This window comes from Neofelis nebulosa, chromosome 6 (assembly GCF_028018385.1).
Source record: "Neofelis nebulosa isolate mNeoNeb1 chromosome 6, mNeoNeb1.pri, whole genome shotgun sequence".
Classification (NCBI taxonomy): Eukaryota; Metazoa; Chordata; class Mammalia; order Carnivora; family Felidae; genus Neofelis; species Neofelis nebulosa.
Window position 1 is genome coordinate 109,585,207 of NC_080787.1, and position 1,153,433 is coordinate 110,738,639.

At 39.3% G+C, this 1,153,433-nt stretch overlaps 7 protein-coding genes, 3 long non-coding RNA genes and 4 pseudogenes across 21 annotated transcripts; 7 read left to right on the forward strand and 7 right to left on the reverse strand.

The window, feature by feature from the left end:
- Positions 1-829: 829 nt before the first annotated feature.
- DCBLD1 (discoidin, CUB and LCCL domain containing 1) lies at positions 830-68,549 on the forward strand. Of its 2 annotated transcripts, XM_058735084.1 has the most exons (15): positions 830-1,064; positions 23,429-23,641; positions 39,331-39,465; positions 40,903-40,954; positions 43,726-43,798; positions 51,183-51,316; positions 57,283-57,323; positions 58,655-58,864; positions 59,481-59,605; positions 59,878-60,025; positions 60,126-60,233; positions 62,380-62,464; positions 62,699-62,748; positions 63,614-63,733; positions 66,519-68,549. In XM_058735084.1, the coding sequence occupies exons 1-15, from the start codon at positions 845-847 to the stop codon at positions 67,007-67,009; spliced, it is 2,205 nt and encodes a 734-aa protein (XP_058591067.1). In that variant the 5' UTR covers positions 830-844; the 3' UTR covers positions 67,010-68,549. The 2 variants fall into 2 exon arrangements, with proteins under 2 accessions (XP_058591067.1, XP_058591068.1); XM_058735085.1 differs by lacking the exon at positions 66,519-68,549 and having other exon boundaries at positions 62,706-62,748; positions 63,614-63,697.
- A 12,456-nt stretch (positions 68,550-81,005) lies between these two features.
- On the reverse strand, positions 81,006-121,924 carry GOPC (golgi associated PDZ and coiled-coil motif containing). 3 transcript variants are annotated; one of them, XM_058735091.1, is made up of 9 exons: positions 121,452-121,924; positions 101,492-101,656; positions 99,935-99,958; positions 96,579-96,754; positions 95,382-95,547; positions 91,943-92,038; positions 89,957-90,121; positions 87,608-87,788; positions 81,006-84,045 (listed from the first exon to the last, which is right to left on the reverse strand). In XM_058735091.1, exons 1-9 carry the CDS (start codon positions 121,737-121,739, stop codon positions 83,915-83,917), a joined length of 1,392 nt encoding a protein of 463 aa, XP_058591074.1. In that variant the 5' UTR covers positions 121,740-121,924; the 3' UTR covers positions 81,006-83,914. The 3 variants fall into 3 exon arrangements, with proteins under 3 accessions (XP_058591074.1, XP_058591075.1, XP_058591076.1); XM_058735093.1 differs by lacking the exon at positions 81,006-84,045 and adding an exon at positions 85,671-86,088; XM_058735092.1 differs by lacking the exon at positions 99,935-99,958.
- Positions 104,996-106,057, forward strand: LOC131514761 (glyceraldehyde-3-phosphate dehydrogenase-like; annotated as a pseudogene).
- Positions 121,925-121,962: 38 nt separating the features above from the next.
- Positions 121,963-153,815, forward strand: LOC131514758 (nephrocan-like). Of its 5 annotated transcripts, none has more exons than XM_058735087.1 (5): positions 121,963-122,616; positions 130,539-130,684; positions 131,241-131,528; positions 142,312-143,213; positions 152,955-153,815. In XM_058735087.1, exons 3-5 carry the CDS (start codon positions 131,340-131,342, stop codon positions 153,400-153,402), a joined length of 1,539 nt encoding a protein of 512 aa, XP_058591070.1. In that variant the 5' UTR covers positions 121,963-122,616; positions 130,539-130,684; positions 131,241-131,339; the 3' UTR covers positions 153,403-153,815. The 5 variants fall into 5 exon arrangements, with proteins under 5 accessions (XP_058591070.1, XP_058591069.1, XP_058591071.1 ...); XM_058735086.1 differs by having other exon boundaries at positions 130,542-130,684; XM_058735088.1 differs by having other exon boundaries at positions 121,963-122,312.
- Positions 153,816-164,580: 10,765 nt separating this feature from the next.
- On the forward strand, positions 164,581-197,073 carry NUS1 (NUS1 dehydrodolichyl diphosphate synthase subunit). Its single transcript, XM_058735095.1, has 5 exons — positions 164,581-165,115; positions 182,772-182,897; positions 183,820-183,969; positions 190,360-190,459; positions 194,266-197,073. The coding sequence occupies exons 1-5, from the start codon at positions 164,701-164,703 to the stop codon at positions 194,354-194,356; spliced, it is 882 nt and encodes a 293-aa protein (XP_058591078.1). The 5' UTR covers positions 164,581-164,700; the 3' UTR covers positions 194,357-197,073.
- Positions 197,074-235,546: 38,473 nt separating this feature from the next.
- LOC131513497 (ferritin light chain-like) lies at positions 235,547-236,009 on the reverse strand (annotated as a pseudogene).
- Positions 236,010-314,781: 78,772 nt separating this feature from the next.
- LOC131515470 (protein LSM12-like) lies at positions 314,782-315,292 on the reverse strand (annotated as a pseudogene).
- A 9,806-nt stretch (positions 315,293-325,098) lies between these two features.
- Positions 325,099-795,890, forward strand: SLC35F1 (solute carrier family 35 member F1). Of its 2 annotated transcripts, none has more exons than XM_058735097.1 (8): positions 325,099-325,812; positions 581,443-581,618; positions 659,652-659,779; positions 687,651-687,810; positions 694,908-695,064; positions 697,411-697,463; positions 705,176-705,330; positions 795,864-795,890. In XM_058735097.1, the coding sequence occupies exons 1-8, from the start codon at positions 325,631-325,633 to the stop codon at positions 795,873-795,875; spliced, it is 1,023 nt and encodes a 340-aa protein (XP_058591080.1). In that variant the 5' UTR covers positions 325,099-325,630; the 3' UTR covers positions 795,876-795,890. The 2 variants fall into 2 exon arrangements, with proteins under 2 accessions (XP_058591080.1, XP_058591079.1); XM_058735096.1 differs by lacking the exon at positions 795,864-795,890 and adding an exon at positions 735,683-739,012 and having other exon boundaries at positions 325,106-325,812.
- Positions 657,216-661,668, reverse strand: LOC131514765 (uncharacterized). Its single transcript, XR_009263261.1, has 3 exons — positions 661,187-661,668; positions 659,639-659,869; positions 657,216-658,012 (listed from the first exon to the last, which is right to left on the reverse strand). It is a non-coding gene; the product is annotated as an uncharacterized LOC131514765 (long non-coding RNA).
- On the reverse strand, positions 671,942-725,979 carry LOC131514764 (uncharacterized). Of its 2 annotated transcripts, none has more exons than XR_009263260.1 (3): positions 725,475-725,979; positions 690,188-690,661; positions 671,942-672,043 (listed from the first exon to the last, which is right to left on the reverse strand). It is a non-coding gene; the product is annotated as an uncharacterized LOC131514764 (long non-coding RNA). The 2 variants fall into 2 exon arrangements; XR_009263259.1 differs by lacking the exon at positions 671,942-672,043 and adding an exon at positions 682,218-682,671.
- A 51,805-nt stretch (positions 795,891-847,695) lies between the features above and the next one.
- Positions 847,696-1,020,566, reverse strand: CEP85L (centrosomal protein 85 like). 2 transcript variants are annotated; one of them, XM_058735098.1, is made up of 13 exons: positions 1,020,395-1,020,564; positions 1,002,268-1,002,429; positions 970,237-971,024; positions 926,967-927,088; positions 913,409-913,526; positions 891,878-892,057; positions 883,848-884,000; positions 881,764-881,918; positions 877,327-877,444; positions 876,216-876,266; positions 859,644-859,751; positions 857,453-857,684; positions 847,696-852,540 (listed from the first exon to the last, which is right to left on the reverse strand). In XM_058735098.1, exons 1-13 carry the CDS (start codon positions 1,020,465-1,020,467, stop codon positions 852,377-852,379), a joined length of 2,424 nt encoding a protein of 807 aa, XP_058591081.1. In that variant the 5' UTR covers positions 1,020,468-1,020,564; the 3' UTR covers positions 847,696-852,376. The 2 variants fall into 2 exon arrangements, with proteins under 2 accessions (XP_058591081.1, XP_058591082.1); XM_058735099.1 differs by lacking the exon at positions 891,878-892,057 and having other exon boundaries at positions 1,020,395-1,020,566.
- Positions 855,646-889,679, forward strand: LOC131514768 (uncharacterized). Of its 2 annotated transcripts, XR_009263263.1 has the most exons (5): positions 855,646-855,875; positions 866,593-866,773; positions 882,077-882,145; positions 884,001-884,102; positions 889,440-889,679. It is a non-coding gene; the product is annotated as an uncharacterized LOC131514768 (long non-coding RNA). The 2 variants fall into 2 exon arrangements; XR_009263262.1 differs by lacking the exon at positions 866,593-866,773 and having other exon boundaries at positions 855,649-855,875.
- Positions 953,590-964,598, forward strand: PLN (phospholamban). Its single transcript, XM_058735101.1, has 2 exons — positions 953,590-953,723; positions 962,061-964,598. Exon 2 carries the CDS (start codon positions 962,161-962,163, stop codon positions 962,317-962,319), a length of 159 nt encoding a protein of 52 aa, XP_058591084.1. The 5' UTR covers positions 953,590-953,723; positions 962,061-962,160; the 3' UTR covers positions 962,320-964,598.
- On the reverse strand, positions 983,500-983,666 carry LOC131515643 (U2 spliceosomal RNA; annotated as a pseudogene).
- Positions 1,020,567-1,153,433: the final 132,867 nt, after the last annotated feature.

The window sequence follows — 1,153,433 nt, forward strand, 5'->3', positions numbered from 1 at the left end:
GGGCTTCCACCTCTTGCCATGTAACCACCTGTGCACCCTGCTCCAGACACCCTGGCCTCTTCTTCCCTCAGTTCCTTCGCACTCTGCGGCTGTCTTCCAGTCCCCCGCCCTCTGCTTTCCCAAATCCCACTCAGTCTCAGTTTAGAAGCCACTTTTTAAGTGAGGCCTCTCCCGGCTGATTGCTCCCCCGCGGTCTCTTCACCCGCCATCTAATTAGATCTTCCTGAATGTGCTCCCCAAGTAGTCTTCATGTTACCTATTGCAATTTGCATTATACACTTGCCTGATTATTTTTAACGTCTGCAAGTGTCACAAGGGTTTATTTAGCACTGTGCCTGCCTGCCACACTGCTGGAACTTAATAACTTTTGAATGAATGAATGGAGGGACTTGAATTACATTTTAATTGTCACCATCATCAACCTATCAAACAACATTTCGAGTTCTCCAGTGCTGCTCTCCTGGCTTTCCCGCCCCCGTGGGGTTGGCAAAGCCCTGGTGGAGAGCAGCCTTTCTGACGCACCCACCGCGGGCTCCGGAACTCTGGGGAGGACCTAGGCACAGCGGGGCTCAGGGCAGGTCCTCAGGCCAGGTGTCCCTCTGTCTCCCAGGTTCACGTGCATTGGGGGAAGAGCGGCGGAAGAAAAGGGGAGAGTGAAGCGAGGAGCGCCGGGTACCTACTGGAGACCGCGGGCCGAGTCTGGTGCGCCTCCGGCCTCTCGGCCAGCAGCCGCCAGGGAGCTCGACTTCCTCCTTTGGGGGCCGGCGCGCGGGGCTGGGCTGGGCTGGGCTGGGCGGGGCGGGGCGGGCGACGCCCCCGCCGGGCTGGGCTCCCAGCCTCCCCAATGGGATTCGGTGCGGGGCCGCGGCTGCGCCCAGTCCCGGCGGCGCGCTCGGCCGCGGAGGAGGCGGCCCGGCCGGGGCAGCGGAGCCTCTGCGCCCGCGGAGGGGAGGCCGAGCGAGCCAGGCTGGCGCCCGGGGGGGCCATGGTGGCGGGCGCCCGCGGTCTCCTGGCCCTCCTGCTTGTGGTCTCCGCCCCGCTCCGGCTGCAGGCGGGCGAGCTGGGTGAGTGGAGCGCGGTCGGCGGGGGTGGGCCGGGCCGGGCCTGGAGGGACCCGGCGCGGGAGGAAGTGGGGTCTCCGCCTGCACCCCGAGGAGTCCTGCCCTTTCTGGCCGACGGCGGCTCGAGTATAAAATAAGTTACTGAATTTCGGATCGTTCCCCCACCCAACTCCTTCCTTCTCCGCTCAACGAGAGAAGCAACTCGACGCCTGCCCGCGTTCGCTCTTCTTGCCGCGAAGCCGGGCTCACTCGGCTCCCAGACTTCCTGACTCCGCCGCCCCCGGGAGAAGTGACATGGCCCCGAGGTGGCGACCCCGGCCGCCACAGGGGAGAGCCGTGTGTGGGGACGCTGCGCCCAAGCCTCCCTTGACAAGGCTGCCGAGCTGCTGGGCGGCCGGGGCGCTCCGTGCGCGGCTGCGATCCTAGCGGGTGCGTTCGCGGCTTGTAGGAACCGGGGGTAGATGTTTCCCCGGGGTTGTGGCCAGGGGGCCGGCGGGCCGCCCTGCCGCTCCTCACTCGTGTGCCGCCTGCGCCCCAAGTTGGAGTCCTGTGGCTCCTTCTTGGGTGTTTGAGCGAGTCGACTCCCGACCAGGCTGCTCTTTCTGTGGACCTGGTCCTTGGTTTCAGGTTGGACGTAATTAATTAATCCACAGCCCAGTTTGCCTCTGCGCATCCACCTGATTAAAGCAGTAAGCCGTTTCACCAGCCCTAGACAAATCCTTGTTAATTAGTTCTTTCCTGATAGGGCAGCTTTCTGCGGCTTTTCAGTTCATGTTTCTTTCCTTCCCTACTTCTGCCCCTATACAACCGAGGTTATTGAAGAGCACTAACCATCTAGAATATTTTGACAGCTCTTCCACCCCCACCCGTGTTTTCTAATGAAGCAAGCTGCTAAACCAAATGCTGGCGCTTTTTTTTTTTTCCCACTGAACCACATATCCATTCCCAGTCTGAAGCATGGCTACTTAAGATGTGACTGGTGGTTCCTAAGTTTGCTTACATACCAATTTATTTGTTTCAAAGCTGAAGTTTAGACAAAATATGCCTTGGCACTAATAGAATGCTATGCATATCCTAAAAATTTAATAAATATGTATGCCTTGGGGGCGCCTGGGTGCCTTAGTCGGTTAAGGGTTGGACTTTGGCTCAGGTCATGATCTCACCGTTGGTGGGTTCCAGACCCAAGTCTGGTTCTGTGCTGACAGCTCTGAGCCTGGAGCCTGCTTCAGATTTTGTGTCTCCCTCTCTCTGCCCCACCCACTCTCACACTCTGTCTCTCAAAAATGAATAAACGTTATAAAATTTAAAAAACATGGGGGCGCCTGGGTGGCTCAGTCGGTTAAGCGTCCGACTTCGGCTCAGGTCATGATCTCACGGTCCGTGAGTTCGAGCCCCGCGTTGGGCTCTGTGCTGATGGCTCAGAGCCTGGAGCCTGTTTCCGATTCTGTGTCTCCCTCTCTCTCTGCCCCTCCCCCGTTCATGCTCTGTCTCTCTCTGTCTCAAAAATAAATAAACATTAAAAAAAAAAATTTAAAAAAAATTTAAAAAACATGTATGCTTTTATTGAATATGTAGGATTTTATCACAGGTATCTTAAGCACTTAAAAAATGTTTCTCATCACTGTTTGAAGGTGCAACTTTCTCTTTTTAAGTTTATTTATTTATTTTAGAGAGAGAGAGGGAAAGAGAGAAAGAGAATCCCAAGCAGGCTCCACCCAGCAGGGAGCTGGATCCTGGGCTTGATCTTACCAACCATGAGATCGGGTCCTGAGCGCCAAAAATCAAGAGTCAGTTGCTGAACCAACAGAGCCACCCAGGTGCTTCCCGAAGATGCAACTTTAATACTGCAGGTCTGTGAATCCCTGTGACACTGTGGCCCTGTACTAATCTGGCCAAAACTGCCATCCATCTTTACAAAGAAGTTTCAGATGTGCAAGATCATCCAGGCTGGTGAACAGGTCCTTGGTTCTCAGGGAACAAGTGTGATTGCTTAGATTTTTTATTGAGCTTCAAATTTGAGATTTTATAGCCGTTGACTGGTGGAAGATGATGGTGTCATTCGAGTTTCCATGAAACATCCTATATGTTTAGGATGTTAAAAGAACCAGTAAAGGCATACGTATTCAATCACACAAAAAAAGCAAAACTTAGATTTGGGACATTTACTGAAAAAAAAAAAAAAATCTCCTAGGAACTCTGGTTCTGATACCTCTTGAATGAAGCAATAATCAGTGATTTTTTTTTTTTTTTTGAATATTTCTCATATCTGTGATGTTCCCAATTAGCCCTGGGTCACCTGTTTGGCAAGTGTCCCTAAGTTTAAGCAGGCACACCCATTTGGTCTTGAGATACGCTACTGGCTGTGGTTGGATGGTGGTCATAGGTGTGATTAGCCATCTTCAGGTTTAAAAGAGGGCAGCCCTGGCATAACGGTCTGTTTTTGATGAGAAGAGGACCGTTTATTCCATTTTACCTTCATTATTCTGGGAGTCAGCCTAGTCTGGTGCTTCTCGGGTCCCAACCTGCCTGATCACGACTGTCTTGGGAAGTTTTGTAAAGCCCCAGCTCCGGATTGTGAATCAGAATCGCCATGGGGTGGGGCCTGGGAATATGCACTTACAAAAAAATTCCCCCAGGTAATTCTGATTCAAATCAGCTTTGAGATGGCGGAAACATTTTATAATGTAAGGATGATGATAAATGGCTACCATCTGTGTCATGGATAATTTAATATTACACTTTCATTCATTGTGTTCTGTTTCAGGAAATGAATGTGATACTGTAATCTGAATATTTATAAGCCTAGTCAGTGAAATTATTCCAGTTTTTTATGTCAGAGTCTGGAGAAGCTATACTGGTTCCTTTGTAGGGCTGACGCTTGCCTATCTGGTGCTTTTGCTCTATCTATCTATCTATCTATCTATCTATTTATTTATTTATTTATGTGGCCACCTCTTCTAGTGTTTATAGCCTGCCAGGCCCCAGACAGTAGGACTTGATGAGCAACATTTGGTCTGACGTCTGCTGCTGCTTCTGCCCTGCTCCTCTGGACCTAGTTAACTAAATTGAGACACTTATACAGATTGTTTCACATGGTTTTTGAACTTCATAACACCACATATAAGTTAATCTTTAGTATTGATTCAATTATTATAAATCTGTAGGCTTGGACTTAAGTCTTCTTACCTTTATTATAAGTTTTGAGAATAAAATACCCTAATTCATGTGAAGATTTTGTGCTAACTAAACATCCCTGATTCTCCCTTCCCCAAAATATTTGGAGATGTGTATGAGAAAGATTTCCTCTTTGTGATTGAAGTGTTAGTGAAGAGTAAAAATAAGCAGTGTCTAAGGAAACTTGTAAGCATAGAACTGGATACTTAAAAATTGCCTTAAAAATTCTGCCCAACTCTTATTTGTTACTATTGGAAGGTCTGTTCTTAAGTCATCACTTGTGTATATTTGGTTAGAGATGGGATAGCAGATGTCTGATGTTCTAGGTGAGTGGCTTCTTAAAAGGTAAGCACAAGTTTATTTGGGTAGCTTCTGTATCAGTGTTTGCACCCACCCCAGACTTTCCATCATCTCTGAGGTCTGGGGTTCTGTCTGCCCTTTAGTCTGTAAGTTCTTGAGGGAGTGACTGGGATTGTCGTCATCATCCTGGCACCTGACAGAGGTGCTCAGTAAATGTTTCTTGGGTTGAACTGAACAATCTCTTCATGTTTAGGAGATTATCTTCAAATTGTTTCCTAATTAGTAGAAACTAAGTAATAGAGAATCTACTGAAGTTCTTTATGGAGGTTCATCTGGTGCTTCCATTAATTAATTTGGTTAGCAAGCCCAGCCCCCTTGGAATGCTTTATTTCTGTATGTAAGGATGCCTTTTTTTTTTTAATGTTCATTTATTTATTTTTGAGAGAAAGAGAGCACAAGCACAGGTGGGGGGTGGGGGCAGAGAGAGAGAGGGAGACAGAATCTAAAGCAGAGAATCTGAAGCAGGCTCCAGGCTCTGAGCTGTCAGCACAGAGCCCGATGTGGGACTCAAACCCACAAATCGTAAGACCATGAGCTGAGCCAAAGTTGGACACTTAACCAACTGAGCCACCCAGATGCCCTGTCAGCTGGGTGGCAAGGATGCCTTTTAAATGAAAGAACATCAGGGGCGCCTGGGTGGCGCAGTCGGTTAAGCGTCTGACTTCAGCCAGGTCACGATCTCGCGGTCCGTGAGTTCGAGCCCCGTGTCAGGCTCTGGGCTGATGGCTCGGAGCCTGGAGCCTGTTTCTGATTCTGTGTCTCCCTCTCTCTCTGCCCCTCCCCCGTTCATGCTCTGTCTCTCTCTGTCCCAAAAATAAATAAAAAACGTTGAAAAAATAAATAAATAAATGAAAGAACATCAGAAAGAAGGGAACATGCCAGCAGAACATAGACGGTGCCTTTTGGCTACAGTAGATGTAATTTGTACCACTCAGAAACATTAAGTTGCACCATATAGTTCAGAAAGGAAGTTGTGTTAAAGGATTCATTAAACCAAAGGATGCTATTATGATTTGAACTCTGAATAGTGTCCTGAACTGTATTTATTAACTTTATTTTATAAGTTGAACTCCTTAAACTTGTGGTACTGAAACAGACTTGAAAATCACATACAAAACATAACTTGGAAATAGGCTAGACATCTGACATTTATAAGGAATTATGTTTTTATTTTTAAGACGCATGGGAAAGTGAAATTAACTGCACCATTTATCAAAGGTTTTAGTCATGTTAAGGCAGAAAGAACAAAACAAAACCAAAACAGCTTGTTCAGGGAAATATGGAAATATTTCCTGTAAAGTTTTGGACTTGCTGCTATGTGTGTCCTATAGCATAAAGTGTACCGTATACATATTAGAGTAACAAATTTCGTGTTTTTTAAGGAGATAATAACATAACCTGTCCGGAGTTGCACTTAGCACATGGTAAAAGCTCAATGAATGCCAGCTATCTTGCTTTTCATTTCTGTTTATTACTACTAATTTGACAAATATGGGGTCCCTTTGTTCTGCCTCCCCCACTGCTTCTAGGACCTCATTTTCTTCCATGCTCCCCCATACTCCCAGCCATACTGGATTTCTTGCCATTTTTCAAAGATAGCAGACATCCTTCTGCCTCAGAGCCTTTGCGCATGTTGCCTAAAATAGGCCTGCCCCAAATATCTCCATCACTCCCTCCCCCTTCAGTCTTTGTTCAGATGTTACTTTCTCAGGGACAGTGTCCCTAATCACCTGTAACCCTCCTGCCATCCCCCAGGACTCCTTCTCCCCACCTTCCCTGCTTTCATTTTTCTTGGGAGCACTGCCATCTTCCAACAGAATATGTCATTTACCCTTTTATTTAATTTGTCTGACTTCCCCCTAGAAGAATGTCAGGTCTGGGAGGAACTTTGTGCTTTGAACAGTGGCCACCACATGATGGGGCTCAGGAGGGGATGTGTGCTCCGTGAGGATAGGGCGGGGGTTGGGGGGGGGGGGGGTAGAATGCAGTGGAAACACAGTTCCTGCCCTGTTGTTAAAGACTCAAAGCTGTGACTCTAGCTGAGACTCAAAACCAGAACAAGACAAAGTAATAAAATTCTATGTCTAGTCCCATTGTTATTTATAGACAAAAAGTCTGAAATATGGGTTTAAAATAGAAGAATTCATTCTGGTGTATTTGAAGTTTGGCTTTGAGGATAAACCCATAAATATCACCAGACCTTCAGATTTCTTTTTTCTTTAGACTATGGCGTAATCTTGTCTTTTTGCAACTGAAGAGTCATGTTGATGTCATTTTGCAGATGTTCTCTGCTTTGTATATATATAAAAAAATAGTTGTTTGCCGTGGGGGTAGGGAAGTGGGAGAGACTTAATCGTTGGGAAAAACCCACATGGCGATTTCTAGCCCAATGTAGAAATAAATTTTAACTGTGAGCTCTAGTATGCTGAATCCAGACCAACTGTCAAACTTGCCTTTCAGTTGGATTGAAGAGAGTTTATTTTTGTTTTTTGGTTTTGTTGTTGTTTGTTTTTTGGCCAGGGGTAAGGGGGAGGGGAGGACAATAGGGGAGAGTAGAGATGAAAGGAGCTTTTTATAGTCTCCACCAGCACCTGGTACAGTTCCCGGTAGAGAAAGGGTTCCAGATAACTATTTCCTAGTCGGCGCATGAATGGTGTGGCTGAGGTTTGAGAGAATGAAGTGAATGGTGATATTCACTAAGTTGTAAACAGAATTGCATACATGACTATTGTGATGACTTAAGAAACACTCTGAACGTATTCAAGAAAATAATTAAATTCAACTCTGAAAAGGTTTGAGAATCTTTGAGACTCCTTTACAGGCAGCACCAGGAAAGCTTCCATGAGTTAGGCACTGGCAGTCTTAAGAATATTGCAGCAGGTGGTATTGGAGCAGGTGAGTCGGAGGTCCCCAAGATCTCCAGATGCTTATACATTGAGGGCATCAGGGGCCTATTTTACCTTGAAAATCACTGGGACAGTGTTTAGACATTTGTGACATTATCACTGTACTAAACCACATTGTCACGTATGACTTGAGTGTTTACTGCCATTTCAACTTGATCTATTAATCTAGCCTTTGTGAACTATCTCTCTGGGAGCTTTTATGCTGTGTGAAATTGTACCTAATATGTGCAGAAATGTCTTGTGTCTTATGTGTGGTAATTTTAGCTTAGATGGATTTTTTTGTAAGAAAAGCTGCAAAGAATAACCTTGAAACAAGGTATTAGCTAAGTGGTTTTATTTTACCCCATTTCTCCCTTTTTATAAAGCTACACTGGAGCTTCACCCCCCCCCCACAAAAAACCCACAAAAAACAAAATCAAAAACAAACAAAAAAATTTCTCTTACGATGGGACTTTCTTTCCTGACTGCTTTCCCAAACATATTCCCCAATGCTTACAAGGCACAACAGTTGTGGAATAAAGCAGGGTGTCGATAAATAATATTGTACCGACATACCGTAATCCTGCAAGGAAACTGTTACACAGAGAACCAGTAAGGACAAGTTTTTGGCGCACACACACACACACACACACACACAAATACAAATATATATCCCCACAACCAATGTACATATGCACACACACACTTATATACTATCTACTTTTTTTTTTTTTACTATAAATTGGGTAATAAAATTTCATCTATAAATACGTGTAAGGTGTAAAGAACAACAATAAAACTAATACCTGGGTACTCATTCTACTACCTAGTCTGTACGTGCTTTTATAATCTGCTTCTTTTTCAACTTCACATTTTATTAAAAGCTTTCACCATACTGTTTGGGGAAAAAATTCTAAGTTTATATTTAGAATTAGCCTTCAGGGAAACCGAAAATTCATTTTCAAGTCCTTTACTGCTACTGAGGAATATCTAATGGGAAAATGGAATTTTTGTCTTGTCCAATCAGCTATGGGTCTTGTCCAGATTTTTGTCTTTTGTGTGTTTCAAATAACCCTTCCTTGCTTTTGGAGTCAGAAGAAATTTGCCCATACTATATTTGAGAAAATTATTACTCTGAATGTAGTAAGTATCAGAAAGGTAAGATTTCTTGGTCCTTCCTGGATGAGATTCTTAATTCATACTTAAAGGACTCAACTTTGTCAATGATTAGACTATTTGGAGTTTATATTTACTGATAACCACATTTGTTTTATATAGTTTTATATTCATTTTCCAACTCAAATTACAACCACTATTATGGCCTTTTAATTCAGTGGCCAACATATTTACATTTTACAGGAAGGGAAAAGAACAGTCTCTTTCATCACAAAATTAAAATCCTTGGAAAGTAGTACTAATCTAGTTCCATTTCATGATTAAGTCTGTTTAGTGGATATGCCTAAAAGTTGTGTATGAATTATTTTTTAAAGAGCACTCTTATTCTTGAAAAAAGGGAAAGAAAACTATTTTGCTATTCTGTCAACGTACAAGGCCAATGGATATTAAAAGTTAAGAAGTACAGTAAATTTGAATTACTAGTGCATAAAAGTTCCTACAGGAAATGTAGGTAAAACCTCTGTGAGACTCACTTAATTTTTAAATGGCTGAATGGATTTAATTCAGCCTTCTTAAGGCTTTTCACAAAAGCAAGCTTGCCTCATATTGAAATGTGGTTGATTTCAGCCCAAAAGAAGAAACTTTTGAGACTTAATAGTCCATAGGACCACTGAAACATGAGAGCTATTTATTGAATTACTCCCATTCTGAGGAGTTTAGAACAGAGGCTGCTTATTTTGAGAATTACATGGACCATGATTTGCCTTTTTTCCCCCTGAAAAAGCCCTTGCTTTGCCAAGAGACTAAAATTGAAGATAGCCTCCAGATAGAGAAATGCCTCAGTATCTACTGTTGCTCCTAGCTCCCTAGGGTCTAAAAATCTATGAAACCTTCTTGCCTTGTGGGTAGGAAATTCTTTTCTCTTTCTGTTTTTCATCTTCTTCCCCCCCCCCCCCCTGCTTTTTCATCCTCTTTGCTACAGTTGCTGTGCTGTATTACTAAGATCTTAACAGAAACACTTCCCCTCCCTGAGGTATTTGACATCTGTTAAAGACCAAATGGCATTTCTCTCCCAAATATTTCATTTGCGTTTCTAAATAGTCTCTTATATTACTACAGTGCACTGAACACCCCTAAAAATATTGATGGTGCCGTCTTAATATCATCTAATAGTCAAGTCATATTCAAATTTACCCAGGTGATCTAAACATGTCTTTTTACTGGTGCTTTATACGAAGAAAGATCCAAACGAGGTCCACACGTTACAGTTAGTTATTCTATCTCTTAAGTCACTTTTTAGGTACCAGTGACCGCTACACACATGTGTTTTGTTTTCCTGCAAGGAAATCAGGTTCAGCTATTTTGTGACACAGATCAATCTTAAATTAGACCAACTGGCTTCTGAGTTTTGTATTTTTTACTTGGTGCACTAGCCACTGTAATTCTCTATAACCTTGAAATTAGACCTAAAGACTTGATTAGATTAATGCTAAGTGTTTTTGGTGAAAGTACCACAAAGGTGTCATGTGCTGCTGATTGTGCCTCAAGATGCATACATTATTATTGTTATTATTGTCCCACTTTCTATCATGCTAAAAATGATCAGTGACTTCAGGAAGTGACAGCTTGATCCCTCCATTGTGAAGCTCCCTTTTTCCTTTATGACCTGTAAATAGTCTGTGAAATGATAGTTTCTTACTCAGGAAAATTACTCTTCCCCATCAACATTTCATTTGGTGGTGTAAGCATCCATCGATCATTGCTTTTCCATGTAGATTTTTTTATGTCAATAAAAATTTAAAACCCTACCTTCATAGGTATGTTGATTTATCAAGTGGTTTTTGCATCTAATTGAATCCCAACAGTTCTGAGAGCTATGAAAGAAAGGAACTGAGATCAGAAAGATTGAATCATTTACCCCAGGCACACTCACTTTTTTTTTTAATTTTTTTTTTTAACTTTTATTCAGCTTTTGAGAGACAGAGAGAGACAGAGTGAGAACAGGGGAAGGACAGAGAGAGAGGGAGACACAGAATCCAAAGCAGGCTTCAGGCTCCAAGCTGTTAGAGCCCAACATGGGGCTCGAACTCACAAATGATGAGATCATGACTTGAGCCAAAGTCGGATGCCTAACTGACTGACTGAGCCACCCAGGCTTCCCGAGACACACTCACTTTGAGTGTCCATAATGGGATACAGGTGCATGTCCTACAATCCTAGATACCTTAGGATGGTCTCCTGTCCTTCATCTTCTACGAAAGCTCTTGTCCTGGGGAGATCAAGTTAAAGAAGTCTTAGAGAAACATATTTTCAGGAAGCTATTTATGCAATAAATCTGTAATAGTCTTTGGTTTCTCTTAGAGGTGATCACATTTGCCCCAGAAATATTAAGACTTTTTCAAGTCTCAATTAGTAGTTAACCATGTGTTTTTATTGCATTGTGATAAAGTCTGTGGTACAAGATGTGGAATGTACAAAGGCAGTATACTTTTTGGGGACTGTGCAATGTGATATGAGCTTGTAAAGTTTATTTTTTCCTCCATCAACTCTTAATGTTTCATACTTCAGTAGATGCATGATAAGATACCATTTCTTTCCTAACTGAGATTTGCTATTTTCTGGTCAGTTAACGTTGATTGCTTTTTACTTCTATATGGTACATATGTGTATGTTCCTATAAAATTTCTCATCCTATTTCTTTGTGTATTTTCTACCATATGCTCAAATAATTTCTTTAAAAAAATTTTTTTAATGTTTATTTTTGAGAGAGAGAGAGAGAGCAGAGAGCAAGCAGGGAAGGGGCAAAGAGAGAGGGAGACATAGAATCAGAAGCAGGCACCAAGCTCTGAGCTGTCAGCACAGAGCCTGACGTGGGACTCGAACTCTCAGACTGTGAGGTCATGACCTGAGCTGAAGTTGGTCTCTTAACAGACTGAACCACCCAGTTACCCCTAAATAATTTCTAAATTGACACTTTTTTCCAGGTGTCAGAAATGTCACCCTGGCTTAAATGTAGATCCTGAAATTTATTATTGCCTGTTCTAGACTTACAAATGAAATCATGAAAATAAGTGTCAAAGAGTTAAGAATATAGACTTGTTCCAATTTTAGGAATAGATATTAAAATAAAACCATATAAAACTGGTATCTCAAGAATTTTTCATTTTTGAAAAGGTTCACTGCAAGATCCCTATTTTTTTTTTAATTTTTTAACATTTTTGAGAGATAGAGTGTGAGTGGGGGAGGGGCAGAGAGAGAGGGAGACACAAAATCCGAAGCAGTCTCCAGGCTGCGAGCTGTCAGCACAGAACCAGACGTGGGGCTCAAACCCACCAACTGTGTGATCCTGACCTAAGCTAAAGTCTGATGCTTAACTGACTGAGCCATCCAGGAACCCCTGGTCCCTATCTATTAATAGGAATTAATTAATAAGGGCTCTTTAAGTCTCTTGCTATTCAGAGTATATCTTTCAGGCATCAGCAAAATAGTCATTACCAAGAACCTTTTGAACGCACAGTATTTCCAGGCCCTGCCTATTACCCAGATCCCAAGATGACTGGTGTGCCCACAGAAGGTTAAGAAGCAGCACTTTGATCCACTGAAAACTTCATTTACAGAGCATCTTTTAGGAGCCACCTTGGTGCTAAGAAAAGTGAACAACCTTTGTTGGAGGTAAAATAGTCACCTCTCATTAGACTTTCCCTTAATAGTGTGGTAAAAAGTACTTGCTTAAATAATTAAAGAGAGAGGGTGATAGAGTTTCTCATAAGTTTTACAAGAATCCCTGAATTAACCATGGCTACTTTCCTCATGTTAATTTTGAGACAAGAAGAGTAAGACTATAAAAGAATAATGTGGGTTTTAATACTAATTGTGCTGCTCAGCAGTAATGTGAGCATGGGCAAGTCTTAAGTCTGTCTGCCTCAGTTTCCTCACCTCCACATTGGGTGACTTTAGCAGCTGCAGCCTTAAAGCGCAGGGACTGAGGTCCGTGGTTTCTGGAATTCAGGAGAGGTTCAGGTGCCAGCTCAGCCACCTGGGCCAAGTTACCCGGCTTCTCAGAGCCTCTTCTTCACACATAGAACAGGGGCAATAACAAGAGGGGTGTGGGATGGAAAAGGGGTGTTGGGGTCTTCAGTTGTGCTCTATTGGAAATGGCCTATCTTACAAGCTATGGGGTATATTCTTGGATGTTTGAGATATTACTTTCTATATGTCTGTATGTGTATGTATGAAATGTTTCATAATTTTAAAAAGGGAACTAATATTTATTATCGGTAGAATACACTTATAAGAAGATTCAGTAACATAAAGTCCCTTAGAATACTCTATCTGCCACATTTTATAATAAATGTTTAGTAAATGCCAGGTGTTATTAGCATTTTCACAATATTATGGCGATTTTTTTTTAACTATTCCAATAACATTTTGGTTCTTGCTGAGTTTTTGAAAAATGTATCTGGAAAAGTGACAACGTGTGTGTATACGTGTGTGTGTGTGTGTGAGAGAGAGAGAGAGAGAGAGAGAGAGAGAGAGATGTTTATAGTTTTAACGAAATGAGATTAACTTTATCCACACTTGGTATACTGGATTTTTTTTTTTTTTACTCCAGAGAGAAAAGTCAATGTCCATTTACACTTTATCTGAATATTGGTGGTGTGTATATTTAACATGGAACCAAGGTTAGAAAATATAGCGCGTGGTAGAGACAGGAAAGATTTCCCGCGTTTATCTTCACCCCCAGCAATTGCAACTTGGACATTACATCAACATCCTGACATTACTGGTAAAGGTCAGCAGCTGCTTTTCTCTAACTTCCTTATCCTAAGCATCTATTCAACAGAGATAAAATAGTTGTCTTAGACTTGTTTTGCTGTACAAACAAGTTTTTTCCCCTTTTTATCTCTGAAATTAAGCAACTTCTCCTAAAGAATGCATCCAATTTGTTACAAATTTCCCCCACAGCACGTGTGAGTTCACAACAGTGGGAAAATTCTTCCTTTTGAATTATCAGATTCACATAGTATAATTTCAGTATTGTTCTTTAAAGTCTCAAGGCCAGAATCCACTTCTCTGCATCTCAGCCTTAATCCCAGAAGCCCCATCATGGAATCCCAGTGTGCATCCCATTTTTGAGAGCCTAGCCCAGGAGTTGGCTGGCCATGTGCCCTATGGAACACTACATCAGGAGACACCCACTGAGGAAGGGGTTCCCTGAGAATATTCCAACCTGTGTCTGCTGTGAGAACGTCACTGTGCACTCTAAGGGCTGTGAGATGGCCTGTGCCAAAGAAAAAGGTAAAATTCTACTGGTAAAATTTATCTTGCAGATCTTTTTTGGAGATGAAGGCTTGACCTCCTTTTAAGTTTCCCAAGGACTCAAAAGCATACAGTGCCCACTTTGGGAGATGCTGTCCTAGCAGTCAGTGGGGCCCTGGATACATAATGGGGCAGGGAGCATTCTAATTAGAGCTTCTGACAGACTCTCTAACCCTTAACACAGGCTCACTCATCTTTACCATGCCCAATTGTGGTCAGGCTCTTTTTTAATGTTTATTTATTTAGAGAGGAAGAGAGAGAATCCAAAGCAGGCTCCACGCTCAGTGTGGAGCCTGACATGGGGCTTGATCTCATGACTGTGAGATCATAACCTGAGCTGAAATCAAGAGTCGGACGCTTAACTGACTAAGCCACCCAGGCACATATGTGGTTAGGCTTTTCAAAGATGAGGAAAACTGATACACAAAAAAATGGTAATTTCTTAAGATCATGGAGCCAGTGAATGAAGGAATTTGGACAAAGTCAGCGAACCCAAAGCAATATTCTTGCTACTTTAATATGTGTGGTAGTTTTAAATAAAAATATGGCAGTTAAAATATTTTGAATTCTTACTGTACGCTAGCCTTTATGCTTAATACTTTACTACCATTATCTCACTTAATGCTCATGATAACCCTGTGTGTCGAGGGAGGGGGACGCTATCATTGTCTCTATGATGATGAATTGTAGCTCTTTAAGAGAGGTAAAGGGACTTATCTAAGGTCAAACAGCCAGTACTGGGCAGGAGCCCAGTGTCCTAACCATTGTCATCTGTCACCTCTTAAGTGTATGGAAATAATTTATGAAATTAGAAAAGCAATAGGTGTGCAAGCCCTCTTCCCCCACACCCACACCCCTTCTGTGATCTTTAACTTTCCATTGGGAATCACAGAACAGGAGAGTGACCAAGAACTATGCAGTTCTTGCAGTTCTTTGTGGTTTTACTTATAGCACATTAAAGGGTAGCATTAGGTTTTGAATTTTTTTTTTTTTTTTTTACTGTTAGGTATGCTTCTTATGTGAACGCTTAAAATTTTTTGATGCCCTTGCACCCTGATGGAAACAGCCTCACATTATGTAAGGAGTCTTGGATAGGACCTCTTGAAATGACTTGTTTCGGGGCGCCTGGGTGGCTCAGTCGGTTAAGCGTCCGACTTCAGCTCAGGTCATGATCTCGTGGTGTGTGAGTTCGAGCCCCGCATCGGGCTCGGTACTGACAGCTCGGAGCCTGGAGCCTGTTTCAGATTCTGTGTCTCCCTCTCTCTCTGACCCTCCCCTGTTCATGCTCTCTCTCTGTCTCAAAAATAAATAAATGTTAAAAAAAAAATTAAAAAAAAAGAAATGACTCGTTTCACTTTCATGCATTCAAATTGATTTATTTTAAGTGGTTCTTTCAGCTGATAGGAAACACCATCTTGGGAGTTTACATGGAGAGACTTTTTGACAATAGGTACCTTGTGTTTCCTTTTATTTTACTGCCAAATGTCTTTCATCTGCTGAGGCAAAAGTATCATCTTCTTTAGATCATTAGTCCTATCATTAGCTTCCATTATTATACTTGGTGGCAATAAGGTCTAAAGAGATTCTAAAACAGTTTTGCAGAACTCAGTCCTGTGCTTCTAATCTATAGCTGTGTCTTCTGTCAGCATAGTATTATCCATTTTCCTTTCAAGAAAATGAAAAATTTTGAATAATTGAAGTCACCATCACAACTTCATTCTTACTAGCTTTATTCTCACATAACCACTTAGACCCTCCTGCTCTTATTTTTCCATTCCAGGCAACACACAACATAAAATAGTTAAACACAGCTGAAAAGAGCAAAATTTATGAGAGTATGGCTGACAATGAAATTAGTAATACCTTGGGAAATCTGTTCACGTTGCCATCAGACAAAGAACTCTGTAATAATTGCAAACTCCCCTTTGTGGTTGAAAAGATTGTAGTCATCGAGAGCTCACTTGATCTTAGACATGGGAAAAGATGTTCTCACACCCACACACAGGTGATTGTATATGGGTTGAGACCTGTTATAACTTGAATATTAGAAGAGCAACGATACAACAGGAATGAAATCATGTTTCTAGAAATGGTTTCACTCTTGTGATATTTTAGAGCACTATTTCTCAAATTGCAGGTGGTGACCCATTAGTAGGCAATAAAATTAATTCAGTTGACTCAACCAGCATGCTTTCAATTTAAAAAAATGAAGTGGAATAGGAAAATCATAATGCATTACATACGCTAAAAAGAATTGTAACGTTAGACTTCTGTTTGTTTCTACACGTGTGTGTATGTGTGCTTACTTAGATTGTAATGAAAAATCTCTTTTTTTTTAATGTTTATTCATTCTTGAGAGAGAGAGTGACAGAGACAGAGCACAAGTGGGGGAGGGGCAGAGAGAGGGGGAGACACAGAATCCAAAGCAGATTCCAGGCTCTGAGCTGTCAGCACAGAGCCTGATGCGGGGCTTCAACTCACAAACTGTGAGATCATGACCTGAGCCGAAGTTGGATGCCGAACCGACTGAGCCCCCTGGGCACCCCAAAAATCTATGTTCTAACTATGGGTCATAAATTTTTTTTTTCAACGTTTTTTAAATTTATTTTTGGGACAGAGAGAGACAGAGAATGAACGGGGGAGGGGCAGAGAGAGAGGGAGACACAGAATTGGAAACAGGCTCCAGGCTCCAAGCCATCAGCCCAGAGCCTGACGCGGGGCTCGAACTCACGGACCGCGAGATTGTGACCTGGCTGAAGTCGGACGCTTAACCGACTGCGCCACCCAGGCGCCCCTGGGTCATAAATTTTTTAAAATGTTTGAGGTCTGTTGTTTTCTTGTATGGATTAGTTAATAATTAATCTTAAAGGAATTTTTGCGTTATGTATTTTATGTCATCCAGTTTTCCACAAGTGCAATTCAGTTGAGAGTTTTCTTCTGAAGCCTAATTCTTGCTTTGTAGTATTACAGAACTTAGTTCATACTAGGTATGTCTTAATTTCACTTTTCTGTTAGTGGAACGTGATTTCTTATCAAAGGGAAATAGTCTTTTAAGGAAGTTATTGTTTTCCTTTCTTAGTGGGTGGAATTAGAGTAGACTAAATAAACAGTTGACGCGTGTAGACAAGCATCTGGGATTTGTTTTAAGCTTATTTAGAAAATACCCTGTATATCCATACTTCCGGAACAGCTGATATTAAAAGCATAGAGACATATGCATTCATTTCAGGCATTTGGAGAATAGATATTGAGCCCATACCTCTGGGAGCTGTCACTATACTCTCAGGAATTACTTGTTAGCACACCCCTCTCCTCTTGCCTGTGAGCTCCTTCAAGTGAGATCTGCATTATTCTAAATTCCTAGCTGTTGAGTGAGTTTTTAATGACAGTCTGTGCGTATTGGTTTAAAGAGACTTCTTTCAGTCTGTACCTTAAGGCTAATGCTAAAAGTAGCTTATGTTACACAGAATATTAGGTAAATTTGGTATCTTTCATTATACTATTTTTCTGATATCTACATTATGCTTTCATATTGTAGAGAATTTAGAAAATAAATGTATCAATAAAATGAAAATCACTTGTAATCCTACATCGTAACACTTCAAACGTTTTCCCTTTATATCTATTAGTACACTATATCGCGTTTTTAAGTTAAAGAGAATTCTAAACCATGACTTTAACTTTTCCTTATTACCACATGGCTTGGAGATATAGTTTGACCATCCTTTTCTAATTTAGATTGTTTCCAAATGTTCACAAATCAAATAATTAAATTTTGTGTAGAGGTCACTTGGGGATCTATAAACTACTGAGTACTTAGCAGCTTTTTCCAAAATCTCAACTTCATCCAGTTTTGTTTTTTAAGTTGTTTTGAGAAGGGGTTTGATCAGTCTCACAGGTCGGCTATGGCTCCAAGCAAACCCCAGGATTTAGGCCCATCATGGAGTGACCACTCTTCAAATATTCTGCAGAGGAGAGGAGGAAATGACGGATAGTTTAGTCATCATGTGCTTTGACCATTAAATTACAGTTCAAAGGAAGAAAAAGATAAACACTGGGTGGTAGCCACTTTTGAAGACTAGACAAGTTCCCTGTGGCAAAGCTTCCTCCTTCCCCTTTATTTCCATGCTCCCCCCCCCTTTGATGTTAGGTAGGTGACACTTGAACCTAGCGGTCTCACCCCACACTCCTGTATCACTGTGGCTCACTACCCATCAGGCCTCCCAACAGCATATGGAGCTTAATCCTCAAAACCAAGGTGATATTTTTTCCCCTAAAGACTGACCTGCATTTCTTTTCATTTCCGTTTTTTTTTAAACCGAACCCTCACCCATAGCAGCCATCAACCTTCCCCCATCTCTTTTTTCTTATCCTGCTTCCTCCCTTTTTTTACTCGAGTATTTTAAGGCAAATCCCAGACTTCATGTTATCATGCCATTTCAGCCCAAATATGTCAGTAGGCCTCCCTAAAAAAAGACATTTCTTACACAGCCTCAACATCATTATCACACCTAATAAAATGAATAATACTTTCCTGATATCAGTACCCCACTTACCTTCTTGAAACAGTTTTATAAGGTTGGTTTTTCAAATCAGGATCCAAATGAGATTCACTTGGTTGCTGTGGTTCTTCAGTTTCCTTTAGTTTAAAATAAATACATTCTTTTATGCCTCTTTATACAATTCATTGTTGAAGAAACTAGGTCAGTTGCACTAGCATATTCCAGCCTAGATTTGGCTAATGGCTTCCTTACGGTGTCCATAAACTTGTGCATTTCCTGTAGCCTGGAAGTTAGGTGTAAAGGCTTGATGAGACTTGGAGTCAATTATTGATTCACGTTTTGCTTTTTGGCAAGAGTGCTTCATAGGTGTTGGTGCATAGAGCACATTTTATCCAACCTGGAGACACCTAGTATCTGATTGCCTTACTTGTAGTCATGCTGGGATCCATCAGTGAGTTTAGATGGTAACACATCTGGCACTTAAATTTTGAAGTTCTTCCTCAACCGTCTACCCAATGGTTTTCCATCTGTTTATGACTTGCAGGAGTCAGCTTTCTCTTATTAGGGAACTGTTCATTTTAATAGGAGGGTGTCATCAAAGTATCCAAAGGAAGGTCTGATAGGGCAGCAGTTCAGATGTTTTTTAAAGATTAAGCATAAGTATTTGTTACAAAATCAAAGAAGAGAGACAAAAATGTTTTTTAAAATCCTAGAACCATTGCTAAATCACCTGGGAATTGCAGTCTGGGATCCACCATCAGTAAAGCAGCCTTAAGGAAAGTCAGTATACATTGTGTTTTCTCATCTGTAAACTGCAACATGTATAGTGTCCCCCCCACCCCCCCGCCGCAGACATAACACCCCATGATCCTTAGACAAATATGAGGAAGATGGATAATGAATTTGTTACAGAAAGATTTTCAAATAAAAGTGGCCTCCTTTATTGGTTGGCATTCCATATATACTTTTTCAATGTAAATTTGTATATTTTATTTAAGCATAGTTTAAATGGGAGAAACATACAGAATAACAAAACCAAATAGTGTAGAAAAGTATAAAGTAGAAAATGAAAGCCCCCTCATTTTCACCCTCGTCAGCCAAAATTAACTACACTGACAGATTTTTTTTCAATTTTTTTAATGAAACTTTTTCTGAGATAACTGTAGATTATATACAATTGCAAGAAATAACACAGAGAAATGTCCTGTACCCTTTACCTAGTTACCCTCAATGATAACATCTTGCAAATCACAACCAGGAAATTGACATTGACACACAAGAAATGGAACAAAGACTGATAGATTTTTAAATAATTTTTGTTGTCTTCCCTGTCAGTGATTCTTAACTACAGTCAGGTGATGAGTTAAACTACCAGAGTGTTAGGATGAGGTCATGGGAATATTGCTTCTCTATTGTTGATTATTTGCATGAATCTACCTTATACAATCCATGATATGGTAGCCATTTTCTCTCCCTACCAGTTCTCTATTCTCCCCTTTGGCATATTTCTAGTGCTTTTTTCCTTCAGCTTTATTGAGATATAATCGATATATGACATTGTGTTAGTTCAAATCTACAATGTGTTGATTTGACACACTTCCATATTGCAAAATTATTACCACGACAATGTTAGCTAACCCCTCCGTCCCCTCACAAAATTACCATTTCTTTTTTTGTGGTGAGAACATTTAAGATCTACTCTCTCATCCACTTTCAAGTATGTATTACAGTATTATTATTCTATCTAGTTTTCTTAATCACGCTATGGGAGGACAATAGGGTGAAAATTCCTGATGTAGTTAATACCCTGGGATAAATGTATTATATTAGTGTTTGCCACAGAAAACTCTAGAAATAGTCTCTGTCCACAGGCAGAGGTGAAATTACAACTTCTAATGACAGCTTGCTTTTTAACGAATTAGGACTCAGCAGCTCCTTTCAGGGTTTTGTTTTGTTTTGTTTGGCAGAACAAAGACTCCTAGAGTTTCATTCTGATAGTTAATGGAAAAGAGAAATTTTTCCAAGGAGGCACAGATTCCCCAGGCAGAATAACAGGGGAGTGTTGGAGACAAACCTGCTCACTTTCTGCCCCGTATCACCCGGTAAAATTAGCTTCCTCTTGGGCTTTAGAGTGAAAGTGATTGGTAAGAAGTGTAATTACAGGGTTGGATAAACATGATACCCTGGGATTTTCCTTTGTCATGACATGTCATCTAAAATCAAGAATACAATAATGATATGAAAGTTGATTCACATATAATTACCCTTCATTTTATATTTTTTAGTTGTGTTTTCCAAAAGAGTTTGCTTTTTCTTTTCTTATTAAAGCAGAGAATTTCATAGTAATAAAAGGCATTGACATGTTTGACCAGGTGAACTCTTGGCGGCATAGAGAGGGTCAGTTATGTGTGTAATTGTATGCATGATTTTTTGTACACTAGCTTCCCTAGTGTTGCCCTAGCAGCATGCTCAAAATCATTGCCTCCCAAGGTGGGACGTGTCATAGAAATGAGCAGTCAGGGTCTGGTGGGGAGCTAGGGCACCTGTCTCCTTTAAAGGGGCAGCCACTGTGTCACTAGCCCCATAAGAATGCCTGCTGGCATGATTGCCATGTCTTTCCAGTTTTCAAGAGAAACTGTAAATTGGATTTTTAAACTGATTTTGTATGTTCATTTTTGAGAGACAGAGCGCCAGTGGGGGAGGCACAGAGAGAGAGAGAGAGAGAGAGTGGGGGGGTGGGGAGTGGGACAGAGAATCCCAGGCAGGCTCTGAGCTGACAGTAGAGAGCCGGACACGGGGCTTGAACTCCCAAACCGCAAGATCATGACCTGAGCTGAACTTGAACGCTTACCCGACTAAGCCCCCCAGGCTCCCCAAAATTGGATTTTTTAAACCAAAGCCTTTACAGGCAGGCAAATAATTCAAATTTTAAGTCAAAGCCCTGTTCACTATGTGCTTCTGCACCACATGCTTCATTCTAGTATAATTTTCATTTAATTTTTAACTATTTTGTGCTCACTGCCAGAGATGTCAAGAAATAGAGCTGTCACCTCAGCCTTAACCAGACTTACAACGTCTGCCCCCAGACCTGCTCGCTCGCTCGCTCTCTCTCTCTCTCCTCCCTCTCTCTGGGCTTCTCTTTCTATTTATATTAGCCTCAGTGTTCCAGTCATTTCTAGACTCACAATCTCAGTGGTTGTTTTTTTTTCTTCTCCCTCCTCTTGTCTTTCCCACTATAAGTAGCCAAGACCCAAGTCCAGTAATTTTTTTTTTCTTGTGAATATCTGTTTTTCTTTCCCTTCCCTTTCTAGCTGCCCCATTCCTAGCCTTTGTCCTGCTCCTCTGATCCAGATTCTCTTTACATCCTAATTCCTGTAGCATTGCCAAACCAGACTATCTTTTTTCCAAATACTTCTTTCATTATCTCCTTTCTCAAAAACTTGTATGGGTCTCTATCATCTTCCAGATAAATTGCACAGCTTCTCCCTAGGTGCCCAGGTTTCATAGTAGTTTATCTTGGTGTCCACCTGTGTTTCTGCTGGTTTTCTCTGACCCATCGCTTGGTAAGGTTAATTCTTCTCTCCCCATCCATCCGCCTGTCTGGGGCCCTGGGAATTTTGTGGCAGTTTCTGGATTATGGGTGGATCTTCTCCTTAGACTTGTCTGCTGATAATGGAGTAGATTCTGGAGTTCTGTGCCTCCCCCTCCTCCCCCCCCCCTTTTTTTTTTTTTTTTTTTTTTTTTTTTTTTTTTTTTTTTTAACTAAGCCTCCATTATCATTTAGGCTGGGAGCCTCAGGGTCAGAAGAGAGTGGGATAAACGAAGGCCCCAGGCCAATCCTTCTCTAGCTCAGGAAGAGGCTAGAGGAGGAAGAAGGCTGCTCAAGTTGGGGCTTCTCTGTGGGAGACTTTGGGATGCAGAGGCCTCGTTTTATTACTACTCCGAGAATTCCTTCTTCAGTCAATTTCTGCTTTCTCTCTCTCCAGCTAAGGGCAGAAATTCTTGCTTTTATGTGAAGCCAAACTAACCACAGGAATTTTGCAATTTGAATGCAATGTATGCTAATTTAACTTGCAACCCACCCAATTGTGCACGCATTTAGATATCTGAGTGAATGATTTAGTCTTTTTCATCTACTGGAGCAACTAGTTGGTCAATTGATGTTTTTTCCTACTCAGAAAAGTCTTAAGAAAATTTATTTTAGTGAAGTGTGATAATTCACTGAAATCGATTCTCTCCTACCTTCCTCAGCACTTTAAGTTCCCGATATGGCACATAGCACCTAGTATTATATTAGTTGAACATGTGACCGTCTCCCGTTTTGCTCTTAGTTCTGCGAAGCTGCCCTTGCTGCTTTTTTTGTATCTCTGTCAATACCAGGTCTGGTTACGTGGCAAGCGCTCAATGCACTAGACCCTCGACAATCTCTAATGACACCTCCTGGGTCTATCAGGAACCTTCACAACTGTGACTGCCATTAACTGAGATACGAATGTCAAATGGCTGCTAGCCTCCTACAGGTTCTCACTCTCCTCTCAGCCTGGGTCTCAGATTCTACCAGCAGCATGTGGCGCACATTTTCTTGTGTAGCAGTATGATGACCCTCTAAAGCATGTCAGATTATTTTCTCCATCACAAATTATTGCGTGGCGTTGCCACAAATGGCAAATGTGTGAGTGTCGAGGGCCTACTCTGCAAGTTTCAGTGGGTAGATAGATGGTTAGAAAAAGTAGTGTGATTAAATGATGTGTTTGCCAAGGGCTTTCCATTCTAGTATCGGAAACATTTTGATCAATATTCAGAAGATTAAACTGGGAAACCAGATGAAATACCCTGAAATAATAAATAATTTCTTCTTCTTCTTCCTCTTCTTTTTTTTTTTTTTTTTTTTTTTTAGCTTTTCTCTCTCTGCAAAGAAGGAATAAATACATGACTTGGAGATTGTACTAGACTCTCTCAATGCTCGATAAGAATTAATTTCACTTCTTTCATTCTTTTTTTTCTTTACCAGGTGATGGCTGTGGGCACATAGTGACCTATCAGGACAGCGGCACAATGACGTCTAAGAATTATCCAGGGACTTACCCCAATCACACTGTTTGTGAAAAGACTATCAGAGTACCAAAGGGGAAGAGACTGATTCTGAGGTTAGGAGATTTGGATATTGAATCCCAGACCTGTGCCTCTGACTACCTTCTCTTCACCACCAATTCCGATCAGTATGGTAAGAAAGATATCTAGGTTTCTGTGAGCATGAAATGATTTGAAACTTGGGAGGGAGGGCAAGTTGTGTGTTCATTAGTATTATAGCCTGGGAAGATTAGAAGAGAAGCTTGCTTTTTGTAAATTCTTAGCGTAGCTCATATGGATACACTTGCTTTGTAAGTTGCAACAAAGACATCTAAGGAGATTTAGTGTTAGCCTTACATGTATTCCAGGAGCTTTGTTTGCATTTATATCTTGCTGGGAAGAGAATTGGAGATGTATGGCATTTGGCTGAAACATCTACAAGTCATTCATTCATGTGGCAAATATTTATTGAACAGTAATGGGGTATTCACGAACTCTGTGGGATATAGCAGTGAAAAAACAAAGTTCCTCCTTTCATGGAGCTTGCATTGCCGGGGAGGGGAGGTGGAAAATCAAATGCATCTATGATATGAGAGGTAGGGAGAAAGAAAAATAAGAATAAGAGGGGAGCCTGGGTGGCTCAGTCAATTGAGCATCCAACTCTTGGTTTGGGCTCGGGTCATGATCTCATAGTTCATGAGTTCAAGCCTGGCATCGGGCTTGGTACTTACAACACAGAGCCTACTTGGGATGCTTGCTCTCCCTCTCTCTCTCTGCCCCTCCCCTGCTCATTCTCCATCTCTCCCTCAAATAAACTTAAAAAAAAATTTTTTTTTAAAGAAAAATAAGAGTAAGAAAAATAAGGCATCCTAAGGTGATACAGGGCCTATTTTTGAGTGGGTTTCTACTACTTCACAAGGGACGGTCAGGAAGATTTCTCCAGTAAGAGAACATTTGACCAGAGACCCAAGTGACTCGAGGGAATGGACCGTGCATGTCTGAGGTCAGAGTTTTCAGGGTAACGGAACGGCAAAAGCAAAGGACAGTTTTCAAAACAATCTTTTGAAACTAAGCTTTTTTTGTGCTTTGTGGTGTGCGGTTAGTACATTGGAGTCTGCAGTCACTGTAACAGTGACCCTGTGATCCTGAGCCCAAGGAAACAGCGTGGATTTAGACAATTCAAAAACAAAGACAGAATCTTATGTACAGGGTCTATTGAGGTTAGAGGTTTTCTGAAATTCCCTATGCATACAACTCCAAAAATGATGCAAGTTTTGTCTACCTCCTAGCTCTATAGGCAACGTCTCAAACACACACAACTTTCAATGTTGTATTTACCTTTGCACACAGATGTGTTTCCTCTCTCCTGGCTCCTCCTCCCAGCGTGGAGGCCCAGACTAGCCTGGAGACCATTCAGATATGTGTGTTTATCTAACCCCCATGGGGGGAAGAAAAATCCAAGATTTTTGTATCCCTGGGAATATTATGTCTATTTTAATGATGACTGAATTGCTCTGACAGAGTAAAGATAGTTGATTTCATGTGATTGGTTGCAACTTTTTAACTCCACAGTTTGATTCAAATGGGAAAAATGAGAATTCCAGGGTTGCTTAAGGCCCCTGGGAACACTTACTGGTGACCAAATGTGTATTATTTTTTGGAAGCACTCTTCAGGGAAACCCTCATTAGCCAGGAAATTTCATTCACATTCAGAGGAGAGGGTTGAGTGTCAGAGCTCTCCTGTAAAATATGGGGCAAAGCACTGCAGGGCCAGAATCGGCTTTTCCACACTGGTGTCTCCAGGGGAACATCTACTTTCTTGAAAGGTGAGCAGTTAATTCCACCTGCTGATAGAGCAGCAGAGTAGTCCTGTCCTCTGTTGTTTTGGGGCTCTCTCAAATCAGAGGCGAGGTGAGAAGAACTAGAAAGGGGAGCAAATCATTCCGGAGCAGGATTGGACAGTGGAAGTGGCTTTCCCACACTGTGACTTTACTTCATCATCTCCTGTGTGTATTCGCGAATATACAGAAAGGAGGAAAAGCATGGGATGAACTACATATTAGGAGGTAGATTCCCAGGTGCTCATGGTCAGCTTATGGGCACCGACCTCTACATTTCTAGACTCTTGAATTTTCAAGACTAGACCCTTCACTAGGAAATGAGTAATGCCTTACAATTCACCTGTAGCAGTAAAGCCAAGTAAATAAAATTTTCTCTTTATGTTTTATTATATATGGTTAGGTTTATCTTTTTTTTTTTTAATGTTTTATTTATTTTTGAGACAGGGAGAGACAGAGCATGAACATGGGAGGGTCAGAGAGAGGGAGACACAGAATCCGAAACAGGCTCCAGGATCTGAGCAGTCAGCACAGAGCCTGACGCGGGGCTCGAACTCACGGACCGCGAGATCGTGACCTGAGCCAAAGTCGGCCGCTTAACCGACTGAGCCACCCAGGCGCCCCTAGGTTTATCTTTTAAAAACAGAATATATGCTCATTGTGGAAATAAGCATATTCAGTGTCTGTTGTGTGCCAAGCACATGCTTGACCCTTACATAGGTTTTCTAGAACGCTTACGTCCACCTTGGAGGTAAATGTTATTTTCTTACCTCCTTTCTACAAGTAGGGAAACTGAAGCACAATGAGTTGGGGTTTTTTGCTGGATTTTTGTTTTCTGTTTTTGACTAACATGCCAAAAATCACACAGCTCAGTAAGGGATGAGAGGAGGATTTATATCGATGTCTTTGTGGCTCTAAGACCTCCGTTTCCAGATGTCTGCTTCTCTGTCCCAGGACCACCCCTCAGAGAAAACCACAACAAAGTCTCAGCCCAGTATTACATCATACAGCAGTTTTGTCTGACATGCAGGTGTAGTTAATGTTTTTGGCTAGGGATTTTTTTTAATCTTTATTTATTTTTGAGAAAGAGAGACAGAATGTGAATGGGAGAGGAGCAGAGAGAGAGGGAGACAGAATCCGAAGCAGGCTCCAGGCTCCAAGCTGTCAGCACAGAGCCCGATGCAGGGCTCCAACTCACAAACCACGAGATCGTGACCTGAGCCAAAGTTGGAGGCTTAACTGACTGAGCCACCCAGGCGCCCAAATTGGCTAGGGATGTTCTTAAGATGAAACATTTAAAGATGCTCAGTATTTTTCTTCTGTGGCTACTTTAGAGATTTCCTGATCGGTCGTGCTAAGGGAAACCCAGTAGACAAGGATTACAGAAATCAGCAATAAAAGAAATACCTGGAAAGAAAATTAGGATATTTCCATCTTGTAAGAATTTTTTTTTTTTTTTTTATTTATTTATTTATTTTTGGGACAGAGAGAGACAGAGCATGAACGGGGGAGGGGCAGAGAGAGAGGGAGACAGAATCGGAAACAGGCTCCAGGCTCTGAGCCATCAGCCCAGAGCCTGATGCGGGGCTCGAACTCACGGACTGCGAGATCGTGACCTGGCTGAAATCGGACGGTTAACCGACTGCGCCACCCAGGCGCCCCAGAATTTTTTTTTTTTAAATTAAATGCTTAGGGCCACATATAGAAAGTGTAGACATGCATATGCTATATGTGTTGTGTGCATGTTTGTATCTTTTGTAGTTTTGAAAAGCATTCTGAGAGGAGCCACTGACTCCTATCTATGTGCTTATAATATTGAATCCAGTGACGTGAATGTAGTAGATCGACTCAGTGAATCAATGATTTTTTTTAAAGTGAATCAACAAGTTCAATGATAAGGAACCAGTTCACTAAGACATGTTACAGTTAGTTGGCATATTAAACACATATTTGTTTAAAAGACTATTAATATGGGAAGATGCTTATGATATACTATTAGGTAAAATATGAATATACACTAATATATCAATTGGGAAAAAAAACCTTCGCATCAACTAAGACAACATAACTTCAGGAGAATTTTTTCTTAAGTTTATTTCTTACGTTTATTATTATGTCTGAGAGAGACAGAGTGTGAGCAGGGTAGGGGCTGAGAGAGTGGGAGACATAGAATCCGAAGCAGGCTCCAGGCTCCAGGCTCCGACCTGTCAGCACAGAGCCTGACACGGGCCTTGAACTCACGAACCGCAAGATCATGACCTGAGGTGAAGTTGGACACTTAACCGACTGAGCCACCCAGGTGCCCAAACTTCTAGAGAATCTTAAAGTGAGACTTCAGAAGTTTTAACTATGGGTATTGTTATATCTTCTCTCCACTTTCTATTTTTTCTTTAACAATCAGATGTTAATATGTTAATAAACAATAGATTTCCTTTGACCAAAAATACTAACTAGACCAATATTTTAACTTAGTTAAAATAGTCCGCTGGTCAGTTTGAACTTCCCTAAGGAGTGCAGGCATCTGCAAAGGAGGAGGAGGAGGTGGAGGAGGAGGAGGGAGGGACAAGTGCTTTGTCATCCTGTGTCCAGCTGGGGGTGGGCATTCCTGTGGGGCTGTTGCCCAGGTCCCTGGGAGAGCGGGAGGTTACTCTGCAGCCAGTGTAGCTACAGGACCTGGCATGACCATGGAGGGAGAGCCCTAGTAGTGCAGGGTCTCCAGGATCCATAACACTTGTCTGGGCTGGTGGTGATGGCACAAAGTGCCTGCCCAAGGGCAGCAGTGGAGAATGTATGTTCTGGAATACCTCTTTGAAATCCCCATATATGACAGCTCTAACAATTACATGCGTGACTGAAATAGCTGAGTAGTTTTCGTTTATCCAACTCAGTTTTTTTCATTAACCAATGAATTGTTAAAACCCATGCCAAGAGATTTTAAGGCTCAACACTATCAGAATTTTGAATGTGGAGTTAATGTTTTGAAAAAGAATAATGTTTTCTGGCATTAGTGTTAGTAAGCTTTGCCAAGAATGGAAGTACTTGGAATGCCGATTGCATTAACAATTGTGAGTATGCTGAAGTTCTGCACTTTTAATCATGATGCAGTTCATTTTTAATATGCCAATTCTGTTTTAAATGTTTGGTTCATATACTTCGGGCACTTTTGTAATCCACACTCATGGTAGTAAAATGCATTGTAAACAAGTGTAAACCACACCAACTATCACAGTAATCAGGCAAAACATGCACTTGATCTCATTGCTTTTAAAAGGCCTAATAGAGACAAGGTGGGATTATTCTTCTTCTGTTTGTCACATATTATAATTATAGTTGATATTTCAGGTTCAATATCAGTTAGAAGAATTCCATATGTATTTATCACTGAGTTAAGACACTGATTATTCCTTTCAAAATACCCTTGAAACAGCCAGGATGCAGCAAAATTGACAAAGTAAAGGTATATCAACCTTTTTTTGGGAAAACAAATTTTAAGGGCAAAATAAGTTTTTAAAGATATCTTTATTTTTTTTATTTTTATTTTTTTAAAGATATATTTAAATACAAGTTTTGCTTTTAAACTTACAAAGCATTTGGATCTAAAATATATATACACTGACTTTCAAGATCATGTGTGCTAATATCCTGACCACGCCCCCGCCCCCCCCCTCCCCAAAAGTAACAAGTATAGTTTGCTTAGTAGAGGTTGTTTTCACTCTAACTGTGGAAATTCTGGGTTTCTGTTCAAGAGACCAAAGAAACTGAGACTGCCTTCCAAAGAAACACGATCGTCTCATGAACATCTCTTTTCTGTTCCAGGATTCAGCTAGGGTCACAAAGCATTCAGTTATCATGACTCCTCCATCTGCTTTAATCTGGGAAAGTTCCTCAGTCTTACTTCGTCCCTTGTCCAGTTTTGAAGAGTTCCAGCTACTTATTCTGTAGAATGTTGATTTGGGTTGGTTTGTTGTTCCTTCATGATTGAAGTCAGATTATGCATTTTTGGCAAATATAACATTATACCTTTTTAAAGTGATCTTTGAGGGGCATCTGGGTGGCTCATTCGGTATGAGTGCCCAACTTCAGCTCAGGTCAGGATCTCCCAGTTGGAGAATTCGAGCCCCACATCGCGTGGGGTCTGCTTCAGAATCTGTCTTCCTCTCTCTCTGCCCTTCCTTCACTCGCTCTCTCAAAAATAAATAAACATTTTTTAAAAACTGAAATAAAATGATCTTTGAAAGGCCTGTTTGCAAAAACTTCCAGCATTAGAAATTGTGAGGTCATATGTTCCCCCCCTCCCCAGGAATGCAAACTAAGACTGCATTGTTTTCTTTGTTTCTTTTCACAGCTCTTTGTCAGGTGGGCTCTTTTTGGCATTCAAAACTACATTCATTTAAGTATTTCTAGTGTCTTCCCAAAACAATTCGATTCCTTGTTGTTCAAAGAGGTCAGTGTACTAGGAGACTTTGAAAAACACAAATCTAAGGTGGCACCTTTTCGGAGGAAACTCATCTTATATTTGGGCACATAAGACCACAGAACCTTCACTGAGGTAGCCAACACTACTCTAGGGTTGAACAGGTTCACTTTTAAGCCTGGATTTGAAGATTAAAACAGAGAGTCTATTTAAATAATATATCTTAAAATTTAGAATTGTTTCATAGTACAGTTCAGAGTGCTGCTTTGGTACTGATTCTCCATCTCTGGCCTTTTATATTCACAATGTAAAAAAATAATAGAGGTTAATTATATAAAACATTAAAATATCTTGAACTTTGGGAAAACGTAGATGCTGCTTCAGGTACTGTGTTATACCAAAATACCTACATTTAAAGTATGAAATATCTAACTTTTATTTATGACACTAAAGAGGGAGGGCTGTGAATGCATACTAAAGGTCATTATTCTCAACTTTAAAACTCTTCATGACTCATCCGATGGCTAAGTTCCATTTCCGGTCTTGCTGACCAGAAAGGACCTGGAGATTTGAATTCACTCAAGAGTTTTGTTTCTGCTGCCACTGCCCTCAGGGACCCCAGAGGAATTGTCATTTCTGTTTTCCTGATGTTTCAGGAAGATTGACTGGGTCCCAGTTTCCCTTGAAATTTGGCCTTCCCTGGATGTGTGAAGTTTAGGGTTGTTCTTGGACAATGGACTTGCTGGAAGAATCTGGGTGGAAACCAGATAGTGGCTCCTCAGGATCTCAAATGACCTTGCTCTGATGGAGTCTCATAGGCTTCCCCACCCGGGTCACTGTGGATCAATAAAACCAGGCTGGCCTTCAGCATTGATTGAGATTAAGGCTGTCATTTCTGCCTAGATTTCTCACTTGTGCTGAAGAGTGTGGACTCTGGAATTAGACTGCCTGCCTTCACATTCCTGCCATACTGCTTATTTTTTAATTGCTTAACCTTGAGCAAGTTATGTAGTCTTTCTCTGTCTCTATCCCCCATGTTTAAAATGGGCAAAACAGTACTATCTAGCTGTATATGGGTAATCGAGGCACATATGTATAACTTAAACAAATGAGGCCTGGCACACAGGAAGCACTCAGCAGGTGTGAGCCATCATCCTCATCGCTCCCACCGGTCCACTCTCAGCACCCTGAATACTCCCCTTCCACCCAGTGGAGGCTGAGCTGCTGCACCCTACCCTCCTGGTGCATTCCTGGTCAAATCATTTTGCCCAAAGCATTCCAAGCATGTGACAAGGGTTCCCCAAGCCAGAAACCGCTCCCTCTACAGATTTTCTCCATCCAGCCTTGTGAGATGAACCAAGAACACATATTCTGCAAGCCCACAGTTGGTTGTGTTTCTGTTTGGCTTTTTTATTCTCACTGCCAGGCTACATCTTTGTTTCTTGTGGAAAGAGCCTCCCCATGTTTCCCTCTCTCCTTTCACCAGCCTCTCTTCCCTCCAGGCTAGCCAAGGCTATCTTGTTGAATAGAATTATAATTTCTTTCTTTCCGTATTTTGCACTTGATCTTAGCCAAAAGGCCGAGAAGCGATTCTTTCCGTATTTTGAAAGTTATTAATTGTATCCCCCTGGTTACAGAAACTTGTCAGGGTGGCATTCAAGGCTCACTCACTCTCTTCCCCACCTTCATTTCCAGCTCATTTCTGGGTCTCCCCATGCCTGTGTCTTTTCCATATCACATTGTACACATCACATTGTACAACTTTATGCCATTGTACATTTGTTGACGGTGTTCCTTCTATGGGTCTCCTTTCCTTCCCCTGTGTTTCCCACCCCTTCTAACACACACATACACACATGCGCATGCATACGAACTAAATCCAATGCAATTTACCCGACAGCCTTCTCTGATGTCCAATAGCCCCGCTTACTCTCTCTCTGAGGCTTGTGTTGATTTTCTAAGCCTTTACTAGAGCACGAATCTCAGATTGAGATCATTATGTTAGCTTCTTTACACAAGGTACAGGGTTCCTTGAGCAAGAAATTGCATTATATTCTTTTTTTTTTTTTTTTTTTCAGTAGCCCTGATACTTAGCATAGTCTTGCAATTGCTGATGCTTATTGAACATTTAATGAATCTGACTGCATGTAGCTTGGTTTTGGCAAACATATATTTAAAAATCTGGATTTTTACAAAAGCTCTGCAAATATCCCCTCTGCATTTTCAAAAAGACTCGATTTACATAAAATTTTAGGACTCTGCTTATTATATAGAAAAGACCATAAAGTACTGTAGAAGGTGCTTACACGTGAACATTCAGTTATATGCTGTACCCTGGGCTTAGTTCTTTAGAGTCACTATCCTCTTTCACTGTCATGATGGCCCTAAGGACAGGGCCTATTATTAACATCCACAGTTAAGAAAACTGAAGCTCAAAGACCTCAAGTAACTCGCTTATCACTCTACTAGATCTGGGTGGGATTCAAGTCTGGGCATCTGATTACAGAGACTCCACTCTTAAACCCTGTAATGTCCCAATTCTGCATGACAAAAACCATCCGATCCAGTGGTTTGTGTAGAAGAAAACCTGAGCTGTAGTTTTTTCATTTGCTGGAAGAGATGGAAACTTCTCCAGGCCTCCCCATAGAGGTATCCTGAGGAGAAGACGGAGTTCTGAGAAATCACTCACATACAGAGTACCAGTATAAAGTTAAGGTTTAAACGAAAATGCTTCCTAGTCAGCATGCTTAAGGAGGCATTGTGGTTAGAGGTAGAAAGAAACCAGCTTACCACAGGAGCCTCACGGTAAATTGATTAAATCAGTTGTGGTCTGCTAAATGATTTGCGATATAGAAAAACTCAGAACCCCAGGAATTGTTCTCTTACATTTCTGGCACTTCCACCTCCACTCCCAATATTTTTTTTAACCGTTGTCCGTGATCTAGAAGTACAGTGATGGGAAGCCAACTGGTAATATTTATATTACACTAGGAACAAGAGAAACGGGAAAAGTGGGAAATGATACTAAGCGTTTTAATTCCTAACTGCAACACAACTTCTATGACAATTTTTAGAAAGATACACATCTGGCATACTGCATTATACCCTGTCTGTTGATTTTTTAAAAATCCTAAATAGGGAGAAAGCACAAGATTAGTAACTTCTATTTTATAAATGGTTTATGTCTCCCAGCCAATATTATGAAGCATGCAAAACTCTTACAACTTTTGAAAATAAAACAAAAGCCTTCGAAGAAATTTCTAGCTTGTGCAAAGTTGTTTTGGGCTTCAAGTCTATTTTGTTCTGATTGGGTCTGCGTTTTGGACATTCTTGGGAAAGACTACTTTTTGTTTATTTGTTTTTTTATTTTGTTTTGTCTTTTATGCCATGATAGAATTCAAAAAGAAACTTATTAAGAAAGGTTATATTGAGGTACCTTCCACACAAGGTACCTCATTGACATAACTGTAAGCCTCAGGGAGAAAAAGCTATGGGCCTCCTCCTCCTCCTTTTCCCCAGATCCTTCTTCCCTGGAGACACTGTGATGAGTTTCAGTAACTGCCATCTTTTGTTGGGAGAGAGGGAATGGCCTAGGTGGGTTGTGAGCCCTGGTGTTCCAGCATCTCTTGACCTGCGTCTCATAGCCCCAAGGAAAGCTGCACCTTTGTCTTGGAATCTGCCTGGTTCATTTATCATCTGTCACTGATTTTTGTCTGGGAACCAGAGACCAAAACTCTCCAGGGATACGTATCCACTTACATTCTTACGTGACTATGGTTTTAATAGCATAGTCTAGGAATATCCTTTTTTATGCTAATTTCTCTCCTTTTCAAAGAAAATGGCCCTGAAAATTCTGTAATTTTGTACGATGACCCTACTGCAATTGGCAGGCGAGGACAACCGTGCCATCTGACTGCACTGAAAAAGCAAATGGAAACCGGTCGCAAGTGTGAAGGCGTTTGCAGCTTCAGCATTTCTAGAGATTGCTTTATCAGCACGCCTCCGAGCACAAATCCGGCAGCTCCAGCTACCACCTTCCTGGCAGCCAGCAGCTATGATGTGGCTGGCTCCTCCCGTGACACTCCCTTGGAAGGGTCACTTAGACTCATCGGCATGTTCTTATCTGTCATGAGAAATTAAATGTGTGTTTCAGAGGGTGTTCATCAGGTTAATGAAAGTTTTCAGGAGGTTGTTTTGTTGTTGCTTAATTTGATTTATGACAGAGCTCTCAGGAGTTAGGTTTCTCTTTGGTCTCTGGTTTTTGTATGGTTATGGGTGGGCAGGAGTCTTTTTTTTTTTTTTTTTTTTAATGGCATACCCACCATTTTTAAAACACACCCTTTCACAGAGGAAACAAAAGCTTAGTTTCATCAGTTTCAAAGTGAAATGCATATGCCCACCCAAAATGGCTTGGAGCAGTTATCAACCACACTATTAGTGCCTTGTAATGTAGAGTCCCAGACAGTCCTCAGAGAATGTAGCAGTAGCATAAATTGTAGTACAGAACAGATTGTCAGATTGCCAGACAAGCAAGAGGATTCTGGGCTTGGCTCGGGGCAGTTTATTCTTCCTTGTAGGACAGTTTTCTTTTATTCACACGAGGAAAGATAAAGGGTTTCCCTCTCAGCTGCTCATGGAACAGTAGCTCCAGACAAGGGATGTGTTGAGAGGAACTGGCCTACTGTGCTCAGTGAAGGCAGCTCCTACGGTTCCTGGCCTTTTATCCTTTTGTCCAAGGAATCAGCCCATTGTCTGCCAGGTCTTGGTCTCCTGTCTGGTGCCAGATGCCACGGTGCTATTCCGTTTGGTGTCACTGATAGCCCTTCCCACCATCCAGGGCTACCAATTCAGTTTCACAAAAGGGAGAGGTGTTTATCTTTCCTGATTTGTCTGCCTACTTGATGAACTAACTGCTTTTCTGCTGTGCCCCAGTCTGGTGGGAACTGGGGATGGCGAAGTAAGAAATCTGCTTCGCCGACAAGGTCAGAGGTGAGGGAGAGTGGGAGCTACCAAGTCCAAGGGCTGCAAAGCACACAGCACCGCCGCTTGTGAAGCAAACGCCCGTGCAGAACTGTGAGTCCTATGTGGAGGTCTGCTCATGTTCTTAAGACCCCCTCAAGAAAGACTAGTTCAGTCTGTGAACTGAGACAGGTTTACCAGTCCAGGAACACTGCCCAGGACAGAGACCGTAACCATGGACAGAGTCACCACGCTTTCATTTGGGTTTCCATTGGAATTGTCTTTGTGAATGTTTAAGTATAGGCGTAGACCCTTTTTAAAAGCCGGGATGGAGACTACTAACAGTGACATATATTGTCTGGCCAACTGAGGGTGGAGACAGGCTTTTTCATAAGAAAAGGTATAATCCTCCACAGAGTTTGGCTGAGAACTGAAAACATTGCTTGGCACAAACTGGTAGGACCCTTCAGTGCTTTCCCATTATTTTTCCCTCTCACAGCCAGTGACATTTTTTCTGTTTTAACTCTAGGAATGCAGTTGTTAACTTTCATTCTGTGAAAGGCAATCTATCTGTCAGGCCTTCAGACAGGAAATAATGTGGATGTTTTGCCATAGGCAGTACCACTGTCAGCATTCCACTTCCAGCCTCCACGCGGGACTGAAGCTGCCTTCTGCTGTTGTAAGGGTTGTGCTGTGATGAACCCATCAAAATAACTTCTAATGCCGCGTTGATAGAGGGAGGGTCCATTCCAGCCCCTGTAGGGCTTAGTTGCATTTTTGCAGTCCATCCGTAAGAAGAGGAGAAGGTCTGGAGCCTGGGGGGCACAGGTGATTAAAGGAATGTATGTGTTTACATTTTATCTTTGAACTTCTCCCAACTCACATTCCTATCATGACTTTGGGAGGATACAACCGAATTAGAGTTTTACTGTATTTATGTGGTTTTTTGGTGTAGGAAATGATATACATTGCCCGACAGCTTAGCATGATGATATGTGCTCTTTTCTCTGTAAAATATATGCAGTGTTGCAACCGTTACTTTCAACTGTTCCATAAAAATCTGAAAAAAAAAATCCAGTTGTTGAGGCAAGAGAAAGGACATCCTGCCATTTGCAACTACATGGATGGACCAGGAGCACATTATGCTAAGTGGGATAAATCAGACAGAGAAAGACAAGTACTATAAGATATTGCTTATCTATGGAATCTAAAAAAGCCAAGCTCATAAAAACAGAGTAAAACGGCATGGGTACCAGGGGATGGGGATGGGGTGGGGTGGATAAGCCAGATGTTGTTTAAGGGTACAAGCTTGTAACAAGTAGTAAATAAACCCTAATCTAATTCACAGTATAGTGAGTATAGGCAACAGTATTGAATTAAAGTTGACCCTTGAGAAATGCAGGTTTGAATTATGCAGATCACTTACATATGAATTGTTTTTTTAATACGGTACTACAAATGTGTTTTCATGATTTTCTTAATACTTTCTTTTCTTTAGCTTTATTATAAAATATAGTATGTAATACGTATAAAATATGTGTGCATTGGCTCTTTATATTATTGGTAAGGCTTCTGATCAACAGTAGGCTATTAGTATGAAAATTAAAAAAAAACAGGCTATTAGTAGTCAACTTTTTGGAGACTCAAAAGGTACCCACAGGTTTTCAGCTGCACAGGGGTTGGCGCCCCTAACCACCACATTGTTCAAGGGTCCACTGTATAATCACCAAACTTTCTAAGAGACTAATAATTCCAGTTATGTAACATGATGGAAGTGCTAATTATCTTTCCAGTGACAGTCATATTAAAGTACATAAATATATCAAATGAATATATAGTATACCTTAGATTTACAGTGTTATATATCAAATATATTTCAACTAAAAAGAATTCAAACAAATTCTCATTGATGATCAATTTAGACTTGCTTACCTCACTGTTTTTATTAGGACTCATTGGAATGCTATAGAAATTTGAGAGATCAGTATCATTATCACCATTTGGAGAGGAGGATATACGTTCTTATTTCGTATTGGAAAAGATAAGTTTGGTTAGAAAAATACTCTCATGAGTAGCAAGAAGTTACTAGTTATTTCATTGTTATTAGATTTGCAAAGCAAGTCTCTTCACTCATCTGCACAAAAAAGGAATTTCAAGTATATGTGAACTAAGAAAGAGTTGCAAAAGTGAAGTACAGTAACCTGACTCACTTTAATTTTTAAAAAATGTTCATCCTTCAACTTTATTATACAAAAATGGATTTAGTGTAAATTGCTTATCTACCATGCTGTGAGCACTATTAAAGTTCATAAACATCTATATATTTATTACACGAATGATTTTCTTTCCTCCCTTGCTTTTCCACATTTCTTTTCCTGACCTTTTCATGATATTTTAAAATGCCAGGATTAGGGGTGCCTGGGTGGCTCAGACAGTTAAGCCCCAGACTTTGGCTCAGGTCATGATCTCATGGCTGATGGGTTCGAACCCTGTGTCAGGCTATGTGCTGACAGCTCAGAGCCTGGAGCCTGCTTGGGATTCTGTTTCTCCCTCTCTCTCTCTGCCCCTCCCCTGCTCACACTTGCTCTCGTGCATTCTCTCTCTCTCTCTCTCTCTCTCTCTCTCTCAAAAATAAACATTAAAAAATATTTTTAATGCCAGGATTAAATCTTTTATGCATCTTTATAATCAGGTGTGGCTTTTAAAAACTGTTGCAAATAAAAGAACATTTAGGGGGCGCCTGGGTGGCTCAGTTGGTTGGACGGCTGATTTCGGCTCAGGTCATGATCTCACAGCTCGTGAGTTCAAGCCCCGCGTCGGGCTCTGTGCTGACAGCTCAGAGCCTGGAGCCTGCTTCAGATTCTGTGTCTCCCTCTCTCTCTACCCCTCCCACGCTCACGCTCTGTCTCTCTTTCTCTCAAAAATAAATAAACATTAAAAAAAATAAAAAATAAATAAAAGAACATTTAGCTTCATTTCAATTCTAACAATATTTGGAAGGCCACCACGTGCCAGGTATTGTACAAGCTGCTGGATAGAATAAGTGATGGGATAGAAAAGTTTCTAACTCCATGGGACGTAGTCTAAAAGGAAAACAAGCATTGTTTATTTGTTTTAATAGATTTATTTATTTAACTACTCACTACTAACTATGAAGTACTTCTATAGCCCTCATGCGAGGTACTGTTCTAAGCAGTTTGCTAGTATTAACTCATGTATAAGTAATTATATATGACGATTGTCTCTAAGTAACCTTTTTCTATTTGGATTTCACTCTCATTCAATAATAGGGAATAACAGAGATTCGAGGCACAAAGGTAAACACATAGCATTTCTCTTTTATTCTGCTACATCTTCTGAAGCTGAAACCTGGAAGGACAGTGGAGAAATCTGGTCCCTTATGGCAGGAGAGGAGTGCCTAGTTGGGTTCATGATCCTCTCCTGGACCTTTTTCTTTCCTTCCTCCTCCTTCCTTACCTGATGTTGGCACTGCTGTCTCTTGCCTTTTACCTGATGTTGCTGTCGACTCTTCCCATCCTGTTTTATTTGGTTAATGAAGAATACCTGTTGTCAAAATTGGCTTTTGCTAATCCCTATTTTCTTAGGATTATTATGTCTTGCATACGTGACTTAAAATTTTTTTTATGTTTATTTATTTTTGAGACCGAGAGAGACAGAGCATGAGTGGGGGAGGGGCAGAGAGAGAGGGAGACACAGAATATGAAGCAGGCTCCCGGCTCCAGGCTCCGAGCTGTCAGCACAGAGCCCGATGCAGGGCTCGAACCCATGAGCTGTGAGATCATGACTTGAGCTGAAGTCGGTCGTTTCACTGACTCTGCCACTCAGGTGCCCCAACATACATGACTTTTAAGATGACTGTTTACAAGCTAAACTTGAACTTGAGTAGCCTTAGGAAGATCTGTTTTTCTTGTTCAGTTCAAAATCTAATTTTGTCCTTTGAGAGTTCATTGAGCTTCCTATTGCTTTTCAAGCAACTCAATCTAGAAAACAGTGTGTTATGTTCTAATTGCATGACTTATACTATGGTATTTCAAAAGCCTTTAGAGATTCCTCTGCCTTTTTATAAACTTCATTTTGCAAATCAAAATAAATTATATGGGTTAACCAGAAGGTACTGTAAGAGAGAGATAAATGTGTAAATTGCATGAAAACAAGATTGTTACCACGCATTGGCAGTCTTTTAGTTCTGGAACCTTCTTTTAGTTCTGGAACCTCCTTGGAAAAATATTTGTGAGTTTCTTTGAGCAAATTTAGGAGGTCCCTAGAACATCACTTTTATGATAACATTTTCTTCACTACCTAATGTGTTTAACCTTTGTTAGTCGTCTTTTACAAAAACTAGAACCTATCTCTTGGGTTGTTCACAATTAACTGGGTCTAGCCTATTGCTTATCTGGAGTTAGCCACTTCCCCCCCTTGACTTGTCAGTGCAATCAAGTCCACATTCAGGCACTAATCAGCAGTTCCACTATTAAGCAAAACTTCAGTTGGGTGAAGATTACCATCTTATATATGTGTTGTCTGCTAAATTTCACCTTTAAGGAAAGAAATATGCCCATTCTTTGTGCTGGCCTAAATTTTGAATGTGCCAAAAGTATGCTTTGTTTTTAGGACCATATTGTGGAAGTATGCCTGTTCCCAAAGAACTCCTACTGAACACAAACGAAGTCACTGTTCGCTTTGAGAGTGGATCCCACATTTCCGGGCGGGGATTTTTGCTGACCTATGCCAGCAGCGACCATCCAGGTATAGCAAAAGAATCAACACAAATCTGTAAACGTGTGTCTGTCTATGAATTCCTCTTGCTACTTATAACCGTCTCTGGATAGAATTGTGACCTCAGGTACCGAGTATGTGTAGGAAGAGAAGAATGTTATGTCCTTGTAAGCAGTTAGATCTGAACTCAGAATACTTGTATCAAGCTTGTTAGATTGATCAGCTGACCTATATGAGAAAGGGTTGATCTCGTTTTCCTAGAAACCTTGGATGGTACATTTTCAGGTCTATTTTAAGGTCTGGCTGCTAAGGTCTGCCTATTCTCTGGAGCCCTCCACCAACCCTTCTTAGCTTAGGGGACAAACTATTTAACCAGTGGCACCTCTGCCCTCCACCCCACCCTCATTCACATATACCAGTACACCAGCATAGAAGAGGCATGTGAGTGTGAGTCACATGTGGAGTCACTGTCACAGTGTGCCTTAACCATGGAGCTGATACTTGAGCAGGAGAGAAGGGAGCATGAATACTGACAAGGGAGGAAAGCATGGCCTCCTGTCCAGGCCTCTCGTGCCCCGGAGTGATGACTATGCAGTGCACTCCACGTCTGCTCAGGGTCACAGACGTGCCCAGAGTTTCTGCGCTCAGTCCCGTCTGGCCAGAAATGCTCTGGGAAGGGGGTGCGCCATTCATTTCCCTCTTAGCCAATCAAATCTGGCCAATCCCAGCATGGCTAGTGTTCACCATATGTTGTTCCCTAAGAACTATTGAAAATATTAAGGAAAGAAAGAACTATTGCAGCAAGTGTGGAATACTGTGGAAACTATACTAGGTTGAACTAAATGTATCAAAATCCACAGTACCTTAACATCTCTGTTGCTGAGTGTCCATTCAGTTCTATACTCCAAAAGAAAAGAACATCCTCTTTTTAAGTCCTTGGTCCTGACTGATCAAAGTGAAAAGGTTGTATTCTCAGTAAACATGCGGTTCCATGGTCACTCAGATGCCACTAGCTAAATTGCTAAATTAAAATGTTCCCGAATCTTTTCTGTGAACTAAGTCAGGCTTTTGAAATTGTTTTCCTCCTGCCAAGAGAGGTTATGCACATGATCTTTGTAGGCATTTGGTAGACAGTAATGAGTCAATGTTGGTTTTTCTGTTTGAAATAGTTTCTGTTATCATCCATTGGGCAGTTGCTGAAAAACCATCGTTGGTGGTAGAAAAGCGAAATGGAGGAGACTGATTAAATCCTGAAGATAGTGTTCTCAGTGTTGATTTATTTTTAAATGGAAAAAATTCAGATAATAACTAGATAGTGGATAAACACTTTTTAAAAGTTCTTTTTTATTTAAAATTAATAAATTCTTTTATTTAAAATTCTTTCAAGTTCTTTATTATTTTTTTTTTAGCATGAGTGTCCTAACTTCCATTCAGGCTCCTAATTGCAATTACCTTTATTTACGACAGATTTAATAACATGTTTGGAACGAGCTAACCATTATTTGAAGCCAGAATACAGGTAAGTACAGTGTCCTAGCTGTGCTGCAGTCATATGTTGCTGGACATTTTGTTTTCCTTCACATTAAACCAGATAAAGTACCTTATTTGTATTTAATTTTTTTACAGCATTTATGTTCTTTTTTTTTTTTTAATTTATTTATTTTGAGAGAGAGAGAGAGAGAGCAAGCAAATGCAAGTGAGCAGAGTAGGGGCAGAGAGAGAGGGAGAGAGAGAATACCAAGTAGACTCCGCACTGTCAGTGCAGACCGCAGCACGGGGCTCAGTCTCACAAATTGTGAGATCATGACCTGAGCTGAAGTCAGGAGTCCCATGCTCAACCTACTGAGGCACCCAAGCACCCATACAGTGTTAATATTCTAACTAATGAGGAATACTTGAAATGATTTCTTATATAGCAGAGATCAGCAGACCTTTTGTCCAGGGCCAGATAGTAAATATTTTAGATTGTGCAGGTCATCCAGTCTCTTTTGCATCCATTTATAGTTTCTGTTGTTGCTGTAATGCAAAAGCAGTCATAGACAATATGTAAACAAATGTGTAAATAAAACTTTATTTACAAAAAGAAGCAGCAGCACAGATTTGGCCCATGAGCCACAGTTTGCTGACTCCTGAGCTCTACTTTGATACCAATGAGCATAATGGAGCCCAGAGTGTGTATTTTTTTAACCCGGCCAGCATTTGCAAGTGACTTTTAGAATTTCTTCACTTTCAGAGGGAGCTGATCTTGTCTTTCCCACAGAGGAGAAACCTACTGAGAATAGGAGATGAAATATTTGATCCCAGCTTTACTTTAAATTTTTTTTTTTTTTCAACGTTTTTTATTTATTTTTGGGACAGAGAGAGACAGAGCATGAACGGGGGAGGGGCAGAGAGAGAGGGAGACACAGAATCGGAAACAGGCTCCAGGCTCCGAGCCATCAGCCCAGAGCCTGACGCGGGGCTCGAACTCACGGACCGCGAGATCGTGACCTGGCTGAAGTCGGACGCTTAACCGACTGCGCCACCCAGGCGCCCCTAAATTTTTTTTTTTTTTTCAACGTTTTTTTAAATTTATTTTTGGGACAGAGAGAGACAGAGCATGAACGGGGGAGGGGCAGAGAGAGAGGGAGACACAGAATCGGAAACAGGCTCCAGGCTCCAAGCCATTAGCCCAGAGCCTGACGCGGGGCTCGAACCCACGGACCGCGAGATCGTGACCTGGCTGAAGTCGGACGCTCAACCGACTGCGCCACCCAGGCGCCCCGATCCCAGCTTTACTTTAACTGGAAAAATTACTCAATCTCTTTGATGTACCTTTCCTCATCTATAAAATAAGAGTCTAGAGCAGGATTTCTCAGCCTTGGCACTATGGTGTTTTGGGTTAGACGATTCTTTGTTGTGGAGAGCTGTTCTGTGCATTGTTGGGTATTTACCAGTATCCCTGGCCTCTACCCTGTACGTTCAAGTTGTGATAACCAAAAATGTTTCTAGACATTGCCAGATGTCTTCCAGGGTGGGCAAAATTCACTCCCTGTTGAGAACCAGTGTTCTAGAGAGGATTGTCAACAACACTAACTCCAGCTATAACTCCTTTGAGTGCTTTGTTAATGCCAGTCATAGCTCCCTGGCCTTTGCATATATAACTCATGTGAATGTTCCAGCATTCCTGCGAGGTAGGTTCTGTTAAATCCTACAAATAGAGGCACAAACTAGTGAAGTAGCTATGCAGAATCAGTTCTAGTGTTATCTATTATTAAGTCTAGTAGAGAAACAAAAATGAAAATGGTCAATAATTTAAATAATTAGAAAACAAAATTGAAAAAAACAGTAATTAATTACAGCTGCCCTGTAAGGTTGCCATTCATTCAATATAAACACATGCCAGCATTCTCTGAGATCTTTCCAGCTGTACCTATAGAGTCCCAGTGGTGAGAGGGCCTGTAGGCATCAATGATCATTTCCTGTCCTACAGAAAAGAATACATTCGGGCCTACAGAGTGATGTTATGGTGCCAGATCATCTAGGCTGTAACTCAGTTGTTTTGTAGTATTTAAAGATGAGGTATGGTGATATACACGTCCACACTCCCTCACCTATAATCGTGAAATGTAGAAAGCTTTGAAAGTCAAAAGGTTTTTGTAACTCATTTGGTGGCAGTACCTGATTAGTATGACCTTAAATTCATTTGACAGCAAAACTGAACTAAATTAACGAGTCTATTCAGTCTTTGTGTTGGACTTAATATGACTATTCATGTATTTGATACAGAGATATTAATGTTTTTGATTAATGTATGCAGCCATAAGATGAATCTAATGTGTAACCTGACTACGCTGACAATGCTATATTATATAATTAAAATTTGCTGAGAGTAGAACTTAAATGTTCTCACCAAAAATATATGTATTACATACATTTTAAATGTTTATATATTTAGATATTACAATATGTGAGGTGATGGATATGCTAATTTACTAGTTGGGGAACATAAATCATCACGATATACACTTGAAATACCTTACAGTTTCTTAATTATACCACAATGAATTACTTCCATTGCAAAAGTAATCTGTAACTAATGTAGACCGTCACTGTCCAATACTACCCATGTGTGAATATTAAGCACTAAGGCTGTGGCTAGTCCAAATTTGGATGTGCTATCAGTATCAAATAAACAGCATAATTCCCTCCTGCATGTTCTATAGAGGAGAAATATGTTTAAGTGTAATTTATACTTTTTAGTTTAATTATAATTCAATAAAATACAAATTCTTTATTTTATTTTTCCAGTAAATTCTGCCCGGCTGGTTGTAGAGACATAGCAGGAGACATTTCTGGGAATCTGGTGGATGGATACAGAGATGTAAGTACCTGAGAGTAATTATAGGGCATGGTGGAAATTAAGAAGTACTTATTGCTCTGCCTAAATGCATCCTGAAGTAAAGTCAAATAAGATCTCAAACCCCATAGATAAATGTACAAGTTTCTATTTTCTGAAAATAAATGAAATAATGAGTATAAAAACCAAGGTTATTCATGCATTCATTCCTGTTTTTCCATACATTTCCACTTAAGCATGCTGTAAATGAAATGGTAAACAAAGCCCTTTTCAACCCTAAGAGTATAATTCCATCTATTTTCTTTATTTTAATGCTCCAGCTGATTCATATAGCATAGCCAAGGACATGAACATTCACATCACAGGATAACAACATTGTGTCTGGGAGCAGTGAAGCCATCTGCCCTGCACTTACATAGTATTCCTTCCTTCCTCACACCCCAGTTTCTTATGCAGAATGAGACTCTCTGGTTACACACATTGTTCCCAGAGAAAAATAAATTCACAAGACATTTTCCCTAAAGTATATGTCCTGTCTCCATATACACAGTCCTTTATTTCTTATTATTTGCAGATCTCTATCCTGGAAATTTGATATCTGATTTTTGAATATTAACATTGCTATTTAAAATAGTTTCATTCAGGAGCACCTGGGTGGTTCAGTCGGTTAAGCGTCCAACTCTTGGTTTCGGCTCAGGTCATGATCTCACAGTTTGTGAGATGGAGCCCCGCACCCGGCTCTGTGCTGTCAGCACAGAATAGAAATGCTGACAGCACAGAGCCTGCTTGGGATTCTCTTTTTCTCTCTCTCTCTCTCTCTCTCTCTGCCCTTCCTTCTCTCCCTCTCTCTCTCTCCCTCAAAAATAAATAAATATTAAAAAAATAAAATAGTTGAGTTTACAGCATCTGGGAATTGGCTTCAGTTATGAAATGTGAAAATCTGTGTAGTGTTGGAACTTTCCTGAGAGTTACTGACATGTGTCTTCAAGCATGGAAAAAACCATACATGTTCCAGGTGATTGATAATTTTATCTCTAGCAGGGGAAAAACAAACTTGGCTTTAATTTTTGCTTTTAGTATATCCTGATTCTGGAAGCAGCAGATTGTGCTCTTTGTTTTCCTTTATTGTGTAGTGTCTTTATTTACAAGATTGGCATAGGATATTCATTTGGCCTATAAATTGTTTGAATCTTAAAATGTTTTACAATACCTCGATTTAAGATATACTTGGCACAGGCTATTTCTAAATGACTTCAGGAGATTGAGAGAAACAAACAGTCGAAGTGTAGTGTTTCCCTCAGCAATAAAGAGTTTCTATTTGTTATTTTAACATCCCATGCAAGAAACTTCAGAATTATGTGCAGTAAGAGAGAGAGCATCACTTATTTTCTTATTTTAGTTGTTTATCTTTCTCCTCTTGACAGAGTCCTGTTTTTAGTATAACAGGTAAATGGTTTCCTATCGATCTGAGTACGCCAACTTTAGGTGCTTGCACACAGGTGGCCTATTTGACTCTGTAGCTAGTTTCATATCATTTGCTTTTAGGATGACTTCATCTGGAGGGAAAATTTATATTTTGAAAACTCTTCAAAGAAGTCTTATCAGTGCCTTTTTGGTATATGTTGATCTCGTGGGTGTATTCCATATCTATTGCTACATAACAATATTACTACCAATTTAAAAGGTTAAAACAACACATGTGTTACCTCTCGTGTTCTCTGGGTTAGGCGTTTGGGCACAGCTTAGCCGAGTTCTCTGCTTCAGGATCTCACAGGGGTGCATCCAAGCTGTCAGCTGGGGCTGCATTTCATCTGAGGCTCAACTTGGCTTTGAAGCTCACATGGTGTGGGCCGCATTCAGTTACACATGGATTGTTGAACAGAAGACCTCAGTTTCTTCCTGGATTTTGGCTGGAGGCTCTCCTCAGCTCCTTGCCATTCAGGCTATCTGACATCACTGCTTTCTTCTTCAAAGCCACCCAGGGAGAATTTCCCGACAAAGGAGTCTCCTAGTAAGACAGGTTACAACCTTGTGTAATGTTATCATGGGAGTAGCATCCTACCACTTTTGCTATTGTTCTCTTAATTAGAAGAAGGCCACAGCTCCCACCTAAACCCAGAGGGATTATGCAGTGGGGGAATGCCAGGAGGCAGAGATCCTGGAGGTTATCATAGAGTCTGTCCTCGGTGGTGCCTTCATCTTAGGGAATGTGTTCAGTTGTAGCAAATTCTTCCTAGAAGGGTCTTTGCAAAACCGAAGCATATTTTGTAGGTCAGGACAACAGAATCTGTAAAACAAGTTACAAGAGAAAATGTTGAAGAAACAGGTTCTCCACGTCAGAAAAGAAGTATGTTGTCTTAAAGAACAATTACAGAAAAGGAACTGGTTCATTCTATGTTGTTCCCGAAGGCAGAACTAGGGTCAGAGGGTGAAAGTTACAGAGTACCCGGTTTTAGTTACAATTATTGAGCAGTGCAAAATGGAGTCGGGTGTCTCAAGAAATGGTGAGCCCTAGTCCCAGGAAGTGTCAGGTGTAGGCGTTAAACCATTTGTCAGACATGGCCTATGTATGTGTAGGAAGGTGCTGTGGGACGGAGAAAGTGACAGTCTGTCAGGAAGTATCAGCGGAGAACTTTAAAGGTCTTTTTGAATTCTTAAGGTTCTGTGAATCTGTCTCCTTGACTGATGAATTAAGGCATCTGTATTGGTATATGCTTACCACGCTAGCTAAGTAGGATGAGCTTCTCTTTGAGATCTGCTTTACCCAGAAACCAGAAATAAAAAAGCCCTAGAATAGTTTCTCTCTTGGCACCTTCTCCCAAGTCTGCTGACTATACCATCTGCTTTTAAGACATCACTTAATAACTTGTTTCAGTAAATTCTCCATACCCCCAGAATATTCAAGAAAGACTGTAGAATAATGGAAGACAGTATATGTAGTGCACCCCTGGTTTAGGAGGAGAAGGGGAGAAACCAGGCCTTTGTACACACCCACAAAAAGCCATTACACAGGGAAATACATTATAATAGCGTGTGATTGTTTCCAGGTGATAGCAAGCAGTGTGAGTGATTTTTTTCATATTTTCCAACATTTCTAAAATGAATTCAAATAACTTTTGCAAAGAAAATGTTGCCGGGGTGCATGGGTGGCTCAGTTGGTTAAGCGTCTAACTTTGACTCAGGTCATGATCTCGTGTTTCATGTGTTCAAGCCCCACATTCGGCTCTGTGCTGACAGCCTGGAGCCTGCTTCAAATTCTGTGTCTTCCTCTCTCTCTCTGCCCCTCCCCTGCTCGTATTCTGTCTCTCAAAAATAAATAAACATTAAAAAAAAAATAAGAAAATGTTGCCAATATGGTAATTACGAAAACTGTACCAACATAGGAACAATTCATAGGATAGACCGTGGAACATATATATTTAACATTTTACTATCATTTTAAAACATGAGCTTTATTCATGTTTTATTAAATTCAATATGAAGCGTTTACTTTTTTTTTTTTTTTAATTTTTTTTTCAACGTTTTTTATTTATTTTTGGGACAGAGAGAGAAACAGAGCATGAATGGGGGAGGGGCAGAGAGAGAGGGAGACACAGAATCGGAAGCAGGCTCCAGGCTCCGAGCCATCAGCCCAGAGCCTGACGCGGGGCTCGAACTCACGGACCGCGAGATCGTGACCTGGCTGAAGTCGGACGCTTAACCGACTGCGCCACCCAGGCGCCCCCGTTTACTTTTTTTAAAGTTTTCTTTATTTTGAGAGAGAGAAAGAGCATGAGCAGGGGAGGGACAAAGAGAGAGAAAGAGTGGGGGGAGAGAGAGAGGGAGAGAGGGAGGGAGGAAGAAGGGGAGAGAGAGAGGAAGGGAGGAAGGGAGAGACAGAGAGAGAGAAAGAGAATCCCAAGCCCCAAGGCAGGGCTCAAACTCATAAACCATGAGATCATGTCCTGAGTCAAAATCAAGAGTTGGACGCATAACTGACTGAGCCACCAAGCACCCCTGAAGTGTTTACTTTTATATTAAATTTTATTTTAATACTTTGTCAATACTTTCCAGTACAAGATGACTTTTCCTAAAGGAAGACATAAGAAAATACTTCAATTCTGGCATGATTTGATAATCACTTTGAAAGTTGATGTAGTCTTGACATTGTCTTGAGACTGTACACTCACAAGCTCTCTCTCTCTCTCTCTCTGTCAAAATAAATAAACATTTAAAAAAAAAGGTTGATGTAGTCTTCATGCTGATCTATTTAGCCATGTTTTATGGTTTAATGAACTTTAGAAATGTTTAATACCATCACCTGCAATTTTGTGAGCCATGTAGGTGTTCTTAGATGTCTGAGAAAATGTAAATGAAAAATTAGGTTTAAATTATTCTGTTTGAGTTGAAGCCAGTTCACCATTTAACATAGGCCAGTGATGTGACTTTCCTATATTTACATTTCAGTGAGGCTTAGATTTTGAAAATTGCTAGAAAATCAAAGTATAAATTTCCTCTTCCAAAGGAAATTTATAAAAATCAAGTTCAGTGAAAGTAAAAATTTAAAATCAACACCCAAAAGCCCCAATTTAAGTAAACATTTATTTAAGTTGATTGAGTGAGCGAGGAATTTTGTTTTTCTTAAAGAAAATAATCCTGTCATAATTTTATAAAAATGTAACAGCCAGATTTGGTGGTTATTCTCCTGGAGTTGTATCCTGTGGCCTGCATTGAATATCATGGAAAAATGTGAGCTGCAGTTGAATAAATTCCATAAAATGGGTATATACTGCTGGGGTCCCTCAACGCTGATTACTATGGAAAATGGGAATCTATGTTGGCCAATGATGCTGGTAGGTTCTATTGCTAATTGACCTGTGAACCTGTTCTCTTGTAACCAAGGAGTCCTTGGGACATGCCAAGTCCAGTGAGAGCTCTCCACTAGGCAGCTCTTGGGATAAAGACTACCCCATCCACCGAACAAATTCCAAGGAACAAACTTCACATGATCTCAGGGACAGTGGGATTATCTACCCAGTAGACCACTGAACCAATTGCTTTTCATCTTGGGGCTGAGAGACCTAGGCAGGCCGGCAGGGATGTCATAGTAGGTACATAGGGTGCCTATTAGAATCACAAGGTAATAGGCCATTAGAAAAGATACTAGACATCATGCAGTCCAGGTTTTTCATTGTACAGAGGAATTGGGGAGCTGGATCCACAGCAGTGACATGACTTATGCACACCTAGTAGAGTTAGACACAAAGCCAAGACGATGAGCTAAATTGCCAAATTTAAATTCAAGGCTTTTCTGTTATAACTGGCTGCTCCATTTTGTACTCCAAGAATCTACAACAATGATAACAAACCTTTTTAAAGAAGGAACATTCAGAAAAAATAAAAACACAAGCTGCCTATTTAATTTAAAGATCACTATGTTGGGGGCACCTTGTTGACTCAGCTCGTTGAACATCTGACTCTTGCTTTGGGCTCAGGTCATGATCCCAGGGTGATAGGATCAAGCCCTTCATTGGGCTCTGTGCTAAGAGTGGAGCCTGCTTCAGATTCTCTCTGTCCTTCTGCCTGTCCCCAGCTCGCACTCACTCCCTCTCTCTAAAAATTAATAAATAAAATAGGGGCTCCTGGGTGGCTCAGTCAGTTAAGTGTCTGACTCTTGATTTTGGCTCAGGTCATGATCTTGCAGTTCCTGAATTTGAGCCCCGCATCAGGCTCTGTGCTGACAGTGTGGAGCCTGCTTAGGATTCTCTCTCCATCTCTGCCCCTCCTCCCCTCTCTCTCTCTCTCTCTCTCTCTCTCTCTCTCTCTCTCTCTCTCAAATAAATAAACTTAAAAAGAATAAAAACAAAATAAAATAAAACACTGTCTTTTTCTCATCTTCTAGTATTTCTGTTTTTGTCCAAAATCAAGGAGGGTAATAACCACATCTGTCTTTCAACATTCTCTTATTTCTTCTCTGTCAGGAACTGTCCTTCTCTTTTGTTTCTGAGAGCCATTATTGCAAGACTGACTCATTTTCCCAAATCTAACCTAGTTTGGGAAATATGCACTCTCTAAATTAAAGATCACAGAAGTTCTCAATTTTATTGCAACCACAATTATTATAAAATATTGTTGGTCTCCTTGGTCCCCCAGATATTGTAACCAAAATCCAAGAAATTTTTTCCACTGACAATAAAGTAACAATGTTGTCAACACAAAGAGAAATTCCTAAGTCCGGTTATCGAGACATAATTTCATGAGCTGCTCTTCCCATGTTGGCATTAGCCATCATGGAGAAGTGGGGCATTGCTAAAGATGATTTGGAAAATGATGTTTCTCAGCCCCTCAGTCCTGGGCTCACTGCCTAACCACCCTCCCAGGCAGGTCTGTGCCCATGGGGACCTAAGAGCCTGGGCACCCCATGGAAAAGTTTCAGTCCTTCCTCCAGCCCCACTTATGTGCCAGTGCCAATCCCAAGGCCACCTGCTAATCAGCCAGTCAGGTGGTCCTGCTCAGTCTGTCACTCCAGGCAGCAGACTTGGAGGCCTGGGCAGGTGCCAGCTGTCTGACCCTCCCAGAGGAGACTCAGGAAATGAGGTGGAGGCTGTGGGCCCTGGGTTGCTCATCGTCATTGCCCTAAGACCTTTATGAAGTCTTTTGTTCCATTTCATATTCTGTTCTGTTTTTAATGCCTTGTTCAGTCTCTAAAGCAGTTGTAAAATGAAGCTATGGTATGGAAGATTCACCTTCTCAAAGGATCCTTAGTATGTGTATCTGCTAAAGCAGATGTAAGAAACTGATTAGTTATTTCTATTTCTGTTTGAAAAGCCACCCCCAAATTGAGTGGCTTAAAATAACAACCGTTTTATTTGCTGATGAGTTTGAGGGTCAGCATTTGGGCTAGTCAGTTCTTAATCTCCCTTTGCCTAGAATAGCCCCTGTAACCATGTGGGGGATCATCTGGGGGCAGAGTGTCGAAGGTGGCCACGGTGACATGTGTGGCGGTTGGTTGTGCCATGTTCTCCGCAGCAGAACAAACAAGCTACCTGGCCCAGTGCAGTCAGTAGGAGGTGCCTACACAAGGGCATGACCATGGGGAGGCGTTTGTTATTCACTGGGGGGTCACCACTACTAAATTACCTACTTCCTCTCTAGTGGATGGGTTCCCAAGTTAGCATAAAATTGGTGACTCTGATGTCATTTTGAGATCTGCTGCAGAGAACATGGCCCAACCAACTGCTACACATGTCACACGTGTCATAGTTATGTAATAATTTTCCCCTCCTCTTTTTATTTAATAAGTTACAGTGTAGCAATGTCATGGGTCAACTAGGGATCCTGACCACGTGTTATAACAAAATGGAAAACTCCCACCATATTTTAAACATGTTCTTGAGTAGCTGTGAGTGATGATGTTGCTGTATTTCAGACCTCTGTATTGTGCAAAGCCGCCATCCATGCAGGAATAATTGCAGATGAGTTGGGAGGTCAGATCAGCGTGCTTCAGCTCAAAGGGATAAGTCGATATGAAGGAATCCTTGCCAATGGTGTGCTTTCAAAAGAGTAAGTACTTTGTTTTCTGTTTTGGGTGGAAGGTAACCCCAAAAGCATAATTTATCACCCCCAGTTTTGAAAGGACAGTGGGTGTATGATACCAAGGGTTTGTCAGCTGGGAAGAATGTGTGTGAATGCTTAAAGCAGCATTTATGGTGTGTTTGTAGAAGATAAATGCAGCAATGTAAGAGCTCACTGGTTATGCTGACAAGTAAATTAAAATTAAAATGGCACGCATCTGAAGTTCTAGGACAGAGGAGTGTTTCTACTCTCAGGTGCTTTAGTAGGAGAGGACAAAGCCTGTTCCTTTTCAGTTTTTCCAGTTGTAAATTACCTGTTATCTCCAATGTTACCAAAGGTACTGAAGGAGACAGAGAACTGAAATAAGCCCCCATAGAACCACCAAGCTCCCCTAGAAGATCCTTGGAGAGAAGCTCTTAGTGATGAGTAATAGTTGGGAAGTGAAGGAAGGTTGTTAATTAGCATTAACCTCTCTGTTCACTGTTATCCTCTGCTCTTTTAGCTTTATGAGAAAAAAGTATGTCAGTTGTTCAATTGTTTAAACATTCAACCTGGGCTTTTAATGCGTTTAGGTTTCTTCAGCTTCTGGAGTGGAAAACAAGAGCTAAATATAAGCCCCCCTTGTGGTCCAGGTGTCCATGCATTGAAACAGGCAGCTTGGAGTGGGCCAGAGGGAGGCTTTCCTTGGGTGGATGCCTTATGAGAAAGTGATCCTCAAGCCACGTGTTTATCTCTTGCTTCCTCCCTCCCTGTCTGCCTCAGAAATGTCTTCCTGCTACCATGACCCTGTGTTTTTGGGACAGGTTGTCACATGTCTTGGGCTCAAGGATATGGCACAGGACAGAGACTGCAGACATTTCAGGATCCAAAAGTAGGAAAAAGTAGGTTATGACCTGTATTGTCTACTCCTCCCTAGTGTGTATGCGGATCCCCCCGGCCCTGTCCTGCCATTTTGGTGTGGTCCCTGCTTGTGTGAAGAAAGAACATGATCATCATACTTCCCTGTTCTGTTCTCCCAGTGGATGTAGACCATTTCATCTGGTTAAAAACATAAGGGGGTAGATAGCTTCCCTAGTTAGCATAAATATAGTACCTCTGATGTCATGTTGAAAAAGTTATGCAATAATTTTTTCTCTTCCCCTCCTACTTTTTATTTACATGTATTCTAGCTTAGTTTAGCTATCTTGTGCTTCACATAGGGATTCTGACCACAAGTTATAGTATTATTTTTATAGGAAAAAGTATCTTAAGTTCCAAAGAACCAATTGATGAACTCACAAGTAAACTTAAAGAGACTAAAACTCACTTCTGGATTGAAGTGTTGGCCTAAGCTCACAAGGGAGGGGATTTAGAAGCAGTGACTGAAGTTGGTTAGGTCACCTTCATGAAGGAAGCAAACCTTGGGTTTGGTGGAAGGCAGGAACAAAGCATCTGGGGACATGGGAGCAGAGCCAAGGCCCAGGGAGGGACACCAGAGGAGTTGTGGTCAGCTCACCATGCTCATGTCCAGGGCCCTGGCTGGTGGGTGGCTGAGGAGAAAAGGCAGAGCCCCCACTGGTAATTCCGAGTCGGGGATGCAGGTGGGGGTAACCAGAAAGGGTGTTTGGTCCAAGTCTTTCACAGGCAATGCAAGTGACCCTGTATGCAATCTGTAAAAGGCAGTCATCCTCACACCCTGATGTGCAGGCTCACCGCAGTGTTTGTGCTCTCTGCTTGCTATGGATAAGACTTCCCTCTACTTTCCCTCTGGATAGGACTTGTAACTTTGACAGGCCCCAAAGTGTTCTTTTAATATTGTTTGAATATTCAAAGGCAAATTACACCCAAATTTGTGCCACAGTTTAAGATCTAAAAGCTTAGTAACAGAGTGCCTTTAGAAACTAAAATCCTTAAATAAATAACATATATATACATGTGTCATAAATTCATTTTTATGTATGCACACACATGTATTTTATACATGCATATATGTACACACACATGTACTATGTGTAAATAAAAGTATATACATGTATTGTGTGTGTGTATGTATATATGTATGTATGTATATACATTTTTTTTTTCACTTATGTATTTGCCTCAGACTTTTTGGAACATAAATATTATACCTGATTTATAGTAAAAGTGATGCTTATGCAATCACATGGAGACCTGAGAAATCTCCTGGTGATTCTACTCTAAGAACATCCCATGGGGTAGCCATGGCATCTCGCCATTGGATCACCACCACCATTTGTCCTACACTTGACTCTCAGAAAGGACACCCTCTCCTACAGTTCCTCAAGCTCCCCCTTCACTATGTTGTACAACTCTTTTTCAAACCCAACCTTCTATTGCTTGCATGTTGACTTTTTCAAGGCCTTCCACAATATGTTGACTCCTCTGGGCTCCAAGTCATTCCCCAAAAGGTTCAGGTTAAACAGGTTTTAATGCTTTTGAGAACAGAGGAGAGATCCTGGCAGCACGCAGGCATCAGATTGCGTGTCTCCAGCCCGAGTATGTTCAATGCACAATTTGGATGCTTTAGGACCTCACACAGGTGTTTCACTCCATCCTCCTGAACATCATTGCCCCTGATATCCAATATTTCACGTTATGATTGTGCTTGAGGGCATTAGCAAGCTCCTGACAGCCCTCCGCTGTGAAAGAACAATCTGGCAAATCCAGGTTCTGGAGGCTGCAGTCTGGACAACCCAGGGCCTTACACAGAAACTTCACTCCCTCATCTCTCAGGTTATTCCTCCTCAGGTTCAGGTGGGTCAATGTGTGTTCTCAAGGAGCAATCTGACAGGTACTGCAACTGGGTACACCGAGCTGGCAGCACCAGAGCACCAATCTCTCCAAGGCACACAGTAAGCACAGTGATCAAAAACCAGCATGATCTTGACCCTTGAGGATCTGTTTCTGTTGACATTTTTTATGGTTTGATGCTACTTCAGGAAGGTATCAGGCTGTGGCCCAGATTTGTTGGGTGCTACATCTCCAAATCGGAGTGAAGAATTAACCTCTGGTGTTAAATCTGCTTTTTGGACTCTCTTGCCTATGTTTGTATACATGGCAGTGCTTCCTTTGTAGAAGAATGGGACTGCAAAAAGTTTAACTTGTACTACCAGGGTTTTATTTTACTGTTGAAAAAAAAAAAATTTAAACTGTTGCACAAAAGTAGACATGTTCTGAGTTACTTCTGGGCTGAATATAGATGAAGTCGCTTTATGGTCATCTGAAATTAAACGTTGATGCAAAGATAAGAGTAGGGAAATCGAAACCATTAATGGCTTAGGAAGAGTTTCGTTCCGCATTCCATGTAGTTATTGGAACACATTGTCCGATTTTTGTTTTGGTGCGAATCGATAGAAAGTCCAGAATTATATCAAGGTCCCTTCTTTCTAGCTCTGATTTTGCTTTGACTTTTGGTACTGAGCAGAGAAGAGTCCACCACATGCGAATACATCTCCTCCACTCATTTCGATTCCCAAATCTTCAGGGAGCAGTTGTTTTCATCTGCGCTGTTTTGCTGTTGGGGAACCACTGTACGTGTGGTCATTGAACTTCTGTTCCCACACATGATTGTTTGGTGTTCAGGAAAAAACACAGAAGGAAGCAGTACAGCTGAGGAAGGAGTCCCTAAAGTAAATATCTAAGGTTCTTCTGGGATTCATCCGGGTCAGGTCACTTCCTTGATTTGAGGAGACCAGAATGGAATCAGGAAGAGAAGCTGACCTCATACAGAGGGCGAAGGCTCAGACCATCAGCGGGGAAGGCTTTTCTTTCAGTTTGCATCAGACTGTTCTCGATTGCTTCTCTAGTTCTCTGGGAAGGCTGGCAGTACTTATAATCTGATGGAATTCGTGAACCCTGATGTGTGACTGCCTCAGAACTCCAGCCTCCTGGGGTGTTTTCATTTTTAAAAGAGGAGGCTCATTTACCAATAGAATTCTCTAAGTGATTGTGTTTAGTTAGTTTACTAGAGTGAAATGGAAAAGCATATTCCAGCTGGTAATGGAGAAAAGCCAGGCAGAGGGCCGTTAGGAGCAGCGCCTCCCCTGGCGGCATCTTCCTGGGGTTAACTCCGGTTATCCTTCTTTCCGTAACTTCTCTTTTTCAGCAACGGCGAAATAAATATTTTAGTGTCTCATGACAGTGGGAGTGAGTTTAGGTCCTCTGGGTTGCCGCAGCATTTTGTGCACTTCTTTGGGTAAAATTTCAAGTGTAATACTTAGTGCAGGAACATTATAAAAAAAAAGGAAAAAATCAAATAGAGGCTCTAAATACATTAATAAAACTTTAAATTGTGAATTGCAACAATGTGCATCTTTTTTTTCAAAGTTAGGAGAGTTGGATTTTCACCCAGGCGTGGCCACCCACTGAATTCAGGCAAGTCCTGCAACCCCAGTGGGTCTGCATTTTCATGTCAGAAATGATCGGTGCCTGCATTATATTCAGGATATCGCAGAACCTTTATGTGGAATAGCAGGGCTGTGAAGTCTGCTTGAGAGTGGACAAAGAATGTGAAAGAAAAAGTCCATTCCAGGGAATTTGACTACCTGCTACTTCTAATCAACAACAGCAACCAAGCTTTGATGGAAAGATTCTTATACTCGTGTCCAGTCTGGGTTTTCTGTGGATTTCACAGCTCAGTAGTCTCTCTGTCCATTGTTGCCACATATAATGCAGACTTAAACATTTATTTTTTTTTTTATTTTTTTTTTTATTTTTTTTTTTAATTTTTTTTTCAACGTTTTTTATTTTTATTTTTGGGACAGAGAGAGACATAGCATGAATGGGGGAGGGCCAGAGAGAGAGGGAGACACAGAATCAGAAACAGGCTCCAGGCTCTGAGCCATCAGCCCAGAGCCTGACGCGGGGCTCGAACTCACGGACCGCGAGATCGTGACCTGGCTGAAGTCAGACGCTTAACCGACTGCGCCACCCAGGCGCCCCGTTAAACATTTAAAATTATAAGCAGTACTCTCAGATTGTAAAATAATTGAACACAAAAGTGACATCTATCTCTGTGTGTTTATCTCTAGTATCTAATATAATACTATGCACATAAGATTAATCTTGAGAACTCTAGATTTTCTATTTATTCTATGTATTTTTACACTGCCAGGTTGGTAAGGAATTTATAGAGGGTAAATATGGTCTCAGGCCTTCGGAATCTCTTCTCCACTGAAGGAGAGAAGTGTGGAGCGAGGTTGATGTGATAAGTTTGCCTGTGTGAATAATACAAGCTGTGAGAGCACTAGAGTCCACAGGCCCAGGGATGAATGCCAGATCAGCAGTGACGCCCAGGCCAGGGCCAGCTCAGTGAGATGCTGTGAGTTTTCTCCAGCTGTACCTTGTCATCCGGACGCAGGAGCTGGTTCACGGCTTGGCCTTAGTTGCTACAGTAGGTAGGAGTGTGACTGGGAGAGAGAATGAGCTGAGGCTGTCCCCAGAGCAGCAGTGCTGGGGCAGAAGCCGTGGTCATTTTTCTAAAAGTGGTCAGTCTTCTTCATGTCTCTCAGTGATCCTTGATGATCGACAAGGATTGGGATGCTTTAAGGTGACTACTGAAGCAAAGGGAATATTCAGGGCAGTCATTCCTTCAGCTTCTGTTGCTGGGTATCAGTTAGTTGGGATTTCAGGCTGCTCTTAAGACGGTGTATGTGCACTTTGCTTCCCAACACAATGTGTCATGATGGAATCCACACAAGATTTTGATCCAACAGCAGTGACTCAGAGTCCTGGCCACTTGTCACCTGGGTGACTTTAGGAAAGTTGCTCACCTTCAGTGGGCCTGAGTTCTTGATCTAGAAAACACCAGTGACAAAGATAATAACAGCCTTGCTGGGGTGCTGTGAGGATCACATGAGGTGAGGGGAGGCTCTGAACCCTGTGCTTGGTGCTGTGTCAGTCATTAAGATCCAGGTAAGCAACTCACCTCCTCATGTTTGTGTTTATTATTTCAGTGGTTCCCTGTCAGACAAGCGATTTCTCTTTACCTCCGATGGTAAGGATCACATTTTCCTTAAGAACTTGATATTTTAGGGGCGCCGGGGTGGCTCAGTCAGTGGCTAAGTGTCTGACTTGATTTCCGCTCAGGTCGTGATCTCATGGTCATGAGATCAAGCCCTGCATCAGGCTCCACGCTCAGTGTGGAGCCTGCTTGGGATTCTTTCTCTCTCCCTCTGTCTCTGCCCCTCCCCTGCTCTCAATCTGTCTCTCTCTTTTTCTTTCTCTTTCAAAATAAATAAATACACATTAAAAAAGAGAATTTGTGGGGCACCTGGGTGGCTTAGTCAGTTAGGCATCCGACTCTGTCTCAGGTCATGATCTCTTGGTTTGTAAGTTCGAGCCCCACATCAGGTGAGCTCGAGCCCTGCTTCGGGCTCCCCACTCTCTCTCCCTTTCTCTCTGCCCCTTATGGGATTCTCTCTCTCTCTCTTTCTGCCCCTTGCTCACGCTGTCTCTCCAAAACTAAAAATAAATAATAAAAAAAAAGAATTTGATATTTTTAAATCTTCAGTGCTAGTTTATTCTTCCATACCCCTCCAATGATGTAGTTTAAAGGATTTTCTTTTTCTTTTTCCACAAGTCAGGCAGCACCAAATATGCTGTGACTTAAAAATACCCAATATTAAAAATACAAAATAGTTCAATTATCATTAAGCAGAAAATATTTTTCTTTATAATCTAAGCTATCTCAAACTTTTGCCAGAAAAGAATGAAAATTTGAAATGACACTTATTTTAAGATAAATTCCTTCATGTTAGATTTTAACAGAAAAACCTTTTGAATATTACAATTTAATTTGTGGGTTTTTTTGAATAAAGTGATTAAACAGAAGTATGTAAAATAAAGGCTTTTTAGTCCCTCTGTCATGAAATACATTCTATGTAAATATTCTCTCAGCATAAAGGAAAGTATTTCAAGGAGAACAGTCTGCGTCTGTCCTCTTTGTCCAGGGAGAGGATTGTGGCCTTTATTTGCTAATGTCCATATTGCCTTTACAACACATATCACTTTGCTGAAATGAGGGTGAATTTAGAAGTTTAGAAAGGAAAAGCTGTGGTGGGAACAAGGGTGTCATTTGTAGGGGAAGTGACTTCACTGAAGTCCATTAAAAAAAGAAACCAATAATTTCAAGATACTGCAGTACAAATGAATCAAATGAGAGTCTGAGTCATTAAAACACTAGTAATTAAGCAGTCGATTTGATATCAGAATGGTAATAAATCAACTGAATAATTCTAGGCGAGGTGAAGTACTACTTTTTTTTTTTTGCTTTCATTTCGTGTTTATATCTAAAGGACTTTTTCTGGCTTTTTTTTTTTTTTTAAGGTTGCAGCAGATCATTGAGTTTGGAGCCTGATACGCAAATCAGAACTACTTGGCAGTGGGTCAGTGAGATGGGAGAACAGCTTCATTGGTCCCCTGGCCAAGCCCAGCTTCAGGACCAAGACCTATCATGGGCTTCGGGGGACAGCAGCAAGAACCGCAAACAGCGAGAATGGCTGGAGACCGATTTGGGAGAGAAAAAGAAAATAACAGGTAATGACACAGTGCAGTTTTACAAATGCACAATGACTTGCTGTTCAGATTATGTTTTTGAGTTACATAGGTGCTGCTCTCTCTTCCTCAAAGTACTCTGTCTTTTCTAAAAGTAACTACCAAACCTTCTCATTGTCTCTATGGGCAGAACCTGTATGCAGATTGTAAGTATGGATATACGGAGTAGAAAGCCCACACAGCGGGGTGCCTGGGTAGCTCAGTTGCTTAGGTTAAGCATCTGACTCTTGATTTTGGCTCAGGTCATGATCCCAGGGTCATGGGATCGAGCCCCACATAGGGCTCTGCACTGATAATAGCACGTAGTCTGCTTGAGATTCTCCCTCTCTCTCTCTCTGCCCTTCCCCCACGCATACTCTCTCTCACTCAGAAATAAATAAACTAAAAAAAAAATCCACACTGCAATGAGGAAACCTTTGTATGGTATATTGTCAGTGTGGAAACACTCATGTGTGATCAGGTTTCTAAATGCAAATAAGGAAATTTGGCTTGTAAAATGATTTGAGATTTCAAGTGAGAAAAGGAAAGGAAACCTAAGATTATAATACATGCTATATATATTTTAAAAACTAACCTGTCAATAATATTTTCTTACCAGGAATTATGACCACAGGATCCACACAGTCGAATTTCAACTTTTACGTTAAGAGTTTTGTGATGAAGTTCAAAAACAGCAACTCCAAGTGGAGGACCTATAAAGGAATTGCAAATAATAAAGAGAAGGTAAGAGAAACTTTGGAGGAAAGAACTGAGTAGGAGAGCAGGTCTCTAGCTATTCTTATCACTGCGTTTCCAGAAAGCAGATTTGCAGCACCGCCTTAGGTAACTCAGCCGTGGTTGGCAAAACCTTGTAAATTCACTCTCAAGTATGTCTACAAAACTACAACAGACATAGAATCCTGGCTTTGGTGTCATATATCCAGGTATGAGTGGGTGGAGAAAGACCTAGGAACTAACTAATAGCATCTTCAGGTAAAAGTTCTTTGTTTCCACAGGTGTTTCAGGGCAACTCTAATTTTCGGGATCCAGTGAGGAATAATTTTATTCCTCCCATCGTGGCCAGATATGTGCGGGTTGTCCCCCAGACATGGCACCAGAGGATCGCCTTGAACGTGGAGCTCTTTGGTTGCCAGATTACACAAGGTAGGACTCAGGGCAAGTCAGCGAGTTATTTGATTCTGATCGTGCCCTTTCACAAATTGTTGTTACTAATGTGGTTTTTCCAATATCTCCTCTACCTCAGATAATGATTCACTGGTGTGGCACAAAACAAGTCCAAATACTGTTAGTTCAACTGAAAGAGAAGATGAGATCATCACAAGCTCCATCCCCTCAGAAGAAATCCCCACAGGTAGAACAGTTTGCTGTTTCGTGCTTTCCTAAGGAGTATGACCGGACTCCATGTGATATTACAGTGACTTCAACGAAAACTTTTCTCTGTCATATCAATGTCTGAAGTCAGATGGTTCAGAGGTAGCTGGATATGTGTTAAAGGATGTATATCTGCAACTATTAATTGCAATATTGTAAGTAGAAAAAGTAGCATTTGCCCTTCAAACACTGAGTGAATGTTTTATGGAAAAATAATAGCACATGCATGAATTAGAATACCCTGGGGCGCCTAGGTGGCTCAGTCGGTTAAGCCTTCGACTTCAGCTCAGGTCACGATCTCACGGTCCGTGAGTTCGAGCCCCGCGTCGGGCTCTGGGCTGATGGCTCGGAGCCTGGAGCCTGCTTCCGATTCTGTGTCTCCCTCTCTCTCTGCCCCTCCCCCGTTCATGCTCTGTCTCCCTCTGTCTCAAAAATAAATGTTAAAAAAAAATTAAAAAAAAAAAAAAAAGAATACCCTGCAGCCATGAAAAAGAAACGTGTTTGTAATATAGGAAGCTCTTGGAGATGTATTGACAAACTTAAAAAAATAAGCAAGGTATAGGACAGTCTGTATAGCCTACCATGTGTGTAAAAAATGAGGAATAAAGAATGAATATATATGTATAATCATTCCGGCATCTCCAGAAGAATGTCAAGAAATATAATTTGGCTTCCTCTAGAGAAGGAACAGAGGTAGGAGGGAGGCTTTTTTATACTTTTTGAAGTTTGAACATGTAAATGTATCGTCAGTTCAAGCAATAAACATTAAAAGTACATTTACTTTTTCAGAATATAAAATAATATACATATTAATTTTATAAAATTCAGTAAGATTAGAGATAAATAAGAAAATAAAAAGCCATAAATCAGCATTTGTAGATAATCACCATATCCCACTATATCCAGTCAACTATATTTATGTAAATCACCTTGAGGAAAACCTGTAATTTGTTCTGTAGCAAGTATTTTTCACTTAACATCGTATTATGATGATCTTCCAAGGTTATTAAATCGTTGCAAAACACAATTGTTAATATCTTTATAGTATTTTCTCATACGGCTATACCATCATTTAGTTAACCATTCCCCTATTGTTGGATGTTTAAGTTGTTAGATTTTTCCCAAATTTCCACTCTTGTAAATAACACGATGTTAGTCACATAACTTTTGTTCCTTTCGAAGGTCCTTATCTCCCCCTTTCACAAACTGCACATTTCCACTCCAGATCATCCCGTTGTTTTCTTCCCAGGGATCAAAGATAAAGAAGGGTGAAGAACAAATCTTTCTCCTTTAGTTTGCCTAGTTTCTACAAACTTGGGGCCTGCTTTAGCGGCCGTTCAAGTGATTTCCTTTTTTAAAGTAGGAAGACACGGTGTTCCGTGCGGCAGAGTGGAAGTGCTGTTTGAGGTCATCAGGTTGCATTTCCTCTCAGTCCACAGCTCCAAAGCCCTGGTAACGGGAAGCATGGGGCTTCTCTTCCTTTCCCCCTCCCCAGCTGCTGTTATTGTACAAGTGCAAACGTGCCCACCATCTGGGGGAGACTGGGTGCTTGAGCTCCACCCTGTGCTTAAGTCCTTCACCTCTCTGAGTAGCTCCTGTAAACCTTCCCCCTCAATTCTGATTTGGGAGTCTAATATCGTCCAAACAACAAGCTTAGAGTAAGTGTTAATCCCTGAGGACCATCAAAAATCGCCTTTTGGGGAAAAAAAAATTTTATTTTCTTTAACTTTCGCCATGATTTTATTTTATTTATTTATTTATTTATTTTTTTAAATGTTATCTATTTTGAGAGCGGGAGAGGGAGAGAGAAAAATTCCCAAACAGGCTCTGCACTTGTCAGCACAGAGCCCGATGCAGGCAGGGCTCGATCTCATGAACCGTGAGATCACAACCTGAGCCGAAATCAAGAGTAGATGCTTAACCGACTGAGCCACCCAGGCGCCCCATTAGCCAGGATTTGGAAATCCTCTCTTTTTGCTGTCTGACATCAGTAAATGCCTAGCACATATTCATTTTCCCCGTGTATTAAACTGTGGAAGACCTTTCAAATCAGTGTTAAGTTTTAGATTGAGCAATTCGGTTGCACTTCCTTTCTGTTGTAATGTGTGGCTTTTCCCCCTTCTCAGGAATAAATGTCACAACTGTTGTTATTCCACTGGTGCTCCTGGCTCTGCTGGTTGCTGGAATGGGAATCTTTGCCGCCTTTAGAAAGTATGTGACTTGACATTTTTAAATTTCTCCTCTAATCATGCAACTAATTACAAAACCAAAATGTTTGCTTTTCAGATGCTCATGCATAGAAAACAGCATTACTTTGGCCAAGATAAAATGCTAATTTATGTGTTAAAAACAAGTTGTGTAGAGGTAGAAAGTATCAAGTATTATTTTATAAACAGTACTCCTCACTTAGAAACCTTTTCAAGTAGGATTTTTTTGTTTCTGTAGGAGGAAGAAGAAAGGAAATCCATATGGATCAGCTCAGGCCCAGAAAACAGGTTGGTTGACAGAAAACTCCACAGTTTTATTCTGTCTTCGAGAAGGGACAGGGTCTGCTGGTTAAAATTATGTGGCTCACACTTACATCGTCAAAAAATGAAGATATGCAGCCTTTAAGTTAGCAAGTCTAAAAGGAATGGAATATTGTGGCCTATCTCTTTATTTTAATGGAGAGTTCTCATGGCCAGTGACCTTTACTTTTGTTCAGCATTATCCCATCACAACATTTTTTTTTTTTGGCCACTGGAGTTTAAGCCACCACACTGCTTGTCATCCGGGAGAAATTATAAAAGCTGCATCTGTGAACTGAACTTTGTCCGGTACTGCTCTGCATCTCCAGGCTTCCACTGTATTTTCCACTCCGGGAGAGCGAAGGAAGAACCGGGCAGGGTTCATGTTCAGGTTTCAGAGAATCCTTAGGACACAAGGGTACCCCAAGCAATGAGTCAGCTGTAGTCCAGAGAGGGCAGCAGGGCAGGACCCCTCAGAATCTCAGGGGCAGCTTGGGACCCCACCTGCACAGGGTCTCAGCAGCCAGCTGTGTTGACTCCTCTGAGACATGAATGCTATATCTGTGTAGATTACGGAAAACCATGCCCAGGTGGTGTAACAGAGGCATAATCTGGGACCTGCCCTGGTGGCAACCCAGATACAAGTGGAAAACATGCATGGAACAGTGTTTGCTGTTGTCCTAACAACCTCAGCATGCTGTTTCCCTACACATAATCTGGGAGCCATGCCACACACTCATCACGGTCAGCCGGCAAAAGGCGGCCTGACGTCCAGCCCATCGAGGAACACATCAGAGACTATGTGCGTTACACTTCTGAGATACATGTTGGTTTCGTGTTATCTTTATTCCAGACTGTTGGAAGCAGATCAAGTATCCCTTTGCCAGACACCAGTCGGCTGAGTTTACCATCAGCTATGATAATGAAAAGGAGGTGACACAAAAGTTAGATCTCATCACAAGTGATATGGCAGGTACGTGTCAGGCCTCTGTGACAGTATTACGAGGCAGCAAGTGCTGCCCATGGGAGTGAGGAGACCAGGAGGGAAATAATCTGTTGCTAAGATTTTGGTTAAGGCACTAAGGAAGGGAGACTGGAAAGATGAATTAAGCCCAGTTCCTGCCCTTGAGAAAAGAGGAGACAGGAGATGAAAGAACCTGTCCAGTGTTCGAATGACCTCTGTGTTCCTGATAAGCCATCACTGAGGGTCAGGCTTCTCAAACTGTCTGTGGAGAGGGATCCATTTTTTGCCTTTGAAAAAATTATTTCTAATCTGTCAGAAACCACTGCTTTTGTAAAATACAATGCAGTTGACCCTTGAACAACAAGGGGTTTAAGGATGCCCACCCCCTGCACAAAAATCCATGTATAACTTGACTCCCCCAAAGCTTAACTACTAACAGCCTATTGCTGACCAAAACAACCACTGTTGCCTCCACCCTTACCAGTAACATAAACAGTGGGTCGACACACATTTTGCATGTGATTTGCATTATACATTATATTCTTACAATAAAGTAAGTTAGAGAAAATGTTACTAAGAAAATCCTAAGCAAGAGGGCCACTTGGGTGGCTCAGTCAGTTGAGTGTCTGACTCTTGATTTCAGCTCAGGTCATGACCTCCCGATTCATGGGATCCAGCCATGAGTTGGGCTCTGTGCTGACAGCACGGAGCCTGCTTAGGATTCTCTATCTCCCTCTCTCTCTTTCTGCCCCGCCCCTGCCTGCATGCATACGTGCACATGCTCTCTTTCACTCTCTCTCAACATAAAGAAAAAAGAAAATCACAGGAAAGAGAAAAATATGTTTCCAGTACTGTACTATATTGAAAAAAACTCACCTATAAGTGGACACACACCGTTCCACCCCTTTGTTTAAGGGTCAGTTGTATAAAGTAGAAGTAATGACATTTTATTTTTTATTTTTATTTTTTTTTAATTTTTTTTTTAACGTTTATTTATTTTTGAGACAGAGAGAGACAGAGCATGAATGGAGGAGGGGCGGAGAGAGGGAGACACAGAATCGGAAGCAGGCTCCAGGCTCTGAGCCATCAGCCCAGAGCCTGACGCAGGGCTCGAACTCACCGACCGTGAGATCGTGACCTGAGCTGAAGTCGGACGCTTAACCGACTGAGCCACCCAGGCGCCCCAGTAATGACATTTTAAAAAAGACATACAAAATACAAAGCTCTAATTCTTTTATTAGATTCAACGGACATAAGTATACTCTCTCAAGCTGCTGGGAGTTGCTAAACACTTGCTCTCAATTTGTGTGCTTGTCTTTTTGCAGACCTGTCTCGGTTCTCAGATACATAGGCATCTGTGGACCACACTCTGGGTTGCCCCACTTAGCTTCTCATGACCCAGAGTGCATTCTGAGGACCAGAAGCATCAGGGAACTTGCTAGAAGTGTGGGCTTTCAGGCCATGCCCCAGGCCTACTGACCCAGAAGTTCATGAATATATCAAAGTCAGAAAGCTACCAGTGGAAAGGTTGCTTGAGCTGCTGCAGAACAAAGAGCATCTCTCCACCCAAAATCCATCCTCTTAATTCCTTTCCTGCTGACAGTCTAGTGCTGCCTTGCAGACAAAACAGGGGAGAAAAGGCCCCCATGTCTATCCTTTTCTTCCTTTCTTTTTTCTTTAGCTTCTGGTGCAGCATGCCCTCCTTCCCCACTGTGTGGTCCTTCTCTAACACCTTGACTGTGTAAGGCCCCCCTAGGGTCTCGCTCTTGCCCTCACTCAGCCACAGTCTCTCTCCTCAGTAGCTGCACCCACCCTGCTCCAGAGCTCCCAATAGAGAGCCCTTCTTTGCACTTTGGTCTGCTAAGCCCAGACTTCCCTCCCTGTCCCTGAGAAGTCATTCTCACCTGCTAGACACCTCTGCCTGTCAGTGTCACCAGTTCCTCAGTGTGTCCAAAATTGAACCTGTTGTTCCTAACCCTCCCCAAGAACGCTCCATATGTTTCCTCTCCCAAGTGGCTTCCGGACTGTGAATCCCAGGCTTCTGGGCTTAACATCCGGGAAGGGGCCTTGGTTCCCCTCTAGCCTCATGACTGACATCGTTGGTAATAACTTTCTCTGATTCCTGTCTCCAAAGTGTGACCTTTCCAAGGCTGCTGTCAGACCCCTAGTGTGTGACTGCTTGATTTTGTTTGTTTCTCATTTTTCCATCTTTACTTTTTTTTTTTTTTAAGTTTATTGCGGGGGGGGGGGGGGGAGTGGACTGGGGAGGGACAGAGAGAGGGAGAGAGAATCGCAAGCAGGCCCAGGGCTGTCCACGCAGAACCCCACTGGTGGGCTCTATCTCTCCAAAGATGAGATCATGACCAGAGCAGAAATCAAGAGTCGAAGCTACACCCACTGAGCCACCCAGGCGCCCCTCTTTCCAGGTTAATCACTGTTGCCTTTTCTCACAGCAACCACCCCCCCCCCCTCCAAAATTTGGCATTTCAAGAGCCAGTTTAAGAGCTCCAGGAGGTTATTTCCCCTCTCATTCCCTAGGTGTGGGGAAGCGTAATCTCTGTCTTCTCCCGGTTCTAGTGACCCACCGAGGCTTCCTAAAGCAGCAGTATGGTTGCGCAAGTCCGTGTGTGTGCCATGTACGTCTTTCCCATTCTCGGGCCTTCTCATCCTGCCTGCTACCGGTTAGGCGCTCAGCCGAGTTGGTTCCGCAGAGCACCTCCGTCTGCAAACAACCGGCTTGCCCTCGCATCCGTGTGACACACACGTGGTGTGACTCCTGCGCTTTTGATTGCAGATTACCAGCCTCCGCTCATGATTGGCACCGGGACAGTGGCGAGGAAGGGCTCCACCTTCCGTCCCATGGACACCGAGGAGGAGACCCCGCCTAGCGCCGAAGCCTGCGGCCACTACGACCGCCCCCTGCTGGCCTGCCGCCACGAGTACGCCCTGCCCTTGACCAACCCCGAGCCCGAGTACGCCACGCCCATCGTAGAGCGCCACGAGGCGCGCGCGCACACCTTCTCCGGCTACAGGGTGCCCGGGCCCCGGCCGGCGCACACGCACTCGCTGTCTTCCGGCGGCGCGCCCTACCAGAGGCCGCCTCACCCCGCGCCCGCAGCCGCACGCCCGGGGTACGATCGGCCCACGGCCGGCGGCCAGGCAGCGGACAGCGCCCACCCCGACTACCAGGAGCCGCGGGCAAAGCCAGCCGCCAGCGCCGCCTACGCGGCCCCCAGAGACTGCCTCCGACCCCTCAGCCCCACGGCCATGACCGCTCTTTTGTGAGCACACTGTGAAAGCAACCTGCTGCGGTACCGAGCGGCGGGCTGTGTGCGGCCCTGGAAGAGGGGAGATGTTCAAGTGCGCGCGCGCGCGCGCGCGCGTGTGTGTGTGTGTGTGTGTGTGTGTGTGTGTGTGTGTGTGTGATTTCATAGGATCCTGCGGTGGAGTCCGAGGGACCACCTCTCCTACTGTTTACAAAGTGGTGCATCTGGTGTTGTTCTGACCCTTAGGGCAGGGGTCTGTTGGGTTTTGTTGGGCTAGAAAAATGAAAATTTCCAGATAGCATTTTCATTTGTCTGTGATATTGAGCTGCTTTGGTATAAAATGTGCAATCTGTACAGAGTTGTATTTAACATGAATTAAAGTAACTTAAGTTCGCTTTATCAGAGTTTTAGTTCTGCACAGTGGTTAAGTGGGAGAATGCAGCTGTTGCGAAATCGTATATAATAGTATGTTCACTTTTTAAGTATATTTTATCCGATACTGTGTTAGCAGCAGGTCTGTTTAAACTGAATCTTGTTATTGTGGCTCATTTCCTCTCCTTTGGTGACTAGAACTAAAAGCATTGCTAACATTCTTCCGGAAGGAATGAAATTACTTGAAGCATGAGAAGCGCACCAGGGTGGTGGTTAGCAATTAGGATTGTAGATTAAAACGGAACACAACACAGCCACCTCAGCAGCTGCCTGTTCCTTAGATTCCACTTCAGATGGGACTTGTGGAGGCCAGTAGGGGCGCGCTAGGAGCAGGAAGTCTCTGTGGCCCCCAGGGGGCCTCCCTGCCCAAGTGGGACAAAGGCCAGGTCCCACTTTGCCTCTTCCTCACCTCAGGCCTAGCAGATACTGTGCAGCTTTCACGTGCAAATCCACCTCTTGAAACTCTGCAAAGCCAAGTGCTGAGACTTAACAGCAACCAAAACTGCTCTCCCCACAAACTGAACGAAGGCAGCACAGCGATTGTAGTCGGAATTACTGTGACAGATGCTTTTGTACCTCAGATCGAAAATACGGCTGAGGTCAGATGCCCACACTTTTCATGACTTTCTTTAGAAACAGCACATTGTACTCTGAAGCACAAAGTTATTTAAAGTGTGTTCTTACGAAAGTGACAAAGGCAAAATCCGCGTCGAGCTTTTCTACTGAGATGGTTGGGAAGTGAACTGATTTTGTAAGAAACCGTGTTTCCCTTGAGTGTGTGTCTCTAATTCCAGATTAGTCCGGACCTCAGCTGTACCTCATGTTCAGTGCTTTTTGTCTGTTTGCTTTGGGTTCCCTGGGGCAGGGGGGGAGTTGACCTCTTTTGCCAAAGAGGAAAGTGTGTGCTTAACAAAATGTGGACCAAAAAATCCTTGACCTAAAAAACGTATTATAATCCTATTTGTATGACTATGACTCTCTGTGAAAGTATACATATTAAAATAGTGAGGGTGCTGGAAGTTCACGGCAGACTTTTTGGTTATTTTAGGGGATAAACCGTTTACTTTGTGGAGTTTACATGGTTTTATATGCATACTAAGTGTAAAAATAAACTATGCCAAATCACAGAGCCCTGCCCCTTATTGGTGTCCTGCCTGCCAGGCTATTGAAGGCATTTGAGGCTCAGCCTCCACAAAAGAGCAAGTGGTACGGTGGAAAGAGGCTGGGTTTGGAGTCAGGTAGATCTTGGTTCCAGGCCCTGATCTGCCACGATAGCGGAGTTATTTTGGAAATAAGTGAAGCCCGACCAAACCAGCAGAGTCTGTTCAAGCTTGCTATAGCAGGGGAGTCGACCACCATCACTTGCCTTTTGGCCAAGAGAGACTGAAAGGCAGCAGAGGGGGGTGCAAAGCTTTATCATGGAAAAGAAAGGAGGGAGGCTGATGACCCAGGGAAGCTGTTGGATGGATTAACTAGATCATTGGTTAGGGATGTGTATTTGGCTTTCTCGGGTTGGCCCTAAGTTGGAAGTGGGGACAGAAATTATGGAGGCTGTCAGCTATTAATCAAAACTTAGTGATCCGGGGTTGATGTAGGCATTATTGCTTGGCTTCCTGGATTGTTAACTAGAAGTAGCGGTCTGACCTCCTACAAGTCTGACTTAACAGCAAGACTGGCTTTCTGGGCTGGTTACTGTGGATAAAATGGGTTGCTTTTCTGCACTTAACGGCTGTGGGTTGTGAATCAGAGTTCAGTTTTTATTTACCCATTTGTATATTCAGTCTGTTCCGTATAACCCTTGGCTTCAGTTTCCTCGTGTGTAAAAATATTAATGCGGGGCACCTGGGTGGCTCAGTCAGTTACGTGTCAGACTTTGGTTCAGGTCATGATTTCATGGTTCAGGAGTTTGAGCCCTGCATCGGGCTCTGCACCGACAGTGTGGAGCCTGCTTGGGATTCTCCCTCCCTCCCTCCCTCTCTCTCTCTCTCAAATATATAAAACAAATGTTATTGAAGACTTACAAGTAAGAATTAATTGGGACAACATTTATCAAAGTGTTTGTTCTACATGTAGGCCATTTCTCTAATCCAGGCTCTCAGCGGGCTGCATATAGCCTTCTAACATTAAAATATTAGTCCATAAGAATAGAATTCTTTACATTTTCCTCCCTCACACTTCTTCCCTGTACTCGTGATCTAATCACAACAGAAAGAGAACGGGACTTTGTTTTGGGACAGCACTTCCTCCGGGTGGCCTCACTGTGTAGACCGGGTGGGTTGAGTGGAAAGGTCTGATAAAAACCCTACACTGCCCACTTAAACTAAAGGATAAGAGGAGGAAAATAGTATGCCTTTCTTTTTCAGTGTTTTGCAACATTGGCACATGTGATAAGGTGAGAATGAGATCATTCTAATTGTCTGGTGTCTTCTATGTTATCAAATCCTATTGGGAGGCAAAGATTGCATTCTATCATGTACAGTTGTGGCTGCAACACATCTCCAACAAACAAGACGACACAGACCACAGAAGCTGCTGAAACTTTCCTCTGGGCTTTATTACGATTGAAACTTTCATTAATATTTATAATCAGCCTAGAAAACCTCTAGACAGAATGTGAGAGATTGTTCTGTGTTTATTACACTTGCTCTCAAATCTTAGAAAATGCAATCACAGTTATAGACACAACTATAGACACCATGAATAGCCTTTCGTAAGTATATTGCTGTAAGGCCTTCTATAAATACATCAGTTCAGTAGCCCAAGTGTAGGCACCACGTTGGCCTCACTTTTCTCAAAACGCCTCGCTTTCATTCATTCATGCACCAAACAGTTCCCAGGATTCACCCTGTACTTACTTGAAAGAGTGTGTACTCGAGGCAGCATACCTAAGCTCGCTGCAACCTTGGGACAATGGAGTGCGCTAATGGGAAACTAGGATTGAATACAATCCTGCTAGTGGTCTTCGCCCCAAACAGCCCAGCCCAGCCCCTCACCCAGCGCTCTCCCTGCACCCACACTACTGTGCGCCCCGCCAGCCTCCAGATCTCTCCTCTCCCACTCTACAGGTCTCTTTCCCAGCCTCCCGGTTCTAAAATAAATTCCCCTCGCAGCTTTAAAGATGTCTGCTCTGTTTCTTGGTATTCTGCGGTCTTAACTACTATGTGTTCAACTGTGAATTCTGTGAATTCATTTGTATTCACGTTACTTGGGACTCCTGCGTCTTGAATGCTAGGATTCGTCTTTCTCAACCATGACAAATTCTCAGCTATCCTGTTTGCCTCTGCTGTTTTCTTTTCTCACTCCTGGAACTCCTATTGGATTCATTGGACCTTCTCATCCCATCCCCCCAGGTCTCTTAGCCCCTCTTCTTTTCCGTCTCTTGGTCTTCTGTGCTGCGTTCTGGGTCAGTTCCTTAGGTACAATATGGCATAGTGGTTGGGTGCACAGACTTGGGATTGCCTGGACAAGGAGCCATAGTCTCTCGGTGCCTGTTTCCATGCTTGTTATGTGGGGAGAAAATACTATCCACCTGCCCATGCCTGCTGTGAAGATTAAACGAAGATTCTCAAGCATCGCGTGGCCCACATGAAACACTGTGTAAGATTCCACGTTATATTCCAGTTTACTAATTCCTTCTCCTGCTATCTAATCTGCTTCATTTAGCCATTGCGGTTTTAATTTCAATTTTTAAAAAATTTCTATGTTGATTCTTTTTCAAATATGCCTTTTTTTTTAAAAACACTTGCGGTATTTTCTTGGGCTTTGATTCCTTCGTTTAATCATTTGAAACATACTAATTTCATATCCTCTTTCTGATTGTCTTGTTTCCTTCATCTCTGAGTAAGAGCCACAGTGTACGATGATTTATAAGGCTCGGTCAGTGCCGTGCAGAACTTTCGTAATGAAGGAAACATTCTCTGAGTCGTTCAGTGTGGTTCTCGTTAACTACACATGGCCATCGAGCACTTGAATGTGGCTGCACTGAGTGAGGAAGACATTTTTGGTTTCCTTGAACTTCAGTTTATTTGAATGTAAATAGCCGCATGTGGCTACCGGCTGCTGTATTGGACAGGACACGTCTGTGACGTGCAACCCCCCCCCCATCATGTTGCCACCCATCAGACCTTATCTCCTACTTCTTTGTTCGCCCTACTCCAGCCACACAGGCCTCTTAGCTGTCACTGGAACATACCAGGGACACACCAGTCCTGAAACCTTTGCATGTGCTGCTCTCTCTTCCTGGAAAGCTCTTCCCCCAGATATCTGCATGCATTTACTTCCTGCTAGTCTGCACTCAGACATAATCTCCATGGGGTCCTCTTCCCCCCCCCCCACCCCCCCGTGTAAAAACTACAGAGTTCTCCCCTGCACAGTTCCTATCTACCTTCCTGCTTTACTTTTCTTCCGAACATTTATCGCTGTCTAACACAGTGCACATTTGTGTTTATTGTTCTCAGTCTCCTGTACCAGGTGACATCCCGTGAGGAACAGGAGTTTTGTTTTGTTCCCTGCACGTCCCCAGCACCTAGAACAGTGCCCGATAAATATTTGCTCAATGAACGAATGAGCAGAATTCTTGAGGCTCTGTCCTGTTGTTCCTACTGACTCTCGTTCATGATGGTTTGTCTTTGGTTTCACGTTTCTTCTTGTGACCCTTCCCGTAGCAGGGCTTTTTCCTCCTTGTGAAAAACCTCATGATACTGTCCTGGCTGGGTGGTTTTGCATCTCTGGCAGGTACACCGGGTGGGGCTGCCAGATAAAATACAGGATATCCAGTTAAATTTGAATTTCAGAGAAACAACAAACAATTTTTTAGTGTATGTTCTGTGTAATATTTGGGGCATATTTATACTAAAAACTATTCATGTCCTGTACTTAAAACAATTTTTTTTAACGTTTATTTTTGAGAAAGAAAGAGTGCGGGCAGGGGAGGGGCAGAGAGAGGAGACACAGAATCCGAAGCAGGCTCCAGGCTCCAGCCCCCTACGCGGGGCTCGAACCCAGGAACCGTGAGATTATAACCTGCGCCAAAGTCGGACGCTTAACCGACTGAACCACCCAGGTGCCCCACGTGTCCTGTATTCTTATTTGCTAAATCTGGCAACACTAACACCAGGAATATCAACCCTGCACCAGTTTTTAGTTTAACTTTTGGGTTGGTGGTTCCTAGACTGTGCCGAAAACTTAGACCCAAACCTGTGTGAGGCACAGGCCCTGGGTTTTAGTCTCTCAGAGTAGACTTCCTTGTCCTCCAGGGCCATTCATCCTTTGTTGTCTGTTTTATCGGGCAGATTTTTTTAGGTTCACCCTTTCACTGTTCCAACTCCTGTCATGCCTAACCCCAAATCTTGTCTGCTATCCTTTCAAGGAGGTTAAATAGCACCTGACTGACCAAAAACCTCCCACCATCCGGGGATGTCCAGAGCCTCCACTCCAGTGTTTTGTCACTCTGTTTTAAAGTTTCTTCTCTGAGTAATTCCCTTCTTTCTTTTCCTTTTCTCCTTTTCCTTTTTTTCCCTTCCTTCCTTCCTTCCTTCCTTCCTTCCTTCCTTCCTTCCTTCCTTCCTTCCTTCCTTTCTTCCTCCCTCCCTCCCTTCCTTCCTTCCTTCCTTCCTTCCAGGTTTATTTATTTTGAGAGAGAGAGAAAAAGCATGAGTGGGGGAGGGGCAGAAACAGAGAGAGAGAGAGAGAGAGACAGAGAGAGAAAATCCCCAGCAGGCTCCGCACTGTCAGCTCAGAGCCCAGTGTGGGGCTCGAACTCAGGCACCATGAGATCATGACCTGTGCCGAAATCAAGAGTTGGCCGCTTAACCAACCGAGCCATCCAAGGCAGCGTCCCCTTATTTTTAAAAATTAGCTGGGCCTTCTAGAGAATTTTGGTTTTCTTTTCTCTAACATCCCTAGGAACTTATAGACAGGTTTTCATCTCATCTTGCTTGGAATGATGCCTCCCCAACAGGTAGGGAATACCATGTTTATGTCAAACAGTACAGGATTTAGAACTCAGGTCTAACCTGGGATTTAATCTTTTTAACCACATGATTTCAAGCGCATTTTTGGTGCTCAGTTGAACAAGAAGCCCATTACTGAGGTGGCTGTAATGCTATGGTGGCCTACGTATGCAACCCAAAGTCTAAACCTGTAAGTGTCCCAAGGTTTCAAAATCAAATGCTAAGGACAACCGGTGACAAGCAGCCAACTAAGATTTAAGCTACAGCCAATCAAATAATGTCCTTTCTTTGCTCCCACATGTCCTCTCGGTCTTTCTCCTGGTTTCTTTGGTGGAGCGCTCCTAAGCACTCCTGGTTTGCCCCCCCCCCCCCCCCCCCCGCCGACCAGCAGCTAGAAATGATCAAACTTAAAATTTTTAGTGGGGCCCCAGTTCACCTCTTAACATTTGTGATTTCTGAACCCACTTCTTAATCCCAAAGTAGAAATGATGACACAAGGGCTGCCGGGAAGACTAATTTATGTCGGTCTTTTGCGTACAGCAGGTGATCAATACCTATTAACTCCTTTCTCCAATTTGAAGCCTAAATGCCCTCCGACACCATTTCCCTTAGAGTCCTTTTCAAGCGGAGGTCACCTTGTCTCCTCAACAGTTGGCTGCACTCGCTGTGGCCAGGGGGCATTACATGCCTTCCTCTGACACCCACTTCCCATCCATTCACCCTCTCTCTCCAGCGTGCAGAATCCTCTCCCTTTGTGACACCCATGCCCCCCAGCTCTGCCACCTTCTTCCCTCCCCCCCCCCCCGCTGTGGCATCTAATATCTTCCAAACCAGGTGCCCCATTCACTGAGGACTTTTGCCTCGCTCACGGTCTTCCCCGCTCCTTCCCTATAGTCACACTGAGAGGTCAGTGTCCAGCATGGTCACTTGCATGGTTTTCTGACGTCTCCTCTAGTAACCTCCACTCCATTGAAACTACCTCCACACATGTCCACACTCTTGTTGTCGGATCTGAACTCTTACTAATTCTGTCTGCCCCAAATCTCCTATTCTTCGGATTCCTCACCTTTCCTCCTACTTATTCGTGGACCTCATGAAGATATTGGATGCCCAGATATCATTTGCCTCTGGTTGTTAAACTTTTTTTTAATATTTATTTTTGAGAGAGAGAGAACATAAGTAGGGGAGGGGCAGAGAGAAAGGGAGACAGAGGATCCAAAGTGGGCTCTGTGCTGACAGCAGAGAGCCCAGACCGATGAGGGGCTCGAACTAACAAACTTGAGATTGTGACCTGAGCCGAAGTCAGACGCTCAACTGACTGAGCCATCCAGGCGCCCCTGGTTGTTAAACTTTTTAAGTTGCATTTCCTTTCCATCCGTCACTTGAACTGTTCTGTCTTAGCATTTTCACTCTGTTGTCTTCCCAGAAACCCCAATCCTTCAGGACCCCTCAACATACCATCCCCACATGTCCACAGCAGCAGGAAAAGATTCGCACTCTTACCAACTCCTAGTTTCCTCAACCTTATCCAACTGATCTTTGATCCCCTTCTTTTCCCATCCCCCTCAGCAACTGTTCCAAAGCAGTGCCACTCCTTCCCCTTACTGAGGCCTCGCCACGCTCCTTCACCTAGTGGCCATTAAAATCTGATCCTATAACTGCCTCTCCATCCCTCTTCCCACAGAAAACTGCGTCCAATCCAGTCCTTTTCTTCTCCCCTCCGTGTCCACGGGAAAGGCGTTCAAAACCTTCACCGGTGACCTAATCCCCATTGCCTTCTCCCTCACCTCAGACTTTGCTCCAGTTATCTATCCCCCTTTCCCTTGTCTTCATCTTCTCCCTCTCAACCGATGACTTCCTCTTGGCCTATAAACTTGTTCAAATCTCTCTCAAGTGTAAAGCATTCTCCCTTAACATCCCAAGCCCATTTCATTACCTGTCCCCTTTCTTCCCAGAATGATCTCTTTGACTTAGAATTTCCATGTGTCTCAGCTTCATTCATTCTTCATCTGATGTAATCGTTGGTCACACACGGTTATACACTGGTTATATGTCCAAAACGTAGTAATCTTGTCCGTTTGTCCAAGGCTTCTTTTGCATCCCTTCGGGGCATTTTAAATGGTTCTCATGTAAGTACTACACACTTTTTGTTTAAATTATGTTCAGGTGATTTTTGTTGTTGTTACCATCGTGAATGGTAGCACGCCCCTCCTTTTATAGATCGAGGACCAATATGGCTTTAGAGGGGAAAAGTATGAATTCTGGAACTGGACTGCCTGCGTTCAAATTCTGCTGTAGTTATGTGACCAAGAAAGCATTATTTTACCTGTCTCTGACTCCATATCCTTATTTCTAAATGGAGATGGTAATAGAATATACCCCCATGGAGTTGTGAAGATTACACTGGTTCTTACATGTAAAACCCTGAAAACAGTGCCTGACCCATAGTAGGCACCATGTTGGTATTAGCCATTGTATATATATGGGTATTTTTTTTATTAAAAATACCTTAAATTATTTTTTTTTCTTCCTCTGATATTTTTTAACATTAAAAAAATTTTTTTTCATAGTGCGAGCAGGGGAGAGGGGCAGAGAGAGAGAGAGAGAGAGAGAGAGAGAGAATCTCAAGCAGGCTCCATGCTCAGCACAAAGCCCGACACAGGGCTCCATCCCATGACCCTGGGATCGTGACCTGAGCCGAAATCAAGAGTCAGATGCTCAACCAACTGAGCCACCCAGGTGTCCCATGATTTCTGCTTATATTCTATACTAAATTTCCTTGTTTCCAGTAGTATTTAGCTAATGCTCTTTGTTTTTCTGGGAATGTGATCACATCTGCCAATAGGGTTATTGCAGCCTCCTTTACAACATGACATGTACACTTAGTTCCATTGGCAATACCTCCCCTACCACGATATTCAATGCTTCTAGTATCTCCCTACTCGGTATGATGCTGGCTTAGGGGTAGTAATAGATTATGTTGAGGTGTATATTAAAAATGCATCCATTCATTCTTTTCCTCACCAAGAATTCGTGTCGGATTTTTAATCAATGACTTTTCGGCATCTATGGAATTGGAAGCAAATGATTTTCTTGCCTAGAATCCCTTTCTAGATGCAGCCACATGATTAATTATATCATTGGATGTCCTACATAGTTATGGCATGTGTGTCTATGCTGAATTCACATCGGTAACATTTTATTTAGGATTTTTACATGAATGTTCTTTTGAGAGATGGGTCTTCTCATTTTCTTTGTATCAAGCTTTATCGGGTTTTATTAGCTTGACAAAAACAATTTCATTTTCTTCTTTTAGGTTCTTCTCTTGCTAGGCACTGAAATTATCTGCTCTTCAAACATTTGGTAGCATTGCCCCATGAAACCATATATTTGTGGTACTGGGGGGAGGCAAGCACTGACAATTTTTTCCACGGAGATCTGTTTAGATTTTAAAACTTCAGTTTTGGAGAATGATAAATCACACTATCTTAGAAAAATTTTCAAATTTGTTCGTGTGGAATTGAACAAAATAGTTTTTTATTATCTTTTCATTTTCTGCTTTTGTTATGGTGATTTCTCCCTTCCTATTTTGTACATTTGCCTTTACTCTCTTTTTTCATTATTAGTTTAGCCAGCAGTTCATCTATTTTTTTCCCTGGAAAATTCGTTTTTGATTTTTTTTTTTTTTAGTTCTATTTTTCTGCTTTCAGAAGCAGACAACTCATTTGTTACAGCCCTAGGCAGATGTAAAAATGCCCGTAACAATGGTGAGAATGACACAAATTGTCACAAATACCCTGTTGCCACCTTGCTCCCTAGAGATGGTGGGAACCCTGTGCAGAAGAGCAAAGAGCGGGGGAGGAAATGCTGGAGTCTGAAGGGTCTGTGGCTCTGCTGTGTAATGTGAGGATTTCCTGCATTCTAACAGCCACTCAACTGCAGAAAAGCTATTTCTAGTGAAATTCAAATCCAGTTCAACCATCACTCTTAAAAATCAAAACTGAATCAATCCTAGGCACCATCAAACCTTGCACCATTTTTAAAAAATAGAAATAGGGGCCCCTGGGTGGCTCAGTCAGTTAAGCATCTGACTTTGGCTCAGGTCATGATCTCCATGAGTTCAAGCCCCACATCCAGCTCTCTGCTGTCTGCACACAGCCTGCTTTGGATCCTTTGTCTCCTCTCTCACTCTCTCTCTGTCTTCCCCTCTCCTGCTTATGTTCTCTCTCGAAAACAAATAAACATTTTTTAAAAATAAGAAATAATTATTGGGGGAGAAAGACTGAAAAGCCAACAATTTTACCTGTATTTCCCTTTCTCCCTTTCAACGTGGCCTATTAAATTAGAATCAAGAGAGGGGTTTGCCTCTGACCCTTACTAGCTATATAACCCTGCACAAATAATATAACTTCTCTAGTTCTCACTTTATTCATCCTCCCAAGAGTATTTTATTTGGCAATCTTCATAAAGCCTTCCAGCTCTAATAGGCAGTAGAATATCACATTTGGAATCTGCTGCCCCCTGCTGGCATTTTGACAAATTGCAGCCTTTACCGTTCCAAGGCATAGAATCCCAAGTTTGTGTCTATGTAGTTTATTTACACTTCGTGGATCTAATTTTCTTTCTTACAGTTCCATTCATTCATCTCCCTACTTATAAGCCAGAAGTCTTTTACAATCACATAGTGTCTTAACTTGAACTTTAAAACAATCTTGTTACTTTTGCTGTTCAAATCTTCCTTCCTTCCTGAATTCTTTGGAAGTTTTGTTGCAACCTCCCACTGCTGTGATGGCTTTTTAGAATTTTCTAGTGGTTAATTTTTGTTTTATATATTTTGAGGCATTTTTAAATTTGTATATACAAGTTAGAATTATTTTAACTTTGTACTGAGAGTTGATTCTTTAAGAATTTAAGTAGATTTGTCTATCACTGATAATGCTTTTTGTTCCCTTGAAGCCTATTTTCTCTGATATGAATAATTATCTAAGCTGGCCTCTGGAATATATGCCCAGTGTTATCTTCTTGATCATTTCACTTTCAAATGTTCTGTATCCTTATGTTTTAGGTGTGGATTATTTTTTTCAATTTGAATTCTTTTAACAGTTTAGTCTTTGATCAAGCAGTCTCAAAATCCAACCCCAGTAGCACATCCTTGGCACCTGCCAGTATATGCGAGCTAATTCCTACACTTTTGATTTCTAGTCTCTTTTCTCCCTTACCAGACCCAGCACATCCACAGCCAGGCTATGCTAGGATTTAAGCCTGTTACTGGCCAAGCAGCCAAGAGTAACAGTTACGGTCTGAGGGGGAGGGGGCGCTTAGAGGGGCCCACAGCACTAAGCATGGAACTACACTCACAACTATATTTACAAAGAACACCAAGCAAAATCAGCAAAGGGAAAAGGCATATGAACAAAGTCCAGAGGAAACCAGGCACAGGCTCCAAGAATCTCCTTCCAGTTAAGTCACGCAGGATGAGCTTAATTCTCCAGCAGTGACGTGTAACACATAAAATACTGTCCATCAGGGAAGCTTACCTGAGCCTGGGCATGGAGTCCAGGGTGTTTATTTGGCTCAGTTACATAGGCACTGCCTAGCATGTATCAAAATTCCAGATTGCCAGAAGGAAAGCTGGTGTTCAACCTAAGTCTTATTGTTTGTATAAAGGTTTCAGGCACAGTTCTTACCAGTTACGGAATGGGGGTGAAAGCGGGGGGTACACTCCTGAAATCCAAATTGCTGGACACTAGCCAAAGGTGAACTTTGCAGGTAGGCCTTTCTAAGGATAACAGGTTCAGGCACACCATCTAAGAAATACTTAGTAACTGAGCCATGACCTCATGCCAAGGACTATATGTAGCCCCACTTACCGAGCAGGTCATTCTCTTCATCCTCTGGGTGGGAGATGAGCCAGTTCCTAATCTATTAGCCTGTTTCCTCAGATCTCACTCCTGGTCCACTTGTGTTAGCCGGGGGTCCTCCAAGAAGCAGACACCAAGACCAAGAAGGGGTCCACTGTGTAACAGATTAGGGGCAACACTGGTGAGAAAAACTAGAACAGAAGCTGGGTTTAGGGGGAAGCTGGAAGCAACTAGACTCTGATGCAGTTATGAGCTCAACTGAATGAAAGGAAGGAAGGAAGGAAGGTTGGGTGAAAGCAATTCAGGGGCACCTGGGTGGCTCAGTCGGTTAAGCATCCAACTTCGGCTTAGGTCATGGTCTTGCGGTTTGTTGAGTTCGAGTCCCGCATAGGGCTCCATGCTGACAGCTCAGAGCCTGGAGCCTGCTTCAGATTCTGTGTCTCCCCCCTCTCTGCCCCTACCCTGCTCATGCTCTGTCTCAAAAATAAACAAACATTAAAAAAAATTAAAGAAAAAAAAAAAGCACTTCAGATGATCATGTAATTCCACAGGAGTCTGGCAAGACCGTCAGGGAGTCCTCAAGCCAAAGTCAAGGGCTCATGATACCGGCGTCATGGCAGCAGCTGGAGAAGCGGGAGTCTCGGTGTTAAGGCAGGACTGGATTTCAGAGCCCAGCAGCCGGCAGGGCAGCCTGGAGTCGCTGTGCTCCTCTTGCTGGAGATCCAGGAGACACATTCTCCTGGCTGCCATCACAGGGCTACAGCTCTCCAAATACACCTGAAAAAGATTTATCATCAAATATTTAGCACCAACAGCACATGGTAACTAGCAACACTTTCAGTTTAAAAAAAAAGTTGTAAAACCACCTAGAATAGAACACTGGTTCACTGGTTAAGAATGAAAAGGTAAATAATCTTTTACCTTTCATAAACTAAACATGCTATGCAGATGAATTCTGGGGAAAAGACTTCCAAACTGCTTAGTGAACTGGGAGTTTAAGCTGACAGACAGCGTATCGTATTAGAACTAAATCAAGGTTAGTCAATGACCAAAAATACGTATTTCCAAATGTTCATAACTCAAGTAATTTTCCGAAATATGATTTGTATTCATTAACACTTAGAGGAAAATATCATTTGTAAGTTTATCTTCCTGATTGACCTCAAAAACCCTTTAGCAAAGAAAAGGTATTTTACCCCCAGTTCTTAGGCTGACTGTAAGCGACCACATGTAAAACTTCTGAGACAAGGAAACGGAATAGTGTTTCCAGAGGTTTCTAAAGGTTATTTTACACGTAATTTGGCAACTTCCAAACCTGTAGGCTCAGGTGATAAAATGGAAGACTGTCCTCTTACATGGTGTATCTAAGAGGATTGGTTTTCTAGTTTGTTTCAATGTTATCCTCTGAGATAACGTTGACTATCAAGATTTGCAACACAAACCTAACCCAAGGAGGCTGGAGTATTTGCCATCTGCTAAGTTTCAACGAAACACTGGTCCCACAGTTGCTCTGACAGATCTGACAGATCCTGCCAACCAACATGTTTTTAACTAAGCCAGAGTAAACAGTTCCTAAGATCAAACAGTTAACTACTACAAAAAGAAAAAAGAAAAAAAAAAACATTTCAATATAGTAACTGGGTTTCATCCTTTACATGGACTTTAGGACCTCTTGGTGCAAATGACAGAAGCTACTAGAAGTAAAGAAACCAAAATATTGAATGTGAAAGAAACTTAAAATGTTTATTTTTTTAAAAATGAGATCAACACATTTTAATGTAGAAGATGCCATCTTTATTTACAGGCTAATAAAAAAATATTAAACTCAACTTAACTAGATATAATACATTTGTCATAAATCCTATAGATCTGAGGCCAACCGTAAGTGGAAGACTGAACAGGTGGAATAGTGGATTACATAATAAAGATGTCAAATAATGTGCGGCTTACACACGAATCAATATATTTTGTTTTTAACAGGAAAACAAAGTAAGTCCACCATGTGGGGAATAAAACCAGCACCAGGCACAAGCTGTGTTACCTTTTGACAACTATTCAGTTATAATTACCAAGACTCACAACGTTTTCATCTCTCTTAAACCTGCTTTAACAAGCCTCAAGACCCAAATGGTTTTGCTCCATCATATTCACAACAGATACCACCGAAGAGAATTTTAGAGGCGAAAGTGTAAATATATATACGCACATACACACAAGCCTCACGTTCTGTCGAACATTTTTTCTCAGCTATTCCGCTTGTGAATGTGTATATTTTTCTTTTTCCTTTTAACCGTAATGGCTTTGCAACAGTTCTTTTCTGTTTGGTTTTGCCCTAGAAACTTGAGTGTTAGAGATTTCTTCCCTATAAATGTGAAAATATAAAAGCCGCTTCTCATTAGTTTATAATTCTTAGCTCACCCCCCAGAGACCATATATTCTAAAATGAACTTTTAACTGGGTACTTTCTAAACACCTGCCAGGAAGCTCACGATAGCATGTGAGCAACAGGGCTCTCACGTAGACTTTGCAAACCAAGGTGAAGCAGGAATGAAAAGGGACGGACTTGTGCAATTTTAAACTATCGGGGAAAATTTTCATTCTGCTCTTCAATCCTTGAAAGGAATTTATGTCATAACCACCCCATAGGATTCCTATTAAGCAGCGTCTAAGTAGAAATGCCAATTGAAGGTTCTTAGAAAAACTTTGTGGACTTTCTAGATTGTTCTTGAAAATCAAAAGGTTTCAGCTAATATTTCCTAAGGATTCTACCTAGTGGATAAAGGATATTCTCCAAAAAAAAATGCCATGGTCATCCCATCCCAGGCTGCATTTTAAAAAAATAAGAATATGGTTTTGAGTCACAACAAAAATGTTTTCAGGTACGCTACAATGTAATTTTTTTTGGCTAAATGAATATACTGGCTGAAATCTAGTTTGCAGATCCCATGTCAGTCCTGGGGTATGTGTTTGGTACAGGGGGAAATGCATAAGGGAAAAACTCTTTTCTTCTTTTAAGAGGCCTAGCCTGTCAGGAACAAACAATAACATATAGCTTGCTTATATGGTTGTACAATTAAATACTAGCTTCCGCTTGGAGGCAACGTTACACTATAAGGTATTTTAATATCAGTAACAACATACACTAGGAAGTGCATTTCTATTATAAACTAACATGGTGATATACAGATGAACAAAACCACCCAAAACAAACCATAAAGGAGCAATAGTTAAAACATCAAATTTATAAATAGCAAAACCACCAAATAAAGTATATACATTGTAAAGATTTACCTATGAACAAATATATAGTGCATCTAAGAAAGAAAAAAAAATGTGTTTTACATCACATAACATCTGACTATTAGACATGAAGGTACTGATAATACTCTAAAGCCTGCAGGCTTTCCTCCACTTAATATTCCCTTAAACATACATCCTTTAAAACTGTGATATTGGCAAAACTATCACCTCTTTAAATGCAGTTTTCACTTTCCCCAGCAAGGTACAGTGTGGCCTCCAAGAGCAGTAACTAAGAGAACAGGCCCTCCATGCTTAATCCTGGGATAAGAGAAACAAATCTGTAGTTTGCATATGAGAGCACTTCAGTCAAACACTGAGATGAAAAGCCAACCAAAACAATTCCGGTATTGAAATGTCTTCGCCTTATCTTGCCCACCAGTGCCTTGGCTTTTTAGATGACTGGCAAATTAGTTACTCTGAGAGAAAACTGCTGTTTGAATGAAATGCACTTCACTGACAAATAAATTTGAGCTTTTACTGCCAGAAAAATGTATCTGTAAGTGCCAAGACTATCACAACAAGACAAACTTTATGAACAACTCAAAATGTAGAAAACTGTCTTTCGTGGATTCCAGAAAAAAAAAAAATCTGACTCTAAACATTAATAATGTAATGCTCCAATACCATGCACACAGATCAACATAATTGAGAACAGATATTTTATACTCATCTGCATTTCTTTTAAAAACCAGGAAAAGTACAATGTACAATAACTTTTCAGGAAGTATTTCTAGTGCAGCATTGATTGATAAAGGTTTGCTTAAAGAAAACTATTTTGTACTGCATTGAATAAAGCTGAAAGGCAAAGTCATTACAATAAATGATCATTAAGAACTGATTTAGATATCAGGATGCACAATAAATTAAATAAAAAAACTAAAACCATTCTTCTAGTTTAAAAAAAAAATTAAGTCAAGCCTACATTTCTGCAATTCATTGAGTTAAGTTCTGTCCTCTGAAATACCACACTTAACATTCTGGAATATATAATATGGATTCATTTATTCTTGTATTTAAAGGCTATTTCTTATAAATGCCGGTTAGCACGGTCCTTCTACTAACTAGAAAAGGAGCCAAATAAAACAGTAGTGCTTCATTTGGTACTTAAGAGCCTAGTAATATCCCTTTGGGAAACACATGCTTTGGTGCTTTACAATTTTAGGAAAATCAAAATAGCTTTACATGCAATAGCTAATTATGGTATACCACAGAAAACAGGAGTTTTATGCATTTAGAATTGTTCACATGAAGCCCTGAGGTACCCGCCTTTCATTAGGCTACAAGCCTCCCTTGATCTTGTATAGTCTCTGTCACCGTCTTCCCTAGTGCCCCAAACTCAGAAGAGTCTGATTAAGAATCTTGTCTGGAGAGACAGTCAATTTAGTAAGATTTTTTGTGATACAGACTGTGCAGATCGTCTAGTTTAGAAGCACTGTCTTCTACAGGAGGTTCACTTGAAGTTCCTAGATCTCCATTTTCATGTCCATCAGTTACTGCCTTCTTATTAAATCCTGAAAGAAAGAGAAAAAAAAAAAAAAAAGATAGAAACTTTCTATCTAATCTGAAAGGAGTCTTGCAATTTTACTGAGCAAAAACAAAGGAGTACCCACTATAACTAGTAATAGTAATGAGGTAAATAATGGGGCCTAAATTAGTCAAGTTAGCAATTTCTGACAGAGGAATTCTTTCTTCTTACAGCAGATATCAAACACTGTACAGATTTTTCATATTATTTATTGGACCTATCAAAAAATTGTATAAAATGTCCTACCAGAATTTCCATGAAACTTGGAACTGATACAAACAATCGTAAAATTCAGTTAATTCCACTTATACAAATATATATTGAACAGTAAGTTATATGTTTCTTTTACATTTTGCTTTCAGATTATTTAACTACAGTGCACTAAGGCACAGGCTAGCCTACTGCTAAAAATCTAGGTTGTTGGCAAGACAACATCCAGATAACATTTAAAACAAATTTTGGTAAATCTAAAAAATACATACTCGGCTTGCAAATAAATCAGAGTTGATTATGTCATCTATTTAGTGAGCTATGAAGTCTGGACATGTGCTAAACAGTAACCAATGGATATATTTTGTGGTTTGAGTCCGTTAATAGTAATATATCATAAGAGCATACATTTTAGTTATATGAGTCACACTTTCAGCGGTCTGCAATTCACACAGGTGACAGAGAAGTCTTTTAGCCTCAGCTGCAAAAAAGGGAGGGACAAAGCCTTCTAATCCCAACAGATAGTAGAAAGGATAAAAGACAATGAAATCATAGGGAAAGCAGACCAACAGTGTAAAGTTTTGACATACTGCCACAATAGTTTTGATCAAGATGCACGGGGAGAACACAACTGCTACTGCTGTGTCCACATAGAGAATTCACAAGATCCAGGCTTATCAGAAGGGCATCCGTGCATCAGTTCACTACAGAACTCTATACCAGACGTTCTCAATTTTTTTTTGGTGTTAGGATGCCTTTCCACTCTTAATAGGTCCTGAGGGCTCCAAAGACTTTTGTTCATGTGGTTTATTAATGTTATGTGGGTTAATGGCGTTTACCATATTAGTAATTAAAACTGAGAAATCTAAAAAAATTATTACTTTGTTAAAAATGAAAATAAGCCCAACAAATGTTAACATGAACAGCATTTGCCTTAGGGAAAATAACTCCATTTTCTTTTTTTTTTTAATTTTTTTTTTTTTTCAACATTTTTTATTTATTTTTGGGACAGAGAGAGACAGAGCATGAACGGGGCAGGGGCAGAGAGAGAGGGAGACACAGAATCGGAAACAGGCCCCAGGCTCCGAGCCATCAGCCCAGAGCCTGACGCGGGGCTCGAACTCACGGACCGCGAGATCGTGACCTGGCTGAAGTCGGACGCTTAACCGACTGCGCCACCCAGGCGCCCCAATAACTCCATTTTCTAAAAATTCAGTCAGAAGAGGAGCATAATTTTCAATTCTACAAATATCGTTAAAGTCTGGCTTTCTAGAAGCTGGACTTTCTTATTTGCCTCTGTTCCATCTGTAACAAGTGTATAAAAAGTTCATCCTCACACAGATATATAGCTGGAAGAGAAGACTAGGTTTGGTTTTTTTTAATGTTTGTTTATTTTTGAAAGAGAGAGACAGAGCATGAGTGGGGGAGGGGCAGAGAGAGGGGGAGACACAATGCGAAGCAGGTTCCAGGCTCTGAGCCCAACGCAGAACTCAAACCCACAAACTGCGAGATCATGACCTGAGCCGAAGTCGGACGCTTAACCAACTAAGCCACACAGGCACCTGGAGAAGACTAGTTTTAGTAGCCTTTTCAGATAACTGTCAATATTCTTTGATATTATACCAAAATTTGACACCATAGACTTGAAACCATATCAGTAAACTGTTCACATTCTGTTACATCAAAATCCATTGGTCTATCTTGCAATTTGAATGGCTTTTACCCATGCAGGATTTTGTAACATCATACACTGGTCATTTGAGAAATATTAGATCACTGAGTCATGTAGCAATTCCAAAGGTTGACAAATTTCATTTCACTATATCAAAAAAAAATCACATTTATTAACATTACCACCAATCTTACTTTACAAGTTAAGCACTGGAAAGCTATCAAGCTTATGGTGGGGTGATGCATGTTTTACAAAATTCTAATTGTCACTTGAAAGCTGACATTTTATCATTGGCAATAAATACTGTCAGCTGTTTTCCCTGAAGTGATGGACTCGCTTTGTTCCTTTGAAAGAAAATGGCTGCCAAATAGCCTGAACAACCATAATTTATCATTCTTCAAGTAAAAAATCATCTTCCATGAAATAAATGGCTACTTCAGCTAGCTACTTAATCACTAAGTGCTCTTCTTTGAGACCAGCATCCTAGTTCAGCGTGCAGACTCGGTGCTTTATGCATCCTTCCCATCTTGTAACACATGGTATTAAAAAAGACATGTACTCAAGGGTCAAGATTTAATAAAATGAACAGTTAATTTTACTATTTCATGAAACTGTCACTGTCTTTTTTTTTTCTTACTCAGAGTAGATGGCAAGGAAGAAAACGATTCCTATAGTAGTAGAACCACTGCCTTGATTCGTACTAAGGCAAAAGTAGCTTTACTCCCATTGCTTTTGCACCATCAGTGCAAATATCGATTCAAAAAACCCACAAATAATGTTTTAGCATTATTATTAACAGTTTTTATCTCACGAATCCCCTAGAAGGGTCTCGGGGACCCCCAGAGATCCATGGATCACAATTTAAGAACCACTGCTCTACGTAAAAGAAAGGTTAGAATTTTTCTTTAAAATATGTGTAAATAATAGCAAAGGAATTAACCCAAAAATCCTCAAGATCACATATCTGGATTCTAATAACAATCACCACAGTCTAATAACATATTCATATTTAGTCTATAAATCACTGTATTATGAGAGAAGAATCTGCATTAAGACAGCAAGATGACACTAAGATAAATCTATTCTAAAAGGCATATTGGTTTTTACTTCAGTCCTGAAAACTTGAATTTTTTTTATTTTTCCAGGATCTCATGTAGTTCAGTAACTGGTAATACACTTGTCTTAAAGTCCAAAAAGAATCCAGAAGAACTTCTATGTAAATAAAATTTTGGCATAGTGACCAGTGTACAATAAAACTATAAGCAAAGTTTCTGTTTGCGTATAGTTTTCTGTTCATTCTGTTCATTCATTCATTCTGTTAATGATGGCTTCCCCATCATTAAAACAGTGTTACCAAAGAAATCTAAAATCTGTATTTTAAAAGTTTATTAATAATAGGGATGCCTGGGTGGCTCAGTCGGTTAAGTGTCCGACTTTGGCTCAGGTCATGATCTCATGAACCGTGGGTTCAAGCCCCACATCGGGCTCTGTGCTGAAAGCTCGGAGCCTGGAGCCTGCTGCGGATTCTGTGTCTCCTTCTCTCTCTCTCTCTGCTCCTTTCCCACTTGTGCTCTCTCTCTCTTTCAAAAATAAGTAAACATTTAAAAACTTATTTAAGTTTACTAACAATAAATATATTAAAAATAACTTTTAGAGTAATTTTTACCTTGCAACACTTTGATTTCCCCGCTTGTGTCCTTGCAACTAGCACCAGGATTACTACCTCCCTCTAATTCATCAAGGTACAAACGGTAGCGATGTCCACTCTCATCTTCGTACTCTACATTTTCATCATCAGAATCCACTTCAGGAGCCACATAAACTACTTCAAATTCAATCTCTCCTCTCTAAAATGAGGAAAGAAAATGAGGAAGTTATTTTAATTGTACTCAAAAAGGATTTCCAAATTCCTTGGGGTAACAGGCATGAGGAGAAAGAGAGTTCAGATGTAGCTCCCTTTCAAGACAACAAATAATGAAATTCTAGACTCTCAAGAGGTGGAAGAGAACACAGAGGTCATCATGTCCAGACCAACCCCGTGAATCCTAAGTAATTTCCTTTTAATATTACAGTAGCTCTTTTTACTGATGACAGTATTTTTGCTAACAGATCTAAACTAAAAAAAGGATGCTGAACTACTCAACTTACAAAATTCTGGAACAAATATTCACTTGAATAGTCATTTTGCCATATTGTACTTTACACAGCAATTTGGCAAATCCATCTAAGTAGGCAGATAGTAAAGTTGCAGTTAAGGGCATCACACAAACTTTTCCTTGACTAATTCAAGAAACCTTTACGTGACGATTTCCTGGTTATTACTGAACAGGTCTTGAACCTTTTCTTAACTTTCACTGAGTACCAAAGTGTTAAGGTAATCTGGTCACTAATAATAGTAATTATCATATTTATTATACGAAACTATATCCTTCAATCTTCAGAATAACCCTATTGTAGTATAGTCTCCTTTACATGAATGAGAAACCTGAGTGAGTCTGGAAAGAGCAGATAATTCTCCCAATATGATGAACAAGTAAAACAAAAAATAGAAATTTGACTCCAAAGTCCTTGCTTTTTCTACTAGACTAAATGTGTAATATCTGTACCCCTATTCTTGAATAAAACCTTGCAGATGAGAAAAAGTTACAGATTATTTTATGTTTAAAAAACATTCCAAGTCATTTAATAAGAGACTATAACCACTATACGCAAGTCTGGTATTTGCAATTCTGAAAATTATGTCCTGCCTTTGCGCCAAAGAAAGTATGTCATTTTTTACTGCCACTCACTAAGTCAGTCTCTTTGGTTCTCCTCTTAATTATAGTCTTAATATAGTCTTAATAATAATCTCCTGCTTCAGAATTTTAAAATGTGCTTGGCATTTCCTTAAAAGTTTATGACTGCCTGTCTGTATTTCCTTTATCACAGCTGCCATTCATCTCACTCTTACACTACTGGATATAGCCAAGTTTGGTTAAGAAAACACTAACAAAGAGGATAGGGTTGCATTCTTAGATCTCTCTTAGCAGATAAGCTTTAAAAATACCATTTTCGGAGGATAGATGGGTAATTGAGTGGTCTTCAGTAAAGTTCTAGATTAAAGAATTAGGTCTGTGCATAACAGTCATGAAAATGGATTCTAGGCTTAATATGAGGAAGAGCTTTCTAAAAATCAGCAATATACAGCAACAGAATGGACTACTTTATCATCAATAGGTCCCCCTCTAATGTAAATATTCGATTAGTGATATCATAGAAATTTACACCACATGTATGGTTGGACCAAACAAGCTATAAATTCACTTTCAACTTTCAGATTCAATTCCGTACTGATGACCCAACAAAAATCTCAATGTACTGTCAACACCTAATTTCTTCAGCTCTATTCTTGAAGGAAAAAACAGAACAACAACAACAACAACAACCCACCTTAAATTAACCTGGTAACAAATATGACTTGTGGATATGAATCCAAAGTCTACAATTTATTTGCTCTGCAACCTTGAGCAAATTATTTAAATCCTAAGAACCTTAGTTTACTCATTTTAAATAAGAGGGATAGGCTAAATGATTTCTAAGGACTCTTTCAGTTCTAACATTTATGACTGTGAAACCAATCTATGTCTAGCATATTGTTTTTTCTATAATACCTTCTATTTGTATAGTGTTTTTTAGTCATTAATGATGTTTTGCTTCCTAAGTACCAGGTCCTATTCTGAGCATCCTAAATGAATCAACATACTTAATCCTGACAGTTCTCAGATAAGGACACTGCAGCAGGGGACTTAACAAACTTGCTAAAAGTTACACAACTGTGGAAAAAGGCAAATAAAAGCTTTTTATTCAGTAAATCTGGATGAATGTGTTCTATAAAAAGCCCAAAGCAAAGGAACCTAGTATCCATATATGAACACTCTTATGACTGGAGAAGCCTCCTAAGGAAGTACAAAATATTCAATAGATTCAAAAGGAACCAATTGATAGATCCAATTTTCATTACATAAAGGGAACTTACCTGCTGGGAAAGAATGGTTACAGCTTCTTTATGCTTTGTGTCCCTTAGGTTAACTCCATTAACAGCCAGAATAGCATCTCCAACATGTAGCCCTCCACATCTATCAGCAGGTTGCCCTGGGTGGATCTCAGAAATGAGGATTGGAACACCATGTTCTTTCCCACCCTGGCCAAAAAAAAAAAAAAAGCGGGGGGGTGGGTGGTGAAGGGCAGTCAATTAGTTTACTCTTTGTATAGTCACATACCATTCTAACAATAAAATATCTTCTTAAAAATGCATTTCAATAAGTATCTATACTGTATACATGCTGAGTGAAATATTACTTGCTACCAGCACTCTCAACAATAGCCAAATTATGGAAAGAGCCTAAATGTCCATCAACTGATGAATGGATAAAGAAATTGTGGTTTATATACACAATGGAATACTACGTGGCAATGAGAAAGAATGAAATATGGCCTTTTGTAGCAACGTGGATGGAACTGGAGAGTGTGATGCTAAGTGAAATAAGCCATACAGAGAAAGACAGATACCATATGGTTTCACTCTTATGTGGATCCTGAGAAACTTAACAGAAACCCATGGGGGAGGGGAAGGGAAGAAAAAAAAAAAAAGGAGGTTAGAGTGGGAGAGAGCCAAAGCATAGGAGACTGTTAAAAACTGAGAACAAACTGAGGGTTGATGGGGGGTGGGAGGGAGGGGAGGGTGGGGGATGGGTATTGAGGAGGGCACCTTTTGGGATGAGCACTGGGTGTTGTATGGAAACCAATTTGACAATAAATTTCATATATTGAAAAAAAAATATTACTTGCTACTTAGGTAATGGTAAATATATTATTACAAGTATCAAAAAGTTTTCTCTGAATAAAACAGTAACATGCATGTGGTTTCTTAAACACATTCCAAAGCCAAAATATTGGCTAAACTCTTTTAAACATAAATAAAAATATTCTATGTATTAATATTCCACAGCACTGTTAGATTTTATCAACTCTACATCACTATGAATGGTAAGACATACCATTATTTTATGTACTACAAAAATCATTCTAAGAGTGTAATCTCAATTTCAGAGATACTAAAATGTGAAAAAATATGCAACAAAGAATTGATGAAATGCAGTTATTTGGTGCCTTTCATTTCCTAGCTTGTATCCTAATTATTTGTGTGTGTATGTATATATATGTATTATATTTGTATATATGTGTATTACTTCTCCTAAAATTTATGCTCTTTGAGGGCAGTGCATTCAAAAAGGTAGGTAGGTAATCAATAAATCCTTAACAGATAAACTTGTTATTATAAAAATAATTTCTACATTAAGCAATACCAAAAAGCAAATGAACTTATATAGTTCTAAGTGTCTAAGTATTATACAGTGCCTAAGTATTACCAAATCAAAGATAGTTGTAAAGCCATCTTATTCATTCATCTGGAACAAAGCACTAAACAACAGCAAATGACTCCAAATATATTACTTTTTCCTAACAGGTTGCTCTCAGAAATGTTGCCCAAGATAAATGTTTGTAAAGGCATCAGATTTAGAAAGGATATTTGGACCCAAGAGCCAGTGAAATCTGACAGCAAAGAAATGAGACAAGAGAAAGATAACACATACACTCCAGAGAAAAGAACAATACAATATGGAGCCATTTAACACAGAAGAAAACAGATCCATTCCCAAAGGCTCCTAGAGGCAATAATAGGATATTGTATAGAACTATGACCCAAGGCATAATGAAAATGTTAAATTACACTGAAAAAAGTAATAATTTTACTAAAGTAGTACTTAATGGTCATTAGGAAGATTTACATACCAAAAAAAAAAAAAAAAAAGTTTACACAAAAGTGTTGGTGCCCAGGGGGGATAAACTTATTTACTTAGAGAATATATCCAGAACGCTTTGTTTCCCAAGGATGTCCAACACAGAAGCATGATTAGACTACATAACTATAGAAAAGGAGACTGGAAGCACTACTTCTTACTGTAATTGAAATGCCAAGGCCTTCATGATCTTCCTTAAGGAGGAGAACTTTTCTAATTGGACCAACGCCTTGGCTTTTCTTTAAAGAGTCTTGATCCTTATTAGGGGAAAAAAAGAAGAAAAATTAGTACTATTTAAAAGATATATCAAATAGAATAAACCCATGCTATATAAGTTGCTTTTAGAAATCTTTATTAATTTCTTGGAATGGATACACAGTAAAGTGTTAAGAAATTAATTACTAGGTAAAATGGGAAAATGAAAACAGTTGTTCTGTTAATATAGTGAAATGTATAGATGATTTTCTCACTCTTAGGGTAATTTTTTTATACTGCTCATCTTTTATTTTTTTTTAATGTTTTATTTATTTTTGAGACAGAGAGAGACAGAGCATGAATGGGGGAGGGGCAGAGAGAGAGGGAGACACAGAATCGGAAGCAGGCTCCAGGCTCTGAGCCATCAGCCCAGAGCCCGACGCGGGGCTCGAACTCACGGACCGCGAGATCGTGACCTGAGCTGAAGCCGGACGCTTAACCGACTGAGCCACCCAGGCGCCCCTACACTGCTCATCTTTTAAATGGTAGGACATTACAAAGGAAACTATTGCCAGGAATGAACTGATGAGCACATATCTTCAAGAAATAAAAGTTGATAAAGTGTTTATTTTCATTATAAAAATATCATAAAGATCTACAACCATTTTAACTAATGGTTCCTCACTGACAGTGCGGAGCCTGCTTGGGATTCTCTCCCTCTCCCTCTCTCTCTGCCCTTCCCACTCTCTCTCAAAATAAATAAATAAACTTAAAATATATTGGAAAAAGAAAGAAAAGACAAGAAAAGAAAAATAGGAGGCCAAGGATGGAAAGAAACTTTTATGGAGTGAGGGAAAGAAATGGATCATTTAAAGGGAGGATTCTGAGATGGACCTGAAGAACTGAAAAACAAATTCCTAATTGGTTCACTAATTACTTTTCCATTCTACTGAGCTCTGGAGTCTACTTCTTAAATAAAGGACTTTACTCCATTAATAATTCTTTCTCTGGTACCTTTATTCTTTCCTTTCTGTTAAGCTCCAGCCCTGTTCTGCATATAAACAAATTCTAAGCCTTTTGCAGCTTTAAAACACTATCCACGTAAAAACATGAAACAAAACAAAATAAAAACCCTGCAATCACCTATTATTTTTATTATCTGCCCTCCATCTTTCCTTAACCTTCACACGAAGTCAAACCTAACTACATCTACTTCCTTGCCTCTCACATTCACTATTCCAGTCACTGTAATTAGGGTTTTGCCCCCACCTGCTCCATTAATTAAAACTGTCTTCTCTACAGTCACTCGCAACCAACATGGCTATATCTAATGCACACTTTTTAGTTACTACCCTACTTAAACCTTGCACAAAATTGATACTGTTCATCACCCTACCTCCTTGGAACCCTCTTTTCCTTGGTTTCTATTATAGTACTTTCCCAGATGGCTTATATCTGACAGGTCCATCTCAGAATCCTCCCTTTAAATGATCCATTTCTTTCCCTCACTCCATAAAAGTTTCTTTCCATCCTTGGCCTCCTATTCTTTTTCTTTTCTTGTCTTTTCTTTCTTTTTCCAATATATTTTAAGTTTATTTATTTATTTTGAGAGAGAGTGGGAAGGGCAGAGAGAGAGGGAGAGGGAGAGAATCCCAAGCAGGCTCCACACTGTCAGTGAGGAACCCTATATGTGGGGCTCGAGCTCATGAACTGTGAGATGATGACCTAAGCCAAAATCAAGAGTCGGGCGCTTAACCGAATGAGCCACCCAAGAACCCCTATTCTTTTTATTTTCCACACATTTCCCTGGGTTAATCAATTCCATTGTTTTGATTATAACAGATAGATGATTTCCCTCATATTTCTTCAACTCAGACTTCTCCTAAATTCCAGAGTCATATATCCAATGGGACACATTTTGTTTGACCCAATGGGACCTCAAACAGTACATGCTAAAACAAATCTCATCATATTTCCCCCCAAATCTTCCTTTCTTCTGTTTGCTTTATAAACGAATGCCATCATCTCACTGAACTGCCCACACCAAATACCTAGACTACTCTTCCTTCTCATTCACCTACTTAACCAAAAGCAGTTAATCACCAAGTCCTCTTGATGCTATTTCTCTCAAACCTGTCCTTCCTCTCAAATACACTTCCTCTTTGTCCATCACTCTCTCCTCAGCTTACTAAAGTATCTTCCTAACGTATCTCCTCGACTCTAATTAGGCCCTCTCCCGGTATATCCTCTTCACTATACCGAAGTAATTTGTCAAAATAATGTTAAATCTTCAGTCCACCATTTTATTAAAAAATCCCATGTTTATCAGATTAAAGTTCATAAGCCTTTATTTAGCATAATTTTTGTCATTTGGCCACTGCCTAGAAGTTAATGGTCCCCAATGTCTGACATTGTAATTCTCACTCTTTGCCCACCAAGTTCACGTACATATCAATTCTTCTTATGATAATCTTTGCAGAGGCAACAAATACTTTAACTGTTTAAGGCCATGCTTTATCTGGTATGAAGATATGCAAGCCATTGGGTAGGAGTCAGACATGCATAAATTTTATTATGGTAAGGCTTTTATTATCAGGCAGCTGTAGTAATGAAATTTAATAAAGATTTATCCAGATAGAAAAGCTCTTGTACAATGGTAGCTACAGAAACAGACGATTGGACACAGATCTCAAATTCCACCTTAATTCAAGACCAAACAGGTGTAAATGTTAGTTCAAAAACTACAGTTAAGGGGCGCCTGGGTGGCGCAGTCGGTTAAGCGTCCGACTTCAGCCAGGTCACGATCTCGCGGTCCGTGAGTTCGAGCCCCGCGTCGGGCTCTGGGCCGATGGCTCGGAGCCTGGAGCCTGTTTCCGATTCTGTGTCTCCCTCTCTCTCTGCCCCTCCCCCGTTCAGCTCTGTCTCTCTCTGTCCCAAAAATAAAAAAATTAAAAAAAATAAAAAACGTTGAAAAAAAAAATTAAAAAAAAAAAAAAAACAAAAAAACAAAAACAAAAACTACAGTTAAATCTAGTTACCAAAAACTATTTTATAAACTACCCCCCAAATACTTGCCAATTTATTAATACGACCACAAGTTCTCTGCTAAGCTTGAAAAACAAACTTAAACATGCCTAATTATGATCCAGGAAAACTCTGAAATATGAGCCAAAGTAAAAGTAATATATATTTGCTAGCAACAGTTAAGTTTTCAGAAACATCACTTTTAGGGCATTTCAGGATAAGTCAGAAAAGAACTATATGTATCTGCTCTAAGTAAGTTTAATTCCGCTTTTACTTTTTAAGTAATGGTTTTAAATACTACTAGAATAAAAAAAAATGGAAAGGATTTCTGACTAAAGAAAAGAAGAGGCTAAGTAAGAAACAGGAACAGAGCAAACATACGTGGCCTGGAGGAGCTTGCATTGGTCGTTTCAGATCATTACGTCCTCTACAGGCTCTGATCACAGTTTTGTGACGATGCAAATGTATTTCGGCTTCCAACTGGTTCCAAAGCTTATCATGAGCTGGTCCCTTCATATCTCGTCCTAGTAATTGTATTTGTTGGACCCTTTATATTGGGGAAAGAGTTAATTCAGTTAGTTTTTCATTACTATAATTTTTATTACAGAGAGAATTCACAAGAATTACTGAATGCAAGTAGCTTTTACATATACCTAAGTTAGTATTAAAACTACTATTCAGGAACCTCCTGATGGCTTTCAGATTTGTAAAATATGAAAACTCTGAAAAGAACAGATGTCTTCAAGGGAAAACCAGTTTTAAAAACAAAGAATGAATGAGACCTTTTCTAATCACATACTTCATTCAAATGCATCTAAAAAACAACTTTTGAGACTAATGTCAGTGAACATGTTTCATGTCTTGCGTGCAGTCAGGACAGGGCAATAAAATCAGATACTACTGACTACTAGTCTTCACATGAAACTAACCGTACAAAAACATTTCTTTTAATGATAGCTTCTTTTTACAAAATGATTATTTTAAATATGGTAAAAGTTACTAGAAAATCTTCAACATGACAGAAATTATTTTTATTTGCTCCACATCAGTTCTTAACATGATATCAAAACAAGGAGTAAAAAATTATTTACCAACAATAATAAATCACCAAAGTTTGTGAGTAGTTATTTGTAAAAAAATTAATGCAAGCAGAACTGTTTTATTATAATGAAATTACTGCCATTCAAACATGTTTTAAAGGGTCAAGAAAGACTGGGTTTCAACGATCACAGAAAAAATTTCTTATGGAAGTCATGCTGTATATGTGAACATCATCTTTTATGGTTTCAAGGCACGAAATGGCTGAAAAGTGCAGATCTGGAGTTATTAGCATTTCATAGTAAGTTCCTATCAAGTGTGTGTGTGCGCGTGTAAACCAGAAATATTTATGTAGTACAGCGAAATAAATCTGCAATTTTTAATGCTATCAATATTAAGTTAACAGTAAGCTATAACAAACTGTAAAATAAGTCTTAAGGTAAAGATTAATGTTTCATTTATCACAAGAGGTTAAGAGTCAACCTCGTTAAATACCCAATTCGTTACCTAAGAATACAAGGATACCCGTTTTTTACACACCTTCCTGCCAGTTCCTTATCTAAGTACTTGGCAGCCAGTCTTGCCCCATAAACTTCAGCCTGGAGAACAGCTATATGTCTACGAAGGGCTTCATTCTCTTTTCTCAACAACTTCACTTCAGCTTCAAGTTGAGCTTCTTTCATTTTTTCTTTTTTGTTTGCTTCAAGCTCTCTCTCCTAATTAAAAAAATAAAAAAAACAGCACAATGTAATGAAAATACACTTAAGGCTTTTTAACAACAGACCAATTTCCTCAGAATACATAAAAGCGCACAATCTACAATACCAACAATGAAAGCATATGATAAAAGTTACCACTTTGTTTCTGTAAAATGGAACAAAGATTTGGACACAGTTCTTTTTAACTAGTACCAGAAGGTACTGGGACCACTTCCACATAAGATAATTGCATGCCTTGGAGTACTATGACACTGAGGATACTAAGAGAGTTAGTCTTCTCTAAGCTAATGTCATCATATACTAATAGGAGTGGTTTCAATGAATAATTGAATCTGCTCTCTATTGACTTTCTAAGAATGATGCAAGAACCTAGACTAAAATAAAAATAGTCACACTGGTGGTTGTACCCAAACATTTATTTAACTTTAATGCAACAATTCTATAAACAAGTCAAAATCCTTCAGCAGTGGAATAGATTCCACAGCTAATTTACTGGAGAGGACTACAAGAAAGTTGCACTGCTTAAATTAGAACACATATTCTAATTTTTTAAAGAACATTTGATGGAAAAAATAAATAAATAAAGAACATTTGGTGGTCATGGAAAAATGCTGGTAACAACTGCATTGAAACATACGTTAAAAAATTTCTCTACATAAGCATATGTATGGTACAGATTATCACTGAATTGGGGGATCTGACTCATCTATTTGTCCATATGTTAAAGTGAATGAAGAACTGTTTGCTGAGGAAAACAGGGCCCCACTTGCCTATTATGAGGTAGGATGGACATCCATTTTTAGCTCTCATAAAAGGATACCATCGTATGCTCCACTTGGTAAACAGCCCATATACGTGAACTACAAGTGTTAGCCAGAGTATAAAACCTCAAGATCTTTGCCATCAAATTTTTATCACAAGCTCACATGTGAGAAATAATGTTCAATTTACCTTAAAATTATATAAAGTACAGTATGTCTATTCCTATAAATCAGGAGTTACTAATGTAAATGCCTTCAGGACCCAAACACAAAACAGACAGGCCGATACAAAACAAAGTAGAATGGAAAACAGAAGGTACAAAATCTAAAGGCAGTCAAGTTCAAATACACACACAAACTCTGTGGCCAAACAAAACTCTTCTGAGAGTTTAATAATGGCCCTGATAGATATTTTAAGTGTTACTTTTGGATCAAGAAAACTATCCAAACACTGTAAACTTCCATTTATTTATCCTAAGTAGAAGTGTTTTTACTGCCTTACAGAACTGTTTTACCAACTCACTGATTCACAGAATCAGTGACAATGTGGCTATATTTGTTGACGAGCTGTGAAGACACTGTTTACTATGTCCCCTTTGTGAGACTTAAAAATCTAGGGGCACCTGGGCGGTTCAGTCAGTTAAGCATCTGACTCTTGATTTCAGCTCAGGTCACGATCTCACGGTTATGACATCAAGCCTCACGTCGGGCTCTTCGAGGAGTACAGAGCCTCTCTCCACACCCCCTCTCTCTGCCCCTCCCCATGCACGCGTGCACTCTCTCTCTCTCTGAAAATAAACTTAAAAAAAAAATCTTATTAAGAAAAAAAATCTACCTCAGCACCAGAAAGATTTTTATCTTGAGCAAATGGCAAGTGATAGTTTCTACTGTATGGGTACTGATTATTGTAATTATTTCCCTTTTTATTCTGGATATTAAGAAGCTGAGAAATAAATTCTAAAAACTTTTAACAACTCATGGAATATATTTTGGTACTAATTTAACTGTCTGCTTTGGTCAACTGTTCTGACAATAGTATATCAATAAATGATATAAACATCACTATATGATATATTCAAATACAAGGCTGTGAGTACCACAAACTTAAAACACAAAAACATAATATACAAGCTAAAATGAGTAACTACCAAATGTTGGATATACTTATCACGTCTTTGATTAAAAATACTTGTTATTATTATAAACAGAAGAAAATTAATTAGCAGCCTTTTTCAGCTTCTGTAAAAAAAAAAAAAATGTAACCATTAAAACCTAACGTCCAGATACTGTTTTTAAAGAATTTGAAGAATAATCTAGAATCCTCCTTTTATAACAACTTTGGAATTACTAAAATTGCAATTTATTTCAGAACCTATTCCTAAAAGGCAAGTATCAATTCCAAAAAACCCCCCAAAGTTTGGATAACATGAACAAAAATCTTTTTTATGACATTTACTGGGGTTAATGCTGTTTGTGTCAGAAAAAAGAGTTCTTAGAAGACCAGGTATTCTTTGGTTTATGGGCTAAATAAACTTTATGTTAAGAATTACCTACTTAACAATTACTTCAATGAGCTATTTACATAATATTTATTGAATGTGAGAAACACATATTAAGCCACCACTTTGTCTTCACAATCCAAACACCTAATGAATCTGGCAAACTCTTAGGCCTAAAAATAACATTTGCAAGCATGAAAAGGACAAAGAAAACTGAAGTTAATCACTTTTAGATTAAAAAAATATATATATTTTTGTTAGCCTGTTTATTATTAGGTAACAACCAAGAAACTCATGTTGTATTTAGATAGTCAAACACTGTATTTTGAAAAGAAATAAAACCATAAGATAAATTGGAGGCTGATTAGATTGGGAGAGTGGGAAAAATATTAAGAACTTACATATTGTTATTTTCTAAAATAAATTCTGATAAGGAGTTTCAAAATTCAGTTGTTTCAAAGGCCACACAATTATTCCAAGACTACTAAAAGGTTATGGCACATGCAGTAGATGAGTAAGAAACCAACATGCACATTCTTTTCCTGGGGATAAACTCAAATAGAAGAAGAGGAAAAAGCTATTTCCGCTTAATGTATCTTTGAAATATTCAAGTGAGGAAACCAACTGCTCTTTTGAAGTAGAGGTTTGAGCAAGTTACAAGGCTCAGGAGTTGTCAAACATTGATGGGCTCTGCAAATAATGGTTATAAAATTACAAACAAAAGAAAAATCTTTAACAACATGTAGCGAAAAAGAACGAAGGGCCACCAACTGAACTTTTCAGGTACTGGCACATGAAAAAAATCACCATCATGACCATCGTTTTCAAATACAAAGTGACAACACGCAATATGCAAATAAGACACTAAGAACACTTCAGCGTGACATATTAAAGCAAAACAGAAACGGGACACTTACCAGCTCCTCCACAGAGGGGACAGACTTAAGATATAAGAAAAAAGTTTCATAATTAGAAAAATGTCAAACAAATGAATTTATCTAGCGGTATAATCATTATAAGGAAAATTCCCATATGTTGAATATCATTTGGATGAAGTTCATTAGAACAAATATATTTGCAAATCCATAAGCAATAGTAACTATATAGCATTAAAATTTTTTGTTTTACCAAAATTAGTCAACTCAACTAGTTCAGTGCCTTTTGACTACAGCACCCTGATTAAGATCTAATGTTAACACTTCAATTCTTTTCTACTGAAAATGTACATTGTTGCTCAATGTTAACATCAAACATCCCAAAGAAGCAGTTACAAATCTAAGTCACTTCAGTTAAACAAAACAAGACTACCAACTTAGATCCATAGAATTTCTGAATTGTAAAGGTTTAAGGAGCATGTAAACATTCATTTAAATAAATTCTAACCCATCAGTATTAGAAACTAATCAACCAATCAAATGGAATTAACTGAAAACAGGGAAAACTTAAAAATGTATTACTATCATCATCCCATTTCATCTCTCCCAAGCTGTACCTGTCTTACTGCTGTGTCCCCTGTGGTCAACAAAGTGGCACATAGTGCACACTTAATACATGAGAGATTAAGCCGACATGAGACTTAAAAAAATTTTTCTATTTAAGCAACCTATATTATGAAGGCAAAGGTTAATTATGGAAAATTTATGTAATGAGTATTATACAAACATTACAAAACGTTTAGTGACAGGAAAAGTGCTTCTATGAAGAGCAACAGAAAAAATTGCCACTGGTTGGCACCCAATTCCATTTTCCCCTTATCCTTATTAACAGAACTCGTTTTACTGGAGGGGGTCATGTGACCAAATAAGAGGCCGAAATGCAAGTCCCAATAGCCAACGAGATGGCTAAACTGATTGGCAAAAATCGCTGAGGAGGGTTTCATGAAGAGTTCCTTAAAGAAGGCTAATGAAGCCTGGAAGCATCCTTTTGCCCTTTTCTTAGATTCTTCCTTCTTCCTGCCTGGAATAAAGAAATCCTAAAGATGGAAACTATGAGCTAAAAATGGCAGAACACAAGAGTAAAAAGAACCTGGACACCCAGTCTCTGTAGAGCTATCATATCAGCTCTAGACTACCTACCTCGGGGCTTGAGAGAAAACAGTTTGTACTATTCAAGAATAATCCTAGTGTTACTTGGATTTCTGTTATATGCAGCTGAACTTAATCCTAACTGATCCAACAGGGGAAAAAAATGTTTACGTGTTATAATCACAAATATCTTTTAAATGTATGTACACAGAGATTTTCAAAGAAGAAAACAAAATCCTATTCTAAGTATCAGTTGCTTACTGATGTGATCACTTATCACCCCCAGGTGACGAGACAGTGGATGATCACGAAGATCTTTACATCTCCTGTGTTTTCTGAATTTCCCACCATGAGCACATATTACCTTTTATAGTCAAAAGCCTCATTAAAAACCGTGCTCTTTGCCCTCTAAAATATATGTAAATATGTGTTACCTTCTAAACTACTTACCAGTTTTGCCTTAATGGTACCAGAGTCAACACTCTGGCCAGTTTGAGCATGAAGCTGCAGCTGAATAGAGTGCAACTGTAAAAGCTGATCGTGGACTTCTTTCTCCAGCACGACTTTTTCTGCCTGGGTCTCTGTCAGTTCAGATTTCAGATCTACCAACTGTGCCTTATGAAACAACAACAAAAAACATCAAGTAAGCTTAATTTTATTTTGACTCAAATAATAATTATTCAAAAAGGACACAGGCTACCTGTAAAATGAACAGAGGAACACCAGAATGAAGAGATGAAGTGACTGAGCTCTAAGACATCCATCTAAATAGTCATAAATGCAATAGCACAGGTAAGATACTGGAGTGGTAAGAGAACTAACTCTACCATCAACAGCATCTTCTTTTATTTTATTTTTTTTTTTCAGTAATCTCGACACCCAAAGTTTGGGACTCAAACTCACAACTCCAAGATCAAGAGTTACATGTTCTTCTGACGGAGCCAGCCAGGTGCTCCCATAAACAGTATCTTCCAATACAGAATGCTACTTCCATTTTACTTTGCTTACTTTAAGAGGGCTTTTCACTGTTTCACCTTTACCTACAAAGTTTATGAAAATATAAAGGTATGGGATGGCTCATCATCCTTAGCGATAACATGTTTTACAGTGGTTCACTAACATTAATGGTGTATTAGAGGAGAGACCAGGAAGTAGCCACCCCAGAGAATACTAGCTCATATGAGCCCATCCACTATCTATCTAGTAATTATTTTAGGTGCTGAGGTGTGAACCACTGAGGTCACAATGGGCCTAAATATCAGAGTTAACTATAAGCTACAGTTAACTGTTACAACATAGCAGAACAACCCCTCAAAACCACTTACTCATTCAAGTTGGAAGTTTTTCATTTTTTACACTTAAATGTTTTATAGTTGTGCACGGGATGTCTCGTGTGTCTGATCTTCCCAATCACCAGTAGATCAAAGATTAAGAAAAAGGCCTTAGTTTTCTATTTAATTCAACATAACTGTACTAAGCATCAAGGGGCTCAGAACTATATTAGCTCAAGGAGAAAAAAATTGTGGAAAATACTTTTAGAATTATAGATTATAATTATTTATGTCTTGGAGAAGCTTTCTTATTTATTAACTGAGGTAATATATATGCAAACCAACTAAAGAAAAATGTGGCAAGTTACAGGCGTATTTAGAATCGGTCATCCCAAGGAATTCAAAGCAAAGGAAGATTTAAAGAGGGTTAGTGAAGGAAAAAGAGTCTAGAGGTGCTTTGAAGTTAAGTGACAAGGACAAAATTGTAGTGGTAAAACAGTCTAGAGATGGAACGACCAGAAGAGGCAGAAAGAGACCAGAAGCAACTGAGGGAAATTCTCTGGGTATAAGCGACCAAAGGACTAATATACATCTCTACACCCCAACTGCACCAATCAGTGCCTAGGACATAAAAGATGCTCAATAAATATCTTTAAGTTGAGATGAATTCTAATACTGTAGAAGTGCTCTTGCATGCACACTCTCTCTCTCTCCCCTTCCCTCCAAACATACACATATACACACAGGCGCACTTCTTATCGTGAGTAGGAGAATGGGCACAAAGGGGTAAAGAGGACTGGAAGCTACAGGCTTTTAGTTACAGAATTTAAGTAAGTCATGGGATGGAAGGTACAGAATAGGGAACATAATCAATTGGTATTACCATAGCAATGTATGGTGAGAGATGATAGCTACACTTGTGATGAGCATAGCACATAAGAGTTGTTCAATCACTACACTTGATACTAATGTAATATAGTGTGACAACTATACTTCCATTAAAAAAAAAAAATTTAAATGCGAGGCACCTGGGTGGCTCAGTCAGTTAAGCGTCCAACTTCAGCTCAGGTCATGATCTTGCAGTCTGTGAGTTCAAGCCCAGCATCGGACTCTGTGCTGACAGCTCAGAGCTTGGAGCCTGTTTCAGATTTTGTGTCTCCCTCTCTCTCTGTCCCTCCCCACTTTGTGCTCTGTCTCTCTTGCTCTCAAAAATAAATAAACATTAAAAAAAATTTTTTTAATGTAAATGCTAAAAGAAATAATTACATTAGTAGTTGACTCTGTTCTTTAAATGTAATGAACATATACAAGAGATTACAGAAGAACTTCATTTCCATTGCCTTCTAAAAGAGTGTGTAATACTTTTACAAATACTCCTAATTGAAAAACGTAGAAAAAAAAAAAACCTTACATGTATGATAAATATGTCTTACAGATCTTCTTCCCTTTAACAAAAAAAAAATGCCCACCAAAGAAAATTATAAACATTTATAATCACCTCTTACCAGACAATGTTCAGTACATTTTGAAGACTGCTCCTTTAAAGTACAACTAAGTCTTGCCTAAAAAGTTCTTCTTAGTCAAAACAAAACAACCTACAGGTTTTTACAGTGTTTGAAACAAGATAACCATAAAAGGAAAACAAAGATTTGAATAATATGCACTCTTTTTAAGCAATATGAAACTTATGCTAGAGTGAACCTATATGCAGAAAAGGTTTAACATAAGTCATTTACTCTATAACAACCCTCACCTATTTTTTCATTACATTCACTTTCAGTCTGCATTTACCTTATTATAATATACTCCTCTATTCCTTACATTTCCTATAAACCGGAAGTTAGATCTAAAGGTTTAATTAGAGGCACCTGGCTGGCTCAGTGAGTAACACATGGGGCTGTCAATCTTGGAGTTAGAAAGTCAAGCCCCACGTTGGGTATAGAGAATACTTAAAAATTAAAAAAAAAAAAAATCTTTAAAGGTTTAATTAGATTCACTTACTAATTAAATCTTTGTGGCAAGGGATATACTGTATGTTTCAAAAGGCATACACTGCCTGGTAGTCCCACAATGATTTACCTTTCAAATCAAATATCTCATGAATCATTAACAATGGAGTAAAACTTCTGGAGTTAAGAGATTGAAGAGGCATAAGTGGTATTCATTAATTAATTTGGCAGATTAATATTCAAGTCAGAAATGATTTTAGGGGTGCCTGAGTGGCTCAGTCGGTTGAGCCTCCGACTTCAGCTCAGGTCATGATCTCACGGTTCGTGAGTTCAAGCCCCACATCGGGCTCTGCGCTGACAGCTCAGAGCCTAGAGGCTGCTTCGGATTCTGTGTCTCCCTCTCTCTGCCCCTTCCTCGCTCATGCTCTGTCTTTGTCTCTCAAAGATGAATAAACGTTAAAAAAAAATTTTTTTTAATGATGTTATTCTAAAAGGGAAAACAAAAACAAAAACAGGGTAGTACACAGGTTTTTTGAATGTGGCCCATTACAAATATGTACTCGTCATTAAGTCCGTTAATTTCTCAAGAGGTTGCTCAACTTAAAAAGTAAGAAAAAATTCTTTACAAGGAGAACATGCAGATATTAAAATTCGAAGCCCAGTTTCTCTGTTCCTCCTTGTTCAACTAACAGTCACATCTCCTTGTGCAGTGCCAGCCAGATCCCTGAGAAAGGATGGTTAAGGTCAGAGAAAATGGATTTGGCCACATAGGACACCTGGTCACCAGGGCGGCTTTTAACTCTGGCAAAGTTAATATTGTTGACATCAATGACCCCTTCACTGACCTCAAATACATGGTCTACATGTTCCAGTATGATTCCACCCATGCAAATTCAATGGCACAGTCAAGGCTGGAAACAGAAAACCTGTCATCAGTGGAAAGCCTATCTCCATCTTCCTGGAGGGAGATCCTTCCAGCAACAAACAAGGTGATGCTGGTGCTGAATATGTTGTAGAATCCACTGGTTTCTTCCCTACCATGGAGAAAACTAGGGCTCACTGGAGGGTGGGGCCAAGAGGATCATCATCTCTACCCCTTTTGCTGATACCCCCATGTCTGTGATGGGCATGAACCATGAGAAGTATGACAACTCCTTCAAGATTGTCAGCAATGCCTCCTGTACCACCAACTGTTCAGCTCCTTCAGCCAAGATCATCCATGAAAACTTTGGAATCATGAAAATACTAACGACACAGTCCAGGCCATCAATGACACCCAGAAGACTTTAGGTGGCCCCAATGGGAAGCTGTGGCATGATGGTTAAGGGGCTGTCCAGGTCATCATCTCTGCTTCTACAGCTAAGGATGTGGGCAAAGTCATCCAAGAGCTGAACAGGAAACTCACTAGTTTGGCCTTCCACGACCCTACTGTCAATGTGTCAGCCATGGACACCAGACCTGCTGCCTAAAGAAAGCTGCCAAACATGATGACATCAAGAAGATGGTGAAGCAGGCATTAGAGGTCCCCCTCAAGAGCATTCTGGGCTCCACTGGGGACCAGGCTGTCTCCTGTAACTTTAACAGTGATACCCACTCTTCCACCTTTGATACCTGCGCTGGCACCGCCCTCAATGACCACTGTATCAAGCTCATTTCCTGGTACGACAATGAATTTGGCTATAGCAACCAGGCAATAGATTTTATGTTCCATATGGCCTCCAAGAAATAAGAGTCCCCTGGACCAGCCCCATTGAAAGCATAAGAGAGAGAGGGAAGCCCTCAGCTGCTAACGAGTCCTTGCCACAAATCATCCCCTAACACAACGAGACCCCTCTTGACCTTGACACAGTTTCCATCCCAGACCCTCTGAAGAAGAGGGGCTTAGGGAGCCCCATTTTGTCATCCACATCAATAAAGTACACTGTATCCTCCCAACAAAACAAATAAATACAGTAAAATTAAATTAAATTAAATTAAATGCCAATCTTATCTTTAAAACAAGTGTTTCAAATTTACTTTAAATTTTGTAATAGTTAAGTAACTCTTTTCTAGTCCATGATATAAGCATTTTAGCTAAGAAAATTTAGTCACTGATAAATTTTATGTCAAAATTAGAAATTTACATATTTTATATAATGGTTATCTTTCTAATACCACCAAATTTTAGAATTCAAAGAGAACATAAAGACTACAATTATGACAGTTACTATTTACATAATGAAACCAAGGCCAATCAAAGTTGCTTTTATATCCAGGGTTACCCCACTGGTCAGCAGCAAAACAGCACTTTGAACCCAATTACTCCCAGAACAAGGTAGTGGAAGTGTTATCAAGCAGCTGGTCATAAGGAAAATAAAACTGTTTCTATAGCGACAATACATATGTTTAACTTACTAACAATATTCACAGCTACCACAAAGCAAGCATCTATATACCATATGGCAGGTATATACACACCACACATGATCTGTAATTCTTACCATACTCTCCAACTTTTTCTTAATAGTTAAGGAAACTGGAACTCATAGTTTAAGCAATTTACCAGAATCACACAGCTAGTAAGTAATAGACTCCAAATCGTTCTGACCATAGAAAAAGCCTAAGCATCTTTTACCTCGCTGTCTTACCCTGGCCACACTGTAGCTCGTAAAGAGCCAAAGTTTAAAGGAAACAGGTGATTTCAACCTTCAACTCTTATTTAAATTTTCAAGTGATATCCCAAAAATGTTTTATTTTTTTTTAATATTTTTATCTTAGAGAGATAGCATGAGTGCACAAGCTGGGAGAGGGGCAGATGGAGAGACAGAGAGAATACTAAGCAGGTTGCACATGCAGCGCAGAGCGCCACACGGGGCTAGATCCCACGACCCAGGGATCACAACCTGAGTGGATTCAAAAGTTGATGTGCAATTGACTGAACCACCCAGGCACCCCCAAAAGTATTTTAAAAGCAAAACCAAAATAGTTAAAAACCATGTTACATACAGACTTAATTTGGGATAAGATCTTTTCCCCTTCCTGCACTTGATCTTGGGAGATTCATTTAGAGAAAAAATAAAACAAAAGCTGATCATCAAGATACTCTATCCCTACACAGTAAGGAAAAAACAATCTCATTCTAGGAGGGTCTCTGGGTCTTAAGACCATAGCCTTGGGGCACCTGGGTGGCTCAGTCAGTTAAGCATCCAACTCTTAATTCAGCTCAGGTCATGATCTCATGGTGAGATCGAGCCCTTTGTGGGGCTCTGTGCTGTTTGCAGGGAGCCTGCTTGGGATTCTCTTTCTCTCTCTCTGTCCCTCCCCAGCTCATTCCCTCTCTCTCTCTCTCTCTCAAAATAAATACATAAACATTAAAACAAATAAACATGGGGGCACCTGGGTGGCTCAGTCAGTTGAATGGGCGATTCTCGATTTTGGCTCCAGTCACAATCTCACAGTTTGTGAGTATGGCCTTCACTTCACGTGAACCAAGCCATTTAAATCAACCACTGGTGAGATTTTCTAAAGCAGTGATTCTTAGCATGTGGTCCAGCTGGAATGGAGTCTGGAGATAGATGAAAATTTGAGGCATATTTCGCAAAGTAGGAATGAAGTATTCCCCAAAATGAAAAAGACAGGCAGTCTATCTAAATAACACTGGAGTATTATCATCACCACTTATTTGTATTTAATGCAGCCATTACTACTCTATTCTCATCTCATACTCTTTCGAAACATCCAAACTTTTCCAACAAGGTAATTCCTTTCTAAAATAATCCTTTATTACTAGATTCCACTGTGCAGCACCAAAACCAAAGGCATTTTTTGTTCAGTTTCCATTTTGTCCAGACCTTAATCCTCTGTTATCTGCTAAAAATACACAACACTTGCATTTTTCTTTCTAAACATAAGCTAATTTTTATTTAACAGTCTTATGGAGAAAAATGACAATTACTTTAGCTTAAGCACCCTTCAAAAACCTCTTTGGGAGAGGATCAGACTAAGACAAGAAATTAGCAAACATCAAGTTGTATGGCAGGGAACTTGGATGTAGCTCAGTCATTCGTCTCTTTTAGTAACATTTTAAAAGGGCCAATCTAGGAACCTAAAAAACCCTGGTAAAATATCTTTATTTCGCACATGAGGAAACTGAGGCTCAAAGATATTGAGTGGCCCCAAATTACAAATCGCATGGCATTAAAACTCAGACCTCCTGACATCTTTTGTAATCCGGCAGTAATAGGGACATGGTGACCAAGCAGTCCAGGGCCCCCAAATAAGATCACATCCCCAGACCTCAGACAGGGCTTTAAGCAAGAGACTCAGAACATTCCTCATCTAGCTAGCAACTCCTTCCCCGCGCCCAACAGTGGAACTCATGTGTGTGCACAGATAGACACACATGCAGGAACAGAGACACGCATACACACAAAAACATACATTCCCCAAATTGTTTAAGAATTACAAAAAATATAGCTGACTCCAAATAGCAGTTGACCTGTAATGAACTGTAGCACAGAAAGCTGCTGATAAAGTAAATATAATCTCACCTACAAATTTACCTACAAATGTTTCTACTCCTTCTGTTTTAAAGTACGTGCACAAAAGGTAATCACTTCACTAAAAAGAAACAAGTATGCTTTTAAAAGTCTGTATTTTTTTTATGTTTGAAAATGCAGTTTAGGATGAAAGTACAGATTAGAATTTAAATCTCTAGCAATTATACCATTTAATGTTAATATCTAAGACTTATCATCTATACCCACCTATTTCCCGAAAGGCTGTAAAGCTCACAAGATAAATAAAAGAAATGTAAAAAATTAAAAAAAAGGCTGTAAAGCTCACAAAATAAATAAAAGAAATGTAAAAAATAAAAAATAAAAATGTAAAAAAAAAAAAAAAAACTGCGCCTGGGTGGCTCAGTTGGTTAAGTGTCTGACTTCGGCTCAGGTCATAATCTCGTGGTTCATGAGTTCAAGCTCCATATCTGGCTTGCTGCTGTTAGCATGGAGCCTGCTTCGGATCCTCTGTTTCTCCTCTCTCTGCCCTTCCCCCATGCTCTCTCTTTCTCTGTTTCTCTCTCTCTCTCAAAAATAAACAGTCAAAAAATAAAAATAAAAACATATAGAGATGGCAAGATTTCACTAAAAAAATCCACCTTAATACAGTTTATTGTGTATTAAATTTAATACTGAGTTTCCTATCAATAGGAAAACCTTTATATATTATATAATTCTCCTTGACTCATTAAAAGAAGCAATGCCATTTTATCTGGTGAGACTCCTTCTTTCCTGGAACTAAACTTTTAAAAAAAAGTATCATAGGAATTGTTATATATATAGGATCCTGAGCGACAGCAAAAGCAGAACAGAGCCATTCTTCACAGGGACTTTTCTCCTGTGAAAAAAAGTCACAGGGAAAATGCAACTCATGAAAGCATTTTGATCCATTCCGTTTTTTTCCTTCTACTCCTTCAACAGAGCAGAACAACGTCTCAGTCCTAATCTGAGTTAACCCATACCTCTTATAAAGAATCTCCCTCTGCCTTCCTGTTCCCCGCTGTGCCTGAAGTACTTAGCATTGCTCCAACCACCCAAGAGTACAGAAAGACAACAGACCCGATTCTAAAACAAAGACTGTGACCAAACAGAAAATATATTCAGAGGTCAAATATAAAAACCTCTGCCACCCCTCAAGATAGGAAATAATATTCCTCCTTATTACAAGTCAGCTCCTGAAAGAGCCTGCACATCTGGCTTACAAAAGTTCTGTGAGAAAACTGCCTATTCGCTCCAATTCCCTCTATACAGGCATAAAAGACCACTAACTTCATCTGTCATCATTCTTCTCCAAACTGCTCTGCAGTTTAAGACCAGCAAACTTGTTTTTGTTTCTAAACTACATTCATTCAGCAAGTATTTATCAACTACCAACCACATGCCAGGCACGGGCTGGGCTCTAGGGAGACACTGGTAGGTGAAACAAATGGGGATCCCGGCCTGCAAAGCGTGTAGTAGCCTTGTGCAGGAGGCGGCTTGTGAAGAAAATGAGTGGCATATGTAACAACAGCACTAATGGCATTATTATGCCAGGTACTTTTTGGAACATATTCATATTTTAATTGTCTTAATCCTCATGATAATCCTCTGAGAGACACATTTTTTGTACAGAGAAGGAAACTGAGGTGCAGAGAAGTCAGGTAACTTGTCCAAGGTCATTACAAAGCAAGTAATATAATATATACTTACCAAGTGTAAGCTGTATAAAAGAAACTAAAAGAAGGGGATTTGTGGGGTGGGAGAGTACACTTACTCTTCTGAGAAGTGTTCCAGTTGCTGTCAGAGCAGCAATTCTCACAGGCCTGTGGGACCTTTTCAGGGCATCAACACAGTCAAAACTATTTTAATACTAATAAAGCATTATTTGCCTTTTTCACCATGATGACATTTGTACTGAAGGTCCAAAAGCAATGATGAGTAAAATGTGTTTGCAGTTAAAGAACAAAAAGTTCATTTAAGAATGCCCGTGATGAAGCAATAAAAATTATAAATTTTGGGGGGACGCCTGGGTGGCTCAGTCAGTTAAGTGTCCGACTTCGGCCCAGGTCATGATCTCACAGTTCGTGAGTTCCAGCCCCGCATCAGGCTCTGTGCTGACAGCTTGGAGCCTGGAGCCTGCTTGGGATTCTGTGTCTCCCTCTCTCTCTGCCCCTCCCCAGCTCATGCTCGCACTCTGTCTCTGTCAAAAGTAAATAAACTTTGGGGCGCCTGGGTGGCGCAGTCGGTTAAGCGTCCGACTTCAGCCAGGTCACGATCTCGCGGTCCGTGAGTTCGAGCCCCGCGTCGGGCTCTGGGCTGATGGCTCGGAGCCTGGAGCCTGTTTCCGATTCTGTGTCTCCCTCTCTCTCTGCCCCTCCCCTGTTCATGCTCTGTCTCTCTCTGTCCCAAAAATAAATAAAAAACATTGAAAAAAAAAATTAAAAAAAAAAAGTAAATAAACTTAAAAAAAAAATTATAAATTTTTAAAAATCTCAACCCTTGAGTACTTCCTTTTAATATTCTGTGTGATGAAATGGGAAGTGTGCATAAAGCATACATGCTGCATATCAAATCATGTTGTCCCAAGAAAAAGCACTTACGCAATTGCTTGAGTTGCAAAACCAAACTGTTTGCATGGAACACCATTTTTACTTGAAAGAAGAACAGGGATCCTTGGGTGGCTCAGTTGGTTAAGTGTCCAACTTGAGCTCAGGTCATGAGCTCGCCTTTCGTGAGTCTGAGCCCTGCATGGGGCTCTGTGCTGACAGCTTGGAGCCTGGAGCCTGTTTCAAATTCTGTGTCTCCCTCTCTCTCTGCTCCTCACCTGCTCGTGTTTTGTCTCTCTCTCTCAAAAATAAATAAACATTAAAAATTTTTAAAAAAGAAGAACAAATACATTACTATTGGTAGACATTTTCTTGACAACGATTAAGTGAATCTGTTACTTCAAGGCAAACAACTGAGAGTATTATTGCCAATGATAAGAATTTGTGTTTTCAAATGAAAATTAGAATTCTGGAAAAACTGAAGCTTGACAGCTTCCAAACACTTAAAGGATTTTCTGATGAGGCTAGTGATATTAACAAATATGACTTAAAAAAAATTTTTTTTTAATGTTTATTTATTTTTGAGACAGAGAGCAAGCAGGGGAGAGGCAGAGAGAGAGGGAGACACAGAATCCCAAGTAGTTCCAGATTCTGAGCGGTGAGCACAGAGCCTGACACAGGGCTCAACCCCAGGAACCATGAGATCATGACCTGAGTCAAAGTCGGACCCTTAACTGACTGAGTCACCCAGGCACCCCAACAAATGTGTTTTTTTTAAATATTGTACAATGAGGTGTACCCACATTTAGAAAATCTGCATAACTCAGCAAACCAGTATTTTCAAATGACCACTCCGTAATGTTAACATCAGGACTCAGTAAGAGATCCATTCAATGACTACATACATAGACCAATGTATTTTACTTTAACAGTAGATGAAAACTTCATTGATTAGAGTTTCAGACTCCACATTGTAACTAACCTTTAAGAAATTACCTTTTTAAAAAAAAAAAAAGTTTATTTATTTTGAGAGAGAGTGAGGGCACAAGCAGGGGAGGGGCAGAAAGAAAAAGAGAGAGAATCCCAAGCAGGCTCCACACTATTAGTGTGGAGCCCGAAGTAGGGCTCAAACTCATGAGCTGTGAGATCATGATCTGAGTTGAAACCAAGAGCCAGACACTTAACTGACTGAGCCACCCAGGTACCCCAAGAAATTACCTTTTAATATCAAAGAAAAATATCCACAACTATCTGAAAAGGTTATTAAGATACTCCTCCCTTCTCTAACTATATATCTCTGTGAGGTCAAACTTTCTAGGCTACAACCCACACCTCATATCACAAATGTTTGAATGCAGAAGCAGATGTAAGAATCCAGCTGTCTTCTAGTAAGCCAGATATTTAAAGATTATTCTTAAATGTAAAACAGTGCTACTTTTTTTTGGAAAGTTATTTTCTCATTAAAAATGATATCTATATGAACATATAATAGACTTACTGTTACTATTTTCAGCTGATACAGAAAATATTTAAAGTTTTCTCAGTTTTAATTTCTAATACAGTAAATGCCTATAGACCTAATCCACATTTTGGGGACTTCATAATTTGTAGAGTGGAAAGGGGTCCTGAGACCAAAAGCTTGTTGTCTTGAAGTATGAAGGGAGGCCCATGTGGCTGCACCATATACAAAAGAGAAAAGAATGGTAAGATATGTCATTGAAGAGATATCCAGAGGTCAGATCATACAGCTTGACAGCCATAAGAAGTCTGAATTTTACTCATAGTATAATTGAGGCATTTTAAGCAAAATGACATGATCAAATTTATGTTTTAAAAAAGGGCAGCTGTGTATAATACAGGAAACAAAGTGAATGAATTATGACTGGAGGACTTTCAAAAAGAAACAGATAAATCTGTGATGTATTTTTGAAAGTTAAATTACTTTGATGTTAAGCTCAAAATGAAGTTCCAAGCAACATAAAATGTTTCCTGTTTCCATTTGCATGTTAACGCAGTTGGTTCTATGATCAAACTGGAGGTAGGGTGAAGAGAATCAAGCTACCCTATATTCTAGAAATGTCACAAGTACACTAAGTCCATACACGATATGAATGCTTACACGATATGAATGTTTAATGTTACTTTTAGTCACAGTTTCAAATTTTTCTTAAAATGGAATACCATGAAATATTAACTTACAAATCCTATCCTTGTGGATCACATACCAGGGGAAAAAATGAACCTGCAGATTTAGTCATTCAACAATGTAGTGGACACTGTGTTAGATACCACGGATATAGACAGAAACCATCCCAGCCCTCGTGAAACTTGTATTATAGAATGATTACTGGTAATCTTTGAGGATTCATGGTAGAACACTAAAAGTGTTTCAAATAATTTATTCATTTAAATAAATATTTATTGAGTACACACTGTGTGCCAGGATCTGGAGACAAAAAAGATGAGTAAGACATGGATTCTGCCCTTCAGAATTTCACTGTCTGGTAAAAAGAGACAAAATTACACTTCCAATTATGACAGGGAGTGTCATAAGCACTGTTATAGAGCCCATGTGTGATGTACCAATTCAAAATGGAGTGAAAAAAAAAAAAGGAAGCGAAAGTCTGGGTGATGTATGGAAGTGCTGAATCACTATCATCTACACCTGAAGCCAGTATTCCACTGTATGTTAACTCCCTGGAATTTATATAAAAACTTAAAAAAAAAAAAAAAGCAGTGAAAAAGTCAGTCAGAAAGGAGAAATTTACCTGAGTACTAAAGAGATCAGCTAATATATAGAGTAAAGTCTGAGAAGTGAAAATCCCTTGCAAGTGAGACAGGGATGTAAATAGGGCGGAAAGGTTGGTATTTAATGTGTGAGTTTCAAATTTCCAATTTTAAAAAGGGGCCAAACAACAATTCTATAATCCACATATCCGTCAACTGGATATCCATACTCAAAGGAATTGCTCACTACTCGATAAAGTTTGAAAGCACTATAGAGAAAAAAATTACCAACCAATTCCTAGAGACCAAAATGAGTTCACAAAGAGATAATATTCCCCCCACCTAAAGTCAGCTTTCCACAAAGTACTTGATATTATTTCACCTAAGACATAGCCTTGACCCTCCAAGAGATTACTTTCCAGAGGCAGAGAGATGTGGCAGCCACTAATGACAGAACAACGTAACAAATTTAACAGTCCAACTGAGTTAAAGGTGTTATGACCGGCTCTGCCTATATAGAGCAGAGAGAAATGGGGTGAGGAAAGCCTTCACAGAGATGGTGAGGTAAGTGGTATCTTGAAAGATGAGTGGGTGTTTGATACTGTAGACAAAGGGGACAGAGAAGGCACTATACACAAAAGCCTGTGTTAAAGCAGTGATGCCATGCAAAGCCTACTTACAGAGCTGCAAATAGACCAGTTTTATTGAGAGGCAAAAGGAGCTAAGAAGGGGTGACAAGAGATAAAGACAGACACACTGGGCATTGATCACTATGCTAGAGTTTGAATTTTACCCAGTTAGTAAAAGAAAAGTATAAGTGAAAGAAGAGTGACCAGAATCAGAGTTGCCCTTTTTTGATATGAACAATTAAACTGAAATATTTTAGAATGACTCTGACAGTGAGGGGCACCTGGGTGGCTCAGTCGTTTGAGCGTCCACTCTTGATTTCAGTTCAGGTCGTGAGTTCACAGTTTGTGAGATTGAGCCCCACGACTGGCTCTGCGCTGACAGCACAGAGCCTGCTTGGGATGCTGTCTCCCTCTCACTGCCCCTCCCCCCACTCACACGCGTGCTCTCTCTCAAAAATAAATGAACATTTTTAAAAATACTTAAAAAAAAAAGAATGATTTTGAAAATGAAAAGATGGTTTGGAGGGGGTAAGAAGCAATTAGGAGACTATGTTAGGAATATACAAGAAAGGATAAGAAACTTAACTACATACAATCTCCTAAACTCAACTCATCTTTCCTGCCAAACCTGCTCCTTCTCCTGGATTCTTTACTTCAGTAAATGGTGTAAGTCTCCTAGGGCTGTCATAACAAATCACTACAAACTTGGTGGCTTAAAAGAACAAAAATTTATTCTCTCACAGTTCAGGATGCCAAGAGCTCAAAACCAAGCTATTGGCAGGCCTGTATCCTTCTGGATATCCTGAAGGAGAAACTGTTCCATGTATGTTTCCTAGCTTCTGACAGCAATCAGGATTGACAGCAATCCTGGGCATTTCTCAAGACTGTTGACATGTCACCCCAATCTCTGATTCTTCCTCCACATAGCCTTCTTCTCCGTGTCTCTGTGTGTCCTGAGTGTCTCTTATCAGGACAATCTCATTAGATTTAGGGTCCACTCTAATCTGCTATGATCTTATTTCCACCCTTGAATTATTACATCTGCAAAGACCTTATCTCCAAATAAGGTCACATTCTGAGGTTCTGGGTGTATATGAATTTGGGGGGAGACTACTATACTCAAACAGCTACCACCTAATCCATTTCTCAAACAGAAATGTGGTGGCATCCTTAACCCCTCCTTGTCCTCATCCTCTGCACATACATAATTATTAAATCCTGTTTCTGCTTCTTTAATTGAAGGTTATTCCTTTTCTTCATCCCCATTACCATTTTCATTTCAATAACGCTCTTGTCAACACAGCAAACTCCTTGCTACAACACTGGATTATTACTCACATTACTGTGCTTGTTACTAAACAAGTATTGTTGGAGAAAGTCACACAACAAGGCAGACTGGCTGTTATCATGAATTTATGATAACTAACTCCAAATAAGTCTCCAACATTGCCTGGCGGTCCCTCTATTTCTCTGGCCAACTGGCTCTTCCATTCTTCCATAACTATTTCAAATCTTTTCACTCTCTCCAAGCTCTTACTCTCACCCACTTTCAGCAGTTGTCCCCAGCTCCAATTTCACAGAGAACAAAGAAGCCATCAGACAAACACTCTCAACCTCCCACCTCCTGCTCTCACAGTCTCCCTCTCCCTCCAAGTGTAACAGCTGGCCTTTCAATGTGAGGCCATTCTCTCTACATGTATCTTAGATCTCCTCTTCATTCAGAAATCTTACTACTACTACTTACCCTTGTCTTTTGCTAGAATATTCAGCTTCCCTCTCAACTAGATGCTTCTCATTGGCTTATACACATTTATTGGCTTATACATGCAATGCCCCCCTGGAATTCTACACTCCTCCTTCCTGCTACCTATCCAGCCACACTCACTCTTTCTGCCTGCTTTTCTCTCTACCTCCTCCTTCCCCCACCAGGCATAAATATGTGCTTTGGGAGAAACTGGTTTCTCTAGTTCTAGAGCTTTGGTCCCCTTACTTAATCCTGGTAAAATGGGAATAATAATAGTAAACCTATCACACAGGACTGTTGTGAGAATTACATGACTGAATATATGCAAAACACTAAAAGCAGAGCCTGACCAATATTAACTGATCAGTAAGGTTAACAACATAACTATTAATAATAACTCATGTCCATCTATCTGTTCAGCCAACTGACATCTTGGAGTCATCCTAAATTCCCTCATCTCTCCATTCCAATCCATTTCTAGACTTTATTTTTACCTCCCAAGTCTCTCTTGTTCTGTCACCTCCATCTCACTATCCTACCCTGCACGATCATCCTCTCATATGGATCAAAATAAGAATCTTCTAAAGGATTTCCTGCATTCATTCTTGTCATTATCCCAAACTCTCTCCTTAACCCTAGCCTCAGTGAGCTATGCTAATCTCCTATCTGAGGTTACCATCCAGTTTTAAACATCTCCCACTGGTATGATAGAGCCCCCAAATCTACTGCATGGCCTATAAAATCATGTAGATATCATCCCTAACTACCTGTTCAAACTTATCTTGCATCTCACTCCTTGGGCCATCTGCTCTTATAACACATACCAACTCTCTGTCAGTTCTTCAAGTGCATTATGCACTTGACCATCACAGGGTGTTCCACTTTCTGTTCTCTCAACTGGAATGTTGAATGATATTCCTGTTTCTCTTGGCCTAATTAATTCCTACTTATGCTTTATGTCTTAACTCAATGGCCACTTCTAGAAGGAAGCCTTCCTTGATCCCCCAGAACAAGCTCCCATTACACTATGTACCTTTCATAATACTCATCAAAGTTGGAATTTCACACTTACGTGATAATTATTCCAATTAACTCCCCAACAGAATTCAAACCTTGTAACAGCAATAACTATGTCCATTTTGGTCTCCATTGTATCCCAAGTACCCAATACAGCATCTGGCACAGAATTAGTCCTCAATAAATACAGAGTGAACCAATATTAACCTTCAAGTTCAACGCTGCAAAATGGCCTTACCACTTGTTTAAAAACAGAACAGTGTTAAAGCAGTAAAAGGACAGTACATCGTCAGTTCATCATAAACATGGCTCTAAACCAAGTTTCTCTTCTGATGGTTGTGAACAGTAAATCACTTTAAAAAGATATACTGATTCAGGGGGGCCTGGGTGGCTCAGTCGGTTGAGTGTCTGACTTCGGCTCGGGTCATGATCTCACAGTTCTTGAGTTCAAGCCCTGTGCTGACAGCTTGGAGCCTGGAGCCTGCTTCCGATTCTGTGTCTCCCTCTCTCTCTGCCCCTCCCCCGCTCATGCTCGCTCTCTCTCGCTCTCTCTCAAAAATAAGTAAACATTAAAAAAAATTTTTTTTTAATAAAAAAAAAGATATACTGATTCAGCAATTGTTGGGGGAGGGAAAGGAAGATGTGACAGAAGATATATTGTTTTGCTGTTATTTTATTTTTATTATTATTATTTTTTTAAGTAGGCTCTATACCCAGCACGGAGCTCAATGTGGGACTCAAACTCACAACCCTGAGATCAAGACCTGAGCTGAGAGCCAGTCAGATGCTTAACCAACTGAGCCACCCAGGTGCCTCATGTTTTGCTGTTATTTTAGAGAAGGGGTAAATAGGCAGAAAATTCCATTTCCAGATAGACAGGTGGGTTTTTCTAAAGTATTGGCTCTCAATCTTTGTACTACTCTAACACACTACTATAACTATTACTATTACTACTGCTCTTACTATTGTCCCAATCAATACCTGTGACTCCAGCACAGCTGTCACCAAGTGGCTCACTAAAGCAGGAATTCTCATGCATGTGGGAAGTATAAGAGAGAGGTGAGTAACCTGAAATATCTCAATATATTCTGATATTTTTTGTCCTCCCCTTCCCCTTATATATAGCCCTCTCCCTACGGCAAGCAGCAGTCACACAGGCATCATTTATATTTACTTTTTATTTTATTTTACTTTTTTAAATTCTATTTGAGAGACAGAGAGAGAGACACAGAGAGAGAGGGACCATGCACATGTGTGTGAGTGGGGGAGAAGGACAGGGAGAGAATCTCAAGCAGACTGGGGGACTTGATCCCACGGCGCCAGGATCATGACTTGAGCCGAAATCAAGAGGCTCAACCAACTGAGTCATCCAGGCACACCATTTAGTATTTAATTTTAAATATAACCTCTGACTTTTTTTGCAGCAAAATTGTTTTAACTACTATATTGATATTAAACATGGTATTACCTAAAGGCACAATAAGTAAGGCAGAAGAAAGAGCAATCTGGAAAGATACTCAAGACCAATTAAATGTAAGTTACCTACACTGGAAGTATCTGTGTCTTGATTATAAAAATGTTTTATAATGGTAATATAGTTTAAAGTATTAATCTCTAAGCCAAAGCATAAGAGACTGTTAAAAACTGAGAACAAACTGAGGGTTGATGGGGGGTGGGAGGGAGGGCAGGGTGGGTGATGGGTATTGAGGAGGGCACCTTTTGGGATGAGCACTGGGTGTTGTATGGAAACCAATTTGACAGTAAATTTCATATATTAAAAAATAAAAAATAAATAAATTAAAAAAAGAAAAAAAAAAGTATTAATCTCTAAAAACACTGAACTTTGGTGCACACCTGTTATATCACACTATAAATGGCCTCAAATGTTGAATCTTAATGCCCATATCCTTAAAACAATAGAAGTAATTCAATCCACTTACTAAGAAATAAAACAGGGCAAGAAAGTATGGAAATCTTTTCTAAAGATTTCAAGATCTCAGATTAATAACAGTATATGAACCTCTGAAATTCTGCAAATAATCCAACAGCAGGTCTGCTTTGAAAGGCACTGCTGACAACGAACCTCTCTCCTCAAAAACACACAACCGGTTCCATGAAAACCATAAAAACTGCTAAATGTAGAAAGACTAACCCACAAATAGGTAAGTTAACTGTAACAGAAAAACACACAAACAAAATGTCCCTTCCCCATTTTCTAAGATCTTTAAGTCAAGGGTTTCAAAGTATGTTGAAGAAACATGCTCACATCACGACAGGCTAGCATTTCTTATTTTGAGAAATAACGCCACCTCCTAAGCCAGGATGTGGAGTCAGAATATGTAATTACAATTTCTGAGAAAAAGGATATACATAATTTATTATAGCTCTGAATACTCATCTAAAATATTTAAAGATGAAAAAGACTGAGTACCACATCCTACTCACAGAATCATCCTTTCTCCAAAATTAGATTTTATATCCGACATCAAAATATCACTGTTCAAAGAGTCCTCTGGTCATTTAAAAAATTAGATATTGTTTCACTTTTTAAAAGCTGTTTATCCTCAGTAGGTACTCGCAGTTGGAAATGATATGAAAGTTCTCATGAGGCAAAAGCTACTCTTGCTCTGTTATTTAAAGCTAAAGCACTATTTCTAAAATCCATTAAATGCATTTTTACTACCCGAAAAATTAACTACCTTCTAGAAGTAAGCAGCAATCAAGAAATAAAAAATCATTTTCATATACCTAGAACAAGACGTGATTAGCTTCACATCAGCACTTCCATTGGAAACTCTTCAAAAAGGATGGAAGAGATGAACAGTCCTTTCAGTGGAGAAGAAACAAAATCTCTGATTTGCATCTATGCTAATCACAGATGAATTAGACCACCTTTTCTGTGGCTGACAGGAAAGAGGAAGACTGCTAACCACTAATCAAGGAGAGGATACATACCTGATATTCATATTGATTTGGATCTAAGGGGCACTCTCAATCATTGTAACTGACAGCAGTGATGCTTTCCGGGGTAACTTCATGTTCAAAGAGCTTTGCACATCTCTGATTATCCTATTTTTATGTACTTTAAAATGAAAGACCCATTCTGTTAAATTATCTAGTTAGAAAAAGCTCTTTATGTAATAATGTCAACGTGCCATGTTTCTAAATATTGTAATAATGCATTAATTTAACTTTCTGCACAACGTGGTAGGTTTTTGGGGTTTTTTTTTGGAACCACCACTACTCCACTCCACCCACACCCACACACAAGATTAGAGACTAAAGCAAATGATCATTCTTCACATACTCTCACAAATAAATCCAGACTTTGGGAAATATAGTAAAGGACAAACAAAACTTCACTCAATGTTATAAGTCTTTTGAAAAATTGTAGACAACTCTTGCGGTGTCTGCCTGTAATTTAAAGACCAACTATAAACCAAGAAGGACACTGATACTATCCTGTTTATCCCACTAAATTTTCCTAAGAGCTTTGATAGAATTCCCCTAAATAGTTCATGCATTCAGGGAATAGTATGTCTGTGTGAAACAAGACACGATGGTCTGAAATAGTTAAAAAAAACCATCAACACTGTATCAGTCTGGTGATATACAAACCTAGTTCGTCAATGTCAAAATCGATATAAGAGAACTCAAATGTTGAAAGGTGGGCTAAGGTATTCTTCTGACAATCTTTGAGCTTAAATCTTAAGGTTTATTAATGATGCATGTACAAGTAGGCTGGAGTAACTAGTTCCTGTTTCCTCCGCATAGAAATACTAGGAAGGTGGGTGACAGGACTCCAGGACACCCACACGTCGATCTACACCCCCTTTTTCTACTCCAACCTCACCTCACTCCTTTGCTTTACACATATACACACGCACTCTCCTGTCGCATCTGAACCCAGGTGCCCTGGTAGGTAGTTTTCTAGGGTCGTTTCACCAGTGCGTAAAATGGGATCTGATGCCTAGGGCTGAATGCCACCTCCTCCAGGGCCCACAGCTCACCTCCAGCTTGTGGTTAATTTGGGACACAGTCTGGGCTTTATGGCAAAGCTGCGCAAAGCAGGAACTCAGGCTGGTCATCTTCTGTCGCCCCTCATAAGTGATGTCCGCCTGGTCCGGATCGATCTCACCCAGGAGCAGATCCACATCCACAAAGGCCTTGTCGAACTCCTTCTCCAGCACCTCCAGCCATCGGAACATGGATACCCCGCCGGGGGAGACCCCCACGGCGCAGGAGGCGCCCCCGGGGCCCCCTCCGGCTCCTGCCGGGCACGGGCCGCCCGCCGACATGGCGCCGTCTAGGGCCTCCCCCGACTGCTCCTGACCCCCGCCGCCCACCCCGCGCGAGAGGAACTGCTGGGACTGCGGGGACCCCCGCGCACGCACGCTCCGTCGGTCCCCTCCCTTCCCCTCGCGCGGCTAACGCCGGCAATGCACCCCTGAGTGGCAAGAGCAATGAAGCTGAGGCGGCGGCGGTGGCACACGGAAGAATCCGGCCGTCCCACCTCCCGGCCCGCCCCCGCTGCGCATGCGTAGCGAAGACTTAGGCCGACGCAGCCTGGAGGGACGAAGTGGGCGGGGCTAGGATGAGACCTTGGCCTATGAAAAGCCTCTACTTGGGACCTGCCCGTCAGCGGCCATATTGACAACTGGCAAACTCTAGCTTGAGTCCCCGAGAAACAGGCACGCATCGTGTCGGCTTCCAAGTTGGAAAGGCCGGAGGAAGAGAACGGTGTCCACGTCGCAGAGACGAACAGTTTCCGCCTCCTTGACTTCACAGTGGGCGGGAGCCGTTCTAAAGACCTCCGGGACAGTTGCTGCGGCGACGTCCAGGGCGGGGAAGGGAATGTGAGGACGGGCGGTGTAAGCATGCGCAAGGGCCACGTTTTACCTTTCCTTACGGTTCCTGTAGAGGGTGAGGTGGGTGGACATACGGGCTCTTCTTGCTAAACCAGGCCCTCAACTCCGAGTGAAAACTGCTTGGAGCGGTGACTTGAAGGACAGCGGCCGCCCGGGTTTTGCTGAATTCACACGGGACCTTTTGTCTTGCCTTTAATAGGCAGCCCTGAGTTCGAATCTTGCACCCTGTCATATTAGCTGTCCTGTTTAGTTGTGTTCTTTAACCTTGAAGCCTTAGTGTCTAAAGTTTACTTCGCTCAGTACTGAGGTAAGATGCTTAACTTCAGTGCCTTCATCCTGATTATTAGCCCCCAGGTCATACGTTTCCAAAGAAACTATTTTTAAAAGTACTTATTTCAACAACTACGGTGTTCCCACAGTGACCTTTCATAACAAAATTATGAAGATACATATATTCATAAATATATTGAATGCAGAGCCCTGTTGAGGCACTGGGGACACAAAAACGAGTGAGACGAGCCTCACGCAAGCCGAGCTCGTAGGCTAGTGAGTCTAATCCTAATAGCTACTACTTCGATTTGAATTTTGTAGTACCTTTGGGAGTGTTGACAAACTGCCCTTTACCATTAGCCCTATTTGCGCTCAACTCCTTTCCACTCCTAGACTAGCCCAGTCTTAAGAAAGGAGAAATCAGATATTGGGTTAGGCTGGTGAGAACTGTCTCTTTTGCATTGCGTAAGGGAATAAATACTTTACTAGCCCACCCCAGACTCCTGTGATATGGAACAGACTCTTCCAATTGATCACCACCAAAGCCTGCCCCGTGCACCTCTCGCCAACGCAATGCCATTGAGGAGTAAGAAAGCTTAGCTCTAGTTTGCTCTCTGGATAGTGCAGGGCAGGCTAGCTGCCATCGATAAGTCCTTTGGCTTCAGCGAACTTAGTTAAGCAAAACTATGAGATCTTTGCCTTGAACTTAAATAGGCACCTTCACGTAGGTTTTAATACACAATAAGTAACATAAACCTAAAATATTCGTCTTTCCTCATTCCCTTCCAAATTAACTTTATTTTCATATGCAGTACTTGCAAGAACATCATACTACAGTTACCAAGGCCCCAGCCCCTTTCTTTGTATTATAGTTAGCAATGCATTTTAAGGAATTTGAAGTAAATAATTTAGAATTGGAAGGGTGAACATACATGGGATCACATTAAGAACAGCTTTCAATTGTTGAAAACATACCATGTGTAAAGCACTGTGCTATTTAATTTTTTGACCCTCACAAAATCATAAGAGGTAGCTATTACCACTTTTTTTTTAATTTTTTTTTTTAACGTTTATTTATTTTTGAGACAGAGACAGAGCATGAACGGGGGAGGGGCAGAGAGAGAGGGAGACACAGAATTGGAAGCAGGCTCCAGGCTCTGAGCCATCAGCCCAGAGCCCGATGCGGGGCTCGAACTCACGGGACCGTTAGATGGTGACCTGAGCTGGTCGGGGGCTTAATAGACTGAGCCACCCAGGTGCCCCTATTACCACTTTTTAATAGATAATTCACAAAGAGCTAAAGTATCTTGGTAAAGTCATACAGCTAAAAATCAAATGAGGTGAGATTTCAATCTAGGTATCTTTTTCTCCAAAGTCTTAACCTATTAACCAGGAAATATAGAAGGATGAAGAAATCCATTTCTTTTTGTATAAGTTACCGGCATAATAAATTGGCAAATCAGTCCAAAAGTTTTTCTTTTTAAAAAAATGTTTTTAATTATTTTACATTTGTTTTTGAGAGACAGAGACAGAGCACAAGAGAGGGAGGGGCAGGGAGAGAATGAGATAGAATCCGAAGCAGGCCTCAGGCTCTGAGCTATCAGCACAAAACCCCCTGATGTGGGGCTTGAACTCATGAACCATGAGATCATGACCTGAGCCAAAGTCTGAGGCTTAACCAACTGAGCCACCCAGGCACCCCAATCCGAAAGTTTTTCTAAAAAAATAATTTATTCCCAGTTTTAAGCCATAAACAAATCCATTGATATGTAATAAATATTACCAAAAAAGTTATTTCCTTTTTTTAAAGATTTAAAAAAATTTTAATGTTTATCTATTTTTGAGAGAGAGAGAGAGAGAGAGAGAGAGAGAGAGCAGAGTGTGAGTGGGGGAGGGGCAGAGATAGAGGGAGACATAGAATCCAAAGCAGGCTCCAGGCTCTGAGCTATCAGCACAGAGCCTGATATGGGGCTTACACTCACTGACCTCGAGATCATGACCTGAGCTGAAGTCAGACGCTTAATCGACTGAGCCACCCAGGCACCCCTACAATACTCACATTCTGTTATTACTCTCTTTAGTTTGGATGGACGACACTCGAAATAAAATTAATTTAAAAAAGGAACATCCTTCAACTTCCTACTATACTGTGAGGGCACAGCTGAAATGCATTTTGAGTGTTTTTAGTTTCCAATGCTCTGATTCTTGGTGAATACCATTTTCAGGATTGTAGAACCCAGCTCCATTTCTGTTTACAACCTTTACAACTCCCAACAAATCACACTCTGTGTCTCAGAAGACTTACTATCTCATGTTGTCCCTTCTTGTAATCACACTTGTAGCAGTCGCCCGTATCTCTGTGTGCTTGCTATCTTAGTACTATGTGACGCTTTCAAATGTTCATGAGGTGCCCTTTGTGTAGAAATTATCTTCTGCCCATTTAGACCAGGGATTTGCATTTCTGCAAATCACAACTTAACCTACAGTATAAAGCAGGGTTGCAGGGTTTGATATTCAAGTGCTGCCATCTGTTGCCAGTGTGCTTTGTCTACATTTATTGCCTCCCCCCACCCATGGACTTAATCAGTTAATTAATTTTGAATTGCCTCATCTTGACCTACTCTAGAATTTGGAATTGTATGTAATCTCAATTCTTGTGGGATTTATTTTCCTAAAGATAATAAAATCTTGATACTTCTATTCGCAATTGCATTGGCAGAAACTTCTGATAACTGTTTCATGAATCATGCTTATGTGATTAAAAAATTTCTAATATAACTTAAATGTGATAGTTTTGTTTTAGGAACTCATCCCTATAGAGTTTTACCACAAGGTATTACTAAGAATAAACAGGGTGGGGACTGAGGAAACGGGGGAAAAACAGAAGGTGCTAAATATTTCTTTGGTGAGTACTGGTACTTAAGCAGACATTTATCAAAGCATCTCTTAATTGCAAAGGCACTGTATTGAATGGACATAGATGATGCACTTTGGATTGGAGAGAGAGACTGCCATTTATTGAACTCTACTATGTGTCAGGTCCTGTACTATGCTTCACATGTTTCATTTACTTTCTAGTAACCCCACCAGGAAAAAAGAAAAGGCAAATTAAGTGATGTTGGGTCACTATAAACAGTTGTATGATAAATAAAGCCAAGGAACATCCACTACCATTTTACTTGAGCAATGCAGATCAAGTCTTGGAATATCAGGTCTATATGTATTATTTAAATTATATTTATTTGTATTTACTACCAATTTGAAAATTTGAGATATTCATATTGAAGAAGTAAATCTGGGCATCCCAAAGTGATTTCCTGGCCTTATTCTCCTTCCGATCATTTCTTTTATATACTCATACTTCTTTTAAGAAGCCTTCTTCTTAAAACTGGGAATTTTAATGCAGTGATTAAAGATTAGCTCAGACACCTCTTTCAGGAAAACTTCCTTTTTTCTTCTCATGTGGAGCTATGGCTACCATCACCATTTAGTTTCCTGCAAATACCTGCTACAGCGCTGACCATATTTTTTGGAGCCCCTCAGACCGTGAGCTCCTTGCAGCAATAACCATATATTACTTAATCTTTGAATGCCGGGTCCTAACACAGAACACAGAACATGGTAGAAATGATGTAAGTATTTGTGGAATCAGTTTAATATTTAAAATATTACAACAGTCTACTTAGAAATCTAAAAACTGTCACTTTTCAAAACATACCTTTGATACCTGCCAGAGAGCATAGCTAAACATTTTTTATAATGTTTAATGTTTCATAGCTCAAGAGTTAGGAATATCTACAAAATACATGTCAACCTTTAAAATCTAAGGAATATTTTTTCCCAACCTAAAGAGAAATGTTTATTTAACAATAATCTGGTTGACTTGACTAATAATAAATCCAGTATAATTTAAGCTTTGAGAGTTATTTTACCCATTCCATAGTTAAAATTTAAGACCTACTACATTTTTGTGTGGTGTACCCAAACCTAAAGACAAAACATAATGGGGCACCTGGGTGGCTTAGTTGGTTAAGCATACGACTCTTGGTTCCAGCTCAGGTCATGATCTCACGTTTTCATGGGTTCGAGCCCTGCATTGTGCTCTGAGCTGGCAGCTCAGAGCCTGCCTCTCGTTCTCTGTCTCCCTCTCTCTCTCTCTGCCCTTCTCCCACTTGCACCGTCTCTGTCGCTCTCAGTATAAATAAGCTTAAAAAAAAAAACATAACAAAAAGCAATTTTCAAAATCTCTATCACTGTGTTTTTTCCTTACACTCTCAACGACCAACTACAACTGCTATTCCACTGTTACCTGATTTACATTCTTTATTTACCCTTTCCCACAACTCCAGGTTTGATTCAGCATTATCTAAAACCACCATTTAGCAACAATGGTATCAGAGTTTACTAATCATTGATTCTTCCTCTTTCATCACTGTCAAGTCACTGTTTATTTCTCAGATTGTCAGACTTTACAGATCAAACACAGACTTCCCCCTCATCAGCCCCTGTCATTTATGTTTCTTGTAGATTAATTCCACAAGGGGCCCCAAACAATTGCATTCTGAACACTGTTAAACATTAGTTATCTTTTTTTTTTTTTGCACTTAGATTAAAACTATAAGAATACCTTTAAGTATCTTTTTTAGAATTTTCACAGTCTTTCAAAGAAACAAGTCAGAAAGTGTGGGGAAACAATTACACAAAAGCCAAGTCACAAGCATTGTTGGACAAAGAATTTGGCCCCATTTGACTGTAACTCACTCAAAGTTCATTTGGCTTTTGTGGCCATGGTAAGCAGAGGGAGTGGGGATGAAAAGATTTTTATAGTGGATATTTGTCACTATAAATGCAGGACTGCCCATATTTAAGCCCCCCCTCCTCTATTTAGGGAATCCCCTACCTTACATAACTTGAATATGATAAACTGACTCTTCTTCCCATAATGGACTGAAAACGTCAGACAAGCCCACTCCCCAACTCTTGACAGCGGGAGCACAGGCATATGATCTGGGGTCAGCTAACCAAAATAATCCACCTGGAATTTTTACCTTGAAGACAGTAAGGCAAGCTTGGGGTAATTCTTCCTAGTAGGGAGGAGAGATGGGAGTGGGGGTAGCAACATCCTTTTTGAGTAGTAGCGGGGCCAGCAAGTGGCACACAATTTCTGGTTCAGTGGTGCAGGCCAGGGCATCCGTGTTCTGTGGTGACACCAGACTGAAGTGTGATTTTGCCTGTGATTCTGGCTACAAAGGCTTGCTTTTATTCTTGCCATTTCCAAATCTGGTTCTGTAGGTTTTCACAATTCTGTATGCTACCCAATTGTCAATAATTCCTCTTCTGCTTAAATTAGCCAGATTTTTTTTCATTGCTTGTAACTAATAATCCAAACGAATACAACTATCATGTATTGAGACTCCCTTTTCACCCATGGACTTGACATGCCTTAGTTCATGTCATCTATTCCTTTCTGTAGAGTGGACATTATTTCCTCACATTTTATCTTCACGTATAGAAGAAAACATTAAGATTTAGAGAGGTTAAACAGTAGAAAAAGTATTTTTTTGTCTTACTTCAAAGTTACACTTTTTCTGCAACATTTTCAAGAAGGAAATAAAAGTTAAAAAGAATCATATTCATAATTTTTTGAGTCTTTAAAATTTCTTTTCTTTTATCTCAAAAGGAGATTTTCATAAATTAAAGCTTCTGTCTCACTTTTGGCCGATCAGTTTTATAATAGGAATCACAAGCCAGTGCTTACAGACCCAAGTCAGGAAGATCTTGGGTTAGTCAGCTTCTTCTCTGGAATTCAGTTTCCTGTCTACAATGGGAACTAGACCTTTGCTTTTAATAAACCAAGGAAGGCCAATATCCATTGCATTGAGACACATGTTTGTATTTATTGTGGGGTTTCCTGACAAGGCACTATTGACATTTTGGACTAGAGACTTCTTTCTTGTGGGGCAGTCCTTTCTGTTGTAGAGTGTTTAGTAGTATCCCTCACCATTACTCTCTAGATACTCATAACACTGCCTATCCTCTCCTGACCATTACCACCATTTATTGTCATAAAAAATGTCTTCAGACATCGCCAAATTGTCCCTGGTTGAGAACCCCTGGGTTATAGAAAGGAAGAAAGGAAGGGAGGTGAGGAGGGGGCATAAAGATAAAGAAGATAAGAAAGCAAGTCAAGGAGGATCCTGGCTTGAGAATCTAAACAAAGACATAAATCTAATTCAATCCAAATTCAAATGCAAAGCATATTCCTTGAGATTGCAATCCTCCTTGTGCTGAAAGATTAAACCTAGATTCTGGGATATATTTTGAACAGTTGCTGGGTGAGTCATTTGAGTTTCCATTCTTGAGAAAGGCACCCATGCTTCTTTATTAGGTTTCTTCTCGCCCAAAGAAGCCAAGCAATAATGATGAGATAAGGTGTTAAATCTTTTCAGAGAAAAGAACAGTCTGTCTCACACTTAGCCTTAGGAACCCATAAACTCAAGACCTAAAAACTCAATCTAGGGAATTTTACACTCAGGGCCCTTAGTCAACATGTGAAAATTCCAAAAATCAGCAGAAAGTATGCCAGAAGCTGACCAGTGATGGCCGTTTTGTGGCTGCGGCTTAGCACAGCATGACTGCAGAGGGGACTGTCGCCTCCAGCGCAGGTACAAGAAGACATGCATGTCCTTCAAGCACCCAGGCTGTACCTTTGTACTATACTTTCTCTGCAGTTTATGGTATCAATAAGACTTTGCCTTCTACCTGGAAAAAAAAAGACTTCTCAGCTTAACTCTAACTAAATAGGTGTGGTCTAGGGGAACAAATGGAGCTTTTATTCTTCAAAACATTTTCAACTTTTTATGATCAAAACTATTTATATTTATAATATTAAAACCAGGAAACAACTTAAAACTCCAACACTTAGTAGTTAATCAAATCTGGACAATACTCTTGAAAGTCTATTAGACATTAAAATTTATGTTTATGGAAACTATAAAATAATATGAAAAATATAATAGTAAAAGGTACAGAATATAAATTATGTAAGTAGGTTTACAATTGATAAAATAAAACAAAACTATTTACTATTGTAAAATACTAACATTTTAGAGATAATGTCGGCATTACAGGAAAGCTATAGAATACCATGGAAGAAAAAAATATTATACAGTGTAATTTCAGGGCTCAAAGAAAAGGGTATACTGCAGTGACCAACAGAGGGTAGAAAATGAAATCCATCGCTATGCTGCATAACAGAAAAATCAGCTGCCTCTAATGGCAGATGACACCAAAGGATTTTGTAGACATTTCATTTTAATTAACTATGAATTTACTCTCTCCATTTTAATTAACTATGAATTAACACAGAAGAAAAAAAAGTGTTCCATGAGTTTTTCTCTTGGTTTTTTCAAAGCCTAGGCAGAGAAAAGAAACCAGAAACGTGTTTGATTTGGGGACAAGACTAACACTGATTTTTTTCCCCTCCTTGCTCTTTTTTTCCAAATTTTCTTTTCTTGAACATTACTTTCCTATCTGAAAATTCTAAAAATTAAAAAAAAAATAATTCTCTTGTTGAGAAATTAGTAATAAAGTTTGTTGAAAATCAGAATATTGATAGAAAAGAAATCCCTTATCATTCCTTATCTCAGATAGTAAAAGAAAAGAGGACTTAAAAAAAATCAAAAGAGAGGAGTAGAAAAGTCTTTTGGGAAAAGCATACAGAAATCCTTACTTACTCTGGAAATAGATTATCAGAGCAAAGGAAATTTGGCTTCAAAATGAAAACTGTAGCAGAGAGGTAGGTTGAAGGGGACATCAGAAAAGCTTTTCAATATTAGAAAGCATTTCTTTGGAGCGATGGGCTCAGGCCAACCAGCATAGGGAAATTCAGGTCTTCCATTGGGGAGGAGAGAACTTCTCTATATAATCTTTTGCTTAAAATGCTTTTAAATTCCTCAGCAGGGATGAGCACAGCAAGTAAAAGAGCCTCAACAAAAGCGTGCCTGGGACAAATGAAGCCTTCCCTCTGCAGTCAGGTTTCAGAACACACAAGTTCCTCTGAAGACACTCGATGCCTTTTCTTCCATTATTACAAATAGATGAAGGTAACTGACCCATTTTGATGTTTTGTTCTCATCCAAGTCAACAATATTTTTGAATGACAAAAATATTGTACAAATTTGATATTTGAGTGGACCAAGTGATAGATGAGTTGAACAATTTATCTCTGGCTCTAAACCCCTCTTCTTGGTAGCCCATTGTTTCCCTAGCCATAAAATGTTACTGAAACAACAATAATAAAGAGAAAACCTGCTCATTTTCCCATACTAGTTAATGGGAGAAGAAAACACCTGCCTGCTGCAGTCCTACAAAAATCGTTGTAATATAGGGTCACAGAAAATCCAAAGGTTTATAGCCCACTATAAAACAGCTCTTTGTCTTTCCCCACTAATTCCCTAGTGTCACATTTAACAAAACAAGGAAACTACAGATAATAGACGTGTTTGCAGATTAGCCTTCCAAGCCATAAATAACAGAGGGGTTTGCTCACCTACAAATATTAAGGCAGCTTATCAATGTTTAAGCCCTTTGTAATGGTTGCTAACATTTTAACCCAGACAAAATTGGAATTTTTTCTTCCCTGTCTCCTTACATTGACAGAGCACACATTCATAAGATTCTATGATCAGATTTCATGGTATAAAGAGTGAGACATCATCTAAACACTTGGCTGCTGCCTGAGAGGCCCTGTTTTGGAAGATGCATCTGCTTTATGCCTTCCTTGCTTTGCTCTCTCTTACCTCTGGTTTCCATCCTAACTGTCCTGGGAGATGTAGCTGCGATTCAGTGCACTCGGTACAATGCTACAGGCTAACGGAGGTACCGTCAGGCCTTCCTTCCACCACCAAGAAGCTCTACATTAGCCACAGCAAAATTCAACACCTCCAGGTAACCATTCTACAGTCAGGTTGCTGCAATTTTATTTTTTGAGGCAGGGTGAGGGGCAAGTGTGGGGCTGTTGACGTTTAATTTAAATAATCCAAACTCAGAACTAGTGATTATCAAGTTTGTGTAGCGGCACTATCATTTGCCTTCTACTGCAGAGATGGGTGTATGCCTCTGGATATTTCTTTGGTCAAAAAAAAAATCTGAATCTATAATTAATGATATTTTATTTGTTTTTATTTTTAACAAATGTAATTATACTGTTGCAAAGTAAAAGAAGTGGCTCTCTCTCTCTCTCTCTTTAATGTTTATTTTTGAGAGAGAGAGAGAGCAGGCAGAGGAGGGGCAGAGAGAGGAGGACAGAGGGTCCAGAGGCAGTGAGCCTGATGTGGCACAAATCATGAGATCATGACCTGAGCCAAAGTCTGACACTCAACCCACTGAGCCACCCAGGTGCCCCAGGAAGTGGCTCTCTCTTAACAAAAAGAGTTTGAGAGCAAATGGCTACTTCCTGTTCCCAGGATTAAGAATAAGTGCTTTCAGGGCCACCTGAGTGGCTCAGTCGGTTGAGCATCTGACTTCGGCCCAGGTCATGGTCTCACGGCTCATGAGTTTGAGTTGCTCGTTGGGCCCTGTGCTCAGAGCCTGGAACCTGCTTCATATTCTGTCTCCGTCTCTCTCTCTCCCTCTCTGTCTCTCTCAAGTATAAATAAACATTAAAAAAAAGAAGTGCTCTCAGGGGAAAGGGGAAAAAGTAGTTTTGTTTGTGCCATAAAAAAACAGATGACACTTAGAGCATCATAAGACCATCAAGATGAACCCAAGCATTTGAGAATTATTTATACAAATCCTACAAACATGCCAGGCCTCAGTGTCTTTGTGGACACCTCTACAGAGGAAATACATGTTTATGTTTGGGCACATTACTGCCGTTCTCGTTCTATGCACTTTTAATTCTAACATTTTTATTTATGCCTACCTATTCAGAGTGCTGTAAAGAATGCTATAGATTTGCCTGGCTTTTGTAATATGAAGGAACTTTTTGGCCTTTGGTATTTCGAAAGGTATCAAGAGATAAGGGTTCTCATCTTCATTTTCTCCCTAGCTAGAGATATAATCATCTTAAACAAGCAGTTAAAAAAATCTCCAGGCCTCACTTTTTACCTTTGTGAAGTAAAAAGCCTGGGTGTGATGGTGATCCCAAGCTCCTTTTCCCTGGCAGATTCCATGGCTCTCTGGTTTTGTTTTTACTAGTCACTGCTTCTCCCTCATAGGCCAAATCCTGAGATAAGGAAATACCTCTCTGTGATCCAGGCACAGACAGTCAGCAGGTGAATGTACTTTCCCTTCATAAGAGTCACCATCCCCTTTCATTTGGTTAAGACATTTTAACGTACGTGTGCCTAAGCAGGGAGACTTTCAAATATGTGGCATGGTATTTATTTCAAGGCTCAATAAGCAAAATTGCCTAGTCGTCATGTTTACTTTGCTCTTGTAATCCAGTAGTGCCTAATGCCAGAGAGCAAGTCTGACCTTGTCAGGTCTCAGCATTTAAGCGGGACAGCTGGTTAAAGGGCGAGATGCTTAAATATTTGTTCTGAGGGCCTGAGACGCCAAGAGCTGAAGTGTCAGCTAAGCCGGATAATGATCCCACACTGTTGCCTTGCAGCTGATAAGATGAAATTATCCCTCTCATCAAATTCAGTTATTGAATGAGTGCATTTGTCGTGGGTTTAGGTTCACTGAACAGCAATATTGCCTCTTCCCCGAATTTAACCCAGTTAACCGTCTCTTGGAAGGACGGTTCCCAGCAGAAACGTTGATGAAAGACATGATTCTTTTGCGAAAGTAATAAAAAGCTCTAAGCAATAATACTTCTATTTTAAAAACCCTTAGGTTTTAAATTGACCGTATTTCACGAATGTGAGCTGTATCTTGTGAATATGCTGTATGTTCTGTCCATTTGGTTGGAACTACAGAATCGGGTGCCTGTATTTCAAGAAAAAAATACCTTGAAAATACCTTCAGATTAATAGCAATAGAAATTACATATGCACACACATATGTGTATCTACACATATATACAACATATATGTATATATCTCTGTACACACACCACATATGCATGGATGTGTACACAAATACATATATCCATGCATAAAAGTAAAAATGTTTCTATTACTTATCCATATGTTTTGTGTTTGGGATTGTGAATGCTGTGTTTGAGACTAGGGATAAAATATGAAAAATTCACAGTTCTTGCCCTCACAGGATGAAGGCCTTTATTTATGCGTGCATCTGTAAAAATTCCTACTTATTTGAGGCACATCCATCAGACTGTAACACTCCCCATTTGTTCTTTGCTTGCCTTGTACTGTGCCTTGGCCCCTTCCCTCCTGGCTCCTGGTCGTCCTCTCCATCCTGAGTCCCACATCTCCTTGGTGCCTTCAGTGTCCGATGTGTAAGCCTCACGATTCCTTGAGCTCACAAGAAAGTGTCTATCTACATTCCTACTTCACCACAGCCGTCTGCCCTCTTGGTTATATCATAATCATTATACCCAAAATGCCTCCACTCAGAAATCTCGAATTCCTCCACTCCCTGGTCATTATCTTCTTTTGTCTCACCTGCCACCCTCTCTACTTCTCTTCCATCCACCCCATGGAGATTTCGAACCCTAGATCTGCCCATGTTTTCTCAGATAATTAGTTCATTTCTTATCCATCTTCTTTCCCTATCCCTACCTTTTTTGCATCCCAAAATTAATGATCTCAACACCTATCCAGCAAAGCCTCAGTCTTAGATTAGGGTGATCATTTTCCTTTGTTTCTCCTATGCCTGGATACCCAGATGCTGCTGGAGATGGTCACACAACCTCTCTGCACGCGTGCATATGTATGTGTGGTTTGCAACAACCACAAATCCATAGAACCACCACAAGTTTAAGGTCTCCGGCCTCATCTGGGTCTTCAGCGTCACCCATCTGCCCTTTCAGTTCTTCTTCCTGTGTTCCCTTGACATCTTCAAAACTTCAGTGCAGCATTGGGCTGCTTTCACAATCCCCGACGTCCTTGCTCTCCTATCACCAACGATTGGTCTTCCCTTTTATTGACTATTCTTGACAAAACTGAGGCCATTAGTCTTGATCTCCCTCAACTCCTGCTCACTGTGTACTAACTTGTCTCCATTCAATTCTGCAAACTCTTTCCTCCAGACAGAGAGGATGAGATCTCCCTCTGTCTGCTCAAGGCAACCTCACACCCATGCCCTGGAGTCCACCTTCCTCACCTCTCCCTGGAGCTTGCTTCATCATCTTCCCCATACCTGTATCTCCAGTGGCTCTTTCTTTATAAGGGCCCTGTTCTAGCTTAGAAATAGGCTCCTTTCATTACAATAAAAATAACATTATTTTAAGTCTGTGTGTAAAAAAAAAAAAAAAGGTAATCTGTACTTACTGTTTCTACTTCTTTACCTCTTTTTTTTCTTTTTTGAGAGAGAGAGAGAGAGTGAAAGCTGCAGAGAGGGGCAGAGAGAGAGAGAGAGAGAGAGTGAGAGAGAGAATATTAAGCAGGCTCCACACTCAACACTGAGCCCAATTCAGGGCTTGATCCCAAAACTTGGGGATCATGACCTGAGCCAAAATCAAGACAGATGCTCAACTGACTGAGCCACCCAGGCACCCCATCTTTATCTACCATTTATTCTTTAATTCACTACTGTCTGCTTTCTACCCACTTCATACAGTTAAAAACTGTTCTCTCCAGGATGTTGGCTCACTCCTATTTCTTGAAATTCTCTCTTTTGCCTTCTGTGGCACCATACTTTTGTGTCCTCATTACTCCTCTCTGATAGTTCTTTTCTGCCATTTTTGTAGGTTTCTTTTCCTCCACTGCCCCTTCTTTTTTTGTCATCTCCAGGGAGTCTCAATCCTTGGTCATTCCATTTCTTACTATGTACACTCTCCTTAGGAGAGTGTACTTTAAGGAAGTGATGATGGCTCCCATAACTGAATTTCGGATTCATGCCTTACCCCTGTGTTTCAGACTTATCCAGCTGCCTCCTAGACCTCTTCATTTTGGTCTATGATCTCAAAATAACATGCCCAAACTGTAGTCAATCTTTCTCCCTAAACCTGTGGTCTTTTGTCATTGGCTTCTCTTACTTAAAATAATGTCCTTAAGGTTCATCCATGTTATAACATATGTCAGAATTTCCTTCCTTTTAAAGACTGAATATTTCATTGTATGCATATACCATTTTGTTTATCCATTCATCAGTTGATGAACACTTGGATGGCTTCCTTTTTTTGGCTGTTATGCTCCAAAGAACATTCATGCACAAGTTTTTGTGTGCCCATATATTTTCATCTGTCTTGGGCATATGCCTAAGAGTGGGATTTCTGGGTAATATGGAAACTATGTTTAACATTTTGAGGAACTGCTGGACTGTTTTCCAAAGTGGCTCCATTGTTTTACATCCCTATATGTATGACAGTTCCAGTTTCTCCACATTCTTGCTAACATTTCTAATCTTTTTTTGGATCATAACCATCCTAGTGAGCGTCAGTATCTCATTATGGTTTGATTTTTTTTTTTAATTTTTTAATGTTTATTTATTTTTGAGAGAGAGAGAGACAGAGCACAAGCAGGAACGGAGCAGAGAGAGAGGGAGACACAGAATCTGAAGCAGGCTCCAGGCTCTGAACTGTCAGCACAGAGCCTGATGCTGGACTCGAACCCATGAACCATGAGATCATGACCTGCACTGAAGTTGGACACTTAACCGACTGAGCCACCCAGGCACCCCATCATTATGGTTTGACTTTCATGTCACTAGTGGTTAATGATGTTGAGCATCTTTTTGTGTGCTGATTGAACATTTGCATATCTTTTTTGGAGAAATGTCTATATGAATCCTTTGCCCATTTTTTTTTATTGGGTTATTTGTCTTTTAATTATTGAGTTGTAAGAGTCCTTTATATATTCTAAATACAAATCTCCTATCAGATACATGATTTGAGAAAATTTTCTCCCATTCTATGGTTGTTTTTCTATGTCATTGTCATTGCTGTTGTTCATTGTCTTACTGATGTCCTTTGAAGCACAGAAGTTACTAATTTTGAGTAAGTCCAATTTCCCTGTTTTGTGGATGTGTTGTCACTTTTGCTTTTGGTGTCATATCTAAGATAGCTTTTACCAAACCCAAGGTGATGAAAAGTTATGCCTGTATTTTCTTCTAAGAGTTTTATAGTTTTAGCTCTTACATTTAGAGAACAAATAGGAGTGTCTTTATGACAGTAGCCAATTAAAATGATTGTGCAGGGACGTCTGGGTGGCTCGGTTGGTTAAGCGTCTGACTTCAGCTCAGGTCATGATCTCATGGCTCATGGGTACGAACACCACATTGGGCTCTCTGCTCTCAGCACATAGCCTGCTTTGGATCCTCTGTCCTCTTCTCTGTCTGCCCCTCCCCAGCTCGCTCTCTTTCTCTCTCTCTTTCTCTCTCTCTCTCTCTCTCTCTCTCTCTCTCTCTCAAAATAAATAAACTTAAAAAAATAGATAAAATGATTGCTCTTTACATATTTTGTGGAAGGGAAGAAGCTATGTCAAATTCCTCTGGGGTAAGAAATATATAAACAGAGTTTATCACCACGTGGGGGGATTAGGGATTATTTTTATATTCGTTCCATACTTTCCAGAAGTTTAAAATTGTTTACAGAGAACAAGTGTTGCTTTGATGATCAGAAAAATAATTCCAACATTGTTTTACAAAACGTTTACTGGCTTAGTTCACACATGTCTGAGGCTGTAACTAATATTTCAATTTCATGTGTACATTGGACCTATAAGGAACCCAAGAAAGGTCTGTGGCCCTCCAATGCTTGGAGCAAGGCCTGCCCAAAGGAAACCAGAAACAAAGCCTCTTATTGGGAAACCAGCAGAAGTTGTTTCTTTGCTCTACTTCATTTTACTTGCTTTGCTTTTTTGAAAAATTTTCATATTTTATTGTAACTTTTATCTACATATATATTAGGTTCACTAAACTGTAAGACTGTATGGCAGGAATTATATTTAGCCAAACTTCCTATGCCTAATTTTTAACACCAAGCCATACTTGCCTTGTTTTTTAAGCAACATTGAAAAACCAGCAGGCTCAAAACCTTAAAAACAACAACAACAACAACAACAACAACAACAACAACAAAACCAAAGGGTGAGGGGGACACCTGTGTGGCTCAGTGAGTTAAAGGTCCAAATTTGGCTCAGATCATGATCTTATGGTTTGTGAGTTTGAACCCCACGTCAGGCTCTGTACTGGTGATGTGGAGCCTGCTTGGGATTCTCTCTCTCTCACTTCTCTCTCTGCCCCTTCCCCACTTGCACGCTTTCTCTCTCAAAATACATAAATAAATAAAAACTTAAAAAAGGAAAGAAAGAAGAAGCAGTAGCATCAAGTTAGCTCAAGGGCAAAAGCATCTCTTTTTACATATTTGGAGCACACCTCGGCTTAGTCCAGGAAAATGGAAAAACTAGCCTCGCAGAATTATTTTCCTTTGTCAGCTCTGTAAATCAACGGAAAAGTTGAAAATCAGTGGGCATCTTCTTCACTGTTTGTGGTACCAGAATTCTATATTCTTCTGCTAAATTCATGTTATAGCAGTAAAGTTAAAATAAAAATATGTGTGTTGGGGTAAGATAAACCTGGGTGGGAAGCTCAACTTTTACACTTGCTACCAAGATATACTTGGACTGGTTATTTTACCTTCTTGAGCCTTAGTTTCCCTTTCCGAAAAGGTAATAATCATGCTTGCACACAAGGCTTTATAAACATAGTGAGTTTATGTTTAAATAAACATAAATACTTAGACAATGGTAACCATTTTTTAAAAATATTTTATTTTTAAGTAATCTCTATACTCAACATGGGGCTCAAACTCACAACCCCAAGATCAAGAGTCACATGCTCCACTGACTGAATCAGCCAGGCACCCCTAGAAAATGGTAGCCATTTTAATTAATAATAATCAAGAGTAATCGGCATTGACTGACAAAAAGAAAGAAAGATCTCTGTGCTTCAGCTACCCACTGGATTTGTTTAGGAACATCAACAGTCTACTTAGGCCAGTCTGTACACTTCATAAATAGAAATAAAGACAAATTGAGGCTCTGATACCACACTTTGCCTAGTCCCCAAATAAATTGCCCATTCAGAGCCGTGTCATCTCTGAGCCTTGCTACATAAACAGTAATCTTTTAGGGTTTATGGTCAGTCAGATAAATGTGGAAGTACTAATAACACCAAGTTCTTTTGGGAGATCAACAATCTAAGAAATGAAGATCTATGTCTAGAATCACATGTGACTTTATATGAAGGAAAGTCTAGAAAGGACACTTCAGGATGAAAAGTATTTCAGGAACAGTCTTGAGCAGGTCATTAAAAAAAAATTTTTTTTTTTTTTTTTGCCTGAAATTCTAATGGGAGATTTGAACTAGGTAACCTCTAAAGTTTCTGATTATCTTTTTAAAAAATTTTTCTTTTAATGTTTATTTTTATTTTTGAGAGAGACAGGAAGAGTGTGAGCGGGGGAGGGGCAGAGAGAGAGGGAAACAGAATCCGAAGGCCCCAGGCTCTGAGCTGTCACCACAGACCCCCAACTCGGGGCTCAAACTCACACTGTAAGATCATGACCTGAGCCAAAGTCAGATGCTTAACTGACTGAGCCACCCAGGTACCCCTAAAATTTCTGCTTTTCTAAAACTCTCTGATTTGTGTCTAGATCTTATCTTTTTTGGAAAACCATTAACTGTAGACTAAATGCAATAAAAAATGGTAAGTTGAAGAAGAAAGGGCTGTAGAGTCCAATAGACCTTGTTGAAATTCTCAACTCTCAAAAGTTTGATAATAGCAAATTTGCTAGTTATTAGAAGAACTAATGATAATATGTTGTTAAAACACAAAATGCAACTGAGTACATATGAAGATCTAATAATAAGTGATGCATGAATCAGGCAACATCTCATCTAGCAAGCAGAGATGCTCTGAGAAGTTGTACCAAATGGGAGGATTCATAGGCAGGAGGGTAGAGCAAAGGAGTTATTAACAAAACAAAAGTAAGGATGGTTTCAGACAGGTCAAGTTTCTTTGGGGAAGAAGGGACGGAAAGCGGTTTTATCATGGTGATTGCCTCACTAATGCTGATAAAGAAATTTCAGATTGACTCTTAAAAAGTCACATTTAAAAAAATTTTTTTTGATGTTTGTTTATTTATTTTTGAGTGAGAGACAGAGAAAGAACGAGCTGGGGAGGGGCAGAGAAAGAGGGAGAGAGAGAACCCCAAGCAGGCTCCACACTGTCAGCACAGAGCCCGATGTGGGACTCTATCTCATGAACTGTGAGAGCATGACCTGAGCTGAAATCAAGAGTCTGAGGCTTGACTGACTGAGCCACCCAGATGCCCCTAAAAAGTCACATTTTTAGGAGAGGTCAAAACTATAATTAAGTCTTGATTTGCCATCATGGGTGGGGAGCAAATGACTCCATTTGGGGCTTTTTTTTTTTTTTTTTTAACAATATAAAAAAGTACTTGGCACTTGTAGATGTTCAATAAATGCAAGAAAAAATTATGATTATTACTGGGACTAGGACTAATTAATATATCTGATTAATCATTACGAAAATATCACATGTTAGCAGCTGCCAAAACTATTATGATTAGAAACATCTGTTATGGAAATTTTAACATGAGGTTTTTCTAACAGAGTATCATATTAGGAGAAGCTTTGAAATATACCATGATTTGGTGCCTGGGTGGCTCAGTCAATTAAGCATCTGACTCTTGATTTTGGCTCAGGTAAAGATCTCTCGGTCATGAAATCAAGTCCCGCGTCGAGCTCCACACTGGGCATGGAGTCTGCTTGGGTTTCTCTCTCCCTCTCCCCAACTCCTTAAGAAAATTAAAATAAAATAAAATCTACCATAATTCACATCACATGTCTTCCCGGGATAAATAAATATATGGTACAAAATCAACCCACTTTGAAAGTGTTAATCATGCAATTGTTATTACAAAAGGGCTCAACTGCATAATTAAATCAAACATTTAAAACCTGTAGCTAGTAAGGCATAAAATTTTGCTCTGAAAATTTTAGCAATTGAATTCTAAAGCAGATTGAAAATTTTTGTGAAGTTTTACCAAGCTGAAGAAAATCTGGAACAATTCCTCTTTCTGCCTAGAGATGATCTTACTCTAAGAACAAAATACCAAGAATTACATCATTCAGAAGAAGACCTAGATGGCAAGCTAGGAGGTTGACAGATATGCGGAGAGGAGAGGGGTACTTGAACTTGCAACCTATGGAGAAAGCATATCAGATTTGATCATTTCTTTTTTTTTTTTTTTTTTTTTTTTAAATTTTTTTTTTTTTTTTTAACGTTTATTTATTTTTGAGACAGAGAGAGAGACAGAGCATGAACGGGGGAGGAGCAGAGAGAGAGGGAGACACAGAATCGGAAGCAGGCTCCAGGCTCTGGGCCATCAGCCCAGAGCCCGACGCGGGGCTCGAACTCACGGACCGCGAGATCGTGACCTGGCTGAAGTCGGACGCTTAACCGACTGAGCCACCCAGGCGCCCCGATCATTTCTAAAATCTAGGACAAGAGTAGCATTAGATCTGGGGTATATGCATGAATGGAATCTTTGTTCTACAGAGATCGAGACACGTGTATCCTGTTTGTTTCTTCATGGATCTTTTGCATCAATGAAGTACAGTTTGAACAATAGGGGAATATGGAGGCTAGTTTTTCAAATTATAACATAGTTGAAATGTTTCTCTAATAGGCCCATCTTAGTGATAGCAGTGTCTAGGACATTTAAAATTTTTATGGTTAATGCTTAAAATTTTTTAATGTAATTTATAACTTAAAAATATATAAACAATGCAAAATGAAGATAATGAAAACCTCTAGTAACCTTGCACTGTAGAGTTAGCAGCTGCTAATAGTTTGGTGAAAGATTTCCAGATTGTTCCCATTTGGGGCTATTATAAGATGATGCCACAAAGAACATCCTGCTTCATAAATCATTGTGCAACTAGTAAGTACTTCTGGCTAGAAATAAGCTTGCTGGTCAGAGAATGTACAGCAAAAGTTGACCAATATAAAAAAAATTTTTTTTAGTGTTTATTTTTGAAGGAGAGAGAGAGAGACAGAGCATGAGTGGAAGAGGGGCAGAGAGAGAGAGAGAGAGAGGGAGACACAGAATCCAAAGCAGGCTCCAAGCTCCAAGCTGTTAGCACAGAGCCTGATGCAGGGCTCAAACCCACGAGCTGTGAGATCATGACCTGAACTGAGGTCAAGACACCGAACCAACTGAGCCACCGAAGCACTCCAAAAAGTTGGCTAGTATTATGTCTACCAATAGTGTGTAAAAGTGCTTAACATATTTTTAATATCCTTCATGTTAGCAATCATGAATAAAACTAGTCAGGACCTGGGGTGCATGCCTGGCTTAGGAGGAGGAGCATGTGACTCTTGATCTTGGGGTTGTAAGTTTGAGCCCCACGTTGGGAGCAGAAATTACTTGAAAATAAAATCTTCAAAAAAAAGTAGTCAGAACCTGAGTTTCCATCCTTTTCTAAAAAATAATTTTAAAGAGGTCCTGAAGGGAAATCTGAAGTATCATTAGTATTGAATGACAACTGCATTTCATTGTGTACGGGGTTTTTTTTCCTCAGTAATCTTAATTTTCTATTTTTCTCTCCATACCTGCTTTTTTTTTTTTTTGTAGCTGTCTAGCTTCACCCGAATGTTGGCTCTAGAAGATTTTATTCTGCTGGCCAGTGGAACAGAGTCAGTAGAAAATGATACTTTCAAAACTCTGAGTACCTTGAAGACCTTGGAACTCTGGAAAAATAAGTTAAGACGAGTCCCCAGGGTTCTGCCAGCCAGTCTTGAAGTGTTAAAACTAAATGAGAATTCAATAAATGTCCTACACGGATCTGATTTTGAAGGACTGAAGAAATTAAAAATCCTTGAACTTAAAAACAATCTGATCTCTTCTCTCTCTCCCAGCACACTCTCTTCTTTGATCAGTTTGCAGAGTTTGATGTTGGATGGCAACATTATCGAATCTGTAGCTGGACCACTGGTACTTCCCCACCTGAAAAGTATGAGCCTGGAGAATAATAAACTGCATCTTATACCAGCTAGCTTCTTTGCTTCTCTTCAGGCTTTGCAATTTCTCAGTGTCAGTGGTAATTTTCTGACTAAAATTCCTATTAATCTGCCCAAATCCCTGCTCTCTTTAAAAATGGAGAGAAACCAGCTCAAAGTGGTAAGGTTTCGAGACATGAGACACTTGGAGAATCTTTCCCACCTTTATCTGTCAGAAAACTCACTCTCCTCCATTGATGGGGCACAGATCCTTGCGAATTTAACTACTCTTGAGTTGTCCCAAAACCAGGTTCAGATGTTGCCCCTTAAACTACCAGCAAGGCTACAAAAACTAGATATTAGCAATAATCTGATTCAGAGAGTTACAGCCCAAGATTTCCAGGACCTCCGAGACTTGAAACACTTGTTTCTGGACAACAACATTGTCAGCTTGTTCGAAGCTGGAGCCCTGCAGATGTGTTCCCAGCTCTCCAACCTGGCCCTGGAACAGAACCTGCTGTTGTCTATACCTCTAAGGTAAGGGAGAGTTCTCACTTATGTTGACTCCTTTTAACGTTTTCTGAAGATTGGGGCAATTAAGCACAGCATACAAGCAAGGAAAACAGAGCAAACACAAATGATCTGATCAAGGCTATCCAAGGGTTCCAGGGTAGAGGTTTTAGACGGGCTTTTGGAATCCCCAGCCCTCTAACTGAATCTGCACTAACTTAATTGCTCTCACCTGTCAGACAAGACACCAACAGGGGCGATCTGTATTTGAAAATATACGACGCCACTTTGGCGGAGTATGCTAACAAACATAATATGGGGATGATATTTGTAAAAATGTATTTTGGTTTTTAAGCATGTGGCCTGAGATCCAGCAACAGGTACACAGCCACTAGCGAAGCAAGGGTATGTAAAAGAAATGAGAGGGAAGTGTAGTAAAATATTTTTAAAAGCATTGAAATAGTAGCTATGAAAAAAATCAGAAGTGTATAATCTCATCTTGTATTTACTTGGAATTCTGTTTTTGGGAGACTCGTTTTCTTCTCAGGGCTGTGATCTTTAAAGGACTTAATCCTGGTTCTGCTTCTATCTGTGTCTGCCTCTGGGTGTGTGAGTCCATTTGGGGTGTCTTACCTTGTGTTCTCAGTTGTCTCCTCAGTTCTCTCTCTCACAAACATGCATACACACACACTCCTGCACATATGGACACAAACACATACATATCCTCATACTCTGACACTTAATTTCTCTTTCCAAATATCCCTCCCTCTGTGCCCGACCCACCATCCTGTTCCCCCACCCAGTCATAGCTATGACTAATGTACATGTTGACATTAATTGATGCTTTTTATGTAAACTTTATTACATGTTCTACATTTGTAAAGTAGATAATAAGGTAGAAGAATAAAGCCCTATTATTCTCTTAAAAAGATGTTATGTTATTTATTATATGTGCCTATCAGTGGACTCGTTTTCCTTTTGGTGCTTTATAGGAAAAAAAGGCATCTTGCTCTGTTGATTATCATTATCAAATTGCTTGTAATTAATATACCAACTTCTGGCTTCTGTAAGACCCTATGGCACTCAATTTACTTATCTGCATTGCTAGTTACAATAAACAACTTTTTTTATGAATGAAAAAGGGAAAAATTGTCTTTGATACGTACAGATGTTCATTTTTTCTTTAAAAAGATTTTTTTAATGTTCATTTTTGAGAGAGAGAAAGACAGACAGAGTGAGCACGAGTGGGAGAGGGGCAGAGAGAGGAAGTCACAGAATCCGAAGCAGGCTCTAGGCTCCGAGCTGTCAGCACAGAGTCCGACACGGGGCTTGAACTCACAGACTGTGAGATCATGACCTGAGCTGAAGTCAGACACTTAACCGACTAGCCACCCAGGCTCCCCCAGATGTTCATTTTTTCTAGTTGAAAAAAAGAAGTTTGTTATATAGTATGGTAACTGTACCCAATGCAAAACATGAAAAAATGATTTATCCAATGGAAATCAAGATTTTAAAATACATATTCAGGGTTATTTGAAATTAAGCAATTTCTTTTAATGTATAAGCATATGCATACATACAATTAATTTACTTCAACAAATAAGTTTTGAGTGTTTTCCTTGTGCCAGGCACTTTACCAGGCACTTGAGATACACCAGTGCAACAGAAATAAAACTTCTTGTTCTATACAGCTTAAATTCTAGCAGGGAAAGAGTAACCATAAACACAAGGTGTACGTATATAACATTTACATGGTGTTAGGTGTTATAGTTAGCAACAACAAAAAAGGGTGGCTGGTTGCCATTTGAAATAGGGTAAGCATGGTAACCCTCACGAAAATGTAAGCTTTGAGCAAAGACTGGAAGGAGGTGAGGGATTTAGCTGTGAAGCTGTTTGGGGGTGGGGGTGGGGGAGGAAAGTGTTCTAGACAGAAGAGCCGATACAAAAGCCATAAAGAACATGCCTGCAGTGTGTCAAGACTCTAATACTTGTAATTTCAGTCATTTCTCTACTGTATTTCAAGCCTTACTTTCTATCACTATATGCCCCTTTTCCAAGAAAAAACAAATCACATATAGACTAAAAACTCATGAAAGAGATTGGGGAATGACTCTCTTGTCAAGGATTCTCAGTGGGCTGTAACAGCCATGGCAAAACTGTGAATCCAGGGGACTTCTCTATTCAGGTAGCTTTTAGAAAGCATTTGGCTAAGTAATCCTGCTAAGTTTAATGAGTGAAAAGTAGCTTAATTATTTACTCCCGCCAGGGCATTTGTGTGTTTAATAAGTGACTACAGAAAGCACAACGCTTTTACCCAATGGAGTGTATAATAGAATTGCAAGCCTGAGCTAGCCATAATTCTTAAATCTGACTCCACATTACAATTATCTGGAGAACTTTAAAAAAGCATACTTAGGCCCAGACCTCACTTCAAGCCAATTAAAGCAGACACCCAAGAGTTTTTGCCCAGGCATCAGCATTTTTAAAAAGCTCCCAAGATCAATCTAATGTGCAGCCAGGGTTGAGAAGTAATGGGCAAGAACAATGGGGCAAAGGACATGAGATGAGACTGGGCTTTTCCTATGAGGATTAACTTAAGCATCACAGCTATCTACTTTGTCAAAGAACTTGGCCAGCTGTGAGAGCAATCTGCTTCTTGTGGAAAGTGATTTTTAAATTCTCCATCACCCCCCACCTCCCCAGCTTTTCTTTGAATTGGAAAGTGTGAATGACCCAGAAAAGGTTCTCTGTGGTTTTCCTCCCATAAAGCATTAAAACACAGTACGATCTGTTTTGTTTTTTTTTTTAATTTCTGAATGTTAAGACTTTTATCCACAAGCTTAAAACAGGCACTTTTTATTCTCATGGGTTTTATTCATACACAAAATTGTACTTTTAAATTCAGTTTTGTATTAATAAACTATAAACACAGGCAACCTGTTACTAGTTGCTAACCTAACCTAATTTGTTGCTTAGTTGCTAGCTATGTATCCTACCACAAATCACAAACCCCTTCTTTTGCCGACCATCCTCCATTCTACATTGTACCAAGGAAGTAACAGTGGATGTTTTCAGGTGCACATATATTCAAATATCTACTACTTTTGCCTCAATACATTATTCGAAATAGAAAATAATACCTAGGGGCTTCTGGGTGGCTCATTCAAACATCCAGCTTCTGCTCAGATCATGATCCCACGATTCGTGAGTTCAAGCTCCACGATGGGCTCCGAGCTGACAGCTTAGAGCCTGGAGCCTGCTTCAGATTGTGTCTCCCTCTCTCTCTGCCCCTCCCCCACTTGTGATCTCTCTCTCTCTCTCTCTCTCTCTCTCTCTCTCTCTCTCTCTCTCAAAAACAAATTAATAACCATTTAAAAAAAAGAAAAAATAATACCTAACATAACATTAAATACTGACTAAACCAGCAGTGAGTTCATATATGCATGTTATTTCCGATTACTCTTTACAACAAACCTGCGAATGTACGTACATTTTTTAAACTATTATTTTACAGATTACAACATTAAGGTTAGGAGGTATCAAGAAACTTGCTCAAAATCGCATCGTCAGTAAGTGGTGGAGTCAAGATCAAACACAGTAGTCTAACTCCAGAGTCAGGGAATTTTAGCCACCACGCGAGATTTACCCACCTCTGAGATTTACTCTGCTATAAACAATGTATTATACTACTTAAAACTTAGAATGCCCAAGACCTGGGTCTCACTTTTGCTGCTTTTCATTTCACCAATCTGTAGCTCAGTGAACAAATATAAGTCACATCACCTTTTATTTATCCACAATTTGGATAATTCAAATCCAGAATAGCTTTCTACAACCTAACACAGGCATAGCATTTTACCTTACTTACACTCAGGTGCCATCTACTGGTAAAATGGGGTGTACCCCTTTTTACTTTAAAAAGCCACAGACCCAAAGAACAAACAGCATTTTTAGAAACATGTTTGTCTTAAAATCAGGGAAACTTTTTGAGCATAAATCAGACTTATAAAGACAAAGTATATCAAAGCAATAAATGACTGCCCTAAGTTCACAAAATCAGGACATTAGTGATTTCTCTTACAGTGTCATTTTGGTTATAATGTCCATAGAAACACAGAAGAAAAAAAAAAAAGGAAGAGCAGGTATAAGTTTTAGATACCCACCCTAGAACTGTTCATTATATTTGTTTAAAAGAAAACTTGGCTTTCTCATTTTCATTAGCTAACATTTATTATGTGACTTCTGTGTACTAGGCACTTTCATCTATAGGGTGGAAAATCAGAAACTTTAAGCCAAATAACTTACCTGAAGTTGCGTACTGGCAAAAAGAATGGCCAAAGTTAGAACTCAAGTCTTAATTAGTAGACTGGACTCTTTGGTTTACTTTATCATATCTTTCCTCAATTTCTCTCCCTTGTACTCTGAAGGGTAATAGTGTCTTGCTTACTGCTACACCATCTGCTAATAGTCCATATTTCCTTGGGGGAAAAAGCTATACGTAAGATTTTCTGTATAACTTTTAGGGATGTACCTTATGTCAGTTGGTATGTACATAAAATACATTGTCTTGGGGACTGACTTCAAATTAAATTTAACTATCAAACTGTTGGCGCTCCTGGGTGGTGCAGCCAGTTAAGCGTCAGACTCTTTTTTTTTTTTTTTCCAATATATGAAATTTATTGTCAAATTGGTTTCCATACAACACCCAGTGCTCATCCCAATAAGCGTCCAACTCTTGATCTCAACTCAGGTTCCTGAGTGCAAGCCCCGCATTGGGCTCTGCACTGATGGCCCAGAGCCTACTTGGGATTCTGTCTCTCCTTCTCTCTGCCCCTCCCCCACTTGTTCCTCTCTCTCTCTCTCTCTCTGTCTCTCTCTCTGTCTCTCTCAAAATACATAAAATTTAAATAAAATAAAAAATAAATGTTATATAAATTTAACTATCAACTGTTAAAATGAAAGAAGTGATTTTTCCCTGGTAAGTTCATCTACTTTTTAAGGTAAACTTTATTCCAACTAAGGCGACAACACTTTAAATAAATAATCAAAATCACAAATACTTATATATGTATATTCACTGTACAGTGTAGGATATTAACATAAAATATACAATCATCATATAACCGGGACCACCACAATAAATGTCACTGAATACTAAAAGACATGAGTGCACACTCAGGGGGTTCACACTCTATGGAAATAGCATCTGGAAATAGGAGAATATGAAGCTGTTGAGTAGCAGAAAAATTTTCAGGTTCACAATTGGGCTTCTTTTTTTTTTTTTTTTTTTTTACTTTTTATCAATAAGCATTAGCATGACATTTTTCACATTGGTATCCACAGTGAAAAACTTTTTTTTTCCTGATTATAGAGCAGTACCTGTTCAAGACTGAAAACTTCATTTGTTGAAAAATGAAATATCAGGGGTGCCTGGGTGGCGCAGTCGGTTAAGCGTCCGACTTCAGCCAGGTCACGATCTCGCGGTCCGTGAGTTCGAGCCCCGCGTCAGGCTCTGGGCTGATGGCTCGGAGCCTGGAGCCTGTTTCCGATTCTGTGTCTCCCTCTCTCTCTGCCCCTCCCCCGTTCATGCTCTGTCTCTCTCTGTCCCAAAAATAAATAAAAAACGTTGAAAAAAAAATTAAAAAAAAAAAATGAAATATCATCCAAGAATTGCTCAACAAGAGCCTATGTCTAGACATAATTTGTTTTTATGTATTTGAGATCATTTAATTTTGTTTTTTTTTCTATTTTTTCCATTGAACATTATAGAGTATTTTTCTCTCCCTTTACCCTTTCTACTTTTTCTGAGTATCACTATGGACCTAAGGAATCTTAATTTTTTCAGTGTGTTATGATCATTTCAAGTTGCTAGTCTCTTTTGATTCTCAAATTGCTCTAAATTTGTCTAGTGGGTGCCCCTCCAAGGTGGTCCCTGTGTTCATGAGACCCGATTCCATTATTTCTCTTAAAATTTTTTTTAATGTTTATTTATTTTTGAGAGAGAGAGAGCTGGTGAGCGAGTGAGTACATGTGTGCCTGAGAGCTAGGGAAGGGCAGAGAGAGAGGGAGAGAGAGAATCCCAAGTAGGCTGTGCACTGTCAGGGCAGAGCCCAATGCAGAGCTTGATCCCACAAACCGTGAGATCATGACCTGAGACGAAATCAAGTGTCTGGTGGTGCTCCTCCATTATTTCTCTTTTTTAAAAATTGAGGTCAAATACACATACAACTTGCTTAACCATTTTTAACTGTCCAGTTCAGTAAAATACCTTCTTATTGTTATGTAATTGGTCTCCAGAACTTTTTCATTTTGCAAAACTGAAACTCCACACTCATTAAGCAACTCCCTGTTTCCCCCTCTCCCAGCCTCTGACAACCACCATTATACTTTCTGTTTCTATGAATTTGACTTCCCTAGAAATCTCATATAAGTGGAACTATAGTAGTTGTCTTTTTTGTGCTAGGCTTTTTTCGCTTAGCATAACGTCCTCAAGGTTTATCCATGTTGTAGAATGTATCAGAATTGCCTTTGGTTTTTTTGTTTTGTTTTGTTTGTTTTTTGTTTTGGTTTTTTTTCATTTTTTAGTTTGTTTTTTAATGTTTTTTAATGTTTATTTATTTTTGAGAGAGAGAGAGACAGAGTGTGAGCGGGGGAAGGACAGAGAGAGGGCGACAGAATCCAAAGCAGGCTCCTGGCTCTGAGCTGTCAGCACAGAGCCTGACACGGGGCTTGAATTCATGAACTGAGCTCATGTCAGGGCACTTAACCTACAGAGCCACCCAGGTGCCCCGGAATTTCCTTCCTTTGTAAGGCTGACTATTCCATTATATGTACATCTTGTATTTTGCCTATCAATTCATGGTCAATGTACATTTGGATTGCTTCCACATTTTAGCTATTGTGAATTTAATATGGGTGAATAACATGTAAATAATGTACAAGATTATTTAATATGTAAATATCTCTTTGAGACCAATCATGCTTTCAATTCTTTTGAGTATGTACCCAGAAATGGAATTGCTGGATCATGGGGTAATTCTATTTTTAATTTTGGGGGGAAGCACCATACTGTTTTCCATAGCGACTATACCATTTTACATTGCCTCCTACAGTGCACAAAGGTTCTAATTTCTCCATATCCTCATCAACACTTGTTATATTCTGGATTTTTGATAGCAGCCATGCTGATGGATATTGCTTATCTTTGAATATGTCATTGCATCCTGGCTCAGATGTTCTAGCTTACCTTGCTCCAGACATAGAATAAGCCATTTCTCTAAGAAGCCTTGCTTCTTTTAAGTGGAAACTGGAATTCTGAAATTAAGATCTGGGTGTTCAGTGTGCTATGCTATTGGAATAGCATTACCATTAGAGTGTAACTTTATTTCTAGATCCTTCCAGTATGCAGAATTAGGAAATATGTATTTTTAAGCTATGAATTCATACTAAAATCTCCAATTCACATTTAACATTAGAGGGTTTTTCTTATTTTATATTTGCATATCTTCTTTTACAATGAAATCTTGGTTCCTAATGATATGAATACACTTACTGATTTGTTTTGTATTAGAGCATTCATTTAAAAAGTTTCAAAATTTCATTACTAGGTGGTGTTAATAATAAGCATGCTAAGAGAAGTTTCCTTGCAGATCCTTTTGTCCCTAGTGTCTAAGGCTTAGATATATCCACCAAGGATATTTAGTCAGAGTACTTTTTCTTTCCTTTATGGGTCATACACCAACATAAACATTGATTAATTAGATATGTTTGTTTCTGTTTGTATTCAGTTTTAGGGCTTGTTTTTGCTTTACCATTTTTGTTTTGTGAACATGTAAAACATTAACATGATTCAAAAGTTAAAACCATATGCAAACACTTCCTATAAGTAACCAGTTTTATTCACTTCTGGTTTATCATTCTTTTTTCCCCCAAACATAAGCAAATATATGGACATGTATTTTTATTTCCCTCTTACACATACTGTACATACTATTCTACTTTTTGCTTTTTCCCCTTAACCATACTTTCTGGAAATCATTTTGTAGTAATTCATAGGAATGAGTCCCTTCCTTTTTAAAGACTGCATAGTAGTTTTTTACTGTTGTATTTGGTTGTTTCCAATCATTTTGTATTATAAGTAATACCATAATAAACACATATATGCTGTTTTATATTTGTGAACCGTATATGTAGAAGTGAGATTTCTGGGTTGAAGGGTGAATACACAGGTTATTTCTTTAGGCTTTGCTGAATTCTCCTCCATAGGGGCTATGCTACTTTAGTCTCTGTGTATGAGAATGTCTGCTCCTTCACAGCTTTGCCCACAGAATGTGTTGCTAGAAATTAAGATTTTTACCAATCTGGTAGGTGAGAAATGGCATCTCTCTGTGGTTTTATTTTTCATTTCTCTATTTTGAGTATGGTTGAAGACTTCAGGGCTTTGCTTTTCTGTGGTTTGGTTTTTCTTTTAGTTTATTTTGAGAGAGAGAGAGAGCTCATATGGGCTAGAGGTAGAGAGAGAGGGAGACACAGAATCTGAAGCAGGCTCCAGGCTCTGAGCTGTCAGCACAGAAACCGATACAGGATTTGAATTCGCGAGCTATGAGATCATGACCTGAGCTGAAGTTGGACAGTTAACCGACTGACCCACCAGGTGCCACACTTTGTCTGGGTTTTAAGGTGCAGATATTTTCCCCCAGTTTATAATTTATCTTCTGACTTTGCATATGTCTTTTGCTATACACAATTTCTTTTTTTTTTAATTATGTTTAATGTCATTGATTCATTGATCTTTTATAGCTTCTGGATTTTCAAGCCATAGTTAGAAAAGCTTTCTCATAGAATTAGTACTTCAAAAATGATTTAAGTATATGATTTTTATTGTCACATAAGTTTATTATCTCTTAATTTACATATTAGGAGACATTAGTCTATCCTTTTTTTGCTGTTATAAGTATAATTAAATATGTGACAAACATGTTTGCAAATAAATCTGTTTGCTTCTGTTATCTCCTAGTTGAAAGGTATGACATTATTTAAATTTGATACATAGTACCAAATTGTTTCAAAAATGGTACCAATTTAAACTCCCACCAATAGAGTTTAAGTTCTTACCTTACAACCTCTTCAGCAGCAATAAATATAAAAATTTAAAACCAGGGTGCCTGGGTGACTCTGTCGGTTAAGCACCTGGGTCTTGATGATCTTTTGATTTTGGCTCAGGTCATGATCTTATGGTTTCATGAGTTTGAGCCCCACATCGGGCTCCTCACTGTGGGTGCCCACCCTCTCTCTCAAAATAAATACACATTAAAAAAAAATTAACCAAAGCCATGTTCTAATTTCATACATAAAACATTGCATCACTTTTTCATTGCCTTTTATATTCATGAAGAAAAACACTTTTTCATGTTTTTATTCAATACTTTTTTTCTCTTATAAATTATGGATTCGTGGCCTTTGCCACCTAAAAAATTGGGAACTTTTTTTCTTATCAATTTGTTTCTGTGATCCTATTTGACAACAAAAGAAATTAAAGAATTTTATGGCTAGGAACCAGAAAACTCAGAGGGTTAGAAAACAAGACCTATGAGAAAGGGTTAAAGACCTATACATAAGACTTAATTTTTCAAAACAAGTCTTGTTTTCTAGCTTCAAACAGGACATGGTGGTACAGAAAAGGCTGGTGTTGCTCAGTCCGGGTTGCCTAGGTAGTTATGGAATGTTGATCATGGCTTCCTCTCACATCCTGTTTCCATACTTTTGCAGGCTTCCAGGGACCTTAGCCAGGCTGGACCTCAAAGGCAATGCCATCCAGGATATTACTGAGAGGGACCTCAAGGATCTGAAGCAGCTTCAGGTTCTAAACCTTAGGAATAACAAGATTTCTGCCTTAGACCTCAAAGCCTTGGAGGGGTTGCCTCGTCTCAGACATCTGTATCTGGATGGAAATCCGTGGAATTGTACCTGTAGTCTCATAAGAGCAAGGGAGATCCTGAAGGCCAAGGGCACAGATGTGAAGGGGGGACAATGTGCTGCACCAGCAGAACGACAAGGGGAAAGCTGGATGTCCTCCAAGAAGATCATGAGACAATGTGAGCATCAACTACATCTAACCGAGAAAAACAAAGAAACCAAAAAGAAATCAAAACCAGAAGAGCACTCCAGCATCAGAATCAACATGGATGATGATTATTATGATTATGAAATAGATTAAGTATGAGCTTTGCCTACAGGTTAGAAAAAAATTTTTTTCTAATAGACTTCATTTTAGAGCAATTTTAGGTTCATAGCGTAGTTGAGACCAAGATATAGAGAGTACCCATATACCCCCTATCTCCACACATGTATAGACTCCCCCATTGCAAAATCCCCCTTCAAAGTGGAACATTTATTACAATTGATGAACCTACATTGACACATCATCATCAACTGAAGTCCATAGTTTATGTGAGGGTTCACTCTTGGAGGCATACATTCTGGGGACCTGGACAAATGTATGACAACATGTGTCCATCATAAGAGTGGCAGAGTAGTTTCACTGACTTAAAAATGCTCTGTGCTCCAGATGAAGTTTTATAGCATTCAATCTCTTAAGCAGAAATATACAATAAATTTAGATACGCAAGAGTCTTTTTTGTAAGTTTTTTTTTTTTTAAAAGAATGAAATCAGAGGGGCACCTGGGTGGCTCAGTCAGTTAAGCGTCTGACTTAGCTCAGGTCATGATCTCACGGTCCGTGAGTTCGAGCCCCGTGTGGGGCTCTGGCTGAGGCTCAGAGCCTGTGCTCAGAGCCTGGAGCCTGCTTTGGATTCTGTGTCTCCCTCTCTTTCTGACCCTCCCCCATTCATGCTCTGTCTCTCTCTGTCTCAAAAATAAATAAACATTAAAAAAATAATAAAAAAAAAAAGAATGAAATCAGAGTTGAAGTAAATTGAGGTGGGGGGAGGAAAGGAGAAAGGGACAATGGTAAGAAGATATAAGATTCCTTCCACTTAAAAGGTAATTAGTGTTTTATACTGAAATTTACACAAATAATAATGCCAAATAAATTGCCATCTCACTAACTTCCTGCAAAAAGAGTAGCTCATTTTTCACATAAGATGTTGACTTTTGTATATGAAGCTGATGCCTGCAGATCTACACTACTGGCTTTTGACTGTAAGCAATAGAGACATACTCCAACTTAAGCCAGCAAGAAAGTATTAGAAAGATTGGGAATAGCCCACAGAATCAAAGGAAAACTGAAGAATCTGGGAAGAACAGGGATTAGAACTGCTCCAGGGCCCCAGACAGAATGATGTAATGGAGAGGCCCTCAGCTTCTTCGAGGTTCTCTGTGCAGAATGAAGAGCTCTTGCTATCACCAGTGTTCGCTTCCCTCTTCTCAAGAGTCCTATCCTCAGAAGGAGAGGCTAATTGGCTTAACTTGGGTCACATGTTCATCCCTGCTAAGGGACAGTAGGTCTTGTGGGACAGTCTTATCAAGACCAAAGGGAAACCAAAAAAAGGGAAAGATAAACTGTCACCTTAAATATTACAGATGTCCCTATAATGGCCTCCCTGAAAAGAGTTGTGTTTTGAGTTACAGTCTGTTTTCCCTGAGTTGACCACAATCCCACACTGCCTTCCTTTTGATGAACTGCATACTTTTGAGAATTGCCTGTCTGGTCATAGAGGTGTGACTGTAGAATAATTTTTTTCAATCAGTATTTTTTCTATCAATCTACTAGCAATCTTTTTCTATAAATCTACTTGTAAATAAAATCTACAGGCATATAAATCTGAAACCCCATCTAAATTGGCTCCTTTCCTAATTAGTAAGATTTACCTATTGCAGCATTTTACAAAGACTTCCATCAAAATCCTTCTAAAGGCAGAGAAAGGAAATAGTAGAGATTGAGTGGATGAGTAATATGCCCACCAGAAGCTTGAACTTTCACCAAAGTGTCATGTTTTAAAATTTTGTGCAGAATTTGTATTACTTGCTTTATGTCCACATTTTCTTCTCCCAAAATCTTTATGAAATTGACATTCCTTGGAAAAGAGCCCTATTTTTATTGTGGCTTCTAGAACTCCTTGGCATAGTGACAGGTTTCCCAACAACATAAAGCACAGAAGTACAGAAATAAAGGAACTCTTACGTGATTTTCCTTGTTATGGTGTGGGTTTCAACTCTTGTGATGTGTCTGACCTATAATTCTAAGAAAAACCAGTGATTTGTGATATGTAATAATATATACCCACTACCATTGCCTGGGTATTAATAATCAGAATTTCCAAGCTATGAGGGCCTTGAGAAAGAATCTTAGCCTTTTACAGATGTGAGAGCCAGTCTCATAGGGGTGAAGTCACTGTCAGGTTCACGAACATAGAAACTGGCAGAACTAGGGGTGTGCCTGGGTGGCCCAGTCAGTTAAGCTTCTGAGATTTCGGCTCAGGTCATCATCTCATGGTTCTTGGGATTGAGCCCCGCATTGGGCTCTGAACTGACAGAGAGGAGCCTGCTTGGGATTCTCTCTCTCTCTCCCTCTCTCTCTGCCCCTCCCCCACTCTCTCCATCAAAATAAATAAATAAACTTAGAAAAAAGAAAGTGGAAGAACTGGAACTTGATTGCACCTGGGTTTTTTGTTTTTGTTTTTGTTTGTTTTGTTTTGTTTTTTTACTTCCATTCAATACTCCTACTACAGAATTTGCTGTAAGATTCACTTAGGACACACTTTACTCACAATGTCCAGAATAGTAAAACGTTCCATAAAGTATGTGTATTTATTTGCTCTGGTGGCCATAACAAAATACTATGGCTAGGTGGCTTAAACAACAGAAATTCATTTTCTCACAATTCTGGAGGTTTAGAAAGCCCAAGATTAAGATGTCATCAGGGTTGATTTCTAGTGAGGCCTCTCTTCCTGCGTTGTAGACCACTGTCTTCTTGCTGTGTGCACACACATGGAAAAAGAGAGATCTTTCCTGTCTCTTCTTGTAAGGATACTGGTCCTATTGGATTAGGGCCCCACCCTTAAGACCTCATTTAATGTTAATTATCTCCCTAAAAGTCCTATCTCCAAATCCAATCATATTGGGGGTTAGGGCTTAACATAAGGATCTTGGGGGACACAATTTAGTCCATAATAGTATATATATATATATAGATATATATATATATAGATATATCAGTATATATGTATATATATATCTATATATATATCTATATATATACTGATCTACTTACCTATTTACCTATACTATCTATCTCAGTTTGGGGTTCTTGATTAAGTTTATTGATATCTTTACAGAAAAAAGAAAAAGAAATAAGAAAAAGGAAAGAGTGGGGAGAACAAAGTAGAAAAGGATCAGGAAATTTTAAGGCCCAATTATCGCACATTTATACTTACGTAGAGATTTTTAAAAATCAGATATTTAGTTGCTAATCTGAGAAGACAGCTAGCGGGCAAGGTTGAGATATAAGGCAAGTGAAACTTAGAAAGAAGAGTGAAATATAGATTGTGAGATAATGCTTCATGATCCTGGAAGACAGGTGTAGGTTGAGTGTTTTGGATTTGGAGAAGGGGCAGTCATCCTGGGCACAAGGGTACATTTAATATCTGAAAAAAGGGATTACTTTGTGTTAGATAAGGAAAAGGGGAGATTAATGTCCAGAGACTAGTTTTTCCTTTTACCTTTTAGTGCCATTGTTTCCTCATCTGTAAAATGGGGATTGTAGTATACCTCCTAGCGTTCTTTTGAATTAAACCTATATGGAAGAAAAACATTTCCTTAATTGCCCCCATAATTTGAAAATCCTCTTGTCTCTCCAAATGGAGACATTGTTCTATACCTCAGAGGCCAATCACACAGTAGCATATGCAAATGCCGCCCCCCCCCCCCCCCCCCCCCCCCCGCCCGGCCAAGGTTATGCAGTGGATAGCATGTGTCCATACTGAAGGCATTTTTCTTCTCTCACTGCTTTCCTTCTCCCTTTTCAAATCATGCCTGCTTAGACCTTCCAAGAGTCAGAACCGAGCCACTGCCTGGTCAATACTCTCCTACTGTGACTGTTCTCTTGGTAATACAAATCCTGGTTGAAGCCTTTAAATTGCCCCCTGCAAGGGCTTGATTGTTCTTTGATGAAAGACTAGTCTTCTACTCACCCTTGGAAAAGGGAGTGAGAAAAACAGAAATGAATAAATAGCTGAAATGAATGATCTGAAAAGAAGGCACTGAAGCTCCTTTCTAGAACATGCACATGGTCACATGCAAATGTACTACCTTTATCAGAGCTGATATTCTCATTCAGGAGCATACTTAGTTTCTACTTAGAAATACTCAGAATTTACCAACTTTGAAGAGTTTTTCCTCACAGACTTTATAACTTTCTGTTACACAATATGTGCAATAGCAAGAACTTTGGACTTGCCTTCTTGTGATGTGTAGGCTTTCTGTTAATGCCTTTGCAAAGGGGCTCACAAGTTTCAAATTTTCTGCTTTGTTGCACCTCTGAATCTCTTCCCTTACTTCATGGTTCATGGATGTTCTGGTTTTAGATGACAAAGATGTCTCTAAGGCCAATGCTCAGAAAACTCTCCTTTCTCTAAAGAAGTTCTTTTTTTTAATAGTTGTTCACTATGTCCCCTTATCAAATAATGCTCTGATATTGAGGCTGTAGCCAAAAATTCTGGTAAAACAACCATGCGGGGGTGGGGAAGGTTGGAAGAGGGTCGGTTGACATTTAATGCTTTCATCCCTTTTAATTTTTTCATTCCTTTTAAATACAGGTTATACAGATTTCACCAGCCCTGAGAAACAGAATAATCGGTATGTTTTTAAAGCTCTACTTTGCCAGAGGTCACGGTTCAGTTATATCACCCATCATTTAGTTAATTAGACATTTTGCTCTTAGCTGAATTTGCTTAAACAAATATGCACACAAATGAAAAACTACTATCTTTACAAATCAACCAAAAACTCAATGTTTCTCCATCATATAATTGTGTAGTGAATGTTAAAACTTGGATTCTTGCCAGCTTATTAGTCTGAAACCTCAGGGAATGTGTAAAAGTGCCCCCAAAGCGCAATTTTGTAAGAATGAACTTCGTGGAACTTCCTGGTATCATTCCAGTAATAATAATGGATTATCTTAACAGTTTGATTTTGTAACATTACTAGCATTGTCTCTGAGCTCAAGGATTACCTTTATTCCAGATAGTATCTGTTTTTGACAGGGAAGAGCTCGAATGATGGATTTCTTTATGTTTTTCCTCTAAGGTAGAATACTGTTCCAATATTCTCTATAGGCTGTCACAAAACACTGTTTTTAGGAACCCAATACAGAGGATTTTATTTAATAGCCATTATTCAACTTTTAAAACTGTCACCGACCATTGCCTCTCAAGTATTTGCATCCCAGTCTATCTTGGTTTCATAAAATACCTAGTGTATCATCATTCCTTCCCACCTGCTCTCTCCCCACAACACAAACTCCCCACAGGCTGCCCCACCCAGTGTTGGATCATTGTTATTCAGACTTATAGTACTCATTTCTGCTTTAGGATTAATTTATCAACCACTTTTTTTAAAAGAATCACAAATGCCAGGGCACCTGGGTGGCTCAGTCGGTTAAGTGTCTGATTTCAGCTTAGGTCATGACCTCACGGCTTGTGGGTTCAAGCCCCGCGTCAGGCTCTGTGCGGACAGCTCAGAGCCAGGAGCCTGCTTTGGATTCTGTGTCTCCCTCTCTCTCTGTCCCTCTCCCACTCGTGCTCTGTCTCTCTCTCTCTCAAAAATAAACAAACATTTAAAAAAATTAAAAAAAAAAAGAATCACAAATGCCACTGAAAATAAAACTGTCTGACAGACAATAAAGGTCCATGTATTACATGAAAAGTAATCCATGATAATTCTTCCCTTGGAAATGTGATGGAATTTCAAAATGGGATTCCTGTGTTAAAGGTTATGTGTATTTTTAATTATAATCGATAATATCAGATCATTTTACAAATATTACCTCCTCCAAATGTATCAACTCATCAACAATGTTTTCAGATATCTGTTTCTGCCTGGTCATCAGCATTTACCCTCAGTCTTTACTTTTTGCCTATCTGATGAATGAAAAAACAGTACCTCATTGTTTTGATTTTCACTTTACTACTTGTGAGGTTGAGCATGTTTTTATATGTTTGTTAGCCTTTGCATTTCCTCTTCTGTTGGTGATCTGTTCACTGTGCCCATTTTATTTTTTTTTTTATTAAATTTTTTTTTTTTTCAACGTTTTTTATTTATTTTTGGGACAGAGAGAAGAGCATGAACGGGGGAGGGGCAGAGAGAGAGAGGGAGACACAGAATCGGAAACAGGCTCCAGGCTCCGAGCCATCAGCCCAGAGCCTGACGCGGGGCTCGAACTCACGGACCGCGAGATCGTGACCTGGCTGAAGTCGGACGCTTAACCGACTGCGCCACCCAGGCGCCCCAACATTTTATTTTTTAATATGTATTTATTTTCAAGAGAGAGTGAGAGAGCAAGCAGGGGAGGGGCAGAGAGAGAAGGAGACACATAACGTGAAGCAAGCTCCAGGCTCTGAGCTATCAGCACAGAGCCCAATGTGGGGCTTGAACCCATGAACCGCAAGATCATGACCTGAGCCAAAGTCAGATGCTGAACCCACCGAGCCACCCAGGCACTCCAGGTTGGTCAACTTTTAAGGTAAATGACGTAAGAGTACATATTTGTACAACTCATGCACAAATGAATGTGGCCGTGTTCTAATAACTTTTTAAAAACTCATAGTTGACTTATAGTTTATGATTCACCATGTAAGGAGCTTGGAAGTTGTCAATCTGTTGCAACCACAAATAAAAAAGCTGAATGAACTAAAAATCAACAACTCTTTTTTGATCCATAAGAGAAAGTGAGATCCCAATTAGAGAGCCAGGTGAATGCAGAGAATCACAGGAGCAGAAAGCCCTGAGCAGAGGCCTCTGCAGGAACCTGTGCTATGGCAGAAAAATCTGACCTGTGATGGATAATTGCTAGAGGCTCAGAGTGGACAAGTCTGAGAATTAAAAGCTCTGGAGGGGCTGGCAGACACAGGAGGTCCCCCACACTTAGGTAAGCTTCACCTTCAGGAACTCAACCAGGTTCTCCAGTGAATATTAGGGGGAAAAATCTCCTCATGCTTCTAACAGCAGGAGGAGAAAAAGAGCCATTTTGAAAGATGCCAGAGCATTCTGTTCTTCTTAACAGGGGGTACTCTCAAGAGAAACTATTTTACCACAGTGTAAATTACTGGGGTTTTATCCAATCTAGGGGGAAGGGAAATACCCAACACCAGCCCTGTCTAGTCATCCTGGCCCACATAAGACGGGGGGTGGATTAGGGAACTGAAAAATACTTGTGAGTTCACAGACCAGAGGCACAAGGCTCACTAAAAGACTGAGATCTGATCATAGGATTGCAGAACGCTTCCCACCCTCTGCACCCTGACACCACATTACTAAAGGACTGTTCCTTCCACCCAGTATATCATGTCCAATCACCAAATAAAAATTACAAGGCATTCTAAATGGCAAACAAAAACAAAAACAAAAACCCAAAAAACAGTTTGAAGAGAGAGAGCAAGCATCAGAACCTGACTGAGATTTAACGAGGATGTCGAGGTGACATATCAAAATGTCATACACTTGGGGGCGCCTGGGTGGCGCAGTCGGTTAAGCGTCCGACTTCAGCCAGGTCACGATCTCGCGGTCTGTGAGTTCGAGCCCCGCGTCAGGCTCTGGGCTGATGGCTCGGAGCCTGGAGCCTGTTTCCGATTCTGTGTCTCCTTCTCTCTCTGCCCCTCCCCCGTTCATGCTCTGTCTCTCTCTGTCCCAAAAATAAATAAAAAACGTTGAAAAAAAAATTAAAAAAAAAAATGTCATACACTTGGAATCACAGCATGTTTGTCCCCATAATGTTTGAGACTTACCATATTTCTGAGGCTGTAGAATTCTTTCTGCATTTATCTGTCCCTGGTAAAACTTGGGTGGTGGGAATTATGCTTAAGAAGTTCAAAATTTATATTACACTTTATTTATATGAACACTTAACATTCCTAAAAGTGCCACATTCATTGCTTTTTTTCTTTTTTTCGCAAGTGACAAAATTAGAAATTCTTTAGAAAAGAGACAAGTCCTTAAGTTTTGGATCGAATGGATATACATAATAAGATAATATGTTTTCCTATTGTTCCAGAATTGTGGCAGAAAACAACAGGCATCAAATCTACCTCCTACTTTTTTATTTAATTTTTTTCAGTTTATTTATTTTAAGAGAGACTGAGACAGTGCACGCAGGGGAGGGGCAGAGAAAGAGGGAGAGAGAGAATCCCAAGCAGACGCTGCACCGCAGTGCAGAGCCAGACGCAGAGCTTGCACTCACAAAAATGAGATCATGACCTGAGCCGAAACCAAGAGTCGGACACTCAACCAACCGAGCCACCCAGGTGCCCCCAAATCCAGCTCCTTCTAAGGGCAGAGAAGTAGCTGGAATTTGACACTTCCATTCTCAGCCTACTGAAAGATGGCAAAGAAGAAAAGGGGAGAGCCCTTGCCTATCTCCTTTCAGGAGGCTGAACATTTTGAAGTCAAGAGACCTGTTACCCTACCTACGGTTACTCTTGGAGGAAAAAAACAAACAACTGAGGACAGGAGGCAGGGTCTGCATGTTGGGGGGGGGGGCGGTGGGATACTGTCAGACAGAAATGGAGCTAGAACCCCTTTGCTTAAGTTTGCAATTCAAGGAAGTACAAAAGTTGCAGCCTGCATGTGCCTGCAGACCTGAGAGCTGACCATGGAGAGATGAGACTGATGCCTCTAGTCTTGCCAGAAGTGGCAAACATTGGGGCATAGAGGTGAGTAGAACAGAGAAATGTAGCCGTGTGTGTGTGTGTGTGGGGGGGGCTGTCCCTTGGAATACACAGCCAAATTTCAGAAGGATGCTGGTGCCTGAAGAGCTTCCTTAGCAGAGCATCCCGTAGTCACATAAATGGCAATGGCTAGTGAGGAAGAAGACTGCAGGCTTTCCTGGTCACCGCCTTTCCTCTCTCCCTCCTCTTTGTCCATCACCAGACAGAGGGACTGGAGAGATGTAGAAGGGAGTGAAGGGCGTGCCTGGTGCTTAGCCCTTACTTCCCCTGGCTGAACTGCCAAAGGGAGAAAAACTTTGACATGGACATGAGATTCCAGTTTCTTTTTTTAACATTTATTTTTGAGAGACAGAGAGAGAGAGAGAGAGACAGAGCATGAGCAGGGGAGGGGCAGAGAGAGAGGAAGACATAGAATCTGAAGCTGGCTACAGGCTCTGAGCTGTCAGCACAGAGTCCGATATGGGGCTTGAACCCATGAACAGGTTCGAATTCACGAATCGTGAGATCATGACCTGAGCCGAAGTCGGACACTTAACCGACTGAGCCACCCAGGTGCCCCTCCAGTTTCAAAATAAAGTGAAGTGATGGGAGCCTGGATGGTTCAGTTGGTTGTGTCCTACTTCATCTCAGGTCATGATCTCACGGCTTGTGAGTTTGAGGCCCGTGTCGGGCTCTGTACTGACAGCTCAGAGCCTGGAGCCTGCTTTGGATTCTGTCTCTCTCTCTCTCTCTCTCCAAAATAAATGAACATTAAAACTCTCAAACATCTCTTAAAAATAAATAAATAAAATGAGGTGAGTCTTGGACAATGAGACTAGTCCAAAAAGTGACAATGACTGAAACACTAAGGTATGTGGCCAAGAAGTTAACAGATGTTTCCCGTGGGAAAAAGGGCTTGAGAGAACAAAGACTAGGTAGGCATTACAAAAATGCAATTATTTTATACATGCTATATGCAACATGCAATATTATATGTATAAATATCTATCTGTATTTTTATATATATTTATATATATATATATATATATATATATATTCACATTGAACAACCCAGGTTTAGCTGTGCAGGTTCACTCCTACTGGATTTTTGATACATTTTTTTTGATAAATGTATTTTCTCTTCTTTATGATTTTCTTAATAACATTTTCTTTTTCTCTAGCTTACTTTATTATGAGAATAAGGGATATGATACATATAACATACAAAATATGTGTTAATCCAGTGTTTGTACTACTGGTAGGGCTTCTGGTCAACAGTATGCTGTTAATAGGTTTTGGGGGAGTCAAAAGTTATATGAGGATTTTTGACTGAGGGAAGGGGAGTTTTGGCAGCCTAACCCACTATATTCCTCAAGTGTAAACTGAATATGAAAATGGAAAGTGTAATAAGTAGAGCCATGAAATTTGCAAACAGTGGTGAGATTTACAAGGAAGAAATGACTTCAGGCTAGGAGATCAAGAGAATTTTCACTGAGGACGTGGCCTGTACGATGATGCTCGGGAAATGGGTTGGGGCTCGGGCAACACCTACTTGGGAAACAGGGATTAAGGAGAAGGCAAGAGAGCAAAGGGGGCAAAAAAGGTACAGAACTCCTGCAGGTACGGAATTGGCCTGGAGGAATACTTTGTGGTCCAGATGGGCTGGAACAGGAGCCTGTGTGAAGGGGATGATGTCACTGCATGGGCAATTTCCACCAGAGAGAGGTGGTTACTCAGGTCGCTCATACTGGTAGTCGGCGATCGCGTGCTGAACGAACAAAACAATAAACTGACTGGATTGCCAGGCCGTGGAACCCCCTTTTCTGTATTAAGCAATGGACAGCCAGTAAAGATTCCACTTAGAGGGGGAGGACATGGGCAGAACTATGTTTCAAGAGCACTCCTAAAGATCCTCATTCACATTTTGGGAAGAATTAGCCTCAGGTACAAGGTTTGACTAAAGAACAGGAGCAGGACCTCCGTAAGGCGCACGCTTCTGTCTCCGCACCCCTCCTTTCCAGGACCCTCGTTGACCCCCAACATCAGCACTTGCTGAAGGCTACCTTCTGTTCCTAGGTTCTTTCTGGCGTTTGCAATGTAATGTAATCCAGTTGGGCCACTTTTATCCCTTAGAAACCGTTTCTGGCGGGGCCGTGCGAGGAGACAGGCAGTAGAAGACGCCCAAGGCCTCGAGGGACGCGGAGTGCCTGAGGTGGCCCATTCCAACCTTGAAGACAAGTGCCTTTCTGTCGAGTCCTGCGGGCAAGGGTTGGCGGCGTCTGTTCCTCGTTCTCCACACGACTAGGGGGCGCCCTCGGTCCCCAACCCGCTTAGTTCCCAGGAGCTCGCTCTCCTTCGCGGCGTCTGGTTAGGCCACATCCTCGGACTCAGAAGTCGCGTCAGAGTTCCGCATCGACCAATCAGAACTGTCCATGTACTAGTGGGGGCGGGGCTGCCGAGGCAGGAGGAAGATGGCGGCGGGGGCGAGGTGAGGTGTTGGCAGTGGAAAGGGGTTCAGGCGTGGGGGGCGGGGGAACGTGGAGTGATGGCCCGCGCCGGCCGCAGGGCTGGATAAGAAGCCGTCGCACCGCGGGTGTGGGAGGGCGGGAGGAGAGGGCGCCTGGACGCCACGGGAGTATGACGGGGCTGTACGAGTTGGTGTGGCGGGTGCTGCACGCTCTGCTCTGCCTGCACCGCACGCTCACCTCCTGGCTCCGCGTTCGGTTCGGCACCTGGAACTGGATCTGGCGGCGCTGCTGCCGCGCCGCCTCTGCCGCGGTCCTAGCGCCGCTCGGCTTCACGCTCCGCAAGCCCCCGGCTGTCGGCAGGAACCGCCGTCACCACCGGCATCCGCGAGGGAGGCCGGGCCCGGCCGCCGCCCACCCCCGGCTGCGCTGGCGCGCGGACGGCCGTTCCCTGGAGAAGCTGCCAGTGCACATGGGCTTGGTGGTCACCGAAGAGGAGCAGGAGCCCAGCTTCACGGACATCGCGAGCCTCGTGGTGTGGTGTATGGCTGTGGGCATCTCCTACATTAGCGTCTACGACCACCAAGGTGAGGTCCGGCGCGGGTAGGGGGACCCGGGCGTCTCCGACCGGGGGGGACCGCACATCCGGCAGGTGTATCCGCGGCGCGCCGCGCACCGCAGCGCTCCCTGCTCTTCCAGTTGCCCCATCCCACGGCACTTCAGGGCAAATTACGGTGCTAGCGCTTTCGAGGAAGGGAGATAAGCTTTATTGAACACAAACACCAACATCTGAGCTTCTCCACGTATTTGCCCTCCGCCCCAACCTTTTTTGTTGTTTGTGTTTTTTACTACACTGTTTCTTCAGAGAGATTCAAGGCACTGCTCTTAAATCATTGCTAGTCTGTGAAGGCGCATAAGCTCAGTGGTTGGGGGCAGGTAGCGTTTGAACTGGGCTTACAAAAAGTATGTGAGAGTCTGGATAGGCAAAATGAAAATAGTCACGTGTGTCTTCAGAGGTCTGGGATAGTGTGCAATCCTTGATCCTTAGAGGCTAACACAGTACTTGATATAGTAATTGCCGTTTTTTAAGGTTCGATTGAGGGAATGCATTTAACCATGGGGAATTTTTTAAGTACGAGAATTCACCATTTATTGGGTGGCTACAAACCTTAAGCACTGTGCTAATAAATACATTCCTTGTAATCTTACTTTTAACTCCATGGATTCTCAGGTTTAGGGGAGTAGATACATAAGTAACTTGTTGGTGAATAGCAAGAAGTGTTGGGAGTAAGTAACCACAATGAGAATGGGGGAGAGGAATTCTGAATTGGAGGAATTTGAGAAGTTCATGCAGAGGAAATGGGCTTTCCTTTGGACTGAAATGATGACTAGGAGGTCAGGTTGAGGAAGGCTCTAAATGGCAGGTTTGGATTTCAGTCAGATCCTGAAAGTAGTGTCATTTCCTTTCCTTAGATATAAAGATGTGACGATAACAATGATTTAGGTGTATGGGTATGAAGGAAAGAAAACTAACGTTTTCTTCTCTGTTCAGTAACGTAAATTACTGGTATGCTCCACAGACGCTACGGTTTGATTTTTTTTTTTTTTCCTTTAAATCTTTGTCACATAGGCAGGTGTAAGTGCAGGGTTTTGTCCGAAAGGGTACGTCAAGGTCAGACAGGAACTCTTGCAGGGTATTAGAGTAATCTTTGACTGACCTGTCACCTTCCGTGCAGTCAGCAAGGAATATAGTGACTCAGTAGTCTGTCATTATCAACTGATGATATAACCTGTAGGGTAAAGTTTAATAGGGGCTGACATTTTATGGAACTTGCCAAAGAACTGAGCAGACCAATAGAAATACAGGACTGTTAGGAAGCAACCCAGTCTTTGCTTAAACCAATGCAACAGAAACACTGTGTGGGGAAAGAAACAAGTGAAGCAGAAATGGAAATCAGTTAAAGCCATTAAACAATAGGGTGAATTAACTTATAAGTGAATCCCTTATATACAGGTGATTCTTTTAAAGCAAGTACCTTTACATTCTAGTAGGAAATGCAGATGTATATAGCTACATAGTTTAACTTGGTGACTGTGCCTACAGATTGTAATATTGCAACACTTTCTTCTTCTGATAATTCCTGTTCTTGAATTGCTGATATGGTTCAGAAATATCTTGTGCCATATTTGCTAAAAGAAAAGTGATTGTTGATGAACAGGGAGAAGTCAAGCTAACCAGGTATTGACTGAAAACCTGAAGGAGTTTTAAGGTTATTTCCAGGGAATTGACATAGGGCACTTTGTGCCCAACTGTAAAAGCAGTTTTAATTATTTTTAAGGGGATAATTTCATTGTTTGAAACAAGAGACTTTTTAAAAAAATTTTTTTTTTTAATGTTTTATTTATTTATGAGACAGAGAGAGACAGAGCATGAACGGGGGAGGGTCAGAGAGAGAGGGAGACACAGAATCTGAAGCAGGCTCCAGGCTCTGAGCTGTCAGCACAGAGCCCGATGCGGGGCTTGAACTCACTGACCATGAGATCATGACCTGAGCCGAAGTTGGACGCTCAACCGACTGAGCCACCCAGGCGCCCCTGAAAAAGAGACTTTTGACGTACCCATTCTTGGTGTTCATTCATTCATTCAACAGTGACAGTTGGCTGTCTATTAACTATCAGGTATTCGTTTGGGCATGGGGTACACCAGTGCACAAAACAGACAAAAATCCCTGTGCTCATGGAACTTACACTTTAGTGGAAGCCTGACAAATATTATATAAGAGTAAAAGAGTGGTAAATTAGATCATAAGTGAAATGAGGAAAAATGAAACAGGGAATGGGAATGTTGAAAGGCAATGGTGGGGTGCAGCGTTAAGTAGGGTGGGCAAGGAAAGCCTCGTTGACTTTTGAGTATTGACCGGAAAGAGGTGAGGAAACGACCTGTGGATATGTGAGAAAAGTTGTCCTTTTCAGGGGAGGTATAGCTGCTTACGCTTTATTTAGTTTTCCCAAACAAACTTTTATTTAAACCCATCTCTTTATAAGTTAAAAAAAGTCCCATTGACATATTCACAAATGCCACATCTATTGAGTACCTTATGGTGTAAAGCACTGAGATACAAAGGGATACAAGAACTTGTGTTTCTTAAGAAAGTTAAAGTATCTCAAGGATGTCTACTAAAAATTAATACAAGCTAATATATAAATGCTAAGTGAGTGGCAGAGACTTTATTTAAGGAAAGAAAAATCCCTGCAAAGCAGGGTCACCCCCATATGCCCCTGATAAGGAAGGAGGTGACACTTGAGCTAGGCTTTGCCAAAGTAGGTAGAATTTGGATTAGCACGAACAGCAGTGTTCTCTCTCCCTCCCTGCTCTGTATGTGACTAGGGAATTCCCTTTTGGTGGCATTCCTACCAGACAAGCCTTAACAACGGTGCTGAGGACTGTGGGGAGCCGTAAATATAAGCAAGTTCTTATAAAGAAAACTTGAGAAATGAGGTAGGGTGAAGGTTTCCGTGACTGTTCCAGTTATTTACCCCGGGGCATAGTGTTTTAAAACAACAGCTTATATGTTGACTCAGTTCAGTTGGTCATTTCTTTTTGGGGGTTGGTCACTCATAAGGTTGTGGTCAGATAGTGGCCAGGACATAAAAATTTCTTGTCATGAGTCTGATACCTGGTTCGTAATGGCTGGAATCGATGAGGGCAGGTTGGTCATCTGTCTTCACACAGTCTTTCTACCTGACGGGCTTAGGCTTCCTCATTAACAGTGGCCTCAGGGTAGTCAGATGATAGAGCTGGCTTCTCCCAGAAAAAGTTCTCAAAGACCTAGCCAAAGGCCAAAGCTTACACGGTTTCTTTGACTTAGCTTAGGAAACCATGCAGTGTTACTTTTGCTGTACTCTCTTGGTTTGAGACATCACAGGTCTGGCCCAAATCAAGAAAATGGTGAAATAGACTTTACCTCTCATTGAGAAAATAGCTTATCCAGAAAGGTGCGAGGGAGACAAGTGTGGGAAGGATGGGGGTCAGGCAGGGGGATTGATGGCAGGGATCCCGGAGACGAGCTACTGTACCTTCTTACATCTTTCCCTGTTCTGTACCCTGTCACTTAAGAATTGGAGTTTATGTAAGTATTCATTCTAATTAATTATAATTGAATCTAGATTATATTTTATTCTTGGACTTAAAAAAACCCCTTGATATTTTCTTTGGTTTGATTGCCAGCAAACTGAACTTTTTATTTTCATTTACCTGCCATATTTCTTGATTGTAATAATTTCTGCCAGTAATTCTTTCACATATTAGAAATTGGAGTTGTTTTCTCAGGATTTCTTAAGCCCAGAATTCTAGTAAAGAGGTTCGCCCAATTTGTCTCCATGATTATAATTCAAGAAATGACCATAATTGGGATGGCACAAAACCTGGAGTTCAGGGACTTTTGGTATTACCACCTTAGGGGTGTTGTGCTGGCCTGGATCTCACTTGAAGTATGCTGGGCTCCACATTATCTGGGTATGTATTATTCATCTTCAATGATGAAGCCTGTTCTTCGGCCCAGTTATATTGGTGCCATGTTGGGGACCTTGCTGTAGGGCAGTATTTTTCAAAATGTGGCCTGTGGACCATGTGAGAAGGAGTTTCTGGGAATACTTGTAAAAACTACAGATTCAACACAATTATTGATCAGACTGAATTAGGGGAGTGGGACCTGAGCATCTCTTTTTACCCAACTGCCTATATACTGCCTTTGTGCCTTGAAGTTTGACCCTAACACAAATTGAGGGATACTCTGCTGCTTGCCTTGCCTCAAAGTATTCATTCTTCATGTTCCTTGTCATGAATGAGGAAATCTGGGTAGGGTTTTAGTATTGCTCGTTATAAATTGGAGTGATCTAGGATAAGGCATTGCCTTCCGTGTGAGGATCCAGCAACAAGCAAACAGAAATCTTTCACGATGCTCTTTCTAGTGTTACTTCCGTAGTTGTAAATGTGTACTAGGTGTCTTCTGAAATTAGTTTTGGGTACAGATTTCTCACACTGGCATTAAAAATGTCTGTCCAGTGTACTCACGGCTTCCCTAACCTACTTCTCACATTTTATATACCTTTTGCCTCATCCACATTTAGGTTACTTGATGTTCCCCTCCCCGGAATGGCTCTTCTCCTTTTCCTGACAAATGGCTGTCTCCCTGTCAGAAGGCTGTCATTGATCCTTGTAAGTCTATCCTGTCACCTCTTATGTAGTCTCTCTTGACTGTTCCATTCCTAATCTTGCTCTTTTCTTGAATCTCCTCAGAACTTTGCATCTTGAAAGGTATTTGGATTTTCTAAAATAGTAATCATGTATATGTGCCTCAATTTTCTTACTAGATTTAAGCTCCCCAGATACTGTCCATCCTTCTCATCATTGCTTCTCCTACAGCGTGTAGGTAGCTTGGTGTTCTCCGTGTAATTTGTTTCTGAGCACAAGTACCCAGGAACCTTAGAATAATGGAAGGAAGCGAACATAGTTTCCCCTAGTTACATATTTGGCACACTGACGGAGATGCTGTTGGGAAGCATGGTCTTACTAAATACTTCTTCTTCTCCTTATGTTGAAATACAGAGTTGGAAGGAGGGTTGAAAATCCAGTTGTACTGTGATTACATGTTGACACAACGAGCAGTACAAACTAGGCTACTTGTCTTCCCTCATGTGGAAACTCATGGAAGGCAACATCTGTTCCTAATCTTCACCTTTGTGTAGTTCACATCTTGTACATAATTTCACATATATCCTAGCATCCTGGAACGTCTTCTTCATTTTGTGCCAGAGAGTTAGCTACCTGTCAAAAGGCTATCATCAATTCTTGTAATGTCCGTTCTATTACTTCCTAGGTAACCTCTTGACTTATTATTCCATCCCCAGTTTTGCTGACTTTGAAAAGCTTTATTCTGCTTTTGGCAACTTTTGAAATGACCTTCTCTTGAGTACCCTTCTGGTTAACCATAGTACTGGATCTATTTATGAAAATAAACCTTTACTTAATAGGAATAATTAGTCTTTGTTGAATTCTTTCTGTGCAAAGAAGTCCGTTAAACCCTTAGCAGTTTTACAAATTAAGAAACTGAGACTGACTGAGAAAGCTAAGAACCTATATCTGGTAAGGAACAGGTCTAGAATTTGAACTAAATATTATTCCAAAGCTTTTATACTTAACCATTTTGCTATACTGACTTACACTCCTAAGAGAATGGGACTACAATAGTCACTTTTAGTACTGTTCCTAATTATGTTAGGTCATCTGAAAGCCTCGGTAAAGTGGTTCTTATCTACAGGTGATAGAAATGATTTGTAACATAATATGAAGGCAAATAGAATTTTCTTCCTACCACTAATATAAACGTTCATCCTGTGACTGATAGGACACTTTTTTTATTATTTTTTTTTTAATTTTTAAAAAAATTTTTCATTTTTTTGAGAGAGAGAGAAAGAGACAGAGCACAAATAGGGGAGGGGCAGAAAGAGAGGGAAATAGAATCTGAAGCAGGCTCCAGTCTCCGAGCTGTCAGCACAGAGCCCAACGCGGGGCTTGAACCCACAAACCGCGAGATCATGACCTGAGCCGAAGTCGGACGCCCAACCGACTGAGCCACCCAGGCGCCCCATAGGACGCTTTTTTAATCAACTAAATGTAATATCATGGTATTCCTGCTCTGTACTGAACTGTTTCTTTGTCAGGTGAGCAGAGTCTGTGAAGATACTCTCATTTTTAAAATGTGTACCCAGGGGCTGAGAGAGGCCACATGGCTTGTTAATTTTACACATCTATCCTGCTGAAGAGCTGGGACTTGAAACACAACACTCGTTCCATTATGCTGTGCCACCATCACACACATACCTTCCCTGCTACAACACGCTGATTCCTAATCCTGGGGCTCTCTCTTGAAATAAAACTGTTTAATGGTGTATAAGATTTATTTTTTTTAGGACTGCTTGAGTCATATAAAATTTTAATGGTAGTTTTTTTTTTTAATTTTAAATAATTGCTCCATAAGTATTATATTTTCTTCACTGAAGATTGCCTCTGATAGTGTTGTAAATGGATTGTTAGAGAAATTAAATGAAGGTAGCCACTAGGTAACTTACTTAAGTGTCTAGTTTAAAAGGAAAAAAGGTAGGCCATTTTGAAGGACAGGCATTTATTTTTAAAGAAGTATTACATTAATTCCATAGCTGATGAGATGCTTTATAACTAGGAGAGATTGTTTCAGTGTTTATCTCACTTTTCTGTCTTCCCTTCCTGTAGCCTTATAAATACTTGATGTTAGTTATATCTTAAAGTCTGTTTCTGTAGAAAGGAGGGAATAACCATGGTAAAAATTCTAATTTCAGTTAATTTTTTTTTAATGTTTGTGTATTTTGGGGGGAGAGAGGCAGAGAGAGAAGGAGACACAGAATCTGGAGCAGGCTCCAGGCTCTCAGCTGTCAGCACAAAGCCTGATATGGGGCTCGAACTCATGAACCACAAGATCATGACCCGAGCTGAAGTCAGATGCTCAACTGACTGAGCCACCTAATGCCCTGTAATTTCATATTTAAAAGAAAATATGTTAAATATGTGCTTTAAAAGTCTCATTTTATGGAATTGATTATTCATTTCACATAAATTTTAGAAGAAGCAGGATTTAAGGAATAGAGATAAGATTTGTCTAATTAAACTCCTTACTTGGTTTCCTGAATTTGAAAAAAGTATGTATGTCATGGGTGTATTAGCCAGTTAACGTGTACATGAGTTGAGTGAAAGAGTAGACTATATTGAAACCTATAATTCTAAAATGTCATTTTGATTGGTATAGTAAAGATTTCAAAGGACTCCAGTAAGGTACCTGAATATAGCATATAATCGAATGGGTGGATAGAGCATGCTTAATTCGCCTCTCTTTGAAACGTACGTATGCTTGGATTTCTTCCTGTCTTGCTATATGTTCCTTCTGAGCCTCTGGCTTCTCATTTTTTTCACTTCTAAATTTTGGGGGGTCCTAGAGTATTGTGCTGCATATATGCCTTTGTCCTTCTGTTGTTCTTGCTATCTCCTAGGTCAAGGGTCAACAACTTTTTCTTAAAGGGCCAGCCAGTAAATATTTTAGGTTAGTGGGTTATGGGTTCCTGTTAAAACTACTCAACTCTGCCAATGAGGCCAAAAAGCAGCCATAAAAGAATGGGTGTGGCTGTGTTCCCATAGCCTTAGTTTGCTGACCCCTGTCCCAGATGATTTCTCTAACCTTATCATTTTAAAAGTCCTTTAAATGCTCATACCCAGATTTGTATCTCCAGTCCTTATCTCTCCCGTAATTCCAGATTCCATATCTAATTCACTGTCTAACAGGTTTACTTTTATTAGGCATCTCAGGTACTTAACATGTCCAAACCATGTCTCGAATTTCACTCTCCTCAGACCTCTCTCACAGTTTTTCCCATCTTAAAACATACTAGTAAGTGCTCAAGCTAAAAACTTAGATGTCTTCTGTGAGTCTCTTACATTACATTCCACCTATAATCTACCAACAGGCCTCCCTGGCCCTACTTCTAGAATATGTTCCAAATTGGATACTTGTTTTGGTTTTTCGTTGTAGCCACCTCAGTTTGAGTTATCATTATCTTTCACCTGGATTATTGCTGTAGCCACCTGATTGGTCTTCCTTTATATTCTGGCCCCTGTATAATCCATTCTTTACTCACCAGCAAAGTGATTCTTTCTTGATAACGTCATTTAAGCTCTGAGTAAAACCTTCCAACGGTTTCCGTTGTACTTGGAATGTTTTCTCAGCTCATTACCAAGGCCCACAGACCCCTTTGTATTACCCCTTTGCCTGGCTTCATATGATGCCCTTCATTCCACTTAATTTCTATGTTCACCAATTATATTGGCAATATATTTTCTTTTCCTTGAATATGATGAAAACCTAAATGCTGAAAGAATATGCAATAGCTCTAGTAGTAATCTTAGTCCTGGGAGTATTGATTTTTATATTTTGAGAGCTGGAACGAATCAGCAAAGGCTTTTCTGTTAAATAATGCAATTGTTGTAATAATCATGAGATTAGCACCAAGGAAGAATACATGTTATATAAATGAAAAAAGCAGGATATAAAATTGCATAATCATATAGGCCAGTATTATACATGGGTGGGAACAAAGACTAGGAAACACTAAAAACTGGAAGTGTTATGGTGATGAGGTTAGGGAATATTCAGTTTAGGATGAATGGATACCTTATTGTCTAAATGTTGAGCATCTTTAAGTAGTTTTTAATACTAGAATTCAAAATAGATATTTCTTAGAATATGAGAAGTTTACATTTGGCCCCCAAAGTGTGTAGCTAATGTTTGTCAAGAAATACTAAAAACATTGTAGTCTTTCTGAGGTCCAATTTTTCTGGCATAATATTTTATTTATTTTTTTATAGAAATTGTAGATGTTTGTGTGTGTGTGTGTGTGTGTGTGTGTGCGCATGTGCGTGTTTTAAAAGATAGTTCTTTTATATATATTATACACACACACACACACATACAGTTTACACTTAGGAAATTGAGAATACATGAGGTATAGTTGTAGAGCAACAAAATATAAAATTCTTGAAATCATTATTGCAAAATCTTATGTTTTCTTTTTTCTTTTAATAAAACTTTTTTTAATGTTTATTTGTTTTTGAGAGAGAGAGAGAGAGCGTGAGCAGGGGAGGGGCAGAGAGAGAGGGAGACACAGAATCCTAAGCAAGATCCAGGCTCTGAGCTGTCAGCACAGAGCCCGACATGGGGCTCAAACTCACAAATGTGAGATCATGACCTGAGCTGAAGTTGGACACTTAACTGACTGAGCCACCCAGGTACCCCAAACGTATTTTTTCTTAATTCAAATAATTGTCAGCCCTGTGAAACCTCCTTAAGAGTCTTTTATTTTTTTTTTTATTTTTTTTTTTTAAATTTTTTTTTTAACATTTTTTATTTATTTTTGGGACAGAGAGAGACAGAGCATGAACGGGGGAGGGGCAGAGAGAGAGGGAGACACAGAATCGGAAACAGGCTCCAGGCTCCGAGCCATCAGCCCAGAGCCTGACGCGGGGCTCGAACTCACGGACCGCGAGATCGTGACCTGGCTGAAGTCGGACGCTTAACCGACTGCGCCACCCAGGCGCCCCAAGAGTCTTTTAAAAAAGGGCTCTAGTTCTAGTTTTTTCAAAAGATACTGCTTATTTGTAAAAAGGCCAGTTTTATATATTTAATAGAGTTCAACTTTTAGGGAGGGGAATTCAGAATTTAATGGGTGTATTAGTAAAGTGGGTTTAGCATCATTTGTTTATCAATGTTAGAAATAGTTACTGAACTGAATAATTAGAATCCAGGAGACCTGGATTCCAGGCCAAAATCTTAGACTCTTGGCCAAGGACAGTTGCTTGACCTTTTTGGGTCTCTTTCCTCATCTGTGAAAGGATGGTTTAAAATAATTATTTCAGCTTATTACTGTATAATTCTGTAAATTACGATTTTCTGAAAAATGTATTTACAAATGTTTTTCCCTTAGGTCAGTTATTTCTGAGCGAATGTAGTCTCAACTTCCTTTTACATAAAATGACTTTTGTCACAGTTTCTTTTATTACACCATTTTGGCGTTAGTTTAGATTCTGTGAAGGCAAACAAGATGAAATGTGATATGAGAAAAAGAGCTCTGCAAGTATGAATACTTGCCTAATACCATACTATGATATTAGTGGAGGAATTGCCTATCAGAGACAAAGGCACTCTTATATCTTTCTGCATTTCTTGTGTATCGTGAGAAGTATGTATGTGTAGACTTTGAATCCTGAAGAAAATTTTAAGATGATAGTATTGCCTATGGGTAAGTGAGATAGGCAGCATAGCATATAATCAGATTTCTGGAAGGGGCAAGCGTGAGTGATCAGGAATCATCTTGCCGATACTCTGTTTTATCTATACACTTCTCAGAAACTATACTTGTGCATTTAATTTCTCCATCCAAATTAGCTGAGACAAAGGTTGTGTTTAAAATAACTTTATGAACTTCTTGGGGCGCCTGGGTGGCGCAGTCGGTTAAGCGTCCGACTTCAGCCAGGTCACGATCTCGCGGTCCGTGAGTTCGAGCCCCGCGTCAGGCTCTGGGCTGATGGCTCGGAGCCTGGAGCCTGTTTCCAATTCTGTGTCTCCCTCTCTCTCTGCCCCTCCCCCGTTCATGCTCTGTCTCTCTCTGTCCCAAAAATAAATAAAAAACGTTGAAAAAAGGGGCGCCTGGGTGGCGCAGTTGGTTAAGCGTCCGACTTCAGCCAGGTCACGATCTCGCGGTCCGTGAGTTCGAGCCCCGCGTCAGGCTCTGGGCTGATGGCTCAGAGCCTGGAGCCTGTTTCCGCTTCTGTGCCTCCCTCTCTCTCTGCCCCTCCCCCGTTCATGCTCTGTCTCTCTCTGTCCCAAAAATAAATAAAAAACGTTGAAAAAAAAATTAAAAAAAAAAAATAATAATAACTTTATGAACTTCTTTATGAAAGATACTTTGTAACTGTGGCTCTGTGTATTCTTCCTTTTTAACAGAATTTCTGCCTGTATGCAATGAGGAAGTGCCTGTTTTTATTGTGAGAGGTTCCTGGAAACTTCTTAAAAATTCCACTTAGTGACCTATCCATTTAGGTTTTGTTGTTAGGTGGCACTTTGTGCACTGATTAATTCAGTTTATTAAATAAACATTGAACTCCTGCTATGTGGAAGGTACCTTAGGGGAAAAGAAATGAGTAAGCCACAAGTTCACAAGGAAGACTACAGTTCAGTAGGGGGATTAAGCTGTAATTATGGTACAAAGTAGAATCTCGTTTATTATGGAGTTTGAACAAAATGTGTGTATTTGGAGGAGGTAAGGGTGAGTCAGAGGAGGAATGGGGCATATCTGGCTGGGGGATTGGGAAGAGTCTCTTAAGAATAAGTGACATTTTAGTGGGGCTGGGGAGGTAACATAAAGAATGGAGGTTAGGCTCATGTCATATGTTTTGAGGGGAATATACGACAGTTCTAATTTGCTGGGGACAGAGTACTACAGAGAAATAAATTCATTTGTTTCATAAACATTATTTCCACCCACCAAGTGTGGAAGCGTAGGCTGGAATCTTAATGCTGATCTGAGCAGTTTGTTCTTAGTATATTAAGCATTTTGGGAGCCATTGAAGATCCTAAATTGGAATATGTCAGGATTAAAGATGAACCCAAAGATTAATCTGGTTGTCAATCTAGTGATACATGCTAGAAGGGGCAAGAAGACCCATTGGAAGATCATGTGATTGTAATATTTTAATGAAAAAGAAAAACTTGAAACAGTTGGGGACAATGGACAAATGGAAATGGATAGGGGAAATATTGCTGTAGATGAGTATATGGGTTTAGCATGTTAATAGGGCATTGGAAGTGGTAGTGAAAATACTAGAGTGGAGAAGATGTTTGGGTGACTGGGCAGGTAGTGATGCCTTTATTAGAAATAGAACAACATGGGGCAACTGGGTGGCTCAATTGGTTAAGTGTCTGACTTCGGCTCAGGTCATGATTTCGTGGTTCCTGGATTTGAGCCCTGCATTGGGCTCTCTGCTGTTGGCACAGAGCCTGCTTCAGATCCCTTGTCCCCTTCTCTCTCTGCTCCTTCCCCACTTGCATGCACACATAAACTCACTCTCTCTCTCTCTCTCTCTCTCTCAAAAATAAACTTTAAAAAAAAAAAGGAACTCGAACAACAAAAAAGGCTGGTGTTTTTTTTTCTTTTTAATTATATAGTTTTACCCCAATTACCATTTTAAATCCCCTCTTGTCCTATCACCCTTATACATTCACTGTTGTCATATAGCCTATTCCCTTCCAAGCTTGGTTCCTCAGTGCGTATAAATTTTACAGTTATGGTACTGCTCCATTTTTTTGTTAAACTAGATATAGGGGTACCTGGGTGGCTCAGTCGGTTAAGCATCTGAGTTTGGTTCAGGTCTTGATTTCACAGTTCATGGGTTTGAGCCCTGCGTCAGGCTCTGTGCTGATAGCTCAGAGCCTGGAGCCTGTTTGTGATTCTGTGTCTCCCTCTCTTTCTGCCCTTCCCCTGCTTGCGCTCTGTGTCTCTCTCAAAAATAAACATTTAAGAAAATTAAAAAAAAAAAAAAAAAAAAAAAAAAAAAACTTGATATAAGTGTTTGAGAGCTAGTTTTATTTAAAAAAATTTTTAAGTTTGTTTGTTATTTTGAGAGAGGGAGAGAGACAGTATGAGCAGGGGAGGGGCAGAGAGAGAGGGAGAGAGAGAGAATTGCAGCAAGCTCTGCATTGTCAGCGTGAGACCAGAGCTGGGGTTCGAATTCACGAACTGTGAGATCATGATCCGAGCCGAAGTCGGACACTTAATCAACTGAGCCACCCAGGCTCCCTGAGAACTAGCTTTAAGAGATCAGCTGCGGGGCGCCTGGGTGGCGCAGTCGGTTAAGCGTCCGACTTCAGCCAGGTCACGATCTCGCGGTCCGTGAGTTCGAGCCCCGCGTCAGGCTCTGGGCTGATGGCTCGGAGCCTGGAGCCTGTTTCCGATTCTGTGTGTCCCTCTCTCTCTGCCCCTCCCCCATTCATGCTCTGTCTCTCTCTGTCCCAAAAATAAATAAAAAGCGTTGAAAAAAAATTTAAAAAAAAAAAAAAAAAAAAAAAAAAAAAAAAAAGAGATCAGCTGCTATGTTTTAGGTATGTTTCAGATGCTTACAGAACTTCTGGGTAGAATGAACTGGAATTTTCTTTTTTTTTTTTTTTAATATTTATTTTTGAGAGAGGAAGAGACAGAGCATGAGCAGGGGAGGGGCAGAGAGAGAGGAAGACAGAATCCAAAGCAGGCTCCAGCTGTCAGCACAGAAGCGGGGCTGGAACTCACAAACCGTGAGATCATGACCTGAACTGAAGTAGAAGGCTTAACCAACTGAGCCACCCAGGCGCCCCTGAACTGGAATTATTAAATGCTGATCCTTGTTTTTACTTAAAATTTTAATGTTTTGTTCATCGTGGGATGTTTTTGCATTAAGTTGTTGAAGATAATGCGTTATTCTTTATCTTAGAGTTTTTTGATGCCAACTTAAGTTTTGCTTCACTTATCTCACCCTTGTCCTGGCCCTGAGTGGTTTTAAAGTCCCATGAGTGACTAGACTCAGAGAAAGAGGAGCACATGGACAGAAGGAGAAGGCTGAGATAGCAACTCTAGGAGTAATCTTCCAGTTAGAAGTGGGAAGAGGGAAAGGATTCAGTGCAAAGGGAGAAGGGGCCATTCAAGGCGCAGGCTGGGAGTAGAACCAAGAAAGGGAGTTTAGACAGGTTGTGGGGTAAGGATGGAATTTTGAGAATGGAGCAGCTTGGTCATTAATGGTAACACTTCAGAAAGATTGAGAAGGAAAGGATACAGATTGAAAAGAGGTAGTGACCATTTTGGTGACAAAGAATGTCATCCATTGATTTGGAGAGAGCAAGAGTTCCTGAAATGTGTTCCTATTTTAATCTGGAAGCTAAGGCAGAGATGAGTGAATTAGTATTGAAGGAAGGGATCAGTGTCCTGTAAATAGACAAAAGCAAGGGTTCCTAGTGGTGGGTTACTATTAAAATGAATCTACATTCTAGTAAGTTCATATGTTCTAGCAGTGTTGTGGAGATTTTACATTGTTTTTGAAATTCATATGCTTTCCATAATTTATTATTTTATTTTATTTTATTTTTTGAATTTACATCCAAATTAGTTAACATATAGTACAACAATGATTTCAGGAGTAGCTTCCTTAGTGCCCCTTACCCATTTAGCCCATCCCCCCTCCCACACCCCTTCCAGTAACCCTCTGTTTGTTCTCCATATTTATGAGTCTCTTATGTTTTGTCCCCCTCCCTGTTTTTATATTATTTTTGTTTCCCTTATGTTCATCTGTTTTGTCACTTAATGTCCTCATATGAGTGAAGTCATATGATATTTGTCTTTCTTTGACTGACTGATTTCGCTTAGCATAATACCCTCCAGTTCCATCCATGTAGTTGCAAATGGCAAGATTTCATTCTTTCTGATTGCTGAGTAATACTCCAGTGTATGTGTGTGTACACACACACACACACCATATCTTCTTTATCCATTCATCCATCCATGGACATTTGAGCTTTTTCCATACTTTGGCTATTGTTGATAGTGCTGCTATAAACATTAGGGTGCATGTGTCCCTTCAAAACAGCACACCTGTATCCCCTGGATAAATGCCTAGTAGTGCAATTGCTGGGTTGTAGGTTAGTTCTAGTTCTATCTAGTTTTTTGAGGAACCTCCATCCTGTTTTCCAGAGTGGCTGCACCAGCTTGCATTTGCATGCCTTCCATGATTTATATCTATGATATAGACCAAAGTGTGGTCTAAATCATTTTTTATTTTTTACTTGCATAAACAACTGGAAGTCTTATAACATTAATAAGCCTATATCATGTAGCTGTCTTATAGTACATGCTTTTGTGTCATACATGTGAATTTTATGACTGACTTGAACATAATGTTAATATCCTACACATCTGTATTGTTGCACAAGTATTGCTGTCCTCAACATTGTTATTCCAATAGCTTCTGATATTAATCACCTTCCTTTAAAATTTTTGTTTGTCTTTGGGACTATGTATTTTTTGTTGCTTTGCATATGGGTACTACACAGTGTTCACTTTTATACTTCCTAGCTTTTGGTCTCATGACTGTGGGCTTTCATAAGGTGCCACAGCCTTAGCCCCCTGCTCTTCTTCACGTATGCTTCTTTACCTTTGCAGATCTTATTTTTCACTTCTTGTGTGTCTGTTTGGCTTCACCTTAAGGATGGTGACTCCCAAATGTGTGTCTGTATCCCCATCTTTTGTTATGTTACCTTCCCAGCCTTACCCCTGTAGAATTCTCCTAATTCTCCATGGGCTAGATGAAATGTCACTTACCCTAAAGAGGTCTTTTTAAGTCCCCTAGACAGTCTCTGACTGTTGCCTTCTTTCGGCAGACATTTATTTGCTGAGTGTCTGTTCTGTGCCAGGCACTGTGCTAGCCCCTGGTGAGCAAACACAGTTAAGATCTCTACCCACATGGTGCTTATATCACCTCTTTTGGTTTTTTGTTTTTTTGTTTAAGTACGCTCCACACCCAGTGTGGGGCTTGAACTCATGACCGTGAGATCAAGAGTTTGATGCTCTATAGACTGAGCCACCCAGGCGTCCCTATGTGACCTTTTTTGAATGTCCTTCCTTCACGTGTCTTAATCACTTTTTCAGTACCCCTGCCCAAATATTCTATCATCAGGTGTCTAAAACTTAAGCTTATGTTTTCCTTCAAACCAGTTCTCTGCTAGAAATTCCACACTTTAAACAAAAGTTATTATTTTCTTTTAGCTAGGATTAATGCCATGGAATTTTCTCTGTTCACCTCTCATTAAGTCATGCTTTTCATTCTCTCAGTTCTTTTGTAATGAACTCCTTCCATTGTTTCATCAAATTACGAATGGACTATTGCAGTATTCTGCTGCCTGACCTTCTCTATACCGTTGCCAGGTTAGTTTTCCTAAAGTTATAAATTTCCACCTTCCCACATGGCTTGGAAATTGTTGGTTACCCACTTGGTAGGCAACATGAAATGAAAACTAGGTCTGTCCCCTTTTCTCAAATCCTTTGCACCAGCAACATTTGTCTGTCTTTTGAGTATTCAGTGTTTTTTTCTTAAACATTTTCCCAAACTAAATATCCTCTCCATCGTCTTTAACTTTCTAAGGTTGAAGCTCAGTTTTCTACCTTCCGAAAGCTCAGCTCAAGTCTTGCTTATTTTACAAAGCTTTCCCTACCAAAGGAGAATTTTTTTTTAACCTTTGAACTGCTATTACACATGGACTAGCAACGTAATGTGTATACAGCATATTCACCAGATTGTGTTATTTTATATATTTTTAACTATATTCTCTTTCCCAGTTAATCTTTGAAGTACTTTAAAGTCAGATCTGACTGAGAGTAGAGTAGGAACACTTGGTAAAGATCGAGAAGGCAATGACCAGTAAAAAAGCTGCCCCTCTGAAAATAGCTAAATAGTTGTCACTTGTTTTTAGTTAGAACTCTCTTCATTAGTTTCATGTTAAATTTATGCCACATAGTTACTTCATCTTTTTCAATGACATAATAGTCGTTAAAAGTTTTAGCTTTTTTTGTGCATGGTTGAAGGATCAAAAACAGTTTTAGGTAGAGTATTTCCATGCTTTGCTGGAATTTACTAAATTTTGATTTTGCTACTTTTGTGTATTCTCTCTATTTTCTACATAATTCTCTTTTTAAAAAAATTTTTTAATGTTTATTTTTGAGAGAGAGAGAGAGAGAGAGCGAGCATGAGCGGGGGAGGGGCAGAGAGAGAGAGGGGACACACAGAATCCAAAGCAGGCTCCAGGCTCTGAACTGTCAGCACAGAGCCCAACGCGGGGCTTGACTCAAGAACCTTGAGATCATGACCTGAATCGAAGTCAGATGCTCAACCGACTGAGCCACCCAGGCGTCCCTACATAATTCTTAATAGTTCCTCTTACCATTAAAACAACGAATCGGGGCGCCTGGGTGGCTCAGTCGGTTGAGCGTCCGATTTTGGCTCAGGTCATGATCTTACAGCTCATGAGTTTGAGCCCCAGTCAGGCTCTTTGCTGACAGCTCATGCTGTCTCTGTCTCTCAAAAATAAATAAACATTAAAAAAATAAATAAATAAAACAACGAATCAAATAGAAGTAATAATATTGAATGCACGTAGTGGGTCTGCAAGGAAAGTGCATCAGACTGGGAGTCCACAAGATAAGGGCTCTGGGCCACTGCCACAGTTACAGATTCTTGAACAAGTCTCTTAAGGACTCTGGGTCCCAGTTTCTTAATCTGTAAATGAAAATTTCAAGTAAAAGATAGCTTACAATTTCCTTCTAGGTGTAAATTTTTTTCATACTCATATTGGCTCCAAGTAGTCACCTCTATCCTTTTTTTTTTATGTTAGCCTGACTCCAGACTCTTATGTTAACAGAGTTTTGTTTTGTTTTTCTTTTAGACTCCGGTTGAGGCATAGTCAGCAATGCTTCATGTGGAGTTTGTTCAGTTCTGGGTGCAGTGATGTTTTCACAGCAAATATCCATTAATTGTTGAAGAGGATAAATTAACCTAGTTGGGATTTACTTGCTTTTTTTCTTTTTAAGGTATTTTCAAAAGAAATAATTCCAGATTAATGGATGAAATTTTAAAACAACAGCAGGAACTTCTCGGTTTAGATTGTTCCAAATATTCACCAGAGTTTGCGAATAGTAATGACAAAGATGATCAAGGTAAGCGTGAGTAGCAAATTGAGTATCTAACTTACACAGATGTATTTTGTGTTTCAAGGCAGGTCCTGTCACTCATTCATTCATTTTGCGCTGTTAGTCTTTATTGTCACGCTTCTTTTATCATCAGATTTAGACTTTTCTTTCTTCATCTTCTTCAAAGAATTTTCAGAAAAAGATAAAATCGTGACTTTCATAGATATTAAAAAATACACACATGTTAAAGATTTTATTTAACTAATGAATAACCAGGAACCAGGCAGATTTTGTAACCAGTTCAAAGAGAGTCCAAAGAATGGACACACTTACAGGTAAGTAATATTGCAATGAATGTGTAAATGGAGGCAAAACTGGTTTTTCTGTTGGGTTAGAGGGAAGATAATTGAACCTCTACCAGACAAGAAAGAATTTGCATTCTTGTCTATAGACAAGAATTTGGCATTCCTGTCAGGTACCTAGAATCCTGTCAATTATAAAATAGCTCCCACAGAATCAGATTCTGATAAGGTAGACAGTACCTGTTTCATTGAAACACATTTTTTCCCCTATATTCTTCATTTTTATCTTTTGTGTTACTGCTAACCGTAATATGATTGTAGATGGCATTTTAGGTGAGTGAAAATTGTAAACTAGCGTATGATTCCTGTTTTCTAGAGGATTTATTCAGAGATACAAGGTCTTTGAGTACTTTGAGAGGAAGTTACTATATAAATATACACACAAATGTGATGTGTGGGTCCTTTCAGAGGGGAGTAGATAAATATGTTTTGATATTCAGTTTGAAGGACTTAAATGATCCATGTTTACTATAAGAACTATACTTTTATTTTAGTCTGAGCTTAATATTTCTTGAAACAGATTTTGAAATATGTCTGGAACAGGATTTTTTTTTTTTTTTTAATAACTTGTTTGTTTTTTTTTTCAGTTTTAAATTGCCAATCGGCAGTGAAGGTGCTCTCCCCAGAAGATGGAAAAGCAGATATTGTGAGAGCTGCTCAGGACTTTTGCCAGTTAGTAGCCCAGCAGCAAAAGAGATCCACAGATTTGGATGTAGATACGTTTGGCAGTTTACTTAGTAAGTCATATATAGACAAATATATATGTTTTCAGTTGTGTCCTACAACTGTACGTGGTTTACGAGGGTACACTATGAAGGAGAGCATCTGGGTTCCTTTTACACCATAAAGCCTGATTTTGTTGTTGTTGTTACACTTGTAATGTTTCTGAAATTTTGAAGCCCCACATGTTGAAAATGATTTTGAGATAATGAGATTTGTAGTCAGCTCTGTAGTCAGCTCACTTGCAAGAGAACTTACTGGTAAAGGAGAGGATATAAGAGGATTTTGTGGGGGGCTGATGAGTGTTCTTGAATATCGGACTTCTGCTTGTCAGCCTTCCTGTGGGATGTTTTCCTACACCCTGAGTTTTCCAATTCTCCAGACACCACATGGGCGTCCAGCAGTTCAATTCACTTCTGACACTAACCACCCAGAGATAGTGTTTGACTCTGTAGGTTGAAGGGCTCAGTCACACAAAACGGCCCCCACTTCAGATGCCAGTTGCAGTTTTCAGGCCGCCTGTACAGGCCACCTGATCAACTACCTATAACTAGGAGGTCCTATGACTCTCTCCTAAGGTTTGCTAATTTGCTAGAATGGCTCCCAGAACTCAGGAAGGAACTTGACTAAACTTTATGTTTACCAGTTGATTATAAAGGACACAACTCAGGAACCGTCCAGCGTAAGAGGCATACGGGGCCAGGTATCGCCAGGGGATGCAGTCATCTTCCGTGACCTCTCTGGGCTCATCACCCTCTCAGCACCTCAGTGCATTCACCAACCTGGAAGCTTTAGGAACCCTGTCATTTAGGGGATTTTGTGGAAGTTCCTTTATGTTAGCATGATTGATGAAATCATTGACTATTAGGGATTGAACTCAGTCTCCAGCTCTTCTCCCCTACCTGCAGGTTGAAAGGTAGGGCCGGAAGTTGCAGCCCTCTAATCACATGACTGGTTTCCCCAGCAACTAGCTCCCATCCTAAAGCTATCCAGAGGCCTGCCCAGAGTCACCATTAACAGAAACTCAGCTGTGGTGGAAGGGGGCTTATTATGAATAACACAAGATACTCCTCTCACTCCTATCATTCAGGAAATTCCAAGGATTTTAGGAGCTCTGTGCTTGGAACCTGGACAGAGACCAAACATATTTTTTTTATTATAATATCACACTCCTCTTACTGTTTCTTTTTAGTTTGAACTATCTGTTAAGTTTGAATTTAACAGCTATTTAGGAGGCAGTCCCAAGAATATAATCTTATTAGCATTCGTCACTTTATTTTTAGTGTTCTTTCTGTTATGTGATATGAAGTATACTCACTGTATTTGTCATGTTATACCAAATATAACATTACAGGGTTTTTTTCCTTCAACTATTTATAAAAGCCTTTAATTTGTTTATTCTCTGTAGAGCCTCCTAGGAACCTTTTGCTTCAACTTTATGGTCCTTCTGCTTACTGGCATTATCCTTGATCCTTTTGTTTTTTGTTTTTTGGGTTATTTTCTTTTGTTTGGGAGTGGGCAGAAGGGTAGGAGAGATGGGGTGAGGGGAGGCTCGTAAGTAGGCTGCTTGCCCAGCACAACCCCTGATGCGGGGTTCGATCTCAGGACTTGTACGTCATGACCTGAGCCAGAATCAAGAGTCAGATGCTTAACCAACTGAGCCACCCAGGCACCCCATCCTTGATCTTTTGAAGAAAGGCAGTGCTTCTAACAAGTTCATGTCCATTAATAGCTTCTATAGCTATGCAATTTCAGACATACATTTTTTGTTCATTCAAATAGGGTCTCCATTTACCTTATTTATTAATCATGCATTTTTTTTTTTTGTCTAACTCAGTCATTTACTTGACTCTCCATTCTTGTTTCTTCCACATTGACACATGTTCATCATACAGCACATTTGCTCTCTGGCCTCCGGTCTCACCAACTCCTGTCTTTCACTGACTACTCATTTCTTCCCCTACTCTGGTATTCTCTCTCATTGCCTGGCTGTATTTAGGCTGAATGAATAGACTTAAAGTAGACCATTGTAGGGACTCATTGTAGGTTACTGGATGTTGACTGTTTCCCGGATTCTGTAAGGCCCCAACCATAGAGTAATTTATGAGGGTGTCCTAAAAGTGATAGAGGGACCAAAGGTAGTCCTTCAGGGAGCCTATGGAGAAGTGCCAAAGTTTTGAGACCAGGTGTTGCCTTCAGGGGTGGCAAACTCACGATAAGTGAAAAAGTACACAGTCCATAAGTTAACTTACTAATCTGACAGAAGCAGACCGCCTGAATACTGTTACCCCCAAAAGTTCGCTTATGATTGCGAACTTCACCATTCCTACTTGCATACAAGGCAACTACATATCTGCTTTTTTTCTTTTACTATACTTTTATCTTTTCTAGAAATGTTATATAAATGAAATCATATAAAATAATCTTTAATGTCTTGTTTTCTTTCCTCAGCATATTATTGAGGTTCATCCATGTTGCATGTATTAGTAGTTCATTGCTTTCTGTTGGTGAATAGTATTCAGTTCTGTGGATGTACATTTCGTTTATCCATTCACCAGTTGATGTGCATTAGGTTTGTTTGAATAATGCTGCTGTGACTATTCACATATGAGTCTTTGTGCAGACATGTTTTCCTTTCTTTGGTAGATGACTAATAATGGAATTGCTAGGTTGTGTTGGTTGAGTGAATGTTTAACTTTTAAGGAACTGCCAAACTTTTCCAAAGAGGCTATAGTATTGTTATATTCTACCAGTAATGTAGAGGAGTCTAGATTCTTCACGTCCTTGCCAAGACATAGTATTGTCAGTTTTTTGTTTTTGTTTCTTAATTTTAGCCATTCTAGTGGGGATGTAATAGTATCTTATTGTGGTTTTAATTAACATCTTCCTAATGACTAATGTCATTGAGCTTTTTTCATGTGCTAATTTGTCATCTGTATCTTCTTTGGTGAAATATCTGTTCAAGACATTCTGCCTACTTTTAATGGGTTGTTTGTCTTAGTTTTAAGAGGTCTTTATATATTTGGGGTACAGATCTTTTTTTCAGTAGTAAGATATGACTTAGGAATATTTTCTCACAATCCATGGCTTACTTTTTTTTCCTTAAAGTATTTCATCTTTGGGTGACTGGGTGGCTCAGTTGGTTAAGTGTCTGACTCCGGATTTCAGCTCACATCATGATCTCACAGTTCAGGATTGAGCCCTGCCTTGATCTCTGCACTGAACAGTGCAAAGCCTGCTTGGGACTTTCTCTCTCTCCTCTCTCTCCCTGCCTCTCTCTCTCTTCCCCGCAAAATAAATAAATAAAAACTTAAAACAAAAAGTATTTAATCTTTATGAAATCCAGTTTATCATTTTTTTCTTTTGTGGATCATGCATTTGGTGTCATATCCAAGAAATCTTTGCCTAACCCAAAGTCACCATTATTTCCTTCTAGAATTTTTATCACTTAACCTGTTCCATTTAAATCTGTAAGCTATGTTGACTTACTTTTTGTGAATGGTGTGAGGCAGACAAACTGAGTTAGTTGTTCTTCTGCCACCATTTTTTTCTCCCTTGAATTACTGTGACTCCTGTGTTGAAATCCAATTTACTATAAATCTTTGAATTTATTTCTGGACTTCTTACTCTCTGCCATTGGTCTGTACTGCCTGTCCCTTCAAATGCCCCAAGGTCTTGATTACCGTAGTGCCTACTAATGATAAACTTTGAAATCATGTCCTTAAAGTCCTTCAACTTTGATTTTCTTTTTTGAAGTGAAACAACTTTGGCTAGTCAGGAACATTTCATTTTCATGTAAATTTTAGAATCAGCTTCACCAACCCCAAAGCACCTGGTTTTGGTAGGGACTGAATTGCATCTGTAGCTCAGTTTGGGGAGATTGACCATCTTAACAATATTGAGTCTTCTAATCCATGAACATAGCATGTCTCCATATTTGGGTCCTAATTTTTCTTTTAACAGTGTTTTATAATTTCAGGATTTGGGATTTCTGCTTCTTTTGTTAAATTTATTCCCAAGTATTTTATGCTTTTGGATGCTGTTATTAATGAGATTGTTTGCTTAGTTTTGCTTTTAGATTGTTTGTTGATAATATATGGAAATATAGTTTTGGTTTTTTTTTAATATTGATTTTGTATTTTGCCACCTTGCTAAAATTCACTTACTAGTTCTGATAGTTCATTTGCAGAGTCTTACGATTTTTTTTTAATGTTTATTTATTGTGAAAGAGACTGGGGGAGGGGCAGAGAGAGGGAGAGAGAGTCCCAAGCAGGCTCCGCGCTGTCAGATGTCACAAACCATGAGATCATGACCTGAGCTGAAACCAAGAGTTGGACACTCAACTGACTGAGCCACCCAGGTGCCCCTTAAGATTTTTTTTTTTTTTTAATGTTCATTTATTTTTGAGAGACAGAGACAGATTGTGAGCGGTTGAGGGGCAGAGAGAGAGGGAGACACAGAATCTGAAGCAGGCTCCAGGCTCCAAGCTGTCAGCACAGAGTCCAACGCGGGGCTTGAATTCACAAACTGTGTGAGATCATGACCTGAGCGAAGTCAGACACTTAACCAGCTGAGCCACCCAGGCACCCTGCCCCTTAAGGTTTTTTAAATACACAATTGTGTTGCCTATATATAAAGATGACACCCGTTGCCTCTTCTCAAATTTTCTATTTTTAATTTTATGTTTTAGTCTCACTTCTTGTGTCTGTCTAGTTTTATGTGTCAGACTGTCATTTGCACACTGGTTGTGCTCTAACAGCTTGAGTTTGGAAGGCTCCCCTGATCTGTATGATGTTGGCTGCTGGGTTCAGAGTTCCCACCAGTTCTCAAGTCTTCTTGGTTACTTTTCCTTGGTTACTTTCCTCCTTTGCATGTATGCAGTTTCCTCATCAGCTATGGGTATGTGGAGGGCTTAGCTGAGCCCTTATTTTCAGGATCTGCCTGGTAAATTTCTGACCATTAGACTGCTTGCCCTAACTGGGACCACAACATCAAGCCAACAAGCTGTGTGTTTTCCTCATTTATTTCCTTTTGAGTTTGCCGCTTGGTGCTTTTAACTGGCAAAACCCTGGGGTTTCATCGTTGCCCCCTCCTGCCCACAATCTCCAGTTCCAAATTGAGTTCGTATCTTTTGGCCACAGGCAACAAATCTACCAATTTTGCCATCAGCCCCATGCTGGTAAACGTATAATTTTTCCCATTTGATTGGGGGTAGAGGCATGGGAGTTAGGACCATTCCCAGGCAGGAAAGACAAAGACCCTTACCATTCTTACCTGAAGCCCTAGCTGGTGTTTCATTTTTTTGTTATTAAAAGAATAATTGTCTGCTTCTGGCCAGTATCCGGTGCCCTTAAATGTTTGGTTTTGTCAGTTTAATACATATTTTTGGGGGGAGGATTCATCACCTTCTTCACACTACTCTTAGCCAGAAATTCCTTCTTGCCATTTTTTATTTAATTTTTTTTTTTAACTAAAGATAATTTGCTCTTTAGCAGTTAGAGGAATATATATTCTTCTTAGTCCACGCACTTTTACCAATATGGACTTTAAAGAGACTTTTTTATGGAAATAATTATTAATTACTGCTGGATGAGCCTGTCTAATCTAGTCTCCTTATTTAACAAGTGAAACGACTAAGCCCTGGAGAGGTTGTGCGACCGAAAGTTAATGGCAGAATTGAGGTTATTAGAAACTGTTGCAGCCTGGGTTTCTTGGATAATAGCATCTTTTCTGTTCTACCAGTGACTCTGTTAATATTTATTTTACTTTATTTTTTAAGTAGTTGAACTATCCTCATCCCCTTTTTTTCTCAAACCAGGTCTTGTATGGAAACCAGTTTGTGAGACTGAATGAATGGCCATGCCTTTGTTGAGGCAGGTGTCTGGTCTTTTCCCTCCCTAGGCTGGAGCTCTGGAGAAAACATTTATACTAGATAGCTAGGAGTTGGGTTTTTTTGTTCTCAGCTATAAAATAAGGGGTATTGGGGAAGGAAGGGTTGTAGTTACTTTTATGGTTCCTTTTCATCTCTGAAGTTCTGTGATTCTATGGCCAGAATAAGCATTTGTGCCCCTAAAACAGTATGGTTCTCAGGGTGCCAGGAGAACTTTGGAGTCTTGAAAGATGGATGGGATTTGGGGGCTGTCTGGTTTAGGATGGGAGTGGGGTACCTTCTTATCAGGTAATCCATTCAGTCAAATGGTCTTTAGAGAAAGCGTTCACATTTGGAAATAACATAGATACTAAAGTATATTTTGGGCAGGGGGGTGGTGGTATGGAAACATATGAGTGAAGTTTGTGAAGAAAACAGATAAAGCATAAAAAGCCAATTTGATGAACAGATTTTGCCCTTGGTCATTTTATTTGTGAGCAATGCATGTTAAATTCCTGTGTATTTCTTTCTTTATAAGGTTCAAATGGTTTCCCCGATCCTGATTTAGTACTGAAGTTTGGTCCTGTGGACAGCACATTAGGCTTTCTTCCCTGGCACATCAGATTGACTGAGATTGTGTAAGTAATTAAAAGTGTACTGACTTTGATTGAATTCAGCAAGTGTTTCTTGAGCCTAGCACTGTACTAGGTATGGTGAGAATTCCCAAAGACTTATAATACTGGTTCTTTGCCTCAGGTATTTCACAGTATCAGTGGTAAGCTAAAGACTCAGACACAAGAGAGAGTGCTTGTGCAAATATCTGGCATTAATACAAATTGTCATAGGAGACGAGTGAGAGAGATATGTCTGTGGGTCAGGGTTGCTGATTTTATTGTGTTGTATTGTGTTTTTTTTGTTTTTTTTTTAATGTTTATTTTTAAGAGATGGAGAGACAGAGTGTGAGTGGGAAAGGGGCAGAGAGAGAATGAGAGAGAGATACAGAATCTGAAGCAGGCTCCAGGCTCTGAACTGTCAGCACAGAGCCCCATGTGGGGCTTGAACCCATCAGCTGTGAGATCATGACCTGAGCCGAAGTCGGATGCTTCACCAACTGAGCCACCCAGGTGCCCCCATAGTTGCTGATTTTAAAGAAAAGGTCTGACATACTCCAGGGCATGTAAAATGGATAGAATTTTTGTAATTACAGAAAGGGTGAGAAGTATAGGGGATGATGGACAAGGAAAAAAGAAAAGCTGGGAAGTGAGGAGTGAACATCTCATTTTAGAGAAATCGTGAGGGAACCGGCCCTACCAGAGCACAGAGATTTGGCATTATGACATTAGATGGTAGTACACTTGACCCTGGAACAATGTGGGCATTAGGGTTGTGGACCCCCTGTGCAGTCCAAAATCTGTATATAACTTTTGACTCCTCAAAAACTTAATAGCCTACTTTTGACCGGAAGCCTAACTTAATACATATTTTATGTGTTATATGTATTATATTCTGTATTCTTACAATAAAGTAAGCTAGAGAAAAGAACGTTATTAAGAAAATTATAGGGAACAGAAAATACATTTATAGTACTGTACTGTATCAAAAAAACCAAAGCTGCGTACAGATGGACTCATGCAGTTCAGACCCATGTTGTTGAAGGGTCAGCTCTGTAAGATGAAAACAAATAATTTGGGTGTATTGATGCTGGGAAGGTTTTAAGTACCAGCACTAAGAATATGCATAACGGTTTAGACAGGAAGTAGGAAACCACTGAGCCTGTAGATAGTGTGGAAATGGTGATTTTAGAAGATTTGTTTGGCACCTGTGTACTAGAGTAGATTGGATTTGGGAAAGAACCTGGTAAAGAGACAAGTGAAGAACCCTTGGCTATGATTTAGGGCATAATACAGCGCGGAGAATGAAATTGCTTATCTAGAGCAGAGTTGGGTAAACTTTTTATATAAAGGTAAGATGGTAAGTATTTTTGGCGAATGTGTGATCCATACAGTCTCTTTGCAGCTACCCCTCAGCATTGGCAGTATAGCTGAGCAGCCACAGACAGCGCAGAACAAATGTGTGTGACTGTGTCGTAATAAAACGTCATTAAAAAAAAAACAGGTGGCAGGCTCATGGGCTGTATTTGCTGACCCCTGATTTTAAAGAGACTTAGTAGCCTTAAAATATATTTAAATTCTGAGTCTTAGGAGGAACATTCTATAAATTCTGTCTCTAATGAGGATTATTTATCAAGCATAATTACAACTGTGCTAAAAGTCCAAGAAGAAATGAAATGACTCCTAAGCTGTTAAGCCTAATTATGACGTTACTGAGAGAAACTACAAAGTCAAGGGAGCATTGATTTTGAAAAAAAAAAAGGTTGATTTCAAGGATAAGATGATTTCAAAGCCATAGTCTATTTCGTGGAAACACTTACAAGGGCAGATGAAGATGCAGAATTGGTCCATGGATGAGAAGTCAAGGGGCTAAAAAATGTGTATTTAGAGTTTGACAGTACTTAGAAGTAGTAGTAGTTGAGTCTGTGAGAATAGAGGAACTTTCTCAAGTGTATATAGAAGAGCACAGTATCAAGGGATCTTTTGGCCTTTTAATAAATGCTCCAAGTTCAGGGGCAAGACAGGGTAAAGGTGTCAAATAAAAAGGCAGAAAAGAACCCGTAGCATTGTAGAGTCAGAAAGGGCTGTAGATCATACGGTCCTGCCTCCTCATTTTGTAGGCGTGAGGAAAATGGGGAGGAGACGTAGCTCTTACTATTGCTTGTAGTAAAGTGGAATTAGAACCCACATCTCCAAACTCTGGGTTTCCTATGATGGGTGTATGTTTCTCTTGTTTCTTTTTCTCCAGGGGTTTTCTGAGTTAATTTCAGGTGCCTTGTGCATGGGGCTCCAAGAAAGGTAGCAGTGCTGCTTTGTGAGGTTGAGAGTAGTTTGAAGGGAAGAGTATGTTTTAGAACAGATACATCTCAGTTTGAATCTTGGTGATGCTTTTCAGTAACATGACTTTGGATAGCTTTTAAACTTCTCTGTATTTGTAAAATGGGTATTTTAATAAGAAGTTGAGGATTTAAGTCAGATAACGGACATCAGATACCGAGTACATAATAAGCTTTCCTGTGGATCTTTGTACATATGTCTGTCATGGCCCTATCACGTTATATTAAGATTTGCTTTGGATTTGTCTACTGCCCACCAGACCGTAAGCACCTGATGTCTTAACGTCTTAATCATAACATGGAGAAGTAGAAGGGTGGAGCCCTAACAGAACAGACAGGAATGGCAAGACCACTTTGGGGGCAGTGAGGAGGTAGTGGCGCTAAGTGCTTCTTGAGTGATAGGAGACAAAACTATTGATGAAGAGGATAAAATGGGAAAGACTTAGTCAAGTGGGTTGTTTGAGGAGGACATCTGAATGAAGCAAGCTTCAGCAAGAAGAGTGTCGTTGACTTGTTGTTTGAGGATATCTTGTGAGGTTATCGCTGCAGTGGAGTGAGTAAGATAAAAGGTTGATGGCAGGATTAATAAGAGAAGGAAATGGAGGAAAAGGAGACTTGTTTCAGAATTTTTGGCAGTTGAAGTAAAAAGCTTATAAGTCAATTATATTTCAGTAAAGCTAGGGAGGGGAAAAGGAAGGACAAAGAAAGCCTAGCTACGAGAACCAGCACATGGTCAGACAGGAGTTTGTTTGTGGTAAGTTTGTTCAGTCTTTTTTTTGTGATGTATGTGCCTGGAGCTCCCAGTGCGACTTGTACTCTGACCAGGTGTTTGGCTCTGATACAGTTTGGAATTCCCAAAGCCTCACAAGAAAGCTGTGTACGTTAGAGAATTGTTTATGTCGATTATTGAAAATTATTCTAAGTATTTAAAACACCTAACAGGGAACCTTCTGGCTGTACATTCATTCTGCCCTTAAAGTGTCTTCACATCGCACTGTGATTGCCGCCTTGAGCAAATGGAAATGGTAGAGATGAACGTTCATTTGTTGGTTGCTCACCGCGTGGCTTCGACATGCAGTCGCGTGAGGGTGCTGTGCTGCTCTGCCAGTGCTAAGCCTGGCTTTCATAGACCGCTTCACGCAGTGCGGGCTTCGCTCTGGCAGAGAGGACTTCCTAACGTGAACGTGAATGAGATCCTTACAAATAGGTCTCCAGTTCTGCATTGATTTAGACTTCGGCTGATACAGGTTCTGAATCTCTGTCTTGCTACAAGTTGCTTTTCTCTCCTTAGGGAAAGAAGGAGAGATTATTTTGTACTTGCGCTGTTTCACAGTGAGTTTAGCTGTTCATTTAGTAGAAATGGTTTGACGTACTCTGTGTTTATCATTTACTTTCTTCTGTCCTTAACGTCTTTTGGGGTATTTTCCTTCTGGTTCCCCCCTCCACATTACAGTGTATCATCTAATTGCTTTTTTTCCCCCTGTGCTTTCTTTTCAGCTCTTTGCCTTCCCACCTAAACATCAGTTATGAGGACTTTTTCTCTGCCCTTCGTCAATATGCAGCCTGTGAACAGCGTCTGGGAAAGTAGTGATCCCTGGTTGTGTAATTTGATTTCAGGCTTTTGGAGAAAAGGACCCAAGTGACTCTGATGTTTACAAAGCACCTATGAAACCCTGTACACACCTAGTTCATAATCCTCATAATTTATCAACAAACACAAAAAAGTGTCTTACTTGAGAGTAAGGGTATGTGTGAATATGTGTGTGTGTGCGCGTGTGTGTGTGTGTGTGTGTGTGTGTGTGTAAATAAATTTATAAATGGGGGAAGTATTGGAGAAGGAAATACATAGATCTGCAACTTTGAGCAAATAGCAGCAGTGTTTTAGGAGCTGAAATTTCAGATTTAAAGACTTCAGCCTCAACTACTTCCCTATTTTTGTGGGGAGAGGAGGGGGTAGCTAGAGCTATTTGGTTGTTTTGAGCGGAGGGGAATCGTTTTTGTTCAGTCTTTCCTAGTGACCAAACTTAATTTTTAAGAATAATGTATTGACTTATTAAATGGAACCGTTTTGAGTTTGAGGGATCTCCGGAAGGATGGAGTTCTGTGTTGGTCACATGTTAAAAGTTTGCTCACCTTTGGAGTAGAGGGAATACTCTATTTTCAGATATCCGTCCATTTTCATCTCATTATAGTTAAACAATGTGACTTGTGAGTGTTGCTCTGATGTCTGTGTTCTGGGTTGTGAAAATTATTTGAAAAAGAACTCTTACTACATTGAAATGTAGAATTTAAAAAATTTAAATATCAGTCAAAAAAAGGTGGAAAAGTTATAATCTTAAAGGATTATAAGTTGGAAAATTTCCTAAAATAGGAAATAAAGTTTGATTCCCTTTTTTATTTGGTGGGCAGTATGTACCCAAAGTTGGTTTAAAAAAAGATTCCCATTAATTTTCTATTTAAAAGAGCATTTGAGGAAAGTTATCAAGGCAGCTTTTTTCCCCTAAAGTAGTAACCTATTACTCTTTGGAATAGCACATTTAGGTCTATGTTAGTTCCCAGGATTTTTACTCAGTAAATCCTGATGGTGGGGGACTTTGCCTAAAAGATCTTTAAGTGAGATTGAGGCCTGTGTAGGTAATAAAATATTACCAAAGTCTACAAAAGTAATTTAAGTTAACCTTACATGTTCTCTTTCATGACAGAGAACAGCACTGGTTCTGTTATTTTTTAAATGAATAAATGATTTTTTGATGTTTAGTATTTCTTCCCTCACTACTGATCCTTGGACAGAAACCATTCTTTATACTTGATGGACTGTTTTCAGAAAAATCTTAAGTGTACAATAGTTGTCTAAAATTGTACATTTAGAATGGAGTAGCTTAAATACTAGGTCTCAGAAGTCTAAAAAATGGCAAGGAAGACTGGGCTTGGAAAGCAAGGTCTAAAGTTGCTTGTCATATTCTAAAGCTCTGAGGAGGAATAAATGTTTGGACTTTGGACTATAAGACCCCATTTATGATTTTAAAAACTACACTTGAAATAAAATGATTAAACTAAATTTTGGTTCAGTGACATTACTTTGCACTTCATAGTCCTTTGTACATTGTAAGACTTTTTTTAAGTCTTAATTTATTGCTACAAGTTTTGTGTGAAACTATAGCATATCCCTGAACTTTACCAATTTCTGATTTCTGTTCCCCTGTACTGTGATCCATGTTCAGTTGAGGGTTTTTTGCCTTAGTTTGAGACTGAATTTATGTCTTTTATAAACATGGTATGTGTCTTTTATAAACATTCTGGAATATGTATGGCTTCAATGAATAAATTTAATGGGTCTGGTTGAAGTGAAGGGATTTAATTTTGGTAAAATGAAGTTAATCAAACATTGCCCACTGGGATGTAGCCAAAGTCTCTAAGAGTTTAATGGTTAAGCCTCTGTACTTTTATTTTCTCCTTCCATTTCATAGCAGTGTAGTATTACACATCAAAGTAAATCTGTAACCTGTGACTTGAGTCTGTTATAGTCCTAGAAAGAGACCCTTAACACAAGTTGCTGAGGATTCTGAATTCAGATATAAGCATTCCAGATCCTTCTCCTCATGAGTTTAACTGCTTGTATGGTCTCCACAACTTGAATGGCATTGGTCATTCTGGAATTCCTGCCAAAATCATCACAAGTTCCACATCATCAGGGCTCCCTGGGTACTCCCAAGAAGAACTGATAATCTTAAAGTTTAAACAAACTGTTACCTTTAGGTGTACTCAAGGTATTTGTCTTTAAATTGTTTCTTCTTGACACCCCTGACAATGGAAAAATTATCAAAGTAAACCTACTCTAAGGATGGCAGGTTGGAGCATAGCAAAAAGTTTGCGTGTTTGAATCCATTCCCAATTCTGGTTGTATTTTGTTTCTTACAACTGATTACTGTTACAATAGAGTTTAAAAGCTGCTTTTGACGTGAATAAAAGAAATCCTGGTATGTTGGGACTAAAGCTTAAGAATACTTGTCTCTGAGAGGAAGGTGTTCTAATGTTAAGGAAACAGTGCCAAATACACTGTGCGTATCTACAGTTTAATCTTTGAATGTATGTTATTTGATTAGCTCCCTCCTGTGTGATGGCACCATGCATAGAGTTAAATCTTTGTGATGTTTTGTATGGCTATAGACTTTGGCAACATGTACATAATGTGTAAAGCAAGTTTTTATGATTGAGGAATCAAATTTATTGAATTTTATTATTGAAAGTTGAAACAACATGTATGTACAAAAACAATAAAAGAATATACTCTTTTCATGGACTATAGTATTATGTGAATGCTACATTTATTCTAAACATTTAGGGCCTGCAGAAATGTACTGAGAAACTCATGGCTAGATAGCAATACTGTTCTTTTTCCCCCGATGGTATGTTTTTGATTGAAATATATTCTCATTTTAACCAGGTTAAGCATTTGGAATCTTAATGGTATTTACTTTTTGCTAGATAACGGCAAGATAAAACTCAGCTTTGCCATTGCTAGAGTTGTCAAAATTCCACAGTAATTAAGATCAAATTGATTTTTACTGAACATGGAATGCCAAGTTAAAAATGTATGTGTGTACTCTTTTAAGAAATTTGACAGTCCTTATCAAACTAGGAAATAGAATGGTAAGAACCATGGTTTGTCTTACATTGCATAGAATATTCGTTTTCTATGTATCTAATTGCAAGACAGATTTTCATCTGAAATCAGGTTTTTCAAAGGGCACATTTTTAATTTTGGTTAATAGGAAATGCACTTAACAAAAATTAGGAAGAGTTCAGTATAGTTTGAAATAAAACCCAGGAACCAAGAGTAATGTAAGCACTTGTCCAAAAATCCTACTTGATAGGCCACAAACTGTGATAAAATTGGTGGGGAAAGGGAGTGCAGAAAGAATTTGCTTGTGGTTTTATTTATTTATTTATTTTTATTTTTTATTTTTTGCTTGTGGTTTTAAAAAATACTCATTATAGAAAAAAATAGAAAATTTAGAGAAGCTACAGTAAAGGAAAATAATTTCTAATACCATCATTCATTGGTTACATTTTTGGTGACAATCAAATTTTTTTGTACTTCTATTTGAAAAAATGAATTCTGTAACAGGTTTAATAAAGAGATTCTTTTTAAGCTACAAACTATAAATTGAGAGTCTTGCATTCTGTTTTGTATTTAATTATTGTGTCCCGATATAAACAATCACATGAGCACATGAAAATAAAATGGGAGAAATTACAGTCCACGTTCAGTTACCCTTAATGAGTATTTAACCTTAGTCCAAATTCTTCAAGTAATTTTGTACTCCTCTTTTTTTCCCTCCATCTGTCTTGTAGAGATTTGGGAACTATACATGAATTTTAGCATCTAGATTCATACATCCGGAAGAATGCAAAAGATAAAAATTAGATCTACTCCGAGGTCAGACTATTTGGATTACCTGCTACTGACCATGTTTATACTTCCCATCATTAGTAGTTTTAATCATCATTTAAATTTTAATGAGGACCAGGAAAACAGGATGTGTGGCTCAGAGAAGGAAAACCTGAACAAAATGAAAAGATCTGAAGGTAGGGCAGTCAAAACAGCATAGTTCTACTTGTATAGAGTATCTAATATTTTCATTCTGATAAAGATTGATTTCAACTGCTCTATCTTCAGTGGATCTGGTTCTATGAAGCCTTCCTTTCTTTTTAGTAAATGTATATTTTGCAAGGTTATTCCTCAGTAACAGTTACTCATAACTGCCTTAAATTTCTTATTTTTACAAAATTTAATGGAAAAGTAAATAGATAATGGGAATAGTAACCAACTGTTTTAACCAGAGAGGAATCAATATTTTAATTAGATTTCAGATAATTAAACAATGGAACATCAAGAAAAACGTGGAAGTTACTTGACAGATGTTTGACAGCATTTGTCTAGAGCAGTGGTTCTCAACTGGAGTGATGACACCCCCCAGTGGACATGTGAAAACATTGGGAGACATTATTTGTCACAACGGGGCATACTACTGGTATCCAGTGGAAAGAGGCCAAGCTAGGGGTGGTGATGGATAGTGCTTAAAATATGCTGTAGCATAACTTTAAAAAGCAAATCAAGTTTACTTGAATCTATAGTTCATGGTTTAAAGATGAAATACACATTTGCTTGTATATGCATATTTTAATTCTGTGAAATGATACGTTAGCTTCTTTCCATGCACGAGTTCTCATTATTTTCACATTTTTCCTTGATGTTTTGAAACACCAGTTTCCCAAAGCCTGTCAGCTTCTTGTCTAAGCTTATTTGAAAGAAAGCAGTGTTTTTTGAAAGATGGTAATGCTTTACCCATGTATGATGTTATAAGAAATTCCATGCTTCAATTACCTGTTGTATAAACATCAAATTAGCAAATTTTCCCCCTTAATCTGCATGTAGTTGATTTCCACATTATAACCACCTAATAGTGTTCTTAAAAATGCTTGTTGCAACATCCTATGCTTGTTTTTGAGGTCATATTTCCAAGAATAATGATTAAGCATTGTTATTTTTTTATAATTTTTTTTAATGTTTATTTTTAAGAGAGACAGAGACAGAGTGCAAGCTGGGGAGGGGCAGAAAGAGAGAGGGAGACACAGAATCTGAAGCAGGCTCCAGGCTCTGAGCTGTCAGCACAGAGCCTGACGGGCTCAAGCCCATGAACTGAGATCATGACCTGAGCTGAAGTTGGACGCTTAACCGACTGAGTCACCCCGGTGCCCCCTTTTTTATTTTTAAGTAATTTATCTGGTGGCCTTTTTTAGTCTTCTGAAAGTGATATTCAAGTGGCTTCAATCTAATGTGATTTTCCTAAATATTACCTGTAATTCAAATAAGTAATTGGCGTGCTTCTCATAAAGAGTTTTTTCTTGGCCTGGAGAAAGATGACTTCTCTGAGGGAAAATTACAGAGAAATAAGCCTGCTTTCATTCAGGTGTACACGGGATACATATGTGTACATAGAAATAGTCCCGCCAAGTCTGTCACTGGCTTGGGAGTGTGAGATGCAACACCAAATATAAAGCATTCGGGAGATGAATAGGAATACACAAAGTATCTCCAGGCAAATGATTTCATTAAATATTAATTTATGAGTTACTTGGAAGCAGAAGCTCATCTATACGTAAATATGCAGAATACCTAATTACTTGCAAAATCAGACGCTATCAGATGTATTCTGAGGTCCTCAGCGTATCAGGTGGAGAAGACCAGCCATGATGCTCACAGAATATCAATTGGTGATGCTTTTAATTAATTTAGAAGAAAATCATCGCTGACCTGCTGCCTACTCATGCGGGCCCAGGCAGGGGAAAAGAGAAGTTAAATAAATGAGTACGTGTGCTTTGGAATGTGAGTTTTTGTCATCATAAAAAAAGAAGCAGATATCACACAAAAACTAGTACTACGTGAGTCCTGAACTGGTGATTATGTCCAAGAATTCTCTGGAATTCTAGTATTTTCTAATCTAGCATGTTGTCCGAAAAGATGAACCTGAAACTTGCTAGTTAGGCCTGGTTTGAAGAGGGCTTCTCCAACCTAGATGTCAGCATCATTCCTTTTTACCTCAAAATCTCTGTCTGTCTGCAAGCTGTGTGAGGAAAGGACGTTTCTTCGCGTCACAACTAATCCTCACACTGTACCTCTGATACCATCTCTTCCTCTCTTCAGGACCTTTGCGTTTTCCTTCCCATTTTCAGTCTCTGTCTGCTAAATACAGGGGATTCTTTCCCTGAGTTACAAATGTTACATTTCTAGTTTCTGGGATTCTATACTCTCCTGTATACTTGGAGTTTATGATTCATTTGTTTTCCTAAGAAATGAATTCTAGAAAGACCCAGTATTAGTTCCCTAACCTGTTTTTGTTGTTTAATTTAAAAATCTGCAGACCAGGGTGCTTGGGGTGGCCCAGAGGCTTAAGTGTTGACTCTTGGTTTCAGCTCAGGTCATGATCTCAGGGTTTGTGAGTTCGAGCCCTGAGTTGGGCTCTGTGCTGACAGCAGGGAGCCTGTTTGCAATTCTCTCTCTCCCTCTCTCTCTGCCCTTCTGCTTGCTTACTCTCTCTCTCTCTCTCAAAATAAATAAATAAACTTAAAAAAAAAACTTGCCAACCATTATGGCCATCTTTTTAAAAAAATGTTTACTTATTATTTTTTAATCTTTATTTTTGAGAGAGAGAGAGAGAGAGAGAGAGAGAGAGAGAGCAGGGGAGGGGCAGAGGGAGAGGGAGACCCAGAATCTGAAGGAGGCTCCAGGCTCCGAACTGTCAGCACAGAGCCTGACGCGGGGCTCGAACTCACAAACTGTGAGATTATGACCTGAGCCAAAGTTGGACGCTTAACTGACTGAGGCACCGAGGCACCCTGTATGTGTATTTATTTTTGAGACAGTGCGAGTGGAGGAGGGGCAGAGAGAGAGGGAGACACAGAATCCAAAGCAGGCTGTTCTGCGCTGACAGCAGAAAGCCCGATGTGGGGCTCGAACCCACCAACCGTGAGATCATGACCTGAGCCGAAGTCGGATGCTCAACCAACTGAGCCACCCAGGTGCCCCATGGCCATCTCTTTCATTCCAGGTATTATGCTAGATACTGAGGGTATGAAGACAAATGACAAAGACCCCACCTTAGCACATACAGTGTGAGATTAGTCTTGATAAGGAGGAACACTTTTACCCCAGAGACAGGTCAAGATATAACTCGCGGGAAATGGGTACCTAAGTGGATCATCAGGCTGCAGTGTGATAAGCAAAATCATGGTCACTTTACCATTTTGGAGTAAGGATGTCTACTCCAGGGCAGTGGTTGGAAGGACAGGAAAGGATTCAGGAAAGGAGTCTGAGCTGCATAAGAATTGCTTATTGACAGTGAAGGCAGCTGGGGTACGTCCAGCATCTCAGGAAAGCAAGACGTGAGCACGGGAAACAACAGCTGACACTGGAATATAAAGTGTGAGACAGAAAGCAATAACAGGGAGGCTCCAGAAGGGCTCGGTCTTGAATGCAGAGTTTAAAAGCTTGAACCCCGGCTGTAGTAGGCAGTAGGTGAGGGAGTGAAACGGTCAGAATCACACCTTGCATAGTTCTGGCAGCCATGGAAAGGAGTCCTGGGAGGGATGATACAGAGACAGAGCACTTTGGGGACAAGGAAACCAGACTTCAAGCCCCTCTCATGTCCACGTGCACTCCTCCCAACAATCTCACCCATTCTCACGGTTCCCACTACCTCTTTACATAAATAGCTCAACCTATATTTTACCCACCATCACTACTGACTCACTGATGCCTAATTCTACCACATGTTGAACATCTTCACATGGAGGTTTTCTGGACACCTTACACCTCTCACCCCGTTTTTCCCTCATTCCCCTTCCCCCATGGACTTTCTGATGTCTGTCTCTGCTAGTTCATCTTAAATCCACCCAGACTCCCTCTCTTTACATTTGTAATACCTATTTCTTTGCCCCCCAATTCACTTAACTGTCCAATTTTTATCGATTCTTCATGCCCCAAACTTCTGGCTTTTTTTTTTTTTTTCCCAGTGTCCATGCTCAAGACTTTAGCTAAATCGTTACGTCCTCTTACTAAACCATCACGCTAATCTCCCAATAACTATCCAGCTTTGTATCTCCCTTCTGATGTCTTCTATAGACTAGTATCAGAAGAATTTCCTAAAGCATAGTTTTGCTTTCTTTGTTCCCCAAGTTAGGTCCTCCTATTTTCTAACTAGTAAATTCAACTGTTACACTGCTGTTCAAGAATCCTATATATGAGTCCAGGCATTATGTTTAGCTGTATTTCCTCTTACTTTTTAAAAAAAACACCCAATAGTCCAGCCATGAGGTACCACTTCCTATCTCTTAACTTAATAATCTCCTGCTTCCTTTCATTTGCTCGAATTGTTGCTTTTAATTGGAATGCTCCCCTTCTGTTTCTGCCTGCCACAGCAGTTTTCATTCTTCAAAACCCATCTCACCAGTGCTACTCCTTCCATGATGTCTTTTCCATCTCTTCAAACTAGATATAGTGTTGTCCTCATCTGACCACCTCCCCCAGAGCATTTTCCCCCTTTTTGATGGACTTACATCACAATGATATAGTAATTTATATATCCCTTTGGTCCTGTACAAATGTAAGCTTCATGAGAGCTGGGACATTATCTATCTTGCTTAACCCCATACTTGGCACATACTAGGTTCTCAATAAATATTTTTTAATGTTTTAAACATTTTGTGAACAGAAATTTAATGTTATTATTATTTTTTTCACCTCCTGCCATATACAACATGGTGCTTGGCATGAAGTAAGAGGTAAATAAACTGTTCGAAATAACTCGATGTCTTGGGATCTCCTATGTACGTACTACAATATTCACCTTTCTAAAACGTTCTTTTCATATCACTTTCCTACCCACAGACCTTCCTCTAATCTATGACATAAAGGCCGACTCTTAAAACAGACATCCAAAATCCAGGACACCTAAGTCCAAGTACTCAATCTCTTCGGAAAAGTTACTCTATTCATTGATGACAACCATCATTGTCTGTTGGGGGCCGGTCTCTTCCTTGCTGCCTACACAAGCCATGGCCAACGTCATGACTAGGATGCCACAACATCTTCCAAACCCATGCCCTTCCAAATTCTATCCATCTCCAAAGTTGCACCCAACTCAAGTTTTATCTCAGTTATATTGTCTTGCCTCACCATTGTAGGCTCTTTCTCTTCTTCAGTATGGTTTAGTAGAAATAGCGGGGACTCTGGACTCAGTTAAACCAAGGTTTGAAAACCAATTTTACTGTATGATTGTGGGCAAGTTACCTAACCTCTACGAGACTCTTTTCTTATCTGTGCAGGAACAACAAAGTGGTCACAAAGTGTGGCTATGGGTTTAGGTGCAATACTATACATAAACCATCCTGGCACTTAATACATGCTAATTTGTCCCCTTCTTTTTTCAGTCATTCTTGAGAATGGACATTATTGTATTATTGATCGTCTTTTTATTTTTTTGAGAGCAAAAACTTTCCCCCATTATTAAAAAAATATTTTTTTTAAGTTTACTTACTTTGAGAGAAAGTGTGCCTGTGCACACATGCACGTTGGGAAGGGGCAGAGAGAGGGGGAGAGAGAGAGAATCCCAAGTAGGCTCCACACTCAGTGCAGAGCCTGATGCAGGGCTCAATCTCTCAACCATGAGAGAACAACCTGAACCAACATCAGGAGTCAGATGCTTAACCGACTAAGCCACCAGCTTGGTACTAAATACTTTCTTTCTTTTTTTTTTTTTTTTTTTAATTTTTTTTTTAACGTTTATTTATTTTTGAGACAGAGAGAGAGACAGAGCATGAACAGGGGAGGAGCAAAGAGAGAGGGAGACACAGAATCGGAAGCAGGCTCCAGGCTCTGAGCCATCAGCCCAGAGCCCGACGCCGGGCTCGAACTCACGGACCGCGAGATCGCGAGATCGTGACCTGAGCTGAAGTCGGACGCTCAACCGACTGAGCCACCCAGGCGCCCCGGTACTAAATACTTTCAATACAAGTTTTCAAACTTTCAAAATGTTGAAAGAATGGTGTAACAAACATCCATATACTTTCCATTTAGATCCAACAATTGTTAAATATATCCCAGTATGTAATTTATCTATGTATCCATCTTATGTGTATATAGATAGATGTATAGTTAGATGTATGTATACATAGCTACACTGTATATATACGTGTGTGTGTGTGTGTGCCCATGTGTGTGTATACAAGTGTATATAGTAGTCCCTCCTTGTCTGTGGAGGATACGTTCTAAGACCCCCAGCAGATTCTTGAAACTTCAGATGGTACTGAATCCTATATATGCTATGTACTTTCCTATACCTACAAACCTATGGTAAAGTTTAATTATAAATTAGGCACAATAAGAGATTAACAACAATAACTAATAATAAAATAGGACGATTGTAACAATATACTGTAATAAAAGTTATGTTAATGTGGTCTCTCTCTCAAAATATCGTATTGTATTCTACTGAGTCTCCTTCTTTGATGATATGTAAGATAATAAAATGCCTAGGTGAGGTGAATGATGTAGGCACTGTAATGTAGTGTTAGGCTACTATTGACTTTGTGATCATATGTCAGAAGGACTACCTGTTTCCAAATGGGACAACTGTAGTTTCTTTTGGTGAATAATTTGAGAGTAACCTGCAGACAGAAGACACTATACGCCTAAATACTTCAGCAAGTATGTCCTAAGAATGAAGACATTTCCCCACATAATCATATTGTTCTTTTTTTTAATGTTTATTTATTTTTGAGAGATACAGAGACAGAATGCAAGTGGGTTAGGGTCAGAGAGAGAGGGAGACACAGAATCTGAGACAGGCTCCAGGCTCTGAGCTGTCAGCACAGAGTCCAACGTGAGGCTCGAACTCATGAGCTGTGAGATCATGACCTGAGCCGAAGTCGGATGCTCAACCGACTGAGCCACCCAGGCACCCCAATCATATTATTCTATTTCCCTGACCCATACCCAGAATGCCTCTTTTAGTGGACATGGTATTTAGAAACCAAGAAATGGACAAGAGGTGTGCTTATTATTACTGTCATTGCTTCTAGGTCCTTTCACGGAACAGAGGTAGAAAATAAGTTTTGTTTTTTTTTTTTTAACCACAAGGCAAAATTGATATTTCCAATATCAGTGGGTTTGTTCTGCATCTTACTATTTTTACTTATACTGGAAATATTTCTTTGCTATGACATAAAAATCTTCCTAATTATGGCTACATGGTACTGTGTTGTTTGGATGTTCCATAGGTTATCTCAGTAGCCCTATTATTTGGATTGTCTAGTTCTTTGCTATTACAAATAATACCACATATATTCTTGTGTGCAAGAATTTTATTTATAGAGGTAGAAGTAGGGTTATGATTGCTGTGTCAAAGTGTAATTATTGCTAAATCCCCTTTATGGGACCTTTCACTTGCAATATATAAGAGTGCCTATTTCTTCAGAGTCTATGAGCAACTTCTAGATTTTTGCCAGTTTGATGGAGGGGAAATTTTTTGTAGTTTTAATTTGCATTTTATGGTAGATTGTATTTCCAAGGATGGCTGTTAACAATTCCCACCCCCATGCTTTTTTTTTTTTTTTTTGACAATGTTACCTTGCCAATTTTCCATAAGGAAGTACAATCTGTTCCCCCTTTCCTTGACACTGGGCTGACCAGTGTGACTATGATTAATCACCAGAAGTGACACTGTGCAACTTGCAAGCCTGAACCTTAAAGATCTTGCTTCATTTTCCTTGCTCTTGGAGCCCTGAACTGTCACATAATGAGGTCTACCTTACTGAAGAGGTCACATGAAAAGAGAGAGAGCGAGGGCAAGAGAGAGAGAAAAAGAAAGAGAGAGAGAGGGAGGGAAGGTGCTAACTCAGTCAGCTCTCAGGTTGTTCTAGCCATCCCAGACAGGTGGGTGAAGCCTTCTGGGATATTTCAGTACCAGCAGAACCCAGCTGATGTGGTCTCAGGAGTGCCCCCAGGCCACGTGGAGCAGAATTATCCAACTGAGCCTTGCTTAAGTGTCTAACCAATAGAATCATGAGCAAATAAAATGGCTGTTATTTTAAGCCCGTGAGTTTGGGGGCAATAGAAAACCAAAACACATTTCTCTTATTACAAATAAGGCTGACAACTTTTTCATAGGTTTATAACCCATATCCTTTCTTTTTATCTGTAAATGTACATGTCTTTGTTCATTTTTAATTCTGTTTTCTAGTATATGTTTTCCTCTTTTTTATGAGCTCTTTACAAATTAGGGACGTTTGTCCTTTGTCTGTAATATGAATTGCAAACCCTTTCATTCCAGTTTATCATTTACCTTTTGATCCTGTTTTTAGCTTTATCTTTTACATGCTAACATTTTTTTTAATTTTTATGTTGTTTAATTTATCAATCTTTTTTAGGTTCTAAATTTTGATTTATAGTTAGGCAATATTTCCCCACTTACAGGTTATAGAAAAATTCACCCCTATTTTCTTCTAGTATTTCTATAGTTTCTTGCCCTCCCTCCCTCCCTCCCTCTTTTTCCAAATGGCTAACCAATTGTTACATTTTTCCCAGGTCCATTTTTTGTCCAGTGATTTGAGATGCCATGTTTATTGTACAGTAAATTTTGATTTGTCTTTGGATCCATTTTTGTACTTTTTAGGTTCCATTAGTCTGTTTACCCATGCACCAATACCACACAGTTTTGATTGTACTGTCTTTAATATTTGATAAGGTTTGGCATCCCTACTGTCCTTTTTCAGGATTTCTGAGCTATTTTTGCTTACTTACATAATTAACTTTAGACTAAGCTTATTTACTTCCAGAAAATAACTTGTGTTTCTTTGTTATTTTTGTTGTAGTTTAAATTTATACAACTTGGAGAGAATTGACTTTTTTATGATGTTGAACGGACTTTCCAAGAAGAGGAGACATCATTCCATTTGTTCAAGTTTACTCATGAATTTTTCAGTCCTTCACACTTGTTTAGAATTTTTATTCCAGGGGTGCCTGGATAGCTCAGTGGGTTGATTGTCTGACTTTGGCTGAGGTCATGATCTCACGGTTTGTGGGTTCAAGCCCCGTGTAAGGCTCTGTGCTGACAGCTCAGAGCCTGGAGCCTGCATCTAATTCTGTCTCCTTCTCTCTCTGTCACTCATGCTCTGTCTCTCTCTCAAAAATAAACATTAAAAATTAAAAAAAAAAAAAAAAGGGGGGCGCCTGGGTGGCTCAGTCAGTTAAGCGTCCGACTTCGGCTCAGGTCATGATCTCGCGGTCCGTGAGTTCAAGCCCCACGTCAGGCTCTGTGCTGATGGCTCAAAGCCTGGAGCCTGTTTCAGATTCTGTGTCTCCCTCTCTCTCTGACCCTCCCCCATTCATTCTCTGTCTCTCTCTGTCTCAAAAATAAATAAACATTAAAAAAAATTTTTTTTAATTTTTTTAAAAAATAAAATAAAACAAAAAAATTTTTATTCCACGTATTTCAAATTTATAAGTTTATTTTTGTAAGTATTTAATTTAATTTTTTTCTTTTTCTTGATTTTTATGTTTATTTTATATTCTACTACCTTACTGAATTTTCATATTGTTTATATTAGTTTTGCTTTTGTTTTTCTTAGGTTTTCTAGGTATTCTATCACATAATCAGCAAATAGAGATAATTTTACCTCTTCCTTTCCAATATTTGTCTTTAGCTGTTTGTTTTTTTTCTGTTCTAATTTTGTTGGCTAATATCCTCAATATAAAGAGTGGGGGAGATATTGGTAATACATTTATTGACACAATTTCCCAGTAAGTCTATGCACTGCAATGGAGAGAGTCCGCCTAAGACTTCCAAATTCATGTTCGAACCACCCACCTAAGCAGTTTATAGCTCTGTAGCACTGCTACATATTTCACTTTTCTAAACAAAATTCTCAGTACTGATGACACTTTCTAGTTTTCATTTGCTCTAATATCATAAGTAAGAATTATTTGGCAGCTTTATCAAAAGAATATGGCCACCCTAGCCAACAATTTAAAAATGTAGCTGGGTGCCTGGATGGCTCAGTCAGTTAAGCGTCCGACTTTGGCTCAGGTCATGACGATTGGTGAGTTCCAGCCTTGCATCTGGCTCGATGCTATCAGCACAGAGGCTGCTTCAGATCCTCTGTTCCCCTCTCTTTGCCTCTCCCCTGCTCTCTCTGTCTCAAAAATAAACATTAAAAAAATATTTTTCAGAGCTCCTGGGTGGCTCAGTCAGTTAGGTGTTGGACTCTTGGTTTCAGTTCAGGTCATGATCTCAAGGTTCCTGAGTTTGAGCCTGCATTGGTCCCTGCTCTGACAGCACGGAGCATGCTTGGGATTCTCCCTCTCTCCCTCTCTCTCTGCCCCTCCCCAGCTCACACACTCTCTCAAAATAAATAAACTTAAAAAAAAATGTAGTTTCAAAATTACTTAAGAGCAAAATGACAAGCTTTCGAATAGGAATATTGTATTTTTATTATACAAACAAGTTCTAATGACCAGGCAGCATGATCTAATGATCAGGCCTGCTAAGGCAGCATGTTTTAGGAGGAAACTACCAGAGACAGACAAAATAATATTCAAGGGATCCCATGCTCCATTCAGTCTAGAGAAATGCACAGAGCTAAATATATGAATGCAGGGCTAAATATTCTATTCCAGGAGGACAGTTGGATTATTTTGCTGCTAGGCTGCATGAATAAGAACATACGGGGCTTCCTGCTGGTGTGATCAGGGCCAAGGAGAATGTTGACATCAGTCTTATTCTAATAGCTCAGACTTTGAGTCCAGGTATATTTATGAGGGTGTGGGTTGAAGTATCTCTCCTTTTTTGTGTTCAGGGACTGGGTCCAAGTCCTATGTGGTAAGCTAATAGCAAGATTTACCCATCTCTGTCGTGGTATAACCAGAACACAGGGGTCCAAGATTTGGAGTTGACTGGGAATGATTCCCTTAAGTACAAGACATAGCCTATGTCTGTGGAATTTTTCATATTCCAATTCCGTCTCTGGGAACCAGTCTCTAGGAAATCAATACTAGGCAAACTAACAATTAGTCCTCAATTTCCATCACAGAAAGACCATTACGTTGTCATTTCATATGTATTTCACTATATATTTATATAAAAATCTGCAAACATTTGAAATGGTTTCCACTGATAAGTCACCATATTATGATTTGAACCCAGTCAATTGTGAGAAAGTTACTTTTGACTGTAACACTTAAATTTGGATGTTTTTAGTATGGAAAAAGAGAAAAATACAAGTTATCTTTAAAAGGAAGTAAGTGCTTTGAATATAAAATTTGCTTCCCTGAGGGCAAAACGTAGTTTGCTTACTGCAAATAATTTTCAGGCTACAATATGCTTCTGCAAAGTTTCTAAACCTAGTTTTTATTATAATTCAATTGATCTAACAAACAGCAGTAGGTAAAACAATTTTGATATATTATTAAGCTATAAACTGATTCAGAATAGGAAATCAGAAAGGAAGAAACTTTGGGGATCTGTGAAGATGGTTTTTTAATTAATTTCTTCATATATTTGAAAGTAAAATATAAGTAACTGAAAAAATGAAATATTGATAATCCTTTTGTTTCATGCTTCCTAAGCTTTCATGATTTATATTATTTTTTTTATTAAGGAACCTATATAGTAAGTATATTTTATATTAAAAGAGCCAGAGTTTTATATTTTCTGTGTATGGCATTATTTTGTTACTTATATAGATTTTTTTTTTTAATTTTAAAATGTTCTATATGATTTTGCATTTTTCTTTGATTAACCATTAAAAAACTCAAATGTGTTTGGTATTTTCATTGACTACAAAAAAATAAATTTCTGTTGGTTTAAGCCACCAAATCTGCAATTTATTGCAATAGCCACAGGAAACTAATACAGATGGAAAATATGGAAAAGTTATTAAAGTGATTATTAAATTGATCATGGTGGTAGAAAATAGCCTGACTGGTTAATGTAGATGTGTCAACTGATGTGGGTATGTCAAATAAATTTACAAATAACCAATTTGTCTTTCTATGTAATTAATATTTAAAATATTCATGTAATCTGTAACTATTTGTCTATATAATCTCTGAATTGATTCAAAGTATTGTGCTAATATAGACTTAAAAGTTTTTAAGACAAATTGCTTAAAAGGCAGAGTTCATTTAAGGCTGAGGGGAGTGTGAATTTGGCTTTCTCAGTAGGTCATTGAATGGACAGCATGAAAATTACTTTTTCTTCTTTTTTGATTTCTATTTATTTTTGAGACAGCACAAGTTGGGGAGGGGCAGAGGGAAGGACACAGAGGATCTGAAGCCAGCTCTGCATCAACAGACTGATCAGCAGTGAGGCTCAAACTCACAAAACTGCAAGATCATGACCTGAGCTGAAGTTGGATGCTCAACTGAGCCACCCAGAGCCCTGAATATTACTTTTTAAAAAAATAGTTATAAGGTGGATGCTAGTCTCATGTTGCTATGTCTAACAGTTCAAAGATGTATTGGATAGTCAGCATTTCTTTTTTTTTTTTTAATATATTTTTTAATGTTTATTTTTGAGAGAGAGACAGAGAGCACAAGCAGGGGAGGGGCGGAGAGAGAGAGGGAGTCACAGAATCTGAAGCAGGCTCCAGGCTCTGAGCTGTCAGCACAAAGCCCAACATGGGGTTCGCTCCGGAACCACAAGACCATGACCTGAGCCAAAGTCAGACGCTTAACAGACTGAGCCACCCAGGCGCCCCGCATAGCCAGCATTTCTATGGCATTTCCAAACTTTCACTCCTGTTAACTTACCGTTGGTCTCGATAGAACACAGGGTCCTACCTCCCATTATAGTAACCACAATGGCCTGATTCTCTTTCTCCTCTCCTAGGAGCCAGGACATGGTCACGTTACTTGGGTTTGGTTAAACACTCCCGCCCAGGACTCTGACTCTTTGGTGACTGACGTTTACATAGAGACAGGCGTAATTCATAACAGCAGGGGCAGTTATTTCTGCCAAAAGCTTCATTTTTCTGCCCTTTAACACTGCATTGGTGTTGGCCCATATTCCAAGTTTGGTCTTCCAGAAGCCCACTAATGACATCAACTCCTAATATTCTTTGATAAATCCCATTTACTCAAGAGAACTGGTGTCAGTTCTGTTATTTTTGCTTTGGAGGTTTCTAATACGTATAACAGTCTTTCCTAGTATTTTAGTATCTATCTTCAGATTTTCTTTTTTTTTTTTAAGTTTATTTATTTATTTTGAGAGAGAGAGAGAGAGAGTGGGAAAGGGGCAGAGAGAGAGGGAGAGAGAGAGAGAATCCCAAGCAGGCTGTGCACTGACCACACAGAGCCAGATGTGGGGCTCAAACGCACAAATCTTAAGATCACGACCTGAGCTGAAACTGACTCCAATGCTTACCTGACTGAGCCATCCATGCGCCCCATATCTTAATATTTTCTTAGGAGTTCAGGCTTCAGTAATCCAATAGGATTTCTAACTCAGAGATTGTGAAGGTGAGCCATCATGTACGGCCCTAAAATTGTTAATGTTGATTATCTTTTCGAGACATACTAAAATGTATAAAGTAATTGAAACATCTATGCAGGTCTTTGTGACAATGTAGCAAGTGTTTTAGCATCCCCATGATCTGTCAGGATAACTAAAATTCTGCTTGATATTTAATTTGTATAAGATAAAAGTGATAAGGTATTTTGGTTGATTAACAATATGGTGCAGACTGGAAACAATATAATAAAATTTATTATTGAATGCGCACTTCATGCCAGTCATTGTCTGAAGCATTAAACACATACTATCTTATTTAATCCTCATAATAATCTTATGAGCCAGGTACCATTAAAATTCTCCAAGGAATAGAGACACTGGCAAAAGATAAAAGAGGGGAGGAGTCAAGAGTTCTGTTATTTCCCATTGTTCACAACTTTAACCACTATTAATGAGTCATTGCTGTAAGACTTTCTGACTTCTCAAGTGCAATCAGGTCTAGAAATTCAGTCATTGCAAGACTTAATGTGTCCTTTTACCGACAACTTAAGCACGGCTCTCAAAAAAGCACCATCTACAGATGGTGTGGCTGGAGTGGCAGATATAGGTTGAAGCCATCTGCAGAAATTCAAAAATAAATCTGTAGTTTAATTTGCTACAGATGTAATGATTATAGAGAGGTAATAGCTGTGTGCTATCTTAATGTTTAAATTTTTTAAATAAACACCTCTTTATTTAGGAAATCATTTGGTGGCACAGAAACAGACACTCAGATCAACGGAACAGAATAGAGAACCCAGAAATGGACCCACAAACGTATGGCCAACTAATCTTTGACAAAGCAGGAAAGAATATCCAATGGAATAAAGACAGTGTCTTCAGCAAGTGGTGCTGGGAAAACTGGGCAGTGACATGCAGAAGAATGAACCTGGACCACTTTCTTACACCGGACACAAAATAAACTCAAAATGGATGAAAGACCTCAATGTAAGACAGGAAGCCATCAAAATCCTCGAGAAGAAAGCAGGAAAAAACCTCTCTGATCTTGGCCGCAGCAACTTCTTACTCAACACGTCTCTGGAGACAAGGGAAACAAAAGCAAAAATGAACTACTGGGTCCTCATCAAAATAAAAAACGTCTGCACAGTGAAGGGAACAATCAGCAGAACTAAAAGGCAACCGACAGAATGGGAATGGTGGCTAACAGGTACATGAAAAAATGCTTAACATCACTCATCATCAGGGAAACACAAATCAAAACCACAATGAGATACCACCTGTCAGAATGGCTAACATTAACAACTCAGGCAACTGACACATGTTGGCAAGGATGAGGAGAAAGAGGAACCCTTTTGCACTGCTGGTGGGAACGCAAACTGGTGCAGCTGCTCTGGAAAACAGTATGGAGGTTCCTCAAAAACTTAAAAATAGAACTACCCTATGACTCAGCAATTGTACTACTAGGTATTTATCCAAGGGATATAGGTGTGCTGTTTCGAAGGGACACATGCACCCCCATGTTTATAGCAGCACTATCAACAATAACCAAAGTATGGAAAGAGCCCAAATGTCCATTGATGGATGAATGGATAAAGAAGATGTGGTATACACACACACACACACACACACACACACACACACACACACACACATTGGAGTATTACTCAGCAATCAAAAAGAATGAAATCTTGCCATTTGCAACTATGTGGATAGAGCTAGAGGGTATTATGCTAAGCGAAATCAGTCAGAGAAAGACAAAAATCACATGACTTCACTCGTATGAGGACTTTAAGACACAGAACAGATGAACATAAAGGGAAGGGAAACAAAAATAATATAAAAGCAAAAGTAATATTAAAAATATATAAAAAATAATATAAAAAATATACAAATACAAAACATAAGAGACTCAAATATGGAGGACAAACAGAGGGTTACTGGAGGGGTTGTGGGAGGGGAGGATGGGCTAAATGGGTAAGGGACACTCAGGAATCTAGTCCTGAAATCATTGTTGGACTTATGCTAGCTAATTTGGATGTAAATTAAAAAAATAAAATTTAAAAAATTAGTTAATTAAAAAAAACAACTTCAGGACATATGAATACATTGTTAACTTTTACTCATTACTGTACCATAGGGAGATATTAAGTAAACTATGCAAGCTTAGATTGTTTTGGATATGGAAAATATTACTCAATTCTTGGACTATAATTATAAAACTCTGTTGTCGATATTCTGCGGTAAATAAGTAACAGGTAGAATTTTATTGAATCTGAGTTGTTTATTTAATTTTTCTTAAGTTCTTTAACTGAAACAAATATTTATTGTTCAAAAAAAAAGAAAACCATTTGGGATTGCTTAAGGCAATCTCAATTTTGTAGCTCACTGAAAACCTTATGGAGAATCTTGATATAGAGGTGTAGACTAAAAATAACTTTTAAAGTAGTCAATGTGGCTTAGGTTTCATGGTCAAACTGGTAGAAATAGCTGGCTTTTAAGTCTGTTCCGTCTTCATCCCATACTTTTACCCAATGATAGTTTACCTCTTTATTGCGGTGGGCTGAAGGCCATCATATACATGGGATGGATTGTCTGAAGCACGTCTATGATTCAGGCATCCTCCTGCTTCCTCTGGATCATATATACGCCTCAATTTCCTTTGTTCTTTCATCTTCTATTCATTCTCAAACAGCTTCTTACCTCCTTCTCCTCCTGGCCCCAACTTTCCCTCTGCAGCTTATTCCATTAGGTGTGTTTCAGTTATTTACTGCTGTATAACAAAGTACCCAAGATTTACTGGTGGAAAACAAGAACTGTTTTGTTATTTCTCACCATTCTGTGGGGTAGGAATTCAGACAGGGAATAGCAGAGATGACTTTTCTCTGCTCCATGTCATGTCTGCTGGAGCTATGATGTCTAAGCAGTTTCCTAACTTGCATGTCTCATGCCTCTATTTGGAAGTTGTCAGTGGTAAGGGCTTGAATGACTCTGCTGGGGTCATGTTTAGTGCCTTGTTCTTCTTGTTGGCTGGGTTCCCCAGTTCTTCTCCATATAATCTTATGACCTTTCCTCTCCCAATGTTGTCTCCATATGGCCTGTATATGTAATTTCTTCAGCAGGGTAGATAGACTTCTTACATGGAAGGTCAGGGGACTTCTGCCTTACTTTTGGTTACAATAGGTCATGGGATTGGCTCAGATTTATGGGGAGGAGATTACACAAGGACTCCTTTGAGAGTCACCAAAGAAATACACCAAGTGTACCAGTGATGTAACGGTAGCATTTCAGCTGCCTTTTGTACCCAACCATTATGTGCAGAAACATGCAACAAAAGCTTTTTTTCCACTCTTGCATCAGTTCAGATCAGTATTATCTACTCACAGATGCAAAAATAATTACTTCACATACTATTCTTTTAATGCTGTCATTGCTTCTTTGGGTTAGGTCAGATTTATAATAGCTTTGGTCAGAGGTTAATACAGAATTTAGAACAATGAGTTCTGCCTTAAATTCACAATAAAGGTCAGATCAGGGAAAAGGGAGAACAAATTTCTAAGAAAAGGAATACGTAAATCCTATGGGTTGATTTTATTAAACCGACATTCTTAAAGTATAATTTATGTAATATAATTTAAAGTATAATTAATAAAAACAAAATATATAGATCCTGAGTTTTGACAATATCATCACATATATAAACGTTACCTAAAACAAGACAAATCATTTCTATTACCACAGAATGTGTTCTCATGCTCCTTTCCAGTCAGTTCCCTCTTACCTCCCAAAGCAGCAATTGTTCATATTTTTATTACCACAAATTAGTTTTGCTGGTTCCTGAATTTCGTGTAAATGGCATAGATAATGCAACCTTTGTGCTTAGATTTGTTTACTTACCATGGTGTTTTGAACTTTATCTGTTTAGTTGGTGTATAAGCAGTTTGTTCTTTTATTATCTGTTCCTTTGTTAATGAGTAATTTTCCACTTATGGATATACGACATTTTGTTTATCCATGCTCCTATTGAACTGGTAGACATTTTGGTTGTTTCCAGTTTTTGGCTACTATAAACAATGATGCTATACCCATTCTTGTACCTCTCCCCAACCCCTTCTCTCACACAGATCCACATACTTGCAGAGTCAAAGAGTAACTTATGATAAAGTATGTGAAGTATATATTCTGATACAAGCCCTAAGTGTTAAAATTATTTTTATTCCCAGACTATGGATCCTTATTCATTTTCTTAATGATATCTTTTGATGAGCAAAAACGTTTAATTTTGATTAAATCCATGTTATAAATTTTTAATTTTATGGTTAGTGCTTTTTGTTTTGTCTAAAAATATTTTAACAGTCTAATATCACAAAAGGTATTTTTCCAAGTTTTTTGGTAGATACTCTATGATTTTAGCTTTATATTTAGGTCGAGTTCCATTTAGGCTAGTTTTTGAACTTCCATTTGAATTAATATAGTGTGAAATAAATGCTGAGGTCCATTTTTTTATATTTTTCTCCTATTGAATTACCTTGGCACTTTGGTCAAAATAATTATATATATATATATATATATATATATATATATATATATATATAGCTTCTTGTCTAACGTTCTGTTCTGCTTCACTGACCTATTTATTTATTTATTTTTTTCACTGACCTATTTAAGCTCATACCAATGTCACACTCTCTTGATTAATGTACTTTATATTAAGTCTTAAAATCATAGGATGTAATTCCCTCAACTTTGTTCTTCTTCTTCATGTTTGTTCTTCTTCAAGTTTGTTTTGGCCATTCTGGACCTTTGTCTTTTCCTTTTCTTTTCTTTTTTTGTTAATTAAAAAATATTTTTAAATTTAATTTTTATTTTGTAATGTATATTTTTAAAAAGTTTATTTATTTTGAGAGCTAGAGAAAGTGAATACGAGTCGAAGAGGGACAGAGAGAGGGAGAGAAGGAGAGAGAGAGAGAATCCCAAGCAGTTTCCACACTGACAGCTGGGCTGGCATACATGACTTTGAGATCATGACCTGAGCTGAATTCAAGAATTGGCTGCTTAATCGACTGAGCCACCCAGTCGCCTCAAGACCTTTTGCTTTTTCATATAAAGTTTAGAATCAGCTCTTCAGTTTCTGACAGAGTTTCTTGGAATTATGATTGAGATTGCACTTAATCTACAGATCAATTTGGGAAGAATTCAAATCTTAAAATTTGAGAGTCTATCAATCTATGTACATGGCATATCTCCCTATATAGATTTTCATGAATTTCTCTCTGCAATGCTGTGTGTGTGTGTGTGTGTGTGTGTGTGTGTGTTCAGATTTGCACATCTATTAAGTTTGTAGATAACTGATTTTTTTGATATCCTGTAATATGGGTAATTTCACTATTAATTTATTAGTTTTTATAGATGCTATAGTATTTTCTTTATAAACAATGATGTCACTTGTGATTAAGGATAGTTTTACTTATTTCTCTCTCATATTTATGCTTCTTATTTCTTTTTCTTGCTTTATCAAACTAGCTAGGGCTTCCACTATAATGTTAGAGAGAGTACACATCTTTTTGTTTTCTCCAGTCTTAATGGACATACAGCAGTATTTCACCATTAAATATGATGTGGGCTGTGTATCATATTAAGAGTCACCCTCTATTTCTTGTTTGCTGCACGTTTTTATTTTTTAATTCATTAATTGGTATTAAAACTTATTTTGTTGTTATTCTCTATCCAATTGTTATATAACTTTTCTTCTTATTGTTTTATGTGATGAATTACATTGATTGATTTTCAAATATTAAACTAATCTTACATTTCTGGGACAGAATCCACTTGGCCATGATATGTCATACTTTTTATGTTTCTGGAATCAGTTTGCTAATTTTTGTTAAGGAGTTTTAAAATATGTGCTTATAAGGGATATTGATAGTGTGCTTTTCATTTATTGTAATGTATTTAGTTTTGGTATGAAGGATATGCTGGCCTCATAAAACAAGTTGGGAAATGTTCCTTCTTCCTTTATTTTATAAAAGCATTTACGACAGGTATTATTTCTTCCTTAAATGCCTGATGGAATTCATTAGGAAAGCCATCTGAGCCTGAAGTGGTTTTTTTTTTGTTGTTGTTGTTGTTGTTTTGTTAATGTTTGTTTATTTTTGAGAGAGAGAGTGAGACAGAGTGTGAGCAGAGGAGGGCCAGAGAGAGGGAGACACAGAATCAGAAGCAGGTCCAGGCTCTGAGCTGTCAGCGCAGAGCCTGATGCAGGGCTTGAACCATGAACCATGGGAACATGACCTGAGCCAAAGTAGGACACCCAACTGACTGAGCCACCCAGGCGCCCCTGAGCCTGAAGTTTTCTTTGTGGGAAAGACTTTGATTACAACCTCACTTTCATAGATGTACATCTATTCGGGATATTTATTTGTTTTCTCTTAAGCGGGTTTTGGCAGTTTGTATTTTTCAGAAGATTTACCCTCTTCATCTAGCTGGTTGAATTGTACTGGCATAAAGCTGTATGTAATATTCCTTTATAATTCTTTTAATATCTGTAAGATCTATAGTAATGTCCTCTTTTTTATTTGTGATACTGATAATTTACATATTCTCTCTTTTCTTGGTAAGCCTTTCAAGAGATTTATCAATTTTACTACTATTTCTCAGGAATCAGAAGAAGCAGTCCCTAGTTCTAGTTTGGCAACTGAAGATAAGTTATTTAAGTTTTTCAAAGCTTAACATATGGTGCAATGTTAGTGTCAGGTGTAGAATTTAGTGATTTATCATTTCCATATAACACCTGGTGCTCATCACAATAAGTGCCCTCCTCAATACCCATCACCCATTTAACCCATTCCTCTGCCCCCCTCCCCTCCAGTAATCACCAGTTTGTTCTCTATAGTTAAGAGGCTGTTTCTTGGTTTGCCTCTCCCTCACCTCCTGTATTCATTTGTTTTGTTTCTTAAATTCCACATATGAGTGAAATCATGTGGTATTTGTCTTTCTTTGAGTGACTTATTTTTTTCTAAGTTTTTATTTAAATTCCAGCTAGTCAACATACAAACAAATAAACATAGGGGTAAAAAAAAAAAAAGAGAGGCACTAACATGCACTGTATGTTAACTAGCTGGAATTTAAATAAAAACTTGGAAAAAAGGTTTTTCAGGTCTTGATTTGCTCATTTGTTAGAGTCGCTCTAAATCAGTTTTCAAATCTTTTATTTTAAAGCAGTAGAACTCCCTTTTCCATCAAAAATCCAAGTCCTAAATATGAAGCAGATAAAAAAGAAACTTCTCCGATTAAAAGTTCCTTATGTAAAAGGCTGAATAATATCCCATTGAATGGATCTATCACGTTTTCTCTATCGATAGAGGAACGCAATGGGTTTGGCCTGGAAGCTGGGACCACAGGATCCAGTCTGGAGCCTGGGTCCATGGAGGGTGGCCTGAACCAACTATCACTAGGGAATACTTGGTTCTTGGATTCACCATGAACTGGGTGCTCATTTCACTCTCCTTACCCCATTGGGAGGCTGTCTCTGTCTGTGCTGGGCTGGCTTGGTTTGAAGGAGGAGTGATGGGGGAATCATGTGAAACTGTTTTTCCTACCCTCCTCAATGCATCTGTTCTTGTTTCTGTTCTCTATCTGGGTGCTGTAGTCTCTTACCTGGAATCCTTAGCTCTTGTGAAGGTGTTTTCATGAGTAGATAGTTGTTCAAAATGATATCTTTTTTTTTTTTTAAGTTTATTTAGAGAGAGAGAGAGCAGGGGAAGGGGCAGAGAGAGGGAGAGGGAGAGAGCATCCCAAGCAGGCCCCGCACTCTCAGGGCTGAGCCTGACACAGGACTCGAACTCAGGAACCATGAGATCATGACCTGAGTCAAAACCAAGAGTCAGATGCTTAACCCCAAAGCATCTGGGTGACTGAGACACCCAGGTGCCCCCAAAATGATATTTCTGTGAGGGGACAAGCACTGGAAACACCTATTGTACCATCTTGCTGATGTTACTCCAAACTATTTTAAAACTGGACACAATAAGGGCCATTTTTTTGATGGAGTAATCTCGTTGCTATCCCTGTCTTAGTGTTATAAATCTCATTTCTCAAAAAGAGTTGCAACATCAGCAAATTTTGACAAATTAGTTATTAAGTATATTGGCTCTGATGAAGGCAGATTTGTTTCCTAATGATCTTTAGCATACCGAAAACAGTAAGTCTTGTGTATGTTAGTTTTTGTGCAGTGAATATTAATGTTCTCTTTATTTTTCCCAGTGATATAGTATCAAATAGCTTTTGACAAAATCAGTCAACTGAAACAAAATTCTGAGGTCACCTTAGTGCCTAATCATTTCATCTGGGGTAGAGTTATATGCATTGTGTTTATTTTTCTTGTTTTATTTTCATGGCGAAACACATGATTTCAGGGTAATGTACCTGGAGAAATCACATTTCTATTACATATATTACATGAAATAGGAAGGAGAATTCTGCCATCAGAGTATAGGGATTGATTATCTACCTATCATCACCTATTATCTATCTCTAAATATATCCTACCTCGTAGGAGAGAAGATGCCTTTGGTGTCTCTAGAGAATATTCAGGTATGGGGCTTCTGGAAAGAATTTGTTGTACTTCTGAGTTACTAGTGGATGTTTCTTCTATCAACAGTATTCATCTTCATCCAATAGGTCCTGTTTCTCCCTTTGCATTGGCTACTAGGGTAGCACCAAATGAGTATTCCACTTTTATTGAGTACTCTCGTTATTAATTCTGCCTTCATATTATAATTTTTGGCTTTAGTTTTCATTAAGCCCAGTTTTCTCATTTGCTTATTTTAGTTTTTGAAAAGTTTAACTTGCCGTATCGAGGTTGTCCTAAAAAAGTGGATATTACCTCTGCTCACATTAAATCAAAAAAGTATTGGCAATGGGGTGAGGGTGTTATCAGGCTTGAACAACCGGAGGAATTAGTCCCATCAACAAAGATAGCCCAAGTCTCGCTGGCTCTTGTCCTTGGACTTCTCTCCACTGGACTCTGAGACCTGTGCACCTGGTGACAGATAGGTGCCCTCTGCTTCCCTTTCTCCTTTCCCAGGAGCACAACCTCTGGAGGCAGATGTTCTCCACCCATTCTCTCTCCTCCAGGCAACTCATGCAAATAGATTTCACAGACTTGCAAATGCACTACTTCATTAAAATTCCTGAAATGCTTTAGCTCAATCTAGATCCACACTATAGGTTTATCCAACCCGGGAGGCCACAAAATGTACCACAGAGCACAGTAAAATGACCAGACTTGGTCTATTGTCTTTTTTTTTTTTTTTAATTTTTTTTAACGTTAATTTATTATTGAGAGACAGAGAGAGACAGAACATGAGCATGGGAGGGACAGAGAGAGAGGGAGACTCAGAATCCGAAGCAGGCTCCAGGCTCTGAGCTGTCAGCACAGAGCCCTATGCAAGGCTCAGACTCACAAACCATGAGATCACGACCTGAGCCGAAGTCGGACGCTTAACCAACTGAGCCACCCAGGCGCCCCAGACTTGCTCTATTTTCTTTCCCTCTGGTTTATTTCTCTTCAACCCCAGAGCTATGTTCCCATTCCAGGTAGTCCAGACACTCACCGCTCCCTCTCCTACCATTACTAGGTCACGGTGTCTCTGCCAGTTACACCCATGTTGGTCATGGCCTCTCACATAGTCTTACCCTTTATGATTTTTAAAAAAAATTTCGACTCTGACTTACATGCTATTGGATATAGATGGAAATAGCTCAGTGAATTTCCTGACACTTGGATGAATATGTGATTCTTGAGAAAAACAGTGTGCGCTGATAATCTATTGGGAGAAGTCCAAGGGTCCTATGCCCTTTACGGATTCAAAGAAAAGAACATTGACTAAGGAAATTATTCCCCTCTTTTTTATTTGAGTCCTTCCAAGTTAGATTTTCTTCCCATTTATGAATTATTCTCTTTAGCTATTTGATTCAAGTTTGTTCAATTAAATATTGAACTATATGTAAAGCAGAGTTATAAGCTATAAAATAAATAAGGCACTACTCCTACTCATACGGAATTTTAGAGTAATACATTTTTTTTCTAACCTCTGGCTGCAAAGAAGAATCACTTGGGGAGGACATAAAAATACTGATGCCAACAGTCTATCTGCAGGAACTCTTATTTAAATGATTTGGTGTGGGGTCTAGGACATTTCTTTCAGGTGACATGCATGTGCAGCTAGAGCTGAGGACCACTAAGGCCAGCATGTGGCCTGTGCACAAAATAGCTGTGCTACAAAGCAGAATATAATTGAACGGTGATAAGACAGACACCATTGTTAAGATAAAGTCCCTACTCCCCATGACTTTTCATAAGCACCTGCCCCTCTCTCCCACTGTATTCTGGGTTAGTTGCCCCACCAATCTTTTTTCATAAATCCCTACAGTTACTGCAGACATAGCATTTATCACTAACCTTTTCTCCCCCATTTATCTATAACCAATGTTTTTGTTTAGATCAGGGCCCAAGGTCTGCAGTCAGATTAATGTGATTTCCCATCTGGGCAGCTCATGATATAGGCAAGTTACTTAACCTGCTATGCATCCTAGTTCTTTATGTGTAAAACGTCAATAATAATAGGGTCTAGGTGAGAGGGTTGACATGAAGATATAATAAAATGTTGCCTGTAAAGCATTTAGTTCAGTGCTTGTAACATAATGAGTGAGCCACTCGTTAGCTATTGTTATTACTCATCTCTCTGACCTCAGAATCCTGCATGCTGATTTGTACTTGTTAAGTATTTAATACATAAAAATACCACTATACTTGACTTCACAGGCCAGATTTATTAAGTTCCGATGAGTGTTTAAATACTTCTTTAACAAAGGCAGGCTGCTGTTTGTCCACACTGTGCCTCTGTGCAACTTAGGAAAAGGACCCTATGCTGGTTTTTCTCTTTTTGTTTGTTTTGTTTTGCTTTTTTTTTTTTTTTTCCTGAGATCAATCTGTTTTCCACACTTCCCTGTCATGGTCGGTGCCTGACCATTCGTGACTACATCACGTGGGCTCCCTTGCCAACACACTTGGGTTCTGCCAATGGGAAAGTAAAAGGGCAGAAGGAGAGTTGGGATCTTTACTCCTGCTCCCTGCTTGGGGCTGCATCTCTGGCAGTGGCTGACATCTGTCCACAGGGCTAGAGCTCCAGTTTTCACTGGATTCTGAGAACACCATTTCCTTCTATGCTCTCAGGTTTAGGAATGGTGATGCCTTCCCGTTCTTGCCAGTCTCCAAGTGCAATATCTCTTACTGGTCTCCTTAGCTTGGTCCACACATGGAAAGGGTGGGGAGGCAATCTCTTCATTGAAGTCTTTTGAATGGAGTTGGAAAAGCAGGTGCCTACTACCTTTTTCCTCATGACATTTTACTGCCCTCTGCTGGAAACTTGTGGCAAGCAATATGCATTTCTTAAGTCTCCAAAGGGAATGCTCCCACTTAGATGTGGGTTGAAGTAAACTCAAAGCAGGGCAAAGCCAGAGGCACATTGATGGCTTACTATACCTATCCAGCCATCTTGTACCTCAGGAAGGGACCCCAAAGCCTCTACAGTTAGTTATCCAGGGTGTCACCTGTGAATGCTTCTTCATTCTGTTTCTCTCTTCAGCCTCTTTCATAATAATTATTATTTGGTGGGGGGTACACTTACATGAAAAAATATTCATTGTTTATCTGAAGTTTAAAATTTAACTGGTCATCCTGTATTTTTATATACTTAATCTGGCAACAACTCCTTGGACCATTAGCAGCACAACAATTGTTCTAGGGCCAAAAACATAAGAGAAATGTAGTTGATTCAGGGTCACACTTCTACAGGGCAGGTCTGATTTGTCCTAAAAACCATATGCGTTCCCACTGCTTGTCCCTTGAAGAAACTTCTCTTTATCAGTACTGGTGTGCTCCTTCCAAGTGCAGCTGTGTCCTTTCTGGGATGTGAAAAGAACAAATGTCACCACTTAGAGTTGGAACATAGCTTTATTGTTTCTGTAAGATCCAGATAGTGAGCAACATGGAAAATAAAGGGGGAAGTTTTGTTATGTTTGCATAATTTTCAGTCTCAACTTTAATGTCTTAATATTATTTATTGATGATTAATAATAAAGGGTCCTTTAAACACCTCATTTTTAATTACTTTGACATATTGCTGATATTGCCCTGGTATAAATGTTAATATATCATCATTTATCTCAAATGCCTTATTAAAATACTACTAGTTATTCAGTTTTGACCAGATCAAAACATTATAAAAATACCAAACATACCAAACTGGGCCTTCTCTATGGTACATGTGTCTCTTTGCTATGTTTACACTTACTTTTCATTCACCAACACATAGTTTTAATATATAGAATGAAAATGACATTTTTTTTAAGTTTATTTATTTTTTTTTCCAACGTTTTTTTATTTATTTTTGGGACAGAGAGAGAGACAGAGCATGAACGGGGGAGGGGCAGAGAGAGAGGGAGACACAGAATCGGAAACAGGCTCCAGGCTCCGAGCCGTCAGCCCAGAGCCTGACGCGGGGCTCGAACCCACGGACCGGGAGATCGTGACCTGGCTGAAGTCGGACGCTTAACCGACTGTGCCACCCAGGCGCCCCTAAAGTTTATTTTTGAGAGAGAGGGAGAGAGAAAGAGAGGGAGAACGTGAACAGGGAAAGAGAGAGGGAGAGAGAGAATCCCAGGCAGGCTCCACGTTGTTAGCACAGAGTCCCATGTGGGGCTCAATCCCACAAAGGATGAGGTCATGACCCGAGCCGACATCAAGAGTTGGATGCTCAACCCACTGAGCCACCCAGGCGTCCCAGATATTTGATAGGCACAGTGTGCAAACAGTGTAAGGCCCCCTCACTGGCTCTCAACTTCATACTTCGACAAGGGCACCACAAATACTTGGTGGTTTATATTAGTTACTCCTATATAACAAATTAATCCAAGTCTTAGTGGTTTGAAATAACAGCATTCATAGCTCACAGTTTCTATAAAAATGATCCAAATATTTAGTGTTATCTTTTTTTTTTTTTTTTTTTTTGCCTCTGCCTTGAACCTCATAACTGTCCCTCCTGTCCCACCGCTGCCATCCTGGGTGGAGCCAGCCATCTCTCCCCGCTGGATCACCATCAGAGCCTCCCCTCATAGCCACTCCTGCCCCTCCAACATCGTCTACACAGCAGGAGATGATCTTAAAACCAAACCATACCGCTGCCTTCTCCGGACCCACCCAAAGTCTTATGCATTTATACCCCACGGAATCTGGGTGCACAGCTTAGCGGGGTCCTTTTCTCCAGTCTCAGAGTCTGCGGTCCAGGATGGCCAGGATGGTCACACCTCAAAGCTTGAGTGGGGAAAGAGTTGCTCTCAGCTCACTCACGCTTATTGGCAGGATTCAGTTCCGAAAGGATTGTTGGGCTGAGGGCCTTAGTTCCTCACTGGCTGGCATGTGCTCTCAGTTTCTTTTCAGTTGTTTCTTTTCCCAGAGGCCTCTCTACACTGCAGCACAGAACATGGCAGCCAGTTTCTACCAGAGCAAGGAAGCAAGAGGGCCAGGGAGTGCCAGCAGGAAGTCACAGTCTTTTGTAACTTAATCATTAAAGTTACACCCTCATACTTTTGCTATGTTGTTTGTTAAAATGAAGTCTTGAAGTCCAGCCCTTAGGAGAAATTAATTTTAAGAGCAAAAACTAAAGTCACCTTTAATATACTTTAATTTCTGGTTTTGTTTTCTAAAAAGTCTGAGCTCATTGAAGTGATTACCTTGACAGAGAAGAATAGAGGGGAATGGTTTTTAAAGTAAGGATGGATGAGGCGGGGGGCGGGTGGTGGGGTGGGAGTGGCAGGAGAGATTTCCCGAGGAAAGAAATTTGCAGCTAAGGAACCTGTTGAGAGCTACTGCCTTCTGGCTGAGTGGGAGGAGGGATCCGCGTTGGTTTTAGCCGGATTTAAAGACAATAAGTGCGTATTTCTCCCACACCCACGTAGATTTGTGGACTGAGAGTCATAGTCACTTCTGATATTTGTTAATGTTTATTCACTTTAAGAGCAGACACATGATGGAGAGGGGCAGACGCCCAATGCCTTGAACTAATTGCATAGTCATTTTATGGGTTCAAATCTTGGCGTGTATAATTTAAATTGGTTGTTCGTAGAATTCTGTAAAGCCTATATGAAATCATGCTAGGTAGAATTAGTTCCAGAGCAATTATTGATGCTTCCACCAGGCTTAATATTCCTTTTCATAATTATTTTCCAATACATGAAATCCTGAAAAAAAGACCAGAACAAATGAGTTTTTGCTCATTTAACTTACTATTTTTAGTTATCAGAATATAATGTTTATTGGACTTGGAAGATAAAAATGTTACAAACATTTCTGAGTTAGAGATAAAATCTTAGTTAAATGAACAAAAATAATGATACATTCCATGTCTCATTCTTAATTCTATTGCTTCTTCCATTTGGGGTGGGAGAGTGCGGGGTGGGGGAAGAGGGAAAAGCATACGCTTCAGTAAAAGAATCAAAAATTCATATAATGAATGCCGCCATTGTATCACTAGAGTTTCAATGTAAAAATGTCCCTCCACCCCGCAAAACATAAACCTGTTTCAAACAAATGTATAGTTTTTGGGTTTTTTTTAAAGGTATTTTTCTCTTTTGGCACAAGAAAGCTACAGAGAATAAATGACATACCATGTGTCCTGTAATTGCTTAGCTAATTGTAATACTATGTAAAATTATGAGAGCAAACATTATTCCTCAAGAAAAAAAAAATCAAACATTTAGTGTCACTTCTTGTTCTTCTATCTGGGACCTCAGCAGTCAGATCACATGACTCCCTTCTCAAGACCTACCCAAAGCTTCTCATCCAGCTTTGAATAAAGCACAAACTGTTCAGCTCTCCCTAGCCAGCTTCTCCAACATCAACCCTACTCTCCTCCATCCTTTGTTTCTGTCCTCATACTTACTAAATTCTGGAGCCTAATTTAGATGAGTGAAGCATGCTGAAAAACAAACAGATGAATAAACAAAAAGTAAATCTGCTGGAGGTAGTCAAAGTATGCACACTGATTATTTTCAGTGGATAGGTTTCCCATGAGCTTTTGCCTGGATCCATTCATGTTCTGTCTCATGGTAGAGCCTCTAGTTCATTCTGTCAAATGACTGAATATAATTGAGGACTTAGTGTGGGAAGCAGATTAACCCAGCCTTCTTTGCCATTACTCTCCAAGGTGAGTGAAAATGGCCTGCTTGGCTTTTGGCGAATCTTTTATTTTTTTATTTTTTCCTTTTTAAAATTTACATCCAAATTTGTTAGCATATAGTTCAACAATGATATCAGGAGTAGATTCCTTAGTGCCCCTTACCCATTTAGCCCATCCCCCCCCCACAACCCCTCCAGTAACCCTCAGTTTGTCCTCCATATTTATGAGTCTCTTATGTTTTGTCCCCCTCCCTGTTTTTATATTATTTTTGTTTCCCTTCCCTTATGTTCATCTGTTCTGTGTCTTAAAGTCCTCATATGAGTGAAGTCATGTGATTTTTGTCTTTCTCTGACTAATTTCACTTAGCATAATACCCTCCAGTTCTATCCACGTAGTTGCAAATGGCAAGATTTCATTCTTTTTGATTGTTGAGTAATACTCCATTGTATATATATACCACATCTTCTTTATCCATTCATCCATCGATGGACATTTGGGCTCTTTCCATCCTTTGACTATTGTTGATAGTGCTGCTATAAACATTGGGGTGCATGTGTCCCTTCAAAACTGCACACCTGTATCCCTTGGATAAATACCTAGTAGTGCAATTGCTGAGTCGTAGGGTAGTTCTATTTTTAAGTTTTTGAGGAACCTCCATACCTTTTTCCAGAATGGCTGCACCAGTTTGCATCCCCACCAGCAGTGCAAAAGGGTCCCTCTTTCTCTGCATCCTTGCCAACATGTGTCAGTTGCCTGAGTTGTTAATGTTAGCCATTCTGACAGGTGTAAGGTGGTATCTCATTGTGGATTTGATTTGTATTTCCCTGATGATGAGTGATGTTGAGCATTTTTTCATGTACCTGTTAGCCACCTAGATGTCTTCCTTGGAGAAGTGTCTATTCATGTCTTTGCCCATTTCTTCACTGGATTGTTTGTTTTTTTGGTGTTGAGTTTGATAAGTTCTTTATAGATTTTGGATATTAACCCTTTATCTCATATGTCATTTGCAAATATCTTCTCCCATTCTGTCGGTTGCCTTTTAGTTTTGCTGATTGTTTCCTTTGCTGTGCAGAAGCTTTTTGTTTGATGAGGTCCCAGTAGTTCATTTTTGCATTTGTTTCCCTTGTCTCCAGAGACGTGTTGAGTAAGAAGTTGCTGCGGCCAAGATCAGAGAGGTTTTTGCCTGCTTTCTCCTCGAGGATTTTGATGGCTTCCTGTCTTACATTGAGGTCTTTCATCCATTTTGAGTTTATCTTTGTGTCCGGTGTAAGAAAGTGGTCCAGGTTCATTCTTCTGCATGTCGCTGCCCAGCTTTGCCAGCACTGCTTGCTGAAGAGACTGTCTTTATTCCATTGGATATTCTTTCCTGCTTTGTCAAAGATTAGTTGGCCATGCGTTTGTGGGCCCATTTCTGGGTTCTCTATTCTGTTCCATTGATCTGAGTGTCTGTTCTTATGCCAGTACCATACTGTCTTGATGATTACAGCTTTGTAGTATAGCTTGAAGTCTGGGATTGTGATGCCTCCTGCTTTGGTTTTGTTTTTCAAGATTGCTTTGGCTATTCGGGGTCTTTTCTGGCTCCATACAAATTTTAGGATTATTTGTTCTAGCTCTGTGAAGAATGCTGGTGTTACTTTGATAGGGATTGCATTTAATATGTAGATTGCTTTGGGTAGATATTTTAACAATATTTTTTCTTCCTATCCAGGAGCATGGAATCTTTTTTCATTTTTATGTGTGTCTTCTTCAATTTCTTTCATAAGCTTTCTATAGTTTTCAGTGTAAATATTTTTCACCTCTTTGGTTAGATTTATTCCTGGGTATTTTATGTTTTTTGGTGCAACTGTAAATGGGATTGATTCCTTGATTTCTCTTTCTGTTGCTTCATTGTTGGTGTATAGGAATGCAACCGATTTCTGTGCATTGATCTTATATCCTGCAACTTTGCTGAATTCATGAATCAATTCTAGCAGTTTTTTGGTGGAATCTTTTGGGTTTTCTATATAGAGTATCATGTTGTCTGCGAAGAGTGAAAGTTTGACCTCCTCTTGGCTGATTTGGATGCCTTTTATTTCTTTGTGTTGTCTGATTGCAGAGGCTAACACTTCCAATACTATGTTGAATAACAGTGGCAAGGGTGAACATCCCTGTCTCGTTCCTGACCTTAGGAGGAAAGCTCTCAGTTTTTTCTCATTGAGGATGATATTAGCGTTGGGTTGTTTATATATGGCTTTTATGATCTTGAGGTATGCTCCTTCTATTCCTACTTTCTTGAGGGTTTTTATCAAGAAAGGATGCTGTATTTTGTCAAATGCTTTCTCTGCATCTATTGAGAGGATCATATGGTTCTTGTCCTTTCTTTTATTGATGTGATGAATCACATTAATTGTTTTGCAGATATTGAACCAGCCCTGCATCCCAGGCATAAATCCTGCTTGATCTTGGTGAATAATTTTTTTTAATGTATTGTTGGATCCGGTTGGCTAATATCTTGTTGAGGATTTTTGCATACATGTTCATCAGGGAAATTGGCCTATAGTTCTCCTTTTTAGTGGGGTCTCTGTCTGGTTTTGGAATCAAGACAATGCTGGCTTCATAGAAAGAGTTTGGAAATTTTCCTTCCATTTCTATTTTTGGAACTGTTTCAAGAGAATAGGTGTCAACTCTTCCTTAAATGTTTGGTAGAATTCCCCTGGAAAGCCTTCTGGCCCTGGACTCTTGCTCTTTGGCAGATTTTTGATTACTAATTTGATTTCCTTACTGGTTATGGGTCTGTTCAAATTTTCTATTTCTTCCTGTTTCAGTTTTGGTAGTGTATATCTTTTTAGGAATTTGTCCATTTCTTCCAGATTACCCACTTTATTGGCATATAATTGCTCATAATATTCTCTTATTATTGTTTTCATTTCTGTTGTGTTGGTTGTGATCTTTCCTCTTTCATTCTTGATTTTATTTATTTGGGTCCTTTCCTTTTTCTTTTTGATCAAACTGGCTGGTGGTTTATCAATTTTGTTAATTCTTTCAAAGAACAAGCTTCTGGTTTCATTGATCTGTTCTACTGGTTTTTTTTGGTTTCAATAGCATTAATTTCTGCTCTAATCTTTATTATTTTCTGTCTTCTGCAGGTTTTGGGTTTTATTTGCTTTTCTTTTTCCAGCTCCTTAAGGCGTAAGGTTAGGTTGTGTATCTGAGATCTTTCTTCCTTCTTTAGGAAGGCCTGGATTGCTATATACTTCCCTCTTATGACTGCCTTTGCTGCATCCCAGAGGTTTTGGGTTGTGTTGTTATCATTTTCATTGACTTCCATATACTTCTTAATTTCCTTTGTAATTTTTTAACTTGGTTAGCCCATTCATTCTTTAGTAGGATGTTCTTCAGTCTCCAAGTATTTGTTACCTTTCCAATTTTTTTCTTGTGGTTGATTTTGAGTTTCACAGCATTGTGATCTGAAAATATGCACAGTATGATCTCGATCTTTTTGTACTTACTTAGGGCTGATTTGTGTCCCAGAATACGGTCTATTCTGGAGAACGTCCCATGTGCCCTGGAGAAGAATGTATATTCTGCTGCTTTAGGATGAAATGTTCTGAATATATCTGTTAAGTCCATCTGGTCCAGTGTGTCATTCAAAGCCATTGTTTCCTTGTTGATTTTTTAATTAGATATCTGTCTATTGCTGTGAGTGGGGAGTTGAAGTCTCCTACTATTATAGTATTACTATCGATGAGTTTATGTTTGTGATTAATTGATTCATACATTTGGGTGCTTTCTCATTTGGCGCATAAATGTTTACAATTGTTAGGTCTTCTTGGTGGATAGACCCCTTGATTATGATATAATGCCCTTCTGCATCTGTTGTTACAGTCTTTATTTTAAAGTCTAGATTGTCTGATGTAACTATGGCTACTCTGGCTTTCTTTTGTTGACCATTAGCATGATAGATGGTTCTCCATCCCCTTATTTTCAATCTGAAGGTGTCTTTAGGTCTAAAGTGGGTCTCTTGTAAACAGCATATAGACGGATCTTGTTTTCTTATCCATTCTGTTACCCTATGTCTTTTGATTGGAGCATTGAGTCCATTGACATTGAGAGTGAGTACGGAAAGATATGGATTTATTGTCATTATGATGCTTGTAGAGTTGGAATTTCTGGTATGTTCTCTGATACTTTTTAATCTTTGTGGCTTTTGGTATTTATTTATTTTTATATATATATTTTCATCTTTTCTCCCCTCAGAAAGTCCCCCTTAAAATTTCTTGCAGGGCTGGTTTAGTGGTCACAAACTCCTTTAATTTTTGTTTGTCTGGGGAACTTTTTACCTCTCCTTCTATTTTGAATGACAGCCTTGCTAGATAAAGAATTCTTGGCTGCATATTTTTCTGATTCAATACACTGAATATATCCCGCCACTCCTTCCTGGCCTGCCAAGTTTCTGTGGATAGGTCTGCTGCAAACCTGACCTGTCTTCTCTTGTAGGTTAGGGACTTTTTTTCCCTTGCTGCTTTCACGATTCTCTCCTTGCCTGAGTATTTTGTGAATTTGACTATGATATGCCTTGTTGATGGTCGTTTTTTGTTGAATCTAATGGGGGGTCCTCTGTGCTTCCTGGATTTTGATGTCTGTGTCTTTCCCCGGGTTAGGAAAGTTTTCTGCTATGATTTGCTCACATAACCCTTCTACCCCTCTTTCTCTCTCTTCCTCTTCTGGGACCCCTATGATTCTGATGTTGTTCCTTTTTGATGAGTCACTGATTTCTCTAATTCTTAAATTGTGCTCTTTTGCTTTAATTGCCCTCTTTTTTTCTGCTTCGTTATTCTCTATAAATTTGTCCTCTATATCGCTGATTCTCTGTTCTGCCTCGTCCATCCTTGCCGCCGCTGCATCCATCTGTGATTGCAGCTCACTTACAGCATTTTTAATTTCACTCTGGCCAGTTTTTACTTCTTTTATGTCTGCAGAAAGGGATTCTAATCTATTTTTGACTCCAGCTAGTATTCTTATTATCGTGATTCTAAATTCTGGTTCAGACATCTTGCTTGTATCTGTGTTGGTTAAATCCCTGGCTGTCGTTTCTTCGTGCTCTTTCTTTTGGGGTGAATTCCTTCGTCTTGTCATTTTGAAAGGAGAAAAGGAATTAATGCGGTAGAAGAATTGAAATTTTAAAAAATTAAAATTACAAAAATATTAAAATTAAAAATTAAAAACACACACACACACAAATCGAATAGATGATGCTAGATCCTAGGTGTGTTTTGGTCTGGATGTTGAAAGTGGTTTGACAGATTAGAGGAAAAAAAGGGGGGGAGAAAAAAAGGAAATCGTTTGAGAATTTGAAAAAATGAATACACTGAAGTAGACTAAAATGAGATGATGGGGGTAAAATAGAGTTTGAAAAAATATACACAAAAGTAAAGAATATAGTAGAAAAAAGTTAAAGAATAATATTTTTAATAAAAATTAAAAATAAGTATGAATTTTTTCTTTTTCTGTGTTTAAGAAAAAAAGAAAAGAACAAAAAAGAGAAAAAAGAAAAAAAGAAATTGGTTGAAATTTTGAAAAAGTGAATATACTGTTAGTGGACTAAAATAAAATGATGGAAGTAAAATAGAATTTGAAAAAATTTACATAAAGGCAAAAAATATAGTAATAAAAATATTTTTAATAGAAATTTAAAGTAAAAATTAAGTTTTTCTCTCTCTGCATTCAAGAAAAAGAAAAGAAATGAAAAAGGGAAAAAAGAAAAAGAAAGAAAAAAGGAAATTGTTTGAAAAATTAAAAAGGTGAATATACTGAAGTAGACTAAAATAAAATGATGGAAGTAAAATAGAATTTGAAAAAAATTTACACAAAAGTAAAACATATAGTTATAAAAATTAAAGACAAAGATTTTTAATAAAAATTGAAAATAAAAATGAATTTTTTCTCTTTCTGTATTCAAGAAAAAAAAAAGAATTGTAAAAGAAAAAAAAAAAGAAAGAAAATTGAATAGATGAACCTGCTAACAGATTGAAGTAGGACTGAAATTGCTTTGTTTTCCCCTAGAAGTCAGTCTATGTAGCTCTTTATAGTCTATAAATTAAGCCAGCGGTGAGACTTGTGTTCTTGAAGACTGAAGTTTGCCCAGTTGTGCAGGGCGAAGTGTAACAGCTCCGCTCTCCACTAGATGGCGCTGCTAGCCTACTGGGGTGGATTGTTGCGGTGCTCGTAGGTGCGTATACGCATGCGCGGGAGCGGTGAAATTGGTGCCACCCAGCTACCCAGTCTGTTCTCCTGGATCAGCAATCGTGCAGTGGTCCTCTCTTTTCAGGTTTCGTCCACTCCCCACTTTTTCATTCTCTGTGACCAGGCCCCAGGCAGTACCTCTCTCCCAAGTTTTGTCTCAGATGTGGCTGTTTTCCCGGCCCCTTACTTCTGAAGGACTGCGGCTTTGACCCACTCCGCCCCTCTACGGGAGGGTCTCACTGAGCAATGGCCGAATGAGCAATGGCCGAATATTGGCTGTACCCAGGAACTCCTGCTGGACCCTGCTGCTGCCAGTGTCCCAAGACTGAGGCCAGTTGCCAGCCTGCCCCAGAAAATGTTCGCGAGATAGTGTAGCAGCAGCTTTTCAGGGATTATGGAAAATCACAACACACATCTGGCACCAGGCTTCACCCTTAACGACCTCGTTCCAGCACCACCAGTGAATGTGGCCGTTTTTCTGGGGTCTGCTGGAACCAGGTGGCTTCAACAGTCTCTACCAAATGTCCTTCCAGCAGTGGAACTGCTTTTCCCTGTGTGGCCCAAGAACCTCCCGGACCCCACTCTGTTCCTGGGGATTTGCCCTTCCCACCAGAGCACCGCCAGGTATCGAGCTGCAGAGTTGCAGCCTTTGTGCTCCCCTTGTTTACAGTCTTAATGGAAGTTAAACCCTCTCCTTTCTCCTTTCTCCCTTTTTAGTTTAGTCCCTGTGGCTGTTTCCAATTTTCCACTTTCTCTCCAGCTGCTTTTGGGGAGGGGTGCTTTTCCCGTATTCTCCCTCCCTCCCCAGTCTCTGTCCTCTTTCCTCCCGCAAAAGCGGTTCCCTACCTGTCACGGCTTCTCACTCCCCAAGTTCAGCTCTCCATACCGCGTACCTGCTGAATTCTGTGGTTCAGGTTGGGCAGATTGTTGTGTTAATCCTGCAATCCGTTTTCTAGGTGTGTAGGATGGTTTAGTGTTGGTCTGAATGTATTTCATGGATGCAAGACACACAAAAAACTTTCATGCTGGCTCCTTCTCCGCTTTTGGCTAATCATTTGAGGAGGGTTAAAAGATTCATAATGTATCTGTTTGATGAAGTTGAGCAGTAGTATCTGTGGGCCAGATATTTCATGGTATTTAGAGACTAGGCAGTGGATTGTGAGCTTGGGGCAAATTTATTTGTTATTAATTCTTTTTCCTTCAGCTCACCTCATGAGCAGATATATAGTTTTCAAAAATAACCTGTCAACAACTTTGGAATCTCCCAGCTGGGTAGGTCCTTAGAGAGGAGATAGATTTTCTTGATTAAACAATGTACCACCTCACTAGACAGGCTTGAAAGAGATGGAAAAAATGGAGTTATTAACCATCTCAGTGCTCTTCAGAAAATGCAATTTCTATTTCAGCAAGGCAAATAATTTCTCTTTGGGTAAATAACAAAAGTGGACTGTAAATTCTCCTTCCCTTTGTGCTATGCCTGAGAACTCAGGTCTGTGAAGATTCCACAGGTTCACTTCCTTCTCCCAGTTGTCTGTGCATGGTGGACAGAGTTGAGGCCTGGAAATGTTATGTTATGACTTTTAGAGCTCTCTCAGAGCACATCCTGCCTACTGGGCTTCAAGTTCTCAAAAGAAAATATAAGATGTTGTGCAAACCATATATTAACAAGATGATGAAAACAAAACACAAGATGGTACATTAAAAGCGTTCATCGTTTCCTCCAGAGATTCAAAGACACGCCTATCAGGCACCTATAATATGCTTAGTAATTGGTTAGGATGAACAAGCCATTTATTGGGCATTCAGTAATGACATATACACGATGAATACTAGGAGTCAAATATAGTATGATAGAAGACAAAATCAGATACTGTAAGGACCAAAAGGATGGTGGTCAAGAAAACTGAGATAATCAGCAAAACCTTTAAGAGTCTTCACTAGTGAGAATGATTTGCCTCGTAGCCAAAGCCTTCATTGTTTTCCTTATGGAGCCAACATGATACATTCCCTGATTGTTTTTTATCAGCTAACATTCCATGCCCTCAGAAATGTGATCATTTAGGCCACAGCAGGCTTCTTCTAAGAGGCCTAAGTCCTCCTGAGTTCTTCTATTTATCTGGGGACTCCAGAAATTTGCAGTGTATGGTCAGGCTTATGAACCATATGGTCGAGGAGCCCCTCAAAGGGCAGCTGGGCTTCAGAGACATGCCCAAGGGTGAGCCTTTGGAAGAGATACTCAGCCAAGCCAACCTATGGGCCAATGAGCCTGCAGATCTTAGTCAGGTGTTTCCATATCCTTGATGAGTTTTACCTATACATTCAGAAAGTGGTTCTCCAGGAAGTCACAGACATGGGAGTCTACTCAGGCAGAACCCAGGGCATGCATATCCAAAAGGTTCTTTTCCAGAACCAGGTGGCTTCCGAGGTGTCCAGGGTTTTACCTATGCATCCTGGGACAGCTTCTGCATGTTCTAGAAGAGGGTGTGGCTGCTGCACTGGTTTTGCATCTTCAAGAGAAGCTCAGTGCCCTCCAGCCTCTCCTCAGCCAACCACAGAAGAAGTGCCCCCTTCCTCACCCCCCAGCCACATCCTTGCAGTGGAAATAGAAGCCAAGAGAGAGGTAGGTGTAGGAGGCCCTCAGATGCATGTTGACGATGAGGTTTTTGGCAACCTCCACCTCAGTGTAATATTTCTAACTAATCTGGGAGCTCATGGTTAATTGGTAATTAGTAGCTAAGTTGGAAAGAAAGTATTGGTTGGTCCCAGAGGCAGATGGTGGCCAAGAAGATGGCTCTGGTTGCCACTGGCAAAAAGGTTAGAGGGTGGTCAGAGGCTAGTAGAGGGGGCATTCCTGGGTCTGTTCTGTCCAAATACTGTTGAAGCAAAAGACAGATCCCTGGAACCGCTGGGCACACCGCCTCACTGCCCCTGTCTTCTTCTCAAGCCTTACTGTTATTTTTTTAATGTTTATTTATTTTTGAGAGAGAGAGAGAGAGAGAGAGAGAGAGAGAGAGAACAAGCAGGGGAGGCACAGAGAGAGAGGAAGACAGAGGATCCAAAGTGGGCTCTGTGCTGACAGAGGCTTGATCTCACAAACTGTGAGATCATGACCTGAGCTGAAGTCCCACTCTCAACCAACTGAGCCACCCAGGTGCTCCTCAAGCCCCACCATTATTGAAGGGGCACAGACCTTGGAATCAAAGCGAACTGGGCTTGAGGGGTGCCTGGGTGGCTCAGCCAGTTAAGCGTCCGACTTTGGCTCAGGTCATGATCTCACGGTTTGTGAGTTTGAGCCCCTCATCAGGCTCTGTGCTGACAGCTCAGAGCCTGGAGCCTGCTTAGGATTCTGGATACCTCATAGCATTCGGAATTGCCCCTCCAGTGAAATCCTAAAGATCTACATTTTTTACATTACCTTTTCATATCATTCTAGCTCTCTTATTTCTATAGTCATACCTATTCTCCAATTTTTCTTGATTCTCCATTCATCCTTGTTCTTCCTCTCCTTTCTTGTGTCTCAAAGTATAGGCATGACTAATAACACTCTTTGACAACTTTCTTGTTTCCTCATCTAGCCTCATTTAGCAGCAAAACTCCACTGCTAAATCAAACCACATGGTTACCTCTTCTGTTTTTACACCCAGTCTCTAGAGAGCTATTAGAAAAACAAGATTAAACTTTGTTGAGTATTTTTAAGTATACTTTTTCCAGCCCAGCTCTGGTGAGGTTCCTCTGAGCTCTTCACATTTCAAAACACAACATTCTCCTTGGGTTTCCTACATATCACCTCTCTGAAATCTCCCAGCTGAAACTCTAGCCATGTACATCGTGAGAGGAACTTCCCTATCTTTTCAGCTACTTCCCCTCTCTCAATCGTTTCCCAGTTCCTCCCCCTATAATTACATAGATCCACATAGTAGAAGGTTCTGTACTTATCTTTTCCTATTTACTTTAGGACGTCATTCTATTGTTCACCCCTGTCTCGTCTGTTGCTTTACTCTTCATCCACGTACTTTCTTTCTCTCTCAAATTGAAATATGTCCAGGGTCTTCTCTCCTTCATATGCTCCCCTTCCCCAGACACTATCTTTTCTTTAATATTTATTTATTTATTTATTTATTTTGAGAGAGAGAGAGAGAAAGTGTGCATGTGAGTGGGGAAGGGAGAGAGAGAGAGAGAGAGAGAGAGAGAGAGAATCCCAAGCAGGCTCTGCACTCTCAGCACAGAGCCTGACTCAGGTCTCCATCCCACAAATCATGAGATGACGACCTGAGCCAAGACAAAGTCGGGACGCCTAACCGACTGAGCCATGTAAGTGCCCCTCCCCAGACACTATTAACTCTCAGTTTGAAACATTCCTCCTGGTCTTTGCTGTTATAAATCTCCTACCTCTCCTTCCTCCTCCTCTTTCTCCCCCTCTTCTTCCTCCTCCTCCCCCTTCATCTTTGGTCTTCCAGTAAATACATGAACATTTTGTAGAGTTCTATCTTCAACCCTTTCCTACCATCATTCTGGATCATCTCATATGGAGATTCTGGTCACAATATTTAATAACTGGCAAAGGTGGGCATGGACAAATAGAAACAGATTCTGGCCATAAGCATCTGACAGAGCCATGCCAGAGCATCACAGCTGAGCATTAGCCCTACCTCCACGGCATCCACAGTCACCTGTTCCCCAATCTGTACCACCACGCTGAACCTCTTCCGTAAATCAAAGTGGACACGTTCACTGGGACGTAGCACAGGCACCATAAGTTTAACATTTCCTAAACTGAGCTCTTCTTTCCCTCTTTCTTCCAAATGTGTCTTCTCCTGCACTGTCTGCACTTCTAGGGAGTACAGAGAGGGGAATGGCATCCTATTCTATGTGGAGTAAAACTGTTTCACCGCTGTGATCTTAGGTCCATTTTCTACCTTTGCTGCAGTGAGAAGAATACAAATCTTGAACTGTGAACTTCCCTGCTAAAATCCTACAGTGGCTTTGAACTGCTTTGAGGATAACAATCATACTCCTTAGGGCATCCAAGGCTCTTGCAGACTTGGCTTCCACTTACCTCGTTGACATGATTGACCTCTCAGCATGTCTCAGCACCCTTAACCCTTCATGCCCTCCACTTTATGCTAGATGTAGCCCCCAATATCAGTCCCCAAAGATTGTGCTAGTTTTTCCTTGTGCCTTTCCACAGCACCTCTTGGCTACCTGGGCCATCGTTATCACCACCAACTCACCCCGACTTCTTTGTTAGAATAGCTCCTACTTAACTTTAAAAACCTAATATCTAGTTTTAAAAAACACAAAAAACAAACAACAACAACAACAAACCTAGTCAGAGATGTCATTCCTTTTAGGAAGACTTCTTGAGCTCCCCACTTTCCAGTTTGGGTTAAATACACTCCCCCTACTCATGACACCTCACGGTTACCTCTTCCATTCCACTTTTTAGAAATTAATGCATCTCTCTATTTACCTGTTTGCTCTTCACCACGATGTGAAGTCCTTAAAAGCAGTTGGATTAGTGGCTGGCACACAGTAGGAGCTCAAGAGTTTATGGATTAAGGGGCTAATTGCACCAAGCAGGAAGATCATAAATGAACACCAACATGTGACATCCTGGTGTCTGTTCTTTGTTGGTAAAAAGGTTTGTTTATCATTTGAAAAAGGCTTGAAACACTGCCTGGTCTTTGTTCAGTGTTTGGAAAAACTATCAAGACACACGAAGTGTCCCTCAGGAGTTTCTGAGAATCTAAAACTGATGACAGGGCTCCGTGAGCACTTCCTGCCCCCCTGTGGGCACCACAAGTGCCTAATGAATCTTGACTGACTAACTCTACCTCTCCCGGTGCTTTGCCAAAACACCTAGAAGGCTTTAGGTTAGTTTCATTTATCGTCCTTCTTTCTAGATTTTTCTCTCATAGAGTAGAAATGGTAGCCAAATGGACATAGACTTTGCTTTGTATTTTAGGTGCTTTCTCAAATCCTGTCTCTATTTTAATCATTTCAGTAGAGCTAAATAATTTATCTTGTAATGTTTCTCTGTTGCCCTGTAATTTTGTCCCATCAAAGTGTGTTCCAGACACAAATTGTGATTTAGTATGTATTGTTCTGGATCCTGTATTGCCTGCAGCCATTTGATTTAAAATTCTAGAGAGAGGTGTTGAGCTTACTAGAGGCTGAGCCACTGTGTCTGGGTGGGGGTGGGGTGGGGTGGTAAATATGTGGAGAAAAAGCAAGTCTGTGAGCAGGGAAGGAAGAGGTCACCTTTAGTCATTACAGCAGGCAAAGTAATTGGGAACAGATTAACTGCACGGTGGTAAAGGTCTCCTTCTTCAGAATCATCTTATAAATTGTTTTCCAAATTGTGGTTAAAACATTCCCTCACTTGCCCTTCCCATCCTCATCTCTTACTGCCCAACCGCCCCCCCCTCCAAGGGAGATTAGCAAAAAGTGGAAAAAATTAATTTCTCAAATTCTTAAGTAGAAAGAAGTTCAAACCAATTATATCAGAGCATTTTATCCTTCTTGTGCAGATGCTGTTGATGATAATTTGAATTTTGCTTATGATTGAAATGCAAAGTAACTTCTTCCATTTGTGATTCTTCCTGGGGCTTCCTGATCTTATTGTCTGTCTCAGACCATTCTCAGTTTCTTTCCTTCCAAGGCTAACCACCACAGGGCCTTGTGTTGTCTTCTGAATGTCCAAATGGCAAGGCTGGTGTTTCTTAATTCCACATTAGCATTAAGGAATGTAAGGGAATTAGCATTTATTGATCACACAGGATGTGCTAGCACAGTGCTGGGTGCTTACAGATGCTATCTCCTCTAATTCTCACCGTAATCTAGCGATGAAGAGATTATTTTCAGCCTGTTAGATAAGTACATTGTTGATTTGACCAACAGAACACAGATTGTGGGGGAGCCTGGACTTGAATCCAATTAAGATTGATTCTGAAAGCTCATTATCATTCTGTTGCAAAGGTTACATCCTGCTATGACCATGGAGTTTCACAAATTTAGCATTTAATTTCTGTTATTCTTAATTGAGTTTTTCTCTTAAACATTTCATTGTGGTTCTTTAAAAAATATTTTGTAATGTTTATTTATTTTTGAGAGACAGAGCACGAATGGAGGAAGGGCAGAGAAAGGGGGAGACACAGAATCCAAATCAATCTCCAGGCTCCAAGCTGTCAGCACTGAGCTCGACATGGGGCTCGAACTCAAAAACTGCGAGATCATGACCTGAGCTGAAATTGGATGCTTAATCGGCTGAGCCACCCAGGTGCCCCCTCATTATGGTTCTTAATGAATTCTCTATGTCTCTTATAAGGTGCTTCAGAGGATACTGTGCATGTACACATACATGATATGCATTAGAAATTAGAGATAGTTCTGATTATACATTAGGATATTTAGCCAATAGCATTTTCTTTTTTTAAAAAAATTTTTTTTAATGTTTATTTATTTTTGAGACAGAGAGAGACAGAGCATGAATGGGGGAGAGGCAGAGAGAGAGGGAGACACAGGATTGGAAGCAGGCTCCAGGCTCTGAGCCATCAGCCCAGAGCCCGATGCGGGGCTCGAACTCACGAACCGCGAGATCATGACCTGAGCTGAAGTCGGAGGCTCAACCGACTGAGCCACCCAGGCGCCCCAGCCAATAGCATTTTCTATTGAGAATTCTTCCGTTTTCTATACTTCCCAAATTGAGAGTTTTATACAATGACCTATAACTGTGAAGGGCTTCTCTGCACAAATTTTGGAGTAGTTGACATAGTCCAAGTTCTTTTGCTCTTCTCTATCTGCTCTTATCACCTCCCAACCTCATTTTCATTTGCTTGCGTTGTGTTCCCTCGCAACCTGACCTCAGTTGATATCAATTCCCAGCAGCCTACTCCACTCCTTTGTCCCCTTCTCTTTTCCTGAGCTGGTTTGTGTCCTTTTTTATGAAAACTTTCTCTGTCTACTCTCATCTTTGAGTTCTTCTTAGTCAGAAAAACCCACTTGAAACAGTGAGATAAAGGATAAGTAATTGTTCGCAGTATTTCTACAACTAAATGAAAAGAGCAAGGGCATTGGTTTATGATTTTTTTTTTTTCTTTTTAAAACTCGTCCACAGTGGTTGGACAATGCTGGTATATGGTGAGCCCTCAACAAATATTTCCAGGTGGTGGTCGGGGATGCCTATGAGGCAATGAAAATACAGGGGCTATACAAAATGGCTTTTTTTTTTTTTAACTTTACTTTGAGAGAGAGAGAGAGAGAGGAAGCATGTGGGGGAGGGGCAGAAAGAGAATCCCAAGCAGGCTCCACACTGTCAGCACACAGAACCCAATGTAGGGCTCAAACGCACAAACCCATGAGATCATGGCATGAGCCAAAATCAAGAGTCAGATGCTTAACTAACTGAGCCTCCCAGGCGCCACCAAAATGGCATACTTTAACTGTTGTCGGTTTCCATGTCAAGAACTCTGAAAGTGACCAACCCAGTGAATGAGGCAAGGCCTTACCATCTGCCAGGTACATCTAGAGTAAAAAGTCTTAGTCAGGAAAGGATCCTTAATACAAGGAATACGTTGGCATTATTTAAGGGCCGAGTTAATTAGATGTTGTGATATACACCATAAACAGAGTCTCACATGACCCAATCTTTCTAGCCTTGTCATTCTGTCCTAAACATACTCAGGGCTTTGGCTTCCTCACACCTGCTTTGTGCCATCAGCCCCAGTCACCAGCTTTTCTCCATTTTCACTCGCGGAAATTCCTTAAGGCCCACGTGTGCTTCCAGAGCATCCCATACTCCTGCTAGCAAAGCACTTACAACAATTTAAATTATCTGTGTGGCTGGGTAAGGTATCATGACCTCCCTGTGAGGCTATTATATGCTCATTGCTTCAGAGGAATAATGTGGAGAGCAGAGAGCAAAAGTCTCCTTCAACATTTTGGAGGGAGAAGGGCGTCCCCCCGTGGCAGAATTTGCTATCATGAAACAGAAGAGTGGTTCCATTTGTATCAATGGTGGCTGTGGGGAAATAACTTCACATCAGTAAGAGCAAAGAACAGGTTGGGTGAGCCTTCTGTTGGGGGATTTGTCCTTTGCTTCTCAAGACCAAAAAGCTAAATGTCACTGAATCTATTTCCAGGAGGACAACATGAGCTACTTGAAATAATAATTACCAATGGCAGAAGACTATCACTGTTGTGAAGGCTCACTCTCATCTGTGTTTAACTGTTAGGGTGCCAAGCCATAGCAGGCTTCCACTGTGATAGTTGATTTGTAAAACATGAGCTTATGCATTTCACATGCTGTGTCCTCATGACTTTGATTTCAGTCATAATGAGCACGAGCAGATATCAATAGTGTTTTGTTTATTTACATATTTTTTTCTAGTGAAAAAAATTTTAATATAATTTATTGTTAAATCGGCTTCCATACAACACCCAGTGCTCATCCCAACAGGTGCCCTCCTCCATGCCCATCACCCACTCTCCCCTTCCCCCACCCCCCATCCACCCTCAGTTTGCTCTCTGTATTTAACAGTCTCTTGTGGGTTGCCTCCCTTCCTCTCTGTAACTATTTTCCCCCCTGCCCTTCCCGCATAGTCTTCTGTTAAGTTTCTCAAGATCCACATATGAGTGAAAACATGATATCTGTCTTTCTCTGACTGACTTCTTTCACTTAGCATAATACCCTCCAGTTCAATAGTGTTTTTATATGAGCCACAAATACATTTGTTCATGGCTTGAGAGTAGTTATTTTTGATATACGATGATGTAAGATAATTTCAATACTGGATTTTCATTTCACAGGGTAATTATAACCACAGCAATAATTACCAACATTGTCATGATGGGGACCATTTGTTGAGTGCTTACTTGGAATACCAGTTGTTCTAAGAATAATTTTGAACCTGTGGTTTAACTTTTTTTTTTTTTTAATTTATCTTTGTGAGAGAGAAAGCATGTGCACACAAGCAGGGGAGGGGCAGCAGAGATGGGGACAGAGTTTTCCAAGTGAGCTCTGCACTGCCAGCAAAGAGCCCAATGCAGGGCTCAAACTCACAAGCCCACTCCATGAGATCATGACTTGCATTGAAGTCAGACCTTAACTGCATGAACCACCCAGGTACCTTGGTTTAACTGGTTTTGAATCTAGGCCTAAAAAAGAAGGAGGTATCCTTCTCCTGTCCTTCTTGGGACCACATCTTGAGAGCCTTATGGGAGCAGCAGAAACTCCCAGAGTGGCCTAGGGGAAACAGAGTATGGGAGACTGGAATCTCACCTTCTTGAATATAGCTTGGGGGTTGCCAAGACTAAGAGAGTCTCTGAGTTCCGGATGGTAGAGGGTTGAATTATGGGCTCCAAGGGATACATCCACCCAGAAGATCAGAATGTGACCTTATTTAGAATAAAGGCCTTTCTGATGAAGTTAAGGTAAAGATCTTGAGATGATATCATCCAGGATTAGATTGGACCTTAATGATATCACCCAGGGTTAGGTTGGATCCAGTGATGAGCATCCTTATTAGAGATAGAAGGAGATACAGAGAGAAGAAGGCCTGTGAAGAGGAGGGCAGAAATTGGACTTACGCAGCCTTAAGCCAAAGAACGCCAAGGGTTGCCAGTGGCCACCAGAAGTTTGAGAGAGTCTCAGAACAGATTCTTCTTTAGATCCTCCAGAAGGAGCCAACCCTGCAACACCTTGATTTCAGATTTCTGGCCTCCAGGACTATGAAAGGATAAGTTTCTGTTGTTTTGTGACACCCAGTTTGTGATAATTTGTTACAGCAGTCCTAGGAAACTAACGCAAGAGCACCAATAGTCAGGCATGGGCCTGAAAACAGTCTTCCAGACACAATTTGCAAATCATCACATAGAGAGCCCCTGACTGTCCCAGCTCAAGGGGTTGTTCTCCAGCATACAGCTGGAGCAGCCCAGAAGAGATCTGAGGCCAGGATAAGAGGACAAGGGAGGATAAGAGCGTGCGTTGGTTGTCTATTAAGTTGTAAAAGTTCTTTATATATTCTAGAAAAAATCCTCCATTGGACATATGCTTTGGCAATTTTTTCCCCAAGTGTGTGGCTTGGCTTTTCATTTTTCATAACTGTGTCGTTGGACGAACAAAGTATCTAATTTTGATGATGGCAAGGCCTGCAACTTTTGTCTGTATAGATCTAGGAGAGGCACTGTGACTCTGGTCCCAACAGTTGTAGATGCAGTGGTTTCTCCTACCTAGGGTCGGAGATTCCTGGAGCTAAAAGCTACAGAAACTGTTCCCTGTCCCCCTAATATGCTGGTCTTTTGCCTATTTGCTTACACTTCACCCTGTCTTACTGTGGTCTGTGTGCGTCAGGGCAAGCTCCCTTTGCAGATTCCCTCCCCAGTGGGTGTTTGGTTATGTTTGGCCAGTGGGTGGCGATGTCAGGAGACTGGCAAGGCAGGTATAGAGAAGTGAATTCTGTCCTTCTTCCAGCATTTAGAGGAATAGTGGTGAGGGCTACAGTGGCTGAGGCTGCACCAGCAATAACAGTAGCTGGAGTACGGCCTCTGGTTTCTGCACAGGCAGCTCAGGTCCAACGGGAAGCTCAGCAGCACATTGAGCCCTGGCTACGAGTAATGCTATTTTCCCTTTCTGCTCCTCCAACTACGGCCGGTAGTGGTTTCCCACAAATACAGATCCCCAAGGAACATTATTTTTCTTCTTTTGTCTTTCCAGCTGTTCCAACACCCTTGCAACCAATGCGTGTATTAACTTTCCTCTGTTGGAAATTGAGAGAAGTGTTTATCCCCCTATCCCGATTGAACTTGACTGATATATTTTACTTCCAAATGTGGCAGAGAATCCTGTCCACTAGCAGGCCAGCTCTGCAGAATTGTTCTAGGAAGTATTGTTGAAGGCTCTACGTAAAGGCTCTCCCCCTGCCCTTCTCAATTATTCAGGAGGCTTTCCCCTGCCCTTCTCAATTATTCAGGAGGCTCTTCCCCTGCCCTTCTCAATTATTCAGGAAACACCCTGTACACCCATCTCTCTGATCTAGCTTGGGGCTGTGGTCAGGAAGTCACACATACGATGTGGTGACCAGAGATCCAGCATCTCTTGAGTGTCGTAAGAGTGAGTGCTGATTGCTAGCAAGAACACAGTGTGGACAGGTTGGGAGTGTTTGTGGATTTCACTTTGTTGGGTATTTGTGACCACAATGATCAGTTGTATGATGCCTTGTAGGTGTTTTGTTTTTGTTTTTGTCTTTTTTGTTGTTGCTGTTTGGGGTTTTCTTTCCTTTTCTTTTCTTTTTTTTTTTTTTTTTTTTTTCACACATTGACAATAAAACAAAGTGTGGCAGATATGCACACAAGTTTTAATCAGACAGATCTGAGTGAATCCAACTCTTCCCCTTATGGCCTGTAGGTTAATGTCACACAGTCTCTGTTTTCTCACTGAGGGTAAAATGTCAGCAACAGCCTTCTAAGATTTTGTACAAGATTAAGTGACATTACCTGTGGATACATATGTAAAGCACTCAGCTTAGAGTTTGGCATATAGGTAAGTATTCAGTAAAAAAATAGCGATTAAATTCCTGGATTTGCAACATGGTTTTTTTGCCTGTAGGTATACCTTTTAAGGACGTGAAGGTACAAATTACCAATTTTAGCAAATCCACCAACTTGGGAGACTGCCTGGGCCGGGGCCAATTTGTGTCACTGGATGCTGTGCCTTCTCCTGAGACACAAACCCAGAGGTCTGCTTTGAGGAGATGGGAAAATGGCTACTTACTCCTGCCAGCCACAGTGATGGTGGATCGTTCAAGATGGACCATGAGAGGAGCACACTAGGAGGAGTCCAGGTAAACTCCCAGCTGGTTTCCTTCACAGACCTTTCCTAAGAGGCAAATATAGTCACCACAATTTCATAGAAGTCTGCAAAAGGCTGCTGATGAATGTGTTCCACTTTCTCAGTAGAGTGCAAGTTTTGAGATTGGGGACAATTTTTTGATGTCTTAACTCATCAGCAACTAAAAAAAAATTTTTTTTTTTAAAGTTTATTTGAGAGACAGAGACAGAGCATGAGTGAGGAAGGGGCAGAGAGAGAGAGAGAGAGAGGGAGACACAGAATCTGAAGCAGGCTCCAGGCTCTGAGCTGTCAGCACAGAGACCGGCATGGGGCTCAAACCCACAAATGGTGAGGTCATGACCTGAGCCCAAGTCAGAGGCTTAACTGACTGAGCCACCCAGGTGTCCCACTCATCAACAATTTTGTTAAGAAAGTCTCCCTAAAACAAAGGCCGTTTCTGGGGATATGCCTTACAGACCTCCATGAATGATTCTGGGGAGGAAACCTGTAGAGAAAATTTAGCCACGGGCATAAGAAATCAACTGGGGGATTCTAGGAAAGATCTTCCGGGCTGCAGGAGACTCATCCCATCTTTCCTGCTTTGGAACTTATCAACATTGTCAGAAGTTGTGATGCTTGGTGCTATTGCAGCCATCTTGCAACCATAAGGTCACGAGAATCACAGAGATGCACAGGTAGCACTCTTACATTATGTCCCCACCCCGTAAGTGCCTACTGTATTGTGTTGCTTTGACCCTGATTCGGTCTGGGCGCAGTATGATGTCCAGTTGGAGTTTGATAATATCTACTGGTTGGTAATATCTACTTGAGTGTTGCTCCCAAATTTTTCTCATTATACTTTCTGTACCGGACTATACTTTAGAATATATGGCAAAGGAGTCTGACTCTGTTGGTAGAGACTTTCTGTCTCTGAATCAATCTGGTACAGAGGAAGATTATGTAGTGTGGCCACTCCTCATCCTGGTGTCTCTGGTAAACAGGCTTACACACACAATTTTATCAGGGCAGCAGAGATTTCCATACTAAGAGACCTTCAGTTATATTAGTGCTGTTTGGCTGTAGGCAGGCTCATGCTTGCTGTCATAACCTCGGTAACTGATTCTACAAGTAGCCCCTCCAGCCCCCACATCAACTGAAGCAATACATTCCTGATGGTTATATTTCTTTATTTTTTATAGCGGCTCTTATACAACATTTTTGTGTCATCTTCTTTTGCTTTTTATGTTTTTTGGTTGTTTTGATTTTGTTTTTGTTTTGCTTTTTTAATTCTTGAATCCTTGAAATTTTTGTGTTTGGCACCAAAAATGTGTTTTGCTTGCCCTAATGGCTAATTACTTGAAGTGGGAGAAAATCTGAGCTGCAGACTGATTAACAACATAAGCTTGGAAGTTACCACCCACATGTGGAGCCACTCTTTTTCAATGAAAATATCTCACAGACTTACATGAATCCATAAAGAAGCTTAAACCATATATTTTGGGAGAAGAGGAAGCAGGCTTCCCTTGGAAAGACTCTTGTGACCTCTATTTAATCACAACAGAGACCCATTTGTATGGTTATAGCCCTGGCATATTTTAGAGTCAAGAACAGGCATTGAAATTGCTAGCAATTTTGCTCAAATAACTTGACTGGATATACATGTTTAATAAGAAGTTTTAGAAAAAGTTATTATTCCAATAATTTCCATAAGATATAATATTTATACATAATACCATTTCAATAACATTCTGTAAACTTGAAAAAGAGCATCCCTTCTTTTAAGAGAGCTATCTTGGTTTCGTTTTGATTGTAAGAGTAACACATGCTCTGTGACAAAAATTCAAACTACATATTCAAATGTTCAAACGTATAGTGTGGAGGTTCCCTGTAAGCTCATCTCCCAGAGACAACCACCGCTAACTCTTTAGTGCATAGACTTCCAGTTTTTCATGCATACATAATATATTTATATAAATGGGATCTTACTCAACATACAGTTGTATAAAGTGCTTTTGCCACTTAAAAATATATCTTGGGGTGTCTGGGTGGCTCAGTCGGTTAAGCGTCCAACTTCGGCTCAGGTCATCTCACAGTTCATGAGTTCGAGCCCCGCATCAGGCTCTGTGCTGACAGCTCAGAGCCTGGAGCCTGTTTCGCATTCTGTGTCTCGCCCGATCTCTGCCCCTCCCCCCCTCCCTCTCCCTCTCTCTCTCTCTCAAAAAAAAACGTTAAAAAGTTAATATAGATATAGGTATAGATATAGATATAGATATAGATATACCTATAGATATATCTATATATATCTATCTTGGATATCTTTTCACTTAAAAAATGTATCTTGAGCATCTTTTCAAGTTAAAAGTTACCTACTTCAGCTTTTAAAACAGATGCAAACTGGTGCAGCCACTCTGGAAAAAAGTATGGAGGTTCCTCAAAAAAGTAAAAATAGAACTACCCTAATGACCCATTAATTGCATTTCTAGGTATTTATCCAAAGGATATAAAAATGCTGATTCAAAGGGGCACATGCATCCCAATGTTTATAACAGCATTTTTAACAGTAGCCAAATTATGGAAAGAGACCAAATGTCCATTGACTGATGAATGGATAAAGATGTGGTATATATGTACAATGGAATGCCACTTGGTGATGAAAAATAGTGAAATCTTGCTATTTGCAGCAAAGTGGATGGAGCTAGAATGTATTATGCTAAGTGAAATAAGCCAGTCAGAGAAAGACAAATACTGTATGATTTCACTCATTTGTGGAATTTAAGAAACAAAACAGATGAATATGGGGGAAGGGAAGGAAAAATAAGATAAAAACAGAGAGGGAGACAAACCGTAAGAGACTCCTAAATACAGAGAACAAAAACTGAGGGTTGCTGGAGGGGAGTTGAGTGGGGAGATGGGCTAAATGGGTGATGGGCATTAAAGAAGGCTCTTGCTGAGATGAGCACTGGGTATTATATGTAAGTGATGAATTACTGCATTCTACTCCTGAAACCAATACTACATTGTATGTTAACTAACTGAAATTTAAATAAATTAACTTAAAAAACAGATGCATAATAGCATAATGAGTAACTATACTATATTTTATGTAATCAAATAAATAAACATTTAAAAACGTTTTTTTTTTTTACTGTTTTAAATAAATCTACAGGTAACACCTGCATCCGCACATACTTTGATTATTTTTCTGAGGATATATTCTAAGAAATTGAATGACTTATTAAAGAATAGTTTAAAATTTTACACAATTTGCCAAATTTCTCTAGAAAAGTTATCTCTTTTTGCATTCTTGCACACAATGAATAATTCCTTTACCAATATCTTTACCATTACAAGCAGTAACAATTGTTTGAATGCTTGTCAAACCGAAAGATAATATCACTGATGTTTTGTTCTTTAACTAATGACTGGTGTGGTTGAACATCTTTTCATTGGTTTATTGGCCACTTGCATTTTATACTTTGTTAATCGCTTGAGCATATCCTTTGCCTTGGTCAATAAGAGGGTTAATCTCTTACACTTGAGAGTTTTTACAGATTAGAGGCTTCAACTGTTTATGTTTGTAGAGGTTACTTACTGGAGATTATTTATCTAGTTTATGGAAGGTTAGTCACGTATATGGCCCCAGTCTTCCTGGGAAACAAGTTGAGTTGGTTCCTCCTCTTTGTTTTGTGCACTTCAGACATGCATTCACTAGAACACTTGTCGCTCAGTACTGACTCCTTCATTAGACATGTAGCTCATGAAACACAGGGAAAATCCTTGTTCATCTTTGTGCCTTAGTATGAGCATGACACTATGAGAAACTCACCGAAAGTGGTAACCAAAGCAAAGCCTTTTGGGTTTCCTTTTTTCCTCCATCTTCCAAAGTGCAGCTCAGGTTGAATCTGCATAGTAATAGGGCATGCAGGTTCGCTCTCTCCAGCCCAGTGTTGAGCACTTTCTGGGTGCCAGCATTAGAGCAGAGGCAGGTGATGACCAGAAAAGGACTAGATCCTCTTAGTCATTTGCCTATTTTTCAGTTCAAGGGAACTCTCTCCCAAATTTGGAAAGTAAGGGCCAAACTGTCTGTATATGTGATACTGTATATGAATGGAGAAAATGGAAACAAAATGACAGATGCTGGCAAGATTTAGCCTTAAAAATGCCTCAAAAATGATAGCTATAGATAGGACAATGACTACATTTTGAACCACAATTAAGTATTTACTCATTTATTTCTAGATGCAAATGTATCCAGCTTTTGTAAATTCATTTTGCAGCTTATTCTCTTTTTAGTGATCATGCTGATAACTGAAATTTCTGAAGAGCTGTTGCTAAGCAATGTAACTTGAAGCATGTAATGAAGCTTTCTGGTGACTGCTTAAATGTAAGAAAGTCCTATTGTAAGTTTACTACTTCGTTATCAATCTACTTTTAATGTTAGTATGATTGTATCATTCCTTCTTACTTAATTAAAAAATTTTTTTACAGTCATCTAAAACTGATCTAATAAGGTAACTGAAGACTAAGGGGGAAATCTCTTTCAGAGAAAAATATTTATATAGTGACAAGGAGATAAGACTTTGGTATTCAACATTGGGTTAACTGTCATTATCTAGCTGGGTGACTTTGAGCACCCAGTCCCTCCCTCTTTCTAACTCAAGACTTTACTGGAAGTCTCAGCCAATGTGATAAGACAAAGGACATGGAATATAAGCAAGGGGAAAAGACAACATTTTCTGAATAGGTTGTAGTCTATTGTACATGTTGAAACTCCAAATGACTTTATGAACAAGTTATTAGATAAAATAGTTCAGCAAGTTTTCTGTATAAAAGATTGACATATGGAGTACCTGGGTGGCTCAGTTGGTTAAATTTCTGACTTCAGCTCAGGCTATGATCTTGCCACCTGTGAGTTTGAGCTCCGTGTCAGGCTCTGACAGCTCAGAGCCTGGAGTCTGCCTTGGATTCTGTGTCTCCCTCTCTCTCTGCCCCTCCCCCGCCGGCACTCTGTCTCTGTCTCTGTCTCTGTCTCTCCAAAATAAATAAACACTAAAAAAAAAAAAAAAAAGATCACCATACAAAAATCATTTGTATTGCCATATCAGAAATAAATAAGTAAGAATAAAAAATGAAAGAAAGATGCCATTCCAAAAGCACCAAAAACCCAAAGGTAACCTAGAAGTAAATGTGTGTGAGTTATCCATGGAGAATATTAAAATACATTACTAAAGGACCTAAGGAAAAAATCTGAACAAGTAGAGGTATATACTATGTTAATAGATGAAAAGAATTGATATTGTTGTTATTAAAATACTTGATGTTATTTCTTCCCCCAAAAGCTTACAAACTCAATAACATTCCAATAAAATCTCAATAGAGTTTTTCATGGAACTTGACAAATTGACCCTGAAATTCATATGAAAAAGGCCAAGAGGCATCTCATATAAGGGCCAGGAGGAGCTAAAACAATTTTGAAGAAGGCAAGGAGGGGAGGCTCACCCTTCAGATATGAAGATAAATTATAAAACTATGGTAACATAAGATTGTGCTTTTTTCCCCCAGAGATAAAGATTAATGGAACAGATTGGTACAAAATAGAGCTCAGCAAAAGCCCAAACTCATATGAGCATTTGACACTTGCCAAGGAGACCTCTATAAATCAGTAGAAAAAGCATGGGCCTTATTAGTGACAGTACAATTTAATAGCATTAGATAAATTTAAAAATAAATTCCAGGCAGATTAGAGAATTAAATATGAAAGACAGAATTTTAAATCTCTTAGAAGAGAATACTGATGACTATCTTCATAATATCTGTTAGGGAAGTATTTCTTAAATATAAAGTCATGAAAAAGGATAAACAAAAAGTTTGATAAATTTGAATATATAAACACTGAAAAGTTCTTTGGTTATAAAAGATATTTAAAAGGTTCATTTGCAACTAACAGACTGGGTAAGATATTTGAAATAAATATTATTTGGGGCACCTGGCTGGTTCAGTCTGTAGAGCATGTGACTCTTGATCTCAGGGTTGTGAGTTCAAGCCCCATGTTGGGGGAAGAGGTTACTTAAAAAATAATAATAATTAAAAAAAAAAACCTGCCAGCTTTTTTTTTTTTTTTTAAAGAAAAGAAGTGTAATTGACAGAATTAGTATCTAGGATGTGTAGAAAAGACCTACGAATCAATGGGAAAAAAAAGCAAACAGCCCATTATAAAAATGGGCCAAAGATACATGTGAACAGGAAATCACAGTAGAAGAGAACACCTGAATGGCCAATGAACATATGGAAAACAGCTCAACTTCTAGTTGGGAAAGCGAAAATAAAAGCAATCATGAAACAACATCTCACATACACAAGATTGGCAGAAATGGAAAAGCTTGATAGTATTAAGTGTTGCAAGACTTTGGAGGAATGAGAACTCTCTTCTAGGACCTTTGGAGGCCAAAAAGAAGAGAGCTTAGTGTTTACTAGTGCGGACTCTGGAGCTATGTGACATACTTCAAATACCCAGACTTCTGCTTCCTTGTCTACAAAACACTAATAACAATAATAAAAATAATTTAAAAAATGATAATAATAATAACCACACTTAAACAGAGCTTCCTGAGACTGGGAGGTATCTGTTCTAAGGTACCTCATAGGGTTTGTGTGACGATTCAATGAAAACAGTGCTTTGTCCCAGTGCTTAATTCATGAGAGTTAATACTGTGCAAGTGTCAGGCTTTTTTCTTTTTTAACTTTATTTATTTATATTGAGAGAAAGAGTTAAAGAGAGCACATGTGAGCCACAAAGAGGAAGAGAGAGTGACAGTTCAGAGCCCAACATGGAGTCCGAACTCCCGAACCGTAAGATCATGACGTGAGCTGAAATCAAGGGTCAGATGCTTAATCGATTGAACTACCCAGATGCCCCAAGTGTTAGGCGATTTTGTTATTACCTAGTAAAGCTAAAGCTGTCCATACACTTCAATCTGATGATTTCAGTTTGAAGTGCAGACTCTTGCACATGTGCTTCAGGGAATTTATAATATGTATTGCCGTATTGTTGATTACAGCAGAAAGTAAAACGGCCCAAATGTGTAGGAGAAAAATAGATAAGTAAATTGTGGTACTTTCATTCAATCTTGTAGGAGCTCCATAGAGTTGCATGAGTAAGTGTCAAAAATATAATTTTTTCCCAAAAATGTAACGTTAACTGTAAAGCAATACATAGATTGATACATGTGATAAGGTACCATTTATTTAAAGTTTAAACACATGCAAAACAACACGATGTGTTTAAGAACAGCTGTAAGTGTGGAAAAAGTATAAAAACAGTTACGAAGGACCCTACCAACTTCAAGATAATGGTTACATGAAGGTCAGAGAGGGGCATCAGGAATCAGGGGAATCAGGGATCCAGGCTGATGGGAACACAGTCATATCATGGTTGCATCATCTGGAACACACAACCTCTTCTGTTGCTGCAGAAGCAGACCAGCAAGACAGGAAGGGCACTAAAGAGCTTTCTACAAGCTCAGCCGGGAAATGACAGAGGTTATTTCTGCTCACATTTCACTAGCTAGAACTAGTCACATGATCCCACCTGTCTGTAAAGGACTAGGAAGGGCATATTTTGACAAGCACTATTGATGTTTGCCCACACTTGGCCTGTAAACTGTCTTTTTTTTTTTTCCTCTTGGTCTGAAACTCCTCAATAATTCACTCTCTCTGGATCCCTTGATCATTGGATCTTCAGGACTAGATCTGTCGTCAAATGCCTTGAATGCCTTCATAGATACTAACTGTTCATTTTACAGAATCACCAGATGGGAGCAGAGGTTACCAGGATTTTCTCTGACAGTGACTCAAAAAGAAAGTCTGCAGTGGTTCCCAATCTTTTGAAGGTTTTGTACAAGTATCTAGAATATTTTGGTTAAAAAAGTAAATGTTAAATAGTAGTTGTTTATAATTATCCTTTTAAAATAATTTAGGATAACTCCTTAGTGACTTAATAAAGCTCTTTGATTAGAGTCTTTGAATGAGGTACATGCTGACTGGTGGATCATCCATGAGCTTGGGAAGCTTTGAAAGGCTCATTCATCAAAGCCAGCAGTTTTGGCAAACTCTGAGCTACAGCTTTAATTAGCATTATGTTGCTTTCTTCAGTTTGGATTTTGCATAAGTTAAAGCAGCCAGGGAAACATTTTACTCAAATCCACATGCTCACTCAGCATCACCTACCGCTTTGGTTTTCCATAAATAGCTCAGGATGAAGAGTTGACAGTCTACTTGTTTCCGTACTCACAGCTTGGGTGCCTCAATTGAACATATGGAAAGGTAGATTTCAGGGGCTTTGTGACTCTTTCTGAGCCAGGGAAGTGGGTACCTGAGGCTGTTTTTTTAGTGCCTTCCTTGATCCCCATCTGGCTTTTAGGTTTGGAGCTGGCCTTATAATTAAGTCAGAGCTCTAGCTGGCTTTGATGTTGCCTTGGCGTGATCTTCTACTTTTTCTGACTACCTTCAGAAACCAGCGCTCTCATAAGTCACTCTCAGAACTGCCTAGATCCTTGTAGACACCTGTGCCAATGTGACTCATAATTCAGTGTAAGTGTTAAATAATTTGGGTCTACCGTTAGGCCAATTCCTATAAACATACTATTGGAAGAGAACAAAAACCTCTCTGTGGGATATACTGTATTTTACAGTTAGTTCTCCCTACTATTGGTATATTCTTCACTCATTTCTAATTGAATAGCATATGAGTTTTGAGCATTTGTCTCCAGCACTGGATGGGACAGGAAGAGGAACATGGATGAAGGTGTGCCGATTATAATGGGGCTAGCCATTCACCATGCTAGGAGATTGCTTAATGCTTTCTGGCAGGTTGGTGGAATCTCTTTGTCCTCCTTTGCTTCTGGAAATGGATACCTGACTATAGAGAGATCCCATATCTCACAGAGTTTATGGATCCCCTTTGAACCAGTTGAGCATTTTCAGTGCCTTCCAGGATAAAAAGGGAAGTGGATCTTTTCTTTCTGCATTCCATATTCTTCTATGAGCAGATGAGCATGAGAGTTCACTTAATGTAAGCAAGAGTGTGTTGAACATGGAGATACATCTCCTAGATTCTTTCCAGTGGAGAATTTACCGCAAGCCTCTCACCGCTCCTTCAGCGTCAGCTGCCTCACTCAAGGGCTCAACTGGTCAAGATGGGGGTATAAAGGCCTGGACATTTGGGCCTGATGTGGGCCAACTTTGATGGGCAATATTTGCCTCTGAGGTCCCCCCTGGGATCGGCTGAGGCTTTATCATGCTGCATTATAGACTTTTCCCTCCACCCAGTACTGCTCTTTCCTCTCCCTTCCGTAGGTGCTGAACCTTGATAATTCCCTCCATTCCCACTGTGTCTCTGCATCTGGTTTTGGATAACTGTACCTGCAATACAAAACAAGGCTCTTTCCTTTTCAGCCAACCACATATGCCACACTCAGCTGTGACTTCTCTGTATCCAAGAGCAGTGGCCCGTGGTGGTGGGGGGAGGAGTATAGAATCCAGTTGGGCCATGAAATTATGGATTCCAAAGATACTGATAAGCAAGGGCGTGGGTGCTTTGAGTTCATCGAGTCCAGATTTTCTGAAATCATATTCTGAGGAAGATGTTAAAGAGCATTCCCTGCAACAAAGTTCCCAGGGTGGAAACATTTAGGAACTACAGCACATTACATTTCTCTTTGGAGACTTGTCATGCATATTAATGCGAAATTCTGTTGTAAAGAACATAATTTAACTTTAGCTTAATGATCATTATCCAAATTTATTTGATTTTGGAATCCTTTTATTCCCATGAAACAACCATTAGCAGCCCACAGTGCTACAATTCTTTTGATGGCCCTTTGGGAAGCTTCACTGAAGACATATGTAGAAATTGAATCTTGAATAGACACAGTAACTCCCAATAGTGGCAGAATTAACTCTTGGTAGAATCAGGACTAGAATGTGGGGCTCTCGATTTTTTAAAAATATTTTTTAAACATTTATTCATTTTTGAGACAGAGAGAGAGACAGAGAATGAGCAGGGAAGGGGCAGAGAGAGGGAGACACAGAATCCGAAGCAGGCTCCAGGCTCTGAGCTGGCAGCACAGAGCCTGATGCACAGAACTCACGAACTGCGAGATCATGACCTGAGCCGAAGTCGAAGTCGGACGCTCAACTGACTAAAGCCACCCAGGCGACCCAGGGCTTTTGATTGTTTTCCCAGTACTTTACCTGTGAGGTCCAGCTGCCTCTCTTATGTAATCCTAAGGGGATGTTAAATTGTTTGGTCTCATTTTCAGCCGAGGTTCAAAGCCGGTAAGAGCAAACTTCTCCCATATTCCAAATTATGGTGTTAGACCTCTAAGCAAGACTCCCCACATGATGAGGCAGACCACTTGGAGCCAGCTCTCACTAAGAGGCTGAAGTGGGAAACTGGACAGTTGTCTTAAGAGAGTGGTCATTATATAATGACATAAGGGGTGTTACCTTGCCCTTCAAGTACAGTGACAGTGGCTTCCAGGGACTCCCCCAAGGGCTACTTTGCATCTCCTGCCCAAAGGGAGGCTAGAAATCAGCCTGCAGCTGCAGATCAAAGAGCTATGCTTTAGGAAATAACCACAGTCCCACCAGTGATGGGACAAAAAGGACATTTTCCCACAGTGGGTTCATGAGAGAGTTGACCTGGAGTCCTCAAAAAGGGCTTGGTACAGGAGTAGCTTCCTGGAGTAGAGATCAAAACAGAAAAATGATTGTGAAGGTGGATTACTGAGTTTCAGAGCCAAAGAAGGGTTTCAAAAAGCTACTCGGAAGACACAGGGGGAGTGTCATCCAGTGACTGGGGGTTGTCCAAGAGCTCACAGAGTCTGCCACAGAGACCCAGTCAGGTTTAAACACTAGTGTGGCCAGGGTGAGCTAATGCTGGCTCAGTGTAGGAGGTATTGGCCCCCAGTTCTCCCTTACCTACTTTCTTTTCCTTCAACATCATGGTAGCTGCTCATGGGAGAACTGGAGGAACTGGCAGGCTGAATGAAGAAGCAGCCAACCAGGACCCCTCTCCTGGAGCAACACCCACAACGGCCATTAGCTGAGAAGTGCTAGGTGCTAAGTACTAAGTGCTAGGAGATGCTTGTTCGGAGCTTTACGAGTTAATATTACATTGTACTTCATCTATTATTTACCTAATGGTGACTGTTCTGATGCCTCCAAGTTACTTGAAGACTTTTATTCTCTAGAAGAAAGGCTGTGCGATGCCCAGGATTTCATTCAGGGAGGGAGTGGGGTACAGGTTATCTAGACAAAGGAGCTGACAACAGATTTGCAGAGGCAGTGCTGAGAAACATCACTGGATGAATCCACGAGAACACTATAGTCATGAAGAGCAGGGGCTGTGGAGCCAGATCATCTCAGTTCACACCCTACACGTTGCTGTTTCCAAGTTACTTAAATTCTCTGTTCCTCTGTTTCCTCATCTGTAAAATGGGAATAATAATAGAAACTACCTCATAAAGTTATTTTGAGAATTAAATTGGTTAACGCATAGCAAACACATAGAATAGTGCCAGACATCATAATAAATGCTTTATAAATATTGGCTATTATGGGTCTAGCACTTTTGTTACCTGTTACATAAGCACGAATGAGGATCCCAAGAATGACTGTTTCAGAGTTGATGGTAAACCAAAAACCAAGTTATTAAGTGAATTTTCTCCCCTCTTGAACTACTTTCTGTAGTTCAGGGATTGGTCTGTGTCCCATGATAATGAGGTAAGCTCATTACCATTCTATTGATAGTTCCACAGATTTCCTTTCTAGGAAAAGGTATGATGTGTGCACAGCTGGCTGTGTAGACTCTGGCATAACTCCCTAGCCTTCCAGTCTTCCCTGAGGCCTCTGCACCAGGCCTTACTGTTGAAGGCAGATTTCATCTGCACATCAGCAGGAAGTGCTGTCCCCGGGCCAATCTGGCAGAATTGGAACATGCCATTCAGCATTCATGACCTTGTGCCCTAAAGTGAATGTTTAGCATCGTCTGAAAAAGATTTCAAGTCTGATTTGTTGAGTCACATGAATTCCAGCGTCCCCTAATAGAAAACCTTTTCAGTTCCTTGCCCGTGACTTCAATCTGTACCTTTGCCGAGGAGGAAGGGGTAGAAACTCAGATTTTTTTCCCATCTCTTGGAAAATGAGATGTTTGAGGTTTGAAATCTGCCTAGTAGTTTCCAACTATTCAAAGCAGAATTTAAAACAGGAAATTGAAGAGAATTTGACATTTAATTTCTATATTAATGAGTCATGTCACTTGTTCTTAACTATGATCTACACACTTAGCATTTAAAATCAGTAATCCATTTTGCACCATATGCAGTTGAGTTAAATAATAGTCACATATGAACAAGAAGGTCAAAGATGTATTTTTTAGTTTTATGTTCCCAGTTCGCTTGTCTCTGTTTTGTATTTATTTCTTCTCTTGTCACATAAATGATCTGAAACGTGATATTCCAGCACTAGGGAAATGACTGAGACTATATCAATATGATGACTTTATATATGGTCTAACTAAATTATTATGAATACAGAATAGATATTACCTTGTCAATGTGGAACTTATAGACACACACACAAATTAATTGGAGGTGCATTGTTTAGATTTCTTATGTATCTTTATCTGTGTGACAAACTTTTGACTTCTTAAAAAATATAACTGAAGTCAATGACTACTAATTTTGACCCTATATTGGCCTTTGAAACCAAGAGCCATTTAGTTAGTTCTGTCTTCCTAAGATCATTGTCTCCTCACTGGAAACCTCTGAAGGAGATTTTGCCTGGATAGTGGTATGTCAGAAACAGTGCTTCAGCCAACTGTCATCTAGAATGACTGGACCACTCTGCAAAGTTAATTTTATGGCAGTTTATTTTATTTTGTCATGTACTTATTAGAAGGAATAACTTGTCTAAAGTTCTATTTATGGTAGGAGAAAGTTTGTCGTGTAGCAGTGACGGAACATTCAATGGCTCTATGATGTTGGTTTCATAAGATGCAATTGACCCCTACACAGTGTGAGAATATGTGTTTCCTTTAATGTGAATTCAAATTTTCTAAAACTCCAAATCTCTTATACACATTAAGTATTAAAATCCAAATAGCTCTTACTAATCATATATATTCCAGGTAAGAGAGAGACCCCAAGCAATTAATTGGTTCCAGAAGAAGCAAACATTAATCTTATGTGATTTAACAGAGCGTAAGTATACCTGAACCTAGCAACAGATCTGCTCTGGCATTAAATATAATACATTTAGCCCATTGTGGGTCATAGGTTTTTTTATAAGCTCTCTGGATGCATCTCAACCAGAAATGGAGCTAATTGGTGAGTCAATTGCTGTGGATTCTAACGCACCTCTCAAGGGAGAGTGAAGTCAGATAGGAATGTTGCTAGCCCAAGAGTTGAACCCTTAGCCAGAAGAAGACTGGAGGAAATTTGCTCTTTAGGGCTTATTAGGATTTATGTCAGTCCAGTTAAATGTGTGAATTAGATATCCATAAGAAGCCAGAACTAACCAGAAGAAACTCATGGCTCCGTGAAGTAGGAATACACTGCTTTTCCATTATTGCCTGGTAAACTTTTGATAAAAGCCAAGGAGGGAGACCAAACCAAGAGCTTCATAGCCATTAAGGACAATAGGGTAAAAAGAGGTTTAGGAACAAAGGAAAATTCTCTTTAGTTTGAAGGACAGCTGAAAACTTACTTGTGTGTGCTTTTTTCTCTGTTTCATCTTTTATTGATGGCATATGTGTAGAGGTGATAAAGTTATTATAAAGTGAGAACTGTTTATTCCTGAACACTTTAATGAATTGTCTTAATCTGAGTTATAGCAACTCTTAAAGAATTTTCTTCACTGGGGATTAGTTATCGGCAACTCATTAACAACCCACCAAAGACATTAAAAAGCTTCAGGGATCAAAATATGCCACTCTACTCATTCTACTTGTGAATTCAGTGAAAAAGAATTCATCCAGTTTTGGTCAATTTTCCATTACTACCTGATATTTTCAGATTTGTCTCAAATGCAGTAAAGGTAAGACTCACCCAGTTAATAAATGGTAAAAAGAGGACTACATTTGTGCATATCAGAAGGGTTGCCCGGATCAGACTACATGTGTGACTACTACAATTGAGCTAGAACTTGGCTGTGAGTGGCCTCACATGGGAGATAGCATGACATAGTTGAAATCATGGTGACCTTGGTTTAGGCAGACTCCTTAGCGAAGACTTCGAAGCCATTGGAATCTTAAGAATCAAGGCCTGAGTTAGGGTTGGAGAGATGGTACCAGGTCATGCTGTTTGGCTCAGGCCTAACTTTCTTCATACTAAGGACTTCTTTTCCAGACTCTGATGTTATTTCCAAATCAACCTGCCAAATATCACAGTTACAGCATTGAAAAATGACATTTATCACCAACTTCCACTCGTGTCCCCTTCCCAGACCACACTGACTATAGTGGACTATGAATTAATAGTCTGTTGTAGGTGTTTTATATTAAAGGATTATTAAATGTAAACATTCAAAATATACAGAAAATTGGTGACATTTTATTTTTAATATAATGGTAGCCTTTTTAAAAAATGGAAGTAGCTTTGTCTCTATTATATTGTATGTAATTCACCATCTACTTAAAAGTGATTAGTTAGCATTTGAAAAATCATAGTCAGGAATCCAAACTCCAGAGCTAGCTAGTTAAATATTGTTATCTAAATCTGCAAGAGAGGGTTTTGTTATTTAGACAAAGGGGTGTTACAAATAATTCTTCACTGGAGGAATGAGTAGTGTTCAGGGTAAATAGTCGACTAGAAAGATTGAACAGGCATTTTTATCCTTTTATATATATCTATAAAAGTGACCCAGCAAAAGCCAATAAATATAGCGGCATGAAATGTGTGGAGGTGAAATGTGCACATGAAATGTGCACATGAAATGTGCTAAGGTGTGGACACCTTAGCTCTAGAACTCCCTTTGGTCATTTGTGTCTCCCGTACTGGAAATCTAAAAGGCTTATTGATCCTATCTTCAAAATATCATTAGATCTGCTTTGGAATTTCCTACAGCATGCTTTTTAGAGCCAAGAGTTGTCTTAGCTCAGGCTGCAATAACAGACACTCACTTCTCACAGTTCTAGAGGCTGAGAAGTCCAAGATCAAGTTGCTATCATGGCTCAGTTCTGATGAGTACATTTTTCTTGACTTGTAGGTGGTTGCCTTCATGCTATATCCTCACATAATGGAGAAACAGAGAGAAAGAATGAGAGAGAGAGAGAGAGAGAGAGGGAGAGAGAGAGAGGGAGCTCTCTGGAGTCTGAGTCTTCTTATGAGGGAGCCTATTTCCATCATAGAGGGTTAACTCTCATGACTTTAGTGAAGCCTAATTACCTCCCAAAGATCCCACCTTCAAATACCATCACACTGGGGGTTAGGGCTTCGACTATGGATTTGGGGTGAGGTACAAACATTCAGTCCATAACAGGGGTACTCTGAGGGAAGACTTTATTAAACTTATGGGAACTGGTTGCTGGTTCTGTACCTGCTTGTAAAGACATGTTTGCATGTGTGGCACAATTCAATCTGACTTATTTTCATTTAACATACACTCTGGCAGCCAGGTGGTGGGGAGGAGACGCACAGTCCTGTTCTCTAATTGTCGCTGTCAACCTTGGGAGGTCATGCTCTGAATGTAACAACTTCATTCTGTAGCTTTCATTAACCTTACAGACTGGAGGAGCAGTTCTCAACTGGATTGTATTTTTTCATCAACAAACCCAAACCATGTAAATAATGTGAAATCATATGAATGAACTATGTATGTAAAGAATTTCAAACATGATCTGGAGATATTTCTTCATGCAAAGAAATCATTCCATATTACTCTGAGTCCTGAACCAGAGAGATAGTTCAAGAGGATCACAGCAGAAAGGTATGAGGCACTGAAAACTGTCCTTAGGGATAAGCAGAAGGAATGGGGCAATCAATCGATTATGTAATTTCAGTGACTCAGATTCTTTCCAGATTCTTCCATTAACTGTGGAAGTCTATTTAATTTTTCATGTTTCTAGTCTACAAGTCAGAAAGGCATTCTTTTCATTTTTAATTAAAAAAATTTTTTTTAATTATAGTTGACACACAATGGTACATTAGTTTCAGGTATAGAAAGGCATGATTTTAGTGCAAGTATTGCACTCAAGTATTGCACTATGGGCAATGCCCATAGAAAACAAGTTATTTAGGGGTGCTTGGGTGGCTCAGTCAGTTAACCATCCGACTTCAGCTCAGGTCATGATCCCACAGTTCGTGAGTTCAAGGCCCAAGTGGGGCTCCAAGCTGACAGCTCAGAGCCTGGAGCCTGCTTCAGATTCTGTGTCTTCCTCTCTCTCTACCCTTCCCCTGCTTATGCCCTGTCTCTGTCTCTGTCTCGCTCTCAAAAATAAATAAACATTAGGAAAAAAGAAAGCAAATTATTTATTTGGAATTTACTTTTATCTTTTCTTCTTATTAAGCTACTCCATTAAGTGTTATTTATAGGCTTACGCTTTTTTTTTTTTATTTATTTGTTTTATTACTTTTTTAAATGTTTATTTATTTTTGACAGAGTTCGAGTGCGGAAGGGGCAGAGAGAGGGAGACATAGAATCCAAAGCAGGCTCCAGGTTCCAAGCTGTCAGCACAGAGCCCAACACAGGGCTCAAAGTCACTAATGGCGAGATCATGACTTGAGCTGAAGTCGGATGCTTAACTCACTGTGTCACCAGGCACCTCAATAGGCTTATAATTTTAAAAGTGTGACCATTTGAATCTCTTTGCAAGGGTGATAATGTGTTATTTTTAGAACGATTGCAGATACTTTATTGACACTATTTGCTCAGGGATGAAGTATTTGGAGTGTGGAGTTTGAAGTAGAAATTCAAAAATGAAGGAAGGACTGAATAGATAAAAAATTCAAGGCTCAGATTGGTGACAAATTAGTGTAATATGCCTTAAGGATTTGGTTATGCTAGATTAAGAGCCTTGTCCATTAAAATCACTGTATATGTAGAGCCTAGTAAAATAACATGTGCAATTAGGAAATTAGTACATTTTTATTTGACCAGGGTTTGGGAAAGCACTCTGAGGCATTAAATCAGGTGTGCAGAATTTTGCCCGACAAAAAACAGGTTCCCTCTTCCTACATTGGATGTTTGTGTGTCCAGAGACCCTACTTGCCAGTAAGGAAATGAGACCCACTGACTTTAGAACCCAAGGTATCCCCCGTAATCTTTCATGTGGATGAAGCTTAAGGGCAATCCATCAGACCCCCAGCCATGAGGTCTTGTGAAATACAAGTTTCGTTATGTCATTGACTCTACAATTAAACTTTTGCGTTTCTTCAAAAGTTTAGCACAGATTATTATTTTTTTCTATCTCTAACCTACTTCCTAGTTTCTTCTGATTAGGTATAGGGTATCAGCATGTTTATTATTATTTTTCAATATAATATCTTTGATCTCTTTGTTTCAAAAGACAATTTGAAAGTGGAAATCTTCCTTTTTCTAAAGTAAAGACCAAAAAGGATATCAAATAAATCCACTTTATTTATTTAAAAAAAATTTTGTTAACTGTATTTTGAGACAGAGCATGAGCTGGGGAGGGTGGAAAGAGAGAGCCTGATGTGGAGCTTGAGCTCATGAAACCATGAGATCATGACCTGAGCTGAAATCAGAAGCTGGACGCTTAACCGACTGAGCCACCCAGGTGCTCCAAATGAATCCACTTAAAAAAAACACAGAGATCTTCACGTTCTAGGCGCTGTGTTAAATGCTCTAAACAACAACCAAAGACACATTGCTTTTGCCTTTAAATCTACTGATTGCATGCTTTGTTCTGTAATTATGAAACATTCCTTCAGAATTTGAACCTGGTTGTCTCTCTTGAAATTTTAAAAACGCATTTTCACTCCTTTGCAAAACTGTCCTTGAATTTCTTCTTTTGGAATCTGCATAATTTCTGGTTTTTCCTTAATTTCTTGTTTGAATTTGCTTCTTCTCCTTTCTTTAGCCATTTTTCTGTTTTAAAAGGATGCTTGGTTCTTCATAATACTCTTCCACCCCCAACCCCAGGTCTCATTTTTTGCTTTGGCTGATATTTATTCAAGGACTTTGAGAAGTTGTATTAAGTTATTTCCAGGCTTCTTGGGGGCTTCAAAGCCTCCTGTTCTAAAAGTGAATTATTTGTCCTTATACTAACTTTGTTTTTCAATCTCTTATGATGAAATAAAAATTGTCCATTATTATTATTATCTGACTTATTACTTCTTCTCAAGGTACTATAGCTTTTGGGTCAGTTGCATTTTCCAGTCCAAGTTAATTTTGTCAAGCACAGAACCACCCACAGAGGTTCTGTAGTTTCTTACTTTAAAAAAAAAATGTTTATTCATTTATTTTTGAGAAAGAGACAGCATGAGTGGGGGAGGGGCAGAGAGCAAGGTGGGCAGAAAAGATCCCAAGTGGGCTTTGTGCTGACAGCAATGAACCCAAAACAGGGCTTGAACTCATGAACTGTGAGATCGTGACCTGAGTGGAAATCCAGAGCCGGATGCTTAACTGACCGAGCCACCCAGGCGCCCCTGTAGTTTGTTTTTCGTCCAGTAAATTGTTTTTGTAAGATTTCTATGCTTTTTTCATGGATACAGTCCATTTTAGTCCCCCTTTTACATGTATTTGTACCTTTTAGAATTCTTGGCTCCGCTGAATTCCACTGACTGTCCTCATGTCTTCAAGGATCTAAGATGCTGTTTTAGTCAGCTTGAGCTGCTCTAACAAAATACCATAGCCTGGGAGGCTTAAACAGCAGACATTTATTTCTCACAGTTCTAGAGGTCCGGAAATCTAAGATCAAGGCGCTGGCAGATTCTGTGTCTGGTAGGAAAATTCTTCCTGGTTTGCAAATGACTGCCTTCTTGCTGTATCATCACTCGGTAGAGAGAAAGGACCCTTCCCCTTCTTATGAGGACACTAATCCCACCCTGAAGGCTCCACCTCCATGACTTTATCTAAACCTAGTCGCTTCCCAAATGTTTCATCTCCAAATATCATCATATTGGAGTTTAAGGCTTCAGCATATGAATTCGAGGGGAGCAGAAGCATTCAGGCCATAGCAGGTACTTATTATATGAAAGCCCTTGTTTGTTTTTTTCCACGGAAGGCTTTAGTAATACACACGCGCACGTGCACGCACACACACACACACGCACAGTTTTTTAAAAGAAAAAGTTTATGAATAAAACCATCTGATTATGATGATCATTAATGTTGGGTAAGATCACACCATATAAATTTTAAGATAAAAATTATCTTAAAATAAGACATCTTTGATCAGTAGATCCTTGGAAGTTAAGAGATCATTGCAGTGTATGTGTGCTAATGGTATTAGGATTAGTCTATAATATAAATGTAATCAATATTTAATCAACTCTTCAATGAAATAAATTATTTGTTCTCTCATGGATAGATTTATAAAGAATCACAGTTTCAGCTGTGATATTTGAAACACAAACTGGAGTAAGAGGAAAGTCAGAAGCTGTTGGTGAATTTACATATCGTTGCTGCATTTATTTTTTAAGGGAACACAAATATCTTGGGAGGGGCAGGAAGAAGCAACACTTTTATGTCCTGCCAAGCACAGCCAAATGCAAGGCTTTACTTTTTTTAAAACATTATGTATTCATGCCTGATCTTATGAAGTTATGAAGACAACTGAGCTTTTGATTATTTAAAAATATTAGAAATGATGGTACAAAACATAAGGTTTTCTGGGGTTCATTTTTATAAACGTTTAGAAAAATAATAAATAAGAGGAAAATGTATTCTTTTTGGTGACATTTCTTTAAAACTTTAAAAAGAAATTTTTTAATGTTTCTTCATTTTTGAGAGAGAGAGAGACAGAGAGAGAGAGAGAGGGAAAGTATGAGCAGGGAAGGGGCTGAGAGGCAGGGAGACACAGATTCCAAAGCAGGTTCCAGACTCTGAGCTGTCAGCACAGAGCGTGACATGGGGCTTGAACTCACGAAACCATGAGATCATGACCTGAGCTGAAGTCTGACGCTTAACAGACTGAGCCACCCAGGCGCCCATTTTTGGTAACATTTCTAACACCATATGTTTTAGTTTGAAAAAATGTAATTCAGAGTGCCTGGGTGGCTCAGTCGGTTGAGCAGTTTGAGCGACTGACTTTTGGTTTTGGCTCAGGTCCTGATCTCATAGCTGTGGGCTCAAGCCAGGAGACAGGCTCAGAGCTGACAGCGCAGAGCCTGCTTGGGATTGTCTCTCTCCCTCCTTCTCTGCTCCTCCCCCACTTGCATGCACTTTCTCTCTCTCACTCTCGCTCTCGCTCTCCCTCCCTCAACATAAATAAATAAACTTAAAGAAAAGAAAAAATGTAATTCGGCATCATAAGGAGTAACAGTATAAATAGCCAAAATACGTCAGGAAGTAAATTCTTGAGTATTTCTCCTGAACCAAATTTTTTTCTGAGAAAATTCTGTCTTCCAATACCAATTCTGACTTGTTCAGTGGATGGCTCTGTTCTCTGCGTCCTGGCATTAGAACTAGGCTGTCCTATTAGGTGATAAAGATATTCTAATACTGATATTTAATGGTTCATACACAAATACTTTTTAGTAGGGTTTATAAACTCTGGATTTTTGTGATTTTGTCCACGTAAAGTTCTGCCAACAAGTCATTTAATCAACATTATCAATAAAATCAGCTAAAATTGGTGAAACTGATTGAGTTTACTTTCATTAATTTAATAAATTTTTATTGAGCTCTTACTATGTGCCAGATGCTGTTCTAATCAGAGTAAACCAAACAAACCTCCTTGGCCTCAAGAAGCTTAGTAGGGAAAACACACAAAAATAAATATGTAACCATACATACATATATAGAGAGAACTAGAATAATGACTGGCATGTAATAGGCATTCAGTAGCTTTTACAAAAATAGTTTTTATTGAAGTAAAATTCTCGTAAAATGTGGTAGGTAAGACAATGGCCTCCCAAAGATTTCCATGTCCTAATCCCTGGAACCTGTGAATGTTACTTGATGAGGAGAATTAAGGTATAGATGGGATTAAGATTGCTAATGAACTGACTTTAAGGGAAGGAAATTATCCTGGATTATCTGGATTGGTCCAATGCAGTCACAAAGGTCCTTCAGGTGTGGAAGAGTCAGTGTGAGAGTAATGCAGTGTGGAAGGACTTGAATAGCTATTGCTGGCTTTATAGATGGAAAGAAAGAAAGAGCCAAGGAATTCCGGCAGCCCCTACAGGGTGGAAAAGGCAAAAAAATGCATTTTCCCTTAGAGCCTCCAGAAGGAACCAGCCTGTTGACACCTTGATTTCAGACCACTGAGACACATTTCAGACTTCTGACCTACAGAATTGTGAGATAATACATTTGTATTGTTTTAAGCCACTAAGCTTGTGTAATTTGTTGCAGCAAAGATGGGTAAGTAACTAATATATACAGTAAAATTTACACATCTTCAGTGTATCATTTGATAAATCTTAACAAGTATCTTCACATATGTAACCAACCATGTTACAGACATTTCCATCATCAAGAAACTTTTATCATTAGCTCCTTCTAGCCATACCATTCTCCCCCCAGATAGAAGGAATTAACTGATTTCTTTTATTTTTTTATTAAAATTTTTTGGTTTAATTTTTTAAAAATCTGTTTATTTTAAGAGAGAGAGTGAGAGACAGAAAACATGAGTGGGGGAGGGGCAAAGAGAGAGGGAGAGAGAATCCCAAGCAGGTTCTACACTCAACACAGAGCCTGACATGGGCCCAATCTCAGGACTTCGAGATCACGACCTGAGCAGATATCAGGAGTCACTTAACTGACGGAGCCACCCAGGTGCCCCTAGATCTGACCTTTTATGTAAAATTGCCCTTCAATGTAAAGAATTTCTTTTAGCATTTTCTTTTTTTTTTTTTTTAATGTTTTTTAATGTTTATTTATTTCTGAGACAGAGAGAGACAGAGCATGAGTGGGGGAGGGGCAGAAAGAGGGAGACACAGAATCAGAAGCAGGCTCCAGGCTCTGAGCTGTCAGCACAGAGCCCTACGCGGGGCTTGAACTCACGGACCGCGAGATCATGACCCGGGCTGAAGTCGGACGCTCAACCGACTGAGCCACCAAGGCGCCCCTAGCATTTTCTTTAAAAATTTTTTTAAATATGTTTTTAAAGTTTATTTATTTATTTTGAGAGAGAGAAAGAGAAAGAGAGCATGAGCAGGGAAGGGGTAGAGAGAGAGGGAGAGAATCCCAAAGAGGCTCCTCACTGTCAGCGTGGAGCCCGATTTGTAGCTCAACCCCATGAAACCGTGAGATCATGGCCTGAACTGAAATCAAGAGTTGGATGCTCAACCAACTGAGCCACCCAGGCACCCTTCCTTTAGCATTTTCTAACATTAAAAACAAAAAAACAAACAAAACAAACACCATTTCTAACCAGAAGGTTGGGGAAAAGTTCCCTTGGTTTTATTTTATCTGAAAAAAAATCTTTGTTTTATTCTTATTAGTTTATTTATTTATTTATTTATTTTTTAATTTTTTTTTTCAACGTTTATTTATTTATTTCTGGGACAGAGAGAGACAGAGCATGAACGGGGGAGGGGCAGAGAGAGAGGGAGACACAGAATCGGAAACAGGCTCCAGGCTCTGAGCCATCAGCCCAGAGCCTGACGCGGGGCTCGAACCCACAGACGGCGAGATCGTGACCTGGCTGAAGTCGGACGCTTAACCGACGACCTGGCTGAAGTCGGACGCTTAACCGACTGCGCCACCCAGGCGCCCCCTTATTAGTTTTTTTAATGTCTATTTTTGAGACAGAGAGAGAGGGAGCATGAGCAGAGATGAGCAGAGAGAGAGAGGGAGACACAGGATCTAAAGCAGTTTCCGTGCTGAAAGCAGAGAGCCGAATGTGGGACACAAACCCAAGAACCTTGAGATCATGACCTGAGCCAAACAAAGTTGGACCCTTAACTGACTGAGCCATGTAGGCACCCCTATTTTATCCTTATTTTTGAGGCATTTTTCACTGGATATAGAATCATAGTTTGACAGGTTTATAAAAGTTTCTTTCGCTATGGGTTGATTGGCATGTACCTCCATCCCCTATCATATGTTGATGTCTGAATCCCCAGTACCTCAGAATATGGCCTTTTTTGGAGATAGGGTCTTACAGAGGCAATCAAGTTAAAACAAGCTCACTAGGGGGCCCTAACTCAATATGACTGCTATCCTTAGGAAAAGATGAAATGTGGATACAGAGACACACATATAGGGAAGACAGTGTGAAGAGACATAGTGAGAAGACAGCCATCTCCAAGCCAACAAATTCCCTCATAGTCCTCGGAAGAAACCAATGTTCTCAGGATCTTGATTTTGGACTTTCAGCCTCTAGTACTGTGAGGCATAAATTTGTGTTGTTCAAGCCCTCAGTCCATGGTGTTTTGTTATGGCAGTCCTAGAAAACTATTATGCTTCTCATCACTTTAAAGATTTTGTTCCATTTTCTCCAATTTTTTTTTCTAATGAGAGGTTAGTTGTCATTCTTATGGTTATTCTCCTATATGTAATGTGTCTTTTCTTCTGGATATCTTAAAGATTTTTTCCTCTTTGGTGGGGCTCAGTGTGGTTATCTTTGTATTTATGCTTCTTAGGGTTATGCAAACATTTTGGATCTATGAATTAATTTAAAAAATTTTTTAATATGAAATTTATTGTCACATTGGTTTCCATACAACACCCAGTGCTCATCCCAACAGGTGCCCTCCTCAGTGTCCATCACCCACCCTCCCCCCCACCCCCCCATCAACCCTCAGTTTGTTCTCAGTTTTTAAGAGTCTCTTATGGTTTGGCTACCTCCCTCTCTCTCTCTTTTTTTTTCTCCCCCTCCCCCATGGTCTTCTGTTAAGTTTCTTAGGATCCACATAAGAGTGAAAACATATGGTATCTGTCTTTCTCTGTATGACTTATTTCACTTAGCCTAACACTCTCCAGTTCCATCCACGTTGCTACAGAAGGCCATATTTCATTCTTTCTCATTGCCACATAGTATTCTATTAATTTTTTAAAAATTTTCAAAAAGATTTTAAGCAATCTCTACACCCAACATGGAGCTTGAACTCACAACCCCAAAGATCAGGAGTTACATGCTCCATTGACAGAGCCAGCCAGGCACTCCTATTAATTAATTTTTTAAATGAAATTTGGGAGCATATCTTCCATTACTTTTAAAAATATTTTTTCTAAGTCATTCTGTCTCTACTCCCTCGGATGCCAATCATCCAAGGAAATTATATTGTCCCACAGATTATTGAGGCTCTGTTCATTTTTTTTTTCAATTTTAGTCCTTTTATTCTTCAACTTGAGTAATTTTTATTGATCTGTCTTTATGTTCACTAATTCTTCTTCCACAAAAAAAAATCTGATTTTAAGCTAAGCCAGTAAATTTTTAATTTCAGATATTGCATTTTTTTAGGTTTAGGATTTCCATTTAGTTCTTTTTTTTTTTTTAATTTTCCATTTCTCTGCTGAGCTTTTTCATCCATTCATTCACTCATCATCTATGGTTTCTTGAACAAATTTACAATGTTTTGAAGAGTTTATCTGCTAAATCCAACATCTGGACAATATTGGGGTCTGTGGCTGTTACCTGGCTATTCTTTTTATTGCTGATCACATTTTCTTGCCCCTCTTCCCTTGCACACCTAGTGTCTTTTTTATTGTGCACCGGGTATCATTGTGGATGACACATTGTGAGGAGTCAGGATCATTCTGAGCTTTGTTCTGGCAAGCAAATCAAATAACTGGTGAATCCTCTTGACACTGTCTGGATTGGTTTTAGGCTTTACTGAGCCACATATATTTTGGTCTAGTCATCATTCTAGGTCATGACTGCTATTCTTGGGAGTGCTACTTATTCTTAAGGCATGGCCTCTCTGGGTCACATTTGAATGCCTACTGCTCAACAAGGTCTCTCAACTCTGGCATGGTTCGGACACCAACTCCTCTCAGAATGGCCTGACTTTAATATCTTTGTTCAGCTCTTTGTCACCCATGAGTCTCTCTCTGCTATATCCCTGGGGTTTTGTGTTGTTATGTTCAGTTCAGTACTCAGACAAGTACCCAAGGGTAACCACCACACCCATATCTGGGGTCCCATCTGTATTGCTTTCTCTTAGCTATACTGTGATATGTGAATTTCAGTCACCTCAACAGCCCCAACCTATTCTGCCTCCTCACATCACTGAGATCATTGCTCTTCTCCTGGGTTCCATATACCGGGGTTGCCAAGAAAATGCCCCAAGGAAGAAAATGGCAGTGAATGTGTAGCTCCCTTTGTGTGTTTCCTGTCTCTTAATCATCAGAACCAGTGCTCTCTGTTGTTCAATACCTGAAAAAATTTTCCACTTATTATTTGTCCATGTTTATAGCTGCCTTAGAGGAAGAATAAATCCAATACCACTTACTCCATCATGGCCCAAAGTGGAAGTCCAATACTCAATGCATTTTTATGCATAAATGTGTGAATTGAGTTCATGTTTCTAGGGTTCAATATAAAATCTGGCACAAGAAGAGCATAATAAATGTTTGATGGAAAAATTTCTAAGATTTCAAGGAAAACCCACCCTCAAATTTTATATTAGTCTACTAAAAGTGGAATACAGGAAAGCAGGACTAGAGGAAGTTATTGAATATTGTCATGGCACTTTTTTTCTTATTTCAGTTACCTTTTATTTTGTGCAAATAGATGTTTGCATATCCGGAGCCATTTTATTGGTAAACTTTTCAGAGGAGACTGCGGTGCACTGGCACAGTGAAGATTCCTTTCTAGCTAGAGAGAAAATGGACTTCTATTGCAGACACGGCTGGGAAGAAACAACCATGTTGTTGAGACCGGAAGTACACATGATCTTTTGTAGGGAATAAGAAACAGGTGACTTGTGAAGAGATTCATGTATCACTTGATTGTGGATGTCATTATTAGCTTTCCAAGATGCTCTGTAAAGAGGTCAAACTTTTTTTCCCTTTTCAGCAATTTCCACTTTGTTTTCAGAGGGATTGTGTGTGTGTGTGTGTGTATGTGTGGTGTGTGTGGTTTCACACCAGGCCCAGCTGGGTCTAAGCAAAATTGGCTGGGGGAATTCTTCTGCGTTTGGGTCCTGCAATTTCATTCTATGTCACCCACTGGGGTAGGAGTTGTCAGCGTTAAGCTTAGTTGTCAGTAGACGGTCTGCCACCGCTACCAGCATGGTGACCCCTCCCCTTTGTGCCAGCAGAATAGAATATTCGTTGCCTCAAGTTTTTGTAATGACAATGCTTTCACTGTTCTCCTTTTCAAGCTGGGACTCCCTCTAGAATATCAGTTAGAGGAACCAGCTGGGATTCACTGTTGTAGCTTGATGCCCACTCTTTTTCTTTAACCCCTTTACTCCAGTTCTCTGCACATTATATGTAGATACGAATGTCTGTTCTTGTTTCCTCGAGAAACAAAGAGGCGGCAGAGTTAAACTTGGCTAATAAATCATGTGACCATCTATAGTACAAATTTTATTGAAAAACGGACTAGAATTATGCAGATCTCCCTCGCTGCCTGAGTCCTGACATTTCTTCCTTCAAAGAATTAATTGGATTCAAGGCTCTGGAAGGCAAGACGATGAGTAAGATATTAATAAGATTGATTTATGCAAAGGAAGCCACAACAATGAATATATTGTGCATTATGCAAACCAGAGGCAATGCACTTCAGAACCAGAGTCACTTGAAATCTTAATTACAATGACTATACACTGAAGTACACAGCAGTGACAATGTCCCACGTTAAACATTTAACCTCAGAGCCATCAAGTAAAAAGATGTGCATTTAAGAGAAAATGTGAAAAAGCAATTAAAAAATCACAACCCCTAAATTGTTGTGAATTTATATGTATCTCTAGACTTAACAAGTATGACAAGATGACAAGTGATAAAAGACATCTGACATGTGACTTTCTGCTCCACAACATACCTTATGTGCCTAACGAGGATATAACCTTTTCTATTATAATACGGCTCACATCCCACTGGGGAATGAGGCAGCCATTAACGCACAGCTGTTAGCTTCCATGGAATGCATGGATATGGAATGAAACCAACTCTATTTAGCTGTTGCCTTTTTGTGAAACAGCAGTGAAATTTCCTACAGTAATACTAATGATAATACTCCCTTACATTTATGTAGCGATTTCCAGTTTACAAAGCGTGTGAAGATAAAATAACAATGGCTACCATGTATTCACTGTTGTGTGTGTGTGTTGGGCACTTTCTCAAGCGCATTTCACGTAGTTTGTCGGCTTAACTGTTACGAGGGCTCTGCGAGGTAGCTGTTGTTGTTCACATTTTCCAGATGAGAAACTGAGCTTTGAGGGATTAAGCGATTTAACTGAGATCATGTAACTAGTAAGAGGTCAGAGCTGAGATCTGTGTGACTACAAAGCCAATCTTCAAAACGGTGTTCAACTGCCTCATTTGATGTCACAGCAAATACATTCTCATGTTAAATAATTATAGCTGCTCCCTATCATGCTTCCAAAGTGTTATATACTGTTATGATTTGAAAAATAATATATTTACATAAAATGAAGAAAAAGGAAAAAGCTGTTGCCTGGCTAATTTTTTCTCTTCATTTGCATAATTATGCTCCGTATCTTCTACACCCTCACATACAAACACCTCAGACAGAGCATGCCATTCTTTAGCCTGTCCCCCGCTTGCTGTCCCTTATCCTGGAAGTCCTCCTGGCTTCCCAGTCATGAGACAAGCAGCATTCAATAGGGGACTCTGTTCTTCTATGACAAATATTCCACTGTGTGTGTGTGTGTGTGTGTGTGTGTGTGTATGAGGTGGGGGGGGGGAGGGAGGGAGAGAGAGATTGAGAGAGAAAGAGATTAGAGCCAAGTTTAACAGGATCACATACAAAGGGAGAAATTGGTTTTTCTGTGGCAAAGGTGATAGGCTTTGCCAAGTCATGCCTGGATATTATTCATATTCTCTCACTCACTCACCACTCACTCATTCAATGAGTAATATTTGAGCATCAACTCTTCACCGGGCTTTGCATTAGATGCTGTGGAGGTATAAAATAGTAACATATATTCCTTACCCTCAGGGAGCTTATAGTCCAGCTAGGAGAATAGATGTTACCCATTATAGTATATATGAAGAAGGAGGTTTTGCAAATGGTAACAAAGCACAAATCAGAGACCAGCAAAAAGCAAAGTAGCTTTTGGGAGTGGGGGAACACTGCCTCTGAATCCCTGATCTTTCCATCCTTGCTGGGGGACATGAGTTAGGGTGACATCCAGCATTTCTCAGTTTGTGTTTCATTTTCTGGATGTCATTCTTACTGGTCTTCACTTTTGGCCATCACCCTTTTCCATTCAATCTTACCTGCTTGGTGAGTTTGAGAGGAGGGATGAGACACAGAGAGAGCTCCCCCCACTTCCATTCTCTTTCTCTTTGGGGGCTCCTGCCCACTGGAATGATACCCCCTGTCTGCTTTTCTATGGTGTTCAATTATCTCAGACAGGCTCTGCCCTCTGGGAAGGGTGGTGGATTTCAGCCCTGCCCGAGACTGAGTAGGTGAGCCTGTTTAATTCTGTGGTGCAGTATTTGAAACACATTGTTGCTGACCATTGAAGCCACGTTCTTCCATATCAACTTAAAGATTAATAAAGGTGATACTTTCACCCCAGTGCATCTTACTCGCTGGTATTATTTCTCAAACAGCTCAGAGAAGCATTGGAGTGGGGAGAGACTGTTGTAAGTTAAGTTCTGTACTGATCATAACAAGTATCTTTTCAAGCATCTCTACTTTAGATGAAGATGAAGAAACATGGAATTATTTTCCTAACCCAGCTGTCAAAATGATTACTGCCTGTTATTTTATTTCCTACAGCAATGTCATTCCTACAGAAATCTTTGTACAAACGTAATGCTGGAATGAAAAGTCAAAAAATTGTTCTGTGTTCAATTATTGATATCTAATTCCTCTTTGACCTTTACTACTTATATAATTATTAATGGTAAATTTAACTGGTGACTTTTCATGCGTGAGTTTTCCTAGTTCTGCAATAGTAAGTCATGAGATTCATTTCATTTTTTTTTATCATTATGTAACAGTTATGCAGAAAAGTTCACAAAATATAAATGCCCACCAGCATGAATTGAATTATTGAATTCTTGGAGTTATTACTGGATATCCACTGCTCATGGTGCAAATTCTGATGGGGAAGGTAACATGATGGGTACGTTTTAATATTTTTTTTGAGGGCTTCCTTCGTCAATGAATCTAGGAAGCTCTGGCATCAGCTAGCATTTTGGCCGCTCACCCTCATCTGAGCAGTGCGGCTGTTAGAATACAATCGGTGATCAGGAGGACACCTTCCCAACATGTGACTTGCCTCTTACTGACCACGTGGGTGTTGTGAAAACTGCTGTTTACTCTTACCCCATCAGCATCTGTCATCATGATGTGTAAGTGTAAAAGGTTCATAGAGAAAAGCTGTCAAACTGATAGTATTATTACATTTCCTCAGGGACTTAGCAGGGCTGGAGGGGAAAAAAGAGAAAATTTAATCACCTTTTTTTTTTTTTTTCATTTTAAGTGCTATAAGTTATATTTTCAGAGATGAATCCTCTGGTTCACTTAACTGAGAGCTGCATCTTTGCTTGATTAACTCCAATCCAAATACAATCAACTCTTCCTCGAAACTGTATACATGTGCAATTTCCACCGTACAGATCTGTGTTTGCTAGGTGTTGTTCTTGTGTTCATTCAATCATTTATTCAATGTTTAGTAAGCCCTTTGCTCGGTCCTGGGAATGCAGATATGAATGGGAAACAGAAGGGTAACAAAGTAACCAGCTCTTGAGTATATTTAGGGAGTAGATGTGGGAGCATGGAGGAGAAAGTGTCTAACACAGATTGGAATCAAGAGGGAAGACTTCAGGGTAAGGGAAGGAGGAAAAACACTCTGGGAGGAGAAGTTTATTTACAGAGGATTTGGAGGTTCAAAGAGTACAATGGAGCAGGCGGAGATGAAATTCGGAAGTGAGGAGCTAGGAACGTGTGGAAGACCAGTGAGGTGGAAATGAGGCTGGGGGAGAAGGTGGATCATCCCAAGGGCTTGCATTCTGGATGACCATGCAGAGTGATGTGAAGAAAATTAACTGGCTTCAAGGTTCCAAAACGAGTGCAGGGAACAATTATTTTGGAGATGCCTAGACTTCAGCTATTTTTTTTTTTTAAATACTCATGGGAATGCTATTGGGGTCAATATGGCTCACTATCAATTAGAAAGGAGAAATGTTGGAAGGCGAGGATGGCAAGAAAGAGTTTATACTTCAGAAAATGCATTTCTGAACTATCTGGGTTGTGATAATTATCCTCTTACAGTATACGAATGTGACCTTAAATTCTTTCACATGCTTGTGTCTCTGTGATCCTTTTTTTTCTAATATGGAAGCTGTTACATTTCAGGAATCATACTTTTAATTTTTCTTTTTTTAAAATATATATATATTTAATATTTATTTGTTTTTGAGAGAGAGAGAGAGACAGAGCATGAGTGGGGGAGGGGCAGAGAGAGAGGGAGACACAGACTCCAAAGCAGGCTCCAGGCTCCGAGCTGTCAGCACAGAGCCCCACGTGGGGCTCGAACTCACGATGGGTGAGATCACGACCTGAGCCCAAGTGGGACACTTCGTTGACTGAGCCACCCAGGTGCCCCTATATTTCTAATTTTTAAATCTACGTCTCCATCCATCACTTCATAGTACAGAATTTATATATTTTGTTATAGCTATTAAGTATATGATAATCTTTTTTGGCTGTAAACTTCTTCAAAGCTGAAATTTTAGTCATCCTTAGTTATTAGCTTGTATTTAGTAATCACTTGATAAATGTTTCTTGAGCTATAAAAACAGAGCTAAATTGAACAGACGAGGCTCAGGTGTTGCTGTCTTCCATGAGCCTAAGGAAGACAGGAGAACAACAAGTCTCCAGCATGCTAACTCCTGTTTTGCCTTGATCTGTAGACATCCAAAGTAGATGCTTAACATCTACCTCCCACCCCAAGGAAAATATTCTCTGTGAAATAACAGAATATGCCAAGACCTGTCAAAGCTAACAGCTGTAAATATTAATAATTTTTCTTCTCTCCCCACCCATAAGCCTAGCTTAGACTTTAGAGAAATAGTGAGAGAAGTTTTTCTCTTCTACATGACACTATCAGCCTTATTGAACGTCTTGTTGATGTAGAAGAAAAAACTTAATTAAAAAACTAAGTATTTTATGTTACTTGTTAGGACACTTGCTTCTAAGATGTTTCGCTTTGTGTGAAAACTGTTGGTATTTCATGATCTCCAGATCTCAGAGGGATATATATATATATTTTAAGTTTATTTATTTATTTTGGGAGACAGAGAGCTAGCAAGGGAAGGACAGAGAGAGGGAATCTCGAGAAGGCTCTGTGCTGTGATCATACAGCCCGACGTGGGGCTTGATCTCATGAACCATGAGATCATGACCTGAGCCGAAATCAAGAGTTGGATGCCTAACCAACTGAGCCACCCAGGCTCCCCTCAGAGGGATATTTTTAATGAACAGAGAAGGAAGCAATATGACGCTGAGTGACAATTACCTGACAATGATTTTCATCTTCTGTTTTGATTTTTTAAGTAAGCTTTTACCTTTTAAAAGAGTTGTAGATTGACAGAAAAATTGTACAGATAGTCCAGAGTTCCCATATACTTCTTACCCAGTACCTCTTGTTGTAATTTCACATGAATGTGATACATTTGTCTTAATTAATGAACCATTCTAGACATATTATTATTAATGGAAGTACATATCTTATTCAGAATTCCTTAGTTTTCCTCCACTGTCCCTTTTCTTTTCCAGGATGTCATCCAGAACACTACATTACATGTAATCACTATGTCTCCTTAGGCTGCTTTTAAAAGTTGGACGTGTTGCGGGGCGCCTGGGTGGCGCAGTCGGTTAAGCGTCCGACTTCAGCCAGGTCACGATCTCGCAGTCCGTGAGTTCGAGCCCCGCGTCAGGCTCTGGGCTGATGGCTCGGAGCCTGGAGCCTGTTTCCGATTCTGTGTCTCCCTCTCTCTCTGCCCCTCCCCCGTTCATGCTCTGTCTCTCTCTGTCCCAAAAATAAATTAAAAAAACGTTGAAAAAAAAAAAAAAAGTTGGACGTGTTGTATCAAATAATAGGAACTAAGGTGAATAAGCCAATACTGGGTGTCTTTATAGTAATTGGGCTAGAAGTTGGGCTATATTAGTGTCTGCTGTTGTTAACAGTTGTCAGAGCCTTAAAAATTACTCTACTGATCTTGTTTTTGTCTCCTTCCTTGACTTGGGGCTTCCCTCAATACTCCCCTTCAGAAAGAGTCTTTGTCCTGAAGTTTTCAGCTACAGTCCAGTTTGATTATACTGGAATCCTGTTGCTATTGTGATAAAGTGTGGACCTGAAATAGCATTCTGTCATCTTGCGATGAAATCTCAGTCTTGTACTGGGCCAGCATCTTGGGGTTGTGATCTTTCTAAATAGTTCTCTGGTGGTATATCTTTTCCCTCTTGCTCCCTACTCCCTCATCTCACTGTCACATTGCTAATCTATTTTCTTGAAGCCCTGATTTCTGTGGATTATGCTTTTTCCCCTTTGATGAGCCTATTAAAAATTTTATTTAACATTTACTATGTTCCATGTATTGCTTTGGCACTGGAGGAATGATTTAGTATTGAGAAAAAAAAATTGATGTTGCAGGGGAAATTGAGGATAATATTTGGAATGATATCCTTGATTAGGAGACAAAGGATATGATTTGGTTTACAAGTGGAGAGATTAGCTTTAGATAGTAGCTTGTATAGTTGATCATGGGAGCTTGTGATAGGAAAGAAGACAATAATTTGGCCCAGATGCAAATAGATTGATTTGGCTTCATGAGGGATTGAAGCCAGGAAAGTCATTGGAAACAGACAGCTAATTATTCTCTCTCTCTCTCTCTCTCTCTCTCTCTCTCTCTCTCTGTTATTCTTGAACTTCATGGTTTCTCATAACTCTGGTTGTGTGCCTCATTCTTTATTCTTTCCAAAGGCTGATGTCCAATACTTAGGCAGAGATGTGATAGGAAATGGCTCCACCAAAATTCTCTCAGGTCATTAACTTAAGAGCTTAGAGTTGCTGTGTCTCAATTATAAACTTCTGGGAGAGAGAACTGCATGGTTTTCCCATCTGAGGTTAGGTGACTATCACTGTTTCAATTACTAATAGCCAGTAATTTGCCCTACAGCTTACTTTTTAGGGATTGAGGAACAGATATGAGCAGGTTCTGTAAGAGCATGTGGAGTTAAGGAGGAAATTATTTCAATTTCTAGCCAATGAACGCGCGCGCGTGTGTGTGTGTGTGTGTGTGTTTACATGTGTGTGTACATGCAGGCAAGTAAAACAACCAAAGTTAATCTGTAAATTTAATTTAACATCCTTAAAAATATAGCTCTGCTCAGGAGAACTTAAGATTTGATTTTGGAGGGGCACCTGGGTGGCTCACTCTGTTAAGTGTCCAACTTCTGCTAAGGTCATGAGCTTGAAGTTTGTGGGTTCAAACCCTGCATCAGGCTCTGTGATGACAGCTCAGAGCCTGGAGCTTGCTTAGGATTCTGCGTCTCCCTCTCTCTCTCTGCTCCTCCCCTGCTTGTGCTCTGTCGTTCTCTCTCTCAAAAATAAATAAACATTAAAAAAATTTTAAAAATATTTGATTTGGAATTAAGAACCCAAGAATAGGGAAATTATATTTTGTTATAGTTTCAATTATTGATGCATAGTTTAAATTATTGGTACATATTTTCTTACTATGTTTGAATTTTGCACTCAAAAATATAGTTAAATATATATTGCCAGATGAATTCTACAGTGTGGGAATGAACTGTGGTTCAGTAAGTGCAGAAGTGATTACTCCTTTGCTTTTAGTCTTGTTGCCACACCCCAAAATGTCTTTTGAAAGCTAGCCTTTCAGCCCAGATGGCTTCTCCTGTTTTGCTTGATGACCACTTAACGATAAAAACAAATTCTGCTTCGTTGTAACACTTGCTAACACTAGCTGAATTATTTAGACAATTGGACACTGTTGGAACTATTACTGAAGACAAGTCTTTATCCCTTTGGCAAAAAGCAAAATTGCATAAGCAGTAAAATGCTATAGGAAAAAATTCCATTTTGAATTTATTTCTTTAATTATTGAGTATTATAATTGTACAGTCCATCCAGAAAATAATGTATTTTAAGTTTAGAAACCTCCTTTCATTTGGTAAGAGCCCTACGTGAGAACAGAGGTGGGGAAATAGGTAACCTTCTTTCTCTCAGTATGTTTTATTGGCACATGAGGTTTACCAGTTGTCCCTCAGAATCTAGCCTTCTTCCTTGGTGATAGAACCCCCAGTTTTCATCTAGGAACAGGCAATAAGATAAAGACTACATCTTTTCTGATTCTCGTTCCTTACAGCTGGATGTGACTATAATTAATTTCCAAGAGGTCTTCTTAAAAAGAGCATTTTTCTCCTTTGTCATCCCTTGTTGGTTTCCCACTCTCTGGGATGTGTATATTTGGATGTCATAGCTCAGCAGCAATATTGGATGATGAAACAGAAGCCACAAATTGAGGTTCAAAGCTGCAAAATATAAGGAGCTTGGGTCCCTAACACTTCTAAGCTTTCATGCTTGCCCAACTGCTTTGTTCCTATATCATTTCTCTATTGCCACAAGAATGCTAAGTAAAAAATATTCACAAAGCCTGAGCAGGGTACAAAAACACTTATTTCTCATGCATCTGTGGAGTTCAGCTGATCTGATCTCTCCTGCTTCCAGAGGTCAACTGAGCCTGGTCTAGGCTGGGTTCAAATGGGACAGTTGGTATAACTCAGCTCTGCTCCATGTGTCTTTCATCCTCCAGCACAGCAGTTGGGCACATCCTTCTCATGAAAGGCAGAGGCACAAAAGATCAAGCGGAAACACGAAGAACTCCTTAAGGCTTAAGCATGGAACTGGAACACCAGCACTTCTGCCTCCTTCCGTTGGCCAAAGCAAGTCACAAGGCCAGCTCAGATTCAAGGAATGGATTCCACCTCTTTAGTGAGAGGAACTGCAGGCTACATAACAAAGAGGATGATATAGAAGAGGGAAGAATTGGGCTATTTTTGCAATCTTTCTCATTTTCAGCCTTCTTTTATGTAAGAGACAAACTGCTGTCTTGTTCCTGTAATTTGGTTTAGTTTAATTTTGTTTTTGTTATATGTAGCTGACCCTAATGCTACTCGACTTACTGAGCTCTCACTGGAATGTGAATTCCATGAGGACAGGATTTTTGTCCTTTTAAATTCACAGCTGAATGTGCAGAATGGAATAATGCTTGTTCATAGTAGGCATTCAATAAATGTTTATTGATACAATAAATAAATGATATGGCAATTAAGCTTCATATTTTAAAAAAGAACCCATCTGGAGAAAGAACACAAACATGCAGACTGGCAGCCTCCCCCCCACTCCCTCCCCCCCCACCAAAAAAAACCCCAAGTAAACAAACAGGACTGTGAATAGCTTTAGAACCAAATTAGACTGCTATAAAATAAATGTTTTAAAATGCTAATGTGTCTTAAAATAATTTGGTGACTATGGCAGATACTATAATTTGGCTCAGTTCCCATTCTAATTCTTTTTATCTTGACTTCTAGAACCATGAAGACTATAAAGCTAAAATCTGTATTTTCACATTCCCTACCAACCCTGGTGCTTCGGGAAATCTAGCTTCCCCCAAGCTGACCCACCTACACTTGGGTTAGGGTTAGCATTGTGCAACATGGGTGGTGGCTATGCACAGGTGTACCTCCCAGCATGACTGAGGGTAGATGTACCTAGTTCTTCTGGGTTGCTGTAATGAGGTTTCTGACCTGGGGTCACAGGTATAGAGTGATGGGGGCCAGTGCACTTGTGCTTTGTCCAATGGTGTCTTTCAGCTTTTCTCCTGTCTGCAATCTTCTGGCTGTGTGTATCCAAACCCAGTACTTGGACATCCCAAGGTAGTTATAAACTGCATAATATTTCTTTTTTAAAATTTTATTTATCTGTTTTGAGAGAGAGAGTGTGTGAGCGGGGGTGGGCAGGCACAGAGAGAGAGGGAGAGAGAGAATCTCAAGCAGGCTCTGCACTTTCAGCATGGAACCCAATGTGGGGCTTGAATTCACGAAATGTGAGATCATGACCTGAGCCAAAATCAGGAGTCAGTAGCTTAACTGACAGAGCCACCCAGGTGCCTCAGCTACATAATATTTCTAGAAGAACTTTTTGGGGCGCCTGGGTGGCTCAGTCGGTTAAGCGTCTGACTTCGGCTCAGGTCACGATCTCACGGTCCATGAGTTCGAGCCCCGTGTCGGACTCTGGGCTGATGGCTCTGAGCCTGGAGCCTGCTTCCAATTCTGTGTCTCCCTCTCTCTCTGTCCCTCCCCCGTTCATGCTCTGTCTCTCTCTGTCTCAAAATTAAATAAACGTTAAAAAAAAATAAAAGAACTTTTTATTGTCAACCACACAAAGGGTTTTCTGTTGTTTCTTGCAGTTACTTTCAGAAACAACCAAAGATTTGATCATTTATGGTAGCACCACATTTGCTAGGGTGCCATTTTTTGGATCTTCAGTTAAAATGCTGTGGAAACTTATTTTTGGTTAAGGACAGAGCTGGGGAAACATCATAAATGGGTACCTGTTAAAGATATATCTTTGATTTTTTGTTTATTTAAAAAATATTTCATTGGCCAGCAAAAAACAGTGACATTACAAAATGGAATATATAATTAAAGCGTCAAGAAGTGGAAATTATTAATACTTCAAATGTGTTTTACAATAATTGTGTTCTATATCCGTAAAGTATAAAGATGAAACTTTATTTTGTTCCTTTTTTCTACATGCCCTTTCTTATATCCTTGAACAGGTTTCTAATCCCACCCAGAATACTGATAAACATGAAAACATTAGTAATAATGCATTTACTTTCAGTGATAGTTTTGGTATGATGTTTCTAAATGAAGTAAACTGATTTTTTTTTTAATTTTTTTTTTTAACGTTTATGTATTTTTGAGACAGAGAGAGACAGAGCAGCATGAACGGGGGAGGGGCAGAGAGAGAGGGAGACACAGAATCCGAAACAGGCTCCAGGCTCTGAGCTGTCAGCACAGAGCCCAACGCAGGGCTCAAACTCACGGACCGTGAGATCATGACCTGAGCCAAAGTCAGACGCTTAACCGACCAAGCCACCCAGGCGCCCCCTAAATGAAGTAAACTGATTTTTAAAACATTGTTGTTTATTTTGAATACACTGATATAAACCCACAGGTAATGTATAATTGTCAGAAAAATAAATACAGATTAACACACATAAGCCTGCACTTGGCTCGCTTAACCTCAGCATAATGACATTCTGAGCTGGACGATCCTTTGTTATGGGGCCTGTCTTGGGTATTGTAACATGTTTAGCATCATCGTTGGCCTCTACACACTAGATGACAATAGCACACACCTTCCCAAGTTCTGACCATCAAAAATGTCTCCAGAAATTGCCACATGTTCTCTGCAGGGCAAAATCACCCCCTTCCCCACACTCAACCTGTTGAGAACACTGAAAAAACATGGAAGCAATTTCTAATGGAGTATTTAACAATATATTTCAAGATTTGAAGAACATCTTAATATGTGAAATATGCACCACAGATAGCACGTTAATATCATATTCAGGGCTTGTAATGTAATGGACACCTCTTTCCACTTTCTTACTTCATTGCTCCAGGGACATGAAGTTGGTGTTCTGCATAGCAGATCTAAATGAGCAAACTGTTAACTTGATGAAGACAGAAACTCAGGCCTGTATACAATGGAAAAAGAAAACACAAAGCTTGAGGCACCTAGTGATTACCTGTGATTCATTTTTGAGCCCGTGGTGTTTTCATTTTAATTCCTGGGAATCGTCTTAACAGTTGGAATCTAGTCCTGAGGGTGGAATGAAAAATTATATTCTTCTTTTCTCAGCAGCTGAAAAGAAAAATGACTGTTTACCTGAGTTCTGTTCTCAAACCGTGTGGCCCTTGAGCTGAACTGTCACCGTTGTTTGTTTATGGGTTCTGTGATCCCAGTCTGGGAGTGCTTCGGGGTTGCGGGAGCAGTTCTGAGACCTTAGAAATAATAATTTTTAAACACCTTGTCAAAATAAAAATTTTTTTTCTGACTCAACAAACATTTGTTTCAAATTCAGCATCAAGGATTTTCTATTAGCATGAAAGTTTCAATATTTCAGACTCATAGGGAAAGATTTTTTAAGTGTTATGCCAGAATGACAAGCAAATGGAAACTATAGTTACAAGCATAGACATTTGACTTGTTTAGGTAAATGAAATAAACCACCTTACTTTTAAAAATACGTGTTATTTAACAGAAATTTAGGAGATCCAAATTCTCATCCTACATCTGAAACAGACTAGATCTATGATTTTGAGAAGGGAAAGAGGAGAGGAGTCCTTTTAAAAATGACTTCATGGGCAGGGGCTCCACATATGTTCTCCCAGATACCTTCCTTATGTTATTTCTAGTCACTTACCTTCTCTATGTCTGAATCCCTCACCTCTAAATTGGGTTGTTGGATACGGCCAAGCTTTCTTTTTTTTTTTTAATTTAATTTTTTATTAAAAGAAATATTTTGATGTTTATTTATTTGAGAGAGAGAGAGAGAGAGAGAGAGAGAGAGACCAGACAGCATGAGCATGGGAGGGGCAGAGAGAGAGAGAGGGAGAGAGAGAATCCCAACCAGGCTCTGCTTGTGCTTTCAGTGCAGAGCTTGATGCGGGGCTCAGTCTCACGAACCATGAGATCATGACCCGAGCTGAAATTGTAATAAATTAAAATTAGTTTAATTTTTTAATTTATTATTATTTTTTCATTTGAGTAGAGTTGACACACAATGTTACATTAGTTTCAGGTGTACAGAGTAGTGGTTTAACAAATTTATACATTATGCTATGTTCACGACAAGTATAGCTACCATCTGTCACGGTACAACACGATTACAACTGTTATCATTTCATACATGTAATATGTAATATGTAATATATCATTGCCTATATTCCTTATGCTGTGCCTTTTATTCCTGTGATTTATTCCTTCTGTAACTGGAAGCCTGTATCTCCCACTCCCCTTCACCCACGTTGCCCATCCCCCACTCCCCTCTTCTCTGGCAGCCATCAGTTTGTTCTCTGTGTTTATAGGTCTGATTCTGCTCTTTGTTTGTTTGCTCATTTCAGATTCCACATAAGAGTGAAATCATGTGGCATTTGTCTTTCTCAGTCTTATTCATTCTACTTAGCAAAATACGCTCTGGGTCCTTCTATGCTATTGCATAGGTTGGCCAGGATTTCTAAATTGAGAATCCATGCATGGGATTCAGGGCAGTCTGTGAATTCCCTAAAGCTGCATGAAGAGTTTTGGGTATGCATGTGTGTGTAGTATTCTGTGGGAGATGGCTCAGAGTGCCCATCAGTTTCTAAAGGGATTCAGAGCCTGAAAAATAACCAATTCATTTAAAACAAACTAGGATGTGTATGCCCCTGGGAGTAGGCAAATCCAGGAGGTGTGCTGGCATAGAAAGCTCTAAGTACATGCATTTGTGTTCCTTAACTTCCTTGTATAATATGTACCAAAATGGATGTGCCTGAGTGAGTATGAGTGTGAAAGCCCATGTGACAGGGGGTTGATACTTCTCTCCTACCTCCTCCTTCATAACTACCATTTTTCATTTATAAAAGAAGGTTTTCATCCCAATTGTCTCATAATCTTACCAAAAATCCCCATGGTGCCAAACAGAGGGATATTTCAAAGTATTAGTGTTGAGATTAAGAAAGTAAATGACTTCAATGACTAGATAGCAATTCCTTTGTTTCTTTCATGGTTTGCATTCAATCAAATTGAAAGAGCACTTAAATTATTATCTGAGAAGTCATTAATTACATTTTTTGTTGATTGGTCCCAGTAATTTTCTCTACTTTGTAGTTCTTTCTCTATTTCATTCATTTCTGCTCTTACCTCTATTATTTCTTTTCTATTTTCTTTGGGTTTACTATACTGTTGTTATTGTTGTTGTTTTCTAATTTTGGGGGGTAACTATTTAAACCATTGATTTTTGGGGGCGCCTGGGTGGCTCAGTCCGTTAAGCGTCCGACTTCAGCTCAGGTCACGATCTCACCGTCCGTGAGTTTGAGCCCCATGTCAGGCTCTGGGCTGATGGCTCAGAGCCTGGAGCCTGCTTCCGATTCTGTGTCTCCCTCTCTCTCTGCCCCTCCCCCGTTCATGCTCTGTCTCTCTCTGTCTCAAAAATAAATAAAAACGTTAAAAAATTTTATAAAAAAATAAACCATTGATGTTTTAACTTTAACTTTTTATCTAATAAATATATTAAGCTATAGGTTTCCTTCTAAGCTTTAGCTGATATCCACAAATTTTGATCTGTAATATTTCATTATCAATTATAAATATTTTCTTATTTCCAATATGATGTTTTTGAGCATGCATTACTCAGAAGTGCATTGCTTAATTTCCAAACCCTGATTTGGGAGATTATTTTAGTTATAGATTTCTATCTTAATTACACTATGTCTATAATCCATATTTTGAACGATTTCAATTATTTGATGTGTTTTATGACCTGTAGTCAATTTTTTTTTTAATTTTAAAGATTTTTATTTTTTAAGTAACCTCTCTGCCCAATATGGGGCTTGAACTTACAAACCAGAGAGTAAGAGTCACATGCTTCACTGATCGAACCATCCAGGTGCCCCTGACATGTAGTCAGTCTTGATAAGTGTTCCATGTGCACTTGAAAAGGACATGGAATTTACAGTTTGACCTGACAGCTCTCTTGACCTTCCCCAGTTCCCTCCTTACTTTCCTTTATAGGCCTCAACTGCACAAAACTTTTGCATGGCTAATCCAGTCTGCTTCTTAGAAGACCTAGACTAAGAATTCATTTACCATCCCCCTCCCCTGTCTTTTGTGCTATTGTTGCAGTGTATTTACTTGCACACATATTTTAAATTTCAGAAGGCATTATTATCTTTCATAGTTAATATTAATTTTGATAATTTCTTTCTTTCTTTCTTTCTTTCTTTCTTTCTTTCTTTCTTTCTTTCTTTTATTGCTCTTTATTTCTTCCCGCATTTTCATGGCCCTGCCCTCATAGAACTGGGATCACATTTTTTATTCTGCCTCCAGAATTCCTTTGGTATTTTCTTTAGTGCTGGTCTCCTGCTGATGAAATTCCCCCCCCCCCCTTTTTTGTCATCTGAACACACACATTTTTATTTTGCATTCATTTACTAAAGATATTTTTGCTGGATATAAAACTTTAGGTCTTCTTTCTCCATGAAACTGTGGCAAGCTAATTTACTAACTTGCAAGTAGGATATGATCCCCAACCCTTTACAGTTCTTGACAATTATTACCTGAAATTGTATTTTTATTTACTGACTTGTATGTTATCTGTCTTCTTCTCTAGAATTTAAGTTCTTTGAGAGGAGGGACTTTTCACTCTGTATCTTCAGCACATATAATAGTCTTCAGCACATGGAAGACACTCAATAAATATTTGCTGATTCAATAAATGAGTAAATAAAAATCTTTTCCAGCATAACTTTTTGAAAAATCAATAGAGCCATCCTCATCATATCCTAAACCAAACAAAATCTATTTTCTTATAGTTTCTGCTGCCTCGATCATTTTTCTCCCTGACTAGACTATTACTTCAAGTCTTTTCCCAGTATTCATGTTATTTACCATTTCTTCCAAATCATATTACATTTGTTCCCACTGTAAGGGTTTAGTCATGTGGGTAACACACAAGAGTACAGAGGGTATAGACTCTAGAGCAAAACTGCTACTTGTCTGATGCTGGCTTCACTCCTTTCTAGAGGAAACTTAGTTTTTTGATCTTTAAAACAGGGATAGGAATGATGCCTCACTCATATGATTGTGACTATAATCAGAGATAACGTATGTAAAGTCCTTAGCAGAGTACTTGACCTGCAAAACTTATTTGATGAGCTGAGCTGTCTATGGAATTTGGACATGGTTCTTCCTCCCTGACAGTGCCTTAGAGTTAGAACTCTCCCCAGCTTTATGTATATGCTCTTTGTTCCCCGTTGAAGGAACTCACCCAGCCAGTGAACAATATGCTCAGAACTGTAGTGCTCTGAGATGTGCCCCTAAATATTCACCCAGCTTTTTATTTGCTGCGGATGATCTGAGATCCTGTCTCCAAAGAAAAAGGGGAGCAGAAGAGTTGGGCAAATCTTTTAAAAACTCCAGGAATTCAGAAGTGATGCATTTTGGTTTTGATCTACATTTCTGTTTCTGGTAGTTAAAATTTTAATGTGCTTCCTTCGTCAGAATTTCCCTCTGAATGATAGTCTCAACGCTTCACTTTATTAAAATTAGAGAATAACCATGTCGTTGAAGTCTCATTTTACCAGACAGGCAACCTGAGACATTGTGGTGACAGAACAAAAATGTGATAATGGAGATGCTAATTCTGGCGGGATAGAGATTCATGACTCCACAGCTCAAGACCCGAGCTGAGTGCGTGAGATCATGGTGTAAGATATTAAATAATCATTGCGCTGCTAGATAAGAGTGTAACCATGTAATTTTGACATTACATTTTATGTTTTTTTAACTGCAAAGCCTAATTGAGAAAAGTTTCTGACCAAGCAGAAATATTGAAGATGGGGCAAGCTTCTTTTGTGAGGGAGCACCAAGACTCAGCGAGGACTTGGATTCGTCTTTCCTCAATGCTGGCAGTCAGCAGTCGTGTGCAATTGGTAGCTCAGGCAAAGTCACGGTTCATCGTGAACGCCACGTCAACACCAGCGCAAAGCGTTGCTAACAAATAGACTGAAAAGTTGGTGGTTACAGATAGATTTCTTGAAATAGATGAATTTCAAAAAACAGAAATAGAAAAGGCTTGACGTTCTCAGATGGTGTTTTATTTACAAGTTGCTCTAGCGAATGAAATTGAACGCTGGTGCCAAAGCATTCACCAGAAAATAAATAAATAACAGAAACAGTCCCTTGGGCCTGTGACTGAGGATGGCATTTTGCTGCCTCAGGCTGAAAATTTTTCTTAAGTAAAGCTAAACCTGAGGAGTGTGAGACACAATGAATATAAGCAGCAGCTTCAGAGACACAGGGTTAGTTAGTAACAGATGCCAAATGCGGAAACACATTGGGCACTTTTTCCTCTAAGAGCATTATCACTGTCCTCGTTACTGTCAAAACCCCATGTCATGCTAGGTTGACCGCCCACCATGCATTCTGGCTTGTTCAGGCATTACTGGTTTTTATTTGTTCTTGTGACCCTGTCTACTAGGATTCCCTTTGACTCACACAAATGTCCTGGTTTGGAGAATAAATTATATGGCCACTTTGTGTATGGCACGTTCTTAGGCAATTGGAGGTTAAGCAAGAAGAACTGTGGCCGCTGGACTTAATGGGATTTATTTTTCTCCTTTACAAAAGATAAGGGGCTGAGGGCAGGAACATGCAGCCCCTTGGCTCCTATAAGACTTAATAAGTGGGTAAGTTGATTGAATTAAATACTCAACCACCCCAGAGCCTCTTGGGTTTAGGTAAATACTACACCTCTGCTGAATATTCCAAGGGCTTCAAAGAATACTGTAGGCCAGGGGCACCTGGGTGGCTCAGTCAGTTAAGGATCTGACTTTGGCTCAGGTCATGATCTCACAGCTCGTGAGTTCGAGCCCCGCGTCAGACTCTGTGCTTGACAGCTCAGAGCCTGGAGCCTGTTTCAGATTCTGTGTCTCCCTCTCTCCTGCCCCTCCCCTGCTCACACTCTGTCTCTCTCTCCTTCAAAAATAAACAAACATTAAAAAAATTAAAAAAAAAAAAAAGAATACTGTGGCCCAGTCAAAGAGAAGTTGTGCTTAACCTTACCTATTGGAAGGTACCATGACAACAGCTTTTAACTGGAAGGCTGGTGGGTGGACCAGCCTTTCTCTGTATGCCAAGAAGTGAGTAGAGTGAGTTAATCTTTTCTCTTATCTGGATGAAGTCCCAAGCATGTGCTTTCCAAAGCTAAAACACTTGTAAAGCTACTACTTTTATGTTTATGGACTAAGCATCCCTTTGCCACTTATCAAGGAAAGAAATCAATCAGCTGGGTCCTGAATAGAGTTTATTGTTTGGAGATGCTTAAGTTGCCAAAGTCTCACACCAGAAATAAAGTTGAGATTATCTTTTTAAATGAATAATCCATTTCCTCGTAGGCATTAGTGATAAAAGAAAATAAGATATAAAATCTAAGCAGGATCTTAGATTTTTAAATAGCATCTGACTCCAAGACAATTAAAGAAAAACATAGAATTCTTTCTCAAAATCAACTTTCGCATTTCTATGAAGAAAGGAACAGATGTTAATATCTCTGATCTCCATAAAGCAAAAAACAGGTATTACTATCTCTGTTTAGTTGAGAGAGGAGACAAAACATGTTGTTTCAAAGATGTATATATACGTGGTGAAAAAATGACATTTCAATGAGTTTTAGATTATGGGAAATGGGTAAAAATGATTAAAATTTTACCTTATGTTATGATAATAAGGATATGCATGGCGATCAGGGGCTCAGAGCCAATGCTATAAAGGAGGATTAAATAATTTTTTCATAAATCTGTTCTAAACCTTACTCTTAGTTTAATTATCTTGGGTTAATTGTCAAAATAGTTCATCAGAGTCATTTATCATTAAGAATCAGCTATTGCTCATCTAAAAACACACATCCGTCCTAAAGAATGCATTAATTTATTCAACGAAGATTTATTCACTATTTATTATCTCAGTCGCTTTTCTGAGTGCTGAGGTGAACAAGACAGACAAGCTTTTCCTGAACTTCTGTGACTGACGAAAGACGGATGTTAACATCAAGAAGCAGGTTGACTCCAGACAGGGTATAAGTACTATGCAGATGAATTAGAGACTGCCATAAGCTAAAAATTCCAGGATGGTGAAATTTACTCAAATGCAAGGCAAGGGACAGAAAAAGTGGTGCGAGAAATATTCACCAGAATAAAATCAGGTATTAGCGATAATTTTTCTTTTGCTTGCTGCCTTCCTTCGGTGCAGAAAGCCTCTTTGTTTTCCGGCAGTTAGGCTGGTTGCTACTCTGTATCCATTTCTTACATTGAGCTCCTCTGCAACCCAAGGAATCTATGAATCCTTCCCCTAAGACAGACGGAATCAGTTTGCAACCCAAACGGACTCTGCTGGAACTTTTCTTTGAGGCTGCTAATTTTGGCAAATGTATCCCTCAGTTTAGTCCTCTGTCCTGTGATGATATGTTGGCTTGGTTCCTCTATGGGAATTACATGGTTGCACAGAGGAGATGGTGGCACTAATGCTTTCATGTCCTGAGGCCCAAGGACAGCTGGTCATTGTCACAGGTGAGTTCTGCAGTTGCCGTTTGGTTTTTATTCATGTTGTTGTTGTTCTATATTGTTTTAATATCTCCCTGTCTTAGTTGCTTTCTGTTCCAGTGACTCTTCCACACGGTTGCCCAGAGGTTTTTTTGTTTTGTTTTTTAATATTTATTTATTTTTGAGAGAGAGACAGAGACAAAGACTGAGGGAGTCACAGAATCCAAAGCAGCCTCCAGGTTTGAGCTGTCAGCACAGAGCCTAACGTGGGGCTCGAACTCATGAACCGTGAGATCATGACCTGAGCTGAAGTTGGACGCTTAACCAACTGAGCTACCCAGGCGCCCTGAGTTTGTTTTTGTTTTTCCTTTTTCAGGAACAAAATCTAATAGTTGTTCAGGTTGCTCTCCTGTACTCCCTGCTAAAAAATTTAGGTGGACATGCCTGCATCTGGTTTGTTAGTTGACTTTATTATAGTCAGTGTATGAATATATGGCCTTTTGTTTGTTCCCTTATTACTGGCATTTTAGCTTGTTTCAACTTTGTTTCTAATATTGCAAAAGACATTTATGCAGGTCTTCTTTGGTATCAGTGAAGGAGAACAGATACCAAAATAATTTGGAATGTTTGAAGCGAACATTTTCAATGATAGAAATTGTTAAATAGTCAAAGTGGTTGTGCCAATTTATCCCCTCTCCAGGAGTTTGTGAACATTCCCATATTCCCACATCATCTCAATACTGGGATGGAATTTTTGCCAATTTGATGGGGGGCCAGAGAGCATTGAATTGCTTTAACTTGTATCTCTCTGACTGCAAGGAGGTCAAGCATTTGAAAGGTTTATCTCAGGAGGAATTCCCTTTCATATCCTTTACCCATTTTCATTTTGGTTTGTCGTTTTTCTTCTGTTGATTTTTAAGAATCTTGTGTATACTTAAGTTAATAATCTTTGTTTTATTGCATGTATGTATCGCAAACATTTTCTCTCATTCTGAGGCTTGCCTTGAAGTTTTAAATTTTGATGGGGCGCCTGGGTGGCTCAGTCGGTTAAGCGTCGGACTTCGGCTCAGGTCATGATCTCACGGTCCATGAGTTCGAGCCCCGCGTCGGGCTCTGTGCTGACAGCTCAGAGCCTGGAGCCTATTTCCGATTCTGTGTCTCCCTCTCTCTCTGACCGTCCCCTGTTCATGCTCTGTCTCTCTCTGTCTCACAAATAAATAAACGTTAAAAAAATTTTTTTTTAATTTTGATATAATTAAGTTTATTAGTCATTTTTCTTTATGATTTATGACTTTAGTGCTTTTCTAAGAATTCCTTCTCTCTTGTAAGGTCATGTAGACATGCTCCCATAATTTGTTCTAAAATGTTTCAAGTTTTATTCCCATTTAGGTCTTTAATTCATCTGGATTTCATTTTTCTAAATGGCATGAGAAGGAAATCTAAAATACTTCCTTTATCAGATGGATAGCCTTCATCCCAACACCTCTTACTTTGCATATAAGCCCATATTTTCCTTGTGAACTTGCAATGTCCTGTCAGATAAGATCAGATGTGTGAATATATTTCTGGGTTCTCTGTTCTGTTCCACTGACCTATTTGAACCTATCTGTGCCAATACTATGCAGTTTGAATGGGTATTACCACGTTAAATCTTCATAGCTGACAAAGTAGTCCCCCCTTTTTTGTACTTCAAAATTACTTTGGGAACTCTTGGTTATTCCATTAGGAAAGGCTTATAGAGGTCTGACAAAATGTGTGGACTTTGACTGGGATTGCATTTGATATAGACTAAATCTGACAGGACAGAGTTCTTTTAAATACTGATTTTTCCTTCCACAAACATGCTATAGCTTTCCATTTTTTTCAGATCTTCTTTTATATCCCTCAGTAAAATTTTACAATTTTTTCCATAAAACCCTTATCTATAATTTATTAAATTCATTTCTTGATACTTTATCATTTTTTTAATCTTATTCTATCTAGGACCTTGAATACAATATTGAATTTCAGTGGTAACTGTGGGAATTCTTGTTTTGTTTTTGAATTTAAAAAGAATGCTTTTGAAAAAATAATTAAAAAAGAATGCTTTTGCATTTTCACAATTAGATATAAGATTTACTCTGTGGTAGATACCCTTTGCTGGATTAACACAAAATCGTTCTATTCTTAATTTTTATTTAAATCACAGATGCGTGTTGGGTTTTATCAAGTGCTTTTTTGCATCAATGAATATCACCAAATGTTTTCTCCTTTAATTTTTTTTATTGTGGTAAATAATTCTAATTCTAGGTCCAAAAGTTATAGATGTGTCTTGTCTTTTTGTAAAGAGCATGTAAGAGGATTTTTAAAAATTCCTGTATGACTACTTCCTGACCTTCTGGCACTTCAAGATGCTCCAGACTCATCTTGTATTTTCCCTGCTCCAACCCTAGGACTAGCTATTCCTCAAGGAACCTGTTTCTTTTTATTAGAGAATGGCCTTTAGAAAGTAAGACTGGCCACTAGGTATGTTCACTGCTGTTGGGGTACCCTAGCCCTCTCAGTGGACGGAGTTAGGGAGTATATAACTGTATATAACTATGTCTATGCTGAGTTTTAATCTCTAAATTTGTGGTTGTAACTTCACTCAGGTGATGACAAATTGAACCTAATATCCAGGCATGGCTTTCAGTTTCAGTTCATTGAGGGTAACTCTTTTTCCATTCTTCATCCAGTGCTGCCAACCTGCTTTCCATGGTGTATTCTTGGGCCAGTAAGCACAGGTGTTCTCTCTGTTTCCTGGACTGGACTCTTTCTGTCTCCTATCTTCAAGCAGAGTGCTCCATTCCCAATAGCCCACTGAACACACATGTGCAGCCTCATCACATGTGCCCACTGAACACACATGTGCAGCCCCATCATCGTCTCTCAGGCACCAGATTCTACCCCCACCTCATGTCTGATACTCCCCAGGGTTATTTTTCTTTTGTTAGTGCTTCAATCTTAAGTTTCTTCATAGTTTCGGTTACCGATGGGTATTGTTTTCTTATTCGAAACTTTAGTAAGGATAAGAAGAAATATCTGATGTTGTACTGTATCTAATATTTTCGTGTGTGTGCGTGTGTATGTGTGTGTGTGTGTGTGTGTGTGTATCTTCACATTGGCTTCATCTGCTCTGTTGAACAGAAATTCTGTCTATTTACAGCTAAGGAAACAAACACTAGAAAATTTATGTGACCCCAAATCACATAGAAACGTAGGGCCAGACTATCTGCACTCTCATCTCTAAGCTTCCCACTTTACTTTCTTGCTCCTGTGGTAACTGCAATAGTTTCACAAAATTTTAAGCCTCTTCATATATAAATTTTTCTTTCCAGCAACTAACTCATTTCTAAAAACTTCCAGAATTCTATACTGTGATTAACTTTCCTTGAAATGTTGCTGTATAACTGATAGGGGAGGGCAGAAAATCACAATAGACTGAGAATGGATTCCCTTTCATTCTAGGACAATCTGCAGTAGATTTAATTTGCAAGCCTAATTACGGAACAGAACGGTGCTTAGGAAACACAAATACCCCTAAAATGGGAGAGTTCTTCTAGAACTCAAATATTAGCCATATACAGACTCCTCAATTTGTTGGAGTCTATATAGACAATACTTATAGCCCTTCATTTTAAAGGTATTTTATTTTTATAAAAATTTTTAAAATGTTTATTATTTTTGAGAGAGAGAGAGAGAGAAAGACAGAACGTGAGCAGGGGAGTGGCAGAGAGAGACAGAGACACAGACTCTGAAGCAGGCTACAGGCTCTGAGCTGTCAGCACAGAGCCCAAAGCAGGGCTCAAACCCACAAACCGTGAGATCGTGACCTGAGTTGAAGTCTGGTGCTTAACCATCTGAGCCACCCAGGCACCCCTTTAAAGGTATTTTAAATGATTAGATTTAAAATGTCTAGATTGTTGTTAGGAATCTCCTGTGGTTTGTTTCCCTCTCTTTTCTTTTTACCCCCCTTTCCATATGTTCATCTGTTTTGCTTCTTAAATTTCACATATGAGTGAAATCTTATGGTATTTGTGCTTCTCTGATTGACATTTCATTTAGCATAGTACATTCTAGCTCCATCCATGTCATTACAAATGGCAAGATTTCATTCTTTTTGATGGTTGAGTAATATCCCATTATACACACACACACACACACACACACACACACACACACCACATCTTCTTTATCCATTTATCAGTCGATGGACATTTGGGCTCTCTCCATAGTTTGACTATTGCTGATAATGCTGCTATAAATATTGGGGTGCATGTACCCCTTCGAATCTGTAGATGGAGGGAGGGAGGTGGGAGATAGGCTAGATGGGTGATGGGCATTAAGGAGGGCACTTGTGATGAGCACTGGGTGTTGTATGTTCTTGATGAATCACTGAATTCTGCTCCTGAAACCAATATTGTGCTGTATTTTAACTAAAATTTAAGTTAAAACAAACAAAAATAAAATGTCTAGATTTAGAGATATAGGTAAAATTCTGAACTTTCTCTTAGCAAGGAAGAGGCTGATGTGGGGCGTACCAAAATGGGAGTAAATATTTGTTTCATGGTTAAAAAGCTCTCCCTCTTCATCGTGCTTCATCACTTCTTCCTTACTGCAGAGTCTTTGTAACTGTTGATTGCCTATTTATGACTGTCTCATTGCATTTAAAAAGTGCTAATACTAAGAAAACCAAATACTCCCCAAATTAAAAGTCTTTATTGATAGGACAAGTTGTATGAAATAAGTCAGTTAAACACTATAAGTTTATAATTTTTTGCTGAGAAACAAGTAAAGACAAAACAAACAAACAGAATAACCTCCTCTTGACCTCTAACTAAACTTCTCTATTGATACCAGATAGGTATCAGATATAAAACACAACTGACACTTCAGTACTCATATTATTTTTAAACAGAAGAAACGACCCTATCAAAAATGAATTCTAAATAATCCACTGCTATAATGTGAGAATCACTTAACTAGATTTCTTTCTCTAATCTGACATTGACGTTAAAGATCTGTAAAGCTGATTAAAATTCAAGGATCAGTGATGCTTGGGTAAACCACAAAAGTGACTTTTTAAGCCTAAATTCTCCTTTTTTTTTTTTTTTGGTAGCAAATATCATGTGTAATGGAGCTTTGGTATGTACTTGTGGGTTTCTCAAAAGTAAGTCTGAAATTAACAGTGTCCTTGCTTGTTTTATGGAAAATTATTAAACCTTTTAAAATATTTATTAAAATATAGTCACTGGAGCTGTATTTCAATTGACTTAATCCTAAGAACCAAAATGTAATGTACAACCGGAGGATTTTTCTTCATTCGTTACGACTGAATATCAAAGTCTGATTAATGTTAGCTGGAGATGACAGAGTCCATTGACTGTCAGTATTTATGCAGCTAAAAAGTTTTACTCATCCGCATAGTCTGGCAAATATTAAGGGAAGCTGCTGTTGAGCATGATGTTCTCATTCTGGGAAAGACTTATATAATTGTGGAAGAGAGAGATCTCAAGTCCAAGATGATTAGTTGTCATTCACTATAAGCCTTTTAATCTTTTCCATGAAAAGAGAATGAGATATAAATTAACGTATTAATTTATGTTAGTTGTCCCAAAGACGCTTATGCAGTAATCACTGAGAAACAATTTGGAGGCCCAAGAACTGTGTGCACATTTGATGAATTAATGGCCCAAATTACCTCATGGGTGTCACGAAATCCCAGTAGTTTAGATTATTTCCTTTACTTTGGGACCCAGGCAGTTTAGGGCCATGGGCCTAAAATCGCAAAGAGAGAGCCAACATCTCTGCTTAATTCCTGCAGGAACTTACCCGTTCTTTACATTCACATCGTGACCGGACAGATGAATCCCTTAGGCTGTACAACCGCCGTCTGTTCTAACAGTACGCTCTTTTACATTTTGTTTTTCTCTCTCCCGCTTTCAGAAACGTTCACGGCAGTTCATTAGAAAATAGCATCCATCCCCACAGCAGCCACTATGGTGAGCAGATCACTTCCTGCCCGTTTCCCCTGCAGTGGGTCTGTGGCCGGTACCTGCGGCCATGCCCGCAGCAGCATCGTGGTGCACAGGACATCGTGTCTGCTCTACCCAGAGCCTCGCTCAGGCATCTGCTTTAATGTTGTTCTGCAGACGCAAACTGTAATGTTCTTTAAAAGAAAGGAGCAAAGTATTTTCATTGTTCTTTTTCACCCTTCGCCTTCTTCGGGTTCTGTCATGAACATGTGTTTTCTCTAAGGAAAGGGGTCACCGTCTGACCCTTTGATTTATCCTATAATTCCCAATTGTGCTTCGCTGAACAAAAGCCTTTTCAAGAGGATAGTGGGAACATGTTTCATTACTCTTTCTGAGAAAAAGAAAACTAGCGCAACATAATGGAGTGGCGGTTCTATAGCATTAGAGGTCTACCTGTTTCTTTCACTCATTTTCTTTCTGGAAGTTCTAAAAGCAGAATTTCCTAGTAACTTCTGGTCTGGAGAATAGAATGTGGGGTGAGTGAGTGTGTGCGCGCGTGCGTGTGTGTATGGCACTAGATAAGATGTAACAGTTGAATAACTGGAGAAACAAACAAGCCACTGTTTATCCTCCTCACCGCCCTTTCACTAAACACGTCCACCCTAACCCATTCTGCTAACCATCCTCCGCGCGTCTCCTTACTGACCTCATGAGACGGTATAGCTAACAACTAGGATGCTCTTTTATCTTGTACACAAACAGGCAGGTAGCACTGGGGAGAAATCCACTGGAAAAGATTTGACTTTTCCCTCTTAAAAAGTAACCGAGTTATTTGAAAAATGGTGACACATTGGCAATTGGCCTATTTGGGTTTTCTAGGTGCTCTTGACAAGGAAACAATGGTGACACGGGAAGAGGCTTGACACTTTGACAAGAGGATCACGCTCTTTGATGCTGGTGAAACCCCGCAGGGAAGAAAGTAGATTTTCCAGAAATCTTTTGTGAAGTAAGTGGTGGCTGGGAGTGAGATATTTGCCCCATTGTGAGTATTTAGTGGGCAGTAACAGGATGCTAAAGACCCTGCAGAGCGTGGGGCAGCCTTATAAAAGGAAGAAATGTCCCATCAAAATGTCAGAAGTGCCGCTGAAGAAAAACCCTGGGTCTAGTGTGTGTCGAGAAAGGAAGAAGTTGTCCTCAGTTCCTCCTAAATTTTCCACCTGACAGTTCCTCCTCTGTGTTGTGTACAGGCTCCCAGCCTCCTGAAGCTCCCAGCTTCACCATGGGGCCACTGGTCACCCTGCTCCGAGTCACTTGCTGACACTCCACTGGATGCTGCTCCCTGTCCGGGCAATCAGCACGGGGACCAAATCTGCTGTGCCTGCACTCTTCGTAGTTCCTGTTTCCTATCTGATTGTACTGAGACTTTGGCATACCCTCAGGGAATGACCTTGGAAACAGGAAAACATTTAGAACTTTAAAGATGACTTTCTCTGCAGTTCAAGGTGAAAAAAAGCACTGAAGTCTGCTAACCATTCTTAGGTCTGAGAACAAAGTCTGAGATGTTCCATTAGAACATTCGCTTCTCTTCTTTTTAAGAAAATTTTAAATTATTTTTTATTTTTATTTTCTTAAATGTTTATTTATTTATTTTGAGAGAGAGAGGGAATGAGAGTGAGTGAGTGGGGAAGAGGCAGAGAGGAAGAGAGAATCCCAAGCAGGCTCTGTGCTGTCAGAGCAGAGCTGGATGTGGGGCCCCATCTCATGAACCGTGAGATCATGACCTGAGCCGGAATCAAGAGGCAGACACTTAACCAGCTGAGCCACCCAGGCACTCAGTTAATTTTTTTTTTTTTAATTTTTAAGTAGTCTGTACACCCAGTGTGTGGCTTGAACTTACGACCCTGAGATCAAGAGTCACATGCTCTACCGACTGAGCCAGTTAAGTGCCCCCATTCTCTTCTTTTCATTTCTGCCATGTGAATACATCTTTCAGAAACTTTGTGCCATACCCACAGAATTATCTATCAGCTTCCTCAGCAGTATATTGCCTGAAGTCTGGGTAAGTCTAGTTAGAAACACACGTCCATATGATAGGTGATGGATATATTACAGCCTCTGACACTAGTAGGGATTCAATCAAGACTTGTTGAATGAATGAATGAGTGAATGAATGAATGAAAAAGCCCCCCTACTCTCCTTTTCTCTCTTTCTTCTCTTCCTCTTCCTCTTCCTCCTTTTTCTTTTGGCTGGGATAGTTAGATTTGGTTTCTGTTGCTTGAAGTTAATAATCCTGATGGATATAGAATTGAATTGCTTTTAAAAAAAAATTATCTTCTGAGAGGGAAAATTCAATCCAAACCCAGTATTTGCCAACAGATAGAGTTTGTCAGTTACCCTCTGCTCAACTCTGCCCTTGGGCACTAGGTAAAAGCCCTTCTCAGAGATACAGTCGGATAATACCTGATACATGACCCCATTTCAAATGTTTAGCAGACTTTCTTCTAGTGCAGCTCTGTTGAACTGAAATGAGGTCTCGTAACCTTGCTTTCTAGCTTTCTGAGTAAATCACATGCACAAAAACTTCCCTCCCCATGAATGCTGTTATCAGCTCTTCCTGACTCCCTTACCTAAAACTTTCTGAGACCAAGCCTTCACATTTATCACTCCTTCTCTCTTTGTGCCTGGTTTGTTTTCTGGGTGTAGCCATCTCTATGACAGTAGAAAGAGATTCTGAGGGAGAGGGAGGGAGAGAAGGGACTCTGACTTCTCAAAAAACATCATTCATATGGCAAGTTGCCCAGTTTTCTGACTGAGGTTTTTCTGACCCAGTGATTAAAGAGTGAGGAGTAGTAATGTCTCGTTCCTCATTGTCATGTGAGTATCATACAGTTGTTCTGTGTGCTTAGTTTTATCTGTTGTACATTTAGAGGAAATTCCTCTCAAATTCTGCAGATCAGCTGAGTATCATTTTTAGGTTGTAGCCTTGGAAATGTATACATCCTTTTGGGGTTTGTTACAAAAATATTTTAGTAGAAGTTTAGAGAGATCATGTTAGAACTTAAACTAAAAGGCTTAATGTTTATTTATATACAAGTTATATTTCAGGTATTTTTTAGTTTGTCCAAATATGGTGCATAAACTCACGTCTGATCAAACTAGTACTTGCATTCACACACTTCCTGTTTCAATAGTGTGATTCTCTAATTTGGAGGCATATTTTCAAACTTTGAGCTTTTATGATTGCCACTGTTGAACCCCTGGTCCCCTCATCTCCATTACAAATCCTTCCAGTCCTCAAGAAGGGCTCAGTGGTAAGTTGTCAAAATATGCCTCTTGCTTTGAGGTCCTCTGTTCACTGTTGGACCATTGTTTCCAATGATGCTGGTGGCCCTGGCATGACTTTCAGAGTTTATCTGAAGCCTTATTGATGGCAGTCACAACTTTCATTTTCCTCACTGATGAATGCTCTTGAAGTTCTTCTTATTCATCTGGAATTAAGTTCTTTGAATGTGGGAGTCATGCCCTATAATTTGTAAGAAGCCTGGAGACCACTTATATACTCTGTGTCTTGCACAGAGGGGATACTTGATGGTTGTTGGTTGATTGATTACTGGTAAGGCTATGGTTGTTATGTGTCAGGTGGCAGGCTCACAGATGGGGACACTGAATCTCAGCTCTACAGGGTCTGTAAGCCTTTAGAAATCCATCATGCCAATGGGGAAGTAGTTACTATAGGTATTACACGTTTTTATCAGCATTTTCTGTTTGTAGTAAGCACTTCCTGTGTGCTGTCTCATTTAATTTACTTATTTATTTATTTTAAAATTTATTGTTGAAGTACAGTTGATATACAACATCATATTCGTTTCAGGTTATAGCACCGTAAGTCAATATCCAAAAACCTTACCAAATGATTACCACAATAAGTATAGTTACCATCTGTCGCTATATACAATATTGTTGTCTGTATGGCCAATGCTGTACTTTTCATCTCCATGACTTATTTAGTTTATAACTGGAAGTTTGTACCTTTTAATCCCCTTCACCTATTTTGCCCTTCCCCCCCACCCTCCTTCCCTCTGGCAACTACCACAGTGTATTCTTGGTATTTATGACTCTGTTTCCATTCTGTTTGTTTGTTCATTTGTTTTGTTTTTTAGATTCCACATAACGAGTGGAATCATATGGTAGTTGTCCTTCTCTGTCTGACATATTTCACTTACAAAATACTCTAGTTCCATCTAGGTTGTCACGAATGGCAAGAGTTCATTCTTTTTTAGGACTGAGTAATGTCCCATTGTGGATATATCCCACATCTTCTTTATCTATTCATCTGTTAATAGACACTTGGGTTGTTTTCATATCTTGGCTATTTTAAATAATGCACTAATAAAAATAAGGGTGCACATGTCTTTTCAAATTAATGTTTTCATTATTTAATTCATTCTTCACTGCAGATATTATTATTCCATTTGTACTGACAGGAAAATGCAGGTTCAGAAGAAGAGATTATATGGTTATAGTAATTAGAACAACAATGACATACGATTACATTCTGGAAGCTAAAAAGGAAAGATCGGAAGATGTAGACGTATGGGAAAAATTCTTTTCTTTTTAAAATTTTTGAAGTTTACATACTTATTTTGAGAGAGAGAGAGAGAGAAAGAGAGAGAGAGAGTCCACAAGAAGGGGAGGGGCAGAGAGAAGGAGAGAAAGAATACCAAGCAGGCTCTACACCATCAGTGCAGAGCCCAATGTGTGGCTCAAGTGCGTGAACTCTGAGCTTATGACCTGAACTGAGATCAAGAGTTGGACACTTAACCGACTGTGCCACCCAGGTACCCCTGTATGGAAAAAAAATTTTTTTTAAAGTTTTTAAAAATGTTTATTTATTTTTGAGAGAGAGGTTGACAAAGTGTGAGTGGGGGAGGGGCAAAGAGAAAAGGAGACACAGAATCCGAAGCAGACTCCAGGCTCTGAGCTGTCAGCACATGAGCCCAACATGGGGCTTGAACCTATGAACTGTGAGATTATGACCTGAGCCGAAGTTGGACGCTTAACTGACTGAGTCACCCAGGTTCCCCGGGAAAAACTCTTGAAGTGTGATGATGGGTAAGAAAAGTCTGTCTGCTGGGGAGATAGCCCGGGCCAGGGACATAATTGGCACTCAATAGAGACCGGGAGTTCTAGAAGCATAGACTTCAGTAGCTGGAACTTTAACTTATGGGCATAACTTTTCCTTTTCTTTTTGTTATTTTTATTCCAAAGAACTACAACAGGGAATCTGTATGATAACATAAGGGGATTTGGAATTTCTTTGATTACTTAGCATTTTATGTTACTAATCATGCTTGAGTTAGGCATCCAGAGTTCCTATCAGAGCAGTAAGTAGCCTATTCCTGATTGTGGAAAGCTATGCTTCCCCTCCTACCCGAGGCCTCATCTTCTAATTCCCCTGGGCAGAAAATGTATCTAGTTCTGTGTTTTCAGTTTGCACAATCTTCCCCTTGAGGCCCTATAGTTTGGCAGTGTAAGTCCCAGCCATAGTCTGGTATTTGTCTAGTACAGCATAGTCCTGTGAAATTTTCTGCAATGATGGATATGTCCTGTATCTGCTCTGTCCAATACCATAACCACAAGGCCCACATGGCTGTTGATCATTTGAAATGTGGCTAGTGTGACTGAGTAATTAAAATTTAATTAATTTAATTTAATTTAATTTACAGTTACATTTAAATAGCCACATGTAGCTAGTGCCTGCCATGTTGGACAGTGCGGCTCTAGAGTCTGGTCAGAAAAGAAACCGGAGCACCTGGGTAGCTTAGTTGGTTGAGCGTCTAACTCTTGATTTCGGCTCAGGTTATGAACTCATGGTGATGAGACTGAGCCCCACATTGGGCTCCGGGCTGAGTGTGGGGCTTGCTTGGGATTCTCTCCCTCTGCCTCTCTCCCCCGCTCTGTTCTCTTTCTTTCTCTCTCTCTCAACAAACAAACAAACAAAAAACAAAAAACAAAACAAACAAACGAAAACCCAACCAAACAAATAAAAAAACTAGTCAGTTTCAGGTTACATCTCAGTTGGTTCTTCCTACTGAATTCTTGCCTCAACAGAGCTTTTTCCTCTGTACAATCATGTGAGTACTTCCTGCTCTCACCTCACTCAATTAACTTTCTCTCTTATCACTTGTTTCTCAGCATTTTAAAACAATTACCTACTTGCTTCCAGCAGGAATTTCAAAATTGCTTTATTGGACAATCTTTTCATAGAAGCATTGTTTTCCTGTTTCTCCCCCACACTTGGAAAATAAAACTAATAGTTTGTGAAAGCTGTTCCTTTTCATATTACTTATTAATGCAAAGAGGTATTTCCCAAAGTGTGGAGCATGTGCCCCTAGTGGCATAAAAGACAATTTTAGGTGATATGATACTAAGCATTTACATAACTTTATTACTTATTTTTATTTTAATGACTACTGGGAAAATGTGATTAGTACCTCAAATGTGTAATTTCATGGATATTATTGCTTCACATGAAGCTAAAGTAGACATTCACGTTTTACAAAGAGAGTCATTTAAAACAATATCGAGTAAATAATAATACAGGTGGTGTGCAGATATGGTAAAACTTATTAATTTATTTTAAAAATGGCTGAACTCTGGGAAATGCAGTTGTTAAATAAACTTTCAGTATCGACTCCACTCCCTGCCACTTCCTACACATGCTCTGAGTTTCAGCACACTGCTCATCATTTGTAAACGGGCTGAGCACTTCTCCATCAGGCCTTTGTTGATTTCTGCCCTTCTGTTCTGGGCCTGTCATTCTCCATCAGGGGAAATTCTGCACAGCCACGGAGGCCAGAGCCAATCTTCGGAGAAACCATCCATGCCACCTCTTCTTCCTTGACTCTTTCACAACGTGAAACTCACCTGCCTTCTTTTTTTTTTTTTTTTTTTTTTTTTTTTTTTTTTTAACGTTTATCCATCTTTGAGACAGAGAGAGACAGAGCATGAATGGGGGAGGGGCAGAGAGAGAGGGAGACACAGAATCGGAAGCAGGCTCTAGGCTCCGAGCCATCAGCCCAGAGCCGGACGTGGGGCTCGAACTCACGGACCGTGAGATCGTGACCTGAGCTGAAGTCGGACGCTCAACCGACTGAGCCACCCAGGCGTCCCTCACCTGCCTTCTTAACCTCATGGCACACTATTCACCCTTCCAGCGTAGCGCTTAGCATTTGATGGTTTAGTTGGTTATATGTGGATCTGTTTCATGCACTGGGATTGAGAATCCCTTGAAAGGAGACACGTTGTCATAATCATCTTTGTACCTTAGTGCAATCACACTGTCTGGCACATAGCCAGTGTTAATGAACTATTTGTTAAGGGACAAACTCAGCTTTTAAATTAAACTTGATTATGTGAAGCCAAATTAAGCACCTGGGCCCCTTTCCACTCACATTCAGTGCATTTACTAACATTTGGCCACACTAGGTTAATAAATGCACAGAATGGCGAGTTACATTTAGTATTAGCCAAAAGGAGACACATATGGATTTTAAAGCTGGGAGGAAAAGCTTTGTAGCTTTGCGAAGTTAAAACAAATGATTTTATGAAAATAATTCACACCTCTGCTACCAAGGAGTTTTTAGACTGAGAATTTAATTTATTCAAATAATGCCAGCTAAAATGCTCTGCTATATTTCAGGGGGAAAAAAGGCATCTTTTTGGTTTCAGTTTCAATTATAAACTTTGTCTATACTGATTTCTTTCACCATTGCTTAACCTTTCTTTTCGTTTTGTTTGGATAGCTGTATTACAAATACACCATTACATGCCTCTTTGTTATTGAGGTCAGATAATAAGATATGTATCTAGAATACCTGAATACAGTAAATTTTCTGTAAGCCTTCTAATGTGAATGAGTCATTTACTTATGTCTAGGACAGTAAAAGTATGCAAGATAGCCTGTATTTATAGAAACAGTTTCTGCCTGAATAAAAAGTTTACTACATTATTTTCTAGAAAGTCGTTGGCCTTTTCTTCTCTTTAAAAAAATTTTTTTAATGTTTATTTATTTTGAGAGAGAGAGAGAGAGAGATCATGAGCAGGGAAGGGCAAAGAGAAAGACACAGAATCTAAAGCAGGTTCCAGGCTCTGCCCTACGCGGGACTCAAACCCACGAGCGAGGTCATGACCTGAGCTAAAGTCGGACGCTCAACCAACTGAGCCACCCAGATGCCCCAACCCTTGACCCTTTCTTATAGTGTTTTCTAGCTTAGATAGGCAATATATTTGTTCAGAAGAGATTTCCTTTCACGTTAGCTTTTCCCCTCCAACCTTAAATGAAGTCTAGTAGGTAAGACCTTGTTCCAGTTACACTCTTTTAAACAATGTCTGATTTTGACAATGTGTGGGATAAATTCTTAAGTCCATTTCTTCACTATCAGTTAATCATTTGACAAACACTTATTATATGCTGGACTCTGTATTAAGTGGTAGGATACAAGCTGAACAAGACATGAAGCTTACAGTCTACAGAGAACCACATAAGAAAATGATGCTCTGTTTGGTGCACATGCAGAGTGCTGTGATTTTATGAAGGCATCTAACTGGGTTACGGGGTCAGGGAAGGCTTCCTGGAGGAAGTGACTCCTGAGGTAGTTTTTAAACAGTAAGTAGGCATCAGCTGGACCAGGAAAGAAAAGAATATTCAGAGTGGCATATGGGAAGGCCCATAGGCATGAAACAACTCCACAGTAGGGAACTGAGCATTCTTTGTGGCTGTGCAGAGGGTACTTACACTGGGGAAAGGAAGGAAATGAGGCCTAAAAAGGGTTGACAAATGGCCAGAATATGAATGGGTCTTCCATTAAGCTAATGGATTTGATTTTGGCCTGATTGCCAGTGGAGCCATTGATGAGTTCATAACAGGGAAGTGACAAGTTAGGTTCATGTTTTGGGCAGGAGACTCTGGCAGCTTGGTGAGGGGTGCACTGGAGGAGGGCCAGACTGGAATAGAAACCCAATCAAAGACCACTGTAATGATCATACTGTGATGTAAAAGAGCCAGGGCAAGGCTTAAGGATATTATGGAACCGGGAAGGGCAGGAGGGGATTTTAGGAGATAGCACTGTTGAGGTACCTGGGTGGCTCAGTTGGTTAAGCGCCTGACTTCGGCTCAGGTCAGGATCTCATGGTTTGTGAGTTTGAGCCTGTCACAGGCTCTGTGCTGACAGCTCAGAGCTTGGAGCCTGCTTCGGAGTCTGTGTCTCATTCTCTCTCTGCCCCACCCCGACTTGTGCTCTGCCTCTCTCTGTCTCTCAAAAATAAATTCATGTAAAAAAAAAAAAAAAAAAAGGAGATAGCACTGCAAGAATGGGTGACCACAGGGTGAGTTAGAAGTGCCGTGTGGGCATCTCTCAGGCTTTGCTTGAGCACTTGGGTCACATATAATGTTATTCAAGGAGCCAGGTGTCTCAGTGGGAGAAGTTGTGGGTGAAGTTTCCTAAGGTTCATTTTTAAAAGATAAGTAACATCTAGGGAGAGAGGGGTGTAGGAAAGTTTCCTTGAAGAGAGTATTGTGCAAGAATCCCAGAAGTGAAAGAGGATGTGTGTTGGGTTCAGTTCAGAGGCTGTGGCTTCATCCCATTGAAGAGACAGGCTGTGTAGTAGGGACGAGGCAGTGGGGTATGGAGTGAATGGATTCAGGAAGCATTCAGGTGCCTGAATGAGATGTTGAAGGTGGGAGAGAAATGGGGCCATTAAAATGGTTCCTGGACCCAATTTTAACATACGTGAAGAGGGGGGCTTCCCCATATACCACCAGGCAATTTCAGACAGCAGTAGGGTTCCCAAGAATTCAGCTAAATTCTGATACTGTCAACCTGGAGATAGCATCAGATTCCACAGGTTAAGAGTTCAGTCCTACAAGACTGCCCCCCACCACGACCGCCCCCCACACCCCTCCCCCCGGCAAAACACACACAACTTCAACAGCCAGTCATAAATCACAGGCTATTACCGTGCCTCTGGCTGACAGACTACAGATTGGAGGTTACCACGACTCTCTCCTTGGACTTTAGATGCCAGTCACAAAGTCCAGATTGTTATTTGTACTTCTGACTGGCTATAAATCAGAGGTTCCCACAACCCTCTCTTTGTGTTCACTTAATTTGCTAGAGCAGCTCAGAGAACTCAGGGAAACATTTTACTTACTAGATTACTGGTTTGTTATAAAAGGATATAATGTAGGAGCAACCAGATGAAAGAGATGCCTAGGGCAAAGTACAGGGAAAGGGCATGGAGCTTCCATGCCCTCCAGGTATACTACTCCCCATCACCTCCACTTATTCATCCACCCAGAAGCTCTCCAAACCCATTCTTTTGGGTTTTATGGGGGCTTCATTACATGGGCATGATTGATCATTAGTGATCATTAATAATTGAACTCAATCTCGAGCCTCTATCTTCTCCCCAGAGGTCAGGGGGGTGGGACTGAAAGTTCTAACCCTCTAATCACCAGGCTGTTTCTTCCGGGAACCAGCCTCCATCTTTAGGTGTGGTTCAAAAGTCACCTCATCCATATAACAAAAGACATCTTTATTGCTATCATCACTTAGGAAATTCCAAGGGGTTTAGGAGCTGGGAGCCAAGAACCATGGACAAGGATCAAATATATGAGAAATAGTTCTTACATCAACCTTAAAAGTAAAATGTTTTTACTAGCAAAACATGGGTTTATTAGGGAATAGCAGAGAATTGCCATTCGGGATATTCAAGCTATGGCAAAACCAAAACCGTAAGCAAATCTGAAGAGAAGGTTAGTTTTAGGAGGAAACTGGGGAGGGTTGTTCCGAACAAAAGATCATTGAAGAAGAAGAGTCTGAGGTTGTGGCCGTTTCTCACTGGCTGCAAGTGGCGATCAGTGTGTTGTTGCTGGGACAAGGAGGGATCTTTTTTTTAGGAGCAGGAGATAAATTTCTGTGTGAAAAGTGTCCTCTCAATGTCAAAGTAAAAATCATCTTCCTCCTCCTTACTGCTGGTTTTATAGGCTGAGATGAGTGGTATATGCATGAGAGCTCCCCTTCAAGGGCTTCTGGACTCTATTTTAAATGAGGTTGCCTTTATTCATTTTCACGCTTATAAATCACAATATCACAGCCATTCATTGGATTACCAACGAAGTCACTTTAGGAGAAAAACACTGGGTTCAGTTTTAGCGTTTGGGGTTTGAGATGTTTGTGGGATTGTAGATGATAATGTAAGCCATAGAAATAGATGAGATTTCCCATGGAGAAGTTGTGAAGCAAAAGAGAAGCACTTGGGACAGAACCTCAAGGATCACAACTAAGGGACACACAGAGAAAAAGGTCGTTGCAAAAGAAGTAGAGAAGGAACAGTTAGAGTAAAAAACCCAAGAGTACAAAAACCAAAGGAAGAAATTTTCAAGACAGTCATCTGTGTTATATGTTTTATACATTATAAAAGAGTCAACAAAATAAAGACTGAGAAGTGTTTGTAGGATTTAGCAACTAGGAAGCCCTCGGTAACTTTGGAAAAAGCAATTTCTATGGAGTGGTGAGTGGGAGCAGGTGTGGGCAGAAACCTGGCTGCATAAGATTGATGAGTGGGGGGGAGGTTAGGAGAAGGAGACAGCAAGTGTAGACAACATTGTCAGAAGCTTCACTGTAAAGGAGAGAAAATGCCTTTAACTAGAAGCATTGATTCCTCTGACATAAAGTCAGAGGTAGCATTGTTTTTTTTTTTTTTCTTTTTTCAGAAGAGAAAGATTTGAACATGCCTAAATGCTTATAATGAGACAATAGAGGGGAGAAGATAAAATACAGGAGAAGCAGTGGTACTTCCTTGATCAAGTTCCTGAAAAAGCAAGAGGCCACAGGACTCAGCACATGGGTGAAGAAAGTAGGCATAGGAAGGGTGAGGGATACCTCATTCATTATGAAAGGCAAGAAGGAACAAAAGAGATACATTTGTAATTTGGTTGTGGGAAACTGAGGAAGTTCTTTCCAGTGGCTTCTGTTTTCTCTGTGAAGTAAGCAGGTAACTGATGAGCATGAGAGGAAGTAGAGATAGTAGAAGTGATGGTAAGAAAATAAGATGGTTTGATATATATATTTCAGAAGGCACTCAGCTTTTTGTGAAGATAAGGACGATGGGAGTGAAGGAAGAGTTGAAGAAAAGATCCTTGAAACTAAGGAACAAAGCTATCAAGGCATTGGGTGGTTCCTTTATTTGGCTATTTAAATGAAAGTGGTCATAGGAATAGGTAGAATGAGAAACAGTGAGTTAGATACTAATATGATCAATTAATGAGGGGGTTGGCAGCAGATCAGTAGATGGCAGTAATAAGAGGGGATAGCAAGTTGTCAAGTGTGATGTCCTGAGTCCTTTTTTTTAGATGTCCTAAAAAAAATACGTGTTTTTTTAGAAGTGGAGGAGAAATGTTATGAAAGCAACAGGAAGCAAGAGGCTCCCTATCCTACTTTTGGGACCAAAGGTGAGCAGGATGTAAGAGAAAAAGCAGCATCCACTAAAAAAGGGCTGCAAGGGAAGAGGAATCATCAGGAGATATTTCAGATTTCAACTAGAGCAAAACTGTGGAGATGATTAGGATGAAAAGAGTAATTTTCAATAATATACCATGAGTTCTAGAATGCAGAGAGAAAAAGTGAAGGGTTTGGGAAAGGTGGAACATTATCTCAGATTAAAGGATATATGCGTAGCTATCCTTATATCTGGGTGATGTTTGATGATTTAGGAGACTTGGGATTTTGAAGGTAACAAATAATCAGATGTGAAACATGATGGACTTGGTCTTGATGAGGTTGCCATATTTGATTAAAAACTATGGGGCCACTGAGGTCTTTTCTTTATTTCCAGTTCATGGTTGCTTTGTTGCTAAGAGATAAGGCAAGGTATTTCTTTTAGGCAGCCATTGACATATAGAGATAAGTAAAATCATGGGCATGGTGAACTTATCTCAGGAGAATAGGGTGACAAGGAAGGGGTCTAAAGACTGAGACTTGAGAAATTCTTACACTTGATGGCTGGGTATAGGAGAACAAGCTAATAGAGGAGACCAGGAGAAATCACAAGGTTAGAAGAAAACCAGGAGCATGTGGGTCATGATGGGATTCACTGGGAAAATATGTTTTACAAGGAAATGATTAGTTAATATTGTCAAAGGCTAAGGTGAGGAACAAAAGCTCCATTATAACAAGGAGATTGTTGATAATCTCAGTGGGACTTTTGTGTGAAGTTATTGCACAAAAGCCAGATTGACTAAAGAGTGAAGGAGAAATGAGAAAACTGGGCTAATGAATTAGCAAGTTCAACATTTTGGCTTTGAGGAGATTATGAGAAATGAGAGGGTGACTTAGGAGGTAGAGAAGGCATCTTTTTTTTTTTTTTTTTTTTTTTTAAGAAGGAGAGACTTGAGTATATTTGACTCTCTTTGGGACAAGGAAGAAGTTTTATGTACAGGAGGAGAGAGAAGAGAAAAGAGACAATATAAGTTTCCAAGAAACTGAGAAAGATGATATAATTGGGTTTTTTTTTTTGAGAACACACTGAAAAAGTTTGGTTGGGAGGTCAAAGAGTAGAATAACAGAAGGAGCCTGGGAGTTAAAATTAGTAGTCTTTGTGGTTGACTCCTAAACAATCTTTAATTCCAGATGTTGAGTGTTAGCCAATCATGGTCATGTCACTCTTCTTGCCTCAAAAATCCAGGACTGGTATTTGACAATCATGGCCAATGAGTAAGAAAAATCTGCTCATGGGTTTCTGCAAAGGAAGACATGGCTCCTTTCTTCTTCTGAATGTTGGTGTATATGGATATCACACCCAGAAATGCAATATTCTGGCAGCCCCCCAGGGGAGCCAAGCTGAGGGCAGAACCAACGCATCGAGGCTTATAGAGAAAGATGGAAAGAATTTAGGTCTATGATGATATCTTTGAGACACTATTAACTAATTCTGGCTCCTGCCCAACCCCTTGACTTCTCTTTATATGAAGCAATTAAGTTTCCTATTGTGTATGCCAATTTGAGTCGAGGTTTTCAGTTCCTAGCAGTTGGATATGTTTTAACAAATGTGGTAGGATTAGTTGTTCTCAAGACTTAGTACTGATGCAAGTGTGCTGGCTGGCTTCTAAGGCTCGATAATATTCATATTTTGAGATCCTGTCAGAAATTGTGGCTTTTATATTGGTTTTAAATAGAACTTTGATGCTATTTATTGTTGTTATTTCTGAATTGTATAAACCTCAGTGCTGAGTGACAGAAACATTATTTTAGGACTGAATCAATACACAAGTAGCTAAGGCTTACATGTTCTTATGACCTTGCAAAGTTCAGCTCTGAGTTTACCATGGAAAAAATTGGCTTTCAGTAAGGTTTTTGGCCTTTATGAAACTTATTAACAAACAGAGAATGTGTCACGTTCATGTCTGAGTCACAAAAGAAGAAACTGGCATTAGGTACAAAATTAGGAGCTCACTTGGGTTTCTAGGTAAACAAAAATATCACAACCATATTTTCATACATTTTTCAGGAAGAATAAGTAAAAATGCTTTAAAAAATAGAATTTAGAAATAGAAGAGAAGTTGTTACTGGGATGGAGGTAGACTATTTGCCTTTTCAATATTTGACAATTCAATGTTGAAAGATACCCTATATGAGACAACTTATTCCCATTGACTTTAAGTAACCCATTGACTTACAGAACCTTATAGGAGAAAGGAAAATCTACTATATCCAGTTGAATGAATAAACTCAACCATGTTTAACTTCTGATTTGCAAAGTGAAAAAAAAAATGTATTCACTATCTTCCTTCTCTCCCCATTTTGATGTCAAAATATGTTAACTAAAAACTGATGTCTCACTGTTTGTTCATATTCTACTGCTTTATGTCAACTTAAATGATGAGAAAGTGTTTGTTGAATTGTGGCTGAATTCATCTGTTGGGAAATTGAGAGTTTATCAATGAAGACATGATAGATCTCTCTAGAGAATGGAAGCACAATTAGCGAATTAATGAATCTGCTTGTAGATTTCCTATGACAATTTATTTGTTAGTTCATGGTAAGAAATGGTTGCAGCTCTTGTAGTGATCCCTAGTCTTCTGCCTTACTGGCAATCTGCTCAGGAAAGTGTCTTAACAACACCAAGAACTCAATGGAGAAAAAATATGTCAGGGTTGCACTTCTATATTTTCCTTCCTTTTTGAAAGAAAAAAAGTATTTATTTTTTGTCAAATTTATACCTGCGTATGGTTGAAAGAGTTGAATCTATAAGGTTTGTTAAGTGAAACAGTAGTGCTCCTCCTCCTTCTCCACCTTTCCCCTTTCACCATAGGCAATCAGTTTCCACTCTCTTAGCTGATTCTTTTATGGATTCTCACAATGGAAGCTGTGGGTTTAGCTTTCTTTTTTTCTGGTCCCAAATATACATATATACCATTTAATTCTCTCATCAATCAAATATAGTTGTAAATTTATCTAGATCAAAATTCGGCGTATGCGTTGTTATGGCTCAGCAAACACATTTCAGAACTTTTCATCTCCTGTCTGAACAACTGTTTTGTTTGTTTGTTTGTTTGCTGAAGTAAATATTGTCATTTTGTGAAAATTTCTTCGTGCTTGTTAAATTCAATTACAGATTTTCTAGCAGTTGTCTAAATTTACTCTTGAGAGGGTAAGATGCATTATATTTGTTTGCTGTTTGTTTGTTTTATCTATTTCATCTTGAAGATACACTCTCCCAGAGTCTTTTGGTGTCTTCCAACATGGGCTGTTTGTCTTCAATGACTTGTGCACACCTGTAGTTTTGAGATCACCCATCATTGTCACAGGTATTCCCTTTGCTTCTCTTCTGTGCTGGATCTCTTTGTTCCTATTTCTTCTTCTTCATTTAGACTCTAATTTTGGTGGAATACGTCAAGTAGCTTCCTGATAAAAGGTGCATGGGAGGTAAATATTCTGAGACCTTCTAAGTCTGAACATATCTTTACCTATACTCATAGTAGATTGACAATTTGGCTGGATATAAAATCAAAGAATGAAAATAATTTTCCTTCAGAATTCTTAAGACTGCTCCACTGGCTTCTAATTTCCATTGTTGCTATTAAGAAGACTCAAATCATTCTGTTTTTTGTTTTTTGTTTTCCTTCTCTGGAAGCTTAAATTCTTTGGCCCCAAATTATTGGACTTTCACAATAAAGTACTTGGTGTAGTCTATTATGCTTAGTCTTTTTGGACTATTAACTTATGTTTTTCAGGTCTTGAGAAATCATTGCATTATTTCATTGAAATTTCCTCCCATTTCTCTGTCCCCTTATGAGGAACACCTATTTTTCAAATGCTGACTTCCTTAACTGACTTTCTGATTTTCTTACCATTTTTCTCTTTTTTCCACTATTTTTTTTAATTTCTTGGTGAATTCATTAGATTTATCTTGCAAACCACCTATTGTGTTCTTCATTCCTCCTTCAAACATTTTAATTTCTGAAAAGTTTATTTTGTTCTCTGAATTTTACTTTTTGTATGTGTGTCATTCTGATCCTATTTGAAGTCTTCAAAATCTTCTCTTACTTTCTGAGGATATAAGTGATGTTTTTCAACTTTATTAAAGGCATATTTTGCATATCATAAAATCCAACCATATCGTGCCTTCAACTCTATGATTTTTAGTAAATGTATCTAATTGTGCAACAATGATGATTGCTTTATTAAAATCAGTTTTGTTATGCACTGTTTATTTACTATTTACTGGGTTTTTTTTCAAATTTTAAATTATTCTTTTGCTTTTTTTTGTTACGTGTTTTGTTCAAGTCTAATATTTGAAAATGCTGACCCTTTGTTAACAAGAATCAATAGGAAATATAGGATCCCTCCCCTCTCTTGGCCTTCCTCTGGGAAGCCACCACCATTGCCTCATTGGCTGGATGATGGAAGAGTCCTCCATGTGTGTGGACTCAGGATAACAGGGAAGTCTCCTTCTGTGATTGCTGGGCTTGTGACCGCGGCAGTATCTTTTGACTTTCAGTGTCTCTAAAGTGTTTTTAAACCATTTTGCATACATGGCTCAGTGCACGCTTCTCTTTGCTTTTACAGTTTTCCACTTGGTATGGTCTGTGTGTTAACAACTTCTTCCATGACTATGAGGTTTTTTTCTTGCCATTTACAGTCTTTAAAGGTCTTGTGTACGGTCTGGAAGAGCTGCTGGCCCTCTAGGGAGACAACAACACTGATTGCATAAGCCTGGCTCAGCTTCTCCTCCTTCTCTGTCCATGCTTTGCTGGCAAGCTTACTAACATTGAGTGAAGCTAGTGGAGGATGGGTTTCTGTTCGGTCATTATTTCCACATCTGAAATGTACTGTAAGTTTATGCATGCTTGGGATTTCAACTAGAAGAGAGACATTTTAAAGCATTTTGGACTGGTAGTGGAAGGCTACCACCTCACCCTGTAGCCGCTGCCCCGGCATCCTCCCTCAGGAAAGCTGGCTCCCAATGTTTAATTACTTGCCTTGGAGGAGCCGCCTTCTTGGGAGAACAGCCTACTATTTGCTGTTAATCCTCGTTTCCACCTTTGTCCCAGGCAACCACTGATCTACTTTCTATATCCATAGATTTGCTTGTTCTGAACATTTCCTATAAGTGGAATCATTTATTATGTGGTCCTTTGTGTCTGCCTTCCTTCACTTAGCATAATGTGTTTGAGGCTCATCCATCTCCACATGTATCTGTAGTTTGTAACTTCTTACTGTTGAGTAATATTTTATTGTATGACTAGACCACATTGTTGTCTATCCATTGACTAGTTGATTAACTTTTAGTCCCCCCCCCCCCCCCCCCCCCCAGTTTTTGGTTATTATCAATAAAGATTCTACAAACATTTATACGCAAGTCTCTGTGTGGATATATGTGTTCATTTCTCTAGGGTAGATACCTAGAAGTGGGATTTCTGGGTCATAGGGTAACTTTATGTTTAACTTTTTAAGAAACTGCCAAACTGTTTTCCAAAGTGGTTCACCATTTTATATTCCCAGCAACAATGTATCAGTGTTCCTGTTGTATACAGTTCGTCAACTTAGCAACCATCTGCCTTTTTTATTATATAGCCTTGTGGGTGCGAAATGATATCACATTGTGGTTTTAATTTATATTCTCCTAATGACTAATGATATTAAGCATCTTTTTACATGCTCATTAGCCATTCATACATCCTCTTTGATGAAATGTTTATTCAAATCTTTTGCCTATTTTTGAATGGTTTGCTTGCTTCTTATTGAATTGTAAGAATTCTTTATATATTCTGGATCCTACATATCTATATATCCTTCATCAGATATGTATTTTATAAATATTTTCCCCCTGATCTGTTGCTTGTATTTCCATTTCTTAATAATGTCTTTTCAAGCACACAGTTTTGAATTTTGATGAAGTTCATTTCAATTTTGTTTGTTTATGGACCTTGCTTCTAGTGTCATATCAAAAAAATTTGCTTAATTCAAGGTCTCAAAGATTTTATGCTGTGTGTTCATATAAAAGTTCTATTGTTTTAGATCTTACACTTACGTATGTCATGCACTTTGAGTTAATTTTTGTGTATGGTGTGAGGCAAAAGTCTAAGTTCATCTTTTGCATATGGATATCCAACTGTCCCATACCATTTATAGAAAATACTTCTCTCAATGAGTTTTCTGGGCAAATCACTCAAATGACCATAAATATAAGAATTTACTTCTGGGCTCTCAGTTCTGCTCCATTGATCTCTGTGTCTATCCTTAAGCCAGTATCATACTGTCTTGATAACTGCAGTTTGATAGTAAGTTTGAAAGTGGTAAGTAAAATTCCTCCAACTTTTTTCTTCAAAATTGTCTTGGCTATCCAAGGCATTTTCCATTTCCATATAAATTTGAAGATCACCTTGTCAGTTTTTGTAAAAAAAAAAAAAAAAGGCTGGAAGGATTTTTATAGGGATTATATTGAACTTGTAGATCAATTTGAGGAATATTGCCATCTAAACAATATTATATCCTCTGATTCGTGAACATGGGATGGCTTTCCATTTCAGTAGATCTTTTTCAATTTATTTCAGTAATCCTTTATCATTTTTCATGTATACATCTTGTACTACTCTTGTTATATTTATTCCCTAAGTACTTTATTCTTTTTGATACAATTATAAATGGAATTATTTCTTAATTTCATTTTCAGATTGTTCATGACTAGTGTGTAGAAATACATTTAATTTGTGTATATCAATTTGATATTTTGCAACCTTGCTATATTTGTGTGTTAGTTGAAATAATGGTTTTTTGTTTTTCACTTTTTGTTTGGTAGATTCCTTAAGATATTCTATATGTAGGATCATGCATCTGTGAATAGAGATAGGTTTATTTTTTTCTTTCCTATCTGGATGCCTTTTATTTATTTTTCTTGCTGATTGAACTGGCTAGATAGGTTCTACTTCACTGAGTAGAAGTAGTGAGAACAGATATTTTTGGCTTATTCCCGAACTTGGGGGGCGTTCAGTTTTTAAATATTAAATATAATTTTCACTATAGTTGTTTTTTAGATGTTCTTTCAGATTCAGGAAATTCCCTTCTATGACCAGGTGTTGGAAAGATTTTATCATGAATGAATAGTTGAATTTTGTCAAATGCTCATGAAATTTTGTTCTTTGATTAATGTGCTGTATGACATTAATTGATTTTTGGGTGTGAAATCAGCCTTGCAGTCCTAGGATAAATCCCACTTGGTCATGGTATAAGATTGTTTTTATATATTGTTGGAGTTGGTTTGCTAATATTTTGTTAAGGATTTTTGCATCTATGTTTATGACCAGTATTGGTCTGTTTTTATACATCTCCCAAGCCTAGAAGAGATTTTTACATTTTTAACTGGCTTAAAAACAAAACAAAAAAAAAGGAATATTGCTTGATATGTGAAAATTATATCAAACTTACATTTCAGTGTTCATGTAGATGTAAAGTTTTATTGAAACACAGCCGTATTCATTCATTTATCTACTGTCAATGGCTGCATTCACATTGCAACAGCAGAGTAGTTGCAAAAGAGAATGAACGAATTACCTACAAAGCCTATCATATCTACTACTTAGTCTTTTAACCCCTGCTATAGATTATTAGTAACTTTTTTCTGCTTATTTTTATCTGTAGTAATTTTTTTAAAAATTTTTTTTAACGTTTATTTATTTTTGAGACAGAGAGAGACAGAGCATGAATGGGGGAGGGTCGGAGAGAGGGGGAGACACAGAATCCGAAACAGGCTCCAGGCTCTGAGCTGTCAGCACAGAGCCCGACGCGGGGCTCGAACTCACGGACCGCGAGATCATGACCTGAGCCAAAGTCAACAGCTTAACCGACTGAGCCACCCAGGTGCCCCAGTCTGTAGTAATTTTTAATTACTTACTGAATGTTGTGAGTATAGGCAATAGAGATTTTGGATGATGGCATCTTTCTCGAAAGAACATTAAATTTTAATCTGGAAGGCAATCATCACCTCTGTCATGTTGAGGTTTGGTTTTAGCTCTCTTAGATAAGGTCTATCATTGTCCTTAGACTTCTAAGTTCTTACTAGAAGTTCTTACTACTGAGACATGGTCCTTATACTTAGGGTATGGCCATTTTTTTGAGTGGTGACCCAAAGTCTGGGAGCTCATCAGATACGGTCTATAATCACTGGGTCTAAATACCAACCTCTATCCTTTCCAACCTGTGCTGCCTCTGAAATCTCTGTCCAGCTCCCCACCTTTCTTTGCTGGGCCTCCCAAAGTCTTGCCTTGCATATATAATTCTTAGGAGTTGGCTCTCAGTGCAATTTTCACACAGAGATTTTAGGCTCATTTTCCTAGGTCTCTCCTTTCTAGAATCCTCACCAGAAATTGCAGTGGTCTTTGCAGCTCTAAACTCTGGTATCTTGTCTCTTCTACCCTGTGAGACCATCACTCTCTGATTAGGCATTATTTTTCTGAATGGTGGTTGGAAAAGCTGAGATGAATATGGGGCTCATCTAATGTGCTAATGTGTTTCATTTCTTACGTGTTTCTTGTTTCTAAAGGATCACGGCCTTACGTTGGCTACTTAATATTTAATACAGCTTTTAGAATTGTTTATGGGGACCATTCTAATACTGCCCATCCCATCATATCCAAGTCTGGATCAATTATTATTGTTTTTTTAAATATAATTTATTGTCAAATTGGCTAACATACAGTGTGTAAAGTATGCTCTTGGTTTCTGGGGTAGATTCTGGTGGTTCATCACCTACATACAACACCCGGTGCTCATCCCAACAAGTGTCCTCCTCATTGCCCATCACCCATTTTCCCCTCTCCCCTATCCCTCCCATCAACCTCAGATTGTTCTCTGTATTTTAGAGTCTCTTATGTTTTGCCTCCCTCCCTCTCTGTTTGTAACTATTTTTCCCCCTTTCCTTCCCCCATGGTCTTTTATTAAGTTTCTCAAGATGCGCATATGAGTGAAAACATATGGTATCTGTCTCTGACTGACTTATTTCATTTACCATAATACCCTCCAGTTCCATCCACGTTGCTACAATTGGCAGGATTTCATTCCTTCTCATTGCCAAATAGTATTCCATTTTATATATAAACCACATCTTCTTTATCCATTCATCAGTTCATGGGCATTTAGGCTCTTTCCATAATTTGGCTATTGTTGAAACACTGCAATAAACATTGGGGTACATGGGACCTTATGAATCAGTACTCTTGTATCCTTTGGACAAATTCCTAGTAGTGCTATTGCTGGGTCGTAGGATAGTTTTATTTTTAATTTTTTGAGGAACCTCCACACTGCTTTCCAGAGTGGCTGCACCAATTTGAATTCCCACCAACAGTGCAAAAGGGTTCCCTTTTGTCTACATCCTCACCAACACCTGTTTTTCCTGAGTTGTTAATTTTAGCCACTCTGACCAGTGTGAGGTGGTATCTCAGTGTGGTTTTGATTTGTATTTCTCTGATGATGAGTGATGTTGAGCATCTTTTCATGTGTCTGTTGGCCATCTGGATGTCTTCAAAAAACCATAGAGGAGAAAGCAGGCAACAACCTCTTTGACCTCAGCTGCAGCAATTTCTTGCTTGACACATCTCCAAAAGCAAGGGAATTAAAAGCAAAAATGAACTATTGGGACCTCGTGAAGATAAAAAGCTTCTGCACAGCAAAAGAAATAATCAACAAAACTAAAAGGCAACTGATGGGATGGGAAAAGATATTTGCAAATGACATATCAGATAAAGGGTTAGTATCCAAAATCTATAAAGAACGCACCAAACTCAATACCCAAAAAGCAAATATTCCAATGAAGAAATGAGCAGACCAATGATTTTTTTAAAATACCTTTTATGCCAGATTCTTTATATACATTATTGCTAGTCTGTGTGTGTCCTGTAGACATTATTATCCCCATTTTCATTGATTAGAAAACTGATGCTCAGAATATTTTAACAATTGACTAAAACTAACCCAGTCAATAGAGCTGGATTTAGAACTGAGATTTCTTTGACTCCATTTTCTACTATAACATAGTCTCTCCCCACCTAGTCACTGACAAGTCAGTATATAAATTCCACATGAGAGTCACTACAATTTTACCAAAACTTTTGCATTAATACTTTTGTGAATTAAAATGTCTAGAGGGGAGAAGGTATTGATGTCATTAGGTAAAAATTGTAAATGAGGTTTTTATGAGGATTTTGCTGCCCTATTCGGAGATAATTGATATCTGTATTGAAAATAATAAGTGTTTCTGGGGTATTGCTATGAAATGAATGTTTGTGTCCCCCTCCCCTCCACCACCAGTTTATATGTTGAAACCCTAATCACCAATGTCATAGTATTTGGAGTTGGGTCTTTGGGAATTAATTAGGTAATGAGGGTAAAGCCTTCATGAATCGTATTAGTACCCTTATAAGAAGAGACAAGAGAGAAATGATCTTTCTCCACCATGTGAGGATGGCCATTTGCACACCAGGAAGAAGGTTCTCATCAGACACTGGGTCTGCTGGTGTCTTGATCTTGGACTTCCTAGCCTCCAGAACAGAGAAATAAATGTTTGTTGTTTAAGTCTGTGGCATTTTATTACAGCAACCTAAACAGACTAAGACAGAAATCATTCACGTGTTTTTTGGCTAATATCTTGAGATATTAAAATAATCATGAGGAAATTGGAACTCCTATATCAGTGCCCTTACTGAATATGGCAAGTTTTCTGTGGTCAGGGACTCATCATGTCACCACGTCAGAGATACGCAATATGATGCTTTTGGAAATAGAACACTTGGAAGACAATACTTAGACATTTTTGACCTATCATAATGTAGTCTGACCCTGGAAACTAGCACTTATTCACAACCAGTAACACTAATCTCCTTCTCCAGTGTTTCATGTCTCTTGTCAGGAAAGGTCAATTATAAGCCTATGAACAGTATTTAGAGTTTCCCCCAAAGAAATACATTTCCAAAGCACAAAAGAAAAAACTTAGCTAAATAAACAGAAGAGGCATGTAAAATGTGTGAACAGTCTTTGAAACCTGTTGTCTACTGCCCGTCTCCCTGCCCTGTGCATATTTTTCCTATCCACTAATACCATCTACAGACTGTCTTTAAATGATGAGGAGGCTCACTGAAGTTCTGCCAATGTGATCTTCCAATTATTTTTATCCATTGCCCGGATATACATTTAAAGACCTACCCATTCTACCTTCCCATCTCTGTAAGTTTCCCACCAGCTTTGCTTTCTTCTCTCCTCTGTGAATTGAATTATGTGAATCAAAACTCTGAAGTTCTATCATTCTAGGTGCCATGTGTTTAGTAGTGTGTGTTGACAAGATTCAACAAGACTTAGGAGAGAAAGAAAAAGAGTAAGAGAATGGCCCAGGGAGAGCAGGCGGGCCACTGGGCGTTTGGAGTAGCACCAGCAATTCCAGGCAACTGGTCAGCAATTTGGACAGGATCATCAGTCACTTCTGGAGCATGACTGTGAAGCTTTTATCCAAGTACAACACACAGGTGCAGTCTGTGCTAAACAGATGAGTCAAAATGCCTGGTGACTCTAAGGGCCGAAACACAGGCCAAATGCTACTCTTTTCCCATCCCATATGAGTGGAAATGCCTTCAAAATGAGCACCATTAAAAAAAAAAAAGGTGTAGCTGAGAGTCAACTTCTGCTTCCTAAAGGAATTCAACAGAGCTAGCACTGGGTCAAGTGAAAATCAGATGATGTAATAGTAAGAGCAGAATGGAAACTTTGCCATAGTATGGCACCACTAACCATACCTAGTCAAAGAGAGGTAAACTGAGCAGTAACTGTGGTTCTGGAATCACGTGCCACAACTAAAAAACTATAGACTGGTCCACAACCCATTGCCTTCATCCCTTTTGCCTTTGTTCAGAGCTCATGCAGGATGGATTTTTTTTTAAAATGTTTATTTATTTTTATTTTGAGGGAGAGGGACAGACAGAGAGAGTGCCAGCAGGAAGGGGCAGAGAGAAAGGAAGAGCAAGAATCCCACGTAAGCTTCTCGCTGTCAACGCAGAACCCAACATGGGGCTTGATTCCATGAACCATGAGACCTGAGCTGAAATCAAGAGTCAGACATTCAACCTACTGAGCCACCCAGGGGCCCCTGGAGGATGGATCTGAAGGCCAAGGAGGCAGCAGAGAAAAGGGAAATAGGCCTTCCCCTCATCTCTTTTGTTTTAAATCCATGTGGGACTCACCACTATGACATGTGCCCTTTTAAAACCCATTTCTTTATCTCTCAAATACTATTTAGCTACTTAAAAAAAATTTTTTTTAACGTTTTATTTATTTTTGAGACAGGGAGAGACAGAGCATGAACAGGGGAGGGTCAGAGAGAGGGAGACACAGAATCTGAAATAAGCTCCCGGCTCTGAGCTGTCAGCACAGAGCCCGATGCAGGGCTCGAACTCACAGACCGCGAGATCATGACCTGAACCAAAGTCGGCCTCTTAACCGACTGAGCCACCCAGGTGCCCCTATTTAGCTACTTTTTAGGAGACGAGGCTGAAGCACAGAATTGGAGGTAAGAACGGATCTGATGCTGTATCCCCTTTACAATAAGGAAGAATGCAAGACCTGTTTTGGGTCTTAATAGTAGGGTTGAAATTTTACATCTCTCATCTTGTTCTTTTCCCATCCTGGCTTTCTCCCTTCCTGACTCAGTGGAGATTTAGATAACTTGGGTTCAGCAGTCCCTCTGGAGAAGTGAGCAGACACAAATGCAGACACTGAAGTGTAGGCATAGCACTGAATTGGGAGGTGCCAAAAACATTCAAAAGTGAATGTAAAGTGAATGTAAAGTGAATGTAAAGAAAGTGAATGTGAAGGAAGAGGGCACTGAAGCAACCAGTCATTCAAAGCAGACATCTGAAATGATCACAAATGTTTTAATAGAGAGATTCTTAACCGTGATTTGCTTCCAGGGTGAGCTGAAGTGAGATATGGTCCTACATTTGGTGGGTCCTCCAAGGGCAAACTCATTGTGAACTATTAGAATGTTAATGCCTGTGAGGTTACAAACTTTGGTTCTGTTGGTAACATTTCTTCAGAGTGTCTTGTCCAAATCTGAGAGTCGAAAGTTGTTGAGGAAGAACAGGACAGTATGTTAATTATAAAAGGGAAAATGCTCTGATCTGGGTTAATTTTTGTATTAAAAAGACCTCAGGGATATTTCAGATAGTAACCTGGTTTTACATAAATTGAAATATAAAGAGTTTTTTGAATAGATATTTCCTCAAAGTTTTGATTATTAAAAAAAGGGCTCCCGATATTGTTAAAGGGATGGCAACGTAAAAAGAATGTTTATTTATTTTTATTTTGAGAGAGGGAGAGAAAGAGAGAGAGAACACCAGCAGGAGAGGGGCAGAGATAGAGGGAGAGAATCTTAAGCAGGTTCCACCCTCCACTGAAGAACCCCTGGCAGGGCTCGAGGCCACCAAATGGGAGACTATGACCTGAGCAGAAACCAAGAGTAGGAAGCTCAACCAACTGAGCCACCCAGGCATCCCAAAGGGATGCCAACTTCTTAACCAAATAATGAATCTCATCTTTTCATCCTCCCCTCTCCTTTTTGTTAATCAGACACGGTCAATTCCTTTCTCGAATGTTTTTTCCCTAGTTCCATTCTCTGTGGCAAATCACCAGTATTTTTTATTTGTGCGTTTGGATTTGGTAGTGGTATTAGCATGCCTTTCTGTAAACATCCTTACCTTTCAAAGATGTTCAGGGCAAATAAGTCCACATGCTGCACTAAAATGGAAAAAATTCAAAAATTCCTATCATTGTTCACAGCAGGATCCTTATCCAGGCAATGTAGATAAAGGAAAATGGGAAAATACAACTCTCTTAAGAGAGTCAGTTATTAACTGGAATCTGGAGCAATCGGTATAAGAGATGCCTGAGGCAGGAAATCAGTTTCCTTTGGGAGAAATACGGTCTTGTTTAGGGCTAAGGTTTCTGGGTCAGATTCTCAGGGGTTTTCCTTTTTGGGAGTGGAGATCCTCTGGTCGGAGCCCCACTGAAGAATCCATCAGGGCCCCCTGCTGGGTGGTTTGCCTCATTTAACTCTTACACCTCGGGGAGAAAGATACGCTTAGCCTCGTTGCACAAAGGAGAATGTGTCTCAGAATGTAAGTACACAAATTGCATAGGGAATCTCTGCTAACAAGTTTTAGAGGCACAATTGGAACTGGAATCTGCCCACGTTCCCTTCGCAGCGCTACAAAACGGAGACGTTGAGTTGGTCTGACGAGCTTTTTCCAGTTCCCAGAATGAATTCTTTGTGCGAAGTTGTGTCTCCTCCAATTTCCTCCAGGCCCATTATGGTGAGTGTTGGTGTAATCGTTAGGATACTTGAGTTTTGGTGTTTATTTCGGGGCCAGCACCTTGTCTTCGGGTCCTGGCGCTGTCCCGGAAGGGTGGTACTAAGATTCTGCGATGTCGCGGCAGGAGGCGGGAGATCCCGCCAAGTGAAGAGGGAAGGTCTATCCCCAGCCTCACGCGAACAATAAATTAAATAAATAAATAAATAAATAAATAAATAAATAAAACAGAAAACAAAAGAAAACAATCATCGCAACTCGGAGCGCGGGGCTCGGGTGGACCCGGGTGAGGAGGGTCGGGGCAATGAGGCGCCTCCCGAGCGCCCTCTGGCGAAGATGGAGCGCGCGTGTCCCCGCCCCGGCCCCCCTTCGCCGCCGCAGCCGCCACCGCCGCCGCGGCGCCCCCGCCCGGCTCTCCGGGTTCACTCTCGGTCTTTCACTCCGTGAGACACAGACGGCAGCTTTCCGAGCGAGCGGGGGACAGGCTGAGGCGGCGCTAGCACTACTGCTGCCGCTCGCCCAGAGACGACCTGGGCGCCGGGAGAGAAGGCGAAGCCCGGACCCCCATCCGCTCTCTCCGTGGAGGTCTCCTGAGCCGACGGGCAGCTCGGCGGCGGCGTGCGACCCCCTTCCCGGCCACTTCGCGGGGCGTGCCAGGACTTGGGGACTCGGCTCGGGAAGAGCCGGGCCGGGAGGCGGCGGCGGCGGCGGAGCGAGGGGGCGCGCACCGGGACTGGAGAGGAGTGAGTGGCGGGCTGGGCGGCGGCGGCCGTAGCCGCGGGTGCCTCCTCGCTTCGCCGCTTCGCAGGCAGCGCCGCCTCCCCGGGCCGCGGCCGCCCGGCCAGGTCCTCTGCGCGTTCCCGGGCCCGGAGCCGGCGCACGATGCGCCCGGCTGCGTTCTGATCGCCGCCGCGCCGCCGCCTCTGCCGCGATGATCCCCCCCGAGCCGCCGCAGCAGCAGCTGCAGCCGCCGCCGCCAGCCCCGCCGAACCATGTGGTGACCACCATCGAGAACCTGCCGGCCGAGGGCAGCGGCGGCGGCGGTGGCGGCGGCAGCCTGTCCGCCTCCTCCCGGGCTGGCGTGCGCCAGAGGATCCGCAAAGTGCTGAACAGGTGAGCGGCGGCGGGGGCGCGGGGCGAGGGCTGCGGGAGCCCGGCCCCGGGTCTCCCCCGGACCCCCGGCGGCCCCTTGGGACTGAGTCGCGGCCGAGGGAGGCTGAGGAGAGCTGGCGACGACGCGCCCCGCTCCTGCGGGGAGGCCTTGGCAGCTTTGTCCCAGAGCCGGGAGCCCCGGGGCGCCCGGGCTGCCCGGGCTGCCGGCTGGTCCGAGGCGGGAGTTCGGGGAGAGGCGGGGTTTGCTGCTTGGCTGCTGTGTGTCTGCGCTCACACCCTCGCACACGCGTGTCGCTCACTCCTCTTGCTCACTGAACCCCAGCTTTGCACCCAGGGGACAAGAAGGAACCGAGGGTGGCCCGGACGGAGGCGGGAAGGCGCGGGGCTGCGGGGAAGGCGAGGAAGTCGCCGGCCTCGCGCTGTCGCCCGCCCCGGCAGGACGTCTCCGACCTCCACGGGGCGGGGAGGGGGGAGGGGGGAGGGGTTCGCGGCAACAGCCGGGGCGGGCAGGCGGGGGACCCACTTCTCCCGTTGCCGCTCCGACTCCTCCAAGCTGGGACCAGGGAACCCGAGGCTAGAGGCCTGGATCAGACCCACGCAAAGTGCAAAAATGTTGCGAGAAGGGTGGGAGCTGGAGGAGCCGGGTTATTCTAAAGCGGGCGAAAGCCAGAGGAGGCGAGCGCCTATCGCCGGCGCCTCCAGTGCTGGAATCTGCGCAGTGGAGGGATCAAGGACGAGGCGTTTTAGGTTGAGAACCGCGTTGACGTGAAGATGGGGCCCCTGGCCTCCTGACTCAACTGTGATGTGAAGGGGACTTTTTCTACTTAAGTAACTTGAAATGGTTGAAGAACTGACACTTACAAAAATCAGAGAATTTGTTTTGTGTGTTTTTATTTGAGTGCGTGTGTGCTTTTTTGAGGCATCTGCATGGGTAACTCTTAAGGTCGCGCTGTTCATACAGGTTTCCGTGTGGCACTGTTTCGGGTAGCCGAGACTCCCCATAGAGCTATGGGGAGTTCACGTAGACCTTTATGGGGCTTAAAGCTCTAGTGGGGGCACCAAATATGTACAGAAATTAAAGCTTGAAAGCTCTCCTTATTTTAGGAGTAGGGTTTAATTCAGGTGTAACAAGTCCCAAACCATTTGAGTCCCTTGTGAACGGGGTATATATTGGCTTACTTAACGTATATATTGGCTTACTTGTGGGCACTTCAGTATGTTTCCATTTATTAGCAAACAAGAAGAAATTCACTCTGAAGTGAGACAAGAGTTGGTAACAGAAAGTCCCGCCTTTACTTTCCTTCGAGTTGTAGCTTAGGATAACAGCTTCCAAAATATCACATTCAAAAGACAGTGAATAGAATAAAGCAAGAAGATGCTGGCTGAGTACATATTATGTAGGTTTCCTATTCTTCATGAATACCTGTGGGTTTTTTTTTTTTGAATTGTAAATGCCCAGGCATTGGATCTTTATTTTAAGCGGAATCTATTAAATATTAATATCCCTCATCACTCTGGCAAAAGCTGATGCAATCATTCATTTATCTTTGCTTGATTATAAGTTATTATTGATTCCGTGCAAGTTATTTCTTGATATTCAATGAATCTTAGAGTCCAGAATAAAAAGATCACTGAGGAGACGTGGTTGTCACCATTTCGCAGCCAGTAACCAGCCACGTGGCTCGGGGGCAGAGCTGCGCATCTCCCTGGGTCTCGGTTTCTGCATGTGTAAAATGTATTTTATAATACGTGTCTTACCTCCCTTGTCTTGAGATAATACCGAAGAGAAAACACTTGCGCGAGTTTAAAGCTCTACACGAATTCATTTTGTGGTCTGAGGTGGGTCAGTGGGAGCATCACAAGCAAATAGAGTGAAGTCGTATACCATGAGTAGAAAGAACTATGTGTTTTACTAAGCTGTCGGTGATCTGTATGACATGAGTTGAACGATTCCTGATTTATAGAGGAAGAATTTAGACTGGAAGGTTGGGTCAATGATATATCATTGCAGGTACATCTGTGAATGGGACTCCAGGGTTATAGCCTTTCTGCTTCAACTCAAACATTTAATTGTCTTTCAGAATTCTTCAGAATTTCCAACATCATATTTTGTATTGAGCTCATGGTCTTTCCTTATCCGTAAAGAGACAAGAAGAAAATATTTCTTTTGAGAAGGAGCATCTGGTATGGAGACTGAAAAAAAATCAGATTAAATGTAAAAATCTCGGTGGAATAATTTCATTAGCATGCTGATGAGCTTGGCTTCTGTACCATGATTATGTCAACAGGAGAGAGCAGTGGTAGTGGCTGAGTGACTGGGCTCTAAGAGTAACAATGTGGGAGGAAAGTGGAATTTTAAAGATCTTATGCCAGCACTCAGGTGTGGCTCCCCTTTGGTTTGAACCCTCCAAGTATGTTGAATAAGTCAGTAATGGCTATCAGACTGGCCCACTGGGACCGTATCACAAGCATCTTTGTTCATTTTCTCAAAACTTAAAATCACTTTTCCCCTTCTTTTTCTTCTCCTTCTTTTGCTCTTCCTTTTTCCTTGATACTTCTGTATCCTTCACCTCTATTGCCCTGTCAACTTACTGTCCTCTGGGTTTCAGTTGCTTTTTTTTTTTTTTCATTTACTTCTGGCATGCAGCAACTTAGCTGCTAGCAGAAAGTGAGGTTGCAAATCTGGATGTTTGGAGCCAATGTAAAAAAAATATCCCTTCAACTTTTGGCATGCAGATATATGGTTGGCAGCATCCTATTGCTGTGAGCTGGCCAGGAGTCTCTTCAGTGACGGAATGGGACATTGCACCACTGTTAACTTAGCCCTTAGCATCCGATTGGGCCAAAGGGGCAGTGCTGACAGACTGAGGATGGTGAAGTGAGATGGGGAGTGTTAGACTATGAGCAGTGTAAACCTGGTGATTTGCCTGCCGCCGGTGGCAGTCTATAACAATAACTACCTGCCAACTCAGAGGAAGAAATGCAAACACATATGCTATCTATATCTACCGAGGGATAGGTAAAGGGAAAAGTACTGATTAATAATGAAGTAAAGGTACTTGCTCTCAAGAAGCATAAAATGAAAATGTAGTGTTACCTTAATGAAATCTGCCTGACATTATACTATATCCTATGACTTTCCTCAGTATAGTTACTCATTCTTTCCCCTTTCTTTATGGGCTTGTAGAATTGGATTGCCGCATTTTGTATGTGACAGTTGGGGCATCTCACTGATCACTCACTTTCTGTAAAGCAGTTAGATTAGAATCCAGTAGTACCAAGATTTTGGTGAGAGAGGAGGTGATAGATAATTTTTTTTAAACCGGTTAATGGGATGTGTCACATTCTTCTCCCCATAGCGTTCAAAATTGTTTTGGCCGTGGGATGCAAGAAATCCAAGGTGATTCTTATGCGGAGATAACTGTTGCTTCTTTTTTTATTTTTTATTATTTTTTATTTAAAAAAAATTTTTTTTTTTAACGTTTATTTATTTTTGGGACAGAGAGAGACAGAGCATGAACGGGGGAGGGGCAGAGAGAGAGGGAGACACAGAATCGGAAGCAGGCTCCAGGCTCTGAGCCGTCAGCCCAGAGCCCGACGCGGGGCTCGAACTCACAAACTGCGAGATCGTGACCTGAGCTGAAGTCGGACGCTTAACCGACTGAGCCACCCAGGCGCCCCAACTGTTGCTTCTTTAATTCCCAAAGATTTAAAATAATGTGTTGGTTCCAGCAAGGAAAAAATAAGGCTTACTCTTCCTCATTTATTTCTTAGCACAGAATAGTATTTATTACTCTGTCACGAGCAAGCAAGATATGACAAAAAAGAAAAAAAAAACACTTCAAGGGTAATGGTTGGTGACCCTCACACAAAAACTGCTGATACTGGTAGTTTCTAAGAAAGATAAAGGAATGGGTACTGGTCTATATAGTATCTGAAGATTTTCTCCTCTAAAATGATTACTTAATGAAATGTTTGTGAAAAATGAGTAATAGCTTGTTTTGTGTTTTCATGTGTGTGGTTTTATTTATATTTCCCAGTTGAATATTATTTTCAAATCTTAACGAAAATAACTGTGAATTTCTAGTTTTGACCCACTTTCTTCCCCATAAGAGATTCATTGCCTTGTCTCAAGTTATTAAAGGGTTTCTGCCTTTTTGGGTCTTGTAGTGGGCATGTTTAATCATTAGAATGGATCCACTAGTGTGATGCTGGGTCATCCATTTATTTGATTTGGAACTGATTTCCAACTTACATTTTGATTTGTACTACTAATTTCAAAATTTCTAAAAAAATTTTTGAGTTGAAAACCAAGAATCATTAAAGAGGATGTATAAGAGAATTGGTGGAAAGCCTAAGTAAAACCAAGTCCACGTGGGAAGTTACCATATAAGATGGAACAATATGTGTATATAGCATTTCTGACTCCTTATATAAGGTGGACAGAACACAGTGAACCAAAAGAATGACTGCCAAGGAACAGAGTTATGCTTGAACCACGTATTAGGTACAGTTGAGGAAGACAGATATTATAATTTAGATGATCCTTTTTTATTAAGTTGGAAGGCTCTTGTTGAAAAATTGAATAGTGAAGCTCTTCCTCAAGCTACTTCTTCTAACAGATGTCAAAATGAAAGGGGAAGACCAACATGTAATGAGGATAATTTTATACACGATTATTCCAAATGGAACTGGGTGGTATGATTAAAAACAGACATTTTGGAGATCAGTAGTCTTACTGAAAGAAAGGATGTCAAAGGATGCATTTATGTTTTTCAGTTTACTTATTTATTTCTGCGAGAGAGAGAGAGAGAGGTGGGGGGCAGGGAGAGAGGGAGAGAGAGAATCCCAAGCAGGCTCTATGCTGAGCTTGATCCCAAGAACCATGAGATCATTCATGAGCTGAAATCAAGAGTCAGATGTTTAACTGACTGAGCTGTCCAGGCGCCCCAGGATGCATTTATTTTTAACTAAAGGACAAAATTATGAAAATAAAAGATCATCCTGTGTACTTATTTTTTATACACAGGGCTTGGAGAAATGAATGTTTATAATGAAGGAATATTTGGTTTACTTGGGATAGAGATGATACATTTCCAAGTAATTGATGTGTAAGAAAATGGACGTATCTTTGTGTAATTTTCCTTTGAGTACCATCTCAAGATCCTGCAGTGTTTCAGGGCCATCATAATAGAAGCCTGTTTTTATTGTACCCTGATGTCTGTGTAGATGATATAGGAAAATGATTTGGCTGCCCATATAGTTCTAAAGTTACTTAATGCAAGAGCTAATTTATTATTTAACTGCTATTTCTCGTAAAAGTAGAATGCAGAATGTGAGAATACCACCACACGGTTTTGGTTTAGCTTTCTCACTCATTTGAGCTCAAGCCAATGAGCATTCACTGTACATTTTCAAACCCATTAATTCTTGATTATGTTTCTAAAAAAAGTATGCTTAGGAAATTAAACTCCAGTAGTCACATGGAAAAATACCTCACAAATATTTGGCATATTTCTTGACTGTGGCATGAACACATACAAGTATACATTCATTTATTCTTTGTTTTTAATGGCCAAAGCACATGACATAAAATTTACCCTCTTAACCACTTCTAAGTGTACAGTATAGTAGTGTTATTTGTATGCACATTGTCATGCCACCCATGTCTAGAATTTTATCAGCTTGCAAAACTGAACCTGAATCCATTAAACAACTCCCCGTTTCTTCTTCTGCGCTGACCCTGGCAACCACTATTCTACCTTTTGTTTCTAAGAGTTTGACTGTTTTGGATACCTCATATAAATGAAATCATGCAGTATTTGCCTTTTTATGACTGGCTTAGTTCACTTAGCGTAATGTCCTCAAGGTTCACCCATGTTGTATCATACGAGGATTTCCTACCTTTTTTAGGCAAACATTCTGTTGTATGTATAAACCACATTTTCTTTATCTATTTATCTGTTGATGGACATTTAGGTTGCTTCTTCCATCCCTTGACAATTGTGAATAAAGCTTCAATGAACATGAATGTGAAAATATATCTTCAAGATGCCTCGTTCAATTTTTTGGGATATGTACCCAGAAGTGGGATTGCTGGATCATATGGTGATTCCATTTTTATTTTTTGGAGGAAACTCTATACTGTTTTTCATAGCAGTGGCACCATTTTACATCTTCACTCACAATGTATAAGAATTCCAATTTCTCCACATCCTTGCCAACACTTGTTACTTTTCGTGGTTTATTTTATTTTATTTATTTATTTTTTTATTGTGGTCATCCTAATGGGTGTGAAGTGGCATCTCGCTGTGGTTTTGATTTGCGTTTCCCTAATGATTAGTGATATTGAACAGTTTTTCATATGCTTGTTGGCCATTTGTATGTCTTCTTTGGAGAAATGTCTATTTACAGCCTTTGCTCATTTTTAAATTGAATTGTTTGGAGTTTTTAAGTTGTTGAATTGTAGGAGTTCTTTGTATATTCTGGATATTAACCCCTTATTAGATATATGGTTTACAAATATTTTCTCTCATTCCATTGGTTGCTTTTATACTCAGTTGATTGTTTTCTATGTTTATTTGTTCTTAATCACTTATTGTGTGCTGACCCCTTTTCTGGAGGACATCTACGTGACAAAACATTATTCTAACTGGATAATGTGGCATGTGTTTTGCTACTGAGAGTGAATCATTATAATCTGTAACCTGAGTTTTTATGCATAATGTCTAATTGTATGCTTCCAAATGTCTAGATACTGGATTCCTATAAATAAGTTGCTCAGTATGCATTCCCTATTACACTTCTCATTCTGTCATTTTGACCTTATACAGGGACGACTTGAATGTGCAGTAGTTAAGAAGAAATTTCATAGGAAATGCCAAGGAAAACAATAAAAGTAAATACATCTTAGAAAGTGTTTTCTTAGAAAAATGTCAGGCTTCAGTCAGTGGCAACATGAATGTAATTTGTTTACGAATACTATTATTAAAATTTTTAAATATTGTTTTCTATTGGATTTAATTCAAAACTTTCTCTTAAGAAACTTTATGTGTGTGACTCTCTGATGGTTAAAAAAAATACCTTAAATACCATTTTGCAAGTTCTGTTGTTATGTTCCACTAATTCCTTCCATTTTAAACAAATTCATTAGGGAAACCTACTATGACTGAAAAAACAAGTTAAGGATTTTAAAAAACAAATCAATCTAATTATGTCCAGATTTAGAATGACAGGGCTACAATTCCCGATTATTCTTGACTTTGAGATAGAAAAAGTACTGATCCATTGTATAAGAGAAATTTTTTACTAGTTTCTCATTCATTCATTCATTCATTCACTCATTCATTCAATGAATATTTATTGAGTTCTTCCTGTATGTTGGGCACTTCAGGATCAATGTAGTGAACTAGACAAGTATAGGCTAAAGAGGACTCTTGAGTGCTGTTGGTAGAGTTTCTGACTGTTATTACCCTTTCAATATAATTTACCAAGGGAACAATTTAAGTAAAGTAGAAATAACGATAACATACATCACCTCTCAAAATGATTAGATTTTCAAGCTGATCTAACAGAGGTGTACAAAAAAGCCCCATAAGTTAGCTGTTTCACCTGTAGGCAAACTACTCAAGAGGAAGACTGAACCCATAATAAAATTACTTGAAGTGTACACAGAGTCCAGAGGGTAGATCTTTCTTGATGAACACAGTACAATTTGTTTCACTTAGGACTTAAAGAAAAAAGGAGACATAGCCATTCAGAATGTTAGGAGAAAAAGGAGAACAGATTTGAAATGCATCCTGTCATTGCAAGTGAGCCTATCAAAGGTCATTGCCACATAAATCAAGAAAATAGAGTTTTCTGGCAGTATTAACATTCTGACAAGTGCATATACAGCTTTGAGGGAGCTTGGACACATATTCATGCATTGCAGGTAAGAGAAGCTTAGAATATGACAATAGCATGAGGATGAGTTGGTGGAAAGACAGCATGCTTTATTATATAATTTGATGCAGAGTTTGAGTTAAAATTAGCATTTAGACAGTGGACCCAATTCTTACATTTTACATTATAAAGTAAGCATTTTATATTATAAACTTTATATCATGTGTTATTCTTTTTTTTTTTTTTTTTTTTTAATTTATTTTTGAGACAGAGAGAGACAGAGCATGAACGGGGGAGGGTCAGAGAGAGGGAGACACAGAATCTGAAACAGGCTCCAGGCTCCGAGCTGTCAGCACAGAGCCCGACGCGGGGCTTGAACTCACGGACCACGAGATCATGACCTGAGCTAAAGTCGGCCGCTTAACCGACTGAGCCACCCAGGCGCCCCTATCATGTGTTATTCTTATAACAAAAGTGCTTATTATCATCCTTTTATAGGCAGGGAAACCAATTTTGTAGTCACATAGCTAGGCGCTTTTATAAGACTACAGAGGAAAGAGACACCACACTAGACTGGAGACAGGGCAGGAAGGTTCAGGGATGGCATTTTCTCTTGGCATTGAGAGATAACGTCTTACCGAGGACTGCTTTAAGGAGATACTGTAGACTAGGTGGCTTAAACAACAGACATTTACTTCTTACAGTTCTGGAGGCTGGGAAGTCTGAGATCAGAGTGCCAGCAGATTTGGTGTCTGGTGGGGCCTTCTTGACTTGCAGACAGCCATCTTCTCGTATCTTTAATTGGTACAGCAACAGAGAGATCTTTCTCCCGTCTCTTTTTAAAAGGCTACTAATAACTCAATTATGGGGGCTCCACCCTTGTGACCTCATCTGAATCTAATTACCTTCTGAAGATCCCACCTCCAAATATTGTCACATTGGGAATTAGGGCTTCAATTCATGAACTTTGTGGGGACATAAATGTTCTAATCCATAGCACATGGGTAGGAAAGGAACATGTGGATCCACATATTAGTGAAAACATCTTTCTCTGCCTGACTTATTTCACTTATCAGAAGACCATGGGGAAGGGGAAGGGGAAAAAAGTTTACAGAGAGGGAGGGAGGCAAACCATAAGAGACTCTTAAATACTGAGAACAAACTGAGGGCTGATGGCTGTGGGGGAGAGGGGAAAGTGGGTAATGGGCATTGAAGAGGGCACCTGTTGGGATGAGCACTGGGTGTTGTATGGAAACCAATTTAACAATAAGTTATATATATATATTATATATTATAAATATATTATATTTATTATATATAATATATTATATTATATATAATATAATATATTATATTTATTATATATAATATATTTATAATATATATTATGGAAAAGAACATGTGTAAGAAGGGGGATGGTAGAAAGGATGAAACCAAATATGGGGTAAGATCAGAAGAGGGTTAAGTGTCCAGTTTGACAATATTATGTGGAGGTAAAAAAGGCAGTGGAGTGAAGTAAGGTTAGAATTATAGGCTGGAGTCAGATAATGGACACCCTTGGGTGATTTGATAAGGAATTAAGACTTCATTCTGTGGGTTATTACTATTGCAGGTTATTGAGCAGAGAAAGGATATGATCAGAGATGTGCTTAAACATGATATTCTGAACCATATCTGTAGGACATATGGAGAGAAGAAGGACTGGGGTGTGTGGGACAAGTTAGGGGCTACTATAGCCATATAGGGGAGAGGAGAAAGGAGTCTAAATGGGATGGGGATGGGGAGAAGGAAGTGCTATGATTTGGACAGAATTTGGACCAAGATCAGGAAGAGGAGGATTAGATTATTTTGGAGAAAGCACTCAACAGTGCCTACACCATTGTGGGCATTTAATACTTGTTTCATGAACGGTTATTTGAAAGTTGCCTCAAAGAAGAGATATGTTCACCAGGCCAGCTACTCAAAGTGTGGTCATGGGACCTGTGCTGATTCAGAAACTGCACAAACCAGAATGTGATATGAACAGAAATCAAGAGTAAGCATTTAGAAATATCTATAGCAATCTGACAGAACTTTTATGCCTTTCCTTCTAATATTAAAAATGGGGTCATGTATTTTGGTAAGTTTTTGTTTTTTGCCATTTTATTTTTCTAGTAGTTGGCTTTTTAAATTGCATTTTACAAAAGTATTGCCTGCAATGAATTGAAAGAAGCAATTGATATCTTACAGTAGATAGTCTGAGAGGTACTGGTCCCCACCCAATATCCAATATCCAGTATTGATATCCAATATCAACTGGTCCCTTGGATACTGGGTGGGGACCAGTTGATCCAAGAGGGATCAACAGTGAGTCTGGATTCAACAGTGAGTCTGGAAGTGCATCTAATCAGGTATTAATGGTAGCATTAGGCTGGTGCTAGTCATGGCCTTGGAAATCTGTATGTCCCAGCTGGTGATATGGAGGCAGTTGATTAGGTCTGATAAGAGCTACATTAAGTATCAAGGACTCAACCCAACAGCCTGGGTTGAGGCTCCCACCTTAAATGTTAAGCAGAGTAGCTTTTAGAAGTGAAAAGAGATAGCATCCCAGTTCTGTGGAATGGGTTTATAAGTGGAGAGTGCTACTTTTCAGGGATGCTGAAGTTAAAGAGAGCACATTCTAGGTCTGAATGGCAGAAGGGAGGGTCAGGGTTACATCACAGCTCAGCATAAGTGGCAGAACCACTGGTATGGCTTCACTTCGAGCTCTGAGGAGCTCAGACTAGGAGCTATTTAGCCATTCAACAAAGAATTACTGAACCAGGTAAGAGGCATCATCTGGATATTGGGAATACTGCAAGGAACAAGACCTAAAATACCTTCATTTTCATGGTGACAGCATTCAAGTTAGTACAGGCAATGAACGATACTAAGAAAGATGTCTAATTGTGCTAAATACCATGCAGAGAATTCAAGTGGGGTGATGTGACAGAGAGGCAGTGGGTGCTACTTTCATTTGAGGGGTCAGAACGGGCCTGTTTCTCCCTGGTGACATTGAAGCTAGGATTGGCATGACCAGGAGGAACTGGCCAACTGAGGGTCAGGAGGAAGGGTGCTCCAGGCGGAGATGGTAAGATGAGACAAGCAGGCATAAGGTACTAAAAAAGAGGGAGACTGAAGTGCAAGATGGAAGTGAGCAGGGGAGGAGAGGAGCTTACAAGGAAGGGAGGTGTAAGATCTTTTAGGACCTCACAGGCCGGGAGACGAGCTTGGGTTTTATTCTAAGTGGGCTGTGAAGCAACTGGAAGGTATTCAGCAAAGGAGTAATCTGGTAGAGTTTTGAAAAGACCATTCTAGCTGCTGCTGGGGAATGGATTGTGGGAGAGATAAGTGGTTACTGGAGGGAAGAGATGTTGGAGGCTTGGACTGGAGGGTAGCAATGCAGGTAAAGAGAAACGATCGCGTTTTGGAGTGATTTGCATGAGGAGACGGAGTCCATGGGACTGGTGAGTGATTTGATGAGGCTGCTGAGGGTAAAGAATAAAAAAAAAAAATTCTAGTGTTGGGGCCTTGAGAAATTGGGTGAATGAAGGTGCTATTGTCTAAGATGGCAAAGGCAAGGAGAGGAACATATTTGTGGGGAGAAAGTTGGGAATTTACTGTGGCGAGTTCAGTTAGAAATGTCTAGTGGAAATGTTCAAGGACTGCTGGAGTCTAGGATTCTTGGGAGAAATCAAGGGCTGGGGATTTGATGTGGGAGTCACTGGGGTGGTCCTAGAGGAGATCATCTGGAGACACAGTGTAGACCGAGGACAACAGGGGTCCCAAGGTCAATCTGGGCAGTGCATCAACGTGTGGGTCAAACAGAGGAGGAGGTCCCAGCTCAGGAACTGGGGTCTGAAGTAGGAGGGAAAACAAGAGAGTATGGTTCAGAAGCCAAGGGAAGGACTTGTTTTGAGAAGGAGGAAATAAGCAGTGCACTGTGTTGAAGTATTAAGGGAAGGGCAGAGACATGGCCTGGTGACGTGAGAACCTTGGGGGCCATGAAAGGCACAGGTTCAGAGTGGTGGTACAGCTGGGAGCCTGGGTGGAATGGCTGGACAGGGAATGTGAGATGGGGGCTTCAAAACATGACTTGTGAGACATTTTGCCCTAATGAAGAGCAAGGGGAGGAAAGTCTTTGAATGGAGGAGATAACGCAAAAGGTCTGTGTGCTGATGGGAATGATCTAGTGGAAAGGGGAAAAATTGCGTCTGTGGGAAGGAATGGGATAATGGAAGGAGGGAAAACCCTTGAGAAGGCTAAGAGGGTTGGATCTAAAGGAAGGGGGAAAGGTTGGCCTTTGAGAAGAGCCAGACATTCTCCATGATACAAGAGGGGAGCCACAGCCTGTGGGTGTAAATGAAGGTGATTTGGTAGATTTGGTGGTGGGACTAAAAGTTCCTGGCTGGTGGCTTCTCTCTCTCTCTCTCTCTCTCTCTCAGAGCTCTGAGGCAAGGATATTGGTTGAGGATGAAGGACCTGGGTGCTGGGGACAGGGTGTAGGACATTTGTGCAGAGGAAACCGGGAAACAGTCATTTTGAAGAGTCAGAAAGGAAATATACAAAAGAAATATAATAGGATTGAAGGACAGTGCTGTGAGTTTATTTGACATTTGTGGTAGGGATGGGGTGGAGGGGGTGTGATGGGCAGAAAGATGTTGCCTTAGAAAGGGCTAACTCAGAAACAGGTGTGGGCCTGAGTGACCTGGCAAGCAAGAACCATCAGTGAACTCAGCTATGAAGAAGTCAGGATATTGGTATGGGGCATATTTTGGGGGAGCTCCGTAGGATTTGGGTCCTCATGACATTTGAGAATAGCGTGTGAGAGACAGAAGAGGGAATTGAAAGTCACTTAAAGATTTTGTGTCTGGGCCATTGGTGTGATGGTGTCCCCTTCAGCATGTGATTGATATGTTCTCGCAGGCAACTGACTGAAGTTTTGGGTGCCTCAATTTTCTCATTGTAAACCAGTTAAAATAATCCTAGCCTTTCATTTCCCATTGCATTTTGGGGATTTTTAACTGAAATGACATCTGGGTGCGGGCTTGGACAGCTGCCAAACACAATGCAATTGTTATCCTGGTCACAAAATTCAAAGGAGAGCCGGGTTTTGGGGCTTTGCGCTGTCTTCAGGCCTGTGATAAATGCTGACTCAGCCCACAGAGGACTTGGGTGCAGGCCCTGCGCTGGCCTGGTCGTTTTGTCAGCCTTGTCAATCAGAATCTGAGGGGGAACTCGCTCATCTGTGAACAAGGCAGGAGTCTGTTTGCTTCAATGTACTCCAGTTTTGAAAGCTAGATACCATTAATTTTGTTTTTTGTTTTTTAAATATTTATTTTTTTGTGGGGTGGGGGAGAGAGAGGGAGAACAAGTAGGGGGGAGGGGCAGAGAGAGAGGAAGACACAGAATTTAAAGCAGGCTCTAGACTCTGAGCTGTCAGCACAGAGCCTGATGTGGGGCTCGAACTCGTGAACCAACAGATCATGACCTGAGCGGAAATCGAGAGTCGGGTGCTTAACCGACTGAGCCACCCAGGCGCCCCTGGTTTTGATTTTTTTTCCCAGAAAGCCTCTCCTTGGGAAGACTAATTTGGCAGAAGGTGTACGTGCTGCTGCCTGATTGCTCCCCTCCCAGCAGTAGTGCTTCGAAGGTACCTGTGGTTTGTGACGGAGTTTGACAGGCTTTCAGGAAGGGTTAGTGCCTCTTGAACTGGGGAGGTTTCAAAATGAGCGTGGGCCTAAAAGGCTCCATAGAGGCCGGCAGTGGGACAGACAGAGCGGCTCAGAGGGAAAGGACAGAGCAGCTTTAATGTGCTAATGAGGGGAAGCCCAGATGCCAGCCGGATCAGAGGAGCTCTTTGTGACACTGGGTTCCTGGGGATGGCTGGAGTCTCTGTCCCTATCTGTATCCTGCTGCGGGCAGAAGAAACACTGTGCTCTCAGAGAGGGCCCTTTCCTCAACAGATAGCCTTACAGACTGCTCTGAACGCCTGTGGGTGGTGAGGGGCCTTGGAAAATCCCAGGGTCCCTCGACTGCTTGAAAACACGGCGGCTGTGAGGTGGGGGGAGGTGTGTGTGGGAGGACAGAGGAAGGGTGGGGAGATCTGTTCTGGAGGGTGTGTGCAGTCCCAGAGAGCTAGGAAGGATATTTACAGCTTCACAAAATTAACTGTTGTCCCTTCAGTACTGCCAAGCTTGGTGAATGGCACTCAAGCCAGTCAACAGGAGGTGATCTGTCCTTGAAAATAGTCAAGGTGGGGCGCCTGGATGGCTCAGTCCGTTAAGCGTCCGACTTCGGCTCATGTCATGATCTCGCGGTCCGTGAGTTCGAGCCCCGCGTCGGGCTTTGTGCTGACCGCTCAGAGCCTGGAACCTGTTTCAGATTCTGTGTCTCCCTCTCTTTCTGCTCCTCCCCTGCTCGTTCTCTGTCTCTCTCTGTCTCAAAAATAAGTAAACGTTAAAAAAAAAAAAAAATAGTCAAGGTAGTTTGTAGCTAGTTATGGAGTAAGTCTGAAACATTACAAAACCAACCAAACAAAAACTACCACCATCACCCAATGAGTGCTGGAATGAAATTCATGGTCTTGTTACTTCATTCGGTGATGGCTCCAGAGTTGCTAGTGGGGAGGGGTTGGAAGCAGGGTCAGGGAACTTGTCTTGAAGCTGACTTTGCATAGCAAGAACACAGTATTTATAAAGATTGTGTGTTTACTTGTACTGACCCCATCTACTGGTGGAGTCATCCCTTAAGGCTGCCTCTAGATTTCATCATGATGTCTAGGGTTGTTGTCTCTGGAAATATGAGTCCCCAGATAAGACAGACCAATGAAATGAAGATGATCAATCCGTGGTATCTTGACCCTGTTATCTTTGCTACTTTTCCTTTCTGAATCTTTCTGGGATATATAAATATTTAATATAGTACAGTATATATATTATTTACCAAATAATGTATATTAGATATTATTTGTAATCAATCTTTGTCTATCCATCTGTCTGTCTTTGTTTTGCTCTGTTTTTTTCTTCTGACACGCATGCACACACACACGCACACACACACACAACTGATTGGTAGATGATAGTTTTCCATTTGTCTTCCTTATTTGAAAACAGCTCTTAGATTTCCTCACCATACTTTTTTTGGCTTAGAGTTGGTTCAAGAAGAATGTTTTATTTTTAACATGTTTTATTTTTATTTTGGAACCATACTGAATTGGTATCATCTAAGAAAATAAAAATATTCAGTGTGGAATTACCTATGAACTAGCTATATCTGAAAGTGTGAATGTACCTATAGAACAGCCACCCCATAAGGATTCTTCCCCACCTACCCCACATTTCCCTGAGTCACAGATGGTTTTATTACACTTCAGCTCCAGGTGATAATGAGTCTAGTGACTTGACTTTAAAATTTTACCTTTTTTTTCTCTACTCTGATTCTAACAGTTTGTGTGATTTGTGTTTTTGAGGCAAAAATTTACCTTCTCCTCCTCCTCCTTGTCCTCTTCCTTCTTCTTGTCCTTTAAAAAAAAATCCTTCTTTCCTTGACGCTTCCCGTTAATTTCCTGCTCCTAATGGGATACATGCATCTTGGATTGACCTTCCCTAGTGAAAGCTTGCTGCTCTTGATCCTATCAAGTATTATAGACAATGAGGTGCTTGCTTGCACTGGATTTGGAAGATCAGTCATTTGCAACTCAAATGCTGATAAATGAACTCATTTGTGTCCAATTCAAAGAGACCATAATTATTACTTCCCTAGCCCCCAAATTAATTGCAACCTGAGAGTCTGCCTTCAACGATGACAGAAGAAAAGCACTGTTTCAAGCATTTATAGCAATGAATATCAGATCGCTCATTTTGGATATCAGTTTGTTAAAGAAAATGGTGGTTATGCAAAGTATGCAAATGGGAACGTATGCAGTGTGGGCTGGTGCCCCAGGGCTGCAGTTTGGCTATTGAGATACAGCAACAAAATTTTTTTTTTTATCGGATTGTCATCACCTGTTTCCCTCTGTCACAATTGCAAAGCAGTTCATTGGCGTTAGGAACCTGAAGGTTCTCTTCCTTTTTGGTTGCAGCTGGAGAAGCAGGTAAAGGGCCGGAATGTGTAGTGCACTCTTTTTCTAAAAAAGGAATTTCCACAGGTTGATGGACTCTCCCACAAACTCTTCCAAATGGTGGTTGGGAAAGATAAGACATACAAGGAGCAAAGGATTTTTAAAGTTTTTTTTTAATGTTTATTTTTGAGAGACAGAGAGAAAGAGAGAGAGAGAAAGAGAGAGAGTGCGCGCAACGTGGGTAGGGGGGGAGAGAGGGAGACAGGATCCGAAGCAGTCTCAGTGCTGTCAGTGCAGAGCCCAATGCAGGGCTCAAACTCATGAACCTAACTGTGAGATGAAGACCTGAGTGAAATCAGAGGCTTAGCCAACTGAGCCCCCCAGGCGCCCTGACACAAAGGATTTTTAAAGTGAAACACATAAGAAAACGGATACAGGGTGGGAGGGAAGCCTTGCAGAGAATTGGCCTTGCATTTCTAATATTGCTCTGCTATTTTAACCATTAAAGTAATTGGCTTCATGAGGCATAGAATGTTGATTCCTGGCCCCTCTGAGGGAAATGTTAGCAAGTGAACAAAGGAAAAAAGCCACAGAAGACGTATGACATATTAATGAATCAAAGTCACCCTCATTCCATGTCAAAATCTCCATTTTGGTGAATTACTAACTTTCTCTCTGGAGCTGTTTTGATCTTAGGAAATGAATAAAGTAAAGCGATGAATGGAATCATAAAAACCTGATCCTCAGTTTTGAGGCACTACTAGGCAGAGCTATAGGCTAGCTATACACTACAATCTAAAGAGAGGGGCACCTGGGTGGCTCAGTCGGTTGAGCATCCGATTCTTGATTTCGGCTCAGGTCATGTTCCCGGGGTTCCCAGGGTCATGGGATCGAGCTCTGAGTGCAAAGAGCAGTGGGCTCTGCACTGAGTGTGAAGCCTACTTGGTTGGGATTCTCTCTCCCTCTGCCCCTCTCCTACTTGTGCTCTTTCTCTTTCTATTAAAAAAAAAAAAAGGCTGTGACATAGAAGCTTGTTTATGAGACATAACTATTCTTCAACCAAAACACAAAGGTGCCTATGCATCTGAAGACCTTGACATCCACTCCCAACCCCCAAGTCTGGGTTAGATGCCTCATTCCAGTTACAGGCTATTTTATATCATTTACGGTCTACATTCTTTATGTGTCTGAACCCTCCCAGCGGTTAAATCTACGAGGGTGTTCTGTACCCAGCATCTTACATAGAACCTGGCATAAAGTTAAGTGCCCAATAAATATTTGTTGAATGAAGGGGCAAATGACCTGCTAGAAGCCCTTTCAAGAGAGGTATTATTTTATGTTCTCTAATTTTTAGTTTCTCAAATAATGTATGTGGTAGTGCCTGGCACAGAGTAGGTACTCAATGAATTTTAGTTTTAGTTTTTTTCAAATTGATCTATGGAGAAGTAGGGGATATAAAAAAGTATAGAGAGATAATTTGAGTGGTTCCAGAGTTAGGAAAATACTGAGGTGCCCTGCCTAAGTCCTACTCATACTTTAAAACTCAACACATGTGTCTATCTACCCACTGTTTCCCTAAAATTTTCAATTCCATCTGCCAGAAATTTCCGTTGGGATAATCAGTTGTAGAAATGAAAACAGAAGTCACTTAAAGCTTGTTATAGACAGCAGAAATTGAGAAGAGGGCTACTTGCTTATTTCAGTATCTTAGCGCTCTGATCTCAGAGACCTCAGTTTCTTTTCTGCTCACAGGTTGTGTTGAGGACTAAAAGATTTTATATCTATATACGTAGATATATACAGCTATCTGTCTATCTGTCTATCTATCTATCTATCTATCTATCTATCTATCTATCTATCTATCCATCTACCTATCTAGTGCACTTAGAACAGCATCTGACATAGAGAAAGTCCTACTCAAACTTATTTTATTATTATTATCATTACCGGCTGGTATAAAGCCTGGTGAAAAATGGGGAAGAAGGAACCGATTACCAAGAAAACTACATGAGAGTAGTAGAGCCCATGCCTGGCTGGTTTAGTGCTTTCTGCTCTGTGCTCCACATACTCCTTGAATTTAATATATGTTGATAATAATTGTTTGATAAATTAATGGTCTATTTTCAGTGGTCTGGGGAAGGAATGGTAAGAGGGTTATATGGTAGTTAGAAGTCCTAGCTCAAAGTAAGCCAGGAGATAGGAGAACGACATTTCTTATGCCTGGTCCTAAATATTTTCCTAAGCAATTTCTACCAGTCAGAAATTAATTTGAGATAAATTTCTTCTTCAAATACATCACCCTGGGAAAATTAAACAAGATTAGATTTATATCCTTTGCATGTCTGCTGCAAGGAAAACAAAGTCCTAAGTGTGGTTCGGAGATGCAAACACATAAGGTTAGGTCTCTGCTCTTAAGCATATTTTAATCTAGTTAATCAGTTATTATTTTAGTCAATCAGTTAGACTGCTTTTCCCTTAAGAGCTGAAATCAGTCACAAGGAAGGGTGGGAACATTGCTTGAAGGCGTCTTTGGAACATGGGACATGGGACATGAGAGAAGGTCTGGTTGGGTTTTTATAGTGTGGGAAGTTGTACCACTAGAGAGCTATAAGTATTTTTGGTTGGAGGAGATCAACTTTGTTGCCTTTGGAATATGTCCAGGGCTCTCCATCGGTGAGATCAAACATCACCTTCCCAGATTTTCAGAGGCATACTGGTCAATAAATGCATGTATCTATGAGATATGAGAATGTATCTATGCAACAGCTATGAGAATTTTGACAAGTCATTTGAAATCCATGGTCACTAAATCCCAGTACAACTCTTTTGGTGCATGATTATACATGACAATAAAACCCAAAACCTTGTGACAAATCAAATGAAGTTTATTTTTAAAGCTATATAATATATATATATATATATATATATATATATATATATATACACACACACACACACATATATTTACATATGTATATATATAGCTATATATTTATATGTGTGTATTATATATAACAATATATAATATATTAGAAAATATATGTATATGTATATTTAAATATATATATGGGTATATATATATATATATATATATATAGCCTTTCTTCTTCGTCTGCTGATACCTCAGAATAAAATGACAGTCCAGCCATTTCAAGAGTGGTTCACATGTGCTGTGTCCTCGGGGCAAAGAGCCCACATAGTTAAGTTAAATATCTTGTGTGCTAGATTAGAGTTCCAACCAAAGAATTATTTGTTACCTCAGTGTATTTAGACAAACCCTGAGAAGGGGGACTCAGGATAACTCGATAAGTTATCTGCCCTGGAATAGAATGGAAATTAGTGTAGTATTTTTTCTAAAAGTGTCAGTTATCTAAGTTGGCTTTTAAATTTCTGCCCCAGAACACACAAATGTGACACACTGGAGAGCAATACAGGGCTGGAAGGTTACTACCTGTAACAGCCTTTCTTTTCCTCTTTCCAGCCTTTGTTGCATCACTAAGATGGGATGTTTTATCCACTACGGGGTGATGAAACTTCTGCTTTATGACATTATCGAAGATCTGCGTACATAAAGAAGAGTAATGAAGTCGTTTGGCTTACATTTTTGATACCGTTTGTATTGCCTCTGTGCAGGGTTGAGTGAAGCAGTTTCTCTAGCTGCTGTAAGCAATAAACCTCTAACTGTTAAATGCTGACTCAACATAAGCGTGTTGGCAGAAGAAGATGATTAACTTGAAGAGAAGCTAGTGTCAGCAAGAAGAAATACAACCACACATCCAAAAGGAATATGGAGTATTTACATGTGACATCTTCGGGAGCCATTGCAAATAGAAAGAGAAATATAGTTGTGTTACGTGGAAATAAGTGTAGTCTTTTGCTTCTGTCCTTGGTATTGTATATTTTGTCCTCCGTAGTCTCTTGTTGGTTCCATCATTAGTGCATCCATTTTTGCCCCAGATGTTTCTGATGAGCCAATTAGTTCTTGGCATTCTTCTGGACTCGGGAGCTGGCATATTGTCGTCAGTCTTCGGGCAGGCATAGGTCCCAGGTTGGCTCAATCATATTGAAAGGAAGTACTTACATTTGATGGTGAGGGGGAGAGATTTCTCTTTCTCTGTTGGATTTGATCAAGGAAACATCTGTTTTACCACTGGCTGTTACTGTCAGCCACCTTATGACCATAAAGGAAACCAGCCTTCAGATGTCACTGATGCTGAGGACAACATAGTAGAGACAGGAAAAGTTCCTGGATCCTTGAAGATAGTATTGAGCAACTGACTGACTGACGTGCCACACGCTCAGAGTTTGCTCTATCACTGGACTTCCATTATATGGCATAATAAATATTCTAACTGCTTAGGCCAGGTTAAGTTGAAATTTGCTTTACTTGCAGTTGAGGGCTTCTTTAACTGATACACATTTCTCTCACTTTGCCCTTAAACTGACAACTTTATATGAAGAACAGCCAGGGCCTTTTCATCTCTTTCAGTATGGACACATGCACCAAGGAAGTGCAGAGGCAGTTTGCCCCAGTGTGTGGTGCGGAGGGTTAGTTTTCCAGGTTGCATTTGCACAGAGAGTAGAAAGAATGGACTCCTGTGCCTGGTAGATGTCATGGATATCCACACCAGGCACCTTTGATAATCTGAACTGGTCTGGATGAGACAAATACATTGAGGAGATTGGAGTATGGGATGATAGACTCTCCCACCACATCATCCATTTGTTCATTTGTGGGATCATTTATTTTGAGCTTGCTTTGTGCCTGGCTGGTGTGAGGCACCAAGTGTAGGAAAGATCTCACAGAATAGTGGGGAACCATGGAATGCCTGATATGAGGGATTGGAGATGGCATCTGAGCATGTGACAGCTAACCTGCCAACTGGAGGGTGAGGACGACTTAGCTAGAATAAGGAGAGGAGTGTGTGTATGTGTGTGTGTGTGTGTGTGTGTGTGTGTGTGTGTGTCTGTGTGTGTCTGTGTGAGCTTGAGTGGCAGGGAATGTGTTTTAGACAAAGGAAACACATCAGAAGACTGTGGGGGTGGACGCATGGTGCATTCTGGGGAATGGAAGCGGTTCAGATGGCTGTGGCTCCCTGTGTGAGGGAGGGAGATGTTAGAGGCTGGCAGAGTAGGCGGGGGTCAGATCAGGTAGGGCTTTGGAAGCTTGTTCAGTGTGTGTGCTTTATCTTAAGAGCACTGAATAGTATTGAGGCTCTAAGCAGAAGAATGCCATGGCCAATTTACGTTTTCACAAGCTCTGGCTTCCTGTAGTATAAACAGTGAGTTGAGTGCAGCTAGATGGTTACAAGGAGCCCAGCCAGGAGACAGATGCAGAGGAGAAATGGCAAGGTGTGATGCATTCCTAACTTCTCCTTCCTGAAGCCATGGGTCTTGATTATAATTGCTACTTAAGAGAAACATGAATTGGGTTTATGGTGGTCAGTGTTTGATTTTCTTTGGTGTAACAGTGGCACGACCTCAGGCAAGTTACCTGAACTCTCTGAGTTTTGGTTTCATCAACTGTGCAGTTACAAAAACACCTACCTCAGTGGGTCATTGTGGAGAATTAAATAAGATAATGTATTTATAGTTCTTGGTGCCATGCCTGAAACATGTTAGCCATTATAATTATTCATACGCAGCCTGATAAATATGTAAGAAGAGGGGTAAGAACAGAAGCAGAAGAAGAGTTAGTTTGGGAGTTGAGAGTAACACGAACATCATACTTTCTTTGGGAGCAGGACTTGTATTTATTGTACAGGCAGGAAATTTCCAGTAATACTTGCTCTTGGAAGGCAAAAAATAGAAATCGCGACAAAAATGACAATAGAAGGTGTGCTTCATTTTGGCTAAGGAGAAGAGGAGAGAAGGGATGTTGAGCTCACAGGGCAGGGAGAGGAGGAGGCCTGGACCTGAGAGATGCTGGGAGCAAGGGCTTCCAGAACCTGTGGCTTCCCTGCAGTGACAGCCTTCTTCAGAGACATACTTTGAAGCCCTGGATGAAAGCAGGAAACAGGTGTATTTGTTTTAGGGCAGGGGCTTTTGTTTGTTTTTTAAATCATGTAGAGCAGCTGTCATATAGGAGATACTGTATTCAACAAATATTTGTTGAATGAATGAATATGAGGAGATGCACACGCTTCTGCCAAGCTTTGAGTTCTGGGGTCAGAATTTCTGCCTAAGGCATAGGTGCACGCTGGGTTGGGTTTCCTTCATTTGCCACCTACAAAGCAGCCTAGTATTTCTCTTGCAATTAATAGAGAAACTAATTAGAGAAGCTAATCAATGGCTGATGAACTGATTCATGCAGATAGATTTCTCAAGCCAGAGTTTGAAAGAAAAGAATGGATTCTTTCCTTGGGCGATGTAGGCAGCTATTTTTAGTCAGCAGGTGTTGCAGCTTTTAAGAGGCATTTGGCAGGGTTTCCTTCTACTTCCATTTCATCCAAAATATGTTACTTTCATCCTTTTCATTCCAGAAACATGCTGCTTTATGAGTGTTTACTGAGTAGAAAAGGGGATTGTGGGAAAGAATAATCAAGAAAAAATATATGAAGTGCTTTGCATGGAACCTGGCTCCATAGTAAACGGGCAGTAAATAAGAGAGGAGATGGAAATGCCATTCAGAGAGCGTGGGTGGAGGAAGGATGGCAGGTAGACGGTGCTCTCTGCTGAACATGGAGGAGGTTTCTTTGCATCACTGGAGATAATGCGTTGCTTTTGGCTTTCTTAGTCTGGATCAATTTCTGTACCCAGAGCCTTGGATTATAATTTAAGATGTCAATACTTATTACTCAGGAAAGGGCCAATCAGTTTTCTTTGTGCATTGGTTAAAAACAAAACCCCTCCAAATCAATGGGCGAAAAAATACAACAACTTAATGCTTCGCACAGTTCTGAGATGAGAACTGGGCCTCCAGAACAGTTCTCTCCTATGATAAATTTCTAATCACACATGAGATTTGTGCCAGAGACTGATACAGTGTAAGCCACAAATAGTAGTTTGCTCTATGTGCATATGTTCCACTGTGAGATGCCATACTTAGGTCTTGGATGAAGACAGCCTAGAAATGTCTTGCTTCTTGGAGAACAGTTGTGAAAGTCAATCAAATATAAATATATAAGATAGAAGATATATAATAAAAAGTATTTTAATACATTTCTATATATTATAAATATAAATAAATATCTATGTTTTGTACATATATGCATATATTATATATATGTTTATGTAAAAATAAATACGTATATATGTGTATGTATGTGTGTGTGCTGTGCATATATATAGGCACATATATAGAGAGAGACAGAGAGACAGAGAGACAGAGAGAGAGAGAGACAGGGAAAATTTATTTTAAAAAATCAGCTCATGCAATTGTAGGGGCAGGCAAGTCCAAAATCTCTAGGGCAGTACAGCAGGCTGGAAATTCAGACAGATATCTGTTACAGTCTTTAGGCAAAATTATTTTTCCAAGAAATCTCAGTTTTGGCTCTTAAAGCCTTCAGTTGATTAGATGAGACCCACCCTTGTTATTTTTTTAATTAATTAATTAATTAATTAATTATTAAGTTTACATCCAAGTTAGTTAGCATATACTGCAATAATGATTTCAGGAGTAGAATCCAGTGATTCATTCCCTACATGATACCCAGTGCTCATCCCAGCAGGTGTCTTCCTTAATGCCTCTTGCCCATTTAGCCCATCCCCCCACCCACAACCCCTCCAGCAGCCCTCAATTTGGTCTCCCTATTTAAGAGTCTGTTATGTTGCCTCCCCCGCTCCGTTTTTATATTATTTTTGCTTCCCTTCCCTTATGTTCATTTGTTTTGTATCTTAAATTGCACCTATGAGTGAAGTCATATGGTATTTGTCTTTCTCTGACCGACTAATTTCACTTAGCATAATACACTCTAGTTCCATCCACGTTGTTGCAGATGGCAAGATTTCATTCTTTTTGATTACCGAGTAATACTACATTGTGTATATATATATATACCATATCTTCTTTATCCATTCATCTGTCAATGGGCATTTGGGCTCTTTCCATACTTTGGCTATTGTCAATAGCGCTGCTATAAACATAGGGGTGTATGTGCCCCTTTGAAACAGCACACCTGTATCCTTTGGATAAATACCTAGTAGTGCAATTGCTGGGTCATATGGTAGTTCTATTTTTAATTTTTTGAGGAACCTCCATACTGTTTTCAGAATGGCTGCGCTGGTTTGCATTCCCACCAGCAGTGCAAAAGGGTCCCTCTTTCTCCGCATCCTCGCCAACATCTGTCAGTTGCCTGAGTTGTTAACTTTAGTCATTCTGAGAGGTGTGAGGTGGTATCTCATTATGCTTTTGATTTGTATTTTCCTGATGATGAGTGATGTTGAGCATCTTTTCATGTGCCTGTTAGCCACCTGGATATCTTCTTTGGAAAAGTGTCTATTCATGTCTTTTGTCCATTTCTTCACTGGATTGTTTTTTGCGTATTGAGTTTGATAAGTTTTGTATAGATTTTGGATACTAACTCTTTATCTGATATGTCATTTGCAGATATCTTCTCCCATTCTGTCGGTTGCCCTTTAGTTTTGCTGATTGTTTCCTTCACCATGCAGAAGCTTTTTATTTTGATGGGGTCCCAGTAGTTCATTTTTGCTTTTGTTTCCCTTGCTTCTGGAGACATGTTGAGTAAGAAGTTGCTGCAGCCGAGGTCAAAGAGGTTTTTGCCTGCTTTCTCTTTGAGGATTTTGATGGCTTCCTGTCTTACATTTAGGTCTTTCATCCATTTTGAGTCTATTTTTGTGTATAGTGTAAGAAAGTGGTCCAGGTTCATTCTTCTGCATGTCGCTATCCAGTTTTCCCAACACCATTTGCTGAAGAGATTCTTTTTTTCCATTGGATACTCTTTCCTGCTTTGTCAAAAATTAGTTGGCCATATGTTTCTGGGTCCATTTCTGGGTTCTCTGTTCTGTTCCATTGATCTATCTGTCTGTTTTTGTGCCAGTACCATACTGTCTTGATGATTACAGCTTTGGAATATATCTTGAAGTCCAGAATTGTGATGCCTCCAACTTTGTTTTTCTTTTTAAGGATTGCTTTGGCTATTCAGGATCTTTTCTGGTTCCATGCAAATTTTAGAATTGTTTGTTCTAGCTCTGTGAAGAATGCTGGTGTTATTTTGATAGGGATTGAATTAAATATATAGATTGCTTTGGGTAGTGTCAACATTTTGAACAATATTTATTTTTCCAATCCATGAGCATGGAATATTTTTCCATTTTTTTGTGCGTCTTCTTCAGTTTCTATCATGAGTTTTCTATAGTTTTCACCTCTTGGTCAGTCTTAGTCCTAGGTATTTTATGGTTTTTGGTGCAATTGTAAATGGGATCGATTCCTTGATTTCTCTTTCTGTTGTTTCATTATTCATAGAAATGCAACCAGTTTCTGTGCATTGATTTTATATCCTACTACTTTGCTGAATTCATGGATCAGTTCTAGCAGGGTTTTTGTTTGGTTTTTGTTTTTTTGTGGAATCTTTCGGGTTTTCCCTATAGAGAGTATCATGTCATCTGCAAAGAGTGAATATTTTACTTCTTCCTTGCCAATTTGGATGTCTTTAATTTCTTTGTGTTGTCTGATTGTTGAGGCTAGGACTTCCAATACTATATTGAATAACAGTGTTGAGAGTGGACATCCCTGTCGTGTTCCTGACCTTAGGGGGAAAGCTCAATTTTTCTCCATTGAGGATGATATTAGTGGCGGGTCTTTCATGGCTTTTATGATCTTGAGGTATGATCCTTCTATCCCTACTTTCTTGAGGGGTTTTTTTTTTCAAGAAAAGATGCTATATTTTATCAAATGCTTTCTCTGTATCTATTGAGAGGATCATGTGATTCTTGTCCTTTCTTATATTAATGTGATGTATCACATTGATTTGCAGATATTGAACCAGCCCTGCATCCCAGGTATAAATCCCACTTGATCATGGCGAATATTTCTTTTAATGTACTGTTGGATCCAGTCGGCTAGTATCTTGTTGAGAATTTTTGCATCCATGTTCATTAGGGAAATTGGTCTGTAGTTCTCCTTTTTAGTGGTGTCTTTGTCTGGTTTTGGAATAAAGGTAATTCTGGCCTCGTAGAATGAATTTAGAAGTTTTCCTTCCATTTCTATTTTTTGGAACAGCTTCAAAAGAATAGGTGTTAACTCTTCTTTGAATGTTAGGTAGAATTCCCTTGGAACGCCATCTGTCCCTGGACTCTTATTTTTTGGGTTTTCTTTTTTATTACTAATTCAGTTTCTTTACTGATTATGCATCTGTTCAAATTTTCTATGTCTTTCTGTTTCAGTTTTGGTAGGTTATATGTTTCTAGGAATTTGCTTATCTCTTCCAGATTGCCCAATTTATTGCCATATAATTGCTGATAATATTCTCTTATTATTGTTTGTATTTCTGCAGTGTTGGTTGTGATCTCTTCTCTTTTATTCTTGATTTTATTTATTTGAGTCCTTTCCTTTTTCTTCTTGATCAGACTAGCTAGAGGTTTATCAATTGTGTTAATTTTTCAAAGAACCGGCTCCTGGTTTCATTGATCTGTTCTACTGTTTTGTTTTTTTTTTTCAATAGCATTGATTTCTGCTGTAATCTTTATTATTTCCTGTCTTCTGCTGGTTTTGGATTTTATTTGCTGTTCTTTTTCCAACTCTTTAAGATGTAAGGGCAGGGAAATACAAATCAAAACCACACTCAGATATCACCTCACACCAGTCAGAGTGGCCAAAATGAACAATTCAGGAGACTACAGATGCTGGAGAGGATGTGGAGAAATGGGAACCCTCTTGCACTGTTGGTGGGAATGCAAATTGGTGCAGCCACTCTGGAAAACAGTGTGGAGGTTCCTCAGAAAATTAAAAATAGACCTACCCTATGACCCAGCAATAGCACTGCTAGGAATTTACCCAAGGGATACAGGAGTACTGATGCATAGGAGCACTTGTACCCCAATGTTTATAGCAGCACTCTCAACAATAGCCAAATATGGAAAGAGCCTAAATGTCCATCAACTGATGAATGGATAAAGAAATTGTGGTTTATATACACAATGGAGTACTACGTGGCAATGAGAAAGAATGAAATATGGCCCTTTGTAGCAACGTGGATGGAACTGGAGAGTGTGATGCTAAGTGAAATAAGCCATACAGAGAAAGACAGATATCATATGTTTTCACTCTTATGTGGATCCTGAGAAACTTAACAGAAACCTATGGGGGAGGGGAAGGAAAAAAAAAAAAAGGAGGTTAGAGTGGGAGAGAGCCAAAGCATAAGAGACTCTTAAAAACTGAGAACAAACTGAGGGTTGATGGGGGGGTGGGAGGGAGGGAAGGGTGGGTGATGGGTATTGAGGAGGGCACCTTTTGCGATGAGCACTGGGTGTTGTATGGAAACCAATTTGACAATAAATTTCATTAAAAAAAAGATGTAAGGTTAGGTTGTATATCTCAGACCTTTCTTCCTTCTTTAGAAAGGCCTGGATTACTATATGCTTTCCTCTTATGACCACCTTTGCTGCATCCCAGAGGTTTTGGGCTTTAGTGTTATCATTTTCATTGCCTTCCATGTACTTTTTAAATTCCTCTTTAATTTCTTGGTTAACCCATTCATTCTTTAGCAGGATGTTCTTTAATCTCCAAGTATTCATTGTTTTTCCAATTTTTTTCTTGTGGTTGATTTTGAGTTTCATAGTGTTGTGGTCTAAAAATATGCACGGTATGATCTTGGTCTTTCTGAACTTCTTGAGGGCTGATTTGTGTCCCAGTATGTGATCTATTCTGGAGACTGTTCCATGTGCACTTGAGAAGAATGTGTATTCCTTTGCTTTAGGATGAAAGGTTCTGAATATTATCTGTTAAGTCCATCTGGTCCAGTGTGTCATTCAGAGCCATTGTTTCCATGTTAATTTTCTGTTTAGATAATCTGTCCATTGTTGTAAGTGGGGTGTTGAAGTCCCCTACTATTTTGGTAATATTATCAATGAGTTTATTTATGTTTGTAATTAATTGATTTATATATTTAGGTGTTTCATGTTGGGGGCATAAATGTTTACAATTGTTAGATCTGCTTGATGGATAGACCCTTTAATTATGATACAATGCCCTTTTTCATCTCTTGTTGCAGTCTTTATTTTAAAATCTAGAGTGTCTGCTGTAGGTATAGTACTCTGGCTTTCTTTCGGTGACCATTAGCATGATAGATGGTTTTCCATGCCCTTACTTTCAATCTGAAGGTGTCTTTAGGTCTAAAGTGTGAGACCCACCCTTATTATTAAGGGTAATCAACTTAAAGTCAACTGATTGTAAATATCAATCACATCTATAAATACATTGATAGCAGCATCCAGAATGGTGCTTGACCAAATAACTGGGCACAATAACCTAGCTGAGCTGACATGTAAAAGTTAATTTTACACAGTTATGTCACAGTGGTGGTGATGATGATGGTGATAGTGATGTTTGTAGCCCTCAGGTGTCTTGGCATTGCCGTGTATCAGTCACGTGCCAGGTGCCTTACGTCTCTTATCCTGTTCAATCCTCTGAAACCTTCATCTCCATTTTATTTTGTTTTTTATTTTTTTTAAATGTTTGTTTATTTTTGAGACAGAGAGAGAAACAGAGCACAAGTGGGGGAGGGGCAGAGAGAGAGAGAGAGACAGAGACAGAGACAGAGACAGAGACAGAATCTGAAGCAGGCTCCAGGCTCTGAGCTGTCAGTACAGAGCCTGATGCAGGGCTCGAAACTATGAACTTGTGAGATCATGATCTGAGCTGAAGTCAGACGCTTAACTGACCAAGCCACCTGGGCACCCCTTCATCTGCATTTTGTTTTATTTTATTTTATTTTAATATAAAATTTTTAATGTTTATTTATTTTTGAGAGAAAGAGACAGAGTGCAAGCAGGGGAGGGGCAATGAGAGGGAGTCACAGAATCCGAAGCAGGTTCCAGGCTCTGAGCTGTCAACACAGAGCCTGACGTGGGCTCAAACTCATGAACTGCATGACCTGAGCCGAAGTCGGACCCTTACCTGAATGAGCCACGCCGGCACCCCCATCTCCATTTTAAAGATGAAGCTATTGAGTCGGAAAGGTTGCAAATTGCTTTAAGTCACATAGACCCTGAGTAACATTGCTGGAGCTTGGTTCTGAAGCCTGTGCTATTATGTGGCATTGTGTACAGCAGATATTAATTGATACCACTCTGTTTCCTCCTGGTGACAGAAACCTAACTCAAGCTGGGATGCAGTTTATTGTCTCATGTGTTGGGGAAGGCAACGGTGACTAGCTTTAGGCACAGCTGGATCCAGGGGCTGAAAGGATGTGGTCAGGACTCTGCCTTTTGCTCCATCACTTGGCTCTTTTTAATTCCCTTTAGTTTTATTCTATAGAGAGGCCTTCACCATGAGGAAGGCAGGATTTACATCTTCTGACTCGCCAAGCACAGTAGATAGGAACTTTGCTTTTTTATAGCCTTATAGTAATTCCAGAAAATGACTTTGGCCTGGCTTGGGTTATGTACTTATTCCTGGTCTAGTTCCTAGGTCCAAAACATGCAGCTCTGTAGTTGGGACTGCCTGCTCTGACTCTTGGTTGGGAGGCATCGTGATGGAAGGCCACACTAGAACCAGTGGAATGAGGGAGGGCACTGCCGTACTGAAACCTCCCGCCACTGACAGTTCCTCGTGGACATTTCCTCGGAAAGGAAACTCTCCCCAGACCCTCCTTGGACTGGACTGTGTGTGACAGTTTTATGTTACCCAGTGATAGAAGTTCCTTGAAGCCATTTTTGTAGGAACACTGTTTTTAGTGCCTTGGCTTATTTGAAAGGAAAGCCAGCTCTAACCTATATAGAATTGAAATATAGAAGTTTTAATTTTTTTTTCTGTGATCTGAAGCACAGGACCTAAGCAAACTTCTTTTTAAGCTTTAATCCTAAATTAGCTTCTGAGTAGATACCCAAACATCAAAGGCTTTGGGAATGTAATGGTGCAACCTAATGCTCATGTCCCTTCATCCTTTCTAACTGAAAATCACAGACTACCTTGAAATATGGTTGTTTGTATTCCGATCTGATCTTTCTTCGATTGTGGGTGATTAGGGGGCAGGGCCCAATCTTATTTCTTTTAGTAACTCACTACAGCTCCTGGCACATATTTCTGTCACAGTGAGCACTCAGTAAGTACTTCTGAGCAAGTGAATGAATCTGAGTCATTATGGAGTAAAATAATCCCTTGTGTGCTGCACTCGGAGTTTTCTGGGGTAAGTTTTTAAAGGAGCATAGCACAGAACAGTGGTTAAGGGCAGTGGTCTGGGTCAGACTGCCTGCATTTGAATCCTTTACCCTGTCTTTTTGCAAACCTCCATACCCCATCTATCAAATAGAGATTATGATAGTATTGACTGCACAGAGATCTTATGAGGATCTGTCGTAAGCACTTGGTCCACGGTTAGTATTCAGTAAAAGTTAGCTAACAGAACTATCGTTATTTGGTTGTTTTTGATGCTAGGAGGTCACCAGGCCTTGTTTGAGCCTGCAAGCATTTGATTTGTTATGCTCGTGGTGGTGCCTCTGTCACATCAGAGTTTAAGTCTATTCTTGCTTGCGTTGCAAAACAAAGAAGTATCTTTCAAATCATAGCTTTCTCTTCCTCTTCTATTAAGAACAGTACTAGGGTTTGCACAAATAAAGCTGTAACAAAAACAAACGCACAATCAAAGAAGACTAGTGTACAGATGGTTGTTGTCTACGAGTCCCAGTCTCAGAAATTTAGCATGGGAAAGCTGCAGCTGGTTTGTTTGGTGATGCCCAAGGACACTCCTCCTCAAATTGCCAGATCTATTTTCACGGTGAATGTGGCCCATTTCTAAGTTAATGGTCGACTACTGGCTTTAGGTCTGTCAGGTTTACCCTTGTATGATTCAGTCACTGCCTGGCACATCATTTAATTATCTTTGCGCCCAGAATGGGTCAGAGTCACCCAAAGGGTTTTTCACCTTGCAGGTAGATGGAGTGAGTCCTAAGGGTGAATTATCTGCTTAATTGTTGCTATTGGTTTCTGAGAAACTATGGATAAAGAGGTGCCTCCAGATCAAGGTGGGCAAATACCCTTATTGTTTTTTACTATTGCTGCCTAATGCAGTTTCAGTTTTTTTCAGCTATTATTATCTTCACTGTTTCACAGTGAAGGAAACCAAAGAAAAGAAAAAGTTTAAGATAACAGAGCAAGTAGCCAAGCTAAGATTTGAATTCAGTTGGCTTTAGAGTCTGTTATCTTAACCTCCATACTACCTACAAATATGTCAAAAAAGAACACCTTTTAAAAGCCTCTTGTGGTCTCTACCCCAAAAAATTAACTTTCTGTACCCAAATCCAAGATGAAAAATGCTAAATGAACCAAATCTCAGACAGATTGAGGATTTTCTTCTCGCAAGACCAAGATATTCAAATCCTTCATTTCTAAAAACTCATTTTGTGGTATAACTTGGTGCTGTGAACTGTGTCTTTTCAAAGATTATATGAAGTTTTGGGGAAATGAATATCATTGGAACTTTCAGAAACTGGAGTAACTTGATGTTCGGTCCGCGTTTTCCTCTGGAGGCAGTTGGAAATGAGAACTTGAGAAGGCCCTTCTGAATGTATGTGATCCAGATTCCTGGGCTGGGCAAGCCAGTAGTTTTCCCATGGCCCATCATCCTCTGCACTTATTCTCTGTAGCCTCCCTGCTGGGCTTCTCAGAAGGTGCTGCTCAGAAAGCTTGTGGTAACAAAACCAATTTCTGATGATTTCACTCAAGCTCTAAGGACAAGCTTAGAACTTGTTTGATTTCTGCCTTTCGTGCTTTATAACTAGGAATTGCATAGACTTCACCTGATCCTTGTGAAATGAATATGATGCATTATTTAGATATGTCACAGATGGGAATAGAGCACTTATAATGATAGTCAATCCTTCTCTCCTTCCACTCGCCACGCCTCATAAGGCCCCATGGACATGATACACTGTTAGGACTTATAAACCTTGTGTATTTATGTCTGAGGTCATTTCTCCGTACATACTATAGTCAGTATTTAGACTTCTTTTCTTCTCATTTTTCTCCCTTTCAACAAAAGCAAGCCCTATGAAGCACTCCAAATTATATTGTTTAGAGTAGCAAATTATCTTTAAAACATAATACTTAAGGGCCTCTCATCTTCTTTTAAACATGTATTTTTTTTAAAAGAAGGTATATCACACTCACAATATTTCTGAGTAAGCATAGATGTCTTGTGATATAGTGGTTGCCATGGTAATTAATCACCTCCTAAAAAGAATAGTGGAGAATATAAATCCATGTAAATTACTCAGAACACTAGTTAGAACAGCCCCCTGGGCACCTCAGTTTATGAGGAATTTCAGAAAAAAAAAAAAAGAAAAAAGATGTTTTCCTCTTTTTTCTTTCATGGAAAGAGGGATAGAGAAAGCTGCTTTTGTGCTCTGATGGCCTGGCCCTTCCCTTCCATTGGCGGGTGCCAGAAGGTTGCAGAGCAGGAAGGCAGTCACTCTAGCTGACAGAGAGGGCTCTTGTGATAACAAATTGCAAAATACACACGGGCATGGCGGGGTCCATGACTTTATGAATATTCTGCTTTCAGATTCTAAATCGCCTGTGCACTTTCTAGGACCTCGTGAGAACTCAGAGCTCAGTGCTCACTCCTTTGGCTGATGTTTTTCTGCTTGTCTTGACCTAGGTCTTCTTTCACATTGAAGTGGCATTTGCCACTGACTTCTATTCAATATGGATAACAGAAGTGGAAATTACTTTAAAGGTTGACTGTTGAGCGGGGGCCTGCTGAGACAGAGCAAGGCATTGTGGAGGAACATTCTTTAACTACAGGAAAAGGGCTCAAAGGAGAGTGAGCAGCTAAAGGGTGATTTCCAAAATTTCAACTATGATGAGCAGTGCCATCTGCTCATAGGATAGGGTTTGCCTTTTCACCTTGCTTCTTGTAGGTTGAAACCCGTAGCTTCCAATCCTTTTAGAGACAGTCTTCCTTCAGAGGTGTTGGTGCAATTTGGTGTGGCAGGTGTACAGAGCCATTCCTGACTGAAAGGATTTTTTATAGAAAGGCCAATGGAAACAAGTGAATATGGTGGAGGTATTTTTGACTTGGATGATTCAAGGAATCCTATTTTTTTTTTTTTAATTTTTTTTTTTTTAACGTTTATTTATTTTTGAGACAGAGAGAGACAGAGCATGAACAGGGGAGGGGCAGAGAGAGAGGGAGACACAGAATGCGAAACAGGCTCCAGGCTCTGAGCTGTCAGCACAGAGCCCGACGCAGGGCTCGAACTCATGGACCGTGAGATCATGACCTGAGCCGAAGTCGGACGCTTAACCGACCAAGCCACCCAGGCGCCCCAATTCAAGGAATCCTATTAAGATATTCTGTGACAATATTGGGAAGAGAAACTTTGATTAAAGAATATCTGATAACTATTAAAGATACACTTAAAAAATAGATTAATAGCCATAAAGGGAAACCTCAATACTTCATGTGTAGGTTTACCTCACTTTATGGAAGGTATTTTTTTTTAATATAATTTATTGTCAAGTTAGCTAACATACAGTGTAGATTGGTAGATTACTGTGATTCATCGCTCACATACAACACCCAGTGCTCATCCCAACACGTGCCTTCCTCAATGCCCAGCACCCTTCCCCCACTCAGGCCCCGCCCCCACCCCACCGCCCATCAACCCTCAGATTGTTCTCCGCATTTAAGAGTCTCTTATGGTTTGCCTCCCTCTCAGTTTGAAACCATTTCTTTCCCCCGTTGTCCTCTGTTAAGTTTATCAAGTTCCACATATGTGTAAAAACATGATATCTGTCTTTCTCTGACTGACTTATTTCCCTTAGCATAATACCCTCCAGTTCCATCCACGTTGTTGTAAATGGCAGGATTTCATTCTTTTCTCATTGCCGAGTAGTATTCCATTGTATATATAACCACATCTTCTTTATCCATTCATCAATTGATGGACATTTGGGCTCTTTCCTTAATTTGGCTGTTGTTGAAAGTGCTGCTGTAAACGTTGGGGTACATGTGCCCCTATGAATCAGTACTCCTGTATCCTTTGGATAAATTCCTAGTAGTGCTATTGCACTACTAGGGTAGTTCTATTTTTAATTTTTTGAGGAATCTCCACACTGTTTTCCAGAGTGGCTGCACCAGCTTGCATTCCCACCGACAGTGCAAGAGGATTCCCATTTCTCCACATCCTCACCAACACCCTTTTTCCTGAGTTGTTAATTTTAGCCACTCTGGTGTGAGGTGGTATCTCACTGTGGTTTTGATTTGTATTTCCGTGATGATGAGTGACGTTGAACATCTTTTCATGTGTTTATTGGCCATCTGGATGTCTTCTTTGGAAAAGTGTCTATTCGTGTCTTCTGCCCATTTCTTCACTGGATTATTTGTTTTTCGGGTGTTGAGTTTGGTAAGTTCTATATAGATTTTGGATACTAACCCTTTATCAGATATGTCATTTGCAAATATCTTCTCCCATTTATGCAAGGTATTTTTAAAAGTTATATAAAGGGCTCCTGGCTGGCTCAGTCAGTAGAGCATGTGACTCTTCATCTCAGGGTCATGAGTTTGAACCCCACGTTGGGCGTGGAGCTTACTTAAAAAAAAAGTCATTTATAAAGTGAATTTTAGTCTTAATAAATGCCAAGTTGTTTTCGGTAGAACTCATTTCTTAGTTATGAAAGTTATAATTTTGGTACAATATTTGGTTAGGATAGAAATATCAAACATGAGAGCAAGATAAAGTATTATATTTAGTAGTTTCATTTAGATGAAAACAATTCTTGGAAAAAATAAATGAAAATGATTTTTTTCTGATTTTGTTGAATAAAACAAATTTCAAGATATGAAATTTTTTCATGTCTGACTCAACAATAAGAAACAGAGTTAATGTCACAGTGTAGCCCACAGAGCCTGCTGGCATGAAAACTCACTTAGCCGCTGTCAAATAATTTGTACGCAAATTCTATGCCAAGGAAACTTACCATTCTATTCCATTGAACAGAGTTTACCTCTGGCAAATATTATAGCTTACTTTTTACCTCCTTTAGTACCCCTTGCATTAAACAAGTCTGAATACAAGAAGAGAGTTCTAATTTTTTCAGTATTTTAGTCAATGTTAGGACTTCTAGCCATGAGACATGGTAAGACAGAGTACCACAACTGGAGCCATAGAAAGGGAGAAAAATTCAAGATCAGTTATAGTAATTGTAGTGTGTCAGATCAAAGTCAACAGAATTAGATTTTATGTCATCTGTGCAAATATTTATCTCTTATGGGAGGGATCTATCCTCTCAGCTGAATAATGTCCAAATAGTTTCAGTATACAGTGCATCACTGCAAAGTTAACCAGGCCGTTGTGACCTCTCTCTCACTCCTCAAAATTTTCTATTAACCATGTCACTAGTGGATATACTGTGATTGAGTTACAGGAACCAACAATTTATGAACATCTACCAAGTGCTGGATAACGTTCATTTACTTTAGTCTATACACCAGGCTAGCGCAGGTTATCAGTTACCAAGTGAGGAAACTGAGGTTCAGAGGAGTTACATAAGTTCTTCAAACTCATGTGGACAATACCATAGTTGAGATTTGAACCCAGGTCTCTTTTTATTAGAAAACCCTTTTTCTTTCTGTACTTAATACTTTTCAAGTGTCTTAGACAGTAAATTCCTCTTTTTGTCCTGTATGAAACTTTCCCAGGAACAGCCTTATGCTTAACCGTTAGGAGCAATGACCGAGTCCTTCAGATGTATTAAGCCTTCATTATTGGGAGAAAGCACATCGCTGTTGGTGGAAACCCTGAAGTATCTCATCAGAGCTTTAGGATTCTGAGAGGATTTGATGCGAGACCTACTGCCCAGGCGGTCTGGGAGGCTGGGCGTCTATGCAACTTAGAAAACCGTGTGTTTGTTAAACTCGTCTTAAAACAGGTAATAGAGTAGGTACGTGCTCAATAAAGTAGCAGAACTTTCTGACTAATCTCAAATGAAAATAGTGGTGTCTGTGACCTAGTGTAAATGTACACAACACTGGGGAATCAAGCTCCGTAGATTGCATGGATTTAATTTTTAATGTGTTTCTCATCTGGTGAATGGCTCTACTCTGTGTTTCTTTTCTCGACTCGACCTATTTTGTGTCACACCAGTCCTTCAGTGAGGTGTACTTACTATCTATTTCAGTTCAGGACAGGATCATAACTGTTTCTGTGTTAGCAATATTGAAGTTAATAGAGGTGGGGAGAGTTGATCGCAAAATTGGCAGTCAGGAATTCCAAATAGCATTCCTAATTGCTGACTTTGGAAAAATCACTTATTTAGGATTATGACTTTTAGCCAAATGGGATAATATAGTGTCTCTCTTTAAATCTCTTTTGATTTTTTTTTCTTTCTAGTCTCCTTCTTTCCTTTTTTTTTTTTTAAGGTTTATTCATTTTTCAGAGACAGAGAGACAGAGTGTGAGCGGGGGAGGGGCAGAGAGAGAGGGAGACACAGAATCTGAAACAGGCTCCAGGCAGCACAGAGCCTGACGCGGAGCCCCGAACTCACTGACGGTGAGATCATGACCTGAGCTGAAGTCTGATGCTTAACCAACTAAGCCACCCAGGCACCCTTTTTCGTCTCCTTCTTGAACCTGTTAAGTCCCGGGATTTCAAAGCACTCTTCCCAGAGGAAGGCAATGTTTATTTCCCAGGTGTCACGCTGGCTAGTAGATTCCATGAAATATCCCATTGTGGGACTTTGTTTTTAATTTGGTCTTCTTCTGTTTCTCAAAGTTTATCTCCCCCTTCCTCCTCATTGGGCCTTTTACATTCACCACTTAAATATAAGTGGTGATCAAAGAAGTCTGTCAAACTTAGATGTGTGTCTAAATTATTACTTAGTCAGTAATGATCAAGTTGTGCCCCATGTCTTCCCAATGTATTTATTTTTTTGTTTTGCTGAATACCTTAATAGTTCTTTTGGAGTGGATAGATGAGTGATCAACTTTCAAAATCCTTGCATTAAAAAAATGTCTTTTTTCCCCTTGAATGCTGGTCTGGCTGAGGCCAGGTTTTATACTTAAATTTGTTTTCCATCAGAACTTTGAAGATACTGTTCCATTTTCTTTTAGCATATAATGTTGCCTTTGAGAATTCTCAAGTTAAAATGAGCCTTGTTCCTTTTCAGGAAACCTGGTTTTCTCTCTGGAAGCTTTTCGGAACCTCTCTTTATCCTTGGTATTGAAATTTTATCACATTGTGTCCACAAAAATTCATTCTGCTGAGCACTTGATAGGCGGTGGCAATTTGAAGACAGGTCTTTCTTTCATTTTGAGAAATCTTTTCTGTTCTCTATCTTCTTTGGTCTTGAAATTTCTACTAGGTAGATGTTAAAACTTTATACCTCTGTCTAGTCCTAAACTTCTCTCACCTACTTTGCTTTTTTTTTTTTTTTTGTATGTGTGTCTCTTTGCAGTGTCTGTGGGGCATTTTTGGCTTGATCTCACTTGCTAATTTATTCTAACAGTAGTGTCCATTTTGCCATTAAGTATATTTATTGATTTTTAATTTTTATATACATTTTCCCCCCAAGAATCTCAAATTATTTTTTAGACAATATAATATTATTTTGAGGTGCAATAGCCTATCTTATTCATATGAGGATACCTACTCTACAGCCTATTTTCATTATTCATACTAGTTATGTTTTATAAAGTCATCATGAATTAGTAAATTAGCAAGTACTGAATTAGTGAATATTGAACCATTGTTGTTCCTAAGGGAAATGCAGGATTAGGTGCCTGTGAGCTCCTGGTCATGGTTCCATCAACTCACCAATAAGTAACTTTCTTTTATGGATGTTCTTGTTTACGAGCCCTTATTTAATATATACTATTGAATCATAAACATTTAACTTACAGCCAACAATACTATAACTCATGCCTTAATGAAGTTTATTGAACACATGTATTTTCTCTCTAAAGCATGTCACAGCCTTTTGGTACTTAGAAACACTAGACAGCACTTCAGTGCTATACTTGGGGGCCATTTTAAATAGAGAAATCACCAACAAAAAGCACAAAAATGTGAAAAACGTGGCACTCAATACACCACAAAAAGACACTTGTCTACAGTATGAGAGCTGAAACACAAAAATAGAGTGTTGCCTTGTTTTCACCTAGTTGGAATGTGCACATCAGGGGACTCAAAAATTTCACCCCTCTATATATGTCTGTGATTGACTTTGGAAGCACCATGAGTGTTGACTTGGGGATTACAAATAAATTTTGTCAAATAGGCATATTCACAAACATGGGATCCACAAGTGTGAGGGTCAACTATACTTATTTCAAAGTCACCTTCTCTTTATTCTGTTAAGTCGTTTCTTTAGATGTTTGTGGTTTTCTTTATTCATTTTGGTGCCTTCTCTCATGGGGTTGGTTTTCTGAAAGCATTTGGTAATTCTTGTGTGTGTTCATTTTTATATTTGAGATTCCTTGCTTACTTACTGTAAATAATGTTTCTGTTTACCAGAATCTGCCTTCGTTGTCAGAGGGGGAGAGCTGGGATATGCTGCCAGGTGTGGGGTTCAAATGCTCCTTATCTGGTTGTGGGGATTCTGTATTCTTTTTGGGCACTGACAATCCAAGTCTCTCTCCAGTCCACTCACCTCACAGGCCCAGGGATAGGTGCTGCTGCTACCGCTGCTGGTGGTGGGGTCGTGAAAGGTGGGAGAGTGGGGTCGGCCGAACTGCTTACCAGCCAATGACTGAGGCACTTTTCTCAGGATTCTTTCCTGCTCCTTTGTCTGTCATCCCTGAGTTTTGAGTGCCCTAGAGTTGCTCTAACCTTTGCAACTGATTTCTCCTCCATGTGGTCAGGGTTGTGGTTTTTCCTATCAGTATGATTCTGTCAGTCTTTCATTTCTGGAAAGCCTCAAAATTTCTGCCCATCAATTCCACTCGTTCTTATTTTCCAGCACTGTTGTGAATTCATTCTTTTTAAAAACAGATTTTCTGGTATTTTTAGGAAATTGAGGTGGAGTAGATAGGCATAAAGGCTTAGTCTGTCATTTTGATCGAAATCCATACTATTTTATTTAAAAAAAATAACAGTTGTTTTTAAAAGAAAATTTGTATTTTTCAGATGTTCCAGATGAAAATGTTTCGATTCTGGATTTCAAGGAATGATTGTACGGAATTTTTTTTATTGATGGCTTATGTGGGAATCTATAAGAACACATCAATAGATTCTAATTTGTAATTGTTACTGCTGTATTCATTATTGTATGGATATTTTTATCTTCATAATTGTTTAAAAATACTTTACTAAATATATTTTTATATGAGTACCTTCTGTATTCTAATATATTTGTATCCTAACAGTGATGCCAGGCATTTTTTGGTTCATTATCTCATTTAATTCTCACAGATACTTTTTTTTAATGTTTATTTATTTATTTTTGAGAGCCAGCAAGCAAGTAGAGGAGGGGCAGAGAGAGAGAGAAAGACACAGAATCCCAAGCAGGGGCTCGATCTCATGAACGCTGAGATCATGACCTGAGCCAAAATCAAGAATTGTATGCTCAACTGGCTGAGCCACCCAGGCGCCCCTCACAGAGGTCTTATAAGGCAGTGGCTGTCGTTTTCATTTTTGAGGGTGAGGAAACAAGTTCACTAAACTTCAGTTTCCAAGTAGGTCTCAAATATGTATTGGAGCTGGATCTGACCTATTAGCTTTCTGGTTCTAAGTTCATCAATGCATTACACTCTTATGGAAGATTGGCACCTGTTCCACAGTCCTAATTATTAGCTCACAGTGTATGTGCTTGTGCACATAAAAATCAGGAATATATGCAATGCATCATGAGAAATTGGATGTACATTGGAGGAACTGTGTGATAAACATTTAGGCATATGCTACAGCCTTCTGTTCTTGGATTCTTCTTCACGTTAGAATGAATAACTGTTTAAAAGTTCACCTTTCTAAAAACAAATTAATGATCAATTTAGTGTCATTATCGACCATTAAAAAATTCCTTTCCAATTTAAGGCATAGCAATCAACCATTTATTTAAAGAAAATAATTCTGCTCTCCTCAGGGTTTTTCATTTGAATGATAAGATAATAAATCAAGAAATACTGTACATAGCAAGCCTCTAGCTCAGAAGAACTCAGAAATTCTCCGAACATCTGTATTGCAAAAACTTAGAGGACTTAATGATTGGATTTAAGTTGGAAAAATCCTGCAGCTTTCATCTATAGAGATGGTGAGTACATTGGGTAAAAGCAAGAAGATCTCAACTTCTAACTTTTCCACTTTGAGCTGTTCAAATTCAGCGTGAACTCAAATTTAGGAAGGTTCCCTGAGAACATGGCCTGAACAGGGCCTCATGCTATAGCCTCTCCTCTTCTTCCCCTCTCTTCCTGATTGGAAGAGAAGAGTTAGATCCCACACATGCTTTGGGGACAAAATTTCTTCTCTGTGAGTCACTGAACCATTTTTAGAGACTTATTATTATCTATCACATAAAGAGACATAAAAATTAAATACAAACCTATAGAAGTCAGGCCTTGGGCAATAAGCCTAAAAACAAACCTGTGTTCCATGACCCCGTTATCTCTTTAGGTTGTTGTTTTGTGTGTGTGTGTGTGTGTGTGTGTGTAGTTAGGGAGGAGGTGATTTATTGAAATCCAAAGGTTTCTGTCTCTGCCAAATACTAGTTGCTAATCTGTTCGTCTAAGTCATCTGAGAAACATCACTCAGAAATAAGTCTCACTGAAATGAAGTTGGATTGTTTGTTTCACAGGACTAGAAAAAAAATCAACTTTCTTGATTTGGTGCATACTACCACACTACGTCCTGTTTACATTAATAACTAAATCTCACTGTTCTGAGTCTCACCTTGTTCCAACAGAAGCTGCAGTCTCTTGCACTAAACCTTGGAGAGTTGCCTCACATGTCTCACAGTCAGTCAGGACTCCCCTGCCTCTGGCTTCCTTGTCCCTTCTGCACGGAGCCTCTTGCCCCTCAGTCTACCCTCCTCCCCTGACTGGCACTCCCCCAGCTGGAGGAGCAGATTCCTACTGTCATTTTAGCTTCTGAAAAGCTTCTACTTGCTCAGATAGCTTGGCCAAATCTTGGGAAGTGGGAAGGAAGATGTTTCCTCCTCTTGAAGATCCCAGAACAAGGGATCTTGGGCCCAAACTGTGGCTGAGTTTAGTGCAATGGCTTTGCCTAGTCACATATAAATTATTTTCCTGCCTGGGGTTTGTACTTATCACCAGGTAGCTTTGTCTGAATGGATTTAAGGACCAGCTTACTGAATGCGGCACTCAAACTTGCCTCTCCTCTCAACCTTCAGACCCTTTGCCTTTCCTATGTTAGACAACTTTTGCCCTGAATGTGGATTTTATTTTGTGGGCAGTCCCCACTGTCCTCTCTGTACCCTGGTGTCCTTTCCTTTTGCTCCTTAAGTTCTGCCAGACATCCCTGTGTAGGCCTGAGCTCTAAATGGAGATATGATTCACGTGTGTCCCACCCCACCGCCCCCAAGGACTTTCAGCCCTAATGTAAATGAGTGGATGCAAATGGGTACTTTTGAGAACAAGTGTCAGTTAGCTTTACTTCCCAGACAGATCTGAGTCTCACTTCAGCCCAGCCACGTACTGCACATGTTAATTTTTGCATTTATTTCTTTTCCCCACAAGCTCTTCCTCTTGTATTTTTGTAGTTACACAGAACATTATGGTCCGCTAAGATTCTGTGGACAGCCTGGAACTTGATCTACAATGCCCAATTAATCTTCAACATTTTCTGACATTCACTGAGAGTTACTCAAAAATTTCGGAGCCAGTTGGAATCCAAAGGACTTTCATCTGAGTAAGTTTCCTGAGAAGTGCCATTAAAATGGATCTAAAGTGAATAAACCCGGAAGTATAACAGATACCCTGCTGTGGAGTTCCTGGAAGAGTAAAAGAAGTAGGGAGGAGGTGATTTATTAAGGAACTGAAAGGTTGTACTTATATTCACATCACCTTCCTTTTCTATTTTTATTTTATTTTGTTTTTGTTTTCTTTCTTTTTTTAAAAAAATTCAATTTTTAGTTAATTAATGTATTGTGCAATATTGGTTTTAGGAGTAGAATTCAGTGATTCATCACTTACATACAATACCCAGTACTCATCCCAACAAGTGTCCTTAAAAAAATTCAATTTTTAGTTAATTAATGTATAGTGCAATATTGGTTTTAGGAGTAGAATTCAGTGATTCATCACTTACATACAATACCCAGTACTCATCCCAACAAGTGTCCTTAATGTCCATCACCCATCTAGTGCATCTCCTTGCTCCCTCCAGCAACCCATAGTTTGTTCTCTATCCTGAAGAGTCTATTGTGGTTTGTTTCCTTCTCTTCTCTTCCCCCTGCTTCCCATATGTTCATCTATTTTGTTTCTTAAATTCCACATATGAGTGAAATGATATGGTCTTTCTCTCACTGACTTATTTCGCTTAGGATAATTCATTCTAGCTCTATCCACATCATTGCAAAATGGCAAGATTTCATTCTTTTTGATGGCTGAGTAATATTCCATTACACACACACACCACATCTTCTTTATCTATTCATCAGTCAATGGACATTTGGGCTCTTTCCATAGTTTGGCTGTTGTTGATAATGTTGTTGTAAACTTGTATCCCTTCAAATCTGTATTTTCGTATTCTTTGGGTAAATACCTAATAGTGCATTTGCTGGTAGTTCTATTTTTAGTTTCTCAAGGAACCTCCACACTGTTTTCCAGAGTGGCTGTACCAGTTTGCATTCCCACTAACAGTGCAAGAGGGTTTCCCTTTCTCTGCATCCTCACAAACATCTGTTGTTTCTTGTGTTGTTAATTTTAGCCATTCTGACAAAATGGCTAAAAGATGTTGAGCATCTTTTCTTTTTTTTTAAGTGTTTATTTTATTTATTTTGAAAGAGAGAGTGAAAGATGCATGTGAGTGGGGGAGGGACAGAGAGAGAGAGAGAGAGAGAGAGAGAGAGAGAAAGAGAGAATCCCAATGCAGGGCTTGATCTTATGAATCCATGAGACTATGGCCTGAGCCGAAACCAAGAGTTGGATGCTTAACCAATGGAACCACCCAGGCTCCCTGAGCATCTTTTCATGTGTCTGTTACCCATCTGGATGTTTTCTTTGGAAAAGTGTCTATTCATGTCTTCTGCCCATTTCTTAACCGGGTTATTTGTTTTTTGAGTTTTGAGTTTGATAAGTTCTTTGTAGATTTTGGATACTACCCTTAATCAGATATGTCATTTGCAAATATCTTCTCTCATTCTGTAGCCTGCCTTTTAGTTTTGTTGATTGCTTCCTTTGCTATGAAGAAGCTTTTTATTTTGATGAATCCCCAATAGTTCATGTTTGCTTTTGTTTTTCTTGCCTTCAGTGACATGTCTTGTAAGAAGTTGCTCTGGACGATGTCAAAGAGGTTGCTGCCTATGTTCTCCTCTAAGATTTTGATGGTTTCCTGTCTCACATTTAGGTCTTCCATCCATTTTGAATTTATTTTTGTGTATAGTGTAAGAAAGTGGTCCAATTTCATTCTTCTACATGTCACTAGCCAGTATTCCCAGCACCATTTGTTGAAAAGACTGTCTTTTTTCCATTGGATATTCTTTCATCCTTTGCTGAAGATTAGTTGACCATATAGTTGTGGGTCCACTTCTGGGTTGTCTATTCTGTTCCACTGATCTATGTGTATGTTTTTGTACCAGTTCCATACTGTCTTGAAGACTACAGCTTAATAACATAGCTTGAAATCCAGAATCGTGATGCCTCCAGTTTTGTTTTTCTCTTTCAGGATTGCTTTAGCTATTTGGGATTTTTGTGGTTCCATACAAATTTTAGTATTATTTGTTCTAGGTCTGTGAAAAAATGTTGGTGGTATTTTTGGTAGGGATTGCATTAAATGTGTAGTTTGTTTTGAGTAGTATAGAGATTTTAATAATGTTTGTTTTTCCAATCCATGAGCATGGAATGCTTTCCATTTCTTTGTGTCCTCTTCACTTTCTTTCATAAGCTTTCTGTAGTTTTCAGAATGTAGATCTTTTACCTCTTTAGTTATGTTTATTCCTAGGTATCTTATTATTTTTGGTGCAATTGTAAACAGGATGGATTCCTTAATTTCTTTTTCTGATGCTTTGCTATAGTGTATAAAAATGTAATAGATTTCTGCACATTGATTTTAAATCCTGCAACTTTGCTGAATTCATGTATTAGTTCTGGCAATTTTTTGGTGGAGCCTTTCGGGTTTTCTACATAGAGTGTCATGTCGTCCGCAAATAGTGAAAGGTTAACTTCTTCTTTGCTAATCTGGATGCCTTTTATTTCTTTTTGTTGTCTGATTGTTGAGACTAAGGCTTCCAGTAGTATCCTTTTCTACCTTTAAATTAGGAGAATTTCCCTTTTAATTTACCCCAGGGAAGCAAGACCAAGCAAGTCAGGTGGGAACAGGTCACTGATGAATATTGCTTTGGTGGGGCAGAGGGGCCGAGAGACCTCAGACACCTGCCCTCAGGTCCCATAGCTCATGGTCCAGCCCACCATGAAAGGGAGAATGAGCTAAGATGAACAATCATGCAGCATCTCAGTTGTCTTCAGGCCGGGAGCACACAGTGGATGCTCTTTTAAGTCTGCTTTTCCCCTGTTCTCTGCTGATTAAAGAGCCCCTCTGGTAATTAGCCATGGCAGTTTAGCCAAGTATGATGGTGGGCATTGGCATAGAGGAAGTATGCAGGGAAACCATTCCTCATTTGAAAATGAGCACAGTAGAGGGAGAGAAATACATAAGGGTAAATAGCTACTTCCTAGGCTTGTTGCTTTTGATCTCTTATAAATCGATTTTCTGAACACCCAGTGAGACAAAAAAAAAAGTAATACAGACTTTTTATTAACCATAAGGAGAAGCACGAGGCACTTTCTTTTGACGTATTGGTGGAGGATGGTTTTCTTTTATCTCTGCGGGTCATCTGGGACATTTCATCTATACTAAGACTGTCTCTATTTATTGCCTTTGTATGTTTTTTTTTAGATTATATCTCAGTATCTGAAACTCCTCTTAGAAATAAAATAATGGCACCTTGCATTTGTGCCCATATGGTACCCACTTACCTGAAGGCAGGGCATCAAATTTGATCCCTGGTACTTCCTCCAGTATTTTAAGATCTAATGACCACATGTTGGTTATGCTGTTTGTATTTGTTTTTGAGAATCTAGACCTATCTTTCTGATTTATAAATTCCATATTTAAAGTGAGTGTTTTCCTCAACACTTCCCCATCAGTGCCTCTTGAGAAAATCAGTACTTAGAATCAATTATTTTTAGGTTTTTATGCTTCAAATGAGAAAACGTATTGGAAAGACTTTCTGCTATTTTGGAACGTTTAGAAGCAAATTCGTCTCACCTCATTGTTTACATTCAAGGTAAAGCCCTAACTGTTTCATTCTTCCATTTCTATGATCAAGGCAAGAAGGTCTGTAGAATAAGGGTAACATCTTTGATGAAAATCTTTAGTCTAACCCAATCAAATAAGAATAACAAAACCAATAACAACTATCATAATAATGACCTTTCAAGTAAAGCAAGAATCATAGAGATGTCAAGGGCAACTCATCTGGTTGTGAAATGCCTACTTACATTTAAGCAAGTGACTTTCATTCTTTTCTTTCATACAATATTCTATTTGCCTTTGGAAATAATGCAATAGATTAGCTTCCAATTCAGAAGCAAACTTATTCCATGGAGTTGTTCAGTTCCCACTGAAGATTTGAGCTTATCTTTAAGCAACCATATATATTTCCTCCTATTTCTTGTTTACTTCAGGCTTTTCTGAATGAAAATAGACTTTAAAAAAAAATCTGAGATCCTGCATTCATATCTGAAAACACTTACAAAATTAACATGACTCAGTAGTTATTATTGATCCTCCAGGAATTGGCTTAGCAGATTTTCTTCATCATCATATCATGATTCATGTAATAGTTACCTTACATTTGAATACCTACTCAAGGCACACCTCACTCAAGATCATAAGCATTACCATGAAGAAGAATTGAATGGCATAAATGCCAATGTGTGTGTATTATGTAACAATTATCATTTCATCCTCTCAACAAGACTTTGAGGTATCATTGCTTTTTGTAGACATTGCTACTTGCCAAAGTGCCTGAGTTATTTAAGATTACACAGCTAGTGAGTGCTCTGGTGAGAGGCTGAACTTAAGCCTCACTGACAACAAAGTCCTTGCTCTCATTATGGGATTTGCACCAAATTCTATTGTTGTTACAGAATATGAATATATAATATGAATTATGTAAACACCATGAGCTTGGATATTATAAATGTCCAGGAACAGGGTAAAAGGATAATAATTTTTTGTGTGTGTAGTCAAGAGATCAAAGCCAGTTTGATACAGAATGGTGTTTTAAAAAAAATTGTTTTTAATGTTGATTTATTTTTAAGAGAGAGAGACAGAACATAAGTGGGGGAGGGCCAAAAGAGGGAGACAGAATCTGAAGCAGGGTCCAGGCTCTGAGCTGTCAGCACAGAGTCTGATGTGGGGCTTGAACCCACAGACCATGAGATCATGACCTGAGCTGAAGTCCGCCGCTCAACCAACTGAGCTACCCAGGTGCCCCCAGAATGTTTTGATACTGAGTATGTTCATAACTTCATGTTTGTGAATTTAAATTTAAAAAAAAATTTTTTTTAATGTTTTATTTATTTTTGACAGAGAGAGAGAGAGAGACAGAGCATGAGTGGGGGAGGGTCAGAGAGAGAGGGAGACACAGAATCCGAAGCAGGCTCCAGGCTCTGAGCCATCAGCACAGAGCCCAATGCGGGGTTCGAACTCACAGACTGCGAGATCATGACCTGAGCCGAAGTTGGACGCTCAACCGACTGAGCCACCCAGGCGCCCCTGTGAATTTAAATTTTTTAAGACATCGATTAATTTTAGTCTTTTCTAAAAGTAGCCTCCATTCTACACAGAAGAGTTCATTCCATTTTTAAAAAATGTTTATTTATTTATTTTGAGAGAGAGCACACATGTGCAGACACATGCATGCAAATGAGCAAGGGAGGAGCAGAGAGAGAGAGAGAGAGAGAGAGAGGGAGAATCCCAAGTGGACTCCATGCTCAGCACGGAGCCCAGCACAGGGCTCGATCTCAAGACCGTGAGATCACAACCTAAGCCAATATCAAGAGTCAGATGCTTAACCAACTGAGCCACCCAGGCACCCCAGCCCATTCCATTTTTTAGTCTATTTTTATTTTACTGAAATTAAGTTAATTGGATCACTTGTATTTTGTATAATTTTTAAGACAATGACTTAATATTTGTTCAGCTTTCTGGCATATACGAACATGTCAGTAATTATAGCCTCTGTCATTGAAGTTGTCATTTTATGAAACCAAACTTCTTGGTCAAATACTGGCATGATTGAAATTATACCAGGAAGGTTTGATTCTTCCATTAATGATTTTCCAGTTTTGCCAGTTTTGTGTCAGTTACATCTACTAAATCTGATTTTCTAAGATCAGGTGAGTAGTTATCACTGTCATTAGCCAGATGACATGTGCTGTTTTAGCTATTGTAAATTTTCTTTTATGTTACTTATTTTTACCAGTAATGCATTCATTTAGAAACAAATAAAAATTTGATAGTTTTCATTTCTTTCTTAGCCAATCCATGAGAAAATTATATCAATTTCTCTTAGTCCACAATTTATCTTTTATCAAAATACCGTGCCAGTCTCAATTCTTTTAATTCTAACGCAATCAATAGTCAAGTGTCTTTGAGACAACTTTTCTGTCAAATGCACACTGATCTTGTTATTGATCCATTTGGATTGAGTCTTGCAGATCCTGTTAGTGGATTTCTAAAATGCACAATGCTTTATTTCAAATTCCATTTGACTTTGATATATGTATCTGTAACCAAATTGTTTGGTAGATCATTATGGCTGATTGATATTTCATGTTGAAGCTAGATCTGTGGAGATCACCAAAAACACATTTTTTGAACCAGTTTCAAAGTAGTTTTATTTTGTACCCTGAAACTAATATAATGTTTTATGCCAGTGATACCTCAAAAAAAAGTGGCTGTAGTTTTTCTAACATATTAATTTGGTAAGGGCTCCAATGAAGGCCTAGCTTTATAAATTGGAATCTAGGCAAATGACACAATTATCTCCTCTGCGTGAGCAAAATACATGTTATCAGAAGTGCTGTTAACACTCCCTGCTCTTAACTTTCACTGGACTAAAAAAAAAAAAAGAAAAAAAAAACAAACTGAGAAATTTAATGTCAGGGAAAATTGAACAGAGTGAATTAATGCCACTTGTTAAGACTATGGACATTGATGTCCGTGTGAAATTCTGTGTAAAGTTCTTTATGGGTTTAAGCATACATCAATAGCAGATCAGAGATAACTGAAATCATCTTATAATGGAAATTGCCTAAATCCTTGCCAAAAGAGTTGGCTCTATTTAAAATGTTCCATCAAGGGGAACTCTTTTCATTCCATTGTTGCAGTGAGCATGAAGACTAGTAGTAGTCAGACCAGTAGTCTGACCAAACAAAATAAAAACTTCTGTTTGTAGGTCTGAATATGTTCTTGAATCTTAGTTGGTGTCAAGTCCTTGGTGTGAACGGTGTTGGGAGTCCCTGTAGCTTTGCATCTCTTTTTGTTATCACGTCTGCCTTTAGCTATTTTCCTTTTGCTTCTCTGTCATGTGGTCTGATACATGCAAAGCTGAAATAAAGATCGTATTCCAAACTTTATAAACATCAGTTATGGAAGCACGAACTCTGACCACGAGGCCTCCATGAGATAGTCCTTCACCATCCACAGGTCCAGTCTCTTCACGGAAATGTGAAGTCTAGCTTTGCAGGTGTGAGAAATGCACCAAAAATGGATGCCTCGTTGTTTATTTTTGAAAAGGAGAATAAATGGCCATCACAAGATAATTTTCTGCAATTATATTTGATAGTCTGTTGTTCTATATTTTGCTTGCTATTCAAAAACAAAACATGAACAGTTATGGAGAATTCTTTCTATAATTGAACTTAGTCTAGTTCTTCTATTTGTTATCATTTTGCTTCCAATGTGCTATCTGTACACATTATTGACAGGTCAAAGGCCATTAGTATGAAAAAGGTAGGGGACTTGGGTGGCTCAGCCGGTTAAGCATCTGACTTCAAGCTCAGGTCATGATCTCACGGTTTGTGAGTTCAAGCCCCACATCGGGCTCTGTGCCAACAGCTCAGAGCCTGGAGGCTGCTTAGGATTCTGTGTCTCCCCCCTCCCCCTCTGCCCCTCCTCTCTTCATGCTCTCTCTCTCTCTCTCTCTCTCTCTCTCAAAAACAAACATTAATTTAAAAAAAAAAGAAAAAGAAAGTAAAAGGTAAAGGATCTGGGTGAAGGAAGGGACAAAAGTCATCTCTGAGGGCAAAGTTGTGAGGGCAGGTATCTTCATTGCCAAACTTAGCATAAATTCTGTTGTTGGGCTCAGAAATTCAGAGTCATTTTGCAGTTGGAAAATGCTATGAATAGATGAAAAGTTCAAAATGTAGTGAAAAAATACTGAGTAAATTTAATTTTTTTTTTTGCTAATTTATTATTGAGAGAGAGAGAGAAAGAGAGCGAGAGAGCACACAAGTGGGGCAGGGGCAGAGGGAGAGGGAGACACAGAATCTGAAGCAGGCTCCAGGCTCCGAGCTTTCAGGACAAAGCCCGATGTGCGGGCTCGAACCCACGAACTGTGAGATCATGACCTGGGCCAAAGTTGGATGCTCAACCAACTGAGTCCCTCTGAGTAAATTTAATAAACTGACAAACTAGTTATTACTTTTTATTTTCTGAAAAGAGTTTTTAACTTTGTTTTGTGAGATCCTTCTCTCCCAACATCCCCGCATATAAACACACACACTGTGAGAATATATTCTGGATGTAAGCACATGATAAGTATTTGTTGATTTGTTTTGACTTACTTTACTGCCATCTTTATGGATGCATCTGTTCTAGGGAGAGAATGCCTGCATACAAACAAGGCACATTTAACTAAACTTTACAGGATTCCAGTTTTAAAGAGTAATTTGTAAGCAGTTTTTGAGATGTGATTCTTATTTCTGTCGGAAGCCATTCTTACTCTTGGTTTGAGTTAAACTGCTGTCAAATCAGAGTGCTTTTACTATACTCCTCAATGGTCTGGATTCTTGCAGAAATGTAGCTGGATGTATCTTTGACAAAGTATAGCAGATTTGCAGTTTGGAAGGCAGAGCTGGGAAATCCTTCGTGGTAGGGCACTTGGAAAAGCTGCTGGAGTTCTGAGGGCCAGAGCTGTTCCCCTCCATACGTCATTGGGCAGTCCCTCCATAATGCTGTCCTTCTCAGTTATAGTACCCTACCTCTTCTCCTTAAGTGGTGTATAAACAGGGCTGGTCCTGTGTGGAAAGGTCTGCTACAGCAGAGGGTACCTTTCTTTGTTATTGAAAAATTTTTTCGCATATAGTCACAAATTTGCTATATCACTTGATCGTCATACACATCCTGCAAGGTAAGAAGTATTTACTACGCCATTTTATGAGGTAGACTTATTTGTGAGGAGATATAAGGAGACTTAGTTAGGGAGACTAACTCATACACACACACACACACACACACACACACACACATACACACAGTTTAAAATACTCAGTTTTTCTGAAAAATAAAATGATGATTATTTTAGAGAGTGTTGCAAGTGTTTAAGATGATCCCTTCTTAACAGCTAGAGGCAGCATTCTTCTCCTCATTCTCAACTTTTTAAACCTACAAGTAAAGACAAGCTTCCAGTACTGCAGGCTTAATGAGAGTCTGTCTTTTCACCATCCATATGCCATGTTTATTCGACTGGCTGTGTGTCTTCACAGTGGGATTATAATGGAAAATGCTTCTCTTCTGGATAGTAACAAAACTTTCCTTTTACATTGTAAAGATTTTTAATTTTGGAAAAAGTGTAAGTTGCTCAATATTATGGTTCTTCAGAATGAACTTTTAAAGATAGATCTCAGGGGGCGTCTGGATGGCTCCACTGGTTAAACATCTGACTCTGGATTTCGGCTCAGGTCATGGTCTCACAATTCATGAGATTGAGCCCTGCGTGGGGCTCTGCACTGACAGTGTGGAGCCTGCTTGGGATTCTCTCTCTCTTTCCCTCCTCTTCTCTCTCTCTCTCTCTCTCTCTCTCTGTCTCTCTCAAAATAAATACATATACTTAAAAAAAATAAAGATAGATCTCAGAAGAGCTCAGGACAGAAACACGACAAGGAGAGAGACCAAGGTCTTAAGAAAAAATAGGAGTTGTTAAAATGATGAGTGTTTTCCACAAGTTGCAAAAAGTTTTAAAAGGAATTGCAGTTTGTGTCGTTAGTTTAGAACTGAAGAGCCAAAAGTCTTACTCTTTCTTTGTGCTCCATTATTCTGACTAGACTTTCCTGGAAAAAAATAATAAAAGGAAAATGAACTGAATGATTTCCTCTGTCACATCCATTTCCCTCCATTCTCCTCACACCTAACTTCCAAGCCCTGACTCATTTCCAGGCCTTTTTTGGAAAAGGTTGAGGATAGAACAGACAGAGAAAATAAGTTTAAGTGTGTGGGCATCTAATCCACAAACGTAGATTTAAAAAATTTTTAATTATTCCTTTAATAACATGACACAAATACAAATAAAATGATGATTATGGAGGCAGTCTGCAAACTGCCACTCAAATATAATTCTCACCACAGCTCTAAGATGGTAGAAGGGCTGTTATTGGGCTTCTTAATTTAAATATGGGTCAGTGGGGTTTTGGGAGATTGATGCCTCTCCACACCGAGCTCCTAAGGGATAGAGCTTGGGTAAGAACTCGGGTCCATGACATCCAGTCCTGTCTTCTTCAGTTCACCATTACTTTCCCACTGTAAGCTAAGTTTTCTGTTATACGTATGAAAGACCATATAGTGTATCTTCTTAAGGTGACTGACTGTAGCATGGTCTTTCCAACCTTCATGTAAGTTCTTTTGAGTGATTTGACCTAGAGGAAAAGTGTTAGTAGCTAAATGGAAATGTTGCACTTTGTGGCATTATCAGAGAAGTAAGGACGTATATCCTTAGAAAGATATTGACCTATTGTGCACTAAGATTATTTAGGTTACATGATATTGAATTTCAACCATTGCAGACATTTTTAAGCAGTTATAGAGTAGTACCATTTGTTTTTATTTTTAACAATCTGGTCTGGAAAGTAGGAAAGCTGTTGATCTACCTGGTTGGTTGGTTGGTTGGTTGGTTGGTTGATTGGTTTATTGGTTGAGTGATTGATTTACTGACTTATTTATAATTTAGTTATTTATTTATTGCCTACTCTGTACCAAACACAATTTTTAGGTTTTGGGGAAACACCAGTAAACAAAGTAGACAGAAGTCTTCTGCTTTTATGAAATTTGGGAAAACCTTAAAGTGGAGGGGTGATCTGAAGCATGGATGAAATTTAGGTAAGGTGGTCAGGGAAGACCTGGTTGAGATGACTTTTGGAAAGATCTGGCAGAGATGAGGGAACAGCTATTTGGATCTGGGGAAGAGCTTTCCAGACAGAGAGAATAATAAGTGCAAATTCTGAAGCTATTGGTGCCTGGGATTCCACTCAAGAAATAGCAGGAGACAAAGGAGGCTGGAGAGGATGGGAAAGCGATAGGAAAAGACATTGTAGAGATGAAAAGACATCATGGGAGGAGAGCACTGCAGATCGTTTTAGGGACTTCGGCTCTTATGCTAAGTGAAATAAGAGCTGTTTGGGGATTTTTAGCAAAGGGGAGGTGTGATCTGATTTATAAGAACTCTCTTGCAAAAGATAACTCTAGCTGCTGTGTTGAGAATAGACAATTATAGGTGGGCAAGAATAGAATTAAGGAGACCATTTAAAAGGTGACATCAGTAATCCAGGTGCAAGATGATGGCAGGAATGTAGATGATAAAAGGTGGTAGGATTCTGGATGTATTTTGAAGGTAGAGCCATAGGTTTCTGGACCGATTGGGTGTGGGTTGTGAGAGAAGGAGAGGAGCTACGATGATGTCGAGGCTCTTGGCCTGAGAAGCTGAGAAGTTGCGGTTGCAGTCAACTATGATGGGGAGGGTGTAGTGAGTGAGTAGGGGTGAGGCAAAGATCGGCAGTCCAGGGTTGTATTTAGAATGTATGTTATGTGTTCATGTCAGCTGTTGAGTGGGCATTGGGATATAGGAATCTGGACCAAGGTCTGGCTGAGCATATACATTTGGGAGTCATCAAATAGTTGCTATTTAAAACTGTGGAACTGCATAGAACCTCTAAGGAAGTGCTATAGATGAAGGAGTAAAGAGGACCAAGGACTAAGCCCTGGGTCACTGGTGCATTATGAGCTCACAGGGAAGGAGGAACTAACAAAAGGATAAGAAGGAGTTATTTTTGAGGTATAAATAAACATCATATATTAGTAGATTTATTTTTTTCAGCAGTTCTTGTAATTATGAAATAGATGGCAGTAAAGGAATCTGAGATAAAGTGGCCGGTGATGTGGGGGACAAACCAGGAAAATGTTTATAATGACAGGGCTTCAACTAAGACAAATCCTAACTGGGTTAAGTAGCAGAACTAAGTCTGCATGTAGGTTGGGGATGAAGAAGCAAGGACACTCTTTTTTTTTTTTCCTCAGCCTTGGCTTGGGGATGCACAATTCTGATTACTTTGGATTTGACCTGGTATTGAAAGATAATTTAGGTATTAAAAGATAATATCTTGGACACTAGGTAAACAGCACCCAGTCTTTTACATTATTTGGGAGTTGGGTCTGTTGCCTTCTAAATTGTTTTCATATACTTCTGAGAAGGATTCATTAAACTTTTTCTCTGGTTTGATTCTCAGTGACATACTTTATTTCTGATGCTTGAGGGTAAGAACATACTGGGTTCTGCTGGAGGGTCTAGACTTGTCTTCATGGCTTATATTCCTCTACTTAGCAAACATTATTCAGAATCAATTGCATATCAAGCTTTGCACTTGACATTGGGGATACAAGTATTTCCCAAATAAGTTAGCTCTCCCTCCTGGAAGAGTTTTCATCCTAGTGCAAATGGGCAATTATAGTGTAATGTGATGTGTGCTATAGTAGAGAGGAGTATTGAGGAGAGATTTGTTAAGGGAACTTAAGGGAGAGAGCAACCAACTTCCTGGCAAGAGTTGAAGCGAGCTTGTTGGAAGAGGTAATACTCAAACTTAGCCTTGAGTGATCAGTGAGTGTTCCAACACACAAGGCAAAAGATATTCTAAGCATTGAAAGCAGTATATGTGTGGGCAAAATAGTGTGAAAGAAGAGGTGCAGGTTTGAGAAGGCATAAGGGGGTAAAGTCAGAAGAGTTAACAGGAGTTGGGTTACGTGGGCTGTTTTATGCCCTTTGCTTGGCGCTGTGCTTAATGCTTTTTGTGTATTTACCTACAGAATTCTTATAACTCTCTGGGGGTGATGTAGTATTAACACCATTTTTGCAGATAGATGTCTTAAGGTATAGAGAGATTGAGTGATTTCTCACGGTCACACAGCTAGTAAGTAGTAGAGTTAAATGTGTGCATCTGATGCTAAAAGTATTAGTTGGCCAGTCCTAACACTATTCCTCATCGTTTTCTTCTTGGAGTTGTTAGGAACTTCCTCCATTATGGTTTATTGTTTATTCTTCTCCATGGCACACCTACTGTCCTCCATCATACCAGATATGACAAGGGCCTTAGATTTTTTCTGATTATTTCTTTTTCCTCTTTCCACAAAATTGAATTTGAAGTCTCTTTATTAGGTTGGCAAGGCTTTTGTCTTGGTTTATGTGAGATGCCATCTGACCCTTTCCAGGAGCCTGTGATCCTGGTATTGTGAACCACAAGCTGAGAAAAAAAATTTCTTCCTTTAACAGAATCCATGGAACCTATTGTTCTCACCTCATATACTCATTTCCCTTATGTAATTATCACCTTCAGGTTGGACAAGGTTTGAAAAATGTCATCTGTTCACTTGTGTCCTTGAGGCTTTCAGTTTCTTAACCTGTCGCTATAGGTGTCTACTGAGTAAGTTGTGAAAGGTAGTGCGGGTGGCATATGTCCAGGAAAGTGGTGCACCTCCTTGTTAGCCATGGATTTACACTGTTTACTTGTAGTCACCATATCTCTCTCTGGGGGATAATTGAAGTCCTTGCACTTGATAATGCATCCTCTTTACTGCCCTGCGGAATGAAATGCTTCTCTTTTAGTAGGTCTGGGTCCCCCTCCCTGGGCAAAGTCTCACACTTTTTCAGTAATTCTCTTGCCATGGTTTTTTCTTCTGTATTACAGTCTCCCATTCACAGCTTTCCAACCAAGTCTTGATTTCACACAACCCATTTTTTCCCCCTGAGTGTTGTTTCTGCCGAGATTGTTCATCTTCTGTAATGAGCGAGTAGAGAGGTATTCTTCAAGCTGTTTCACATTGTTGCCTAGCAAGGAGCTGGACTCTAACATAGTAATTGGGGGCCACACATCTGCCAGAGGCATGGCTTTCAATGCTTGCTGAGGTAGTCCTATCCCAGAGCTCATACTGCCAAGAGGCTTGAACCTTCATCAGCTGGACTCTGAAGGCAAAGCTCTTGGTTAATGTTTTGTTGTTTCTCCATTTCTTAACATTAAGGACTATTGGCTTTGCTAGTTTTGTCCAAGAAACATATACTGAGCACCATTTATTGAGTACTCTGTGCCAGATGCCGTGGAAGATCCTTGACATCTAAAGGTCTTTCCTTTCAAGGGGGCTGGCTCCTTCTCCAGTGGAGTCACTCAAAGACTGATGTGCATGACTCTGGGAACTAATTTATTTCAAACATTCCTGGCACATAGAGCCATAAATTCAAGTAAAAATAGAGCTCTTCCATGATAAAACTAAGATGGTGGATATAGGGAATTCATCTGATATAATTTAAAAATTTAAGTGAATATTAAACATTAGCAATGAACATGCTCAAAGCCTTTAATTTGAAAATGTGCAGTATTGGAATTATAATCCCTAAATTACAATTAAGGCACAGAAGGAAACAGGTGTTGAGACATCAGTGTTGGTAAATAAGGGACTTTTAAATAGTCTAAGTCATTCCTAAGAAAGAGAAAGCATTTTTAAAAATTCTTTAACATGTAGTCTAAGAATACATTCTTAAATATGTCTAAACTAAAATAAAAATCAAAGACGTGCACAACTGAATGAATTATTTTTTTATTCACTTATGTCTGGATGTTCTATTCTTAGACCTGAACAAGAACATTTCTCTTCATAAGGAATTTATTTCAATGGCTTGAATGTGATCTATGAAAAAGATGTTTTGTAGGGTTTGTTCAGAGCCCAGAACGTTTCCAGAAAGAACCGAGGGAGCTTTGGAGCAAGGCTAGAAAAGTTTAAAGATTTAAGGATGAAATTCAGTTCCCAGAAGGAAGGACTTAATCTGCTTTTTTTTTTTTTCCGGGAAAAAATTCAACAGAAAAAGAGAGTCATATTAGAATGAGTGAAGAATTTTCTTCATATTACATATCTTGATAGCAATCTAGACATAAAACTGTTCTCGAGATGGAAAAACAGACCTCATTTACTAGAAATTTAACAGTGTGGTTTTATTTTACCAAGCAAAATGAGCAAAATGACATTTAGTGAATTTAGTGGAATTAAATGACCTGGGGAAAATTAGGAATGTGTAGAAGACACAGTGTCAAATAACAAAGGAAACCGAAAAATAACCAAAGAAAAAAGTAAAAGAAAACATTTCTACAAGTGGGAGGCATGATCTAATTTCTCTTTTTAAAAAATTTCTGTCTTCTTTGAAAGAAAAGTTAACACGTCTGCTTTTTTGTGCTGTGTAGGTCAAGGAATACGCTAGCAATAAGAGACTGGGAAAAGACCCCTGTTCAAACCCAGGCCAGTGCTCAAGGACCCCACACTAATGTGCTTTTTGCCAGGAGCCTACCCCTTGCCAAAGAATGACGGTGGTCCAAGGAGGGTGGGTGGAAGACAAGGCCAAGGGAGATGGAAAGGGATTCCATCCCGATGGCCAATGGACTGTGCCTAAAGTTGTCCGTTAAGTCCAAGGGATTCCCTGCAAAGTGTCTGCCGGTGGAATGCAGAGCTTCTGAAAGGAACCTTGAAGTGCAGCTGGGAGTGAACATTGTCTGTGCCGCGTTTGCCAGCCGGTGGCCCGCCTCACGCTGCGCCCTTCTGCAGAGGGCCATCTGCTGCAGCTTTAATGAATGAATCTCTCTCGGGCTTTTTTTTTTTTTTTTTTAACAGAACAATAGCTTCTGTGGTGTGATCTGCATTCCGATGGATGGATTGAGTCCTTTGCTCATACTCCTGTGTGTGTGTGTATGGGGTATGTGTTTGTGGGTGGTGGTGAGGGAAAAGAGATGGTATGTGTCTGAGTCCTATGGGCGGGGAGATGGTGGATGTTGTTGAGAAGGTTAATGCTGAAGTTTGTTTTTCCCTGCAGTGTTCAATCAGCTCTTCCTTTGGAGAGTTGTTCAGTTGGGCTGCTGTTCTTTTCCTCTACATGTTCATTCCACAGCTTGTTTTTTTCCCCTCAACACTGAAGGATGGGTTCACTTCTTTCAGAAATGCTAATGAAGTACAAGTCAATGGAATAAAATATTTAAGCAGATTTCCACCCCCCACTTTATAAAAATAACCTGACATTAACTTGGGTTGATGAATCTCTTTCTGTCCCTCTTGTCTTGGCCAGTGTCTGTGAATGTGTTTGTCTTTGATGCAGTACATTGGAGGGTGTCTGCAGCCCCCATCAATATCTCTTTCCCCTGTGGTGCTCATCAAACCAGAGCCTGGTTCTTCTTAATTACAAAGGAGAGAAAGAAACACCCCAAAAGACAAATCAAAAACTTTACCAGGAGAGGATTGATTTCGTCTTTGGTTTAATCATCCTTAGAAACAGAAAAAAATTTTATCTTGCCTGTCAATAATGGTCCTGTGGTTATAATCGTTAGCCTAACAGAACTGAAGGAAAAGCTAATTTGGGGGGAAACTTTTGAAGATTGGTTATTTTTCTTACGGAGGTCATCTAGTTTCAGGTTTTCAAGAAAAATCTTACTCAGCCTTCACATAGGAACCAGATATAGGTACAGCTGCTCCGGTTGAGCAGGGGAGAAATGGGTCTGATGGAGACCCAGTCGTACCCCAAGGTGGCCCACGTTCACAAGGCTCTGGTGGATGGAGTTTGTAAAGCTACTCATCGAAGTATTTATTTGTTTTGGGGATTTGTACTAAATCATAGTACGGAGTAGTTTTCATTATTTATTTTTATTGTTATTGTTATTCTGCCTTTATCTGTCAATAGAAGTGCTATTTTGTATCTTTCACTGGTATCCCTTCCTCTCATGAGTTTGAGCTGTATACGTCAGAAGATGGGATAGATTGGAACTAAAAATCTCTTCCATTCTATAGCTCAAAGGCAAATGGAAAGTTTTTGCTTTTACTTTTTTGTGGATGGATGTGGAAATCTCATACAACTCTTATATGAGTTATATAATCTCATATAACTATCACACAACAACCTTGTCATTTGGTATTTTATTACTGGAAGACATGTGCTTTAATTTTTGTTGAATTTATTTTTCTAGAACATATTTATATACATACATGCCTATATATGTATTTATTTATACACATGTACGTATGCACAAAAGACATATTAGTGTAACTCTTGCATAGTTCATTCTGATAGACGCACATATCTCCACTGGTAGAGCATCCTTGAAATTCCTGTGTACAAACCCATTTACCAAACCATAAGAAAATCCTTTTTGTAGAGGCATCAAGAAAGTCTCTTCAAATATATAAGTTGTTGCTGCTTTTGATTTAAGGGTCATCCAGGGGGCTAAAAGAGCAGGCTAAGGAGGCCAGCATTTGTAGGTGTATTTGAATCTTATACATGAATATTTGAGTTTTTATGTAGTCCTGGGACCTCATCCAGTTTGGTGGGGGTGTAGAGAATCACATCTCCAATTGGACTCTAGATGAAGGTGTTGGAGTGGGTGGGTAACTTGCCATGCTCAAGTGGCATAAAGCAGCTAATTTGTTGTTAAACCTGGGATCATTTTGAGAAAGAAAGGAAACGCTAACTGAGTGGGATGCTGGAGCATCAGGTATCAGCCAGGACATGCGATCATCCTGCCAGTTTTACTCCCTAGGCCTCAGTAGATGAACAGGACCTATAGCCTTATGTTATATAAGCAATTATGAAGAAGATTGCAACAGCTCAAGAAAATATAAGTTAACTGATTTTTTCAAAGCAGCTTGATGCTCTACAATAATCTTTTGATATTTTTAATGTTTATTCTTAGAGAGAGAGAGAGAGAGAGAGAGAGAGAGACAGAGCATGTACGGGGGAGGGGCAGAGCAAGAGAGGACACGGAATCCAAAGCAGGCTCCAGGCTCTGAGCTGTCAGCACAGAGCCTGACGCAGGGCTCGAACCCACAAACTGTGAGATCGTGACCTGAGCCGAAGTCAGACGCTTAATCAACTGAGCCACCCAGGCGCCCCTCTGCAATAATCTTAATGGGTTGTAATGGCTTTAACTTGGTCACAGATTATGAAAATGGTGTAGTGAAGGAGCCAGTAGAACAACCATGGTAATAACGGTGACCAAGAAGGCAAGGGGCTTCACGGAGACACCAAAATGTTGTTTGACCTAGAGTGGCAGAGTCAGGAGATGACAAGTGAAGTAGGGGTGGAGATGACAGGTAGGAATCATTCTCTTGGCTGGATGGATGTTCTGCTGCATCCTGACACCTGAGTATACAGGATACAGACTTTGCATTCAGCTTTGCATTCAGCAGCACCTTACCACAGGCTGTCTTTCTGTGCCTCAGTTTTCTCATCTATGCAAATGGTTAAATATGTGAGAAATACGGTGATGACCCTAAGGTTTTCCTACTCATTGACTATTAATAGATACTCAGTATAAAATTTGGAATGTTGAGCATATTTTATTGTATTGTAAATTCTTTGAAAATATTACCTCATCTATAATTTATTTTGAACTGTCCATTAGTCTTCATATTAAATTAAGCTTCACAATCCATTCTTGGGCTATTCCAAATACCTAGGGGCTCATGCTTCATCTTTAAAGTTTATCATGAGAAAATTCTGTCTTCTAGCTAATACGTTTTTTAGCAGCATTAAGTTGACTAACATCTGAACATGACATTTATGCCGCTTAATCTATTGTAGAATCCCTGTGCTGTTTTCTATCTCAGGACTCACACCTCCTGATTTTTAAGTGATTTTTTAAATTGCTACTGCCGGAAGAAGCACCTTTTAGGAATAGCAAACAAAGTTACCGCTTACACTTCATTTTGTAATACGATTCCTTCCCCAAACTGGAGACTGTATTTCCAAAGCTATACTTGGAACTTGCACAGTGTGACAAATGGTCTGAGAAATGACTGCGTTTTGCAATCGGGACTGTCCCAGCTAATGGTTATCAAACCTAGAGCAGTTGATATCTGGTAGGAGCCTTGCACATGGTGGAAACCCTGTGAAACTTTTTGGGGTGCAGGATTGTATTGTATCTAGCTTCATGTTCTTTATTGCTTCTTTGAATCTTGAGGGGAATCTTGATGCTCCGTGGGCAACAATTATGGACAAGACTTCTAAGTTTCCAAAGCTGTTCCAAGAACTTTTCTCATCTCCCCACCTCACCTGAGACCCAAAGTAAAGGAAAAAGATTAATCAGGGATAGAGAGGATGAGAGAACAGGTGTAACTGTGAGGTCTCGGCTCAATGGAACCCTGATCTAGTGTTAACCACTTTCTGTCATGCATGCCTGTGCTGACTCAGTTACCACCTTTGTTACTTTGCTTAACTGAAAGTTGCATACCTGAAGTCAAGTGCAGGCACCCAGCCCTGCTTCAGGGTGGTCTAAAGTAATAAAAAGCAGAAATGGTAGCACAGAATTAAGGACCAGGAAACAGACGTGTAGGTGATTTATAGCCATGAAGGTTCATCTGCCAGTGCAACAATAGTCATTAAGGGACATGGTGTGAGGGATCAAGACAGTGCTGGCTTAAACCACTAACGACAGTCTGGTCTGTGGGGAGAGAGAGCAGCGCTGGGACACTTGAAGGAGGTACGCACGAGCCTCCAGCCAGAGTTGAATGTAGTCTCTGCTTCCATGGCCCACCATTATGTGTCCTTCTTGCATCTGTGTAGACGCCTTGGGGCAGTTCACAGATGTTCGTTCTTCAGTTCACAACCTGGTATCTCCCTGACAGGCAGAATAGAGCACCTCAAGCTCTTTGTCTCCAGTGAGTGATTGGCGTGAGTGCACTGCCCCTCCATATAGAATGGGGGGGGGGCACTGTGGGCATCAGGCTTTTCCAGAAGATGATCGGGCACTGGTCCTTTCGCCTCGCCCAGCCAGAGAGAACAGCAGGACGATAGTACTGACTTTTGATGTGCTGTTGGGCTGCCTTGTGCAGTGAAAGATTCTGTCCCCTTCACTGTGGATGGCAAACTGTGATTAAACCTTCAATGAGCGCTCCTTTACTAGGCAACGGAGGGACAGTGCCTGGAATCTAGTCAGTTCATTGATAAAACTCGAGGTTGAAAGCATGACTATTTCTTTGTGTGAGTGCATCCAGGCCTCATTAACGGGCTACTGTCCAACTCTGCCATCTGAACCAGCTGCTGAGTAATCGGAGGCATTGCAGAGGCCATTTTAAAGCGTCTACGAGTAAAGCTTTTAATTTTCTCTTTGGAAAATTTCAGGACTTGCCAGTCGTCACCGAGGGCCCTGTTGACAGGTTAGGATTTGAGCAGAGGATAAGAATGCAGTAGGTCTTGAGGAGGCAGGGAAGCACCATTCTTTTTAGTGCACATGTTGTCGGTATTTTCTTTAAGCAAATATCTAACTTCAGGGCCAGGCATTTGTTATAACTCTTACCATGAAAATGAAAGCTGAAAAAGGAAAGAAGGTGAGTGAGGAACCTGCCCACTTCTGTCTATGGAACAGTATTCTAAGGGCGCAGAAATGCCTTTCTTGTTGGCCCTGGTTAGGGAGGTTTTTCTTTCGAGGTATGTGCAGTGAGCAGCTCTCCTCGTGACACAGATACCCTAAGTGATTTATGACTTTGCCTCGGCGTGGTGTTCATCGTCTTTCCTCCCATCTTCTCCAGACATATTTCTAGGTAAAAATGAACACTTATCAAAAGAAAGCATGACCCAGATGCCCTTGTGAATATTTTAGTATTTCTTGAATCTAACTTCTTTTATGGTCATTCTACATGTCTGATAGAAATACCTTTGTTACATTCAGGTTTTATAGGTTAGTGAGGCTAGCACTATAAGCACCGGAACTCTGCTTTGGGGAAAGCCACAAGAATTAACACAAAAAAAGAGAGCATCGAAGTGGAAAGCATTGCAATGGTACTTCGTATGTATTAGAATTTTCAAAATAGGTTCTACCGGCATCTGAAGTAGCTTGAAGTTTAGATGTGAGCTTTGGTAAAAGCATCTGAAAAATAGTTCAGTTGTATCATCCATTATTTTTTAAGAATATTTATATAGAAGATTACATATAGAAGAAGATTTATATAGGGTTGTGAATTTTTGTTATTGGCTGTTAAAATGTATCTTTTTATGCCATTTAAATGAACAGTTTTTCTCTCATTTTTAGGCAGTTTTTAGTGACAAAGAGTGTGTCAGTGAGAGACTCTGGTAAAATATGCATTTGTTTGGTAGAGCTCGACATTTCTAGAATTTCTGATCCCTGACTAACTTGTCACTCTTACGCTGGAGACGTAGTTTAGCAGAATTAGCGCATGGACTTGAGAGGCAGACTGTTTGGTTCAAAACCCAATTTCTTTATTTGTTGCATGATCCTAGCGAAATCACTTGAACTCTATGCGTTTGTTGCTTCATCTGTAAAATAGGGATATTCATAGGGCTTTTCTGAGATTTATTGAGCTGATCTAAATAATGTAGGTGAAACATCTCAGTGTGGCACATGGTACACACTGATGATGTTAGGTGTTTCTTGACATTCTAAGTTGTGGAGATGGGTGCAGTGATGTATTCTGTGCAGGAGGGGGAATTACAAGGGGTGGTGGTGGGAGACGAGGCAGCCTCACAGTTCTTTAATAGGGCTGTGTTTGGGAGTTGAGTGCTCTGCTCTTTTGAGCACCCTATTACAAAGCTGTTCTCCAGGTACTGGACTTATATAGGGGACTTCCATGTAACAAGGACCTTTTGACATCTCGTAACTAAACCTGACTTTGGAGTGGAGGCAAATTTCCCCAATGCTTAGGGTGGTTCTACAGCAAAGGGTTTTCCTTCTAGGTCCTAGTGTGTTATATCTGAGGGGAGAAAACAATTCTAGTTTCTGAAAATAGATATACCTTGCCATACCTGAGATGTAGGAAAAATAAGTGAAACATTTCTACATAAATTCATAGATCTAAAAATAGGACTCCAGTAAACAAACTCTTTGGCTAAATAATACATGGAATAAAAACAGAACTAGTAGGATAGCATTTGAAATTTCTCTTTTCTATGTATCGTTGAAAAATAATGCTGAGACAAACAAGAGGTTCTTAAGAGATATTATTAGAATATATTCAAAGCGCATACAATACCTGACATACAGAATTGAATAAATAATCATAAATTGAAATGATTTTTTTGATCACCTACTGTGTGTTAAACACTTTCTCAGAGCTGCCTCAGTTAATATCCTCATGGACCCGAGTGACATGTTATCATCGTTATTTTTGACGCATAAAGCTGAAGTTGTGAGTGATTTGCTTGAGGCTCTATATAGCTGATGATTGACTGGGCAGCATTCAAACCCAGGAATTTCTGACTCTGAATCCAGATGCTTTCTAGTATAATCTTATTGTCTTTCAAGGATAATTTAGTTCAGTCCAGTGGAAAATTAACTGAGCCCCTGTGGTGTGCAAGGCACCGAGGAGGGTACTGGGGATACAAGGCAGACAAGATAGGCATGCCCTCTGCCTTCGAGAAACTGACAGTGTAGATGGAAGGACAACCATTAGTAACCATTTGCTTCTCTCTTTATTTTTTCTTTTTTTTTAATTTTTTTTTAATGTTTATTTTATTATTTGAGAGACAGCATGAACGGGGGAGGGGCAGAGAGAGAGGGAGACACAGAATCGGAAGCAGGCTCCAGGCTCTGAGCCATCAGCCCAGAGCCCGACGCGGGGCTCGAACTCACGGACCGCGAGATCGTGACCTGAGCCGAAGTCGGACGCTTAACCGACTGAGCCACCCAGGCGCCCCTGCTTCTCTCTTTCTATCATGCACTTCTAGGTGTCTACCTTGAGTAGACATGTTGCTACCTTGAGTACAGTTTAGGCAGTTCATAAGGCACTGTGTTCTCTTAAGGATACTATTTTTCAGTGTCCTTATTTGTACAAATATGTACATCCCAAATTGTCACCTCCATTACCTAACATCCTAATATAGCCACTGGACATGCTAGTTTTCAGACTAGATTATGTACAGTATAGGCCCATCATCACCTTCAAAGTATAGGTTACTTTGAAGGATCAGTGGGAAAATTATAATTTAGTGAGTTATAATGTATTTCATGGTGAAACAAGACATGTGATAATATCTGCTTTCTGACTCCCAGTGTGATGCAGCTAAAGTTTCATGAAGTAGGTTTGTCCTGATGTTGTGGAGCTCACATAGAAAAGGGAGAGGGGCAGGAAAGCAATCCCCCTGCAGTATCTCCAAGGAAAGCGGATGGGTGTGAAGTATCTTTGTAGGGAAGAAAAGTTGTGTGACAGCTGATGCTTGGTGGGGAAGGGACAGATTAGTAGTACAGACATTTAGGAGACAAAAGTTAGGTGGCAGAGGAAATATGGGGGAGAATATGAGGCCTGATGGGGTGTTTTAGAGCTTATTTTAGGAAAGGTGGTATTATTTGTTTCTTACCTCTCCATAGATGTATGAAACTTGCATTCCTTTGAGTACCAGATTCTTCACACCTTAGATCTGCTTAAGGGCTCAGGAGGAGAAAGATGTGGGTCATGTGACACTCTGCTTCCGGTCACTCTTCTTTGCCTAACTTGGTACCACCTAAATCTAGTACAGCGTTACAACATCTGCTTATGGTCTACACATGAGAAAAAACAAAACAAAACAAAACAAATGGAAAGGGAGTTAAAAGGATAATTGGAATGTGTTTCATTTCTCTTAGGACTGTCAATTGCAAATTTCCTTTAGGTTTAGTGTGGTTTTTTTTTTCTTCTTCTTCTTTTTTTTCTTTCCTAAGTACTTGGGTGGCTGCTCATTTATAATGGAAAATCCTATAAAGAACTTCATGAAAAACTTGGAAATGAGACAACTGAATCTCGATGAATGGATAACTAAAGAATGTCTGGCAGATTCAATTATTCTGACAATGCTTTTACTCTGCTTTATCACTGAAGCTATTCAGAGAGCTGGGACACTTGCAGGCAGGACACCAAGACTCTGGTCATCTCCACAGGATGAGAACATTTAATAAAACCAAATGGAAAACTAGTGATCTCTTCCTTCCCCGCTGACACTCAGGCCATCTGGACAAAGGATTGATTAATAGAAGAGAGCCCAGCCTCAAGCTCTGGGGTTTGGTCCCATCTAGAAGGGAAGTGATTTCCAGGGCTTCTCAATCCTTGTCTGTGTCAGACCTCTTCATTCCCCACTGCTCCTCCTCTCTGTTGCCCTTTGTATTCAGTCAACACAAGGCACAGATACCGTGTTTCCTGAGGGACACCAGTGTCCCTTTTCTTGATTCCACTATGGGTCTTTTTAATCTAAATACTAGTTTAAAGTCTCGTGTCGGGTATACAGCATAATAAACACAAATTTAATCTTTCCCAGTAATCTACTGTAAAATGAGCAAGTTCTTTCCAGTACTGGACATATCTCATTTGCTTTAATTCTTATTCGACGCAACTAAATCAATAGCCCTTCTTTACATTTATGCCTCACTTGTAATACCTAGTCTTACAGATTATAGGTAAATATATGTGAAGGAAGATCTTGGCCAGTGTAAGATAAGGCAGTGATGGCAGAACACAACTTGCAAATGAAATAAATGCCTGTAGTGGCTGTTACTCAGGTGTGTGAGGACCTGTGTCTGATGATACTATTGAGGATGCTGTGGTTATGTTTCTAACATCTGGATGTTTACTGACACTTATATTATGGACTGAATCACTCAGTTTCCATCTAGAGGTTTGAGGTCCTTGATATATATTTCTTTAGAGTTCAGGATTAATCCATTGCCAGGCCAGCATGTAGCCACGGACGAGAGAGGTTAGACAGGCAGGGGCCTTACTTTCCCATCCCATCTACTGATCTCCATTCTTTGCCCCTGTGTATGGGTGAGGAAGCCGCACAGCTCATGAAATATTCCCCCAGCATTTCAATACAGAAAAACGGAGCCCAGATGTAATGTTTTTGTAAAACAATGAGAATTATTTATTTTTTTCTTTACTTACTAAAAGTCCCCATTGTTTCTGTAGATCTTTCAGCATGTTAATATTTTGAAATGACCCCCTCCTTGCTTTTTAAAAATGCAGGACCTTGAACACCATCACACACACAAACACACAAAAGGTTTTAAGATTCACTCGTCTTTGATACAAAACCGTGGGGTATCGTATAATCATCTGCTGGCTGGGAGAGCAGATGCTGCTCTCTTTCTCTGCAAACAAAGCTCAGATGAAAAGGGCAACAAAGCAAGGAAGATGTTAACGCCCACCACTCCTCTCCCACCGACAGGCCTGGACTTCCCTGAGGGCCTGCCAGCTCCCATTAGCTGTTCCACATTGGGCGTTCCTGAGTGATCAAAGAAAGGGTCTTCAGAGGATAATGTAAGGAAATTTTGACAAATGCAGATTAGCCGGGGCACTCTTTAACTGTATTTGGCGGCTCTGCCCACTTTTCATCATTCTGGAAAGCACTGATGTATACGTGGCGGGCACAAGCATGAGAGAGCCTGTGCTGGGGCCCCCGAGACACCTGGGCTCAAAACTGGGCTCCACCGTTTCCTGGCAATGTGATCTGGACAATATCTTAAACTCTCAGAGCCTCAGTTTCCTCTGCTGTGTTATGCTGATAAATTGGCTCTGGGGCATAGGTGGGGGGGAGGATGGAAAGAGGGAAAACCTCTGACTTGTAGCTTTTGCCAATTTCTGTGGCATAACTACTTCCACTAAGGCTATAGAAGGTATCAAGGGTTGTGGCTCAGAGTCTTGCACAACTTCTGAATATTTAATAATTGGTTTATTAACGAAATGATATCACTGCTGATCTGTAAAATGAGCATAACAGAATTTACCTCCTAGAGTTGTGGTAAAGATTAACGAGACAATGTATGCAAAGCTCTTAACACCCTAAATTCTGAAAAGTGGTAAATAGTTAGCAAATAATAACTATTTTCATTGTTTTTGGTTGCATATCACTTTTAGGAGGTCCTTGTGGTTTTAGGGAGTCTGTGATTCTAACCCTGGCCTTAGAATATCAAATATTGCAAAAATGCTATGATTTAAAACAAACATTCTAAGGATAAAATTAATCTTACCTTATTTTACATCTTAAAATAATTATGTGTACTACCTAACATTTTAGAGGGAAAAGAAGGATATTAAAACATGATTCTGATTCAGAACTTCCTCTCCTCCAGTTCACTCTCCGCTTGTGCCCTAACAAGCTTGGAGGTGAGGAGGGTTGGGCCCTCATCTCCTATTTACACACCTGTTCTTATGTCTTCTAGGTGAGCTCCTCCAGTGTCGAGTGCAAGGAGGCGATAGGGAGAGAGGGTGATGTTTTATCATGTAGCCGAGTGGGGCCCATGACCCCACGTTTGCTCTTTCTTTGGCTTGATGGGCTGATAGTCACAAGCCACTGGAGTTGTCCCCTTGTTTCCCTGAGGTGCAGGTTTAGGCTCTGGCTTGACCAGCTTCTCCCCACTCACTCCAGTCACCAGCTGCTTACCCCACAGCCTCTGTGCTGGGGTGCCAGCAATATGGTGCAAGACAGGCAGCCTCCAATACAGGTCACGCAACCCACAGACAGTCCACAAGGTCTTGTTGCGCCAGATGCTGGGAGCAAACTGTAAGCCCCCGTACAAGCCTTTGCCATCTCTCTCCTGTTCTCATAAACTCTGCTCAGATAGGCAGAAATAGGCAAGGCTGCTTGCCAGAGCAGAAATCCAACTGGGGAACCAAATATTGGTTTCCAGTCTTGGGTATAACCATCTTTTTGAATGCATCTCCTGGTTTGTATTTTGTTTTTAATTTATTTATTTTGAGAAAGAGCATGTGCACACACACAGGAGAGGAGCAGAGAGAGAGAGAGAGAGAGAGAGAGGGAGAGAATCCCAAGCAGGTTCCAAACTGCCAGTGCAGAGCCTAACACGGGCTCAAACTCACAAACCATGAGATCATGACCTGAGCTGAAGTCAGATGCCTGAGCCACCCAGGCGGCCCAGCCTTCCTACTTCTATTAGAGAAGCAGCCTTCCCCGTCCCTGTTGCCCGCCCCCCCCCCCCCCGCTCCCCGCCGTGGGATCCTCCACCATGAACCCTGCTGTCTGCACTCAGCTCCAGCCTCCTATTATTCCCTTCCCACAGTTGGGGTTTAGATGATGTGTAGGTATAGTAGTTTGCTACGGCTGCCATAATGAAATCCCATAGACTGGGTGGCTTAAATAATAAAAATTTATTTTCTTAAATTCTGGAGGATGGAACTCTGAGATCAGGTGTCAGCAGGTTGGGTTTCTTCTTCCAGATTTCCTCACCAACCATATTGGATTACAGCCTACCCCAATGACCTCACTTTAATTCAATTACCTCTTTATAGGTCCTATCTCCAAACACAGTGACATTCTGAGGTATTAGGAGTTAGGACTTCAACACAGGAATTCTGAGGAGACACAATCCAGCCCATAACAGTAGGGTGAGGTGGTTTCTGCTGGCCCCAGGTGTCACTGATGCTTCTCTTTAGAAAATTAATATTTCTGGTTTGTTTCAGCTTGGAGATGTTTTAGATTCTGAGAAGACAGGAAGAAGCCCACTTAAAATTTTATTCATTGGAAATACAAATAGTTAATGCTGAATATTTTTGAGGATTTCACTTTGCTCACATCATCCAAATAGCTGAACATATGAAATGTACAAGATAAGAAATCACTAGAGCACATGGCAGAACGAGCTGAAGAAAATGGAAGGAAAAGCTATGAAACATAGGAAAAGAACTGGAAAAAGGGATGGAAAGTGTCAGAAATAATTGAAAATATCAAAAGTCTCTTTTGAGACCACAGAAGAAAACCTAGAGTGTATTTCTACAAAGCGTTCTACAGGAATAAGCAGGATGGTGCGATCAAAACTCCACTGAAGAGACTGCATTATGAATTTAAATAATCACCATAAATGCTGCTGTTATTGTCTGTCAATAACTTGGAAGTTAGTAGATTATTTCTACTGACACTTCTCATCCATTTTATGGTTTATTTAGCTATTGCTTTGGCTTTTATGGGGGACTCTTAACACCTCAAGATAATGTTTGTTGAATTTGACAAATCAACACATTATGCCACTGTTTACTCTTGTCTCCCAAACTAATTGATGGGTTTTCAGGAATTTCTGAGTGTTAATGACTGTTAATGTTCGTTTAAATAAACAAGACACTGAGAGCAGAAAGATGAGCCAGGCAATCTTATGCGATGAGTACAGTAATGAAAGTTAGCTCAATAAATCTGCTCCTGGATGGATGCTGGTACCGAAAGTTTAGTTGCCTTAAGCTCATGCAAAGAAAAGAGCTAAGGGTAGTTGAGGGGAGCCCTTTCAACCCAATATGAACAAAATTTTAAAAATCAATATTTGTATTTCAAAACCTTTTATTTTTCATTCTTTAAATTCTTAGTTATCATGATAGACAAATGGATGTGTATGTGTCTGTGCGTATGTGCATGTGTGTAAGAGAAATAATGAAATATTATAAAGAAGGAAGATGTTAAATATCCTCCCAGAGTACTATTTTATTTCTTTTCTGAAATAACTGGCAGAGAGATTAACATACATTTTGGCAGTCATTCAATATCATGTGTTTGTTTGAATTGCACTTGGGTTCTCCACCCTAGTGGACCTTTCTTGTTTGCTTAGAGTACAACAGAAATGCATTTGTGTGTGCATGTACTTCAGACAGGACCCGTTCACTCTTTCATGCCTCCTCTAAATCATATTCCTATTTTCCTAAGGAAAATGAGGACCTTGTTTTAATTCGTAAAAATAAGAAGTCTCTCCCAATTAGCTGATGTTGGCTTTCTCCCTAAGAATAGTCTTTTGTAGTAGGGCTGAATTTTATCCATTATTTGTCTGAAAATACGTTATATTATTTGGTAGTACTGGGAATCATAAAATTTTAGGTAAAATTAAGTGAAAAGAGTGTCATCATTAAGATCACTTTTGGGTTAATCCAAAAGTAACAGTGAGGGATAGAAAAGAAATTGGAGAGCAGTAAAAACATGCTGGAAAGAAGATTTGGGGATGCCAAAACTGCAAATATTTCATTTCAACTACCTTAAGGAAAATTATGTAACAAAATAACTAGTGAAGTACATATTGCTTATTTTTGTAAATCTAGTGAGATTTGGATTGGCAGTGGTAAACCAGAAATCTAATATTTGCCTTTCTAAAAGACTTTTGAAAAATGTGGCCCACAGTCTACTTGATCAGAAACATCTAAACACTCGCTAAACCTACTATTCCTGGTCTCCTGAGATTCTGATTCTGTTTGGCGACATTCAAAGGCCTGAATTTGTAGAGGGCTCTCCAGATGGCTCTGATGCACATAGAAGTTTGAGAACAACTGTTTGGGGAAATAACTCTGCTCACAGACAATTTATTCTGGCAGCACTGATGCCTGCTTGTCTATTCATCTCTTTTTCCCTTCATTCTGTTGTACAATGAGTATAAGCCCACCAACTACCCATTTTCCTCCAGAGAGGGATTAGGTGAGAAGCCTTTTATATGGAGAAGCTTGTGTAGTCCAGGAATGTTTTTTATTGACTAAAAGTGATTTCATAATTTCAGTACAAGAGTATCTCTTTCATGAGTCTCTTAGTGTCAGATGGATGTATTTCAGCTGACATAAACAGAGAAAGACAGTCTTTCTGAAGTGAGAAACAGGTACTTTCATTATAAAACATGTTCATACTTTCACAATAAATTTCTCTGTAATATAGTTCAAAATTTTCACCTGTAGGACGAAATAACTTTGTTTAAACAAAACCGTATTCTTTATGTCCTTATTTTGTGAAAGGACAAACTGAAACATGAAGATACCCAGAAAATTTGCCCTGTTTGTGATCAAAATTCCAGCGACATGGTTAATCTTGTAAAAAAGAAAACATTTATATCTTTTTCTTTTTGCTGATTCATGAAAGTAATATATAGCCTTTGTGGAACTTTTGAACTATAACAAAAAGTATAAAAATTAAATCATCTTCAATTTCAAAATTCAGAGGAAAACATTTCTAACTTTTTGGTATATTTTTCTCATTTTCACAATGCATGTAACTGTTAATATTGTGTGCATAAATCTGTAGGCAATCCTGATCATTCTTTTAGGATAGATTCCTGGACGTGAAACTCCTGCCAAAAGAGACATTTTTAGGACTTTGGATACTGATTGCTAAATTGCTTCACAGAAAAGTTGAGCTAATTGGTATTCTAACAGTTAAAAGGATAATCAGGCTTCACGGCTTCAAATCGTTGTCTTTTTTTTTTTTTTTTACCTTGTAAGAACACTTTACATGTTTAGCAAGTTCATGAATCTTTAGTGATTCTGTCTGAATTTTGTGCTGTATGCTTACTCTTTGAAGCTGAAGTTAGTGTAAGCAGTGGATTGAATGAGTAGTATATTGGACAATGTCTTCTGTCTTGCTAGTGACTCTGCTAACTCCAGTGTCTAAAGTTGAACCTGTATGATGCCCTGTCTCTAAAATGCTGTTTCTGTCAGGAGGTCTCCTGACTGTAATGATGGAAGGAACTAGCATGTGACAGCTCTTTGAGGTGCCAGGTATAGCCTCATTGCCCTTCACAACAGGTCATAAAGTACCTTCTTTCACGACACCACCCTCTTATAACAGTCTAGAGTATAACAGACATGTATGACCTTAAATTTGTGTATGAACTTTTTCAGTAGTGTTCTGTAGGTCAGTCTTTTTTTCCTCTAGGTTTTCCTTGTCAACAGCTTGAGGACAAGAGAGCTTGACCACAACCTATAATTCTAGCTGGCATCCACGGCTGGACCACCTATACCTAGATCCTCAGTGTGGAATTAGGGACACTTCGGGTTTTCTTCTCATACAAATATCCAGATGTCATGATTTCCTAAATTTACACATGTTATGATGGATGTCAAAACTGTGGAATTAAAACAAAATGCAGTAATGTGAGAGAGATAGGCTGATGTATTAGTCTGCCAGGGCAGCCATAACAAAATACCACAGACTGGGTGGCTTAAATAACAGAAATTTATTTTCTTGTAGTTCTGGAGGCTAGAAGTTCAAGACCAAGGTTCTGGAAGGTTTGATATCTTCTCCTTGGTTTGCAGATGGCTGCCTCCTGGGAATGTCTTCACAGGGTCTTTTCTTTATGCGTGTACATCCTTGTTTTCTCTCTTTTTGTAAGGTCATACTGGGTTAGGGCCACCTCGCATATGACATCATTTAACTTGACTTACCTCTTTAAAAGACCTATCTCCAAATACAGTTAGATTCTCAGGTGTCCTGAGGGTTAAGACTCTAACATGTGAACTTTGGGGGTGGGGAAAGACACAATTCAGTTCATAACAGCTGATGGATGTATGTATGTAAGTATCTAACATTGGATATCACTGAATGTGCAGACATTATTTTATTCAGAGATGGTTTGCTGATGGTATATTGTCTGGCCTCTCTCCACATTTCAAAGTCAAGGCTTGTTTTATAGAAACTATGGTTTAGGATTAGTGGCCATTTCTTCACAACGTTTATAAATGTGAACAAGTTAAGGATGACCGAAAGTTTCAATCAATCTACGAAATCCAGGAATAAATGGTAAACTTGAAGTGATGATTTCTTCCGGCTCTAATAAGATAAACTGACTCCAGCAAATCTTGATGTCGCTTTGGATTTTACTCTGTTATGTGCAGCTGGTTTGTGTATCCAGTTGTAAGACCTTGCTGGATGTTCCAGTTATACCGTGGAGGTTATGTGCACCGATTCTGCTAGTTTAAATCCTGGCTCTGTCACTATCAGATCTAGAACCTTGAACAAAGTGCTTAATCTCTCCACATCCCAGTTTCCTCATCTGTAAAAATAGGAATAATAATAATACATAGAGCCCTTATTAGGAGTAAGTTAGTTATGCCAATAAGCTCTTGGAACTGTGTCTAGCACATGTATGTACTTAATGAATGTTAAGTCTTACTATTTAGAAGCAGCCACATATTTTTTTTTTCAGGCTGTTAGGATATCATTTTATTCACCCAGACTAGCAATTTACCAAACATAGTTGTATTTGCACATGACACATTGTGATACTGGGATTTATAATTAGAAATATTATAAATTAAATATCTGACACAGAGCTCCTAAAAACCCTGGAATTTCCTAAGTGAAGAAAGTGATAAAGGTGTCTCTTGTAATGTTAATGAAGTGACTTTTGAACACACCTAAGGTTAGTCACCATGTGGTTAGAGGGCTGGAACTTTCAGTCTCCCACCCCAACAATGGGGAAGGTGAGAGGGGCTGGAGGTTGGGTTCAATCACCAGTGGCTAGTGAGTTAATCAGTCATGGCTAATGAGTTAATCAATCATGCCTTTTATGGAAGGCTCCATGAAAACCTCAAAAGATGGGTTTGGAGAGCTCTGCTTTGGTGAATGTGTGGGCAGTCAGCGAGAGTGACACTCCGAGAGCTGGAAGCTCTGTATCTTTCCCCATATCTTGCCCTATGCAGCTCTTCCATTGGGCTGTTCCTGACTTATATCCTTTTATAACAAACCAGTAATCTAGTAAGAAAAATGTTTCTCTGAGTTCTGTGAGCTGCTCTAGCAAATTAAGCAAACCCAAGGACGAGATCGTAGAAACCTCTCTGATTTATAGCCAGCTGGTCAGAAGAATAGATAATAACCTGAACTTGTGACTGATGTCTGAAGTGTGTGCATGTGTATGGTGGAGGGCAGTCTTGTAGCACTGAGCCCTTAACCTGTGGAATCTGATGCTGTCTCTAGGTAGGTTAGTGTCAGAATTGAGTTGAATTATTGGACACCCTGCTGGTGTCAGAGTATTGCTTAGTTGTTATGTGTGGGGACTCCCCCCAACCCCTAGTGCACATTGGAATTGGCCTCAGAACACCAAAAACATAGGTACTCAGTAAATTTGTACTGAATGGATGCATGCGTGATATTTGAAAATTTCTTATTCCTTAGTTCTGCAGTAGGTGAAATTTAATTTGGATTCTGAGTAGCATAAAGTCAAACAAAAATGACTTTCAACTCTGTAGCTTTGATTGTGAAAATCCAAAAAGATGTTCAACATTAATATAACTTTTTAATGCTGAAGCAAAACAAAGGTCTTTGACAGCTGTTCTCAAGAATTTTGGTCTAAGACTTTATACTTTTTAAAATTATTGAGGACCCAAAGAGCTTTTGCTTATGTGTACTGTATCATATTTATCATATTAGAAATTCATAATATTTATGTATTGTCCGAAATAACAAAAACAAGCCCATTGTGGGTTGGTATAAATAGCATATTTTTATGGAAAATAGCTGTAGCTTCCAAAAGAAACAAAAATTCGGTGAGTACAGTGGTGTTGCCTGACATGCTTACAAATCTCTTTCATGTCTGGCTTAATAGAAGACAGGTAGATTCACATACCTGCTTCTGCATCATTCTGTTGCAACATTTGTGCTGGGTACTTTTAAGAGACTGAGAATGAAAAAGGCAAATAATGTTTTAGTGTGATTCTGAAAATACGTTTGACCGGGTGGACCTCCTGAAAGGATCGTAGGGGCTCCCAAAAGCCCCAGTCCACACTCCGAGGTTACTTGACAAAACCAGAAAGTTTGATTAGTGTTAACTACATTATAAGTGCCTTTCTTGAATTTAGAGCCCTCTGATTGGGAATGTCAGTTAAGCTTTGATCTGGGATTGGCAGGTAGCATCCCAGGAAAAGTCTGGCGGTGTTGTTGAAGTACAGGTATAGGATCTAGAGTCTTGAGAAATTCTTTTCATTTTAATATGATCTTCCCCTTTGATGTGATAGAACTAATTGCGTATCTCAGTCTGTCAGCCAGATGTGATAGTTCTTTAGTAAGACTGCAATAAATAATTCCCAGATTAGAGTGATGGGAAATGTTCTCTTTTCTAGTACATGGTATCATTTCAATGTAAAGGGGAATGTATTCTGTCCTACAGATGCTTTGTTCTGTGCTGAGCATGTCATAGCTCCTAGGCTAAGTGGTCTCTAATTTGATTGTGTTCCAGCCTAATAAATTGTTTTTAACATGTTTATTTTTAGAGCAATGATTTATTGCTCTTTAAATTAAGAATTTACAAAAGCGACTATCTTCTCTCACTTCAGAAGGGCTTGACTCCTTCTTGGGAAATTCTTACATGTGAGCACAATTGAGTGTATTTGCCCCAAAAGAGATTCTCATGTGCTGCTGTGTGATGATCCTCACAAGCAGTGGCAACAGTACAGGAGAACATTCCAGTTGCTTCTCATGAATTTTAAGACAAGCTAACTCTCTGTTGAATGTCAGGCACTTTTCTATACAAATGCATTGCATGTTGAAAGCCTAAATAATCGGGAATTCTGGGATTTTACTCTGAGAAGTGTGGTATCTGTCTAGTAAGCACAATTGTGTGTTTTCTCCTATGGTAAATAATATACTGAAATCTTTTTCAGCTCCAAATATATATTTTTTAAAATTTCATCCCATGCTCACAAGAGGGCGCTAATTTGTATTCATGCCTAAAGTGGTATCGGAATAAATTTCCTTAAATCTCTTATGGTCAAACTGGAGAAACCTTGGCCACAAGAAAACTGCTAATTGGCTTCCTTTTCTTTTAGCAGAATAATTTGAAATTTTACAAATCTTAGGTTGAAAAAAATGCGACATATCGCATACTTGTCAGATAGATGGCAAACCCAGTTTTGAGGGGAAAATTGATTTAGGGAGTAAAGATTCTGTTTTTTGTTCAGTTTAATTCTTGTTAATTTTTAATTGGATTCTTGACATGACAATAAATAAAAGAGTATCAGGACTTACAGCAATCAATAAATATAAACCTATAAATACAAGTATTTAATAAATACCAGGGTGTATGGGTCCAAGCATTGTTCATATCCTTGGATTAATCCATATTTCTGCTTTCCTTGTTATAGTAAAACAAAGCTTTTTACCTAAAGCTAGTTCTCGTTTTTCCCCTGATTGCCAAAGAAGTACATATTTATTGTAGAAACCTCAGAAAATATAAGAAAGAAATTTAAAAGGAAACAAGAATTACTCATAATCTCATAACATGATTAATCATAGTTGATATTTTGGTTTATTTCCTTCTACTCTTTTTATGTATATAAAAGTGTGATAATACTATGTATAGATATATAAATTTAGTTTTGTGTGCTACTTTGAAAAACTTAATGTTGTATAAGTTATTTTCAAGGATCATTTAAATTGTTTTAGATGCACTTTTAATGACTGTCAAGTATTCCATTGTAATTATCCTATTAATAAAAATTTATATGCTTTATTATTTTTTTACCAAGAATAATAGTGTGATGTTTGTATTCATAAATAAATCTTTGATAATATATCTGATGATTCCTGTAGGAATCTTACAGATTCCTACAAATGTAATTCCTAGGTAGAAGAATATGATCATTTTTAAGGTCTTTGACATATACTGCTACATTATTTTCTAGAAAGGTTTTTTTACCAATTTCTACAATAGGAGAGTACCTGATGTTCACAAAGTACCCTCATTAATGTTGAATATTTAATTAAAAAATAATAGCTAATTTGATAGGTGAAAATGTTAGCTAATTGTTGATCTAATTAGGATTTCCTTGTCAAGCTAGAGAAGTTAACTGTTTTCTGTTTTCATTAGCATTTTTCTTTTTTTTTCCTGGGAATTATCTTTTCATGTCTTTTGTCCATTTTTCTACATGGTATATAAGATTCTCTTATCTTCATCTGCTATATTTGGAGTACTCCCTAGTTTGTACTTTGAATTGCTTATGGCTATACATGCGCGCGCACACACACACACACACACACACACACACACAGGAGCAGTTTTACAGGTTTTATCTATGTAAATCTTCTGAATACTTGTGTGGTGTCTGTCACTGATTTTTCTTTTAATGTGTAGAATATTCAGATAATTCTTTATTAAAATATTTTCTTATGATAGGGACAGGTTTTCAGAGGCTCTCTATTATATTTTAGCTTCATTTAGTAAAAGATTTACAGGAGAAATAAGCAGTTGAAATAATAAATATTGAGAAGGAAAAATAACACCTAATGTTATGTTAATTTGGGAATTATGTTAATTTTACCTGAATTTTAGAAAGATTTTGCTCCATATTACACTATAGTCTTCTGGTAGGCATTTACTACAGTCTTCCCCATTTTTCTTGCATTATACGAATGATTGCAATCAAGGTGCTTTTCGAAAAATTATTTTTATTTCTTTTATTGATCTATTTCCGAGTTAGTTAACATATAGTGTAGTATTGGTTTCAGGAGTAGAATTTAGTGATTCATCACTTACATATCCCACCCAGTGCTCATCCCAACAAGTGCCCTCCATAATGCCTATCACCCATTTAGCCCATCCCCCCACCCAGTTTCCCTCCAGCAACCCTCAGTTTATTCTCTGTATTTAAGAGTCTCTTATGGTTTGCTTCCCTCCCTATTTTTATCTTATTTTTCCTTCCTTTCCCCTAGGTTCATCTGTTTTCCTTTTTTTTTTAGTTAAAAAATTTTTTTAAAATGTGTATTTATTTTTTTTTTAATTTTTTTTCAATGTTTTTTATTTATTTTTGGGACAGAGAGAGACAGAGCATGAACGGGGGAGGGGCAGAGAGAGAGGGAGACACAGAATCGGAAACAGGCTCCAGGCTCCGAGCCATCAGCCCAGAGCCTGACGCAGGGCTCGAACTCACGGACCGCGAGATCGTGACCTGGCTGAAGTCGGATGCTTAACCGACTGCGCCACCCAGGCGCCCCTAAATGTGTATTTATTTTTGAGAGAGAGAGAGAGAGAGAGAGAGAGCGAGCATGTGTGGGAGGGGTGGAGAAACGGAGACATAGACTCTGAAACAGGCTCCAGGCTCTGAGCTGTCAGCACAGAGCCCAACGTGGGCTCAAACCTACAAACCATGAGATCATGACCTGAGCCAAATTTAGACGTTCAACCAACTGGGCCACCCAGGAGCCCCCCATCTGTTTTGTTTCTTAAGTTCCACATATGAGTGAAATCATATGATATTTATCTTTTTGACTGACTTTCTTCGCTTAGCATAATACACTGTAATTCCACCCACATTGTTGCAAATGGCAAGATCTCATTCTTTTTGATTGCTGAGTAATATTCCAGTGTGTGTGTGTGTGTGTATACTACAGCTTCTTTATCCATTCATCACTTGATGGACATTTAGTCTCTTTCCATAATTTGGCTCTTGTTGATAGCATTGCTATAAACATTGGGGTGCATGTGCCCCTTTGAATCAGCATTTTTGTATCCTTCAGATAAATACCTAGTAATGCAATTGCTGGGTCATAGGGTAGTTCTATTTTTATTTTTTGAGGAACCTCCATACTGTTTTCCAGAGTGGCTGCACCAGTTTGCATTCCCACCAATAGTGCAAAAGAGTTCAACATCTATTGTTTCCTGAGTTGTTAATTTTAGCCATTTTGGCAGGTGTGAGGTGGTATCTCATTGTGGTTTTGATTTGTATTTCCCCGATGATGAGGGATGCTGAGCATCTTTTTTTCTGTCTGTTAGCCATCTGGATGTCTTCTTTGGTGTCTGTTCATGTCTTCTGCCCATTTCTTCACTGGATTATTTGTTTATTTGGGTGTTGAGTTTGGTAAGTTCTTTATAGATTTTGGATACTACCTTTATCTCATATGTCATTTGAAAATATCTTCTTGCATTCCATCAGTTGCCTTTTAGTTTTGCTGATTGTTTCCCTTGCTATGCAGAAGCTTTTTATCTTGAAGAGGTCCCAGTAGTTCATTTTTGCTTTTGTTTCCCTTGCCTCTGGAGACATGTCTAGTAAGAAGTTGCTATGACCCAGGTCAAAGAGGTTGCTGCCTGTTTTCTCCTGTAGGATTTTGATGGTTTCCTGCCTCACATTTAGGTCTTTCATCTATTTTGAATTTATTTTTGTGTATGGTGTAAGAAAGTGGCCCATTTTCATTCTTCTGCATGTTGTGGTCCAGTTTTCCCAGCACCATTTGCTGAACAGACCCATTGTATATTCTTTCCTGCTTTGTTGAAGATTAGGTATCCATACATTTGTGAGTCCATTTCTGGGTTCTCTATTCTGTTCTATTGATCGAAGTGTCTCTTTTTGTGCCAGTACCATACTGTCTTGATGACTACAGCTTTGTAATACAGCTTGAAGCCCAGAAAATCAAGGTACTTTTAAATTTCATAGCTTCTCTGTAAAGTGTTGGTTACATCTTCTAAAGGTGTTGAGTCACCTGTAGCTTTAGTGATGTTACTTGACTCTAATATTTTTGTTGTTTACTGATGCACAGTGCCTGGAACATAGTAAGTGCTTGGAGGTGTTTGTTGAGTGAATGAATAAATGAATGACCTAGTATTTTTTTTACTTTTTTAGAGTAAATTAATTGTCTTATCTCTTTAGGTGTACTTACTTAGACTGAACTTTGATTTTTTTTGTTCTATTGGGCTTATCGTCTCTTCTCCAAGCATTAAAGAGGTGCCTCATTTTCTCATGCTTTAGAAGTAGCAGATAACAGACATGAGGATCTAATCCTCTTTGGTTCTATTTCCAAGAAATGCGCCGATGGAAAATGAGTCCATTCCTCTCTCACTCTCTGTCTGTCTGTCCTTCCCTCCAATTTGCCAAGAGAACCAATCTTGCCAGATGACCATATGTTGGGTATGTCACGGAATTCAGCTTTGATTTCCCACGTTACTTAGGGTTTCTCTTCAGGCTGGACTAGTCGCCCCTTCCATCCTCATCACCATGAGCAGCAAGCCCTGACAACAATCTGAACTTCTCCCCTCCCAGGATTCTGTTCCCAGCCACTTTCCTTTGTCTCCCAGCTCTGTTCAGACCTCAGTTGTCTCTCCTTGGGTAGAACCTGTGGCAACCTGGCAAGACAGCCCGCGTCCATGCTTTTAGGAGAGTTCTTCTCCTATGACAACGTAATACTCTTCTCTCCTCTAGGAACCCACTTCATTTGGATGTTATGAATCTGGTTGTCCATTCTTATTCTCTCAGTTAAGGCCGTGTTTCCCACTAAGGCTTCATTTCCCTCCTTTAGGGTTTCCAGGTTTAGAAAACAAAATATAAGATGCCCTGTTACATTTGAATTTCAGACAAACAAAGACTATTGTTTTTCTGTATAAGTATGTTCCATGCAATATTTAGGATATACTTATACTCCAAAATGGATAAAATGGGTGCCCTGTATTTTATCTGGCAATCCTGCCCTCATCCTGTGGCTCATTTCATAGCTCCTCTTAACTTTCTTTCTGGGGTCAGCTGGAACTCTGCCCCACTCACCACACCTCCTGTTTGAACTCCTCTCAATCAGGTCCCCATCCCGGCTTGGCTTGACCTCTTCCCTGAGCACCTGGTGTTATTAATTCTTCTACATAATTGCACACATTTTTTTCCAGTTTACTTTGTGTTATTGTCTGACTCACTTATACATTAGTTGAGGCTGTTGTGGTTGGGCTAGATGGAAAGCCACCTGAGAGCAGAAGAAGCCCCACTCACTCATGCCTGAAACTCACTCCTGCCTTAGCATCACTTCCCTTGTCAAAGGGCTTCAGCCGTTTCCAATTCCAAAAGCTGTCAGTAGAACCAAGACTCAGGTTGGTAAGCTCTTCACTGTACAGCCCATACAAGGCACAACCCTCCATTACCCTATTAGAAGATTTCCTTATGAGGCAGGTGTTAGTTTCTGGTCCCTTGAAAACTGTTAAGAAGATTTTATTGGGTGTGCAAAGCAGATAGCAGCAGATGCAACTTAAGGAATGTTTTTTCCTTCAGTGCTTTCCTTCTTTCTAACAGGAGTCGATTTCAGATGTGTTCATTTCATCTATCTGCATCTAGAAACTATTAATAGCCCTTTTTCTTTCACTAACACAGCTTGTTCTCTAGCAATCAGCATACTGGTGTGTTCCCGATCCTGCTGTGTCCTGCCTTTACACCAAAAAGAGAAAATCTGGCTTAAATTACTCTTTTTGAAGCACAAAGGCATTAAAATTCTATTATTATTTCTTTTCTTCTCTTAGGCTCTTAGTGCAAGGTCACATACAAGGGTCTGTGGTAGAACATAAGAGCATCCAGTTCTGTTTCCGCAGGCACGTGCTGCGTGATCATCATTTTGTGGTCCTTTAACTTGTATCCAGTGGATCCAGCTGATGTGGTTTCCAGCATTGGAACCTTTTGTTTCCCAGCATGATGGGATGATGGAGCTTTTCGTACATCTCGGCAGGAACATTTGATTCATGTTTCTCTTAGCTCTGGCAGCAAAAATTACTTCTTAGGACTTTTTTCCTTTACAGCGGTACCAAGTTGCTGTTAGCACAGCTCTGAAACTTTTTCTATCCCTGTGCTGACATTGGGGCTTCAGAGTCTTTTTCACTTTCCCGATGGGTTTCTGTTTGCGCGTGCACACAGCAGCTATGGGGCCAGTTGCCTTGCACATTTGTCCAAGCCTCACATGTGCAATTGCAGTGGCAAGGCAGTGTCTCTCTATAACGCACTATCACCATCTTTGTTGATTTTAAAACAACCTGTGAGGAAAGCTTCAGGAACCTGCATGACTAAACCTCACCACCAAGGTGCAGGTGGTCAGCTGTGCTTAGCCCCCTGCTAAGTCTGGGATTCTTGGAGATGCAACATTAAAGAAATATGGAAGATGATGGGGGTTGCAGGCGCCTTAAATATTAGGAAAGACTAATAATTAGGAGTGTCTGTTTATTCCCACTTCTTGAGACTCTAATGACCTTGTAAATTACAAGAACTGTGTTGAATATTTGGTTCTAATGTTGTATATGTTGAGGTGTCCTACTAATTCAACAATTATGTACATCTCAGTGGAGGATATTACATTTTCTAGGAATATCACAAATGAAATTCAGGAGAAAGGAAAAGTGGAACAGAAAGGAGTTTCTGTTTTCATTCATTGACTGATCAGACAATTGTTGAGTACATTCTCTGCCCCGCACTGTGTTGGTTGTTTTCCCTCTAGCTTTAGGGACCTCAGGGTTTATAAAGGAGATACACACGAAGGAAAACAATCAGAGTACATTGTAGTAAAGGCTGACTAGAAATATTTACAGAGTATCAAGTAAGTACAAGAGTCAGTGTAAAAGAATAACTTAATGATGCATGGATACCATTTGGTTTTTCAAAGTTGGTGACATTTGAGTTAAACATTGATGGAAGTAGGGATTTCAGCAGTCCTAGAGAGCATCCAAGGTAGCAGGAGGGATGTTAATGAAGATACAGGGGCAGATGAGGTGTTTAGAGTTATCCCACGGCAACAGGAAAGCCTAGATGGTTGAGGCAACAAGACAGTGATAAAGGGACATCGTCAGTTCTGAATTATGGAAACAAGCTCAGAATGTGGGAAGACTAGTTTTGGCTATGATAAAAGCACACCATAGAGGCAGTGGCAGTGGGAAAGGAGAGGGAGAGGTAAATTTGAGATAGCTTTCGTTGAGAGGAAGAGGAGGAGATCCCTTAGTTCAGTGTAGCCAGATGTTTTGAGTTGCGATCAAACAAGTTCGGAAACTGAGGATGAGAAGGAGGTTTGGGAGAAGGGGAAAGAAGTGTAATCATTATATTTGGCCATGTTGGGTTAACGATGGAAACATCCAGATGGAGATATTGGAAATACCAATCTGGAGTGCAGGAGAGAAGTATATTACTTTAATAATTCAAAATTCACAAAAGAAATAGGACATTTTGGTATAGGAAATAGTGCAGCTCAAGGCAACCTGTCAGCTATGACTTGCTGTAGATATAGGTATGGTCAAACAAACACAAGTGAGGGTTGGAGCTGTGGTACCAGAAGACACCTGCCAGGAAGAATGAAACGTATAAAACTGAAATCAGAATCCCTTGAACACTAAAGGTGGGGAGGAGAATAAGAGAAAGACTGCAGGAAAGGCTGACTGGGGGGTTCCCATCTGGGGTGGTAATGGTACATGAAGGGGGATGTGAGGGAGGAGACGTGTGAGAGGGCTGGAAGTCGACAGCTAGAGTCAAAGGTCATGAGGGAACTAATCAGTTTACAGTTCTTATTGGAACATTGGCATTAAGCTGTTCAGTTGCCTCCATATGGTCCATTCCCAGGCATCACCAGCAGACTTCTGGGTCTATGTAGGGGGGCTGAAATGGGTGGGCTACTAGTTTTACTTAGCAGTGATGAAAAGGAAAACAGGCTACCTGAGGAGGAGTATGTATGGTTAATGGCTCATGTTTTATTTTAATAATCTACTTTGAACTTTGAATTTCCTGAACTTTGTTCGAGAATATGATGGTGGTTGGATAAATGTCTGTGTATGCCTATACAAACTACCACCTATAGTGCTCTCTTATAACTTCAACATGTAGAGTGGTTGTCAGTATTAGTTTTACTTTGATTTTTTTGTTTGTTTTTCCTTTTTTGCAAAGAAATAATTTTTAGGGCAGGTAGAACTTTCTGGTGTCTCTGCTGCCTGATGGGTGTAAAGGATACTGGCATGCGTCTGACAAGTTATGCATTGCATTATCCACACTTTTCAGGACCACAGCTTTATGCTTATGCTTTTAAAGATACAACAAGATAACCAATTCATACTTGATCTGGTGAACTAGTGCAATCCCTAAATGTATTTTGTCAGACTTATATTTACTATATATTTATGTAAGTTTTCTGTTTTTCCTTCTAAATGAATTAGCCTTTTCTGATATCTTTTTATGTGGAAATCATCTGTCTCTTAAAAATCAGATTATAAGGAAGTTATTTTGATTCTAACTTTACACGGAGTATTTCTGACATATATTTCTTACTAGCTTTTTCTTCTGAGATGACAAGTATCTTTGAAAGTTACTGAAATGCAAAATGTAGGAAAGGAGACCAAGAAGTCAATATTTAATGAGGATTTGGATTAGCATCGAAACCTTCATCTTCAAGAAATAAAAGCTCTTATGATTTTAGACAATGACAGAGTCTTTCTTTTTGGCCTTCACTCTCCTACACATAAATATTATAAAGATAAGAAGGGCAGAAACTATTTCAGTTTTTCTTGACAACAGCACCCAAAACATTAGCTGTGGTGAATAATGTGGGATGATGAGTTGACATTTAATTGGAGCAGAATTCATGTATGGATGGACAAAGGGAACCTCCACGTTGCTGACTTGTGAATAGGTTTCTCCGGATCGTAAAGTGCTTCCAGCTGGTAGGATTATATGAATGTTACCAACATGAACTTCCCATAAGGGAGCAATGGAGGTATGGTCTAGGGCTTGGGGTACTAACACTCAAAGAGAATGAATATGGGCTGAAATAAAAACCCATAGTTTTTTTTTTTCCTCCAAGTTTTCTACACATCATCACTCCTTTAAAAAAAATCAGCAAAGTAAACATCCTGACTTTGGGATATTACCTGAGAGACACTCTGCAAATATATTCATTAACTTTTCTACTTCTTCAGGATCCCAACTATATGATCTCAATTATCTGGCATTACTCACTGACTAATACCTTATTGAGGTGGTGGCATTTAAATTTCACCTCTTCTCCATCTACCTACTTTTCTTGACTCCACTCATTAAACTGGAGAGATTGGACTGAGGATCTTGTTCCAAAAGAAAGAAATAATAATTTTACCCTTAGCTGTCGGCAGACTTGTAATTGTATTCCCTTGGTCTCAAAGGGCAGTCAGCAATGGAGTGATGAGACATGAGTCTAAGACCTTGAAAACCAACCCCAAGCACATGATTTTGGATAGGTAGCTGGTGCTTGGTCTTTTCTGGGTGAAAAATTGTCAGTTGTTAATTGCAAATATGAGCTGTGGTCATCCAACATGGAACAACTCTTATAAAAGTGGTTTTCTTTAAGTTTCAATTGGTTACTTGGTTCACCTGTCTTAAAAAATTCAGAAGCAGTCGTAAATCCACGTCATGCCTTTAGATAGGAAAGGAACTTTTTTGTGGCCCATAAAACTTTTAGGTTTCTGATCCCTCTAGTGAACAAGAAAGGTCTTTATTTTTTCTTTTAATTTTTAATGTTTATTTTTGAGAGAGAGAAGGAGGAGGGGCAGTGAGAGAGAGGGACACAGAATCCAAGGCAGGCTCCAGGCTCTGAGCTGTCAGCCCAGAGCCCGACATGGGGCTCAAACTCACGAACTGTGAGATCATGACCTGAGCCGAAGTTGATGCTTAACCGACTGAGCCACCCAGGCACCCCAACTAGAAAGGTCTTTAAAGATAAAGCAGTAAAACCCATTTATTGTATAGATGAAAAAGTGAAATACAATAGGTTGTTTCTCTCTATGTTTAATTAAAATCCATATAGATCCCTTATTTTTGTCGTGACTGGTCTGACATCCTGAATGTTAGCTATGTAGGTCCAGCTAAACTTGGAAGTCTAGGCTGCCATATGCAATTGGACTAGCCAACAGTGGAAGCTGCAGTGGGAAGACTGGGCCTCTCTGCTCCTTCTTGAGCCCTCGAAGTTGTGTATTCTGTCATCTCATGGGCACCATCCAAACATCTTGTTCTAATCTGCCCTCCAACTACAGTTTCAACTATAGGAAAAAAGTAACACATTTAATCAAAAAGCATCTCTGTACCTATTTGACAGTAACATTATCCCTCTTCTGTTTTCGGTTATTGTTATTGGCAATACTGATGATATTTTTCAGGGTTTGCTGTGGGCAGGTTTGCTGCCTATTTTTGTACAGGTTGCAAGCTAAGAATCATTTTTACATTTTTAAATGGTTGAAAAAATAAAAATAATGTTTCATGGCATCTGAAAATGATGTGAAGTTCAAATTTTAGTGTCCAGAAGTGAAGTTTTAGAGCATAACCACGCCCATTTATTTGTGTATCGGCTGAGGCTGCTTTCTGGCTACAACAGCAGAACTGAGTAGTTGCTGGAAACACTGTCTCACCTGCAAACCCTAAAATATTTACCATCTGGTCTTGTAGAGAAAAACTTCGCCAACCTCTATACCACTTACTCTACATATGTCAGTTTACTTAATCCGTATAACACTACTGCTCAGTATGTGCCTTTATTATTCCCTTTCTACAGATGAGTAAACTAAGGCTTACAAGGATGTGAGGTGACCACAGTGAAACAGCTAGGGGATGATAGAGCTGAAAGAGGGACCCATGTTTGTCTCATGTGGAAGGGCTACTCTTTGTCATACACTAAATTGCCTCCACTGTCGGCTAACAACTCAGTCCTTTTGTACAACCACGTTGCTGTCTCTGCAGTGCTTCATCATTCTATCTCCATTAAACTGAGGTCAAGGAATGCACACTTGGAAGTTAAGGCACAGTAAAGCTGAGCATAACACAGATCACAATTTGATAAATCTTTCCCTTAATTGAATGAGCAATCCGTCAAACTCTGCAGTTGATTGAGGCTTTGGTAGAATATATGTCAGAACAAAAACATAATGTGTTTTCTCCCTGTGGTCTAGATCTGTATCTGATGAACTTCCCAGAGTAAGTGCTGAGCCAACAAACTGATGTGAGTATGGGCCAGAACCAAAAGAGCAGCTGAACCACAGGAGGAGGACACCATGAGAGTAAAAGTAGTGCTTTAAATATGGTGACTGTGACTTGAGCTTTTTACATTGAGCCATGATTGTAATCATTGGGGTTTCTCTATTTTTGATGGTAGGGATTAGCTAAAAACAGACATTAGACAAAGCACAATTCACTTGAAATGGGCACATGGAGGGAGAAAGAGCTTGAGAAACACAATCTGAATTTATAATTCGACTGGTGTGCAGAGTTGTTTGTCACCTAGAAAAATGCAACAATTAGAAACTCATTATATTATACATTTCAAATTGGAATACTTCAAGATGTTCACTAAACAGTGCAAAGGAACATCTGAGGCCCTTGAATACCTGTATTTGAGTGGCATAAATGTCTCTGTGTACATACTCTTTAGCCATATGCTCCATATGTCAAAATATCTTCAAAGAAACTGAATAGTGCCTCTCTCCATTGGCTCACTTCCTTTTGACTTTCAAGGCTTTCAATTAGTGAAGAAAGACAATGGTTCATAAAATCGCTTCAATTTTTTTTCTTAGCGTACCTTTAAATTTGTAGGAAAATTAAAGCCAATGTGCATGCACTTATATTGGGCATCTTCTTAAAGTTAGGTTTCCTTTGTTTGCAAGGAGCAGTTGCAGAAATATCACTAGCTTGAATGAAAAGGGAAATGTATTGCGCACATGGATATGATCCAGGGCTATCTTGTAGAATCCAAAGACAGTTAGTGTGAAGGGGCATCACAAAGGACTAGGCAGGGCTGGAAATGTTTGAAGGCAGGTGGCTGTGTTTTGGTCTCATTCTCACTCTGTCAGGCCATATGGTCTCTTGTTTCTGTTTCTTCCTAGTGTCTGCTTTTGTTTTCTCTTTCTGCAGACCAGTCTTTTCTGCTTCTCCTTTCACATTTTGGAATATGGCCTTTTCACAGCCACCAGAGACGAACCAAAGTCCCAGTTCCAATTCCTAGGAGACAGAATCTGTTTAACCTAGCTTGGCCTGTGGGGCCAATCCACTGGGGCCAGGGATATAGATCTCATAGTTTAAACATGACCATTAGGGTCCATTCTTGGGTTGAGGAGAATTTTCAGGAAAAGAAGTGGGAGACTGGGCGGAGTTTCAGAAATGTATCTACTACTTTCCCCAGTTGCCCATGACAGACCAAAAATGAATGGACTACTTATTTATTATATTTGTGAGATTTATTACCCAGATATATTATTCAGATATATTACTGAGATTATATTTGTGTATCTTTTTATATGTTCTGTTTATTTTCTACAAGTGCTCAGGTCCCCTGGGATATTGGGCTGTTTGAAGCTGAATGTTGGAAAAGCTCACTGATTGGCCTGTATCCAAGCTCTGTTCCTGGTCACGTCTACCACTAGGCTTCTGAGGGCAATCTACCTCTGCATGGCTGACCCCAACTCTGCATAGCATGTGTGATCTTCCAGCTTCACTAGTGGGAAATTGTTAGTCTATCCCTGCCACCCTGGCGAGTTTTGAAAGATGAGGAATCTCTGTATTTACCCCCCTTTTTAAAGATGACAAAAAGGGTCACATATTTCTGAGGCGCCATTGCTCTCTACTACTTCTAAAGAGCTTTTGTTCTTGACAATCACGGCAGATCCTACTATTGGAGATGATTTCCAGCAGCCTGTGTTGGACCTCTCATGCTTAGTTCAGTTCCTTGCCTACTATGTGACAGGCAACACGTTGTGTGCTTGGGCTGGAGGCACATAAAGAGTTGATTTTCACATTTAGGTACGTATAGAGACTTAAAAATATACAGGGTACTAAGGAGCACGGGGGAAGGGCATTCAGATGAATGTCTGGGTCTGAAGTGATGTTTCTTATTCCTAAAAGTCCTTTTAGGAGCAAGCCTGTACCCCACACCTAGCAGCTTTCTCAGTTTCAGTTTCTTCCTGTTCTGCAAAACACCATTGTCATAAATCAGGGAGCCATTTATATCTGTTTCAGGGTCCTGTGCATTCATCTGTTTCCACTTGTGTCCATATTGTCTTAAGCATTGCAGTTTTATAGCAAGTTTGCTATCGAGTAATGTCTTTCAGCTTTCTTCTTCCACTTCCTGCTTTTCCTCATTCTCCTCTTCCTTCAGGATTGTTTTGGCTATTCATTTGCATAACAATTTTAGAATCAGGCTTTCAGTTCCCACCAAGAATTCTAGTGGGGCTTTGATTGGGATTGCTTTGAATTTGCAACTCAATTTTGAAAAACTGATGTGTTTACAACATTGAGTCTTCCAATTGATTTGGTCTTTTAAAAATTATTTTCAGTAAAGTTATGTAATTTTTAGCAGTAGAGTCTTGGATATATCTCATTAGATTTATTTGTAGATATTTAATGGGCTTCAGTATTATTATAAATGGTATTTTTGTTAAAACTTTATTTTTTATTTGCTGCTAGTATAGAAATAAAACTCATTATTTTGTATTTCAATCTACAGTAACTTTGATATATTCACTCATTAATTCTGTTTGAATGTAGATTCTTTTGGATTTTCTGTATCTACAGGAGGTGTTCTGTCTTCTTCCAGCCCAATCCAGCACACCCAGCGAATCTGTTTGCATGGATTTCGGATTTTACCAGAGCTTTGAATTCGAGCATATTCCACTTTCCGGCTTCTCAAGCAAGGCATCACAAAGCCTGCTTAAAAATAGAGTGGGAGGGGTAGAGGAGAGAGGGTATGGATCCAGGAAGAACAAAAACAAATTAATACTTCAGTATTATTGCTGCACATATAAGCCCCTTGCATAGTTAAGTACTGTCCTCTCCCAGACATTCAGATTAAGCTTGTGATTAATCATTTTCTGCCAGGATATTTTTCTAAAACACATTATTTTAATTCTTTTAAATAACTGAAAATTTTCATCGGCAATACCAAATTTAAAATTTTGCAGTCCAAGCAGTATACGTTCTAAGGCTGGAAAAAATCGCTGTTCTTTCAGGAGGCTTGAAGCTCGGGGTGGTACAGTCAGAGCCCAGCAGTAGGGGGGACATTCGGAAAGGAAAGATCAGGATGCCCAGCTCCATAGAGAGGAGAACACTCAGGCAGACACCCATCACTCCCCCAGAGCTTGATCACTGCAAAGCCAGGGGTTGATTGATCACTGCAGAGTTCCCAGCCCCTAGCAGAGTGCAGGACATAGCAAATGCTCTAGCAATGTTTATTAAATACACAACCAAGGTGAAGAATAATGAGTATCTCGTGTGTGAATCACTCAGAGCCACGGTATTATTTTATCCCCAGGTGGGAGGCAAGATGGTGGGTTTTCTGTTTGTCATCATTTCATATCTGTCCCAGAGCAGCAAGACTGTCTAGACTGACAGAACATCATACTCCATTCCCTATTTCTTAATTTAGTACATACCAGAAGTGTAAAGATTTCTCAGAGCCACAGAAAACCTCTCTTAAGAGAAAACCAGTAGAGAAACCTAATTAGAATATAGTGACACTCTCAAATATCCCAGCTCTATTTGCGACTGTGCAGAGTTAAATGAACAGAGTTCTCAGCCCCAGCGCCTCAACTGATCCTTCTCTGGAGACAAGCCCTTGGTGTGAAAGTTGTCTCAGTGATATTATTTGAACATCAGAGATGTAGCTATCATTAATATTGACCAGCTGCACTGTAACTCTGATTTCTTTTATGCTACAGGGAAATGTGCCAGCACAAAAGGTTTCCCTGGGAGGAGAGAAGTACTGTGACTTCATAGTGTGGAATAAAGTTGGTTTCTTTCTTCTTTTTTTAAAATTTTAATTCCAGTAGAATTAATATACAGTGTTGTATTAGTTTGCAACTTTCGGGTATGCAAAGTTGGTTTCTTAATATTTATTATCAAAGTCCTATTCAGGGCCGAGAAAAGGAGGAGATGAGTAGTTGCTGTTTAGTGGCTACAGGTTCAGTTTGGGATGATGAAAAATTTCTGGAGATGGATATTGGTGATGGCTGCACAGCAACATGAATGTACTTAATGACACGGAATTGTTCACTTTAAAATGGTTAAAGATGGTAAATTTTATGTTGTGTATATTTTACCACAGTGAAAAAGTCCGTCCTATTTTATGAGTTTTTGGAGGTGCCATATTTCAAGGCAGTTATTATGACCTCCATAGCAAGAGGGGTAGCAAGGGAGTTTTTAGTATCCAAGTAGCTGATGTGGACTAAAGTCCCAGCTGATTCTTGGCTGGTGCCCTCTCACAGGTCATCTCTGGAGGGGTCACTGTATTCAGGGACCCACCCCTTCCGCCCCCTCCCTGACCCCAGCGACTCCAGCATTGCATTGTGGTAAATAACAGGTCTCCCTCTCTAGCTAGAACAGTTACGGGAACAGCATCCTTGTACCATTTTTAGCTGAACATGTTTTATTCCTTTTTCTGTCCCCAAATGGGAGACCTTCTCTGTGCTGTCAAACCATGCACTGTGCTTTCTGAAAGACTGTCAGTAGTGAGGAACGTGCTTTTCCACTTGTAGCCTGTCAGATCATTTGGGATTCTTCTGCATGTAAAGTGGCCTGTCTGAGGAGAAAGGCCTCCTCCTCGAAATAAGTTTTGGTCTGATTGTCACATGTAGTTTTTATTTTGAGGAGATTTAATCGCAGGCATTTAATTTTGGGACATTCTGAGGCCCTCTTGATTCACCGAAGGGGTTTAAAAAATGAAAATTGGATTGTAATTTCTGACCTTACAAATGATGCAGTTTTTTGTTAATTTAAAAAAAAAAAAAAAAAAAAAGAGCCCTTCGGCCCCTAGATGGTTTAGTTGGTTCAGTGTCCGACTTTTGGTTTCAGTTCAGGTCATGATCTTGAGGTTTGTGAGTTTGAGCCCCACTTTGGGCTCTATGCTGACAGCACGGAGCCTGCTTGGGATTCTCTCTCTCTCTCTCTCTCTCTCTCTCTCTCTCTCACTACCCCTTCCCTGCTCATGGGCATGCACGTGCTCTCTCTCTCTCTTTCTCTCTCTCTCTGAAAATAAACAAACTTAAAAAAAATCCCTCATAAATACAGTATTTAAAGTTAGGTATCCTAAAACTGGGAATAATTACTAAGCTTAGTGCTGGATTTAATTCATTTCCTCAGTGAATACGGATACAGGTTTGTAGTGGTTTATAGGTAGAATAAAGTAAAGCAATAAATATTAATGGCATTGTATGCTTTATAAGGAAAAAAACAACAAAGACGACTAGAACAAAGCTTCCAACTTGATTTTCTTACAGTGCTTTCATTGGAAATATCAAGTGCCTTTGGCCTCACAAATGACAACGATTTTTTCCATTTTGCAAGCTGTTTTGTTCTACTTGTAGTGGTGGGTTTTTTGTTTGTTTTATTTAGCTTTGTTTTGTTTTGTTTTTTTGGTAGCAGAGTTGAGCCCAATTTAGGGTATAATTGTGACAGTGATGCTCTTAAATTCAGAACTTTCTTTCTGCCTGAACATCTGATTCAGAGTGGCAGCTGACAGTGATCATTTCCTTTGGTTAGAAATGGTTAAGTGGATAGCTTCCGTTTTAAGGGCACTTGAATTATTTGAAAACTTTTTTTTTTTTTAATTTTTTTTTCAACGTTTTTTATTTATTTTTGGGACAGAGAGAGACAGAGCATGAACGGGGGAGGGGCAGAGAGAGAGGGAGACACAGAATCGGAAACAGGCTCCAGGCTCCGAGCCGTCAGCCCAGAGCCCGACGCGGGGCTCGAACTCACGGACCGCGAGATCGTGACCTGGCTGAAGTCGGACGCTTAACCGACTGCGCCACCCAGGCGCCCCTGAAAACATTTTTAAAAAACCATTAGGTGAGACTCTATATCCCAGATACTCCTACTGATATTTAGTGAAGGACTAGAATTCTGAATCCTGAAGTAGAATGTAGCTAAATGTATATTCTAAGGAACTTCTGGATTATTCTGGAGGCCACTGGGAAGTGTTGAATAGTCTTACAAGAATCTCACACTTGGGCTGAGTTTGCGCCATACGCTTCTTTTCTCCCCTAGGGTGGAATGTCTTCTTTAGTTTATTCAGTGGTAAATTTTGAGCACAAGTCACTAGATAAATGAACAAGTATATTATTTTAATAATTTAAAATTCACAAAAGAAATAGGACATTTTGGTGTAGGAAATAGTGCAGCTCAAGGCAACCCATCAGCTATGACTTGCTTGTGTTTATATCCCATTTGGAGGGATTGCACGTATATTAGCTCACTGGTTCTTAAAATTAATCTGTGAGCAAGTACCTACTGCGTGCTGAGCCCTGCGAGGCATCAGAGAGCAGATAAGAGAAGATGAAGGGATGACTTTTGCCCTTTAAAAACCTGTTCTCGGGGTGCCGGTTGAGGTCATGCTCAGGTCCTGATCTCACAGTTTGTGAGTTTGAGCCCCACATCAGGCTTGCTGCTGTCAGCCTGTCAGAGCAGAACTTGCTTTGGATCTTCTGTCCCCCTCTATCTGCCCCTTCCCCCCGCTTGCACGGTCTCAAAATGGACTGTTGGAATTTAGTGACATTAATAGGAGAGTGTTGTGTGGGGTTGGGGGGAGAGGAAGGCTAGCCCACGCTGGGGTAGCTGTGCCTCTGTATTAGCTGCAGTTGGAGTGTCAGTCCCATTCACCCAGTCTGCTGCTGGTTCTGCTGTAAGTCTTCAAAAATAACCAGGACTTGGCGAGATTTACCTAACTTGTGGGAACTAACGATATTATCTTCCAAATATAAAAAAAATTGGGTATAAAGTTATCAGTGAATATTTCGGTGATTCAGTTAATGTTTTGTCTGATCAGAGAATTGAGCGGACATTCTAATTGTAGAAATTATTGAAAGTGTAGGAAAATATAAATTAGAAAATAAAAATCATTTGTAACTAGGACCAGATCAAGGCTTTCAGAGCAAATCAAGAGATTAAGCAAAGAATAGAAGGATATAATCCCTTCAACCCATGTTTGTATTTCGAAATGAAAATACTACCAAACTGCACAGTAAATATAAAGAAGTCCAACCATGTTCTGATTTTTCTCATGATGACTAATTCATTGCTTTTTCTTTTTTAATCATGAAGTTCTTTCAGAGAAAAAAAATTGTTGCTTTTGCTTTGCTGGTGCCTGAGCCACATTGCTATGCCTCCCTCCTATAACCCAAAGATAATCCTTTTTATTTTGATGTGTATTTTTCTAGAATTTTCTTACATAGATAAAAGCAAATTTTATAATTAAATTTGGGTACTGAACATGTAGCTTTTTTTTTTTAATTCTGAGTTTTCACTTAATACATCATAAGGTTGTTCTTATACCACTAAGAAATCTCTGAAGGCACTTTCAGTGTCAGAGCCATGGCTATATTTAACCAGTCTCTGAGTGTTCTTGGTTTCATATGCTTAAATAAAGTTCTATAAACAGCTTGCAGCATACATCTTTCACTCCATTTCTGATTTTTATTAGTGTTAGTTAGTTAAGTTTACAGACAGCAAGTCTGTCTCTTGGTATCTTTAACAGTCCAGAGTGGTTTTATTTTTAAAAGGAATAATAAACAACTTTTCCCATTTGATAGAAAAAAATAGTATCTTCTTTTATTTTATACTTTTTTGGTTAGTAGCAGAATAAATTTTTGCATGTGCTTACTAGCCATTTAAAAATTTCTGCTCATGTTCATTGAACATTTTTATCTCATGGTATGAAAATTTTTGTAAGTGCTGTTTTTATATTAAGGATACCAAACTTTAAAAAGTATTTCTTGGGAATATTTTGTCTCTCTTTTCTTTGCCTTTTAATTTTATGGCATATTTAATATAGGAACATTTAATCTAATATAGCTAAATGTATCAGTATGATCTTCTGAATTTGTTCATTACTTTAGAAAGCCCTTCCCCACCCTGAGAGCTATATCCAAGTAGATTTTTTCTAGGCTTAATTTTTTCCCCCTTTTTTCTTCTTTTTAACTTCTTGTACATCTTCTGACTAATGTTTTGCACAAGGTATTGTCTATTTCCATCTACCAGTGATTTGACATCATTGTATTTGAAGTGTTCAGTTCTTAACTTTGGGAGATAGGAGACCCAATGGGTCATCATTCCTTGTCTTAGTATTCTGAAATCTTCTCCTGCACATTAGGCAGGTGTGAACAATCCAACCACTCCCTTAACTTCCCCTCTTCATTTCCTTTTCTTTGCATTTAGGTCCCTCACTGCCTCTCATCCTCCCCCAACTATCATGTGAGGAATACAAAATCTATCTTCTGTCTCCTCAGCTGGAGATGTGTGAAGACCTGGTCACAGAGGAGTCAAAGTAGGAAATATGCTGACTTTGCACATCATATGCCTTTCTGACTGACAGAAATTGCTGACTTTTGTAGCTGTTGGGAGATATTTCCTATTTAGCTCCACTTATTTTCCTGTGAGACAGATTTTTTTTTTCATGGAATGGCTTAAAGTTGTTGTTGTTTTAATGCAAAGAAGACACAGTCAGAAGTGAAAGATTTTCAAAACTAGAATGGTGCAGAGAGAAATTCAGTTTCTTATTTTGAGAGTAATTGATAGTCTTTCCAGGAGTCATCCGTATTTCTGGAGTATTTTAGTTTCATTAGCTTCATCCCTCTACAATCTATACCAGAAAGATAGGATTTTTGCAGATGGCAGTGGGCCATGCTTCATTTCTGGTCAAATCACATCATAATGATACCACTTATTCATCCATAAAAGCTTGTGGAAGTGCACTGAACATCTGCACATAATGCAGCCATTCATGCAAAGAAAGCCGAGGACCCTGTTTATCACAAGGGATCTGCGAGCTCTCTCTTCCTGCTCAGTCTGTCTCAGGAGTTTCAACTGTCCTGGGAGAGAAGTGCCAACAGCCCATTAGCCTGATGAGCCAATCCATAGAAACATGCTCTCTTTGCCCTCGCAGATGCCTGGCCAGAGTTGGAGTGCAGCCAACGTGATTTAGTTCTGGAGCTCATCAGCATCATCTTCCTTCTTTATCCCTTTACTCCTGAAAACATTACTATGGTAATGTTTACTGGGGACCACACGGTCTGCATAAACTTAGCCAAAACAAGTTTGAAATTTTTGAAATCAGAGCAATCCCTTAAACAGATGCTGTTACAGAAGTACTAGTTCAATGCAAAGCATAATAATAGTTCTCTATTTGCAGTCACCGTAAATATGCTTTCATTTGTCCAGTTAATAGATTTTTATTAAGCAGGTACTGTATGCTGGTAATATGGAGATAGTGAACGAGGAAGAAGTTGTTTTACATCCTTCAGTGTAATTCAAGTACAACAAAAGATTCTGGACTAATCCTTTGAGAAGTTTTCTTTATAATTTTCCTGGAGATCAATTCAGCTTTAACTTTTTGTAATTATTGCATAATTTAGATCAGAGCTTGAGGAAAAATCTAGCAATCTGAGCAGTGTCCCTTCTGACAGTGTCCTTAACTTGTTCAGCTTCAAATAGCTTTCTTGTTTTCTTAACTGACATGTATTTTACATTTATCCATAACACACTCCTCAATCCATATTTGTTGTAAATAATGGTGGTACAATGGGCAGGAACTTACAGTCCCAGGATGAGTCCAAATGTAAATGTATTAGTTTTTTTATTAAATTGAGGCATATTTGACATATAATATTATATTAATTTCAAGTGTATAATGTATTCATTTTTTATTGCTGCTGTAACAAATTACCAAAAATTTAATGGCTTAAAAACAACACAGATGTTCTTCCACACTTCTGTGGGTCAGAAGTCTGAGTATATGTGGCTGGTTTCTCTGCACTGGGTTTCATGAGGCAGAAATTAAGGTGTCAGCCAGCCTGACCTCTTGTCTGAGGGTGCTGTACTCATTCAGATTGTTGGCAGAGTTCAGTTCCTGTGGTTGTAAGACTGAGGTCCCAGTTTCCTTTCTGACCGCAAGCTGAGAGCCTTTCTCAGTTCTCAAAGGGCACCTGCCTCTCTTGGCACATTCCCTGCTTCCATCTTCAAACCAGAAATCTTGCATCTCTCGGAACCTTAACACTTTCAATCTCTCTGACCCTCTCTTCTGCTACCTCTCTCTCTCATTCTAGTCAGAGAAAGTTCTGTTAAGGACTCATGTGGTTAGATTGATTCCACCTGGACATTGCAGGGTACTTTCCCAATTTTAAGATTTGTAACCTTAATTTCATTTAGATAGTCCCTCTTGCCATGGAATGCAACATATTCACAGGTTCCAGGGATTAAGATGTGGACATATTTGTGGAGCTATTTTGCCTTCCACAGCTTCCAAAGACCTCCTCAAAAGAGCTCTTTCTGACTATTCAGATCCTTACCACAATGCTATGAGATGGGTACTGTGTAGCCCGATTTTATGGGTGAGGAAAGTGAAGTTCAGAGAAGGTTGGGAACTTGCTCAAAGCCTTGCAGCTAATAATGTTGGCATTGGAATCGCCAAAGCTACTGCATTGCATCTGTGAAAAACAAGTCATATAAAATATTGTTGATTTATTGGATATGGTTTTTTTTTTTAGTTTTTTAATATTTATTTTTGAGAGAGAGATAGAGCATGAGCAGGGGAGGGACAGAGAGAGAAGGAGACACAGAATCTGAAGCAGGCTATTTCTCAGCTGTCAGCACAGAGCCCAACACAGGGCTCGAACTCAGGAATTGTGAGATCATGACCTGAGCCAAAGTTAGATGCTTAACCGACTGAGCCACCCATGTACCCTGATCAGATATTTGGTGAGGTGATTAACTAATTTGGTAAAGTTAAACTTCATCAGAATGTTTCGGACTCTCCAAAAAACTAAGATGGCTGAGAACATGTATGCACCTTCTTGAATAATTTCTGCATCAGATATTTACACTCCTTGTTTTCTATCAGTTTTTCAGGGGAACCAATTAATACAACTTAAAACGTTATTATGGAGTGAGAATACTAATGCCTTGTCATTGGTATATTTGGCATCTCAGTAGTCTAGTCTGTAAGTCAGATTTGATAACATCACACTCTTTGAAGTAGCACTTTGAATTAGCATCCTTTGAATTTAGCACCCCTGACATTTCACCTAATGTGGGAGTCTGCTAGGCACTATTTCCAGCTTTCCAGACTCATCCAGCTTGAGTTTCTTCTCACTACTAGAATACTAACAATGTCGCAGTTTGCCGTTTTTGCAAGGTAGTCATTTTTACCAGTGGATAGCTTTAATAGTTATTTCTTCTTTCATAAAAGACAAATCTTGCTTCTGCCATTTTCCACCCCCAATGTTTATTATGAACTTTAGGAAACATTTCCAACATATTTCCCAGAAGGAAGAAAATTGGACAAATATATCCAAGTGTTCTGCTAAATACCAGTGAGGGCCTTTGGGAATTTCACTCAAATTTAAGTTCAGCGAAGGCAAGGATATTGTCTTATACACCCAGTGCATTGGCAAATAGAAGTGCTAAGTATTTATTGAATGAATGAAGCGATAGATGGATGATTATTTACATTTTCCACATATACCAAAGAGAAACATATTTAAGTTCTCCTTAAGAAATGAGCAAATACATTTTATTGGGATGTTTTGATAGACTGGATGGATTGTATTATATAGAAAGAATGTGTATGTATAATTTTCATTTTTCACAAAAGGAGATGCCATTGTTGAATAAATTTTAAAGGAAATAAAACATCAGTGTGGGGGAATCCTTAATGCCATGTTCCATATTTGGAGAAGTAAGTATCCTCCATGGCTGAGGGAACATTATAAAGGCTAGCATATAGCAAATAATTATCTTTTCAAAGTGATGTTTTCTGAAATCCCCAGTTAAAAATATGAAAACTCTACATTTGTATTTTTTAAATGAAAAGTTGAAAGAAAATATTTCAGTGTTAAGATTCTGCAGTGATTTTAGCACAGATTTTTAAAACCCAAAGGCATTAGAGTTGTGCAAGAGTGAACATTTGCATGATGGTGCTGAAGAAAAATTTCTTTTTTCCCAGTTTAAATAATGGCTTTTCCAGATCTTTTTTGATCCTGTCTCAGGTGATTACTTGGTATGAGAGACATTGTCTCGACGTATTCAAAAAATTACCTTTTCTCATGATGTGAGAATTTCCAAACTGTCTGGAAGAAAAGTCGTAAGAGAGAAGAAAAAAGTAGTATCAGAAGTAAGACCCTCAAAATTATTTTTGAGAACTTCAAACAAATTTGGCAGTCATTCTTACAACTCTAAACGTGCTACTTTTAGATCGGTTTTTGATTTTCCAGTTGTGTGTGCTTTTTGGAGGTTGCTTTATCTCTTTTTTCTTTTTTCAATATATGAAGTTTATTGTCAAATTGGTTTCCATACAACACCCAGTGCTCATCCCAAAAGGTGCCCTCCTCAATACCCATCACCCACCCTCCCCTCCCTCCCTGCTTTATCTCTTCACGCCATAGCCGTGAAGCCAGTCTTCATCGCTGTTGATGTCTCTGCACACAGTATTCAGATTATGCCCAATAAGTCCACCAGCACACACACTGCACACTACTTCGTTTAGGACCTACAACCACGTGTGAACTTCAGTGAGGTTCAGTTATAAGGTTATCAGTTGAATCTCAGTGTAAAATAGATTAGGATGCGTGTATGATCTTTCAAGACTCTGCCACATCAGAATTTCCTTTGCTGTGGGATGAGTGCCCGTGTGTGTGTGTGTGTGTGTGTGTGTGTGTGTGCGCGCGCGCGCATATGCTTAGCCCTGTCTGAGGAGATTCAGATGGCCCTTCCAATAAACCCAGAATAATGAAAACCCCCCAAAATAATGAAAAGATTATTTCTGAGATTCCACAGACTTAGTTAACTGTAGCATCATGATAATGTCCTGGAATGCACAGGCCCAGGTGTAGGAGGTTCTGGTTGGTTCTGGGCCTGGCTGTCCTGGCAGCCTACAGGCTGTGGTCTCTGGACAAGTTTCATCCATTAGAATGGGTGTCCTTCATGTAGTGCTGCCCTGGTTAGAGGTCTGGGCAGTGGTGTGCTTCTCTTTATTTCGGCCTTCTGTTCACACGTTGAGACAGAGTCATGGAGGAGAAAAATCTCAATGACTCAGTTTTCTCATCTGTAAAATGGTAATCATAGTGCTGTGTTACTGTGATGATTGAATGAATTAATACATGTAAAGCCCAAAAGTTATGCTTCATCCCTAACTTTATATTCATGATTTTACATTCCTTTTCTTAAAAGTTGTATAAAGCTTCAGGTCCCAGAAAATGTCCTACCTGGCAGGCAGAAGTGAGAAAAACGGTCACTATTCCCACAAAGGAGATGAGGCAGGAGTGGAGGACCACAACATCGTTCATAACACGAGGATAACGACATCTTGGCTACCTCACAGAGATATTGTCAGCTTCAAAGGAAGAATGCATGTGAAAGTAACTTAAAAATATAAGTTACCAAGTTATTATAATTATTTTTTTATTGTTTACAGCTTTATGCAAGTCCTGTACTTTGCAAGTAACTTAAAAATATGTTACCAAGTTGTCTATTATTATTATTATTATTATTATTATTTACAGCTTTGTGTGCAAGTCCTGTACTTTGCAAACACAGTAGGCAATCTGGATATATGTACAGAAGGCCACCTTCTTTTTTGTTATATTTCTGTGAAGCATTCATTTCTTTCTCAAAGATGGTGATTGCACAGGATAATTTAGGTGTAGGGAGAGCGTTATTTTGAAGTTTTTTTTTACTTGTTTTTTTTTACATTTTTATTTTTTTTAATTTACATCCAAATTAGTATATAGTGCAAGAATGATTTTAGGAAGTAGATTCCTTAATGCCCCTTACCCATTTAGCCCATCCCCCCTCCCACAACCCCTCCAGTAACCCTCAGTTTGTTCTCCATATTTATGAGTCTCTTCTGTTTTGTCCCCCTTCCTGTTTTTATGTTATTTTTGTTTTCCTTCCCTTATGTTCATCTGTTTTGTCTCTTAAAGTCCTCATATGAGTGAAGTCATATGATTTTTGTCTTTCTCTCACTGACTGATTTTGCTTAGCATAATACCCTCTAGTTCCCTCCACATAGTTGCAAATGGCAAGATTTCATTCTTTTTGATTGCTGAGGAATACCCCATTGTATGTACATATACCACATCTTCTTTATCCATTCATCCATCGGTGGACATTTGGGCTCTTTCCAAACTTTGGCTATTGTTGATAGTACTGCTATAAACATGGGGTGCATGTGTCCCTTCGAAACAGCACACCTGTATCCCTTGGATAAATGCCTAGCAGTGCAATTGCTGGGTTGTAGGGTAGTTCTATTTTTAGCTTTTTGAGGAACCTGCATACTGTTTTCCAGAGTGGCTGCACCAGCTTGCATTGCCACCAGCAGTGCAAAAGAGATCCTCTTTCTCCGCATCCTGGCCAACGTCTGTTGTTGCCTGAGTTGTTAATGTTAGCTGTTTTGACAGGTGTAAGGTGGTATCTCATTGTGGTTTTGATTTGTATTTCCCTGATGATGAGTGATGTGGAGCATTTTTTCATGTGTCGGTTGGCCACCTGGATGTCTTCTTTGGAGAAGTGTCTATTCACGTCTTTTGTCCATTTCTTCACTGGATTATTTGTTTATTGGGTGTTGAGTTTGGTAAGTTCTTTATAGATTTTGGATACTAACTCTTTATCTGGGATGTCATTTGCAGATATCTTCTCCCATTCTGTCGGTTGCCTTTTAGTTTTGCTGATTGTTTCCTTCTCTGTGCAGAAGCTTTTTATTTTGATGAGGTCCTAATAGTTCATTCTTGCTTTTGTTTCCCTTGCCTCCCGAGACATGCTGAGTAAGAAATTGCTGTGGGTGGGGCGCCTGGGTGGCGCAGTCGGTTGAGCGTCCGACTTCAGCCAGGTCACGATCTCGCGGTCCGTGAGTTCGAGCCCCGCGTCAGGCTGATGGCTCGGAGCCTGGAGCCTGTTTCTGATTGTGTCTCCCTCTCTCTCTGCCCCTCCCCCATTCATGCTCTGTCTCTCTCTGTCCCAAAAATAAATAAAGAACGTTGAAGAAATTGCTGTGGGCAAGATCAAAGAGCTTTTTGCCTGCTTTCTCCTCAAGGATTTTGATGGCTTTCTGTCTTACCTCTTCCTGAGGTCTTTCATCCATTTTGAGTTTATTTTTGTGTATGGTGTAAGAAAGTGGTCCACGTTCATTCTTCTGCATGTTGCTGTCCAGTTTTCCCAGAACCACTTTCTGAAGAGACTGTCTTTATTCCATTGGATATTCTTTTCTGCTTTGTCAAAGATTAGTTGGCCATGCGTTTGTGGGCCCATTTCTGGGTTCTCTATTCTGTTCCATTGATCTGAGTGTCTGTTCTTATGCCAGTACCATACTGTCTTGATGATTACAGCTTTGTAGTATAGCTTGAAGTCTGGGATTGTGATGCCTCCTGCTTTGGTTTTCCTTTTCAAGATTGCTTTGGCTATTCGGGGTCTTTTCTGGCTCCATACAAATTTTAGGATTATTTGTTCTAGCTCTGTGAAGAATGCTGGTGTTATTTTGATAGGGATTGCATTTAATATGTAGATTGCTTTGGTTCATGTCAACATTTTAACAATATTTGTTCTTCCTATCCAGGAGCATGGAATCTTTTTCCATTTTTTTGTGTCTTCTTCAATTTCTTTCATAAGCTTTCTATAGTTATCAGTGTATAGATTTTTTACCTCTTTGGTTAGGTTTAATCCTAGGTATTTTATGTTTTTTGGTGCAACTGTAAATGGGATCGATTCCTTGATTTCTCTTTCTGTTGCTTCATTGTTGGTTTATAGGAATGCAACCGATTTCTGTGCGTTGATTTTATATCCTGCAACTTTGCTGAATTCATGAATCAATTCTAGCAGTTTTGTGGTGGAATCTTATGGGTTTTCCATAGAGAGTATCATGTCATCTGCGAAGAGTGAAATTTTGACCTCCTCCTGGCCAGTTTGGATGCCTTTTATTTCTTTGTGTTGTCTGATTGTAGAGGCTAAGACTTCGAGTACTATGTTGAATAACAGTGGCGAGAGTGGACATCCCTGTCTTGTTCCTGACCTTAGGTTGAAGTTCTTATTTGAAATGAAGTTGTTCATTTCAAATCTTGAAATTGAGTAACCCTTCTAAATGCTGCTATAGAGATAATAGCAGAAACTTTTGGGGTTCCATTTAGCATCCAGACTTTCTATTTTATCACAGAGAGTTTTAGCAGTGATTCAAAGTGCTTCATTCAATTGTGAATATCTTGCTTAATGTCTGAAACTTAAATCCTTGTGAAGTATGCTAACCATTTGTTTGGAACACAAAGTTCTAATCATACTAGAGTCTGTCCTACCATCACCCAAATTTCAGATAAATTAAACTCAAAATCCAACAATTTATATTGAGTGTCTGCTATGTATCAGGAATAGTTATAGTTGCTGAGCATATAAAAGCAAGTAAAATACAGCCCTTGCTCTCAGGGAGCTCACAGTCTAGGATGGAGAAATAGACAAACACATAACAAGTAACAACTTGAACAATTCGATGGATGTTGTGGCAGAGGTATTCATTCACAGGTGTTGGAGTGTGACAAGAGAAGCGTCACCACTTAGGTGGGTCCGAGAAGGACTTCCAGAGGAGAGGACAGACAGACATGTGAAGTATGCCTAGAACACCGTGAGACAGAGAAGGAGAGGAAAGGCATGGAAGAATGGAACAGCCTGCTGTGTCCAGAGCACAGTCCCAATATGTGCCTGCCTGCTCACCATGTGCACGATGTTATGCAGCAGAGAGAAAGCAGGCCTTAGGAAGCCTCCAGTGGGACACTTAGGAATTTGGCTGATGTTGTAGAAATCATGGAAGTTGCTGAAGGGCATCTTCCCTCTCTCTGTCAATGAAACCACTTTCCTCCAGTCACACAGATTTAAAACCACAGCGTCTTCTTTACTTTTTATCTCCCTGTCCTGTTCTCCAAACCATGTTATAACTCTCCTTTTAATCTGTCCTTCGTGGTGTCTCTAGACTTTCCCTCGTCTTACTATTTTGCCTTGTTTTTGGCTCATCTTCCCAATATGGGATCACTGCCAGGGCCCCCTGAATGCTGCCCCTGCCTCCCTATTCTCCTCTCCTCCAGTGTGTTCGATATACCTACCCATTGACAGTTAATTTACTTAAATCACTTTAGCTTCAGAAGCCTTTAGCAGGTTTCTGTAACTCATGGTTTTCCTCCAAATACAATAAATAAATATTGACTTGGATGGGAATGAACTAAAAACATCTTCACTTGGTCCACCGAGCCCATGAAGAAGCACCAACCAGCCAGTCGTCCACCCTCAACTGGACTGCCCTTCTCCCTGATACACACCTTCTGATCCAGCCAGATTGGCTTCTCGTGCTCCTCCCAGCTCTGCCACCAACCCTTCTCTGTGCCCCCCTCCCTAGGGATCGTTTCTTCCTCTCCATTTCATTTGCTGCCTCTGCCACACACACTCCAGCACGTCTTGGCACAGACGTGCTACCTAGATGTGCTAATTATTATTGAGTTATTATTTTGTAATTATATTTGATTTCTTCAAATACATTTCAAACTCCTTGAGGGGAAAATTTGTAAGATAATCCATCAAGCACTTAGCACAATGCATGGCACGTAATAGACCCGATAAATTATAATTCTTCTTACTTCGTTTTTTTTTTTTTTTGTCTGTTTTGAGGATATTGCTTCTTTGCATCCCTACAACAACTAGCAAAAGAGGCCCTCAAAAGGATGTGCCATCCCAACTGAGCAGTTTGCTCAACATTACTATAAATGTCTGGCAAAATGCTGAGCGTTGCAATGAAAAGGTTTTCTGCTTGCAGTTTGAAAATTTTAAAGGTATCTGATTCTAGTCATGCTCTCAGATGGAACTTTTTTTAATTGTTAGAGTGTATCTTTTATTATTAAAAATTCAATACTTATTGCAAAAATTTCCAAGGATGTGAAGTGTACATAATAAAAAGCAAATATCCTTCGATCCTCAGCCCCCTGAATTCACTCGGAGAGGTAGCTCCTGAAATGAACAGTTCTTCAACCACTCTGTTATGGTTACATGGTAGGAACTTACAAGGCACTACAGATTTGTTAAGTGTATGCTGAGTCATCAAATAACTATGTTCATTATTTTCCTAATTCTTAAGAAAACATTTTATTCAATAATAAATTAACTTATTTATTCAATATTTATTAACTCAACAATACTGTTTATTGACCACCTGCTACATGCCGGACATGCTAGGCAGTGGAGAGCCTCAGTATAATACTCATGGGTGTATAATTCCCATGAGCTACTTCATAGTAGCTCTATTCATTATTTGATGGCTGTGTTCCCATCCCAAGTGTAGCTCTGTGTATTAAAGGACAGTTCAACCACTGGAGCCTGGAGCCCATCTTTTTTCATTATATATACTGAATTTATCTTCTCCAGCACTCTGCCTATTCACATGACATCATCATATGCTCATGGCTTTTTCCCCTTTGTGTTAGATTGCTGTGGATTTGTAACAAATGACCACGAACGTAGTAACTTAAAACAGCACCCATTTATTATCTCACATTTCTGTGGGTCAGGAGTCCAGATAGGGCTTCACTGGGTTCTCTGCTCAGGGTTTCCCTAGGTCAGGCTGCAATTCTCAAGTGGAGCTGAGAGTCCTCTTTTCAGCTCACGTTGGGGCATTCAGTTCCCTGTGGTTTTAAGATTGATATCCCCATTGTATCTTGCGAGTTGTTGGCCAGAGGCTGCTCTCAGCGACAGGAGACCTGGTCCAACCTCTGTGGTCTCCACAGGTCTTTTCACAACATAGATGGTTTCTTTTTTTTAGGATGGCAGGAGTGCATCTCTCTGGCTCTGGATCCCTTCTGATCTGCTCCTGATCCTTCTGATCACTGCACCCTAATGAGGGCATGACTATCTTATATTCACAGGTTCCGCCTGCACTCCAGGGGAGGGATTATGCAGTGTGTCCACATCGGGGAGCTGGAATTTGAGGGGGCATCTTAGAATTCTCCCTACCACACCCATGTGTGGCATCAATATGTTGATGTCAATATTTAAGTTAATTGCAGGTTTGATATTGAAAAACAAAGCAGAGGTTGGACCATGAGGAGGTTTACTACAAGAGGCACAGTATGTGGCCACCTTCCTTGTTTGGCACTCGCAGGTGATGGTTGCCAGCTGGGCCATAGGCCTGACCTTATATGGGGAGCATTTTATTTTATTTTATTTTTAAAAATTTTTTTTAACGTTTTATTTATTTTTGAGACAAGAGACAGAGCATGAATGGGGGAGGGGCAGAGAGAGAGGGAGACACAGAATCGGAAGCAGCCATCAGCCCAGAGCCCCACGCGGGGCTCGAACTCACGGACCGCGAGATCGTGACCTGAGCTGAAGTCGGCCGTTTAACCGACTGAGCCAACCAGGCGCCCCTATATGGGGAGCATTTTAATGCTTTTGCCGAAATAGTCCAAGGATGAAAACTTAGCTCACAATTCAGGAAAGGGTAAGGGAACCTTTTCTGGAATTTACTTAGAGGAGAATTTAAACTTCTAGTCAATGCTAGCGATAGACCAGATTAGACCTAAGCAGATGGCCAGTGACAACTGCAGATGGGTAGCAGCCTCAGTTTGAAGAGTCTGTCTATTGCTGTGGGGAATAACAGTCTTTAATATTTTCCTTCCACTGTCCAAATTCCCTCTGGAGTTGCTTTCTTTGCACTTTTCCTTGGAATCTGGCTCTTCTGCTCATGTTTTCATTTCTGTTAGTAAAAACTAAAGACCTATATGAAGAATTTCAGATGGCAGTATTATAATTATTGAACATGCCACATTGGAGAACTTAAACTCCCGATAGCCCTAAAAAATATGTGCTGTCATAGCACTCTGTGCTGCCCTGAGTGCCATTTATCATGTCCTGTATGTGGAGTCAGCTGACAACCAGCGAATCAAGTGAAAGATAAATGGTGTTGGATTTGGTGCATACAGTTATTTCTTTATTCTGCAAATATTTTGAGTGCCTGTCATGTGCCAGGCACTGTGCTGATGCTTGGCATGCAGCAGAGAACAGGACAGATCTAGCTCCTGTCTTCAAGGGTGAGGGATAGGGACATTAGACAGGCTGGAGAGAACCTAAAGTTCCTTGTGTTCCTTAATTCTCTAGACTGAGACATTTTGCTTATTTTACAGATGGCCAAATGAAAGTGTATCAACGAATTAAGGATACTTGAGGTTAGGGAATGGGAAGCGTCACATAAGTAATGAAATTCCATCTCCTCATTTTTAAATCCAAGGAAAACTCAGAGGAAAATGAAATAGGTATGAAGAATAATGAAATCACTGATCTGCTCTTCTTTTGCATTCCTGGGCCCTGCACTAATGCGATTAGACAATTTTGCCCAGGTTCACAGAGCTAATTAGAGGCAAGGCAGCAATTTGACTCTTCCAAGTCCAATTGTCTTTTGACTACAGTTCCATAAAATACTTTCATATCCTTTATTCTTTCTTCATTGCCATTTTCTAGCGTGCTTATAATTATTCACTCAGTAACACTACTTTCAAAATAACAACCTCAGTTCCTAAGTATAGATTTTATTCTCAGTTTCTCTAAAGATTTGTAGTCCAAATTGGTTCAACCATATTCTCAGATATTTCCTCTTAGATTTGTGTTCTACCTACGTCTACCCAAGGGTAAATTTTTCCTGGTCTGCGGCATCCCGCTGCCAGATGAAGGAATGTTGTTGTTTTATTTAGAAGGAAATTTGCATGCTAGGGGAGTGAGCATTTGGAAACTTAATGACTGCATATTTTACGTTTGACCCCCGAAGACAGACAGTGTTCCCCAAATCCAAGTTTGGGTGCCCATCAGCCAACACTCAAGAGATGAGTTTTGACCGGAAAGGAATATGAGCTTTGTTCGGGTGGCCGGCCACCTGGGGAGAAGGCAGACTCTTGTCCAAATGCCAACTCTGAGGTTTCTGCCTGACCCAGGGGTTTTTAAAGAGGCTTAATCAGTGAGGGTAGTGCAGTGGTCTGTGACATTTCTTGATTACATGCAGACTCAATGTCAGTTGCAGAGTTGATCTCAGTGCTTGGAGGTTGTGCAAGTTCTAGTTCCTTCGTGCCTATGGGGGTTTGCAAGGTCTGGTTCTTTGGTACCCTCAGGCTGTGCAAGAGTACTCTGAAAACTCTGAAAAATTTCTTCTTTTCTGAAAAGGATGGCAAGGCCTACAGATGTGCAAAGGGAGGTCAGTAAAGTGATTTGTGTGACCTTATAAAAGAAAAATATTTCGCTAGGGCTAATCAGAAAGCCGAGGGGGCTTCAAACAGAGACTTGCTGGCCTCTGTGGCCAGGGAACATTCTGGTCCTCCATTCCCCAAGGCCAGTGGTCTGCAAATCTCAAAGAAAGCAAATTAGTTCTTTTACACATAAGGGTCTTAAGTCAGCAAGCAAGGATCTTGAAGTAAGTTAACCCTTAAGACCATCCGGAGTGTTGTTACAAAACCACATACATATGTGACACTTATGCTCTTATTTGGGGTTCTTTTAAAAATAAGATACACTTTTGATGGGTGGTAATTGTCTAAAAAGAAAATCCTTCTTAACTAAATTTAGATTGCACATAGAAGAAATATTCTAATTCCAGAATCTAACGTGGCAAATTTTTCTCTGTGTTTCGAGAAGGTCTCTCTATCCTGGACCTACCTGTAAATCAGGGATTACTAATATTTTGGTATAAATCTTCTGCTTAAGAGCCTCTTATTAGTTGGTATTATTTTAGAACAACAATGCCCTTGTTTTTACATCTGCCTCTTCAGTAAGAGATGATAACGATTCCTTCAATATTCACACACTGCAAGGATTAATTAGCTGTTTGTGAAATGCTCTTGACTACATTCCTAGAGCTGACTAATATATCCTTGTGATAAAGACAAGGGAAAATAAAAGTGGTTTATAATATTTCAAGAATGAACTCTTACTTGTAATAATTTTTTTTTTACCATTTTATTAGGCCATATCAATAAGTAAATGCTAAAAATGTTGGCTTGTTAACACATACAAAAGTTAGAAAATACATATAGTTCTGTTAAGTCCAGTCCCCTCGTGTTGTATAAAACATGTTACTCTTCAGTGCTTTTATTATTGTTTTTCGGGTTTTATTTTTCCTCCCAGAAACTCAAAATCCTTTCACCCATCTTGTGGTGTTCACAACAATTCTCTGAAGACCAATGTGAGGCGAGCAGAAGTTATTAAAAAAAAAATCTCTCACCTCACTGATCCCCAGCTTCATCCCTGCCTTGAGAATGACATGCACAAAACTCAAAATAACCTCCTTCCTTCCTTCCTTCCTTCCTTCCTTCCTTCCTTCCTTCCCTCCTCAAGGCAGGTGAATACACAGATGACTAGTAGGACCTAGGGAAGTTCTCGATTTGGGCTGATGTGGGCCCCCCCCCCCAGGGTACATTTGGCAATGTCTGGAGACATTTCTGGTTATTACAACTCAGAGGGGAGGGATTGCTATTGGCATCTCGTGGGTAGAGTTCAGGGATGCTGCAAACATCTGACAATGCACAGAACAGCCCGCACAACATAGAATTATCTGGCCCAAAATGTCAATAGTGCCATGTTTGAGAAACCTGGGTATAGGCAAAAGCCCTGAGCCAAGGGACAAGAGACATCGGGTATATTTATTTGTCTCTGCTTTTTATAAGCTTATCAGAAAAAGAAAGAAAAAAAATTACTTTGCATTTTCAGAATGAACACTTTTTACATATCATAAGGTTTTTTAAAACGGGGTTAATATTTGTAATGCTAACAACACAGTTGTAGCATGCATGGACTTTTAAGAAAAAGAAGGAAATCTGAAAAAAATCAATAAAAAGGGGGCGCTGGGTGGCTCAGTCTGTTGAGCGTCCAACTTCGGCTCAGGTCATGATGTTGCGGTTTGTGAGTTGGAGCCCTGCATCGGGCTTTGCTGACAGCTCGGAGCCTGGAGCCTGCTTTGGCTTCTGTGCCTCCCTCTCTCTCTGCCCTTCCCCACCCTCTCAAAAATGAATAAACGTTAAAAAAAATTTTAAAAAAGAAAGAAACCTGGAAGGAAAGGGTTAAGAAGAAAATCTTTTTTTTTTTTTTTATGTCTCAATATTATTACAAGTGCTATCCTATTACTTATACCATTAGTGATCAAGATGGAGAGGAAAAAGAAGCAGGGGCAAAAGAAAAAGAACAAAAAAAGATGAGGAAACGTGGTTATTCATTTATTTAGTGAGACGTTTTACGTTTTCATAAACTTAGGAACTGTCATTTCATTGATCTCCCTCCTGAACTTGAAGCTCTCACAGGAGACAGCGTGCAGGGAGAATAACTCCATAAACAAAGTAAATGGAAGAAAAGACCCTCTGGATATGTGACTGTCAGTGTCTTCATGGCGACCACAGCAGGAAGGATTAGCAAACTGTTGTCCCACCTTTTCCAGATTTTTCCTGATGGCGGAAACCTTAGCTGAGATGCCATGCGGGGTATGTAGGCCCAGTGTTATTGAAGGATCCTGCTGCTTCTGTCCTTATTTATACTTGCTAACTTGCTAAGTGGTTCCTGGCAAATCACTTAACCTCCCTGAAGCGAGACCGTGCTTCACTTCATTTGCTTTCTGTAATTCCAGGAGAATGGTGAGAATCAGCGAGAACTCTGAATTCAGAGGTAGGTGCCACTTTACAAGGTGTTATTACTTAATACCATCATTCATTAATAACATGCTCAACTGCCAGAATGGAAATGAGTGTACTACTATTCCAAACTGTTCAGCGCTCTCCTTAGACATAAAATCTTTTATGTTATTCACAGCAGAGGCCACAAGTTTTGTAAGCAGCATCTTTTGCCAAACCAGCCTTCTCTGGTGATTACTTAGAATTTGGATGGATGTGAGTCTTTTTTTTTTTTTTTTTTTTTTTTTAATTTTTGAGCAGCTAGTTCATTAGTGCCACGTTAATCATGAAAATAGGTCAGACCCTTCTTAGAGTTGGGTTCTTAATGGCCCCCACCCCCACCAGAACAGCACTTAAATATTAATAACATCACTGGGAAAGCATGGCAGTTATTTCCCTGTTTTCTGCGGCTCAATGAAGAGCTGTTCAGTGTGGACCCCAGTGCTCTCTCCTCATGAATGGATGTGATTGTGAAGAAACCGTCTTCTACTAAGCCAAGACGTGACACTGTGAACAAAGGGTGATTTTTAGCCTGATGTGATGAGCTCACCCCAGGGCCCATGTGGGGACTTTGAAGCTCATCCAGGTGCCAGCTTTCTGTGTATATGACATTCTTGGGGGAGCTTTAGAGATTGGGCAGCAGGCCTTTAAACACTGGTCTGCAGTGTATGCATTACAAGGTCAGATGGGGTAAGATGTCATAATTTCTTTTTGGGCTGAATTTCCCTAAGAGGAGACCTATTTCCCTTATCCCGAGTAAAGGGAAACCACAGTATTTTCAATTCAGTCAAATCAATCTAACGTCAAGATGTTTAAAAAGTAAGATTGTGTAATTATTTTCTGGGGTGGATATGTCTGTAGATAAGAAAGTATGTTTCCCCTTTTCAGTATCTGCCACACCACATCTTCTATGAGGCTGTGCTAATGCCTAGGAGAAATACAACCAGGAAACCAGGTTCAGCGTTGCCAGTTGAAATGAGAAACTCTCATGGAATCAGTTTTGATTCTTGTGATGTCTTAGAACCACTTTGATTGCTGTTTTTCTCACCGAAGAGACTGATTCTATCGTTTTACTCTCCTGTAGTCATATCTTACTGTATTGGCTCTATGCAAATGTGTCCAACTGCTTGTGGATCAAAGTGAAATTAAATGACATTAGTTGCTTTCTCTATTTCCATATTTTCCATCACACCATATATTATGTGCACAATTAGTTCTTTAAGCCCCTACAATACACCTAACGCTGTACTGGGTATCATACCAACTTAGAACAATAGGAATTTACGGTCTAGACTTATAGGACAACAAAATACTATAGAATAATCTAAGACTGCTTTTGCTCCAAAGTGGGTAAAAATGACAGCTTTTGGCTCAGACTAAGGTTTGAATCAATATTTGCTAGCTAAATTATCTTAGATAAGTTAGTTGATCTCTTAGCTTCATTTTCCTCACTTGTGAAGTAGATACATACCTTGTAGGTACATAATCAAGATAAAACAAAGCATTGTATATAACACACCAGAACAAAGTGTACACTCAGTATATATTACCTACAATTATGAAGATCTCAAAACATGCACTACAGCTTGAGGGCTATCAGGATTCATGGGAAGGTATGTCTTTATGGGCTGGAATAGTTTGGATTTCATTGGTATATACCTTATGTTGGGCTCTTAATGGCCTGTGAGAAATGGCGGGCCCTAAAGGTACAGGAAATCTACAGGATATTAGGATGTACTAACCATGGTAATGTTTTGAAAACAAGAATTGATAAACACAGAAACTGTATACTGGGAATAATCACGACATTCACATTTTGAAACCCAGACTCACACTTGTCACTTCTCATAGAATCTCCTTAAAACCCAGTTGTCATTAGATATCTTTTTGGGTGGGTGTGGTCAGAACAGGAAGCAGCATTGGATTTCTCTTGAGGCTGAGGCTATGGAGGCTGTGGGAGCAGAAGTTGAGGTCAACTGAAAGCTGAAGGAGCTGCTGTGTTCCTATAAGGAAGAGTCAGAGAGATGCTGAATTTGAAGGAAGCAGTATGGACATGTAGCTACATGTCACAGAGCAAGTGTTCAGACCCTCAGACAAAATAAAAATGGACTAAGGACAAGCTAGAGGGCATCTTGGGTGCCTTAGACACTAGCCTCCCTCTGAGGCTCATCTGTATGGCTGGCGGGTATAGATAATTAGGTAGATCAGACTGGCTTAAAGAGCAGGTCGTAGGACAGACAGTTGCCTAGAAATTCCAGCACTAAAACTGGAGGCTTTCTGTGTTTTGGTTGATCCACAGGCTGACTTTCCACTTTTTTTTTTTTTTTTTTTTTAAATTTTTTTTCAACGTTTTTTATTTATTTTTGGGACAGAGAGAGACAGAGCATGAACGGGGGAGGGGCAGAGAGAGAGGGAGACACAGAATTGGAAACAGGCTCCAGGCTCTGAGCCATCAGCCCAGAGCCCGACGCGGGGCTCGAACTCACGGACCGCGAGATCGTGACCTGGCTGAAGTCGGACGCTTAACCGACTGCGCCACCCAGGCGCCCCTGACTTTCCACTTTCAACTCTCCCTTCTTTTCACCCATTCACACTAGCTGACCTTGTGTTCTTAATGTTCTATCTTTCCTAAATTCCAGTCTTTTATTTATATCCAACCTCAGTTCCCAGGGGTCCACCTAAATGAAAAGTCCTGGTTTCCTCAGTAGGAAATAATCACATCCCACCTCTGAATTCCTTTAAGATGCCATCACCCCACTCCCACACATCTTTATTAGACTAAAAACTCCTTAAGGGCAAGGACTGTACTAATACATTTTAGCATATAACAGGGGTTTTCAGATATAGCCACAGGCTCTCAGGGAGTCCTGAACAGCTAGGAAATCCAGCTAAATAAGTCTGTACATACTTTGTTGAAAGATGATTTACAAAACTAATCTGATGCCCCGAAGATTCTTTTTTCAAGGAAACTACTACAAAAATGGTCACACGTGCTTTTTGAGATCTGACTTCTGAAACATGCACCCACCCATTCTCTAGTTTCCTGTTCAGTGAGTTCTACTGCGTGAGAATCTTGTTCTGCCCTTGCTGTTTCCCACACATTAGTCGTGGAGTATTTGTATTTTGTAGGAGTCCTTCTGTATTTTGTAGGAGTCCTTCTGTAACCCCAGCATTCATATTTTCTCTCTTGGGATGTTTCTAACTCAGCCTCAGGGCATCAGGCATCCAGTCCCCTGTGCTTTGAGTGAGTGTTTTTATAGCTACCATTACCACTCATGCCTCTTTTGTGTTACTTCAATCCTTGGGGTAAATGGCATGTCTAACATTTACAGTTTCATGCTGAATACAAGAAAAAAAGTCATTCATTATATAATATTATTTCCCACAGAAATACTAATTTAAGGAAAGGCTAAGGAATCTGATTTCTGTAGGCCCTTTGTACATTTGAAAACATTATTTTGTCCATCTTTATCAGAAAAGGTGGGAGGGCAAAGTAGCATAATTTATGTCCTGTTCCTTTTAAATTGAATAGAATTCATTTCTTAAACCAACATTTTAGGGTTAAACTGCAAATATTCTTTGTTCAAGAACTTCTGTTTTTATAGAATGACATTGGTTCCAAGCCATTGTATGACAGTAACTGGTGGAATCAGTGCCTGCACCATGTCTGGTGGTTAATATTTGCTTAGTGCTTGAATTAATCAGCATTGGATTCTTTGCTGGTGTCCCGGGTTCTCATCCAAGACATATTTTTTTTTTAAGAGTTACAATAGTGCTTTCAAGGTTAAAAGGCATGCCTTCTAATGAATATTTTCAAAAGAAAAGTCTTCAAACTGTCCCTGCTCCCTCTCCACAATTCTCTACCTCAAAATTTCTACCACTATCATTATTAATAACAAAAAAAGTCCCTCAACCCCAAAGCACTCTTGTGGTGAAATTGCAAGTGTGTTTTCAATGGGAGCTGGCTCAAGATACCGAGATTGCTGCTGACTTGTTCTTCTCGTGCCTATGTTAAACCTAAAATGGGATCTATGGAATACCTTCCCTCCCTCCCCCCAGTCTTTCCTTCCTTGGAATATTTCTGGAAAAGTTACAGTAGCTTCAAGAGCCCGTCTAGGAGAGAGGAAATAGGCTCAATGTCTTGCTTAGTTTGGTTCAATCTAGAACTGATATAAATTGTTAGGATTCAGAATGTTGTCTCACATGGGCATAGACTACATCCAGTGGCCATAGTGGGATGAGTCCCTGGGGCCTTCCCTGGCCCTGGTGCGAAACTGCAAACAGGATGTGATCTAGGGTGTGGACAAAGGGCAAGCAAGTCCATACTTGACTGGGTGCCTTTGTCTTGATGTTAAATTTCCCAAGAAAGGAACAATTCTACTCTTTCGTCCTTTTTTTCTGGCGTATGTGTCACATTGCAAAGTCAAAGACAACCCAGGGTAGGAATGTGGTTTCTCATTATGGACCTCTTAGCAGTGCTCCCCTGGAATGCGTAGCGGGTTCATCTGTTCTTGAGCTACCATTCTTCAGTTTCTGGTGCCTGTGATATTCAGTGGGTAGCAAAAGCTCAAGTTGAAGTAGAGAGTGCTCTTCTAAATAATAGCAACTTGGCAACTGCATGAGCTTGTACTAATTATGTTTCTGTCACTCATCTGTGGTAGATCTTTTGTGGCTCTTGTATAAAATAGCTCCAGGGTATTATTTCTGCACACTTATGTAAGCTCAGCTCATTAAATAAAGTGCTTGAAGTTAAGTTCCCTTTTCATTTTGTTTTCTAAGATCATCGTAATAAGAGAGGGACTGGACTGTAGTGAGCCCTTCTTGGAGAGTAGTTAATGGCAACTTGATGTAAGATCAGTTTTTAAAAATGCATAAAGAAGTCAATGGGCCTTATCATTATTTTACACTTTGCTTTTAAAGTCCTCCAGCATTAGCCCAAAGTGCCACAGTGGCAGTTCATATGGTGCCTCATAAGTAGTCATCATCAGAATCTAGATTCTTTAAGTGGAAGGAGTATTAGACTTGTAATCAAAGGACAGACTTTATCTCTATCATTTACCAGCTGCATAAATCCTTCAATTTTTCTGAGCTTCTCTTTATCATTTGAAAATGGGCATAATAGTTTTTACCTTACAGGGTTCTTATGAGATTAAATGAGTCTTTCATATGTATTGATTCTTTTGTGTCTGACTAGAGCACTTTGTAGATTGGCAAATTACACACATCTTTCGTTGTTGTAGTAGTTGTTGTTGCTGTTGTTGTTGTTAATGCCAAACTTTTTAAAAAAGACATATTTTAAACATGGCTTTCTATGAAAACTAAGGGTTTTATGCTTTGAGATCTAGACATATGATTTTACAGGGACCTTTGACTGTTTCTTGTAATAAGAATAATGATAATGAGCATCACTGTGTAGCAAAATCTCCTCCAAAAAATTTCACGCTCTCTTACTGACTCCATGGAGCTAGCTGGTGATGTGTGGCTGATGGGACCGGTGGCGGCTGCATGGTGTCCAGATCTGTATTGTCAGGCTATGCTACACACATCCTAGTTTGATTGACCTTTACTGACTCCTTCTCAACTTGGGCAGTTTTGAGGACATTCCAATTCACACGCCATGACAGAGAATTCCAATTTGCTTTGTTTTTTTAATTTTTTTTTTTTAACGTTTATTTATTTTTGAGACAGAGAGAGACAGAGCATGAACAGGGGAGGGGCAGAGAGAGAGGGAGACACAGAATCTGAAACAGGCTCCAGGCTCTGAGCTGTCAGCACAGAGCCCGACGCGGGGCTCGAACTCACGGATCGTGAGATCGTGACCTGAGCCGAAGTCGGCTGCTTAACCGACTGAGCCACCCAGGCGCCCCTCCAATTTGCTTTGTAACAATAGCGCTTGACGAGGACTGTCACAAAAGACATAAAATCATTTAAAACAATTTCAGCCTTTAAGTTGAATGTGTCAGGTCAAACAAAACCAATGGAGGTGCTGCCTCCACGTATCTTTTCTCTTACCCTGAACGACAATGGTTTTGATCTTTTGCATGTACAGATTTATAACATGGTTTCCGTAAGGTGAAACTGGTCCAGTTTTAGTACTTCCCAGCACTGGATTTGAACAAATATAGTTTTGATATTAGAGTAAATATATTGAAATAAATGGTGCATCTGGGGGCGCCTGGGTGGCTCAGTAGGTTGAGCGTCTGACTTGGCTCAGGTCATGATCTCACAGTCTGTGGGTTCGAGCCCCACGTCGGGCTCTGTGCTGGCAGCTCGGAGCCTGGAGCCTGCTTCCAATTCTGTGTCTCCCTCTCTCTCTGCCCCTCCTCCGCTCATGCTCTATCTCTCTCTCTGTCAAAAGTAAATAAACATTTAAAAAAAAAAAAGAAAAAAAATGGTGCATTTGGTATTTTACATTGTCAATACATTATTTTACCCATATGTACATATGTTTTTTATATACTAAGTAAATAAATCCTTAGCTGATATTTTCAGTGCCAAATAATGGAACACGTTTGTGGTGTGACCATTTGAATACGTCTTCTGTATAAGTATGAATAAAGGTATTACTATAGAAATTGATAGTTGAAACAAGTTAGATTTGTTTTTACTCTGAATAGTTGTATTCAGTTAGTATCATCAGAAGATAGTTAGCACCTAGTGTGTGTTGAAGCATTCTTTTTTTTTAAATTTTTTTTAACGTTTATTTATTTTTGAGACAGAGAGAGACAGAGCATGAACGGGGGAGGGTCAGAGAGAGAGGGAGACACAGAATCTGAAACAGGCTCCAGGCTCTGAGCTGTCAGCACAGAGCCCGACACGGGGCTCGAACTCACGGACTGCGAGATCGCGACCTGAGCCGAAGTCGGGCGCTTAACTGACTGAGCCACCCAGGCACCCCTGTTGAAGCATTCTTATGCATATATTAGGGACTGGAGAAGAGGGAGAAGGGAGAGAAACTTTTGAAAATTTAATATTGTTTTTAGGCACAAATTACTCTTCTGTACGTCTTTCTAATAGCTCCATAGTCCTCAATTTATGTTCTGTAATGCACAGGATAATATATTATCCTAAGTGACTCTATCCTCATCCATTTTAACTCCCTTATTTCAGATTGAACCCCTTGGGCAATACTAGTGGGGAAAATGTAGGTGTATCTTTATGTAATAGTTGGATGGTGGTGAAATTGTTCGATTTGGTTGCTATTTGCCTTCAGTGAAGAAGCATTTGAAGAAAACACTTATCCTGTTTATATTGTACCCTTTATCACGATGGATCCAACTCACCATAATGTATTTTGAATTTTTCAATGGAGGGTGTTTTTTAAACTGTTAGACAAATGTCACAGCATTTGAAACAATATCAGAGACTGGCCTCTGGCACATTTGAAGATTCAATGAAAACAGACATGGTATTTCTTTGTCTTTTAAACTAACGAGTCCTTGTACCGTCTCCATTTTTGCTCCTTTTCTCAGAGACATCATTATTAGGACATATGATGCTACTATGACTATGTTGAACTAAAACTGAACACCGATTGCCTCCTATACGTTGCACGGTCTGTGTGGTATCTGCTTCTAGTCACTAGTTTGCAAGTTGGACTCTTCTGATTGCCAGTTATGTGCCAAGTGCTTTAGGATTCCCTGAGCAAGATATGACTTGGTGCCCAACTCCCAACAATACACCAGATGGAGGAAAGTAAAGGAAAATGGTCACAAAGAAAACACTGAGAATATTTGTGTCTGACCAGGGTGGAGGAGGTTAAGCCCAAAGAGAAAAGGGTGGATCTGGATTAGAGTTTTGAAAGAATTACTGAATTTTCAAATGTGCCCCTCAGAGTACAGATGCGGAAACTGAAGTCGTTCATTTGGTTGTAAACAACTACTTTGGGCAGAGTGAGGATTAGCATCATGTCTCTAATTTAAGGTGTAGGAGTTACTGAAGTAGAACTCGAGTTGGCTCCAGAAGAATGGATTAGTAGAGAGAAAAACATACATGAATGCGTGTCCACAAGTGACAGAGGGCGGGGGATATGATTGAGCACTTTCTGTGTAGCTACGAAAATTGGACTGGTATGGTTGAAGGGGCTGTACACAAAAGGATGCCACAGGTTTCCCCCACTGTTTGAAAGTAGAGCATTCCTGTGAAGGCTTTCCTAGATGAAAAGACATAAAGTGGAGAAGCAATTGTCATTGATTTATATGGAAAACTTTTTGAGTATTCCCAGACCCCCCAAAATAACCTGTCTTAGGCTTTTCTGATACCTTAGGACACTACTTGCTAAAGGATGCACAAAACAAAGTAGGATAAAGCGCAGATGCTTCACCTCTTTTCATAAAAGCAAAAGTCTTCAGTGGATATCTTTTAGGTTAGTGAAAATAGATACTAACATAGGTCTTCCTCAAAGCAAAGTGGCATAATCCATACTTTCAAAAAGTGGCAGATACCTAGACTAAGAAATAAATTGGGATAGACTTGTGGGGAGGAATTACAGGGAGCTCTTGAAAGTGAAATAGAAAGTATTATCTTCATGAAGTGGGAACTGGGTAATTATTATAGACTTGTGTGTGTGTGTGAGAAATAACAGGAGGCTTGTTAAGAAAATGAGTCTGAGTGCTCCACTTAAAATGTTTGGTGGGCACAAGGGTAGAATCTGGAGACTAGCTGAGGAATTGCTGCTGTAATTTAGTTACAGACCTAGACTCAGGGGAGGGGTGGCATTGGAGATTGAGGCGGAAGGAAAAATCTGAGATTTGCTTTTGAAACAAGCAGTGATTGGATTTTAGAGAAATCGAATATGGAGGATAATGTGGAGGAAAGGGTCTAAGATAACTCATAGTGTCCTACTTCGGGATGCTGTAGATGGGTTGCTGAAATGGGAGAACCATTTTAGAATTGGTGAGAGGTAAAACCTTCCATCTAGCACAAAGAAGGGAATTTCTCCAGCAGCCAGCACAGGATATCCTGAGTAACATCAGAAATCTGCACACCCCATGGGCTCTGGGGGCTGAGTTCAGAACCGCCACAGTATCTGCCACATTGTGTTGGTCAAAGCAAGGCCTGTTGGTTGACAGGCCCAGAACTGAGGGGGAAAAGGAGTAGATTCCACTCTTGGGTGGGGTGGGGGGGGGAGGATTGGCAAAACTACATTGCAAAAAGGCATACATATAAGAGTGGGAAGAATTTGTGGCATTTTTGTTTTCCACGTATTATAGAACATGATCAGATTTTTCAATAAAATGTTTATGACTACAACATGAAAATGCGTTTGATGATCAGGAAGAAGATTTAGACGGGAAACATGGGGACCAATTAGGATGTCATTGTGGTAAACCCAGAGAATCATTATGGGTGTGTTAATTAAGGCAATGGCAAAAGGGATGGACAAACATGAACAGATTCAGAGAAATATTAGGATGGAAACACCTGGAAATGGACTTGGTGTGGAGGAAGGTCAAGGATGAGGACTAAGTATCTTGTTTGGACAGTGAAAGGAAGGTGATGACTGTCACTTGAAACAGGGAACACTGTATGAGGAGCGGGCTTGAGTGGGAAGGTGAGGTTTGCTTTTTGGGTAATGTCGAGTCTGAGAGGCCTGGAGCACATCCATGAAGAAACAGGCAAAGGTCTCACCTGAGGATGAGAGGGAAGAATAATAGGGTTTTAAGGAAAGTGGAGAAACAGCTGTTGTTGGGAATGCAGGGGCAGAGGACCGGAAAATATGGGATTATGGACAGTGTTGGGCAGAGAATGGAAAATGTGGATGTGGGTGGCTCGAGGCTACCAGGTTGGACAATTTTTTCTAGTAATGCTCAGTCATTTTTAGATAGGCATATTCCTATAAAGAAATCTGTGGCTCAGTCATGACAACCAGTAGGTGATTGGTTAAATGTCTTTGCTCAATGTGAGGAAAAGAAGTGAAGGTAGAAATTTCTGAAGATCAAAATGAGATATCTTAAAAGCAATGGTCAGAACCAGCTACATAATTTGCTGGACACAATGCAAAATGAGAATGTGGAGCTCCTCGTTCAAAAATTATGAAGTTCACATGGTGATAAGAAAGCCATAAGCCAACCTGGGGACCCTTCTGAGTGGGTAGCCCTGTGTGACTGCACATGTCACATCCTCACGAAGCTGGCCTGGCGATGAGAATCTAGAGGCTATCTAGAGACTGAGGAGAATACAATCACTGAGTAAAAATTTGGGTATTTCTCTTCGAACATCTCTTTTCTTCCTCTTCTTTTGTCAAACACATAAATAGCTAAGGTAATAAAAGTGATGGATGCTAGGGAAGTGGTGGGCATAGAAGGAATTTGGTGACATGATATATTTAAGGGCTGACCCTCACTATTCATCTGTGCCTGTTTAAATGGAAAAGCTGATCTCTGTGGTCTCAAGTCCTCTATCACAGTGTCTGGTCTATGACAGCTTTGGTGAGTTCTCAAGCAATATTAATATTAAAGTTACCGTTTTAAGTCCAGTTCTCCTAAAATCCTGTTTTCTTTCAAATATATGAAGCTTTCTCTTTCATCCTTTTCCTTCTCTTTGAATCTGTCTGATTTCTGGCTTCATTGTGCTTTGGAGAGGCTACTCTCTCATTTTGGAAGACTCTTCCTAGAATCAAGGCAGCAGGAAACAAATTTTGAAATCAAAGTTGAGTTAGGTGTGCTGGCCCCAGTGAGTTATATCTTCTGCATCACAATTTCTGTTTGACAGATATCAACTCCCATCCCTATTTCCATGAATTTCAAAGTCTGCACTTGAGGGGCTGTGGGGTTACTAGGGAATCATGCTCATCCATACCTATTTGAAAGGCAAATTGTGAAATTAATACTCAGACTTTAGGAGTTCTTTTTTTTTTTATGGCTAGAATGAGTTTAGAGATAAGTGATTGTGAGTTATAATCTTTTCATTTTATAAATGAGAAATCTGAGGCCCAGAGCCATCATTTGCTCCAGATCAGTCAGTGAGGAGACGACTGGAGAGGCCCCAGAGTAAGTGTCACTCGCACAGCAGCTGAGCCCGCTCCGCTGTCTTCCTTCCTAAAAAAGCAACCAGCCAAACAAAAAACAACCCTCTCCATGTTCTTTGGACTACACTATCTCAAATGCAGATATAATTTATTTAAGGAAGCCCATTAAGATAAAAGGAAAAAAACTTAAATTTTAGCAATGGAAAATGCCTAAGATCTAACCAGCATCAAATTTCTTTCCAATTTATTTTGGAAGGAGAGTTGTGAAAATTAAGAACATAAGCATTGTTTTTTTCTAATTGACAAATATAGTGTCCCTTTATTTGGAATGGGGAAAGAGAAAAGATAAATCAGTCATCTCAAGTGGGAAATCAATCATCACAAGTGGAATTTGTTTTCAATAATGCTGACCACAGGGTGAATTTCTATGAAGTCATACATTTTTCAGTGGCTTTCAATAAAAAGTTACATTACTTCTTTGTGAACTTAAGGTAAAGGAAATCATATGCAACAACGAAGTATTTATTTTAAAATTATGCATTTAAAAATAACAGTCTTAGAATAAATGTTAAAACTACTAACTTTATTTGTATTTGGAAACTTCATCTGCAACTCTTACCCTGAGCTAAAATATGTCCAGGGAAGTGTTTCTCTCTAGGGCCAATCTCCTGTGATACAGCTTAACTCTTTATTGCCTAGAAACATCTCGTTTCAGGATAACTTTTTAACGTTTGAAATTTGTGTGTTTAAAAAAATAAACTTCTAATTTTAGTCAGCTTTAGCTTTATAGAGAAATTGCAAAAATGGTACTGGGTTCCTATTTGCTCCACACCCAGATTCCCTGATTGTTGACATCCTACATTAGTAAGTTACAATGAATGGATCAATCATTCTACATCCTTGTTAACTACACTCTGTCCTTCATTGAGATTTCCTTGGTTTTCCTTAGTGTCTGTTTTCCGTTTCAGAGTCCTGTCCAGGATAGCATATTCATTGTCGTTGTTGTGTCTCCTTAGGCTCCTCTTGCTTAGGGCAGTGTCTTAGACTTTAATACTTATTTTTGATGACCTTGACAGTTTGACGAGCACCGGTCAGGTATTTTGTAGGTTTTTTACTTTGATTTGTCTGATGTTTTTCTTATGTTTAGGCTGGGGTTTCTGTCTGGAGGAGGAAATGTACCATTCTCATCACATTATATCAAGGGTATGTACTATTGATAGGACTTGTCATTGTAGATCTTAATCTTGATCCATTGGCTGATGTGATGTCAGATTTCTCCCTCTTTCATTTCTCTGCAGTGCTCTTTGGAAGGAGGTCACTATGTGCCATCACACTTAAAAGTGGGAGTTATGTTCTACCTCCTCAAGGATGGAGTATCTACATAAATTACTTGGAATTCCCCTGCATGGGAGATTGTCTGTTCGCTTCCATTTATTTATTTATTCAATCATATAATTGTGTCAGTATGGATTCATGGATATTTGTTTTATATTTTTGGTTATAATCCATACCATTTTATTTATTTTGTTGCCCCAAGTATTTTAGCTTTGGCCTTCGGGAATTTCAGTTGAATGTGTGTATATTTTATCTAATGGCTTTCAAACAAGTATGATACGCTTTTAAAAGATGCCAGAATATATCTTATATTTAGAGTGAGTCTATTACCTTGAAATAAAATAGAGGTCAGTAAAATTTTCAAATGGACCATTTTCTATGATGGTACCAAATTTTCTATGAAAGCACCTAAATATGACTGAATATTAAATTCAGTCATTCAATACATCGGGTACCTGTTTCTTCAAGGCACTTTGCTTGATGCTGTGGGAGGTGTGAGGATGACTCACGCACAGGCTCCAGCCTCCATTGGTTTACAATCCAGTAGGTGAAGTATGTCAATGCCCACGTAATACAGTACAGGAATTTAGGAAGTGTAAGAGATGCAGATAACGGGCAATGGCAGTTCATGAAAGGCAGAGCACACTTCCAGTCCTGAGGTTGTTTGAAACGATCTTGAACTTTCTAGTGTATGAGATGGACCTTGAAGGACAAAAAAGATTCTGATTTCAGATGTGATGAGATGCACAGGACGGCATGACCTATGCACAGAACACAGTGAGCAGGACGTGGAGGCGGAAAATAAAGGCCACTCTGGAGCCAGGCAAGTAGTTCCAGTTTGACTGGAACAGCTCATTTCAGTGTGGATTTATAGATAGTATATTTCGTTTAAGTGGGTGGCTACACTTCTTTTATAGATGGAGTTCAGTTTTAGCTTATGATTTATTTTTGAAGGAAAAAAGTCATTCTGACTTTAAGGTGTATTAATAAGAATGTCGACATCATTCTTGGTGGCCCTGCTCAATTCCTTGCTTTGTTAATAACCTCTATGTGAATCTCAGAGTTGTTGAAATTTTGCAGTGTTAATTTTTACTCCTATTTTGTTTGTGACAGGAAACTTTCAGGCTCAGCCTTGGCTTTGTTTTTATTATTTGCAAGATTTTAAAATGTCATTAAGCTGATACTGAGAAATTATTATCAGTATGAAATGGTTGGAGACAGAAGTTAACAAGGAGGTTGGGATAAGGAAAATAAAATATTCGCCTTCTCTTTTCTGTTTTTTTTTTTAAGTGTTGATTGCTTTAAGGTCAGGTTTATTGACGTATAACTTATAAAATTCACCCTTTTTAGGTATGAAACTTAATGAGTTTTGACAAATGAATCCAGTTGTGTAACCATCACCATATTTGGGAGATATAGTACATTTGATCACTCCACAAAGTTTTCTGGTGCCCTTCTATAGTCAATCACTTTTCCTACCACCAGCCCTTGGCAACTACTGATTTGATTTCTGTCTTTGCTTTTTCTAGAATGAAATAAATAGGATATACATAGAATCATACAGTATGTCGCTTTCCATGTCTGGCTTGTTTTGGCCTAACGCTTTGAGATTCATCCTCATGGATGCCTGTATCAGCAGTTTATTGCTTTTTATCATGGAAGTATTCTTTGCATTGTTTACCCATTCACCAGGTGATGGGCATCTGTGTTGTTTCCAGCTTCTGGCAGTTGTGTGAAGGCTGCTATAAACATTCACCGGCAGGCCTTTGCTTGGACACGTTTTCTTTCATCTGCGGCAAATACTTAGGAGTGGCATTGCTGTGTCATATGGTCAGTGTTTGTTTAAGTTGATAAGAAATTGCCAAACTGTTTTTTACAGTGGCTGTCCCCTTTGGTGTATGAGAGTTCTAGTTCCTCCACATTTCACCAGGTGCTCTCGGTATGGTCAGTCTTTAATTTTCACCCTTCTTGTAAGTGTGTAATGCTATCTCGTTGTAGTTTTACTTGGCTTTTCTCTAACACCTTGATGACATTAAACCTCTTTGCATTTGCTTATTAACCATCTATATCTCCTCTTTGGCAAAGTGACTGTTGAATATTTTGCCCTCCTGTCTTTTTTGTTTAATTAAAATTGGGCTATTTGTCTCCTTATTGATTGGATTGTGAGTTTTTCATATATTCTAGATGCGAGCTCTTTATCACATATGTGTTTTGCGATTTTTTTTTTCTTCCCCATTTGTGGCTTGTCTTTTCATTCTCTTAACAATGTCTTTCAAGGAGCAAAAGTTTTTTGATTTGGTCAAGTCCAATTTATATGTTTTCTTTTGTGGTTCATACTCTGTGTCTTTTCTAAGAATTCTTTGCCCAACCCAAGTGTATTGGAGAGATTTTCTCTTAGGCTTTCTTCCAGGAGTTTTATTTTTAGGTTTAGGATTTACATTTAGTTTTGTGGTCCATTTATTTAATGTGGTGCAAAGTTATGGTTTTATTTAAATTTTGTTTTGAATTCCCAGATTTTATATGCAAAGGTAATTTTCTTATATACAGTGGCTGGCTCTATTCTATTAATGCATATAATAAAGTTTGACTATAATATATTGACTGGGAGATAAAACTCCTTAAAAGATAAATGCCTCTGTTTCCCCTGTTTCTTCTTCCCTGCTGTATTCAACATCAGTGAGACTTTCTTTGTAAAACTGTTCCAATTTTTTTATTTTCAGTCTTTTCCAAAAGACTGGGAAACTCTGGAAAGAGTGTAGTGAGATTAGTGAAAATAAGTCAATGGACAGATGGCATGGAATCTGTGGAAAACAGATTCCAGGAAATAGAAATGATTAACACAGTGGAGTAAGCAGGTAGATGAGGCAGTGAAGCTTCTACTTTGGAAATCTGGCTTGGATACACAAGACAAATTAGGAAGGATGAATGCTTGGTAGCAGAGCTGCCGCACTGAGGCAGGGGGTGGATAGTGTTGTTTTTGTATTCCACAGGTGGAAGAAAAGAAGGATAGGGATGGGAAGGGGCCTAAAGAACAAAGTAATCATCTGAGAGAATGTGGAGAGGATGAGAACACTAAATGAGGGGCGGGGGGGGGGGGAAGGATGTAGAGAAAAAAAAAAGAAGCAGACATGAAGGATAAAGTCCAACATTAAAAGTCTTATGGACAGGGAAAATGGTGTGTCTACTGGCAGAAGTAAGGGAGTATGGGATGAAAATACGGTTTAAGACGATGAGGATGTGGCTTTTTAAAAGGTGTGTTCTTTTGGAAATGGTAGCAAGCAATTGACCCTATCTAAGTTGATCTTTGGAAATATTATCTGGGGTTTCAGTTAGTTTTGAGGATCATTACAGAAGAGAAACTTGAAAATATATGATCAATCTCTCTAAGGAGAGGAAAAGTGAAAGAAGAAAAAATAAGGCAAGAATTTGACTTCAGGAGGTGCATACAGTTAAAAATTAAGGGACAGAGAAGAAACAACTGAGAGAAACAGAGACAGAGTGTTTAGAGAACTATCAGAGGGAGTAGAACAGGTGGTAGGGTAGGTAAACAGGTGGAGATGCTTCAGGAAGTGCTTAGATATACAGGGTAGCGACCAGGCAGAATAAGGATCCACAAAAGACAATTATATTTGTTTACCACTTGGTGACCTTGAAGAATAATGGGGATGAAGGAAAAAGAATACAGGAGAAAGGAAACATGGACACTATCTCATAGCAGTGTTCCCCAGCTTGTACGTTCTGACAACTATTAATAAATGTTACAAGATTAAATATTATGTTTATAAAAGTTAAACAAATTTAAAACACCTCCTTACTGAAAAAGTTTGAAACCCTTCTTTTTTATAATACTTGACAGCCTCCACATGCTAATAATGCGGATTACTGAGCTCTAAAGAAGTGAACTATAATAGGCACCTTTTCTTGCATACTGGGCCTGGTATCCCTCTCCCTTTCTTCCCTTCTAGTGAGGGAAGAGAGAACATAGGTAAGTTTATAGTATACATTAAGTGTAATATATTATGGATAAAAGTTAAGTAAAGAAAGGGGATAAATGTGTTCAGAGGTCAATTTTAAGGGTGTTCAGGCAAAGATGACGTACTATACATTAGAAAGAGGCGAGGAAGCAAAACCATGCTTCCCTCTGGGGGGCTCACTTTCCCAGTGCAAAGGTGCAGAGGCTACATCAGTCTCACATGCCCACAGAGCAAGGAGATGTGGTGAGAGGTGCGTGTCTGGGATCCTTTCTGGCAGTGCCTTGGCAGTGTGCAGTAGCTGGGACTGGGTGGTCTAGAGTGGGTTTCTGGTTTTGTGTTTCCCATCAGCCTCAGCAGGCCGCCATCTTCCACTGCTGCTGCTTATGATTTTGGCCAGTGGGTCATTGCCACAGGAAGAGCCTTGGCCAGAAAGCTTTCCGCTCTGACCCATTCTGGAAAAGCAGAGCATCATTTTTGCGGCTTTGGAGAAACAAGTAGAAGCCAAGTAAAGCATGTCACAGTTTGGCTAAGGACGTCCAAAACAGGAGAGATTTGCTGAGGCACTGCTGAATGTGAAGATCTCTGGGAGTAGAGAGGAGGGAATGGAAAAAACAGCCATCCCCTGTCTTTATGGGTTACACACCAAACAATCAACCTAGTTGCCTGAGATTTTTGCAGGATTTATAGAATTCGAGAGCCCTGGTGATACATAGCTGTTCTCCATTTCAGGCTTTCTTCATATCTGTATTTTAAGAAACAGTCTGTTAAAAAAAAAAAAAGAAAGAAAGAAACAGTCTGTTATCTTTAATAACAAAGTGTCATTTGCCGTCTCACTCTAGAAAAATGAACATTCTCTAAGTAGACCTTAATTTTTTTTCATGATAGCATGTAAAATATTCAAGCCCTTAGAATTTATTTTATTTATTTATTTATTTATTTATTTACATTTTTACTCTATTTCTTAGAGCACTTTTAGGTTCACTACAAAACCGAGCAGAAAGTACAGAGAGTTCCTGTATACCCCCTGGCCCCACACACTCATGACTGTGCCCATTATTAGCCCAGAGTGGTACATTTGTTACAATCAATGTGAGATTTATTTTTAAATAGAGTGAAATGAGAAGTAAACAGTAAGTACGTTTTTGAGGTGGGTGTGATTCAGAATTCACCTGTTGACAGTCAACAATTCTTTTTTCTTTTCCTTTTCTTTTCTTTCCTTTCCTTTCCTTTTCTTTTCTTTTCTTTTCTTTTCTTTTCTTTTCTTTTCTTTTCTTTTCTTTCTTTCTTTCTTTCTTTCTTTCTTTCTTTCTTTCTTTCTTTCTTTTCCTTTCTTCCTTTCTTCCTTTCTTTCTTTCTTTCTTTCTTTCTTTCTTTCTTTCTTTCTTTCTTAGCTTGATTTCTTTTTCCCTTGCATCTAAAGCTTAGTAGTAATTTTTAAGTAAACATGTATCTTAAACTAGAAGTTATTTCTGCATAAAATATTATTTTCTAGGCCAGGTATGAGGTCTACTATAATGTTAGCTAATTTACACAGCTCATTGCTTTTAGCGAAGGATTCACATAGCTCCCAGGTAGAAGGGGTTCCACGTTCCCAGTTGTTTAGATGGACTTGCTGGGAGATTCTGCTGGAGCAAAGAATTATTATAGCAATTGGCTAGTCTGAGACTGCTTCAAATGGGCACATGATGAATGAATACACTAAAATCTTATAAATATAAATAAAGCATGGTTGGAGTTCTTATCTAGATAGTTATTTGAGAGGAAGTATTTGAGTGTGTTTGTGTGTGTAAACTTTCACAATGTATCAAAATTTGATGCTTACTTTAGCCCAATAAACCCAGAAACATTTTCTTTCTTTCTTTATTCATCTTTGTAATCCATCTGAGCAAAAGGTTTTATTCACATTTTAAGGTCTGATTTCTACAATTATTGAATTTAAAACAAAATTTTTTTAATGTTTATTTATTTTTGAGAGACAGAGACAGAGCATGAGTCGGGGAGAGGCAGAGAGGAGACACGGAATCTGAAGCAGGCTCCAAGCTGTCAGCGCAGAGCCCGATGCGGCATTCGAACTCACAACTGTGAGATCATGACCCTAGCAGAAGTCGGACGCTTAACTGACTGAGCCACCTAGGCGCCCCATACAGTCATTGAATTTTTAACAGGGAAAAAATGAAAGAGGACAGAATGTGGGGTGACAACAGGATCAGTTTACAGCTGTAATGACCAGAGCAAAGTGTAAGTTTGTCCATTTTTCATTAATTTAATCATTGTATTTATTTCAAATCCTGTCATTAATCATCTCTATATGTCAGACACTGTGTTTGGGGGTGGAGACATGAGGGTATCACAATCTCTGTTCTTAAGGAAATGGAATGTTCGAGAATAGATGCCTCAGCTGGAAACATCTCTACCCTTTCTGTCCCTCCTGCCGTCTTTCTTTTCTCTTCCCCTCTTTGGCTCTGGACATAATAATAGGAATCAAACCTTAAACAATTTATATGCAGTGTGGGTTGTTTCTCTCCCAGGCTGATTTAACTGTTACAAGTGATCCCAGTGTAATAAAGATGATTAGTAGGAAGGTTGTGTTGGAATTTTTTTTTTTTTAAAGCTATTTGATATTATTCAGTCTGCTTCTGTTCCCAGGGCTGTAATTTGTCCAATGCTCTCCTATAACATAGAAAAACTATTGACTTTAAAGGTCTTTACTTATTAAATACCTTCCATGAGCCAACTCAGTTTCTTGACCTTGATTCCTTCGATTTGTGTTTCAGGTACTTGTAAATCCTTTCCCTTCAATTAAGTTCTTGAGTCTTACAATCATTCCTGTTTGGCTTGTCTCACCTTTTTCAAATGTGTCCACTTCTCCTGGGAACTGGGGCATGCATGTGATGTGCCATATTAGTCTTCTTTCTCTTTTCTCTTTGGTGACATCTTTCCTGTAATTCAAGTCACTCTGATTATTTTGGTTACCGTGTTGCCTTATAAACATTATTATCTTATTCAGCACTCTCATGTACATATTCCCTCTATTGGGTCTTCCCCCCACCAATAGTTTTTCTTTGATGAAATAAATAATTGATTCCAACCACTTTATACAGAAAATATCCTCAGTTGCATTTTGTTGAATAACATTGTATTTTCTACTGGTATTAATGCTGCCCTCAACTCCTTTCGACAATCTTTCTTATATCCTCTGGGTTTAGATCGCAAATAATTATCAGTGGCTAAGTAAATGTTAGCTAATGCTTTTTAACACATTAAGCTGCATATCTTTTGGATTTGGATATTTTTACATTGACTTTAAAATAGGCAGTTATTTTTGGATGCATTAACAAAACCTCCTAGGCATTATCTTTCCCTAATGTTCAGCTGTGTTTGTTTTATTTAAAATATGAGATTTAAGAAGGAGTTTCAGTTTGAGGGAAGGATTAACAATTTTGAAACATCCAACTGAGGAAGATACGAGGCTGCTGCAAAGTCTTATATTTGCATCCTACACATTCATATTAATTTTTTCATCTTTTATTGCAAAATTTATTATTATCTCTATATTATAATGGTGAGACACCTCAGGTCCAGAGAAGCATGACATCCAGTGAAGAATGCAAAGTAAGTCCCAGCAGCAAACAGATGGGGGAAGGCAGGCCAGGCTTACCTAATCATTGTTACCTGCCTGGCCCTGGTAAAACCATGCTGGAAACATTGAGTAATTCATGGAGTAAACATTGAGACCTCTTCTGTAGAACCTGTAGGCTCACTGAGGACTGGTTTGCCTATCTTGTACATCATTATAGTGCAGATATAATGGTAAAGTGACTTATATATATTAAGACTCACCTACATACCTATTGAATGAATGAGTGAATGATCAGTAGGTGCTAAGTGAGGGAAAGAGAACAGGAGGACTAGCAGGTGTCCTGGTCTCTGAGCATTTTTCGTACCCACTCCTCCAGAGAGTGGAATAATAAAATTATTTATCGCCATAAACCTCTTACTCTACCAAGGATAGCAAACTTTCTGTGTAAAAGTCAAAGAGTAAATATTTTAGGATTTGCAGGCCACATATAAACGCCGTTACTTCTTTTTTTAACAACATTTTTGAAATGTAAAAACTGTTCCTTAGCCTGCAGGCAATACAAAGACAGGCCTGAGCTATATTTGACCTGTGGGCTGTAGTTTTTCTGCTACAGAACAAAATGGTTAGAAAATTATCCAGAGAGTATGTTAATACTATATGTTTCACCTGAGGCTGTATTATAATCAGATCCTTCGAGGCCTTTCTGTAGCAAGAGTCATTTGTGTATGGTTCAAGAATTGTCACAAGGGTACATAGTAATAGGACTCCACTTTTTTTTAAGTTTTACAACTTCATTAAGATATAATTTATGCTCTTCTTACTCAGATTTTGTCGTGGGATATACTGACCTTTTAAAAAGAGTTGATCAATACCTCTTTGAATCTTCTAATTTTGGAAGAGTTTGTGTAAGATTGGCATTATTTCTTCCCTGAATATTGCTTAAAATTTGTTGGTAAAACCACTTGGGCCTGAAATTTTCTTTGGGGAACAATTTTTGATAAGGAATTCAATGTCTTTAATAGATTCAAGGACATTCAGTTTGTTTCTTATTGTGTCTGTTTTGCTGAAGTGTAACTTTCGAGAAATCTGTCCATTTCATCTGAGTTGTAAAATTGGTTGGCATAAAATTGTTCTTAGTATTCTCTTATCATCTTTTAATGTCTGTAAGATCTGTGTTGACATGTCTTTCCCATTGGTGCTTTCTGTTCTTTCTCCTTTTTCTTATTTAGTGTAGCTAGAAATTTGTCAATTTTGTTGATCTTTTCAGAGAACCGACTCTTGGCTTTGTTAATTTTCTCTATTGTTTCCCTATTTTCTGTTCCATGCATTTCTGCTGTTACCTTTGTTGTTTCCTTCGTTTGAATTTTCTTTACTGTTGTTTTTCTAGCTTCTTAAGGTAGAATCTTAGGTTATTTATTTTGTTTTTTCTTCTTTTCTGATATAAGCATGTAAGTTTTCCTAAAAGCACAACTTTATCTGTATCCCACAAATTTTGATACATTGTGGTTTTTTGTTGTCATTTAATTAAAAATATTCTGTGATCTCAGAGCACCTGGGTGGCTCAGTTGGTTGGGCGTCTGACTTTGGCTCAGGTCATAATCTCGTTGTCCTGAGTTCGAGCCCCACGTCGGGCTCTGTGCTGACAGCTCGGAGCCTAGAGTCTGCTTTGGATTCTGTGTGCACCCCCCCCAACTCCCCATTCGTACTCTGTCTTGCTGTGTCTTTCAAAAATAAATAGATGTTTAAAAAAATTTAAATAATTAAAAAATATTCTGTGATCTCCCTTGTGATGTTTATCCATCATTTAGAAATGTGGTTTAATTTTTAGATATTTGAGGTTTTCTGAGGTACCATAATAATACTGATTTCCATTCAATTCGGTTGTGGTCCGAGAACATATTTTGTATGATTTTTATCCTTTCAAATTCCTTAAGACTTGTTTTAAGCCCCAGTCTATGGTCTTTATTGGTAAAGGCATATATGCACTTGAAAAATGCTATTGTAGAATGTAGTATTCTATAAACATCACTTAGATCAAGTTGGCTGATAGTGTTGTTTAGACCTTTTGTCTTCACTGATCTTTTTTTGTCTGTTTGTTCTATCAGTTGCTGGGAAAGGAGTGATAAGACCTCTACCTATGATTTTGGAGTGACTTGATTCTCATTTGAATTGTTAATTTTTGTGTCCTGTATTGTGAAGCTCTGTTATCAAGTACATACATATTTATAATTGCCGTTTCCTGATGAATTCTACTTACATCATTATGAAACATCTCTCTTTATGTCTGGTAATATATTTTGTCTTGAAGTCTATTTTATCTGGTATTAATATAGCACCTTCAGCCTTCATATAATTAATCTTTAAATATTACATATTTTTCCATCCATTTTCTTTCAACCTTTATGGTTCTGATATTTAAAGTATGTCTCTTTTAGGATATATAGTTGAGTCTTGCTTTTTATCCACTCTGTCAATCCCTGCCTTTTAATTGGAGAGTTTAGATCATTAGCACTGAACATAATCTGACACTTTTTGGATATTGCTTTCCCTTTTATTATTTTTCTTTGTGTGTTCCCCTGCATTTTTGTCCCTTTATTCTTCCTTTCCTGCCTTCTTTTGGGTTATTTGAATATGCTTTGGTATTTTATTTTCAATTACTTATTGGCTTTTGGTTATATGTCTTTGAATTTCTTTTTAAGTCTACTTAGAGTTAATATTGTACCACTTCAGGTAAAATAGAGAAATATTTCAGCCATATAGATTCCATCACCATGCCCTTCTGCTACTTTTCCATATTATGGTTGCTATAAGTATTCTATCTACATACATTGAAAGCCTACTGGAAAGTGTTACATATTTTACTTAAAGCAGTTAGACCATTTTAATGAATTTAAATGGGGAAATCCATAGTCTTTTATATGTTCATAGATATTTCCCATTTCTGATATTTATTCTTTATTGTTAAAGAACCAAATTTCTCCCTAATATTATTTCTTTCAGCCTGAATAACTTTCTTTAGCATTTTCTTGTAAAGCAAGATTCAAGACAATTTTAAAAAATTTTTCCCTTATCTGAAAATGTCTTTATTTTGATCAAGATTATTTGAATCTGTACACCAATTTTGGGACTACTGTGTTTAACATTACTAAGTCTTACAATCAAAGAACATGGGATATCTTTACATTTATTTAGGTCTTCTTTAATTTCTTTCAAAAATGCTTTGTAGTTTTCAGTCTACATATATTTTCTTTTGTTAAATTGGTCCTAAATATTTTATTCTTTTGAATCTGTTGTAAATGGAATTGTTTTCTTAATTTTAGTTTTGGATTATTCTTTTTAGTGTATGGAAAAAAAAATTGGGGACGTGTAGGTGGCTCAGTCAGTTGAGCGTCCGACTTCGTCCTAGGTCATGATCTCACTGTTCCCAAGTTCAAGCCCTGCATTAGGCTGTGTGCTGACAGGTCAGCGTCTGGAGCCTGTTCTGGATTCTGTATCTCCTTCTCTCTCTCTGCCCCTCCCACACGTGGGCTGTCTCTCAAAAATTAATAAACATTAAAAAAAATTAGAAAAAAAATTGTTGTATATTGATACATCCTACAACTTTGCTGAACTTATTAGTTGTAAAAGATTTTTTTTAAGATTCCTTAGGCTTTTCTAGAAAGTTTTTTTTTTTCTTTTGCCTTTATTCCTGAGTGATACACTTGTTGTATATAGAATTTTGGCCTGACAGCTTTTCTTTTTTTTTTTTTTATTGTTAACTATATTTATTACCCTCCATACTACATCCCAGGACTGTTTGTCTATTATTAAGCCTTATTTTATTTTTTTTTCAATATATGAAATTTATTGTCAAATTGGTTTCCATACAACACCCAGTGCTCATCCCAAAAGGTGCCCTCCTCAATACCCATCCCCCACCCTCCCCTCCCTCCCACCCCCCCATCAACCCTCAGTTTGTTCTCAGTTTTTAACAGTCTCTTATTCTTTGGCTCTCTCCAACTCTAACCTCTTTTTTTTTTTTTTTTTTCCTTCCCCTCCTCCATGGGTTTCTGTTAAGTTTCTCAGGATCCACATAAGAGTGAAAACATATGGTATCTGTCTTTCTCTGTATGGCTTATTTCACTTAGCATCACACTCTCCAGTTCCATCCACGTTGCTACAAGGCCTGACAGCTTTTCTATTTCAGCATTTAAAGATGTTGTTCTACTGTCTTCTGACCTCCATAGTTTCTGATGGGAATTCTTATGGGAATATTCCATAAATATTGAAATATTTATCCCATAAATATTGAAACATTTATTCAATGTGTCATTTTTCTCTAGAACATTTCAAGACTTTTTCTTTATTTTTAGTTTTCAGCAGCTTGATTATGATGCATTTAAGCATAGTATCCTTTTAATTTATTCTGTTTGTCCAATGAATTTCATGAATCTGTGTGTAAGTCTATATCTTTTACTTAATTTGAGATGTCTTCAGCCATTTTTTCTGTCTGAATATCAGTCCCCTCTATTTTTCCAATTAAAAATATCTTAGATCTTTTATATTGACTCAAATGTCTCTAGACTTTGTTCATGCCTTTTTTTCCATTTCACTTTCTCTCTGTTCTTCACACTAGATAATTTCCATTGATCTATTTTCAAGTTGTCTGCCTTTTTCCTCTGCTGTTAAGCCTATCAGCAATTTAAAAAAAAATTCAGATATTATATTTTTAAATAAAAAAAATCCAGTTGATTATTTTCATAGTTTTTATTTTTCTGCGAGATTTTTATGTTTTCATTGATTTCAAGTGTATTTTTCTTTTCTTCATGTAGCAGAATTATAGTACCTCTTTTAGTGTCTTTGATATAGTATATGAGATTGGCTTCTGTTGATTGCCTTTTCTCTTCAGACTGGGTTACATATTCCTCCTTCTTTGTACATCAAGTAATTATTAATTGTACCGTATACATTGTGAATATTAACTTGTAGAGACTGTGGGTTCTGTTACAGTCCTCTGAAGGCTGTTTTGGTTTCAGTAGGCAATCAACTTGATTTCTTCTATCTTGTTTTCTGTTAGCAGTGGTTCAAATCTCAATTCAGTTCTCTAAGCCTTCACTATGCTGCTTTCGGTCTGAACCTGTGTGGTCTTACACAGGATTAGGGGTTTCCTTCTCTGTCTTTTTTTTACTCTCTGGGATTCCTTCCCCACTCTTTCACCACAGGGGCTCCTTTCCTTGTATCTCTAACTAAAAAGGTGGCAAAGTTTCTATTAGAGTTTTAGCCTCCTACACTGTGGGGCTGCTCTGTGACTGGGGTCCACCCTCAGGGCAAAGTTGCAAAAGAAAAATATACCTGGGAAGCTAATCTCCATGCTAATTGGTTCTCCAAGTTTTGACTGCTCTTCCTAGTCTTTCTTCTCTTGTTTACTTTTCAGAGTTCTCAGGTTGGGTTGTTGCTGTTACTGCTTTTCCAGAGTTCATAGGCATTATCAATGTGGAGGGATTAATTGTAAAGAAATTACATTGCCATAGTGGATCTGAAAATTATCCATGTACTTTTATTAATAAAGAAGAAAGTTACTTTTATAAAGAACAAAACAGTGATAGAGTAGTATGAGTACCAAGCATAGTTCTAGAAGCATTGAAATATTTTTTCTCATTATAATAGATAATGTTTTTGTAGTCAAATGCATTGGCAAAGGATAGAATCTTAGAAATTTGGGGCTGAAGAACATTAAAAGTTATCGATCTAAGCTCATCATTTTACATATTTTGCCCCAAAGTGAAATGGATGGCCTAAATTAACTCAGTCCATCTTCCAAATAGTCCATCATATATCGGCCTGACAGAAGTCTTTGCCTCTATATCCTGAGTGTGGATGTAGGTGCATTTCCACAAGCCCAAAATCTAAAAATTAGACAGAATTATTTGACAGAAGGAATCTAAACCATTGTGAGTATAAATATTTGTTTTTACTAAATTTAACCAACTAGGTCTATGTTAAATTCCATTTATTTTGGTTCAGGGGCATAAATACAAGTTGGATTAAGTTGTTGTTCTGACTTTTTCTGGTGTTATAAAAACATGGAAAGGCCTTAAATGAGTATGCTCTGTGCTTTTCTTTTAATAAAAATTTTATTTTTTGGAGTAATCTCTGCATCCAATGTGGGGCTTGAACCCACAACCCTGAGATCAAGAGTTGCATGGTCCACCGACTGACATAGTCAGGTGCCCCCACTTTGTGCTTTTATAAGAATATTAGAATCATAAGTAAATAAATTTTAAAAACCCACAGTGAATGGTACCATTAGTCTAGAATCTGCAAAACTTGATGATGGTTATAGTAGTGGAAGTAACTGAATTAATTTCAACAAAAATCAAGTAAATAAATAAATAAATAAATAAATAAATAAAAATTTCTAAGAGTGGTGACCAGTATGAAGTAATAAAGCAGGTGTTCTGATAAAGAGGATGAGCCTCAAGCCCATCGAGAGTGGCACAGAGAAAGACCTCTTTCAACAGATTGTATGTTACCTTAACATTAACTGACTGCCCTTCCAGGATCTTGCACACAAAGCGATCAGCAATGGAAAAGCCTTCAAGGCAGAAAAGAGCTTGGTGTTTGAGAGAGACAGAACTAAGGCGGAGTGGATAAAGCGGAGTCATGCATTGGGAAATCAGGGAGTTAGAGAAGTAGTCACACATGAGTAATTGGTACCTGATCAGCTGTGACAAGGTCTTCAGATTTTATTGATGGTCATTTGCTCCAGCCAAACAGATCTTCCGCCTTTCTTTTTTTTTTTTTTAAATCAGTTTTCCTTAAAGTGTCAGCTCTTGATCACATAGTTACCCCCACATGGAAACTCTCTGCCTCATTTCTTCTTCTCATCCAACTCTTATCTCATTTCTGAAGCTCAAATCCAGTATTGTCCCTGAGGTCTTTCTTGACTGCTCTAATAGGATGTATTTTTTTTTCTTTTCTATCCATCATCCATTCATTCTTTCATTGAGTACTCACTATGTACCAGGCACTGTGCTATGCCCTCGGAATACAAAGATAAGTAAGACATTGTCTTTCTGTCTCTTCAAAGCCCACTATTTGGTGAAGAAGATGGCTGTAAGAACAGATATTTATGATTAAGCATGATGAATACTATACCCAGTGAAAAATGAAGCATTTGGGTAGGAGCACAGAAGAAATAACTACCTCTACATGAATAGAGTTTCAAAGGATAAATAGGAGTTTGCTGTGTGGGGAAGTTGAGGATGGCTAGTTCACACCTTGTGTCTGAATATGCAAAGACATGAAGACATGGGTAAGCATTGTGAGTCTGAGTAATGGTGGAGGATCCAAGATGATTATCAACTGCCTGGGCATTAAGTTACAGGAGGTTGTACACAGCCTCCCATGCCTTGCCAAAGAGTTTGGACTTGATGGACAACAAGGAAAAGAAGTGTAGAATATTACTTGGTGACAATATGGAGGATGACCTTAGATGGGGATAGAAAGAAGATGGGAGGTCGTATTGTTCTGTTGATATTATGAATGATAATGAAGACTTGAATTTAGTCAATGACAGAGTGAATGAATAGCAGGGGCTGGATTTAAGGGATAGTTTTGCTTAGAAACTACCAATGTTGGTGGCCTATTGAATGGGGAACAAATGGGAAAAGCAGCGCTTTTGAAGAGCTGGCTTAGGTGAAAGGTGCCGCCATTAACTAAAATAGTAAACACAAGAGGAGGAGCATGGTTAAAGGAGAGATAATCAGTTCCATTTTCAATAGGTTATACTGAAAGTTACACCCAAGATACCTATTTCCCTTATTGAGTTTACAACCGAATTGGTACTTGGCAGCTGCTGCTGTATTCCTGTGTGGTTAGTATTCTATTCTATTTTATTTATTTATTTTTCAATGTTTATTTGTTCTTGAGGGAGAGAGAGAGACAGAGAGAGAGAGGGCACGAGAGCAGGGGAGAAGCAGAGAGAGAAGGAGAACACAGAATGTGAAGCAGACTCCAGGCTCTGAGCTGTCAGCCCAGAGCCTGACATGGGCTTGAACCCAACAAACCGTAGATCATGACCTGAGCCACAGTTGGACACTTAACTGACTGAGCCACCCAGGTGCCCCTAGTATTCTGTTTCATAAGGATGACTTCTCTATCTCACTAGGTAGAATGTTGGCCATAAGAGAACAGACACATGCATTTCACTTTTCTAAGTGCTCCTTAACAGTATACACATGATCTGTTCCTAACAGATGCTCAATAAATATATATTAAAGTATAAAAAAATAGAATTGTAACACTGACGATTCTTTTTTACCAGTTGCTTAACCATTCTGTTGGGCCTCCGTGCACTAACAGAATGTTAACTAAGTTCACCAGGTAAGTGCCAACCAGGTTTTCTACATGTGTTCACCTTCACCCTTGATTTAGGAAGAGTGGGTGAGTCTTACCAACAACTCTTTCACAGAGGAGAATTTGGAATAGGCCTTTATATTTTCCTTAAATGGACTCTTTTTGCAGTTCATGTAGCAGAAGGTGATGGCACTTTGTGGCACGTGTGTGGTACCTCTTCAGGATTTCAGGAAGAAAAAGGAGGGAGGGGCCATGCCTTATTTTCAGCTGTTTACCTGGTATATAGAGCTGTGATTGGTACATAGTAAAACTTCAGTAAATATTTAACAGATGAGTGAACGAATATAGATTTTCCCATGTTCTCATATTTTATTGGCTATATTTTGATGTTTATTTATTTATTTTGAGAGAGAGAGAGCGTGTGTGTGTGTGTGTGTGTGTGTGTGTGTGTGTGAGTGTGAGCGGAGGAGGGGCAGAGAGAGGGAGAGAGAGAATCCCGAGTAGGCTCTGCGCTATCGGGTCAGAGCCCAACGTGGGGCTTGATCACATAAACGATGAGATCGTGACCTGGGCCGAGATCAAGAGTCAGATGCTTAAGCTACTGAGCCACCCATGTACCTCTTTATTGGGTATTTCTATATAAATCTGGAATTGAGGGTATTAGACATATTCTCTCACACTGTCTTATTTCTATTCTAAAAGAACATAAAATATATTGTACACCTACATATTTTTAGAAAATTTAACTTTCTGACCTTTGTTAACTTTGCCAGGTAGGCAGCATGAAGAAAAATCCTAAAGTCCTTTGCTCAGGTCTACAGGAAGAAAAAAATTGTTTTTCCCTCCGCCATTGCTTTCAGAATTGCTTTTACATCAGGCTTTTTAGGGGAATTTGATTTTCTCTATTGTCTGTACAGGATGTGACCTGTTCCCCTTGGTTTTGACAAGTCCGTGGTGATTGCTGATGGAGAAGGGCAAAGAGGACTGTCAGTGGATCTCTTGATTGACCCAAGTGTGGTGAACTGGCTTGCACTGACTGATGCCAGGATGCCCCCCGCAGGGTGCAGGCCAGTGCCCGCCTGCCGGGATATGAAAGAAAAGCACTTGGCAGCCACAAAGCAAGTGCCCCTTCAGTTCAGTCTTGAAGCTTCAGGCACACGTGGCTAATGTGGGTCCTCGCTTTGCCTGTCATTCCCAGCAATATGGACTGCTTATCTATTTGTTATGAACCTCTTCTGCACTAGAGCCTCTGTCCAGGTCATTCTCTCCTCAACCTTGTGCCCTTTCCTACCACCTGATCTTAAGCAATTCTTTTCTCTTCTTCATTTTGCTCTGTTTCTCTGAACAATTTCCATCCATTATGCTAGTTTGAAATCCTTCTCCAGGGCTTTTTCCTTTGGATGTGGGGAGGTATTCTTTGAGTCACCCAGCAGCTGAGAGGCTCTGTCTGGAGGTCTGGCAGCATTTGCATTTCTCTCCACCCTCATCATGTTTGGATGCACCTGGTTCAGCCTCCCAGGGGCACTGTTGAATAGCCAAACCCATGACCAATTAATAGCCAAAAGAATTCAGAATTATCTAGACCCTTTGAATTGTTTTCTTTTTAATTTCTTAATGTTTATTTATTATTGAGAGACAGAGCATGAGCATGGGAGGGGCAGAGAGAGGAGACACAGAATCTGAAACGGGCTTCAGGCTCTGAGCTGTCAGCACAGAGCCCGACGCGAGACTCGAATTCACAAACTGCGAGATCGTGACCTGAGCCAAAGTCAGACACTTAACCAACTGAGCCACCCAGGCGCCCCTTTTTGAATTGTTTTGAAGGTGAAAAATACACAGCCCACAGTTGCATTCATAAAATCCCATTTCTCCTCCTGTTCTCACATCTTACACTGTTCTCCTCCCTGATCCAGTTACACACCTTTTACTCCTCAATCTCTGCATTTTCTTTTTTAGCACTTTATCACGTAGCAGAATTGATGTCTCTCCACAAGATGTAATCCTTCTAATTTAGGAAGGAGAAGGTATTAGACACTATCAAGGAAAGGAAGTTTATGAACATGCTTCATGTGATAATTTTTGTACAATTATGTCACATAGTAACATAAATCTGTTTTAAACAAATACCTCAAGGCTAGCTCTTGCATATCGGTATATATGAAGAGAATTTTTCAAGGAAATAATTCTAAATTATTTTATTGTGCCATTTTTTTCAAAGGCAAAATATGAACTGTCAGGGAAGACCTCCTTGTTAGACAAATTTACTTTTAAATGATTGACTCTGTGATGTCAGACTTAGTGAAATTTCGCATTCTGGGATTGTGTCTTCAATCAAAGGCTCTATTACTTGTAGTGGAGAGATTTTGAAGTAAGACATGCTTTGCTACCGGAAAGGAAAAACAAGAAAGTGTTCCTGGGCTGCTAGCTGTGAACATAACAATTTGTCAGTTGTCTCAGTTAAGGAAGTCTAAGATCAAGTTCACTAGATATATGTCATTTGTGGGGAGGGGTGTCTCAAGGGCACAGCACGGAGCCCAGCATATAAGAAGCTCTTGATGGATGTTTCATGAACTGAATTGATATAGAAGCTTTGAAGTCCAGAAATTCACTTTTGGGTATTTACTTCCCACAGCTATTTGTCTTAATTTCAGAAGTTGCCTCTTACATTCCTCCTTCCCTACCCAATAACACACAGAAAAGCCCTCCCAGTTGACTCCCATGTCTTTGGAATTTACTGGGTATTTCCTGCTTGTGAGTGTGTAAGATTGTGAGCTTCTAGAAGGAGGGTAGAAGGGACTGTGTCTAAGTGCAGCTTAGATACATGCTTTTGGATGATGTGGATGATTTTATTATACTAAGACTTACTGGGTGAATGGGAGAAGGATACTAGAGTATTCTTACGTGACTTGGTTAGCTTTTCTCCTTATCTTGATATTGTCATCATTTGTTCCTTTTCCCAGATACTGGATATCTCAGGGGTTGACTCTGAGACCAGTTAACTGATAAAGAAGGTAGGTGGACAGGCAGAGTATCTTTTTCATGGAGTCGTGACTCAACCATATGGTTATAAATCTGCTATATTATAAAGTACTTCAATCACTTGAAGCTAGATATTTACAGTGCACAGGCATTTAAAAGAATCTGTGAATTCTTTCCTAAAGTAGTGTAGGTATCTACAGACACTTGTCCTTTTGGAGGGTGAATAGACTTTGTAAGCAAAATCTGACATCTTTAACACTAGACTGACTTAATACCTTTTCATATACTGTTCATTACAAAGTAAAATTTGGCTTGTCTCGGATCTGACCCTACTCAAAATTCAGTAATGACCATGGCATGTCACCAATAACGCTGTGATAGTGGCCAAAGGTTCAAGGTACCATGGAGCCAATATCCGCTCTATTAATTAGGCTTCTTTATACATTACTGTCCCTCCTGACTTTCTGGAAATAAGATATTAATTAGATGATGCTTCAAATGTGAGGTTCGTAATGTTAGTACTTATTACGAAGTGTCTTTTCAAAGAGTAGCAGAGAGATTTGGGCATGGGCTGTGAAGTTGAACAGCTTGGTTTGGATTTCAGGTATGATACCTCACAGTTGTGTGAATGTAGCTGCATAACTAAGCCTCTCTACCTTCAGTTTTTTTTTATCTGAAAATTGGGGGTAATAGCAACCAATCTCAAAGTTGTGAGAATTAAATAAGAAAATATAGGTAAAGATAGATTTTTTGAGATAGGAAAGGGATAGTTTTGTTTTCTAATCTCATTGCAAAGAATTTCTATATGTTTTCCTTCCACTCTTCTCCTCTGGGTTCTGAGAACTTCATTTGCTCTCTCACTGCCTGCCTCAGGGGCTGGCCAGCTGACCCTTCTCTTTTCTTCTGCTTCTAATCAGCAGCAACTCCTCTGGGAATGTAAGTGGTGGAAACATGTCTGTGTGTGCTAAATAGACAACTCCTTCTTGCTTGTGTCTTACTTAGCTAGTTAATACTGTCTCCCAAGCTTGATCCACTTGAAATCCAAGTGAAGAGGAGGACACTGGAATGGATGAAGATAAGAAAATAGGTGGGGGCATCAGCCTAAGGAAATCTTGCGATAGGCGGCATCTACCTCAGGGGAAATCAGGCATCTTAGAGTCCAAGAGTAGGAGCCTTAAGGTTTGGGCTCTGGCCCAGGTTAAAGTTCTATCTAATTGGCCATGTCATTGCTTCTATTTGTGCTCAGTGGCTTCCTTCATAAAATTAAGAGGGTTGCTCTTGGATTGTAAATTCAGAAGTCCCACATGTCATTTGAATGGACACAGTGAATCAAGGGAAAGTGCTTGTGCAGATGTGATTTGAGTGGTAGGTTCCATGGGGAGTTGGAGAGATGCATATATTTAGCTCCAGACATTGCTGACCCCAGGGGAGGAGCCAATGATCTGTCCAAAAGCCAATTCTGAGATTAGAATTTGGGTATATAGGCAATTTATTTGGGAGTGGGTCCCAGGAAGCATGCTGAAGGAAAGGGGAAGTGAGACCAAAGGGATGAAAGCCATAGATGAAAGTGAATGGTGTATTAACACAAGATTTTTAGGGCAGTGAAACTTCTCTGTAAGATACTATGATGGTAGATAGATGTTGTTATAAATTTGTCCAAACCCATACATAGAGTGTACAACATTGAGAGTGAACCCTAATGTCAACTGTGGACTTTGGGTGGTGATAACGTGTCAGTGTAGAGTCACCAATGATAACAAATGTACCACTGTGGTGGGGAGTGTCAATAATTGGGGGACTATGCATATGTGGGGGCATGGGGTTGAGGGAACTGTATGTGCCTTCTGCTCAATTTTGCTCTGAACCTTAAATTGTTCTCTAATAGAGTCTATTTTTTTTAAGAGAGATTCATTCATGAGTGTGGGCAACTGAGGCCGAATAACCTTTGAGAGCCTCCCAAGGGACTTTTTAGAGCACACCCCAGATTCACACTTCTACGGGCCTAGGAAGCTGGTGATGGTAGCTAGGAAAGGCAATTATTTGAGGTAGGGCGTTTTGGGTTCATAAGGTCCCTGTGGAGGGAGGTACAGTGGGGATGTGGGTGGACACCAGCTAACTGTATCCGCTACCTACCCTCTTGCTTTTTCAAGAAGCCAGAAGTCTCACTTTTTATGGTAACCTTCCCAATTTTCAAATTGGCAACTAAATCAATTTCTTATAAATCTGAAAATATCAAATAAAAGATGTTTGTGGGCCACATTTGGTCCATTGATCACTGGGACAAATATGATACTAGGTGTTTTACTTGATTTTTATTTCTCAAAGGTACACGAAGGAGATGATTGCCATTATGACCCACATTTTGTATAGGAGGACACTGAAACACACAGAGGCTGTGACTTGTCCACGGCCAAAGAGCCATTAATTGGTGGACTTAAGGATCTAAATCTAGGTGGCTGGCTCTGAGCCATTCTAGCTCATTGCCCTGACTTTCACTGACTGTATCTAAACTTAAAGTGTATGGGGAAAGACAAACCCAAATCCTCCCAAAGCTGGCTTTGTCCCACCTAAAACTAAACTAAAGGTTCGGGTCCCTTATATTTCTGGTTCTTTAATGTAATGGTTTCCAAAATAAAATTTTAGACACTGAACAACACTTTTTCCCTGATATCATTTTTAGTTTCAAGGGATTTCATTCATGTGAGAGCAACTGGGACCTAGGGAAAAGTCATTTATTAAACTAAGTCTAGAGACTTGAGAGTATTTCCCTAAGGCAGCTTTGAAAAAAAAATCCAGGAAAAGATACACTGTCAGAGATTCCAATAATTATTACACACATTTTTTTTTTCCAGCGGAACAGAGGAAGACAAGGAGCTTTGAAAAAAAAATGTTCTATTTTAGTTACTGAAACTCTCTGCTGTCTTGCTATCCAATCAATTCAGACTGAAGGGTAGTTCTATTGTAGACATGTCAAGGTGGGATATGGCAGTTTTTCTTCTATTGTTCTTATCTTTACAAATGTTAGGTACAAAGAATTTATAATATCCTCTCCAAATTCAAAGGAGAATTATGTTTGTAGACATAAAATCTAGTGCGTTCATCGCATAAATGTAGTGTTCTCTGTATAGGCTTTGAGCCCTCGGGGGTTACTGCAATTACTAAGTATTTCTAGGTTTTATTTGAAGCACTTGAGCAATTTTTAGTAGATATGAACTTTTTATAGTTGGCTTTATGCTGGATAAAAATTAAAGTTGGCTGAGCCAACTTCATAAAGCATTTCTTCAAAGACTAAGTTGTGCCTCTTTGAAAATAAGTGTTTCTTTTTTCCCTAACTTTATTAGCAAATACACATCGTGTTTTCCACGTGTAACATCCATCTTTGCAATGATAGGAGCTTACTTACTTCAATGGCCGTATCTGTGGACAATTCTAATAATCAAAATTTGCAACTGGTACCAGAAGTAATAGCAACAAACACGATGGTACTTGTCCTCAAGGAATTCATGACCTCGTGGAGGGATTAAGACAAGCAAAACAAAACAAAGCAAAAAGCTAGCAGTTGTATTACAACAGTGCATTAAGTGCAGTGGTCAAAGTCCAGAGACAATGAAGGCCAAAGAGAAGGACAGCTAACTCTGGCTGTGAGCGAGAAGCACAGGACCAGAGAAGAATTCTTGAAAGGATAGCTGAAGAAGAACAGGGATTATCCAGGCAGAAGAAGAAAGGGGAGGAAGAGTGTTTTGGACAGGAGGAACAACATATTTAAAGGACTGGAGAGAGGTAAGCAGTAAGGCTTGAGGAACTGAAAGAAATTCTCTGTTGAACCCTCTGTTCAACCAACCCCTCTGTTGGAGAGGGGCGAGGGGAACAGAAGCTGAAGAAGAAGATGGAGCCAGACCCAGACAGGTTTTGTTAGAGACTGTTTCAGAGCTTAGCTCTCATCCTCAGAAGAGTAGGTAGTGATTAAAGTAAGGATACTGTAGGCAGAGTATGGTGTCTATCATTCCTTGTTGACCTTGACTAGAGAGACACTGAGAGAGAATACAATGAGTAGGGGACTGCTGGAAGCTGCAGGGTAGAGAAAACACCTTGAACTGATAAAACCTCTGTGAGATAGGTGTCCCTCAGCATATAACCAACTGTAAAGATGAGTATATTGACAGCTAGAAGATTTTTCCCTTCTACTACCAAATAAAGTTATAGGGAATTGTACATGTTTCATTAAAGGACTTTTTAACATTAATTTGTGCATTCTAAGGTAAGAAAATTTACCCCTAAATCAGTTTCTTAGTTACCTAGTTTGTCACATTTGTAAAGTATTGCCTATTTAAAAATTGTACCTATTTAATTATCATTCTAAATCAGTTTCTCTTAGTAACATGTAACTTAGTTTTCCAAAAAAGAGGCTTCAAGTGTATTTCCTTTTGTTCATCTATTTAATATGCATCAATTCTTACCAAGTACCAATTGTGGAGCCAGCCCTGTTGACAGTTTTGTACTTGACTATGTCTCAGTACTTCACTGAATAATTGAGTAAATTTCTAGTTGCACATGTAACGAGTGTGATGCGTGTGTGTGTGTGTGTGTGTGTGTGTGTGTTTGAAGATAAATAAGAGAAATTTTCAACTGCTACGGTTAGAAGGAAAATAAATTATTAAAAAGTAAAATTTGTCATTCATCCACTGTATAGCCATCACTGTGCATTCCTGGAGGGGGGTGTTATAAAAAATGTAAAATACTGGGACGCCTGGGTGGTGCAGTCGGTTAAGCGTCCGACTTCAGCCAGGTCATGATCTCGCGGTCTGTGAGTTCGAGCCCCGCGTCAGGCTCTGGGCTGATGGCTCGGAGCCTGGAGCCTGTTTCCGATTCTGTGTCTCCCTCTCTCTCTGCCCCTCCCCCGTTCATGCTCTGTCTCTCTCTGTCCCAAAAATAAATAAAAAACGTTGAAAAAAAAATTAAAAAAAAAATGTAAAATACTTAATACTTTTTCCCTTGCAATTCACAGTATTGGTGACGAACCACATCATAAATGAAAAAGAGGGGGGGAATGCAAGGCAAATATTGTTAAGAACCCAGAGTTACGGTTGAAAGGTCAAAGTGCAATAGGAGTACAGAGGGAGGATCTCAGTAAGAGCCAGAATAATGAAGTTCAGTGTGCAGGAAGGATGCTAGAGCCTGTTTGGCAAGCTGACTTTGGATGTTGATGGCTTGTCTTGCTGAGGAACGTTTTCTGTGTGAAAATTATCTTGATGATTATCATGGTGCCAGGGAGAATCAGAGTAGTGATGACCAAGAACTGCGTGGCGTCAGTGTCCTTCCTTTTCAGGACCAAGCCCTAACGTTACTGCTTTGCCATGATTTGGTTCAAACCATCTTCCTAGTCTTATGGGGATCCCATCACTACCAGGCTTGTCTACAGTTGGCCATACTTTATAACTCCGGGAGATACATCCTGCCTTCTGTCATCTCACATCCCCTTGGACCATTTGTCTAGCAGAGAATGCCTTTTCTACTCTACATATGATGGTCAGAAATGACAACGACAACCTGCAGCCCACTCCCTTCATCCCCACCCCCCTTTACCTAAAGCTATTTGGTAACAAAACATTACCTATAAACAACCCATTACACAAAAAGTAACTTTATCTCCCTGAGATATTGTTCACCCATAATCTCAAGCTATCAAAAGAATTAAAACAATTTAATTTAAAAGACGTGAAACAGAATTCCCTAAATGCTAGTAGGAGCCTAAGGAAATTAAGCAAAATCTGAGTCTGAACTTTTACTACTCTTAAGACTCTGTTTCACTACCTGAGGTATACATCCATGTGGTACATAGTTACCATTGCATAGGGGTGCTCTGAGCCGAAGTAAGTTATAGATAGGAAGTCCTTGAAAAAGTCAATTTAAAAGAAGCCTTAAAAACATAAAACATAAAATGGAAACCAGTAGAGAATTTTAATATGTGGTATTACCTAACATTATCAGATGTTATCACCTTTTAAAATCACTTTCATATCTAACCAGTGAGAAAAGCAAAAATAAAGTTTAAGAAGAAGGTTTGTCATTATCAATCAGATATTATAATTCTTATATGTTATTTTTCTAATTTAGGAAAAAAAGCTATTTAGTTGTGAAGCTTTAGTTGTGAAGAAAACTAAAAATTGTAGACTTAAATATATAGTTATTCTCATCATGGAATAAGAAATTAAATTTTGTGAGAAAATAGTTAATGTTGGATTAACACAGAATATCTGTGAATGTGTTTTCTGGAAAATGCAGAGATCCCCTATTATGTCATGAGGAGAACATTTAAATAAGGTAGTGTTTTCCATAAACTCTGTTATATTCAAAGACTGTCCTTCTCTCAAAGCACCTTGTGTGAATCAATAGTGTACAAAAATAATTACCATTAACTTTGCTATAGCATTCTAGATTGATCAGGCCACATAAAGGATTTGTGTCAATATTGTGAAGAAACTTCATTTTGCAAAGGAAATTGACCGGGTAAGGAATCTTACCCAAAGAAAATTTCATTTAAGGACTCAAAACAAGTTGAAATATTGCTAATATTAGATTTTTAAAGAACTGGCAATGCAGTTTATGAAATTCCACTGCTCTCTGCCATTCCTAAGAGAGAATGCATTACTTTGCTACTTCTTAGACATGACGAGATTGAAGAGGGGTAAGAAATCTATATTATTGTCTAAAACTGAGGGCATGTAATCATGCTATAGGGAGCTGAGCCATGGCTCAGAATGGCACAGAGATGAATAAAATACAGCCGTGGGCTTTAAGACAGTAACTCAAATATCTAGAGAGGAGAAAAAAAATCTTTGGTATGTCTAAAAACCTTATTTTAAGTTACAAAAATAGTATTATGGCAGTATTAATACTTAAAGTCATTAAGTAAATCCTCCCTAATCCTATTATCCTAACATATACTACATTTAAAAATATTTCTTTTTTTTTGTTCCTATCAACATGTATATTTCATCAATTATAATCATAATGAGCATATAACTTAATATTTATTTTCACCCAATACTGTAGAGTAAGATTTTCATGTTTTTAAGTTTGTTTATTTATTTTAAGAGAGAGACAGAGAAGGGAAGGGGGAGAAAGAGAGAGAATCCCAAGCAGGCTCCACACTATTAGCACAGAGGCCAACATTGGGCTCAGTCTCACGAACCATGAGATCATGACCTGAGCCAAAATCAAGAGTTTGCGCTTAACCAACTGAGCCATACAGGCATCCTTCATATTGTTCTTATAGTGTTCATATTTGTAATTTTTAATGACTGCATGATATGCTATTGAACCAAAACATCAGCATTTACTTAAATGTTCCCATATTTTTAGTGTCTTTATTTTTCATATTACAGGCATGTATTTAATAAGCATCTTCATGCACATATTATATTTATACTTGAGAGTTTTTTAGGATAAGTTCTATAATTCCTGAGTTAAAGAGCAAGATCACTTTTATGTTTCTGGATATATATATATATATATATATATATATATATATTACTGTATTACATTCCAAAAGAATAGAATCTAGTTAATACATCATTATTAGCAATTTATTTCTCTGTTATTATGCTATAGCCATCAATTGCATCGAGAATTTTCATTACTTATTCTAACTTAATATATTACTGAATAGTACTTTATGATTGTTTTAATGTACATTTCTTTGCTAATTAGTACGGATGAAAATTTTTCTATATGTTTGTTGAATATTTGTCCTTTCTTATCTCTGGAGACTTAACTGCCTTTCATTGATTGCTGTTTTGGAGTCTTGATTTCTTTCTTGCAGGAATCATAACTTTTTGCAGTTGGTTAGCAATGAGCAAAGCTTTTTGGGCAGAAGAAGCACTTTATAGACAATGAGGCATTCAGAGAAAGGGAGCCCTGGGAACAGAATTCATTTGGCTAGGGTAAGATGGCATGGTAATAGAGTTTTCTCCTATAAAATGTCTGTCCATTGTATGAATGGAAATAAAAAGGATACTGTTTTAGTCACATATCATACTGCAATTTCAGAATCCTTAAAGAATGTTTTTTGACTGCATGGTTGAAATGTTGTACTTCGAGATAACTTATAAAAGTTCCTTTTTATCTAGGAATATAATTCCTTGTTCTTGGCACAATTACAACATGAGCTTAGAGAAAGGACATCATTTTTTACAGTCTTGCATTCTCTATAATGCTATTTTGGCACTAAACGTGGTATGGATTTGCAGGATATGTTCCCCCGCCTACCTCTGGTATTTCACATTACTTGTCACCTCATTCCCTCTCTGAACTAATTCACCTTATTCTGTTAGAGCTGATGGGTGGCAGATTTGACATCCCAGCAAGCTCCATTTTCCCAACTGTGTGAGAGAAGCCCGCTGCTGGGTTGAGTCTATGAGTCAGTCTTCCATTCTTTTCAACGGATGAATATATCTGGGTATTGCAAGGATGTTTAGATATTGACATCTAGTTTAGGATAGTAGTAGGTGTTACCTTATCCATGTTTGAAGATTTGTCGTTGGATTCTACTTTAAATTTTGAATGGGTGGAAGCATTCTCGAGGGTGTCATATTTAAACAAGGAGTCATGAAGCAGCTTAATGTAGTCCTGCTTGGGTTATCAATGGCTTCATTGATTAAATATTTACAATACAAGCATTGTCTTTCATTCTTGGTAACTTTTTTTTTAATTTAGACAGATTTCGATTTAAGATACTTGGTTTTGAGAATATAGTGAGTATTTGAAAGAAAAGCTTCTCTGATATTGGATGTCTCCAAAAGTCGTTGTTAATGGCATCCTGTGTATACTCAAAGAAAGAGGAATTTTTTATTTTAGGAAGGGACTTATTATTAAAATTATCAATTATTTTGATTTTTTCAAGTTATATGGAAATCACAACATGAATCATAATAATGCTTGGTTGTCTTGTAAAAGTGCTGGGAAATATCTTCAGTGAGTTATTCCTGGAAACATTGCTTTTAGTCTGGATGGTAAAGCATTGGAACATCAGATGGCTGAGCCAGAACTATAGGTTGTGAGGGTGTGGTGGAAATGAGATGCATAAGAAAAATTAGAAGTAAGTTATGGGCGAGGCTTGAGCTAAATAATGCTTGGACAAGAAGGCCTCTAGAGAACGCAGTTCCTTGGTCATTGACTCACACCCATGACCAAACCAGGTAGGCTGAAGGATGGTCCCAAGCAAGGGTCAAGTTTCCCTTTGCATCCATGACAGACTGAACTCTGGTTCATAGTCAAAAGTCAGGGCCAAAGACATACCCTATTAAGAGCCACTTCTGTGGCTTCCAGAGAAAGAATTGTATGGCTTTTTCTCTGTGGTGGCTCTGCTCTTCCCCATCAGCCTAGTCTCTGGGATTATCCTTGACATTAAAGATCTCAAAGTTAGTCCTAATGCCCTGGGTGTGTAGCTGGGTCCTCGGTTATTCAAGGCCTTTCCTTTATGCCTGAGGTCTCTTTCCAAGTGGGAAGGAGCTTAGACAATGCATGAGTGGGAATAAGGAGGGGACATATCTCCCTTATTCCATAAAATCTGCAAAGTGAGGAGACAGGAGATCAGGAAACCAGTCCAGGGCAAAGCCCACCAAGCTGGTGTAACTGAAGTGCTGATCTGGAAGGTGGAACCTGGGTGGTTCCCTGGGTGGGGAATACACAGATTTTCCATTTACCAAACTAGGACAAGAGTAGCTGGAACATTCAGTGGCAGGTGGAGACTGGAGAAAATTCCTCGGTGTTGACTTAAGGACCCTTTCAAGAGGGCACCTGGGGTTGACTTTTGGTTGGTAGGCAAGATATTAAGCATTTTCTATCAATTCAGATGATGTTAGGTAGTATCAATATTACATCTTTTATCTTTAGCATATACAATTATCTTTAGTTTTTTTTATTATTAAAATGCCCTTGGCCTAAGATATAATGTAAACATATAATTTTAGTTTTTATGTCATTCTTTAAAAATAATTTTGTTAACTTCATATCCTTCTAACTATAGCATCATTCCCCTATTTTCTCTAAAAATTGATACCATTTCTTCTGAGAAGTAAATCCTGACTCTGTGGACAGATTGATACACATCTCAAAAGCAATGCCAGCCTCATAAACATCTGCTTAATATCTCAGATTAAGGCAACATAAAAGAAGACATTTTGATATTTTAGCTCAATTGATCACAAGTTCCCAGAGGAAGGCAGTCCTCTTTCATATTCTGGATAGCACTTTGAATCTATGAATATTCAGCCAACACAAAATCAATCTATAAAGGGCTCACAAAGGCTAGTTTTGCAACTCAAATCTGGTTGCATTCTCAGGCAGACAAAACAACCACAGCCAACTCCATCATAATAAATGGTGAAGTTGATACCTTGTATTCCAGCTCAGTGAACCTAAGAAGAGTGTGTGTATTCAAGTGTAGGAGAGCAAAATGGTTTGTATTTACACGGAGACTTTTTATGGGAATTTCCTTGAGCTTGATAATCACTATCTTGATAATTAATGCCCTGGGGTAGTAGAGAATTGGTCTTTATAATGTACCACATTGCATTTGGGAAAACTGAAAACAAAAACAAATGATTTGTCCTTGTTTTGCTTATTAGGGCCATGTGGTTTGACAGCACTGAATATATTCTTTTTACCTTGTCAGTAATAGCTGTTTAAAAAGAACAAGCAAACAAGGATAGTAAGAAATTAAAGGTGAAAAGTGTGCTGGTCCTAATTTAGTTCTCCACATATAGATTTGGTGGTAATGAGATAATTGCATTTGGGAGTGATTACCTCTGCCTCATGTAAATTTAAACTCCAGAGTCTATGAGAAGGCTGCCTTTAAGGTTGCCACATCACATGAGCCATTTAGCAGGGGCAAATGAAATTAAGCACTGAATTAGTTTGATTAGCGTTTACTGCACTGTTGTACCAATGTCATGCTAGAGATGTTTACAGCTTTCTATTCAAATGCCTTAATATGGGCTTTAAGAGTGAAATTATTCATTGGGCCTGAGGGCCTACCTGGACAGATACACACTTGGTCCAATCTCAGAGGATACTTCTGAGGGCAGCAGCGACCTTGATGGTCTTGAGCAGGAGGGGACAATGCAATGGAATTCTAAGGATAACATTGAACGCTGTGGGGTTTTTACACATGAGTTCTATAGCAGAAAGTTAAAGACATAATGTAGATGAACCATCTAAGAAAGTGTAGTAAAAAGAAAAACAATTTCCCTTCCTAATTTGATATGAGATTAACCTGCCAAAAAACTATTGCCTTAATCTTTGACTTCTGTATTTTGTCAAATAAGGTTTTGAAATGCTGTGAGAGGTTGCTATGGTGGAAGTAAAATACTGGAAAAATTCTGAGTCCAAAGGTTCTGGGAAAAATCAAGAGTGGGTGAGGTCTGGTTGTTGTGTCCACTAATCTTGTGTTGGTGGTAGAACAAGTTAATGATTCTTCACAGGAAAATCTTTGAGAAATGGAGACAACCAGATACTGAAGTAGGTAGAGACATTTGAGGTTTGGATTTCTTTTGTTTAGAGGCTGGCAACTTGTGGAAGACAAGGTTCTCTGCCAGATGTGTGGAAGCCTTAGAGTCAAAGGCAGGAAGTGATGCTTGGGGAGGGTGAAGGAAGAGATTCTTTATCAGCAGGAAATGCAGGGAAGCATCAGTGTGCTTTCCTGTCACAACTGGTGGGAGTGGAATGGGGAAAATGATTCCCTGGGGACATAGGAACTATATGTTACAACTTTGATTATTTTATGTTATCTTTTTCATGTATTTTTAATGTATATAGTATGTTGGCACAGATTTAGACACGTATAATGCATGAATGCATGAATAGATACATAGATGTACTAGGGGGTCCATTTCCAATTTTTTTTTTACTAGTGTGGTAAAAAAGTTTAGAGGTCTAGGATCAGGTACCTAGATCTGCAATACCTATTTTCAGGTACCTATTTTCTGCAATAACTTAGCCTGGTCTCTCCAAAGACACTCCATAAACCATAGACCCAAGGAATTGGTTTATTTTTATTATATAGGGTTTGTGCACATTGGAAATTATTGTTCTAACTTACAGACTTACCTGATCTCTTATTTCCAGACATTTGTATTTCATGGACCCGAGTTCCTCATTTCTTTTTTAAATACCATTGATCTGTACACATTCCTTCAGATCACCTTGAGATTTTTATAGAACGAGGTGGGGAATATATAAATAAAAGTGAAAGTACTTAGAGAATTAGTTATTAGACTTTCCAAAGCCACTTCACAGTTGGTAAGTGGATATTCCTATTGTGGGATCCCTAAGTAGCTTGAAATAATCAACTTATTAAAAGTGCTATTTGTCTCAATAATCATATTTTTATGTCCAATAAATCTTTACTTTGCTCTTTTTCTATCGGCCTCTGATATTACAATAAGCTGGAATTGGGAGAATCGTTCTTAAAATAGAATGCAATTCTTTTTCTATAATAAGATCAGCTTTAATTTATTTCAGTGCAATGAAAATATAATGAAAATCTCAACTTCAGAACATAGAATCTGGAGAAATGTGCTGTCAATACCAAAAGCTATTCATAACCTTCTCAAGGTATAACAGTGTTTCATTTCTACTGAAATTGTTTGTGGGGGCTTTAAAAATATTCTTCTTATAATAAAAGAATGTCACAGAATTAACCTCAGTGAGATGATTTTATTGCAATTCATAGTTATAAGAATAATTTAATTAGTTATTCAGAACGTGAGAAGGCATACACCATAATATGAAATCATTGAGCCCAGTGAAAATGCATTCCACACATTTGAATTATCTCTCATATTCACTGTGACAGAACAGAGAATACACCTTAGCAAGTACTTTGTTGACCGTGGATTCTCTTATAACAAAAAATAAATACCAAATCTGTTATTTAGTACACTGAGTCCATTTAGGAGAATGACTTCTGTATTATGTCAGCTAGAACTTCCCACCCTTACGCAGTTAGTTCATGCCTTGGTAGCACAGAAGGGAATATGGCTAAAGAATACAGTTTAAGGGGCGCCTGGGTGGCGCAGTCGGTTAAGCGTCCGACTTCAGCCAGGTCACGATCTTGCGGTCCGTGAGTTCGAGCCCCGCGTCAGGCTCTGGGCTGATGGCTCGGAGCCTGGAGCCTGTTTCCGATTCTGTGTCTCCCTCTCTCTCTGCCCCTCCCCCGTTCATGCTCTGTCTCTCTCTGTCCCAAAAATAAATTAAAAACGTTGAAAAAAAAAATTTAAAAAAAAAGAATACAGTTTAAGGAAGGTGAAGTCTAATTTTATGGGCTATCACCTTGCAAATTGTTATAAAATGCTATAAATAGTGAAGTTTCTTTTCTTTATTGTCTTCAAGCTGACCTTTATAATGTTAAATTGGGATCTTAAGGTAAATGCCATATTGATTAGATTTTAAGATGCTCTATCAGTCATACAAACTAGGTTATGTTGTGTTAACAACCAACTCTAAAATCTCAGTGGCTTACAATAATGAAGTTTGTATTTTGTTCACTCAGCATGTCCGTTGCAAAGTCAGCATCATAGTTACTCAGAAACCCAGCTGTGGAGGGACCATCCCTACCCATGATTTCATAATTGGTGAGGCAGGGAAAAAAGAGCATGGAGATTCATGTGCTAGTATTAAAATCATTATTTCCACTCATGGCCTCACTGCTTTTGAGCAAGCATATGATTCCAAAATTCTACCCCATACCCAGAACAAGAGACCCAGCATTTGTAAACAGCCTTAATAAGCAATCACAGAGACCACTAAGTGAAAAATGTACTACCGATATAATCATATGCTTAGAGAGGTGGGAGAAGAAAACACTATATTGTGTTCCTATACGGTTTATAAAATGCAATATATAAAATATAAAATAAGGCTTTAGAGCTGCATGTTAAAAAATAAACATTGTTATACCTGACATTCTTCAAGGGGAAGTAAGGATATAATTATGTAAGACTAGATAATGATATCTGGTTAGAGGGAAATACCTTAAATTGTGAAGATAAGAGCCACACAACAAATAAGAAAGAACAGGTACTTCATCACTAGACTTGAGCTTGCACATGATCCTTAGTATCTGTATGATTTAATCTCTCTGTGTCTATAAACAGGGAATAATATCTATACTATTGGGTTATTGTGAGGATTAATAAGATGGCAGATATAAAGTGTCTGCCACATAGTATACCCTTGATCAGTGATAACTATTATTAGAACACTTCATTGTACAAAGTATTATGCTTTGTCACAGTATACATCTAGATAGGCATTGACGAAAAGAGTTTGATCACATATGATATTTTCATTTGTACTGAATATATCCAAGTGAAAAAAACAGAGTCTACTTCTGATATTATAGTTTTCTTTTGAAAGATACAATGATAATGTATTTTTGTTTTTATTTATTGAAAGAGAGAGAGAGAGCACGAGCCAGGGAGGAGGGGCAAAGAAAGAGGAAGAGGGAATCTTAAGCAAGACCCACACCCAGCACAGAGCCCAATGATGGGCTTGATCCCAAAACTGTGAGATCATGACCTGAGCCAAAATCAAGAGTTGGATGCTTAACCACCTGAGCCACCCAGATAGGCTAGATAGGCGCTCTCTCTCTCTTTCTCTCCATATATACGTGTATATATATATACACGCGTATATATATATATACGCGTGTATATATATATATATATACACGCGTATATATATATATACGCGTATATAATATATATATATGTGTATATATATATATACGTATATAAAGCTTTATATATAAAGCTTATTTTTATTTATTTTGAGAGAGAGAGAGAGCAAGCAGGAAAGAGGCAGAGAGAAGGAGACAGAATCCTAGGGAGGCTCCATGCCATCAGCCATGCCATCTGCGCAGAGCCTGATGTGGGGCTTCATCCTACGAACTGTGAGATCATAACCTAAGCTGAAATCAAGAGTCAGACACTTAACTGACTGAGCCACCCAGGTGCCCTGGATAATATATTTTTAAAAAATGATTTTAAAATTATCCCTTTACCACTGCAGAAACGATGCCCACTCTCCTATTTTGCTTGCTATTTTACGATGGTTAGTGTTAGTTATTTACATTTACCTTAAAACATTCAGAAGCCTTGAGCATTTGGCTCACTCGAGATTTGGTCACATTCATAAGCAAAAGAAGATCAAAATAAAATCAGACAATATGAAGTGGATGGATGAATGAATGAATGAGACTAACTTTTTTTGAAATAAAATACAATTCTTATCATTTTGCCAGCTTGAATTGAAGTTATGTATTAAATCAGAGACAATAGCTAACATGTATTAACACACTTAATCCTCACAGCAAGACAGGTGCTACTCTTTTCTGCATTTTACAGCTATGGACACTAAATTAAGTAGCTTCTCCATGGTTGCACAGAGAATAAGAAGTTGACCCAGGGTTAAAACCATATAGTGTGGTCCTTAAACCCAAGCTCAGGCACCAGAGGTCTGCTGCTCACTCAATCATTTGTTTGTTCCTTGGGTCATTTGTTCGTTTGTTCATTCATTCATTTTCCTTCTCTCTTTTTCTACTAAAATCATTTGTGTCTCACAATTCCAAATTATCCTCTTGATAAACCTATGGACAAATTCAGGCCAACTGACAGTCACAGATTGGACAGTTGTTAGTAATCTCAACTGCCTTCCATACTAAGAACATAAAAAGGAGCAGAATGGACCATCTACTCCCCAGAGAGGCTGGAGGCCACCATCATGGACTTGAAATTGCTTTCTACATGCATCAATTGAAATGGCCTCCGCACAGCAATTAGATTTAATGAAGGGAAGCCGCTGATAACTAAGACAGGCTGCCAGGCCTTCTGTTGGTTATTTTTGGAGGAAATAGATTATACAACCTGTTTGGCCCCAATTCCTATCCCTCTAAAATTGCTTTTTCTTGATGGGTTTTGCTTCTTTTTCTGAATTCAAAATCAAGAATGAACTAAAGAAAAGTTACTTGATAGCTTCAAATGAATGCTGGTATTAAAAAACTGGATACATAGTGATGGTCATAAGTCCTATTATATATAGATATATATGTTATAGATATCATGTTACTGCCCTAGCATAATATTAAATTGACTGCATTAAGCTGAGCAAAGTGTACTTTTTAAAAAATAATAGGAGTAGAGCCCTTGAACTCTTAAGGGAGATATTTTTCTCTTTTTTCCTCAAAAAATTGTTTTAATGTTTATTTGTTTTTGAGACAGAGAGAGAGAGAGAGAGAGAGAGAGAGCACGCACACATAAGTAGGGGAGGGGGAGGGGCAGAGAGAGAGAAGGAGACACAGAATCTGAAGCAGGCTCCAGGCTCCGAGCTTTCAGCACAGAGCTGACACGGGGCTCAAACCTCGAACTGTGAGATCATGACCTGAGCCGAAGTCGGATGCTTAACCAACTGAGCCACCTAGGCACCCCTCTTTTCTTTTCTTTCATTATTTTTTCTTTTGAGAGAGAGAGAGAGAGAGAGAGAGAGAGAGAGAGAGAATGGGAGAAGGGCTGAAGGAGGGGGAGAGAGAGAATCTTAAGCAGACTCGATGCTCATGGTGGAGCCCAATGCAGGGCTGGATCTCACAACAATGAGATCATGACCTGAGCTGAAATCAAGAGTTAGATGCTTAACCGACTGAGCCACCCAGGCACCCCTAGATATTTTTTTACTCTTCTAATAAGAAAATCAGAATGAGATATTTGAAAATAAAAACATATATTTTAAAAAGGTGAAAATATATGCTTTTAAAATGAATCACAATAGTTGTAAGTGAAAATACCTAATAAGATACTGAAAGAGAAACATCACCTATAAAATAATCATAGAAAAGATGTTCTGATTTTAATTAAGGACAAAACTGATTGCTCATGATGTTCAAATAATTGGATAACAAGGGAAAAAGAAAAACCACCAACTACTAAAGTTTCACTACATCAGTATTATTTGGTATTTATTTCATTAGTGGAGCATGGAGATTTGTTTTCTAAGACATTTTATTTATCTCCTCATACATAGATTGTGAGGGTATTATATGTCGTATGATTCTTCTGCATCCTTATTTCTATTACAGAAAAAAAGCAGCTAAATTTTAATGTCATAAGATCATGTGGTCACTAAGAGATTGGAGAGCTACAGTCTATAATCAGGGAGAAGGAAACAGAATCCCTTTTTGGGTAAAGCTTACCATAAATTTCTTCTTTTGTCTTATACTTTCCCTAAATTTTCGCATTTAATTTGTCATCAGATCCATGAAATATTCTAAATGTTTTTCACTATAAATTTTCAATGAAGTCAGATTTATTGCTCCATTATAGGAAATTTTGAAAATAAAGGAGAAAAAAATCGTAATTAACAAAAAGATTTTATTTCTTTCCTTTCTATATATGCTACTATCCTTACCCCAGTCTGATGTATCTCAGGACTCCTCTCTGGGTCAAGAACCTGACCGACAGGTAAAATGTCTCTAAAGGAAATTAGGTAATGTGTATGTATTTTTTCTGTCTATCTTTATTGATATACTTTTTGATTATTCACTGTAAAAAATAAAAGGCTGATTGTTTCTGAAATTCAGAAACGTGTCAGAAGCCATCCTCCATCACCTCCAAGCCCATCCCATCCCCCAAATCAAAGCTTTGTATACTGCTGATGTAACAGCAAAGCCTTTCTTCTTTTTCCTCAGTAATCACTGAGGACGGGCTGTTGTGAGTAAGCGATGCATGTAACCATATGCTTTTAAAATTTCATCCAAGACAGGAAACTGTGGTTTGGTGCTTCCAGTATTTTTGTCTCTACTCTGAAATCAGATGTTGTTTTAAACAGATGCCTGAAAAGAAAGTTGGGGTGATTTGGGAATAATGTTATTGAAAATTTAGTATCAAATTTTTAAAAAATTGCATTAAAGGCAGGCTAAATACACAGAAGTGGTATGATTAAATCATGTAAAGAAAGCGTCTGCTTAGACTGAAGAAAGCAAACTCATCAGCTTCTTTGCAAGTTTCAATCATTTTAATTCAGTAGCTCTTACAGAATTGGAGATTATTTTGGCATCACAGCCTGACACAGGTAGTAAATCCCAAGTTCAAACCATGGCACACAAACCATTGCCATCACACCTTGAAATACTCTCTAGAATTGTCCAGGGTTCTCATGTATTTGGTAGCCGACTGCTGAACAGCCCTGGCCTATGGTGCAGGTGACTGGCAGACATCCGAAAGTCACATGTGAGTGACCAAGCTGGACTTTGGCCGATGAGCAAGGGCATAGTCAGTACTTCTCTTAGCAAGTCTCAGATCTCCTTGGATTTTGACAAACATCCGGGGTGCCTAGAAATTTCGGATCTTACTTCCTTGGAATAATAAACAATAAACTCAAACTGAATTTGTATTCTGAACTTTGTAACAACTCCAAGGAATGTGTCACTTTCTACATTATGCCATGTGCATATTGGTTATCTGTTGTCATGCCTTTTCTCTCTTTCTGACTGATAAGGGCTGCTGTCTTGTATATATTTTCATCCTCCTTAGTGCCTTGTACTTTATTGGCTACTTGATAGAGATGTGCTGAATTGAATTACCCAAAGCCCAGGAAACCAATGAAAGGTTATACCACTGATTGATGTATTAGGGAACAATCACACAGCTAATCTAGATAATCTAGGATGGAGGTGGTGAGGAAGGTCACCATATTATATGAATTAATTGGCTTTACTGTGGGGAAAAAAACCTCAATTATTGTCCTCTTTTAGAGGTTGATAATGAGATACAAAGAGATAAGAGTGAAATCCTGTGCCACCAGCTTCTAGGTTAGTGCTGCGCTTCCTAAATGTCATCACTCCTTCCCAGGGAGGCAGAGCAAAAAAAAAAAGAAAGAAAAAAAAAATCTTGCTTTTGGGGATTTTTTTAAATGTTTGTTTATTTTGAGAGAGAGAGAGAGAGAGAATGCATTAGTAGGGGAGAGGGCAAAAAGAGAGGGGAAAGAGAGAATCCCAAGCAGGCTCTGCACTGTCAGCATGGATCCCAATGCAGGGCTTGAACTCAACAAACCGTGAAGTAAAGAGTCAGGTACTTAATCGACTGAGCTAACTCAGGAGCCCCCTGTTTTTGGATATTGTAGTACAATACAGTTAAGAACAAGAATTATGGGTTTATATCCCAATAATCTATAATCTGCCTTTTATAAAAGCTGTGAGATATTCAAAGATAAACAGGGCTAGATTAATTTTTAACATGATTTTAGAGACTTTTTCTCCTTTGCTGATTTTTGGTGGATGACAGATTTATATTGCATTGTATTGCCTCACTCAGGCCATGCTCACATCAAAAATGGACTCTAAATAGGAAATAAAAACTGTAAAAATTAAAATACTGGTATTGAGCAAAAAAAGATTGAACTGGTTCCTTATTGGAAGATTTACATAAAACTGGTTGAAATTTTTCAGCTAATTAAATTCAGTGGAATTCTATTGTTACAGCTCAGATTAATTTCGTAAATATTAGGGTGATGATTTATCATCATGGAATGTCTTAGATTTGTAAAATTATACTGTTAATTTGAACCATTCATTTTTGCATAATTTTATAAGTAGATAAATGATCACTAGTATAATTGAAAGTTTTTTTTTCCTTTTGCATGTTATTTTATAACTCTGTTCAGAGTTAGTCTGCAATCTAAAATAAGACACTTAAACCTACATACATTTATTTTTTATTACATCTTTTAGAGTAGTGGTTACCAAATCATGATCTTCAGGTTAGGTGCTTGCTAAAAATGAAGATCTACTGAATAAGAAATCTGAGGGGTAGAGTTCCAGAAAGTGCATTTCTATTTATTTATTTATAAATTATTTATTTATTTATTTATTTAGAGAGGGGGAAGGGGAGAGAGAGGGAGAGAAAGAATCCTAAGCAGGCCCCACTCTCAGCACAGAGCCTGATGCGGGGCTTGATCTCATGACCATGAGATCATGACCTGAGCTGAAATCAAGAGTTGGATGCTTAACCAACAGAGCCATTCAGATGCCCCAGAAGGTGCACTTTTAACAAACATCCCTTTGAGTCTCATACAGAGGGTCACAGACTTTGCAAATAATATTTTTATAACATTGGGAGGTTGCTTATTTTCAATACTTAAGTCATTTAACTACTATGAAACTCAATTGAAATATCAGTTCAAAACATCTTCAAAAAGAAAATCTCCATTATTTGATGTCAATAGAACATCCAAAGGAGAAAGAAATTTTCCTCTTTTTATCACTGCTTGAAAAGCAAGTGGCAGAGAATTGCAGGTGACCTCTGGAACCTGAAGGCAAGCTCCAGCCTCCGGTCCCTCTGGCTGGTGAAAAGCCAGTATCCTCAGTCACACATCACAAGGAAATGAATCCTGGCAGCAACCTAAAGGAGCTTGGAAATAGATCCTCTGTCATTGAGCCTTCACAGGAGAATGCAGCTCAGCCAATATCTTAATTGCATCCTTGAGAGACCCTGAATAGAGAAGCCAGCGAACTGAGGCATGTCTGGGCCCTTGACCCACAGAAATGGTGATATAATATATGTATATTGTGTTAAGTAACTAAATGGGTAGTAATTTGTTTTTCAGCAAGAGGAAGACTCATATAAAGGCCAACGAATACAGTTCAAGTCCACAGTGAAAACTGACCTAAGGCAGTAGTCCCTAAAATTTGGTGGCATAAAAAGCAACTAGGTTATTTACTTAAAATGCAGATTCTCAGACATTAATTGCAAAGGTTGCTCTTTTACCATACTGTAGAGTTTACAAAGGAATGATACACATATCACTAAATAGAAAACCAATTTCATTCTTTTTCTCTTAGGACAAGGCCTCGAGTATTTAAGTTTAAAAGTAAATAAATTAAAAGAAAAATACTCAGTTAACAATAGATGTGTAATATATAGCAAAGTTATGAATGTATGGGCATGACTAAAATTTCTTAACTATTCAAGAAGCAATTTTGACTGCCTATGTCAAATTGAGAAAGTTAAAGAGGATAAAGGATGATATAAAATGGCTTCCCTCTAACAAGGTTAGCCATGATTTCAAGTCCGTGAACATGAAGCACTTATGTGTGGTCGTTTATCATGTATACTAGATGCCATTTAATACTTGTGGGTATTATGCAATATTAATTATACAATTATATATGCATAACGGCATAATGTACAACTCTTCCTTTGATCCCACTTGTTCTGTTTCTGACAATTTCCCTGTCACGTCAAGGTATCATTAGGTTCTCATTGCTGGACAGATCAAATCTAAAACTTCCACATCATGTTCAGAACCCATCTTGAGGATGACCAAGGACAACAAGGAAGCTTTTTGTCTCTTTTCATCAGGAGAATGAATATGAGATGGGGGAAGAGAGAAGAATCAGATATCTTATTCAGTAAGGGGTTTTTTTTGTTTGTTTTTTGTTTTGTTTTGTTTTTTGTTTTTTGTTTTTGGTGTTTTTTTTTTTTTTTGGTTTTTGGTTTTTGCCAGCCTCCTTCCCCCTGGAATGTATCTAGGCCCAAAGAGAGAAGATGCTTTCCATTAACATTTCCTTTCTACTAAAATCTCCTAGGCTGGTAAGAGTTATTTTCTCAAAGCTCCAGCTTGCCACTCAGCTTTGACAGTATTATGAGACACATATAAAAATAAAGCAGAAGATTGTCATAGCAATGATTAGCAAGCCTCACTGTTGGTTTCTCTAGCTAATATCTAGCTATTAAACTTTTTTTTTTTTTTTGCAGCAGGAATAATTATACTTATTTACCAGTTCTCAACGATTGAGGAAGTATAGTTTATCCAATGTAAAACACTTAAAAGTGAACTCTGTCTCTTCTCTGAAAGATCAGAGATTCCCGGGACTTAGCTGCTCACAGAAAATGAGATAATTTGTGCATAAATGTTCATTTAATTAAAGATAACGTAATTGATGTGTAATATATTATGCAGTAAAAGTGAAGGAAATCTAAGACCAGGTTAAAAAGGCAAACTGCTTCTCTTTTCTCTCTTCAGTTAGGGGTTAGGACTTAGATTTCAGAGAAACAGCAACCTGCACTAAATCTTGTCAACGGAGTTTTATTTCCAATTGGCATTTATGTTTCTTCTATGGCACAATTGGTATGAGAACATGAATCTTGCATCAAAAAGCTGAAGTCTACTTTAAGCAATGACAGTAAGTTCAACACTCTTGGATAGGAGTTAAACACAGCAACTATACCAGTCTCATCAAAAGAAGTATGCACATACACATCCATGCTTAAACACACGCATATATATATTTTCAAAATTGAAGAGTATCAAGATTTTATTTATTTATTTATTTATTTATTTATTTATTTATTTATTTTTTAAACAATTTTTTTTTAACGTTTATTTATTTTTGAGACAGGGAGAGACAGCATGAACAGGGGAGGGTCAGAGAGAGAGGGAGACACAGAATTTGAAACAGGCTCCAGGCTCTGAGCTGTCAGCACAGAGCCCGATGCGGGGCCTGAACTCACGGACCGCGAGATCATGACCTGAGCCGAAGTCGGCCACTTAACCGACTGAGCCACCCAGGCGCCCCGAGTATCAAGATTTTCTAATTCCTTCCTATTGCACCGCATTCCTCCTCCCTCCCCAACCCCCCCACACCACCCAGTCCCACTTTCCACGTCATCTGTTTTAAACTGTGTGGCTGCTGCTTCTGGCAGTTACCTCAATTTCTCTGAATAATATGCCTTTCCTACTATTTCCTTTTTTAAAAAATTTTAGGCATTATCTCCATACTTCTCATTATGATGGATGAGGACTTAGAATTTTTTAACACTAACCCATCTTCCATCTTCCAACCTCACAGTATGGTAATATTACTCTTTTTTTTTTTTTAATTGATCATTACTGCTTACAAAGTAGCAATAGTGTATTCAAAATAGCAATCTTGTGTAAATAACGATAGGGTAACATTTCCTTTCCTGTACAGCCTTTGACTTTCCTGGAGTTTCTAATTAGGCTTCTTTATTTCCTGCTCTATTTTCCCATGATTGTATCCTTATCATTTTTCAAAGGCTTCATCATATTAGATATTTTTCGAGTGCTTTTTCCTTTACTAGATCCCACCATCTTTTAGCCCCAGTCAGGGTTGTTCCTTTCTAGTCTCTGCTGCACAGCATCATCCCAGGAATTTTGGATCTTACACCTTTCTCTTCCCCTTCTATGGTTTACTCTTTTTCTCCTGGGAGCACATTCTCAGGAAGAAGATTAATTTCCAGAACTCCTTCCATGGCTGAAATATCTCTTTATTTCACCTTCAAGTTGATGAGTTTGGCTCTAGATAGTATCACATGGTAAGAATAATTTTTCTTAATAATATTTAAGGGATTCTCCATTACCTTTTAAGCATCTGATGTTGTTAAGGAATCTGATGCTACCCAATTCTCATTCCATTTTGGAAACCTCCACCTCCTCTCCCCAAGAAAGTGTCTTGTATTTTCTCTTTTGACTGGGATTCTGGAATTTCGTAGGGATGTCACTTGCTTTGGACCCTTACTTCACTCATGGGGCATTTCAACTTGGAGGCTCATACTGTTTTGCCCGGGGATATTTTTCTATATTGTTTCTTTGTTAATTTCTTCCTCTCCATTTTCTCTTATACCTATTTCTGGCATTCTGTTTTTCAGATGCTTGACCTGATTCTTTATGACTTGTATACTATCTCTTGCATTTTACATATCTTTATCTTTTTATTTTAAGAGATTTTGTTGACTGTCTCCTTAATTTTTTTTTAATTGGGAATACATAGATATTTATGTTTAATTTCCAAGCCCACTTTCTTGTTATTTGTTCCCTTTATGGTCATAGTATTTTCTCAAAACTCTCTCGAGTGTACAGATTAGAGAATTTCTTTTTCTTACTTATTGCTATTTAATTCTCTTATTGTCTTTCCTCCAAAATAGTTTTTCCTTTACTGTGTTCTAACACTGGAGTCCTCCTTTGATTGTCCATATATATTTAGGAAAAGGCATTAGAAAGCTAATTGTGAGCTTTGTTTACGTAGACTGAGTGTGTTGGTTGCAAGGTTTTTATTTGAAGTGTTTGAGTTAAGAGTTGACTATTTCATTAAAAACCCAGAATCTTAGATTATAGTCTCCTTCCCTGCTCTCTGGCTATTCACTTTTTCTTCAGAAGAAATATTGCTTGGGACGGGTAAATGCATAGCTATTAGACATTCTTTATATGGAGGAGGGGCAAAACGGAGGTTCCATATCTTCTGCATGCTAAACACTTCCTCTAACCTGTTGTAATAGTAACTACCCCCCCATGCATTTTCTCTCTTCCAGAAATTTGCTCATATTCCTTGTCCACTGATGGTCCCTCTCCTGCTTGCTCAGTTATGACTTTATACATTTTAAATTCCTTTACTGTCATTTAAGTGAGGCCTCTGGAAGGAGGAAAGATGGATGCTTCTCCGTCAAGCCTTCATATTTAATGCAAAGTCTTGGACTCTGATTTAAATAAGGTTCTCAGGAGGAATTTTGCAACTAGCATTTGTGAACCACTGACCTGAGGTGTGAAAAACACATTGATAAACAGTGGCTCAGGGAGGAGGGAGACACAAAATAGAGACACTTAATTGCACCTCTGTGTTTTATCCTCTATGGAAAAGACTAAAATACAACCCAGATTTTAAGAGATCTGGCTTTGGAGTTGGATAGCCTAAATGTGCGTTTTTGTTCTGCTGGTCTTAACTAAATGACCTTTGGAAAGTGTTGAAATTCACCGAAGTTCAGTTGCTCATCTTTAAATCAGGTGTACTTAAAATAACCACTTCTTAGGATGGTAATGACGATTAAATATGATAATGCTTGCAAAGTGCGTAGTATTGTGCTTGGCATATAGCGAGCACTTAATAATTATTCACTGTTATGTGTTATTATTAAAGTAGCCATCCCCCTTACCTTGGAATTGCAAAGCACAACAAAAAAATGCTATCCATATATTTAGAAATAACAGTATAAGTTCCAACATATTTAGTTACATAACCTAGAACCAAAATGAGGTTCATATGTGAAACTCACATGCTTGAACAATGAGTTGTCAGTGTTATTTTCAGTGTCAATATTTGAAAAGAATTTCCTGCCATTATTATTTAAATCATGCGTAATATATATTTTTACTTGTAGCTTCATGTTGTATTTTTAAAAGGCCATTTACTACCTACTCATTTATCTAACATAAGGCAAATTAGTCTTTTGTTTGTTAAATTGATCCACACATTTTAAATTGATTTATAATATAAATGACACAGAAATAATGTATCATATTAAAATTTAAGGAAAGAAATATGGACTATTTTTTTTTATTGTTCTGATGTCAGCAAATCCAGGAAAAAAAAGCTTGTCAAAATTCAAAACTATTTCCTGCTGACTATATAAATCCAATTACTTAGCTTTTCTACATAGAGTATGTTTTTTTTTCATTTATTGTAGCATGTTTTTATAATTATGCCCTGCAGTGTAGAAGGAGCATTGTGCCCTAAGTTGGGAAACTTGGGTTCTAGTCCTGCCACTATTGCAGCCTGCAAGTATATCCTTTCTGTTCCTGAAATGTGTACAGCCTTATGTAAATGCAAGGCAGGAATGCTTCTTTCAAAATTTTTTTTTATTACTACGTTCCTTTATTTTTGAGAGGCAGAGAGAGACAAAGCATGAGTGGGGGAGGGGCAGAGAGAGAGGGAGACAGAATCCGAAGCAGGCTCCGGGCTCTTTGCTCTGTGCTGTCAGCCCAGAGCCCAACGCAGGGCTCGAACCCATGAACTGTGAGATCGTGACCTGAGCCGAAATCAGGTTTAACCGACTGAGCCACCCAGGCGCCCCAGGAATGCTTCTTTCAAATTCACGACAATTATCTTAAGCTTGCACAGGATCCCTTACAACCTGTAGGAAAGAAGTGGGATAATTTGGGTTGTGCAGTGCATTGCTGTTGTGTTCCCAGCACAGAGAGTTGACGGAATTTCTCTTGTGTAGCCTGACTGTTAGAGCCTTTCTGTAAAAGTCTCTTCTTGTGTGTGACCTCTTCAGAAGCACATCATAAGCTAGACTTAACCTGGTATTATTCATCGTCATTGATGGTAAGGATCATCCAGCATTCTGTTATTCTCAGTCCAGTATCTTCAGGATTGAATTGTGAGTCTGAAGTTCTGGTGATTCGGCATCGTACAGAGTAGTGATTTGGTAACTATCCAGTTACTCTGAGACATATAGATTTAAGAAGTAGAGGGGCGCCTGGGTGGCGCAGTCGGTTAAGCGTCCGACTTCAGCCAGGTCACGATCTCGCGGCCCGTGAGTTCGAGCCCCGCGTCAGGCTCTGGGCTGATGGCTCGGAGCCTGGAGCCTGTTTCTGATTCTGTGTCTCCCTCTCTCTCTGCCCCTCCCCCGTTCATGTTCTGTCTCTCTCTGTCCCAAAAATAAATAAAAAGCGTTGAAAAAAAAAATTTAAAAAAAAAAAAAAAAAAAAAAAAGAAGTAGATATTTGTTTGGGGGGCTATAGGCTTCAACTTTGCTAAGAATGAAAGCTTTCCTTTCCAACACATGGTTCACACAGCCCTTTCTCCTTGTGTGCCGTCTTAATGAATGACAATGAGGCCATGCTCTGTTTTAGAACATGGTGGTTGTTTAGTGAGAATTTTGCATCTTCAAAAGTTTGGTTTAATTAGTCAATTGAATTCCTGAACCTGCATCAGGATCCTGTTTATGTTGGTCAGAATATAAATGGTCAGAAAATGAAAACCTTGGGACTCAGAACATTTCTCACTTCTAATTATACTTTAGAAGATTTTTAGTTTCTTCAGTGGTTTTGCATTAATTGTCACAGTATATTAATAGCAATGCAATAAGAACTTAAATCTGCATGATAAGTGGAAACTAGTGTTATTTCTAAAAGAAAACCTGTTATTAATTTTATATTGGCATCTTTTTAGCATTACTAAGTAGTTTATCAGATTTCGTGATCACACATCCAGTTTTTTTTCTTCTAGAAACATTTTATAACTGCAAACCAAGATGCACTGGAAGCCTAATGCAAAGATTAAGATGACAAATATTGTAATTAGATGCACAAACAGCAGTAAAACTCTAATATAATATTTAAAACGGCATTTGTATTTGTGCTTGCATATTAGTCTTTGAGTTACACAAATGCAATATTTTTGATCTGTTCTCACTTGATTTTTGGAAACAACCTGGTTGGTATTTGGAACTGATTGTGGTTCCTAATGCATATAGACTTAAAAATACACATTTATACCTACATGCTTACGACTTTATGTGCAAGAGAATATAATGTTTATATTGTCAAATATATCAATATTTTATTTCATAGCAAACCAGTGACTCATGAGTCAAATAAGATGTTTTTCTTTGTCTCACACAATATTTTTTTAAAGCAAACAATTAAAATTTGGTTTTTCTTAAAAATGCAGAAGACATGGTAACCCTGAGCCTCTTTTCCACACACTGCCGCCTCTGTGGATGGAGAATGTGCCCACCAGCTCCATACAGTGCCCACCCCTTCCTATGATTTCTTCAGCACTAAGGCTAAGTGTCACCTTCACTACCAAAAACTTACTATGATTCTTTGGGGACCAGAAAAACAAAATTCGTTGATCTAGTTTGATAATTGCTCATTTATGTTATCTGTTATGGCCCCTGTACTTCCTTGAGTTTATGATTTCTTCTCTACAGGATTGACTTTTTGTGTTATGCTTAGAAAACTGTTCCCACTCCCAAATTATATAAGTAGTTTTCTGTATTTTCTTACAGTATTTTTATGCTTAATTTTTACACTGAAATATTTAGTGCATTAAGAACTTACCGTTAATGGAAGGCATGAGGTGGGAGCTTTGTTTAGCCCATCGTTGCTCAATGATTCATATTCTCACCATGAATTTAAAATAATGTCTTTATTATGTGGTAAGGTATTACATACACTCATACAAACTCTTCCTACAGGTAGCGTTGATTCTTTCACCCCCATTATTCTGTCTTAGTTATAATAGGCTGACAAGCTTTACCATATTCATTATATATGGGACCAACTCTTCTTTTCTCTTTCTTGAAAGTTGTTTGCCTATTTTTGTGCAATTATTTTTTAAGTTTGATTTAGAATGGTTTTTCAAGCCTCCTTTCCTTCTCCCACCTATACTACTTTTCCAGAATTCTATAAATATATATATATATATATATTTTTTTTAATCAAAATTGAAATTTTATTGAACTGATGGATTAATCTTTGGAGAACTAACATCTTCTAGTTTTGACTGTTTGTAAATCAAGTATTGACTTGTTCTTCATTATAAGCAGACAGCAGTATCAACAAGATAAACACCCCAAAGCATCCAGTGCAATGTATGCAGGGCCAGGAGAGAGCCCAGCCCAGTCAAGTGCACTCAGGGAAAGCTATATAGAGACTCTGTGGGTAGCCTGAGGCTTATGGTAGACAGTAACATACACAAGCAGTAGAAGATCTGTGTGTAATTCTTGAATTCTGTTGTCATGTCAAAGTTTTGCAGTATATCACCTCACCAAGTAGAAAAAAAAAAGATGTAAGTGTTTAACTAGTCTTGTAAGAGGGACAGGGAGGGGTGCCTGGCTGGATCAGTCAGTTAAGCATCCAAGTAGTCTTGATTTCGGCTCAGGTCATGATCTCATGGTTCCTGGGATCAAGCCTCATGTCAGGCTCTGCACTGACAGCATGGAGACTGCTTGGGATTCTCTCTCTCCCTCTCTCTCGGCCCGTCTCCCACTCTCTCTCGCTCTCTCTCAAGTAAATAAATAAACATTTGAAAAAAAGAGGGACAGGGAAATGCCTTTGAGACTCTAAATTGAAACTTTTAGGGTCACTACTAGAAATGGAGCAGATAAAATTCTATCAAATGTTTGTTTTTTGTTGTTTTTTTTTTAAAGATACACTTTTGTCTAATTGACCTGATAAGACTTTTGGGAACTTTAGTTTGCTCTCATAATAAACATGGGAAGTGATAATCTGTATTCAACTTCAAGACAGAAATATATAATCAAAATGCTGGGTAGCAGATTGAGGATTTTTTTTTTTTTTTTAAATTTTTTTTTTTCAACGTTTATTTTATTTTTTGGGACAGAGAGAGACAGAGCATGAACGGGGGAGGGACAGAGAGAGAGGGAGACACAGAATTGGAAACAGGCTCCAGGCTCTGAGCCATCAGCCCAGAGCCTGACGCGGGGCTCGAACTCACAGACCGTGAGATCGTGACCTGGCTGAAGTCGGACGCTTAACCGACTGCGCCACCCAGGCGCCCCCAGATTGAGGATTTAAGATCGTTTTATTTCAAAGCTTTGGCAGCATATGGAATGCAACACAGAGTGCACAGCCACTCCTGGAGGTTCCTATGACAGGCAGAATCATCAGACTGAGAAGTAAATTAACTACATTTAGTGGCAGGGGGAGAGAATTCCCAGAAAACTCTGAAACAGCAAGAAATCACAGTCTAAAGACCTTCACATCCAACCATAAATGTATTACGTAGGCCATTTTTCACCTAGTCTGACTGTGTTTTAATTTTCTAGCTCACTAAGTTTTCTCAGTAGAGGGTTAAGCTTGCCATTGGTAGTCAATTTAAGTTCTGCCTCTTGGGAATATAAAAAATGTGAAAATGTCTCTCTTTAATTGATGTCCTGGACAGACTAAAGCAACGGAACCTGTTTTGTTTGTTTTTGCTTTTAATGGTTTCTCATTTCACTAATGTCATCTCAAAGGCATGACACAGTTGGTGGAGTATTTTTAAAATTACTTTTTAAGCTTATGGATGAGAGAAATACTCTAAGTTCATTCTTTCTTTATTTCTATCCAAAGTGTATAGAAAAAATGTAAGGCAAAAACTATGTCCCCATGGTAGAGATGGCTCAAGTTGAGGTAGTGAAAGAAAAAAGAGCTGGGAAATGTCGTAGGCCATTAATAAAAAGAAGAAAGGTACAGTTTTGGTGCAGCAGTTCAGAAGCAAGAACAAATTCACCTATTTTGTTCATAGTGTGTAGTATTGTAAAAATCTTTGCAAGAATATGTGCACTGGAAACTATAAGAGAGAGAATTAGGAATACGTACCATATCACTATGTCAGACTGAGGACCAAAGTCATCACACACCAGTTTCATAGGAGGCTGGAGCTTGCATAAAAATAAGAAAATAAAAATAAAAAGCAAATAAATAAAGTAAAAACTTTATACAACTGATCTCATCCTGCCCCCTTGATTCTTTGTTCCCAGGGTGGTGGATTACAGTAATATAATCCCAGTTAAAACTTTATCACTTGGGGGTAATTAATCAAGTCTGAGTGCAATCTCCTATTAGGAGATTTTTTTCCTTCTCAGAGGGTCTGTACCATTGCTTCACCCCAAGATAGTGTCACAGTGCAAAAGGAAGCTTTTGTGTCCTTTCAGTATTGGTGCATCTTGGTGGGGACACATCTGATGCCCCTCTGGCCATTATGCTGTCTTTTGAGACTTCCCTGGCCTCCGTGGAAGTGTCCCTCAGCCAGCCTGAACCCTGGGCATCCTGAGCCACAGCTGCTCAGGGCTGGGTTTTTGGTATGCGTTGTGGGCACCCACGGCTGAAGTCCATTGTCCTAACCACATGTCCCTTTGAACACTATGTAGTCTCCTTGTCTTAAAGGTTCACTTAAAATTTTTTACTGTGGTGAGATATACATAACACACAATTTATATATATATATATATATATATATATATATATATATATATATATATAATATATTTTTATATATATATTATATAAAATTTATATATTATATATATTATTAAATATAATTTATTGTCAAATTGGTTTCCATACAACACCCAGTGCTCATCCCAACAGGTGGCCTCCTCAATGCCCATCACCCACTTTCCCCTCTCCCCCACTTCCCATCAACCCTCAGTTTGTTCTCAGTATTTAAGAGTCTCTTATGGTTTGCCTCCCTCTCTGTAACTTTTGTTCCCCCCTTTCCCCTCCCCCCGGTCTTCTGTTAAGTTTCTCAAGATTCACGTATGAGTGAAAACATATGGTATCTGTCTTTCTCTGCCTGACTTATTTCACTTAACATAATACCCTCACGTTCCATCCACGTTGCTGCAAATGGCAGGATTTCATTCTTTCTCATTGCCAAGTAGTATTCCATTATAAACCACATCTTCTTTATCCACTTTTCAGTTGATAGACGTTTAGGCTCTCTCCATCATTTGCCTATTGTTGAAAGTGCTGCTGTAAACGTTGGGGTACATGTGCCCTTATGCATCAGTACTCCTGTATCCCTTGGGTAAATTCCTGGCAGTGCTATTCCTGGGTCATAGGGTAGATCTATTTTTAGTTTTTTGAGGAACCTCCACACTTTTTTCCAGAACGGCTGCACCAGTTTGCATTCCCACCAACAGTGTGAGAGGGTTCCCGTTTCTCCACTTCCTCTTCAGCATCTATAGTCTGCTGGATTTGTTCATTTTAGTCACTCTAACCAGCACGAGGTGGTATCTCAGTCACACAATTTATATTTTAATCATTTGAGTGTATAATGGCATTAAATACATTCACAAAGTGTGCAAGCATCACCACTATCCATTACCAGAATTTTATCGTCATCCCAAACATCAATTCTGTACCTATTAAATGATAACTCCCCATTCTCCCCCCTTCTACCAGCTCCTGATAACCTCTATCCTGCTTTCCGTCTATATGTATTTGCTTATACCAGGTAACTCATATAAGTGAGGTCATATAATATTTGTCCCTTCATGACTGACTTATTTCACTTAGCATAATGTCTTTAAGGTTCATCCATGTTGTAGTATGTGTCAGAATTTCACTGCTTTTTAGGTGGCTCCGTCGGTTAAGCATTGGACTCTTGATTTCAGCTCAGGTCTTTTTTTTTTTTTTTTTTTAATGTTTATTTATTTTTTGAGATACAGAGAGACAGAGAGACAGAGGATAAGTGGGGGAGGAGTAGAGAAAGAGGGAGACACAGAATCTGAAGCAGGCTCCAGGCTCTGAGCTGACAGTACAGATCCTGATGCGGGGCTTGAACTCACGAACTATGAGATCGTGACCTGAGCCGAAGTCGGCCGCTTAACCGGCTGAGCCACCCAGGTGGCCCTAGCTCAGGTCCTGATCTCACAAATTGTGAGATCTCATGAATCGTTGAGCTCTGTGCTGACAGCATGGAGCCTGCTTGGGATTTTGTCTCCCTCTCTTTCTGCCCCTCCCCCACTTGTACACGCTCACAGACACACACCCTCTTTCTCCCTCTCAAAATAGATAAATGAACATTAAAAAAAAGAATTTCACTGCTTTTTATGACTGAATGTTATTCCACTGTATGCATATGTATACTGCATTTTATTTATCACCTCATTTGTTGATGAACACTTGGGTGGCTTCTATCTTTTAGCTATTATGAATAATGCTGCCATGAACGTGGGTGTCAAAGTTATGAGTCCTTGCTTTCAGTTCTTCAGGGCATTTCCCTCAGAGTGGAATTGCTGGAGAGGGATCCACTTTTCATCTTAGAGATTTTTTGTATCCACTGGAGATCTGAGACCTTTCGGCCTCTTATTCCATACTGAGGTGTGTGAGTCTATCCTCAAGTCTGTTTGCCTAGACATTTTCCTCCTTCTTTTTTTCTTGTCCTGCCCTGGTGCTGGCTGAATGTGGGGCCTTAAATGTTGCTGGACCATTCCCTGGACAAAGGAACATCTTCCCTGCCCACTGATTCCCTCTCACCCTTGTGGTTTGGGGTTTCAGCCCTGAGTGAGGGTGAGCCAGCACGTGTACATCAGATCCCTTGACCTCCACATTCTTTTCATTGTCTTGTGCACCAGCCACAGGACTTTCTACTTCCCCTTCATGTGGTCAAGAACTTTCCCCATGCCATATCCTCTTGCCTTCTATGTTAAAGCTAATAGTAAAGCAGGCTCATCTCCTAAATTTGCTTTTTAGTATGTAAAACAACTCTTTTGGACTTTAGAAAGCCTCTTATTTTCAACAAAGCCAGGCTTTCAAAACTATTGTCTTGCTCTGCACATGAAAAGATTTAGCTTGAAACTCAAAGTTGAGCTCTGGTTTCGTTCTTCCTAGATGGTATCCATCAAATCTTGAAGTAGTAAGTGCCATCAGTTAAAGAAATGGGGGAATGCCAGGATAGGAAAAAATATGTCAGTGAGATGTTTCAAAACTATCACCATTACGTTAGCAACACCATTTGTTCTTCCAATTTCTAGTCAGCTTCTCTTCTTTGCTCTGCTCATATGTCCTACAACCTCAGCTCTTGGTTTTGATGAAGTCACACTGCTATGTAAGGCGAGTGGGATCACATTTGGCTTGTAGAGTTCTGGAAGGAGCTTTAAATGCCTTCTTCTTAACATATGCACGTAGGGTCTGTTTCCAGATATGGTGAGAATTGTCAGATCATAACACACCCTAGGGAAAGCTTTAATATACATGTTTTAAAATAATATGAAAAGTTGAAGAATGACAAATTGGCACTGTGGTAAAAAGAACTGCAGACGTTCAGACTGCTATTTTATATGATTATTGATTTCTAATGGCTTTGCTGTGACCTTAATTGAGCTATTAGAGGCTAAGCCAGGTTTGATATGAAATGAAGTGCTTATAGCATATGCAGGGGCTCTTCTAGATTGATTGAATTAGTGACTGGGAAGACAGTGGGAGTCCTTACTGATGTGCTTGGGTTCCCAGTGGCTACGGAGCTAAAATGCATCCATACCTTATAGGGAAACAGTGAACTGTCCTGTGCAGTATATCTACCACCTTCAGCCTAAGAGTAAGGCAGCAAAAGCTGGTAACAGCCAATGACAGAAAATGCAAATGAAGAAATCAGCAGTGTTCCTAATAGCACATCGGTACTATTCTACTTGTTTTGCCAGTGTCTTCCTGGGAATAGTAACTCCCAGCCCATTTGACCTTTTTTTGGTGCCTGTTGGTTTCCTTTCAAAGATCCCTTCCCCAAGCCTGAGAATCTGGTGAGCCAAGGTCCTCTGCTCCACCTCTACTTTGTGGCTGATTTTAGAATCTCAGAGCTTCAAATGAAAGCTTCCCTTCAATCCTCTCTTTTACCCTCGTTTACTTCCATTTGGTCTAGGGGGTGCTCACTGAACTTTTCAGTAATAGATGGACAAATTCCTCCTGTAAATAACACTTTATATTTAGGACATACTTTGTAGAGACGCTGGAGCAGTACTTGCACACACATACAAATACAAATGCACACGAGAAAAGACCAGAATGATGATACCTGTAGTTGTAAACTTTCACTGGCTGTCAGTTTATGTTTCCTTTAAAATGACCTGGTCTGTTTTTGTTTTGTGGATGGTATGACTTGGCCCATTCTGTCCATCTGATGTGTCCATGCTGAACTTGTATATGTCATTGTGCAGATAAATTCCGGTCAGTACCAAGCCTTCCAGATCTCATGAATCCTCAGCCTGTGTTTATCCCTCCAAAGGCTCTTTGCTCTGTGTCTGCAAAATGGCTATGAACATAGATTCACTGAGGGTGACTTGGCCCCTCATTAAATCCAGTAGTTCTTAAACCTGAATGGCCATTAGCATCACCTGAGGAGCCATTAAAATTTCTAAAAGACCCATTAAATCAAAATCCCCAAGAATTTGTCTTCAAGTATCTTTGTTTTTAAAGACCTTTCCATGATATTGCTCATTAAGCAGATTTAGGACCTAGTTGACCTAATCCATTCCTCTTCTCTAAAGAAGGTACCTGCCTAGAATAGTTACAGGTGATTCCTAAACCAGGGATACATATATGAAACACAAATCTTTTTAAAAATACATTTTTGGGTCCCAACCTCTGAAACTTAGTGACAGCTTATTGAGATTTGGATCTTAGGCAATTGTAATTTTCTTAAAAATGGAAGGGGTGCCTGGGTGGCTCAGTCAGTTGAGTCTACCACTTTGGCCCAGGTCATGAGCCCATGGCTCGTGATTTCAGGCCCCACGCTGGGCTCTGTGCTGACAATTCAGATCCTGGAGCCTCCTTCGGATTCTACGTCTCCCCTTCTCCCTGCTCCTCCCCTGCTTGTGCTCTTTCTCTCTTAAAAATAAACAGACATTTTAAAAAAATGGAATAGGTAATTCTAATTCACATACAGATACCAGGTACCACTGATCTAAACCATTCTGTACAGATGAGAACAAAGCCTAGTTTTAAAGATGCCAAAAGGAGATTACTGACTTAAACTGTGTGTCTGTCTTTGTTATAAGATGCTGGCAGGGACCCCTGGGTGGCTCAGTCGGTTAAGCATTCGACTTCGGCTCAGGTCATGATCTCGGGGTGTGTGAGTTCGAGCCCTGCGTCGGGCTCTGTGCTGACAGCTGAGAGCCTGGAGCCTGCTTCAGATTCTGTATTTCTGTCTCTCTCTGCTCCTCCCCGGCTCTCTTTTGTTTTTAAATGTTTATTTATTTGTGAGAGAGAGAGAGAGAGCCGGGGAGGAGCAGAGAAAAAAGATGCTGGTGGCTAGTGATAGAAGTAATTGACATTTTAAGGGCTTGGGGAGGAATTTTAAAAAAAGAATAGAAACAAATGGCCTGGTGTTTATCCCTGACAGAAGATGAGAATTTAGGAAATTAAAGTAACACTGATTATAAGATAAAACCATCATGTCTATCCTTTTCTTAAACAATTGTATCCTTTCCTTAAACAATTGTTCCTTAAACAATTTTAGTTATACTTAACAGAAACTCAACTCTAAAGAGCAAAAAAGAATTTTTTTTTTCCACATAAAAGAGAGATGAAAAATTGGACTTCAGGTACAGCTGGATCCAGAAACTCAAAAAAAAAAAAAAAAAAAAAAAAGAAGAGCTGTCTCTTTGTCTTTCAGCTCTGCTTTAATCTTTGTGTCAGCTTCATTCTTAAGCAAGCACTTTTCAAATGGCAAGAAAAAAAATGGCTACTGATAGTCCCAAAATTATTCCCTTAAGTAATCCAAAAGGAAGGAGTCCCTCTCTCTTACAGTATCCATAGACCAAATCTCAAGGAAGGCTCTGATTGGCCTTTGCCTGAATCACCTGCCTATCCCTGTATTTGTTAAATGGTCTGGGGGGAAAAGGACTCTGAGTGATCAGCCTATGTGACACACATCCCCCTTTGACGTTGGGGATACCAGCATATCTCCTAGGACCACTGATGGTAGAGTAGAGTAATTCCCCAAAGAGGGGAAAGGAAAGAACGGCTAGATAGCCAAAAGCAACAACTGTCCTCCAAAACACAAATTGAATGATTTTGCTTTGTCTGTCCAAAACTCTGGTATTCATTAAGCTTTATAATCTGTGGGGAGCCACACATCAGACACTTCTAGGGCAAGGAAAATAAGTTTCTTCACTGGCTATGTTCAAACTGAATTGATGAAGTAAACAAATGTGTGGACAGATATTCAAACAGGCATTTTATGAACCTTTCCAAGATAAGTGGGCCGACCTAAGTGGTAAAGTAATAAGGACTTTGCTTTCCCAATATATTTGTATTCAGATGTGTTCCTGTATTGAAAATATGACCTTGAACTTGAGCTGCCTATAGCTTTCTAAAACCTGTGTAGTGATGCTTGTTAGAAAAAAATCATGAGGAAATGTTAAGGTAAAAAATAACGTAATTCAAAAAGCATTACAATAATCTCTAAGGTACTTTCCTCTCAGATATCAAAAGCAAATAACGGAATTCCTTTTGCTAAATCCAGTGATGCTCTTATGTCACTATTATGCAGTCAAGGTCAAAAAATAATTTAGTACCTGGTTCTGTGCTGTATGATGTGCCCTTAAAAAATGTTCTGTGGTTGATCTTGATTGGTACTTGGCAGTATATTTGGCTTCTGGATATAGACAAACAATAATTTGCAATTTAGTTATGTTAATTAATTAGTTAATTAGAATCTTTAAAGGAATTTGTGGGGCGCCTGGGTGTCTTAGTTAAGCATCTGACTTCGGCTCAGGTCATGATCTCATGGCTTATGGGTTCGAGCCCCACATCGGGCTCTGTGCTGACAGCTTGGAGCCTAGAGCCTGTTTTGGATTCTGTGTCTCCCTGTCTCTCTGTCCCTCCCCCCTCACACTCTGTCTCTCCCTCCTTCAAAAATAAACACTAAAAAAAAAGGCATTCATTTTTGCCACTTTACATTATGAAAGACATCTTTCTCAGCTTCATAAATGCAAACCCTCTCTGCTGTTCTCAAGATTTCACCATTTACACTGAGGCCATTTGAGTGGAATTTTGAGCTGTGGACATTGGCTCTCTCTCCACACATGAACACATAATGATAACATTTTTTGAGGACTAGCTGTGTGATAATACTATTCTAAACCCTTTTTATGTGTATTTTGCTTAATTCTCACAACAGCCAGATGTGATAACTGCTTTGATTTCCCCATTTTGTAGATGAAGAAGCTGAGTCTTAGAAGGTTTGGCTAACTTGCCCAAGGTCACACAGCTAGTATTTCCTGGAACGAGGATTCCAACCAAGTTTTGTCTGGCCTCAAAGCCCAAATTCTTAATTTCAGACCCTTTTCCTCTCCTCCTGTTTCTCCAACCCATGACTTAATAAGGAAAAGAAGAATAAGGGGAGGAGGAGGAGGAGGAAATGGGAGAGGAAGAAGAAATTTAAAATTCATAAATTAAGTGAAAGAGTCCAGTCATATAAATGACATACACTCCCCTAATCTGTTTTCCATATTAACCTGGAATAGATACTTTAAAATATGTAATAGATTCGGATTGTTATTTAGCTCTAGTTTTACATGTAAACATTCACCAACGTTTCGAAAAGATTCTCAACAATACAAGGCTATTCTCTGAATTTCTCTCATCCCCACTTTGCTTGTGTGTCAAAAGTGAAACAGAATAATTTAAACACAATATTTGATTGTGAATGCTTTACTTTCTGTATTAGTCAGTTTGGGCTGCTATAACAAAGTACCATAAACTGGTTGACTTAGACAACAGAAATTTATTTTATCATAATTCTAAAGGCTAGAAAGTCCAAGATCAGGATACCCATCTGGTTGGGTTCTGGTGAGAGCTCTCTTTCCAGTTTATGGACAATGGCCTTCTTGCTGTATCCTCATCTGTTGGAGAAAGAGAGCTCTGGTAAGGCCATTAGTATCACCTTGGGAGGCCCATCCTCAGGACCTCATCTAAGTCTACCTTCCAAAGGCCCCACTTCCTAATACCATTACATCGGGGGTTAAAGCTTCAATATATAAATTTGTGGGAGGACACATTCAGTCTGTAACAACTTCTAGTGGGGGATATGAGGCAGGTATAGAAACAACTGCTAAGAAGTGCAGTATGTGATACGTTTCAAGTGACATTCAAACACTAATATTCATGCAAATATATGGGCTTTTAAGATAGGTGATCCTGCTCCTGGATCAGGTAATGAGGACAACCAAATGCAGAAGTCACTTAAAGGATTGGCAGATTATTAAAAGATTTAGGGCAGGAGTTGGAGTTGAGTAGGGTGCGGGGGGATGGGAAATGGGACAACTTATCCTTCCTCCAGCAGTCACTATTTACACTGAATAACCCCATAGACCCTTGAAGACCTTGTCTTCAAGAGGCTTCAAGGTCTCATTACCTCTATCCCTAATTTTATGGGTGTCTGCCTAATGTTTCCATCTTATGTGTCATTTTTCATAACATTCCATGGAACAGCAGCCTATCCTAACCTGGTGGTGTGTAAGAGGAGATGATAAGAATAATCATAAAAAGAAAATATAAGTTGAAATTACAGTTCTAGGAAAACAAACAGACTAACAAACAGCCTTGGGAATTTATGCTTTTCCTCGCTCTCAGCCAGTATTACATTAACTAGGAACCGCTGATTAAACATCTTTATTTGGCCTCCCTCCCAATTGTGGGCAGCCCAAGAGATGGGGTCCGCGAATGGAGCAGAGACTGGGCAAGTCAGAACCCAGATAACGAGATCCTTACTGCCATTGCTCCCTACATATTCCAGCCTTTCTACTCAGGAGCCACCAGGACTATCCTAGAGTTTGGGCCCATATCCAAGAGGTCCCAAGGAATTGGTTCCCTATTGTAAGAGGCCTCCTCTGGTCTAGGCGATTCCTCTACAAGGCTGTTGCTAAAGTGGCCTACTTTCAAGGCTGCCAGCTGGTTCTGACAGATTTAGGGCCAGCCTGTTCCAGTTTGGACCAAATTCCTTGGGACCTTCCTGATCAAATTAAAAAACTCTCACGAAGCGATGAGTTCTTTGTGTGAAGGCTATTTCAACTAGTTACAAATTTAAGTGTGCATTCAACCTATAGTTCTCTATCTTATCTTCAAGATATACCATGCTGAATACTAATACACTGATCTTACAACTTGCCCTAGATGGATTACTGTGATTATGACCAATATGATTACATGGATAAGCTGCCTTAAAAAGTAACGAGTTTGTAACCACTGGAGGTGTTCAGATGTAAGGTGGATCACAGACTTGTGGGAATTTAAACACTTGATGGATTTTGGGGCTGAATTACCTGACAGGCCCTTCCAATCCTGAAATTCTGCAGTTCCTTATTTTTCCCATATTTTGTCTATGCTGACTTCTAATAGTCAAATTTCCCCTTCTTTTTAAATGCTCATAATTCACCCATTTGAGAATTTTTTCCTGAGATTACTTCCAAACCATTTTACAGTGTGTAGATATTTCTTTCTTCCTTTTGGTAAAAATCAGGCCAGCATATGCCCATCTCCTGAATGTCTACTTCTTCCATTTTCTGTGCTTCCTCAGAGATTGGCGTCAGCAGTTCTGCCACTCATTTGCAAGTTCTGCAGTTACCTTGAGATGTGATTTATTGAGGTCAGGATACTTGAACTCACTTAGAGCAGCCATGTGCTCTTTTATCATCCTCGACTTCCCTTGCATGTCAATTTCTTCTTACCAAGCCTCATTCCTGTCTCTTCATTCAGAATCTCCTTCTCACTGGCAAAGACTAAAGCAGAAGAGGAATAGAAAGTTCTGCTTGCAACTATTGTTTGGAAACATTAGAGCATCTGCCCAGCCCAGGTCCTGGCCTCCCCTGGTCTTTGGGCATCAGCTCTAATTTAGGAAGCTCTCATTATTTTCTCACTTAATTTTTAGAAGCCTGAGTCCATCATGCTTTTTAATCTTCCTGAGGTTTCTGACTTGTTTGCGTCTGTTAGATACTTTCCCTTGATGGTGTCTCTTTCTCTCCATATTTTGTGCATGTCCTTTAAAAGACAGGCTCATCAGGAAGCCTGCCCATGCAGCTCCTGTGGCCTCCTCTTCCGTATCAATCTCACTCAGAATTATATTGCCTTGGAACATGTATCATGTTCTATTCTGAGCTTTCTGCTATGTATGAAAGCCTATTCGTAAAGTCTTGTCTACATGTTCAACTACATTCCCCCTTTTTCCTCCTTCCTTCCCCCCCCCCCCCCCGCCCCCAGAGAACTCTGAGATGCTAGGGCCCTGTATTAATTTGCTTAGGCTGCCACAACAATACTCTACAGACTGGTGGAGGGGGCGGGGCTTAAACAACAGGATTTTAGTTTCTCATGGTTCTGGAGTATAGAAGTCTGAGATCAAGGTGTCAGCAGGGTTGATTTCTTCTGAGGCTAATCTTCTTGGCTTGTAGATGGTCATCTTCCTATGTGTTCACATGGTCTTTCCTCTGTCTCTATATGTATGCAAATTTCCTCTTCTTATGAGAACACCAGATAGATTGGAGTTGCTGCTACCCAAATGACTTCATTTTAACTTAATTTCCTCTTTAAAGACACTATCTCCAAATACATATTCTGAGTTACTGGGGGTTAGGACTTTAACATGTTAACTCTTGGGGGACAAAATTGAGCCCATAGTAGGCCCCTTTACACTTCAGCAGCTGCTACCAACAGTTGAATTAGGTCCACATTAAGTTTGTGGGTTGTTGTTGTTGCCTGTCTTTTAGAGATGCAATGCCAGCGAACAGTCAGGATCATCTTTGCTGATCTGCTCTTGGCTAGGCTTAGCCCAGTGATCCGGGATGGAATTCATTTGACTCTCCTCTTCCTAACTTCCTACAAAGCAGACTGAATACACGTCTTCTGTGCCTTTGCCCTAATTCCTTCTTTCAAAATCCTACCCATCCTTCAAGCACAACCCAAATACCACCCTGTCTTCCTGGTTTGTGCTGCCATAGTCCTTTGCCTATATGATAATATTTATAGTTATTTATTATTTCCATTGTGTTAATGTTATTTGTATGTAGCCCTTCTTGCTCATATATGATAGCAAAGACCTTGTGGAAACTTTCGGTTATCATGTTCATCTTTATTCACCCTAAAGCCCCAAGCATTTGGTTTGTACTCAGCAACCAGTCAACAAATACTAAATTGGTTTGAAACTTAGCAGAGATTTGGAATGGTATTCAAAGCAATAAATATTTAAATTACACTTTATAGTTACATATATTCTTAAAGGTAGTATGTGACAGATTATTGATATGGTGAGTATAATCATTGGATTATCTTAATAGTTACTTTTAATGGTTACTTGAAGTATTTAGTCTAATTAAAGGGTGTATCTTTTCATAAATTTTTCATGGTGATCTCGCCTTCTGAACTCCCAAAGCACTGTTTGTTCCTAGCACAAGTTTCACATTTATTATTTATGATGGAGTATCCTTTATACATTATTCTAGTCTCTTATATTAAAATGTAGTCCCTTGGTGAACAAGGGCAATGGCTTGTAAATGTTTCCATCCCTGACACCCGTGCAGTAAACAGATAATTCAAGATTACCCACAGGGTTACTCCCATCAGCTGCATAGGGTTGCCATTAGCCTATGGCCACAGAAGTAGTTTCTTGGGAATGAATCCAAAATGCTGAGTCCAACAACCAGGTAGCTTTCCTCTTAGTTTATCTCTCAACTTTTTTTTTTCCCCACTGTGCCTCTCATCCACAGAGTGGATGTTAAATACTCATTCATGCATTTTTTTCATATTGGAATATTTCATATTGGGATATTTAATAAACATTATCTACAATAAAGCTTATCTTGGAAATAAAAAGAATGTCTTGAAAGAGAATAATGTTGGTCGGTGGGCAAAACTACTACGTTTGCTAGTGCAGAATGTACTTTGAACAAGGGCATCCAGCCAAAGGGGTGATGGGGCTCAACCCAGTCTGATCATGCCATGTCATGCACGCTGGCATGCTGATGTGTGTATTTTTTATTTATGTATGTATTTTTTCTAATTAGCATAAAGTTATTGTGCACTTACTATACTTGGTATCTGTAGGATTGCATCTACCCAGAAAGGGTACCTTTTTTTGTGATTTATATAAGATACCCTATGGACTAGCAGCAGCCCTGAGGATGAGAGAGAGATGAACCTACTACATACCACACAGTTGGGGGACTAGAATAGAAGCAGAGAAATCATGTAACAAGCTTTTGTATAAAGGCAAGAAAGAAACGACGATGTCTAGGACAAGGTCAAGGCAAGAACTGACTGACTTGTTGATGGATTTGTTACATAGGTATGAAAAGAGGGGGCACTCAGAGGAGACCCCAGAACTGTGGCCTGAGCATTCAGTGATTATTGCTGCCATTTCCTAAGATGGGGAAGACTGAAGGTGAAGACCAGAATGACAGAGAGAAATGTAATAACCTCTGTTTTTAGAAGTCTCATTATAGGTGCTTCTTATAGATTTTCTACTTTATACATTTTTGGAGTCCCATAAAATAGCCATGAGGAGTCTGATACTTCTGTGTGCCCAAAGCCTAGAAGAAACAAAAGAGATAGACAAGTCATTCAACATCTATCAGTCCATTTGCCAAAGGAAGTAGGTATTCATCACTTCCAAAGTCCTTTCCTGCCATAAAACACTATCATTAATTTCTGTTTCCTTCTGCTCATTTTTGTGATATTCTCTGTGCAAGATGCACAACTCAAGAAGAGAGGGTGGCGGGCGCCTGGGTGGCTCAGTTGGTTAAGCTTCTGACTTTGGCTCAGGTCATGATCTCACGGTCCATGAGTTCTGTCCATGAGTTCGAGCCCCACGTCCGGCTCTGCAGACAGCTCAGAGCCTGGAGCCTGCTTCAGATTCTGTGTCTCCCTATCTCTCTGCCCCTCCCCTATTCATGCTCTGTCTCTCTCTGTGTCTCTCAAAAATGAATAAATGTTAAAAATAAAAATAAAAAAAAAAGAAGAGAGGGTGACAGTGACAGCTAATAGTAAACTAATGCAGATTCTCCAAGCTAAAAAAACAAAACCAACAACACACATAAGAGGCCACAAGCTGCACCCTAACATATTTTTGCAGTAGAGCTGGCTCAAAGATAGACACTTGGAAGACTTGTGGATCTGTTTTCATGCCGTTATTGCTAGTAAAAGACCTCTCTTCTACCATGGATTTAGATCCTGGGGGCATATGTGGATTACAGAGTGTTCTGTTAACAGCTCTCCCCAAAATAACCATTAGCCTGCAATTTGACTTTGCAAAATTGGAAGGAAAGTCCTTTTCCTGTAAGCCAATTTCACAAAACAAAAAACAATGCTTTAATTCTTGACTTGAAGCCGAAAAACTGTAATGGTCCCATAAATGATTAAAACAGCAGCTGGTAATGTCTTGAAAACAGATTGATCAGTTGGAATGCCTTAAAATCTGTCTAGATTCTACATGCCTTTGAGCAGTATGAACTAACTCTGATGTGAGAGGAAGAGTGGGTGTTTAAAACTCAAAGATATTAAGATAATCATTAAAGCTCTGGCAGGGAATGCATCTCTCTAGGGCAACTGCTAGCATATTTTAACCCCAAAGTGGGGTATAAATAAATTATGGAAGCATTTGGCATTAATGGAAACTCATGGTGACCCTGGCCAGGATACTCCAAGTCAGATCTCCTGGTATCGTCGTCTACTCATATGAAATGGATTTTGGGGGCACCTGGATGGCTCAGTTGGTTGAGCATCCAACTTTGAGTCAGGTCATGATCTCGCAATTTGTGGGTTCAAGCCCTACATCGGGTTCTGTGCTGACAGCTCAGATCCTGGAGACTATTTCAGATTCTGTGTCTCCCTCTTTCTCTGCCCCTCCCCCACTTGCACTCTGTCTCTCTCTGTCTCAAAAACAAACAAACATTAAAGAAAATTTTTAAAAATGGATTTTGAGTGCCTACATTGTATCCATCATGGGGATGCAGTGGTGGATGGGACAGAGTTCCTCCCCTCATTGAGCTTATATCACAATGAAAGCAAATAGATAAGAAATTAGTAGATAAAGAACATACATAAATTCATATAACAGTAAGAGCTATGCTGAAAATAAAGCAGAAGTAGGGAGATGCTACTTTCAATTGAAGTATCAGGAGGGTGGCTCTTGGGTGGCTCAGTTGGTTGAGCATCTAACTCTTGATTTCTGTTTAGGTCATGAATCCAGGGTTGTGGGATTGAGCACTTTGTTGGGCTTTGTGCTGAATGTGGAGCTTGCTTAAGATTCTCTCAGTCTCCTTCTGCTCCTCTCCCCAGCTTGTGCCCTCTCTCTCTCTAAAATTAAAAGAAAAATAGAAAAATTGAAATATTAGGAAAGCCCTCTCCAAAGAGATGACTTTTGAGCAGATACTACAACAATATAGGAGCCATTGTTGTAAAAGAAGAATCCAACAATGTAAATTCCTTAGGGGAAACTTCTGCATGGACAGAAGAAACACATTATAAAGCCTTGACGTGAGAATGGGTTTGGCATAGTTGAACGGTGAGAAGAAGGCAGACAGGGCTGGAGTCTGGTGAGTGAGGAGGAGAATAGTAGGAAATAAGGTAAGAAAGCCTTGCAAAATCCAGGTCAACTGTTGAAAAGGAATTGGGTTTAATTCTGCGGAAAGTCAGAGTTTTAGACAAGAATAGGATTGATTGGATTAATATTTCTTATTTTTTATTTATTTTTTTTTTTATTTTTGGGACAGAGAGACAGAGCATGAACGGGGGAGGGGCAGAGAGAGAGGGAGACACAGAATCGGAAACAGGCTCCAGGCTCCGAGCCATCAGCCCAGAGCCTGACGCGGGGCTCGAACTCACGGACCGCGAGATCGTGACCTGGCTGAAGTCGGACGCTTAACCGACTGCGCCACCCAGGCGCCCCTGGATTAATATTTCTATAAACATCCCTCTAACTGTTGTAGGGAGTGTAAACAGAAGGAGGAAGTCTAAACAGGAGGCTATTGTGGTTGTCCAGACAAAAGATGGTGGGCTTGGATTAGATGGAAGTGAAAATGTTGGTCAGAAGTGGTTAGAAGTGGGATAGAGTTTGAAGGAGGATCTGATAGGACTAGGGATTGGATTTGGGGATGAGGAAAAGAGAAAGAAAGAAAGAAACAAATGATAGGATGACCGTTAATTTCTTGTTCTAAGCAGTTGGGTGAATTAATTCTAGCTGGATGAAGGTAGTGGGTCTTACGATAAATGAGGACAGGTTTAATGGAGATGGAAGAGGGATCTAGACTTTATTTAGACTTGGACTTTTTTTCAATGTTTTATTATTTATTTTTGGAGAGAGAGAGAGAGAGAGAGAGAGAGAGAGAGAGAGAGAGAGAGAGAATGAGCGGAGGAGGGGCAGAGAAAGAGGGAGACACAGAATCCGAAGCAGACGGCAGGCTCTGGGCTATCAGCACAGAGCCCAACACAAGGCTTGAACTCATGAACTATGAGATCATGACCTGAGCCAAAGTCAGATACTTAGCCAACTGAGCCACCCAGGCACCCCTTGACCATCCTATTGGACAAGACAAAGGTCATAGCTTAAAAACAGCACTTTCAGTGGAGAGCATCGAAAAGAGCCACAAAGGTCTGAAGTAGATGCAGGGAACATAGACAAGTCTTTGAAGTTTTCCTGTAGAGGACTTGAGGGCAACAGGTCATAGGCAGGAAGGGATGAACTTCTGTCCCACTTTTGTTTTCAGGGTGACAGTTGTAGCATGATTTTATGCTGTTGATAATGATCAAGAGGGAAAATCCTTTAGTAGGTAAAACCCATGGAAGGCTGGCCATCGATCAGAGAATGTAATGGTGTTCCACTGGCACATTAAGGGAAGATGGAGTATATGGGACCAGATAAAGTGGGTATGAGTATGCAATAAGTAGAAGATGTAGATCTCACAAAAGTGCCTTCATTTTATTCAGTGAAATAGGAAGCAAAGGTCATTAGCTCAGAGCGAGGAAGGCAACAGAAATCGTGTTGAAAGTTCAAGGAAAGAGAGAAAGCGGATTTTCCAGGGCAATAAGGTCAGATTACTGGGAAGTACTTAATGCTCTCAAGAGGTCTGTCGTCATTAATCTGAGTTTATGCTCTTCTGCAGAACCAGCGCCAGCATTGAATATCTCAGTGGAAAGAGCATGGTGCTAGGTGAAGGATGGAGTCTGCAGGGAGGTAGAGGGTAGCTGTATAACCTTGAGCACATTATTAAATTTCCAGAGTCTCATGTTCTTTATGTGCAAAATGGAGATGGTGGTTCCCACCCAAAGGGAGAATTGTGTCAAATTAGACAACATATTCAATGGTTTTTTGTTTGTTTGTTTGTTTGTTTGTTTGTTTTTTGCTTTAAAATACTTGCCTGTAGTCTCCTTTAGCCTGTTTGTCATTGGGTGAAGAGCTTTGGTGATTTGTGGCTAATACATTCTGTGCGGGTTATGGATATGGCCTTCAGTGAGCCCTGAAACGTTCATATATGTGGGAAAGGAGCATTATGGGGGTCTCTGACCAAATTGGACATAACTCCGAGGGTACTCTGGGGCTCAAGAAGAAGTAGAAGGGGGTGCCGGGGGGCTCAGTTGGTTAAGTGTCTGATTCTTGATTTTTGTTCAGGTCATGATCTTATGGTTCATGTGATTGAGCCCTGCATCAGGCTCTGCGCTGACAGTATGGAGCCTGTTTGGGATTCTCTCTGTCCTCTCTCTCTCTCTCTCTCTCTCTCTCTGAAATAAATAAATAAAGATTAAAAAAAAAAAAAAGAAGGAACCATCTTGGTTCTTAGGAAAGTAGAGAGGGAGTAGAAAAACCTGGAATGGTGGGATGAGGTTGTAGACCAGAAGATCATTACACATAGTTAAGTGTTTCTTGTTAGGATTGAGATGGCTCTTTTGTCTTAGCTTCATTATTACTAACTGAGTACCAGACCCTAGACCTATATTTCCAATTTGCAATTTACTGACAGAAGTAATGTGAGAATGTGCACTATAGGAGATGCATGGTCTTGAGTGGCTCCGGACTCTCTCAGAAGTAGGGAAAAGGAAGGAATTGAATCAACACAATATTGGAATATTGCTGCTAAATCCTGTTTCTCTGAACTTTCTCTGTCACAATTTCAAAGTTTTTTCCCCTTTAATCAAGCAAGTTGCAGATTCAGGACTGAATTTGCATTTGGCAAATGTTGAATTAATGAAAATAATGAAATACTGATATATGTGAGAAATATGGTCACAGATATTTTTAGGTAAGCCTTGGTACAACTTGGCCTAAAAATTTGCACCCTATGGATGAATCCACATGGTTCCTTTAGTTAAGGCATAGCAGAATGCAGTGAATGTGAGTTGTAAAGAATGAAACCTCTAGTGAAACAACTCTTTGTAGACATACTGCCTCTTTTAACTACCTCAGATCTTTTTTGGAAAAGGCTAGGCTATAAATAAATAATCAGTTCTCTTGGCCGACTTTCCAAAGTGATTGGGCATTCAGTTTTGACGAGCTACATACTGAGCAGCCCCTGGTCACTCAGGCATTGTTGTAAAATCTCCTTTAAATGCACAATAGATGTGCCTTCATTATTTTTCAAAATCCTAAGGTTTGACTGTTGGGGATCACACTTCGTCTCTTGTTCTCTTCATTCTAGGACTTTGCTATTGAGAAATTTTCAATGAGCTAAGGAAGATACACCACTCTCCTTCCTCTTCACACATTTATTCATTCAATGTCTAACTGTAGACATGAGGTAACATTACTGGAAAATGCAGAACCATGAAGGGAAGCATATTCTATTATTCATGGTATCGCTCTCTCCTATACTACGTACAAATCTGCTCTTTTTTCGCAATGCCTTGGCTCAAGTGGAATACTCCTTTCACTTTTATTCCACACGCAGTATTGCTAATGAAATGCTATCAGTTTTGCCTCTTTGGCATTTGTAGGATCTGTCCCCTCTTCCCCATCTTTTCTACCTCAATTCAGGATACCAGAAATCTTTCATTCTTTGTTCTTACTGGCTCCTTTTCCCTTCTTTAATCTTTCAATGTTTTCTCACTGCAGCCCAGAGGATCTTTCTAAAAGTCAAAATTATCACTCGCCTCTCAAAAATGCACACAGCTGGTTCCAGTTGCCCCAGAAGAAGGCCACACTCTGAAGCTAACTTACACCATCCTCCCTCAATGGACCCCCATATCCCTTTTTGGCTTCATACCTTTGTACTTTTCTTTTTATGCTATGCCCAGGCCACACTGTGCTACCTTCAGTATAGCTTCACAAGTGTTGTTGAAGGAAGGAAAGAAGGCCTGCTTCTAAGGGGAGAAAGGGGGCCTAGGCGAGGAGGGTTTGCCTTTTCCTTTTAAACATTTCAGCCCCATTTCCAGTTTCCTGAGCCAGAGTGTTAAAGGCCTTGTTTTTCTTCTCTTTCAGGAGGTTTCCAGTTACTTATGTCTTGGGGGTGTGCATTTATCTCTGTCTCCTTTCTTGTTGGACCCGGAGGGCAATGGAAGCCATTTTGGTCTAAATGTCAGCTATCACAATGGGATGTTTGAGTGCACAGCCAGAGCTGACTCTGACAGAGTGATATTTTTCTGTGAAGATTGCTTTATACAGGAGAGTGTATTCAAATCACAGATCTCATTTAGAGAATTATTTTGCTGCCAACACCAGCCGCCGCAGCTGATAATGCCACAGCGCTCATTCTTCGTACCAATAAAACAAAGTACACTAATCTATTAAAAACAGCATAGAGTCTAAATCGGTAATAATATCCAAGACAATTACCAGTTACCTAGTAATTATTCTAGAATGAAGTTTTCAGTCTTGCTAAGTGAGTAGGTGTGGTTTAGGTATTCCTTAATCGTTTTGCATCTATTTATAAATGGGTTTATTTCCAAGTATCACGTATCCCCTTTCTAAAAATAAGACAACTATAGCTATATATCTTCTGTGTGCTGTGCTCTAACATAGCATGAATGGAAAATCCACACTGACACCAATCCTTTTAAATAATAACAAGAATACTTTGATTCTTCAATAAATACTTTGAGTGTCTATTATGTGCCAGCACAGTTCTGGGTGCTGGGGATACAACACACAAATCAGTCAGAGATCTCCATGTTCATGCGCTTTAGGTTATTACTTCACAATGATGTTATTACTAACTAACTTCACAATTGTATGGGAGACTGACTGTAAAACATTTTCATATGCATGCTTACTTTTGATCTTCATAATAACCTTGTGAGGCTATTACCCTCCTCCTGAATTAAGAAAACCTAAGTGCAGAATGTCTCGATGACTTCAACAAGAACGTATAAACCAGTAAGTAGTGGAGAGATCTAGGATCAGAATCAAGGTCACCTGAAGCTAGTGCCAGTGTGATTGATATTCACTGTCCCATATTTCCCATGACAGCCCAGTTCCTCAGGCCAGTAAGCCTCGTGCATTGTGCCCTGGGAGTGATGATAGTTACAGTACCCCACTGCAAGCCCCACTGTTCTCCTATTGGCTTCCCTTTCTTTATACCTCTGATGACTTCTTGCTTCTTTGACTCCTGCCTTGTTTCTTTCTCTACACTCTTCTCTTTGTAGCCAGACAGCATTCTTCACTGGTTTTCAGCTCCACGTTGGATGTCCCCATTGCCTGTATCCTCTCTAATATATTCTTTATTTGATGACTAATGTGCTAATAAAATGCCCTTGGATAAAATGATTAGAGGTGAAATTTTATTTGTACTAATCAAGACAAAGAGTATTGTTGATGTGGGAGAAATAAGACTTAATGTATTTATTTTTATATTTTATTTTATTAATAACACATGTGAAGAGTAGAAGAAGGGGAAAGTTCCTTGTCCCTGTTCAGTGTGTCCCTCCCTGGTTCCCTGCATTTTCTCACCACCGGGTTTGGCTTTTTCTGTAGGGTTCCTGCTTTGTGCAGCCTTTAAGACTGTCTCTGAATGTTGAATGATAGCTTGAGATGGACCACGAGTCAAAGGGAGAAAACAGCATCAGGAAATGTACCTCTGTTAGGGAAGTTGGATGAAGGAAAGTTCAGAGGGAAGTATGTTCATGGCACAGAACTGTATCCCCAAAGGTTAGAGAGAGGATTTTAGCAGGTTGGTGGTGACAGCAGTAGTGCCACAAGGACAGATAAAGACTTTCTGATCTGAGGGCAACCCCACATATTATGGCAAAATCATTGAGAAAGGTGGTTCTCAAACTTGAGCAACAGAATCACTGGGGAGTCTTGTTAAAATAGTTTTTTGGACTCCGCCCCTAGAGTTTCTGACTCCGGAGGTCTGATACTGCTAGTTGGGGAACTTTGCTTTGAGAACTCCTGATTTAGATGCTACACGTGTCAAATAGGGAAGGTATATAACCAAGGAGAGGAGGACATGCGCTTTTCTCTCTCTCTCTTTCCCCTCACTCCCTAACAGAACCCCTTTACTTAGCGGTTACAGCTGACCCTCGGAGCCTGAAATGCTCTGCCACACAGTCTCTCATGTAAATAGAATTGACTACCAAGGGAGCTGAAGGGAGAGACCCCTAGGCTGAAAATAGCCCAGTGTCCAAGGACACACCTGAGGTCAGCCATGAATTAAGACTGCCAGTGCCATCTGCACCTGCAGATTCCCACCTTGTATATCCTGCATTAGGAGAAGATGCTCTATGAGTGGCTGTGGCTCATAGTCACACATCAGTGGATTGGAGTTGAATTCGTACTTAGTCCTCTAGCAAGCAATAAGACAGCCTTTGGTTAAATGGCTAGAACCTGTGATTTGATACTATAGCAAATAAACGATAAAATATATTGGTATTATCTGCTTCTTGGTTAATTTCAATAGAAAAAAAACAATGCATTAGTTTGCATATGATAAGTAACATTTGTGAGCACTTAAGAGCATTTTGCATGTCTAACGTATTTATCCTCACAACAACCCAGTGTGATAGATATTGCTGTTATTATACTCCTTTTACGAATGCAGAATCTGAAGCACTGAGAGTTTAAACAACTTGCCCAAGGTCATGCAAGCTGCAAGTAACAGAGGCAGGATTTGGATCAAGGCTGTCAGGTGCCAAAACCTGGACCTGCTTTTAACTTATATTAGACTGTTTTGTCTAATAAAACAGGGAGGGGCCTTTCATGCTCCTTAACAGCATGGTTCCTAAGTTTTAAACCAAAGAGACCACTGAGACAGCTGCTCAGAGCTGGCCAAACTCAAGGTCAGGGGCACAGCCCTCCACAAGACTGCTCTCACTTCACATATCAGCCTGGGTGAGAGAAGGGGTCTCCAGGGCTCACTTCACTTCAGACTAGCAGACTATAAATTTGGGAGTCCTTATGGAATCCCTTAGTTTCAATAATTCACTAGAATAATTCACAGAACTCAGGAAAATGCCCCACTTAACAATTACAGTTTTATTATAACAAAAGCATACAGATTAGAGCGAGCTGAAAGAAAAGGCACTGAGGGAGAGGTCTAGGAGGGTTTCAGATGTGAAGCTTCCATCATCCTCAGGGATGTGTTATCCTCTCCATATCAAAGTAGAGAAATTACCCAGAGTATTGCCAGCCAGGGCAGCTCACCCAAACTTCAGTGTCCAGAGTTTTTGTTGGTGTTTCTTTATATAGGTACTATGGATCAAATCCATCGTTTGCCTCATGATTGAACTCAATCTCCAGTCTCCCTCCCTTCTCTGGAGGTAGGGCTGATATCAAGTGGCTCAAAGCCTCAACCCTCTCTAATCACATGCTAGGTCTTTCTGGTGTGGCCACCCCCCTGTCTGAGTCACCTCATTAGCATAATGTATCAGGTGTGGTCCAGGGACCCACCATGAATAACAAAAATACTCCATTCATTCAGGAAATTCCAAGGGTTTAGAGGTTACCTCCCAGGAACTGGGGACAAAGGCCAGCTAAGTTCTTTATTACACAAAACACAGCCAGAGGAGGGTGTTAGAATAGGGATGCCTGCTTGAGCATGAATTTTATGACATCTTTTAGGTCAGCAGCACTATTTCTGTACGAGGCAGTAGTCGCACTGTTACAGAAAGGGGAAGAATTTTCTCCTAGAATTTCTTCAAATCATCAGGCACTAAATCAGGAAAGATGACACTATAGCGAGTGTCTAAATTAGGAAGAAGCTAGAGAGCTCTAAGTGGTGGAGGCTGCTGGTGCGCACAACACAGCAATTTGCAATGAACTCACTGGCAGAGAAACCAAACACAAGCTCCATAGCAAGGGAGTGAGTATCTGCTGTGTGAATTGAAGGCCACAGGACTCTGCAGTTGTGAAGCTTTTATGCACTCAACATGTAAATTACAGTGCTGGTGAATTGGGGTTGGTTCACATGTAAATGAGAAAATGCTTGAGTTAACCAAGTCTGCCTTTGAAAAGAATGGATATCTAGGAACTAAAGACTGTACTGAAGAACTTGCAAATAATAGAGAGAGCGCGGTTCTAATTCCAAGGGACTTCTAGAATGAAAAATAATGAGGGGCCGATGGGGGAGGGGAGAGTAAAACATCAGAAGAAGCAATCTTCCATAAAATCTGCTTGTATGCCGTTAATGTATGTCTCTCCAAATAAGAGCAAGCAAATGAGAAAATAGCAAGGAGGTATAAAGGCTAGGGTGAGCTTTGAAGGAAGCGTGTTATGCATGGATGGAGACTTTTATTTTAAAGGGCTTGCTGTTATAAAAAAAAAAAAAAAAAGGAACATTGCAGACTTGTGTTTATAACTCACTCAAAACATGGGATTTCCTATTGTATCCAAGCCCTCTTTTCTCTGAAACTGAAGTCCCTCAAATCTGAGTAAAACCGGGATTTGCAGCAGGAGGGAGAGGAAGGTGAAGGACTGCTTAATTTCACTTGCCCGTATGCATGTGAGTATCTTTGATGTTTGCCAGATTGATTGGTTTTTGCCTTCTCACTGGCATGCCCACTTTACTCTTCGTTCACTACCTGGAAGTCTGAGAGGGACTGAGGTTTTATGATCGCTATGGCAGCTTTTAAACTGCTGTGCTCTTCTCTTTATGTCCGGTGCTACTGTTGGGAAGGAAGAATTTCCCCTGCCCTTCAAGATCCTCCTAGCTGGGCTAAGAATCAAATTGACATGAGACAGATTAACAGGAGAAAGTTAAATTTAATTTTGTAGGTACAAGGAATTCACACAGATGTGGAAATTCCGAAGACAGTCAGGCAAAATGAAGTATATATGTCATTCTGAACCAAGGAGAAGGGGTTAGGGGCCTGGAACTTCAAAAGAAAGGAATGAAATTCACAGGCTATGAAAAAGTAAATGTTTGATAAACAACTGCTGGGCCACTCAGAAACAATGGGAGGTAGAGGACTTCTATCAAACAGGCCTTGCTAGATTCCTCCCTGTTTACCATACTTAGTTCATATCATAATGTAGATATCTATGGTGATAGCTTTCTTCCTGGAATAGGCTCTTTATCTAAATTCTGTCAGGCAGTTGAGCGGGAGGTAAAGAGCTTTTCCTGAATCTGCTGGGTTTTGATTGCTTTTTAAAAAATGTTTATTTTTGAGAGAGAGAGAGGGAGAGAACGCGTGCGGGAGAGCAAGCAGGGGAGCAGCAGAGAGAGGAAGAAAAGGATCTGGAGCAGGGTCTGTGCTGTCAATGGAGAGCCCAATATGGGGCTCGAACTCACAAACCATGAGATCATGACCTGAGCTTAAGTCAGACACTTAACTGACTGAGCCACCCAGGTGCCCCGATTGACTGCTTTTTATTTCAAAATAGTCTTTAGGCCAAAGTGGCCTATTTGGGGGCAGCCTGCCCTTGGCCCTTCACTGCTTGTTTAAACAACATAAACTGGTGCACAATAACAATTTAAAGCAAGCTCTTTTCCTTTTTCTTTCTTCCTTCTTTCTCCCTACCTTCTATCCTTCCTTCCTTCCTTCCTTCTTTCCTTCTTTCCTTCCTTCCTTCCTTCCTTCCTTCCTTCCTTCCTTCCTTCCTTCCTTCCTTCCTTCCTTCCTAAAGAAAAAAAGAATGGGTTAATATTCAGATGCAACAACAGCTTTGTGTATAATGTGACAGTCTGGGTGATGAGGAATTAAAAATGTCCATGGATGCTGAATGACACTTTGATCATGGTACAGCAGTCTTTGCCCTGAAGTCAGCTGCTTCCGATGTAAAGAAAGCAGCCACTGCTGTACCTCAAGAGCTCATCCATGGGCTTTGAGGCTTAATTCCTCCTGTTCTCTCTGAATTCTCCTTTTGGAGGTCTGTCCCCATCAGCCAGAGGCAAATCCACTGTTTGGCAGGAAGGAGGATGTTTCCCTAGGAGGCATGGGTCTCAATCCAGAAGGAAAGCTATAAAAGAAGCTCCCATTTAACACAGCCAGACAGGATGCCAGGTAGCCTCAGGAATGGAAAGGAAGTGGACTTCTGTATCTGCCCAGACCTAGATTTGTACTCAATACTTTTCCTTTGTACTTAATAGTCTGGGGCAAGTGTTTTTGTTTGGTTTGTTTTACCTTTCTGAAACTCCATTTACCCATTTGTAAAACTGGTGTGATTATAGATCTATTAAGGTTGTTTTGAAGATTAAATAAGTGAACATATCTATAGTTCCCCCAAACCCAGTACAGGCCCCTCCCAAGAAGAATGTATTGACTATCAAGTAAATATATTTCTAATGCAAAATTGAAGCATGAAAATAATTATCATTGACTTTAAAAGTTGTTGCCTGTTGGAGAGAGCCAAAGCATAAGAGACTCTTAAAAACTGAGAACAAACCGAGGGTTGATGGGAGTGGGAGGGAGGGGAGGGTGGGTGATGGGTATTGAGGAGGGCACCTTTTGGGATGAGCACTGGGCGTTGTATGGAAACCAATTTGACAATAAATTTCATATATTGAAAAAAAAAAAGTTGTTGCCTATCTTGACGTCAAAAAAAAGAAAAGCCTGGGTGGCTCAGTCGGTTAAGTGTCCAACTTCGGCTCAGGTCGTGATCTCACAGTTTGTGAGTTCAAGCCCTGCATCGGGCTCTGTTCTGACAGCTAAGAGCCTGGAACCTGCTTCAGATTCTGTGTCTCCCCCTCTCTCTGTCCCTCTCATACTCATGCTCTGTCTCCCTGTCTCTTGATAATAAATAAATGTTAAAAAAATGTATGAAGTTGTTGCCTATCTTGGAAAAACCCTGTATTTTCCTTTATTCACTTCTACCGCACTTCTGATATCCGATGGAAAGGTTTTCCACACATCAAGCAATTCTGTAATGCCAGCTGGGTGTCCTACAATTCAACTCAGTTGTGACACTGTCTGCCTGGAGTTAGCATCAGGTGCCATAAGTGAAGGGCTCCATCCCATAACAGTCTCCACGTCAGATGCTAGATTGTCCCCTATACATCTTGCTTACCGGCTATACATCAGGATTCCCACAACCCCCTTCTTGTGTTGAATTATTTGCTAGAATGGCTCTCAGAACTCAAGGAAACACTGGTGTTTACCAGTTTATTATGAAAAGACCTAATCAAGGCTACAGATGAACACCCAGATGGAAGAGAAGTAGAGCAAGGTATAGGGGAAGGCGCTCAGAACTTCCATGCCTCTCTGGGTACACCATTCCACCCAGCTCCCTGGCATGTTCAGCAGCCCTGAAGCTCTCCAAACCCTGTTCTTTTGGGTTTTATGGAGGCTTCATTACACAGGCATAATTGATTAACTCATTGACCGCTGGTGATTGATTCAGCTTCCAATCCCTCTCCTCTCCCCAGATTTTAAGGACGTAGGGAGAGGGTGAGACTGAAAATTCCAGCCCTCTAATCAGCTGGTTGGCTCCTCTGGCAACCAGCCTTCATCTGTATAGGCCTTCAGTAGACATTCATGAACACAAACTCAGGTATGGTTGAAAGGGGCTAGTCTTGCATAACAAAAAATATTCATTTCACCTTTATGGCTCTGAAGCGATTTCAGGAGCTGGGAACAAAAGCAGATGCTATAGCTCTTGTCCCTTAGGAAATTATAAAGGTTTTAGGAGCTATGTACTGAGAGCCATGGATGAAGACCAAATATATTTCTTATTATAAATCACACTATCCTAATGCTTAATTTATCTCATGAGCTGTCAAATTAGTGACCTCCTGCTTTGGGGATCATAAGGTCCAGCTGAGTACATTCATTTATTAGTGTTCATTTATTATTACTAGTGCCATTTGGCTGTTCTGCCCTGACACCTGCCTCAGTAAAAGGCCGATTCTGTCGGTATGTGGAGTGGGTGGTTGTGCCCACCCAAGCCACTGCTCTCTGTGCTCAGCCCCGGAAGCCTGAGGGGGTGCATTCCATCTACTTGTGGAACATGCTGTCCCAGAAATGGTAGTGGGGCCACCACGTGGTGCTGAATGAACCCAAATGTGTGTTTGCTCATCCGTGAAAATGCCAGCCGTCTCTGCAAGGGGAAGCAGCTTGTCTGGAGCTGTGAGTGACCACCTCTCTACCCTCTCCTGTCTTTGTAGGAGAAAGTGGACCTTTGAAGGTGCAGGTCATAGCCTAGTGGGTGTGAGCTTGCTTTGTCTATGAGTGCAGCTTGTCCAGACCCAGACGATTGTTTCGACAGCCTTGAAATGGTTTTTGATTTAACATTTCCGTTTGCCACGGTTCAGTTCAGCCAGCAGTTATTTTTGACAATAATATGCTACCTAAAAAAAGTCTCAGATTACTATGTTTTATCAGCAGATGCCTCCTAGTGAACTTACACTGAAAACGTAAACCTACCGAAATACCGCATGTTCTGTCAGAGAGCTGGCCGCGGAGCATTTAAATAGCATGCATACCATTCGGAATCACTTCAGGTTTTTCCCCTTCCTTCCTTCCTTCCTTCCTTCCTTCCTTCCTTCCTTCCTTCTTCCTTATGTGGGAACTGGTTGAGTCTCTTCTTTTACAAATTCAGAATAATAGAAGAAAGGCTTCACATTTATTTAAGTTCTACACGACACAGGAGCCTTCAAAGGAAATGAAGTAACAGTTAAATCTGAGTGTTTTATGTTGAGTCTGCTGAAGCCTGGACTATCACGGAGGAATAGGATAGGGCACAGAGTCTGCAGTAAGCCTAGTAAACTGGAGGAAATTTGGTGAGACCGGTTGGTTTGGATTCTGCCCAGAGTCCCTTTGTCTTCAGAGCTATGGCTGCTCCTTTTCTCTGGGCATAAGGAGGGCACCTCTCACATAATGTTTTTGTTGTTTTTGTTTTTGTTTTTACTGTTTCAGTGGAGAAGGGCAGGGGAGATCAGAGTGACTTTCCTGCTTTTGCTGTTTTCTCAAATTCCTTGAGCTTAAAATATTCTATATGCCAAGGTGTTCTATTCTGCAGTGTCCTGAAACTCATCACTTCCTTCCTTTTTTCTCCCCACACTTTCAAAGTATTTAAATACTACAGTGGTTTGTTTAGAAATTGGATTGTGTGTCTAGCCTGGTCCAGAGACCATATAGCATTGCACTCTAGAATAAGACTGACCAGGGCCAAATTTATCATTTATTGACTGTAAGGTCCTGAGCAAACTATTGAACCTCCTTAATTCTTAGTTACAGCATCCATGAAATGTAAATAATAATGTTGCGCTTACAAGGTTCTTTTGAGCTTTAGATAATGCACGAAGCACAGTGCCTGACACATAGTAAATGCTCAATAAATGTTAGCTACTTTTCTTTATTTACTTGTGGAGAATTTTGTAAGCTTGAGTAATATTATTTGTTTTTTTTTTTTTAATTTTTTTTTCAACGTTTTTTATTTATTTTTGGGACAGAGAGAGACAGAGCATGAACGGGGGAGGGGCAGAGAGAGAGGGAGACACAGAATCGGAAGCAGGCTCCAGGCTCCGAGCCATCAGCCCAGAGCCGACGCGGGGCTCGAACTCACAGACCGCGAGATCGTGACCTGGCTGAAGTCAGACGCTTAACCGACTGCGCCACCCAGGCGCCCCTTGAGTAATATTATTTGTGATGGTTGTGATTGATTTTTCTGGTTCAGCCACTATAGAAGTTGTGTCATGACCAAATAAGTATAAAGGGAGAGATCATGTAAACCCTTATAGTATTTTTTAAATAGATAGATAAATAAATAAATGAATAAATAAATAAATAAACAGAATATATTATTCTAAAAACTCTCAGTGTAGATACTGAACTGAAGGCAGGAGCTTCAAAGCTTTGGACCCATGTCACCCAGCTCCTAATGATTTCAGTCATTTAGCCTAGTGCCCTTCCAAGTTAAAAAGATCCTTAAGGCTGAATCTACCTGTTCTCTCCTCCCCATCTAAAGCCTACAGAAAACTCCAGCCCTGCTAGTCTCTACCATAGCCATGATGTTCTAAGCATTTTTGTCCTAGACATCGACCTCCTTGCTTCTCCTCTTCTTGACTCCTTCTGTTGTGCCCTCCAGAACTGTTCCTTCATAGCCTTCTTTCCATAGCTTGCTCTCAAAGCCTTCCTATATTCCACTTGGCGTTCTCCTCAGGACACCGCTTTTCTTATAGTCTTCTCAAAGAGTAGTTGAGTATCATTTCACGTCTGTTATTCCTCAGGATGACACAGTAGACCTGTTACTCTGTTTGTTTTATTGCAGCCAGTTATGACCCAATCCTTCTCTTTTGGATGTGCCATTAACTAATGCTGCCCCTCTCCTTCCATTGACCTCTTTACTCATCCCCCGAGCATCTTTTAATAACATCCTTAGATTCCAAGGACTGTTTCCTAATGGGATTCTTGCCAATAGCCCTAACTAACTTCCTTCCTTCTCTGCATTTTCATCACACCCATCAGATAAAATATGAACCCTAGAAGAACACACCTTTATGCTTAATTTATGCCTATTTCTGACCAGTGGCGTACTGATAAAGAAAAGTCACACTAACCTTGAAGGTATCCTTAACACTAGCCGGCAACCCTCTTACTTTTTTCTATTCAGCTCATTCTCCCAAACCCCAGCCTCAAATCCCAATCACCCCTCTGTCTCTGCCTGCTTGTACTTCATAGACAAAATAGTAGCCATTGGAATATCAGGCCTGCAACTAAGTGTTAACAAATACTAATATTATTAAGCCTGAAAACCTATAATTTAATACCCATTCTCCCCCCCCCACCCCCCCGTACAATAGAAGAGCAAACTCTCCTTAAGACTAAGAATGACCCTTCTACATAAGGCTTGTATACTGTCTCTGTACTTTCTTTAGAACTGAAATGTCACCTCCTCAGAAAGGTGTTTTCTAACTATTCTACATAAATAACACCACTTTTATCATTTTCTTCATAGCATTTATCACCAACTAATATTAATCTTATTTGCTTATTGTTTATTTCCATTTTCCCTAAGTAGATGGCAAACTCAGAAAGGATGGAATCTAGCCTGTCTTGTTTGCTGCTGTTCTGTAGTGCTTAGAACAATGTCTGACACATAGTAGATGTTCAAGAAGTGTTTATTAAATGAAAGTACGGATGTACCAAAAAACCAGATCTTTCCTATAAATATTTAAAGCTGTTTAAATTTGTGCCTTCTGAAAGGAAAAACAAAACAAAAATAAACAAGCACAAAACCCCACTGCCTGCTTTCCAGCAACTCCCCCCATTCCTGCTCTGTTTTCTGTTCCTCATCCTCATCCTCCACCCTGTGCTCTCAACTTCCAAACCCTTCCCTTCCATTGTCATTTGGGTTGCGTGGGTGCTCAGCACCACCTGAGGAGAAAATTGGAAAACACATGGAAATATTGTTTTGCCTTAACAAAAACAATGTTTGCCCCTCAGATGAAGTGCCGACAGATTTTACGGTAACTCATTTATCGGGAAAGATTTTCTTCATTGCCCAAGAAAGCCTGAAAAATGAACGCATGGCCTATCAAGTGTTGGAGTCTGTCTTTTTCCTTGGGGCAATATTTTAGATGGATCCTAGATTGAAGAAGAATGGAATGGAGACTAGACAAATTTTTCCACATATGAAAGTTTTCAAAATAATCTTGGTCATTTTGGGACTCATGTGTAAGTTAGACATACACACCTATATGCAGGGGCAAAGTGTGTGTGTGTGTGTGTGTGTGATCAGAATTGTCAGTATTCATCAATGGAGACAGTAATATGGATGGGGATCAGGGGATCAGAGATCAGGGAAAAGTTTATAGATACTTTTCAGAGTCCAGCAAATCTCTAAGCATTCCCTCAAAATACAGCAAATTCTACCCTGCCTGGAGTTTTATCAGTGGAAGGGCCCTAGTTCCCACACTGTTCTGGCATAATGAGAGCTTCAGATCCTACCCTGAGGTGCTGTGATGGGTTAAAATGCTTTCTGAATGATTCAGAAAGAATGAGAGTATAAAATTTTAGTGCACAATCCACATAATTATTTGGAGATTGATAGCCCATGTTTGGTGTGCATTGTAATTGTATGCAACTCAAATATTTGATTCATTAAAAAGTCTGCTGCTGCCAAATAACAAAGAATTCATTGTTTTGCCAGGCCAGTCCAATATCCCTCTGGAGCCTGATATCAGTTTACTGGTTCCATAGTTTTTTTGTAATTAAAGTATGAAGCGAGCTTTCATCATGATCAAGACTTGATTGTCAGTCATCATATTGATGCCAGTGACTAAGCTGCTTCAGGGTAAATTCCTTTAAGAATCTGAAAGAGTCACTGTGGACTTTTTAAATGGTGATTTATCACTATCTTAGGCCCTGGGACAGTCTGCCTGTATATACATAATACCCTGTGGTGGGAGAAAATCAGAAAAGTCTTTAAGAAGTGGAGGACCCTCAAAAATGCTAAAAGTGCTAGGAGGTCTTTGCTTGCAGATACTTTTTAATGTACATGTATAAAAATACCTTGGATGTATGATTGAAGGAAATGAAATTACTTGAAAATCTTTTCTCAAGAGCAGTCTTTCCCTAAAATACCTTTTCTGTTGCTGCACTGTGTTATTACTAGAGCATGGGTTGGGGAATTGTTTTGGAGCCCATTTATACTGTGTTTTTCCCATGCTGAAAATGATTAATCAGCTACTATCTATTAAGGTTTTTTTCCCTTTTTTTACCAAGCAGTAGATGGAGAAATGAGTTTAGCTTCTTATGCTGCAGTGACATTTTATGGGTATATTATTTTCTCACACTGGAAAAATTAAACTTCTCGTAAGATTAAATTGCAATACTTATTGCTTTTCTTTGTTTTGAATCATTCTAAAGTCCTCTATGACTATGGTTCTTTGAAGGCATTCCTACTGGATAAATTATAATAGCTTCAAGTCAGAGAAACTTAGAAAACATGCTGAAAGTTAATGAAGAAGACTATCAAAGGACCAGATTAATTTAAAATGGAGCTTCGCATGTAAGAACAGCTTCCTCATTACAGGGAATCATAGTAGAGGAAAGATGAGATTCAGAGAAGAAACAGTAAGGCAAAGCCTTATGATAAAATCTGAATATTTGAAGTAATTGGATTTAAGGGATTCACCTACTCATAATAGAAATGAGTGATATAAACAGATATGGAACATATAAAGAAATGTGAATGTCCAAAGGTTTGTGACTATGTCAGGTTATTGACCACAGTCATGGTGGCTGGACGTGGAAAGACTGCAGAATACTAGGTCTCAAATCCCAAAGGATTGACTGTTACTTCTATGGGGTTTTCCTTGTATTTATTCTTTCCAATGCTAGAGGTACAATAGTCTTCTGTTTAAGACTCATACATCAACTTTCCCTGCTCATTACCTAAAAAAGAAAGCACTAAATTCTGAGTAAACAATGTTTACAATCAAACCCACAGTTGGATATGAAACTTTTATCAGAGTTTTCAACATCTAGCAGTTAGAATGTTAGAACTTTGGAGAACATATGAATCTTTACTGCTTGGAGGCAGGTGTTAAAATTGACCTAAATATTCTGGGAGGAGTGTGTTGTAGAAAGAGTTTTTCTGAGTTAACTTGTCTTACAGTAAGAATAAATCATGTAAGGTAGAAAGACCTGTAGTATATTGGCAAACAGAACACCAGCAACCCACACAGAGGTGATATTCAGCAAACATTTGTTGAATGAATGAAGACAATAATTCAGAGGCATAAAAAACTAAATTTCTGTTGAGATGTAACAATGTAAACATTCCTTAGTCCATATGAGGAAGTATACTGATGGGCAAGATATCCTAGGGAGAAATGAACAAAAGTCAGGAAAAGAATCTGTGAGGAACATTGAGAAACTGGTAGATCCATCTTTCACCTTCTGACAGGACAACTCAGAAACCATACTACACATACTAAAACCATGGTTGCTTTAAAGGCATATGGGAAGGGAGATTTCACAACCTGGATTAGTGACCCAGCCCAGGCCATTAATAGCTTTCAGAAATCCCTTCTTTATGGGGTACCTGGGTGGCTAAGTTGGTTAAGTGTCTGACTCTTGATTTTGTCTCAGGTCATGATCTCATGTTCATGAGGTTGAGCCTGGAGTCAGGCTTCCCACTGGGCATGGGGCCTGTTTAATATTCTTTCTCTCCCCCTCCCTCTTTCCCCCCACTCATGCATGCTCTCTCTCAAAAAACAAAAAGAAAAGAAAACCCTTCTTTATATCTAGCATTTACCTTTATTTTTAGTCTTTCATTCAGCACATCATTATTAAGGGCCTCTTCTCTGTGAGAAACTAGGTTAATTACTGGGGATATACTGGAAAGCAAACCAATAGGGCTACTGTATAACAGGGGATTAAAGCCAGAACTGCAAGTCTTAAACCCTCTTTATGGAATCTATAGAGACACCCAAGCACAACAGAGGAGATAAAAACAAGAACATAGGAGGAAATTTTAGCCTCTGACACTATAGCAAGGACAAATGGTAAACACAGTCTAACTCCTAGCCAGATATACATAAAACTTCACACTGAAGTCCTCTCTACTTCAGGTGCTTTTTTTAATCTGTTGCTTTATGTCTAGCTTTCAACAAAAAAAATCAGGATATGCAAAAATGCAAAACAAAAACAACCTACAAACCACCGTATGAATAAACAAAGCAAGCATCATCACTAGATTTAGACAAAGGAGAGATTTTGAAATTATCAGACTGGGAATTTAAAATAACTAGGATTAATACACTAAGGAATCTAATGGAGGAACTGGACAATATGTAAGAATAAGTAGGTAATGTAAGCAGAGAAAAGGAAACTCTAAGAAGGGATCAAAAGGAAGTATTAGAAAACAAGAGCCCTATGATATACATGAAGAATGCCTTCGATGGGCTTATTAGTGGTCTGGAAATGACCATGAAGAAAGTAAGTGAGCTTGAAGATATGTCAGGAGAAACTTCCAAAACTGAAATGCAAAGAGGAAGAAAAAAAAGAATGAAAAAGAGAGAACAGAATATCCAAGGACTGCAGGACAGTTACAAAAGGTGTAACATAAACTTAATATGAATACTAGAAGGAGAAGAAAGAAAAGGCAACAGAATAAATATTTGAAATAATAATGGCTGAGAATTTTCCAAAATTAATGACAGACACTAAACTACAGATCAAGGAAGTATGAAGAACACCAAGCAGAATAAATATGAAAAAAAAAAAAATCTACACCTAGGCATATCATATTCAAAATGTAGAAAATCAAAGACAGAGAAAATCTTGGGAGAAGCCACAGGAGAAGGGGGGGAGACACTTTACCTATAAAGGGGCAAAGATAAGAATTATATCACAGTTCTTTTTAGAAACTATGACTGTAAGAAAAGAGTGGAGTGAAATATTTAAAAGTGTTGAAAGAAAAAGTAAATGCCACCAAACTAGAGTTTATATCCAGTGAAATTATCCTTTAATAGTGAAGGAGAAAGGAAGACCTTATCAAGCAAAAACTGAGGGAGTTTGTTTCCACTAGATCTTCCTTACATGAAACGTTAAAGGAAGTTCTACAAGATACAGAAAATTAAATATAGGTCAGAAATATAGATCCACATAAAGTAAGAGCATTAGAGAAGGACTACGTGAAAGTAAAAATAACATTTTATTTTTCTCATTCTTAACTGATCTAACACATAACAGTTTGTTCAAAATAATAATAGCAAAAATATATTAGGTGATTAGAGCTTTATGAATAAGTGAAATGAATAACAACAATGTTATAAGGTAGAGGAGATAGGAATTGGGAATACTCTCTTATAAGGTACCTGTAAAGCCCATGAAGCAGTATAGTGGTATTTGGCAGTGAACTTGGATTAGTGATAAATGTATATTGCAAACTGTAAAGAAACCACTAAAAAATGTTTTAAAGAAATATAACTGATATAAATATATAAATATAACTTGCAAGGCAAGAGAAAAAAATAGAATCCATAAAATGTTCAGTTAGAGTCAGAGAAAGCAAAAGAAAAAAAAAAGACAAAAAAGGAGGAAAAGAACAAAGGCAACAGATAGAAAAGTTATGAATATTATTGATTATTGATACTAATCCAGTTATATCAATTTTCACTTTTTTTTTAATGTTTATTTTTGAGAGACAGGGCACAGAGGGAGGGGCAGAGAGAGCAGGAGACAGAGAATCTGAAACAGGCTTTGCACTGTCAGCACAGAGCTTGATATGGGGCTCAAGAACATGACCTGAGCCGAAGTCAGATGCTTAAGACTGAGCCACCCAGGTGCCCTATCAATTTTCACTTTAAATGTGAGTGTTTTAGATGCACCAATTAAAAGAGGAGACTTTCAGAATGAACAGAAAAATAAGACCCAACTATATAGTCAGTAAAAAACTTCTTTAAAAAAAAAGACACAGATATATTAAAAGTAAAGGAATGGAGAAAGATATACCATGGTGACACTAATCAAAAGAAAGTTGGCATCGAGGCACGTGGGTGGCTCAGTCTGACTCTTGATTTTAGCACATGCAGGTCATGATCTCATGGTTCATGATGCTGAGCCCTGCGTCAGTCTCCATGCTGACAGCACAGAGCCTGCTTGGGATTCTCTATCTCCCTCTCTCTCTACTTCTCCCTCTCTCTCCCTCTCAAAATAAATAATAAATAAACTTAGAAAGAAAACTGGCATAGGTATGTTAATGTTGGAGAGAGCAGAGTTCACTGCAAAGAAAGTTATAGTAACCTCTCAGTATTATCTTTTCTAACTATCGTTTCATTTCTTTAACTTTTTTCCTAGGTTCTATTTTCAAGTCTATTAGTGTAGAGAAGAATACCTGGCACCAAGGGAATAGAGTATTGTGTACTAGTTAGTAATCCCAGAAGAGGACTCTAGATACTTCTGCTCATTTAGTCTTTGTATTGTAATCACTATGGAAAACGTAAGTCAAGTACTGGATGGAATAGTACTTTATAGAGAAGGGACAGAGCAAGGTCAGCTTCAGTAGTGGGCATCAGCCCCCCACGGCCAGTGGGTCTTCCCCTGTGGCCAACACAGGGCAGTTGGCCTACATACTCCCCTTTAGTTCCACAGTGGAAGAAACCCTATCGTCTCCTTGTGGAGGACAGGTATAACAGTAGGGTGCTATGTGACGCACATGCTTTAAGCAGTGAAAAAAAGAGTAGCCACTGAGCTGGAAATAAGTAAAGATATTCCCACACAAAGTGATAAGGTGGGTACAGGCTGTGTGGACTCTTCATTGCTTGGTAAGGAAGTACTCCAGGCCAAAGGCCCATTCTTATATGGGCCAGTAGATGTTAAAAGACTGAACCCAGGATACCGCCTTTCCCGTGAGATAATTAACTATGTTTCTGGCTTTCCTTCTCAAGTTCTTCATAGAGTTCTTTCTTTCTCAAGTTCTTCAAGAGCCCAGAATTAAGAATTATCCAATACCATTTAATAATGCTGTACAATTTCACTTATTTAAAAAGTATGTTGTCTCTCTTCTATGCTATAGCTGTTCATGTATTTTAGTGCCAGTGTCATCTTTTAAATGATACATCAACATTGGTCAATGACTTGTCTACTTGTCTTTACTCAGCATAGTGTAATACATAACACTACAAACAATGAAGCAAAAATACTAGTATTAGCTAACTTAAATCAAGCCCTTCTGTCTGCAGTATACCATTTAGTTTTCATAAGAGATAGATACTAGTCTTACCTCCATTATACCCATGGGGAAACCATTCCTCAGAGAGTCAGCTGCAGAACTTAACCAAGCCTCTTAAGTGGAAAAGGTGGGGCTGGACCTTGGCAGCGTTGAATTCCAGAGCCCAAATCCTTAACTACTACACCTTACCTTCTTTCTTTATAAACATTATATTATCACGATTATGTTTCTGTTTGCTTCATGCATTTAGTCCATGTTCTTGGAATATTTTAGGCCTAAGTGAATTATTGTTATTTTCTCCCTAGTTTCTTATATTTTGCATTGATTATACTTGTGTTCTTCGGCTTCACTCCAAACATGTTTGGTCTCTTCAATTTTCTTCCTGTATTTCAAGATCTCATTCCCTCCACTACAACAACCAGTTGAAGTCTTCCTCTTATAGCCTTTTATTTTCATCCAATTTTGGCATGATCTGAGTTTGGAAAGGGCAGTCTTGTTATTTTGAATCGGAATCCTGGACAGTGGTGATGGGGACAGTTTATTTAACATATCTAGTATCTTCATTAAATGCAAACAAATCATTACATTTTTGAAAAGGAGAGTAGATTAAGAGACAACATAATCTGCTGCACTTAATAACCATGCAAACCTAATGTAGGGTATATGTAGAAGCCACTGGGCACAGAAGGGGTTTGTTTGAGATATTTCTAATTTGATATCCAGACTGTTCTTCCCAAACAGATGCATTGAGTTATTAGTTGACTTTTAAGTCACTGTTCTGTTTTAGGAACTCTCTCAGCTCTTGCCTCAGATAATGCTGAACATCAATCAGCTGATTTTATTGCCAGCACAGTTCTGCATTGATAGAAGACAAGAACTAATAGTATTTACAATGTGCTACTTTTTCTGGGAGGTGGTTTGCTGATGTCTTCTAATCAAGCGATGGATTATAACTGGAAGTGCATTTCTGTATAATTGCAGCACACTGTGGGTGCCATTATAAGAAATTACATTTTTAACCACGAAAGAGTAAAATGACTGATCAGAGAAGCAGTGTCTAAGATATCATTGCTTCTGTGAAATGGAATCACAGTGTATGTGCAATTAAAGAAGCTAGCCTTGACCTTCAGCATTTCCATCAAGATCATTATCTATTGTGTTCGGAGACACAGCTTTATTTCAAACCTTGTAGCACTTCCAGCTGAGTCTGTCAGGTGCAACTTTATCCATAATTCCACACTGATGCGCTTGTCACAGTGCCCCAGGAAGAATGATTCATGCTTGGTGTGTCAAAGCTAGCCATCACCTATCAGCAGAGACAGGAGATAAAAAGAAGATTTGTAGAGGTGGAGAGGGTCCTAAAGCTGCTAGAAAGAAGGAAGGTGCACTGACCAGATAGCAGGTGTGTCCTAAGCCCTTGTTGGTTGACAAATGGAAGTAGAACGAAAACAATAGTACCAACCAGGAGAAAAGATAAGGTGATAAGAGGAATCAAGGATGAAATGGAGGTTTTAATGATTATACTGTATTCTCTATTTATCTCGAATAAAACTGCTTGTATTCATAGTGTTTTACAGCATTTAACATCAGTGGTTTCTTTGAGGCTTCACTACCAGAATTTTAAAGTGGCTGGTGCGTTTTACAGACATTGAAACTGGCCAGCAGGGTGCGCTCTTTGCACCACCCCAGGTGTTGCTTTGAACCTGACCCCAGTCAAGTAATTTGATTTTATCTCTGAAATTTTCTTCTCACACATTTCCCTATCACAGTATCACTCTGCTGCCTTCATGTAAGTCTTATAAATGAACAAAAAGTTGACAAAATGACAGCAAGCCAACTTCTACCCAGGTAGAAAGTGAATATGGATTTCTTGTATCCGCTAAATATCTGGCCAAGGTTAATAAAACTGTTAATATTAAAAATGTTAAAAGGTAAAGTGTTTCTTATTCAGGTCTGAGTGAAAAGAAAATATAAAACATCAACTTACCTCCACTTTTTTTTCTTTAATTTGAAGATCTAATGTTGAATGGTTGGAAGGAAGCATGGAAATGTTCACTTCCTCCCAGAGATAATTCAAATATGCAACTGAGAGACAGACTTGGTACTTTGATAAAGGAACACTTGGAACACAGTAATTCAAACCGTCCCTTTGTGTAGTGTCCTCAAGTACTCTTTATAACCCAAGACTCTCTCTACCACCATACTGAAATGCAGAATGGGCGAGAGGCATGCATTTCTTCTGTAAAGTGGGAGAAAGGAGATTGCAAAAGAGAGGGGAAAGGAGCAGCGGCATGACTGTCCACTATCGATTCGCAGGCAGATCCAGTTAGGAAAAGAAAGCATATATAGGGGAAAGCTGGTGATATGCAACTGATGTCTTCAAACTGACCACGCTTGCAAACTTTTGTAAAGTTTCCGTGGGTACGCATAACCCAGTTTGATGACCACTGGATTATAAAATGAATACAAGAGTGGTCAACATTTTACAACTTTGCAGCAAGTGAAAATCTTGAAGGTATTTCTAGGAATAAAATCTTTCTTCTGGGGGCATTAAAGATGTATTGCTTAAATATAATGCCTATAACTGTAATTTAATTCAAGCCATATTTACCACTATCTAAGATCCATAGAATAAGCCCCTTTCCAAATGAAAGGGGCTTGACAATTTATATTATTTAAATAGTGCTTTAGTATCTATCTCATGCTAAGTGAAAAAGATAAATATATTATTATATTAATTCTTTCTATCTTGTTAATTTATTATAAAGTTATAGCTCTGAAGACTACTTTTTAAATTTTTTAATTTTATTTTTTTATTAAAAATTTTTAATGTTTATTTATTTTGGAGAGAGAGAGAGAGAGACAGTGTGAGCAGGGGCAGGGCAGAGAGAGGGAGACATAGAATCTGAATCAGGCTCCACCCTCTGAGCTGTCAGCACAGAGCTTAATGCTGGGCTCTGACTCACGAACTGTGAGAGCATGACCTGAGCCAAAGTCAAACACTTAACTGACTGAGCCACCCAGGTACCCCTGAAGACTATTTTAAAAACAAAAAAGAGAAAAGAGAAATTTCAAGGTGTGTCAAACAGTGTGATAAAAAAAAATGCAATAAAAAGATTGAAGAACGTGGAGGTCAAAAACCTGAGTGTGATGGTTTATATATTATAAAAGAACAGTGACTTAAGATGGTTAATTCATTTATTTTCCTGTGATTTTCAAGGTGTTTCACAGAATGGTTTTCCTTATTGGGCTTGTGGTAGTTCTCAGTTCACTTCTAATTGTATTTACTGAGTCCCTGCTATATGCTTGTTAATACTGCTGGGTGCTGACGACATGGTGGGGAGCATGACCATCTTGTCGTGGAAGCTTGCTGCTTCCTTGTCCCACTCTGTCCCTTACATTGGGCTCTGCACACAGAGTTCAAAAGAAAAGAAGGATTGTTTGCTGTTAGAAGACCTGGTTTGCATCCCAGCCTCACAATATGAGCCTTGTGATGCCGTGAATATCTATCATTGTACTTAAGCCTCAGTTTCCTAATCTTAAAATTAGGAGATAATGATGCTTCACGAAGTTGTTACAGCAATGAAATAAAATCATGTCTGTAAAAAGCCTTGGTAAAATGCCATCAGATGTTGGTTATTGTTGAGATGATTCCCATTCTCCTTTTTTACCAAGACTTCTAAGCATCTTCTCCTCTATCCACATCATTAAACCTTTTAGCTTCACTGGGTTCAGAGTTTACTACATTAATGCTGTTCTTTTCTACTGCTGGAATTCTCTCTTCCTTGATCTTTAGCTAAGAATGTACTAAACGTTACTCTCAACCCTAGAGCACCTGCTGTCTGCTTTTCTTTTTTTTTTTTTTAATTTTTTTTTTAACATTTATTTATTTTTGAGACAGAGAGAGACAGAGCATGAACGGGGGAGGGGCAGAGAGAGAGGGAGACACAGAATCGGAAGCAGGCTCCAGGCTCCAAGCCATTAGCCCAGAGCCCGATGCAGGGCTCGAACTCATGAACTGTGAGATCGTGACCTGAGCTGAAGTCGGACGCTTAACCGACTGAGCCACCCAGGCGCCCCTGTCTGCTTTTCTTTTTATCTGAGCTGCCAGGGGAGATGTAAAACATGTGAGTAACCCATCTAAGCTCTTTAATTATATTGAACCTTGGATCTGCTCAAACATCCTGTCATTCGTCCATTCTCCATTGTGTGTTTCTTTTTTTTTTTTTTTTAATATTTATTTATTTATTTATTTATTTATTTACTTATTTTGAGAGGGGGGGGAGGGAGGGGGAGAGACAGAGAGAGAGAGAGGGAGAGAGAGAATCCCAAGCAGGCTCCCCGCTGTCAGCATGGAACCCCACACAGGGCTCAAACTCACAAACCATGAGATCGTGACCTGAACCAAAATCAAGAGGCAGACACTCAACCGACTAAGCCACCCAGGGGCCTCACTGTATGTTTCTTTAAACCATCAGTGTTCTCTTCTCTTCTTCTTTTCAGAAGCCTTTGCCTCCCACTTTACAGAAAAGGTAGAAACCATCCAGTGACTTTACTTCATGTACGGGGACCTACACTTATATCCTCTCATTTCCTCTCTCTATCATTTCAGTGTTCACTTTTCAGTTTGCTTCCTTCCCATTGCCGTTGAATATCATGTTCTTAAAAGGGGAGGGGGTGTTCATTAGACCCTTTTGAGACCTTATGGTATATACTGCTGTTTTTTTATTTTCTTCCTGTTCTTCATAGCCAACATCTCAAACTTGCTCAAGTAAGCGGTCTGTGACCATTAGCTCATTCCCTGTGCATCTAGATTTTTTGTTTGTTTGTTTTTTTTTTTTTGCAATCTAGATTTTTAACCCATGACTTTGGTAAAACTGCAGAGGAGAAGGTCATTAATGGTTTAATTGAATCATAGAATCTCAGCATCAAGTGAGACCTCAGAGATCACACTGTCTCACCTCATGGCTGATGCTGAGATAACATCTATGACATTTGCACAAATGTTTATTCAACCTCTGCTTTATTATCTGTAGTGAAGGGAGGCTCACTATTTCACAAGGCAGCTCATTTTAATTCCAAAAGGTTGTAGATTTCAGGTTTATTTCTGCATGTATACAAACTGTAACTTCCAAAAATGACCCTTGTTCTGCTTTCTGAGGCCTCTTGTAGGTTTCACTCTTCCTTTTTACTGAAATAAGATGGTCATTCTCAGACCTGCAGCAGATAAGTGAGAGGCTAGTAATTTTCACCTGCTGTACCAACAACCCTATTTGCATACATTTGATTCTAAATATTATTACCTTTATCAATGCAAACATTTTCAAAACAGAGTCTTGTCAGGAATTTTTACTAGGTTTCCCTAAGTGAAGGAATATACATTTTTGTGTTTCCTTTTCTGGTGGTACGGTGCTTCTAGCTTATGACCTATGACAAAGAGAGGAAAAAACAGCATGTGGACATTTGCAGCAACTGAATTCTGAAAACAGAAGTAGAAAGAAAGGGGATGTCTTGTTTTATGAGAGCAGTTGTGGAATAAGAGGGCTTTTGAGATTATCAGAGTTGATTTTCTGGGTAACAAGGGCCAATAATTTGGAGTAAGTTTTATCACTTTATAATAAGTAGAATGAATCAAAAGAGCAGTTCAGAATAAAAATTTTCATTGAAGTTTTATTCACAGACAATGAACTCATCAATGTTAAGTGTACAGTCTGATAAATTTTGGTAATTGTATATAATCGTGCAACCATCATCAAAATAAAGATACAGAATATTTCCATTGTCCTAAAGATTCCTCATGCCCTTTGCAGAAAATCCTCTTCCACATTCTCCAAACTGAAGCAACCATTGATCTGCCTTCTGTCAGAATAGTTTTGTCTTTTCCTAGAGTTTTATATAAATTGAGTCACACAGTGCATTCTCTTTTGTGTTTGGCTTCCTTCACATATAGCATGTTTTTGACATCCATCCATGTTGTTGCATGTATTAATATCTCATAAATTTTTATTGCTGAGCATTGTTCTATGGTATGGATATAGCACAATTTGCTTATTTATTCACCAGTTGAGAGAGATTAAAGTTGCTCCCAGTTTCTTGCTATTATGAATAATGCTGCAATGAACATACACATATACATATTTGTGCAACAGGTGTTTTCATTTCCTATTGGATAAATATTTAGAAATGCGAGTTGCTGGTTCACTCAGGAAATGTATGTTTATGACATTTTCCAACGTGGCTGTACCATTTTGAATTTCCACCAGCAACGTACTAGAATTCCAGTTGCTCTGAATCCTCATCAGCACTTGGTGTCATCAGTCATTTGAACTTTAGCCATTTTAGTGAGGGCATGGTGGTATTTCATTGTGGTTTTAATCCGCATCTCTCTTGTGAGTAGCAGTGTACAGCATCTTTTCACATGCTTCTCAGCCACTCATATATCCTGGGAGGTGTCTGTTCAAATTTTTTGCTCATTTTTAAATGGTGTCTTCAAAACAGATTTTTGAAAGAATCCAGGAGGCTTTGAGTTCTCATGAATGCCTTCTTATGTGGAGGAAGTAACGAATCTGGTAGGTAAACAGAGCAGAATTCATTTCAGGAAGGGACAGAGCTGGGAGCTAATGAGCCTCTTTTCCCAGTACGGCTGAATGCTGTGCTGCTGTGTACTTCACACCAGTGATTTATTGATCTCATGGCAAGATGCAAATGAAGGACGCTGTGATGAAAATGGCAGCTTCTAGGGATAGATATGCTTTGCATTTTTGCTACAGTGTTCAGACATGGATTCTTCTTGAGCTAAGAGACAATAAACTCTTCTTTTTTTTGAGGGAAGGTCCTCTAAGATAGCATAAGGTAACTTTGAGACTCTATTGGACTGCGGTTTATTAACAAAGCTACGTGGCGATAGATCTCAAAGTGCAGAGGGTTTAAAATAAGGTAACTATTTCTCAGTGGTCATTAAATCTTATGTTAGAATAAAAGAAATGCAGCACAAGTATTCTGCCTTTTTAAAGATTTAAAAGACGATGCTTATATACGAGACGATGTAAAATAATTCAGCAATAACAATATTTTCTTATTTTAGAGAGCAAAAAGATTTATACATTATTGGCTAACCTACAATAATGCTGTCTAATACATAATTTTAGTCATTACCACATACTTATTCAGCATCATTGTGTATATATTAGGTACCCTTAAGAATTACTCAATGTAAGCTCAATAATCCTGGCAGCTTACCTAAAGTGTCTGGGAAATATCCAATATTATGCTCCTTTTTACAAGATGAATTAATAGGCCCGCATTTTTTGAGGGACATTCAGACCACCGTGGCTTACCTTTTGTAGGTATCCAGTTCAAATTAAATAAATAACTTACATTTTGCACTACTGAGATTCATAAATTGAGTATACAACAGATGGAAAGACAAGAGATAAAATGAATTAGGAAGTCAAACATGGTGAAAGTCTTTGGGAAAATAATAAGGTTACATACTGAAAAGGATAGTCTTTGAAATGGAAACCAGAAAGACAAATAGCATAAAAATATCGCAGCTTCTAGTCACAGTACAAACAAAAGACTAGTCTCTCGGTTTAAGTTGGGTCAGATGAACCCCCAGTTCAAGGGTATCTTCTCATTTCTTCTGGGCTAATTTGACACTTATAATAAACATACAGATGGTTTCCCACAAGGCACAGTGCTTGGCATGGAATCGGCAATTGGTACAGTTTGATGGGCTACTTAGAAATTCTCAAGAATCCAAGGAACTATACACAGAGAAAAACTTTCTTTTAAATCTTTTATGTCTGGTTTCAAGCAATGTTGCTACAAAATAGTGTTAGCTGAGACCAGGCTAATGCAGCCTGAGGTATCAGAGTAATTCATGATAATCTGCTTGGCTTCTGTAGATTTTGCAAAATACCACCTCTTTAAGAATCATTTTGGCTAACCACCAACTCATCACTCAGAATCACATTTAACTAATTCAAAGAGTAATCAAGAACTTATTTTGTATTGAAGATAGCTCCCTCATTCCCATACAGATGCATGTTGATGCGTAAAATACCCTGAAAGTAGGGAATTCCCTTTATATCTATGGAGGTAAACTTAGGAGGGAAAATTTTGGCCATATTGTCCTTATAGCTTACCAACCCTTTTCTTTACATAGTTCTTGTGAACATGAGTTCATTGGGTTGCGTTTTCTGCTTACAAATAATTTCCATATTTTCTCAAGATAATTCAAAAATAATGATAACTAAAGGCTCAAACCCTTAATTCGTTGTACATTAAGAATACATTAAAATTGTACATTAAAATTAATTTAGAGGGTGATGGGTGAGTTGAAGCCCCGTGAAAGCAATAACCTCTTGCAAGTTTCCACACTGAAGTGGCTCTGACAGAATTCATTCCATTAAGGTTCTAAGAATTAAATGATAAAAAGGAATTCTTTGCCTTGGCTGCCAGGACGCTCAATATTAAACTTAATCCTCAATCATAGTAAACTCAGCGGCTATTACTAATTCCTGGCATACTCATGTTTTCTTTCTTTTCTTTCTAACTGCTACCCTTCAAACTCTTTGAATTTAAATGTTTAACAGTTCTATCAGAAATATGCAATAGATATTTTTTTTGCCTAATTTTTATTTTAAGTGATCTCAAAGGTTTTTGAAAGTAGACAAAGGACCAATTAAAAATAGTTTAAATTAATAACAATCAAAAGAAGTTTAAAACTGTGAGGTGTTTAAATCAAGAATTAGGAAAAAATTTTGATTTGCTTCAGCAGCTGTTTCTTGTGTCTATTTTCTGGCTTATCATCATAAGCATTAGTGTGGAGATGTTCACTGCTTTATTTTATTAGGCATTCAAGAGTTGCTCTCCAGAGGTACAAATTAGAATCTGTGGCACTACTCTATTTTCAGAAAGTTGATAGGGACTTTAATAAAAATAACTATTACCTCTGAAAACATATTATGATATAGTTACCTTGGTAAGGATTTGTTTATATTGACCCAGTTTAACCTTCACAAAATAGTTGTACATTTTCATGATCATCATTTTACTTTTTTTTAAGTATTTCAATTTTTTTTATTTTTTATTTTTTAATGTTTTATTTTTTAATTTTATTTAAATTCAGGTTAGTTAACATATAGTGTAATAATGGTTTCAGGAATAGAATTTAGTGATTCGTCACTTAATTATAACACCCAGTGCTCATCCCAACAAGTACTTTCCTTCATGCCCATCACCCATTTAGCCCATCCCCCCCACCTCCCCTCCAGCAATCCGTTTGTTCTCTGTATTTAAGAGTCTCTTATGGTTTGCTTCTCATTTTATTTTATTTTATTTTATTTATTTTTTTTTGTTTGTTTGTTTTTTTTTATTTTTATTTTTGGGACAGAGAGAGACATAGCATGAACGGGGGAGGGGCAGAGAGAGAGGGAGACACAGAATCGGAAACAGGCTCCAGGCTCTGAGCCATCAGCCCAGAGCCCGACGCGGGGCTCGAACTCACGGACCGCGAGATCGTGACCTGGCTGAAGTCGGACGCTTAACCGACTGCGCCACCCAGGCGCCCCTTGCTTCTCATTTTAAAGTTGAGAAAATTGAAACCTGTGAATGTTCTGTGTATTGCTCAAGGTGACAGCACTAGTCAGTTGCAGAACAAAGATTTGAATCCAGTGATATCTGGCTATAGTTTTCTGCAATGTGCAAATAAACCACTTCCTTAAGGATCATTTCACCCAACCACCCTCTCATCTCATAGAATCACATTTAAGTTATCCGTGTAAATGAGAAATTATTTTCTCTTCAAAGACAGCCCTACCATTCCCTTAGAGATGCATTCTGATGCTTAACATTCCCCTCAAAGTTATGAATTTCTTCTTCTTATATAAATTTATCTTTTATATGATCTCTCATGTTTTTTCTCTTTTGTCTTTCTCAGTTGGGGAGAAGACCCCCAGACACATTGTGACACTGTAGTATATGTAAAAGAAAAAATAATTCCCAAATATTTAAGAAACCAATAAAATAAAAATTACTAGATGATTTAATAACAGTGCAGTTGGGGATTTCATAATAAGTTCTCCATATACTATTTGAATAGCTGTCCTAGCCTTTCAGAATCAAATGTTACCATCAAAGCCTGTAAGAAATTTCCCCATTTCAAAGTTACATTTTCTCAAAAAACTGAAATTACCCTCAAAATGGGAAGCTGATGAAATGACTTTACCTTTATTTTTACAATGCAGTTCAAGACCCAGTGATATTTTATTTTTGTATCTCAACTGATATGAAATAATGATGTAATAATTTATTGTATTTGGAGGCTTCAGCATGGCATTTTTGTATGTGCAATACAAGAGTGTCTTTACCTCAATTCCTTCATTTCTCTTCTTTCACTTTATTAAGAAAAAAATTGAAATGCAACAAAAACATAAATGCCATTGTTAGCTAAAACCATTGCAGCTTGGCTGTCCTGAGCTTTTGACAGTGTGGTAGCTTGAATTTCCAATGGCTGATTGCCCTGTGCTTGCTGATCTGAAAGGATTCTGTACCAAGCAAAGCTGCTCATTAAACAAGCTTTTGCCAGGTCAGAAACTTAATTTTTTTCCTGCCATAATATAAGGTACCAAGTACAATTCTGGCAGCTTCCAGTTTAACACCAGCAATGGGAATCGGGGAGAGCTTGAATAAATGAGATAAACATGATGAAGAAAGTTTACTATTATTGTGTGCTTTTAATACACTGCCTTGCCAAACTTTTAACCAGAGCTGCCAACAAATAACAAAACGAACGTATTTTAGTCTCCAGGCTTTTATCCCTACCCTACTCCTGCACCTCATTCCCTCATGAAGGAACTAACAAGCTGTGCTGTGGCCAAAAGGCAGGGAGCAGAAAAGGAACAGAGAACAGAGTCAAGTTAATTCCAGACCCTGGCTAATTGGCATCCAAATAATTAAGAGCTGGCTTTAAAATAAAATACCCAACACTTAACAGAGGCTCAGAAATGAATAGGGCATGGGGGGAAGAGCACTGAAAATTTTGGAACATTTATCAACTAGTAGGAGTCTAGGCTATGGGCTAAAAGCAGGAAGTTAGAAAAAGACCTCAACAGAAGAGAGGAAATTAGACAGCGAGCTGGCAGCAGCAAACTCATCTAATGGCTAGAAAAAAGATCATCTTTCACTTTCAGTGATGAGATGATGGGTAATTGGTAGTTTGATTAGGATTATTCTCAAAAGGCCTTTTTTTAAAAGCTTGTTTTATGTCCCATTTATGTTGTGTAATAAATACCTATCTACAAACTGAAGATAAAATCCTGAGAGAAACACTTCTCTGGCCGTGTCTCCAGGTTCAATTAAAGTGGAGAGTTGAAACAATTACCCAGAAGATATAAAGTAAAACAATTTCACTTTTGCCTGAATTAATAGGCAAATTTAACCCAAAGCTTACACTTTGCTTTTACTCCCAACACTTGACTATTTTTAGGTAGAACTGATAATCAAAGGTAAAATATTTGGTTGGTGTTATAAGGCCATGCTTAGAAATTCAGTACCAAATAACAGATTTTTTTCTACAGTTTACTATGGAGATGGGTTCTAAACAAACAGATGAGGTATTTAATAAATGACAAGGAAAGAAATTGCCTATGTGCACTTTGAGAGGTGATGCCCTTCTGTGCTTCCCCGTTCTCCTTGTTAATGCTTTGAAAGTGCCAATTTTGGACTCAGTGGATCTCTGAAACCCCTGGTCTTCCCTGAAAAGAGTAAGACTCCCAGGCTTAAAATAGAAACATTTCTGAATTGACATATTGTAGACTGCAGTGAGTGCCTATCATTGTCAAGACATCCCACCATTCTCTGCAACAATTTGCTTGAACTAAAGTCCACTTTTACTCTTGTAGTGAGAGTTTTTGGAAACCCTGGGTCAAAATGGCAGTTCTGGAAGCCTTTACTTTTTATTTATTTTTTATTTATTTTTTAACGTTTATTTTTGAGACAGAGAGAGACAGAGCATGAACGGGGGAGGGTCACAGAGAGAGGGAGACACAGAATCCGAAACAGGCTCCAGGCTCTGAGCTGTCAGCACAGAGCCCGACGCGGGGCTCAAACCCACGGACCGTGAGATCATGACCTGAGCCGAAGTCGTACGCTTAACCGACCGAGCCACCCAGGCGCCCCGTGGAAGCCTTTACTTTTAAATGGGGTAATCATTCTCTTTTTCTGAACTGCAGTCTCCAAGCTGAGGGTCCAAGAGTCCCCGCTGGTATTGGACCTACCATCCCAATCTCTCCCTAGAGAGGAGAGAAGTAAAATGTTAACAACCTGTACTCACACTGGAAGGAAGGACAGAACCTTCCACTGGCTTCCTCCTGGCTGAGGTCTCAGGTCTTTATGTTGTTACTGAGCCCTGGCCCAGGCTGACTTGTCCTTCTTTGGGTGGCATGTGTCTTGACCTGTCACCTGCCTGTCATGACCACTAAGTTCTAAACCTAATGAAAGCCTCATGTATTTACAAACCCTTTGATCCCTTCCTCTTGGGTAGGACCCAAGTAAGTGCATGTAATCAAATCTAGTCTCAGGAACTCATCAAGAAATTCCATATATTCTCAAGGTATCACTAAAAACCTAAACTATAAAAATGACTGACAGTTACAATTAATAAATACTACTCTTTAAGGCATCTGACCTAATTTTTCTACAACTCATTATTCCTCACGATGTGCAAAATAGATGACAGCAGGATGAATGAAGCAAAACTTGATCAACCAGGAACCGTGGACAAAAGAAATGCCATGCCGCTCAGCTTCCCATATTTATTCCCATATCCCAGAATCTTGACTGGATAAGCAATAATTTGCACAAATTTATGTGTCTTTGGATAAACAGATGGATATGTAGGTGTTTGCAGGTATGCGTGTATGTGTGCTGAGACAGCAATTCAGAACACATTTATTTACAGAAAAAGAAGAAAATGGTGTTCTCAGAATTCAGCACTCAGGTTTTATTTCTGGTTCCTAATTTAAAACTACTAGCTAGAATCTATTGTTATAGGGAGTAACATGTCACTCTCCCTCTGTGCTGTCTTAACTTTTATTAAACCATTATTTGGGAAAAGTTGACACATATATATATATACGTATATATATGTGTATATATATATGTATATGTATATATGTATATGTGTGTATATATATGTGTGTGTATATATATATACGTACACATATATATGTGTATATATATACGTATATATGTGTGTATATATATATGTGTATATATATGTATATATATACGTATATATATGTGTGTGTGTGTATGTGTGTGCATATATGTGTATAATTGAAACACTTTAAAAAATGAATTTCTGCTTTTGTCACATACTTACTCTAGATGTAGTATATTTACATAAGATTTATAGTTATTCATTGTCATTTTTCTGAAAGGTAAAAACGAGCAAATTTTGACCTTGAGCTTTGGGGTGGAGCAAGAAGTAGACTCTGATTGATTTTGTTTATTTGTGAGCATATCCTGAGTTCTGGTGAACTTAACTTGAGCAGTACAAGTTAAGCCTCATAACCTGTTCCTCCAGAGTTCCTCCCTTTTAAATACATTTTTAAGTTTATTTATTTATTTTGAGAGAGAGAGAAAGCATGCACATGAGTAGAGGAGGGAGGGGCAGAGAGGGAGAGAGAGAGAGAGAGAGAGACAGAGAGAGAATCCCAAGCAGGCTCTGTGATGTCAGCGTGGAACCTGATGTGGGGCTCCATCCCACGAATGATGAGATCATGACCTGAGCAGAAATCAAGAGTCAGACGCTCAACCTACTGGGCCACCCAATGCCCCCAGAGTTACTCCCTTTTATTAGCATTCGTAAAATATGAGAACTTTTCCAGATACCCAGTGGGTGGACAGCCTCATAACTAGAACCTCAAACTCGCTCTGCTGTTTTTAATGTTTCTAAGATGAGGGGTTTGTCAATGCCCCAGAGATGGAGCAAGCCAAGCCACAGGACATCTGTGATTTTGGTGAGATTTTGGAAAAAAGGCATATTTAATATGTGACCTCATTAATATCATTACATCCGCTTTCAGCCAGCCACACCAGTGGTGGAGGAGGATTGGCAGGTTCGTGGCCTGGAGCGGCTTTTGGGCTACTGCCCATGGATAATCTCTATTCTTTTTGCCCACTTGTTTGGCTTAATTCCTAGGGCATTCGACATTTCTGCTAGCATTTGGCTGTGGAAAGACTGACTTAGAAATTATACTGGATCAGAAAATTTAGGAAAATAAATTCAGACTACATACAATTGGAGTTTTACCACGAAGGGCAGAATAGTTAGTGGTTAAGGCTTCAAAGATGACAGCCCCGAAGCTCCCCTCACTAAAAGCGACTACTGACTTTTCTGGACTTGATGTCTCACCTGTAGAAGAAGGATACAAATAGCCTCTCCCAAGAGTCTTGTTAGGATTAGATGAATTAATCCATGTAAAACATTTAGAAAAGAGCTGCTGCATAATAAGTGCTTCATTAGACTACTTGTTTTTTTTTCCTGGAATGTCAGTGGTTAGCTTGGGGTGTTTCATGGAAATAAATAATTAAGCAGTGCTACTCAACACATTCATTGCTCCCTTTCTTATATTTCACAAAATTGTTAATGATCCATTCTTCTACTATTTATTAAGAGTCCCCCATGTGAGAAGCAAGGTGCTGGGCAGGCAAACTCCAACAGTACACAGGAGATGCCCAGCCCTTCCTTCATGGAGCTGACAGTCTAACTGGGAAGACACATGTTAAATTAGCAAATGAATGAATCAAATAATTGTGGATTGTGGTTCGTGCTTTAGAGGAAGTCAGTGGGAGCGGTGAAGAGACTAGCAGTGTCTTAAATGAGGTGGAGAGATAAGAGGTGGCTTCCCTAAGGAGGTGCTGGTCGGGTTGGTATACATAGAGTGAGGGGAGAGCAACTGAGCAGTGGAAATAAGAGGAAGGCAAGAAGGCGCAGGTGCAGAAGGAATTGTCTAGGAGCAGAGAGTGGAGTGGAGTGAGAAAGAAGGAGGTGGCAGAGCATCAAAGGCTTTTTAAACCAAGTTGTTAAGTGCTGTGATTTGCATTTCCAAAGGTTCTTTTAGCTGACTTATCAAGGGTAGACTGAAGAGGGTTGGCAATTATGGGAGCAGGGAGCACAGGGGCAGCACGGAAGTCTAGAGGACAGGGGATGGTGGCTTGGACTACGAGGTAGGCAGTGGTGGTAGGAAGAAGGGATGGATTTTATAGATGTGTTGGAAATCATATCAACAGGACTTGTTGCAAATGCATTTGGCCTGGAATGTGAGAGATGGCGAAGAATCAGGGATATGAAATAAAAGTCCCTACCTTAATTTAGATGGTAAATATGATGAATACTAAGTCAGTGATGCCAAAGGACATCACATATTTAAGAGATAATTTACATATGATGTAAACATAGGATCCTATACTCTGTGTTTTTTTTTTAATTTTTTAACGTTTATTTATTATTGAGAGACAGAGAGACACAGAGCATGAATAGGGGAGGGGCCAAGAGAAGGAGAGACACAGAATCCGAAGCAAGCTCCAGGCACCGAGCTGTCAGCACAGAGCCCAACGCGGGGCTTGAACTCACAAACCATGAGATCATGACCTGAGCCGAAGTCGGGCGCTTAACCGACTGAGCCACCCAGGCGCCCCTATCCTCTGTATTTTGGGACAGAATTTAATAGATGGAAAAGCCTTATGATGTTTTAGGAATTTCTTCACTGAATGTAAGCACATTGGTAAGTTTCAAACATTTTTCTTTTTGCTAGGTTGCCTGTTGCCTCAGATGTATCGCCATTAACCTTACAAACTCTCCATCCCCCTACGTGTACTATAGTTTATTTACAAAGCACTTTGTAATTCTAAAACGTTTGAAGCGTTGTGTTACAAGAAATTTGAGATATTTTTTTCTTAGTTTGAAGCCTGGGGCAGAGTAGTAACCTTTCTTTGACGGTTTCCTCATCTGTAACCTGGAATTGGACAGCAGCCTGTTTCTCAGTGGGAGGTTGTGAAGATTAAATCACTTAATACCGGTAAAGTGCTATGAGATGTCTGTTACCTAGTATGATTGCAATAAATTTTGGTTCCTGTTATTACTCTAGACAGACTTCTTAGGGTATGTGTGCTTCAGTTTCTTCATCTGCAAAATAAAGATGGTTTCCTTTTCAGAAACCAGGAGAGTTTGGTTTACTATAGAAATGCTCTGTCTTTCTAAAGGAGCTGTGATTTAACAAAGTGTGAGTTTTTTGGGTAGGTTACCCGAAATACACAACACTTGGCCAATCATATTACACGATGCCAAATGTTCAGAAATGTGGAAAAACATACACTAAGCTTAAGGCAGCAACTTTTCCCCCCCAATTTTATCTGCATTTTTGTGTGCAGAGAATGGCCACTACTTGTTATGCATGAAGCACTATGATTATCTCTTACCTGTTTATACTGCACTACAGTCAGAAGGGATTTGAGATAGATTACAATAAAGGGCTTAGATATCATAAATCATTTAAGGGGAAGTAACAGAACCAAAGCCAATAAAGGAAAGGGAAAAGTATGTTAAGATTTTATAAATATTTTATGTCTTCTCTAGCTAGGAATTTTTTCAGGCAGTTACTTCAGATAACTTTACAACCTTCTGATTAATCTTCATAAAATATGTGGCATGGAAAAGTAGCAAACATTGTCCTCACACCACGAATGGGAAATGTCACTGTCTTGCTTAAGTCCAAGGTTGGGAAGAGTCAGTATATATACTGGTTGTTCCAATACTACACGTTCCCCAAAGACACACAATTTTTTTTTAATCAAGAATATTATTTCCTGTGGGGCACCAGGGTAGCTCAGTCGGTTAAGTGCCCGACTCTTGATTTCAGCTGGGGTCATGATCTCATGGTTCGTGAGTTGGAGCCCCGCGTCGGGCTCTGTGCTGACAGCTCAGAGCCTGCAGCCTGCTTGGGATTCTCTGTCTCCCTCTCTCTCTGCCCCTCCCCCACGCACACTGCCTCTCTCTCTAAATAAATAAGCTTAAAAAAAATATTTCCTGCAATTTCAAGTTACTCAGTGATTAACTTAATAGAGGAGAATTGATTCAAAAGAATTTTTTTATGGATCTATCCAAGTTGTAACATACACTGAAAGAAAACAAAAGGAAAAAACCCGTCAGTATGCATAAAGTAGTTTTATGCGATTATGGTCAAAGCACAGAAGCAATTTTTATTATAGTGTTTTTCACTTGGCATTATATTTTAAGCATTTCATATCTCTATCTTTTGGCAATGATAGGAAATTGCTGCCTACTATTCACTCAAGTTGATGCACTGTAACTTAATGAACCATTAAGTTATAATAACATTTAGGTCATTTCCAAGTTTTTGTCATTATGAATAATAATCATGATGCAAGTCTAGTTTTTCCATCTTTTGGATGACTTCCTTATAATAAATTCTCAGATAGGAGATTACTGGAAGTGTCAAAGAATATGAATATTTTTGTATCTTTATAGATGCTGCTGTCAGTAATCATGCAGGAGATGTGCCCCATCTTTTAAACATGGGTGTTCTTGGGGCGCCTGGGTGGCGCAGTCGGTTAAGCGTCCGACTTCAGCCAGGTCACGATCTCGCGGTCCGTGAGTTCGAGCCCCGCGTCAGGCTCTGGGCTGATGGCTCGGAGCCTGGAGCCTGTTTCCGATTCTGTGTCTCCCTCTCTCTCTGCCCCTCCCCTGTTCATGCTCTGTCTCTCTCTGTCCCAAAAATAAATTAAAAACGTTGAAAAGAAAAAATTAAAAAAAAAAACATGGGTGTTCTCACCTTTTCTACTTTAATAAGTTGAAGGAAGTTTTGCATACTGATTTAGTAACTCTAAATTTTACATCTGGCATTCAAAGACAGGTAAATTTACCCTATATTATATTTATTATATTATTTTCTATTACATTATATTGTTATACTATTATATGCTATATTATAATATTTACACAATACACATAAGTAAATATATAAATATATACTGCTTTAAGTAATGTTTGTCACCCTACTGATGAATTATTTCCTCTTCTTGCTAAAAGATCAATGTTTGGTTTTTTTCTTAAACTTTTCTAAAAATAAGGAACACCACATAAATATGATTAAGTGTTTTGTTAAGACAACTCTGTAAACTCCCTGAGTGTCAGATATATAATCCATCCTTTATACTACTGTTTCGTGAGGACCTCAAGAAATGGATATATAGATTTAGTAAATAACTCAAAGGATGAACCTTACTTTTCACAAGTTGTTTTCTTTTTTTTTTTTAATCTTTGTAAATTTTTTTTTAAGAGAGAGAGAGAGAAAGAGAGAGAGAGAGAGAGAGAGACAGAATGCAAGTAGGGGAGGGGCAGAGAGAGAGACACACACAGAATCGGACACAGGCTCCAGGCTCTGAGCTGTCAGCACAGAGCCCGACGCAGGGCTCGAACTCACAAACTGTGAGATCATGACCTTAGCCAAAGTCAGATGCGTAACTGACTGAGCCACCCAGGCACCCCCCGGAATTGTTATTTCAAGAAACACAAGCAGATAGATCCAGGTCTTTAAGGAAAGATCACACCTCGTTTCTTCTTCCCCAGCCTGCCCAGGCCATATCACATCATTTCATAGCCTTTGGATTGGAGTGATGTAAAAATTATAACAGTGAAGACTTAGTGGGGGGAAAAGATACGAAAAATAAAATGAAGAAGAATGAAAGTAGTGATGAAAATAAAGCAGTATAACATGTGTTTGGTTGTCTGGCAACGGCCATATAGTTTGTGGTTGAGAATTCACACAGTGGAATTAGGTTGAGCATGAATTACATTTCTATCACTTGCTAGCTGTGCGATCATGGGCAAGTTACTTAACCATGTTGCGCCTCTGTTTTGTCATCTGTCAAATGGAGATAATGAAAAGACTTAGGTCATGGGGTTGTTGTAGGATTAATCCATATGAAGCCTTGGAGTGTCTGGCATACAGTAAGTGCTTAATAAATGTTAATTATACTGATGAGTTTTATTATTGTCACTACATGATAAGAACTGAAATTCCAAAATGACTTATTTTTCTCAGTGAAGAATGATTGAGTAGAGACGATTTGTTCTTTTATTTGTGACACGTCTTCTTGGTCTCCCCAAGATATTTGCCCATAGGGTGTGATTTGGGCAGTAACTAGAAGGTTCTGTCCTCAGATATATCTTCCACTAAATTATCTAGTCCCACTGTTATCGCCATTTTTTTAACCGAGTTTTGCCCCACTACCTATACCATCTTCTGAAATGCAGAGGAGGTGAGATATTGCCTCACCATCTCCTTGCACTATCCTGATAGTAAAGCTATCAGGATTTTTTTAAGTGGTGAAGATAGCACAGGAGCCCACACTCCTTCCAGAGGAGGGCATGGAAATAGAAAAAAAAGGGCCAAGAAGGGGCTATGGGGTTCTTCCAGTGGAGGTTGTTGAATGTGGTTCTTCCAGTGGAGGGAAGAAAGAGATTGACATAAAACTCCATATCCTTCCCTGGATGTTGCATCTGGGTAAGAAATATAACTGGAACAGATCTGAATCTCTGGAAAAGGCAGATCCGGGAGTTATGTGATTTATCTGAATAAGAGATCTTTGCATTACACTTGAAATGGTGCTCTCCGAGAATTAATAATCTGTGATTTGCCCCTGGTTTCAAGAGAAGGATCTGGTCCATAGAGTTTTCAGGCGGGACCTTGCCGGTGGCAAGAAAAAAGAGATGAATGAAAAGGAAGAATAAAGAATGAAACCTAGCCGCAAAAGCACACATTTCTAGTGCTGTGAATGAGCAGAACACTGTTGCCTTGATTTAGGTTTTTTTCTTTTTTTTTTTTTTTCAGAATTTTTAGCAGAACTATTTTTAGGTTCTAAAAAATATGTCATTTATTTCCACTAAAACTAGTTTTTAGATGCATAAATGGCAACATTTCTGGCTAGAAAAAAATGAATTTCCACCTAGAACTAGTTTATAGAAAGGTTAATCATATTAATAGAATAAAATAGGCCAATTTTCACTGCAAAGAAATATTTCAGTGTGCAGAATTACCAGAGGGAAGAACATTTTCTCTTGATTTCCATTTTGGAGTTAAATTTATAGAAAACAGACTCTAATTCTCAAGGAAAAATAGTTGTGATTTTTTTCTCTTTTCCTTTTTGTGATGCAGAGATCCAGGACACTATTTTATTATTATTCTTGTTGCTTATAGACTTTTTAAATATGAAAATTAATGGATTTTTCAATTTCATGATGGACTGCTTAACTTCTAGAGGTAAACTTATACATCTGCTTCGACCTCCCTTGTCACAGTCTCTGTACCTAGGGCCTTGTAACACTTGTAGCACTCACTAGATGCCCAGTGGCTGCATGGCATAGTCAGCTTGAACGATTTAGTGCTCTGCTTTTTGGAAGCATTGGCCTTTCTGTCCACAGTGAGCCTTCTTGTTTTGTTTTGTTCTGTTCTGTTTTGTTTTGTTTTTTGTTTTTTTTTCTGAGCCTTCTTGATTAATTCAGGCCCATCCTTTCCTTGCATCTGTTATCTTTCTCCCCTAATGTCTCTGAGACCATCAACACAATCTTCATGTAAGTGTTTCCATCTATCTACCTCCTTTCTGGAAGATGAACCACAACCCAATTTTGAAAGTTCAGATCCTTATGAAATCGGAAGTTAATAAAGATATATTGGTAAAAGGAATAGATTACAGCATCACCAGAAAAAGAAAATAGTGCCTGTGCAGGACTGGCCCTGATACTGTATTCAGAAGTGTAATGCTTAAGGTGAGTGCTGGTCCTTAGAGAAAAACACAGTGTTAGACAAGGTCAAGGTCTCGCTTCAGAGAAGAAAGCAGTTGGGTTGCATCCTATAGTCTGTGATCTCATTACTTACTATGAAGGTGTCTTCTCTGCCTTTGGGATGTTTGCTTTATCATCTGTCAAGTCCAGTTGGAGACAGGGAGTTAGTTAGAAATGGTGTTGACTGCCTCCAGCTCTGATTCAGCATTCTGGGGGCCCGAGAGCCAGTAGAAATATGTTGGTCCACAAAAGAGCTGCTCACAGTGGCAGGTAGTTGATGAAAGTGGGTCAGTAAATAGTGCCAAGTCCCAGAATGATGCCATACATGAGGCAGAGTTTAATAAATAGAATCCCAAGGTGAATATAAGGCGGAGACCTAGACAGAGGTGACCTGATGTGGCAGCAACATCCACTCTTTGTTTGTCTCTGCTTTCATTGTGTGACACTGTGAAGCAGACCTCTCCTGGGGTGTGGAGTGAGGGACTAGGAAAATCTAATGACTGGTGAAAGAAGATCCTTTGACACCTGGGTAGAGTTTAACAAGTGAACTATATGGATTTAGAGACCTGCTAGTCACTTCCCTCCATAAAGCAGAGGAAGTTTGAACATCAGGATCTTGTTCCTCTACCTCTCTTCCTCTTCCTTCTCTTCTTTCTCCTCCTGCTCCCCTTCCTCCTCCTCCTCCTCCTTTTTCTTTTTTGAGTTTTATCTTTCATATTGTCAAACCAGGGGTTAAATTTGAATGTTGACTTTCTGTTCTGTCTGCCAAAGTGAAGGACAAAACTGGAACGCCTTCTTCTTAACAGGGGTTATACCAAGGCTAAATCAGTAGATGAAGAAGGTCAGTTAGGTAGAGATTGAGAACAAGAACATCACCTCTCTGTGGGCTTATGAGTAAACGACCCCCCTCTTTATTATGATGTGTATTTCTGGAATAGCTGTGGACCACACTAGGCATTTTGAAAGCTTCCTGCCACACACCTTCATCTTTCGTGTATAAGTCTACTTGGGACCCAAGTGTACCAAAGAATCATTAAAACGCAACAATATCAAAATTCAAATATGGCTCTTAATAACTAACATGCTAATAAATTAAGAAATTCATAACCCTCCTGTCCTTCAGAATTATTCTTCAGGTTATAAATCCTTTGTCAATCAGAGCATTCTCTCTAAAATGTCATTCAAAAACTTTCAGTGCCACTTGAACTCTATGTTATGTCTCTACAGCAGAAACATTATTTATGTTGTTTAACAAAAAGGTGCATCTAGAATAAAGGGAAGGATTGAAGCATTGTGAAATCGCTACCTTTGGAAGCATGGGGATGGAGGTTACCCGCCATTGTGCCCATTGTTGTGTAGGTCCCTGCCCAGGCCCTTCATTTTCTGTAGGCCCACTGAACCCCCCACGTGCTCCACAGTCCAGTTGGGTTTAAGCATCTGTCTCTGCATGCACACAGATTTAACACCTGCTGGCTTCTAAACATTCTGAAGACCTCTGCTGTCTGTGGGAGTGAAAGGGGGTTGGAGCTTGAACAGCATATTTGGGTGATTTCTGACACTCACTACAACTAAATACACTGTACAAAATTCATATTAACTCCAACATAGTTCCCTCACCAATTCTGCTCGAAACATTTCTGCAGAGGGAAAAGAGCACCAGGTGTTGACCACCTGTTTCACATAATTGGGGGATGGGAGGACCTTCAATCACATCTTCCTCATAGGCCCAGAAGTCAGATATTCACTTCTGCCAGAGATCCTGTAAAAAACTGTGTTGCCTGGGTTCTCACTGCATGCAATGGGCTTTAGGAAAGACTAGGACACAGAGGATCAGAAACTTTTAGGTTATTGACATCATGTGACTTTGGGGGTTGGTATTGGCAAACAAGCACTACCATGGGAAGACAGTCTTTTTTTTTTTAATGTTTCTTCATTTATTCTGAGAGAGGGAGAGAGGGGGAGAGAGAGAAAGAGAGAGAGAGAGAGAGAGAGAGAGAGAGAGAGAGAGAAAATGGGGGAGGGACAGAGAAAGAGAGAGAATCCAAAGCAGGTACTGCACTGCCAGCGTGGTCAACATGGGGCTCGAACTCATGAACCGTGAGATCATGACCTGAGCTGAGACCAGGAGTCAGTTGCTTACCTGACTGAGCCACCCAGGCACCCCAAAAGACTGTCTTACAGTGCTTTCCCCATTATGCTCCACAGTGAGTATGCAGTATCTTTTCTCATTGCCTGCCCTTAGCTGGCCATGCTGTACTATTAATTAGCATTTTTTAAAATAGTTCTCTTGGTGTTAGCAATGGTCTACATTTACCTTAGAATAATTGTAAAGAATTCAGATGTTTCCCTACCATTGCCTTGCCTGCAGTCTATAGTTAATTAACACATTACACACACTGTTCTCCTTGTATCTGCTCCATCTTTGAGGATGTAGACATAGAATTGTCCCCATAGCGCTGAAACGTTTAACATAACTGATTAAAAAGTACCTTCTGGTTTTTTTAAGAGCCTTTATTTGGAATTTTTTGGTCTCTGTACTAACACGCATGCCTTGGTGGGAATAAAACATTTTTTTCTTTTAGTTGCTAATTTTATTAGACTTGAATCACAGTATTTATATCCTGAAGGAATTTTTATACTAGTAGACTGTGGAGCCTCATTTCTTCCTCATTAACCCATCCGCTCCCACCTCTCCTTTTTTGTTCTTAAAAGTTCCCAAAGCAGTTCGGGAGTCTTGCTCCACTTCCAGACATATACTTGCAATGAATATTTCCATAAATATGAAATGGGAAAATGCTTGCTGATGTATTCTGGGGTTATCAACTGAACCAAAAGTTTCTATGCCAAACATGAAAGGGTGAGTTAGTGAGATAACTGGGGCCTCTTAATGTCTCTCACAGATATATCTCAGGCAGCACTGGGAATGCGCAGAAGAGAACACTTCATAAGAAAACATTTTATGAAATATGTATCACAGCAGCCGTCATATTCTGCTCTTCAAAGGGCCTTATTTCTCACCCTTCCTCAGATTGGCTGTGGAACTGGAATGTGGACTAGGTACTATCAATTCATTCATAGCTGGGTAACCTTGGCAGTTTCTTAACCTAGTTCCCTTTGATTTTATATGTCATTGTTGTAGAAAAATTAGCAATTGTCATATGAGTAGCTCTGTTTTTCTAGATATTGTTACATGTGATATCTTGTCTATTTCATTTATCCTTCACCACGTCAGTGCCCTTTAACTTTATAAACCTTTCTTTTTTGCCCATACCCCATCCCTTCAGACCTCACTCCCCACCCTCCCCCAAAGTCAAAGAAACTATAATCTTTGCTGTAAAAAAATTCCAAGCATTTTCCAAAGGAGTGGGAAAAGAGGAGATCTGAGGGGAAGCAAGATGCTTTACTCATGAATGACTTCTTAGCTAACAAAATGAAAGTGAACTTTTTCAAGAGTGGACGGAAGAGATACCTTCTGTTCCAAATTTTCACAAAACAACTTAAATCTGCTTTCATGTTGTCTTGGCTTGGACTCAGAGGTAATTCTCAGCCATTTGGGGAGGGGGTCCCTTTTCCCGCTCCCAATTTACCCCACACCCTTCCATGCCACTTCTTCTAGCCCCACCCATTCCTTTTGGACCAAATAAATGACTCGGGGTCTTATGCATATCAAAACACACTGGACTACCAGTATACATATTTTTCAAACCTCCACTGTCCCTTGGAGTCCAGAAGCTTTATGGGTTTTATGCCATCTTTGGGCACAGAAATCCATACAAGCTAGGAGCCCTGGTTCCTGGCGTACAGCTTACCTAAGTGATCTACCAAAGCATTCCACCTTGATGTCTGCAATCTTCTCCTCCCTAGAGGGGCATGAGGGGTTGGGTCTCTATCTCTCTCACTTGTAGAACCTGCCCTAGTCTTGAGAAATCTTCCCTCAAGCTGATACTTCTGTGCCCTCCTCCCTCTAGCTGATACCTGACTTTCCTACCCCTAACCTAATCCTCTCCACAGAATCAGAAACAAAAGGAATATTTGTTTTAGCCTTCTGTTTTTCTTCTTATAAAAACTCTTCTGATGCTCTAGAACTCAAAACCTGAAAGAAAAAAAATACAAAGGGAAAGCCACATAACTAAATGTCTTAATAAATTATTTTTGTATCAATGTAAAGAAAATCTTAGGCTCATTTTAGCCAGTCTTTCTGAAGTTAATGTAATACCTGTCTCACTCAAGGAAGAAATGACCCAAGGTCTGTCTGACCTCTTATTCACTCCAAGAGAAGATATCAGCAACCAAGTCATCGAACAAAACCCATTCTGCCTTTTTCACTCATAAAACTTCATTAGATGAAGTTCTAAAATGTGCTTGAAAAATAATCTAATTTATCTTGCTCCAAGGAATTTAATTAGAACTCAATTAAATTCAGCAGAATGCATACATCATATTACATGCTGTACCTTGATTCATTTTATTTTCAATTTTTACTTTAAAGATGCAATGGAATTATTTGGTCCTGCAGTATTCTATTCAAAATAATCCACTTCATGCATAAACTAATTGGTCCTCAGGAGCACTAAGGGAAACAAAACATGTACGTTATTATGCTTACCACGTACAACTCACTTGAATTTAATCTCTTTGGCAGTGTTTGCTGGTGAGACAGGGACTTCAGGTATCAGTTTACCTGTACTTCCATAAAAAGGTATCTTTTGGCCCTTCACTTGTTTCCCATCAGACACACACACACACACACACACACACAAATGGATCAATACAGGAAAAGAAATGATATTCAGACTCTATTCAAATCACCTTCACGGTCACTATTAAAACTTTAAGTTGTCAATTCGAAAGCATAGGTGACAAAAGCAAAAATAAACAAGTGGGATTGCATCAAACTAAACAGTTTCTGTGTAGCAAAGCAAACAACAAAATGAAAAGGCAATCTACAGAATAGGAGGAAATATTTGCAAACCGTATATCCAAAATATATAGTGCACTCCTACAACTCAATAGTAAAAACATGTGATCTTTTTTTAAATGAGCAAAGGACCTGAATAGGTATTTTTTCAAAGTAAACATACAGATGGCCAAAAGGTGTATGGAAAGGTGCTTGACATGACTAATCACCAGGGAAATGCACATCAAAAGCACAATGAGATGTAGCCTCACACCTATTAGGATGTCTGTTATCAAAAAGATGAGAAGTAGCAACTGTCATCAGGGATGTGAAGAAAAAGGAACCCTTGTACACCATTGATGGGAATGTAACGGAGTGTGAAGATTTCTCAAAAAATGAAAAACAGAGCTACCACATGATTCAGCAATCCCACTTCTGGGTATATATATCCAAAGGAAATAAAATAAGTATCTTGATGAGGTATCTGAATTCCCATGTTCATTGAGGCCTTTGAATGAGGCCTTTTTCCTTTTTTAATTGCAATTATTCACAGTAGCCACAATATGGACACAACCTAAGTGTCCCATCAGTGGGTGGATGGTTAAAGAAGATGCGTTGTGTGTGTTTATACACAACAGAATATTATGAAGCCATAAAAAGATAAAATGATTTTGCCCTTTGATCTAAAAAAGTTGAACCCATAGAACCTGAGAGTAGAACAGTGGTTGCCTAGGGCTGGAGGGTAGAGGAGATGAACAGTCAAAGAGCAGTAACTTTCAGTTACAAGATGAATCAGTTCTGGGGATCTAACGTAGAGCATGGTGATCATTGTTAATACTGTACTATATACTTGAAATTCACTAAGAGAATAGATCTTAAGTGTTCTCACCACACACACCAAAAAGTGGTAACTGTGTGAGGTGATGGATCTGTTAATTAATTAACAATTAAATGATTGTGGTAATCATTTCACAACGTTTATGTATGTAAATCATCACAGTGTATACCTTTAAGGAATCACATTGGACAACCTAACTATTTGTAATTTTTGCTTGTCAATAATACCTCAATAAAGCTGGAAAAATAAACATACAAAACTTTAGAGTGCCACGAAAACCAAGGATGGAGTTTGAAACTCTGTTCTTTAAGGATATTTCAAAACACTAACATGTCTGGAAATTGTTTTGTGGTTGTTGTTAAGGAATAGATACGCCACACTGGGATGCAGTTGGTCTCAGTAACACAATCTGAAGGGGACTATTATCACATGAGTACTACATAAGCACTATGGAAAGACACTGACTTAATAGTTCATTTTCCAGAAGGAGAGCCATAGGACTGTCTTTACGTTGCTGGTGGCCATGATCAGCTTAACACAGCAGAAACCCTCCAAGGCTAGATACTTCTGTGATTCAAGAAACAAAGACGGATATCAAGTGTCTTTTCTCTATGTTTTCTTGATCTCAAATTGCTTACAGCTGAAGTATTCACAACTAGAAGGTGAGATTAATACATGGAAAGCACTTAGCCCAACATTTGACATATAGTAAACAATAACTGTTACCTAATAGTAACAATGATCACTAATAAAGCCAAATGCTAAATATTCAAATAAATATCTGCCTTGGTTTACCAATGTGCTAAAACTGTCATGATGCCTTAGCATTGTTCTCAGTCACCAGACTATGTCACTGCACTGAGCATTAGATAGTTCCAACAACTTACGTACAATGGAGGGGGCTGGTAGATGGAAGATACACCTTTAGCAAAAAATACTGTTAGAGTTAGAGTGGAGTGTTGCTTTTTCAGCTCTTGAAGTTTTATTAATTTTTTTTTTGAATATTTTATTTATTTTTGAGAGAAGGGGCAGAGGGCAGAGGATCCGAAACAGGCTCTGTGCTGACAGCAGTGAGCCCATCGTGGGGCTCTAACTCATGAACCACGAGATCATGTCCTGAGCTGAAGTCAGACGCTCAACTGACTGAGCCACCCAGACGCCCCTTTGGTGAAACTTTAAAACATTGAATGAGGCCTTTCTTCTTTTTTCAATTTGAAAGACAAAATCTTAACGTTCTCTTTTTTGGTACTTTGCCACGTACTCCCTGGATGCCCTCTGTGTTTTGGACAGTTTGGAAACATCACGGAAGCCCTTAATAGGTCAGCAGGTGAGCTAGATGAAATGTGTCAAACCTCTGAAATGACTTGGATTTACCCAAGTCTTGACATAAAAGAAAAGGAAGGAAAGGTGGTTTGTAAGTGGTTTCCATTGGTGACTAATAAGTGACTGCTTTGCCCGCAGTCCACCTTGTGAAAGGGTGGCTGTAACACGGCGCACTGGACTGAGGCCCTGGGGAAACTTAAGAAGGCCCTGGGCTTCAGCCCTTCTCACTGTGGAGATGACGTCGCATCAAACTGGGTCTGTCAGAACACCTTGTTATGTTAACAGATTATTTCACAAATTTGCTCAAGTAGAATGATGAGCGTACAATTTATGTTTCCTAAAGCAACCCTTCATTACTTTTTTCTTCCTTCTTAAAGAAAGTGTCAGTAGGTCCCCACAACTTGAGGTCTCGACATTGGTCCTCAGTCTTTTTTTTTTTTAATTTTTTTTTCAACGTTTTTTATTTATTTTTGGGACAGAGAGAGACATAGCATGAACGGGGGAGGGGCAGAGAGAGAGGGAGACACAGAATCGGAAACAGGCTCCAGGCTCTGAGCCATCAGCCCAGAGCCTGACGCGGGGCTCGAACTCACGGACCGCGAGATCGTGACCTGGCTGAAGTCGGACGCTTAACCGACTGCGCCACCCAGGCGCCCCGGTCCTCAGTCTTAACTTCGGCAGCGGCTCCACTTGTACTGTTCGTCTCTTTTACATAGAATGCGAATTTAATGAGAACGCTCATTTTCAGAGTAAAACTCTCTATGACACCTTTGGTTTGTAACCCGCCTGATATTTTTGGTTGGCCTGATGTTTTTACCACAATGCTCAGTCCTAGTAGCTCTTAAAGAGTTGGAACAATTTGTACCTCAGGAAGCAACCCGAGCTGTCTTTTAACAAATTCATCAATTTAGTTTTGTTTTTTTCTTTACCAGCCCTCATTCTCCACTCAGTCTTTAAAAATCCTCCTCTGAGGGCACCAGGATGGCTCAGTTGGTTAAGTGTCCAACTCTTAATTTCGATCTCTGATCGGCTCAGGTCATGATCTCAGGGTTCCTGAGTTTGAGCCCCGTGTGGAACTCTGTGCTGACAGTGCAGAGCCTGCTTGGGATTCTCTGTCTCCCTCTTTCTCTGCCCCTCTCCTGCTTGCTCTCTCTCTCTCTCTCTCAACAGAAATAAATGAACATTTGAAAAAATAATAAAAATAAAAATCCTCCTTAGATTGCCCTGTGTCAGGAGCTCTCTCTCCCATACGCCTTTCTGGTCTTTTCCATCTTAAAGGCAGCTGAGAACCTTTTGGGATTTCCCCACTTTAAAACATCCCTTCCTGGGGCAACTGGGTGGCTCAATCGGTTAAGCGTCCGACTTCAGCTCAGGTCACTATCTCACGGTCCGTGAGTTCGAGCCCCGCGTCGGGCCCTGGGCTGATGGCTCGGAGCCTGGAGCCTGCTTCCCTTTCTGTATCTCCCTCTCTCTCTGCCCCTCCCCCGTTCATGCTCCGTCTCTCTCTGTCTCAAAAATAAACGTTAAAAAAATAAGTAAAACATCCCTTCCTTCTAATTGCCTTTCCCTGTAACCCTGAAGTGAAAGTGACAATAATAGATTTTGTTTTTCTGTTAGAAACATTCCTAGGGGCTCCTGGGTGGCTCAGTCGGTTGAGCATCCGACTTTGGCTCTGGTCATGATCTCACAGCTCTTGAGTTCCAGCCCCGCGTCGGGCTATGGTGCTGACAGCTCAGAGCCTGGAGCCTGCTTCGGATTCTGTGTCTCCCTCTCTCTCTGCCCCTAACCCACTCACATTCTGTCTCTGTCCCTCTCAAAAATAAATAAACATTAAAAAAAATTAAAAAGAAATCATTCCTAACAGTAGAAATTTCAACAGGTTGATTTTCTTTTCAGTCATTGTAATAATTATGGTAAATATCCAATTTTGATTCTTACAGAAAACTTTTTCCTCTAGAGTAAATGTTGTCTAGTTCATGATGCAAAAATTGGATCGTGGTATAATTTTGAGTTGTTTCTCAAGGCAGTCTGTCATAGGTACTGAGACTTTATGTCAGATCCTTGTAAAGGGGCAATTGGAGTCATCTTTAATGCAAAGAACGATGAAGAAAAATGTCAGCTAACTTCTGCTCAGAGAATCCTTTTATGATTGAAAGCAAAAGCCAGATATATTTGTCTTCTAAAATGAGGCCTGGCTTCCCTACCTTTTTGTCCTGAGTTCCCTGCACATTCTTCCAAGTAAAAGCATAATTGATGATCTCAGTTGATTATACATTTTTCAAGCAGGTTTTAATTGTGTGCAGAGAAGTTCAGCACTTAGTGGAATCTAATTTTCCCAATTTGCTCTACTTCAAATTCACTCTAGTGCATGCATACAAATTTAGTAAATATGTGACAAAATAATGGAATTTGACATGAGTCTTTATTTTAAAAGAAAGTGAGTCACCAGTCTACTTGTGTACTTTCTTTGTTTTTATTTATTCAGTAGGTTTTAAAGTTAAATGTTTGCCATTTGGTGTCAGCCTTCACTAACATAATTAAAAATGCAAGGTTAAAAGCATTTTGTAATGAAAAATGTCAAAGTCATTAAAAAATGCATGAAGAAAAAAAAAACAGTAACACAGTCAGCCTAAAAATATCATCATCGCTTTTCTGTTCTCCGAGATGTTAGCAAGTGTGAGAAGGTCAAGTCAAAATGCCTATTAAAAATCAGATCTGTTCATTTCTTGATAGGCATGTCACGTAAGACTCTTTAATATTCCTCATTTATTTTTTGTTTTCCTTCCCCAATTTCTAAAGTTCAAGAATCCTTTAAACTTTCAAAATTTGGGAGTAAAAGTGTTAGTTAGAACTTGTGAAAATAAATCTGAGATGCACGCTAGCAATAGTTTCTCTAGTGTTTTCTAAATGTATCATAATGCAATCTTACAGATTTAAGTAGTCAATAAGCGTATGATACTTCTAAAATGTACCAAAAGGTACTAAGAGCTATTATTCTGAGCATTTACCATGAGCCAGATACTGTAGTAGAGAGACAGTTACATGGACAATCTCATTTAGTTTTTATGATAGCCCTGTGAGGTATGTATTATTATCCCCATTTTATAGATGAACAAAATGAGTCTCAGCGACTAGTGGCAGAGCAGGATCCATTTTCCAGACATGTTTTCTTTTTATGACACCATGATGATTCTCTGGAGGAAGATGACAAAGGTTCTTACTTTCCACGCTAATGATTAAAAACTTACCCTTTAAGTCGATAAAAGTGAGAGTACACATCTTAAGGGAGAATACGAAATGATTCCCTGGGATCCAGGAAGAAAACTTTATTATCATGTTATATTTAAAAGAAAAAAAACTTTACTTTATACACGGAAAAAAATAAGTAAGTAATTAAGCTTGACTAATTTTTAATATATAAATTGCCCCGGTGCACTTACTTTGTAGACGAAATGGTTGAACTTTTTTCTTACCTGCTGAATAATTTTATTTTTCTTTTCCTTATCTTTTTTGCTTTTCTATTTTCCTCCTCTTCTCTTCCCTCTCTTGCTTTCTTTTTAATAACAGCTTTATTGAGATGTAATTCACATACTATGCCATCTACTTATTTGAAGTGTACAATTCAGTGGTTTTGGTATATCAGTATTTAGTATACAGATATTTCCAACTAACACCACAGTCAATTTTAGAACATTTCACCACCTCAAGAAGAAACCCAGTACTCTTTTGGTAAAACCTCCCTATCTTCCCATCTTCCCAACCCTAAGCAAACAACTCTCTACTTCCTGTCTCTGTAGATTTGCCTATTCTGGACATTTCGTATAGAAGGAATTAAGTAATATGTGGTTTTTGGTGATGCTGCTTTAGACAGTCAACTGTTTTGAGGTATATGAGATTCTTTGGCCGAGGAGTGGATGTTCTGCTTTCGGAGGGGTTTCATGGTAGCCCCCTGACTTCACTCAGTTAATGTGGGTCTAGTCAAGGATCTAGTGATTATATCACTAACTAAATTTCACGAAGAAGATTGCTGTTTTAAAACATTCCTGCACAAAACCCCAGAGTCAAAGATAATACCCAAGTGTGGTGGAAATAAATAACAAGAAAAATTTACTCAGTTGAAACTTCTCTTATTCTTTTTTTTAAATTTTTATTTGTTTTGAGAGAGACAGCGTGAGCAGGGGGAGGGGGAGAGAGAGGTTCCCAAGTAGGTTCCGTGTCAGCACCGAGCCCGACGAGGGGCTCGATCTCACTAACCGTGAGATCATGACCTGAGCTGAAATTGAGAGTCGGGTGACTGAGCCGGCTGACTGAGCCACCCAGGCGCCCTGAAACTTCTCTTATTCTTAATCTGACCCTTCTTCATCAGCTACATTGCAAAATAAAACACAAACACAGTGAAATCTAATTATATGAAACAAAATACCAATTAAAATTTGTAATGTCAATAAGATAATCTCAAATATGAATCTGCTTGTAGATTTATTAAAGATGGGCTTCTCTCTAAGTGTACATTGTGCCTTAAGATATTACCTGACACAATCTTAGCAAGCAAGTAAGAACTAAACAACCATAACATTAATGTAACTTTTGCAGATTTGGTAGAGGGTTATGTTAAAGTCCTCAATCCATTACTCTTAAAAATTCTATTAAATGTAATAATAATTGTTTAATTCACCTCAATTGGTATTTCATACTTATTAGTAAATAAATGATCAAAATCCTTATACTACTGGGGAAATTCTTCCTATCACTGTAAAGATAGCTAAAATCACAAGAAAAACAAGTGACAACAGACTAAAACATTCTTCTGTCACCAAATATTTTTGAAAGATACATAGAAAGCCATGCTGATGACTTGAAGAAGCAAGTATTGCGAGACTTTTGGTTTGCAATGTTAGGATGAAAGTCGGGTGTGTGCCTAGGTCAGAGGTGGATGTACCATGAAGCTAATGGAGTTTCAGGGTGTCAACACTTACACAAAGAGATTTGGTTCTTATTGCATCTTTTTGAAACTTTTCTCCATAATAAAAGCAGGATTTGGTTCTGACTAATTGAATGAGCAGAGAAATTTAGAGACATTGTGGCAGGAGCTTATTTCTCTTGGTCAGAAATTCTTTTTTTTTTTTTTTTTAACACGTATTTATTTTTGACAGACAGAGAGACAGAGCTTGAGTGGGGAAGGGGCAGAGAGAGAGGGAAACACAGAATCCGAAGCAGGCTCCAGGCTCTGAGCTGTCAGCCGAGAGCCGGACGTGGGGCTCGAACCCACGAACCGTGAGATCATGACCTGAGCTGAAGTCAAATGCTTAACCAACTGAGCCACCCAGGCACCCCTCTTACTCAGAAATTCTAAAGAACAATTCCTGCTGAATTAAAACTCCATCCCATGCTGTAGGTTCTGCTGCTGCTTACCCATTTTTATCCATCTCTGCTATTATGATTCTCACTTGTGACCCAAATTTCCATGTCAGTCTCTGCTTCTGAGACAGCACAACATTCTCTTTCCTGGAATGGCATGCCAGTTTCTCAATAACAAATTACATCTCTTCCATTATTTAAATCAAACAAACAAATGAAAGGCTCAAAACTATGCTCTCCATGAAACCCTTCCAGATTTGCTTTGTCTAATTTTAAGATTAGAATGATCCCAATAACTTCAAGTAATTTTATATAAACCTACTTGAGTTTTTGCGTATTTTTATGTTCTCTATCTGTATAGTTTTGTTTTTATGTTCCATATCTATGTAAGTTTCTTGGAGGCAGGGGCCAAACATTCCTTTCTCATAACCTGAACTTAACATGTCTTGGCAAATGCTACTGACTGATCTATTTCTCAGTGGCTGATCCTGTAACTCACAGAGTTTGCACATAATCAATGAGCAAACATTGCTGGTAACTCAGCTACAGAAGAGTTTAATCAAATACACAAAAGGAATGGACTTTAAGATCGAAGACACTAATTTCAAGAGTTGATAACTGTACGGGTGCCTGGGTGGCTCAGTTGGTTGAGCGTCCGGCTTCGGTTCAGGTCATGATCTCATGATTTGTGAATTTGAGCTGACAGCTCAGAGACTGGAGCCTGCTTTGCGTTCTGTGTCTCCCTCTCACTCTGCCTCTCCCTTGCTCATGCTCTGTCTCTGTCTCTCTCTCAAAAATAAATAAACATTGGGGCGCCTGGGTGGCGCAGTCGGTTAAGCGTCCGACTTCAGCCAGGTCACGATCTCGCGGTCCGTGAGTTCGAGCCCCGCGTCAGGCTCTGGGCTGATGGCTCGGAGCCTGGAGCCTGTTTCCGATTCTGTGTCTCCCTCTCTCTCTGCCCCTCCCCCGTTCATGCTCTGTCTCTCTCTGTCCCAAAAATAAATTAAAAAAAAAAAAAAAAAAGTTGAAAAAAAATAAATAAATAAACATTAAAAAAAAAAAAAGAGTTGATGACTATACACCAGCATCTTCTAAAAGTAAGTCAGAATTATGGAATAGAAGGAAATTTAAAGCTAATTATCTTAGCCTGATTTACCCAGAAAGCAAAGACTTATATGCTGCTACTGTTTTTAAAGATAGGGAGCAGGCATGAGAAAGGGATGGAGGGAGAGATCATACAAGGGCACAGAGTACCCTACAGAGCATCTTGTGAGGAAGGATCTCTTCAGAGAACCTGTAGAAGTGACTGCTTTTCAGGACAGTCTGCCTGAAAGAGAAAGAAGGAAGAATTTATCTGTCTGCTATAGTTTCCTACTGGTCAACTGCAATAATTTCCCCGTATTTCCCAGTTGCTGATGAGTGAGCACCAAGCAGATCCCCACAAGGTCTGGTCCTCAGCATCCATGTGGAATCCCCAAGGTAGAAGGCACAAGGTATACAGAATGGGCATGTGGCATTGGGCCCCTGGGCTGTTTCCATGTATTGTTGGTTGCAGTCTATGTAGTGTTGGCGAGGCCACCACTGGAGTTAGAGTATGTGACCAGAGACCTTAGAGATGGTAAGACCAAGAGGATTTGAAGGCAGAGCATAAGAGGTGTCTAAACACTCACCAATTATAATATACTTACTTTGTATGAAGGAACCAAAACCCAAAGTAGAACATGTCCAAGATTATGGAGCTTAATTAGTGGGACCCAAAAGCCAGGAGCTTGTAAATCCCTCTCTGGTGCCTTTTTACTCTTCTGTGCCACCTCTCTAGATAATGCAATATGTAATTTACATGCATAATTGTGACTCATCCTCTCATACTAGAGTTTCCAATGTCTCCTACACTTAGTGCCTCATAGACTCACTGAAATATTGTTTAGGAGGGCTTTTGTGGCTTACTTGGTTTCCTCTAAAAACCAAAACAAACCCAAACCAAAACCTGCTACCCCAGAACCAGAGAACAGATTAAACTCCATGAATATAGAATCTGAAGGAAAGACACTCCAATTAATGTTAAACCTGTAGGTAGGTGCTTTTGCTTCTTGCCTAATGATCTTACGTATGTCTAATTAACACTTAAATGTGATAAAATCTTTCAGCAAAGAACTTGAGGAAGCCAATGTCCTAACTTCTGAAAACATGAATCTTTTCACAGAACATGGTAGAATACTCGTTTCTCCCATGTTCAAGTGGAATTGTTTTTAGTCAGGGGAGTTTACCTAAGTGTTCTTTATGTATGCACATCTGAATTCATATGTTGACCCAAATCTAACATGGCTTGCGTGAGAATAGCTATCAGATGAAGATGTCTCTACAGAAAGGTTGATGTGCTCTGATTCAAAATGATAACATAATTATTTCGCTCTCATGCCAAAGGATTACAAAGCAATATGGTTATATAACACTATGTTGAAAATCTTCATACCCTTTTAAAAGAATGTATTCTTATAACTGAGGGAAGAAAACAAGATTCAATTCATGTTGTACTTTAAATCTTATTATTTTGAATACCTAATTTGTAATAAGTTTATTCACAGGGTTCTAAAGTCTATTTCTTTAACAGAATAAAGTGCTTGTGGTAATGGTTATGTCAGTCTTTATGAATATAAGCTGTATTATAATAGGTATTCAGCTTCCAGCAGCACTATTTTTCCTGAGACTCATGCATTTTTCATTGTCTAGTCATTCTGAATTTAAAGTGGATAGGATGTCCTTTTAAACGCATAAACAAAGAAGATGAAAATGTGTATAATCGTCTCCTCTCAATTTCTGCTACTAAAGTTATAGGACCTGTGTTTCCTATGTTAGGATGCATCTGGTGTGTTATTCTATATATTGCATGAATAACCAACAGTTCCCTGTGCAGAATTCCACTCAGCACCATATTTAGCCTCATTTTTGCAAGATAGCACCTTACCAGGCTTGTTCAGAAAGGCAACAAGAAATCGCTTGTTAATCTCAGTGTCTAACTGGAAAATGGAATACAGTAAAAACAAGGTTTGCTTTGTCTTTCAAAACTAGTAGTCTTTCAAGACAAGATTAGCAGTGATCTTTCAAATCTTCTAGGATTTTGCCCTTTTTCTTTACAAATATTTGTTCTCTCTTAAACATGTTTATTCATTCTGTGTTTATTGAGCATCTATTTCCCTTCCACCCAGCAATGCTCAAGGCACCAGGAACATAGAAGCGAATACAATACATTCCCTTCTTTTCAGGAGCTTATGAGTTACACTATATGGTGAGGAAAATAGAGATAGGAGCATGTAGATGAGGGCACTTAACTCAGCTTCAGGGAGCAGGGAGTAACCAAATGGAGACTTTCTGGGGAAGACAGGTCTTAAGATTATGAAGAGTTAGGTGAAGGGACTACAGATCTACTGTGGTGGTTACCTATGGGAAAAAGTATAGTTCAGAGGGATAAGGCGATGATAAATAAACTGAAAAGATCCTAAAACAGAGAGAGTGGTAGGGAGAACATTCTGTGAAACAAATCACCAAAAGGATTTGTCCGGTGGTTAAAGACAACACAAGAGAATTTGATGAAATGAAAATGGCAAGGGTGTGGAGATGGAATTAACAGTTTATTATCTAGGTCAACATCTAGATTTCTTTATATTTTTATTTATTTACTTATTTTGCTTTGGTGACTCTGGTAACAGATGTGTAGACTACACTAGCTATAGTATTTAGCTTTCTGTGGCTGGGAAAGAACTCATAGTGAAAGGCTCCTTCCATTCCTTCCTGTTTTTACAAGTCACGTTTATTAGCATGACCGATAAAACAATAATTTGCATTTTGTATCAAATCATACCAGAGCAGCTTAATGACATGGTCACTAATTAAAAGCAAAAACCGATTGCTGGAGATTTGCTGCTTTGTTTGGCTGAAGAAACAAGCGTAAGCCTGTGTTGACCTCCTGTTGAAAGGCACACATTATAGAGGTCTTAGTGGAAGAGTTTTCATTAGTCATTCTGGCTGGCTTTTTTCATCTTCACCTTGCTCAGAATATTCCTGGAACCTAGCAACTTAGGTTTCTAGCACTGTGCACTCTGCCTTTGTGAGGGAAACCACTTTTTTTTTTTTTGGCAGCCTAGGGTGGTATAGCATAGTAATTAAGATGTTGGGAATTTGAGTCAAATAACCTGGTTTCCATCCACACTGTAACCCATTTCCCCATGCTAGCTCTGTGATCTTGGGCTGTTTGCTTAACCCCTCTAAGCATCAATTTACTTATCTATAAAAATTTAATTATCTGTGAAATAGTAATATCTGTCATAAGCAGTTTTATGTAAGCCTAATGATAACAGCAAAGCAAAAACCTATAGTAAACATACAAAAGGTAAAGAGAAAGGACCATAAGCATACCACTACAGAAAGTCATCAAACCACAAAGGAAGAGAGCAGGGACAAAGAAAGAAACAGAGAAGAACTGTGAAGACAACCAATGAGCAATTAATAAAATGGCACTAAGTACACACCTATCAATAACTACTTTAAGTGTAAATAGACTAAATTTTTTAATCAAAAGACACTGGGTGGCTGATTGGTTAAAAAAAAAAAAATAAGACCCATCTTTATGTTGCCTATAAGGGACTCAGTTCAGATATAAGGTCACACACAGACTGATAACGAAGAGACAAAAAAAGATATTCCATCCAGATAGAAATCACAAGAGACCTGGAGTAGATGTGCTTATGTCAGGCAAAATGGAGTTTAAACCAAAGACTATAAGACCCAAAGATGGGCATTACATAATAATAAGGTGGTCAATCCAACAAGAGGATATAGCATTTGTAAATATTTATGCACCCAACATAGAAGCACCTAAATATACAGAACAAATACTAATAGACCTAAAGGGAGAAACAAACACCAGTAGGATAATAGGAGATTTTAATACCCCACTTATATCAATGGATAGATCATCCGGAGACAAAATCAATAAGAAAACATTCACCTTAAGTAACACATTAGATCAGATGGACTTAACAGTTATATATATGGAATATTCCATCCCAAAGAGACAGAATACACATTATTCTCCAGTACAATTAGAATATTTTTTAGGATAAGGGGCCTGGGTCGCTCAGTTGGTTAAGCATCTGACTCTTGATTTCGGCTCATGTCATGATCTCAGTTTCATAAGATCGAGTCCCGAGTAGGGTTCTTCGCTGACAGCACCAGAGCCTGCTCGGGATTCTGTCTCTCCCCTTCTCTCTCTGCCCCTCCCCAACTCATGCTTTCTCTCAAAATAAGTAAATAAACATTTAAAAAAAGAGAATAGGACACCTGGGTGGCTTAGTTGGTTAAGCATACAACTCTCAGTATTGGCTCAGGTCATGATCTCACAGTCGTGGAATCAAATCCCACATCAGGCTTTGTGCTGAGCATGGAGCCTGCTTGGGACTCTCTCTCTCCCTCTCTCTACCTCTCCCTCACTCTCGTGCTCTCTTTCTCAAAATAAACAGAAAAAAAAAAAAAGAAAAGAGCATTTTCTAGGATAGATCATATGTTAGGCCACAAAACAAGTCTTAATAAATTTAAGAAGATTGAAATCACATCAAACATCTTTCCTGACCCCAATAGTAGAAAGTTTTTATATGAAGAAAAGTGGAAAATTCACAAATATGTAGTGATTAAACAAGATGCTACTGAACAACCAACAGGTCAATGAAGACATAGAAAAAGTAAAAAAAAATACCTTGAAGCAAATGAAAACAGAAATATACATATCAAAATTTGTGGGATGTAGCAAAAGCTGCTCTAAGAAGGAAGTTCGTGGCAATAAGTGCCTATCTCAAAAAACTTTTTGAAAGACATTTCAGAAAAACCTTCAAAAAAGAAATGTTTCAAATAAACAACTTAACTTTATACCTCAAGAACTAGAAAAAGAATAAACAAAGCTTGAGGGAAATAAAGGAAGGAAAGGGAGGAAATAAAGATTAGAGCAGAAATAAATGAAATAAAGACCAAAAAGGCAATGGGGAAAATCAGTGAACTAAGAGCTTGTTCTTTGAGAAGATAAACAAGATTGACAAACCTTTAGTTACACTTATGAAGAAAAAAGGACAGAGAACTTAAATAAAATTAGACATGAAAGAGATTTTACAGCTGATCCCACAGAAATACAAAGGATCATAAGAGATTGCTATGAGCAATTATCTGCCAACAAATTGGACAAACTAGCAAATTGGATAAATTCCTAGAAACATACAACCTACTAAGATTGAATCATGATGAAATATAAAATCTAAACAGACTAATTTCTACTAAGAACATTGAATCAGTAATCAAAAACTTCCCGACAAACTAAAGTCCAGAACCAGATGGCGTCACTGGTAAATGCAGTCAAACATTCAAAGAAGAATTAAACCAGTCCTTGCTCAAGCTCTTCCGAAAAATAGGAGGGAACTCTTCCAAACTCATTTTATGACACCAGTATTACCCTCGTACCAAACCATACAAGGATGTCAGAAGAAAAAAAAAATTACAGGCCAATATCTCTGATGAACATAGATGCAGAAATCCTCAACAAAATGTTAGAAAACCAAATTCAACAGTACATTAAAAGGAGTACACACCATGATCAAGTGGGATTTATTCCAGAGATGCAGGGATGGCTCAACACCTGCAAATCAGTGCGATACAACACATTAACAAATGACGGAGAAAACTCATATGATCATATTAATAGATACAGGAAAAGCATTAGACAAAATTTAGCACTCTTTTATGATAAAAACTCTCAACAAAGTGGCTGTAGAGGGAACATAACTCCACATAATAAAAGCCATATGTGGCAAGCCCTACTTGACAGTGAAAAGCTAAAAGCGTATCCCCTAAGACGAGGATGCCTACTCTTGCCACTTTTATTAAACACAATATGCGAAGTCCTGGCCAGAGTAATTAGGCAAGCAAAAGAAATAAAAGGCATCTGAATAAGAAAAGAAGTAAAATTGTCACTATTTGCAGATGACATGATATTATATATAGAAAACACTAAAAACTACATCAAAAACTGTTACAACTAATAAATGAATTCAGTAAAGTTGCAGGCTACAAAATCAATACACAAAAATCTGTTGCATTTCTTTGTGCTAATAGTAAACTATCACAAAGAGAAATTTAAAAAATCCCATTTACAATTGCATCGAAAACAATAAAATACCTAGAATAAATTTAACCAAGGAAATGAAAGACCTCTACTGAAAACTATGAGACATTAATAAAATTGAAGAAGACACAAATAAAAGGAAAGATTATTTTGTGCTCATAGATCGAAAGAGTCAATATTGTTAAAATGTTCATACTATCCAAGACAATATACAGATTCAGTGCATTCTCTATCAAAATTTCAATGACATTTTTCAAAGAAATAAAACAAATAATTCTAAAATTTGTATGGAACCACAAAAAAAAAAAAACAATTAAAAAAAACCCAATAACCAAAGCAACTTTGAGAAAGAACAAAGCTAGAGGCATCATGCGTCCTGATTTCAAACTTCATTACAAAGCTTTAGTGATTAATACAGTATGGTGTTGGCATAAAAACAGACACATAGATCAGTGGAACAGAATAGAAAGCCCAGAAATAAACCAACACATATATGGTCAACTAATTTACAATAAACGAGACAAGAATATACAATGAGGAAAGACTGGACAAAAGAACGAAACTTGACCACTATCTTATACACAAAAATTAACTCAAAATCCATTAAGGACTTGAACATAAGACCCAAAACCATAAAACTCCTAGAAGAAAACATAAGAAGTAAGCTCCTTGACACAGATTTTGGTGATGGTTTATTTCAATCTGACACCAAAAGCAGAAGCAGTAAACACAAAAAGAAGTGAGACTACATCATACTAAAAAGCTTCTGCACAGGAAAGAAAACTACAAACAAAATGAAAAACAGCCTACAGAATGGTAGAAAATATTTGCAAATCATCTATCTGATAAGGGGCTAATATCCAAAATATATAAAGAACTCATAAAACTCAATGTCAAAAATACAAACAATCCAATTTAAAACTGGACAGAGGATCAAAATAGACATTTTTTCAAAGACATGAAGATGGCCAACAGGTACATGAAAAGATATTCAGCATCATTAATTATCAAGGAAATGCAAATCAAAACCACAATGAGGTATCACCTCATGCCTGTTAGAATGGTTATTATTTTAAAAAGACAAGACATAAGTGTTGGCAAAGATGTGGCAAAAAGGAAACCTTTGTGCACTATTGGTTGGAACGTAAATTGGTGCAGCCACTGTGGAAACCAGTTAAGGAAGTTCCCCCCGCAAAATAAAAATAGAACTACCATATAATCTAGCAATTCCACTTTCAGGTATTTATCTGAAGAAAATAAAAACACTAATTAGAAAAGATTTCTGCACCCTTATGTCCATGTTCGTGTTCATTGCAGTGTTGTGTACAATAGCCAAGATATGGAAACAACCATAAGCCATCAATGGATGGGTGGTTACAGAAGTTGTGGTGTGTGTATTGTGGTATGGACCGTATTATTTAGCCATGAAAAAGATGAATTCTTGCCATTTGCGACAACATAGATGGATCTTAAGGGCATTATGCTAAATGAAATAAGTCAGAGAAAGGCAAATACTGTATGATCTCTCATATGTGGAATTTTTTTATCTATTAAAAAAAACAAGCACATAGATAAAGAAAACATATTGGTCATTGTCAGAGCTGCGGGGATTGGGGGTTGAGAGAAAGGAGGGAAAGGGGTCAAAAAGTAATGAGAAAAAAAAAAGACAAGTTGATAGGGAGAGATCTTTGCAAGTGCTTATAATCACATTTTTCCCTGCTTTTAGAACAAAGGACCCCATTTTCATTTTTTAGTAGGGCCTGCAATTATGTAGCCAGCCCTATTTCTACTTGAAACTGAGTTCCTTAAGATCTGGACACATGCTTATACATCATACTATTCTGTGTGTAGCATAATATCTGGCATTTATTAGATAATAAACAATGCTTTTTGAGATAATATTTATTAATTTGATTTATGGTATATGTGTGTGTATCTATAAAACTCTAAATATCTACATATTTATGTTGATATATTTATAAAGTATAAATTAATGGAAATATATACTGTGAATGTATAATTACATATGCAGTGGACAGATAGGTACAAAATATTTAGAAAACAGGTTTTCTGTTAGAAAAGTTATTCTGGGGGCGCCTGGGTGGCGCAGTCGGTTAAGTGGCCGACTTCAGCCAGGTCACGATCTCGCGTCTGTGAGTTCGAGCCCCGCGTCGGGCTCTGTGCTGACAGCTCGGAGCCTGGAGCCTGTTTCCAATTCTGTGTCTCCCTCTCTCTCTGCCCCTCCCCCGTTCATGCTCTGTGTCTCTCTGTCCCAAAAATAAATAAAAAACATTGAAAAAAAAAAATTAAAAAAAAAAAAAAAAAGAAAAGTTATTCTGTATTAAGGGTCTACTGTTTCCGTTCCTTTTAATTTAAAGGGTTATTAGTTCAAATGCTAGTGTGTAATCAATACTGTATTTTAAAAACTATAAAAAGTAAATTAATATCTAGCAAATGGATTCATTGCACCATAAGCTTTCAGAATGTGCCCAGTGACAGCACATTTCTATAAGAAATAAATACAAAAAGTAGTACCTGCCTTATAAGGTTACTATAAGGATTAAATAAGATAGTATATATAAAGGTAAAGCCCAGGACTTGGCACAGGCTGAGAACTTATTAAATATGAATTATTATTGTTATTTCACCGTAACTAGCCTCATTTTGTAGTAAGTTATTTGGGAACTCAGCTCCAAAGTCTTGGTTAGTAGTTCGCCAATGACAAGGACTATGTCTTACTCATCTTTGAGTACATAGTGCCTGACATGTAGAAGGCTGTTTTATAGTATACAGGTACATATACATCAGAAAACTAAAATTTGATTCCGTTACATAAGTAATCAGTTATTTTTGGTGGCTTGATTTTGTTCAAGAAAGGCACAGGATATTGCCAAAGTTTTGAATACGATGGTTATAATTTAAGCAGCTGTAGGAATTCCCATGTTGTGGCCATTTTTAACCTTATTTTCTCAAGGAGACATACTCCATACCCACTCTTTTCTGGTCGACATACTCAGCATTGGGAGCAACCAATTAGTTGTAACTCTCCCTATTTCTTTTCCACTTCAGGATGTAAGTTATTATGCAAATAATCAAGAGTGACCTCATGAGAGGATAATCATGAATCCACTCTAAATTAAATTGTAAATCATTTTATACATTATTATTTTAGCTCTCATCATAATTATTGGGGTTTGTGGTGACTAGATCAGACTTCTTCAAAGAATTCTTTGAATTCTCCAAAATTCTTCAAAGTCAGCACTTTTATATCTTAGGACTTCCTGTCCATTTAGTCACAGCTAACTATTCCCTCTGTGGAATTCTCTGTTTCCTTGGTTTCCATAATACCAGTATTGCTCTGCTACTCTCCACTCTGCAAAAACTGGTCTTTCAAAGGCTAGCAGTGACTACAAATTATCTTCTCCCAGTACACATTCTCTCTGTCCTCTAAGCAACATTCAGTATTACAACTACCGTCTCCATGAAAGTCTCTGTTCCCTTGCTTTCCCTGACAGCAAGAGCTTTCCTTGTCTTCCCCGTAACCTTCTAACCACTTGTGACTCCAATGATGTGCCTCTTCTTTTCCCTTAACCCCGATGTGGGGATTCCCCAAGGATTTTTCCTAGACTTCTTATTCTCTCTTCCTTGGCAATATCATCCGTTTCTAGTACTTGAGCCATCCATCCCTTTTAGGTGTATAACTTCTGCATATTCATCTCCTGGTTGTTCTCCCTATCCAACTCTTATCTCTTGTTGCAAATACTGCTGGATCATTTGGAAGCTCATCTGGCAGCTCAGATTCAATATACCAAAGTTTTTTGTTATCTTTCCACTCGAACCAACTCCTTATCGTGATTTTTGTTAGTGGGTATCACACTTCTCTGTTAGGCTGGCTTAAAAACTTTTGAATTAATTCTGGTACTTCTCTTTACCTCTGCCTTTCTTTTTTATCATGCTTTCAATTCGGCAAAACTGTTCAGTGTTGCCTAGGCCTGCCTCTGCCCCGTCTTTGAATTCCTCATTCACTACTTCTTCTGAATGGTATTGTCCAGCAATAGGTACAGTAAATAAAGAACATTATATAGACTTCACTGTCTGGCAGAGGGAAACAGGGGGTAAAATCAGTAATTATAATACAAGATATAGAAATGAAGGAGAAGCAACCCAGGTAAGACTTCTTAAAGGGGGTAACATATGAGCCAAATCTTAAAAGATGAATAGGAGTCAGACTGATAAAGGCAGGAAAAACATTCTAGAAATAATAACACATGCAAAGGAATGCCAGCAAAGAAAGAAGACTGTGACTTATTGTTGAGGTGTAAGTCGGACTGGAGCTCTGGCTTCATGGGGAAATGAAAGCAGGAAGCAAAGCTCCAGAGGTATTAAGAGTGGAGGGAAGGCACGTAGGGCCTTGTTTTCAGTTACCTGATGTTCCATAATGAACCACCACAAATATTATGCCCTAAAACGATAGCCATTGATGATTTCTCACAGTTCTCCAATTGGGCAACAGTCTCTGGGGATGGCTCATCTCTGCTCCACGTGGCACAGGCTGGTACAGCTCCAATGGGGCAGGAGGATCCAGGAGCCTCACTTACATGTCTGGTGCTTCAGCTGGGGTGACATTGGCTGGCTGGGTTTCCCTTTTTCTTTACACATGGTGACCTAATATTCAGCAACCTAGGTTCTTTACATGTAAGCTGTATCTGCAGAGAGTGAAATGTGGAAGCCGTGGAGCTTCTTCCGGATTAGTCTGGAAGTCACATGACATTCTTACGCCTACATCCTGTTGGTCAAAATAAGTCACAAGAGGAGCTCTGCTTCTAGAAAAGGAGAAGTAGATCCCATCTCCCTTTGGGAGGAGGAGCATGAATGCAGACATATGAGAGGAAATGTTGGCAGCTATGTTTCTGGATCATGTATCATAAGCCTTATAGATCACTGCATTTTATAGGGTACCATTGTAGGATTCTAAGCAGCAGACTGACATTGTAGAATATACGTGTAAAAATATCTCTTTGATCCCTTTATAAAGATTGAGTTCAGGGGTCAGGCCCAATACCTGGAAACAGGGCAACCAAGGAGAAGCCTCTACCAGTATGTTACAGGTTATCCTCAGGAAAGCCTTTTCTATGGGCCCTCATGCCTTGCTCCAGTTTTCCTCCTCATTGAAACAAATGGAATGACCAAAATGTGATAGATGCCTTTTTCTTTTTTCTTTTTCCTTTCTTTTTTTTCTTATTTTTTAAATATTTACTCTTTTATTTTATTAATGTTGAGAGAGAGAGAAGGAGGGGGGACAGAGGGAGAAACAATCTCAAGCAGGCTTCATGCTCAGCATTGAGCCTGATGCAGGGCTCAATTCCATGACCCTTGGATCATGACCTGAGCCGAAATCAAGAGTTGGATTCTTTTTTTTTTTTTTAACGTTTATTTATTTTTGAGACGGAGAGAGACAGAGCATGAAAGGAGGGGGGGGGGCAGAGACAGAGGGAGACACAGAATCGGAAGCAGGCTCCAGGCTCCGAGCCATCAGCCCAGAGCCCGATGCGGGGCTCGAACTTACGGACCGCGAGATCGTGACCTGAGCCTAAGTCGGACGCTTAACTGACTGAGCCACCCAGGCGCCCCAAGAGTTGGATTCTTAACCGACTGAACCATTCCGGCACCCCATTCTTGTTTTAAGCAAGACACCACTAAGGTATCTGTCCAGGACTCTGTGCCCCTTCCAGAAAGATGGATTCACATCTGCCACGGGGGAGGAAATATGTAACATCACATATCCTCTGACTAATTTTTTTTATGTTTAGAAATAATATTCTTTGCTTATTTTACATTGCTGTTTCTATAAATAAACCAGGAAAGTCAGATGAGACTTTTGGGGAAGGCAGAAGCCTCCTTTATATTTCCAGGGGCTCTTCCTGTGTCACATCCTGTAGATTTATGTGATCATAAAGCCCATATGGGCACTTTATTTCTATGCATAGTGAACCCCTTGACTCTTGCCCCTAGTCCTTACTACAGTGCTGTTTAATGCCTATTTAAAAGCCACAGAAAATATTCACAGAATTTGAAATGTTTTATTATATCACCTCAGTAACTAAATTTGCTTCATGAATAACTTTTTTAACATGCAAGCAATAGTATCTTGTGTAGAGGAGAGTGAAGACTAATGCTTATCAGTCTTTACTAGAGCAAAGTAAGATCCAAAATCTGGGAATGGAGAGGAGATGGTCCTCCTGGATTTTCTGGGGTTCGTACAGCCCCTTCCCCTAAGTGTTCCTGGATCCCAGATTTCAATCTATAAACAAAAGAATCTTTCATTACTGGTATGAAAACCTGAAGATAAGGTTACAGTATGGTGCCTCTTTGTCAGCGTGCAAGTGTTCTGTCGGGTTTCTGAACACTTAGTGCTATGGTGGGCATCACCGACGATGTTAATTTCCTCCAAGGCTCCAGAGTCCTGTGGCTAGAAGCCAGGATCACTTGGAGAGATTTGGTCCCAAATCCCAGCTTTGCCACTTCCTCGTTACATGACAGTGAACAAATTCCTTAACTCCTGTAAACTCTGTTTTTTTTTTTCCTCTTTAAAACCTCACTAATAATTGCACCCTGCTCATAGGGTTGCTGTGATGGGTGAAAACAAATACTATGTATTGCACCTAGCCTAGTGAATGGCACAAGTACTCAATAAATTTTAACTGTTATTGTTTCAGTGGACTTCCTGCTGATCTTCACTGTTTCCTATATTTTTTCCAGGGAGATGTTAATCTCTGTGGCTCTGGGCCAGGTGTTATCCCTTCTTATTTGTGGAATTGGCTTGACCAGCAAGTACCTGTCAGAAGATTTCCATGCCAATACACCAGTCTTCCAGAGTTTCCTCAATTACATCCTTCTCTTCTTGGTCTATACCACCACACTAGCCGTCAGACAAGGTAAGCATGCAAAAACCCATATGTAGCTTGGAATATAGCTGGGTTCCTTTTTTATAGACATCTAGAAGAATGATGAGCCATGACTAAATCAACTTTTTGTCACTTACAGCATCATAACACAATTCAAAACCTCAACTCTTGCTTTTCTATTTTGCAGTAATAAAGCAAACAAAATGAATAAATAAATCACAAAGAAGCATCAATTACGTGAATTCAGCAGGAAATAGGAAACGCATGTATAGGCAAAATGTACAATTGCTCACTATTTGAATTTCTGTTAACATCCCTTATACCCCTGGACCGTGGAAAGGCCTGATGCAGCTGTCCTCAGTAATGCTAGTCCTCAGAAATCCAAGGGAATTACAGACAAATGTATGTTCTTTGGGAAAGTGTCACAAGAAAGATAAAAATGGTAAACACAAACAACTCTAGTAATAATGAAAGAGAAAAGAAAGGAAAGAAAACTACCACAATTGGTCAAATGAGATGTTCTGTCTAAACTTCAAATAGCTAAAGCAAGAAAACAAGTCGTCCAAGAATCAATGCAAGAAAAACTTTTTACTTGGCAATTGCAGTTGAAATCTTTGGGGGTGTATCTCTGGGGAGAGTAATTCAGATCCTTATGATTATACCATTGAATCTGGTGTAAACACTCTTTTTTATTCCTTTGGCATGGAGATAGCCAACAATTCACCCCTAGAAGCTGTTGAATGTGAAATATGCATTGAAAAATAACCATTAACATGTTTGAAGATAATTTTATACCTTAATAATAAATAAGGATATAGGAATAGCTATATTCATCAATTCTAATAGTCATACTTTTTTGAAACTTTTTTAAGAACTGTAAGAGTATTTCATTTTTACACTTCCTTATTTAAATGGCCATCCAGAATAATATTGTTTAATTATAACTATGTGGCCAATTCTAGATTTTATTCAGTTGGGACTGAATTCCAGTTTAACTTTGGAGTTGTTTAAAGTATTGGAATTCATTTGAAACTTATCAAAAAATTGCATTATCGGTGTTTGTTTGTTTTTTAATTTTTTTTTCAACGTTTATTTATTTATTTTTGGGACAGAGAGAGACAGAGCATGAACGGGGGAGGGACAGAGAGAGAGGGAGACACAGAATCGGAAACAGGCTCCAGGCTCCGAGCCATCAGCCCAGAGCCCGACGCGGGGCTCGAACTCACGGACCGCGAGATCGTGACCTGGCTGAAGTCGGACGCTTAACCGACTGCGCCACCCAGGCGCCCCTGTTTGTTTTTTAATTTAATATCAGTAGACATTAATCTAAGAATAAGCATCTGACTTTGGCTCAGGTCGTGATCTCACAGTTCGTGAATTTGAACCCTACGTCAGGCTCTGTGCTGACAGCTCGGAGCCTGGAGCCTGCTTCAGATTCTGTGTCTCACTCTCCCCCTCCCCCATTCACACTCTGTCCTTGTCTCTCTCTCTCAAGAATAAATAAACATTAAATTTTTTTAAAAAAAATAATATTTCAACTAAAACCTCAGGCTACAGAAGCTATAGACATTGAGTCTGACTTCTATTTCCTCAGGGTGATATATGGAAGCTAACAGTTTGAACACTACAAATGCAAACAAGAAAACCCACAAAAATCATAGGGAAGTGGTGAGGAAAAAAGTAAACCAAGCCAATCTAAGAAACAGAGAGAAAATTTCACTGTCATAGGTACAAACAGGGAAGTGTAGAAAACTAAATGTAGCAAAAGACCTAAAGTTTATAGCAGTACCTTCTATCAAGACTCCATAATGTGCCAAACACTATGTATCTCCTTTATTATCTCCTTTATTTCTTCAATCCAAAGAAATAGGTATTATTATCCAAAATTTTGTAAATTAGGAAACGGTGCCTCTGTGTCCAGAACCTGCTCCAGGCTGTAGAACTAGGAGCTGTAAGGCTCATGCTAGGCCAGGTCACGTGCCTCCCTGGACTCCCTGAACCCCATGTGGGATCTAGGGGAGGCTGGAGGAAGAAAAGATACTTTTGAACAAATGGAGGGTTTTTGCTTGAAATTCAAAACCCTGAATAAGAAAATAGCACTGGTGCAAGGTCTAGTGAGGCACAACAGCGAAGTCAAGAAAATGCGGTCTCAGCTTTGGGTGGGGAGGGTAGATGGTGGTGGGGAGTGGGGGTGGGGTGGGGAGAGACACAACTGGCAAGAGGCCAAGGACTAGGACAAAGAATTTGGAAGCTCTTTGGAGAGAAGACTGAAGAGAGCCTGAGTGAATTTTGTTTATCCCAGTCAGTGATGTCCAGAAGCAATGTCTCAGATACCCTATCTAGAGATTTCTGCCATTGCCTCAGATTATCACTAGATTCACTGACATGGCTTTATTTGGGTGTTTACTCATGATGTTTGTTTTAATCTTCATCTTTAAAAGTTTTAATAGGCTGGCATTAAGCTAACATCTGGAAACCAACATAGTAATTACATTAATTTTGTATAGGCTGATTCCATTCTATGTTCTAGAGACATAATAATCTCTTTCCTTTGGGCACCTCAAGATTTGAGAGGGAATGAACAACAGAGCAAAGAGGGGGAAACGATGGAAAGTCTGGTGTGTGCAAGGGAGCTGCTCTCACAACCACAATTTCTTTTCCTTTCCTGGTGCTCTCTGACCGCTCCTCCCAGAAGGGTGCAGATTAGGACTGAGCAAAATTACTGTCTTTCCAATTCTCCCGGCACAGACGTCACCTAACCCGACTGGGCCACCATTTAATTTGACACACCTTAGGCCACATAACTGCAAGAAGTTAGTCTCGGGAATGTATATATATATATATATATATATATATATATATATATATGTATATGTATATATGTATGTGTGTATATATATATGTGTGTGTATATATATAATTATTTATTTATTTATTTTTTTTTTGAGACACAACATAAGCTTGGGAAGGGCAGAGCGAGAAGCAGAGAGAGGATCTGAAGTGGGCTCTGTGCTGATAGGCTGACAGCAGCAAGCCCAGGGCTGGAACTCATGAACTGTGAGATCATGACCTGAGCTGAAGTCGGACATTCAGCCGACTGAGCTACCCACGCACCCCATCGGGAATGTATTTTTAAACAAATATTTCCTTATCATTTTAACCATACATCTTCTAAAAAGTTATGATCATCTCATGTGATTACAATGTGATAAATGCAAGAAGCCCTTCAAGAGCCTTCAGGTTGGTATTATGGCAAAAGCCTTGTGGAAATTTGACTTCAAAGTTAAACTGAGTTCTCTTTATCAGATGCTCACTGAACCAGTGACCAAAGACTCTGAAGCAACAGGTTCCAGTAGAACTTCCAATATAACTCTGGTTCAGGCTGGAGTTTTGAACTTGTCCTTGATTATTAAATTGGTTCCCAAAAAAGTGTGACTCCGTCCTTAAAAACTTTGTCTTGTTGAACAAGTTTTATGTCTGACCCTTTCCTTGACTGGTACTAGGTTGTTATTACAGATGTTTCCAACATTCATAAAGTTTTTGCTGTTTATAGCAAAGAGCTTCAGTAATACCACTTTATAGAAAAAAAAATGTACTTCAAACAAGTAGTTGCATTGACGCAGCAGCAAATTTGAGAATTTAGCTATAATAAATATGTATAATATTTATTTATATTTATATATATAATAAAAATGAGCTAAAATAAATAAAGTGGTTAAGAGTAACCACTTTAGAGAAGTTATTCAGGCAATTGAAATGTCCTCATTGAAGTGATGCCTGAAATCCAAATTCATGCTGTGTGTACCTAGTTGGGCGTCATGAATTGTAAAGAAAAACTCAGTTCTCTTCCTGTGTCTTCCCTTTACCCTCACACTATCACCACACTTAACACACTTTTGTCACTGAATGCCTGGTGTTTTTCATACCAAGCAATTCTGTGACATCAGCTGGGTGTCCTACAGTCAGCCCAGGTTCTGACACTGTCTACCTGTAGATAGTGTCAAATCCCATAAGTTAAGAGCTCGGCCTCACATGACTGCCCCTCTCACTTCAGATGCTAATTGCAAGTCTGGGTTGTAGCCTCTGCTTCTGACTAATGGACTGTAAATCAGAGGTTCCTACAGCTTCCTTCTTGAGTTTGATTAATTTAGTAGAGTGGCTCACAGGACTCAGGAAAACAGTTCATTACTGTTTATCAGTATATTATAAAAGAATATGATGAATGATATACATGAACATCCAGATGAAATAGATGAGTTGCACAAAGTACGTGGGAGGGGGCACGGAGCTTCCATGCCTGTCTGCATAGGCCACTCTTTCCATATCACCATGTATTTATTCATCAACCCCGAAGGTCTCTGAATCCTCTATGTTAGACATTTTTATGGAGATCATTATGTAGGCATGGTTGATCATTAACTCCATTTCCAGCCCCTCTCACTCTCTGGAGAATGGAGAGATGGGGCTGAAAAATCCAAACTTCTAATCATGGCTTGGACTTTGTGGTAACCAGTCCCTATCCTGGAGCCTAGCAAGAGTAACCTCATTAGAACAAAAGATATGGCTATCACCCTGGAAATCCCAAGGGATTTGGGAACTCTGTGTCAGGAACCAAGGTCAAAGACCAAATATTGGAACAAAAGATGCTCCTAAGTACTCTTATTAGGAAATCACAAAGGTTTTTGGAGCTCTGTGCCGGGAACTGAGAGCAGAGACCAATATCTCACAGGAATATAACTAGGAAAGTGTAGTGAACCTCCCAGAAACTGATGGATTTGCCTGGGAAATTCTCAAAAGAAGACTCTTCCTTATGTCTACTTTTTTTCTTAAAATTCCATGCAATGCTAGCTGAAATCAGGAAGCAGAGAAACACAAAAAGCAAAAACTATGAACAAGAAGAAAGAAGAACAGGATGGGGTCTAACTAAAGCCCAGCCATTCTCACATTTATGTTGTAGAAGCAAGAAATGTGACAGGCTTTTAAAAACAAAGGTGAGGATAGGATATCAAGGAAAAAAAATATGTTATTAGACTTTCTACCCATAAAGTTCTCTTACCAATTATCTTAAGAATCCTTCTGCTTCCCAGAAGTACTTTCAGCAGCTCTTAAATAATAGATACCTATGGTTTCTCTTTTGGCAATTTTTAACTTCTGAGTGAATGTAAACAACAGTTTTTAAACAGTCAATAATTTCCTTCTTTTCTTCTTCTGCCAATTTTCCTCAGTTCCTATCTCTCTAATTCCTCTTTATTTTTTCATTCACAGTTTACTCTGTGATGGGGTAGGAAAGAATTGTGGGGCCAAGGCAGGACACTTAACGGGGGGGGGGGGGGAACACTTTCAATCCATGTTTTTTCCTCCTTAAGGCATGGTGATGAAAAAAAAATGGGTATCAGTAATGAAAGCACAAATAGAAAGAGAAGTATCTGCTTCATTTCATATATAGACCTTGGAAAGAAAAGAAATGTGGCCACCATAGATTGTCATTAGATATATTCCTGGTGACTCATTTTATAAGTTCTGCTTTTTCATTGAAAGATATTTTTATAAGCTCTTCCAATTTTGAGTAAAAGACAAGCTTCCAGCTAAAAGCAATATGATGGGTTGTGCATGTATTTTGCTTTTCAGAAAATTCTTGAAACATAGACATTAAAGTATCTATTGAATCATTGATATATTTTTTTTATGTTAGTGTGAAAAAGAGACAGGTCTTTAATAGTACTAACAGAGCACTCGTCAAAACATCACCATGTGTAATCCTTTTGACTTTTTCTAAAGAAAGAATACTGAAAAGTAAACACATGCCATACTTTTTATGAAAAATATACCCATTTTGGACATTAAATTCCAGAAGATAGAAATCCTAGTTCAAATTTCACTTTTAAGTGGGGAGGCTGAAAAATGAACTCTGTTCAGGTCTTTCAAGCACTTGCTCTCTCCCTGCCCGTCCTACCCACCATCTCCTTTTTCCTACCCAGGGCACTCAAGTAATGCAAGAGAGATGAAAGAAATACATAAAAATGACAGCTTTGTCTACACATAACAGCTATATGCAATTCATGGCCCAATGGTCCAGTCCCATAGCCCTCAGCATTTTAAATGAAGATGCTTCTCGGAATTTGTGCCCAAAAAAGCATTTCTCCTTTTGGTGGTGGCTGGGGAAACATTAATCAGTAAATAATTGTTACCTTTTCCCACACCAGACAGGCTTCATATTGTTCTTTTCGGAAACACTGCACTCCTTACATACAATTACATAGGATAAATTCTTAATTACCAATGTTGCAAGATTAAAAATATCTCTGTAATTAGAGGAAGTGTAGGACTTCATACAAAATAATATAGACTTCTCACAGAGCCACAATGATGTCTTGGAAATAAGTATCTGGCATTTCACAGTCTATCAGATCTTAGAGTCCCCTGTGGATCTCATTTCCCTAATTCTGTTAATACTGCTGTGCCTCTGTGAATCTTTGCCCCTTGCCTTTATTGGAATGTTCTTTGACCCACACCACAGGAGGTCGACAACATGGGCCAGAGCAGTAAAAAAAGTTAAAGCAGGATCCAGGATTTTCCTCAGAGCAAAAGCTCAAGTTATGCTCACACATAGCTCAGTTTCCAATTCTCTGGATAACCTTTACTATATCACTGAGAAGGACTTTGGGTTGGACTTCGGGTCAGTGAGGAGAAGGAGTGGGTTGGCAGTATAAGAAAACACTTGGCAAGTGTAAATACTGAATTATAACTCCCTTGGAAGTTGTGGGGGCAAATACTACCGTCACTTACCTACGACTGTTGAGGTAATATTCATTGGTCTCTTAAAAATTCTCCCGTGTGGGAAATTACCTGGCAGACCTCCATTCCTATTCCTTATCAGGTTGCATTTATTTTTACTTAAGTATGATTGGAGTGTTCTAGTCCCCATAGTATAGAAAGGTTGTACTTTAGGAACTGAGGTGCTCAGGTGAATCTTTGGTAGATGGGAATTATGATTATGTTGTTGGGGAAGAGAGAAGAAAAGGTGGGAACAGGGGAGGGAGGGAAGAAGAAGGGAATATACACAAACCATGCTGGGAAATTATTAGAGAAAATCACAACAGAAAGCTAGAATCTGGTTCTAGCAAGAGCAACTGAAACTCTCATAGACTGCTGCTGGGAATGCATAATGATACCACCACTTTGCAAAATGGCTTGGCAGTTTCTTATGAAGTTAAATATACACTTAAATATGACCCATCAATCACACTGTCCCAAGAGAAATAAGAACATGATGTGCACACAGAGAACTATATACAAATGTCCATTGCAGCTTTATTCATAATGGCCAAAAACTGTAAACAACCCAAATGCTCACCAGCTTGTGAAAGGATAAACAAATTGTGGTAAATTCATACAATGGAGTACCACTCAGCCATGACAAGGAATAAGGTACCGACACATGCAATGATATGGATTAACCTTAAAAGCATTATGATAAGTTCAGGAAGGCAGACATGAAAACTCTGGTACTGTGTAATTAAATACTGGGTAATAATGTGATGTTCTGGAAAAGGCAAAACTATAAAGTGAGGAAATAGATATGTGGTTGCCAAAGCCTCAGAGTGGGAGGGGAGACTGACTGCAAAGGGGCACAAGGGAACTTTCCGGGTAATGGAAATGTTCTGTAGATGTTGATTGTTGTAGAGATTACAGGACTATATACATTTGTTAAAACTCTTCAAGCTATGCACTTAAATGGATTTTACCACAGGTAAATTATACTTTAATACACCTGACCGAAGGCCAAACAAAATGAATGAAAAAGAATTAATTGACTCTTCACTATCCCTCCATGGTTACCATGATAAAATAATGTCTCGTTAGGCCCAGAGTTTCCAATAGGGAAACTATAGTAGCTATTCCTTCAATCACTTGTGGATATTAGGAGGTCAGCATTAAAACTTCTCACTTCATAGGGCATGCTTTTAGACTATAAGAATGAGTATCGTTTCCAAGAGGGGGGGAAAAAAAAACCCTGCTCCAAGGACCTTGCTCATGTGACACGAACTGTTATTTATCAAGCTCATAACCCACTAAACAAAGCAAAAATACACACACTGCATCCATATGCAGCGCTTACAGGGTGAATCTGCACCAAATCAAGTCTTCCACAGTCTTAATCAAAGTTAAGAGTACCCAACAGAGCATGTCCTGTTTGTGCTCAAGTGATGAATCTCAAATAGAGTGAGACCTTGCACAGAACTTTCAGTGCCACTTAAATGACTTTTAGATGAAAGGAAAATGACATGAATGTGCAACACTGCTTCTCCTCTTAATGGATCATCTTATAAATGTACACGCATGCACACACACACTCTATACATCAAACCTTCCCTCATTCCCCATGCCAAATACTTCGTTTAAGGGATGCGCTTCTGATTCTTTCATTCCAAACAGCCCATAAGCTTGGAGGGAGGGATTGTCTCTCTGTCTTATCTGGAGTCCACGTTGACTGTTAATTCTGGAAATCTTTAAGCAGTCACCTATCCATGCTGAGAGCTGGCATAGAGCAACACTCATTCCTGGCACGAAGCTCCAGTGTTCATGTGGGAGACTGAAGGGTGGTTACAAGATGATAACTATATTGCCTGAAGGAGATAAGTCCCCTTCTGCCAAAATAGTGCTTTGTATGTAATTAGTGTAAGAATTCAGAGGAATAGAGTTTATCCTTACAATCATCTTTCTCATTAAAAAAGAATCATAATGGAAGAACAAAGCAGTCCCTGCAGTGAGTTGAATTGCTTTCCCTAAGTTTTCATTAAATCAAAGACTCAGCAGTTAGCCATCTTGCAGACCCTACTGCAGTCTGCTACATGAGATTTGTGAGGCGGAAAAATGAAGCAAACCTTTTCTTTTTTTTTTTCCTTCTCAGGATTAGATTTGCAGTGTGGTTACTTTAGATCAGAATTCCCTGTCTGTGCATTTATGGAGTATCTGGTTTCACTGGCTTCCATTTCTGAGATTTTGGAGGACCAGAAAGAAGATCATGCAACTCACCAAATTTAAATGTGGTGTTTGCAAATGGTGGGTTCTGACTGCAAGTTGGAGTGACTGTGCCCCTTCAGTGACTTATAGGAGGAGAAACATAAAGGAAAGGACTTGCAGATAAAAGAAAAGATGATCAAAATTTATGTGTCTGACCATTTTGTTTTACCATTTCACACTTCGTTCTATAAAGTAGCATATTACTCTCTTTTACCTTGAACTAATTAGTCATGTCTAAGGAAATGTCCATCTGTAAGAATCATATTTAGGAATTACTACTTAAGTCCACTAAATTAAAATATAATTTTAAACAATTAGGGTCTAGGCTTTTTCTGTTTCTCAGTTCAGTCCAGATGTAAGAGTCACTGCATCATCCTAGTAAGTTTCCATAACTTTTCTGTGTTGTTTTTCTTCAGTTTATATGTCAGGGTAATAAGAGCAACCACCTGACGGGTTTCCTGTGGACTAAATGAGGAGATGTATGGAAAATTTCTAGCACAGGATCAGGCTTATAGAAGCATTGAATACATATGATCTGCCATCATTGGCATTATATTGACTTAATAAATATTGATTCTCCTCCTTAGCAAGTTGGATTTTACACATGTAACCCTTAATTTCGATAAATTCCATCACGAGGACCCTGAAATTCATTAGCCATATTGCCGCAGTTGTGTTCTTTTGTCACTGGATGTCGCAGTAGGCACTTGTATGATTCATAGAAGGATCAAAAACAAGAGACACTTCAGATGTTTCCTCACCACTGTGGTGGCCAATGTGAGTAAGGGGACTCACTGATAGAATTATTTCACTGACGCACGACTCATTCTGAAATGCACTAGCCCAAGTCCCCCTGTCCCAGTGTGTAGAGTGGGGGTCTTTTGCCTGAGAAAGTCAAGCCAAGGGCAACAGTGAGCATCCAGAATCTGTCCAATGGGACCCAGCACCACCTTTCTACTTTCCGGCATAACTGCACCCTAACTATGAGAGATCACAAAGGGGGAAGGGAGGGCTGCCAAAGGAAGAATTGAAAGAACAACTCCCTAGATCCATGCTTATCCCTAGAAATGAATGAGTACTTTGCTCTAGAGCTTTGATTTTAACAATGAAATCTCAACACAAAATTATTTCCCACCCTTTCTTTTCCTCTTGTTGATATGTATGTTTCCTCTCTCTTCTCCCATTTCCTCTCTTCACCCAGCTTTTTCCTTCTCCCATAATCATAACTGATACACAAAAGGGAAGAAAAACATTCCCATTCACTTTACTAAGATAAAACTGTCACTACACATTTAGATGTTACAAAGATCCAGATTCATTTTAAGCCATGCCTGCAAATTCCGACTCCAAGTTACTATCCTTTGCTCAAGAAAAGGCTCAGAAGCACAAGGACACCAATTAAGATCAGTATGTTGTAAACTAAGTTTGATTACCTTTTTTTGTGAATGTTTTTCTTCCACAACACACACACAGTGCATCTGTGAACTGCAACCAACTGAATATGCATATGGAAAGCAAAGCAGAGCCAAAGCAGCTGAGAAGATCACATTCCTATTTGGCCTGCTGACCAAGGCATACGCCAGCTGGAGAAGTTAAGGACAGAGAAATGTGGTTTGGCCAAAACCATGAAGGGATGGCATTTCTGTCCAAGATAATTTCCAGCAAGGAATCCATTCTCAGGCAGTGGCCATAGGTGCTTTAGAAGACCTATCATTACAACAGTAGGGATTCTTAAGATGCATTCCCAGAGGGAGAGCTGGATCATTATTTTATAATCAGAATCCCAAATCTCCATCAGTTATTTGGAATGAGCAGTGAGCAGTACGTCCCTTTTAAGGATATTTCAGTGGAAGCCATAGTATGAAATCTATAAGCAGAGATTAGCCTTACTAATAAACTACCACACACACAAGAATTGTCCTCGGATGAGCTCATTAAAAGGAATCTTGCTTCCATTTTTGACAGGGTCAGAACATTTGTCCTATTTTAAAGTTGAAAAATAAAATCAGGGTGGGGAGAGGAAAAAATAAAAATAATCCAAGATGAAAAAGAGCTGCAAAATGCCCCCAGAGAGCACAAAGCTTTGGGGGCTACATAGCCAGTGAAATGGCCACCAGTATGTCATCTTCTAGCTGAGAAGAGGGGAAAGCCATGCTGTCAAGATCATGGAGCTCTCACTCACCCATCTTTCAGCAGGAAGAGCATGCCACAGACAAACTCAATGGACTACTGGGGTCTCACCAAATTCAAAGCATCTGGTTCTGTACCTACAAGCACATTTCAACTTTTGGCTTAGTGAATGTCATTCACTGAGGTCGAAATTTCCAGCTGGGCTGTGTTAAACTCAGGGCCATTATAGCACAGCTTTAAGCAAGCTATTGATTTTAAACTTTTGTCAGGCTAAAAGAAACTAAGTTAGATCATTCAGAAGCAAACAAAGAACTCAACTTCTAAAAATAAAGTTAAGGAACTTGGTAACTTCTTTCTAACAGAGAAACGTGTGGGCAGATCTTATGTAAGTGACATAAATGTGGAAGTCTCTGCACTGTTAAAAATTGTAAGTTATTTACTATATGGAAACTTAATAAATCTCAATTCTTGGTTTCTGTTGTTTTGGCATCGGATATGTTGAGTAATTTAAATACCTAACAGGAAAGTGTGTTCCTATACTCGGAGTGTCTCTTAACGAAAGGAGTCAGCCCCATATGCACAAACCAAGGATGCAACTGCTTCCCAGCCTACTGAGTTTTATTGTGCCCATGTTTATTTCATACAGAACCTTCTAGAAGGCTCTGAACTGAGTACATCTTGCTCATATGTCTCTTATCTAAATGTAATTTCATGTATCTTCCTCAGTCACGTATTTCTTCCCTCACGTATTCATTCATCTATTATTCCATTCATTTATTCAGCAAATGCTTTTGGAGGGCCTCGTTCTGTTAGGCACTGTACTCCCAGATGTGAAAGATGCCCAACTCTCCCTTCTCCCATTCCTTCTAAGCTCATAGGCAAGAGGAGGAGAGTGACTAGTAAAGAGTCCCTGTAATTGCAAGAGGCCAGATCTGAGGGTCTCATTTTCCTTCATCTCCACCAAATCTTCATTGTAAAGGAATTTACTTCTCCTCTGTCATCTATTTTCATGACTGTTTTCTCCATCAGCCGCCAGTACCCCCTTCCCAATTATTCACAGCAGAAGAATTCATTACAAGCAGTTACAGTCAATACATTGCTGTGTTGTGGCATTCTGTTGGTGTGTAGGCTCACACCTGTGTTCTGGGATCCTGACTTTGCATTAAAAGAGCCACAGTTGTTCCTCTAGTCCTTGTACACACCCCCACATACATTGTCACCCCAGGAGAATAAGACACAGATATCATCCGTGTCCTTTATTTAGACTTAGCTGTGGTGACTTCTAGCCTGCTAAACTTCTTTGAGCTAGGGCAGTTGGCTAATTTCATGATTATTAGTGACTTCCAAGACTCTCAAAGGTCTCCTATCCTCTTACAGGCAGCTATATATGGCTCGCTGGTCTCCATCAATTTGCCTGGCTTAAGTGACCCCTTTCTGTAATGACAAACAGTCCTTTTCTTTATTTTTTTGGCAATACCTTTAAGGAGCCCCTTACCCTTCTGGTCATTTGGGGATGTACCTCAATACTTGCTGGTGTATGAACTTAAGCTCTTCCCAAGTTTCAGGAACCCCCGTAAAATGTTAGAAACTTTAATAATTTAATGTTATAAAGTGAAAAACAGTAGCACAGTAAAGAATATCAAAGTTCACAAGCTTTATTTCAGTACCTGACTGAGGAGAAGGACTGCCACCCACTCATTGGGACCATTAACAGCTGTGGAGCAGCAAGAAGGGAAACCAAAGTGTCAACTTCTTGCTTTTGACCATTTTCTCATTTTCTTACTGTACAGCATGTTCCACTAAGATCACATCTCATTCAGGGTAGGTCACCATTTGATAGTATTCTGGAGGAGTAAATTAATGTTGCCTTTCATAACTAGTCTCACAATAGGTACAATTTCTAATAGTCCCAATTTGTTTGCAGAAAGTAGCACAGATACATATCTAACTAAATGCAGCAATTATTATGATTCCTTTGAAGAGATCGTTTTTGCCTCCTACTAATAATGTACCACAATGCCTGATATAATCTATTTATTCACAGTGTGACCTGAAAACCAGAGAAGGGTATCTCCCCTGAGGGAGCATATGTCCAGCCATGAGTGTTCCCTGTGTGTCCATGCAGCTCCCATGAGTAAAGTTTAAACACCCCTAACAAACTAATGTAGAAAACTCCCATCATCTCTGGAGTTAAAGTTACATTTGGTTGTGGGATATATTGACTAATACAAAGTTGTCTTCAGTTAAATTTCACAAATATTTATTGAGCCCACTGTGTACCAGATACTATGTGAGACCCTTACCGATGGCCTCTTTCTATCCCCATTTGCTCTAGCATGTCTAAGCCAAGCCATCCATCACCTCTTGCCTGGACTGCTATGACCACTCCTGTGCTGTACTGACACCTGTCACAATTTCATCACTACACTGTCTTTTAAAGCTTTATTTGCTCTAAGTTAAAGTGCACTGGTCAATCAGACTTTGGATAATTATGCAAATCCTTCTTTACTTTTGATTTATGTTGAATTCAAGATTTTTAAAAAATAGTTGGGGGAAGGAATCGGTTAATAAAAAGTGATTTTTCTCATACCCATTGAAATCAACACATACTTCCCGGCTTCATTCATTTAACCAAAATGAGGTCTTTTAATAAGGTTTGAGAAACTCAAAATCAAGATACTAGAATGTTGTTATTCTTACTTTCTAATTAGCCTGTCTACTTGAGGAAAAGAGGCCAAAGATGTAATATTCTAATTTTTGTTCTCTGAGCAGTATGTCTTAAAAGTGCAAGCTAAGTTGCCTTGGATTTAAGAGTGGGGACATTGATCCAAATGTAAAAAAATAAAATAAACTTAATATTTTAGGTACTGGTTTTATAAAAAATAACTTTGGTAGATACTGTACTCTGTATACAGCATTATTGCTAAACTCAAAGAATTCCATTCGCCCCTTAATATAGAACTTCAGTTAAAACAATTCAATTTGGTTGAGTTAACATACATTGAAAGACCTCTTTAATAATGAATCTTCTGATCAAAGATCTTCATTGGACTGCTTCGAAGGTAGATGTCTACTTTATAAAAACTGCTAAATACTAGGAGGAAACCATGAAAAGCCAAGAGACTCTGAGACAATATTTGAGGTGACAATGTTATAACCATTGTAAAATTTATATTTATTTTTTAAATTACCCAAGTAATACATATATATAAATAATACACGTTTATGTAAATATAAACATTGCAAAGACAGACCTAGATATGTTTTTTAAGGGATAATGTTTCCCACTCACCAAATAAATCCTTCTCTTCTTCAGTGGAAGTCTCTGTTAAAATTTTGTTGTTCATTTTCATGGCAGTTTTCTATGCATATGCAATCAAATATGTAGTTATAATGTGTTTTAATGTAAATGCTACGAACTATATATGTTGTTATGAAAGTTGCTTTTTTCACTTAATAATATATCCTGGAAAATTTCCCATCTCCATACATGTACATTTACCTTACAGTTTTTAGTTATTGTAATAGTACTGATGATACAATAAGCAGTCATATAGAGTATTGCCAATTTTGAATTATTCCTTCTATTGTATAAGAAACATCCTTGTAAATATAATTTAAATACCTGTGAGAGTATTTTGTAGCTTAGATTGCTAAAAATCTAAATGCTGAGTTAAGGGCATTTTAAATATTGATAAATATCACTAAATCTCTCCTATCCAGAAATTATTACCAGTTCAAAAGCCTACTAACAGTACTTGAGAGTATATTTCCTTACTTATTTACCAACACTGAATATTATCATTAATATTTTTGTCCAGATTGACAAAAGGTGAAAAATATCTCATTGTTTTAAATTTCATTTTGTTAATTACTGGTGACATGAGCATCCTTTTGTATGTTTATTGGCAAGAAGAAATAGCATTTGAATCCTAAAATAAAAACAAGAAATGATAATGATTGCTTGCATAGTCTATTCTTGGTATAAGACTAAGTCCTGGTGGGCTCCTTTCCTTCTTTCTTTCACTCAGTCTCTTGTTTTCATCTCCTTGTGAATTAGTGCAAAGAAAGGAAAACAAATGAGCCCTGTGATACGTTCCTCTGGAAGAATGCCACTGCCAGAGCCTTGGAGTAATAATATAGAAATTTATATCATCCATAAACCTTTTATAGTAGTGTAATTAGTAGGGCTATTAATACTACCTAAGCCTAGCTTTCTTTATTGCTGTAAACACAGCTTGTTATCGTATAAATGACATCAGTGTTAATCCTTTAGGGCATCATGTAAACCGAAGCACATGAGTCAGTTTAGCTAGGGTTTAATCAGAATCTCCATTCAAAAAAAAAAAAAAAAAAAAAAAGGTTCTTTTTGCTTAGAAATCAGACGGATAACCTTTGGGTGTTTGGGCAAAATCCAACATTTGGATTTTGAATCCCAGGGGAGGTTTACTGGTGTAGATATGCCTGGTAAGAATGAACTGGAGAGAAATAGAGAGATTTTAGCCAATGTCATTGTAGAATTATGCCCATTAGCCAAATATATCTGGCTATTTCTATGGCTATGTTATTTACATATGGTTTTCTTTTCTCTTATGCATTTTTTATTAATATTTAATCCAAAAAAATGTGAGCCTAGTACCTATACGTCATTCATATCTCTTTTTCAAAAAATAATGAACGTGACATGGAAGTAGGTTCCAGGAATCCCAAATCAGCATAAATTAGCAATGTGGTTAAGATGACTGGTATGGGAATCAGGACAGTAAAATTACACTGAAGGATGGTCTCTACTGTGATTATGTTTCTTCCTTAAACAAGTCAGCTTAATATCCATATGACTCAGATTTCCTGGCTGAATAAATGAGGATAAATATCCAATAAAAATTGTTTATTAATATATATTGATCATTTTATGTGCTCAGAGATGATGTCATTAAAATGTTAATCTGGTTGATAGTTCAGAGACATACTCAATTTATGTGGCTCTTTTAAGGTCAGCTGTTATACTTAAGCCCTAGCTCTGAGCGAAACTAATATAGTTCAGGATGAGTTAGGTTTTTTTAAACAGTAGGTGCAAAGTCAGCCCTTTCAACTTGGATGATGATTGATAAAGGGAAGAGCACAATTAAATAAGGAAGAAAGAAATAGTGTACAGTGAGTTTGTTTGATTTTATGAATACACTATGCACCATTTCAAGTACCACCCCAAAGGAAAAAAAGGAAGGAAATGAAAATATACAGTATAGGTACAACATACTTAAGCCTTACAAGCATTGTATAGGTTATTTTATATATGAAGAAACTGAGGCTCAGAGAGATTAATTAACTTATCAAAAATTATATAGTGGCTTCTGTTTAAAAAAATTTTTTAACATTTGTTTATTTTTGAGAGATAGAGATAGAGCATGAGCAGGGGGAGGGGCAGAAAGAGAGGGAGACACAGAATCCAAAGCAGGCTCCAGGCCCTGAGCTGTCAGCACAGAGCTCAACGCAGGGCTTGAACCCATGAACTGCAAGATCATGACCTGAGCCGAAGTTGGATGCTTAACTGACTGAGCCACCCAGGCACCCCTCGTGGCTCCTGTTTAGGATATAACTAGACACAAAAGACCATCACCCTCACTCCAACAACAAAAACGTATAAAGCTAAGGAAGCAAAGAAATCCAAATGTGTGAAATTCCAGAAAATTCCCTTTGTAAGAGAGAAAAGATTCAGTTTATCTCATCCCTGGCAGAGCGAAAAGAGAAAGAATCCACAAAAAGAGAGGTAAGGAAAAAACAGCAAAAACTTTAAGTTTTAATGCACTCACATGAGCTGGTGTGGCAGACCATATTCTAAAGTATCCCAACCACAGAGCAGTTTTATATATACGTACAAACTGTGTTCCATAGGTCTTTGCCTAGTGCTAGGCATGTATACCAGAGACTGAGAAGTGGCACAGAAAAACTAAAGGAGCTTCTCCTGATGTGTGTGGAGCCTTCTCAAGTGCGTGACACCCATGTTTTGAAGATGGGAAAGGGCAGTACAGGAGATCTGAGAGAAATGAGCCAGAAGCAGTTCAGACTTTCAGCTGCCAAGGACTCGAGGCATGGCAAGAGAGTTGAGGGAAATACTTCTGAGACATTCCAGGCAGGGAGAGATTTCAATAGTGTAAAAAGCTTACTACAGGACAGGAGAGCAAAGAGAATCCCCCAGAAACCCAACAGTAGTCAACTGAATTGCAAAGTAAAGGTATATTTTTCATGGTTCAGAAAATTGGTACCTCGGGGTAAAGTGCAAAGAGATCGCCAGAATCTCACCAATACTCAGACCTCAAGCCCTGAAGAAGAGTAAGTACTGATCCTGCTTTCAAAATATTTTAAGTCAGTACTGAACTAAGTCAAACTAAAGCCGTAAGAAACCCCAGTCCCAACGATCAGATTGCTTTAGTCCTCCAGTCAAGCAGCCTGACACAGAAAAAGGATATTCTGTTTTTGAAAGTAAAAATTTTTCCTTTAAGTATCTGCTGCTATTTTATACAAAATATCCAGGTACAATAAAAATTACTAGGCAGGTGAAGAAGCAAGAAAATGTGACACACAGTCAAGAGAGAAAATAATCAAGAGAAGCAGACCTAACAATACCATAGATGTTATAATTATCAGATGAGAACTTTAAATAATCACTATGATCAAAATCTTAAGTTCCAGTGGAAGAGGCTAGCAACACATGTGAAGAAATGGGAAATTTCATCAAAGACCAGGAAACTTCTTAAAATAGTTAAATAGGAATTTGAGGGGAAAAAACAGTATCAAAATGTAGGATTTAGCAGAGGAAGCAATCTGCAAATTTGAAGATAGGCCAGTACAAAGTATCCAATTGAAGCACAGAAAAAAACTGAGTGGCAAAAAAAGAGAGAGAGAGAGAGAGAAGAAAAACAGAATAGAATATCTGGGGCTATATGAAATTATCCAGCATGTTATTGAACTTCCAGAACAAGAGGAGAGAGACAATGAGGCAGAATAAATATTTGAAGAGATAATAGTTAAGAACTTTCAAATTTGTTGAAAGGCATCTGATAAATCCAGTAAACTCAGGAAATCCCAAGCAGAATAAATGCAAAGAAAACTACACCTAGGTTATATCATGTTCAAACTGCTAAAAACCAAACACAAAGAGAAAATCTTGAAAGCAGCAAAAGAAAGAAAAGATACATTACACTGAGGGAAAAACACTTCTCACCAGAAATGGTAGGGGCAGGAAGGTAATGTACAATATTTTTAAAGCACTTAAAGAAAGAAAAGAGACACCTGTCATCATGTAAGTCTACAAACAAGGAAAGTATCCTTTAAAAATGGAGGCAGGGGTGCCTGGGTGGCTCAGTCAGTTAAGTGTCTGACTCTTGATTTCAGCTCAGGTCATGATCTCATGGTTTGTGGGATCAAGCCCTGTGTAGGGCTTTGCACTGACGGTGTGGAGCCTGCTTGTAATTCTTTCCTTCTCTCTTTCTGCCCCTCCCTTGCTCGAATACATTCTCCCTCTGTCTCTCTCTCTCTCTGTCTCTCTCAAAGCAAATAAACATTTTAAAAAATAAATAAATAGGGACACCTGGGTGGCTCAGTGTTGGTTCGGTGTCCAACTTCGGTTCAGGTCATGATCTCACGGTTGGGTTTGTGAGTTTGAGCCCGGCATTGGGCTCTCTGCTGTCAGTGCAGAACATGCTTCAGATCTTCTGTCTCTCTCTCTCTCTCTGCCCCTCCCCACTCACTCTCTCTCTCTCTCTCAAAAATAAATAAACATTAAAGTAAGTGAAATAAATAAATGAAAGTGGAGGCAAATAAAAAGCTTATCCCTAGTAAGAAGCAGAGATAAGAGATGAACCAGAGCCACATAAATGGGAAGATGGCTTCCCACCAGGGTCAACCCTGCCAGTTGTATTTGTTATGTGTTGTCATATATTTATGGCAATGCCAGCCTTTCAGTGTTTCATTTTTATATTTTATATATTTTAAAAAGTTTTTTTAATGTTTATTTCTTTAGAGAGAGAGAGAGAGAGAGTGCTAGCAGGGGAGGGGCAGAGAGAGAGGGAGAGAGAAAATCCCAAGCAGGCACCACACTGCGAGCACAGAGTTCAACGTGGGGCTCAAACTCACAAACCGTGAGATCATGACCTGAGCCAAAACCATGAGTCGATCGCTTAACTGACTGAGCCATCCAGGCATCCCTATTTATTTTTATTGTAAAAATAATGAATGGTAAAAAAATTTTAATCACTAACAAGTAGAGAAGGTAAAATCAAATATGCCATTTTCTACCTGCTACAGAGTCAAATCTGTAAATTAAAAATTGGAGATAAGCTCCATTGAGTAGCTCAACATGGCCCACTTCACTTGATCTCATTTCTTAGATTTGAAATGTGAAAAGTTATCAAGAATTCTTCTCAGGCTTTCTCTGTTATGGTGAATCCTCACTGGGAATAAAAATAAGAAATTCAATACTTTGTGCAAATTCAGTATATTCTCTTTCTTTCTAACTTAAAGAAAGTCATTGGAAAGAGTGGAATTTTCAAATCAATTTACCATAATGGCATTGAGATAATTGTTTAGTTTATCAAAGAAAGCATAGAGTTTTATGTGGTTTCCCGCCACCAAAGATATCTGATACTCTGTAACTCTACATGTCATTACTCAGATATCTTTAAGCTTAGTTCATGAAGAAGCCTCAGTTTCACAAACACCATTATTGTCATGGGCATACACATGTATATTATCAACAAATATGGTTGGCAATTTTTTTTTTAATGTGTATTCATTTTTGAGAGACCGAGCATGAGCAGGGGAGGGGCAGAGAGAGAGAGGGAGACACAGAATCTGAAGCAAGCTCCAGGCTCTGCCATGTCAGCACAGAGCCCCGATGCAGGGCTTGAACCCGCAGACTGCAAGATAACGACTTGAACCGAAGTTCGACGCTTGACCAACTGAGCCCCTGGTTGGCAATTTTTAAATCACCATTTTCCAGGGTGTGTTCACAACAGCGTGTTGGAGCAGAAGATGAGAAGTCATACCTAAAGATCAGGAGAGGTGGTTTCTTTTGACCAAGCACTTCAGCAACACTTGAGAAAGTATCTGTAGTCACTGTATGGTTCATGGTTGGCTAAGCCAATTTCAGGTAGAGCCAAAGAAGAAAGATAATTTGTGTTTGTTTGTTTATAGTAAGACTGACAAGAAAAACAAAATCGTTGGTGGAGACTTTAAGGGTTACCTACTCTAATTGTAAAGACTCCACTTCTACAATATCCAGGCCAGGAACTCAGAGTGTGCTTCAGTATTTTGAACTCTTTATATTTCAGAGAAATGCATCCCATCTTGGGCTGCCCTGATCATTAAATTTCTTTCTTGTAATAAACCAAAATCCATTTCCTTTTTTGTTACCCAGTATCCTAAATCAATTTTATGAGACCATAGAATATTAAATTCCTCTCTATAAGACAGTCATTGAAATACTTGAAACAAACCTCATACACACTTTTTTTCCTCTAGGCTAAACATCTCCAGTCCCTCAAAACTCGTCCCTTCTCCATTCTGATTACTCCCCTCTCAACCTCTTCTATTTAGTGCATATCCTTTTGAGAGACACGTATCTACTTCTCTGCTTTTCAGAGTGGGAGGAGAAAGATCACTTCTTCTTTCTAAATATTACATTCTTATTTATAAAGCTTAATCTTGCATTTCATCTGGGTTTTTTTTGCACTCACAGCTCATTTGAACTTCAATAATCCCAAATTTAAAAAGTAATTGATTGATTTTCTTACATACTCCTATATCTTTATTATAGGCAGACATTTTCCCAAGCAGTTAATTCCATAACTTTTAACTTGTTAAAGTTATTTTTTCTGATACCTGACCAGAATTTCTTCCCCTGTATTATAAACTTACTTCTTTCTAATTATCTTTTGTATCCTCAAAGTCACCTTAAGTCCTATTAAATCACCGAAACCTTTCCATCTCTGATTAAGGACTGCTGGATACTTTTAAAGCTTTCTTCATAAGTCCTATTTTCTATGCTTATCATAGCTTTCACTGCATACCTTCAGACTCTCTTTGATCTCTCCATACTCCCTAAAAATGTGAAACTCTAAATTAGATACTCTTAAATATAGTGTAACTGACAAAAGTTCATCTTTTCTGAGCAAGCTTCCCTATCTTTGTGCCTACCTGAGATGAATTTTATTTTGTCATATTTCTTCTATGAAATCAGAACTTACTGGAATGATTAAGAAAGTCTGGGAGATAAGCCCATCCACGCCCTCCCCTTACAGTTGGAGCATGGAATAGTTGTATGTTTCATTGTGAAAACTTAGAATGAAAGGAATGGAGTCCATTTCTTTAAGAATTTTCCTGCAGCACCTGAGTGGCTCAGTCAGTTAAGCATCTGACTCTTGATTTCTGCTCAGATCATGATCTCACGGTTTGTGTGTTTGAGCCCCGCGTCGGGCTCTGTGCTGACAGCTCAGAGCCTGGAGCCTGCTTCAGATTCTGTGTCTCCCTCTTTCTCTGCTCTTCCCCCACTCATGCTCTGTCTCTCTCTCAAAAATAAACATTTAAAAAATTTTTTTTAAACTAAAGTAAAAATTAAAAAAAAAAAAAAGAATTTCCTCTTGACTTTAAAAGGGAAAATGCCAGAACTTTGGAGAGAGAGTGATCTTTGTTCTAGGCTGGTCCAGTGTCTTCCCTTCTCTTTATTGTCCTTAAGCTCCTCTTCTCCTTGGTCTGTGACAAATTAGTCACAAATTACAAAGAATTCTTAGTCTCTTTTTTAAATAATGAATACTAATACTTTAAACAGAATCTTCCCCAATTATAGTTCCAGTGTTCTAGGTAATGATCTTTTCAATTTGCTACTACTATAGGTTCCAAGTCTCTTAAGTGTCTTACCATGCATTCTGGAAAAAGTTCTCTACCTTCTTAGTAGTGGCTTTTCATTACTGTCACATGAAGGGCTAGTGGGTACATAGATTACATTGGCCTTTGGCAGGAAGAAAACATCTAAGTTGAGTGATGCTCATAAAGCCATTCTCCATTCCTCTTGAATCCTTAGCTTCCAGTATCACAATGTTAAACATCCTTTTGTGACAGTAGTGGGGCAGGTGGGTGTTGAATTATTTCATGCTTGCTTTTGTGAGGGGTGGATATTCTTCTGGTACAACAGTAACTTTCCTAGCCTTACAATGATCTCATACTTGCTTTTGTGAGGGGTGGATATTCTTCTGGTACAGCAGTAACTTTCCTAACCTCACTACGATCTCATGCTTGCTTTTGTGAGGGGTGGATATTCTTCTGGTACAATGGTAACTTTCCCAACCTTGTAACTCAAGTATCCCTGAAAGCTGAGAACTACAACTAATGAGATCCCCATCACTGTTTCTCATCCTTTCTGTTCAGGTCCCTTAGATATCTATACTACTAAATACCAATACCTCCTAGGAGGTGATTTGGATTTTGATCCTTCTCTGAAGGATGTCAACTCTCCTGGCCCCTCCTTTTCCCTCATTTCCCACCTAGAATGTCCCACCTCTCTTCTTTCTCTAAGCCTCTCTTGTCAGAGCACCTTGTTTTTAGTGGCCAGTTGTTTGCCCATGTGTGGGAGGATATGTTCAGCTTGGGACCTTGTGTTTCTGTAGTTACTTTTTTTAAAAAATTTTTTCATGTTTTTCCACTTTTTTAGTTCAATTCAGCTGACCATTTTATTTACAAACATGTTTTACTGAAGTTATTTTTTTAACATTAAAAGTGACTTTTTCATTTTAGGTAATTGTAGATAAAATTTAGATAAATCTTTCTTGTGGTACTTCTTTCCTATCATTTGTTTTAAAGGGGGGAATCACAGGTAATTTAAAGAGAATCATAAAGAAAGCCCAGATTCCGTTTTTATTCCATTGTACCCTAGATAAAGAGAAAATACCCTACACAAAGCCTCAGTGAAGACCTATCCTAACCATGGTCAAGAAGGAGCTATAAGGAAATATACCTGTAAGGAGATCCAGACAATCACAACACAGATATAAGATATAAGATTATCCCAAATGTAACTCTCTTATCTTGTTCCCAGGATTTTTTCAGTACCTCTTTGAATAGATTTGTGATCTAAAAGCCTGGGTCTGTGATTGAAATATAATCAGATCCAGCCATGTTGGTTCTATAACTTAGTCTCTTAAAACTAAACTTAGGTAACAACTAAATAGTTTTGAACACTCTCCTTAAGAATATTTTTATGAGTGGCCATAATAATGTCCACATTACTAAAAAATTTTAATGATTTTTTAATGCAAAATATACATGACTGAATTGAGTCATCTTAGAGATCAAATTAATTTTCCTTCTTGGTTAAATCTATGTTTACTATATCCCATACCTGGAGACTAAAGAGAAGCTGGCTGCAGCCAGGCTTATCTCAAAAGTTGATGGGACAGGGATGTGACCATGCTTCCCCTCTAAACATGGATCTGGTGATCAGGACCCTAACCACAGAGCCTGTCTTCTAAGCCTTTTTGGAGTGAGAAGTAGTTTTATTATTGAAATTGTTGAATGGGTTGATTTCAAGAATTCTATATCTTGTAAATAAATTAGTCTTCTACCTTCAGTTCTTTATTTAATATATTTTGCCAAGGCGGGACTCCAATATCATTTCATGTTGCTGGAATCCAAACAATGAATACTTTTCAGAATGTCATATTAGGATTTCTAATTTTTTCATTTATAAATATGAATAGAGTATATTTTTTTGAGAATACCTTTCCCAGTACGGCACTCCTAAGATTATGGGATAAAGTATTTTTTAAAAGTCTTTTTTTAAGCATAACTGACTTTACAGGAAACTTATGGGAATTTGTGGAAGCCAGATAGGAACTGTAGGCCACAATATCATCTGGATGGACCTATTCATACTGGTGTTAGTTATCCCCAAGTATATAACAGATAGTTTAGAATCTAGTTTTAGAGTACTGGTTTTAACAGGTCACCAGTATGGCATTCAGGAAAGGACTGGAACACAAGTATAAGCTGTATGATCAGAGACCTAGAATAAATCCAGGACTTTCAAAGGGAAACCCTCTCAGCAGAAAAACTAGGATGAAATCTGTCTCATTAAAAGAAGAGGTGGAGGGGCGCCTGGGTGGCTCAGTTGGTTGAGTAGTGGGCTCTTGATTTCAGCTCAGGTCATGATCCCAGGGTTGTGGGGATAGGGCTCCAGGCTGAGTGTGGAGCCTTCTTATGATTCTCTCTGCCCCTCTGCCCCTCTCCCCAACTCTGTCTCTCTTTCAAAAAAAAAAAAAAAAAAAAAAAAAAAAAAGAGGTGGAGATACGTGCCTGTCTGGGCTTTGATCTGGTTGGAGCAGAATAAATAGAAGTAAATTCTCTCCTGATATTTCTGTCCACAAGTCCACATGCATGCATATTTGGGGCCAGATGTCATATTATCTCCAAGAATTCAAAAACACTGACTCTAAAAGGTAATTTTAAGTAGTCTCAAGTTAATAGTTTCTGTAGGTGCCTGGAATAGACAATTACAGATTCTCTGAAGGAATGCACTTTAAGATCTCATCTCATAAACTGCTATATAGAATGTTCTAAGGAATATGAGCTAATATATATATTTTTAAGTTAAGCAAACTAAGAAAACAAATCACTATGAGTAACAGCCAGCATAACAATAAACTACAGAAACAGACCTGTAAAGATTCCAAATACTGGAATTTCCAGGTAAAGAATTTAAAGTAAATATGTGTAATATGTTTAAGAAATAAGAGAGGGTTTTCATTGTATGACAAAGGAAAAAGATTATCAGAATTTCATTAGGTAGGTCTAAAAAAAAAAAAGAACCAAATAAGATTTCTAGAAATGAAAAATATAATAATTGAAATTAGAAAGTTAGTATAAAGGTTCAACAAAAGAGCCAATCTTCATTAGAAATAATAAGCAAAATGAAAGTTAATTCTTAAAAACTTATGCAGGATGCAGCACAGGATAAAAACATGAAACAGATTTAAGTGGACATGGAGAGTGGAGAATGTGCAACATGAACTTGAATTCTAGAAGATTATTATGGGCAGAAAGGGAGAGAGGCACCAAAGAGATAATATGGCAAAAGAGTTTCCAGAGTTAATGAAAGAACCAAATCCCTAGGTCCTGAAAATCCAGTGAAAGCAAAGCAAGGTAATAAAAACAAAACCACATCTAGACACATCATAATAAAGCTGCAGAATACCAAAGAAAAGACAAGGTCTTAAACATAACAAAAGAGGAAATAAGGACTATCCACAAAAGAATAACAATTAGATGAGTGACAATGAAACACAGAAAATTAAGTGTGCCTTTCAACTGTTCAGAGAAAATAAAACCTGTAATTACATATACAATAAAGCAGTCCTTTAAAAAACGAAGGTATACTAAAGATATTTTCTCACAGATAGAGTTTACTACTAACCAACTTTCAGTATGACAAAGGATATACTTCAGGAAAATGAATATGATTTTACAAAGGTCTAAGATAGAAGAAATAATGGTGAATAAATAAAATGGTGCACACGAAGCCATGTCTATGCAAATATTCACTGTGCAAAATCGAGAGAGAGAGAGAGAGAGAGAGAGAGAGAGCGAGCAGGGGAGGGGCAGAAAGAGAGGCAGACCAAGGATATGAAGCAGGCTCCATGCCGACAACAGCCCCATGTAGGGCTAGAATTCAGAACCGTGCGATCATGATCTGAGCTGAAGTTGGATGCTTAACTAACTGAGCCACCCAGGTGCCCCTAGGATGTAACATTTCTTAAGTAACCACTGAAAGAATAGAAATAGAACACATAATTTAAAAGCTATTAGAGGGAAAACAGTGCAATGAGGGAGTGAAAGTCAATAAATTCAAGAAAAGGGAAATACAGCAAGGAGAAGAAACAATATATGAGACAAGTAAGTCGAAAAATAATGGCAAAAATCAGTAGAGATTTATCAGAAATCACAATCTGTAAATACACAAACCTTGCCACTTTAAAACGACAGTCATCACAATGAATTTTTTAAAATTCTAGCTGTATGATGATTATAAAAGATACACCTAAAAATGGAAAGATTGTTTTTTTAATCTTGAAAGCAAAGAGTGGAAAAATAGACTGGAAAGCCACTAAATGAAAAGAGCTGTGGCTATATTTGATAAAATATATTTGATAAAAACTTTAAGACAAAATATTACTTAGTGATGAGAAAGCCTACCACCTATTGATTAAAGGTTTAGTTTATGAAAAAGTTAAACAATCTTAAGCATGTAAACACTTTGTAACATAAATTTTTCTAATGTTTATTTTTGAGAGAGAGAAAGAGACAGAGCGTGAGTGGCCGGGGAGCAGAGAGACACAGAATCCAAAGCAGGCTCCATGCTTGGAGCTGTCAGCAGAGCTTGGGCTGTTCAATGCAGGGCTCGAATCCACGAGCCGTGAGATCATGACCTGAGCCAAAGTAAGACGCTCAACCGACTGAGCCACCCAGGCACTCCAACACCTTGTAATATAGACTCAAATTAGATAACATAAAAATTGATCCATCAAAGTGGGAGGTTTTAAGGTGACTCAATAATGGATAGATCAAGAACTATTGTAATGTATGCTTGCTAATTTTATTTTCCTAAAGAAACAACTTTTGACTTGGATGATGCTTCCTATGTCTTTCCTTTCTATTTCATTATATTCTATACTTGTTCTTTATTATCATCTTTCTTATTCTTTATTTGGCCTTACGAAATTCAATACAGTACAGAATAAACCCAAGACATTAATAAACCCAAGCATTAAGAACCATTTTGTAAGCAATTAAGAAGTAAATGGATGTAGGGGCGCCTGGGTGGCTCAGTCGGTTAGGCGTCTGACTTCGGCCTAGGTCATGATCTCTCAGTCCATGAGTTCAAGCCCTGCGTGGGGCCCTGTGCTGATGGCTCAGATCCTGGAGCCTGCTTCCGATTCTGTGTCTCCTTCTCTCTGGCCCTCCCCCATTCATGCTCTGTCTCTCTCTGTCTCAAAAATAAATAAACATTAAGAAAAAATTTAAGAAGTAAATGGATGTAGGCATTCTATATTATTTCTTGTTATGAAATGAGACTTGTTTACATATAGATAATATGCACTATGCACAAAAATATTTGTAACAAAATTATACTCGTATAGAATTATCAAAGCCCTATAGAGTAAAATCACCTTGGTGGTACTTTTTCCTGATCGCATTTAATTCTTAAAGACCCTTATAGTGAAGCTTAGGTAATTCTCATGATTATTTGTTCAAATGAATCAACTAAAGCCTCTTATTGTTTTGGTTTGGTTCTTTGGAAATGCTTTTGCCCTGGAAGGATTTCTCTTTGGTCTGACTCTAAAACTTTAAACACCTTTCTCAAAATCTATTTCAAAGTAAGAGAAACTGCCTGGCTGAGATTGCTGCAATCCATCATGGGAACACCAGATGTCTTGAAATACCACCAACGGTGAAGATCTTTATTTTCTAAAGCTTACGAGGTGCCTTTGAAACCCATGACAGATAGCGAATGATTGGATGACATGTGTTTGTGAATTTTGTGGTCACAGTTTAAGCTAAAATTCCCCTCTGAAGTTAAGTTGAGAGGTGAATTCCACCTGGATAGTTGAGAGCCATTATTGATGACAGAGGGTGACAGTGTCAGAGCAAAATTTTTCATGGTGTTAAGACATGCATGGAAGAAGAAATTGCTTTTTAGAGAAAAATTGGATAGATCCCGTGAAATAACAATGCTAAGAGTGGATAGCAGTGCTCAACAGTGACCATCAAGAAACACTCATTTCAAAACATATCCTTGGAATCCAAGCATGTTCTTTCTGATAAAGTCTCATTACCTAGAATCCCTGCCTAGGTAACTCAAGAAGAGCCAACTTACCTAGAGATGCTCTCCTGGAAGAGGGTGCAGTAGGCCTAATGTCTACAAAGGACTCTGGATTAATTATCAACAGAAGCATTTTGCAAATTGCCATAAATCTATCTTTATTCTCTTCATATTCTTGTGTTTCTTTTCTTTTATGGGTTTTCAAAAATAATTTATTTGAAGTCCTTCTTTCAAGCAAGAGGTAAAAGTATTCTCTATTCTTTGAGCTTTCATTTGCTAGTGGACCAGCATGTGGCTCAGCTTAGTTATTGGTTCCAGTTCCTCTGGGTTATTTAGAAATCAGCAATTTCTAGCAGTTTTCTAGGATGTGATGCTTTCCTGACAATGCAGAGAACGAACCACAGTGTAACATACCGTGAGAGGATTGCCCCATAGTAAGTTTAGTATGACCATACATCCCAGCTTGCCTAAGACTGAACCACATTGTGTCCCATGTCCTGGAATAATTATTAAGAGCAAGACTCTCAAAAGGGTTTCTAGATGATGGGATACCTGACTCTAACACACAGATCAGAATTTCTGGAAATGTAATACGAGGGGTTTCCCAGGCTTTATCACAGCATAGACTCACTCCCCGATACTCTGTTAAAGGGCAATAACATGGCTAAAGGCCATCTCTCATCAGCACACAGAGACTGTGCTCTGAGTAGAACAAATGAACAAACTCCACTCTTCCTGCTTCTCCTCATTAGTCCTCCAATGGAAAGAGTGTTCTGCACTTGAATTTCTAGAAAGGTGTACAGCAGAAATTGTTTTTGGAGTCTCTCAGGGTCAGGAGATTGAATTAGTAACAAAATAATGTTTCCTAATCCATATTTTTGAAAAAGGGGGGCATTTCTAAAGGACATTATATGAAAGCATGGACACTTTCACATGTGCTGTCTATAACTAAAGCCTGTTGTGGGTTTGAATTTTAATCCACATCCTCCGATTTGGAGGAAGTAATACATCTTCATATTTTCTGCGACTCAGTCTGTTTTAACATTAACTACCATTGGTGAGGAGGAAAAAAACATCACACCGATTGTACTTGGGGTTCTCCCCTACATTTAGGGCTATGCCATGGCTCTAAGATCTCTTCCAGGGTCAGAGGTGGCACAGAGGTTCTATGGTCATAGTCATGGGTGACCAGGAGAAGGCATTTCCATTGAATTACCTGTCTGCATGGCTCTTGCTTGGCCATTAGCTCTCAGCAGCTTCTGATGCCATGTTTGGGGTACAGTTATATTCTTTCAGTTGCTTACAGACTCTCCTGCCTGAATGCACAGAGATGGCATTAGCAAGAAGCAGAGCCAGAATCTTCACTGCTCTGAAGTCCATTGTTGTTTCTTTCCTTCTCCTACCTCTTCCCAGCCTGGGAGGAATTTCTTTCTTGCTTGTGGCAGGAAACAAGTGCTACTTTTTCACATGGGTTATCCAAGGCTCTGCATATACTAAAAAAAAAAAAAAATCCTTCTTACTTATACCTCTTCTGTTAAGTACTCCTGTTAAAGTTTTAAGCTTTGGGTAAATAAAAGCCAGAAAGACTTGCAAGCTAATTCTGTACTGGCCCTGCCACTGTTCCCCCACCAAGGCAATAAAATAGCAGAAGTGGAAGGAATAGGAAAAGATAACAGGGAGAGAATAAAGAATTTCAAAATAGTAGCTAGCCATAAAAGCCAACAGGAAATGAAAATCAAATAATGTAAGCAAGTGCTTCTTATAGTAACTTTTTTTTAATATTTATTTATTTTTGAGAGACAGAGAGCACAGGAGAGGGGCAGAGAGAGAGGGGGATAGAGGATCTGAAGCAGGCTCTGTGCTGACAGCAGAAAGCCCGATATGGGGCTCAAACCCACATACCAGGAGGTCATGACCTGAGCCGAAGTGGGGTGCTTAACCAACTGAGCCATCCAGGTACCCCCATGTAGTAACTTTGATGTAGATCCTTCAGGGAAGCATTCTTTGACTACCTTTATGGCTTCAGGTAGTAAGTACCCTGATTCTTCTTTTTACAAATGATTCACTAGAATTGTTTAACACAGAAATGACAAACTGGCATACTAAGTCCAAATCTGGACTATAGATGGTATTGTGTTTGGCCCACACAACGTTTATAAAAATTTGAGTCAGTTGGAGACATTTTAAAAAGTGAGAACAGTTCATGTATAAGTGTGGTATTTCAACTCCTATTGAAAATCATATCTGGACTGCCTCTCTCTGGGCTCCTCCCCTGCTCACACTCTGTCTCTCTCTCTCTCTCAAAAATAAATAAACATTAAAAATTTTTTAAAAAAGAAAAAGAAAAAAAAGGAGGCACCTGGGTGGCTCAGTCAGTTAAGCATCCGACTTCTGCCCAGGTCATGATCTCACTGTTCTTGAGTTCAAACCCCACATTGGGCCCTGTGCTGACAGCTCAGAGCCTGGAGCCTGCTTCAGATTCTGTGTGTGTCTCTCTCTGTCTCTCTGTCTCTCTCAAAAATAAATATTAAAAATTTTAAAAAGAAGGAAGGAAGGAAAAAAAGAAAGAAAGAGAGAAAGAATAGAAGACAAAAGGGAAGAAAAGAAAAGAAAAGAAAAAAGAAAAATCCAACTTGGCAGGAGGTTGGCCTAGCTGATAGCAGCCATCCCATATGCTACTCCAAGTTTGTCTGCCCTTGGCACAGAAAAGCCTGTCCCTGAGACATCCAATATGCAGCAAGGAAAGGATTTACTCAAGAAGCAGCCCAATGAGGAAATGGGAGAACAAGCCTCAGATCAGATCCGCCTCCCTGAAAGAGAGACATGTAAAGGCAAGTGGAAAGAAGTCTGGATATAAAGCTGCAGCTGTGCTCAGTAGTCCTGTTAACCCCTTGGTTAGCAGTTCCATTCCCCACTATCTTTTAATCATTCCTCATTCCTGAGGGAATTGGGATGATGCCCACTCTAGTCACTTCTGCTGAAATGGGCAAGAATCAGGGTTAGAGGAATGAACCTTTCTACACTCATCTGGAAATAGTCTCCAGTTCCACATTGAAACTCAACATTCTGCATCACCAAAATTTTTGAACTTTAGTTAATAGTTCTCATACAACATTTTTTAATCCTAGTAAGACTGACCTAATTCCTCAGGGAATCCTGAAAAACAGTCTTGAGTCTAGGGCCTTAGGGGAGCTTTGCTGTAACCAAGTAGCTTGTTGTTTTATTTTGTAATATATGTGCAGTATGATGAATTACCTACTACACAAACATCTCTTTGTCCTGCTATAATATAATCTAAAGCAATTGTATTATTTAAAACTACTCTGGCCAAAAAGTCTAAGGCCTTTTGTTCAAGGTCTTAAATATCAAAAGCCAGTTAAATATTCATATTTCCAAGGGAAATATTTATAGAGGTCACAGGTTATTAGTTACTTATTGATTGATTTCTTTGGACCAACTCTCCTAAATAGTAGTTTCAGGTCCATCTGAAGCTTGCTGGTCTGTGCAGGGTTCTGTTCTTTCTGATTTTCTCCTTGCAGCAAGGTGGAGGGAATCTGTGGACTCCTGTGGAACCAGCTTAATTTGAGCATGGTGAATCCATGGCTCAATTCCCTTTAGTGTTGCTGAAGAATTGGTGATCAGTAATACCTCCTAAGGTCCTATCCAGTGAGGTTGGAGTTGGTCCTCTGGGTGCTTGCTTTTCTAGATCTTTAATAACACCAAGTCTCCAGGATGCAGGCGGTAAAAGGGGCACGTTTGTAGGGTACATCAACTTGTTGGAAGCAAACTTATATAACAGAGTGTTTCCCAAAGGTCAAACGCACCCAGTAGTATCCAAATCTCTAATGTAAGCCCCATCAGGAGCTCCTAAGTCTTGAAAAGAGTGTAGAAAGGGTCTTCCTTGTAATATTTATAGAGACTTAGACCAAGTCTACTTCTAGTTTCCGTTCTTACCCAGAGCAAGGCAACTGGCGAGGCCTTTTCCCGAGTTCAGTTGGTTGCTTGAAAGTTTTTTGACAACTACAAGGCCTTCTCTGCATGGCATGGAAAAGTTTCAGTCTAACTTGTAAGTGTATCTACAAATACTAGCAAATATTCTGGCATCATGGTAAAGTCTATCTGCCAGGCTTCACTAGGTTTGCTGTCTCCAATTTGTGTACCTTTGAGTACTGGTGTGTGCCCAGTCTTAGGATTGTTTTAGCACAATTGCCACATTTTTTGGACTCTGTTTTTTAAAAAGTTTTTTTATATTTATTAATTTTTGAGAGAGAGAAAGAGACAGAGAGTGAGCGGGGGGAGGAGCAGAGAGAAAGAGGGGGAGACACAGAATCTGAAGCAGGCTCCAGACTCTGAGATGTCAACACAGAGCCCAATGCAGGGCTTGAATTTATAAACCGTGAGATTGTGACCTGAGCTGATGTCTGATGTTCAACGAACTGAGCCACCCAGGCACTCTGGACTATCTTTTAAATAGTTCTCTGAAGATTGGGACCAACAGTATATTTCTGGATCCACTGGGGAGTGGTATCTTACCCATAATTGGTGCTTTGGTGAATACGACTATTTTTTCCAAAAGATATTCTGGGATTAGGATTATTTCTTGTTCATTATATTTCCAGCCAGCTTTAGTGCCATCATGGTGTCCAAATCTCCTTTCTTTAGCTCTTCTTTATGTCTAGTTTTAAAGCCATTATGAGTCTTTGTATTGGAGTGTTTGTATTGAGGGTCCCAAACTGTTTCCCTGGGCAAACAGTGTGATTTCTTGTGCCCTCAGCGGTGGACAATAGCTGATGGGTCACCACTGCATCTGGTGGTTCATTGTCCTCGATCCATAAAACTGCTCCCATCCATGAATAGCTCAATGTCTGGGTTTTCCAGTGGCAGGTCCATCAAATCAGGACAGCTGGAATAAACTTGTTCTGGTGATCTTTCTGAGTGGCCCATATGACAACAGGTAAAAGTGAGCTATTTTGGCAATTTTCTCTGAAATTTACCTCAAGTTCTCCAGCTTCAGTTTACAGGGCTTTGGGGGGAAAAAAAAGAACAATTTTAGTTCTCAATGATTTCAAGTCAAGAGAATGGGAAAAAATTAGAAACTTTATTCTGGGGACTCATAGCCAGGTATTGGAGGAAATCAAAAGAATTCAGGACCCAGCCCAGTTTTATAAATGAACAACAAATACTCAAAGACAGTTGATCAGAGCTAGAATCTAACATCCACAGAAGGGGTTACAGAAACATAATCTCTCTAAAATCACCCTCATTTCCACCAAATATAGGCAAATTAATACTAATTCATTTATAAAATAAGTCCAGTTTAACAAACTTGACCTAATTATTTATAGAAGTGCAGCAAGAATAGTGATTGGTGATTTAGGTTGTTCTCGTTTTTTAAATTTTTTTAATGTTTATTTATTTTTGAGACAGAGAGAGACAGAGTGCCAGCAAGGGAGGGAGACACAGAATCCAAAGCAGGCTCCAGGCTCCTAGCTGTCAGCAGAGAGCCCGACGTGGGGCTTGAGCTCACGAACCTCAAGATCATGAACTGAGCCAAAGTTGGAAGCTTAACCGACTAAGCCACCCAGGTGCTCCCCCCCCCCTTTTTTTTAAATCTGCTTTGCTGGAACTTTTCATAAGAAATTGGAGGTTGAACTTTTAACAGCCTCAAGGCTAAAAGCGAAGTCAAATACTTTCCATCGGACTTCACCTACAAACCTAAAGATTTGGGTAAATTCCTCGCTCTTTAAGGTCCCCAGAATCTTCTGCGGTACCTGCACTTGCCAGGAAGGAACTTTCTTTGCTTACCTGGTAAAGCCACTGGGAACCCTGTAAGCAAAGTACCAGGCCGATTTTCCCAAGGAGCTTCATTGGGTCCATAAAGTCAACCTTAGTTCCTCAAGGTTGTCTGGTCGTATCTGATTCTGTGCATGTCAACCTCAAATAGGACCTTGCAGTCAAAGCCATGGTAAAAAAAATGTTTCCACTTGTGTCCTGCCATAAGGAGAACGGATTCTTATTGAACTCATGCAAATAAATACATCTCAGGATACTCACTGAGAGTTTCTGAATTCTGGATGGGTCAGGTAGGGACATAAAGATAAATGTTTCACATTTGCTTACAAAGGAATATTTAAGTCATAAATAAAGAGAAAAAGTTTTCTTCTTATAGAAGGGCAAACATTGGAGAACCAGGAGTGTTTCAAACACGAGTCATAAAAAATTATAATCATCTTCCTCAGTTCATTCAGTTTCATGTTACTGATTTTTGTTCCGTTTGAATATAGTTTTCCCATTAGTTCGGAAAATTCTTAATTTGATGATCTTAAAGGTATGAGACATATTGGTCATTACAATGCAATTGACAAGGAAACCCTATGACATACATACACTTCAATAATCAGAATTACAAATGATGACATTATACATATCAAAGACTTAGGAATTTTATATAATTTCTGGAATAGTTATAGCACTTACTCATAAAATATAACCTAAGAAGATTCTATCATGACTTATTTGACAGTGCTTCCCATATAATTTGACATACCAAGCAAATAAGCCTGGTTACTCAAAAAGACTTTGTTTATAAGTTGAATTTGGGGAAGTTTGTCAGAAATATCTCAAGGTTGTAAGCACATAAACAGGATTACAGATAGAAAAATCAAATTCCAGTCTTATACTGGTGTACTTCTGATATTAAAACTCATTCATTCCAGCAAGGTGAAATTTTTTAAAAATTATATGGTTCTTCCCTTTTTCCTCCCTGCCATATACTTATTGAGACGAAGACATACAGGGCACTGCCTGGATCTGAGTTCTTGTGGTGATTCTGTGATGTGCTGACCAGAATCCCCATCAGGAAAGAAAGGCTCTTAGCTATAAGGATTCTGCCAACAGCTCTCATCTCTCAGATGCCATCATGGATCACCTTGACTGTAGACGGCGGCCTTGCCCAGGTTGTGCCCTCTTCACAGGTGGTCACATCAAATGACTATTCAATATGAGGGTGTAAAAGTCCAGCCCTTTAGCCACAATTTAGGATGGTTCTGAAGGGTAATCTAACCTTTGGAACTCCTCGGAGAATCAGCCAAGGCTTCTGTTGCTACTGTATCACTGCTCAGCTTCTGCCTAATCTTGCTCTCTTAGTCTCCCTTGTTTTTCCCAAGTGGTGATCACTCCCTAATAAGCTTCTTTACATAGCAATCTTCATAATCTTAGTCCAGACGATGCGCAAAGTTCCTTTCCAAAGATTCCCTCCTCAATGTTCTACAACTTTCCTTTTTACACTTAGATTTTGTCCTGTTTTTCCTCTTTAAAGAATTAGTCTCACTTTCCTTGCATAGTGAGTTGTTTCCAGTAGTCTTAATTACACTTATTAGAATTATTCCTAATTTTTTCCCAAAAAAACAAAACAAATGGACAAACAAAACAAAGTAGAAACAGACTCATAAATACAAAGGCAAAAGTGGTGGTTGAAAGACAAATGCCATAGGGTTTATTCTTTTCTGACAAATTTTTCAATGGAGAACATAAACTTACCTGACTTTTCGTAAGTAGAGGCAGAACAAGAGTTCTACATCCAATGCTAGCAACTCTAAAGATACTCACTTTAATTAAAGCAACAACCCTAAATTAGTTTTAATATAGACCAGATCACATGAACTTGGAAACCACTTGGATTAGTTTCCATTTTTCTGAATTTTAGAATGCCCACTTCTTAGAAGTGTTTGCCTTTAAACCATCTAAATAGAACTCTTACAAATTAATGTTAACAATACCACCCAGAGGTGGAGAAAATATCTCACAATTACAACATACATGGACACACATATAGAAATATACAAACAAGAAGCAAACAAAATCTTAAAGCCTTTGCTTTACTAATATTTGTGGAAAGGATATTAAAGGCTCAATTTCCAAATATCTCCCTTTTATAAAACAAATCTAATTGTAAGATGGTATTATGATGTATGGATTGGTTAGTTATTTTTCTCCAGAGTCCAATGAGTACTGTGGCCAAGTAGTATTACAAAAAAAAAAAAAAAAAATCATTTTTTTTCCTTTTCTTAGGTTAGTAACTAAACATGGTCCAATTTTGGAGAATACAGACAAAATGCATGTGAGAATTAAATTATCATTTCCCATTTCCCCATAGAACACAGTTTGTTTTATTCAAAAGCTGTAGCAACAAATAAACTAAATGAAGCCCAAAGTACCACCTGTAGGGTTGGTTCACCTCCCCCAAGGTTCAGGCTTCACCAACGGAAACTAACATCTTCCTAGTTTCTAGTTCCTCCCTAAAAGTCAGAGCTTTACCAACTGAACTAAACAGCTTCCTAGCCAACCTTTTTACTTTTTAAATTTTTTTAATGTTTATTTATATTTGAGAGAGAGAGAGACAGAGTGCAAGCGTGGGGAGGGGCAGAGAGAGAGTGAGACAGAATCTGAAGCAGGCTCCAGGCTCCGAGCTGTCAGCACAGAGCCCAACACGGGGCTTGAACTCACACATCACGAGATCATGACCTAAGCCTAAGTCAGACGCTTAACCGACTGAGCCACCTAGACACCCTCCCCCCAGCCAAACTTTTCTTAATTAAGCCAGAAAAGGAGGCTAAGAGAAGCAAAACTTCCTTTTTTGGAGGCAACCCAATGGGAGGAAGAAATCTAAGAAAGCCAGAGCAAATGGAAGGAAGAAATAAGCTCCCAACATGCCATTACACATGAAGCACTCACCAAGAGACATCTGTCCAAACCCAAACCCATTTCCTTGCCAAAAAGGTTAAATTAAGCACTAAAGGTTGATGGCATCCAGTCAGAGTGGGGCCCTGAGGACAGTCCCTGAGACAAAGAACCTAGGCGGTTGCTTGGACTTGTCACAGGATTCCCATTACCAGCTGGCATGGATGAACCATGGGCAAAGAGCTCCTGGCTGGCTCCCCAAATCTGTAATTGAATTCATATTTATCTGCCCAACATGCAGCAAAGCCAATCACTGAGACACTGAGTATGCAGCAAGGAAAGGGTTTATTCAAGAGGCAGCCAAATGAGATGAGGGAGCAAGCCTCAAATCTGCCTCCCTGAAGGAGGAGAGTCAGGGAAATTTAAAGGCAAACGAAAAGAGGTCTGGGGAAGAAGTTTCAGCTACACTTATTAGTCTGCAGCTGGCCTATGAGTCCCATTAACCCTTTGGTTACTGGTTTCAATCCCAAGAAGTGAACTGTACCCCCCCCCCCCCCGCCGCCCAAGGTAAGATGGGCACCCTCCAGCTGGTCACAATCCATCTGCTTCTTATTCAGTAGGCATTTGAGTGTGTGAGCCCTCCTCTGAGTTTGTATGATTTAAGTTCTATGATGTCAAAGATTGGCTCTCTTCTGTTCATTACAACAAACACCATGTCTGGCACGTATTAGGACTCCACACATATGTCTAGAATGAAAAGATTCAAATCCTGTCTCCCACCTCCCACCAAAATCCATAACATTTAATCTGTATTCAACTCTACTTTATTCCTCCTCAAAAAAAAAAAAAAAAAAAAAAAAGATTTGATGTGCCCACATGACAACTTTATTCTGCCACTTACCTGCAGGATATAATGTCAGTTGGCATAAGTTCTATCCTCGGTGGTCTCATGTCAGAGGACGTAAGACAGAGGATATAGTCACGTGGCCTTCTTGGCCTCCCTGAGTCACCCTATCCAGACCCAGAATTGCTTTCTAGACATCCACACCACCACCACCACCACCAAATGCCCTGGCTGTCTCTGTTACTCTCCTCATCTAGAATCTGAGCTCTGCGAGAGGAGAAAGAATTCTTATTCCATTGTGCTACCAAGCCCAATACAGAAAAAGGCACTCAGTATATGTGTATGGAAATAAAAGGGCAGCGGCCACTCTTATTTGAATCCCAGATAACTCTCAGGAGTACAGTTCCAGGGCATCAAAATATACTTTGCTTCAGCTTCCTTTATCTTACCCAGTGCCCCAAGCTGTTTTGCAAAATCATCTCTTCCTTTTGTACCATCTACGTCACTCTTTTCCCTTCTTCCCAGTTTCTGGTCTTCTCTTTTTTAACTATTCCTAAGAAAATAGAAGTACTTCATATTAACTACATTTACTGTGAAAGAGTCTGCCCAGTTTTCAAATGAAAAATAAATATTTTAACTGTTCGTGGCATTAATTCAATAAGCATTTGATGAGTTGCTTTTATTGGCAAGGTACCAAGCAAGGTGTTAGGGGTAGAAAGGTGATTGAGACGGGCAGCCCACATTGTCTAAATGAGGCCACAGTGATCTAGCCCAGGGGACTTGATGAACTCGGGGAACTCTCCCCACAAACTAAATAAAGGTACAACTTTTCCTGTCTGGTGAACTGCTAAGGGCTTATGATAAGTTTCCTAGACAACTTGAACCAAAGCCAGCTTCCCAGGGCTTTGGGCTACCTTCTAAAGCTGGCATGGGCAGATATTTTCTATAGACTACCATTTCCCTCCAGACATCCCCTTTTTCCCATATCAATCCCATTATTTCTGTCCAGCTGTCCCTCTCCTTCCATCTCAACCAGCTGCCTTTTGGAAAGATCGCATATTTTCCTGATGTGTACAAGTTGGGATTTGTTCACTGCCCACGCTCTCTGTCACCGAGCAAAATCTGTTAAATGAGATAATTTATGTACCAACACCCTGCACAAGGCAGACACGTGAATGTTACCTCTCTTCTGTCCCCTTTCTCAAAATGACATGGCTGAAAATGCTTTTCTGTCAAATGGAGCACTCACATTCTGAGACATGTTCTTGTTACCATTTCTTTCCCCCTCACCATCTTTGCTGAGACTGTCAAGTGTTCCAATTAATGCCAAATCCCTTTCCCTAGATAAGGGGGGGAAAAAAAGAGGCCTGATGACTATAACCAACTCATGAAGACAGTTTTCTGAGCGTATGAAAGAAATAACAAAAAGAAGTTGAATTTTGTCTGCACTATTTCATCTTTTGGTCACAAAGCCTTTCTTCAGTGATAACAGAGTATGCACTTGGTTCTGTTTTGGGGTTTTTTCCTTGACAGCCCTATGTCAGGTTTCCCCCAGGTATCCATGTGGGTGGCTGAGGGACTTCTCCAGAGGCTGTAGGTGAAACAGCTCTCTGAAGAGAGATGTGTGAACGAAGCCCACAGCCCATTCGAAGTACAAGATCCTGATGAGTCCTCTCAATTTTAGGAAGCATATTAATCTAAAAGGTGCCCGAGCCAGAAAACAGAATTTTCTCAACGGAGAGAGTTAAAAATAGTCTTTGTTCCAGACGAGAGAGACACTCTTCTCCCTCTTGGCATATAAATCATTCGCCAGCTCCACACAGGGAGGACACCTACTCATGAACACTGCCTCTGGCTCTTGCCAGAGACAGAGTTGTTTCAAGAATAACAGCATGAATTCCTATCGCCCAGTTCCACCGGGACCACAACGTAATGTATTTACCTCACATTCTGTCAAGACGTTGAACGGTCAGATCCGAACAAAGAATTTGATACTGGATCTGATTGCTTCATTATGTGTGACTCTCATCAACTTACGCAATAATGCTACAGTATCACTTAGAACTTGACACAGACTCACGGGTTCAGGGGGAGATGCCCTACGGTGGACACCTGCTGACTCTCAAAGTGATTAAATCTCTCCCGGGGATGACACTTCCCAGTCCCAGAAAATTCCTTTTCCATTTATTATGTTTCCACTGTCTTTCAACCTGTCTTCATTTACTAAAATCCAGCCAAAGAAAATCAGAGTGCAGGAAAAACTATACTTCTGGTTGAAATCCCTTAAAGTTGTCGGAGCATTGGTAACTCAATAGCAGGTAGGAGAAAAAAGCATGCCTTAGTTATTTTGCCTAGTAATTGAATCAGCTACTTGCCCTCTTTTTTATTCCCCTATTTTTTTTCTTTTCCTTTCTTTACTTTTCTTCCCTGTCTTTCTTTTTTTTTTCCCTTCCAATTAGATAAACTAAGGTAGATCTTTGCCTCTCCAAGTGTCTGCAAACTAAGTGATAGGAGAAACTAATAGTGTTAGGATCTTGGTCTTTTAAAAAATCAGCGAGCCTTTGTGCTGCCTTTACGGCAAAATACATGAATGCAAGGAGGTTTTACCTTATTATGAAGTTATTTTCCCACGTTGAGCTTAGAAAGTACAGAGGATCAGACCAACTCCACTATCTCTGGGATTAAGTCAAAGATTCCCTATCTGATCCTGGTATTATATTAATAGGGTGAAAGAGGATTCGGGAAAATATAGAATTCTGAGCTTATAAAAATCAATCTCCTGAGGCTTTGGCCTGAATAAAGACCATGGCCTGAGGCCCAAACTGTACCCAGCCCTTAGAAATGCCCTTGTAACAATTCAGGGTTGAATTTTAAGACGTTAAGTTGTCTGCTTTCAGAGAGAAGAAGGCAGGGGGAAAAAAAAAAAAAAAACGCCTACTTTACATTTGAAAAGCTCACTTTCTGAAACGGCTGGTTCCCCACTGGGAGAGCCTCGGATGGGGCTGGCAGAGGATTTGTAAAGGCATCACTCTAATAAACTTGCAGACAAGATAAATGCTGCTTTAAATCTGAAGCCTCTTCTTTATCTTAAAATCTGTAAGTTGTTTGCAGTTGTGTAAAATTTACAGAGGGAAGAAAATTTCCTCTTATTTGCTTTTAATAAGCAATTCTTATAGATATTCTTCCTCGGAAACACTTCCCCGTATTCAACTGACTTGAGGACTTTTAGCCCTGTGGTAAATGTAAGCGGCAAGAAATGCTGTAATCATTTTCCCCATTCACGCAGACAATTACATCAGCTTGGAATTCAGTTGTGCAATCTGTGAAGGCAAGCGTCCTTTGTTTTTTGCAAGAATATTTTTCTGGATTCGATGAAATTCAGATTCTGAAGCAGGTGAATTATGAAATGGCTCACAGGTAGTCTAGTTTCTCTTCATACTGCTTACTCCTTGCACTGAGGCATGATCTGTTTCAAATCTTGTGATTTTATAGCACACAAGTAAAATGACTGTCATTTTTTTTCTTTCAAACTGGGACAGCTTTGAGAATGTAAGGGGATCCCATTATTCTTGTGGAGACAACACACAGAAAACAGGACTGTCCTGACCTAATTTATATGAGGGATTGAGTTTTTAATTCTGAAAGTAAATTAGTACAAGATAAAAATGTTCTTGCTAGTCCACTGCATTTTTTAAAATCCACTTTCTTCATGTAGGTGTAATTTATTTTGAAAAATGAGAAAATACATGTCAGCACATACAAGAATTAAATACTTATCGTTCCAGCCCCAAAGATAAACCCTGTATTACCTTGATGTGTATCATTCCAGAGCTGAAATATACATATACTGCACAAGTTGCCATATTTAGGGGTAGTGTGCCCTGAATGCCATCTATCCATATATATGGATATGCATTCACATATACATACATGTACATATATACATTTATATTTACATTTTTATAAAAGGTGAACTCATACTGTGCGTATAGTTCTGCAACTTGTCTTGTTCTACATCAATACATATTCTCTCATAGCAACAACTTTTTTAAGTTTATTTATGTAGTTATTTTGAGAGAGAGAGCACGCCAGCAGGGGAGGGGCAGAGAGGGAGAGAGAGAGAGGATCTCAAGCAGGTTCCACATACAGTCAGCATGCTGAGCCTGACATGAGGCTTAAACCCCAGAAATGCTTGAGATCGTGACCTGAGTAGAAATCAAGAGTTGGTCACTTAACTGACGGAGCCACCCAGGCGCCCCTCGTAGCAACAACTTTTCAGGCATTTCATTGTATGAATTTACCGCAATTTATTTAACCTATTGCCATATTAAAGGATACATTTTAAAGAGTATAAAACTATGATTCCCATACAAATTTTAAATGGACACATCAAAGATTTTATTTATCTCATTAATTCATGAGGAACCTATAAAATATTACAACTAGTTCAAAAAGACCTCAAATTATCTCACATTTTGAGTACACAGTATACTGAAATACGTTTGCAAATGGATGCAACGCTGGTCAATATCCACAGTGAAATAATCAGTTGCATTCCCCAGACACAATATATATTTCTACGGACAGGAATTATTTGCATGGTGATCCATTTTCTACAAGTGCACTTCTATACAGAGTTGTATGCAAACACAAATAATGGCAGAGATAGCTGGCTAGTCAGGACACCTGGTAAATTTTTGAATCATTCAAAATGTTTCCTTACAATCCCATTGTCAGGTCAGATTCAGATAATAAATTGTATTGTGAACATTCTGACTACTAAATTCTTAAATGTAGAATAAATTGCTAGAACATCCTGACTACTAAATTTTTAAATGTAGAATAAATTGCTAGAAATATAATGACCGGGTCAAAAAGCACACAGTTTTGTGATTGGTGGGGAGGAGAATTACTAACGTTTTAAGATGTTGGATACATTGTGTCAAATTGCCCTCCAGAAGGATTATACCATTCACTGTCTCACAGTGTAGGTGAGCACCAAGTCCCCACATCATCTCCAAAAGTTATACTTTTATAAGTGTTTCAATTTGTGATGGCGACTGGATTTAAAATGCCTCCTAAAATATGTCTGTTCAGACTTCCTTCTCTTTCTCACCTAGCATCTCTTTTGTAGCATTCTGGAACCATACCTTGCCTTTTCTGTTTGAAAGTCCTTTGGACAGTAGGAGCTATGGAGTAGCAATAAAGCCCTTAGGCTTGCTAGATATGATCTATTTTCCGCATCAATTTTAATTTCTCCCTAGGGCTTCTGGGCATCTTTGGTGTTAGTTTAAAGCAGTCTGTGGAGGGGCGCCTGGGTGGCTCCGTCGGTTAAGCGTCCGACTTCGGCTCAGGTCACGATCTGGCGGTCCGTGAGTTCGAGCCCCGCGTCGGGCTCTGTGCTGACAGCTCAGAGCCCGGAGCCTGTTTCAGGTTCTGTGTCTCCCTCTCTCTCTGACCCTCCCCTGTTCATGCTCTGTCTCTCTCTGTCTCAAAAATTAATAAACGTTAAAAAAAATTAAAAAAAAAAAATAAAGCAGTCCGTGGATCCTTTTTTAATCTTGAGATTAAAGATTGGGAAATACTGAGCACAGGAATTCTGTTCACTGTGCACATGGCTAGAACCTTGGTGCCATTTGCCCTGGCAAAGCTTTTCTTTCCCACATTCCTCCCCTTCGCTTGGCTCTTTAATGGTTAGGACACAGGTCTAAACACCTGTAGCCTGTGAAAGGGTAACAGAATTGCCCTTATTTACTGAACTCCACCATTTCTTGTTTCTGCGCAATTGAAGGAATTGGGGACTTGGCAGTAAGTGCAGAAATTATGATAAGAAGTGATTCTCCCTTTTCCCCACAAAGCAATGGACACTAGGGCAACTGCTTTTGTTTATTTCTTGTTTTGTTTTTTTCTTATTCAAATGCTTGCTAACACTTTCATGGCAACTTGACCTTCCTCATGTGGGCTTCTTTGAACAAATGTCAATTTTTTTTTTTTTTAATCCTTGAGTTAGAATCTATCCCAGTGTCTTTCACCATCTGAAGATAAAATGAATGGAATGAGGTTTAAATTATTTTCAAGGTTGGTCTTAAAGCAGTAAAGCATGAAAGGCAAAATGGGAAAATAAGTTAGAAGAGGAGTTTAGTTGGCTCCTTTAAGTTGGGTCATCAGGGAAGTCCTTTCCAAGGAGATGGCATTTGAGCTGGAACCTGAATGATGAGTTCTAGAGAAAACGCTAGTGCAGAGGCCCTAAGGATTTATGTTTCTATTACAAATTGTGCATAGGAACCCAATAAAGTAAAAGCTCTGAACTCACTTCCTTGAAGAGAGACCATTGTTCCCACCTGCGGCTAATTGATTTCTGGCAAAGCGCGTTCAACAAAAGGCGGCCCAGCTGCTCCCACACAGTGGCCAAGATCTCCCGACAGGGTTTTGAGTTTTCGTGTTCACTGCTGTTCACTCCCAAGCTTGCCATGTCTCCACATACCCTTCCACCCTATTTATGCAGGAGCCAACTGTTGTTTGAGGCTCTGAGAGCAGTGGTTATCTAGAGAAAAGCACAGCTCCTTTGAGCAGTGCCCTCCTGTGTGTTAGGACTCTGCTATCAAAGGTCATCTGAATGAATGAAGCCAAATGCACACGATGCCCCACCTCAGAGCTGCCTCTCCGGAAGTCAAGGCAGTATCTCACAAACTGAGGACCCGCACAACCTCTGCTGTATGTGGATTGCCCAAGTCTCTTTCCTTCATTCCACTCTCCCACTTTTCAGAAGGGCCCCTCAAAACCCCTCGATGCTTTAGTCTAACCATCCCCTTCTGAAGACTCTGTTAGCATTCAATGAACATCTGAAATCATTGGAGTAAAGCCTTGCTCTGTGAAGGGGAGGGAACCATGCTATTGGGAGGGCTATGTCTGTTTCCTGCCAAGACTCCTAGGAAGCCTGTTCACAGAGAGATGTTAGAAAAGAAATAACTGCAAACTCTCTGGTACTCCTAACTGAATACCCGTGTAATTCAAATTGTGCTATGGAAACCATACTATGGGAGAACATGCTGATTCCATCCAATTAATTTAGAGCCCTTCATTTCTTCATTCATTTAGGTAGCAAACAGGCATTTATGCAACAGGAAAAGCCTTGAACAGTGCAAGTGTTGGGGCCATATAGTAGCCCCCAGGATTGATAAGGTCCCTGCCTTCATGGAGGAACATATGCCAGTGAGAAAGACAAGTCAGCAAAATAATTGCTAATAGTAATAAACACCATAAAGGAAATAAACTAGGAGACAAAGTAGAGAGTAACAATGGGACAGAGGGTCTACCATATACAGGACGGTCACAGGAGATGACATTGAGGAAGAGACACTTAAGATGAAACCCAAGGTATCAGGGAGAGAGTAATGGGGACAGGCAGGGAAGAACTCAGCAAAGGGAACAGTAGACACTGGGGAGGGGGCCAGGTGCACTTGAGGAACAGACCTGTGTTACTGAGGCATTGTAAGCCAGGGAACCTGTGGAACAATATGACAATGCAGAGGTAGGCAGGGGCCAGATCATGTGAAGCCTCCTGCCTCTTGAAAAAGTCACTCTTCTGTGTGATAATGGTTGGACAAATGTAGCATATTCTCAATTCTTAACTGCTAGAAAATTTCTGTTTTCATTTTCTAAGTTATTCAGGAACTTTTAGACTTGAGTCTAGATGTGCTCTCAGAGGTGACTTAACTACTGCATAGATAGTCATGAAGCTATAGAATCTGTCAGGTGGACAGAGACTTTCCTCTGATGCATAATGATGATGAGCTCTTTTTCATATGTTTATTGGTTGTATGGGTATCTTCTTTTGTGAAATGCCTATTCAAGCCTTTTGTCCATCTTTCTATTGGGTTTTGTCCATTTCTTATTGATTTGTGGTGCTTTACATATTGTGGGTACAAGCCTGTATCATGTATCTATTCCTGAATAAGAAACTACCTCAAAAGAAAACAATGACTGTGCTATTTGCTTGTGATTCTGTGGGTTAGTGACTTGGGAAGGGCACACTTGTGCTTGATGCTGTGGCTGCAGATATCTTAAGCCTCCACAGGATCTGGACAGTCTAGCATTGGCCTAGTCACATGTCTGAATGTTAGCTGAAGCACTTCTCTTCTCCTCTATGGTTTCTCCAATGGGCTGGCTTGGGCTTATTCATATTGTAAATTCAAGGTTCCAAACACAGACAAAAGAGTGCAAATGACAATGCACAAACATTGTTTAAACTTTTACTTGTGTCATATTTGCTAATGACCCATTGGCCAAAGCAAATCCCCTGACCAGTCAAGAGCTAATGTTTCTTTTTATAAGTTTATTTATTTTTGAGAGAGAGAACATGAATGAGCAGGGGAGGGGCTGGGAGAGAGGGAGACAGAGGATCTGAAGCGTGTTCTCTTCTGATAGCAGAGAGCCTGACATGGGGCTCAAACTCACAAACCACGAGATCACGACCTGAGCTGAAGTTGGACGCTTAACCAACTGAGCCACCCAGGTCCCCCAAAAGCTGATGTTGAAGGGACTATGTAAGGATGTGCATAGGAGTGCATGATTCTTTGGGGGCCATTATTGAAACAACATACGACAATCTACTACAAAGTCCTTTGTCTACTTTCAAAATACAGAGTTAGAAGAATCCTTTCATTAAATCAGCCACTGACCAGCTGAATTGAGGCTCCTTGAGAACCAAGGACAAAAGGCAATAGGGTCCAAAGAGCAAGGGATCTCATGAACAGTATGAGGCAGACAGAAAGGGTGGCAGAAAGCTGCACTGGAGTGCCCCAATAGAGAGGAGCTTGACAGGGGGCTATTCTCTCACCTGTGCTCCTTTTGTCAGAGTTTCTTTGGCTTCTGCGACATCCAGGGAGCCACAGAAGATGTTCCCCTTCTTTCATGATACACTTTTACTTGCATTCCCCATCTTCCATAAAGAAAGAACACCTGTGGGAGGGCAGCTCGGAGGCCTAGTCACATGTCTGAATGTTGGCCGAAGCGCTTCTGTTCTCCTGTGTGGTTCTCTACATGCAAAAGGAGTTCGTAAGGAGGGTATGAGCTGAAGGGCGGCTTCTGGTCAGACAAAAAAGTGCATAGGAAGTGCAGAGGAAGGTGCCTGTGACGTTAACTGGAGGTAAAGCAGCATTTTAAGAAGCCGCCACCCACAACAACAACAACAACAACAACAAAAAACCAATTCAAAGATGGGCAAAGGACTTGAATAGACATTTTTCTAAAGAAAATATACAAATAGCCAATAAGCACATGAAAAGATTAAACTCATTAGTCATTATGGAAATGCAAATCAAGGCCACAGTAAGTTACCACTTTACACCTACTAGGATGACTATACTAAAACAACAACAAAAAACAAAGTGCCGGTGAGAGTATGGATACATTGGAACCCTCGCACACTGCTCGTGGGAACGTAAAATGGTGCAGCCACTGTGGGAAATATTTAGCAATTCCTCAAGAAGTTAAACATAGAATTACCATATGACTCAGCAATTCCACTCCTAGGTATTTATCCAAGAGAATTAAAAGCAGGAATTCAAATAGGTATTTGTATACCATTGTTCATAATAGCATCGTTCACGATAACCAAAGGTGGGACCACTCAAGTGTCCATCAACAGATGAATGGATAAACAAAATGTGGTATATGCATAGAGTGAAATATTATTCAGTGAAAAAAATTAAATTTTGATATATGCCAAAACATGGATGAACCTCGAAGACATTATGCTAAATGAAAGAAGCCAGACACAAAAAGACAAATATTGTATGATTCCACTTACATTATCAGGTACCTAAAATAGGCAAATTCATAGAGACAACAAGTAGAAGTTGCCAGGGGCTTGTGGGGGAGGGGAGAATGAGGAGTTACTGTTTAATAGGTACAGAGTTTATGTAGGGGATGATGATAAAGTTTTGAGTATAGATAGTGGTGATGGTTATATCCACCACATTGTGAATATCTTTAATGCCATTTAATGAATGATGAATTGTATACTGATAAATGGTTGCAATGGTCGATATTATGTTATGTGTGTTTTACCACAATAAAAAGACTCCCCAAACCCTTTGCTTCCTTTTCTTTCTGTTTGATGGCCTGTCTTTCATCTTATTAGCCTTCCTGTCAACATGCTATCTTTAGAAACCTGTTGGACAAGAGGCCAGTTTTGGCAAGAGTACTTAGGGGCCATGTTCTCTCACCTCACTTCTGCTACCTGTGGCTCATCCCCAGAAGGCATCTCCTCAGCACGTGGGTTAGGGTAGAGCCACCAGCAGACCTTTTGACATGAAATCAAATTGTGAAGCTATGAATTCTCATTGTTCATAAACAACGAATGAGTATATTGTATACAATAATGAATATATTATTCTACTCAAAGTCATAGAAAACATTTCTGGATTCCTGTATCCCACGTAAGAATGATGTGACTACTCTAACTTCAGATACGTGTTTTTACAACAGAAAAAAAAAATCCAAAAAGTTTTGAGAATCCCGTGATCAGCTATGCAATTGTGCCACTTGAGAGGGGGACGTGGTGCCTTTTGCGTCACAAGAGACTGTCTTATGAACAAACCAGATATCCTCTGTTTTTCCAGGGGACCAGGAGCCAAATTAAACTAACTGTACTGTGAACTGGCAGGATCACACAGCATTTGCACGCATTTATTTTCCTGGCCTTCTTCCATTTTTGCTTTTTATTTAGGTAAAACCAACGGGTAAATTGAGAAAAATACTTGACTCTATGTTTGCATTAAGGATAAACCTAGGCAAAAGTGTGTTGTTAAAGTAAGGAGGAACATGTGAGCATAAAATTTAAGTCCAGACCTCAGAAGGGAACTTAGGAAGCATTTGCTCCCTTTTATAAGAAAGGAATGATTGGATCGATTAACCAAAATAAAAATTCCTAAATTATATGTTAGAGTAAAAGGGCACATTTACAATAAGTCAGTTGCTTAGGATTAGTGTATGAGTCAGAGTTTGCTTGACTGGTTAGTTGATTGATTTTAAGAAACAATTCCTTTAAAATATTTCTATGTAATAAGTTACAGGGAGGTATGATCTATAGAATATAACTTAGAGTCCTTTCCTGGCATTCTGAGCAGCTGTGATACATGACCAACAAACCACAAAGGCTATGTTTCTCTGGACACAGATTATTACTCAAAGGCTACACAGAACAAAGCAGTGGGCATAAGTGTGGAAGAAACTTGGGCTTGGATGTTGGTCCCTGGATGGGGAGAAACTTGTGAGGGTCAGAGTAAGAGTAATGAAAACTGAGAGACAATGCCAGAAGATCTTCCTAGGCACCCAGGAAAAACTGAAGCTGCTTTGTTTTTCCAAATTGGAGACCTAATTTGATTTCAGGGACAGGGAGGTATTTCTCCTGACAAACCTTCCTTGTCCCTTGCATCTAAACTACCTGCTTATCACCACCAGGAATTCCCTTGATTGGAAATAAAAAAATTTTCCCCATTGTTAGGCACAAATACCGTTAACATTTAAATATTTAATAGAGTTAGCCACCCAGCACGAATAGACTCTACTAAGTTTAAAGGATGAGAGCAAATCATCCCTTTTGGAGTCATCGTGATGATTTCTGTCCTGAGTAAAAAGCTGGAAGGCCCAGTGCAGCGGATTTTGTAGACGAAAAAAATGAAAGCATCAAGAGAGGGAGTTTCACACACACGATAAATCACATCCTATATGACCTGCCAGTATCTTCCGCTTAGCTGGGCTGTGATGAGATCTCCAGTGCTTTATGTTCCACTCATATGTGACCCTGGGAAGTAATTTTATCTCTCTAATTCAGAAGCACCTGGTAATGAAATGAGATCCTACCACAGAATGTGAGCAATGCTCATAAAATAACGACAAATGACTTTGCAATTTCCTTTGACCAAGACATTTATTGTTTGGTGTTGTGGATTAAATCATTCTCTGATTTCTTTATAAATCTTTGTTAGATTCTGGGAGTTCAAACTTGTGAAGAAAAATTTATTTTAAAATAACCCTTTTAATATTTAGCCTGCATTGACTTTTATGTAATTATAAATGTTTTTTAATTATGAAAGCAATTTATGCTTATTAAAGAAAAATTGGAAAATACATGTAACAAGAAGGAAAAAATACCCATTGTGCCATCTCTCAGTCTCAAGCACCTCTGTTAATATTTTGATGTCATTTTTAGAGGCTTTCAATACCTAAGTGTTTGTGCTTTTATTTTAGATAATTGAAGTCGTAGTGTGTTTACAATTTTCATACCTGATTTTTGCACACTTAATATTCCATCATAGGTATTTTTACGTTGTTTTACAAAATTTTTCTACAAGTACTTTTTAAAACCTATTAAATATTCTAGGTGTGGGGCGCCTGGGTGGCTCAGTCGGTTGGGCTTCCGACTTCAGCTCAGGTCATGATCTCACAGTTTGTGAGTTCGAGCCCCATGTCGGGCTCTATGCTGACAGCTCAGAGCCTGGAGCCTGCTTCACATTCTGTGTCTCCCTCTCTCTCTGCCTCTTCCCTGCTCATGCTCTGCCTCTCTCTGTCTCAAAAATAAATAAACACTAGAAATAAGTAAATAAATAAATAAATAAATAAATAAATATTCTAGGTGTGCCTGGATGGCTCAGTCAGTTAAGCGTCAGAATTGGGCTCAAGTCGTGATCTCAGGGTTCATGGATTCGAGCCCCATGTGGGGCGGGCTCTGTGCTGACAGCTCAGGGCCTGGACTGCTCAGGGCTTTGGATTCTGTGTCTCCCTCTCTCTTTGCCTCCACCCCTGCCCACACTGTCTCTCTTTCTCAAAAATAAACATTAAAGATTTTTTTAAAAAATTAAGAAAAGCTATTAAATATTCTAACAAGTAGATGTATTGAAATTTACCTCTGGGCAGTGAAGTGTTTATATGCTCAGAATTTTGAAAACCAAGTGTATTAAATAATAATATTATTTTAGGAACCAGAACCCATCCCCCTTCCCTTTGGAAACCAGGGCATTTTAGAAGTCTTGATATAAAACAAAACGAAGCAAAACAAAACAAAACACTGACCCCTGGCCAACAGAGTAATAAAATTACCTTAAATAATCTTATAGATTTATAAACGCATAGTGTCCCTGGTTCCGTGAATATCCAGCAATGTACTATTCTAGATTTCACAAATATTTTATGATATTAAACATTTTGCTAACTTTCCCAGACTTTTCGATTATACCCTCCAGTGTAATCCATATGACAAAAAGGAACAGAAGTGATTTCTGATTCTGCCTTTTCAGAGGTTCTGTCTTCCCTTTGCTATTCTAAACTATGCAATAGCAATGACAATTTCAATAAACTGCTGTAGTACTAACTTAAGTTTATTTGACATATCAGTGGAAACAGGAACAGCTATATTTTAAGACACTTGGCTGGAACAAGTAAAAGAACAAAAGGAACCCAATTATGCAAATATGTGCTCTTGCACCTCGAGGAGGTTGGCTGAAAATGGGAGAAAATGGCAGGCTTATAGTTTCCTGCCTGAGTTATTAGTTCTCCTTATAATTAAAATCAGACGTAATTATGATTATTACTATTATCCTTCAACAATTTTCAACAATTAAAAATCATCCCTGGATATATTCAAATGCTCATAGCCCTCATTTTCTAATGCCTTTTGAAGACATTTTTTTTCCTGTTAAGATGTTTCCACCTGATTTGTGGAAAGTCTTGTTTGGAGTACTTAGCAGTAGAAACTCTCATGGTGACAAGTGACCAAAAAAAATCAAATTCTAAGTTGCCTTTAAGCAAAACAAAACAACAAAAACAAAATGAAATCTAAAAAAGAAAGAAAGAGAGAGAGACTGGAGAAGCTGAAGGGTAGTGCTGGTTTCTCAAAGCTTGACCTGGTTCAAATTAGGCATCAAGATCCAATTTTCCATTTCTACATTTCTTCACTCTGGCTTCCCCAGAGTATGACCCATGCTCTAAAGAGATTTTTTTTTCTCTACTTGTGATTATAAGAAATCTACCTCTGTTTCAGATTCCAGCCTTCAAACTTCCAGGGTCAGGCATTTAGTGGAAGAACAATGCTTCCTCCTGGTCACTCAAGTGACCAAGTGTATCTTTTTGGTTCTGTTTAGGTTATGTGTCCAATCCTAACTCAAACATTTTGGCAAGTATAAAGTTACATGCTTATTATTCCATTCCTGCTTCTGAGTAGAGCGCCAAGTGCTGCCGTCTTTCATGAATCCATCCCTATCCACCTGCTATGGCTTGAATTTGACACCCTTCCCTTTCATATGTTGAAATCCTAATCTCCAATACCCCAGAAAGTGACTGTATATGAAGGAGAGCCTTTAAAGACCCAATTTAAGGTAAAATAAGGTCATATGGATGGGTGCTAATTCAACTTTACTGGTGTCCCTATGATAAGAAGAGATTAGGACACAGGGGAAAAGATCACGTGAAAACACAAGGAGAATACAGCCATTACAAGCCAATTAGAGAGGCCTTGGGAGAAAACATCCCTGCTGATACCTTGATCTCGGACTTTGGCCTCCAGAACTGTGAGAAAATAAATTCCTGTTAGTTAAGCCACCCAGGCAGTGGTACTTTGTTATGGTAGCAAACACACACCCCACTCAGAAATTTTGTTATGGTAGAAACGAACACACACCCACTCACACCCTTTTTCTTCTGAACTTCTGTTGCCTTTTTTGGTCTTTCTTACTCTTTACCTTATATTACATCTAGGCATGTTGGTATTTCATATATTTCTTCCCAGTCCATAAGGTCTTGGTGTGCAAAACCTAAGTCTAATTCATTTCAAACTGCCCACAGTGTACTCATTAATTTATCAAATAATTATTGTGTGCCTACTATAAACCCCAAGTGTAGCACAGTCTTACTAGGCACTCAATAAACATTTGCTAAATGAATAAATGTGATCCCCAAAAGGCAGGTGATGCTATAAATCATTACTAAATGTCAGTTCTTAAAGAATGCATGATCAGTCGAAGAACAACAATGAGGAACATATGAAGCCTTTTGAAGTAATGCCAGGATCATGTCATGCTGACTGCAGTATTTTAGGATTTTCATGTTGCTTCTCCCTGCAGGACGAGGAGAGTAAGTGGTGTTAACAGGTCATTGTTATAATAAATTCCTTGTCTGACCTGAGCCAGAACTGTGCGCAGCTAAGTGAAAAGAAGTTTGAGAACGTAGTTGATGCATTAACTAAATAATTAGATTTCTCGGGTAAAGGCATTAACTGTTTATTTTCTCACAATAAGTTTAATATGGAGCCATCCACAGATTATAGAAAGGAAACAGAACTGTATATATAGCAAAACTTTTTGGGGTGGACATGGTTTTTAGTCAGCCAGCATCCATTCACCCTATTTCCAACAGAAGCCCAGATTTCGTCAGGGAACCTACCCCATCCACTATCCGGGCCAGGTGGCCCTCAGGGGGCCCCAGTTCTCATTCAAGAGGTGGATGCTTGACCAAAATGAAGCCCATGGGACATTCTGTCCTGGGACTTTGAGCCTTGAGCTATGTCATGAGAGGACACAAGACAAAACCTAACAGAAAAAATTGGAAGTGCCACATTCCATTTGCAGTGCCCTAACAAAAAGACCAACTATTTCATGCTGCCCTAGTTATTAATGGTCTAATTATCCAAGAATCACTAATCCCAAGAAGTGGATTACTCAAGAGGGATAGGCCACAGAAAAATCCTTCCCAGTGCACCCATCCCACTGTGGCCGCATGGCAAAATGGACAAGGAACATTCTCCCCAGGAGAAGAAGCAGGGCTACAGAAGACAAAGGAAAACAGAAACCTTCTCAAACCAGAAATGCAGTGAACTACATTGGTGAACAAAAGTAGATTACTACCAGGGCAGAAAGTTCTCTGCTTTCTCAAATGAGAATTTTAGTGTAGTTTTCTCTCTCTTCCTCACTGCATAAGTCAGTGTGCTGGGAGTGGATAAAGCTTATCATTCACAGAAAGGTTGCCAGACCTTTAAGAGCTATGAATCTCAATTCCACTGAAAGGACTACTCATTACTCAGGAATATTTGACCCAGATCTAAAAGTATATTCTAAGTTTAACACTGGCAGCAGGAATTTCAGCATTGGACTTTAAAGAAAACTTTAACCTGATAACTAGATGAGACATTTAGTGGTTTCCCTTTGTGAGGGGAGAGTGAATGAATTTTGTTTAGATGCAAGTATTTCTATAATTATAAAGAAGCAAAGAGAATATGTAAGGATGGATGGATGTTGAACAGCCACGAAAGTAGATGACAATAGACATATGAGATTCAGTCCCAACATCAAATAACTCTCTCTCCTTAATTCATCACCCTTCTCCTTTCTCAGACAATGTATTCAGGAAAAGTAATCTAGCACTAGAAAATGTACAGGAGCCAAGTGGCTCAGAATGGGAGACGGAGAGATCAGCCATCAGACTAGCTGGAGACCAGCACAACAGTTTAGGTGAGAAGCAGTGAAAAACTTGACTGGAGTCAACACGGGATGGTTGTAGAGGTAGTTGTTAGAGAAGAGAAAGTAAAGAGAGAGGATGAGCAGGGATTCAAAATTGACAAACCATGAAAGAGGGAAGAGTCAATGATGGTTCTGAAACTTTGCGGGGCACCTGGGTGGCTCAGTCGATTGAGCATCCAACTTCGCCTCAGGTCATGATCTTGCGGTCAGTGAGTTCGAGCTCCGCATCAGGCTCTGTGCTGACAGCTCAGAGCCTGGAGCCTGCTTCGGATTCTGTGTCTCCCTCTCTCTGTGCCCCGTCCCCGCTCATGCTCTGTCTCTCTTTCCCTCAAGAATAAATAAAACATTAAAAAAAAAAAAAAGAAAAAGAAACTTTGCTGGCACCATTAGCAAGAATTGGGAGTGTAATAGGAAGAAGGCATTTGCAGGGTAAGGGATAATTGAGTTCAATTTTGAAAAAAAATAGGTCTACTTGTTTACAACACACCCTGTTGGATACTTCGGAGGCAGTTGATTATGTTGGAAGGGTGGGTAATCAATTTGTTAGAAACACACAAAACTACTTAAATTGTAGGCTCAAGCTTTGTGCAAGCCCTTTGGAGCATGGTGGCCAGGTTTGTAGTGTTGACTGTTCCTGGCATATGGTAGACATTAAATATATGTATTTGTTCAACTCACATGTAGCAGATAGTCGTTCCATGCCAGTCAGTATCCACTGCCCTCCATGTTAGCCAGATTATCCCTTATTTTCTTCAGGGAAATAAGCTCTTTTTCCTCTGTATCCATTTTCTGTGTAACTTGATTCAAAATGCCCCTTCTTCCTCTGATCAAGAGCTGGGCATGTGATCCAACCTAGGCCAGTGTTTGTTCTTCTTCCAGGTTTCAAATCTTAAATGGAATGAGGCAAACTGTTAACCCAGTTCATCATGATTTGCTCCAGCAGTGGAATATTAAAAAGACTGTTTGCACCAGAAGTCCTGATTCCTTAAAGGACTTTTTAAAAACCTGGTCCTCCAGGCTTCCAACAATCGCCTTTTCTACTCACAACAACAGCTGGGGTCTGTTGCTTTCAATTATAAAAATCTTGACACAAATCATCATGTAGCTAGCAATCATCCACACCCTCCCAACAGCACTAGTCTGAAGAATTGAAGACAGTAATTAATCCAGCTTTCTTATAGAAGTAGATACTATAAGTAACCTTGGGAAATCTCGTGTTCAAACACCATTTATATTAGGAAGTAATTCATATCTAACCTGGATTTTGCTTATAAAAAGTTAAAACCATGAATAGTCAAGAAGACGCTTAGAGGTGGGATACTCCACCACATTATTATAAACACTAATACAAGTTAAGGCAAGTCCAATGCATCTGGACATATGTTTTAAATTCAGCCACACATCAGGATGCACTCCAGTTCTGATCAAGGCATCACTTCTCAGCTCTCAACCCTTTATCTCCCTTACCTCTTAATTAGAATCCACCGTATGAAAATCAACAAGTCTACAGCATGTTATAATTGTTGGCCCTGTACTAGGACTGATTTAAGGACTGTTGCATTTTGTTGTCTTGATCACAAGACATAAAACTGAAGAGAGAGTATCCTCCTTGTCTGTTGTGAAGTAAGCATGCAGGATAGGTGCAGCTTGTGTTGTCAAGGATGGGGAGAAAGACAACTGACACTGCTAATGGAGTGTGAACTGGTACCAACTCTTTGAAGAGTATATTTGTCTGTGGTCTAGGGAATGTAAAAAAATATACATATTCTACAAACCAGTAAGTTTGGAGACCTGTCCAGACACAGAAACGTGTTTATTGCAGCATTGTTTTTCATAGCAAAAACTGGCAATACCCTATGTGTGCAAGAATAGGGGGAATGGATAAATAAAATGTTGCATGCTGTTCAGCAGATTTTTTTTTAATGACCATATTTATTTGTGTGTAACATGGATGGCTCACAAACACCATGAGGAGTGAGAGAGCTAGTTGCAAAGTAATAGAGAGAGTAGCCAGAGTATGACACTGGTATTATCAATTTTATAAAACTCTTACAAAAACATGTTATTTATAGACATGCGTACATAGGTGTATCCATGTGTATTAAAGCAAAAATGGATTGTGAGGCAATTCACAAATTCTCTTTCATTCCTCCTGAGGATTGGGGAAGTAGTATTTGGTGTGAAGCAAAGCAAAGACTTCAACTTTATGTGGAGTGTTTTATTTTTTATTTCACTTTATTCTTAAAAATGGCTTGAAGATATTTCAGAAAATGTTAAAAATTACCACTTCTCTATTGTAGCTGCGTTGGTGTAGCCAACTATTTTTTCTGTGTTTTTCAAACCTAAAATTTTCTCAAGTCCACTACTAAGACACACGATGCTTGATCTATTCATTTAGTTTTCAACAAATATATATTACTTGCTTGCTGTATAAAACACTATGATTGGTACAATAGGAAATAACAAAGGTATATAAAACATGGTCCTACCCTCAAGGCTCTTGTAGCTTTAGAATTTAAAAGTCCTTTTTAGAAAACAGTGTGTGTGGGCTCAGGCATGCCTCAGTGTGGAAACATCTTCAATAGGCTTGTAACATGAGATTATGCCAGTTGTCATGAAATGACACGTGGGTGGGCTTCCCGTCTATGAAAACATAACAAAATCACCACGTACAAAAGATTAAATTAGGGTGTGATTGACACTTTAAAAAAGAATCATTCCCATTTTTAAAAATGATTCGTTTGTAGGCCTCTTCTGTAAGCATATGAAATGTGATGGTTATCTAGGAAAGATTTCTTTACATCCAGTTTTTTGGGCAACACATCCATTAGGTAAAGCAAGGAATACCAGTATAAGACAAAGACTTCTTTACCTGAAGAGTGCTGTTCTGCGGGAAGTTAGGTCAAGCATACCTGGAGACATGTAGCTGAGGAGCTTCATGGTAGCTCAGTGCCCAGCTCTGTGGTCCAAGTGGATGAATTAAGTCAAGATGTGGGCTGGTGATCCAATGGAAAAGCATCAACTGGGGCATCTCTCTGTTGTAGCTGCCACAGGAGATTTAGGCTGATAGAACCCGGACAATGGGTAGAACACGCAAATTATTGCAGATGCCAGCAGTGTTCCAGAAAGGTAGGTGAAGGATGAATGGTAAGACAGAAAGCTGTCTGTCAGAAATTGAAGGATCACACCTCTGCCCCCATTAGGAAAGGAATGGTGTATCAGTTTGGGAAGAAAGGGCAAAAATCCAAAACACACCCTGTATTTTTCACAAAGAGAATTGGAAAAGACAAAATCATCAGTGAAAGAAAAGAGAATCGATATGGGCTCTAGGTGAGTCTAGGAATTTGAAGACTGCTTACAAGGCAGACTGGCCAGTAAGGTCTCTCTACCTTAGTAAAAGCTAAGTAAATGTGTGTTGATTGAAATTCTGAATTGAATATTAAATGTATCCTATGTGCATGGATCCTCTAGGCCATGAAAAGGAATCTGAATCCAATGTATACAGCTTACTAACTCAAAGGGTAAAAGTGGAGGCAAGAGGCTTACAAGAGCATTGCCTTTATTTTTTTTTTTTTTTTTTTATTTATTTATTTTTTTATTTTTTAATATATGAAATTTACTGTCAAATTGGTTTCCATACAACACCCAGTGCTCATCCCAAAAGGTGCCCTCCTCAATACCCATCACCCACCCTGCCCTCCCTCCCACCCCCCCATCAACCCTCAGTTTGTTCTCAGTTTTTAACAGTCTCTTATGCTTTGGCTCTCTCCCACTCTAACCTCTTTTTTTTTTTTTTTTTCCCTTCCCCTCCCCCATGGGTTTCTGTTACGTTTCTCAGGATCCACATAAGAGTGAAACCATATGGTATCTGTCTTTCTCTGTATGGCTTATTTCACTTAGCATCACACTCTCCAGTTCCATCCACGTTGCTACAAAAGGCCATATTTCATTCTTTCTCATTGCCACGTAGTATTCCATTGTGTATATAAACCACAATTTCTTTATCCATGCCTTTAAAGAATGGTTCAACATTCATTGTACTGGATTCCTCTTCTCAACTAATACGGTGGCTCTTGACCTGCTTTAGCGCTCTCTCCTCTGTATGCCCTCTTTTCTCTGAACAGCCAAGTTCAGTGTGGAAAAACTCCTGGTAACTGCAAAGAGAGAAAAAATAGAAGACACTGTGTGTGTGTGTGTGTGTAAGAAAGAGAGAGAGAGAGGGAAAGAGAGAGAAAAGGGGACAGAAACATAAGGGGAGGAACACACAGAATCAATGATATACATAGTCCTTTTTATGAATGTATGACTTTTGCTCATTAGCTTTTGCTTCTTCTCCCTCTCTTTTCTTAAAAGTGATCTACTGATAATTGGCAGGCACTGCCTCGCTATTCTGGTGAACAGTATGTCCAAAGACGTTTCTCCAGAGAGCTTGGTTATACTATTCTCCCTGGTATCAGGAGGCAGCGAAACCTAGCCTCCCTCTGGGGGTCTGCTCTCTAGCCTTGGCTCAGGCGAAGTGGAATTTGGGGTAGGAGTCACTGCAAAACTGGGGGAAAAAAAGCTGTCAGCCACGGTGTGCCTTGGCATTCAGACATGTTCTGTTCCTTGGGGATTTCTATATTTGGCAGACCGTAAGGTATTGAGGTAGATGAAACAGAAGAGATCTGAAAACTGCACAGTGGATTTTCCCTTGCAGTCTTATATCTCAAAAAAAAAAAAAAAAACGCAATTTAAAATGCATGTGAGAAAAGGGTATTTTTGAAAGTTTTCCAAAATAAAAGACCAAGAAGTGCTTTCAACTAATATATATTAAAGGTTATTTGCCTGCATAGATAAGATGGTCTTGTTGCTAGGCAACAGAGACACCGAGACAATGGTGGACCAGGAAGGTAGAGGGACTCATGAGTATTTTAGTGTGAATTCTTGTCACTGTAGGAATTAGGCTGACAAGCCTCCCCCATAATGGGAAAAATGGAGATGGCAAAAATGAAGATATGATGGACTGACAGAGGTGAGGCGTCTTGATTTGTTTGCCTAATATACACAATTCTTGTGCGATGTAGTTGATATTTTTAAATGCCAAATAAACTGTTTATCCTAATAGAGATTTTTCCAACTTTCTAGCTTATATTTGGTGACTCTCCCAGTGAAGGCAGCTGTAGGATTTCAGACAATTGTATATAACCATCATAGGTAGAAGCAAAGCTTGATTATACAAGCAGTGTGAATATGGTATATTCTGAATTAGAAATGAGAACTCAGTTCCTCACTTACCTGTCAAAGGAATTTCGTTATCATTTAAAAGTGAAAATTTATTTGATAGATGGTGGCTTTTTCATAGAAATATGAACATTTTTCATTTCAGGAATCCTATAGATTTTGGCTATTTGGTATGCAGGGTTTTTATTCTAGATCCCCACAGTCTTTAGAATTCATATTTTATCTTTCCTACTACTAAAAAGTTGAACCTAACAAAAAAGGTTAGTCCCCTTCCCTCTCCTGCAAAAAAAAAAAAAAAAAAAAAAAAAAAAAAACAGTTGGAGAAAGTGAACAGAGGATTTTTAATTAGTTTAACGTAGAAGAGCAAAAGTCAGGAAATGGTTTACATTAATTGTGCCAGAGACCTCTACAGCAATTTATTTCTAATAAAGTACATATCATAAGAATTGATGAAGGTTATTCATCAACTTTCAATAATATATTTATTGCATAGGAATTATTACCTTATTGTCTTTATTTGAAGAGCTCCAAATCTGAACATAGAGTAGCTATTTATTATAGTCATGATTTTAGAGGTTCACAGGGTTATGAAAGTACCACATTTTACATAGAGTGAAATGAGTGTGTATATGAAGTAACACTTCAGTTCAGTCCAAAAAGCAGAAGCTGGCCGGGTTCTCCAGCGAGTATGAACTTAATAATGTCTAAGTCCCACCCCCATACTCACCCCCATTCCCACAGAGTGGACTTAAATTGAGTTAGATTCCAAAATTATTCCAATTGAGTGATCATCTAACTGACCTGAAGATCCAGTGATTTGAAAGAGCCAATGTGGATGACTCCCAAGAAGGACTAAAACAAGGGAAAAAAAGAAAAGTTCCCCATAGTAACTTTATTCATTATATAACCTCACCTATGGCTCTCAGAATTTATAAAAGATCCTTACCTCAATTCCACTTCTGTGCATATACCCCAAATAATTGAAAGTAGAAACCTGAACAGATACTTGTACACCAGTATTCATAGCAGCATTATTCACAATAGCCAAAAGGTGGAAACAGTCCAACTGTCCGTCAACATATGAATGGATAAACAGAATGTGGTGTATACACAGTGGCATATTACTCAGCTTTAAAGAGGAATGAAATTCAAATACATGCTACAACATAGATGAACTTTGAATACATTATGCTAGGTGAAATAAGAAAACATAATAGACAAACATGTGATTCTACTTATACGAAGAGCCTAGAGTAAATTCACAGAGGCAAGAAGTAGAACAATGGCTACGAGTGGCTGGAGAAGAAGGTTATGGGGAGTTATTGTTTAACAGATTTCAGAATGGGATATGATGAAAAAGTTCTGGAGATGCATAGTGGTGATGGCTGCACAAGAATGTGAATGTACTTTAAACAAAGGAAATGAAACTACATTAATAACGGGGAGAAATGTGCAGAAGGAAAATAATGAAATCTTTCTGAAATATGGAAGTAGAAATTTATTTGTCTCTAACTAGTTTTGAATGTCTCAGATCTTGTGAAACCATGCAATTTGTTCTTTGTTTTCAGTGGATTTAGGTAATATTTTCTGACCAAGGATGGGTGATTTTCCTTCCTTTGTTTTGTTTTTTTTTCTCTCCTCCTTACACTGTCTACTCACCAATGACCCACATTTCTGATCCTAGTTTTGTCTTGAATTTTGAATTAAAACTCATCTGGAGGGGCGCCTGGGTGGCTCAGTCGGTTAGGCATCTGACTTCGGCTCGGGTCACGGTCTCGTGGTCCGTGGGTTCGAGCCCCGCGTCGGGCTCTGGGCTGATGGCTCAGAGCCTGGAGCCTGCTTCCGATTCTGTGTCTCCCTCTCTCTCTGACCCTCCCCCGTTCATGCTCTGTCTCTGTCTCAAAAATAAATAAACTTAAAAAAAATTTTTTTTAAATAAAAAAATAAAACTCATCTGGAAACTCAAACGCAATGTTAAATTGTGTGTGTGTATGTATGTATGCATCTATCTATCTATCTATCTATGTATATGAATCTGATCTGGCTTCAGTGAAAAATTAAAGTTCTTAGAATGGTTATTTAGGATAAACTGATGCCCAACCTCTAATGCCTTGATCCATCATTGGGAGGGAAAGTTAGGTTACTACCACTAATCAAATATAGATTAATGTGGAAATAAAATGTATTTAGATTTCGTGAGTGTAAAAAAAACAATATGAATGTACTTGATGCCACTGAACTATAGGCTTAAAAAATGTTAAAATGGTAAATGTTGTGTATACTTCACACACACACACTAACAATCATTGGGGGGGTGGGAATCACTTCATCAATTTCTTGCTGAAATTGCACCCTTTTGCTTCTTTCTCTCCCAACCTCAGTTTCAAAAATACAAGACTGGCATCACTATGTGTCTTAACTTAAACTGGTGTGATAGCACAAGGTCAGTTTAGTAATTTCCTCTCCTGGAAATGTCTCTTTATGTTCTTTCTTGAAGCATTGTTTATTTGTCTGGTTACTTGCTAAGGCCAGCCACATGCTTGGGGGCAACACTGAGATGTTAAGAGAGAAGTCCAGTTTTTCCTGCCCTGGTTGGAACTTGTAGGACAGATGGTGTGGTATAGACAGCAGGTCCACAGACGGGACAGATGGCCCAATCTTTATTCTGAAGTAGAATGCAGGTCCTGGGATTTGGGTTCAGTTATATCAGAGGAGTCTAAGTTTCTGTTATTGAGGAAGAAATGAGAGATACGAGGCCTCTCAGGAAAACAGGTAAACAAGGAGCATGGAGGGAGTGTGCTTACAGGCCTGGTGCACCCAGAAGACCAGGAAAAAGAAGTACTTTAAATGTCCTTTCATGCTATGCCTGTTCACATTCAAATTTCCTATTAAGGGGTTAGCAGCTTCATTTCAGCTAGGTGAATATAAACCACCTTCAGGCACCCTTCAGACTTCAGCTATAACCTTCACAAAAGATCACTCTGTTTCAGTTGAAGTCAGATCTAAAAATAGACTGGATTTGGTGGGAGTGGGTGGGTACTACAAGTTTGGTATTTGGATTAGATCTAAGATGTAAGAAGAGAAGAGGGCAAAAAGGTTGATGGGACTGCTTTGGAGAATAATTTGAATTGTTTTCCAGGTTTGCATTAGGAATCCTAATCTTAGCCTAGGCCTACATCTTACCTCCTGTCTTGACTACTAATTGGAAATCTAAAAAGTTTTCTTTTATTCACCTTTAAGCTCTTACTTTTTCTCTATCTCCTAAGAAATCCACAGACAAATGGCACATCATATTAAAAGTTACCATGTAGGGTGCCTGGGTGGCTCAGTTAGTTAAGCATCTGACTTCAGCTCAGGTCATGATCTCACAGTTCGTGAGTTTGAGTCTTACTTCAGGTGAGCCCGAGCCCCACTTTGGGTCAGCCCCATTTCTCTCTCTCTCTCTCTCTCTCTCTCTCTTTCTCGTCCCCCATGGGATTCTCTCTCTTCCTCCCTTTCTCTCCGCCCTTGCTCACTTGTGCCCCCTCTCTCTCAATAATAAATAAATAAATAAATAAATAAATAAATAAATAAATAAAAGTTACCATGTAGCCCTTGATTTCTGGAACACATCCTGTTCAATTTTGTTTCCTAAGAAGTCACCTCTCTTTAGTCTTGAGAATGTATGGGTGAACTCTTGCTTGACAGGACAGGCCATCTGCTGTGTCTCAGAGGTTTGTATTCTATCAATGGACTCCTATCCAATGATGCATATCCACTTTTCAAGAAATACACTTAGCATGGGTCATTAGGGTTTGTATTTGTTGTGTTTTTTTTTCCTAAGCTGCTATATTGTAAAATTGACCTTTTTCTTGGGGGTATACATTTCTATGAGTTTTAGCTTGGGTCATTAGGTTTTGTTAACACTGGCGGTACACATGAACGGAATCACTAGTGCTATAGTTGATATACAAAAAATAAATGACTAAAATTTAGGAAAGTTAAAATCTCCCTAAAATATAATGTGCAAATATATTAGAAGATGATAAAATAGAGACCTTCGGCTCTAGGGACTACATCTATATTATGTATGTTTGAGGATTTGTTTGTGATAAATAAATATTTGTTAAGCAGACAGTGATGTATGTTCATAAGAGTGTCGCAGAAAAGGACTACAAAACAGAGGCTTTGCTTTCCCTAAGTTTACTACTATTTCAGGACAAAAGAAAAACACACATAACATTTAAGAAATACAGGATAGGTTGAGTATGTTCCCAAATCAATAGAAAATGTATAAGGACCATAAGAATTCAGAGGAAAAGTCAATGTGGGTCAAAATGGGGAAGTTTCTTTGAGAAGGTAGGATTTGGGGCAAGGCTTATAATAGTGCATTTATCCAGAAATAGCCCTGCCTTTCCCTTGGGTTCTGACAGACTTAGAACAGATATCAATTTATTCCTATACTAAGGACAACCCTATCAGGTGGTTCAGGTCACCAGCCTCATCTAATTGGTTGTCTCTTTCTTTGTAATGATAGGAAGTAATAAGTCACAAATGCCCTGTGGAGGAATATTCCAGTTTATTTATTAGTTTAAATTGGGATTTTTCAGAATGTAATAGAATTAGCCGCAAAGCAGTATCGCAGTCTCTGGGAGACTTCGTAAAATACAGATCCGAGCCCCAGCCCAGACCTGCTGAGTGCCAATGTCTGAGGTAGAACCCAGAGATTGGCAGTCTGGAAAGCTCCCCAGGTCATACTAATGCATACTCAAGTGTAAGAACCGGTCTAGACAAAGTAGGGGGAAATGGCAAAAATCTGATTGCATCAAGAAATAACATTTATACAAACTTATAAAGAACTGAATCACTGGCTGTTTTGTTTTCTTCCTTCCTAAATATTTTAGCATTGTTTAATGATTTATTCTAGGCCTATGTATGTAGTTAAGGCTGGTAACATACTCTGGAACATGCCTACGCCATGGCCTGCAGTAACTGTGCGATGTCCCTGGCTCCAAATGTGTTTGCCACCCAACACCGGAAGCCTCACTTGGAATGGACAGTAGCTTATTATTTGCCATCTTCTCCTCTACTGGTTCTTGGTAGTCACAGTTCAAACCACACCATCTCTTATCATTGAGTTAGATTTTACTGCGCTTGGCTGGCTCTGCCTTAATGGTTTCTACTCAACTGAACACAGCACTACCAACCCTTGAGAGGAGTGATTTCTCCATCAGCAGCTTTAAGAAGCGTCAGGAGTTGGTACAGACGCTACATGTATACACCAACAAAAGATTCCTATGAGGGCTTTTGGAGTTCAAACGTAGACAGGCTTTATCTGTAAATGAAGCCTCCAGGGCAGGGAATATCTTGGCCATTCGTACAAGGGCAAGGCACCTCCTCAAACAGAATGCAGGGAAATGAGTAAGAGAGGTTCTTAGTTCTGAAGAGCTTGTCAAACCCCTGCTGGAAGAGTTGCCAAGAATTCCTCCCCGACCTCCAAGACTGAAAGGAGGACACGGAAGTAATAGAATTCAAACTTCTGCATTCTCTGGCTGCTAAAGAGGATAATATCACCTACAAGCCAAGGACACCTGACAGAGGAATGTGACTACAGCAGTAAAATACTTAAAGAAGCCCACAGATGCACAGATAACTTGATATTCACATGTTCTGGCCAAGGCTAAACTTCCTGTTCACAACCGAACCTCTTATTTTTGTAACTTTCTTATTCTGAACACTTTCAAACATACACAAAAGTAGACAGAATAATATAATGAACCCCCATGTGCCAGTATATCAGCTTCAATAAATTTCAAATCCTTATCCTTATCCTCACCACTTTCCCTGGTGTTATTTTAAATCAAATCTCAGACATTGTATCAATTCATCTGCAGATATTTCAGTGTGTATTTCTAAAAGATAAGAGCTTAAAAGTAAACATTGATCACATTTAAAATTAACAATAATTTATGGGGCGCCTGGGTGGCTCAGTCAGTTAAGTGTCCGACTTCAGCTCAGGTCATGATCTCACAGTCTGTGAGTTTGAGCCCCGCATCAGGCTCTGTGCTGACAGCTCAGAGCCTGGAGCCTGCTTCGGATGCTGTGTCTCCCTCTCTCTCTGCCCCTCCCCTGCTCATGCTCTGTCTCTCTCTGTCTGAAAAATAAATGAAAATATTTTTAAAAATTAAAATAAAATTAAATTAAATTAACAATAATTCTAATTCTATCCTGTCAGTGTTCAAATTTCCAATTGTCTCATAGATATATATTTTTTACAGTTTGTCTGAGTCTGGATGCAAATAAAGTCTGCACATTGCACATGGCTGATGTTTTTCTTAGGTTCTTTTAACCTATAGATTTCCTTCTTTTGTTTTTACTACAGTTTATTTATTGAAGAAACTGCATGTGTCTTCTACAGTCACTGCTTCTCCAGCCATAGGGTATACAAACTGGCTGGCACTCAAATGCAGATTCTGAGTCCATAGGTGGGGGGAAGGTCTGAGAGTCTGCATTTCTAAAAGACCCTTAATCACTCCTGCTGCCATTCAACAGACCAAACTGAGTAGCCGGACTATAGCAGATCTCACAGTCTGGATTTTGCTGATTGAATCTTTCTAGTGACTTTTAACATACTTCTCTGACCTCTGAATTTTCTAAATTAGTAGCTAAGTCCAGAGACTTGATCAGATTTAGGTTCTGTGTGTGTGTGTGTGTGTGTGTGTGTGTGTGAGTAGTGTTTGGTTCTTCCACCAGGAAGCACATAAAACATAATGCTTCATTGTCTCTTCCTTTGTAATGTTAGTAGCTTGACCTTCAAGGCCAATACCCATTAATTCATCATGGGGTACAAAATATGATAGTCTATTTCTCTCATTTTTTTAAATTTATTGGTTAGAATATTACCATAAAGACCAATCTCTCCCTCATCTACTATTTAGTTACCTAGTGGTATAGTTCATATAAGAATCCCAGGGGACAAAAACTTGATTTTTTTCCCTTTGTTTACCAGTTTTCAAAATGAATTGGTTTATTAATATCTTCTAATGGTGACCAATTAGGATTTTTTTTCAATGTGTTTGGTGGTAATTGTTGTTGCTCTTGCTTTCATATTTATTATGAACTTACGGATCTAAACGTATCTGATACATTTCAATCCATTTCAGTTGTTAGTTTCATATGAAAGACCCTTCAAGTTGGCCTCTGTGTCCTTTTGACACAGCCCTAGTAATGTTTGATTTCTGTCTTGCTCTTCTATATGACAAGATGTTCCAGGCTTGACTTGTATTACATTTCCCGACCCAAATCTGCCATTAACCACTTCTCCAAAAACCATTATTTCTTTTGGTGGAAAATGGTATTTTAAGATGATTATCTGGGCACCATAGTGTTCTTTGCCACTAGGTTAGTATAGTGGAAACTTTTTAACCCCCAAAATATATTCTTTAATATTTTAAGATGGGACTACATATATAAATATAAATATAAATATAAATATAAATATAAATATAAACATAAATAATATATATATATTGCATTGCTTAGAAAATACTGCCTTGTTTCTACTGAAACTAATTTCAGAAAGATCATATAAATAAAGATATTTCTGGTTTATTTTATGAAATGTGCCATATAAACAAAAAGCATCATTCTTAGAATAGTGAATACTTTCCAATAAAAAGTCAAGACAGACCTTAGACAAATCACCTAACTCTAAATCCAATTTCATGCTCTGAAAAATGCCTTCTTCATAAGGCTATTAATACCAAAGTTATCATTTACTAAGTATTTCCTGGAAGCCAGACACTTTACATATATTTTCTCGTTTAATCCATGTAGCGTATTTTCAAATAAGTAGTGTCTGACTCATTTTATGAATGAGTAAACTTTCTCAAGGTGACACAGCCAGTTCAGGAGCAGAGTCCATACCTTAACACAGGTCTTTTTGACTTCATGCTTTTAACCTAGAGTATAAGGTGGCAAGTAAATGAGAGAATGAATATATGGTGTCAGTGCCTGACAAATGGTGTTCAATGAAAAATAGATGTCAGGTAACAGAAATGGCCTTGGTAGATCTGTGCTTGGCATTTGGGCTGGAGGTGGGAGGGTGGACAGGGGAGAGGAGGCTGACCAGATTTCTGCTTTACCAGCGTTTCTGGCCTGTGGACACTTCTCTTGCTAATTTCCCATGTTGGGTCTAACCTATCTGTCCATCATGACAGATGTTCTCATGTCAGAGCTCAAGGTCAGCCCTCAAGAGTTCAGGCTGGCACCTTCTGTCACGTTGTCTTTTGAATATGCTCGGCAAGTAGCAAGAGTCCAGAGGCAAGCCCGCGTTGGCCTCTTCCCCTTACATCATGTGTCATTAGCTGCTACACAGCTCTTTGTTCAAAACAAAATTCATAAAACTGACAGATTCATCTGCTAATGTCAAGAGGCATCAGAGCCAATTACAGGAAGCCTCCAAAAGACAAGTAGGGTCACTTTTCACAGAATGGGATGAAGAAAAGGAAAATAGTCTTGTCATTAAAAAGGACAAATACATTTTCCTCTCAGCAGGCTCCCCCCAGGAAAATAGAAAGATTTATATTAGCACATAGTTTTATTATGACTGCTTTGAATAATTTCAAATCAAAGCATTTGCCCCCACACACAGCCAACCTATCATTAACCATTTTAAGCTAGTGAGCAGTATTTCCCATTGTAAGCGATATCTTTATAATGACAGAAAATTTAGATATAAAGCACAAAATTCCTACACTCCTTTTAAAGATAACAAATAATCACATACATTGTTTAGCATCATCTGGAAAGGAGACTAGTTGTTTGTTTTAATTTGAATTCAGACCTGGAGGATTCTGAGTCTGGTTATTCTGAGATACACCTAAAATGTACTCAAGTTCTTGAGCAAGAGAGGAACAAATTTAGTTGTATTTGAGGACTGCAAAGATTTAGGGCCATAGCCCCAACAATACCATTACTCCACATCAACTGTGAGAGTTTAAGCCAAGTGAGAAAGTTTAGAGTCCACATAGGACTACCCTCTCTGCTGACACCAACTGCAAGTTGATAGGGCAGGAAGTATTCCCCAAAACCATGCCTGGGTTCAGTAATTTGCTAGGACTCACAGAACTCAGTGAAAGCTATTAGAGTCATGATTACAGTTACTGCAAGGAAAGGGTACAGATTAAAATCAACCAAGGGAAGAAGCACATAGAGCAGAATCCAGAAGTACCAAGTCAAGAGCTTCCATTGTCCTCTCTCTATGGAGTCAGGATGTGTTATTTCCCAGCTCCAGTGTGTGACAGCATGGACAAATTATTGCTAATCAGGGAAACTCACTAGAACCTCTGTGTCCAGGGTTTTTATTGGGGCTCCATTATGTAGGCATGACTGATTGCCCATGTGGCTGATCTCAGTCTCCAGAGTCTGGGGGCGACCAAATTCTGCCCCACAAATCACATTGTTGGTCTTTCTGGCATGGCCAGCCCCTACCCTGAATCGTATTGTTAGCCGAGTTCAAATCCCAGATTTTTCAAATCCCAAAACCACTTTTGGAGCAAGGTTCAATTCTTTACTATACAACTACATTATGTAGGAAGTAGGGCATGCGGAAAGACCAGCTATGATAACAATCAAGATAGTAATAACAAAAGCTACTTGCCAGGCAGCATGTCAAGCATTTTTCAAATATCTCATTTAGTTCTAATAAATATTCAAGAAAGCAGGTCCAGTGTGTACGTCCAATGTGTAGATGAGGAAAATGGAGGTTACAGAGACAAAGTTGCAAAACAACATCATATGCCCAGTGCCTGGAAGAGCCTGGCTTAAAGCCCACTGCTGAATGACTCCAGTGCCCTCTTTATGTTGCCCCACCAAGGGGAAGGCATGGCTGCCCTATACATGACTTCAAAGGGCACCATTCTTGATGACTTCTCTGATAAATCTGCCTCCTGGAGCTGAACAGCCGAGCAACCCTAAGGGAACAGCCCAGCCTCATAGACTCACTACCTAAATCAAAAGGGAGGAACTCTTGCTGAGACTTTTCAGGGCAAGAACGTGCACATATAGACAACCGTTAAAGATACAACAAAGTTAAAATGTGTCCTCCCCCTGCCAAGGAGTGGTTGCTCAAGAAAAGGCATAAACTGGACAGGAGTTTGGGGGAGAAAGATGTGCTTGGTTTTTATGGGTTAAATTTTAATTGTTAGATGATATATATGAATAAATGTGTCTATTACAACTAGAAACATGGGGCAGAGATGTTGGTTGTGTTTGACCATGCAGCCACTTAACATTTATCAGATTTTCAGATTCTTCTTTCAGTTATTCACAGTGACAGTGTTTAGTCATTCATGCAGGTTTATTCTTTCATAAGATGCTCTTTTCCAAGAACATAAAATGCATGATGAACAGCATACATGTTTTAAAGAAATTCCGGGTGGGATTTGTCTGTGAGAGTTGTTTAGGTCTAATGCACTGTTTTCATTAAGAGGTAGAGCAACCCATAGCACACAGGTATCGATCAACAGAGTTTAATAGCTGGTATGCAATTTGTTTTATAGGTTTTTAAATTTTTTTTTAATTTTGTAATGTTTATTTTTGAGAGAGAGTGAGCATGAGCGGGGGAGGGGCAGAGAGACAGAGGATCTGAGGTAGGCTCTGCACTGTCAGTGCAAAGCCTGATGTGGGGTTCAAACCCACAAGCCATGAGACCATGACCTGAGCTGAAGTCAGACACTCAACCGACTAAGCCACCTGGGTGCCCCTGTATGTGGGTTTTTAGATATCTTGAAAAGTTCTTTTTTTTTTTATTTATTTACTTATTTTGAGAAAGAGAGCGTGAGAGAGAGAAAGAGAGTGAGCACACACATGTGAGTTGGGGAGGGGCAGAGAGAGAGGGAGAGACAGAATCTTGAGCAGGCTCCACACTGTCAGTAGGGAGGCTGACACGGGCTCGATCTCATGAACCGTAAGATCATGACCTGAGCTGAAATCAAGAGTCAGATGCTTAACTGATTGGGCCACCCAGGTGCCCCCCTGAAAAGTTCTTTCTTTTAAACTTTCTTTCTTTCTTTCTTTTTCTTTCTTTCTTTCTTTCTTTCTTTCTTTCTTTCTTTCTTTCTTTCTTTCTTTCTTTCTTTCTTTCTTTCTTTCTCTTCCTTTATTTCTTTATTTCTTTCTTGCGGGGGGGGGGGGAGGCAGAGAGAGGGGGAGAGAGAGAATCCTAAGCAAGCTCCACACTGTCAGCACAGAGCTCGACATGGGGCTCAAACACCGGAACTGTGAGATCGTGACCTGAGCCGAAATCAAGAGTTGGATGCTCAACAACGAACTGAGCCATCCAGGTGCCTCTGAAAAGTTCTTTATTTATTTATCTTCCTATGTGTTTTAACTATCTGGATGATAAAAGCTAGGCAATCAATTCATACCGATTTTTATATTGGTACAAAGAAGAAAATGTTAGTAATTGTATTTTCTAAGACACATCAAGATAACAGGAAGTTTGGATACTTTGGATAAATGTGCCCCATAAAATTATATATCTTAGCTTCATAAAAGATGACAGCTTAAAAAATTCATAAAGGGAAGTTTTCTAAGATTTGAGTGATTTGGTTCATGTAAGAAATGGTAACATACACTGAGATACACATGTTGAAAAGTTGAGACTTTTATTTTCATATTACAATGTGTAAGCGCTTTTATCTCAGAAGAAGTAATAGAGTTCATAATTAGAGCTAGAATATTGTATTTTAATTATCAATGCCAGAAGTGTAACTTTGAAAGAAATAAAATAAACTTACTGTTGAGCAACCTATCCTGTGTGCGATCATTTCCACACATCTATCTTTTATTCTCTCCTGTTCAACTTACAGTAACAGCTACCACAACCTGATGGGATTGTGATTCATCTTTAGCTGCTTTTAGGTATTTTCTTCAAAGTTTTACTAGGCATTTCTGGAAAACAGCCAGATGACTGAGCAGATTTTTAAGGTGCTATTCAGCGCTCTCGCCTTAATAACAAGATCTTACACTGACTAACTTGTCTAAATCACTATGTGGGGCTTAGCTGAGGATGTGTAAACAAGAGAAGGGCCTGGCACAAGATGGCAGAAAACTTGTACGTTCACATAGCCTCCACTCTCAGGGTAAGTGGTGCTATCCAAAGGATCAAAACACTGGCTGGTCAGGGGGAGAGGCATCAAAGACAAGGCCTCAGCTTGCCTCTAGTTTGGACAAATGTTGTATGCTGGCTGCGATGTGACCTAGGGTAAGGGACAGAGAGGGGTAGGTGGCTGAGGCCCGAAGTGATAATTGTGAGGATTCATGTTCCTGGGCTTCCTCTAGGCAGTTCTACCACACATGGTGAGCTGGATGCAGTGGGTGGCTGGAAGGATACAAGGCTTTCAGAACCCTACCCATTGCTATTATGTTCTGTGCACATACCTTATATTAGATATTAGCTTACACACATTACTCATACTACCTTTCGCAGTAGAGGGATCAAGGTTCAGAGAGCCATTTACCAAGTTACTTAGGACCACATAGCAGAAGGCAGTCTGTGCCCAACCCCAGGTCTGAGATGCCACACGATCCGACCAAGACGCAACTCTGTCTTTTATTCTCGTCCTAATCGCACTGTTTCTAATTGTAAACATGAGTGAAGGAATACAAAACAAAATCTAATCTTCATTATTTTTTTTTTTTGGTATTTCATCCCTATACTCAGGTTCATGTTATAAGGTATGATTGATTGCAATCCTTTTTGTGAACAACTTCTATTTTTATTTCCTCCTAAGTGCATTTATTTGGTTCACTTTCCTGACTAAAGAAAATTGTCTCAAGCTTTCCATTCTAATAAATTTCGCTTTTAATGGTGAGTAATTAAAACCTCCGTCATCAGTCATTTAAAATTTTTCAGGTTCACTGATCCATACGTAAACACTTCCCTTGGGAATCCTGAAAGATGGTGTTATGGCTTCAGATTGTGAGCCAAGGAGGTGCCGGTTCAAGTAAGGGCCTCGCCCCCTGTGTAGGGGCTTTGCGTTTGCTGTAGACTCTGCAAAGCATGCTGGGTTCTGTTCTTGCATAAGAACACCATGAAAGATCACACCACCTGTGAGAGCCCTTAATGAAAATGTCCCAAGAATAATGCAGCTGTCTTGTTCCCTCTGGTACTGTCTTACAGTGCTGTTACTCTTTACTCAGACTACCACTGGGGATGAACAAGAATACTATGAATATTATGAATCAGAGATCTGTTTTCCAGGCACTGCCATGAATGTTAACCATGTTTCTGTTTTTGTACAAAAGTTTTCCCTTCCTTCATTCAGCATGTATTAATAACCACCACCACCCTGGCCCCACCCGTGTGTGACCAGTGTTTTTATGCCTGAGGCTTCAGCAAGTAGCACAGCATAAAACAGTAATTCGTCATTAAACTTCTCTAAGCTACAGGATTTATTTTAGACCTTATTTTATATTTTAGAAGGGCAAGTCGGTCATGGACTTTAGATCAGGCAAGGAGACACCATATTCTTGATACTGACCTGATGGTGATTGGGACACGTCCTCATCCCCAAGCCGCTTCAGGGGTAGACACACAGCTGCATCATGGGTACTGGCAACTCCAGGGGGCGCCATGCACACGGGCTTCAGTGTGATGGGCACCTCCTGGAGTTAGCAGTGGGGCACCCAGCAGTGAGTCGGGACAGGTAGGTCATGAAAGAGTCTTTAATGAGAAATGTGTGACTCCTGAGGACAACGCCACCGTTACAAATCAGTGAGGCAAAATTTGTACAGTGCTAATGAGTTTGAACCCCAGTGCCTGATTGTCATGAGTCCAGATCCTGGCTTATCTGTGTGTCCCTTGGGGCAAGTTATTTAACTCCTCTAGGCCTTGATCTTGTCATCTGCACGTAAAGTTAATAGCCATCTCTACTCTATGGGGTTATTATGAGGATTAGGTAAATTAGTTATTTGTAAGGCATGTGGATACTGCCTGGTACATAGTAAGTATCCTAGAAGTTATTTGTTACAAAAACTCAAAAACACTTTTGACTGATCATGCTGTTGGTGCTTAGTAAAATTAAATATGAATGACATGATCAAGATTGCCAGTAATTTCTTTCCCTGTTCTTAATTATTGAAGTAGTTATTGTTGCTGGAGTGCTGTTACTTAAAATTAGAGTAACTCTCTTTGTTGCACTGTTCCTAATAGAGAAAAAATGGAAACAACCTAGATAGGTTATTGGTGGGAGACTAGATAAACTGTGACAGATTCATAAAATATGATAATATACAGTGTTTAAAATAAATTAGCTCTACATGAAACAACAGGGATACATTTGTAAAGCAATGTGAAATATTTAAAAACCCTAGAAGTGGGGCGCCTGGGTGGCGCAGTCGGTTAAGCGTCCGACTTCAGCCAGGTCACGATCTCGCGGTCCGTGAGTTCGAGCCCCGCATCAGGCTCTGGGCTGACGGCTCAGAGCCTGGAGCCTGTTTCCGATTCTGTGTCTCCCTCTCTCTCTGCCCCTCCCCCGTTCATGCTCTGTCTCTCTCTGTCCCAAAAATAAATAAAAAACGTTGAAAAAAATAAAAACCCTAGAAGAATGTTACATGTACAGTATATACAATAAACTTTCCTATAAAGTTTAAAAACTTTAAACTCTAAACTATGAAGTATTTTGGATACAAACATACCTAGAAAAGGTGTAACAAAAACATAAACATGAAGGATTCACAATAATATCAAGACAATGATTTAAAGAAGGAGAGAAAGGAAGGGAATTTGGCAAGAGCAAAAAAGGAGCTTCAGTTTTATCTGTAGCATTTTCTTCCTCAAAAAGAATCCCCAAATTCCTGAAACGAATGTAGCAAAATCAGGTTGGAGGTTACCTTATTATATTGTCCTCTAATATTTTTATTTATATTTGAACATATTGATAATAAAAATAATAATTAACAGAATGCATTTAAATGCTGGACTGTAATTCTAAAGTTTCCACCCATGGATTTTATTACTGTTTCTAGTTAATTTAAAAAAAAAAAAAGAAGAAGAAAAATTTCAAAACATTAACATACCACCACTTGTGCTTCTCTTTCTTATGGATGGCCCTATTTCATGAGATTTAGGGAGCGGTTTGGCACAAAGGCTGTAAAGAATGCATTTTCATTATTCTAGAAAGAATTTTAATCACCTATTGTACATCAGTGTTAATGAGAGCCATGTAGACAAATCCCTAAGCAGTCCTTTCAAGGGCTGGATTTTTTGCTCAGCCAAAATGCAAAAGTGCTCTCTTGCCTTCCTGGATAATTCTGCTCTGCAAAAGTGTTGTATGTTTTCTGGTGCTTCAAATGAAACAATATGGAACATTTATTTAGAGTGTTTTGCTTTGCAGACTTCTTCAGCGGAACAGCAAGGCAACTAATCATTCCTTTGAATCTATGTAATGAATTACACTTTGAATATGTTATTGATTGGTAGAACAAACAGCACCATGACCCAGATTTTCAGTCTTACATCATTGAGATGTGGCTGGTATGCTCCGAGTTTGGCAATTCTCTGCTCATTGTGTAAATTAACTGGGACAATGACCTGTGACTATAGAATTGCCGCTTTGCAGTTAAATATGCCATCAACCTTTTGATGTCCTATGTATAGTATATTATGTGTAAAATGGTCACCAAATTAATTGTGTCAGATATTGTCTACATTCTAACTAAAAAACAATTTTCATTGTCTGGAACATGAATGTTTATAGTAGATATATTTTAAGTACCTCAATTTCGATGCTATTTAGCATTGCTAAGATTATTAAACATGAAATTTATTTATACATTCTGTATTATTTATTGACCACTCACCATATACTGTTGGATCCTAGAAATAAAGTGATGACCAAGGCAATGCCATGCTCTCCAAATTGTTAATAATCTAATGGGTAATAGAGTCAAGAAAACAGGTCATTACAGTGGATAAGTATTATATGTGGGATAAACCAAAGACATTAAAGAAGCACATCACAGGGAAACTCAGTCCTAGGAAGATTGAGTTAAGAGATCAAGGAAGGCTTCCTGATGGTGGTGTCTATGCTGATCCTTCATTTGGAGACTGAGGAAGAATAGTCCAAACAGAGGAATCAGCACAAGGAAAAGCCCAGAGACAAGACAAGGGAAAGCATACTTTAGGCCAGATGTTCAGATGTTTCTTTGGTATGAAGAGTCTTCAATCGTCTGTGGTTATACCTCTTTGGAGCTCCTAGCTGAGGTCATCCTGAGCATTGCCATTGGACACCAACCATTTGAAAGTCTTAGATTTGATCCTCAGCTCAATGCTCTGGCCCCACCCAAAGATAATTACATCAGAATTTGGGGGGACTGGTCCCAGACATTGAAATTTTTAAAAATCTCTCAAGAAGATGGAAATATTCAGTGAAGTTGTGAATCACTAATTTACAAAATAAATTGAGAGGTGTGTTGATTTATCAAATGTGCAGGCAAGTAAGAAAGGCAGAAATGCTGTGCGAGGGCATTGCCAAAATGAGCTGGCTGGGAGGAAATAACCTTGGGGATCACATCTACCAGCTATGAATCTAAGTGCAAAACACTAAGAAATGTGACTCATATTCTAGAGCTGGCTCTTGACATATTCAGAGAGATAGCACTTCACACTTTTTTCAGTTCAATTATTTGTTCATTCCAAAACACTTAGCTAATCCTTAGTATATGTCAGTATGCTAAGTGCTGTGGATACATGTATGAGTAAGACATTGATGTCTTACCATCCCCAAATTCCTAGTTTAGTGAAGAGACAATTTCTAAGTAATTGCAATCATGTGAAAAGACTATTCAGAGCTGGGTACACATTACCCAGGGGGCAGTGGTATCAGACAAAATGGGAGAGAATAACTAAACTTTGCAGGATGAACAAGAATTAGCAATTCACTGAGAGAGATTTTTAGTGTGTTTGGAGCAAAGGATATGAGAAGTGTAGCATCCAAAATAAGGCTTGAAAACTGGGTTAGCTTCCCAAAGGTCCAGGGACCTCTCCTTCCTTGTTGCCAGCCAGACACAACCCACACTCTGACATTATCCATGTAGCTGGAAAGCTTTGTTTTACGAGTCTTCATAACGTTGAAAAGGTCTTCGCCTCCTATCGTGGTGACTGGAATAAGACCAATGGTAGAAATTAGGAGTTCAAAGTTCTAAGAGTGGCTCAGGGGTCTGTTGAGGTTCTTGAGGACCAGCTTAAGCACAGCTATAGTACTGAAGGTGTGTATCACTGGGTAGCCAACCTCTGAGATGGCCTCCAATGATCTCTGCCTCTTGGTATTCACATCCTTACAAAATTCTTTCCCTTGAATATGGCTTGAACTTACCCTCTTCTAAAGAATCAAATAGGGTGGAAGTGTCATTTATGGTAATAGGCTATAAGAAAGACTGCAGGTCCCCCCCTCCCCCCGCCCGCATTGTAGAAAGGACTGAGGCCTGCCAACAGCCATTCTCACTGAGCTTAGAAGCAGATCCCTCTTGGGGCACCTGGGTGGCTCAGTCGGTTAACCATCCGACTTCAGCTCAGGTCATGATCTCACAGTCTGAGTTTGAGCCTTGCGTCAGGGTCTGTGCTTGTAGCTCAGAGCCTGGAGCCTGCTTCCGATTCTCTCTCTCTCTCTCTCTCTCTCTCTCTCTCTCTCTCTCTCTTTCTCTCTCTCTCTCTGCCACCCCCACTTTCACTCTGTCTGTCTCTCTGAAAAATAAATAAACATTAAAAAAATTTAAAAAAAAGAAAAAAAAAAGCAGATCCCTCTCCAGTCAGCCCTTCAGATATGACTACATCCATGGCTGACAACTTGGCTGCAATTGAGACATCTTGAATCAGAGGCACTCAGTTAAGCTGTGTCCAGATTCTTGACCCACAAAACAGATAATAAATGCTTGTTTTTTTAAGCATCAATGTTTTAGGATAATGGTTGTGCAGCAATACATAATGAATACAGTCACCATTCACTCAGGGTTTCTACATATTCACCATCCTCTAGGAAGACCTCACAGGTTGGCTCCAAAGAGCTATTATTATTAACAATCATGATTTCCTCTTGAAAAATAAGGCTTATCTCAGGCCTGAAATATGTAAAAATACAGATGAAAAACTAAGGGATTCCAAATCTGTTCTGATGCTATAGTCTTAAGAGGCAAGATGGTGAGGGTTTGGGGCAATATTCAGACCATGATCCTATGGCTCTTTTCCATCTGAGAATGACCCCTACTTCCTTTGTTTCCCATCACCCACACCCCACCAGAACATAATGTTCAGAGCATGTAACATTCAAAGCTGAGCAAGCGTTCAGGATGGAGTCTTGGAATCTAACTGCAGATCAGCTGCCAAGCATAGGCCGTTGTCATTGAGCTGCCCTCATTTCATTTCTTTCTATTTTACCACAATACTGAAGTTTGGAATGATTTGGACTCTGTGTGTGTATGCAGCCTTTCTGGCACACCTTTCCTTTTATTTTTACGTGATGTAATGTGTTTTCCTTGAAACGCTCATGAGAAAATGCTTTGCATGGTGATCTAAAATCCTGCCCAGGCTTCCTCTGGCATAGAAACCAATCTGAAAGGCCAAAATGTACAATAAAAACACGTCAGTCTTGGACACAACTCATTTGTCTAATTAAACTTTTGATAAGGAACAGTAAAAAATACATCATACGGTAATATTTTAGAATCCTTCTAAATAGGCAGTTTAGAACCTTTAGAACGTGTGTTCAGAACCTAACCCCTTTCTTCTTACCTTCATAACACAGGAGAAGAAAACCTCCTGGCAATTTTACGACGAAGGTGGTGGAAGTATATGATCCTGGGACTCATCGACCTGGAAGCAAATTACCTGGTGGTCAAGGCCTACCAGTACACGACTCTGACCAGCATCCAGGTACTGGAGACTCTTCTGTTCTTCGCAGCTGCCTCTGTTTCCAGATGTAGTTTCCTTTCAGCTGAGTCACCTGGGAATCTGAATACTCCCCTAGAAGTGTTACAAGAGGAAAATTGGGTGTATAAAAAATAACTTGAGCTTTATTTCTATGTCTTATTAGTTTTTCTCAATTCAAATGTAATTGGATATCTCTTTCCTCTTTGTTCTTAATAGACCATAAGGATTGACAACGTAGGAAAATATTTTCTAGCTATGAATAGGAGCAACTAATCTTATGTCAGTAGGAGAGTTATTAATAAGCATAAAAAGAGCTATTTTAAGCTATTTAGAACATGTCCATGGACTTTGATTAAGTAATCACAGGGCTTGATAATTTTTTCTTTTAGCTTTCTTTAATGAGGAGGTTTTGCAACCTGAAGGGACAGAATTTCTTGTAAAAGAGTAAGACATAAATTCCTAAATAGTGTTATTCATGAAGATAATCACTGTGTCCTCCCTTCCTCCCTCCCTCTCTTTTTCTTTTATGCACATGCATACACACAATTGCAAGTTTAACTTGGGTTTTCACAACTTGCACCAGGCACCACTTACATTCTTCATTACACCATAAATAATAAGTTTGCCTATTTTTGTTTCACCCTCATTTCTCCTTTTACGGCAATATTATGAATTCTGTAGTCCTTCCAAAGCTCCAGGATGAAAACAAAATATTATTCACATAGCAGTTTACTTAGACTTGATGCCACAACAACATTCATGCCACTCTAATAATTGGCTTAGAAACAACAATAACAAAAATGAAGACACAAACAAGCAAACCAACCCCCTAAACAAACTGAGATTATATGGACTGAATGGGAAGCTATCTAGAATGGGTTTAGATGGGGCTACAAGCTTCTTCCCACATGCCCAGTGAGAGACAGAAAGGATGCTTGTCTAGACACATTGAAGGAAAGTCCAGAGCTCTGACTGGACTGCAATGATAACAGGGAGATGCTGGGACCTAACTGGCTTAAACTTGGACTCCCCAACCTGATACAGGATGAGATTTTTCTGATTGGCTTAGACTCATGTTTTTCAATAGGAGTACCACTGGCATTTTAGGGGGGACAATTTTTCATGATTTGGGTCCCTTTCCTACTTTATTGGTCATTTAATATTCCTAACCCTTGACCACTAAATGCCAATAGCATCTTTTTCAGTCGTTATAACGACCAAAAGTGTCCCTGTGGATTTCCAAATGCCCTCTGGCAGAGAGGTATCATGTCTGCTTGAGGATCACTGGCTCATCAATCAGCACTCACTCCTGGAGTCAGGGTGGGAGCAATCTCACTGTGGGAGAGGAGAGGTGGGCAGATGCTGGAAATCAGCTGTAGAGCCTCTGCGCCCAGCTTAACTCTCACTCACCTCGACAAGCCCCACAGCGACAACTGGTATCTCTCTTTTGTGCTCCCATGGCACTTTGTCTTCTAGCTCTGTCTGTAGTCTGTCTTACCTAAGAATGGTGTTTATTACCTAAGAATGATGCCTTACCTAAGAATGATTCCTACCTACTCCACCAAACTGTGAGGTTTTTTTTCACAGCAAGAGTGATTTCTTGCTCACCTTTGACTTTCTGGTACCTGGTAGAAAACCCAGCACATGCCAGGTACTCAATAAATGTTCAAAGAAGTTAATTCACCTGCATTTATTTCTAGTATTTGGGGGCATAGAGATTCCCAGCAGTTCTCTACTTAAATGTAGAGGCCTCCAGAATGTCCATACAGATGTGGTGGGACAACGAAGAGACAAATGTTAGCTTTGTGGCAGAACTGCACCCATTAGCCCAGAGTCAAAAACTAGAAATGAGCCTAGGGGAGTATGAGGAGAATTCACCCTTTGAAAATACAGTTGACTTTTTGGTTTTTTTTTTTTCTTTCAAGCATTGAAAAGTCACAACCAATTGCTGGTTTCTTATGGAGCTTTTTCCAAAATTTTTTAAAGTTTATTTATTTTGAGAGAGAGAGAGAGAGTGTGTGTGTGTGTGTGTGTGTGTGTGTGTGTGTGTGTATGTGTGTGTGTGCACAAGCTGGGTAGGGGCAGAGAGAGGGGAGGAGAGAGACCCCCAAGCAGGCTCCCAGCTTTCAGCACAGAGACTGATGCAGGGCTCCTGAGATCATGTCCTGAGATGAAATTAAGAGTCGAATGTTCAACCAATTAAGCCACCCAGGCTCCCCCTTCAAAATTTTCTTTTTAATTTTTCATTTTGTTTGTGAACAGTGACAATTTATTCTTAACAACAGGTCCCCTGGTCTTCAGGTGTTTAGTTCAACCCATGTCATATACCGCCATCCAAATCCATCCTGCCACCTCTCTCAAATTAGTTGTTTAACACCTATTCAATGCTCCATTCTATGAAAAAGTTTATCTTAACTCTGTAGAGAGAAAGAAAAATAATAATTCTACTGAAATATCAGTTGGTCTTCATTGTAATTTAGTTAGCAACAGATAGCAGAAAGAAAAAAGCAAGTTGAAGCTAACAATTCTAGAATTATTTTTGCCACCTACAACAAATAAACTTATTAAATAACAATAAATGGTCAGAACAGAAGGCATTTGTTCTGGGAACCATGTCTGTACTGCTGTTTAGTAAGTTAGTTTACTTGGTAGAACTAACAAAGACCAATAATTTTCCCTTGATTCTATAATTTTTATTTTTGTCAGCCACTCACAGAATTCACACACATTTATTACTGGATGGGTTTGTATGTAGAACCCAGAAAGAACATCACTATTGTGGACAATTTTCTCTTCCATTGGATAAGGAAACATAGGCATATACAATCATTGAGTAGCTCTCCACTTTTCTGAATGTTATTGTATATATAGTATTGTCTCCTGCTACCTTTGGTGATGGGTTCAGAACATGACTCGGGGATCTTCATTCTTGAGAATTACACCAAGCATGAGAAAATGTTAGATTTGTTTGATTTTTCTGTGTATACATATATTGTTTTGAAACTTTCTTTCGGCTTAAATTGGCCACCTCCCGTTTTCTTTTTGAGTTTGCCATAAATTAATTCAGCTTATAATAAGCTTATAAAACCTTTAGCTTTTACCCATATTAAGCAATAGGGAAAATATATTAATTAACCACCTGAGAAATTAGCTATTTATTGAAGGTGCTATAAAGAGAAATGAATAAGCCTTGCCCTCCAGAAACGAATGAATTGATAAAGGGGATAAGAGGCAAAGTCTATTGAAAACACCAAGTATGGCAAGAGAAGAGATGCCTAAGTGCTACAGTTTCCAAAGGAGTCAGAGATGATGTTTATTTCCAAAGGCAAGGAAGTATCCATTCCTGTGAGTCTATAAAATTGGATAAAGTGTAGAGAGGATAAAATGTGGGTATAGCTTTGCACCTGGAGTGAAGAGCATGACAGAGTTTGGGAGAAGGAAACCCAATGAATATGATTGGAGAGCAGCTGTTCCAGTTTGATTCATCGAGTCACTTAAAAAATAATTACTGAATACTTCTACGTTCAAGACATCGTATTAAGTGGTGAACAAAGTTGTGAGCAAAAACAGACACCCTCTGTATTCTCATGGAGCTTCCACTCAGATGGAGAAGGCAGGCTTTGGTCAGATAATCAAAGGAATGGATGTATAGTTATAACGAGGGATAAATGTTCTCAAGGAAAGTGTTCTATTAGAACGGTTGTCCAAACAACCTGACCTCAACTGGGGAGTTGGGGAAAATTTTCCTAAAGAATTGATAGTGGGGCTGAGATCTACAAGAGGAGTGGAAAGAGGTCCAAGCAAAGAAGACAATGTGCTCAATGCCCTGTGTGGGAAGGGCTGTGGCAAGGATGAAGTTGTGGACAAGGTCATGTGGCTGGACACGGAGAATGAAGAGTGGTACAAGATGGCCTGGAAAAGGAGGCAGGGGCCAGACTATGAGTCGTGATGTCCATGTCAAGGGTGTGAGTCTTTAGGCCAAGTGCCAGGGGAATCCAAATGTGAGTTTTTAAGAAAACTTGGGCTCTGGCGTAGAAAACAGATTGAAGCAGTGGATTGTCATAAATAGAATAGAGGATGAGAGGAATGTAGAGCTGAAACTCTAAGTTGAGGCCATGTTATGAGAGGTCTTTAATGGCAGGATAAAGAGTGTGACTTCATTTTATAGGTAACAGAGAGCCATGAGTTTCTGAGGAAAGAAATGATAGGATGTGAGCCAGTAGCCTTTTTTCAAAGCACTTCTGTTTTAGCAAGACAGCCTTCATTAATAGTTGGCAGAGCACCAAATACTTTTGTTTCCTGATTCTCTTAAAAACAGAGACATAAAGCAAAAAGACATGAAGAGCCTCTCTTTGCTTTCTCCTCCTGCCCTTTCAGTACATTCACCAAACGTAGGGTTAAATGTCACAAACAACTGATACATGAAACTTGAGAGGAAAAATACACATTTTTCAATTTTTTTTAACGTTTATTTATTATTGAGAGACAGAGCATGAGCATGGGCAGAGAGAAGGGGAGACACAGAATCCAAAGCAGACTCCAGGCTCTGAGCTGTCAGCACAGACCCTGATGGGGGCTCAAACTCACAAACGGCGAGATCATGACCTGAACTGAAAGTCAGACGCTCAACCGACTGAGCCACCCAGGCACCCTGGAAAAATGTTTTTTTGAAATGATTATAGACTCACAGGGAATTGCAAAAGTACAGAGTTCTTTGCACCATTCACACAGCTTTCCCTAACGGTGACATGGTATATGACTTTAGTATAATGTCAAAACCAGGATATTGATATTGGTACGATACGGTTAACTAGACTACAGACCTTGTTCAGTTTTCAACCTCTTTTCCTTCATGTGTGTATGTGTGTGTGTGTGTGTGTGTGTGTGTGTGTGTAGTTCTGTGCAATTTGGCCCCACATGTAAGTTTGTGTAAACACTACCACAAACAGAATACAGAACTGCCCAATTACCACAAAGGAACTCCCTTGTGCTATCCCTGTGAAGTTTTACCCAACCCACCACTGCCATCCTGGTCATCAGGCAACCGTTAATCTGTTCTCCATCTATATGATTTTGTCGGCAGGAGGGTGCTATGTAAAATGGAATTATGCACTATTTAACCTTTTGAGACTGTTTTCCTTTTCAACTAAGCATAATGTCTTTCAGTGCATCCAGATTGTTGCATGTATCAATATATTATTCCTTTTTACTGCTGAATAGTATTCCATGGTCCAGATATACCAGGGTTTGTTTAACCATTCACCTGTTGAAAGCCATTTGGGTTGTTTCCATTTGGAGCTTTTACAAAGAAAGGTGCTATGAATATTCACTTGCAAGTTTTTGTGTTAACACAAGGTTTCATTTCCCTGGGATAAATGCCCAAAAGTGCAATTGCTGGATCATATGGAAAGTGCCTGTTTGGTTTTAGAAACCGGCAAACAACTTTGCAGTGTGGTTGTCCCGTTTTACATCCCCTCCCGCAATGTAGGAGAGATCGGTCGGTCCCCATCTTCGCACCCTCATGAGCACTTGGTGTCATCATTATTTTTCATTTTAGCCATTCCAAAAAGTACATGGTGATACTTCATCATGGTTTTTCATTTATAATTCCCTAGGGGCTAATAATGTTGAACGTCTCTTGGGAAAAAAAAAAAACTTTAACTTTGCCTTTATAGTCAGAAGCTAAAGAAAGTTAACAATGCAAAAGAGATAACATATTAAGGAAAAAGATGATGGAAGAGACACTGAAGTGAAGAAATCCAGCTGTTCCCTTTATTATAAAAGAAAGAGATTTATAAGGATTGTATTCTAAAGACACATTTGTGGGTTCGCATCTCTTGACTTGTGGAGAATGAATAGATTGTACTTGTGACTTTGAGAAAGATTAGCAATGACATTTGGATAAATTCTAAAAGCTATGCTATTTTTATAACGGTGCTATATGAACCATTCCAGTAGAAATACCAGCTTTACAACTTCTCGCCTAAAGATTATTCATCTTTTTTCAGCCACGTAGTACTAAAATGCAAACAGATGAAACTAGTGCTTCTGTGAAAGAAGAAGAAAGCTGGTCTCTTCAAATGTGGTATTTGGTAACTAAAATTAACTCACATTGGAAACGACTTACGGTACTCTCGCTGGTAGCCATGCTGAGGGGTCTATCCTCTAACACATCCCCTCCTTCACACGGTGCATACTTCAGAACCCTTTCCATTCTTCAAGCAGTTGACATCAGGAGCAAAGCACGAGAAAGAAATACCTCCAGCCCTGGTTGTCTGCCTTCTGTTCCACTCCTCTGATTCAGGCACATTAGGACAGGATGATGCAGAATGCAAGCCAGCCTCCCCTGTGCACAGCGCGACGTCCAACCCTGAGACTAATTCTACAGGGCATACGCATGCAGCATGGGCATGTAACACACACATCATGCCACAGCACACCCACAACACATGTGTAACATACACAACATGCTACCACATCCACACGTAGCAGTTTGTCTCATCGCTTTACATCACTCCCAGGCTTTTGTGGGTCTTCTCTTTGTGTATCAGACTTAAGGTAAGTTGTATCAGATACAAAGAAAGGCTGGGTAGTGTGTACCTTGTTATGTCTAAAATTTTTTTTTTAATTTTTTTTTTTAACGTTTATTTATTTTTGAGACAGAGAGAGACACAGCATGAACGGGGGAGGGGCAGAGAGAAAGACAGAATCGGAAGCAGGCTCCAGGCTCTGAGCCATCAGCCCAGAGCCTGACGCAGGGCTCGAACTCGCAGACCGGGAGATCGTGACCTGAGCTGAAGTCGGATGCTTAACCGACTGAGCCACCCAGGCGCCCCTATGTCTAAAATTTAAGTCGTGTGAATAGACTTGCCCTACCGACGTGTTTATTGATTTAAAAATGCCTGTGCTGTGGCTAGAGGTTCCGGGTGCAACTACAGACCAGACTCCAGCCCTGCTGTGGGGCAGTGGGCAGCTGCGTTAACAGTTAGGATACGACGTGGCAGTGCGATGAAGAAAGTATGCCTTGTTTAGTGGAGACAGGAGAGTGATACCGCTCATCCCCAGGAGTCACATACTTGGGGTCCCATAGTCCAGAAGTTATGATACATGAGACAAAGTCACTAAACTTCTTATTTGTAGCCAACTTGAGTTTCCGCCCTGTGGATGAGCCCAGAGACAAAGCACGCCTATGCACATTAGAAACGGTTTCATGGGCTTGAGTTTACGATTATGAGCTTAGCTTTTAAGACCGTATTTCCTTCTTTCCCCTTGCTGTTTTTACCTGTCCCTGGTGCAAGACTGTGGCAGTTTATGACTATTCAGGAGATATTTTAAAGTGCGTTTAAAAGCAAAGCTTTAAAAGCAGACAAAGTTCTTACCTTAAAGGGAATACAATATTCTGAATGTCTTTCAGGTTTCTTAGATCTGGACTTTTTATTCTCATGATTGTAGAAATAAATTTGCAACACTTCAAATCTAAATATTTGATTGAGCACTACAGGTTTCCTGTCAGCCTTTTATCCTGAGAGAGAATATAGACCTTTGCCCATCACCAGAGGGACTATCTTCAATCTCTCCTTAGTTCCATGACTATGCCCATCCCTAAACCTGTCTTTAAATGTGTTCTGTAGGGGCTCCTGGGTGGCTCAGTCGGCTAAGCGTCTGACTTCAGCTCAGGTCAAGATCTAGCGGTTCGTGAGTTCGAGCCCTGCATTGGGCTCTGGGCTGACAGCTCAGAGCCTGCAGCCTGCTTTGCATTCTGTGTCTCCCTCTCTCTCTGCCCCTTCCCCACCCATGCTCTGTCTCTTTGTCTCTCTCTCTCTCTCTCTCAAAAATAAACATTAAAAAATAAAAAAAAATAAACGTGTTTTGTAGAACTGCCTTCTACAGAAGACAGCTTTCATATTATACTTCATTGACTTGGGCTCCATGGGCTGGCCCCTCAGATGCCACAGACAAAGGCATTGGAAAACAAGAGAGCACCTGTCTCCCTCGCTTCCACTGTAGTCTCTAACAGCCCTGCTTGCAGAAAAGGAAAACACACATTGGATCCTGTCTTCACTCTCTTTGTTTCTTCAGCTTCCCTTTTCTTATGGTAACTGCCATTTTCTACTTTTTATGATAGTTGTGTTTTTTTTACATATTTCTCCCCCCGCCCCTCTCCTCACCCCCGCCGCCACATGTCTATAAGGATCTTGAAGGTGGGACCTGAGTACCTGGTACACAATAAGCACTGAATACATTTCAGATGCTTGAATAAATGCAGATGCAATTCATCTTTGTTTCCTGCACAAGATCATGTACACATAGATGTCAAAATGTATGAAATACTTGAATACATAAGTTAAGGAATGAAAGGATTAATTTCTAAAGGAGAGTTATGTGGCAAGACAGCACAAATGACCTTTAGTAGTTTTATTATCAGTAAGTTTATTTATTCATGCATTTCTCAGATATGGAACTCTAAACACCTCTTAAGTATTCTATTATGCTCTGAGGATATAACGATGATGAAAAAACTGTCCCAGCTCTCAAGAAGCTCAAATGTTTTGTTTGTTTGTTTCTTTGTTTGTTTGTTTTAATATATGAAATTTATTGTCAAATTGGTTTCCATACAACACCCAGTGCTCATCCCAAAAGATGCCCTCTTCAATACCCATCACCCACCCTCCCCTCCCTCCCACCCCCCATCAACCCTCACTTTGTTCTCAGTTTTTAAGAGTCTCTTGTGCTTTGGAAGAAGCTCAAGTGTTATAGGCATTGCCTCGATACAGATTCACTTATGCTATTCTTAGATGTTCAAAGCATCTACACCTTCTTTATATCCTATAATCAATCTAATCTTTTCAGTGAACCTTCCCCCCCAATGCCCTCAAGCTGGCTAAATAGCAGTGGGTGCAGGGGAAGGTCTGATTCATTATAAAAACTACTAATTTCTTGCAGTTAAAAGTTTTTCTTTGGATAGCTGAGTTGCTTTTGGACAAACGCTCAGAAGTCCCTTCTTCCCTACTCGCTTCTGAGATGGTGTGTGAGTGGGTCTGTCGTGTGACCTGGTGACCTGGGACCTTGTTGGTCCTTTGGCTGCTTTCCACCGCAAGACAGCCCCCCAGTTGTTGGGTGTACACATGCTGGATTGAATACGCACTCTGTGCCTGGCATTCTGCTGGCCTCTGCTGTTCACTGTGTCCCCCAGCAGTCTCCTTGCCGACTGCCCCTCTGATCCCCATTGACGCTGCGGCCCTCTAGGTATCTGGCTGTGAATGCATTTGGTCTCCAGCCTTGATGGTCCCTGCCATATGGAACCCCAGGGAAGCCAGCCTTCACCCCTTTGCAGAGCACTAAGACTTCTGGCAAAACAGGAGCCGAAAAGGATTCTGGGAGTTAGAGTGCTCTCTGCTAACAACGCTTCACCTTCTGTTCCCTGCAGCCTCTTCAGGTTGGTGTGGCTGTCCCAAAAGGAAACCATTGCTTTGCTTTCAGTGTCCTCTCTAACTATCCAGTATTTTTTCTCCCTCTGGGACTTCAATCCAAGAGAGGCACCTCTGGACACACGTGACTCAACACTCACTTCTCCTATGTTAATTTCCTTTTCTCTTCCCATCGTCCATGGTGGGAGACACAAGCTTCCCATCCTCTTCCTCTTTAGCATGGACTCTTGGTTTCAAATCCTCCTTCCAAGGAAGAATTACAGAATTTAGAATCTCTTCTCTGTCCATGAACCTGACTCTAGACCTTTCTTTGCTAAAGAAGTCAGGAAAGTCAGCTTGGTGTTTGAAACCTGATGAATGACCTCTCTGTTCTAATAAAGGACTTGTTGTCTTTTTCTTCATGGCTCAGTTTTAAATGGGGCATGACTGATGGGGGAAAACTAAATTTCCCCCCCCAAAAAATTATCCTATTTTGCTGGAAGACAGATGTTTACACAAATTACAGTGTGAGCAGTAGTAGTGAAATGGAGCTACACACAAATGCCACCGGATTACAGAGAGGGACTGAAGCCACCAGTGACAGAGAGGACTTTCTGGAGGGGACAATTCAGTGGAGTCTCTAAACCTAGGTTTAGAGTCTCTAAACCCACAGTAAAATGGGGCCGCTTGGTTCCCTGGTGAGTGTCAGCTCCAGTGACTCAGGTAGACAGGTTATAAGTAAGTGAGATGTCCTTATATGTTTGTTTTCTGTCTGAGCATCAGTTTTCCCACTTACGAGAATTTAAAAACCTGCCTCCTGGTGTGGTCCTGTATATGCAAATATAACACTGCATTCAATGGTCCCGGTTTCCCCACTGCCCCAGGCAAAAATAATGCAACAAACAATAACATTATATTTTTCTGATCCTCTAACACCTTCCTCAGTGAAGTTCCTCTGTCCTTTCCACAGACAGAACTCTCACTGGTCTTCCAACATTCTTAGACTTGTCTGAGATCCCTGTGACAGTTAGTCGCCAAGCTAGGACACCTACCACTTTAGCCATGCCTCCAACATGTGGTAGTTGCTCAATAAATAACCAGCTCCTTTTACTCACATAGTTTCCACTTTGTGTATTCTTTCCATTAACCCCACCTGAGAAAACCAGTCCACACTCTCACTCTTGGGCAGCAAATTGAAGAAAAGCAATGACAAATGTACAGTTGTGTACAAAGCAATCCAGGTGACAGACTGCTTGAGACACAAAGAGGAGGTTAGGAAACCAACATTTCAATTAGCTTTGCCACTGATTGATGACTGTATTACCTCATGTAAGACCATTTGCCAGTCAATAGAAGTGAAACCTCATAAAGATGAATGAGATTGCTTCTAGGTACAAACAAAATTCTTCCAACCCACTCTGTTTGGGAGTGAAAACTTCAAGGGAAACTGTACAAACAAATATGGTAATATCCTACTTGGAATCATGTTTTCACAGTACTAGGGGCTAAACAAACCTTAAAGCCATGCGATATCGTTGCTTGACATGTAAAATCAAGAGAATTTTCTCCTGTGGTACAGATGCACCACCTTTTTTGCAATGAACATGTTCCTGAAATACTCTTTGTAAATAAATTTGTATAAATGATTTATATTTTTAACACACTGGGAAATGTACAGTGTATTTCTTGTAAATTGAAAAATCATTTTGTACTATGAATAGTCACTGTATTTGTTTCTATAGGTATTCTTTCCATATACTAAGTTTGTGAAAAGTGAAACACTCTTATAGTTCAATATTATACCACACAAACAAGATTCATCTTTTCAGAATTAATGGCCAAAATGCCTATCTTATTTGGTGGATAAGAGTGAATAGGGCAAAAGGGAAGATATAGGAAACTCAGCCTTGGATATCCCCAAGGCTTCAATATATTCACACACAGAGATTAATCTGTTAACCACTGCCCGCCTTACACCTCCCAAAAGTGCAAGCTGTCCACAGAAGAGAATTGGTGGAATTGTGGGTAAATGGACACTTTTTAAAAATGCTTTACTTATTAATTTTGAGAGAGAGAGAGAGAGCACAAGCGGTGGAGGGGCACAGACAGAGGGAGAGAGAATCCCAAACAGGCTCAGAGCTGTCAACGCAGAGCCTGATGTGGGGCTCCATCCCACGAACCGTGAGATCATGACCTGAGCCGAGATCGAAAGTCGGGCGCTTAACCCAGGAGCTCCCCAAATGGACACTTCTAATCAATGTTTTCATTCATTTAAAAAAGAATTGCAAATAGATTTAGTGAACACCTCTAAATTGTGTTTGTGTGTGTGTGTGTGTGTGTGTGTAAGAGAAAAAGACAGGGATACAGAGGACAAGGAGAAAACAAGACGGAAACAAAGAAAGTATGGTATTGAAAGCAGGTCTTCTAATGGCCAAGTAAATAAAATTTCAAAACTCAAATTTTTCTGTACTTTCAAAAGTTATGACTTATAAGCCTTAAAAGAAACTAATTAAATTTTCAAAAGTCAGGCTGTTCCAGTATGGTAGGCAATTTCACTACTGGGCATTTACGCAAAGAACACAAAAACCCTAATTTGAAAGATATATGCACCCTTTTGTTTAGTGCAGCATTATTTGTAATAGCCACGGTATAGAAACAATATAAGTATCCATCAATAGGTGAATGATAAAGGAGATGTGGTACACACACACACACACACACACACTGGAATATTACTCACCTGTAAAAAAAGAATGAGATCTTGCCATTTGTTTCGTGTATGGACCTCAAGGGTATTATGCTGAGTGAAATAAGTCAGACAGAAAGACAAGTACCACATGCTTTCACTTATATGTGGAATCTGAAATACAAAATAAGTGAACAAACAAATGAAAAAAAAAAAAAACAGAATCATAAATACAGAGAACAGGGACCAAACTGGTGGTTGCCAGAGGGGAGGGGACTGGTTTATGGGCAAAACTGGTGAAGGGGATGAAGAGTTACAAAATTCCAGTTATAAAATAAGTCACAGGATGAAAATTACAGAATGGGGATATAGTAAGTAATAGTGTAATAACACTGTATGGTGACTACGCTTACTGTGGTGAGGGAGCTTTATGGATAGAATTGTTGAATCACTGGGTCAAATACTTGAAACTAATATAACAATGTTTATCAGCTATATTTCAATTTTTTAAAAAGCCAGAGTTTTCCGATTAGCCATGCTTTAAAATCTTGCCAATTAAAGTATGCTCATTGTCCCAATGTGTTCATTTGGCCTTTAAGGGATTTTTATAAATAAGAAATCATTTGATAGAAATTTAGTCATGTTTTTATTTCCAGTCATCCTCCCTGCCTTTCCCCAAACAAAATTCTATAAGTAACGTCACTGATAATTTTTCATACTTTTCTCCAGGTAATTATTTCCCTGGTTTATTGAAGCACTAAGATTATTAATAAGATGAAAGAGAGAGTAAGAGATTTTATGTGTTGGTTATAAGATTTGAGGATTTTTTTAATACCACTGATCTAGTTTGGGCTCATTTAAAACACAATGCTATACCATATAAAGGATTTAATTAGGGAACACGATATGAAAGGATAATGGATTTGAAAAGAGCTAGTTTGTAACAAATAACTTCCCTAATTAGACACTGTAACATGAGAATTAAAAGTAGGCAAACTCCAAATGGTTTATCATTAGAAGCATCTTTCTATATAAGAATTCCCTTTACTTTTCAACTAAAAATGTCCTTGAGGTAATAATGATATTTTACTATGTAAGATATAAACAGAGTGGTTTGGTAAACATAACCAAATTTATACCTTCAAATTAATATTCCTCAAAGGGCTTTTTATTATACATTTGCTTAGATGTGTCTACCATTGTTCAAATTCTGTGGAATTTCTTTGACATCTTCAGAACCAATTTTAAATCATGCAAATTTCTTTATAACTTATCCTTCCTTTGGTTCCCCAAACTATTATCTAGCTTAATCCAGCATTTGTGTTCTATCCAAAAAATAAAACCTACTCTCAAAGAATTAGTGGCTGCTTCCATTAAGAATATTCCTGTGAATGCTCCAAAGGTGATTTCAGAAAGTTCAGAATGTTTTTGAGCAATGAAAACTTCATTAAAATACACCCATGACCTTCCAGAGTGACTACCTTGAATGACAACCATGTCCGGATTGAATGAATTCCAGTGTGTTAAAGAAGATTAGATATGTAAACACCTGCACACCCTGTTCAATAAGTGGCAGGGGTTTTTTTTCCCCTTAAAAAAAAAAATCCTCATTATTTTCAAGGCACACCTTTCATTATGCATGAACACAGCTGGTGTAATAGGCAGGACAATGGTCCTCCAAAGATGTCAGAGATCTAACCCCTGTAATACGGTACTTTACTAGACAAAGGGACTCTTGCAGATGTGATTAAATTAATGAAGCTGAAATGACGAGATTATCCTAGGTCTTCTGAGTGACCTCAGTATAATCACAAAGTCCTTTGAAAAGCGGAGCCAGAGTCAAAGGTGACAGGAGATATGACAGTGGAAGCAGAGATCAAAGAGAGAGATATCTGAAGATACTACACTCCTGGCTTTGAAGATAGAGGAAGGGGCCACAAAGCAAGGAATGCAGGTAGCCTTAGAAGCTGAGAAAGGCAAGGCAAGGGATTCTCTCCTACAGCTTCCAGAAGGCACACAGCTCTGTTAACACCTTCATTTTCGGACTTCCCACTTCCAGAAGGGTAAGGTAATGAATGTATATTGTTTTAAGCCACTAAGTTTGTGCTCATTTGTTACAGCAGCAACAGGAAACTAATTCATTGGAGACAGTATTGAATTCCTCCCCACCCCCAGGCAGATTTGAAGGTACTAACCTTTTAAAGGCTGTCTCCAAAAGGAACCAGAAACACACAGAGCAAGAGCAGGCTTTTTTGCCTGTTTGTGTCATTGTTTCCATTTTTTGAGAAGAGATCCTGCCAAGGACCTAATCCCTCTCTGTGGTTACTAAGATACCAGGGTTCCCAATGCCACCTACAGTGTCTCCTTGGAGGAGCATTTTGATGCTGTCTTGTCAGGGATAGATGCACAGGAAAACACTCCTGCATCACGACTGACTGGGTGCCTTTACAGAAGTGCTCACTTTGACTCGATCACTGCACACAAAATTCACCTGTAATAAATACATCAAGTAGAAGAGTGTACTTGCGCTTTAAAAAAGAAAAAAAAACGTGCAGAGCCTGCTTACTTTGGCAATGCATTTGAATAGATGTGTTTGTTAAGAAATCATAAATCAGTAAAAGTCTATGAGGTGCTTTAAGAATGAAGGGTACAGTCTTAAAGCTGCTGAGACTTTTTAAGACTCAGACCATGACAATTCTAAAAACACCAACCTCGGGGTACGTGGGTGGCTCAGTCAGTTAAGTCTCCAACTTCAGCTCAGGTCATGATCTTACAGTTTGTGAGTTCGAGCCCACATCGAGCTCTTTGCTGACAGCTCAGACCTGCAGCCTGCTTCGGATTATGTACCTCCCTCTCTCTCTCTGCCCCTCCCCCACTCATGCTCTGTCTCTGTCTCTGTCTCTCTCTCTTTCTCTCTCTCTGTCTCTCTCAAAAATAAATACACGTTAAAAAAAATAAAAACATCAGTCTCTGAGAAAACAGCAGGAATTATTTCTGCCCTTCTTCCTGTCTTCCCTCTTGCTTGTATCTTCTGGGTCAGGGGCCATTTCCAATTCAAGATCCCTTGAACAGAAAGACAGAATACAGTTGAGTATTTTTCAGAGTCATCAAGTGGGAGGATCTATGGTCAGTTTAGGAGTTGTGACACCATCTGGGCCAGAGAATGAGGACAGGAACTAGCAACTGCATAGAGCACTCACCTTCAGCTCCTTTGGCCAAAATCATCTCAATACGCAGGTTTAGGGAGTACCAGTTACCTCAGTGACAGCAAATCTCCCCAGATGGTTTAAAGAAGCAGAGGTTTTTCATCATTCAGCATTTACTATCTGCCAGAGAATGAGATAAACACCTCTGGACTTTGCTCAGATGTTACCTTCTCAATGAGTCTTTCCCTGACCACCATGTTTAGAATCACAATCTCCTGCCCCATTAGCACTCCCTCCCCTCTCCCCTGCTTTAGTTTTCTCCATAGCTTCTATCACCATTGGCATACTATATATTTTACTTGATTGCCACTTCCTACGTAAGATTCCAAGCTCCGTAAAGGCAGGGAATTTATTATTATTTAGATTTCTTATTTCCTAGAATAGTGCCGGGCACCTAGTAGATACTCCATAAATACTTTTGAGTGAATTAATAAAATATTTAAGGGGTCCTTCTGTATGTCATGCACCATCTAGCTTCAGGAAGTAAAACAGTGCAAGGGAGAAAAAATTCCTTCCCTTATGGAAGGTAGTTGTGCTTTAGCATAATTAAGTACAATTTGATAATACAGAGATCAATGGGAGCCCCTGAAGGGGCACCTAATTTGGATTTAGGAAGCCAAAGAGGGCTTCCAGAAGGAAGTGTTGTCTCAACTGAGCTCTGAAAGGTAAGTCTGAGCAGGCCAGGCAAGAAGTAGTGAGACAGGTGGACATAGGAACTCCAACCAGAAGGAGCAGCGGGAAGGAACTATGAATCGAGAAGGACCATGACAGGAAGGAACTACAAATGCTTCTGCATGCAGTCTGAAGGGGGAATGGTCAAAGAAGAGAATGAAGGGGCAGCTGGTGACAGACCACAAAGGGACTTCTAAACCACATTATAAGTTACAAAGGGGGTTTGGCTTATTCCTGGGAGTTTCTAGAGTAGTAATGACATGACAAAATTTGTAGTTTAGAAAGTTTATTTGCATGGCCTGATAAGGAAGGGGCGGACAGGATAAGGCAAGGAAAGAGGTTCCAGAGAAATTTAGGTGGCTAAGAAGACAGAACTTGGTGACTTATTTGATGTGTGAGTGAGGAAAGGTCAATCCATGTTTTACTCACCCATGTGCTCACCAAATGTTTATCAAGCATGTATTATATATATCTTTATATGGCTCTAGACATATAGCATGAAGAAGATCATGTTTTTACCCTCATGAAGTTTCCCTTCCAAGTTACAGTTAGTTTTGAGTTTCTTTCTCTCCCATCAGAACATGAGGGAGTAAGATGTGCAAAGATATGAGGAAGAGAGTTCTAAGCAAAGGGACAGCATAAGGGTGAAGGCCCTGAGAATGGCATGTTCAAGACACATAAAGAGTGGATGAAGTTACTGGAAGCAAAAGATGACACTGAGGAAGGAGGTAGGAGCTAGATAGCATAAGGCTAGTATATATTATATTATATAAGGCTATTACATGAGATCAAGAAAAGCAGCTTGGATTTGTCCTAAGGAAAATCATTAAAATGTATAGAGCAGGGGATTGATACAACCTAATTGGAATTTTTAGATCACTGTGGCTCTGGCTGCTCATGGAGAGTTGACTGTATGGGGACAAGAGTGGTATTGTTTAGACAGTGAGGAGGCCGCTAACTGAAAGATGTGTTGACTTGAAGCCAGGCGCCAACTGGAGGTGGCTTGAGGTTGTCAGATACATTTATAAGATAAAGCCAATAGGATTTCCTGAGTATTTGTGTGGGGAAAGGTTGAAAGAAAAAGAAAAGTCAGGCATGATTCCTTAGTTATTGGCCTGAGCCACTGGGGTGTGCCATGCGGTGAAATGAGGAAAACGGGAGAAGAGCAGATGTGGAGCAGAAAATGAAGGTTCTGCTTTGGCCACATAGGTTTGAGCTTCCTGTTAGACATCTAGGCAAACCTTGGTATAGGTGGCTGGGGATATGTATCTGGAGTCCAGGGGAGAGGTGAGAGCTGGGATTATTAATTTGGAATCATTTGCACATAGATGGTGCTGAAAGTTACGGTTTGATTACATCACCAATGGGATGAGTATAAATGGAGAAGAGAAAGAAACTGAAAGCCGAGCCCTGGGACATGCCAACACTCAGAGACTGGAGGGAAAATAGGCTAAGGAGAGGCAAGAGGAGAACTAAAAAGTATGTTAGACCCTGGAAGCAAGTCAAGGAAGTGTTTCAAGAGGGAAAGAGTGGCCCCTAGATATCAGGGTTCAGGTTTGAGACCTGAGCAACTAAGTCTCGAGTGGTCCCATTCACCAAGGAAAGAACATATGAAGAGGGACAGTTTGGAGACAAAGACATGAGTTATGTTTGAGCCATGCTGAGCTATAGGTATTTTTGGTACATCCACAGCAGATCAGCAGACTCTGGAGCTTAAGAGACGGGTCCAGATTTGAGATGTAGATTTGGAAGTTATCAGCATCAAGATGACTTTTAAAGCCATAGCAGACCTCCTTCATAACAGACATCACTCAGGGTTAGTGTGGACAGATGAGAAGGCACACTATGGCAAAGTCCTGAAAGCACAACATATGAGAAACAGGAGTCGATCTGGGAACCCATAGACCAGGAACTCATTAAGGAGTCTCAGAAAGATGAAGTGATGGCAGGGAGCTTGGCAGGTAAGGCCATCAGCAGGAGGAAGTGTCAGATGCTGCACTAAGCAAAGTATGTGCTAAAATGTCTGTGCAGGGTTCAAAAACAGGGAGTATATTTTTGAGAGATTTTGATGGTGCTTGGGGAACAGCACCCAGATTGCACTGAGTGGTTGAATGATGTTGAGGGAGATGGAAGCAGTGGCTGAATGCAACTGTTTGCAAGACGTTTGGCAGGGAAGGAAGTAAGAGGTGGGTGACAGCCAAAGACTGGCATATATAGAATGTGAAAAGGAGAGTGCCAAGGGCTGAGCCCTCAGACATGACAACTCTGAGGGACAAAAAGAACAAAATGAGTCCAGAAAAAAACTCAGAGGGGCCAGAGAGGCAGGAGAACAAAAAAAAAAAAAAAAAAAAGGACAGATAAAATCAAGAGAGGAGAGAATCCAGTGGGAGAATCATCAGTAATGCCAAATGCTGCAGAAGGTTTAGTCAAAAGTGGCTGTGACGTGTAGCTTTGGTGATCGTGGTGAAGAGAGGTGTCAGTATTGCTGCATCTTGAGGAATAAATGGAGCCAAGATACCAGAGGCAGTGGCTGTAGATGAATCTTTCAGGAAGTTGGCTGTGAAGATGGAAAAATAAATAGCTACAGAGCAACTGGGCCTCAAGGGTGAAATCAGCACAGATTTCAAAGCACTATATGGTAAAGGAGAATAGCCAACAGAGAAGAAGGATCAAGAGAGACGTGGGATAGGTGCTGGAAGGAAGGTTCTGTGAGGAGCAGGAGGTCCTGTTCCAAAGAACAGAGGACAGAAGGTTCAGGGCCAGGCAAGTTCTAGAGTACCACTGGCTGTGAACCTCAAGAAAGAAATGCGTGTCCCTTGGCATCTGTCCGCTTGGACAGAGATGTCGAATGTTTTGTTCACTGTGGTATCTCAAGCATCTGTAGCAATGCTGAACATGCAGTGGGCATTCAATAAACATCTGTTGAATCAATAAATAAGTGACGAGTAGAAGGTGAAGAAAATCTGATTCTGTCTTTTTTTTTTAATAAAGCCTGGAATAGATGAATTAAACCTAGAAATAGAGTCCAAAAAGTATAAGATGTTCTCCTGTAGCTTTTGAAATTGTTTCTCCCTGCTGTTTTAAGGCTGAGAGGAATCAAAAGTAATGCAAAATTAATGTAGAATTAATATTTTATCAGAAAACTTTCATTTCCTTCAAAATGTGCTTTGAAATGTGTGCTTTCTGTAGCATTGTTGTTAATGTTCTTATGTTCAATGAATTTGATAAATAAGAAATACGAGTTAGTAGTACTCGGCTGATTTAAGGCAACCACTTCTCCAAAAACACCCAAGATAGTCACACAGTATCAAAGACCCATCACTAAAACCAAACTATCCTAACTCCTTTTTTTCCTTTGACAAAAATGTTGGATATGTAAAGAAAAAAAAAAAAACATTCTAATAGGTCTGTGATCGTCTTCCTGGGAAGAGGTATCATATCACAGAGCAGATGTTGATGAGTAGATGTTTCAGCAAAATATAACCATGCTTTATGCTGTAATGATTGGCAAAGCAGCAGTTTCCGCTCTGATGGTACAATTCTAATTTTCGTACACTTTGTCTTGTAACCTGCACTTTATTTAACATAAAAGATGCAGGCAACCAGCGATTATTTTTTCAATACCCTTACAGTCTGCTCACTCTCCCAGAGTGCTCTCACAGGTAGAAAGAGCACACGAGCCTGCTAGATTGAGTTGAGAGTGACCCAGCCTAGACCAATGTTGTTATAACTGGATCCTATATAGTCTCTACCCCACCTGGACCTTGACTGCTTACACTTACTTTGTACAAGAAGGGCGGCAGACCTGGGATCACCTCTGGCTTTGACACTTACCACTGTGTGACCTAAAGTAAGTTACCTGTTATCTTTAATACTCTGTTTTATCATCTGTAAAGTGGAAGGAGCAAGAGCCTAGCATTCTGCCTGTTGTATGGTAGACATTCAGTAAGTGTGAATTCCTTCTTTCTACTTCTAAAATCCAGTTTACTGATAATCCGAGCTTGTTCTTAAACCTGATGAAAGTGCCAGTGATGCTCACCCAGAAGGAATTTGTCTTCTGGGACAGCTCTTCAGTCACCTGAGGCAAATTTCTTTGCAGCCGAGCTGGACAGTATGTGTCTCCTAATTATCTGTCTTCCAGTGGTCACCTAGATTTCAAGGTACTTGCCCCAGATTTTCAATGCATGATAGTGTCTTTTTTTTCCTTTCATTCTTTTTTTATTTTGAGAGTTGAAGCCCAAAAAGCTAAGTGAATATATTTTAACAACTAGGAAGTTCTGATGGGCTGGCATAAGAAGACAAAAAATTCACACGTTTAAATCCTTACCAGAAGACGCAAGAAAAAGTATGGTGAAAATCTTTTTTTTTAAGTTCTAGAAATAGGACATTTCCTGGAAAATGGCTGTCATACAGTCAGCACAATGACACATTTTATTAGTCAGGCTCTCTTGGGCAACATGATGGAAGCATGACTCCATCCACCATGAATATTTTAAGACAATAAAATCAAAACATTAAGTCCTAAGGTATAGGGTTGGTGGGGGTGGAGGTGTCAGGAAAAGAATAACTCTGAGAGGGAAAAAAATCTGGAGAGGTAGAGGGAGTGCGAGTGTCTACCAGAAAAGTCTGTTCCTGATGAAAGATATTCCAATTGGATTTTCTAATGCCTCTAGGATGGGTACATGTCCAGGCCCCTGAATTACAATGGTTCTTGATTGCATGTGAATGTACATTTCCCAAATTATATTCCACTCTCTTCAGCTGGACTGTCTGCCAGAGAAGGACTTTTGTTGTGTCTGTGATACTGAAGATTGTCTTTTTTTAAGATCCTTCCCTGTTAATGCTTCAGTTTTACTCACCGGAGATGAATTTATAATACATATCACTTTTAGCAACTCGGGAGAATTGCCAATTAGAAGCAGAGGAAGGGAAAGTAGGGAAATGTTCTTTTTCCTGGAATCACCTACTAGTTGCCTCAGGTTTAGCCTCTGACAGCTGGGCCGTGTGAGGGGAGCTTTTTCCCTGTGAATAGCCGGAGGGGAGCGCTAATGAGGAGCCGAAGGCCGGCAGAGGAGTCTGTTTTTGGCAGACAATTAGAAAAGAGGGATGAGATCACCTCCTCATTATGCTCTACTGGAATGGGAGCAGTTGGGTAGCGGTTTTTTGTTTTGTTTTAATTTTTTTACAAACCATCTGCTTCCCTTGAAAAAGACTGATCTGACTCTTGTAGATTTTTTACACTCTCATAGCATGTGTTGTTGTATATATTTTGAAAGCAGTATATGCTCAAGAGAGGAAATTTGGAAACCACAGAGAATTTGGGTGATGGGTTGTGATGATTCAGTTATCTTATCCAAGATGACCATTGTTAATGTCTTATTCTTATAGATTCTGCTTTTCTCCTTCCAGAGATTTAAAGATTTTATGACTGATAATATGATATGTAGATCTTTAATCAAGAAATGAACTTTTACATGAATGTATATGTATATGTATATGTATAATCAGCAAAACCAAACATGGTATTGAAGGAAGGTAGAGGGACTCCTGTTTTCCCCATGAAACCACCCAAGCCAAGGGGGATATCCATTCCCTTCCAAACATTGAGAGAATGGAAGATAACTCTCCTTTTTCTCCATTCCTTCTTCCTTCACCCCAAAGAGGAAATAGCTAATTCAAAATCCAATAGGGGATTTTACCACTTGGTGGGGTTATTATGCCTTAATAGGAAAGGAAAAGGAGGAAAAAACTGTCATCCAAGTATTTCATTTCTGTCTGCTTTCTGGATTGGTAAGGACTGTCCCTTGCTAGAAGGACCCCCGAGACAGGGTCCATGGCTTGATGGCCATTTCCTCCAGTATATCTGCCTAAGAAAGATTAGCTAAGTTAAAATTGAGCACATTTTTCTGGACTCGGTCTAATAAAACTGAATTTCTTCATCAGCCAGTAGGAAACATCTTGTCTAGTTGTTTCATTAGCAGTAACAACTGCATAAAGGTGAGAGAGAACTAGAGAGAGAGAGAGAGAGAGAGAGGATGCAGCAATCCAAGTATAGGTACATGATTGGCAGGCTACTATGATGTCATATCACAAGTGAGGTTGTTGGACTTTGCATGGTTCTGAGATATATCAAGGGGAGGATTTATATTCTTTTCATTATTTAATCACCTTGCATTGATCTTGAGAGTCGTGTAACACAGTTACATTTAACCATCACAACCTTATAATTCCGTGCTGGTGATTACGTAGTACATTTCTGTGTAAGTCAGAGATGTATTATCACGATCATCCAAGTACCAGTCGGCCTCAACTAGTCCAGTTATGTAGTGGCTCCGAGTCCTACCACTTAAATTTACTCACAAAGACATTATAGAGACATAGACACACATCAACCAAATATACTCACAGATACAGGCATCAGTACACATTGAGTAAAGTTGAAGGGGCAAAATTCATATTTTGTACAAGAAATAAATTTAATAACATCGGTGGAATGACAGGCGAGAAAATCGTGGGAGCAGTAGAATTAGAGACAGAGTAAGGCCAGAGAAAGTTCAGTAGGTTTCATTCAGCGAACATTATTCAGCATCTACTAAATCCCAGGTTCTGAGTGAGATAGATGGTGGAGGAAAATACGGTAAGAGAGGAGTGACCATGTTGGAGGAGGGGAGGGACTTATGAGTGAACATGAAAACCAGATGGAGTGTATCTGAATCCAGATCAAGGTGGTCTGGGGAATGCTGGCAAATGGAGTTAGCACAGAAAGGAAGAGAAAAGCTTGAGTGGGTATTGGTAAGATGAGGGGATTGGGATGTACGTGTGTGTGTGTGTGTGTGTGTGTGTGTGTGTGTGTTTAAGAAAGAGCATAACTAAATGCGATTGAAGACTGCAGAGGAAGATCCAGTGGTAAGAGATTGGCTGAAGCTAAAAAAGACAGGGAGGGAGAGAGAGGAGCAAAAAGTTAAATGAAGCTGCGATTCTCCAAATTACTTAAAAAAAAAAAAAAGTAATGTTATTTAATGTTGACTTCCGTTATCCTAAAGCACCACCAATACAGACCTCTTTTATTATTAAATAACTTTTGGAAGCTGCACTTGAACTCTGTGGAGACTAGAAGTCCAGGGACTAGTATTTTAGCTTCAAGTCTGGCACTAACTTGCTTTATTATTGGAGGCTCAGTGTCCTTACTCATAAAATAGGTATAATCGTAACTCCCTTAAAGTGCTGTTTTAGAGATAAAGTAAAAATAATGTGTTTTGCAAACTGTAAGTATAAACTTAATACAACCTACTCTAAATGTTATTAGAAGCTACCAAGTTCACATAATAATCCTGGAGCCATCACCTTGGCTTCAGAGAATGTGCCCTGGCCATTAAGCATGGTGTGCCTCAGTGCCACCATCAATAAAATCAGGTCATTTGGTATTGGACACCTCTCTGGCAGATATCACCTAAAGACTAGTGACATGGAAGAATTAATTTAAATCTTTAGGAGAAAAAAGAGGTAAATCTAAGGTTGTAATGAGCACTTTTCTTTCCAACGTATTCTTAATTTTTTTGAGACTTTTCAGAGCATAGGAAGAATGCAATCTTGCCATTTGCAATGACACAGAAGGAGCTAGAAAATATAGTGCTAAGTGAAAGAGGTCAATCGGACAAATACAAATACCATATGATTTCACTCATACGTGAAATTTAAGAAATGAAACAAATGAGCAAAGGGGAAACGAGAGAGAGAGAAGGGAGAGGCCAACCCGGAAGCAGACTTAACTATAGAGAACAAACTGATGATGACCAAAGGGGAGGGGGCTGCAGGATGGGTTAAATAGGTGATGGGGATTAAGGAGTGCACCTGTTGTGGTGAGCACCAGGTGTTGTAAGGAAGTGTTCAATCACTATATTGTATACCTGAATCTAACATTACACTATACCTTAACTAACTGGAATTTCAATAAAAACTTTAAAAAAAATAAACAGAAAAGGGGGAAAAGATAATTACGAAATAGTATTCATTTGTTCATTTTTTTGGTGTTGATATTTTATCATTTCTTTTTGGATATAGAAATGTATGCAAAGAAAGTAAATCTACTAAAGGTTCATGACAGAATCGGAAGGGTTTTTGTCTTTTTTAACAGTCCCCATCTCTAGCAGTGAGGATCTATTATCATGCTTCTCTCTTTTATTACTCCAACAACCACTTCGCTGAGGAGTTAAGCTACCCAAAAACTATTGGAAAATGATTTTGTCAGTATGGTTCATGCTATATGACCACAGGGGAAAGGCTGGAGCCAAAAATCACTGCAAAGTAATAGCCTGTTTACTAATAGAAGCTCCCAAATGTTTATTTGTTTCTGTAGTTACACACACAGTGATAAGACCTCTACCTGTAACAATTTGTGTCATTGACCTTTATTAAAATATTGTTTTGTGGGGGCACCTGGGTGGCTCAGTTGGTTAAGTGGCTGACTTTGGCTTCAGGTCATGATCTCACGGTTTGTGAGTTCAAGCCCCGTGTCGGGCTCTGTGCTGACAGCTCAGAGCCTGGAACCTGTTTCAGATTCTGAGTCTCCCTCTCTCTCTGCCTCTCCCCTGCTCATGATCTGTGTGTCTCTCTCAAAAATAAATAAACCTTAAAAAAAAAGTTTTTAAATACTGTTTAAAAAAAAAAAGACAGAACTCTCACTGGTACCAATAGTTTGAGTGGTCGACCTTGAGCACATCACTTCATCTCTTGAAACCTCTGAGTCTTCAGCTTTTAAATAAAAGGGGTGGAGGGGTCAAGATGATTCTAAACTGAGGGGCACTTGTAAATGTGCATGAGCATTTTTTTAGTGGCCAGTGCGCAGTGATACTAAATGCCCTGCAGAGAGCAAGGGACAATCCTACAAAATATGCTGCCCCACCCAAAATGCTAGCAGCAGCCTGAATTATCCCTAATGTCCCTTCTGACAGTCAGTGATAACAAGTGTCTGTCCATTCATTAATTCATTCAGCCACCCATTGTTGATCCCTACTGTATGCTGGGCACTAAACTTCCCTAGATGAATGTTCTAGAAGCCCTGGCTTCAATTGTACCTTTCGTTATCTTTTCCCCTTCCTTTTAAATGTCTTCTCCATGCATAGGACCATGTGACATGTACAAATAAGGATTTTTCAACTAAATCTGTTGAGGCAATACCCCAGGACTTATGTACTGTGGGGTTTCTAATGACATTGAGAACCAAAAAGGCTCACTCAGTCCTCCCCAAAGACTGAATGATGGTCTGGTTTGCCTTTAATAATTCACGAAGGAAGGGGCGCCTGGGTGGCTCTGTTGGTTAAGCACCTGATTCTTGATTTTGACTCAGGTCATGAACTCACGGTTTGTGAGTTCGAGCCCTGCATCAGGCTCTGCACTGACATTGCAGAGACTGCTTGGGATTCACTGTCTCCCTCTCCCTCTCCCTCTTTCCTGCTCATTCTCTATCTTTCTCACTCAAAATAAGTAAATAAACATTAAAAAATTTTTTAAATAGTAATTCAGGAATAGAGGTCTTCAGCTCCACTAACCAAGGGCTTCCAGCTAGACAGTGAAATCCAAATTATAGAGTATGTAGCTAAATATTTCAACTGTCGATTCAATCATTTCTAATTTTTAAAACAAAACACCAACTGTTTTACACCCAGTGAACAGTTTTCACTGGCAAACTCAAATGTCCTAATATACTTAAATGGCATTTGAGGCCAGTTGTACTAAACTGCCTCAGAGCATTTTACCATATCAAGTAGGATCATTAACTTGCTAATTAACTGTGCATTGAGCAACTCCAGCTGTAGTGCAATCCTATCAGCCGCCACCCTGATGCAGAGTTCCTCCGGGAGTGCGGTGACCTCTAGACTCAGCCCCCAGCCATGGCATCCACGTGGCCCTCCATCACCTTATCTCACAGCACCCCCAGGGACAGCTTACAATTCTGATTGCTTTTGTTGCAAAGGAAACTGCTGCACAGAGAAGCTTGAGGGTCTGCCAGACCGCAAAATCTTTTGGGATAGAATGGATTCTGAGTGCTGGCTGCTTTACAGAGCCAAAAAGTCATGCCGATGGTCAGGGATGCTTTGCAAACACGCAAAGATTTTTCATCCTTTCATGAGTTTTGGGTATTATTGATCATTAAAAATACCGTATGCACTTGTGCAGTCATTATCATTGGATACTTCTCATGAACACAGCAGGGTCTGACTAATGAGAATGCAGTCCTGCTTTCATAGACCTCTGGACACGTGGGGAAGTTAGACATTGTGCCAGTAATTCTGTGCTCATTAAGTATTATTGCAATTGACACTATAAAGGAAAAGTACAGGATATAAGGAAAGCTTCGATGGTCCTGACCTAGCCTGGGGACCCGAGACGCTCTCTTGAGAAGGCAGTATGTAAGTGCAGGCCTGAAGGGCAATGAAGCGGGAGTTCGGGAATTGAGTGGGACATTCCAGATGGAGGAGAATGCATGATTGAAGACCCTAAGCAGGAAGGAGGGGCTTATTCTGAGTAAGAAAGGATACAAGCTTAGTCCAGGTGGCAAAAATGGGAGAGGGTGGCATGAATGGATTTGAGAGATGTTTAGAAGATGGAATTGACAGAACTTGGTGGCCAACAGGATGCAGGCGGTTAGAGTGGAGGCGTATAGGGATCACTGCCCTGTGTCTGACTGCTGGGTGGTAGAGTTACTTGTCTAGGATTCTAGCAGAGGAGCAGTACCCGGCAGTGGGCCAGAATCACCAATTTCTCGTTCAGTCCTTTCCTTCCAAGCTTGGAGTGTGAAGTCCTATGAGATACAGTTTGTCTAGTGGAGACCCTGCCTCACATGGGTTAGCCAAAGGTCACTGTATCTTACCAGAGTGTAGGAGAAACAACCCGTTCCGTGGAGCCAAGAGCACGTGTTGGGAAGTACGGTGATAGACCAGCGTTGACGCCCTTGTAGCTCAACAAAATGTTTTCTCGTGTATTATGTCAGAGCTTCACAGGGATCTTTGGGGGAAGTCAGTGGATTATTGTCTTCATTATACTGGCAGGACACTGAGGCTTCCTGAGCTTGTGATTTGCCTACGGTCACACTACTGTAAGTAAGGATCTGGGACTCAAACTGAAATCTCCTGACTCCGGGCACAAGGGTCTTCTCATTGCACCACATTAACTTGCTGCAAGATTGGGGCCAGCTCTCTACCAAGTCCTGAGGTTTCCATGTCACATGGAATCTCGTTATTAGCACAAAATACGTAAGAAATGAAATCAAAGATTTTTTTTCTCTACACTCTGTTTATCGTTCCCTCTCTCACTCTCTTCACTCTTCCCTCTCTCACTCTCTTTACTCTTTTTTTACTATGGTATTTTTTAAAGTCTTTGTAAACTTGAGAGTAATATTTGTATTTAGAACAAATTTACAAGTAGTGAGGAGATAGTTTTTGGGAGAAATTAAGTTCAACCGTTGTCTAAATTCTACTAATTTGTAAAACATGATAAGACCTCTGCCCCTTTACCTCCCATTCCCAGATTTACTCTTAAAATAGTGGAACAATCTAAAATGGCTCAGTGTCCTCTCCCTCAAGTAAGGGGTTCTGGTGGAGTCCAGGCGCTGAGGAAGGTGGGAGACAGAGCTGCCCTGACCCTGTAAGGGCAGGCAACTCTCCACCACCAACCTTTCTTATCCACAGGCCTTCTCCCCTTTCCATCCAAGCTTGGAGGATGTTTAAGTAAAGCTAGTTTGTGCTTGTTTCAGAGTCTGTTTTAACCGAAGCAGTTCTGGGTCTACACAGAAACCGAGGTTCAGGGGAAATAGCCTTTCTACAGGGCTAATTGATTTTTCTTTATTATGTGGAAAGCTTCCCCCTGAACCTCCTCTTGTTGTTTACCTCCCTCCTTCCCTATAGCTCTTGGACTGTTTTGTGATCCCGGTGGTGATTTTGCTCTCCTGGTTCTTCCTGCTGATCCGGTACAAGGCTGTGCATTTCCTCGGCATCTTTGTCTGCATCCTGGGAATGGGCTGCATGGCAGGAGCGGATGTGCTTGTGGGAAGGCATCAGGGAGCAGGTGAGTTTCTAGGTGTTCACCATGTTACATGCTTATGTGGGTAAGGCCAAAGCAAGACACAGAATGTTCATGGCGGGGTAGAAACTAGGAACCTGGTCTTCTCAGTGCCTGTGTCTTACCCATGTTTGTTCCTCGACACCTCGAACAATGACACATGGGAGGTGCTTAATCCATGTTTCTTGAGTGAATGAAGGAAGCAAAAATACAGATATTCTGCCCTTTTTACATGTATTCAGAAACATTCAGATGGTATTTAAAGTTGAGTCAGGACCTATATGGGGGATATTTTGCAGGCCATTGCTGGCTGGCCCAAACCAGCTGGTTAGAAATAGTGTCAGTGGGTCACTGGAGCCTTCCCCACACCTCACCCTCCAACTCTTTCTTTCTCATGTCAGAGAAAGACTGAGCTTTCAAACCATTGGGTGGAGGTTGATATATAAGTTAAGAGTGGATATTTGAAGTTTGAAGACTAGATTAGGAATTCTTCATATTTTTATGGGGGAGAGCTAAATTTAGTCTCATTGTGCATGGTTTTTTGTTTATTTGTTTGGGGTGAGGGAGGATTTGTGGTTATCAATCACAGCTTATAGACCTGCAAGGTAAAGCTTCAAGATTTACTCATCAAATTGCTATGAATCTGATGGGGATCCCTGATCCAGGATGGTTTCCAGAGAACCCTTTTTAAAGCATTGCAGTTCTTTAAAATGTACAAAAATTCTTATGCTACATAAAGTTTTAGGGGACATGAAAAATAACCTCCTTTTTTAACATCAAGAATGGGATAGAAAGTATTTAGGTTTCTATAATTCTTGGAATTGCCCTGTCTTCTAGGGAATTAATTGATAGTCAAAATTGGGGCATTTCTTGTAATGAGACTAGATTGTAGGAAGTACCTGAAATAAATACAGTTTATGTTTTTAAGTTGCACTATAGTACATTACAGCTGAAACAGACCTTGTTTGGCAGCTTTATATATGACACACAAGAACACCAAGGTACAGGGAAGCCAAGTGAGTTCCCAAGGTCACAGAGCTGAGAGAGCAGGGTCTAGGACCCCAGGCTCTTCACCTCTGGGACAGGCTTCCTTTCTTTTTCCACATCTCTGGGAGCTACAGATACAACACAGAGCAAAAGAGAGACAGCCTTGGCCCTCACAAACATAATCAATCCCATCTCAACAGGTAAGCTAAAAATATGTATACCAGCTTTTCCCAGAATCTCTTCTATGAAACACTGGTTCCATGGGATATCAATAGATCTTTTATGAAAGGACCAGTTTTATGCTCTATAACCATCATGATCCTGATATGAATAATCTCTTTGAACCAATCAGAGTATGTTTGTCAGAAACAACGTGGTTAGTTGTTCCAAAGTCATAATTTAATTTCATTTTCTCAGCTTTACTTGTAGGATGTAAACATAGACTAAGCAGAAGCATGTACCCTTATTTATCAAAATTCTGCTTTGCTGAACCTTAGCCATTGGCCCCCAGCCATCATCTTGCATTTCCTAGTCAAGAAAGACAATTGCCCTAATAAATCTGGATGTTTAAGCCCAGAATGTTAAACTAAATTAAATTGATTTCACCAGAGGATATTCACTACTCCTGGGGGAAAAAAAAAAATGTTCTCTTGATTCCAGATGAGGTGTTAGGAAAGGAGTAATAGTATTAAAGAAAAGAAAGTAAGTCCATTTAAGGTCTTTCAAAAGTAGGCATTTTTTTATTATTTAAAAAAAAATTAAGTTATTTATTTATTTTGAAAGAGACAGAGACAGCATGAGTAGGGGAGGGGCAGAGAGAGGGAGAGAGAGAATCCCAAGTAGGCTCCATGCTGCCAGTGCAGAGCCCAATGTGGGGCTCGAACTCACAAACCTGTGAGATCATGACTCGAACTGAAACCAAGAGTCTGGTGCTTAACTGATTGAACCATCCAGGTGCCCCAAAAGTAGTGATTTTTAAAACAGTGCAGAGTAACTCAAACACACTAGAGTGGGTTTCATCTGTAGAAGACTTACAGCACCGTCCTTTTTGTGACATATGAAGTGCTCATGTTAACAGAATTAAGATTTATCATCTCGGAGTACCTTCTCTGCTGAAGTAATGGTGCCCAAGTAGATGATATGATGTTCTAAGGGCAGCCCAAATATAGGATCCAAGGGTTTATTTTACAAAATAAATTAGGCAGCAATGTAAGCCACCATATAGAATATTTTGAAAGAAGAAAAAGACACACTAGTTTGAAGGACAATATAATCTTAAAATTGGTGTGCATCATTATGCAAAGTATCCCATTTGTTTTCACCTTTGTGGTAGAATTGATTCAATGTTATTACTTAGCCAGGGACAAAACTTTACCAGAATACTTGAGTCACTCACCAAAACTTCAATCCGGCCTTCAACGCAATATAAATTGCCATCACTCTATCGAGAGCTTTTCATAGGAAAAGAGAATGTCTGTCTCAATCCTTTTTGTATTGCCGAAGCCGTGGTTCACCGTAGCTTGGGATTTTGAAAATTCTTTCCTCAAGCACAATGATAATGGCCTGTTCAAAGTTACCTTGACTTCACTTCATTATAATTAAAATAATTGTTCGAAACCCCTTGTTAGACTGTTTCTTCATCAGCTACCCAGGAATCCCTCATTTTGATTTAAGCCTTGCTGAAGGAATCTTCTCAGATGGCAGCAGGCTCTCCAGATGTGAACTGTAACTGTCAGGGCACACAATGATGTGCCAGGAACCGTGCTTCTCAGGAAGCTTTGCCGGCAAGTTTGCCCACGGCAGACGGAAGTGGAGAGAAGGTATCCCCAGTCCGTGGCATTGGAGGCTCGGCCTTGCGGCCGGCAGTGTGCTGCACAAAGTGGGAAGGGAAGGTTAGAAAGTCTTAAGATTAAGATAAAACCCAATTAAAGTAGCTCCCTTTTACAAAATATATGTCTTGCTCTTCAAAATATCATCTTTCTACCATAATACATTTATTGCATCTTTTAGTTCATTTATTAAAGATGTTAGATACATATAACAACATTTTGTTTTCTTATTATTAGCCCGAATTTTAGAGTGATTTCAAGGAAGAGAAAATATTTTCTTTTTTTTTAATTTTTTTTTTTTAACGTTTATTTATTTTTGACACAGAGAGACAGAGCATGAATGGGGGAGAGCCAGAGAGAGAGGGAGACACAGAATCGGAAGCAGGCTCCAGGCTCCGAGCTGTCAGCACAGAGCTTGACGCTGGGTTCGAACTTACGGACCGCGAGATCATGACCTGAGCTGAAGTCAGCTGCTTAACCGACTGAGCCACCCAGGCACCCCGAGAAAATATTTTCAAGGAGCTCGCTAATTAAACACAATCAAGGGACAGTGACAATTTTTTTGGTGCCAGCCACTTTCCCATGCATTATCTCATTTAATCCTCCTAACTGTGCAAAGAAAGCTTTCTTATTCTTCCTTTTGCAGCTGAAGAAATCAAGGCTAAGGGAGATCAGAAGCGTGTGCACACCAATAGTAAATGGTGCGGCCTAGATGTGAATTCTAGCCAGTATCCTTTCTGCTACACCACTTAATACTTATTTTTCTATCCTTGTGACCCTTATAAGAAATATATAGCTGTTCTATTATAGTTAATTGCGATAAATGACGGTCCCAGATTCCCCAGAATGAAAGGGTTTCCTGAGATGAAGGAATTTGGTGTGAAAACCAAGAGAGTCCCAGGAAAACAAGGCAGTTGATCACATTTACAACTCAAAAATATTCAGTGGGATGGGTTCATTTTCATAAATCACATTAATAGTCTTTCAACACTCCAGAATAGTGTAATTCACCATTTATTTTTTGAAATAATGGTAAGTAGTAGTCTTAAGTCATCTTCCCTATTCCTCTTCCACTGCCACACAGATGCAAATGTCCCCCCAAACAACGCTTAAACAAAAATCTAATAAGGAAGACCAATTCTTGCAAAGCAATTATGACTGTGTTGATTAGAATCAAGAAGCGATCCAAAATGAGAAATGGCCAATCCATAGAGACAGGTGCTTTTCAAAGAGAATGACTGATTCTTTTCAGTCACCATTTAGTGAACTGTTAGTCAGTGCCCAATGATATACGAAGCAATTCATTTTCTTTAAGTTATTTTATGTACATTACTTTGCTGTAATCTCAAACTAACCTCATTCTGAAATAAGGAAACTGATGTGCTGAAAGATTCTATAGCTTGTCCAGTACAAAACATTATCACTGAGCATGGTTTCATACATACATAAATGACAGATTTTCTAGGTATTATTTCCCCATGAACATTGTACAAAAATTGATTCCACTGCATCAGGTATCTATTGCACTGAAAATGCATAAAACATGGAGTAATATGATCTCTAGGGAACGAGATACAAATTGTAGATATAAACTATTAGTCCTAGAACTTTCTTATACTTACATCAAACACTTCATTATATAATATAGTTGAATAAAATCGTGCCCTGGTTAATTTAGTTATATTTAACCAGCCAAATTATCATACATGCTATATGTATATGCATCCATTTTCAAAGGTTTGAAAACTGATAAATACACTTACAAGTGAAATTTTAATAAATAACATTTACATTTTCATTTTTTTAAAAAAAAATTTTTTTTCAACGTTTTTTACTTATTTTTGGGACAGAGAGAGACAGAGCATGAACGGGGGAGGGACAGAGAGAGAGGGAGACACAGAATCGGAAACAGGCTCCAGGCTCCGAGCCATCAGCCCAGAGCCCGACGCACACGGACCGCGAGATCGTGACCTGGCTGAAGTCGGACGCTTAACCGACTGCGCCACCCAGGTGCCCCAACATTTACATTTTTAGAAAGCACTTCTGAACTTGCACTTACATAAAACTGTATTATTCTTAACAGTAATCATCATGCCCTGGTGAAAATTCAAAGTACTGGGGAATAGATTTCATATGGTCAAAGGCCAGGTAACAGAATAGGCCCAAACTGTACAAACGTAGAGTTTAAAAAAGATTAGTGAGACTATTCAGTAATGCAGCATGGCCTCTTTTTAGGACTTATAAAAGATAAACTGATGTTCTGCTAATTTGTATTAAAATATTTCATTATAACTTAGCTTTCCTGAATCCATTCATATAATTTCACTAACCGAAAATTCTGTTTAAGCAGCACTTCTTTACTTCACTAATACAACAATAATTGATATTCATAATAATGACCCCCATGTCATCACAAGATTCTGAAATGGCTCCTGAGTAAAAAGTGACTGAATTATATTCATTATAACCTTACAATTTTAGTAATGGATACTTTTTTATTTTATGGGTTATTCCTCAAATGAACTGCTTAAAATTAAAAGCTTTGTCATTATTTTCTACTCGACACATGAAAAAGATGAATCAGGTTGCTGAAGATGACCTTCTCTGTCAAAGCAACCTTAATGCCCCCGTGAGATGCACCCAAGGACCTCTCTGGAGCTTTGGTTGTTCATTGACACCTCTTTGCGCTCTTGGCTCATCTGTTCTCCATGAATCAGGGAGGGCACCCCACCCTCACAGATCCAGATTCTCAGCCCATTCCCTGGAGGGTGATGCCAGCAAGGTCTCCTGCCTTTCAGGGTCTCTCCTCCTCTCCTTCCAATCCTTACCAGGAGTGGGAAATTTGCTTTCAAAAGAGTGACACCTTTAAAGTACAGTTGCCCCTTGGACAGCAGACTTTTGAAATACACGGGTCTGCTTATACAAGGATTTTTTTCAAAAAATGCAGTACATTTAACATTTTATTTTCTCTAGCCTACTTTATTGTGAGAATATAGTATATAATACATATACAAAATATGTGTTGTTTGTATTATTGGTAAGATTTCTGGTCAACAGTAGGCTATTAGTAGTTTAAGTCTTTGGGGAGTCAAAATTTATATGCAGAGTTTTGCATTGTATTTATATCAAAATTATATGCATATATATCTGCATATATATATCAAAATTTATATGCAGAGTATATGCATTGGAGGTCAGCACTGCTAACCCCCTGCATTGTTCAAGGGTCAGCTGTAAATATAGAATCTCCCAAGGTGACCCCAGGGGCAGGAAGGAGGAGGTCTTTCCCCAAGCCCAGCCCAGATTCTTTTATGTGAAGTCATTTCCTAGAGAATGCTCAGTGCTCCCAGCTGAACACAGAGAATCTGGTTCTCCAGTTTTAGATTGTTCCAGCTAATCTGGGAGTCCAGAGCTACTCTAAGGTGAGCCCCTTCCCTAGAATCATGCTGGAGACAGCACCCTTCTCCTCCAGCATTTCTTGTGCCCCCGAGCAACATACTTGCCAAGCTCCCATGTACGGACCTGTACAGGACAGAGCTGGAGACTACTTGGGTACAAGCCCACATAGGCTGCTAACTTCCACTCTCCCTCCCTGGCTTCATACTTCCTAGAGTGGAATTTGCTTCATTATAGGAAAGAGCTGGGTAAGGCATTTATTAAAAATTGGACCAACCCAAACCAACCCAAATTGAGTTTCATGAAAAAAAAATTAATGTAAGAATGAATCACATGTATTTTCATTCTTACATTACTTACTTTAGGGGAGTTGCAAATTTCAACCCATGATCCCTTTCACTCTCATTTTCTAAGCAAGTACACATTTTGCCCATGGTCAAAATAAAGAGTCTGAAGTACTTCTATTATAGCTTCCCTCCCTGGATAGCAAAGAGTGGAGATTCAGACTGATTCTGTTTGTTCTACACCACGTTCGCCAAACTGTTAGAAAGCACCCTGCAGCAAATATAACATGTGCACATATTAGCATATATTCCTAGACATATATCTAGTCAGAAGACATGGGGCTTTGTAGAGACACTGCAATCTAGAAGCAGCTGGTCCCTTTTTTTAGGTTAGGGAAGACTTCTGGTTGGGCAGACATAGGCAACCTGTTAATAACAGAACATATCTGCAGCACAGATAAACAAACTTTACTAAATCATAATTGGCAAGTTACCGGACTTCGATAAAAACATCAGAATGGAGTAGACAAAGGAAGCTCAATGTGCTGGTGCCAGATTCTCATGAAGAAAATGTTAATGAAGCTGTGTTTGTGGTTTTGGTTCCTAGGGGAAAATAAGCTGGTAGGGGATCTTCTGGTCCTAGGAGGGGCCACACTGTACGGTATTTCTAACGTCTGGGAAGAATACATCATCCGAACCCTGAGCCGAGTGGAATTTCTGGGAATGATTGGACTCTTCGGGGCATTTTTCAGTGGAATTCAATTGTGAGTAAAAATCATGAGTAATTCAGATAGTAGATACCCTTAGGGCTTATTCTAATTCTTTTCATTAGGGTATGGTTGGTCACTTTATTTTATAAAAATCCAGACTGGAAACCTTTCACTAACCTCCTACATGAAATCTGAAAATTCAGTGTCTTTCTTAGTGAACTTCTTGAAAACTAAAGAAGTTTGTTGTCAGTTATTAGAAAAACGATTAGTGGACTTTGTACAGAATTTACAAGAAAACATTAGAAGTACATTGATTTCTCCAAACCAGCTAGTGGGTTTTTACATAAAGAAATAGAATAAGTGTAAATGCCATGATATGATGTACTTCCAAAAAGGACATCTGTTTACTAGTGACTATAAAACATACAGTATAGGGGCACCTGGGTGGCTCAGTCGGTTAAGCGTCCAACTTTGGCTCAGGTCATGATGTCGTGGTTGGTAAGTTCGAGGCCCGCATTGGGCTGTGTGCTGACAGCTCAGAGCCTGGAGCCTGCTTCGGATTCTGTGTCTCACTCTCTCTTTGCCCCTCCCCTGCTCACGCTCTGTGTCTCTCTGTCTCAAAAATAAATAAAACATTAAAAAAAATTTTTTAATAAAAAAAACATACAGTAGAAGTTTGCCCTTTCATAAATGTTTTCTTTTATTGCCTGTGGATTTACCTGAATGAACCATATTTCAAATTCATCTCTTAGGAATTTAGTGTTTCTACTTTCCTTAAACAGATAAAGATATAACACAAACATTCACTAAGCATCAAAAAGTCCAAAACATCAATTTTGCAATAATCCTTCATTGGAGCATATAAGTCATCCCTGACTAGTGCCTCAGAATTGTGAGAATAAGGGTCAAACAAAGTGTAATTTTCCATCAATAAGGACTATATGTTTTAGTTTCATGTAAGGGGTAAAGAATGATATGGAACAGCCTCCAGTGTAATTTCACCAAATCGCTTCCTATGAGGCAAGTGCTTTGTAATTGTATTGATTCAGTATCAAATTATTTATGGAAAATATTTTGGCATCACCTTGACCATGGTTTGCAAATAAGCTATTTCCAAGGATCCTCCAAGTTTTGGTATGCTGAGATACAGGAGGAAACCTCCATAGCAAACAAGGCACTGAGGTGAGGAGAGTCTCCAAAAACGATTTATTTTTGATTCATTTTGAAGGTGAGATGGCATTTTAAAGCTCCTAAATTTGGTCCTTCAGCTTTGTGAGAGGAAAAGAAATTGCCTAGTTCAACTATTCATAACCAGCACTTTGTAGATCGATGACTCATTTTATGGATTATTATTCTCGAAGCCAAAAAATATAATCAGACACCTAACACTCATTTGCTTCAGTTATAGTCCATTCGCGCTAACTGAGCCCCTTTGGGCCACTGCTGCCAAAATAACAGAAGTGGCATAGGGGAGTGTTTGGCAAATGGAGTAAACTGAGGGCACGCTGAAACCAACGTAATGCTGCTGGTGGAATGATGCCAGCTTCACCTCCTGGTCCTCTTCGAGAGCAGCGGTTCTCAAAGTGTGCTTCTCTGACCGGCAGCACCGGCACCGCATGAGAACTTGTCAGAAATGCACATCTCTGGGCCCCACCCAGACCTACTGAATCTGAATCTTGAGGGAAGGAGCATGAGCACCTGTTTCAGCATACTCCCCAGACAGCTTTTTTGTGCCTTTAAGTTTGAGAACCACTGCCTTGGAGAATCCTCATTCAGAAAACTGATTTTAAAAAATAATAATAATATAGCCGCAAGCACAATAAATTTCCATACCTCACCATTGACGTTTTAGAACATCTAAGCAAGAAGAAACCAAGGCTGCAGGCAATCTGGTGAAAAGGCCAGTGGAAGGCTAGAGCTCCGCCTTGCCCACTGCACACCCTCACCACTGGTGCTGGCCATACCTAGCAAGATCCTTCACGGGTAAACCTCAGGTTGCCAGATTAGACTTGCCTATCCCTGGCCCGAAGTTATTTTTATTTATTTATTTATTTATTTTTAATGTTTATTTATTTATGAGAGAGAGAGAGACAGAGCACAAGCAGGGGAGGGCAGAGAGGGATTGGGGGGGGGGGGGACACAGAATCTGAAGCAGGCCCCAGGCTCTGAACTGTCAGCACAGAGCCCGATGCGGGGCTTGAACTCACGAACCGTGAGATCGTGACATGAGCCGAAGTTGGACACTTAACCGACTGAGCCACCCAGGTGCCCCTACCCGAAATTATTTTTAAAATTCAGTTGGTTGTTTCATGACTTGTATAAATCTGGTAAATGAAAAAAAAAAAAAAGTAGGTTGCATTATAATCTTGCTCATCAGGTCCACTTTCTTTAAATCTGCAGAGCTATAATGGAGCACAAGGAGCTGTTAAAGGTGCCCTGGGACTGGCAAATAGGTAAGGGGTTTGCTCACCTAACACACTGTTTTTAGTAAACCCTGAGGGATATATTTGAAGAGTGATGTGGGCGGTAGTGGGGCATGAACCATGAAAGGATTTAAAATGCAGAGAACGAAAGAAAATGTTAAATCCCTTGTCATTTTAGGAATTCTTGTACACAGTAAGAGACTGAACCATATGATTCATAATGTTTCCTAATTGAGCTTCTGCCCATTATCATCGTCAAGATGCCATTAGTGTAGACACACAAGTATGTTATTAGGTTAAAGACCAACCAGAAAGAAAAAATGCCTGGAGTCAGTGGTGGGACATAAATGGTAGCAATTTTCTGTAGCCAAGAAACACAAAACTTATGTGATCATTAAAAAGTGGCACTTCAGCAAAGGGAAGAAAAATGAACAAAAAGGCATAAAAGAAAACAACGTAATGGGCATTTTGAGCCCATAAAAATCTTTTCAGAAGGGAGCATTTTGCACATAAGAAATGGTTAATTGATCTCCAAATGGACTTGGTGGAAAATCCCAGATAAGCTTCGAGCCCATTAATAGTCATCCAGGGCATCTCAGATTCCACCTGTTTCGAAAATCACTTTTCTCTAAAAATAATTTAGGACAAGGATTTAACATCCTAGGTGATTGCTATAATGATCACACAGCAAGCCCTAGAAGGGAATGACATTTAAAACCTTCTGCCTAGATAACCCTCCGTGTCTATACCAAGACTCGTGGGGTGCCGCAGTGAGCACAGAGCTTGGCTTACAGGGGTGCTTGGAAAATGTGTGCACTGTGGATAGAAAGGGGAGGGGAAGCCAGATTGCCCATGGAAGCTGGCTGCTTGAGCCACCTCCAGCTTATGAGAACTCTGATGAGATTGACAGCTTCAGTGGAACCCTGCTTCCACAAACAAGGACAAAGCCATAAGCTTCCCTGCACCACTTTACCTACCCCCGACCCAGAAGCGTCCAAGGCTGGCTTGCTACTGACATAATTCCCTCTAAAAGCACGCTGGAGCTACAGAATTATGCGTGACCCTCCCTGGGGGTTATAGCTAGTGACTTCAAGGGCTCACCAGCCCTTGTGTCTGTCACAGAATCCTGCCATTTATTTTATTTTTTTGAGTTTTGCTCTAGATTGCTACAGTTAAATGAAAATCAATAGAGGAGGGGGTGCAGGGAGGAGAGGAGGGGCAGGCAAGGAAACCAGCTGCAGGTTACAGATGCGTTTGCCTTTGTGACTCTCAGAGCCAGGAAGCAAGATGTGACCCATGCTTGGTAACACTTGCCACGCAGTGGTATAAATTAATTTTATATTAATAGTAACAGCAATAATAAAAAATAATTTGTCCCCTAATTATGTGGATGGCATGTGCATGTCCACTGAGGTTCTGTTATAATTCAGTGTTAGTTAAATGTGTCATCAAAAGGTAGTTTTATTCTTAACTCTCTTATTGCCATTAAAATGTCAATCCCCTGTAGTCCAAGATGATGAAAGACAGTATAAAAGGAATACATTATACAGCCATCAGTTTAATTCCTGATTGGAAATGAGGCTAAAATGGTCAAGAAAGAGAACCAAATATTCATCCTTTTCTTTCCAAAGCATTAATAACGTTGGGTTTGAGATGTTTTTTACATGAGGGCTACCTTAATCCTCATTTCCTCATCCTGACCAACTACAGGGTTTGGCTGGTTTAGCTCAGTTCTAGGCACATAAGGTTCGGTGTGTAAATGTTTACTAAATGAGTTAATGACAAGCAAGGGAGATGGGACCTGTTCCGCCATCTCTCATCTTTCAAAACATAGACAAGAAGGAAGTGGCGGGACAATGGCAAGAAGTGTAGGCTTCCATTGCTCTTTCTTTCTGGGGAACCAGGAGATGACATACCAACCACTGAAACTTGGGGACTGGAGAGGCAAGGAGACATCAGGCCAGGGGGTCAGGGTCCTCCCAGAGCATCCTTGCACTCCTTGGGAAGTTACCCAAGAGTGCCAAGCTCTGATCACTGCGTTTGGTGGAAAGCTCACAGCGTCTTATTAAAGAGACCGAAATCCAAGACCGTCTTCATTCCCCACCATCTATCAAAGCACTCCTCTTCCTCCCCCGTCTCCACATCAGCAATCTCCCTCTTGCCGTCTCTTGGGTACCTCATATGGTTGACGTTTTATCAAAGTAAAGACATGTTTTTTCTATGGAGCAAGTGGGATAATAAATGTATTTTATATTTTCTGCACTCAGAACATTTTTAAAAAACAGATTCTGTTATTTTCTTATAACACTTGCAAGATACAGAGAGTAATTCAAAGCAAGAAGACCACAGTTGTTGTTGTTTGTTTTATTTCTTTGTTTTACTCTACTCAACAGAAAGACTGGGTCTGGTTATGTAATCAGTAAATTCCAGTAAAATATACGACCTCACAGAGCTCAAATGTCCTGTGGAGCAGGTGTGTTCAAATCACCGTCAGAAATCTAATAAATGGCTTCAACATTCCCTTTATCCCATTTGCCATATTGTGTTAAAGGATGTGTGAACAAATACAAGATGATGTGAAAGTTGAACGTTAAAGGAAAGAAAAAGTGTGCTGTGGGTCAGCCAGCTCAAGTCTGTGGTGTGCAGGGGGCTTCTTCACTGCCCTTGTGGGTGATGCTTGTTTTGGTTTGGGTTTTGGTTTTCTTCTGGAGGCCAAAACAAAGATTTGACCTTTTCCTGAAGATGGAGTAATGGGACCACAGAGCAGGAAGGACTTTAAAGGTAATTAAGAGCGCACCCTTTTAACTGAGGTTGAGTCAGGGGCCTGGGGAGGTGAGGCCACTCGACAAGTCTCATGGCTGCCTGTGGGGGCTGGGGGTTGAGGGGTGGGTACTGATGTGCACTATTTGAGCAAGCCCTCCCTGCCTGATGCCCTTTCCAGACTTAGCCTGATGCATATGTTTTAAGAAGCCATCTTTAAGAATTAAAAATAATGTGTTAAAAATCTAGTATATTCAAAGGAAAGTGAATCAGAACATCAGGGGGGTAATGAGATAAAAGTATACAGCACATGCACACACATGCACACATGTGTATATCACATCTAAACATACCATATCTAACCATATATCAGGTACACCATGTATATATCATATATGTATTGTATATACATTGAGATGCTTATTAGAATCAGATAAGATGCTCCATCAAAGCCCTATTTTCTCTTCATAATAATTAAAGAATATAGATTACTGGTAGGTACTCAGAATTTAAAGTCAGACAGCATGTGTCCCAAGGCCAAGTTACCCTACCTCCGTATGCTGGTTTTTCCTATTTATTCACAGATCTGTCTGTTTCTTACCCTTACTCTGCTCTATAATGATTCATGCAAACTGTACTTTCCAGGCTGTATTATTAAGTGGTTTCCAACTAGATTTGGCCAACTGGAAGCAGTAGGAGACTGGAGGGTGGAAGGAAGGAAGGAAGAAACCAGGGGGTGTCTCCCTGTTTCTCGCTGTTTGGGGTCAGGTCTCCAGAAACGGCTGAGTGCCCTCTGTGATTATATCTTTGCTAGGTTTTCCTACCTTCTGACCCCTAGCAGCATAGCCTCCTCCCTGGATCTCTCCAACTCCAAGAGTGTGGATAACTTACTGTTATTGCTAACCTCCGGGGTGCCTCATCATCCCTATGTGCCCTATTACCCATTCAAGCACCTTTGTGACTTGTGTCCCCAATTAAATTTCCTTTATTGAACCAGTCGTATGGACTGTGTTTCTGAACTGATACATTCTGTTAGCCCATTTCCTTGCCTATATAAAGAGGGTTACAATAGGAATGGTGTTCTACAGTTGTAGATACTAATAATGTGTATAAAGTAGCACATAGAGGGGTGCCTGGGTGGCTCAGTCAGTTGAGCGGCTGACTTCGGCTCAGGTCATGATCTCACAGCCCGTGAGTTCGAGCCCCGCGTCGGGCTCTGTGCTGACAGCTCAGAGCCTGGAGCCTGTTTCGGATTCTGTGTCTCCCTCCCTCTGACCCTCCCCCATCCATGCTCTGTCTCTCTCTGTCTCAAAAATAAATAAACGTTAAAAAAAAAAAATTTTAAGTAGCATATAGCAAGCATGCAATCAGTATTGGCTGATAGCAGTATTCTAACTTCTTTAACTTAAATCTCTAATGCATGAGGACAAGAGCTACCAAATGCTGTCTTTTGTGAGAGAGGAAGTATTTCAAATAAGAAATAGTTATACATGTACCTTGTCTATAAATGTAGCTGTTGCAGCCGGTATGTAGCTGTCAATCAAAAGATTAATCAGTTCATTTTTTTTTTATCACATTGATTGATTGTTTGAAAACCCTGCATGGACAGCACGTTGGGTCTCCAGATGCACTGCTAGCACGTAATAACTAGCTAATGTCCATCTGAGAACAACACACCTGCATTCCGACCTTAATAATGTGTTCATTCGGCTGACTATGCTTTGCTCACAAAACAGGATGTTCGCACACGAAAACATTGGTTGACCTAGCTAAGTGGTTAACTGTGATGGTGTATATATTCCATTCCTGTATCCCTAAATTTAATTTATGCAGCTTTTAAAAATAGGTTTAGAATGTTTAAGCTTGAAGCGCCCTGACACAGCCTGATGAGTAGAGCAAAACTCTGCTATGTATGTATGTATGTATGTATGTATGTATGTGTTTTCCTACTTTCCGTGGCTCTGCCAGTTGTATGGCCCTCTCTTCTCTGAGCCTGCCAATTATACATCCAGCTCCCGACTGGACAGATGCTCTTGGATGATGCATCAGCATCTAAAACTAACGTGTTCAGAACGGAGCTTTTTATTTCCCCTGAAAACGTGCCCTCTCTCAGTTCTCTTCATTTCGGTAAATGGCGCCATAATTCACCCAGTTTCTAAATTAACCAGAACCCATGAGAACCCGTGGGTATCCGTGATGCCCTCCTTTCTCTCACTACCCACATCCGGTCTGTCACCAGGGCTTGTCAAGTTCCCTACACACCCGGCCACATCCCTTCATCTCCACTGCCATCCTGAGCAAAGCGACCAGTATCTCCTGCCTGGATTAAGACACTGCACTTCTTGCTAGTCTGCCATGCTTTCTCCATCCAGTCCCTTCTCCACATAGCAGCCAGAGCTATCTTTTAAAGATGTAGATCGGGTGTTGGCCACCTGCTACCAACTCCTCAATGGCTTCCTATTAACAACTAGAATAGGATGTCAATTTCTTTCTGAGACCTACAAGGCCCTGCATAATCCATCCTTTGCCTAATTTTCCACCCTCATTCCTTCCTTCTGCCCCATTCTGTTCATCCTGCACAAATGTTCTGGCCCTGGCAGCTCCTGGAACACATCAGGCTCTGTCACTGGGGTCCTTCATTTGCAGATCTCCCTACCTGAAATGTTCTTGTCCTGGATCTTCCCATGGCCATCTCTTTTTAGTCCTTGAGCATTCAAGGTAAATGTTACTTGCACAAAGAAGCCTCAGCTAGTCAACCTTCCTAAAGCAAGCCCCCTGCCATTACCTATAAGGAACCATTTTCTTCCTTCTTAGCACCAAAGCAACTCTAAACTTATCACCTATTCTGTTTTCCACTACTTTCCTAGCCAAAGGCAGAGTAGGTAGTCAGTGAATACGTGGTTGAATAATTGAGTGAATATAAAACATCAGATCCCACATGTGAGAGTCTACAGTGTGCCAGGTAAGGTGATGGAAGGGTAGGATTATGGAACTTTCTAATTCAATCGTATTTAATCTAAATCAGTGAGATGGTAAAAAAAAAAAAAAAAAAAAAAAAAAAAAAAAAAGACTGGTGCCTGGACTATGTTCTGATCAAGTTTGACTACTTTTAGTGGATTTTTAGTGGATTAACTTAAGGATATATCTTGTTCCCAGTCTTTTAATCTCAGATTCCTTCAAGAAATGCTGAGATAATTTATGTCTTTCCATGTATTGATCATAGGTTATTTAGTATTGCACTTTTAGTAACTTGGTTTAAAGCAGGATGAATTATTAGTAGCATGAAACCCAATTACAGGAAAAGTGACCGTTTTTAGGGAATTAAAACTTCTGATGGTGAGTCAAAAGCTATCTGATATTACTATGTCTGAATATCTGCAAGAGGACGTGCTTTGTTGAACTAGGAAAGCGGTTATTCTAGTGTCCTCTTAGGGCATTTCCACCACACTAGAGGGGGCTGTTGTACTGAGTTTGCTTACTTAATGTTCAAAATAATCTTTTTATATAGATTTGATGTGGCTTTCTTTAAACTGAGAATCAGAAATATATAGGATGATGATTTATGCCCTTAAATACTTTTCATATAAGAAAACCAAATTTCTCTTCAGAGGAATCACCAGTCTTCATAGGCAAAGGGACTAGGTGTCCAGTACCTACAAAATCCTCCCGAATTCATAGAATTCAGATGAAGCATTTGTCCCATGGCCTCACCAAACACTTCATCAAGAATTCCTTTGGACAGGTCGGATACTTTTATTTTAGTAAAATGCCCAAAGGTCCACTGAATTATATTACTTGTGTTTATTCTATGCTTTATTCTTTCAGGGTAGAGAAATGAGCATTATTTTTGTACATTTGTATTGTATCACCATCTAGGAAAAGGTGAACCAAATTCTAGATTTAGCCATAAACTCTTGATTCAGACTCAACAAAATCGTGTAGTTATGGAATCAGTACTAACAAGTGTTTATCTAGTTATAATGAGAGACAATTTTAGAGAATGGGGGGGCTGACCATATAGCATTTAAGGACTTTCTTTTATCTTTCTGTTTTATTTTTTTTCTTTTTAAAAAAACTTTTCTAATGTTTATTTTATTTTTGAGAAAGAAGGAGAGAGAGACAGAGTGTGAGTGGGGGAGGTGCGGAGAGGGAGAGAGGGAGACACAGAATCCAAAGCAGGCTCCAGGCTCTGAGCTGTCAACACAGAGCCTGACGCAGGGCTTGAACTCACAGACCGCAAGACCATGACCTGAGCCGAAGTCGAATGTTTAACTGACTGAGCCACACCAGGCGCCCCTTATCTTTCTGTTTTAAAAAACAATGAAGTGAAGAATTTACCTAACTACTTCTAAAATAGCAGAGCCCATATGTGAGAACCCACCGTATGCTAGGAAGGGTGATGGGGAAGTAGGACTGAGCAGGATTCACAGATCTAGAAGAAATTCACAGATCATGGTGTGTTCAGAGAATGAAGTGGTCTGCCCCAGGTCACACAGGATTCCAGTTCAGTACTCTTAGTCCCCCTCTCTGTGATACGTAAGCCCTTCCATTTTGAGGACTATATACTTCATCATTGTGAGCAATACAGGAACCAAGTAATTTTGCAAACAAAAGAGAGATTAAAAAAAATGTTTTAAAAGACATAGACAGGAAACGTTAAGTACAGCACCATCGGAAACAGAATTCAGAAGCCTTGACCCCACATTCCGACGCTAGCCACTAAGAGGCACTCCTTCCCAGAAGAAGCAAAATATCAGTTATGGGGTGCGAAGCAGCAAGTTCATTTTCCACACGACGATTTTTTACGTTTTATTTTATGTTTTAGCTATGTGTTACCCAGTAATAAAGTCAGTTCGTACGGTGAGGAAAAACACCCTGTGTGAGTGATCAGTAGTATGCACCGGCCCCCTTGGTCCACGCACTGTGGGTACTCAGAGGCCCCAAGGAGACTGTCACATCCCCTCTCTTTCCTCTCCTCGCAGGACTGCTCTACGTTGGCTTTAGCGCCTGCATGTTCGGTCTGTATAGCTTCATGCCGGTCGTCATAAAGAAAACCAGTGCCACTTCCGTCAACCTCTCCCTGCTCACGGCAGATTTGTACAGTCTGTTCTGCGGATTGTTTCTCTTCCACTACAAGGTGAGTAGAGTCAGTGCTCCTCTGTGAAGACAACACTTGGTGGGACATAACCCATATAGGTGGGAATGCCCTGCTGTGGAACGCCCCGGTGTTGTGTAGGGAAGCAGGAGCGCAACTCCGTGTGCTAACCCCCAGATATTCACCTTTCCACCAGGAGCCAGAGGCACCATTTTGTCGCAAGAGACCAGTAATGACAGGCACTTGATGGTGAAAGATAAGAAACTGCCATGGAGGGAAGGGCTTTTGGAAAATGCGGGACAGTTTTTCTGACACCGTTCAACCCAGAAGCTACTCTTCTTCTAGCCTAAAGCTAGTAAGATTTGTACAGTTCCCCAACTATAACCACACAGTGGATTCTACCAAAGGCACTGGCAGGGTATGTTCTCATTGGAGAAAAGATAACAGTTCCCGCAATTTCTGTTTTGCAGATATTTTCATAGCAAGCTTGAGTGGAAAATGCTAATGCACTTGAAATATTGCTTCTTTACTGAAAGATTAGGGCTTGGACTAAATGAATGCAAAGAGATCTTTTGAAGCATTTGCAGTTAGTATATCAGCCCGAAGTAAAGAAGAAAGTATTCAGTCCAAACATGGCAGTCTTTTCAAATCCCAGATGACCATCCTGCTCACCCACAGCAGACAGGACTAATCAATTATGGCTCAGTGGAGTCAGATTCTATCTTTTAAACACTGCACTCACTTCAGACATTAACAGTTGATTGGGTCAGTGGGGACTCTGAACAGGGTGCAAAAGGACCAGTATGAAATATCCAGACAAACAAGACCAAACTAGGGCAGGCAAAAGAAGAGGCAGAAGAAAGAGATAATATACTCTGGCCGCTTCTAGTCAAGCGCCTCAGCAGTGATATTACAGCTAACATTGCTAGCACATGGGTGTGGCCCACTGATGGGCCATGTTGGTGGGCAGGGCATCTACAACCAGGTCAAACCACGTTTGGAGGTTCCCTAAGAAAGGCTGAGCTGGAAAGAGTATGAGATGACCATCTTGAGATGATGCTGGTCCCCAGCGTCCCATATGGCCATGTTCCTGAAAGTCTCCTATCACCAGGGAGACTGGCTAACAATGCAGCTGAGGTGAATAATCAGAAATATTACTGGATGAGCCAAAGTCATAGCCAAGAAACAGACTAAGAAGGGCAGACGCAGGTGGAAAAAAGATTACAAACAAGGTTAGCTGAGAGGACCAGAAGCAGATCTGAAAGACAAGAGGTAGAGAAAATGGCCATGGCAGAAGACCGGGAAAGGGCTGTATCCCTGTTTTATAAGGAGCCCTGTGCCCAGTGTGGTGGCAAAAAAAATGACAGCCTTTATACATTGTTTGTAATTTGTTTTGTCTAGAAGGTACAATCTCTGTTTCCTGAGCACACACTGGTCCTCATGGGGGTAAAAGTAAAAGTCACAGCATATTCCTCCATTTCTCCCAGTCACAGTGTTGGGACGAGCAGTTCTCCTGAGATGCCCCCTCCACCACACCCAATTATTTTCCAGAGCCCTGGGGACCACCTAGCCACGGTCTTACCTGTTCAGCACAGTGGCCACCATTCTTCTTCTCTCCTCTGCTGTTAGGCATCCACATCTAGTGCCTTCCCAAGTGTGACTTCCATCCCCAGCAATTATTCCTGTGATTGTTTTTATAAGCTCCTAAACTAGACAGATCCCTTTCACATTCCTTAAGGAAAGATGACGAGACCTATAGTTCTGACTGAGGACCGTAGGCACTTCTTGGACGGCCAAGATCCAGTCTGGCCCCCAGCATCCCTTATGGCCGTGTTCCTGAATGCCTCCTGTCACCAGGGAGACTTGCTAACAATGCAGATCCATGGGCCGCACCTCTGATCGGATACTGGAATCAATATTTAGGGATGTGTCTGGGGGAGGCTGCACTATTAATAGGCTCCCCTGTGAAGCTGATGTCCTCTGACTTTTGGTTGGACCTGGGGCTCTCCATACGAAGCATCAGGGACTGAGAAGGCTGATGACAGCTCAGTTCTCACTCTCCACGGTCTATCTTCCTCTCCCAGCATGTGTGTGTTGCTTCTTACTTGGGATAAGGAAGTTTGCTGGAGAGGAAGCCATGTAGTAAGCCTTCATCATGCCATCAGAAGGGAGGCTGTGTTATCTGAAAATTGAATTCTTGTGTTCACCAATTTGGAGGTGTGGTGGATGTTTTTATTTCTCAAAGCAATGTTTCACCATGTACATATATTTTGTTACTGTTTAACAGATACATTTCTTTCCCACGATTGGTTCAACACAATAGGTGTTTTCTCTGGTTAAAATTGATCCCTATTGTCTTTTTTTTTTAATTAAGCTTCCAGGGCACCTGGGTGGCTCAGTCAGTTGAGCATCCAACTTCAGCTCAGGTCACGATCTCACAGTTTATGAGTTCGAGCCCCGCGTCGGGCACTGTGCTGACAGCTCAGATCCTGGAGCTGCTTCAGATCCTGTGTCTCCCTCTCTCTCTGCCCTTCCCTTACTCATGCTCTGTCTCTCTTTCTTTCTTTCTTTCTCTCTCTCTCTCTTTCAATAAATAAATAAATAGACATTAAAAATTTTTTAATTAAACTTTCACGATAATAATAGATTCACATGAAGTTTTAGAAATAATACAGAGAGATCCCCATTTCCCCTTCACCTAGTTTTCCCCATTGGTAACATCTCACAAAGCTGTAGCACAATATCTGAATATTAACACTGATGCATCAGCATACAGAACATTTTCATCCCCACAAGGGTGCTCATGTTACCCTTCACAAGCATGCCTACTTGCTTCTCCCCCACCCTTCAGAATGCTGCAAAACTTTGTGTTTATTCTCCATTTCTCTAAATTTGTCACTTCAAGGATGGTATGTAAATGGAATTAACCAGTAAGTAACCTTTTGGGTTTGACTTTTTTCACTCAGCATAATTCTCTAGAGATTCATCCAGATTGTTTCATATGTCAGTAGTCCATTCCTTTTTATTTCTGAGCACTTTTCCATGAGATAGATGTACCATGATTTATTTAACCATTCCCTCGGTGAAGGACATCTGGGTTTTTTTTCTATTTAGGGCTATTATAAATAAAGCCGCTCTGAACATTCATATACAGATTCTCATGTGAACAGTTTTCATTGCTCTGCAATAAACAGCCAAGAGTCCTAGTTCAAGGCATATGGTCATAACATGTTTAATTTTATAAGATACTGCCAAACTGTTTTCCAGAGTGGTCTATTGTCTTTTATTACGAATACATGTTCATTGGGAGAAAGTCAAAAAATACAGATAAATGCAATTACAAATTGATACAACTTTATAGTATATATGTTTTTATAGTATATATGTACTTTATAGTTCATTTGTATTTTAATAAAATACGTTTTTATTTAATATGAAAAATATTTTATAAATTACATTTTTATTAAATGTAATTTATTAAATAAAATAAAATTTAATAAAAAACTACTTTGTTACATGCTTAATGTAAACTCAGCATGTATATATCCCCTTGTCATTCAATATCTATACATAATATGTATGTGAGTCTGAATGGGTGGTTCTCAACTCTGTCTATGCATTACAGTCACTTGGAGAGAATATAAAACATAGTCATGCCCAGGTCCCACTCCAGAGAGTCTGATACTGTTTGGTCAGGAATGGGGCTTTTTCGAAGCTCTACAGGGGATTCATCACTTATCCTAATACACAACCAGAGTTGAGAATCACTCACAAGATTCTTTTAATGGATATATAGTATCCCATGTAACAGTTTTAGTTACCCAGGTTGTCTCGACCATGGCACTATTGACATGTTAGACCAGGAGATTCTTTGTTGGGCTAAGGGGGTGTGTCTTGTGCATTATAGGATGTTTAATGGCATCTCTGGTCTTTGCCCAATGTCAATAGCGTCCCCCTAATAGTGGCAATCAAAAACGTCTCCATATGTTTATTGAGAACCATTGATTTAACAATCCTTAATTATTGAATTCGGGTGATACCTCTTTTGGGCTAATATAGATAATTTGGGGACTGAGCGTATACTAAATTTTTGCTCACATTGAATGTTTCAGTGTTCTTCTTTTTTTAAATCATTTTAAAATAAATCTTATAATTGGTCCGTTTCATTTCTCTTTTGAAACAGAGATCTTTAAAATAGTTGGAGAATCCTATTGACCAATCAGGAGCCCTGCAAAGAGGCAGTATTTGCAAAGCCCTGTTATTATGGTAACCAATATTACAACACAGACAATGCTCTAGTCCTCCTACCCCTTCACTTGCATTGTACCTACAGTTGACTCCACACCTCTGAGTTCTTGAATAAATACTGCCTTGTACTGTTCTTTCCTTGTTTTATGAATGGAGTTTAATATCTGCAAAGAAATAAGTTGAATACTCAATTTAAATCTAGAAATAAATTCCTTCTCCCCTTTTCTAAAAGAATCTCCCAAGCAGTGCTTGAATTTCCAGTCAAATAGACATTGTTTGGAAAATTCAGGACTTTTTCCCCCTGGCCCAGCTTGCCTGCCTCTGAAATTGGCCTTGGGTTTCCCCAGATGGGAGGCTTTCTAGAGCTAGGGAGAAGGGTGGGTCTGAATGGCTTGTCGGTTTCCCACTAGAGCCGGATGGGCCATCTCAGAAAATTGATTTTTAAATAATGCTTATTGGTGGTATTTTTATCATCGTAAGCAATTTATGGTTAATGCAAAAATCTTGGCAAATTTTGCAAAGTTCAAAAATGGTGATGTCATGTGATGGGTCATATGTGTGTGTGTGTGTGTGTGTGTGTTTAATTGAGTTATTTGGTTTTTTATCATTGATTATAATATTTCTTTATATATGCTGGGTAGTATATACACTTGTCAGATACATGATTTGTAAATATTTTCTCCCACTCTGTAGTTGTCTCTTCATTGTCTTGTTAGTGTCCCTAGAATCATAAAAAGTTTAGTTTTGATGAAGTGCAATTTATCGATCTGGTTATACTTTTAAAAACATGAGGGGCGCCTGGGTGGCGCAGTCGGTTAAGCGTCCGACTTCAGCCAGGTCACGATCTCGCGGTCCGTGAGTTCGAGCCCCGCGTCAGGCTCTGGGCTGATGGCTCGGAGCCTGGAGCCTGTTTCCGATTCTGTGTCTCCCTCTCTCTCTGCCCCTCCCCCGTTCATGCTCTGTCTCTCTCTGTCCCAAAAATAAGTAAAAAATGTTGGAAAAAAAAAAAAAAAAAAAACATGAAAGGAACCAAGTCAATCCCACCATGGACCTCAGGCCACAAGTCTTCCCTGAGGGTTCCCAACAGTGCTCTTCTCCAGGGCTGCTCAGTTATGATTGCCAGTTGCCTCAAATCCCCTGTTCTGAGGGGATGGATGAAAGTCAGCCTAAGGAAGAGAAAATTCAGCTCAGGTGAGGGTGACTTCTAACTCTATAAAGAGTGTCGTGGGGAAGAGAGTTTAAGCCAGTAACCCTCAACCTTGGCTGCACATTGGAATCATCTAAAGAGTTTTAAAAATACTGATGCTTGGGTCCCCCCTCCCACTGATCCTGATTTATACAGTCTGCAGTACAGCCTGGGTATTAGATTTTTGAAGGCTCCCTAGATGATCCTCTGATGCAGCCAGAATCGAGAGCCCAGTACTTCAGATTGACTTTATGTGGCTGCAGCCATTGGAACTAGGACCAAAGGGCGAAGATGATAAGATTATAGCTAAATAAAAAGAATCTTGTTAGCTATTAGCCATCTGAAAGTGGAAGGGACTGGCTTGTGAGTTATTTTCACTGGAGGAAGCCAGACACGACTGTGAGAGGGACAATGTGGAGGGGCCTCCCACTTCAGTACTGGCGATTGACCAGTGCCTTCCAAGATCTCACTTGGTTTCACTATAGTCTGCACTTACAGTTTATTCCCTCACTTAATCATGATGTCTTTACTCTAAATAACCTTCTGGTCTGGTTATAAATATCTGCAAGTTGCAAGGGGGCGGGGGGCTATTTGCTCACAGATGTTGCTTACCCAGGCAGAACTAAATGATTAAATGAACCACTCCTGCCCAACATTGATTATTTGCTTTTTCTTGCTTTCCACCTTTGGAAGAAATTCATTCCCTTCCCCACCCGTCAGTACACAGTCTGTACCTTCTCCCCATCTTGTGCTGACTGCCATGCTGACTGGGCAATAAAGCCCCATGTCCCAGGGAAGCAAATGACCTAATTCTGAATTAGACTACCTGCATGGTATAGTGCTCTTGCAAACCCTAATTTTACAAGACTTTTGAGAAGTGGTTATATGTGTCTCTTCTTTGTTATCTGACAACATTATTGAATCCAGAACACTAAATCTATAGCAATCCATGGAAAGTACAGAAAATGAGCTTTATTGGGCCTCAGAGACCCCCATCACCAAACCCAGAAAGAGATATACAATTTGATGGTGTGTTGGCTTTTCAGGGTTAGAGCTTGATCAGTTATGAATTCTATCCCCTTATACTTATTGTACAAACAGGAAAGTTTTGAAATGGAAAGGATTAGATTTCTATGGCTGCTCTAACAAATTACCACATAGTTAGTGACTTAAACCAACACAGATTTATTATCTTACAGCATTGGAGGTCAGAAGTCTCATGGGGCTAAAGTTGTTAACAGAGTGTGTGGCTTCTGGAGGCTCTAGGGGAGAATCTGTTTCCTTGCCCTTCCCACCCTCTAGAGGCTGTCTGCAGCCCTTGGCTCATGGCCCCAAACTCTATTTGGAAGGGCAGCAGTATAGCATCTTCAAATCTGACCCTGGTGTGATCATATTGGGCCTGCCCAGATAATCCTTAATTTAATCACATCTGGGGAGTCCCTTTTACCACATAAAGTAACATACTCACAGCTTCCAGGGATCAGGATGTAAACACATTTGGGGGCCATCACTTCACTTGCCACAAGAGGACTATTAGTAATTACACCAAGATAAGTGAGGGTACATTGGTTCCAAGCCAGACCTGCTCAGACATAATGGCTGTGCTCTTTTAGAAGCTGCATCTTGTCACTGAAGACACGTTCTCCACCTAGATAGACACGGCACTCTGTTGAATTTCCCAGCTGATTTTTAAAGTCGTTCTGGCTACCTGCTCTTATGTGACTTTAACAAAGAGAACACTCAGGCATGTGTGGAGAAAATGGATTAGGGCGGGAGGGCTACTGAATGTCTCCTGGGTGAAGAATGAATTCAGAAACACGGTATGTTTAGCAGACCACAGACTGCCAAGTCAAAGGAGCCTAGACTTAAAGTGTGGCTTCTTTTTACTCTTTAATTACTTTGGACCAGGTATTTATCCTTTCCCAACTTCAAGGTGATGATACCTGCCTTATGGAGTTTTTGAAGGGAGTAGATGGCTTGTAAATGGCAACCATTTCTCTGATTAAATGTATGCCTCGGAATTAGTAATCCTTATCTCATTCCACTTTTAGGATACAACTTATTTTAAGATTTTGTAACAAGGTGTAGCTTTTAACAACATTTTGTGAGTTTTCTCTTATTCCTTGTTTGAAAAGGCAAAACTGGGTCTCATGATACAAATTTAGAAAATATTGTATCAGTCATTTTCCGCTGGATTCCTTGATTCCTTCATTGCTTACAATGGGATTTTTAGGTGATAGCCGTAAATACAAAACATTCAGGTGCTATTAAAATAAAATGCCAATAAATTCTTTTACAGTATGCCATCATATGCTGAACATTCTTCAGGAAGATAGCAGCCAGTGTTGAATATGCAGAATATTCCTTTTTGCTTGACATTTACAATAGAAAATGGCTTACTTCACACATTTTGCGATTACCTTTTCAAGGTGTAATATTGCCACAGAATAGCTGTAATAAAGTTGAGAGTAATTGCATAAGTAGTGATTATTTTTTGTAGCTGCATCAAAATAAACATGAAACTGATAGAGAAGAAATGAACATTGTAAATTCTCTCTAAATTCCTTTTAACGCTCCCCCTTGGCCACTGGTCTATATGGTTCCCCACACTGAGCAGCCTGAAACCACAGGTGATCTTATTGGAAGAGTAACATTTTAGGAAAGCAACGGCTCCATAAAACTTATATTCACACATCAGGGAAAATGTTTTTATCATCCAAATATGTACTACTAAAAAAAGGGGAGAGAGTAATTTCAGAATCACTTGTCCAAGAAGGCTACTTCAACTATTCTGGGTAATGTGATTCATGTGAATTTTTTAGAATTTCATCTGTATGTGTTCATTAGAAAACATTCTGCCTGTTTAGCCTCATCTTTATACCTGACTGATTTTTGTAATTGCTGTGAGTTGTTTTTGACAAGTAATCATAAAAGTTTCTTACATTGTCAACTGCCTATTCTAGCAATCCACATTACATCCTGTGAGGACAGGTGTAGAGTCCCATGATCCTTCCTGACCCATTCTGTCAGCCACTAAAAATTTCATCCCACATGTGCCAGTTTCTCTAACTGGTTTTGTTGTTCTTGTTGTTGTTGTTGTTGTTATAAGAGACTTGGCAAGAAAAGTTTAGTAACCTCGGATGTGGGTATAACTTAGTAATACGTGATTATACACTGAATCTCAAAGAACTTCATTCAGCAAATATTTATTTATTCTATGCCTGCTATGTGCCAGGCACTGTTTGGGTGCTTAACTTTTCATTTATAAATAAAGATGACAAGAACACTAAAAATCACCAAGTGGATTAATGCAAAGGCTGAGATTCCAAACCACTGAAACTTGAATAGACCAACAATCTCAAGCATCCTTAATATCTGAGTGCCAATGCCAGAGAGTTTGCAGAGGTTGCGTTAACAGTGGAATCTTTCATTAGCTGGGGATCAGGATCCAGAGCCAAGCAACTGTTGATCCTCTGTGGCAGTGAGCAATTTGAGTAATGCAACTGCCCTTGAGCAGCCAAGGCAGGCAGCCTCAGCCTGTGGCAGCCGGTGAGCATAACAGCAATAGTGCACAATCTTATAAAAATACCCTCAGAGGCAGCTTGTTGTATTTCCTTTGGTAAGTATGGCATCTTTAAAGGCTATGATTTTTAAGTGCATAATACTAATTATAAATGGGAGATTTTGATTTTTTTATTATTTTTTTTCATTTTAGAGAGAAAGAGCCTGAGCAGGGGAGAGGGGAAGAAGGGGAGAGAGAGAGAGAGAGAGAGAGAGAGAGAGAGAGAGAGAGACAGAGAGAACCTTAAGCAGGCACCACACTCAGCGCAGAGCCCGACACGGGGCTCGATCCCACCACCCACGGATCATGACCTGAGCCGGAATTAAGAGTGGGGTGCTCAACCGACTGAGCCACCCAGGTGCCCCTAAATGGGAGGTTTTAAATTAATGCTTACCTTTTATGACTCTTTTCATATTTTTTAAACTGTCACTGGTGAGTAAAGAATTGGAGAAATTGGCATCATTGAGGCCCCAAAGTATTTCACATGAAATACAGAGGTGATAGAGCCATGAATGTTTGAACTTGGTTTCCCCCTGCCTGAAAGCTCAGTACAGAGTCTTTTGAGAGCACCATCTTCCTAAATTAACTAGGGTAAGTGCTGCCAGCTTCTGCGGACAGGAGGCAATACTCCCCATGCAGCCATTCAGAAACCCAGACTCCTTCCATGTTGTGGTTCTGCCATCCTCTAGGGCGGGGATTAACAAAGTAGGATCTGCAAGCCAGCCCCTTGTTTTCATAAATACAGTTTTACTGGAGCACACTCGTGCCCATTTCTTTATATATTAACCATGGCTGCTCTTACCCTACAACGACAGCATTGAGTAGTTGTGACAGACACTGTGTGACCCACAAGCCTAAAATATTTACTATCTAGCCCTTTAAGAAAAAGTTTGCCAGCCCCTGGGCTAGGTTCTTAGAGTTTCTATTGAGACAGCCTGGAGACTTTTATGGCTGTGTCTAGAGTAGTATACATAACCTCTTGCTCATTCTTTCGGCCAGAACTCAGTCACATGGCCACACCTAATCGCAAGGGAGGCTGGGAAATGTAGCTAAGCTGTTCATACAGGAAGGAAAGAATATAGGTTCAGTGAAGTAGCCAATCTCTGCCACATTAGCAATTCCCATTTACTAGAAATAGTGGAAGGATTAGACAAGTTGGGATAGATTGTGAGGCAGGTCCAGAACTGTAGCCAGAAGTCTGAATTCCTTTTACAAAAGTCTATTCATAAACTACACATCACAAATATTTTGAACTCACATTATCAGGACAAGCTGTAGGGAAAACAGAATGAGCTAGAAAGGTTGCAGAAGTTTCAAATGGAAAGGCTTGTGGTTGCACTGGAGCATAGCCAGGAAAAACCAGCTAGTTGTCTCCCAGGAGAATGCACGGGATGTGCTTGTCACTAGGTGCACAGTCCAGCCCCCTCCTACATACGCAGACACCTAATTTTGTCATCCAACCTGTATGTGTCCATCTTCCATTGTCTAGAAGATAAACGAGCCAAGCTCACAGAAGCAAGGCATCAGCTTGCTGAGATAAAGAACAAAGCTTGGCTCAAACCTAAAGGCTAAAGCAGAGCCACCCCTCCACACATCTTCAGGAGCTACCAAGACTAGTTTTCAACTCTGTAAGTGTTGAGAGTTTTTATGTACTCCCTTCTATGAAAGATAATACTGTCCCTCCCTCATTTCCTGACTTCTGTTGTACTGTTTTTATATTATCAATGATTTTAACAGTGCATTTTAATCAACATAATCTTTATGGGGTTTAAGCCATATTTCCATACTTAACTACATTTCCTATATATACCACCAGTCCCTGAAACGCAGGCTCTTGTTTTCTGCATTCTTTATTTTGCTTTATGTCTTAGATTTTATCACTACTGCTATTGTTAGGAAGCAGGGCTGCTATGTACGGTTGTACAGGCTGTCCACAGTGCTATTTGTCCATTTCTAGGAAATACTTTACAACAGATGCTAGTCAAGTGCCTTGAAGAAAGAAAAAGTTCACAGTCACTGGAAAAGTGCCATTGGGCTGGCAGTGCGTCTGTCAGGAAGTGTTCACAGGGACTTGAACAGTATCTCCCAAGTCTTTACTTCCTTGAAGACATTTCTTATATTTATTTATATTCAAAGGGTAATTTTCCTAGGTTACATTTTCTTTTTCTCAGAACTTTATAGTTATTGAGATTTGTTTAGTTTAGTTTTGTTTTGTTGAAAAACTGAGAACTATATCCAATCCTTTTCAGTCTTTTGAGTTACTGGATTTTATTGTTCAGTAGTTTGGGGGTTTCTCAAAAAAGGGCCTACAAGTGTCAGATCTCTGGGTTCTTTTTGTTTGAGAATGTCTCTGGTGTCTTTACACTTGTAGGTCAGCTTGGTCAGTGACCTGTCCCATTCCCAGGAGTACAGTTCCTTGGTGGCCTTGAACTGCCTCCCCCACCCCCACCACCCTCACTGCCCAGTTCTCCTCAGAGCCTCAGATAATGGTAGATTCCAAGGCTTCCCCATCCCGCCTCCTTGAGAATATGAGGAAGTAGGAAAGGGTGTCTGTTCCTGAGAATGTTTCCTTGACTTTTCCTTCAGTTTGCCTAATCGCCATTTAATCTATTCTTTCCAAATTAGAGAGATCTGAAAGTAAGTATATCCACCAAAATGTGAACACAAGGCCAAGGGCAGACAGAATGGCAAAGTTGTTGCATGTCAGGCTCCAGAGTCAGACCACCTGGGTGTTAATTTCAGCTCGCTCTCTACCAAAGGGCCCCTAACTTTTTCATACTATAGGCCCCTTTGTTGGTCTGGTAAAGCTTAGAGATCCTTTTCACAACGTTTTCACATGTCTAAAATAAAATACTTGGCATTACAAAGCAGGCTGATTATATTAAAATAAAGTTAACAAAATATTTTTAAATGTGATGATATAGTAATATACAAATCACGGGATCTAGAAGCACTCCTAATAACTACTGTCATTTCAAAGCAGTGATGAGTGCAGATCTGGAATGATCTGCAGCAGTCGACATGTGCTATGAAAATATATGTGATTTCTGTTGGCAAAAATTCTAAGGTACTGCCGATACCAGTGCGGCTCATTGCTTACGTTTATAATGGAGAAATGTTAAATGACAGTTAGAGGTCAATGGAGATAAAAATGCAGGGTCTTTGTCTAGGTTTACAGCGCCCCTGAATTCTATACAGGAACCCCGGACGCTAGCCAGTTATACAGCCTTGTGCAAAAGTTACTATACTTTCATCTCTAGTTCCTCCTTCAGCAAATGGGGGTGATAATAGCGGATGCTGTGTAACTGGTAGCATCAGAGTTCCCGGTACAGAAATGAGTATAGAAATGTAAATCACTCACTGCAGTGGCTGCCACAGTGAACACTCAGTAAATAATCCCATTATTAAGGATGGTAGACTTCTGAGGGCTTGTATTTTATGTTCTGCACACTTTCAAGCGTTGCATAAATTACGTAGTTGCTGAAACCATGTGCATACGTTATTTTTATAATCATAAAACGATAAAGTTGTCTCTATCCCGAAAATACATAAAGCTAGCAATACCCTCTAATAAAAAGGAGGTCTAAATACGAATCTCTGCCATTGCAAGATGCGCCAGAAGTGCGACCAGACACTGATCGGAAGGTTTCAAGGGGTTTATTCTCAGTTTTAATAGACAAGCATGAACACAAAGGGGAAGTGCTTCTTTGTGTCTGTTTTCCTCATTATTTTCACGTAGCAAAACTCTTCGCTCATTACATTGCCAAGGACTAACTTAGTCACATGCCGAGTCTCTTTCTCATTTAAATCGATTTGGGCTGTGGTTTTATTTTAAAAATAAATACATTGTAAACCATTCTGTGGAGCTTCATATTCAGGAAGGTAACTCAGTTGAGCTTGAATGTAAATTTGGTGCGTGGCTTTACGTCCAGTTCCTTCTCGATGCTGCATGGAACCCGGGCATTAGTGTGCAGAAGAGTAGCTGTGTGTAGTTGCTCTGTGGAGATCCGTCTCACAGAGAAAGTAGTTATTGATTGTACTGGTGTTTCCTTTGTATGCTAACCAGGTCTACCTTTAGATAAAAGGACTGACCTTAAGTGAGAAGTAAGTACAAAGCTCCTGATGACAGAGTTCCCTTTCTGCTGGATCCTTGGCACAGCACCTAGCACAGCACCTGGTGCAGTATGTGTTCAGCAATTATTTATTCAGTGCAAGGCTTATCTCTACAAGAAACATTAAAGGTTAAACCTCACTTTTCTAGGCTGAACATTATCTAGGAATTTTCACATTATACGCAAAAAAGCTGTTGATCGATATGGACTCTTACATCTCCAGTAGATGCGACCAGCCGAAAAATAAAGAAAAAAATAGATCCCACGATAGCAAGCCACTATTTTGATTCATTCTTTGATTGAATTGGTGGATTGCTTAGAGAACGTCTTCAGGTAACACGAAGCTTAGAAAACTGGTTCAGTGTCATAGTAACTATTACATTATCGTGGGGGTGTGGAAGAATGGAGCTCGCAGCGGGGATTGAAAATTTGCAGAGAAATGTATTCTTTGTATAGGAAGAATCCTATGTAACATTCAGACATTCGTAAGTCATCCCACAGCGAAATTGTGAATTGAGTCATTATCACATACTATATTGCCATATCTATATTTATATTGTTTACATGCACAGAGGTCAGCAAAGTGGTAAGAGATCAGATTATACATATTTCGGGCTCTGGAGGCCAGGCGGTCTCTGTCACAGCTACTCAACTGCCATGGACATGGCTACCTTCCAATAAAACTCTACAAAACCAGGCAGCTGCCAGATTTGTTGGTTTACTGACACCCGATGTAAACCATGACTGTCCTTGCAAACTTTTCACTAATCCTCAGCACCAGGAAAGGGCCATCTCCTCTGAAAGGTGTGTCATTAATAAAGCTACTGAAAGCTGTACACAAAATGTTACAAATCTCTTTGCATTTCAAGTGTACAGACTTGCTTGTAAGGCTAATTGTAATAATTCTCCCTAGTCTTAGCATTAAGCGGTGCATGCGCCTTCTGTTTCAGTTCTTGGTGGCATCTAAGGCCATATCTGTTGGTTTTCCTACAGGGATACCCACGGCATGCATTCAGTCCAGGGAAATGTCTTCAGTTTATTGGTTTGTTATTTGCATTTTGCACAGAGGCATGAGTGGGGTGCCAGTGCAAACCTGTGGCCCTGAGCGAAGATGTGAAAGGGAAGGGATATGAAAGTCATCACTTACAGAGAAAGATGAAGCAAAGGCATCTGTAGACATGAAGCGCATTCCAAAAGTTTCATATATGTAATGTGCCTCAGAAGAACCGGCAATATCAGATAACAATAATATTATCAAGTTAACTTTCCCAGAATCACATGTCCAGAGAAAAGAGGCCCTTATACACACAGGCTAGACAATAAAGGCGGTCATTTCCAAGTGACAAATCTCTTTACAGTTTGGTGATATCTCACTTTGCCCATCTCCCTCAAAACTATAGTCAGAGACATCATGGATGGTTATGGTCCTATCAGTTCATGGATATCAAATTTAGAAGACAGCTCTTGATTCTGATTTTTTAAAATGTGTGTATATAATAGTAACAAACCCAAAGTTCAAAATGTTTTTAAGCCTTAAGACATTAGATAATTTTATTTTTTTTTAGTTTTTTTTTTTTTTAAAATATAATGTATTGTCAGGTTAGCTAACATACAGTGTATACAGTGTGTTCTTGACTCCGGGGGTAGATTCCCGTGATTCATAGCTTACATACAAATCCCAGTGCTCATCCCAGCAAGTGCCCTGCTCAGTGCCCATCCCCCATTCCCCGACGCCCCGCCGACCCCTTGCATCAACCCTCAGTTTGTTCTCTGTATTTAAGAGTCTCTTACAGTTTGCCTCCCTCTCTGTTTGAAATGATTTTTATAACAAGTACAAAATTTAATTTAAAAGGGGAATAAGACACTAACACTGTTGTTGAATGTCTATCACGTTTGTGATAGCACATTATGGATTTTGAGGATTATACCATACTGTGGAAATGGAGCGATAACGATGTTGTAAGATTTTATTATGGAATAACCAAATATTCTGGGCGTGATGCCAATACTTCTTAGTGATATTTTGGAATTAGAAAGTGAGTGTTGAGGGTTACTTAAGAGAAGGTGGAAGCTATTCATCAGGTACCAAACTTATTTAGAAAAAAATTATTAACTATTAAAACCATAATGTGATTTCCCTCTTGACATCTGCCACATCATGATATTATTTACAATCAATTACTCATCCATTTATTTTATTCTTCTGTCTTTCCTGCCATTACCAGGTACATGTGAGGCAAAGAAATAAAGAATCCCAATATGGTTGTAGGAGAAGCTAATTTTTCATTTTGTCAAAGGTTCCCCCCCTACACAGCCGTGATAATATTTCTTGGTGATTGTTTGTTTCTGTGAATTGAGAAAGAATAGCATCCAACTTCATCAATAATCCATTAAGGTTATTCCAAGATGTGTTGAATCAAAGTTGAGTCCTTCCCATATGCATAAATATATGAATTGCTTTCAGAAGCGTGAATGTAAGCAATAGAAGAACAAAAAGAATTATGTTGCAATGCAGTTAATGAAACAGTTGGGAGATGGGAAGAGAATTGGGTGGAGGGTCAAGGCCTTGGGCACTATGTCAGCTGTCACTACAAGATGGTGCCCTGAACACTCTATTGAACTTCCCTCAGCTCCAAGATGTTCATCATAGTACTCCGTACTTCTCTGAAGGTTTGGTTTTTAAAAACTGATGTGAGATGAAAATACTTTGGAGGAAGTTGACAGCAGCTTTGTTTGCTAAGATTACCATACTTAAGCAGTGTTGTTATTAATTGGGCTTTCCTAAATATGGTTCTCTCCACATAGAATACTTCTCAGGTTGCAAGAATGGAGACCGCTGGAGAAGTGGGAGAACTTTATAGATTAAACACCGGCAGGAATTATACCTACAACAACAAATAGTTTATGCTAGTACCATAGAAGATGTTAAGTGTACCTCCTCTCTGTTTAAAGAGATGATGTGTGAAAATACGGGAAGAAATGCACCATGAGAAATGCTTAGAAAACAATCACATACCCTCAGAATAGTCAGCTTCAGTAATTGAGATCCAGTCTTCATTTCTCTTTGTTGCTCCTCCTCTAAAATGTATTCTATTTCTACTGCCATCATCTTAGTTCAAACGCCAGCATCTCTCATTTAGACCGTTGCAGTAGTCTCCTGGTCGGCCTGCTTCCACTTAATTCATCGCTACAATTAATCACCCACCAGCAGCCAGAGTGATCCTTTTATTTTTTTTTTAAGTTAATTTATTTATTTTGAGAGAGAGTGCACGTATGCGAGCGGAGGGGTAGGGCAAAGAGAGAGGGAGAAAGAGAATCCCAAGCAGTCTGGACTGCACTGAGCTGCACTGGAGCACTGGGCTCCATCCCACAAACCGTGAGATCATGACCTGAGCCCAAATCAAAAGTTGGACACTTAACCGACTAAGCCACCCAGGCGCCCCCAGAGTGATCCTTTTAAAACACCAATTAGATAATACTCTCCTCTGCTGAACACCCTTCTTTCTCATTGCATTTTGAGCAAAATTTAAATGCCATGCTGACCTCTAAGGGCCTACACACTGTTCCTGAGTAGCCTATGCTTTTATGGCTCCAACCTCCACTCTTGGCACTTGCGCACCATATTGTGTTTCCCTTTAAAAGGGGGAAATGCGGCGCCTGTGTGGCTCAGTGGGTTAAATGTCCGACTTCGGCTCAGGTCATGATCTCGCGGTTTGAGAGTTCGCCCCCCGCGTTGGGCTGTGTGCTGACAGCTCAGAGCCTGGAGCCTGCTTCAGACTGTGTCTCCCTCTCTCTCTGCCTCTCCCGAGCTTGTTCTTTCTCTCTCTCTCTGTCTCAAATAAATAAATGTTAAAGAAAAAATTGAAAAAAAAATTTTTTTTTACATTTATTTCTTTTTTGAGAGATCTAGAGAGACAGAGCACAAGTTGGGGGTGGGGGGGCAGAGGGAGAAGGAGACACAGATTCCGAAGCAGGCTCCAGGCTCCGAGCTGTCAGCCCACAGCCCGACATGGGGCTCGAACTCACAAACCGTGAGATCATGACCTGAGCTGAAGTCGGAGCTTAATCGACTGAGCCACCCAGGCACCCCAAGAAAAAATTTTTAAAAGGGGGAAATAATCATAGCTTCCTCATGAGTTATTAGGAAGGCAAATAATGTAAATCCCATTAAACAGCACCTGGTACACAGAATGCACTCAACTATGAATTACTACTAAGTGTTAGACATCAGCAACATTGGCTATCCTTCTAGTTACAGAACTGTGCCCTTTCCTCCTTGGGACCCTTGCTCTTGATGTCCCCCTGCCTGGACTTGCTCTTCTCCAGGGCCTCCCATGGCTGTTTCTGTCTCAATTTCAGTGCCTCATCTGCAGAGAACACTTCCCTCATGATCTAAGTAGCTTCCACCAGACTCTCACGTCACCTGTCACCTGTTGGTTTCCTTCATAGTGTTTCCTAAATCACATTACAGATTAATTCCTTCTAATGTTTTCAGTCTCGTCTCCCACAAAAGACTGGAACCTAGGAATGGCGTTATATCCAACATATTTATCATTATACCCTCAGCTCATGAAATGGTAGAAACTCCATTTGGATGGACAATGAAGTGATAGCTAGGGTCTCGGCTCACAGGTAAGCCAAGTTACTGAATGAATAATTCATTGCTGAGTCTATTAGTTCTATATGGCTGCTGTAACAGATTACCACAAACTTGGTGGCTTAAGACAACAGAAATTTATTCTCTCACGGTTCTGAGGACCAGAAGACCAAAATCTGTTTCAAGGGGTGTGCAGCTGCACCCCAGCAGACTCTAAGCCTAGGGTGGGTGATGGTCCAGTGAGGCCAAAGGAAAGACCCAGAGACAGTGATCAAGAGGTAGGTTTGTTGGGGGAACCTATGCACAGGGAGCATCTGCTGTTGGGATCTACGTGCAGCAAGTGCTTGTATCACAGCAACTTAACCCAGCACCTATCAGTAGCCCTTTCCCTCCTCGCATGGGCCAGCATTTCCAAAACATCAAGGTATGCCACCTGGTCACTCCTTATTACGGGAGGGACGCTCCAGGTTGGCCACCTCCAAACCACCTGACCTTGAACACTGAACAACACATTCTCCTTTACATTCTGCTTGCTGGGAATGTAGAGGGAGGACAAGATCTCTACGTTTTCAAGATGGTGATTAACAGGGGCATTCAGGGTGTGCTCGTACCAACTGGCCGTCCAGCCTGTACCATATACCTGGCCAAAATTCAGCAGTTATGCTCCATCCAGAGTCTCTTGGGGAGAATCTGTTCGCTGCCTCTTCCAGCTGCTGTGGCGGCCTTCATTCCTGGGCTTATGGCTACACATCACTACAGTCTTTAAGGGGAGCATCTCCAAACTCCCTCTGCTGTGTCTTCGCATATCCTTCTTCTCTGTGTGTCTGATCTCTCCCTCTGCCTCCCCTCATAAGATACACGTGATTGCACTCAGGCCCCACTTGAACCTAGCTATGTTAGTGTGTGCTCAGGCCTCCATAACAAAATACCACAAGCTGGGCAGCTTAAACAGTAGGGATTTATTTCTCATACCTGGAACCTCGAAATCCAAGACCAGGGCCCAGCAGCGTTCAATTTCTGATGAAAGCTCTCTTCCTGGCTTGTAGACGTCCACCTTCTCAGTATGTCCTCACTTGGCCATTTCTCCATGTGTATGTGTAGAGGTGGGGGAGGTGGGAGAGAGAGCTCTCTGGTGTCTCATAAGGACACTAATTCACTAATTCACCTTTATGACCCCATTTAACCTTAAATACTTCCATAGAGGCCCCATTTCTAAATATAAGACACATTGGGGGCCATGGCTTCAAAATACATATTTAGAGGAGTGGACATGATTCAGTCTGTAGAGCCCAGGATAATCTATCACCTCAAAATCTTTAACTTAATCATATCTGCAACGACCCTTTTTCAACTGAAGTAATTAACATTCAAAGATTCCAGGCATTAGGATGTGGATGGGTGCCACTTTTCAGCCTACCACACCGAGGAAGCAAAAGGAATTGCTAAACTTACATATACTTGTGGATTCTCAAAGATGGTTTGTGCCGACAGGGGGTAGTTGCTCCAAATTAATAAAGTAAAGCAGAATAGAAACTTATGAGGATTCCTGTGACTTATGTAATTACACATCATTGTAGGAGAGCTCAACATGAAAATAAGTTCAAACACTGAGCCTATAAACCAAGGGTTTATTCTTTGCATTGACAAAAAACCTTCCACTCCAGATGGATTGATTGCTGTTGCCAATTCCATAAATGCATTTGCAATTCAATTTGATTCATGCTGACCTTTTCAGAAAGAACTATTGAGGAAATTTTCAAATCTATCTGTGCTTTAGCATTTACTCTTTGTGATGTAAAGCTAACAATAGCTGACATTTATTGAACATTTACTATGTGCCAAGCACTGCACCAAAAATTTCATATATGTGAAAATATATATATATTTATGAAATATACATATTATGAAAAGTTTCATACACACACACATACACTTCATTTAATGCTCACAACAGCCCCATGTGGGAAGTATTATTATCTTTAGTTAACAGACGAGTGACCAGAGGCCTGGAGAGTTAAGGAACTTGTCCAAGACCACAGAGCAAGAAAGTGGCAAACAGAGATGCGAACCTCACCATTCTCACCAGAGCTCATTCTGTGAGGCCCTGCTTGATATTCCCCGGAAAATATCATTAAATATTCCATTTCTAAAACTTGCCATGGAGAGAAATTGTTATGAAAGGTTTACATCAGCATTAAGACCTTTAGTATAACCAGATTTTCCTTTTGCCAATTGCATTAGGGTTCTCCAAAGACCTAGAACCAATAAGACATGTGTGTGCTTATGTATCTTTCTCTGTCTCTATCTCTAAGAGGGCCAGGACAGGCTGGGGTTGGGTGATCCAACTTCATTGCTGAAGGGTCTGGGCCCTTTAGTGCCTGGATTGGGTTGTTGAAGTTTCCCATTGACTGTAATCACAGGCCATGGTGATACTAAGGAATGCTTAGGGATCTCGTGTATTCCAGACATATTATTCCTTACCTTCATCATGAAGTAGCAGCCCGATTTCCCTTGGAAACCCAGATCAATCACCCCAGCCAGCACAGCGACGAGAACTCCCTTCTTTGTTAACTGAGAAGCATGAAGAGCCCAAAGCAGTTGGGTGGCAGTCTTCACTTTCAATTCAGTGGAATGATTGTTGTGTCTCCTGGTAGCAGTATTCCTCCCTTTGGAGCTAAGACTTTTAGATCAGCAGAGCAGACGGTGCAGTAACAGGAAGCAAAAATTTTACTAGTGGATCACTAGGGGAAATAGGACAGGGTGCCACTCCTATTTCCGCCTCGAGATTCATTGTACCGGAACAGTTCTGTGACATAAGTTGAGCTGCAACACTACCACTTCTATAAACTCAATATGTTTCACTGGCTTTCAATTTCAGTCTCCTGTAAAATCACTCCAAGCCCCATGTGCACCCCTGTGTTGTGTGGAAGGAAAATAGATGTCTGATGATGCAAGAGTCCGAAGGAATGCGGGAGTGAAGGCCACTGCTCAGCGTCCCTCACACACAAATGTAATCCCTTTTTGACTAGTGATAAGAAGAAGGAAGCACAGAAAGGTGACATAAATGAGGCATCTAATGGCCTTTGTTGTAACTGAGCCTATAATTAAACACTCCCACAGAGTAGGCCCCTTTTATTCCACTTCTGGCTTGGCTATTCTGGTCTTCTTTTGCTGGACTGCCGAGACTAGAAATCTGCATGAATGAGGATTTCTATCAGTTCATCAAACCAAGTGAAAATGTCTGTTTGTCATATAAAAGATAATGTCAGAAATCCATTTTTAGCTCCCTGTTGCTGTACTCATGTGTGAAATTACTCACAGGGGAAGATATTTGCCCGTAAAAGAACCCTTATTGGCCTTGGATGTGATTGGCTGCACAAATTATACTGCCAGATGAATTGGTTTTGCAAATCAAACAGAAGGCCTCATAAACCGAACTGGGATCACAGTGCGGGGCACAGCCTTGCCCTGTGACGGTGTCAGGGCCCTGTTTGCTGCTTCTCTCCTTAGCAACATGATGGCTGGAGGATAAGTTGTTCTCCAAGTATGTAAATCTTTGCAATTCCTTGGTTTGTTGAAATAGAGAGACCATTTGGTATTTTGACTGAGGTACTCATTGATTTATTTTCTGTCTTGATTAGATTAGCATGAATTTGGGGTTATTTTCTATCTCCTTTGGAGAAAGAATGGGGAAGGAGGGATTGAGGTCAGTACTGCTGGTCTCTGGAAACAACCGATTTTAGCGTTTGTCAGTAGATTGTGTGCCGTGCCCACATTTGGTATTTTCCCATGCTATGACTTATGACTTAGAAGAAAGAAATCGTGCAATATTTAGCAAGAGATTTAGCCCTTTTTTTTTTCTTGGAAAAAAGAAAAGAAAACGAATGAGGAAAAAAGAGAATGAGGAGGAATAAGAGGAGGCAAGAGCAGGAGACAGAGCAACAATAGGCAGGTCTGAAGAATTTGAAAAAGCTCTGTCCTCTCCAGGCAATTTATTTCCAGTTCTGTAAACTCAGAAGACAAACTTTTTGTTTTTTCAATACTCTTAATAATAATAAAAATGATCTTGTTAGTTCAGTGCAGAGCCAAAATTAGGAGGTCAAGCATCAACTTGTTTATGTGGGCATTTCGGTGGAGCCAAGTCTGTCTAGTTGCCTTGCCCTGAATAGCAACTGGCTCAGACCCAGCAGCAATAAATCAGGAACAGGGGAGAGCCTTTCCTTGCGGGAACCCAAGCAGGCCACGGCTTACAGCCTGGCCTGCCCAGCCAGGACCAGCCTCCCCTGCTTCTGCTCCCCACCATGGCACTCCCAAGCTCCAGGTGTGATCCCCAACCTGCTGAGACACACACAGCTGCTGAGAGATGAGTTGTCCTTGGTGAGCTGTCCTCTCTCGCTTCTCCACCCCAGGACTCTCAGCGGATTGGTTGTTGCCCAAAGGGTCCACCCTTCAATTTACGTATCAAGTGGGAACCCAAGAGACCTTGGATGCCCCTTTTAGTTATAAAAGCCAGTTTTCTCAACCCGTAATATTTGGATTTAAAAACTTTACTATGGCATTGTATTTCATTGTGATTCACTCTTAACTAGCATTTTGCATTGCTTAGTCACTGATGAATCTTTTTTTTTAAATATGAAATTTATTGTCAAATTGGTTTCCATACAACATCCAGTGCTCATCCCAACAGGTGCCCTCCTCAATGCCCATCACCCACCCTCCTGTCCCTCCCACCCCCCCATCAAACCTCAGTTTATTCTCAGTTTTTAAGAGTCTCTTATAGTTTGGCTGTCTCCCTCTCTAACTTTTTTTTTCCCTTCCCCTCCCCCATGGTCTTCTGTTAAGGTTCTCAGGATCCACATAAGAGTGAAAACGTATGGTATCTGTCTTTCTCTGTATGACTTATCTCACTTAGCATCACACTCTCCAGTTCCATCCACGTTGCTACAAAAGGCCATATTTCATTCTTTCTCATTGCCACATAGTATTCCATTGTGTATATAAACCACAATTTCTTTATCCATTCATCTGTTGATGGACATTTAGGCTCTTTCCATAATTTGGCTATTGTTGAAACTGCTACTATAAACATTGGGGTACAAGTGCCCCTATGACTGACGAATCTTTAAACTAGTATGGAACCTAGAACCGCCAATCTGCGTCATCTGGTTTTCTGTTGGGAACAAAATTGGCTTATTTGTTCTCAGCCTAGAAATCATGATTAGATGTGCCAGTTGGTCTAACTTTATATGTGCATTTTCTATCACAGGGTATGGAACTACAGGGGGAAGTATACTGTTCTGCATGGCAGATCATTCAGGAGAGTTTTCACAAACTTAACTAAAAGTCTCATTTTTCCCAGGCATGACTTGCCACTGAAATTGCCAGGCCGTCTCCCTGCATGGAAATTCTTCCCGACAGCTTTGGAACCTCACACTTCCCTGCCTGTGCTGTCTAACCTTGGGAATGACCAGTCACTGCCCTTTATTGTTCTAGTTACCTATGGTTGCATTGACTTCTGAAGCAACTGCTAAGTTTGCACATTCCCAGACTCTACCTTCCTAAGTATTTTCTGTTAAAGAGTTAAAAATGTGGAAAGGTTTAATTACATCTGTATCTGTTTAAAAGAATAAACGTGGGGGTGCCTGTGTTGCTCAGTCGGTTAAGTGTCTGACCCTTGATTTTGACTCAGGTCATAATCTCATGGTCATGACATTGAGCCCCGCACTGGACTCCATGCTGAGTGTGGAGCCTGCTTGGGATTCTCTGTCTCCCTCTCTCTGCTCCTCCCCTCTCCCTCAAAATAAATAAATATATTTTAAAAAAAAAGAATAAACTTAAATAAGAACTAGAAAGGAAATCATTATTGTAGCCACATATCTTTTGTTAGCCTTTGTATATGTGAAAAGCCATGTGTAAGGACACTTAGAAATATCCTTGAATTCATTTGTAAGCAGCTTCCTTATGCAGTTCAGAAACCACTTTCAACTCTTAACCATGATCATGCTTCCAAATGGAATGCCTCTTTCAACAGCAGACTTGCATCCAGCTGGGCAAGACAACAGGTCTATTTAAATTTTAGCAATAATGCCTTCAAGATAAGACATGACCTGACATATTGGTATTTCCTTCTTCCATACTTTATGGATAGCCTTAGAAACACATGAGGGTTTGAAAATGTTGTCCTTTGCTCACCGACCATACATGAGAAGACTTCAGGGATAGTGGTCTTTCACCTACTCAGCTTCTGTCAAGCAAAGTTCAGAAGGCAAGTCCTATCAGGTCAACAGTAATGGCTCACAGGTGTGTGTGTGTGTGTGTGTGTGTGTGTACACGCGTGCACACACACACACACAAAATGGGAGACATAGAGAGAAAGAATACATACTGGGTGGATAATATAGAAAAGAATTACTACTTTTTAGGGTTTCCAGTTATATGCATTCCCCTTTCCTCCTGGCTAGTGAGAAATTTTCTTTACCTGTATCTCTTTTCTTTCTAATTTGAACTTATTTTCTCCCTCCTTCCAGTTGAATTTCTCTGAGGTTCCTTAGCTCTCCAAGTGAGATCTAAATCGGATCTACATTTAAATCTCTCCTTTTTTGTCAAATAACTCCAGGAGCTTTACCCAAATCTCATTTCCGTGTACCCCAGTTTCCTAGGAAACCTCCCCAGCTACTCCTTTCCAGGTCTTTCTTCTACAAATCACAAGTGACAGTTTCTTTTTTTCCATTCAATCTTTGTTTTCTCCTGGAGCTAGAAGCACCATACATCTCCCTGTAAGAACTAAAAGAATCTTTTAAGTTTGCATTATCTATTAAATAAAAATTAGTTCTGATCATCTATAGGCCCAGGTGCAGTCATTGAGCAAAAATGACCAGAACCCCACATCAGGAACCTTAGAGAAGCCACATTACACAGAGGCATGCACCATAAGTACACTCCCCAGGAAAGAAGGAAGTGGCAGGCCCATCATATAGAAGAGGGTGGTACATAAACTCAGTAAAAGTATAGCTTCAATCCAGAGTCTCTTCATCCTTGAAACCTTATGCCTCTCTGAGGATTGCCCATGTTCTTCTCTGCTCACCCGGCCATCTTTTTGGTCAAGCTAGAAAAGGAAAGATGCTCTTGAAAATTGCCCTCTTCCTCACCTATTCTAGTTGGCATATTTATAAATGTGCCTTGAAATGGCTTTCAAACCATGTGGTTCTCTGCTTGTAGAGGCCCAAGACTCATTAGAGTCATTAGTTTGTTAAAACTCTGCTTAGATGTTTAATACCACGGCCAAAATAAAAATTTGTTCTGTCCTTAACTGATGTGTTGAATGTCCCATTAGCTAAATAGTAATCACACTGAGATGCCTTCCGGCTGGAACTAGGTTTAATCCCTAGCTGGAGGTTGAGGAACTTTTTACAGTTTTACCATCAGCCTTCCAAGCCACCCCTTCTGGACAATGGCTTGTGTCCCAGTCAAATTGCTTTAAGCAACACACAGGCATTCTCATGATGCACCATGAGTGCTTTCTGACCCTTGTTAGCAAAGAGACCCAGCAGGATGGGAAAAAGACAGCAGCAAAGTAAACAGTGTGTGCAGCACAATGATGTTGATGCAGGCCTGTCCTTTCTCAGCTTCTCAAAGCGCCAAGTCGGATAAAATGCACGTGAAGTGCATCCGCAGCACAGAACATTTAAGCGTCTTCTGGTGAGCTGCAGTTGGCTGGGGGAGGACCACGAAGGACACTTCAGACAGCAGCCTGTGCTCTTCAATGGGGACAGCAAGCCTCCACCTGAAACTTTCCCTCTGTGTAACTCGGAGATGGCTTTCGGGCCTCCTCCGGTGCCCAGGGAAGTCCTAGTTCTCTTTGCCTAGGCAATTAGGCATGAGTACTTCTTTGTAGTAAACGAGTTAAGCAGTCTAGAATATACAGAATTTTTGTTTGATTGGTTTCTTTAAAAGAATGCTCTCTCAGGATAAGTGCAGTATCCAAAACTGGGAATCGGCCTATTAGGTACCCTGATTCAATTTTCTTTCTTCTGTCAATCTATAAAGAGAAAAAATGAACTTTTTTCTTACGTTTAACCTTTCTGTTATTATTTCTAATATTCAGTATTTATCCGGATTAATCATAATGCATGTCTTTCTGGTCTCATTTTGGGCTTGTGTGCTAAATAAGACTTCCTCTACCATCTATTAATAAAAACTCTTGGGTGACTTCCAAGGTGCCTCTGTCGTATAAAATCCCATGCTATCTTTATTTTGAACAATTTTAGGATGAATTCTGCACGAATTAAGTGGAAATGCTTTGGAAGTAAAATATGTGCTGTAGTTCTAAAGCTACGTCCCAGGAAAACACTGTGGAATGGATTTATCATTCCACTTGATGGTTCCATGTTCAGAAGAGGGACAGTTTGGGTGTTCGTTCCTACAAAGGCAAAGGCATTAGCTTTACAAAGATGAATTTTTAAATATTCGTCATATCGATCAAGTCAGACTATGAATTCACATCCTTCTTGCAGGATACCGTGCATGAGATCTTTCCTGTTCCTCCCCTACATTGCCAAGTCCTCTCCACCACGAGTCTATGAGACCTCTTGTGCCAATCCACTGATCAGCAGCCCCCCTCTTCTACCCAGACTCTGCATTGTCCTCCCAAATCGTTGTCTTATCGCTCTCCCCTGACTGACCCCAGATTTGAAGATGACTTTTGGAGTTAATGATTAAGAGTCAATACTATGACTTCCCTTTCAACAAGTTTCTGCTTGCCATTCTATGTAGGAGAAATGACATTTGAGGGGTGCCTGGGTGGATCAGTTGGTTGAGCATCCGACTCTTGATTTCGGCTCAGGTCCTGATCTCACGGTTTGTGAGATAGAGCTCCCTGTCAGACTCCGTGCGCTGACAGTGCAGAGCCTGCTTGGGATTCTGTCTCTCTCTCTCTCTGCCTCTTCCCCAGTTCATGCTGCTGTCTCTCTCCCTCTCAAAAAAAAAAAAAAAAAAGAAGAAAACATTGGATTATCAAATTCAAAGTTAAAAAACGTGAAGTACACCACTGGAACAGGCTGACTTTTTCTTGTTTGTTTCTTTAGTCTGACACTTCACCGTAATTAAATTCATTCACTCACTCAAAATAAAAACAAAGAGCAAATAGCACTTCGTGGATGCCTACCCTGTTCCAGGCTCTGCACTTGACACTGGTCAAGGAAGACACAGTCCCACAGTTAAGGGAGAAAGGCAATTTAATCAATTACATAAGAGTGTTACATATATGATCATTGAATATAGCATAATGCTATAAACAATAATGACAAAACAATAATAATGACAACAAAGGTAACAGGAACTGAATGCTTGTGAGGTAGGTGTCAGATAAGTGCTTTATATGCTTTATCTAGTTTAATCTTTACAGCCACTCTGTATGGCTGTACAATTATCCCCACTTTACTGATAAGGAAACTTGGACCTGAGAAGGCTAACATACTTCTCCAAAATGACAGCTAGAAAGTAGCAGAGCTAGGATTGGAATCTAGTTTGTGATTAGAAAGCAGTTCTAACCTCAGAGGCCCCTTTGATAATCTCTCCGCCTCTGTCTGCCACAGCCGAGGCCGACTCAGGCCTAAGACCTGCAAGGCTCTTCACTTGAGACTAGGGTCATGTGAGTGGAGTTTGAAAATGGAAGTCATTAACGAAATATTTGAAATGATTATAAAGTTGGGAACAAGCCGATTTCATTTGCCAGAGCTGGGGGTAAAGACTGTAGCTCTCAAATGTAGAATTTCAGGAAGCAAGTTTAGGGGTAAATAGGTTTTCTGAGATCACCTAAAACAGTCCTGAGCGTGGGGCGCCTGGGTGGCGCAGTCGGTTAAGCGTCCGACTTCAGCCAGGTCACGATCTCGCGGTCCGTGAGTTCGAGCCCCGCGTCAGGCTCTGGGCTGATGGCTCGGAGCCTGGAGCCTGTTTCCGATTCTGTGTCTCCCTCTCTCTCTGCCCCTCCCCCGTTCATGCTCTGTCTCTCTCTGTCCCAAAAATAAATAATAAAAAAAAAGTTGAAAAAAAAAAAAAAAAGTCATTGGTCGAGGGCATATGGATGATGCCATTCGCCCATGGCACAACAAAAAAAAAAAAACAAAAAAAAAAAAAAAACAGTCCTGAGCGGTCTTCTTTTCCTCCCATTTCATTTTGCCAACAAATTTGTGAATCAAAGAATAAATTTCTTTTCATTGGGAGAAACGGAATTGATTGTTCAAGCTAATTAATTAAGTGAAGCTGTTACTACAGCCTGAGTCTAGTCTATAAATCCATCTGAGGAGGGATTATGATATGGTTTGAATATGAAGAATAAAGGAATTAAAAGGCAGGGTGAGGCAAGGGATACAGGAGTACTGATGCAGAGGGGCACTTGTACCCCAATGTTTATAGCAGCACTCTCAACAATAGCCAAATTATGGAAAGAGCCTAAATGTCCATCAACTGATGAATGGATAAAGAAATTGTGGTTTATATACACAATGGAATACTACGTGGCAATGAGAAAGAATGAAATATGGCCTTTTGTAGCAACATGGATGGAACTGGAGAGTGTGATGCTAAGTGAAATAAGCCATACAGAGAAAGACAGATACCATATGGTTTCACTCTTATGTGGATCCTGAGAAACTTAACAGAAACCCATGGGGGAGGGGAAGGAAAAAAAAAAAAAAAGAGGTTAGAGTGGGAGAGAGCCAAAGCATAAGAGACTGTTAAAAACTGAGAACAAACTGAGGTTTGATGGGGGGTGGGAGGGAGGGGAGGGTGGGTGATGGGTATTGAGGAGGGCACCTTTTGGGATGAGCACTGGGTGTTGTATGGAAACCAATTTGACAATAAATTTCATATATTTAAATAAATACATAAATAAATAAATAATTAATGCTGTTAAAAAAAAAAAAAAAGATAGGGTGAGGAATGAACTAGAAAGACAATCAGAAAATGGTCTGAGGGCACCTGGGTGGCTCAGTCGGTTAAGCATCTGCCTTCGGCTCGGGTCATGATCTTTCAGTTCATGAGTTCAAGCCCCATGTCGGCCTCTGCACTGACAGCTCGGAGCCTGGAGCCTGCTTTGGATTCTGTGTCTCCCTCTCTTTCTCTGCCCCTCCCCCACATGCACTCTCTCTCAAAATAAATAAATAAACATTTTTAAAAAGGAAAAGAAAATGGTCTGTAGTCTTAGTTACCTTGGTGTTGCTAAAGAGAGAGAGAAGGAGGGGGGTAGAGGGAAGGAAGGAGAGAGAAGGAGGAGGAGGAGGCAGAGAAGGGGAAGAGTTGAGGAGGAACAGTAGCAGGGAGGAGAAAGAGTTGAAAGAAAAACAGAAAAACCACCACTGTGGCAGGGGCTCTTAGCCTCGGGGCTGTCTTCCAGGAGCCATTTTCCTGACTGACTTTTCCACTGCAGCTGTCTTTCAAGGATTATAGCCTTGCAACTTACTTTATAGACTCTCTGGATCTTCTTCCTGTTCTTCTACGAGCTTCCAGTTAATTTTTGTCTTTTTACCAGTTTTTAGTTCTTTTAGACTGTGAGCATTAAAAATAAAATAGGAAACCCAGTCAAATTGGCCTTCTGTTGCCTCATGGATACATCCCGTGGTCAAGACTGCAACAATAGCTCTTGACTAAAATAAGATTGGGCATTCACAGCTGCATTGTATTTTGTCTACCGGTACCTCTGTGTCTCCACTGAGACGATTAAGTCCTTGAGCCATATGTTTTCATTTCTCTTTCCCCAGCATGTAGTGCCGTGCGCGATAGAGAAGGCCATACAAGAAACTATTAGCTGAACGAACGCATGAATGAATGAACGAATGAATGAAATAGAAATGGCAGCACTTGTATTGTTACCTTACTCTTCCCCAGTAATTATTCAAGCAACTACGTCCAGTGTAACTACTCAAGGAGGCCCAGAAGTTGTAATTTTTCAAAAACATATATAAATTTTCAGGCACTTGTATAAACCAGTGTTTTCTTTTTTCTCTCTCAAATCTCTATGAATTGTCAAGCAAATACTTTAGGAAGCACCATGCTACATAAACAGCTCTGCTTGGTTGTTTTCAGATTAGTAGAGCAAGAATGGAATGTTATAGGGTTTCTTGCCGTCCAAGTATAATCTATTCTTGCAAAGATAGTTACGAAAGTTAATAACAGTTCCTACAGGGAAGACAAATAGTGTCTGAATTGGATTAAGGCACAATAAGAGTGCCCAATACAGTTGTGTCAGGGAGGGGTTTGGTATTTATGGCTTCATTACAACCTTAAATGGAATATCTCTATTTCTTCTGGGTTTAATGAAGCCAGAAACAACCGCTTTGTTGAGTGATATTGGAGTTTGAGGCTTATTGGGGTTTGGGGGGTTGCTTTTAACTTGACTTATTTTAATTCACGCTTAACTAGCTCTCCCGCATCAGGTACTCAGACTGGCACTTTAAGGACAATTAGCTAAGTGTTCCTCTGTGTTCACCACAGAGCCGAGAAAAAAGATAAGGAGAATCAATAAGACCAAGCCAGTTTAGGACGAGAACATTCACTTTCCGTCAAGAGCATTGGCCAACTCATCAAGCTGCCTGTTCTGGGAGGAAATGCTCTGCTCTCCTCCCTCTGTGCCTCATTAATGTGGAAATGGTTCTGCTCTGACTGCTCAGTGACTTTGCTGTTGTGTTACCTAGTTTTCAGGACTGTATCTCCTGTCCTTCTTCACCATCCTCATCGGGCTGGTGCTCTACTCCTCCACCTCCACGTACATAGCCCAGGACCCCCGAGTGTACAAGCAGTTCCGCAATCCCTCGGGACCCGTTGTGGACTTACCAACCACAGCTCAGGTGGAGCCTTCGGTCACCTACACCAGCCTGGGCCAGGAGACCGAAGAGGAGCCCCACGTTCGCGTGGCCTAGGATGTGGCCCTCCCTGCCCCCTGCGGTCAACTCAGCGGCCGTGTGTTCGCCCTCCATCTCTGTATTGTACATAGAGAAAGGTATTTATTAGGTGCGGTTTACACAGGTGGACTGCAAGGTAGCAAATCCGAAAGCCTATAAAAGGCACGAGCTGAAGATCACCGCAGATACGGGCTCCCATCCACCTGACTTAGAGAGATGCCTAGCTAGTGTGTATCCCGACCACAACCCTCTTGCATTAATTACTGTGAAAACTTTTGAATTAAAAGCAAGTATTATTATTATTTGTATTATTATTGTTACTGTTATTACACTAACTTTCAGGAGACTGTTTTGTACTCCTGATGAGAACTATTGCCAGACCCACATGTAGTTAACATAAATCCCACTTTTCTATGGCAAGTCACTTTTTAAGAATCATACTTTATTTTTTTGCACAGTCTATATGAGTGCTGCATGCCACAGGAGCTCCATCCCTGAGAAGTTTCCTTATCCTAGGGACCTGGTGGCTAATGGTTTCCTCTGTTACTTGTTGGATTGCCTGCTCAATAAGTATTTTGTGCTGTGACCATTGTGGGGAGGGGCAACTGACCATATAATTCTCTATTCTAGGAATAGATATAAAGCAAACACTTTAGCCTTTTTATATTTCACTCTCTGACTACTCCAGGCCATTGCCTTTCTGTTGTGCCACGTGATTCTGCTGATAAAGTCGCTGTAATAACTGGATGAGGAATGTTTCATTCCTGTGGCTTATAGGAAACCCCAGAAATAATATCATATGTGTTTAGGGTAATATATATACATCTATGTATTTTAAATCTTTCTGTCCCTCCCTATATCCTCTCTTCCAAAAGTGTATTGATTTTACCTTTAATTCCTAGATTTCTTGAGTGATAATATGGAAATTGTTCAAGGCATTGGAAAAAGCCATGGCCCTCTGCCCTCTTCATTGGGTGAGACACTTTTTAAAATACACCAGCGTGGAAATTACCCTTATCGTGGCATATCACTGGTTGTGTAGCCTCCCAACAAGGTCAAGGTGCTGATGTGGAACAGTCTCTGACAATAGCTTGACTGATTTCACCATTTAGTAGTGATAAAGATGTCGTGAATGAAAAAGTTTGGCAATTGGGTCGTGTTTGGCATCCCTTCAATAGCAGAATATAGCAACGCCATATTCTTAGGGATACAGAGAATATTGCAAGGTCCTGATAAGGCTTTGAAGCATATGTCACTAGTCTAATTTTGTTGCCCTGAAAGTAGCTCTTTTTTTCAAACACACAAAAAAATCAAGAAACACTACAGACCTCTTCAATTTGGAATAGATCCTATGTGTCAGTATGTGAAACAGTCTTTAAGTTTGGCTGGCTTCAATACCATTCAAAAAGATCCAAGATGGGGTACAGGGTTTGTAAAAGGAAAATAAATGCTTATGAAACTGGGCAATTCAAACCAATACATTTTAGGCAAACAAAGCAAAACACCAGAGGGGTCCCTGTAAAGGAGGACGGATTACAGCGCAGGCAGGTTTCCAATACACCCTGCACGAGGCCTAACTACTAGGCAGGCAAACGCGCCCCCTGCTGGCAGTCAGCGCCAGGCGGCTCCTCTGCCTGCCTTCAACCCCCGGGGGTGTAGTCCTGCCCTTGGAGATGGGGAAGAAGAATGATCTCCTCGGATATGCAGATTTTATGGCCATCTCTGTTCAGCCCCTCAGAAATACGTTTTATTTTCGGAGAAGAAAATATCAATGTTAAAGCTACATCAAGTCAAAACAACTTGCCAATATCTGCTCTCTGCTACCTTCTAAACCAATTAAATACCTTTCTCTGAATATTTTGTCCATTCAGATCTGAAGACCTTTGAAGACTGTGGTTTGATTTTTGTGTTTACATTCCTTTGGTTGGCATAATTTGCTTGACTTATTGCATTTTTAGTATTTATTTTAAAGCCAAATGTTTTAGTCTTTTTTATTCATTTTTTATGACACTAATTCATAAACACTTAGTAAAGTCTTATGAGAAATAAGTGGATGAAGATATTCCAAGTCAACTCAGTCGACTGGGAATTTTTTAAAAATTTCAATTTCAGAAAGGTTTGCAACCAATGGATGGCTAAAAGTAACCATCTGGATTATTTTCTAGGATATTTCAATTGACTCCATTGTATGGAAACCAAGTGTGAATGTTAAGGTGGACTCACTGTATACCCTTTTATCATCCAGTGTCCTTGTGCACAAGACTTTCATGTCACTGGGGTCCTTCACCGTGTTGGTTCGTCCCCATTTAGAAAGGCTGATAACACGTCGAACCATCCGAGATCAGGAGTTCCAGATGGGCCCTTCGGAAAACAAAAGAAAATAGCCAAGAACAAATGTAACAACACCGGTCGGTCCTTCCGGAGTGCGTCGGGACACGAGAGCAGGACATTAACTCTAGTTGTTTTCGTTTCCGAAATATCATAACCTCAGTAGACACCAGCAAAAATCTCAGCTTTCTGACCCCACCGCCACTCTCTCCTCCACAAGTGAGACTTTAGCAACTTGTATAGAATTGGCTTGGGTAAGCAGACCACAGCTCCCCGTTACCCCGCTGGCGCTAGTGGTGAGTGCTGGTTCTCACTTCCTCGCCGGAAACTTGCACTGAGGACAGCGCTTGCCTTGGTCACACCTTCCCACAGCTCCAAAGTCTGGACCACACAACCAGGTAGACCAAGCAATGGAAACATTTGCACCACTGTGTCCCATGAAAATGTTTCAATGTTTAGTTTAGATATTGCTAACTCGTGCTATTAACCTTTTGACAAGCGTGTAGTATTGTTTGTTTTGGGTTTGTTTTTGAGTTATAACCAGTTAGTAGTCCCCGGCTAGCTCCCAGTACAGATTTTACCCCATGGGTAGGATTCTATTGTCAAGCCACATAACAAAGCACACTAATCCAGACACTGCAAATGGAAAATATGAACCAAAAAGGAAATTTACACTGATCAGTTGAACAAACTTTCCATTTTTGATATTTGCATGCTCCCCCATGGACTGGCTGTGGCAATGTAATGCCTGTATAATGTTTTCAAATAAAAATAAATGCTTTATGAAAGCACGGAGTTCTTGGTTTTCTTGAGTGTTTGTCTGCACTATGACAACCGTGGAAGGAGCTCCCCTGGGATGCTGGAAATAGCCATGAAAGTAGACAGCAGGGCACATGTCAAAAGAAACACCAGAAAGAAAATATTTCCAAATTAGGAAGGGCTCAGTTGGTGTCAGAGCCGGAGCTTTGAAAAGCCGCAGTAAGCACGTTTGTAATTTGCAAAATTAATTATTTATCTGAGTACTTAAGAAGGTGCTGGGGGCTACAGTCTTCAAGTCCACGTTTAAACACGTTAAAACACATGTAGAACAATATCAATTTTCCCCAAGAAACAGTTTCTTATGAAGGACAAAGTTCTGTGTGTGCTTCCCTTGGCACAATGCCAGACTTAAAAGACGAACACCACGTTTGTTAAGCAGAGCTCTTTGTGTCTCTCCTCTGGGCTGACACAGTATCCTGTGATTGTCCCTCCTCCACTAACTGTAGCCACCAGCAACCCCTTAAGTACTTCAGGATGATGTCTATAAATTCGCATGTTCTTGTGTGTGTTCACAATCAGACCTCAAAAATTAAAGAGCTGCAAAGACTATGTACATGAGTTATATATTTAAAATATTTTTAAAAGAAAAACACCCATTTTTCAGAAGAATAGGAATAGCAGCACACTGATCCTTTTAAAGTATTCTTTTTTTTTTTTTTTTAATGTTTATTTATTTTTGAGAGAGAGAGAGACAGACAGACAAAGCACGAGCAGGGAGGGGCGGAGAGAGAGGGAGACAAAGAATCCAAAGCAGGCTGTAGGCTCTGAGCTGTCAGCTCAGAGCCCGACGTGGAGCTTAAATCCACGAACCGTGAGATCATGACCCGAGCTGAAGTCAGACACTTAACCAACTGAGCCTCCCAGGCGCCTGCTTTGTAAAGTATTGTTGAGTGAGATCCATTATAAATAGAACAGTCTGTACTTAACACAAATAATTTGCTTCAAAATTGTGACTTAGTTTTAAAAAAGTTTTTTCCTTGAAAAATGTAAATGTTTCTCTAATGTGTTGTTTATTTAGGAGGCTTTTCACCGAAGATGAAATACATTTAAACTTCAAGCCAACCTGTGTCCAAATGCCCAGCAATTCATTGGAGTCCAAAGAGTATACATAATAAATGCATATGACATGTATACTCTGTCTCCCCAGTGAATTATAATTTTTTTAAGAGAAAGAACTCGGTTTTCTAAATGCTTGGAAGTTCTTGCGAAGGTAAGATAAGGCAGCACTTGGATGATTTAGCATGAAGAAAAAAGAGAAACAAGCACAATTCAGCAGGAGAGCTGTAATAGATTATATTGTCTCGATGTTGCGTAGGAAAACCAACTGTAATATCCAAATAACAGGATCTGAAACCAGATCCATTTTCAGGCCTAGCAAAACAGCTTGCACAGGGAAGGTACTTGTACATCTTTTTTTTTTTTTTTTTTTAATGGAGTCTAACTTCTTTACCCAAAATAGAAAATACAAGAGTAAGATTTCTATTACAAAATGTTCCCTTTTCTACTACATGAGTACTTTTTTCTGTAAAATTCCTGTTCTTGGAAAGGAAGAAACCACTGGTCCACTTAAATGCACCATTCTGGGGCGTTTTTTACAAACTCTTAAAATGTGTACCCCTTCAGGTTGGCCCCGGGATAAAAAAACAGCGAAGTGAAGTTCTTTTTTTTACTTGCAAATAGTGTTTTTGAATTTATAACATTGCTTCTTAATTATGCACGCTGGTCTTTCTTTTTTCCTTCCTTTCTTTCTTTTTCTTTGATTTCTTTTTTTTTTTTCTGTTTTTTTTTTCTTTCTGCAAGAATAAACAAAGGGATCGCTATGGGCCACCTAGGCAGTATCTCTGCCTTTTATTCTCTATGTGGTCAAAAATGTTTAATTCAAAAAAATTACAATACAGCTGGGAAATCCCACACCTACCAGATGGCCTTACATCAGGGCATGAAAGGACAAGCCATTGTGTGTCACTTTTCAGACAGCCAGACAAGTCGCGTCCAAACACTACTGCAGCCTGATTAACAAGGAAAACTAATGATCAGAGGGAGCAGGTCTCTGGGAATAGACTAAAATTAGGGGCTTCCATTTGGATAGACAAAGGCCTGGTGTGGGTAAGACTAAAATCTATCAAATGAGCTTGTTCGCCAGGCCTCAGCATTAGAGCTGGAGACAATCCGATAATGCTTGAAGGATAATTTCAGGATACATAAAGATAAATATTACTTTACACAATGGGGAGTAATCTTCCTGAACTCATTACCTCAAAGTGATATGTTAAGTCACCTAATAGACGGGAGAGCTACAATAAGGCGTTAAGTAGGCTGTGTAATTCATTATCCAATCTGTTAACGCTTTCAAGAGTGAAAGCAGACACTATTAATAATTATGCCTGGACAATAGGCATTGGACCCAGTGTGTCCCAGGCGGACCTGAATGCGTGCTCACCCTGGCTTTAAGAGATAATACCAGCAGGTCCCTCACTGTGGGAAGCTGGCAGCATCGTGGATGGCCATGTCTTTTTGCCACTAGATGTCACCGTCTGAGGTGAAACACCAGGGTGAAGCCCACCTCCTACTCAGGATGGTGAGGCTGTTCCTGGATTCCCATTTTTGGAGGGCAGCACTGGCCTAGGGCCCCAGCTGACTGTTCAGGCCTCCTCCTTGGAAACATCCGTGGATGGGGGTTGGTGGAGAGGTGGCTAGGAGTTCAACGGTAACATCTCCAACATCTTCACACCTTCTTTATCGCTAAATAGATAAAGTAAAAGAGCAAGAAAGAAACACATGAGGGCTAAAGGAAGCTATACTGCTGGAATTATTCAGAAGCAAATTACATTGGAAGTTGACAAACCCGTATGTTTCGAGAAGTGCTCAACAACAAGTCAATGCACGCATAAATGAATGCACACTCCTCGTGGGAGGAAGAGAGAGATTCCCAGGTCCTGAAGAACAGATGCCTTGTGGCACTGGATCAGAACCCTTCAGCCATTCGGCACCAACATGTTCTCCAACAGTGTCCACAGATGTTATTTTTGTCATGTTCTAGCAAGGCTGGGTCTTGTTCATGCCTTTCTTGGCCTTGCCTTTGTAGACAAGGAGAATTATTTCCTCAGCACCTGAAGAGGTTTGATAAATTTTAAGTAATAGTAATAATTGCAGTTTCACAGATGGTTGGCCACTTGCCAATTCCACAGCAAACTAGAAAAGCAATAAAGCAAATCTACTTGTTCTTAAAATGACTACTTTTCTAAATGAAATTACCAAAGAGAGAGGCAACGGGCTAATCACTGGAATAATCAAAACAGTCTCATTATGGGACTCCCTGTGAGCTTTTGTTTGAATTCTCTAATGTAGTTTTTGGCATTAAATAGGATTTTAAAAGCTAAATAGGTCACACATGCATACAAATGGTTGAGTGAATCACATAACTGCTTTATGTGCCCCAAGATTCTGCCTATCAGGCTGCGTTTTAATTAAAAGGAAAATTGTCAGGAATAGAGGACAACTTAATGTGGGGGAGTTTGGTGTCAGAGTTGAAGGCTGAGACTTGACTTGGCATTTACTTTTCAACTCACAATCATGACTTCCAAACAGCAATGGAGTTCATTTTCATTTTGGTTGAAAGCTTAGACACAGAATCAGAGACCTAGAAGGAACACAGAAAGTCATGTTGTTGAAAATGTTAAGTCATTTTATGGCACCTAAGTGTGGGGATAGACTAGTTGAAAGAAAGATGTTTTAGCCTGGAGAAGCCATGTAGCTTTGCTCACCACTGGCAAAATTCTGTGGAGAGCACCATACAGAATGATTCCCCAGTTAAAGAGGCTGCTCTGAGATCACCAGAAACCAGAGTCATAGAGCCAATGCCGATCCTTCCCACTCAGGGCTCAGGCAGCTTTGTCCTTAGGAAGATTCCTATTTCCACCCAACTCTGTAAGTGCAATCCCAAAGAGAAGAGAAAGGAAACAGCATTTGTCAAAGGTAAGTGGATTAAACTGTGGTTAATTTGCAGCTGGGAAATAGTTCCTCTGCTACTCCTACTCAAAACACACGTGCAAGAGGACCTTTGGGGATGAACATCGCCTATGAGACTCCCAAAACCAGACAAGCTGCTAAAAGTTGCAATGGTCTACTTCCAAGCGCTGTCCCAGTGTTGAGAGCTCACTGCTTCAGGACACTCACTAGCTGTCAGTCGTGTATTCTTCGATGACCTGTGGCAGGTTAGCATCACTAGTGAGGCTGCTGCCCTTGAGAACCAAGTCACAGCCCTTGAATGAAGGCCAGATTTGTGAAGGAGCTTCTCCATTCCTCCTGACTACTGGAGCCACATAAGCCACTCAGTCAAGTGACCCTTGTGAGACAAGGATGTGGGGAAATAAGTCATCAAACAAGAGATCATGATATTGGAGCTTTGAAAATTTAAAAGCAAAAGCTGCCCCTGCCTTGTCTGAAGAATGCATACAGATGTTCATGCTGTGACCTCAGTCTCTTAAAGCCCTGGGAGTCCTATAGGGCCACCAGCTCCTGGGTTACCGGGATTTTTGGTGAAAGCACCCTTCTACCATTTCTCTTGTGGTTGCTTGAATGTATGGTTTCTGTTTGTAATGCAGTCTTCTTTTCTTGATTCTTTTTTTTTTTTTTTTTTAAGTAATTTCTATGCCCAGCATGGGGCCCAAACTCACAACCCTGAGATCAAGAACTGGTACAGCCGCTCTGGAAAACAGTATGGAGGTTCCTCAAAAAACTAAAAATAGGTCTACCCTATGACCCAGCAATAGCACTGCTAGGAACCTACCCAAGGGATGCAGGAGTGCTGATGCATAGGAGCACTTGTACCCCACTGTTTATAGCAGCACTCTCAACAATAGCCAAATTATGGAAAGAGCCTAAATGTCCATCAACTGAAAAATGGATAAAGAAGATGTGGTTTATATATTCAATGGAGTACTACTTGGCAATAGGAAGAATGAAATCCTGCCAATTGCAGCAACGTGGATGGAACTGGAGGGTATTATGCTAAGTGAAATAAGTCAGGCATAGAAAGACAGATACCATGTTTTCACTCATATGTGGATCTTGAGAAACTTAACAGAAGACCATGGGGGAGGAGAAGGGGGGGAAGTTAGAGAGGGAGGGAGGCAAACTATAAGAGACTCTTAAGGACTGAGAACAAACTAAGGATTGATGGGGGGTGGGGGAGAGGGGAAAGTGGGTGATGGGGATGGAAGAGGGCATTTGCTGGGATGAGCACTGGGTGTTGTATGGAAACCAATTTGACAATAAATTATATTAAAAAAAAAAAAAAAAAGAGCTGCATGCTTTGCTGACTTAGCCAGCCAGGTGCCCCTTGATTCTTGGCAATGTAAAGAAATAGACTTGTATGCAATGTTGTTAATTACATTATCATGATAAAGTAGAATATCTTCCACAGGGTATAGCATAATTCCTGTTTCTAATGAGAAGATACTAGCATCTGCTTTTTGGAATCAGATTATTTCTGTCTAATCCTGAGATGATTGACCCAGCTGCAGCACTCCACATGGCTGCCATCTTCTCTGCTTGGGGTTTCCTTACTTCATTAGTTCATTCTTGATAACTGCCTCTTGGAGTGTTTCGGAAAAAAATTTTTTTTTCCTTATAACTTAACTATATTTGATCTTTTGTTTTTAAAGCCACTTAAGAAGAGGAGAGGGGCGCCTGGGTGGCTCAGTCGGTTAAGCGTCTGACTTCAGCTCAGGTCACGATCTCATGGTCAATGAGTTCGAGCCCCGCGTCAGACTCTGGGCTGATGGTTCAGAGCCTGGAGCCTGCTTCCAATTCTCTGTCTCCCTCTCTCTCTGCCCCTCCCCCGTTCATGCTCTGTCTCTGTCTCAAAAATAAATAAATGTTAAAAAAAAATTAAAAAAAAAAAAGAAGAGGAGAAAACTTTACTGAGCATGAATGATCATATCTCAGATATTGCCTCTAGGCTGTATGCACATTTGTTTTACAAAAAGAATAGAATTAGATTTTTTAACATTACACTGCATATTTATTATAACACTCTGGGTCCTAAATAACAGTTACTTTAAAATCAAATCATGGTTTTAAAAAAATTAAAAATCATTATATTTTCCAACATCTTTACCTGTCAACACTATGCTTCAAGATTCCCACATTAGTTAAACACTGTGAAATGTCTTACTGCGGGTGAGGCTGGTTCACGCCATCCATCCTGCAGAATAAATTGATTTTTTTTCAATGGGATTATTAGCTAATTTACCTTTTCTTTCTCTTGTGTTTTTATTTCCAAAGTTGAAAAAAAAATATTTTTTACATCTTTTTTCCATTCATCCAAAGAAACATTCTTGAGAAGAAGTTTTGACCAGGTAGAATAATGTGGAGATAATATAGCAATCAACTCACTGTTACCCTGATTATAATAAACTGAAAATTTTTCTTTTTTCTTATATGCTCTATCCTTGGAACAGACTAATAAGTAAAAGTTTAATTTTAGAGATGAAAATCTAAAACAAGGCATTAAAATTAAGCCCCCAAACCAAACTAAAGACAAGTTTTGGTTACAGTCAGATGTTTTGCACCAACCAGCTTCTGCCCTTGACTGGTCCACTTACAGCAAATAGACAGGTGTGGACCGGAGTTCCAACAGACTCTGTTCAGTTCTCATGGCTCAACAATGTGGTAAGACAAGTGCTTGGCACAAAAACAGACACATAGACCAATGGAATAGAATAGAAACCCCAGAACTAGACCCACAAACGTATGGCCAACTCATCTTTGACAAAGCAGGAAAGAACATCCAATGGAAAAAAGACAGTCTCTTTAACAAATGGTGCTGGGAGAACTGGACAGCAACATGCAGAAGGTTGAAACTAGACCACTTTCTCACATCATTCACAAAAATAAACTCAAAATGGATAAAGGACCTGAATGTGAGACAGGAAACCATCAAAACCCTAGAGGAGAAAGCAGGAAAAGACCTCTCTGACTTCAGCCGTAGCAATCTCTTACTCGGCACATCCCCAAAGGCAAGGGAATTAAAAGCAAAAGTGAATTACTGGGACCTTATGAAGATAAAAAGCTTCTGCACAGCAAAGGAAACAACCAACAAAACTAAAAGGCAACCAACGGAATGGGAAAAGATATTTGCAAATGACATATCGGACAAAAGGCTAGTATCCAAAATCTATAAAGAGCTCACCAAACTCCACACCCGAAAAACAAATAACCCAGTGAAGAAATGGGCAGAAAACATGAATAGACACTTCTCTAAAGAAGACGTCCGGATGGCCGACAAGCACATGAAAAGATGTTCAACGTCGCTCCTTATCAGGGAAATACAAATCAAAACCACACTCAGATACCACCTCACGCCAGTCAGAGTGGCCAAAATGAACAAATCAGGAGACTGTAGATGCTGGAGAGGATGTGGAGAAATGGGAACCCACTTGCACTGTTGGTGGGAATGCAAATTGGTGCAACCGCTCTGGAAAGCAGTGTGGAGGTTCCTCAGAAAATTAAAAATAGACCTACCCTATGACCCAGCAATAGCACTGCTAGGAATTTATCCAAGAGATACAGGAGTACTGATGCATAGGGACACTTGTACCCCAATGTTTATAGCAGCACTCTCAACAACAGCCAAATTATGGAAAGAGCCTAAATGTCCATCAACTGATGAATGGATAAAGAAATTGTGGTTTATATACACAATGGAATACTACGTGACAATGAGAAAGAATGAAATATGGCCTTTTGTAGCAACGTGGATGGAACTGGAGAGTGTGATGCTAAGTGAAATAAGCCATACAGAGAAAGACAGATACCATATGGTTTCACTCTTATGTGGATCCTGAGAAATGTAACAGAAACCCATGGGGGAGGGGAAGGAAAAAAAAAAAAAAAGAGGTTAGAGTGGGAGAGAGCCAAAGCATAAGAGACTGTTAGAAACTGAGAACAAACTGAGGGTTGGGGGGTGGGAGGGAGGGGAGGGTGGGTGATGGGTATTGAGGAGGGCACCTTTTGAGATGAGCACTGGGTGTTGTATGGAAACCAATTTGACAATAAATTTCATATATTAAAAAAAAAAAAAAAAAAAAAAGACAAGTGCTGCCAAAGTTATGTGCCCACGTGGAGGGAAAGTCAAGATGTGAGGAGAGAATCCAAGTTAGCTGAAATTATCCAGGGCACCTTGTATTCGCCATGGATACTCCTGATAATGCTCCTATCTAGACTCACTGTGGGAGGTTCTAAAACCTACCTCATCAGGAGGATTTGAGACCATCTCTCAGTCACTTGCTTACGGATTGAGTTCTATTTGTGTTATATACACTAAATGGCAATTTTCAGGGAAGGAAACTAAAGATCTCTTCTACCTCTACTCCTTTGCAACTTGATCTAGTAGCTGTCTGTTTTTACCTTCAAGGGATTTGTTTTCCTTCATGTTCATCACTTGAACATCTTATTCCACCTGTCAATCTCTGGCAAAGTTGTGAACTCAGGTCTTCAAGATTTTCCTGGGAAGCCCAAGGCCCAAGACTAAAGACATTGGTTTTGCCCAGCATCCCATGGCACATGTGGCTCAGAATGAGATAAATGGCTGAAAACAAAACAGTCAAGTTACATTTCTCCTTCCCGAATGCAACTATGGATATTGTTAGGATTTGATTCCACTGCATGCCCTTTTCTGGTGGACAAATGAAGCCTTGGAACAAGCCAAACCTGACTTTACCATTTGCATCTCCAGCTGCTCCCTTTATAAAATCAAGCTCAAGTTGTCTGATATGGACAACTGACAATGGACGTGACTTTCCCCGCCCTTGGAGGGTGACCTAGAGCTGCAGTAATGAGTGTGAAATCTTCAAGGGGAGGAGGAAGCCCGGCAACGAGTGCCAGACTTCCAAGTCTCTCCCTTTACATACCTGTTTACTCATTGCCTATCTTGGAGCTTCCTCGTTCAAGTTTTTAGAGGAATCAAAGCATCTTCTTTGAATCTGTCACAGATTTCCATATAGCTACATTTACGACCACTACCATTCATGGTACTGTGTGCTGGGCACTGAGCATTGTAGCAATTGTCTCATTTAATCCTCAAAACAATCCTATGGGGTGGAGTGTAAAATGTATCTTAATTATTTTAATGTGGTAATGGAGGCACGGATGGATTTTATACAATGGCCAAGTTTGTACAATGATTTTATAAAATGGCCACGGTTATACGATGCGCCAGTGATTATGAGACCAAGATTCAACAGGTGAGCCTGACTCCAAAGACATCAGAATACACTATTGGACAAGCTGTCTCATGATAACCTCAGAAAAGGATTTAGTTGACCAAAGCTTTGAGGACCTGTCCACAAAAATGGAGTGATGAGCATGGGGGAGAGATATGAAGTGACTTTTGCATCCAAAGAGAGAAACAGCTATATTGTAATGACTAAATGAGTTAACATAAGAAACCAATGCCAACTGCACTCGTAGCTCATCTTTTTTTCATGGGCAATGACAAGCAGATTCTCCTTTGTGCAGTACCCACAGCAACAGATGGTCTGAAGGAAAGAAACAGTTCCCTCAGCCAACAGAAGAAATACTGACTTGCTCCAGAAGTAGAGAGATGTAGTCAGGGCAATGTCCTGCCTGCTGAAGGAGCAAGTCTCCCGCCATGCACCCTCCCCCACACAGACATCTTACACAGGTCACATCTACATTCATTGCTTTATCTGCATGCTGCTTAACTTTGCAGCAGCCTTTGGCACAGCCTACCATGCCCTCCTTCATGAAACACTTCTTTCTCCTGAAGTTCATGGAACTTCGCAGGCCACTGCTTTTTGGTGTCATTTACTGGATCCTCTTTCTCTTCCACAACTATAAACATCGGGGGTCCCTATGGCTCTGCTCTTCCTTTGCTTGTCCTTTAATCTACACTCAATATCGCTGCTTTAAACATTGCTTCATGCTGTCGGCACACTTGTGTCTCCAGCCCAGACCTCTCCCTGTGTGCCCATCTCCACTTGGACAACTGCTTGGACCTCTCAAACCCTAACTTGTCTGAGACAGAGTTCGTGATTCCCCCCAAATCTGCTTCTCCTCCAGGCCTCCCCATCTCACTTCAGAGGACCATCATCTACCTGATGATTCATGCTCGATTTTGTTCTCTCCATCAGCATCCATATCCAATTCACCGGTCAGTCTTATCCTATGGCTTGTGTCCTAAGTCTGACTATTGGTGCAGTGTTTCAGCCACCCAGGTCCAGGCTACCTTCCTATCCTGAACTATGGAAACTGCCACCTTGTGCTTTCCCATTTCTACCACCCTACAATCCATTCTCTGCACAGTGAGGTCTATCTAAAAATGTACATTATACCCTGCCATTTCCCTGCACAAACCCAAGTCTCTTTCCATAGATATTAAAATAAAATTTGGGGTGCCTGGGTGCCTCAGTTGTTTAAACGCCCAACTCTTGGTTTCAGCTCTGGTCATGATCTCACAGTTTTGTGAGTTCAAGCCCCATGTCTGGCTCTGCACTGGCAACACAGAGCCTGCTTGAGATTCTCTCTCTCTCTCCCTCTCTCTCTGCCCCTCCCCTGCTCTCACTGTCTCTCTCTCAAAATAAATAAACTTTAGAAAAAAAGAATAAAGTTGAAATAACTTATCATAGTTCTCAAGACCCATGGGACCTGGATCCCACTGAGATTTACAACTGTTTTTTTCTACCCTCCCCTCACTCATTGACCACACAGGTATCATCTCTTCTTCTCACAGACTGAGTGAGGCCCTGATGGCCATCAGCCTAGGATGTGTGCCCCCTCAAGCAGCACAGCGCTGGTATATCTCATTTGGTTTCAGTTTAGATGCTACCTCCCCAAAAGGCCTGCTTTGGTTAGCCTTACCCCAGGCTCACTCTTTTCAATTGCCCTGATTTAGTTTCTTCATGGCATTGCCCACTATTTAAAATAACCCCTTGGCACGACTGGGTGGCTCAGTTAAACGTCCAACTTCAGCTCAAGTCATGATCTCACAGTTTGTGAGTTCGAGCCCCACATCAGGCTCTGTGCTGACAGCTCAGAGCCTGGAGCCTGCTTCGGATTCTGTGTCTCCCTCTCTCTGTGCCCCATCCCCGCTCATGCTCTCTCTTTCCCTCAAGAATAAATAAAACATTAAAAAAAAGAAGAATATGGGGGCGCCTGGGTGGCTCAGTCGGTTGAGCATCCGACTTCAGCTCAGGTCACGATCTCGCGGTCCGTGAGTTCGAGCCCCGCAAGGGGCTCTGGGCTGATGGCTCGGAACCTGGAGCTTGCTTCGGATTCTGTGTCTCCCCCTCTCTCTCTGCCCCTCCCATGCTCATGCTCTTTCTCTCTCTAGGTCTCTCAATAATAAATAAGCGTTAAATAAATAAATAACCCCTTAATGTATTTGTTTCATTACCATATTCTCCACTAGAGTATAAACTCAGTCGGTGGCTCAGTCAGTTAAGCATCCAACTTCAGCTCAGGTCATGATCTCGGAGTTCGTGGTTTGAGCCTCGTGTCGGGTTCTGTGCTGACAGCTCAGAGCCTGAAGCCTGCTTCAGAATCTGTGTCTCCCTCTCTCTCTGCCCCTCCCCCACTCATGCTCTGTCTCCTCTCTCAAAAAATAAACTTAAAAAAAAAAAGAATATGGTTAGAGTATAAACTCTGTAAGGCTGGAAAGATTAGGTAGCTGTTTTTGCTTGAAGCAACAGAAACTGGCTCTGACCAGATTAAGGAGAAAGGAATTTGTTGAGCAGGCTCTGACCCTTTGAGATAGAATTTGAATAGCATTTATGTTCCTAGTACCTCTGACTTATCTTTGAAAAACAAAACATGACTTATAATCACCAGGAAGCATTTTTTTTAAGTGAGAAATCGCATTTTAGAAAATATTCAGTCCTTTCACAAATATATAGAGGGGTGTGAGTAACTTTGGACCTTAAGACTCATGGCCATTTATCCAAATCTGGGCAAAAAAAGAACAATCTTTAGGGGAAGGATAACAATTCTTCTGTAAAAAATATGAAGTTAAGACAACAATGATGATGAACACTGTCTCTTAAATAAATTATTCAGCCAGAAAATTAGACTCCAAAATAAGAGAAAATCAGAAAATTATTTATCTTGGTCCTGGTGGCAATCAACTCTAAGCTTTGGTTTAATAAAACATGAAGTAACCCTTGCTATTGTAGGGGAAGAAAAACCTTTTCCTGACTCTCTTAGGGAAGGGACCCTGGCTGCGTCTAAAAATTAAACTGACAAAGACAGGTTAAGAGGAGAAAAGTATGCAAATTTACTTAGTATAAGTTTTATTTGACACAGAAGCCTTCATAAAGAAATAAAGAATCATGGGGCACCTGGAAAGCTCAGTCAGTTAAGCGTCTGACTTCAGCTCAGGTCATGATCTCACAGTTCATGGGTTCGAACCCTGCGTTGGGTTCTGGGCTGACAGCTCGGAGCCTGGAACCTGCTTTGGATTCTGTCTCCCTCTCTCTCTGCCCCTCCCCCACTTGTGTTCTGTCTGTTTCTCAAAAATAAATAAACATTAAAAAAAAATTTTTTTAAAGAAATGAAGAATCACAAAAATGGTTAAACCTGAGTGTTTTTATGCCAGGTTTGATGAAGAGTGAATAATCATGGAGAAATACAGGACAAAGGGAGTATATGCTAAATGTAATAAGCTGGAGAAATTCAATAAGGCCTATTTATTTGGATTCTTCTCCCTCATGTTAAAGATAGGGCTGTTCCTTTCATCCACCTACAGGGAGGGCACTTCTCACCAGAGGTTCTTGCAAACTGCTTCAAGGGAGAAGGGCAGGGGAAGGTCAGAGAGACCTTATTGCTTCTGACATTTTCTCAAACTTCTTCAGCTTAAAATATTCAATGATCAAGGTGTCATATTTGGGGATAACATGTTCCGAATCCTGTCAATGCCAAACTTGCAAGTTATTTTTAAATAAAAAATGTAAAATTTAATTGAAATAATAAGGGTTTCTCCTGAACATGATATGAAATTTCTTTATTTAATAGCTCTTTCCAGATCCTCTTGATATTCAGTATAATATACTTTCTGGAAACCATAATGTCTGAAACACAAATATTCTTTCATGCCAAAGATCGATTATACTGTCCTGCTATAGAAGGTTTGAGATCCGATAGGCTGGGACTGAATCTTTTCCCTAAGTGACAAAGTCTGGGGAAAAAAAACTCAAAGAAACAGGATTTTCCTAGTTCTGTGAGCCAAATGATTCCCTCTAGCAGTTCTGATGGAAAGCAGTTGAGGAGTGTCAGCTTGACTTTCATCATGAAATAAACGCATCCTTACATGGAAAACAAGAGCCTGCAAAACATTTAATAAAAATTCAAAAATACAAATTTTAAAAAGCATTTTCATTACTGTGTGACTCATCAGTTTTACCCCCAGAGATTCTGGCATCAGGCCAGGAGATAATCATCTTCCAGAATAAAAGGAAAAGCAATAAATGTCATGAAAACCAGGAATGCATGGAGATAAATAATGGGCAAACCGTTCATAATTTCAAATGTCCTTCATAATGTCCCCATGTTTTGATGTTGGGATCCTTTGGGAATTTTCAAAATTAGAATATCAAAGTGATGCTTAACTTCCTGTCATCTGAGCTATGGGATATGAACGGCACAGAAAGAGTGAAAATTCACAGACCACACTAAAAATTTCATGTTAGTCAAGAACTTTAAGCTTTTCCTCACAAGATATTTTTCCAGAGAGCCTAGCAAGCAGCAAAGTTGGATGATGGGAGTTTTGATTCCTTTCCTTTCTTCAACCTACCCCTGAAGGTTTCTAGATATCAGGAAATGCAGGCAGGTGGTCTGCATGCAGTCAAGAGCTCTCTGTCGTTTCCTCATCCTCTTCTGCCTCTTGAGAGAATACTTTAAGGAATACTTCATGTTGCATATTAAGACACAGATACTGCAATTTTCTCTGGAAAAGAAATGAATGTCAGTGTCTATTACTGTCAATCTCATTCTTCAACAGTTACTTCCAAGATAAAGAAAAAATACGACCTAGGGATAGAGGAGAAACAGAGCCAGCTACCACCATGCTTAAAAGTCAAAAAGGGATTGGTCTCAGAAATAATGAAAAGCAAAATAATAGTGGCAGGTTGGCATTAAATTCTAAAATGCTGGAGTGACTGAAAGAATTTCTTCCTGTGTATAAATGCAGAGAACCTCTAAAATAAACAACCCTACAAATAAAAAGCTAATAGAAGTTTATTTTTAATGCTATAAATAAAACAGGAACGGGAGCCTTTAGAAAATAAGGACATGGGAGCTTCCCCTTCTATTTTGCCACGCAAGGAGTTGAGAATCAAAAGCCTCCACTGGGAATGAAAGCAGGATGAGCCAGCCACCCACTCACTCCCAGGGCTCTGCCTCGGCCTGGCCCTCTAGCAGTGAGGGCTGTAGAGAGAGGGAAAAGAGCAGCCTCTGGCAGCCACCATTGCACCCAAACAGCCAACAGCAGGAGAGTCCGTTCTCAGGTCAGCATGGCAGCCAACAGAGACCATCCTGTGCTCACTTGGAGGCCTGGGCCTGTGGGACCAGATGGTGTAATAGTAGGTAGAATAGGAGCCCCTCCAAAAGATACATTTACCCAGGACCTCTGAATGTGAACCTATTTGGTAAAAAGGGCCGTTGCAGACATCATTAAATGAAGGACCTTGAGATACGACCATCCCAGGCTACCCAGGCAGGCCCTAAATCCAATGACAAATGTCCTCACAGGAGACAGAAGAGAAGACAAAGGACAGGGCCATGTGAAAATGGAGGCTTCACTTGGAGTCACAGCCACAGCTGTATCTGTAAGTATGGTATGTAAGTTCCTAGAAGTTCAGGTGTAAGTTTATACTTGGTAGGATTGCTTGTTCAGCTTCACAAATCAAAGCCAACTGGCTGGACGATATGATTTGCAGGGGAGGGAAAATAGCTTTTTTCTTTACCCATCTAAGTTCTTGACTGGGACCTCTGTAACAAAAGACAGATTAACAATAGAAAAAACATACAAATTTATTTAATATAAATTTTACATGACACAGAAGCCTTCATAAAGAAATAAAAAAGCTCAACGTGAGTGGGTTTTTTTTTTAATGTTTTTATTTATTTTTGAGAGAGAGACAGAGCACAAGGCGGGGAGGTCAGAGAGAGAGGGAGACACAGAATCAGAAGCAGGTTCTAGGCTCTGAGCTGTCAGCACAGAGCCTGATGCAGGGCTTGAGCTCACGAACCACAAGATCATGACCTGAGCTGAAGTCGGGTGCATAACCAACTGAGCCACCCAGGTGCCCCCTGAGTGGGTTTTTTTAATATTTGTGTATTTATTTAACTTGAGAGAGAAACATGAGCAGGGGAGGGACAGAGAGAGAGAGAAGGAGACAGAGACCAAGCAGGATCCACGCTATCAGCACAGAGCCCGATGTGGGGCTTGAACTCATGAACCGTGAGATCATGACCTGAGCTGAAATCAAGACTCAAACACTTAAGTAACTGAGCCACCCAGGCGCCCTTCAACCTGAGTGTTTTTTAATGCTAGATTTGATGATGGGTAGAGGGTACCTCTTACATGAGAGTTTTAGGACTTGCTTCGGGGGATGATCAGAAAGCACTTCCTACAGAAGCCATTTCTCAAATTCCTTCAGCTTGAAATATCCACTATGCCAAGGTGCCATATTTTGTGGGTAACATGTCCTGAACACCATTAGATTATTAGGATGCTTGTTCTCTAGTCCAAGATTTTCTACTTGATTAGTAAGCCCAAGCTGATTGTAATCTTTTGGAGGACAAGTTTCTGTCCCCCAAAAAGTGTTCAAGGACCACTGTCAATGTGGACTCTGATTTTGGTCATTTTTTTCTGCCTCTATCAGCTCTAGAGATGTGGGCCTCTCAAATTACATACAAGTAGGAATTATCCAATTATTCATTTATTATTATTTTTTTAAATATTTATTTATTTTTGAGACAACACCAGCAGAGGAGGGGCAGAAAAAAGGGGCAGAGGATCCAAAGCAGGCTCTGTGCTGACAGGCTGACAGCAGCAAGCTCAGTGTGGGGTTCGAACTCACAAACCGTGAGATCATGACCTGAGACGAAGTCAGATACTCAACCGACTGAGCCACCCAGTTGCCCCTAAGCTACCCAATTTTTTAAAGGTCCATAAATTTAAGACCTGATGGCTAACTAAATGTTCTATCTCAAACATTCCTTGCCCTATTACAAGATTCGATTTCTCTGGCCTGTCTAGTATGCGTAGGCATGACAGGCATGGGTAATTTGGTACAAACTCCTGGATCGTGGCTAACCTCTGTATCACTTTCTGGAAAAATTGGTCCAGACTAAAGTAATATTTTCCACAGTTTTTATTTCCATGAGGAGGAATCTGTTGTGGCCTGTATCATCGAGATTCTTTATTACAACCTGGATACCTTAAGCAAAAAAGGAATTATTGGAAACAAGTATTAGGTAACTCAGAAGCCCAATAAAGAAGGCAGAGAGTTAGGCTCGTAAAAGAGGAAAAACCCAAAATAAAGACAGAGTCAAATAGCAGCTGCTGCTGTCATTGCTGAGCACTTCTCTGGTCACTCAACTCAGCTGCCACTGGACACTGTCATCAGTTACAGACAATGCTGCTCCACCACGACCACAGCTACTGAGAATCCAATCCCACAGTCCATTTCATCTGCATACCATTATACTTAGATTCAAAGTTTGAATGTACGCTTAACCAGGTCATGTGCCGGGAAGAATGGAGCTCCCTTAACTCATGGCTTCTGCAATGGTTCCTATCACCCACCAAGACTCGTACAGTAAGGGATTTCCCCACACCAAAAATCTCAACAGCCAAAAATCATATCAGATGGGCTAATTTGCATGGGTTCTGTGGAGATCCTGGTCATTTCTGTCTATCTTGAACTTAAATAGCACCTATATTGAGACTCAGAATTGGAACAAATAGATTGGATAAAGACTTCCATCAAGCTATCTACATATTATATATTATACAATATACATATGGCTATAAAGCCATATGATCTGATTATCCTTTTAGTTTATGCTTAATATCTCTTTGGGAAGAGCACATCACACCACGAGGCCTTCCCACTTACATAAACAGAGCTGAGAAGTCTCTTAGATGCAGGTAATGGGACCTCACAACCGCAAACTAGAGTAGTCCTAAACAACACTTCCTTGCTTTTCTCATGTCACAGACACACATAGACAGCAGTAACATTTGTAAGGCACATTAAAGGAAACAGATGCAGTTGTTGGGTTACGTGCATTCGATCTGGGGATGTGCCCAGGTACTCCAGCTGTCTGAAGTCACCTTAACAACTGCGTGCATCAACATCGTAGTTCACCCCACGCCCTCTAATATCTATCCCTGGATTCAGCCTGGTTAGCAGAGACCTGAGCGCTAGAACTACACTATTTTTACTGAACTAATCTTTGAGGCAGTGCCATTAGGATATACTGAAGGTTGTTAATAAAAGACAGTTCGTAAAGATTTATTATTGTATAGCTGTACAGATGGCTGTTGCTCCTTAAACCATGCATATCCTCTCAATTACACTCACAGCAGAACTTTCTCTCTGATCTCAGTATCAAGAAAAGCTGTGTGCTCTTGAGCACCTGTTTTTGGTTTTATGTCACAGACCGGACACTGTAAATCCTGTAATAGATCAAATTTCTCTGCTAAACTGGCTCTGGGAGGGTTAGAATAAAATTTGAAGCCTGTCTCTAACATGTTTACAGGATTCCAAAGCATGTGTACTAACCTCACACATGACTCCATCTCACTTTCCTATCCTTCTTTTTTACATTTATTTATTTATTTACTCTTTAAAAATATGAAATTTATTGTCAAATTGGTTTCCATACAACACCCAGTGCTCATCCCAACAGGTGCCCTCCTCAATACCCATCACCCACCCTCCCCACCCTCCCACCCCCCATCAACCCTCAGTTTGTTCTCAGTTTTTAAGAGTCTCTTATGTTTTGGCTCCCTCCCTCTCTAATCTTTTTTTTTCCTTCCCCTCCCCCGTGGTCTTCTGTTAAGTTTCTCGGGATCCACATAAGAGTGAAAACGTATGGTATCTGTCTTTCTCTATATGACTTCACTTTCCTATCCTTATGCATCCTGACAAATTTTCATTTATTTCAGCCTGTTCTATTGCATGTATTTTTACAATTCACTTTAGATCATTTTAGGAAGTGAGTGTAAATGAGAGGATGAGAAAAAGAGAAGAAAGGGAAAAAAGGAAAGAAGAAAGGTAGGCAGACTGCCTTAAAATTCTTGACCAATTAGATGTTCAGCTAAGTCACACCTAAAAGGTAAGTTCTCCAAGGTGCAAACTATAACTTACTTATATATACACTTAAACCTATGGTTCTCAATAAATAAATAAGTTATTGTAAATAAAAATATTACCACAACAATGTGACAGTGCTTAATGCTACTAAAATTGTGCACTTGAAACTGGTTAAAATGATACATTTTATGCTATGTATATTTTACCACAATAAAACATTTTTAAAGCTATCTGTCAAGATAAAAAAATACTCTGTAGTTCTACTAAATCTTAAGCTTCTTAAAAGAAATAACTGTCTTATTTATCTTTCTGATGAAACTTTACTCTCCACCACGGCCTACAATATAAAATGTACATATCTGGTATTTGATATTGTTTCTTAAATTGAGCTTCCTGAAGATATAAATAGATTTTCTTGTAGGTGGTTGCTTATAAGTGTGCTTTGGGATTCCCAATGGTTCTGGTGTAAGTATCCCCCCCATCATTCATGCTAACTGAATTTCCTACTATTCCTTTGGGGTAAGCCCATATTAAAAGGCGGATATCTTATCCAAGAAGAGAAATATGTTTTAATGTGTAATTTTTAAAACTCTGTAACTAAGAATGTGACTCTGGGGAAGGGAGCTGCAAAAAAAGGTGAATTTATGTTGAAGCTGAAGTTAAGAAGAGAAATGGAGTCAGTATTTCAAAGAGGGTACATTCTAGAACATAACAAGCTTATGAAGTCTGGTTGGAGGGAGAATCCATACACTCCAGTGGAAAGCCATGAGCTTCTAGAAGGTATGGTAAAAGTACTCACGGTGTGACCCTGGGAGAAAAGGACATTCCAAAAAGTGGGAGAGAGTGCTGAAATTCTGGAAGGTTTTTTTTTTTTTTAATTTTTTTTTTAACGTTTATTTATTTTTGAGACAGAGAGAGACAGAGCATGAACAGGGGAGGAGCAGAGAGAGAGGGAGACACAGAATCTGAAACAGGCTCCAGGCTCTGAGCTGTCAGCACAGAGCCCGACGCGGGGCTCGAACCCACGGACCGTGAGATCATGACCTGAGCCGAAGTCGGACGCTTAACCGATCAAGCCACCCAGGCACCCCTGGAAGGTTTTTATCATGAATATAAAGACAGAGCTAGTTTCCTCCCTAAGAAGCCTAGAATCACACAGAACACAAGATCATAGCATTCAGAGCTGGAAGGAATCTTAAATATCATTTAATCCCACACTCTTATAACTGTAAAAGTAGAGACGCACAGAAGAGCAGTTGGTGGCACAATCGAGAGAAAATCCAAACCCCAAGTCGGTGGCACTTCTACTGTACTCATAACTGGTTTATATTGAGTAGGAGATTTTTATTTCCTGACTTGTGCCTGATTATTTGATTCCAGCAGCTAGAACACCAATAATTTCCCAGAGTAATGGAGTGCTTAATGCACATCAGGTTGTAAAAATTCATGACGATGGGGGAGAATTCAAACTGCAAACTGCAGAAGGTGAAAATCCCACACTGACTCCGGAATAACATGTGTTAATCTTTCCCTGATGAAGGTGGATGATTTGTTTACATCTTAGAAAATACTTGGCAGCCCTTACTGCCATTTAGCCAAGAAAATTCTCCTTCCAACATTATTTCCACTTGGGCATTCATCATTCCAAGCCCACAGGCTAAAAATATAAAGGCATCATGGGAGGGAGTGGTGGGAAAGGGGCGAGCATATGCCTTGCTGTGTACTCTACCACCTCATTAGCAGCTCTGTCTTGTAGCATCCAAAACTGGTTTAAGCCATTTTACCAAATAGCTCCCTTGCCCAGCTAGGGGACCCATCTTCCCTCCTATTGATCCTCTTCTAAATTTTCTCCTTTTCTGCCTCCTAAAAGTGCTTTATGCTTTTTATAACCAACTGATTCATTTTCAATAGGCAGGGTTGCCTCTTCTTTCTTCCTTTCCTCTATTTCCCTCTTTGCAAAACACGGCAAATGTTCACCCGTGAATCATGTACGTGCACTGTGTACGTATCTCTAGTATCTGAAATCAAAACTCAAAGTAATTCAGAAATACTGTTGCATTGGTGAATGTTTCCACCCTAAATTCCTCCAAAGATCTGAGGTTTCAGGTAGATAATAGAGTTAAACTCACGTGGAAATGGTAACTACTACAAAATCTTTAAGCTACAGATGTTTATATAGCACTATGGTCCAAAAAATATTTGCAATGCTTTCAATTATTAATTCACTTAATCCTCATAACAAGTAACTACAAGGTAGACACTATTATTATCCCCATTTTTCAGAAGAGGAAACTATTGCATAGAGATGTTCTATAACTTGCCAATGAACTCGGTGGAGGTGGTTACAAAGTTAGACACTTTGGCTTCAAAGTATGTTCCATTAGGCCCTACCCTATGCCCTCACCACACCTACACAAATAGGGTGAAAATGATGCCTTTCCCTGCCCAACTACACCAGCTCTAGCCACATTTTAAACATTAGATTCCATTGCCTTGAGAGTTTAGAGATAGAAATTAGTTGGCAAGTGAGCATGCTCTGCATAGTTTAAACAGCCAGTGCAAACCCATCCCAAGGTGCAACAATGGTGCTTTCTTCCTCTTCAAGGCCCCAGCATTCACTCCCTTTTCCTCTCTCATGAGACTATTTGTAGCCATCTCCAACACCAGTCCCCTGCGACTCTGAGTTTGAGAGAAGAGTGCCAGTGAAAATAGTTAACAATTATTGATTGCATAATGTATCATAGGCACTAGTCTAATTGTGTATTATCTCATTTAATTCTCAAAATAATCCTATGAGGCAGGTATTTTTTTATCCCCACTGTATAGATAGGAAAACAGAGACTCAAGAAGACTATGTAGCTTGCCCAAGACCTTGCTGCCTACTGGAGCTGGAGTCTGGCTTCAGTGTCTGGGTTCATCTCCACCAGGTATTGCAACAGGGCTGCTGCATGGAATCGTGTTGCTCCCTCCCACACCAGAACTGTCACACAGTCCCTGCCACTGTGTCCCCAGGCTGGAGGATAATGTGCCAACTCCTCCCCAGAGTCACTGTGTGAACCCCTTTAATTGTCTTCTTCAGGTCATTTAATGCAATGTGAGAGGAGTTTGGAAATGGCTATGGAGATGGTGTTGAAAATGGAACTCCTCACTGCTTAGTGTCATTCTTGCCACTCAGCATGTCTTGAGGGACTAGGAATCTATGATAAAAAGATTCAGGAAGTAGTTTCCTCACAGGTCATCCAAAACCCAAACCTCACTTTAGAAGTTAAAAGATGTTAAAATAAATAAATAAGGTAAAAGATGTTGCCTCTCCCTCCCTCAGTCTCTCTCTCTCTCTCACTCTTCTTTTTCTGTTTTGTGACTTTTTTTTCCTTTCCTTAATAAATCCAAATGCCTTAAACATATTTTCTTCTTTAGGGCGATATTAACCACCGTAGTCAAAAAAAAGGGTACTATCTCACTCCATCACTACTTAGGAAAAAAGATTTATAAATAAATTTTATGGAGATAATCTCAATTGAATATTATACAGCCAATCCAATTAACCTAACATAGAATTAGCAGGGAACATGGGTCTACTGTGAGCTGAATAGAGAGATTAGAAGGAGCTACGAGGGAGATTAGCTAGATTCAGTCTCTGACAGCTCACTAGCGTATCTTGATATGCCTTGCCAAGAAAATGAGAGTATCAGGCTGGTTTCACCTTTGTTGATATTATTTTACTCTTAGGCAAACTATCTAAATTATACTCATTCCTTGATAGAGAAAGAGAGGGAGGAATATGATTGCCACTGAAACTGCCTTCACTGAAATTGAATTGATAATAGAGGAAAAATCTTCTGGGCCTGAATCTATCTATTATCACCCTATTATCTTCTGTCAATTGAAGGTATTAGGTTACACTGTGGTGCAAAATCCTCTATGTTAAACGTAACTCTCAGAAGGCAAGCAAAGCACTAGGCTGGAGATATTTCACTTACACTGTTCTCATGTTTCCTGCTTCTGCATATCATGCTGAGGAGATTTTTGATCATAGAAACTTAGAATTTCAACAACGTGACAGAAAGAGAAACCCTAAGTGGATGGCCATCTTGAATCAAAAAGTGAGTTCCTAAGCATGTCTAGGCTAAAGTCCAGTTGGAGGCCAATGTAGAAAGAAACAATTGCATTAATATCCTGCCAGGTGGGAAGTCATTGAGCAAGGTTATCTCAGCAGGTCCTAAAAACACTGCTCAAATGGAGGGAGAAAACCAGGCCCGCCAACAAAGCCCCGCATGGTAGCAGTAGGTATCCAAATATGGTGTAGTGCCCCCAGGATGAAAATAGGCATCCCATCCATTATGAGGGCCAAATGCACAAGCCAGGGTGCCACCACAACTGGAGATTGCTCAGAAGTTCAGTGCATCTTTTTCCTCATTAACCCAATATTTAGTCAATGGGAGCCACTGAAGTCATCTTTGGGGTGATTTTTTCATTGTAGTAAAATGTACATAACATAAAGTTTACTACTTCAACCATTTTTAAGTTTACAGTTCAGTGAATTCAGTGGCACTGAGTACATTCACAATGTTGTACAACCATCACCATCACCACTTTTGATAATTCTTTCATCATTTCAAACAGAAACTCTTCACACACTAAACGACTCCTCCCTATTCCCCCAGCCCCATAGGCCCTAGGAACCCCTATTCTACTCTGTCTCTATGAATCTGCCTTCTTAAGTACCTCATATAAGTGGATTCATGCAATATTTGTCCTTTTGTGCCTGGCTTATTTCACGTAGCATAATGTGGTCCAAGTTCATCTATGTGGCAGCGTGTATCAGAATTTCATTCCTTTTTAAGACTGAATAATATCCCATTATGGACGGATATACCACATTTTGTTTATCCAATTCATCAGTTGAAGACGTTTGTTTTTACCTTTTGGCTTTTGTGAATAGTGTTGCTATGAACATCGGTGTAACCACTGAAACATTTGAAGCAAAGGAGTAACATGATCTGATTCCTATTTTAGGAAAATAATGCCTTCTATCAGTCAGGGCATACTCGGGAAACAGAAATCACACCGGTTATGCAGTAAAAACAATACACTGTAAAGAATTATTGACCAGATGAATGAAAAGGCAGGAGGAGAAAAACACATTATCACAGGGGCAGGAGCTGAGGAAAGCAGCTACTATCCCTAGGCTTGGGCACAGTGGGTTGCGAAGAAGAAAAGCCTTAGAAGGAGCCTAGAGAAGGGACCCCATGGAACTGAAACTCAGAAACTCTCTTGAGAGCTGAAACTCTCCTTGAGGAAAGAGTGTACTCAGCTGGTTCTGATGTCTACCGGCTCAGAGGGGAGGTTTGCAGGGGTGCTGTCTGACTTAGCGCTGATGTCTCTGAGTTTTGTGGAGGAAACTTCTGGTGTTGGACTCTCCAACACTGAGGAGAGGTGTTGTTCAGCTGTTGCTGGTGTCTCCAAGCTCGGAGGAGAGGGTGCATGTGGCCGGGGCTCCACACTCCAAAGGGCGCATTGCTTGGCTGTTGCTAGTGTCTCTGAGTGGGCATGTGAGTGTTGGAAAGACTGCAAACTGGACTCAAGTGTTGCTACTGGAATGAATTGGCACTGCTGGTGAAGAAGTGAGGTGGGGGAGTCATACTAACAAAAACAGGAAGCTGCCAGAAAGGAGCAAATCCCTTCTCCCACCTCCAACCTTGCATGCTTCTTCTAGTGCCCCTGTTGCCAGATCTCGACAGCGATCCATCTAGCTGAGCAGGAATGTGGTTTGCAGAGTCCCTCTGTTGTATCACACAACAGAGTATGGAAGAGATAATAATACAGTAGTCTTACAGCAAAGGGGGGCAAACTGGAGGAGGTAAGCCTGGAGTCAGGAATAAAGTACACATTGATAGACAATCTTTGGCGGTGACTGACTCAGTTTGCTGTCCCTACGTTGGGAATAGTTCCCAAAAGTATTGCCTGTATTATATAACTCCATTCACTGACCATAACTCATTTATACAGGTGATCCCCTAACCCATCTGAATTCAGATTCTCTTTCTCGTCCGTGAAATTTGGAAAAGATACACCTAAAATCTTGGATCATCAGATCTGAATCCAGTAATAGATCTTTAGGCACCTGCTTCTGAGGTTTCCAGAGCTTACTGTTCCTTCCCTTCCCATGCTCTTCTTATTAAACCTTTTTATTTATTTATTTTTTTTTGAGAGAGAGAGAGAGAGAACACATGTGTGTGCAAGTAGGGGAGGGACAGAGAGAGAGGGAGAGAGAGAATCCCAAGCAAGCTCTACAACCAGCATGGAGCCCAGTGCAGGACTGGATCTCACCACCATGAGATCATGACCTGAGCCGGATTCAAGAGTTGGACGCTTACCCAGCTATGCCCCCCAGGTGCCCCTCCATGCTCTTGATCAATTCCAAATTTGATTCCATAAGGTAATCCAGAAAACTTTCCGATAAATTCTCCCTGTTCCTTAAGCTAGCCAGAGCCCCTTTCATCTACTTCATATTTTCTCTAACTTCCCAGAGCTTACATTCCAGGCGAGTCTTAAGAAGCACCAACAACATCAGCATTTAGGGTTGCTAAGGGTTCTAAGAGAAAGAATTCTTGTAGAGCAAGTGAACTGTGTGAGCACAGAGCAGGAGCACCTAAACTCATGGGCTGGGACCAAAAGTAAGGGAGAAACAGGAATGGGGGGAGGAGTGAGGTCAAATATTCTAGACACCGTGTTCAAGTTGAAGGCCCATAGGAAAAAGAAAGCAGAGCATATTGGAGCAAATTCTAGCAACCCGGAATGGTTCCCATAAAGTAGGCAAAACAGGGAGACATGATTACAACAGCTCATTAAGGAGGTTTTCTTTCATACCAGGCATGGGTATAAGCCATTATAGGTGGTAACTGATAGCCCTTTTCATGATCCAATGAGGAGGTAATGTGGTTGGGAGACATCTCTCCTTGGGAAGACAGAGACGGATCACTAAATCATGCATGTCTGTTCTAATAAAGATAATGTTTCCTGCTGGAGCCAAGTTCAAGAAGATTTGCTCAGAGCCCATTTAAAAAGAGTTGGAATTCCCAAGCTCAGGATTTGTTGGCCATGATGCAGACCCTCTCCGTGGGCAGCATCTACTCAGCCTTGCATCCCCATCTTCAGGGGGATCCTGGAGGACAAGAGGAAGCAATACAAACATGAAGCTTATGCCATCTGCTGTTCTGTGAGTGATAAAGTCCTTTTCTCTGAACAGAGTCTCATGTATTCTGCCCGCATCCATGAAAGTGCGGCAAGCTGGCCTGCAAGTAGAGTGAAATCTCAGGTTCTTCAGAACTCTTGACAAATGTGATCTCCTTCTTCCACAGGGGAAATGGAGACTCAGAGGAGTTAAGTACCTTATTCAAGGCCCCAGCAAGGGAGCTAGAATATGCACCCATGTGGATAGACTCCAGAGTCTATAGTCTTAACCACAATGATGAGGCTGAAGAAGCAAGAAGGAGCTAAATCACACAGGACCCTATAAGCCATGTTACAGAGTTTAAATTTTATCATATGAGTAATAAGTAGTCTATTCATTTGGGTGGGCTAACTACCATATCAGTTAGGCCTTAATATATATATTGGCTTATACTTAACAGAAACTTACTCCTTGCTCATATAATTGTTTGAAGCGGAAGATTCTGGTCAGGAGGCAGCTATCTTGTACATGCTGATTCAGGAACTAAGGCTCCTTCTGTCCTCTGGCTCCATCAACCTTAGGGATTTGCTTGCTTCCAGCCAAAAGGGATGAGAAGAGAGCATGGCAAACCCCACTGTCTTCTTTTTTTGTTTTTTAATATGAAATTTATTGTCAAATTGGTTTCCATATGACACCCAGTGCTCATCCCAACAGGTGCCCTCCTCAATGCCCATCACCCACCGTCCCCTCCCTCCCACCCCCCATCAACCCTCAGTTTATTCTCAGTTTTTAAGAGTCTCTTATGTTTTGGCTCTCTCCCTCTCTAACTTTTTTTTCCCCTCCCCCTCCCCCATGGTCTTCTATTAAGTTTCTCAGGATCCACATAACATTGACTTCTTAAAATCCATGGCCTGGGGATGACCTACACCATTTTTGCTAACATTTCACTGATGAAAGCTAGCCACATGGTCACACCCAGAAACAAGGGGGCCTGTCAAACACAGCCCCTGTTTCCTAATGATAAACTCCATCCTATGGAAGGAAGCGTGATCTGTGGAGCAGAGGCAACCACTCAGAGACTTAAACATGTAGCATAACAGGTCAGATTTACATTCAGATCACTGGCCACAGTATGGCCATTTGTTTGGAAAGGATAAGACAGGAGATAGGAAAGAAGCCGAGATCTCCTGTAGTAAGTATAAGCCAATATACATGTTAAGGCCTAACTGATATGGTAGTTAGCCCACCCAAATGAATAGACTACTTATTACTCATATGGTAAGGCTGGTGGACAGGCAAGAGAAGATGACATGGAAGGAGGGAGGTGCGTGAGACCAGGAACCATTCAGAAGATGCAATCTATAGGAGGCTTTCTCTGCTCGAGTACAGCCCTCCTCCTACCTAACCATGTATTTGCTGGCCTATTTCCACTCTGTCCCTGACTCTATGTCTGTGTTTATACTAACCTCATAATAATAAATGTTAAAGGAGGCAGGAGGGAAGAGATAGGACTAATATTTCAAAAAGAGAAAATTCAAAATGAACACTGTTATGCAGATTCACACACTCACTCTCAGGGAGGCACACACCAGACCCCAGATTTTCCTGTCTCCACGGTCCCACTACAAGATGGAGCAGCAAAGTGAGTGCAGCAAACAGTGCCTTTGTGAATAATCTATGCTTCTGTAAGGAATACTTTTGCGTGGGGGGGGGGGGCGTGGCAGACGGTGTGTGAAAGGTTCTGGGTGTTAGTCTTTATCATAAAGACTATGAAGACTATGAAGGCTGCGCGTGGGTTTCTCAGGAAGATAGCTCTGAGATGGAGCTTGGTGCATAGAAAAGTTTATTTGGGCAGATTTCGCTAAGAGGCATCCCCTATAGAGGCATGAAGGAAGTGTAACTGGTCAGAGGGAGAAATTGATCTACAGTGCAACAGGGCTTCAACCAATCCTACACAGAAGTCTGGAGCTTGCAAGGTATATTAGGGTTTTTTAGAGAAACAGAACCAACAGGATATTATATAGGTAAAGTATTGGCTCATGTAATTATGAAGCTGGGAGGTTCCACACTCTACTGCCTCCAAGCTGGAGACCCAGGAAAGCACACGGTAGAGTTTGAAGGCCTGAGAACCAGAGAGCCAACGTGCAGATCTGAAGGCCTGAAAACTAACACCAAGGGCAGGAGAAGAGTGATGTCTCTGCTCAAGCAGCAGGCAGAGGGCAGATTCAACCTTTCTCTGCCCTTTTGTTCTATTCAGGCCCTCAACAGACTGGATGATGCCCTCCCACATTGGGAGGGCCACCTGCTTTACTTGGTCCCCCAGTTCAAATGCTAATCTCTTCCAGAAACACCCACAGGCATACCCAAAAATAATGTTTAACCAGCGACCTGGGCTTCCCTTGGCCCAATCAGGCTGACATAAAATTAACCATCAGAGAATTGTCTTAAATTAGGGCAAGGAGACAGGGCATGTGTACTCTTGCATCAAGTAGTCATATTGGGCATGGGGTATCCTCAGGAAGGGGGCAGAGACCTTGGACAAGGAATCTCTTGTTAGCTGAGGAAAGTCCAAGAGAGGAACTCAGTAAAGAGCTGTCAGGAGCAACACTCCCAGAAGCTGAGGAAATGAATACCTGAGTTCTAGAAAGTGGGGATCAGGACATCACACCTCAGTGCCTATATATCTAAATATATGCATGAGGGCTCGATAAATCCTTAATGATCGATCTGGCCTCGACACCCCCCCCCCACACCTAAACATGCACATTTTGATAATATGAGTGCATTCCTAGAAATAAGACAATATATTGTAACACGGGACTTCTATAACTCGCATATTATTGGAGTATGCATTTCTAATCAATCCTTTCATCCCACCCTAGAGAAAGATTGTCTTCTTGGGGGCAGATTTTAGCTTATCCCAAAATTAATAATAGAATCCTTTCTTAGAAGTCTCTAGTGCAGTATATGCAATCAGGCATTGGAGGGAGATCAAACTGGGCTTAAATCCTAATTCTACAACATAGAGCTAAGTAGTGACGTAGCAGTCAATTAACCTCTATCAGCTTCAGGTTCCTCATCTGCAATAGAGGGAAAATTAAAGTCCCTTAGTGTTGCTATGATGATAAAATAAGATAATGTAAGTAAAAGCATTTAGCATGATTTCTAGGATATAGAAAGCTTATGGCAAATGACGCTATGGTTCCTAAGGGGTGGATTTAAATATACGATGAGTCAGATCCTGCCCGCGAGAAGGGTCTCCAAGAATGGATGTAGTGAGCGTGTTCCTGAAAGCTGTATGCAGATGTAGTCTGGTGGAGGTTGTTCTATTTTGCCACCACAAATGAATTCTCAATAACCTACAAGTGGTGAAAAGAGGAGAGATTTTGAAAGACGAGTGTATTTCTTTTGAGTTACACACATCCCCGCTCTAAAACCCCTGGTAAGGTTGTGGTAGGAAATGCAGGGGCTGCTCCTCAAGTGGTTAGTAAACATCAACAAAGGCTTTATTCAGGTTTCACTTCCTGCTCTAGATTCTGGGTCCTTTTCCCACTCCCCTGGTGTCTATTTCCTTTTATAAACTAATTCTTAGGCCCCTTGGGTTCAGTGTTTATAAGAAACATTCACTAAATGTCAATGCAGAAAGCTACCCGTGAGCCTGCTTCCTGGGCACATGGGTGGACTGTGTTTCCAGCATCCCCTGCAGTCAGTCTGCTATGACCATCTGATGACATTGGAATGTCAGTAAAAGTTAGATGTGCCACTTCCGTGGAGGGTGACCAGCTGCCCTAGTTTGCTTAGGACAGGAGGGTTTCTGTAGACATGGGCCTTTCTGTTTTAAAACCAGTATAGTTCAGGGAAAATCAGGTCAAGTTGGTCACCTTACTTCCTGGCCTAGACCATAAAGCCTCTTGTACATCTCCTTTGTGTATTTTTTCTCCCTCCAGCTTTTTAGATAAAGAGATATCATAAACATGGCCAGCTTCGAAGCTGTGTTTTAAAGCTGGCAGAGCCAAATGTCAGCCTAAGAGGCTACAAGGAGAAGCCACCTTACTATCTCCCCACTGATCTGGAACATCTATCATCAACCTCACATGAGTGAAAAGAAATTCTATTATGTTTGACCCATTACTTGTGGGGCCTGTTTTCATAGTACCTTGGCCTCTCCCAACTAACACAGTCACCCTCCAAGCTGAGTTAGAAGTGATAGAGACTTTACAAACTAGCATAACAATAAGGCGAGGGCACCTAAAATATACATGCTTGCTTTCTGGGAAAGTGTTTGCAAGGATGGAATTTCAGGAGAATGAACCGAAAGGAAGGAGGACAAAGGAGGCTGATCTTCGTACAAATCCAGCTCGTGTCCACCATGAAAAATTCCCAGATCTTCTCTCAGAGATGAATGTTGCTATTATGAAACATATCACACACCCAACAGTGCAGGGTGCTCTAGGGGACAGAGCAGAGGACCGAGGTCAGAATATATGGGTTCACACCAGCAGCTGCTGCTATCCCTGGGGGTAAGTGAATAGCCTCTCTGGACCTTAGTCTCTTCATCTGGGATATGAAAATGTACTTTACCTCTGATGGAGTATTTTCTATGAGCCAGTCTTGTGCTAGGCGCTGGAGATACAAACATAAGATATGATAAAATCCCTGAAATATACAACAGGCTAGAAATGTCTGAATGACAGTGTCACCTGGGACGAAAAGCAAGAGGAAAGGGAAAGACCCATGAGAGGAGTTTTAAGTCCTCTCTTCACATTGGTAAGTGAGACCATGGGAGTGGCTAACTCTGCCCGTGCTGGGGATCTGTAGGCTGAGGAGTAGGGGAGCAGAGTCCCAAATGCAAGAAGTCTTTTGAGCATCCTGCGGTCAGCGTGCCTTCACACATATATTCAGCACCGACTACATGCCAGGCCGTGTGCTTCCTCTGGAGTTCGAGGGTGAGAAGGACACTGGCCCCTAGGTCTTCAAGGTCCAGGAGGGTGGAGATAAGTGTGTCATACAAAAGGGAGAGGTGGCGTCACGGCAGACTGGGACGCGGAGGAGGGGCTCGGTGGGCAGAAGGATGTGGCTCCCGACGGCCTCCGGACAGCTGATGCTGAGCTGAGCGGCCGCCAAGCCAAGGGTGTGCTGGGCAGGTGGCAGGGAGAGGGGAGGTGACGGAAACAAGAGGGAACACGCTGACATGGCTGGGGGGCTGGTAAGAGTGAGCAAAGTGCAAGGGCTGGTGCCCCCCATGAGAACACAGGAGGCAGGGCAAGATCTTTTTCTTGGGTGGGGGGCGCGTTAAGGAATTTGCATTTTATCCTTAAAGTTATAAACAGCCTTTAAAGGCATTTCATCAGAGGTCTGGCATGAAGGAACACCCCAGCAGCAGTGAGGAGCAGGGGTTAAAGAGAGAGGAGGAAGGAGAGGAGCATTTTGAGGGCTCTATGACATCCAGGTAAGAAATGACAAAGGCCTGAACGAAGGCAGTGATGGAGGAGAAGAAGGGATTACACACACATGAAGGCAGAATTTACAGGGGCTGGGACTGTTTGCATCCAGGGGTTGCTAAACAGAACCTCTGAGGTGAGAGGCTCAGGTTATCCAGGGAGGCAGAAGGTAAATAGCAAAGCGCAGACATCAAAGGGCAAAGTTAGATTGAAAAGTGAGCAGAAATGGTCTCTGTCCAAAGCTGTAAAGACATAAAGGAAGATTTGATAATATCCTTTAGTCAGGGTGACAGAGGGCTCCTGTCTGACCTCAGAGAGGGTGGCTGCCTCTCCTGAAATCTGCTGCAGGGTGAAAATGGAAGAAATAGTTGCATAGCTCAGCCACTAATTCAAAAGTCTGGCAATGCTTAGTTCTGGGGAAAAAAAGACATAATAGCCTTGATTCGCCCAGATACACAGTCCCAGTTCTCATTACTAACCACTTTTTGTTAGGCTACGATTTGATTAAGTGATTTGTGATTTGACTAAGTAATTTAAAAGATAGTCTATTTAATTTGGAGTCCTCAGGACTTCAGAGTCCAATGCATTTGAAACTGTGCTGTTTCTTGTCAAAATTTTACAGCATCTCTGCCTGCTTACAATTAGAAATTACAATTAAAAACTGGAAAGAAGGGGGAAATAATTCATTTAACTAAAAAGGAGGAAAAAAAAGGTTTGCTGTGTGTTAAGAGCTCACTTTCTATGATGGTTGAGCCACCACTTTTTCATTTTCCTAATGCTCAGAAAATTAGGAGGAGGTAGCCTGTAGTAGAAATTTGAGGAAGAAATTGAATTAGAGAATTTAACTTGTCATTTCTGGTTATTCAAAACCCAGAGGATGTATTTCTCTAAAAAGCTTGTTCTGGGGATACCTCTATCCCACAGAAATGTGTTTCCTTGAAATTCAGAGAAATCTCTAAAGATGTATGAGCCAAATTTGTATTTAGCAGGACAGAGGGCTGAACCTGCTCCCAGCTGGCATGCCATGGGTTTTTTTTTTTTTTTTTTTAATTTTTTTTTTTTTAATGTTTTTTATTTATTTTTGGGACAGAGAGAGACAGAGCATGAACGGGGGAGGGGCAGAGAGAGAGGGAGACACAGAATCGGAAACAGGCTCCAGGCTCCGAGCCATCAGCCCAGAGCCTGACGCGGGGCTCGAACTCACAGACCGCGAGATCGTGACCTGGCTGAAGTCGGACGCTTAACCGACTGCGCCACCCAGGCGCCCCAAAGGCATGCCATGGGTTTAAATGAGCCACCAGTAGCCATGGGAAGGCAGTGCCCATATCCAGGCCAGCATGGCCCTTCCCAGAACCAACATGGCAAGTCCCAGCAGCAGAAACCTGGGGATGGGGGCTAGAAGGGGGTGGGAGGTAGAAGGTGGCCCCAGAAAAGAGTGTGGGCACTGCAGGCAGGTAGACCTGGGTTTGAGACCTGCTTCTGCCACTGGCTAACCTTTCAGCTTGGCAATATTACCCCACCTTACTAAGTTTCAATGGAACTACTCTTTACTCAAAATGGAGCTAATACTTTCTTACTGAGAAAAGGTCTGGTCCCTTTTCCCTACATGCCCCCACCCCCCAAACTGATACACAGTCTACTCTCGTTGAAGTTAGAAGCAATTTGGTATAGTTAGATGTACCATTTTACAGATAGCATTTTATGTAACAAATTCTACCAAAGAAGATTTCTATCTTCCAACAGGTAGTCAGCCTTTGAGAATTCTAATCCTAGTTGATCTACTCTCTACTTTCATATCAAAACCTCACTAATTGGAAAATCACTGGTGTGACCTATTTAAAGTGAGGAGATAAAGGAAGGGTTCTAACCTCAGGGAGATGCTAAGAGCGTTATAGTTTGGAAACTGTATGCTGTATCATAAATATAGTCACATGCTTCTCCCCAGCCACATGCAAAATGAAGAAGCATAAAAGTCATATTCAGGATGCAAAACTTCAGGAACACGCAGGCAGGCATATTTACTTAGCAAATTCTAAATAAATGAGCTTTGTTTATCTGCATTTATAAAATTTATCCTGGTCCAGATTTAAAAGCTCATTAGGAATCTACAGTCTGCTCTAAGTTGTAAGCTGTGTCGCCTAGGTGCCCCAAAAAAGGGCAGATTTAATGACCATAAACAAATCAGCTAAACATCATATACATCACAGACGATGTTCCAACAAAAGTAGAGCTAGTCAACTGAGGTTTCTTTTTACTTATTCAGGAATTACATAGACAGGCATGCTCCTAAAGTTTCTACCTAATGGGCAAAAATATTCAGTGCTTAAAATTCAGCTTCCCACTATGCTTTTGATGGACTGTGATCTCAGTGATCTTTCTCCTTCTGGTCCAGCTGCTGAATAGGGTTCTTGGTTGTAAAGTCCACCATAATGAGCTTGAGCAGAAACACAGTGTCTTAGAGGATATTAGGTAATGTTCCAGAATTCCTAGAGAGATGAGAGAATGGGAGCCGCAGACTGATTGTAGTCACAGTCTTGGGTGCAGAGCCCCACTGGTAGGACCGCTGCCACTGATGCCTCTAAAAGCTGCTGCCTCTTTCTTGACGGGAGGCAATTCCACACCTTAGCTTCTTTAAATGGAAGGCTCGTGTGAATGAGTTCATTGGCAGAGGCTGGGTCACAGGCTGCCATCCTAGTTCAAGAAAGACTGAGGAAAACAGGATCCGGATTCTCACATTACGGAGGCAGTACTCAAGTGGGAATGTTCTCAGATATGAAATGACTGCTCCCAAGCAGTGGCCAGCTAGAATATGACATGTATCTCCACAACACTGTAAAATATGTCCTCTGCTTCGACTGTCTTGGAAAACATTTAGTCCATAGCAAGATCAAAATTCACAAGGATAAAGACAGCAAGGTAGCTGCCAGTTGTGAATTGATTTAAGACTACAGCATGCACTCCAAGTTAAAATAAATGCATATGTCATTAACAATCATTTTTCTAATACTCTGCTCAAAATGGGTCAGATCACCAGAATTGATGTGCTTTGGATACTGCTATTAATTAAGCAGCGTAAACATGAAAACAGTAATTTAACTTCTTTTTTTTTTTTTTTTTTTTTTTTAGGTCTTTCTTTTTTTTTTTTTTTTTTTAATTTATTTATTTTTTATTTTTTAATATATGAAATTTACTGTCAAATTGGTTTCCATACAACACCCAGTGCTCATCCCAAAAGGTGCCCTCCTCAATACCCATCACCCACCCTGCCCTCCCTCCCACCCCCCATCAACCCTCAGTTTGTTCTCAGTTTTTAACAGTCTCTTATGCTTTGGCTCTCTCCCACTCTAACCTCTTTTTTTTTTTTTCCCTTCCCCTCCCCCATGGGTTTCTGTTACGTTTCTCAGGATCCACATAAGAGTGAAACCATATGGTATCTGTCTTTCTCTGTATGGCTTATTTCACTTAGCATCACACTCTCCAGTTCCCTCCACGCTGCTACAAAACGCCATATTTCATTTTTTCTCATTGCCACGTAGTATTCCATTGTGTATATAAACCACAATTTCTTTATCCATTCATCAGTTGATGGACATTTAGGCTCTTTCCATAATTTGGCTATTGTTGAGAGTGCTGCTATAAACATTGGGGTACAAGTGCCCCTATGCATCAGTACTCCTGTATCCCTTGGATATATTCCTAGCAGTGCTATTGCTGGGTCATAGGGTAGGTCTATTTTTAATTTTCTGAGGAACCTCCACACTGCTTTCCAGAGCGGCTGCACCAGTTTGCATTCCCACCAACAGTGCAAGAGGGTTCCCGTCTCTCCACATCCTCTCCAGCATCTATAGTCTCCTGATTTCTTCATTTTGGCCACTCTGACTGGCGTGAGGTGGTATCTGAGTGTGGTTTTGATTTGTATTTCCCTGATGAGGAGCGACGTTGAACATCTTTTCATGTGCCTGTTGGCCATCCGGATGTCTTCTTTAGAGAAGTGTCTATTCATGTTTTCTGCCCATTTCTTCACTGGGTTATTTGTTTTTCGGGTGTGGAGTTTGATGAGCTCTTTATAGATTTTGGATACTAGCCCTTTGTCCGATGTGTCATTTGCAAATATCTTTTCCCATTCCGTTGGTTGCCTTTTAGTTTTGTTGGTTGTTTCCTTTGCTGTGCAGAAGCTTTTTATCTTCATAAGGTCCCAGTAATTCACTTTTGCTTTTAATTCCCTTGCCTTTGGGGATGTGCCGAGTAAGAGATTGCTACGGCTGAGGTCAGAGAGGTCTTTTCCTGCTTTCTCCTCTAAGGTTTTGATGGTTTCCTGTCTCACATTCAGGTCCTTTATCCATTTTGAGTTTATTTTTGTGAATGGTGTGAGAAAGTGGTCTAGTTTCAACCTTCTGCATGTTGCTGTCCAGTTCTCCCAGCACCATTTGTTAAAGAGACTGTCTTTTTTCCATTGGATGTTCTTTCCTGCTTTGTCAAAAATGAGTTGGCCATACATTTGTGGGTCTAGTTCTGGGGTTTCTATTCGATTCCATTGGTCTATGTGTCTGTTTTTATGCCAATACCATGCTGTCTTGATGATGACAGCTTTGTAGTAGAGGCTAAAGTCTGGGATTGTGATGCCTCCTGCTTTGGTCTTCTTCTTCAAAATTACTTTGGCTATTCGGGGCCTTTTGTGGTTCCATATGAATTTTAGGATTGCTTGTTCTAGTTTCAAGAAGAATGCTGGTGCAATTTTGATTGGGATTGCATTGAATGTGTAGATAGCTTTGGGTAGTATTGACATTTTGACAATATTTATTCTTCCAATCCATGAGCACGGAATGTCTTTCCATTTCTTTATATCTTCTTCAATTACCTGCATAAGCTTTCTATAGTTTTCAGCATACAGATCTTTTACATCTTTGGTTAGATTTATTCCTAGGTATTTTATGCTTCTTGGTGCAATTGTGAATGGGATCAGTTTTTTTATTTGTCTTTCTGTTGCTTCATTGTTAGTGTATAAGAATGCAACTGATTTCTGTACATTGATTTTGTATCCTGCAACTTTGCTGAATTCATGTATCAGTTCTAGCAGACTTTTGGTGGAGTCTGTCGGATTTTCCATGTATAATATCATGTCATCTGCAAAAAGCGAAAGCTTGACTTCATCTTTGCCAATTTGGATGCCTTTGATTTCCTTTTGTTGTCTGATTGCTGATGCTAGAACTTCCAGCACTATATTAAACAACAGCGGTGAGAGTGGGCATCCCTGTCGTGTTCCTGATCTCAGGGAAAAAGCTCTCAGTTTTTCCCCATTGAGGATGATGTTAGCTGTGGGCTTTTCATAAATGGCTTTTATGATCTTTAAGTATGTTCCTTCTATCCCGACTTTCTCAAGGGTTTTTATTAAGAAAGGGTGCTGGATTTTGTCAAAGGCCTTTTCTGCATCGATTGACAGGATCATATGGTTCTTCTCTTTTTTTTTGTTAATGTGATGTATCACGTTGATCGATTTGCGGATGTTGAACCAGCCCTGCATCCCAGGAATGAATCCCACTTGATCATGGTGAATAATTCTTTTTATATGCTGTTGAATTCGATTTGCTAGTATCTTATTGAGAATTTTTGCATCCATATTCATCAGAGATATTGGCCTGTAGTTCTCTTTTTTTACTGGGTCTCTGTCTGGTTTAGGAATCAAAGTAATACTGGCTTCATAGAATGAGTCTGGAAGTTTTCCTTCCCTTTCTATTTCTTGGAATAGCTTGAGAAGGATAGGTATTATCTCTGCTTTAAACGTCTGGTAGAACTCCCCTGGGAAGCCATCTGGTCCTGGACTCTTATTTGTTGGGAGATTTTTGATAACCGATTCAATTTCTTCGCTGGTTATGGGTCTGTTCAAGCTTTCTATTTCCTCCTGATTGAGTTTTGGAAGAGTGTGGGTGTTTAGGAATTTGTCCATTTCTTCAAGGTTGTCCAATTTGTTGGCATATAATTTTTCATAGTATTCCCTGATAATTGTTTGTATCTCTGAGGGATTGGTTGTAATAATTCCATTTTCATTCATGATTTTATCTATTTGGGTCATCTCCCTTTTCTTTTTGAGAAGCCTGGCTAGAGGTTTGTCAATTTTGTTTATTTTTTCAAAAAACCAACTCTTGGTTTCGTTGATCTGCTCTACAGTTTTTTTAGATTCTATATTGTTTATTTCTGCTCTGATCTTTATTATTTCTCTTCTTCTGCTGGGTTTAGGCTGCCTTTGCTGTTCTGCTTCTATTTCCTTTAGGTGTGCTGTTAGATTTTGAATTTGGGATTTTTCTTGTTTCTTGAGATAGGCCTGGATTGCAATGTATTTTCCTCTCAGGACTGCCTTCGCTGCGTCCCAAAGCATTTGGATTGTTGTATTTTCATTTTCGTTTGTTTCCATATATTTTTTAATTTCTTCTCTAATTGCCTGGTTGACCCACTCATTCGTTAGTAGGGTGTTCTTTAACCTCCATGCTTTTGGAGGTTTTCCAGACTTTTTCCTGTGGTTGATTTCAAGCTTCATAGCATTGTGGTCTGAAAGTATGCATGGTATAATTTCAATTCTTGTAAACTTATGAAGGGCTGTTTTGTGACCCAGTATATGATCTATCTTGGAGAATGTTCCATGTGCACTCGAGAAGAAAGTATATTCTGTTGCTTTGGGATGCAGAGTTCTAAATATATCTGTCAAGTCCATCTGATCCAATGTATCATTCAGGGCCCTTGTTTCTTTATTGACTGTGTATCTAGATGATCTATCCATTTCTGTAAGTGGGGTGTTAAAGTCCCCTGCAATGACCACATTCTTATCAATAAGGTTGCTTATGTTTATGAGTAACTGTTTTATATATCTGGGGGCTCCGGTATTTGGCGCATAGACATTTATAATTGTTAGCTCTTCCTGATGGATAGACCCTGTAATTATTATATAATGCCCTTCTTCATCTCTTGTTACAGCCTTTAATTTAAAGTCTAGTTTGTCTGATATAAGTATGGCTACTCCAGCTTTCTTTTGGCTTCCAGTAGCATGATAAATAGTTCTCCATCCCCTCACTCTCAATCTAAAGGTGTCCTCAGATCTAAAATGAGTCTCTTGTAGACAGCAAATAGATGGGTCTTGTTTTTTTATCCATTCTGATACCCTATGTCTTTTGGTTGGCGCATTTAATCCATTTACGTTCAGTGTTATTATAGAAAGATACGGGTTTAGAGTCATTGTGATGTCTGTATGTTTTATGCTTGTAGTGATGTCTCTGGTACTTTGTCTCACAGGATCCCCCTTAGGATCTCTTGTAGGGCTGGTTTCGTGGTGACAAATTCCTTCAGTTTTTGTTTGTTTGGGAAGACCTTTATCTCTCCTTCTATTCTAAATGACAGACTTGCTGGATAAAGGATTCTCGGCTGCATATTTTTTCTGTTTAGCACACTGAAGATATCGTGCCAAGCCTTTCTGGCCTGCCAAGTTTCAAAGGAGAGATCAGTCACGAGTCTTATAGGTCTCCCTTTATATGTGAGGGCACGTTTATCCCTTGCTGCTTTCAGAATCTTCTCTTTATCCTTGTATTTTGCCAGTTTCACTATGATATGTCGTGCAGAAGATCGATTCAAGTTACGTCTGAAGGGAGTTCTCTGTGCCTCTTGGATTTCAATGCCTTTTTCCTTCCCCAGTTCAGGGAAGTTCTCAGCTATAATTTCTTCAAGTACACCTTCAGCACCTTTCCCTCTCTCTTCCTCCTCTGGGATACCAATTATGCGTATATTATTTCTTTTTAGTGTATCACTTAGTTCTCTAATTTTCCCCTCATACTCCTGGATTTTTTTATCTCTCTTTCTTTCAGCTTCCTCTTTCTCCATAACTTTATCTTCTAGTTCACCTATTCTCTCCTCTGCCTCTTCAATCCGAGCCGTCGTGGTTTCCATTTTGTTTTGCATTTCATTTAAAGCGTTTTTCAGCTCCTCGTGACTGTTCCTTAGTCCCTTGATCTCTGTAGCAAGAGATTCTCTGCTGTCCTGTATACTGTTTTCAAGCCCAGCGATTAATTTTATGACTATTATTCTAAATTCACTTTCTGTTATATTATTTAAATCCTTTTTGATCAGTTCATTAGCTGTTGTTATTTCCTGGAGATTCTTCTGAGGGGAATTCTTTCGTTTGGTCATTTTGGATAGTCCCTGGAGCGGTGAGGACCTGCAGGGCACTTCCCCGGTGCTGTGGTGTATAACTGGAGTTGGTGGGCGGGGCCGCTGTCCGACCTGACGTCTGCCCCCAGCCCACCGCTGGGGCCACAGTCAGACTGGTGTGTGCCTTCTCTTCCCCTCTCCTAGGGGCGGGATTCACTGTGGGGTGGCGTGGCCCGTCTGGGCTACTTGCACACTGCCAGGCTTGTGGTGCTGGGGAGCTGGCGTATTAGCTGGGGTGGGTAGGCAAGGTGCACGGGGGCGGGAGGGGCAGGCTTAGCTCGCTTCTCCTTAGGTGATCCACTTCAGGAGGGGCCCTGTGGCAGCGGGAGGGAGTCAGATCCACTGCCGGAGGTTTGGCTCCGCAGAAGCACAGAGTTGGGTGTTTGCGCGGAGCGAGCAAGTTCCCTGGCAGGAACTGGTTCTCTTTGGGATTTTGGCTGGGGGATGGGCGGGGGAGATGGCGCTGGCGAGCGCCTTTGTTCCCCGCCAAGCTGAGCTCTGCCGTCCGGGGGCTCAGCAGCTCTCCCTCCCTTTGTCCTCCAGCCTTCCCGCTTTCTGAGCAGAGCTGTTAACTTCTGACCTCCCAGACGCTAAGTCGCGCTTGCTGTCGGAACACAGTCCGTCCGGCCCCTCCGCTTTTGCCAGCCCGACTCGGGGGCTCTGCTTGGCCGGCGAGCCGCCCCTCCGCCCCGGCTCCCTCCCGCCAGTCCGTGGAGCGCGCACCGCCTCGCCGCCCTTCCTACCCTCTTCCGTGGGCCTCTCGTCTGCGCTTGGCTCCGGAGACTCCGTTCTGCTAATCCTCTGGCGGTTTTCTGGGTTCTTTAGGCAGGTGTAGGTGGAATCTAAGTGATCAGCAGGACGCGCGGTGAGCCCAGTGTCCTCCTACGCCGCCATCTTCCGGAACTCCTCCAAAATGTTTCAATTTAACTTCTTATCCATCAGCCTGAGTAACTTCACCTGGCTACATCCCAAGAGACCTTCTTTGTAACAGATAAAACAAAAAGCTTCTTCCTATGCCTAGTAGTTTACATTTTGTATTTTATGAATATCTACTTTGCTTGTATGTCCTTTGCTTCCCCCTGAAAAGAATTTTTTTTAAAATCGTACTCAGAAACGAAGGCAGTCTATAAATCAAGGGAAGAGCCCTTGTGTGCATTTAAGTCTATCAGGGGCCTGGATTAAACTGACACTGAATGAAATATAACTGAATCACTCCCCCCCAGCATCCCATTAAAATGCCCACGAATTAAAATATGGCTACCGCAATCCACAAGCTATCATTAGGCTAAATGGGAAAAAACTAGAAGCATTCCCATTACCATCAGGAATGATGAGAAAGCTACCTCTACATCACCACTGTTATTTAACATTGTTCTGGAGGTTGAGATATACTGGAATTAGGTAAAAATATAGATAGTAGATAAGTAGATGGAGAAATGGATAGATGGATGGGCAGATCAAGGATAGTTATAAAAAAAGTTGGAAAGAATCAACATTGGCTGATGATGTGAGTATATCTCCCAAAAACCTAAAAGAAGTATCAACTTGCAAATAAAAAGGAAACTCACTAAGAGACTAATAGATAAGACTAATAAATCAGTGGTTTTAACACAAGAGAACTGAGTAGGAGATATCATGGGGTGAAAAACCCTTCATTTACAATACTAATAAACATGATAATGGGAATTTAAAAAAAGATAAAAAGGAGTAAAGAGGTTATGTATAATATTTTTAAGAAGGTAATTGAAAAACATTCCCGAGGAACACAAAGGAAAACTTGGACAAGTGAAAATCATGCCATGCTCTTGGTATCTACATATTTAAAGTGATCTCAATGCAAATACTTAGAGGATCCTTTTAACTAGAAAAAATATTCTAAGAAAAAAAATCACAAGCCACAATATCCTGGAAAATTGCTGAAATGAAGAATAATGAGGAGAGAGCAGGAGAAGGCAGTGATTAACTTTGCTGGGACAAAAAGATAAAGATGATTGCAGATAGTGATAAAAATTGAAATCAGAAATAACATAGTTGACAAATAAATATGACTTGAATTAAGAACAAGATAGAGAAATATATAATAAATCCTTTTCCTTTTGCTTACAAAAGAGAAAGCACTCAAATGAAACTAAAAAGGATAATGATTATTGGGGTGCCTGGGTGGCTCAGTGGATTAAGTGACTAACTCATGATTTTGGCTCAGGTCATGATCTCACAGTTTGTGAATTCTAGCCCCATGTCGGAATCCACACTAACAGTGTGGAGCCTGCTTGGGGTTCTCTCTCTCTCCTCTCTCTCTCTGCCCCTCCCTTGCACAGGTGCAGCTCTCTCTTTCTCTCTCTCTTCTCTCTCTCAAATAAATAAACATTAAAAAAAGGATAATGACTGTAAAACAATCAGCGTGGACAATTTGTAATTATAAGGGCACACCATGCACAATCCAATGCTACGCATTTTAATATCTTGATGAAGTGAGTATTTCATGGAATATGTAAGCCACCAATAGTGAATCAGGAGATAGGAAACTTGAACTCGTCAATGACAAAGAAAGAGAGAAAAGGCAATCAAGGAATAACGCCTCAAAAGCTCCATGCTATGGTTATTTTACAGACAATTTCTTCAAATTTTCACAGACTCACTCATTCCTACACCATATCTGATATAAGGCAAACAAAACAATGAAAACGTACCCAGCATGTAGTACATAATTAGCATATCCTGAATTCTAAAATCTGGGATTGATCTAATTTTCTTTGTAGGGTGTGATCCTTCGCATTTTTTAACTAGGTGTAGGAATATCTTTAATAAACTACCAGGAAAACAAATTCAAAAATATATTGAAAAATATAGCCTAAAATCAAGTAGTATTTACCTGGGAGAGGATAAGTGTTTAAGAAATGTATTAATTCATCACTTCAACAAGTGAAATAAGGTAAAGCAGAATTGGTTTGATTAATTTATCTTAAGCAATCTTTTTTTTTTCTTTCTTTTTTTAATGTTTATTTATTTTTGAAAGAGAGAGACACAGCATGAGCAGGGAAGGAGCAGAGAGAGAGGGAGACACAGAATTTGAAGCAGGTTCCAGGCTCTGAGCTGTCAACACAGACCTGGACGTGGGGCTTGAACTCACCGACCATGAGATCATGACCTGAGCTGAAGTTGGACACTCAATCGACTGAGCCACCCAGGTGCCCCTATCTTAAGCATTATAATTAAGTCTGTAGAAAGACACCAACACTCATTACTGACAAATAAATAAACAACTCCTAATGAGTAGCAATAAAAATATCTTAACAACATAGAAAGATATAAACAGCCAACATTTTAAATGACAGTGAGGGGCACCTGGGTGGCTCAGTCGGTTAAGCCTCTGACTCTTGGTCTCAGCTCAGGTCTTGAACTCAGGGTCATGAGTTCCAGCTCCACATTGGGCTCCACACTGGGAGGTACAATTATTAGATATAAGGATATGACATCATAATTGTTTGTAAATTACGAGTAGCTACTTATTATATCTGAGGTCTATCAAAAACTATTTTAATTAAAGAGTTCAGTACAACAGCTAAATTAAAAAAAAAACTTCCCGGGGCGCCTGGGTGGCGCAGCCGGTTAAGCGTCCGACTTCAGCCAGGTCACGATCTCGCGGTCCGTGAGTTCGAGCCCCGCGTTAGGTTCTGGGCTGATGGCTCGGAGCCTGGAGCCTGTTTCCGATTCTGTGTCTCCCTCTCTCTCTGCCCCTCCTCCGTTCATGCTCTGTCTCTCTCTGTCCCAAAAATAAATAAAAAAAAAAAAAAAAAAAAAAAAACCCCAAAACTTCCCTTTCTTTATAACAGTAAAAATTAAATATTTAAATAATTAAATAAATACACACACACACACACACACACACACACACACAGAAAAAAGACACCATTCATAATAACTATACATAAATTACTAGAGATGTACTTTACATGTATGTACAGTTCCTATATGGAGACAAGTATAAAACATTTCACTACAAGACGAATCGATTCCTTCTGTGACAAAATTAAAAGATAAATATAAAACATAAAAAATTAGGGGGAAAAGCTGAATATTTCCTTTTTAATTAAACAAAAATAAAATAACCATAAAGGGAAAGAGTAACACAGTTTACTATATAAAATTGTTGTAAATTTAATATGCTGAAAATGCGACAAAAATGTTAAACATAATAGCAAAAAAAGAAAATATTCATAACTCATGTGTCATCTCCCTGATATTTTCAGCAGAAAATAGTTTTTATAAATTAAAAGATACCACAGAAAAAAATTGGCAAAGGATAATAAAAAAGTACAGGTGTACAAAAAGTATATGAAAAAAGAATAACCTTACTAAAACATAGGAATTAAAAATTAATAAAACAAAATGAATGCCACTTTCTTCTGTTAACTTGGCAAATGATTTGCAAATGAATGACACAGAGCCTCATACACCTCTGATGCGTGTGAAAATTTGCAAAAACTTCACCAAAAGAAATTCAGCAATTTGATCTGAATCTTGAACTAAAATCCATGCTGTCTGACCAAATGGTTTTAATACTAATACTATTTACTCAGGAAATAATTTTGTAAAAAAAATAGACCCAACAATAATAAGGTAGACTACAGCATGAGAGAAGAAAAATGTGGAATAATGTGAAGCAGCCACAATGGTCAGTTGCAGGAACAGAAGTGAGAAGTCTTGCGGAATTCACGGACTATCTAATGTAGGAGGTGTTGGAAGGGGAAGTGAATGACTGCTGAAGGCCCAGATGTGCTGGTGATTCTCTGTGTGCTGAGGGGCACTGTCTCTTAATATTCCACATTCTGTGTCTCTGCAGGCATAGCAGGCAGTTCACAGAGTAAAAATGGTGAAAGTTTCAGCCCGTTATATATTTGTGTAGATTTGAATAGATGTAACAAAATCTGAACTTTGATTAATTGCTTATTAACCACTGGGAGTTATCTGCAACGAGAGAAAGGCTAGTTGCCAGACCAGCATAGGGTGTGGACATCAAACAACCCAGATAAGGCTTGTTGACGTAGAGTCTAACGAAACTTCAAAAGTAATCTTTGTTGGGCAATTATCCTATAATTTCTCTATCCCTGTTCCACCAGAATATCCCAAAGCATCTATCTGAACCATTCAGACCCTTGTTGCCACTCCCGGTGACAAGTCAGGATTTTCTAACTAAGTAAAAACAGAGTATAGGAGAAGAAACTAGCTAAATATAGAAACCACAGCTTAGACAATGTCTCCCTTGGCCAGGTAGAGGAACCTTAGATGAAAGTCAACACATTGCAACTATTGATATTAATTTAAGATTCCTAAAACGCTTTGTGACAATTTTTAACATACCTAAAACTGATAGTCCCAAATATACCAAACACCCATGGAATCGCATGGAGGCAGACCTACAGCCTGGCTCTCGCTCAGCCTTATATCTTTCTCATTCTTATTCATTACACTAGATCCACACTAGCCTCTTTTGGTTCTCCAAATACATCAACATTATTCCTTCCTCAGTATTGATGTATATGCTGATCCCATCCCCCAGGAATGTCATTCTCTGGAGTTTTGGGATACTTATTAATCCTTCAGGTCTCAGACTAAATGAGACCTTTCTTGACCTCTAAGCTATCTTCAATTAGCTGAATAATCAGTTCCCAACCTTATGTGTACATTGCGGTCATTTTAAACTATTGATACCTGGGCCCCATCCCAAAGATTCTGATTTAATTTGCCTGGGAGTGTAGACTTGGCATTTGAGATGTTTTAAAAGCCTTTGAGGTGATTCTAATTTGTATGAAAGATTGTGAACGACTGGCCTAGATCTCATCACCATGTCTGTTTCCTTTATAGCATTTTGCAGCTATAATAGTGAAATGCACTTGTTTATTTATTGGCTCTTGGCTATAAAGGCCGGATCAATGTCAATTTTATTCATCACTAAAAGTATTTGATGACTGAATGCATAATAGAAAGGAAACCCACTTCATATTCTATATTAAAATATCACAATACCTTAAACCAGTGCTTCTCAAACTTCAATGTTGATATGAATCACCAGGAGTCTTGTAAAAATGTGGATTAAGATTCATTATGCCTTGGGAGAAGGTTGAGATAGCAAGAGCCTAATGGAGTGTTTGCCTAAAGTTTCCTGAAGATTAGAATCACCTGGAGCCCCTAAGGAACTAAGAACAGATTACTAGTTCCCAATTCAGACCTGCTGAATCAAAATGTCTATGCAGGGAGGATGGTAATCTGCATATACAATGAGCACCGTGGTTGATTATCATCTTCAAGGAGATTCGGTAAACCAAGGAGTAATTCAGATACTATTTCTTATTATGTCTCTATTCAAAGTAATGAGGGAATCACTAAGTAAGCTCTTATCCGACTGACCCTCCCTCATATAACTATACCCCTGGACAAAATAGAACAAATAACTACTTGAAGATTCTAGAAAATAACAAAAGCAGATAGATTCTGGAGGAGAGTTGACATTTACTTAAGGGTTACTTTTCCATTTTATGGCATTTAGCCTCAGATCAGTCACACTGAAGTTAGCACTATGCACGACAGCTAAAACTACCCCCCGCCCCCCCCCCCAAAAAAAAATCCAGCAGTCATAGAGGACAGAGTTCATGGCAACTACAGCCACTACAATGTGAGAGGACAGAATGACAGAACGTAGAGACCCAGAAGGAAAGAGCCACAAGTTCTATGTACCAACTTTTGTCCATATCTCTGGCTAAGCCCGGAACCATGATGCATGGGTAGGGTGGTCTGCAATCAAACCAGCCAAGGATAAAAGGACTGAATGAAGACTGGAGTGGCTTCCAAGAGGCTGAGTTTGAAGTTTAAGTCCAATCAGCTAAATTAGCAGCTAGAACAAAATTGTCAGCATCCTTTAGAGGACTATAGTAGAATCCAGAGTCTCAGCAACATAGCATTCACAGTATCCAGGATAGAATCCAAAGTTACTGGGATTTTCTGTCTGAACACAAAAGAACAAAAATTGTATGATTCCACTATATCAGATACCTAGAACTCAGATTCAAACAGACAGAAAATGGAATAGAGACTACTAGGGGTTGAGAGGAAAGGAGAATAAAATTATTATTTAATGGCTACAGAGTTTCTGTTGGGATGATGAACAATTTCTGGAAATTGATAGTGGTGATGATTACACAACCTTGTGAAATACTTATGTCACTGAAGTGCCCACTTAAAAATGGTTAAAATGGTAAATTTCATGTTATGTATATTTTTTGCACAATAAAACAAAATAGAAAATAAACCCAATGTAACAGAAATGAAAAATGCTTTCATCAGGCTTATCGGTAGAGTACATATAACAAAGAAATGAATCAATGAGTTTGAAGGTATGTCCATAGAAATTTCCCAGATTGAAAAACAAAGATAAAAAAAAAGAAGAAAAATGGGGGGAAAAAGGGATCAAAATATTGAGGAGTCATGGGATGATTACAGATGTATAACGTGCATGTAATGGGAATACCAGAAGAAGAAAGAGAAAAAAGAACAGAAGATTTATTTAAATTAATAATGGCTAGGAGTTTTCCAAGATTAGTGACTGACACCAAAACATAGATCCAGGTAGCTCAGAGAACATCAAGCAGGAGAATTAAAAAACAAAACAAAACAAAACAAAACCAAAAACAAAACCCAACACCTCACCTAGGAATATCATTAAAATAAAATTAAAACTGCAAAAAATCCAACACAGAAAGAAAATTTTGGAACAAGCCAGAGAATAAAAACACCTTACTTACAGAGGAATAAGAGTAAGAGATGTATCATACTTATCTTGAGAAACCATGCAGCAAGAAGAATGTGGAGTGAATATTAAAAATGCTTAAAGAATAAATAAGGGCACCTGGGCAGCTCAGTCAGTTAAGCGTCCAACTTTGGCTCAGGTCATGATCTCGCGGTTCGTGGGTTCAAGCCCCGCGTCGGGCTCTGTGCTGACAGCTCAGAGCCTGGAACCTGCTTCGGATTCTGTGTCTCCTCTCTCTGCCCCTCCCCTGCTAATGCTCTGCCTCTCTCTCTCTCTCAAAAATAAATAAACATTAAAAAAAATGAAGAAATAAAGATTGCCTCAGACAAACAAAAATTGAGGGAATTTGTTGCCAGTAGACCTGCCTTGTATGAAATGTAAAAAAAGTAAAAATTCTTCAGAGGAATGAAAATGATATAGGTCAGAACGCAGATCTACATAAAAAAAGGAGCATTAGAAAAGGAATAAATGAAGGTAAAATAAAGTCTTTTTTTTACTCTTGTTTTTTTAGATTTTATTTATTTAGAAAGAGATAGAGTGCATGGGGCGGGGGCGGGGGGGGGGGGGGGGGCGGGCGGTGCAGAGAGAGAATCCCAGGCAGGTTTTGCACTGTCAGCGTGGAGACTGATGACTGATGCAGGAATCCAACTCACCCGACTGTGAGATCCTGACCTGAGCAGAAACCAGAAATCTGAAGTCTGACGCTTAACTGACTGAGCCACCCACATGCCCCAAATCTTTTTTTTTTTTAATGTTTATTTATTTTTGCGACAGACAGGGGCAGACTGTGAGTGGGGGAGGAGCAGAGAGAGAGGGGATGCTCAACCGACTGAGCCACCCAGGCGCCCCCATATTCTTCTTTTTTTTAATGTTTTATTTATTCTTGAGGGAAAGAGAGAGCATGAGCGGGGACGGGGCACAGAGAGAGGGAGACACAGAATCCGAAGCAGGCTCCCGGCTCTGAGCTGCCAGCACAGAGGCTCAAACTCACAAACTGTGAGATCATGACCTGAGCTGAAGTTGGAGGCTCAACCAACTAGGCCACTCGGACGCCCCACCAAAATTTTTTTTTTTTTTTTAATGCTTATTTGTTTTTGAGAGAGAGTGAGAGAGAGAGAACAAGCAAGGGCAGAGACAGAGGGAGACAGAGGGTCTGAAGCAGGCTCCCATGCTGAAAGAAGTCCACTTTACATATGAAAACACAGAGAGATTAAAAGTTAAGGGATGGAGAAAGATATGCCATGCTAACACTGATCAAAAGAAAGTAGCTATGTTAATTTCAGACAAAGCACATTTCAGAGCCAGAAAAATTAGGAGGGATAGAGAGAAGCATTATATAATGACAAAGGGGCCAATTCTCAAAACATAACAATCCTTACTGTGAATGTGCCTAACAACAGAGGGTCAAAATAAAAGAGACAAAAGCTGACAGAACTACAACAAGAATAAAAGAATCCACTATTATAGTCAGAGACTTCAACAGCCCTCTATCGATAATTGCGGTCCAACAGTCAGAAAAGCAGTAAAGATATGGTTGGACCGAACCACACCATCAATTAGCTGGATCTAAATGACTTTTATAGACTACTTCATCCACCTAAAGCAGCTAACACACTCTTCTCAAGCTCACATGGAACATTCACCAAGACAGATCACACTCTGGACCACACAGCATACTTAACAAATTTAAAAGTATAGAAATCATATGAAGTATGCTCTCAGTCCACAATGGAAGTAAACTAGAAATCAAAACAGAAAGATATCAGGAAAACTCCTAAGTATTTGGATGTTAAGCAACAGAACTCTAAATAACAAACAGGTCAAAGAACTCTCAAAATGAAAAAAAAAAAACACATTTTTAACTAAAAAATCCAACTTATCAGTTAGTGGGATGCAGTAAAAACAGGAAAATTTATAGTATTGGATGCATATATTAGAAGAAAGATCTTAAACCAATAATGTAAGCTCCCACCTTAGGAAACTAGAGAAGAAAGAGCAAAAATAACCTAAAGCAAGCAGAGAAGAAAAATAATAAAAAATGAAATTACAAAGAGGAAAGCAAGTGAGAAAATCAATGAAACCAAAAGCGATTTCTCTGCAATGATCAAAAAAATGGTGACAGACCTCTAGACAGGCTAACCATCTGAATTACAGAAAACTCGACTTGTTCCAAGTCACAACTAGGAAATGATCTATCTACTCAGGAATTGAGCACTGGCATCTGGCTCCAGCTGTCACAGCAGTAACCACTACACCTCATTGCAATTCCCAGAGCGGTGTTGGGTCTTCCTTCCACAATGGCATCCTCCTCCCTTGGCATAACTTCCCTCTTACCTTCTCAGAAAACGGGGATTGGGGGGCACCTGGGTGGCTCAGTCGGTTAAGCCTCCGACTTAGGCTCAGGTCAAGATCTTGCGGTTGGTGAGTTTAAGCACAGAGTCAGGCTCTGTGCTAACAGCTCAGAGCCTGGAGCCTGCTTCAGGTTCTGTGTCTCCCTCTCTTTCTTCCCCTCCCCTGTTCATGCTCTGTTTCTCTCTCTCTCTCAAAAATAAAGAAACTTAAAAAAAAGAAAGAGGGGATTGGTTTAGGTCCTCTTTCTTACTAAGTCTGGACACAATGTTAAAACCTTTTTAACACAGAACTGTATCAACCAAAAGAAGTTGGCATTCAAGTTGAAACCAGGGTGTCATTCCTGACCAGGTCTCCATTTGCCTAAGAACATACTTTCACTCTATAATCGCTCAAAAGCTATTCACTGCACTCTTACTATTTGTTGGGCACTTTTTTCCCAAAGTTATTTTGATTAGGATCTAGAAAAGAGAGAGGCAGAGATGGAAAAGAAGGAAGGAGGGAAGGAAGGAAGGAAGGAAGGAAGGAAGGAAGGAAGGAAGGAAGGAAGGAAGGAAGGAAGGAGAAGGAAGGGAGGGAGGAAGGAAGGAAGGGGCAAAGGGAGGGAGGGAAGGAGGGAGGAAGGAAGGAAGGAAGGAAGGGGAAGAAGGAAGGAGGGAGGAAGGAAGGAAGGAAGGGAAGAAGGGAAGAAAGGAAGAAAGGGAAGAAGGGAGGGAAGGAGGAAGGAAGCAAGGAAGCAAGGAAGGGGAAGAAGGGAGGGAGGAAGGAAGGAAGGGGAAGAAGGAAGGGAGGAAGGAAGGAAGGAAGGAAGGAAGGAAGGAAGGAAGGAAGGAAGGGATGTGTTCAAGTCTCAGAGGCAAGTATTTTTCCATTTCCTTTCCAGGGGAACCACAGCCTCAGCCCTCTCATGTGACATTGTATCCTGAAGATCTACCTTCAGATCTCTCAAAGAAATATGAGGAAAAGGAGATTGCTCTCAGAAGCCTTGCTCTGTCTAGACAAGGAGTATGATACAGTCACTCATTTTTACACTGATACTAAACTCCACAGTCTCACATTTATATTCAGCAGCTAGTAAACCTCTCTAGCATTCATTGAACCTGCTCTAAGTTGCTGGAGAAGAAAAATTAGTCATTGGAACAATTACAGATGTCTGAGACCACAAAGTCAGTTATGGTTTGATTCATAAATTACATTCCACTTTGCCTTTAGTGAATAATAACTACATCACTAATAGTAATGAAACTGTGCCAGTTTTTCTTCCTTATCCCAAACATTACACACAGAAAAAGAGATAAGACTCTGTCTTAAGCACAAATAAAAGTGAAAAAAAGTGTACCTATAGGGATTTATAAAAAGTACACTTATAAAAATAAGTATTAGTTAAGCAAATGGAATGAAATATTTGGGTAGACACTGTTTTTCCTAGCATAGGATGTGCACATAATATAGTGACTCATAAAGAGAATATCGAAGGGAAAGTGTTAAGCCAGCTCTCTGCAAAGATTGAGATTTGAGACAAGGTTGAGTGTGGCTCCTGGAGGGAACTGTTGAGACTGACAGTTTGAGAAGGTTAAGGAAACGATGTCCAGGAAAGCTTCTGGCAGCTTTTCCTGAAATGCACTATTTCACAGGATTCTGGCTACTCCCTTACAAAGATGGTGCACCACTTAATTAGAAACTATTCTATCAATGGTTTCAAAATTCCTTGCCTTATCCTCTAATTAACACACAGAAAAATCATTGATGAAAGCTCAGTCTCCCTGATCAAACCTACAACAGTCTTTCCATGAAGTGGAACACATTCAACCAAGAGAAATCAGAAAAGTGCTGCCCAGGGAAGCCTGGGTGGCTCTGTCAGCTAAACGTCTAACTCTTGATTTGGGCTCAGGTCGTGATCTCATGGTTTGTGAGTTTGAGCCCTATGACGGGCTCCACACTGATGCCCAGAGCCTAGTGGGGATTCTCCCCCTCCCTCTCTCTCTGCCCCTCCCCTGCTCACTCTTTCTCTCTCTCTCAAAATAAATTTTCAAAAAAATTTAGAAAAGTGTTATCCAGGAAATCCCTGAAGATTTTGGCCCAGCCTTTGAACGCCCCATGTGAAGTATCATATCATGTCCTGAGGCCAGCTGATGTTTGCCAAAGATGTGAGATCTGGTTATACGTGTAGTTACATAGATATTGGTTGGCAATGGTTTTCAAGATGCTTCTTTCAAGAAGTCAAAAGAAGTCTGGTCATTTCATGATAGAGTAAATAGATGGTGACCAGAGAGAATCTCCAATGGTCTCATTTGCCACATCCTTGCAGACCTAACATTCTTCCTCAGATCGGAATGTGCCAAAAAATGACTTCAGCTCTCGAAGGAGCATCTTGCCTCCAGAAAGCTCACCATTCAGGCGAGAACTTCTCCAAGAATCAGTTATAAATTTTGCTGTGCTTAGTCAAGATATAAAAACTATGCATCCAAATGTCTATATCTTTAAGTATAAAACTATTACTCTTTGATGATATATAACACCATCACTTTTGAACAATTATTAAGTATACGGAATTCTAAAAATTCAATAAGTATTAATCACAATCCATACAATACCCTTATGTGAGGTACTAATTATCCTTATTTTGTAGATCTGCAAACTGGGACCGAGGAAATTTAAATTATTTTCCCAAACTGGTCTACAATGGAATAAATGGCAAAGACTGAATTTGGACCCAAATTAGTCCTTTTTCAAAGCCTCTGCTTTCCTTTCTCTCTCTACCTTCTTCCTTCTCTCTCTCCCTCTCATCCCCCCCCCACCTCACTATCTTTCTTTCCCTCTCTGTCCCTCTTTCTTTCTCTCTCTCTCCTTTCCTTTCTCTCTCTTTTTGTCTTTCTGAATTAAAAAAAAACAACAAACTTCACTGAGGTGAACTTACATACAAAAAATGGCACCCATTTAATATATACAATTGGAGGGACTTGAACATGAGCACACACTTATGAAACCATCACCACAAAGTAATAAGCATATCCCACCTGCAAAAGTTTCCTCTTGTCCCCCGCTTTGTGTATGTGTGTGGTAAGAACATTTAATTTGAGACAGCCTCTCAGCAAAACTTTCAGTGTGCAAAAACACAGTGTTGTCAACTACAGGCACTGAACTGACAGCAGATCCCTAGAACTTATCTTTGCGCAACTGAAACTTTACACACGTTGACCTCACACCTGGTAGGATGGCTAAGAAAACAAAACGAAACGAAAACAAAACAAACGATCAAAAATGTTGGCGAGGATTTGTAGAAATTGGGACCAAATGGGCCAATTGTTCACGGGGCGTTAGAGTCACTCTGCTGTTCACCATCCCCTATGTTCTGCCCCCCACCTTTGAGTGATGGGCTCCTGATCCTTCAGAGTATCACCTCCTCATGGACACATTCTTCACCCCCTGACTAAATATGCCCTCCCCCATTCTAGCCACTCTCCACATCACCCTACCTTATGTGTTTTTGGTCACAATTTTTGCTATCTAAAACCCATTTAGCTTATTTTTGTTTACTTGTTTCTTTCCTGTCTCCTCCCACTAGAATGTTAGCTCCGTTAGAGCAAGACCCTTCTTTTGCTGGGAGCAGTGCCTGACACAGAGCAAGAGCTAATGGATATATCTATAGAATGCGGGATGAATTAATCCTGGAATCATAAGGTGCCCTTCTGGGATCTGAAGTGTGACTTTTGATGTTCTCAAAGAAATATTGACTCTTGCAGCAGCCAATTCTAAGCAACTTTTGGGAGCAATCTCCCTCCAATCTTTAGAGTCACATTTGCTTTTTCTCTAGGTAGATCTGAAATACACTAGTATAAGATCTGGAAGGTTCATATCTTAAATGTACCATTGAAGCAGTTTGGGCACCCCATATGAAGACGAAGAACATTTCCATCATGCCAGGGAGTTCTTCTGTTCCCCTTCCCAGTCACCCTTGCCCCAAACAAGTGTTGATCTGATTTTATCACCATCAGTTTGTTTTGCCTAGAATTTCATTTAAATGGAATCATCCTTGGGGTGCCTGTGTGGCTCAGTCAGTTGAATGTCCAATTCTTGATTTAGGCTTGGGTCATGATCTCGCAGTCGTGAGATTGAGCCCTATGTCGGGCTCTGCACTGAGCATGGAGCCTGCTTAGAATTCTCTCTCTCTCTCTCTCTCTCTCTCTCTCTCTCTCTCTCTCCCCCTCTGCCTCTCTCCCCTGCTCATGTGCTCACTCTCTCTCAAAAAAAAAACAAAAAACAAACCCCAGGAATCACCCTTTTTTGCGTCCAACTCTTACTCAACATATTCTGGGGATTCCTCTATGTTGTTGCATGTACCAGTAATGCATCTCTGTCTGCTTCTGAGTGGTATTCCATGGTATGGATTTGTCACTATTTGCTTACCCATTCTCCTATTGAAGGACATCTAGGCTCTTTCTAGGTTTGGCTATAACAAAGCTTCTAGAAACATTCTTTTTTTTTTTTAACATTTATTTATTTTTGAGAAAGAGAGAGCACAAGCAGAGGAGGAGCAGAGAGAGAGACACATAATATGAAGCAGGTTCCAGGCTCTGAGATGTCAGCACAGATCCTGACACGGGGCTCGAACTCATGAACCGTGAGATCAATACCTGTGCCAAAGTTGGATGCTCAACCGACTGAGCCACCCAGGCGCCCCACTTCTAGAAACATTCTTATACAGGGATTTTAGTGGACGTATGTGTTTATTCTTGGATATATACTTAGGAGTGGAATGTGGGAGTCACAGGATAGAAGTGTGTGTAAATTTTTAAGAAACTGCCAGGGGCACCTGGGTGGCTCAGTCGGTTAAGTGTCCAACTTTGGCCAGGTCATGATCTCACAGTTCATGAGTTCGAGCCCCATGTCGGGCTCTGTGCTGACAGCTCAGAGCCTGGAGCCTGCTTTGGATTCTGTGTCTCCCTCTCTCTCTGCCCTTCCCCCACTTGTGTTCTGTCTCTAAAAAAAAAAAAAAAAGAAAAAAAGGAAGAAAAAAGAAAAAAATCCTGTCAAATGGCTTTTCCAGAGTGATTATGCCCCTTAAAATCCACTTTTAATCTCCCCAAACTGCACTGTGAAACTATTAGGCTGTCACATACCTAGAGGTCATCCATAGGTATACACATCAATAAATAGTTACAGTGTGAAGTGCAATAAGCCAGAGAGCTCAGAAGCAAGTGCCAATCTCCCAGTCCTCCATATCCAAGCCCTACTCCTTTGTCCCTCTGGCATTTGGAGAAAGAGGACCTGACTTTCCACTTTGCCAGGGCAGAGGGAAGTCACTGTGCCCTTCCCTTAGCAACTATTGCTTTAATCTTTTCCACCATGTGCTTTCTTGACGAGTGCAAACTAGAAGCCAATATTCCAAGCAAGATGGCCTGGATTCTGTTTTGTATTGAGTTTCTTGGCCCATGCTCTTAAGCAGATAAAGAATGGCACATGCCTGGGGCTATTTCAGGCTCTCAGAGAGATGCAAGAGGCTGTCCCTCAGAGAAAATGAAGCAACCCATCGTTTATCATGCATATATCTGAGCTTTCAGAGGGAAGGTCTAATCTGAGGATGGATTTTCTCACCACTATAGCCACTTTTTTTAGACATACAGCTGATGGCAATGGCATTTGGGGGATTTATTTCCCATTAAGATGAATAGTTTTACTTGGTCAAGACCCGGAGAAGTAAGGCTAATGCTCAAAGACCTCTCCAGTCAACAATGTTTAGTCAAGTAATAGTCTAACATTGTTTAAAATCGACCTCCTAAAGCCTTTGGATGGCTTCGAGCATTCTTGGGAGAATTCATCTTTCTGCTAAGTGATGGAAGGGTCCAAGAACTTTGGTCTTCAATGACTAAGGCACAAGTCAACCCAGAGTGGACAGCCAAGGGAGTACCAGCATTACGAGCATCTCAGTTTCCCTCAGATCCACTGAGTCCAATTCCATTCTGGCCCTTTTGTGCCTCTCTCAACCCCCAGCAGCCCTAAAGCACTCCTGAAGTCATTCTGGAGAAATGGCTCAGTTTCCCAAAGAGCCAGAGAAATCCTCAGGAACATAGAAGGTAGTGACCACCTAAAACCTGATGCAGAAACCACCCACCAGGATGATCAAAAGTTAGCCCAGTTTTCTTATGGTATTCTCCAGTTTGGACTGAAGCTTCTCAGCCTTCTCAGAGCTGAAGAAGACTCTAAGACTTTCTGAGCCTGGATCCACATTTCTGGAACTAGTAATATATGTCCAAAACAATCCAAAAGAGTGGTCATGTTTGTTGAGAATGAGGTTTTCCTGCACCGTTGTGTTTAAATCTCCTGTCAGTGAAGAATTTGTGGCGGAAGCCATCTCGAATCCTTGGATTGACTAGGTCTCTGACAAAAGATGCCCAAGGCATTGATTCCTACCACTCTGGCCAAGAGTCACCTTGGTCTTTGATATCAGACATAGGGAAATGATTGCCTATCCCATTGTTCAGACCAAGGCCCAAGAGTTCAATTAGGCTATTAAACTGTCTTTACTCCCACCCTGGACTTTTTGTAACAAGGTTCAGCCTAAAAACAGGATGGACTGCTTTCTAAAGTTACCTTTAGAAAGACTCTGAAAACAGGATAAATGTTATATTTTCTTGATATGTCATTTACTCCATCCTCTGTGCTCCTAAATTTAATGGGCCAGGAAAAAAAACCCAGGTGCTGTTCTGGTTTGATATAAGTAGTTATCACATGCTATTTAGAGAGCGTGTGGATGGATTCCTTGGCTCTTATTGAATCCTGGAATTCTGTTTCCAACAGGCTTTCAGCAGCCGGGGCTCTGAGTCATCTGCCTGGTGACCAGAAGTTGGGATCCAACATCATGTGCTTCCCAGATAATGAGGTCAAATGTGCCAGACCCCTTGGGAGCATGATAACTGGCTTATTAACATCCTTAAATGATAGCACTTTTGATTAAACTTCACATCTCTGCCTGTTCCCTTTCTCATCCTTTCTAAAATTAGAGCTGGTATTTTGATAGCCATGCCCTTGCTTGAACTTTAGGATGGTTCAAGGATAGTGGAAAATCATGACGTCCCTAGACTATTACTTCCAAGGACAGGGGTTTTCTGGGTCACAAAGCCTTAGGCTTTAATTCAAGCCTTGCTGGTCTTCTTTTCTCTTTGGAGTATACTTATATATTTTTCCAAAAAGCCAACAAGGTATAAAAGAAAACATAAGATTTATATTTAGGAATCTTGTGCTCTAATAGGAAGCTTCTGCTCCTAAACTAGATATCTAAACAAACAGAAGTCAGTTATATCACTGTGCTTCAGTTTTTCATCTATAAAAAGGAAAGAATGCTACTTCCTAGAACTAGCAAAAGGATCAAATAGGATAACAGATAAAAAGTCCTTTGTAAATAACAAAAGCAGTATATAAGTATTGTAATTATTATTCATATTCCTAGGTTTTCTATTTTTTGTGTAACACCGCTTTGTTTGACAACTGTAACTCCCAAAATCAATTTGTCCCATTTTAATTTCAGTGTTCAACATAAAATATTACAGAAGAATTTAGGAATATCCTCTAATGTAACCATGGACCTAGGAAATGAAGATGTTCCAGGATGACAGCTCTAAATCTCCATGAAAGTGAGGAGAAGGCCAAAGGCTGGGCTGAAGACAAACAGAGGACGACTGGACGGTGGATGTCAGTGACCTAGAAAGTGTCTCCAATCACATGGGAGAAAGGGAAAGAGAAAGGTCTTCCTGTCACGGAAGAGAGTGTTTGAGGCATCCTGGGGAACTAGACTAAGGTTAACGTGCAAAGCAAAAACCAGAAGTGGGGAGGCCCTTCAAAAGAATACTACAACAGTTCAGGAGGAAGGCAGCTGGCATTTTGACATGGATTGAGCACAGGTTGAGGAAGAAGATAGGAAGGTAGGATAGAAAGTAAAGGATGAACTGAACAAAGACTCTTCAGACTGAAAAAGAAAATGAGGAAGCAGAGGCTCTGGGCTCAGGACTTCAATGTGAGAATCAGGATGAGGCTGCATAGCAGGTGTGGTGGGCATGAGGGAGTGAGGGCTGGGCGGAGAGTAAGATGTGGGAACTTGAGCTATTAGAGGAGAGGAATTGTGATTGATGGGAGTGTGTGCATGGGTTTGGAGGACAGAAATGAGTGAGTGGAGATGATATTCTTTGAAGTGGAAGAAGTCAAGAGCCTATAAGACCAGGGTCTCCGCTGAGACTCCATATTGTGGCTGGAGTCTCCCAGGATGAAGGTGGGACTTTCGGTTATCATGAACACGGGAACCAAAGTTTTCCATACATTTGGAGGAGTGACCGAGAGTTTAGAAGATGAGAGTGACAAAGAAGAGAAGGCAATGGGACAGCCCAATGATAGGGGCCCATATATAAAAGAATAAGAATGTTATTTGGGGGCGCCCGGGTGGCTCAGTCAGTTGAGCATCTGCCTCTTGATTTCAGCTCAGGTCATGATCTCGGGGTTCATGAGTTTGAATCCTGCATTAGGCTCTGTGCTGATAGCGTGGAGCCTGCTTGGGATTCTGTCTCCCTCTCTCTCTGCCCCTACCCTGCTTGCTCTCTATCTCTCTGTCAAAAAAAAAAAAAAAAAATGTTATTTGGAATGCCAACTCTCCTCTCACTTGTGATCTCTTCTTCCTCATCCCATCTTCAGACTCAAGCCCAAAGACGGTGAAGATGAACAAGGATAGCGACCCTGAAAGGACTATAGATTAATGACACTTCCTGTCTTCACATAGTCAGGTATGGGGATGGAAAGAGAAAGCAGGAGGAGCTGCTCTGTGAAGAAGCGGAGGGTGCAGAGGACTCTGACTGCAATTTGTATGGGTGCAAGAAGAGCCACGGACAGACTGGGTAGGAGGACAGCCATGCAAGAATGAAATCAGAGGCAGAACACAAAGACTAGGTGACAGAGGGGCTTGCATTTGGGGTTGTATCAGTGACAAGAATGAGAAGCTGGGGAGTAAACTGACCCCAAGTTTCTAAATGGAACTTTAGGCAGGGTCAGAAACAGGGTCCTTTGTATGTTCTTCAGGGGACAATGAGTTCGGAGGCACCATCGCCTCTTTTGCCCACTTGAGTAGGACATAGCTTCTGAACACCCACAAGGTGGGGACCTTCAGCCAGCAAGTGCACCTGCCAGCATAATATCTGAAGTGTAGTGGCCTGAGGTCAGCTCCCAGTTACCAAAGGCCTGACTGAGCATGATCCTGACGATGCTGTGACATCTAGGTCGCAGATGACAGAATGGCATAGATTGATGCTCTTATTGCCCTTTTTCTCATCACTGCTTTCTTCCCCACTTCTTTCCACATCTGCAACATTACTGGTGACCACTTAAATGCCAACAATAGGAGAACACTTAAATTACAGTGTATTTGTGCTTTGGAATACCAAGAGGCAATAAGATGGGGCCAACTTGTAAATGTGCATCTAGAAATATCTCTAATTATTGGGTTAAAAAAAAAGGGGGAATTGGCAAGATAAAGACTAGAGTAAGATCAAATTTTTGGAGGGAAAGCAGAAGAAAGGAGGAAAGGAAGGAAGTGAAATTCGTACTTATGTTTAGTGTATGAGTACGTGTATTTAGTTAAGTGTTGGTGAATAGATACTGAACTGATGGCTTTAGTTACCCCAGGTGGGAGCCTAGGGGGAATGAGAAGGAGGAGAGGGAGAGAGTTTATTACTTACACTATACATTTCTGTAATTCTTTATATTTTTAACAACAACTGTTATCATGTATTACATTAGTAATTAAAGATAATCCTATAAGTGATTCTATCTAGGTGTGGTCTTTACAGACTCTAGTACACACTCAAGTTTTACTCACTTTGGATTCGGGCATAACATAAGCAAGTAGCGAGTGTTTACTCCGTGAAAGCACATTGTTTGGGGAAACATGGGAGCAGGGATGATGGAAGCAATTTGCAAAATCATTCAGCAGAAACTGGAGAACGTTGTCAATGAGTTGGAAAATTGTTCTGAACAATTCGTGATGAAGGCTGGCGGCGGGCTGAGGCTGAGAAAGTTGAACCGCCTTGCTTTTTGTATGCCATTTACTGTCTGCTCTTTATAAGTGAGAGGTGAAATGATTAAAGTCTAAAATTTTATAAGCAGGCAAGTTTCCCATTCTTAAATAATGAATTGAAAAGTCACACACAAATAATTGCAGAGTATGAGGAATTGTATCTGAAACCTACACTACAAACATTTTGAAAAGTGAATTCAATTTAATTTTAAAATCCTGAAAGGTGAAGATTTTTAAAAACGATTTTCATAGTTGATTTGTTTTCATAATTTTCTACCCAAAGGCTGGGTGAGCACCCTTTCCACCCCGTCACTTAAAAACCTGTGAGAGTTCACACCGATGACTTCATCTTATATTAGCTTCCTGTCTAAATATACCTCCGAACAAATTATTGCAGACAACCTCAGCGTGAAAACAGCTTTGTGAACAAACGCAATCTCTCAAACAACTGTGAACGAGCTGCACTTGAAAATTCAGTTCCTGTCGTTACTTTCCAAAGTCAAGGACACTTCACTAAGCCCCCTGGCCCTGATCACAAGAGAGAAAAAGGGCACAGATTGGCAGTAGAGAAGGTTTTGTCCTCAGGGCCCCGCTCATGCACACTCTCCTCTGCCCCATTTGGCTGGGAAGTTCGTTCTGTGTCTGCGGGGGTGTCCTATCCGCTTGGCCTGAAATCTCCCAGCATCTCTGCAGGGTTCTTCTGTGAAATGAGTACATTTTAAAAACCAGATCATATGAAGGGCTATTCAGGAAGGACAAGTCCATGCATGTTTTGAGAAAGGGAAAGAGTGTGCGTTCATGAAAAGGTCGTAGACATTTCAAATTGCAGGGGATTATGAAAATCTTTGAATTCAATTTCCTTCTTTCAAAGCTGAAGAAACCAGCTCCCTGGGACCTGCTGTGTGACTGGCCAGAACCGAATGTTATTTTGCAGTCAATTTATTGCTAGACAGAAAAAAAATACCTTCAGTACTCAGATATTTCTGGAACATTTTGGTGATACTGAAAATATGATTATATGAAAAATATAGTAAATTCATAGTATATGCCTTATTAGGTAACAATAGTATTATAAGTGGCCATTTCTTGACATCTTTTTTTTAATTTTAATTTTATTTATTTATTTATTTGGGTGAGAGAGAAGGAGAGAGAGCATCCCAAGCAGACTCCTCATTCAGTGCAGAGCCCCACTCGGGGCTCCATTTCACAGACCGTGAGATCACGACCTGAGCCAAAATCAAGACTCAGACACTTAACCGACTGAGCCACCCAGGTGCCCCATCCTCTGGTTTTTAACACTAAGATGTAAACACTAATTTATTCATTCAGCAAGTGTTTATTATCTGTTATTTGCCAGGCACTATTCAGATGCCGGGAGAAAACTGGGAACAAATGGCTAGTGGAGAGTTTTGCACAGAGAAGTGATTTGATCTGACTTACAGTTTTAAAGGACCAGTCAAGTTGCAGTGTTGAAAATAGACCATGAGGCAGAGGTGAGAGGCTGACAAGGGTAGAAGCAAGAACACGGGAGGCTTTGCAACAGAGATAAGCAAGCGCCGTGGATTGCACCAAGGTGCCGGTGGAATGAATGACATTTTGAAGGAAGAGCAAACAGGATTTGCTAATGCACTGTGTGTGAATGTAAGAGAAAGGATGACTCAGGTAACTCCCCCCAGAATATTCGTCTTCTTAAAATATAGAGCTGAAAGAATTCAATTGCCATTAGGAAATTGAAATAGGAAAAACCAGAAAGATAAGGATTGAGGGATACATTTTAGAGATGTATACATTCAGAGAGGGATACATTTTAGGGGTGTCCCTGTCTGGGGCATATTGTTTGAAAACTCTAGAAGACCTTCAAGAGTGATATTAGCACAGTCAGACCTAGGAATATGGAGTTTAGAGAAACTTCTGGGTTGGATGTTTTCTAACTTCAATTTTGAAGTGAAGATCTTAATTATAGCTAGTAATCACCCATAAAGGGTATAATAAAGCATTTCTTTATTATAGAGTGTTAGGAACCATTATATTTTATCGATTCAAAGAGTACTTATTTATTAGGTACCAGGCGCTATTATAGGTTCTGGGGGACATAAAGATGATTATGGCCCTTGTAGTAGGTTTCTAGGTCTGGAGAAGGAGACAGAAAATAAGCAACAACAAAAATCTCCAATACTGCAATACTCCAGTGCTGCAAGAATTTGTTCAAGGTGCTAACATCATCACAGAAGCAGAAATAAGGAACTCTGCCCAGGAAGTCCAGAGATAGTGTTTTAGCAGAGCCTGAAGGGTCGAGTAAGAGGTTTACATACAGACAAAGGTGGGTTGGGCATCCCAGGCAAAGAAAACAGCCACATGTGCCTGGGGGCAGGGACGCACATCCTGGGACCCACAGAACCCCCTGTGGCTGAAGCCCAGGCTGTGGAGGGGAAGGTGGCTGTTAATAGCTGGGATGAAGAGAAGATCGTGTGTGTGGAGTGCGGAAGGTGCAATGAGCTGGGCTGCCCAGCTACTTCATAAAGGAAGAGGGGACGAACATGGGCGGGATGAGTAAAAACACACACGTGTGTGCCGAGCGGGGGCCGCCGTGCTCTGCTGAGCTGTGGTTAATCTCCTGGCGGCAGAGGAGACGGCCCTGCTGTCAGGGAGGGAGGGACAAGTGCCAGGAGCTGGCACAGGCTTGAAAGGGGGCCCTTGGTGGGTTCTTTCCAGTTCCCGAGCCCCGGGACAGGTGCTGCGGGGGCTGGGCAGCGGAAGACCAGGCCCGCCCTGGGAAAGGACTCTGCCTCTGCCTGAGAGGCTGGAGAGGCGCTAGCTAGCTTTAATTCAAAAAGGGGCACAGTGAGCTTTTCCTGAGCTTCTCCTTCCCGGGAGGCTTCAACAGGGAATGATCCTTCAACTTCAAGAAATTCATCTCATTTGGTAGAAATGCACTGATAGATCACAAGCCTGTGCAAAGAGCTCGGGTACGGACATCTCTCAGATCCCATCCCACGAAAGGCTAACTACTCCTCTGTCATTTAAGACCAGCCTGGAAATGGGAGATTACTGTCCAGTCTCAGCCTTTGAGAGTCACAAAAGGAAAGCTCGTACTTAAGATATTTCAGAAACATGGAGCATCTGCAAATGTTTTATCAAATTTGAACAGGGTCAAGATTTAAACAAATGCAATGTAAAGGATCATGTTAAAACTATGTTCTTTGTGACCTGTGTGTGTGTGTGTGTGTGTGTTTGTGGGTGTGGGTGTAGGTGTGGAATTGAGGGGATAAAGGAAAAATCTAGGGTTATAAAAGAGAATATTCTCCCCTAGCCACGTTCATCAGGGACCATTTTTCATGGACAGATTGAGGCATCTGTCCCTAAGACATAAGTGTGTGGTGTGGCTTACGTTATATACAAGCCATGTAGGTACACTGTGCACAAATGAGCATGGCAGGCCCTAAAAGGGGTACAGAGGATGATGATAATGTTGTGGTGATTTTCCAGGGAAAGAAAAGACTTTTCCAGGGTGGCTTTCTGCTACTGGCTTTTAGGATAGGGAGGGTGATCGATATAGCTTGTCATCAGTCTGTCCTGTTGATTCCTTCCCACTTCCTGTCCTTCAGAAAATGGCTAAGGAACATTACCCTCTTGCACAGGTTTCCAGAAATAACGAGCTAGAACTCTAAGTCATTTCATTATTCTGGGGGGAGGGTGTAAAGAAACGAGAGTACATGTACAAAGGCTCCATGTATATTGAGGTGTATGTATGCATATATGTAACATACATGAATGCACATGTACATATATATTCTGGGGATGAGCATCTATTTTTAAAAACATCCTACATATGATGTTTCCTGTGCCTCATGAACCAATCAAATGTCCTGACTCCACAATTATGGGAAGTCCAGTGGCCTTGCCAAGAGTGATCTGAATTTCTGAGGGTATTATGTTAATATGGTTACCTCCTTTTCTGATCTCTTGCTTTGGCTAGACTGTTTTGTTTGTGGAGTCGCTGCCCTGAATGTGGGGAACCTACTCCACACCATGTGAAACTAGCCACTGATTTCTTCTAGTTTGAGAGAGTTGCCACCCAAACCACTCACCCAGCATCTTTGAATGTGAAGGCAACTTTACTAAAAGTTTGGAGGAAATGATGGCAAGTTTATATCAGACCAACTCATACAAACTTTAAAGCTAAATGAGCTTTCTCTGTCTCCTTAAAAGTCCCTGGGCCTCTCCATTTCCTTACTCATCCTTCTTATCCCTTTTCTTTTTCGTTTGCATCCTCTTCCCAAGAGCTTAAAAAACTTAAAATTAAGAAAAATTAATGTGATGGAGAATTTTGAGAATTCTACATCATGTTATGCAGAATAATTCACTATCTCCATCCTCTCCCTTGAAACACAGCTTCAAACTACATTGTTTACCCGAGACTCTGAGGAGGCTCTGATGCCCAGGTATGGCCCGGCCCTCCTTTGGCTGTGACACCAAGCCACAGGCAATGACTAAGGGATGAGCAGTAGCTATCTCTGCCTCCTAAGATTACAGTTGATTGCAGTGTTCTTCTTTGTGCTTTTTCACAGTTTTCAAATTTTATAGCATACTTTTTATTCAAGTAAAAGTAATCAAATGCTTTAAAAATATTTTGGGAATTGGGGGGCATGGGTGGCTCAGTCGGTTAAGCATCTGACTTTGGCTCAGGTCATGATCTCACGGTTTGTGAGTTCGAGCCCCACGTCAGGCTCTGTGCTGACAGCTCGGAGCCTGGAGCCAGCTTCGAATTCTCCACCTCCCTTTCCCTCTGCCCCTCCCCCACTCATGCTCTCTCTCTCTCTCTCTCTCTCTCTCTCTTTCTCTCTCTCAAAAATTAAAAAAAAAATTAAAAATAAATAAATAATTAATTAAAATGTTTTGGGAAAATAAATCCAGGCTTTTGTGGAAAATAGTTTCCTGAAAGATATTTGTAAAGGGAATTTGACAGAAGCAGAAACTGATGCTAAGTGTGTGGGCTTGGAAACTTTTTCTATAAAGGGCCACAGGGTAAAGTATTTTAAGCTTTGTGGGCCACGTGGTCTCTGTCATAACTACTGGACTCTTCCACTGTTACCAGAAAGCAGGCACAGACAATGCACACCAAAAAATGAACATAGCTGTGTCCTAATAAAACTTTCCTTACAAAAGTAGGTGGCAAACCCTTTTGGCCCATGGGCTATGGACAGCAAGCCCCCGCGAAGAGAATGTATCTCTCGGTGATCAAGTTGTATATGTGCTTGGTGGGAGCATGAGTGAACACTTAAAAAAGAGGAAAGCTGAGATGATGCGTTTCTTTTGTTTCTTTTTAAACATGTGTTTCTTTTTAAAATATCTTTCAGAAAGTATAGAAAGAAAAAAGTTTGGGTCTTTCAAAAAGCCACAGAAACTTAAAAAGTATCGGGATACTCAAGTGCTAGAGTCAATGAAAAAGAAAGTTGGAGTCGAGAAAAGATATATCTGGAGAGAAAAAAACCTCTCTGGTCAGCGAGGAGATAGCATGGGGCAAAGACTGCTGGCCATGGTCTCAGGAACCCAAGGCACATGTCCAGCCTCTGCACAAACTATTTGATGACCAAATCAGTTAACCTCTCAGGAGCTTATGTCCCTTCTCGTAAATGATGGTGTTCTACCCAATGAGTCATGAGTCTAGGACTCCATGAGAGATTATCTCAGAATCTTACGGGGAGCTAGGGATGGACACTGCGACATATTTTCCTTTTTTGTCCCTTAATATTTCATAAACGTATTGAGTGCTTCTGTGGGTCAGGTAGTTGCCCTTACATCATCTTATTTCACATCCCAATAACCACCACAGCTTTCTCCCTGGACATGTGCAGTTGAGCCTAAAGGCTGGGTGTCATTTTTAAGATCTTTTAATATAGATTGCAGCCTCTCAGAAGTTAAATGACTTACTTGGTTATTCAAACAATAACAGAATAGGTAGAACCGACAGTCAAACTCAAGGCCCACCATTTCAGGCTATCGCATCCACCCCGTTTAATCACAGCTACATACCTTCCTTTTTTCAGGAAAGGAAAAATTGGACAAAAGGCAAGTGGGAACTTTCTTTTGAGGCCATAGAGAGATGTCAGTAGGAAGTTTTCAAAGCACGTGCCATAGGTACTATTGGGGGAAGTTTTTGATGGCAAGAGTGGGTTTAAATGTGAATTAAAGGAGCTTTTCTACATAGGCATAAAAAATAGAAACTAAGGGGCGCCTGAGTGGCTCAGTTGGTTAAGCATCTGACTCTTGATTTCAGCTCAGGTCACGGTCTTGCGGTTTGTGAGTTCGAGCCATGGGGCTCTGTGCTGATGGTGGGGAGCCTGCTTGGGATTCTCTGTCTCCCTCTCTCTCTGCCCCTCCCCCATTTTCTCGGTCTCAAAAATAAATGAAACACAAAGAAAATAGAAACTAAGAATGGGAGAGGACTGGTTGTTGAGAATGTGAAGGAGGATGCAGAAGTCAATGCTAATCCATTGCCTGAGTGACTATAAAGGGAGCGAAGGAGAGAGACCTGCATCCTGAGAGGTTTGTTTCCCACACCTGGGAAGGCTTTCCTACACCTGTGGTGGTGCCTTACAAGGAACGGGCCGGTACACTTGGGACAAGCTGTGGTTTTCTGAAAGAGGATCCAATTCTGCATTCTTCTACTGCCTCCTGACCTCTTGTTAGTGCCCTAATGAAGACCAATAGGTCATTTCAGATCTCACAGCGGCAGGGCAGGGGAAAGACGGGGTGGGATTCCCTGTTCATAGAAGGAAGTCGATACCATCTTTTAAGATGACTTCAGATACAGCAGAGGCCAGTGATAACCTTTTGCTTTTGATTACTGACCTTTTGAGTAAAAGAACTGGTTGGTTGTAGCTTAGCCCCGGCTTTTTGTTGAGAAACTTATTCTAGCTTTTCTCTCACGTGTGTGTGTGGGGGGGGGCGGGGGGGGGTGGGTGGGTGTGCATGCGCATGCATGCTTTCTAGTACAAAGGGCACAAAATGCCCTTTTACTGTCACTAATGAATGCAAGAGAGACCATTAGAGGAAACTGCATTCTCGCTTTGAGGGAGACAGGTCTGGTGGACAGAGAGACCTTAGGTCTTTTCTGCTGATGATTTTTTGGAGCATCTGGACAAGGATCTACATAGTCAGAAGAAAAGTGAATCAAGGCAAGATGAACAAAACAAGCACACGGGGATGGAAGATGGGTGAAATCAGGCAAAAGGACAGTCACCCCAGCCAACAGAGCCGTAAGCCTTATCCCATAGTTTCAACTTCAGACATTCTGCTGATGGTCGTGGGTGAGGTCAGCAGGTCTGTCAGTCCAGCCTCTCTCTGCTGTCTTATCTGTTCCCTCACCAACTTTTCCCATGAGAAAGAGATGGCTTGCATTGACAGTTCAGGCATTTTTACTGGCTGAAATCACCACTGTATCAACATAAAAAATTATGTCTGCTTTTTGGAGCCATTTTAGTGGATCTTGCCTGCCTGTCAATTTAGGATGAGCATTCATGCCTGAGGACAAGTCTCTATTTTAATATTGTGTGTTTTAAGAACTCAACTCATCATTATGCTTCATCAAGCCTTTTGTGATAGAAATCAGGCAAGCAAGGACATCTCTGACCTGACTGGGCCACTCAGGGGACACATTTGTATCAGTCACATCAAAGGTGTTTAACCAGGGGCACCTGGGTGGTTCAGTGGGTTAAGCATCTGACTCTTGATTTTGGCTCAGGTCATGATGTCATGGTTTGTGGGTTTGAGCCCTACACTGAGCTCGCTGACAGTGTGGAGCCTACTTGGGATTCTCTCTCTCTCTGCCCTTCCCTAACTTGTGTGCTCTCTCTCCCTCAAAATAAATAAACTTTTTAAAAAATGGTGTTTATCCAAAGTATTTAAAATTGGGAGAGAATGAACAGGTAGCCAAATATGTTTAGGTGGGTATATCCTAACTGTCAAGAAGTGGATAAGTCCTGGCTAGAAGTTGTCTTTGGCAAACTGAAAGGGGAAAAGTGATCTCACCTATAGAAAGGGTCCTGCTGACTGTCGACTCCCTTAGTGGGACCGAAGAAGGCACAGGACAAGGAAAGGCATTTAATGCTTTCTTGGAAACTTTCCAACCATTTGCTGTCTTTTCAATCCCCCATCACCTTCTCTTCTCACAGATCTTCCTAAAGCTTCCATTTTCTACATTAACACCCAGGGCCATGTGCTCACCTTCCCTTACTTGCTTTCTTTTTCTTTAAGGTGCATCTGTAATATAAAGTCAGCTTAGACCCTGTGACCCCAAACACCTCCATTTCATCAGTTCTCCCTGAGTCTGTTGGACATCAAGGTTAAATTGGAGAGAGGACTAAATCAAAATTCTCTGAGGAGAATTTCTTCCATGGCTCCTAAATGCCATACAATATAGCACATTTTAGGAGAAAGGTAGCTTCTAGTTTTAGTGATGTTTTGTGTTTACAAAACACAACTGCTTATATGCAAGTTCTGAAGAAAAGATGATGTGGTTGCCCTTAAGCTATGGTCAAATATTTATAGGCTTATTCTGAAGTGTACTGAAATTCTGGTTACTCCAAAGTAAAAAAATTAGAAGAAATAAGAATAAATATTTTGACTCAACATTTAAAAAAAAGCCTTTACTACCTTGAAAAGTACTAAACTTCCCAGCACTGGAAATGTTTAAGCAAACTGGCAAATGGGTTGTATAAATTAGGGAAAGCTAATCGGAAGCAACACATACACCCAAAAGATTCGGTGACTTGAAGAACAAGATTTTTTTGTTTGTTTCTGTTCTGTTTTTGTCTTTTCATGTAACAGTCCAAGGCAGGGATTGAGGGATGCAGGCTGATGACTATTTTAGCATTCCAGGGTTGTTCTGGATGTCACCATCTCAGGGTCCTGGAAAGGGGAAAGAGCATGAAGAACCACACAGGGGAAGTGGCCCATACCCCACCATCTTGGTAGCATTGGCCATAACCAACTGTAAGGAGGACTGGGACATATGTCCTACCTATACCTGGCTAGTCACAGCCTCAGCACTTCGAACAGTGAGTGGATAAGAGGAGGAATGGATTTGGGTGGGCAGCTGGAAATCTCTGCTGTAGCAAACAAAAGCGCGGCACTTGGTGTGAGGCCAACAAAGTTTGAGTTGTGGTGCATCATTTCAATAGCAGGGGTACCTTGAGGTGAATCATTTAACCTCTCTAAAGTTGTGTTTCTTCATCTGGAAAATGGAAGAAGGAACTTTAGCAACATCTATCTTACCTATGTGAAGACAAAAAGGAAAAATCAATACGTCTGAGAGCACCGGGGTTATTAGGCCAGCTCTGTGATGGTGGCTGTTGTTGTTTTAGTCAGAATCGTGAGTGTAGGTATACACAAATGGTAAGCATCAACAGCACCCTCTATGTCTGTGAACAATAACAAATCCAGTAGATTTAAAATGCAGCATGAGGATTTTCGATTGGAAAACAGAACGACTTGCACATGGATGTCAGAAATTAGAGGTGAAAGGAGGATAGGCATGAGCTATTGAAGAGGACCATAGAGTTTCTTTGTCTAGATAACCTTAAAAGAAGACTAGACTCTCAGGGTGCATGGGTGGCTCAGTCAGTTAAGCGTCTGACTCTGGCTCAGGTCTTGACCTCACAGTTCATGAGTTCGAGCCTTACATTGGGCTCTCTACTCTGCTCCCAGGAAGGGTCTGCTTTGAATCCTCTGTCTCTGTCTCTCCCTTTCTCGTTCTCTCTCTCTCTCACACACAAAAATAAACAAAAACTCTAAGAGAGAGAGAGAAGATGTAACTCTTGTTTCCTTGGGGGTGGGTTTGAAAAAAACTTCAGGACTAAAAAGAGGACTCTACCAGACGATCATTTCTCCAAGCCTTTTCTAGACCTATTTTTCTTTTTCTGGCATTAGCCTATTCAAGCATCACCAAATATAAGGCACAGCTGAACATTTTTAACAGAAACACATAAAGTTGTCTATCTTTCCTGATTTCACTATAGTATGGAAGAAAGGAAAGAGGTATTACAGGCTGGAAAGCTGGAGATATTTGTACACCATTCATCATTAGTACCAAGGAAAGTGCTTGGAGAGAACTGAAGGTTTATGTGTTCTCCCTGGGCCTTGCTGTTTTTAGCATGGCTTTACAAAAAAAACAGAACTCAGTAAATAATTGATTGCTTTCCAAGCAGAGATGGAAGGACACAGAAAAAGTATGGAAATGTATAGTCTCATATTCGTTCATTTGTTCATTCATGACAGTTATGTCCCTGGTACGTGGAATATATCAATGAACTAAACACACAAAGAGCTTATATTCTAGTTGGTGAGATATACAATGAGCAAAAGTTATAATAAATCAATTGTATATGCTAGAAAACCACAAGTGCTTTGGAAAAGAAAATGGCGGAGGATAGTAAGATTTGGGGGTGGTGATGAAGAGATTGTGATTTTGAATAGGATGGTCCAGGTAGCCCTCACTGAAAAGGCAGTATTTGAGCAAAGGTTTGGAGGTGAAGGATCTGGGTATATACAGATGTGTAGAGAAAGTATGTTCCAGAAAGTATGTTCCGGGTAACAGGATCAGCAGGGCAAGGGCCTGAGATGGAGACATGTTTGTGTCACATTCGCCAGGCTATTGCGGGGAGGGCCACCAGATGTGATGCTCTCAGCTACCTCCCAAAGGTCATCCTCTTCCCTTGGGCAAGAATGAGAATGAGAACCAAACGGGGGAGAAGAACCAGGAGTTTTTTCTTGGACAAATAAAGAATGAGGAATACAAATTTTTTATCAGGATTATCAAACTGTACAGAAGGAATATCTTTAATTTTAGAATAGACGTCTTTAAATTCCCATTTTAGAACCATATTGTAGAACAAGAATTAGGTCATTCTTATGTTCATAATATCTTTCCTTGCTTAGCCAGTGAATTTCTCTGAGAGGCAGCATAATGTTATGAAAGCAACCTCGATTGGGGGGGCCAGTCTTTAATCAGTTCTATCTTGACCGCTCCACTAACTAGCTGTGTAAGTTACTTAACAGCTTTAAGCCTCGATTTCCTGGCTATTAAGAGAGGAGCAATCACCCTAGATGAGTGAAATAGCATGCAGAAGATAAATACCACAGTGTCCACCCCATAGAATGCGAATGATCTAACGAACGTTAATTTCTCCTTGAAGCAGGGGACTCAGTGGTGATGTGGGATGGCTGCTTTCTCCTATCCTTGAAAAGGAGCTCTTCTCATGGAAACACTGGCGCTTAGATATGAAATGCAGTCGGCGAATGCTGAAAGAAGATACTTTGCTTTCCATTCCAACACATTTGGCTTCATTTTGGGGCTCTTTCTGAAAGCTTGGTGACCTCAAGCACCAGACCTCTGATGAAGAACCGTCCGTGAGAATTTGGTACAAGGATGAGAAGAATCATCTCATGAAAAAAACCTATTCTTATGACGTCTTCAGCCCTAACTCAAAGTCCTGTGGTTGCCAGTAGATCAAATAAAGCCTGGGATAAAAATAAAATCTCTATGGAGATTTGCTTGTAGAAGCCAACTTGCTAGAAGGTTACCTTTCTCAATGATTTTATAGTCTGGTATTTTTATTGATGATATTTCAGTTATAAATTACATTACAAATTTGTCTAACACCATAGTAATGGCTCAAAGCTCTTCCTAATTATACAAGATGCTGTGAAGAATCATAAGGTGATTTCAAATGCTTTGATTAAAATGACGTTCACAGAATTGACATTTAAATGACTAATTTAGCTCTTCTTCCATTCTCTAAGTTCATCTATATTTCGCGTTGTATGTGAAAAGATATGTGGAGAATTTCAGAAGCAAACCATCACCATCAGCAGCAGTCTATAAAATTAAATCTTCACTGTTCAAAGAAAAAAATCCTGTTGCCTATAGACAACTTTATTTTTAAATGATATGAACATATTATTGGATTGGAGTACACTACTTTATAACATTCTTTGATTTTCTTCAGCATTCCCCCACAGTAATTTATACCTTTGTGTCATGTAGAACAGCAGAGGGAAGTGCATTTTGGAATTTAAAAGTTCTTGGTTTGGGGGTACCTGGGTGACTCAGTTGGTTAAGCATCCGACTTCAGCTCAGGTCATGATCTTGTGGTTTGTGGGTTCGAGCCCTGCATCAGATTCTGGAGCCTGCTTCAGATTCTGTGTCTCCCTCTCTCTCTGCCCCTATCCTGCTAACGTTCTCTCTCTCTCAAAAATAAATAAACATTTAAAAAAAGTTCTTGGTTTTATTCTCAGAAAAACTAGTTTGATCTTGGGCAAAAGAGCCTCAGCTTTCTCAGTTGTAATACAGGGATGACTCATAGGATTGTTCCAGATTTAACATGAAAATTTTTGGAAAACATCTAGTATTGGGATTTGATATGTACACAGAGTAAAACGATTACCATGATAAGTTTAGTTAACATCTATCCCTGCATATAGTTACAATTATTTTCTTGTAATGAGAACTTTTAATATTTACTCTCTTAGCAACTAAGAGAGCAAATCTCTTAACAAATATATGCAACATAGTATTAGTTGTTTTTTTTTTAAGTTTTTGTTTTAAGTCCAGTTAAGTTTTTGTTTTAAGTTTTTGTTTTGTTTAATACATTGTTTGTATTAGTTTTAGGTGCACAGTACAGTGATTCAACACTTCCATACATCACCCAGTGCTCATCACAACAAGTGCACTCCTTAATTCCCATCACCTATTTAATCCATCCCCTCCCTCCAAGCCTCTGGTAACCACAGTTTGTTCTCTGTAGTTAAGAATCTGTTTCTCTTTCTCTCTTTTTTTCCCCTTTGCTCATTTGTTTTGTTTCTTATGTTCCACATATGAGTGAAATCATACGGTGTTTGTTTTTTCTCTGACATATTTCACTAAGCATTATATACTCTAGCTCCATCCAAGTCATTGTAAATGGCAACGTTTTATTCTTTTTTATGGCTAAATAATATTTCATTGTGTATGGGGTTTTGTGTGTGTGTGTGTGTGTGTGTGTGTGTGTAAACACACATATATACATATACATACATATGTGTTTATTTTGTATCTATATATAGATGGACATTTGAGCTGCTTCCATATCTTGGCCATTGTAAATAATGCTGCTATAAACACAGGGGTGCATGTATCCTTTTGAATTAGTGTTCTTTTCTTTTCTGTTCTTTTCTTTTCTTTTTTTTTTTTGTATTTGGGTAAATACCCAGTAGTATGATTCCTGGATCATAGGGTAGTTCTACTTTTAACCTTCTGAGGAAACTCCATACTGTTTTCCACAGTGTCTGTACCAGTTTGCATTCCCACCAACAGTGCACGAGGGTTCCCCTTTCTCCATATAACACAGTATTGTTAACTACAGTCACCATGCTGTATATTACATCCCTAGGATTCATTTTTTTATAACTGGAAGTTTGTACCTTTTGACCACCTTTACTCATTTCCCCCACCCTCTACTCCCTGCCCCTGGCAACCACCTGTCTGCCCTCAGTTTCTATGAATTTGTTTTCTTTTTTTGACTCCACACATAAGTGAGATCACACAGTATTTGTCTTCCTCGGTCTGGCTTATTTCACTTAGCATAATGCCCTCAAGTTCCATCTGTGTTGTCACAAATGGCATTTGTGTCTCATGCCTGAATAATATCCCATTATATATATACCACATCTTTACAATGGACACTCATGCTGTTTCCATGTCTTGGCTATTGTAAATACTGCTGCAGTGAACATGGAGGTGCAGATACATCTTCAAGTTAATGCCTTCATTTCCTTCAGATAAATTCCCAGAAGCAGAACTGCTAGATCATACATAGATAGTAGTTCTGTAGTTCTTTTTTAATTTTTTAAGGAAAGTCCATACTGTTCTCCATAGTAGCTGCACTAATTTACATTCCCACCAACACTGCACAAAGATTCCTTTCTCCACATTCTCGCCAGCACTTGTTATCTCTTGTCCTTTTGATAACTGCCATTCTGACAGGTGTGAGGTGATACCTCATTGTAGTTTTGATCTTCATTTCCCTGATGATTAGTGACGTCGAGCACCTTTTCATGTGCCTATTGGCTGTTTGAATATCTTCTTTGCAAAAATGTCTATTTAGGTCCTTTCCCATTTTAAAATTGGATTATTGGTTTTATTTGCTCTTGAGTTGTATGAGTTCCTTATATATTTTGGATAGTAACCCCTTCTCAGATATGTGGCTTGCAAATATTTTCTCCCATCCCATAGATTGCCTTTCCACTTTGTTTTGTTGATTATTTCTTTTGCCGTATAGAAGCCTTTTAATGTAGTCCTGCTCACTGATGACATTATTAAAGGAAACCACCAACAAAGAAGTAAATAAAAGAGGCCATTCATGGAGCAATGTTAACAGTATCATGAACCAGAAATGATTAATCCAATTCTGAATAGCTGTGGTCTAGTACAAAATAAAAACAAAGAAAACTAGCTAGTAAATCATCATATTAAAAAGAAGTCTAGTAGCAGATTGATGGATTTTCCTAACAAGGACAGGCTGCAAGTACCATGATCAAAGTGTCAGCTTTACCTTGTTGGTCTGTGGGGAAACTTGTTCTAATGACCTCATATAGCACTTGGCAGACTTCAAGCAAGGATTCAGAGCACAGGTGGCAAAAGCAAAAGTGCCCGGGACGTGCCACCTACCCCTGCACTGAGCACCGAAGCAGGAGTCTTGTTCACAGGAATAGGATGCTTTATCAGGGCACCCAGGGCAGAGGCTGGACCATTGGACTATTTTGGAGACAGTCTATTCCCAACTCCTGTATATACAAATTCTCTAACTAGGAAGATTTTTCAATTACCAAAATGCAACCACAATCCTTCTCTGGGCTGATAATGTTCTAAGCACTAGACAGAAAGGAAATGCTTCTGAGCTGGGCTAGACTACAAAGGGCTGGTCTCAAACTGATGAAGCCTGAGAGTGATCTCCAGGCAGGTGGAGGATCACTTTCACTTCAGTTTACTACAAAACCAGCAATTTTATTTTTAGTATTCTCTTGCTCTACTTTATGGTTTTACCACAGGTACACATATCCCTGAACAAAATGATTATAATTGCTTATCTTTTTTAAAAAAAATGTTTATTGGGGCGCCTGGGTGGCTCAGTCGGTTGAGCGTCCGACTTCAACTCAGGTCACGATCTCGTGGTCCGTGAGTTCGAGCCCCACATGGGGCTCTGGGCTGATGGTTCAGAGCCTGGAGCCTGCTTTGGATTCTGTGTCTCCCTCTCTCTCTGCCCCTCCCCTGCTCATGTTCTGTCTCTCTCTGTCTCAAAAATAACTAAACATTAAAAAAATTTTTTAAATGTTTATTTTGAGAGAGAGAGAGTGAATGGGAGAGGGGCAGAGAGAGAGGGAAAAAGAAAATCCCAAGCAGGTTCTGCACTGTCAGCCCACAGCCTGACTCAGGGCTTGAACTCATGAACCGTGAGATCATGACCTGAGGTGAAATCAAGAGTCAGGGGCTCAGTTGACTGAGCCATCCAGGCACCCCTATAATTGCTTATCTTCACACTAGGTTTATTTATTCTGTTTATTGTCTCTCTTCCCCTGCCAGATAGAAGCTCTCAAAGGGCAGAGATTTTTACCTTTTTGTTTACTTCTATATTTCTGGTGCCTTGAACAGTGCCTGACATATAGGAGGTTCTTTTGAATCTATTAATGAACCGATATGAGTGGAAGTGCTTCCTGATGTCCCTCATTCCTCATGGACACCCACCTGAACATCTGTGTGAACTTCAGCATCTGTGGAGAAAGGACTTCATTAGGTCACAAGACCCTGGCCCTTTTTGCTGCCAGTAGTCAAGGGTTTGCCTTATTAACTGAAGAAAAATTCTTGCAGCATTAACTGAAGAAAAATTCTTGGTGGGTAGGTATGCACTTCTGTTTCCTATTTATTGCCTGGCTGTAGACAAACCACCAGTCCCATGGTGGCAACACATAGCTGCTCACTACTCTCTATGGTAAGCTGCCACATCTAAGCTCACCCATTCTAAAACCTCTATATATGGCGCCCCTTCTTCCTGTCATTTCTAAGACAGAGTCAGATGGTATCCTTATACAAATGGCCTCCTGACATGCATGGGCTCACTGCCTGATTCCTGTGACCTGGAGGTCCAGGGGCCCCTAATAACACTCTTCCCTAGACTGGCCTCAGGCTAATCTGAGCAAGAAAGGAGAAAGAAGGAAACAAGCTCACTGGACCATTGGTCTCTATGACCTATGAGAACAGAAAACAAGATTACAAAACTGAATCCAGGGATCCACCTTGGGTTACCTTCTTGCTCTCTCTTACACAGCTTGATGTGGCCTTACTTCCTGCACTCTTTTAGATCTTTTTCCTTGCCCTTGAAGTCATAGGACATGAAGTTCCTCTATCAGATGACAGCTCTGTCCTCTCTTCTCACATGGCCCCACTTCTTGCCTTGCTTTGTCTAGGCTGCAGCTAATTGATGCCCAGAGACCATGAAGGCCAGTGCCAAGTTCAGCAGAGAGTAAAGCCCCGACCTAAAGTTTGCAGGAGGCACACTTTCCTCAATCTCATAGTGTTTTCAGAACTAACATCTTGCATACTTTGGTGGAATAGCTGAGACAACCCAGAACTGTGAAATAAAAAATAACTTCCATCCAGACACATTCTTCTGAATAAGGATGCACTGGGATGCACAAGGATACATTTTTGGTCTCAGAAAGTCATTTTCTTTTCTTTTTCATAGTACCCTAATTTCCCACTGATTTCTTACAGCCCAGAATAAAGACCTAATGAACCAGGGGGACTTTCTGTACATACTGAGCGAGTGTACAGAGATGAGGAATATTTATAATCCATCAGATTGAAACAGACAAATTCATTTGAACAAGCTAACTGTCCCCTTGTGATAAGGGAGCCAACTTGTTTCGTGGGGTTGCCATTTTACTTCTAAAAGGGCATCTGTACTTCAAAAGGATTTTGTAATTCATGAGCCACCTCTGTTTCCTCCCGTCTTGGGTGAAGTCACTATGCTATCTTTATAACTTCATCATCATTTTCCAAGTAACACACTCAGCAGCTATAAACAGAACATCACGGAAAGTCAAACCCACACAACTGGTAGGGAAATTGGATTAAACATGGGTCTATCATCACGGTCAAAAGAATGACCACAGTGAAAATTAAAGAGAAATATTTCCATTGTCTTTAGTGTTATTCTGCTGCTTAGTGAACATTTCTTCCAGGTAATAGCAACTGACTCCCAAAGTAAGATGATGATTTATGAATTTTATCCCTAAGGAAATTGGTTACTGACAAGGAGAAGCTTCCAATTTGCCTACGAAAATAATTTGGTGTAACTTGCAACTCGATGAGAATTCTCTCTAGAACACACTCTCATTCTCGCTTTGGTTTCCTTGCATACTCTTCATCCCAACACACATTAGTTATAAACAACTCACTTGACAACATTAGCTCTTCTTTCCCTGACTACTTGCAGTTGTTCTCTGAGTCCTTCCAATGTATCCATTTGGGCCACAATAATTGCAGAGCAAGATATCTCGGAGGTAGATCAAACATGAAATGACATCTTTCTGACCTCGTTCTGGCCTTCTCCCTGGAAGTAGAATAGGATTTGCTTATTAACAAGTCTTTGAGCTTTCGTATTATCTTTCTTTGAATTTTGAAGAGTCATTCTGCAGCAAGGTGCTTTGATTTTTATTTAATTGACATACCTATTTGAGTTCTTGGTTTTAACTGGTGATGTGACTTTATTATTTTTTTGTTCCTCTACAACCATATATTACTAATTTAATGTGATGTGGTTTGTGTTTGATCTACCATGGGAATAAATTTGGTATGGATTTTTTAAGTTAATCTAGAAGAAGATAAATTATGAACAAATTTTCTCTCCTATTTCGGTGTAGCTAAACTAGTAGCCAAAGAAAGTGAGTTGTTATGAATTCAGAGCACAACTCTATACTTTGTATTTAAAAATTGAAAAGAAGGGGGCACTTGGCTGGCTCAGTCGGTAGAGCATGTGACTCAAAGTCTCAGGGTCATGAGTCCAAGCCCCACGTTGGGCATGGAGTCTACTTAAAAAAATAATACTGATAATGATAATTAAAATAAAATAAAAATAGAAAAGAGAGGGAGGCAATTTGTCCTACCAAAAGTAGAACTTGGATAATCAAGTTCTTGATGGGGACCTTTTGAGTCCAGACAGGTAAATACACAAATTACACAAGGTGAGGAGTGATTGGTGAGTATAGATTTGAAAGCAGAAGAGCTGGGCAATACAAGCTGGGTTATTAAGACCATTATTAACAATTATATGATATAAACTTGCAATTAAATATATCAAAACCAAATATAACACTCAAACCTCACCATTGCCTAATCGTTTTACTACAGTTAACTATTATCGATGCTCTCAACATGTAATTGACATGTATCACAACTGTGTGGTAGAAATACTATATAGTGACACAGCATTGTGAGCTGATGTGAGCTTGGTAGCTTGAAATTGACCTTGTTGGAGTATTTATACCTAAAAAGTTGGCATATGCTACAAATCATCATTTTATTTCTCTCCAGATCTCCAGTTTTTTCAAACATTTACATAGCACACTACTACCTAACAGCTAAGAGTCTTGCTATTGCAAAACATAAGTAGATCTGTGGGGCGCCTGGATGGCTCATTCGGTTAAGTGTCCAACTTCGGCTCAGGTCATGATTTTGCAGTCAGTGAGTTTGAGCCCCATGTCGGGCTCTGTGCTGACAGCTCAGAGCCTGGAGCCTGCTTCAGATCCGTGTCTCCCTCTCTGCCCCTCCCCTGCTCATGCTCTATCCCTCTCTGTCTCTCAAAAATAAATGTTAAAAAAAAAAGTAAATAGATCTGAAAGGACAATCTGGAGACCTGATTGCTGTAAATGCTTTTTATTTTTTGTTATTTATCACCCTTTCCCCATTCATCTTGTACCATCATTCCTTTCTCTGTGGAATTATCTCTTTCTTATTCTATGCAGTTGGGCCAAAGGGTGGGGGTACAAAGACCTCAGCCCTCCCTGGCCTCAGCAGTGGGCTCATGACTTAGGTCAGACCAAACATGATATTCCAGAGCACTGGCCAGAATGACTAGTTCTGGCATGAACACAGGAGGTGAGCTGGGACCAAGTTCTCCTTAAAATGTAATTGATGGATGCTGGCTGGAATTAGGAGCTGTGATCTTTCCTATAGGTGATGATATGTAGGCAGAAGCAGGGCCTTACAGACACTATTTGGAATTTGTTTGAAGCCAGATAGATGCCCTTTGGACTTCTCAGGTAACTGAGCCTTTCTTGTATGACCAATAAGTATTTATTTTATCTTGGAGTAACTCTGATTGGTAAAATGCCATATAATAAATACGACATATTTGTATGGAAAGCACTGTTGGTACTTTTGGGTTACAGTGATAGAGATGCACTAAGGGGTTACAACTTGATCCACCTTGTGACCAGATCTGTAGACCAACAGGACATTCTTTAAAAGGGGTCTTATTGCTTAAATGTCCATCAACTGATGAATGGATAAAGAAATTGTGGTTTATATACACAATGGAGTACTACGTGGCAATGAGAAAGAATGAAATATGGCCCTTTGTAGCAACGTGGATGGAACTGGAGAGTGTTATGCTAAGTGAAATAAGTCATACAGGGAAAGACAGATACCATATGTTTTCATTCTTATGTGGATCCTGAGAAACTTAACAGAAGACTATGGGGGAGGGGAAAGAAAACAAAAAAGTTAGGGAGGGAGCCAAACCATAAGAGACTCTTAAAAACCGAGAATAAACTGAGGGTTGATGGGGGGTGGGAGGTAGGGTTGGGTGGGTGAGGGGTATTGAAGAGGGCACCTTTTGGGATGAGCACTGGAGGTTGTATGGAAAGTAATTTGACAATAAATTTCATATTAAAAAATAAATAAAAGGGATCTTATTGTATCTATCAGCAAGAATTTTGTGTAAATTTATGAGATTGTATTTAAAAGACTAAATATTGTATTTGCTTGATGAAAGATAAGGAAAAGGCAACATCTCTCATCACATCCCCAGGAATTCAGCAAGCCTTGGGTGGCATATAGTAAGAAATTTCTCAGGAAATCTTTGTTGAGAGAAGAGCTGTCTCCTGAACACTGCGTTCAGCCTGACCATGGCGATGATTCAGCAGTTTTATGCAATACCCTGCAGCTTTCTTTGTGAGAAAAGCATATGGACAACGCTGTTTGGTATGAGGCAGAATAAGCAGATTCAATAAATAAAGAAATTCTAGCTCATCAATATGCTGATTGACCTTGAGAGTTGGAGTTCTTTCTGTATAAACCAGATTTCCCATTTCTAGGTCTCGGGGCTCAAAGGAACCAAGCAAGAGATATACCCAATCCTGTTTTATAACAAGCAAAAAAAAAAAAAGAAAAAAAAATGTTAATCTATTGGCTGTTTACAAAGTAATTTAAAGCTAAAAGCTAAGCTTTTGAAGTTTCATAAACATTTTTCTAATATATCTTGTATCTCCCAGAGCAACACCCAACGAGAATGCTTTCGTCCAAAACAAGTGCAGTGTCCTCATTGTGGTTGGAAGCTGTCGGTGGGAGGGGAGGCATTGCTTCCCCTTCACGTTTCTGTAGAGATGAGGGAGCAGAACTGGAGGGGAATACTTCTGGGTCTTCTCTCTGTCCCTTTATTCATTCTTCCTCATTGGAATAAAAACAGATTTGTTTAGCAAGACAGAGAATAATCTGACATGTATTTACAAAGCTGACCAGGGTGGGGATGAGGCATAGCATTGAAATGCCAACAATATGCCAGTCTGTCTTTCAGCTGGTTCTCTCTGTTCTTCTGGCCACTGGGTTATTAACGTCATAATTCTCTGTACGGGTGGTTGGGGAAAATGTGTGCTCTGTGGAAATAGTTCTCCTTACAGATAAAGAACAAGTCCCAGACTGGAAAGAAAGGAGGAAATTCTGACCTTCACTTTCACATAAGCCTTAGCTTCACCATCTAACATCGTTTATCAGAGGCTGCCAAGCCAACAAGGCTGACCCTACTGCAAGGTGCATTTGACTTCTTTTTGCCTGTGTTCACTGGTTAAGAACCCAGAAGTAGCGTCTCCGTGTGATTAGCATTCTAGGCGCTAAATACCCACATAGGAATTTGGGCAAGGAAAACTTATACCTAGACAGAGGAAGTAGTATTTGGAGGGCAAAGATCCATATGGGGAGCCCAAAATTTTAGAGTGCCTCCTGCAGCTGGTGGCCTTACGGTTTTTGGTGACAAAATGGTTCAGCCTCACAAGCTTCAGTGTTGGAGTATTAATTACAGCTTTGCCTAGTAACTTACGGCACAGGTCCAGTTTGTTTGGAGAGAAGAGGATTCGTTTTGGAATCAGGATAGGTTTTTCTAGAACCTAAAACTAGGTTAGAGGAACGTTCTTGTGTGTAGAGAGATTCACTCCTGTAATTGAGAGAAAGTCTTTCCGGGATCTCAGACCAGAGTGATGGCTTGACTTCTTTAGGGGCCTTAGAGGACAAGGTCCCCACTGCATCTTGGTAAGGCTTGTCCCAGGGCCATCAGAACCTCTGAAGATAGGCATAAGTGTGAAAAATAAGTTTTAGTAAAATTATTTTTACATTTCATTGGCTAACCAGGAGTGCAGCTATAAAACAAATGGTATTTATGTGAGCAAATGATAATCAAAGTGGTGGTGTTATAGTTGCTGGGGCTGCTATTTGGGAATTTTGAGTTTCAGTGCTAAGACCAAATTCTGTTCCTCCTTTACTTTACTTTGAACTACAGAACCAAGGATGGAGATGAGGTTTTAAGGAGGTAAGCTGAAATGGCTTAACCATAGGAATTTAGAATTATTGCCACCATGTTGCTTCAATTTGGCTCTGAATTAATTACAAGCCCTGAACATGACAGTGTACTTCCTATGGTCAGGAAAAATATATTTTATCAATAAAGAAAGAAGCATGGACCCTTTATGAGTATATACCGACTTTTGATTTGAAAGTAGTAAGAAAGCCCAGTGGAGCTACGATATCCTAAAGAGGGATCAAGCCAAAGACATTAAGTATCTGGCCAACAGACTGTGCAACCCAAGTATCACTGGCCGTATAGGAAACAAGTATCATTTTTTTGAATCTATGAAAGCCTTGTACAAACTCCAAGGCAGGACTCTCTGATAAAAGCTAGGTTGGAATACATCATATCAGTTGGGGCTTAAGTGGGTTTTCTAGTGATATTATGAATCCAGTTAAAAGAATCCTCACACTCTCAGGACTGCCTGAAGCGACAGGAGGACATTTGAAGAGATTCTGAATGCTACAAAAAGAAGGACCATCTGCCATGGAACTTGACCCCATCCAGATGTGCTTATGGCTTGAGGACAGAAAGCAGAGGAGCATCTCCTGTCCCTGGATCCAAAGTGAAGGGGAGAGAAGAAATGCCAAACAGATGGAATGAAAGAAAATGAATGGGTAGAGCCTGAATCTTGTTTCTGGGGACCAGTTATTCTCCCACCAGCCAATTTGGCTCAAACTCAACAGATGTCAAGTTCTAGCCAGACTGCCCCCTCCTTCTCCCAGGGGGAGAGGGGAGAAGATGGAGAGGAGCAAAGTTTCCCATCATAGCCCTTATCCTACTAAGAAAAGGGGACAGATTTCTTCTTCTGTGGAAATAAGACTCCTAACAAGACTTCACGACAGAAAAGGATTTGGATTAGCTGCAAAGACAGGGTTTGAGTGTTTCACAGGGGAGAACAATAGTCCAGAGCACAAAGGCAGGACAGGGTGACAAACCTAGGCAGGTTGTAGTCCTGCCAAGTGATCTGCACTTTCCTAGAGCTCCTGTCCCGGGGGGAACTAAGTGACAGGACCCAAGTCTGATTGTAATACGTCTGCAAACGTGGAGGTCATTTTGAAAGAGAAGATTCAAATGACTCGGGGATACATGAAGTTGCCACCAGAATTTACAGTATTTAGGGCAACAGAAATAATTTCAACGCAATCTCTATTCCATAAGCAGAAGTTTCCTAAAGGGTCTCCAAGTCTTATCAGTTGAAAATTAGACAGCTATTCCCCAGTCATCCCAAACCCTAAAAATGTGTCCCTTTCATCAAGTTTGCCCTGAAGTTGGCATTGTGCAAAAATCTGGCATTTGGGGAACAATGAGTCCCCAGTAATTCTATACAAAGCTATAGTGCTTCCACAGGAACTGTTCATGTGGTATTAAAAATCAACTAAGACTTTAACATTAATTTGCAATTCATTGTTATACTGCCCAGAAAGAAAAAAAAAATGCAGAAAACACATTTCCTGGTACCAGACCACAGATTCCAGTTCAGTTCAAGAAGCTGAAAGAATAGGACCCCTGCCTTCCGAGTGATGCAAAACCCAGCAGGGATTCTGCTTTGAAAATGCAGCTAAGAATAAAGCAGGCTGAGCAAATAACAGCCAGGGGCAGGAAAGAAACTAGCCAAACTCTTGCCAAAACTTATTGTATTAAGTACGAAATCCTGCTAAATTGTGGTGGCAACTACAATTTAGTCTTTTAGAATCCTTCCCTTTCCAAGTAGAGCCCTCTGCTATTTTCTGAGATGTGGAAGCATTGTTTGCAAGATGATTTAAAAAAAAATTTTTTTTTTTTTGACAAGAGCCAGGATTTAAAACCCACATCAAAACCCAGCCAATGTACAGCCTGGGAAAAGAAAGTAACACTGGTTATTTTATCTAGACATGAGCCATTCACATTTTTGATAGATTAATGCCACGTTTGCCTGAGAACAAATTAAGGAAGTCTGGTTGCATAAATATCTCCTATCTTGTGACTTTCCTTTTTTCTTTTTTCTTTTTAAATTGTCATTATTTTTATTTATTTATTTATTTATTTATTTTTTTATTTGAGAGAGAGAGCATGTACATGAGAGCAAGGTAGGGGCAGAGAAAGGAGAGAGAATCCCAAGCAGGCTCCACACTCAGTGCGGAGCCCCACATGGGGCTTGATCCCACAACCATGAGATCATGACCTGAGCCGAAAATTAAGAGTCAGACGCTTAACCGACTGATCCACTCAGGCACCCCTATTTTTATTTTTTATGGAAGTACAGTTGCCATACAATATTATATTAGTTTCAGGTGTACAACACAGTGCTTTGGCAGTTATATATATCACAAAATGCTCACCACGGTAAGTGTAGCTATCATCTGTCATCATACAAAATTATTGTATCATTGACCATATTCCCTATGCTGTGCCTTGTGACTTTTCACGTGCCTCACTAAGTGCATGACTGGATGGCACTGGGGATTATCTGGAGTAGTCACCAGGGGCTGCTTCCACCAAGAGCATCCCAGTTAAGCATTTCCATGGTCTTTTCTTTCATAGTGACAAATAGACCCCAGGTGGATGCACCTGGGAAAAGACGCACTTACATGGAGATCCACATGACTGACCATACTGAGGCAGAAACTTGCCAAGGAGGATGTAGAAGAGGTTCTTGTTTGAGAAGACAAAGTTGGGGTGGAAATGGTGAGTCAGGGGAGGTGGGATGCTGTGTTTTTAAAACATTCAGATCAAAACAGAAATGCAGGCTGGGGAGATTCTTCAGGAATACCGAAAATAATGGTATCTACTCTTCATTATGGAGTGCTTTAAAATGACTAATAAGGGGTGCTGGGGTGGCTCAGTTGGTTAAGTGTCAGACTCTTGATTTCAGTCCAGGTGATGATCCCAGGGTGGTGGGATCGAGCCCCGTGTCAGGCTCCGTGCCGAGCATGGAGCCTGCCTAAGACTCTCTCTCTCCCTCTGCTCCTCTCCCCTGCTCATTCTCTCTCTCTCTCTCTCTCTCTCTCTCTCTCTCAAATAAAATAAAATAAAATAAAATAAGATAAGATAAAATAAAATAAGATAGGAGTGCCTGGGTGGCTCATTCGGTTCAGGTTCATGATCTCATGGTTTGCAAGTTGGATCCCTGCATCAGGCTCTGTGATGACAGCATGGAGCCTGCTTAGGGTCCTCTCTCTCTCCCTCTTTCTCTGTCCCTCCTGCACACACACTCTCTCTCTCAAAATAAATAAATAAACCTAAAAAATTAAAAAATGAAATGACTAACAAAAAGAAAGTTAACTATCTCCCCTTGAACTATTTTCAAAGCCGTCAGTAATGAAACCAGTTGCTTCTTTGTCAATTTCCCAGTTTAAAGGAAAATTTATAATGCCATTAGCATAGGAATTCTGAAATCTAAACCACCAAGTATCAGAAAATATGTAACAATGACATTCAATTTTGAGATTTAACTTTGAGTGGGTGTTCAGTTTTCCTAAAACATCTTCCAATGATCAGACATCCTGATAGGATGGTGATATGTCTGTGAAGAAAGTTACAACCTTATGCAAACTTGTATCAGTTGGCATTTTAAGAGAAAAACTAATTGATTATTAAGGAAAGATGAGTTGAGATTTGGCATGGGAATCCAGAAAGAAATATCTACAACTGAAACTAAAGGTGAGAAATAAAATACATTCTGGGAAAAATTTATGGCCACAGTTCCTAGGATTACCATCCCATGAAACCACTACCTTTGTTTGCCATTTCTCCTTTGTTACATAGCTCCATATGCCCTAATTATATACTATATAGCTTATTTAATGTTCCATTCTAATACTGTTTTTCCTCAATTCTTCCTTCAGCAGATGCCATTGGAGAAAAATATAAAAAATAAAATATCTGCACATAAACAAATGCTACAGTTTGTGTTTCTGCATTCCCAATGCAGGTCATAAAATCAGCTTTTGGGTGATACACTTCAGTAGTCTTTTTTCCCTGCATATAGTAAGTGCTTGTCTTAACCTGGCGTTCCCAGAAAGCAGAAATATTATCTGTGATCACCAAGTCCTCTCTTCACACAAAACAGAAATGGGTAAGGTAAATGGGTCGTAATTTCGCGTGTTCACTGAAGTCTTATCAGGAAGAATCATTTGAAGATTGAAATTTATGAGGATGCTTGCCACAATCAAAGATTTCTACCACCTGGAGTTTCACAGTTATTTATTAAATGCAAGCATCATGACTTTTCTCTCCATTTGATGATTGCATTAGCCTTGTGCTTCCTGAGTTTTTGCTGCTCTGTTCTCTCCCTTCCCCTCAGGGGGCCGCTACGGATTTAATTTTCTCTCTGCAGACTAGAGCGGGGTTCCTTCCAAGTTTGGACCTTTAAGATGTTGGGTGTTCCCCCCACTTTGGACTCAGTCCAAATAGAAAACTAAGAGATGTTGTCCTGCTAGTGCTTTGGAAGTCAGGCTGACAGGTGTCACCTGGCTTTTTTCACTTTGAAAATACATGATCTTTCTTCAAAGATTCTACAATTAGCACATACTATTTTCGAGAACTTAAAATCATTTTTTTAAGTAAAATAAATGATTTGTTGATGACGACTGAGTAAGTGTGGTTACTCTTTGTATGAAATGAAGTGAGGTGAAATTTTCAAAAAGGTTTGCTTCTTTTTAGCTAAAGGGGAAGACAGTAAGTCGTCTTTTTATTTCAGAAAATTGAATAAATACCCATCAGCCTGGGAATAAGGTACAACTGGACCATTTTACTTTTTGTGGCTTAATAAAGGTCCCCCCTCTCCCCTTGGAGCTCTGGGAAGTGCCATGATAATTTGTATACTTCTGAAGAGAAGGAACGCTCCAGTCCAAACCCCTTTGCTAAAATCCCAAGGTATTTTCTCATGAATAGAAAGGGCCAGAATGGCTCAGACCAGAGCCTGCTGGTCAGAGAGGATACCACGGACCCCAGAGAGTTGTTTACCTGCAGTACCAGGGAAAATGGCCTTTGGCTCCACCTCAACACTGTGCACGTGGGTGTGACACTGAAGGCCTAGCAGAGAACGTGCCTGTGGCTGCAAACACCTCTACACCCGGCCAAGCTGCCAGTGTCCTGCTTAGTACAAAGGCAGAACTCACCTTTTCTCAACTAATTCAGATTCGTTCCACAATTCCAGACCAACTCAAAGGGAGAAGAGAGCCCAAAAGGAAGATGCTATACTCTTCTAAAATTTAGCCACTGATATGGAAAATATAATCATATTTGTACCCTAAGCTAGTGAAATAGACTTAGTTGTATTTTTCTTTGTGTTTATGGTAGGCAAGGTGAGGAGGCAGTATTCCCTCAGCCAAGTTCTACGCAGTAGTCAGGAGCATGGATGTTTGTTGATGATGTTCTGAAGAGAGCTTAGCAAACTTTATCTGTGTGCCGGCTGCAGTAAACATTATGACTGTGAGTTGGAACATCCAGCTACATAGGAAAAATACTCAGGAGACTCAAGGGCAGCACAGTAAGTGCAAATGTCAGGATGACTCCGAATGCCATGGATTGTCTGATCCGAGAGGAGGGCGTGCCTGGGCAAGCTCTTTAAGTGAGGGCAGGCTGTGCAGAAGTTCGGGTGTCTGTTCCTTGGATACGTTCTAAGGCAGGAGCTGTAGCTCCTGTTTATATGAAAGCCCTTACTCCAGAGAGAAAAGAAGTTCTTCCATGGTTTCTAGGAAGATTATACTTGCCCTTAAGAGACTTCCTAGTATAGGTGCTGATATGATACAAGCCTTCATTCCTTTGAAACGCACTCACCGGAGTACCATTTAAAGCATTGGACAAAAAAATCCATTAAACAGTACCTAAACCAGGGGCACTGGGTGGCTCAGTCGGTTAAGCATCCGACTTTGGCTCAGGCCATGATCTCGTGGGTTGTGAGTTTGAGCCCTGCGTTGGGCTCTGTGCTGTCAGCTTGGAGCCTGGAGCCCACTTCAGATTCTGTCTCTTTCTAAGCCCCTTCCCTGCTTGTTCTCTGTCTCTCTCTGTCTCTCTCTCTCAAAAATAAATAAACATTAAAAAAAAACAACCCAGTACCTAAACCAAAATAAAAGGGAGAGATATCAGTGACCCATTTCTGCAGGTTCCTCTCTCTAAACATTTAGACCTGTATGAAGAAAGGATCTAGAGGAAACAACAAATACTAATTAATATATTAATAATAGAAAGTATTGCCTCATCGAAGTATTGAGAGTTCTCACATACTCATTGCCTAAGTATCAGTTATATAAGCTGAAAAGAAGTGGGTTATAAGCTACAAAACTATATAGTCAAGAAGAGACACATAGATCAATGGAATAGAACAGAAAGCCTAGAAATAAACCCACAATTATATGGTCAATTAATCTTCAACAAAGAGGAATGACTATTCAATGGAAAAAAGATGGTCTCTTCAACAAATAATGTTGGGAAAACTGGACAGCCAAATGTAAAAGAATAAAACTGAACTATCTTCTTTTACCACATACAAAAATAAACTCAAAGTGTATTAAATACCTAAATGTGAGACCTGAATCCATAAAAATCCTAGAAGAGAGCACAGGCAGTAATTTCTCCAACACCGGCCATAGCAGTATTTTTCCAGACTTGTCTCATGAGGCAGGGGCAATGAAAGCAAAAATAAACTATTGGGACTACATCAAAATAAAAAGTTTCTTAACAGTGAAGGAAACAGTCAATAAACTAAAAGCAGGGGCTCCTGGATGGCTCAGTTGATTAAGCGTCCAACTTCTGCTCAGGTCATGTTCTCACAGTTCATGGGTCAGGCCCTGCGTCAGGTTCTGTTCTGACAACTCTAAGCCTGGAGCCTGTTTCAGATTCTGTGTCTCCCTCTGCTCTGTCCCTCCCTTGTTCGTGCTCTCTCTCTCTCTCTCTCTCAAAAATAAATAAACATCAAAGCTAAAAGCAACCTACTGAATGGGAGAAAATATTTGCAAGTGACATATCCAATAAAGGGTTAGCATCCAAAATATATAAAAAGCTGATAACAACTCAATACCCAAAAACCAAATAATCCAATTAAAAGAATGGGCAGAAGACATGAACAGACATTTCTCCAAAGAAGATACACAGATGGCCAACAAACACATGAAAAGATGCTCAGCAGCATTCATCATCAGGGAAACACAAATCAAAACTACAATGAGATAACCCATCACTTCTGTCAGAATGGTTAAAATCAAAAACACAAGAAACAACAAGTGTTGGTGAGGATGTGGAGAAAAAGGAACACTTGTGCACTCTTGGTGGGAATGCAAACTGGTATAGCCACCGTGGAAAACAGTATGGAGATTCCTTAAAAAATTAAAACTAGAACTATCCTATGACTCAGTAATCACACTACTGAGTATTTACTAAAAAATACAAAACCACTAATTCAAAGGGATATATGTACCTCTATGTTTATTGCAGGATTATTTACAATAGCTAAGATATGGAAGCAGCCCATTAATAGATGAATAGATTAAAAAGATGTGAGATATATATACACACACACACACACATACATACACACACACACAGTGGAATATTATTCAGCCATAAAAAGAATGAAATCTTGCCATTTGCAACAACACGGATGGAACCTGAGATTATAATGCTAAGCAAAGTAAGTCAGTCAGAGAAAGACAAATACCATATGATTTCACTCATAGTGGAACTTAAGAAACAAAACAAATGAGCAAAGGAAAGAAAAAGAGAGAGAGGCAAAATAAGAAACAGACTCTTAATTATAGAGAACAAACTGATGGTCACCAGAGAGGAGGTGCATGGGGGAATGGGGTTAATAGAGGGATGGGGACTCAAGAGTACACGTATCATGATGAAAAAATATAAAATGATAAAAAACTATACAGGCAATAATCAGGAGAGAGAAATAAGGGAAACATGTCTCAAAAAGGAGGAGAAGGAGAAGAGAGCCAAGTGAATATATTTTTTCTAAATAAACATACTTTAATATATTTCTGGCTGCATTTTACAAATTTATCCCTGTTTCAGTCCTTTGTTGTTTTACCTAAGGTAGCCTAGTGATGAAACAAACATCTCATTGTCTAGATTGGGTTCAGGAAGAATTTATTAAAGTTGATTGTACCCACAGCCTCAATAATCTTTGAAGTGATACAAATGTCCTATAATTGAAAGAAAAAAGAAGCACAGAAATATTTGTAAAGAAATTTGGAATAAACAAAAACGATTACTGAGTACCTTCAACAGAAAACTGTGCATTGTTTAGAGTACATTCTAGGTTATCTTACTTAAGCCTGTTCTTGGGTTGGAGCCATTTTACAACTCTTATAAGTTGTAGATAACTAATAACAAGGCAAAATAATTTTCTATTGACAATTCTTGTCTACCAATATGCGACAAATTCTGACTAGAAAAGGTTCAATTGACTTCTCTTCCCCATGATGGAATAACATTTTGCAAACATATTTCAATACTCCTGATTTATAAATATGTTTGTTCTTTGGATTCTCTTTTGAATTCATTGTAATAGCTTTTCTGTTTCCCTCATTTCATTAATCAGTTACATAAAATCTTTGATGCATGTTCATTTTATATTTGTATGACTTATGTTACTTTTTTTGAAAATTATCCATTAACAGATTTATGAAACCAATTCCCCACCACTTTCAGACTGAAAAGAAGTCTTCAATTTTTACTGAAAATTGAATCTAGCCATTCGATTAAACTTAAGTGAATTTATATATTCCTGTTACATATTTCTGGAATAATACTCATGTATGAAAGCATTAATTCCTGAATAGACTGACACTTCAAGGCTATTAAGTGCATTGTTTTTCCATAGTGTCCTCATTTTTGAGGACTTCTGGCTGGGAAGTTTTCTTACCAATTTTGCTCCAGGGCTAAGGAACAACTGGGATATAGCCATAGAAAATGTGAATTAATGTGGCTTGCTTTGTGAATTACCACATCAAAGCTAAGATTGACAGCAATGTAATTCTAAAAATAATTGTTTGATGAAAATGCAGTAGCTACTATATTTGAATGATAACTTCACAACTTGCATGTCAGAGAGTAAGTAAAAAAGGAGCAGAGAAGGGAATATACCCTCCAGTCCAATCCGTTATATAGGGGAAGGAGAACAAAATTCTGGCTGCAGGTAATCTCCTCACTCCCACACACTCAGGCCCCAACAAAATCAAGAATACATTGGAGAATATGACTCTGGTATATTTTAGCTATCAATTTCTGCCAACTCTTTATGGCTACCTCAACAGCCAATTATTCTCTAACCCAGTCTTTGCTGTCAATAGGAGATTTTGAATATCTCTTTCAAGCTAAAATATTAACAATTTTCAACATGCTTTCTTTCCCAGGAGTTTTATTTTAAAGGAGAATCACAATCCACACATAGTCAACTGATATCTGACAAACAGCAAAGGCACTTTAATGGAGAAAGACATTCCTTTTAGCAAATTGGTGCTGGAACCATGGGATATCCACATGCAAAAAATGAATCTATATACAGACCTTAAAGCTTTCACAAAAATTAACCCCAAATGGGTTGCAGACCTAAATGTAAAACACAAAACTATAAAATTCCTAGAAGACAACAAAAAACTCTACATGACCTTGGGTTTGGTAATGACTTCTTAGATAACTCCACCAAAAACATAATCCATCAAAGAAAAATTGAAAAGTCAGACTTCATTATAATTAAAAACTTCTGTTTGAGAAAGACACTGTCAAGATAATGAAAAGATAAGTCATAGACTGGGACAAAATGTTTGCCAAACATAGATCTGATAAAAGACTTATAGCTAAGATATATGAAGAACTCTTAAAATTCAACAATAAGAAACCAAACAACCCAATTAAAAAATAGGCAAAAGATCTGTAATAGATAACCCATCAAAGAAGATATACAGATGCAAATAAGCATAAGAAAAGATGCTCAACATCATATATCATTAGGGAAATGCAAATTAAAATAATGAGATGCCATACCTATTGGACTTGTTAAAATCCAAAACATTGATAATACCAATGCTGACAAGGTTGTAGAGCAGTAGGTAGGAATGCAAAATGGTAAGTCACTTTGGAAAACAGATTGGCAGTGTTTTATAGAGCTAAACATGGTCTTACCATATGATCCTGCAATTACACTCCTAGGTATATATCCCATGGAGTCGAAAACTTTTGTTCACACAAAAAAAACCTGCACAGAAATGTTTACAGCAGCTTAATTCATAATTGCCAAAACCTGGAAACAACCAATTGTCCTTCAATAAGAGAATGGATAAAATGTGATATAACCATACAATGGAATAGTCAATGCTAAGAAGAAATAATCTATCAAGCCATGAAAAGATACAGAGGAACCATACATGCATATTGCTAAGTGACAGAAGCCAATCTGAAAAGGTTATATACAGTATGATTCCAACATTTTGGAAAAGTCAATACAATAAAAACAGTAAAAAAAAAAAATCAGTGGTTGCCAGGGGTTTGCAGGGAAGGAAGAATATATAGAGCACAGAGGATTTTTAGGGCAAACTATTTTGTAAAATACTATAATGTTAGATACATGACATCATGTATTTGTCAAAACACATAAAGCTGTTCAAAGATGAGCCCTGTGTACACTCTGGACTTTAGTTAATAATAATGTATCAGTACTAGTTAATCAACTATAAGAAATGTACCATACTAATGCAAGATGTTAATAATAGGGGAAACTGCATACAAGTGGAGGGAGAGTAGGTATGTTTTCTGTGCAATTTTCCTGTAAACCTGTAAGTGCTCTAAAAACATAACCTATTAAAATATAATTGACGGATAAAATGTCTAACACAAAAGTGTGAATCACTGGTTATGAAATATTGGCAGATGTTTTGTTGTAAGCAATTCCCCCAATATCTCTTCGATCACATCAAATGAAAGTGAACATTCTTTCGATCAGTAATTTGGCCTTCCTGAATACTATAGAGGGATTTTATTTCATTCTTTCTTCTCCAGCACACTTATTGTCTACTCTTGGTCTAGACTCACTGGTGGGCAAATACTAGCACTGAGTCTTAAATCCTTACACATTTCACTACTTTCTTTGCTGCCTGCACATAAAAGGTACTATCACTTTCATTCTGAACTCAAAAGTCGGATAAAGACACTTTCTATCCCAGTTGAACATTCACCAATCCTTGGTGTCTTCTTCTTGGCCAGCATTCCATTACATCTCTCTTCATTCTCCACTACAATATTTATTCTAGGTACCTTTTCCAGCTCTGCCCCAGGAGTACCTGACCTTTAGTTATTGTTTTGTATACTGTCCGCCCCTTGCCAGCATGACTTAACTCCTGAGGGTAATATTCAAGATACAACAGAATTTAGTGATTTTTCACCACAGATTTAAATACTGCACAAAGGTAACATTTATGGAAAGGACTGATAATTATCCCATTTTATGCACATTAGGGAATTGGACATTTAGTCTAGCTCTGGAAGTTTTAAAATCCATACCCTTTCAAGTAGACTATTCATGTATCATCCTCTGAATTCTTAACTAACTTACATGTATTCTTGATGATTCTTTCATAAAATTACCCAGAGACTTGAGAAGAACAGAATTAAAAAGGGGTCTAAATGTTTAAAATATTAGGATTTTCAGGTGCTCCTGGGTGGCTCCGTTGGTTGAGCATCCAACTTCGGCTCAGGTCATGATCTTGCAGTTTGTGAGTTCCAGCCATGCATCAGGCTCTGTGCTGACAGCTCAGAGCCTGGATCCTGCTTCGGATTCTGTATCTCCCTCTCTTTCTGCCCTCTCCCATTCATGCTCCGTCTTTCTCAAAAATAAACATTTAAAAAATAATAATAAATAAATAAAATATTGGGATTTTTAGATACTGGTTACATGGTTTACCTTGTTATTTAAAATAGGAATTACTAGATACAAATTATTTAATTGTTACCAACTGTTTACAAGTTTTAATAAACCTGTTGATACCATAACTGATGACAGCCCTTATTTAATGATTGTCATCTAGCTATTTTAATGTTACAAATAACTTCATTAATTTTGCAGTTACTTTAATAATTCAAATACTTGTAGAAAAAATAAAATACTGACAGTACTTCCCAATAAAAAAGTTTATCTTTGCCTCTGTAACCAAAATGTTTCAAGAGAGAAATTATCTGAAGCAAATATTCTAGAACCCAACTCTTATTTCCAGTGTAAAACACATGTTTATTGATTGATTGATTGATTATTGATTATTTCCAGTGTAAAACACATGTTTATTGATTGATGTTTATTGTGCACTAGGTGCCTGCCACTGTGAGGCACACAATAATAAGAAAGATGTGGTAAGACATAATTCCATCTGAGTTGAATTTTGAAAAGTAGAAATGGAAAGAAGTTCATTCTCAAGAAAAAGAAGTATTAAGTTGGCTGGAAATAATTTGTTTAAGAAAATTGTTTTAGAGACAGAGAGGGAGAGGGACAGAGGGAGAGAGACTGGGAATCTTAAGCAGGCTCCATGCTCAGCACAGAGCCCGATGTGGGGCTCGATCTCACAACTGTGGGATCATGACCTGAGCCAAAATAGAGTCCAATGCTTAACTGACTGAGCCACCCAGGTGCACCGAATTTGGTTATTTTTTGAGCAGAGTTGAGTGTCTGTTTTGACCAACAAATGTACACCAGATCAGCAAGAGGGGAAAGCTTGAAAAATAGGATAAGGAAAAACAAAACAAAAACAACACGGAATGTCAGGTTAAGAATTCCTTGGGGCGCCTGGGTGGCGCAGTCAGTTAAGCCTCCGACTTCAGCCAGGTCACGATCTCGCGGTCCGTGAGTTCGAGCCCCGCGTCAGGCTCTGGGCTGATGGCTCGGAGCCTGGAGCCTGTTTCCGATTCTGTGTCTCCCTCTCTCTCTGCCCCTCCCCCGTTCATGCTCTGTCTCTCTCTGTCCCAAAAATAAAAAAAAAATAAAAAAAAATTAAAAAAAAAAAGAATTCCTTTAGTAGATAATAATAATTGAAGGTTTTTGAGAACTTCATCAGGGCTGCCATTTTGCAAATTATCCAGAAGCAAAAATGAAGGCTTGATTAGAAGGGGAAAGAAACTTAGCAAAGTAAATATATTATAAAATAGTCTAGAAAGGGATTCATTTTGTGTGGTGATAGCAGTTCTTATTAGTATAAAGACCAACTCTAGAAGAACTGTACCATACATCACTATAGCAAACAACTAGAAGAGATCAAAGGTAACAAAGGACAATGTTCCTGGAAAACAATACTTTAACCAACAAAAGGGGGTGGTGAAATACCCACTGTCAGGCTGAATTTGTTTAAAACTGGTCATACAAATGTCTTACAAGTAAAAAAGATTTCTGCTTCCTGGCAAACCATGAAATTCAGAACAACCCTCCCACAGTGAACAATTAGGAAATGCTGAAAAAACAAACAAACAAACAAACAAACTACTTGAAGATATCAGAGAGCTAATGATGAAATAAAAAAAAAATGTAGGGGGGCACCTGGGTGGCTCAGTCAGTTAAGAGTCTGACATCAGCTCAGGTCACGATCTCACCATTTGTGAGTTCAAACCTTATGTCGGACTCTGTGCTGACAGCTCAGAGCCTGGAGCCTGCTTCGGATTTTGTTTCCCTCTTTCTCTGCCCCTTCCCTGCTTGCACTCTATTTCTCCCTCTCTCTCGGAAGTGAACATTAAAAAAATTAAAAAAAAAAATTATAGGCCCATGAAACAATAGAAGAAAGAAGCTAAGAGAGGTTATCCTAGCTTTTGGGGTTATTTTTCCTTCAGGGCTACCTGTCATTTCTGCAAGAGATTGCTAAGAGGCAGAGAAGCTAGATAAAGCATTCCTCACACTTATGGACCTAGGAGAGGGGTCAGTGAAATTTCCTATAGAGAGAGCCATAAATAATTTTGGCTTTGGGGGCCACTTGTTTCTAACAACTACTCAACTTTGCCATTATTGCACGGAGCTAGCCTTAGGCAATATGTTAATGACTAGGCATAAGGGTGTTCCATAAAACTTTATTTACAAAACCAGCTAAATTTGGTAAGCTAAATTTGGTCTATGGGTCATAACTCACCAATTCCTGGGCGAGAGGTAAAAACTGGAAACCATAGACTTAAACTCTTAGACTTCAAGGCCCTGGTAAAGTGTCCTTGGCCTTGGGTTGGGATTCTGCTAGGTGAGTCAGATGGAGAGTGGCTCTCCCAGGGACTCAACTCTTGCTCTAAATCATCTGAATCCTTGAGTTGATTAAGGTGATTAGTGCCCCCAGCCCTCTAGAAGCAAATTTAAATCTTGTCTGAAGAAATACTATTCAAGAGCCTCAAATTATGTCTATAATTTTTTTAAATGTTTTTTTTTTTTTTTGAGAGAGAGTAAGAGTGCAAGCAGGGGAAGGGCAGAGAAAGTGGGAGACAGAGGATCTGAAGCAGACTATGCACTGTCAGTGCAGGTCCCGACGTGGGGCTCAAACTCACAAACCATGAGATCATGACCTAAGCTGAAGTCAGACTCTTTTTTTTTTTTAATTAATTAATTAATTAATTAATTTATTTTTTAATATATGAAATTTACTGTCAAATTGGTTTCCATACAACACCCAGTGCTCATCCCAAAAGGTGCCCTCCTCAATACCCATCACTCACCCTGCCCTCCCTCCCACCCCCCATCAACCCTCAGTTTGTTCTCAGTTTTTAACACTCTCTTATGCTTTGGCTCTCTCCCACTCTAACCTCTTTTTTTTTTTTTTTCCCTTCCCCTCCCCCATGGGTTTCTGTTACGTTTCTCAGGATCCACATAAGAGTGAAACCATATGGTATCTGTCTTTCTCTGTATGGCTTATTTCACTTAGCATCACACTCTCCAGTTCCATCCACGTTGCTACAAAAGGCCATATTTCATTCTTTCTCATTGCCACGTAGTATTCCATTGTGTATATAAACCACAATTTCTTTATCCATTCATCAGTTGATGGACATTTAGGCTCTTTCCATAATTTGGCGATTGTTGAGAGTGCTGCTATAAACATTGGGGTACAAGTGCCCCTATGCATCAGTACTCCTGTATCCCTTGGATAAATTCCTAGCAGTGCTATTGCTGGGTCATAGGGTAGGTCTATTTTTAATTTTTTGAGGAACCTCCACACTGCTTTCCAGAGCGGCTGCACCAATTTGCATTCCCACCAACAGTGCAAGAGGGTTCCCGTCTCTCCACATCCTCTCCAGCATCTATAGTCTCCTGATTTCTTCATTTTGGCCACTCTGACTGGCGTGAGGTGGTATCTGAGTGTGGTTTTGATTTGTATTTCCCTGATGAGGAGCAACGTTGAACATCTTTTCATGTGCCTGTTGGCCATCCGGATGTCTTCTTTAGAGAAGTGTCTATTCATGTTTTCTGCCCATTTCTTCACTGGGTTATTTGTTTTTCGGGTGTGGAGTTTGATGAGCTCTTTATAGATTTTGGATACTAGCCCTTTGTCCGATGTGTCATTTGCAAATATCTTTTCCCATTCCGTTGGTTGCCTTTTAGTTTTGTTGGTTGTTTCCTTTGCTGTGCAGAAGCTTTTTATCTTCATAAGGTCCCAGTAATTCACTTTTGCTTTTAATTCCCTTGCCTTTGGGGATGTGCCGAGTAAGAGATTGCTACGGCTGAGGTCAGAGAGGTATTTTCCTGCTTTCTCCTCTAAGGTTTTGATGGTTTCCTGTCTCACATTCAGGTCCTTTATCCATTTTGAGTTTATTTTTGTGAATGGTGTGAGAAAGTGGTCTAGTTTCAACCTTCTGCATGTTGCTGTCCAGTTCTCCCAGCACCACTTGTTAAAGAGACTGTCTTTTTTCCATTGGATGTTCTTTCCTGCTTTGTCAAAAATGAGTTGGCCATACGTTTGTGGGTCTAGTTCTGGGGTTTCTATTCGATTCCATTGGTCTATGTGTCTGTTTTTATGCCAATACCATGCTGTCTTGATGATGACAGCTTTGTAGTAGAGGCTAAAGTCTGGGATTGTGATGCCTCCTGCTTTGGTCTTCTTCTTCAAAATTACTTTGGCTATTCGGGGCCTTTTGTGGTTCCATATGAATTTTAGGATTGCTTGTTCTAGTTTCAAGAAGAATGCTGGTGCAATTTTGATTGGGATTGCATTGAATGTGTAGATAGCTTTGGGTAGTATTGACATTTTGACAATATTTATTCTTCCAATCCATGAGCACGGAATGTCTTTCCATTTCTTTATATCTTCTTCAATTACCTGCATAAGCTTTCTATAGTTTTCAGCATACAGATCTTTTACATCTTTGGTTAGATTTATTCCTAGGTATTTTATGCTTCTTGGTGCAATTGTGAATGGGATCAGTTTCTTTATTTGTCTTTCTGTTGCTTCATTGTTAGTGTATAAGAATGCAACTGATTTCTGTACATTGATTTTGTATCCTGCAACTTTGCTGAATTCATGTATCAGTTCTAGCAGACTTTTGGTGGAGTCTATCGGATTTTGCATGTATAATATCATGTCATCTGCAAAAAGCGAAAGCTTGACTTCATCTTTGCCAATTTGGATGCCTTTGATTTCCTTTTGTTGTCTGATTGCTGATGCTAGAACTTCCAGCACTATATTAAACAACAGCGGTGAGAGTGGGCATCCCTGTCGTGTTCCTGATCTCAGGGAAAAAGCTGTCAGTTTTTCCCCATTGAGGATGATGTTAGCTGTGGGCTTTTCATAAATGGCTTTTATGATCTTTAAGTATGTTCCTTCTATCCCAACTTTCTCAAGGGTTTTTATTAAGAAAGGGTGCTGAATTTTGTCAAAGGCCTTTTCTGCATCGATTGACAGGATCATATGGTTCTTCTCTTTTTTTTTGTTAATGTGATGTATCACGTTGATCGATTTGCGAATGTTGAACCAGCCCTGCATCCCAGGAATGAATCCCACTTGATCATGGTGAATAATTCTTTTTATATGCTGTTGAATTCGATTTGCTAGTATCTTATTGAGAATTTTTGCATCCATATTCATGAGGGATATTGGCCTGTAGTTCTCTTTTTTTACTGGGTCTCTGTCTGGTTTAGGAATCAAAGTAATACTGGCTTCATAGAATGAGTCTGGAAGTTTTCCTTCCCTTTCTATTTCTTGGAATAGCTTGAGAAGGATAGGTATTATCTCTGCCTTAAACGTCTGGTAGAACTCCCCTGGGAAGCCATCTGGTCCTGGACTCTTATTTGTTGGGAGATTTTTGATAACCGATTCAATTTCTTCGCTGGTTATGGGTCTGTTCAAGCTTTCTATTTCCTCCTGATTGAGTTTTGGAAGAGTGTGGGTGTTTAGGAATTTGTCCATTTCTTCCAGGTTGTCCAATTTGTTGGCATATAATTTTTCATAGTATTCCCTGATAATTGTTTGTATCTCTGAGGGATTGGTTGTAATAATTCCATTTTCATTCATGATTTTATCTATTTGGGTCATCTCCCTTTTCTTTTTGAGAAGCCTGGCTAGAGGTTTGTCAATTTTGTTTATTTTTTCAAAAAACCAACTCTTGGTTTCGTTGATCTGCTCTACAGTTTTTTTAGATTCTATATTGTTTATTTCTGCTCTGATCTTTATGATTTCTCTTCTTCTGCTGGGTTTAGGCTGCCTTTGCTGTTCTGCTTCTATTTCCTTTAGGTGTGCTGTTAGATTTTGTATTTGGGATTTTTCTTGTTTCTTGAGATAGGCCTGGATTGCAATGTATTTTCCTCTCAGGACTGCCTTCGCTGCGTCCCAAAGCATTTGGACTGTTGTATTTTCATTTTCGTTTGTTTCCATATATTTTTTAATTTCTTCTCTAATTGCCTGGTTGACCCACTCATTCTTTAGTAGGGTCTTCTTTAACCTCCATGCTTTTGGAGGTTTTCCAGACTTTTTCCTGTGGTTGATTTCAAGCTTCATAGCATTGTGGTCTGAAAGTATGCATGGTATAATTTCAATTCTTGTAAACTTATGAAGGGCTGTTTTGTGACCCAGTATATGATCTATCTTGGAGAATGTTCCATGTGCACTCGAGAAGAAAGTATATTCTGTTGCTTTGGGATGCAGAGTTCTAAATATATCTGTCAAGTCCATCTGATCCAATGTATCATTCAGGGCCCTTGTTTCTTTATTGACTGTGTGTCTAGATGATCTATCCATTTCTGTAAGTGGGGTGTTAAAGTCCCCTGCAATGATCACATTCTTATCAATAAGGTTGCTTATGTTTATGGGTAACTGTTTTATATATCTGGGGGCTCCGGTATTTGGCGCATAGACATTTATAATTGTTAGCTCTTCCTGATGGATAGACCCTGTAATTATTATATAATGCCCTTCTTCATCTCTTGTTACAGCCTTTAATTTAAAGTCTAGTTTGTCTGATATAAGTATGGCTACTCCAGCTTTCTTTTGGCTTCCAGTAGCATGATAAATAGTTCTCCATCCCCTCACTCTCAATCTAAAGGTGTCCTCAGATCTAAAATGAGTCTCTTGTAGACAGCAAATAGATGGGTCTTGTTTTTTTATCCATTCTGATACCCTATGTCTTTTGGTTGGCGCATTTAATCCATTTACATTCAGTGTTATTATAGAAAGATACGGGTTTAGAGTCATTGTGATGTCTGTATGTTTTATGCTTGTAGTGATGTCTCTGGTACTTTGTCTCACAGGATCCCCCTTAGGATCTCTTGTAGGGCTGGTTTCGTGGTGACAAATTCCTTCAGTTTTTGTTTGTTTGGGAAGACCTTTATCTCTCCTTCTATTCTAAATGACAGACTTGCTGGATAAAGGATTCTCGGCTGCATATTTTTTCTGTTTAGCACACTGAAGATACCGTGCCAAGCCTTTCTGGCCTGCCAAGTTTCAAAGGAGAGATCAGTCACGAGTCTTATAGGTCTCCCTTTATATGTGAGGGCACGTTTATCCCTTGCTGCTTTCAGAATCTTCTCTTTATCCTTGTATTTTGCCAGTTTCACTATGATATGTCGTGCAGAAGATCGATTCAAGTTACGTCTGAAGGGAGTTCTCTGTGCCTCTTGGATTTCAATGCCTTTTTCCTTCCCCAGTTCAGGGAAGTTCTCAGCTATAATTTCTTCAAGTACCCCTTCAGCACCTTTCCCTCTCTCTTCCTCCTCTGGGATACCAATTATGCGTATATTATTTCTTTTTAGTGTATCACTTAATTCTCTAATTTTCCCCTCATACTCCTGGATTTTTTTATCTCTCTTTCTTTCAGCTTCCTCTTTCTCCATAACTTTATCTTCTAGTTCACCTATTCTCTCCTCTGCCTCTTCAATCCGAGCCGTCGTGGTTTCCATTTTGTTTTGCATTTCGTTTAAAGCGCTTTTCAGCTCCTCGTGACTGTTCCTTAGTCCCTTGATCTCTGTAGCAAGAGATTCTCTGCTGTCCTGTATACTGTTTTCAAGCCCAGCGATTAATTTTATGACTATTATTCTAAATTCACTTTCTGTTATATTATTTAAATCCTTTTTGATCAGTTCATTAGCTGTTGTTATTTCCTGGAGATTCTTCTGAGGGGAATTCTTCCGTTTGGTCATTTTGGATAGTCCCTGGAGCGGTGAGGACCTGCAGGGCACTTCCCCCGTGCTGTGGTGTATAACTGGAGTTGGTGGGCGGGGCCGCAGTCCGACCTGATGTCTGCCCCCAGCCCACCGCTGGGGCCACAGTCAGACTGGTGTGTGCCTTCTCTTCCCCTCTCCTAGGGGCGGGATTCACTGTGGGATGGTGTGGCCTGTCTGGTCTACTTGCACACTGCCAGGCTTGTGGTGCTGGGGATCTGGCGTATTAGCTGGGGTGGGTAGGCAAGGTGCACAGGGGCGGGAGGGGCAGGCTTAGCTCGCTTCTCCTTAGGTGGTCCACTTCAGGAGGGGCCCTGTGGCAGCAGGAGGGAGTCAGATCCACTGCCGGAGGTTTGGCTCCGTAGAAGCACAGAGTTGGGTGTTTGCGCGGAGCGAGCAAGTTCCCTGGGAGGAACTGGTTCTCTTTGGGATTTTGGCTGGGGGATGGGCGGGGGAGATGGCGCTGGCGAGCGCCTTTGTTCCCCGCCAAGCTGAGCTCTGCCGTCCGTCCGTGGGCTCAGCAGCTCTCCCTCCCTTTGTCCTCCAGCCTTCCCGCTTTCTGAGCAGAGCTGTTAACTTATGACCTCCCAGACGCTAAGTCGCGCTTGCTGTCGGAACACAGTCCGTCCGGCCCCTCCGCTTTTGCCAGCCCGACTCGGGGGCTCTGCTTGGCCGGCGAGCCGCCCCTCCGCCCCGGCTCCCTCCCGCCAGTCCGTGGAGCGCGCACCGCCTCGCCGCCCTTCCTACCCTCTTCCGTGGGCCTCTCGTCTGCGCTTGGCTCTGGAGACTCTGTTCTGCTAATCCTCTGGCGGTTTTCTGGGTTCTTTAGGCAGGTGTAGGTGGAATCTAAGTGATCAGCAGGACGCGCGGTGGGCCCAGCGTCCTCCTACGCCGCCATCTTCCGGAACTTCTTGAAGTCAGACTCTTAACTGACTGAGTTACCCAGGCGCCCCCATCTATAATTCTTTTATATAAAATATTCAGCTCTCAATAAAAATATGATCAAACATATGAAGAAATAAGACTTTACAAAATTAAGACAAACAATAGATGGTATAAATAAACCAACTGAAGATGGGCTTTAAAATATTTATACTCAATATGTTCAAAAAAATAAATGGCAAAATAGAAAATGCTAGCAGAAAACTGAAAATTCTAAGGAAGGACCAAATGAAAAATACACTACCTGATATTGAGAACTCAATGGATGGATTTCATAGATAAAACAGTTAAAAGCAGAAATAGTGAATTGAAAGGTACATCAGAACATTCAGAAAGAAGAAAAACAAAATAGTAAAGAACATAAGAGGCAGGGGGATAAAAAAGAAGATAATTTTTTATCTTATAATTTTTTATCATATAATTGAGAGTCATAAATGGAGAGAAGAAAGCAAGAAAGACATAATATGTAAAGGAATAATAGCTGAGAATTTTCCAAATGTAATGAAATACATCAACTCACAGATTCAAAGAGCCTTATCAAACCTAACAGGGAAAACATAGATAACTAAAACCACTCCTGGGTCATTATAGCAAAACCACTACTACTACTACTACTACTACAAAAAAAAAAAAAAAAAAAAAAAAGGATTATACACCATGACCAAGTAGGATTTGTTCCTGAAAGGCAAGGATAGTTCAATATACAAAAATCAATGTAATACACAATCCTGAAAGTTTACCAATTAAGGTAAATAGGATCTTTAAATATTTCATATTCTCCATTTTTCTCAAAGTTCTCTTTTTGAAACTCTAAATTTATTAGACCATCTCATTATATCTTTCATGTTTTTCAACTTCCTTTTCTGGATGATTTCTTCTCGACTATACTCCAGTTTACAAATTCCCTCTTTGTCTGTCTCTAATATGCTATTTAATTATTCCATTTAATTTTTAATTATATTTTTCCTTTCTAAAAATTCGATTTGGTTTTTCCCAAAGTTGCTTACTTTTTTTACTGTAAATTTTTTACTTAATTATACATACAGAAAAGTATACAAATTATAAGGGTACCTCTTGATGAATTTCCACAAGGTGAATACATCTGTGTAAACATCATCCAGATCAAGAAATAGAACAATTCCCAGAAACCCAGAAGTTCCCTTGTGCCTGTTCTTTTATATATGTATGTATATGTATAAATAAATAAATGAATAAATAAATATACACACATATATATATTTATATTTACATATATATAATATATAATATATATATATATCTTTTTGAGACAGAAAGGGAGAGAGAGAAAGAATGTATGAGGGAGAGACAGAGCGAGAGAGAGCGAGAGCGAGAGTGAGAGAGAGAGAGAGAGAGAGAGAGAGAGAGAATCTTAAGCTGGCTCCAGTCCCAGCACACAGTCCAACTTGGGGCTTGATCTCATGACTGTGAGATCATGACCTGAGCCGAAATCAAGAGTTTGACACTTAACCAACTAAGCCATCCAGGTTCCATACATTGTGTGTCTTCTACTATCTCATAGATGAGTTTTGCATGGTTAAACTTTGTATAAACTTAATCACATAGCATTTTCTATTTATGTGATAATTACATTATCTGAAACATTTAGGGTCTCTGTTATTTATTGGTTCTGAATTTATGTTTTTATCATTTATAATTTTGAATTTTGAGCTTATGTTCCAAGAGACAAATCCATGAGAATTCTGTGGGGACTGATTCAAAATGCTTCCCTACAGGAAAGATTTATTTTGTCCAGGATTCTAAGGAACTATTAATCCAGAACTCTTTAAGTCAACTTCTGGCTTTAGGATTACTTGGCTTACATATGTAGAAAAAGTTCAAACCTCAATCTATATGAATGTTAAGATTATGGCTGCAAACTTTCTAGGAGACATATTTTATCCCCTTACCTGGAGCTAAATCCTTAAAAACAAATTTCTTTTAATCTCCTTTTGCTAGAGGTCAGATTTTCCTCCATCTCTTCTTTCATTGAACATGTGATCTTTGGGGGATTTTGGCTTTATGTAAAGATCTCAGTTCTAACTCTCTACCTTATATGGACTAAAGCTTGTCATCTGTCCTCCATTTGAGGGTGATTATTTAGCACAACCAAGTATTTTTTTTAATGTTTTTATTTATTTTTGAGACAGAGAGAGACAGAGCATGAGCAGGGGAGGGACAGAGAGAAAGGGAGACACAGAATCTGAAGATGGCTCCAGGCTCTGAGCTGTCAGCACAGAGCCTGAATCAGGGCTCGAATTCATGGACTGTGAGATCATGACCTAAGCTGAAGTCGGATGTTTAACCGACTGAGCCACCCAGGTGCCCCAGCACAACCAAATAATCTAATTTAGCAGTGCCAATAATGTTACATCATGAACCTCCAAATGTGATGAAAAATACACATCATTCATGTAGCATTTTTAATAAAAATGTTTGACCTCAATCGAATCATGAGGAAGAATCAGAAAAATTCAGACTGAGGCATATTCAGTTAAGCATTAGACTCTTGATTTCGGCTCAGGTCATGACCTCATGCTTTTGTGGGATTGAGCCCTGTGTTGGGCTCTACACTGACTGTGCAGGGTAGACTTGCTTGGGATTCTCTCTGCCCTTCTCTCTCTGCCCCTCTCTCCCTCCGTTTCTCCCAAAATGAATACTTGAAAAAATAATAAATAAAAATTCTTTTTTTTTTTGAGAAGTTAAAACACGGGTCTTACATGTGTTTTCTTGAGTGAAGCAAATACCTGAATCATTAATGATATAGCTTAAAAGGAGACTTTGGAAGCTCAATTTACTTTTTGTAAAGCTCAAGTATCTGACATCTATTTTATAGTAGTTTGGGTCTCAGTTAAACAGAGCAAGGGAAATAGATATGGAAGTACCCAAGACCAACGTGAAAGAATGGAAAAACAGACTCTTAAAGATTTAACTAATGATTTGTTTAGGAAATGATGTGGAAGATATAATAGTAATAGCCTCCATGAAGATGTCTATATCATATTCCCTGGAACCTATGAAATTACGTGTCAAATTACATGGCAAAGAGGAACTAAAGACGCAAATAGAATAAAGATTGTTAACCAACTGACTCTAAAATCGGGAGATTATCCTGGATTATTTGGGAGGGCCAAATCTAATCTTAGGGTTTTTTTTAAAAGGTTTAGAGGGTGGCAGAGAGAACCAAGTAGATGGCAGGGTGAGATGGGTTTGGCCTGCCATTGCTGGCTTTGAAGAGAGAGGAATGGGGCCATAAGCCAAGGAAAGTAAACCTCTAAAAGCCAAAAACGAACACACAGACAACACTCCAAAGAAACAGATTCTGTCAACCCTGTCAACACCTCAATGTTAGCTCAGTAAGAACCATTTTGGATGTATGACCTCCAGAACTGTAAGAAGATAAATTGTGTTGCAATACACTAGTAGGTTTGTGGAAATCTGTTACAGAAGGAATAGGAAACTAATATGGATGGATATGTAGGGAAGAAATCACCAGAAATGATTCTTGGAATGAAGGTGTAACTTACAGAAATGGAGCAGTTTCACCAGGAAGCAGCTTTGGGAAGGGGTTAATTCCGAGCACCAAACTAATAGAAGTCCAGTGAGTGGTTTAGAGTCAGGCTTTGGAGTTAAAGAGGCCTGGTTCTTATTATGGCCCTGCCTTTTATAAGCTGTTCCAACTTCATTGAGATACTAAACTTTCCTATGCTTCTACTTTTTTGCCTGAAGTGAGGATAATAACAGCACCTACTTCATAGAATATTATAAAGAGAAATAAATGATAACTTATGCAAGGTCCTTGTGGTTGGCTGGCATGTGCTCAAATGTTGGTTATTGAGAATGATGATGATTGTGATTGATACAGAAGGCACTTCCTGTGCATTGTTTTTTACTTATTACGGGCCATTAAACAAGCTTAACCACTTGTTTTATGACTAAATGATCAGTGTAGGGATAAAAATGGAAATTAAATTACCTTGCTTTCTTGTTTAGAAGGGATGCCAGCTGTATGTACTATTTCTGTTTGAATTATTATTCTCTGGACTTGTGCATGTATGCACTCTTAGACTTAAAGTTAGATGCAACTATATCCATTTTCTAGGTTGATATTTTGCTCCTTTTTATTTTTTTTTATTTTTTTTTTTTAACGTGTTTTATTTATTTTTGGGACAGAGAGAGACAGAGCATGAACGGGGGAGGGGCAGAGAGAGAGGGAGACACAGAATCGGAAACAGGCTCCAGGCTCTGAGCCATCAGCCCAGAGCCTGACGCGGGGCTCGAACTCACGGACCGCGAGATCGTGACCTGGCTGAAGTCGGACGCTTAACCGACTGCGCCACCCAGGCGCCCCTATTTTGCTCCTTTTTAAAGCCAGACCTCACATTTGCCCTTATAAAACCTACACAGCTGGCCAAAAGTCTGATGAGATTGCTATGCTCCAGGAGTGCTCGGACTGGGAAATAACTGTATCTTAATCCTATGCCCTGGACCCACAGAAGGGTAGAAAGTGTATAGTCACAGGAGCAATTAACAAGAGATCCAAGAGACAGAGAATAACAGAACTTGGCTAAATAGGATTTATTATCACTTCATTGCCCTTCTATTTAAAGCTCCACACTCACCTAGAATGACCTATGCCTTAAAGACCATGTTTTCTCCTTGGAGATGGAGTTCTTCCTTCCTGGGGCTAATAACAGGTATTTGTACATCTGTTAGTATATCCTAATTGCTCATGAAACACAAAGTTTAGTAAGTCAAAGTGCCTGCTCTAGAAGAGCTCAAGTCTGGTGGGAAACCGGCACCCAAACAACAAATAGCAAAAAACCAAAACAATTTCTTTGTTTCAGGAAGGATGAGACCAAGTACTTCCCATGAACTGTGGACATTCATGGAACATAGGTGGCAGCATGACAAAGGACAGTTCCCCAGAAGAAAGTGAAAACAAAAGTGCCTCTGGTAAATAGGAAGTCTGTTTTCCAACTCTAGCTCTCTACTGTCTTTTTGTGCATTAAACTCTACTCTGCTTTCCAAAAAGCATATAGAAAGGAAGCCTGGGTGGCTCAGTTGGTTAAGCGTCCGACTTGAGCTCAGGTCATGATCTCTCAGTTCATGGGTTCAAGCCTCGTGTCAGGCTCTGTGCTGACAGCTCGGACCCTGCTTCGCATTCTGTGTCTCCCTCTCTCTCTGTCCTTCCCCTGCTCGTGTTCTCTCTCAAAAATAAATAAAACATTAAAAGAAATTTAAAACAACAAACAAAAGCATATTGAAGGTAAGCCACAATCAATAGAACACAGGATTGTAAAAGAACACTGTTTCAAACTCTGAGAACCCTACCTGACAGACCTCTGGACTATTTCCAGTTTTTGGCTATTACGAATAAAACTGCTAAGAACATTCATCTACAAGTTGCTTTTTAGGCATATGTTTATATTTCTCTCTCAAAACCCAGAGCAGAATTTCTGGGTTACAAGGTAGATGTGTGTTTAAACCTTCTCTTATGAGGGAATCAGCAGTGACCGTGAAGACAGAGTTTAAGTAAATATAGGTTGACTAAAAAAGATTGTTATTTTGTGATCACATTAAATTTTTGTCAGGACCGCAGTGTTATTTAAATATTTTGGAAATCTTCTATCCTAAGTTCAAGCCTCAAACTGGAACTCCTTCAAATCAAGGAGAATGTCTTAACTGAAAAGATGTTAGAGTGCTATCATTTTTCAAGTGTTTGCTCTTCTGGATCCATACTCCGCCATTTTGTGCCATTACTAATAATGCATCTCACACCTCTTTTAAATGGAGTCCTCTGTGTTCCCACACAGAATGGTTCTGTTTGGTTGGGGAAATTGGCATAAAAAGAAGCTCAAACTATTGACAAAATCACTGGGATTATACATGATCAAAAGCTCTCTGTTGACTCCCCTCATCAAAACACTTTTTTTTTAACCAGATAAAAAATCATCATATCTTTCATTCTGAAGAAGAACTCTCTCCACAAATCACCTTAAACATATTCTAGGATTTTATCCACTCTGTTTTTATTCATAAGACATTTGCTTGCAACCTAAATGGTCTGTGATACAGGATTTCCAAAGTGGTCCTTCTCCTGCTAACTGAATTAGATGCCTCGCAAAAGACGACAGCAATACCAAGTTAGCTGGACTGAAAACAGATACTGCTAATCCAAATATCAACCAACTTCCTAGAGACACTGAGGCTGCTGCCCATATGCATTAGAACAAGAACCAACAAGGACCGAGGGTGCCATCCACAGGGCATCTCTGGGCCTAGGCTAGCAAACCATCAAAGCTGAGATGTCAACACCCCTGCATGGTTACCTTTTAATGAGGTTGTATTTGCATATATTTCAGTAAGGTTTCAACCTTTGATTAAAGGGGGGAAAATAAAAAAAGGTTTAACTTGTCAGTCCAACCTTCCAGCAATAGGGAAAACTGAAACCAATTGTGTCTGTTGGAAAAGTAGAAAGAAGACTATTGGTTTAAATAGGGATTTTAAAAATTCAAAAGGGGGACACAGCACTATTGGCTAAAATAAATCTAGGGATGCCTTTGTATTTATGGCACCTGTCATCAGAAAATCTCAGTGCCCTTCATGGCAAGGCCCTGAGGAAAAAACCTTTTCTCAGTTATAACTATAAAGAAATTGTAACAGAGACTAAAAGAAAAATCCATGTTCTAGTCAAAGATTCTCTTGTGTATTTATAGGAAGCTTTTATCTAAAAGTCAAGTCAACATATTCTTATACTGAGAATTCAGTGGAGTCTACAATTTCCAATACATTCTTATATTAACATTAGGCACTTGGAAGACATTCATCTTTTTATAAAAAATTTATTTCTCTGTAAATACAAATTCCAACATCACAAACAATAGTCCAGTGGAAAAATACTTAGCCATTAACATTGAAAACTTTTTTTAATTTAATAAATAGAACTTTGGCATTCAAAATTCTAGCTGTAAACCCTATTAGAAAACAAAAACAAAAAAACCCCTTTACAAAAAAAGAGGCAAGAATGATAGATCAGAAGGCATAAGCCAACCAGTGGCTTCACATTCTCTTTACAATAACTGTATTTCAATTAAGTCATGACCATTTTATTTACACATGAGGTATTCTGGGTGGTTCAAAAACTGAACCTAGTTTACAAAAACCACCAGTCACAGTGACTGATTATACACTCTGCTGTGCTTTTAATGTAACCACCTAGCACCTTACTACTTCTTGTCATCACACCAATGTGATGCCAAATTTTATGTTTCTGTATTTAAATATTTATACACATATGTACACACATATACACACAAATAACTACATTCCGAAGGAGTTTCCTGCTCACTATACTGGGAAAGGACTGGGCTCCAAAGACGTATCCGATACCCTCCTCTCAAGTTTCCTAAAGTATTTACCTAGTAATGAAAAACTGCTCCTTGCTTAAGAAAAAATCCTTAATCAGGTCTATTTACAGAAGAACAAGGTGCAATAATCATCAACATTCTTATAACTCATGTAAAATAGAAATGAATGCTTACTGCAGGCAAAAAGGCACAAAAGGTTCTCTCTGTATGCAGCTGCAAGTGTTGTTAATGAATTACTGATTTGAAACTACATTAATATACTCAATACTTTTAAATTAGAAAATTCTAAAAATCCAAAAGCTCTCCCCCTTCATGATTAAATATTATCATACAGTAATGCCACCATGGCAACTTGGGGTAGGTTAGAAATTATACTCTTTATAATCAAATAGGAAATCATTTTTCTTGTTTTGTGAACACCAAAATTTGCCCCAAATGGAAAGAAACAAAATGAATTAACTTTGGCTCTGAGAGCTACAGCTACTGGCAGTTTCAAATGATATAGTCTGAGCAAGGTTATGAGAACTGCTTCTTACTATAATTACATATCTACAATGATAGAAATTTACATAAAAGAATACCAATAATCCAAACTAAAGGTGTGCATGAGCTGAACTATGCTATGTAAAAATATAGTCCAAGTTCTCCGCTGCTAAGTTATTCAATGAACTATTACTGATATCGAAAGAACATTTTCCCAATACAGATTTCTTTGAAAATATCCTCTAAGAGATTTCTATTAATGTCTTGAACTATGACAAAATTAATTTATAAGCTCATTAGTGAGTCAGAAATGTACAATATCCATTTTAGCAACACTTTCCAGCCCTTGAGATTGTCTCCAACAAGTTACTGAAAGAAGTCTAATTCAGTTTAATAAGCTGTCATGACCAAAATAAGTTTCACTAAAAAATAATATTGTTAATATTAAATATTGAACCCCATTTCAAACATAAGAAGGGGCCACACTTAAAAAAAATTCAGGCATGACTTACCCAGTCAACACTTGAGCTTTTAAAATTAGAGGCCACTGAAAATTTATTAAGTTAAACTAAAGTCATCCTTTTTGGACATCAAATGAAAAGACAACTATTGTGCCTTTGATTCAGTTAATTTTATCTGCATAGGTAACTGGGTCTTTTATTGAGATACTGTTACTTTATCCTTGCTTTAGTGTGACTGGGGCAGAATAAACTCAACTTCAAAACCCAGCAGATCAATAATAAATGTTAATACTGCATAAGACATTTCCTAAGAAGATAAGCACTTAATTCACAGAAGCATAATTAAAATTTCTTCACATATAAGGAAATTTTCAAATAGATTTAACTTCAAAATTTAGGTTAATTTTCATCTCAGGTATATATCAGTATAATAACTTCTAAGAACATCCCAGTTTAAACTAGGATAAGACACTACAGTGTTTCTATCTGCCCATCTTACTCGACCTAATAGTAAAATCTTTGCTTTCAATGAGATATCACTATTACTACATTCTAACACAAGAGGTTATCTAGGGAGAGGGCAATTTTCTGAAAAATAAAATAAAAATTAAATGCTGACAAATTAGACTACTACTAGTTTCATTACCCCCCCACCCCCAATTCCCTCCAAGGCTTTCTACTTATTATTTAGGTCCCTTCACAAACTCCAGACTCCAAGAGATTACATTTTGTAATTCAGAGTTATACCTGAACTATCACATCTTATTTCCCTTTTTTATTTGTGGGGGAGTATACATGTTGGAAACTGAAATACATCAGTAGTAGTTTGTCAATTTTTTACTAAGTTAAAACATTTTTATCTCAAGACAAATAAATTAAGTAAAATTCTGTAAGTTTTAGAAACTTGTTTAAAAAATCAAATTATTTTATCCTAAGCCAGAAAACAAAAATGTATCTACAGTATATTAAAACAAATGACCAAAAGTTTGTTTAAAACAACAATAACCATAAAACCCCAAAACATATACTAAAAAACCTCAAAGACATTAAGAACCGAGTGACCCAAATCAGCGATTACTTATGTGCATTAGCACTATCACCTTAGGGTGCCTTTATTTCCCAAACCGTGGAGGCTGGGGATAAGGGTAGGGATTTCTATTCAGAGAGAATGTAAAAATGTGTGCTGCATATCTCTTATCTCTTTCAGATGTTATTATCTATTTTACTGTAAAGGCCCATTTTTCTAGATACTTTTACAAGGCAGAATTCTTTGCATCAGATTTTTGGTATAACTTTACTGCTCCCTGATTGTCTTCAAACCGCCAACATTAAGAAAACAAATGAACACATTAGAATGCCACATTCTTACCAGTGACTTTTCCTTATTAAGTTAGGGACCTTGGGATACAGAATCACTATAATGCACTGATTTCTTAGTGCCCAGATCCTAAGAAGCAAGAGTAAGGAATACTCAGGCACTGAACAGAAACAAAGTCTGAAGTCCTTACAATGTATTATAACTGACTGTTGCAACATAACCTTAAAATAACTTACTGAGCACTGCATATAAGCCAAATTTTGAACTGAATGTCTTCGTGGGTAGTTTCCTTGAAGTTCTTATCCCACATATGTTTTCACTGCTGAAAATATTTAAGAAAAATCTTTTCTAGGAGCAGCCTTTATACCAGTATTTAAGCCTGGCAAAAAAACCCAAAACAAAACAAAACAAAACAAAACAAAAACCAGACACATGATCTGTTCTTGCCCCAAACAGTATTTTCCTGCTTGATTACCACCCCTTATTCCTTCTCTCTCTTATTTAGTCTTGACCTGTATGAGACCTGGTTGCATCAAGCAAACAAACCAGTTTGTAAAGGACAATGATTGCTATAAGTATTCAAAAGAATGCAATAAATGCTCTAAAGGCATTAAAATACATAGTCCTTCCAAAATACCAACTAAAACAGGAATATATTCATTTGGAAGTTTAAATAATTGTGTCTACTTAACAACCAGTTGCATTTCATAGTGATATATCCTGTATTCCTGAAGAACTAACCTGGTCAAGTTTGTATTCTATGAAAAACCCTGTTTTTAATGTACTTTACTTAATAAATGGAATTGAAACATCACCTGGTTTAAATTTTATGTTAGTGATAATTCAGATATAAAGAATACAGACTGGCTTTTCTTAAAACATATACTTTATGTTTTAAAACTTTAAAACATATACAAAACTCCTGAAATGTAAACGTTTGAGAATTGGATAAATAAACTACTGTTCCAGAGTGAGTTTTCAGTTAATCCTTCTTTTACAACAGCCTTAGAAGGTTTGCATTAATTCTTTATGGCTTTGTTTACATTGATATATGTAAGTAAATAGTAATTGTAAATAGTAAGGGACATGTTAAAATTAGTTCAGATTATGTTAAAATGCCTTGTGATATATAAATTACAATGCTAATGAAAAAGATCATCACATCAAAATTTCATACCTCTAAGGCAATCCACAATCACTCTGGAAAAATAGCTGACCTATCTACAGTACTAAAATCAACCCAATCCCACAACCTCATCATCTCAGCACAGTGGTTGTTCAAAATACAAATGGTTCTGCCAGCTGTACTACTATTAAAACACTTGCCTGCTGTTGAATACTCCTGTTCAGCCAGCCCTTGAAAACCCCAAAGTACAACACAAGCTTCTACATGAAAGAAAAGAAATACAAGAATAAACAGTGTGTGCCTTTCTTAGAAGCTTTGCTTTGACCCTAGAAATCCTTATAATTTTGTGAATAACACACATGCACACACACACGCACGCACGCACAGACACACACACACACACACACACACAATTACAGATAAAAAAATCCTACCCCATTATCTGAAGGGCACTCTTCACAGCTTGGTCCTACGATCAGTAGTTTGAGAATACAGATTTTTTTTTTTTCTTAAACACTTTATCACATTTTTCAAATAGTAAGTCATTCTTTTGGCCTGATTAGATGAGCCCCTTTGAAACCTCATCAAACCCCCTTTCTCACCCCAATAAAACAAATTTACGGAAAAAAATCCTATGTGTAAGCGATATGTCACTTGTGACTTTCCATTATGGCTCCTAAAAAGAAATATGAAGAACTGTAACACAGCAGCATTTAACAATAGGTCATTATTGCTGTGGGACCAATAGTTGATCATTGGGTAATGCAGTTGTCTCCCATGTCCTGAGCATAGCGGTCTGATATTGTAGTCCTTAATTCGTCAATGTCCCTCCGTAACTGGCATACATCTGACAATTTTTTAGTGAGTGTTTCTGGGCTGTAGTCATTCTCAGTCTCTTCAGCTGAACAGTTCATTGCTGTGGAAATAAAATATGGAGAGAATGTCTCAAACTTTTCCGAATAAAGTCACTTTAGGATTTTTAAACTTAATTATAAGTAGAAATATAATGCCATATGCTGAACACGAGTCCGGCTAAGGTTTAAATTATGTATCATTCACTATTAAATAGATCTTACTACTTAGTCCTGTTAAAATTTTGCTAATTAAGTCGCATTAAACCTACATAGTAATACAAATGTTCAACATGTTTAAAGGATGACAGTATTCCCAAAGTAGGAAAAAACATGCTCTAATAGCTCTCATCAAGCTCAACTACAGCATTCATTTCTTCTGACTTGACAAAAATCTGAAAATCACTTCTGTTTTCAGGGGTGATAGCTTAAATTTTTATAGACTGCAAAGTGGGTTTATTGGCATGGAAACACAAATTTCCAAAATATATGGTAAGTGTATATATATATATATATATATATATATATATACACACATTTACATGTATATACATATACATGTATATACATATATATATACATGTATATGTGTATATACATGTATATGTGTATATACATGTATATACATATATATATACATGTATATGTGTATATACATGTATATACATATATATATACATGTATATGTGTATATATATGTATATATATGTATATATATGTATATACATATATATATATACACGTATATGTATATATATATATAGTGTTGAAAGCCTACAACCCCACACAATTGAATTGAACTGATGGCTAGTTGCCAAATGGCTGAGTAACTGAGGGTGAGGCCCTGAGTCAGCTAGCTTTAATTATTTTCATCAGTTCCTTTCTTTGTCAGCACATCTCAACCTAAAAGCAGACGGAGCCAATAACTGTAAAGTAAGTCTTTCCTTCTACCATCATTGGCACTGGTAGCTTACTGGAGGCGTAAGAGTCAGGTTAACTTATTTGTTATTTTAACAAACACTAACTGAACATGATCCAGGCACTATGCTAGATGCTGAGGCCAGCAAAATAATGGATGTAGTGGCTTATTCTTAATGATCTACATGCACTTTCATAAACAAATAAGCACAGTCAAGTACTGTGAGAGACCTAGCACCATACACAAGCTACAGTGGCACAAAGAAGAGGACAAGAAGCTTAACTGGAAAGGGTACAGGTTCACTGGATAGGCCAAGGAAGCAGAATGAACAAAGGTATGTATAAAGGCAGAAAACCAAAGAATCTGAGGAACTTCGGAAAAAAAAAAAAAAAAAAAGTCAGTAACCAGCTCTAAAATGGGAGAGTACAAATTATGAGAGGAAAGTGCCACAAAACAAGGCTGGAAGAGGCACGTGGGAGCTGCCTATCTCTATTTTGGGGACTGTAAGTATTAAGAAATCAGAATCACCATTAGGTTAGATGAACTCTGGCAGCAATGTGAAAAAATGCATTAGTGGGGGAAAGTGGGCTAGACAGTGCAGATAAAGGAATCTGAAAGCTTTATTTAAGGCAACAGTGCAATGGAGTTGTAATGGTAGGAATGAATGCTAGGAAGGACCGGTAGAAATGATACAGCCTAACCATCATAAGTTGGGTAGGGATTAGGAACTAGGCACAGGAAACACACAGATAAAAGAAGGAGCAGGATGGAAGATAAAATTCTAGGTTGCGATGATAGGTGGATGGTGGTGCTACTCACTGAGAGGAGGAGCAGGTTTAGGGAGGGAAGAAAGGTAGTTTATGTTTTGGATATAGTGAGTCTATGATGCCTATGGAAGAGCTGGTTCTAACGTAAGGTTAGTATAGTCAAGAGCCCAGAAGGAACATTCTAGGCAGGGTAAGAGATAAACGTCCATATGGGTCAAAGGTACAGTGCTAACAGAAAACTAAAGAATGTGGATAATATTACTCAGAGAAAAATATACAAAAAGAGAAACAAAAGCATACAAATTGTTGAGGAAGAAGTAAAATTTTCACTATTTGTAGATGACACTACTTGCAGAAAGCCCTGAAGACTACCAAAGAATTGATAGATTAATTCAGTAAAGTCACAGGATACAAAATTATAGAAATATAGAGAAATATGTTGCATTTCTATGCACCAATAATGAGGCAGCATAAAGAGAAATTAAGAAAATAATCCCATTTACAATTGCATCAAAAAGAATAAAATACCTAGGAATACACTTAACCCACGAGGTGAAGACTTGTACACCATAAACTATAAAACATGGATGAAAGATATTGAAGATGACCCCAACAAATGGAAAGATATACTGAGCTCATAAATTGGAACAACTAGTATTGTTAAAATGTCCATACTACTCAAAGCAATCTACAGATTTACTGTAATCCCTGTCAAAATACTGACATTTTTCATAGAATTAGCACAATACTAAAATCTGTATGGAACTACAAAAGATCCCAAACAGCCAAAGAAATCTTGAGAAAGAACAACAAAGGTTGAGGTATCACAATCCCAGATTTCAAGGTGTATTACTACAAAGCTGTAGTAATCAAAACAGTATGGTACTGGCACAAAAACAGACACATGTAGATCAACAGAACAAAGAGCCCAGATATAAATCTATGCTTATATGGTCAATTAATCTTTGATAATAGATGCAAAAATATATAATGGGGGAGAAGGACAGTCTTTTCAACAAATGTTGTTGGGAAAACTGGACAAGCTACATGCCAAAGAATGAAAGTGGACTGCTTTCTTAGACCACACACAAAAATAAACTCAAAATGGATTAAAGACCTAAATATGAGACCTGGAACCATAAAACTCCTAGAAGAAAACATAGGCAGTATTTCTTTGACATCAGCCACAGAAACATGTTTCTAAATATGCAAGGGAAACAAAAGCAAAATCAAAATGTTGGGATTATACCAAAATAAAAAGCTTTTGCACAACAAAACAAAAACCACCAATAAAACAAAAGACAATCTACTGGATGGGAGAAGATACTTGCAAATGATATGTTTGACAAAGGATTAATATCGAAATATATAAAGAACTTATACAACTCAGTACCAAAAACCCCACAAATAATCCAATTTAAAAAAAGAAACAAAAAATCAACAACAAAAGATTTATGGGAGACACCAATATTTAAGTGGCAGAGAATTCCATAGAAGACTGAGACTAAGCAGTCATAAAGATAGAGGCAGAACCTAGAGAACAAAGTCATGGAAACCATGGTAGCAGCGCATTTACAAAAAAGGGTGGGATGAAAAGCATCAATGGACAGTGGATGGAGTGAGGAGATTCAAAATGGACTGGAGATTCAAAATAATCCACTGGTTTTTGACAAGTGAACAGTCTGGTCAGATTTTCACAGTACCAAACTATAAGGTAAGGAGTATAAACTTTAAATACTGGAGGGGGTATACACTGGGAGGTGAATGTGGCAAACTTCTTGAGTCTTCCTTTCATTCACATTTGGAAATCTCTCTTAATCTGATAACTGGAAAGGATGACAAATACTATACAGGAGAATACAAATGCAGAAGGTTACAAAAGAACTGAAGGCGTGACCAGCTCTAAAATGGTGAAGAAAATAAGTCTTTTGTGTGTGAGCTTTTGGTTGCTCTGAGAGATCACTGCTAACTAAACCACCCCATGTTCACCTGGCAAATTCTCCCTCCTCTAAGATTCAACCCAAACACCAGCTACCCACAGAGTCTTCACAGCCCTTCCCAGGTAGACTTAATTAGTTTTCCCTTTAGGCTCCCACCATCCTCTGTCCATATCTCAATTATAGTACTCATCACAATGCTCTAGTAGTTTATGTGTGAGCAAGGGCAGTGTTCAATTGCATTATCAGCATCTTAGTACCTGGACCGTATAAGGCATTTAAAAATTACTTCCTGAGTGAGTGAATATACTTAAACTTTCAAATATTTTTTTTACATACCCACACTCATGTGTGTACATACACATCTATGAAGTGGAAGGGAAAACTCTACTGACATCTCTGAGCACAGTTACAGTTTCATTTAAAAAGGGATATACTTTGATCAAAAGTATTACTTGGTTTGCCAAAACAACTATCATGATGCCAGATGGTGGAATCTTTTTGATGAAACTGCAAATAAAACTAGTTCCCAGTCTAGTTACATTATTAACCATATTATTAGATAACTGCTCAATACAACATGGTAGGTGCATAATACTTAAAAGTCTTACTCCATTCATATCTCTTTACTTATGTCCATTTCTTCTGTATTAAAAAGAGACCAACATATGTCAATATCATAATGATTTAGAACCACAAGCGGAGATGTGTGTTTCTGCAAAAGTAGCACAAAAGGACTCTAAGATATTCCTGGGGCAGCTCTCTCGCAACTATGTGTGGAGAAGGTTGGAACTGAGGGATAATGGGTGGGTGACACACTGAAAGGGACAAAGTCAGAATGTATGCATGACAAGGGCAACAGATACATGGGCCATGAAAACCAGCTCTTGTGACAGCACTGGTACATATATTAAGTCATTGCCATAGAACACACACTGCATAGGAAAGCAAATGAGTATCTTTTCTCAAATAGTTTAACGCAGACAGATGGCTGGGTCATTAACTTAGAGAATTACCACATGAAAGCAAACAGAATCATTGCTTTTAGAAGAGTAACCAGGAAATCACCCCTAACTACCACTCCAGTCACATATTAACAGATTCAGCAGAGCTCATCCACACAGGCAGTCTGCCAAGTGGCAGTCTGAATCAACTATGAACCTGATCACTTCTATAAGGATAATGAAGTAATAACGGTTATTTATACACCTACAGATTTATTCAGCGATTTATAAATCTAAGTAGGAAAGGACATAAAAACAAATAGAAAAAAGGCAGTCAGAAATTCCTGATTCATGAAGACAGGTTTCTAATTGCTAAGCGATATAGTAAGGACAAGGCATCAGCCACTTACATCTGATTCCCAGTAATAAGGAAAGATTAGGCTCCTTGCCCTGAGCACGCTGATTAAGAATACTACACAATGCCTTCAAGTCAAACAAACAATAGGACATTTCCTTGAACAGCTGATCAATCACACTCAAATCAGATAGTGGCCATTTAGTGAGTACTGTCTGCTGCCTGGATTGGTCTCCTTCCTGGCCTTGATCCAATAAAGAGCACGTCTCTTCTGTTTGTCTTTGGTTCTGCAACGCATAAAGAAAACAAAAATCAGGTTGTTAGATCAGAGGAAGGTACTCAAAGGACATACAGGTTAACATTTCCCACCATCTATAAACAAAATGATAGAGTCCTATTACATTCACATTAACCAAGTTTAACTGCATACACACAGTAGGGAAAAAAAAAAAAAGAAAAAGAATTTAAACAGTGAAAATGATTTAATGGTTCCTCTGGACCATCTCATGCCCCAGGGTAAACCTGAGAAAGGCAACAAATCCAGATTCAGTGTCTAGGAGCATCTCATATCATATAACATCACCTGATAAGCATCTGGGTTATGTATGTGTTTTTTTATGATGAGATTTATCCCAAGAACAAAAAGACCTATGAAGAAATTTTAAACCTCATCCTATAGTTTTACTGTTAGTAGGGATAATGATTTAGTTACTTTAAACTATCTGTTGCAAACTGAGGAAAAAGTTTTTATGTTTTGTTAATGTTGACAGGTACCAAAAGTTTCAGCAAAAGAGAAAAAGAAATACAAGTATAAAATCAAAGAAGGAAACAAAACCCCTAATAATCTTGAATTGTGAAATCCAAATTGGAAATATCAATATGAACTCATAAATTATCATACTCAGAAAAAGCTACCTTCACCTTATCCCCCAAACTGTCACCATCTATCTACTCTTCATCCTGAAAACTGCTAATTAGAGACAATATAAAGCTTTCCAGTTGGAACTCTATTTAAAAATTACCAAATAGCTTGCACTGATGAGGAAAATATTTTTTAATAGATGAATGCCAGCTAATAAATATAAAAATAACTAGGAAAAAATATGATTTTAATCACGTAATGATCCACACAATTATCACCAGTGAATACGAAAACCATCAAGGGAAAGGGTGCTAATAAACCGCATATTCACACAGTTACCTAAGTAGCTCTCCACACATTACCTACTGTTTGCAGAGGCCATAATGTAACAAAGGGAAGAATAAGTCTGTTATTTTAACCATTTTAACCCGGTGAACTCAGTATTTCTGTCACTTACAGTGGGATAACCAAACATATATAGTTTGATGATATGAACAATGCCTACAAAGTATTAATGACAAAAAAATGTTTGACTTGACTTACTGACATCTTTAGTTCTTCTTGTAGCTTATAAGAAATAGAAGGGGTAAAGAACAAGATAAATGACACCATGAGGAGGCAATCAGGCAAATCTAGGCCTGACAATCTGTAACTCTATAAGACAACAGGCCCAGGCTTGTCAACAAGTCACTAATATGAACAAAATGAGAAACTTTAGATTTATAAGACAAAATAAAATGCAACTCATGGTCTCTTTTGATTGAATGCTAGTTTCAACTGTCATTATAAAAAGCATTTGAATTTCCCAAAGGGGAAATTTTAGTATAAACTAGGTATTATCCAATATCGAGGAACATTATTCTTACTGGGTGTGACAATGGGGGTATGTTTGTACAGGAAATGTCCCTAACTTTTGGAGATGCATTCTTGGGTATTTAGAAGCAAAATGTCATGATTAGAGTTAAAAAACTAAAGTAAGTATTTTCTGTATAATGTAAGCCATATATGTCAGCTTATAATTAAGTGAAGAAAGTATAATCTGTTCCAATGATGAAGTGTTAACATTGCACCCTTCTTAAGGATTTTCAAGGATAATTTTGTTTATATTCAATTTACACTTTATTCAATTACTTTGGGACCTAATCTCTATATAGCATTTGACTGTTGTAGTTAAGTCTGTGGAGGTGTATTCTAAGACATGAGAAAAATAAAAGTTTACCTTTTTGATTATAACTTTGTAAGAAACCTAATGGATTTAATTAACTGACATATCAAAATCCAGTCTTCAACTAAAAATATTCCATGATATATACAAAATAAGCATGTGCTTTAACTTAAGTACTGAATCATTCTTTGACAGCAATTTGAATTTTTTTTTACTCACATCAAGCAATGTTTTTGTTAATCTCTGTAGGTTTCTTTCTTTCTTTTCCAGCTCTTCCATCATCTTTTGAGTAGTCAATTTTTCTTTAGAAAGTTTCCCTTGCATAGACTAGAATAAAGAGAATTGGAAAGCAGAGAATGTTGTTAATGCTAAAAGCAAAATGCAGTCAGGTAGGTAGACAGGAATACAGGCTCTGAAATACTTTGGGATCTGTCCTCCCCCACCCCTTGGAAGATGAAGCCTTCATTTTCAAGCAACCCTTACTGCATCTAGAGTGGATGACAACAAAGGAAAAAACAAATATCATCTTTACCAAGAAAGTCGACAGTCTGGGTAAAACATGTTAAACCTAAAGCAGCTGGTGTTGAATGCTATGTTACAAACAGCTCTTACTAATTGATTTTTTGTTCATGTATTCAGAGTGTTTTAGCAAATCTATACCTCCCATGCTCCACACCCCATTTTTCTTGTGGTTAATAAATACAAGATAATAAGATCATAAGACCATCCTCATTTTCTATCATTTGAAACATAGCTAAACACACTTCTCTCAGTGTATGGTATTCTGAGCAGTGAATATGATGAATTCAGGCCAAAGGTCTATTATGGGACTTTGATAAATGAATCTCTTCTTAACTCTATAAATTACAAATTATCCATTGTAATAAAATTCTGAGTGTACCAAAACAGTATATAGGATATTTTAAGAATACTTGGGTCACTTCAGCTGCTAAGTCTGATTTTCAGCCACACACCAAAGATAAACTTGCCATAAACTCTGTAGTTATCAGTGATTTCTAGAGGTTTTAATTAACACTTTTTCCTTTTGTGAAATCACAAGATCAATAAACATTTGACAAGAAAAGAGATTTCTTTCCCCCCCCCCCCCCGCCCCTCAGGACTATATTTATTTAGTTCCAATTCTGAAACTACTTTAGCATGCTGACTGCTTAAATAGTACACAATACATTATGAAGGCTCACCCCCCCCCCCATATTATCTCTGGCTAGAATAAAAGAAGATAGCTGTCACCATGGGTTGAGATAAGATTCTGTAAATATAAAGCAGTTTTCTTAGTAACAGATATTCAACTTTGTAGCTTATTACTTGGATTTGTTTGCTAAACTCTATAAAAAATTGTTTTTAATTTAGTAACTCATAAGTTGGTTACAAATGAATTATGCTCTAGGGTGCCTGGGTGGCGCATTCAGTTAAGCATCCGACTCCAGCTCAGGTCATGATTTCCCAGTTCATGGGTTTGAGTACTGCATTGGGCTCTATGCTGACAGCTTGGAGCCTGGAGCCTGCCTTGGATTCTGCGTCTCCCTCTGTCTCTGTCCCTACCCAGCTTGTGCACAGTTTCTCCCTCAAAAATAAACATTAAAAAAAGAAAAGTGAATTAAGCTCTATAACAAGTGTATTTCCTTCCAGGGAAAACTTTATATCTCACAAAATTTAACCTCACAGCAGAAAGTCACATGGATTCTGAAATTCCTTTGTAACTGCATGTGAATGAACCAAAAACCTATTTGAATGATATGTATTTATTTATCTGGCTGAAGATCTAAGCTTACAGGCATAACAAGATTATCTGACTGGAATCTAGAATCTATCCTAAATTTTCTTAAGATTTTTGACTATCTTATTAGCATTGTGGAGGAAAGGCATAACAGTTAAGCTACTCCAAATCTAACATTTTAACAATAAAATCTGACCCTGAGAGGCATTTTCACAATACTATAATGTAATCTAGTGTTTTATATTTTTACCAGTTCAGTCATACTGAATGTGATTAATAATTAGCAAGCAAATCTGACTAACATGTTCATATATAAGACTAAATTTAAATCAGTGAAGAAACAGGCAATTGTCTCCATCAGATTAAATACGAAATGTCTGGCATTAGTGCTATTTTTCATAAGAAAAGAATCTGGATTTGGGAAATATATTAAGCTTAAGATGTTTGTTATGTTGGTTGGGTTCAGGGTACTTATGAAACAGTCCTTTAAGAGGGGAAAGAGTTCACAGATAAACTTATCCTAAAAGGACCATATGTTGTATAACCTCTAGACTAATATGAGGGTATGAGTGCCATAGCTGTCTGACACAACATTCTATCTATAAGATTATTTCTCTATCCTAAATTGTATGAAAAAGCATATGTTTAAAGCTTAAGAAAAAAAGAGAAAGGAAAATTTCTAGTCATCTTAGAACGGGATTACTAACATTAAAAACTTTAATTTTCAAATGTCTACAGTATGTCTATAAATTTCCAGTTAATCATCTTTTAAAAATTCTAAGTTACTAACCTATATATATTTATCACATTCTTTAAAAAAAATTTTTTTTAATGTTTATTCATTTTTGAGAGAGAGAGAGGGTGGGGGAGGGGCAGAGAGAAAGGGAGATAACAGAATCTGAAGCAGCTCCAGGATCTGAGCTGTCACCACAGAGCCTGATATGGGGCTGGAACTCACAGACTATGCGATAATGACCTGAGCCACTTAACCAACTGAACCACCCAAGCACCCCTATCACAATCATTCTTAAAGCTGAAAAATGGTTTTAAAAACATTTGTTGTTTTGATCTAAATATCTAGAAATGCTATCTTTTGTCCCATAAACAAAACAGCTCAAATGAAGGAAAGACAGCTGTGCCTTCACCAAAAAATATCATGTATTCCACAAACGCGATTTAAGAGAAAGTATTTTGATTAAAAACTTATGTTAACAGTTTTACTATATAAACACACACAACTCCATCCCAAACAATGCACCTATATGTGCGCGCGCACACACACACACACACACACCACACAAAAACACCATACAAGAGTTTCACAAATACATTTCTTCATGCAATCATTCATTTAGCAAAAATTATAACCAAGCACAGTCTGTGCACTGGATGATGATGCCTCAGTGAATAAACAGTCAAAACTCTGGCCCTTTCATAACTTTTACTAGGAAGTAAAAGATCAAAGAAAATAAACAATGTGTAAGTTACATAGTATTTTGTATTAGAAATTGACTAGCACTTTGGAGAACAAATTCAGCATGGCAAGGGAGAGGAAGTGGAGATCGCAAATGGAGCAGAGTATAGGCTCATGGAAAAAAGGTGACGTTTGAGCAATGGCTTGAAGGAGGTGAAAGACTGCATCTCATAGATATCTACAGTGTGTTTCAGTCAGTGCAAAGGTTCTGAGCCAGATGGTGTCTTCTGTGTTGAGAAAAAGCCAGAGAGCCAGGGTGGCAGAAAATAGTAAAAGATGAAGTCAGAGAAAGCACAGATTGTGTAAGGCTGCTGAGCCAGTGAAAAAACTTTGATTTTTACTTTGGAAAAAATGAGGAACCATTGAAAGATTCTGAGAAGAGACATGACATGATCTGGTTTTTGTTTAATAGGTCACTCAGGCTGATGAGAATAGACTTCAGGCAACCAAGGATGGAAGCAGGCAGAAATAATTCATATGGAGAATAAAGATGTGTTGGACCAGGGTGGTCAGGAGAAGTCAGATGCTAGATATATTTTGAAGGTAATAAGATCTGCTCACAAATATGAGGCAGAAGAGAAGGGTAAGTCTAAGGTTTCTGGAGTGAACAAATGGAAGGAAAAATTTTCCATCAATAGAGAAGGGCCTGAACATGGATGGTAGAGTAGGTTTTACTATTTTCTCTTTGGGGAAGGAAAGAAATTCAATTTGGATTTATTATGTCTGATATGTCAAGTGGTACTGTTGAGTAGGGAGTTGGATATACAAGTTGTAAGGTCAGGAAGAATTATGAGCTGGAAGAACTTAGGGAGTAGTGAGCAGACACATTACATGCAAAGCCATGGGACTGGGCAAGATCACTAAGACAAATACAGGTACAGAATTCTAGGAAAGAAACAGACCTTTTTTGAAATATGGTACAACTTTTTGAAAGCATTTTACATGTCTGCACAATAAACTTTAACTTAAATATCACAAATGCAATTAAACGTATCCCCCTAAATTATAAGAAAGAAAACTTCTAATAAGGTACTTTGTCCAATTTTTATACACTAGCCTACTAGTCTGTCTATATCTTTATTATAATAGGATTTATGTTACAGATGTTAAATTTATTGTGTCTAGTTAAATAAAACAAGAAAATAACAATAAAAACTTTAAAAAGAAAGTTCTAAAATTTTTTCATTTAAAATTTTATTGTATGTATTTCAATGATCTAGATATAGGGCATAAGTAAATCAGTTTGAATTTATTGAGAACAGATACAGAGTTTCATGCTGTTATGATTCCATTAGTACAAACACCACTATTCCTGTAACAGCTTACGTAACTATACATGAAAGGTAAGATCATGGCGCTACTAGCATTAGAGATAGCGGTAAGAGGCATGTGTATGTAACAGAAAGGTAGTAATGGCATCTACAAAGCATTAACAAGGGGAATGCATTCTCTGAATGAAATTGATATTTTTTCTCAACACTTTTTATTTTATTTTTAAATAGTTTTTCTTTTGTTTTAATGTTTACTTATTTTGAGAGCAAGTATGCCATGTGCACGAGCAAGTGGGGGAGAGGCAGAGAGAGAATCCCAAGCATGCTCCACACTGTCAGTGCACAGCCGGATGCAGGGCTTGATCTCACAACCCATGAGATCATAACCTGAGCCTAAATCAAGAGTCGGATGCTTAACTGACTGAGCCACCCAGGTCCCCATCAACATCTTTAGAAAAACTAGTTAAAAGAAAGATCATCTCCTAAATGAGCCACTCCTTAAAGACTAGGAGAGGTGGCTGTTTTACCTAATGCATAGAAACAACCACACAGTCAAAAAACTTTTTGACAGAGTCAAAAAGAACCAGAGGAATATATTCCAAATGAAAGAATAAGAAAACCTCAGAAAAAGGCCTTAATGAAACAAAGATAAGTGAGTTCAAAATAGTAGTCATAAAGATTCTCACCAAGGTCAGCAAAACAATGCATGAGCAAAGTGAGAACTTCAACAAATAGAATATATAAGAAAGTACCAAGTAGAAGTCATAGAGCTGAAGAGTAGAATAGCTTAACTAAAAATTTAACAGATGGATTCTACAGCAGACTAAATGAAGCAGAAGAAAGGTCAGTGAACTCAAAGACAGGGCAGACTTCATTCAATCAGAATAGCAACAAGTAGAAGAATGAAGATGGCTTAAGGGACTGAAAGGACAATCCTAAGCAAATCAATATTTGCATTACAGGGTCCCAGAAGGAAGGAAGAAAAAGGGACAGAAACCTTATTTGAAGAAATAATGTCTGAAAACTTCCCTAACCTGGGGAAGGGAAGAGACATCAAGAGCTAAGAAGCCAAGAGAGTTCCAAATATGATGAACCCAATGAGACCCAAAGGGGCACATTATGATTAAATTCAAAACTTAAAGACAAGGAGAGAATCCTAAAAGCAGCAAGAGGAAAATTGTTAATAATTCCCTTGTTATATACAAGGGAACCCCTACAAAATTCTCAACAGATTTTGAGCAGAAACTGTGTAAGCCAGAGGGTGCAGCAAAATCTATTCAAAGAGTTAAAAGTACTGTCAACCAAAAATAGTTAACCCCACAAAGTTGTCCTTCAGAAATGAGGGAGAAATAAAGAATTTTCCAGGGGCACCTGGGTGGCTGTTGGTCAGTTAAGCTTCCCACTTGGGGTCAGGACATGATCTCATGGTTAATGAGTTTGAATCCTGCATCTATGCTGACAGTAGAGAGTCCGCTTCGGAGTCTCTGATCCCACTTCTCTCCTCCTCTCTCTCTACCCCTCCTTAACTCGCACACACTCTCTTCCTCTCAAAAATAAACCTTAAAAAAAAAAAAAAAAAAAAAAAAAAGGAGTTTTCCAGACAAGCAAAAGCTGAAAGAGTTTATCACCACTTGACTAGCCTTACAAGAAATGTTCAAAGGACTTCTTTAGGCTGAAATGAAAGGGTGCTAATTAGTAACAGGAAAACATGTGAATGTATAAATCTCAATGGTAAAAGTAAATATATAGTAAAATTCAAAATAACACTGTAAGGGTGGTGGGTTAATCACTTATAAGGGTAGTATGATGGTTAAAACAAAAAAGTAGTAGAAACAACTAACTGTGATAGTTTGTTAACGGATACATAAGATAAAAAAGAAATAGTGTCAACAAAAATATAAAAAGATGGGAGGACTGCATCAAACTAAAAAGCTGCTGCATAGCCACACACACACACACACACACACAATGAAAAGGCAATCTAACAAATCAGAGAAAATAACTGCAAATCATATCTGTTAAGTGGTTAATATCCAAAATACACAAAGAACTCATAGAACTTAATTAGCAAACAAAAACAATAAAAAATCTGATAAAACATGAAGTAAAATGAGGGCGTTTGGATAGCTCAGTTGGTTAAGCTTCTGACTCCTGATTTCAGCTCAGATCATTATCACATGGTTTGTTGAGTTCGGGCTCTGCATCAGGCTCTGTGCCAACAGCATGGAGCCACGCTGGGATTCTCTCTTTCCCTCTCTTTCTGCCCCTCCCTTGCTCTTCGTCCTCTCTCTCTCTCAAAAAAACTTTTTTTTTAATTTAAAAAATGGGCAGAAATTCTAAATACACATTTTTCAAAGAAAATATACAGATGGCCGACAAGTACATGAAAAAGTGCTTAACATTACTACCTGTCAGAGAAATACAAGTCACAACCACAATGAGATATCGCCTCACATAGTTAGAATGGCCATTATCAAAGACAAGAGATAACAAGCTCTGGTGAGGATGTGGAGAAAAGGGAACCCTTGTGCATTGTTGGTGGGAATGTAAACTCGTGCAACCACTAAGGAAACAAGTATGGAGGTTCCTCAAAATATTAAGAATACAACTACTATACGATTCAGCAATTCTACTTCTGAAAAGCACTAACTCAGAAAGATATCTGCACCCCCATGTTCATTGCAGCATTATTTCTAACAGCCAAGACATGGAAACAAACTATCCACTGATAGATGAATGGATCAAGAATGTGTGATATATACAATCTGGTTTATACAAATGGAATATTAATCCAACAATACAAAACAAGAAAATCTTGTCACCTGCAACAAGGTGGATGGACCCTGAGGGCATTATGCTAAGTGAGGTAAGTCAGACAGAGAAAGGCAAATACCATGTGATCTCACTCACCTATGAAATTAAAAAAAAAAAAAAAAATCCTCAGAGGTAACAGAGAATAAATTAATGGTTGGGGTGCGGAGTGGAATTAGGGAAAGGGGTAAAGAGGTATAAAGTTCCAGTTATAAAATAAGGCCTTGGGGATGTACTGTCCAGCACGATGTCTACAGTTATATTTGAAAATTACTAAGAGAATAGATCTTAAAAGTTCTTATCACCAAAAAAAAAAAAAAAAAGTAAACTATGTGGTGATGGACATAAACTAGATTATTGTGATCATTTCACAATATATAAAATAACAAATCATTAGATTGTACGCCTGAAACTAATATGTTACATATCTGAATAAAAAATAAGTTAACAGTTAAAAAAAAAAAAGGTATAGAGTTAATGGTAACAGCATAAAATTTTGTAGTAACACAAAACTAGGTTCTGGGTCTACACCCTATGTGCTGTGCAACCATGGATAAGTTATTCAACCTTTCTAGGTTCCAAGTTCATCAGAAAGAATTTCCAAACTTGTAAGGTATTGTGAAAATTATGCAGTGTGTATACAGACATTTTGGGTGCCTGCCTAGTCTCAAATCCCACAAGTCACAAGCGGCCATATTTTAAGAATTCTGCACCTCTCAGGTATAGCTCACTGAATCAAGCAGAGTGAACACTTAACCACACCTGAGAACCTGGGATGCAGAGTCTAGGAGTTCATCTCTTCATGATTGGAAATGAACTACAGAATGTAAGAGGCTGCGGACAACTATATTCTGCTATGTGAGCTAAAGAATAAAGGGAGTCTGTGTGCACAGAGAGAAGAGAATGAGACACACTGCAATGAGAGAAGCAACAAAGCCTCTTCTTTCCTGAAGCCTGGTTTTATTCCTTCTGATGTGTTCCACAGTATCGCTACGTTCTTTCTACACAGTGGTTCTGTTTTTGCTTAGGCTAAAGTGAATTGGTTTTTTTGCTTAAAACCAAAAGCCTAAATGACTTTCACTTGGTACAAAATATTTATGCAATAATCACTAATTCTTCCTATACTATTAAAAGGAGCCCATTTCTTACAACCAATCATCATGATGTACACTTTAAATATCTTACAACTTTGTCAATCATACTTCAATAAAGCTGGAAAAAATAAGAGCCTATTCCAATTCAGCACTGTGGGTTTAATTTTCTTGTGGGCAAAGGTTTTTGGTCTGCTTTGTTCACTAGTTATCCTCCAGAAGAATGCCTGGCCCACGGTAGAAACTCAGTTAAAGTTATTGAACAAAAAAAAGATGAGAAAATAACTAAAACCCAATTTAGTTTTTAAGTAAAAGGCTATATTCATTCATTCAAAAATAGTATCTATGCTATACTATACTGTACTAGTGTTCATTTGGATAAGGATTATTCAAAGAGCATAGTGTACCTATTACAAAACTCTTAAATAAATATATCAGAAAACAAAACCAGGCACTTTACTGAATCTCAAGGAGCTAATAATACTACCATATTGCAGAGTGTAATACAGTAAAAATTTCACTTTGGAGGCAAAATTTCCAAATTCTGCTTCTAGGCAACTGAACACAAGGTGCCTTCTACAAGGCTAGTTTTCTGACATGCTCCAGTTTAAGATCTTTCATGCCTGGAGAAGACCCTTAAAACAAGTCTTTCCCCTAAGGCTTACATAAGGAAGATATCAAACTAACCTCTTGTGCCTTTCTTCCTTTCTCTTGGGATGCTTCCCTTTGAAGCAGCCAGGAGCAATGCCAAGAGCACAAACTGAGGTCAGACAGTTATTAGAACTGGAGCTGAGACCTTAGGCATATTTCTTTAAATCTTGGCTATATCATATATAAAAAGATGCTCTGTCTTACCTTGTAAGCTTACTATTGAGGTTTAGAAATAGTAAATATAATCAGAAGCACAGTTTCTGTGCCATGTAATATCTTCCTCATCAGCATCATCACTGATACCTCTGCATTTATTAGGGGCTCCATTTCTCACTTTAGCCTAATTGTGGAGAAATAGTAAATCCCTTTTCCTCCTTCCTACATACTAATAAAAAGAATTTTCAGGGGCGCCTGGGTGGCTCAGTCGATTAGTGTCCAACTTGGGGGTCAGGTCATGATCTCATGGTTTGTGAGTTTGAGCCCTGCACTGGGCTCTGTGCTGACAGCTCAGAGCCTGGAGCCTGCTTCGGATTCATTCTCTCTCTCTCTCTCTCTCTCTCTCAAATAAATAAACATTTAAAAAATTAAGAATTTTCAAAATACTTATAAACTCTAAGATAAAAAAATAAGGAATATGCAAGCACAATTAAAACTGCTATTTTTAGGTTTTTGTTTATAATAATCCAAGACCATGTATAGCTCAAATTCCTTTAACTATCACCTTACTACCTGATTTAACTTTTAAAAAAATCTGTCTGAGAATTCTGCTTCCTGCATGACAGTGTGAGGAGCCCCTCAGACCCACTCCTCAGTGAAAATTATAAAAGAGCACATTTAAAGTTTCTGGAAATGGCCCTAAGAGCACACAGCAAATGAATAAACATATATTCGAGAAAATCTACTGAAAGAACAGCAAAGTCTATAATATTTGAACCAAAACCCACTCCATCTTTATGTTCTCACAGCTCTCAGCGAGATGGAAATTTCACTTCCGACTGGGACAGCCAGTAACACACTGGGCTCTCTGTCCCTAGCTCCCCAGCGGAGAGCTATCTTCCCAGGAGGGGCTGATATCAGCATTTCTCTTCCTGCCCTCTGCTACCTGCACCTGAGGCTAAGTTCCAGACCAGTACAGCCAAAAGGTGGAGACTCCCTTTCTGCCCAGGCTCCTTCACGGACTGAGGCTTTACCTTGGGTACAGCACTGTGGAGACTACTGGGGACCTGACTGCTCTTGCTTTGGCTTCTGTGGCAGGGGTTCCACACTGCGAAAGGCAAGCCAAGATCTAGAGCTATTGCCCACTCTCCTTCCACCGAGTGTTTACCTTCTGGAGTCACTCAGAAGTTTGACATTGTTCCCACCAGCACTGACCTGGCTCAAAGATTTTGCCTGGGGAGAAGCCAGCCACAGAATAGAGAGCTCTAAATGTCTCTCTAAAGGAACTGAATTCATGTGCAGCCGACTGTGAAGTTCAGGCCTAAGGGCACTCTCAAAAACAGTGAAGGTTGTGGCAAAAGGGAGTTGGGAGGAAATTGTTAGATTCATTGAAGGTACAGGCTAAACTACTGGCTGGCGAGATTCTTCGAGAGAAAAAGACAAAGAAATACCTGGGACAAGCACTCCTGGGAACAGAAAAGAATCTCAAACATTAACCTAAGGAGCTCTTCTTCCAAAGGAACCAGAATACATTGGTCTGTGAAGCAATTTATACCACAGGGCATCACTGAAAGCAACAGAGCAATCAGCTGGCAGTTAATGTGTGGTCAAGGAAAGAGTCACAAAGGATCACATATTATATTTATATGAGATGTCTAGAACAGGCAAATCTATAAAGATGGGAAGTAGATTAGTGATTGAGATGGATGGGGAGGAAACAGGGTTTAAGGGAGTGACAACTAAAGGGAAGGGGGTTTATGAGGTGATAAAAAGGTTCCAGAATTGACTGTGGTCTTGGTTCCATGTATCTGAGCATACTAAAAATTACTGAACTGTACACTTTAAATGGGTGAATTGCAGACTATGTGAATTCTATCTCAGTAAAGCTGTTATTTAAAAATTGGCACAATATAAAGAAAAAACAACCTGCCAGGTTCCTCTTCGTAAGCTCTTGATCTGCTTTCAGGCTTATAAGCAAGAACTACCAAAACAATTTAAATGTGTCAAGAACACACCCAGGTTTCTCAGAACTACTTCTCTCTCTCTTTTTTTCTTTTAAATCTCAGTCTTCCCAGTCAATTCCCACTTTGGGAGCTATGAGCCCCCGGCCCCCTGCCCCCCTCCCTCCCAAGGACCCTGACCACACTTCCTACTGGCACCAAGTGGAGGATGCTGCCAGGCCAAGGAAGAACTGCCCAGGGAACATGCTAACAGTGCAGATTTCAAGATTCACCCCAGAGATACTGAGTCATCAGGTTCTCAGTGGGGCCCAGAAATCTAAATAATGTGAATGTTCATACAGCTTTGGTGACCACTCATAGCACACAAGCTCGAGAACATTCCTTCTTGATTCAAGTGAGTGGTCTCTCTTCCTGCCTCAGAGCTCCCCACCTTAGACACAAAGAATTTTTCAGAAGTTACAGGCACCTCTTTTATGTTTTTCACATTTTAATTAACAACTATAATGTGCATGTAACAGGCCTGCATGTACATGAAAGACTGTTCTCTTTAGAAGTACAAACATTGGCAAGAAAGCTTATTTTTTTAAAAACTACTTTTCCTTTGATAAAAGACACTGGTTGCTAGGTTTTTCAAAAATTAGTATTAATTTATGATCAGAATATTTTTAGCTTTTCATGCATTATAAAAGCAATTTCACAAAGGTAAAATGTTTTAAAAATTTAAAAAAAAACTAGGAAGGAAGAACTTCATGTCAGGTCACATCACAAAACTAGGATAACATAAAAACAGGAGGTAAACATCACATAATAATAAAGTGAAAATATTAAACAATTTATCTATTTAGGTTAAAGGAAAGTTAAATTCTGCTTATAAGACATTCTAAAGGTTTATGATCCATTTTCCCACTGTTTCTACTGAGAAAACCTGCTGGATGAAGGCTTTAAGAGAGACTTGCTAAATATTGGAATAAAATCTTTGGAGGCTGTGAAAACATGTTCTCTTGAAGTGATATAAATAGGACAGGCTGTTACAGTTTTGAGATTGGTGGTTCCAACCATGCCTTTAAAAGTGAACAGTCTTAATGACCTTAAAGCATTATTGTATCTTTTATGTTACAATGTTCATTGATAGCTGTCAACTCAGGTCAATTTAAATGGGAAAACTCTTTCAGTGAAGAAACAATTTCAGTATGTTAGGAAAAACAAGTATATCTAACAAACTTTTTTATTCTGTATGTCCTCTGCGGAAAGCTTATAATAGTTATACAAAATGATAACAGCTCACTGGAAACAGGATTATTTATGCAGGTGAAATGTGCTTTTAAGGAATAAATAGGAGGGAAGTCAATGCCCAATGAACTAATTCACATTCCGACTGAAGTCACATTTATGGAAATGATGGGGAATGTTCTATTACAAAATATCTTTTTATACTGTACACTGACAGAAGAAAAACTTCTGGTTTTTGAAAACAGTTTATGAAACCAGTTTAGCTATACTGGTTTCATAAATGTAGACAAAAGCATTATTTCTAAAGGATCAATGAATAAACAAGTTACATGCCTATTAACATCACCTTGATGGGTGAACAAAATAGTAGACAAATCTGTATTTTTACAGCACTAAACTCAGTTTCAAAATCAGGATACTTTTACATAAAGTACTACCTTTCTATATTCAACAACAAATATAATTAAGAGAAGACTGATTTCTCCCCAACATCAGAATCAATAAATCTAAACCAGCTATGTATTTATTTGACTTCTGGTACATAGTGGTAAGCCACAGCTGTATTTTAAATATAGCACTTTCAACTCTGTAACAATGCCTTATTTTTATCTCCTATAAATTGGACAAAAAATGAATATGGCAAGGGATTTCATTTTTCTCTTTTGTCATAAAATTTAAACTGTAAGAATAACCTGCTTACACCCAAGGCAATGCAATACTCCAAAAGTCAGCCAAATGGAATTTGAACAAATTTGGTCATCTCAATAGTTTGCAGGGACATAAAGAAGTAGTGAAACATGACATTCTACTAATACTACATTCGTTTTGTCTACTACACCCTCTAAAATGGAAGAACTTCCTGGCACTGTGGATGAACAAAGAATATGCAAATTGTAATAGCAGTGAAATTTTACAATAAATTTAATATTGTACTGATAGCTTAATGTATAACTCGGGGCACCTGGTGGCTCAGTCAGTTAAGGAACCAACTCTTGATTTCAGCTCAGGTCATGATCCCCTAGTTTGTGGGATCAAGCTCCACACCTGCTTGGGAGTCTCTCTCTCTGCCTCTACCTTGCTTGCACCCTCTCTTTCTAAATAAATAAATAAACTCTAAAAAAAAATTTTTTTAAAGTAATTGTATTAATTCATGTTTAAAAAATGGCTGGAAAGCTCTACTATCACTCACTATAATGTATTTTGTGTTACTTTGCAAATAACATTTTATTTCTAAGATACCTCATTATAAGGTATTTTTTTGTGTTATGCAAAGGAATTTGAAGAAATTAAAAACAGCTATAGCATATAGGAAGGACATCATAATCTATACAGAAGTAAGGCTGGCCATTCCTTATGTAAGCAGGTGGGGAAAAGACTAGGCAGTTAAGGGGAAAAATTTTTTTTAATGTTTATTTATTTTTGAAAGGGGGGTGGGCAGAGGGAGGGAGAGAGAGAGAGAGAGAGACAGACAGACAGACAGACATAGGGTGAGAAGGGGAGGGGCAGAGAGAAAGAGACAAAATCCAAAGCAGGGTCCAGCTCTGAGCTGTCAGCACAGAGCCTGATGCGGGGCTCAAAGTCAGGAACGAACTGCAAGATTGTGACCTGAGAGGAGGTTGGAGGCTTAACTGACTGACCCAGCCAGGTGCCCCAAGACTAGGCAGTTTTAAATAACTAGTAATTAAAGGGAACTGCTCTATTATGTGTATCAACTTGATAATAAGCCCATTAAGTATAGTACAAAGCAACAAAAATTCTTCTTCAACTCAAAGTGTTCTCTTTAAGATTCTCTCTGTGGGATGCCTGGGTGGCTCAGTTAAGCTTCCAACCTTGGCTTAATTCATGGTCTCATGGTTCATGAGTTGGAGCCCCACATCGGGCTCTGTGCTGACAGCTTGGAGCCTGGAGCCTGCGTCAGATTCTGCGTTTCCCTCTCTCTGCCCCTCTCTCACTTGTGTTCTCTTGCTCTCAAAAATAAATAAAAGAAAATATTTAAAAAATAATAAAAAAAGATTCTCTCTGTGATTTCCAATGCTAGGGAAACAACTAGTATCAATTTTTTAGAATAAGCAATATTTTTAGATGTTCACAGAGAACACATCTTTTATATTCATCAGAAACCACCAAATAAAAAAACTAGCTTTTTTAACTGTAAGGGGCCAAAAACTCAAAAGTTTTCATAAGAAACACAAAGCAAAAAATTTTGTCATCATTTTAAAGCATATTTGTCATCCTCTATAATTTTCTATTTAAATATCTTGATAAATATAGCTGCCCTGGACAGTTATCAACATTTACTATCTGTCTCTGTTAGCAAACCATATACAAGATCTATAGATCTAGATGGCCACAATGACTTACTCATTGCTTCAAAAAACAAGACAATAGAATTAATGAGTATATTGTCTAGCCCCAAATATTTGGAAATAAATGCATCTCAATAATTTGATTTTCATTCATTAATTAGTTTGAAAAAATAAAGAAATGTTTACTCAAGCATGTTAAGATCAAAGAATAGAATGGCATATAATTACATATTCTTCTACATATTCATTTATATATGGTCATGATATTTAAATGTGACTAAAAGACTTGGTTGATATGTAAAAATAAATTGTATTAAGATGCCACCACAAATAAGTAAAAGGCATATTTCAATTAATATAAATACATCCTGATAATCTGTAATGTGAGAGACAGTATGTGATGAATTAATAAACTCTTACAAGTCTTAGCCACCAAAATTTCAGTGTCAAAGGACCATCTTCACTGTCCTTAATTTGGATGGAGATAACTTTTATTTGACTGATTTCTTAGAAAATGTTACCAAGTGAAATATAAATTCCTTTTATTATGGCCTATAATAAATCAAATAATAATGGCTGAAGGAACCTAACCATTTTGTGATTTGAATGGTTTGTAGAACAACTGAACTTATGTCTACAGGAATACCGATTAAAGAGTATAACCTTGTGAAGCAATCCAGCAGGCCCACACACTTGCTGAACTGGCCTACTGTGTGATTAAAATGATAAATCACTTAACATGCGCAAAAGACAAAGTATACCATCTATAATTCTGACACTTAAACCATTTATCTTTTTATTCTTTACTTCCATTTTTAAAAATTTTTTTTTAATTTAATTTTTTTAATTTTTGAGACAGAGAGAGACAGAGCATGAACGGGGGAGGGTCAGAGAGAGAGGGAGACACAGAATCCATAACAGGCCCCAGGCTCTGAGCTGTCAGCACAGAGCCTGACACGGGGCTTGAACTCACGGACCGCGAGATCATGGCCTGAGCCGAAGTGGGCCGCTTAACCGACCAAGCCACCCAGGCGCTCCTTTACTTCCATTTTTAAGAAGTAAAACAATTAGGAGGTACAAAAAAAAAATAAAATTATTCATCAAAATTATGTCCAACGGCTTTCCATCATACACAGAATAAAATACAAAGAACATCTAGCCCCAGACTACTTTTCACCATCACCTCTCACCACTCTTCCTCACAATCACTGCACTACTCCAGACTAGCAGCCTTTTTGCTGGTCATGGAGTACAAAAGACACCTTCAGGCACTGGTGGCTCTCTTTGCCTGAAATGCTCTTCCCTTGGATGTCTTCATCCAGAACTCTGTTCAAATATTACTTCCTCAGGAAAAACTTCATGACCACTGTATCTAATGCAGCACTGTCTATTCATCGTTCTCTACCCTACTTTTTTAACGGTACAAATCATTCCTTGACATTATATTTCCATTTTGTCCATCTCACCCCACTAGAATAGCCAGGACTTGTTTGTTCACTGATGAATCCCCAGTGCCAAGAGCAGTGCCTGACACAGATGTAGGTGCTCAGTAAGTATCTGGCAAATCAATAAAAAAAAAAATGAAAATCCATTTAATCCACAAATTTTGGATTGTGTATTATGAATCAGACACTCTAACCTCTAGATATGCAAATGAGCTACGACAGTCTCCCAGGAAACTAAGCAGGAGGTAAAAACACAAATATGTAAACAACATGTTATACTTTGATAATATAGAAGGAATAATACAGAAGGAAGAGTCACAATAGACTGGAAACAGTCCGTGATCTTTAATAAGTAGATCACTGATGATCGGATCACACATTAACCAATGTGTTCTCAGTAGTAGACTACACTCAATTAAAAGCAGGAAAGGTAAGGAATAAAGAATAATCTTCAAAATATTTTGAATGACTGATTTACCAAAGAGCATTTTCATTCTAAAAAAGTAAAGATTAATATTAAAGAATTTGTAACTTCACTTCAAGTGCTATTAATCTTTTCATATAAATACATATATGCTTTAATATTTTTAGATTATATAGCCACTAAGAGTAAATCAGCATACAGCTAAATTAAAATATGCACAAAACATTCCTTACCTGAATTTCTAAAATCATTCTTTCAATCTCATCTTGTTGGCTGTCTATTATCTAAAACACAGAAAATATTATCAGTGTGAACTAAAAATTTTTCCACTGCTTTTAAAAAGTACCAATATTTAGAAAACAAAGGAAAACACAGGAAATAATGAATTTATTTTTTTAAATCAGGGTATGATTTTCTTTTTTTACAAAATTATTCATACCAAGTATCCTTTAAATAGACATATTATTTGGATCACACATACATAAAACTGCAAAAGTTTTCCTCTACTTCTTGATAAAACTCTATGTAATTTATAAAAATAACTTTGAGACAGATGTCGAACAATTTAGGAAGGAAAAGAAACCCTTTTGTTTTGCTAAAAGGCAATATAATTTCTTCTTAGTTTGAATTTAACAAAAATTTGAATTATTTAAATTTACTTAAATTGTCATTTTCAGAGAGACTGGCTGGCTCAGTCAGTAGAGTATGTGACTCTTGATCTCGGGGTTGTGAGGTCAAGTCCCACATTGGGTGTGGAGCCTACTTAAAAAAACGTGGGGAGCCTGGGTGGCTCAGTCATTAACTGTCCAACTCTTGATTTTGACTCAGGGTCATGATCTCATGGTTGTGAGATTGAGCCCTGCATCGGGCTCTGCACTGGGCATTGAGCCTCAAGATTCTCTCTTTCCTCCTCTCCCTCTGCCCCTCCCCTGCTCTCACTCTTGCTCTCAAAAAAAGCAAAAAACAAAAAACAAAAAACACATTAAATAGGGGCACCTGGGTGGCTCAGTCGATTAGGCATCTTACTCTTTATCTTGGCTACAGGTCATGATCTCACAGTTTGTGAGTTCAAGCCCTGCAAAGGGCTCCACACTGACAGCATGGAGCCTGCTTAGGTCTCTCCTTTGCTCTCTGCACCCCGCCCCCCCCCCCCCACCCCACTCATGCACAAATTAAACATTTTAAAAAGTATAAATAAAAGAGTCATTTTCTTTCCAAATAAAAACATTCAAACTAAGTTATTAAGTATTAACAAAAATATAAAGTAGCTATAACTTATATGTCCATACACACATAACCAACATAACACAGATTTCATATTTATTATCAAAGACATCAACTGACCTTACTAGCATTCTCATTTTGCTCTCTCAGGGTATCATTTTCATTTTGAAGCTGTTTTGCATCTAACATGGGAAGGCGAATTCCGTCTTCAAGGCATCTTTCTACTTTTTGCTGCAAGCTGTATGTTTTAGAAAGACAATTAAATAAAGAAAACCCACTCTATGTGCTGATTTTGGTAGATGACTTCAACATAAAAGATAGTCCCTTCTTAGGGCCTATAATATTTTTTAACTGAGTGATAATGAAGACCTACAGACTCCATATGAATAAGAATGAGCACCTACATCTCATAGAAGTAAAAAATACAATGGACGCTGGTCATCTTTTTAGAAATGACAGATTTGAGACCAGAATCCAAAGCTGCTTAGTGTGTGACATCCTTAGGCCCTAATGAAGTTCCTTATGACCCTAATCTGAGCTCTGCAGTCCAAATCCTGTTCTTTCTTTCCCCTGCAAAAGCAGAATTCCTTGATTAAGATGATTTTGTTTGGGAGCCTAATTATATGGATACATGTCTTTTACCTTCATTCTGAGCTCAGCCAAAGTTTGTTTGTAAGGATAGTTGTTGCCAAAACCAGTAGAATTATTACATTTCTCCTTCATTAATAACAGCAGCAATGTGTTATTCCTCTGCTATTCATGGCAGAGACTTGAATTACAGAGAGAAAACAACAAAAGGAAGCCCCTCGGGTATATTAAGAGTAAAAGATTGAAAGGGAAAAAAAGATGTTAATCTTGAGAAAAGAAAGAATAAGTCATGTTCTGGTTAAAAGGAATGACACCATTAACAATAATGACCAAAATCAAAACAGAAAGACACATCGGAATAGTTCCACTCTAGCTTTCAATCAGACTTAAGAGTTGCAGAGCACTAAAAGAAACACACCTCTTACAGTTTGGGTTTTGGTATTTTCATTATTTTTTTAAATTTTTTTAATATGAAATTTATTGTCAAATTGGTTTCCATACAACACCCAGTGTTCATCCCAACAGGTGCCCTCCTCAATGCCCATCATCCACCCTCCTCTCCCTCCCACCCCCGTCAACCCTCAGTTTATTCTCAGTTTTTAAGAGTCTCTTATGGTTTGGCTCCCTTTTTTTCCCCTTCCTCTCCCCCAAGGTCTTCTGTTAAGTTTCTCAGGACCCACATAAGAGTGAAAACATATGGTATCTGTCTCTCTCTGTATGACTTATTTCACTTAGCATAACACTCTCCAGTTCCATCCACATGGCTACAAAAGGCCATATTTCATTCTTTCTCATTGCCAAGTAGTAATCCATTGTGTATATAAACCACAATATCTTATCTCTTCATTTTAGCCACTGACTGGCGTAAGGTGATATCTCAGTGTGGTTTTGATTTGTATTTCCCTGATGAGGAGTGACGTTGAGCATCTTTTCATGTGCCTGTTGGCCATCTGGATGTCTTCTTTAGAGAAGTGTCTATTCATGTTTTCTGCCCATTTCTTCACTGGATTATTTGTTTTTCGGGTGTGGGGTTTGGTGAGTTCTTTATAGATTTTGGATACTAGCCCTTATTTTTCTTCTTTCAAGTATTGTGGCTTTCCTGTGCTTTCTCTCTCTTCTAAAAATAAAGAAGTGAAAGAAGTGCCATACCTACATTCTTGGCAAAGAACTGACAGTCCTACCTGGCACAAAAGCACTTCCAATATGTTAATAAATAATGGCACCAGACAAATTTTCATGTATCATGAATGCAGTGCACTGCTTTGTAATATATTGTTACTTGTCATAAAACTATTTGCTTTTTCAGTCTAAAAGTGACAAGTGTATTATTTCTATTTCAGAATGAGCTTTCTCCCTCCAAATCAGTGTCAATACACTGCTTCTATGTAGTTATAACATTCTAAGAAAAATAAATTACATTAAAAACTATTAAGGTCTTTAAAAAAAGGAACCAGCTATGAGAAGGGAACAACATACTGTGTCATGAAAAAGTACCAAATAAGTCTTTTTTCATGTACACATTCTTGTTTTGTTTATATTATGAAGCATGCTCACTTAGGAAAGTAATAAATCTCTTGAATAGCAAAGGTATCAACTTTATTACTAGGGATCCCACCCACATATCTTACTTACATTTTCACTTCTAATGAAAAATTTTTATCTGATGTTTAAATACCAAGAGTTCTCATATATTAATAAAGTGGGAAACTTAGAGACATTACATAGGCACAGATAAATGTAATGATATAATTCATAGTCACATACATATCTGAAGTTCTTCTGGAAACAAGAACTTTAGTTTATCATATAGCTGAGGAAACTGAAATAACACCCTTACCTCCAAGTTCAAGTGACACCATAGCTATATAAGTACTGAAGAATTTTAGAAGACCTTATTTGGTCTTTTATATCTACTTGAAATTAAAAGAAAATTTCTGGGATGCTAACATCTCTGAAAGTATCAAGGTAAAAAAATGGAACACGGATTCTGAAATGCACTGTACTAAGTCTAATGAAAAAGACTAGGCTCAATTTTGAGAAAATCTAAATATTTGATTTTTAGATATTTGAGAAAATCTAAATAAAAGAGAAGGTATAATATCATATTAAATATATAAAAGCACACAATGGAACAAAACTAATTATATTCAAGTGTTCCTAATTCTATTCATAAAATGGCACAGTTTGAGTTTGTGATCAAAATGCCCTATAAAATCTCTTCTCATTTTCTCTAAGAAGAAAGAAAAAGAACATATGGTTGAAATAGTGGAGGTCATGGGGCGCCTGGGTGGCGCAGTCGGTTAAGCGTCCGACTTCAGCCAGGTCACGATCTCGCGGTCTGTGAGTTCGAGCCCCGCGTCGGGCTCTGGGCCGATGGCTCGGAGCCTGGAGCCTGTTTCCGATTCTGTGTCTCCCTCTCTCTCTGCCCCTCCCCCGTTCATGCTCTGTCTCTCTCTGTCCCAAAAATAAATAAAAAACGTTGGAAAAAAAAAAAATTAAAAAAAAAAAAAAGAAATAGTGGAGGTCAGGAAGCTGTTCTGAGAATAGAGAATAGACTGTAAGATGTGGAGTTATAGAAAGGGAAATTAAAGAGCAAGAAAGCAAAAACCAAGGAAAAAATAAATGTAAAGCTAAAAGTATATGAATTTTAGGGGGCACCTGGGTGGCTCAGTCGGTTAAGTGATGGACTCTTGATTTCAGCTCAGGTCATGATCTCATGATTTGTGAGAACAAGCCCCGCGTGGACTCTGTACCGACGGGGGGGAGCCTGCCTGGGATTCACTCTCACTCTCTCTCTGCCTCTCCTCCACTCACTCTCTCACTCAAAATAAATAAATAAACATTAAAAAAAATTGTATGAATTTTTTGAAGCAGAGATTAGAAACACTGAAGACCATAATGTCTCAGAATCAGATGTTTTCTGCACTGAAATCTAAGAAAAAGAGTAGACCAGGCATATTTAAGGCTTTGAAAGTAGTAAAGCAATATTAACATGGAATTATCAGATGGATTTCGATTAGAGTTACATGCAATTGGGAAAAGCATGAGGAGTATATTTCTTAAATTTAGTTTTTGTTGCTTTGTTGTCTTATTCTTCCGTATAGTTTTGGCTATTTATATTTGATCATCTATTAAGGTTTAAGTTTTATAAAACAGAGTGCATGTAGTTGCATATATAACATAGTTCTCTAGGTTTTTTTAGCAATCTAGTATTAATTTTCCAGATTAAATATATTAGCTAAATATACTAATAAATGATATTCCCTGTCATTCTAACTATATTAATTTAAAAGAGAAGAGTACCATCAGGCAAGATACATGAGTAAACTTGGAAGATACATGACAAAATAGCCATACCTGTTGTTCTACAGTAAGGGAAAATGGGAGTCAATTATTTCACTTTGATGTATCTCATTAAGGAGTGCAGTCTGAGTATTTGCTTCTCTTTGTTTACTTACTTTTTGGCAAAGCCATCAGATTGTGTTAATACTTTCAGTTTCCAATTGTTTTTTTGTTTTTGTTTTTGTTTTGGCGGCGGGGGGTGTTACATTCTCACCATTCTCATCTAAAACTTTTGGCAAGACGTCAGTATGTTGCATTAAAATGTGAAATCATAGCCAAGACAACCTGCTTCAATGACATAATACTTACAGTTCTTAAGAGTTCACCTTTCAATTTGACAATAAATTTCATATTAAAAAAAAAATTAAAAAAAATAAATAAAAGTCCCCTACTATGGAAACCAATTTGACGAGAAATTTCATATTAAAAAAATAAAAATAAAAATAAATAAATAAAAGTCCCCTACTATGGAAACCAATTTGACAATAAGTTTCATATTAAAAAAAAAAAAAGAGTTCACCTTTAAGATGACAATATAGTAATAGTTACAAATTAATGTATCTTAAGTGAAATGCTTTATGAAAAATATGAGTAACAAAAATAAAAAATTACTAAAGGTTTGTTTACCTCTGAACTGTAGTTACCAACTCCTTTTCTTTCTTTTTCTGGCATATTAGTTGTGCCTCTTTTTCTTGACACTGTTTTTTGATCTCTTCAAGCTTTTTTTCTGCATCCAGAAGAGTCTCTTGCAAATTCTTATTTTTTTCTTCTAGAATCTGAAGCTAAGGAGAAAATTCTTAAAGTTTATAACACATAGAATATTAAATGTGTTTCTGCTAGAAACTGTGTTCTAAATTATTAACAAGCTTGTGATTAAAATCACAGTATATTTTATCTAGAGCACTTAATAATACTTTATTTCTTCCTTTGTGTGTAACAGGAGCTAGGAGAATGAGATTATGGAGAAGAAAAGAATGGGGTCAGAAATTCCTAGAGGACAGAGAGAAAGGTAAATGATCTCAATTTGGGGATACTTTAAAAATTTTATTTTTAATTATGCTAAAATATGCAGAACACAAAATTTACCATCTTAACCATGCTTAAATGTACAATAAATAGTATTATTACATTCACATTGTTGTACAACTAATCACCAGAACTCTTTTCATCTTGCAAAACAAACTATATTCATTAACAACTCCCCTTCCAGCTCTGCCCTCAGTCTCCAGCGACCACACTTTGACTTTATGAATTTGACTACTTTAGGTACCTCATACCATATTTATCTTTTTATGTCTGGCTGATTTCACTTAGCCCAATGGCCTTAGGTTTATCCATGTTTCAGAATTTCATTTTTTTTATAGGTGAATTATATGGATATGCGACATTTTATCCATCAGCGATTGGGTTGCTTCCATCTTTTGGCTGTTGCAAATAATGTTATTATGAACATATGTATGTACAAACATCTGTTTGAGACTCTGCTTTCAATTCCTTTGGGTATATATCCAGAAGAGGAATTGATGGTCATTGTTTAAAGAAGCATATCATATGGTTTTCCACAGTGGCTACACTATTTTACATTCCCATCAACAGTGCACAAGGATTCTAATTTCCTCACATTGTCACCAACACCTGTTACTTTCTTTTTTCTTTTCTTCTTTTTTTTTTTTTTTATTAGCCAACCTAATGGTGTAAGGTGGTATGAACATGTGTTTTTACATCTATATTCCTCTCTGTTCCTGCTCATGCCAACTCCTGTGGTACTTCTTTAGTTCCTTCCTGACATTATCCTCTCTTAGTCTTATAGACAGAGAATCCCTTGTAGGCCTAGAGTCTGTAAAATAATGACCCTCCATGGATTAAACCAGTGATTCTCAACTGAGAGTGATTTCTCCCCCAAGGTGATATTTGGAAATTTTTGTAGACATTTTTGGTTTTGGGGAGGCAGGAGGGAAGGAGCAGTGCTACTGGCATCTAGCAGGTAGAGGCCAGAAATGCTGTTAAGCATCCTTTAATGCACAGGACAAAATCCTAGAACAAAAAAGTATCCACCCTTTAATGTCAATTGCACTGAGGTTGAGAATTTCATGATTAGAAAAACTGAAAAAGACTGAAGAGTAGGTTTCACAGATTTATAAATAAGGTTTTGAGAAGAAAGGCTTCACCAGAGTTGGTAGAAAGACTCTGGATAAGGTACTTGTAAAAAAGAAAAATGGTCAGAAGAGGTAAGAGGAGTGAATGGAGACCACAGACTAAGGTATACGAATTTATGGAAAGGTTAAGATGAATGAAGAAAACAAATACCTGGAAAGACAGTCAAAAAACGTCTTGTTGAGCCTTGGCTGAGCCAGAGAATATTGGGTAAAGCCAGAGAACATATGGTGCATGCATGTATGTGTGGGATGGGGCTGTGAGACTGGTTCAGAAACTACCTTTTAGAGTAAAATGTTAAGTAAAAGAGCTAACATACAGGTTTTTCAGGCAAATAACCATGTATTAATTAACAACAAGAAAGATACACTCATGCTTAAAGTTTCTAATTAAAGTTAATTCTAAAGACAGCAATTAAACACGTCAATTTAATATAATTAGCCAAATGTAGAACCAAAATTTTAAATTCTAAAAATTATGAAATTTCTAAAGAGCCAACCTAATAAAGTGGTTATGTTTTCAAGTCATTTAAAAGTGAGCATTTTATTTCATGTTACCTGAAGACTCTGACTCTGTACATCATCTAGAGTTGGAAGATCAGCCAGATACTTTTCCAAGGTCTCAATTCTTCTCTGCTTTTCTTTATTTTGTTCGGATTCCTTCTGACATTTCTTTTTCAGGCTACTGATATATCTATCTCTGGTTTTAAGCTAAAGAAAAAAGATTATGGATCTTCAGAGGCTTTGTGCCATTAAAAAAATAACAACAGAACCAACAGTTCCAGGTTATAGTTTAGACTACCACCAACTCAGGTAAGATTCACCTTATTTCATCAACTCTAAGATTCACATTTTTAGAAACTGTCATATCACTGAAGTCAAGAAATTTTTTGAAATTTTTGTTTGCTTTTGCAACTGATGGCATCCTATGAACTGCAGTCAGCCAGGTAGCAGGGATGACATAGCTTTTATTGCCTGCACATGTACAAACTTGGTCGAAGCTATTCATCTCTGTCATTTCGACACTGTGTATATGTTGCAACTATGGGCTGAGTTTGAATGATATTTAAAACACCTTAAAATATTACATTATAATTTGGCGTGGAAAAAAAAGTTACGATCTGGAAAGACAAAGAAATAGAGCCACAGGGTTTAATTTAAGAATTTTAAATTTGAATTTTAAAATCAATGAAGCAAATATTTGTCTCTGGAGGGATGACTTCAATTTCTTATTTCTAAAAAAGCTATATCCAAACATTTCATGTGAAATAAGAAAGGAAGATATCCGGGGCCCCTGGGTGTCTCAGTCAGGTTAGCGACTTTGGCTCAGGTCAGTGTGGAGCCTGCTTGGGATTTCCTCTCTCTCCCTCTCTCTCTCTGCCCCTACTCCACCTTGCATGCATGATCTATCAAAATAAGTAAACTTAAGAAAAAAAAAAAAAGAAGGAAGGAAGATACCTAAAAGTAATTAAAGCTGTTTTGTTACTGACTTGCAAAGAAATTGTTTATCACGTACTCAAGAAATGCAATCAAAACCAGGAGAACATACAAAAATCACCAGATACTTGGAAAGAGATATGGGCACTAGTGAGACCAGTCCATACCTCAAGCCAAGACTACTGTTAAGGTATTTATTAGGTCATAATTGAATCTGTAACATATTTTTTTTTCTCAAAGTTACATATGATAAAGGTTTGCCATACCACTGATGTCATTTTAGGATTGACAGAACATGTTAATTGAACACCTTAATTATAGAACACTGTATGGTACATGATTCCAGTATATCTTAATTTGTCAAGGGTGAACCTCAGATTTTTAGGTACTAATTTTTTCACCTTTCCACCTGAAATATACGATCTTTAAATTTCATAGCACAAACTCAAAGTTCTTTCATATTTCAGATCAATTACAAATAACATGTGTACACAAACAGTTACCTAAAAAGTAAACTCCAGACTCTTATTCACCTTAAATTACTAGTCTTCCAAAAGCTTACAGGTTTTTACATCCTTTTCCCATATTCACCAGGGAAATAAGTGTCAATAATTAGTAGTATAATGGTTCACTTTCCCAAATTTTATTAAAGCTAACACTTGTGCACAATCTGGTTTCTTTCATGTCTTATCTAATTTCTTTTAAGTCCACTGTGTAACAACTTTTATTAAAACAAGTTCAATTGGAAAAACAAATCACCTCTCCTTTCATCTATTCATTCCATCAACAACTTTAAGATATATTTATTAACTTGGGTAAAGAGCAACATTGATAAAATAGTTAAGTTCTAATATTTACTGGGGCTTTCTCTGGATTAAAGGCAAGTGTGATGCTGTGATAATTTGTGATCTTTCAGAACTCACAGGTTGTTGTGACCATCTGTTGTGACCACATAATGCCATTCCCTTTTTTCTCCCCTTTTCTCTTTTTTTTATTGGAGGATAATTATCATGCAGTGTTATTTTAGTTTCAGGTGTACAATAATTCAACAAATATATATATTCCTCGGTGCTCATCAAAGTAAGTGTACTCTTCACCCCCTTTATCTGTTTTACCCTCCACCCACCCAACACACACTCGGCCTCTCTGGTGCCACCAGTTTGTATTCTGTATTTAAGAGTCGGTTGCTGGTTTCTCTCTTTTCCTCTTTGTTCATTTGTTTTGTTTCTTAAATTCCGTGTATGAGTGAAATCATATGGTATTTGTCTCTCTCTGACTGAGTTATTTCACTTAGCATGATCTTCCCTACATCCATCCGTGTTGTTGCAAACAGCAAGAACTCATTCTTTCTCATGGCTGAGTATTATTTGGTTGTGTATATATGCCACATCTTCTTTACCCATTCATTTAACAGTAAACACTTGGGTTGCTTTCATATCTTGGCTATTGTAAGTAATGCTGCAATAAACACAGGAGTACATGTATCTTTTTAAATTAGTGTTTTTGTTTTCCTTGGGTAAATACCCAGTACTGGGATTACTGCATCATATGGTAATTCTATATTTAATTTTTAAGGAACCTTCATACCGTTTTCCAGAGGCTACACAAATGTGCAGTGCACAAGGGTTCTTTTTTCTCTTCATCAACACTTGTTACTTCTTACATTTTTGATTTCAGCTATTCTGCCAGGTGTAAGATGGTATCTCGTGATACTGAATTTCTCTTACAAATGATATATCCAATAAGGAAGTTAATATCCAAAATATATAAAGAACTTATACAACTCAACACCAAAAAACCAAATAATATGATTAAAAAATAAGCAGAGGATGTGAACAGAAATTTTTCCAAAAAAGACATAAATTATTCCTTTTTTGAATATGAGGTCCAGAGATCTTTAGTGACTTAAGTACAAGTCACTGAGACACAGGTGGGATTCAAATATAAACCTCTGGGGGCGCCTGGGTGGCTCAGTCGGTTAAGCCTCCGACTTCGGCTCAGGTCACGATCTCGCGGTCCGTGAGTTCGAGCCCCGCGTCAGGCTCTGGGCTGATGGCTCGGAGCCTGGAGCCTGTTTCCGATTCTGTGTCTCCCTCTCTCTCTGCCCCTCCCCCGTTCATGCTCTGTCTCTCTCTCTCAAAAATAAATAAACGTTAAAAAAAAAAATTAAAAAAAAAAAAAAAAGTTTAAAAAAAAAAAAAAAAAAAAAAAAAAAAAAAAAAAACAAATATAAACCTCTGACTGAAAAGCCAATATTCTTTCAGTTCTTTCATACTCTGCATAACCAAATTCCCCCAAATTCTCTAGCAACCAGTTCTGCCTGTATTCCCCATCAACAAAGCCTATTCTTGCCTTAGCAAATGACCCTGTAAGTTACAGAAATAAAAATAACCAGCCTATTTTTATTAATGTCACCCTAATTTATATTTAATTTTTTAAGTGTCTTAAATGTGACACAACGATGTCCTCAAAGAGAAGCCAATGGAATAGGTTAGTCATGCTATCTTCTCCTGTGCAAAGATGTCCTAGTTTGCTTTTTTTTCTTTGGCTGGACAACTGTCTTCTGTGCTGTTGTGTCAAGCTTGCTGCCCTTGATCACAAATGTCTGCCAATACTCTCCCACTGGATACTGTTTATGCTATTTGTTGACCACAAGCTGATTACACATAATCACTAAGTCTGGGTTGTTGTTGTTGTTGTTGTTGTTGTTTTTTAAGCCCTGTTCACTGATGAGAAGCTCTTTTGTTTTGTTTTGTTTTTAACTTAAAAGTTTCATGTTGGTTACTAAAATCTGAGCTCCAGTAATTACCTCCAGGTAAATCAACTATCACCAAGAAATTTTCCCTATTCAATTTATAAAAGGTTACTTTTTTTTGTTCAAGGAAATATTATTTAGTATTGAGATTATTTCTAGAAGACAATAAGGAGGGCCCTGTTTTCAGAAGAGGTTTACAAACAAATATATTTTTATTTTAAATACAGTTATTAGAACAAAATAGATTATTGAGGAAATGTTTTCCTCTAAATTTTCTTATAAATAAACCATTATTATTAGAACAAAGCATCAGCTGTAGAGTTAAACCGTCCTGAATTTTACTCCTTGCTTTTCAATAATTTCTACCTACATCCAACTGGACAAATTATTCAACTTGTCTCAGAGCTTCAATTTGCTCAGTTTTTAAAATGGGGATATAGTATATATCTGCCAGGATTTTTGTGAAGATTAGTTAATAGTAAATGAAAAAATGCACTTAATGCACCTTCACATGCTATCTGGCATATACAAGAAAGAGCTTATCAAAAGGCAATTTCTGGGGTGCCTGCGTGGCTCAGTTGGTTAAGTATGTGACTTTGGCTCAGGTCATGATCTCACAGCTTGTGAGTTCGAGCCCCACATCGGGGTCTGTGCTGACAGCTCAGAGCCTGGCGCCTGCTTCGGATTCTGTGTCTCCATCTCTCTGTCCTTCCCCCAATTATACTCTGTCTTTTTCTCAAAAATAAACAAACATTTGGGCACTTGTTGGGATGAGCACTGGGTGTTGTATGGAAACCAATTTGACAATAAATTAAAAAAAATTTTTTAAAGCAACTTCTATTTTTGTTATTTTTCACATTGAATGCTTTTCTGTCGTAGTATCAGTCTTGATCAGGATAACAGAGAGGAAATGCAGAAGGAAACAATGTAATCCAATCTCATGTGGGCCTCAAGTGCTGATCAGTTAATGTGTTACCATGAGTCTATTTACTAGCTTCTACACTCCCTTCAAAAACTCACATCATCTCCATGGCCTCTGACACAAACTCTAACACCACCCCCCCTTCTGAATTTCTCTGGTATACATATTTCCATTCTCAACTGCCTCACTCCATATAGAGACTGTTCCTCTTTCCCAAAAGTAATTCTTCCATCTTGGCGTCTGTTATCAACCTTTTCCTATTTTTCTCAGGAATTTGCTCTATCATACACTCACTCTGACATCTTTAATATCTAATTTATTCTTATCTCACTCTTCTCTCTCTTCTCTTCTCTCTTGGCAAAAATCACTTGAAAGCATTCATTCATTCATTCATTCATTCAGTATGCCAGGCTGGTGTAACACCATGGCTGGTGTTGCATATGCTACAGTGACAGACTGATACATCCCTCCTTTCCTAGAGCTTACAGAGAAATATTAAAATACAATGATTACTCAAAATTGTGTTAAGTACTAGAAAAACAAAACAAAATGCTCTAAACATACAAAAAGAAGAGGTTACAGGAGAAAGATATTTAAGCTGAGACTTGACAAAATAAATGGGTGAGTGAGTAGTGGGAGAAGAGAGTCGAGTATTAACCAGGCAAAGAAGAAATTCTGTGTAAAGACTCTCATACCAGAAACCAAGCCTGACCTGTTGGAGCAACTGTAAGCACTGCACTGTGACACAGTGTACGAGAGGGAGACAGCTAGAGCCAAAGGTTATAGTTAGGCAGGGCCTTTCTGGTCAGGGGAAGAATTTGATTCTTACTTTAAAGACAATGAGATGGCATTATTGGGTTTTATCAAGTAAGTCAAATGACTAGGTCTTCATTTTAAAAAGTTCAGTCCTCCACACGATCAAGAATGGGCTGGGAGGCTATGGAGCAACTGGAACTCTCATGCGTTGATGGAAGTGTTAAATGGTACCAGCACTGGGAGAACTCGGGTGGTCTTTCCTTTTCTTTCTACCTCACAGGTACATTTATTCACACCAGAAACAATACAGCACTTCTACAAATGCACAGCGATGTTCCACGTTCCCATCTAACAGAGCTTGCTGAAATTTAAAGCCAGCTGACCAGGTTCCATCTGATGTGTACTCCATGTAAAGCTGATTAATGATGACCATAAGCAGACGCAGGACTTGAAGCTTTCAAAGCTGTACTTCTTTTATGAGCACTCCTGATTTTATAAATGACGAAGCCCATCAACCTCATTCCTACCTCCAAATCTCTTGGTAAACTTAGGTACAGCAGGCCTCTAAGTGGGAATCTAAGCATTTTTATAAGGCTTTGAAGCATCTCAGCACAGGATCACTGGCTCAGGATGCCCCAATCCATAAGGCCAACTCAGAAAGGTCACTAAGTGTGCAGAACTCAGGTAGTTTCTTGTAAGTTAAACCTTTATCGTATGAAATGTATGATTCAGAAATTCCACTGTTAGGAATTTACCCGGGAGAAATGAAAATATTCATATAAAAAATGTCTGTTATAGGAATGTCTACAGCAGCCTTGTTGATAATTTCCCCAAAATGCAAACAATTCAAATATCCATTAACAAGAGAGTAGACACACCCTGATATATCTATATAATACAATGCAACTCAGCAGTAGATAGGGACAAACTACCAATATATATACAACAATATGAATAAATATCAAAGGTATTAAGTGAAAGAAAACCAACACAAAAGAATACATACAGTATGACTCCATTTATATGAAGACCAAGAAGATTCAAAACTAATCTGTAGTGGTAACAGTGTTTCAGAAACAGGAAGGAAACTAGACTAGAAAGAAGCACAAAGGAATTTCTTGTGACTGAAATGTTTGCTTATTAAGTAAACTCTATGCCCAACATGGGGTTCAAACCCATGACCCTGAGATTAAGAGTTGCATATTCTACTGACTGAGCCAGCCAGGCACTCCTAGTGATTGAGAGGTTTTGATTTGATTATATATAAATTATGCTTCAATTTAAAGAAAATATAATAAATAAAATACACGGAATTGTAACAATAACAACAAAAAAAGTGACTGGAGACAGAGAGGAAAGCAGACAGGCAGGGAAAGATTGGACTCAGAGACACCAATGAAGAGGCCCTTAAAAAAGCTTTTGCCAAGAGACCACTCTGGTAGTGTTAGATGGATTGTATATATATTTAGGAGACCGGCTTAATGTTGGTAAGGTTTCCAGCATGCATGAGTAACTGAATATACAGTAATGAACACTAAAGAAAATTTTGTTTTATATTATTTAGGAAGAAGAGGGCACTCAGAAGGCAAAATAAGAATTGTCTTTTGGACATGAACAGCTTGAAATATTTTTCAAGTAACAAAAGATGCGAAAAATCTAGATAAGACATAAAAATATATTTTAAAAGTCTGTATCCACCGAATCATCGTAATTTGCACACAATCTTTCAATTAACAAATCTCAGGTGAGAAAATATTTTAATCCCTCCCACATCTACAGAACCAATAAATATTTTTTTAGCTCCCTCCAGATTACGGTATTGCACGGAGCCCCCAAAATACAGAAAAGAAACAAGAAACAGGTACCTAAGTTATTTTCAAGTTAGCCAACATAAAATACATCATACAGCTAAGAGAAACCATGTACATTTTTGTCAGGTTTTGGAAGATCCAAAATTTAACTCACATGTATACATATACAAACACACAAAAATGTCAACTGAGTGCTCTATTAATAACTCCAAACATGCCTGCAGAAATCACGGTGACTGTTTCAAGATCACTTGAATGGAAGTTTCAATTAATAGAATAATAAGCTGGGCATATCAAGAGTCTAAAACCAGTTCTGCAACTAAGTAGCAGCTTAAGGATCTATGCTTCTTCAGTAAATTAGGGCTAGCAGGTAATCTACTCGATCTTTAATGACACTATAATGGAATGAAAGGAAATACAAAAATACTTTAATAAAGGTAGAAAGGTCAAATAAATATAAGGATATATCACATGCATAAAGATTTTGTTTTTTCACTACTTGTTCTGAATCAGGGGCTTCAGCTTAAATAACTTTAAGTCATGTTCTTATGAAAAAAGACCACCTTTATTTCATTTACCAATCCTTCATACTCAACAAGACAAAGAAACAGGGACCCAAAAAAAGAGAAGAAAAAGTTATTTGTGTCACATCTCAGTGTAGGCGACAAACTGAAAAAAACCTTTCACTACTAGTTAGCAAGATGTAATATACTGTGGCATTTTTAATCCCTCAAGAAAATCTTTAGATTTTTGTAGACGGCACAGACTTTCTTAAAAGTTACTACAAAACTAATCATTTTAATCTAAGTGTACAACCTGGTATAACACCTAAAATATAGTAGATGACAAAGAATTATATGTTGAAGCAGTGTTATTGACCTAATTCAACTTTATTAAAAATATCTACCTTTTCCTCCAGTTTCTTCTTTTCTTCACTAAATTGGCTTATTCTTTGTTTGAGAAACTGGTTGAGCTGTAAAACCTCTTTTTCAGTAGATGCAAGCTTTTGCTCAAGTTCCTCTTGCTGGGAATGGGATACTGACTGATCACAAAATGGAGTTTGGAGTGAACTGTTCTCATACTGTGGCTATCAGGAAAGAAAAAAATAAAACAGGTTAAAGATTTACTTGTCCTGAAAAAATGAAAAGAAACTGGAAATAAGGTATTGTACAGAGAGTGTATATATAGGCTTCTGCAACAGACAGCCCTTGGCATGAATCCCAGCTCTCCCACTTCCTAGTTATGTGCCATGATTAAATCACATTACTTACTTACCAATGCCAAACCTGTCTTCTCATCTATAAATCAGAAATAATAAAGTCTACCTTGCAGTGTTTTTTTTTGAAGAACAGAGATAAAATACGTAAAGTTCCTAACACATAAAGAAAAGCTTAATAAAGGCAAGGTTTTTGGTTAAAAAGTATAATTAGAGACATAAATAATACATTAAACAGAAATGAAAGGTCTAGGGAGATAAAAACTAAAGAACTAATTCTTCACAGGTGAGCATTTCCAGCTAATATTAAACTCAGTAATTTTTGAGAGGGACAAAGAGAGTGCATGCGCATAAGCATGGGGTGGGGAGGGGGTGGGCAAAGAGAAAGGGAGAGAGAATCTCAAGTGGGCTCCATGCCCAGCGCAGAGACTAACACAGGCTCAAGAACACGACTATGAGATCATGGCCTGAGCTGAAATCAAGAGTCAGACACTCAACCGACTGAGGCACCCAGGTGCCCCATCAATAAGTATTAATTTTTTCCTCTAACTAGAATGTAAGGTCCCTGAAAGCAGGAATTATTGTCCATCTTAGTTGCCCTTATATCGTTATTTCCTAGAATAATCACTGGCATAAAATAAGAGCTCAAAAAATAATTGCTGATTGAACAAATGCATTCTTGTTTCTATGAGCGAGGTTTTATAAGGAATTCAGGTTAGATCTTTCCCCTACCGTGCAGCATTACAATCAGGAAAAGGCAGACAGAAAATACAAATATTTCCTCAAAAAATTAAAATGTTCTAAGTACTGTAAAAGATACCAATACAGTAATGTGAAAGTAAACAGACAATTTATTTTTCCACTTACTCAACACATATTTACTTAAGCACATATATTAAGAATTGTGTACTAGGGATTCAACAGTTAATAAAGCAAGGTCTCAGCAGTTTAATAAAGTATCACACAAAGAAAGACAATGAAAACTGTCTAAGTGCAAAGACAGTTGTACTGTAGTACCTATGGGAAGGTTTTACAGGAAGTGAACTTGAACTAGACCTTGAAGAACTCATACTTCACCAAAGGAGGAGTTATAATTCAAAAATTATATAAGTAGCATTTATCGTGTGCTGAGTATTTCAAAGATGACAGACTCTACCACTGTCCTTTAAAAACTCAAATTCTAATCAGAGGCATCAGAGAAACCCTCAGATGATTATATATATATAGGGCACCATACAATATGGTAGCCAAAGAAAAGTCGTTTTAAGTAAAAAGAATGGGGAGGTGGGAGGACAAATGAAGACAACATTGGGAGAATGAGGAAAAAGGCTTTACTGGGAAGTGGCTTTTGAGATACCCTTTGAAAATAAGGAGGATTCTGGCAGAAACGGAGAAGGGAAGAGCTCAGATCATGCATGATCTCATGGTTCATCAGATGGAGCCCCACATTGGGCTGTGCTGACCATGCTGAGCCTGGCTGGGATTTTCTTTCCCTCTCTCTCTCCCCCTCTCCTGCGCGCTCTCTCTCTCAAAATAAATAAATACAACTTAAAAAAATAAATAAATGGAATATATACAGAGAATACCCATCGCTGTTTAAAGTATGGATTGTAAGAGGGAGGATGGATATAAGGGGAAATTTAAAAATCTACGTGGGACCATACTGTTGTATAATCACAAGATTCAGAGTTAAATCTTAACTCATAGGAAATGAGTTAAGACCATAAAACCACTGGTTATAAAACCAGTGATGGTTTTATAACAACAAAGTAACATGATTTAAGAAGATTGTGAACTCTGTTTTGTAAATCTCTGTATTCCCTGGCATTTAGCCCAGTAGGCAGACTCTCAATAACTTTGTTTGTTTATTTATTTATTAATGTTTATTTGTTCTTGAGAAAGAGTCAGAACATGAGTGGGGGAGGGGCAGAACGAGAGAGGGACACAGAATCTGAAGCAGGCTCCAGACTCTGAGCTGTCAGCAGAGCCCGATGTGGGGCTCAAACTCACAGACCCGGAGATCATGACCTGAGCCGAAGTTGGATGCTCAACCGAATGAGCCACCCAGGTTTCCCAACTCTCAGTAACTTTTGATTGAAGGGAAAAGAAAAGAGTAAAGAGAACAAGAGAGTGCTACAACCACTGGAAGCAGTGGACAACAGGAATTAGAGGATACTGAGAATGGATGAATGGATATGAATATGTCACTTTCAGAAATTATTCTAACCTACTTAGCTGATAAAAAAGAGGAGTTAAACAAGAGCATGGAGAACAGAACGAAGAAAGTCTGGAAGTAGAATTGAGAGGATTTAGAGAAAATTATTTTTTAAGAAGTGTACAGACAGGAAATGTTAGATAACTAAGGTTTGAGATTTTTAGTCGAGTAACAGGGAAGAAAGATCCTATTCTGAGCCAAGGTAAGAAGGTCATATAGGAGAACAGCTCTAAGCAGATGTACTTAATTACAATTAGAGCTTATTAAGATTATCATTTGAACATACAAATAGAGAGGAAGTTAGAGAGATGGGTCTAAAATTCAGAAAGATGGGTGGGCCAGGATAGGAAACTAAAAAAAGAAATAACACAGACTTATAGTTTATAATCTGGCATGTAGTGAGCTCAGAAATTTCCATTCCATCTGTTTTATTAACAAGTGAAAAAGCTGAACACACTGAAAAATCAATAATTCTTCTTAGAGATATCAGAAGTAAGGTCACAGGGTAAACTTCTGCCCCCTAAATTGGAGAGACAGATGAATACAGAAAGTCACACTTACTAGAACAAAATCCTCCCTGCAACCAATGCTGGAATAGGAAAACCAGAACTGAAGTTGATGAATTGCTGGAGGCTCAGAATGGACAATTCTGAGAGTCAAAAACTCCAAGGGAGATCTAGTCATAGGAGACACTCAACTTTTTTGAGTTTTACTGCCATGAGCTCTATCAGGTCCTCACAGTGATTAATTATCAGGGGAAAATCTCTTCATGTTTCTAGCAGGAAGATAAAAGGAACCATTTGGAAATACACCAGAACACTACATCTTCTTAACAAGACCTGTCTTCAGTAGAAACTATTAAACTAGAGACTACCCTACCTAGAAGGGAACTAACCTACCTAGAAGAGAAATATTCAATTCTAGTTGTCTCTAGCCATCCTCTCACTTAAGGGTAGGAAGGAAAAAGACAGAAGCACTCATTAAGTTCAGAGTCCAAAATTACAGGCTCACAAAAAGACTAACATCTAACCAAAGGACTACATAATACTTCTTTCTCTACACCTTACCATTATATTATTATTTACCACATTTCCTTTTACCTAGTACATCTGATCTAACTTTCAACAAAAAACTACAAGGCACACTAAAAGACAAAATCACAGCTGGACAGACTAAATAAGCAACAGAACCAGAGTCAGAGTCAGATATGACAGGAATGCTGGAATTATTAGACCAAAAATTTTTTAAGACTATGATCAATATAGGGCATTAATGCTAAGGCAGAAAACAGGCAAGAACATATGGTTAATGTAATAAGCACAGAGGTGGCTATCCTTAGAATAAAAAATAAATTTTAGAGATCAAAAATGCTGTAACAGATATAAAGAAGGTCTTTGATGGGCTCATCAGTTGACTGAACACAGTTCAGAAAACAATCTTAGAGCTTGAGGATATGACAAGAAACTTCCAAAACTATAGAACAAAGAGAAAACACTGGAAAAAATAAAAGAGAATATCCAAGAACTGTGAGATAACTACAAAAGGTATATAACAATACAAGGAGAAGAAAGGAATGAAAACAGCATTTGAAACAAAAATGACTGAGAATTTCCCCAAACTGTCAACTACCACATCTCAGATTCAGGAAGCTCAGAGATCAAGCAGAATAAATTCCAAAAAACTACATCGAGGCATATTATACTTAGATTTCTGAAAATCAAAGATAAAAAAATATCTCAAAATAAACCAGAGGAAAAAACACCTTATCTCCAGACAGACTAACATAACAGTTGTATCTGACTTCTCAGAAACTGTGCAAACAAGAAGAAAGTAGAGTGAAATATTTTGTGTTGAGAGAAAAAAACCCACCAACCTGTAATTCTATACTCTGAAATTATTCTTCAAAGGTGAAGAAGTAAAGGTTTTCTCAAACAAAGTTGAGGGAATTTGTTGCCAATGGACTTGGCTTGGAAGAAATGTTAAAAGGAAGTTCCTCAGAGAGAAGGAAAATGATATAGGTCAGAAACTCAAATCAAATCAAATCAAATCAAATCAAAGCTTTTATTTGTCTTAATCTAATAGATATGCTTATTCAACAATAATGGCAACAATGTGTTCACTTAGTGTGTGTTTGTGTGTGTGTATGCTTAAGTGAAATGAATGACAGCAATGATACAAGAAAAAGGAAGGAAGATTTAGTAGTACTTAATTATAACAAGGAATTTGCACCACTCATGAAAGGTACAGTGTTATCTGCAAGCAGACTTGGGTTGGTTGTAAGTGTATATTGCAAACTCTAGGGCAACCACTAAAAAAAGAAGTGTAATCTATATGCTAAGAAAGGAGAGAAAATGGAATTGTATTAAATGCTCGAGTAAAAGCACAAAAGGCAGACAAAGTGGAAGACAAAAATAGGGACAAAGAACAAGAGCAAAAAAAACAGTAACAAACATGGTTGGTTTTAACTCAACTGTATCAATAATCACTTTAAATGTAAATAGTATAAATACATCAACTGAAAGACAGAGACTGCCTCAATGGGTCCTAAAACAAGACCTGACTATATGCTCCCTACAAGAAACCCACACTAAAAATAATGACACACACAGATTAAAAGCAAAGGGATGGAAAAAGATACGTCATGCTAACTTCTCATCAAAAGAAAGTAGAATAGCTATATTAATTTCAGAAAAAGCACACTTTACAGCCAGGAAAGTTATCAGGAACCAAAATGAGCATTACAGGAAAGGGTCAATACTCCAAGAAGCCTCAGCAATCCTTAATGTGTATATGCTTAACAACAGAGCAGCAACATATGTGCTGTAAAAACTGAGAGAACTACAGGAGAAACAAATGAATCTACTACAGTAACTGGAGACTTTAACAACCCTCTATCAGAAATGAACAGACCCATCAAGTAGAAAATTACTAAGAACACAGTTGAACTAAACAGCATCAACAACTGCCTGGATGTAATTGACATGTATAGACTACTTCAGATTACACATTCTTCTCAAGCTCATACAGAATATTTACCAAAATAGACCACATTTTGGGTGATAAAACATGTCTTAACAAATTTAAAAGAAGAAGGATCAAACAATATATGCTCTCAAACCATAATGTAATTAAACTAGAAATCAACAGAAAGGTAGCTATAAAAATCCCAAAATACTTGAAGATTAAATAGTACACTTCTAGATAACTTATGGATCAAATAAGAAATATCAAGAGAAATTTTAAAATATTCTGTACTAAAGGGAAATGAAAATACAGATTATCTAAAATTTGTGGGATGTAATTAAAGCAGTGCTTTGAGGGAAATTTATAACGTCACGTGCATATATTAGAAAACAAGAAAGGCTTAAAATCAATTTTCTAAGCTTCCACATTGGAAACTAGACACAGAAAAAGAAATCAAATCCAAAGTATAGAAGAATAAAAATTAAAGCAGAAATCAATGAAACTGAAAACAGGAAATCAATATAGAAAATCAACAAAATCAAAACTCATTCTGGAAAAGATCTATAAAATCAATAACCTTCTAGTTCAGGCTAACTAAGAAAAAAGAAAGAAGACACAAATTTATTAATATCAAATTTTAAGGGCAAACATCACTACAGATCCCATGGACATTAAAAAATATAATAAAGGATTATTATGAACAACTTTATGCCAATAAATTTGATGACCTAGATGAAATAGACTGATTTCTTGAAAACCACAACCTGCCAAAACTCATACAAAAAATAAATAATCTGAAGAGGCCAATTAAAGAAATTAAATCAATAATTAATCACTTTCTAACACAGAAAGCACCAGGCCCAGATGGGTTTACTGGTGAATTCTACCAAGCGTTTAAAAATGGAAGAAATCAGGGGTGCCTGGGTGGCTCAAGTCAGTTGGGTGTCTGACTTCGGCTCAGGTCATGATCTCGCGGTCTGTGAGTTCAAGCTCCGCGTCAGGCTCTGTGCTGACAGCTCACAGCCTGGAGCCTGTTTTTCAGATTCTGTGTCTCCCTCTCTCTCTGACCCTCCCCCATTCATGCTGTGTCTCTCTCTGTCTCAAAAATAAATAAACGTTAAAAATAAAAAATTTTTTTAAAAAATAAAAAAATAAAAAATAAAAATGGAAGAAATTATACCGACTTTCTACAATCTCTTCCAGACACAGAAGCAGAAGGAATACTTCTAACTCATTCTATGAGGCCACAATTACCCTAATACCAAATGAGACAAAAAAATTACAAGAAAACTATAAGGGCATCTGCCTGGCTCACTTGGAAGAGTATGCGACTCTTGATCTCAGTGTCATGAGTTCAAGCCCCACGTTGGGTGTAAAGATTACTAAAAAAAAAAAAATTGTTTTAATTTTTAAAAAAAGAAAGCTACTGGCGCCTGGGTGGCGCAGTCGGTTAAGCGTCCGACTTCAGCCAGGTCACGATCTCACGGTCCGTGAGTTCGAGCCCCGCGTCAGGCTCTGGGCTGATGGCTCAGAGCCTGGAGCCTGTTTCCGATTCTGTGTCTCCCTCTCTCTCTGCCCCTCCCCCGTTCATGCTCTGTCTCTCTCTGTCCCAAAAATAAATAAAAAACGTTGAAAAAAAATTTTTAAAAAAAGAAAGCTACAGACCAATATTTTACATAAATGGATCCTCAAAAAAATAGCAAACTGGATCTAACAATGTATAAAAAGAATTATTCACCATGACCAACTGAAATTTATCCCAGCAATTTAGGCTGGTTCAACATTCAAAAATCAATTAATGTAATCCATCATATCAACAGTCTACAGAGGAAAAAACATTATGATCGTATCAATTAAATGTAGAAAATAATTCTGACAAAATTCAACACTCATTCATGCAAGAAACTATAACCAAACTTGGAATAGAGGCAAACTTACTAAACTTGATAAAGAACATCTAGAAAAAAACTATAGCTAGCAGCAGTTAATGGTAAGAAACTTGAAGCTTCATCAGGAACAAGGCAAGGATGTTCCTCCCACCACTGATTTTCTACACTGTACTGGAAATCCTAGGGAATGCAATAAAACAAGAGAAGGAAATAAAATGTATGCCAGTTGGGCAGAAAAAAGAATTAAAACAGTTTTGTTCACAGATGATATAATTACTTATATAGAAAATCCAAGAAAACAGATCAAACAAAAACAAAAACAAAAACAAAACAAAAACAAAAAAAACCCACCTCCTGAAACTAATAGGAAAATAATACCTAGGTTGCAAGAAACAAGATTAATATATGAAAGTCAGGTGTTTTCCTATATGTCAGCAATGAACAAGTAGAGTTTGAAATTTAAAACACATTGGCATTTACATTAGCACCCCCAAAATGAAATAAGTATAAATGTAACAAAGTACAAGATATAAGGAAAGTTACAAAACTCTGATCAAAGACACTAAAGAAGGATGAAATAAACAAAGAGATATTCCATGTCCACAGACAAACTCAATACTGTCAAGATGTTAAGTTTTACCCAACTTAATCCATAGATTCAAGGCAATCTCAGGCAAATCCAAACAAGTTATTTTGTGGGTAGCAACAAACTGATTGTAAAGTTTCTACGAAAAAACAAAAGACCCAGAATAGTCAACATAATATTGAAGGAAAAGAACAAAGATGCAGGACTGACCACCTCATGTCAAGACTTACAATAAATCTACAGTAATCTAGAGTGTATGGCATTGAGGAAAGACCAAACAGGTAAGTGGAAAAGAAATGAAAGCCTAGAAATAGATCCACATATAAATACAGCCAACTGATTTTTGACAAAAACACAAAGGCAGTACAATGGAGCAAAGAAAGTCTTTTCAACAAATGATGCTGGAACAACGGAACATCTATATGCAAGAAAATGAATCTAGACACAGGCTTTACACTTTTCACAAAAATTAACACAAAATGGACTACAGACCTAACTGTTAAAATGGAAAACTATAAAACCCCTAGAAGATAACATAGAAAGAAACCTAGATATGACAATAACTTTTAGATACACTACTAAAAGTAAGATCCATAAAAGAAACAAATGGGGGCACCCGGATGGCTCAGTTGGTTAAGCATCCAACTCTTGATTTCGGCTCAGGTCATGATCTCATGGTTCATGGGATTGAGCCCCGCACTGGGCTCTGTGCTGACAGCATGGAGCCTGCTGGGATTCTCTCTTTCCCTCACTCACTGCTTGTGCTCTTGCTTTCTCTCTCAAAATAAATAAACATTTTTTTAAATGTTTAAAAAAAGAAACAAATGATAAGCTGGATTTCATTAAAAATTTAAGCTCTGCAGAAGACATTATCAAGAAAATGAGAAGATAAGCCACATACTGGCAGAAACTATTTGCAAAAGACACATATGATGAAGGATATGTATCCAAACTATACAAAGAACTCCTAAAACTCAACAATAAAAAACAACACAAATTTTAAAAATGGGGGAATGACCTGAACAGTTATCTCACTGAAGAAAATATACAGATGACAAATAAACATATGAAAAGATGTTCAAAATCAAATGTCTTTAGGGTATTGCAAATTGAAACAACAATGAGCTACCTACCACTATATACCTATTAGAATGGCCAAAATCAAAAACTCTGCACACCAAATGCTGGTGAGGATATGCAACAACAGAAACTTTTGTTTATTACTGGAGGGAATGCAAAGTAATATAACCACTTTGAAAGACATCTTGGCAGTTACTTAAACATACTCTTACCATATGATCCAGCAATTGTGTTCCTTGGTATTTACCCAAATGAATAGAAAATATGCTACACAAAAAGCTTCACATGAAAGTTTACAGCAGCTTTATTCATATTTGCCAAAACTTTAAAATAACTAAAATTTCATTCAGTAGATGAGTGGATAAATAAACTATGGTACATACAGGCAATGGGATATTATGCAGCACTAAAAAGAAATAAGCTATCAATATGATGATGGGGCACCCTGGGTGGCTCAGTGGTTGAGCATCTGATTCTTGAATTTGGCTCAGGTCATAGTGCCAGGGTTGTGGGATCAAGCCCCACACCTCAGGCTCTGTGCTGAGCGTGGGGCTGCTTGGGATTTTCCATCTCTCTCTCTCTCTGCCCAGCACCCACCCTACTTGCCCACGTGCATGCATGCCTGCACGCTCTCTCTCAAAAAAAAAAAAAAAAAAAGACACAGAGGAAACTTAAATGTGTGTCATGAGGTGAAAGAAGCCAATCTGAAAGGTTATATACTGTATGATTCCAACTATATCACATTCTGGAAGAGGCAAAACTATGGAGACAGTTAAAAGATTGGTTGTTGCCAGAGGTTAAAGGAGAGGAGGGATTGAACAGGCAGAGCACAGAGTTTTAGGGCAGTGAAACTATTCTGTACGATACTACAATAATGCATATGGGTCATTATACATTTGTCCAAATTCACAGAATTGTAACACCAAGTGTGAACCTCAATGTAATCTACGGCCTTTGGGTGATGATAATGGGTCAGTACAGGTTCAACTGTAACAAAGATATCCTGTGACAGAGGATGTCAACAGTGGAGAAAGCCGTAGGTATGTGCGGCACAGGATATATGAGAACTCTGTACATTCTGCTCAATTTTGCTGTGAACCTAAAACTGTTCTAAAATATAAAATTTATTAATTTTACAAATAAGTTAATACAGATGTTTCTACTACAATGAAATATTCCTGGAAAAGCACTCAAAAACCAAGCACTAAAAATAGGGCTTAAGGGAAAAGGAAAGGCAATAGTCCATTCAAAGACTACGCAACTTAAACCAGATTACTAATCAAAATAGTAACTGGGGAGAAGAGTTGAACTTCTTGGGCAGGCAGTCACAGTTAATATTAAATGCTGGCATCACTTTAATTAGAGCAGGTCTGGTGGGTATTGAGATGACAGAGGTAGAACTCTGCAATATGGGGACTACATTCAGGTGGGTAGGAGGCAACATGACCTGCCAGGAACTGAAGCTACTAAAGGAGGGAGTGCATGTCTCAAGGCAGTACAGTACAATTTTCTGAAAATGAAACTTGAAGAGGCTTCTGCTGCCAAGGCAGCAGGTGAGCCTAGGCCTGTTCTGCAGCCTGCCGAAGATTCTAATTTTACTCACACTATTCTAAATCCCCTTGCCTGGAAAAACAAAACAAAAACCACATATGAACCAATGAGACTTGAAAACTATACTGACCTCATTGTACCATTCATGTATGAGCAAATCTGCACTACAGAAATGTGTTTCATAACAAGACAAATTGGACAACTTCTACATGAAATTAAGCAGACAGAAAGAGAAAAGCCTGAAGCCAGAACTGCTTTAAGCCCTTAAATTGCTTTTTCAGCCAGAGTGTCTTACAACCACTGAGTCTGCGAAGAAAGAAGCCGGTCTTCCCTTCATTTCTATAACAATACGCAACCCCCACTCCCACGCCCCTCCACCATGCTCCTTCACAACTTGTGCTCTTTTACTGACTTCTAAAATACTGCTGTTCCCTGTCGTTACTTATGGTTCCCATTTTCTTCACTCCCTGGAAGAAGTGATCATGCCCAAGCTTCAACCACCACCTGGGTGGACTGACAAGTCCTATATTTCTAACCTCTCCCTTAGACCTACCTATGAATATCAGCCCCATTCTTCATCTTAGTCCCAAATTTACAATATAATAATATATAAGCGTAACTCATTATTTTTCTCCTCTAATAGAACTTACTCCTGATGTAGTTGTCTCTATCCTGGCCTTTGGCAATCAAAGCCAATCAATTTTGCCCATCTGAAACTAGGCAATCACTTCTCTCACCACATTAAAGTCATCAAATCAAGCCCATGCTTGGTCACACAGATGTGTAATAAATATTCTTCCTTTTGTCTTAACCAACATTGTTGTTAAATTCAGATGTCCATTTAACTTTTGGACTATTGATAAGAGCTTCCTGCCTGGTTTCTGCCCCAATACCATCCATCTTAAATCCAGGGTCTATTACGCCCCAGGGGTGACCAAACTAGGACACTTCAGAGATTGAAAGGGGGTGCTATTAATCACTTATGGGAGTACAACAGGCATTAACTGAAACTGTAGCTAAAACAGGGACAAATGGGGGGCGCCTGGGTGGCGCAGTCGGTTAAGCGTCCGACTTCAGCCAGGTCACGATCTCGCGGTCCGTGAGTTCGAGCCCCGCGTCAGGCTCTGGGCTGATGGCTCGGGGCCTGGAGCCTGTTTCCGATTCTGTGTCTCCCTCTCTCTCTGCCCCTCCCCCGTTCATGCTCTGTCTCTCTCTGTCCCAAAAATAAAAAAAAAAAAAAAAAAAAAACAAAAAACAAAAAACAAAAACAGGGACAAATGGGTCCCTTACTTTTTAAGCCCTTGATACAACTTGACCCTTGCCTTACCTCTCTCTAAGCACACCTCTTACCACTACTCTCTCTCACTTTGCACTTCATCCATACAGAATAATGTGTAGTTTTCCAAATGCTTTATCTTTGAGCTTCTTCACACACAATATAGCATGCCTGAAGCACTATTTCTCCATTTCCTTAACCTGCCTAAATTCTTTTACTTCATCAGGTTCTCAGATCAGATGTCCTTTCCTACAGGAAGCTTAAGCCTCCCTCTGCAAGGCTAGTTTATCTGTTCTTAGTAGGGATTCCCATATTATTTCATATATATCCCATTTGGGCACCTCCAACTTACTGCAATTATCTCTTGTTTATCAGTCTTCCTCACTGGATTGTACACTTTTTGATGAAAAAACCAACTTCATTCACATTTATATTACTAGAGCCTACATGGTATGGTGCCTTATCCACAGTAAACAAGTAATTTCTGAAGAAATGGATAAACATGTTTTTTGATACAGTCTCTCTCTGTGGGATTCAGGATCATGAATACAGAAAGTATCCTTCACTTTTGCTGCCCCAGAATTTAACACATTAGGTGTTTATGTTTTGTTGAATGAGCTCATTCGTAAAGGTGGGACTCATTTATAAAATGCTCATTAAAACCACAAAACTTGGTAGTAGAAAAAATGGCTGAAGGAAAATGAAATAGAAAAAATTACATAAATAGAAAAAGGATAAAATGGAAAGAAAACAAGAAATGATGCATCAATGAAGCGTAATTAAATATTATCTGCTTGGTCTATTCCAAGGTTCACATCTATGTTAAAAGAAGACATCTCTGGGGCGCCTGGGTGGCGCAGTCGGTTAAGCATCCGACTTCAGCTAGGTCACGATCTCGCGGTCCGTGAGTTCGAGCCCCGCGTCAGGCTCTGGGCTGATGGCTCGGAGCCTGGAGCCTGTTTCCGATTCTGTGTCTCCCTCTCTCTCTGCCCCTCCCCCGTTCATGCTCTGTCTCTCTCTGTCCCAAAATAAATAAAAAACGTTGAAAAAAAAAATTAAAAAAAAAAAAAAAGAAGACATCTCTTCTTCAGTTTTTAACAAAAGATAAAAAGGATCCTTCACATTTTTTCCTCCTAAGAAGCCTTGTTAACCACAGGTTAAAATTTTGGTATAGGGCATTATAAAGATAAATCACTCTTCAGTTCCAGCAATTTTACTACTAAAACAATCTAGGAAGTGTGAATTTTTGGATAAAAACCTAGTTCTCATTTTCTACCTACGAGATTTGCTGATATTTAACTTTCAGGTCATCTTGATCGTAGGCTGTTCAAAGTTTTTAACAGTCAAATAGAGTTATTTACCCAAAATATGTTTTACATCTATAAATTCATAAAAGAATGTTATTTTATGTCAAAAATTTACTTTCTTTAACCTAGAATATACAGGATATGAAAAATATATTTTTCTTTGTTTAATTTGCTACGGAATTAGGATGAGCAAGGTATGTGCCCCAAATTGTGCACATATAAAATGCTATGCATAAAAAATAACATTGTTCATACATCTAAGATAAAAATTCCTTTGCTATTCTTCACAGAAATTGAAGAAATAACTCTAAAATCTGGTGGAACCACAAAAGACCCCAAATACCGAAAGTAATCCTGAGGGGGAAAATAAAGGAAAAAAATTAAAGCCAGAGGGATCATGCTTCTGGATTTCAAACTATAGTAAAAAGCCATAGTAATAAAAACAGTATGATACTGGTACAAAAAAGACAGATCAATCAATGTAACGGAATAGAGAGCCCAGAATTAAATCCTGGCATATACAGTGAACTGATATTTGACCAGAGAACCAAGAATACCCTATGGGGAAAGGAGAGTCTCTTTCACACGTGTGGTGGGAAAACTGTACAAACACATGCAGAACAATGAAATCGAGCCCCTATCTCACACTACTCACAAAAACTAACTTGAAATGGATCAAAGACTTAAAAGATCTGATATCATAAAACTCCTAGAATGAAACAGAGGGGGAAAACTCATCAATACTGGTCTCAACAATGATTTGCTTTTTAGACATGATGCCAAAAGCACAAACAACAAAAAGCAAAAATCAACAAATGGAACTATATCAAACTCAAATGCTTCTGCATAGCAGCAGATCTAATATAACAAAATGAAAAGAAAAACTATAGAATAAGAAAATATTTCAGAAAACTATGTATCAGAAAAGAATATCCAAAATATAAAAAGAACTCAAGTCAATTTAATAATAAAAAATTAATCCAATTAAATATGGGGCAAAAGACCTAAATAGACATTTTTCCAAAGAGGGTATCAAAATGGCCAACAGACACATGGGAAAATGTTCCACTTCATTAATCATCAGGAAAATGCAAATTAAAATCACAGTGAAATACCATGTCATACCTGTTAGAATGATTATCATCAAGAAGACAAATAGCAGATGCAGGTGAGGATGTGGTGAAAAAAGAACTCTTACACACCACTGGTGGGGGTTAATTGGTACAGCCACCATGGACCAATAAAATAGATCTACCATATAATCTAGCCATCCCATTTCTGGGTATATACCCAAAGGAAATATGTAAACAGGATTCTGAAAGTATATACCCTCCCATGTTTATCACAGCATTATTCATAATAGGTCAGATATGGAAATAACCCAAATGCCTATCAATAGATAAAAATGATGTGTTAAATGTACACAGTGGAATATTATCCAGCCATGAAAAAGGAAGATATCTTATGATTTATAACAACATGAATGGACCTTAAGCACATTATGTTCAGCAATATAAGTCAGAAGGAGAAATATTAAGGACTATATATCACTTATATGTAGAATCTACAAAAAGTTAAACCTGTAAAAAACAGAGTAACTGGTGGTTACCAGAGGATGGGGGAGTTGGGAGGTGGAAATTTGAATAATAGTGTATAAGGATATAAACTTGTATAAGGGTACTAAGGAGTAGTAAATAAGCCATAGAAATTTAATGCGAAGTGTAATGAACATGGACAATATGTAGTACAATTATGTAATGTAATAAATACTGCTACTTTAACAAACATAATACATAAGTGTGTTAAATAGTGTGCTGTGCACCTTAAACTTACACATTAAATGTCAAATTAATCAATAAAAAATTGAAAAGCACTGTTCAAACACCAAAATACTTTATTTGCTAAGAAATATTTTTTATTATATTTATTGGTTCTTTTAAACCCTTGCCATTTATCAGCTCTCTCTATATATCTACTAAAAAAAATTCATCTCCTATATTTATAATATCTATTTAGTACTTTGGGTTTTCCTTGATTCCCTTTTATTAATTTACCTTATCTTTTGAAGACAAATTTCTCAACCATATTTTAATTCCCCACATAATTTTAAATCCTTCTAACATTTTCAGCAACCCTCTTTTCTATATCCCTTCAGCTATTTCTATATGTCCTTGTAGACTGACTTGGAGAGCCCTCTACTGGCCTGATGCTATGTCAAAAAACAATTTCTTCAGCTTTCAGATGCATACTAAGATACACATGCCTCTGGAAATATAATAATTGTGTGATTCAAGTTAACCCTTTATTCAGAATAAGAAAGTTACAAAGAAAAACTGCATGGCTCTACAGAATTGTCTTCAAAAAAAATTATACTACTTACATAGTATAAAAATACCACTTTTAAATAACTGTACACTATTAATCTCAGTTCCATAGAGCCTTACTATCATGGGATAGAACTAGTAGATAAGATCACACTGCAATGACCTATTCTGAGTTATTAGTAACTGAAGTATGGTAAACAAGCTGGAGTCTCTGTTAAATGTTTTTGCCTCGGGGGCGCCTGGGTGGCGCAGTCGGTTGAGCGGCCGACTTCAGCCAGGTCACGATCTCACGTCTGTGAGTTCGAGCCCCGCGTCGGGCTCTGTGCTGACGGCTCGGAGCCTGGAGCCTGTTTCCGATTCTGTGTCTCCCTCTCTCTCTGCCCCGCCCCCGTTCATGCTCTGTGTCTCTCTGTCCCAAAAATAAATAAAAAACGTTGAAAAAAAAAATTTAAATGTTTTTGCCTCAAGTATTCTGATAACTAGTTGGTCTTCAATATTTCCTGACTTTAATACACCAATTCCTTGAACATATGTAAACAAGTTTGAAAATACAATGGAAGAAGAAAAATCCCACCTAAAATGATTTAATTCAAGAAATAAAGACCTTAATTAGGAAGACAAAAAAATTCCACAAATAGAAGTATATAACTCTATAAAGTTATGAATTCTCACTTTTGACCCTAATAAAAATGCCAATAGTTTATATTCTTTGGGAAATAAGCCAATCATAAAGTCAATACAGAAAAACATACAAACAATTTTTAAGATAAATTCTTTAAAAAAAAAGTAATAATTGGGGAAAGTCACCCTTCCAGCCATATAAATTTTGTTATAAGGTCTCAAAGACCCTCTGTCTATGTTCCAATTAGACTGTACTCTCAATGGCAAAACTAACCTCATTCACATTTCTATTCTGTGCACCTACACACTGCTTTACCTACAGTAAACACAAATTTTGAAGGAATAGGTAAACATGTTTACCTATATAGTCTCTCCCAATGTAGTTTGAGATTCATCAAGATAGGAACTATTCTTTACCTTTGTGACCTCATAATTTAACACGGTGGATGTTTAGTAACTGTTCTGTTAAATGGGTCCATTAGTGAAGACAGAACTTATTTGTAAAATGTTCATTAAAATTATAGAGACTTCATGATAGAAAGTAATAGATACAAGAAAAAGAAATAGAATGACATAGATAGAAAATATTATGACAAATTCAGAAAATGTATTTTCAAATCAAATTATAAGACAAAGGGCTTCTAAAATCAGTAAGTAAAAAACCAGTACCTAACAGAAAAACAAGCAAAGGATATGAAATGACATTTCACAGAAAAGAAATATGAATGGGGCCTTAGATATATAAAAAGAAATTCAACATCACTCAGGAGAAAAACAGATTAAAACCATATGAAGAAAACGAGAAAGATCTTACATCAACAACCTAACTTAACAACCTAAGGGATTAGAAAAAGGAGAATAAACGAAATCCAAAATTATCAGAAGGAATGAAATAATAAGGATTAAAACAGAGATAAATGAAATAGAGAAAATAAAAATAGAGAAAGTTAATGAAACCAAAATTTGGTTTTCTGAAAAAAATCAACAAAATTGACAAACCTTCACCTAGATGGTTTAAGGAAAAAAAACTCAAATTACTAAAATCATAAATGATAATGGGGACATTAATATCAATTTTGAAGAAATAAAAAGGATTGTAACAGAGTACTGTGAGTGATTAACTGTATGCCAACAAATTGGATAAACCAAACGCAATGGACAAGTTACTAGAAACATAAAACCTCGATCTAAATCATGAAGAAACAGAAAATCTGAGCAGACCTATCTGTAAGAGACTGAATCACTAATCAAAACCCTGCCCTTTAAAAAAGCCCTTGCTCTGGACCTGATGGCTTCACTGGTGAATTCTACCAAACATGTTAAAAACAAAAACAAAGAAAGAAAAAAACGAACACCAATCCCTTTCAAACTTTTCCAAACACCGAAAGAGAAGAAACTACTCTTCCTAAGTTATTCTATGAAGCAAGCATTATTTGATACCAAAGCCAGACAGCACAAGAAAACTACAGACCAGTATCTTTGATGCCAAAATCCTCAACAATAGTTACAATCTGAATGCAGCAGTATTTTAAAAGGATTATAATCTATGACCATGTAGAATTTATTCCTGGAATGCGAGCATGGTTCTATATTTGAAAACTGATCAATGTAATATACCACATTAACAGAATAAAGGGAAAAACCCTTACTCATCTCAATTGATGTCAAAAAAGCACATGACAAAATTCAGTATCTTTCATGATAAAACACAAAAACTAGGAATGGAAGAAAACTATTGAAAGAATACTATTTCAACATAATAAAAGCTATATAGTAAAAACTGATAGTAAACATTATACTCAATGGTGAAAGACTGAAAGCTTTTCCTCTAAGATCAGGAACAAGGCAAGGATTCCACTTTCCCCACTTTTATTCAACAGAATACTGGAAGTTACAGCCAGAGGAATTAGGCAAGGAAAAGAAATACAAGGCATCCATATTGGAAAGGAAGGTAAAACTATCTCTGTTCACAGATGATATAATCTTGCATGTAGAAAATCCTAACAATTCCACAAAAAACTTGTTAGAACTATTGAGTAAATTCATCAATGTATTAGGATACAAAGTCAATACACAAAAAACTGTTGCATTTCTATGATGCATTAACAATGAACAATCTGAAAAGGAAATTATGAAAACGATCCCATTTATGACAGTATCAAAAAGAATAAAATACTCAGGAATTAACCAAGGAGGTTTGTGAAAGACTTGTATAATAAAAATTACAAAACACTGCTGAAAGAAATTGAAGAAGACATAAATAAATGGCAATACATTTCATGTTCATGGTTTGGAAAAGTTAATATTGTGAAGATGTTAATAATACTCAAAGTGATCTAGTGATCTACAGATTCGATTCAATCCCTATCAAAATCACATTATTTTGCAAAAGGAGAAAAAGCCACCCTAAAGTTCATATAGAATCTCAAGGGACCACAAATAGCTTAAAGAATCTTAAAAAGAAGAAAAACCTGGGGGACTCACACTTCCAGACTTCAAAACTTAATACAAAGCCACAGTGATCAAAACAGTGTGGTGCTGTTATGAATAATGTGTGGATAATGAAAGACATATATAGACCAATGGAATGGAATATAGAGCCCAGAAATTAACCCTGGCATACACGGTCAAATGATTTTGGATCAGGTGCTAAGACCATTCAATGTGGAAAAGAGTCTTTTCAACAAATAGTGCTGAGAAAACAGGATTATCCACATGGAAAGAATGAAGCTGGACCCTTGCCAAATACCATATACAAAAATTACTCACAGTAGGTCAAAGAGCTAAACATAAGACCTAAAACTATAAAACTCGTAAAAGAAAACATGTAGCAAAAGCTTCAAGACAATGAATTTGGCGATATGTCTTGGATATGACCCCAAAGGCACAGGCAATAAAAGAAAAAGTAGACAAACTGGACTTGAAAAATTAAAAAAATTTTGTGCATCGGGGCGCCTGGGCGCCTCACTTGGTTAAGCGTCCGACTTTGGCTCAGGTCATGATCTCGCAGTCCATGAGTTCGAGCCCCGCATCGGGAGCCTGCTTCAGATTCTGTGTCTCCCTCTCTCTCTGTTTCTCTCAAAAATAAATAAACATTAAGAAAAATTCTTAAAAAAATTTTTGTGAATGAGAAGACATTGCCAACAGAGCTTGAGTTTTTCTCTTTCCTCCTCTCTCTGTGCCTCTCCCACCGTCCCTCCCACTCTCTCTCTCTCAAAAAATAAACAAACATTAAAAAAAAAAGAAGACATACCAAGAGCCAATAAGCCATAAAAAGATGCTCATACCACTAATCTTTAAGAAAATGCTTATCAAAACTACAATGAGATATCACCTCATACCCATTGGGATGGCTACTATCAAAAAACAAAACAAAAAATAACAAGTGTTGGTGCCATGTGGACAAACCAGAACCCTATAATACTGCTGGTGGAAATGCACAACGGTACAGTCACTATGGAAAACAGTATGGTGCTTCCTCAAAACCTTAAAAATAGAATTACTATATGATCCCGCAATTCTACTTCTGGGTATATACTCAAAAGGACTGAAGGCAGGGTCTTCAAGAGATATTTATATACCCATGTTCAAATAAACATAAAAAATGTTCATGGCAGCATTACTTACTAGAGCTAATATGTGGAAGCAGACAAAATGCCTGTCAACAGATGAACGGATAAAACAAACTGTGATATACAAATGATGGAATATTATTCAGCCTTTAAAAGGAATGAAACTCTGACACATGCTAGTGTATGGATGAACCTGGAGGAAACTATACTAAGTGCAATAAGGCAGTCACAAAAAGACAAATACCGTATGATTTATTTTACACAAGATAATTGGAGTAATCAAAATCATAGAGACATAAAGTAGAACAGTAGTTGCCAGGGGTTGGGGAGGTGAATAGACAGTTGCTGTTTAACGGGTACAAAACTTCAGTTTTGTAAGATGTGAAGAGGTATGGAAATGGATGGTGGTGATCGTTGCAAAATATTATAAGTGTATTTGCACCACTGAACTGCAAACTTAAAAATGGTTAGGATGGGGGTGCCTGGGTGGCTCAGTCGGTTAAGCGTCCGACTTCAGCTCAGGTCATGATCTCACGGCTCGTGAGTTCGAGCCCCGTGTCGGGCTCTGTGCTGACAGCTCAGAGCCTGGAGCCTGTTTCAGATTCTGTGTCTCCCTCTCTCTCTCTGACCCTCCGCCGTTCATGCTCTGTCTCTGTCTGTCTCAAAAGTAAATAAACGTTAAAAAAAAAAATTAAAAAAAAATGGTTAGGATGAAAAAAAACGGTTATGATGGTAGATTTTATGTTCTAGGATGCTATGTTATCTTTCTATGATGGTAGAAATTATGTATTTTAACAGAATTCTAACATTTTTTTAAAACCACGGAGATAACTCCACCATTGTACCCTTTATGCAAACCCACTAGAAAGGCAAAAATCTCACAGTGTGTTAATACAATAGCGATTTGACAACATCAGTAAAAGTAACCAACTCTTATAATACCTATAAATTTCACTAGAGAGAATTTAAGTTAAAAACACTCGCATGAGCAAAACAGTGTTTTATTCTCCACAACATTATTCATAGTAGCCCCAAACAAGAAACAACCCAAATTCTGACTAGTAGGGACAAGATGAATAAATTCTGCTATCTCCATAAAATGGGAAATCAATCAGCGGTAAAAGCAAAGGAAAAGGATGTTGTCTTTGTAATGACATAGAAATAATCACTGAAATTGTTTTAACAGAAGTACAGTTGACCCGCATTACTTTAGTTTCAGGTGTGCAACATAGTGATTCGACAAGTCTATCTGTTACGCTGTGCTCACGACAAGTGTAGCTACCATCTGTCACCATACAACACTATTACAAGACCACTGACTGCATACCCTGTTCTGTACCTTTTAACCCCCATGCCTTATCCATTCCATAACTGAAGTCTGTAACTCCCACTCCCCTTCACCTGTTCTGCCCATTCCTCCAGGCAACCATCAGTTTGTTCTCTGTATTTTTGAGTTTTTCTCTGCTTTTTTAATCACTGCATTTTATATAATTTATGTAATATAAAGGAGAAAAGCAAGATGAATGGATAATGTATATATTTTGATACTTTTTGTGAAGATAGAGGAATAAAATACATTTATATCTGCTAGTGATACATATCAACTCTAGAAGGATACACTAGAAACTGGTAGCAGTAACTCCTGTGTGGGGTGTGAACCTGACATCTAGAAGGGGATGTGAACCTGACATCTAGAAGACAATTCTTGGGACATCTTTTACTATGTATGTAAACATGAACATGATTAATTAAAAAGCATCCTAATATTACAAGGTCAGCATATAATTAACACATACTTTATTAATAAACAACAACTACAAAATTCTCTACACCTTACCTGCAAACTAGCCACAAAAGAATCTTCACAGTTCACATAATGTCCTAACATGGCATGTTGTGCCCGTATTTCATTATCCCTTATCCTCTCGTGTAAGTGGCTAATTTGCTGCTTCTGCCTGCAAAACATAAATTGAGGAGACATTATAAAGAATATGCTTTTCTAAGAGACCATTTAAGAGTAGAACTTTATTCCAATAATTTAATGTAAGAGTTAAGAGTATTATCAATATTAACATTCATAATAGGGAAATTTAAAAAACCACCACACCATGGGTTATGCCGAATACAGAAAGGGTATTTATACTGTAGAGTATTTCTTGCGTTTTATAAAATACAGTATTTTGTAGACTATCCTTCTTAGTAATAACAAAGTCATGTTTTGCTTCCTTTCTTCTTGTTACCTAATATAATAAATGTTATGTCCTCAATTTAGAATGCCTTTACCTTAAAACCCATTATTTTCATCCATGCAAATTCTGTTTAACACTGACAGTTCTGAGAATCTCACTGTCAGAGATGAAAGGTATTTTCGCAAGTATCTTCTAGCCTAATTGCTGTTCTAGGCCTGCATCTTCTCAGCAACATCCTAGGTTACACAGTCTACACATAACCATCTCCAATGATGGAGAACTCACCTGGTGACAGAGTTGCATCTTTGGAAAGCTCAGTTGTTTCACTTCAGTGGAACTTCATGTTGGAAACAGACACACTGAAGTTCAAATCTTTCCTCAGCAACTCATAGCTTACTTTAATCAAGTTATTTAACTTTTGTGAATATGTACCCTTATACACAGTCGATGCCTGAACAATGTGGGGGTTATGGGCACTGACCCTCCCTGCCCTGTCATGCAGTTAAAACCGGCATATAATATTTGACTCCCCAACAAGTTAACTACTGAAAGCCTGCTGTTGACTGGAAGCCCTACCAATAATGTAAACAGTTGACTAACACATATTTTGTATGCTCTATGTATTATATACTATATTCTTATAATAAAGCTAGAGAAAATGTTATTAAGAAAATCATAAGGAACAGAAAATACATTTATAGTACTGTATTTGCTGGAAAAAAAATCCATGTTATAAGTGGGCATATGTAGTTCAAACCTGTGTTGTTCAGGGTCAACTATATTTGAAAACGGTTATGTAGCTGGTATCCTGTTAAGAGCTTTATATGTATTTTTGACAATCTTCAAAAATCCTTTAATAACAAGTCTCATCATAAGGTTATGAGGAAGAAAGGCTTTTAAGAAAAAGTAAGCATACATGTGGGTAAACATATAGCTTGGTATTTTCCAAAATTACTCACAAAGTAACTTTTGGAGCAAGTTAGCTTATAAGTTTCAGACTGAATCAGAGAACTTATTCTACTCTGAGCCATTTAATCTTTTAGATACACTATCCTTAAAGAAAATTCAAATAGAAAACATAAAATAGTAAACAGATAGGGGCTCCTGAGTGGCTCAGTTGGTTAAGCATCCGACTTCAGCTCAGGTCATTATCTTGCTGTTCCTGGCTTTGAGCCCTGCCATCAGGCTCTGTGCTGACAACTCAGAGCCTGGAGCCTGCTTCGGATTCTGTGTTTCCCTCTCTGCCCCCCCTGAACTGCCCCCCTAGCGCTCTCTCAAAAACAAATAAATGTTAAAAAAAAAAAAATAGTAAACAGATAAACTAGGAGAGTCACGACACTTGTCAAAGAATTTCAAGCTTTACCAAGAAAACTAAACTTCCTCTTCTGGCCAAGACAGAGTAATAGACACAAGCTGTGCCTTTCTGCCTGACACAATTACAAAACGGAACAAAATACAGGAAACAATGACTCTCAAGACACTGGGTATCAGCTAATTAGGAACAGTGACTTCTGAGGGATGGGCAACAAATGAGGTGAGCTCTATGACTGCCAGAGCCTACTGCTGCAGGCCCTACCCAACACAGGGAAAGAGGCCTCTCTCTGAACTGAAAAGACAAAGCTGGGATGCTGGAGAAACCAAGGCAATCAGAGCTCACAGTGCAGAGTCACCCTGAATATTTAGTTGAGTACTAATGAAAAAACACATGAGGAGCTACTTAAAGTGCATATGTGGGAGAGGATGGCAGGTGGTGGTCCACCAAAAAGATAAGAATGAACAGTGCCTGAAGCTTACATGGGCCCTAGAAGTGTGCTTGCTTTCAAATGCCACAGTGGAAAACTTCATAATTCACAGGGCATCATTTAGCAGCACTTTTCAACAAAGGGCAATTCTGACTCCAGAACAAAGTTCAGGAATCCAAACACATGTGACATCCAAAAAATGTTAAAATCTGTAATGCCTGGCGCTTGATCAAAAATTACCAGGCATGCAAAGAAGCAGGATAATATAACTTATATTTTTATTTTTTAAGTGTATTGATTTATTTTGAGAGAGAGAGAGCAGGGGAGGGGCAGAAAGAGAGTGAGAGAGACAAAATCCCAAGCAGTCTCCACACTGTCAGCGCAGAGCCGGATGCAGGGCTCGAGCCCATGAACTGCAAGATCATGACCTGAGCATCAGTGAGCTGTGGGATTTCTTTAAGAGGAATGTATATATATGTATGTATGTATGTATGTGTATGTATATATATATATATATATATATATATATATATATATATATATATAAAATTAGAATCTCTAAAGGGGGGTAGACACAGGAAAAATATTTGTAGAAAACTGGCCAAAATGTTTCCAGATTTAACAAGACCTGTACATCCACAAATCTAAGAATACCAGAGAACCTCAAGCACAAGTAACAAGAAGAAAACTAAACCAAGGAACATTTTAATCAAATGGCTTAAAATCAGTGATAAAGATAAAATCTTAAAAGAAGGCTGTGAAAAAAAGATAAGTTCAATCACAAAGACAAAGGTAAAAAGGATAGATGTCTCATCTAAAATAATACAAACAAGAAGACAATAGTACTTTAAAGTATTACATTAAAGTATGAAAATTTAAAAGGTATCAATCTACAGAATTTTTTGCCCAAGGTAATTTTAAAGCAAAATAAAAACTACCAACCTAGAATTCATCAAAGACAGAGGTGAAAGAGACTTTTTTGAAAACTTAAAAAGCTCAAAGAGTCCATCACAGCAGACTTCAACTATAAGAAATGATAAAGGAACATCTCCAAGTAAAGGAAACCAATACTAAATGAAAATCTGGGATCCACACAAAAGAAGAGCACTAAAAATGATAACTACATGGACAAATACATAATATACTGTTGTTATTATTTAGATATCTTTAAAAGACAACAGACAGCGTAAAGCAAACAAACAAACTGATAATGTCCTGTGGGGTTTATCATCTTTGTAGAAGTAAAATGTATGACAAAATATCTCACAGACTGGGAGAAGAAAAATGGAAGTATATTTTCATAAGATTCTTATGTTTATACATGAAGCAGTATATGGTAAAGTAATGCTTGAGGGTAGACTACTGCACTTTATTTATTTATTTTTTTAATTTTTTTTTCAACGTTTTTTATTTATTTTTGGGACAGAGAGAAACAGAGCATGAACGGGGGGAGGGGCAGAGAGAGAGGGAGACACAGAATCGGAAACAGGCTCCAGGCTCCGAGCCATCAGCCCAGAGCCTGACGCGGGGCTCGAACTCATGGACCGCGAGATCGTGACCTGGCTGAAGTCGGACGCTTAACCGACTGCGCCACCCAGGCGCCCCGACTACTGCACTTTAAAGATGTATATTATAAACTCTATAGCAACCACTATAATAACTCAATAAAGAGTTATAGCTAATAAGCCAACAAAGGACATAAAGGGAATTATAAAAAAAAAAAATACTAATTTAAGAGAAAAAAAAGGGGAACCCAGAACAGATGGGACAATTAGAAAACAAACAGCCAAGACAGGAAATTTAAACTTAACTATATCAATAATTACAAAATGTACATGGTCTAAATAACTCCAATTAAAAAGCAGACACTGTCCAAATGGATAAAAAGGAAGATTCAACTATATGCTATCTACAAAAAACAAAAACAAAAAAAGCCCCACTATTTTAAAATGTTTATTTATTTATTTTGAGAGAGAGAGAGCAGGCAAGTGGGAAAGAGGCAGAGAGAGAAAGATGGGGGGCGGCGAGAGGGAGGGAGGGAGAGAGAGAGAGGGAGGGAGGGAAGATGAATGAGAATGAATCCCAAGCAGGCTTCACTGTCAGCACAGAGCCCAACACTAGGGCTGGATCTCGTGAACCATGAAATCATGATCTGAGCTGAAATCAAAAGTCTGACACTTAACTAACTAAGCCACTCGGGCACCTCCCCCCTTTTTTCAATGGGAAAGGAAAACAAAACACGCTAAAGATACAATTTGGCAAATCTTATTTCTAAAACTATCTGGATCTAGAAGACTTATGATTGTCGATTATACTTTTTTTTAAGTGAAGTATAATTGATATATGACATATTAATTTCAAATATATAACAATGATTGAGTATAACACATTGATGTGTATATATTGTGAAATAACCACCTCAATATATCTTTTTTTAATGTTTTTTAATGTTTTTATTTTTGACAGAGAGAGAGACAGAGCATGAGCGGGAGAGGGGCAGAGAGAGAGAGACACACACAGAATCTGAAGCAGGCTCCAGGCTCTGAACTGTCAGCACAGAGCCCGACACGGGACTCGAACTCACAGACCACGAGATCATGACCTGAGCCTAAGTCGGATGCTCAACCGACTGAGCCACCCAGGCACCACCTCAATATATCTAGTTAACATCATCTGATTATATTCCTTGAACATTACTTATTTATGCAAGTTTTCCATTTCTTTTCAAGTCAATTTTGGTATTCCTTTAAAATTATTCATTTTCTTCTGTGTGTTCAGATTTGCTGATGTAAGTTTATAATACTGACTTGAAATCCATAATTTTTTATTACTAATATTTTGAATCTTTCTTTTTCCCTGATTAGTAGAACTAAGAGATTTATCTGTTTGATTAGTTTCTGCTCTTACTTTTATTATTTCCTTTGTTCTCTTTTATGTTTACTCTTCTTTTACTGGTCTTCTTAAGTTAAACATTTAATTAATTCTCTTTCCTCCCTTTTCTCTACTTTCCTTAATAAAAGAAAAAGACATGAGAAATGGTGATAATTGTCTAACATAGATATTTTGCAGTCCTAGTAAAAATATAAAGAGAAATCAATGGAGTATTTGAAAAGAAAAGATGAAGAATTTTCCAAAACTGATGAAAAATATTAACCTGGAATCAGAAGTACTTTAATCTCCAAAAATACCAAATAGGCACATTGTAGCAAAACAGCTGAGAACAAACAGAAAAAATGATTACATCCAAAAAAATAACAAAATTCAATATGGCAGCAGGAAGACTTGTGGATGACAAGAGAAACCAGAGAGCAATGGAATATCTTCAGAGTGCTGAAAGAAAATAACTGCCAATCAAGGCATTACATATCAACCAAAATATCTTTCAAAAACAAAGGTAATATTCATAATAGACAAGAGATGAAAACACCCTAAATGTCCATCAATGGATAAATAAAGAAAAATGTCATATACATACAATGTCTAAAAAGCAGAAGAAATTCTGTCATATGCTACAACACGGATGAACCTTGAGGATGTCATACTAGGTGCAATAAGCAGTCATAAAGGGACAAATACTGCATCATTCCACTTATAGGAGGATTTGACTGGGTTCAGGACATGCTAACCCAAAATATGGCACCTTGGTATACTGAATGTTTTAAGTCAAAGGAGTTTGAGGAAATAACAAAAGCAAGGTCACTCTGGCCTCCTCCCCACCCTTGCCCTTCTTCCCTAAACAGGTCATAAAACACTCAAGTGGGAGGTGCCCCCCCCCCAAACCCAGAGGAAAGGTACATCCCTATCTCTGAAGACTAAAGGACCCAAGGAAGAATCCTACCAAAAATGCCTTGCTAAATTTCTCCCAGTTTACTACACAATTACCTCATACTTCTTAATCTATCATATTCCTCCATGACTATCCATTCTTCAACAAACTTAGCATAAAATAGGTCAGTTACTATGGGTCTTCACTTCCTTATAAAGGCTCTTATGTCACATAAAACTTGTATTAAATAAATTTGTATGCTTTTCCACTGTTCATCTGTTTTGTCAGTTTAATTTCAAGATCCAGCCAGGGAGCCCTAAAGGGTCAAGAAAAACTTTTTCCTCCCCTACATTATCAAAAAAATGTGGTCAAACTTATGGAAGCAGAAAAGTATAATGATGGTTTCCATGGGCTGGGGTGAGGAGGACCTGAGGAGTTGTTGCTGAATGGGTACAGAGTTTCAGGCATGCAAACTGAAAAAGTTCTAGAACTCTACTGTAAAAAATTATGCATAAGCTAAAACTGTACTGCATACTTAAAGATGTGTTAAAATGACAGATTTCATGTTATGTGATTTTTTTTTTCTTCACAGTTAAAAAAAAAAAAAGTGAGGGGCACCTGGGTGGCTCAGTCAGTTAAGCGTCTGACTTCGGCTCAGGTCATGATCTCACGGTTTGTGAGTTCGAGCCCCGTTGTCGGGCTCTGTGGTGACAGCTGGGAGCCTGGAGCCTGTTCCAGATTCTGTGTCTCCCTCTCTCTGCCCCTCCCCTGCTCTTGCTCTCTCTCTCTCTAAGAATAAATAAACATTAAAAAAAAAAAAAAAAAAGTGAGAGCTGGTACTCAGTGAGTCCCAGACCTTCCTTTTGCCAAGAATTGACTGAAACAGACAGTAAGGTCCTGACCAGAGTAGGGACTATTACAACAGAACAAAAAAGGAATCAGGTAGAATACTTAATAAATATGGCCTTTAAATCAGAAAATATATTTAAAAATTTTAGGTCAAAATTGTGAAATCAAGGAGCTGCTACAACAACTATGTGACTAAAAGAAATATTGGACCTACCTAGAAATGCAGTGATCCTGTCCCTGATCCAGGGAACAAATAAGAATATGCACAAATTCAGTCTCTAGTTGAGAAAATACAAAAAAGCAAAAGTATGTATCTGTTACCTTTGAGAAGGTTCCTTTTCTTTTCTGATTAAATTTGGTTTCTGAAAATAGTTTCCCTTGTGAGTTTTAAAATCCTTAATGGCTGGGGCACCTGGGTGGCTCAGTCGGTTAAGCGTCCGACTTCAGCTCAGGTCATGATCTTGCGGTTTGTGAGTTCGAGCCCCCTGTTGGGTTCTGTGCTGACAGCTCAGAGCCTGGACCCTGCTTTGGATTTTGTGTCTCCCTCTCTATCTGCCCCTCCCCTACTCGCACTCTGTCTCTCTCTCTCAAAAATAAACATTAAAAAAATTTTTTTGTTTAAATCCTTAATGGCTTCTGAAGCCATTATGGATACTACCACCAAATGAATTATGCACAATATACCATCTTAAATAATTTAACAGAAATGGTTATCAAAGAGACACCCCTCATGCATTACCAAAATAAAAGGAGAGGGGGGAACTGAAATAAAGGGACAGGTAGCAAAAGATCTAGGATGGAATGAGAAAGACTGATGAGAGTTTATTCTTTTTTTAAGTTTTATTTATTTATTTTGAGAAAGAGAGAGAGAGAGGAGCAGAAAGAAAAGGAAAAAGAGAATCCCAAGGAGGCTCCATGGTCAGCACGGAGCCCGATATGAAACTTGATCTCACGACTACAAGAATGATCATGACCTGAGCTGAAATCAAGAGCTAGACACTTAACCGACTGAGCCACCCAGGCACCCTGAGATTTTATTCTTTTAATTTTCCATGCATTTCCTTTCTCCCAATCTGTTTCAAAAGAGGGCACATAAAAGGAAAAACCTACAACCATGTATAAATGTATCCTCTATTTCATTAGTTCACATTTTTCAAACTACCTCTAGTACTGTAAACAAGGGATAAAACAGTTTTTGAAGAACGTGTCTCCTCACCCTTGGCTTCCAAAATCAGCTTTCACACATTTTGGGACAATATGAAATATGACCCTGGGCTTTAGTTTTGAAATATACTTCTAAATATACTTTGTTAGTATTTTTTAATTTGAAAAAAAAGAGGATGGATTGTATTAATTTTTCTTGGGCTAGTCAGAATTTTCAATTTCTCCAAAGGTGGGCCTGCCAAACAGAGCTAAGTGTATAGCTTGAAAATACTCCCAAGGTATATTAAAAGGGTTCTTACATATGTATCTGCAAATCTTAAGATTTTACAAATAATAGAGAATCAATAATAAAGAGTTATAAAGAAACAGCCTTTGTTCCTGGGAAGGAGACTCTAAATCTTTGGAGTGTTTATTATTAATGAGCCCCCCAGAAAACTCTCATATTTATGAGAACGAGGTGACTCACAGGCTCTAGATAGCAGCGTTAGGATGGGGAGGGACTATTCACCAGAAAGCCAACCATGTTACTGGAGGTCTGTGACTCTGAGCCAATCTAACTGCCAGGGAGAGGAGGAGCCTGGTGACCGAGTTCAATCACGCAGACAATGATTTAATCAATTGTGCCTACACAATGAAACTCCAATAAAAATTCTGGGAACTCACCAGATTTGTAGCCAGTTGGTTAGAAGTGTGGATATTCTGGTGATGCCACCTTCAGACTGGCATCTGAAGATAGGCAGTCTTGTTGGGGACTGTGTGCCCTTAAAGCTGTGGAGTCTGATGCTAACTTAGGGTATTTAGTGTCAAAACTGAATTGCAGTACAGAAGGTGGGACTGAACTACAATATGACTCTTGGAACAACAAAAGTTTGAAAGGTACAGATCCACTGATAGCAGATTTTTTTCAACAAATAACATATAATACCATTAAATGTATTTCTTCTTCCTTATGATTTTCTTAATAACATTTTCTTGGGGCGCCTGGGTGGCGCAGTCGGTTAAGCGTCCGACTTCAGCCAGGTCACGATCTCGTGGTCCGTGAGTTTGAGCCCCGCGTCAGGCTCTGGGCTGATGGCTCGGAGCCTGGAGCCTGTTTCCCATTCTGTGTCTCCCTCTCTCTCTGCCCCTCCCCCGTTCATGCTCTGTCTCTCTCTGTCCCAAAAAATAAATAAAAAACATTGAAAAAAAAAAAAATTAAAAAAAAAAAAAAATAAATAAAAAAAAAATAACATTTTCTTTTCTCTAGTTTAAGACTACAGTATGTTATACATACAATATATGTGTTGATTGACTATGTTATCAGGAAGGCTTCAGGTCAACAGTAGGCTATTAGCACTTCGGTTTGGGGGAAGTAAACAGTTATACATGGATTTTCAACTGTGCAGAAGGATCAGAGTCCCTAACCACCACGCTGTTCAAGGTCAAATGTAAATTTAGAAATTGATTCTATAATACTATATGCCTAGGTATAAACAACCAAAATATCTTAGCTAGAAATGAACTATTAAAACTATCTAAATGTTTAAAGCAGTTGATAAAAGTAATCAAATCTTGGGGCGCCTGGGTGGCTCAGTCAGTTGAGCAACGGACTTCGGCTCAGGTCATAATCTCACGGTTTGTGAGTTCAAGGCCCGCATCAGGCTCTATGCTGACAGTTCAGAGCCTGCAGCCTGCTTCGGATTCTGTGTCTCCTTTTCTCTCTGCCTCTCCCCCACTCATGCTGTGTCTCTCTGTCTCAGAAATAAACATTAAAAAAAAAAATTAAAAAAAAATGTAACCAAACCTCACTTCAACACCTGTGATGAAAAATAACTATTCTTGCATTATGGAGTCCCTCTCAAAGTAAAAGACATGTACTACAAATTGCCATTAATACAATCTCACATGTTAACTGATCAAATACATAAGGATGGAGTTCCAATAATTTTTTTTTAAATTTTTTTTTCAACGTTTTTTAATTTATTTTTGGGACAGAGAGAGACAGAGCATGAATGGGGGAGGGTCAGAGAGAGAGGGAGACACAGAATCGGAAACAGGCTCCAGGCTCTGAGCCGTCAGCCCAGAGCCTGACGCGGGGCTCGAACTCACGGACCGCGAGATCGTGACCTGGCTGAAGTCGGACGCTTAACTGACTGCGCCACCCAGGCGCCCCCCAATAATTTTTAATAACCATAGTATGTACATCTAGGCCTTGCTTTAAGATTCTGATCATAAACCTTAGCATGTAAAGCAATTAAAAGGATGCTGTGATTTCAATAAAATAAGTATCCACACTATACCAAAGAATGCACTACTGATTTTTAAAAGCTTACTAATACAATTATGTGATTTTACTTCCACACACAATTAAATAGCAAATATACATATTGCAAACTATAAGTAACGATAAAATGAGAATTCCCCTCTACCCTGCCAGTGTCATTTACTAATAGCATTAACTCACTGTGTCATTGCAGAAGGTTTAAGGGTGGCCTCTCTGGATCAGTCTCAAGTACAATGACTTATCCCTAAATTTTATCTGATCAATCCAGTAGCAAAAGGTGAGCAATTATAAGAACTACTAGTATCAGTAACAGCACAGGCTAACCAGCAACCTTAACCTCTTTTCCATTAAAATGAAGTTATTTCCCCTTAATGAATGTTTGGTGAGTACCTATTATGAGTAATAAAATGTACAAGAAACAGTCTCTTCTGTGAGGGGGCTGGAGTCTACTGAGGAGAAACAAGCCCAGAAACAAAACTATTATTTGCAAATCATGTATATGTGGCTACTATTTGCTGATGGTACCCATGCATCTGGCAGTATTAAGATTTTTAAATACATTCACTCACTGAAGCCTCATGCTCTAAAACTCGGTATAAGAAGGGAGCTGCATAGGTAAATGCAACTAGATAAAGAAATGCGAAATTGAGCAACTTGCATTATTTTAGATTATTTCCTTAGTACCTTTCTACAGGATACAAACTTGGGAAATATATATTTTTTTAATAGATTATGTTGATAATTATACGCATTTCCTACTATCATAGACTGTTTGTGCCCCACCCCAACAAAAAATTTATATATTAAATCCCAAAGCCCAATGTGATGGTATAAGGAGATTAGGGGCCTGTGGGAGATGATTAGGTCATGAGGGCAGAGTCCTCATGAATAGAATTAGTGCCTTTATAAGAGAGGCCCCAAGGAACTCCCTCACCTCTTCCATGTGAGGTTGCAGGAAGAAGACAGCCATCTATGAAACAGAAAGAAGACCCTCACTAGACAATGAATCTTCTACTGGTGCCTTCAACTTGGACTTCTTCGTCTCCAGAACAAGGAGAAATAAGTTTCTGTTGTTTGTAAGCCACCCAGTCTACGATATTTTATTAAAGCAGCCCAAATGAACTAAGATACCTATTAACTTATTTATACCCAGTGGAACAGTAATTACAATGGTGTTTAAAAAATAATAAAAGTCAATAGATTCTGATTGTTTTGAGGGAGAGTACACCCATATTAATAAAATTCTGAATTTCAGTCTGCTTAAAAAATATTAATTTCAAGTATGTACAGTGAATTAAATTTCTAAGTGTACAAAATATATGTCCATCAGGGTCTATAATTACCCACTTATAAAATTCACTTGTACTAAAAATATCTAATACTTTTATACAGCCTTTTCATAAACTCAATCAAAACTATCTTCTAGAATCTTCATTCATTTATCAAATATGCAAGTGATGTCAGACGGGCAAGGCCTCCAGAGGGAGGGTGTCAGGCCCATGGCCAAGAGGGTTCTTAGCTTTGTGTGGGAAAGAATTTAAGAGCTAGCCATTTAGAGAAAGGGGCAGAGATTTATTAAGTGTAGAAACAAGAAAGCTGCTACTTCACAGACAACGTAGTGGTCTCTCCTCCCAGGTGAGGCAGATGGCTCCTCTTTGTCTCTAACAAAGGGTTTTATAAGTTTGTTTTAAAATTAGCTAACCATACAGAAAGGAGCGTACTCTTTAACTTTGGGTTTTTCATTCACATTGGGCAGTTTGGTTTTTCCATTGTTTTACAGTTTTGGAATTACCCACAGGGAACAATTTTAAGAATGTCCAACCTATGTGGCTTTTACCGCCGGAGGGAGTGGGGTCTTGTGGTTTTCTATGAGTCAGATCTTGTGACTCTTTTTTATGACTTGCTGACCTTCAGGTTAAGAGTCAGCCTAAAATCAAAATGGCTTTACTCTGGTCAACTTGTCTCTCAAGTCTTTCTCCCCTCCTGCCTCACAAGTATCAAACATTAAGCATATACTAAGTGCCAGGATCTGTTCAAGGTGTTGGGAACATAGTAGAGAAAAACAGTTCAGATATCCGTGCTCTAGTTACCCTCCAGTAGATACTGCTTAATAATGGTAAATTCCTAAGTAAAATCTTTTGCAACTTCAGCTATTAAATATACTTATCTTTTTAATATCTTTTAAGTTTTATTTATCTATTTTGGGGAAGAGAGCGTGTGTGTGAGCACACAGGTGGGGGAGGGGCAGAGAGAGAGGGAGAGAGAATCCCAAACAGGCTCTGTGCTGACAGCGCACACCCCGATGTGGGGCTTGAGCCCACAACTGTGAGATGATGACCTGAACCAAAATCAAGAGTCAGACACAACCGATCGAGCCACCCAGGCGCCCCTAAATATATTGAAAGATTTGAACTGGGATTTAATTTTAAGGCTAAAATGTCTACTACTTTATCTTAAATAAGCACATGAAAATAAGTAGTAACTAGCATTAAGAAAAAAATGTCTCCTCAATTTCCCCATTACTACACACACAGGTTTAACTAACCCTAAAGTATACATAACTTATGTAGAACTAACATACATCAAGGATAATATAATTAAAAATTAATGTTCATTGCTCAAAATAATCAGGAGACTGTCTATTAAGTACAAAAACTTTTTTTCAGAGCTTTGGTACTCAAAAATGCAACATTTCTGAACTGTCCCCCCAAATTTCCAAAATTCTTATCTGTAAGTCATTTAATTTTAAACATTCATGATTTTCATAGTTTCTCTGCCTTCATATCTAACACACACTAGTTAAAAGTATTAGCACTTTAAAGTAGCTTTCCAATTTGATAGTTTCCAAGTATAAAACACAAAGATACAGCCTGTAGCTCTGACAGTTCATTAGCATTGCAGCTAACTTTCTACATATAAAAAAAAAGGCAGTGGAGTTTCCAAATGAGTTACTCTAACATAAATGAAAGGATGGTAGAAAACAGAAAGAACACACCAACCCTCAGTTCTGATAGGGGTTCTTTAAGGGGGTGGGATGAGGGAGGGACAGAAATGAGACAGTGTATTTGTAAGATTGTACTTCTTTTTTTTTTTTTTTTAAATTTTTTTTTTCCAACGTTTTTTATTTATTTTTGGGACAGAGAGAGACAGAGCATGAACGGGGGAGGGGCAGAGAGAGAGGGAGACACAGAATCGGAAACAGGCTCCAGGCTCCGAGCCATCAGCCCAGAGCCTGACGCGGGGCTCGAACTCATGGACCGCGAGATCGTGACCTGGCTGAAGTCGGACGCTTAACGGACTGCGCCACCCAGGCGCCCCAGTAAGATTGTATTTCTTAAACTCTAAGTAGTAGATACCATTTGTTTTAGTAATCTACATTTCTGTGTGCCTGAAATATTTAGTAAATAAGAAAATAGACTCACCGATCAATTACAATTTCTTTCTGCCTTAGCAGTCCTTCTTTTATTTTCAGCACTGATTCCCACTTACTGAAATCCTGATAGCCAGAAGGTGAATAACTTTGACGAGAGGATCCGGTCAAAACCTGCACAAATATATTTATACTATTAGTACACTAGAAGTGTTTAAAAGAAATATTTATGTGTCATGTAATATTTTCCCAATGATTTTTATTAAAAAATGAGAAAACTCAACCGTTGTTTTTTTAAGACTGTCTGAAATCACACTTGCGAATACAACGTAACTTGAAGAATTTCAAGAAAGTTCTGAAGTAAAAGTACAAGTCTAATGAAGTAGTGACAATACAATATTTAATCTGCCTTATTACAACACTATATACAAGATTTTATTCTCATCCTGTAGAAGCTTTCTGTAAGTGAGATATTAATCACTCACTGCCTAGGAAGAAGTACAATGAAACAACGTACCATGGTTAGACTAGACAAACATTACTGGGAAGGTTTCTACAAGGAAATAAAAACAGTATCTGTAGTATGCTGACTTCAAATTGTCATCCATCACATCACATTTAATTACATTAAAATTTCAAAAGCAAAAGTATTTTCACAAAATAGTAAACATATTTAAAGAAAATATGACTTAAGCACATATGATTTGGGTGATTACTGGTCTCCAGTGTAAAGTACACAATTTAGAAAAAATCTGCTTAGAATTGAAGAGAAATTTCAAAGATTTAAAACAAATCAATACTGATAAAAGCCAATATGACAAATACCCTCAAATTTCTGAAACAAAAAAAAAGAAAACCCTAGTAAGTATGACTTAGTATAGTCAGAGATTGATTGCATCTCCTCAAAAAGATATGTTGAAGTCCTAATCCCCAAGAACCTCAAAAGGTAACCTAATTTGGAAACAGGGTCTTTACAGTAATCAAGTTAAGATGAAGTCCCCGGGGGGAGGGGGGACGCCTGGGTAGCTCAGTCAGTAAGTGTCCAACTTTGGCTCAGGTCATGATCTCACGGCTCGTGGGTTCAAGCCCCATGTCAGGCTCTGTGCTGACAGCTCAGAGCCTGGAGCCTGCTTTGGATTCTGTGTCTCCCTGTCTGCCCCTCCCCTGCTCACACTCTGTCTCTCTCTCAAAAATAAACAAACATTAAAAAAAAATTTTTTTAAGAGATTAAGTCACTGGGGTGAGCCCTAATCCAATACGATTAGGATTGGGGAATCCAGTATGATTCCCCAAACTGTGTAATGGGGAAATTTGAACACAAATTCTATGCAAAGAGATACAGAAAGAACACCATGTGAAGATGAAAGCAGAGATTGTAGTGATGCATCTAAACGTCAGCAACATAAAAGACTGCCAGCAAGCCACTAGAACTCAGCCTGGAACAGATTCTTCTTCACAGCCCACAGAAGGAACCAACTCAGCCAACACCTTGATTTTGGACTTGTAAATTTCAGAACTGTGAGACAATAAATTTGTTGTGGACGCTACCCAGTTGTGTCCTTTGTGCAGCTCTAGGACACTAATATAATTGATAAATCAAGTAGGAACATAAATTCCTTGGCAGGATAAATAATCCTATAGAAACACTCCAAAGCAACTTTAGAAGAATTCAAACATTCAGTGATATTTTTATCCTTTGTTTTCCAAAGATGCTACTGGCAAGACCTATTTCTGAATAAACCACTAATTGTGTGACATCAACTAGTCCTATATTAACCCGTTCAATTAAGATGGTTTTCAAGTATACCAGGATAGGATGTTTCAGGCAGAAGACAGAACAAGATGAACAGACTAGGAAGGACAGAAACCAGGAGACAACAGGGAACATAACTTTGTCAGATGAGCAGATATTTGGAGTGTAAGTGACACATAACAATATATAGCCAGGTTAGTCAGAGATCCTTCTCTGAATTTCATTCTTTCCTTTGCCTAACATACAACCCAGACTGATAATCAGCCATATGCCCTAGTAAAGATACATTAGTTGCTACAGTACTGAAGTGTTTTTACCGTGGTTGGTAACTAGCTGTTGTCCAAACCCCCAAAGGTCCTCTCCACTATCCAGGCCCTCCTCAGAACTCTCCATCATCCAACAAATGAAGAGTTACTTCTTGACATTAAAAGGGGCCTTCACTATGCTCCATCCATAAACGGCATCCTTTCTGATTGGATGGTTCCCTGAAGTAGTCAACCCTCCAAAAATTTTCCATCTCAGAACTACCTACCAGCTTGTATTTAGTTGGCAGAACTGAAATTCAAACAGGGGCACCCCAACAAAAGAGCATGTGCTCTTAAGGAAATTGTTACACTGCTTCTACTACGGCCTAAATAAGGTATTCACAAAATATCCTATCATCACAAGAGCTGAAAACATTTTTGATAGTAACTGCTCTTAGGAGCTAAAAGAGAATTCCGCACCATAAACAATATTGCTGAAATTATGAGAAAGTCTCTACTTATTGCAACTCCATATTACTTAATGACTACCAATTTAGTGGGTTAAGTCACTTGATTAAATTTATTTTGTCAAATTATAGCTCAAACAGGAATTCATTAAAACTAGTAAAAGCTGATAAGCAAAATAAAAAACCATCTCAACAATTCCAAAACTCAATGTAAGATTTGGAAATTATCAAATTAATGATTTGGTAAGCCATTTGTGCTATAATACTAAACATTTCATTTATTTGATGACTAAAAATGAATATACACTTTACATATATATTGAGTTATATATTAATATCCTGATGCCAGTAGACAGATATTTTAAATAATGGTTTTTGTATATTGTTACCATACCTAACAAAAAAAAATCTCAGGTATAGTTTCTTCTTCCAAAGACTTAAGAAAGGTTCCTCCATTTCTGATTACCACATGTCAGGAATGACTGATACTATAATACTGAAGCTATGTTTACCTTCTATATCTTGTTCCTATTTCAATAAGACAAATGCCCACAGCTCAAAAAAGTAAAAAAAAAAAAAAAAAGTAAAAACAACAACGACAACAACACAAAAGCCCAGGCAAGAGATGATGAACTACTCTACTCTTGATATGTCTTCTGCTAAAGAATTTCCCTATGGCTGACAACTTCCCAGTGAGAAGGCTTTTCTTGTTTTGAAACACTTCTTGGTATCAAGAAAGAGAGTAAAGAGAATGAAAAAAGTAGGTTTGCAAGAGAAAAGCAAATAACAATAGTTTTGAAGAGAAAAGCAAATAATGATACTGCCTGGCTTAGAGCACCTGAATCATTGGCAGAATGGACTGCTAAAGCACTTACCAAATACTTCCATGAATATACACAAAACAACATGAAAATTTATTCTTCTGATTTGTAGCTCCCTTGATCTAAACTCTCTGGAAAACAAATCAAAATTGAGCTATGAAACTGAGCAAACAGAAATAAAGGGAAAAAAAGAACAGCTTCCCTTACAACAAAGATGCATTAACATTTAAAAATTGCTAAAAGAGTAAATATTAAGTTTCATAATGGAGTGCCTGGCTAGCTCCGCTGGTCAAGTGTCCCACTCTTGATTTTGGCTCAGGTCACGATCTCATGATTCATTAGATCAAGTCCCATGTCAGGCTCTACGCTAACAGCGTGGAGTTTGCTTGGGATTCTCTCCCTCTCTCTCTTCCCCTCCTGCGCTCACTCTGTCTCTCAAAATAAATTTGGTACAAAATAATCCTATGCTAACTTCTGTCAGATTCTCTTTTAGCCTTGCCAAGACTGAAGTCTGAACTGCTTCAAGTTATTTTCATCAGTTGTATGGTGACAGATGGTAACTGGACATAATGGTGACCATTTCATAGCATATACAAATATCAAATGATTATGTTATACACCTGAAACTAATATAATGTTAAATGTCAATTATACCTCATTTTTTAAAAAATGCAACAAAGAATTACCAAATCAGCAGCATGATAGTCTTCCTTACTGAACCTTAACTCTAACTCATGAAAGATTAAAAAGAAGAACAAAATCTGACACAACTAAATGTTATAGGTAAACTTAAAAGCAATTTTTAAATTTCATTAGTTGTTCCTTTCCTTTAATAGTAAAGCATTGTTTATATTCTATGCAAAATCATAAAGGTACAGGGGTGCCTGGGGGGCTCGATCAGTTAAGTGTCTGATTCTTGATTTTGGCTCAGGTCATGAGATCAAGCCGCAGTTTTAAATATTTGTAGTCTCATATATATACTACACATATACAATATGAGCCCTGTGTCAGGACAAGCTCATGCTTGTGCTCTCTCTCAATATAAATGAATGAATGAGTGAATGAATGAATGAATGAAATGAAATGAAATAAATTTTTAAAAAATCATAAAGGTACAATGGCTGCCTTGCTAGTTGAGACTTCACAATATGATTTTTTTACAAAATCTTTTAAAACTCTACTTCAGGTCGAATTTTATAACTTTGTTTAATATGGTTTTATTATATAATGATAGGACCTTGTTATAAAAGCCTTAGATGAAAAAAGTCTCCATAATTGTCATTTTTAATGATAGGCATATATAAACAAAATATTTTATGACATAGGAAAATTATATGAAATTTAAAAATCAGGGCTCATAATTAAAGTTTTATTGGAACATAGCCATGTTCATTCTTTTATATATTATCTATGGCGCTTTCCCCATCAAAGTTGGGTAGTTGCAAAAGAGACTGCATCTCTCTCTCTCTCTCTCATATATATGCAAAGAATACTTAAACTGTATTTAACAGTTTTTACTGTTAAATAGTTAAATACATTAAACTACTGTTTAATAATTAAACAGTAAATACATTAAACTACTGTTAAATAGTTAAAACAGTTAAAATACTGTTTTTACTGTATTTAAAGTATATACAGCATATCAATAAATCTAAAATTTTACATGAAATTGCAAACTTTTTGAGAAAATAACAATTACCAAAAGTGAGTCTACTACTTATTACATCAGGTAGTAATTTTATAGGTAGTTTCTACCTAAATGTTAAGAAAAGATAAAACAGTGCAAGAGAAAAATTTTTGAGAAACACAGTAAGGGAAGGCTTGAAGAATAATAATAAAGCATGTTATAAACTAAGAAGATTTAAAATACACTTCGCAGCAAATGCAGAAATTCACATTAAAACAGTACCACCATTTTAAAAACACACTTCTAAATAATACATAGGTTGACTGAATGAAATTGAAAATATATCAGAATTTGTGAGATGTAGCTAACACAGGACCAAGAAAAGAATTTATAGCACTAAATCATTAAATTAGAGAAATGGTCTCAACTCAGTGATCTAAACTCCCATCTTCAGAAACTACAAAATATACGCCAAAGAAACCAGATGGAAGAAAACAAGGGTAAGAACAGAAATCCACTAGGTTTTTTTGTTTTTTGTGGTTTTTTTAACATTCATTTTTGAGAGACGGAGCGTGAATGAGGGAGGGGCAGAGAGAGATGGAGACCCAGAATCTAAAGCAGGCTCCAGGCTCTGAGCTGTCAGCACAGAGTGAAACTCATGAACTGCAAGATCATGACCTGAGCTGAAACAGACACTTAACTGATTGAATCACCCAGAAGCCCAGAAATCCACTAGGTTTAAAACATGAAAACAAATACACAAAGGTCAATGGGGCCAAAAAAATGCAAATTCTTTCAATAAAATTGATAAAACTGGCTAGACTGAAAAAGAAAAAAGGGAGAAGATGCAAATGACCAATATTAGGAATGAAACAAAAGATATCACTACAGATCCGGTAGATATGAAGAAAAAAAAAAAAAACGGGAATTATTAGGAGGAACTCTACACACACAAATTGAACCACCAGTGAAATGGGCAAACTTCTCAAAGAGTACAAACTATCAAAATGCATCCAGTATGAACTGGATCATTGAATAGCTCTGAAACTATAAGAGTAACTGAATGTAGAGATTAAAAACAACAACAAAACTCCTGAAAAAAGAAATCTCTAGGCAAACAGTTTCATTGTAGAATTCCACTGAACATTTAAAGAATTAACACCAATCTTCCACAAACTCACAAGAGTGAACATTTCCCCATGCATTTTATGAGATCGGCAATATTACTCTGATATCAAAGCCAGAGAAAACAGGAAAAAGAAAACTACAGATCATCATCCCTCATAAACATAAATATAAAAATTCTTAACAAAATCAATTAAAATAGACATATGGATAATATGACCTAGGTTTACCACAGGAATGCAACTTACCACATTAATAGAATAATTTTTAAAACCTACTAAAATAACTTTACCAAGGTTGCACAATTCAAGAGCAACATAAAAATAATCATAATTCTATGTGTCACATATAAACAATTACAAATTTAATTTTTTTAATATAATTTATATCCATGAGATAAAAACTTTAACAATACACATGGCAAGATCTGTACATTGAAAACTATAAAATATCACTAAAACATTATGAAAAACTATTTTTTAAAAAGGAGAGATGCGGGGCGCCTGGGTGGCGCAGTCGGTTAAGCGTCCGACTTCAGCCAGGTCACGATCTCGCGGTCTGTGAGTTCGAGCCCCGCGTCAGGCTCTAGGCTGATGGCTCGGAGCCTGGAGCCTGTTTCCGATTCTGTGTCTCCCTCTCTCTCTGCCCCTCCCCCGTTCATGCTCTGTCTCTCTCTGTCCCAAAAATAAATAAACAACGTTGAAAAAAAAAATATTTTAAAAAGGAGAGATGTACTTCACTATTAAGATATCATTTGTCTCTACACTGATTTATAGATTAATCACAAACCAAATTAAAATCCAAGCAGATGTTTTAGAAGTTGACAAGTTGATTCTAAAATTTCTGTGGAAATTTAAGAAAGTTAAGAGCTTACAATATTTGATTTCAAGACTTATTATTATAAAGCTGCAATATTCATGAGGGTGTGGTATTAACATAAAGATAGATGAATGGAACAGAATAAAGATCTACAACAGACCTACCCATAATGGTCAACTGATCTTTTTTCCTTTTGTTTAATTAAATTTTTGAGATAATTATAGATACACATACAGTTATAAGAAATAATGCAGTGAGCTCCCATGTATACTTACCCAGCTTCTCTAATGGTAATGTTTTGCAAAACTCTATCACCACCAGAATATTGACACAGCCAAGATGCAAAACATTTCCATCACCACAAAAGAATTCTTCTCATTGGCCTTCACCCCCCCACCAGTTTTATATAGATTTAACCTACACAATGTTAAATAACATTAATATATTATTTATTATAAAACATTAAATATTATTATTTAAATATTATTTAACATTGTGTACATTGTGTAGGTTTAAGACATGCAACTGCTGAATTGATAATGACCCCAATAGAGTTAGCTAACACCTTCACCACCTAACAAAATTACTATGTTTGTTTTTCCTTGTGGGGAGAACATTTAAGATCTACTCTTTTGGTACATTTCAAGTATATCATACAGTATTATTAACTATAATAACCATGCTGTACATCAAATTTCCAGACTTAATTTCTCTTATAATTTTTTAGTCTATACTTTTTTTCCAATATATGAAATTTATTGTCAAATTGGTTTCCATACAACACCCAGTGTTCATCTCAAAAGGTGCCCTCCTCAATACCCATCACCCACCCTCCCCTCCCTCCCACCCCCCCATCAACCCTCAGTTTGTTCTCAGTTTTTAAGAGTCTCTTATGCTTTGGCTCTCTCCCACTCTAACCTCTTTTTTTTTTTTCCTTCCCCTCCCCCATGGGTTTCTGTTAAGTTTCTCAGGATCCACCTAAGAGTGAAAACCTACGGTATCTGTCTTTTTCTGTATGACTTATGTCACTTAGCATAACACTCTTCATCCAGTTCTATCCACGTTGCTACAAAAGGCCATATTTCATTCTTTCTCATTGCCACATAGTACTCCATTGTGTATATAAACCACAATTTCTTTATCCATTCATCAGTTGATGGACATTTAGGCTCTTTCCATAATTTGGCTATTGTTGAGAGTGCTGCTATAAACATTGGGGTACAAGTGCCCCTATGCATCAGTACTCCTGTATCCCTTGGGTAAATTCCTAGCAGTGCTATTGCTGGGTCATAGGGTAGGTCTGTTTTTAATTTTCTGAGGAACCTCCACACTGTTTTCCAGAGCGGCTGCACCAATTTGCATTCCCACCAACAGTGCAAGAGGGTTCCCGTTTCTCCACATCCTCTCCAGCATCTACAGTCTCCTGATTTGTTCATTTTAGCCACTCAGACTGGTGTCAGGTGGTATCTGAGTGTGGTTTTGATTTGTATTTCCCTGATGAGGAGTGACACTGAGCATCTTTTCATGTGCCTGTTGGCCATCTGGATGTCTTCTTTAGAGAAGTGTCTATTCATGTTTTCTGCCCATTTCTTCACTGGGTTATTTGTTTTCTGGCTGTGGAGTTTGGTGAGCTCTTTATAGATTTTGGATACTAGCCCTTTGTCTGATATGTCATTTGCAAATATCTGTTCCCATTCCATTGGTTGCCTTTTAGTTTTGTTGGTTGTTTCCTTTGCTGTGAAGCTTTTTACCTTCATAAGGTCCCAGTAGTTCATTTTTGCTTTTAATTCCCTTACCTTTGGGGATGTGTCAAGTAAGAAATTGCTACGACTGAGGTCAGAGAGGTCTTTTCCTGCTTTCTCCTCTAGGGTTTTGATGGTTTCCTGTCTCACATTCAGGTCCTTTATCCATTTTGAGTTTATTTTTGTGAATGGTGTGAGAAAGTGGTCTAGTTTCAATCTTCTGCATGTTGCTGTCCAGTTCTCCCAGCACCATTTGTTAAAGAGACTGTCTTTTTTCCATTGGATGTTCTTTCCTGCTTTGTCAAAGATTAGTTGGCCATACGTTTGTGGGTCTAGTTCTGGGGTTTCTATTCGATTCCATTGGTCTATGTGTCTGTTTTTGTGCCAATACCATGCTGTCTTGATGATGACAGGTTTGTAGTAGAGGCTAAAGTCTGGGATTGTGATGCCTCCTGCTTTGGTCTTCTTCTTCAAAATTACTTTGGCTATTCGGGGCCTTTTGTGGTTCCATATGAATTTTAGGATTGCTTGTTCTAGTTTTGAGAATGCTGGTGCCATTTTGATTGGGATTGCATTGAATGTGTAGATAGCTTTGGGTACTATTGACATTTTGACAATATTTATTCTTCTAATCCATGAGCACAGAATGTTTTTCCATTTCTTTATATCTTCTTCAATTTCCTTCATAAGCTTTCTATAGTTTTCAGCATATAGATCTTTTACATCTTTGGTTAGATTTATCCCTAGGTATTCTATGCTTCTTGGTGCAACTGTGAATGGGATCAGTTTCTTTGTCTTTCTGTTGCTTCATTATTAGTGTATAAGAATGCAACTGATTTCTGTACATTGATTTTGTATCCTGCAACTTTGCTGAATTCATGTATCAGTTCTAGCCGACTTTTGGTGGAGTCTATCAGATTTTCCATGTATAATATCATGTCATCTGCAAAAAGTGAAAGCTTGACTTTATCTTTGCCAATTTTGATGCCTTTGATTTCCTTTTGTTGTCTGATTGCTGATGCTAGAACTTCCAACACTATGTTAAACAACAGCGGTGACAGTCGACATCCCTGTCGTGTTCCCGATCTCAGGGAAAAAGCTCTCAGTTTTTCCCCATTGAGGATAATGTTAGCTGTGGGCTTTTCATAAATGGCTTTTATGATGTTTAAGTATGTTCCTTCTATCCCGACTTTCTGAAGGGTTTTTATTAAGAAAGGGTGCTGAATTTTGTCAAAGGCCTTTTCTGCATCGATTGACAGGATCATATGGTTCTTCTCTTTTTTTGTTGTTAATGTGATGTATCACGTTGATTGATTTGCGAATGTTGAACCAGCCCTGCATCCCAGGAATGAATCCCACTTGATCATGGTGAATAATTCTTTTTATATGGTGTTGAATTCGATTTGCTAGTATCTTATTGAGAATTTCTGCATCCATATTCATCAGGGATATTGGCCTGTAGTTCTCTTTTTTTATTGGGTCTCTGTCTGGTTTAGGAATCAAAGTAATACTGGCTTCATAGAATGAGTCTGTACTTTTTGGCCAACATCTCTTCACTTCCCCACCCCTCAGTCTTTGGTAACCACCATTCTAGTCTGTTTCTATGAGTGTGGCTTTTTTAGATTACACATAAAACTGACATCATAAAGCATTTGTCTTTCATTGAATTCACTAACCAAAAGAAGTGAAACCTTATGTCTACAAAGACCTGTAGGCAAATGTGCATTGATAATTACCCCAAACTAGAAACAATCTGTATGTCCATTAAATCGACAAATGGTATGAACAAACTGTCCTACATCTATAAAATGCAATAGGACTCAACAATAAAACAAATGATGTATGCAACACATGGATGAATCACAAAAACATTACACTGAGTGAAAGAAGCCATACTCAAAAGGTTACACACTGGTGGATTTTATTTATATGATATCTGGAAAGAGCAAATCTATGGAGACAGGAATCAGATCACTGGTTGCCAGAGCTGGGATTGGGTGTTGACTACAAAAGGGAAAAAGGTAACTTTCTGGGGTGATAGAAATGTTGTACAACATGACTATTAAGATATACATGTCTATATACATTTTTCAAGACTCAAACTATACATTTTTAAAGGTTCAATTTCACTGTATATAAGTTACATCTCATAATTCTATTTAAAATAGGTGCATTTTGTTTCTTAATATCTCAATAAAATTGATTTTTCTAAAAATAGTTACAAGTAAATATGTACATATATCCCATTCAACAATACTAGAAGTAAAAAGAATTTATCATAAATTTGAAACAATCCAAATGTGTGTCAACAAATACTCAGTATGTTCTATAGGTATAGAGCATAATACTACACAGCAATAAAACAGATACTCAACACATGGATGAGATTCAGAGACATTATATGAGGCCAAAGAATTCAGATAAAGAACCATACATATTCAATGATAATAAAAGCCAGAACAGTGAAGATGCATGGGATGTTACTACACTATACACACAAAGAGGGTCATGTTAAATTTATTGGGCATTGGAAATTTTTATATCTTCACTTGAGTGGTGTATATACATTATTAAACAGAATCTTCACTTGAGTGGAGTGTATACATTATTAAATAGAATGAAGTTATTATTACACGGTAAGACCAATTACAGTTATATACTTTACTGTATATATGTTAGACTTCAACAAAAACAAATATATACACAAAAACCATACATATTACCTACATTTTATTTCTCTTTCTCCCATAGAGTAGGGCTAAGGGGAAATGAAGGCCTTGTTTGCTAGGGGAGAATACTTAAGTACTCAAAGGTACACTGTAGAGAATACAATATACTATCCTGAGTATTATTTCGTATCTCTTCTTCACTTTGGGGCTATCTTACATCTACAAATAATCAAGAGATAAAACACCAGATGAAGTAAATACAGTACACCAAGAATGCAAGAACAAACTGATAATGAAGGGTAGCAGAATATGCCACCCCATTATTTTGAGCCACAGGCACTTAAAAACAGCAAATGTTGGGAGAGGCTTTCTCTGAACTCCATTATCTGCCTAAAGACAGATCCTCCAAAAAGATCTCAATTATCATAAATCCCCTCCCTGGAAACTTCATCAACCAGGGGAGGACTGACACTTATCATGGAAGATGAGACTTGTAACAGACACTGACTGCACCCAGAGAAACTTTCTCACAGACTATCATAGCTCCCATCTATTCTTCTTAGGGCCCATGCATCTTTCCTAAAAATCATTTACTCTCCCCTTAGAGGCCTATATCCTACCCCTACTTTCCTCATTAAAATATTTAATCCTGAATTCTAAATCTGCTTCTTAATGACTTACTCATTTTCCCCTATGTATCTTCCATGGGTATATGACATATACATACTGATAAACCTGTTTTTCTCTTATTAATCTGTCTTTTACTACAATAGTCTCAGCCAAGAACTCAGAAAGGTGGAGGAAAAATTATTTTTCCTTCCCTACAACAACCTACAAACTGATTCTTAAGAGTTGTTAATACTCCACAACAAAGAAGGCTTCTTTTAAGACAGAGGACAACTTGGTTATGCGTCCGACTTCAGCCAGGTCACGATCTCGCGGTCTGTGAGTTCGAGCCCCGCGTCAGGCTCTGGGCTGATGGCTCGGAGCCTGGAGCCTGTTTCCGATTCTGTGTCTCCCTCTCTCTCTGCCCCTCCCCCGTTCATGCTCTGTCTCTCTCGTCCCAAAAATAAATAAAAAACGTTGAAAAAAAAAATTTTTTTTAAAAAAAAGACAGAGGACAACCTGCTCCCTCATATGAAGAGAGGAAAATATTTTATATTCAAATAACCTCTCCCCTATTACCCATTAGTAACACATTTTTATCCCAAGTAGTTAGAAAACAATGAAGAATTTCTATTCTATAAAATCATAACTGGACATGAGAGGCATAGTATTTTGTGGCAATTATATATTGTTAGTAAAATACACATTTTTACCATATTCCAGAAAACATAGGTACTGCTTTGATAGAAGGTGAATAAGACACACTGAAGAGAGTTTTGAATATTTCTAGAAAAAAATATATATTAAAATTCACATATCAATAAAATAGAAAATTACTGTTGTGATATTGTTCTACTTAGAATTTCAAATAGTCACGTTTCTATGTGACTATAGCCAATATAAGTAATCAAGGAGACATTGATAACTTCATATATTGTTTATATTTATAGGCTATGAATAATAATAAAACTTTAACTAGACATGAACATTAAATCTAAAAGATAATTATAAAGGCACGTAACTGTGTGAGCTAATTTGAAATATAGAACAGAAAGGATGTCATCAAAGTAATAAACATTTCAAAATCTGTGCAGGTCAAACAAGGACACTTTTCACAAGTAAACATTTTTCAGACATATTTGGGATTAAAAAGTATTTTATATTCAAATTACCAAACTCAAGGAAAAAGTAGAATTTACCTAAAAATGCCTAAGATACATTATTGCAATTGTGCTTTACAGAAGAAAACAGTAATTTCCTGGTCAAAGAAGAATCATCACTCTTCTGCATCTAGACCACAACCACCCAGATTTATAGACCCATAATACATATATAGGCATTTCTTATTGTAAACAGCCAATTCCACTCTCATAATTGAATAGAGATAGCAGGCATCCACAACCCCAAATACATGCTACTTAGATGAAATCCAGATGCTGTGAAAACTTGCCAAAATATGTCACTTAATGGTCAAACATGCTTCTAAAATAAGCGTACCATACTGCAGCTGAAAATAGCTCAAAATTCTTTGGCCTCAGCTTGGACAAATACTGTTAAACTTAGATAATCTAGTGCTACCACACTTAACTGCAACACAGCCTCTGCAATTCTTCAAGTTCATTATCTATCCTTCATTTGCCTTTGTTCCTTAGCTCGTTTGTTCATCACTCATAACATGTCATACAACACAGTAAATCTTCCTGTTTCTTGGAATTGGTCTATCTGAAGCAATATCCTACAAGTGCTTTTTGGTAAAACAATCATGATACTTCACCCAAAAGTAAATTCACAAAACTCAGTAAGGAAGATGAAAAAAACCTACTAATTACATAGAATTCAGACAACTTCTATTCACCAAGAGTAGGAAAAACATGAATTATATGATTACTTAGAAAAAAACCCCTGCACATTAAAATAAAATTAATATATTATATACTATATTATTACTAAAAGAAATGTGCACTTATTTAAAAATCTATATCTTAAAGCCCATGTAATTATTTAGAGGGTATTACTACAAATTTTCTCTAACAAAATTCAAACCAAAAGATCATATTTAAAAAACATTCTATCTATAACCTCTTCCTAGTGAACAACTATAAACCTAAGTCTGCATCTTGACTTCTGAAATTTAAATTATAGAAGGAACTGCATTTTAATAATCTCATTATTTCTTCAATTTGTCTTTATTACTAATTCTATAATGCTAGCTATCTTTGCCATCCTAATATGCTTTACTAAATAATAATGCAAATATACTGAGTTACTTCAAGGGTAAACCCTGAAAAAAATTGTAAGAAGAAACTGATGACAGGAAAGGAATACACACCTATATATCTTAAAAATACATGTGCCTGAAAATAATGAGAATCCCAAAAATATTACCTATTTCCACCCTGCTAAACAACCAAATTACTATTAAATTAACTTTTCTTTTAGAAGAAGTGACATTTTTCCTCTCAAAGATCAAACTGCTTTATGTGCGATCTTTGTTAGTGTTACCATGTTTTCAGAAAATGCCAACTGGGTGGCTCAGTAGGCCGAGCGTCCAACTTCCACTCAGGTCATGACCTCACAGTTCCTGAGTTCTAGCCTCACACCAGGCTTGCTCTTGTTGGCCTGCCAATGCAGAGCCGTCTTCGGATCCTCTGCCCCTCCCCTGCCTGTGCTCTGTCAAAATTAAATAAATGCTTAAAAATAAATAATTAATAAAAATGCCAGCAAAGGAATGATCCACCATGAAACATGATGTCATTACAGTCATAATTCAAAAGTGAAGGGAGAAATGGTACATCCAAGATTAAGGAGCAAATCATTTTCCTTAAGTAAATCAATTAGAAGACTAAAAAAAAAAATAATAAAGCTTAAGTCTTCAAATTTAATCATTAAAACAGAATGTAGCCTTATCCAAACCCTTTATAATTTACTTTTTAAAAATTTAAGATGAAATATATTAACAGCAGAATTTAATAAATTTAATTTAATTGTAATTAATAAACCTGACAGCTTCAGCTTTGGTAACCAATCTGAAAAAAAATTAAAAAAAAAAAGTATATATATATATATATATATATATATATATATATATATATATATATATATAAAACTGATAATTTATGAAAGGGATACTGCATGAAATGGAAATGGAAAGAAGTCTATCAAAATGAGATATTTAATATAATGTGGGTCTATCTGGGATCTTAGCCAAGGGTATATTTAGCAAATATACACACTATAGAACCAGAATCTACTAAAACAGAACTGTAACACAAGCACTAACAAATTTCATTTATTTTTAAAAGCAGGTTACCAAAATATGTTTTATTCAAGTTGTTTATCGTATTTTACCATCAAGAGATAAAAGAAAAATACATAATAGATGTGTTTTAGGACCAAAGCACTGTCTACATTATTTTAAAATGTACAAAAGGATTTTTCTAAAAGGACAAAAACAACTGTTAATGATGGTTATCTTGCGGAGAGAGAGGAAGGAGGCTTTTACTTTGCATCAGTTGGATTATTTGACTTTGCTTACCATCCATATACTTTTTTCTTTTCTAACAGTACAGCTATGGGCCATTCCATGTTTTCTTTTCCTAGATGTTAAAAATACTGTTTTTAAAAAATATTTCAAAGGTTGACAATGGAAAATATTCTCAGGGCAGAGTTGTTGAGAGGAATTAGAGTCCTCTCTATGTTAGAGCATAAAACATGAGCAAGTTGATTGCTATTCAATTTAAATATCCCTTCACATTGTTTTCTAAAAATTGTTAGAATCAAAAATATCAGAATTTTTTAAAATCCTGAGTCCAGTTCAACACCTGGCCCACAGCACACAATCAGCCAAAAGAATATGAATAACTACAGTCCTTCAAGTATATTTTTCAGACATCAAAACAATTTGTAAATATTTCCAACAGCACAAACAGGTATTATAATTAGAGTATCACAACAGTAATTATGACAGTGGTTCCTTTCCCAGTTTAATCTGGATCATAAGCCATGCCCTATTCTTTTATAATCTCTGCTACTCAGCACAGAACTTGTGCTAAATACTGAGTGATCTAAAAATTTATAATTACTTGGGGCGCCTGGGGTGGCTCAGTCGGTCAAGCGGCTGACTTCGGCTCAGTTCATGATCTCAAGGGTTCGTGAGTTCGAGCCCTGCTTCGGGCTCTGTGCTGACAGCTCAGAGCCTGGACTCTTCTTCGGATTCTGTGTCTCCCTCTCTCTCTGCCCCTCCCCTGCTCACACTCTGTCTCTCTCTCTCTCTCTCAAAAATAAACAAACATTTTAAAAAACTAAAATTTAATAATTACAAAAAGCTATCATCTCTCAAATTATGACTACTTAAAATCTCATTATATTTAATAGCAATAATATACATTATAAAAAGAAATATATACACTTTAAAGATTATAGTTCAAAGATCAGTTCATAAACTTACATATGAATAAAAATATTTTCCTGCCCTTGATGTCTAGCCTCATTTCTTTCAGACCCAGCAAATCTATGAATAATCCACATAACTAATTTTATTTTGCATTTTAGAGATAAATTTGAAACACAGTCTTCAGTGGCCATACTGCATTCTATGTTGACAATATGAAGTCTTAAAAGCACATTTGGTCTCTAACATTTATGACACAGATTTACAATTATACAAATATTTTCAGATATTTATTTTAAAACATTTTTAAGATATTTATTTTTTCAAGATAGATTTAAAAACATCAATATAGTAATGCTGGAGTCAACAATCAATTCTTCAAATATCCATGATCCCAACTAAACAATAAACCTATAAAAATGAATACATTAAAAAGAGAGGCTCATGAACAACTGTGCCAAAATTATCCTCTTGATAACAATATTAGGGCTGGTCCTAAAACCCACCTATCACCTTTGATCAGTTATTCAAAGGCAAATGAAAACAGCAGATGATGAGCTACTCACATCCTTTTGCTTTGTTACATGAGCCTTCAATTTGGAGACGGGTTTAAGGAGGAAGTACAGATGTACTGAGTTGTATCAAAACCAATGCACAACTGTACAACTCTCATTAAATTACAGATAAAAAGTTACAATACCTAGTGGCACCTGGGTGGCTCAGTCAGTTGAGCAGCTGACTCTTGATTTTGGCTGAGGTCATGATCTCATGGTTCATGAGTTCCAGCCCTGACTCATGAGTTCAAGTCTCATGTGCAGAGCTTGCTTGGAGTTTTTCTCTCTCTCCCTCTCTTTCTGCCCCTCCCCCATTCAATTGCTTGGGCTTTCCAAAATAAATAAACTTAAAAAATTTTCTCCTTAAAAAAAAGTTACAATGCCTACACAAGAAGTTGAGCTTATTAATCTTTTCCACTGGGACATTTTATAGCTCTTGCTTTATAAGATAAACATGAACTCCACTTTTCAAAATCCCCTTCACATAACCTTTTCAAGAATGCATCTATGCTGAAAAATCAAGAGCTAATTGCATTTGTATTCCAACAACTTCAAGAGGTCTTAATACACAATTGAAGAACAGAAGCTATTTTTTTTCCTTCCCCTCCCCCATGGTCTTCTGTTAAGTTTCTCAGGATCCACCTAAAAGTGAAAACCTATGGTATCTGTCTTTCTCTGTATGACTTATTTCACTTAGCATAACACTCTTCATCCAGTTCTATCTACGTTGCTACAAAAGGCCATATTTCATTCTTTCTTATTGCCACATAGTACTCCATTGTGTATATAAACCACAGTTTCTTTATCCATTCATCAGTTGATGGACATTTAGGCTCTTTCCATAATTTGGCTATTGTTGAGAGTGCTGCTATAAACATTGGGGTACAAGTGCCCCTATGCATCAGTACTCCTGTATCCCTTGGGTAAATTCCTAGCAGTGCTATTGCTGGGTCACAGGGTAGGTCTATTTTTAATTTTTTGAGGAACCTCCACACTGTTTTCCAGAGTGGCTGCACCAATTTGCATTCCCACCAACAGTGCAAGAGGGTTCCCGTTTCTCCACATCCTCTCCAGCATCTACAGTCTCCTGATTTGTTCATTTTAGCCACTCAGACTGGTGTCAGGTGGTATCTGAGTGTGGTTTTGATTTGTATTTCCCTGATGAGGAGTGACACTGAGCATCTTTTCATGTGCCTGTTGGCCATCTGGATGTCTTCTTTAGAGAAGTGTCTATTCATGTTTTCTGCCCATTTCTTCACTGGGTTATTTGTTTTTCGGGTGTGGAGTTTGGTGACTTCTTTATAGATTCTGGATACTAGCCCTTTGTCTGATACGTCATTTGCAAATATCTGTTCCCATTCCATCGGTTGCCTTTTAGTTTTGTTGGTTGTTTCCTTTGCAGTGCAGAAGCTTTTTATCTTCATGAGGTCCCAGTAGTTCACTTTTGCTTTTAAATCCCTTGCCTTTGAAGATGTGTCAAGTAAGAAATTGCTGCGACTCAGGTCAGAGAGGTTTTTTCCTGCTTTCTCCTCTAGGGTTTTGATGGTTTCCTATCTCACATTCAGGTTCTTTATCCATTTTGAGTTTATTTTTGTGAATGGTGTTAAGAAAGTGGTCTAGTTTCATTCTTTCTTCTGCATGTTGCTGTCCAGTTCCCCCAGCATCATTTGTTAAAGAGACTGCCTTTTTTCCATTGGCTATTCTTTCCTGCTTTGTTAAAGATTAGTTGGCCATACTTTTGTGTGTCCAATTCTGCCGGAGTCTCTATTCTATTCTATTGGTTTATGTGTCTGTTTTTGTGCCAATACCATGCTGTCTTGATGATTACAGCTTTAGTTTTTTTTTTAACCTTTTTTTAAATGTTTATTTATTTTTGAGAGAGACAGAGACAAAGTGTGAGTAGGGGAGGGACAGAGAGAAAGGGAGACACAGAATCTGAAGCAGGCTCCAAGCTCTGAGCTATCAGCACAGAGCCCAAAGCGGGGCTCGAACCCACAAACCATGAAATCACGACCTGAGCCAGTCAGACACTTAACCGACTGAGCCACCCAGGCACCCCAATTACAGCTCTGTAGTAGAGGCTAAAGTCTGGGATTGTGATGCCTCCCACTTTGGTCTTCTTCTTCAATATTGCTTTGGCTATTTGGGGTCTTTTGTGGTTCCATACAAATTTTAGGATTGCTTGTTCTAGCTTCGAGAAGAATGCTGGTGATTGGGATTGCACTGAATGTGTAGATTGCTTTGGGCACTATTGACATTTTAACAATATTTATTCTTCCAATCCATGAGCACAGAAAAAAAAAAAGTTAGAGAGGGAGAGAGCCAAACCATAAGAGACTCTTAAAAACTGAGAATAAACTGAGGGTTGATGGGTGGTAGGAGGAAGGGGAAAGTGGGTGATGGGCATTGAGGAGGGCACCTGTTGGGATGAGCACTTGTATGGAAACCAATTTGACAATAAATTTCATATTAAAAATAAATAAATAAAACCTACTCTCAGAACTCATCTTGTAGTTCTGAGAAGAAATGAAAAAAAACAAAACAGAAGCTATTATATTTTAGAGATTCTCACCTAAGGCAAAGACTTCTCTTAAATGTTGATATTATCAATGTCTTTCTATGAAAGCTCAGACCTAAATTAGGGTAAGGTTATCTCTCCCATCCTTAGTGCAGGGGCACAGTTCAAGAGGCCACCTGATCTAAACTAAAAGTGTTACTCTTTCAGCAGGTAGGGTGGCCATTCACATCATTCTGAATATTTACCAGTTTGCGTCTAACCCTCAACCAAAAAGTTCCTGTTCTTAGGTCATTTTCTGAAAGAAGTTCATCTAATTAAAAGGAAATGCTATCAACTAAATACCTAAATTTTGAAAATTATTAAATTGGATTTCACACAAATCAAATTCATTTAAGACCTTGATCATCCTTGAATAGACTAACAGTTAAAACATGTTTACAGAGCCAGGAGACTGAAAAGGACAAAGAAAGATATCAGGTTTACTTATAAAGATGTTCATCACAGTGTTTTTATGGTTTACAATGGAAAAAATTATAAATCACTAAAACCACAAAAGAGACTAATTCAATAAATTAGGTCACATTTATATGCAAAAATAACAGTCATTAAAATTTATAATATATATTGTAATATATAATAACATCAAAGATGCCCAAATTAATAAATAAAAATTATTCTTCAATGAATATGTGTTGATTTCTTGTAAGAGTCTTTTAAAATATAAGATGCATAAAGACATCCTTTACCCAGTAAACCTGTTTGACTAAAAGAATGAATTAGAAACCAATATGTAAAATTTACATGTTTACATGTTTAATTATTTTAACAGAACTAATATAAATGGCCTTTAAAAATAAGCACATTTTTTGGGGGTGTTTGGATGGCTCAGTCAGTTAAGTGTCTGACTCTTGATTTCAGCTCAGGACCATGCATGATCTCATTTTCACTGAATCTCAAAGAAATCAGTTTGTCTGAAACCTCAGAGGGTCTCTATTCTCACTTCTCCATTGTTCCTTCAACTTATCCTTTTAAAAGCTCATTTATAATAATGGTAAAATAATATTCTAAATATCCATTAAATTTAACTTTTAAGGGATAAGCAGTATAAGGAGAACAGAAAAAATAAATCAGCCTCTATTCATGAAGTTCATGGCAAAGAAAACAAATACACCCATTAAATATATAAAATCCCCTTCCAATGACTGGTTTATTTTATTTACCTGAATTATAAAAGATATTACTTATGCAATTAAAAACTAGAAACTAACAAAACAGCCTCCTCCCTACTGATTTTGAACAATGAAGGCTCTTCAGGGGAACAAGAAAGTAAGGAATGGGCTCCAGAAAGAAGAAATAACATATACAATCAAATCCATTATGGTTAGAATAGATGACAATAACAGATCAGGAAAGACTCTATGTAAGGCTGCAAAGTCTGGGCTTTTCACTTTGAAGGAGATGATGATACAAAGAAAAGTTCTCAACATGTGACAGTCAATTTTGCACTTGAGAAAGCAACTTGGATGACAGGGTAAAGGTTGAAGAGGAGAGGGTCAAGTCAGATGGTAGAAAGACTAGTTACAAGGCTTCTATAAAAGTTCAGAGGACAGCTGATGAAGCAATGGATAAAAGACTTGTATCTGGTAATCTGCATTTTATTTCTTAGTGAATGGGGAATCTGGTAGAAGACAGAAACAAAAATGAGCCTCAAATTTCCATTCTGAATGACAAAATAAATGATGATGCCACCACAAAAACTGGGAATGCAAGGGGCCCAAGTGCTGGGGTGCCAACCACAAAGATAATGAGTTTAATGTGTGGAGAAAAAACCAAACATCATGGAACTGAATTAGAATCTTAACCACAATGGAATAGCACCATGGTTTATAAAGTTCTGAATCAAGTAGCTAGAGGCCTGAATGTTGTTTTTGTTGTTGTTACATCTGTACTCTGGCTTAAGTGTGTGTGTGTTTCCATTTCTTATATTGGCTTTGGTTCCATCAGCTCCCTTTGTAAAAATATGCAGTTCTCTTAGAAAACCTATTGTTCCTTATTACATGTGCTAATTTCATTCTTAATCTTGAATTCCCTTGTCCTCCAGATGTCATCTTACACTAGTAGTTAACTTCCAAATGTTAAATATTTCATTTGCATAGTACTTGTGTACTGATAGACAAGTTCTTTGAAACCACAGACCGTACTATAACATTTCTTTCTACCACTCGAGCGTGTTTCATAAATTTTCCAAAAATTGTGCAAATCTTAGGTTTATGTGAGCCCTTACTTAAACTAACTGGCCTTTATTGATGTCAAACTCTTCCCCATTGTGAATTGGGAAATTTAACAAGGAAAGAGAGTTCATCGAGAGTTCAAACATTTAGGAAAAAATAAAATGTTTGGGCCTCCAAGTATCTGGCAAATCAATTCTAAAAATGAAATCTACCTCCCTCAAATGACCACAAGGTTTGCAGGTTACTTCAGAATTGGTCTTTCTTTTGGGGAGCCTAGGTGGCTCAGCTGGTTAAGCATCTGACTTCAGCTCAGGTAAGGATCTTGCGGTCTGTGGGTTTGAGCCTTGCCTTGCATTGGGCTCTGTGCTGACAGCTCAGAGCCTGCGGCCTGCTTTGGATTCTCTCTCTCTCTCTCTCTCTCTCTCTCTCCCTCTCTGCCTCTCTCTTTCTCTGCTCCTCCCTTTCTCTCTTTCAAAAATAAATAAATGTTAAATAAAAATTTAAAAAGAACTGGTCTTTCTTTTTCCCCACTAAGTGAGCCTATTCTCTTTCTTACTGCCTTAGGCACTTCCCTATCCCTTCAGTCTAGGACTACTATTCTCATTCTCCTTTTTGTTCTTGGATGTTTTTTCAACTAATTCTTCCTTAGGTGGTTTTAAATTTTAAGGCAGTAATTCTCAAACTTTTAATAGAAAAGTGCCCGTAAGAGTTAGGTAAAATATTTCTCCTGGCTTGTCTAGCAGGTCTAACCTAAGAAAGCTCCCTATCTTTGAAATGTATGTCTCGGGGCACCTGGATGGTTCAGTCAGTTAAGCATCCTGATTTTGGCTCAGGTCATGATCTCATGATTTATGAGTTTGAGTCCTGCATTAGGATTGGGATTCTCTCTCTCTTCCTCTCTCTCCGCCTCTCCCCAGCTTGCTCTCTCTCCCTCTCTCTCTCAAAATAAATAAATTTTAAAAGAAAAATAGGATGTTGTATGTATCACAAAAACGTACGCAAAGTGTGCAGTTTGCTGTATTATTTTTGTACTGTATTATATTTTGCTTTAATTTCATCACCACTTAAGTTTCCTAAAACTGGTCTACCTTGAAACTTTGCCTCCGACACACCACTCTACAAGTTGCAATGTAAATATTCCATGTAAAAGATTATATATATCATGATTTCCTTTACATAAAGTTAACTAAAATTAAAAAAAAATACTTTCAAGGAATACATTAAAAATGTCACAAAACCATATAAAAACAAATGCAAATAAATGAACCCAGGATCCAGAATAATCATTTGCTTGGGTGGGGAAAAGGGGAACATGGCAGGACCAGGTGGTTAGATAGGGGTTATTATTAACATCCTGCCTTTTGTTTTAGGCAGTAATCTTAAAGGTGCATATAACTACAATTTTAAAAATTACTATTAGAATAAAAGTTGAGTAACTACATAAATAAAAACAGGCCATACAATATTCACAGTATAGAAAGTACCACAGATTGCTATGAATCCAATGAGGAGAGAAAATTTTTTTTTTAGTTTTTAAAAGGCTCAATTTGGGAAGCATGAGCTTATCGTGTAACCTTCCTTGGCTCTTAACCTCCAAATATATGTTCAACAATTTTAAATGACAAAAAGGAAAATTATTTTCTGTTATTCTACTCTTGTCCCAAGTGTCTCAATCATTCACATGCTTCTCCTCCTCTCCCACAGTGAGCTTTGAAATTTAGAAGGATTTTTTAACTGTCCTTAACATTTCCTTCTTCAGGATTACACATTCACTACCACCTTGCAATCTTCCTGTTTTTTTATTCACTTGTCCAATCATTCAATCAGTATTTAAGAGTTATAATGAGCCAGGCTCTACAGTAGGTAATAGTACCACAGAGAGTAAGTAGTGGTATAAATATGAGTTATTGGATCAGCTCTCAAGGAGACTACAGTCAAGTCTAGGCAGATACCACTAACAAACACAATAAAAAAAGACAACAGAGTTACATGCAAAATTGGCACAAGGCAGGGAGGGCTGTGCTGATGTAAACTGAAACAGCCCTTTGCTGAGAATAAAGGTTGGTAAGGAGGAGGGAGGCTTAAAATAGAACAGACTGTTGAGAGGGCCACAGCACAGGTTCAGAGCACAGGATACAAAGGAATGTGATAAGAGACAAAGCTAGAAAGAGCCTAAAAAAACAAACTAAGGTCTGGATTTTAGCTTGTTTAAAAACTCAGTCCTCCTTTTTCGAAAAAGGGCTGCCCATACAATTACAGAAACACAAAAATTAACTTATGTGCCACTGACCTTTTATGGCGGAGTGCCAAAGCCTACTGATCTGTTCTCAGAATGTTTTTATATCCATCAAACATATAAGATTCTAAATAATTTTATAGACACATCATTCTTAAGGTAGCGAGGCCTAAGTGTGGGCGGTACATAGTTACTCATAGTTCTTCTAGAGAACATGGCAAGGAAGGGGCGGGGAGTAAGTTTATAGCAGAGAATGATGATGGATGCCACACTTCAGCAAGGTGATCAAGGTCAGCAATGGTGATGTCATGTTGATAGTATGTACTCTTAATATGTGATAAAAATGGTACTTCACTTCTCTGGTCCTCCTCTCAAAAACACATTAACCAGTCTAACTAACCATGAGAGAAATATCAGACATATCCCAACTGGGGATCATTCCACAAAATATCTGACCAGCACACTTCAAAATGGTCAGGGTCATTCAAAAAAGCAAAGTCTCAAAAATTGTCAAAACCAAGGAGCCATGACTAGTAAATGTAATCTAGTACCCTGGATACGGTCCTGGAAAAGAAAAAGGACACTAGAGAAAACAGAGGAAATCTCAATAAAGTATGGGCTTTAGTTAAAATACTGTTGCAACTGTTATGACAAAGCTCCTTCTAAACAACTTTTTATTTGAGCGATCAAGCTAAAACTAAACGGCAACACTTCCTAGAGCTCCATTTGGACTAATAACAAGCAGCAACAGCAGGTAACCAAACGGAAAAGGGTAAACCCAGAAGCTCCACACCTATGTACAAATCTACAAAGTAAGTTTTTGTCTCCATTTTCCAACTATGACACATACAGTCAGCATCCCTTCTAAGGTGGGTGTGTGCACATGCCTGTGTATGGGTTTTAAGCAAACATGTCAACATGTGAGATATCTAGGGCATATTTTCTTCAATCAATGCCAATTTCTTAGTTTATCTAAGTATTACTAATTGTATTTTCTTAGAACTAGAAGTGCTTATAATATAACGATCTATCCCCTAAGCTTCATTTTCAAGTGAATGCATAACTAACTGGCAAACAAGCTTAAAACAGACTTTCTAAAAATAATAACAGTTTTCAATAATTCACCTATCACCATCTTAAAATTTCTTACTTGATGTATGCTACTCTGTGAAATCTATATTCACGCTATGACTCCGTCCCCCCAACATGCCCATCTATCAGGGAATTGTAACTAAATGGATCCGGATCAGTCTGTGCTTAGCAGAGGTGTGATCTTTGACAAACCACTGTGTCCCACTTTAGGCTTGTATTTCAAACCTAGGTTTTGTATTTCAGTTATCACTGGAAATTGATAGTATTAATAAGAGATCCTTGATATGTAAGGACTGAAAGAAAAAAAATGCTCGTAGCATTTTGAGCAAAATGTCAAACATTATTCATGCAATTTCTTTAATTTTGGGTTTTAAGTTATAAATTTTCCCTTAGCAATGTTCACAGAGGGTCTTTTGAAGTATTATTTTTCTATTAGTTTTAGCTGATTCCTTAAATAACAAGAGATTTGCTCTAGAGAAGGATTTTATCTTTCTTTGGAAGAAGCCAAAACCATCTCCATTTAAGGACACATACGCAGCTGCTGCAACACATTTTAGTTACCCATAAGAAAGTGAAGCAGGCTGAGTTCACTCTGCTATGAATATATATATATATAAAATTAACAGGTAACTCCTCCAGAATTACAGAAAAGATTTAAAAATTAGAATTTGCAGGTATGGTGATTTAAGTAAATCAAATATACAGTATAAACAAAAAAGCAGAGTAAATAGGAAAATAACGCATAGCTTTTCAAATGAATTATTTCCCAGCTCTATTCTTAAACTGTTCTAGAAACTTCATATATCATTCCATTTACTGAAATTTCATTTGTATAGTAATTTTCATGGGAACAACTGATGCATTAAATGAGTCAATCCTTTCAGAAAAATTACACAACTTAAATGTCTAACAAAATGCACGTCTATTTTCAATAAAGTATCATTAACTAGGATGCCACTGATTAGGAATCTGATTATTTCATTTTTAGCAGAAAGTTACTCTTGACACTGTCTGAGATTAAAATTTAATATTTTATGGTAGTTGAATGCAGATGCTAAAAAATCTTCAATTCTGAAATTTGCAAAGTGTAACTTTTCCTGGGGTAATACACATCAGTTTAAATATGATAATTATTGTTCACAAATATATTGTTAAAGCTCTAACTGAAGAAAACACAAATTAAATAAATACACGTATTAGTTCTTATTTTAACTGTATGATAAGCTATTTTTTTAAACTGAAATCAGTAGCCTGGGTTTCTCACACACACTCCATCCCATATACATAGTGGTATGAAGAAAGAAAACTAGACAGTAAAAGGTATAAAATTTCATCCTGTGAAAATGTTTAATTACTGTATGTTAGGAACTAGCATTATGAAACTATAGTATTAGAGCAATAGCAGTAACAACACAATGAAAGTTGTTTGACTTAAGCTAGTAATATTATCACTTATTAAAATTCCTACATATCTATTTTAGTTCCTCAACATTATCACCATTAGTACACAATTATTTCTAAGCCTGAAGATTCATGAATCTTTAAAAGGAGCTTTATACTACTGAAAACTTAGGTTGATTTTGTTTTGTTTTGTTTTCCATTTATCTCCCATATACTTTTTAAAACTACAAGCAAAAAAATGTGGCACAAAGTGTTAATGACCTTTCCACACCTAAAGTAAGATAAATGACATTCTAAAAAGTTTGGTTGTGATAAGACTATGGCTAACCAATCATAACTTCAGAATGCTTGTGTGACATCATAAAGACCTCCCTAGAATACTTTTCCTCCTACACCTACTTCAATTGTTCCCAGAAGTCTGGTAACAGAGTCAGAAAACTTTCTAACTAAACACCGATAAGACTTCATACAACTCACAATACTCTCTATATTGTGATCATCACAACAGCCAAGGTAAGAAAAAGATTTCACTGATTTTGGTCATTCTTGCTTTCTAATATTCAAAGTTACTTAACTTTTTCAAAACTTAATCATATTTTATAAATTTCAGTTTAAAGGTTAAATAAAATGCTTAATATGACAAAAACCTTAATCTCTAAATAAATGCATATCCGTTGAGCGACAGTAAACAAGATTTAAATTTAAAATAACAAGGGTTGCATCATCTTTGACCCTGGTTATTGGTTTATCATTTTTGACTTTTTTATTTTGCTTTTCAAAAATGAATTTCTGCCAACTAAAATATCTTTCAATTATGTTACCCTATTTAGTGGTAGTGGAGATTTTATTTCTTCACGCAAAAACAATGGCTTCATCTTGATATGTTACTGTGCTGAAAACCAGGATAGGACTGGGCTTCTATTTGCATCTGTGATACTATGAACAGTCATGTGATTATAAAACATGCACATTGCTGGCATGACTATTCCAATATTATGATTCCTTACAGTAGATATTTAATAGAGTTTTAAACAATATAAAACAACCTACCTTTAAAATGTGTTTAAACACTTTTTCCCTCTCTATAAAGTCCACTAAACTTTTAACAAACACTTCTAAAAAGAATTCTAAGATTTAATAAATTCGGTTACTTATATGAAATCCAGCGTTATATCATGAATAACAAGTTTAGAAAATTTTAAACACCCATCAAAAACACATGTAAAATTAGGGAATACTAATTCAGCATTTTTTTTTTAAATAAAGAGACATTACTTTGGCAGAATATTCCTAAGTATCTCATTTGAGTTAATTTGATAAAATGTTTATTCTGCCTATTAATAATGAACATGTTGTTATCAAGTTACCATTCTCCATGGTTTCTCATTATTCTATCCTGCAATTAGAAGGGGGGAATGACAAGGGAGAAAGAAATTTTAAAAATGCCCAGAAATGAAGATGATACAATAAATTTTATGACCTCTGTTTGAATTCCACTTACTCTTGATATTACCAATCCTCAGTTTAATACACAAAATGTGTCTTCCTTCTTAAATCTCTGCCAGGACACAAAGAGTATTACATCGATTTTATCTCATTTTTATTTTCATATGTATGCCACAAAATAAAATTTACCTCTAGAATTCTAAGTTCTTATGACAAATATTAACTCTATTGCTTTTTACAGAAAAGAACTTATAATTCCACAAGCAGAATTCCTTCAGACATGCAAAAACATTTCTAATTTTTGTCTACCACTGAGGTACTCCAATTGTCTCTCATTATCTTTATACTCATAAAATGTTTTTCCTTTGCTATCATATAAAAGTCACTTTGGTGCTGGTGTTTTATATATATATTTATGCATTTTTACACAAATACCTATCAAATTACATTCTCACACTTCAAATGAGATATTCACGAGCTCTTTTATGATACCAGAATTTTACCACATCACATATTACTCCAAAAAGTTAATACTTTCTAGAAAGAGCACAAATTCTGCTATTAAAGCTATCCTTAGATTAAAAATGTGTACAGGTTAATAGAAATCACACAGTTACTGTGATTGTTGTTCAAATTTCAAACATAAATGCCCTACTGCCAGACATTTTGTCCCAATTTATCTCTATCATAAGGTGAAATTTAAGTACTGCTTTTATTGCTGAAGACAGGATTTTTAAAACTAAGGGCTAAAAAAAACAGTATCAGATGAAATAGAATAGGAGAAATATGAAGGATGTTTTTAAATTATGAAAAATGTTTTAAAAACGTGAAAAAGCTAAAGTAAGTTGCTTTACTAAGTCAGTTACTATCATTTCCTAAAACGCAAATATCAAAATGTTTTTGACAGTGGACATAAAGGAAAATGATATTCTAGAAAAAAGTGCATTTGGTTATATATTTTTATATGTTATTTCTTGTTCTAATTAATTGGAAATAGAACATCTGTATAAACAAAATATTTGTATAAAAATTTGTAAAAAAACAAACATTGTAATGTATTAAATGTATTATGTCATATATTGTGTAATGTGTTAAATTATTTAATACATTAAATGTTTAAGTAAAAATTAAATGTAAAGATTAGATTAACTCTCTAAGTTAGACTGTATATTTATTACCAATTCTAGAAATAAAGAAGGTCCATTAAAACTTCCTTCTTTATTATTGAACAATCTTCTAAATGTACTGCTATATACAAATATTTCATTTGATCCTTTTAACTCCCTGTATGTTTGGTGCTGCATCTCTATTTTACAAATTAGGAAACAGATGCAAAAAGGTGAATTACAAGGTCACAAAGCTAGGAAATGGTGGTACCTTGGCAGGAGCCAAAATTTTAGAACTCTAAACCACATGCACATCACATCCACTGATCAACATGGCTTAAAAATACATCATGACATTGGCAAAGCAAAATAAACTAAAAGACTTCAAATACTGTTAATGGTACTCTAAATGTAAAGTTAGAGGACACAAACTTCTGTTTCAATTTGAAACCACCCCATTTCATTTAAAGCCATTTTACACATGGGGCATTATACCCTTAAAAACCTATATAATATCCTCCTAATCACTTTTAAAGTCAGGGATACTAGAAAGTTATAGATATCCTTGTTATTAAGCAATAAACCATGGAAGGCAAAACTCAAAATAACTGCACAGGCTTTAAAAACAATGTAACATGCTACAATCAATGTTTCCTTTTATTTAATTTGTTTCATTCCCAAAATATTCATGCCTTTAATCTATTTAGCCTATATACCTAAAAACTAAGTTTAATTTCTCAAAACTTTTCACAAAAACCACAGTTCTGTACTATATTCCAGTTCCAATATTAAACCCTTACCTTTCCTCAATTTCATTACTGACTTCCTCACACTCTACCATTTAAAGTATTCCACCCCATTTATTGTGAAATGCTTGAAGAGAGGAATCTTGCCTTGTTATTTACGCTATGAAAATGACTCACTTAAATCTACACAGTGAATTAACACTGCTGGTCAGAGCAGCAAAGGAATAAACCTAAAGGTTAATAATCAAGGAAATAATCTATCTAAATTACAATTACGTAAATCAGATAATACATAGTCTCTCTGAACATTTCTAGAAATTGTACTTCAATATTCTTACCCTACATAATTCTGAAGCATGTATTACCAAATAAACACGTGAAAATGAAGCCTGGGCCTATGGCTCCACTCAAGTACATTCACAGTCAACTGAGGACCTCTAGTGCTTTTATAAATGTACTCCACCTCAAGGACTTAAAAAACAAAACAAAACAAAAAAAAACAACCAATTCACTCAGATTAGTGGGGGTATATTTAACTGGCATTCATTTTTCCTTAAAACTTCCCCCTACTCTCCCTTCACACATCTTTTCCCCCAAAAGAAGAATCTGAAGTCTCAACTACTACAGGGTTAAAAAGAATACTTTAACTGTGACTAAATTAATTTTAACATAATAAACAGATAACAAGGACAAGCTTACAGACAAAATAGCAACAGCAATGTGACAATTTCAAAGAGAAAAATCTCTCTATGCTGTTGTTCAACGGATCTTCCTCAAGGCAGAGCTTTACAGTGATAATGTCATTATGGGGTCAACTTAGAGGTTGAGATTTTTATATTTACACAATTCTTTTCATAACTAGGCAGAAGCAGCCTGAAGATTCTTTAAGATAGCCAGTGTGGACCAACAAAGTTGTGGAATATTGCTGCCACAAAGTAACTTCAAACAGAACCTCCAAGTTAGGCAATCTCAAACGGAAAAGTATTTAACCAAAGTGAACTTCTGGATGCCAATAGATTGATTATGATTCTAATGACGAACTGTCCTGATTTAATTCAACAAGTCAAAAAAATGCATACACAATCACTTCCAGATTATCTGTGAAAATGACAGCGAAGAGTAAGACAAAATAAAACCCCAAAATAATCTTAATATACATAGGTCTAATCTTCTGAACCAATTACATGGGAAAAATTCTTAGAAAGTATCTGTCAGACTATAGCGTTGGAATACTTGAATTTACTGGGAAAATATGCGCAGATTTACTAAATGAATCAGCAGCCAAAAAGGAAGCAAAATTCTGAATTCCACAAATATAAAGAATCTCAGGAATTTATGGTTTCAGCAGAGAAAGCACCCTCAAACAACTGAAGTTCAGAAAGTCATGCAAAACACTGAGGGTGAAGATTACTGCTTACCATACACAGCATTGTTAAGGCTTCAATGTCCTAGCAAGTAATAAAGCAGACCACTAAAAGTTTTCCAAAGTCTACTGAGACTGAGGATTGTTTTGCACAAGAACGTATCTCATATATTAAGAAATAGGAAACACCACAAAGTTAGGACCCCTGCAGAAGCTGACACAGTACCTTCCATCCAAAATGTTGCCTACCACGGCATATTAGTTGAAAGATTAGCATCCCATGTGGTTTGTCTCTTTCCTTTTTCTACTTCAAAGAAACAGAGTATTATCTTGAACTTGACAGTCTTTACTTCTCAATTTCACTTTTTTGAGCAAATCAGGAAAAGTGGACAACCAAAAACTTTATAAATCCTACAAAGAATAGTAGAGTTATTCTTCCCATTCCTCTAAAAATTAGAATAGATCCCACAGACATACAACAAAATACTCTGTGGGTAATCTTCTGTCTAAAAGTCCTATCAGAGTATTTCATAGTTTGAATATTCTGATTCTAGGGCCTGGGTGATGAATTAACTTTTAAAGTGTTCTATTCCTGCTGTCCCAAACAACTAATCCACACATTTCTTTTAAAAAGGGGAGCAGGGCTAATTTCTATCTCCATTGCTACTGGTGCCAGATGCAATTTCACAACCTCCCAATACAATCTCTTTCTGATTATCCTAAATTAATGAAACTACTTTTTCTATGCCTTCCATCAAATATTACTCTATTACCAGCTAAGGAATGGAAGGGTAAAAAAGACTGTAGGAGTTCTACCCTCATAGGATGTTGTGAGTGCAGAGAAAAGAATGGTAAACACCTGACAACCATGTCATAAATTATGATGCACGGAAGGTCACAGACAACTCTAAAGATAGAATTGTTCTGTTGCCACACAGCTTTTCAATTTTCAATGTGCGACAGGAAGACCCATCTTATAGGGATGAATTCTGGCTTAATTATCATCATACATATTTTGGAAGTTCAGTAGAATCAGGACTCAACACATTTCAGGTTGTGCACTGGGAAATCAATCAGGCCCAATAAACTGAAGGCATACAACTAACATTTCAGTATATAAAGCAGATTTGGTTTTGGTTTTAGCATAAGATTCTAAACAGCTACAAATTAGTTTAGAATAACGACATATTTCTAAGTTTGAAAGGAAACGACACTATTTTTGATTATCGGCTTTACACTCAATTTGTTTTCAGGAACATAGCTGCCTGTTGCCATGATATCATCTTTAAAGCGTATTCATCATACTTTCATCAGCAGAGTTCATCTTTCTAGGGCCTAACTGTTTATATTTCACAAACACCAAATACCAATCTGAACAAAGCCTTGTTCAGGTTAATGTTAATATTAACAACAACTTATGTAAGCTGTAATCCTCTGAGCTTCATTTCCTTCATCTGTAATAGAGACTTGAGAAGAATATTGGAGATTATGTGTTCAACTATCAAATTCTGTTATTCTAACTGGTTAATCTGTTAGCCACAGCACTAGAAAATTAACAATCTTCTGGAAACAGTAAAGTAAATCATAAGAATTCCTTGTTCAACTTCATTGATTTATTCAAATAGTAACAATCATGCACTGCATACTAGAACACAAAATAAACATGTGGTTCCTTATACTCGTGGACTAGAAGCCTACTTGTGGGCAAGGACATGTAAATAAAAATTGTAGCACTGTTGAAATAGGTAACACTAAAACCCGACTGAAAACCAGCAGAGGTGACAACCAATTTTACCTTAATGAGTAATGGAAAGTTTCATTAGGAAGTGATATTTAAACTGGGCCTTAAGGATCAACTGAAGTTTGCCTGGCAAAGAATCAAAGGTAGACCGGGGGGGTGGAGGGTAGACATTCCAGGCAAAGCCAGAACAACATGTGCAAAAGACAGAATCAAAAAAGGCAATGAAGTATTTATGGAAAGGTGACATGTTTCATGTGACTGAAGTACCACTCATCAAAGTGTCAGGGTAGGGAATGACTCGTGTATACACATTTCATGAAGAACAACTACACAGCTTCTTCCTTTTCCATGTTTTATCTCAAAATAATTTACATTCAGAATTTTTAGACCATTTAAGTTGTGGGACTTCACAGATATATAAGTTCAAATAGGGATGACCAATGTTAGTTCGCATTCCTTTCTTAACTATTCTGTTATATATCCTCTTACAAACTAGTCAAATACATAAAAGAATTAATAATGGGATCCTCCCCACCATTACCCAATAGTATAAATTCATTATATCTATAACACACAAATAAATATAAGCAAGAAAAAACTTTAAAAATTCATTTTCTTTAAAAAAAAAAAAAGCTTTTATTCCTATAGTATTTTATCTGAGGAATTCAAACAAAAGTAATTAAATTAAATAAACATATTTAAGCTGCTCTAAATCTACTAAGTAGAGGGGTGTTATAAATTAACAGCCACTGGTGTGGGACAGTGAGGAATATATGCTACAAACATACATATGCCGGAGAAACACAGGCTGTAACCAAGTCTTTAAGAGAATGAAGTTTGATGTTAGTAAGTTGTTTGGATCTCCTCACTACACACCAATACCAGAAAGGAGGCCAGAGCCTACAGCCAAATGAAAACCCAGTCTAATATATGATTCAAATCTAACAGAGCCAAGATGAGGTACCAGAACTACAGAATGTAACCATATACCACACGGTTTTTTGGGAACACGAAATGCCTCCTTCTCCCTGATCATGCCTAAAATATATATTCCCCTCTCCCATTCTTTTAGTTCTCCCCTCTGCTCTCTTCAGCACTGGTCTCTCTCAGAAACGGAGCTTACTGGTTGAACTGGGTTTTCACATGATGTATACAGATTAGGGAGAAAATGAAACCTGGAAGCTGGGGAAGGTGGTAATATCTTGATCAACAGCTACATAACAACAAATGTTAACAGCCATGATCTCTGGGCAGTTGATTATGGTTATATTTTATTCAATTTCTAATTGTTCTTGTTTCAAAATTTATACAGAAATATCCTAATTGACAATAAAATATCCCCAAATCTTTGTAAACTATTACCTCCAGACATTCAATTTATAGTTAATTTCTAATCTCCAATTTTTCTATAATAATGCATTAAGTTTTATTTTGTCTCATTAATTACCACAATTAATTAGGCAGAATAATTTATGGAAACTCTGAAAAAAAGCAAACGGAAACCACTGCTCTTGAGTACAGGCCATTTCTAAATAACAACTACATAGGGGCACCTGGGTGGCTCAGTTGGTTAAGCATCCGACTTCAGCTCAGGTCACGATCTCACGGTTGTGGGTTCAAGCCCCACATCAGGCTCTGTGCTGACAGCTCAGAGCCTGGAGCCTCCTTCAGATTCTGTGTCTCCCTCTCTCTCTCTGTCCCTCCCCACTTGCACTCTGTCTCTCTCTCAAAAATAAACATTAAAAAAAATTTTTTTTTAATAAGAACTGTGTACACAGTGAAATAGTGATGGTTTTATTACTATGCCTTCTGAGCCTGACAGTCTTCAGTATTTAATATCGTCTTGTTAAAACGTAACTCAAGACAGCATATGCTACAAAACTATAAAATCATAAAAAGGAATGACAAACATTTGAATCTATAGTCTGATAAAAGACTTCTCATTTATTTTATTTTGGACTAAAATCAACATCTGGAAAATAATTTATTGTATGCATTTCTTTTTATCAGATTTTCTCTGAAGCTATCAATGCACTAATGTTCACAACAATAATGCTCTAAGAGAAATAGTCTTAATAAAACTATGTATGTGAGAACTTTTGCTCAAGGGAATAGTGGAAAATGAGCTGCACCCTAAACCTAACTATACTGCTAGTCATTTTGAGAGGAGGAGGCAAAAACTGCAGTCATTAACACTCCGAACACAAGACGAATGAGACATCACGGTGACCTTACCAAAAAAGACCCACACTCAGGACAGACATAGGGAAACACATATGTGCGTGTGTGTGTATGCATGAATATTTGATGTCATATCAATATATGCATATTTGATGTCATAAATACAAATAACAATGAAGACAAATTAATAACAAAATTGTGTTTTCACATGTTCAGAGAATAGGTTACACGTATGATCCTAATCCATTCACTATTTTATCATTCCAGGCTACCTAACAGAAGACAGTGATTGAGCTCACAACTGGCTGCCAGCTTTTCCCTTCCTCTTCACCATTTAAAACTTCAGACTTCCTGCTTTCCTTGCATCATGGAGAAAGTCCAATACCTCACTCGCTCTGCTATAAGAAGAGCTTCAACCATTGAAATGCCTCAACAAGCACGTCAAAATCTCCAGAACCTATTTATAAATTTCTGTCTCATTTTAATATGTCTCTTGTTGATCTGCATCATTGTGATGCTTCTCTGAAGTTCTGCTGCAATCCCCAGTGATGCAACTTGTCACCATCAGCATAAAATCTGTCATCCCATGAAGAAGGGGAAATACTACATACCAGACCACTTCCTAAGTAGAAGAATTTCTTTGTGAAAAGGTCAAGATTCAGAACAAGACAATTGTTAGCAAATGTATTCATCTGTGGGATCCTGTAAACATGAAAAGAAGCTTTATTTTCAAAAATTAACTTCAAAATGACTATAAGTGTGTATAATGTAACTATCAAATTCCTCTACAGAGCTTGTAAGTTTCTATCCCAAATTTCTTCTGAGGATGAACTAGAAGTTTAGTTTTGAAACTGCACTGTTAACCCGTTCACTTCACCTATAAAGCATTAGCTTCACTTTTTGGGGTAAATGTATATTGTACTGCAAAAGCCTCTCCGATGTTTAAGTATTTTTCAGGTTTTCACCAAGTTTGTACCAAAATAATCACTCAAATGAAGTGTCATCATTTGAAATAGCCTATGGATTCCTCACATCATTTACTTTTGTTATTATCATTCAGAAGTCTTTGTAGTAACTCTCAAAACCTACATTTTAAAACAGAAATTGTATTCTTTCTCTACACTACGCTAACATTTTTAAGCTTTATGAAAAAGAAATATGAAAAAGCAAGGCCATACACTTACATAAATAAAATTTCTCTTAATTTTTTCAAAGAATTACAGAATTCTAGTATACGTAGGCTAACAATAAATCTGTCCTCTCTAGTACATTATGATCGTCAGATGAGAACTGCTGGTTAATTTAACAGCTGATAGTATAATTAGACATAATTATTAATACACTACTAGAATCTAACCTTAATTTAAGGCACTACAGTTGATCATCTGAGTACATAACTTACTACACTATGTCTTTTGAATCATGAAAGCTTAACACTTTAGAATGATTTTATAGATTGTCTTCTATTCTAACCTCATACTCAATGTAGGCAAGGAAAATAATTTTTAATAAAAGAAAAATGTATTATTTAAAGCATTTAAAAAATAAAAATTTGGGTTCCCCCAAATTAATTATTTGATCGCATTTTGACACAAACTTCTTGTCCTACTGTTTATTAAGAGGATATAGCTATTTCCCTTAATCTATCAACCAGATGGTCAATACCTACCTACTTGGTAGGCCATTCTACCATGCTAAATTATAAATCCAGCAATGCTAATCTACAATTATTTTCTTGCTGAATACACTTTCAATTTCCCCTGTGATCATTTAAAAATACCTTCGAACTCATAATGGAAGTTAAAAAAAAAAGTGGTGTTGGAAAATACATTCACCAAAATGTCATGATTTAAGTAATTTGACTCAGTTTAAAATTAGGCCTGAAGTAATTTATACCTATACTGCATAATCCAATAATTTTAGCTTCAATTCAAGACATATTACTAATATAGCAATTACTAAAAGAGTAGAAAACACATAATTTACTGACTTGCCAAAATGAGGTTACTAAAAGAATTTGAAAAGTCAGTATACCAACTCTGGTTTGTAGTACAAGTGCTACTAACAGTGTGGTCTAGGAGACACTGCTTTTTTCTGGGCATCTGAGAGGTACTGGAGATGGGGAGGGAGACAGTTTTGGTTCACTGATATCTGAGAAAAGAGGAAAAAGGGATCTCATACTGACAGGGAGATTTCTTCAGCAAAGCCTCATCTATGGGCTGGAAATCCCTAACATCAATTAAAAAGCTTATAAATAACAAGCAATACATTTACCTCACTGGTGTCAATAATACTTATGAAAGAAGTAACCAAGTTCTATTATTAGGTGCACTGATCTTAAAAATAAGTGGAAAATTCGAAATGCCAAATTTTATGCCTTCCATTATATTGTTTTCTCTAACATCAACATCAAACTATAAAATGTGAAGTCATGGGGTTTTTCCTAAGTAAAACAGAAGTAAGTTTTTTGTTTTCATTCTGCCCTTAACAGAAATTAAAACCTTTTTCTTGAAAATTACAGAATACTGTAACTCAGACTATAAAGTAGAACAAAAAGCTATTCTTTAAATGGAACTTATTTATTCTGTTTATCATGATATGTAAAGAGTAAGAAATAATAAAACAATGTATTTAAAATTTTTTAAATATCAAATGTTCTTTCTCCTGTAGAATAAATTCTACTCTTAATTTACAGGGTACTAAAAATGAACCAATTTTTCAATGTTTAATGTTCCTTTTATACTTTAGTTGGTTCAAAATGTTTGTTTAATGTAAACCACCTACAATAAAAAGAACTGTTTTGAACTCGGTGAAATCTCTCTTTAATAAACTCATAATTGATATGACCATAAAACAATCTAATTATAAGTAGTTTTGATCTTGTAGGTTTTCAGTGGCTTTTCTCAAATAAAATAAGATCAAGATTTCCTGATACAGACACAAGAGGGCAGACCTACATAAAGTAATGAATTTCCTATTGTCTAGATTTTTACTTCTCCTTTTGATTATTTTTTAGACTTCAGGCAAAGTGGGAAAATAATAAATTTTCAGAAAATATTTGCTCTGCCGGTAAGTAAAAGCACAACTTTAAAATGCATAAAATTATATGCCAATACTATGTAGAAAAATTGAAAGGTTAAACTCAAACACATTACTAATTTACTACAGCATGTATACAAAACCAATTATATGCTTTTTAGCTACCTATTAAATGTATCACAATCTCACATCCTAACTATTTAGACTGTCATAGGGTCCACATCTTTCAATGCACAGTTACATTTTTTTAACCAATAAAAACAAACAAAAAATTAAAGATAAACAATACAAAAATAAGAAAAAAAGAAAACTTTTTTTTCATAATATGTAATAGAGTACAAAAAACACTCTCATGTTAAAAATAAAACTTTTCCAGGGGTGCCTGGGTGGCTCAGTGAGTTAAGCCTCCAACTTCGGCTCAGGTCATTATCTCACCTATCCTGAGTTTGAGCCCCACATCAGGCTCGCCGCTAACAGCACAGAGCCCACTTGCGATCCTGTGTCTCTCTCTCTCTCTCTCTCTCTCTGCCCCTCGCTGACTCGAGCTCTTTCTCTCTCAAAAAAATAAATAAATAAATAAACATTTAAAAAAAGGGGGTGCCTGGGTGGCTCAGTCAGTTGAGCATCCGACTTCGGCTCAGGTCATCATCTCACAGCTTGTGAGTTCAAGCCCCATGTCGGGCTCTGTGCTGACAGCTCAGAGCCTGGAGCCTGCTTCGTATTCTGTGTCTCACTCTCTCTCTGCCCCTAACCCACTCACATTCTGTCTCTGTCTCTCTCAAAAATAACCACTAAAAAATAATAATAAAAAAATAAAATAAATAAAACTTTTTTCAATCTCTTATCATGTTAAACAAAAACCAAGTCATTTCACTTTAAGTCATTTGATCAAATTTTTATTTACATTTTTGATTTATATAAATTTTCAAAAATGTTGAAATCATTAGGTGTCAATATCTTGGCTGATCAAGCCCCTGCATGATTCAATTAGGAAGAAAATCCTATCTTCCTCTTTTTAATAATTGCAACCCAGAACTTAGAAACATCCTAGGGAATAAAGGAGAAAAAAAGAATAAACAACTTTGTCCATAAAGAGTCCATTTCTTCACTACTACCTGAGAGATGCACTGTGAGCTTATAGGAACCCAATGGATACTGTTTTATACAGAGGTATACAATTTCCATTCCCATCCCATTCCCCTTCTCCCCACAAAAGAAATAAAAGAGGGACATAGTAAGGGATACATTCTCTCCAAAGAGAAGACAAGACTTTGTTGTTTGTTTTTCTCTTCTATCATAGTCCTTGTAGGGTCAGAGAGATTTGGGGAAGGGTGACAGGAGAGGGACAACATAGTACAGAGAAAAGACCCAAAGACAGTTTGCACATGGAGGTGTATATATATTCTAACCACCTCAAGGCACAGATGGCTTCTCTTCATTCACAAAGGAAAACGTTTCAGAGTACTATACTACCTGCACTCTGATTTAGCAGGAAATCATGGGAAGCAAGGAACAGCTTGAGCATTAGACTGCGAGGCTAAGTCAATGATTATCCCTAAGAAGAGCAAAACTTCCGCACTACAATAGTAACCTTTTGAGGGACAAAGCAGTGGAAAAAAAACCTGTTAAGATCAAATGACATAAGCTAAAGTTCTATATAAATGTATGGTGGTATTAGATTGTGACTCTCAGCCAAATTCCTTTCCATAGTTGTAAAAAGAGGGTTTTTTCACGGTGAGAGTTTAGCAGTTGTGCTTGCAAATCATACACATTCTCCCAATTTATCAGATGGACGAATCTTTATTATTACGGCTCTTCCCTTTATATAAAAATTAGACTAAAAGGAAGTCAAATTTTTTTAAGTCTTTTAAGAAACAATTAAGATGAGAACTTTTAAAATAAAGACAGCACTTGGAGGCTCCAAGGAGAAGGCATTGAAGACTTCTTCTGTAGTAGTCCAAGAAGGGAATAAAAGAAGTGATCATTTAAACATAGCAACTGAAGTGTCTTAAGTGTTCTTTACCTGGTTTCATGTTTCTACTACAAAACTTAAGAGCACTACAAAGAAACCATCCCAAATATGGTTAATCAAAAGGCAGGACACTCCAGGGTGCGTGCAACTTTTGTCCCTTTGTAGCCTGCTTCCTCTACATGTACTAGGGAGAAGATTTAAAAAGAAGTCTGAGGGGCGCCTGGGTGGCTCGGTCAGTTAAGCGTCGGACTTCAGCTCAGGTCACGATCTTGCGGTCTGTGAGTTCGAGCCCCGCGTCGGGTTCTGGGCTGATGGCTCAGAGCCTGGAGCCTGCTTCCGATTCTGTGTCCCTCTCTCTCTGCCCTTCCCCCGTTCATACTCTGTCTCTCTCTGTCTCAAAAATAAATAAACGTTAAAAAAAAAATTAAAAAAAAAAAAAAAAAAAGAAGAAGAAGTCTGGCTCTACAGTGCACCTCCAAGCTCCCTAGCCTCTCTGCATTGCTTCAAGATTGGGAAAAACCTAGTTTACAGCAGAGGTTTCTCTGAGCAGAATGAGTGAATTAGGACTTACTTCTTTCAATTCAATTCATCCAATTTTCTCCGTTACCTTTCTATCATACCTACTAAGTTAGGTTATCACAACCTACTAAAGGTTCAGCACCCTGTGAACAACTACAATTCTGTGCAAAAATACCAACTGGAAAAGTATATGCCTGATCCCTGTTCTCCTATAATCACAAAGCAGTTGAGAACTAGAATATAACAGGGGCGCCTGGGTGGCTCAGTCGGTTAAGCGTCCGACTTCGGCTCACGTCATGATCTCGCGGTCCGTGAGTTCAAGCCCCGCGTCGGGCTCTGTGCTGACAGCTCAGAGCCTGGAGCCTGCTTCAGATTCTGTGTCTCCCTCTCTCTGCCCCTCCCCGTCGCATTCTGTGTGTGTGTGTGTGTGTGTCTCTCTCTCAAAAATAAAATTAAAAAACTTTTTAATTTAATTTTTTAATTTAATTAAAAAATTTTTTAATTAAAAAATAAAATATAATAGTCTTTTAAAAATTACATTTTTAAATTTAAATTTAAAAATTAAATTTTAAATTTAAATCGGAGCCTGGAGCCTGTTTCCGATTCTGTGTCTCCCTCTCTCTCTGCCCCTCCCCCGTTCATGCTCTGTCTCTCTCTGTCCCAAAAATAAAATAAAATTTAAAAAAAAAACGTTAAAAAAAAAATTACATTTCCTATCTTTCAATCACTTGAACTGATAAATCACAAGTCTAGTTAAATTGCTCTTTTCTGATTTGTAGTTCAGACACCATAATAATGCTTGTTTGGTTATGTGATTTGAATATACATAATCAAGACTATAAGCAGTCTTGCCCAAAACAAGAGTAAGGAAGGCACAAGGGACGGGTTAAGGATTCTCCTGTGAATGTAGCACAACAGGGTGTGTGTACGTTTTGGGACTATACTCAGATTTGTGAGGTTTCTAGATAAGTGATCTCCTTATTCTTCCATAGAATATATTCCTTTAATCTTTATTATTTTTTATTAGTAGCAGTAATGAATAATAATTTTAAATGTTTTCTCTAAGGGAAAGTTTGTAATTTCTGACAGAATTAATTTCAGAAAATTACTGTTTCAGTAATACTGTTTCAGAAAATACTGTTAATAAAAAATGGATGATAGAATTTACAGAAAATTCTACAGATAATTGCTTTCCCAGTTAAAATGAGCTGTGGAAATTATCTTGGAATAGAAAACATTTCCAGATCAAAAAAAATGTACACATTTACATGTTACTTTAGGGGATACACACCCATTTTATTTATATGTGGTATTTTATAAAGTGCTTTCCTCAAACTGATTAATAAATCTTGATACCCAACTTAATCTTTTTAAATAAGCACACCTCTATTTTATAAACCTAATAGATTTCAAACACCACCAAAACTTTATAAATAACTTTACTTCCACTTTCTCATTTCATAGATGAAGAAATGAGAAGACATGCACATGGCCAACATATACATGAAAAGGTGCTCAACATCACTATCAGCAAAATGCATATCAAAACCACAATGAGGTTACCACCTCACACCTGTGAGAACGGTGATCGAAAAGACAAGAGATAATAAGTGTTGGTGAAGATATGGAGAGAAAAGAACCCTTGTGTAGTGTTGGTGGGAATGTAAGTTTATGCAGCCACTATGGGAAACAGTGTGGGTGGTTCCTCAAAAAATGAAAAATTAAAAAATTCTCCTTCTGGGTATTTATCTGAAAGAAATGGAAACACTAACTCCCCAAAATATATGCACTCCTATGTCCACTGCAGCTCTAATTACAACAGCCAAGACATGAAAGCAACCTTAAGTGCTCACTGATGATGACTGGATAAACAAAATGTGGTACATATACAACACAACATTATTCAGTCATTAAAAAAAAATGGAATCTTGCCATTTGTGACATGAATGTACCTTAAGGGCATTATGCTAAGTGAATTACGTCAAAGACAAATACCATATGATCTTTTACATGTAGAACCTTAAAAAAAAAAAAATCACAGATATAGAGAACTGACTGGTGGTTGCCATGGGCTGGGGGTGAGCAAAATAGGTGAAGGGAATCAAAAGACAAACTTCCAGCTATAAAACACATAAGTCATGAGGTAAAAAACACATAAGTCATGAGGATGTGACTTGTACAGCATCATATACACCATGATGACTATAATAATATAGTATTATATATTTGAAAGTTGCTAAGAGAAAATCTTACAAGTTCTCACAAGGGGAAAAAAAATGGAAACTATGCATAGTGAGGGACGTTAACCAGACTTAAATTTATTGTGGTGATAAGGTCACAAAACATACATAGCAGATCATTATGATGTAGAATTGACACTAATGTAATATGTCAATTATATCTCAAGAAAAAAAAAGAAGAAAGGGAAAAGAAACTAAGACCGAAAGAAATGAAGTATTAAATGACAGATAGAAAATCATCCAGGTTCTGAATTTGATAGAACCAGAAATAAAATCCAAGACCTCATACTCCAGAATTACTGTTTTTCCAATTATACTGTGCCAGTCCCCATATCTGTTTCAAGTTTCTTTAAATTAAGTATATTTTTATTTATTTTTATGCCCACTTAACAAATGAGAAGGAAAGTGAAAACTATGTTAGGTACAAGATTTTAAATTTTCCATGTTAATCAGCCTCAAGTATTTGTTTCACTTTTATTTATCCAAACAATACTTTGGGAGTTTATACCTTTTATAAACTTATAGCAACTTTTATAAACTTAGTAACTTGTAGCAAAGAGGAAAAACAAAACCATCTGTGTCTGTGGACACACTGTCATACGCTTACTGCAAGTGTGCTACTGTACTCGTAACATCCACTGGAGGGAAGCAAACACTAGACTTTGAGCCATACCTGCACTGGTGTTTCATTTTCTTGTCGAAACTCTTCAATTTGCTGCTGTTGCCAAGGAGCTAAACTGTAAGAGTCCTCTGTAGTTCTATTTTCCAATGGGTTTGTCCGCAACTGCTCCGTAAGCCACATCTGTGTCCTCACAGAAGGCTGAATGGGGACTCCACCTACTGCCTGTTGACCAAGCAGTAAATATTTCGGAGGTTCAAAAGCCTCTGCATTTGTCATAATGGGCTTGCTTTCAGGTAAGGCACTGTATGTCATGTCTAAGGTCTGTCTCCTAAGGGTGGAGGAGGAAGCTCTAAAGTCGTCTTTGCTACAGCTCTCAAATTTATATTTGCAGTCCAGAGTTGACGATCGTTTTTTATTTATTTCCTTGTCTTCTAGCTTAAGCATCTCCATACTATCATGTAAGCAGCTAGGCCCAATTGTTCTTAGTTGCGAGGTTAAAACCTTGCCTCTCCCTGTCTTTTCCAAACCACTCCTTGACTCTTCAGTGTGTACAATGCCACCCTGACTGAAGTTATCCGGGGCAGTGAGTTTGGACAAAGATGACCATTTCCGGAGGGGCCGGAAGTCCTTCATGTCTAGTGAAGAGTCCTGTTCTCCCCTACTGTGGTTTCCCAATGCTTGCATGAGGCTAGTACTCCATTTTGAGCCATCTGACGTCAATGATTCCCTGTGTTTGGAAACTGTAGCGCTGGAGTTAGACGGCATGACATGGGCAGTAGGAAGAGTAACCAACGACCGACTAGGCTTAAAAGATAATGTGCCACTTGAAGTTGAATGATCTGGAAAGAGAAAAGAATGTCAAATTAGTTATAATTAATGGAGGGGGGGGAAGGGTCTAAATGTGAAATGCCAAAACAAATATCTGAATATGGTTTCCCAGCACAAGTTTTTCAGAGATGCTTTATCAAAATGAGTTTATTATCATTATGTTTACCTGAAATAAACCAAACATACTTTCAAATATTATTTTCTAAAAATGGATACACAATGGAATATATGCCCATTTACTATCTACTTACAGATGACGAAGGACTAGAAAACAGATTTATAGTCACCTTATTTAATTATTTTTACTTTTTTAAAAGAAAAATCCATCTCCTCACTGAGAGGTCTTATTCATCATCCAGCCCAGAAATAACTTTACCAGAAAATGTATTTTTCATGGTCTTTCCTGAACTGTGGAAATCTATGCCACACTTAAACATTTTAGCACCTGCCCAAACTCTAATTCAAATCAGAAATATGGGTGGGATGCCTGAGTGGCTTAGTGGGTTAAACGTCCAACTCCTGATTTCGGCTGAGGTCATGATCTTGCACTTCATGAGTTTAAGCCCCATATCGGCCTCTGCACTAAAGGCTGGGAGTCCGCTTGGGATTCTCTTTCTTTCCTCCTCCTCCCCCCTCCACTCACATACACTGGCTCTCTCTCTCTCCCTCTCTCAAAATAAATAAACAATGGAACATAATCAGAAAGCATTCCAGCAATATATTTGTGGATACAGAGTAATTCCTCCATTCCTAGTCTCCCGTAAATGGCATCATCAATGGTATGATTCCCAAGCTAGAACTCCTAGAGTCTACTTTAGATGGCTATCTTTCTCTGCACATTCACTAAATCCCTAAGTTGTAAGCCTTCACTTCCAAAATGATTACACAGCTATTGCCTTAGGTCAAGCCTTCCTGTGTTATTGTTCTACACACAGTAACAGTTTTAGAGGCTCCATGGAAACCCAAAGCACAAATAAAGACCTCTATATTCCATGAACTTACCATCAAGTTCCAAATTATCATCGAATGTGCCAACTTAAAATTAAAGATTATAAATTTTACCAGAGGAAGCTTCAAAATAGGATAGCAATTGAAAGTATGAGGGGAGAAGAGATGAGTAGTAAAAGGCAACCTTCAGAGTTTATTCTATATTTTCCATATTGTTTGGTACACTAGAATATATTTACTATTACTTGTTAGCACTGATATTGTTTTAAAGAAATAAAATTACGCAAAAAGAAATGATGAAAAGGTCATAAGAAAATTCACATGAGAAAGAGCTAGGCAGACTAATTCAAACAATGAAATTCCAGTAGGTCTTTACACAGAATTTCTTCACTTGGAGATAAAGAAGAAAAAATATTACAGATGGGAGAATACAAGCAAAAGTATTATAGTGAACACTTATTCAACATGTTCAAGCTTTTCATCAGCTTCTGCAGAACCTTTTTTTATAAATTTTTTTTTTCAACGTTTTTTATTTATTTTTGGGACAGAGAGAGACAGAGCATGAGCGGGGGAGGGGCAGAGAGAGAGGGAGACACAGAATCGGAAACAGGCTCCAGGCTCTGAGTTGTCAGCACAGAGCCCGACGCGGGGCTCGAACTCACAGACCGCAAGATCGTGACCTGGCTGAAGTCGGACGCTTAACCGACTGCGCCACCCAGGCGCCCCTGCAGAACCTTTTTATACTCATGAAAATTGCCAATTATAAGTCTAATCACACGAAATTAATTTTAGATCTCAAATTCCCAACATATTCTGCAACTATGATGCAGACATTAGAAGCACCAGCACAAGATTTCAGTTTGGAAGGGAGTCACTTAGAAAACAGGCTCCAGATGGACCCACCATTTTTGGCTGGCATAGGCAACAGCAGAGGCATCGGCCTTCCACAATGGGAGCACCACCCCAGAAGGGCAGCAACTGGGCAGCACTGGTGCTTGGTGGGGCTAGAGAAGTGACAGTTCTCAGAAACGATTTGAGGCATATTACCTGTAAGTTTAACCTGAAGCCTGGTTCTCCAGCCTTCCCCCAAAATTCTATGAGGTACCAAACACCCTTAAATAAATTCTTCATCTTCTCAATCAGGTCAGCAAGCTTCTTCTGCTGATTAAGAACACTAACTGATCAGAGTATAAAGCCAGAAGAATGTAATTTCCGAAGTAAATAACAAATTATCCCATTTGTCTGCTGTATGCAGTGTCAAGAAAAGTTGCTCAAAGGAGAAAATTAACATTTAGAGTTAAGTATATTGCTCAAGATCACATAGTAAGGAGGGTCTTTCAGATACTGCAAACCTGTATCTAATACCAGTGGCTGAACACTAGGGTGGCAGGGTAGACTTCAGTCCTGCCCCCCATACCCAATCTCCCATCAGCTCCAATACACAATGTTAAGAAAGAAAAATCTTTTGTTTGTTATGCAAACCTCGTTTCAGAAAAATGTGCTTGATTCCCTCACTCCCTTTCCAACCAGTCTGACACATCTTAGGTCATACCTATACAGAAATTCTAGAAATGACAGTGCTTTCTTTGCATTATGTCATATTGCATGCAAACAAAATAAAGTGCCATGGAAATCTGAACTTGAACCATTAGATTCAAAGACTAGTATACTACACATTGCATCACAGCCAGCAAACTAAATTTTTTAAACAGAAAAAAAAAAAAAAATTGCTCAAGGCAATTCCTGAAAGGTAAAGGTGAAACAGTTATGTAAGTCTTCAAATGCCCAGGTAAGGAAAGAGGCTGGCCTTCATTAAGCAAGAAATGTGATACCACTGAAAGTTTCCAAAGGAGTAACATGATCAAAACCATACTTAAAATGATTATTCCAATAACACTGTTTTGGATTAAAGCAAAATGATTAGCCACATGAAGATTAACAGATTATTATGGTAATCAATAGAAAAAAGGAAAGGAATATGCTACTAAAGGTCAGTTCTAAATAGATATAGGACAAACGTCACTAAAAGCCTATGAAATATGTGTATTAATACATTATAATATTAAATCTATTTACCAACTATATAATTATGTGTATAGATACATAAACACACACGTTTGTGTCACTATTCCTAAACGAGTATTTGTATTAAAATCATTAAATATCTTTATTTTTTTAAGCTTATTAATTTTTGAGAGAGAGGGAGGAAAAAGGCATGAGCAGGGAGGGGCAGAAACAGAATCTCAAGTAGGCTCCAGGCTGTCAGCACAGAGTCTGAAGTGAGGCTCCCGGGGCTCAATGTTATGAACCATGAGATCTATGACCTGAGCCAAAATCAAGAATCCAATGCTTAACTGACTGAGCCACCCAGGTGTCCTGAATATCTTTAAAACTAAAAAAAATTTTTTTAAAATTTTCAGTTATTTACATTGAAAAAAAGCTTAGTAAGTAAAGATAAAGTATAAGGTTAAATGTAACAGTTTTAAAACTAATCTTTTTAGATTCAAATCCTGTCTCTCCCACTCAGTCACATGTGTTCAAACAACTTACTTAACCTCCTTGCATCACGGTCACCTCATCCATAAAGTAGACATGACAACAGTGAAGATTAAAAGAAAAAAATGGACAGAAAGGACTCAGAAGAATTCCCGGTACAAAGCAAAATGTTAATTATTATCACATCACTGAAATAGCTAAGTAAACATTATTCCATCATATAACAGACAAAAGAGTAAATATCCATACTATACAAGGAACTCCAATAAATTAAAACAAAACAAAACCTAACAAACCAATTTTAAAACAAGCAAAGGAAATTAGAAAGCAAATCACAAGAAATAAAAATAAATAATACATGTTAAAAAAAACCCCAGATGTTCAAACTCATTAATAGTTAAAGTGTGTTCCCTATTCTATTCACAAAATTATTAAAGGCTATAATATCCTACAATAATGGAATCATAAATTGCTATAGCATTTGAGGGAAGAGGGGCAATCTGTCTATATATATCAATATTTAAAATATGCCAGCATATAAGTGAATGTATGTAAATATGTATCTAGTCATGAGAAAAGAATACACCCCAAACTTAACAAAGGTACACGCTTGATCATGGAAAGAGGACATACAATGTCTTATTTTAATTTCTTTTCAAGGAGCATAACTTGACCATTTGGTCAAACTATTGCAAAGATGTTTTGGTTTGTGACCTCAAAGAGTTTAAGATATCTCAAATAACACTGTTACTTAAGTATGAATAATGTATCAGGTGACTGTCTCACTTTCCATGTCACAGCTGAAACCTCTGAGATCAGAGATCACTGACTTGGCTGTTACTTATATCTGATAATGTGCTACTTTTCTGTCTTCCTGTGCTAGCTCAGTATTTCCCAACTGCATAGAAAATCAACAACTGGTGATAAAAACAAATTCCATATCAGACTAGCATTTACTCCTACAAATCTGAAAAAAATTGATATATACTATTCAAATATTACACAGAGGATAGAATTTATTCCTAAAAGTCACTTATCTGAAGTTCTCAAAATTTAACATACTAAAAGTTACCTGAGATGTCTGAAGCCCTATTCTAAGAGATCTTCATTCAGTTAAGGTAGAGAGGGGACCAGGAAATATTACTGCTCAGTAAGTGATTCTCTGTTCTATTCACTACAACATCATTCCATCTGGGTCTGATTCCAGTTCTGAAGCCTTCAAGCTTAAATATCCCAACCTCAACCATCACCAGTATCTGAGTTCTAGTGTAAAAACTTATTGACTGTGACTTTCACAATTCAGTACTGCCAAAACTAAGGATTAATTAAAGCTTAGTCTGTTCACACACATATGCACATACATACACATGCACATACAACATGAAATAATAAAGAAAAAAATAAAAATTTGATAGTATGAATATCTAGAAAAGGGACCATTATTTCTCAGAAAGGAGTCCAGAAAAATATTAATTTTAACACCTTAAAAATGTTATTTTGCCCTAATGAAACACAGGCAATTAGGGGTAGACAAAATACAATTCCTAACGTGCTTTATTATACTATCTAACTGTAGACACAAATCTCAAATGCAAGTTATTACAATGGCATCTGGGCCACATCTAAGTCACCACAATGAAATCTGAAACCAGCAGAGTGTAGTCCTTTTAAAAGCCAGAGGACTGGGTCTATAGCATTCACAGAGAGCATAGAACAGCTAATGGTTTCAGACAGATTTCAGCTTGCAAGGGAAAAATATAAGAGGACTTCACTATAACCCGACAATACAAGTGAATAATATTTAAGATAACATATTCTGAATTCTAAACAAAATCTCAACCTTCTGTTTCACTGTCATGTTATTGTTACCTGGAAATGGATGAATACATTGATTCTATCTTCTCTTGTATATAGAGATAGTCTCTCTCTGCTCTATCCTTTTTAAAGTTAAAAGGAAATAAATTCAAAAAAGACCACACCCTCCAGACCTATATTACAACAATAAATCACAAGTCTTCATAATTAAAAATTAATCAGGAAACTATATAACCCCATATCAAAATATTTTTATTTAACATAACTATTCTAACAAATTTTTAAATAAAAATTTTAACTCTAACCCAAAGGCAATAATTAAGTTTCATATGCCACCATGATACTTTTTTCCCTTCCTGCTAATGCTTTAATCATATCATACCAGAAAAAACACATTTTTATGCCACATGTAACCATATCCTTTTAAAATACATGAACATTTCTAAGCATTCCCTATATTTTTATAAATATTTAAAAATATTCTAAACTACATTCTGGTAGGAAAAGACCTATAGAATGAAACTCAACAATAATTAAACCGAAGAATCTCCTAGGAATGAATCCTGTACAAGGAACTGTACTAGGTAGAAAAGACAACGAAAATACATTATTCACAAAAAGATGAATATAGCCCTTCCCCTCAGGGTTCATACTTCACCATTACATACACAGCTGCAAGCCAAGACTAAAGTTTATCAGAAGGAAACTAGAAAACAGCAGACAATGAGATGTGAGCCAGAGAGAAAAGGCAGACTATTCATAAAAGAACTCTCAAGATGACTGCTCTTGAGCAATAATGCTCAACAGCAATAATGGAATCTACAACACAGTGAAGTATTACCTTCAAAGGGTTAACAGTAAATAACTGGCACCCAAGAATTGTTTGGAAAGGCAAGCTATCTTTCAAGAATGAGGTCAAAATATATTTTCAGCTAACAAAAATGGAGCTTATCATCAACAGACTCACCGGAAGAGCTACTAAGATTCCTTTAGTTTCTTTCACATAGAAAACAAATGACCCCTGGGGCGCCTGGGTGGCGCAGTCGGTTAAGCGTCCGACTTCAGCCAGGTCACGATCTCGCGGTCCGTGAGTTCGAGCCCCGCGTCAGGCTCTGGGCTGATGGCTCGGAGCCTGGAGCCTGTTTCCGATTCTGTGTCTCCCTCTCTCTCTGCCCCTCCCCCGTTCATGCTCTGTCTCTCTCTGTCCAAAAATAAATAAAAAACGTTGAAAAAAAAAAATTTAAAAAAAAAGAAAACAAATGACCCCTGAATTATAAATAAATAAATAAATAAACAAATAAATAAATAAATAAAGGGGCACCTGGGTGAATGAAGTAGGTTAAGGGTCTGACTTTGGCTCAGGCCATGGTCTCTCCGTTTGTGACTTCAAGCCTCGCATCAGGCTGTCTGCTGTCTGCTGTTAGTACAGAGCCTGCTTCAGATTCTCTGCCTCCCTCTCTCTCAGCCTGTCCCCTGCTCACACTCGCTCTCTCTCTCTCTCTCTCTCTAAAATAAACATTAAAAAAATTAAAAAATAAATAAAAATAAAAAGTTTTTCTAAGTAAACACAAATCTAAAAAATGAAGGACAATTGCATAAAACAATAAAATCAGTTGGGCTAAAAAAAGATAGAATCAAAATATTTGGCAACTGTGACATACAACTCAAAACAGGGGTAGATCAGTATTCCCATGTTTTAAGGTCCTTATATTTATGAGAGGAAGACAAAGCTTCTAATCACCATTCTAGACAGTCAAGTTAAGGGTTGCGTATTGTAATGTCTACATTAACAACTAAAGAATAGGTAGACTTGGTACAACTGTAAAGCTAAAGTTGGACCCCTACCTTGTACAATCCATAAGTGTTAACTCAAAATGAATCATAAGCCTAAATGCAACAGCTAAAACTATACAACTCTTAGAAGAAATCATAGGTGTAAATCTTCATGATGTTAAGTCAGACAGTGTTTTTTTTTTTTTTACATACAATACCAAAAGCCCAAGCAACAAAAAGAGTAAAGATAAATTGGATTTGATCAAAATTTTTAAAACTTGCTGTCAATGAGACTAACAAGAAAGTAAAAAGACTACCTACGAAATGGAAGAGAATTTTTGCAAATCATTTATCTCATAGGGACTTGTATCTAGATTATATTAAAAACTCTTACAGCTCCATAAAAACACAAATGACCCAATTTAAGAATGGGTGCAGATTTAGACAGACATTTCTCCAAAGAAGATATACAAACTGACTTATGAAAGCATATGAAAAGATGCTGGACATCATGTAGTCATCAGGGAACTGCAAGTCAAAACCACAATGAGATACCACTTCATACCCACTAGAATAGCTATCGTCAAAATGCCATATTAATAAGTGTTGGCAAGGATGTGGAGAAACTGGAACCTTCATACAACACTGGTGGGAATGAAAAAAGGCCCCACTGCTTAGGAAACAGTCTGGCAGTTCCTCCAAAGGTTAAACACAGAGTTACCATATTACCCAGCAATTCCAATCCTGGATACATACCCAAAAGAAATGAAAACATGTTCACAGAGACATTATTCTTAATGGCCCAAAGCCAAAATAACCCAAATGGCCATCAACTGATGAAAAGATAAATAAATTGTGGTATTATCCATACAATAGATTATATGGCAATAAAAAGAAATGAAGTATTAGTATATGCTACAACTTGAATCTTAAAAACATTATGCTTAATGGAAATCAGTCACAAAGGACCATATATTAGATGATCCCATTTATATGACTTGCCCAGTACAAAGATATCTATAGAGACAGAAAGACTGGTGGTTGCTTAGGGAAGATGAAGAGTGATAGCTAATGCATTTCTTTAACAGAGGCTAAAAATGTTCTAAAATTAGATCGTGGTAATAACTGCACAATGAGAATATATTAAAAACCATTAAATTGTATACTTTGAGTGAATTGTATGGTATGTGAACTGTATCTCAAAAAAGCTGAGTTTGTTTTTTTTGTTTTTTTTGTTTTAAGTTTATTTATTTTGACAGAAAGACAATGAACAGGGGAGGGGCAGAGAGAGAGGGAGAGAATCCCAAGCAGGCTCCCCACTGTCAGCACAGGGCTCAATCTTGCAAGCTGTGAGATCATGACCTGACATGATCAAGAGTATGGACACTTAACTAAGCCATCCAGGCACCCCAATAATAAAGCTGTTTTCTAAAAACACAGGTAGTGTTTAATTCTAATAAACTAGAAGGAAAATGGCATGAAGAAAAAATTCAATCAAAAGAAGACAAGAAAAAATGGAAAAAAACCCGAGGCAAAAAGCATAAAAGAAAGCATACAATAGTTTAAAAATGCACCAAAATGTAATAGTCATCACAGTAAGTGAAAAGCTACCAAAAAAAAAAAAAATTGTTCAAGTAATTTTTTAATAAAAGATAAACCTAAAATATTAAGCCCTCTTTTGGCATTTTGGCATTATGTTATCTGTATCGTCTAAAAATAAACACAAAAAAGAATCATATAAAAACAACTGTCAAGAATGTTAGAAAAACTGTATGTCAAGTGTCAGTATCATAAAAATCATGCTTTCCTAAATTTCTTGCTTTTATTTAAGGATAGTGAGAAACTTGTTTCCTTACAGCCAAATGTATGGCTTATACTCTTTTAGTGATTACTTATGATAGCAACAGTATACAATTCTGTGCATAAGCATTTCTGTCTATATAAGACAAAATGAAAACTGGTTTCAAAAAAAGAGGGTAGAGGGCATTTCTGATCTCCAGCCAGATTATCAGCAACTTAAAGGACAATCTGAGGTACAGCTTAAAGAAGCCAATAACTTAGGAGCACCTGGGTGGCTCAGTCGGTTAACCGTCCGACTTCGGCTCAGGTCATGATCTAGTGGTTCGTGAGTTCTAGCCCCATGTCGGGCTCTGTGCTGACAGCTCAGAGCCTCAAGTTTGCTTTGGATTCTGTGTCTCCCTCTCTCTCTCTGTCCCTCCCCTGCTCACGCTCTCTCTCTTTTGAAAATAAACATTAAAAACAATTTTTAAAAAGAGGCCAATAATTCAAAACAAAACTCATTTTAAAAGCTAGTCAGTAAAAACAGCTTCCCTTTTTATATAAAAACTTATTTTTTTTTCTTAAATGCCTTCTAAAATTGCATTCAACTGTACCATTTTCTGGATATCTCACACTAGTTTTAAGATTAAGTCTCACCAGGCAGTTTACCTGAAAAGAGCTGTAAGTTATTTCTCTCCTGTAAAAATTTTCACAAATCAAATTACAACTTAATCTCTTAAATTACAAATATTTTTTACAATGCAAACTTTCTTAGAAACAAAACTTACTATGACAGAACAGACAACAAATTACCCATCTATCCACCTATCTATCCTCTATCTATCTGCAAGTCAGGGGAGATGTGAAGTCATTAATCTCCCTAAGCTCACGGCCATGTGAACAGCCTTTCCAGGTCAATAGTACACAGGGTCAGCATAGGGAAGTAAAATGAACTTAATTCAGCTCAGCTTGGTCATCAGGCTCAAGCATTCATATTCTACCAGGCCAAGAAACAAAATAATAAAAACTGAGTGAAAAATGAATGGATGGATGAATGGATGAATGAGTAACACTGAAGGTAAAAATGAAGTCCATAAAGATACAAAATATACCTCAAGCAAACAATCCTCCTGCAAACCCAGTAGAGCTGTAATGCCATTACATGCCATGTTTAAGAATTTAAAATTCAAATATTTCATTTTAAGAAATAATGTAGATCAACAAGAAAACTAGAGATGGGAAGCAAAGGAAAAGGGTATTTGCATTCTTGCAAAAGAATATAAATCGTTATTGTTTGAAGGCTGCCTGGAAATGATTTAATTTCACAAGCAAAAAAAAAAATGTTCTGTGCATAACCTCTGACCTACTCCCATATGCAAATGAAGAACTAAAGTCCATAAAGGCTAAATTACTTGACCAAGTACAAATCTCAAAATAGAATGCTGGTCTCCTGTTTCTCAGTCTAGGGTTACCTAGACTATCCTAAATTACACCTCTCAAGGCTTCTTTCCCTCTAGTTTCTCCCTTCTGAGTACAGATATCTTAAACAGTGGGGTTAGGCAGAGCTCTGAACTTAGGTTTGAAGAATCTCAGCTCTGTCACTCAAATAGCTATATAACCCCAGATACATTAACCCCTTCTAACTCCTTTTTCACCAGTTAAAAAAAAAAAAGTTAATCATATTTTACCTCAGAAGGACTCTATAATAAAGCATCTTTAAAAATCATGTATAAAGTACAAAACTCCATATTGCAAAAATTTATGGTAGGTATTTTTATTAATGTTAAAGGCCAACTGACTGACTAATCCACTGTAGAATCTGGAAGCCAAGTTAACTGGAGTAACCATTATTACAGTCCTGAAATTTCCAAAGTTATGAACTGGCAAAAACATAGTATTATCCACCAATGAACTAACTGACCATTAATAAAATAAAACAAATATAACAGATTAAAGAATGACTTAAATATTATTTATTTCACCTAGAAAATAGGTATACAATTGTACCTACCATATAATTTTTTAATTAACTGAAATAATGTCCACTTCTTATCATGTCTTCTACACAGTAAATGCTCAATAAATATTACTATTGTTACAATGAAAGGGTTAAGTGGGAGCTGTCAATTTATTAAAAATATTACCAAGGGTGTGGGAATAAGCAGAGAAATAATAGCTGGAAGATTGCCATGTGTTATAATTTTTTATTATATAAATTTGGTGCTGTGTACATGTGGATTTTACCATTTTACTTTCTACTTTGGCAGATATTTAGAATTTTCTGTAAAAAAGGAAAAAAAAACTAACAGCAAGAGAATATTTTACTTTAAAATGAGGTGTTTTAGGGGTGCCTAGGTGGCTCAGTCGGTTGAGCGTCCAACTTTGGCTCAGGTCATGATCTCGCGGTCCGTGAGTTCGAGCCCCGCGTCAGGCTCTGGGCTGACCGCTCAGAGCCTGGAGCCTGCTTCAGATTCTGTGTCTCCCCCTCTCTCTGCCCCTCCCCCACTCATGCTCGCTTGCTCGCTCTCTCTCTCTCTCGCTCCTCTCTCTCTCTCTGACTCAAAAACAAATATAAACATTAAAAAACATTTTTAAATGAGGTGTTTTAGAGAAAACATTTGGCCAATCTAATAAAACCTAATCACTGTAATAAAATATATAAGCAAAGAAAAAAGAGCCCTGGGAAATTTTTATGACATCCTCCAAAATTAGTGGCTGCCTAGGGCTGGGGGAATAACAGTGTTCAGGATGATGGCTAAGGAAGAGTGGGGCTTTTTTGGAGATAATGAAAATGTCCCAAAAGTGATACTGGTAATAGATATACAACTCTGAATACACTTAACGCCACTGAATTGTACACATGTAGACCCCATGCCCAAAGTGGGGCTTGAACTCACAACTCTGAGCCCAAGAGTTGCATGCTCTACCAACTGAGCCAGCCAATCATCCCTGAATTGTACCCTTGAAATGGCTGAATTGTAAAGTATATGAATTCCATCTAAATAAAGCTGCTTAAAAAGAATGTACTGTTTTCATCTCCTAAATGTCTCCTGAATAACCTCATTTTCTCCTTTCCCGCTTCTTTTTATGAACAAGTCACCAAGGCTCCTACCTGCAACACAGGTGGTCTCCACTGCATCCAGTTTGGCTCTCTTCTGCTCCATCCCCAGAATCTGTCACCTTCTAGTCACTGACCATGCTGTTCTCTCAGCCTACTCTCCTGCCTTGTGCCCTGCCAGTTCCTACTTAACTTTTTGGGCCTCAGCTTAAACACCACTTCTGCCAGGGGTCCTTTACCTAATCCAGTGGATCTAGGTATACCCCCTACCCTATGTATTTCATCAATCATACTGCTCCTATTTTATGATAATTGTTTCCTGTCTCCTCCTTATGTACACAAGGAACACGGAAAATGTCTGTTTAATCCTAACCCCTAGCACAGTATCTCGTACACAGCAGACACTCAATAAATATTAGCTATGTGAATAAATGACTGAACAAGTTCTTACCTTTCAAGGCCTTCATATCTTCATATGATAAAGATAATGCACCAACTGGTAACTTTTCTAATTTTTCTTCCTTTCTGATATATATTCACAGGATAACCTCAAAATTTATATTATTAAACAGTCCTATTATTTCTTAGTAAAAACAACTAATGAAGATATGATTAAATTGAAGTCCATTTTTATCAGTCCCTCCTTTTGAAATAAATAGGTTAATTAGATAAGAAAATTATCTCTAATACAAATTAGCAGTTGGAAATTACCAAAGTAAAAAATTACTTAACTCTATTTGTACCTTTTTTACACTTGATCTTAGCCAAAAGGCCGAGAAGCGATTATTTGTACCTTTTTTAAATAAAATATATAAATATGCTTGAAAATCAGCCCCAAACAGACTGTTAGAAGCTACATTTAAAAACTCAGGTTTAAGAAGATTAAAAAAAACAACAACATCAACAACAACAAAAAACAAAACTGCCTAGAAGCCCTACCTCCCAGGCTTCATGTCATAAGGAAGAGGAAGATTGTCCTGTGGAAGGTGACAAAGCCAGCCTAAGTAAAAAATAAGTTCTTTTATTACCACAGGGTCCTATACTCCCAGTTTCCTCTTATTTCTTTCCCCCTTAATCACTCAACTCCGGCACCACATCTAGGTTATATCTACACAAGTGCTGCACACTTCAAAAACAACTCCCTTTCAAACTAATTTCTACGGTAACAGCAGCTATTTACAGCCGCCAGGTCTCAGCAAGAAAACCTCAGAAGTTGGTGATCTGCCGGTGTGGCCTATGTTACTATTTGGTGGTCTTGAAGATGCATGTATCTTCAGGTCACAGATCTATTTTCCTACCAACCTGAATTGGATACCTCATGAACAAATTACCACACCTAAAAGGTCGTACCACTAATGTTAAATTAGTACCTCAACTTCTTGTTGAACAGAAAAACAAAACAAAACAAAACAAAACACGCTCACACTCTTTTTAGCTTTATTTGAAATCTCAAAATACCATAGCGAAAAGCAAATCACGCAATCATAATTTTAGAATATAGTTCTGTACTAGAGTCCTATTCTGGCTAAGATTCTGATGTAATCCTCTCCCTCCATTTTGATCTTTTTCAATTCTCTGGTTCTTAAAAGACATGAAGTTTTCAATAAATACTTATTAAGTAATTAAGTAAATGAACCTCAAGCAGAGGAGCCAAGATAGCGGAACAGCATGGAAGTTTTTTGTGTCTCATTTTCATGAAATACAGCCAGACCAACACTAAACTATCCTGCACACCTAGGAAACTGATCTGAGGATTAATAAGTGAATGAACCTCTCTAAAAGCTACATGTTGGAGAAGGGAAAAAAAGGAAAGCTACTTCTATATATGTAATGGTCATTTATAAAACTGGATATTTGTTATTCATAGAGCACTTATATTCTGTATTCAATTATTCTATATTCATAGAGATTTTAAGTTTTTAAAGAATTAAAATAAAAAAGAATGCAAGTTATTTTTCAGGTGATTCATAGGATACTTTGAGGATTTAACAATGGCCAAAGAGTATTACTTGGAACACCAGTTAAAACCAAACAATAATAAAAGGAAGAGAATGGGATAGGGGTTAGGGGTCCGATTAGACAGTACTATGCAGTTTAAAGTCTGACAATTTACTTCACAGATGTACTGGTTACTTAAAGCAATGTACCATTGAACTGAATAAAATGATTCCATGTACTTTGATCTATACCCAATAAATTAAGTTTACATTTAGTATACAGAGGTATACCTATTCAACCATAATTGTATTACAGATAAAGAGAAATAATTACTGAGGTAAGTAAGAACTCAAAATTTACTATCACAGGTTAAATATCTAAATTATGTAACATAGTTATTATTTTCAAAAAGCAGCCAAACTTTAGAAGCCTGTAGCAAGATTGGTTCTTTCCTCCTAAACACTCCATTTCCAAACAAATATTATATTATCAAAGTGTGGTGCTATCAGACTCGTCTACCCACTCACCTTCACATGAGTGCCTACTGGCCTCACAGCAAACTATGCTCTGAGTCTACAGGGGAATGTTCCTTCCTCCCTCTCCTAATTGAGTCCAAGTGCCTACATCTCAGACCCAAGAAAGGGGAATTCCAGCAGGAATAATTGACATTATTTCCCCATTTCCCAACTGAACAACAGAACTCTTCAGAATTTCAGGAATTCTCCAATCTACAATCTTCCCTACCTAATCCTTTCCACCCCACCACACTCAACTAACTTTCTCTTTGTTAAAGGAGCTAGGGCAATCCCACTGCAGCAAAGCTCTTATCCCTGTCAAAATGATAAAAGGGGTGTGCTCTTGGTACTCCCAGACTGACAGAATATAATTTATCATAGACATAATGTTGTCAATATAAATTTCTTCACATTAAATACGAAGTGGGCTTATAGTTGTTTTGAGAAGCCAATGTTGTTTCTACTTGGAAATATATAAACATATATGTTCATAAAATCTTTGAAAGTAAACCATTTACAAATTATACACTGCCAATACCAGTATGCCCAATATGTCCAACAGAAATGTAACATAAAGTGCACTTGTAATTTTAAGTTTTGTAGTAACCACATAGGAAAATAGTAAAAACGTAAAATTAACTTCAAGAATGCCTTTATTTAACCCAACAAATCCAATAATATCATTTCATCATGTGATCAGTATTAAAAAGTATCAGTAAGATATTTACATTTTTTTACACGAAGTATTCAAAGTCCAGTGTGCATTTTACATCTCAGTTTGAATGAGGCACAGTTTAAGCACTCAATAAGCCAGATATTGCTAGCAGCTACCATACTGGATCACACAGCTCTCTATAACTGTTTTCCATAAACTACATTAAATATCTCCAAAAAAAAACTGACTGTAATTTACAATAGTTTTAAGTATATATATTGATCTCAAGTATAGTAAGTGAAATTGTTGAGTTAAATCAACAGTTTTTAATACAGCTCCATGTGGTATGCAAATCATGTAGTTATTTAATATGTATGTTGAGATTTTCACAATAATCAATCTTTCAAGAATTCAAACGCATTTACACATTTCACCTAAAAGTTGTCACAACAAACCAAAATAATGCAGCACTTCATGCCACAGCATTGGAAATCAAGAAGGAAGATATAACTTCCTCCAAGACAAAATAGGAACAGTAACAGAATTAAAGATAGCTAAATAAAATATTCTGTAGATACACTCTAAAACAAACTCAAATTATACTTGGTAACACTAGTCCAAATTTCATGTATATTATTTTGAAATTAATATTAAGTATATGCCATGGTAATTCTCAGCTGGGAGTTACAGAACAAAGGAGATGAACACTTTTGGATTATTCTATAACATTTGGCATTTCATAAGGATAGATTTAATTTTATAAATGAGAAAAAAGCACTTTATAGATCTATGGTTAGTGAATAACAAAAAGACAAGGCCAAAGTAAGTAAAGCAAATGACATTCATATAAAATAAACTAACACAAAGTATGTTTAGTTTATAAAGCTGACATTACATTATAAATCTCAATCTATTAGTTATGTTCTAATGCAAGGCTATTTTCAATATTCAGTAATTCTCCACAGTGGTTGTTTTCCTGATCCCTTAACATAAAACAGATATGCCATGAAGCAAAGCCCACAATGAAAAACAAGACTTTGTAAGTTAAAAGATTCAGGACAATTACCAAAAAACAGAGAAGATGAAGAGCAAAAGAATAGCTCCCATGAAGTGGATATTACAAGAACTTCAGAAAGACAGAAATTCAGGAGGGAAAACATATCCTAAATGGAATCTAGTATTACATAAGCAAACACAAAGCTTTCCTTCTAACTAAACAGATATGCCTGCTCTATGTGCCTGCTTTAATATACCTCCTAAAACTACTTCCTATATTCAGGTAACTACTATTATACCTCCTAAAACTACTTCCTATATTCAGGTAACATTTTTAAACAGCTGCACTTTACCTTTCCAGATAGTCCATCATAAACGCAATCAAGATCATCCATAAACACACCAATCACTCAAACCATAATTCTGATTCATTTTCCACAGAAGTCCTAAATTTCTATTAATGTCAGTCTTCCAGAGTTCTATTACTCCATCTAACTTTCATCCACCATTCTTCACACTCCTTCCTTATCCTTTCCTAGAACTCTTGCCCTATTTGCCCTATGCCTTATCCATATATAATAGCCTTCAAATAACACTACCTATTGTGATCATGCCTTAAACTCAATGGATTCTTTGGCCATTAAGATACTCTGTATAGTTCTGTGCAATATATACCAGTAAAATCACTCATTGCTTCATGTGTTACTAAAAAACTGACAGGGAAAGGAGTTGGGAGTTCAGGTTAGAGGTAACAGCAAAAAATAATGGAAGTCCAAAAAATACATCATCTTCATATTGGCTCAATTCAAGAAGAAAGTAGAAATCATGCTCTTCATCCCTAAAAGATTAAAGGAACTTATATTTAACACCCAATGAATTAGTGAGAAAAGCCATGATATTTGCTACTGTTAAAACAAATAAATTAATTGAAGAGAGGAGACTGAAGAAAAGGTCATTTTCTAAATAGCAATAGAAAAGTTGAATAATTACATAATAATACACAGCAGGATCACAGTTTCTGGAGATTATGAAAAAGAAACCATTACCAGTAATATTCTCAATAAGGTATTTTCAGTTCTCCAGCCAGTCATTATGAAAAGGTAGCATACAGTCTTGATATTTCGTAACCTAGTCTGAGGGGAGGGAGGGAGATTATTTTTAAGCTCTCCTTGGCCAAACTGAGGAAGGAAAATTTCCACCTGGATCCATGTTAACACCATAATATTCAATGGAGGGTGAAGTAACTATTTGAAAACAAAGATTATTGAATTTATTTCATTTCTGGATCTCAAGTAAATTTTTGAAAAGTCAAAACATAGGACCCAAATTAAGAAAGAGTATAATTTGCTTAAAGCAAACAGCTTTACAATAACTAAAAAAATCCCAGGGCATCCACTCAGCAACTTTTAACTCCTCAGATCTGTTATCGTTCCCACATCATTCTCTCCGCAAAAAACAAGTTAATTTTTAAAATTCATTGAAGAGAATGGCTAATTACATTTTTTAAGCCCTCAAAGCAGTTCTGTTTTATTTTCAATTAAACTTAGTTCAAATTGCTCTCCAGCATTTATTTTATGCCTTTCTGTTTAACCACATATAATAGAGTGTTATGGAATGAATTGTGTCCACCCTTAAGATACATTAAAACACCCAGAACCTGCTAATGTGGCCTCATTTGGAAATAAGGTCCGTGCAAATGTAATCAAAAGATGAGGTCGTGCTGAATTAGGGTGGGCCCTAAATCCAGTGACAGGTGTTCTTATAAGGGGAAAGAGAGATCTGAAGACACTGGGGAGAACCAAAGAAAGCCATGTAAAAGAGGATTGCTGGTAACCACCAGAAGCTAGAAGAGGCAAGGCAGGACAATTCATTCGTAGAGCCTCTGAAGACAGCATGGCCCTGTAGACCCCTTGACTTTGGATTTGTGGTCTCCAAAACCATAAGTAAATGTATTTCTATTGTTTTAAGCCACCCAGTGTGTGGTAATTGGTTATGGATGCCCCAGAAAACGAACACAGGGAAATATGGGTTAATGTTTCTGAACCTGCTTTACTTGTACACTAGGGGTTGAACAATAAGTAAATGGATGGTAGGTGGTGGGAGGTATCTCACTGTTGGGAGAGAGAAGTTATATACAGACTAGCAAGGAAAAGGCTAAAATAAGCTCTGTTTTACTGGATTAGAGTCAAGAGATATCAGCATTAAACATGTTTATCTTAATATAAATACTGATGAATACACACAGAAACAATTATAGGTATGTGTGTATACACAAGTTGGTAGACATACCTGCATAGCCTAGCTCTGTCCTCTGGGACAGCCTAGAAGCCATGACACCCCAGCAGTAACAAGCATTCCCAGCACCCAGATCTTGATTTCTAAATACCATTCTCCAATAAAAGGAACCAGAGCTCCTTGAAGAAATCACTGATTCCAGGGTGAGGGTAGAGAAAATATAAGACGAGCATGGGACACTTTATAGTACCCAAAATTAGGAAATGCTCAAAAACAAAAGGAAGGGTGTGGAGCAGAAAGTATCATAGGAGCCAACATAAAAGAGTTCCTGATGGAACAAAGCTGTAATAATTTGAGCAACAAAATAAATATTATTGAGTCATAACCCAAAAAAATAAAATATATATGCATAGTCCATACTGATATAAATGAGGGAGATAAGGATGAATCTTTCTTATAAAAAAATTCCAATTTGGGGTGCCTGGGTGGCTCAGTCCATTAACTGCCCAGCTCTTGATCTCAGCTCAAGTCTTGATCTCAGTGTTGTGAGTTTAAGCCCCACATTGGGCTCCATGTTGGACATGATGCCTACCTAAAAAAAAAAAAACAAAAAACTAATTCCAAATTATATACATATTTTCCCCTCCAGGATATAGAACTCAGTACTCCACAACCACTTTATGTTTGGGCTGGACTTAGTGATTTGCTTCCAAAGAATAGAATACGAAAGGGCAAAATAATAGTTTTATAGTGGAGAAACCGAGAAAACACATTTTAACCAAGAGATCAAGGTTAACATCACCACTGGTATCAGATAAATATCATGTACCCCCTGACATATGACACTTTCATCCCTGTTCTTCTTCCCAAAAAGCATAATCTCAATGTAATCATGAGAAAACATCAAACAAATCCAATTTGAAGGGCATTCTATAAAATACCTAACCAGTGTTCCTCAACACTCTTAAGGTTATGAAAAAAGGAAAGCATGAGAAATTGTAACAGACCAAAGGAGATTAAGGGAGACATTACAACTAAAAGTAATATGGTATCCTGAATAGGAACTAGGAGCAGGAGAACATTAATAAAAAACTGGTAAATTCTAATAAAGTCTGAAGTTTAATTTTAAAAAAAAAGTAGGTATAATACATGAGCCCACATTGATACAAACAAGTGAAGAAATAAATGGAATAGAAAGGACAAATAAATTTTTAAGAATAATTCTAAATATTAAATTCAGGTACTTCCTCTTCTAGGAGGTGGAGTTTAATACTCCCCCTAAGACTGCATCCAAATAACATAATACAGTAGAAAGCAGAAGGGGTGCCTGGGTGGTTCAGTTGGTTAAGTGTCTTGACTCTTGATTTTGGCTCAGGTCATGATCTCATGGTTCATGGGATGGAGCCCACAGGCTCTGCACTGACAGCACAGAGGCTGCTTGGTATTCTCTCCCTCTCCCTCTCTCTTTGCCCCTCCCCCCCACATTTGCATGCAAGCTCATGCTCTCTCTCAAAATAAAGAAATAAACTTGAAAAAAAAAAAAAGTGGAAGAGTTACTATACAGTGGAGAAACCTGGCAATCCAGGTACTACCAGTCCCTGGACCTTATTGAGGACTTTTAATAATATATACTATATTATTACAGCTTGCTAATATATATACAGATTGCTCCTGAATTTTTGTTGCTGGTTTAGGATTCAACTCTTTGGGATCTGCTAGAAAAATTTACTTGTTCTGAATTATAGCTCCCAGAATTTCACTCTTGTTTTGTCTTGTTCTCCTTGTCACCATAGTGTTGTTTATTTGTTTTTCCCCGAGTTTCAGAGGGATTTCAGAAAGGAGTTAGGTAAATTAAAGGACAGTGTTCAACTTGTTGTCTTAAGGTAGAGTCCTGCTTGAATTTCTAGGTTTGCACATATAAAGCTACCTAATTATTTTAACTGGATACACAGTGAAATATTTAACCATGTCCCTATTAATATACTTAAAGTTGTCTCTAAACTTTTACTAAACAGTGCTACAGTGACTATATTTGTATGTATGATCTTTGTTCACCTGTCTGTGTGCTAAATCAAGAATATTTACACTTTACCTAGGATATTTACAGGTAATTGACCTCTTTGTGTCTCACTTCCTCCATTAGATGTGAGGATTAAATGAATTATTGTGTAAAGTACCTAAGACATAGTAACAGCTAGAAAGTTGTTAGTTATCCCTGCCAAGTTTTCCTCCATAAAGGCTGAATATATGTACTAGTTATGAGAGTACTACTTTTCCCAGCTACGCTCAGACTCTGGATATTAGAGTCTATTTTGGGGGAAAAGGGACAATTTCCCCCTGTTGCTGAAAAGCAGTATCCCATCATCCAGACTTTTATTTCACTATGACTCTGTTCATCTTTTTGATGCTTATTGGGCATCTGTACTTTTCCCATGAATTGTTTACTTTTTATCTATAAAATATTTAAAATTATAAAACATTTTGAATTTTATAAATGAATACCTATTTGGGGGCATTGTCCTTATTTGTAGAAGCTCTTTAAATAACATTAATTATTTCCATGTAGTTTTATTTCAAATATTTATTCCCAGTGTGTCATTTCTTAAATTTACTATCTTTTATCAGTGTTCATTCAAAACTTTTGAATTTTCATTAAATCAAATAAATGTGTTTTTAAGAAGTACTTAAGTTGATGGGGCACGTGGCCAGGTGGCTCAGTCGGTTAAGCATCCTACTCCAGCTCGGATCATGATCTCACAGTTCATGGGTTCGAGCCCTGCATCGGGCTCTGTGCTGACAGCTCAGAGCCTGGAGTCTTCTTCAGATTCTGTGTCTCCCTCTCTCTCTGACCCTCTCCCGCTCACACTCTGTGTCTCTCTCTCTCAAAAATAAATAAACATTAAAAAAAATTTTTTTGAATACTTAACTTGATACGTTTGCTAGAGAAATATATATATAACAGATATTCTAGCCTTTTATTTTATTCCAACTTGTGATTTGGCTCATCTGTTGTAAACTGGTAAGACTTTTATTCATTCTGTGTGTTCCTTCTGATACATCAAAAAATATCCCCCATGCCCCACCCAAAGAAGTCTATTTTACTCTTAAATGCCCAGGAGGTCAAACCCAGTCCCAATCTTATCTCAACATTTGAATGTTTGAATGTCCTTGGAGAAAAGGCAATTCTAGGAGGTGATGTGGACTAGGTCATGTGATTCATTTACAATGAAAATTAATTTTTTAAAGAAATCCAATATAAATAAGACAAAAAAAAAAAAACGGAAAGCAAATCACAAACATATATGGAATGATCCAGTTTTAGTTTTATTTTAAAACCTGTGTGTAGGTGAATAAATGTACACAAAAGATCTGGAAGAATATGGAACACACTGATAGTATCTGTTACCTTTGAAAATAAAGCAAGAATTAAAGAAGGGAAAATAAAGGGAGATTTCACTTTTTGTTCTATGTAATACTATATAGGTTCAAATTTTTCAAAGACCACAAATTTAATGATATTTGAAATACAAATTTGTTTTTAAAATTATGTTCACCTTTATGCTTTTTTAAATGTGCGTTTATTACTTTTTTTAAAAAATTGGCGAAGTAGAAGAAATACACAGAATAAATGACACTAAGGAAAAGTTGTATAACCTTTTTTAGTTCTTTTTCTGTTTTTTTTTTAAGTTTATTTATTTATTTTGAGAGACAGAGTGGGGGAGGGCCAGAGAGAAAAGGAGAGAGAGAACCCCAAGCAGGCTCTACACCAGCAGCCCAGAGCCCAATGTGGGGAAAGGCTTGAATTCACGACTGCACGATCATGACTAAACCAAGAGTCAGACATTTAACTGACTGAGCCATCCAGGTGCCCCTCTCTTTGTTTTTCATTTATATCTGTCTCACAGATTTTCTGGTTCAAGATTACTGTCTGAGCACACAAAGTTATATTCCCTCCCTTTTAGGCTCAACAAAATGACAGTAGAAACTCACGGCAATGAAAATTACAGGACCATCAGAGAAAAAAATTGCAAGAAAATCCCAGAAGGTGGAAAATAAAGGGCTAATTATTGAAGCAGAACAGAATACGTGGCATAAAATACAAGTCTGGAAATGTAGCACAGGGAGTTCATTTAGGAGAACATCAAAGAGGGTGTAACCTCAGAAATATCAGGTACAAAAGCAGGCTAAAAACAGGAACCTTAACTGAAAATCTATATATGCACTGTTTTGTTGAACAAAATTGAGCATCCAGTAAATACCAGTTCCTATTCTATGACAGAATAAACAAACCCAAAATAAAGCAAGGGTGTGGGTACAAAACTGTGAGGGTGGCAGTAGAAGCAACACTGTTTTAGATAAGCCAGCTGGTAAACTTCCTAAGACAGAGAAATCTGAGGAAAGAGACACAAAAAAGAGATCAAGGAAGGAGAACACAAATCGTTTTAAAATCAATGATGGTAATGCAAAGAACTGCACTAAGCAATTTAAAAGTCATGCTGTTAAATCTTCATAATACATAAAAACAAGTTATCTCCAAATGAGAGATGAAAAATATAAGGCTGAAATGAGAAATTATTCAAGGTTGCAAAGATGATTACATGACAACAGGTTTAAACACAGCGTTAAGCTCTTAACTACCATATTAGTAAGAGCAGTCATTAAATCTTTTGGGAATTAATTTACTCATTTATATAATGGTCTAATTAATTATATTTTCTCTAAAGACCCATCCAATTCTAACACTATGACTACTACCAAAAGAAAATAATCCTACTTATCATTTACGGCTTAAGATAACAGACCATTAGTATGCTGAAAGCTTGAAAAAAGTCTCTATAATGGGACATTTTCTTTAATACTTCAGGAATATCACCAGCCTCCCGCTGAAGGACTCTAAAATAAATGTCAGTAGTAGTACATGTAGAATAGTATACTAAAATGTTATTTCAGATCAATCAAGTAAAAAAACTCCACTAGACAACTGCCAATATACCCTGTCAATTTCACTTCAAGAGACAAAAATATGAATAAAACCTAAACAGACTTACAATAAAATCAACAGTTCTAAGAGTATCCATTTATAAACCAAATAAGGCTGTGAAAACAGGATATAAAATCTTATATTTAGGGAACATAAAAAAGAAAGTTAAAGAAATAGAGGCACCATATACTTAAATTATATTAATGTTTCAATTTAACAAAAGAATATTTGTCTTACAATTATTTTTTACAATTCACACTCCTATTTATCTGCCCCTTCACCACCTTGTATATATTTCCTTCCTTTCCTTGAGTTGTATGTTTTAAATAGTCAACTAACAACAGATGCAAGACCATAATGAAATCAATATTCAATGCAACTACTAGCAAAGTTATGGAAAACAGTAATAGTTAAGATTTTTATTAACATCTATGAGAAAACACTGGTGAGATAATGGAAAGCACACACTCTTCCCTATATTTACTACTAAACGCAACTAAAAGCCCTAGACATTATATGTAAAACAAACATAAGACTAAAAGTTGGAGAAAATATGGCAGACCAGCTAAGAAACTCAGGACCCAAAGAACGAGACAGTGAATTCCTTCAGTTTTCTTTTTGCCACCCAGCTTTGGAGCTGAAAACAAACAAACAAAAAAACAAAACAAAACAAAACAAAAAAAACCCCAGCCACCCAAAAGAACCATGGGCATGGCCCAAAAAAGTCCCAGAAAAGCCTGTTCTCCCTAGCCAATGGACCAGGGAAGAGGAAGCCTAAAATGACAGAAATTTTCCAGACAGTAAACACTCTTCTCCAGCCAAACACCATACAAAAAACTGCAGCCCTACTTCCACTCACACCAACAAAAGTAAGTGGAGAGCCTAGACTTCCAATCTTGCCATGCTATAACAAAGTTCTCTAAAATAGCCTCACCAGGGTAATTCCAAAGAAGGCCAAGTAGGGAGACATGATTTTCATCCCTGTCTGGCAGTATGGATAATCACTATGCACACGCATATTCTTAGGTTATATCAGAGGGGCCTGCCTAACAGAGAGGCTGGACATTCACCATCTCCCAGCAATACAGAGGTCACACACAAATGGTGTCAGTAATGATGACCTGAAAACCTGGACTTCTACCCCCATCTAGCAGTAACAAGGCACTCCCCTCCAAACACGTCAGGTATCAACAGAGGCCAAGTGGGGAACCTAGACTTCTAGCTCCATCTGGCAGTAAGGAAGTAGTACCCCTCCTCATTTCACATGCCAGAGCAGTATCTTACAAAATCAGCTAATAGGAAAGGTTTCAACATACTAATAAACATTTAAAATAATTTTATATTACATATACTTATGTGTTTATAATTATAAGATGTTATAAAAGTATAAATGTAACAATATTTGCCCTGTAGTAAATAAATCTAGAATCTCATAACTGTACAAAATACTCCAAATTTCAGTTGAAAATCATTTGCCATACAAAGAATAAATTCCCAAAATAAATGCAAAAATAAATAAATAGATGTCAACACCAAGATAACAGAATTGTTAAGAACTCTCTGGTAAGGATTTTAAAGAAATCATTATAAAATTGCTTTGACGAACAATACAGGCATGCCTGAAACAAATGACAACAAAGCATCAGCTAAGAAATAAAACACATAAAAATAAATAAATAAATAAATAAATAAATAAATAAATAGAAATTTTAGAGCTGAAAAGTACAGTAACAAAAATAAGCTCAGCAGATGGGCTCACCATTAGAATGGAGTGGACCCCCCCCAAAAAAAATCAGTGAACTGGAAGACAAAATAATAAAAAGTACCCAGTCTAAATAACAAATAAAAAATTGGAGAGGGAGGAAAAAAAGGAACAGAGCATCAGAAGCCTGTAGGACAATAACAAAAGATTTATGATTTGTTCCATCAGAGTCCTGGAAGGAAAGAGGGAAAGGTTCAAGTAATCAAAGAAAATAATGGTTGGACACTTCCCAGAGTTGGCAGGAAGTTCAGATTCAAGAGGCTGTACAAATCCCAAATAGGAAAAACCTAAAGAAATCCACACAAAGACATGTGATACTTAATTTCTGAAGTCTGAAGACAAAGAAAATAATTTTTAGAGTAGCCAGAGGAAAATGACAAGAGATCTGTCATCAGACCATGGAGGCCAGAAAGAAGTGGCACAATACTGTTCAAGTACTAAAAAAAAAAAAAAAAAAAAAAAAAAAAAAAAGTCAAACTAGAACTGAATACCCAATGAAATTATCCTTCAGGAATCAAGGGAAAATCAAGACATTCTCAGTTGAAAAGAAATTCAGATAATTTGTATCCTAAAAAATGGCTAAACCAAAAGGAAACAATAAAAAGAACCTTAAAATATAAAGGAAAAAATAACACAGAAAGCAAATGTAGGCTGTCTATTTGCTCTTGAGTTTCCTAAATTATGTTTGATGGTTAAAGTAAATATTATGACACTAATATAGTTATTAATATATAAAGAGATAATATTTGAAACAATTCTATTATAAGTGGGGGATGGTAAAAGGATTCTATACTCCACTCAAACTGTTAAAGTAAGTTATTTACATTACATATATATATATATATATATATATATATACACACACACACACACACACACACACATATACCTAGAGCAATCACTAGAAGAGCTATACAAAGAGAGACACTTAAAAATACTAAAGGGGCACCTGAGGGGTTCAGTCGGTTACCTGTCTGACTCATGATCTCATAGTTCATGGGTTCGAGCTTCACACTGGGCTCCATGCTGATAGCGCAGAGCCTGCTTGGGAGTCTCAATCTCCCTCTCTCTGCCCCTCCCCGTTCACATGTGCACATGCACATGCACACGCATTCTAATAAAGTTTTTTAAAAAATACTTTAGATAAATCCAAGTGGAATTCTAAAAATGTTCCAGCAATGCATAGGAAAGCAGGAATATGAAAAAAGAAAAAGGACAGAGAACTTAAGTATCAATAAATCAATAATTCCATTAAATGTAAATGGCCTAAATATACCAATTAAAAGACCAAGATCAGCAGAGTGAATAGTAATTCATGATCCAACTGTATGTTGTGATAAGTAACTTCAACTATAATGATACAGATGGTTGAAAGTAAAAAAATGGAAAGCATTTACCATTTAAAGATTAATCAAAGGAAAGCCACAGCAGCTATATAAATATCAGATAAAGCAGACTTCGGTACAAAAAAATTACCAGAGACAGAATTACTATATAATGATAAAAGGGCCAATCCACCAAGAATACATAGAAATCCTAAATGTATATGCACCAAGCACCAGAACTACAATATATGAAACAAAAATTTAAAGAACCAACCAAAGTATACAAATCCACAATTATAGTTGAGACTTTAAAAATCTGCTCTCTCAACAACTGGCTGAATAGCTTCATAGAAAATCAAAGATATAGAAAAAAACACCACTACCAACATGACCTAATCAATATTTATAGAACATTTAACCCAACAACAACAAAATACACATTCTTTTCAAGTGCCCACAGAAGATATACAAAATAAACATATGCTAAGACCTAAAAGAAACCTCAAAAAATTTAAAAGAATTGAAATCAGATGTTTTTGACCACAATGCAATCAAACTCGAATTAATAAGAAAAAGATGGCAGAAAACACCAAACACATTGAAACTAAACAACATACTACTAAATAACTGAGGTCAAAAGGAAGTCTCAAGGTAAATTAAGAAAATACAATAAACTAAATGAGAACACAGCATATCAAAATTTGTGGGACAAAGCCAAAACAGTACTCAGAAAAAATTATAGCACCAAATGCATACATCTAAAAGAGGGAAAGTTTCAAATCACTAACCAGATTAATTTCCCACCTTAAGAATTTAGAAAAGAAGTAAAATAAACCCAAAGCAAAAGGAAATAAATTAATAAATAGTAGAAATCACTGAACTGAATTAATGAAAAAAAGAACTGATCCTTTGAAAAGATCAATAAAACCGACAAATTGCTACCAAGACTTAAAAAAGAAAAAAGAAAACACAAATTAACAATACCAGAAATGGAACAAGGGATATCACTACAGAGGCTGCAGACATCAAGAGATAATAAGGAAAAGCTATGAACAACTCTATACACATAAATTTGACAACTAAGACAAAACAGACCACTTCCCTCGGGGTTGAGCGGGTACTATCATAATTTATTCAATTTCAAAGAGATAATTTGAATAACCCTATAACTATTAAGGAAACTGAATTCATTATTTTAAAACTATGAAAAAAGAAATCTCTAGGCTCAGATTATTTCACTGAAGAGTGCTACCAAAAATCTACAGAATATCATTCCATACATTTCTCTTCCAGAAAATAGGAGAGAATACTTTCCAATTCATTTTATAAAGTTAGTATTATCCTGACATCAAAACAGGATAAGACAGTTCCTTCAAAAAAGAAAACTACAGATAAATATCTCTATGTATACACAGAAAAATTCCTTAACAAAACACAAATAGAATTCACCAATATATGTAAAGAATTATACATTATGACCAAGTGAAGTTTATTCCAGGGATGGAAAGTTGGCTCACTATTTGAAAAATCAAGCAATAAAACTTGCCACCATATCAACAAGTTAAAGAAGAATATCATTTATCAAGTGATGTAGACAAAGCATTTGCAAAATCTAATACCCATTCATTAAAAAAAAAAAAAATCTCAGCAATTTGAGGGAAACTTCCTCAAACTGATAAATGGCATCTACAAACCTACAACTAACAGTTGTTACACAGCTACTTAACAGTGGAAGACTAAGCACTTTATCTGTAAGATCAGGAAAAAGACAAGAACGTCTAGTCCTACTACTCATCTTCAACACTGTTCTGGATGGTCTGGTCACTGCAATAAGTGAAGGAAAGGAAATAAAAGGCATATAGATTGGAAAGGAAGAAAATCCCTATTTACTAATGGCATGATTGTGCATAGAGTAAATCCCAAGAAATCTACCAAAAAAAAAACCTCGTAGAACTAAAGAGTGAGTTCAGCAATGTCACAAAATAAATATACAAAAATCAACTTTACTTCTATTGTAGTAACAACATATGGACACCAAAATTGGAAATGCAATGCCACTGACAATCACTCAAAAAAATAAATTAATAAAAAATGAAATATTCAGGTATAAATCTAACAAAACATGTACAACATTGGTGAGTAAAGTTAAAATCTAAATAAATGGAGAACTATACCACGTTAATGGACTAGAAAACTGAAGAGAGCAAATATGTCAACTCTGCCCAAGGTGATATATAGATAACACAATTCCTATAAAATTCTCAGCAAAATTTTTGGTACATATAGACAAAATTATTAAAACATATAGAAAAGCAAAGGAATGAAGATAGCAAAAACTGTTTTGAAAAAGAATAAAATGGGAATAATTATTCTACCCAATTTCAAGACTTATTGGGCAGAGAACATGAACTTCAACCTTAGTTGTACGAAAAGATTAAGTCACCATGTTTCGGTTTTCAACATCTTGTACATTCTAAGACAGGTTTGACCCTTAACTGGCTCCAAAGAGGTAACCTATAAACCCTTAGAATATCCTGCTTAATAAGAGTGTCTTTGTTTACCTGGGGACCTTGGGTTGCTTCATATGGTCTATGCTAATAATGCGATTTATGGTGGAAGGCTTGAATCATGTGATACCAGCTTGACCTCTCAAGGACTACAGAGTAAGGTAATCCACACATGGAGTCAACCATGCCAACATAACCAAACCATAATAAAAATCCTGGACACCAAGGCTTGGGTGGACCTTGCCTGGTTAGCAAAACTCTGTATGTGCTGTCACAAATCACTGCTGGGAGAATTAAGCAGACACAATTCCACTGGGAGAAGACAATGCAAGTTTGGGCCTACTGTCTCCTAGATCCTGCCCTTTGCTTCTTTCTCTATGGCTGATCCCATTAGTATGACAGCTCTTCTGAGTTCTGTGATTCCTTAAAGCAAATCACTGGTATGAAGGGTGGTCTTGGAGACACCCAAACATACTTACTTTATAAAAATTTAACTCAAAAACGGATCATGGAATTAAATGGAAAAGAAAAAATGATGAAAATTTAAGAAAAAAATTAAGAGAAAATCTTCAAGATCTGGGACTAGGCAGAGTTCTTAGACTTGACCTTATAAGCAAAATCCATATAGAAAAAAACCACACTAAACATCCAATTTTATGTTTATGCAAAAGACACTTTTAGAGAATAAAAAGACAAGCTACTGAGTGGAAGAATATATTTGCAAACCATATAGCCAACAAAGGGTTAGTATCCGAAATACATAAAGAACTCTCAAAACTCAACAGTAAAATAAAGGAAATAATCTGATTAAAACATGGGCAAAAGACATGAAGAAACATACCAACAAAGAGAATAGAGATGGAAAACAAGCATGTGAAGAAATTGTTCAACATTATTAATCTTGAAGGAAATGAAAATTAAAACCACAGTGATACCACTACATTCTCATCAGAAAGGCCAGAATTTAAAAACCACCAAGGTTGAAAACCAAGGTCCCCAGGTAAACAAAGACACTCTTATTAAGCAGGATATTCCAAGGGTTTAGAGCTTACCTCTTTGGAGCCAGACAAGGGTCAAACCTGTCTTAGAATGTACAAGATGTTGAAAACCGAAACATGGTGACTTAATCTTTTCATACAAGATTGAAGTTCATTTTCTTTGCCCAATGCAGGGCACTTGGGTGGCTCAGTCAGTTGTGTCTGACTTCAACCCAGGTCATGATCTCATGGTTCGTGGGTTCAAGCCCCATGTCAAGCTCTGTGCTAACAGCTCAGAGTCTGGAGCCTGCTTCAAATTCTGTATCTCCCTTTCTTTGCCCCTCCCCCATTTGCGCGCACGTGCACACTCTCTCTCTCTCTCTCTCAAAAGTAAATAAAACAGGCAAACCATAAGAGACTCTTAAATACTGAGAGCAAACTGAGGGTTGATGGGGGTTGGGGAGAGGGGAAAGTGAGTGATGGGCATTGGTTGGGATGAGCACTGGGTATTGTATGGAAACCAACTTGACAATAAATGATATTTAATATAAAAAAACATTAAAAAATATTACAAGAAAAATACTTAAAAAAACCCACCAATACTAGCTAGAATGAAGAAAAAACTAGATCCTTCACGATGATCCATGAAATGGAAATGAAATAATCACTCTGAAAAACAGTGTGACAATTTCTTTAAAAACTAAACATACAACTTCCATACAACCAGCAACTTCATTCCTAAATGTTTACCACAGAGAAATGAAGACATATGTTTATACCAAAACCTGCACATGAATACTTATAGCAGCTTTATTCCCAATAGTTAAAACTGAAAAGTATCTTTCAGTGGGTAAATGGTGAAGCAAAATGTGGTCTATCTAATGCCACCAATGCCAAACACTACTTAGCAATAAACTATTGACAAACACAACAACCTGAATGAATCGTAAAAAAAAAAAAAAAAAAAAAAAAAAAAAAAAAAAAATTAAAGGGTTACATACTGTATGATTCCTCTTATACAGCATTCTTGAAATGAAAAAGTTATAAAAATAGAGAATAGATTAGTGGATTCCAAGAGTTAAGGGAGATGGGGGAGCATGAGCAACACGAAGTATACACTGTGGTGATAGAAATGTTCTGTATTTTGACTGTATCAATATCCTGGTTGTGATACCACAGTGTAGAGTTTTGCAAGATATTACCATGGGTGGGGGTTGGAGGTACTGAATAAAGAATGCATAAAATCTCTGCACTATTTCTTAAAATCGGATGTGAATCTACAATTATCTCAAAATAAATAGTTTAAAAGTGAATGAGGGAAAAACTAATATGATCAGAGAAAGAATTTTGATATATAACAACACTGAACATTATTAAATATTCAAACACTAGTTTATAATTTCTTATTTTAGAACAACAAAATACATCCCTTAAATGTTCTCAATGACAACCATTCTGAAGGCTCATGTCTAAACACTAGGAATTTCCGCTCACCTTCCACGCTGTCAGAACAAGAAGTTCCAATGCCGGTGTCACCACTGTCAGAAGTTATACTATGTCTCCTGATATGATTATTTCGATGGTTGGATGGAACAGCTGTGGCCTGCCACAATGACTCATTACCAGGTAACCATGCTGATGAGGAATAATCTGGGCCTACAAAGGAAAATATGCAAATGTTAGCATATTTACAATGTCTATGAGTAGACAGGTCTTTTTTGACCTTAGAAAAAATACACATAAACTAAAAAAAAAAAAAAAAAGGTTATTTTTTGTCAAATAATTAAAATAGATCAGTGATATCTAAGATTCATCAAATAAACTTACATATCATACACCTAAAAATTCAATGCTGATTTAGCAGCTTCCTCTGCTGAAGGACTCTGATTTCCCCTTACAGGTATTGAACTTTTAATTAAACACGTACTGCTGCCTTGTTAAAACTTTCAAATCAGGGGGTGTTTGGGTGGCTCAGTTGGTTGAGCATCCTACTTCTGCTCATACTTTGTGAGCTGGAGCCCCACTTTGAGTTTTGTGCAATTAGGACAGAGCCTGCTTCAAATTCTCTGTCTCCCTCTCTCTGCCCCTCTCCCACTCATGCTCTCTCTCTCAAAAATAAATAAACATTAAAAAAAAATAATAAAATAAAATGTCAAATTGGGATGCCTGGGTGGCTCAGTCAATTGAGCATCTGACTCGATTTCAGCTCAGGTCACAATCCCAGGGTGGTGGGATCAAGCCTCACATGTGGCTTTGTACTGAGCATGGCACGTACTTAGGATTCTCTCTCTCTTCCTCTACCCCGATACCCTGCTCACAGTCTCTCTAAAATTAAAAATAAAAAAATAAAATAAAATAAAATGTCAAATCTATCTATCTGTCTATAAATGCCAGCACTCTGCTCTGGAATATTTGATATGCAGGCATCTGTCATTCCACACAGAGGCATTAGCTGAGAATGGAGGTCCAGGGAAAGCCTAATTGAATCATACCGCATGATAATTTAAGTGCAATATGCTAATGGAAAATAAATCTTTTTTTTTTCTATTATATACTTATCACTTAACATTTAAAATTATCGTGTATTTATTTCTTTAGTTACATTTTGGTAAAAGTTAAACACCATAACATCTTGGCTCTCTGCTCTATTTTCCCTTGAGTTATATTAAATCTTTATTTTTTAGCTAACATCACTTTTCAATGTTCTCTCAGTCTTTATTTTTACTTATCTTTTCCATTTTTAATTTTTATTTGCCTTTTGTGGTTTCATCCTTCATTTTACTTTTCTGCATACTTCATTAATTAGTATCCATTACAATGACAAAGTATATCTGTGAACCAGTACCAGTCTGTGAACTATTTATTACTAGTTTATAAAAGTATGATCTGAAAGAGCAATTTTAAATCTGTTGAATTTTATATAAAAGCTATAGAAGCACATATCTTTATGAATGGCTAACACAGTGATTCTCAAATTGGAGCCTGAAGACTTGTGGAAGTTAACAAGTTCTATATAAGAATTTGGGGCTTTCATTTCAATGCATCCTTAAAAAATTAATAAGCACATCACAGATGATCTGAGTAATTTTAATGCCCACATTTGTGTTTTATGTTCACGGGTACAGCTACTTCTAAGTAAAGAGCAAATAACACATGAGGCACTTATCATGATATGAAACAAGACATCTTCACAGAATTACAAACTGGCACAGTATTGAAACTGGCACCCAAGTGCCCTCTAGTAGTCTTTAGAAAAAATAAAGTTTTTAGATTTCAACATAAGGATCACAGAAAGATAAACATGTCCATAAAATGAATTAAATCATTTTACCACACCTTCAGGATAGCCATTCTTTTAATTGGCTGATATTAATATTAAATTATTAAATATTATTTAATTATTGATTAATAATTAATAATTTATTAATATTAATATTAATAAAATTAATATTTAATTTTTAATTAATTTATTAATATTAATAATTAATCTTAAATTTTTAAAATTTATATTAATTAATATAATTATTAAATATTAATATTAAATTAATTATTATTAATTTAATATTAATATTAATATTGATTAATTTAATTAATATTAAAAAATAAAAATTCATAAACAGACTAATAATAAAACCAGAACTGAAGTGGTTTCTACCAATATTAACTCCAACATTAAATCTTTAGTTTTAATAAAACATTATGTCATGTTAATATTAGTTTGAATTTCTATTTACATGTAATTTATAAATTAAATGTTTTGGTTTCATAGATGTATAAAACAAATAAGTAGCCTTGAAAACCATATACATTTAAACTAACTAAAAATTTAAAATATTGACCAGAGACACTTCTACAAGCTTTGATGTCCAGAACAACCACTTAAAACTTTGTAGGTTCCAGACCTCTCTCTGAATGGGACTTACTTTAATTCACTTAATTAATTACTCACCTATAAAAGCACCAAGTGAAAGTATTCTGTAACCAGGCCTGTTCTCTGATCTGCCTATAATCTATACCAAAATGTTTGCTTCAATCGGCTCCTCAGGTAATATCCCCTGTATATGAACTCAAAGTCCTGTCTAAACCATTATCAAAAAGGGTAACCAGTCCACTACTTTCTCTCCCATATGCAAACCTATTGGAGAAATATTTTTCAGAAATACCCAGCAAATAGCATAAATAGGCTGGGAGTACATGTAAATGCCAAATAAAGATATGAAACAATGTCCAATCTTACTAACCGAGAAATTAAAAAATAAAGTTTTAGATTTTTAAAATTATAGTTGTTCCTTGAACAACAATGGGTTTGAACTGAGTGACTCCCCTTATACGTGGAATTTTTTAAGTAAACATATCAGAAAACTTCCTGGAGATTTGTGACAGTGTGAAAAAACTTGCAGACACACCAAGTAGCCTAGAAATAACAAAAAATTTAAGAAAAAGTTAGGTTTGTCATGAACACGTAAAATATATGTAGATGCTAGTCCTTTTTTTTATCACTTACTCCCATAAAATATATAAAAATCCTATTACAAAAAGTTACAATTTATCAAAACTTACATAAACACTTCCACACCATACATGGTGCCATTCAAAGAGAAATGTAAATAAATGCAAAGATGTAATAATAAATCATAACTGCATAAAATTAACTGTAGTACACAGTATACTGCTGTAATGATTTTACAGCCACTTCTTGTTGCTATTGCAGTGAACTCGCGTGTTGCGAGCATCCATTTAAAAGCCACGTGAAGGTAATCGTCTCTAGTATGTGTAGCACAATAAACTGATCTCTCATGGTTCTCACATAGTTTTCATAGTTCATGTTTTGTGCAATAACATAAACTTTCAACGCCATGGGACCCATATGAAGTATCACTGGTGATGCTAGAAATGCTCCCAAGAAGCAGAAAAGTCAGGACATTAGAAAGAAAAAGGTGAATGCTTGATATGTACTACAGTTTGAGTACATATAGTTGCTTTCTATTTCTAGATAAATAAATCCAATATCAAGACCATTGTTAAAAAAAAAAAAAGAAAGAAAGAAAAGGAAATTTGCGAAGCTGTTGCTGCAGCTACACCAGCGGGAGAGCAAAAATATGGGAAACTTTATGAAATTTTTTTTTCTTTTTGAAAATACAGCTTGTAGGTGGGTGCAAAACTGCCATAAGAATGGCCTACCTATAGACTCTAGATTGATTTGAGAAAAAGCAAAGTCTCATTACAGTACATGACAACTTAAGGCAAAGGAAGGTGAAGGATATAAAACTGAAGAATTTAATACCAGCACAGGATGGTTTGATAATTTGAGAAGGAAGTTTGGCTTTAAAAATGTCAAGATAACAGGAGAAGGAGCTTCTGAGACCAAGAGGCAGCAGAGGAGCTCCCAAACACCATTACAAAAATCACTGACGAGAAAGGATATCTGCCTGAACGGCAGACAAATGTATCCTACTCTGGAAAAAAATTTCCACAAAGGATATTTATTAGTAAGGAAGAGGAACGAGCACCAAATTTAATGCAGGAAGGGATAGGGTGACTCTATTGTTTTGTGCAAATGCAGTCAGGTGTATGATCAGGACTGCCCTTGTCTGTAAAGCTGCTAACCCCCAGGCCTTGAAGAAAAAAGGTAACCATCAGCAGCCAGACTTTTGGTTGTAGAACAGGCTGAACAAGAACGCTTTTTCTAGACTGGTTCCACTGATGCTTTGTCCCTGAAGTCAGTAAGTACCTTGCCAGTAAGGGATTGCTTTTCAAAGCCCTTTTGGTATTGGACAATGCCCCTGACCACCTAGAACCTTATGAGTTGAACACCAAAGATATCAAAGTGGCTTACCTGTCCCTAATACAAGGTCTCTAATTCAGCCTCTAGATCAAGAGGTCATAAGGACCTTTAAGATTCATTTTGCATGGTTCCCTATGGAAAGCATTGAAAACATTATGGAAGAGAACCCCAAAAGAGAGAATATCATAAAAGTCTGGAAGGATTACACCATTTAAGATACCAACATCGTTACAGAAAAAGCTGTGAAAGCCATCGACCCTGAAACAATAAATTCCTGCTGGAGAAAACAGTGTCAAGATGTTACACATAACTTCACAGGATTAACGACAGAGCCAGTCAAAGGAATCGCGAAACAGATGTGGATATGGCAAAATAGGTGGGAAATTAAGGCTTTCAAGATACGGGTCTTGAGGAAATTCAAAAGCAAATAGATACCACAACAGAGAAATTAACAGAAGATGGTTTGATAGAGATGAGTGCTTCTAAACCAATGCCAGACAACGAAAAAGACGACATAGAAGCACTGTCAGAAAACAAACTGACATTAAACAATCTGGCAGAACGGTTCTGATTACTCAAGACTGCTTTGACTTCTTTTACAACATGGCCTTTCCATGATACAAGCACTAAAACTAAGGCAAATGGTAGAAAAATCACTTGTACTGTATAGAAACATTTTTGAGAAAGCGAAAAAGTCAGACCAAAATTATGATGTATTTTTGTAAAGTTATACCAAGTTTGCTTGCCTCTACTGTCTTCCCTTTCACCTCCTCCACCTCTACTACTCCTGAGAAAGCAAGACCCTCCTTTTTTTCCCCCTCCTCCCTATTCAACATGAAACACAACACAGATGAAGACCTTTATGATGATCCACTTCCACTTAATGAAAAGAAATAATCATCATGCCAAACAGTTAAAAATTTACCTGTTGTATGTATGTCTTTGCATGAAAATCCAGTAACTGTATGGCAAGAACTGTGTGAGATGTTTCTACGCCATCATCATCATCACCACCTAATAATTCACCATGTACAATATCCTGCGCAAAACCTGTATGGTAGTGGATAGCCTATCTTCACATAGGCATAAAATGAGTAATATTTAATACAAAATTAATAATGTGTTGGTTTTCTTACTGTTTTATAACTTTGCTTTCAAAGAATTACATTACCATATAGTATGCCCCTCTCTCGTCATTGAAAAAAACTGCATATCAGCCTACCACATGTAAGTGTTTTTTAAAAATCTAACAGTTTCCAATAATATATTATGAATATGACTATAATTCTGTATGCCATTAAAATGTTACAATGACTCATTCATTAGTGTATAGGCTAGGCTACTGTGGGACAAGCATATTACTGCTTCTTCACTTTCAATGCATGACTTGTTGTGTATACCTGTAATATATGAATGTGTTTTTCAGGTTATCTTTTCATTTTTGGTGTCTAGTGTTAGTTAACACATACAACACCTACACAGGCTTGTACCATTTAAGACAATATTGATATAGATACTGACAATTCATCTTATACACAGATGATATAAACTTATGGTACTGACAAACATAGTGTAGTACTGCAAATGTATTTTCTCTTATGATTTTAATAATGCTTTCTTTACCTTACTTTATTGTAAAAATACAGTATATAATACATAGAACATATAAAATATGTGTTAATCAGCTGTTTATGTTATCAGTAAAGCTTCCCAGTCAACAGCAAGCTATTGTAGTTAAGTTTTCGAGAGTTAAAAGATTTACACAGATTTTCAACTGCACAGGGGACTGGTGCCCCTAACTCCTGCATTGTTCAAGGTTCAACTGTACTTCTTTAAAAAAAAAAAATTTATATTATATGCCTAGAATACTGAAGATAATTAACAAATGTCATGAATAAAACAACATTCTAATCTTTAATTTAGATTGAATTCATTCATTCTGAGGAGAATGCCATGTCTTGTCTCTATTCAAGTCAATCCAGAAGAACAAAGTAGTTAAGCACTAGAAGGGAAATATGCTTACCAGGGGATATAATAAGGAAAACTATCTTACACTATAGTTGTAAAACTCTGCTACTGAAATGGGAACTACTCAATTTCTAGGTACATGCTATGGACTTTTTAAAAAAAAATTACAATGAGGCTCAGGGATCTCTGACAATAAAGTCTTACCTAGGTCCTATCATATTAAAGCAATTGAATAACTGACTGTAAAATCAGTTTTCTCCAGAACAAAGACAGAAGTACCTTTGTACGCTGGAACTTCTCTTTGGAAATGGTATTTTAAATTTTTTAACATGAATTTCAATTCTTTTAAATAGAATACTGAATGCCCGGGAAAAAGTTACTTAAATTATTAATATTTATCACACTGGAAATATAAGAAGGTTAGCATCAAATGAAGAGGTAACCTATTGTTACATTTTCTCTCTGAAGCACTTTTTTAATTGGAAGCAAAAATGCATACAGTATCAAGTCTTCCACAATATGTTGATATACCTATAATTTTCTGCATTTAGAATAACGACCAATCTTACTGAATTTTTTTTTAATTTAGAGAGAGAAAGCGTGTGAGTGGCGGAGAGGGGCAGAGGGAGACGGGGGTGGGTGGGCAGGAATCAAAAGCAGACTCCAACGCTCAGCACAGAGCCAAATGCAGGGCTTGATCCCACGACCTTGGGAACATAAGCTGAGCCAAAAGTAAGAGTCAGAAACTCAACCAACTGAGCCACCCAGGTGCCTCTTACTTAATTTTTTTAATGACAACTCTAAGCCAGAAGAAAATAAAAATAACATCACTGACAAAGCATATTTATTTTTACATAAAAAGCTGAATACAAATCATGAACACAAACTGCAGTGTTTCTCAAAATGCAGGTTATCAGTGGATTGAGACCAACCATTTTACATAAAATAAAACAAAACAGAAAATATCAAAGCGCACTTACCCTTGTATGACATAAGAAGCACATGTCTCACCTTTTAACACCTCTGAAATGTTAACAAGTACAAAGTACTTTTACACAAAGTGGCCTTCACTGCCCCAATACTATCAGTAGAAATCAACATACAACTAAGTTAAAAAGGAATAGATCCAGAGAACACAACAAAAAAGCTATTCCTTAAACACTTAAGAGTAATCAGTTTCTAAAACTGTTCAGTCCATTTTGAAAATACTAAACTGAATTAGATGTCCACCGTCACAGATCATATATTTTGGCTGGACTGCTGCAAGTAATTCCACCCAAGCTACCTCGACCCTACTACCAGAGTTCTCTTCTGAGAATGAAGTACATTTGTCATTCTCTTGCTTATATACATCTGTAGGTTCCTTCCTGCAAACTACTTAAGTTTAGCAAACTTCTTCACCAATTACAGCCCCATTTTCTAATGCTTTGCAACCCCTACCTCCCTTATGCCAGCTGCCCTACAAACACTCTCTAGCCACACACACTTAATCACTGCCTCCAGACAGTCGAGGTTCTTTAACAACTCCATGCTCTTTTCCTTCTCTACCTTCTTTACAAGTCCCAGTTCAGAATCTTGTTCTAAATGTCTTCTGATTCCTCCAAGAGGTATTCAGTGGCATTCAATAACTACTAGTCTGTGCTCTCCCAATATATCACTCAAAATTCCAGAACAGGATTTACTAAATTATATTAACCCATTTGTGTAGGACTTTCTTCTCCCTCAGCAAACTAAGAACAGTGAAAGACACCTTTTTTTTCTTTTTTTTTAGTCTCTAACACAGAGCTCCAGGGCCAGGCAGGGTCTCAATAAACTTAAGTCATTATTACTACTAGGTACCAAATAAATGTTCATGGTATAAAATTAAAATTCTGGAAACATTATAATTAGGTCTAAAAAATATTCTTCCTTTTAGAAAAAGGATTAAATAGGGGTGGGGGAGCTTGTTGTCTGTTTATTTTAAAATCCAGATTTTTAACTATCCCTTGAGCTAGTTTGCATTTAAGTGCCTAAAGATCAGTAAATATTTTCCAAAACAGTTAAAAAAAATAATTATAAGTGGTTTGAGGGGATGATGGCTAAAATACCTAATAAATATAAGAAAACAAGCTCCTAGGGCCAAAAAACCCAAGTCACAAAAAAATTAAAAAGAACATTAAAACATAAAAAAGCATTCACATTAATAGTAACCACACATACACACTGAGAAAAAAACCTCAAACTACACTGGAGAATATCTAGCTAAAATGAAGGACACTTAAAATAACAATATTTATGTTCTTCATTGCCATCCTCCAGTCCATCTGAGTACTGTTTGTCTCTAGGGTAACTGACTCTAATAGTCCTAATTTTTTTCTTTTATTACAAAAATAACAGTGTAGCTTAGTGGTAAAGAATCGACTGTGAAACCAGGCTGCCTGGACTCAAGCTCTATTCCACCTCTTACTAGCAGTGAGACCTTGAGTAAGTCACTTACCTAAACTGTACCTCTGTTTCTTCACATGTAAAAAGAGAAAACAAATTAGAGTACCTCTCTTATAGGGTTTTTGTGATAACTGAATAAATATGAAAAAATATTGTTTCTAAAGTGCCAGGCATAAAAACAAACACACAAATCAATGGAACAAAATAAAGGGCCCAGAATTAGGGGCACCTGGATGGCTCAGTCAGTTAAGTGTCCAACTCCTGGTTTCAGCTCAGGTCATCATCTCACAGTTCTTGAGTTCGAGCCCTGCTTCGGGCTCTGTGCTGACACTATGGAGCCTGCTTCAGATTCTCTCTCTCCCTCTCTCTCTGTCCCTCCCCTGCTCACTCACTCACTCTCTCTCAAAAATAAATAAATAAACATAAAAAAAAAAAAAAGGCCCAGACACAAGCCCACACATATAGGGTATATTAATTTACTACAAAGGAGCCAAGAATATACAATGGGAAAATGATGATCTCTTTCAATACATGATGCTGAGAAAACTGGGCAGCCACATGCCAAAGAATAAAACTGAGCCCCTATCTTCATACCATACAGAAAGATCAACTCAAAATGGGTTAAAAACTTGAACACAAGACCCAAAACCATGAAACTCCTAGAAGAAAACGGGGGGTAAACTCCCTGACATCAATCTTGACAATGATTTTTTGGGGGGGATTGGACACCAAAAGCAAAGGCAACATAAGCAAAAATAAACAAGTGGGACTACATTAAACTAAAAAGCTTCTATGCAACAAAGGAAACTATCAACAAAATGAAAAGGCAACATATAGAACGGGGAAAAAGTATTTCCAAACTATGTATGTGATAGGGAGTTAATATCCAAAATATATAAGAAACTCATAAAACTCAACAGCAACAGCAATAACAACAAATCAGATTTTTTAAATGGGCTGAGGACCTGAATAGGTATTCTTCCAAAAAAGATATAAAAATGGCCTACAGGTACATGAAAAGGTGTCAACATCAACATCACTAACCATTAGGAAAATGAAAATCAAAAGCATAATGAGATACTACCTCACACTCATTAGAATGGCTATTATCAAAAAGACAAGAAATAACAAATATTGCAAGGATGTGGAGAAAAGGGAATCCTTGTGCACTGTTGGTGGGAATGAAAATTAAAACTGAATTTTAAGTAATCAAAAACTAGTATTCTTTGTTTTCTTAAACATAAATAGGGAAGTTCATTAACTACTATGAATAATTTTAAACACATTACCGCAAAAGGTATAAGACTACACTCCTTCAATGTAATTCTAAAATTTCCTCATTCTCAATTCTACCATAACAAGGAAGAGTTTTCACTGGTTCAGGCTGAGATTAAAATTACCTCAATTAAGAAGACACCAGATAAATAAGTGGTTTGCCTTTCACACAAAAAATATGAATTCGAACCAATAAATATATGCCAAGTACTCATTATACAAAGCAAGGAATTCAAGAGGGTTAGGGCAGCAAACAACACAGACAAGTCTATCTCCTCCTATGACAAAAATTACATGCATGTTGATGTCAATATGTAAACAGGTGGAAGTCCTAGCTTATCTTCTGGTTACTTGAAATGCTGTATTCAAAAAAAAGTATATTGGCAGCCATCTGGAATGAGGACCACATTTAATTTAATCTCTCGTAAGTCTTTGTTTCAGTTTACACACTGGTAAAAAATGAAGTTTTTAATAAAACCACCACAAATGTGGAGAAAGTATACCAAGCAGTATTCCAGAGGCCCACCTTTGTCTCTCACTGTAACTATTTCATAGTACCACTAGAAAAAATATTCTCCATGGTAGCAAATTATGCCAAAACTTAGAAGGATCAACAACATCCAGGAGAAAATAAAAATCCCAATCAAAGTAAATTTTCCTAAACTGTCAGACCTAATAAATGCTACTTTTAATTTATGTAGCCATTAACCTCCAAAGAAAGCTGAGTAGGCTAATTATTTCTCAATTAGCCTTTTGTTTACTCATACTTAGGAACCTAAGTGCCACACACAACACATTTAAGTGCCAAAACTGAAACAAAACTTTAGTTCTAAAACATTTCAAAATAAAGTTTTGAGAAAATTAATACATATCTCCCCAAAATTAAAGAACTTAATTTCTAGTCAAAGTTTTCAGTACATCATTCCTAAAATAAGATGTAATGTTCAGTACTACTCAGAAAGCTTCAAAAAAGTTTCTGTAATGTCATGGGAAGGCAACATATATTTCTTACAGTCAAAAAACACACAATCTGTCTACAACGTAACCACCTTGTAGAAAACTTTGAACTTTACACCAAATTTAGTCCAAATATTTCATCCCATTCTCCGGCAGGATAACTAAGAACTACAGTTCATCTCTAACTCTGAATTTTAGTAATGAAAAGTAGCATCAATAAAGCAATCAGATTTATTCACTAGACATCTACTACACAGAAAAGGTATAGAACAAAGGTCCTGATCTTAAACTCATTCTTTAAAGTAATTTAAAATCTTATCAATGACTTCAATTATTTTAGCACCATGTAATGAAGTCTTAAACCATTTATCACAGGAGAAAAGAAACAAAAATAGAGAGTTACTATTTTGAGGCAGATTCTCAGGCCAAAGCATGAAATAAAACTAAATACCAAAGTCTGGTCCCCTGACAGAAAATCTACTCTGGTGGGAAGAACACTTACACTATTTGAGATGTCCTTGAGTCAAGGTTTAGCCACTGTTCAATGTAAGGCATCCCAGGAGACACTTCCCCTCCCCTAGTCTTGAAACTGAACGTCCCAGGCAAACCCAGACCATCGGCCACCCTAGCTTGAGAAGTAGTAAGGAGAAAGCAATTCAAACTTTTATTTAGCACTTATGTATCGATCTCCATGCAATAAAGAATTAAGTGGAGGGGTGCCTGGGTGTCTCAGTGGGTTGGGTGTCTGACTTCAGCTCAGGTCATAATCTCTCAGTTCGTAAATTCGGGCTCAGATCAAGATCTCTGGCTTTGTGAGTTCGCACCCCGCGTTGGGTTTTCTGCTGTCAGTGCAAAGCCAGCTCGGGTTCCTGTCTCCCACTCTCTGCCCCTCTGCAGGCGCACTCTTTCTCTCTCTCAAAAATAAACATTAAAAAGAAAAAAAGAAAAAAAAGAATGGATTAGATCTCTAATCCTGGCCAATTTTTAAATTTTTAACAGTCTCTCATGGAAAGTGGCCAGGGCCACTGATCTATTCTGACTGATTTTATATGACCTCTTGGAACCACAAGACTTTAGTGATTACTCCTCCCCTCAGCCTCCTGTCTTCTAGAATATCACACTCTGTGGTTTTATTCCTAACTCACCGGCTGCTCCCTCTCAGTTTCTTTGGATTGTTCCTCTTCCTCTCCCTGATAGGAAACATTAAATGCCCCAGAGCTTGATCCTCTGCTGTATTCTCTATATCTGCTCCATGTGAACACCTTTAAACACCATTTATACACAGACATCTCTCAAAATGCCTACCTCCACCTCTCCCATCTCTCCACTGAGCTTGACTCAACGTGGTGCCTGCAACCTCTAAAAAAGCATGTGGCCAAAACAAGAACTCTTGATTCTATTTGCCTTCCTCTCTCTTCCCCTCACCTCAGAAAATAGCACCACCAAACAAAATTTCTGAAACCAAAACTAAGATACCATTTTTGATTCCTGATTCCCTCCTTTGTCATCTCCAAACCATTGGTAAATCCTCCCAGCTTTCTCAAGTATATTCCAAACCCATTCTCTTCTCCCCAAATCCGATCTTACCACTGTGATCCCAGACCATCTATTGTACGTAACCTATTAACTGCAGTATGCTATTAACTGGCTTCCCTACTTCTCTTCTTTCCCCCAACCCTCCACAATTTTTCCCCACAGAACAGCCAGGCGTGATCCATAAACACCAAGGACAGAGAATGTCTACTCTGTTTCCCTAATGCTAGAAGAGTGTCTGCCTCAAAGTAGGCACTCCCCAGTGAATGAATAAATGAAGGGTCATCTCTCCTACCCTTTTTATATCTAGATTCCCCTCACACGGAATAGAACCCAAACTTCCTACAATGCCTTACATTACCTGGGCTCCCTCACCTCACATTCCTGATCTCCATGCTCCAGATTCACTGGCTCTTGATATTCTTCAGACTCCCCAAACTCATTTCTACCTTGAAGCTGTGTCTGTGCCCTGTGCCTGAATACTCCTCCCCTCACGTCTGGCTCCTTATCATTCTGGCCTCAGCTCAACGTTACCTCCTTAGAAAGGCCTTCCCTGACCAGCCGATCCAAAGCAGCTCTACTCAACCTCTGCCATTTCACCCAGTTTCCCTGTTTTCACAGTACTTACCAGGTGAACTCTCTTGTTATTGGTTTACTTACAGACAGCTGCGTCCCCACTAGAATGTAAGCTCCCTGAGAGCTGGGACCTCATCTTTCTTGTTCAGTGATGTATTGCTACAGACTAGTACAATGCCTATTACACAATATTTATTGAAAGAATGACTCACAAACATTTGCCAAGTACGTATTATGTGCCAACCACTATACTAGGTAATAACAATGGATTTTTATAATTAAAGAAAAATAGAAAGTAGAAGATATTAGTATGAAAAGCTATTTGACGTTCTTTTTATGTTGACCATTTCCATTCTTTTTTTTTAATTTTTTAATGTTTATTTTTGAGAGAGAGAGAGAGAGAGACACAGAGGGAGAGAGGGAGAGAGACAGTGTTAGTGGGGGAGGGGCAGAAAGAGAGGGAGACACAGAATCCGAAGCAGGTTCTAGGCTCCCAGCTGTCAGCACAGAGTCTGACATGGGGCTCAAACTCAGAGTGATCATGACCTGAGCTGAAGTCAGACGCTCAAGGGACTGAGCCACCCAGGCACCCCGATCATTTCCATTCTTAAAATGAATACTTTATATGATAAATTCTACTTTTCAGAATATTATTTTGGCAGTGTAAAATATGAATATGCTTAAGGTAGTAATAATAATTAGTATCTCACTGCAGCTTTGGAAGTTATCTAGATGATGACATTCTTCATTTTTTAATGCACATTTTACACATTAGTTCCCACTAATTAAGCCATCACTCAGTAAAATACTATCTAGGACTCTTCATGTCATCACCATTTTCTCAGAATATGCATACAAACATTTCACCCAGTCAGAAAAATCATGACTCTAAAATTTTTCTGTTCTCAACATGCAAAAATATTCACAACATGACAATAGTGGTTGTCAACTCACCATTTATTCCCTGGCCTCAGATTAATTTACCAGCTCCATTCAAGCCAAGAAATGATCAAGTTCCAATTACTAATCAAGTTCATTTCACGACAGTCATTACTAAAGTTAAGATTCGCCCCTCACCCCCCAAAGCCTATTATAATAGAACATGTCCAAATGAGTTCAGGCAAAAGAGTTACGTTTCATTGTTACCACAGTACTTTTAGATCCATCTAATTCAGAACCACAGAAGAATACCTCAGTATCTGGTGTAATCATACCAGTTATCACTACTATCATTATGACATCACTAAACACCTTATGGCAATGCATCAACTAGGAAGAAGATTTCAAGCTCAAGGCACTGACATTTCTCCAGATCTCATGTTTTCATATTTTAGCATACTTTAAAACTATCATATCCTGCCCCCAAATGTTGTAAGGGTTGAATATATTAATATTTTTAAAGTATAATTTATAAAATGAATCAAATTCGGTATAACTAGGCAAAAGTACTCAAAATACCACTATATCACACTAGATTTTTAAAACATAAAGGAAAGGGGCACCTGGATAGCTTAGTTGGTTAAGTGTCAGACTTAATTTAGGCTCACGCCATGATCTTCCTGTTGTGAGATGGAGCCCTGCTTTGGGCTCCAGGAAGGGCACGGAGCCCGCTTAAGAGTCTCTCTCCCTTTCCCTCTCCCTCTGATTATACATTTTGAACAGCAAGGTATTCTCAAATGCATTCAATCAAATACATAAAGACATATCACTTGTTCTATTTAAAATTAGCTTTCAACGGGCAACTGGGTGGCTCAGTTAAGCGTCCAACTTCGGCTCAGGTCATGATCTCATGGGGAGTCTGAGCCTGGCATCAGAGTCTCCACAGACAGTGTGTAGCCTGCTTGGGATTCTCTCCCCCCCCCCAACCCCTCCCCAACTTGTGCTTTCTCTCAAAATAAAATTAGCCATCTAACCATACTTGCCAACACAAAAGGGGGAAAGGGGGGTGTTCTTTGTATGGAAATATATGAACATGTTCATCTTATTTACATTTATAAACGTTTACTCTATAAAGCTGAAAAACTGTAGGTACCAAAACAAAATTAAATCCCAAAGCAAAGGTCAAAAGTTCAGTATTCTCCAAACCATACTTGTTATTGTTCCTATTTGATTTTACTACCATTACCTTAAAAAAAATGTTACCTTCAATATTTTCAGCTGATTCTACATTAACACTGATTTTCTCTTTAGTCCAGTTACATATTTCGATAAACAAATCAGTTTTAGGATACCTAGAATTAACCCACATACTGAAGTAGTAAACTCATTTCAATACCAGAAATTATTTACTTATCCCTGGTTTCGTATTGGCCTTGAGGAATAAAATGATTGCTGACAAATACAATCAGAAAACAACTCTTTGTTTTCACAAAATTCTAAAATTGCTCAAGTTGGTCAAAAGATATACTGAACATTATTTCAAATATATAAATTTTCTTCAAATTCTCAGAAAGGAAAAGAAATCCCTGCATAAAGCATCTCAGAGGTCATTATCTTGACCTTCACCATCTGTTCATTTGTAAAAGGAACTACATGTAAGTTTTTCATCTAAGGTATAACTTTATAAAATTAACTAAAAAATAATTTTAAATACTTATTTGCTCAAGAATAAAGCATTGGGGCACCGGATGGCTCAGGCGGTTAAGTGTCTGACCAGCTCAGGTCATGATCTCACGGTTCATGGGTTGAGCCCGGTGTCGGGCTCTGTGCTGACAGCTCAGAGCCTGTTGCCTGCTTCAGATTCTGTGTCTCCCTCTCCTTCTGCCCCTCCCCTGCTCTCTTTCCCTCTCTCTCGAAAATAGATGAACATTAAAAAACATTTTTTTAAAAAAAAGAATAAAGAAGCATAGCAAAAAGTCCATCACTATTACTGTAAAAGTAATTCACTCTCGGCATATCGCTGAAAAAAAAATTTATTGGAAAGGCATGTCCTGACTTACCAATGGCTTATCACTGTCAAAATATGATAAAATATATGCTTTGTAAAGATATCCTGTCCAAATTCCTTCAACCTGGGTACTGTTTATAAATTATCTCCTTCCACTATATTCTTTGTTACAGCAAAGGTCTAGGGCCTGCAATACAACCTCAAAGTCCTTCCTTCAGTTGCTTAACTTCTGCTCACTATGAGGTTTTCTTCCTCATGAAAAACAATGGAAAAATGGATACAATGCTTGGGTGACATTATATCTCCAAACATGTTATTATTACAAATCTCTTTCAAGAGGTTAGGTTACAAAGACACTACAGATGGCTCTTGACAGGTACAGATAAATTGAAACCACTCCTTCCAATCCCTAGGGATAATGAAGTTGTCTTCTCGCTTACTGAAGTTAACTGTGACTATAGTATTTCTAGTAGTCAGTAAGCATCGGAAACCTCTCAACTGCACTCTCCCCTTATTAGGATAAATAGTATACATCTTAGAGAAGATAATTCCCACTTACATTTTTTTAACTAAATCCATGCCTACATTAAGTTCCATTATTGCTACAAGTGTTGCAGAACCAAATTTAAGAGAATGATTTTAAATTTAACTCTGGATTTAAAAATTTACATATGTCTCGAATAAAGTACAGTATGGTGACTACACTTGATACCGTGCAATATGCTTGAAATTTGCTAAGAGGATAAATCTTAAGTGTTCTCACCACACACACACAAATATTGTAACTCTATGAGGTGATGAATATGTTCAATAGCTTGATTGTGGAAATCATTTCACAATGCATACATATACATACATCAAAACATCAAGTTGGACACCTTAAGTATATATACAATTTCTACTTGTCAATTACACTCCCCCAATAACTAGTAAAATTATATGTCTAAAAAAAAACACATCACAAATTTCTGAACTATCACAGAATTACATTATTTGAAATTTTAATAGCAACTGTGCCTGGTATACTTTAAAGAGCAGAAAATGCTACCAGAAAAAAAAATTCTCACTTCCATATGCTGTTTCTACGGTTTTTGTTTTGCAAATAGCTTTAAAAATGTCTACAAAAATGTCAGTTACAAGTGGAACTCAAAACATTTTGTGGAACAAGGTTACCTACCAGTTCGAGAACCACCTAAAATTGGAGGAAAAAATTTTACGTCTGTACATATGGCAATTTTTTCTGGATAAAAGGCCTATATAACTTTCAGCTTCTCAAAGGGTTCAAGATCCAATTAAAGTGTCTTGGGGAATCGTCAGGGTCAGACAACTTGTCACAGGCAACCCAAGTCTTTTTTTTTTTTTCTTTAAGCCTTATCTTTTTCATCCCAAATTAGGGGAGGATTTATCCCAATCTGGTGGCTCCCACACAACTTCTGAGCGATGCAGGCATGAAATGGCTGTCCGACACAAACCGCTCCCTTCACACAGTGAACGCGGCAATCTCCAAATTTTCCCTGAAGGGGCCAGGGAGAGGCAAACCCATTAACACCCCCGCCGCTCAGAGATCGATTGGCTCATGCAGGACGTGTCCTCCCCTGACGCCAGAGAGAGCTGCGGGGAGGTGACCAGGTTTCACTGAGGGGCTGAAGTCCCCTCGGGGATCACTTATGGAGGAGATGGCATCACCAGCAACCTCCTCCCGCCCCAAAACGCCCCAAGTAGCAGCTGCGGGCGTGGGCGCAGCAGACCCCGGCCCTCCCAGGCGCGCCCCAAGCCGCCGCCGCAGCACGGTCGCAGCGACCTTCCCGCTCGGGTCCCCGTGAGCCCCGTTATCCACGTCGGCCACACACCCCACGAGGGAAAAGGGAGCAGGCCGAACAACAAAGCGCAACCAGAGGAGGCCCTGGCGAGCTTGAAGTTGGGGCGCCGGGGCTGCGGCCCGGGGAGGAGCAGGCTGGACGCCCGGCCGCGCGATGCAGGGGCGGACGGGACCGGGGACGCGGCCCGCCAGATGTCAGCCCGCGGTGCCGGGGTGTCGGCAGCCGGGAGGAAACGGGGCGGGCGGGCGCGCGGCGGCGTCGGGGAGGCGGCCTGGGGGGGGGGGGGGGGGGAAGGCAGGCCTGAGAAGGGAAGAGAACAGCAGCAGGGTCCCGAGGCGTGGCGGTCGGCCGCGACCCCCACACCAGCCGCGGGGGAGGGACTGTCCCGTTACTTACCCGCCGGGAGACTGCGGGCTCCGCCGGGGCTGTCCCGGCCGCCGGCCTCCGGGGCCAGGAAGCGCCCCCACATAGCGGGCGGGAGGGCCGGGGGCGTACGACTCCCCTAGTCCGTCCTCCCCCGCCTTCGCCTCCTGCTTCTTTGGCGGCGGAAACTTGTGCGGAACCTGGGGCCGCGGAGGCACCAGCAGGAGGGCGGGCGGGCGGTCTGGTTAACGGCTGCTCAGAGACTGGCGGCGAGCGCAGGGGCCAGATTCGCCGCGGCGCCGGCGGTGGCGGCTGCCATGGCCGAGCCCGCTGCGCTGAGGCCCGGGCCGAGGAAGCGGGCGGCTCCGCAGTGACGGCGGCTGGGTCCCCGGCTGAGCCCAGGCTAGGATCAGAGCCTCCAGGCGAAGTTGCAGCTGCGGCTTCTCTCCGCCCCCTCCGCCGCCAGAGCCGGAGCCGGAGCCGGGCAGGGTGGGGGCGGGGCCTGCCAGGGGCGGGGCCTCGGGCGCTTACATAACGCGTGCGCGGCGCGGGGCGGGAACTGCGGGCCGGTGCCGCTGGGTACCCTTACGCCGGTTCGCTTACTCCGCGACTGGTGGGTAGACTCGAAGCACCAGCTGGATCTCTCCCTCCCCATCCTTGCGCTCGGTCAGATGAGAAAAGAGGATGAATAGAATGTGGCCCGGGGCGGTAACTTTCGGTACAGCCCTCGCTTGGGTAATCCCTCAAGCCCTCCGGGGCACCTCTCTGGAAAAGAAGAGGAAGACCTGTCTTCGCTGCGTAACTACTGGAGCTAGGAGGCTCTCCTGAGAGGGGTTGAGGGACTGCCAGTCTTATTTGGGATTGGGATTAAAGTCATCATACATTCCAGAAACATCGTTTATAAGTCGCTTTGTGGGACAGAAAAGAAGTCGTTTTCCTAAACTCGTAAATTCAGTGGCGGGGGGTGGGGTCAGGGGGGAGAGGGTACCAAAATACCTACTATACAAGAATGTGCACAGGAAAAAGCAGAAAGGAAAAAGACCAGAGGGTTCAGAGACGAGCTGTAAATTTTAATCTAGTAGCCCAGGAATTCTGATAAGCAACCAGAGAGGAATCAAAATGGTACCAAAGTCTGTAATGGGAGTAACTTCCTTACACCCTACACCTTCTTGTTCTTCCTACATTTGGTCAGTTCCCACCCTTCACCTAAACCGGGAGTACAGGAGCAAGTAAGTATTCTGGAAGGAAGCATAAAAGGGTCCACCAGCCTTTTCTTATATCTTACTTTTCATTGGCAATATTAGGATCCTTCCAATATTTAGATACAAAACAGTTCATTTAATAAATATTGGTAGAGCACTGTAGAAGAAAGCGGGTTCTACCCCTGGCTCGTAAATCAGAGACAAACTGAAAAGGAAGTCCCTACCCTTAACAAGACTTTGAGTCCAGTGATGCCTTTGTTTGTTTTAGAAGCTTGTTAGTAATAAAGGCCTCTTATTTCTACTTAAAGACTTTGGAGTTGGGAAATACTGCTTAAAACTTTTAGAGGTTAAATTACATTTACTTGTGTAGTTTATTACTTACTACATCTGTGTTGTACTTTATTTCATTGCAGTTTCCACTATTTCTCCACTATTTCAATAGTTCCACTATTTCTCCAAATCATGAGCAGGCGGCCCAAGAGTCACTTTGTTCTGAGGATAGAAAGTGACATAAATATGAAAGAAGGATATGATTGGCTACTTTTCCTGATTTAAATGTGCATGAGCTCATTTGAATAGTTTAGGCATTCAAGTTTAGGAACTTGGAACAGTTGAGGTTCAGAATGAAGCCTAACAATTAATGATAATAAATTCCAAAAAGAATTATCGGAAGCTATAGAGCTATATCACAGTATCCTTTTTTTCATGATTTATAGTTACCATAGTCTCATATTAGGTACAGTATTTGTTAAACACCAAACTTTTTTTAATACAGTTCTAAGAAATGTATGAATTACAGATAAATCTTGGTCTTTTGTGAGTTTAAAATATGTTTATTTGTTATTCCAAAAACTGCCAACCTCCATTCAATTCTAAGTAGTATTTTAGGGAAAAAAAAATCACTTGCTCAAGTTTTCTACATGTTTTTTACCAATGTGAAGGGTGTGCCACTACACATGCAAAAGAACATCTGAAGCTGAGACTATAAAATATTTTAAATGCCTATTACAGAGTAAGAGGAAATAGTAAAAACATGTTACTTTGGCAGTTGGCACCAAAGATAAAAAATTTTGTGTTCCTACTAATTAAACTTGAAAGGATACAGATCTAATGCAATTAAAATAACCTAAGTACTAAGTGAGAATATTCTGTATGTGAAGTAAACTGTAACCAACCATTTTTTTAATCATATAGATTGTATTCTCAGAATCTGAACTCAGATTCCCCTATATCCATATTACACCCAGTATCCATGTTTCTCCGAATGATTAAAATTTATCATAGCAACGGTTTGAAAGCCTAAGAACTACTTAACCATTACCAGTTTACTGATGTGGTAAACTGGCATATTTTTGGTTTGTTATGATAGTATGAAAGAAAAACTATAAGGAAAATCTTACAAGCAAAGACTGAACTTAAGTATTCCTGAACTTAAGTATTTCAGTAATTGTTCTTGTAAGCAGAGATAATAAAAGCAAATAATGAAAATAGTGACCGTGTATGTTTGTGTGTGTGTATACAAATACACGTGCTTAGGTGAAATTTAGATACTTAATATCTTGGGAGGGGACTTTTAAAAAATATAAAGCAGATCACAAAAGAGTAAAATAGTACAAAACAACACCATATTTAATATCAAACTATATTAAACTTTTCATTTAAAATATTGTATTCAAGGAGCACCTGGCTGGCTCGGTTGGTGGAGCACGTGACTCTCGATCTCGAGGTTCTGAGTTCAAGCCCCATGTTGGGTGTAGAGGTTATTTTTAAAAATAAAATTTAAAAAAATAAATAAATAAAATGAAATACTGTATTCAAAAAAAGACATTATTTAAAAACAATACTAAATGTTGCATTTGTAAATCTTTTGGAAGAGCGCCTGGGTAGCTCAGTCAGTTAAGCATTCGACTCTTGATTTCAACTCAGGTCATGATTTCATGGTTTATGAGATCAAGCCACCACCTGCCAGGCTCTGTGCGGAGAGGACACACCCTGCTTGGGATTCTCTCTCCCTCTCTTTCCGACCCTCCCCTGCTCTCTCTCTCTCTCAAAATAAATAAACTTTAAAAATATTATTTGGATATGAATCTCTGATCTGATTAAGTTAAACTATATTACATGTATTTTTCTCACATCAATTCATCATATTGGGCAAACAACAACCAGAGAATTGAAGAGTGATGTAACAAAGGATAAAACTTATATTTTAAAATGAGAAGACAATCTATCTTGTGCATAATATGAGGAAACTTCAAGAGAAGTTAATGTTTATAGAAACATAAAATATCGAAACCAACAAAATATAGAAAAATTAAACCATCCGATAACAATTTAAATAGCTCCTAAAGAACAATTGCCACTTTAGAGGGACAGATTTGTGGATGAAGACTAAAAACTTCCAAGGAACAGATAATTCTGGTGTACCAAGAGTGTTACAAGGACCGTGATATATAACCTCTTCCAGGTCACAAAAATGACAAGTTACTGAATTTATTATGGGTGGTTGTAATCTCAAATAATCATTTATAATAATGAAAAAAAGAAAACTAAGAAACTCGTTCTTTTAACAATGGACTTGGAAAATCTTATTTATAGTCCTAGCAGATACATTCAACTATAGAAAGGTAAATAGAAGACATAAAGGTTATTCAATCTGTCTGTACCTCACTTTCCTCATCTGTGATGTGGCCAGGCCAAGAAGGTAAGGATACCTAATCTCAACTCCATGATTCCTGGGAGATACAGACAATGAATCCCACCTGTATCTTTGGCTCCAAAGTTGGGCTGCAATGGCCAATGAGAAAGTAGGTAAGAAATGGACCACTAAATCATGGAGCAGTCCTTTGAGTGGGAGGCAAGGCTGAGAGGGATGTAATTTAAACAAAAGACAAATTTAAGTGTTCCACGGTACCATCAATGTTTACTGAAACTGCTTAGGACTGACATATTTGTGAATGGCACTTCATACATGTGTAAAGATACAAGGTCATTTACAGTGAAGGAGGACAGCAACTTTGACAATGTATAAAAAGACAAGTTCTTCCCTGTCTTCCTGTTTAGACATCAGAAAGGTAAGTGCATGGAGTAAAGTGTGCAGTCCAAGAAAGCAGCTCATACCTTCACTAAACACACACACACACACACACACACACACACACACACACACAGAGTCTCCCATCTAACCTGCACTAGTGGAGAAGAGGACTGTTTTAATAACTTAAAGTGGCCAGAACATTATGGATTGGATTGAGATAAATTCAGTGGAAAAGTGGGTTTTCAATAATGTACAGTTGGTAACAGTAGTGGGGCTTTAGAATATATATATTTAAGTGATTTGAGACCTCTTACTAAACCAGTTAAATGTTTTATGTAATCCTCACAACCATCTGTCATCAAAACAAAAATAAAAAATAATTTTTTTAAAGATGAACAAAAGATAGAAGAGACAGACCAAAAACTGACACTTAATATAGAGAACAAACTGGTGGTTACCAGAGGGGAGGTTGGTGGGGGATGGGTGAAATAGATGAAAGGGATTAAGAGTACATTTACGACAATGAACACTGAGTAATGCATAGAATTGCCGAGTCATAATATTGTACACCTGAAACTAATATAATACTGTATGTTAGTTACACTGGAATTAAAATTTTTTAAATAAATGAATAAAACAATCTGTCATTAATAGTCAATATTAGCTCCATTTTAAAGATTGGGAGAAAAAGACCCAGAGAAGTAAGGTCATACAGGCAGTAAAGAGCTAGGATTCAGATCTAATCCGTATGATCCCAAAGCCCATGCTTTTCCCATCATGCTCTTTAATATGTTGCAAAACAAATTATAAGATTTTTCTTCAGATGCCATGTGAGAAGGAAGTGCCTAATTATAGGATTTCTGTATAATGTTTAGGGTTCAGCTAAGATTGGAAACCATGTGACATTAATCTGTGGTGTTGTATGATTTTCTTTAGCTGCACCCAGCAGTTTGAGTATAGGAATAAAGAAGGCAGATAGTATAACAGGATTTTGTGATGTTGGCACTTACGGAAAGGGGGCAAAAAATTCAAGGATACTGGCTGGAGAATGAGTGAAGTGATGGGAATCTGGGTCTATCCTATCTGGGGAAAACAGTGAAATCAAGAAGGTTGAAGGAATAAGGGAGTGGAAGATTCCCATGAAATCGCAAAGCAAATACAATGACAATAAGGGAGTGAAGGGTGGAAAGATGGGGCATTAGGGTAAGTGGGGAGAATGTCGTGGGGCTTAAGATTTCAGAAGTGGGGCAGTGGAGGAATTAATCTATGAGGCAGCATTGGAGTTGCATGTCTGTCTCTGATCTCCCTTCAGGAAAGACTTTGATGTTCAGCCACAAGGAATGCAGTTGACTGACAGTTTCCAGCAGTTAGCACCTGAGGGAGGGATCTGCCTCAGCTTTTGAGTGGAGGCCACACTTTTCCTGGATCGCCCCAGCCTGTGACTGAACATGGCAGAGACATGGGGGCCTGCCATTCTTTCCAATGCAGAACCCTTGTAATCATCAGTTTTTGTTTTCTAGCTCTCTATTGGGTTGACTGTGACCTGGCCAGATCTGCACTAGGGTCTGAGTCTTTGCAATCCTATTGCATCTTTCACAGGTGTTATCTTCCAATAAACCTCTTGCACTCTTAACTCCATTTTAACATCTGCTTCCCGGAGAACACAACTGAAACAATATTTGAAGATATAAGGGAGTTGGATTTGTTCATTTTAAATAGTAAGGTGGGGGTTCTGTAAAGCACAATGAAAATGTTTCCAAGGACAGAAAACAAAGGATGGGTTACCAGGAAGGCAGCACATAGCAACATGGACTGAAACTATACAATAGTATAGATACGCAAGCACCTTACATTTTGAATAGCAGAGGAAGGCAGGATCAAGAGGAATGACAGTTTCGGGAGTTTTTTAAATGTTTATTCATTTTTCAGAGAGAGCATCAGCACAAGTTGGGGTCAAAGGGGGGGAGGGGCAGAGAGCGAGAGGGAGACACAGAATCCAAGGAACCATGAGATCATGACCCAAGCCCAAGTCAGACGCTTAACCAACTGAGCCATCCAGGCGCCCCTAGAGGAACAACAGGTTTATGTGGACTCAGAATGCCACTTGGGCACACAGACTCCTAAGAGAAAGTTCTGAGTAGCTCCAACTGGGCTGGGGTCCTGGCAATTGCTGCCCCAATGAGAAAGATTTGCCACTATCCAAGGTACTTCAGGAGCAAACAACAAATGTGTGAAATTTGCCGTGTTCACTGAGATTAACAGGATTTTAGCTAATTAAGAGTCATTAATTGGTTGCAACTTTGCGGCTCAAATAATTTTCAAAGGTGAATATGGTTTTCATAGTAGCTTTCTTTCTTCTAGGTAGTAGAAGAGAATTCAATTCAATAACTCTGTTAACTTTGGTAAGTTTTCATCCAAAGAATTTTCTCCATATTGCTCATACAATAGAAGAAAACAGTGATCTCTAAAATTGTAGAGTTAACAGCACTAAAACAATTCCTAGAATGATCTGGACTGATTTAAGGATCAGAACTTTTTGCTAAAATTTCAATGGAGGTCTGGAATTTTAACAAGTATTATGTTCAGAAAACAAAACACAAGTCTAGCTGCAATATTCAGGTTTATGGAGAAACTGATTTCTTATCTTTTTTTCTGATTATAAAAATAATACATATTTTCAAGAAAGAAGATAGTATAAATATAATCATGACTTACTCATTTAATAATATTTGTTGAGTACCTAAGTAGGGTAGGGAAAACTAGGGACATGTGTGAAAGATTGGCTTACTTCACTATAAACTTTTATACCTTTTAAAATTTCTATTGTGTGAACATATATATATATATCAATAAGGTAAGTGTTGTCTGAGGTTTTTCTAACCCAAATTATCTCTAAGGAAAGGTGGAGTCACTCTGTACTCCAGTGCTTACAGCCTCTCATATTATGGGTTACTCTCTTAATTATTTTGACCAACAACATATTGATTGAAGAAGTCATTTAGCCTGACTTAAATTCAATCTGCAAAATTTGGAATCTGTATTTTTTAAAAAAAAGATCAGTGAACTTTTAAAGATCACTTTAAAGTGTAGTGAAACAGGGGCGCCTGGGTGGCTCAGTCAGCTAAGCATCTGACTTCAGCTCAGGTCATGATCTCAGTTTGTAAACTCAAGCCCCACATTGGGCTCTGTACTGACAACTCAGAGCCTGGAGCTTGCTTCAGATTCTGGGTCTTGCTCTCTCTCTCTGCCCCTCCCCCGCTCATGCTCTGTGTCTCTCAAAAAGTAAATAAACATTAAAAAATAATAATAAAATAAAATGTAGTGAAACAATTATTACATTGTAGTGGTTGTAAATATATGTTAAATATGACAGTGGATAAAAGCAACATATTTGAATTAATGTTAAATATATATAAATAAACTAACATTGTGTGGCTACTTATCTGTTTCACTTATATCTCAAAATTTTAGCATATCAAGTTGTCCCATTTTCAACCCATTTTTGAAAATGCATCTGGAAAAAGGAGATCACCTTATATTTGAACATATCTGAACTAAATTAAAATTAATTAATTAAAATTGGCCTTTTTTTTCTCTACTTTGAGCCACAAACAAGGTATTTCTTAAACATTTCTAATATTTTCACAATGTTATGTTCAGGGAATCCATTTTTAACATTTTTAACTATCTAAAACTGAAGATGGAAAGAATAACATTTCACAGACTTTTCTTACAACACAGAAAGACTTACAAGTTTCTTAAAACCTAGCAGAATAACTAATTTATACTTTCATTACAGTAATTGAGACTTCTGTCTTTAATGAACCTTGAATCTCCAATTACTGAACTGCAAAATGAAATCACAGAAAAGCCACCTGAATATCAAACACATTCATTATCATAAGTGCTCACAGAGAATATAAGAAGAATTAACAATGAACAAAGGAACTACAATTAAATTCACTCTTCATGCATGTACTATAAATGATGACAAAATAAATTACATATACATATACATACATATGCATGTATATAAGTTATATATATGAAATTATATGACATTTTCCTAATTGGGTTATTATACAAATTTTTACATTACTTGGTCTTCATATTAATTAACTAGGTTCTTTTTTTTTTTTTTTTTCATTACAGACAATTTCCTGATGAAGTTATGGAGCAAACTTAGCCTTAGAAAATTTAGGCAAGTTATTTATTCCATGAAAGATCACTGAAGAATAACTGTCTTCAACTGGGACCAAAAGATAGAGATAGCAGTTAGCATTTATTTTCATAATCTAAAAAAAAAAACACGATCTCAGCAGGAGGGACCTATAGAGACACTAAAGAGGGGGGTGACTTGGACGCATTTGATCAGCATTGGGGGAAAAAAGAGAGAAAGTCATTATCCAGAGAATTCTGCACAGCGATTGCCTGAACGCTGCTGACTTCTTTGCTCACTTTTGAATGTCAATCTGGTTCTGGCCCAGGCCCAAGAGCTAAGTTTCAGATCATGGCAGGCTTAGGAGAACAGTGCAGAATGGAACATCTAATCCCACCCTGGCTTGCCCTAAAATGGCCCCTGAATTCATCCAGCTCCTGAGCCTGCTGCCTAAAGCTGTTTCTAGAAACTCAGATGCATAGAAGAGCAATGCCACTTTTGCTCCAGTTTTGAGTTTGGGTTTTACCACATAATTTTTTTAAAAGAATTTTCATCTTCCCACATACCATCTTTTAGAACAGACTGCTTAAAATTTCTTAGAGGAAATGAGTCATAGCTAGCCGATGAAAGTGTGCGTCTCCATATTTCCAGGACCGAGGTAGTCATCACCCTTTAGGGTACCTACCTGCCACACGGGAAGCTGGTACCAGGCACTGGAGTTTTCCTGTTGCCTTTTCATCCAGGGACTTAAAATGAATTTCCTTAAAATGTTTCGGTACATGTGGGCATTCTCCTGCTAATACAACCTCTGTTGGAAAGTAATGTTTGTAGGCTGCAAAGTGGCTTTCTGCTGAGGTGACAGCCTGCCTCCCAGAGAAGGTGCCAGAAGAAGGAGACTTCAAGAGCCACCGTGAAGCTCATATGCCTTGATCCCTTTTCAGATACTGGCAAAGGGCCAGACCCAGAGTATTGCTACAGTGAGTAGCTGGGCGAAGTGGCAGATTGCCAGGTGACAGCCAGACTGTCATTTATAAAGTGATGGTTTTTATAGACTCCCAGTAACCCATACTGAACCCTGTGGTTTCTGGGAGAAAAAAGTACCAGATTATTCTCCTATTGGAAACAAACAAACAAAACAAACACTGGATTTAGGTTTGCAGGATCTATATTGGTCTTTTCAAAATACTTGGGTATTTATTTCAGTAAATAGCCTTTGCAGGATCATATGTCTGTAACTCACACTTTTACCGAGTCTGGGGATGCTCTTTGCTATTCCAGTTGCCATTAAAGTTCCCTCGTCCCACTATGCCCAGGGGCTTTGTAATGCTGTCTGTAGCTGCCTCATTAACTCTCACCTCTCTTGGGTTCTTTGAATCTGATTTTTTTAAATATGATAAGGAGGACGTCATTTAATGTGAAAAGTGTCAAAATATTCAAAGAAAAAAATGAGCATTGGTAAACTGGGAAAACATGATTACCATAAAATGTCCCCTTAAAATGTTCTTATAGTTGAATGTATAAACAAAACTAGTATTTATTAATGTGTCCTATTAATTCATGCAAGAGAGGATTATACTCTATATCCAGAGTACTTCTTTCGTGTACCTTGAAAAAAAATAATGAAAGTTAAGGTTTCATGAAATATGACTTATTATTCTTTTCTTATAAAATTAAATTTTTGTAAATCCTAAAGTTTTAATTTTTTTAAATGTTCATTTGAGAAAAAGAGAGAGGAGACAGAGAGTGCATGCACAGGCAGGGGAGGGGCAGAAGAGAGAGGGAGAGAGAGAGAACCCCAAGCAGGCTCTACGATGTCAGCACAGAGCCCAATGTGGGGCCTGAACTCATGAACTGTGAGATCATGACCTGAGCAGAAATCAAGAGTCAGATGTTTAACCAACTGAGCCATCCAGGCACTCCATAAATCCTAAAATTTTAATCCTACACCAGCTAACTATTCATAAATACTCAGGACCATTATGGGGTTATTTTAGTTAAAATGTTTAGGGTCAATTCATTAAAGGATGGAAATTCAGATACAGAAATTGCTTAAGATCTTTACTTTGTCTTATAAAAAAAACAAAAAAACAAAAACAAACAAACAAAAAAAAAACCCTCAGGAAAAGGAATACCAAGCCTGGAGATCTTAAATCTCTAACAATGTAAGTATAATATAATTGATAACATTTTTTGTTGTTGTTGAACTTAAGAGTACATCTAGATTTATAGAAGCTATAAATATTTCATACAGAATATTCAGAAAAAATAGAAAACAATTACAAATGAGAAACTGCGATCTATCTATAATGATTGTGCTAAAAAAGTAATACTAAAAACTACCTCCTGGGCCAACAATATTGTATCATAAAACTGCTTGTTAACTTTCAGAGGTTAACAAGAGGGCAACAACCTAAGCGTGAAAGGTGAGGTACCAGCACCAGAGACCCAGGTTCAGACATGGCCCTGCTCCCTGCCTCATTTATCAAATGGGACTTTGCAATATTATCCCATAAAGCTGTTGTGAGGAGCAAAAGTGATCATGTTTGATGAAGTGTTTTGCAAATTTTAGATAATTTAATCTTTTTAAGGAAAACAAAGGGCAGATAATTCAAAAGAGAAACTAGGGTGATAATGAAAAGTATTATCCAGTGCTGAGCACCGCACCAAAGATTTTACCTGCCCTGTTCCATGTAATCTTCATAACAACATGATAAAGCATAGTAGGAATGATTATTATTATCTCCATTTTATGGATGAGGAAACTGAGGCACAGGGAAGTCGAAGGAAACATGGTTTGCAACTGGCAGAGCAGGAATTCAAAGCCAGTTCTACCTGATTCTAGAACCTGAGTACTTTCATAGTAGTGTTATGGGGAAAAGTTTAACTTCATTAGTAATCAAAGATTTAACAATTGAAAGATATGGAAATGGAAATACAAAGAAATGGTAAACATCAATTCCAGTTGTCTCTGTGGAGAGAAGGAAGGAAGGAGGGGAGAAGAATTGGATAGAGGTTACACAAAGAATTTAACCATAGATATAATATTTTATTTTTATAAAAAACTGTAAAAGTATGGAAATGTATTAAGATTTGATGAAACAGGGCCATAGGTTACTATTTTTCTTCATGCTTTAAATAATTCATGGTAATGGGGTACGTGGGTGGCTCAGTCAGTTGAGTGTCTGACTTCAACTTAGGTCATGATTTCACAGTTTGTGGGTTCAAGCCCCACATCAGGCTCTGCACTGACCGTGTGGAGCCTGCTTGGAATTCACTCTCTCTCCCTCTCTCTCTGCCCCTCCCTCATTCACACTTTCTCTCTCAAAAATAAATAAACTTAAATAACTCATGGTAAAAAACTAAAACAGTGAATTAATGGCACCTTATTTTGTTTATATGAAAACAAAGTAATTCAGATGATCTGGTTAAAGTCTAGAGAAAGTAATATTCTCATACAGTTCTGGTGATATAAAATGGTCCAACTCTTTTGGAAACTAACTTGGCAATATGTTTCTAAAACTATAAAAATAAACATACTCCTTGGTTCAGTAAATTTCCTTTTGGTACACTATCCTAAGAAATAATTATCAAAATATGCATGCACATTCACATATAAATACACATGCTGGAAAAACTATATGCATAAAGATGTCAACTGTAGTATTATTTACAATAGTGGAATGTAATAAACAATATAAAATTTTAAAAATTGTTAATATTATGCAGCCTTTAAAGTAACATTTAATTATGAAGGCTATATAGCAATGTGTGCAATGGTTGTGAGGTAACATTAGTTGAAAAAAGTCAGAATATGAAATTGCATATCCCCTAGAATTAAATCAATGAAAAAATATGCATAGAATAATGTTTAGGAAGAAACACCTTATAATGATGAGTATGGAACTAGTACTAGGATGATCAGATCATGAATATTTTTCTTTCCTTTCTCTTTCAAATTTTGGGTAACAATGATCTGACATATTGGGGTTTTGTTTTGGTATTTATTTATTTATTTATTTATTTATTTATTTATTTTAAGAGAGAGACCAAGCGGGGAGAGGGGTAGAAGGGGAGGGGAGAGAGAGACAGACAGAGAGAGAGACAGAGAGAGAGAACCTTAAGCAGGCTCCACACTGCTCAGCACAGAGCCCGACTCAGGACTCAATCTCACAAACCATGAGATCGTGACCTGAGCCTAAGTCAAGAGTTGGATGCTCAACTGACTGAGCCACCAGGTGCCCCTGCCATATTGTTTCTATAATGTAAAATTATTACATGGTAAAAACTCAGCTTTGGAAATAATGAGTTATGTCTGAAAATAAACTAGAATTCAAGGGAGAGAACGAGGAGCTTCAAAGAAGACTATAAACAATCCACAGTCAGTTGAGGAGTTCAGAGGAGGGGAGGTCCATCATGCTGGGGTCTTTAGGAGAGTGTCCCAAAGAAGGAGCCACCAATGGCTTTAATAATTTGTAGAACTAGGCCTAGAGGAGGGTCTAGGGGAAGGGGGCAGGCAAGCTTCAAACAGTAGAAAGATATGAGGTAGGCAACAGCACTTCATGTTTTATTTTCAGTTTTTATCTTCTGATTCTTTTTCAGAAAATGCAATGACTTTAAAGTTGTCATGGTTGAATTAATTCCACAAAACAACTGGTTGTAGAATCATAGCAACATAATTATGAGCTGTGCTTCTGGCTCCAAATCTTTCATCTAAAAATAATCACAATGACTGCATCTTGGGAAAACAAAGCCGTTACCTATTCTTGTGCTCCAACTATCTTGGTAGTCACTTACTGGAAAATGGATCATGGGCAAAATAACTGCATGTTTTTAGAACTCTGGCTTGTTACTCTTACCTTAACTGAGTTGATTAATGAAATGATTTTTAACTTTCTGTCTACAGGCATTCTCTTAAGCATGAACATGACTTAGGAAAAATCACACAAGCCTGCCTGTGTTCCTCAAAGAACACCACCCTGGCACTCCTGAAAGGCAATGTTGTTCCTTCACGGAGTGTATTTCCTTGTGCAGAAAGGAGCCGGGAGGTCAGGGGTGGAGCTGTGGTGAGTAGGTAAGTCTCCCACAGGGGCAAGATGAATGAGTCTGTATGCTCCACTGCCCCCCACATACGCCAGCTGTTCCTTGCCCAGCTTCCTTGGGTTAGGTAAATACTCATTGAATAATATATGAATTGACGGGATGAATGATGATGGTTATCATTCACAGAAGGATTACTTTGTGCTAGGAGTTTATGTCCATGAACTCACATTGTGCTAAGAATCCTGCTGAGTATCGATCTCAAATGCCAGGGTTCTTAGGTTCTACTAACTTTAGCTTTCTTTATCCTTTTAAAAATAAAAGTGTTCCCTTGCCATCTCATACACTGGTGAGAAATCTGCTGTTCCTCCCCACTTCTCCAGGTTTCTCTTTCTCTCCTCACATTCTGTTTTCCTGCACGGGCCAGATCATCCAACTCCCCTCTACATCCCTCTTGTGTTTGCCTTCCCTTCTGTTGTATTGCCTTAGTCAGTACCGTGAACACATCACCCCAATTTTGTCACTCCCAAAGTATCACCCACATATGCCTGTGTGTGTAACAGACATTTTTTTTTTTTTTATGTTCAGGTGAAAAGATAAGGAATGTGGTGCCAAAGTGACAACTCAATATCGGATATTAAGACTACTGCCCCAAATAGAGCTACAGACTGGGCTATTTTGCTCATTTCTCTCCTTCCTGAGGTTGATGCTTTCATCTCAAGCTCTAGGATGCTCAGAATACTTGCTAATCATGGAAGACACTTTAGTTCTCTGTCTGGGGCTTCCTTGCTCTCCTCCAAAGCAGACCCATCAGGGTGTTTTGCTACACTTAGAGTATGAGGAATCAGAAGGCTTGTAGTCTGGTGTAGTTTTAAATAGCACCCCCTCCCCCAAGGCTATGTTATTATCCACATTTTATACAAGATGAAACAAGGTTAGTGAAATTAAGTGATTACCCAAGAAAAAGGGCCAGAACATGAATTAAAACTTGGCTACCTAACTCAAAACTTATCCTCCTCCTATTAAACCAGGATGGATATATGAGAGAGTCAATACTTACTGAATGCTTACAACATGCCTGGCTCTGTTCTAATGGCTTTAGGGGCATTAGTTCATGAAACCCTCAAATTAGCTACTATCAACTTCACAGGTACAGAGATAGTAGGTAATTTGCCCAGAGTCACATAGCTACCAAATGGAAAGGTCAAGATTGGAACCCAGAAAGTCAGTCTGTATGGTTCTAATCATTAGCTACAGTGCTCTACCAGTTACATAATCTAGATCTCCTCAGTCCTTTCTGTGGCTAGAAATGGGGGCAGAACTGGGTGACAGTTCAGTCTGTACCATGACAATGACCCCAGTGTGGTTTGGAAACTCACATTTTCTGAAGCCATGAGAGTGCAGGAGCATTGTGGGGTCTGAAGGTATGAACTAGATTTCCTCAGTGACAAACAGCATGATAACCTTTATAAATTCTGCTTTTGAAAATTATAATGTAATTGAGCCTTTTCTTATTGAATGAGTTGCTAGAATTTCATTTAATTTATTTAGGTAGTCATTCAAGATTTATCTATCGTGTCTTCTGTATGTCAGGTACAGTTAGGCACTGACCGAAGAAAGATGAATCCTTCACACCCAGGTCCTGGAGTAGCTCAGAATCTTGTGGGGAACTTACAGTCTAGTGCACACTATAACATGACTCATTTGTCAGAACATTACACATTTGCTGATACTTAAAGCTTGAGAAAGTCCTACCTAAGATCAATATATATAAGAAATGTCTAAGAATTTGTCTTTGGAGAAAGAGAAATGGCTCTCTCTTCAGTGGAAGCAAACCCTCCAACATAAAAAAAATAGATAAGCAGAGTCTGAGTGACCACCCACGTGGCCTTCCCACCAAGATTCTACAAAGAGCATTCAAACACATGATGACCTGAAAAGTTCTCAGCCTGGAGTTCATGATTCATATTCCGAGTGTTAAGAGGTCACATCAAAAGGAGTATTGAGATCTACATGAAGGCTAAAAAGGCAGGTTAAATGGTAAGATCACAAAGAATGTTTTTTCCAATACTGATCTATGGAGGATAGTGCTGAGATTCTAGAATTCTCTGCCAAGTTCTTTAGAGAAAAAAATTATTAGTATAAAGGAGGCATTACATTGGATCATCACTGCTTGATAGTACCATTCTTCAAGAATATAGAACTTGCTTTGATTTATTTTATGCTCAAAGCTCCAATTTAAAGTTTGGTTTCCTGAGTGGACATGACCATTAGGGCAAGATGTCCCATGAAGATAACAATTAGCAATTCTTTGGACAGGAACATCTCTCATTTTAAATTAATAAATAGACATCTTCACTTATAAAATGGATCTTAAATATGAACCAAAGCAGTGGTTTTTGAGCTATATTCCTAGGGCCTCACTTACAAACAGCAAGTTTTAAATTGCATGAAAACTGTGCATTGTTTTGTATTCGGTTTATATACTGGAGAATCTCAAGAATATTTCATTCAAGAAAAAAAAAAAAAGAGGTCCATTGCAAAAAGTAAACAACTCTGAAATTTTCGTCCATTTCTCTATTCACAAAGAACTGAGGCCCAGAGAGCTTAAATGATTCACTAAAATGGCAGAGGCAAATCTTAAAATTAGGCCACCACTTCCAACCAATCCACTGTACAGACCTTTTATACCTTGTCTCACAAGGCACTGTGAGTCTGGAGAGCTGGAAGTCACCCAAGTCAGTGTAACTCTAGGAAACCTATATATTTCTAGTACTGCATCAGCTAAGGATTAGGCTTCAACTGGGAAGATTTTACTAAAATACTGACTGGCAAGCCCCCATTTATTATTTATATAATTAGGTGCTACATAATCTAATTTGATCTTGACAATAATCTATTGAGTTGGACAGAGCAAGCATCTCCCCAGGGCCACCTCTCAAAGTTGTCAATTTCCTTAAGCAAACACATAGTAGATTTAAAAAAAAAAAATACTCCAAATTCTAGTTTTCTGACTTTAGAAAGACAGGTTTAGTTCAATAGATTTTGTCCTCTTTGATCCAACTAACAAGGATTTGCAGTGCCTTGGTAGACAGGAGACCAATGATGTTACCAAATATATAGAAAACCCTAAAGACTCCACCAAATAACTTCTAGAACTGATAAATGAATTCAGTAAAGTTGCAGGATACAAAATCAATGTGCAGAAATCTGTTGCATTCTTATATACTAATAATGAAGCAGCAGAGAGTGAAATTAAGAAAACAATCCCATTTATAATTGCACCAAAAACAATACAATATCTAGGAATAAGCTTAACCAAAGAGGTGAAAGACCTGTATTCTGAAAACTGTAAAACCCTGATGAACGAAACTGAAGACAACACAAAGAAACTGAAAGGCATTCCATGTTCATGGGTTGGAAGAACAAATATTGTTAAAATGTCTATACTACCCAAACCAATCTAAAGATTTAACACAATCCTTATCAAAAAGCTAACAGAATTTTTCACAGAACTGAAACAAACAGTCCTAAAATTTGTATGGAACCACAAAAGACCTTGACTAGCCAAAGCAATGTTGAAAAAGAAAAATGAATTCAAGTTGTATTACAAAGTTGTGGTAATTAAAGCAGCATGGTACTGGCATAAAAATAGACACATATCAATGGAATAGAATAGAAAACCCAGAAATAAACCCACAATTGACAAAGGAAGAATGAATATACAATGGGAAAAAGACAACCTCTTGAACAAATGGTGCTGGGGAAATTGGACAGCTACATGCAAAAGAATGAAACTGGACGATTTTCTTTCACCATACACAAAAATAAACTCAAAATGGATTGAAGACCTAAATGTAAGACCTAAAACCATGGAAATCCTTGAAGAGAGCACAGGCAGTAATTTCTCTAACATTGGCAAGGCAACATTTTTCTAGATATGTATCCTGAGGTAAGGGAAATAAGAGCAAAAATAAACTTTTGGAACTTCCTCAAAATAAAAAGTTTCTGCACAGCAAAGTAAACAACCAACAAAACTGAAAGGCAGCCAACAGAATGGGAGAAGGTATTTGCAAATGACATATCCAATGAGGCCTTAGTATCCAAAATATATAAAGAACTTCTAAAACTCAATGCTCAAAAAACAAATAACCCAATTAAAAAATGGGCAGAAGACATGTACAGACATTTCTCCAAAGCAGACAGACAGATGGCCTACAGACACATGAAAAGATGCTCAATATCACCCATCATCTGGGAAATGCAAAACAAAATTAGATGAGATAATCATTTCACACCCGTCAGAATGGATCAAATAAAAAACACAAGAAACAACAAGTGTCGGTGAGGATGTAGAGAAAAAGGAACCCTCGTGCACTGTTGGTGGGAATGCAAACTTGTGCAACCATTGTGTAAAATGGTACGGAGGTTTCTCAAATATCCTACAACCCAGTAATTGCACTACTACTGCTACAAAAACTACAAAAACACTAACTCAAAGGGAAACATGCACCTCTATGTTTACTGCAGCATTACTGACAATAGCTAAACTATGGAAGCAGCCCAAGTGTCCACTGATAGATGAATGGATAAAGAAAATGTGGTCTATATGTATACCACAGATATATATGTGTGTGTGTGTGTGTGTGTATATATATATATATATATATATATGCATATTATTCAGCCATAAAAAAGAATTAAATCTTGCCATTTGTAACAATATGGATAGAGACAGAGAGTATAATGCTAAGTGAAATAAATCAGAGAAAGACAAATACCATATGTTCTCACTCATATGTGGAATTTAAGAAATAAAACAAATGAGCAAAGGAAGAAAAAAGAGACAAACCAAGAAACAGACTCTTCACTACAGAGAACAAATTGATGGTTACCAGTGGGAAGGAGGTGGGGGAGTATCAGTGAAATAAGTGATGGGGATTAAAGAGTACACTTATCATGATAAAAAAAATATATTTCAGGGGGCACCTGGGTGGCTCAGTCAGTTAAACATCGGACTTCGGCTCAGGTCATGATCTCACGGTTCATGAGTTCAAGCCCTGCATCGGGCTCTGTGCTGGCAGCTCAGAGCCTGGAGCCTGCTTTGGATTCTCTGTCTCCTTTTCTGCACCTTCCCACCCTTCTCCAAAAAATAAATAAACATTTTAAAATGAAAAAAAACAAACCTTTTTAAAATAAACATTTGTTTATTTTTGAGACAGAGAAAGATGAGCCAGGGAGGTGCAGAAAGAGAGGGTGACAGAGGATGTGAAACGGGCTCCATGAGCCCGATGAGGGGCTTGAACTCACGAACTGTAAGATCATGACCTGAGCCTAAGCTGGATGCTCAACCAACTGAACCACCCAGGTACCCCTAACAAAAATTTTTTAAAAGAAAATTTGAAAGAAGGAATTAAGAAATATTAAATCAATCTAGACATTGTTTTAAGAGATTATCAATTGCAAATAAGTGATACTGACTTATATGATAAAACTATAACATTGTATAATATTTTCTAAAATAATTTATCATACATGATCCCATTACAACATATGAACATGATATGTACAATCATGGTTCATTTTGGAATCTAAGTACTGTTTGAACAAGTTTATCAATGGCTTTAGTAGTTATTAATTCATAGAGCAAAGTTTCTCTAATTTGAAATTAATAAAAATTAAGAACTATGATCAGTCAAAAAAAAAAAAAAAGAATTTTCATGGCCTATGGAGACAGGAGACCAATGATGTCATAAAATAGAACAGCTTCCAAAACCGACAGATATAAAAGATAGAGGACGGGGGGGGGGGGCACCTGGGTGGCTCAGTGGGTTGAGTGTCCGACTTTGGCCCAGGTCACGATCTCATGGTTCCTGGGTTCGAGTCCCATGTCAGGCTCTGTGCTGACAGCTCAGAGCCTGGAACCTGCTTTGGATTCTATGTCTCCCTTGCTCTCTGCCCCTCCCCCGCTCATGATCTGTCTCTCTCTGTCTCAAAAATAAATATAAACATTAAAAAAAACTTTTTTAAAATAAAAGATTGAGGACAAAGTTTAGATCCCAAACTATAAGTCGTGGAAATTTGCGAACTTTAAAATGATTACAAGGAGACCCATAATAGTTCCATGAAGTATGCTTATTTGTATCCTGAATAAGGTGGTTTGCATTGGTTTGTATTCCTATTCTTCAAATGAATATAAATGCTCTTTTTTCAATAAGGCATAACTTTAATTAAAAGCATTACTGAATTCACAATTATGTGTTTTGTCCTTATATATTTTCTCCATGAATTCTACTAAAATTACAATTACTATTACATGGGGCTATGTGAATTTTTTTTAGGTTAAAATGAAATCATTCTTAAAAATTTGGGGACCATTTGTTTCAGGCCAAAATAAAGGGAACAGAACAAGATTAAGTTAGGAAATAATTATTTTAAAATGTATTTTGCATCTTTTCTTGTGCTTCTATTTTAAAGTTGTATAGCTAAATTATTACTCTTTGTGTTTCATGTTGAATGGCTGCTTCTTATCTGGTTTTGTTTATTATGTATGGTCAGATCACTGATTCGCAGAAAAAACTACCTTCTAGCTTAGCCCTACATTCCTCCAAGATAATATCATCTACAGGGGTCAAGTTTCTTGCCAGGAGAGCTGATACACACAAGTAAACAAACTGGAAGTAAAACCATGAAATGTTAAAGAAGCTGTCATTCTTGGCCAGGACATTGATAACAAATACTATCTTAACTATTAAGTGTCTCTAAAAAAAAAAAAAAAAAAAGGTAATATCCGGTGAAACTGACTTACAGAATTGGAACAGTAAACAGACCACAAAAAAGGCTGTAAGCAATACCGTCTAGGAACAGTGAGGAAATGGACAGGCTCCATGTCTGCCAAGGACTCCAGGAGAAACAGCTGTTCCCTTCTCTCAAAACAAACCCTACTCCAGTCCACTTCAGTTCACTTACCATTTGAGCTCTGATCTGCTTTTGAGGAGTAAGCCAAATACATAGCCCCTGGTGATTTACCTCAGGGAGGACATTAGGGAAACTGAAAAAACAAAGGTCACCCAGAAAAGGCCCTGTTTTATATCTTTCCTCCATCTCTGGCAGTCTTCCACCCTCAGTCCACCTACCCACCCTCTAGCCCTTCCTTACATTTGATTCTTTGTCAGATGAAACATGGAGACAATGGAAAGCAACTGGGAAACAAACATTTCCTTCTGGAAACATAACCTGTTTTTAAATAACAACTCAGAGTCTAAATATTTTCGTTACAAAAACTCGATGAAAAACCAATTCCTCCTAGTCAGAACCTAGAATTTAAGGGCTCCCTTCAGTGTACTACCCAAACTGTATATTCACAAGCAATCTAGGCTTTTACCTCTGGAAATTGAAGGTTAGGTCCTTAATCATATATCCATCTCACTAACTAAACTCCTGAAACTCCACGTAGAGCTAGGGTTTAGAGGTGGAATATCGAGGCATCACAACGTTTAGGTCAACATAGCAGAACTTAGAACTGACTTATACCAAGTCCCATAAGCTCCTTGGGCCCCAGATAACTCATGTATGAAATGAAAAGACTGGGGTGCCTGGGTGGCTCAGTCGGTTGAGCAACTGACTCGATTTCAGCTCGGGTCATGATCTTGCAGTTTGTGGGATAAAGCCCTGTGTTGAGCTCTGTGCTGACAGCTTGGATTCACGGATCTGGCTTGGGATTCTCTGTCTCCCTCTCTACCTCACCCCCACTCTCTCTCTCTCGCTCTCAAAATAAATAAATCAACAGCTAAAAAAGTGAAAAGATCGTCCTCAACAAACTTTAAGTTTCCTTACAAGTCTAAAGTTGTATGATTCTTAGAGTACTAAATGGAAAACAAAAGGTGAAGGGGTATAGCAAATAGAATTATTCCCTGATAGAGAGTTACACAGCTTTGCAGTACTTTCCGTCAGAGGAAGCAGACCGTTTTTCCCACCTATTCTGTGTTGGGCTTGCTTATGTGATTTCCTCTGGCCAATTGAAGTTAGCAAACGTGATGAAAACAGAGGCTTTCCACATGTTTGTCTTTGGCTTTACTTTTTTTCTTTTGCAATCTACTGACTACCCACTGGTTCAGGAACAAGGAGATGTGGAGCTGACCAAACCCTGAGCAAGAAAATCAAATGTTTGTTCTTTTAAGCCTCTGAAATTTGGGGTTGGTTGTTATGCATCACTTCGCACCAGAAATCTCACAGAAACCACAGACATCTTGCTATTTTACTTTTTTTGGTGTATTTTATCTAACAATATGCCTACCTATTTGGAAATTTCTTCAAGGCTGTTGAGCTGCATTAGAGGCATCTAAGCATTTCAAATTGACCATGGAAATGTTCTCCATATTAGGACCAACATCAGGGTAATTGTCAGTGCTAAGAACACTGCACAACTTAAAATTAGTTTACTGAGCTTTCTGTATAAAGAATTGTGTGCTTTTAACCTATATTGAGAAATAACTCCTATGAAGTTGTACTGCGTTAGTTTTAAAGATGGTGATCATTATCACTTATAGTATACTCTTTATAACAACCTTTTGGAGAAATTTCTGTCTAGTTTCAGTAACTGGAGAAGTTGTGTTCATCCTGAGCAATTGGCTTGTTTAAATCTATAGACATCGACTCTATAACTGGTTGTGAGCAGTCTTGAAATTGCTTGGAAAAGTCAGAGCCTAACATGGGGCCTTCCACAGCAAGTGCATGTAGGTGACCTTGCCCCATAGCTTCTGTTTACCAACATCTCTCCTGGTTTCATCTTTTTTCCTACATACATTTTCTCTTTTTATGTTTTTCTTATAACTTACTATTTTTATTACATTACATTAAGATTTGTTATATTGTATGTTTTTTCAGCCACTGTAAATCCTTTCGGGAATAGTATTGAGAATATATAAAACACTACTGTTACTAAGAAAAACATTAGTTTCAATTCATACAATGAAGATAAAAGTACAATTTCATATCATTGATCCATCAACTCTTTTGTTGTTAAAATTTACTGACAACATGTTATTTCTCTGCTCTAAATTACCTTTAAGCAGTATTGTGTATAAAGCACTGATATCCATCTGTACCATTTCAAATCTACCATCAAAATAAATATAAGGATGAAAACTATCTTCAAGCTATTTGAAATATGGGCAAAGCTTTTTATTTACTAAGAATTTATATATTATTACATTAATTATTCAAGTGAATTCTTTTTTTTTTTTTAGTTTATTTTTATTTATTTTGAGGGAGAGAGAGAGAGAGAGAGAAAGCAGGGGAGGGGCAGAGAGAGAGGGAGACAAATAGAATCCCATGCAGGCTCCACGTTGTCAGCACAGATCCTGATGTGGGGCTCAAACCCACAAACTGTGAGATCATGAACTGAGCAGAAATCAAGATCAGATGCTTAACCAACTGAGCCACCCAGGCACCCCAAGTAAATTCTATTTTTTAAAGTTTATTTATTTATTTTGATAGAGGGAGTGTGCAGGAGAGGGAGAGAGAGAGAGAGAGGGAGAGAGAGAGAGAGAGAGAGAGAGAGAGAGAAAGGGAGAGAATCCCAAGTAGGCTCCATGCTCCAGGCTCCATCGAGCCCCATGGATCCCAATATGGGGCTCTATCTCATGAACCATGAGCTCATGACCTGAGCTGAAACCAAGAGATGGATGCTTAACAGACTGAACCACCCGGGTGCCTCTCAAGTGAATTCTTTAACCTATTTGTGGAACACCTGTCATGTGCATGCATGGTGCTAAGTGCTATGAGAAATATAAAGACGAATAAGGTACTTCAATATCCTTCCAAAGCCCCTGTATGTGTGTTAGGCACTTCTATACTACAAAGACTTGGTTACTTTAAATGTAATTGGGGTTCACTATAAGAATGAAGAAAGGTGAGGCAATGTGGAAATACTAGGGGCCTCCAGCAGAAGCACAAACTGGTCTCTGATCCTTGTCTAATTATCTAAAACATCAAGAAATCAGTCACCAAGGTCAGGAGAGGTGATGGAGGGGGCAGGAGAAGTATAGGGAACACCAGCAAAACCACAAAATAATCATTTAGGATGAGGAGAATAGGAAGCTGAACTGGCTTCCATCTAAGCCAGTAGATAGAAGCCATGAATACTCAGTAATGAACAGAGCCAAATTAGAAGCTAAAAGAAGGGCTCTGATCAAAGACATTGAGTTTACGGGTTTTAACTACTACTGAATATGTAAAAAAGATATAAAAATGGGGAATGTGAATTGGCACTTGCTAAAGTGTTCTGTGTCTAGAGGCAAATGTGAGATATAGGGCAGTCAGGGAGGGACAAATAATAATCCTACCAACAGCTATGAGAAGACTATCAAATGGTCCATATAGAGCAATATCCCATGACATCCAGCTTACCTTTAGTATACTAAGTCACAAAAGACAAGGAGGAACTCTGTACTACATGGTAGAGTCTGGCCCTACCACTTTGGGCTGTAATTCTTTCCCTACTCCAACAGACAGCTGGAATTCAATTTATTAGAGTAGAACTATCGTAAATCTTAACTTTTCCCTTCTCCCTTTGTCTGCACCTAGTATTTTAACAGGACCTGCAAACATTTATTTTTTATTTTTTATTTTTTTTTAGTGTTTATTTATGTTTGAGAGAGAGACAGAGCGCAAGCGGGGGAGAGGGAGAGAGAGAGAGAGGGAGACACAGAATCCCAAGCAGGCTCCGCACTGTCAGCCCAGAGCCCGACGCGGAGCTCAAACTCACGAACCGTGAGCTCATAACCTGACCCTTAACTGACTGAGCCACACAAGCACCTTGACCCACAAACATTTCTGAAAACTGTGAACTCTATGGATGGACATGAACACAATCATAAAAATGAACAAGCAAAAGAACCACCTTCTAAGTTAAAAGTTAGTTTTAATCTATAAAATGAGATTAAAAAGAGGAATAAACTTAAATGATCACACCCATGAAACAGTTAATAATACAAAAAAAAATTTTTAGAAAATATCTCAATGCCAGAAACTAGAAAGATGCTAGGTTATCAAAATTCAAAAGAACATTATGCCATATGTACACCATATGCAAAATTTAACACAAAAATGGATTGTAGACCTAATTGCAAGAGCTAAAAGTATAAAACTCTTTTAAAAATGTATATATATACATGTATGTGTGTGTGTGTATGTGTGTGTGACCTAGGATTAGGCAATGGTTTCTAAGATATGACACCAAAAGCACAAATGGAAAAAGACAAAAACAGATGAGTTGGACTTAATCAAAATTAAAAATTTTTGCACTCCAAAAGTGAAAAGACAATTCATATAATGAGAAATATTTGCAAATCACGTAACTGAGAAGGGACCTTATCCAAAACTCTTACAACTCAACAATAAAAAGACAATCCAATTTTAAAATGATCTGAGTAGACAATTCTCCAAATAAGAGAGACAAATAGTCAGTAAGCATATGAAAAGATGCTCAACATCATTAGTCATTAGGGAAATGCAAATCAAAACCACAATGAGAGGGGTGCCTGGGTGGCTCAGCTGGTTATGCTTATGCATCCCACTTCGGCTCAGGCTCAGGTCATGATCTCACTGTTTATGAGTTCAAGCTCTGAGTTGGGCTCTGTGCTGGATCCTGCTTCAGATTCCATGTCTCCCTCTCTCACTGCCCCTCCCCTGTTCACACTCTGTCTCTCTCTCTCTCTCAAAAATAAATAAACATTAAATCCCTCCCCCCTACATACACACACACAATGAGATACTGCTTCACACCCAGATGGAAAGCTATAATATAAAAGGATGTTAAAAAGTATTGGGGAAGGGTGTCTGGGTGGCTCAGCTGGTTGAGCACCCTACTCCTGATTTCGGCTCAGGTCATGATCCCAGGGTTGTGGCATTGAGTTTGGAGTCAGACTCCAAGCTAAACTTGGAAACTGCTTGGGATTCTCCCTCCCTCTCCTTCTGTCCCTTTCCCTGGCTCCCAATCTCTTGGGGCCGGTGGTGGTGGGGGTGATGGGAAGGATTGGTGACAGGGGTGCCTAGATAGCTCAGTCAGTTAAGTGGTTAAGCATCCCAACTCTTTTTTTTTTTTTTTTTTTTAATTTTTTTTTAATTTTTATTTTTGGGACAGAGAGAGACAGAGCATGAACGGGGGAGGGGCAGAGAGAGAGGGAGACACAGAATCGGAAGCAGGCTCCAGGCTCCGAGCCATCAGCCCAGAGCCTGATGCGGGGCTCGAACTCACGGACCGCGAGATCGTGACCTGGCTGAAGTCGGACGCTTAACCGACTGCGCCACCCAGGCGCCCCTAGCATCCCAACTCTTGATTTCAGCTCAGGTCATGAGCTCACAGCTGTGAACTTGAGCCCCATGTTGAGCTCAGGATTCTGTCTCTCCCTCTCTCTCTCTGCCCCTCCTCCACTTGCACATGCACTCTCTCTCTCAAAATAAATAAATAAACATTTTTAAAAAAGTATTGGTGAGGATGTGGAGAAATTAGAATGTTCATATATTGCTCATAGGAATGCTAAATGGTGCAGGCATGTTGGAAAATAGTTTGTCGGTTCTTCAAAAGGTTAAATGTAGTTACCATATGGCCCAGCAATTCTACTCCTAGGTATATACCCAAGGGAAATGAAATGTACCCCAAAGAAATGAAAACATATGTTTATGCAATACTCTATAAATGAATGTTCATACCAGCATTATCCTAGCCAAAATGTAGGATAGCCAAATATAGCCAAAAAATTGAAATAACACAAATGTCCATAAACATTTGATGAATGGATAAACAAAACTACACACACACACACACACACACACACAGATATTATTCAGCAATAATAAGAAATGGAGTACTAATACATGCTACAGCATCGATGAACATGCTAAGTGAAAGAAGCCAGACACAAAGACCACATACTATATGACTCTATTTATGTGAAATGTCAGTAAAGGCAAATCCATAGAGATAGTAGATTAGTGATTGCCAGGGGCTGAGCAGGCTGGGGAAATAGGAAGTTGTTGTTAATAAGTAAATGGGGCTTCTTTGGCAGACGATGAAGATATTTTGAAATTAGATAATGATGATGATTGTACAATGCTATGAATATATTAAAAACCACTGGATTGTATAGTTTAAAAGAATGGATTTTATGGTATATGAATTTTATCTCAATAAAGCTGTCCCTTTAAAAAATAACATTACATATATGCTAACTAATTTGGATGTAAATAAAAATAATAATAATAATAAATAAAAAAGATAACATTACATATTTAAAATGGGAACAATTTGAAATTAGGAATGATTGCTTCAGAAATAAGAATAGGATTGGTAAAGTTAAAAAAAAAATGCAACAGAAGCAGCAAAGAGTAAAATTGGAAAATGCCAAAAATCAAATCAATGAATCTGAATATAAGCTCCAAAAATCTCTCAGAATTTGGAGAAAGTGATAAAGTAATGAATAAGATGGGAAGAAAGATGCTGTATTGGGAACAAATCTAGGATATCCAATAAAGGATTTCAAAAACAGAGGATAAGCGGCACCCAGGTGGCTCAGTCGGCTGAATGTCCGAATCTTAATTTCGGCTCAGGTCATGATCTCATGGTTCGTGAGTTCAAGCCCTGCATTGGGCTGTGTGCTGAGAGTGTGGCAGCTGCTTGGGATTTTCTCTCTCCCTCTCTTTCTGCCCCTACCCAACTCGTGCTGTCTCTCTCTCTCTCTCTCTCTCTCTCTCTCTCTCTCTCTCTCTCTCTCTCTCAAAATAAATAAGCTTGAAAAAAGAGGATAGAATAATTATATAACCAATTTTAAAAATTTTCCTGAGCATAAGACTAAGCTAAGATCCAGAGAATCAGATAAAAAGTTATTTGTTCATTTTATTTTATTGCTGTTATTGTTATTTCTTACAAACTATTAGCTTAAAACTTTTTGTTTGGAAAAATGTGGAGTCTGTGGTCCATGTTATATGTAGCAGAACATTTTAATGATGTTCTAGATCATTAATGATCTAATGATGTGGAAATCTGGGTCCCAGCTCTGTCAGTAAGCCAACAATGTGGCTTTGAGCAAATCGTTTAGACTTTTTGGGCCTCAGGTTGTCATCTGATAAAAACAAAGAAAAACTTGAACTAGATGACTTTAACACAGCTACCTTAAGCATATGATATGGGCCAAGGGATTGGTGGGAGGTAAAGCAAGGTTAAACAGGGAAAGATAATAAAACCCTTATCTAACAGAACTAAAATATTGGGGGGTGAGGTTAGGAGGGGGCAGGGATGTGCAAGAAATTTTGCCACTGTCCATAGTGCTGAATCATCATTGTTTTGTCTGAATACCAGTTGGAGGAGTCAGGAATTGCTTCGGTTAGCACTATGGAAATCTCAGCATTTTAGAGCATACAGTGATACTTTAAGCTCATGTATATCTGTGTATTTAACTACTACATAATATGCTAATGGTCCCCAAACCTATATGTCTAGTAGTGTCCTCTCTCCTCATCTCTCAATGCATGTTTTCAACTATCTGCCAAGCATCACTTGCATTTTACTACATTGAGTTGACTTCAAATTCAACTGGTCCAAAAATGAGTTGATCATATTCACTAAGGGTCTTGTTTATTCAAATATATTTTCCACCTTGATTAATGGCACCAAAATTTATTCTTTTTCCCAAGCCAAAGACCCTGGGAGATCTTGCAGAACATTTACTTTGTCTGCCACCTGTAATCAATCACCAAATCCTGCCAATATTGCCAGTGAATACCTCTTACATCCATTTCATTCTCTCTACTCCATAGTCATTGTCTTTATTCATATTTTAAACATTTATTGCTTACATTTTTAAAAGATATTTCTAACTAATCTCTCTTCTGTTTTGTACCCTTTTAACTTACACACATGATCATGTTATTTCCTTGTTAAAAGGTCTTTGTGTATCCAACTGATATTAACACAAAATCCAAGTTAGTTAAAATGGCATTCAATAACACTTCATAATCTGTTCAGGAAAGATGACTGTGTGTGAAACAGAGACTAGTGTTCAGGACACTTACTAGAGAATTCCTTGTGGGTCACTACTCATGGAAGGGAAGGGAAGGGAGGGAGACCGGAGTAGGCAGAGGGAAGAGTTGAGCTTTTCTGCAGTCTCAGAAAGGCCTCTCAACCTACCCCACAGGGAGCTCTGTAGCTGAAATGACCCTTCAGAATGTTCCAAGTTTGGGGGAGGGGGAAGAGCTTTATATAACACATTGATCAAGGACTGGATGCAAGATGTTCCTGGAAGGAAATATAACCTTGAGCAATGCTACAATTTGAGGGTTGTCTTCTAGCAGCACTCCCAGAAAAAATACTTTACACATGAAGGGGAACAAGCAGCACATCAGAAAATCTACCATACTGTTGTCTACCTCTGCACATCCTTCTGTGCTTCCTTGACCTCCAGTATTCACTTTGTCATAACACTTACTACACTGTATCTTATTGCCTCTTCTCTGTGTATTTTATTAGACTGTCATCTCTGTGCAACAAATGCTTTGTCTATATAAATCACTGTTGTATAATCAATGCTTGACACATAGTAAGTCATTAAACAATTTATCAAATGAATCATGAAATGAATGAATAATGCGTATTTCCTTTCTCCCTATTCCTTACTCCCTGTGCTCCAGTCAAACCAAACTAACTGCAATTCCTTGAATCTCCCAGGCCTTCCCTTGAACTTGTGCCTTGGGTTTGCTCTTCCTTTGGCTTCAAATGCCTTTATCTAGGTTGCTCATCAGCTGAATGTCCACTTCTTTCAAGACTTAGCTCAATTGCCACCTTTAGAAAACTTTTCAGGCATTATCACAATCTTCATTCTCGTTGGTTCTATAGAACTCTGTTCCTACCATGGCAATCCTGTTACTTTTAATTTACACATCTGATCCCCTTCAGGGGATGTGAAACTGTGAGCTTCCTATCCATTTTTTGTTTCCTGGCACACAGCAAAGAAAGAAAGAATGAATAAACAATAAATACATGGGTAAAGTTAAGCTCTAGGAATATTAACCAGGAAATGTGTGCAAAACAGATTAAACAGAGGAAGATGAAGGGGATAAAATTATAAGGTTATACAAGACGCATGTGACTGTAGACACTGAATTAAATGTAATTCCTTAGTTCTGAAATTAGTTTTTCCCATATGCAAAATGAAAAGCAGAATGATGTCATTAGCACAACTATTGCTTTGTCTAACATGTCTCAGTGACATTATTTCTCAGTCTACTAAATGCTAAACTAAAGGTGTTAAATTCAAATGCCTCAGGTGCCAGGCAGCTTACCTAAATATGTGGTGAGCCTCTGGGGAACAAAATGTTCATGCAAGGGGTGTTCAACTTCAATATTTAAATCATGTAGTCACCAAACAGAACAGGCATTTGGACCTGATGTGGTCGGCAAGCTGCTGACTTACCTCTCCTTCTACATGTTTTGAAATCAAACATACTCTGAACTACCCTGGAGCTGAATGGAGAGAAACGTGGACAACCTTTTCAACCTTGTAGAAAAAGAGGATGTTTCTATATTTATACTAAGAAGCTAAATTCTTTCTGAGATGGTTTCATAATCTGCCAGAATATCAGAGCAGAAATTTCACTGGCAGCCGGAAATAATAATAATAATTTTAAAAAAGAATCTTTTCCTGTATACAAAATATCTTGATATCTATCCTTGGAATTGCTTTTGTTTTTTTCTAAACAAAGTTTATTTTCTAATTACAAAACAACACAAGCCCTTTGAAAAATATTTTGGAAAATGTAGGAAAAAAGAAAATAACTCCTCAAAATTACACTACTGGTGAGCAACCTCTGCCGGCATTTCAGATTATGCATTAGATTCGAGGTGGAGTCGTGGACCTGACGTGCATAACATAGGTAGCAGGTAGGCAGGAAAGTAATTTAGTTCTAAGCATCTGGGAATCTGTCAGAATTTATGGCCTAACAGAACTATTAAAAACATTCTTAGGTGTCTCTCCAGTGCCTCGCTGGAACTAGATGTCTACAGAACATGGACTGATGAGGAGGGGTTGCTATTGTTGAAATGGTACTTGGTTCTGAATCTACAACAGGACTATTGTGCGTATGACATTTACTTGGAGAACTAAATTCTGGACTGACAGTAAATAAGAGCTATTTAGTCCAGTTTATAAAGAACCTTCACTTGGTTGCCAAGAAATTCAACATAGGAAACTTACTTCCCAGGAATTCAACATAGAAAAGTACAGTTGTTGACCTTAATATTGAATGCAGTCATCATCATTTAAAGATGTGGATTTCTACAAGTCAAATGTCGAAATGAAAAAGAACACATACAACAAACAGAAGCACATTTTTATAAGGAACTGTGCTATGTTTTTATTTAGAGTGTATGGTGTCCAAGTACTCTTGGATACATCTATAGAATCCTAAGATGGAGAAAGAAAGTTTGGGAAGAAAGGAATTGGACAAGACAATACTAATTATCAGGGATCTGGGGTGAAAAAACCCCCGGCGTGTCCATGATTAATATAAACAGATCTAATGTTAATATTTTCAAGAAAAAAGATTTCAAAATCTTTTTGTTGAAGTTGTTCTATTTTCTCCCACTGACTATTTAAATTTTTGCGATTTTCCTTTTTTTTTTTTTTTTGAGAGAGAGAGAGAGAGAGAGAGAGAGGAAGCAAGTGAGCAAGGGCAAAGAGAGAGAATCTTATGAGAGGCAGAGAGAGAGAAGCAGGGCTCACCCAGAGCGGGGCTTGGGTTCACCCAAAGCAGGGAACGAGCTCACCCAAAGTGGGCTTGAGCTCACCTGATGTGGGACTCTAACTCATGAACTGTGAGACCATGACCTGAGCCAAAGTCAGATGCTTAACCGACTGAGTCACCCAGGCCCCCTGATTTTCATTTTAATAGTACTTATATCCCTGCGAAACTTTCCTGCAAACTTGAGATGCTTCCACCCACATTAATATTCATTTCAAAATTATTAATCTCAGAAAAACACAATCAAAGAAATTGAAAATGTGGTTGCTTTTGAAATCCAAGCAGCTGTTTATTCAAACTAAATATCATAAACTGACCTTATTAATAAGACCTTATATTTTGTAGTCACAGTAGTTTGTAAATACGTGCTTACTAATTTGTTGATTTATTTGTCAATCACGTTTTTAGTACTTTATGTACTAGGGTTATACTAGGTGCTGGGATTCAGAAACACAGACTCTCTGTATGTGAAATATGGGCTTTACCTCCAAGAGTCCACAGTTTAATTCCAAAAAGAAGTGTTAAGCACAAGGCACAGAAGTGTCCCCTCTACCACTAAGTTGTTCACATTTCTTTGGTTTGTGCTTCAGGTAGAGGTGAGTGAAGCTTCAAATAATAATGTGTCCAAAAGTTAAGTCCTCCTACTCTTGAAATACACACACACACACACATTTTAAGCCTTCTCTAAATTTTTGCTCTTGAATATCAGATACTCAATACTAAAATATTACTTTTGGAATTCACAGATCCAAATTGGAAATGTTTCTAGAACTTGGGTGTCTTTCTTGAATTTCAAGAGTGGTAATAATAACCACAGTAAGGACAAGGAACCCGAACAATGCCCAATAGGGAGCTATGGCCCAAATTTGAAAAGGTACAAGATTTTATCAGGCATGAAGATTAAGGCAGTTGGAATCTTATAGTTGCTACTAAGAGAAATTGTGGAGCTCCTGGAGGCCTCCAAGGAGTGATCCATCCTAAATTACAAAGGTGTGCATTTTTCTGAAGATCCTAGACAAGATGATTTTGTGGGTTCTTATACTATGGTTAGAAAAATCTGATAGTTACATTTAAATATAGTACATTAATGGGGTGCCTGGGTGGCTCAGTTGGTTGAGCATCCAACGTCTGCTTGATCATGATCTCTCAGTTTGTGGGTTTGAACCCTGTATCAGGTTGCCATGGCCAGCACATGGAGCCCGCTTCAGGTCTTCTGTCTCCCTCTTTGTCTGCACCTCCCCCACTCATGCTCTCTCTCAAAAATAAAAATAAAACATTAAAAACTTAAATTTAATTGAATATAAAAAATAAATAAATTTAGTGCAATGTTTTTACTGTTTAGGATTACAGCAATTTGGACAACTTCATTTTGGGAAGACTTCCAAAGCAATGTTTGGAGAAGAAGCCAATCTTTTTCATGCCAATCTGGTGGGAATTCATTCCCCACCCCCCACCTTTAAACACCTATATGGAAAGATATGAACCATATACATTTCTATATGAAAACTTAATTTTTAAATTTTTTATTGGCTGCTTTGCAAGGAGTCACTTGGCCCAAGTGGGCATGAAGAGTAATATTCCCCAAGGTACACTGCACACACTCATCTGTCTCCCTTCCCAACTCCAGCAGTAATGTTGGAAAATCAGTGCCACATCTGGGTGCATTTGTAGCATGGTTTGACAAAGATCACAATGTTCTCATCAACAGATAGTGACAGGTCAATGCCCATTCGTAAATTCCAATGCTTTTTCTTACTGAAAGAGGTGATTAGCACCTGGGTGTAACTGTCTACTACAGCTACCAAATTTTGTAAAGCATATAGTAAATTAAAGGGCAAGATTCAAAAGCATGGCCAACTGAGTAAAAGCCCTAAACTTAATCATATGGTTCTTACAGACTTCAACCTGTGGGGTAAAAAGGTATTTGTTGGATCATAGCCTACTTACCTTTGGGGATGATCCTTCCAAAGAACTGGGCCTTTTTTTTTTTTTTTACTCAGGGAGCCTAGAGGGTGAGGGCCACCTATTTTGCCAAAGTCCTTTTTTGCCTTGCCAAACTGATTTTCCTTTCAAAATAACTTCGTGGAAAATTCATGTTTAATTTTTGTAATAATATTTTCTCTTTGATTGTTTTTTTTTCCAGTAATTTCATATCTATACTCAACACCCATCCAAAGGATTTACACAGGAAATGGAGACCAGGCTAAAACAAACTCACACCCTTTTCTATAGCAGCCTATTTTAAAATTAGCAGTCATAAATGAAAATATAAAACCAAACTTGTTTTGCTGAGATACTCTCCCCCTAGTTTGCATTAGAAAATTCCACCCCACACTTAAATGGAGATTTTGTTGTTTATGATCTTAGATTTCATTATTGTGGCTTAACAAGTATATGGAAGGCTTAAAGATATTTGAAGATGCAAAGAAATCTCATAAATTATGAGCAACCCACAGGAAATGAAAGCTCAGCATTGTTTCTTCCTACACTTCTCCCAATAGGGCTGAACAGCTTCTTTACGCCCCTGAATGCACTCTGCCTTGACATGTCTGTATATATCCACCTCCCTTAGGGCAAGACATAATAGTAACCTTATTTCATAATCTCACATAACAGGGCATTATGATCTGCAGTCCTGATTGTTTCCTGTAAGCTGAATTTTAAAGGAATTTAGAATCTCACTCATTTATTTATTTATTTATTTATTTATTTTTATTTTTTAACATTTATTTATTTTTGAGACAGAGAGAGACAGAGCATGAGCAGGGGAGGGTCAGAGAGAGAGGGAGACACAGAATCCGAAACAGGCTCCAGGCTCTGAGCTGTCAGCTCAGAGCCCGACGCAGGGCTTGAACTCACGGACCGCAAGATCATGACCTGAGCTGAAGTTGGACGCCCAACCGACTGCGCCACCCAGGCGCCCCAGAATTTCACTCTTTTAGATATTCATAACCAAGAAGTGAACTCTGACAATTGAGACTACTAATATACTAATTATTCCCAGAATTGTATATTTCATGTGATAGGAAGATCCAAAAATGAAGAATCTGTCTTCTGTTCCACTGACAGGGAAATTTAGTTTTACTTAGCTACATCTATGATTGTCCTTTTGCCTTTAAGAATATAACAGGAGGGGTGCCTGGGTGGCTCAGTCAGTTAAGCATCTAACTTTGGCTCAGGTCATGGAACAAATACAGAGAAAGAGTGATGGTGACAGTAAAGAAAACAGGGAGAGAGAGGGAGGTGCAGAGAGAGAGGGAGGATCCCAAACAAGCTCCATGCCCAGCACAAGCCCTGAGGCGGGGTTGTACTTCACAACCCACGACTGTGTGATCAGGACCTGAGCCAAAAGAAACCAAGAGTCAGACGCTTAACCAACTGAGCCACCCAGGTGCCCCTGAAAATAAAGTTTCTTAAAACAGTTGGCAAAAACTGAGAGAAAGAAATAAGTGGGCAGAAGACGATAAAGAGATTTCTTTTTTTTTTTTTTTAATTTTTTTTTCCAACGTTTTTTAATTTATTTTTGGGACAGAGAGAGACAGAGCATGAACGGGGGAGGGGCAGAGAGAGGGAGACACAGAATCGGAAACAGGCTCCAGGCTCCGAGCCATCAGCCCAGAGCCCGACGCGGGGCTCGAACTCACGGACCGCGAGATCGTGACCTGGCTGAAGTCAGACGCTTAACCGACTGCGCCACCCAGGCACCCCGATAAAGAGATTTCTTACAGAGGAAGAGACCAACCTGCAAGTTCTGAAAATCAGAGAAATAGGGAATGTTTGGAAAATGGGGACCATCTCCTAAGAGGGAGGAAAGTTGGAGAGGAAGAAACATTAACTCAATTGACTCGCAAAGCAGACCACTGGGGACCAGGGCCACTTGCTGTCTAAAGCAAGGGGAGTTCCGAGGTGGGGTGGGGCATCGAGGGGGTGGGGGAAGTCTGTCAGCCAGTCCAATGTCTGTGGAGACCTGGGGTCTATATGATCTGAGGATAATATATTCTCAATTTAGAAATAACTATATATTTTAAGAAGCAACTTCATTGAGGTATAATTTACATGCCTTGAAATCCACCTGTTTTAAGTATGCAATTCAGTGATTTCCAGTAGATTTCACATGTTGTGCAACCATCACGGCCACATTCCCATCACTCCATTCCGGTCCCTCCTGCTCCTTTGCAGTTAATCTCTGTTCCCATTCCCAGCCTCAGGCAATCAGTAATCTGCTTTCTCTATATATAGATCTGCTTTTTCTGGACATTTCATATAAATAGAATCTTGTAATATGTGGTTTTCTGGGTCTGAATTCTTAGCCTGAGGATTTTGACGTTCATGTTGTAGCAGGCATCAATATTTCTTTTTATTGTTAAATGGCTTTCCATTGTATGGATATACGCTTGAAAATAACACATTTTGTTTTTCAACTCCTCAGTTAATGGACACTTGAGTTGTTTCCACTTTTCAGCTATTATGAGTAATGCTAATAAGAACAGTTGTGTGTAAGACTTTGTGTGGAAACCTATTATGTGTTTTAAACAAAACGTGACCGAGAGTCACTTGTTCATGGAAAACACAGATATCCAGGTTTGTTGTGTTCCATGAATACAGGGAACACAATTGCCCATGAACACTCTGCACACAGCAACCAGAGTGGATTTTGTAAAATTGAAAATCAGATCTCATTCCTTCTCTGATCAAGATTTTCTGGTGACTTCCAGCTCACGAAGAATGAAGCCTTACCCCCTTGCCATAGCTAGCAGGGCGCTGCCTGACCTGACCTCTGCTGACATGTTTCACCTCATCTCTTCCTACTTCCCTCACTCTTGACTTCACCAGTGTTGCTCCTGTTGCTCCTCAAACATAAGAGCTCCTGCTGCCTTCCAAGCTCTTACATAAACTGTTCATCTTGCCTAGAATGTTCCTCCCAGACCTTCATTTGGCTTGCCCCTTCTCATTCAGGTTTCTCCTCAAATGTCATTCATGTAGAAAATCCTTCTATGACCACCCTATCTGCTATAGCAGCCATATTTCTCTCTCTCACTATTAGCTTCTGCTGTTTCATTTTTCACCAGCACCTGTAACCCAATAATCTAAAATTACCTTACTCGTTTGTTGACTATCTCCTAACCAGAATGCAAGCTCCGTGAGGCAGGTACTTTGTTTATCTTGTTCTTGGATATATCTCCAGCATGTTGCATGTGGCAAACATCCATTAAATAGGTTGAATTAATACATAAATAAGAAGCAAAACTTGGCCCTCTTATGTATTTGATCTCTACAGTTTCTGAGACGTTGGTTAGATCATGATGTGAATTTAGTTTGTGAATTCCTTTTTTTTTTTAAGTTTTATTTATTTAATCTCTACAGCCAATGTGGGGCTTGAACTCACAACCCTGAGATCAAGAGTCACACACTCCTGTGACTGAGCCAGTCAGGCACCCCTAGTTTGTGAATTTCTTTTTTTTTTTTAATGTTTATTTATTTATTTGTTTATTTATTTATTTTTGAGAGAGAGAGAGAGAGAGAGAGAGAGAGAGAGAGAGGAAGACAGAAGATTCTAAGCAGGCTCTGAGCTGACTGCAGGGAGTCCGACACAGGGCTCAAGCTCAGGAAGCATGAGATTATGACCTGAGCTGAAGTCAGATGCTCAACCAACTGAGCCACCCAGGTGCCCCTAGTTTGTGAATTTCTAAACCAATGGACTGAAAATCAAATACTGGCAAACCATGCATGTACCATATTTGGTCTTCACATATGTTTATTTTATATAGCAGATACTTTGGAGCCCCATTCCCATTCCCTTGGCCCATCTCTGTTTTTAGCTATTAAGTGTTAAGGTTCACCTTCTGTTGACAAGATCCTAACTCAAGCAGGTATAGAATTATTCCACTTTCGGTCTTGTGCCTCTTCCATGCTTTGGAGCCACTGGTCTTACGTATAAACACAGCCCTGAAGTGAGCTATGCTAATACTCCCCAGGGCAAATGTCAGCCATTAGCCAACGTGGGAACCATATTTCATCCTCACTTCCCTCAGATAGAAAGTTCTGAAAAAAATTCATACTTCCCAAAAGTTTCAGCCAAACTGAGTCCTTGTGCCTTCAGCAGAGACTTAAATTTTAACACACCCTTATATTGACTTTTTCTTCTCTTGTCTCACTCTCCCTGTTTCCTAGAATTACTTCCTTAACATATGATCTGCAGCCAAGTCTTTGTCTCAGCCTGTGCTTTCAGAGAAAGCCAAATTGGGTCTATAACTTATATATTTTTTAAATTATTAATTAAAGTAAATTCATTAAATTTAAAGTTCAAAAATATTTCATGTTAAATTCTGGATATGCCTTATATGGCATTTGATCTTATATGGGATTTAGGCTTGTCTAATACTTTGGAGACCATTCTCCACAACTCTGGTGATGTAATGTTTCAGATTGCTTATGACTGAACCAGTTTTATAATTAATAATTCACAATTTTTCCTGTCTGACCTGCAGACCATAGCAAATTTATCTTACTATGACTCTAATAATCTCCTGCTGTTATATACCTACATCTCTAGAACGAATATTGGGACTACCATAGTGTATCTGGATCTGTCACTTTTTGAATGCCTTGAGGTTTTTCCTTTAGGAAAATACCACTCTGCTCCTAGTAAAACTACCAACCACAGGGCACTCCTTCCACAGGAATAGTTACATTATCTAGGCTGGCCAATCAGAGCCTTCATCTGCCAGTTACAGGATTGGTTCAGAGAGCCACACTGGGCCAATCAGAGCCATCTCTTAAGATTTTGATGGACCCACACCAAAAGGCAGGGATTGCATCATTCTCTTTTCATTGGGACTGCTGTAGTTTAAGGTAGATCTAAAGTTGCTAATGCCATTTTTACTAAAGTGTGGGCAATTTTCCTTGGAGATGGACTTAAAGGAAAGGAAAACAAAGAAGAATAGACGTGGGGGGGGGGGAGTTCTAAACAAGAGTAAGACTGAGATAGAGAAAAAGAGAAAGCACGTGAAAAGCTCTGTCAAATGATGAAAGACAGATGACAGTCATTTGAACTTCCTTGTTTGGCCCTGCCTGAAAAAGCAAGATCTGTCTTTTCAATTATCTTTGCCAAAGAATTATATATTTTTATTAAGCAAGTTTAAGATAAATTTTTGTCACCTGCAGTTGAGAGGCCTGACTAATGCCTGATATGTGCGCTCAGGATAGGACTGGTAGGGTTAGGCTATGCCACTGGAGATGTCTTTTCTTCCTTCATAAAGCCTGTGGTTATTACCAGGATCAAATATCCAGGGAAGGAGGCCCTCAGGTAGAAATCCAGAGCTGAGATGATGGGTGTAAGGTAAATGGAAGTTCCCATCCCTTTCTGGGTCTTAAGAGTGACAAGGCCATGGGGCGCCTGGGTGGCTCAGTCGGTTAAGCGTCCGACTTCGGCCCAGGTCATGATCTCACAGTTCGTGGGTTCGAGCCCTGTGTCGGGCTCTGTGCTGACGGCTCAGAGCCTGGAGCCTGCTTCAGATTCTGTGTCTCCCTCTCTCTCTGCCCCTCCCCTGCTCATGCTCTGTCTCTCTCTGTCTCAAAAATAAATAAACATTATTTAAAAAAAAAAAAAAAAGAGTGACAAGGCCAGCTATTTGGAGATATGGGCTTGCAGAAACAGAACACAAAACAGAAAGGAAAAAGCCCTATAATGAGTTAAAAGTTGAAGATGAGTAAGTTATACAATGTATGTTATATTATTTACTCTTATGGTCCTACTCTTAGTAATTGCCATTTCATTATATTCTAGCCTTTTGTGAAGTTCAATTTGGCTATTAAGTATCTCAGTTGAACTAAATGGTGTCCAAGGAAGAGGCATGTACCCATATATGGGACAAAGCATTGAAAGCAATCAGCCTTTGCTCCCAAAGCCAGCAGGTGATAAAGCCATTAAAAGAGTCCCCCAAGGACAGAGTTCAGAGCTAAGCATTGCAACTATAAAAAACAACCACCGGGGCGCCTGGGTGGCTCTGTCGGTCGAGCGCCGACTTCGGCTCAGGTCATGATCTCGCAGTCCGTGAGTTCGAGCCCCGCATCGGGCTCTGTGCTGACTGCTCGGAGCCTGGAGCCTGTTTCGGATTCTGTGTCTCCCTCTCTCTGACCCTCCCCCGTTCATGCTCTGTCTCTCTCTGTCTCAAAAATAAATAAACATTAAAAAAAAAAAAAAAAAAACCTCCCCGCCCGTCCCACCCCAACAAGAAAAGACTCACCCTCATTGACTAATTTGAAACATCTGGGTCTTACAAAAGTATAAGATAATACATCTGAAGTAAATAAAAATATTAATCTCTCAAATGGAAAAAGCAACAATGCCCAACTTCTTTTCATCTAATAGATTTACTGAGACTTCCCACTACACTTCCATACTTGGGGCACAGATGGCAGTGAGCTAGGCCAGTACAGAGGAAATGAAACAAAGTATAGATGTATTGACAGAAGAGGGCATGAGGGATTTTTGCTGGCAGGCAAGGAGAGAAATCATTAGAAAGGAAGTCCTACTAAAACTTGAAATTTGTATCTTTGGGATGCTGAAGCATCTTTAATGCCAAGAAGCATGCCTGGCATATAGTAAGCCAAAATGTGAGGCTGGGGCTATTTAAATTCTTCTTACCTCTGATTAGCATTGGCCTGAAGGTATAGACATACAAAGATTGTGAAGGTAGGAATCATGTGGCCCAAATTGTTGAGATGAGATGGAAGGAAAGCAGAGAATTCAGGATAGTTTGAAAAATTGGTGAAACTACAACATACAGTTCATGAAAAAGGATAGTCTGATGATACATTTTAAAAGTCTCTGTGAGAGTTAAAGTTCTGCCTATTTGTTTCAGGAGCAGTAATAGGTAAAAGCTAGCACCAAAACTTCTATGTAAGGTATTGCCCTTATTTTCCATTTCCAATTTCATATTTTTCATTTAGTCCATTATTAATTTTAAATAAATTTTTAAAATTTCCATGTTTTACTCCTTAGTTATTTGTACAAGCTGGAGATTGATTCAGACAATACTACTGGTAGGTGGATGAACATTTGTCTTTCCTAACTTTTTTTTTTTAACGTTTATTTATTTTTGAGACAGAGAGAGACAGAGCATGAATGGGGGAGGGTCAGAGAGAGAGGGAGACACAGAATCGGAAACAGGCTCCAGGCTCCGAGCCATCAGCCCAGAGCCTGACGCGGGGCTCGAACTCACGAACCGCGAGATCATGACCCGAGCCGAAGTCGGACGCTTAACCGACTGAGCCACCCAGGCGCCCCTTTCCTAACTTTTAATAACATCAAAAAGTAAAACTTGCAAGGAAACACTCAACTCTGAAAACAATGATAGTGCTGTAAAAATGCTTTTCTTTTGGACCAATATCTCAAAGATCATTTGGTCCAGAAGATCTATATCTGCCAGGGAACCTCACGGCAAACAATAGAAATGGACTATGCCTGGTTTGGGCAGAAAAAGGATTTATTGGAAGGCTTATTGGTTAGCTCAAAAATTGTCCAGGAGAGGGCTTCCTGGGTGGCTCAGTCAGTTGAAGTGTCTGACTTCAGCTCAGGTCCTGATCTCGAGGTTTGTGAGTTTGAGCCCCACCCACATCAGGCTCTGTGCTGACGGCTCAGAGCCTGGAGCCTGCTTCAGATTCTGTGTCTCCCTCTCTCTCCTCCCCTCCTTCCCCTCAAAAAATGAATAAACGTTAAAAACAAAACAAAACAAAACAAAACAAAACAAAACAAAACAAACTATCCAGGAGAGCAATCCAGTTCAGAAGCCATGCAGCCCGGGATACAACCAGAATCTAACATGAAACTAGTCCTGTGAGGACATGGGTGCTGCTGCCACTTAGTGTCAGCTATTACAGCTTGCACAGTTGCCACTGTCAACACCATACTTTCTGTACTACCACTGATGCAGTTAGCAATGCTATCTTGTAAACCAGATGTTGTTGCTACAACCAATACAAGCACAAGTGCAACCCTCTCTTTCCTTATTTTTAAAATTCGTTAAAAAGTTTTTATTTATTTTTGAGAGAGAGAGACAGAGTGTGAGCAGTGGAGGCAGAGAGAGAGAGAGAGAGAGAGAGAGAGAGAGAGAGAGAGAGAGAATCTGAAGCAGGCTCCAGGCTCTGAGCTGTCAGCACAGAGTCTGATGCGGGGCTTGAACCTGCGAACTGGGAGATCATGACCTGAGCCAAAGTTGGATGCTTAACCGACTGAACCACCCAGGCACCCCTCTCTTTCCTTATTTGTAAGGCTAACTCCCATTTCCAAGTGAGGCAGATGAAGGGACTATCTTATTTTCTTTCTTTCTATCTATCTTTCTTTCTTTCTTTCTTTCTTTCTTTCTTTCTTTCTTTCTTTCTTTCTTTCTTTCTTTCTTTCTTTCTACCTGTATATTGAGAGTGTGAACAGGGGAAAGGGGCAGAGACACAGAGAGAGAGAGAGAGAGAGAGAGAGAGAGAGAGAGAGTACCAAGTAGGCTCCATGCTGTTGGCACAGAGCTGGAAGTGCGGCTCCATCCCACAACCCCAGGATCACAACTTGACTCAAAATAAAGAGTCGGATGTTCAACCAACTGAGCTACCAAGGTACCCCTTATTTTCTTTTTAATAGATGAAGAAACTAGCACAGAACGAACCCCCCAGCAGACTTCCTGCAATGTCTTATTGGCCAAAATTGGGTCATGTGGCCTCTCATAAGCCAACCACTCGTAAGGAGATTAGATAACTGTGATTGGCTAGATTAATTGATTCACCTGCTGGGTGTAAATGTGACCAGCCTTCCTTGGAGTATAAAGTCACATGCAGGAGCCTGGGTACCTGTATAAAATTGAAGTTTTATTCACAAGAATGGATATTGGGCTGTCAGTCAATATTATGGACATGTATATGGAACCTAACTATCTTTACACATGGGCCCATTTTATGAGACCCACCTACATGCTTCTTCCCCAGCCTTTTTGTCACTAGTCCTCTGGCCTTCTTACTCTTTTCATGTCCATGTCAATCTGACTAAATCATCTGTTACTGCCTATTAACTTATCTCTCTTTCCAGGGAAAAAAACAAAGATGTCATACCTCTCAAAGTTGTACCTACTGGTAAAATTTTCCACCTTCACTTCAGTGGGACTGAGTAGGACTCAGCAATCCATTTGAAATGGTTCCAGCTTATTATGCAAAGCCATCTGTAAACTATGCTCTCTTTTTCTTTTTCTTCAGTTAACTCATAATAGAGAGTTAACTGTTCATGATTCTGTGGGTTGGTTGGTGGAGAGGTGGCAGTGTGGCATGAGTAGGCATAACAGGAAGATATCAGTGTGTGAGACTGGAGCTTTCAGGATCTGCTAAGATGCACTCACCCACATACTATTTCCACTTGGATATGTTTGACTTTATAGCTGAGTAGATCAGATAACACTCAGTTCATGATAGGTAGCTTATATTTCATAAGTACCTGGTTTTTATGGCCCAGGTATATGGCTGGCCCAATAGCAAGCGAAGTACTATTCCTCCAAAGAAGAATGGTTATTCACTGAAGGAGGTATAGCGTTGTCCTAAAACTGTGATCTTTCTGCTGTGAATCTTGCATTAAATCTTTCCACACCACAGACTTCAATTGATTTTTAACGACCACTAACCTCCCTGGATCCTACAAGCCCATATGGAAAAGCTGCAGCCTGGACCACATGGAGAATTTTCCTTTGGACTCTACTCAAAGCTGACAGCCTTTCAGGTGTCTCAGGAAAGAGCTGAAGGACACACAAAATGTGATATATGCTGCTTCTAAAATCTAAACAGCACCATTAATCACAGCACTTTTTTTCTAGATGTAGAAAACAAATTGTCCTTGACATTGGAGAGGATAAACTCACATGCCACACAAAACAGATCCCAAGAAACTTCACTGTATTAACATATGATTTATTTCCCACCGTCTGGCATGCCTACTTTTAGTCTAAGATACCAGCACTTTCTGCTCTCTGGAACTCATCAGCATATTATCACAAATTTAGCCCTGGGGATGGTTAGACAACCTAATTCTTGTAGACTCATTTATGGCACATAGAATAGAGAATTAAGATAATCTTGATTTGAAAATCTATTTCTGCCACTTTAGGCGAAATCAAACTAGTTCTGGTATTCTCTGTGTTGGAACGGAGAAGAAGATTTGTCCAGATAAGAGCTGCAGTCAGTATGCCACAGCATATGTTGATTTGCTGCAATAAAGCAACTACACATGGAAGATCATATGTACTTGTAGTTACTACTTGACTCAGCCTATAGTAATCCCCTGGATTCTCAAAACTCTCCCATCTCCTTTTTTGAAGTAATCTCTACACCCAACATGGGGCTCCAACTTCTAACCTCAAGATCAAGTGTTGCACACTCTATCAACTAGCCAGCCAGGCACCCCAAAATTCTCCCATGTTTTGCACTGGCCCAAAGTGGGGATATGATAGGAAATACAGTAGCCTCATCTCAGCATTTTCTTAAAGAGGCAGTTAAAAAATTACAGTATTTTTAATTGTTTTTTAATGTTTGATTTATTTTTGAGAGGGAGAGAGAGAGACAGAGCGTGAGGGGGGAGGGGCAGGGAGAGGGAGACACAGAATTTGAAGCAGGCTCTAGGCTCCAAGTTGCCATCACAGAGCACGACATGGGGCTCGAACCCACAAACCACGAGATCATGACCAGAGCCAAAGTCAGATGCTCAACCGACTGAGCCACCTGGGTGCCCCTCAGTAATTTTTTTTTTTTTAATTGAGGTCTGGGAGGTTGAGCTCCTGAGCTTTCACTAAACTATTCCTACCATAATATCTTTGGTAGCTTCTAATCAATAGATCAGAAGTCAATGTTGGAATTCTGCCATTTTCTGAGAGTATCTATCCCAATAATATACCCAGAAACTGAAGAAAGAATCATGGCAAGGGTTTAGAGCTCTAGTGGAATGCATCAGTGAGTGTTATGTGCACTGTACCACTCTAGGTACTTTAAGAGTTTTAAGACAGGAGATCAGGTGCTTACAAAATCACTGTAAAGATTGGAGAGGCAGGTGTCCAAAGGCCACCACCAGAACTACTGAGTTCAAGAACACATCACTAGAACTGTAACCACTAACCCTGGAGTATTTTCCATTATACAAATGAATTAGAACCCTAACTTATCATCTATTTTGATCACTGTGAGTCTCTTACATATAAAAAACTTGCAGAAACTTTTGAGAGTTGTATCATTTTGAACACCATGCCAGCTCTATTGTTATTATGGTCAGCATGTCCACCTTGACTTTGACAGTTAAGTGCCACTACTTGCCCGCTTCCATCTTAGCATTCCAATTTGAAATCAGGAGTGCTTTTCAAACGCAGAGTATTTTCTTCTTACCCCAGCATATGAAGAGCCACCAAAGTGCTTTTTAAGAAGTGGGATCTGGGCGCCTGGGTGGCGCAGTCGGTTAAGCGTCCGACTTCAGCCAGGTCACGATCTCGCGGTCCATGAGTTCGAGCCCCGCGTCAGGCTCTGGGCTGATAGCTCGGAGCCTGGAGCCTGTTTCCGATTCTGTGTCTCCCTCTCTCTGACCCTCCCCCGTTCATGCTCTGTCTCTCTCTGTCCCAAAAATAAATAAAAAACGTTGGAAAAAAAAAAAAATTAAAAAAAAAAAAAAAAAAGAAGTGGGATCTTGCATACACCTATACAATTCTCAAGCCCCTGGTATGGGAAATGTTTTCTGGTCATTTCTTCCTCCCCCTAGAAGAAGGAAACAGGGAATAGGTGAACAATTCACAGGAGATAATCTACCCAATATCTATATCTCCATAAAACTTCTGGATTTCTTCCCCTTTAATAAGAAATTTCTAGTATCACAGGTTCATTTAGAATGGGCTACTGTTGAGCACAGCTCATGAGATAATTTAGCAAATAATTTAGACAACTTCCAACTGTTTGAGCTAGAACATTAAATCCAGAGTCTCCAATAACTGCATCCCTAGTGATAAATTCTATCTGATCTATAATTGTGTTCTTCCTTCCTTAGTCTGGTACTCTCAGAATCCATTTCCACACATATTCTCCATATTTTACCAACATAAATTAGCAGTCTTTCAATTCCTCTGATGGGTGTGCTTTCTCTTCTTAGATTTGCTTTAAAATGGATCTTGTGAGGCATACAGAGATCTCAATCTGCTTACAGATCTGGCGATTTTGAGGGGCAATGGAGTAGAGTATGGAAAGAACTGACTTGCCTTGTAAAACCATTCCATGTGAGATCATTTAGGACTCCTCAGGTTAAACAGGAACAGCATCATCAGATAGGAAGGATTCTTTTGGCTACAGGCAAAAAAAAAAAATCCTGTATGAAACTGGCCTAAAGAGTCAGAATACTTATTACATAACACAAGAATTCTAGACAGAAGGTGACATTCAGGAGCCTCAGTGTATTACCTTTGTCCTTAGATGAGCAGTCCTCATGGTTATTAAGGTGGCCACTAGATCACAATGTTTATGTTCAGTAGAAGAGAGACCATCCATCTCAGAGTCATGGATTATAAGTCCTCCCATTCAGAGTGATTTGCATTCTCTGCATCAATAATGGTCACCATGGAAATGGCATGTACAAAATAGCATTCAATATTGGATTTCTGAACTGGTCATTAGGATAGAGGAAAGGAATTAACATGATGGCTCAATCTAATTAGTGTGCCTCTGTATAAAAGGGATAGGTTGAATACCTGAATAAAATTGAGGTTTTTATTAGAGAAAAGGACGGAGAAAGGTCCATATGATGTAACATCTATTGATATGGTACAACAACTATAGAAAATGAAAAATTTTCACTCAGTAGTCAGAGAAGAATAAATTTAATACAGTATTTAAAGCTTAATGCTCAATCTTAGAAAAAGCATTTTTTTCCTCTGTATTTATCCTCCCTATATAGCTTTGCTTTGGCATAATGTGGTTTCCGCTTTCTAGTGGAAATTCTATGCCTTTGATATCATTTTCTAGTTATACCTAATTATATATATGCCTACCAAGTTACTACCTCTTATTTGCCTAGATAAAAAATGTTGATGCAATTTCAGTTACAAAGTTGTTTAAAGAAAATAAGCGGTGGTAGGGAGGAATAGTATGTGCATTTCTCTAAGTATTCCTCTTGATATACTTACACTTTCTAAAACAAGCTGACATTTTCCAAATGTGGTGGATTAAAAATGGTCACAAAATTGTTTACAGCTCCTTTCATCAAGAGGTGGAGTCTATGTTCTACTCCTTAAATCTGAGCTGGGCTTGTGTATTAGTCTTCTGAGGCTGTCATAACAAAATGCCATAGACTGGATGGCTTATCCAATAGGAAAGTATTTTCTCATAGTTCTGGAGGCTGGAAGTCCAAGGTCAAAGTATTGGCAGGATTGGTATCAGGTGAGACCACTCTCCATGGCTTGTAGAAGGCCACCTCCTCACTGAGGCCTTTTCTCTGTGCATGCATATCCCTGGTATTGCTTCCTCTTCTTAGAAGGGCACTTAGTCCTATTGGATGAAGGTCCCACCCTTATCACCTTATTTATTCTTAACTACTTTCTTAAAGTCTGTACATCTCCAAATACAGTCACATTGCGGGTTAGGGCTTCAACATAAGAGTTTCAGAGGAACACAACCGAGTCTATTACACCTTGCTACTTGCATTAACCAACAGAATGCTGCAGAAGTGAAGAAGTGATGTCTATGACTTCTAACAAGTCCCCAGGAAGCCTTTGCAGCTTCAGCTCTTGCCTTCTTTGGAATCTCAACAATACGTGAGGAAGCCTGAGCTCGCCTGCTGGAGAAGCCATGTGGAGAACTAAGGCACCCTAATTATTAACCCCAGCTAAATGCCCACTGATTGCAATTGCAAGTAAGCCTACTTGACGCCACGGGGGGCAGAGATGAGTCATCCGGACCGCACCTTGAACAAATTGCTGACCCAAGAATGGTTTTCTAATAAATGGTGTTATATTAAGCCACTAAGTTTTGAGGTAGTTTTTATGCAGTAATAGATACGCCAAGCTTTTTATAATTTTCATTGCTTCTTCATGGCCTATCCTTTCACTGTCAGTTTAGTGAGATTTGAGAAAGAAGCAGACCAAAAAGTGTATTGTCGTTTGGCCATGCTTAACTAGAAATTAAAAGCTATAGATAAAAGAAGTGTTTTTGAAAGAGGATTAACTTAAAAACTTAGTCCTATTTTATATGTAGCTAATGAATAACATATAGAGTTGATAAGGTGGTAATATAAATAATGGGAGTTGATAACATAAGTAATTCCATGTATCCCTATAAAATATGAGGTGATAGCTCTGAGCAGGGAATGGAAAAATGTCATTCCACTTCTATTTACTGCAAATACCTAATGTCCCTGTTCCATGCTACCTCCTAAGTTATGTCCTGTGGTTGGTAGGTAGGTAGGCTAGAGGAAGAGTGGGGAAATGAAGGTAAGGATAAGGAGGTGAAGTTTCCATTGACAAACAAAATAAAACCCTTAAGCAATTAAATAAAATTAAAAACATATGTATATAATTTTATCTTGTCATATTCTAATGACCCACATATCATTGGATAGTATATGTATATTGCTTATGAATAAAAATGTACATATACTGGGAGGAAATGCTCACGATATTTTGACTTACAAGTGTAAATGGTCAAAAAATGTGGAGGATGGGCTAGGAAGCATGGTTGCCCTTTTAAGAAACAAATGTAGAAGACAAGTTTACTGGTCATGTAATATAAACAAACACCCAGGCCTACAAGATGTCATGTAACTGCCATGTGAAAGGCCCTGGGACTACATCAAGGCTTATGTATCCATAGTAAATACTTTTTTGGCCTGCTCTGTGCTATGACATTGTAATAAGATTTTGAAAGAATCAGAGATGGAATTAGGAGTTTTCTTGCCAGATCTAAAGTTTCTCCAATTCTCCTGGGGTTGCCCTTTTGGGTCAGAACTGATGTAGTGGTCTAAAAACCTAAAAGTTATTGTAGGGTTATTCTATGGGTTCATACCTATTCTAACATGCTACCAAAATATCCCTGGAGCTATCATACCTCCTGGCTCATCTTCTGAGTAGCCTAATCAGACTCAGTGGTGTGGACTTTGTTCTGGGCACCTTGCCTCAAGCCTACGTGACCTCAAACTCAGATTCCAGGAACTGTGAGTTCAATACATGGGAGGATTTTCTTCCACCAATTAGTTGCCTACCAGCTTCCCCTGCAGATGGTTTCTTATTCTAATGGCTATTTCCATCTTTATTTCATTTATTTTTTTTCCCAAATGATTTTATTCACAGTATTCTGGTTTTTAAGTAACTACTACATCCATTTCCATGCTTTTCCTTTACTTCTCATTTCCCTCTTAGCCTTCTTCCACCACTGCATCTGCTTTCTTTCCTTTCATTTTCTCCCCATTCATTTATTCCATGCTGTCATAGCTGCTTTCCTTTGTTCAGTTCAGAACATCAGCCAGAAGCTTCCTGTTGCTAAGTAACAACATCACCAACACACACTCTTTTCCACTCTTGGCTCATTTCTTCTCCTGCTTTTGTTAAGCCCATGGGTCAAATAGTCTCTAAAAGAAAATGAAGGGTGCTCTGTCTTTTCTTCATACCAAAGAGATGCACACCATCCTGCACAGTGCCCCTCTTATTACATTTTGACTTCTTGTTTTATCTGTTAATTTTCCCCAGGCTGTGAGATAACACGAAAAAACACAAAACATCCTTTCCAGCTTGGACAATTTATAGATGGGCAGCAGGGATATAATTTCTGCTAAAGGAACAATGAAGGAGAAAATGCTTAAAGTTTAGTTACAAGGCATGGCACGGCTTCATGGAGGGCTTTTGCTTAGACCTCTGAATCAAATCCAGGTTTTAAGAGGTTTCCATGAGGGATCAAAGGAGCTAGCAAGTCCTTCGTACAGACCTTGACCTTGTTGAGTTTTGTGGAAGCTACTAATGGCATGGTGAGTGTGGACTGCGCCAAATAAAGGATAAAAACAATACAAGAACCCATTATGCAGTTTTCGAAATCCCCCTCCTTTTGCAGACATCAATCTGACATGATACTTGTACCAAAGGCATAATTGGAGTTGTGTCAGCCTTTCTACAACATGCTCTGAAGAGATTCCAAGTCTTCTGTCACATTTTAATAGTTTAATGGCAATGGTGACTCCATATGTCTAAACGCTAGGATACAGTATCAGAGATACCAGGACCTTGAAAAAAAAATCTTTTCACCCTTGCAATGCCATAAATAATTTCCCTCCTTGGTGTGAATTCTTTCTCTCTCCTTAGGCATTTATGTAATGCCTGGAGGCCTTCCCTGACAACTTGGTCCCACACTGTTGCTCTCAGCTCTTTGCCCACAGTCAACACCGAGCTATTTGGGGGATGCTGGAGGCTGCTTTGTTGTTAGCGCCACAGCCTTTCTCTTGCTGTGTCCCTGCTCCTCAGGCACTGCTCTCTGTGAGGGAAGGACTCAGATCCTGCATGTCATGTATACTTGATAAACTGCCTTAAATTTAGTAATAATAGAACACAGATGCTTTGACAAGGCAGTTGTTTTTAGTTTCATTTTCTAAGAGAAGGAACAGTAGTTTTGTTTGTATTTAAGTCCAAGTTTATCAGCAATCAAAGTACCAGAAATGAAGTAGATGTGTTTCTGTCATTAACTAGGTCTGCAGACCGAGCATTGCAGTAGAGAACATTTTCAAGAGCTTTATTTGTCAGGACCTGTTGATACCCTGGAAGTGGGATCCCTGTGAGACTAAAATCCACTCCAAGGTATTCTAGGAATGCCTGACCAGAACTAGAACTGGCAAGTTACTACAGTTTTCCTTCTAGAAGTGAGCCCCTTGAGATGATGCTATGTTTTCTGAGAGGTTCAGAAAACTTTTATATGATTTAAGTTTTTATCTTCAAGTAATAACAAATGATGAGACATGTATTTGAACTTCCTGGAATTTTTGTTTTATGTGCTGTTTGCTTTAAACAACCGATAATTACACGCAATTTTCACTGCTCTTCAATATTTACTCCTCTCTTTTAAGTCTTTTCTCCAACTTGAAGTATCAGTCAACACCACCTACATCATAATAATTTCTTTTCTTCACATCTCTATGTATTTAATTTCTCATTGAGGTGGTTTTGAGTCTCACAGCCCCTGCTGTCATTGTAAACGGTGGCACTTTCCCCCATAAACAGACTTACTCCTCACCTGGAACATCTACGTGGTGATATATCCAGCGTCCTGGAGGCCTCTCTCTCTCTCTCTCTTTTTTTTTTTTTTTTTTTTTTTGACCCCTCTGTTCATTCAGCCCCATACAACCTCAGCCACACCCTCAACCCACCACCCTGGACTGCTTCACCTCAGAAACCCTTAGGCAAGAATTTCTCTCCAACCACAATACCCTCCACTTCCAGCTCTCAGTTAGCTGGTCTTCACACAGGCCATCAGGACTATTCCAGGCCTTCACATCAGCCTTGTCCTATCTGCCCCTATTATCTCCTCCTCTCTTCACTCCTTCCCTACCCAGCAGAGATCCCATGGTCCCTCACTTTAACCACTCCCTCTCATGTCTCAGCTCCCTTGCTCCTCATCAGCCTGGCAAATCCCCAAGCCTGAATGACTTCATCTTTATGTTTCCTTGTGTGCGCCCACGCTACTGCAGTCCCCTGGAGGATAATACCACGCAGCCATGCGTGCAAGATCAGCTCCACGTCATTAAGCACTAGTCCCTCAAAGGGGCCCAGAAACCTTCATCATATCCCTCCTCATCTATTTGTTATAAAGCATCATTCATTCACTCATTTACTCATTCCTTAAATATTTATTGAGTGCCCACTCTAGCAGTAGGCTGGGTCCTGAGAGGTAACTGTGAGCAAAGCAGGCAAGCTCTTACCCGCTGAGAGCTGAGGATCTAACCTAGAAGACTGAAACTAAAACTAGATCAGAGAAGTGAGTTATTTGGAGGCTGATGTCTGAGAAGAAGGTGAGTGGATGAAGTATTTACTACGGCAAGTGGAAGAGAAGGTGACTAGGGAAACACAGGAAGGTTGCTGGACAGCTGTGAGGGACTGCGGCCTAATGACACGGAGTTGGAGAGTACCCATGGCCTAGTCGTGTTATTTCTCCAGGACACCTCGATAATGTGGGGTGTGGTGCACACAGGGAGACATGCAGGTGAACTCACTCGAGGCTGGGATCTGCCAGACTGATGAGAGGAAAGGGAGTTGAGATACCAGAGAGAAACCCTATGGACAAGATAATATTTCAGATTAAAAACTACAAATGGATTTGTAGTGTCTTCTCTTCTTTTCTTTTCTTTCTTTTTTGTTTTTGTTTTTGTTTTTTTTTTGTTGTTGTTGTTGTTGTTGTTGTGGGGAGGGGCAGAGGGAGTGAGAGAGAGAGAATCTAAAGCAGGCTCCACACCCAGTGAAGAGCCCAGTGCCATGAGCTCATGATCTGAGCTGAAATCAAGAGACGGATGCTTAACCGACTGAGCCACCCAGGCACACCCCAAGATAATTATTTCTTTTGTAAACAGATACTAAATGTATAACTACTATCATATAACTGTCCAGAAAATTACTCAACAATTGAAGGGCATCCTTAGATTCCCAAAAGTTGTCATCTCCTTGAATATTGTTCTGAGAGATACAGAAAACATTGATTTTTGCTAATTACTAGTTATTTTCTCTTTTCATTCTGAACATTACACAAATACCAAACAACGAAACAATTCTCACTTAAAAAAAAAAAATCAAACATTATAGAAGTACTCAGAATAAAAGTGAACTCTCAAAGCATCCCTTTTCCCCTTTCTCTCTCCCTGTCCCTGCACAGAAGCCTGTTAAGAGCTTGCTGTATGTCCATACAGTGCTCATTTCTAAGGGTTTACATACAAAAAGATGTTTGCAGGCATACGCATACACACTTACGTTGTGGAAACTACATAGTTAAGTCATCTTTTCGAGAGGGCAAAATGTAAACATTAGAAAGGCGTGTCTTCCTTTAAATAGGAATAAAACTTTACGGCCTATGAAGCAAATCACACGGAGCTAAGCTTAAGGTACTTTCAATAAACTGATAAGAAAGCTAAATGATAGAGAACATTAACGATCCAGGGAACAAAACACAGAATTTACTTGCCAACTCATTATATTGAGATGATGATCTCAAGTAACACGGAATTTTGTGATACACTTTTATCACAAACTAAATCTAAGTTAGGAAACACAACAGAGAGGATCTGAAAAGATAGGAACTCTATTAAATGTTTTCACTACAAACACAGAATTTACCCATCTGAACTGTAAACTATCTTTAGCTATCAATATCAGAGTTTGTGAAACATGTGTCAAATAATACAGAAAGTCGTCACAGAAAGAAACATAAGATTAATAATTAATCGTGCCTCTTGCTAGTCACTGCACAACTAATTGATCCCTCAAGGAACTGACTCACTGAGTTTTCTACCTATGTTTCTTTCTCTGTCACCTGGAATTGGTCATATATTTCCCACATTATAAAAACTCAGTGAGGGGCGCCTGGGTGGCTCAGTCAGTTGAGCGTCCGACCAAGGCTCAGGTCATGATCTCATGGCTTGTGGGTTTGAGCCTCACGTGGGGCTCTGTGCTGACAGCTCAGAGCCTGGAGCCTGCTTCGGATTCTGTGTCTCCCTCTCTCTCTGCCCCTCCCCCACTGTGCTCTGTCTCTTTCTCTCTCTCAAAAATAAATAAACATTAAAAAAAAAACAAAAAACAAAAAAACAAACCTCAGTGCGTCTTTTGGAATGTGACCTAGCTTTTACAATAGTAGCTATCTGCTTGTTGCAGCGTGAGTCAAAAAATAGTTTCTCATTGTTTCTAAGATTAAGGACAAACAGTTTCTTCCATTTGTGCATTTCTAAATATACAATGTAGGATAGTACTATGCAATTCCTCTTCTACAACTTGCTTTTTTCATTTAACAATAGACTGAAATCCTTTATGTAGTACATGATTTACCTCATTTTTTAAAACGCTTCTTCTTGTTCCATAATAAGAAAACACCATATATCAAACTACCTTCTTTTCTTAAAACTTCAGCTTTTGTTACTACAATGCTCTTATGTTTGTAGATGGGATGCTTATGCATATATTATGCAGATGGGATGTAATAGGATACTTACATGTATATTTTTGTTTATACATTAAATATTTCTGTATGATACATATCTGCAATTGGAATTTTTAGGTAAAGAGGACTTTATACTTGTTTTTATATATATTGATTTAAATGCAAACTTTTATGTGGCAAAATAGGCAAAATATATAAAAAGTTAATTCACAGAACAGCAAATCTAAATCACCAACAAACACTCAAACTGATGAATAGCCAGGAAAATAAAAATTATACTATTAAACTAGCAAACATTTAGAAGACCAATAAAACCTACTACTGGTGGAAATATGGGAGAAAATGCTTTAACTTTTTTGGAAAGCAATCTAGCAACATATATTAAAATGGGGCTCCTGGGTGACTCAGTCAATTAAGCATCCTTGATTTCAGCACAGGTCATGATTTCCTGGTCGTGGGATTGAGCCCTGTGTCGGGCTCCACATTGAGTGCTGAGTGCTGAGCGTGAAGCTTGCTTAAGATTCTCTCTCTTCCTCTCTCTCTGCTCCTCCCCCACTCATGCTCTCTCTCAAAATAAATAAATAAACATTAAAAAAATAATACTAAAGTAAAATTAAAAATATAGAGAGACTTCAACCAACAAACTCACTTTTGGAATCCAATTCCATAAAAACAAAAAAGTCCATAAGGTCAGAATATATAAACAAAGATGTTTTGCGCAGCACTCATTTCTTTCTACAAATATCTGTTAAGTGCTGATTACGTTGCCATCACTTCAGAAATGAACAAGGCACAGGCCCTTCCTTGAACGTACTCACAGCCTATGGGGAAGACAGAGAAGTTCACAAGCAATTGGAGTTCATGGAAGAGGTGCTAAGGAAGCAATCCAGACCTGGGATGGAAGGCTGCAAAAAACTCACTGAAAAGCACACTTTGCATGACCTTTTATGATACAGCATGGTTCTAAGACCTTGGATTAAGTTGTGTGGTCCAGGACAGCTGAACAGAGTAGAGATAACTGGACATGGGGAAAACACAATCCATAAACTTGCTATAAAACAAAACTGTGTTAATAAAAGTCACAGGTAATGTATTTTATTTTTTCAATGGCATTGGAGACAGAATATGAGGTGCAAAATGAAAAACAGATTTAGTTTTGGGGACTAAAATCCAGAGTCTATCCTTAAATGGTAACCAAAATTTCTATTTTATTCAAAATGCCCAGTGTACTCTTAAAAGGTATTTGTGGGGGTACCTGGGTGGCTCAGTTGGTTAAGCGTCCGACTTTGGCTCAGGTCATGATATCACGGTTCCTGAGTTTGGCCCGGTGTCATGCTCTGTGCTGATAGCTCACAGTCTGGAGTCTCCTTTGGATTCTGTGTCTCCCTCTCTCTGTCCCTCCCCCACTCATGCTCTGTTTCTCTCTCTCTCTCTCTCTCTCAAAAGTAAATAAACGTTAAAAAAAATTAAAAAGAAAGGTATTTGTGGAACCAATAAAGTAAGACATAGGAAGAGCATATAAAAAGGTTTAGCTAAGACTTTCTCTTGAATAGACTTTTCTTTCCTCCCTCCCCCTCCCCTCCTTCCCTCCCTTCCTTCCTTCCACCCTTCTATTCTTCTCCCCCACCATTTTTCAAAAAAAGGAAAGACTCCAGTCCAGTTGGGATTCTAATCCTGTTAACCTCACTTTGACCCTGTTATTTCACCACTTAACAACGAGGCAAAATCATCAGCTCTTACATCATGAACTTTAAATGCCAAAATAGTGCTGAGCAATTTTTAAAACACAAATGTTTATGTTAAAAAAAAAAAAAAAAGAGTGCCTAACATTAAAAACAAACAAACGAAACAGACAGTTCGTTAGAAACTGGTAATCTATGACAACTGGGATTAGGTAGATAATGGATTTCAGGAAAGGACTATTAGCCTGTGGAGAAACAAAAGCAGCACATCTAGGAAAAAGGTACATTTTCTCCCTAACTATTGTGATTAAAGGAAAAGACATTAGTGGGGGTTCTCTTATGGAAAGGCTGGGACTCTGCAGATTAATGAAAATGTTCCCAGTATCTAAGTGCTGCCTGGCATTGCTCCCACATCAACAGCAAAACAACTGCATAGCAACCTACATTTGCCCATTTCCTCACCCATTACTGTTTGTCCAGAGAAAACAACCCTACTACTCCCTGTCTGCCTTGTGAATTTTGTCAAACAGGAGTTGAGTCTGTATGCCAAGTTGAGGAGCGACACATGCTGGCATTTCCCAGCACATGCTGTTCACCACGTGGGTTCCTGGAGCTGCCTCTTGGCTCAGAGGAGCTCCCCTCCCCTCCCCCACTTCCTCTCGCAAAGACAACATGCAATAATGATTATCAAGTGTGTGTATGTGTGCTCCCAACTGGCCAAGCGCCCTTTAGACCCAGTGACCTGTTTTACGAATATTAGAAAAGCATTTCCAACTTGTTTTTTGCATTCTCTGGAATACACAGAGTTCACCCTACGAGCAGAATAGCAGTCACTTCTTAAACAAAGAAAACCCCCTCTAAATGCTGCTTTGCAAGAACTATTTGCCATCTGTTTATTTCCTCATGGCAGCACTATGCATAGGGGACTCTAGCAATGGCACCAACGTACAAATCCAGACTGAAATACTTTTCCTCTTTCCAGAGGGTGTTTCCTTGAACTTTCCCATCTGCCTCTGAGTAAGATGTAGAAAATATTATTTATAAAATAAGACTAGTAAATGACTCACGGTGAATAAAAATAAATCAGGGTGCCGTTTGTCATCTTTAAGAGAAAAAGAAAAAGTAAAATGCTCCACAATTGGAGAAATAACTCACTTTTTCAAATCCCCTCAAGGAACGTCTTCAACAGATAGGCAGGAAGAGGGTTTGTGAGGGTTAAGTTAAACTCAAGAAAACTCAAGAGGCAAGAGCAAGACCCAGCCCCTCATGCATATTCATAAAAGGCAACCTGAACTGTTTGAAACCACAACGGTGACAGTGTTTCCTGCATGCACTTTGCCTCCCACACTGCCAGGAAACAGTATAAGATGAAGAACCCAGTGCCCGGCTTTGTAACATGGTTCATCAGAATGATGATTGTTCTTCACAGACTTAACCCACACATTGACTGGATTTTCTCCATTGGCCTTATGATAGCTCAAGAAGTACCCATCTGTTAGGATCCATTTTAGAGCCATCCTTGTGCAAGTGTGAATTTCAAGACTTTGGCTAATAATAAGCAAAAAGGAATATGGCTATTTATTTTCAATAGAGCTTTGGGCATTTATTATTAATAGAAATAGGTCAGTGTAACACACACAGGAAGAAAATTATAGTCTATACACTGCTTTTCTTCAAACAGACTTTGCACAACAAAATACCCAGAGTTAGTTTGACCTGCCAGCTAACATAAACCAAGGACCTTGTTGTTCCAAGGAATTTAGGGAGGCCCGTAGTGAATTTTTCATTCATCCACTCAACAAATAGCTACTGAGTGTTACTATATGTTGAGTACTGTTCTAGGCATATGGAAAATTGCAGTGGACAAAATAGGTAAACATCCCTTCATCCTGAAGACTATGACAGCCTATTGTCATGTTCTTCTAGGGGAAAACAACACCTTATTGCATCACAGAAGGTCCTGGGCCGTTCTGTTAAATGTCTTTTAAGTGCCCTCGATGACTCTGTGAATGAAGAAGCTCCTGTGTGTGTTCATGTGTGATGTATGAAAGAGAGAAAAAGAAAGAGAGAGAGGGATGGGGGGCAGAGGGAAGGAAGGAGGGAAGGTAGGAGAGAGGAAAAGACAGCAGCATTCAAATACAGAGAATGACCTGAGAGAGATTATTTTGAAAGTGATTAAAAAAAAAAAAAAGATTTACCTTTATGATCTGGTAAAAACACAAAAGACACCAGTGCTAGGGAACACTAAACAAACACAAAAGAACACTAGCCCAAATGGGAAAAACTTACGGTGTTCTATGTTAGGGAGACAAAAAACATCAAGATGTAAACACTCTCTGATCTAATCTACAGTTTTGACAGAAGACCCAAAATCTTCATAATGATGTTTTGAACTAGATAAGCAGGTTTTTTTTTTCTTTTAAGTTTATTTACTTTGAGGTAGGGAGAAAAAGAAATGCAAGAGCAAAGAGAGAGAGTGTGTGTGCGTGGGAGGGGCAGAGAGAGAGAGAGAGAGAGAGAGAGAGAATCTCAAGCAGGCTCTGCTCTGTTAGCACAGAGCCCGATGCGGGTCTCGGACTCATAAACCGTGAGATCGTGACCTAAGCTGAAATCAAGGGTCAGACATTTAACCTACTGAGGCACCCAGGCGCCCCTAGATTAGCTGGTTCTAAAGAAGAAAATCTGAGGCTGAGACTAGAATGCAATGAGAGAGGGACTAATCCTATCAGATACTGAAATATAGAGCTTCAATAACTAAGAGTGTGATACTAACTGTAAGCACACAGACGAAACAATGGAACTGAATTAATGCCCAGAAATAGTTCCAAATGTATATGGGACTGTAATATCTAATCAAAATGACACATTCTCCATAGGTCTGCTTGCCTCACCACCACTGTCAACCATGCTACATTATCCTTTGTCTCTTTCTCACTAAGAGGCTCAGTGCTAACCAGAGGCCCGTGACACAGAACAGTGAGGAAGCAGGAAAGAGTGCTGGGCCTAGATGGCAATAAAGCAAAGCATCAGTCCTACTTTACTTGTAGCTTGGGGTGACGAACCTACAGCTCAACTGCGCTGAGCTGTGGTTTCATTGTCTATAACTTGAGAATAATAAAAGCCATCTCAAAGAATTACTTCGAGGGTAAAATAAATTGATATATATGAATGTACTTAATGAATTCAGTACCTAAAAAATAAACATATCCTAGCTAAATAGCTTAATAGGCCTCTTAATCTCAGATTGATTAATAGCTTGTGCAGAGAAAAATGCTCTTTAAAAATCTCAAATCCTCCTTTGTCACCCAACATTTAAATAAGATTTGGAAAAAAGAGAGAATGGTTTTAAAACTCAGCTTTTAGGACCAATGATTTCTTTACAGAGGATTTCTTTACAAAGGAAATCAAGGTATTCAGTGGATTAAGTCTAGCAAGAGAAGTTTGGTCACATAGCCCAAGGAAGGACTTTTTGACTTCAACATTTTGAAGGAGAATGTGGAATTTTTTAAAGATGATCTTGGACTGAGATGGGACTAATAGGTCTTTGGGTGGTGGTGGGGGGGGGGGGTGGTGCCCAAGGCTTGAGTGGCATCAAAAATGGAAATTGACTCTTGCATGAAAGAAGCTGGAGGAAATTATGGAGAGGGTAGAAATACAAGCACAACTGCATGTAAAATTTTAACTTCTACCTTTAGTTGTCTTGTACAATTCAGTGCCTAAGGGATAAAAGGATGTTAAAGCAAGTTGTGGGAATAAAAACATGGAAACCATACACACCCTGGGAAAACATCAGGACAGAGGACAATCTTGAACAGTGTTGGAACACGAGTGGCATCACCTGGTGGGAAGTGCCAGGCCAAATCTTCCGCAGATATCTCAGAGGCGGAGGGCCTTTGAGGGAAGGGACAGTAACGGGTTTGTAGCCACAGTAAAGGCATACAAGACGATGAGGTGAGTAAGAAATTGATAGAATACTTGCTGAATGACCCTGACTTAATTTTGTCAGGCAAGTGATCAAAAGTGTGCTTGCTGTTGGCAAGGGTGGCTTCCATGAAGGAGGAACTCAAGGTGGGGAGGAAAAAGCTATTCCCATTGTCTAGATACGAAGTTTCGATTCAGTCTGGCTTGTTTTGGAGAGAATGGACACAGTATATGGCTTATGGCTTTGAGAAGCCCTGTACAGCAAGGAATCAGGAAATTGGTGATTTTCTGGACAAGATCATAGAAGGGAAAGGTTTGACAAGATTAGGAACATAGGAGGCTGGTAGGAGAATGGAGAAATTCACAGTAACAGAGAACTTGAGATCTGATAAAGGTGTATAAGGAGAACAGGGACAGAAAATAAGCCTGATTCCGTCTGTATTTACCTGTGGCCAACATATGACCCAAACTCTATTAGAAGCAGAATCAAACTTTAAATATAATAAATTCAAAATTCTTATCAAAAGAATACCATGCTTTTTTTTTTCATAACGAGGCTAATTTTTTCCCACTTATAATACGCATAAGAAATATTTATGGGGGCACCTGGGTAGCTCAGTTGGTTAAACATCTGACTCTTGATTTTGGCTCAGGTCATGATCTCACAGTTCATGAGTTTGAGTCCGGCATTGGGCTCTGTGCTGACAGGGCAGAGCCTGCTTGGAATTCTCTTTCTCCCTCTCTCTCTGCTCCTCCCCCACTTCTTCTCTCTTTCTCTCTCTCTCTCTCTCTCTCTCTCTCTCTCTCTCTCTCTCTCAAAATAAATAAATACTTTAAAACCCATAAAAATATTTATGAAGTTCATGATTATCACTGACCTATATCTTATTTAAGGAAAATATATCTATTACAGGCACAAATAAAAGAATCTTTCCTCCTACATCTTTGATAGAGAAAATAGCAAAGGAACACATTTTTGGCAGTCTTGCTGAGGGAGGAAATATTTCACACAACATCATCACCTCCACCATATGTTTTGTGCTAAAGTTTACCAGGTGCTAAATTAATGCATTTCCTATAGGTCATCATTTTGGCCCTTTCCTGGATACAGGTCACTGAATAGGTGAGACGTTTCTAGGTCACAGAGTAGACTCCATGACAAACATCAGTGTCAGGGCCACAGTTGGCTGTGATGGAAATACAGGGTGTATACAATTGTATATGTCACAATGTCACATAAAAAAAACCTGACATCAGGGGCGCCTGGGTGGCGCAGTCGGTTAAGCGTCCGACTTCAGCCAGGTCATGATCTCGCGGTCCGTGAGTTCGAGCCCCGCGTCAGGCTCTGGGCTGATGGCTCGGAGCCTGGAGCCTGTTTCCGATTCTGTGTCTCCCTCTCTCTCTGCCCCTCCCCCGTTCATGCTCTGTCTCTCTCTGTCCCAAAAATAAATTAAAAACGTTGAAAAAAAAAATTAAAAAAAAAAAAACAAAAAAAACCTGACATCATTATTTTATCATTCACTCCTGTTTTTTTATAAGTGGATTATTCTCCCAACTCACCAAATTTGGTTTTAAAAAGTCCTCAAGTATTTTCCCCCCTTAAGACATGTCTTTAATGGGTTTTCAAAGAATTTTGAGAATTTTCAAAATAATCTATTACATTTTCAATAGTTTTTAACAGAACTTTTATTTTCCTAATGAGAACACCTACATGATAAATAGTCAATGGGGCTCCTGAATGGCTCAGTGGGTTAAACATCTAACTTAGACTCAGGTCTTGATCTCGTGGCTCCTGAGTGCAAGCCCTGAGTCAGACTCTCTGCTGTCAGCACAGAGCCTTCTTCTTTGGGTCCTCTGTCCCCCCTTTCTCTCTGCCCCTTGCCTGCTTGTGCTTTCTGTCTCGCTCAAAATAAATAAACTTAAAAAAAAATTTTTTTAATAAATATTCAATAGTCATGAAGATCTTTCTCAACCTAAAGTTTCAGGGATTGATTGAAAATATGTCATTTTTGGTGATCCTCTGAAGTATCTGTGGAAATGAAGTCAATTCCAAAAAAGAGCCTCGCATCTTTTGAGCACCAACAGAAAAGTATAGCTTCCCAATGAGATTGCATGCAAGAGTCAACGTTATATGGGTCTAATGTGCTTTTAAAAACATTAGCCATACCTTGTGGTACATAAAAGCACAGGCTTTAGAGTCAAGTAGACCTGAGTCTGAATCCTGATCTATGATCAGCAGGCTACTTAGCCTCTCCAAGACTCAGTTTAAATATCTCTGAAATGGATATAATAATACTCATCTTAAGATGTTGTTAGGTGAGGAAAATGAAGTAATGTGTGTAAAGAGCTAGCATAGTGCCTGACATATAGTGAGTACTCAAAAATGGTAGGTAATAACAATAATTATTATAGTAGTAACAACAACAACAACAACAACAACAACAACAATTGCCTTACCATATAGAGTATAATCACCACAGTGGTAAGAAGGAGCTGTGGAATTGGTAATAAGCTCATACCTGGCTAGTCTGATCTGGAATGGAATTTCTAATTCTCCTAACAGAAACAACATCAGCAAGGCATTAAGGAATCAAAATACCATCTGGGTAGGAAAGCCTCTTCAATGGATACCTCGAGCAGGTATCTGTGATTTTTGTTAGAAGACCCTGACAGCTAAATTAGGCTATCTTCCTTCTGTCAGGATCCTGCAACATTCTTCTATAGAATAGACATTGTCTTATTTTAAGAACCTCCAGGGAAACAGATTCTGTAACTTCCCTTAACCTATTTCAGTGTTTAGTAACTGTCCCTCTTAGTAAATCTTCAGAGCTAATCTAAATCTTTTGTGTTCTAGTTTTATGCCAGCCATCCTACATTTAATTCAGATTTTATTGATACTTGTATCGGTAGGAAACCAAATTACAGCTAGAAAGATATAGACACATGTTAACATGAGCTTTCGGTATGAGTATATACTCTTGATAATCGATTGTGGCGAGTTAACATGCAGGAAAGAGTAGCATTGCTAATGTAATCAGAAACACATTAGCAGTGTTTGCTTAAAGGTGCAGCCCAAGTTCATCCTTGACAATTGTCACACACTGACTTGTGTGACATGAGTCAGAAATGAGCAGCATTTTAAAAACCAGCAGACTGAAAGGAACTGTCCTCCAACTGGTTTCTCTGTGTGGTTTCTCCAAGCAACCTCCCAGGGCATTGACTCATTCTCTTTGGAAGGTGTCACTGCCTGTTCACCTTCTGGGAGGTCTCAACCTTCTGCACAGTGTCTAGGATCAGTCAAACAGCAATAAGAACAATAAAGCCCGGGCGCCTGGGCAGCTCAGTCACTTAAGCGTCTAACTCTTAGTTTCGGCTCAGGTCATGATCTCACATTTTGCGAGTTCAAGCCCCGCATTGGGCTCCGCAGCTGGCAGTGCAGAGCCTGCTTAGGATTTTTGGTCTCCCTCTCTCTCTGCCTCTCCCTTGCTCATGCTGTCTCTGTCTCTTTCAAAGTAAATCAATAAACTTTAAAACAAACAAACCCCAACAAATCCCTGAAGCCATCATCAAGGTGTGAGTGACTTTTTTTTTTAATTATTTTTTTAATGTTTATTTTTGAGAAAGAGAGAGAGAGAGAGAGCAGGGGAGAATCAGAGAGAGAGAGAGAGGGGGAGACACAGAATCCGAAGCAGGCTTCAGGCTCTGAGCTGTCAGCACAGAGCCCAACATGGGGCTCAAACTCACAAACTGAGATCGTGACCTGAGCCAAAGTTGGACACTTAACTGACTGATCCACCAGGCGCCCCATGAGTGACTTTTCTTTATCATTTCGTGTCAGACAAGTGCCAGTCCAAGGGCCACTACTTTGTTCAGTGAATTAGAAAAGCAGTGCTAAAAAGAGACTCAAGTGGATGAGAGCATGTGCCCAGACCCTTCAGGGCAGAGCCAGACTAGCCACCAAAGACCCCACGACTTTGCGTTTAGACCAGGTCAGAGTTCCTGAAGAGTGTTTTTTGAAACATGGTCCCTTAGGTACTCTCCCCTCCTCACCTCCCTTCCCCCCCACCAAAAGAAAAACCGGTAAAAATTTTTCAGAAAAGATGGAGTATAGAGATGGATTAACCATGAGCTAAGAAGGCATTAGCTTTATTTGTATGGGTAACATCCAAAGCTGTACACCTAATTTATACTCATGATTTTGTGTGGTGTGGACCACACTTCCCTGGACTGCTCTGAAACCAACTTCCTCTTCTGTATAACAAGATTAATAATATTTTGCCCTCACTTAGTGCTACTTTTCTTGAAAGGGACACCAAAGAGAGCTCTAGGACTCACAAATCTGGATCCCACCCATGACTTCATGCCAAATTCCTCTTTGGGAGATTCACACTGCTTGTTTGTTTATTCAACTAAGTCCTGAAGGAAAGCCTTCTGCTTAATTTTGTGTGATCTAATGTTTCTTCCTAATGATGGAACACAGTGACACTCTCTCTTACCCAGTGTGTAGCCTGTCACATGGGAAGGAGACAACAGGTGAGTGAATTCATGGAGACCTCATGGCATGCCCTCTCTGGAGGTCCGCATGTCCCCCAGTCTCCACTTCTCTAGACATTCCCTTCTTAAGGACATTTCAATGGGCAGGTGAGCAGGATTCCAGAGTCCCCATCCAGTTCCCAGACATCCATTGGAGTGGCTGTCTTTTCCAGAGGTTTCATGTCAGACCCATTGCTACCCTCAGTTAGAATCTTTCAGTTCCCAGGCAGGTGTGGCTGCTTGAGGACATAAGAAGAAAAAAGAAGTGGGAAAAATGCTAGAAAGAACAATAGCGACTAGTAACCTGTCATTATAGTTACACCAAGGAAACAAAAATTGGATGTGAATATAGTACTTAAAGAGGTGTTTGTAAATTTGTGTATAGGAGTGAAGTGACAATCATGTTTTCCTTTCTTTGTAAGCATTCTGTGTTTAGGGGGAGGAAGGAGACCTTAAGTTCTACTTTAATCTTGGGAAGAGAGGGCTGCCTTCATCTATTCATCATGCCTTTCCCAGAACCCTGATTAGGGGAGAAAGACATGTTCTTGGGCTCCCCAGTGTCCCCAAATGTAACCTACACACTGTATTCCCAAAGATCCACTTGTCCCAACCTCAGAGGAGGGACCTGGTGGGGGATGGAGACATGGAGGTCTGAGGCATAAATGGCTGACCCAATTTCCATGTATGATAGGCATGGGTCCTTGAAAAGTTTGTGGGTTTTTTTTTTAAGTTTATTTATTTATTTTGAAAGAGAGAGTTGGGGGAGCATAGAGAGAGGGAGACAGAACCCCAAGCAGGCTCCACACTCAGGTTGATTTCACAAAGCGTGAGATCGTGACCTGAGCTGAAACGAAGAGTCAGATGTTCAACCAACTGAGCCACCCAGGCGTCCTGAAAAGTTCGCTCTTGAAGGGTAGAAGTCCTTGTGGTGGAAAGAGGTCCTTGTAGGTGACCTCCTATAAGGAGGTCAGAGGATGGCTAGAGTCACAGCCTGCCACCTACCGCTCCTGCATAATTTCTAGTACCCCTCTAAGACCCAGTTTCCTCCTACATGTAACAGAATTAATGGGACCTGGTCTGCATCTAACAGTGCTTAATAGCAGTTGCACCTGAGCTGGTGGTGAACTGATCATCTGGGTCGACGTTGAATGTCCAGCAAGCATTAAACAGAAACCCCCTATGGGTGCTGCATAGCCTACTGCCCATCACCCAGACCAGGTCCCCTGTCATTTTCACTTCCTCCTGCTCCGATTTCACTGCACAGGTGCAGGTGACACGGCTGGAGGTGACAACAGCTAAATGCCACCAAGGCCAGCTGGCCAGCGGTGGTGCACATGCTCTCGCCACAAGCACCTGCACAGGCATGAAAACTGAGGTTTGGTGCTACAGCCTTAGGAAGAGGGGATACTGATCACAGGGTGGTTTGGGTTCCAGTTTTTCAGGTTTCTGGTTTTTGTTCTTTCACCCAGGAAGGCATGTGAGTGCGGGCTTAACTTCCTGGCTGATTTCTTTTGAGTCTACCCTTTTTCTGTTCTTATCTAACTGGACTAACGTTCTTAATTTCATTTCACTTTCTCTTTTTCCTTTGAATTCCCATCTCTCCCTCTTCTGTTTTTTTTTTTTTTAATTTTTTAATTTATTTATTTTGAGAGAGGGTGAGAGCTGGAGCGTGCATGCGAGTGGGTGTGGGGCAGAGAGAGAGGAGGAGAGAGAGAATCCCAAGCAGGCTTTGCAACGTCAACACAGAGCAGGACGTGGGTCTTGAACTCACGAACTGTGAGATCATGACCTGAGCCAAAGTTGGATGCTTAACCTACTGAGCCATCCAGGTGCCCCTCTCCGTCTTCTGTTCTGATCTCCTTTCTCCACATTCCCATCCTTTTGGCTTCCTTAATCCCCTAAAGTCCTTTTGCACAGTTTCTGCACAGACAAGCAGATTCGCTTTTCTCAGTAGTGATTAGGGGCGACTCCTCTGCAGGGAAAGCCTCTCCGTGCAAACATCTGCGGCTGCCTCGTGAGCCCCTAGATTTTTAGATGGTTTCACCGTGAACATGTATCTTACACCATAAGCCAGCACATGCGCACAGATATGACTGAAACAATCTTTATCCTAGAACACGTTGGGCACCCTGGTAATCTTCATTTTTCTCTTCCTTCTTTCTTTCCTTCCATCCATCTTTTCTTCCTCCCATCCCTCCTCCATCCCTCTTACCTTCTCTCTTCCTCCCTCTCTCTTTTTCCTTCTCTCTTCTTCTCTATTGCTGTTCTTCAACCTCTAAACTGATCTCAGGACTCATTACTATCATTAACGGAGGACTGAAACTTGTACTTTGAAAACTATTGATTTAGAAGCACTATCCACTGGCCCTGGGGGGAAAAGACCCTTGCCTTCATTTTCCCTCAACACATACTGTGTCTGTGTATAATGAGAAACCCACTCCTCCTCAAACATGAAATTTCAATTCTCCTGGGGTGAACTGAGAGACAAGGACAGAAGGAACAACAAGTCTTTAGAGAATATTGTGGAGGCATCTTGGGGTTCAGGAAATGGTGATAATTGTCCTGATGCTTTCCCTGGCTTCTCTCTTCACAATGCCCCAGCATTTCCTGTCCCCCTCCCTCCTCTCCCGAAAAAAGTTTTGACAAAGGATCTTGTGGTAAGCAGATTAATGCCCCTTCCCAAAATGTCCATATCCTAGTCCCTGAAACCTGTGAATGTGTTGGTTATGTTATGTAGCAAGGGTAAATTAAGCTTGCAGAGGGAATCAAGGTTGCTAATCAACAGGTCTTGTAATGGGGAGAATGTCCTGGACCAGTTGGTTAGGACCAATGCAATCACAAATATCCTTATAAGTAAAAGAGGGAGGCAGGAGGGCAGAGTCAGAGTCAGAGTCAGAGAGATTCAATGTAAGCAAGGCTCATAGAGACTTCCGGTCTCTAGTTTTGCATGCAAGGAACTCAGAAGTTGCCACTCCATCCTAACAACACAACAAAAAGCTGAAGAGACTGGGAAATCAACATCTCTTCATAGATCCAAAAGAGAATGGAAGACACAGGGCAAGCCACTGCCCACAAGGTTAGAGAGACAGGCCTGTGTGCCTGCATCAGAGCTTCCCTGAGCAGGGATGCAAGACAGGAGACACGGTGGGAACCCGTGCCAGGGTAAAACAACCTGCCCAAAGCAGCGTGAGACTTACCTCCAGGAGCTCTACCAGGCTCCCTCAATAAATATGGGAGAAACATCCTCTCATGCTTCTGGCCAGGGGAGAGGGAAAGGAACCATTTTGAAATACACCAGAGCACTCTGTTCTTAACAAGGCCTGCCCTCAGGGGAAACTAGTTAACTAGAGCCTAACCAGCTGGGGTATTCTCAGAGCCTAACTGACCTGGGAAAGGAAATGCCCAATTCCAGCCCACTTTAGCCATCCCTTCCCACCTATGAGGCAGGGGAAGACAAAAACTGAGACACATTTGTGAGCTCACAGTCCAGAGGCACACACAGGCTCACCAGAGGACTGAGAACTGATCACGGGAGTGTGGAATGCTTCCCCATCCTGACCACCACATTACTGAAGGTCTATTTACAGTAGTTCCTTTCACCCAGTACATGATGAACAGCTACAATATGACAAGGCATACCAAAGACCAAAAACACAGTTTGAAAAGACAGCTCAAGCATCAAAGCCAGAAATGGCAAGGATATTGGAATTATCAGATTGAGAATCTAAAACAATTTTGATTAATATGCTAATATGGTCAAAGTAGACAACATACAAGAAAGACTCCATTAGCCATTGTTAGCTTAGAAGATGCGAGAGAGCCACAAGCCAATGAATGCAGGCAGTCTCTAGAAACTGGAAAAAGCAAGAAAACATATTCCTCCTTCCATGCTCCAGAAAGAAAAACAATCCTGCCAGCACCTTGATTTTAGCCCAGTGAGACCCATTTCAGACTTCTGACCTCTAGGACTATAAGATAATGTGTGTTGTTTTCAGCCACTAAGTTTGGAATGATTTGTTACAGCAGCAGTTGGAAACTAATACAGATGTACTCTCTGTCGATTATACCACACTATGAATTAGAGCATTTCTGAATCCAGAGTTTATTTAAAATACCTGCTTTCTGGGGCTCCTGCGTGGCTCAGTCGGTTAAGCGGCCAACTTCGGCTCAGGTCATGATCTCACAGTTCGTGAATTCGAGTCCCCTGTAGGGCTCTGTGCTGACAACTCGGAGTCTGGAGCCTGCTTCAGATTCTGTATCTCCCTCTCTCTCTCTGCCCCTCCCCCACTCATGCTGTCTCTCAAAAATAATAAATAAGTGTTAAAAAAATTAAATAAAAAATACCTGCTTTTTCTTCTTCCAAGGCTGGCCCTGACACTTGGCATTGTCCTCAGCCTGGGAAAGGAATCATGAGCCGAAGTCTGGCCTCCAACAGTGGTGCCAGGGGCCAACCTTCTGAGCCACTGAGACCAGGTAGCTGGCTGAGCCCTGGAGGGTAGGGTGGGTAACTGGGATGCTGAGGAAAGTGGGCTTCCTTGAAGGGCGGGTTCTTCCTCATACATCTCAGCAAAGATCATGAAATTCAGTTACCCTTCAAATTGCATTTTACCTGTTTGTTTGTTTGTTTGTGTGTTTGTTTTAGAGAATAAAGGCAGTCACTGAATCTTAGTCTCCAAGCCTAAGCTAGGAGACCACTCAGCTACAATTCTGGAGCAGAGATTTTCCCAGGTGGTGATGAGTGCTGTATGAGCTCCTGTTGGACTAGACCTGGACGTTCTTCCCCACACCCTCTTTTTAAAAAAAATTTAGAAGTAAATGCCTTGGTAAGGTTTTTGGGTTTTTTTGTTTTTGTTTTTGTTTTTTTTTTGTTTTTTGCCTTAAATGTTTATTCATTTATTTTGAAAGGGACATAGATTGGGGAAGGGGCAGAGAGTGAGAGGGAGAGAGAGACAATCCCAAGCAGGCTCTGCACTGTCAGCGCAGAGCCCGATGAAGGGCTCGATCTCACAAACCGTTAAGATCACGACCTGAGCCATAATCAAGTGTCTGACGCTTAACCAACTGAGCCACCCAGGTGCCCACCTATATTAGTTTTTTACATTATAATCTCCCTTTAGAAAGACTATGAACATATACTGGTAAATGTGGTTGTCTCCTTTTTGTAACTGAGATATAATTAACATATAACATTATATTAGTTTCAGGTGTACAACATAATGATCCAATGTTTGTATATATTGTGAAGTGATCACCACAATTAAGTCTGGTTGGCATCCATCACCACATAGTTACAAATCTCTCTTGTGCTGAGCCTTATGTGGATCCTCTAGTTCTCCTTATCCCCTTCACGATTGGATTCTACCCCAGGACTGCCATCACCTGGACAAGAGGTCTTGAGAAAATAAGCTCCCCAGCCTTAGTTTCCTCCTTGATAAAATGCCAGCACTGCCCAGAACAGCATAATATTCCACTGCAAGTACTCAACCAAAGCACTAGAAGGACAGTCTGTAGATTTTTTTTACTGGTACAGCTGCTTTCTCTCTGCTGTAAAGTCCCAGGTTTTGTGCACACTCCCATTGGACTTGAAATGGATTATATACATACATATAATTGAATGTATACATACATACAAAATCCTGTTTCTAACAGTGTCTGCTCACTAGGGCCAACAGTTTCTCTATTCAGGATCTTCCTCTCTATGAGGCCAGTTAGGATGATACAGCATTTGTCACTTACACCAGAGGAATACTAGGTATAGATGTTTTGCGAAGACTTTTCCTTCCAGCCCAGAGCTTAGAGTGCTCTACTTCAAAATGTTCTTTGTGTCATAAGTTTTTAAATTCTGACATGCTTTGTGGTCTTCGGGATGCTAGATTCTTCACTGGTAGACTCCTTATGTTTGAGAAGCTGCTGAGAATACTAACAGCTGTCAAAACTCAATGTCTCTAAATGAATGATTCCATTTTCTCATGATTCATCATTGACCAGTTGGCTAGCCCCCGGTCCTCATGGCCCTAACCATTGCCCTGCTCAGCCTGGAGTCAATCCTGACTTGATGCAAGAGGAGTATAAACTTCAGCCCCAAATTCTAAAAGTTAGGCTCAGTCACCCTTTCTGGACCATCTCTGTGGCAAGATCTAATAACAGGGATTCTGAGAATTTTGCCTTTCCAACCCGCTAAATTGGCTTCACTTGAGGCTTGAAGCTCTGCCATACTCTGGTCAGTCTCCCTTCTGGGAACAATCTAAACAAGGAACTGCGAACAAACTTCTCCAATATCCTCTACCTATCTAAGTTCTTGTTGAACCCAAGAATGCCACCACCTGCCTAAATTCCACATTGGGACACCCTGCAACTTTGTTGTAATGGATCACCCCACTGCTCATTCCTGCCCTGTGGAGTAGGCCTGCCCTGCTACCTGTTCTGCTGACTGCATTTCTTCTTGGCACCTGTTCTTGTGCTTGTCCCCTACCCCCTCCTAGACTGCCTGTTCCACTACAGTTAACTGGGTTATGCCTGGCCATATCCCAAGATATGCCAACAATTGATAGATCACACTTTAGGAGCCAGAAAATCTTATTAGGCTGAAATGTTAATTAGGATAGGAACTCTCGGAATGTAGCAGCAGGCAGAGCCACCAGGGTTTGGACAGTGGGGAATGTGTAAGCGTCACATTAGAGAATTACTCTCTAATATAAAATATAAAATGAGATGCCTCAAACTGAGGAAAAAAATAAATGGCTGCTGATTTTACAAAGTCTAGAAGTTTTTAAATTTTTTTGTTGTTTTTTGTTTGCATTTTAAAATTATCTGTAATTGCAGTAAAATACACTTAATGTAAAATTTGCCATCTTAACCATTTTTAAGTGCATAGCTCAGTGGCATTAGGCACATTCACATGGTGCAACCATGGCCATCATCCGTTTCCAGAACTCTTCATCTTGCAAAACCAAAACTTTGTATCTATTAAACAATAAACTCCTCTTTCCTCCCTCCTTCAGGCCCTGGAAACTGCCCTTCTACTTTCTATCTCTAGGAATTTAGCTACTCTAGGTATTTCATTTAAGTGGAATTGAACAGTATTTGTCTTTTTGTGACTGGCTTATTTCACTTAACATAACGTCCTTAAGCTTCATCCAGGTTTTAGCATGTGTCAGAATTTGCTTCCTTTTTAAAGCTGAAAAATGGTCCACTGTGTGTGTGTGTGTGTGTGTGTGTATATATATATATATATATATATATATATATATATATATCACATTTATTTATTCATCTATCCATAGATGGATGCCTGGACTGCTTCCACCACTTGGCTACTGTGAATAAAGCTGCCATGAACATGGTATATAAATAACCTTTGGATCCCTGTTCCATATTTTGGGCTATACCCCAAAATGGAATTATTAAGTCAAATGGCAATTTTATTTTTAATTTTTTGAGAAAACATACCATTTTCCATAGCGGTTGCACTATTTTACATTCCCACCACCAGTACACAGAGTTCCAATTTCTCCACATCCTCTTCAACACTTGCTATTTTCTTGTAGTAGCCATCTTGATGGATGTGAGGTGATATTGTTTTATTTTTATTTTTTCATAAATCATCTAAATTTCCATCCTGTGAAAAGATTTACAAAAGATTTATTCATTCCACATAACTTATTTGGCTCTTAATATGTACACTTTGTGGAAATCATTTGTATTGCCCACCAGATATGTATAGTTCTCCTAGCATAGGATAGAATCAAACTTTCCCACCCCTTGAAGTCAGGTGTGAACATGACTTGCTTTAGACAAGGACACATGAGCAGAAGTGACAATGTAACATTTAGGAGGAAGCTCTAAGAACCATTGGGTGATTCATCACCTTCCCTTCTTCCTGCTTCAATGATTATAAAATCAGTATCAGAAAGGTGTCCTCATTAGCCTGGGTTCCTGAGTGACTACAATGAGCAAAACCCCCATGCCAATCTGTGATGGCCATATAGAAGGACTGAGAAATCACCTTTGTTGTTATAATCCTCCAAAATGTGGGGGTTATTTGTTTCTGCAAAATTTGTTTCTGCAAAATAACCTAGCTGCTCCTGACCTCTATACATTTTGCTCCTGTATTTGACTGCTAATTTGTGTTTGCACTCTCTGATTGGATCCTAATCCCTCTGAAAGAAAGAACTATGCCATATAGCCCTTTGATTTCCCTTTTTCCAGTCCAGTGCCGCAAACATGTAGACACTTTATGAATGTTTGCTGATGGTAGGTGGTGGTGGTGGTGATGGTGATTATGACAACGACGACGACGACAATGGTGTTAGTGGAGAAAAAGATAAAGACATGAAGTCCATATCAGACGTACTTAGATTGTGAAGCAACAACTTTGGTCTCAGTATTCTTGATTTTAAAAAAAAGTCCAGGGGCACCTGGGTGGCTCAGTCGGTTGAGCAACTGACTTTGGCTCAGGTCATGATCTCACGGTTTGTGAGTTCAAGCCCCGCGTCAGGCTCTGTGCTGACAGCTCAGAACCTGGAGCCTGCTTCTGATTCTGTGTCTCCCTCTCTCTCTGCCCCTCCCCCACTCATGCTCTGTCTCTCTCTGTCTCATAAATAAATAAACATTAAAAAATTTAAAAAAATAAAAAAAAAACAAAAGTCCAGTTAGAAACAGACTCAAGAATGTCATGATTTTTGAACTTATAAAATATGTACATTTTGATCATATTTCCTATGTACTCTAGGAGTCTGTTCAAACAAACTTATATGTAAACAATGCTGGTTCTAGTCATATTAATTTTCATGTAAAATTTGACTGTTAGCTATAAATCATAATCAGATTGTGATTAAGAAGTAGTCTTCCATAAACATGGTTTCAACCTGTTGCTTATCTGGCTTAAAACATATTTCCCTCTTTATTTTTCTTTATAATGCCCATTATAGTGCTGGATATTGTGCCATCTCTGTAGTGGCTTAAAGGCTTCCTCTGTTCCAGATTCAATGTCCATCTGTTCTCAAAATATCCTGTTACCAAATAAAAAAACAAAGCCATCCCTGGAGTTTAGCTTTGGGTGACCCTAGATGGTTTGACCTGCCATGGATCATTTTCTCCCTGGAAACAAATAAGGGCTTCCTACATCACATCATTTGTACAGCCTTGGACAAAGGATTATGGTAACATTTGCCACGTTTTCCTATAAAAACAACTGAGCCCAAATCTAATTTATAATTGGATCTTGAAAAGTATGATTATTCTGTTGGGACTACTTTCTTCAGATTACTTAATCCTGAGAATTTACAGGGCACATAAAGAATGAAAGAGAAATGAGGTCAATCCTCCTGTTTGCTTGCCCTCAACACGGTCTGTCATCCTCTCCCTTCTCCCCTCTGGTTCACTTCAATACCATTGATACAGGCTCTTTGTCTCCCACGGCTCTACCTTCACTTTTTCTCACAGTCCCGGACTTGGAATTTCTCCCCCTTCCTGACCTTCATCAGTATTTCAACCTCCCATCCTTTCTCCAATTACAAGGCATATCTTAAACATTGATTCCATATCCCTGTTCTCATTTTCTGTTTCCCTAAGTGCTTTTGAAAAAGAAGATAATTGAGGAATGTCACTAAGAGATCACTATCTTCTGCTGACACTGAACATCTCCCCAAATGGATGAATGGGTAAAGTAATGCTTAGAATAAAGACAGGAAGATGTAGTGGAAGATCAAATAGAGGAGAGATAGAGGGTGGAGTTCATTTTGTGGCGTCTGATTGGTGGAGGCTGTTGAATCACATTTAGAGTTCAATAAACACGTAATGGAGTACGGTAGAGACAGGGTTTTACTTTATCCTTGAAAGCTGGAGGAACACTAATTAAAGCTGCCATCAATTATTTGTCTCTGTAACACACTTCCTTTCACTGAAAATAATTAGTAGAACTGACCATTTATTTATTACAAATAAGTACTGTATTAGTCATGATTTTCCAGAGAAACAGAACCACTAAGATGTGTGTGTGTGTGTGTGTGTGTGTGTATGGAAATTTATTATAGGGATTGGCTCATAGGATTATAGAAGACAAGAATTCCCATAATCAATTTATTGTCCATAAGTTGGAGAACCAAGAAAATCATTGATACAATTTAGTTTGAGTCCAAAGGCTTAAAAACCAGGGGGCTGATGGTATAACTCTTAGTCTGAGTCCAAAAACCCAAGAATCAGAAGTACAGATGTCTAAGGGCAGGAGAAGATGGATGTCTAAACTCAAGAATAGAGACAGCAAATTTGTCCTTTCTGGCTTTTTTGTTCTATTCAAGCCCTGAATGGATTGGATGATACCCATTCACAGAGGTGAAGACTATCTTCTTTACTAAGTCTACTAATTTAAATGCTGATCTCTTCTGGAGCCACCCTCACAGACACATCCAGAAATAATATTTTATCAGCCATCTGAGCATCCCTTAGCCCAGTCAAACTGATGCATAAAATTAACCATCACATGGAGCAAAAATCCACACATTACTTATGAAATCCTCATTAAACTAAAGAAGTTGCAACCTGAGATGGATATTCCCACTGTCAGCCATCCTGATGTGGGAGTGAGTTGGCCTAAGATAGAGGAGGGAAGGATCTTCTTTTCCTGAGACTATACTCTGATATAGGGAGCTGTCTGGGTATGCTCTTTGGAGGAAGCAGCCCCCTCTCCATGTTGAAGCCTAATAGAAGTTTCCTTTAATGCCTCTCGCTGAGACTGATTTGGGCTCATGATCCATAGGAGCACCCTTCTAGCAGCAGTGTCTGCTGCTCTGTGCTGGATGTCTGTTTATCCCCACCACAGCCTGGTCTTTGCTGAGCTGTGAGGACTAAAGACAGCAACAAGAACCTCTGCTCAGAGCAACAGGCATGCAGAAGTAGAGCAGCCTGAGGAAGCCAGACCCAAGTTAGACTGGAGGATTTGTAGACAGGATTCAGCAGATTACACACCTTCTTCCCCTAAGATGTCCAGAAAACACTAAAGAGGCAATCAGTAGATAAATGGGTTTCTTCTTGTCCACGAAATGAGGCTTCATTGCACTTTGGATATTAAAGGATGAAGGTTCTTGTTTTTTAGCTGATAAGATCTGGGGATATATCAATTATATCTAATTGGGAGTACGGAGAGAAGGATTTGAGTCTCCTGTTTCTGGCATCTCAAGAGTATTTCCAATCATTCCAAGCAGAACCACAGCTGTCCCAAACATTTCTCAAGGAAAATTTTCAGAAAAAAAAACGTATTCTAAAATATAATGTCATCTTCCACCTATTAAGGGATGGCAGACTGACCAACTAGAGTGTGCAGTTTGTGCCATCAGAAAAAACGAGGCTTCCCTGGATATAGTTTTCATCATTCGACTCTTTAGTCCCAAATAGCCAAAGGCTCCCTTCTTCCTCTAATATCAAGTTGATATTCCACTCCTCAATTTTTCCTTTGCAAAAAACCCTTCCCAACCATGGAACTTCTTACTTTCTCCCCTCATAAGCTTTCTTTCTAAAAAAAAAAATTTTTTTTTAACATTTATTCATTTTTGAGAGTGAGAGAGACAGAGCCTGAGCAGGGGAGGGGCAGAGAGAGAAGGAGACACAGAATCAGAAGCAGGCTCTAGGCTCTGAGATCTCTGCACAGAGCCTGATGCGGGGCTGGAACCCACAGAGTGCAAGATCATGACCTGAGCCAAAGTCGGACACTCAACCGACTGAGCCACCCAGGCGCCCCATAAGCTTTCTATCCCATGGGTGGTTTCTCTGCCTACAACCTCCCTTGTTCATCCTGGCTCTTACCTCTGCTTATTTTGTTCACATCACCTAGTACTGAGTGCTGAACAATTTACCCCTTAATTTAGCCACTGTCTTGAATTATGAGCTAAGAGTTTTAATCTATTTGTTTTGATCCTTCAACTAAATGACAATCTCCTCCAGGGAAGAGTATCTCTTACTTCTTAGATATATTCCTTATTGCACCTAGCACCAGACCAGGCGCCTTACACGGCTCAATCAACACATTTTTATTAAATCTTGAAGAAGAGGCTGGGAATCATGGATCTATAACTAGTTCTCATAACTAGTTCTAAGTGCCCTTCTTCCTGAATCCCATGAAGAGTTTGTGTTTCCTAGTGCCACTGTAACAACGCGTTACAAACTTGATAACTTCAAAAACAGCAATTTATTCTCTCAAAATCCTAGAGGCCAGAAATCCAGAATCAGTTTCAGTGGCTCAAAATCAAGGTGTCAGCATTGCCCCTCGCTCTGGAGGTTCTGGGGGCGATCTGTTCTTTGCTGCTTCCAGTTTCTCATGGTGGCCAGCATCCTTAGGTCAACGGCCATGTCACTCTAATCTCTGCTTCCCTGGTCACATTGTCTTCTCCTCTTCTGCGTGTCAAATGTCCCTCTGTCTCTCCTTTATAAGGACACTTGTGATTGCATTTTAGGGTCCTCTTGGTCAATCCAGGATAATTTGCTCATCTCAAAACCCTTAATTTAATCATATCCACAAAGATCCCTTTTGCATGTAAGGTAACATTTATAGGTTCCAGAGATTAGGACATGTTATTTTTAGGGGTCATTAATCACCTCCTCCAAGTTATAATTTCAACAATATTCTTAACATTTGATGAAATAAATATAAGAACAATGGAAAAAGAGAATATTGAACAAACATAAACAAACAAACAAATGTAGTTCTCAATTCAATAAGGACCAGTTTGCACACACATATGCATGAGTTTGTATGTTACCAAAAAGTATTTCCTATGCCTTCTTCAGCTTCCCTATAGACTATCTTATTTAGAGAAAAAACAAGACCAGAATTAAAACACATGGTCGGGGCATTTAACTGAGACTGCCAGCATAACAGAAAGATTGGGTTCTATGTACAGACAGATTTGTTTTATAACTAAAGTATTCTGAAACTTCATCCGATAAAAATAGCATTTAAGGTTAATATGTGTTAAAGAATGATTTGGGTAAGTAGCCTGAGATAAGACATACTTGAATTTGCAAATGTTTCTATCAAACTATAATCTTATTCCACTATTCCTTTCTAAACCCCATGAGGAATTAAGAAATAATGTGAGATATAATTTTAATTCCCAACATTTGTATAACAATGTACAGTTTCCAAAGCTCTCGATATATCAAACACAACTTGCTTCTCACCAAACCTGGTGAAACAGACAGAGTGAGTATTATTTCTCCCAGACTTCAGATAAACAAATAGATTCAGGGAGTAAATGACTTGCTCAAGAAAACCTGGCCAATAGTTGTCAGACGTTAACAATAACTCAGGCTTCCTTCTTTCAAGTCAATATACCTTCAGGTACACTAGTATTTCAAGATTAAAGTGACAATAATGAATGTAATCCTTAATTAAGAAGTGTGTAAACTGATGTGTAAGAGACAGTTGTCTGCTGATAAGCCGTTTGTTTTGCTGGAACCCTGGCAGCTTTTCACTCTACCAATCTGTCTCTTCCATATTTGTCTGGGGTCTACCTCTAAACTGGCCTTAAACTAGATCCAAATCTGGGGACATTCCTGACATACAAAAGTACTGGCAGCTAGACCAGAAATCTGGTTTTTATTTTGGTTCTGTAGCTTAGTTTAATGAGCATATCTTGGAATTCAACTTTCAGTCATTCAAATGATATTATTTATTGATCCAAAAATATGTGTATGGCATTGTGTCAGATACTGTGAAGAACCTCAGAGAAGCATCAATCACTCACTCATCCTTCCATCCATACATTTACTCATTTATTCATGTAATATTAATACATCATCTTCTACAGTGAGGCACTGGGATCAAAGATGAACAAAATAGGGTTGCCACTATTGAAACTCACAGTCCAAAGAGGGGGAGAGACTTAACTGATTGGGAAAATAAGATGCCATAAATCCAACACTGGAGTTATACGTAGGGATAAGGAAGGTATTCCCAGAAGCACATCTGAAATGTATCTTTTAGAACAAGTGGAGTCAGCAGGGAGAAAGAAGAGTAAGAGAGGGGCAGAGGACACATGAACAAAGGCCCAGAGCCCAGATACAGCACAGTGTGCATTAGCCATGTTTCTGCATCTTCAGGATCAGCATCTCAAATCCCATCTTTCAACCATCTGCCACTGTAGGCTACCAACCGAGAGCCATAGTCATAGGACAGGCCCTGGACAAGATCATTTTATTAGCTGTGGGGCCACTATGTAGTGTTTGTAGTGGATGAGATACACAGGACCATACACTTGAGTTTATAGCCCTGCTTTAAGTGGAGAGAAGAGAAGGAAGGGTCTGGCTTCTCATGTTCCACCAGTCCCAGGTTGAGTGAGGGATCAAGAGCACCAAAAGCTCACCCCAAGGAGGAATCAAAGGAAAAGGGGAGGACCCAGAAAGGTCATTCAGGAGGAAGCAAGAATTTCTAATGTCTCACATTTTCAAGCCTCCCAGCACCTCAGCTGTTTGTCTTGGACCCTTCCCAACATTCCTTTCCTCTTCCCAGTGGGGTGAGGCTGTGGATGGGGGGAAGCACAAGCCCTGGTGGTTGGGGTGTGACACTAAGTGATATGGGAGCGGGGTGCAGGCCCGGGGGGCTCAGGACTGCTAGTATTTCCTAGAACCTGAAGTGAAAAGCAGGGTGTCATAAGCAGTGAGGCTAGAGAGATAAGCCAGTGTGTGGCTCTTGGGGGGTCATATCTGCTGTTTCAAGTAGTCTAGAGCAGTGCTCTTCCAAAAGAAATGAAATGCAAGCCACGTATGCATTTTTACATTTTGTAATAATCGTGTCAAAAAAAAACAGCAAAAAGAAGCAGATAAAATTAATTTCAATAATACGTTTTATTAAACTCAACATACCCAAAATTTTATCATTTCAATATGTATTCAGTATTAAAAGTAATTGATGATAAACTGGTTTGTTTTGTTTTTGTACTAAATGTTCAAAACCTGCTGGGTGTTTTACACTTACACACATCCCAGTTTTGATGGGCCACGTTCCAAGTGCTCCATAGCCATGTGTAGCTAGCAGATACCCTACGGGGAGCTCAGATCTGGAATTTTTCCTGAATGTACATGGAATCACAAAAGGAATTGTAAGCATGGCAGTGGTGAGATCATATTTATATTCCAGACATATCTTTGGGGCAGATTTGAGGAAGGTAACTTAAAGGAGAGGGGACCGCAGGCAGGAAAATGAGAGAGGAGACAATGACACAGAGGTATAGGTGCGGGATGACCAGGGTCTGCACAAGGAGTGAGGAGGAGGAAGGGAAGTGTAAGGGGCACTGTTAGTTAGGATCCAGTCAGAGAAGCAGAAATGACCCTAGGTCTTTCAAAGAGAAGGAAACAGTTACAGTGAATTGATTATCTAGTGATGAAAATGATGAAAAGCCTAAGAAAGGACAATAATACCGTACGGAAGCTAGCAAAAGCACAAGTCACTGTCACCCCGAGGCTGGAAGACAAAGGGAAGAGGTAGAGTAGCCAGAGCCAGAAGCTGGGCCATCTGCTGGGAGATGGAGCTATAACTGGTCTGGCTGCTGCAAGCCGGCACAGGCAGCCCAGAGCTGTCGTGGGGCAAATGCTAGCAGAGGCAGAGCAAGAGGGAGAACTACACTGGCTTCTCCCTTCTGCCTACCTTCCAGCTTCCAATGGCTCCTCCCATTGCCAAACCTCTCAGCTGAAAGGGGAATGTGCTTTCCTGCTGAATAGAAGGCAGGCTGGGAATGGGCCTGAGTGCACATTGGCAAATAAACAGTCAGGACAAGGAGACACATTTTTTAAAAATTTTCAAGAGGCAAGTTGGCATAAGTTGAAGACTGTACGTACCTACTATGGTCCCTCTATATAATGTTTTATGTACTTATGATGAGGTAGTTTCCTCATCTGTCCTATAGGACCATATAAGGGAGAAAGAGAATCAAAGTTGACCATTAGGTTTCCCAGACTCAGCAATCCCAAACCAGTCTAATCTGCCCATACATCTCTCCTTTGATAAGAGTCCTTTCCCAAGGGGACTTGTAATCCTTTGTGTAAACAGGTCTCTGAAGCAGACCCACCCTTCCAGTTGGCCTGACATGAACAACACTTGTCAAATTCCAAGCAGGGGCTCATATTTAAGACCTCACTTACTCATGTACTCTAGCTCTGGTGACAAGGTTCTATCAAATGAGAGATCAAGAGAAGCAGATCTGGGGAAAGAGACTGAAGTCTCAGTGTTAGAAACATTGGTTTCGAGGCACTTTGGGGATGAAAAAGAAAGATGACTGAGAGACATTCGGACATTTGAGCCTGAAATTCAAAGGAGGGGTCATGGCTGAAGATCTAATTTGTGAGTCCCCAGTATGCTGGGGGAGCTAAAACAGAAGGTTGATGAGATCACTCAGAGAAAGGGTATAGAATGAGAGGAGATGCAGACAAGTAAGAAACTCAGGAACAGCAGAACAGAGGGATTTTTTTTTTAATTTTTTTAATGTTTATTTATTTTGAGAGAGAGAGAGAGAGAGCAAGCAGGGAGGGGCAGAGAGAGAGGGAGACACAGAATCTGAAGCAAGTTTCAGGCTCTGAGCTGTCAGCACAGAGTCCCACGCGGGGCTCGAACTCACGAACCGCGAGATCATGACCTGAGCCAAAGTCGGACACTTAACCAACTGAGCCACCCAGGCGCTCCGGAACAGAGGGATGTTGACAGAAAGGATGTCCATGAAGGAGGGCTGAAAAGAATGGCCCGAGAGGAGAACCAGGAGGGTGCCAAGTCACTGAAGCCCAGGAGTGGACACTTGAACGAGTCTCCGTTCATTCATTCCACTAATACCATTGAGCTCCTACTCCATGCCAGGCACTGTTCCAGAATGCTCTGGATACAACAGTGAACAAAGCAACAAAATCTCTGCCCAGATATGATTTACACTCTGGTGTCAGTGCAGCAAAAAAGGTCCAGCTAGATGAAGAATGAATAAAGTCCCATGGATTGAAAATTAGATGGCTTTGGTGAATAATTGGTGAACTGCTTTGGTGAGCAGTTCCAAAAGTGATAAGCTCAGAAGACAGACTGTTATGCCCTGACCAAATGGCAAGTGAAGGATAGTGTGTGTAAACCATACTTTTAAGAAGATGCATAAAAAGGAAGGGGCAATGGGGCACCTCACAGAGGGTAGCACAAGTTCAAATGAATGTTTTCCTTTGGCTAAGAGACTCTTGCGTGCATTTACGGGCTAGCCACTAGAGAAAGGAAGCCTGGAAATTCAAAGAAGTTGAAGATGTGAAGAGGATGCTTGATGGAGCCAGATTCTGAAACCGACAGAAGGGGAAACTCTCAAAAAGCCCTGTAAGCCAAGGACATCATGAAGGTTTGGTATTTTTTCTAGTGACTACAAAAATAGCATCCCGATTCAAAAGAAACCTAAGGGTAGCTTACATGTTTCACTGAGTTTAAAGAGGGACAGAGGGAAGCTTTTTCTTTTCTCCTCCTTCAACCCTCTCTTTGCTTCCACCCTGCTCTTCCCACTGACTCCACAATATCTTAGTGGCTAACACATTTGTACAAACAGGACCCCGAATGGCCTCCCCAGCCCACTCAGAGCCCTGCTTGCCACAACTATCCACCTAATTGGGTCTTTACCTAAGAATGCTAAAGTGCAAAACTGCCCAGGCAGCAGAAGTGCTCAGAATTCTGGGAGCAGCAGCTGGAGGGGACCAGGCAGCACCCAGCCATCACTGACAGCAGAAGGAGGGACTTCTTCCTGGGGTTCCCAACTGGCATTGTGGATCTGGGCTGCTCACAGACACAAGACAGCCCCCAGTCTCTAGGACATCCTTCCCCAAAGAAGACGTTTCAGGCTAGTGTGAGCAGATTTAGAAGGAAGAGAGAGGGCTGCACACCAACCTTCCACCCCAGCTCCTCTGTGTCTTTCTAATGAAGACAGAACTGATTTTAAAGAACCAATGTGAGGTGGGTTTATCTTCACAGACTGCACTTTATTGACAGCAGGTCCAACGGGGAGGCCTCTGGCTGCTGGGCTCCTTTCTGAGGCGCGCTCAGCCTGTAGGGCAGAGACCATGTGGAAGGCGTCGCCCTTCCTGGCTTCCCTGGGATCAACATGCCAGCATGTGCTCCGTGCAGTGTCAGTGCGTCACACGCTCACTGAGTTTTCCAGGACACGTTTACGAAACTCCTTCCTTCCTGACATAGTCAAAACAAACTCCATCTTCCTGGGGCGATGAGGTCAGACTCTTGCCACACACCTGAGGTTGCAAGCCAAGTCCTAAAACTATGATAGTCTAAAAGAATACAACAGAAAATCTCTAAAGGGCATATAAAAGAGAAAAGCTAGAGATTTGCACATGTGTATATGTATATATCTGCATATATCAGTTATATATATATATATATATATATATATATACACACACACACACATATATATTCCAATATATGTATACATGTGTGTATATTATACACACATCTATTTACACAGATGTGTGTATGTGTACTTCTAGCTGCAGATATACAGATAGATTCAAACACACCCACATAACTAAATAATAAATGTGCACTAGGAAAGCCAGAAAATAATAGATTTCATTCAAGTACTCACCTACATGAAACAGAATAGAAAATGGGAGTTTGGGTTTTAAAAAAATTAGTTCTAATGTAATTTGTTTATGGTTACAAAACAACCAGATGGAAAGCAGTCTGGGGAAAAATCTGTTTCATCACTGGAGTGCACAAACACAATTAGAATGCTAAAAACATTAAATCTCATGAAACTGAACAGAACAGGGACTTTTTTTTTTTCTTTTGAATGGCGATTAGATGAATTATAGCCACCTAAGCTCAGTAATCTCTTGAGACTCAATATTCCTTATAGCATCAGCTGTGGGCAAAAGAAAAAGAGCTGGCTAATTTGAAATCAATCATTAATATTCATTTTTTATCTTGCTGCAGCTGTAGTGAGTGTGGTCTGTCGTCTTTACTTTCCATGTGGCAATTCACTTCTTTTGAAGAAAGCAGGATTGGCAAGTTTCCTTTAGTCACTTGCTCATTCCTTCATTTGTTCATTTTCTTCTTAAAAGAAAAAAAAAAACCCTAGAGTGCTTTTCAAGTGACTTTTGAGCAACCTGAGCTGAAATGATTAGATATCCATTTATTGTGACTAGAGAATTTTTTTTCTTTTTTAAGCTATGTGAGTATTTTAAGCATACTTTTCATTGATTATATTTCAAGTACTAGGAGTTTTTAAAAAGTAAAACCACAGAATAATTCTTGCCATCCATTTCAACAGAAATCTAAAATTAACATACATAGAAAGAACACTGAACTGGGGCGCCTGGGTGGCGCAGTCGGTTAAGCGTCCGACTTCAGCCAGGTCGCGATCTCGCGGTCCGTGAGTTCGAGCCCCGCGTCAGGCTCTGGGCTGATGGCTCGGAGCCTGGAGCCTGTTTCCGATTCTGCGTCTCCCTCTCTCTGCCCCTCCCCCATTCATGCTCTGTCTCTCTCTGTCCCAAAAATAAATAAAAAACGTTGAAAAAAAAATTTAAAAAAAAAAAAAAAAGAAAGAACACTGAACAAAAATGTTCCTTAATTTTTTAATCAAATCGTATTTTTACTATCAAGTTCACTTAAAAAAATTTTTTTTGAGTTTATTTATTTTTGAGAGAGAGACAGAGTGCAAGTGGGGGAGGGGCAGAAAGAGGGAGGCACAGAATCGGAAGCAGGCTCCAGGCTCCGAGCTGTCAGCACAGAGCCCAACGCAGGGCTCAAACTCATGAACCATGAGATCATGACCTAAGCCAAAGTCGGACGCCTAACCGACTGAGTCACCCACGTGCCCCTCAAGTTCACTTTTAATAAATATATTTTTATCTTTAAAAATAGAAAACATCTGGTATCCTACCATACTCATATAATCACAGTAAGCATTTGAATTTTTTCATCATTTTTTCATTTGCATAGATTTCTGCTGTTATCAAGTTATATTAATAATGTTTGATTCTGCTTTTTAGACTTACTGTTAGCTCCCTGATGTTTTTCTTATGACTATATAGTTTTCCTTTTCATAACTGTGGTAAATACACATAATGCAAAGTTTACCATCTGAACCATTTTTAAGTGGACATTTCAGTGGTGTAATCACATCCACACTGTTGTGCAACCAGTCTCCAGAACTCTTCATCTTGCAAAACTGGAACTCTACACCATTAAGCAACAGTGCCCTATTCCTCCCGCCCTCCAGTCCCTGAGAACCACCATTCTGCTCTCTGTTTTTATAAATTTAACTACTCTAAGTACCTCATGTAAGTGGAATCATGCAGTGTCTTTTTGTAGCTGGCTTCTTTCACTTAACATAACGTCCTCCAGGTTCATCTGTATTGTTTCACGTGTCTGAATTTCCTTCCTTTTTATTTATATACCATATTTTGTTTTCCCATTCATTGTGGATGGACACTTAGGTTGCTTCCACCCTTTGGCCACGGTGAATAACGCTGCTGTGAATGTGGGTGTACAAATATCTCTTCAAGACCCTGCTTTTAATTCTTTTGGGTATATAACCAGAAGTGGAATTGCTAGATCATACGGTAATTCCATTTTTATTTTTATTAAGGAACTTCTATACTGTTTTCCATAATAACTGCACCATTGTACATTTCCACCAATAGTGTGCAAGGGTTCCAATTTCTCCACACCTTTGCCAACACTTGTTATTTTCTCAATTTTTTTTTTCATTGTAGCCACCCTAACAGGTGTGAGCCAGAGTATACAGTACCCTTCATGAGCATTTTAAATGACTATATAATATGTTGTCTGGTATATATCCATAATGATTTACTTAACCATAACGCTTTTGTTAAATATTTACGTTTGTTCCCATTTCCCCCCCCCCAACTATAGATAACGCTGTGGCAAACATTTTCAGTATATACTTTTCCCATGTTTTAAACTTTTAAACTTTTCCCATGTCTCCTTTGGGTAGATTCCCAGAATTAGACTTATAGGTTTATGTTGAATAAGTCTTTATTGCTATTGATATATTTTACTTTAATAACTTTTCCTGTTAGGTATTGATTAGCTTTGAAATAATTTGCAGGGAGCAAATTATTGGGAGCCTACAAACTACATGGGAGCCTTCCAGGGGGTTTCTTTTCTTTCTTTCACCTATGTCCCAAACAACATATCACACATGGAATAGTCTGCCTAAAGCAACACTTCCTTTAGGTTTTTCATGACACTGCCACCAGAATTTCTCTTTTGAAAACACAAAGTCTGGAACGCTTGGCTGGCATGTGACTCTTGATCTCGGAGTCGTGAGTTCAAGCCCCACGTTGGGTATAGGGATTACTTAAATAAATAAAAACTTAAAAAACAAACAAACAAACACAAAGCTCATGTAGTTATCCCTAGTGTTCTCAGAGTCAGTATTTGCGAATTTGCCCAATGGCTAAAATTTACTCATACCCCCCAAACCAGTGTTCCCAGTGCTCTCAGAGACAGTCATGAACATGCACAGGATGGTGAAAAATTGGAGTCACTTGACATGCATGTTCCCAGCTGAAGTCAAGGCTCATGGTATACGTGAGTACCCTTTTGCAGTGTATTTAGTGCCACAGTTTCCACATTTTTGTGCTTTTTGTTGGTGACTTCACTGTTTAAAATGGTCCCTATGTGTAGTACTGAAGAGCTTTGTAGTGTTCTTAAACACAACAAGTGATGTGCCTTGTGGAGGAAATATGTGTGTTAGATAAGCTTCATTCAGGCATGAATTACAGTGCTGCTGGCTGTGAGTTCAATGTTATCAACCAACAATATACATTAAATAAGGTGTCTTTTACAGAAACACACACTAAACAAAGTTACGTATTGAGCGGCTGATGAATGTGTTGTGACCGGACTCACAACCCTGAATATTCCCCTAGAAGGACAAGCTCAGTATTCGCCAATTCAGCATTACCAGAGACTTCTAGAACATCACTGCCACAAACAATGAGAATTGACTGTATTTGTATGCTTCGTTTAAAAAAATTTAAAAACTCATTATTACAGTTTATATTTACTAAGTCTGTCATTTAAGGCCTACACCTTTATGCCCTAAAGGAGTTCTTTAACCTTATCTTTGCCTAATCCCCAGTGTGGACTTTTGCTGCTGAGAAAGATTCACCTACAATGGTAAGAGACAGCTGCTTGAAATAAATGCCTTTAGTTCTGCCAACAGAAGGCTATCTGGTGGTAAAAATAAATTCTGCTCTCAGGGGCACCTGGGTGGTTCAGTTGGTTGGGCTCTGACTTCAGCTCAGGTCACGATCTCGTGGTTTGTGAGTTCAAGCCCCACATCGGGCTCTATGCTGACAGCTCAGAGCCTGGAGCCTGCTTCAGATTCTGTGTCTCTCCATCTCTCGGCCCCTCCCCTGCTCATGCCCTGTGTCTCTCAATAATAAATAAATGTTAAAAACAATTTTTTTTTTTTTTTACAAATTCTGCTCTGAGATTAAATTCCACAGCAAAAAGGCCCTTATTTCTCAGGCACCTTAGAAAAAGGCTCTTGCTCTTTTATTTCTCCTGGCAGCACCCTGTCTTGGTCTTTCTTTGTTTCTAGGAAACTGTTTTGTCGTTAGCAGGTTACTGCTTCATCCAGAATCCTATAGCCACATTGGGCTCTAATTTCCCTGTGGATGTGAGCTCCTGGCACACTGATGTTAACTCTGACATTCTCTTAGAGTGTATTCAGCCTCGTGGCCAGAAACGGCTCCAGAAAGCATAACTAAATAGTGATATCACAGAGTGGAGCCTTTGTGGGTGAGTCCTAACATTTTTAATCAGCTTTCAGAGGTTTCTGGCACTAAGAATGGCAGATCATGGGATTTAAACCCGTATTCAACTCCAAGTAGATTTCTTGCTCTAATGTCAACCTTCTACATCACCCTAACCCTTTGATAGTCTGATATGTCTTTATGGCCTGCATGACGGTGTTGAGGGAAATAAAGAGTATGGCATCCACATTCACCTCTCAGCTGATGACAATGTAGAAGTAGCATCATTGTGCCAAGCAGCACAGTAATCCTGGCGCTCCAGGCAGTGACCGGCAGCAGTCATCAGTAGCGGTAGGAAGAGGCAGAGTAGCGAGAGAAGCAACTGCAGTGTGGAACAGGCTCAGGAGCAGACGCAACATGGCGCCCCTTTCCCAAACGTGCTTGCAGGCCCCCCACAGATCTGTGTCCTACACCATGCACAGACATGTCACTCCCACAGAAAACCACTACCCATGTGATTAAGTCCAACTTCTTCAGCCTCAAACTCATAAACTGGTGCCGGACCCCCTTCCCCCACCATTTCCTTCTACCACACCTCCCACCCTTGCTGTTCTCCAGTCCAGCACTTTCTTTCCAGCCTGGTCTACTGACCCTGTGGGGGGATTGCACTTCTTGGCTCAGTGGTTAGTTCCTCTAAACTGTCATCTTTGCCGGGCCTTCCCAGAACCACTCAGATCCACACAGGGTCACCCACCCCTTCCTGGGTGCCCTATTGCATCTTCCTATCCTGACCCTAGAACCACCTGTATTGGACTATGGTTACTCATTTTTATGTCTGTCTCTTCTACCAGGCTACAGGGCTTGCTGAGAGGAGGGAGAGTCTTTCTCCTGTTTGTGTCTCTTATGTCAGCCTGGTGCCTCACATGCAGAGGTGTAAAGGGTGTCCTGATGATTAGATGAATGAATGCAGGGACACATCTTTGTGATGTTAATTAACGTACTTTGGCCTCAGGAGTCCTAGCTGGTAGCTCCCGTTAACGTTTGGCTGGGAGAAGATAAGTAGGTGGCAAGACTTGCTGTTCTAGGAAAGAAGGAAATAACAAGAGAAATTCCAAACGGACACTAAAGGGAAGTGGAAGATCCACTCCGTCCAGTCCAGTGGAGAGAAGGAAAGCGAAAAAGATGGAAGTCCAGAAATCAAACACTTCGTCAAGTATGTTCTGACTTCTCTTCAAACAAAATTCCAAAGAAGCGGGTCCTGGTAGTTGAGGAGAAATGGAAAGCAGGGGGATCTTATGCCCTACTCCCCCATTAGAACTCCAGAAAGAGACAAGCAGGATGACCCCAAGCAAACAGCAGGCACCCACACTCAGGGAGGGTGCTCTGATTAGTCTCCGGAGGCCCCTCTCTTCCTCTGTGGCTGAAAGGTAACTGCCATGATGATCAAAGAAGAAATGGTGGGGCTACTTCTGCACAGAGGCCATGGCATGGACAACATAAACCAGAGGCCAAATGCAGAACTCAGCTAAGACACAAAGGGATTCACAGTAGCAGCAAGAGCAGAAGTGAGGTCCAGTCTGCAAGTGAAAACCACCAGGCCCTGCGAAGCCAAGGGAACAGGCCACAGATCACCAGCCTCAGGCTTCAGCTGCAGATACCAACAGAGCCCTGTGACTGAAGGGATACCTGGAGGACTTTGCGAAGTCTAAAAGGCCCAAGAGATCTATGTCTATGGGCCCAAAGCCCTCTTCCAACCCACAAAGTCACATCCATATCTGATCATAGTTACTGCCTTGGGAAGAGCAGGGACTGGGAAAGAAATCTAAAAGATGCAGTATTGATATGTAAAAGAGCAAGTTAGATCATTAAAAGCAATTAGAATATATATTTAACTGGCCAGATGGGAGTTCCCACTTCACCTTCCTCCAAAAAGTGAGAGCCTGGCAGGAGGATTTGCCCAGCTAAACAGAAAACTATATTTTGGGAGGTACATGCGCTGCTGTATGCTATATGAATTTTCCAACCCTACTATCAAAAAAAAAAAAAAAAAAAAGATGAAGGAGAAGCAATCAGGTAGATACATCTAGTGAAAAAGGCTCCCAGCAGTGAAACAGTGATGGTGTTCTGGGGACTTCTGTGCCATTTTGTCCAACAATATGCCTCCCGTTTACACGTTCACACCTTCCTCTTTTGTGAGAAATCTGTACTTCCTCAAAACACTGAGGAGAAGAAATCAAGCTACTTAAACCCTGATTCTGGGTTTTTTTTTTTTTTGGTCCCATTTCTTTTTTTTTTTTTTTTTTTTTCTTTTTTTCTTTTTTAATATATGAAATTTACTGTCAAATTGGTTTCCATACAACACCCAGTGCTCATCCCAAAAGGTGCCCTCCTCAATACCCATCACCCACCCTGCCCTCCCTCCCACCCCCCATCAACCCTCAGTTTGTTCTCAGTTTTTAACAGTCTCTTATGCTTTGGCTCTCTCCCACTCTAACCTCTTTTTTTTTTTTTTTTCCCTTCCCCTCCCCCATGGGTTTCTGTTACGTTTCTCAGGATCCACATAAGAGTGAAACCATATGGTATCTGTCTTTCTCTGTATGGCTTATTTCACTTAGCATCACACTCTCCAGTTCCATCCACGTTGCTACAAAAGGCCATATTTCATTCTTTCTCATTGCCACGTAGTATTCCATTGTGTATATAAACCACAATTTCTTTATCCATTCATCAGTTGATGGACCTTTAGGCTCTTTCCATAATTTGGCGATTGTTGAGAGTGCTGCTATAAACATTGGGGTACAAGTGCCCCTATGCATCAGTACTCCTGTATCCCTTGGATAAATTCCTAGCAGTGCTATTGCTGGGTCATAGGGTAGGTCTATTTTTAATTTTTTGAGGAACCTCCACACTGCTTTCCAGAGCGGCTGCACCAGTTTGCATTCCCACCAACAGTGCAAGAGGGTTCCTGTCTCTCCACATCCTCTCCAGCATCTATAGTCTCCTGATTTCTTCATTTTGGCCACTCTGACTGGCGTGAGGTGGTATCTGAGTGTGGTTTTGATTTGTATTTCCCTGATGAGGAGCGACGTTGAACATCTTTTCATGTGCCTGTTGGCCATCCGGATGTCTTCTTTAGAGAAGTGTCTATTCATGTTTTCTGCCCATTTCTTCACTGGGTTATTTGTTTTTCGGGTGTGGAGTTTGATGAGCTCTTTATAGATTTTGGATACTAGCCCTTTGTCCGATGTGTCATTTGCAAATATCTTTTCCCATTCCGTTGGTTGCCTTTTAGTTTTGTTGGTTGTTTCCTTTGCTGTGCAGAAGCTTTTTATCTTCATAAGGTCCCAGTAATTCACTTTTGCTTTTAATTCCCTTGCCTTTGGGGATGTGCCGAGTAAGAGATTGCTACGGCTGAGGTCAGAGAGGTCTTTTCCTGCTTTCTCCTCTAAGGTTTTGATGGTTTCCTGTCTCACATTCAGGTCCTTTATCCATTTTGAGTTTATTTTTGTGAATGGTGTGAGAAAGTGGTCTAGTTTCAACCTTCTGCATGTTGCTGTCCAGTTCTCCCAGCACCACTTGTTAAAGAGACTGTCTTTTTTCCATTGGATGTTCTTTCCTGCTTTGTCAAAAATGAGTTGGCCATACGTTTGTGGGTCTAGTTCTGGGGTTTCTATTCGATTCCATTGGTCTATGTGTCTGTTTTTATGCCAATACCATGCTGTCTTGATGATGACAGCTTTGTAGTAGAGGCTAAAGTCTGGGATTGTGATGCCTCCTGCTTTGGTCTTCTTCTTCAAAATTACTTTGGCTATTCGGGGCCTTTTGTGGTTCCATATGAATTTTAGGATTGCTTGTTCTAGTTTCGAGAAGAATGCTGGTGCAATTTTGATTGGGATTGCATTGAATGTGTAGATAGCGTTGGGTAGTATTGACATTTTGACAATATTTATTCTTCCAATCCATGAGCAGGGAATGTCTTTCCATTTCTTTATATCTTCTTCAATTACCTGCATAAGCTTTCTATAGTTTTCAGCATACAGATCTTTTACATCTTTGGTTAGATTTATTCCTAGGTATTTTATGCTTCTTGGTGCAATTGTGAATGGGATCAGTTTCTTTATTTGTCTTTCTGTTGCTTCATTGTTAGTGTATAAGAATGCAACTGATTTCTGTACATTGATTTTGTATCCGGCAACTTTGCTGAATTCATGTATCAGTTCTAGCAGACTTTTGGTGGAGTCTATCGGATTTTCCATGTATAATATCATGTCATCTGCAAAAAGCGAAAGCTTGACTTCATCTTTGCCAATTTGGATGCCTTTGATTTCCTTTTGTTGTCTGATTGCTGATGCTAGAACTTCCAGCACTATATTAAACAGCAGCGGTGAGAGTGGGCATCCCTGTCGTGTTCCTGATCTCAGGGAAAAAGCTCTCAGTTTTTCCCCATTGAGGATGATGTTAGCTGTGGGCTTTTCATAAATGGCTTTTATGATCTTTAAGTATGTTCCTTTTATCCCGACTTTCTCAAGGGTTTTTATTAAGAAAGGGTGCTGGATTTTGTCAAAGGCCTTTTCTGCATCGATTGACAGGATCATATGGTTCTTTTCTTTTTTTTTTGTTAATGTGATGTATCACGTTGATCGATTTGCGAATGTTGAACCAGCCCTGCATCCCAGGAATGAATCCCACTTGATCATGGTGAATAATTCTTTTTATATGCTGTTGAATTCGATTTGCTAGTATCTTATTGAGAATTTTTGCATCCATATTCATCAGGGATATTGGCCTGTAGTTCTCTTTTTTTACTGGATCTCTGTCTGGTTTAGGAATCAAAGTAATACTGGCTTCATAGAATGAGTCTGGAAGTTTTCCTTCCCTCTCTATTTCTTGGAATAGCTTGAGAAGGATAGGTATTATCTCTGCTTTAAACGTCTGGTAGAACTCCCCTGGGAAGCCATCTGGTCCTGGACTCTTATTTGTTGGGAGATTTTTGATAACCGATTCAATTTCTTCGCTGGTTATGGGTCTGTTCAAGCTTTCTATTTCCTCCTGATTGAGTTTTGGAAGAGTGTGGGTGTTTAGGAATTTGTCCATTTCTTCCAGGTTGTCCAATTTGTTGGCATATAATTTTTCATAGTATTCCCTGATAATTGTTTGTATCTCTGAGGGATTGGTTGTAATCATTCCATTTTCATTCATGATTTTATCTATTTGGGTCATCTCCCTTTTCTTTTTGAGAAGCCTGGCTAGAGGTTTGTCAATTTTGTTTATTTTTTCAAAAAACCAACTCTTGGTTTCGTTGATCTGCTCTACAGTTTTTTTAGATTCTATATTGTTTATTTCTGCTCTGATCTTTATGATTTCTCTTCTTCTGCTGGGTTTAGGCTGCCTTTGCTGTTCTGCCTCTATTTCCTTTAGGTGTGCTGTTAGATTTTGTATTTGGGATTTTTCTTGTTTCTTGAGATAGGCCTGGATTGCAATGTATTTTCCTCTCAGGACTGCCTTTGCTGCGTCCCAAAGCGTTTGGATTGTTGTATTTTCATTTTCGTTTGTTTCCATATATTTTTGAATTTCTTCTCTAATTGCCTGGTTGACCCACTCATTCGTTAGTAGGGTGTTCTTTAACCTCCATGCTTTTGGAGGTTTTCCAGACTTTTTCCTGTGGTTGATTTCAAGCTTCATAGCATTGTGGTCTGAAAGTATGCATGGTATAATTTCAATTCTTGTAAACTTATGAAGGGCTGTTTTGTGACCCAGTATATGATCTATCTTGGAGAATGTTCCATGTGCACTCGAGAAGAAAGTATATTCTGTTGCTTTGGGATGCAGAGTTCTAAATATATCTGTCAAGTCCATCTGATCCAATGTATCATTCAGGGCCCTTGTTTCTTTATTGACTGTGTGTCTAGATGATCTATCCATTTCTGTAAGTGGTGTGTTAAAGTCCCCTGCAATGACCACATTCTTATCAATAAGGTTGCTTATGTTTATGAGCAACTGTTTTATATATCTGGGGGCTCCGGTATTTGGCGCATAGACATTTATAATTGTTAGCTCTTCCTGATGGATAGACCCTGTAATTATTATATAATGCCCTTCTTCATCTCTTGTTACAGCCTTTAATTTAAAGTCTAGTTTGTCTGATATAAGTATGGCTACTCCAGCTTTCTTTTGGCTTCCAGTAGCATGATAAATAGTTCTCCATCCCCTCACTCTCAATCTAAAGGTGTCCTCAGACCTAAAATGAGTCTCTTGTAGACAGCAAATAGATGGGTCTTGTTTTTTTATCCATTCTGATACCCTATGTCTTTTGGTTGGCGCATTTAATCCATTTACATTCAGTGTTATTATAGAAAGATACGGGTTTAGAGTCATTGTGATGTCTGTATGTTTTATGCTTGTAGTGATGTCTCTGGTACTTTGTCTCACAGGATCCCCCTTAGGATCTCTTGTAGGGCTGGTTTCGTGGTGACAAATTCCTTCAGTTTTTGTTTGTTTGGGAAGACCTTTATCTCTCCTTCTATTCTAAATGACAGACTTGCTGGATAAAGGATTCTCGGCTGCATATTTTTTCTGTTTAGCACACTGAAGATATCGTGCCAAGCCTTTCTGGCCTGCCAAGTTTCAAAGGAGAGATCAGTCACGAGTCTTATAGGTCTCCCTTTATATGTGAGGGCACGTTTATCCCTTGCTGCTTTCAGAATTTTCTCTTTATCCTTGTATTTTGCCAGTTTCACTATGATATGTCGTGCAGAAGATCGATTCAAGTTACGTCTGAAGGGAGTTCTCTGTGCCTCTTGGATTTCAATGCCTTTTTCCTTCCCCAGTTCAGGGAAGTTCTCAGCTATAATTTCTTCAAGTACCCCTTCAGCACCTTTCCCTCTCTCTTCCTCCTCTGGAATACCAATTATGCGTATATTATTTCTTTTTAGTGTATCACTTAGTTCTCTAATTTTCCCCTCATACTCCTGGATTTTTTTATCTCTCTTTCTTTCAGCTTCCTCTTTCTCCATAACTTTATCTTCTAGTTCACCTATTCTCTCCTCTGCCTCTTCAATCCGAGCCGTCGTGGTTTCCATTTTGTTTTGCATTTCATTTAAAGCGTTTTTCAGCTCCTCATGACTGTTCCTTAGTCCCTTGATCTCTGTGGCAAGAGATTCTCTGCTGTCCTGTATACTGTTTTCAAGCCCAGCGATTAATTTTATGACTATTATTCTAAATTCACTTTCTGTTATATTATTTAAATCCTTTTTGATCAGTTCATTAGCTGTTGTTATTTCCTGGAGATTCTTCTGAGGGGAATTCTTCCGTTTGGTCATTTTGGACAGTCCCTGGAGTGGTGAGGACCCGCAGGGCACTTCCCCCGTGCTGTGGTGTATAACTGGAGTTGGTGGGCGGGGCCGCAGTCCGACTTGATGTCTGCCCCCAGCCCACCGCTGGGGCCACAGTCAGACTGGTGTGTGCCTTCTCTTCCCCTCTCCTAGGGGCGGGATTCACTGTGGGGTGGTGTGGCCCGTCTGGTCTACTTGCACACTGCCAGGCTTGTGGTGCTGGGGAGCTGGCGTATTAGCTGGGGTGGGTAGGCAAGGTGCACGGGGGCGGGAGGGGCAGGCTTAGCTCGCTTCTCCTTAGGTGATCCACTTCAGGAGGGGCCCTGTGGCAGCGGGAGGGAGTCAGATCCGCTGCCGGAGGTTTGGCTCCGCAGAAGCACAGAGTTGGGTGTTTGCGCGGAGCGAGCAAGTTCCCTGGCAGGAACTGGTTCTCTTTGGGATTTTGGCTGGGGGATGGGCGGGGGAGATGGCGCTGGCGAGCGCCTTTGTTCCCCGCCAAGCTGAGCTCTGCCGTCCGGGGGCTCAGCAGCTCTCCCTCCCTTTGTCCTCCAGCCTTCCCGCTTTCTGAGCAGAGCTGTTAACTTCTGACCTCCCAGACGCTAAGTCGCGCTTGCTGTTGGAACACAGTCCGTCCGGCCCCTCCGCTTTTGCCAGCCCGACTCGGGGGCTCTGCTTGGCCGGCGAGCCGCCCCTCCGCCCCGGCTCCCTCCCGCCAGTCCGTGGAGCGCGCACCGCCTCGCCGCCCTTCCTACCCTCTTCCGTGGGCCTCTCGTCTGCGCTTGGCTCCGGAGACTCCGTTCTGCTAATCCTCTGGCGGTTTTCTGGGTTCTTTAGGCAGGTGTAGGTGGAATCTAAGTGATCAGCAGGACGCGCGGTGAGCCCAGCGTCCTCCTACCCCGCCATCTTCCGGAACTCTGATTCTGGGTTTAAAAGTCAGTGGCTGCTGCTGCCGCCACTCCCGTCAGGTATAATTTACATCATGGCTGCCTCTTGCTGATACCTTAAGAAGCTCTGTGAGTGCACGGGTGTGTGCATGTGTGTGTGTGTGTGTGTGTGTGTGCACGCGCATTCATGTATGTGTGCACACGTGCCACTCTTTTGGGTTGGAGGGGCCTCAGGGAATCAAAGTCCAACGTTCACAGTTTACAGTGAAGGGTGGGAGGGCTTGCCACCTACCTTGGTGTGAGTAGACAGGGGTGACTCTGACGCCGTGAACTCTCCAGTCTACCTGCAAGCCCTGCTTCCCAGTTCATACCTTTGGCTCTTCTGGCCTCTCCAGCAAGACCTCAGACTTGATGCCAAAACCCAAGTGCAGACTCTCTCAGTTCTCTGCTCTACATGGCTTCTCTGCCCAACTTCTGAATCTGGCTCCTACAGCCCCTGCAATCTGTGTGAGAACTCCAGAACTGGGCTCTTTAGAGTAAGAAAGGACACTGGTTGCTTCCTTCTCCTCCAAAGCCTCTCAACTGCTCTCCTGGTAATTGCTGACTTCCCTCTGTCCAGCCCACCACCTGCCACCCTACCTGATGCTCACAGCTTGCCCTGTATCTCTCTGGCCATGACTGGCCCTGGTTGGCCCTGGCCTTCCCACACCTACTCTTAACTTTTATTTTTTTACCATTCTGAAAATTCACATGGGGATATATTTTGTTATAGTTAGGGTTACTACGTACTAATACATGTAGGTACCGTGAAGGGTAACATGCACCGATTCATTTAATCCTTCAAGTGGCCTAAGATATTGCTGTTTTACTAAGGGGGAAACTGATGTTTAGGGGCATTAAGAGTTTTACACAAAACCACACAGCTAGTAAATTGTGGAATCCGAATTTGGACCTATGTCTGCTTACTTCCAAGGCCTGTATGCTTAGCTCCACGTGAGGAGTCTTCACCCTAAAGATGGTCCTCTGGCTCTGAACCCACCTCCCAATAATTTCCAGACAAGACCCCTACTCGTTGGAACCTTAATTAATTAATTCATGCCAATGCACAACTTGTTTGTTTTTTGTTTTTTTTTCCTTCACCTACATCTCATTGTCTAAGGACAATTTTTTTAAAGGGTAAAATAACGACTCTCATGTTATTATAAAATAAAAACAAGTAGTGCTGAGATGCTGAAATGAACTTAACTTGCCTGCAAAACTGGTCAAGATCTGCAGGGCAATAATCAATTGCACGTGCCACTGCTCATTTGCATTTTTACAGACAACAATCATTTGCATTATTATTATTTTCTACAACTTAGAGTACAAAATGTCTCAGAGATAATGGAAGGTGGACATAATGTGGAAGGGTGTGTTACACAGAACACTCAGCAGTTATTTTTACACATTTTGAGGTCTTTTGCACTTTTTGACATCCTGAACATAATATTTTATGATATGAATGTATCATAGTGTAATCACTACACACACACACACACACACAAATTGGTCTAGATTCAACTTGTGGAGAAACATTTTCTCTTCAGAATGAATATAATATAAGCACCTAGTCTTCCAGCTTCTTTTTTTTTTTAATTTTTTTTTAATGTTTATTTATTTTGGAGAGAGACAGAGCATGAGCAGGGGAGGGGCAGAGAGAGAGACACACAGAATCGGAAGCAGGCTCCAGGCTCTGAGCTGCCAACACAGCGCCCGACGCGGGGCTCAAACTCACAAACTGTGAGATCGTGACCTGAGCCAAAGTCGGACGCTCAACCAACTGAGCCACCCAGGTGCCCCTTCCAGCCTTCTTTAAGTAGAATCTATCAGAGATAAGAATTCCGCAACCAACCATGTATTACTCCAAAAATTTTCCCCCAATATCATAGGTTACTAACATTTTCCAAAACAATGTCACGCACAGATTGTACTAGGATAGTCACCTCCTATCTTTAACGGTGTCAGTGTTCACACGGCAGTCAATCACGGTACATTTTCACAGAGATAGGAAGTTTTGAAGACCCAATTAAATATTTTGACTAGAAATCAGCCTTTGCTTTGACAAAACATCCTAGCATGAAACAAATCTTTACCAAAAATATTCCTAAAGGAGGATATGGGTCTATCTGTAAGATAGAACCCACTAAATTTCTTCCTTCCCTAAACACCTGTTTCCTGCCTTGAGAATTGAGGTTCTTTTGGTCACTAGTAATGGCCACTTGCTGAGTAAGGACACACCTGGTAAAAGGAAAAAGCTCCAAGACGCCAGGCACAGCCACCCAGAAGGAGTTTGGCAACTGGTGTTCAAGATTCAGTATCTAAAAGTCACCTTCCTGCCTCCTGAGGGAAGCAGAATCAGAGATAAGAATTCATATGCGAATACTTTATTTGGGAGGTACAGGAAATACTTGCAGAGGAATAGGGAAGAGAATAGAGTAGGAGGCAGGCAATAAAGGATGTCTGGTTAAGCCACTATGACAGCAGGTGACTGAAGCTTCATCTGGCAGGGAAACTGGAAGAAATGGTGCAAAACAGAAACCCAGATGTATCCTACCCCAGGGGCAAAGGACCTGGGGTAGTATTTATAAATCGACTCCGGGGAGCCATTGATTGAAGGCTATTCATGAGAGGTGCTGATTTCCTGGTACTTCTAGCCTATAGATTCTGCAAATAAGGCCTTTAGACTCAAAGACACAGATACTGGCAGCTAGAGTCAGCCAGAGCCACTGAAAGGCTAGAGGGAGAAGAGGGGCTGGGGAGAGGAGATATTGCTAGTTCCTGCTACCCCTCAACAGCGGCTGAGGAAGGATGGTTTTCCCTCCAGCGCTCAGCATTAATGTGCCTCAGCCTCTCTCTTGGCCTCGGCTTTCTTGCTTTTTCTCCTGCTACCATATTTCCCAGTTTTAATTCCAGCAAGAGAGAGCATGAGAGGGAATCTGATTAACAAACGTACTTTATCATCATCCTTGGTACAGAGCTTATCGCCTTGGGCCAGTTCAGAGACGACCGGTCAGCCTCTGGACTGGTTGTCCTGGGGGAGGACCTAGAGACACCTGTCCTAGAGACACCTGGCTCTAGTGTCTGAATGTAACAGTCAAGTGACACAGAGCATGAGCACTGCTCCTGGAGAACAGCCTGGGGCTGTGAGCAACACAGCACCGGGGAGCCAGCAGGCATCATGCACAGTCTGTGCCCACACAGAGATGGCACAGGCCTGCCTCTGTCAGTTCCACGCTTACATTCACCTCACTGGGGGGAAAAGGTGGGGCTTGAAGTCATTAAAATCCCTCGCCTGAAGCTGTGCTTTTCCATATTTATGTTTTCCTTTAGAATGTAGTTCCTCTGGCTAGTCCTAATTTAAAACTTACATTCTACCTCTTACCATTTCCATCTTCTCACGTGACTGTTTTCATGAACAAAAGCCTGACGTTTGTGCAGTAGGATTTCACTGTATCAAGAAGTGCTATAATTCTTGGCTTCCAGGAGCACATAACATTTAAATGTGAGGTCACTGTATTCTAACTGAACCCCTGGCTACCTTCTTTATGCTCCCTGAGGGGCCTTGTTCTCAGATATATGTTCCCACCATGTTTTCTTTGTAGCATTCAGCACTCTGTACAACTTCTCTTTTGTTGGGTGTGTTTTTTGTTTTTTTGGTTTTTTTTACTATGGTTTCCTGACTCCCCACATAAGCCTCAGAAGGGCAGATGCCAGACTGAGGTGTTCAAATTAATATTTGTTGACTGAAATTATCATTGAAGCAAGGACCTTAAGGTTTTGTTTGTTTTCTAGAAGAGTGTGGGGGAATTAGTTTGGACTGACCCAGTAGTATCTGTGGTTTTGTCCACAATGTGACAAGGACGTGTACTGGGCTGGCAACCGGCCAGCGGACAGAACTGAAGTTGTGGCCTGGGTCTCATCAGCATGGCTCAGGCCAGCAGAGTCCCGCCTTGGAGATGAAAATCTCGTGAGGAACCATCAGGTAGCTAGTGGGTTAGGGACAAGTGAGCCGGGCAGTGAGCAACATGGAAACATCTGGCAGCCATCAGGGCAAAGGGCAGAGGGTAACCCACTCAGACCTGCCTCTTGCCTCTCTTGGTCTGGGCGAGGAGAATTCCAAGTCAGGGAGGGAATTCACAGCAGTCACATTGCTGACAGCAGCCACCCCACCGCAACCCACACTCTGCATGCCAAAGCTCTCACAAGGCCAAAATAAACAGCTGCAGAAAATGATTCTTTGGGAGATCTCTAATACACTGTCCTTCTGGAGATGCTCGGGGAGGTTTGCACTCACTGAGTGCCAAGAATCAGCACTTACATTTATCATCTGTGTTCTGGTCTTCTTTTCTGATTGTGGAAATTTACATTGGGTATGAAATTTTAAAAAATTTTAAGTAGATAAAATTAAGTAGACAGAACGTCAATATTTTCTATCCTGACTGCCCTGTATCCAAACAGTAAAGCCAACAATACATCAGAGGAGAATAATAAATGGCACTCAACCTTTATGTCATTCATGAAAGCTATCCTTTGGAGAAATTGAATAAATGAGAACAACTTCCCCTAGGAAACATTCCTATAAAGACTTCGAGACTGCTGTTAATTGGGTAAGTAGCTTTCTAATCAAGGGCAATGTAGGCAGAGGCTGATTATCTCCAAGTGTAATAACAGTAAAACATTGAGTTTCAGAAAGGCATGGCAATTAATTGCTGGTTAGGCTTAGAACTCACAGAAACCACACACTTGCTGGCATTGTCCTATGTCACTGAATGTATGGAGAAGAAATGGATTTCTGTGGTGCATTAGGAAAAAAGTTTTATTAGAAGCTCCAGTGTAAATGTAATTGCTAAATTGTAAGAAAGGAGAAAAATCCAGATGTTCAAGGCCCTGGATCAGGATGTGAAGAATGTGTCACATTAACATGTTCACTGTTAAAAGTAAGTCTCAAGGGCAGATTATTCAAAGAAAAGTGACAGCAAAGAATTTCCCAAAACTATGAAGAATTCTCTCTCTTTAGTAAGTGCACATCTATAAATTCCCTTTGTTCATTTTCAATGCACATTATTCTTTTTGTTCAAACTGATAATAATGATATATTCTGAAATAATGTTCTTTAAGTTAAATTTAGAGCTTCAAAACAAGCAGGCTGATATTCAATCTCAAAAAGCCCTGAGGTTTCTAACCATGTTTCCAAGATTTACTGCCAAGAAAAGAGATTGGTTCTAAAACTACATGACGGTAGGGCACCTGAGTGGCTCAGTTGTTAAACATCTGACTTTGGCTGAGGTCATGATCTCATGGTTCATGAGTTTGAGACCCATATTGGGTGAATTTAAGCCCTGCTTTGTGTGAGCCCTGTTTTTCTCTCTTTCTCTCTCTCTCCCCCCAACCTTCGCTCACTTGCACCCTCTTTCTCTCTCAAAAATAAAAATAAAACTACATGTAGGTGACAGCTTTTCAGAACTCCCTAACTTCACAGTATTCTCACATCCAAAGGCATCGATTCCATTTCATTCCGTTTTAGCCCTTCCTTAGCATGACCACACCTGTCCTGAATACTCCTATCATCAAGTCTGACCACTGCTCTCTGTCCTATACATTCTCCTAGTCAATCAATGCTGTATCTGTACTATAACCCCTCACTAGGAAGTCCATTCATTCAACAGTGTATTAATACCCTACTCTGTGTTAGGCATTGTTCTGACAAGACATCAGTGAACGAGGCAGACAAGAATACCTTGGAGGGTATGGTATCCCAAGGTAGATAGTAAACAATAGACATAATAATGAGTAACATGTTATGTGAGAAGGTGATACATGCTCTGGAAAAAATAGGGCACACTAAGAGGGATCAAGGAATGGCAGGGAGAGAGGGTTGCATTCGGTGGGGTGCAGCAATCATCTTGCACCAGCTCTTGAGAGTTGATGTGGCTTCTCTTTGCCAGAGCCACATTCAGCTATATCAATTCAGTGACATCACGTTGGTAACTTGAAATTCCTGAACATTTGCACCATGAAAATGTGCAAATGAGACATAGTTCAGCTTCTTTTTTCCCAGAAGAGCATCTGATAAACATTTACCAGCATACCACTTGTGTGATTTTAAATCAAATATTGACATTTGAACAAAGACATGGATGAGGTAAGGGAGTCAGCCTTGTGGGATCTAGAACATTTGAGGCCATGGAACAGCCATGGCAAAGGCCTGAAGTAAGGAGCAAGATAAGTGTGTTGTAGGAATAATAAGAAATGCAGGGCGTCTAGGTGGCTCAGTCAGTTAAGCATCCTACTTTTGGCTCAGGTCATGATCTCACAGTTCATGAGATCAAGCCCCACACTGGGCTTGGTGCTGACAGCATGGAACCTGCTTGAGGTTCTCTCTCTCTCCCTCTCTCTCTCTGCCCTTTCCTTCTCACACGCACTCTCTCTCTCTCTCAAAATAAGTAAACTTTAAAAAAAAACAAGAAGTACAGTAAAACTGAAAGTAAAGGGAGAGGTAAAGATGAGCTCAGTGGAGTAATTTGAGACAGATTGTGGAGGATGTCATAGGTCATTGGAGGGACTGTGCTTTTTACTCCGAATATGTTGGAAAGCTATTGGAGGTTTTAAAACAGAAGAATGTCAAGATCTAATATACTTTTTATCTTAAATTTATTTATTTATTTTTGAGAGAGAGAGAGAGAGAGAGAGAGAGAGAGAGAAAGAGAGAGAGAAAGAGAGAGCGCTAGTGGGGCAGGGGCAGAGAGAGAGGGAGGGAGAGAATTCTAACTAGGCTCTGTGCTGTCAGTGCGGAGCCCGACGCGAGGCCAATTTGGGGCTCGATCCCATGACTGTGAGATCATAAGCTGAGCTGAAATCAAGAGTCAAACACAACCAACTCAGCTACCCAGATGCCCCACGATCTAATACATTTTCAACCATTTTGACTGTTATGTTGAGAATAGACTGAGGTGGGGAGAGATGATGGGAAGTAAACAGATACAAGCAAGACAAGATACTCTGGGCATTCCATTCTATTGTGTAAGTGAAATATGATGGCTCAGAGTACTAGTAATGGGTGTAGTGAGAAATGGTTGGCTTCTAGATATATTTTGAAAGCACCTACAGGAAGTGCCAATGGATTGGATTTACAGTATCCAAAAAGAGTAAAAGTGGACACCAAGACTTTTGGATTGAACAGATGGAAGGATGGAGCTGACATTAACTGAAAAGTAGAAGACTATGGGTGGAACAGATGCAGGAGTAGGGCAGGGAGGGATAATCAGAAGTTCTGTTCTGGACAAAAATTAGTTTGAGATATCTATTATGTTGAGTGAAAGATGGATGTACAAGTCTGAATTTCAACAAAGAGTTCTAGACAGGAGATAGACATTTGGGAGGCATAGGTGGCGGTTAAAGTCTTGGGACAGGATAGCAATGCCAAGGAGTACAGATAATGAAGAGAAAAGGAATGAGGATTCAACTTTAGGATATTCCAAGGTTAACAGGTCAGGGAAAAGAGGAGGGCCGCCATAGGAGAGGGAGGAAGGAGCAGCCAGAGAGGTGGGAGAAAAACCAAAGGTATGGTGCCCTAGAAGCCAAGTGAAGAGATTGTGTCAAGCAGGAGGAAGTGACCAACTATGTCTAATGCTGCTGATTGCTCTAGTAAAATCAGAATTGTGAATTGATTAGAGTATTTAGCTAAATGGAGGTCACTGGTGACATTGACTCGAGTATTTCAGTGGAAAGAAGCCTGACTGGAATGGGTTTAGAAGAGAATGGGAAAAGAGAAATTTAAGACAGTAAATATAGGAGACCCTTTCAAGGGCATCTGCTGCAAAGTAGAGCAGAGAAATGGGGCAGTAGCTGGCAGCGGAACTGAGGTCAAGTGTAGGCTTTGTTTTGTTTAAAGATGAGAGAAATACAGCAAGTTTGCATGGTGTTGGGAAAGAGCCAGTAAAGAGAGAAACTTCAGAAGAGGGGAACTTTAGTCCCTCAACCTCTAAGGCTGGTTTCATTTCCCTCTTTGCTTCATTTCCCTCTTTAGCCAGCCTGATCCCATGACTGGCCTTTTCTATTATGCCTTTACTAACCCCCTAGAATGCCTCCCTTTTGTTACTCCTTCTTTTCCAAGCCCACCATTTTCTTTCTTCTCTAGAACTCTTGGGTTGCCAGTTGGCTTTACTACAATAGATTTATGCTACTAACCTCAACTGAACCTACAGAGCTGTCCAAGTGTTCTTTTATTCTTATATTCTTTCATGGTTTGTTTCCTAGCAAATGACCAGCAGTGTTTATTCTAATTTTTTAAAAAATACTCTTAATCAGCATTCATTCAACACACATTTATTGAGCAACAACTGTGTTGCAGACCCTGGGGGCCTGACACCCAACCACCCACTGCTCCTTGGACTCTCAGCAGATGACCTTTACTCCACTTTACCGAAACGACTGATTGAATTTCTTCAATCTTCTCCCCTATGTTCTCAATTTGTAAAGACATCCTTTCCATCATTACTTATAAAAGATAAAGTTTCCTTGCTTATCTCAAAGATTAACTCTTTTACTTGGGCCTTGATTCTATGCCCTCTTATATTTAATACTTTTAATTTAACAATATTTAATATATTTAATGTCCTACCAATTAATCTCATTATGTCTTTAACATTGTCCTTCCCCGATTACGGTCCCCTTCCTTCCTTCCAGAGGTAACAACTATATTGACTTTTAAACAAATCATTTTTGCTTTTCCTTATGATTTTTTTCATATATATATAAAATATATATACACATATATAAATATAAATACATTCATACAATATACATATAAGATAAATATATGTATATGCATATACATACACACATATATGTGTATGTGTGTATATATGTGTGTATATATATATATATATATATATATATATATATAATTTTTTTTAACAATACAGTGTTCACTTTTGACAAACCTAGAGTTCTGTTTTGTACTTTAAGTAAAATTAAAGGCTAGTTATGTATGGAGACAATCTTGATAATACTAGATCAGCCAAAGAGATTCTCTGGGTTATAATTTGGCTTCAGCTTCCCCTTTTGGGTCCTGTGTACGGGTCATAAGTGAGTCCTGGAAACATGGAGTTAGGGCATCTGGCAGGAAAATGGTGAGGGGTGGGGTACTCTGCATTCCTCTGCTAAGTACACCACGGCTTGTCTTCACATTAGCCTGCCTGAAGCTCTGATCACTTTACTCTCGTTATGTCCCATCTTTTTTATTATTATTATTAATTTTTTTCTTATTTTAGAGAAAGAGAGCATTAATGGGGAGAGGGACAGAGGGAGAGAGAGAGAGAGACAGGGAGAATCTTAAGCAGGTTCCGTACTCGGTGTGGAGCCCCGACGTGGGGCTTGATTCCACGACCCTGGGATCATGACCTGAGCCAAAATAAAAAGTTGGACGCTCAATCGACTGAGCCACCCAGGAGCCCCTATTTCTGCTCCATCTTTAATTTCTCCTGTTGTCTCCAGAATAAATTCTAAACGATCAGGACAGCATTATAGTCCTACATAAAATCCTACATAAAGTTTTCGTTACCTTTAGAGCAGTATTTTCCCCTATTCCCCTTTTTGCTTCTTATGTCAAACTAAACCACTGTAGCTGTTACACTGAATGAGCAGGATTCATAGGACACAATCAGAAGACAACCTGGTTCCTTCCCCTCATAGCCCATCCCACCTGCTCTGGGGCACTCGTCACTATCCTCAGTGAGGTTTCAGGCAGCTCACCTGTGAATAATGAAAAGTTCTGTGGTCAACGGGAGTCCTAATAATAGCCTCATTCCAGTAAACCGTTGAGTGACACATAGAACTCCAAATCTCACTCAAAGCCTCTCTTCCCCAATTAAGGCTGCTCCAAACTGATGCTACGGGAAAAGAGAGCATGATGGCTTCTTTTTTTTACTGTATCTGAGCTTCTGACCATGCCTCTCTGTCCTCTGTTCATGGGGCTAATCCTGGATCCTCACAGAAGGGGACCCAGGGAGAGACAAGGGTAGGAGCAGGACAGTTACTGCCTTCACTGGTGGCAAGGAACCTGGCACTGGTTTCCTCCAGCTGGAAGAGGTTTAAAGCTGGTATTTCTCTTGGTGTGTGTTTGTGGATCTATGGAGGCTCCACCTGGAATATATCCCTCCATTACTCCTGAGACAGGGATGATTTTTTTCTCCATCCAATGTCTTCCCTCAACCCCTGGGACTTGGGAATCCACTCCTTCTGTTAAGGTCACAGCCTGCTTTAAGAAGACTATTGGGCAGACTAACTCTCTCTCCATTGTGGCCACTTCTAACCCAGGGAATAATCACTCAAGTACCCTTTGTCCCAACAACTTCCATTCCCTACACAATTTTCCAGTCATAGACTTTGACTTTAGGATTTTCCAGTCACGGGCCCAGTAGCAGCCTCTCATCCTTACAGAATCCAGTGGGCACATCTCTGAGTAGTGTCCTTAAAGTTCCCTTTTAATTGGCTCAAGAGGAAAGGAAATACTTCCAGAGGGGAGAAGGGCTGCCATAGTACTCCCACAACTTTCTCCAAAGAAATGAACTGTCAGATTTCTAATCTCTTGCCAACAATAATCTCTTGTATGTAAATTCTAATCTTTTGTACATCCTCCAATTGTGTAAGGTGCCAAGAGATGCAGAACTGGTTTTTTGCCAACCTCCTCTGAAAGTCCTATGAAGGTGGTCTGGAAACTTAACTTTGAACAAACAGGTATGTGTCATCAATTCCTTTGATTCTAACTTTTGGGAGCTGCAACTAAACTGAGACAGAACTTGTTACAGGATACTATTTTCTTCTAAAAGACTCTGGGCTTTTCTCTGGGCTCCCTCATGTTGTTTCCTCCATCTGGAATGTCCATCTTTCCCGTGTCATCTATAAGGCTCAGCTCAAAGACCACTGCCTGCAGAGAACTGTCCCAGATTCCCACAGCTACAAGTGATCTCTCCTTCCTTGCACCATTTTTATCCTTCTGAAACAGTGGTTACTCATACTCTGCCTTTGCACTGAAATTATTCCTGAGCATGCATTTTCCCTTACTGAATATAAAAGCCTTCGCCGCACAGAATCTGCCTGTATGAGTTTGTCAGGGTTGCTGTGACAAGTACCACAGACTGAGAAACGTAAATAACAAGAATTTGTTTCCTCACAGCTCTGGAAGCTTGAAGTCTAAGATTAAGGTGTCAGAAGGGTTGGTTTCTTCTGAGGGACTCTATCCTTGTCTTGTAGATAGCCATCTTCTCTCTGTGCCTTTACATGGTCTTTCCTCTGTGTTGTCTGTGTCCTAATCCACTCTTCTTATAAGGATATCAGTCAGATTGGCTTAGGGCCCTCCTCAGTGATCTCATTTAACTGCAGTCACCTCTTTAAAGATCCTGTCTCCAAATCCAGACACTGACTGATGTACTGGGGGTTAGAACTTCAACATATAAATATTGAGGGGACATAATTCAGTACTTATCAACACTTTATTATCTTTATACCCCAACCTGTTGTCCACTTGGTGCTTATTTAACATGTGCTTGTTGTCTTGTACTGAAGAACTCCTTGAAGCCAAAACCCCCAAGAAGACAGCATGAATTATAATGCTTGTGATAAGAGAGTCACAGAAGGTTCTGACTCCCCTCAGAGTTGGAGTGCATTGGGGATAATTCATTCCTTTTTAATAACTGAGGCTTGGAGTGTAAAGGAACTAGTAACTGAAAGAAAAGAGGAGGAAATGGTGCTGATGGATTACACCAACGAAAGAGATACATGAAGTATCCCTGGCATGTAAAAACTAACACACCCTGGCCAGATACCTTTTTCCCTTCGATGTGGCATATTGCCTGGTAGGGACACCAAGGGACACACAGGAGAGCCTGACTGCTCCCAACATCAGTGACCTGAAAGCAAATACTGCCTCCGAGTAATGCCACTGCCTCACTTGGGATCTGTTACCTATTAATTTATTTTGTTCCCGAACATATAGGGCTTATTGTTTCCATGATAGGAAAAATAACACATACACAGAGTAAGAAAATACATCTGTAAAAAAAATAATTACACAAGCTAGGAAACGAAAGTCTTTTCTTCAGGAAATCGATAGCCCATATTAGAAGAAAACACAGAAAATTGAAGTGTGAAACTTCCAGGTAGAGAAGTTTGGGGAAGGGCAACAAAATACACACTAAGAAAACAGGAGGAAAGAGCTAACAAAGATACAAGAAGAAACTAACAAAAAGAAAACAAAGATATGACAAAAATAGTCGATAAAACTAAAGCTGTTTCTTTGGAAAGACCAATAATATAAACAAATCTATGGCAATGTTGCTCAAGTAGAAAGAAAAAATATATGAAGAGTGTTTATAATGAAGAAGGAGCATAGGCACGAAGGCAGCAGATGAAAAAATTGAAAATGTGATGAAAAACGTCATGCTAAGTTTTCAAGATTAGAAGGAACGTACGAATTCTTAGAAAAATATAACAACAAATTATACAGACTCCGTGTGTATCATCTATATGCAGTCCATATAATGTACAGAAATATCTGATATCTACATACATATGAATATGAGTTTGTGTGGGTTAACACATGTATCTCAAAAAGAAACACTAGGCCCAAATACTTTCGGAGATAAATTCTAGCCAGATATTCACGGAGATAATCCCAATATTAAACAAACAAATTACCCTACAGGAGGAGGACAGATAAAATGAATCCTGACCACATGCCACAGATCAATTCCAAGTGGACTAAAAACTCAGTATGACAAAATGCTCAAAATCCCAAGTTTAAAAACAATTATCATTTCATACCCATCATTTTGGAAAAAAACAATAAAAGGCTGAGAATATCAAGTGTTGACTGATAAGGGGTTAATATCCAAAACATACAAAGAAATCACACAACTTAATAGCAAAAACACAATCTGGTGAAAATAATGGGCTGGGGACCTGAACGATAATTTTTTAAAAGAAGGCATACAAATGGCCAAGAGGTACACGAAAAGGTGCTCAACATCAAGAATCATCAGGGAAATGCAAATCAAAACCACAATAAGATACCACCTCACACTGGTCAAATGGTTATTATAATAAAAGACAAGCAATAACAAGTGATGATGAGGATGTGGTAAAAACAGAACCGTGTGCACTGTTGGCGGAAATGTAAAGTGGTGCAGACACTATGGAAAACAGTATGAAGTTTCCTCAAAAAATCACAAATAGAAACACCACATGGTCCGGTAATCCCTCTTCTGGAAAGGAAATGAAAACAAAATCTTGAAGAGATCATCTCTGCTCCTATGTTCACTGCAGCATTATATATAATAGCTAAGAGGTAGAAACAACCTAAGTGCTCATCAATGGATGGATGGATATAGACATATATATACATACACACAATGGAATATTATTTATCCATAAGAAAGAAGGAAATCTCGCCATTCGTGACAACATGAATGAAGCTGGAGGGCATTATGCTAAGTGAAATGAGCCAGACAGAGTAAGACAGATACTACATGGTATCACTTATTTGTAGGAATTTTTTTTTTTAAGTCAAAACTCATAGAAACAGAGTGTAGAAAGCAGTTGCCAGGACTGGGAGGTGAAAGAAACAGGGAGAGATTAAAAGGTACAGACTTTCAGCTATAAGATGAATAGGTCTGAGGATGTAATGTAAATGTAATGTAAAACATCTGAATGGGCACCTGGGTGGCTAGGTCAGTTGAGCGTCCAACTCTTGATTTCGGCTCAGGTCATGATCTCATGGTCACGGCATCGAATCCCACGTCGGACTCAGCACTGACAGCTTGGAGCCTACCTGGGACTCTCTCTCTCTCCCTCTCTTTCTGACCCTCCCCTGCTCATGCTCTCTCTCTAAAAATACATAAACATTAAAGAAAAAAAACTTCAAAAACCCATGGTGAATATAGTTGATAACACTGTATTATGTAATTGAAGTTTGCTAAGAAAGTAGAACTTAAATCTCATCAGTCAATCAATAATAAATGTGTGAAGTAATGGATGTGTTAATTTTTGTTATGGATGTGTTAATTTAACCAGATGAGGGCAATTTATCTTACAATCTTATTGGTCAATTATACCTCAAAAAAGTTGAAATAAAAGAAACTACCAAGTGTTGCCAAGGATATGGCCCAACAAGAATGCTCAGATACTGTTCTTGGGAATGTCAACCGGAACAATCCCTTCAGAGTTTGGAAGTGGATGGATGTTAATTGCCTAAACATTAGACATTTCACTCTTCTTCCTTGTCTACCAAACCCTAAAAAATTTAGGGCAGTAACATCCTGAGGCTCAGCGTATGAATAGTGTACGGTTTAAGCCGATCATAACCAACCCATATTCTTTTGCCAGACACTTGCTTTGCCATTTCCTTAACACCAAGGGGTTGCAAACCCATTCTAGCCAATGGAATGTAAAGGGAGATCTGATGAGGAACTCCTGGTTCCCAGGACATGAGAGTATCCAAGGGTGGGGCAGGGGTAGAGGTGTCACTGTCCTCCTCACCCATGTCCTCCTCCTAAGTCAAAAGCAGCCTAACCCTAAAACTTAAGAAGGTTTTTTCCCTCTTTGGGAAACAAAAGCAAAAAAAAGCAAACAAACACATTTTCCACATACTCTATTCTCTTTTTTGGAACACTGAAATGAGGCTGTGATGACTAGAGTTCTAGAAGCCATTCTGTGATCATGAGGTGACAAGCAAGAGGAATAAAGCCATCACACTAAGGTAGCAAGAGTGAGAGCATTAAAAGTGGCTGGGTCTTTTGCTGACAAAATAGGGCAATTAAATCTTTTTCCTTAAACAACTGTTAGCGAGCTTTCTTATAACCTGTAATCAAAAGTTTTCCTGGGGCACTTGGGTGGCTCAGTTAGTTAAGCATCCAACTCTTATTTCGAGCATCTCTTTTATTTCTGAGCATCACCTGATTTCAGCTAAGGTCATGATCTCATGGTCCATGAGTTCAAGCCCACATCAGGCTCTGCCCTAACAGAGAGCCTGCTTGGGATTCTCTCTTCCTCTCGCTCTCTGCCCCTCCCCCACGTGTGCTCACTCTCTCTCTCTCTCTCTCAAAATAAATAAATAAACATTTTTAAAAAGTTTTCCTGATAAAACAGTTGTCTAATAAAGTGAAAGAAAAGCTAAAAATCCAGAAATTCTTCTCCTAGGTGTACATCCTAAATAATCCTCTCAAATATGCCCAAGAAAACATGTCCAGAAATGTTCATTGCAACACTGTTTGTAATGGTGAGAAACATCAAAATGACCTAAATATTCATCAACAGGAAATACGGATAAATAACTTGAGGTCTAGTCATACAAAAGAATACTCTAGAGAAATTTAAATAAATAAACTGGAATTACGTGAATCAATAGACTAAATCTTAACAGAACACAGAGTAAAAAGAATACAAGTTGCAAGAGGATTTATACAGTATGTTACATTTAGATAAAATGTCAAAACTTGGGACACAATAGTATATATTGTTTAAAGATGAATTAACTTATAATACACATGTAAACCATGCATGAGAATGTTAGATATCAAATTCATTATACCATTTATTTTTGTGGAGGAAGGTAAGGAAGTGGTATAGAGGACTAAATTCCACCTGCAATATAACATCTAAAGCACGCCATGAATACTAATTACTATAAATAATAACCAGAATATTCTAAAACTTCTCTAAAGGCACAAATGCTATAGCATTTCATTACTTTATAAGATGCATCAAGTCCTCCTTGCCTTACCCTGGTCATGACACATCAAAGCTTACAGCATTTGAATTGCAAAATTTGAGGCCTATAATTAGTGAGAAATAACACACAGAATAATCTTAACGTGTCAGAGACTCCCAAGGTAATTTCTGTTGCTATCAAAATAATTCAGTGAGTCATAAGTTTCTTTGCAATGTTGGTCACAATTGTTTGCGAAGTGCAATTCATGCAACCTGGATTCAATGTTCATATAAGTATCATTCCTGCAATTACTCTTATTCTTGTAATCCTCTATTTTTCTAGGACAAGTTGCAAAATTGTAACAATTTCATCCTTGTCTCAGAAAGACCCTGCATTTCAAAATCACAAACATTTCCAGTGTTCTGACCTTAAGGCAAATAAGAAGCTACGAGGGAATTCAAGTTTATTGGGAAAAAAAGGAGATGAGAGAAAGCGCTGTTTGTCCCAGGCAAACAAGACAGTCTTCGTTCTACATCAAAGGCCAGAAAAATATCAGATATAATTAATATTTCACTCTGGAAGATTTTTTCCAGTGTCCTTAAAAGTAATATTTCCTGCATAGACTTCAAAGTAAAATTCTGCAAAATCCTTTTAGACCTCTGTGCTAAAAGAATTACGTAGAAAAGAGTTGATGCCATAAAGGGACAAAGAAATTCCAAAGTCCTGTGTTAAGCAAACAAGAAGGGGCCAGGGCATTTTGGATAAATGAGACCAAGCTGTGAATGCCTCAACTGTAAGTTCAAGAAGTAGATGGTGATTGAAGAAATAAGGTAAGTGCTCACAACAACACGGTGGGTAGGGATTGCTGGGTAAGTGACCTTGACTAGCCACAGAGGTCCCTGAACTGAGTGGCTCTGCTCTGCCTCATCAGGTAAGTGATACAAGCGTCCAGCAATTCCCTGGCCATTATCCCTTAAGAGAGGGGCACCTGGGTGGCTCCATCAGTTGAGCATCAGGCTTTGGCTCAAGTCATGATCTCATCATTCAGGGTTCAAGCCCCGCATCAGGCTCTGTGCTGACGACAGCTCATAACCTGGAGCCTCTTTCAGATTCTGTGTCTCCCTCTCTCTCTCTCCCCCTCCCCTGCTCATACTCTGTCTCTCTCTCTCTCTCTCTCTCTCTCTCTCAGTCTCTCTCTCTCAAAAATAAACTTTAAAAAAAATTAAAAAAAAAAAAGAATCTCTTACGATAAATGCTGATTCTAATACAGTGATTTGCAGTCTGAGTTAAAAGGACCATAAGCCTCCAGAACATGAGCCGGAAAAAAACCCATCCATCCCTTGAATCAAGAGGTTGGAAAAAAGAGAGTGGTACCGTATTTCAGTCCAACTGTAGTGCCCCTGTTGTAAGTTTCTGCTGGGAGAGCTGACCTGAGAGGATGGTCTGGGAGGTGGCTCAAGTCAGAGAATCAGAATGTAGGCACAAAACAGGGCTGGAGAGAAGGTGTGCAGAGGCACCAGAACATAGCGAATAAGGAGGGCAAGGATTCTGTAGGGAGAGAGGATCTATAGAGAAAAGCAGAAGGTGAGGTTAGGATAAAGAGAGATAAACGAAGAAGGCCAAAGATCAGAGGAGTAGGATGAGGCAGTAGTGAATATAATGTACAGACACTAAAGAAAAAGGCAAGTTCTGGTGGGCGGGATGAGGCATGCCAACTGCTCCTTCGTGTCTTGCTCAGCAGGGCTTCCATCACCCTAAGGCCCCTGGTGGTGACTCAGAGACTCAGCCTCCAGCTGCAAAGCCCCTCCAGGCCTCTGGGCCGCGGTCTCTATAACTCCACTGGGGCCCCATCCCCGCCCCCGCTGTGCTTAACTGCCAGCACAGGCACAAAGCTCCCTCTCATTTCCAGTTACTTCGCTTGGGGCACTGCCTCCTCCCGGGGCAAGTGTGGTCTCCACTGAGTCCGAGAAACGAGAAACGTGTTATTCCCAACTTTCCACTCCTCATTCCCAATTTCTCTGCTCCCGCAATCTGACTTCCCCACCCTGAACCTGACCACTGACCTTAGGCATTCTCTCCAAAGGCCAACCTTTGGAACCTCTTCCCGTTTGGGAAAGAGCTTGCTGGCAGGTGCTCTGCGGTTCCACCTGCACTGTCCAATAGAACAGTAGCAGCACAGATAGAGCAGAAATATGTCAGAGGGAAAGACTGAGAAGGAGGCAACATCATGGCCAATGTCTGAGTGAGCAGTTTCAGGAACACAAACTCCAGGAAACGAAGAAGGTGAACCGGAAACAAAAGCATCTCTACATGGAGCAAGGAGGCTGAGGCAGTCTTCTGACCTACTTCTGGTCTTCATTTCCCTCTTAGCCCAGGGGACTTGCTCTCTGAATAGACCAGGGAGGAAGCAATTGAAAACGGCTGGCTTAGGTGAATGTGTGAGGAAAAGAGAGCTTTTCCTTACAGCAGTTTCTGATAAGGACGTACTTTCAGCTCTTGTTTGCTTACTGCTCCTTCAAAGGAAAGCTCTAGTGGCCTTACCAGTTCTGAGCTTTCAGTACCCTATCTGTCTTTTCTTGCCCTTGGGAAACAGAAAGAAAGAAAGAGAAGCTGAGCTTCTGGCTCCACAGGTCCCTGTTCTGGATCTATCTTTTCCCATCTACTTTGGGTAGCCAACTTGCTTTCTGAACATCCTCTTCCTGGACTTCAAATCTCAGTCCAAAACAAAAGCTACTGTATGTTGTATCTGAAAGTTGCTCAGAGAGTAAATCTTAAAAGTTCCTATCACAAGAAAAAGAAATTCATAACTATATATAGTGATGGATGTTAACTAGACTTAGTGTGGTGATCATTTTGCAGCACATACATATGTCAAATCATTATGTTACACCTGAAACTAGTATAATGCTATGTCAATTACATCTCAGTATAAATATTAAAGAAAAGGGGCACCTGGATGGCTCAGTTGGTAAATCATCCATGTCTTGGTTTTGGCTCAGGTCATGGTCTCACAGTTCATAAGATCAAGCCCTGCATCAGGTTCTGTGCTGGCAGCATGGACACTGCTTGGGATATTCTCTCTCTCTCTCTCTCTCTCTCTCTCTCTCTCTCTCTCTCTCTCTCCCCCTCCCCTGCTTGTGCTCTCTCTCAAAATTAAAAAAAAAAACACAAAAAGCATTGATTGTTCACATGTACCAGAGTAGTTGCTCAGTTTAAACGGTCTTACCCTAGGGTTAACCATTTTTACTATGTTTACTGAACATAGGTTTTCCATAATTATTAGTTGACCAGCTCCCTGACTGAGAGTATGTTCATTTTCAGATGATGATAACCATTCTTTTCTCTCAGGAGTCACATGGATAAAATTAACATTCTAGGATAAAAATTAAATTTATATATGTTTATAGAATTTTTTCTCAGTCCAAATTTGACATCACATTTTGGTTTGGAGAGAAGCTTGTTGAGTCATAACTTCAAGTTTGCAAGAACTTCACAAAGCGTAGAGAAAAGCTCCTGTCCTAAATTATAGAGTTTAGATCACTGGAGTTGCTTTTGCCTGAGAGAAAACCGCATGTTTAAGGGTAAGAGCACTTGAGCATTCCATAAAGCACTTATTACGGTATTATCACATGCTCTCTCTTCTTTCATCTGGATCTCCACCATTTGTTGGTTGGTAGTTCCTATCAGAGCCAGATAGCATGTAAGCAAGGCCTACAATTTGTATTATTTTCATCCTCATCAGTAATTGAACTTTGATTATCTACTTCCTGTCAAGTGCCATTCAAGAGACTGCAGGGAGAGACCAAGAAAGTGTGCAAAGATCTCTCAGACCCTGGAGCCCTCCCAGGAGCAACAGGTTGGTGGGAGGTTAGTGGCAGGTTGTAAGCTGCCATTACACTGCTCTTGCCATACATCAATTCAATTTCCCTTCAGTTTTTAAAGTGGCCCTAGAATCAGGACGCCTGGGTGGCTCAGTCTGTTAAGCTTCTGACTCCGGTACAGGTCATGATCTTGTGGTTCATGAATTTGAACCCCAAGTCCAGCTCTCTGCTTACAGCTCAGAGCCTACAGCCTGCTTCAGATTCTGTGTCTCCCTCTCTCTCTGCCCCTCCCCTGTCATGTTCTGTCTCTCTCTCTCTCAAAAATAAATAAACATTAAAAAAAATTATAAGTAAATAAACAAAGTGGCCCCAGGATCAACAATAGCCAAGCTATGGAAAGAACTCAAATGTCCATTGCCTGATGAATGGATAAAGAAGATGTGGTATATATGTAAATGGAATATTACTCAGCCATCGAAAAGAATGAAATCTTGCTATTTGCAACAACGTGGATGGGGCTCGAGTGTATTATGCTAAGCAAAATAAGTCAGAAAAAGACAAATCCCATATGAATTTACTCATATGTGTAATTTAGGAAACAAAACAGATGAACATAGGGGGAAGTGAAAAAAGGGAGAGAGAGAAAAGCAAACCGTAAGAGACTCTTAATGATAGAGAACAAACTGAGGGCTGATGGAGGGAGGCGGGTGGGGGGATGGCCTAAATGGGTGATGGGCATTAAGGAGGGGACTTGTTATGATGAACACTGGGTGTTATATGTAAGCGATGAATCACTAAATTTTACTCCTGAAACCAATATTACACTATATGTTAACTAACTAGAATTTAAATAAAAATTTGGAAGAAAAAGTAAAATAAAATAAAATAGGTCAAGTTCTGGTTCCCAGAAGGAAGGTGGGTGGAGGGATGGGTTAAATAGGTCATGGGGATTAAGGAGGGCATTTATTGGGATGAGCAATGGCTGTTCTAAGGAAGTGGTGAATCACTATATTATAGACCTGACACTAATATTACACTGTGTGCTAACTAGCTGGAATTTAACTAAAAACTTAGAAATAAATAAATTAAGTGGCCCCAGGGAATGGAAGCAGCTCAGACATTTAAGGGGAAGAACAAGGGCTTGGGGGTCTAGCACACCAAGCCTGATTCTCTGCTCAATCACGTAATAGTTGCAATCTTGGGCCAATCAATGAACTACTCTAAACTCCAGTTTTCTCATCTGTAAGATATAAGTAAAAATGTACACATACTATTGAAATTTTGCATAAATTAAATCAGTGTAGTTTAACTCGGCGAGGCCCCTGGAGTCAAACTACTTAGGGTTCAGATTCTGGCTAGACCAGGCTTTGAATTCTGTGTGTCCCTCTCTCTCTGCTCCTCCCCCATTCGCTCTCTCTCTCTCTCTCTCTCTCTCAAAAATAAACATTTAAGAAGATTATTTTAAAAATTCTGTCTAGACCACTTACTTGCTGTGTGACCCTGGGCTAGTTGCTTCAAGTCGTTAAGCCTCAATTTCGTCAATATTGATAAAAATGATTCCTACCTTATCGGGTAGTTGTGCCCAGCAAACGACATTATCCACAGGAAGAACGTAGCACAGTGGCTGGAGCGTCCTAAGTGTTCAGATGAAGGTTAGCTGTTCCAGAAAGCACCGCACACAACAAACTGTTTCCGGTTCTCTTAACTAGGTTGCAAATTAACAGGAGGCAGTAGTGCTAGAAATGCCTGCAGGCAGATCCTTTTCTTCACAAAGCATTTCTTTCTCACTCTTTTTTTCTTTTTTTCTCCTTTCAAGAATGTTCTGGTACACATTAGCAAAATGCCTTGGGGGAAGGGAGCCTAGAAAGGCTTTAAGTGTCCCTATTTTCTTCACAATGAAATCCATGTGCTTTGCGTAGAAGCAGCGTTCTGGAAAGGGGCCAGTTACAGTGAGTGCCTAAGATCGTAAATAAAGTATAAAGGAAGAGACTTCATGAGTCCAGATTAAAGATAGATCCTTATTATCGTTAACATCTCCATTAACATTTTTCTACACACGCTTTTTTAAACGTAAGAATTGTGGTTGGCTGAGAAACTGAATTTTATTTAAGAGGTAATTGTGTAGGTATTTCCAACTGTAGAACAATGTCCCTTTGAGTAGTAATGAAATGTGTAGTTTTGGAAAAACGTTGAGACCGAAGTTTCTGGGGGAGCCGGTTGGCCCCTGCTGCTGACCCCAGGCAGGCCACGCCTACCAGCCTGGCCTGGACCCCTCTGGGTTCTCGGGGGATTCTGCCCCTTCCTTCCTTTGTGGGAGCTTCCTCGGTGGTCAGCAGACACGTCTTCGATCGGGAATCATCTTTACTTCCTGTATTCAACGACGTTTCGTTTCCCTGGCCGATTCTGATGTTCATTCTGGGTTAGGAAAAGATGGGCAAAGTTACGGTTTTCACTACAATAACTCTTGTGGGGTTTCGCCATTTTTCGACTCCTTCACTTTTCCTTTCTGCGAAATGATTTTTTCACCTCCGACACACTAAATGTGCTTAAAAAGTGATATTTCATGGTTACCAGAAGGGAGGTGGGTGGGGGGATGGGTTAACGAGGTGATGGGGATTAAAGAGCGCGCTTGTCCCGATGAGCACCGGGTGATGTAGGCAACTGTGAAGTCACTGTTTTGTACACCTGAAACTAATATAACGCTGTAGGTTAACTAACCGGAACTAAAATAAAAACTTTTTTAAAAGGTGCTATTTCATGGTTACCAGGGGCTGGGTGGGGTGGGCAGTTCTTGTTTAATGCTTCATTCTGTTTGGGATGATTTTAAAAAGTTCTGGAAATGGATAGTCATAATGTTTACACATCCTTGTGAGTTTACTTAATGCCAATGCATTGTGCACTTAAAAGTGATTAAAATGGTGGGGCGTCTGGGTGGCTCAGGCAGTGAAGCCTCGGACTTCAGCTCAGGTCATGACCTCACAGTTCGTGAGTTCGAGTCCCAAGTTGGGCTCTGTGCTGACGGTGCGGAGCCCATTTAGGATCCTCTGTCCACCTGCTCTCTCTGCCCCTTCTCGGCTTGCACTCTCTCTCTCTCTCAAAAATGAATAAACATTTTACAAAATGGTGAAAATGGTAACTTTTCTGTGTATTTTACCACTCTTTTAAAAAGTGCTATTTCAGGGGCGCCTGGGTGGCTCAGTGGGTTAAGCGTCCGACTTCAGCTCAGGTTACGATCTCGCGGTCCGTGAGTTCAAGCCCCGCGTTGGGCTCTGGGCTGATGGCTCAGAGCCTGGAGCCTGCTTCCGATTCTGTTTCTCCCTCTCTCTCTGCCCCTACCCCATTCATGCTCCGTCTCTCTCTGTCTCAAAAATAAAACTAAAACGTTAAAAAAATTTTTTTTAAAAGTGCTATTTCAACATTATAGTTTCATCAGTTCTTAGAGACACAATACTTCCTAGTCAGAGTATGAAGTGGCCCAAGTTCTACTGGCCTGCCATGTGGAGATGGAAACCTGTAGTGAAAATGCAAGTGCCTCCCACAGGCAGCAGGGACCCTTCTGAGGTGGCCAGAATGCTGTCTTTCCTAATTAGCATATTAATTGCATATAATTAGATGTGCTGAAATTTGAAGGTTTGCTGTTTTTGAATATTCTAAGCACCATCCTTTCAATGTCTTCACTTAAAGGTAGGTTCTCACCGATGGCTTTGTTGTCAAGTGCAGGCTAGGTGTAAGAGGCACGGCTTCCACTTCTGGTGAGTCAGTTCAGACCTCGCGTTTCAGTGAATGTGAGATTTTAACTGGAACCATCCAATCCTGAGATTTGGTTGGGGCACTTATATTTTAAAAGCACATTAATCCTCCTGGAAAAGCATTAAAATGTTCTTGAAGTCCTGACATTTGAATGATATTAATAGTAAAATCATCTTGTGAAACTGGGATGAATTATTTTCTACTTTTCAGAGAAGGGTGGCTTAGCATAAAGATGGGGAAAGAGGTCTTGATGTACCACAGTGTGTTTGCAAGAAGGACTGTGCCTGTGGAGCTGTGATGTTCTCTCTCTCCTTCGCTCTCTCCCTCTCCCTGTCCCTCTCTGAGTTTCTTCTGTTTCTGTTTTTGAGTCTTTGCCTGGAGTTCTTTTCTCTCTTTCTCGCATGGGCCCAGTGCTATACTAGTCATACATTGCATTTGTCTAGCATTCTTTTCTAATCATTTTTTCCTTGAAACAACTCTATAAGGTAGAAGGTGGCTAATTTTATGGATTTTACAAATGAGGTACAGAAAGGAAAAGTGAAACACAGCAAGGTATGGAAGAGCTGGTCATGAAACCCATGTCTTGTGACTCTGGCCTAATGCTGGTTCCACAGCTGCAGCCGGGATTCTGGCCATCCTGAAGTCCATGAAGAGAACAGGGACACAGCACCACCAGGCATATGGTTCCAGTGACTTTCACACCTGGCAGGTATGGTGCTGAGTGCAATTCATCAGTAAGTTTTCCTGAAGATGCTCCCAGGAGCTATCATCCTAGCTGTTGAGCAGCCATATCCATCCATCCCTCCATTCATCCAGAATACAAGGGGGTGTAGAAGGTATTCAGTTGGGGGAGGCCAAGAGGCACATATGCCCTCTGGATTCTGGAGACTACAGTGCTGAGTAACTTGTAAAGTCAAAATTATCAGGGCACCTGAGTGGCTCAGTCAGTTAAGCATCTGACTTCAGCTCAGGTCATGATCTCATGGTTTGTGGATTCGAGCCCTGTGTCAGGCTCTGTGCTAACAGCTCAAAGCCTGGAAAAAAAGTCAAAATTGTCAACCACATTCAGCCATGTTCAGTCCAGATAGCTGGGGAAATATCACAATAAAATTATTTCTCAAAAGATTAATTCGGTTGTCATACTGAGTTATTATCTGGTTAATTCTAGCTACACAGAAACTGGATTTGGGCAACAACTTAAAAACATGTTTCCATTTCCCTTCCCTCAAAGGATCGATTTCGTTATGTAAAAATGCAAAAGATCAGCAACATCCCCTTAATATTATGATTAATTAATATCTGTTATGCTATGTCATCATAAGTTAAGAACTCTGCATCAGTTTCCTGAATCAAGTCTGTATTTTCCCATTCTTATTATATTGAAAAAAGCAATCCTGGTCTGAGAAGCCTGAAAAGAAATTTCCAGTGTGCACCAAAACATTCTAGCTTTTATTCTTCGTTGCTATTTGCAATCACCCAGAGAGGAAACGTTTTGTAAGAAAAATCCCACCTAGAAAAATCCCACTCAGGTCACAATTGACATTCTCTTTCTTAAGATGTCCAGCTGCGACAGACAAGCAAAAGCTAGCTCAAAGATAGATCTTTGGGGCCCCCCCTGGTGGCTGAGAAGAGTCAAGAACTCAGTGTCCTGACCCAGAAGGCCAGTGATCCTTGAGGCTTTCTAAACAGCCATCACCAAATTTTCCATTCAACATTGAAAATGCATTCAGATCACTGGGAAGAATTTGGAATCACAAGACTTGGATTTGAGTCAGAGCTCTGTCATTTACTAGCTATGCAAACCTGGGTCTGGCTGGTCAGTTTCTGAGAGTTGAGGTTGAATCTGGAATTTCTCATTGGTGATAAGAAGCAATGTCAAAACTAGAGGGGTATATGATTCCATTTATGTGATATGTCCAGAAAAGGCAACTTTATGGAGATAGAAAATAGATTGGTGGTTGCCTGTGGCTGGGGATGAGAATGGGGATTAACTATAAATGGCCATAAAGGACCTTACCAGGGTGATGAAGATGTTCTAAGCTGGATTGCACACAGCTTGTACGACTTGGTAAATTTACTAAAAATCATTGCGATGTGCATTTAACATGGGTGAATTTTATGATATGTAAGTTATATCTCAATAAAGTTGTTTTTCAAAAAACAACTGGAGGAAAAAGTAGAGTGGATAACCTGTGTAAATCCAGATCAGAACTGGGAAGCCTGTAAGGTAGGGGTGAGCAGGAAAAATGCTTAAGACGGGTGCTGTTGTTTGGAACTTTATTTTTCCCACTTTACAATGTCCATAGCTTGTTCCCAGGAAGGTCACCTGAGGTTAGCATGCGAGGGGTGGAAAGCACACTGCCTCCTACTGTAGTCTAGAGGCAGGGTTTCCATGGACTCTAACAGATGTTCTGATGGCATTTCTGATAGAGGGAAGACCATTAAAGCAGCCACCTTGATGCAACTACATCAAAATGACCATTTTTTTGAAATGTAAAAACTGTATTTTCTTCACAATGTTTCTCAGTATGAGGTAATTCAGTGTGGTTGGGGAATTATATGACATTGAGAAGTGGGTTGGACAGAGCATGTATTTTTTTTTAACATTACTTACTAGAAAACTTGAAAGTGTGAGAATTTATAAAAGTATAGGAAGCGGGCGCCTGGGTGGTTCAGTTGGTTAAGTGTCTGACTTCGGCTCAGGTCAAGATCTCGCGGTTTGTGGGTTCGAGCCCAGCATCGAGCTCTGTGCTGACAGCACAGAGGCACTGCCCAGATTCCCACCTCCTTCAAAAAGGACTTGTTGCCCCAACCGTCAGCAGCTTCAAGAACTGCCTCACTGCAGAGTCACCTCTCCAATGTCCTACCCTCCTGAGCAGGCTGGTGGGCACATCCTGATAGAGGCAGGAACACAAGGCAGCCATGTTAGTTTAACAGAGAACAACTCTGATGGGCTACTTTCACTGTGGCTCTCCCTGCGGGGTCATCTGAGGCTGTCATCAGGCCCGAAATACAGCTCCATTTCTCTCACTACCTCATTTCTCTCTCATCCCCTTCTTTCTACAAGATGCTGACCCCAGGGACAGTTCTTAAGAAATGTCTTGCACGATAAACTCCATCTCAGAATCTGCTTCCCAGAAAACCTAACCAGTATTTTTTTATACCTACCCAGCAGATAAATTCTGGCAAAAAATATCCAGCAAGTATTTTATGTAGGATGGTTATTATGTTATACTTTTTGGCATTGCCTGATAATTTTTAAGTGAGTATTTATTGATTTTTGTCATCTGATGACAATAAGAAAGTGGTTTTCATTTGGGGAAATACAAAGAAAAGTTAATAGTGTGGTTTTATTCTGGTCAAAATGACCAAATTGAAGTATCCATATTGAAATGGATGGAGCACCAGGGGCACCTGGGTGGCTCAGTCAGTTAAGCAGCTGACTTCAGCTCAGGTGATGGTTCCAGCCCCGCGTCACCTCGGGGCTGCCTCAAGCCTGCTTCAGATTCTCTCTCTCTCTCTCTCTCTCTCTCTCTCTCTCTGTCCCTCCCCCCCACTCATGCCCACGGCATGGTCTTTCTGTGCTCTGAACATTTTCTCTCCTGGTCCCCCAGTCCCTCGGTTTGCCCAAGGAACTGGTACCTGAGGTACAGGTCCTCATCGTCTTAATTTTTCTCCCAGATATATACACAGAAATTAAAAATAAAAGTTCTTCCTTTTTATTTCAGCTGGAAAACCATCATGCAATTCACACTGTTATGGTCCTAGGGTCCACATGACATCTTTAAGAGGGTTGACAAACTCACTTTTGTAATTCTGCAGTCTGATGAACTCACAGTGTGAAGACAGCCGAAAGTGGCTTTTGAGCTTTGTGAAGCATTATTAGTTTGTGCAAATGAACCAGAGACCTAAAGCCAGGGTATTGAATTTTGAATATGCAGGATATTGAGTCGATGACAAACAAGACTACTGACTTGCAAAAATGCACTTTGTTCTTGACATTTGACAATTATAATTTTGCTTCAGTTATTTAAGATACAGCTTCTTGTGGTTGGTAAGGAAACAATCTGCTGTGAATGTGCAAAGCAGTGACATTTGGGTAACGTGGGACCTTAGGGCAGCAACCATATGGTTCATTTCTGTCACGAGCGAGATCCTTGCAAGCCTGTGTGTGAAGAAGTATAGGCATTACTGGAATTTCTGTTTTATCAAAGGATAATTAAGGAATATTACCGAGTGGGTTTTCTGTGTACCCATATTTATTAGTAGAATTCCAGAATGTATAAGGCCGTAACGTAATCATGTATTCAGTATTCTGTGTGAGGCATTGTGCTGAGTACTGATATTAAAACACTGAAGTAAATATATTTGCTCAATAAAAAACCATGACACATCCTAAAAAAAAAGAACAGAATATTTGAAATAACTACCCTAATGTGTAGTTAACTTATGTAGAGGACATAATGCCTGTAGCTATTTGCAGCTCCCAGCATTGCAGAATCTATGCAAAAAAATGCAAAATGACACACACACACACACACACACACACACACACACACACACCCCAGTGCTTGATGGGAACAGAGAAGGAAGCTAGGTTTCCCTCTCTAAGTGATATATTCTCTAACCTTTTAGATATTTGAAAGCTAATTTAAGCTCTGAAAATAGAGAAACTCATCTATTAAGTGATCTTTGGGATGCCCCAGGGCAACTGTAGACCCAAATATAATCATTGAAATGTCAGTATTTCTGTTCTCCTTTCTGCAGTGATACAGAGAACTCCATTGTCTATTCTCTCAGGCAGCTCTTGCTGGCAGACTCCCTGTGAAATCACAGAGGCCAATTCTCCTTCCTTGGGAATGGGCATGCTGGGGGAGGAGGACTCCCTTTCAAGTTCATCTAAAGTAAAGGGATTTTTTTAAAAAACAGGAGACTGAAATTTATTTGCCATATACACAAGTCACGTCTGACAACCGATAAAATGCAATTTACATAAAATGTTAAAGATTAAAAGTACATAGTATTTGTATTTTAATACAATAATAGGACCCCAGGATTCTAGTAAGAAGGTGTGATTCCAAGTTTGCATTATAGTGATTTGCTCAGCTACAAAGAGCTGTGGTGGAGGTAATCTTTGGGAGTATGTTTCTCAAGAGTTAAATATTAATGGATTTCATATGCATGTTTTGCATCTGTAGTTTGGGTGTGGATTTTGCCTCTTAGTTCAGCTCACACAGCTCCGGCCCACTGAGAGGAGAATGGCCTTGTCTCAGGCCGTAGAGAGAGGTTAGGACACCTGAAGCTGGGGCTGGACGCTCTCTGGGTTTGCACTGCTGGGCTGGCACCAGGCGGAGACAGGGCCACCAACATCCCATTTCATTGCACCAGCCAAGCCCCTGCCTCCGTGCTGAAAACCTACACTTGAGGGGGTCCTCTTGGATAACACCTGGAGATGACTGAGAAAAACTGAGTTCTGGGCAAATGGAAAGAACGTGCATGGAATGAAAGGAAGTGTTTCCCCCGTGTGTGTGTGTGTGTGTGTGTGTGTGTGTGTGTGTGTGTGCATGTGCATGGGTGTTGAGTGTGCTGTGGAAGGGAGTGGGAGTCATAAGGGTATACTGCCAACTCTTCTGGGAGCTTGAGAGAAATCCAATTAGATTTCTACCTCACAGAATGCAACAATAAAAATGAAAAAGTTCAGGTGGATTGTATATAAATATGTATTTTTATATGAATAAATAAATAAATAAATAAATAAAAGCATCAGCAGCACTTTGTGACTGATTAGATGTGGAATGCAAGGGAGAAGGAAGACTTATAACCAGATTTTGGGCTTTGGTAACTATGGGGCATGTGTCCTTCTGTTAGAAGTCGAGACAGGAGACATTGCCTGAATCACCCTCCCCCTTCCTCCCACCGACACCTGGCTGCTCTGTCACCAAACTCACAAATAAGACAGTCCCTGAATTCCTTACCAATTACTTCATTTGGCTGCTGATTGAACCAAAACTTGGGATACAGATTCCTGTGTGGTCTGACACAGGAGCAGAACTGTCCTTCCAAACAAGAAGGTAAGGTCCTTGAGATGGTTCTGCCTTTAGGACACCAAGTGTGTACTCCATGGTGGCATCTGAGATGCTAGAAGCTCTTTGGTAGTGTGTGCTCTAGGTTTCTCAAGTCATTAGGAGAACCATATCTGACCTCACAAAGGCACATTAACAAGAAGATTGATGTGGATAAATCTCAGGGTTCCATAATCCTTAATTCCATACAAGTGGCCTCTAAAAGAAATCTTTTCCCAAAAGCCATTTTTAATCTCATAAAGCCCAAAGAAAGTTAGAAAGGAACAAAGCTGCTTATTTCTTTCTTTTTCCTTAGGTAAACAAAACAAAACAAAAAACAAAATAACCGTAGTGCATTTTCTTTCACTGGGCTAAAATTCCATTTGACACTGATTGGAAATTGCACGAGCAAAAGCATCACTGTAGGTTCTTCAGTGGCACTGGGAGCAGGAAGTGCCATGTTCCTTTCAGCACAGCTGAGGTGCTCTGATATACAGGTAGTGGCTTCCAAAACAGCACATAATGGAGTCTTTCTCTATAGTCCCAGGCAACTCCAGGAGCCACGTTATTTAAGATTCCATGTGAGGTTATCGATTCTATTGATGAAGTAAATAAATAAATGTTTTAAGACACCTCACCTAATCAGTGTCTTCTTTTGAGTTCTGCCTTTGGCTGTGTCTTACTGGTTGGAGGTGGGCAACAGTTCCCTGTGGTGTTTCTATATGTCTTGTGACAGCTCCTGTTCCAGACTGTCTTTTCAAGATACTTATATACAAAAGAGTTTTGAAAGATGGAGATAGGGTCAGTCCCTGGGGCAGAGGACAGGTATGTTTCCTGACGAGGATAATAAAGATAATGTCTCTCTGGGAGAAAGGTTGGGTAGGTTTGCTGATGATACTGGCAGGCTGGATCTGAAGACCCAGAGGGGATCCAGCAGAATCAGCCAAGAGGGTCCTTGGCCTCGTGCAGGATAGAAATCAAACATGAGCCAGCAGGAAGTGGGAGCAGAGTTTACTGAAGATAGAGAGAGAGCAGATACAGATGGAGTGTCTTGGAGACTTGGAAAGGAAAGCAGCATGAGTCTTGTCTTTGTTTATGATCTGGGGATTTTATTGAGGATTATGGTCTGGTGTATGTGTTCTCTTAGGCATCCAAGAACCGGTTAGAACAAAGACGAGGGCCCAAGGATTATTCCTTGGAGCCAGGGGAGCCAAGGGGTCTTGGCTCTGAGATGTCTAGTGCTGGTGGTCTGGAATACACATATAATAGCATTCTCACCTGGTCCTTCCATACATGTTATCTATTCTAAATAAATCATTAACTCCTTATCCTTTACAGAGGACATACACTATTTGCATTCTGAGGCATGTGTAAAGTGGGGTGGGGGTGCAGGTCCTAGAATAGGATCAGGAAAAGGAGCAAAAAGGCAAATGTTTATGGAGTCCTTCAGTTTCCCTGTCTCACAAGCAACACACTATAAGATTGGGGGTTTCCTAAATGCATGGTTCCTCAGCTGTGGCATAAACCCACTGCGTGCACAGCATTCACCTGGTCCCATCTCTGCATCACTCCCATGGGACTTGGGGTTCAGGGGGAACCTATGAGGACGTGGAGCTCATGCTGCCCGCTGTGCTGTGATAAAGTCCTTTGTCTCTACCCAGGAGTCTCACTACTTCTGCCAGCTTCAGTGAAGCTGTGATTGGCTGATTTGTTAGCTTGAAAACAGAGTAAAATTTTCAGACACTTCACAATCCCCAACATTATTTTGCTTGTCATCTCTTGGGTCATCATTTAACTTGAAGTTAAGGGAGAGGCTGGTGAAGGCATGATGAGGACAACAAAGGCAAATTAAATGGCTAACGTGAGTTTAATGTTGTGCTCTCTGGATTCCTGCTAGTTTCCTCATTATCTCTACTTTTTCCTTACCCCCATCAAAGTGAGCATCAGGCCAGCGCGTTACTGGGCACACAGTTATTATTATTAATCCTTTCACCATGTACTAAGTGCCTCTCTGTACCAACTGCTCTTCAATACCTGATATTTGTTTCTTTTTTTTTTTAAATGTTTGTTTGTTTATTTTTGAGAGAGAGAGAGAGAGAGAGAGAGAGAGAGAGAGAGAGAGAGACTGCAAGCAGGGGAGGGGCAGAGGAAGAGGGAGATACAGAATCGGAAGTAGGCTCCAGGCTCTGAGCTGTCAGCACAGAGCCCCACCCCGGGGGGTTGAACTCACCAGCTGTGAGACCATGACCTGAGCTGAAGTTGGATGCTTAACTGACTGAGCCATCCAGGTGCCCTCATGATCTTTGTTTCTTGCCACAGTTTTGAAAGTTTGGAATTATCCCTGACAAGAGACCGAGAAGGGTTAAGAAACTTGTCCGATCTCACGGAGCCTAGAGATAGAGGCAGGGTTCCTACCTGTATTTATGTGATAGCAAACTCCTGTTCCTCCCACCACAACCCATGCTATCTCAGTTGTGCAAATGAAGTTTCGGAGCAGAGCAAGAAACATTTTAGCAGTGATGGTGACCAATCTGCTTAATTTCTTCTCCTCAAATGCTCACCATTACTCTATTTCCTAATCTGCTGTCCTATTTTATTTGACTCCTACTATTGCCAACCCACAGCAGCTCCTCAGCCCTTATCCCATTAACATCTCTTCTTGAACGTGCAGATACTAAGAGTATTTTTTCAGAGCTGCTTAGAAATCTGTGTGTAAAGAAATGGGCTAAGAAGGATTAAGTCATGCATGATCTAAGACAATAATGACAGGAAGTATAAGCTGAGCTGACCCTTGATGGCAATGAGAAAGTAATCCATGACCTCAGCTTCCAGTCCGTGGGATTTAATACACATTCACCGGAAACCTGAGTTGGGAGCTCACGTCTCCAAGTCTTCTCCATGGGGGCTCATTTGAGGGATGGCTGCCATCCAGCCTGTATTTCCAGGAAATGAGACTTCCATTCCTTGTGGTGTTAACTTTAAAGGAAAGGCATTTCGATGATTCTTGTAAAAAGATGAGCCTTTGAAAGAAAGCTGAATGAAAGGATAGAAAAATCCACAACTGACTTCCATGTTTAGTTGCCTGGCATCCTCTGCCACATAGATACTAGCTGTGAAATTCCCCCTGGTCTGTGGGTAGGTGGCAGGACATCTACTAAGTGAGCCACCAACACATGCATCCCCAAGCTTCTTTATTTTCCCAGAATTCACCAAATTCCTCAGCTCTGGGGATGTCTTGGGGGATGGAGGACTTGAAAACAAAAGTGTGTTTCCAAGTTCACTCTCAACCACCAGTTGCAATACTACTGTATTTTCCCAGCAGATTTTTTACTTGTGGCTGCTTTCAGAATAATTCCAAGGTAAACACATTCTAAAATATATCAGGGTTCAATAGTTTACTGTTAGTTTAAGCTATCATCAGAGCTAGAGAAAATTATACCATAAGCCATCTAGAGAGACACAAATACAAAAAGACCAATGTACTATATAGAGACCACTATACTATAATTCCTATAAGAAGAGTAGGGAGATGCTTCCAACAGGTAGAGAATGAGAAGTATGGTAATGGGAATTACAAGATTGATCTAAATCTCTGAGGTTAATCAAGAGGGACCAGTCAAGGGCAAGATATTGGAAAATCCTTCTTCTCCCTGTTTGGATGTTTCTTTTTACTCGACTGTTTCCATTCTATTCAGGCCATGAAGCACGTCCTCTAGAACAATGTGGACATGCAGTAGAGATGTGGTGAGACCAAAGGAGGGGAGCAGGCCTGGCCAGAGCAGGTTTCTAGCAGGAAAGAAGAGAAAATCAAGAACGAGTACAGATTTAAATCTGTTTAAAACAGACTTTGATCACTTCTACCTATAGTCAAAGCAACGACAGTTTGTGGCCATGTCAGCCCAGCCAGCTGCTGGCATATCTGGGGGTTGATGTGAATCATTATTACTGCACATCTCATTCCAACTGGCTTTGCAGAGCCATCCTGTTGTTCGACTGGAAGAACACTAGAATCTCTGATCATTCAAAAACATCAAGGGTTTGTGTGTGTGTGTGTGTGTGTGTGTGTGTGTGTGTGTACGTACACACATAGATGTAGAAATGAGAAATCCAGTCTCTTCAGATTTGGCCTTCAACATTATTTTACTTTAGCTTGTGGAACAAGGTTTATCTCTTATGTATGTTTTTAACTTGCATTTTTGGTTTGTTTTTGTGTGAAAAATGTGACACAGCTTTTAAAGCAATAGTATGCTACAGATGAGGTGTAGGGTGTCATGAAAGTTGGGGTATATGACCCCAGTATGACTCTGTGTATTTCCTTTTATTTTTTTTAATATGAAATTTATTGTCAAATTGGTTTCCATACAACACCCAGTGCTCATCCCAACAGGTGCCCTCCTCGATGCCCATCTACTTTCCCCTCTCTCCCACCCCCCATCATATTTCCTTTTAATATATGTATCTCTGTCCACATGTCTATGGGCCTGGGAACATCTTCCTCTCTTTTCTCTCTGTATTGCTTCTCCTTTAAACAATCTGTCTCTACTTCTCTCCTCTGTTTTTGCCACTTTCTCCCTGCACGTTCCTCTCCTTTTCTTCTCATTCATTTATACAAGATTGGATTGAATGCCAGCCACTGTATTATATTGTCTCCAAAAACTATAAAATTTCTCCTTCCCCAAACTCTGAATCTGGTAGTTTTTTCATGCAGGCACTTCAGTTGATCTTATTTTCAAAACTCAGTGACATTTGAGGAGAAAAGAAAAATTGTTCTTGACCATTTCCCCTACCTGTGATGGAGTTTTCTAGGGAAATACATCATGTTAATCCTATGTTAGGCTGGCTACACAGACTGTTGATGCCCTTCAAGGCTAGTAAGAAATAAGTTGGTCAAGGGAGAACTAGACCCCTCAGGTGTAGAAAGAAATGAAATAATAATTTCTGTAAAAATGAGATATTTAATTGCTGCTTTTAAACTTTTAAAAACTTTTTCAAACAGAAAACACATGACTGTAAAGCATGGAACAGGAAATGAAAATGTGACAGACTGGTCAAAGTTTTGAGTTTTTTTCAAATCTATAAACAAGGCTTTCAGTCTTTAAACAATTCAGACTTGTGTCTGGGACACTTGCTAATTTATTTCTTAGGAAATAGACATCTAAAGGGCCTCTACTATGAGTACTTCCAGAATCCTGAACACAGTGAAGCCTCCGGAGCCACCTTGCAGGTAGTTGGTCCATGGGAGTTAAAATTCATTAGAGGAAAAAAAAAAACACGCTGCAAATTACTTTTCCCCTGGAATACAACACTATTGCACTTTCTAAGAATCTCTCAATTGTCTATATAACTACTGGAAGTCCTCATGTTTCACACCAGTAATTCCAGTGTAGTGGGAAACTCAGAAGACATAAGGAAAGACAGGACTCATTATTAATGAAAGGACTGTGCCCTCTAAGGAAACACAGTGCACTTAGTGCTCAACTTACCTCATCTTTCCATCAATAAATCCATGCTCCCTAATTGTTTTTTTTTTTTTTTAATTTTTTTTTCAACGTTTTTTATTTATTTTTGGGACAGAGAGAGACAGAGCATGAACGGGGGAGGGGCAGAGAGAGAGGGAGACACAGAATCGGAAACAGGCTCCAGGCTCCGAGCCATCAGCCCAGAGCCTGACGCGGGGCTCGAACTCACGGACCGTGAGATCGTGACCTGGCTGAAGTCGGACGCTTAACCGACTGCGCCACCCAGGCGCCCCAATGCTCCCTAATTGTTTATGGCATCCCTTGGTAGGCTCACTGGAGAGGATGACAGCTAATTAACAAACACACTTTGGCCTTAATTAAGCTGCCCTTTCCTGTCTATGATACTACTTCAATATCAATGAAGACAGTTCCTGCTTTATTTTACTCCCATTATAGAAGTGAATTCCAGATTGATTTGTTTAAAACATGATCCAATTAAGCTTCACTTACCTAATGAAATGCACATATTTCGTATTTTAAATAAGGAGGGTAGTTCACTTAAAAGATTTATTTCTGTTTCTCCTCTCCCTTCTCCTGCTCCTTCTCAGCTGATGGTCAATGAGGGTATCATCTGCTAGGGCTGCTGTACTGAAATACCACAGACTGCATGGCTTACACAACAGAAATTTATTTTCTTGGGGTTCTGAAGGCTAGAAGTTCAAGATCAAGGTGTTGGCAGGATTGGTGTCTTCTGAGGCCTGTCTCCTTGGCTTACAGATGGTCATCTCTCCCTGTGTCTTCATACCAGCTTCTCTCTGTACATGTCTGTGTCAAAATTTCCTCTTTTCAAAAAAATTCTTTTTTTAGTGTTTATTTACTTTTGAGAGAGAGAGAGAGAGAGAGAGAGACAGAGTGTGAGCAGGGAAGGGGCAGAGAGAGAGAGAGAGAGGGAGACACAGAATCCAAAGCAGGCTCCAGGCTCCCAGCTGTCAGCACAGAGCCCCACATGGGGCTTGAACCCACAAACTGTGAGATCATGACCTGAGCCAAAGTTGATGCTTAACCAACTGAGCCTCCCAGGCACCCTAAAATTTCCTCTTTTGCTAAGGATACTGATCTGATTGGATTAGGGCCCATCCAAATGGACTCATTTTAGCATAATCACACCTTAAAAGGCCCTTTTCCCAAATACAATCAGATTCTGAGGTAGGGAGGTTAGGGATTCTACATACGAATTCAGCTCATAACAAGTGAAGAAGAGGGGGCATTTCCAAGGAGAGGTAGTGGAGTGTGTGGAGAAGGGCACCACCTCTGGAGCAGACCGTCTGGGCCCAGATCTTAGCTTTCCTGCCTGCCACCCATGGGACCTTGCGCAAGTCAAGTAAGTTATCTGCCTGTCAGTCGTTCCATCTATAAAATGAGTAAATAATCAGGCCTACCTCAGAGGACTTGTATAAAGGTTAAATAAGTGCTTTATACCTTGAAAGCCCTCTGTAAATTGTATAATTATTTCAAGCTTTTTTCCCTTAAAATGTTTGAAAAGTGCTTATACATTTTCCTCATTTCCACAGAATGCATGCTGTGTCAACATAGTATAAAAATGTGATGAACATCTTGACCCCTCTGGTCAGTGAATTGAGATGATGATCTTTTTATTTTATAATCATAACTTTCTTTTATATTCAAAACATATTCAAAACCCTTATATTAGGGCATGAAACGGATTTGGGCCATATGTCACAGATTTCAGTCAAGACTAAATCCTGTCCCCCTATTTGCCCTTGTTCTCTATCTTCTCCCTCATTGAACCAAAGACAGGTTGCAAATGTGTACCTAGATATACCTGAGCAAACCTGGTCCAAGATCAGGGGTTCTAAATTCAGATGTCTGCATTCATTTTCACAACAAAATCCTCATTCTGGACCAATGTCCTTCCTTACTGCTATATACCAGTAGCTAAATATTTCTGGAGAAAATCTGATGAGCATGTGGGCTGGCTCCACTAAAATATCATGGTGTCCAGCCTCTTCTGAGCCCTCTGCACCCCTGAGTCTTTTTCCTTACCTCTGGTCCACACTGTCTCCTGTTCTTCTAGGCAGCTATTCCCAACTCTTACTTCACATCAGTCCTGTACCCATGACAACTTTCTTATTCTTCACTAGGAATACAGTGGTCCTAGCAACATCAAACTGTGTAATTGCATATATCCTGTGTTGAATCTCTCCTCTTGCACAAGGGAATGTCTTCTTTCCTCCCAGTCTCCTCCACCTTTGTCTGACTTCCTTTTACTCTTCTTTGAAGACTTGGCTCAAATATGGCATCCTTGGGAGTGTCTGCGTAGCTCAGTCAGTTGAGCGTCTGACTCTTGATTTTGGCTCAGGTCATAATCCCAGGGTTGTGGGGTTGAGCCCCATGTTGGGCTCTGTGCTGAAGTGTGGAGACTGATGAAGATTCTACCTCTCTCTCCCTCTGCCCCTTTCCCTAGCTCGTACATACACACACATGCATGCTCTCTCTCTCTCAAAAAAAAAACATAATATATATTATTTTATATATTTATATTTTATATCTTAATATATTTTATAAATATATTTATATTTTGTACATTATATATATTTTTTTGAGAGCGTGCACGTGTGCATATTATATATGTGTATGTGTATATATATATATATATATATATGTGCATATTATATATATATGGCATCCTCTTCACCAAAGCCTTCTTTATTTGGCATTCCCACCAGCCCTCACCTGGTCTGTATGCCTCCTTGGTGCTTCCACCATACCCTGTGCACATCTCTAGCTTTATCTTTACAACATTGCTATACCATTATCTGTTGATGAATCTGTCTCTCCCAATAGACTGAATTCCTTGTGGTCAGCAATGCTGTGTGTTCACTACTGATTCTCACTGTCCAGTATAGTAGATGCCCTCAATGTGTCTTATCTTTCTTCCATCCCATGGACTGAATTGAAATCATTTGTATACGGAGCTCCTAAGAGACAGAGGTCAGGATCTTATTTGTTTTTCCTCTTGGGTCAATTGGGGTTCTTAGCTACATGGAACAAAACCTATCTGTGTTTATTTAAGTACACAAGGATTTTGCTGAAAGGGATTGGGTAGTTCACTGAACCAGTAGGAAGATCAGAGAGTTGAGTTTGAAAATAGGTGTGAAATGCAGCCATAGCCACATTCAAAGCCATACCACCAACTGCTTTCCCACTGGCATGCCAACTGTTGCTAGAAACTAGAGGTTGTTACAGCATCTGCTATAGTCCTCCCCTTTGGATTGTCCACCCTCTCTACTTCCTTCCTACTTCCTTTGAGGCCTCTTTGACTCCCAAATCACACTGAGGTACATGTATCTGATTGGCTAAGCCTGAAAGTACCAATACTCTGAATGCAAGAGAAGCTGGGAAGGTGAGTAGCTGATGTTTTCAGCCTGTTCAGAGAAGGTGGGGAATTCCTCAAATAAAGAAGGTGAATCAGATAATGGCGGTCAGAAAAATATGACAATATCCATTATAGATCCCTCAAGCTTAGCACAGCCTGGCAAATAGCTAAGTGCTAAGTAAAGGCAGATACAATGTAAAGTATGAATGAATCTCCTCTTTGTTTCTAGAAACCCACATTGCCAAGGGGGATCTTGCCCTGGCCCTACAATCTCTATATTTGAGGAAGAAGAGACAGGAGGGAAAGAATGGGAGAAAATAAGTAACATGTATTAAGTGCCACAATGCAGTCA

Coding starts and splice junctions, on each gene's coding strand:
- PLN (XM_058735101.1), top strand. CDS start 962,161: ATGGAGAAAGTCCAATACCTCACTCGCTCTGCTATAAGAAGAGCTTCA.
- NUS1 (XM_058735095.1), top strand. CDS start 164,701: ATGACGGGGCTGTACGAGTTGGTGTGGCGGGTGCTGCACGCTCTGCTC. Junction 182,898..183,819: donor TAATGACAAAGATGATCAAG/GTAAGCGTGAGT, acceptor TTTTTTTTTCAG/TTTTAAATTGCCAATCGGCA. Junction 183,970..190,359: donor TACGTTTGGCAGTTTACTTA/GTAAGTCATATA, acceptor TTTCTTTATAAG/GTTCAAATGGTTTCCCCGAT.
- GOPC (XM_058735091.1), bottom strand. CDS start 121,739: ATGTCGGCGGGCGGCCCGTGCCCGGCAGGAGCCGGAGGGGGCCCCGGG. Junction 96,755..99,934: donor TCCCCTCTGTGGAGGAGCTG/GTAAGTGTCCCG, acceptor TTTTTTAATTAG/GAGAGAGAGCTTGAAGCAAA. Junction 84,046..87,607: donor GGAAATCAAAGTGTTGCAAG/GTAAAAATTACT, acceptor TCTTTCTTTCAG/GATTTAATAAGAAGGCAGTA.
- DCBLD1 (XM_058735084.1), top strand. CDS start 845: ATGGGATTCGGTGCGGGGCCGCGGCTGCGCCCAGTCCCGGCGGCGCGC. Junction 43,799..51,182: donor TGGTGGATGGATACAGAGAT/GTAAGTACCTGA, acceptor GCTGTATTTCAG/ACCTCTGTATTGTGCAAAGC. Junction 60,234..62,379: donor CTCAGAAGAAATCCCCACAG/GTAGAACAGTTT, acceptor CCCCCTTCTCAG/GAATAAATGTCACAACTGTT.
- SLC35F1 (XM_058735096.1), top strand. CDS start 325,631: ATGATCCCCCCCGAGCCGCCGCAGCAGCAGCTGCAGCCGCCGCCGCCA. Junction 581,619..659,651: donor CACACTAGCCGTCAGACAAG/GTAAGCATGCAA, acceptor TTCATAACACAG/GAGAAGAAAACCTCCTGGCA. Junction 687,811..694,907: donor GGGAAGGCATCAGGGAGCAG/GTGAGTTTCTAG, acceptor TTTGGTTCCTAG/GGGAAAATAAGCTGGTAGGG.
- CEP85L (XM_058735098.1), bottom strand. CDS start 1,020,467: ATGTGGGGGCGCTTCCTGGCCCCGGAGGCCGGCGGCCGGGACAGCCCC. Junction 859,752..876,215: donor GAATGATTTTAGAAATTCAG/GTAAGGAATGTT, acceptor TCTTTATTCTAG/TCTATGCAAGGGAAACTTTC. Junction 857,685..859,643: donor TAACAAAAACATTGCTTGAT/GTGAGTAAAAAA, acceptor TATGCGTTGCAG/AACCAAAGACAAACAGAAGA.
- LOC131514758 (XM_058735087.1), top strand. CDS start 131,340: ATGCATCTGCTTTATGCCTTCCTTGCTTTGCTCTCTCTTACCTCTGGT. Junction 131,529..142,311: donor GCAAAATTCAACACCTCCAG/GTAACCATTCTA, acceptor TTTTTTTTGTAG/CTGTCTAGCTTCACCCGAAT. Junction 143,214..152,954: donor CTGTTGTCTATACCTCTAAG/GTAAGGGAGAGT, acceptor ATACTTTTGCAG/GCTTCCAGGGACCTTAGCCA.